The sequence below is a fragment of the Lissotriton vulgaris genome, chromosome 10 (assembly GCF_964263255.1).
Source record: "Lissotriton vulgaris chromosome 10, aLisVul1.2, whole genome shotgun sequence".
Classification (NCBI taxonomy): domain Eukaryota; kingdom Metazoa; phylum Chordata; class Amphibia; order Caudata; family Salamandridae; genus Lissotriton; species Lissotriton vulgaris.
In genome coordinates, this window is record NC_141698.1 from 460,539,625 (window position 1) to 461,591,078 (window position 1,051,454).

At 44.7% G+C, this 1,051,454-nt stretch overlaps 1 protein-coding gene across 2 annotated transcripts; it reads right to left on the minus strand.

Annotated features, from left to right (window-relative positions):
- Positions 1–479,857: 479,857 nt before the first annotated feature.
- Positions 479,858–974,800, minus strand: SEPTIN12 (septin 12). 2 transcript variants are annotated; one of them, XM_086941325.1, is made up of 10 exons: positions 974,680–974,800; positions 879,437–879,637; positions 758,145–758,273; positions 740,836–740,917; positions 721,010–721,147; positions 673,970–674,087; positions 672,848–672,943; positions 665,654–665,750; positions 598,908–598,959; positions 479,858–480,547 (listed from the first exon to the last, which is right to left on the minus strand). In XM_086941325.1, the coding sequence occupies exons 1-10, from the start codon at positions 974,735–974,737 to the stop codon at positions 480,400–480,402; spliced, it is 1,119 nt and encodes a 372-aa protein (XP_086797451.1). In that variant the 5' UTR covers positions 974,738–974,800; the 3' UTR covers positions 479,858–480,399. The 2 variants fall into 2 exon arrangements, with proteins under 2 accessions (XP_086797451.1, XP_086797452.1); XM_086941326.1 differs by lacking the exon at positions 974,680–974,800 and adding an exon at positions 947,622–947,750.
- Between the last annotated feature and the right edge of the window lie 76,654 nt (positions 974,801–1,051,454).

The window sequence follows — 1,051,454 nt, forward strand, 5'->3', positions numbered from 1 at the left end:
GAAAGTCAAAGAGTGTTTAATTACTGATGTCTCATCCTTCAGTGTAATCGTCGTCATGTCAATTTGTCAAGTTATGCCCTAACATGATGAAGCTACAGGAGAATGTCATCTGACATGAGGGACAATCAATTACCTAGCAATCAATGAGTTATATTTATCATGGTATTGAAATGGGTAGCAGGGTAGACGCAATGCCCTGCTTAAGACGAAGATTCTGAGATGAATGAAACTAGGGCATTATTTTTAGGCTCCTACATTGTTTGATGGGGTGATCGATCATAATATTCTTGAGTTCTCTATAGGTTAGCTGATAGGCATGTGCTAAAATAAAGACGTTAGAATCTGTTATTAATAGTCTTGGTTATTCCCACTAACCGTAGTATAAACCTTCCTACCTCAATTTATCATATCACTTAATTGCTATTAATGTACCATATCCTGAACGATTTTCAGTGAGAAGGGTATGCTGTCACTCGGCTGGCCATGAGATCTTTTTATCTGTGTCCTAATATAGGTGCAAGAGCTGTCTCTAGAGTGGTAGAAAATAAAACAAAGGATTTAGAAAGTAAACTAGGTTGAAAATAACATTAAGATTCAAAGTTATTAATGAGCTGTGGATTTTCACAATATTACAGAATCCATAGTATTAAATAACCCTGTATAAAAAACATTTTTGTTGTTGTGTTGCATTACTTTGGAAATATTCAAGTTCTAAAAATGTACTAACAGTGGACTTTTCCATCTGCAGAATATATTGAATGACCACCAGAGGCAGTGTGCAGAAGGGAATTTCCCTGCGTTGCTGAGAACTCCCCCCAAGAAAGAACCTCGTTCATCAGCCTTTCATCTGCAGAATTTGAGTGACCAGCAGAGGCTGTGTGCTGAAAATAATTTACCTGCATTGCTGAGACCCCCCAAAAAAACCTTGTTTATCAGCCTTTCATCTGCAGAATGTATTGAAATATCTGCATGCAGTGTTGCAGAAGAGAATTTCCCTGCGTTGCTGAGATTTCCCCCCAAAAAAGAACCTCATTCATCAGCCTTTCATCTGCAGAATTTGAGTGACCAGCAGAGGCTGTGTGCTGAAAAGAATTTACCTGTGTTGCTCAGACCAACAAAAAAAAAAACCTTGGTTATCAGCCTTTCATCTGCAGAATATATTGAATGACCTGCATGCAGTGTTGCAGAAGAGAATGTCTCTGCGCTCCTCAAACGGAAAAAAAAAAACTCCATCAACATTCTTCACTCCGTTATCAATTTATTTGGTAAGTCAAACTCTCATTTACTCAGTTTGCTTGTCATTCAAAGAAGTTCATAGCCTTTAATGGCTCTTAGTACCTTTTAGTTGGGACTTTTGCATAAATCGAATGTGTGCAAATGGTAGCAATGTGCTTGACGCTATGAGTGTCATGCTAGTTTATCAAACACTTTGAATGTCTACTAGGCTGACAAAACCTTCATTTGAGACGTTTTCTAGCAGTATTTCCTTACTGTAAATTATGGTCTTTAAGGCTGAAATTAGTTTTCTTAAGTTGGAGCGATAGACTTACTTTCACATGGAGGGAAGCTCATTTAACCTGGATCCCTGCACTTTGCATGTTACTCTTGTACTCAAGATTTATTTCTGTTTAGGATACTATGCGTTCTTGTAACTCCAGCCATCTTTCAAAAGGAGCCCAATGCTTTCAAAGGTGCAAAGTACTTTGCCATTACACCTCCTCCTTGCCATGAAGTTTTAATTTCAGAAAGTCAAAGAGTGTTTAATTACTGATGTCTCATCCTTCAGTGTAATCGTCCCCATGTCAATTTGTCAAGTTATGCCCTAACATGATGAAGCTACAGGAGAATGTCATCTGACATGAGGGACAATCAATTACCTAGCAATCAATGAGTTATATTTATCATGGTATTGAAATGGGTAGCAGGGTAGACGCAATGCCCTGCTTAAGACGAAGATTCTGAGATGAATGAAACTAGGGCATTATTTTTAGGCTCCTACATTGTTTGATGGGGTGATCGATCATAATATTCTTGAGTTCTCTATAGGTTAGCTGATAGGCATGTGCTAAAATAAAGACGTTAGAATCTGTTATTAATAGTCTTGGTTATTCCCACTAACCGTAGTATAAACCTTCCTACCTCAATTTATCATATCACTTAATTGCTATTAATGTACCATATCCTGAAAGATTTTCAGTGAGAAGGGTATGCTGTCACTCGGCTGGCCATGAGATCTTTTTATCTATGTCCTAATATAGGTGCAAGAGCTGTCTCTAGAGTGGTAGAAAATAAAACAAAGGATTTAGAAAGTAAACTAGGTTGAAAATAACATTAAGATTCAAAGTTATTAATGAGCTGTGGATTTTCACAATATTACAGAATCCATAGTATTAAATAACCCTGTATAAAAAACATTTTTGTTGTTGTGTTGCATTACTTTGGAAATATTCAAGTTCTAAAAATGTACTAACAGTGGACTTTTCCATCTGCAGAATATATTGAATGACCACCAGAGGCAGTGTGCAGAAGGGAATTTCCCTGCGTTGCTGAGAACTCCCCCCAAGAAAGAACCTCGTTCATCAGCCTTTCATCTGCAGAATTTGAGTGACCAGCAGAGGCTGTGTGCTGAAAATAATTTACCTGCATTGCTGAGACCCCCTAAAAAAACCTTGTTTATCAGCCTTTCATCTGCAGAATGTATTGAAATATCTGCATGCAGTGTTGCAGAAGAGAATTTCCCTGCGTTGCTGAGATTTCCCCCCAAAAAAGAACCTCATTCATCAGCCTTTCATCTGCAGAATTTGAGTGACCAGCAGAGGCTTTGTGCTGAAAAGAATTTACCTGTGTTGCTCAGACCAACAAAAAAAAAAACCTTGTTCATCAGCCTTTCATCTGCAGAATATATTGAATGACCTGCATGCAGTGTTGCAGAAGAGAATGTCTCTGCGCTCCTCAAACGAAAAAAAAACTCCATCAACATTCTTCACTCCGTTATCAATTTATATGGTAAGTCAAACTCTCATTTACTCAGTTTGCTTGTCATTCAAAGAAGTTCATAGCCTTTAATGGCTCTTAGTACCTTTTAGTTAGGACTTTTGCATAAATCGAATGTGTGCAAATGGTAGCAATGTGTTTGACGCTATGAGTGTCATGCTAGTTTATCAAACACTTTGAATGTCTACTAGGCTGACAAAACCTTCATTTGAGACGTTTTCTAGCAGTATTTCCTTACTGTAAATTATGGTCTTTAAGGCTGAAATTAGTTTTCTTAAGTTGGAGCGATAGACTTACTTTCACATGGAGGGAAGCTCATTTAACCTGGATCCCTGCACTTTGCATGTTACTCTTGTACTCAAGATTTATTTCTGTTTAGGATACTATGCGTTCTTGTAACTCCAGCCATCTTTCAAAAGGAGCCCAATGCTTTCAAAGGTGCAAAGTACTTTGCCATTACACCTCCTCCTTGCCATGAAGTTTTAATTTCAGAAAGTCAAAGAGTGTTTAATTACTGATGTCTCATCCTTCAGTGTAATCGTCCCCATGTCAATTTGTCAAGTTATGCCCTAACATGATGAAGCTACAGGAGAATGTAATCTGACATGAGGGACAATCAATTACCTAGCAATCAATGAGTTATATTTATCATGGTATTGAAATGGGTAGTAGGGTAGACGCAATGCCCTGCTTAAGACGAAGATTCTGAGATGAATGAAACTAGGGCATTATTTTTAGGCTCCTACATTGTTTGATGGGGTGATCGATCATAATATTCTTGAGTTCTCTATAGGTTAGCTGATAGGCATGTGCTAAAATAAAGACGTTAGAATCTGTTATTAATAGTCTTGGTTATTCCCACTAACCGTAGTATAAACCTTCCTACCTCAATTTATCATATCACTTAATTGCTATTAATGTACCATATCCTGAAAGATTTTCAGTGAGAAGGGTATGCTGTCACTCGGCTGGCCATGAGATCTTTTTATCTATGTCCTAATATAGGTGCAAGAGCTGTCTCTAGAGTGGTCAAAAATAAAACAAAGGATTCAGAAAGTAAACTAGGTTGAAAATAACATTAAGATTCAAAGTTATTAATGAGCTGTGGATTTTCACAATATTACAGAATCCATAGTATTAAATAACCCTGTATAAAAAACATTTTTGTTGTTGTGTTGCATTACTTTGGAAATATTCAAGTTCTAAAAATGTACTAACAGTGGACTTTTCCATCTGCAGAATATATTGAATGACCACCAGAGGCAGTGTGCAGAAGGGAATTTCCCTGCGTTGCTGAGAACTCCCCCCAAGAAAGAACCTCGTTCATCAGCCTTTCATCTGCAGAATTTGAGTGACCAGCAGAGGCTGTGTGCTGAAAATAATTTACCTGCATTGCTGAGACCCCCCAAAAAAACCTTGTTTATCAGCCTTTCATCTGCAGAATGTATTGAAATATCTGCATGCAGTGTTGCAGAAGAGAATTTCCCTGCGTTGCTGAGATTTCCCCCCAAAAAAGAACCTCATTCATCAGCCTTTCATCTGCAGAATTTGAGTGACCAGCAGAGGCTTTGTTGGAGAAGAGAATGTCTCTGCACTCCTCAAACGAAAAAAAAAAACTCCATCAACATTCTTCACTCCGTTATCAATTTATATGGTAAGTCAAACTCTCATTTACTCAGTTTGCTTGTCATTCAAAGAGGTTCATAGCCTTTAATGGCTCTTAGTACCTTTTAGTTGGGACTTTTGCATAAATCGAATGTGTGCAAATGGTAGCAATGTGTTTGACGCTATGAGTGTCATGCTAGTTTATCAAACACTTTGAATGTCTACTAGGCTGACAAAACCTTCATTTGAGACTTTTTCTAGCAGTATTTCCTTACTGTAAATTATGGTCTTTAAGGCTGAAATTAGTTTTCTTAAGTTGGAGCGATAGACTTACTTTCACATGGAGGGAAGCTCATTTAACCTGGATCCCTGCACTTTGCATGTTACTCTTGTACTCAAGATTTATTTCTGTTTAGGATACTATGCGTTCTTGTAACTCCAGCCATCTTTCAAAAGGAGCCCAATGCTTTCAAAGGTGCAAAGTACTTTGCCATTACACCTCCTCCTTGCCATGAAGTTTTAATTTCAGAAAGTCAAAGAGTGTTTAATTACTGATGTCTCATCCTTCAGTGTAATCGTCCCCATGTCAATTTGTCAAGTTATGCCCTAACATGATGAAGCTACAGGAGAATGTCATCTGACATGAGGGACAATCAATTACCTAGCAATCAATGAGTTATATTTATCATGGTATTGAAATGGGTAGCAGGGTAGACGCAATGCCCTGCTTAAGACGAAGATTCTGAGATGAATGAAACTAGGGCATTATTTTTAGGCTCCTACATTGTTTGATGGGGTGATCGATCATAATATTCTTGAGTTCTCTATAGGTTAGCTGATAGGCATGTGCTAAAATAAAGACGTTAGAATCTGTTATTAATAGTCTTGGTTATTCCCACTAACCGTAGTATAAACCTTCCTACCTCAATTTATCATATCACTTAATTGCTATTAATGTACCATATCCTGAAAGATTTTCAGTGAGAAGGGTATGCTGTCACTCGGCTGGCCATGAGATCTTTTTATCTATGTCCTAATATAGGTGCAAGAGCTGTCTCTAGAGTGGTCGAAAATAAAACAAAGGATTCAGAAAGTAAACTAGGTTGAAAATAACATTAAGATTCAAAGTTATTAATGAGCTGTGGATTTTCACAATATTACAGAATCCATAGTATTAAATAACCCTGTATAAAAAACATTTTTGTTGTTGTGTTGCATTACTTTGGAAATATTCAAGTTCTAAAAATGTACTAACAGTGGACTTTTCCATCTGCAGAATATATTGAATGACCACCAGAGGCAGTGTGCAGAAGGGAATTTCCCTGCGTTGCTGAGAACTCCCCCCAAGAAAGAACCTCGTTCATCAGCCTTTCATCTGCAGAATTTGAGTGACCAGCAGAGGCTGTGTGCTGAAAATAATTTACCTGCATTGCTGAGACCCCCCAAAAAAACCTTGTTTATCAGCCTTTCATCTGCAGAATGTATTGAAATATCTGCATGCAGTGTTGCAGAAGAGAATTTCCCTGCGTTGCTGAGATTTCCCCCCAAAAAAGAACCTCATTCATCAGCCTTTCATCTGCAGAATTTGAGTGACCAGCAGAGGCTTTGTTGGAGAAGAGAATGTCTCTGCACTCCTCAAACGAAAAAAAAAAACTCCATCAACATTCTTCACTCCGTTATCAATTTATATGGTAAGTCAAACTCTCATTTACTCAGTTTGCTTGTCATTCAAAGAGGTTCATAGCCTTTAATGGCTCTTAGTACCTTTTAGTTGGGACTTTTGCATAAATCGAATGTGTGCAAATGGTAGCAATGTGTTTGACGCTATGAGTGTCATGCTAGTTTATCAAACACTTTGAATGTCTACTAGGCTGACAAAACCTTCATTTGAGACTTTTTCTAGCAGTATTTCCTTACTGTAAATTATGGTCTTTAAGGCTGAAATTAGTTTTCTTAAGTTGGAGCGATAGACTTACTTTCACATGGAGGGAAGCTCATTTAACCTGGATCCCTGCACTTTGCATGTTACTCTTGTACTCAAGATTTATTTCTGTTTAGGATACTATGCGTTCTTGTAACTCCAGCCATCTTTCAAAAGGAGCCCAATGCTTTCAAAGGTGCAAAGTACTTTGCCATTACACCTCCTCCTTGCCATGAAGTTTTAATTTCAGAAAGTCAAAGAGTGTTTAATTACTGATGTCTCATCCTTCAGTGTAATCGTCCCCATGTCAATTTGTCAAGTTATGCCCTAACATGATGAAGCTACAGGAGAATGTCATCTGACATGAGGGACAATCAATTACCTAGCAATCAATGAGTTATATTTATCATGGTATTGAAATGGGTAGCAGGGTAGACGCAATGCCCTGCTTAAGACGAAGATTCTGAGATGAATGAAACTAGGGCATTATTTTTAGGCTCCTACATTGTTTGATGGGGTGATCGATCATAATATTCTTGAGTTCTCTATAGGTTAGCTGATAGGCATGTGCTAAAATAAAGACGTTAGAATCTGTTATTAATAGTCTTGGTTATTCCCACTAACCGTAGTATAAACCTTCCTACCTCAATTTATCATATCACTTAATTGCTATTAATGTACCATATCCTGAAAGATTTTCAGTGAGAAGGGTATGCTGTCACTCGGCTGGCCATGAGATCTTTTTATCTATGTCCTAATATAGGTGCAAGAGCTGTCTCTAGAGTGGTCGAAAATAAAACAAAGGATTCAGAAAGTAAACTAGGTTGAAAATAACATTAAGATTCAAAGTTATTAATGAGCTGTGGATTTTCACAATATTACAGAATCCATAGTATTAAATAACCCTGTATAAAAAACATTTTTGTTGTTGTGTTGCATTACTTTGGAAATATTCAAGTTCTAAAAATGTACTAACAGTGGACTTTTCCATCTGCAGAATATATTGAATGACCACCAGAGGCAGTGTGCAGAAGGGAATTTCCCTGCGTTGCTGAGAACTCCCCCCAAGAAAGAACCTCGTTCATCAGCCTTTCATCTGCAGAATTTGAGTGACCAGCAGAGGCTGTGTGCTGAAAATAATTTACCTGCATTGCTGAGACCCCCTAAAAAAACCTTGTTTATCAGCCTTTCATCTGCAGAATGTATTGAAATATCTGCATGCAGTGTTGCAGAAGAGAATTTCCCTGCGTTGCTGAGATTTCCCCCCAAAAAAGAACCTCATTCATCAGCCTTTCATCTGCAGAATTTGAGTGACCAGCAGAGGCTTTGTGCTTAAAAGAATTTACCTGTGTTGCTCAGACCAACAAAAAAAAATACCTTGTTCATCAGCCTTTCATCTGCAGAATATATTGAATGACCTGCATGCAGTGTTGCAGAAGAGAATGTCTCTGCGCTCCTCAAACGAAAAAAAAACTCCATCAACATTCTTCACTCCGTTATCAATTTATATGGTAAGTCAAACTCTCATTTACTCAGTTTGCTTGTCATTCAAAGAAGTTCATAGCCTTTAATGGCTCTTAGTACCTTTTAGTTGGGACTTTTGCATAAATCGAATGTGTGCAAATGGTAGCAATGTGCTTGACGCTATGAGTGTCATGCTAGTTTATCAAACACTTTGAATGTCTACTAGGCTGACAAAACCTTCATTTGAGACGTTTTCTAGCAGTATTTCCTTACTGTAAATTATGGTCTTTAAGGCTGAAATTAGTTTTCTTAAGTTGGAGCGATAGACTTACTTTCACATGGAGGGAAGCTCATTTAACCTGGATCCCTGCACTTTGCATGTTACTCTTGTACTCAAGATTTATTTCTGTTTAGGATACTATGCGTTCTTGTAACTCCAGCCATCTTTCAAAAGGAGCCCAATGCTTTCAAAGGTGCAAAGTACTTTGCCATTACACCTCCTCCTTGCCATGAAGTTTTAATTTCAGAAAGTCAAAGAGTGTTTAATTACTGATGTCTCATCCTTCAGTGTAATCGTCCCCATGTCAATTTGTCAAGTTATGCCCTAACATGATGAAGCTACAGGAGAATGTCATCTGACATGAGGGACAATCAATTACCTAGCAATCAATGAGTTATATTTATCATGGTATTGAAATGGGTAGCAGGGTAGACGCAATGCCCTGCTTAAGACGAAGATTCTGAGATGAATGAAACTAGGGCATTATTTTTAGGCTCCTACATTGTTTGATGGGGTGATCGATCATAATATTCTTGAGTTCTCTATAGGTTAGCTGATAGGCATGTGCTAAAATAAAGACGTTAGAATCTGTTATTAATAGTCTTGGTTATTCCCACTAACCGTAGTATAAACCTTCCTACCTCAATTTATCATATCACTTAATTGCTATTAATGTACCATATCCTGAAAGATTTTCAGTGAGAAGGGTATGCTGTCACTCGGCTGGCCATGAGATCTTTTTATCTATGTCCTAATATAGGTGCAAGAGCTGTCTCTAGAGTGGTAGAAAATAAAACAAAGGATTTAGAAAGTAAACTAGGTTGAAAATAACATTAAGATTCAAAGTTATTAATGAGCTGTGGATTTTCACAATATTACAGAATCCATAGTATTAAATAACCCTGTATAAAAAACATTTTTGTTGTTGTGTTGCATTACTTTGGAAATATTCAAGTTCTAAAAATGTACTAACAGTGGACTTTTCCATCTGCAGAATATATTGAATGACCACCAGAGGCAGTGTGCAGAAGGGAATTTCCCTGCGTTGCTGAGAACTCCCCCCAAGAAAGAACCTCGTTCATCAGCCTTTCATCTGCAGAATTTGAGTGACCAGCAGAGGCTGTGTGCTGAAAATAATTTACCTGCATTGCTGAGACCCCCTAAAAAAACCTTGTTTATCAGCCTTTCATCTGCAGAATGTATTGAAATATCTGCATGCAGGGTTGCAGAAGAGAATTTCCCTGCGTTGCTGAGATTTCCCCCCAAAAAAGAACCTCATTCATCAGCCTTTCATCTGCAGAATTTGAGTGACCAGCAGAGGCTTTGTGCTGAAAAGAATTTACCTGTGTTGCTCAGACCAACAAAAAAAAAAACCTTGTTCATCAGCCTTTCATCTGCAGAATATATTGAATGACCTGCATGCAGTGTTGCAGAAGAGAATGTCTCTGCGCTCCTCAAACGAAAAAAAAACTCCATCAACATTCTTCACTCCGTTATCAATTTATATGGTAAGTCAAACTCTCATTTACTCAGTTTGCTTGTCATTCAAAGAAGTTCATAGCCTTTAATGGCTCTTAGTACCTTTTAGTTGGGACTTTTGCATAAATCGAATGTGTGCAAATGGTAGCAATGTGTTTGACGCTATGAGTGTCATGCTAGTTTATCAAACACTTTGAATGTCTACTAGGCTGACAAAACCTTCATTTGAGACGTTTTCTAGCAGTATTTCCTTACAGTAAATTATGGTCTTTAAGGCTGAAATTAGTTTTCTTAAGTTGGAGCGATAGACTTACTTTCACATGGAGGGAAGCTCATTTAACCTGGATCCCTGCACTTTGCATGTTACTCTTGTACTCAAGATTTATTTCTGTTTAGGATACTATGCGTTCTTGTAACTCCAGCCATCTTTCAAAAGGAGCCCAATGCTTTCAAAGGTGCAAAGTACTTTGCCATTACACCTCCTCCTTGCCATGAAGTTTTAATTTCAGAAAGTCAAAGAGTGTTTAATTACTGATGTCTCATCCTTCAGTGTAATCGTCCCCATGTCAATTTGTCAAGTTATGCCCTAACATGATGAAGCTACAGGAGAATGTCATCTGACATGAGGGACAATCAATTATCTAGCAATCAATGAGTTATATTTATCATGGTATTGAAATGGGTAGCAGGGTAGACGCAATGCCCTGCTTAAGACGAAGATTCTGAGATGAATGAAACTAGGGCATTATTTTTAGGCTCCTACATTGTTTGATGGGGTGATCGATCATAATATTCTTGAGTTCTCTATAGGTTAGCTGATAGGCATGTGCTAAAATAAAGACGTTAGAATCTGTTATTAATAGTCTTGGTTATTCCCACTAACCGTAGTATAAACCTTCCTACCTCAATTTATCATATCACTTAATTGCTATTAATGTACCATATCCTGAAAGATTTTCAGTGAGAAGGGTATGCTGTCACTCGGCTGGCCATGAGATCTTTTTATCTATGTCCTAATATAGGTGCAAGAGCTGTCTCTAGAGTGGTCGAAAATAAAACAAAGGATTCAGAAAGTAAACTAGGTTGAAAATAACATTAAGATTCAAAGTTATTAATGAGCTGTGGATTTTCACAATATTACAGAATCCATAGTATTAAATAACCCTGTATAAAAAACATTTTTGTTGTTGTGTTGCATTACTTTGGAAATATTCAAGTTCTAAAAATGTACTAACAGTGGACTTTTCCATCTGCAGAATATATTGAATGACCACCAGAGGCAGTGTGCAGAAGGGAATTTCCCTGCGTTGCTGAGAACTCCCCCCAAGAAAGAACCTCGTTCATCAGCCTTTCATCTGCAGAATTTGAGTGACCAGCAGAGGCTGTGTGCTGAAAATAATTTACCTGCATTGCTGAGACCCCCTAAAAAAACCTTGTTTATCAGCCTTTCATCTGCAGAATGTATTGAAATATCTGCATGCAGTGTTGCAGAAGAGAATTTCCCTGCGTTGCTGAGATTTCCCCCCAAAAAAGAACCTCATTCATCAGCCTTTCATCTGCAGAATTTGAGTGACCAGCAGAGGCTTTGTGCTTAAAAGAATTTACCTGTGTTGCTCAGACCAACAAAAAAAAATACCTTGTTCATCAGCCTTTCATCTGCAGAATATATTGAATGACCTGCATGCAGTGTTGCAGAAGAGAATGTCTCTGCGCTCCTCAAACGAAAAAAAAAACTCCATCAACATTCTTCACTCCGTTATCAATTTATATGGTAAGTCAAACTCTCATTTACTCAGTTTGCTTGTCATTCAAAGAAGTTCATAGCCTTTAATGGCTCTTAGTACCTTTTAGTTGGGACTTTTGCATAAATTGAATGTGTGCAAATGGTAGCAATGTGTTTGACGCTATGAGTGTCATGCTAGTTTATCAAACACTTTGAATGTCTACTAGGCTGACAAAACCTTCATTTGAGACTTTTTCTAGCAGTATTTCCTTACTGTAAATTATGGTCTTTAAGGCTGAAATTAGTTTTCTTAAGTTGGAGCGATAGACTTACTTTCACATGGAGGGAAGCTCATTTAACCTGGATCCCTGCACTTTGCATGTTACTCTTGTACTCAAGATTTATTTCTGTTTAGGATACTATGCGTTCTTGTAACTCCAGCCATCTTTCAAAAGGAGCCCAATGCTTTCAAAGGTGCAAAGTACTTTGCCATTACACCTCCTCCTTGCCATGAAGTTTTAATTTCAGAAAGTCAAAGAGTGTTTAATTACTGATGTCTCATCCTTCAGTGTAATCGTCCCCATGTCAATTTGTCAAGTTATGCCCTAACATGATGAAGCTACAGGAGAATGTCATCTGACATGAGGGACAATCAATTACCTAGCAATCAATGAGTTATATTTATCATGGTATTGAAATGGGTAGCAGGGTAGACGCAATGCCCTGCTTAAGACGAAGATTCTGAGATGAATGAAACTAGGGCATTATTTTTAGGCTCCTACATTGTTTGATGGGGTGATCGATCATAATATTCTTGAGTTCTCTATAGGTTAGCTGATAGGCATGTGCTAAAATAAAGACGTTAGAATCTGTTATTAATAGTCTTGGTTATTCCCACTAACCGTAGTATAAACCTTCCTACCTCAATTTATCATATCACTTAATTGCTATTAATGTACCATATCCTGAAAGATTTTCAGTGAGAAGGGTATGCTGTCACTCGGCTGGCCATGAGATCTTTTTATCTATGTCCTAATATAGGTGCAAGAGCTGTCTCTAGAGTGGTCGAAAATAAAACAAAGGATTCAGAAAGTAAACTAGGTTGAAAATAACATTAAGATTCAAAGTTATTAATGAGCTGTGGATTTTCACAATATTACAGAATCCATAGTATTAAATAACCCTGTATAAAAAACATTTTTGTTGTTGTGTTGCATTACTTTGGAAATATTCAAGTTCTAAAAATGTACTAACAGTGGACTTTTCCATCTGCAGAATATATTGAATGACCACCAGAGGCCGTGTGCAGAAGGGAATTTCCCTGCGTTGCTGAGAACTCCCCCAAGAAAGAACCTCGTTCATCAGCCTTTCATCTGCAGAATTTGAGTGACCAGCAGAGGCTGTGTGCTGAAAATAATTTACCTGCATTGCTGAGACCCCCAAAAAAAACCTTGTTTATCAGCCTTTCATCTGCAGAATGTATTGAAATATCTGCATGCAGTGTTGCAGAAGAGAATTTCCCTGCGTTGCTGAGATTTCCCCCCAAAAAAGAACCTCATTCATCAGCCTTTCATCTGCAGAATTTGAGTGACCAGCAGAGGCTTTGTTGCAGAAGAGAATGTCTCTGCACTCCTCAAACGAAAAAAAAAAACTCCATCAACATTCTTCACTCCGTTATCAATTTATATGGTAAGTCAAACTCTCATTTACTCAGTTTGCTTGTCATTCAAAGAGGTTCATAGCCTTTAATGGCTCTTAGTACCTTTTAGTTGGGACTTTTGCATAAATCGAATGTGTGCAAATGGTAGCAATGTGTTTGACGCTATGAGTGTCATGCTAGTTTATCAAACACTTTGAATGTCTACTAGGCTGACAAAACCTTAATTTGAGACTTTTTCTAGCAGTATTTCCTTTCTGTAAATTATGGTCTTTAAGGCTGAAATTAGTTTTCTTAAGTTGGAGCGATAGACTTACTTTCACATGGAGGGAAGCTCATTTAACCTGGATCCCTGCACTTTGCATGTTACTCTTGTACTCAAGATTTATTTCAGTTTAGGATACTATGCGTTCTTGTAACTCCAGCCATCTTTCAAAAGGAGCCCAATGCTTTCAAAGGTGCAAAGTACTTTGCCATTACACCTCCTCCTTGCCATGAAGTTTTAATTTCAGAAAGTCAAAGAGTGTTTAATTACTGATGTCTCATCCTTCAGTGTAATCGTCCCCATGTCAATTTGTCAAGTTATGCCCTAACATGATGAAGCTACAGGAGAATGTCATCTGACATGAGGGACAATCAATTACCTAGCAATCAATGAGTTATATTTATCATGGTATTGAAATGGGTAGCAGGGTAGACGCAATGCCCTGCTTAAGACGAAGATTCTGAGATGAATGAAACTAGGGCATTATTTTTAGGCTCCTACATTGTTTGATGGGGTGATCGATCATAATATTCTTGAGTTCTCTATAGGTTAGCTGATAGGCATGTGCTAAAATAAAGACGTTAGAATCTGTTATTAATAGTCTTGGTTATTCCCACTAACCGTAGTATAAACCTTCCTACCTCAATTTATCATATCACTTAATTGCTATTAATGTACCATATCCTGAACGATTTTCAGTGAGAAGGGTATGCTGTCACTCGGCTGGCCATGAGATCTTTTTATCTGTGTCCTAATATAGGTGCAAGAGCTGTCTCTAGAGTGGTAGAAAATAAAACAAAGGATTTAGAAAGTAAACTAGGTTGAAAATAACATTAAGATTCAAAGTTATTAATGAGCTGTGGATTTTCACAATATTACAGAATCCATAGTATTAAATAACCCTGTATAAAAAACATTTTTGTTGTTGTGTTGCATTACTTTGGAAATATTCAAGTTCTAAAAATGTACTAACAGTGGACTTTTCCATCTGCAGAATATATTGAATGACCACCAGAGGCAGTGTGCAGAAGGGAATTTCCCTGCGTTGCTGAGAACTCCCCCCAAGAAAGAACCTCGTTCATCAGCCTTTCATCTGCAGAATTTGAGTGACCAGCAGAGGCTGTGTGCTGAAAATAATTTACCTGCATTGCTGAGACCCCCTAAAAAAACCTTGTTTATCAGCCTTTCATCTGCAGAATGTATTGAAATATCTGCATGCAGTGTTGCAGAAGAGAATTTCCCTGCGTTGCTGAGATTTCCCCCCAAAAAAGAACCTCATTCATCAGCCTTTCATCTGCAGAATTTGAGTGACCAGCAGAGGCTTTGTGCTTAAAAGAATTTACCTGTGTTGCTCAGACCAACAAAAAAAAATACCTTGTTCATCAGCCTTTCATCTGCAGAATATATTGAATGACCTGCATGCAGTGTTGCAGAAAAGAATGTCTCTGCGCTCCTCAAACGAAAAAAAAACTCCATCAACATTCTTCACTCCGTTATCAATTTATATGGTAAGTCAAACTCTCATTTACTCAGTTTGCTTGTCATTCAAAGAAGTTCATAGCCTTTAATGGCTCTTAGTACCTTTTAGTTGGGACTTTTGCATAAATCGAATGTGTGCAAATGGTAGCAATGTGTTTGACGCTATGAGTGTCATGCTAGTTTATCAAACACTTTGAATGTCTACTAGGCTGACAAAACCTTCATTTGAGACTTTTTCTAGCAGTATTTCCTTACTGTAAATTATGGTCTTTAAGGCTGAAATTAGTTTTCTTAAGTTGGAGCGATAGACTTACTTTCACATGGAGGGAAGCTCATTTAACCTGGATCCCTGCACTTTGCATGTTACTCTTGTACTCAAGATTTATTTCTGTTTAGGATACTATGCGTTCTTGTAACTCCAGCCATCTTTCAAAAGGAGCCCAATGCTTTCAAAGGTGCAAAGTACTTTGCCATTACACCTCCTCCTTGCCATGAAGTTTTAATTTCAGAAAGTCAAAGAGTGTTTAATTACTGATGTCTCATCCTTCAGTGTAATCGTCCCCATGTCAATTTGTCAAGTTATGCCCTAACATGATGAAGCTACAGGAGAATGTCATCTGACATGAGGGACAATCAATTACCTAGCAATCAATGAGTTATATTTATCATGGTATTGAAATGGGTAGCAGGGTAGACGCAATGCCCTGCTTAAGACGAAGATTCTGAGATGAATGAAACTAGGGCATTATTTTTAGGCTCCTACATTGTTTGATGGGGTGATCGATCATAATATTCTTGAGTTCTCTATAGGTTAGCTGATAGGCATGTGCTAAAATAAAGACGTTAGAATCTGTTATTAATAGTCTTGGTTATTCCCACTAACCGTAGTATAAACCTTCCTACCTCAATTTATCATATCACTTAATTGCTATTAATGTACCATATCCTGAAAGATTTTCAGTGAGAAGGGTATGCTGTCACTCGGCTGGCCATGAGATCTTTTTATCTATGTCCTAATATAGGTGCAAGAGCTGTCTCTAGAGTGGTCGAAAATAAAACAAAGGATTCAGAAAGTAAACTAGGTTGAAAATAACATTAAGATTCAAAGTTATTAATGAGCTGTGGATTTTCACAATATTACAGAATCCATAGTATTAAATAACCCTGTATAAAAAACATTTTTGTTGTTGTGTTGCATTACTTTGGAAATATTCAAGTTCTAAAAATGTACTAACAGTGGACTTTTCCATCTGCAGAATATATTGAATGACCACCAGAGGCAGTGTGCAGAAGGGAATTTCCCTGCGTTGCTGAGAACTCCCCCCAAGAAAGAACCTCGTTCATCAGCCTTTCATCTGCAGAATTTGAGTGACCAGCAGAGGCTGTGTGCTGAAAATAATTTACCTGCATTGCTGAGACCCCCCAAAAAAACCTTGTTTATCAGCCTTTCATCTGCAGAATGTATTGAAATATCTGCATGCAGTGTTGCAGAAGAGAATTTCCCTGCGTTGCTGAGATTTCCCCCCAAAAAAGAACCTCATTCATCAGCCTTTCATCTGCAGAATTTGAGTGACCAGCAGAGGCTGTGTGCTGAAAAGAATTTACCTGTGTTGCTCAGACCAACAAAAAAAAAAACCTTGGTTATCAGCCTTTCATCTGCAGAATATATTGAATGACCTGCATGCAGTGTTGCAGAAGAGAATGTCTCTGCGCTCCTCAAACGAAAAAAAAAAAACTCCATCAACATTCTTCACTCCGTTATCAATTTATTTGGTAAGTCAAACTCTCATTTACTCAGTTTGCTTGTCATTCAAAGAAGTTCATAGCCTTTAATGGCTCTTAGTACCTTTTAGTTGGGACTTTTGCATAAATCGAATGTGTGCAAATGGTAGCAATGTGCTTGACGCTATGAGTGTCATGCTAGTTTATCAAACACTTTGAATGTCTACTAGGCTGACAAAACCTTCATTTGAGACGTTTTCTAGCAGTATTTCCTTACTGTAAATTATGGTCTTTAAGGCTGAAATTAGTTTTCTTAAGTTGGAGCGATAGACTTACTTTCACATGGAGGGAAGCTCATTTAACCTGGATCCCTGCACTTTGCATGTTACTCTTGTACTCAAGATTTATTTCTGTTTAGGATACTATGCGTTCTTGTAACTCCAGCCATCTTTCAAAAGGAGCCCAATGCTTTCAAAGGTGCAAAGTACTTTGCCATTACACCTCCTCCTTGCCATGAAGTTTTAATTTCAGAAAGTCAAAGAGTGTTTAATTACTGATGTCTCATCCTTCAGTGTAATTGTCCCCATGTCAATTTGTCAAGTTATGCCCTAACATGATGAAGCTACAGGAGATTGTCATCTGACATGAGGGACAATCAATTACCTAGCAATCAATGAGTTATATTTATCATGGTATTGAAATGGGTAGCAGGGTAGACGCAATGCCCTGCTTAAGACGAAGATTCTGAGATGAATGAAACTAGGGCATTATTTTTAGGCTCCTACATTGTTTGATGGGGTGATCAATCATAATATTCTTGAGTTCTCTATAGGTTAGCTGATAGGCATGTGCTAAAATAAAGACGTTAGAATCTGTTATTAATAGTCTTGGTTATTCCCACTAACCGTAGTATAAACCTTCCTACCTCAATTTATCATATCACTTAATTGCTATTAATGTACCATATCCTGAAAGATTTTCAGTGAGAAGGGTATGCTGTCACTCGGCTGGCCATGAGATCTTTTTATCTATGTCCTAATATAGGTGCAAGAGCTGTCTCTAGAGTGGTAGAAAATAAAACAAAGGATTTAGAAAGTAAACTAGGTTGAAAATAACATTAAGATTCAAAGTTATTAATGAGCTGTGGATTTTCACAATATTACAGAATCCATAGTATTAAATAACCCTGTATAAAAAACATTTTTGTTGTTGTGTTGCATTACTTTGGAAATATTCAAGTTCTAAAAATGTACTAACAGTGGACTTTTCCATCTGCAGAATATATTGAATGACCACCAGAGGCAGTGTGCAGAAGGGAATTTCCCTGCGTTGCTGAGAACTCCCCCCAAGAAAGAACCTCGTTCATCAGCCTTTCATCTGCAGAATTTGAGTGACCAGCAGAGGCTGTGTGCTGAAAATAATTTACCTGCATTGCTGAGACCCCCTAAAAAAACCTTGTTTATCAGCCTTTCATCTGCAGAATGTATTGAAATATCTGCATGCAGTGTTGCAGAAGAGAATTTCCCTGCGTTGCTGAGATTTCCCCCCAAAAAAGAACCTCATTCATCAGCCTTTCATCTGCAGAATTTGAGTGACCAGCAGAGGCTTTGTGCTGAAAAGAATTTACCTGTGTTGCTCAGACCAACAAAAAAAAATACCTTGTTCATCAGCCTTTCATCTGCAGAATATATTGAATGACCTGCATGCAGTGTTGCAGAAGAGAATGTCTCTGCGCTCCTCAAACGAAAAAAAAACTCCATCAACATTCTTCACTCCGTTATCAATTTATATGGTAAGTCAAACTCTCATTTACTCAGTTTGCTTGTCATTCAAAGAAGTTCATAGCCTTTAATGGCTCTTAGTACCTTTTAGTTGGGACTTTTGCATAAATCGAATGTGTGCAAATGGTAGCAATGTGTTTGACGCTATGAGTGTCATGCTAGTTTATCAAACACTTTGAATGTCTACTAGGCTACAAAAAACCTTCATTTGAGACGTTTTCTAGCAGTATTTCCTTACTGTAAATTATGGTCTTTAAGGCTGAAATTAGTTTTCTTAAGTTGGAGCGATAGACTTACTTTCACATGGAGGGAAGCTCATTTAACCTGGATCCCTGCACTTTGCATGTTACTCTTGTACTCAAGATTTATTTCTGTTTAGGATACTATGCGTTCTTGTAACTCCAGCCATCTTTCAAAAGGAGCCCAATGCTTTCAAAGGTGCAAAGTACTTTGCCATTACACCTCCTCCTTGCCATGAAGTTTTAATTTCAGAAAGTCAAAGAGTGTTTAATTACTGATGTCTCATCCTTCAGTGTAATCGTCCCCATGTCAATTTGTCAAGTTATGCCCTAACATGATGAAGCTACAGGAGAATGTCATCTGACATGAGGGACAATCAATTACCTAGCAATCAATGAGTTATATTTATCATGGTATTGAAATGGGTAGCAGGGTAGACGCAATGCCCTGCTTAAGACGAAGATTCTGAGATGAATGAAACTAGGGCATTATTTTTAGGCTCCTACATTGTTTGATGGGGTGATCGATCATAATATTCTTGAGTTCTCTATAGGTTAGCTGATAGGCATGTGCTAAAATAAAGACGTTAGAATCTGTTATTAATAGTCTTGGTTATTCCCACTAACCGTAGTATAAACCTTCCTACCTCAATTTATCATATCACTTAATTGCTATTAATGTACCATATCCTGAAAGATTTTCAGTGAGAAGGGTATGCTGTCACTCGGCTGGCCATGAGATCTTTTTATCTATGTCCTAATATAGGTGCAAGAGCTGTCTCTAGAGTGGTCGAAAATAAAACAAAGGATTCAGAAAGTAAACTAGGTTGAAAATAACATTAAGATTCAAAGTTATTAATGAGCTGTGGATTTTCACAATATTACAGAATCCATAGTATTAAATAACCCTGTATAAAAAACATTTTTGTTGTTGTGTTGCATTACTTTGGAAATATTCAAGTTCTAAAAATGTACTAACAGTGGACTTTTCCATCTGCAGAATATATTGAATGACCACCAGAGGCAGTGTGCAGAAGGGAATTTCCCTGCGTTGCTGAGAACTCCCCCCAAGAAAGAACCTCGTTCATCAGCCTTTCATCTGCAGAATTTGAGTGACCAGCAGAGGCTGTGTGCTGAAAATAATTTACCTGCATTGCTGAGACCCCCTAAAAAAACCTTGTTTATCAGCCTTTCATCTGCAGAATGTATTGAAATATCTGCATGCAGTGTTGCAGAAGAGAATTTCCCTGCGTTGCTGAGATTTCCCCCCAAAAAAGAACCTCATTCATCAGCCTTTCATCTGCAGAATTTGAGTGACCAGCAGAGGCTTTGTGCTTAAAAGAATTTACCTGTGTTGCTCAGACCAACAAAAAAAAATACCTTGTTCATCAGCCTTTCATCTGCAGAATATATTGAATGACCTGCATGCAGTGTTGCAGAAGAGAATGTCTCTGCGCTCCTCAAACGAAAAAAAAAACTCCATCAACATTCTTCACTCCGTTATCAATTTATATGGTAAGTCAAACTCTCATTTACTCAGTTTGCTTGTCATTCAAAGAAGTTCATAGCCTTTAATGGCTCTTAGTACCTTTTAGTTGGGACTTTTGCATAAATTGAATGTGTGCAAATGGTAGCAATGTGTTTGACGCTATGAGTGTCATGCTAGTTTATCAAACACTTTGAATGTCTACTAGGCTGACAAAACCTTCATTTGAGACTTTTTCTAGCAGTATTTCCTTACTGTAAATTATGGTCTTTAAGGCTGAAATTAGTTTTCTTAAGTTGGAGCGATAGACTTACTTTCACATGGAGGGAAGCTCATTTAACCTGGATCCCTGCACTTTGCATGTTACTCTTGTACTCAAGATTTATTTCTGTTTAGGATACTATGCGTTCTTGTAACTCCAGCCATCTTTCAAAAGGAGCCCAATGCTTTCAAAGGTGCAAAGTACTTTGCCATTACACCTCCTCCTTGCCATGAAGTTTTAATTTCAGAAAGTCAAAGAGTGTTTAATTACTGATGTCTCATCCTTCAGTGTAATCGTCCCCATGTCAATTTGTCAAGTTATGCCCTAACATGATGAAGCTACAGGAGAATGTCATCTGACATGAGGGACAATCAATTACCTAGCAATCAATGAGTTATATTTATCATGGTATTGAAATGGGTAGCAGGGTAGACGCAATGCCCTGCTTAAGACGAAGATTCTGAGATGAATGAAACTAGGGCATTATTTTTAGGCTCCTACATTGTTTGATGGGGTGATCGATCATAATATTCTTGAGTTCTCTATAGGTTAGCTGATAGGCATGTGCTAAAATAAAGACGTTAGAATCTGTTATTAATAGTCTTGGTTATTCCCACTAACCGTAGTATAAACCTTCCTACCTCAATTTATCATATCACTTAATTGCTATTAATGTACCATATCCTGAAAGATTTTCAGTGAGAAGGGTATGCTGTCACTCGGCTGGCCATGAGATCTTTTTATCTATGTCCTAATATAGGTGCAAGAGCTGTCTCTAGAGTGGTCGAAAATAAAACAAAGGATTCAGAAAGTAAACTAGGTTGAAAATAACATTAAGATTCAAAGTTATTAATGAGCTGTGGATTTTCACAATATTACAGAATCCATAGTATTAAATAACCCTGTATAAAAAACATTTTTGTTGTTGTGTTGCATTACTTTGGAAATATTCAAGTTCTAAAAATGTACTAACAGTGGACTTTTCCATCTGCAGAATATATTGAATGACCACCAGAGGCAGTGTGCAGAAGGGAATTTCCCTGCGTTGCTGAGAACTCCCCCCAAGAAAGAACCTCGTTCATCAGCCTTTCATCTGCAGAATTTGAGTGACCAGCAGAGGCTGTGTGCTGAAAATAATTTACCTGCATTGCTGAGACCCCCTAAAAAAACCTTGTTTATCAGCCTTTCATCTGCAGAATGTATTGAAATATCTGCATGCAGTGTTGCAGAAGAGAATTTCCCTGCGTTGCTGAGATTTCCCCCCAAAAAAGAACCTCATTCATCAGCCTTTCATCTGCAGAATTTGAGTGACCAGCAGAGGCTTTGTGCTTAAAAGAATTTACCTGTGTTGCTCAGACCAACAAAAAAAAATACCTTGTTCATCAGCCTTTCATCTGCAGAATATATTGAATGACCTGCATGCAGTGTTGCAGAAGAGAATGTCTCTGCGCTCCTCAAACGAAAAAAAAAACTCCATCAACATTCTTCACTCCGTTATCAATTTATATGGTAAGTCAAACTCTCATTTACTCAGTTTGCTTGTCATTCAAAGAAGTTCATAGCCTTTAATGGCTCTTAGTACCTTTTAGTTGGGACTTTTGCATAAATTGAATGTGTGCAAATGGTAGCAATGTGTTTGACGCTATGAGTGTCATGCTAGTTTATCAAACACTTTGAATGTCTACTAGGCTGACAAAACCTTCATTTGAGACTTTTTCTAGCAGTATTTCCTTACTGTAAATTATGGTCTTTAAGGCTGAAATTAGTTTTCTTAAGTTGGAGCGATAGACTTACTTTCACATGGAGGGAAGCTCATTTAACCTGGATCCCTGCACTTTGCATGTTACTCTTGTACTCAAGATTTATTTCTGTTTAGGATACTATGCGTTCTTGTAACTCCAGCCATCTTTCAAAAGGAGCCCAATGCTTTCAAAGGTGCAAAGTACTTTGCCATTACACCTCCTCCTTGCCATGAAGTTTTAATTTCAGAAAGTCAAAGAGTGTTTAATTACTGATGTCTCATCCTTCAGTGTAATCGTCCCCATGTCAATTTGTCAAGTTATGCCCTAACATGATGAAGCTACAGGAGAATGTCATCTGACATGAGGGACAATCAATTACCTAGCAATCAATGAGTTATATTTATCATGGTATTGAAATGGGTAGCAGGGTAGACGCAATGCCCTGCTTAAGACGAAGATTCTGAGATGAATGAAACTAGGGCATTATTTTTAGGCTCCTACATTGTTTGATGGGGTGATCGATCATAATATTCTTGAGTTCTCTATAGGTTAGCTGATAGGCATGTGCTAAAATAAAGACGTTAGAATCTGTTATTAATAGTCTTGGTTATTCCCACTAACCGTAGTATAAACCTTCCTACCTCAATTTATCATATCACTTAATTGCTATTAATGTACCATATCCTGAAAGATTTTCAGTGAGAAGGGTATGCTGTCACTCGGCTGGCCATGAGATCTTTTTATCTATGTCCTAATATAGGTGCAAGAGCTGTCTCTAGAGTGGTCGAAAATAAAACAAAGGATTCAGAAAGTAAACTAGGTTGAAAATAACATTAAGATTCAAAGTTATTAATGAGCTGTGGATTTTCACAATATTACAGAATCCATAGTATTAAATAACCCTGTATAAAAAACATTTTTGTTGTTGTGTTGCATTACTTTGGAAATATTCAAGTTCTAAAAATGTACTAACAGTGGACTTTTCCATCTGCAGAATATATTGAATGACCACCAGAGGCAGTGTGCAGAAGGGAATTTCCCTGCGTTGCTGAGAACTCCCCCCAAGAAAGAACCTCGTTCATCAGCCTTTCATCTGCAGAATTTGAGTGACCAGCAGAGGCTGTGTGCTGAAAATAATTTACCTGCATTGCTGAGACCCCCCAAAAAAACCTTGTTTATCAGCCTTTCATCTGCAGAATGTATTGAAATATCTGCATGCAGTGTTGCAGAAGAGAATTTCCCTGCGTTGCTGAGATTTCCCCCCAAAAAAGAACCTCATTCATCAGCCTTTCATCTGCAGAATTTGAGTGACCAGCAGAGGCTTTGTTGGAGAAGAGAATGTCTCTGCACTCCTCAAACGAAAAAAAAAAACTCCATCAACATTCTTCACTCCGTTATCAATTTATATGGTAAGTCAAACTCTCATTTACTCAGTTTGCTTGTCATTCAAAGAGGTTCATAGCCTTTAATGGCTCTTAGTACCTTTTAGTTGGGACTTTTGCATAAATCGAATGTGTGCAAATGGTAGCAATGTGTTTGACGCTATGAGTGTCATGCTAGTTTATCAAACACTTTGAATGTCTACTAGGCTGACAAAACCTTCATTTGAGACTTTTTCTAGCAGTATTTCCTTACTGTAAATTATGGTCTTTAAGGCTGAAATTAGTTTTCTTAAGTTGGAGCGATAGACTTACTTTCACATGGAGGGAAGCTCATTTAACCTGGATCCCTGCACTTTGCATGTTACTCTTGTACTCAAGATTTATTTCTGTTTAGGATACTATGCGTTCTTGTAACTCCAGCCATCTTTCAAAAGGAGCCCAATGCTTTCAAAGGTGCAAAGTACTTTGCCATTACACCTCCTCCTTGCCATGAAGTTTTAATTTCAGAAAGTCAAAGAGTGTTTAATTACTGATGTCTCATCCTTCAGTGTAATCGTCCCCATGTCAATTTGTCAAGTTATGCCCTAACATGATGAAGCTACAGGAGAATGTCATCTGACATGAGGGACAATCAATTACCTAGCAATCAATGAGTTATATTTATCATGGTATTGAAATGGGTAGCAGGGTAGACGCAATGCCCTGCTTAAGACGAAGATTCTGAGATGAATGAAACTAGGGCATTATTTTTAGGCTCCTACATTGTTTGATGGGGTGATCGATCATAATATTCTTGAGTTCTCTATAGGTTAGCTGATAGGCATGTGCTAAAATAAAGACGTTAGAATCTGTTATTAATAGTCTTGGTTATTCCCACTAACCGTAGTATAAACCTTCCTACCTCAATTTATCATATCACTTAATTGCTATTAATGTACCATATCCTGAAAGATTTTCAGTGAGAAGGGTATGCTGTCACTCGGCTGGCCATGAGATCTTTTTATCTATGTCCTAATATAGGTGCAAGAGCTGTCTCTAGAGTGGTCGAAAATAAAACAAAGGATTCAGAAAGTAAACTAGGTTGAAAATAACATTAAGATTCAAAGTTATTAATGAGCTGTGGATTTTCACAATATTACAGAATCCATAGTATTAAATAACCCTGTATAAAAAACATTTTTGTTGTTGTGTTGCATTACTTTGGAAATATTCAAGTTCTAAAAATGTACTAACAGTGGACTTTTCCATCTGCAGAATATATTGAATGACCACCAGAGGCAGTGTGCAGAAGGGAATTTCCCTGCGTTGCTGAGAACTCCCCCCAAGAAAGAACCTCGTTCATCAGCCTTTCATCTGCAGAATTTGAGTGACCAGCAGAGGCTGTGTGCTGAAAATAATTTACCTGCATTGCTGAGACCCCCTAAAAAAACCTTGTTTATCAGCCTTTCATCTGCAGAATGTATTGAAATATCTGCATGCAGTGTTGCAGAAGAGAATTTCCCTGCGTTGCTGAGATTTCCCCCCAAAAAAGAACCTCATTCATCAGCCTTTCATCTGCAGAATTTGAGTGACCAGCAGAGGCTTTGTGCTTAAAAGAATTTACCTGTGTTGCTCAGACCAACAAAAAAAAATACCTTGTTCATCAGCCTTTCATCTGCAGAATATATTGAATGACCTGCATGCAGTGTTGCAGAAGAGAATGTCTCTGCGCTCCTCAAACGAAAAAAAAACTCCATCAACATTCTTCACTCCGTTATCAATTTATATGGTAAGTCAAACTCTCATTTACTCAGTTTGCTTGTCATTCAAAGAAGTTCATAGCCTTTAATGGCTCTTAGTACCTTTTAGTTGGGACTTTTGCATAAATCGAATGTGTGCAAATGGTAGCAATGTGCTTGACGCTATGAGTGTCATGCTAGTTTATCAAACACTTTGAATGTCTACTAGGCTGACAAAACCTTCATTTGAGACGTTTTCTAGCAGTATTTCCTTACTGTAAATTATGGTCTTTAAGGCTGAAATTAGTTTTCTTAAGTTGGAGCGATAGACTTACTTTCACATGGAGGGAAGCTCATTTAACCTGGATCCCTGCACTTTGCATGTTACTCTTGTACTCAAGATTTATTTCTGTTTAGGATACTATGCGTTCTTGTAACTCCAGCCATCTTTCAAAAGGAGCCCAATGCTTTCAAAGGTGCAAAGTACTTTGCCATTACACCTCCTCCTTGCCATGAAGTTTTAATTTCAGAAAGTCAAAGAGTGTTTAATTACTGATGTCTCATCCTTCAGTGTAATCGTCCCCATGTCAATTTGTCAAGTTATGCCCTAACATGATGAAGCTACAGGAGAATGTCATCTGACATGAGGGACAATCAATTACCTAGCAATCAATGAGTTATATTTATCATGGTATTGAAATGGGTAGCAGGGTAGACGCAATGCCCTGCTTAAGACGAAGATTCTGAGATGAATGAAACTAGGGCATTATTTTTAGGCTCCTACATTGTTTGATGGGGTGATCGATCATAATATTCTTGAGTTCTCTATAGGTTAGCTGATAGGCATGTGCTAAAATAAAGACGTTAGAATCTGTTATTAATAGTCTTGGTTATTCCCACTAACCGTAGTATAAACCTTCCTACCTCAATTTATCATATCACTTAATTGCTATTAATGTACCATATCCTGAAAGATTTTCAGTGAGAAGGGTATGCTGTCACTCGGCTGGCCATGAGATCTTTTTATCTATGTCCTAATATAGGTGCAAGAGCTGTCTCTAGAGTGGTAGAAAATAAAACAAAGGATTTAGAAAGTAAACTAGGTTGAAAATAACATTAAGATTCAAAGTTATTAATGAGCTGTGGATTTTCACAATATTACAGAATCCATAGTATTAAATAACCCTGTATAAAAAACATTTTTGTTGTTGTGTTGCATTACTTTGGAAATATTCAAGTTCTAAAAATGTACTAACAGTGGACTTTTCCATCTGCAGAATATATTGAATGACCACCAGAGGCAGTGTGCAGAAGGGAATTTCCCTGCGTTGCTGAGAACTCCCCCCAAGAAAGAACCTCGTTCATCAGCCTTTCATCTGCAGAATTTGAGTGACCAGCAGAGGCTGTGTGCTGAAAATAATTTACCTGCATTGCTGAGACCCCCTAAAAAAACCTTGTTTATCAGCCTTTCATCTGCAGAATGTATTGAAATATCTGCATGCAGGGTTGCAGAAGAGAATTTCCCTGCGTTGCTGAGATTTCCCCCCAAAAAAGAACCTCATTCATCAGCCTTTCATCTGCAGAATTTGAGTGACCAGCAGAGGCTTTGTGCTGAAAAGAATTTACCTGTGTTGCTCAGACCAACAAAAAAAAAAACCTTGTTCATCAGCCTTTCATCTGCAGAATATATTGAATGACCTGCATGCAGTGTTGCAGAAGAGAATGTCTCTGCGCTCCTCAAACGAAAAAAAAACTCCATCAACATTCTTCACTCCGTTATCAATTTATATGGTAAGTCAAACTCTCATTTACTCAGTTTGCTTGTCATTCAAAGAAGTTCATAGCCTTTAATGGCTCTTAGTACCTTTTAGTTGGGACTTTTGCATAAATCGAATGTGTGCAAATGGTAGCAATGTGTTTGACGCTATGAGTGTCATGCTAGTTTATCAAACACTTTGAATGTCTACTAGGCTGACAAAACCTTCATTTGAGACGTTTTCTAGCAGTATTTCCTTACAGTAAATTATGGTCTTTAAGGCTGAAATTAGTTTTCTTAAGTTGGAGCGATAGACTTACTTTCACATGGAGGGAAGCTCATTTAACCTGGATCCCTGCACTTTGCATGTTACTCTTGTACTCAAGATTTATTTCTGTTTAGGATACTATGCGTTCTTGTAACTCCAGCCATCTTTCAAAAGGAGCCCAATGCTTTCAAAGGTGCAAAGTACTTTGCCATTACACCTCCTCCTTGCCATGAAGTTTTAATTTCAGAAAGTCAAAGAGTGTTTAATTACTGATGTCTCATCCTTCAGTGTAATCGTCCCCATGTCAATTTGTCAAGTTATGCCCTAACATGATGAAGCTACAGGAGAATGTCATCTGACATGAGGGACAATCAATTATCTAGCAATCAATGAGTTATATTTATCATGGTATTGAAATGGGTAGCAGGGTAGACGCAATGCCCTGCTTAAGACGAAGATTCTGAGATGAATGAAACTAGGGCATTATTTTTAGGCTCCTACATTGTTTGATGGGGTGATCGATCATAATATTCTTGAGTTCTCTATAGGTTAGCTGATAGGCATGTGCTAAAATAAAGACGTTAGAATCTGTTATTAATAGTCTTGGTTATTCCCACTAACCGTAGTATAAACCTTCCTACCTCAATTTATCATATCACTTAATTGCTATTAATGTACCATATCCTGAAAGATTTTCAGTGAGAAGGGTATGCTGTCACTCGGCTGGCCATGAGATCTTTTTATCTATGTCCTAATATAGGTGCAAGAGCTGTCTCTAGAGTGGTCGAAAATAAAACAAAGGATTCAGAAAGTAAACTAGGTTGAAAATAACATTAAGATTCAAAGTTATTAATGAGCTGTGGATTTTCACAATATTACAGAATCCATAGTATTAAATAACCCTGTATAAAAAACATTTTTGTTGTTGTGTTGCATTACTTTGGAAATATTCAAGTTCTAAAAATGTACTAACAGTGGACTTTTCCATCTGCAGAATATATTGAATGACCACCAGAGGCAGTGTGCAGAAGGGAATTTCCCTGCGTTGCTGAGAACTCCCCCCAAGAAAGAACCTCGTTCATCAGCCTTTCATCTGCAGAATTTGAGTGACCAGCAGAGGCTGTGTGCTGAAAATAATTTACCTGCATTGCTGAGACCCCCTAAAAAAACCTTGTTTATCAGCCTTTCATCTGCAGAATGTATTGAAATATCTGCATGCAGTGTTGCAGAAGAGAATTTCCCTGCGTTGCTGAGATTTCCCCCCAAAAAAGAACCTCATTCATCAGCCTTTCATCTGCAGAATTTGAGTGACCAGCAGAGGCTTTGTGCTTAAAAGAATTTACCTGTGTTGCTCAGACCAACAAAAAAAAATACCTTGTTCATCAGCCTTTCATCTGCAGAATATATTGAATGACCTGCATGCAGTGTTGCAGAAGAGAATGTCTCTGCGCTCCTCAAACGAAAAAAAAAACTCCATCAACATTCTTCACTCCGTTATCAATTTATATGGTAAGTCAAACTCTCATTTACTCAGTTTGCTTGTCATTCAAAGAAGTTCATAGCCTTTAATGGCTCTTAGTACCTTTTAGTTGGGACTTTTGCATAAATTGAATGTGTGCAAATGGTAGCAATGTGTTTGACGCTATGAGTGTCATGCTAGTTTATCAAACACTTTGAATGTCTACTAGGCTGACAAAACCTTCATTTGAGACTTTTTCTAGCAGTATTTCCTTACTGTAAATTATGGTCTTTAAGGCTGAAATTAGTTTTCTTAAGTTGGAGCGATAGACTTACTTTCACATGGAGGGAAGCTCATTTAACCTGGATCCCTGCACTTTGCATGTTACTCTTGTACTCAAGATTTATTTCTGTTTAGGATACTATGCGTTCTTGTAACTCCAGCCATCTTTCAAAAGGAGCCCAATGCTTTCAAAGGTGCAAAGTACTTTGCCATTACACCTCCTCCTTGCCATGAAGTTTTAATTTCAGAAAGTCAAAGAGTGTTTAATTACTGATGTCTCATCCTTCAGTGTAATCGTCCCCATGTCAATTTGTCAAGTTATGCCCTAACATGATGAAGCTACAGGAGAATGTCATCTGACATGAGGGACAATCAATTACCTAGCAATCAATGAGTTATATTTATCATGGTATTGAAATGGGTAGCAGGGTAGACGCAATGCCCTGCTTAAGACGAAGATTCTGAGATGAATGAAACTAGGGCATTATTTTTAGGCTCCTACATTGTTTGATGGGGTGATCGATCATAATATTCTTGAGTTCTCTATAGGTTAGCTGATAGGCATGTGCTAAAATAAAGACGTTAGAATCTGTTATTAATAGTCTTGGTTATTCCCACTAACCGTAGTATAAACCTTCCTACCTCAATTTATCATATCACTTAATTGCTATTAATGTACCATATCCTGAAAGATTTTCAGTGAGAAGGGTATGCTGTCACTCGGCTGGCCATGAGATCTTTTTATCTATGTCCTAATATAGGTGCAAGAGCTGTCTCTAGAGTGGTCGAAAATAAAACAAAGGATTCAGAAAGTAAACTAGGTTGAAAATAACATTAAGATTCAAAGTTATTAATGAGCTGTGGATTTTCACAATATTACAGAATCCATAGTATTAAATAACCCTGTATAAAAAACATTTTTGTTGTTGTGTTGCATTACTTTGGAAATATTCAAGTTCTAAAAATGTACTAACAGTGGACTTTTCCATCTGCAGAATATATTGAATGACCACCAGAGGCCGTGTGCAGAAGGGAATTTCCCTGCGTTGCTGAGAACTCCCCCAAGAAAGAACCTCGTTCATCAGCCTTTCATCTGCAGAATTTGAGTGACCAGCAGAGGCTGTGTGCTGAAAATAATTTACCTGCATTGCTGAGACCCCCCAAAAAAACCTTGTTTATCAGCCTTTCATCTGCAGAATGTATTGAAATATCTGCATGCAGTGTTGCAGAAGAGAATTTCCCTGCGTTGCTGAGATTTCCCCCCAAAAAAGAACCTCATTCATCAGCCTTTCATCTGCAGAATTTGAGTGACCAGCAGAGGCTTTGTTGCAGAAGAGAATGTCTCTGCACTCCTCAAACGAAAAAAAAAAACTCCATCAACATTCTTCACTCCGTTATCAATTTATATGGTAAGTCAAACTCTCATTTACTCAGTTTGCTTGTCATTCAAAGAGGTTCATAGCCTTTAATGGCTCTTAGTACCTTTTAGTTGGGACTTTTGCATAAATCGAATGTGTGCAAATGGTAGCAATGTGTTTGACGCTATGAGTGTCATGCTAGTTTATCAAACACTTTGAATGTCTACTAGGCTGACAAAACCTTAATTTGAGACTTTTTCTAGCAGTATTTCCTTACTGTAAATTATGGTCTTTAAGGCTGAAATTAGTTTTCTTAAGTTGGAGCGATAGACTTACTTTCACATGGAGGGAAGCTCATTTAACCTGGATCCCTGCACTTTGCATGTTACTCTTGTACTCAAGATTTATTTCAGTTTAGGATACTATGCGTTCTTGTAACTCCAGCCATCTTTCAAAAGGAGCCCAATGCTTTCAAAGGTGCAAAGTACTTTGCCATTACACCTCCTCCTTGCCATGAAGTTTTAATTTCAGAAAGTCAAAGAGTGTTTAATTACTGATGTCTCATCCTTCAGTGTAATCGTCCCCATGTCAATTTGTCAAGTTATGCCCTAACATGATGAAGCTACAGGAGAATGTCATCTGACATGAGGGACAATCAATTACCTAGCAATCAATGAGTTATATTTATCATGGTATTGAAATGGGTAGCAGGGTAGACGCAATGCCCTGCTTAAGACGAAGATTCTGAGATGAATGAAACTAGGGCATTATTTTTAGGCTCCTACATTGTTTGATGGGGTGATCGATCATAATATTCTTGAGTTCTCTATAGGTTAGCTGATAGGCATGTGCTAAAATAAAGACGTTAGAATCTGTTATTAATAGTCTTGGTTATTCCCACTAACCGTAGTATAAACCTTCCTACCTCAATTTATCATATCACTTAATTGCTATTAATGTACCATATCCTGAACGATTTTCAGTGAGAAGGGTATGCTGTCACTCGGCTGGCCATGAGATCTTTTTATCTGTGTCCTAATATAGGTGCAAGAGCTGTCTCTAGAGTGGTAGAAAATAAAACAAAGGATTTAGAAAGTAAACTAGGTTGAAAATAACATTAAGATTCAAAGTTATTAATGAGCTGTGGATTTTCACAATATTACAGAATCCATAGTATTAAATAACCCTGTATAAAAAACATTTTTGTTGTTGTGTTGCATTACTTTGGAAATATTCAAGTTCTAAAAATGTACTAACAGTGGACTTTTCCATCTGCAGAATATATTGAATGACCACCAGAGGCAGTGTGCAGAAGGGAATTTCCCTGCGTTGCTGAGAACTCCCCCCAAGAAAGAACCTCGTTCATCAGCCTTTCATCTGCAGAATTTGAGTGACCAGCAGAGGCTGTGTGCTGAAAATAATTTACCTGCATTGCTGAGACCCCCTAAAAAAACCTTGTTTATCAGCCTTTCATCTGCAGAATGTATTGAAATATCTGCATGCAGTGTTGCAGAAGAGAATTTCCCTGCGTTGCTGAGATTTCCCCCCAAAAAAGAACCTCATTCATCAGCCTTTCATCTGCAGAATTTGAGTGACCAGCAGAGGCTTTGTGCTTAAAAGAATTTACCTGTGTTGCTCAGACCAACAAAAAAAAATACCTTGTTCATCAGCCTTTCATCTGCAGAATATATTGAATGACCTGCATGCAGTGTTGCAGAAGAGAATGTCTCTGCGCTCCTCAAACGAAAAAAAAACTCCATCAACATTTTTCTCTCCGTTATCAATTTATATGGTAAGTCAAACTCTCATTTACTCAGTTTGCTTGTCATTCAAAGAAGTTCATAGCCTTTAATGGCTCTTAGTACCTTTTAGTTGGGACTTTTGCATAAATCGAATGTGTGCAAATGGTAGCAATGTGTTTGACGCTATGAGTGTCATGCTAGTTTATCAAACACTTTGAATGTCTACTAGGCTGACAAAACCTTCATTTGAGACGTTTTCTAGCAGTATTTCCTTACTGTAAATTATGGTCTTTAAGGCTGAAATTAGTTTTCTTAAGTTGGAGCGATAGACTTACTTTCACATGGAGGGAAGCTCATTTAACCTGGATCCCTGCACTTTGCATGTTACTCTTGTACTCAAGATTTATTTCTGTTTAGGATACTATGCGTTCTTGTAACTCCAGCCATCTTTCAAAAGGAGCCCAATGCTTTCAAAGGTGCAAAGTACTTTGCCATTACACCTCCTCCTTGCCATGAAGTTTTAATTTCAGAAAGTCAAAGAGTGTTTAATTACTGATGTCTCATCCTTCAGTGTAATCGTCGTCATGTCAATTTGTCAAGTTATGCCCTAACATGATGAAGCTACAGGAGAATGTCATCTGACATGAGGGACAATCAATTACCTAGCAATCAATGAGTTATATTTATCATGGTATTGAAATGGGTAGCAGGGTAGACGCAATGCCCTGCTTAAGACGAAGATTCTGAGATGAATGAAACTAGGGCATTATTTTTAGGCTCCTACATTGTTTGATGGGGTGATCGATCATAATATTCTTGAGTTCTCTATAGGTTAGCTGATAGGCATGTGCTAAAATAAAGACGTTAGAATCTGTTATTAATAGTCTTGGTTATTCCCACTAACCGTAGTATAAACCTTCCTACCTCAATTTATCATATCACTTAATTGCTATTAATGTACCATATCCTGAAAGATTTTCAGTGAGAAGGGTATGCTGTCACTCGGCTGGCCATGAGATCTTTTTATCTATGTCCTAATATAGGTGCAAGAGCTGTCTCTAGAGTGGTCGAAAATAAAACAAAGGATTCAGAAAGTAAACTAGGTTGAAAATAACATTAAGATTCAAAGTTATTAATGAGCTGTGGATTTTCACAATATTACAGAATCCATAGTATTAAATAACCCTGTATAAAAAACATTTTTGTTGTTGTGTTGCATTACTTTGGAAATATTCAAGTTCTAAAAATGTACTAACAGTGGACTTTTCCATCTGCAGAATATATTGAATGACCACCAGAGGCAGTGTGCAGAAGGGAATTTCCCTGCGTTGCTGAGAACTCCCCCCAAGAAAGAACCTCGTTCATCAGCCTTTCATCTGCAGAATTTGAGTGACCAGCAGAGGCTGTGTGCTGAAAATAATTTACCTGCATTGCTGAGACCCCCCAAAAAAACCTTGTTTATCAGCCTTTCATCTGCAGAATGTATTGAAATATCTGCATGCAGTGTTGCAGAAGAGAATTTCCCTGCGTTGCTGAGATTTCCCCCCAAAAAAGAACCTCATTCATCAGCCTTTCATCTGCAGAATTTGAGTGACCAGCAGAGGCTGTGTGCTGAAAAGAATTTACCTGTGTTGCTCAGACCAACAAAAAAAAAAACCTTGGTTATCAGCCTTTCATCTGCAGAATATATTGAATGACCTGCATGCAGTGTTGCAGAAGAGAATGTCTCTGCGCTCCTCAAACGAAAAAAAAAAAACTCCATCAACATTCTTCACTCCGTTATCAATTTATTTGGTAAGTCAAACTCTCATTTACTCAGTTTGCTTGTCATTCAAAGAAGTTCATAGCCTTTAATGGCTCTTAGTACCTTTTAGTTGGGACTTTTGCATAAATCGAATGTGTGCAAATGGTAGCAATGTGCTTGACGCTATGAGTGTCATGCTAGTTTATCAAACACTTTGAATGTCTACTAGGCTGACAAAACCTTCATTTGAGACGTTTTCTAGCAGTATTTCCTTACTGTAAATTATGGTCTTTAAGGCTGAAATTAGTTTTCTTAAGTTGGAGCGATAGACTTACTTTCACATGGAGGGAAGCTCATTTAACCTGGATCCCTGCACTTTGCATGTTACTCTTGTACTCAAGATTTATTTCTGTTTAGGATACTATGCGTTCTTGTAACTCCAGCCATCTTTCAAAAGGAGCCCAATGCTTTCAAAGGTGCAAAGTACTTTGCCATTACACCTCCTCCTTGCCATGAAGTTTTAATTTCAGAAAGTCAAAGAGTGTTTAATTACTGATGTCTCATCCTTCAGTGTAATTGTCCCCATGTCAATTTGTCAAGTTATGCCCTAACATGATGAAGCTACAGGAGATTGTCATCTGACATGAGGGACAATCAATTACCTAGCAATCAATGAGTTATATTTATCATGGTATTGAAATGGGTAGCAGGGTAGACGCAATGCCCTGCTTAAGACGAAGATTCTGAGATGAATGAAACTAGGGCATTATTTTTAGGCTCCTACATTGTTTGATGGGGTGATCAATCATAATATTCTTGAGTTCTCTATAGGTTAGCTGATAGGCATGTGCTAAAATAAAGACGTTAGAATCTGTTATTAATAGTCTTGGTTATTCCCACTAACCGTAGTATAAACCTTCCTACCTCAATTTATCATATCACTTAATTGCTATTAATGTACCATATCCTGAAAGATTTTCAGTGAGAAGGGTATGCTGTCACTCGGCTGGCCATGAGATCTTTTTATCTATGTCCTAATATAGGTGCAAGAGCTGTCTCTAGAGTGGTAGAAAATAAAACAAAGGATTTAGAAAGTAAACTAGGTTGAAAATAACATTAAGATTCAAAGTTATTAATGAGCTGTGGATTTTCACAATATTACAGAATCCATAGTATTAAATAACCCTGTATAAAAAACATTTTTGTTGTTGTGTTGCATTACTTTGGAAATATTCAAGTTCTAAAAATGTACTAACAGTGGACTTTTCCATCTGCAGAATATATTGAATGACCACCAGAGGCAGTGTGCAGAAGGGAATTTCCCTGCGTTGCTGAGAACTCCCCCCAAGAAAGAACCTCGTTCATCAGCCTTTCATCTGCAGAATTTGAGTGACCAGCAGAGGCTGTGTGCTGAAAATAATTTACCTGCATTGCTGAGACCCCCTAAAAAAACCTTGTTTATCAGCCTTTCATCTGCAGAATGTATTGAAATATCTGCATGCAGTGTTGCAGAAGAGAATTTCCCTGCGTTGCTGAGATTTCCCCCCAAAAAAGAACCTCATTCATCAGCCTTTCATCTGCAGAATTTGAGTGACCAGCAGAGGCTTTGTGCTGAAAAGAATTTACCTGTGTTGCTCAGACCAACAAAAAAAAATACCTTGTTCATCAGCCTTTCATCTGCAGAATATATTGAATGACCTGCATGCAGTGTTGCAGAAGAGAATGTCTCTGCGCTCCTCAAACGAAAAAAAAACTCCATCAACATTCTTCACTCCGTTATCAATTTATATGGTAAGTCAAACTCTCATTTACTCAGTTTGCTTGTCATTCAAAGAAGTTCATAGCCTTTAATGGCTCTTAGTACCTTTTAGTTGGGACTTTTGCATAAATTGAATGTGTGCAAATGGTAGCAATGTGTTTGACGCTATGAGTGTCATGCTAGTTTATCAAACACTTTGAATGTCTACTAGGCTACAAAAAACCTTCATTTGAGACGTTTTCTAGCAGTATTTCCTTACTGTAAATTATGGTCTTTAAGGCTGAAATTAGTTTTCTTAAGTTGGAGCGATAGACTTACTTTCACATGGAGGGAAGCTCATTTAACCTGGATCCCTGCACTTTGCATGTTACTCTTGTACTCAAGATTTATTTCTGTTTAGGATACTATGCGTTCTTGTAACTCCAGCCATCTTTCAAAAGGAGCCCAATGCTTTCAAAGGTGCAAAGTACTTTGCCATTACACCTCCTCCTTGCCATGAAGTTTTAATTTCAGAAAGTCAAAGAGTGTTTAATTACTGATGTCTCATCCTTCAGTGTAATCGTCCCCATGTCAATTTGTCAAGTTATGCCCTAACATGATGAAGCTACAGGAGAATGTCATCTGACATGAGGGACAATCAATTACCTAGCAATCAATGAGTTATATTTATCATGGTATTGAAATGGGTAGCAGGGTAGACGCAATGCCCTGCTTAAGACGAAGATTCTGAGATGAATGAAACTAGGGCATTATTTTTAGGCTCCTACATTGTTTGATGGGGTGATCGATCATAATATTCTTGAGTTCTCTATAGGTTAGCTGATAGGCATGTGCTAAAATAAAGACGTTAGAATCTGTTATTAATAGTCTTGGTTATTCCCACTAACCGTAGTATAAACCTTCCTACCTCAATTTATCATATCACTTAATTGCTATTAATGTACCATATCCTGAAAGATTTTCAGTGAGAAGGGTATGCTGTCACTCGGCTGGCCATGAGATCTTTTTATCTATGTCCTAATATAGGTGCAAGAGCTGTCTCTAGAGTGGTCGAAAATAAAACAAAGGATTCAGAAAGTAAACTAGGTTGAAAATAACATTAAGATTCAAAGTTATTAATGAGCTGTGGATTTTCACAATATTACAGAATCCATAGTATTAAATAACCCTGTATAAAAAACATTTTTGTTGTTGTGTTGCATTACTTTGGAAATATTCAAGTTCTAAAAATGTACTAACAGTGGACTTTTCCATCTGCAGAATATATTGAATGACCACCAGAGGCCGTGTGCAGAAGGGAATTTCCCTGCGTTGCTGAGAACTCCCCCAAGAAAGAACCTCGTTCATCAGCCTTTCATCTGCAGAATTTGAGTGACCAGCAGAGGCTGTGTGCTGAAAATAATTTACCTGCATTGCTGAGACCCCCCAAAAAAACCTTGTTTATCAGCCTTTCATCTGCAGAATGTATTGAAATATCTGCATGCAGTGTTGCAGAAGAGAATTTCCCTGCGTTGCTGAGATTTCCCCCCAAAAAAGAACCTCATTCATCAGCCTTTCATCTGCAGAATTTGAGTGACCAGCAGAGGCTTTGTTGCAGAAGAGAATGTCTCTGCACTCCTCAAACGAAAAAAAAAAACTCCATCAACATTCTTCACTCCGTTATCAATTTATATGGTAAGTCAAACTCTCATTTACTCAGTTTGCTTGTCATTCAAAGAGGTTCATAGCCTTTAATGGCTCTTAGTACCTTTTAGTTGGGACTTTTGCATAAATCGAATGTGTGCAAATGGTAGCAATGTGTTTGACGCTATGAGTGTCATGCTAGTTTATCAAACACTTTGAATGTCTACTAGGCTGACAAAACCTTAATTTGAGACTTTTTCTAGCAGTATTTCCTTACTGTAAATTATGGTCTTTAAGGCTGAAATTAGTTTTCTTAAGTTGGAGCGATAGACTTACTTTCACATGGAGGGAAGCTCATTTAACCTGGATCCCTGCACTTTGCATGTTACTCTTGTACTCAAGATTTATTTCAGTTTAGGATACTATGCGTTCTTGTAACTCCAGCCATCTTTCAAAAGGAGCCCAATGCTTTCAAAGGTGCAAAGTACTTTGCCATTACACCTCCTCCTTGCCATGAAGTTTTAATTTCAGAAAGTCAAAGAGTGTTTAATTACTGATGTCTCATCCTTCAGTGTAATCGTCCCCATGTCAATTTGTCAAGTTATGCCCTAACATGATGAAGCTACAGGAGAATGTCATCTGACATGAGGGACAATCAATTACCTAGCAATCAATGAGTTATATTTATCATGGTATTGAAATGGGTAGCAGGGTAGACGCAATGCCCTGCTTAAGACGAAGATTCTGAGATGAATGAAACTAGGGCATTATTTTTAGGCTCCTACATTGTTTGATGGGGTGATCGATCATAATATTCTTGAGTTCTCTATAGGTTAGCTGATAGGCATGTGCTAAAATAAAGACGTTAGAATCTGTTATTAATAGTCTTGGTTATTCCCACTAACCGTAGTATAAACCTTCCTACCTCAATTTATCATATCACTTAATTGCTATTAATGTACCATATCCTGAACGATTTTCAGTGAGAAGGGTATGCTGTCACTCGGCTGGCCATGAGATCTTTTTATCTGTGTCCTAATATAGGTGCAAGAGCTGTCTCTAGAGTGGTAGAAAATAAAACAAAGGATTTAGAAAGTAAACTAGGTTGAAAATAACATTAAGATTCAAAGTTATTAATGAGCTGTGGATTTTCACAATATTACAGAATCCATAGTATTAAATAACCCTGTATAAAAAACATTTTTGTTGTTGTGTTGCATTACTTTGGAAATATTCAAGTTCTAAAAATGTACTAACAGTGGACTTTTCCATCTGCAGAATATATTGAATGACCACCAGAGGCAGTGTGCAGAAGGGAATTTCCCTGCGTTGCTGAGAACTCCCCCCAAGAAAGAACCTCGTTCATCAGCCTTTCATCTGCAGAATTTGAGTGACCAGCAGAGGCTGTGTGCTGAAAATAATTTACCTGCATTGCTGAGACCCCCTAAAAAAACCTTGTTTATCAGCCTTTCATCTGCAGAATGTATTGAAATATCTGCATGCAGTGTTGCAGAAGAGAATTTCCCTGCGTTGCTGAGATTTCCCCCCAAAAAAGAACCTCATTCATCAGCCTTTCATCTGCAGAATTTGAGTGACCAGCAGAGGCTTTGTGCTTAAAAGAATTTACCTGTGTTGCTCAGACCAACAAAAAAAAATACCTTGTTCATCAGCCTTTCATCTGCAGAATATATTGAATGACCTGCATGCAGTGTTGCAGAAGAGAATGTCTCTGCGCTCCTCAAACGAAAAAAAAACTCCATCAACATTTTTCTCTCCGTTATCAATTTATATGGTAAGTCAAACTCTCATTTACTCAGTTTGCTTGTCATTCAAAGAAGTTCATAGCCTTTAATGGCTCTTAGTACCTTTTAGTTGGGACTTTTGCATAAATCGAATGTGTGCAAATGGTAGCAATGTGTTTGACGCTATGAGTGTCATGCTAGTTTATCAAACACTTTGAATGTCTACTAGGCTGACAAAACCTTCATTTGAGACGTTTTCTAGCAGTATTTCCTTACTGTAAATTATGGTCTTTAAGGCTGAAATTAGTTTTCTTAAGTTGGAGCGATAGACTTACTTTCACATGGAGGGAAGCTCATTTAACCTGGATCCCTGCACTTTGCATGTTACTCTTGTACTCAAGATTTATTTCTGTTTAGGATACTATGCGTTCTTGTAACTCCAGCCATCTTTCAAAAGGAGCCCAATGCTTTCAAAGGTGCAAAGTACTTTGCCATTACACCTCCTCCTTGCCATGAAGTTTTAATTTCAGAAAGTCAAAGAGTGTTTAATTACTGATGTCTCATCCTTCAGTGTAATCGTCGTCATGTCAATTTGTCAAGTTATGCCCTAACATGATGAAGCTACAGGAGAATGTCATCTGACATGAGGGACAATCAATTACCTAGCAATCAATGAGTTATATTTATCATGGTATTGAAATGGGTAGCAGGGTAGACGCAATGCCCTGCTTAAGACGAAGATTCTGAGATGAATGAAACTAGGGCATTATTTTTAGGCTCCTACATTGTTTGATGGGGTGATCGATCATAATATTCTTGAGTTCTCTATAGGTTAGCTGATAGGCATGTGCTAAAATAAAGACGTTAGAATCTGTTATTAATAGTCTTGGTTATTCCCACTAACCGTAGTATAAACCTTCCTACCTCAATTTATCATATCACTTAATTGCTATTAATGTACCATATCCTGAAAGATTTTCAGTGAGAAGGGTATGCTGTCACTCGGCTGGCCATGAGATCTTTTTATCTATGTCCTAATATAGGTGCAAGAGCTGTCTCTAGAGTGGTCGAAAATAAAACAAAGGATTCAGAAAGTAAACTAGGTTGAAAATAACATTAAGATTCAAAGTTATTAATGAGCTGTGGATTTTCACAATATTACAGAATCCATAGTATTAAATAACCCTGTATAAAAAACATTTTTGTTGTTGTGTTGCATTACTTTGGAAATATTCAAGTTCTAAAAATGTACTAACAGTGGACTTTTCCATCTGCAGAATATATTGAATGACCACCAGAGGCAGTGTGCAGAAGGGAATTTCCCTGCGTTGCTGAGAACTCCCCCCAAGAAAGAACCTCGTTCATCAGCCTTTCATCTGCAGAATTTGAGTGACCAGCAGAGGCTGTGTGCTGAAAATAATTTACCTGCATTGCTGAGACCCCCCAAAAAAACCTTGTTTATCAGCCTTTCATCTGCAGAATGTATTGAAATATCTGCATGCAGTGTTGCAGAAGAGAATTTCCCTGCGTTGCTGAGATTTCCCCCCAAAAAAGAACCTCATTCATCAGCCTTTCATCTGCAGAATTTGAGTGACCAGCAGAGGCTGTGTGCTGAAAAGAATTTACCTGTGTTGCTCAGACCAACAAAAAAAAAAACCTTGGTTATCAGCCTTTCATCTGCAGAATATATTGAATGACCTGCATGCAGTGTTGCAGAAGAGAATGTCTCTGCGCTCCTCAAACGAAAAAAAAAAAACTCCATCAACATTCTTCACTCCGTTATCAATTTATTTGGTAAGTCAAACTCTCATTTACTCAGTTTGCTTGTCATTCAAAGAAGTTCATAGCCTTTAATGGCTCTTAGTACCTTTTAGTTGGGACTTTTGCATAAATCGAATGTGTGCAAATGGTAGCAATGTGCTTGACGCTATGAGTGTCATGCTAGTTTATCAAACACTTTGAATGTCTACTAGGCTGACAAAACCTTCATTTGAGACGTTTTCTAGCAGTATTTCCTTACTGTAAATTATGGTCTTTAAGGCTGAAATTAGTTTTCTTAAGTTGGAGCGATAGACTTACTTTCACATGGAGGGAAGCTCATTTAACCTGGATCCCTGCACTTTGCATGTTACTCTTGTACTCAAGATTTATTTCTGTTTAGGATACTATGCGTTCTTGTAACTCCAGCCATCTTTCAAAAGGAGCCCAATGCTTTCAAAGGTGCAAAGTACTTTGCCATTACACCTCCTCCTTGCCATGAAGTTTTAATTTCAGAAAGTCAAAGAGTGTTTAATTACTGATGTCTCATCCTTCAGTGTAATTGTCCCCATGTCAATTTGTCAAGTTATGCCCTAACATGATGAAGCTACAGGAGATTGTCATCTGACATGAGGGACAATCAATTACCTAGCAATCAATGAGTTATATTTATCATGGTATTGAAATGGGTAGCAGGGTAGACGCAATGCCCTGCTTAAGACGAAGATTCTGAGATGAATGAAACTAGGGCATTATTTTTAGGCTCCTACATTGTTTGATGGGGTGATCAATCATAATATTCTTGAGTTCTCTATAGGTTAGCTGATAGGCATGTGCTAAAATAAAGACGTTAGAATCTGTTATTAATAGTCTTGGTTATTCCCACTAACCGTAGTATAAACCTTCCTACCTCAATTTATCATATCACTTAATTGCTATTAATGTACCATATCCTGAAAGATTTTCAGTGAGAAGGGTATGCTGTCACTCGGCTGGCCATGAGATCTTTTTATCTATGTCCTAATATAGGTGCAAGAGCTGTCTCTAGAGTGGTAGAAAATAAAACAAAGGATTTAGAAAGTAAACTAGGTTGAAAATAACATTAAGATTCAAAGTTATTAATGAGCTGTGGATTTTCACAATATTACAGAATCCATAGTATTAAATAACCCTGTATAAAAAACATTTTTGTTGTTGTGTTGCATTACTTTGGAAATATTCAAGTTCTAAAAATGTACTAACAGTGGACTTTTCCATCTGCAGAATATATTGAATGACCACCAGAGGCAGTGTGCAGAAGGGAATTTCCCTGCGTTGCTGAGAACTCCCCCCAAGAAAGAACCTCGTTCATCAGCCTTTCATCTGCAGAATTTGAGTGACCAGCAGAGGCTGTGTGCTGAAAATAATTTACCTGCATTGCTGAGACCCCCTAAAAAAACCTTGTTTATCAGCCTTTCATCTGCAGAATGTATTGAAATATCTGCATGCAGTGTTGCAGAAGAGAATTTCCCTGCGTTGCTGAGATTTCCCCCCAAAAAAGAACCTCATTCATCAGCCTTTCATCTGCAGAATTTGAGTGACCAGCAGAGGCTTTGTGCTGAAAAGAATTTACCTGTGTTGCTCAGACCAACAAAAAAAAATACCTTGTTCATCAGCCTTTCATCTGCAGAATATATTGAATGACCTGCATGCAGTGTTGCAGAAGAGAATGTCTCTGCGCTCCTCAAACGAAAAAAAAACTCCATCAACATTCTTCACTCCGTTATCAATTTATATGGTAAGTCAAACTCTCATTTACTCAGTTTGCTTGTCATTCAAAGAAGTTCATAGCCTTTAATGGCTCTTAGTACCTTTTAGTTGGGACTTTTGCATAAATCGAATGTGTGCAAATGGTAGCAATGTGTTTGACGCTATGAGTGTCATGCTAGTTTATCAAACACTTTGAATGTCTACTAGGCTACAAAAAACCTTCATTTGAGACGTTTTCTAGCAGTATTTCCTTACTGTAAATTATGGTCTTTAAGGCTGAAATTAGTTTTCTTAAGTTGGAGCGATAGACTTACTTTCACATGGAGGGAAGCTCATTTAACCTGGATCCCTGCACTTTGCATGTTACTCTTGTACTCAAGATTTATTTCTGTTTAGGATACTATGCGTTCTTGTAACTCCAGCCATCTTTCAAAAGGAGCCCAATGCTTTCAAAGGTGCAAAGTACTTTGCCATTACACCTCCTCCTTGCCATGAAGTTTTAATTTCAGAAAGTCAAAGAGTGTTTAATTACTGATGTCTCATCCTTCAGTGTAATCGTCCCCATGTCAATTTGTCAAGTTATGCCCTAACATGATGAAGCTACAGGAGAATGTCATCTGACATGAGGGACAATCAATTACCTAGCAATCAATGAGTTATATTTATCATGGTATTGAAATGGGTAGCAGGGTAGACGCAATGCCCTGCTTAAGACGAAGATTCTGAGATGAATGAAACTAGGGCATTATTTTTAGGCTCCTACATTGTTTGATGGGGTGATCGATCATAATATTCTTGAGTTCTCTATAGGTTAGCTGATAGGCATGTGCTAAAATAAAGACGTTAGAATCTGTTATTAATAGTCTTGGTTATTCCCACTAACCGTAGTATAAACCTTCCTACCTCAATTTATCATATCACTTAATTGCTATTAATGTACCATATCCTGAAAGATTTTCAGTGAGAAGGGTATGCTGTCACTCGGCTGGCCATGAGATCTTTTTATCTATGTCCTAATATAGGTGCAAGAGCTGTCTCTAGAGTGGTCGAAAATAAAACAAAGGATTCAGAAAGTAAACTAGGTTGAAAATAACATTAAGATTCAAAGTTATTAATGAGCTGTGGATTTTCACAATATTACAGAATCCATAGTATTAAATAACCCTGTATAAAAAACATTTTTGTTGTTGTGTTGCATTACTTTGGAAATATTCAAGTTCTAAAAATGTACTAACAGTGGACTTTTCCATCTGCAGAATATATTGAATGACCACCAGAGGCAGTGTGCAGAAGGGAATTTCCCTGCGTTGCTGAGAACTCCCCCCAAGAAAGAACCTCGTTCATCAGCCTTTCATCTGCAGAATTTGAGTGACCAGCAGAGGCTGTGTGCTGAAAATAATTTACCTGCATTGCTGAGACCCCCTAAAAAAACCTTGTTTATCAGCCTTTCATCTGCAGAATGTATTGAAATATCTGCATGCAGTGTTGCAGAAGAGAATTTCCCTGCGTTGCTGAGATTTCCCCCCAAAAAAGAACCTCATTCATCAGCCTTTCATCTGCAGAATTTGAGTGACCAGCAGAGGCTTTGTGCTTAAAAGAATTTACCTGTGTTGCTCAGACCAACAAAAAAAAATACCTTGTTCATCAGCCTTTCATCTGCAGAATATATTGAATGACCTGCATGCAGTGTTGCAGAAGAGAATGTCTCTGCGCTCCTCAAACGAAAAAAAAAACTCCATCAACATTCTTCACTCCGTTATCAATTTATATGGTAAGTCAAACTCTCATTTACTCAGTTTGCTTGTCATTCAAAGAAGTTCATAGCCTTTAATGGCTCTTAGTACCTTTTAGTTGGGACTTTTGCATAAATTGAATGTGTGCAAATGGTAGCAATGTGTTTGACGCTATGAGTGTCATGCTAGTTTATCAAACACTTTGAATGTCTACTAGGCTGACAAAACCTTCATTTGAGACTTTTTCTAGCAGTATTTCCTTACTGTAAATTATGGTCTTTAAGGCTGAAATTAGTTTTCTTAAGTTGGAGCGATAGACTTACTTTCACATGGAGGGAAGCTCATTTAACCTGGATCCCTGCACTTTGCATGTTACTCTTGTACTCAAGATTTATTTCTGTTTAGGATACTATGCGTTCTTGTAACTCCAGCCATCTTTCAAAAGGAGCCCAATGCTTTCAAAGGTGCAAAGTACTTTGCCATTACACCTCCTCCTTGCCATGAAGTTTTAATTTCAGAAAGTCAAAGAGTGTTTAATTACTGATGTCTCATCCTTCAGTGTAATCGTCCCCATGTCAATTTGTCAAGTTATGCCCTAACATGATGAAGCTACAGGAGAATGTCATCTGACATGAGGGACAATCAATTACCTAGCAATCAATGAGTTATATTTATCATGGTATTGAAATGGGTAGCAGGGTAGACGCAATGCCCTGCTTAAGACGAAGATTCTGAGATGAATGAAACTAGGGCATTATTTTTAGGCTCCTACATTGTTTGATGGGGTGATCGATCATAATATTCTTGAGTTCTCTATAGGTTAGCTGATAGGCATGTGCTAAAATAAAGACGTTAGAATCTGTTATTAATAGTCTTGGTTATTCCCACTAACCGTAGTATAAACCTTCCTACCTCAATTTATCATATCACTTAATTGCTATTAATGTACCATATCCTGAAAGATTTTCAGTGAGAAGGGTATGCTGTCACTCGGCTGGCCATGAGATCTTTTTATCTATGTCCTAATATAGGTGCAAGAGCTGTCTCTAGAGTGGTCGAAAATAAAACAAAGGATTCAGAAAGTAAACTAGGTTGAAAATAACATTAAGATTCAAAGTTATTAATGAGCTGTGGATTTTCACAATATTACAGAATCCATAGTATTAAATAACCCTGTATAAAAAACATTTTTGTTGTTGTGTTGCATTACTTTGGAAATATTCAAGTTCTAAAAATGTACTAACAGTGGACTTTTCCATCTGCAGAATATATTGAATGACCACCAGAGGCAGTGTGCAGAAGGGAATTTCCCTGCGTTGCTGAGAACTCCCCCCAAGAAAGAACCTCGTTCATCAGCCTTTCATCTGCAGAATTTGAGTGACCAGCAGAGGCTGTGTGCTGAAAATAATTTACCTGCATTGCTGAGACCCCCTAAAAAAACCTTGTTTATCAGCCTTTCATCTGCAGAATGTATTGAAATATCTGCATGCAGTGTTGCAGAAGAGAATTTCCCTGCGTTGCTGAGATTTCCCCCCAAAAAAGAACCTCATTCATCAGCCTTTCATCTGCAGAATTTGAGTGACCAGCAGAGGCTTTGTGCTTAAAAGAATTTACCTGTGTTGCTCAGACCAACAAAAAAAAATACCTTGTTCATCAGCCTTTCATCTGCAGAATATATTGAATGACCTGCATGCAGTGTTGCAGAAGAGAATGTCTCTGCGCTCCTCAAACGAAAAAAAAAACTCCATCAACATTCTTCACTCCGTTATCAATTTATATGGTAAGTCAAACTCTCATTTACTCAGTTTGCTTGTCATTCAAAGAAGTTCATAGCCTTTAATGGCTCTTAGTACCTTTTAGTTGGGACTTTTGCATAAATTGAATGTGTGCAAATGGTAGCAATGTGTTTGACGCTATGAGTGTCATGCTAGTTTATCAAACACTTTGAATGTCTACTAGGCTGACAAAACCTTCATTTGAGACTTTTTCTAGCAGTATTTCCTTACTGTAAATTATGGTCTTTAAGGCTGAAATTAGTTTTCTTAAGTTGGAGCGATAGACTTACTTTCACATGGAGGGAAGCTCATTTAACCTGGATCCCTGCACTTTGCATGTTACTCTTGTACTCAAGATTTATTTCTGTTTAGGATACTATGCGTTCTTGTAACTCCAGCCATCTTTCAAAAGGAGCCCAATGCTTTCAAAGGTGCAAAGTACTTTGCCATTACACCTCCTCCTTGCCATGAAGTTTTAATTTCAGAAAGTCAAAGAGTGTTTAATTACTGATGTCTCATCCTTCAGTGTAATCGTCCCCATGTCAATTTGTCAAGTTATGCCCTAACATGATGAAGCTACAGGAGAATGTCATCTGACATGAGGGACAATCAATTACCTAGCAATCAATGAGTTATATTTATCATGGTATTGAAATGGGTAGCAGGGTAGACGCAATGCCCTGCTTAAGACGAAGATTCTGAGATGAATGAAACTAGGGCATTATTTTTAGGCTCCTACATTGTTTGATGGGGTGATCGATCATAATATTCTTGAGTTCTCTATAGGTTAGCTGATAGGCATGTGCTAAAATAAAGACGTTAGAATCTGTTATTAATAGTCTTGGTTATTCCCACTAACCGTAGTATAAACCTTCCTACCTCAATTTATCATATCACTTAATTGCTATTAATGTACCATATCCTGAAAGATTTTCAGTGAGAAGGGTATGCTGTCACTCGGCTGGCCATGAGATCTTTTTATCTATGTCCTAATATAGGTGCAAGAGCTGTCTCTAGAGTGGTCGAAAATAAAACAAAGGATTCAGAAAGTAAACTAGGTTGAAAATAACATTAAGATTCAAAGTTATTAATGAGCTGTGGATTTTCACAATATTACAGAATCCATAGTATTAAATAACCCTGTATAAAAAACATTTTTGTTGTTGTGTTGCATTACTTTGGAAATATTCAAGTTCTAAAAATGTACTAACAGTGGACTTTTCCATCTGCAGAATATATTGAATGACCACCAGAGGCCGTGTGCAGAAGGGAATTTCCCTGCGTTGCTGAGAACTCCCCCAAGAAAGAACCTCGTTCATCAGCCTTTCATCTGCAGAATTTGAGTGACCAGCAGAGGCTGTGTGCTGAAAATAATTTACCTGCATTGCTAAGACCCCCAAAAAAAACCTTGTTTATCAGCCTTTCATCTGCAGAATGTATTGAAATATCTGCATGCAGTGTTGCAGAAGAGAATTTCCCTGCGTTGCTGAGATTTCCCCCCAAAAAAGAACCTCATTCATCAGCCTTTCATCTGCAGAATTTGAGTGACCAGCAGAGGCTTTGTTGCAGAAGAGAATGTCTCTGCACTCCTCAAACGAAAAAAAAAAACTCCATCAACATTCTTCACTCCGTTATCAATTTATATGGTAAGTCAAACTCTCATTTACTCAGTTTGCTTGTCATTCAAAGAAGTTCATAGCCTTTAATGGCTCTTAGTACCTTTTAGTTGGGACTTTTGCATAAATCGAATGTGTGCAAATGGTAGCAATGTGTTTGACGCTATGAGTGTCATGCTAGTTTATCAAACACTTTGAATGTCTACTAGGCTGACAAAACCTTCATTTGAGACTTTTTCTAGCAGTATTTCCTTACTGTAAATTATGGTCTTTAAGGCTGAAATTAGTTTTCTTAAGTTGGAGCGATAGACTTACTTTCACATGGAGGGAAGCTCATTTAACCTGGATCCCTGCACTTTGCATGTTACTCTTGTACTCAAGATTTATTTCTGTTTAGGATACTATGCGTTCTTGTAACTCCAGCCATCTTTCAAAAGGAGCCCAATGCTTTCAAAGGTGCAAAGTACTTTGCCATTACACCTCCTCCTTGCCATGAAGTTTTAATTTCAGAAAGTCAAAGAGTGTTTAATTACTGATGTCTCATCCTTCAGTGTAATCGTCCCCATGTCAATTTGTCAAGTTATGCCCTAACATGATGAAGCTACAGGAGAATGTCATCTGACATGAGGGACAATCAATTACCTAGCAATCAATGAGTTATATTTATCATGGTATTGAAATGGGTAGCAGGGTAGACGCAATGCCCTGCTTAAGACGAAGATTCTGAGATGAATGAAACTAGGGCATTATTTTTAGGCTCCTACATTGTTTGATGGGGTGATCGATCATAATATTCTTGAGTTCTCTATAGGTTAGCTGATAGGCATGTGCTAAAATAAAGACGTTAGAATCTGTTATTAATAGTCTTGGTTATTCCCACTAACCGTAGTATAAACCTTCCTACCTCAATTTATCATATCACTTAATTGCTATTAATGTACCATATCCTGAAAGATTTTCAGTGAGAAGGGTATGCTGTCACTCGGCTGGCCATGAGATCTTTTTATCTATGTCCTAATATAGGTGCAAGAGCTGTCTCTAGAGTGGTCGAAAATAAAACAAAGGATTCAGAAAGTAAACTAGGTTGAAAATAACATTAAGATTCAAAGTTATTAATGAGCTGTGGATTTTCACAATATTACAGAATCCATAGTATTAAATAACCCTGTATAAAAAACATTTTTGTTGTTGTGTTGCATTACTTTGGAAATATTCAAGTTCTAAAAATGTACTAACAGTGGACTTTTCCATCTGCAGAATATATTGAATGACCACCAGAGGCAGTGTGCAGAAGGGAATTTCCCTGCGTTGCTGAGAACTCCCCCCAAGAAAGAACCTCGTTCATCAGCCTTTCATCTGCAGAATTTGAGTGACCAGCAGAGGCTGTGTGCTGAAAATAATTTACCTGCATTGCTGAGACCCCCTAAAAAAACCTTGTTTATCAGCCTTTCATCTGCAGAATGTATTGAAATATCTGCATGCAGTGTTGCAGAAGAGAATTTCCCTGCGTTGCTGAGATTTCCCCCCAAAAAAGAACCTCATTCATCAGCCTTTCATCTGCAGAATTTGAGTGACCAGCAGAGGCTTTGTGCTGAAAAGAATTTACCTGTGTTGCTCAGACCAACAAAAAAAAAAACCTTGTTCATCAGCCTTTCATCTGCAGAATATATTGAATGACCTGCATGCAGTGTTGCAGAAGAGAATGTCTCTGCGCTCCTCAAACGAAAAAAAAACTCCATCAACATTCTTCACTCCGTTATCAATTTATATGGTAAGTCAAACTCTCATTTACTCAGTTTGCTTGTCATTCAAAGAAGTTCATAGCCTTTAATGGCTCTTAGTACCTTTTAGTTGGGACTTTTGCATAAATCGAATGTGTGCAAATGGTAGCAATGTGTTTGACGCTATGAGTGTCATGCTAGTTTATCAAACACTTTGAATGTCTACTAGGCTGACAAAACCTTCATTTGAGACGTTTTCTAGCAGTATTTCCTTACTGTAAATTATGGTCTTTAAGGCTGAAATTAGTTTTCTTAAGTTGGAGCGATAGACTTACTTTCACATGGAGGGAAGCTCATTTAACCTGGATCCCTGCACTTTGCATGTTACTCTTGTACTCAAGATTTATTTCTGTTTAGGATACTATGCGTTCTTGTAACTCCAGCCATCTTTCAAAAGGAGCCCAATGCTTTCAAAGGTGCAAAGTACTTTGCCATTACACCTCCTCCTTGCCATGAAGTTTTAATTTCAGAAAGTCAAAGAGTGTTTAATTACTGATGTCTCATCCTTCAGTGTAATCGTCCCCATGTCAATTTGTCAAGTTATGCCCTAACATGATGAAGCTACAGGAGAATGTCATCTGACATGAGGGACAATCAATTACCTAGCAATCAATGAGTTATATTTATCATGGTATTGAAATGGGTAGCAGGGTAGACGCAATGCCCTGCTTAAGACGAAGATTCTGAGATGAATGAAACTAGGGCATTATTTTTAGGCTCCTACATTGTTTGATGGGGTGATCGATCATAATATTCTTGAGTTCTCTATAGGTTAGCTGATAGGCATGTGCTAAAATAAAGACGTTAGAATCTGTTATTAATAGTCTTGGTTATTCCCACTAACCGTAGTATAAACCTTCCTACCTCAATTTATCATATCACTTAATTGCTATTAATGTACCATATCCTGAAAGATTTTCAGTGAGAAGGGTATGCTGTCACTCGGCTGGCCATGAGATCTTTTTATCTATGTCCTAATATAGGTGCAAGAGCTGTCTCTAGAGTGGTCGAAAATAAAACAAAGGATTCAGAAAGTAAACTAGGTTGAAAATAACATTAAGATTCAAAGTTATTAATGAGCTGTGGATTTTCACAATATTACAGAATCCATAGTATTAAATAACCCTGTATAAAAAACATTTTTGTTGTTGTGTTGCATTACTTTGGAAATATTCAAGTTCTAAAAATGTACTAACAGTGGACTTTTCCATCTGCAGAATATATTGAATGACCACCAGAGGCAGTGTGCAGAAGGGAATTTCCCTGCGTTGCTGAGAACTCCCCCCAAGAAAGAACCTCGTTCATCAGCCTTTCATCTGCAGAATTTGAGTGACCAGCAGAGGCTGTGTGCTGAAAATAATTTACCTGCATTGCTGAGACCCCCTAAAAAAACCTTGTTTATCAGCCTTTCATCTGCAGAATGTATTGAAATATCTGCATGCAGTGTTGCAGAAGAGAATTTCCCTGCGTTGCTGAGATTTCCCCCCAAAAAAGAACCTCATTCATCAGCCTTTCATCTGCAGAATGTGAGTGACCAGCAGAGGCTTTGTGCTGAAAAGAATTTACCTGTGTTGCTCAGACCAACAAAAAAAAAAACCTTGTTCATCAGCCTTTCATCTGCAGAATATATTGAATGACCTGCATGCAGTGTTGCAGAAGAGAATGTCTCTGCGCTCCTCAAACGAAAAAAAAACTCCATCAACATTCTTCACTCCGTTATCAATTTATATGGTAAGTCAAACTCTCATTTACTCAGTTTGCTTGTCATTCAAAGAAGTTCATAGCCTTTAATGGCTCTTAGTACCTTTTAGTTGGGACTTTTGCATAAATCGAATGTGTGCAAATGGTAGCAATGTGTTTGACGCTATGAGTGTCATGCTAGTTTATCAAACACTTTGAATGTCTACTAGGCTGACAAAACCTTCATTTGAGACGTTTTCTAGCAGTATTTCCTTACTGTAAATTATGGTCTTTAAGGCTGAAATTAGTTTTCTTAAGTTGGAGCGATAGACTTACTTTCACATGGAGGGAAGCTCATTTAACCTGGATCCCTGCACTTTGCATGTTACTCTTGTACTCAAGATTTATTTCTGTTTAGGATACTATGCGTTCTTGTAACTCCAGCCATCTTTCAAAAGGAGCCCAATGCTTTCAAAGGTGCAAAGTACTTTGCCATTACACCTCCTCCTTGCCATGAAGTTTTAATTTCAGAAAGTCAAAGAGTGTTTAATTACTGATGTCTCATCCTTCAGTGTAATCGTCCCCATGTCAATTTGTCAAGTTATGCCCTAACATGATGAAGCTACAGGAGAATGTCATCTGACATGAGGGACAATCAATTACCTAGCAATCAATGAGTTATATTTATCATGGTATTGAAATGGGTAGCAGGGTAGACGCAATGCCCTGCTTAAGACGAAGATTCTGAGATGAATGAAACTAGGGCATTATTTTTAGGCTCCTACATTGTTTGATGGGGTGATCGATCATAATATTCTTGAGTTCTCTATAGGTTAGCTGATAGGCATGTGCTAAAATAAAGACGTTAGAATCTGTTATTAATAGTCTTGGTTATTCCCACTAACCGTAGTATAAACCTTCCTACCTCAATTTATCATATCACTTAATTGCTATTAATGTACCATATCCTGAAAGATTTTCAGTGAGAAGGGTATGCTGTCACTCGGCTGGCCATGAGATCTTTTTATCTATGTCCTAATATAGGTGCAAGAGCTGTCTCTAGAGTGGTAGAAAATAAAACAAAGGATTTAGAAAGTAAACTAGGTTGAAAATAACATTAAGATTCAAAGTTATTAATGAGCTGTGGATTTTCACAATATTACAGAATCCATAGTATTAAATAACCCTGTATAAAAAACATTTTTGTTGTTGTGTTGCATTACTTTGGAAATATTCAAGTTCTAAAAATGTACTAACAGTGGACTTTTCCATCTGCAGAATATATTGAATGACCACCAGAGGCAGTGTGCAGAAGGGAATTTCCCTGCGTTGCTGAGAACTCCCCCCAAGAAAGAACCTCGTTCATCAGCCTTTCTTCTGCAGAATTTGAGTGACCAGCAGAGGCTGTGTGCTGAAAATAATTTACCTGCATTGCTGAGACCCCAAAAAAAACCTTGTTTATCAGCCTTTCATCTGCAGAATGTATTGAAATATCTGCATGCAGTGTTGCAGAAGAGAATTTCCCTGCGTTGCTGAGATTTCCCCCCAAAAAAGAACCTCATTCATCAGCCTTTCATCTGCAGAATTTGAGTGACCAGCAGAGGCTTTGTGCTGAAAAGAATTTACCTGTGTTGCTCAGACCAACAAAAAAAAAAACCTTGTTCATCAGCCTTTCATCTGCAGAATATATTGAATGACCTGCATGCAGTGTTGCAGAAGAGAATGTCTCTGCGCTCCTCAAACGAAAAAAAAACTCCATCAACATTCTTCACTCCGTTATCAATTTATATGGTAAGTCAAACTCTCATTTACTCAGTTTGCTTGTCATTCAAAGAAGTTCATAGCCTTTAATGGCTCTTAGTACCTTTTAGTTGGGACTTTTGCATAAATCGAATGTGTGCAAATGGTAGCAATGTGTTTGACGCTATGAGTGTCATGCTAGTTTATCAAACACTTTGAATGTCTACTAGGCTGACAAAACCTTCATTTGAGACGTTTTCTAGCAGTATTTCCTTACTGTAAATTATGGTCTTTAAGGCTGAAATTAGTTTTCTTAAGTTGGAGCGATAGACTTACTTTCACATGGAGGGAAGCTCATTTAACCTGGATCCCTGCACTTTGCATGTTACTCTTGTACTCAAGATTTATTTCTGTTTAGGATACTATGCGTTCTTGTAACTCCAGCCATCTTTCAAAAGGAGCCCAATGCTTTCAAAGGTGCAAAGTACTTTGCCATTACACCTCCTCCTTGCCATGAAGTTTTAATTTCAGAAAGTCAAAGAGTGTTTAATTACTGATGTCTCATCCTTCAGTGTAATCGTCCCCATGTCAATTTGTCAAGTTATGCCCTAACATGATGAAGCTACAGGAGAATGTCATCTGACATGAGGGACAATCAATTACCTAGCAATCAATGAGTTATATTTATCATGGTATTGAAATGGGTAGCAGGGTAGACGCAATGCCCTGCTTAAGACGAAGATTCTGAGATGAATGAAACTAGGGCATTATTTTTAGGCTCCTACATTGTTTGATGGGGTGATCGATCATAATATTCTTGAGTTCTCTATAGGTTAGCTGATAGGCATGTGCTAAAATAAAGACGTTAGAATCTGTTATTAATAGTCTTGGTTATTCCCACTAACCGTAGTATAAACCTTCCTACCTCAATTTATCATATCACTTAATTGCTATTAATGTACCATATCCTGAAAGATTTTCAGTGAGAAGGGTATGCTGTCACTCGGCTGGCCATGAGATCTTTTTATCTATGTCCTAATATAGGTGCAAGAGCTGTCTCTAGAGTGGTCGAAAATAAAACAAAGGATTCAGAAAGTAAACTAGGTTGAAAATAACATTAAGATTCAAAGTTATTAATGAGCTGTGGATTTTCACAATATTACAGAATCCATAGTATTAAATAACCCTGTATAAAAAACATTTTTGTTGTTGTGTTGCATTACTTTGGAAATATTCAAGTTCTAAAAATGTACTAACAGTGGACTTTTCCATCTGCAGAATATATTGAATGACCACCAGAGGCAGTGTGCAGAAGGGAATTTCCCTGCGTTGCTGAGAACTCCCCCCAAGAAAGAACCTCGTTCATCAGCCTTTCATCTGCAGAATTTGAGTGACCAGCAGAGGCTGTGTGCTGAAAATAATTTACCTGCATTGCTGAGACCCCCTAAAAAAACCTTGTTTATCAGCCTTTCATCTGCAGAATGTATTGAAATATCTGCATGCAGTGTTGCAGAAGAGAATTTCCCTGCGTTGCTGAGATTTCCCCCCAAAAAAGAACCTCATTCATCAGCCTTTCATCTGCAGAATTTGAGTGACCAGCAGAGGCTTTGTGCTTAAAAGAATTTACCTGTGTTGCTCAGACCAACAAAAAAAAATACCTTGTTCATCAGCCTTTCATCTGCAGAATATATTGAATGACCTGCATGCAGTGTTGCAGAAGAGAATGTCTCTGCGCTCCTCAAACGAAAAAAAAAACTCCATCAACATTCTTCACTCCGTTATCAATTTATATGGTAAGTCAAACTCTCATTTACTCAGTTTGCTTGTCATTCAAAGAAGTTCATAGCCTTTAATGGCTCTTAGTACCTTTTAGTTGGGACTTTTGCATAAATTGAATGTGTGCAAATGGTAGCAATGTGTTTGACGCTATGAGTGTCATGCAAGTTTATCAAACACTTTGAATGTCTACTAGGCTGACAAAACCTTCATTTGAGACTTTTTCTAGCAGTATTTCCTTACTGTAAATTATGGTCTTTAAGGCTGAAATTAGTTTTCTTAAGTTGGAGCGATAGACTTACTTTCACATGGAGGGAAGCTCATTTAACCTGGATCCCTGTACTTTGCATGTTACTCTTGTACTCAAGATTTATTTCTGTTTAGGATACTATGCGTTCTTGTAACTCCAGCCATCTTTCAAAAGGAGCCCAATGCTTTCAAAGGTGCAAAGTACTTTGCCATTACACCTCCTCCTTGCCATGAAGTTTTAATTTCAGAAAGTCAAAGAGTGTTTAATTACTGATGTCTCATCCTTCAGTGTAATCGTCCCCATGTCAATTTGTCAAGTTATGCCCTAACATGATGAAGCTACAGGAGAATGTCATCTGACATGAGGGACAATCAATTACCTAGCAATCAATGAGTTATATTTATCATGGTATTGAAATGGGTAGCAGGGTAGACGCAATGCCCTGCTTAAGACGAAGATTCTGAGATGAATGAAACTAGGGCATTATTTTTAGGCTCCTACATTGTTTGATGGGGTGATCGATCATAATATTCTTGAGTTCTCTATAGGTTAGCTGATAGGCATGTGCTAAAATAAAGACGTTAGAATCTGTTATTAATAGTCTTGGTTATTCCCACTAACCGTAGTATAAACCTTCCTACCTCAATTTATCATATCACTTAATTGCTATTAATGTACCATATCCTGAAAGATTTTCAGTGAGAAGGGTATGCTGTCACTCGGCTGGCCATGAGATCTTTTTATCTATGTCCTAATATAGGTGCAAGAGCTGTCTCTAGAGTGGTAGAAAATAAAACAAAGGATTTAGAAAGTAAACTAGGTTGAAAATAACATTAAGATTCAAAGTTATTAATGAGCTGTGGATTTTCACAATATTACAGAATCCATAGTATTAAATAACCCTGTATAAAAAACATTTTTGTTGTTGTGTTGCATTACTTTGGAAATATTCAAGTTCTAAAAATGTACTAACAGTGGACTTTTCCATCTGCAGAATATATTGAATGACCACCAGAGGCCGTGTGCAGAAGGGAATTTCCCTGCGTTGCTGAGAACTCCCCCAAGAAAGAACCTCGTTCATCAGCCTTTCATCTGCAGAATTTGAGTGACCAGCAGAGGCTGTGTGCTGAAAATAATTTACCTGCATTGCTGAGACCCCCAAAAAAAACCTTGTTTATCAGCCTTTCATCTGCAGAATGTATTGAAATATCTGCATGCAGTGTTGCAGAAGAGAATTTCCCTGCGTTGCTGAGATTTCCCCCCAAAAAAGAACCTCATTCATCAGCCTTTCATCTGCAGAATTTGAGTGACCAGCAGAGGCTTTGTTGCAGAAGAGAATGTCTCTGCACTCCTCAAACGAAAAAAAAAAACTCCATCAACATTCTTCACTCCGTTATCAATTTATATGGTAAGTCAAACTCTCATTTACTCAGTTTGCTTGTCATTCAAAGAGGTTCATAGCCTTTAATGGCTCTTAGTACCTTTTAGTTGGGACTTTTGCATAAATCGAATGTGTGCAAATGGTAGCAATGTGTTTGACGCTATGAGTGTCATGCTAGTTTATCAAACACTTTGAATGTCTACTAGGCTGACAAAACCTTAATTTGAGACTTTTTCTAGCAGTATTTCCTTACTGTAAATTATGGTCTTTAAGGCTGAAATTAGTTTTCTTAAGTTGGAGCGATAGACTTACTTTCACATGGAGGGAAGCTCATTTAACCTGGATCCCTGCACTTTGCATGTTACTCTTGTACTCAAGATTTATTTCAGTTTAGGATACTATGCGTTCTTGTAACTCCAGCCATCTTTCAAAAGGAGCCCAATGCTTTCAAAGGTGCAAAGTACTTTGCCATTACACCTCCTCCTTGCCATGAAGTTTTAATTTCAGAAAGTCAAAGAGTGTTTAATTACTGATGTCTCATCCTTCAGTGTAATCGTCCCCATGTCAATTTGTCAAGTTATGCCCTAACATGATGAAGCTACAGGAGAATGTCATCTGACATGAGGGACAATCAATTACCTAGCAATCAATGAGTTATATTTATCATGGTATTGAAATGGGTAGCAGGGTAGACGCAATGCCCTGCTTAAGACGAAGATTCTGAGATGAATGAAACTAGGGCATTATTTTTAGGCTCCTACATTGTTTGATGGGGTGATCGATCATAATATTCTTGAGTTCTCTATAGGTTAGCTGATAGGCATGTGCTAAAATAAAGACGTTAGAATCTGTTATTAATAGTCTTGGTTATTCCCACTAACCGTAGTATAAACCTTCCTACCTCAATTTATCATATCACTTAATTGCTATTAATGTACCATATCCTGAACGATTTTCAGTGAGAAGGGTATGCTGTCACTCGGCTGGCCATGAGATCTTTTTATCTGTGTCCTAATATAGGTGCAAGAGCTGTCTCTAGAGTGGTAGAAAATAAAACAAAGGATTTAGAAAGTAAACTAGGTTGAAAATAACATTAAGATTCAAAGTTATTAATGAGCTGTGGATTTTCACAATATTACAGAATCCATAGTATTAAATAACCCTGTATAAAAAACATTTTTGTTGTTGTGTTGCATTACTTTGGAAATATTCAAGTTCTAAAAATGTACTAACAGTGGACTTTTCCATCTGCAGAATATATTGAATGACCACCAGAGGCAGTGTGCAGAAGGGAATTTCCCTGCGTTGCTGAGAACTCCCCCCAAGAAAGAACCTCGTTCATCAGCCTTTCATCTGCAGAATTTGAGTGACCAGCAGAGGCTGTGTGCTGAAAATAATTTACCTGCATTGCTGAGACCCCCTAAAAAAACCTTGTTTATCAGCCTTTCATCTGCAGAATGTATTGAAATATCTGCATGCAGTGTTGCAGAAGAGAATTTCCCTGCGTTGCTGAGATTTCCCCCCAAAAAAGAACCTCATTCATCAGCCTTTCATCTGCAGAATTTGAGTGACCAGCAGAGGCTTTGTGCTTAAAAGAATTTACCTGTGTTGCTCAGACCAACAAAAAAAAATACCTTGTTCATCAGCCTTTCATCTGCAGAATATATTGAATGACCTGCATGCAGTGTTGCAGAAAAGAATGTCTCTGCGCTCCTCAAACGAAAAAAAAACTCCATCAACATTCTTCACTCCGTTATCAATTTATATGGTAAGTCAAACTCTCATTTACTCAGTTTGCTTGTCATTCAAAGAAGTTCATAGCCTTTAATGGCTCTTAGTACCTTTTAGTTGGGACTTTTGCATAAATCGAATGTGTGCAAATGGTAGCAATGTGTTTGACGCTATGAGTGTCATGCTAGTTTATCAAACACTTTGAATGTCTACTAGGCTGACAAAACCTTCATTTGAGACTTTTTCTAGCAGTATTTCCTTACTGTAAATTATGGTCTTTAAGGCTGAAATTAGTTTTCTTAAGTTGGAGCGATAGACTTACTTTCACATGGAGGGAAGCTCATTTAACCTGGATCCCTGCACTTTGCATGTTACTCTTGTACTCAAGATTTATTTCTGTTTAGGATACTATGCGTTCTTGTAACTCCAGCCATCTTTCAAAAGGAGCCCAATGCTTTCAAAGGTGCAAAGTACTTTGCCATTACACCTCCTCCTTGCCATGAAGTTTTAATTTCAGAAAGTCAAAGAGTGTTTAATTACTGATGTCTCATCCTTCAGTGTAATCGTCCCCATGTCAATTTGTCAAGTTATGCCCTAACATGATGAAGCTACAGGAGAATGTCATCTGACATGAGGGACAATCAATTACCTAGCAATCAATGAGTTATATTTATCATGGTATTGAAATGGGTAGCAGGGTAGACGCAATGCCCTGCTTAAGACGAAGATTCTGAGATGAATGAAACTAGGGCATTATTTTTAGGCTCCTACATTGTTTGATGGGGTGATCGATCATAATATTCTTGAGTTCTCTATAGGTTAGCTGATAGGCATGTGCTAAAATAAAGACGTTAGAATCTGTTATTAATAGTCTTGGTTATTCCCACTAACCGTAGTATAAACCTTCCTACCTCAATTTATCATATCACTTAATTGCTATTAATGTACCATATCCTGAAAGATTTTCAGTGAGAAGGGTATGCTGTCACTCGGCTGGCCATGAGATCTTTTTATCTATGTCCTAATATAGGTGCAAGAGCTGTCTCTAGAGTGGTCGAAAATAAAACAAAGGATTCAGAAAGTAAACTAGGTTGAAAATAACATTAAGATTCAAAGTTATTAATGAGCTGTGGATTTTCACAATATTACAGAATCCATAGTATTAAATAACCCTGTATAAAAAACATTTTTGTTGTTGTGTTGCATTACTTTGGAAATATTCAAGTTCTAAAAATGTACTAACAGTGGACTTTTCCATCTGCAGAATATATTGAATGACCACCAGAGGCAGTGTGCAGAAGGGAATTTCCCTGCGTTGCTGAGAACTCCCCCCAAGAAAGAACCTCGTTCATCAGCCTTTCATCTGCAGAATTTGAGTGACCAGCAGAGGCTGTGTGCTGAAAATAATTTACCTGCATTGCTGAGACCCCAAAAAAAAACCTTGTTTATCAGCCTTTCATCTGCAGAATGTATTGAAATATCTGCATGCAGTGTTGCAGAAGAGAATTTGCCTGCGTTGCTGAGATTTCCCCCCAAAAAAGAACCTCATTCATCAGCCTTTCATCTGCAGAATTTGAGTGACCAGCAGAGGCTTTGTGCTGAAAAGAATTTACCTGTGTTGCTCAGACCAAAAAAAAAAAAACCTTGTTCATCAGCCTTTCATCTGCAGAATATATTGAATGACCTGCATGCAGTGTTGCAGAAGAGAATGTCTCTGCGCTCCTCAAACGAAAAAAAAAAACTCCATCAACATTCTTCACTCCGTTATCAATTTATATGGTAAGTCAAACTCTCATTTACTCAGTTTGCTTGTCATTCAAAGAAGTTCATAGCCTTTAATGGCTCTTAGTACCTTTTAGTTGGGACTTTTGCATAAATCGAATGTGTGCAAATGGTAGCAATGTGCTTGACGCTATGAGTGTCATGCTAGTTTATCAAACACTTTGAATGTCTACTAGGCTGACAAAACCTTCATTTGAGACGTTTTCTAGCAGTATTTCCTTACTGTAAATTATGGTCTTTAAGGCTGAAATTAGTTTTCTTAAGTTGGAGCGATAGACTTACTTTCACATGGAGGGAAGCTCATTTAACCTGGATCCCTGCACTTTGCATGTTACTCTTGTACTCAAGATTTATTTCTGTTTAGGATACTATGCGTTCTTGTAACTCCAGCCATCTTTCAAAAGGAGCCCAATGCTTTCAAAGGTGCAAAGTACTTTGCCATTACACCTCCTCCTTGCCATGAAGTTTTAATTTCAGAAAGTCAAAGAGTGTTTAATTACTGATGTCTCATCCTTCAGTGTAATTGTCCCCATGTCAATTTGTCAAGTTATGCCCTAACATGATGAAGCTACAGGAGATTGTCATCTGACATGAGGGACAATCAATTACCTAGCAATCAATGAGTTATATTTATCATGGTATTGAAATGGGTAGCAGGGTAGACGCAATGCCCTGCTTAAGACGAAGATTCTGAGATGAATGAAACTAGGGCATTATTTTTAGGCTCCTACATTGTTTGATGGGGTGATCAATCATAATATTCTTGAGTTCTCTATAGGTTAGCTGATAGGCATGTGCTAAAATAAAGACGTTAGAATCTGTTATTAATAGTCTTGGTTATTCCCACTAACCGTAGTATAAACCTTCCTACCTCAATTTATCATATCACTTAATTGCTATTAATGTACCATATCCTGAAAGATTTTCAGTGAGAAGGGTATGCTGTCACTCGGCTGGCCATGAGATCTTTTTATCTATGTCCTAATATAGGTGCAAGAGCTGTCTCTAGAGTGGTAGAAAATAAAACAAAGGATTTAGAAAGTAAACTAGGTTGAAAATAACATTAAGATTCAAAGTTATTAATGAGCTGTGGATTTTCACAATATTACAGAATCCATAGTATTAAATAACCCTGTATAAAAAACATTTTTGTTGTTGTGTTGCATTACTTTGGAAATATTCAAGTTCTAAAAATGTACTAACAGTGGACTTTTCCATCTGCAGAATATATTGAATGACCACCAGAGGCAGTGTGCAGAAGGGAATTTCCCTGCGTTGCTGAGAACTCCCCCCAAGAAAGAACCTCGTTCATCAGCCTTTCATCTGCAGAATTTGAGTGACCAGCAGAGGCTGTGTGCTGAAAATAATTTACCTGCATTGCTGAGACCCCCTAAAAAAACCTTGTTTATCAGCCTTTCATCTGCAGAATGTATTGAAATATCTGCATGCAGTGTTGCAGAAGAGAATTTCCCTGCGTTGCTGAGATTTCCCCCCAAAAAAGAACCTCATTCATCAGCCTTTCATCTGCAGAATTTGAGTGACCAGCAGAGGCTTTGTGCTGAAAAGAATTTACCTGTGTTGCTCAGACCAACAAAAAAAAATACCTTGTTCATCAGCCTTTCATCTGCAGAATATATTGAATGACCTGCATGCAGTGTTGCAGAAGAGAATGTCTCTGCGCTCCTCAAACGAAAAAAAAACTCCATCAACATTCTTCACTCCGTTATCAATTTATATGGTAAGTCAAACTCTCATTTACTCAGTTTGCTTGTCATTCAAAGAAGTTCATAGCCTTTAATGGCTCTTAGTACCTTTTAGTTGGGACTTTTGCATAAATCGAATGTGTGCAAATGGTAGCAATGTGTTTGACGCTATGAGTGTCATGCTAGTTTATCAAACACTTTGAATGTCTACTAGGCTACAAAAAACCTTCATTTGAGACGTTTTCTAGCAGTATTTCCTTACTGTAAATTATGGTCTTTAAGGCTGAAATTAGTTTTCTTAAGTTGGAGCGATAGACTTACTTTCACATGGAGGGAAGCTCATTTAACCTGGATCCCTGCACTTTGCATGTTACTCTTGTACTCAAGATTTATTTCTGTTTAGGATACTATGCGTTCTTGTAACTCCAGCCATCTTTCAAAAGGAGCCCAATGCTTTCAAAGGTGCAAAGTACTTTGCCATTACACCTCCTCCTTGCCATGAAGTTTTAATTTCAGAAAGTCAAAGAGTGTTTAATTACTGATGTCTCATCCTTCAGTGTAATCGTCCCCATGTCAATTTGTCAAGTTATGCCCTAACATGATGAAGCTACAGGAGAATGTCATCTGACATGAGGGACAATCAATTACCTAGCAATCAATGAGTTATATTTATCATGGTATTGAAATGGGTAGCAGGGTAGACGCAATGCCCTGCTTAAGACGAAGATTCTGAGATGAATGAAACTAGGGCATTATTTTTAGGCTCCTACATTGTTTGATGGGGTGATCGATCATAATATTCTTGAGTTCTCTATAGGTTAGCTGATAGGCATGTGCTAAAATAAAGACGTTAGAATCTGTTATTAATAGTCTTGGTTATTCCCACTAACCGTAGTATAAACCTTCCTACCTCAATTTATCATATCACTTAATTGCTATTAATGTACCATATCCTGAAAGATTTTCAGTGAGAAGGGTATGCTGTCACTCGGCTGGCCATGAGATCTTTTTATCTATGTCCTAATATAGGTGCAAGAGCTGTCTCTAGAGTGGTCGAAAATAAAACAAAGGATTCAGAAAGTAAACTAGGTTGAAAATAACATTAAGATTCAAAGTTATTAATGAGCTGTGGATTTTCACAATATTACAGAATCCATAGTATTAAATAACCCTGTATAAAAAACATTTTTGTTGTTGTGTTGCATTACTTTGGAAATATTCAAGTTCTAAAAATGTACTAACAGTGGACTTTTCCATCTGCAGAATATATTGAATGACCACCAGAGGCAGTGTGCAGAAGGGAATTTCCCTGCGTTGCTGAGAACTCCCCCCAAGAAAGAACCTCGTTCATCAGCCTTTCATCTGCAGAATTTGAGTGACCAGCAGAGGCTGTGTGCTGAAAATAATTTACCTGCATTGCTGAGACCCCCTAAAAAAACCTTGTTTATCAGCCTTTCATCTGCAGAATGTATTGAAATATCTGCATGCAGTGTTGCAGAAGAGAATTTCCCTGCGTTGCTGAGATTTCCCCCCAAAAAAGAACCTCATTCATCAGCCTTTAATCTGCAGAATTTGAGTGACCAGCAGAGGCTTTGTGCTTAAAAGAATTTACCTGTGTTGCTCAGACCAACAAAAAAAAATACCTTGTTCATCAGCCTTTCATCTGCAGAATATATTGAATGACCTGCATGCAGTGTTGCAGAAGAGAATGTCTCTGCGCTCCTCAAACGAAAAAAAAAACTCCATCAACATTCTTCACTCCGTTATCAATTTATATGGTAAGTCAAACTCTCATTTACTCAGTTTGCTTGTCATTCAAAGAAGTTCATAGCCTTTAATGGCTCTTAGTACCTTTTAGTTGGGACTTTTGCATAAATTGAATGTGTGCAAATGGTAGCAATGTGTTTGACGCTATGAGTGTCATGCTAGTTTATCAAACACTTTGAATGTCTACTAGGCTGACAAAACCTTCATTTGAGACTTTTTCTAGCAGTATTTCCTTACTGTAAATTATGGTCTTTAAGGCTGAAATTAGTTTTCTTAAGTTGGAGCGATAGACTTACTTTCACATGGAGGGAAGCTCATTTAACCTGGATCCCTGCACTTTGCATGTTACTCTTGTACTCAAGATTTATTTCTGTTTAGGATACTATGCGTTCTTGTAACTCCAGCCATCTTTCAAAAGGAGCCCAATGCTTTCAAAGGTGCAAAGTACTTTGCCATTACACCTCCTCCTTGCCATGAAGTTTTAATTTCAGAAAGTCAAAGAGTGTTTAATTACTGATGTCTCATCCTTCAGTGTAATCGTCCCCATGTCAATTTGTCAAGTTATGCCCTAACATGATGAAGCTACAGGAGAATGTCATCTGACATGAGGGACAATCAATTACCTAGCAATCAATGAGTTATATTTATCATGGTATTGAAATGGGTAGCAGGGTAGACGCAATGCCCTGCTTAAGACGAAGATTCTGAGATGAATGAAACTAGGGCATTATTTTTAGGCTCCTACATTGTTTGATGGGGTGATCGATCATAATATTCTTGAGTTCTCTATAGGTTAGCTGATAGGCATGTGCTAAAATAAAGACGTTAGAATCTGTTATTAATAGTCTTGGTTATTCCCACTAACCGTAGTATAAACCTTCCTACCTCAATTTATCATATCACTTAATTGCTATTAATGTACCATATCCTGAAAGATTTTCAGTGAGAAGGGTATGCTGTCACTCGGCTGGCCATGAGATCTTTTTATCTATGTCCTAATATAGGTGCAAGAGCTGTCTCTAGAGTGGTCGAAAATAAAACAAAGGATTCAGAAAGTAAACTAGGTTGAAAATAACATTAAGATTCAAAGTTATTAATGAGCTGTGGATTTTCACAATATTACAGAATCCATAGTATTAAATAACCCTGTATAAAAAACATTTTTGTTGTTGTGTTGCATTACTTTGGAAATATTCAAGTTCTAAAAATGTACTAACAGTGGACTTTTCCATCTGCAGAATATATTGAATGACCACCAGAGGCAGTGTGCAGAAGGGAATTTCCCTGCGTTGCTGAGAACTCCCCCCAAGAAAGAACCTCGTTCATCAGCCTTTCATCTGCAGAATTTGAGTGACCAGCAGAGGCTGTGTGCTGAAAATAATTTACCTGCATTGCTGAGACCCCCTAAAAAAAACCTTGTTTATCAGCCTTTCATCTGCAGAATGTATTGAAATATCTGCATGCAGTGTTGCAGAAGAGAATTTCCCTGCGTTGCTGAGATTTCCCCCCAAAAAAGAACCTCATTCATCAGCCTTTCATCTGCAGAATTTGAGTGACCAGCAGAGGCTTTGTGCTTAAAAGAATTTACCTGTGTTGCTCAGACCAACAAAAAAAAATACCTTGTTCATCAGCCTTTCATCTGCAGAATATATTGAATGACCTGCATGCAGTGTTGCAGAAGAGAATGTCTCTGCGCTCCTCAAACGAAAAAAAAAACTCCATCAACATTCTTCACTCCGTTATCAATTTATATGGTAAGTCAAACTCTCATTTACTCAGTTTGCTTGTCATTCAAAGAAGTTCATAGCCTTTAATGGCTCTTAGTACCTTTTAGTTGGGACTTTTGCATAAATCGAATGTGTGCAAATGGTAGCAATGTGTTTGACGCTATGAGTGTCATGCTAGTTTATCAAACACTTTGAATGTCTACTAGGCTGACAAAACCTTCATTTGAGACGTTTTCTAGCAGTATTTCCTTACTGTAAATTATGGTCTTTAAGGCTGAAATTAGTTTTCTTAAGTTGGAGCGATAGACTTACTTTCACATGGAGGGAAGCTCATTTAACCTGGATCCCTGCACTTTGCATGTTACTCTTGTACTCAAGATTTATTTCTGTTTAGGATACTATGCGTTCTTGTAACTCCAGCCATCTTTCAAAAGGAGCCCAATGCTTTCAAAGGTGCAAAGTACTTTGCCATTACACCTCCTCCTTGCCATGAAGTTTTAATTTCAGAAAGTCAAAGAGTGTTTAATTACTGATGTCTCATCCTTCAGTGTAATCGTCCCCATGTCAATTTGTCAAGTTATGCCCTAACATGATGAAGCTACAGGAGAATGTCATCTGACATGAGGGACAATCAATTACCTAGCAATCAATGAGTTATATTTATCATGGTATTGAAATGGGTAGCAGGGTAGACGCAATGCCCTGCTTAAGACGAAGATTCTGAGATGAATGAAACTAGGGCATTATTTTTAGGCTCCTACATTGTTTGATGGGGTGATCGATCATAATATTCTTGAGTTCTCTATAGGTTAGCTGATAGGCATGTGCTAAAATAAAGACGTTAGAATCTGTTATTAATAGTCTTGGTTATTCCCACTAACCGTAGTATAAACCTTCCTACCTCAATTTATCATATCACTTAATTGCTATTAATGTACCATATCCTGAAAGATTTTCAGTGAGAAGGGTATGCTGTCACTCGGCTGGCCATGAGATCTTTTTATCTATGTCCTAATATAGGTGCAAGAGCTGTCTCTAGAGTGGTAGAAAATAAAACAAAGGATTTAGAAAGTAAACTAGGTTGAAAATAACATTAAGATTCAAAGTTATTAATGAGCTGTGGATTTTCACAATATTACAGAATCCATAGTATTAAATAACCCTGTATAAAAAACATTTTTGTTGTTGTGTTGCATTACTTTGGAAATATTCAAGTTCTAAAAATGTACTAACAGTGGACTTTTCCATCTGCAGAATATATTGAATGACCACCAGAGGCAGTGTGCAGAAGGGAATTTCCCTGCGTTGCTGAGAACTCCCCCCAAGAAAGAACCTCGTTCATCAGCCTTTCATCTGCAGAATTTGAGTGACCAGCAGAGGCTGTGTGCTGAAAATAATTTACCTGCATTGCTGAGACCCCCTAAAAAAACCTTGTTTATCAGCCTTTCATCTGCAGAATGTATTGAAATATCTGCATGCAGTGTTGCAGAAGAGAATTTCCCTGCGTTGCTGAGATTTCCCCCCAAAAAAGAACCTCATTCATCAGCCTTTCATCTGCAGAATTTGAGTGACCAGCAGAGGCTTTGTGCTGAAAAGAATTTACCTGTGTTGCTCAGACCAACAAAAAAAAAAACCTTGTTCATCAGCCTTTCATCTGCAGAATATATTGAATGACCTGCATGCAGTGTTGCAGAAGAGAATGTCTCTGCGCTCCTCAAACGAAAAAAAAACTCCATCAACATTCTTCACTCCGTTATCAATTTATATGGTAAGTCAAACTCTCATTTACTCAGTTTGCTTGTCATTCAAAGAAGTTCATAGCCTTTAATGGCTCTTAGTACCTTTTAGTTGGGACTTTTGCATAAATCGAATGTGTGCAAATGGTAGCAATGTGTTTGACGCTATGAGTGTCATGCTAGTTTATCAAACACTTTGAATGTCTACTAGGCTGACAAAACCTTCATTTGAGACGTTTTCTAGCAGTATTTCCTTACTGTAAATTATGGTCTTTAAGGCTGAAATTAGTTTTCTTAAGTTGGAGCGATAGACTTACTTTCACATGGAGGGAAGCTCATTTAACCTGGATCCCTGCACTTTGCATGTTACTCTTGTACTCAAGATTTATTTCTGTTTAGGATACTATGCGTTCTTGTAACTCCAGCCATCTTTCAAAAGGAGCCCAATGCTTTCAAAGGTGCAAAGTACTTTGCCATTACACCTCCTCCTTGCCATGAAGTTTTAATTTCAGAAAGTCAAAGAGTGTTTAATTACTGATGTCTCATCCTTCAGTGTAATCGTCCCCATGTCAATTTGTCAAGTTATGCCCTAACATGATGAAGCTACAGGAGAATGTCATCTGACATGAGGGACAATCAATTACCTAGCAATCAATGAGTTATATTTATCATGGTATTGAAATGGGTAGCAGGGTAGACGCAATGCCCTGCTTAAGACGAAGATTCTGAGATGAATGAAACTAGGGCATTATTTTTAGGCTCCTACATTGTTTGATGGGGTGATCGATCATAATATTCTTGAGTTCTCTATAGGTTAGCTGATAGGCATGTGCTAAAATAAAGACGTTAGAATCTGTTATTAATAGTCTTGGTTATTCCCACTAACCGTAGTATAAACCTTCCTACCTCAATTTATCATATCACTTAATTGCTATTAATGTACCATATCCTGAAAGATTTTCAGTGAGAAGGGTATGCTGTCACTCGGCTGGCCATGAGATCTTTTTATCTATGTCCTAATATAGGTGCAAGAGCTGTCTCTAGAGTGGTCGAAAATAAAACAAAGGATTCAGAAAGTAAACTAGGTTGAAAATAACATTAAGATTCAAAGTTATTAATGAGCTGTGGATTTTCACAATATTACAGAATCCATAGTATTAAATAACCCTGTATAAAAAACATTTTTGTTGTTGTGTTGCATTACTTTGGAAATATTCAAGTTCTAAAAATGTACTAACAGTGGACTTTTCCATCTGCAGAATATATTGAATGACCACCAGAGGCAGTGTGCAGAAGGGAATTTCCCTGCGTTGCTGAGAACTCCCCCCAAGAAAGAACCTCGTTCATCAGCCTTTCATCTGCAGAATTTGAGTGACCAGCAGAGGCTGTGTGCTGAAAATAATTTACCTGCATTGCTGAGACCCCCTAAAAAAACCTTGTTTATCAGCCTTTCATCTGCAGAATGTATTGAAATATCTGCATGCAGTGTTGCAGAAGAGAATTTCCCTGCGTTGCTGAGATTTCCCCCCAAAAAAGAACCTCATTCATCAGCCTTTCATCTGCAGAATGTGAGTGACCAGCAGAGGCTTTGTGCTGAAAAGAATTTACCTGTGTTGCTCAGACCAACAAAAAAAAAAACCTTGTTCATCAGCCTTTCATCTGCAGAATATATTGAATGACCTGCATGCAGTGTTGCAGAAGAGAATGTCTCTGCGCTCCTCAAACGAAAAAAAAACTCCATCAACATTCTTCACTCCGTTATCAATTTATATGGTAAGTCAAACTCTCATTTACTCAGTTTGCTTGTCATTCAAAGAAGTTCATAGCCTTTAATGGCTCTTAGTACCTTTTAGTTGGGACTTTTGCATAAATCGAATGTGTGCAAATGGTAGCAATGTGTTTGACGCTATGAGTGTCATGCTAGTTTATCAAACACTTTGAATGTCTACTAGGCTGACAAAACCTTCATTTGAGACGTTTTCTAGCAGTATTTCCTTACTGTAAATTATGGTCTTTAAGGCTGAAATTAGTTTTCTTAAGTTGGAGCGATAGACTTACTTTCACATGGAGGGAAGCTCATTTAACCTGGATCCCTGCACTTTGCATGTTACTCTTGTACTCAAGATTTATTTCTGTTTAGGATACTATGCGTTCTTGTAACTCCAGCCATCTTTCAAAAGGAGCCCAATGCTTTCAAAGGTGCAAAGTACTTTGCCATTACACCTCCTCCTTGCCATGAAGTTTTAATTTCAGAAAGTCAAAGAGTGTTTAATTACTGATGTCTCATCCTTCAGTGTAATCGTCCCCATGTCAATTTGTCAAGTTATGCCCTAACATGATGAAGCTACAGGAGAATGTCATCTGACATGAGGGACAATCAATTACCTAGCAATCAATGAGTTATCTTTATCATGGTATTGAAATGGGTAGCAGGGTAGACGCAATGCCCTGCTTAAGACGAAGATTCTGAGATGAATGAAACTAGGGCATTATTTTTAGGCTCCTACATTGTTTGATGGGGTGATCGATCATAATATTCTTGAGTTCTCTATAGGTTAGCTGATAGGCATGTGCTAAAATAAAGACGTTAGAATCTGTTATTAATAGTCTTGGTTATTCCCACTAACCGTAGTATAAACCTTCCTACCTCAATTTATCATATCACTTAATTGCTATTAATGTACCATATCCTGAAAGATTTTCAGTGAGAAGGGTATGCTGTCACTCGGCTGGCCATGAGATCTTTTTATCTATGTCCTAATATAGGTGCAAGAGCTGTCTCTAGAGTGGTAGAAAATAAAACAAAGGATTTAGAAAGTAAACTAGGTTGAAAATAACATTAAGATTCAAAGTTATTAATGAGCTGTGGATTTTCACAATATTACAGAATCCATAGTATTAAATAACCCTGTATAAAAAACATTTTTGTTGTTGTGTTGCATTACTTTGGAAATATTCAAGTTCTAAAAATGTACTAACAGTGGACTTTTCCATCTGCAGAATATATTGAATGACCACCAGAGGCAGTGTGCAGAAGGGAATTTCCCTGCGTTGCTGAGAACTCCCCCCAAGAAAGAACCTCGTTCATCAGCCTTTCATCTGCAGAATTTGAGTGACCAGCAGAGGCTGTGTGCTGAAAATAATTTACCTGCATTGCTGAGACCCCCTAAAAAAACCTTGTTTATCAGCCTTTCATCTGCAGAATGTATTGAAATATCTGCATGCAGTGTTGCAGAAGAGAATTTCCCTGCGTTGCTGAGATTTCCCCCCAAAAAAGAACCTCATTCATCAGCCTTTCATCTGCAGAATTTGAGTGACCAGCAGAGGCTTTGTGCTGAAAAGAATTTACCTGTGTTGCTCAGACCAACAAAAAAAAAAACCTTGTTCATCAGCCTTTCATCTGCAGAATATATTGAATGACCTGCATGCAGTGTTGCAGAAGAGAATGTCTCTGCGCTCCTCAAACGAAAAAAAAACTCCATCAACATTCTTCACTCCGTTATCAATTTATATGGTAAGTCAAACTCTCATTTACTCAGTTTGCTTGTCATTCAAAGAAGTTCATAGCCTTTAATGGCTCTTAGTACCTTTTAGTTGGGACTTTTGCATAAATCGAATGTGTGCAAATGGTAGCAATGTGTTTGACGCTATGAGTGTCATGCTAGTTTATCAAACACTTTGAATGTCTACTAGGCTGACAAAACCTTCATTTGAGACGTTTTCTAGCAGTATTTCCTTACTGTAAATTATGGTCTTTAAGGCTGAAATTAGTTTTCTTAAGTTGGAGCGATAGACTTACTTTCACATGGAGGGAAGCTCATTTAACCTGGATCCCTGCACTTTGCATGTTACTCTTGTACTCAAGATTTATTTCTGTTTAGGATACTATGCGTTCTTGTAACTCCAGCCATCTTTCAAAAGGAGCCCAATGCTTTCAAAGGTGCAAAGTACTTTGCCATTACACCTCCTCCTTGCCATGAAGTTTTAATTTCAGAAAGTCAAAGAGTGTTTAATTACTGATGTCTCATCCTTCAGTGTAATCGTCCCCATGTCAATTTGTCAAGTTATGCCCTAACATGATGAAGCTACAGGAGAATGTCATCTGACATGAGGGACAATCAATTACCTAGCAATCAATGAGTTATATTTATCATGGTATTGAAATGGGTAGCAGGGTAGACGCAATGCCCTGCTTAAGACGAAGATTCTGAGATGAATGAAACTAGGGCATTATTTTTAGGCTCCTACATTGTTTGATGGGGAGATCGATCATAATATTCTTGAGTTCTCTATAGGTTAGCTGATAGGCATGTGCTAAAATAAAGACGTTAGAATCTGTTATTAATAGTCTTGGTTATTCCCACTAACCGTAGTATAAACCTTCCTACCTCAATTTATCATATCACTTAATTGCTATTAATGTACCATATCCTGAAAGATTTTCAGTGAGAAGGGTATGCTGTCACTCGGCTGGCCATGAGATCTTTTTATCTATGTCCTAATATAGGTGCAAGAGCTGTCTCTAGAGTGGTCGAAAATAAAACAAAGGATTCAGAAAGTAAACTAGGTTGAAAATAACATTAAGATTCAAAGTTATTAATGAGCTGTGGATTTTCACAATATTACAGAATCCATAGTATTAAATAACCCTGTATAAAAAACATTTTTGTTGTTGTGTTGCATTACTTTGGAAATATTCAAGTTCTAAAAATGTACTAACAGTGGACTTTTCCATCTGCAGAATATATTGAATGACCACCAGAGGCAGTGTGCAGAAGGGAATTTCCCTGCGTTGCTGAGAACTCCCCCCAAGAAAGAACCTCGTTCATCAGCCTTTCATCTGCAGAATTTGAGTGACCAGCAGAGGCTGTGTGCTGAAAATAATTTACCTGCATTGCTGAGACCCCCTAAAAAAACCTTGTTTATCAGCCTTTCATCTGCAGAATGTATTGAAATATCTGCATGCAGTGTTGCAGAAGAGAATTTCCCTGCGTTGCTGAGATTTCCCCCCAAAAAAGAACCTCATTCATCAGCCTTTCATCTGCAGAATTTGAGTGACCAGCAGAGGCTTTGTGCTTAAAAGAATTTACCTGTGTTGCTCAGACCAACAAAAAAAAATACCTTGTTCATCAGCCTTTCATCTGCAGAATATATTGAATGACCTGCATGCAGTGTTGCAGAAGAGAATGTCTCTGCGCTCCTCAAACGAAAAAAAAAACTCCATCAACATTCTTCACTCCGTTATCAATTTATATGGTAAGTCAAACTCTCATTTACTCAGTTTGCTTGTCATTCAAAGAAGTTCATAGCCTTTAATGGCTCTTAGTACCTTTTAGTTGGGACTTTTGCATAAATTGAATGTGTGCAAATGGTAGCAATGTGTTTGACGCTATGAGTGTCATGCAAGTTTATCAAACACTTTGAATGTCTACTAGGCTGACAAAACCTTCATTTGAGACTTTTTCTAGCAGTATTTCCTTACTGTAAATTATGGTCTTTAAGGCTGAAATTAGTTTTCTTAAGTTGGAGCGATAGACTTACTTTCACATGGAGGGAAGCTCATTTAACCTGGATCCCTGTACTTTGCATGTTACTCTTGTACTCAAGATTTATTTCTGTTTAGGATACTATGCGTTCTTGTAACTCCAGCCATCTTTCAAAAGGAGCCCAATGCTTTCAAAGGTGCAAAGTACTTTGCCATTACACCTCCTCCTTGCCATGAAGTTTTAATTTCAGAAAGTCAAAGAGTGTTTAATTACTGATGTCTCATCCTTCAGTGTAATCGTCCCCATGTCAATTTGTCAAGTTATGCCCTAACATGATGAAGCTACAGGAGAATGTCATCTGACATGAGGGACAATCAATTACCTAGCAATCAATGAGTTATATTTATCATGGTATTGAAATGGGTAGCAGGGTAGACGCAATGCCCTGCTTAAGACGAAGATTCTGAGATGAATGAAACTAGGGCATTATTTTTAGGCTCCTACATTGTTTGATGGGGTGATCGATCATAATATTCTTGAGTTCTCTATAGGTTAGCTGATAGGCATGTGCTAAAATAAAGACGTTAGAATCTGTTATTAATAGTCTTGGTTATTCCCACTAACCGTAGTATAAACCTTCCTACCTCAATTTATCATATCACTTAATTGCTATTAATGTACCATATCCTGAAAGATTTTCAGTGAGAAGGGTATGCTGTCACTCGGCTGGCCATGAGATCTTTTTATCTATGTCCTAATATAGGTGCAAGAGCTGTCTCTAGAGTGGTAGAAAATAAAACAAAGGATTTAGAAAGTAAACTAGGTTGAAAATAACATTAAGATTCAAAGTTATTAATGAGCTGTGGATTTTCACAATATTACAGAATCCATAGTATTAAATAACCCTGTATAAAAAACATTTTTGTTGTTGTGTTGCATTACTTTGGAAATATTCAAGTTCTAAAAATGTACTAACAGTGGACTTTTCCATCTGCAGAATATATTGAATGACCACCAGAGGCAGTGTGCAGAAGGGAATTTCCCTGCGTTGCTGAGAACTCCCCCCAAGAAAGAACCTCGTTCATCAGCCTTTCATCTGCAGAATTTGAGTGACCAGCAGAGGCTGTGTGCTGAAAATAATTTACCTGCATTGCTGAGACCCCCTAAAAAAACCTTGTTTATCAGCCTTTCATCTGCAGAATGTATTGAAATATCTGCATGCAGTGTTGCAGAAGAGAATTTCCCTGCGTTGCTGAGATTTCCCCCCAAAAAAGAACCTCATTCATCAGCCTTTCATCTGCAGAATGTGAGTGACCAGCAGAGGCTTTGTGCTGAAAAGAATTTACCTGTGTTGCTCAGACCAACAAAAAAAAAAACCTTGTTCATCAGCCTTTCATCTGCAGAATATATTGAATGACCTGCATGCAGTGTTGCAGAAGAGAATGTCTCTGCGCTCCTCAAACGAAAAAAAAACTCCATCAACATTCTTCACTCCGTTATCAATTTATATGGTAAGTCAAACTCTCATTTACTCAGTTTGCTTGTCATTCAAAGAAGTTCATAGCCTTTAATGGCTCTTAGTACCTTTTAGTTGGGACTTTTGCATAAATCGAATGTGTGCAAATGGTAGCAATGTGTTTGACGCTATGAGTGTCATGCTAGTTTATCAAACACTTTGAATGTCTACTAGGCTGACAAAACCTTCATTTGAGACGTTTTCTAGCAGTATTTCCTTACTGTAAATTATGGTCTTTAAGGCTGAAATTAGTTTTCTTAAGTTGGAGCGATAGACTTACTTTCACATGGAGGGAAGCTCATTTAACCTGGATCCCTGCACTTTGCATGTTACTCTTGTACTCAAGATTTATTTCTGTTTAGGATACTATGCGTTCTTGTAACTCCAGCCATCTTTCAAAAGGAGCCCAATGCTTTCAAAGGTGCAAAGTACTTTGCCATTACACCTCCTCCTTGCCATGAAGTTTTAATTTCAGAAAGTCAAAGAGTGTTTAATTACTGATGTCTCATCCTTCAGTGTAATCGTCCCCATGTCAATTTGTCAAGTTATGCCCTAACATGATGAAGCTACAGGAGAATGTCATCTGACATGAGGGACAATCAATTACCTAGCAATCAATGAGTTATATTTATCATGGTATTGAAATGGGTAGCAGGGTAGACGCAATGCCCTGCTTAAGACGAAGATTCTGAGATGAATGAAACTAGGGCATTATTTTTAGGCTCCTACATTGTTTGATGGGGTGATCGATCATAATATTCTTGAGTTCTCTATAGGTTAGCTGATAGGCATGTGCTAAAATAAAGACGTTAGAATCTGTTATTAATAGTCTTGGTTATTCCCACTAACCGTAGTATAAACCTTCCTACCTCAATTTATCATATCACTTAATTGCTATTAATGTACCATATCCTGAAAGATTTTCAGTGAGAAGGGTATGCTGTCACTCGGCTGGCCATGAGATCTTTTTATCTATGTCCTAATATAGGTGCAAGAGCTGTCTCTAGAGTGGTCGAAAATAAAACAAAGGATTCAGAAAGTAAACTAGGTTGAAAATAACATTAAGATTCAAAGTTATTAATGAGCTGTGGATTTTCACAATATTACAGAATCCATAGTATTAAATAACCCTGTATAAAAAACATTTTTGTTGTTGTGTTGCATTACTTTGGAAATATTCAAGTTCTAAAAATGTACTAACAGTGGACTTTTCCATCTGCAGAATATATTGAATGACCACCAGAGGCAGTGTGCAGAAGGGAATTTCCCTGCGTTGCTGAGAACTCCCCCCAAGAAAGAACCTCGTTCATCAGCCTTTCATCTGCAGAATTTGAGTGACCAGCAGAGGCTGTGTGCTGAAAATAATTTACCTGCATTGCTGAGACCCCCTAAAAAAACCTTGTTTATCAGCCTTTCATCTGCAGAATGTATTGAAATATCTGCATGCAGTGTTGCAGAAGAGAATTTCCCTGCGTTGCTGAGATTTCCCCCCAAAAAAGAACCTCATTCATCAGCCTTTCATCTGCAGAATGTGAGTGACCAGCAGAGGCTTTGTGCTGAAAAGAATTTACCTGTGTTGCTCAGACCAACAAAAAAAAAAACCTTGTTCATCAGCCTTTCATCTGCAGAATATATTGAATGACCTGCATGCAGTGTTGCAGAAGAGAATGTCTCTGCGCTCCTCAAACGAAAAAAAAACTCCATCAACATTCTTCACTCCGTTATCAATTTATATGGTAAGTCAAACTCTCATTTACTCAGTTTGCTTGTCATTCAAAGAAGTTCATAGCCTTTAATGGCTCTTAGTACCTTTTAGTTGGGACTTTTGCATAAATCGAATGTGTGCAAATGGTAGCAATGTGTTTGACGCTATGAGTGTCATGCTAGTTTATCAAACACTTTGAATGTCTACTAGGCTGACAAAACCTTCATTTGAGACGTTTTCTAGCAGTATTTCCTTACTGTAAATTATGGTCTTTAAGGCTGAAATTAGTTTTCTTAAGTTGGAGCGATAGACTTACTTTCACATGGAGGGAAGCTCATTTAACCTGGATCCCTGCACTTTGCATGTTACTCTTGTACTCAAGATTTATTTCTGTTTAGGATACTATGCGTTCTTGTAACTCCAGCCATCTTTCAAAAGGAGCCCAATGCTTTCAAAGGTGCAAAGTACTTTGCCATTACACCTCCTCCTTGCCATGAAGTTTTAATTTCAGAAAGTCAAAGAGTGTTTAATTACTGATGTCTCATCCTTCAGTGTAATCGTCCCCATGTCAATTTGTCAAGTTATGCCCTAACATGATGAAGCTACAGGAGAATGTCATCTGACATGAGGGACAATCAATTACCTAGCAATCAATGAGTTATATTTATCATGGTATTGAAATGGGTAGCAGGGTAGACGCAATGCCCTGCTTAAGACGAAGATTCTGAGATGAATGAAACTAGGGCATTATTTTTAGGCTCCTACATTGTTTGATGGGGTGATCGATCATAATATTCTTGAGTTCTCTATAGGTTAGCTGATAGGCATGTGCTAAAATAAAGACGTTAGAATCTGTTATTAATAGTCTTGGTTATTCCCACTAACCGTAGTATAAACCTTCCTACCTCAATTTATCATATCACTTAATTGCTATTAATGTACCATATCCTGAAAGATTTTCAGTGAGAAGGGTATGCTGTCACTCGGCTGGCCATGAGATCTTTTTATCTATGTCCTAATATAGGTGCAAGAGCTGTCTCTAGAGTGGTCGAAAATAAAACAAAGGATTCAGAAAGTAAACTAGGTTGAAAATAACATTAAGATTCAAAGTTATTAATGAGCTGTGGATTTTCACAATATTACAGAATCCATAGTATTAAATAACCCTGATTAAAAAACATTTTTGTTGTTGTGTTGCATTACTTTGGAAATATTCAAGTTCTAAAAATGTACTAACAGTGGACTTTTCCATCTGCAGAATATATTGAATGACCACCAGAGGCAGTGTGCAGAAGGGAATTTCCCTGCGTTGCTGAGAACTCCCCCCAAGAAAGAACCTCGTTCATCAGCCTTTCATCTGCAGAATTTGAGTGACCAGCAGAGGCTGTGTGCTGAAAATAATTTACCTGCATTGCTGAGACCCCCTAAAAAAACCTTGTTTATCAGCCTTTCATCTGCAGAATGTATTGAAATATCTGCATGCAGTGTTGCAGAAGAGAATTTCCCTGCGTTGCTGAGATTTCCCCCCAAAAAAGAACCTCATTCATCAGCCTTTCATCTGCAGAATTTGAGTGACCAGCAGAGGCTTTGTGCTTAAAAGAATTTACCTGTGTTGCTCAGACCAACAAAAAAAAATACCTTGTTCATCAGCCTTTCATCTGCAGAATATATTGAATGACCTGCATGCAGTGTTGCAGAAGAGAATGTCTCTGCGCTCCTCAAACGAAAAAAAAACTCCATCAACATTCTTCACTCCGTTATCAATTTATATGGTAAGTCAAACTCTCATTTACTCAGTTTGCTTGTCATTCAAAGAAGTTCATAGCCTTTAATGGCTCTTAGTACCTTTTAGTTGGGACTTTTGCATAAATTGAATGTGTGCAAATGGTAGCAATGTGTTTGACGCTATGAGTGTCATGCTAGTTTATCAAACACTTTGAATGTGTACTAGGCTGACAAAACCTTCATTTGAGACTTTTTCTAGCAGTATTTCCTTACTGTAAATTATGGTCTTTAAGGCTGAAATTAGTTTTCTTAAGTTGGAGCGATAGACTTACTTTCACATGGAGGGAATCTCATTTAACCTGGATCCCTGCACTTTGCATGTTACTCTTGTACTCAAGATTTATTTCAGTTTAGGATACTATGCGTTCTTGTAACTCCAGCCATCTTTCAAAAGGAGCCCAATGCTTTCAAAGGTGCAAAGTACTTTGCCATTACACCTCCTCCTTGCCATGAAGTTTTAATTTCAGAAAGTCAAAGAGTGTTTAATTACTGATGTCTCATCCTTCAGTGTAATCGTCCCCATGTCAATTTGTCAAGTTATGCCCTAACATGATGAAGCTACAGGAGAATGTCATCTGACATGAGGGACAATCAATTACCTAGCAATCAATGAGTTATATTTATCATGGTATTGAAATGGGTAGCAGGGTAGACGCAATGCCCTGCTTAAGACGAAGATTCTGAGATGAATGAAACTAGGACATTATTTTTAGGCTCCTACATTGTTTGATGGGGTGATCGATCATAATATTCTTGAGTTCTCTATAGGTTAGCTGATAGGCATGTGCTAAAATAAAGACGTTAGAATCTGTTATTAATAGTCTTGGTTATTCCCACTAACCGTAGTATAAACCTTCCTACCTCAATTTATCATATCACTTAATTGCTATTAATGTACCATATCCTGAAAGATTTTCAGTGAGAAGGGTATGCTGTCACTCGGCTGGCCATGAGATCTTTTTATCTATGTCCTAATATAGGTGCAAGAGCTGTCTCTAGAGTGGTAGAAAATAAAACAAAGGATTTAGAAAGTAAACTAGGTTGAAAATAACATTAAGATTCAAAGTTATTAATGAGCTGTGGATTTTCACAATATTACAGAATCCATACTATTAAATAACCCTGTATAAAAAACATTTTTGTTGTTGTGTTGCATTACTTTGGAAATATTCAAGTTCTAAAAATGTACTAACAGTGGACTTTTCCATCTGCAGAATATATTGAATGACCACCAGAGGCAGTGTGCAGAAGGGAATTTCCCTGCGTTGCTGAGAACTCCCCCCAAGAAAGAACCTCGTTCATCAGCCTTGCATCTGCAGAATTTGAGTGACCAGCAGAGGCTGTGTGCTGAAAATAATTTACCTGCATTGCTGAGACCCCCAAAAAAAACCTTGTTTATCAGCCTTTCATCTGCAGAATGTATTGAAATATCTGCATGCAGTGTTGCAGAAGAGAATTTCCCTGCGTTGCTGAGATTTCCCCCCAAAAAAGAACCTCATTCATCAGCCTTTCATCTGCAGAATTTGAGTGACCAGCAGAGGCTTTGTTGCAGAAGAGAATGTCTCTGCACTCCTCAAACGAAAAAAAAAAACTCCATCAACATTCTTCACTCCGTTATCAATTTATATGGTAAGTCAAACTCTCATTTACTCAGTTTGCTTGTCATTCAAAGAGGTTCATAGCCTTTAATGGCTCTTAGTACCTTTTAGTTGGGACTTTTGCATAAATCGAATGTGTGCAAATGGTAGCAATGTGTTTGACGCTATGAGTGTCATGCTAGTTTATCAAACACTTTGAATGTCTACTAGGCTGACAAAACCTTCATTTGAGACTTTTTCTAGCAGTATTTCCTTACTGTAAATTATGGTCTTTAAGGCTGAAATTAGTTTTCTTAAGTTGGAGCGATAGACTTACTTTCACATGGAGGGAAGCTCATTTAACCTGGATCCCTGCACTTTGCATGTTACTCTTGTACTCAAGATTTATTTCAGTTTAGGATACTATGCGTTCTTGTAACTCCAGCCATCTTTCAAAAGGAGCCCAATGCTTTCAAAGGTGCAAAGTACTTTGCCATTACACCTCCTCCTTGCCATGAAGTTTTAATTTCAGAAAGTCAAAGAGTGTTTAATTACTGATGTCTCATCCTTCAGTGTAATCATCCCCATGTCAATTTGTCAAGTTATGCCCTAACATGATGAAGCTACAGGAGAATGTCATCTGACTTGAGGGACAATCAATTACCTAGCAATCAATGAGTTATATTTATCATGGTATTGAAATGGGTAGCAGGGTAGACGCAATGCCCTGCTTAAGACGAAGATTCTGAGATGAATGAAACTAGGGCATTATTTTTAGGCTCCTACATTGTTTGATGGGGTGATCGATCATAATATTCTTGAGTTCTCTATAGGTTAGCTGATAGGCATGTGCTAAAATAAAGACGTTAGAATCTGTTATTAATAGTCTTGGTTATTCCCACTAACCGTAGTATAAACCTTCCTACCTCAATTTATCATATCACTTAATTGCTATTAATGTACCATATCCTGAAAGATTTTCAGTGAGAAGGGTATGCTGTCACTCGGCTGGCCATGAGATCTTTTTATCTATGTCCTAATATAGGTGCAAGAGCTGTCTCTAGAGTGGTAGAAAATAAAACAAAGGATTTAGAAAGTAAACTAGGTTGAAAATAACATTAAGATTCAAAGTTATTAATGAGCTGTGGATTTTCACAATATTACAGAATCCATAGTATTAAATAACCCTGTATAAAAAACATTTTTGTTGTTGTGTTGCATTACTTTGGAAATATTCAAGTTCTAAAAATGTACTAACAGTGGACTTTTCCATCTGCAGAATATATTGAATGACCACCAGAGGCAGTGTGCAGAAGGGAATTTCCCTGCGTTGCTGAGAACTCCCCCCAAGAAAGAACCTCGTTCATCAGCCTTTCATCTGCAGAATTTGAGTGACCAGCAGAGGCTGTGTGCTGAAAATAGTTTACCTGCATTGCTGAGACCCCCCAAAAAAACCTTGTTTATTAGGCTTTCATCTGCAGAATGTATTGAAATATCTGCATGCAGTGTTGCAGAAGAGAATTTCCCTGCGTTGCTGAGATTTCCCCCCAAAAAAGAACCTCATTCATCAGCCTTTCATCTGCAGAATTTGAGTGACCAGCAGAGGCTTTGTGCTGAAAAGAATTTACCTGTGTTGCTCAGACCAAAAAAAAAAAACCTTGTTCATCAGCCTTTCATCTGCAGAATATATTGAATGACCTGCATGCAGTGTTGCAGAAGAGAATGTCTCTGCGCTCCTCAAACGAAAAAAAAAACTCCATCAACATTCTTCACTCCGTTATAAATTTATATGGTTAGTCAAACTCTCATTTACTCAGTTTGCTTGTCATTCAAAGAAGTTCATAGCCTTTAATGGCTCTTAGTACCTTTTAGTTGGGACTTTTGCATAAATCGAATGTGTGCAAATGGTAGCAATGTGTTTGACGCTATGAGTGTCATGCTAGTTTATCAAACACTTTGAATGTCTACTAGGCTGACAAAACCTTCATTTGAGACGTTTTCTAGCAGTATTTCCTTACTGTAAATTATGGTCTTTAAGGCTGAAATTAGTTTTCTTAAGTTGGAGCGATAGACTTACTTTCACATGGAGGGAAGCTCATTTAACCTGGATCCCTGCACTTTGCATGTTACTCTTGTACTCAAGATTTATTTCTGTTTAGGATACTATGCGTTCTTGTAACTCCAGCCATCTTTCAAAAGGAGCCCAATGCTTTCAAAGGTGCAAAGTACTTTGCCATTACACCTCCTCCTTGCCATGAAGTTTTAATTTCAGAAAGTCAAAGAGTGTTTAATTACTGATGTCTCATCCTTCAGTGTAATCGTCCCCATGTCAATTTGTCAAGTTATGCCCTAACATGATGAAGCTACAGGAGAATGTCATCTGACATGAGGGACAATCAATTACCTAGCAATCAATGAGTTATATTTATCATGGTATTGAAATGGGTAGCAGGGTAGACGCAATGCCCTGCTTAAGACGAAGATTCTGAGATGAATGAAACTAGGGCATTATTTTTAGGCTCCTACATTGTTTGATGGGGTGATCGATCATAATATTCTTGAGTTCTCTATAGGTTAGCTGATAGGCATGTGCTAAAATAAAGACGTTAGAATCTGTTATTAATAGTCTTGGTTATTCCCACTAACCGTAGTATAAACCTTCCTACCTCAATTTATCATATCACTTAATTGCTATTAATGTACCATATCCTGAAAGATTTTCAGTGAGAAGGGTATGCTGTCACTCGGCTGGCCATGAGATCTTTTTATCTATGTCCTAATATAGGTGCAAGAGCTGTCTCTAGAGTGGTCGAAAATAAAACAAAGGATTCAGAAAGTAAACTAGGTTGAAAATAACATTAAGATTCAAAGTTATTAATGAGCTGTGGATTTTCACAATATTACAGAATCCATAGTATTAAATAACCCTGTATAAAAAACATTTTTGTTGTTGTGTTGCATTACTTTGGAAATATTCAAGTTCTAAAAATGTACTAACAGTGGACTTTTCCATCTGCAGAATATATTGAATGACCACCAGAGGCAGTGTGCAGAAGGGAATTTCCCTGCGTTGCTGAGAACTCCCCCCAAGAAAGGACCTCGTTCATCAGCCTTTCATCTGCAGAATCTGAGTGACCAGCAGAGGCTGTGTGCTGAAAATAATTTACCTGCATTGCTGAGATCCCCCAAAAAAACCTTGTTTATCAGCCTTTCATCTGCAGAATGTATTGAAATATCTGCATGCAGTGTTGCAGAAGAGAATTTCCCTGCGTTGCTGAGATTTCCCCCCAAAAAAGAACCTCATTCATCAGCCTTTCATCTGCAGAATTTGAGTGACCAGCAGAGGCTTTGTGCTGAAAAGAATTTACCTGTGTTGCTCAGACCAACAAAAAAAAACCTTGTTCATCAGCCTTTCATCTGCAGAATATATTGAATGACCTGCATGCAGTTTTGCAGAAGAGAATGTCTCTGCGCTCCTCAAACGAAAAAAAAAACTCCATCAACATTCTTCACTCTGTTATCAATTTATATGGTAAGTCAAACTCTCATTTACTCAGTTTGCTTGTCATTCAAAGAAGTTCATAGCCTTTAATGGCTCTTAGTACCTTTTAGTTGGGACTTTTGCATAAATCGAATGTGTGCAAATGGTAGCAATGTGTTTGACGCTATGAGTGTCATGCTAGTTTATCAAACACTTTGAATGTCTACTAGGCTGACAAAACCTTCATTTGAGACGTTTTCTAGCAGTATTTCCTTACTGTAAATTATGGTCTTTAAGGCTGAAATTAGTTTTCTTAAGTTGGAGCGATAGACTTACTTTCACATGGAGGGAAGCTCATTTAACCTGGATCCCTGCACTTTGCATGTTACTCTTGTACTCAAGTTTTATTTCTGTTTAGGATACTATGCGTTCTTGTAACTCCAGCCATCTTTCAAAAGGAGCCCAATGCTTTCAAAGGTGCAAAGTACATTGCCATTACACCTCCTCCTTGCCATGAAGTTTTAATTTCAGAAAGTCAAAGAGTGTTTAATTACTGATGTCTCATCCTTCAGTGTAATCGTCCCCATGTCAATTTGTCAAGTTATGCCCTAACATGATGAAGCTACAGGAGAATGTCATCTGACATGAGGGACAATCAATTACCTAGCAATCAATGAGTTATATTTATCATGGTATTGAAATGGGTAGCAGGGTAGACGCAATGCCCTGCTTAAGACGAAGATTCTGAGATGAATGAAACTAGGGCATTATTTTTAGGCTCCTACATTGTTTGATGGGGTGATCGATCATAATATTCTTGAGTTCTCTATAGGTTAGCTGATAGGCATGTGCTAAAATAAAGACGTTAGAATCTGTTATTAATAGTCTTGGTTATTCCCACTAACCGTAGTATAAACCTTCCTACCTCAATTTATCATATCACTTAATTGCTATTAATGTACCATATCCTGAAAGATTTTCAGTGAGAAGGGTATGCTGTCACTCGGCTGGCCATGAGATCTTTTTATCTATGTCCTAATATAGGTGCAAGAGCTGTCTCTAGAGTGGTCGAAAATAAAACAAAGGATTCAGAAAGTAAACTAGGTTGAAAATAACATTAAGATTCAAAGTTATTAATGAGCTGTGGATTTTCACAATATTACAGAATCCATAGTATTAAATAACCCTGTATAAAAAACATTTTTGTTGTTGTGTTGCATTACTTTGGAAATATTCAAGTTCTAAAAATGTACTAACAGTGGACTTTTCCATCTGCAGAATATATTGAATGACCACCAGAGGCAGTGTGCAGAAGGGAATTTCCCTGCGTTGCTGAGAACTCCCCCCAAGAAAGAACCTCGTTCATCAGCCTTTCATCTGCAGAATTTGAGTGACCAGCAGAGGCTGTGTGCTGAAAATGATTTACCTGCATTGCTGAGACCCCCCAAAAAAACCTTGTTTATCAGCCTTTCATCTGCAGAATGTATTGAAATATCTGCATGCAGTGTTGCAAAAGAGAATTTCCCTGCGTTGCTGAGATTTCCCCCCAAAAAAGAACCTCATTCATCAGCCTTTCATCTGCAGAATTTGAGTGACCAGCAGAGGCTTTGTGCTTAAAAGAATTTACCTGTGTTGCTCAGACCAACAAAAAAAAATACCTTGTTCATCAGCCTTTCATCTGCAGAATATATTGAATGACCTGCATGCAGTGTTGCAGAAGAGAATGTCTCTGCGCTCCTCAAACGAAAAAAAAACTCCATCAACATTCTTCACTCCGTTATCAATTTATATGGTAAGTCAAACTCTCATTTACTCAGTTTGCTTGTCATTCAAAGAAGTTCATAGCCTTTAATGGCTCTTAGTACCTTTTAGTTGGGACTTTTGCATAAATCGAATGTGTGCAAATGGTAGCAATGTGTTTGACGCTATGAGTGTCATGCTAGTTTATCAAACACTTTGAATGTCTACTAGGCTGACAAAACCTTCATTTGAGACTTTTTCTAGCAGTATTTCCTTACTGTAAATTATGGTCTTTAAGGCTGAAATTAGTTTTCTTAAGTTGGAGCGATAGACTTACTTTCACATGGAGGGAAGCTCATTTAACCTGGATCCCTGCACTTTGCATGTTACTCTTGTACTCAAGATTTATTTCTGTTTAGGATACTATGCGTTCTTGTAACTCCAGCCATCTTTCAAAAGGAGCCCAATGCTTTCAAAGGTGCAAAGTACTTTGCCATTACACCTCCTCCTTGCCATGAAGTTTTAATTTCAGAAAGTCAAAGAGTGTTTAATTACTGATGTCTCATCCTTCAGTGTAATCGTCCCCATGTCAATTTGTCAAGTTATGCCCTAACATGATGAAGCTACAGGAGAATGTCATCTGACATGAGGGACAATCAATTACCTAGCAATCAATGAGTTATATTTATCATGGTATTGAAATGGGTAGCAGGGTAGACGCAATGCCCAGCTTAAGACGAAGATTCTGAGATGAATGAAACTAGGGCATTATTTTTAGGCTCCTACATTGTTTGATGGGGTGATCGATCATAATATTCTTGAGTTCTCTATAGGTTAGCTGATAGGCATGTGCTAAAATAAAGACGTTAGAATCTGTTATTAATAGTCTTGGTTATTCCCACTAACCGTAGTATAAACCTTCCTACCTCAATTTATCATATCACTTAATTGCTATTAATGTACCATATCCTGAAAGATTTTCAGTGAGAAGGGTATGCTGTCACTCGGCTGGCCATGAGATCTTTTTATCTATGTCCTAATATAGGTGCAAGAGCTGTCTCTAGAGTGGTCGAAAATAAAACAAAGGATTCAGAAAGTAAACTAGGTTGAAAATAACATTAAGATTCAAAGTTATTAATGAGCTGTGGATTTTCACAATATTACAGAATCCATAGTATTAAATAACCCTGTATAAAAAACATTTTTGTTGTTGTGTTGCATTACTTTGGAAATATTCAAGTTCTAAAAATGTACTAACAGTGGACTTTTCCATCTGCAGAATATATTGAATGACCACCAGAGGCAGTGTGCAGAAGGGAATTTCCCTGCGTTGCTGAGAACTCCCCCCAAGAAAGAACCTCGTTCATCAGCCTTTCATCTGCAGAATTTGAGTGACCAGCAGAGGCTGTGTGCTGAAAATAATTTACCTGCATTGCTGAGACCCCCCAAAAAAACCTTGTTTATCAGCCTTTCATCTGCAGAATGTATTGAAATATCTGCATGCAGTGTTGCAGAAGAGAATTTCCCTGCGTTGCTGAGATTTCCCCCCAAAAAAGAACCTCATTCATCAGCCTTTCATCTGCAGAATTTGAGTGACCAGCAGAGGCTGTGTGCTGAAAAGAATTTACCTGTGTTGCTCAGACCAACAAAAAAAAAAACCTTGGTTATCAGCCTTTCATCTGCAGAATATATTGAATGACCTGCATGCAGTGTTGCAGAAGAGAATGTCTCTGCGCTCCTCAAACGAAAAAAAAAAAACTCCATCAACATTCTTCACTCCGTTATCAATTTATTTGGTAAGTCAAACTCTCATTTACTCAGTTTGCTTGTCATTCAAAGAAGTTCATAGCCTTTAATGGCTCTTAGTACCTTTTAGTTGGGACTTTTGCATAAATCGAATGTGTGCAAATGGTAGCAATGTGCTTGACGCTATGAGTGTCATGCTAGTTTATCAAACACTTTGAATGTCTACTAGGCTGACAAAACCTTCATTTGAGACGTTTTCTAGCAGTATTTCCTTACTGTAAATTATGGTCTTTAAGGCTGAAATTAGTTTTCTTAAGTTGGAGCGATAGACTTACTTTCACATGGAGGGAAGCTCATTTAACCTGGATCCCTGCACTTTGCATGTTACTCTTGTACTCAAGATTTATTTCAGTTTAGGATACTATGCGTTCTTGTAACTCCAGCCATCTTTCAAAAGGAGCCCAATGCTTTCAAAGGTGCAAAGTACTTTGCCATTACACCTCCTCCTTGCCATGAAGTTTTAATTTCAGAAAGTCAAAGAGTGTTTAATTACTGATGTCTCATCCTTCAGTGTAATCGTCCCCATGTCAATTTGTCAAGTTATGCCCTAACATGATGAAGCTACAGGAGAATGTCATCTGACATGAGGGACAATCAATTACCTAGCAATCAATGAGTTATATTTATCATGGTATTGAAATGGGTAGCAGGGTAGACGCAATGCCCTGCTTAAGACGAAGATTCTGAGATGAATGAAACTAGGGCATTATTTTTAGGCTCCTACATTGTTTGATGGGGTGATCGATCATAATATTCTTGAGTTCTCTATAGGTTAGCTGATAGGCATGTGCTAAAATAAAGACGTTAGAATCTGTTATTAATAGTCTTGGTTATTCCCACTAACCATAGTATAAACCTTCCTACCTCAATTTATCATATCACTTAATTGCTATTAATGTACCATATCCTGAAAGATTTTCAGTGAGAAGGGTATGCTGTCACTCGGCTGGCCATGAGATCTTTTTATCTATGTCCTAATATAGGTGCAAGAGCTGTCTCTAGAGTGGTAGAAAATAAAACAAAGGATTTAGAAAGTAAACTAGGTTGAAAATAACATTAAGATTCAAAGTTATTAATGAGCTGTGGATTTTCACAATATTACAGAATCCATAGTATTAAATAACCCTGTATAAAAAACATTTTTGTTGTTGTGTTGCATTACTTTGGAAATATTCAAGTTCTAAAAATGTACTAACAGTGGACTTTTCCATCTGCAGAATATATTGAATGACCACCAGAGGCAGTGTGCAGAAGGGAATTTCCCTGCGTTGCTGAGAACTCCCCCCAAGAAAGAACCTCGTTCATCAGCCTTTCATCTGCAGAATTTGAGTGACCAGCAGAGGCTGTGTGCTGAAAATAATTTACCTGCATTGCTGAGACCCCCTAAAAAAACCTTGTTTATCAGCCTTTCATCTGCAGAATGTATTGAAATATCTGCATGCAGTGTTGCAGAAGAGAATTTCCCTGCGTTGCTGAGATTTCCCCCCAAAAAAGAACCTCATTCATCAGCCTTTCATCTGCAGAATTTGAGTGACCAGCAGAGGCTTTGTGCTGAAAAGAATTTACCTGTGTTGCTCAGACCAACAAAAAAAAAAACCTTGTTCATCAGCCTTTCATCTGCAGAATATATTGAATGACCTGCATGCAGTGTTGCAGAAGAGAATGTCTCTGCGCTCCTCAAACGAAAAAAAAACTCCATCAACATTCTTCACTCCGTTATCAATTTATATGGTAAGTCAAACTCTCATTTACTCAGTTTGCTTGTCATTCAAAGAAGTTCATAGCCTTTAATGGCTCTTAGTACCTTTTAGTTGGGACTTTTGCATAAATCGAATGTGTGCAAATGGTAGCAATGTGTTTGACGCTATGAGTGTCATGCTAGTTTATCAAACACTTTGAATGTCTACTAGGCTGACAAAACCTTCATTTGAGACGTTTTCTAGCAGTATTTCCTTACTGTAAATTATGGTCTTTAAGGCTGAAATTAGTTTTCTTAAGTTGGAGCGATAGACTTACTTTCACATGGAGGGAAGCTCATTTAACCTGGATCCCTGCACTTTGCATGTTACTCTTGTACTCAAGATTTATTTCTGTTTAGGATACTATGCGTTCTTGTAACTCCAGCCATCTTTCAAAAGGAGCCCAATGCTTTCAAAGGTGCAAAGTACTTTGCCATTACACCTCCTCCTTGCCATGAAGTTTTAATTTCAGAAAGTCAAAGAGTGTTTAATTACTGATGTCTCATCCTTCAGTGTAATCGTCCCCATGTCAATTTGTCAAGTTATGCCCTAACATGATGAAGCTACAGGAGAATGTCATCTGACATGAGGGACAATCAATTACCTAGCAATCAATGAGTTATATTTATCATGGTATTGAAATGGGTAGCAGGGTAGACGCAATGCCCTGCTTAAGACGAAGATTCTGAGATGAATGAAACTAGGGCATTATTTTTAGGCTCCTACATTGTTTGATGGGGTGATCGATCATAATATTCTTGAGTTCTCTATAGGTTAGCTGATAGGCATGTGCTAAAATAAAGACGTTAGAATCTGTTATTAATAGTCTTGGTTATTCCCACTAACCGTAGTATAAACCTTCCTACCTCAATTTATCATATCACTTAATTGCTATTAATGTACCATATCCTGAAAGATTTTCAGTGAGAAGGGTATGCTGTCACTCGGCTGGCCATGAGATCTTTTTATCTATGTCCTAATATAGGTGCAAGAGCTGTCTCTAGAGTGGTAGAAAATAAAACAAAGGATTTAGAAAGTAAACTAGGTTGAAAATAACATTAAGATTCAAAGTTATTAATGAGCTGTGGATTTTCACAATATTACAGAATCCATAGTATTAAATAACCCTGTATAAAAAACATTTTTGTTGTTGTGTTGCATTACTTTGGAAATATTCAAGTTCTAAAAATGTACTAACAGTGGACTTTTCCATCTGCAGAATATATTGAATGACCACCAGAGGCAGTGTGCAGAAGGGAATTTCCCTGCGTTGCTGAGAACTCCCCCCAAGAAAGAACCTCGTTCATCAGCCTTTCATCTGCAGAATTTGAGTGACCAGCAGAGGCTGTGTGCTGAAAATAATTTACCTGCATTGCTGAGACCCCCTAAAAAAACCTTGTTTATCAGCCTTTCATCTGCAGAATGTATTGAAATATCTGCATGCAGTGTTGCAGAAGAGAATTTCCCTGCGTTGCTGAGATTTCCCCCCAAAAAAGAACCTCATTCATCAGCCTTTCATCTGCAGAATTTGAGTGACCAGCAGAGGCTTTGTGCTGAAAAGAATTTACCTGTGTTGCTCAGACCAACAAAAAAAAATACCTTGTTCATCAGCCTTTCATCTGCAGAATATATTGAATGACCTGCATGCAGTGTTGCAGAAGAGAATGTCTCTGCGCTCCTCAAACGAAAAAAAAACTCCATCAACATTCTTCACTCCGTTATCAATTTATATGGTAAGTCAAACTCTCATTTACTCAGTTTGCTTGTCATTCAAAGAAGTTCATAGCCTTTAATGGCTCTTAGTACCTTTTAGTTGGGACTTTTGCATAAATCGAATGTGTGCAAATGGTAGCAATGTGTTTGACGCTATGAGTGTCATGCTAGTTTATCAAACACTTTGAATGTCTACTAGGCTGACAAAACCTTCATTTGAGACGTTTTCTAGCAGTATTTCCTTACTGTAAATTATGGTCTTTAAGGCTGAAATTAGTTTTCTTAAGTTGGAGCGATAGACTTACTTTCACATGGAGGGAAGCTCATTTAACCTGGATCCCTGCACTTTGCATGTTACTCTTGTACTCAAGATTTATTTCTGTTTAGGATACTATGCGTTCTTGTAACTCCAGCCATCTTTCAAAAGGAGCCCAATGCTTTCAAAGGTGCAAAGTACTTTGCCATTACACCTCCTCCTTGCCATGAAGTTTTAATTTCAGAAAGTCAAAGAGTGTTTAATTACTGATGTCTCATCCTTCAGTGTAATCGTCCCCATGTCAATTTGTCAAGTTATGCCCTAACATGATGAAGCTACAGGAGAATGTCATCTGACATGAGGGACAATCAATTACCTAGCAATCAATGAGTTATATTTATCATGGTATTGAAATGGGTAGCAGGGTAGACGCAATGCCCTGCTTAAGACGAAGATTCTGAGATGAATGAAACTAGGGCATTATTTTTAGGCTCCTACATTGTTTGATGGGGTGATCGATCATAATATTCTTGAGTTCTCTATAGGTTAGCTGATAGGCATGTGCTAAAATAAAGACGTTAGAATCTGTTATTAATAGTCTTGGTTATTCCCACTAACCGTAGTATAAACCTTCCTACCTCAATTTATCATATCACTTAATTGCTATTAATGTACCATATCCTGAAAGATTTTCAGTGAGAAGGGTATGCTGTCACTCGGCTGGCCATGAGATCTTTTTATCTATGTCCTAATATAGGTGCAAGAGCTGTCTCTAGAGTGGTCGAAAATAAAACAAAGGATTCAGAAAGTAAACTAGGTTGAAAATAACATTAAGATTCAAAGTTATTAATGAGCTGTGGATTTTCACAATATTACAGAATCCATAGTATTAAATAACCCTGTATAAAAAACATTTTTGTTGTTGTGTTGCATTACTTTGGAAATATTCAAGTTCTAAAAATGTACTAACAGTGGACTTTTCCATCTGCAGAATATATTGAATGACCACCAGAGGCCGTGTGCAGAAGGGAATTTCCCTGCGTTGCTGAGAACTCCCCCAAGAAAGAACCTCGTTCATCAGCCTTTCATCTGCAGAATTTGAGTGACCAGCAGAGGCTGTGTGCTGAAAATAATTTACCTGCATTGCTGAGACCCCCAAAAAAAACCTTGTTTATCAGCCTTTCATCTGCAGAATGTATTGAAATATCTGCATGCAGTGTTGCAGAAGAGAATTTCCCTGCGTTGCTGAGATTTCCCCCCAAAAAAGAACCTCATTCATCAGCCTTTCATCTGCAGAATTTGAGTGACCAGCAGAGGCTTTGTTGCAGAAGAGAATGTCTCTGCACTCCTCAAACGAAAAAAAAAAACTCCATCAACATTCTTCACTCCGTTATCAATTTATATGGTAAGTCAAACTCTCATTTACTCAGTTTGCTTGTCATTCAAAGAGGTTCATAGCCTTTAATGGCTCTTAGTACCTTTTAGTTGGGACTTTTGCATAAATCGAATGTGTGCAAATGGTAGCAATGTGTTTGACGCTATGAGTGTCATGCTAGTTTATCAAACACTTTGAATGTCTACTAGGCTGACAAAACCTTCATTTGAGACTTTTTCTAGCAGTATTTCCTTACTGTAAATTATGGTCTTTAAGGCTGAAATTAGTTTTCTTAAGTTGGAGCGATAGACTTACTTTCACATGGAGGGAAGCTCATTTAACCTGGATCCCTGCACTTTGCATGTTACTCTTGTACTCAAGATTTATTTCAGTTTAGGATACTATGCGTTCTTGTAACTCCAGCCATCTTTCAAAAGGAGCCCAATGCTTTCAAAGGTGCAAAGTACTTTGCCATTACACCTCCTCCTTGCCATGAAGTTTTAATTTCAGAAAGTCAAAGAGTGTTTAATTACTGATGTCTCATCCTTCAGTGTAATCATCCCCATGTCAATTTGTCAAGTTATGCCCTAACATGATGAAGCTACAGGAGAATGTCATCTGACTTGAGGGACAATCAATTACCTAGCAATCAATGAGTTATATTTATCATGGTATTGAAATGGGTAGCAGGGTAGACGCAATGCCCTGCTTAAGACGAAGATTCTGAGATGAATGAAACTAGGGCATTATTTTTAGGCTCCTACATTGTTTGATGGGGTGATCGATCATAATATTCTTGAGTTCTCTATAGGTTAGCTGATAGGCATGTGCTAAAATAAAGACGTTAGAATCTGTTATTAATAGTCTTGGTTATTCCCACTAACCGTAGTATAAACCTTCCTACCTCAATTTATCATATCACTTAATTGCTATTAATGTACCATATCCTGAAAGATTTTCAGTGAGAAGGGTATGCTGTCACTCGGCTGGCCATGAGATCTTTTTATCTATGTCCTAATATAGGTGCAAGAGCTGTCTCTAGAGTGGTAGAAAATAAAACAAAGGATTTAGAAAGTAAACTAGGTTGAAAATAACATTAAGATTCAAAGTTATTAATGAGCTGTGGATTTTCACAATATTACAGAATCCATAGTATTAAATAACCCTGTATAAAAAACATTTTTGTTGTTGTGTTGCATTACTTTGGAAATATTCAAGTTCTAAAAATGTACTAACAGTGGACTTTTCCATCTGCAGAATATATTGAATGACCACCAGAGGCAGTGTGCAGAAGGGAATTTCCCTGCGTTGCTGAGAACTCCCCCCAAGAAAGAACCTCGTTCATCAGCCTTTCATCTGCAGAATTTGAGTGACCAGCAGAGGCTGTGTGCTGAAAATAATTTACCTGCATTGCTGAGACCCCCTAAAAAAACCTTGTTTATCAGCCTTTCATCTGCAGAATGTATTGAAATATCTGCATGCAGTGTTGCAGAAGAGAATTTCCCTGCGTTGCTGAGATTTCCCCCCAAAAAAGAACCTCATTCATCAGCCTTTCATCTGCAGAATTTGAGTGACCAGCAGAGGCTTTGTTGCAGAAGAGAATGTCTCTGCACTCCTCAAACGAAAAAAAAAAACTCCATCAACATTCTTCACTCCGTTATCAATTTATATGGTAAGTCAAACTCTCATTTACTCAGTTTGCTTGTCATTCAAAGAGGTTCATAGCCTTTAATGGCTCTTAGTACCTTTTAGTTGGGACTTTTGCATAAATCGAATGTGTGCAAATGGTAGCAATGTGTTTGACGCTATGAGTGTCATGCTAGTTTATCAAACACTTTGAATGTCTACTAGGCTGACAAAACCTTCATTTGAGACTTTTTCTAGCAGTATTTCCTTACTGTAAATTATGGTCTTTAAGGCTGAAATTAGTTTTCTTAAGTTGGAGCGATAGACTTACTTTCACATGGAGGGAAGCTCATTTAACCTGGATCCCTGCACTTTGCATGTTACTCTTGTACTCAAGATTTATTTCAGTTTAGGATACTATGCGTTCTTGTAACTCCAGCCATCTTTCAAAAGGAGCCCAATGCTTTCAAAGGTGCAAAGTACTTTGCCATTACACCTCCTCCTTGCCATGAAGTTTTAATTTCAGAAAGTCAAAGAGTGTTTAATTACTGATGTCTCATCCTTCAGTGTAATCATCCCCATGTCAATTTGTCAAGTTATGCCCTAACATGATGAAGCTACAGGAGAATGTCATCTGACTTGAGGGACAATCAATTACCTAGCAATCAATGAGTTATATTTATCATGGTATTGAAATGGGTAGCAGGGTAGACGCAATGCCCTGCTTAAGACGAAGATTCTGAGATGAATGAAACTAGGGCATTATTTTTAGGCTCCTACATTGTTTGATGGGGTGATCGATCATAATATTCTTGAGTTCTCTATAGGTTAGCTGATAGGCATGTGCTAAAATAAAGACGTTAGAATCTGTTATTAATAGTCTTGGTTATTCCCACTAACCGTAGTATAAACCTTCCTACCTCAATTTATCATATCACTTAATTGCTATTAATGTACCATATCCTGAAAGATTTTCAGTGAGAAGGGTATGCTGTCACTCGGCTGGCCATGAGATCTTTTTATCTATGTCCTAATATAGGTGCAAGAGCTGTCTCTAGAGTGGTAGAAAATAAAACAAAGGATTTAGAAAGTAAACTAGGTTGAAAATAACATTAAGATTCAAAGTTATTAATGAGCTGTGGATTTTCACAATATTACAGAATCCATAGTATTAAATAACCCTGTATAAAAAACATTTTTGTTGTTGTGTTGCATTACTTTGGAAATATTCAAGTTCTAAAAATGTACTAACAGTGGACTTTTCCATCTGCAGAATATATTGAATGACCACCAGAGGCAGTGTGCAGAAGGGAATTTCCCTGCGTTGCTGAGAACTCCCCCCAAGAAAGAACCTCGTTCATCAGCCTTTCATCTGCAGAATTTGAGTGACCAGCAGAGGCTGTGTGCTGAAAATAATTTACCTGCATTGCTGAGACCCCCAAAAAAAACCTTGTTTATCAGCCTTTCATCTGCAGAATGTATTGAAATATCTGCATGCAGTGTTGCAGAAGAGAATTTCCCTGCGTTGCTGAGATTTCCCCCCAAAAAAGAACCTCATTCATCAGCCTTTCATCTGCAGAATTTGAGTGACCAGCAGAGGCTTTGTTGCAGAAGAGAATGTCTCTGCACTCCTCAAACGAAAAAAAAAAACTCCATCAACATTCTTCACTCCGTTATCAATTTATATGGTAAGTCAAACTCTCATTTACTCAGTTTGCTTGTCATTCAAAGAGGTTCATAGCCTTTAATGGCTCTTAGTACCTTTTAGTTGGGACTTTTGCATAAATCGAATGTGTGCAAATGGTAGCAATGTGTTTGACGCTATGAGTGTCATGCTAGTTTATCAAACACTTTGAATGTCTACTAGGCTGACAAAACCTTCATTTGAGACTTTTTCTAGCAGTATTTCCTTACTGTAAATTATGGTCTTTAAGGCTGAAATTAGTTTTCTTAAGTTGGAGCGATAGACTTACTTTCACATGGAGGGAAGCTCATTTAACCTGGATCCCTGCACTTTGCATGTTACTCTTGTACTCAAGATTTATTTCAGTTTAGGATACTATGCGTTCTTGTAACTCCAGCCATCTTTCAAAAGGAGCCCAATGCTTTCAAAGGTGCAAAGTACTTTGCCATTACACCTCCTCCTTGCCATGAAGTTTTAATTTCAGAAAGTCAAAGAGTGTTTAATTACTGATGTCTCATCCTTCAGTGTAATCATCCCCATGTCAATTTGTCAAGTTATGCCCTAACATGATGAAGCTACAGGAGAATGTCATCTGACTTGAGGGACAATCAATTACCTAGCAATCAATGAGTTATATTTATCATGGTATTGAAATGGGTAGCAGGGTAGACGCAATGCCCTGCTTAAGACGAAGATTCTGAGATGAATGAAACTAGGGCATTATTTTTAGGCTCCTACATTGTTTGATGGGGTGATCGATCATAATATTCTTGAGTTCTCTATAGGTTAGCTGATAGGCATGTGCTAAAATAAAGACGTTAGAATCTGTTATTAATAGTCTTGGTTATTCCCACTAACCGTAGTATAAACCTTCCTACCTCAATTTATCATATCACTTAATTGCTATTAATGTACCATATCCTGAAAGATTTTCAGTGAGAAGGGTATGCTGTCACTCGGCTGGCCATGAGATCTTTTTATCTATGTCCTAATATAGGTGCAAGAGCTGTCTCTAGAGTGGTAGAAAATAAAACAAAGGATTTAGAAAGTAAACTAGGTTGAAAATAACATTAAGATTCAAAGTTATTAATGAGCTGTGGATTTTCACAATATTACAGAATCCATAGTATTAAATAACCCTGTATAAAAAACATTTTTGTTGTTGTGTTGCATTACTTTGGAAATATTCAAGTTCTAAAGATGTACTAACAGTGGACTTTTCCATCTGCAGAATATATTGAATGACCACCAGAGGCAGTGTGCAGAAGGGAATTTCCCTGCGTTGCTGAGAACTCCCCCCAAGAAAGAACCTCGTTCATCAGCCTTTCATCTGCAGAATTTGAGTGACCAGCAGAGGCTGTGTGCTGAAAATAATTTACCTGCATTGCTGAGACCCCCCAAAAAAACCTTGTTTATCAGCCTTTCATCTGCAGAATGTATTGAAATATCTGCATGCAGTGTTGCAGAAGAGAATTTCCCTGCGTTGCTGAGATTTCCCCCCAAAAAAGAACCTCATTCATCAGCCTTTCATCTGCAGAATTTGAGTGACCAGCAGAGGCTTTGTGCTGAAAAGAATTTACCTGTGTTGCTCAGACCAACAAAAAAAAACCTTGTTCATCAGCCTTTCATCTGCAGAATATATTGAATGACCTGCATGCAGTGTTGCAGAAGAGAATGTCTCTGCGCTCCTCAAACGAAAAAAAAAAACTCCATCAACATTCTTCACTCTGTTATCAATTTATATGGTAAGTCAAACTCTCATTTACTCAGTTTGCTTGTCATTCAAAGAAGTTCATATCCTTTAATGGCTCTTAGTACCTTTTAGTTGGGACTTTTGCATAAATCGAATGTGTGCAAATGGTAGCAATGTGTTTGACGCTATGAGTGTCATGCTAGTTTATCAAACACTTTGAATGTCTACTAGGCTGACAAAACCTTCATTTGAGACGTTTTCTAGCAGTATTTCCTTACTGTAAATGATGGTCTTTAAGGCTGAAATTAGTTTTCTTAAGTTGGAGCGATAGACTTACTTTCACATGGAGGGAAGCTCATTTAACCTGGATCCCTGCACTTTGCATGTTACTCTTGTACTCAAGATTTATTTCTGTTTAGGATACTATGCGTTCTTGTAACTCCAGCCATCTTTCAAAAGGAGCCCAATGCTTTCAAAGGTGCAAAGTACTTTGCCATTACACCTCCTCCTTGCCATGAAGTTTTAATTTCAGAAAGTCAAAGAGTGTTTAATTACTGATGTCTCATCCTTCAGTGTAATCGTCCCCATGTCAATTTGTCAAGTTATGCCCTAACATGATGAAGCTACAGGAGAATGTCATCTGACATGAGGGACAATCAATTACCTAGCAATCAATGAGTTATATTTATCATGGTATTGAAATGGGTAGCAGGGTAGACGCAATGCCCTGCTTAAGACGAAGATTCTGAGATGAATGAAACTAGGGCATTATTTTTAGGCTCCTACATTGTTTGATGGGGCGATCGATCATAATATTCTTGAGTTCTCTATAGGTTAGCTGATAGGCATGTGCTAAAATAAAGACGTTAGAATCTGTTATTAATAGTCTTGGTTATTCCCACTAACCGTAGTATAAACCTTCCTACCTCAATTTATCATATCACTTAATTGCTATTAATGTACCATATCCTGAAAGATTTTCAGTGAGAAGGGTATGCTGTCACTCGGCTGGCCATGAGATCTTTTTATCTATGTCCTAATATAGGTGCAAGAGCTGTCTCTAGAGTGGTAGAAAATAAAACAAAGGATTTAGAAAGTAAACTAGGTTGAAAATAACATTAAGATTCAAAGTTATTAATGAGCTGTGGATTTTCACAATATTACAGAATCCATAGTATTAAATAACCCTGTATAAAAAACATTTTTGTTGTTGTGTTGCATTACTTTGGAAATATTCAAGTTCTAAAAATGTACTAACAGTGGACTTTTCCATCTGCAGAATATATTGAATGACCACCAGAGGCAGTGTGCAGAAGGGAATTTCCCTGCGTTGCTGAGAACTCCCCCCAAGAAAGAACCTCGTTCATCAGCCTTTCATCTGCAGAATTTGAGTGACCAGCAGAGGCTGTGTGCTGAAAATAATTTACCTGCATTGCTGAGACCCCCAAAAAAAACCTTGTTTATCAGCCTTTCATCTGCAGAATGTATTGAAATATCTGCATGCAGTGTTGCAGAAGAGAATTTCCCTGCGTTGCTGAGATTTCCCCCCAAAAAAGAACCTCATTCATCAGCCTTTCATCTGCAGAATTTGAGTGACCAGCAGAGGCTTTGTTGCAGAAGAGAATGTCTCTGCACTCCTCAAACGAAAAAAAAAAACTCCATCAACATTCTTCACTCCGTTATCAATTTATATGGTAAGTCAAACTCTCATTTACTCAGTTTGCTTGTCATTCAAAGAGGTTCATAGCCTTTAATGGCTCTTAGTACCTTTTAGTTGGGACTTTTGCATAAATCGAATGTGTGCAAATGGTAGCAATGTGTTTGACGCTATGAGTGTCATGCTAGTTTATCAAACACTTTGAATGTCTACTAGGCTGACAAAACCTTCATTTGAGACTTTTTCTAGCAGTATTTCCTTACTGTAAATTATGGTCTTTAAGGCTGAAATTAGTTTTCTTAAGTTGGAGCGATAGACTTACTTTCACATGGAGGGAAGCTCATTTAACCTGGATCCCTGCACTTTGCATGTTACTCTTGTACTCAAGATTTATTTCAGTTTAGGATACTATGCGTTCTTGTAACTCCAGCCATCTTTCAAAAGGAGCCCAATGCTTTCAAAGGTGCAAAGTACTTTGCCATTACACCTCCTCCTTGCCATGAAGTTTTAATTTCAGAAAGTCAAAGAGTGTTTAATTACTGATGTCTCATCCTTCAGTGTAATCATCCCCATGTCAATTTGTCAAGTTATGCCCTAACATGATGAAGCTACAGGAGAATGTCATCTGACTTGAGGGACAATCAATTACCTAGCAATCAATGAGTTATATTTATCATGGTATTGAAATGGGTAGCAGGGTAGACGCAATGCCCTGCTTAAGACGAAGATTCTGAGATGAATGAAACTAGGGCATTATTTTTAGGCTCCTACATTGTTTGATGGGGTGATCGATCATAATATTCTTGAGTTCTCTATAGGTTAGCTGATAGGCATGTGCTAAAATAAAGACGTTAGAATCTGTTATTAATAGTCTTGGTTATTCCCACTAACCGTAGTATAAACCTTCCTACCTCAATTTATCATATCACTTAATTGCTATTAATGTACCATATCCTGAAAGATTTTCAGTGAGAAGGGTATGCTGTCACTCGGCTGGCCATGAGATCTTTTTATCTATGTCCTAATATAGGTGCAAGAGCTGTCTCTAGAGTGGTAGAAAATAAAACAAAGGATTTAGAAAGTAAACTAGGTTGAAAATAACATTAAGATTCAAAGTTATTAATGAGCTGTGGATTTTCACAATATTACAGAATCCATAGTATTAAATAACCCTGTATAAAAAACATTTTTGTTGTTGTGTTGCATTACTTTGGAAATATTCAAGTTCTAAAGATGTACTAACAGTGGACTTTTCCATCTGCAGAATATATTGAATGACCACCAGAGGCAGTGTGCAGAAGGGAATTTCCCTGCGTTGCTGAGAACTCCCCCCAAGAAAGAACCTCGTTCATCAGCCTTTCATCTGCAGAATTTGAGTGACCAGCAGAGGCTGTGTGCTGAAAATAATTTACCTGCATTGCTGAGACCCCCCAAAAAAACCTTGTTTATCAGCCTTTCATCTGCAGAATGTATTGAAATATCTGCATGCAGTGTTGCAGAAGAGAATTTCCCTGCGTTGCTGAGATTTCCCCCCAAAAAAGAACCTCATTCATCAGCCTTTCATCTGCAGAATTTGAGTGACCAGCAGAGGCTTTGTGCTGAAAAGAATTTACCTGTGTTGCTCAGACCAACAAAAAAAAACCTTGTTCATCAGCCTTTCATCTGCAGAATATATTGAATGACCTGCATGCAGTGTTGCAGAAGAGAATGTCTCTGCGCTCCTCAAACGAAAAAAAAAAACTCCATCAACATTCTTCACTCTGTTATCAATTTATATGGTAAGTCAAACTCTCATTTACTCAGTTTGCTTGTCATTCAAAGAAGTTCATATCCTTTAATGGCTCTTAGTACCTTTTAGTTGGGACTTTTGCATAAATCGAATGTGTGCAAATGGTAGCAATGTGTTTGACGCTATGAGTGTCATGCTAGTTTATCAAACACTTTGAATGTCTACTAGGCTGACAAAACCTTCATTTGAGACGTTTTCTAGCAGTATTTCCTTACTGTAAATGATGGTCTTTAAGGCTGAAATTAGTTTTCTTAAGTTGGAGCGATAGACTTACTTTCACATGGAGGGAAGCTCATTTAACCTGGATCCCTGCACTTTGCATGTTACTCTTGTACTCAAGATTTATTTCTGTTTAGGATACTATGCGTTCTTGTAACTCCAGCCATCTTTCAAAAGGAGCCCAATGCTTTCAAAGGTGCAAAGTACTTTGCCATTACACCTCCTCCTTGCCATGAAGTTTTAATTTCAGAAAGTCAAAGAGTGTTTAATTACTGATGTCTCATCCTTCAGTGTAATCGTCCCCATGTCAATTTGTCAAGTTATGCCCTAACATGATGAAGCTACAGGAGAATGTCATCTGACATGAGGGACAATCAATTACCTAGCAATCAATGAGTTATATTTATCATGGTATTGAAATGGGTAGCAGGGTAGACGCAATGCCCTGCTTAAGACGAAGATTCTGAGATGAATGAAACTAGGGCATTATTTTTAGGCTCCTACATTGTTTGATGGGGCGATCGATCATAATATTCTTGAGTTCTCTATAGGTTAGCTGATAGGCATGTGCTAAAATAAAGACGTTAGAATCTGTTATTAATAGTCTTGGTTATTCCCACTAACCGTAGTATAAACCTTCCTACCTCAATTTATCATATCACTTAATTGCTATTAATGTACCATATCCTGAAAGATTTTCAGTGAGAAGGGTATGCTGTCACTCGGCTGGCCATGAGATCTTTTTATCTATGTCCTAATATAGGTGCAAGAGCTGTCTCTAGAGTGGTAGAAAATAAAACAAAGGATTTAGAAAGTAAACTAGGTTGAAAATAACATTAAGATTCAAAGTTATTAATGAGCTGTGGATTTTCACAATATTACAGAATCCATAGTATTAAATAACCCTGTATAAAAAACATTTTTGTTGTTGTGTTGCATTACTTTGGAAATATTCAAGTTCTAAAAATGTACTAACAGTGGACTTTTCCATCTGCAGAATATATTGAATGACCACCAGAGGCAGTGTGCAGAAGGGAATTTCCCTGCGTTGCTGAGAACTCCCCCCAAGAAAGAACCTCGTTCATCAGCCTTTCATCTGCAGAATTTGAGTGACCAGCAGAGGCTGTGTGCTGAAAATAATTTACCTGCATTGCTGAGACCCCCCAAAAAAACCTTGTTTATTAGCCTTTCATCTGCAGAATGTATTGAAATATCTGCATGCAGTGTTGCAGAAGAGAATTTCCCTGCGTTGCTGAGATTTCCCCCCAAAAAAGAACCTCATTCATCAGCCTTTCATCTGCAGAATTTGAGTGACCAGCAGAGGCTTTGTGCTGAAAAGAATTTACCTGTGTTGCTCAGACCAAAAAAAAAAAAACCTTGTTCATCAGCCTTTCATCTGCAGAATATATTGAATGACCTGCATGCAGTGTTGCAGAAGAGAATGTCTCTGCGCTCCTCAAACGAAAAAAAAAACTCCATCAACATTCTTCACTCCGTTATCAATTTATATGGTTAGTCAAACTCTCATTTACTCAGTTTGCTTGTCATTCAAAGAAGTTCATAGCCTTTAATGGCTCTTAGTACCTTTTAGTTGGGACTTTTGCATAAATCGAATGTGTGCAAATGGTAGCAATGTGTTTGACGCTATGAGTGTCATGCTAGTTTATCAAACACTTTGAATGTCTACTAGGCTGACAAAACCTTCATTTGAGACGTTTTCTAGCAGTATTTCCTTACTGTAAATTATGGTCTTTAAGGCTGAAATTAGTTTTCTTAAGTTGGAGCGATAGACTTACTTTCACATGGAGGGAAGCTCATTTAACCTGGATCCCTGCACTTTGCATGTTACTCTTGTACTCAAGTTTTATTTCTGTTTAGGATACTATGCGTTCTTGTAACTCCAGCCATCTTTCAAAAGGAGCCCAATGCTTTCAAAGGTGCAAAGTACTTTGCCATTACACCTCCTCCTTGCCATGAAGTTTTAATTTCAGAAAGTCAAAGAGTGTTTAATTACTGATGTCTCATCCTTCAGTGTAATCGTCCCCATGTCAATTTGTCAAGTTATGCCCTAACATGATGAAGCTACAGGAGAATGTCATCTGACATGAGGGACAATCAATTACCTAGCAATCAATGAGTTATATTTATCATGGTATTGAAATGGGTAGCAGGGTAGACGCAATGCCCTGCTTAAGACGAAGATTCTGAGATGAATGAAACTAGGGCATTATTTTTAGGCTCCTACATTGTTTGATGGGGTGATCGATCATAATATTCTTGAGTTCTCTATAGGTTAGCTGATAGGCATGTGCTAAAATAAAGACGTTAGAATCTGTTATTAATAGTCTTGGTTTTTCCCACTAACCGTAGTATAAACCTTCCTACCTCAATTTATCATATCACTTAATTGCTATTAATGTACCATATCCTGAAAGATTTTCAGTGAGAAGGGTATGCTGTCACTCGGCTGGCCATGAGATCTTTTTATCTATGTCCTAATATAGGTGCAAGAGCTGTCTCTAGAGTGGTAGAAAATAAAACAAAGGATTTAGAAAGTAAACTAGGTTGAAAATAACATTAAGATTCAAAGTTATTAATGAGCTGTGGATTTTCACAATATTACAGAATCCAAAGTATTAAATAACCCTGTATAAAAAACATTTTTGTTGTTGTGTTGCATTACTTTGGAAATATTCAAGTTCTAAAAATGTACTAACAGTGGACTTTTCCATCTGCAGAATATATTGAATGACCACCAGAGGCAGTGTGCAGAAGGGAATTTCCCTGCGTTGCTGAGAACTCCCCCCAAGAAAGGACCTCGTTCATCAGCCTTTCATCTGCAGAATCTGAGTGACCAGCAGAGGCTGTGTGCTGAAAATAATTTACCTGCATTGCTGAGATCCCCCAAAAAAACCTTGTTTATCAGCCTTTCATCTGCAGAATGTATTGAAATATCTGCATGCAGTGTTGCAGAAGAGAATTTCCCTGCGTTGCTGAGATTTCCCCCCAAAAAAGAACCTCATTCATCAGCCTTTCATCTGCAGAATTTGAGTGACCAGCAGAGGCTTTGTGCTGAAAAGAATTTACCTGTGTTGCTCAGACCAACAAAAAAAAAACCTTGTTCATCAGCCTTTCATCTGCAGAATATATTGAATGACCTGCATGCAGTTTTGCAGAAGAGAATGTCTCTGCGCTCCTCAAACGAAAAAAAAAACTCCATCAACATTCTTCACTCTGTTATCAATTTATATGGTAAGTCAAACTCTCATTTACTCAGTTTGCTTGTCATTCAAAGAAGTTCATAGCCTTTAATGGCTCTTAGTACCTTTTAGTTGGGACTTTTGCATAAATCGAATGTGTGCAAATGGTAGCAATGTGTTTGACGCTATGAGTGTCATGCTAGTTTATCAAACACTTTGAATGTCTACTAGGCTGACAAAACCTTCATTTGAGACGTTTTCTAGCAGTATTTCCTTACTGTAAATTATGGTCTTTAAGGCTGAAATTAGTTTTCTTAAGTTGGAGCGATAGACTTACTTTCACATGGAGGGAAGCTCATTTAACCTGGATCCCTGCACTTTGCATGTTACTCTTGTACTCAAGTTTTATTTCTGTTTAGGATACTATGCGTTCTTGTAACTCCAGCCATCTTTCAAAAGGAGCCCAATGCTTTCAAAGGTGCAAAGTACTTTGCCATTACACCTCCTCCTTGCCATGAAGTTTTAATTTCAGAAAGTCAAAGAGTGTTTAATTACTGATGTCTCATCCTTCAGTGTAATCGTCCCCATGTCAATTTGTCAAGTTATGCCCTAACATGATGAAGCTACAGGAGAATGTCATCTGACATGAGGGACAATCAATTACCTAGCAATCAATGAGTTATATTTATCATGGTATTGAAATGGGTAGCAGGGTAGACGCAATGCCCTGCTTAAGACGAAGATTCTGAGATGAATGAAACTAGGGCATTATTTTTAGGCTCCTACATTGTTCGATGGGGTGATCGATCATAATATTCTTGAGTTCTCTATAGGTTAGCTGATAGACATGTGCTAAAATAAAGACGTTAGAATCTGTTATTAATAGTCTTGGTTATTCCCACTAACCGTAGTATAAACCTTCCTACCTCAATTTATCATATCACTTAATTGCTATTAATGTACCATATCCTGAAAGATTTTCAGTGAGAAGGGTATGCTGTCACTCGGCTGGCCATGAGATCTTTTTATCTATGTCCTAATATAGGTGCAAGAGCTGTCTCTAGAGTGGTAGAAAATAAAACAAAGGATTTAGAAAGTAAACTAGGTTGAAAATAACATTAAGATTCAAAGTTATTAATGAGCTGTGGATTTTCACAATATTACAGAATCCATAGTATAAAATAACCCTGTATAAAAAACATTTTTGTTGTTGTGTTGCATTACTTTGGAAATGTTCAAGTTCTAAAGATGTACTAACAGTGGACTTTTCCATCTGCAGAATATATTGAATGACCACCAGAGGCAGTGTGCAGAAGGGAATTTCCCTGCGTTGCTGAGAACTCCCCCCAAGAAAGAACCTCGTTCATCAGCCTTTCATCTGCAGAATTTGAGTGACCAGCAGAGGCTGTGTGCTGAAAATAATTTACCTGCATTGCTGAGACCCCCCAAAAAAACCTTGTTTATCAGCCTTTCATCTGCAGAATGTATTGAAATATCTGCATGCAGTGTTGCAGAAGAGAATTTCCCTGCGTTGCTGAGATTTCCCCCCAAAAAAGAACCTCATTCATCAGCCTTTCATCTGCAGAATTTGAGTGACCAGCAGAGGCTTTGTGCTGAAAAGAATTTACCTGTGTTGCTCAGACCAACAAAAAAAAAACTTGTTCATCAGCCTTTCATCTGCAGAATATATTGAATGACCTGCATGCAGTGTTGCAGAAGAGAATGTCTCTGCGCTCCTCAAACGAAAAAAAAAAACTCCATCAACATTCTTCACTCTGTTATCAATTTATATGGTAAGTCAAACTCTCATTTACTCAGTTTGCTTGTCATTCAAAGAAGTTCATATCCTTTAATGGCTCTTAGTACCTTTTAGTTGGGACTTTTGCATAAATCGAATGTGTGCAAATGGTAGCAATGAGTTTGACGCTATGAGTGTCATGCTAGTTTATCAAACACTTTGAATGTCTACTAGGCTGACAAAACCTTCATTTGAGACGTTTTCTAGCAGTATTTCCTTACTGTAAATGATGGTCTTTAAGGCTGAAATTAGTTTTCTTAAGTTGGAGCGATAGACTTACTTTCACATGGAGGGAAGCTCATTTAACCTGGATCCCTGAACTTTGCATGTTACTCTTGTACTCAAGATTTATTTCTGTTTAGGATACTATGCGTTCTTGTAACTCCAGCCATCTTTCAAAAGGAGCCCAATGCTTTCAAAGGTGCAAAGTACTTTGCCATTACACCTCCTCCTTGCCATGAAGTTTTAATTTCAGAAAGTCAAAGAGTGTTTAATTACTGATGTCTCATCCTTCAGTGTAATCGTCCCCATGTCAATTTGTCAAGTTATGCCCTAACATGATGAAGCTACAGGAGAATGTCATCTGACATGAGGGACAATCAATTACCTAGCAATCAATGAGTTATATTTATCATGGTATTGAAATGGGTAGCAGGGTAGACGCAATGCCCTGCTTAAGACGAAGATTCTGAGATGAATGAAACTAGGGCATTATTTTTAGGCTCCTACATTGTTTGATGGGGTGATCGATCATAATATTCTTGAGTTCTCTATAGGTTAGCTGATAGGCATGTGCTAAAATAAAGACGTTAGAATCTGTTATTAATAGTCTTGGTTATTCCCACTAACCGTAGTATAAACCTTCCTACCTCAATTTATCATATCACTTAATTGCTATTAATGTACCATATCCTGAAAGATTTTCAGTGAGAAGGGTATGCAGTCACTCGGCTGGCCATGAGATCTTTTTATCTATGTCCTAATATAGGTGCAAGAGCTGTCTCTAGAGTGGTAGAAAATAAAACAAAGGATTTAGAAAGTAAACTAGGTTGAAAATAACATTAAGATTCAAAGTTATTAATGAGCTGTGGATTTTCACAATATTACAGAATCCATAGTATTAAATAACCCTGTATAAAAAACATTTTTGTTGTTGTGTTGCATTACTTTGGAAATATTCAAGTTCTAAAAATGTACTAACAGTGGACTTTTCCATCTGCAGAATATATTGAATGACCACCAGAGGCAGTGTGCAGAAGGGAATTTCCCTGCGTTGCTGAGAACTCCCCCCAAGAAAGAACCTCGTTCATCAGCCTTTCATCTGCAGAATTTGAGTGACCAGCAGAGGCTGTGTGCTGAAAATAATTTACCTGCATTGCTGAGACCCCCCAAAAAAACCTTGTTTATCAGCCTTTCATCTGCAGAATGTATTGAAATATCTGCATGCAGTGTTGCAGAAGAGAATTTCCCTGCGTTGCTGAGATTTCCCCCCAAAAAAGAACCTCATTCATCAGCCTTTCATCTGCAGAATTTGAGTGACCAGCAGAGGCTTTGTGCTGAAAAGAATTTACCTGTGTTGCTCAGACCAACAAAAAAAAAACCTTGTTCATCAGCCTTTCATCTGCAGAATATATTGAATGACCTGCATGCAGTTTTGCAGAAGAGAATGTCTCTGCACTCCTCAAACGAAAAAAAAAACTCCATCAACATTCTTCACTCTGTTATCAATTTATATGGTAAGTCAAACTCTCATTTACTCAGTTTGCTTGTCATTCAAAGAAGTTCATAGCCTTTAATGGCTCTTAGTACCTTTTAGTTGGGACTTTTGCATAAATCGAATGTGTGCAAATGGTAGCAATGTGTTTGACGCTATGAGTGTCATGCTAGTTTATCAAACACTTTGAATGTCTACTAGGCTGACAAAACCTTCATTTGAGACGTTTTCTAGCAGTATTTCCTTACTGTAAATTATGGTCTTTAAGGCTGAAATTAGTTTTCTTAAGTTGGAGCGATAGACTTACTTTCACATGGAGGGAAGCTCATTTAACCTGGATCCCTGCACTTTGCATGTTACTCTTGTACTCAAGTTTTATTTCTGTTTAGGATACTATGCGTTCTTGTAACTCCAGCCATCTTTCAAAAGGAGCCCAATGCTTTCAAAGGTGCAAAGTACTTTGCCATTACACCTCCTCCTTGCCATGAAGTTTTAATTTCAGAAAGTCAAAGAGTGTTTAATTACTGATGTCTCATCCTTCAGTGTAATCGTCCCCATGTCAATTTGTCAAGTTATGCCCTAACATGATGAAGCTACAGGAGAATGTCATCTGACATGAGGGACAATCAATTACCTAGCAATCAATGAGTTATATTTATCATGGTATTGAAATGGGTAGCAGGGTAGACGCAATGCCCTGCTTAAGACGAAGATTCTGAGATGAATGAAACTAGGGCATTATTTTTAGGCTCCTACATTGTTTGATGGGGTGATCGATCATAATATTCTTGAGTTCTCTATAGGTTAGCTGATAGGCATGTGCTAAATTAAAGACGTTAGAATCTGTTATTAATAGTCTTGGTTATTCCCACTAACCGTAGTATAAACCTTCCTATCTCAATTTATCATATCACTTAATTGCTATTAATGTACCATATCCTGAAAGATTTTCAGTGAGAAGGGTATGCTGTCACTCGGCTGGCCATGAGATCTTTTTATCTATGTCCTAATATAGGTGCAAGAGCTGTCTCTAGAGTGGTAGAAAATAAAACAAAGGATTTAGAAAGTAAACTAGGTTGAAAATAACATTAAGATTCAAAGTTATTAATGAGCTGTGGATTTTCACAATATTACAGAATCCATAGTATTAAATAACCCTGTATAAAAAACATTTTTGTTGTTGTGTTGCATTACTTTGGAAATATTCAAGTTCTAAAAATGTACTAACAGTGGACTTTTCCATCTGCAGAATATATTGAATGACCACCAGAGGCAGTGTGCAGAAGGGAATTTCCCTGCGTTGCTGAGAACTCCCCCCAAGAAAGAACCTCGTTCATCAGCCTTTCATCTGCAGAATTTGAGTGACCAGCAGAGGCTGTGTGCTGAAAATAATTTACCTGCATTGCTGAGACCCCCAAAAAAAACCTTGTTTATCAGCCTTTCATCTGCAGAATGTATTGAAATATCTGCATGCAGTGTTGCAGAAGAGAATTTCCCTGCGTTGCTGAGATTTCCCCCCAAAAAAGAACCTCATTCATCAGCCTTTCATCTGCAGAATTTGAGTGACCAGCAGAGGCTTTGTGCTGAAAAGAATTTACCTGTGTTGCTCAGACCAACAAAAAAAAAACCTTGTTCATCAGCCTTTCATCTGCAGAATATATTGAATGACCTGCATGCAGTTTTGCAGAAGAGAATGTCTCTGCACTCCTCAAACGAAAAAAAAAACTCCATCAACATTCTTCACTCTGTTATCAATTTATATGGTAAGTCAAACTCTCATTTACTCAGTTTGCTTGTCATTCAAAGAAGTTCATAGCCTTTAATGGCTCTTAGTACCTTTTAGTTGGGACTTTTGCATAAATCGAATGTGTGCAAATGGTAGCAATGTGTTTGACGCTATGAGTGTCATGCTAGTTTATCAAACACTTTGAATGTCTACTAGGCTGACAAAACCTTCATTTGAGACTTTTTCTAGCAGTATTTCCTTACTGTAAATTATGGTCTTTAAGGCTGAAATTAGTTTTCTTAAGTTGGAGCGATAGACTTACTTTCACATGGAGGGAAGCTCATTTAACCTGGATCCCTGCACTTTGCATGTTACTCTTGTACTCAAGATTTATTTCTGTTTAGGATACTATGCGTTCTTGTAACTCCAGCCATCTTTCAAAAGGAGCCCAATGCTTTCAAAGGTGCAAAGTACTTTGCCATTACACCTCCTCCTTGCCATGAAGTTTTAATTTCAGAAAGTCAAAGAGTGTTTAATTACTGATGTCTCATCCTTCAGTGTAATCATCCCCATGTCAATTTGTCAAGTTATGCCCTAACATGATGAAGCTACAGGAGAATGTCATCTGACATGAGGGACAATCAATTACCTAGCAATCAATGAGTTATATTTATCATGGTATTGAAATGGGTAGCAGGGTAGACGCAATGCCCTGCTTAAGACGAAGATTCTGAGATGAATGAAACTAGGGCATTATTTTTAGGCTCCTACATTGTTTGATGGGGTGATCGATCATAATATTCTTGAGTTCTCTATAGGTTAGCTGATAGGCATGTGCTAAAATAAAGACGTTAGAATCTGTTATTAATAGTCTTGGTTATTCCCACTAACTGTAGTATAAACCTTCCTACCTCAATTTATCATATCACTTAATTGCTATTAATGTACCATATCCTGAAAGATTTTCAGTGAGAAGGGTATGCTGTCACTCGGCTGGCCATGAGATCTTTTTATCTATGTCCTAATATAGGTGCAAGAGCTGTCTCTAGAGTGGTAGAAAATAAAACAAAGGATTTAGAAAGTAAACTAGGTTGAAAATAACATTGAGATTCAAAGTTATTAATGAGCTGTGGATTTTCACAATATTACAGAATCCATAGTATTAAATAACCCTGTATAAAAAACATTTTTGTTGTTGTGTTGCATTACTTTGGAAATATTCAAGTTCTAAAAATGTACTAACAGTGGACTTTTCCATCTGCAGAATATATTGAATGACCACCAGAGGCAGTGTGCAGAAGGGAATTTCCCTGCGTTGCTGAGAACTCCCCCCAAGAAAGAACCTCGTTCATCAGCCTTTCATTTGCAGAATTCGAGTGACCAGCAGAGGCTGTGTGCTGAAAATAATTTACCTGCATTGCTGAGACCCCCCAAAAAAACCTTGTTTATCAGCCTTTCATCTGCAGAATGTATTGAAATATCTGCATGCAGTGTTGCAGAAGAGAATTTCCCTGCGTTGCTGAGATTTCCCCCCAAAAAAGAACCTCATTCATCAGCCTTTCATCTGCAGAATTTGAGTGACCAGCAGAGGCTTTGTGCTGAAAAGAATTTACCTGTGTTGCTCAGACCAACAAAAAAAAAACCTTGTTCATCAGCCTTTCATCTGCAGAATATATTGAATGACCTGCATGCAGTGTTGCAGAAGAGAATGTCTCTGCGCTCCTCAAACGAAAACAAAAACTCCATCAACATTCTTCACTCTGTTATCAATTTATATGGTAAGTCAAACTCTCATTTACTCAGTTTGCTTGTCATTCAAAGAAGTTCATAGCCTTTAATGGCTCTTAGTACCTTTTAGTTGGGACTTTTGCATAAATCGAATGTGTGCAAATGGTAGCAATGTGTTTGACGCTATGAGTGTCATGCTAGTTTATCAAACACTTTGAATGTCTACTAGGCTGACAAAACCTTCATTTGAGACGTTTTCTAGCAGTATTTCCTTACTGTAAATTATGGTCTTTAAGGCTGAAATTAGTTTTCTTAAGTTGGAGCGATAGACTTACTTTCACATGGAGGGAAGCTCATTTAACCTGGATCCCTGCCCTTTGCATGTTACTCTTGTACTCAAGATTTATTTCTGTTTAGGATACTATGCGTTCTTGTAACTCCAGCCATCTTTCAAAAGGAGCCCAATGCTTTCAAAGGTGCAAAGTACTTTGCCATTACACCTCCTCCTTGCCATGAAGTTTTAATTTCAGAAAGTCAAAGAGTGTTTAATTACTGATGTCTCATCCTTCAGTGTAATCGTCCCCATGTCAATTTGTCAAGTTATGCCCTAACATGATGAAGCTACAGGAGAATGTCATCTGACATGAGGGACAATCAATTACCTAGCAATCAATGAGTTATATTTATCATGGTATTGAAATGGGTAGCAGGGTAGACGCAATGCCCTGCTTAAGACGAAGATTCTGAGATGAATGAAACTAGGGCATTATTTTTAGGCTCCTACATTGTTTGATGGGGTGATCGATCATAATATTCTTGAGTTCTCTATAGGTTAGCTGATAGGCATGTGCTAAAATAAAGACGTTAGAATCTGTTATTAATAGTCTTGGTTATTCCCACTAACCGTAGTATAAACCTTCCTACCTCAATTTATCATATCACTTAATTGCTATTAATGTACCATATCCTGAAAGATTTTCAGTGAGAAGGGTATGCTGTCACTCGGCTGGCCATGAGATCTTTTTATCTATGTCCTAATATAGGTGCAAGAGCTGTCTCTAGAGTGGTAGAAAATAAAACAAAGGATTTAGAAAGTAAACTAGGTTGAAAATAACATTAAGATTCAAAGTTATTAATGAGCTGTGGATTTTCACAATATTACAGAATCCATAGTATTAAATAACCCTGTATAAAAAACATTTTTGTTGTTGTGTTGCATTACTTTGGAAATATTCAAGTTCTAAAAATGTACTAACAGTGGACTTTTCCATCTGCAGAATATATTGAATGACCACCAGAGGCAGTGTGCAGAAGGGAATTTCCCTGCGTTGCTGAGAACTCCCCCCAAGAAAGATCCTCGTTCATCAGCCTTTCATCTGGAGAATTTGAGTGACCAGCAGAGGCTGTGTGCTGAAAATAATTTACCTGCATTGCTGAGACCCCCCAAAAAAACCTTGTTTATCAGCCTTTCATCTGCAGAATGTATTGAAATATCTGCATGCAGTGTTGCAGAAGAGAATTTCCCTGCGTTGCTGAGATTTCCCCCCAAAAAAGAACCTCATTCATCAGCCTTTCATCTGCAGAATTTGAGTCACCAGCAGAGGCTTTGTGCTGAAAAGAATTTACCTGTGTTGCTCAGACCAACAAAAAAAAATCCTTGTTCATCAGCCTTTCATCTGCAGAATATATTGAATGACCTGCATGCAGTGTTGCAGAAGAGAATGTCTCTGCGCTCCTCAAACGAAAACAAAAACTCCATCAACATTCTTCACTCTGTTATCAATTTATATGGTAAGTCAAACTCTCATTTACTCAGTTTGCTTGTCATTCAAAGAAGTTCATAGCCTTTAATGGCTCTTAGTACCTTTTAGTTGGGACTTTTGCATAAATAGAATGTGTGCAAATGGTAGCAATGTGTTTGACGCTATGAGTGTCATGCTAGTTTATCAAACACTTTGAATGTCTACTAGGCTGACAAAACCTTCATTTGAGACGTTTTCTAGCAGTATTTCCTTACTGTAAATTATGGTCTTTAAGGCTGAAATTAGTTTTCTTAAGTTGGAGCGATAGACTTACTTTCACATGGAGGGAAGCTCATTTAACCTGGATCCCTGCCCTTTGCATGTTACTCTTGTACTCAAGATTTATTTCTGTTTAGGATACTATGCGTTCTTGTAACTCCAGCCATCTTTCAAAAGGAGCCCAATGCTTTCAAAGGTGCAAAGTACTTTGCCATTACACCTCCTCCTTGCCATGAAGTTTTAATTTCAGAAAGTCAAAGAGTGTTTAATTACTGATGTCTCATCCTTCAGTGTAATCGTCCCCATGTCAATTTGTCAAGTTATGCCCTAACATGATGAAGCTACAGGAGAATGTCATCTGACATGAGGGACAATCAATTACCTAGCAATCAATGAGTTATATTTATCATGGTATTGAAATGGGTAGCAGGGTAGACGCAATGCCCTGCTTAAGACGAAGATTCTGAGATGAATGAAACTAGGGCATTATTTTTAGGCTCCTACATTGTTTGATGGGGTGATAGATCATAATATTCTTGAGTTCTCTATAGGTTAGCTGATAGGCATGTGCTAAAATAAAGACGTTAGAATCTGTTATTAATAGTCTTGGTTATTCCCACTAGCCGTAGTATAAACCTTCCTACCTCAATTTATCATATCACTTAATTGCTATTAATGTACCATATCCTGAAAGATTTTCAGTGAGAAGGGTATGCTGTCACTCGGCTGGCCATGAGATCTTTTTATCTATGTCCTAATATAGGTGCAAGAGCTGTCTCTAGAGTGGTAGAAAATAAAACAAAGGATTTAGAAAGTAAACTAGGTTGAAAATAACATTAAGATTCAAAGTTATTAATGAGCTGTGGATTTTCACAATATTACAGAATCCATAGTATTAAATAACCCTGTATAAAAAACATTTTTGTTGTTGTGTTGCATTACTTTGGAAATATTCAAGTTCTAAAACTGTACTAACAGTGGACTTTTCCATCTGCAGAATATATTGAATGACCACCAGAGGCAGTGTGCAGAAGGGAATTTCCCTGCGTTGCTGAGAACTCCCCCCAAGAAAGAACCTCGTTCATCAGCCTTTCATCTGCAGAATTTGAGTGACCAGCAGAGGCTGTGTGCTGAAAATAATTTACCTGCATTGCTGAGACCCCCTAAAAAAACCTTGTTTATCAGCCTTTCATCTGAAGAATGTATTGAAATATCTGCATGCAGTGTTGCAGAAGAGAATTTCCCTGCGTTGCTGAGATTTCCCCCCAAAAAAGAACCTCATTCATCAGCCTTTCATCTGCAGAATTTGAGTGACCAGCAGAGGCTTTGTTGCAGAAGAGAATGTCTCTGCACTCCTCAAACGAAAAAAAAAAACTCCATCAACATTCTTCACTCCGTTATCAATTTATATGGTAAGTCAAACTCTCATTTACTCAGTTTGCTTGTCATTCAAAGAGGTTCATAGCCTTTAATGGCTCTTAGTACCTTTTAGTTGGGACTTTTGCATAAATCGAATGTGTGCAAATGGTAGCAATGTGTTTGACGCTATGAGTGTCATGCTAGTTTATCAAACACTTTGAATGTCTACTAGGCTGACAAAACCTTCATTTGAGACTTTTTCTAGCAGTATTTCCTTACTGTAAATTATGGTCTTTAAGGCTGAAATTAGTTTTCTTAAGTTGGAGCGATAGACTTACTTTCACATGGAGGGAAGCTCATTTAACCTGGATCCCTGCACTTTGCATGTTACTCTTGTACTCAAGATTTATTTCAGTTTAGGATACTATGCGTTCTTGTAACTCCAGCCATCTTTCAAAAGGAGCCCAATGCTTTCAAAGGTGCAAAGTACTTTGCCATTACACCTCCTCCTTGCCATGAAGTTTTAATTTCAGAAAGTCAAAGAGTGTTTAATTACTGATGTCTCATCCTTCAGTGTAATCATCCCCATGTCAATTTGTCAAGTTATGCCCTAACATGATGAAGCTACAGGAGAATGTCATCTGACTTGAGGGACAATCAATTACCTAGCAATCAATGAGTTATATTTATCATGGTATTGAAATGGGTAGCAGGGTAGACGCAATGCCCTGCTTAAGACGAAGATTCTGAGATGAATGAAACTAGGGCATTATTTTTAGGCTCCTACATTGTTTGATGGGGTGATCGATCATAATATTCTTGAGTTCTCTATAGGTTAGCTGATAGGCATGTGCTAAAATAAAGACGTTAGAATCTGTTATTAATAGTCTTGGTTATTCCCACTAACCGTAGTATAAACCTTCCTACCTCAATTTATCATATCACTTAATTGCTATTAATGTACCATATCCTGAAAGATTTTCAGTGAGAAGGGTATGCTGTCACTCGGCTGGCCATGAGATCTTTTTATCTATGTCCTAATATAGGTGCAAGAGCTGTCTCTAGAGTGGTAGAAAATAAAACAAAGCATTTAGAAAGTAAACTAGGTTGAAAATAACATTAAGATTCAAAGTTATTAATGAGCTGTGGATTTTCACAATATTACAGAATCCATAGTATTAAATAACCCTGTATAAAAAACATTTTTGTTGTTGTGTTGCATTACTTTGGAAATATTCAAGTTCTAAAAATGTACTAACAGTGGACTTTTCCATCTGCAGAATATATTGAATGACCACCAGAGGCAGTGTGCAGAAGGGAATTTCCCTGCGTTGCTGAGAACTCCCCCCAAGAAAGAACCTCGTTCATCAGCCTTTCATCTGCAGAATTTGAGTGACCAGCAGAGGCTGTGTGCTGAAAATAATTTACCTGCATTGCTGAGACCCCCAAAAAAAACCTTGTTTATCAGCCTTTCATCTGCAGAATGTATTGAAATATCTGCATGCAGTGTTGCAGAAGAGAATTTCCCTGCGTTGCTGAGATTTCCCCCCAAAAAAGAACCTCATTCATCAGCCTTTCATCTGCAGAATTTGAGTGACCAGCAGAGGCTTTGTGCTGAAAAGAATTTACCTGTGTTGCTCAGACCAAAAAAAAAAAACCTTGTTCATCAGCCTTTCATCTGCAGAATATATTGAATGACCTGCATGCAGTGTTGCAGAAGAGAATGTCTCTGCGCTCCTCAAACGAAAAAAAAAACTCCATCAACATTCTTCACTCCGTTATCAATTTATATGGTAAGTCAAACTCTCATTTACTCAGTTTGCTTGTCATTGAAAGAAGTTCATAGCCTTTAATGGCTCTTAGTACCTTTTAGTTGGGACTTTTGCATAAATCGAATGTGTGCAAATGGTAGCAATGTGTTTGACGCTATGAGTGTCATGCTAGTTTATCAAACACTTTGAATGTGTACTAGGCTGACAAAACCTTCATTTGAGACTTTTTCTAGCAGTATTTCCTTACTGTAAATTATGGTCTTTAAGGCTGAAATTAGTTTTCTTAAGTTGGAGCGATAGACTTACTTTCACATGGAGGGAATCTCATTTAACCTGGATCCCTGCACTTTGCATGTTACTCTTGTACTCAAGATTTATTTCTGTTTAGGATACTATGCGTTCTTGTAACTCCAGCCATCTTTCAAAAGGAGCCCAATGCTTTCAAAGGTGCAAAGTACTTTGCCATTACACCTCCTCCTTGCCATGAAGTTTTAATTTCAGAAAGTCAAAGAGTGTTTAATTACTGATGTCTCATCCTTCAGTGTAATCATCCCCATGTCAATTTGTCAAGTTATGCCCTAACATGATGAAGCTACAGGAGAATGTCATCTGACATGAGGGACAATCAATTACCTAGCAATCAATGAGTTATATTTATCATGGTATTGAAATGGGTAGCAGGGTAGACGCAATGCCCTGCTTAAGACGAAGATTCTGAGATGAATGAAACTAGGGCATTATTTTTAGGCTCCTACATTGTTTGATGGGGTGATCGATCATAATATTCTTGAGTTCTCTATAGGTTAGCTGATAGGCATGTGCTAAAATAAAGACGTTAGAATCTGTTATTAATAGTCTTGGTTATTCCCACTAACCGTAGTATAAACCTTCCTACCTCAATTTATCATATCACTTAATTGCTATTAATGTACCATATCCTGAAAGATTTTCAGTGAGAAGGGTATGCTGTCACTCGGCTGGCCATGAGATCTTTTTATCTATGTCCTAATATAGGTGCAAGAGCTGTCTCTAGAGTGGTAGAAAATAAAACAAAGCATTTAGAAAGTAAACTAGGTTGAAAATAACATTAAGATTCAAAGTTATTAATGAGCTGTGGATTTTCACAATATTACAGAATCCATAGTATTAAATAACCCTGTATAAAAAACATTTTTGTTGTTGTGTTGCATTACTTTGGAAATATTCAAGTTCTAAAAATGTACTAACAGTGGACTTTTCCATCTGCAGAATATATTGAATGACCACCAGAGGCAGTGTGCAGAAGGGAATTTCCCTGCGTTGCTGAGAACTCCCCCCAAGAAAGAACCTCGTTCATCAGCCTTTCATCTGCAGAATTTGAGTGACCAGCAGAGGCTGTGTGCTGAAAATAATTTACCTGCATTGCTGAGACCCCCAAAAAAAACCTTGTTTATCAGCCTTTCATCTGCAGAATGTATTGAAATATCTGCATGCAGTGTTGCAGAAGAGAATTTCCCTGCGTTGCTGAGATTTCCCCCCAAAAAAGAACCTCATTCATCAGCCTTTCATCTGCAGAATTTGAGTGACCAGCAGAGGCTTTGTGCTGAAAAGAATTTACCTGTGTTGCTCAGACCAAAAAAAAAAAACCTTGTTCATCAGCCTTTCATCTGCAGAATATATTGAATGACCTGCATGCAGTGTTGCAGAAGAGAATGTCTCTGCGCTCCTCAAACGAAAAAAAAAACTCCATCAACATTCTTCACTCCGTTATCAATTTATATGGTAAGTCAAACTCTCATTTACTCAGTTTGCTTGTCATTGAAAGAAGTTCATAGCCTTTAATGGCTCTTAGTACCTTTTAGTTGGGACTTTTGCATAAATCGAATGTGTGCAAATGGTAGCAATGTGTTTGACGCTATGAGTGTCATGCTAGTTTATCAAACACTTTGAATGTGTACTAGGCTGACAAAACCTTCATTTGAGACTTTTTCTAGCAGTATTTCCTTACTGTAAATTATGGTCTTTAAGGCTGAAATTAGTTTTCTTAAGTTGGAGCGATAGACTTACTTTCACATGGAGGGAATCTCATTTAACCTGGATCCCTGCACTTTGCATGTTACTCTTGTACTCAAGATTTATTTCTGTTTAGGATACTATGCGTTCTTGTAACTCCAGCCATCTTTCAAAAGGAGCCCAATGCTTTCAAAGGTGCAAAGTACTTTGCCATTACACCTCCTCCTTGCCATGAAGTTTTAATTTCAGAAAGTCAAAGAGTGTTTAATTACTGATGTCTCATCCTTCAGTGTAATCGTCCCCATGTCAATTTGTCAAGTTATGCCCTAACATGATGAAGCTACAGGAGAATGTCATCTGACATGAGGGACAATCAATTACCTAGCAATCAATGAGTTATATTTATCATGGTATTGAAATGGGTAGCAGGGTAGACGCAATGCCCTGCTTAAGACGAAGATTCTGAGATGAATGAAACTAGGGCATTATTTTTAGGTTCCTACATTGTTTGATGGGGTGATCGATCATAATATTCTTGAGTTCTCTATAGGTTAGCTGATAGGCATGTGCTAAAATAAAGATGTTAGAATCTGTTATTAATAGTCTTGGTTATTCCCACTAACCGTAGTATAAACCTTCCTACCTCAATTTATCATATCACTTAATTGCTATTAATGTACCATATCCTGAAAGATTTTCAGTGAGAAGGGTATGCTGTCACTCGGCTGGCCATGAGATCTTTTTATCTATGTCCTAATATAGGTGCAAGAGCTGTCTCTAGAGTGGTAGAAAATAAAACAAAGGATTTAGAAAGTAAACTAGGTTGAAAATAACATTAAGATTCAAAGTTATTAATGAGCTGTGGATTTTCACAATATTACAGAATCCATAGTATTAAATAACCCTGTATAAAAAACATTTTTGTTGTTGTGTTGCATTACTTTGGAAATATTCAAGTTCTAAAGATGTACTAACAGTGGACTTTTCCATCTGCAGAATATATTGAATGACCACCAGAGGCAGTGTGCAGAAGGGAATTTCCCTGCGTTGCTGAGAACTCCCCCCAAGAAAGAACCTCGTTCATCAGCCTTTCATCTGCAGAATTTGAGTGACCAGCAGAGGCTGTGTGCTGAAAATAATTTACCTGCATTGCTGAGACCCCCTAAAAAAACCTTGTTTATCAGCCTTTCATCTGCAGAATGTATTGAAATATCTGCATGCAGTGTTGCAGAAGAGAATTTCCCTGCGTTGCTGAGATTTCCCCCCAAAAAAGAACCTCATTCATCAGCCTTTCATCTGCAGAATTTGAGTGACCAGCAGAGGCTTTGTTGCAGAAGAGAATGTCTCTGCACTCCTCAAACGAAAAAAAAAAACTCCATCAACATTCTTCACTCCGTTATCAATTTATATGGTAAGTCAAACTCTCATTTACTCAGTTTGCTTGTCATTCAAAGAGGTTCATAGCCTTTAATGGCTCTTAGTACCTTTTAGTTGGGACTTTTGCATAAATCGAATGTGTGCAAATGGTAGCAATGTGTTTGACGCTATGAGTGTCATGCTAGTTTATCAAACACTTTGAATGTCTACTAGGCTGACAAAACCTTCATTTGAGACTTTTTCTAGCAGTATTTCCTTACTGTAAATTATGGTCTTTAAGGCTGAAATTAGTTTTCTTAAGTTGGAGCGATAGACTTACTTTCACATGGAGGGAAGCTCATTTAACCTGGATCCCTGCACTTTGCATGTTACTCTTGTACTCAAGATTTATTTCAGTTTAGGATACTATGCGTTCTTGTAACTCCAGCCATCTTTCAAAAGGAGCCCAATGCTTTCAAAGGTGCAAAGTACTTTGCCATTACACCTCCTCCTTGCCATGAAGTTTTAATTTCAGAAAGTCAAAGAGTGTTTAATTACTGATGTCTCATCCTTCAGTGTAATCATCCCCATGTCAATTTGTCAAGTTATGCCCTAACATGATGAAGCTACAGGAGAATGTCATCTGACTTGAGGGACAATCAATTACCTAGCAATCAATGAGTTATATTTATCATGGTATTGAAATGGGTAGCAGGGTAGACGCAATGCCCTGCTTAAGACGAAGATTCTGAGATGAATGAAACTAGGGCATTATTTTTAGGCTCCTACATTGTTTGATGGGGTGATCGATCATAATATTCTTGAGTTCTCTATAGGTTAGCTGATAGGCATGTGCTAAAATAAAGACGTTAGAATCTGTTATTAATAGTCTTGGTTATTCCCACTAACCGTAGTATAAACCTTCCTACCTCAATTTATCATATCACTTAATTGCTATTAATGTACCATATCCTGAAAGATTTTCAGTGAGAAGGGTATGCTGTCACTCGGCTGGCCATGAGATCTTTTTATCTATGTCCTAATATAGGTGCAAGAGCTGTCTCTAGAGTGGTAGAAAATAAAACAAAGCATTTAGAAAGTAAACTAGGTTGAAAATAACATTAAGATTCAAAGTTATTAATGAGCTGTGGATTTTCACAATATTACAGAATCCATAGTATTAAATAACCCTGTATAAAAAACATTTTTGTTGTTGTGTTGCATTACTTTGGAAATATTCAAGTTCTAAAAATGTACTAACAGTGGACTTTTCCATCTGCAGAATATATTGAATGACCACCAGAGGCAGTGTGCAGAAGGGAATTTCCCTGCGTTGCTGAGAACTCCCCCCAAGAAAGAACCTCGTTCATCAGCCTTTCATCTGCAGAATTTGAGTGACCAGCAGAGGCTGTGTGCTGAAAATAATTTACCTGCATTGCTGAGACCCCCAAAAAAAACCTTGTTTATCAGCCTTTCATCTGCAGAATGTATTGAAATATCTGCATGCAGTGTTGCAGAAGAGAATTTCCCTGCGTTGCTGAGATTTCCCCCCAAAAAAGAACCTCATTCATCAGCCTTTCATCTGCAGAATTTGAGTGACCAGCAGAGGCTTTGTGCTGAAAAGAATTTACCTGTGTTGCTCAGACCAAAAAAAAAAAACCTTGTTCATCAGCCTTTCATCTGCAGAATATATTGAATGACCTGCATGCAGTGTTGCAGAAGAGAATGTCTCTGCGCTCCTCAAACGAAAAAAAAAACTCCATCAACATTCTTCACTCCGTTATCAATTTATATGGTAAGTCAAACTCTCATTTACTCAGTTTGCTTGTCATTGAAAGAAGTTCATAGCCTTTAATGGCTCTTAGTACCTTTTAGTTGGGACTTTTGCATAAATCGAATGTGTGCAAATGGTAGCAATGTGTTTGACGCTATGAGTGTCATGCTAGTTTATCAAACACTTTGAATGTGTACTAGGCTGACAAAACCTTCATTTGAGACTTTTTCTAGCAGTATTTCCTTACTGTAAATTATGGTCTTTAAGGCTGAAATTAGTTTTCTTAAGTTGGAGCGATAGACTTACTTTCACATGGAGGGAATCTCATTTAACCTGGATCCCTGCACTTTGCATGTTACTCTTGTACTCAAGATTTATTTCTGTTTAGGATACTATGCGTTCTTGTAACTCCAGCCATCTTTCAAAAGGAGCCCAATGCTTTCAAAGGTGCAAAGTACTTTGCCATTACACCTCCTCCTTGCCATGAAGTTTTAATTTCAGAAAGTCAAAGAGTGTTTAATTACTGATGTCTCATCCTTCAGTGTAATCGTCCCCATGTCAATTTGTCAAGTTATGCCCTAACATGATGAAGCTACAGGAGAATGTCATCTGACATGAGGGACAATCAATTACCTAGCAATCAATGAGTTATATTTATCATGGTATTGAAATGGGTAGCAGGGTAGACGCAATGCCCTGCTTAAGACGAAGATTCTGAGATGAATGAAACTAGGGCATTATTTTTAGGTTCCTACATTGTTTGATGGGGTGATCGATCATAATATTCTTGAGTTCTCTATAGGTTAGCTGATAGGCATGTGCTAAAATAAAGATGTTAGAATCTGTTATTAATAGTCTTGGTTATTCCCACTAACCGTAGTATAAACCTTCCTACCTCAATTTATCATATCACTTAATTGCTATTAATGTACCATATCCTGAAAGATTTTCAGTGAGAAGGGTATGCTGTCACTCGGCTGGCCATGAGATCTTTTTATCTATGTCCTAATATAGGTGCAAGAGCTGTCTCTAGAGTGGTAGAAAATAAAACAAAGGATTTAGAAAGTAAACTAGGTTGAAAATACCATTAAGATTCAAAGTTATTAATGAGCTGTGGATTTTCACAATATTACAGAATCCATAGTATTAAATAACCCTGTATAAAAAACATTTTTGTTGTTGTGTTGCATTACTTTGGAAATATTCAAGTTCTAAAAATGTACTAACAGTGGACTTTTCCATCTGCAGAATATATTGAATGACCACCAGAGGCAGTGTGCAGAAGGGAATTTCCCTGCGTTGCTGAGAACTCCCCCCAAGAAAGAACCTCGTTCATCAGCCTTTCATCTGCAGAATTTGAGTGACCAGCAGAGGCTGTGTGCTGAAAATAATTTACCTGCATTGCTGAGACCCCCAAAAAAAACCTTGTTTATCAGCCTTTCATCTGCAGAATGTATTGAAATATCTGCATGCAGTGTTGCAGAAGAGAATTTCCCTGCGTTGCTGAGATTTCCCCCCAAAAAAGAACCTCATTCATCAGCCTTTCATCTGCAGAATTTGAGTGACCAGCAGAGGCTTTGTGCTGAAAAGAATTTACCTGTGTTGCTCAGACCAAAAAAAAAAAACCTTGTTCATCAGCCTTTCATCTGCAGAATATATTGAATGACCTGCATGCAGTGTTGCAGAAGAGAATGTCTCTGCGCTCCTCAAACGAAAAAAAAAACTCCATCAACATTCTTCACTCCGTTATCAATTTATATGGTAAGTCAAACTCTCATTTACTCAGTTTGCTTGTCATTGAAAGAAGTTCATAGCCTTTAATGGCTCTTAGTACCTTTTAGTTGGGACTTTTGCATAAATCGAATGTGTGCAAATGGTAGCAATGTGTTTGACGCTATGAGTGTCATGCTAGTTTATCAAACACTTTGAATGTGTACTAGGCTGACAAAACCTTCATTTGAGACTTTTTCTAGCAGTATTTCCTTACTGTAAATTATGGTCTTTAAGGCTGAAATTAGTTTTCTTAAGTTGGAGCGATAGACTTACTTTCACATGGAGGGAATCTCATTTAACCTGGATCCCTGCACTTTGCATGTTACTCTTGTACTCAAGATTTATTTCTGTTTAGGATACTATGCGTTCTTGTAACTCCAGCCATCTTTCAAAAGGAGCCCAATGCTTTCAAAGGTGCAAAGTACTTTGCCATTACACCTCCTCCTTGCCATGAAGTTTTAATTTCAGAAAGTCAAAGAGTGTTTAATTACTGATGTCTCATCCTTCAGTGTAATCGTCCCCATGTCAATTTGTCAAGTTATGCCCTAACATGATGAAGCTACAGGAGAATGTCATCTGACATGAGGGACAATCAATTACCTAGCAATCAATGAGTTATATTTATCATGGTATTGAAATGGGTAGCAGGGTAGACGCAATGCCCTGCTTAAGACGAAGATTCTGAGATGAATGAAACTAGGGCATTATTTTTAGGTTCCTACATTGTTTGATGGGGTGATCGATCATAATATTCTTGAGTTCTCTATAGGTTAGCTGATAGGCATGTGCTAAAATAAAGATGTTAGAATCTGTTATTAATAGTCTTGGTTATTCCCACTAACCGTAGTATAAACCTTCCTACCTCAATTTATCATATCACTTAATTGCTATTAATGTACCATATCCTGAAAGATTTTCAGTGAGAAGGGTATGCTGTCACTCGGCTGGCCATGAGATCTTTTTATCTATGTCCTAATATAGGTGCAAGAGCTGTCTCTAGAGTGGTAGAAAATAAAACAAAGGATTTAGAAAGTAAACTAGGTTGAAAATACCATTAAGATTCAAAGTTATTAATGAGCTGTGGATTTTCACAATATTACAGAATCCATAGTATTAAATAACCCTGTATAAAAAACATTTTTGTTGTTGTGTTGCATTACTTTGGAAATATTCAAGTTCTAAAAATGTACTAACAGTGGACTTTTCCATCTGCAGAATATATTGAATGACCACCAGAGGCAGTGTGCAGAAGGGAATTTCCCTGCGTTGCTGAGAACTCCCCCCAAGAAAGAACCTCGTTCATCAGCCTTTCATCTGCAGAATTTGAGTGACCAGCAGAGGCTGTGTGCTGAAAATAATTTACCTGCATTGCTGAGACCCCCAAAAAAAACCTTGTTTATCAGCCTTTCATCTGCAGAATGTATTGAAATATCTGCATGCAGTGTTGCAGAAGAGAATTTCCCTGCGTTGCTGAGATTTCCCCCCAAAAAAGAACCTCATTCATCAGCCTTTCATCTGCAGAATTTGAGTGACCAGCAGAGGCTTTGTGCTGAAAAGAATTTACCTGTGTTGCTCAGACCAAAAAAAAAAAAACCTTGTTCATCAGCCTTTCATCTGCAGAATATATTGAATGACCTGCATGCAGTGTTGCAGAAGAGAATGTCTCTGCGCTCCTCAAACGAAAAAAAAAACTCCATCAACATTCTTCACTCCGTTATCAATTTATATGGTAAGTCAAACTCTCATTTACTCAGTTTGCTTGTCATTCAAAGAAGTTCATAGCCTTTAATGGCTCTTAGTACCTTTTAGTTGGGACTTTTGCATAAATCGAATGTGTGCAAATGGTAGCAATGTGTTTGACGCTATGAGTGTCATGCTAGTTTATCAAACACTTTGAATGTGTACTAGGCTGACAAAACCTTCATTTGAGACTTTTTCTAGCAGTATTTCCTTACTGTAAATTATGGTCTTTAAGGCTGAAATTAGTTTTCTTAAGTTGGAGCGATAGACTTACTTTCACATGGAGGGAATCTCATTTAACCTGGATCCCTGCACTTTGCATGTTACTCTTGTAGTCAAGATTTATTTCTGTTTAGGATACTATGCGTTCTTGTAACTCCAGCCATCTTTCAAAAGGAGCTCAATGCTTTCAAAGGTGCAAAGTACTTTGCCATTACACCTCCTCCTTGCCATGAAGTTTTAATTTCAGAAAGTCAAAGAGTGTTTAATTACTGATGTCTCATCCTTCAGTGTAATCGTCCCCATGTCAATTTGTCAAGTTATGCCCTAACATGATGAAGCTACAGGAGAATGTCATCTGACATGAGGGACAATCAATTACCTAGCAATCAATGAGTTATATTTATCATGGTATTGAAATGGGTAGCAGGGTAGACGCAATGCCCTGCTTAAGACGAAGATTCGGAGATGAATGAAACTAGGGCATTATTTTTAGGCTCCTACATTGTTTGATGGGGTGATCGATCATAATATTCTTGAGTTCTCTATAGGTTAGCTGATAGGCATGTGCTAAAATAAAGACGTTAGAATCTGTTATTAATAGTCTTGGTTATTCCCACTAACCGTAGTATAAACCTTCCTACCTCAATTTATCATATCACTTAATTGCTATTAATGTACCATATCCTGAAAGATTTTCAGTGAGAAGGGTATGCTGTCACTCGGCTGGCCATGAGATCTTTTTATCTATGTCCTAATATAGGTGCAAGAGCTGTCTCTAGAGTGGTAGAAAATAAAACAAAGGATTTAGAAAGTAAACTAGGTTGAAAATAACATTAAGATTCAAAGTTATTAATGAGCTGTGGATTTTCACAATATTACAGAATCCATAGTATTAAATAACCCTGTATAAAAAACATTTTTGTTGTTGTGTTGCATTACTTTGGAAATATTCAAGTTCTAAAAATGTACTAACAGTGGACTTTTCCATCTGCAGAATATATTGAATGACCACCAGAGGCAGTGTGCAGAAGGGAATTTCCCTGCGTTGCTGAGAACTCCCCCCAAGAAAGAACCTCGTTCATCAGCCTTTCATCTGCAGAATTTGAGTGACCAGCAGAGGCTGTGTGCTGAAAATAATTTACCTGCATTGCTGAGACCCCCAAAAAAAACCTTGTTTATCAGCCTTTCATCTGCAGAATGTATTGAAATATCTGCATGCAGTGTTGCAGAAGAGAATTTCCCTGCGTTGCTGAGATTTCCCCCCAAAAAAGAACCTCATTCATCAGCCTTTCATCTGCAGAATTTGAGTGACCAGCAGAGGCTTTGTGCTGAAAAGAATTTACCTGTGTTGCTCAGACCAAAAAAAAAAAACCTTGTTCATCAGCCTTTCATCTGCAGAATATATTGAATGACCTGCATGCAGTGTTGCAGAAGAGAATGTCTCTGCGCTCCTCAAACGAAAAAAAAACTCCATCAACATTCTTCACTCCGTTATCAATTTATATGGTAAGTCAAACTCTCATTTACTCAGTTTGCTTGTCATTGAAAGAAGTTCATAGCCTTTAATGGCTCTTAGTACCTTTTAGTTGGGACTTTTGCATAAATCGAATGTGTGCAAATGGTAGCAATGTGTTTGACGCTATGAGTGTCATGCTAGTTTATCAAACACTTTGAATGTGTACTAGGCTGACAAAACCTTCATTTGAGACTTTTTCTAGCAGTATTTCCTTACTGTAAATTATGGTCTTTAAGGCTGAAATTAGTTTTCTTAAGTTGGAGCGATAGACTTACTTTCACATGGAGGGAATCTCATTTAACCTGGATCCCTGCACTTTGCATGTTACTCTTGTACTCAAGATTTATTTCTGTTTAGGATACTATGCGTTCTTGTAACTCCAGCCATCTTTCAAAAGGAGCCCAATGCTTTCAAAGGTGCAAAGTACTTTGCCATTACACCTCCTCCTTGCCATGAAGTTTTAATTTCAGAAAGTCAAAGAGTGTTTAATTACTGATGTCTCATCCTTCAGTGTAATCGTCCCCATGTCAATTTGTCAAGTTATGCCCTAACATGATGAAGCTACAGGAGAATGTCATCTGACATGAGGGACAATCAATTACCTAGCAATCAATGAGTTATATTTATCATGGTATTGAAATGGGTAGCAGGGTAGACGCAATGCCCTGCTTAAGACGAAGATTCTGAGATGAATGAAACTAGGGCATTATTTTTAGGTTCCTACATTGTTTGATGGGGTGATCGATCATAATATTCTTGAGTTCTCTATAGGTTAGCTGATAGGCATGTGCTAAAATAAAGATGTTAGAATCTGTTATTAATAGTCTTGGTTATTCCCACTAACCGTAGTATAAACCTTCCTACCTCAATTTATCATATCACTTAATTGCTATTAATGTACCATATCCTGAAAGATTTTCAGTGAGAAGGGTATGCTGTCACTCGGCTGGCCATGAGATCTTTTTATCTATGTCCTAATATAGGTGCAAGAGCTGTCTCTAGAGTGGTAGAAAATAAAACAAAGGATTTAGAAAGTAAACTAGGTTGAAAATAACATTAAGATTCAAAGTTATTAATGAGCTGTGGATTTTCACAATATTACAGAATCCATAGTATTAAATAACCCTGTATAAAAAACATTTTTGTTGTTGTGTTGCATTACTTTGGAAATATTCAAGTTCTAAAAATGTACTAACAGTGGACTTTTCCATCTGCAGAATATATTGAATGACCACCAGAGGCAGTGTGCAGAAGGGAATTTCCCTGCGTTGCTGAGAACTCCCCCCAAGAAAGAACCTCGTTCATCAGCCTTTCATCTGCAGAATTTGAGTGACCAGCAGAGGCTGTGTGCTGAAAATAATTTACCTGCATTGCTGAGACCCCCAAAAAAAACCTTGTTTATCAGCCTTTCATCTGCAGAATGTATTGAAATATCTGCATGCAGTGTTGCAGAAGAGAATTTCCCTGCGTTGCTGAGATTTCCCCCCAAAAAAGAACCTCATTCATCAGCCTTTCATCTGCAGAATTTGAGTGACCAGCAGAGGCTTTGTGCTGAAAAGAATTTACCTGTGTTGCTCAGACCAAAAAAAAAAAAACCTTGTTCATCAGCCTTTCATCTGCAGAATATATTGAATGACCTGCATGCAGTGTTGCAGAAGAGAATGTCTCTGCGCTCCTCAAACGAAAAAAAAAACTCCATCAACATTCTTCACTCCGTTATCAATTTATATGGTAAGTCAAACTCTCATTTACTCAGTTTGCTTGTCATTCAAAGAAGTTCATAGCCTTTAATGGCTCTTAGTACCTTTTAGTTGGGACTTTTGCATAAATCGAATGTGTGCAAATGGTAGCAATGTGTTTGACGCTATGAGTGTCATGCTAGTTTATCAAACACTTTGAATGTGTACTAGGCTGACAAAACCTTCATTTGAGACTTTTTCTAGCAGTATTTCCTTACTGTAAATTATGGTCTTTAAGGCTGAAATTAGTTTTCTTAAGTTGGAGCGATAGACTTACTTTCACATGGAGGGAATCTCATTTAACCTGGATCCCTGCACTTTGCATGTTACTCTTGTAGTCAAGATTTATTTCTGTTTAGGATACTATGCGTTCTTGTAACTCCAGCCATCTTTCAAAAGGAGCTCAATGCTTTCAAAGGTGCAAAGTACTTTGCCATTACACCTCCTCCTTGCCATGAAGTTTTAATTTCAGAAAGTCAAAGAGTGTTTAATTACTGATGTCTCATCCTTCAGTGTAATCGTCCCCATGTCAATTTGTCAAGTTATGCCCTAACATGATGAAGCTACAGGAGAATGTCATCTGACATGAGGGACAATCAATTACCTAGCAATCAATGAGTTATATTTATCATGGTATTGAAATGGGTAGCAGGGTAGACGCAATGCCCTGCTTAAGACGAAGATTCTGAGATGAATGAAACTAGGGCATTAGTTTTTAGGCTCCTACATTGTTTGATGGGGTGATCGATCATAATATTCTTGAGTTCTCTATAGGTTAGCTGATAGGCATGTGCTAAAATAAAGACGTTAGAATCTGTTATTAATAGTCTTGGTTATTCCCACTAACCGTAGTATAAACCTTCCTACCTCAATTTATCATATCACTTAATTGCTATTAATGTACCATATCCTGAAAGATTTTCAGTGAGAAGGGTATGCTGTCACTCGGCTGGCCATGAGATCTTTTTATCTATGTCCTAATATAGGTGCAAGAGCTGTCTCTAGAGTGGTAGAAAATAAAACAAAGGATTTAGAAAGTAAACTAGGTTGAAAATAACATTAAGATTCAAAGTTATTAATGAGCTGTGGATTTTCACAATATTACAGAATCCATAGTATTAAATAACCCTGTATAAAAAACATTTTTGTTGTTGTGTTGCATTACTTTGGAAATATTCAAGTTCTAAAAATGTACTAACAGTGGACTTTTCCATCTGCAGAATATATTGAATGACCACCAGAGGCAGTGTGCAGAAGGGAATTTCCCTGCGTTGCTGAGAACTCCCCCCAAGAAAGAACCTCGTTCATCAGCCTTTCATCTGCAGAATTTGAGTGACCAGCAGAGGCTGTGTGCTGAAAATAATTTACCTGCATTGCTGAGACCCCCAAAAAAAACCTTGTTTATCAGCCTTTCATCTGCAGAATGTATTGAAATATCTGCATGCAGTGTTGCAGAAGAGAATTTCCCTGCGTTGCTGAGATTTCCCCCCAAAAAAGAACCTCATTCATCAGCCTTTCATCTGCAGAATTTGAGTGACCAGCAGAGGCTTTGTGCTGAAAAGAATTTACCTGTGTTGCTCAGACCAAAAAAAAAAAACCTTGTTCATCAGCCTTTCATCTGCAGAATATATTGAATGACCTGCATGCAGTGTTGCAGAAGAGAATGTCTCTGCGCTCCTCAAACGAAAAAAAAAACTCCATCAACATTCTTCACTCCGTTATCAATTTATATGGTAAGTCAAACTCTCATTTACTCAGTTTGCTTGTCATTCAAAGAAGTTCATAGCCTTTAATGGCTCTTAGTACCTTTTAGTTGGGACTTTTGCATAAATCGAATGTGTGCAAATGGTAGCAATGTGTTTGACGCTATGAGTGTCATGCTAGTTTATCAAACACTTTGAATGTGTACTAGGCTGACAAAACCTTCATTTGAGACTTTTTCTAGCAGTATTTCCTTACTGTAAATTATGGTCTTTAAGGCTGAAATTAGTTTTCTTAAGTTGGAGCGATAGACTTACTTTCACATGGAGGGAATCTCATTTAACCTGGATCCCTGCACTTTGCATGTTACTCTTGTAGTCAAGATTTATTTCTGTTTAGGACACTATGCGTTCTTGTAACTCCAGCCATCTTTCAAAAGGAGCCCAATGCTTTCAAAGGTGCAAAGTACTTTGCCATTACACCTCCTCCTTGCCATGAAGTTTTAATTTCAGAAAGTCAAAGAGTGTTTAATTACTGATGTCTCATCCTTCAGTGTAATCGTCCCCATGTCAATTTGTCAAGTTATGCCCTAACATGATGAAGCTACAGGAGAATGTCATCTGACATGAGGGACAATCAATTACCTAGCAATCAATGAGTTATATTTATCATGGTATTGAAATGGGTAGCAGGGTAGACGCAATGCCCTGCTTAAGACGAAGATTCTGAGATGAATGAAACTAGGGCATTATTTTTAGGTTCCTACATTGTTTGATGGGGTGATCGATCATAATATTCTTGAGTTCTCTATAGGTTAGCTGATAGGCATGTGCTAAAATAAAGATGTTAGAATCTGTTATTAATAGTCTTGGTTATTCCCACTAACCGTAGTATAAACCTTCCTACCTCAATTTATCATATCACTTAATTGCTATTAATGTACCATATCCTGAAAGATTTTCAGTGAGAAGGGTATGCTGTCACTCGGCTGGCCATGAGATCTTTTTATCTATGTCCTAATATAGGTGCAAGAGCTGTCTCTAGAGTGGTAGAAAATAAAACAAAGGATTTAGAAAGTAAACTAGGTTGAAAATAACATTAAGATTCAAAGTTATTAATGAGCTGTGGATTTTCACAATATTACAGAATCCATAGTATTAAATAACCCTGTATAAAAAACATTTTTGTTGTTGTGTTGCATTACTTTGGAAATATTCAAGTTCTAAAAATGTACTAACAGTGGACTTTTCCATCTGCAGAATATATTGAATGACCACCAGAGGCAGTGTGCAGAAGGGAATTTCCCTGCGTTGCTGAGAACTCCCCCCAAGAAAGAACCTCGTTCATCAGCCTTTCATCTGCAGAATTTGAGTGACCAGCAGAGGCTGTGTGCTGAAAATAATTTACCTGCATTGCTGAGACCCCCAAAAAAAACCTTGTTTATCAGCCTTTCATCTGCAGAATGTATTGAAATATCTGCATGCAGTGTTGCAGAAGAGAATTTCCCTGCGTTGCTGAGATTTCCCCCCAAAAAAGAACCTCATTCATCAGCCTTTCATCTGCAGAATTTGAGTGACCAGCAGAGGCTTTGTGCTGAAAAGAATTTACCTGTGTTGCTCAGACCAAAAAAAAAAAACCTTGTTCATCAGCCTTTCATCTGCAGAATATATTGAATGACCTGCATGCAGTGTTGCAGAAGAGAATGTCTCTGCGCTCCTCAAACGAAAAAAAAAACTCCATCAACATTCTTCACTCCGTTATCAATTTATATGGTAAGTCAAACTCTCATTTACTCAGTTTGCTTGTCATTCAAAGAAGTTCATAGCCTTTAATGGCTCTTAGTACCTTTTAGTTGGGACTTTTGCATAAATCGAATGTGTGCAAATGGTAGCAATGTGTTTGACGCTATGAGTGTCATGCTAGTTTATCAAACACTTTGAATGTGTACTAGGCTGACAAAACCTTCATTTGAGACTTTTTCTAGCAGTATTTCCTTACTGTAAATTATGGTCTTTAAGGCTGAAATTAGTTTTCTTAAGTTGGAGCGATAGACTTACTTTCACATGGAGGGAATCTCATTTAACCTGGATCCCTGCACTTTGCATGTTACTCTTGTAGTCAAGATTTATTTCTGTTTAGGATACTATGCGTTCTTGTAACTCCAGCCATCTTTCAAAAGGAGCTCAATGCTTTCAAAGGTGCAAAGTACTTTGCCATTACACCTCCTCCTTGCCATGAAGTTTTAATTTCAGAAAGTCAAAGAGTGTTTAATTACTGATGTCTCATCCTTCAGTGTAATCGTCCCCATGTCAATTTGTCAAGTTATGCCCTAACATGATGAAGCTACAGGAGAATGTCATCTGACATGAGGGACAATCAATTACCTAGCAATCAATGAGTTATATTTATCATGGTATTGAAATGGGTAGCAGGGTAGACGCAATGCCCTGCTTAAGACGAAGATTCTGAGATGAATGAAACTAGGGCATTATTTTTAGGCTCCTACATTGTTTGATGGGGTGATCGATCATAATATTCTTGAGTTCTCTATAGGTTAGCTGATAGGCATGTGCTAAAATAAAGACGTTAGAATCTGTTATTAATAGTCTTGGTTATTCCCACTAACCGTAGTATAAACCTTCCTACCTCAATTTATCATATCACTTAATTGCTATTAATGTACCATATCCTGAAAGATTTTCAGTGAGAAGGGTATGCTGTCACTCGGCTGGCCATGAGATCTTTTTATCTATGTCCTAATATAGGTGCAAGAGCTGTCTCTAGAGTGGTAGAAAATAAAACAAAGGATTTAGAAAGTAAACTAGGTTGAAAATAACATTAAGATTCAAAGTTATTAATGAGCTGTGGATTTTCACAATATTACAGAATCCATAGTATTAAATAACCCTGTATAAAAAACATTTTTGTTGTTGTGTTGCATTACTTTGGAAATATTCAAGTTCTAAAAATGTACTAACAGTGGACTTTTCCATCTGCAGAATATATTGAATGACCACCAGAGGCAGTGTGCAGAAGGGAATTTCCCTGCGTTGCTGAGAACTCCCCCCAAGAAAGAACCTCGTTCATCAGCCTTTCATCTGCAGAATTTGAGTGACCAGCAGAGGCTGTGTGCTGAAAATAATTTACCTGCATTGCTGAGACCCCCAAAAAAAACCTTGTTTATCAGCCTTTCATCTGCAGAATGTATTGAAATATCTGCATGCAGTGTTGCAGAAGAGAATTTCCCTGCGTTGCTGAGATTTCCCCCCAAAAAAGAACCTCATTCATCAGCCTTTCATCTGCAGAATTTGAGTGACCAGCAGAGGCTTTGTGCTGAAAAGAATTTACCTGTGTTGCTCAGACCAAAAAAAAAAAACCTTGTTCATCAGCCTTTCATCTGCAGAATATATTGAATGACCTGCATGCAGTGTTGCAGAAGAGAATGTCTCTGCGCTCCTCAAACGAAAAAAAAAACTCCATCAACATTCTTCACTCCGTTATCAATTTATATGGTAAGTCAAACTCTCATTTACTCAGTTTGCTTGTCATTCAAAGAAGTTCATAGCCTTTAATGGCTCTTAGTACCTTTTAGTTGGGACTTTTGCATAAATCGAATGTGTGCAAATGGTAGCAATGTGTTTGACGCTATGAGTGTCATGCTAGTTTATCAAACACTTTGAATGTGTACTAGGCTGACAAAACCTTCATTTGAGACTTTTTCTAGCAGTATTTCCTTACTGTAAATTATGGTCTTTAAGGCTGAAATTAGTTTTCTTAAGTTGGAGCGATAGACTTACTTTCACATGGAGGGAATCTCATTTAACCTGGATCCCTGCACTTTGCATGTTACTCTTGTAGTCAAGATTTATTTCTGTTTAGGACACTATGCGTTCTTGTAACTCCAGCCATCTTTCAAAAGGAGCTCAATGCTTTCAAAGGTGCAAAGTACTTTGCCATTACACCTCCTCCTTGCCATGAAGTTTTAATTTCAGAAAGTCAAAGAGTGTTTAATTACTGATGTCTCATCCTTCAGTGTAATCGTCCCCATGTCAATTTGTCAAGTTATGCCCTAACATGATGAAGCTACAGGAGAATGTCATCTGACATGAGGGACAATCAATTACCTAGCAATCAATGAGTTATATTTATCATGGTATTGAAATGGGTAGCAGGGTAGACGCAATGCCCTGCTTAAGACGAAGATTCTGAGATGAATGAAACTAGGGCATTATTTTTAGGCTCCTACATTGTTTGATGGGGTGATCGATCATAATATTCTTGAGTTCTCTATAGGTTAGCTGATAGGCATGTGCTAAAATAAAGACGTTAGAATCTGTTATTAATAGTCTTGGTTATTCCCACTAACCGTAGTATAAACCTTCCTACCTCAATTTATCATATCACTTAATTGCTATTAATGTACCATATCCTGAAAGATTTTCAGTGAGAAGGGTATGCTGTCACTCGGCTGGCCATGAGATCTTTTTATCTATGTCCTAATATAGGTGCAAGAGCTGTCTCTAGAGTGGTAGAAAATAAAACAAAGGATTTAGAAAGTAAACTAGGTTGAAAATAACATTAAGATTCAAAGTTATTAATGAGCTGTGGATTTTCACAATATTACAGAATCCATAGTATTAAATAACCCTGTATAAAAAACATTTTTGTTGTTGTGTTGCATTACTTTGGAAATATTCAAGTTCTAAAAATGTACTAACAGTGGACTTTTCCATCTGCAGAATATATTGAATGACCACCAGAGGCAGTGTGCAGAAGGGAATTTCCCTGCGTTGCTGAGAACTCCCCCCAAGAAAGAACCTCGTTCATCAGCCTTTCATCTGCAGAATTTGAGTGACCAGCAGAGGCTGTGTGCTGAAAATAATTTACCTGCATTGCTGAGACCCCCTAAAAAAACCTTGTTTATCAGCCTTTCATCTGCAGAATGTATTGAAATATCTGCATGCAGTGTTGCAGAAGAGAATTTCCCTGCGTTGCTGAGATTTCCCCCCAAAAAAGAACCTCATTCATCAGCCTTTCATCTGCAGAATTTGAGTGACCAGCAGAGGCTTTGTGCTGAAAAGAATTTACCTGTGTTGCTCAGACCAAAAAAAAAAAACCTTGTTCATCAGCCTTTCATCTGCAGAATATATTGAATGACCTGCATGCAGTGTTGCAGAAGAGAATGTCTCTGCGCTCCTCAAACGAAAAAAAAAACTCCATCAACATTCTTCACTCCGTTATCAATTTATATGGTAAGTCAAACTCTCATTTACTCAGTTTGCTTGTCATTCAAAGAAGTTCATAGCCTTTAATGGCTCTTAGTACCTTTTAGTTGGGACTTTTGCATAAATCGAATGTGTGCAAATGGTAGCAATGTGTTTGACGCTATGAGTGTCATGCTAGTTTATCAAACACTTTGAATGTGTACTAGGCTGACAAAACCTTCATTTGAGACTTTTTCTAGCAGTATTTCCTTACTGTAAATTATGGTCTTTAAGGCTGAAATTAGTTTTCTTAAGTTGGAGCGATAGACTTACTTTCACATGGAGGGAATCTCATTTAACCTGGATCCCTGCACTTTGCATGTTACTCTTGTAGTCAAGATTTATTTCTGTTTAGGATACTATGCGTTCTTGTAACTCCAGCCATCTTTCAAAAGGAGCTCAATGCTTTCAAAGGTGCAAAGTACTTTGCCATTACACCTCCTCCTTGCCATGAAGTTTTAATTTCAGAAAGTCAAAGAGTGTTTAATTACTGATGTCTCATCCTTCAGTGTAATCGTCCCCATGTCAATTTGTCAAGTTATGCCCTAACATGATGAAGCTACAGGAGAATGTCATCTGACATGAGGGACAATCAATTACCTAGCAATCAATGAGTTATATTTATCATGGTATTGAAATGGGTAGCAGGGTAGACGCAATGCCCTGCTTAAGACGAAGATTCTGAGATGAATGAAACTAGGGCATTATTTTTAGGCTCCTACATTGTTTGATGGGGTGATCGATCATAATATTCTTGAGTTCTCTATAGGTTAGCTGATAGGCATGTGCTAAAATAAAGACGTTAGAATCTGTTATTAATAGTCTTGGTTATTCCCACTAACCGTAGTATAAACCTTCCTACCTCAATTTATCATATCACTTAATTGCTATTAATGTACCATATCCTGAAAGATTTTCAGTGAGAAGGGTATGCTGTCACTCGGCTGGCCATGAGATCTTTTTATCTATGTCCTAATATAGGTGCAAGAGCTGTCTCTAGAGTGGTAGAAAATAAAACAAAGGATTTAGAAAGTAAACTAGGTTGAAAATAACATTAAGATTCAAAGTTATTAATGAGCTGTGGATTTTCACAATATTACAGAATCCATAGTATTAAATAACCCTGTATAAAAAACATTTTTGTTGTTGTGTTGCATTACTTTGGAAATATTCAAGTTCTAAAAATGTACTAACAGTGGACTTTTCCATCTGCAGAATATATTGAATGACCACCAGAGGCAGTGTGCAGAAGGGAATTTCCCTGCGTTGCTGAGAACTCCCCCCAAGAAAGAACCTCGTTCATCAGCCTTTCATCTGCAGAATTTGAGTGACCAGCAGAGGCTGTGTGCTGAAAATAATTTACCTGCATTGCTGAGACCCCCAAAAAAAACCTTGTTTATCAGCCTTTCATCTGCAGAATGTATTGAAATATCTGCATGCAGTGTTGCAGAAGAGAATTTCCCTGCGTTGCTGAGATTTCCCCCCAAAAAAGAACCTCATTCATCAGCCTTTCATCTGCAGAATTTGAGTGACCAGCAGAGGCTTTGTGCTGAAAAGAATTTACCTGTGTTGCTCAGACCAAAAAAAAAAAACCTTGTTCATCAGCCTTTCATCTGCAGAATATATTGAATGACCTGCATGCAGTGTTGCAGAAGAGAATGTCTCTGCGCTCCTCAAACGAAAAAAAAAACTCCATCAACATTCTTCACTCCGTTATCAATTTATATGGTAAGTCAAACTCTCATTTACTCAGTTTGCTTGTCATTCAAAGAAGTTCATAGCCTTTAATGGCTCTTAGTACCTTTTAGTTGGGACTTTTGCATAAATCGAATGTGTGCAAATGGTAGCAATGTGTTTGACGCTATGAGTGTCATGCTAGTTTATCAAACACTTTGAATGTGTACTAGGCTGACAAAACCTTCATTTGAGACTTTTTCTAGCAGTATTTCCTTACTGTAAATTATGGTCTTTAAGGCTGAAATTAGTTTTCTTAAGTTGGAGCGATAGACTTACTTTCACATGGAGGGAATCTCATTTAACCTGGATCCCTGCACTTTGCATGTTACTCTTGTAGTCAAGATTTATTTCTGTTTAGGACACTATGCGTTCTTGTAACTCCAGCCATCTTTCAAAAGGAGCTCAATGCTTTCAAAGGTGCAAAGTACTTTGCCATTACACCTCCTCCTTGCCATGAAGTTTTAATTTCAGAAAGTCAAAGAGTGTTTAATTACTGATGTCTCATCCTTCAGTGTAATCGTCCCCATGTCAATTTGTCAAGTTATGCCCTAACATGATGAAGCTACAGGAGAATGTCATCTGACATGAGGGACAATCAATTACCTAGCAATCAATGAGTTATATTTATCATGGTATTGAAATGGGTAGCAGGGTAGACGCAATGCCCTGCTTAAGACGAAGATTCTGAGATGAATGAAACTAGGGCATTATTTTTAGGCTCCTACATTGTTTGATGGGGTGATCGATCATAATATTCTTGAGTTCTCTATAGGTTAGCTGATAGGCATGTGCTAAAATAAAGACGTTAGAATCTGTTATTAATAGTCTTGGTTATTCCCACTAACCGTAGTATAAACCTTCCTACCTCAATTTATCATATCACTTAATTGCTATTAATGTACCATATCCTGAAAGATTTTCAGTGAGAAGGGTATGCTGTCACTCGGCTGGCCATGAGATCTTTTTATCTATGTCCTAATATAGGTGCAAGAGCTGTCTCTAGAGTGGTAGAAAATAAAACAAAGGATTTAGAAAGTAAACTAGGTTGAAAATAACATTAAGATTCAAAGTTATTAATGAGCTGTGGATTTTCACAATATTACAGAATCCATAGTATTAAATAACCCTGTATAAAAAACATTTTTGTTGTTGTGTTGCATTACTTTGGAAATATTCAAGTTCTAAAAATGTACTAACAGTGGACTTTTCCATCTGCAGAATATATTGAATGACCACCAGAGGCAGTGTGCAGAAGGGAATTTCCCTGCGTTGCTGAGAACTCCCCCCAAGAAAGAACCTCGTTCATCAGCCTTTCATCTGCAGAATTTGAGTGACCAGCAGAGGCTGTGTGCTGAAAATAATTTACCTGCATTGCTGAGACCCCAAAAAAAAACCTTGTTTATCAGCCTTTCATCTGCAGAATGTATTGAAATATCTGCATGCAGTGTTGCAGAAGAGAATTTGCCTGCGTTGCTGAGATTTCCCCCCAAAAAAGAACCTCATTCATCAGCCTTTCATCTGCAGAATTTGAGTGACCAGCAGAGGCTTTGTGCTGAAAAGAATTTACCTGTGTTGCTCAGACCAAAAAAAAAAAAACCTTGTTCATCAGCCTTTCATCTGCAGAATATATTGAATGACCTGCATGCAGTGTTGCAGAAGAGAATGTCTCTGCGCTCCTCAAACGAAAAAAAAAAACTCCATCAACATTCTTCACTCCGTTATCAATTTATATGGTAAGTCAAACTCTCATTTACTCAGTTTGCTTGTCATTCAAAGAAGTTCATAGCCTTTAATGGCTCTTAGTACCTTTTAGTTGGGACTTTTGCATAAATCGAATGTGTGCAAATGGTAGCAATGTGTTTGACGCTATGAGTGTCATGCTAGTTTATCAAACACTTTGAATGTGTACTAGGCTGACAAAACCTTCATTTGAGACTTTTTCTAGCAGTATTTCTTTACTGTAAATTATGGTCTTTAAGGCTGAAATTAGTTTTCTTGAGTTGGAGCGATAGACTTACTTTCACATGGAGGGAATCTCATTTAACCTGGATCCCTGCACTTTGCATGTTACTCTTGTACTCAAGATTTATTTCTGTTTAGGATACTATGCGTTCTTGTAACTCCAGCCATCTTTCAAAAGGAGCCCAATGCTTTCAAAGGTGCAAAGTACTTTGCCATTACACCTCCTCCTTGCCATGAAGTTTTAATTTCAGAAAGTCAAAGAGTGTTTAATTACTGATGTCTCATCCTTCAGTGTAATCGTCCCCATGTCAATTTATCAAGTTATGCCCTAACATGATGAAGCTACAGGAGAATGTCATCTGACATGAGGGACAATCAATTACCTAGCAATCAATGAGTTATATTTATCATGGTATTGAAATGGGTAGCAGGGTAGACGCAATGCCCTGCTTAAGACGAAGATTCTGAGATGAATGAAACTAGGGCATTATTTTTAGGCTCCTACATTGTTTGATGGGGTGATCGATCATAATATTCTTGAGTTCTCTATAGGTTAGCTGATAGGCATGTGCTAAAATAAAGACGTTAGAATCTGTTATTAATAGTCTTGGTTATTCCCACTAACCGTAGTATAAACCTTCCTACCTCAATTTATCATATCACTTAATTGCTATTAATGTACCATATCCTGAAAGATTTTCAGTGAGAAGGGTATGCTGTCACTCGGCTGGCCATGAGATCTTTTTATCTATGTCCTAATATAGGTGCAAGAGCTGTCTCTAGAGTGGTAGAAAATAAAACAAAGGATTTAGAAAGTAAACTAGGTTGAAAATAACATTAAGATTCAAAGTTATTAATGAGCTGTGGATTTTCACAATATTACAGAATCCATAGTATTAAATAACCCTGTATAAAAAACATTTTTGTTGTTGTGTTGCATTACTTTGGAAATATTCAAGTTCTAAAAATGTACTAACAATGGACTTTTCCATCTGCAGAATATATTGAATGACCACCAGAGGCAGTGTGCAGAAGGGAATTTCCCTGCGTTGCTGAGAACTCCCCCCAAGAAAGAACCTCGTTCATCAGCCTTTCATCTGCAGAATTTGAGTGACCAGCAGAGGCTGTGTGCTGAAAATAATTTACCTGCATTGCTGAGACCCCAAAAAAAAACCTTGTTTATCAGCCTTTCATCTGCAGAATGTATTGAAATATCTGCATGCAGTGTTGCAGAAGAGAATTTCCCTGCGTTGCTGAGATTTCCCCCCAAAAAAGAACCTCATTCATCAGCCTTTCATCTGCAGAATTTGAGTGACCAGCAGAGGCTTTGTGCTGAAAAGAATTTACCTGTGTTGCTCAGACCAAAAAAAAAAAAACCTTGTTCATCAGCCTTTCATCTGCAGAATATATTGAATGACCTGCATGCAGTGTTGCAGAAGAGAATGTCTCTGCGCTCCTCAAACGAAAAAAAAAACTCCATCAACATTCTTCACTCCGTTATCAATTTATATGGTAAGTCAAACTCTCATTTACTCAGTTTGCTTGTCATTCAAAGAAGTTCATAGCCTTTAATGGCTCCTAGTACCTTTTAGTTGGGACTTTTGCATAAATCGAATGTGTGCAAATGGTAGCAATGTGTTTGACGCTATGAGTGTCATGCTAGTTTATCAAACACTTTGAATGTGTACTAGGCTGACAAAACCTTCATTTGAGACTTTTTCTAGCAGTATTTCCTTACTGTAAATTATGGTCTTTAAGGCTGAAATTAGTTTTCTTAAGTTGGAGCGATAGACTTACTTTCACATGGAGGGAATCTCATTTAACCTGGATCCCTGCACTTTGCATGTTACTCTTGTACTCAAGATTTATTTCTGTTTAGGATACTATGCGTTCTTGTAACTCCAGCCATCTTTCAAAAGGAGCCCAATGCTTTCAAAGGTGCAAAGTACTTTGCCATTACACCTCCTCCTTGCCATGAAGTTTTAATTTCAGAAAGTCAAAGAGTGTTTAATTACTGATGTCTCATCCTTCAGTGTAATCGTCCCCATGTCAATTTGTCAAGTTATGCCCTAACATGATGAAGCTACAGGAGAATGTCATCTGACATGAGGGACAATCAATTACCTAGCAATCAATGAGTTATATTTATCATGGTATTGAAATGGGTAGCAGGGTAGACGCAATGCCCTGCTTAAGACGAAGATTCTGAGATGAATGAAACTAGGGCATTATTTTTAGGCTCCTACATTGTTTGATGGGGTGATCGATCATAATATTCTTGAGTTCTCTATAGGTTAGCTGATAGGCATGTGCTAAAATAAAGACGTTAGAATCTGTTATTAATAGTCTTGGTTATTCCCACTAACCGTAGTATAAACCTTCCTACCTCAATTTATCATATCACTTAATTGCTATTAATGTACCATATCCTGAAAGATTTTCAGTGAGAAGGGTATGCTGTCACTCGGCTGGCCATGAGATCTTTTTATCTATGTCCTAATATAGGTGCAAGAGCTGTCTCTAGAGTGGTAGAAAATAAAACAAAGGATTTAGAAAGTAAACTAGGTTGAAAATAACATTAAGATTCAAAGTTATTAATGAGCTGTGGATTTTCACAATATTACAGAATCCATAGTATTAAATAACCCTGTATAAAAAACATTTTTGTTGTTGTGTTGCATTACTTTGGAAATATTCAAGTTCTAAAAATGTACTAACAGTGGACTTTTCCATCTGCAGAATATATTGAATGACCACCAGAGGCAGTGTGCAGAAGGGAATTTCCCTGCGTTGCTGAGAACTCCCCCCAAGAAAGAACCTCGTTCATCAGCCTTTCATCTGCAGAATTTGAGTGACAAGCAGAGGCTGTGTGCTGAAAATAATTTACCTGCATTGCTGAGACCCCCCAAAAAAACCTTGTTTATCAGCCTTTCATCTGCAGAATGTATTGAAATATCTGCATGCAGTGTTGCAGAAGAGAATTTCCCTGCGTTGCTGAGATTTCCCCCCAAAAAAGAACCTCATTCATCAGCCTTTCATCTGCAGAATTTGAGTGACCAGCAGAGGCTTTGTGCTGAAAAGAATTTACCTGTGTTGCTCAGACCAAAAAAAAAAAACCTTGTTCATCAGCCTTTCATCTGCAGAATATATTGAATGACCTGCATGCAGTGTTGCAGAAGAGAATGTCTCTGCGCTCCTCAAACGAAAAAAAAAACTCCATCAACATTCTTCACTCCGTTATCAATTTATATGGTAAGTCAAACTCTCATTTACTCAGTTTGCTTGTCATTCAAAGAAGTTCATAGCCTTTAATGGCTCCTAGTACCTTTTAGTTGGGACTTTTGCATAAATCGAATGTGTGCAAATGGTAGCAATGTGTTTGACGCTATGAGTGTCATGCTAGTTTATCAAACACTTTGAATGTGTACTAGGCTGACAAAACCTTCATTTGAGACTTTTTCTAGCAGTATTTCCTTACTGTAAATTATGGTCTTTAAGGCTGAAATTAGTTTTCTTAAGTTGGAGCGATAGACTTACTTTCACATGGAGGGAATCTCATTTAACCTGGATCCCTGCACTTTGCATGTTACTCTTGTACTCAAGATTTATTTCTGTTTAGGATACTATGCGTTCTTGTAACTCCAGCCATCTTTCAAAAGGAGCCCAATGCTTTCAAAGGTGCAAAGTACTTTGCCATTACACCTCCTCCTTGCCATGAAGTTTTAATTTCAGAAAGTCAAAGAGTGTTTAATTACTGATGTCTCATCCTTCAGTGTAATCGTCCCCATGTCAATTTGTCAAGTTATGCCCTAACATGATGAAGCTACAGGAGAATGTCATCTGACATGAGGGACAATCAATTACCTAGCAATCAATGAGTTATATTTATCATGGTATTGAAATGGGTAGCAGGGTAGACGCAATGCCCTGCTTAAGACGAAGATTCTGAGATGAATGAAACTAGGGCATTATTTTTAGGCTCCTACATTGTTTGATGGGGTGATCGATCATAATATTCTTGAGTTCTCTATAGGTTAGCTGATAGGCATGTGCTAAAATAAAGACGTTAGAATCTGTTATTAATAGTCTTGGTTATTCCCACTAACCGTAGTATAAACCTTCCTACCTCAATTTATCATATCACTTAATTGCTATTAATGTACCATATCCTGAAAGATTTTCAGTGAGAAGGGTATGCTGTCACTCGGCTGGCCATGAGATCTTTTTATCTATGTCCTAATATAGGTGCAAGAGCTGTCTCTAGAGTGGTAGAAAATAAAACAAAGGATTTAGAAAGTAAACTAGGTTGAAAATAACATTAAGATTCAAAGTTATTAATGAGCTGTGGATTTTCACAATATTACAGAATCCATAGTATTAAATAACCCTGTATAAAAAACATTTTTGTTGTTGTGTTGCATTACTTTGGAAATATTCAAGTTCTAAAAATGTACTAACAGTGGACTTTTCCATCTGCAGAATATATTGAATGACCACCAGAGGCAGTGTGCAGAAGGGAATTTCCCTGCGTTGCTGAGAACTCCCCCCAAGAAAGAACCTCGTTCATCAGCCTTTCATCTGCAGATTTTGAGTGACCAGCAGAGGCTGTGTGCTGAATATAATTTACCTGCATTGCTGAGACCCCCAAAAAAAACCTTGTTTATCAGCCTTTCATCTGCAGAATGTATTGAAATATCTGCATGCAGTGTTGCAGAAGAGAATTTCCCTGCGTTGCTGAGATTTCCCCCCAAAAAAGAACCTCATTCATCAGCCTTTCATCTGCAGAATTTGAGTGACCAGCAGAGGCTTTGTGCTGAAAAGAATTTACCTGTGTTGCTCAGACCAAAAAAAAAAAAACCTTGTTCATCAGCCTTTCATCTGCAGAATATATTGAATGACCTGCATGCAGTGTTGCAGAAGAGAATGTCTCTGCGCTCCTCAAACGAAAAAAAAAACTCCATCAACATTCTTCACTCCGTTATCAATTTATATGGTAAGTCAAACTCTCATTTACTCAGTTTGCTTGTCATTCAAAGAAGTTCATAGCCTTTAATGGCTCCTAGTACCTTTTAGTTGGGACTTTTGCATAAATCGAATGTGTGCAAATGGTAGCAATGTGTTTGACGCTATGAGTGTCATGCTAGTTTATCAAACACTTTGAATGTGTACTAGGCTGACAAAACCTTCATTTGAGACTTTTTCTAGCAGTATTTCCTTACTGTAAATTATGGTCTTTAAGGCTGAAATTAGTTTTCTTAAGTTGGAGCGATAGACTTACTTTCACATGGAGGGAATCTCATTTAACCTGGATCCCTGCACTTTGCATGTTACTCTTGTACTCAAGATTTATTTCTGTTTAGGATACTATGCGTTCTTGTAACTCCAGCCATCTTTCAAAAGGAGCCCAATGCTTTCAAAGGTGCAAAGTACTTTGCCATTACACCTCCTCCTTGCCATGAAGTTTTAATTTCAGAAAGTCAAAGAGTGTTTAATTACTGATGTCTCATCCTTCAGTGTAATCGTCCCCATGTCAATTTGTCAAGTTATGCCCTAACATGATGAAGCTACAGGAGAATGTCATCTGACATGAGGGACAATCAATTACCTAGCAATCAATGAGTTATATTTATCATGGTATTGAAATGGGTAGCAGGGTAGACGCAATGCCCTGCTTAAGACGAAGATTCTGAGATGAATGAAACTAGGGCATTATTTTTAGGCTCCTACATTGTTTGATGGGGTGATCGATCATAATATTCTTGAGTTCTCTATAGGTTAGCTGATAGGCATGTGCTAAAATAAAGACGTTAGAATCTGTTATTAATAGTCTTGGTTATTCCCACTAACCGTAGTATAAACCTTCCTACCTCAATTTATCATATCACTTAATTGCTATTAATGTACCATATCCTGAAAGATTTTCAGTGAGAAGGGTATGCTGTCACTCGGCTGGCCATGAGATCTTTTTATCTATGTCCTAATATAGGTGCAAGAGCTGTCTCTAGAGTGGTAGAAAATAAAACAAAGGATTTAGAAAGTAAACTAGGTTGAAAATAACATTAAGATTCAAAGTTATTAATGAGCTGTGGATTTTCACAATATTACAGAATCCATAGTATTAAATAACCCTGTATAAAAAACATTTTTGTTGTTGTGTTGCATTACTTTGGAAATATTCAAGTTCTAAAAATGTACTAACAGTGGACTTTTCCATCTGCAGAATATATTGAATGACCACCAGAGGCAGTGTGCAGAAGGGAATTTCCCTGCGTTGCTGAGAACTCCCCCCAAGAAAGAACCTCGTTCATCAGCCTTTCATCTGCAGATTTTGAGTGACCAGCAGAGGCTGTGTGCTGAATATAATTTACCTGCATTGCTGAGACCCCCAAAAAAAACCTTGTTTATCAGCCTTTCATCTGCAGAATGTATTGAAATATCTGCATGCAGTGTTGCAGAAGAGAATTTCCCTGCGTTGCTGAGATTTCCCCCCAAAAAAGAACCTCATTCATCAGCCTTTCATCTGCAGAATTTGAGTGACCAGCAGAGGCTTTGTGCTGAAAAGAATTTACCTGTGTTGCTCAGACCAAAAAAAAAAAAACCTTGTTCATCAGCCTTTCATCTGCAGAATATATTGAATGACCTGCATGCAGTGTTGCAGAAGAGAATGTCTCTGCGCTCCTCAAACGAAAAAAAAAACTCCATCAACATTCTTCACTCCGTTATCAATTTATATGGTAAGTCAAACTCTCATTTACTCAGTTTGCTTGTCATTCAAAGAAGTTCATAGCCTTTAATGGCTCTTAGTACCTTTTAGTTGGGACTTTTGCATAAATCGAATGTGTGCAAATGGTAGCAATGTGTTTGACGCTATGAGTGTCATGCTAGTTTATCAAACACTTTGAATGTGTACTAGGCTGACAAAACCTTCATTTGAGACTTTTTCTAGCAGTATTTCCTTACTGTAAATTATGGTCTTTAAGGCTGAAATTAGTTTTCTTAAGTTGGAGCGATAGACTTACTTTCACATGGAGGGAATCTCATTTAACCTGGATCCCTGCACTTTGCATGTTACTCTTGTAGTCAAGATTTATTTCTGTTTAGGACACTATGCGTTCTTGTAACTCCAGCCATCTTTCAAAAGGAGCTCAATGCTTTCAAAGGTGCAAAGTACTTTGCCATTACACCTCCTCCTTGCCATGAAGTTTTAATTTCAGAAAGTCAAAGAGTGTTTAATTACTGATGTCTCATCCTTCAGTGTAATCGTCCCCATGTCAATTTGTCAAGTTATGCCCTAACATGATGAAGCTACAGGAGAATGTCATCTGACATGAGGGACAATCAATTACCTAGCAATCAATGAGTTATATTTATCATGGTATTGAAATGGGTAGCAGGGTAGACGCAATGCCCTGCTTAAGACGAAGATTCTGAGATGAATGAAACTAGGGCATTATTTTTAGGCTCCTACATTGTTTGATGGGGTGATCGATCATAATATTCTTGAGTTCTCTATAGGTTAGCTGATAGGCATGTGCTAAAATAAAGACGTTAGAATCTGTTATTAATAGTCTTGGTTATTCCCACTAACCGTAGTATAAACCTTCCTACCTCAATTTATCATATCACTTAATTGCTATTAATGTACCATATCCTGAAAGATTTTCAGTGAGAAGGGTATGCTGTCACTCGGCTGGCCATGAGATCTTTTTATCTATGTCCTAATATAGGTGCAAGAGCTGTCTCTAGAGTGGTAGAAAATAAAACAAAGGATTTAGAAAGTAAACTAGGTTGAAAATAACATTAAGATTCAAAGTTATTAATGAGCTGTGGATTTTCACAATATTACAGAATCCATAGTATTAAATAACCCTGTATAAAAAACATTTTTGTTGTTGTGTTGCATTACTTTGGAAATATTCAAGTTCTAAAAATGTACTAACAGTGGACTTTTCCATCTGCAGAATATATTGAATGACCACCAGAGGCAGTGTGCAGAAGGGAATTTCCCTGCGTTGCTGAGAACTCCCCCCAAGAAAGAACCTCGTTCATCAGCCTTTCATCTGCAGAATTTGAGTGACCAGCAGAGGCTGTGTGCTGAAAATAATTTACCTGCATTGCTGAGACCCCAAAAAAAAACCTTGTTTATCAGCCTTTCATCTGCAGAATGTATTGAAATATCTGCATGCAGTGTTGCAGAAGAGAATTTGCCTGCGTTGCTGAGATTTCCCCCCAAAAAAGAACCTCATTCATCAGCCTTTCATCTGCAGAATTTGAGTGACCAGCAGAGGCTTTGTGCTGAAAAGAATTTACCTGTGTTGCTCAGACCAAAAAAAAAAAAACCTTGTTCATCAGCCTTTCATCTGCAGAATATATTGAATGACCTGCATGCAGTGTTGCAGAAGAGAATGTCTCTGCGCTCCTCAAACGAAAAAAAAAAACTCCATCAACATTCTTCACTCCGTTATCAATTTATATGGTAAGTCAAACTCTCATTTACTCAGTTTGCTTGTCATTCAAAGAAGTTCATAGCCTTTAATGGCTCTTAGTACCTTTTAGTTGGGACTTTTGCATAAATCGAATGTGTGCAAATGGTAGCAATGTGTTTGACGCTATGAGTGTCATGCTAGTTTATCAAACACTTTGAATGTGTACTAGGCTGACAAAACCTTCATTTGAGACTTTTTCTAGCAGTATTTCTTTACTGTAAATTATGGTCTTTAAGGCTGAAATTAGTTTTCTTGAGTTGGAGCGATAGACTTACTTTCACATGGAGGGAATCTCATTTAACCTGGATCCCTGCACTTTGCATGTTACTCTTGTACTCAAGATTTATTTCTGTTTAGGATACTATGCGTTCTTGTAACTCCAGCCATCTTTCAAAAGGAGCCCAATGCTTTCAAAGGTGCAAAGTACTTTGCCATTACACCTCCTCCTTGCCATGAAGTTTTAATTTCAGAAAGTCAAAGAGTGTTTAATTACTGATGTCTCATCCTTCAGTGTAATCGTCCCCATGTCAATTTATCAAGTTATGCCCTAACATGATGAAGCTACAGGAGAATGTCATCTGACATGAGGGACAATCAATTACCTAGCAATCAATGAGTTATATTTATCATGGTATTGAAATGGGTAGCAGGGTAGACGCAATGCCCTGCTTAAGACGAAGATTCTGAGATGAATGAAACTAGGGCATTATTTTTAGGCTCCTACATTGTTTGATGGGGTGATCGATCATAATATTCTTGAGTTCTCTATAGGTTAGCTGATAGGCATGTGCTAAAATAAAGACGTTAGAATCTGTTATTAATAGTCTTGGTTATTCCCACTAACCGTAGTATAAACCTTCCTACCTCAATTTATCATATCACTTAATTGCTATTAATGTACCATATCCTGAAAGATTTTCAGTGAGAAGGGTATGCTGTCACTCGGCTGGCCATGAGATCTTTTTATCTATGTCCTAATATAGGTGCAAGAGCTGTCTCTAGAGTGGTAGAAAATAAAACAAAGGATTTAGAAAGTAAACTAGGTTGAAAATAACATTAAGATTCAAAGTTATTAATGAGCTGTGGATTTTCACAATATTACAGAATCCATAGTATTAAATAACCCTGTATAAAAAACATTTTTGTTGTTGTGTTGCATTACTTTGGAAATATTCAAGTTCTAAAAATGTACTAACAATGGACTTTTCCATCTGCAGAATATATTGAATGACCACCAGAGGCAGTGTGCAGAAGGGAATTTCCCTGCGTTGCTGAGAACTCCCCCCAAGAAAGAACCTCGTTCATCAGCCTTTCATCTGCAGAATTTGAGTGACCAGCAGAGGCTGTGTGCTGAAAATAATTTACCTGCATTGCTGAGACCCCAAAAAAAAACCTTGTTTATCAGCCTTTCATCTGCAGAATGTATTGAAATATCTGCATGCAGTGTTGCAGAAGAGAATTTCCCTGCGTTGCTGAGATTTCCCCCCAAAAAAGAACCTCATTCATCAGCCTTTCATCTGCAGAATTTGAGTGACCAGCAGAGGCTTTGTGCTGAAAAGAATTTACCTGTGTTGCTCAGACCAAAAAAAAAAAAACCTTGTTCATCAGCCTTTCATCTGCAGAATATATTGAATGACCTGCATGCAGTGTTGCAGAAGAGAATGTCTCTGCGCTCCTCAAACGAAAAAAAAAACTCCATCAACATTCTTCACTCCGTTATCAATTTATATGGTAAGTCAAACTCTCATTTACTCAGTTTGCTTGTCATTCAAAGAAGTTCATAGCCTTTAATGGCTCCTAGTACCTTTTAGTTGGGACTTTTGCATAAATCGAATGTGTGCAAATGGTAGCAATGTGTTTGACGCTATGAGTGTCATGCTAGTTTATCAAACACTTTGAATGTGTACTAGGCTGACAAAACCTTCATTTGAGACTTTTTCTAGCAGTATTTCCTTACTGTAAATTATGGTCTTTAAGGCTGAAATTAGTTTTCTTAAGTTGGAGCGATAGACTTACTTTCACATGGAGGGAATCTCATTTAACCTGGATCCCTGCACTTTGCATGTTACTCTTGTACTCAAGATTTATTTCTGTTTAGGATACTATGCGTTCTTGTAACTCCAGCCATCTTTCAAAAGGAGCCCAATGCTTTCAAAGGTGCAAAGTACTTTGCCATTACACCTCCTCCTTGCCATGAAGTTTTAATTTCAGAAAGTCAAAGAGTGTTTAATTACTGATGTCTCATCCTTCAGTGTAATCGTCCCCATGTCAATTTGTCAAGTTATGCCCTAACATGATGAAGCTACAGGAGAATGTCATCTGACATGAGGGACAATCAATTACCTAGCAATCAATGAGTTATATTTATCATGGTATTGAAATGGGTAGCAGGGTAGACGCAATGCCCTGCTTAAGACGAAGATTCTGAGATGAATGAAACTAGGGCATTATTTTTAGGCTCCTACATTGTTTGATGGGGTGATCGATCATAATATTCTTGAGTTCTCTATAGGTTAGCTGATAGGCATGTGCTAAAATAAAGACGTTAGAATCTGTTATTAATAGTCTTGGTTATTCCCACTAACCGTAGTATAAACCTTCCTACCTCAATTTATCATATCACTTAATTGCTATTAATGTACCATATCCTGAAAGATTTTCAGTGAGAAGGGTATGCTGTCACTCGGCTGGCCATGAGATCTTTTTATCTATGTCCTAATATAGGTGCAAGAGCTGTCTCTAGAGTGGTAGAAAATAAAACAAAGGATTTAGAAAGTAAACTAGGTTGAAAATAACATTAAGATTCAAAGTTATTAATGAGCTGTGGATTTTCACAATATTACAGAATCCATAGTATTAAATAACCCTGTATAAAAAACATTTTTGTTGTTGTGTTGCATTACTTTGGAAATATTCAAGTTCTAAAAATGTACTAACAGTGGACTTTTCCATCTGCAGAATATATTGAATGACCACCAGAGGCAGTGTGCAGAAGGGAATTTCCCTGCGTTGCTGAGAACTCCCCCCAAGAAAGAACCTCGTTCATCAGCCTTTCATCTGCAGAATTTGAGTGACAAGCAGAGGCTGTGTGCTGAAAATAATTTACCTGCATTGCTGAGACCCCCCAAAAAAACCTTGTTTATCAGCCTTTCATCTGCAGAATGTATTGAAATATCTGCATGCAGTGTTGCAGAAGAGAATTTCCCTGCGTTGCTGAGATTTCCCCCCAAAAAAGAACCTCATTCATCAGCCTTTCATCTGCAGAATTTGAGTGACCAGCAGAGGCTTTGTGCTGAAAAGAATTTACCTGTGTTGCTCAGACCAAAAAAAAAAAACCTTGTTCATCAGCCTTTCATCTGCAGAATATATTGAATGACCTGCATGCAGTGTTGCAGAAGAGAATGTCTCTGCGCTCCTCAAACGAAAAAAAAAACTCCATCAACATTCTTCACTCCGTTATCAATTTATATGGTAAGTCAAACTCTCATTTACTCAGTTTGCTTGTCATTCAAAGAAGTTCATAGCCTTTAATGGCTCCTAGTACCTTTTAGTTGGGACTTTTGCATAAATCGAATGTGTGCAAATGGTAGCAATGTGTTTGACGCTATGAGTGTCATGCTAGTTTATCAAACACTTTGAATGTGTACTAGGCTGACAAAACCTTCATTTGAGACTTTTTCTAGCAGTATTTCCTTACTGTAAATTATGGTCTTTAAGGCTGAAATTAGTTTTCTTAAGTTGGAGCGATAGACTTACTTTCACATGGAGGGAATCTCATTTAACCTGGATCCCTGCACTTTGCATGTTACTCTTGTACTCAAGATTTATTTCTGTTTAGGATACTATGCGTTCTTGTAACTCCAGCCATCTTTCAAAAGGAGCCCAATGCTTTCAAAGGTGCAAAGTACTTTGCCATTACACCTCCTCCTTGCCATGAAGTTTTAATTTCAGAAAGTCAAAGAGTGTTTAATTACTGATGTCTCATCCTTCAGTGTAATCGTCCCCATGTCAATTTGTCAAGTTATGCCCTAACATGATGAAGCTACAGGAGAATGTCATCTGACATGAGGGACAATCAATTACCTAGCAATCAATGAGTTATATTTATCATGGTATTGAAATGGGTAGCAGGGTAGACGCAATGCCCTGCTTAAGACGAAGATTCTGAGATGAATGAAACTAGGGCATTATTTTTAGGCTCCTACATTGTTTGATGGGGTGATCGATCATAATATTCTTGAGTTCTCTATAGGTTAGCTGATAGGCATGTGCTAAAATAAAGACGTTAGAATCTGTTATTAATAGTCTTGGTTATTCCCACTAACCGTAGTATAAACCTTCCTACCTCAATTTATCATATCACTTAATTGCTATTAATGTACCATATCCTGAAAGATTTTCAGTGAGAAGGGTATGCTGTCACTCGGCTGGCCATGAGATCTTTTTATCTATGTCCTAATATAGGTGCAAGAGCTGTCTCTAGAGTGGTAGAAAATAAAACAAAGGATTTAGAAAGTAAACTAGGTTGAAAATAACATTAAGATTCAAAGTTATTAATGAGCTGTGGATTTTCACAATATTACAGAATCCATAGTATTAAATAACCCTGTATAAAAAACATTTTTGTTGTTGTGTTGCATTACTTTGGAAATATTCAAGTTCTAAAAATGTACTAACAGTGGACTTTTCCATCTGCAGAATATATTGAATGACCACCAGAGGCAGTGTGCAGAAGGGAATTTCCCTGCGTTGCTGAGAACTCCCCCCAAGAAAGAACCTCGTTCATCAGCCTTTCATCTGCAGATTTTGAGTGACCAGCAGAGGCTGTGTGCTGAATATAATTTACCTGCATTGCTGAGACCCCCAAAAAAAACCTTGTTTATCAGCCTTTCATCTGCAGAATGTATTGAAATATCTGCATGCAGTGTTGCAGAAGAGAATTTCCCTGCGTTGCTGAGATTTCCCCCCAAAAAAGAACCTCATTCATCAGCCTTTCATCTGCAGAATTTGAGTGACCAGCAGAGGCTTTGTGCTGAAAAGAATTTACCTGTGTTGCTCAGACCAAAAAAAAAAAAACCTTGTTCATCAGCCTTTCATCTGCAGAATATATTGAATGACCTGCATGCAGTGTTGCAGAAGAGAATGTCTCTGCGCTCCTCAAACGAAAAAAAAAACTCCATCAACATTCTTCACTCCGTTATCAATTTATATGGTAAGTCAAACTCTCATTTACTCAGTTTGCTTGTCATTCAAAGAAGTTCATAGCCTTTAATGGCTCCTAGTACCTTTTAGTTGGGACTTTTGCATAAATCGAATGTGTGCAAATGGTAGCAATGTGTTTGACGCTATGAGTGTCATGCTAGTTTATCAAACACTTTGAATGTGTACTAGGCTGACAAAACCTTCATTTGAGACTTTTTCTAGCAGTATTTCCTTACTGTAAATTATGGTCTTTAAGGCTGAAATTAGTTTTCTTAAGTTGGAGCGATAGACTTACTTTCACATGGAGGGAATCTCATTTAACCTGGATCCCTGCACTTTGCATGTTACTCTTGTACTCAAGATTTATTTCTGTTTAGGATACTATGCGTTCTTGTAACTCCAGCCATCTTTCAAAAGGAGCCCAATGCTTTCAAAGGTGCAAAGTACTTTGCCATTACACCTCCTCCTTGCCATGAAGTTTTAATTTCAGAAAGTCAAAGAGTGTTTAATTACTGATGTCTCATCCTTCAGTGTAATCGTCCCCATGTCAATTTGTCAAGTTATGCCCTAACATGATGAAGCTACAGGAGAATGTCATCTGACATGAGGGACAATCAATTACCTAGCAATCAATGAGTTATATTTATCATGGTATTGAAATGGGTAGCAGGGTAGACGCAATGCCCTGCTTAAGACGAAGATTCTGAGATGAATGAAACTAGGGCATTATTTTTAGGCTCCTACATTGTTTGATGGGGTGATCGATCATAATATTCTTGAGTTCTCTATAGGTTAGCTGATAGGCATGTGCTAAAATAAAGACGTTAGAATCTGTTATTAATAGTCTTGGTTATTCCCACTAACCGTAGTATAAACCTTCCTACCTCAATTTATCATATCACTTAATTGCTATTAATGTACCATATCCTGAAAGATTTTCAGTGAGAAGGGTATGCTGTCACTCGGCTGGCCATGAGATCTTTTTATCTATGTCCTAATATAGGTGCAAGAGCTGTCTCTAGAGTGGTAGAAAATAAAACAAAGGATTTAGAAAGTAAACTAGGTTGAAAATAACATTAAGATTCAAAGTTATTAATGAGCTGTGGATTTTCACAATATTACAGAATCCATAGTATTAAATAACCCTGTATAAAAAACATTTTTGTTGTTGTGTTGCATTACTTTGGAAATATTCAAGTTCTAAAAATGTACTAACAGTGGACTTTTCCATCTGCAGAATATATTGAATGACCACCAGAGGCAGTGTGCAGAAGGGAATTTCCCTGCGTTGCTGAGAACTCCCCCCAAGAAAGAACCTCGTTCATCAGCCTTTCATCTGCAGAATTTGAGTGACCAGCAGAGGCTGTGTGCTGAAAATAATTTACCTGCATTGCTGAGACCCCCCAAAAAAACCTTGTTTATCAGCCTTTCATCTGCAGAATGTATTGAAATATCTGCATGCAGTGTTGCAGAAGAGAATTTCCCTGCGTTGCTGAGATTTCCCCCCAAAAAAGAACCTCATTCATCAGCCTTTCATCTGCAGAATTTGAGTGACCAGCAGAGGCTTTGTGCTGAAAAGAATTTACCTGTGTTGCTCAGACCAACAAAAAAAAAACCTTGTTCATCAGCCTTTCATCTGCAGAATATATTGAATGACCTGCATGCAGTGTTGCAGAAGAGAATGTCTCTGCGCTCCTCAAACGAAAAAAAAAACTCCATCAACATTCTTCACTCCGTTATCAATTTATATGGTAAGTCAAACTCTCATTTACTCAGTTTGCTTGTCATTCAAAGAAGTTCATAGCCTTTAATGGCTCTTAGTACCTTTTAGTTGGGACTTTTGCATAAATCGAATGTGTGCAAATGGTAGCAATGTGTTTGACGCTATGAGTGTCATGCTAGTTTATCAAACACTTTGAATGTGTACTAGGCTGACAAAACCTTCATTTGAGACTTTTTCTAGCAGTATTTCCTTACTGTAAATTATGGTCTTTAAGGCTGAAATTAGTTTTCTTAAGTTGGAGCGATAGACTTACTTTCACATGGAGGGAATCTCATTTAACCTGGATCCCTGCACTTTGCATGTTACTCTTGTACTCAAGATTTATTTCTGTTTAGGATACTATGCGTTATTGTAACTCCAGCCATCTTTCAAAAGGAGCCCAATGCTTTCAAAGGTGCAAAGTACTTTGCCATTACACCTCCTCCTTGCCATGAAGTTTTAATTTCAGAAAGTCAAAGAGTGTTTAATTACTGATGTCTCATCCTTCAGTGTAATCGTCCCCATGTCAATTTGTCAAGTTATGCCCTAACATGATGAAGCTACAGGAGAATGTCATCTGACATGAGGGACAATCAATTACCTAGCAATCAATGAGTTATATTTATCATGGTATTGAAATGGGTAGCAGGGTAGACGCAATGCCCTGCTTAAGACGAAGATTCTGAGATGAATGAAACTAGGGCATTATTTTTAGGCTCCTACATTGTTTGATGGGGTGATCGATCATAATATTCTTGAGTTCTCTATAGGTTAGCTGATAGGCATGTGCTAAAATAAAGACGTTAGAATCTGTTATTAATAGTCTTGGTTATTCCCACTAACCGTAGTATAAACCTTCCTACCTCAATTTATCATATCACTTAATTGCTATTAATGTACCATATCCTGAAAGATTTTCAGTGAGAAGGGTATGCTGTCACTCGGCTGGCCATGAGATCTTTTTATCTATGTCCTAATATAGGTGCAAGAGCTGTCTCTAGAGTGGTAGAAAATAAAACAAAGGATTTAGAAAGTAAACTAGGTTGAAAATAACATTAAGATTCAAAGTTATTAATGAGCTGTGGATTTTCACAATATTACAGAATCCATAGTATTAAATAACCCTGTATAAAAAACATTTTTGTTGTTGTGTTGCATTACTTTGGAAATATTCAAGTTCTAAAAATGTACTAACAGTGGACTTTTCCATCTGCAGAATATATTGAATGACCACCAGAGGCAGTGTGCAGAAGGGAATTTCCCTGCGTTGCTGAGAACTCCCCCCAAGAAAGAACCTCGTTCATCAGCCTTTCATCTGCAGAATTTGAGTGACCAGCAGAGGCTGTGTGCTGAAAATAATTTACCTGCATTGCTGAGACCCCCCAAAAAAACCTTGTTTATCAGCCTTTCATCTGCAGAATGTATTGAAATATCTGCAGGCAGTGTTGCAGAAGAGAATTTCCCTGCGTTGCTGAGATTTCCCCCCAAAAAAGAACCTCATTCATCAGCCTTTCATCTGCAGAATTTGAGTGACCAGCAGAGGCTTTGTGCTGAAAAGAATTTACCTGTGTTGCTCAGACCAACAAAAAAAAAAATACCTTGTTCATCAGCCTTTCATCTGCAGAATATATTGAATGACCTGCATGCAGTGTTGCAGAAGAGAATGTCTCTGCGCTCCTCAAACGAAAAAAAAAACTCCATCAACATTCTTCACTCCGTTATCAATTTATATGGTAAGTCAAACTCTCATTTACTCAGTTTGCTTGTCATTCAAAGAAGTTCATAGCCTTTAATAGCTCTTAGTACCTTTTAGTTGGGACTTTTGCATAAATCGAATGTGTGCAAATGGTAGCAATGTGTTTGACGCTATGAGTGTCATGCTAGTTTATCAAACACTTTGAATGTCTACTAGGCTGACAAAACCTTCATTTGAGACTTTTTCTAGCAGTATTTCCTTACTGTAAATTATGGTCTTTAAGGCTGAAATTAGTTTTCTTAAGTTGGAGCGATAGACTTACTTTCACATGGAGGGAAGCTCATTTAACCTGGATCCCTGCACTTTGCATGTTACTCTTGTACTCAAGATTTATTTCTGTTTAGGATACTATGCGTTCTTGTAACTCCAGCCATCTTTCAAAAGGAGCCCAATGCTTTCAAAGGTGCAAAGTACTTTGCCATTACACCTCCTCCTTGCCATGAAGTTTTAATTTCAGAAAGTCAAAGAGTGTTTAATTACTGATGTCTCATCCTTCAGTGTAATCATCCCCATGTCAATTTGTCAAGTTATGCCCTAACATGATGAAGCTACAGGAGAATGTCATCTGACATGAGGGACAATCAATTACCTAGCAATCAATGAGTTATATTTATCATGGTATTGAAATGGGTAGCAGGGTAGACGCGATGCCCTGCTTAAGACGAAGATTCTGAGATGAATGAAACTAGGGCATTATTTTTAGGCTCCTACATTGTTTGATGGGGTGATCGATCATAATGTTCTTGAGTTCTCTATAGGTTAGCTGATAGGCATGTGCTAAAATAAAGACGTTAGAATCTGTTATTAATAGTCTTGGTTATTCCCACTAACCGTAGTATAAACCTTCCTACCTCAATTTATCATATCACTTAATTGCTATTAATGTACCATATCCTGAACGATTTTCAGTGAGAAGGGTATGCTGTCACTCGGCTGGCCATGAGATCTTTTTATCTATGTCCTAATATAGGTGCAAGAGCTGTCTCTAGAGTGGTAGAAAATAAAACAAAGGATTTAGAAAGTAAACTAGGTTGAAAATAACATTAAGATTCAAAGTTATTAATGAGCTGTGGATTTTCACAATATTACAGAATCCATAGTATTAAATAACCCTGTATAAAAAACATTTTTGTTGTTGTGTTGCATTACTTTGGAAATATTCAAGTTCTAAAAATGTACTAACAGTGGACTTTTCCATCTGCAGAATATATTGAATGACCACCAGAGGCAGTGTGCAGAAGGGAATTTCCCTGCGTTGCTGAGAACTCCCCCCAAGAAAGAACCTCGTTCATCAGCCTTTCATCTGCAGAATTTGAGTGACCAGCAGAGGCTGTGTGCTGAAAATAATTTACCTGCATTGCTGAGACCCCCCAAAAAAAACCTTGTTTATCAGCCTTTTATCTGCAGAATGTATTGAAATATCTGCATGCAGTGTTGCAGAAGAGAATTTCCCTGCGTTGCTGAGATTTCCCCCCAAAAAAGAACCTCATTCATCAGCCTTTCATCTGCAGAATTTGAGTGACCAGCAGAGGCTTTGTGCTGAAAAGAATTTACCTGTGTTGCTCAGACCAACAAAAAAAAAACCTTGTTCATCAGCCTTTCATCTGCAGAATATATTGAATGACCTGCATGCAGTGTTGCAGAAGAGAATGTCTCTGCGCTCCTCAAACGAAAAAAAAAACTCCATCAACATTCTTCACTCTGTTATCAATTTATATGGTAAGTCAAACTCTCATTTACTCAGTTTGCTTGTCATTCAAAGACGTTCATAGCCTTTAATGGCTCTTACTACCTTTTAGTTGGGACTTTTGCATAAATCGAATGTGTGCAAATGGTAGCAATGTGTTTGACGCTATGAGTGTCATGCTAGTTTATCAAACACTTTGAATGTCTACTAGGCTGACAAAACCTTCATTTGAGACTTTTTCTAGCAGTATTTCCTTACTGTAAATTATGGTCTTTAAGGCTGAAATTAGTTTTCTTAAGTTGGAGCGATAGACTTACTTTCACATGGAGGGAAGCTCATTTAACCTGGATCCCTGCACTTTGCATGTTACTCTTGTACTCAAGATTTATTTCTGTTTAGGATACTATGCGTTCTTGTAACTCCAGCCATCTTTCAAAAGGAGCCCAATGCTTTCAAAGGTGCAAAGTACTTTGCCATTACACCTCCTCCTTGCCATGAAGTTTTAATTTCAGAAAGTCAAAGAGTGTTTAATTACTGATGTCTCATCCTTCAGTGTAATCATCCCCATGTCAATTTGTCAAGTTATGCCCTAACATGATGACGCTACAGGAGAATGTCATCTGACATGAGGGACAATCAATTACCTAGCAATCAATGAGTTATATTTATCATGGTATTGAAATGGGTAGCAGGGTAGACGCAATGCCCTGCTTAAGACGAAGATTCTGAGATGAATGAAACTAGGGCATTATTTTTAGGCTCCTACATTGTTTGATGGGGTGATCGATCATAATATTCTTGAGTTCTCTATAGGTTAGCTGATAGGCATGTGCTAAAATAAAGACGTTAGAATCTGTTATTAATAGTCTTGGTTATTCCCACTAACCATAGTATAAACCTTCCTACCTCAATTTATCATATCACTTAATTGCTATTAATGTACCATATCCTGAACGATTTTCAGTGAGAAGGGTATGCTGTCACTCGGCTGGCCATGAGATCTTTTTATCTATGTCCTAATATAGGTGCAAGAGCTGTCTCTAGAGTGGTAGAAAATAAAACAAAGGATTTAGAAAGTAAACTAGGTTGAAAATAACATTAAGATTCAAAGTTATTAATGAGCTGTGGATTTTCACAATATTACAGAATCCATAGTATTAAATAACCCTGTATAAAAAACATTTTTGTTGTTGTGTTGCATTACTTTGGAAATATTCAAGTTCTAAAAATGTACTAACAGTGGACTTTTCCATCTGCAGAATATATTGAATGACCACCAGAGGCAGTGTGCAGAAGGGAATTTCCCTGCGTTGCTGAGAACTCCCCCCAAGAAAGAACCTCGTTCATCAGCCTTTCATCTGCAGAATTTGAGTGACCAGCAGAGGCTGTGTGCTGAAAATAATTTACCTGCATTGCTGAGACCCCCCAAAAAAACCTTGTTTATCAGCCTTTCATCTGCAGAATGTATTGAAATATCTGCATGCAGTGTTGCAGAAGAGAATTTCCCTGCGTTGCTGAGATTTCCCCCCAAAAAAGAACCTCATTCATCAGCCTTTCATCTGCAGAATTTGAGTGACCAGCAGAGGCTTTGTGCTGAAAAGAATTTACCTGTGTTGCTCAGACCAACAAAAAAAAACCTTGTTCATCAGCCTTTCATCTGCAGAATATATTGAATGACCTGCATGCAGTGTTGCAGAAGAGAATGTCTCTGCGCTCCTCAAACGAAAAAAAAAACTCCATCAACATTCTTCACTCTGTTATCAATTTATATGGTAAGTCAAACTCTCATTTACTCAGTTTGCTTGTCATTCAAAGACGTTCATAGCCTTTAATGGCTCTTACTACCTTTTAGTTGGGACTTTTGCATAAATCGAATGTGTGCAAATGGTAGCAATGTGTTTGACGCTATGAGTGTCATGCTAGTTTATCAAACACTTTGAATGTCTACTAGGCTGACAAAACCTTCATTTGAGACTTTTTCTAGCAGTATTTCCTTACTGTAAATTATGGTCTTTAAGGCTGAAATTAGTTTTCTTAAGTTGGAGCGATAGACTTACTTTCACATGGAGGGAAGCTCATTTAACCTGGATCCCTGCACTTTGCATGTTACTCTTGTACTCAAGATTTATTTCTGTTTAGGATACTATGCGTTCTTGTAACTCCAGCCATCTTTCAAAAGGAGCCCAATGCTTTCAAAGGTGCAAAGTACTTTGCCATTACACCTCCTCCTTGCCATGAAGTTTTAATTTCAGAAAGTCAAAGAGTGTTTAATTACTGATGTCTCATCCTTCAGTGTAATCATCCCCATGTCAATTTGTCAAGTTATGCCCTAACATGATGAAGCTACAGGAGAATGTCATCTGACATGAGGGACAATCAATTACCTAGCAATCAATGAGTTATATTTATCATGGTATTGAAATGGGTAGCAGGGTAGACGCAATGCCCTGCTTAAGACGAAGATTCTGAGATGAATGAAACTAGGGCATTATTTTTAGGCTCCTACATTGTTTGATGGGGTGATCGATCATAATATTCTTGAGTTCTCTATAGGTTAGCTGATAGGCATGTGCTAAAATAAAGACGTTAGAATCTGTTATTAATAGTCTTGGTTATTCCCACTAACCGTAGTATAAACCTTCCTACCTCAATTTATCATATCACTTAATTGCTATTAATGTACCATATCCTGAACGATTTTCAGTGAGAAGGGTATGCTGTCACTCGGCTGGCCATGAGATCTTTTTATCTATGTCCTAATATAGGTGCAAGAGCTGTCTCTAGAGTGGTAGAAAATAAAACAAAGGATTTAGAAAGTAAACTAGGTTGAAAATAACATTAAGATTCAAAGTTATTAATGAGCTGTGGATTTTCACAATATTACAGAATCCATAGTATTAAATAACCCTGTATAAAAAACATTTTTGTTGTTGTGTTGCATTACTTTGGAAATATTCAAGTTCTAAAAATGTACTAACAGTGGACTTTTCCATCTGCAGAATATATTGAATGACCACCAGAGGCAGTGTGCAGAAGGGAATTTCCCTGCGTTGCTGAGAACTCCCCCCAAGAAAGAACCTCGTTCATCAGCCTTTCATCTGCAGAATTTGAGTGACCAGCAGAGGCTGTGTGCTGAAAATAATTTACCTGCATTGCTGAGACCCCCCAAAAAAACCTTGTTTATCAGCCTTTCATCTGCAGAATGTATTGAAATATCTGCATGCAGTGTTGCAGAAGAGAATTTCCCTGCGTTGCTGAGATTTCCCCCCAAAAAAGAACCTCATTCATCAGCCTTTCATCTGCAGAATTTGAGTGACCAGCAGAGGCTTTGTGCTGAAAAGAATTTACCTGTGTTGCTCAGACCAACAAAAAAAAACCTTGTTCATCAGCCTTTCATCTGCAGAATATATTGAATGACCTGCATGCAGTGTTGCAGAAGAGAATGTCTCTGCGCTCCTCAAACGAAAAAAAAAACTCCATCAACATTCTTCACTCTGTTATCAATTTATATGGTAAGTCAAACTCTCATTTACTCAGTTTGCTTGTCATTCAAAGACGTTCATAGCCTTTAATGGCTCTTACTACCTTTTAGTTGGGACTTTTGCATAAATCGAATGTGTGCAAATGGTAGCAATGTGTTTGGCGCTATGAGTGTCATGCTAGTTTATCAAACACTTTGAATGTCTACTAGGCTGACAAAACCTTCATTTGAGACTTTTTCTAGCAGTATTTCCTTACTGTAAATTATGGTCTTTAAGGCTGAAATTAGTTTTCTTAAGTTGGAGCGATAGACTTACTTTCACATGGAGGGAAGCTCATTTAACCTGGATCCCTGCACTTTGCATGTTACTCTTGTACTCAAGATTTATTTCTGTTTAGGATACTATGCGTTCTTGTAACTCCAGCCATCTTTCAAAAGGAGCCCAATGCTTTCAAAGGTGCAAAGTACTTTGCCATTACACCTCCTCCTTGCCATGAAGTTTTAATTTCAGAAAGTCAAAGAGTGTTTAATTACTGATGTCTCATCCTTCAGTGTAATCATCCCCATGTCAATTTGTCAAGTTATGCCCTAACATGATGAAGCTACAGGAGAATGTCATCTGACATGAGGGACAATCAATTACCTAGCAATCAATGAGTTATATTTATCATGGTATTGAAATGGGTAGCAGGGTAGACGCAATGCCCTGCTTAAGACGAAGATTCTGAGATGAATGAAACTAGGGCATTATTTTTAGGCTCCTACATTGTTTGATGGGGTGATCGATCATAATATTCTTGAGTTCTCTATAGGTTAGCTGATAGGCATGTGCTAAAATAAAGACGTTAGAATCTGTTATTAATAGTCTTGGCTATTCCCACTAACCGTAGTATAAACCTTCCTACCTCAATTTATCATATCACTTAATTGCTATTAATGTACCATATCCTGAACGATTTTCAGTGAGAAGGGTATGCTGTCACTCGGCTGGCCATGAGATCTTTTTATCTATGTCCTAATATAGGTGCAAGAGCTGTCTCTAGAGTGGTAGAAAATAAAACAAAGGATTTAGAAAGTAAACTAGGTTGAAAATAACATTAAGATTCAAAGTTATTAATGAGCTGTGGATTTTCACAATATTACAGAATCCATAGTATTAAATAACCCTGTATAAAAAACATTTTTGTTGTTGTGTTGCATTACTTTGGAAATATTCAAGTTCTAAAAATGTACTAACAGTGGACTTTTCCATCTGCAGAATATATTGAATGACCACCAGAGGCAGTGTGCAGAAGGGAATTTCCCTGCGTTGCTGAGAACTCCCCCCAAGAAAGAACCTCGTTCATCAGCCTTTCATCTGCAGAATTTGAGTGACCAGCAGAGGCTGTGTGCTGAAAATAATTTACCTGCATTGCTGAGACCCCCAAAAAAAACCTTGTTTATCAGCCTTTCATCTGCAGAATGTATTGAAATATCTGCAGGCAGTGTTGCAGAAGAGAATTTCCCTGCGTTGCTGAGATTTCCCCCCAAAAAAGAACCTCATTCATCAGCCTTTCATCTGCAGAATTTGAGTGACCAGCAGAGGCTTTGTGCTGAAAAGAATTTACCTGTGTTGCTCAGACCAACAAAAAAAAAAATACCTTGTTCATCAGCCTTTCATCTGCAGAATATATTGAATGACCTGCATGCAGTGTTGCAGAAGAGAATGTCTCTGCGCTCCTCAAACGAAAAAAAAAACTCCATCAACATTCTTCACTCCGTTATCAATTTATATGGTAAGTCAAACTCTCATTTACTCAGTTTGCTTGTCATTCAAAGAAGTTCATAGCCTTTAATGGCTCTTAGTACCTTTTAGTTGGGACTTTTGCATAAATCGAATGTGTGCAAATGGTAGCAATGTGTTTGACGCTATGAGTGTCATGCTAGTTTATCAAACACTTTGAATGTCTACTAGGCTGACAAAACCTTCATTTGAGACTTTTTCTAGCAGTATTTCCTTACTGTAAATTATGGTCTTTAAGGCTGAAATTAGTTTTCTTAAGTTGGAGCGATAGACTTACTTTCACATGGAGGGAAGCTCATTTAACCTGGATCCCTGCACTTTGCATGTTACTCTTGTACTCAAGATTTATTTCTGTTTAGGATACTATGCGTTCTTGTAACTCCAGCCATCTTTCAAAAGGAGCCCAATGCTTTCAAAGGTGCAAAGTACTTTGCCATTACACCTCCTCCTTGCCATGAAGTTTTAATTTCAGAAAGTCAAAGAGTGTTTAATTACTGATGTCTCATCCTTCAGTGTAATCATCCCCATGTCAATTTGTCAAGTTATGCCCTAACATGATGAAGCTACAGGAGAATGTCATCTGACATGAGGGACAATCAATTACCTAGCAATCAATGAGTTATATTTATCATGGTATTGAAATGGGTAGCAGGGTAGACGCAATGCCCTGCTTAAGACGAAGATTCTGAGATGAATGAAACTAGGGCATTATTTTTAGGCTCCTACATTGTTTGATGGGGTGATCGATCATAATGTTCTTGAGTTCTCTATAGGTTAGCTGATAGGCATGTGCTAAAATAAAGACGTTAGAATCTGTTATTAATAGTCTTGGTTATTCCCACTAACCGTAGTATAAACCTTCCTACCTCAATTTATCATATCACTTAATTGCTATTAATGTACCATATCCTGAACGATTTTCAGTGAGAAGGGTATGCTGTCACTCGGCTGGCCATGAGATCTTTTTATCTATGTCCTAATATAGGTGCAAGAGCTGTCTCTAGAGTGGTAGAAAATAAAACAAAGGATTTAGAAAGTAAACTAGGTTGAAAATAACATTAAGATTCAAAGTTATTAATGAGCTGTGGATTTTCACAATATTACAGAATCCATAGTATTAAATAACCCTGTATAAAAAACATTTTTGTTGTTGTGTTGCATTACTTTGGAAATATTCAAGTTCTAAAAATGTACTAACAGTGGACTTTTCCATCTGCAGAATATATTGAATGACCACCAGAGGCAGTGTGCAGAAGGGAATTTCCCTGCGTTGCTGAGAACTCCCCCCAAGAAAGAACCTCGTTCATCAGCCTTTCATCTGGAGAATTTGAGTGACCAGCAGAGGCTGTGTGCTGAAAATAATTTACCTGCATTGCTGAGACCCCCCAAAAAAACCTTGTTTATCAGCCTTTCATCTGCAGAATGTATTGAAATATCTGCATGCAGTGTTGCAGAAGAGAATTTCCCTGCGTTGCTGAGATTTCCCCCCAAAAAAGAACCTCATTCATCAGCCTTTCATCTGCAGAATTTGAGTCACCAGCAGAGGCTTTGTGCTGAAAAGAATTTACCTGTGTTGCTCAGACCAACAAAAAAAAATCCTTGTTCATCAGCCTTTCATCTGCAGAATATATTGAATGACCTGCATGCAGTGTTGCAGAAGAGAATGACTCTGCGCTCCTCAAACGAAAAAAAAAACTCCATCAACATTCTTCACTCGGTTATCAATTTATATGGTAAGTCAAACTCTCATTTACTCAGTTTGCTTGTCATTCAAAGAAGTTCATAGCCTTTAATGGCTCTTAGTACCTTTTAGTTGGGACTTTTGCATAAATCGAATGTGTGCAAATGGTAGCAATGTGTTTGACGCTATGAGTGTCATGCTAGTTTATCAAACACTTTGAATGTCTACTAGGCTGACAAAACCTTCATTTGAGACTTTTTCTAGCAGTATTTCCTTACTGTAAATTATGGTCTTTAAGGCTGAAATTAGTTTTCTTAAGTTGGAGCGATAGACTTACTTTCACATGGAGGGAAGCTCATTTAACCTGGATCCCTGCACTTTGCATGTTACTCTTGTACTCAAGATTTATTTCTGTTTAGGATACTATGCGTTCTTGTAACTCCAGCCATCTTTCAAAAGGAGCCCAATGCTTTCAAAGGTGCAAAGTACTTTGCCATTACACCTCCTCCTTGCCATGAAGTTTTAATTTCAGAAAGTCAAAGAGTGTTTAATTACTGATGTCTCATCCTTCAGTGTAATCATCCCCATGTCAATTTGTCAAGTTATGCCCTAACATGATGAAGCTACAGGAGAATGTCATCTGACATGAGGGACAATCAATTACCTAGCAATCAATGAGTTATATTTATCATGGTATTGAAATGGGTAGCAGGGTAGACGCAATGCCCTGCTTAAGACGAAGATTCTGAGATGAATGAAACTAGGGCATTATTTTTAGGCTCCTACATTGTTTGATGGGGTGATCGATCATAATATTCTTGAGTTCTCTATAGGTTAGCTGATAGGCATGTGCTAAAATAAAGACGTTAGAATCTGTTATTAATAGTCTTGGTTATTCCCACTAACCGTAGTATAAACCTTCCTACCTCAATTTATCATATCACTTAATTGCTATTCATGTACCATATCCTGAACGATTTTCAGTGAGAAGGGTATGCTGTCACTCGGCTGGCCATGAGATCTTTTTATCTATGTCCTAATATAGGTGCAAGAGCTGTCTCTAGAGTGGTAGAAAATAAAACAAAGGATTTAGAAAGTAAACTAGGTTGAAAATAACATTAAGATTCAAAGTTATTAATGAGCTGTGGATTTTCACAATATTACAGAATCCATAGTATTAAATAACCCTGTATAAAAAACATTTTTGTTGTTGTGTTGCATTACTTTGGAAATATTCAAGTTCTAAAAATGTACTAACAGTGGACTTTTCCATCTGCAGAATATATTGAATGACCACCAGAGGCAGTGTGCAGAAGGGAATTTCCCTGCGTTGCTGAGAACTCCCCCCAAGAAAGAACCTCGTTCATCAGCCTTTCATCTGCAGAATTTGAGTGACCAGCAGAGGCTGTGTGCTGAAAATAATTTACCTGCATTGCTGAGACCCCCCAAAAAAACCTTGTTTATCAGCCTTTCATCTGCAGAATGTATTGAAATATCTGCAGGCAGTGTTGCAGAAGAGAATTTCCCTGCGTTGCTGAGATTTCCCCCCAAAAAAGAACCTCATTCATCAGCCTTTCATCTGCAGAATTTGAGTGACCAGCAGAGGCTTTGTGCTGAAAAGAATTTACCTGTGTTGCTCAGACCAACAAAAAAAAAAATACCTTGTTCATCAGCCTTTCATCTGCAGAATATATTGAATGACCTGCATGCAGTGTTGCAGAAGAGAATGTCTCTGCGCTCCTCAAACGAAAAAAAAAACTCCATCAACATTCTTCACTCCGTTATCAATTTATATGGTAAGTCAAACTCTCATTTACTCAGTTTGCTTGTCATTCAAAGAAGTTCATAGCCTTTAATGGCTCTTAGTACCTTTTAGTTGGGACTTTTGCATAAATCGAATGTGTGCAAATGGTAGCAATGTGTTTGACGCTATGAGTGTCATGCTAGTTTATCAAACACTTTGAATGTCTACTAGGCTGACAAAACCTTCATTTGAGACTTTTTCTAGCAGTATTTCCTTACTGTAAATTATGGTCTTTAAGGCTGAAATTAGTTTTCTTAAGTTGGAGCGATAGACTTACTTTCACATGGAGGGAAGCTCATTTAACCTGGATCCCTGCACTTTGCATGTTACTCTTGTACTCAAGATTTATTTCTGTTTAGGATACTATGCGTTCTTGTAACTCCAGCCATCTTTCAAAAGGAGCCCAATGCTTTCAAAGGTGCAAAGTACTTTGCCATTACACCTCCTCCTTGCCATGAAGTTTTAATTTCAGAAAGTCAAAGAGTGTTTAATTACTGATGTCTCATCCTTCAGTGTAATCATCCCCATGTCAATTTGTCAAGTTATGCCCTAACATGATGAAGCTACAGGAGAATGTCATCTGACATGAGGGACAATCAATTACCTAGCAATCAATGAGTTATATTTATCATGGTATTGAAATGGGTAGCAGGGTAGACACAATGCCCTGCTTAAGACGAAGATTCTGAGATGAATGAAACTAGGGCATTATTTTTAGGCTCCTACATTGTTTGATGGGGTGATCGATCATAATGTTCTTGAGTTCTCTATAGGTTAGCTGATAGGCATGTGCTAAAATAAAGACGTTAGAATCTGTTATTAATAGTCTTGGTTATTCCCACTAACCGTAGTATAAACCTTCCTACCTCAATTTATCATATCACTTAATTGCTATTAATGTACCATATCCTGAACGATTTTCAGTGAGAAGGGTATGCTGTCACTCGGCTGGCCATGAGATCTTTTTATCTATGTCCTAATATAGGTGCAAGAGCTGTCTCTAGAGTGGTAGAAAATAAAACAAAGGATTTAGAAAGTAAACTAGGTTGAAAATAACATTAAGATTCAAAGTTATTAATGAGCTGTGGATTTTCACAATATTACAGAATCCATAGTATTAAATAACCCTGTATAAAAAACATTTTTGTTGTTGTGTTGCATTACTTTGGAAATATTCAAGTTCTAAAAATGTACTAACAGTGGACTTTTCCATCTGCAGAATATATTGAATGACCACCAGAGGCAGTGTGCAGAAGGGAATTTCCCTGCGTTGCTGAGAACTCCCCCCAAGAAAGAACCTCGTTCATCAGCCTTTCATCTGCAGAATTTGAGTGACCAGCAGAGGCTGTGTGCTGAAAATAATTTACCTGCATTGCTGAGACCCCCCAAAAAAACCTTGTTTATCAGCCTTTCATCTGCAGAATGTATTGAAATATCTGCAGGCAGTGTTGCAGAAGAGAATTTCCCTGCGTTGCTGAGATTTCCCCCCAAAAAAGAACCTCATTCATCAGCCTTTCATCTGCAGAATTTGAGTGACCAGCAGAGGCTTTGTGCTGAAAAGAATTTACCTGTGTTGCTCAGACCAACAAAAAAAAAAATACCTTGTTCATCAGCCTTTCATCTGCAGAATATATTGAATGACCTGCATGCAGTGTTGCAGAAGAGAATGTCTCTGCGCTCCTCAAACGAAAAAAAAAACTCCATCAACATTCTTCACTCCGTTATCAATTTATATGGTAAGTCAAACTCTCATTTACTCAGTTTGCTTGTCATTCAAAGAAGTTCATAGCCTTTAATGGCTCTTAGTACCTTTTAGTTGGGACTTTTGCATAAATCGAATGTGTGCAAATGGTAGCAATGTGTTTGACGCTATGAGTGTCATGCTAGTTTATCAAACACTTTGAATGTCTACTAGGCTGACAAAACCTTCATTTGAGACTTTTTCTAGCAGTATTTCCTTACTGTAAATTATGGTCTTTAAGGCTGAAATTAGTTTTCTTAAGTTGGAGCGATAGACTTACTTTCACATGGAGGGAAGCTCATTTAACCTGGATCCCTGCACTTTGCATGTTACTCTTGTACTCAAGATTTATTTCTGTTTAGGATACTATGCGTTCTTGTAACTCCAGCCATCTTTCAAAAGGAGCCCAATGCTTTCAAAGGTGCAAAGTACTTTGCCATTACACCTCCTCCTTGCCATGAAGTTTTAATTTCAGAAAGTCAAAGAGTGTTTAATTACTGATGTCTCATCCTTCAGTGTAATCATCCCCATGTCAATTTGTCAAGTTATGCCCTAACATGATGAAGCTACAGGAGAATGTCATCTGACATGAGGGACAATCAATTACCTAGCAATCAATGAGTTATATTTATCATGGTATTGAAATGGGTAGCAGGGTAGACGCAATGCCCTGTTTAAGACGAAGATTCTGAGATGAATGAAACTAGGGCATTATTTTTAGGCTCCTACATTGTTTGATGGGGTGATCGATCATAATGTTCTTGAGTTCTCTATAGGTTAGCTGATAGGCATGTGCTAAAATAAAGACGTTAGAATCTGTTATTAATAGTCTTGGTTATTCCCACTAACCGTAGTATAAACCTTCCTACCTCAATTTATCATATCACTTAATTGCTATTAATGTACCATATCCTGAACGATTTTCAGTGAGAAGGGTATGCTGTCACTCGGCTGGCCATGAGATCTTTTTATCTATGTCCTAATATAGGTGCAAGAGCTGTCTCTAGAGTGGTAGAAAATAAAACAAAGGATTTAGAAAGTAAACTAGGTTGAAAATAACATTAAGATTCAAAGTTATTAATGAGCTGTGGATTTTCACAATATTACAGAATCCATAGTATTAAATAACCCTGTATAAAAAACATTTTTGTTGTTGTGTTGCATTACTTTGGAAATATTCAAGTTCTAAAAATGTACTAACAGTGGACTTTTCCATCTGCAGAATATATTGAATGACCACCAGAGGCAGTGTGCAGAAGGGAATTTCCCTGCGTTGCTGAGAACTCCCCCCAAGAAAGAACCTCGTTCATCAGCCTTTCATCTGCAGAATTTGAGTGACCAGCAGAGGCTGTGTGCTGAAAATAATTTACCTGCATTGCTGAGACCCCCCAAAAAAACCTTGTTTATCAGCCTTTCATCTGCAGAATGTATTGAAATATCTGCAGGCAGTGTTGCAGAAGAGAATTTCCCTGCGTTGCTGAGATTTCCCCCCAAAAAAGAACCTCATTCATCAGCCTTTCATCTGCAGAATTTGAGTGACCAGCAGAGGCTTTGTGCTGAAAAGAATTTACCTGTGTTGCTCAGACCAACAAAAAAAAAAATACCTTGTTCATCAGCCTTTCATCTGCAGAATATATTGAATGACCTGCATGCAGTGTTGCAGAAGAGAATGTCTCTGCGCTCCTCAAACGAAAAAAAAAACTCCATCAACATTCTTCACTCCGTTATCAATTTATATGGTAAGTCAAACTCTCATTTACTCAGTTTGCTTGTCATTCAAAGAAGTTCATAGCCTTTAATGGCTCTTAGTACCTTTTAGTTGGGACTTTTGCATAAATCGAATGTGTGCAAATGGTAGCAATGTGTTTGACGCTATGAGTGTCATGCTAGTTTATCAAACACTTTGAATGTCTACTAGGCTGACAAAACCTTCATTTGAGACTTTTTCTAGCAGTATTTCCTTACTGTAAATTATGGTCTTTAAGGCTGAAATTAGTTTTCTTAAGTTGGAGCGATAGACTTACTTTCACATGGAGGGAAGCTCATTTAACCTGGATCCCTGCACTTTGCATGTTACTCTTGTACTCAAGATTTATTTCTGTTTAGGATACTATGCGTTCTTGTAACTCCAGCCATCTTTCAAAAGGAGCCCAATGCTTTCAAAGGTGCAAAGTACTTTGCCATTACACCTCCTCCTTGCCATGAAGTTTTAATTTCAGAAAGTCAAAGAGTGTTTAATTACTGATGTCTCATCCTTCAGTGTAATCATCCCCATGTCAATTTGTCAAGTTATGCCCTAACATGATGAAGCTACAGGAGAATGTCATCTGACATGAGGGACAATCAATTACCTAGCAATCAATGAGTTATATTTATCATGGTATTGAAATGGGTAGCAGGGTAGACGCAATGCCCTGCTTAAGACGAAGATTCTGAGATGAATGAAACTAGGGCATTATTTTTAGGCTCCTACATTGTTTGATGGGGTGATCGATCATAATGTTCTTGAGTTCTCTATAGGTTAGCTGATAGGCATGTGCTAAAATAAAGACGTTAGAATCTGTTATTAATAGTCTTGGTTATTCCCACTAACCGTAGTATAAACCTTCCTACCTCAATTTATCATATCACTTAATTGCTATTAATGTACCATATCCTGAACGATTTTCAGTGAGAAGGGTATGCTGTCACTCGGCTGGCCATGAGATCTTTTTATCTATGTCCTAATATAGGTGCAAGAGCTGTCTCTAGAGTGGTAGAAAATAAAACAAAGGATTTAGAAAGTAAACTAGGTTGAAAATAACATTAAGATTCAAAGTTATTAATGAGCTGTGGATTTTCACAATATTACAGAATCCATAGTATTAAATAACCCTGTATAAAAAACATTTTTGTTGTTGTGTTGCATTACTTTGGAAATATTCAAGTTCTAAAAATGTACTAACAGTGGACTTTTCCATCTGCAGAATATATTGAATGACCACCAGAGGCAGTGTGCAGAAGGGAATTTCCCTGCGTTGCTGAGAACTCCCCCCAAGAAAGAACCTCGTTCATCAGCCTTTCATCTGCAGAATTTGAGTGACCAGCAGAGGCTGTGTGCTGAAAATAATTTACCTGCATTGCTGAGACCCCCCAAAAAAACCTTGTTTATCAGCCTTTCATCTGCAGAATGTATTGAAATATCTGCAGGCAGTGTTGCAGAAGAGAATTTCCCTGCGTTGCTGAGATTTCCCCCCAAAAAAGAACCTCATTCATCAGCCTTTCATCTGCAGAATTTGAGTGACCAGCAGAGGCTTTGTGCTGAAAAGAATTTACCTGTGTTGCTCAGACCAACAAAAAAAAAAATACCTTGTTCATCAGCCTTTCATCTGCAGAATATATTGAATGACCTGCATGCAGTGTTGCAGAAGAGAATGTCTCTGCGCTCCTCAAACGAAAAAAAAAACTCCATCAACATTCTTCACTCCGTTATCAATTTATATGGTAAGTCAAACTCTCATTTACTCAGTTTGCTTGTCATTCAAAGAAGTTCATAGCCTTTAATGGCTCTTAGTACCTTTTAGTTGGGACTTTTGCATAAATCGAATGTGTGCAAATGGTAGCAATGTGTTTGACGCTATGAGTGTCATGCTAGTTTATCAAACACTTTGAATGTCTACTAGGCTGACAAAACCTTCATTTGAGACTTTTTCTAGCAGTATTTCCTTACTGTAAATTATGGTCTTTAAGGCTGAAATTAGTTTTCTTAAGTTGGAGCGATAGACTTACTTTCACATGGAGGGAAGCTCATTTAACCTGGATCCCTGCACTTTGCATGTTACTCTTGTACTCAAGATTTATTTCTGTTTAGGATACTATGCGTTCTTGTAACTCCAGCCATCTTTCAAAAGGAGCCCAATGCTTTCAAAGGTGCAAAGTACTTTGCCATTACACCTCCTCCTTGCCATGAAGTTTTAATTTCAGAAAGTCAAAGAGTGTTTAATTACTGATGTCTCATCCTTCAGTGTAATCATCCCCATGTCAATTTGTCAAGTTATGCCCTAACATGATGAAGCTACAGGAGAATGTCATCTGACATGAGGGACAATCAATTACCTAGCAATCAATGAGTTATATTTATCATGGTATTGAAATGGGTAGCAGGGTAGACGCAATGCCCTGCTTAAGACGAAGATTCTGAGATGAATGAAACTAGGGCATTATTTTTAGGCTCCTACATTGTTTGATGGGGTGATCGATCATAATATTCTTGAGTTCTCTATAGGTTAGCTGATAGGCATGTGCTAAAATAAAGACGTTAGAATCTGTTATTAATAGTCTTGGTTATTCCCACTAACCGTAGTATAAACCTTCCTACCTCAATTTATCATATCACTTAATTGCTATTAATGTACCATATCCTGAACGATTTTCAGTGAGAAGGGTATGCTGTCACTCGGCTGGCCATGAGATCTTTTTATCTATGTCCTAATATAGGTGCAAGAGCTGTCTCTAGAGTGGTAGAAAATAAAACAAAGGATTTAGAAAGTAAACTAGGTTGAAAATAACATTAAGATTCAAAGTTATTAATGAGCTGTGGATTTTCACAATATTACAGAATCCATAGTATTAAATAACCCTGTATAAAAAACATTTTTGTTGTTGTGTTGCATTACTTTGGAAATATTCAAGTTCTAAAAATGTACTAACAGTGGACTTTTCCATCTGCAGAATATATTGAATGACCACCAGAGGCAGTGTGCAGAAGGGAATTTCCCTGCGTTGCTGAGAACTCCCCCCAAGAAAGAACCTCGTTCATCAGCCTTTCATCTGCAGAATTTGAGTGACCAGCAGAGGCTGTGTGCTGAAAATAATTTACCTGCATTGCTGAGACCCCCCAAAAAAACCTTGTTTATCAGCCTTTCATCTGCAGAATGTATTGAAATATCTGCAGGCAGTGTTGCAGAAGAGAATTTCCCTGCGTTGCTGAGATTTCCCCCCAAAAAAGAACCTCATTCATCAGCCTTTCATCTGCAGAATTTGAGTGACCAGCAGAGGCTTTGTGCTGAAAAGAATTTACCTGTGTTGCTCAGACCAACAAAAAAAAAAATACCTTGTTCATCAGCCTTTCATCTGCAGAATATATTGAATGACCTGCATGCAGTGTTGCAGAAGAGAATGTCTCTGCGCTCCTCAAACGAAAAAAAAAACTCCATCAACATTCTTCACTCCGTTATCAATTTATATGGTAAGTCAAACTCTCATTTACTCAGTTTGCTTGTCATTCAAAGAAGTTCATAGCCTTTAATGGCTCTTAGTACCTTTTAGTTGGGACTTTTGCATAAATCGAATGTGTGCAAATGGTAGCAATGTGTTTGACGCTATGAGTGTCATGCTAGTTTATCAAACACTTTGAATGTCTACTAGGCTGACAAAACCTTCATTTGAGACTTTTTCTAGCAGTATTTCCTTACTGTAAATTATGGTCTTTAAGGCTGAAATTAGTTTTCTTAAGTTGGAGCGATAGACTTACTTTCACATGGAGGGAAGCTCATTTAACCTGGATCCCTGCACTTTGCATGTTACTCTTGTACTCAAGATTTATTTCTGTTTAGGATACTATGCGTTCTTGTAACTCCAGCCATCTTTCAAAAGGAGCCCAATGCTTTCAAAGGTGCAAAGTACTTTGCCATTACACCTCCTCCTTGCCATGAAGTTTTAATTTCAGAAAGTCAAAGAGTGTTTAATTACTGATGTCTCATCCTTCAGTGTAATCATCCCCATGTCAATTTGTCAAGTTATGCCCTAACATGATGAAGCTACAGGAGAATGTCATCTGACATGAGGGACAATCAATTACCTAGCAATCAATGAGTTATATTTATCATGGTATTGAAATGGGTAGCAGGGTAGACGCAATGCCCTGCTTAAGACGAAGATTCTGAGATGAATGAAACTAGGGCATTATTTTTAGGCTCCTACATTGTTTGATGGGGTGATCGATCATAATGTTCTTGAGTTCTCTATAGGTTAGCTGATAGGCATGTGCTAAAATAAAGACGTTAGAATCTGTTATTAATAGTCTTGGTTATTCCCACTAACCGTAGTATAAACCTTCCTACCTCAATTTATCATATCACTTAATTGCTATTAATGTACCATATCCTGAACGATTTTCAGTGAGAAGGGTATGCTGTCACTCGGCTGGCCATGAGATCTTTTTATCTATGTCCTAATATAGGTGCAAGAGCTGTCTCTAGAGTGGTAGAAAATAAAACAAAGGATTTAGAAAGTAAACTAGGTTGAAAATAACATTAAGATTCAAAGTTATTAATGAGCTGTGGATTTTCACAATATTACAGAATCCATAGTATTAAATAACCCTGTATAAAAAACATTTTTGTTGTTGTGTTGCATTACTTTGGAAATATTCAAGTTCTAAAAATGTACTAACAGTGGACTTTTCCATCTGCAGAATATATTGAATGACCACCAGAGGCAGTGTGCAGAAGGGAATTTCCCTGCGTTGCTGAGAACTCCCCCCAAGAAAGAACCTCGTTCATCAGCCTTTCATCTGGAGAATTTGAGTGACCAGCAGAGGCTGTGTGCTGAAAATAATTTACCTGCATTGCTGAGACCCCCCAAAAAAACCTTGTTTATCAGCCTTTCATCTGCAGAATGTATTGAAATATCTGCATGCAGTGTTGCAGAAGAGAATTTCCCTGCGTTGCTGAGATTTCCCCCCAAAAAAGAACCTCATTCATCAGCCTTTCATCTGCAGAATTTGAGTCACCAGCAGAGGCTTTGTGCTGAAAAGAATTTACCTGTGTTGCTCAGACCAACAAAAAAAAATCCTTGTTCATCAGCCTTTCATCTGCAGAATATATTGAATGACCTGCATGCAGTGTTGCAGAAGAGAATGTCTCTGCGCTCCTCAAACGAAAAAAAAAACTCCATCAACATTCTTCACTCGGTTATCAATTTATATGGTAAGTCAAACTCTCATTTACTCAGTTTGCTTGTCATTCAAAGAAGTTCATAGCCTTTAATGGCTCTTAGTACCTTTTAGTTGGGACTTTTGCATAAATCGAATGTGTGCAAATGGTAGCAATGTGTTTGACGCTATGAGTGTCATGCTAGTTTATCAAACACTTTGAATGTCTACTAGGCTGACAAAACCTTCATTTGAGACTTTTTCTAGCAGTATTTCCTTACTGTAAATTATGGTTTTTAAGGCTGAAATTAGTTTTCTTAAGTTGGAGCGATAGACTTACTTTCACATGGAGGGAAGCTCATTTAACCTGGATCCCTGCACTTTGCATGTTACTCTTGTACTCAAGATTTATTTCTGTTTAGGATACTATGCGTTCTTGTAACTCCAGCCATCTTTCAAAAGGAGCCCAATGCTTTCAAAGGTGCAAAGTACTTTGCCATTACACCTCCTCCTTGCCATGAAGTTTTAATTTCAGAAAGTCAAAGAGTGTTTAATTACTGATGTCTCATCCTTCAGTGTAATCATCCCCATGTCAATTTGTCAAGTTATGCCCTAACATGATGAAGCTACAGGAGAATGTCATCTGACATGAGGGACAATCAATTACCTAGCAATCAATGAGTTATATTTATCATGGTATTGAAATGGGTAGCAGGGTAGACGCAATGCCCTGCTTAAGACGAAGATTCTGAGATGAATGAAACTAGGGCATTATTTTTAGGCTCCTACATTGTTTGATGGGGTGATCGATCATAATATTCTTGAGTTCTCTATAGGTTAGCTGATAGGCATGTGCTAAAATAAAGACGTTAGAATCTGTTATTAATAGTCTTGGTTATTCCCACTAACCGTAGTATAAACCTTCCTACCTCAATTTATCATATCACTTAATTGCTATTAATGTACCATATCCTGAACGATTTTCAGTGAGAAGGGTATGCTGTCACTCGGCTGGCCATGAGATCTTTTTATCTATGTCCTAATATAGGTGCAAGAGCTGTCTCTAGAGTGGTAGAAAATAAAACAAAGGATTTAGAAAGTAAACTAGGTTGAAAATAACATTAAGATTCAAAGTTATTAATGAGCTGTGGATTTTCACAATATTACAGAATCCATAGTATTAAATAACCCTGTATAAAAAACATTTTTGTTGTTGTGTTGCATTACTTTGGAAATATTCAAGTTCTAAAAATGTACTAACAGTGGACTTTTCCATCTGCAGAATATATTGAATGACCACCAGAGGCAGTGTGCAGAAGGGAATTTCCCTGCGTTGCTGAGAACTCCCCCCAAGAAAGAACCTCGTTCATCAGCCTTTCATCTGGAGAATTTGAGTGACCAGCAGAGGCTGTGTGCTGAAAATAATTTACCTGCATTGCTGAGACCCCCCAAAAAAACCTTGTTTATCAGCCTTTCATCTGCAGAATGTATTGAAATATCTGCATGCAGTGTTGCAGAAGAGAATTTCCCTGCGTTGCTGAGATTTCCCCCCAAAAAAGAACCTCATTCATCAGCCTTTCATCTGCAGAATTTGAGTCACCAGCAGAGGCTTTGTGCTGAAAAGAATTTACCTGTGTTGCTCAGACCAACAAAAAAAAATCCTTGTTCATCAGCCTTTCATCTGCAGAATATATTGAATGACCTGCATGCAGTGTTGCAGAAGAGAATGTCTCTGCGCTCCTCAAACGAAAAAAAAAACTCCATCAACATTCTTCACTCTGTTATCAATTTATATGGTAAGTCAAACTCTCATTTACTCAGTTTGCTTGTCATTCAAAGAAGTTCATAGCCTTTAATGGCTCTTAGTACCTTTTAGTTGGGACTTTTGCATAAATCGAATGTGTGCAAATGGTAGCAATGTGTTTGACGCTATGAGTGTCATGCTAGTTTATCAAACACTTTGAATGTCTACTAGGCTGACAAAACCTTCATTTGAGACTTTTTCTAGCAGTATTTCCTTACTGTAAATTATGGTCTTTAAGGCTGAAATTAGTTTTCTTAAGTTGGAGCGATAGACTTACTTTCACATGGAGGGAAGCTCATTTAACCTGGATCCCTGCACTTTGCATGTTACTCTTGTACTCAAGATTTATTTCTGTTTAGGATACTATGCGTTCTTGTAACTCCAGCCATCTTTCAAAAGGAGCCCAATGCTTTCAAAGGTGCAAAGTACTTTGCCATTACACCTCCTCCTTGCCATGAAGTTTTAATTTCAGAAAGTCAAAGAGTGTTTAATTACTGATGTCTCATCCTTCAGTGTAATCGTCCCCATGTCAATTTGTCAAGTTATGCCCTAACATGATGAAGCTACAGGAGAATGTCATCTGACATGAGGGACAATCAATTACCTAGCAATCAATGAGTTATATTTATCATGGTATTGAAATGGGTAGCAGGGTAGACGCAATGCCCTGCTTAAGACGAAGATTCTGAGATGAATGAAACTAGGGCATTATTTTTAGGCTCCTACATTGTTTGATGGGGTGATCGATCATAATATTCTTGAGTTCTCTATAGGTTAGCTGATAGGCATGTGCTAAAATAAAGACGTTAGAATCTGTTATTAATAGTCTTGGTTATTCCCACTAACCGTAGTATAAACCTTCCTACCTCAATTTATCATATCACTTAATTGCTATTAATGTACCATATCCTGAAAGATTTTCAGTGAGAAGGGTATGCTGTCACTCGGCTGGCCATGAGATCTTTTTATCTATGTCCTAATATAGGTGCAAGAGCTGTCTCTAGAGTGGTAGAAAATAAAACAAAGGATTTAGAAAGTAAACTAGGTTGAAAATAACATTAAGATTCAAAGTTATTAATGAGCTGTGGATTTTCACAATATTACAGAATCCATAGTATTAAATAACCCTGTATAAAAAACATTTTTGTTGTTGTGTTGCATTACTTTGGAAATATTAAAGTTCTAAAAATGTACTAACAGTGGACTTTTCCATCTGCAGAATATATTGAATGACCACCAGAGGCGGTGTGCAGAAGGGAATTTCCCTGCGTTGCTGAGAACTCCCCCCAAGAAAGAACCTCGTTCATCAGCCTTTCATCTGCAGAATTTGAGTGACCAGCAGAGGCTGTGTGCTGAAAATAATTTACCTGCATTGCTGAGACCCCCCAAAAAAACCTTGTTTATCAGCCTTTCATCTGCAGAATGTATTGAAATATCTGCATGCAGTGTTGCAGAAGAGAATTTCCCTGCATTTCTGAGATTTCCCCCCAAAAAAGATCCTCATTCATCAGCCTTTCATCTGCAGAATTTGAGTGACCAGCAGAGGCTTTGTGCTGAAAAGAATTTACCTGTGTTGCTCAGACCAACAAAAAAAAATCCTTGTTCATCAGCCTTTCATCTGCAGAATATATTGAATGACCTGAATGCAGTGTTGCAGAAGATAATGTCTCTGCGCTCCTCAAACAAAAAAAAAAAACTCCATCAACATTCTTCACTCCGTTATCAATTTATATGGTAAGTCAAACTCTCATTTACTCAGTTTGCTTGTCATTCAAAGAAGTTCATAGCCTTTAATGGCTCTTAGTACCTTTTAGTTGGGACTTTTGCATAAATCGAATGTGTGCAAATGGTAGCAATGTGTTTGACGCTATGAGTGTCATGCTAGTTTATCAAACACTTTGAATGTCTACTAGGCTGACAAAACCTTCATTTGAGACGTTTTCTAGCAGTATTTCCTTACTGTAAATTATGGTCTTTAAGGCTGAAATTAGTTTTCTTAAGTTGGAGCGATAGACTTACTTTCACATGGAGGGAAGCTCATTTAACCTGGATCCCTGCACTTTGCATGTTACTCTTGTACTCAAGATTTATTTCTGTTTAGGATACTATGCGTTCTTGTAACTCCAGCCATCTTTCAAAAGGAGCCCAATGCTTTCAAAGGTGCAAAGTACTTTGCCATTACACCTCCTCCTTGCCATGAAGTTTTAATTTCAGAAAGTCAAAGAGTGTTTAATTACTGATGTCTCATCCTTCAGTGTAATCATCCCCATGTCAATTTGTCAAGTTATGCCCTAACATGATGAAGCTACAGGAGAATGTCATCTGACATGAGGGACAATCAATTACCTAGCAATCAATGAGTTATATTTATCATGGTATTGAAATGGGTAGCAGGGTAGACGCAATGCCCTGCTTAAGACGAAGATTCTGAGATGAATGAAACTAGGGCATTATTTTTAGGCTCCTACATTGTTTGATGGGGTGATCGATCATAATATTCTTGAGTTCTCTATAGGTTAGCTGATAGGCATGTGCTAAAATAAAGACGTTAGAATCTGTTATTAATAGTCTTGGTTATTCCCACTAACCGTAGTATAAACCTTCCTACCTCAATTTATCATATCACTTAATTGCTATTAATGTACCATATCCTGAACGATTTTCAGTGAGAAGGGTATGCTGTCACTCGGCTGGCCATGAGATCTTTTTATCTATGTCCTAATATAGGTGCAAGAGCTGTCTCTAGAGTGGTAGAAAATAAAACAAAGGATTTAGAAAGTAAACTAGGTTGAAAATAACATTAAGATTCAAAGTTATTAATGAGCTGTGGATTTTCACAATATTACAGAATCCATAGTATTAAATAACCCTGTATAAAAAACATTTTTGTTGTTGTGTTGCATTACTTTGGAAATATTCAAGTTCTAAAAATGTACTAACAGTGGACTTTTCCATCTGCAGAATATATTGAATGACCACCAGAGGCAGTGTGCAGAAGGGAATTTCCCTGCGTTGCTGAGAACTCCCCCCAAGAAAGAACCTCGTTCATCAGCCTTTCATCTGCAGAATTTGAGTGACCAGCAGAGGCTGTGTGCTGAAAATAATTTACCTGCATTGCTGAGACCCCCCAAAAAAACCTTGTTTATCAGCCTTTCATCTGCAGAATGTATTGAAATATCTGCATGCAGTGTTGCAGAAGAGAATTTCCCTGCGTTGCTGAGATTTCCCCCCAAAAAAGAACCTCATTCATCAGCCTTTCATCTGCAGAATTTGAGTGACCAGCAGAGGCTTTGTGCTGAAAAGAATTTACCTGTGTTGCTCAGACCAAAAAAAAAACCTTGTTCATCAGCCTTTCATCTGCAGAATATATTGAATGACCTGCATGCAGTGTTGCAGAAGAGAATGTCTCTGCGCTCCTCAAACGAAAAAAAAACTCCATCAACATTCTTCACTCCGTTATCAATTTATATGGTAAGTCAAACTCTCATTTACTCAGTTTGCTTGTCATTCAAAGAAGTTCATAGCCTTTAATGGCTCTTAGTACCTTTTAGTTGGGACTTTTGCATAAATCGAATGTGTGCAAATGGTAGCAATGTGTTTGACGCTATGAGTGTCATGCTAGTTTATCAAACACTTTGAATGTCTACTAGGCTGACAAAACCTTCATTTGAGACTTTTTCTAGCAGTATTTCCTTACTGTAAATTATGGTCTTTAAGGCTGAAATTAGTTTTCTTAAGTTGGAGCGATAGACTTACTTTCACATGGAGGGAAGCTCATTTAACCTGGATCCCTGCACTTTGCATGTTACTCTTGTACTCAAGATTTATTTCAGTTTAGGATACTATGCGTTCTTGTAACTCCAGCCATCTTTCAAAAGGAGCCCAATGCTTTCAAAGGTGCAAAGTACTTTGCCATTACACCTCCTCCTTGCCATGAAGTTTTAATTTCAGAAAGTCAAAGAGTGTTTAATTACTGATGTCTCATCCTTCAGTGTAATCGTCCCCATGTCAATTTGTCAAGTTATGCCCTAACATGATGAAGCTACAGGAGAATGTCATCTGACATGAGGGACAATCAATTACCTAGCAATCAATGAGTTATATTTATCATGGTATTGAAATGGGTAGCAGGGTAGACGCAATGCCCTGCTTAAGACGAAGATTCTGAGATGAATGAAACTAGGGCATTATTTTTAGGCTCCTACATTGTTTGATGGGGTGATCGATCATAATATTCTTGAGTTCTCTATAGGTTAGCTGATAGGCATGTGCTAAAATAAAGACGTTAGAATCTGTTATTAATAGTCTTGGTTATTCCCACTAACCGTAGTATAAACCTTCCTACCTCAATTTATCATATCACTTAATTGCTATTAATGTACCATATCCTGAAAGATTTTCAGTGAGAAGGGTATGCTGTCACTCGGCTGGCCATGAGATCTTTTTATCTATGTCCTAATATAGGTGCAAGAGCTGTCTCTAGAGTGGTAGAAAATAAAACAAAGGATTTAGAAAGTAAACTAGGTTGAAAATAACATTAAGATTCAAAGTTATTAATGAGCTGTGGATTTTCACAATATTACAGAATCCATAGTATTAAATAACCCTGTATAAAAAACATTTTTGTTGTTGTGTTGCATTACTTTGGAAATATTAAAGTTCTAAAAATGTACTAACAGTGGACTTTTCCATCTGCAGAATATATTGAATGACCACCAGAGGCGGTGTGCAGAAGGGAATTTCCCTGCGTTGCTGAGAACTCCCCCCAAGAAAGAACCTCGTTCATCAGCCTTTCATCTGCAGAATTTGAGTGACCAGCAGAGGCTGTGTGCTGAAAATAATTTACCTGCATTGCTGAGACCCCCCAAAAAAACCTTGTTTATCAGCCTTTCATCTGCAGAATGTATTGAAATATCTGCATGCAGTGTTGCAGAAGAGAATTTCCCTGCATTTCTGAGATTTCCCCCCAAAAAAGATCCTCATTCATCAGCCTTTCATCTGCAGAATTTGAGTGACCAGCAGAGGCTTTGTGCTGAAAAGAATTTACCTGTGTTGCTCAGACCAACAAAAAAAAAATACCTTGTTCATCAGCCTTTCATCTGCAGAATATATTGAATGACCTGAATGCAGTGTTGCAGAAGATAATGTCTCTGCGCTCCTCAAACAAAAAAAAAAAACTCCATCAACATTCTTCACTCCGTTATCAATTTATATGGTAAGTCAAACTCTCATTTACTCAGTTTGCTTGTCATTCAAAGAAGTTCATAGCCTTTAATGGCTCTTAGTACCTTTTAGTTGGGACTTTTGCATAAATCGAATGTGTGCAAATGGTAGCAAAGTGTTTGACGCTATGAGTGTCATGCTAGTTTATCAAACACTTTGAATGTCTACTAGGCTGACAAAACCTTCATTTGAGACTTTTTCTAGCAGTATTTCCTTACTGTAAATTATAGTCTTTAAGGCTGAAATTAGTTTTCTTAAGTTGGAGCGATAGACTTACTTTCACATGGAGGGAAGCTCATTTAACCTGGATCCCTGCACTTTGCATGTTACTCTTGTACTCAAGATTTATTTCTGTTTAGGATACTATGCGTTCTTGTAACTCCAGCCATCTTTCAAAAGGAGCCCAATGCTTTCAAAGGTGCAAAGTACTTTGCCATTACACCTCCTCCTTGCCATGAAGTTTTAATTTCAGAAAGTCAAAGAGTGTTTAATTACTGATGTCTCATCCTTCAGTGTAATCGTCCCCATGTCAATTTGTCAAGTTATGCCCTAACATGATGAAGCTACAGGAGAATGTCATCTGACATGAGGGACAATCAATTACCTAGCAATCAATGAGTTATATTTATCATGGTATTGAAATGGGTAGCAGGGTAGACGCAATGCCCTGCTTAAGACGAAGATTCTGAGATGAATGAAACTAGGGCATTATTTTTAGGCTCCTACATTGTTTGATGGGGTGATCGATCATAATATTCTTGAGTTCTCTATAGGTTAGCTGATAGGCATGTGCTAAAATAAAGACGTTAGAATCTGTTATTAATAGTCTTGGTTATTCCCACTAACCGTAGTATAAACCTTCCTACCTCAATTTATCATATCACTTAATTGCTATTAATGTACCATATCCTGAAAGATTTTCAGTGAGAAGGGTATGCTGTCACTCGGCTGGCCATGAGATCTTTTTATCTATGTCCTAATATAGGTGCAAGAGCTGTCTCTAGAGTGGTAGAAAATAAAACAAAGGATTTAGAAAGTAAACTAGGTTGAAAATAACATTAAGATTCAAAGTTATTAATGAGCTGTGGATTTTCACAATATTACAGAATCCATAGTATTAAATAACCCTGTATAAAAAACATTTTTGTTGTTGTGTTGCATTACTTTGGAAATATTCAAGTTCTAAAAATGTACTAACAGTGGACTTTTCCATCTGCAGAATATATTGAATGACCACCAGAGGCAGTGTGCAGAAGGGAATTTCCCTGCGTTGCTGAGAACTCCCCCCAAGAAAGAACCTCGTTCATCAGCCTTTCATCTGCAGAATTTGAGTGACCAGCAGAGGCTGTGTGCTGAAAATAATTTACCTGCATTGCTGAGACCCCCAAAAAAAACCTTGTTTATCAGCCTTTCATCTGCAGAATGTATTGAAATATCTGCATGCAGTGTTGCAGAAGAGAATTTCCCTGCGTTGCTGAGATTTCCCCCCAAAAAAAGAACCTCATTCATCAGCCTTTCATCTGCAGAATTTGAGTGACCAGCAGAGGCTTTGTGCTGAAAAGAATTTACCTGTGTTGCTCAGACCAAAAAAAAAAAACCTTGTTCATCAGCCTTTCATCTGCAGAATATATTGAATGACCTGCATGCAGTGTTGCAGAAGAGAATGTCTCTGCGCTCCTCAAACGAAAAAAAAAACTCCATCAACATTCTTCACTCCGTTATCAATTTATATGGTAAGTCAAACTCTCATTTACTCAGTTTGCTTGTCATTCAAAGAAGTTCATAGCCTTTAATGGCTCTTAGTACCTTTTAGTTGGGACTTTTGCATAAATCGAATGTGTGCAAATGGTAGCAATGTGTTTGACGCTATGAGTGTCATGCTAGTTTATCAAACACTTTGAATGTCTACTAGGCTGACAAAACCTTCATTTGAGACTTTTTCTAGCAGTATTTCCTTACTGTAAATTATGGTCTTTAAGGCTGAAATTAGTTTTCTTAAGTTGGAGCGATAGACTTACTTTCACATGGAGGGAATCTCATTTAACCCGGATCCCTGCACTTTGCATGTTACTCTTGTACTCAAGATTTATTTCTGTTTAGGATACTATGCGTTCTTGTAACTCCAGCCATCTTTCAAAAGGAGCCCAATGCTTTCAAAGGTGCAAAGTACTTTGCCATTACACCTCCTCCTTGCCATGAAGTTTTAATTTCAGAAAGTCAAAGAGTGTTTAATTACTGATGTCTCATCCTTCAGTGTAATCGTCCCCATGTCAATTTGTCAAGTTATGCCCTAACATGATGAAGCTACAGGAGAATGTCATCTGACATGAGGGACAATCAATTACCTAGCAATCAATGAGTTATATTTATCATGGTATTGAAATGGGTAGCAGGGTAGACGCAATGCCCTGCTTAAGACGAAGATTCTGAGATGAATGAAACTAGGGCATTATTTTTAGGCTCCTACATTGTTTGATGGGGTGATCGATCATAATATTCTTGAGTTCTCTATAGGTTAGCTGATAGGCATGTGCTAAAATAAAGACGTTAGAATCTGTTATTAATAGTCTTGGTTATTACCACTAACCGTAGTATAAACCTTCCTACCTCAATTTATCATATCACTTAATTGCTATTAATGTACCATATCCTGAAAGATTTTCAGTGAGAAGGGTATGCTGTCACTCGGCTGGCCATGAGATCTTTTTATCTATGTCCTAATATAGGTGCAAGAGCTGTCTCTAGAGTGGTAGAAAATAAAACAAAGGATTTAGAAAGTAAACTAGGTTGAAAATAACATTAAGATTCAAAGTTATTAATGAGCTGTGGATTTTCACAATATTACAGAATCCATAGTATTAAATAACCCTGTATAAAAAACATTTTTGTTGTTGTGTTGCATTACTTTGGAAATATTCAAGTTCTAAAAATGTACGAACAGTGGACTTTTCCATCTGCAGAATATATTGAATGACCACCAGAGGCAGTGTGCAGAAGGGAATTTCCCTGCGTTGCTGAGAACTCCCCCCAAGAAAGAACCTCGTTCATCAGCCTTTCATCTGCAGAATTTGAGTGACTAGCAGAGGCTGTGTGCTGAAAATAATTTACCTGCATTGCTGAGACCCCCCAAAAAAACCTTGTTTATCAGCCTTTCATCTGCAGAATGTATTGAAATATCTGCATGCAGTGTTGCAGAAGAGAATTTCCCTGCGTTGCTGAGATTTCCCCCCAAAAAAGAACCTCATTCATCAGCCTTTCATCTGCAGAATTTGAGTGACCAGCAGAGGCTTTGTGCTGAAAAGAATTTACCTGTGTTGCTCAGACCAAAAAAAAAAAACCTTGTTCATCAGCCTTTCATCTACAGAATATATTGAATGACCTGCATGCAGTGTTGCAGAAGAGAATGTCTCTGCGCTCCTCAAACGAAAAAAAAAACTCCATCAACATTCTTCACTCTGTTATCAATTTATATGGTAAGTCAAACTCTCATTTACTCAGTTTGCTTGTCATTCAAAGAAGTTCATAGCCTTTAATGGCTCTTAGTACCTTTTAGTTGGGACTTTTGCATAAATCGAATGTGTGCAAATGGTAGCAATGTGTTTGACGCTATGAGTGTCATGCTAGTTTATCAAACACTTTGAATGTCTACTAGGCTGACAAAACCTTCATTTGAGACTTTTTCTAGCAGTATTTCCTTACTGTAAATTATGGTCTTTAAGGCTGAAATTAGTTTTCTTAAGTTGGAGCGATAGACTTACTTTCACATGGAGGGAAGCTCATTTAACCTGGATCCCTGCACTTTGCATGTTACTCTTGTACTCAATATTTATTTCTGTTTAGGATACTATGTGTTCTTGTAACTCCAGCCATCTTTCAAAAGGAGCCCAATGCTTTCAAAGGTGCAAAGTACTTTGCCATTACACCTCCTCCTTGCCATGAAGTTTTAATTTCAGAAAGTCAAAGAGTGTTTAATTGCTGATGTCTCATCCTTCAGTGTAATCGTCCCCATGTCAATTTGTCAAGTTATGCCCTAACATGATGAAGCTACAGGAGAATGTCATCTGACATGAGGGACAATCAATTACCTAGCAATCAATGAGTTATATTTATCATGGTATTGAAATGGGTAGCAGGGTAGACGCAATGCCCTGCTTAAGACGAAGATTCTGAGATGAATGAAACTAGGGCATTATTTTTAGGCTCCTACATTGTTTGATGGGGTGATCGATGATAATATTCTTGAGTTCTCTATAGGTTAGCTGATAGGCATGTGCTAAAATAAAGACGTTAGAATCTGTTATTAATAGTCTTGGTTATTCCCACTAACCGTAGTATAAACCTTCCTACCTCAATTTATCATATCACTTAATTGCTATTAATGTACCATATCCTAAAAGATTTTCAGTGAGAAGGGTTTGCTGTCACTCGGCTGGCCATGAGATCTTTTTATCTATGTCCTAATATAGGTGCAAGAGCTGTCTCTAGAGTGGTAGAAAATAAAACAAAGGATTTAGAAAGTAAAATAGGTTGAAAATAACAGTAAGATTCAAAGTTATTAATGAGCTGTGGATTTTCACAATATTACATAATCCATAGTATTAAATAACCCTGTATAAAAAACATTTTTTTTGTTGTGTTGCATTACTTTGGAAATATTCAAGTTCTAAAAATTTACTAACAGTGGACTTTTCCATCTGCAGAATATATTGAATGACCACCAGAGGCAGTGTGCAGAAGAGAATTTCCCTGCGTTGCTGAGAACTCCCCCAAAAAAAGAACCTCGTTCATCAGCCTTTCATCTGCAGAATTTGAGTGACCAGCAAAGGCTGTGCGCTGAATATAATTTACCTGCATTGCTGAGACCCAAAAAAAAACCTTGTTTATCAGCCTTTCATCTGCAGAATGTATTGAAATATCTGCATGCAGTGTTGCAGAAGAGAATTTCCCTGCGTTGCTGAGATTTCCCCCCAAAAAAGAACCTCATTCATCAGCCTTTCATCTGCAGAATTTGAGTGACCAGCAGAGGCTGTGTGCTGAAAAGAATTTACCTGTGTTGCTCAGACCAACAAAAAAAAAAACCTTGTTCATCAGCCTTTCATCTGCAGAATATATTGAATGACCTGCATGCAGTGTTGCAGAAGAGAATGTCTCTGCGCTCCTCAAACGAAAAAAAAAAACTCCATCAACATTCTTCACTCCGTTATCAATTTATATGGTAAGTCAAACTCTCATTTACTCAGTTTGCTTGTCATTCAAAGAAGTTCATAGCCTTTAATTGCTCTTAGTACCTTTTAGTTGGGACTTTTGCATAAATCGAATGTGTGCAAATGGTAGCAATGTGTTTGACGCTATGAGTGTCATGCTAGTTTATCAAACACTTTGAATGTCTACTAGGCTGACAAAACCTTCATTTGAGACTTTTTCTAGCAGTATTTCCTTACTGTAAATTATGGTCTTTAAGGCTGAAATTAGTTTTCTTAAGTTGGAGCGATAGACTTACTTTCACATGGAGGGAAGCTCATTTAACCTGGATCCCTGCACTTTGCATGTTACTCTTGTACTCAAGATTTATTTCTGTTTAGGATACTATGTGTTCTTGTAACTCCAGCCATCTTTCAAAAGGAGCCCAATGCTTTCAAAGGTGCAAAGTACTTTGCCACTACACCTCCTCCTTGCCATGAAGTTTTAATTTCAGAAAGTCAAAGAGTGTTTAATTACTGATGTCTCATCCTTCAGTGTAATCGTCCCCATGTCAATTTGTCAAGTTATGCCCTAACATGATGAAGCTACAGGAGAATGTCATCTGACATGAGGGACAATCAATTACCTAGCAATCAATGAGTTATATTTATCATGGTATTGAAATGGGTAGCAGGGTAGACGCAATGCCATGCTTAAGACGAAGATTCTGAGATGAATGAAACTAGGGCATTATTTTTAGGCTCCTTTATTGTTTGATGGGGTGATCGATCATAATATTCTTGAGTTCTCTATAGGTTAGCTGATAGGCATGTGCTAAAATAAAGACGTTAGAATCTGTTATTAATAGTCTTGGTTATTCCCACTAACCGTAGTATAAACCTTCCTACCTCAATTTATCATATCACTTAATTGCTATTAATGTACCATATCCTAAAAGATTTTCAGTGAGAAGGGTATGCTGTCACTCGGCTGGCCATGAGATCTTTTTATCTATGTCCTAATATAGGTGCAAGAGCTGTCTCTAGAGTGGTAGAAAATAAAACAAAGGATTTAGAAAGTAAACTAGGTTGAAAATAACAGTAAGATTCAAAGTTATTAATGAGCTGTGGATTTTCACAATATTACAGAATCCATAGCATTAAATAACCCTGTATAAAAAACATTTTTTTGTTGTGTTGCATTACTTTGGAAATATTCAAGTTCTAAAAATGTACTAACAGTGGACTTTTCCATCTGCAGAATATATTGAATGACCACCAGAGGCAGTGTGCAGAAGAGAATTTCCCTGCGTTGCTGAGAACTCCCCCAAAAAAAGAACCTCGTTCATCAGCCTTTCATGTGCAGAATTTGAGTGACCAGCAGAGGCTGTGTGCTGAATATAATTTACCTGCATTGCTGAGACCCAAAAAAAAACCTTGTTTATCAGCCTTTCATCTGCAGAATGTATTGAAATATCTGCATGCAGTGTTGCAGAAGAGAATTTCCCTGCGTTGCTGAGATTTCCCCCCAAAAAAGAACCTCATTCATCAGCCTTTCATCTGCAGAATTTGAGTGACCAGCAGAGGCTGTGTGCTGAAAAGAATTTACCTGTGTTGCTCAGACCAACAAAAAAAAAACCTTGTTCATCAGCCTTTCATCTGCAGAATATATTGAATGACCTGCATGCAGTGTTGCAGAAGAGAATGTCTCTGCGCTCCTCAAACAAAAAACAAAAAACTCCATTAACATTCTTCACTCCGTTATCAATTTATATGGTAAGTCAAACTCTCATTTACTCAGTTTGCTTGTCATTCAAAGAAGTTCATAGCCTTTAATGGCTCTTAGTACCTTTTAGTTGGGACTTTTGCATAAATCGAATGTGTGCAAATGGTAGCAATGTGTTTGACGCTATGAGTGTCATGCTATTTTATCAAACACTTTGAATGTCTACTAGGCTGACAAAACCTTCATTTGAGACTTTTTCTAGCAGTATTTCCTTACTGTAAATTATGGTCTTTAAGGCTGAAATTAGTTTTCTTAAGTTGGAGCGATAGACTTACTTTCACATGGAGGGAAGCTCATTTAACCTGGATCCCTGCACTTTGCATGTTACTCTTGTACTCAAGATTTATTTCTGTTTAGGATACTATGTGTTCTTGTAACTCTAGCCATCTTTCAAAAGGAGCCCAATGCTTTCAAAGGTGCAAAGTACTTTGCCATTACACCTCCTCCTTGCCATGAAGTTTTAATTTCAGAAAGTCAAAGAGTGTTTAATTACTGATGTCTCATCCTTCAGTGTAATCGTCCCCATGTCAATTTGTCAAGTTATGCCCTAACATGATGAAGCTACAGGAGAATGTCATCTGACATGAGGGACAATCAATTACCTAGCAACCAATGAGTTATATTTATCATGGTATTGAAATGGGTAGCAGGGTAGACGCAATGCCCTGCTTAAGACGAAGATTCTGAGATGAATGAAACTAGGGCATTATTTTTAGGCTCCTACATTGTTTGATGGGGTGATCGATCATAATATTCTTGAGTTCTCTATAGGTTAGCTGATAGGCATGTGCTAAAATAAAGACGTTAGAATCTGTTATTAATAGTCTTGGTTATTCCCACTAACCGTAGTATAAACCTTCCTACCTCAATTTATCATATCACTTAATTGCTATTAATGTACCATATCCTAAAAGATTTTCAGTGAGAAGGGTATGCTGTCACTCGGCTGGCCATGAGATCTTTTTATCTATGTCCTAATATAGGTGCAAGAGCTGTCTCTAGAGTGGTAGAAAATAAAACAAAGGATTTAGAAAGTAAACTAGGTTGAAAATAACAGTAAGATTCAAAGTTATTAATGAGCTGTGGATTTTCACAATATTACAGAATCCATAGTATTAAATAACCCTGTATAAAAAACATTTTTTTGTTGTGTTGCATTACTTTGGAAATATTCAAGTTCTAAAAATGTACTAACAGTGGACGTTTCCATCTGCAGAATATATTGAATGACCACCAGAGGCAGTGTGCAGAAGAGAATTTCCCTGCGTTGCTGAGATTTCCCCCCAAAAAAGAACCTCATTCATCAGCCTTTCATCTGCAGAATTTGAGTGACCAGCAGAGGCTGTGTGCTGAAAAGAATTTACCTGTGTTGCTCAGACCAACAAAAAAAAAACCTTGTTCATCAGCCTTTCATCTGCAGAATGTATTAAAATATCTGCATGCAGTGTTGCAGAAGAGAATTTCCCTGCGTTGCTGAGATTTCCCCCCAAAAAAGAACCTCATTCATCAGCCTTTCATCTGCAGAATTTGAGTGACCAGCAGAGGCTGTGTGCTGAAAAGAATTTACCTGTGTTGCTCAGACCAACAAAAAAAAAACCTTGTTCATCAGCCTTTCATCTGCAGAACATATTGAATGACCTGCATGCAGTGTTGCAGAAGAGAATGTCTCTGCGCTCCTCAAACGAAAAAAAAAAACTCCATCAACATTCTTCACTCCGTTATCAATTTATATGGTAAGTCAAACTCTCATTTACTCAGTTTGCTTGTCATTCAAAGAAGTTCATAGCCTTTAATTGCTCTTAGTACCTTTTAGTTGGGACTTTTGCATAAATCGAATGTGTGCAAATGGTAGCAATGTGTTTGACGCTATGAGTGTCATGCTAGTTTATCAAACACTTTGAATGTCTACTAGGCTGACAAAACCTTCATTTGAGACTTTTTCTAGCAGTATTTCCTTACTGTAAATTATGGTCTTTAAGGCTGAAATTAGTTTTCTTAAGTTGGAGCGATAGACTTACTTTCACATGGAGGGAAGCTCATTTAACCTGGATCCCTGCACTTTGCATGTTACTCTTGTACTCAAGATTTATTTCTGTTTAGGATACTATGTGTTCTTGTAACTCCAGCCATCTTTCAAAAGGAGCCCAATGCTTTCAAAGGTGCAAAGTACTTTGCCACTACACCTCCTCCTTGCCATGAAGTTTTAATTTCAGAAAGTCAAAGAGTGTTTAATTACTGATGTCTCATCCTTCAGTGTAATCGTCCCCATGTCAATTTGTCAAGTTATGCCCTAACATGATGAAGCTACAGGAGAATGTCATCTGACATGAGGGACAATCAATTACCTAGCAACCAATGAGTTATATTTATCATGGTATTGAAATGGGTAGCAGGGTAGACGCAATGCCCTGCTTAAGACGAAGATTCTGAGATGAATGAAACTAGGGCATTATTTTTAGGCTCCTACATTGTTTGATGGGGTGATCGATCATAATATTCTTGAGTTCTCTATAGGTTAGCTGATAGGCATGTGCTAAAATAAAGACGTTAGAATCTGTTATTAATAGTCTTGGTTATTCCCACTAACCGTAGTATAAACCTTCCTACCTCAATTTATCATATCACTTAATTGCTATTAATGTACCATATCCTAAAAGATTTTCAGTGAGAAGGGTATGCTGTCACTCGGCTGGCCATGAGATCTTTTTATCTATGTCCTAATATAGGTGCAAGAGCTGTCTCTAGAGTGGTAGAAAATAAAACAAAGGATTTAGAAAGTAAACTAGGTTGAAAATAACAGTAAGATTCAAAGTTATTAATGAGCTGTGGATTTTCACAATATTACAGAATCCATAGTATTAAATAACCCTGTATAAAAAACATTTTTTTGTTGTGTTGCATTACTTTGGAAATATTCAAGTTCTAAAAAATTACTAACAGTGGACTTTTCCATCTGCAGAATATATTGAATGACCACCAGAGGCAGTGTGCAGAAGAGAATTTCCCTGCGTTGCTGAGAACTCCCCCAAAAAAAGAACCTCGTTCATCAGCCTTTCATCTGCAGAATTTGAGTGACCAGCAGAGGCTGTGCGCTGAATATAATTTACCTGCATTGCTGAGACCCAAAAAAAAACCTTGTTTATCAGCCTTTCATCTGCAGAATGTATTGAAATATCTGCATGCAGTGTTGCAGAAGAGAATTTCCCTGCGTTGCTGAGATTTCCCCCCAAAAAAGAACCTCATTCATCAGCCTTTCATCTGCAGAATTTGAGTGACCAGCAGAGGCTGTGTGCTGAAAAGAATTTACCTGTGTTGCTCAGACCAACAAAAAAAAAAACCTTGTTCATCAGCCTTTCATCTGCAGAACATATTGAATGACCTGCATGCAGTGTTGCAGAAGAGAATGTCTCTGCGCTCCTCAAACGAAAAAAAAAAACTCCATCAACATTCTTCACTCCGTTATCAATTTATATGGTAAGTCAAACTCTCATTTACTCAGTTTGCTTGTCATTCAAAGAAGTTCATAGCCTTTAATTGCTCTTAGTACCTTTTAGTTGGGACTTTTGCATAAATCGAATGTGTGCAAATGGTAGCAATGTGTTTGACGCTATGAGTGTCATGCTAGTTTATCAAACACTTTGAATGTCTACTAGGCTGACAAAACCTTCATTTGAGACTTTTTCTAGCAGTATTTCCTTACTGTAAATTATGGTCTTTAAGGCTGAAATTAGTTTTCTTAAGTTGGAGCGATAGACTTACTTTCACATGGAGGGAAGCTCATTTAACCTGGATCCCTGCACTTTGCATGTTACTCTTGTACTCAAGATTTATTTCTGTTTAGGATACTATGTGTTCTTGTAACTCCAGCCATCTTTCAAAAGGAGCCCAATGCTTTCAAAGGTGCAAAGTACTTTGCCACTACACCTCCTCCTTGCCATGAAGTTTTAATTTCAGAAAGTCAAAGAGTGTTTAATTACTGATGTCTCATCCTTCAGTGTAATCGTCCCCATGTCAATTTGTCAAGTTATGCCCTAACATGATGAAGCTACAGGAGAATGTCATCTGACATGAGGGACAATCAATTACCTAGCAACCAATGAGTTATATTTATCATGGTATTGAAATGGGTAGCAGGGTAGACGCAATGCCCTGCTTAAGACGAAGATTCTGAGATGAATGAAACTAGGGCATTATTTTTAGGCTCCTACATTGTTTGATGGGGTGATCGATCATAATATTCTTGAGTTCTCTATAGGTTAGCTGATAGGCATGTGCTAAAATAAAGACGTTAGAATCTGTTATTAATAGTCTTGGGTATTCCCACTAACCGTAGTATAAACCTTCCTACCTCAATTTATCATATCACTTAATTGCTATTAATGTACCATATCCTAAAAGATTTTCAGTGAGAAGGGTATGCTGTCACTCGGCTGGCCATGAGATCTTTTTATCTATGTCCTAATATAGGTGCAAGAGCTGTCTCTAGAGTGGTAGAAAATAAAACAAAGGATTTAGAAAGTAAACTAGGTTGAAAATAACAGTAAGATTCAAAGTTATTAATGAGCTGTGGATTTTCACAATATTACAGAATCCATAGTATTAAATAACCCTGTATAAAAAACATTTTTTTGTTGTGTTGCATTACTTTGGAAATATTCAAGTTCTAAAAATGTACTAACAGTGGACGTTTCCATCTGCAGAATATATTGAATGACCACCAGAGGCAGTGTGCAGAAGAGAATTTCCCTGCGTTGCTGAGATTTCCCCCCAAAAAAGAACCTCATTCATCAGCCTTTCATCTGCAGAATTTGAGTGACCAGCAGAGGCTGTGTGCTGAAAAGAATTTACCTGTGTTGCTCAGACCAACAAAAAAAAAACCTTGTTCATCAGCCTTTCATCTGCAGAATGTATTGAAATATCTGCATGCAGTGTTGCAGAAGAGAATTTCCCTGCGTTGCTGAGATTTCCCCCCAAAAAAGAACCTCATTCATCAGCCTTTCATCTGCAGAATTTGAGTGACCAGCAGAGGCTGTGTGCTGAAAAGAATTTGCCTGTGTTGCTCAGACCAACAAAAAAAAAAACCTTGTTCATCAGCCTTTCATCTGCAGAATATATTGAATGACCTGCATGCAGTGTTGCAGAAGAGAATGTCTCTGCGCTCCTCAAATGAAAAAAAAAAACTCCATCAACATTCTTCACTCCGTTATCAATTTATATGGTAAGTCAAACTCTCATTTACTCAGTTTGCTTGTCATTCAAAGAAGTTCATAGCCTTTAATGGCTCTTAGTACCTTTTAGTTGGGACTTTTGCATAAATCGAATGTGTGCAAATGGTAGCAATGTGTCTGACGCTATGAGTGTCATGCTAGTTATCAAACACTTTGAATGTCTACTAGGCTGACAAAACCTTTATTTGAGATTTTTTCTAGCAGTATTTCCTTACTGTAAATTATGGTCTTTAAGGCTGAAATTAGTTTTCTTAAGTTGGAGCGATAGACTTACTTTCACATGGAGGGAAGCTCATTTAACCTGGATCCCTGCACTTTGCATGTTACTCTTGTACTCAATATTTATTTCTGTTTAGGATACTATGTGTTCTTGTAACTCCAGCCATCTTTCAAAAGGAGCCCAATGCTTTCAAAGGTGCAAAGTACTTTGCCATTACACCTCCTCCTTGCCATGAAGTTTTAATTTCAGAAAGTCAAAGAGTGTTTAATTGCTGATGTCTCATCCTTCAGTGTAATCGTCCCCATGTCAATTTGTCAAGTTATGCCCTAACATGATGAAGCTACAGGAGAATGTCATCTGACATGAGGGACAATCAATTACCTAGCAATCAATGAGTTATATTTTTCATGGTATTGAAATGGGTAGCAGGGTAGACGCAATGCCCTGCTTAAGACGAAGATTCTGAGATGAATGAAACTAGGGCATTATTTTTAGGCTCCTACATTGTTTGATGGGGTGATCGATGATAATATTCTTGAGTTCTCTATAGGTTAGCTGATAGGCATGTGCTAAAATAAAGACGTTAGAATCTGTTATTAATAGTCTTGGTTATTCCCACTAACCGTAGTATAAACCTTCCTACCTCAATTTATCATATCACTTAATTGCTATTAATGTACCATATCCTAAAAGATTTTCAGTGAGAAGGGTTTGCTGTCACTCGGCTGGCCATGAGATCTTTTTATCTATGTCCTAATATAGGTGCAAGAGCTGTCTCTAGAGTGGTAGAAAATAAAACAAAGGATTTAGAAAGTAAAATAGGTTGAAAATAACAGTAAGATTCAAAGTTATTAATGAGCTGTGGATTTTCACAATATTACAGAATCCATAGTATTAAATAACCCTGTATAAAAAACATTTTTTTGTTGTGTTGCATTACTTTGGAAATATTCAAGTTCTAAAAAATTACTAACAGTGGACTTTTCCATCTGCAGAATATATTGAATGACCACCAGAGGCAGTGTGCAGAAGAGAATTTCCCTGCGTTGCTGAGAACTCCCCCAAAAAAAGAACCTCGTTCATCAGCCTTTCATCTGCAGAATTTGAGTGACCAGCAGAGGCTGTGCGCTGAATATAATTTACCTGCATTGCTGAGACCCAAAAAAAAACCTTGTTTATCAGCCTTTCATCTGCAGAATGTATTGAAATATCTGCATGCAGTGTTGCAGAAGAGAATTTCCCTGCGTTGCTGAGATTTCCCCCCAAAAAAGAACCTCATTCATCAGCCTTTCATCTGCAGAATTTGAGTGACCAGCAGAGGCTGTGTGCTGAAAAGAATTTACCTGTGTTGCTCAGACCAACAAAAAAAAAAACCTTGTTCATCAGCCTTTCATCTGCAGAACATATTGAATGACCTGCATGCAGTGTTGCAGAAGAGAATGTCTCTGCGCTCCTCAAACGAAAAAAAAAAACTCCATCAACATTCTTCACTCCGTTATCAATTTATATGGTAAGTCAAACTCTCATTTACTCAGTTTGCTTGTCATTCAAAGAAGTTCATAGCCTTTAATTGCTCTTAGTACCTTTTAGTTGGGACTTTTGCATAAATCGAATGTGTGCAAATGGTAGCAATGTGTTTGACGCTATGAGTGTCATGCTAGTTTATCAAACACTTTGAATGTCTACTAGGCTGACAAAACCTTCATTTGAGACTTTTTCTAGCAGTATTTCCTTACTGTAAATTATGGTCTTTAAGGCTGAAATTAGTTTTCTTAAGTTGGAGCGATAGACTTACTTTCACATGGAGGGAAGCTCATTTAACCTGGATCCCTGCACTTTGCATGTTACTCTTGTACTCAAGATTTATTTCTGTTTAGGATACTATGTGTTCTTGTAACTCCAGCCATCTTTCAAAAGGAGCCCAATGCTTTCAAAGGTGCAAAGTACTTTGCCACTACACCTCCTCCTTGCCATGAAGTTTTAATTTCAGAAAGTCAAAGAGTGTTTAATTACTGATGTCTCATCCTTCAGTGTAATCGTCCCCATGTCAATTTGTCAAGTTATGCCCTAACATGATGAAGCTACAGGAGAATGTCATCTGACATGAGGGACAATCAATTACCTAGCAACCAATGAGTTATATTTATCATGGTATTGAAATGGGTAGCAGGGTAGACGCAATGCCCTGCTTAAGACGAAGATTCTGAGATGAATGAAACTAGGGCATTATTTTTAGGCTCCTACATTGTTTGATGGGGTGATCGATCATAATATTCTTGAGTTCTCTATAGGTTAGCTGATAGGCATGTGCTAAAATAAAGACGTTAGAATCTGTTATTAATAGTCTTGGTTATTCCCACTAACCGTAGTATAAACCTTCCTACCTCAATTTATCATATCACTTAATTGCTATTAATGTACCATATCCTAAAAGATTTTCAGTGAGAAGGGTATGCTGTCACTCGGCTGGCCATGAGATCTTTTTATCTATGTCCTAATATAGGTGCAAGAGCTGTCTCTAGAGTGGTAGAAAATAAAACAAAGGATTTAGAAAGTAAACTAGGTTGAAAATAACAGTAAGATTCAAAGTTATTAATGAGCTGTGGATTTTCACAATATTACAGAATCCATAGTATTAAATAACCCTGTATAAAAAACATTTTTTTGTTGTGTTGCATTACTTTGGAAATATTCAAGTTCTAAAAATGTACTAACAGTGGACGTTTCCATCTGCAGAATATATTGAATGACCACCAGAGGCAGTGTGCAGAAGAGAATTTCCCTGCGTTGCTGAGAACTCCCCCAAAAAAAGAACCTCGTTCATCAGCCTTTCATCTGCAGAATTTGAGTGACCAGCAGAGGCTGTGTGCTGAATATAATTTACCTGCATTGCTGAGACCCAAAAAAAAACCTTGTTTATCAGCCTTTCATCTGCAGAATGTATTGAAATATCTGCATGCAGTGTTGCAGAAGAGAATTTCCCTGCGTTGCTGAGATTTCCCCCCAAAAAAGAACCTCATTCATCAGCCTTTCATCTGCAGAATTTGAGTGACCAGCAGAGGCTGTGTGCTGAAAAGAATTTGCCTGTGTTGCTCAGACCAACAAAAAAAAAAACCTTGTTCATCAGCCTTTCATCTGCAGAATATATTGAATGACCTGCATGCAGTGTTGCAGAAGAGAATGTCTCTGCGCTCCTCAAATGAAAAAAAAAAACTCCATCAACATTCTTCACTCCGTTATCAATTTATATGGTAAGTCAAACTCTCATTTACTCAGTTTGCTTGTCATTCAAAGAAGTTCATAGCCTTTAATGGCTCTTAGTACCTTTTAGTTGGGACTTTTGCATAAATCGAATGTGTGCAAATGGTAGCAATGTGTTTGACGCTATGAGTGTCATGCTAGTTAATCAAACACTTTGAATGTCTACTAGGCTGACAAAACGTTCATTTGAGACTTTTTCTAGCAGTATTTCCTTACTGTAAATTATGGTCTTTAAGGCTGAAATTAGTTTTCTTAAGTTGGAGCGATAGACTTACTTTCACATGGAGGGAAGCTCATTTAACCTGGATCCCTGCACTTTGCATGTTACTCTTGTACTCAATATTTATTTCTGTTTAGGATACTATGTGTTCTTGTAACTCCAGCCATCTTTCAAAAGGAGCCCAATGCTTTCAAAGGTGCAAAGTACTTTGCCACTACACCTCCTCCTTGCCATGAAGTTTTAATTTCAGAAAGTCAAAGAGTGTTTAATTACTGATATCTCATCCTTCAGTGTAATCGTCCCCATGTCAATTTGTCAAATTATGCCCTAACATGATGAAGCTACAGGAGAATGTCATCTGACATGAGGGACAATCAATTACCTAGCAATCAATGAGTTATATTTATCATGGTATTGAAATGGGTAGCAGGGTAGACGCAATGCCATGCTTAAGACGAAGATTCTGAGATGAATGAAACTAGGGCATTATTTTTAGGCTCCTTTATTGTTTGATGGGGTGATCGATCATAATATTCTTGAGTTCTCTATAGGTTTGCTGATAGGCATGTGCTAAAATAAAGACGTTAGAATCTGTTATTAATAGTCTTGGTTATTCCCACTAACCGTAGTATAAACCTTCCTACCTCAATTTATCATATCACTTAATTGCTATTAATGTACCATATCCTAAAAGATTTTCAGTGAGAAGGGTATGCTGTCACTCGGCTGGCCATGAGATCTTTTTATCTATGTCCTAATATAGGTGCAAGAGCTGTCTCTAGAGTGGTAGAAAATAAAACAAAGGATTTAGAAAGTAAACTAGGATGAAAATAACAGTAAGATTCAAAGTTATTAATGACCTGTGGATTTTCACAATATTACAGAATCCATAGCATTAAATAACCCTGTATAAAAAACATTTTTTTGTTGTGTTGCATTACTTTGGAAATATTCAAGTTCTAAAAATGTACTAACAGTGGACTTTTCCATCTGCAGAATATATTGAATGACCACCAGAGGCAGTGTGCAGAAGAGAATTTCCCTGCATTGCTGAGAACTCCCCCAAAAAAAAACCTCGTTCATCAGCCTTTCATCTGCAGAATTTGAGTGACCAGCAGAGGCTGTGTGCTGAATATAATTTACCTGCATTGCTGAGACCCAAAAAAAAACCTTGTTTATCAGCCTTTCATCTGCAGAATGTATTGAAATATCTGCATGCAGTGTTGCAGAAGAGAATTTCCCTGCGTTGCTGAGATTTCCCCCCAAAAAAGAACCTAATTCATCAGCCTTTCATCTGCAGAATTTGAGTGACCAGCAGAGGCTGTGTGCTGAAAAGAATTTACCTGTGTTGCTCAGACCAACAAAAAAAAAACCTTGTTCATCAGCCTTTCATCTGCAGAATATATTGAATGACCTGCATGCAGTGTTGCAGAAGAGAATGTCTCTGCGCTCCTCAAACAAAAAACAAAAAACTCCATCAACATTCTTCACTCCGTTATCAATTTATATGGTAAGTCAAACTCTCATTTACTCAGTTTGCTTGTCATTCAAAGAAGTTCATAGCCTTTAATGGCTCTTAGTACCTTTTAGTTGGGACTTTTGCATAAATCGAATGTGTGCAAATGGTAGCAATGTGTTTGACGCTATGAGTGTCATGCTATTTTATCAAACACTTTGAATGTCTACTAGGCTGACAAAACCTTCATTTGAGACTTTTTCTAGCAGTATTTCCTTACTGTAAATTATGGTCTTTAAGGCTGAAATTAGTTTTCTTAAGTTGGAGCGATAGACTTACTTTCACATGGAGGGAAGCTCATTTAACCTGGATCCCTGCACTTTGCATGTTACTCTTGTACTCAAGATTTATTTCTGTTTAGGATACTATGTGTTCTTGTAACTCTAGCCATCTTTCAAAAGGAGCCCAATGCTTTCAAAGGTGCAAAGTACTTTGCCATTACACCTCCTCCTTGCCATGAAGTTTTAATTTCAGAAAGTCAAAGAGTGTTTAATTACTGATGTCTCATCCTTCAGTGTAATCGTCCCCATGTCAATTTGTCAAGTTATGCCCTAACATGATGAAGCTACAGGAGAATGTCATCTGACATGAGGGACAATCAATTACCTAGCAACCAATGAGTTATATTTATCATGGTATTGAAATGGGTAGCAGGGTAGACGCAATGCCCTGCTTAAGACGAAGATTCTGAGATGAATGAAACTAGGGCATTATTTTTAGGCTCCTACATTGTTTGATGGGGTGATCGATCATAATATTCTTGAGTTCTCTATAGGTTAGCTGATAGGCATGTGCTAAAATAAAGACGTTAGAATCTGTTATTAATAGTCTTGGTTATTCCCACTAACCGTAGTATAAACCTTCCTACCTCAATTTATCATATCACTTAATTGCTATTAATGTACCATATCCTAAAAGATTTTCAGTGAGAAGGGTATGCTGTCACTCGGCTGGCCATGAGATCTTTTTATCTATGTCCTAATATAGGTGCAAGAGCTGTCTCTAGAGTGGTAGAAAATAAAACAAAGGATTTAGAAAGTAAACTAGGTTGAAAATAACAGTAAGATTCAAAGTTATTAATGAGCTGTGGATTTTCACAATATTACAGAATCCATAGTATTAAATAACCCTGTATAAAAAACATTTTTTTGTTGTGTTGCATTACTTTGGAAATATTCAAGTTCTAAAAATGTACTAACAGTGGACGTTTCCATCTGCAGAATATATTGAATGACCACCAGAGGCAGTGTGCAGAAGAGAATTTCCCTGCGTTGCTGAGATTTCCCCCCAAAAAAGAACCTCATTCATCAGCCTTTCATCTGCAGAATTTGAGTGACCAGCAGAGGCTGTGTGCTGAAAAGAATTTACCTGTGTTGCTCAGACCAACAAAAAAAAAACCTTGTTCATCAGCCTTTCATCTGCAGAATATATTGAATGACCTGCATGCAGTGTTGCAGAAGAGAATTTCCCTGCGTTGCTGAGAACTCCCCCCAAATAAGAATCTCATTCATCAGCCTTTCATCTGCATAATTTGAGTGACCAGCAGAGGCTGTGTGCTGAAAAGAATTTACCTGTGTTGCTCCGACCAACAAAAGGAAAAACCTTGTTCATCAGCCTTTCATCTGCAGAATATATTGAATGACCTGCATGCAGTGTTGCAGAAGAGAATGTCTCTGCGCTCCTCAAACAAAATAAAAAAACTCCATCAACCTTCTTCACTCCGTTATCAATTTATATGGTAAGTCAAACTCTCATTTACTCAGTTTGCTTGTCATTCAAAGAAGTTCCTTCGCTTTAATGGCTCTTAGTACTTTTGAGTTGGGACTTTTGCATAAATCGAATGTGTGCAGACGGTAGCAATGTGTTTGACGCTATGAGTGTCATGCTATTTTCTCAAACACTTTGAATGTCTACTAGGCTGACAAAACCTTCATTTGAGACTTTTTCTAGCAGTATTTCCTTACTGTAAATTATGGTCTTTAAGGCTGAAGTTAGTTTTCTTAAGTTGGAGCGATAGACTTACTTTCACATGGAGGGATGCTCATTTAACCTGGATCCCTGCACTTTGCATGTTACTCTTGTACTCAATATTTATTTCTGTTTAGGATACTATGTGTTCTTGTAACTCTAGCCATCTTTCAAAAGGAGCCCAATGCTTTCAAAGGTGCAAAGTACTTTGCCATTACACCTCCTCCTTGCCATGAAGTTTTAATTTTAGAAAGTCAAAGAGTGTTTAATTACTGATGTCTCATCCTTCTGTGTAATCGTCCCCATGTCAATTTGTCAAGTTATGCCCTAACATGATGAAGCTACAGGAGAATGTCATCTGACATGAGGGACAATCAATTACCTAGCAATCAATGAGTTATATTTATCATGGTATTGAAATGGGTAGCAGGGTAGACGCAATGCCCTGCTTAAGACGAAGATTCTGAGATGAATGAAACTAGGGCATTATTTTTAGGCTCCTACATTGTTTGATGGGGTGATCGATCATAATATTCTTGAGTTCTCTATAGGTTAGCTGATAGGCATGTGCTAAAATAAAGACGTTAGAATCTGTTATTAATAGTCTTGGTTATTCCCACTAACTGTAGTATAAACCTTCCTACCTCAATTTATCATATCACTTAATTGCTATTAATGTACCATATCCTAAAAGATTTTCAGTGAGAAGGGTATGCTGTCACTCGGCTGGCCATGAGATCTTTTTATCTATGTCCTAATATAGGTGCAAGAGCTGTCTCTAGAGTGGTAGAAAATAAAACAAAGGATTTAGAAAGTAAACTAGGTTGAAAATAACAGTAAGATTCAAAGTTATTAATGAGCTGTGGATTTTCACAATATTACAGAATCCATAGTATTAAATAACCCTGTATAAAAAACATTTTTTTGTTGTGTTGCATTACTTTGGAAATATTCAAGTTCTAAAAATTTACTAACAGTGGACTTTTCCATCTGCAGAATATATTGAATGACCACCAGAGGCAGTGTGCAGAAGAGAATTTCCCTGCGTTGCTGAGAACTCCCCCAAAAAAAGAACCTCGTTCATCAGCCTTTCATCTGCAGAATGTATTGAAATATCTGCATGCAGTGTTGCAGAAGAGAATTTCCCTGCGTTGCTGAGATTTCCCCCCAAAAAAGAACCTCATTCATCAGCCTTTCATTTGCAGAATTTGAGTGACCAGCAGAGGCTGTGTGCTGAAAAGAATTTACCTGTGTTGCTCAGACCAGCAAAAAAAAAAACCTTGTTCATCAGCCTTTCATCTGCAGAATATATTGAATGACCTGCATGCAGTGTTGCAGAAGAGAATGTCTCTGCGCTCCTCAAACGAAAAAAAAAAACTCCATCAACATTCTTCACTCCGTTATCAATTTATATGGTAAGTCAAACTCTCATTTACTCAGTTTGCTTGTCATTCAAAGAAGTTCATAGCCTTTAATGGCTCTTAGTATCTTTTAGTTTGGACTTTTGCATAAATCGAATGTGTGCAAATGGTAGCAATGTGTTTGACGCTATGAGTGTCATGCTAGTTTATCAAACACTTTGAATGTCTACTAGGCTGACAAAACCTTCATTTGAGACTTTTTCTAGCAGTATTTCCTTATTGTAAATTATGGTCTTAAAGGCTGAAATTAGTTTTCTTAAGTTGGAGCGATAGACTTACTTTCACATGGAGGGAAGCTCATTTAACCTGGATCCCTGCACTTTGCATATTACTCTTGTGCTCAAGATTTATTTCTGTTTAGGATACTTTGTGTTCTTGTAACTCCAGTCATCTTGTAAAAGGAGCCCAATGCTTTCAAAGGTGCAAAGTGGGGGGCCGTGGCCAAGATGGCGGGGTAGAAGGACGTGTCTGCTAGAGCTCCCGACCCCATCGGAGGCCCCGAGCCCTGATTTCAGCTGAATTTTCCCCCCGGAGCCCCGCTGACTGGCTCCACTGATCGGGGAACAAGTGACAGCCTGATCGCCGCTTCCAGCGCACAACGGAGTGCTGAACTCACCTTGTTCCCGGTGCCGCGCTCGGAGCCAGCGCAAGCCGAGGCTGAAGCAGTGCCCCGACCCGGACAGGATAGCTTGGCGCCGGACGGCTGAGAGGCGAGGGGTGGACGCGCCGCTGTGAGTGGGGCTCTCTGGCTCCGGCGGGTGGCACAGCTGAGCGTCACGGAGTGGAGCGGTGAGGTGTCCGGGACGAGTCCGCGGCCCTCCGATGCTCTAAGATGGCGGCGAGCCGAGATGAGGGATCCCCGCCCGAACCCGCTGGAGGTCCACGGACTGCACAGTAAGTGCGCTACCCGGGGCATACTACCCCCGCTGCCCAGCAGACACTTCCGTCGGCGCGGTAGGCAGAGCGCCTGGAACCGACACTGCACCAGCCGAGGCCTAGAGATCTCCTCACCCCGAGGTGCTGCCCGGACCGGGGGAGGAGCTACGCAAACGCCCGGCTTGGAGGCCTAGCCGGGCGGCGACGGAGACTGAACGCAGCGCCTAGCGCAATTGCTCCCTTGCGGAAGCGGTCTGCAGCCGACAGGACATAGGCACCCCCCAGGCGAGTGGCACCCCAGAATCGCCGACAACACTTTTCATGCACAACGGAGCACCCACAAGGCCCAAGGTGCTCGGACTGCACACCCTGATGCACGCTGTTTGCGGTGGGACGGCCCTGGGGGGGCCGTAGACCGCGTGGAGCGCCTGGAGCGGTCGCCTCGCCGGCTGGGTCCTGGGGGTCGCCGCATACCGAGGTACTGGCCGGACCGAGGGGGGAGCTACGCAAGCGCCCGGCTTGGAGGCCTAGCCGGGCCGCGGGAGGGACCGAACGCAGCGCCCAGCAGAGTGGTTCCCTTGCAGAGGCGGTCTACTGCCGACAGGACACGGACATCCCCCAGGCGAGTAGCACCCCCGATTCCCCGGCACCACATTGAACGCACGACGGAGCATCCACAAGGCCCAAGGTGCTCGGGCTACATACCCTGGGGCACGCTATCTGCAGTGGGACACCCCCAGGGGAGCCATAGGCCGCGTGGGCGCCCAGAACTGCCAGAGGGAGAACTCAATGGGGATCTGGTAGACGGCCCCTGTTGATGGACACCACGACTAGCCCCTGACCCAGACAAATACACAGGGGTGCCCGGGATACATTAAAGGAGGGGACCTCGGACCACTGCATGACGCCAGGACTGTGGCGAGCGACCGGGAGCCCACTACATCGGCTGGACGTCACGACTAAGGCGAGGGGCGCCCACACCTGTGCCAGAGAAGCAGCTACAGGATCTCCGTGGGGACAACTACGGAAGCCCCCCCTCTCACACCTGAGGTGGGGCTATTGACCTAGGCCGGTGGTGGTCTTCTGAGCGGACGCGAGCCAACATCCGCCCCGAGCTGGGAGCAGGCTCCTTGAGGCCTGGATTCTACGTGCAGAAAGGAGTAGACTGCTGGGGAAGCCTGAATCATGGCGGGTCAAAGAGGGGGAAAACGCAACGATCGTACCGACCGCACGCTCCCGGAGATGCTCAACAGACAGCAGACCAAAGGGGACAGAGCCTCTTCTTCGCCTGGAGCAGCTGGGGGCTCGCAGTCAAGCGCAGCAGCGGAGCCCCCGGCAACCAGATCCTTTTTGGAGTCTCTCTTTGGCACGCTGAGGGAAGACTTCCAAGCCCTAAAACAAGAAGTAGCGGGGGAGGTGCGTGAGGTCCGTAGACAAGTGGAGGGCCTAGGGGAGAGAGTGGACACGGTGGAGACCTCCGCACACAGACAAGCTGAAGAGATCACTCTTCTCAAGCAGGAAGTACTGACCCTTCGAGAACAACACCTGGACCTACAATTGCACAACGAAGATTTAGAGAACAGGTCACAAAGGAATAACATTAGGGTCCGGGGTGTGCCATCCTCAGAGGAGAACCCAGACATTGTTCAATACCTGCAAGAACTCTTCCGCATGGTCCTGGGAGAAGGGGATGACTTCCCCATTAGAATCGACAGAGCGCATAGGGTGGGTCCCACCAGAAGATCTAATGGCCCCCCTCCAGACATCCTGGCGTTTCTCCCAGACTTCCCACTGAAAGAAAAGATCATGGCGGAGGCCCGAAAGGTGCGCTCTCTCACTTTCCGGGATCACCCAGTGGCTCTATACCAAGACCTGTCCGCGATCACGCTTCAGAAGCGCAAGTCGTTCAAGATTGTGACGGACTTTCTCCATCAGCATGAAACACCCTATTCATGGGGACACCCCTTTCGTATTATCTTTAAATGGCAGGGTGAGACGCACCATATACGAAACCTCCAAGACGCCTGTGAAATCTTGAGCATCACCACAGAGGAGGAGGACTCCCACACGCCTAGACGGCGGCGCACAACTGACGACGGATGGCATCGAGCTACAAGAAGGAGAAGAGGGACAACGGAAGTGGCACGGAGACCGGGGTCTCCGACGATCAGAGCGGAACAAGAGGCCGCTGTCCGGACTACGTCCACGGTGCTTGAAGGTCCAGAGGCGGTGGCACTGACCGCTTAACTACGCTCCGGGGGGAATTCATAGTAGCAATATTTCCATGGCGGGCTTGGAAAGTCGATGGGGGGGAGCGAAGGTTTGACTACGTGTGGCTGGACGTCCACTAAGGTAACATTCCACGGACTGGTCCATTTGGGCTTGTCCGGGACTATTTCAGGAAGTTTTGGGTGCACTGGTGAGGGGGGGAAGCATGACCCGAGGGTCGATGCTGAGGGCAGTGAGGGGGGAGTTGGGGACGTTATGGTGTGTGTTGAGAGACATGGGAGGGAAGGTTTGTTTGGAGTTGGGGAGGGGGGACGTTGGGGGGGAGAGTTGGAAGTTACCTTGTCCAGTGCTTCTACAGTATCAGTGAATGCTAGTGTAGACAATCGAATTTGCTTGGCAGTCATCCTGTTCTCACGCACTCTGGTTCGCACACACAGACAGAGTAATCCGAACCGTCCATGGCAGAATTGAAAGTAGTGACCCTGAATGTTAAGGGGTTGAACAATCCCACGAAGAGAAGGGCTATCCTATCCTTATTAGAAAACTCTCGGGCAGACATCTGTCTGCTCCAGGAGACCCATTTGTTAGCTAGTGATTGTCACAGAATGAGGTCCCACCATTTCCCTACACAGTTCTTTTCCTCCAATACGACTAAAACAGCGGGGGTGGCTATTCTTCTGTCCAAATCGTTTAAGGGTGAGGTGTTGCACAAATTTGTAGAACAAAAAGGTAGACTTCTTGCCTACAGACTTAAAGTGGGAGTCCTAACGTTTACTGTAGGCACAGTTTACGCCCCGAACGAACAGCAAGATAGATTTCTACGCGGGGCTCTGGAGGATGTCACGGCTTCACCGGACACACACATAATACTAGGGGGGACATTAATTTGGTCTTTGACTCCTCAAAAGATAGATCGGCGCAGCGATATCCACAGACTGGGGAACTCTCGCAGGCAGTTAGGACGCAGTTAGTTGAATCCGACCTGCATGATCTCTGGCGCGAACTCCACACGACTGACACAGACTTCTCCTACTACTCGCATGCACAGAAAAACTTATGCCAGACTTGATTATCTACTGGTCTCCGGACCTGTTCGTGGCCTTGCCACGGCCTCGGAGATGGGTGTTGTTTCTCTATCGGACCATGCACCGGTCTCGGGGACCTTCCATCTCCAGCCGAGCTCTGCCCGGGGGGGGTCTGGAGACTTCGAGACACCCTCCTACATAGGAAAGACGTGGTGCAAAGCATTACTGATTCGATCAAGGACTTTCAGCTGCACAACTCAAACGCTGATACTTCCCTGTCGACTCAGTGGAGGGCCCTCAAGGCAGTACTACGGGGAGAATTTATTGCGGTCTCAGCTGCGGATAACCGAGATAGGAAACGTACACGGGACGAACTCACCCAGTAAGTCAGGGAATTGGAGAATGTACACCGTCGCACTGGGGCTCCAAGAGTTTGGAAACAGTTGAAGGCAACTAGGAAACTCTTGTCCTCTCTGGACCTTGATAGGGCGGAATATGCGGCATTGCGCCTCAAACACGCATATTACACTGGGGGGGATCGATGTGGCCGCCTGCTGGCAGCCAAACTGAGAGTGGCCCATCAGAGTCGCCAGGTGAAGGAACTGACAGGAAGTGCAGGACAAGGGATCACTGGTGACGCCGAAATTGCGGAGACCTTTCGTCGCTTCTATGCTGATCTATATAGAGCGGAAGCCGCCAACATGGAGGACGCGGAGGGTTACCTGGATTCGGTAACCCTGCCGTCCCTGACTCAAGAGCAGGCAGATTACCTAGAGAGAGAGATTAAGATTGAGGAGGTGATTGCAGCGATTTCTAGGCTCAAACTAGGAAAAGCCCCTGGCCCAGACGGCTACACAGCCCTCTTCTATAGAACGTTCTGCGGGACGCTAGCCCCTATCTTGACCAAACTGTTTAATTCTTTCTCTGATCCTGGAACTATCTCTCCGGACCTGCTACAAGCGACAGTGTCAGTTATCCCCAAACCAGGGAAAGATAGGAAGCAGTGCGGCTCGTACAGACCAATCTCCTTACTAAATTTAGACCTGAAACTCTACACGGGGATTCTTGCGGCGAGATTGGTGCAGTACCTCCCTGGCCTAATTGAACCGGATCAAGCCAGTTTTGTGCCTGGACGGCAGACGGTGGACAACACTAAGCGAATAGTTCACGTCTTGGAAAAAGCCTCACGTATTCCAGGGGAACGTATGCTGCTCTCGGTCGATGCAGAGAAGGCGTTCGACCGGGTGCACTGGCCCTACCTCGAACGAGTTATGGCGAAGCTGGGAATGGGGGAAAAGTTCCGAACCATGGTCTTTAATTGCTATAAATCCCCCTCGGCCGCAGTACGAGTGAATGGCTGTGGCTCTCGACGGTTTGATATCGAACGCGGAACGAGACAGGGATGTCCCCTCTCCCCCCTCCTCTTCGCGCTCTACATGGAGCCCTTTGCCCAACGAGTGCGGCAGAACATGGCCGTAACCGGAGTACGAATGGGGGGCTTCACCCATGTAATAAGCCTTTACGCAGACAACGTTATTTTCGCGCTGGATAACCCGAGGCAGGCCCTACCAGCATGTATGGCGGAACTCAAAGCTTTTGAGAGTGTGGCCGGCTTTCGGATGAATGTGGAGAAATCCACGGCTTTGGACCTCTCCCTGACCTTAACAACTAGGACCGACCTACAAAGGCTTTTTCCCTTACGGTGGTCGAAAGATCAAGTGCAATATCTAGGGATCACGTTAGCTCCGATGTTGCAGGCCATGGTTTCCATTAACTATGAGGCAGTGGGCAAAAAGGTGAGGGACGAACTCGGGAGATGGAACTGGATCCCACAAATGCAAACTGACGTGTCCCGATTTGTGTGGCAGGGCCGCAAACCCCGAATGCGCCGCACTCTCACGACACTGACACCAGAATCAGGAGGGCTGGGAGTTCCCGACCTTCGCAAATATTTCCAGGCAGCCCAATTGAGATATCTGGTGGAATGGAGCAGGTGGGAGTCCGATAAACACTGGCTCTTCCAGGATCAAGCGGTAGCCGGACGCCCTTTACAAGAAGTACCCTTTCTTCGCCGCCCACACTGTCCCCCGAATCTCTATGCTTCTTACATAACGCGGGTTCCGCTGAAAGTATGGGATGCCACAAATCACACATTTGACCTCACCACGTTTCCCTCGCCTTTCACACCGATTGTAGACAATCCCGACTTCACACCGGGGATGGAGCAAGGGGCCTTCTCTCATTGGAGGGACATGGGCTGTAGGGCACTCTTCCATATGTACGCGACGGACGGAGTTATCCCCTTCCACAGCTTTAAAGATATTTACCAGTTGACCGAATCTGACCGCATGAGATACTGGCAGGTACGACACTGGGCCTTACAGCCGAGTGTGAGAGAATCTGCGGACAGGAAGCTCCTACCGTATGAACGATGGCTGATCACCCGCGCTTCAGACTCCAAACTTATTACTGACCTATACAAAATGCTCCAGCTCCCGTCTTCCTACTTCTACATTCCCGGTAGGGAGCGCTGGAGTAGAGAACTGGGGAGAACGCTTAGCCTTAAGGAATGGGACCGTATCTCATACAGAGCACGACACTCGGCCTATCACGTGGGCCTCACAGAAACCTTCACTAAAATCTCCACCTACTGGTATCACACCCCAGAAAGACTACACAAAATGAACAGGCTCCTTAGCGGCAGATGCTGGAGAGAGTGCGGGCAGATTGGTACACTAACACACATCCTTTGGGACTGCCCAGTACTACAAGCCTACTGGTCGACAGTGATAGATGAGATTGATAAATGCTTTGGGATTGAACTGCCTCGATTTCCAGCGTATACCCTGCTGGGTCTCCCAAATGATTTAATGTATCCTCTAAAATCTAGGAGGGGGAGGCAGATTGCCATTATGCTGGGCTCTGCAGTACAAAACATACTGATACACTGGCGCACAACTACCACTCCCTCACGCACTGGCTGGCTGCACAGGTTATGGCATGTTCTGGGGATGGAAAAATTGTCTCTCACGTTAGCAGGAGATGTGACTGGTTTTGAGGAACTGTGGCAACCCTTTCACTCACTGCTGGCTTCAGAATTTACGGAAATCACATGCCCGAGGTACCTTAGGCTTCTAAGGCTTACGCCCCCTACGTGAGGCATTGTTTCATTCAGGAGGGGATAACCATGGACTCACGGGCAGGTACAGAGTCAGAAGGGAGAAGGATGACTGATTGCTTTCATGTTGCACCGCACTGGACAGGGAGGTTGGGGAGGGGGAAGGTTGTTGGGGAATGTTGGTTTACTTAAATAGAGGTACAAGCCCATAGGGCACTGTTTTCTTTGTTCTCTTTTTTCTTTCCTTGTGTATGCCTCAGTGCGAAGGGCAGGACAGTGGAGCGGCCCTACGGCTTGTTCATTAGCATTTCTGATCCTGAGTTGCCTCTCGCAATACCCACTGCATGTTTGTAAATTGCTTTCCGTATGCAGCTGTACCTTTCTAATAAAATACTTTAAACAAAGGTGCAAAGTACTTTGCCATTACACCTCCTCCTTGCCATGAAGTTTTAATTTCAGAAAGTCAAAGAGTGTTTAATTACTGATGTCTCATCCTTCAGTGTAATCGTCCCCATGTCAATTTGTCAAGTTATGCCCTAACATGATGAAGCTACAGGAGAATGTCATCTGACATGAGGGACAATCAATTACCTAGCAATCAATGAGTTATATTTATCATGGTATTGAAATGGGTAGCAGGGTAGACGCAATGCCCTGCTTAAGACGAAGATTCTGAGATGAATGAAACTAGGGCATTATTTTTAGGCTCCTACATTGTTTGATGGGGTGATCGATCATAATATTCTTGAGTTCTCTATAGGTTAGCTGATAGGCATGTGCGAAAATAAAGACGTTAGAATCTGTTATTAATAGTCTTGGTTATTCCCACTAACGGTAGTATAAACCTTCCTACCTCAATTCATTATATCACTTAATTGCTATTAATGTACCATATCCTGAAAGATTTTCAGTGAGACGAGTATGCTGTCACTCGCCTGGTCATGAGATCTTTTTATCTACGTCCTAATATAGGTGCAAGAGCTGTCTCTAGAGTGGCAGAAAATAAAACAAAGGATTTAGAAAGTAAACTAGGTTAAAAATAACATTAAGATTCAAAGTTTTTAATGAGCTGTGGATTTTCACAATATTACAGAATCCATAGTATTAAATATTAACCCTGTATAAAAAACATTTTTTTGTTGTGTTGCATTACTTTGGAAATATTCAAGTTCTAAAAATGTACTAACAGTGGAATTTTCCATCTGCAGAATATATTGAATGACCACCAGAGGCAGTGTGCAGAAGAGAATTTCCCTGCGTTGCTGAGATCTTCCCCCCAAAAAAGAACCTCGTTCATCAGCCTTTCATCTGCAGAATTTGAGTGACCAGCAGAGGCTGTGTGCTGAAAATAATTTACCTGCATTGCTGAGACCCAAAATAAAACCTTGTTCATCAGCCTTTCATCTGCAGAATGTATTGAAATATCTGCATGCAGTGTTGCAGAAGAGAATTTCCCTGCGTTGCTGAGAACTCCCCCCAAATAAGAATCTCATTCATCAGCCTTTCATCTGCATAATTTGAGTGACCAGCAGAGGCTGTGTGCTGAAAAGAATTTACCTGTGTTGCTCCGACCAACAAAAGGAAAAACCTTGTTCATCAGCCTTTCATCTGCAGAATATATTGAATGACCTGCATGCAGTGTTGCAGAAGAGAATGTCTCTGCGCTCCTCAAACAAAATAAAAAAACTCCATCAACCTTCTTCACTCCGTTATCAATTTATATGGTAAGTCAAACTCTCATTTACTCAGTTTGCTTGTCATTCAAAGAAGTTCCTTCGCTTTAATGGCTCTTAGTACTTTTGAGTTGGGACTTTTGCATAAATCGAATGTGTGCAGACGGTAGCAATGTGTTTGACGCTATGAGTGTCATGCTATTTTCTCAAACACTTTGAATGTCTACTAGGCTGACAAAACCTTCATTTGAGACTTTTTCTAGCAGTATTTCCTTACTGTAAATTACGGTCTTTAAGGCTGGAATGAGTTTTCTTAAGTTGGAGCGATAGACTTACTTTCACATGGAGGGAATCTCATTTAACCTGGTTCCCTGCACTTTGCATGTTACTCTTGTACTCAAGATGTATTTCTGTTTAGGATACTATGTGTTCTTGTAACTCCAGCCATCTTTCAAAAGGAGCCCAATGCTTTCAATGGTGCAAGGTACTTTGCCATTACACCTCCTCCTTGCCATCAAGTTTTAATTTCAGAAAGTCATATAGCGCATAATTACTGATGTCTCATCCTTCTGTGTAATCATCCCATTGTCAATTTGTCAAGTTATGCCCGAACATGATGAAGCTACAGGAGAATGTCATCTGACATGAGGGACTATCAATTACCTAGTAATCAATGAGTTATATGTATCATGGTATTGAAATGGGTAGCAGGGTAGACGCAATGCCCTGCTTAAGACTAGGATTCTGAGATGAATGAAACTAGGGCATTTTTTTTAGGCTCCAACATTGTTTGACGGTGTGATTGATCATAATATTCTTGAGTTCTCTCTAGGTTATCTGATAGGCATGTGCTAAAATAAAGACGTTGGAATCTGTTATTCATAGTCTTGGTTATTCCCACTAACCGTAGTATAAACCTTCCTATCTCAATTTATCATATCACTTAATTGCTAATAATTTACCATATGATGAAAGATTTTCAGTGAGACGAGTATGCTGTCACTCGCCTGGTCATGAGATCTTTTTATCTACGTCCTAATATAGGTGCAAGAGCTGTCTCTAGAGTGGTAGAAAATAAAACAAAGGATTTAGAAAGTAAACTAGGTTGAAAATAACATTAAGATTCAAAGTTTTTAATGAGCTGTGGATTTTCACAATATTACAGAACCCATAGTATTAACCCCTTCGAGGCTGATGACGAGCTGGGCTCGTCATGGTGTAGCCTCCTCAAACACTGATGACGAGCCCAGCTCGTCATGAACAATGGGAAAAGGAAAAGGACAGCACAGGAGGAAAATAACCCTAGCATCGATGGTGTTAAATATTAACCCTGTATAAAAAACATTTTTTTGTTGTGTTGCATTACTTTGGAAATATTCAAGTTCTAAAAATGTACTAACAGTGGAATTTTCCATCTGCAGAATATATTGAATGACCACCAGAGGCAGTGTGCAGAAGAGAATTTCCCTGCGTTGCTGAGATCTTCCCCCCAAAAAAGAACCTCGTTCATCAGCCTTTCATCTGCAGAATTTGAGTGACCAGCAGAGGCTGTGTGCTGAAAAGAATTTACCTGCATTGCTGAGACCCAAAAAAAAAACCTTGTTCATCAGCCTTTCATCTGCAGAATGTATTAAAATATCTGCATGCAGTGTTGCAGAATAGAATTTCCCTGCGTTGCTGAGAACCCCCCCAAAAAAGAACCTCATTCATCAGCCTTTCATCTGCATAATTTGAGTGACCAGCAGAGGCTGTGTGCTGAAAAGAATTTACCTGTGTTGCTCTGACCAACAAAAGGAAAAACCTTGTTCATCAGCCTTTCATCTGCAGAATATATTGAATGACCTGCATGCAGTGTTGCAGAAGAGAATTTCTCTGCGCTCCTCAAACAAAATAAAAAAACTCCATCAACCTTCTTCACTCCGTTATCAATTTATATGGTAATTCAAACTCTCATTTACTCAGTTTGCTTGTCATTCAAAGAAGTTCATTCGCTTTAATGGCTCTTAGTACTTTTGAGTTGGGACTTTTGCATAAATCGAATGTGTGCAGACGGTAGCAATGTGTTTGACGCTATGAGTATCATGCTAGTTTATCAAACACTTTGAATGTCTACTAGGCTGACAAAACCTTCATTTGAGACTTTTTCTAGCAGTATTTCCTTACTGTAAATTACGGTCTTTAAGGCTGGAATGAGTTTTCTTAAGTTGGAGCGATAGACTTACTTTCACATGGAGGGAAGCTCATTTAACCTGGTTCCCTGCACTTTGCATGTTACTCTTGTACTCAAGATGTATTTCTGTTTAGGATATTATGTGTTCTTGTAACTCCAGCCATCTTTCAAAAGGAGCCCAATGCTTTCAATGGTGCAAAGTACTTTGCCATTACACCTCCTCCTTGCCATGAAGTTTTAATTTCAGAAAGTCATATAGCACATAATTACTGATGTCTCATCCTTCTGTGTAATCGTCCCATTATCAATTTGTCAAGTTATGCCCGAACATGATGAAGCACCAGGAGAATGTCATCTGACATGAGGGACAATCGATTACCTAGTAATCAATGAGTTATATGTATCATGGTATTGAAATGGGTAGCAGGGTAGACGCAATGCCCTGCTTAAGACTAAGATTCTGAGCTGAATGAAACTAGGGCATTATTTTTAGGCTCCTACATTGTTTGACAGTGTGATTGATCATAATATTCTTGAGTTCTCTATAGGTTAGCTGATAGGCATGTGCTAAAATAAAGACGTTAGAATCTGTTATTCATGGTCTTGGTTATTCCCACTAACCGTAGTATAAACCTTCCTATCTCAATTTATTATATCACTTAATTGCTAATAATGTACCATATCCTGAAAGATTTTCAGTGAGACGAGTATGCTGTCACTCGCCTGGTCATGAGATCTTTTTATCTACGTCCTAATATAGGTGCAAGAGCTGTCTCTAGAGTGGTAGAAAATAAAACAAAGGATTTAGAAAGTAAACTAGGTTGAAAAAACATTAAGATTCAAAGTTTTTAATGAGCTGTGGATTTTCACAATATTACAGAATCCATAGTATTAAATATTAACCCTGTATAAAAAACATTTTTTGTTGTGTTGCATTACTTTGGAAATATTCAAGTTCTAAAAATGTACTAACAGTGGACTTTTCCATCTGCAGAATATATTGAATGACCACCAGAGGCAGTGTGCAGAAGAGAATTTCCCTGCGTTGCTGAGATCTCCCCCCAAAAAAGAACCTCGTTCATCAGCCTTTTATCTGCAGAATTTGAGTGACCAGCAGAGGCTGTGTGCTGAAAAGAATTTACCTGCATTGCTGAGACCCAAAAAAAAACCTTGTTCATCAGCCTTTCATCTGCAGAATGTATTAAAATATCTGCATGCAGTGTTGCAGAATAGAATTTCCCTGCGTTGCTGAGAACCCCCCCAAAAAAGAACCTCATTCATCAGCCTTTCATCTGCATAATTTGAGTGACCAGCAGAGGCTGTGTGCTGAAAAGAATTTACCTGTGTTGCTCCGACCAACAAAAGGAAAAACCTTGTTCATCAGCCTTTCATCTGCAGAATATATTGAATGACCTGCATGCAGTGTTGCAGAAGAGAATGTCGCTGCGCTCCTCAAACAAAATAAAAAAACTCCATCAACCTTCTTCACTCCGTTATCAATTTATATGGTAAGTCAAACTGTCATTTACTCAGTTTGCTTGTCATTCAAAGAAGTTCATTCGCTTTAATGGCTCTTAGTACTTTTGAGTTGGGACTTTTGCATAAATCGAATGTGTGCAGACGGTAGCAATGTGTTTGACGCTATGAGTGTCATGTTAGTTTATCAAACACTTTGAATGTCTACTAGGCTGACAAAACCTTCATTTCAGACTTTTTCTAGCAGTATTTCCTTACTGTAAATTACGGTCTTTAAGGCTGGAATGAGTTTTCTTAAGTTGGAGCGATAGACTTACTTTCACATGGAGGGAAGCTCATTTAACCTGGTTCCCTGCACTTTGCATGTTACTCTTGTACTCAAGATGTATTTCTGTTTAGGATACTATGTGTTCTTGTAACTCCAGCCATCTTTCAAAAGGAGCCCAATGCTTTCAATGGTGCAAAGTACTTTGCCATTACACCTCCTCCTTGCCATGAAGTTTTAATTTAAGAAAGTCATATAGCGCATAATTACTGATGTCTCATCCTTCTGTGTAATCGTCCCATTATCAATATGGCTGAGATACCCGCCACCCCCTCTCCACAATCCCCAAGGATGGGAAGACGGAAACGGTTCTGAACTTTTGGAAGGCGGGAGGGAGTTACCCTCCCGGCCGTATTTATTAAAATATGAAACAAAATTAAAACATTAAATTAACAGTTTCATATCATGTACAATTTCATTTACACATTACGATGTTCTTGGCTGACCTTAACACATCTCTAATACAAAGGTTCTCCTAGCCGATACTAAACATCCTGCAAATGCATTTCTCAAAATTGAAATTGTACATCCTAACATTACGGGCCAACGGGAAGGTCGTAACCGGCGTCAGATCCCCCATACCAGAACTCCCCCCTCACTTGTGAGGGGCGGTCGCACAGAGGGCTGTACCTCTGTGCCTGCTTCCAATTTCCCTTGTCTTAGCGGGGGCCCTCTGTTAACTCGACGCCATCTTAGTGGTCGTCCGAGGACTCGTGTGAGGTGTCTAGAAGGTAGCGTAGACCCCCCTCCCACCCCACACAACTTACCACATCTGCCGTCGCAGATGTCCTGGCCCCGGGAAATTCCCAGGAGGGGCCCGTAGCCCCTCCTCCCCAGGGAAGGGCCCATGGCCGCCTTCCCTTTCGGCGTCCCCATCCTTAGAGGGGACCGCCTCCCCGTTTGAGGGGCCAATGGCCGCCTCCCCCCGGGCGCTCCCATCCGTAATGGGTGACGCCCCCACCTCTAGGGATCTTCCAAGTACTGCTCACCGATCATGACCTTACCGCCCGACCAAAATAAATACGACAATCTAAGCTAAAGAGGAGAAAAGACAATTATACTCATGCAAATCGAAATATAATCTCTACTGCTTAATAACACATGCTGAAACAGAAAATTATCAACTTTATTGCATACCCAATTACCAACTTTTATTCAGACAACCTGTAAGAGAAACAATATCACGTCACTCGACTTTATTCAAACAATTCGCTGTCATCAGGGGCTGGTGGGCGGGTCAAAATTGGCTCTTCGTTCCGTCTCGAGCTCACGTGCAACGGGGAGGTGCAGCTTCAGAGCACAGGAACAAGAGGATGCTTCTTTGGCTTGTCGCTCCTTTTATCCTTCTTCGGGCGGCGTGGACCCACCTCCAATCCGCCTCCGGGGCGTGGCTAGCGTTGTCGGTGTCTAGGACAACCCTCTCTTGGGCGGGAAAAGGCTCGCCCCAGCTACGCCGCTTCGGGCATACCAGCCGGGACTCGCCTCCCGCCCAAAATGGCTTCCCGGGGGGATCGGGGTTCTCCACCATACGTTCGGGGGGACCGAGTGGTCACCCCTTTCCATATGGCTGAGATACCCGCCACCCCCTCTCAACACAATCCCCAAGGATGGGAAGACGGAAACGGTTCTGAACTTTTGGAAGGCGGGAGGGAGTTACCCTCCCGGCCGTATTTATTAAAATATGAAACAAAATTAAAACATTAAATTAACAGTTTCATATCATGTACAATTTCATTTACACATTACGATGTTCTTGGCTGACCTTAACACATCTCTAATACAAAGGTTCTCCTAGCCGATACTAAACATCCTGCAAATGCATTTCTCAAAATTGAAATTGTACATCCTAACATTACGGGCCAACGGCAAGGTCGTAACCGGTGTCAGATCCCCCATACCAGAACTCCCCCCTCACTTGTGAGGGGCGGTCGCACAGAGGGCTGTACCTCTGTGCCTGCTTCCAATTTCCCTTGTCTTAGCGGGGGCCCTCTGTTAACTCGACGCCATCTTAGTGGTCGTCCGAAGACTCGTGTGAGGTGTCTAGAAGGTAGCGTAGACCCCCCTCCCACCCCACACAACTTACCACATCTGCCGTCGCAGATGTCCTGGCCCCGGGAAATTCCCAGGAGGGGCCCGTAGCCCCTCCTCCCCAGGGAGGGGCCCATGGCCGCCTTCCCTTTCGGCATCCCCATCCTTAGAGGGGACCGCCTCCCCATTTGAGGGGCCAATGGCCGCCTCCCCCCGGGCGCTCCCATCCGTAATGGGTGACGCCCCCACCTCTAGGGATCTTCCAATTACTGCTCACCGATCATGACCTTACCGCCACAGGCCGGATAGTTGACCGGCTATCCGGACCCCCCACAAAACTCCTACTTAAAGGTCATGGCTGCACAAACTCTTTAACCAAGCTACGAAGTCTCCTATGAGTAAAACTTTCCCCTCCCGGGACAAGTGGACCCCATCTTCCAGATACATATGGTCCCCCTGATACATCCATGAGGAATAGAATGCAATGTACCTGTACGGAACAACCTACCAAGTTTGTTATTCACTTTCTTCACCGAATGATTTATAGCAGACACTGAATTAGCCCCCCGCCACACCTTCCGTGGAATCATATGTGACCATGCAATCGTGCACCCCGGAACCCTTCTCGCCAACCAACTTACTGTGGATAGTATCAACTCGAGAAGTACTCGTCGACCAACGGTCACCAAATCATTGCCCCCAAGATGCACTATTATTACAGATGGCGGTGACCTTGTCCGCCCTAACAAACCCTCCATAAATGTTTTAAACTGGTCAATACAGAGCCCGCCCCTTCCGTAGAAGGTCACCCTGTACCCGTATTCCCCAGCCATGTGAATCATATCACCTGCTTTGAATACGTCTGTGGCACGCCTCACGTATGAGTGGCCCACGACCCACACCACTCTTTCCTCAGCCGGTGATCTGTGACCGCTGGTTCCCAGGTGTCGAGTCGACTGCACATTCCGCCCCGCCTCGTAAGGTCGCGAAACTGTAAACCAAACAAAAAACGAGAAGCGTGAGTGCATGACATTAGCTTCACAACATGTGCAACCGCACATACCTTTTATAACAATTCGAGGACCAACGCCCCAAAAGTTTCACTTTTTCAACACTCAGACCCCTGGCTGTAGCCTCTGTAGCAGCCCCTATCCGGAAGGAATGGGTCCCAAAATCGCTCGGGTTCAAGCCCGCCGCTGCGATTGCCATTGTTAGCACCTGCCGGAACTGAAACCTCGTCAGTGGGGTGGCGTTGGCGTGCCTCAGCAGGCTTCCCCCCCATGATGCCGCCCTCTGCGCCAAACACTCCTCAACGCATGCTACCGGGCACATGGGAGATCCCGGAATCCGCTGGACTACTACGCTGTCCCCGATCGCTCTCTGATCAGTCTTGGACCTGGCAAATGAGACTACCATTGTCTCCCCCTTAATTTGAACGTGCTCTCGGCACAGACCTCCCCCCGTATCCTGCTTGTTCCTTGCTACCAGTTCGCTTACCCGCATAGCCCCATGGAATGCTAATGCAAAAGCGGCCCGGAATAGCACAGTCTCTGATTGAGATGAACATGTCGCAGGGAGTACGGACAGTAAGCGGGTTAATATTTCCAGACTTATCGGGTGCCTCTCATCAACTCTGCTACCCTCAAGGCGTTGCCACCCACGCAGCGCCTTCTGTACCAGAAAAGACGCAGTGGGGTCCTGGATGCCATGAGCCCGTGCCATGAAAGAAATGGCGGCCCGGTGTCTATTGGCCGTAGCCACTGATTTGCCTGCTTGATGTAATGATAACAAAAATTTCAGGACATACTCTTCTTGGCCCCAAAGCTCCCCCCTAGCTGAACCCAAAAAGGACCAATAGGAACGGAACGCCCCTTCATATGCCTTCCTTGTCCTGGGTGCTAGACTCTCTCCCACGAGGTCTTGTAGTCCGGGGCACCGAGAGACCAGAGAGCTTCGGGAAATGGTGCCGCCACCGGGTCCGCTGAGGGCAGAAAGCCCCAGAAGGCCTGCATACGGGAACGAGAAAGCGCATCAGCTGCCTGGTTTAACACCCCTGGCACATGTCTTGCCCTAAAGTGGACGTTCAGTCTCATACACAGCAGGACAATTTCTTTCAGCAATCTCAAGATCCATTTGCAGCGGGCTGCCTGACTATTGATACACTCAACTACGGTCATATTATCAGACCAGAACACCACAGAGCGATCACGAAATCCCTCAGGCCATGCTTTTAAGGCCACCAGAATAGGGAACAGTTCGAGAAACCCAATGTTACCTGTGAGTCCACTCTCGTGCCACCATGCCGGCCAGGATCGTGCTGACCAATGATTACCAAAGATGGCGCCAAAACCCACACTCCCTGCCGAGTCAGTCCACAACCCCAGCTCCTCGGAAGAAACCGCTGGTTTGTTCCACACGACCCGAACATTGAAATCCGCCAGGAATGCCAACCATATGCGCATGTCCTGGCGAACCTCTGCCGAGAGCCTTGTGCGGTGGTGCCCTTCCTTAAGGCCGACCATGGCTTGAGCAATAGAGCGGGAAAAGGGGCGAGCCATCGGTATTACTCTAAGGGCAAAATTCAGCTGACCCACAGCCTGCTGCAACTGATGCAGATTTACCTTCACCTCGCTAATACATGTTTCAAGCGATGCCTTAAATTTCGTTGCCTTTTCCTTAGGCAAACGGAAGCACCCCTCTTCGGAATCGAGCTCTATTCCAAGAAACTCGAGCGAAGTAGCCGGGCCCACTGTTTTTTCTGGTGCCAATGGCACGCCAAAACGATTCATGAGATCACAAAATTCATTCAAAGCCTGTGCACATTCTATGTCTCCGGCTGCCCCCAGGAATAGAAAATCGTCAAGATAATGCATCACATGTGTAAATCCCGTTGTTCTTGTGAACGCCCATTGCAAAAAACTACTAAATTTCTCAAAATACGCACAAGAGATGGAGCAACCCATTGGCATACATTTATCCATGTAATAGCGTCCCTGAAACATGAAACCAAGGAGACGCTGATCATCTGGGTGTACCGGGAGCAACCGGAACGCCGATTCAATGTCTGATTTGGCCATCAGCGCTCCGGGCCCCAGGCGATTCAACATGACGACGGCCTCGTCAAAAGATGAGTACCGCACCGAACAAACTTCCGGGTCTATCGCATCATTCACCGAAAGACCCCTTGAAGCTGACAAATTATGAATCAACCTGAATTCCCCTGGGTCCTTTTTGGGGACCACTCCCAGAGGCGAACAAACAAAATTAGCAACCGGTGGCATGTCATATGGTCCGGCAACCCGACCTCGGGTCACCTCCTTCCCAATCTTTGCTTGTACCACCGCCGTATTCTGCAGAACCGACAGTTGGTTCCTACATTGTGCTTTACCCTGAAAACCCCCCGCCGGGATGCGGAAACCATACGAAAAACCATCTCGCAACACCCCAGCGGAGATATGATCCGGATATTCGTTGAGCCAAGGAATCATTGCCATGTCGACCGGGGTAGGGAGAGGCGCCCCTCGGACTATTTCAGACCTGTTTGGCGCCCCCTTCTGTTTCCCGTATCACCAGTCTTGGCTCTGCACATGGTCTCGGGGTGTGAGGACTGCCTGCACCCTGCACATTCATGCCTAAACCTGCAAGACCCTTGCGGCCTAGTACATTTGCCTCTGTTAAAGCTCCAGCATGCCCCTTTTTTACCTGAGTTGCCATTATTCCTTGTGTGCTGATCATTGCTTGATCCTGCCCAAAAGGGCGCTCCGGACGAATGGCGGGAAAACTCAACCACGTTTCCCCCCAAAGATGGCGACTTCGCCGTGCCTGACTTCTCTATTTTCTGCCAGGAAATGGAGTCGAAACAATCCCACGTCAGGGATGTGTCGTACTCCTTGGACTTACGAAATATGTTATCGTAACAAAACCATTGATTACCACCATATGTCTCATAAAATTCCATGATACGTGTCTGATACACGGCTAATTCCACCAATAATTCGGGCCTCCGTTCCCCCATAATTGCAGTGAACATTCCAAACGCTCTGCCCCAATTGCCTATTGTTTCATCAACTCTGAAACCGGCCATCTTGGCGCGCCATACACTAGGATGCAGAAACTCTTTTTGGTTCTTTACATGCTCAATCTCATAGTGATCGGTCAGCAAGGAAAACATGTTCACATATTTATCAGCCCATATCCTTTCTTTTACCTCAATTGGGATATGCTGAACAACTTTCTCCCTCCTTGAAGGTACCGATCCCTCCCCTGCCATCGGTAATGGCTGCTTACCTGAACCGGTAACTGTGACCGTAGTCCCTGCCGAACCAACGCCTGATACTGGTTGTTCCACGGGAGCCTGCGGGGAAACAACAGGACACGGTGCCTTCGCAGCATCTTTCGATTGCCGCAACTGCTTCATTATCGCTCTGGCTTCATCAGCCGTGGCCCCCTCGTTCTCTTTGCCCAACCATGCCGCCAACTGGGCAGCCAGCTCAGGAGGCATAACCTCCCCGTTCACAGGAGTGATTACCACAGGGATTGGTTGCCCCGCGTTCGGGACAGGAGTCGGGGCCTCGATTGGGGTGACCGGGTGCGCTGGGGGCGCTTCGGGAACCGGGGCCTTCCCCCCGACGCTCCCCTCTTGGCCCGTCTACCTTTCCCGTTAGGGACTACTCCCGGCAATGCTGGTCCGATGACTCTCTTAGGTCCCCCCGCACCATTCATTGCCGCCATTTGCTTCTTCATATCCGCCATGTCCTTCATCAGCATACGAAGCATCTGATCGGTCCCGACCCTCTTTCCGACCTTCTTGCTAGGCATCGTCAACGTATGCTCCACGAGGTCCTAGGCCAGGAAACTCCGGACTCACTGAAAGAGTAAACACAAAATTAACTTCTCAAAATTGGCTCTTCGTTCCGTCTCGAGCTCACGTGCAACGGGGAGGTGCAGCTTCAGAGCACAGGAACAAGAGGATGCTTCTTTGGCTTGTCGCTCCTTTTATCCTTCTTCGGGCGGGCGTGGACCCACCTCCAATCCGCCTCCGGGGCGTGGCTAGCCTTGTCGGTGTCTAGAACAACCCTCTCTTGGGCGGGAAAAGGCTCGCCCCAGCTACGCCGCTTCGGGCATACCAGCCGGGACTCGCCTCCCGCCCAAAATGGCTTCCCGGGGGGATCGGGGTACTCCACCATACGTTCGGGGGGACCGAGTGGTCGCCCCTTTCCATTTGTCAAGTTATGCCCGAACATGATGAAGCTACAGGAGAATGTCATCTGACATGAGGGACAATCAATTACCTAGTAATCAATGAGTTATATGTATCATGGTATTGAAATGGGTAGCAGGGTAGACGCAATGCCCTGCTTAAGACTAAGATTCTGAGGTGAATGAAACTAGGGCATTATTTTTAGGCTCCTACATTGTTTGACGGTGTGATTGATCATAATATTCTTGAGTTCTCTATAGGTTAGCTGATAGGCATGTGCTAAAATAAAGACGTTGGAATCTGTTATTCATAGTCTTGGTTATTCCCACTAACCGTAGTATAAACCTTCCTATCTCAATTTATCATATCACTTAATTGCTAATAATTTACCATATCCTGAAAGATTTTCAGTGAGACGAGTATGCTGTCACTCGCCTGGTCATGAGATCTTTTTATCTACGTCCTAATATAGGTGCAAGAGCTGTCTCTAGAGTGGTAGAAAATAAAACAAAGGATTTAGAAAGTAAACTAGGTTGAAAATAACATTAAGATTCAAAGTTTTTAATGAGCTGTGGATTTTCACAATATTACAGAATCCATAGTATTAAATATTAACCCTGTATAAAAAACATTTTTTTGTTGTGTTGCATTACTTTGGAAATATTCAAGTTCTAAAAATGTACTAACAGTGGACTTTTCCATCTGCAGAATATATTGAATGACCACCAGAGGCAGTGTGCATAAGAGAATTTCCCTGTGTTGCTGAGGTCTCCCCCCAAAAAAGAACCTCGTTCATCAGCCTTTCATCTGCAGAATTTGAGTGACCAGCAGAGGCTGTGTGCTGAAAAGAATTTACCTGTATTGCTGAGACCCAAAAAAAAAACCTTGTTCATCAGCCTTTCATCTGCAGAATTTGAGTGACCAGCAGAGGCTGTGTGCTGAAAATAATTTACCTGCATTGCTGAGACCCAAAAAAAAAACCTTGTTCATCAGCCTTTCATCTGCAGAATGTATTGAAATATCTGCATGCAGTGTTGCAGAAGAGAATTTCCCTGCGTTGCTGAGAACTCCCCTCAAAAAAGAACCTCATTCATCAGCCTTTCATCTGCATAATTTGAGTGACCAGCAGAGGCTGTGTGCTGAAAAGAATTTACCTGTGTTGCTCCGACCAACAAAAGGAAAAACCTTGTTCATCAGCCTTTCATCTGCAGAATATATTGAATGACCTGCATGCAGTGTTGCAGAAGAGAATGTCTCTGCGCTCCTCAAACAAAATAAAAAAACTCCATCAACCTTCTTCACTCCGTTATCAATTTATATGGTAAGTCAAACTCTCATTTACTCAGTTTGCTTGTCATTCAAAGAAGTTCATTCGCTTTAATGGCTCTTAGTACTTTTGAGTTGGGACTTTTGCATAAATCGAATGTGTGCAGACGGTAGCAATGTGTTTGACGCTATGAGTGTCATGCTAGTTTATCAAACACTTTGAATGTCTACTAGGCTGACAAAACCTTCATTTGAGACTTTTTCTAGCAGTATTTCCTTACTGTAAATTACGGTCTTTAAGGCTGGAATGAGTTTTCTTAAGTTGGAGCGATAGACTTACTTTCACATGGAGGGAAGCTCATTTAACCTGGTTCCCTGCACTTTGCATGTTACTCTTGTACTCAAGATGTATTTCTGTTTAGGATACTATGTGTTCTTGTAACTCCAGCCATCTTTCAAAAGGAGCCCAATGCTTTCAATGGTGCAAAGTACTTTGCCATTACACCTCCTCCTTGCCATGAAGTTTTAATTTCAGAAAGTCATATAGCGCATAATTACTGATGTCTCATCCTTCTGTGTAATTGTCCCATTGTCAATTTGTCAAGTTATGCCCGAACATGATGAAGCTACAGGAGAATGTAATCTGACATGAGGGACAATCAATTACCTAGCAATCAATGAGTTATATGTATCATGATATTGAAATGGGTAGCAGGGTAGACGCAATGCCCTGCTTAAGACTAGGATTCTGAGATGAATGAAACTAGGGCATTTTTTTAAGGCTCCTACATTGTTTGACGGTGTGATTGATCATAATGTTCTTGAGTTCTCTATAGGTTAGCTGATAGGCATGTGCTAAAATAAAGACGTTATAATCTGTTATTCATGGTCTTGGTTATTCCCACTAACCGTAGTATAAACCTTCCTATCTCAATTTATCATATCACTTAATTGCTAATAATGTACCATATCCTGAAAGATTTTCAGTGAGACGAGTATGCTGTCACTCGCCTGGTCATGAGATCTTTTTATCTACGTCCTAATATAGGTGCAAGAGCTGTCTCTAGAGTGGTAGAAAATAAAACAAAGGATTTAGAAAGTAAACTAGGTTGAAAATAACATTAAGATTCAAAGATTTTAATGAGCTGTGGATTTTCACAATATTACAGAATCCATAGTATTAAATATTAACACTGTATAAAAAACATTTTTTGTTGTGTTGCATTACTTTGGAAATATTCAAGTTCTAAAAATGTACTAACAGTGGACTTTTTCATCTGCAGAATATATTGAATGACCACCAGAGGCACTGTGCAGAAGAGAATTTCCCTGCGTTGCTGAGATCTCCCCCAAAAAAGAACCTCGTTCATCAGCCTTTCATCTGCAGAATTTGAGTGACCAGCAGAGGCTGTGTGCTGAAAATAATTTACCTGCATTGCTGAGACCCCAAAAAAAAACCTTGTTTATCAGCCTTTCATCTGCAGAATGTATTGAAATATCTGAATGCAGTGTTGCACAAGAGAATTTCCCTGCGTTGCTGAGAACTCCCCCCAAAAAAGAAACTCATTCATCAGCCTTTCATCTGCATAATTTGAGTGACCAGCAGAGGCTGTGTGCTGAAAAGAATTTACCTGTGTTGCTCCGACCAACAAAAGGAAAAACCTTGTTCATCAGCCTTTCATCTGCAGAATATATCGAATGACCTGCATGCAGTGTTGCAGAAGAGAATGTCTCTGCGCTCCTCAAACAAAATAAAAAATCCATCAACCTTCTTCACTCCTTCATCAATTTATATGGTAAGTCAAACTCTCATTTACTCAGTTTGCTTGTCATTCAAAGAAGTTCATAGCCTTTAATGGCTCTTAGTACTTTTGAGTTGGGACTTTTGCATAAATCGAATGTGTGCAGACGGTAGCAATGTGTTTGACGCTATGAGTGTCATGCTAGTTTATCAAACACTTTGAATGTCTACTAGGCTGACAAAACCTTCATTTGAGACTTTTTCTAGCAGTATTTCCTTACTGTAAATTATGGTCTTTAAGGCTGGAATGAGTTTTCTTAAGTTGGAGCGATAGACTTACTTTCACATGGAGGGAAGCTCATTTAACCTGGTTCCCTGCACTTTGCATGTTACTCTTGTACTCAAGATGTATTTCTGTTTAGGATACTATGTGTTCTTGTAACTCCAGCCATCTTTCAAAAGGAGCCCAATGCTTTCAATGGTGCAAAGTACTTTTCCATTACACCTCCTCCTTGCCATGAAGTTTTAATTTCAGAAAGTCATATAGCGCATAATTACTGATGTCTCATCCTTCTGTGTAATCGTCCCATTATCAATTTGTCAAGTTATGCCCGAACATGATGAAGCTACAGGAGAATGTCATCTGACATGAGGGACAATCAATTACCTAGTAATCAATGAGTTATATGTATCATGGTATTGAAATGGGTAGCAGGGTAGACGCAATGCCCTGCTTAAGACTAAGATTCTGAGATGAATGAAACTAGGGCATTATTTTTAGGCTCCTACATTGTTTGACGGTGTGATTGATCATAATATTCTTGAGTTCTCTATAGGTTAGCTGATAGGCATGTGCTAAAATAAAGACGTTGGAATCTGTTATTCATAGTCTTGGTTATTCCCACTAACCGTAGTATAAACCTTCCTATCTCAATTTATCATATCACTTAATTGCTAATAATTTACCATATCCTGAAAGATTTTCAGTGAGACGAGTATGCTGTCACTCGCCTGGTCATGAGATCTTTTTATCTACGTCCTAATATAGGTGCAAGAGCTGTCTCTAGAGTGGTAGAAAATAAAACAAAGGATTTAGAAAGTAAACTAGGTTGAAAATAACATTAAGATTCAAAGTTTTTAATGAGCTGTGGATTTTCACAATATTACAGAATCCATAGTATTAAATATTAACCCTGTATAAAAAACATTTTTTTGTTGTGTTGCATTACTTTGGAAATATTCAAGTTCTAAAAATGTACTAACAGTGGACTTTTCCATCTGCAGAATATATTGAATGACCACCAGAGGCAGTGTGCAGAAGGGAATTTCCCTGCGTTGCTGAGAACTCCCCCCAAGAAAGAACCTCGTTCATCAGCCTTTCATCTGCAGAATTTGAGTGACCAGCAGAGGCTGTGTGCTGAAAATAATTTACCTGCATTGCTGAGACCCAAAAAAAAAAACCTTGTTCATCAGCCTTTCATCTGCAGAATTTGAGTGACCAGCAGAGGCTGTGTGCTGAAAATAATTTACCTGCATTGCTGAGACCCAAAAAAAAAACCTTGTTCATCAGCCTTTCATCTGCAGAATGTATTGAAATATCTGCATGCAGTGTTGCAGAAGAGAATTTCCCTGCGTTGCTGAGAACTCCCCTCAAAAAAGAACCTCATTCATCAGCCTTTCATCTGCATAATTTGAGTGACCAGCAGAGGCTGTGTGCTGAAAAGAATTTACCTGTGTTGCTCCGACCAACAAAAGGAAAAACCTTGTTCATCAGCCTTTCATCTGCAGAATATATTGAATGACCTGCATGCAGTGTAACAGAAGAGAATGTCTCTGCGCTCCTCAAACAAAATAAAAAAACTCCATCAACCTTCTTCACTCCGTTATCAATTTATATGGTAAGTCAAACTCTCATTTACTCAGTTTGCTTGTCATTCAAAGAAGTTCATTCGCTTTAATGGCTCTTAGTACTTTTGAGTTGGGACTTTTGCATAAATCGAATGTGTGCAGACGGTAGCAATGTGTTTGACGCTATGAGTGTCATGCTATTTATTTATTTTATTTATTTATTTATTTCGATTTGTATCGCGCGTTATAACCCAGGGGTCTCTAAGCGCTTGTCCGATAAGCACCGCAGGCAACCTGAAAAAGACACTTCCCAGAAATTTATAGCCCACCCCAGGCCTTCTGGAAGAGAACAGTCTTCAACCTCTTGCGAAAGGACAGCAAATTAGTTTGCTAGTTTATCAAACACTTTGAATGTCTACTAGGCTGACAAAACCTTCATTTGAGACTTTTTCTAGCAGTATTTCCTTACTGTAAATTACGGTCTTTAAGGCTGGAATGAGTTTTCTTAAGTTGGAGCGATAGACTTACTTTCACATGGAGGGAAGCTCATTTAACCTGGTTCCCTGCACTTTGCATGTTACTCTTGTACTCAAGATGTATTTCTGTTTAGGATACTATGTGTTCTTGTAACTCCAGCCATCTTTCAAAAGGAGCCCAATGCTTTCAATGGTGCAAAGTACTTTGCCATTACACCTCCTCCTTGCCATGAAGTTTTAATTTCAGAAAGTCATATAGCGCATAATTACTGATGTCTCATCCTTCTTTGTAATCATCCCATTGTCAATTTGTCAAGTTATGCCCGAACATGATGAAGCTACAGGAGAATGTCATCTGACATGAGGGACAATCAATTACCTAGCAATCAATGAGTTATATGTATCATGGTATTGAAATGGGTAGCAGGGTAGACGCAATGCCCTGGTTAAGACTAGGATTCTGAGATGAATGAAACTAGGGCATTTTTTTTAGGCTCCTACATTGTTTGACGGTGTGATTGATCATAATATTCTTGAGTTCTCTCTAGGTTATCTGATAGGCATGTGCTAAAATAAAGACGTTGGAATCTGTTATTCATAGTCTTGGTTATTCCCACTAACCGTAGTATAAACCTTCCTATCTCAATTTATCATATCACTTAATTGCTAATAATTTACCATATCCTGAAAGATTTTCAGTGAGACGAGTATACTGTCACTCGCCTGGTCATGAGATCTTTTTATCTACGTCCTAATATAGGTGCAAGAGCTGTCTCTAGAGTGGTAGAAAAAAAAAAACGATTTAGAAAGTAAACTAGGTTGAAAATAACATTAAGATTCAAAGTTTTTAATGAGCTGTGGATTTTCACAATATTACAGAATCCATAGTATTAAATATTAACCCTGTATAAAAAAACATTTTTTTGTTGTGTTGCATTACTTTGGAAATATTCAAGTTCTAAAAATGTACTAACAGTGGACTTTTCCATCTGCAGAATATATTGAATGACCACCAGAGGCACTGTGCAGAAGAGAATTTCCCTGTGTTGCTGAGATCTCCCCCCAAAAAAGAACCTCGTTCATCAGCCTTTCATCTGCAGAATTTGAGTGACCAGCAGAGGTTGTGTGCTGAAAATAATTTACCTGCATTGCTGAGACCCAAAAAAAAACCTTGTTCATCAGCCTTTCATCTGCAGAATGTATTGAAATATCTGCATGCAGTGTTGCAGAAGAGAATTTCCCTGCGTTGCTGACAACTCCCCCCAAAAAAGAACCTCATTTATCAGCCTTTCATCTGCATAATTTGAGTGACCAGCAGAGGCTGTGACCTGAAAAGAATTTACCTGTGTTGCTCCGACCAACAAAAGGAAAAACCTTGTTCATCAGCCTTTCATCTGCAGAATATATTGAATGACCTGCATGCAGTGTTGCAGAAGAGAATGTCTCTGCTCTCCTCAAACAAAATAAAAAAACTCCATCAACCTTCTTCACTCCGTTATCAATTTATATGGTAAGTTAAACTCTCATTTACTCAGTTTGCTTGTCATTCAAAGAAGTTCATTCGCTTTAATGGCTCTTAGTACTTTTGAGTTGGGACTTTTGCATAAATCGAATGTGTGCAGACGGTAGCAATGTGTTTGACGCTATGAGTGTCATGCTAGTTTATCAAACACTTTGAATGTCTACTAGGCTGACAAAACCTTCATTTGAGACTTTTTCTAGCAGTAGTTCCTTACTGTGAATTACGGTCTTTAAGGCTGGAATGAGTTTTCTTAAGTTGGAGCGATAGACTTACTTGTCTCATGGAGGGAAGCTCATTTAACCTGGTTCCCTGCACTTTGCATGTTACTCTTGTACTCAAGATGTATTTCTGTTTAGGATACTATGTGTTCTTGTAACTCCAGCCATCTTTCAAAAGGAGCCCAATGCTTTCAATGTTGCAAAGTACTTTGCCATTACACTTCCTCCTTGCCATGAAGTTTTAATTTCAAAAAGTCATATAGCGCGTGATTACTGATGTCTCATCCTTCTGTGTAATCGTCCCATTGTCAATTTATCAAGTTATGCCCTAACATGATGAAGCTACAGGAGAATGTCATCTGACATGAGGGACAATCAATTACCTAGCAATCAATGAGTTATATGTATCATGGTATTGAAATGGGTAGCAGGGTAGACGCAATGCCCTGCTTAAGACTAAGATTCTGAGATGAATGAAACTAGGGCATTATTTTTAGGCTCATACATTGTTTGACGGTGTGATTGATCATAATATTCTTGAGTTCTCTATAGGTTAGCTGATAGGCATGTGCTAAAATAAAGACGTTAGAATCTGTTATTCATGGTCTTGGTTATTCCCACTAACCATATGATAAATTGAGATAGGAAGGTTTATACTATCACTTAATTGCTAATAATTTACCATATCCTGAAAGATTTTCAGTGAGACGAGTATACTGTCACTCGCCTGGTCATGAGATCTTTTTATCTACGTCCTAATATAGGTGCAAGAGCTGTCTCTAGAGTGGTAGAAAAAAAAAAACGATTTAGAAAGTAAACTAGGTTGAAAATAACATTAAGATTCAAAGTTTTTAATGAGCTGTGGATTTTCACAATATTACAGAATCCATAGTATTAAATATTAACCCTGTATAAAAAAACATTTTTTTGTTGTGTTGCATTACTTTGGAAATATTCAAGTTCTAAAAATGTACTAACAGTGGACTTTTCCATCTGCAGAATATATTGAATGACCACCAGAGGCACTGTGCAGAAGAGAATTTCCCTGTGTTGCTGAGATCTCCCCCCAAAAAAGAACCTCGTTCATCAGCCTTTCATCTGCAGAATTTGAGTGACCAGCAGAGGCTGTGTGCTGAAAATAATTTACCTGCATTGCTGAGACCCAAAAAAAAACCTTGTTCATCAGCCTTTCATCTGCAGAATGTATTGAAATATCTGCATGCAGTGTTGCAGAAGAGAATTTCCCTGCGTTGCTGACAACTCCCCCCAAAAAAGAACCTCATTCATCAGCCTTTCATCTGCATAATTTGAGTGACCAGCAGAGGCTGTGTGCTGAAAAGAATTTACCTGTGTTGCTCCGACCAACAAAAGGAAAAACCTTGTTCATCAGCCTTTCATCTGCAGAATATATTGAATGACCTGCATGCAGTGTTGCAGAAGAGAATGTCTCTGCGCTCCTCAAACAAAATAAAAAAACTCCATCAACCTTCTTCACTCCGTTATCAATTTATATGGTAAGTCAAACTCTCATTTACTCAGTTTGCTTGTCATTCAAAGAAGTTCATTCGCTTTAATGGCTCTTAGTACTTTTGAGTTGGGACTTTTGCATAAATCGAATGTGTGCAGACGGTAGCAATGTGTTTGACGCTATGAGTGTCATGCTATTTATTTATTTTATTTATTTATTTATTTCGATTTGTATCGCGCGTTATAACCCAGGGGTTTCTAAGCGCTTGTCCGATAAGCACCGCAGGCAACCTGAAAAAGACACTTCCCAGAAATTTATAGCCCACCCCAGGCCTTCTGGAAGAGAACAGTCTTCAACCTCTTGCGAAAGGACAGCAAATTAGTTTGCTAGTTTATCAAACACTTTGAATGTCTACTAGGCTGACAAAACCTTCATTTGAGACTTTTTCTAGCAGTATTTCCTTACTGTAAATTACGGTCTTTAAGGCTGGAATGAGTTTTCTTAAGTTGGAGCGATAGACTTACTTTCACATGGAGGGAAGCTCATTTAACCTGGTTCCCTGCACTTTGCATGTTACTCTTGTACTCAAGATGTATTTCGGTTTAGGATACTATGTGTTCTTGTAACTCCAGCCATCTTTCAAAAGGAGCCCAATGCTTTCAATGGTGCAAAGTACTTTGCCATTACACCTCCTCCTTGCCATGAAGTTTTAATTTCAGAAAGTCATATAGCGCATAATTACTGATGTCTCATCCTTCTTTGTAATCATCCCATTGTCAATTTGTCAAGTTATGCCCGAACATGATGAAGCTACAGGAGAATGTAATCTGACATGAGGGACAATCAATTACCTAGCAATCAATGAGTTATATGTATCATGGTATTGAAATGGGTAGCAGGGTAGACGCAATGCCCTGCTTAAGACTAGGATTCTGAGATGAATGAAACTAGGGCATTTTTTTAAGGCTCCTACATTGTTTGACGGTGTGATTGATCATAATGTTCTTGAGTTCTCTATAGGTTAGCTGATAGGCATGTGCTAAAATAAAGACGTTAGAATCTGTTATTCATGGTCTTGGTTATTCCCACTAACCGTAGTATAAACCTTCCTTTCTCAATTTATCATATCACTTAATTGCTAATAATGTACCATATCCTGAAAGTTTTCAGTGAGACGAATATGCTGTCACTCGCCTGGTCATGAGATCTTTTTATCTACGTCCTAATATAGGTGCAAGAGCTGTCTCTAGAGTGGTAGAAAATAAAACAAAGGATTTAGAAAGTAAACTAGGTTGAAAATAACATTAAGATTCAAAGTTTTTAATGAGCTGTGGATTTTCACAATATTACAGAATCCATAGTATTAAATATTAACCCTGTATAAAAAAAAAATTTTTGTTGTGTTGCATTACTTTGGAAATATTCAAGTTCTAAAAATGTACTAACAGTGGACTTTTCCATCTGCAGAATATATTGAATGACCACCAGAGGCACTGTGCAGAAGAGAATTTCCCTGTGTTGCTGAGATCCTCCCCCCAAAAAAGAACCTCGTTTATCAGCCTTTCATCTGCATAATTTGAGTGACCAGCAGAGGCTGTGTGCTGAAAATAATTTACCTGCATTGCTGAGACCCAAAAAAAAAACCGTGTTCATCAGCCTTTCATCTGCAGAATGTATTGAAATATCTGCATGCAGTGTTGCAGAAGAGAATTTCCCTGCGTTGCTGAGAACTCCCCCCAAAAAAGAACCTCATTCATCAGCCTTTCATCTGCATAATTTGAGTGACCAGCAGAGGCTGTGTGCTGAAAAGAATTTACCTGTGTTGCTCGGACCAACAAAAGGAAAAACCTTGTTCATCAGCCTTTCATCTGCAGAATATATTGAATGACCTGCATGCAGTGTTGCAGAAGAGAATGTCTCTGCTCTCCTCAAACAAAATAAAAAAACTCCATCAACCTTCTTCACTCCGTTATCAATTTATATGGTAAGTTAAACTCTCATTTACTCAGTTTGCTTGTCATTCAAAGAAGTTCATTCGCTTTAATGGCTCTTAGTACTTTTGAGTTGGGACTTTTGCATAAATCGAATGTGTGCAGACGGTAGCAATGTGTTTGACGCTATGAGTGTCATGCTAGTTTATCAAACACTTTGAATGTCTACTAGGCTGACAAAACCTTCATTTGAGACTTTTTCTAGCAGTAGTTCCTTACTGTGAATTACGGTCTTTAAGGCTGGAATGAGTTTTCTTAAGTTGGAGCGATAGACTTACTTGTCTCATGGAGGGAAGCTCATTTAACCTGGTTCCCTGCACTTTGCATGTTACTCTTGTACTCAAGATGTATTTCTGTTTAGGATACTATGTGTTCTTGTAACTCCAGCCATCTTTCAAAAGGAGCCCAATGCTTTCAATGTTGCAAAGTACTTTGCCATTACACTTCCTCCTTGCCATGAAGTTTTAATTTCAAAAAGTCATATAGCGCGTGATTACTGATGTCTCATCCTTCTGTGTAATCGTCCCATTGTCAATTTATCAAGTTATGCCCTAACATGATGAAGCTACAGGAGAATGTCATCTGACATGAGGGACAATCAATTACCTAGCAATCAATGAGTTATATGTATCATGGTATTGAAATGGGTAGCAGGGTAGACGCAATGCCCTGCTTAAGACTAAGATTCTGAGATGAATGAAACTAGGGCATTATTTTTAGGCTCATACATTGTTTGACGGTGTGATTGATCATAATATTCTTGAGTTCTCTATAGGTTAGCTGATAGGCATGTGCTAAAATAAAGACGTTAGAATCTGTTATTCATGGTCTTGGTTATTCCCACTAACCATAGTATAAACCTTCCTATCTCAATTTATCATATCACTTAATTGCTAATAATTTACCATATCCTGAAAGATTTTCAGTGAGACGAGTATACTGTCACTCGCCTGGTCATGAGATCTTTTTATCTACGTCCTAATATAGGTGCAAGAGCTGTCTCTAGAGTGGTAGAAAAAAAAAAACGATTTAGAAAGTAAACTAGGTTGAAAATAACATTAAGATTCAAAGTTTTTAATGAGCTGTGGATTTTCACAATATTACAGAATCCATAGTATTAAATATTAACCCTGTATAAAAAAACATTTTTTTGTTGTGTTGCATTACTTTGGAAATATTCAAGTTCTAAAAATGTACTAACAGTGGACTTTTCCATCTGCAGAATATATTGAATGACCACCAGAGGCACTGTGCAGAAGAGAATTTCCCTGTGTTGCTGAGATCTCCCCCCAAAAAAGAACCTCGTTCATCAGCCTTTCATCTGCAGAATTTGAGTGACCAGCAGAGGCTGTGTGCTGAAAATAATTTACCTGCATTGCTGAGACCCAAAAAAAAACCTTGTTCATCAGCCTTTCATCTGCAGAATGTATTGAAATATCTGCATGCAGTGTTGCAGAAGAGAATTTCCCTGCGTTGCTGACAACTCCCCCCAAAAAAGAACCTCATTCATCAGCCTTTCATCTGCATAATTTGAGTGACCAGCAGAGGCTGTGTGCTGAAAAGAATTTACCTGTGTTGCTCCGACCAACAAAAGGAAAAACCTTGTTCATCAGCCTTTCATCTGCAGAATATATTGAATGACCTGCATGCAGTGTTGCAGAAGAGAATGTCTCTGCGCTCCTCAAACAAAATAAAAAAACTCCATCAACCTTCTTCACTCCGTTATCAATTTATATGGTAAGTCAAACTCTCATTTACTCAGTTTGCTTGTCATTCAAAGAAGTTCATTCGCTTTAATGGCTCTTAGTACTTTTGAGTTGGGACTTTTGCATAAATCGAATGTGTGCAGACGGTAGCAATGTGTTTGACGCTATGAGTGTCATGCTATTTATTTATTTTATTTATTTATTTATTTCGATTTGTATCGCGCGTTATAACCCAGGGGTTTCTAAGCGCTTGTCCGATAAGCACCGCAGGCAACCTGAAAAAGACACTTCCCAGAAATTTATAGCCCACCCCAGGCCTTCTGGAAGAGAACAGTCTTCAACCTCTTGCGAAAGGACAGCAAATTAGTTTGCTAGTTTATCAAACACTTTGAATGTCTACTAGGCTGACAAAACCTTCATTTGAGACTTTTTCTAGCAGTATTTCCTTACTGTAAATTACGGTCTTTAAGGCTGGAATGAGTTTTCTTAAGTTGGAGCGATAGACTTACTTTCACATGGAGGGAAGCTCATTTAACCTGGTTCCCTGCACTTTGCATGTTACTCTTGTACTCAAGATGTATTTCTGTTTAGGATACTATGTGTTCTTGTAACTCCAGCCATCTTTCAAAAGGAGCCCAATGCTTTCAATGGTGCAAAGTACTTTGCCATTACACCTCCTCCTTGCCATGAAGTTTTAATTTCAGAAAGTCATATAGCGCATAATTACTGATGTCTCATCCTTCTTTGTAATCATCCCATTGTCAATTTGTCAAGTTATGCCCGAACATGATGAAGCTACAGGAGAATGTAATCTGACATGAGGGACAATCAATTACCTAGCAATCAATGAGTTATATGTATCATGGTATTGAAATGGGTAGCAGGGTAGACGCAATGCCCTGCTTAAGACTAGGATTCTGAGATGAATGAAACTAGGGCATTTTTTTAAGGCTCCTACATTGTTTGACGGTGTGATTGATCATAATGTTCTTGAGTTCTCTATAGGTTAGCTGATAGGCATGTGCTAAAATAAAGACGTTAGAATCTGTTATTCATGGTCTTGGTTATTCCCACTAACCGTAGTATAAACCTTCCTTTCTCAATTTATCATATCACTTAATTGCTGCTAATGTACCATATCCTGAAAGTTTTCAGTGAGACGAATATGCTGTCACTCGCCTGGTCATGAGATCTTTTTATCTACGTCCTAATATAGGTGCAAGAGCTGTCTCTAGAGTGGTAGAAAATAAAACAAAGGATTTAGAAAGTAAACTAGGTTGAAAATAACATTAAGATTCAAAGTTTTTAATGAGCTGTGGATTTTCACAATATTACAGAATCCATAGTATTAAATATTAACCCTGTATAAAAAAAATTTTTTTGTTGTGTTGCATTACTTTGGAAATATTCAAGTTCTAAAAATGTACTAACAGTGGACTTTTCCATCTGCAGAATATATTGAATGACCACCAGAGGCACTGTGCAGAAGAGAATTTCCCTGTGTTGCTGAGATCCTCCCCCCAAAAAAGAACCTCGTTTATCAGCCTTTCATCTGCATAATTTGAGTGACCAGCAGAGGCTGTGTGCTGAAAATAATTTACCTGCATTGCTGAGACCCAAAAAAAAAACCGTGTTCATCAGCCTTTCATCTGCAGAATGTATTGAAATATCTGCATGCAGTGTTGCAGAAGAGAATTTCCCTGCGTTGCTGAGAACTCCCCCCAAAAAAGAACCTCATTCATCAGCCTTTCATCTGCATAATTTGAGTGACCAGCAGAGGCTGTGTGCTGAAAAGAATTTACCTGTGTTGCTCGGACCAACAAAAGGAAAAACCTTGTTCATCAGCCTTTCATCTGCAGAATATATTGAATGACCTGCATGCAGTGTTGCAGAAGAGAATGTCTCTGCGCTCCTCAAACAAAATAAAAAACTCCATCAACCTTCTTCACTCCGTTATCAATTTATATGGTAAGTAAACTCTCATTTACTCAGTTTGCTTGTCATTCAAAGATGTTCATAGCCTTTAATGGCTCTTAGTACCTTTTAGTTGGGACTTTTGCATAAATCTAATGTGTGCAGACGGTAGCAATGTGTTTGACGCTATGAGTGTCATGCTAGTTTATCAAACACTTTGAATGTCTACTAGGCTGACAAAACCTTCATTTGAGACTTTTTCTAGCAGTAGTTCCTTACTGTGAATTACGGTCTTTAAGGCTGGAATGAGTTTTCTTAAGTTGGAGCGATAGACTTACTTTCACATGGAGGGAAGCTCATTTAACCTGGTTCCCTGCACTTTGCATGTTACTCTTGTACTCAAGATGTATTTCTGTTTAGGATACTATGTGTTCTTGTAACTCCAGCCATCTTTCAAAAGGAGCCCAATGCTTTCAATGTTGCAAAGTACTTTGCCATTACACTTCCTCCTTGCCATGAAGTTTTAATTTCAAAAAGTCATATAGCGCGTGATTACTGATGTCTCATCCTTCTGTGTAATCGTCCCATTGTCAATTTGTCAAGTTATGCCCGAACATGATGAAGCTACAGGAGATTGTAATCTGACATGAGGGACAATCAATTACCTAGCAATCAATGAGTTATATGTATCATGGTATTGAAATGGGTAGCAGGGTAGACGCAATGCCCTGCTTAAGACTAGGATTCTGAGATGAATGAAACTAGGGCATTTTTTTAAGGCTCCTACATTGTTTGACGGTGTGATTGATCATAATGTTCTTGAGTTCTCTATAGGTTAGCTGATAGGCATGTGCTAAAATAAAGACGTTAGAATCTGTTATTCATGGTCTTGGTTATTCCCACTAACCGTAGTATAAACCTTCCTATCTCAATTTATCATATCACTTAATTGCTAATAATGTACCATATCCTGAAAGTTTTCAGTGAGACGAGTATGCTGTCACTCGCCTGGTCATGAGATCTTTTTATCTACGTCCTAATATAGGTGCAAGAGCTGTCTCTAGAGTGGTAGAAAATAAAACAAAGGATTTAAAAAGTAAACTAGGTTGAAAATAACATTAAGATTCAAAGTTTTTAATGAGCTGTGGATTTTCACAATATTACAGAATCCATAGTATTAAATATTAACCCTGTATAAAAAACATTTTTTTGTTGTGTTGCATTACTTTGGAAATAATCAAGTTCTAAAAATGTACTAACAGTGGACTTTTCCATCTGCAGAATATATTGAATGACCACCAGAGGCACTGTGCAGAAGAGAATTTCCCTGTGTTGCTGAGATCTCCCCCCAAAAAAGAACCTCGTTCATCAGCCTTTCATCTGCAGAATTTGAGTGACCAGCAGAGGCTGTGTGCTGAAAATAATTTACCTGCATTGCTGAGACCCAAAAAAAACCTTGTTCATCAGCCTTTCATCTGCAGAATGTATTGAAATATCTGCATGCAGTGTTGCAGAAGAGAATTTCCCTGCGTTGCTGACAACTCCCCCCAAAAAAGAACCTCATTCATCAGCCTTTCATCTGCATAATTTGAGTGACCAGCAGAGGCTGTGTGCTGAAAAGAATTTACCTGTGTTGCTCCGACCAACAAATGGAAAAACCTTGTTCATCAGCCTTTCATCTACAGAATATATTGAATAACCTGCATGCAGTGTTGCAGAAGAGAATGTCTCTGCGCTCCTCAAACAAAATAAAAAAACTCCATCAACCTTCTTCACTCCGTTATCAATTTATATGGTAAGTCAAACTCTCATTTACTCAGTTTGCTTGTCATTCAAAGAAGTTCATTCGCTTTAATGGCTCTTAGTACTTTTGAGTTGGGACTTTTGCATAAATCGAATGTGTGCAGACGGTAGCAATGTGTTTGACGCTATGAGTGTCATGCTATTTATTTATTTTATTTATTTATTTATTTCGATTTGTATCGCGCGTTATAACCCAGGGGTCTCTAAGCGCTTGTCCGATAAGCACCGCAGGCAACCTGAAAAAGACACTTCCCAGAAATTTATAGCCCACCCCAGGCCTTCTGGAAGAGAACAGTCTTCAACCTCTTGCGAAAGGACAGCAAATTAGTTTGCTAGTTTATCAAACACTTTGAATGTCTACTAGGCTGACAAAACCTTCATTTGAGACTTTTTCTAGCAGTATTTCCTTACTGTAAATTACGGTCTTTAAGGCTGGAATGAGTTTTCTTAAGTTGGAGCGATAGACTTACTTTCACATGGAGGGAAGCTCATTTAACCTGGTTCCCTGCACTTTGCATGTTACTCTTGTACTCAAGATGTATTTCTGTTTAGGATACTATGTGTTCTTGTAACTCCAGCCATCTTTCAAAAGGAGCCCAATGCTTTCAATGGTGCAAAGTACTTTGCCATTACACCTCCTCCTTGCCATGAAGTTTTAATTTCAGAAAGTCATATAGCGCATAATTACTGATGTCTCATCCTTCTTTGTAATCATCCCATTGTCAATTTGTCAAGTTATGCCCGAACATGATGAAGCTACAGGAGAATGTCATCTGACATGAGGGACAATCAATTACCTAGCAATCAATGAGTTATATGTATCATGGTATTGAAATGGGTAGCAGGGTAGACGCAATGCCCTGGTTAAGACTAGGATTCTGAGATGAATGAAACTAGGGCATTTTTTTTAGGCTCCTACATTGTTTGACGGTGTGATTGATCATAATATTCTTGAGTTCTCTCTAGGTTATCTGATAGGCATGTGCTAAAATAAAGACGTTGGAATCTGTTATTCATAGTCTTGGTTATTCCCACTAACCGTAGTATAAACCTTCCTATCTCAATTTATCATATCACTTAATTGCTAATAATTTACCATATCCTGAAAGATTTTCAGTGAGACGAGTATACTGTCACTCGCCTGGTCATGAGATCTTTTTATCTACGTCCTAATATAGGTGCAAGAGCTGTCTCTAGAGTGGTAGAAAAAAAAAAACGATTTAGAAAGTAAATTAGGTTGAAAATAACATTAAGATTCAAAGTTTTTAATGAGCTGTGGATTTTCACAATATTACAGAATCCATAGTATTAAATATTAACCCTGTATAAAAAAACATTTTTTTGTTGTGTTGCATTACTTTGGAAATATTCAAGTTCTAAAAATGTACTAACAGTGGACTTTTCCATCTGCAGAATATATTGAATGACCACCAGAGGCACTGTGCAGAAGAGAATTTCCCTGTGTTGCTGAGATCTCCCCCCAAAAAAGAACCTCGTTCATCAGCCTTTCATCTGCAGAATTTGAGTGACCAGCAGAGGTTGTGTGCTGAAAATAATTTACCTGCATTGCTGAGACCCAAAAAAAAACCTTGTTCATCAGCCTTTCATCTGCAGAATGTATTGAAATATCTGCATGCAGTGTTGCAGAAGAGAATTTCCCTGCGTTGCTGACAACTCCCCCCAAAAAAGAACCTCATTTATCAGCCTTTCATCTGCATAATTTGAGTGACCAGCAGAGGCTGTGACCTGAAAAGAATTTACCTGTGTTGCTCCGACCAACAAAAGGAAAAACCTTGTTCATCAGCCTTTCATCTGCAGAATATATTGAATGACCTGCATGCAGTGTTGCAGAAGAGAATGTCTCTGCTCTCCTCAAACAAAATAAAAAAACTCCATCAACCTTCTTCACTCCGTTATCAATTTATATGGTAAGTTAAACTCTCATTTACTCAGTTTGCTTGTCATTCAAAGAAGTTCATTCGCTTTAATGGCTCTTAGTACTTTTGAGTTGGGACTTTTGCATAAATCGAATGTGTGCAGACGGTAGCAATGTGTTTGACGCTATGAGTGTCATGCTAGTTTATCAAACACTTTGAATGTCTACTAGGCTGACAAAACCTTCATTTGAGACTTTTTCTAGCAGTAGTTCCTTACTGTGAATTACGGTCTTTAAGGCTGGAATGAGTTTTCTTAAGTTGGAGCGATAGACTTACTTGTCTCATGGAGGGAAGCTCATTTAACCTGGTTCCCTGCACTTTGCATGTTACTCTTGTACTCAAGATGTATTTCTGTTTAGGATACTATGTGTTCTTGTAACTCCAGCCATCTTTCAAAAGGAGCCCAATGCTTTCAATGTTGCAAAGTACTTTGCCATTACACTTCCTCCTTGCCATGAAGTTTTAATTTCAAAAAGTCATATAGCGCGTGATTACTGATGTCTCATCCTTCTGTGTAATCGTCCCATTGTCAATTTATCAAGTTATGCCCTAACATGATGAAGCTACAGGAGAATGTCATCTGACATGAGGGACAATCAATTACCTAGCAATCAATGAGTTATATGTATCATGGTATTGAAATGGGTAGCAGGGTAGACGCAATGCCCTGCTTAAGACTAAGATTCTGAGATGAATGAAACTAGGGCATTATTTTTAGGCTCATACATTGTTTGACGGTGTGATTGATCATAATATTCTTGAGTTCTCTATAGGTTAGCTGATAGGCATGTGCTAAAATAAAGACGTTAGAATCTGTTATTCATGGTCTTGGTTATTCCCACTAACCATAGTATAAACCTTCCTATCTCAATTTATCATATCACTTAATTGCTAATAATTTACCATATCCTGAAAGATTTTCAGTGAGACGAGTATACTGTCACTCGCCTGGTCATGAGATCTTTTTATCTACGTCCTAATATAGGTGCAAGAGCTGTCTCTAGAGTGGTAGAAAAAAAAAAACGATTTAGAAAGTAAACTAGGTTGAAAATAACATTAAGATTCAAAGTTTTTAATGAGCTGTGGATTTTCACAATATTACAGAATCCATAGTATTAAATATTAACCCTGTATAAAAAAACATTTTTTTGTTGTGTTGCATTACTTTGGAAATATTCAAGTTCTAAAAATGTACTAACAGTGGACTTTTCCATCTGCAGAATATATTGAATGACCACCAGAGGCACTGTGCAGAAGAGAATTTCCCTGTGTTGCTGAGATCTCCCCCCAAAAAAGAACCTCGTTCATCAGCCTTTCATCTGCAGAATTTGAGTGACCAGCAGAGGCTGTGTGCTGAAAATAATTTACCTGCATTGCTGAGACCCAAAAAAAAACCTTGTTCATCAGCCTTTCATCTGCAGAATGTATTGAAATATCTGCATGCAGTGTTGCAGAAGAGAATTTCCCTGCGTTGCTGACAACTCCCCCCAAAAAAGAACCTCATTCATCAGCCTTTCATCTGCATAATTTGAGTGACCAGCAGAGGCTGTGTGCTGAAAAGAATTTACCTGTGTTGCTCCGACCAACAAAAGGAAAAACCTTGTTCATCAGCCTTTCATCTGCAGAATATATTGAATGACCTGCATGCAGTGTTGCAGAAGAGAATGTCTCTGCGCTCCTCAAACAAAATAAAAAAACTCCATCAACCTTCTTCACTCCGTTATCAATTTATATGGTAAGTCAAACTCTCATTTACTCAGTTTGCTTGTCATTCAAAGAAGTTCATTCGCTTTAATGGCTCTTAGTACTTTTGAGTTGGGACTTTTGCATAAATCGAATGTGTGCAGACGGTAGCAATGTGTTTGACGCTATGAGTGTCATGCTATTTATTTATTTTATTTATTTATTTATTTCGATTTGTATCGCGCGTTATAACCCAGGGGTCTCTAAGCGCTTGTCCGATAAGCACCGCAGGCAACCTGAAAAAGACACTTCCCAGAAATTTATAGCCCACCCCAGGCCTTCTGGAAGAGAACAGTCTTCAACCTCTTGCGAAAGGACAGCAAATTAGTTTGCTAGTTTATCAAACACTTTGAATGTCTACTAGGCTGACAAAACCTTCATTTGAGACTTTTTCTAGCAGTATTTCCTTACTGTAAATTACGGTCTTTAAGGCTGGAATGAGTTTTCTTAAGTTGGAGCGATAGACTTACTTTCACATGGAGGGAAGCTCATTTAACCTGGTTCCCTGCACTTTGCATGTTACTCTTGTACTCAAGATGTATTTCTGTTTAGGATACTATGTGTTCTTGTAACTCCAGCCATCTTTCAAAAGGAGCCCAATGCTTTCAATGGTGCAAAGTACTTTGCCATTACACCTCCTCCTTGCCATGAAGTTTTAATTTCAGAAAGTCATATAGCGCATAATTACTGATGTCTCATCCTTCTTTGTAATCATCCCATTGTCAATTTGTCAAGTTATGCCCGAACATGATGAAGCTACAGGAGAATGTAATCTGACATGAGGGACAATCAATTACCTAGCAATCAATGAGTTATATGTATCATGGTATTGAAATGGGTAGCAGGGTAGACGCAATGCCCTGCTTAAGACTAGGATTCTGAGATGAATGAAACTAGGGCATTTTTTTAAGGCTCCTACATTGTTTGACGGTGTGATTGATCATAATGTTCTTGAGTTCTCTATAGGTTAGCTGATAGGCATGTGCTAAAATAAAGACGTTAGAATCTGTTATTCATGGTCTTGGTTATTCCCACTAACCGTAGTATAAACCTTCCTTTCTCAATTTATCATATCACTTAATTGCTAATAATGTACCATATCCTGAAAGTTTTCAGTGAGACGAATATGCTGTCACTCGCCTGGTCATGAGATCTTTTTATCTACGTCCTAATATAGGTGCAAGAGCTGTCTCTAGAGTGGTAGAAAATAAAACAAAGGATTTAGAAAGTAAACTAGGTTGAAAATAACATTAAGATTCAAAGTTTTTAATGAGCTGTGGATTTTCACAATATTACAGAATCCATAGTATTAAATATTAACCCTGTATAAAAAAAAAAATTTTGTTGTGTTGCATTACTTTGGAAATATTCAAGTTCTAAAAATGTACTAACAGTGGACTTTTCCATCTGCAGAATATATTGAATGACCACCAGAGGCACTGTGCAGAAGAGAATTTCCCTGTGTTGCTGAGATCCTCCCCCCAAAAAAGAACCTCGTTTATCAGCCTTTCATCTGCAGAATTTGAGTGACCAGCAGAGGCTGTGTGCTGAAAATAATTTACCTGCATTGCTGAGACCCCAAAAAAAAACCTTGTTCATCAGCCTTTCATCTGCAGAATGTATTGAAATATCTGCATGCAGTGTTGCAGAAGAGAATTTCCCTGCGTTGCTGAGAACTCCCCCCAAAAAAGAACCTCATTCATCAGCCTTTCATCTGCATAATTTGAGTGACCAGCAGAGGCTGTGTGCTGAAAATAATTTACCTGCATTGCTGAGACCCAAAAAAAAAACCGTGTTCATCAGCCTTTCATCTGCAGAATGTATTGAAATATCTGCATGCAGTGTTGCAGAAGAGAATTTCCCTGCGTTGCTGAGAACTCCCCCCAAAAAAGAACCTCATTCATCAGCCTTTCATCTGCATAATTTGAGTGACCAGCAGAGGCTGTGTGCTGAAAAGAATTTACCTGTGTTGCTCGGACCAACAAAAGGAAAAACCTTGTTCATCAGCCTTTCATCTGCAGAATATATTGAATGACCTGCATGCAGTGTTGCAGAAGAGAATGTCTCTGCGCTCCTCAAACAAAATAAAAAACTCCATCAACCTTCTTCACTCCGTTATCAATTTATATGGTAAGTAAACTCTCATTTACTCAGTTTGCTTGTCATTCAAAGATGTTCATAGCCTTTAATGGCTCTTAGTACCTTTTAGTTGGGACTTTTGCATAAATCTAATGTGTGCAGACGGTAGCAATGTGTTTGACGCTATGAGTGTCATGCTAGTTTATCAAACACTTTGAATGTCTACTAGGCTGACAAAACCTTCATTTGAGACTTTTTCTAGCAGTAGTTCCTTACTGTGAATTACGGTCTTTAAGGCTGGAATGAGTTTTCTTAAGTTGGAGCGATAGACTTACTTTCACATGGAGGGAAGCTCATTTAACCTGGTTCCCTGCACTTTGCATGTTACTCTTGTACTCAAGATGTATTTCTGTTTAGGATACTATGTGTTCTTGTAACTCCAGCCATCTTTCAAAAGGAGCCCAATGCTTTCAATGTTGCAAAGTACTTTGCCATTACACTTCCTCCTTGCCATGAAGTTTTAATTTCAAAAAGTCATATAGCGCGTGATTACTGATGTCTCATCCTTCTGTGTAATCGTCCCATTGTCCATTTATCAAGTTATGCCCTAACATGATGAAGCTACAGGAGAATGTCATCTGACATGAGGGACAATCAATTACCTAGCAATCAATGAGTTATATGTATCATGGTATTGAAATGGGTAGCAGGGTAGACGCAATGCCCTGCTTAAGACTAAGATTCTGAGATGAATGAAACTAGGGCATTATTTTTAGGCTCATACATTGTTTGACGGTGTGATTGATCATAATATTCTTGAGTTCTCTGTAGGTTAGCTGATAGGCATGTGCTAAAATAAAGACGTTAGAATCTGTTATTCATGGTCTTGGTTATTCCCACTAACCGTAGTATAAACCTTTTTATCTCAATTTATCATATCACTTAATTGCTAATAATGTACCATATCCTGAAAGATTTTCAGTGAGACGAGTATGCTGACGCTCGCCTGGTCATGAGATCTTTTTATCTACGTCCTAATATAGGTGCAAGAGCTGTCTCTAGAGTGGTAGAAAATAAAACAAAGGATTTAGAAAGTAAACTAGGTTGAAAATAACATTAAGATTCAAAGTTTTTAATGAGCTGTGGATTTTCACAATATTACAGAATCCATAGTATTAAATATTAACCCTGTATAAAAAACATTTTTTTGTTGTGTTGCATTACTTTGGAAATATTCAAGTACTAAAAATGTACTAACAGTGGACTTTTCCATCTGCAGAATATATTGAATGACCACCAGAGGCAGTGTGCAGAAGAGAATTTCCCTGCGTTGCTGAGAACTCCCCCCAAAAAAGAACCTCGTTCATCAGCCTTTCATCTGCAGAATTTGAGTGACCAGCAGAGGCTGTGTGCTGAAAATAATTTACCTGCATTGCTGAGACCCCAAAAAAAAACCTTGTTCATCAGCCTTTCATCTGCAGAATGTATTGAAATATCTGCATGCAGTGTTGCAGAAGAGAATTTCCCTGCGTTGCTGAGAACTCCCCCCAAAAAAGAACCTCATTCATCAGCCTTTCATCTGCATAATTTGAGTGACCAGCAGAGGCTGTGTGCTGAAAAGAATTTACCTGTGTTGCTCCGACCAACAAAAGGAAAAACCTTGTTCATCAGCCTTTCATCTGCAGAATATATTGAATGACCTGCATGCAGTGTTGCAGAAGAGAATGTCTCTGCGCTCCTCAAACAAAATAAAAAAAACTCCATCAACCTTCTTCACTCCGTTATCAATTTATATGGTAAGTAAACTCTCATTTTCTCAGTTTGCTTGTCATTCAAAGATGTTCATAGCCTTTAATGGCTCTTAGTACCTTTTAGTTGGGACTTTTGCATAAATCTAATGTGTGAAGACGGTAGCACTGTGTTTGACGCTATGAGTGTCATGCTAGTTTATCAAACACTTTGAATGTCTACTAGGCTGACAAAACCTTCATTTGAGACTTTTTCTAGCAGTATTTCCTTACTGTAAATTATGGTCTTTAAGGCTGAAATTAGTTTTCTTAAGTTGGAGCGATAGACTTACTTTCACATGGAGGGAAGCTCATTTAACCTGGTTCCCTGCACTTTGCATGTTACTCTTGTACTCAAGATGTATTTCTGTTTAGGATACTATGTGTTCTTGTAACTCCAGCCATCTTTCAAAAGGAGCCCAATGCTTTCAATGTTGCAAAGTACTTTGCCATTACACTTCCTCCTTGCCATGAAGTTTTAATTTCAAAAAGTCATATAGCGCGTGATTACTGATGTCTCATCCTTCTGTGTAATCGTCCCATTGTCAATTTATCAAGTTATGCCCTAACATGATGAAGCTACAGGAGAATGTCATCTGACATGAGGGACAATCAATTACCTAGCAATCAATGAGTTATATGTATCATGGTATTGAAATGGGTAGCAGGGTAGACGCAATGCCCTGCTTAAGACTAAGATTCTGAGATGAATGAAACTAGGGCATTATTTTTAGGCTCCTACATTGTTTGACGGTGTGATTGATCATAATATTCTTGAGTTCTCTATAGGTTAGCTGATAGGCATGTGCTAAAATAAAGACGTTAGAATCTGTTATTCATAGTCTTGGTTATTCCCACTAACCGTAGTATAAACCTTCCTACCTCAATTTATCATATCACTTAATTGCTAATAATGTACCATATCCTGAAAGATTTTCAGTGAGACGGGTATGCTGTCACTCGGCTGGTCATAAGATCTTTTTATCTACGTCCTAATATAGATGCAAGAGCTGTCTCTAGAGTGGTAGAAAATAAAACAAAGGATTTAGAAAGTAAACTAGGTTGAAAATAACATTAAGATTCAAAGTTTTTTAATGAGCTGTGGATTTTCGCAATATTACAGAATCCATAGTATTAAATATTAACCCTGTATAAAAAACATGTTTTTGTTGTGTTGCATTACTTTGGAAATATTCAAGTACTAAAAATGTACTAACAGTGGACTTTTCCATCTGCAGAATATATTGAATGACCACCAGAGGCAGTGTGCAGAAGAGAATTTCCCTGCGTTGCTGAGAACTCCCCCCAAAAAAGAACCTCGTTCATCAGCCTTTCATCTGCAGAATTTGAGTGACCAGCAGAGGCTGTGTGCTGAAAATAATTTACCTGCATTGCTTAGACCCAAACAAAAAAACCTCGTTCATCAGCCTCTCATCTGCAGAATGCATTGAAATATCTGCATGCAGTGTTGCAGAAGAGAATGTCTCTGCGCTCCTCAAACAAAATAAAAAAACTCCAACATTCTTCACTCCGTTATCAATTTATATGGTAAGTAAACTCTCATTTACTCAGTTTGCTTATCATTCAAAGAAGTTCATAGCCTTTAATGGCTCTTAGTACCTTTTAGTTGGAACTTTTGCATAAATCGAATGTGTGCAGACGGTAGCAATGTGTTTGACGCTATGAGTGTCATGCTAGTTTAGCAAACACTTTGAATGTCTAATAGGCTGACAAAACCTTCATTTGAGACTTTTTCTAGCAGTAGTTCCTTACTGTGAATTACGGTCTTTAAGGCTGGAATGAGTTTTCTTAAGTTGGAGCGATAGACTTACTTTCACATGGAGGGAAGCTCATTTAACCTGGTTCCCTGCACTTTGCATGTTACTCTTGTACTCAAGATGTATTTCTGTTTAGGATACTATGTGTTCTTGTAACTCCAGCCATCTTTCAAAAGGAGCCCATTGCTTTCAATGGTGCAAAGTACTTTGCCATTACACCTCCTCCTTGCCATGAAGTTTTAATTTCAAAAAGTCATATAGCGCGTGATTACTGATGTCTCATCCTTCTGTGTAACTGCCCATTGTCAATTTGTCAAGTTATGCCCTAACATGATGAAGCTACAGGAGAATGTCATCTGACATGAGGGACAATCAATTGCCTAGCAATCAATGAGTTATATGTATCATGGTATTGAAATGGGTAGCAGGGTAGACGCAATGCCCTGCTTAAGACTAAGATTCTGAGATGAATAAAACTAGGGCATTATTTTTAGGCTCCTACATTGTTTGAAGGTGTGATTGATCATAATATTCTTGAGTTCTCTATAGATTAGCTGATAGGCATGTGCTAAAATAAAGACGTTAGAATCTGGTATTAATAATCTTGGTTATTCCCACTAACCGTAGTATAAACCTTCCTACCTCAATTTATCATATCACTTAATTGCTATTAATGTACCATATCCTGAAAGATTTTCAGTGAGAAGGGTATGCTGTCACTCGGCTGGCCATGAGATCTTTTTATCTATGTCCTAATATAGGTGCAAGAGCTGTCTCTAGAGTGGTAGAAAATAAAACAAAGGATTTAGAAAGTAAACTAGGTTGAAAATAACATTAAGATTCAAAGTTTTTTAATGAGCTGTGGATTTTCACAATATTACAGAATCCATAGTATTAAATATTAACCCTGTATAAAAAACATGTTTTTGTTGTGTTGCATTACTTTGGAAATATTCAAGTACTAAAAATGTACTAACAGTGGACTTTTCCATCTGCAGAATATATTGAATGACCACCAGAGGCAGTGTGCAGAAGAGAATTTCCCTGCGTTGCTGAGAACTCCCCCCAAAAAAGAACCTCGTTCGTCAGCCTTTCATCTGCAGAATTTGAGTGACCAGCAGAGGCTGTGTGCTGAAAATAATTTACCTGCATTGCTTAAACCCAAACAAAAAAAACCTTGTTCATCAGCCTCTCATCTGCAGAATGCATTGAAATATCTGCATGCAGTGTTGCAGAAGAGAATTTCCCTGCGTTGCTGAGAACGCCCCCCAAAAAAGAACCTCATTCTTCAGCCTTTCATCTGCAGAATTTGAGTGACCAGCAGAGGCTGTGTGCTGAAAAGAATTTACCTCTGTTGCTCAGACCAACAAAAAAAAAAAACCTTGTTCATCAGCCTTTCATCTGCAGAATACATTGAATGACCTGCATGCAGTGTTGCAGAAGAGAATGTCTCTGCGCTCCTCAAACAAAATAAAAAAACTCCAACATTCTTCACTCCGTTATCAATTTATATGGTAAGTAAACTCTCATTTACTCAGTTTGCTTGTCATTCAAAGAAGTTCATAGCCTTTAATGGCTCTTAGTACCTTTTAGTTGGAACTTTTGCATAAATCGAATGTGTGCAGACGGTAGCAATGTGTTTGACGCTATGAGTGTCATGCTAGTTTAGCAAACACTTTGAATGTCTACTAGGCTGACAAAACCTTCATTTGAGACTTTTTCTAGCAGTAGTTCCTTACTGTGAATTACGGTCTTTAAGGCTGGAATGAGTTTTCTTAACTTGGAGCGATAGACTTACTTTCACATGGAGGGAAGCTCATTTAACCTGGTTCCCTGCACTTTGCATGTTACTCTTGTACTCAAGATGTATTTCTGTTTAGGATGCTATGTGTTCTTGTAACTCCAGCCATCTTGTAAAAGGAACCCAATGCTTTCAAAGGTGCAAAGTACTTTGCCATTACACCTCCTCCTTACCATGAAGTTTTAATTTCAGAAAGTCAAGGAGTGTTTAATTACTGATGTCTCATCCTTCTGTGTAATCGTCCCATTGTCAATTTATCAAGTTATGCCCTAACATGATGAAGCTACAGGAGAATGTCATCTGACATGAGGGACAATCAATTACCTAGCAATCAATGAGTTATATGTATCATGGTATTGAAATGGGTAGCAGGGTAGACGCAATGCCCTGCTTAAGACTAAGATTCTGAGATGAATGAAACTAGGGCATTATTTTTAGGCTCCTACATTGTTTGACGGTGTGATTGATCATAATATTCTTGAGTTCTCTATAGGTTAGCTGATAGGCATGTGCTAAAATAAAGACGTTAGAATCTGTTATTCATAGTCTTGGTTATTCCCACTAACCGTAGTATAAACCTTCCTACCTCAATTTATCATATCACTTAATTGCTAATAATGTACCATATCCTGAAAGATTTTCAGTGAGACGGGTATGCTGTCACTCGGCTGGTCATAAGATCTTTTTATCTACGTCCTAATATAGATGCAAGAGCTGTCTCTAGAGTGGTAGAAAATAAAACAAAGGATTTAGAAAGTAAACTAGGTTGAAAATAACATTAAGATTCAAAGTTTTTTAATGAGCTGTGGATTTTCGCAATATTACAGAATCCATAGTATTAAATATTAACCCTGTATAAAAAACATGTTTTTGTTGTGTTGCATTACTTTGGAAATATTCAAGTACTAAAAATGTACTAACAGTGGACTTTTCCATCTGCAGAATATATTGAATGACCACCAGAGGCAGTGTGCAGAAGAGAATTTCCCTGCGTTGCTGAGAACTCCCCCCAAAAAAGAACCTCGTTCATCAGCCTTTCATCTGCAGAATTTGAGTGACCAGCAGAGGCTGTGTGCTGAAAATAATTTACCTGCATTGCTTAGACCCAAACAAAAAAACCTCGTTCATCAGCCTCTCATCTGCAGAATGCATTGAAATATCTGCATGCAGTGTTGCAGAAGAGAATGTCTCTGCGCTCCTCAAACAAAATAAAAAAACTCCAACATTCTTCACTCCGTTATCAATTTATATGGTAAGTAAACTCTCATTTACTCAGTTTGCTTATCATTCAAAGAAGTTCATAGCCTTTAATGGCTCTTAGTACCTTTTAGTTGGAACTTTTGCATAAATCGAATGTGTGCAGACGGTAGCAATGTGTTTGACGCTATGAGTGTCATGCTAGTTTAGCAAACACTTTGAATGTCTAATAGGCTGACAAAACCTTCATTTGAGACTTTTTCTAGCAGTAGTTCCTTACTGTGAATTACGGTCTTTAAGGCTGGAATGAGTTTTCTTAAGTTGGAGCGATAGACTTACTTTCACATGGAGGGAAGCTCATTTAACCTGGTTCCCTGCACTTTGCATGTTACTCTTGTACTCAAGATGTATTTCTGTTTAGGATACTATGTGTTCTTGTAACTCCAGCCATCTTTCAAAAGGAGCCCATTGCTTTCAATGGTGCAAAGTACTTTGCCATTACACCTCCTCCTTGCCATGAAGTTTTAATTTCAAAAAGTCATATAGCGCGTGATTACTGATGTCTCATCCTTCTGTGTAACTGCCCATTGTCAATTTGTCAAGTTATGCCCTAACATGATGAAGCTACAGGAGAATGTCATCTGACATGAGGGACAATCAATTGCCTAGCAATCAATGAGTTATATGTATCATGGTATTGAAATGGGTAGCAGGGTAGACGCAATGCCCTGCTTAAGACTAAGATTCTGAGATGAATAAAACTAGGGCATTATTTTTAGGCTCCTACATTGTTTGAAGGTGTGATTGATCATAATATTCTTGAGTTCTCTATAGATTAGCTGATAGGCATGTGCTAAAATAAAGACGTTAGAATCTGGTATTAATAGTCTTGGTTATTCCCACTAACCGTAGTATAAACCTTCCTACCTCAATTTATCATATCACTTAATTGCTATTAATGTACCATATCCTGAAAGATTTTCAGTGAGAAGGGTATGCTGTCACTCGGCTGGCCATGAGATCTTTTTATCTATGTCCTAATATAGGTGCAAGAGCTGTCTCTAGAGTGGTAGAAAATAAAACAAAGGATTTAGAAAGTAAACTAGGTTGAAAATAACATTAAGATTCAAAGTTTTTTAATGAGCTGTGGATTTTCACAATATTACAGAATCCATAGTATTAAATATTAACCCTGTATAAAAAACATGTTTTTGTTGTGTTGCATTACTTTGGAAATATTCAAGTACTAAAAATGTACTAACAGTGGACTTTTCCATCTGCAGAATATATTGAATGACCACCAGAGGCAGTGTGCAGAAGAGAATTTCCCTGCGTTGCTGAGAACTCCCCCCAAAAAAGAACCTCGTTCGTCAGCCTTTCATCTGCAGAATTTGAGTGACCAGCAGAGGCTGTGTGCTGAAAATAATTTACCTGCATTGCTTAAACCCAAACAAAAAAAACCTTGTTCATCAGCCTCTCATCTGCAGAATGCATTGAAATATCTGCATGCAGTGTTGCAGAAGAGAATTTCCCTGCGTTGCTGAGAACGCCCCCCAAAAAAGAACCTCATTCTTCAGCCTTTCATCTGCAGAATTTGAGTGACCAGCAGAGGCTGTGTGCTGAAAAGAATTTACCTCTGTTGCTCAGACCAACAAAAAAAAAAACCTTGTTCATCAGCCTTTCATCTGCAGAATACATTGAATGACCTGCATGCAGTGTTGCAGAAGAGAATGTCTCTGCGCTCCTCAAACAAAATAAAAAAGCTCCAACATTCTTCACTCCGTTATCAATTTATATGGTAAGTAAACTCTCATTTACTCAGTTTGCTTGTCATTCAAAGAAGTTCATAGCCTTTAATGGCTCTTAGTACCTTTTAGTTGGAACTTTTGCATAAATCGAATGTGTGCAGACGGTAGCAATGTGTTTGACGCTATGAGTGTCATGCTAGTTTAGCAAACACTTTGAATGTCTACTAGGCTGACAAAACCTTCATTTGAGACTTTTTCTAGCAGTAGTTCCTTACTGTGAATTACGGTCTTTAAGGCTGGAATGAGTTTTCTTAACTTGGAGCGATAGACTTACTTTCACATGGAGGGAAGCTCATTTAACCTGGTTCCCTGCACTTTGCATGTTACTCTTGTACTCAAGATGTATTTCTGTTTAGGATGCTATGTGTTCTTGTAACTCCAGCCATCTTGTAAAAGGAACCCAATGCTTTCAAAGGTGCAAAGTACTTTGCCATTACACCTCCTCCTTACCATGAAGTTTTAATTTCAGAAAGTCAAGGAGTGTTTAATTACTGATGTCTCATCCTTCTGTGTAATCGTCCCCAAGTCAATTTGTCAAGTTATGCCCTAACATGATGAAGCTACAGGAGAATGTCATCTGACATGAGGGACAATCAATTACCTAGCAATCAATGAGTTATATGTATCATGGTATTGAAATGGGTAGCAGGGTAGACGCAATGCCCTGCTTAAGACTAAGATTCTGAGATGAATGAAACTATGGCATTATTTTTAGGCTCCTACATTGTTTGATGGGGTGATCGATCATAATATTCTTGAGTTCTCTATAGGTTAGCTGATAGGCATGTGCTAAAATAAAGACGTTAGAATCTGTTATTCATAGTCTTGGTTATTCCCACTAACCGTAGTATAAACCTTCCTACCTCAATTTATCATATCACTTAATTGCTAATAATGTACCATATCCTGAAAGATTTTCAGTGAGACGGGTATGCTGTCACTCGGCTGGTCATAAGATCTTTTTATCTACGTCCTAATATAGATGCAAGAGCTGTCTCTACAGTGGTAGAAAATAAAACAAAGGATTTAGAAAGTAAACTAGGTTGAAAATAACATTAAGATTCAAAGTTTTTTAATGAGCTGTGGATTTTCACAATATTACAGAATCCATAGTATTAAATATTAACCCTGTATAAAAAACATGTTTTTGTTGTGTTGCATTACTTTGGAAATATTCAAGTTCTAAAAATGTACTAACAGTGGACTTTTCCATCTGCAGCATATATTGAATGACCAGCAGAGGCAGTGTGCAGAAGAGAATTTCACTGCGTTGCTGAGAACTCCCCCCCCCAAAAAAAGAAGCTCATTCATCAGCCTTTAATCTGCAGAATTTATTGAGTGACCAGCAGAGCCTGTGTGCCAAAGAGAATTTCCCTGCGTTGCGGGGAGAACCAAAAAAAAAATAACCTCGTTCATCAGCCTTTCATCTGCAGAATTTATTGAGTGAGCAGCAGAGGCTGTGTGCCGAAAAGAATATACCTGCTTTGCTGAGACACAAAAAAAAACCTTGTTCATCATCCTTTCATCTGCATAATAAATTGAAATACCTGCATGCAGTGTTGCAGAAGAGAATTTCCCTGCGTTGCTGAGAACCCAAAAAAAAAGAACCTCGTTCATCAGCCTTTCATCTGCAGAATATATTGAGTGACCAGCAGAGGCTGTGTGCCGAAAAGAATTTACCTGCTTTGCTGAGACCAAAAAGAAAAAGACCTTGTTCCTAAGCCTTTCATCTGCAGAATATATTGAATGACCTGCTTGCAGTGTTACAGAAGAGATTGTCTCTACGTTCCTAAAACAAAATAAAAAAAGCTCCATCAACATTCTTCACTCCATTATAAATTTATATGGTAAGTCAAACTCTCCTTTACTCAGTTTGCTTTTCATTAAAAGAAGTTCATAGCCTTTGAAGGCTCTTAGTACCTTTTAGTAGGGACTTTTGCATAAATCGAATTTCTGCCGACGGTAGCAATGTGTGAGATGCTATGAGTGTCATGATAGTTTATCAAACACTTTGAATGTCTACTAGGCTGACAAAACTTTAATTTGAGACTTTTGCTAGCAGTATTTCCTCAGGTTAAATTACTGTCTTTGAGGCTGGAATCAGTTTTCTTAAGTTGGAGCGATTTGAATTACTTTCACATGGAGGGAAGCTCATTTAAACGGGTTCCCTGCTCTTTGCATGTTACTCTTGTACTCAAGATGTATTTCTGTTTAGGATACTATGTGTTCTTGTAACTCCAGCCAAAAACAGAAGAGAGTTTTCCCTAGTAGACCCAGAAAGGACTGGGAAGAGATATAACAAAAAAAGGGGGGGTTCCTTTCTGTGGTTTTTAGATATAGTTGTTTTATAAATCAAACTAGTAAAGCAAGACACCTGTATTAAAGAACTTAAATCTCCTCAGTAACACATATACCAACAGACCATAGATTGTATCAAAATATCACATTTATTAAAAAAGAAGAAAAAGATTTTTATATCAAGTGATTCAAATAATTCCACATAAACATTTTCTTGTCATAGGATTACATACATATTCTCTTTCTTCCAAACATTACAGTATAAAAACATATGAAGACAATTAAAAAAGCCAGTGTTGTCGACGCGTTTCGGTGCTTAGATGGGTAGAACACCTTCCTCAGGACTATGGTTAAAAACTTCGTAAATCTAAAAAAGTATATGTGACATAACATTAGTAAATAGTACATGAGGATTTTTTAGAAAAATATCTTTATCTAAAGTCATACAGGGTCATAGCTACTAGTGGTCATATTATCTTACTATTAAAGCATTTTCAATTTGCCGTGCCAGTCTTGATCCTGGAGTAGAATAATCCTTATCGTGTTATTCACCTCAGCTCGACCATCTAGAGGATCTTAAATATAGAGATAACAGTAATATTCAGTTTCACAGGTGGCTCTCTTTGTGATACATGCATTCTTTCTTGTAAAGACTAAATGCTTACTTGATGGTAGTATGCAGATTATATGCAGTATTTGGTGGAGACTTTTCCAAGCGCCTGGTGCATATCAAGGTCGCCTTTATATATTCATATTCATTCTTCCAAGTTTTTTAGAGCTACTTCCAAATTAATCGCTTCTTTGGTAAGGTTTAAGGCGAGCTTCTCACCTGTATTGGTAATTAAAAGGGAAGTTCGATTTATATGCCCAAATTATAATCAGTTTAAGAGCATAAAAAGAGTTCTTTACGTAGCATACTAGAAAAATCGAGAAATGGTTTAGCGACCAATTACTTATTGGAATAATCCAATGTTGAGCTTTACTTAATATCACAGGTATATGTGCTTGCCTCTTCACGGTTAAAATCCCAAGCGTTGAAAGATTTACAGGCAAATGTTATATAGAATGCCCTAGTTGGTCTGTCACAGGTAATTTGTACTAAAATCACGAAAAAACCTCAGCGAGCTGTGCTTGTAGCTTAAAGTTTTAGCGCACAAATGTAACTAGACCAGTAGGCACGTATTAACTAAAGTATCGTAGTTATTCTATCTTTTTCATGTAAACGGCGCATTTAAACGTGGGCAGTGGTTTGTACTAAAAAACAGGAAAAGAAGCCTCCACATGCTGGAATTGTAGTTTTAAAGTTTTAAAGCGGAAGTATCAGTTAAGTGTGCGTTCTTGTAACTCCAGCCATCTTTCAAAAGGAGCTCAATGCTTTCAATGGTGCAAAGCACTTTGCCATTACACCTCCTCCTTGCCATGAAGTTTTAATTTCAGCTAGTCATATAGCGCATAATTACTGATGTCTCATCCTTCTGTGTAATCGTCCCCAGGTCAATTTGTCAAGTTATGCCCTAACATGATAAAGCTACAGGAGAATGTCATCTGACATGAGAGACAATCAATTACCTAGCAATCAATGGTATATATTTATCATGGTATTGAAATGGGTAGCTTGGTAGACAGGATGCCCAGCTGAAGACTAAGATTCTGAGATGAATGAACTAGGGCATTATTTTTAGGCTCCTACATTGTTTGAAGGTGTTATCGATCATATTATTCTTGAGTTTTCTAAGGTTAGCTATAATGATTCAGAAAAGGGGGTGGTGATGAACAGAGTGTTTGAATTAAGCAGACCACTCTTACCCAGTCCAAAGATCAGGGCTTGATCCATCACCGTTTTTTAGCTCACTGCACCATCCCAGCTCAGAACTTGGCTATATGCAAATTAGTCCGACCCTGGCCCAGTGCATCATGGGAACAGGGCAGACCAAACTACCAAGCCAATCCTTATACTGGGAAGGAAACAAGCTCCCGGGGACCGGTTTCTGGCATTTCAGCCGTCTTCGGCCCGGCTTACTTGAATCCTGATGGTGCAATGAGCTAGGGACTCACATCTGAGTATACCCTTCCACCCTTATGGTGGACAAAAATGATTCAGAAAAGGGGGTGGTGATGAACAGAGTCTTTGAGTTAAGCAGACCACTCTTATACAGTCCAAAGATCAGGGCTTGATCCATCACCGTTTTTTAGCTCACTGCACCATCCCAGCTCAGAACTTGGCTGTATGCAAATTAGTCTGACCCTGGCCCAGTGCATCATGGGAACAGGGCAGACCAAACTACCAAGCCAATTCTTATACTGGGAAGGAAACAAGCTACCGGGGACCGTTTTTTGGCATTTCAGCCGTCTTCGGCCCGGCTTACTTGAATCCTGATGGTGCAATGAGCTAGGGACTCACATCTGAGTATACCCTTCCACGCTTATGGTGGACAAAAATGATTCAGAAAAGGGGGTGGTGATGAACAGAGTGTTTGAATTAAGCAGACCACTCTTACCCAGTCCAAAGATCAGGGCTTGATCCATCACCGTTTTTTAGCTCACTGCACCATCCCAGCTCAGAACTTGGCTATATGCAAATTAGTCTGACCCTGGCCCACTGCATCATGGGAACAGGGCAGACCAAACTACCAAGCCAATTCTTATACTGGGAAGGAAACAAGCTACCGGGGACCGGTTCCTGGCATTTCAGCCGTCTTCGGCCCGGCTTACTTGAATCCTGATGGTGCAATGAGCTAGGGACTCACATCTGAGTATACCCTTCCACGCTTATGGTGGACAAAAATGATTCAGAAAAGGGGTTAAGGTTAGCTATAAGCATGTACTAAAATGAAGACGTTAGAATCTGTTATCCCTAGTTGTTGTTATTCCCACTAACCGTAGCCAGTCAGTCAGAAGTACTTTATTCGGTTCATAACAAAAACCAGAAAAGTATATAAACATCGCGAGTCAAGGCCAAAATACAGTACGATATTAAAAACTAGCAATTCATACAATACATTATCAAATTTAAAAACATCCACTAACTGTCATTTTTATACAATAAGACACAAATTAAAAGGATGAAAACAGGACATTCCGATACAAACCCTAAAATCCACTATTTACAATTAGTCCACTTGATTTTTTTTCCTAGTCTCCTGGCTATTGTCAAAAAGTTTGCTACGTTAAAATTTTCCCAAATGTTGGACAGCAGCTGAAGGTACATGAGGGTCGGTTTGGCTTGTCTAAACCCTTTGTCTTTAATTAGGGGTAGAATGGACTTTTTTCGTATTAAGGTAAAATGTTTACAGAAAAACAAAGTGCATAGTGTCCATGATGGAGAATCCGTCACAAGGACAGATCTCCAGATTTATCACCTTGGTCCACCCTGGTACCTCCCTTTCTTCATGGGTTTCCCCCTCCTGTGGTCTAGTATGTGGGGCGATCTCGCCACCTGCCGGATCTCTTCGCCCTCCTGCCAGTCAGACGCTCATGCGCTTTACCCACACTGCTCTATAGTTGGCAACCTTTCTGGAGTTGTTTCTATTTACCTGCGCTGCTCCTTATTCGCGCTTCACCTTGCTGCCATTTTACTCCCTTGCTCTATGTATGCGCAGTGCTCATCTGTGCTGTCTGCTGTCCACGCCACAAGGTGCTGCACCCTGCCCCGCCCCCTTATGGCTGACATCGTTTGCTGGACTTGGAATGTCCGCGGCCTGAATGATTACAGCAAGGCCCATCTGATACGTTCACACCTACAGCACCACAAGGTGGATATATGCCTTATACAGGAGACGCACCTGATGCCTGGTTCTGTCTCCAGACTCCAATCTCGCTACTGGGGGGAATCCCACTCTTCAACATACTCGTTGTATGCCATGGGCGTCTCGATCTTGCTGCACCAAGGCCTTCCTTGGCAGACCTCCCAGTCAATCCTCGATCCGGAGGGTAGGTATGCAATCCTTCATGGTTTACTACTGGCCCAGCCTATCACGATTGCCGCGGTTTACGGCCCCAACTCTGATGGCCCGGAATTTTTCAATCATGTTTGGCACCCCATCAAATCCTGCGGTTCTGCGGCAGTAGTTTGGGGTGTAGATTTTATTGTTACTCTCTTGCGACCCTGGATAGATCTGGCTCTTACAATCCCATCCACTCGCAGCTGCAGCTCTCATGTCTATTTTGACTGACAATGCACTCTGTGATGCCTGGCGTCACCTCCGGCCCGATGCCCGGGAAGGTACCTGCGTGACTGGCCCGGGGCTGTTGGTCGCGAATTGATCTCTGGCTGACCTCGCCAGATATTTTGTCCTGGCTCGCTGATGCAGAGAATATGGCTCACACGTTCTCCGATCACACACCGGTTCAGATTCGTCTCAGGCCTCCTCATTCCCAGTGACGTGCCTTTACTTAGCGTCTGTCTCCCAACTCTGTGCGGAAATCCATACTGCAATCACTAATTATTTCGATCTAAACGCAGGTTCCGTCGACTCTGCCTCCACCCTATGGGAGGGTTTCAAGGTTGTCATTCGGGGCGAATGTATTTCCAAACAGGCAAGCGTCCTCCGCTCTATTTGCTCCACCTTGGCTAAGCTAGAGGGGGAAATTAAGGATTTTGATGCCGCCCAGGCAGCGTGCCTCAGCCCTGAGACGCTGGCGCTGCCACACCAAAATCATACCGAATTCTCGCATGAAGCCGGCCATGAACTGTCCTTCCTTCGCAGAAAGGGTGGGTGCGCCGCTTTGGGGAGGGGGACCGCCCGGGGCATACCCTTGCAAACCTCCTGCGCCCAACGCCTGCAGCCTCATATATAACGGCTCTCAGTGATGGAGGCCTGGATAGTACCACCTCCCCGGAAGATATAAAATCCTGTTTTCTCGATTTTTATTCTCAACTCTATCCTGCCAGCACTCCTTTGCCATATATTTTGGATATTTTGACTCAATTGCCCTTGTCTGGTTTGAAGACTACAATCTAAAATTTCTTGATGAGCCATTTTCCAGGATGGCCTGCCTGCCTCGTTCTGCAAATCGTTCTCTGACATCCTGGAACCGCATCTGGCAGCCATGTATAACGAGTCTTTTGACACCTGTCTATTCCCGCCATGCCTGCATGAGGCTTTGATAACCCTGCTTCTTAAACCTGGCAAGCCTTTCGACCGTCGCGACTCCTACCACCCTCTTTCCCTTATAAACATAGATAACAAAATCTTTGCCAAATTGATCGCCTCCCGTCTTCTTCTATTAATGCCTACCATCGCCCTCCCTGACCAATCTGGCTTCATACCTAGTAGGGCAACCTCACATAATCTTCGTACCATTTTCTCTGTCTTACATCAAATGAATCCTAACTTGCCGGCCGTGGCCGCCCTACTCGACGCCACTAAGGCGTTCGATACGTTGGAGTGGCATTTCCTATTTTACATCTTACTGCGTATGGGATTCAGCCTTCACTTTCTGTGCAATGTTAAACTCCTTTATACCAGTCCTACTGCACGTCTCAGCATTAATGGTCAGATTTCCGACCCCATCACCATTGCCCGTGGCACTCGCCAAGGGTGTCCGTTATCGCCCATGCTTTTTGCCATCGCGATGGAGCCCCTGGCCGCCAGGCTACGGCAGCACCATACTCACAGGGGCATTGGTTTCTTGTCCCGCTCACTCCTTGTCTCAATGTATGCAGACGATGTTACCCTATATGTCCACCATCCCCAGGAAAACCTCAGCCCCCTGGTCCGGGAGGTTATACATTTTGGCGGGCTTTCAGGCATCCAGGTGAATTGGAGTAAGTCTCTTCTGTTCCCCTTGACTGATGCCACTGTCCCCTTCGTGCCTGACTTCCCGTTCATTTGGGCATCTGGTTGAGTAGGGATTTGGATGAATTGTGGAGGTCGAACTTCGGGCGGGCAGTGGATTGGCTTGAATCTAGGATCCCTTCTTGGAGCCAACTGCCGTTATCTTTGGCTGGCCGAATCGCCATTGCCAAAATGGTAGTCCTTCCTAAATTCCTTTATCTCTTCTTGAACATACCTATCCCCCTCACTTCTCATTTCTTTCGCAAACTGCGCTCTCTTGTCATCTCACTTGTTTGGGCGAGTAAACAACCCAGTCAGGCTGGACTGTTCCCATGAGGCACAGGGTCAAGGCTGATTTGCATATGGCCATGTCTGAACTGGGGTGGTGTGGAGTGCAAAAAAACGATGGATATAGGCCCAGATCTCTGTACTGAGGTGAATGTAAGACATTGTTCTGCATTCTGTCCATCAACTGTTGTTTTTGAAAACGACCCAGGGTGGCCTATGATATCCTCACTCTCCCTATGTCTGCCAGTGGGATGGGTGCGCCTGATTTTCGGCTCTACACCTTATGTGCCCAGGCCAGCTTCCTGCATTTTTGGATTCAACCCACCCCCTACCAGCCCCACGTCGTGGATGAGACGGATGTGGCTTCCCCCTGGCCCCTGTCCACTGCTCTGTTCTCATCCACGGTGCGCCCCCGGGCGGAGGTTAATACGGTAGAGAAGCTGCGCTGGGCATGGCCTTGCCTGCGCCGGCTCTCCGGTCTCTCTCTTCTCTCTGCCAATGCCATGCCAATTGTAAACCATCCAGATTTCCCCTCACTTCAGTCTTCCAGCATGTCCTGACATGCGGCGCAATTGGGTCTGAGGACGGTGTCGGATCTTTACCCAGAGAACTCCTTTTACTCTCTTTCAGATTCCCCGGGGTTGCAGGACACGCTGTTATTCTATCAGTTGCGCACCACTTGCCGGAAACTGCACCCCACATTCCCTCAACCCCCGACCCCCTTTCCGGCTCTGGATTTCATATACACTTCCTCATTGTTGCACAAGTTAGTCACCAAACTGTACGCTATTTACTTGGTGTCTGCCCCCATTTCCTTGGATCAGGCGCGGGAGGCGTGGAGCACGGACCTTGGAATTGCCATTTCGGAGGCCGACTGGCTTTATTGCTGTGATCAAACCAAAAAGCTGTCACCGAATTACTGGCTCCGCCTGATCCACTTCAAGTATTTCCACAGGTTGTACCGCACCCCAGTGCAGCTCCATTGGCTCAGGCTTACCCCTGGGGATACTTGTGTGCGTTGCGCTGCTTCCGCCGCTGACTTTGCCCATTTGGCGTGGCTCTGCCCTAAGTTCCCCGAGTAATGGCAGGTGGTTTCTGACATCACCAGTGCTGCTGTGCGCCCAGACCCTCCCCTGTGCCGTCTTGGCTTTGTTAAGTTTTGCCCTGATGCTTCTCGCCACCTGATCTCGATGCTACTGGTCCTCACCAGACATAGGGTGCCATGTGTTTGGGTCAGCGGCCTGCTCCTAAGGTCGAGAGATAATTGGAGGATGCCTCTCATGCCAGACTCTCCTATCGGAGTTCTGGGATTTAATGCCTGCCAGATCCCATCCTGTCGACATGTGGGCCCCCGTGGTCGCCTCTCTCATCTCCCGCTCCCACCCCAGCGGCGCTACCTCTCCCATGCTCCCCACTGGCCCTGGGTCCACGGCGGCCGCCGGCGTTGGTCAGTGACTGCCCCCCCCCCCCATTTTCCGTCAGCGCCCCTGCTGCTTTAGAATCCTCACTGATATTGCTTGTTTATGTATGCTCCCCATTAGGGGGGATGTGTCCCTGGGATTGAGGAGCTGTGACTTTAATATTCTTGGTTTACTAAGTTGCTGTAAATGTAACCTAACTGCAACTCAATGATTGACTTGTAATGTATCTTGCTACTGTGTGTGGTCGTTCTGCACGGTGTATTGTGTCTGTCATGTTTCTATCCCTCAATAAAGGTTTTTGAATAATTAAAAAAATAAAAATTTAAAAATGATTAAATAGATTTATAGATAAAAAAATACCTTTATACGATTTTAGCGTAAAAATCATAAAAGCACATCAATTTGCAATAGGTTTAAAAAGAAAAAAAAGATGCTCTCGTCAAGTCCTCAGAATAAGATTTTTCTGTGGGACACAAAGGGCATGACACATGTTTCTTGATCACAGTTCACATTACCATCTCCCAATGACTGTTCATTTTGGTGTACATCCAAGGGCCATATGATGACTTTCATTAACATCCATGCATATATTAGTATTTAGTAAAGTGTCTAGTTCTGATACCATTGGCACGTCTGCAATACAGTTCTACTAAGATGGCAATAAATACAATAAGATCAACAATGTAAGCCTGTCACCATACTAGGTAAACAAATATTCATCATGTTTGAAAATTTGATGCTGCCATTTAACACCTTAGCAGCTATGGAACGTCCAGCTCCAGTGCTGGACGTTCCATTGCGCAGGGGCAGTTGGAACGTCCAACGGCCGACGGCAGCACTCCAGAGGTAGTGGTGCCGTCGGCCGTTGGATGGGCGCAGCACTTAAGGTGTTAAACCCTCTAAGAGGTCAAATTCTACCAGCGCATTGGGCGGCATTTACAGTGGGAGAGAACCACTTTGTGGCAAATGTATATTGCCTACACTTGTGTGCTTAGCATGTTATGTTAACTTAATGTCACCATCATTATATACCAAAACTTCCCATTAACTATAATCTCATGGAGGATGCGTATCCTTAGAGCTTAAATCACTTTCCCTGCATTGTGTACGCTTGACAAACATGATTTTTAAGGATCATTTGATGTTCAATGTTTTCAATGTTCTGCTCCTTGGTGTCCATGCAATCATCATATATCTAGCCAAACCAAAGACTAGATATTCTGTGCTATCACTTTTTAGAATTCTTATAATCTCCGTTAAACGGTTAGCTGCCAGAATCCGGCAGATTGAAATTAGCCAGGTTCTTCTAGTCTGTTTGTAACTAGAAAAGAAAAATAGGAAGTTTGCTTCTGTTTCTAGTGCAACCTCAAATGCCGGACAACTGGACAAGATATGAACACCATTCCAGTTACTGCAAAAGCTATTGATTGGAGAAAAAAAAAAACTAAATTGTAGGTATTTTTTATTTTTTTTGCAAATGGTGGTTCTATTCTACACAGGAAATATTCATGCCTCGTTTTATCTTTAATGCTAAGGAACCTGCATGTCAGTTCCCCTGCCCTTCTCCTATTTAGCCAACTATCCTCTAAATAGCTTCAATATCTCTTTTTGAGGAGGTTTAGAGACCTTTCTTGGATATTGCCGGGGTTTAACCATAGATCACTCATACCCAGTTTAACCAACCATACCTTTATATGATCAAACCACTGAACATACCCTCTGGTGTCTGATGATAATACATAATAATACATGTCGGAGTGGTTCTTTGAAGGGCAATGGTGAGTCAATGTGCATCCAAAAAGTTAAGGGAAATCACATGGGAGACGCTCTTCATACCCAGACATAAGCATTTTCTTTTTTTTCGATGGGGGCTACATTGGCATGTCCCCATAACTGCACAACATAAAGTGCGCCTCCTGTGCGTCACTGGGGTCAACGAACTATAAGTTGACTTTCTTAGCTATTTAACTAAAGAAGTCCCCACATGTTATAGTGAGAGTTGCCTTTTTAGTATTTGGGATGACCATGATTGTGTGTTAGTACTCCTCACCCCTAGATAATCGAATTGGCTCACCTCCCCTAATATTGTTGAACCCAACTTCATACTAAGCTTATGGTTACTGTCATGTCTCTCTATTACCCACATGTCAACTAGGCTTGATCATAGTTGTACATAGATTCTGGTTTTGCAATTCACCCTCTTACATGTGTGGTTTAATCTGTGGTCAGAGATTAAGCGACCGTTTATAGCCTTCAACTTATGTTTATAGGTGAGGTAAGCAACTTGGAGTGCTGCATTCATGTTCTTAGCTGGTTTCCAATACTCCGGGGTGGAATGCCTAGTTTGGCATCCTCTTAATCAGTTAAAGTTTTGGTTACTTCAAGGGGCTCAAAAGCTATGTTGAGGTTCCCCTGATGACTATGTAGTGGGATGCTCGTTCATTTTAAAGACTTTATCTTGGTATATGATTGTTAGAGAGCCATGGTGTTGGGAGGAGAACCTATTATATATGTTCACTAATATAAATGACCTGTTATTGATGATATCTTTAATAATCAGGGCCTGTAAATTCGAGCCATCTAAATTGAGATTTTTTTATCGAAATCCCCAAATTGATTTTGATCCAGATTGTTAATCCACCTGCCGGGTGGCCCTTATTTGACTGTATGGCTTCTATGCTTTAATAAGTGAATCCAACTCTGTGTATTCTATCAATGGCCCATGTCTCCTGGAAGAGACAAATATAACTATCCATCAACTTCCCCCAGTCTTTCCAGGTGATCTTGGACCTAAAACCTGCAAGATTGCAAGACAACAGTCTGTTTCTTAATATGCTTGTTATTTGATTGATTGTTCCCTCACCTCACTGGAGATAATGTGAACGGGTGAGTCAAATTGTGTAATCATTTGGATTAGGGACTGTCCCTCCAAAACACTGGTCGTAGTGACCCCAGATGACTCTTTTGGTGTGGGATTAAAATGACCTTCCTGTGTTATGGTTGATGTAATACTGTGAGGAAGCAATCCCTGTACTTGTCAAATATGCCTATTCACAGAAACTGCATGGGTCTTGGCCTGCTCATTAATGTTAGTATTATTATGTGGCGATCCCTCGTGTTTTTGATCAATATGCGGGGCTTTACTTTGGGGTGGGAGCTTAAACTAAATCAATGATCTATTGGGGGCAGTGTACGCTGGTCCAGGTTGATTAAACCCTTTAAAAAGTCCCTCTCAACCAGGTCCAATATAATGTGATCTGATTCTTTGCTTGTAGAACTACGCTTAGCATTTAATACGTAGATCTTAAAATTGAGCTGCATTGCCTCACCTGCCTTAACCAGTGGGTTACTTTATTTATCAGGGCACCCCTCTATTCTGGGGGGGTCTAGTCTCCTGGTGGTTTTGGCTACTTAAATTATGAGAGTGCACTTCGCATGTGGCTGTGCCCTTAGTAGTTGGTTCACTGAGTGAGACTTATTTCTAGGTTTGCTTTGTAAAAAGAAAAACCAGCAACTTTACAACTCGCTTGAGATTGCTTGTTCTGACCACTTAACATCCTCTCTATGTCTTCATTTAAAATATCAGTGTCATCCACCACACAATTTGCTGCAGCACTCGCTGTTGGCCTTTTTGGTTGCTTAGGGGCTCCATTTGGGCTTCAATTTGCCTACTGTTTGCCCATCTTGTTACAATCCTCAACTGCTAGCTGATCCTGTAACTAGGTAATTATGTGCTCTGTAGATTTAGTACTAACGAATACAACAAAATGAAGGTATCTGAAGGATGCGAAGTGCACGGTTCCATCGCTCCGTCTTAAAATCCAAAACAAAGAGAGATGGCTCAGCCCAGCCTCCTCCTGGCGTGGATGGGCACACTCTTGGCTCTGGCTTCGCCTGGGCACTTCCCCACACACATAGCACCTATTAGAGAGTTATCGGCCCGCCACACGTGATGTGGAGTCGCAGGAGCTGGCATGAGTGAGTCCCCGGCAGCTACAGCAAACAGTACGTTGGCGTCCTCAACGCTGCAGGCTGACAACGCGCTATTATGCTGGCAGTGATGAGAGACCCCAACAGGCACAACAAGCAGAATGTTGGTGTTTTTAAAATGATTAATCAAAAAATCACCTTTACTGATCATTTGGAGAACATTCCTCAGGTCTGGGGTCATCATTTTTCATCACAAAATGGATTTTTTGGACTGTACGAAAAATGATACAAAAATGTCAATTGTATTTCACCTCATGTTCAATAATCAGTTTATAAGGCTTAACAGTAATCAAAATTGCCATTTTTATAGACTTTTCCTCCTGCTCAGAAACTAGTATTTTGCCCGATCTTGAGCATGGAAATGACTCAAAACACACCTATTTTAGTGTCAAAAGTGGTTCTTCACATTCAACAGTTAGTTACGGGGGAGCCCGAACTATATACTAAGAAAATGGTGTAACAATCACGGCTTGACTAGACACAGTGCCTAGAGCATGTAGAATTGCTAGGACCCCAAGGAATTACCCAGTGGAGTGACACAGGGAGCCCACGGAGGATGGGTGCAGTGAGGAAACACGACTGTGTGCTCCGTACAACTCTATTGGAAAGTCACGGTTGCAAAGTTATAGTTAAAGGACACTTCTACAATGACTTTGAGCAAACCCTTTGGCACATAGGAGGTTCTAAGTCCAACCCACCAGTGAGTACCGAGGTACCCGTGTTACCTATCCCAGAGGAGCCGGGTGCATAGGGGTCAAGTGGTGTCGGAAACCTACGTCATTTTCAATGGAGAGTTGCAAAGAAGCCCTGCTGACAGGAAGGCGAAGAGTGTACTATGGAATCAAAACCTGGATTCTAGATGAGAAGAACCTGAAAGCAGTGGGAGCAGAGTCTGGGTCACTTCAGATGACCAGAGGCTCGGTAGTCGAATGGCCACTGATGTCGGATGCTTCAGGTGCGAAGAAGGGTTGCTTGATTCTGCCGCCATGGGGACCAGGAGATGTGGATGACCAGGACCTGGAGGTGACATGTCCCACGAAGGATGTCAAGTGCTGAGGGGTCAATGTCCAGATATAGTACCAACAAGCCTTGGCAAATTCAACCTATGCAGTCAGAGTAAATGGGCTACGGTGTAGACCAACAAGGTCCAGGGGTCTCCCCAAGCAATGGAGAGTCAGGGCACATCTGAAGCAGCCAGGTAAGCCCAAGAACAAACAAGGTGACCCTTGCCAGGTCCCACAGGCCAACGGACCAGGAATCGCAAGGAGCCCTCATGCTAGTTTGCAAAGTACCTGCCCACAGGACACTCGGTGAGTGGAGGCCGGATATCGTCAGAGAAATTACTGCTCGGGTTCAGGACTACATAGAGTCCAATGCACAAGCTCGGGAATTGTCAACAAGCATACGCAATTGCAAATGTACGCTGTTTATAGGGGTTCTGGTTGCACAGCCCCCACGAGGGAAACTGGCCTCAGAATCACCAAGAGGTCTGATCTATCTCACGGACCTTCGGGAACCCACCTCCTGTGTTGCTGAAATCTTCAGAGTCCTCAGGAGCTTGTGAGAAGCAAACAGGTCAGATGCATTTAAGTGCCTGCTTCTGCAGGGGAGTAACTACTTTACTCCAAGGGAGATTCTTAAGTCGTCCAGAATCATGCACGCAGTTGAAGTACTTGGTTTCTTCTTAGCAGAATCTTGTCCAGGTAAAATTTGAAGTGCTGTAGCCAGGTAACCCACTTTATACCCATTGGAAGGGGTTGGAAAGATTCTGAGGACCCTCCTAGGGGATGGGGAGGTTAGAGGGGTGGCTCCACCCATGTCCTTTGTCCAGTTTCATACCAGAGCAGGAGCCAATGGCTCCCAGAACTTGTTTGAGCTGGACTATGCACAGGGACACCAAATGTTCCCCCAGTGCACTTTCTGGCACATTCCGGGTACACCCACCCAGCCCCAATACACTAAACTCTGTCTGGCAGGTGGTCACAACTTCCCTGTGACAGGATGCCTATTCTCATGCCTTCCTCTGCTCGAGATTGGCTCAGAAGCAGTAGAGCAGAATCGTGTCTGTGGCTGGCAGTGTCCCTTTTGTGCTGCCCGGGTCGAGAAAGCTGGTACCGGGTAGACCGGTGACCCAAATATGTCCCTTTGCAAGGGTGGAATCATACCTCGCACACCAGTTACTGGTGTGGAGTTATGATTCCAAGGTGTTTGACACCAAACAGGACATGTTTATAAGCAGCCGTTTTAAAGTTAGCATTTACAGCAAGGTTATAATGCACTTAAACATATATGTCTGGCTGCATCAATGGTCTCCAAAGGCTGCAGAGGGGCTCTGCTCATGCAGGGGCACCCTCTCATGTAAATCCCAGCACACTACCTTCAGGATTTTTAAGGCTTGCCATAGGGGTGACCGATAGGTTTTTAAGTGCAGTGATTTAGAAAGATATAGTGAACCTATATCTTAGTAAGTGGTGCGAGCACCATATTACACAGTCTGCAGTAGCAGGCCTGTTGTGTCATTTTGAATGGCCTCTCAGGGGTGGCATAATACATGCTTCAGCCCACGGAAGGCCTTTGGGGTACCTATGCCCTGGGTACATGGTGTACCATATACTAGGGACTGATAAGGGTGCCCCAGTATCCAATCTGGAGTGTACATAAAGTAAATACATAGCAATTTAAGGGAGAAAGCAGATAGACTGGGGTCCTGGATAGTCAAACAAGTCCAAAAACAGTGTGACATCAGCAAAAAGTGGGGGTCACCATAAGAAGCAGATACTACTTTCCTACAGGAGCCAGTAGACCAATCGAAGGGTTCGGGGTCTACAGATGAATCTGCTGAGGCATGTCTGTGCCCTCTGGAGGCTAGTCCCCATGCTGGGGAGAGAGCTGAAGCAACTCTGGAAAAAATAATTCTGAATCTAAGATATCAATGTTTTTATACGCCAGCCCTCCCATCTATTGAGGGGCGTGCAAAAGGGGCTTTGTTGACGTGTATATCCAATACTATTTTGTTCAAAGTGGTATGCTTTAATAACAAATCCCTGTCTTTCAATATCATTTTGTTAGACAGTAACTACAGCTTAACTTGTATGATGGTACATTTTACAATAACAACTTTGCAACCGTATGAGAGTAAATTTTTACAATAACAACTTTGCAACCCCGTATGAGGTTCTAAATGATCTCGAGGATTCACTAGAGGACATAATATTCTCCCAAGCTAAACCAGTTTATTTTATATGGGCAGGTGATTTTAATATATCGAAGTGTAGGAAGGAATATTATAGATTATGCCAGCAAAAGATAAAACACAAGGAGTTAAAAGATCACTTTGTGCATACCACTTACGGTAATGCCGTAAATAACCTACTAATGGTTTGGCAGCTGGAAATAAGGTCACAGAGGGCCAATATTAATGGTTGAACACTCCCGAATTTTTATAGAGGGGAGTTTACCTCAGTGATAGATCATATAGTAACATCCAGTAGCCAAGAGAATACCTCAGTGGAAATAAAAACATCAGGATGACAGAGCTCAGTGAACCTGCTAATATCTCCAGGAAGCTACCATGGAAAGATCACTTTTTTAAATAAAAAGAGTATTATAACTCAGAAACCCACCTTAGCTATACGAAGTTCCTACACATTGAAGTGGTGTAAAATTTATGAAAACCTCCTTTGCACTCGAGTAATTCGGGAGAATTTAATGAGATCCTGTCCTGTCTAAATCTTTTAATGAATAAACCTCAAGCAGTCAAAGCATTTACAGTAATCTTAGAGGGCATTAAGATACAACTAACTCGATTGAGTAGTAAAGTGAGCCAGCAACGCAATCGATGGTTTGATAAAAACTGCTGAAAAGCCTCTGTAAATCTTCGTAGTGCACTAAAATCAAGACCAAGGAATAAACTACAAATAAAAAATCTATTTATAAAAGATCCATAGCAGAACAAAAGAAAAGAATTAAGATCCAAAGCTTGGGAGAAACTAAGGATAGCGACTAGCGATAATGACTCCAAAGCATTCTGGGAAGTCGTCAACCTTCCATTCTTACAAGAATAAGGTAGCCCTTCCACAGATATGTTTATAAATGAAAACACTTGGATTAACCATTTCCCATAAATCTTCCAAAGGCATAATAAAAACAGTAGTGACGGACTAGAGGTCACCCAATGAGTCACCTCGTCTTTAGACTTTACTATAGGCGAGATAGAACTTGCATTGGCACAAGCATTATCGCTAAAGGCACCAGGCCCAGATGGAGTCCCTGTCGCCATATTTTTAAATAAGTGACTTCTAGGTCCCCCTACTCACAGTAGTGTTTAATGCTACTGGCATCATGGGCCCTCCTTTATCCTGGAAACAGTCAATAATTATTCTGATTTATAAAAAGAAGATGGCGCTGACCCTGCCAATTATCGCCCAATAGCACTAATTGATCATACGACCAAGATAATGGGTTGTCTACTACTAAATAGACTGGAAGATTGGGTAGCTGAGAATGGGATCCTTGTGGATGTACAATATGGGTTCAGGAAAGGCAGAGGGAAGGTGAACCAATGTCTGAACTTGGCCCTTTTAACAGCAAAGTATACACCGGCCAAGCAAGAGAATCTTTATGTGGCATTTATGGATCTCTCATCTGCTTATGATTGTGTCAACTGTAGCAAGTTGTGACACATTATAGAGCAAATAGGAAGGATGCACCACTAATCTGTTTGTTTCAACAGTTATATGCAGGTGCTACTGCAAAGGTCCCCCATGGTAGGCATGGCGAATGGTTTAGACCTTTAAACATCACAAATGGTGTAAGACAGGGCTGTGTGCTAGCACCCTTCCTGTTTACACTGCATACCAATAAATTAAATGACCACCTGGTAGATAAGGTAATTGACACTCCGAAAGTTAGTGCTACCCCATTACCCATTTTGCTCTAAGTAGATGATGCGGTCGGCAATAATACCTCTAGCCCTACAAAACCGTATCACTAATTGTGTGTCTCTTATGGAAAATCTTGATCTACATGTCAACAGAACTAAGTCCTTTTTAATGTGTGTTGTGAAAAGTAGAATGAAAGGTACTTATGCCATTGAAGATAGAAAAGTTGACATTGTAGGCAATTTTTCAGATTTGGGTATTGTCTTTGACTCAAGCTTAAATTGGAATATGATGGTGAACTCAAGGGCTACTCAGAAGAACAAAAGTATAGCTGCAATTGTTAGGTTTGGGACAAATCTGGGTAAGATACCAAAACCGTCTCAATGGGGAGGCAGAGATTGCCTGGCCTAAAGATGGCAGCTACCTGATCGAGCCCTGCTAGCCATGGCCCTAACCGGCATAATTTGCTGCTTCAAACACTTTGGTTTTAAGACATAGATACTGGGCGGATGAAGCCCTCTATTTGCGGATTTCTCCGATGTGCCGGCAGGACGATTTGCTCCGATACACCCGGAGATCCGGCCCGCTACACCGGCACAAGGCCTTAGAGCATGGCTGAAGTATGTGGCAGCACCTGCGGCGTTGACTCATCACGGCTGGTGTGTGCGGCCTGGGAGTGCGGTGCCAGTTATCGGCGGGACTCTTGGCGTGAGGCCCAAGGTGCTGTGGATTGCTGTGAGGGATGCACTGGAGACTGGATTACGCAAGGTGAGCCCCCAACCAGCTGGATCACATGACGCCGGCCGGCATTTCGGCGAGTGCGCAAGAGGTCAGATTGTGCTGCTCTACATTGGCCTTGTATTGTTGACCTGACAACCCCGGATTTGCAGGACTGGTCTAGCAGTGCTGCCTGGGTGCGGTGCCCTTGCCTTGGCCCGCTTCGTAATGTAAGTAACAAGGACCCCCAGTTAGGAAAATCAATTTGTGGTACAGGGAAATAAACAGTGTAAACAATATAGCATAATATTAACACATGTCAAGGGAGAAATTGTAAGAACGACACATAACTAGGTAATTAAAAAACTAGATTTCATTTAATATTTTTATACTTTTGACGTTAAAAACAATTAATAAAAACACATAATATAAATCAATTATACAAACAACCAAATTACTAAATCATAATATACTATATAAAATGACTTTTACTAGTGGCAAACAATATTATTCTATTCGACGCGCGTTTCGGCGTTGTTGGGAACGCCTTCTTCAGGAACCACAGTAATATCAAAATCTTAAAACGATGAATGTGGAAGAATAGACTTGTCTTCCTTTCTAAGTAAATGTCCGTGGTTTGTAATCAAGATAAATCATACTGGTTATTCATATTAGAAGGACACCTTTGAATGCAGACATGGTAGTGTCTTTCTATCCGACCGGCTGGTCTTCAGGTATGTACAGCAAGGAAATCCGGCAACGGAAGATGCCTAGTGTAGGTAGTTTAGTCTGCCCTGTTCCCATGATGCACTGGGCCAGGGACAGACTGATTTGCATATAGCCAGGTTCTGAGCTGGGATGGGGCAGTGAGATAAATAACGGTGATGGACCAAGCCCTGATCTTTGGACTGGGTAAGAGTGGTCTGTTTAACTCAGACACTCTGTTCATCACCACCCCCTTTTCAAAATCGTTTTTGGCCACTATAGGTGTGGCAGGGTATACTCAGACATGAGTCCCTTTCTCACTGCTCCATCAGGATTTAAGCAAGCCGGGCCGAAGAAGGCTGAAATGCCAGAAACCGGTCCCCGGTAGCTTGTCTCCTTTCTGGTGAAGAATTGGCTTGGTAGTTTAGTCTGCCCTGTTCCCATGATGCACTGGGCCAGGGACAGACTGATTTGCATATAGCCAGGTTCTGAGCTGGGATGGGGCAGTGAGATAAATAACGGTGATGGATCAAGCCCTGATCTTTGGACTGGGTAAGAGTGGTCTGTTTAACTCAGACACTCTGTTCATCACCACCCCCTTTTCAAAATCGTTTTTGGCCACTATAGGTGTGGCAGGGTATACTCAGACATGAGTCCCTTTCTCACTGCTCCATCAGGATTCAAGCAAGCCGGGCCGAAGAAGGCTGAAATGCCAGAAACCGGTCCCCGGTAGCTTGTCTCCTTTCTGGTGAAGAATTGGCTTGGTAGTTTAGTCTGCCCTGTTCCCATGATGCACTGGGCCAGGGACAGACTGATTTGCATATAGCCAGGTTCTGAGCTGGGATGGGGCAGTGAGATAAATAACGGTGATGGATCAAGCCCTGATCTTTGGACTAGGTAAGAGTGGTCTGTTTAACTCAGACACTCTGTTCATCACCACCCCCTTTTCAAAATCGTTTTTGGCCACTATAGGTGTGGCAGGGTATACTCAGACATGAGTCCCTTTCTCACTGCTCCATCAGGATTCAAGCAAGCCGGGCCGAAGAAGGCTGAAATGCCAGAAACCGGTCCCCGGTAGCTTGTCTCCTTTCTGGTGAAGAATTGGCTTGGTAGTTTAGTCTGCCCTGTTCCCATGATGCACTGGGCCAGGGACAGACTGATTTGCATATAGCCAGGTTCTGAGCTGGGATGGGGCAGTGAGATAAATAACGGTGATGGATCAAGCCCTGATCTTTGAGTTAAACAGACCACTCTTACCCAGTCCAGACACTCTGTTCATCACCACCCCCTTTTCAAAATCAGTGTTCTAGCAGCAGCAGAGAAGGACGGGGATATCGGCCAGTCTTATATTTGTCCACTTTCAAACAATGGTAAAAGGATATCTCTTGCAATACGAGAAAGTAGGATGCGTATTGGTGCCGTTTGTACGTGGATAAATGGGACAAAACGGCTCGTGCTAACTGCCGTCGTGAGTGGTGTGCTCTCTTCATGATAAACATAGGAGAAAAATATCAGCGCTCATTAGCATCGTGAGCAGTTTCTCAACCAAGTTCTCCATATTGCCCGTCGCAGTGGATTCAGCCAGGCCCGTAATGTGGAGATTACTATGCCGCGATCTTGCTTCCAAGTCATCAGCCCTGTCCTGCAAGCCCACCAGGGCCTTCTCCACTCGGTTCTGGGCAATACGCATCCTACTTTCTCGTATTGCAAGAGATATCCTTTTACCATCGTTTGACACTACCATGTCTGCATTCAAAGGGGTCCTTCTAATATGAATAACCAGTGATGATTTATCTTGATTACAAACCACGGACATTTACTTAGAAAGGAAGACAAGTCTATTCTTCCACATTCATCGTTTTAAGATTTTGATATTACTGTGGTTCCTGAAGAAGGCGTTCCTAACAACGCCGAAACGCGCGTCGAATAGAATAATATTGTTTGCCACTAGTAAAAGTCATTTTATATAGTATATTATGATTTAGTAATTTGGTTGTTTGTATAATTGATTTATATTATGTGTTTTTATTAATTGTTTTTAACATCAAAATTATAAAAATATTAAATGAAATCTAGTTTTTTAATTACCTAGTTATGTGTCGTTCTTACAATTTCTCCCCTGACATGTTAATATTATGCTATATTGTTTACACTGCTTGGCCCGCTTCATGGCACCCGATTGGCTTGGCGGCACCTCATACTACAGTGGTGAGATGCGGGGGCATTGCTGGACACACAGAGGGGCTCGTGGGCAGCCTCATATTTCAACAAGCCACTGCTGCTGTCACTTGTCCTGGCATGCCGCGGCCTTGGCCTGGCATAACTGGTGGACTCCGGCCATGACACTAGGCCTGAAACTTCCCGTTTTTGGAGGTTGGTGCACGCGTGCCTAGGGAGCCTGCGTGCTTGCGGCGCTGAGATGGGCAAATCAGACAAGACGCAGCCGGAAATCAATTTTGAAAAAATACAAGGGTGGCTGTGCCCAATGGGAAGGAGGGTAGGCAGGGCCACAATATTGTAAGAAAGATTTGTTGCCTATGCCTCCAGTTTTGAATTAAACACTAAATGGTTGAGGATAAACAAAACTTTATTAGTTTACCCTGACGTCGAATTACGTCTTTTAATTGTAACTCAGTTATCAAAAAATTGTTTTCTTTTTACATAAACAGACCAAAGATCGCTTTCAACCTCATATCTGGCCACATACAGTTTGAAAAACAATTTGTGCGTATATACAGTGCAAAAAAAATATCAACAGTAAACATGTGAGAAAAGACTTTTTAACCATAGATGCATGGTCGTGACATGGACACATTAGTCATAAACATTGTGAACAAAATAAGTAATGCACGGTAAAAGGATCACAATCCACGGTATCCAAATTGGGAGAAAGAAATGAAATGTTTCAAAATCTACTCCCAAAACCTGACATGCATTAAATCATTATTGTTCAGGAAAATTGCCCATTTTTTGGCATCAGTAACGTTAGCATAAATGTCTAAAAAAAATGCCCATTTATGCTAACGTTACTGATGCCAAAAAATGGGCAATTTTCCTGAACAATAATGATTTAATGCATGTCAGGTTTTGGGAGTAGATTTTGAAACATTTCCTTTCTTTCTCCCAATTTGGATACTGTGGATTGTGATCCTTTTACCGTGCATTACTTATTTTGTTCACAATGTTTGACTAATGTGTCCATGTCACGACCATGCATCTATGGTTAAAAAGTCTTTTCTCACATGTTTACTGTTGATATTTTTTTTTGCACTGTATATACTCACAAATTGTTTTTCAAACTGTATGTGGCCAGATAGGAAATCAATTTTGAGCTGCGCAAATCTCGGCGATGTGAGGATGCAGCGGAATCTGCGATGTCTGAGCCTGATAACACAGCAGAGGATCCTATTGGCAATATCAAACAGATTAAAGCATCCATTCAGCAAGGCCTGTCCGCTATTGATGCTAAAATTTATACTTTGGCCTATAGAATGGACAGAATATCGGAGAGGGTTGACAAGCATTCTGAATGTTTAGACATGGCGGAGCATAGCATCACAGAAACCAAGAAGGCCCAGTCTGACTCCAATACAGCCCAGAACCGAGTGGAGAAGGCCCTGGTGGGCTTGCAGGACAGGGCTGATGACTTGGAAGCAAGATCGCGGCATAGTAATCTCCACATTACGGGCCTGGCTGAATCCACTGCGACGGGCAATATGGAGAACTTGGTTGAGAAACTGCTCACGATGCTAATGAGCGCTGATATTTTTCTCCTATGTTTATCATGAAGAGAGCACACCACTCGGGCCCCAGGCCCCAACCTGGTGCCCCTCTGCAGGCCATCAATGTCAAGCTTTTGAAATACCGTGACAGGGATGCTGTGCTGCGAAGGCAAAAGAACTAGGCAGCTTTCAGTATGAAGAGTCTTCTTTCTCCTTATTCCCTGACTTTACTCTTAAAGTTCAGGAGGCTAGGAGGCAATTCACTACCCTGAAACGTAATCTGCGTGATCAGAAAATTGAGTATTCTATCCTGTACACTGCAAGACTCAAGGTGGTGTTTGATGGGAGAGCCAAGATATTCTCAGGACCACAGTCCCTTCAGAAAGCTCTTAAAGAGTGGGACAAGGCTGGCAAGAGTGGGATGGGACAGAGTGGCAGTCCCAGCACTGATGGTGCGAATGGCAGCCTTGATGACAATAAATGATAGGCAGGTGTTGGAGCTGGGGACTATCAAGTTTATCCTAGTTCTCACTTATGGGAGTTGTTGTTTGGGGACTCATCCATTTTGTTGTTACTTGAGGCTATTCGGGACTGCATAATGAGCGTACTCTTGCTTGCAGTGCTTTGATTGGGGTTGGAGTGTTTTAGCTACGGGAGGTTGCGATGCTCAGGGCGAACCTGATTGGTGATTTGATACTGGTGGGATAGCCAAGATTTTATGTTTCAGACCCCCAATCCCTTGCAGATGACTTTTAGGGAGGGGAACAGAGCTGGACATTGTGAGAAGGGTCAGGCTGAAATTTTTCAAGATGAGGTCCTTAATGGTAGCCTGGATAATAATGTCTGAACAGCAGACGGGAGGCCGGACGCATCCAGGTCTCCCCTAGTTCTCTCTTTTAACTGCCATTGTTCTCAAAACTTAGATAGTTGTCTCAGAGAATTGCTGTCATCCAGGGCTGCCTAATAAGTGTATTTCATCCTCCAGTTATTTGCTTGGGAATATTTGTCATTGCTGTTGTTGGGGTTACTAGGAGTAGGGCATCCCGACCGGCGCTCTGGCAATGGAAGGCTAAGCAGTTTGGGTCCTATAGGTATCTCCTAATTGTCACTGTTTGTTATGACTGAAGCTTAATGATTGATGTTTGGTGGTGAGGAGGGGGGTGGACTAGTGTGCCATTTCTGGGTAATATCGCCCCAATGCGTTACATGTTGTTTTTCTCTGCATTTATAGGGGTTTATTGTTGTATCTATGTGATATCTTTGCAATTTTTGAATGTTTCTTTTGAGGCAGGGAGGGCAGACACTCGCCTTTGCTTAGTTGGGGAATGTAAGGCGTGGGTGTGGGGTAGGACAGGGGTTTCTTTTGTCTTTCCTTTTTGTTTTGCAGATTACATGTTTTAATTTGGCTATGATGAGCAGGGTAGTCTACAAGGTATTATAGGTTAGCAACAATGATTGCAAGTACTCACTACATGACAGCCCAACATTCCAAACATGGACATATTAAGCGCCTGAGCCTCACGGCATGGAATGTCAGTGGCCTAAATGATTACAGAAAGGTGTCTACTTGCGTATTTAAAACGGAAGGAGGTCGACATCGCTCTACTTCAGTAGATTCACCTTCACCCTGGTTGTGCGTTACTTACAGGCAGCAGATTAACATGTCCCTTTCATGCTGCGTGTTTCACTTCCCACTCCAGAGGTGTTTTGACATGGGTTAATTTTAAATCGGAGCTCTAATTAGAACACTGTAAAACCTACTTGGCTGGCAGGTATATCGTATCTAGATGGTATGGCAAAGGGCAGAATTATTTTTGTTAACAACTATGGCACGAACTATGACGACCCCTATTTTTACCAGTCCATCATTACACTCCTCAAGGTCCGTTACTCCTTACCGCTGTTTTGGGGTGCTGATTTTAATTGTGTATTAGATCCAGCGATTGACCGATCGAGGGGCCCACCCCGACCTCTGTCTGCTTCGGCTAAGGCCATTGCTGGGATAGCTTTACAGTTGAGCCTGGTGGATGCCTGGAGAGCTAGGTACAGCAAAAGGGGTGGCTTCACTCACTATTCAGTGTACCATGATATTGACACACGCATAGACTACTGGCTCATTTCGCAAACACTGCTGCCCAAGGTCCAGAACTGCTCTGTACTGGCTCGCTCATTTTCGGACCACTCGCCCATTTTGCTGGCCATTTCTGTTCCTTCACGTGGTCCTCCTCCTTTCTCGTGGAGAGTTCCTCCATATTCTCTACTGGACACAGTTTTTAAATCAGAGCTACAAGATGCGAGTGCTGAGTTTTTCGCCATTAATGTTGGCTCCGTAGACTTCTTTGCCTCGGTGTGGGAGTCGTTTAAGGTTTATATACGTGGTGTCACCCTTAGTAAGCATGCAGGGGTTCTCCGCTCTATTAGGAACAGGCTAGCTCTCTTGGAGACCCGTATGGCCGCACTTGAGACTGAGTTGGATGCCAGGAATGATCCTGAGGTGTGGGAGCAATTAAAGGCACGATTGAAGACTACCATAATTAGGCAAATAGCGAGGTTAAACATATGGGCCAATATGCAACGGCTAGATTCTATGGAGAGGCCGATAGACCAGGTTCGATGCTTGCGGCACTGGCCCATCGTAGATTGGAGCCTGGAAGCTTTAATGAGCTGGTCGATGAGGAAGATTCTATTCTAACAGAGCAGCGGATGTTAACGGCCAGTTTTGCAGATACTAGCAAGAGCTATATAGCTCTATGGTCTCCCCTAGTGACGCTGACATATTGCAGTATCTTGAATATATTGAGCTCCCTTGACTGCAAAACTGGCACAGTGAATTCTTACTGCATCCTATTGAAGTTGCGGAGATACGACTGGATTTGAACTCTATGCGGGAGGGTAGCACCTCAGGGCAGGATGGACTAACGGTATCTTTTTACAAAGGCTTTAGCGACCTTTTGATTCTGCATCGGACTACCCTGTTTCAAGAGATGGGAGCGACTCGGATAATGCCTCCTTATAATCCAGGCCTCACTCATAGAATATTGTTGAAACCTGATAAAGACCCTTGTCAATATTCCTCTTATCATCCACTCTCTTTACTTAATTTTTGACACAAAAATATTCCCTAAAATACAGGCTAACTGCCTGTCTCTGTTGTTGCCTCAACTGGTTGGCCCTGAGCAGGCCGGATTTATTCCGGGCTGCACGCGGTTGTACAATCTCCAAACTGTGTTTGGTGTCCTTTAGCATGTCCGACAAGAGGTGAAGGCAGCGGCAGTCTTCATAGGCGTGGAGAAGGCCTTCAATTCAATTGAATGGTCATTTATGCTTGTTGTACTGCATAGCATGGGAGTTGGTGAGGATTTCGGACAATTAGTATTGGTGCTATACAACTCGACTGTGGCTCAAGTGCGCACCGGAGACACGGTTTCCACCCCACTTCAAATATCGCGGGGAACTCACCAGGGGTGTCCCCTTTCTTCACTATTGTATGCGGTGGGTGCTGAGCCCCTGCTGAGGGTGCTACGGGAGTATCACGGACACAGGGCACTACGCTTCCCCAAATACAACTTAATTGTTTCCGCCTATGCTAATGACATGCTCTTGTATATTCGGGTCCCACAGGTTCATCTGGGCCCTGTGATTCACGAAGTGTTGCGCTTTGGTGGTCTTTCGGGCCTAAGGATTAATTGGGATAAGTCCCTAATTTTTCCGTTGACTCCAGCTACGGTGCCGGCTCCTCTGGACTTACCGCTCCAATGGATGTCTGATCCAGTTCTCTATCTGGGTATCCAAGTTAATTCCGATGCTGACCAAGTGAATAAGGCTAATTACGGCAAGGCTATCGACAGGCTGGGGATGACATATACCGATGGGTTCAGCTTCCGCTTTCACTGGTGGGGAGGGTCTCCTTAGAGAAAACAAGGGAGCACCACCATTTTAATTTTTTTCTTCGTTAATATTCGCATAGTGGTACCCCAACATATGTTTAGGGAGCTGCGCTCTCTGATGAATAAGCTGGCATGGGCGGGCAAGACTCCGCTCGTTGCACTACACACTCTCATGTTGCCATATACGGGCGGGTGGCCTGGGCGCACCAGATTTAGAGCTTTATTACAGAATAGCGCAGGCCTCACACGCCCATAGCTGGGTTCATGGCCCGCATGGCCTACCTCACCTCCAGATTGAAAACGTTGCTGCTGCACCCAACCCTCTAGCGCTTTAGTCAAGGGTGTGTGTGGGGTTTTAGATTCGGTGAACTCCACAGCCCATGCCTGGCATGTACTCCTTAAAATGTTTTCTGCTGCACAATTATATTCACCCCGTTTGCGGGTGGAGTGGTGTCCGTGGTTTGCTCTCAGCCCTGAGCGAGGGATTTTTTGCTCGTTGAACAGCTTGAACATACATGAGATGGGTGGTCTATTTAAAAATGGGCAGTTGGGAACGTCGGAGGAGGTGACCGCTGGCATGGCAAGCCAACAGCGCTAACACAATTTCATTTTTTTAGGACCCGACCCGATACGCTATGCGCACTATGTTGGGAGATGAGCTCCTAGAGCCAATGGGGATTCCTCCTCTGTCCATACTACTATGCTCGCAGTCGCCTGTTAAGCTAGTTTCACATCTGTATGCTTCGGCAGTACTCGCTAAGACAACACCTTTCAGGAAAGCGCGGATGTCTTGGCAGGCTGATGTTGGGGTTCCACTCACGGATGATATTTGGTTTTACTGCTGTGAAGTTACACGTAAGGTTTCCCTCAATGGCCGCCATAGGTTAGCCCACTTTAAATTCTCAAACAGGGTTCATTACACTCCACAGCGCCTCCATAGGTATGGGCTTCGTGACACAGCTGTGAAAGATGTGACACACCAGGGGCCTGTTTTTTCCACTCAGCTTGGCAAGGCCACCCCAGTGGAAGATTTCTGGAGGAATATTTTTAGGATGATAAACGACATTGTGGGCCTTTCTCTTAATCCGGACCCCCTATTAGCATTGCTAGGGTATACGAAACCCCTTCGAAAGAACGTTCGCAAACTGATTGCTATAGGTCTTCTCCTGGCAAAGCGTAGACTCTCTAAGCGATGGATGAGGGGGTCCTGTACCTACGGTTGCAGAGTGGGAACAAGATATGAAGTATTCTAATACCGACTCAGATGTTTATAGCGAACTGCTTCCCCCCTCAAACCGGCCAAAAGGCTTCTGGGATCTATTTACACAATATCAACTGTCACAACAACACACCAATGAGGAGCAAGACTAAGGCTGCCTGTGCTGCAATTGTGGTTCACTGAGTATACCTAGATGATGTTCTGTAGATATGCTGGTCGTGCCTTTCGTTTGTAGAAGATGTGCCTGTCTGTATATTTATCCATCACTGCTTGGAAGATGTAGAATTGCTGCATATTGTGCCAATTCTCTGTGTCGTATGCGATTGTGACTTTATGAACATTTCAATAATGATGAATCTGGTTTATGTGATTTGTTTTATTTTGTTTCACTGTAATTGCTTTTGTTTCAAAAATCAAAAACATTTTAAAACAATCTCAATAGCAACGGATGGGGCGGCAATATGGGGTATAGTTAATGTTGATAACCTCCAAAAAATAGAGGATGGGTTTGCGAAGAGGTTATTGTCCGTACCAAAGGCCTGTACAAATGCGATTACTCATAAAGAACTAGGCCTACCCAACATTACGGATACAATCAGACTGGCCCCTTTGTTGCTCTGGTTGTCAATATAGAAACAGAAGGTGGTACAGATAAATCAATGTATCCTAAATGACATTATGAAATTGGATTATGAATCTAAAGTTTCTTGGCTACACTACATAAAGAGCACTCTTGAATCATTGGGGCTAGGGGTCTTGTATGCTGAACCTGTACAATGTGAAACCTTCTCGAAGGCGAAGGTAACAAAATAAATTCTAGAAAAAGGAGCACATGAAAGATGGCTTAACAATAAAGATAAACCCACAGTAATTGCATACAATAATCGATCGTCATTGTGGCATGGCCCATCATCATATCGTTCCTTTGTGGGTAATAACCGCCATCGCTATACTCTAACAAGATTCCGTTTAGGTTATATAACACTTATGTAGGGCTATCCTGCAAATGTGTTCTCTTTGACTCAATTGGTACGTTGCCCGTATGATCTTTGTTCAAAACAATCAATTGTACATATATTCTTTTTCTGTCGTTTTATGAAAAGGAGAGAAAAAGATTTATTATTCCATTCTTGCAGAAATTTTGCTTGCGTAAGTACACTCTCATTGACTGTTATGTTAGAACTGGAAACACCATATGTATGTTTTGCGATGGCCCCATTTTTATGTTCAGCTTTAAAAACCCGCACTTTAGCTAATATATGTTTACATTTTAAACTACGTGTAACATATTCAGGGAAATAAGTTCGCCTGGTGATATAACGTAAATGAATTATTTAAATGAACCATGCTGCTAACAGGTTTTTATGGGAATTTTTTAAGAATGTATGTCTTTGATGTTAAGTTATTGAAGTGTTTGCTGTTTTGGGTGGGTACTTTTTGTTTTTGATTTTAAATAAAGTGTTGATTGATCTGGTGCTTCGTTGTTCTTGGAGAACTAAAATATGGCTATATGGGCCCTCGTCTATCTCCTGGTCAGATTAGATTTAAGATTGCATCTCTCTAATCTGTAAGTTTGGATTTGAATCTATATGTATGTATGGAACGCAGTGATATATATCTAAACATAACTATTAGTCGCACGAGAGAGCAGCAGTGAAGCGGTGAGCAAGGAGCAGTGTGTCAGCCGCGAGTCAGCTGCGTGGCCAGTAGCGGAGCCAGTGAAGCCAGCAACGGCAACGGTGCGGAGCCGTCAACAAGCGGAGAGGACCCATAGAGCCACAGCGGCGTGGTGCGGTGTGGTGAGAGAGCCGCAGCAAGACCCGCAAAGACCCGCAGAGAAACCAGCGAGAAGCCGCAGCCATAGCCGCCTTGAGCCGGACAAAGAAGAGCTCCAGAGGAGCCATAGCGGACGGCAGCTGGCGTGTGCCGGACAAGCTTGTTATCAACAGTGAAGCCCCCGGGGAGCCACAGAGAGCCGTTGAGCATCGCGGAGCGCCGCTGAGAGGCACCAGGTAAGAGGTGAGCTGCAGAGAAGCGGGGGAGAGCCTGTGCCCGAGCTAGGGGGAGTGGGAGTGTAACAGCGGTAGTGATCTCCCCAGGCTCCCCCTCCTGCTCCGGCTCCCGGATCCGGGACACAGAGTGGTGGCAATCACCAACAGTCACTGCAGGCGGCGGAGGAGCGGTAAGGCGTGGCACGATACAGTGAGCAGCAGCGAGGGGGTAATGGCGGAGTGAGTTTACACTGCCCGCCTTGCCCGCCGGCCTGCCAGCCAAATACATCCCGCCCATCGCCTTATAGGCACCCCACCTCGGCAGACAGCCCCAGCACACTCCATACCAGTCGGTCGCCGGTTAGTTCGTCGGCAGGCTAAGACCAGGTCCTAGGAGTTTGCAAGACACGTGAGTGCACTAAAAAAAAGTTAAAAACGGGAAAGAACCCTCGAAAAACTACCTAAAACCCGAGAGTGTGCAGGGGTGAGGGGTCAGGACTGAGGACAAGAAAGGGCCCGGATACTTGGTCCTTTATCTACCATCCACCGCCCCCCTGAACAGTTAAACGGAGGTGAAGCACACTAGTTGCTGTATACATTGCACTGAGCAGGAAGCACAAAGTGCCCGCGTGCCAATGTACTCCACCCAAGTCGGAGCTAACCTGGAGCTCGAGTCGAGGCTTGAGGCTTGAGGACTGAATTTGAGTACAGGCCGGGGGTAAGCAGAGTGGTGCGTGGCAAACAGCCAGCAGAGGGCGGAATTGAGCATCGCAAGCATTACAGGAAACACACAGGCAATACCAGATCTTACGAAGAAGCAGGGAAGGAGGAGTGGCCGCAGCTCCCTCCTTCCAGTAACACCTGGCACCACTAAAGATAGTGTGAATTAAAAGTTGCCGCACACAGGATCAAGCGGACAGGTACCAAAGGACGATAAGAGGTCTTGACATTAGGCCAGTGTAAGCGATGCGGTCTGGGAGAACTCGAAAAAATCTCCCCAAATCACAAAAAAAAAATCCAAGACCAAAATCCCCACCCACTCCGAGGACAGTACAGCTAATCCTCCAACGACCACCCTAATAACTCCGATGTACTCTATCTTTGGCTCAATGAACCCTACCAGCAAATTTTCCTTTTTAAAAGACCCTGTATCTGTAATTTATACAATGCCAGTAACACCAAATGGTCTTCAAAAACCTATGTCTCCGAGTAAAGTATGTACACAGTCAACACTCACACAGGCCCCCCCCCGCCCAGCTTTAACATCAACTTAGGAAAGAGCACCGAGACAAAAGAAACAAGCAAGTGCATGCAATCAATTCACTGGAATAATAAATGTAAGATACAAACGCAAGCTCAAGTACATACGGAAACTGGAAGTCATGTCTCAGTGCAAGAACAAGTAAAATCATCAACATCGTCCGGTGACACTAACAGAATTACGGGGAGGCCTAGGGAAGAATCATTACAAAAAAGTACATCATACAAAATTCCCCAAAAAATCTCAAAGACATCTATATCGTCAGTTTCATCACTAAGCAATATTAATTTAGATCACTCAATGGCTGGAAGCCCACAGGTCACAGGCAACAATGATGGACGACACAACATCAGCAGTCAAGACGCACCTTACAAGGATCATCCAAACAGCCATTCAACCCCAAGGCTGGAGTCCCGTTTAAATCAAGTAGCAACAAAAACCAATAAAAAGAGCAACGTGTGTAGTTACTGGTTGGCGCCTCAAACCTTACAAGATAACAAAGGAATCGTAACAACACATAGACATGTAATGCTGTCTAGGTACTCTTTAAGTGACTCCAAGCAAATAAAACCATACAACAATGCATCAACCACTACAACCGAAGTACCACAAATAACACAAAACGGACGGCCCCCAAACGACTTATCAATCCTGGAGCTATTAAATAAAAACCCAATTGAAATATCAAGTGGGTTGAATCAGGATGCAGAAGTCGATGCGCACACTGATCCATTCAATGGTCTGGATGTTGATTGCCGTAAAGCTCCATCAGTTATAAAAATCTCAAGTGCATCGGCCATGTTGAGTTCAGCAATCGGAAAAAGTCCCGTAAACTCAAATAAGAAAAGTGTGGACCAGCGAACAGCCATGACACCCAAAGAACACCCATACTGGAAATTAACCGCAAACAATAGCCAATCAAACCAGTGCCAGCAAGCAGGAAAGCAAGTTCTCAACGAAAACCTGGAATCTATAATCACTCTACATAGTGCGCTGGGCAATATACTTGAAACTTCAATAAAAACTCTGAATGTCAAGTTTATCAGACTGCATGTTTAAATACACCTCATGAGTACAATAGCCGAACATATATCCAGTATACACAATAAATTGGATTCAATGGTCAGCACATTTGACATTTTTCAGGACCTGATTCTCTAGGATACCGCCCCTGACACGCAGCTGTAGCCCCATAGTGGAAAAACTGAAGGAATTTCCATTAATACTCAAGGACATCCTGCAGGAATGCAAATATGCCAATCAGGGCACCAGCAGTATACTTAATGGAAGTGACCTCATTTCCTTGGCGCAGTGCAAAAAAATAAAAAAAATTAAAGAATCCGCTAAACGCGAAAAGATTAAGGAAGAGCACGCTGCAGTAGCAGAACAACAATCAATGGATCAAAAAACAAAGCAAAACATACTAACAAATATAAGACCTGATGTTATTAATTGAAGAACTGAACTTAATTGAGGTCAAATCCCCTGTTAGGCGTAACAACAAGCATGAATCATCAGGAAATGAACAACCTAAACTGGACGGGAAAAAAAATCCAAGCAGCCAGCAAGGTTTAACCAAACGGCAGAAAAAACTTGCGAGAAAAAACAGAAATCAAATGTCAAACTGCTTACCAGTAAATAAGCAGGCTCTGACCAATTTCCCAATTTTTAACTATTCAAAAAATCAACCAAAATCCAAAACTGATACCAAAGAGGGGCCACACTACCCACCCACAATGACAAAGCACCAAAGCATAATACAGAAGCCCAGCTACCTAGATGAAGGGCAAAAGCTCACTGCCACAAAACCAAGCGACCTAGCTCACATGTTAAGTTCAAAACCAGCTACAGTAACAGAGGGGATTGTCCACTCGACTAATTCAGAAATCGAGGACTCAACAAATGCAGAACACACCACTCAATCTACTATCTCAAGCAATGCAGACTGGAGTCTGGAAATATTGGATGGTGACTTCGCACAACTAAACAAACTCAGGGAATCCAAAGTGCGAACCACAAACCACGGGGAGCAAGCCTCAACAAAGTACGTACTCCCCACCAAATCATTAAACATGGTACCAATGAGCAGGAACACAGAAAGCATGAGGCAAAAAAGCAGGGATGCACATGGGAGGTGGCCAAAGGTGCAGACCACAAACATAAAATACCCTTTATCCCGCACCCAATCCCAAGCGCGAAATTCACATCTGAGAAAAGGGACAAAAAAATTGCCAGACAAGTAGTAGCAAAAGTTGACATGAGCACCTACGACCATTTACAAGTAAAGATAGTCACAGTCCAGAATGCTCAGCAACAAACCGCAGGACCTGCATTTACAACAAGGATAGGACCTCATGGTGCGATCGTCACAAGTGAACATGCGCACAACACGGGATTGTATGGTCAACAAGGAGCATGTCTGGAAGCTAAGGCCAAAGTAAGCAGACCAATTGAACAACTACAGAAGGATGCCCATAGCCAAATAACAAAATATTCACGTGACGACGAAAAAGATCCTGAAAGCCTCCAACTGAGGAGAATTTGGACAAATGACCACACACAGCTAACCTGTGAGTGACCGTACGATACGAAAACAACAACAGTGGGAAGACTACTCTTCATCCCTAATTTTAAAACAAAAGGCACACAAGACTATTTAAACCGAGGAAACATCCTCCACCTGACCTCTGCAATACCAAGCCTCAACCACATAACATTCGCGAGAGTAATAAATTCTATTGTTAGTAGGTCGGTTGATAACACAGCTAAGGAAGGCACCCTTGCAACTTGGAGGAATGCTGGTGTCATCAAGAATATCCTTACTGAAACGGCCAAATTCGAAGAGTGTGCAATCACTCTCAGAAGAGGTAAAGACAGGTTATCAGTCTCCCCTACTAAGAAAATGTGCCAAAAAAGAAGACTGCATGCGAGCGAGTCGACCCATATATTCGGTATTGCAAGGTGCCAGGGGTGCAGAATCTGTTAACCATGAACACCAGAGAAGGCAACATCTGAATACAAACGAAGTCTGAACCTACAGCCAGATGGCAAAAACCGAGCGAAAATCAATAAAACTGCTTTATTGGAACGTCGCCGGTGCAAGAGAAATCCGAAACGACAACAGAAAAACTGATACTTGGGCCACCTATGACATCATAGTCCTGCAGGAAACGTGGTTAATGGAGCCAATTGACATACCAGGCAGATTGTCCTTTCATGTCAGTGCAACCCGCTTTCAGCGATATGGGCGAGCTAAGGGTGGACTGTTGGTCTACATAACCACTGCATTAAACATCAAAGCCACCCATTTGGCAGCACCCAGGCTGATATGCAAATCATCAAACTTGAAAAGATTCCACAAGCTAAAACTGGAACCGTTATCTTAATCAACATATACGCTCACCCAAAACATACAGTTAAAAAACACCTCTTTGCATGCCTTATCAACGTTTTATCTGCCTTCCGTCTCGAACAACCAGCATGGGAGATAATCCTAACAGGCGATTTTAACGCTAATTTGCTTCACCGCCCGGAAGAAGAGGATAACATTATCACTGCTAATGAATTCTGGGGCGTTGACATACAGGAGATTCCACCAGCAAAGAAGACAGACAAAGTTGGTAGGCAGTTGATGTGGGACCTTGAGCGCCTGGGGCTGCGGGTGTTAAATGGAAGAATAGACCAGGATAAACCGTCTTCTACGACCTATATTGGCCACAGCACAAGTATACCATAGTCTTGCTATCTCTATTAAGACTAATTAAAAACTTCAAAATAATATGCACCTTAGATAACGACCATTCAATGCAGCACATTGAAATAAAATTGGCTTTGTTGGAACATTCGCAGGCACCGACGATAGCGGGTGAAAATTCAACAATTAACCTGAAGCGGTTAAGGTGAACGAGTAATTTATTACCACAAATAGCGCTGGCCGCTAAGAAGCTACTCCTAACACTGACTCAAGAAAAGATCTCTGTGCTGAAACATGGTCTGCCTTTTTAAATAATCTGCTGAATACCAGTTTGTGAAATTGGTGTTATTCGTTGGAATGGCATTCTTTTTATGACTCAAAGTCCACACTTTCCTTGAGAAGAAACTTGCGGAAGTTCACAAGGCAAGCACAAGGACACAATCCAAATTCAAACGTCTGGCAATTAGTCCGATCAACAAGGAAACAATATAAGAAACTAATCTGGACTGAAAAAAAAAATCGAGTCACCGACTTTTGGACCAAAATACTATACAACATAAAAAAATCTGATTCAAGAGCTTTCTGGTGGCAAGTCAAATCATAAAAAAGACCAGCACAAACAATAAGTATGACATGCATCAATGAAAATGGATGGGTCCAGCACCTAGTTGACACCTTCTCAATGAAATCAACAATGCCTCTGACAGCAGCTACAGTATATAAATCACCAAACATAGCGGCCCGAAGAGCACTGCCTGCGCTCAGTCTAACAGCCCGGGTAACCAACAGGAAGGCCCAGATCAAAGAACACGGACAGATGACGAAACTCAACTACTGCAAATAATTAAAAGAAGTAGGCAAGACAGTGCCCCAGGACCAAATGGTGTCCCCCAGGCAATTTACAAGGAAGACCCCGACTATTGGGCCAGCAACTTCAACCTCTTGTTCCGGTCAATTAATACAAAAAGTCGGCTCCCAGAAAGCTGGAGAGGGTCTATCATTAATCTCATCTACAAAGGCGGAGATCGCAAAAACCCAGCTAACTACCGCCTGATAGCACTCATCGACGCCGAAGCTAAATATTATGCTTCCTTGGTGTTAGCCGACCTTGCCCAATGGTCCGAAGTCAATAACAAGATCCCGATAAACCAGACAGGGTTCCGCCGCGGCACGGGTACCATGGCAAATGCTATGGTGATAAGTTTAATAGCTGAAAAAAGTCTACAAAGTCACCAAGCCCTGTAGGCCTGTTTTATCAACTTTAAGGCGGATTTCGACCGTGTCAGCAGGCAACTACTCTGGTCTAAATTGAAGTGGGAGGGCCTGCCGGACTCCATTTTAAATCCAATAATGACCTGTACACCAACACCTGGATGCAGGTAAAGATCGATAATGGTCAAGGCTCACTCGGAAGATCAGCACCTTTGATGGCCTAAAACAAGGCTGCGTTTTGGCCCCCCATCTATTCAACTTGTTCATGGCCGACCTGACACCAAGGCTAGATAGGATCAATGCTCATCCACCGTGGCTAGGAAACCTTCGTTTAACACATCTTTCCTATGCCGACGACGTGATCCTCCTCAGCCAAACAAAAATAGGCCTGCAGAGTCACTTGCAAGAACTGGCCGGATACACAAAACAGAACCTTCTAGAAATAAACAGCAAGAAATCTAAAATTATGATAACTCGACGCCGTAATGTATCACCAACCTTTACAATAGATGACAACAAACTGGAAGTAGTAGAAAATTATAAATATCAGGGGATACAACTGGACAAGCGCCTTAATTTTTCCTCGCACTTCAATACCATTGAAAGGAAGGGAACAGCTTTCTTACATGCATTTATCAGCCTATCAAACCAACTTAAAGGCCCTTTGTACAACCCCCTCCTAACTGTCATGAAAGCTAAGCTACTCCCAACAATAGCTTACGGCAGTGTGTTACATCATGGAAGGAGCGCTGAACTTATAGACAAGATTCAAACGAGAGTCTACAAGCGTGTATTTGGCTTACCACCTAACGCATCACCAGCGCAGGTGCGACTCGAGTTCGGCCTGCAGTCCCAAGTACTACTAAAAAAATACGAGACAGTTAAGTTCTGGTACGGCGTCAGCACGGTTGACCTCAGTTTCCTGACTCATCCTATGTGGGAAACAATGCTCAACAGTCCGAACTCCCAGTATGCCAAATACTTGCAACTCTCACTTGAAACCACTGAACTAGTAGCACTGTGGGAAACTAAGCTACCAGTTCCAACGTTTAAACAGGCTGTAAAGAAGGCGGCCAATATGCACTCATTGATTATTGACAAGAAAGCACTGAGCCATCGCTCACATGCCTGGATGACAATAAAATCATACAAAAAGTCAGTGCAGGCTGCCGACTTAGAACTTGCATTCTCATCACATAGCAAACTTAGATACCTGGGCCTACGGATGGGTAACCTGCCAACAAACGCTGATCAACCTAAATGGAGGCCTCAAGACTCCAAGGAGTCTGACTTATGTGGTGCGGGGAAACAAGACTTCATTCATCTGATTTGCATCTGTCCCGCACTGGCCCGGAAACGCCAGAACAGGTTAAAAGCGAAGTTCAAGGAATATGGAATTCGCACTTATCGTTCCGCGATCATCCAAGTCCTGTGCTCGGCCGACCCCCAACTTATATGTAGGGCAGTTGTATTCATCACTAATTTCGAGAAAAAAAAAGAACTATTGAAAAAAATGACAAACACAAAATCTTCTTATTTTGTGTGACTATTCCGACTGTATTTGTCCAAGCCTTTTTAAGCTCTAAGGACATTTCTACCCTAGGTTTTTTTTTGATGTACATAATCCTTGACCAGATTTTTAAATATCATTGTATTTTAACTTTTTGTAATGGTTTTTATTACCTATACAATAAAATAATGTATTATTATTATTATTATTATTATTATTATTATTATTATTAGTCTCTCATAGAAACTGAACAATTATCCTCCATTTCAACAGGCACTATACATTATGTGAACCTTTGGATGGTCATTTTGGCTAAAATATGTATGTGATGGAGACATCTAACCGCAAATTCCTTACCTTACAACTTCCAGGCGTCAGGCTGGATTCACAATATTTTTGATAGCAGTACCCCTGGGTGCCAATATGTGGCATCTGTCGACTCCATGTGACATCGTAGGCATCAGGTTAATCGTTGTGACGTCTGCGTCATCAATATAAGTGCCTTTGGGGCACGCTGATGTCAGTTAATTTCTTTCTGCTCCAGCCAGCACAGGTTCATCAAAGAGATATATCCCCTGTCTCTTTTTGACAGACTTTTTTACTTTTTTACTTTTCGCTTGATATGTTCTACACACCAAAAACGTAAACAAAAAGGCGCTGCACGGTTTGAACCCAGGGGACTGTCACCACGCCATGTCAGTTTTAGACCCCTATCTATGTCTTTGGTGCCTGTAGCGCTTCCACGACCCAAAGTTATGCCCTAACTGTTGGGCCATTGTCCCAAAAGCTTTGAGGGAGCCGTCCCTAAAGATGCTTGAGGCCCAGCATCTGTTGCCTTGGCAATTTCCCCAAAAATCTTGTTCCTGCTCCCTGTCTGTCGAGAGGAAGGTCCTAGCACTGCTCAGGGGGATCCGAGTCTTTCTTCTCTCATTTGAAGTCATTGAGGTCAGGTAAGAAGCACCACAAAAAACATAAGTCGTCAAAGCATGCTTTGACTTTGTCCCATCCATCACCTGACGATTCGGAGAAGTCTCGGCATCCAAGGCCCCGCTCTGTGGAAAGGGTGCCTGGGTTGGGTGCACGTTTCCTTCCCTTTCTGCAGCTGGGAGAGACCCCGCTCAGTTGAAAATCTTTTATAATGCCATGTGTGCCATATTTGGATAGTCTGACACTCCTAGCACTTCTTCGGGCCTCACAGGCTCATTGGAAGGAGATCTCCCTGGGTTCCGTGATGCCTTCTCTGGCCCCGGCGCACAGGATTTCTCTTCGATCCGGATCCAGGAACAGATCCGTTGTTCCACCTCAAACTTTTATGACGCTGTGTCCATCTCTGAGACACTCAACCTCGCCGGTGCACACCAGCAATTCTTCCCCTATTCGTATTCCAGGCAACACGGAGCTGGCTGAGCATCCACTGATGCTGAGACAAGCGAGGATGGAGCCATTGGGTTCCATGCCATATCCTGTGCCTTATTCTGAAGGGCTAGGACTGGATGAGGATTGGGAGGGGAAGCAGGATCCCATAGAAAGACCACTTTTCAACAAAGATATGGACTAGTACGAAGACCTGGGTCATGCCAGTGGCTTGGACACCCTCCAGAGCTTGGCATGCTGTCTCGTCCTCACCTGGCTATGAAGAAAGGGGGCTTCATTCACCGTGGTAGTGCGTAGGGCTGTGGAGGTCTTGAGCACCACCGTAGGAAGCTGTAGGTCCAAAACCAATGTCTTGATGGAGATCCTGCATCTTGATGTTTACACCTCTGAACCCTTACTGCCATTTAATGAGGCCTTGACAAATGGGCTTGGACCAGATGCCCAGTAGAACAACACTGGAGCTCCTGTGAACAGAACTATAACCCACCACCATTGCCCTGCACCGGGTGACCCAGCTTTCCTCTCTAACTACTCAACCCAGAGAGCTTGGTAGTCGAAGCCTCTACTTCCTGTGGTCCTTTCCCTTCCATACCCCAAGATAGGGAATCTCAATGAAAGAGAAAATCTTCTCCGCAATGCGAGGCTGGTGGTGGGACAGCTTTGGTTTCAGTAACCAATGCATGCCTCTAGGGTTGTTCCTCCCATTCATTATGGGAGACGGTTGCACAAGAGCTACCAAAAATCCCAGAGGCGGCCTGTGCTGCCAAAAATCCCAGAGGAGGCCAGTGCAGTCGTCTCCCAAGCTGTTACAGACAGGAGAGATGCATCAAGGTTTGCCATACACTGTAGACTAGACACAGCAGACTTGCTGCGCCCAGCAATTTCCTCAACGGTGGTCGTTAGGCACCACGCCTTACTGAGAACATCTGAAAGAGACACGTTAGTGATAGATTCCTTACCTTAGAATATCCCCAGGCGTCAGACTGGATCCGTAAAGTTTTCATCCGGAGTATCCCTGAGCATTGGTAGGCATTGTTGTACGGCTTCGCGTACATCGTTGGCGTCGTAGTCGCTGAGATGACGTCGCTGGAGCTACTTAGACACGCCCACGCACGCTGACGTCAGTTATTTCTTTTTCCGTGCCAGCAAACGCAGATCCAGAGAGAGCGGTACCCCCAGTCACTTTTTTACTGATTTTTTGCAGGACTTTTATCTGTTTTGTGAGTTTTTGAAACCAGGCATCACTAGGCACCTGGAGTATAAGTCTTACACAGCCTGTCCCCGCACAATGTCAGTGATGGACCCGCACCACGAGTGTCTCTAATATCTGGGGCATGACCACAACTCCGAGTCGTGCCCCCAGTGCCGGGCCATGGCTCCAAAAACTTTGTGGGAGCAGTCCCAAAAGTAGCTAGAGGCCCGGGAGTCGGCTCCGTGCCGATCCAGGTACGGGTCCGGTGGGAGGTCGAGAGACTGGCGACAGAGCCATCACCACCATTTGAAGTCTTTGCACTTGGAGTCAGGTAAGGTGAAGCACAAAATGTTGTAGAAGCGTCATCGCTCTTCGCCTTCCGCTAGCTGGTCACTCGACGCGGCTGAGGGTGCAGGCAGCGCTGCCGCCCTTGTGGCTCCGGTGGAGCCTCTGCAGTTGCTGATGGCCTACCTGCCCTTTCCGGGTCCATCGGGGACTCCAGCCATGCTGCAGGAGTTCCTGTAAGCCATGGCACGTGTCTTTGGACCGTCCGGCCCAGCCGGTGCCGGAAGGATGTCAACCGATGCCGATTCCGATGACGTTTGGGAATTTCTTTCCCTTTATCCACCCACCTCCATATGTTCCACCTGTTCGGCAGGCTATGGAGGATGGGGAGGACTGGGAAGGACTGGGATGGGTCTGAGCACTCTCTCATAGCTCAATGCGAGCTAGTCCTGGACTGGGTTGAGGATCTGGGGGATGCAGGTGACCAGGATTATGCTCCGGAACCTGGTGCACTGTCTTCTCCTACTGTGGCTACAGAGGAGGGTGGTACATAGTCTATGGTGTTGCATAGGGCAGCCGAGGCTCTCCACCTCGAGCTCCCTTCTGTGGCCATCAGGAATAACTTTCTGACAGAGGTGCTTCGGACAACGTCGTCTTCTATGGATCCGCTGCTGCCCTTTTCATGATGCACTCAGACGTTCTTTTGGGCACCTGGTTCAGGCCTAACGCAGGGGGTCCTGTGGACAAGAACGTGGTCCGTGCCATCGCCCAACCCCGGGCGACCCCATTTTCGTCTCTCAACACCATACCACAGCGAGCTTGATTGTCCAACCCTCTGCGTCTCCGAGCGCTTTCCCTTCCAGTGCCTCAGAACAGGGAATCCAAGAAACTGGAGCAGTTTGTGAAGAAGATTTTTTCTTCCGTCAGTTCAGAACTGCGGTCTGTGAACACTGCATGTCTCTTGGGCCATTATTCCCATTCTGTGTGGGATACGGTTGCGCAAGTGCTGCCTCAGTGTCCGGTGGAGGCTCGGACCATACTCTCACAAGCTATTGCTGAAGGTAGAGACGCAGCCAAGTTCACCATCCGTTGTGGTCTAGAAACTGTCATGGAAATTGCCCTGCCCAGCGTGTCAGCAGTGGCGTTACATCACCACGCCTGGCTGTGGACCACTGTCTTTTCTGGGGATGTCCAGAAAACATTGATGGACATGCCCTTTGTCTTATCGCTGAATAGACGAATGCTGTCAGATTGCCTGTTGAAACGTTTTAAGGACTCCTGGGCTACGGCCAAGTCCTTAGGCCTTTCAGCCACACGCACTCCTTATCCTTTTTGCTCCTTTCATGGCCAAGGAAGGGGAACCCAAGCACATTTGTTGCTGCGCAGACTTGTGGCTTTGAAACAGTCTCAGCACAGCCACAGAAGTGGGACCCGCAGAGGCGGGTCAAGGGGCCAGCGTGCAGGTCAGTCTTCCACCCCCCTGCTTCCACTGCCTACAAACCTTACTTTCAAACTTAAGTGCGAACTCTCTGAGTTCTGTAGAACCCTAAAACTGAAATCATATTTCATGGGCACAGAATACCAGAATGAGGGAGACACATCCTTAAGGAACAAATCCAAATTCAATCCACCTAATAGTGCAATACCTGTAGAAATACAGACCTTTGAACAAGCGTTGCTAAAAGGCATAGACGACCTTGACAAAAACAAAAAACACACCTTTCAAAACTTGTCTAAGAAAGAACGTCTAGCCTTAGCAGAACTGCAACAGAATACAGAAATTATCTTGAAACCTGCAGATAAAGGGGGAGGAATCGTTATCCTAAGCAAACAAGGATATGACGAACAATGTCTAAACCTCTTGGCAGATACAAAATTCTACCAACGTATACTATCGGACCCTACCCCAAGACTCCAGAATACAATTTCAATAATGGTCTATGAGGCTGAAATCAACTCTTGGATATCCAAAAAAGAAGCAGAATACTTGATAACCAAAGAACCAAAAATACCGTTCTTCTACTCCCTTCCCAAGACTCATAAAAACAGAGTCCCTCCTCCAGGACGCCCCATAGTTTCGGGGATTGGTTCTCTACTAGAACCGCTATCTAAATTCGCTGATGAGTACTTAAAACCCATGGTACAAAAGACACCCACCTACCTTAAAGACACCCGGGACTTGCTCATCCAATTATCCAACAAAACTTTTGACCCAGACACTATGGTACTGGTAGGACTGGATGTGGAACAACTATACACCAGCCTCCCACAGAAGGAAACCCTCCAAATGTTAGAAGACCAACTATATATGGAGGAGTGGACCCACAAGACACCCAGACACTTTGTCTTGGAGTGCTGTCGTTTAGCACTGACGGAATTTTTTTTTGAATATAACGGTGACTTATACCTCCAATCCCATGGAACTTCTATGGGCAGTTCCTTTGCCCCCTCGGTGGCGGGTCTTTACGTGAGCCAGTTTGAGAACAACTTTGTCCTCAATGAGACTAACCCATACGTTTCCAGTATTTTATACTGGAAACGTTATATAGATGACATTCTATTAATCTGGCACACCAACCAAGACCTAAAACTCTTTATGAATTGGCTTAACGAGAAGGATAAATGGTTGAACTTCACCTACACCGTGAGCAAAACCCATTTGGATTTCCTAGATCTCACGATCTTTGTAGAAAACGGAAAGTTGGAAACAAAAACATACACGAAACCCACAGCAAAAAACAGCCTCTTATCCTACAAAAGCTATCACCCAAAAGCCCTCAGGGACAATCTACCTTACAGCCAATTTTTGAGACTCAAAAGAAATTGTAGCAAAAAAACGGATTACGAAACACAATCAAAGGAGCTGTGCAGAAAACTACAATCAAGAGATTATACCCCAGCAACCATCACAAAGTGCTGCAAAAGAGCTAAAAACCAGCCAAGGGACTGCCTCCTTCAAATCAACAACAAAGAACCCAACCAAAATCTATTAACATGTGTGACAACTTTCTGTCCTGCGACATATGATGTGCAAAAACTCATCAATAAAAACTGGTCTATTCTGTGTACGGGAAAACAAACTTGGCCAAAGCCCCGCTTTGCAAACAAACGGACAAAGAATTTAAAAGACCTACTTGTCCACACCCGCCCAATCGCACCCAAAACCAAACCCACCGATCTAAGAAGTCTAGAAATGTCACCAGTCACAGGACACTATCCTTGCGGCTCCTGTCAAGTGTGCAAATTAACAACCATCACACAATCACTACAACTTACCGATTCCATCACCTGGACACAAAAACAACATACAAATTGTAACTCGACCCATGTGGTCTATATGATCCAGTGCCCATGTGCAAAGAAATATATCGGTATGACTTGTAGAAAAGTCAAGACCCGCATAGGGGAACACAAAAGTAATATCCGATTAAAAAAGAACAACACGAAACTGTGTTCCCACTTCGTTGACCAAAACCATGATTGCGAAGAAATGAGGTGGACAGTCCTTGAGAAGTTAACAGATAAACCGTGGAATGCCACACGGATCCTATTCGAAAAAGAGCAACGATGGGTAGATCGATTGAAAACCCACCTCTTTGGGCTCAATGATAATATTCCCTGGTGCCAGTTCTCGTAAAATAACCTAGAACATCCATACTTGATGAATCATTAATTTGTGATGTTGTCATAACCTCCCCCCAAAAAATCAGATAAGCCGCTCTTTCCTTGATCTTTTCCTTGCTTTTGGCAATAAACATCAATAATTACAAATTTACATTGTAAACTGCGGTATGTTCATTTATTTACGAATATTGCCTTCCAACATTAAGATTTGTATTATTCGATGGGGGTTCTCTAATTTGAACTTGCCGATTGCTCTAACATATGGGTAGTCTGTCCTCTTGCTCTATTACATCCCCAAACTACAAATTGGAACAGGAAACCGGCATCTAACATCCGGGGGCAGAGACAGCACAAGCGCCGGGAACTCCCCACACGCTGGTAAGAATGGCGGCCGCTTCCAGGCAAACTTGTAATGACCGTGAGGTAAGAACTCCACCTGAAGGCCCCTTCTACCTTTACGTTTCAGTCTGGGACCAGAGAGTCCCGTTGCCACCTGACTGGAGCTTTATTCAGCAAACACATTAGGTAAGACCGCTGCGTTTTCTAATATGCGCACGCCATGTTTTGTAAAACCCACACCTTCCGTGTGATACTTTTAAAATTGAACGCTGCACCTATTTCATCATCCTTGAGTGTGTAAAACTGAGCTAACCACATTGCCAGCTCTTTGCAAACATACGAGGCACCATGCAGCGATTAACTATAGATTCTCCTAAAAAGCCAAAAACACCACGTTCTGCCTCCAAGCACTATACCAGTTCACCCCTTTCCTTCTTTCTTTAAAAATGTGGCTTTCAGTTTAATTCAAGCCATTTTTTCACAAATTGGTGAGAGATTTGTTTGTATGCAATAGATGCACCCATGAGAATTAATTTCTAAATGCAGAATTATTTCTTTTTCCATAGAAATCCCTGAAAAAGCGAGAATTCGATATATAACGTTACTACACAAATAGTGCAAGTAAACCCTCTTTTAATTGTTGTTTGTACTGTGTACTTGTCCTGACGAATGCTCCGTAGACCCGGCTGGGCGATATGGAGCAGAAACATGTTGACGCTATCAAAAAGGTATAAAGAGATCCAATAACTCGGTCTCCCATTATACCGCAATCTATTTTTATTAGCAATACTTCACCTCCCTTTTTTAATAAAACTTTCACCGGTGTAGTATTAGTTTCTTAACTTCCTTCATTTTTTTGGGTGCCCTACCTCCCTTATCTCTGGACACTGCCACTAATGCCAGAGGTTGCCTCGGGTTGAGGCTAGGCATACAGCACGTTATTGGTGCACTCGATGATAAATGCCATAACGCGTGTGAGGGGCGGAAGAAAAACATACACCGCATGAATAACTCCGCGTTTATGAGAGTGTCCAATTTTAACCAATGGTTAAAGTGGTAACAAGTGTCCATTCTTCTTTTTGATTACCTAATAACTGTTACCGGGGTGATGAATGGACCATTTACCCTACTCCCCAACTTTTGATTAATTACCTCTGAAGCAGCGCACAGCTGCGGGAGTCGTTGATTAACAGTGTGACACTCAGCATAGTGTAACTTCACTGCTGTAGAACTGGTATATCAAAAAAACGAAATGGAGGATAACGTGGGATTGAGCTTTACTGGAGAAGACATCAACGAAATACTGGCAGGCCAATCCTTACTGCAAAACACAGACCTAACGCAAGCCTTGGCCCAAACAGACGACTGGGAAAGCCTGAGTGAAAAGAAGAGAGAACAGATTCGCACTGCCATTCATGGCATAATTATGACAGAGTATCTGAGGTCCAAATCAGCCCCAAGAGGACTATGGGTTAATAATGCCCCGAGAATTTTCCTGCACGACTTAGCATTTCGTCGTGATTGGTCATCAATTTCTTGGAAATGTACTTTAGATTACCTGGTTTTAATAGTAAAAACGGCAAAGAGACTGTCGGATGCTCTATTGATTCAGATACAAGCATGCGAGGATGAACTGAAAAAAGCAATCAACCCAGCGATATACCAAAAGAGGTTGGAGGAGATAACGAAAGAAATGAATGACACCCACGAATACCTCATGCAAAATAAACTTCAAAAACTCGCTAAAGATCTTAAAAAGTTCAGCCAAGAACGCATGCATCCATACACAAAAGAGGAATACACAGGCCCTAATACAGGATCAGATAACGAATCTTCAGATAGAAATACCTCAGAAGGTTCAGAATCAGGATCCGAAGATTCCATACCCAGAAGAGGGCGTTACAATTACCGGAATCAGAGACCCAGGAGAAGCAATAGATGGCAGAGACCTTACTATCAGGGGAACCAAATGCCATACTTTCAACCGTTCATCCCCCCATATGGAGGCTGGATGAACCCCTATAATCACAGCATGCAACCATTGCCTCAACAAATGGGAAATCAACATCCTGCCGGAAATGAAAACCCTCATCCTCAACAGCCTTTTTTAGGGAGAGGCCAGAATCAATCCCGCGGAAGAAAAAAGAACATAAACTGGCAAGACCAGCAACGCAACATACAAACGAGGAGCATGGCAACGGCCAAACCGAGTACGAGCAAGAACAACTGATCGTCAACTTGACCAATGTAGTCTTAACAGATGACCAAACCAGAGTCTTGAACAAAGGCCTTGGATTTGTCCCTACCCCCCCATTAGACACTTTCAAACTTAAGTGCGAACTCTCTGAGTTCTGTAGAACCCTAAAACTGAAATCATATTTCATGGGCACAGAATACCAGAATGAGGGAGACACATCCTTAAGGAACAAATCCAAATTCAATCCACCTAATAGTGCAATACCTGTAGAAATACAGACCTTTGAACAAGCGTTGCTAAAAGGCATAGACGACCTTGACAAAAACAAAAAACACACCTTTCAAAACTTGTCTAAGAAAGAACGTCTAGCCTTAGCAGAACTGCAACAGAATACAGAAATTATCTTGAAACCTGCAGATAAAGGGGGAGGAATCGTTATCCTAAGCAAACAAGGATATGACGAACAATGTCTAAACCTCTTGGCAGATACAAAATTCTACCAACGTATACTATCGGACCCTACCCCAAGACTCCAGAATACAATTTCAATAATGGTCTATGAGGCTGAAATCAACTCTTGGATATCCAAAAAAGAAGCAGAATACTTGATAACCAAAGAACCAAAAATACCGTTCTTCTACTCCCTTCCCAAGACTCATAAAAACAGAGTCCCTCCTCCAGGACGCCCCATAGTTTCGGGGATTGGTTCTCTACTAGAACCGCTATCTAAATTCGCTGATGAGTACTTAAAACCCATGGTACAAAAGACACCCACCTACCTTAAAGACACCCGGGACTTGCTCATCCAATTATCCAACAAAACTTTTGACCCAGACACTATGGTACTGGTAGGACTGGATGTGGAACAACTATACACCAGCCTCCCACAGAAGGAAACCCTCCAAATGTTAGAAGACCAACTATATATGGAGGAGTGGACCCACAAGACACCCAGACACTTTGTCTTGGAGTGCTGTCGTTTAGCACTGACGGAATTTTTTTTTGAATATAACGGTGACTTATACCTCCAATCCCATGGAACTTCTATGGGCAGTTCCTTTGCCCCCTCGGTGGCGGGTCTTTACGTGAGCCAGTTTGAGAACAACTTTGTCCTCAATGAGACTAACCCATACGTTTCCAGTATTTTATACTGGAAACGTTATATAGATGACATTCTATTAATCTGGCACACCAACCAAGACCTAAAACTCTTTATGAATTGGCTTAACGAGAAGGATAAATGGTTGAACTTCACCTACACCGTGAGCAAAACCCATTTGGATTTCCTAGATCTCACGATCTTTGTAGAAAACGGAAAGTTGGAAACAAAAACATACACGAAACCCACAGCAAAAAACAGCCTCTTATCCTACAAAAGCTATCACCCAAAAGCCCTCAGGGACAATCTACCTTACAGCCAATTTTTGAGACTCAAAAGAAATTGTAGCAAAAAAACGGATTACGAAACACAATCAAAGGAGCTGTGCAGAAAACTACAATCAAGAGATTATACCCCAGCAACCATCACAAAGTGCTGCAAAAGAGCTAAAAACCAGCCAAGGGACTGCCTCCTTCAAATCAACAACAAAGAACCCAACCAAAATCTATTAACATGTGTGACAACTTTCTGTCCTGCGACATATGATGTGCAAAAACTCATCAATAAAAACTGGTCTATTCTGTGTACGGGAAAACAAACTTGGCCAAAGCCCCGCTTTGCAAACAAACGGACAAAGAATTTAAAAGACCTACTTGTCCACACCCGCCCAATCGCACCCAAAACCAAACCCACCGATCTAAGAAGTCTAGAAATGTCACCAGTCACAGGACACTATCCTTGCGGCTCCTGTCAAGTGTGCAAATTAACAACCATCACACAATCACTACAACTTACCTATTCCATCACCTGGACACAAAAACAACATACAAATTGTAACTCGACCCATGTGGTCTATATGATCCAGTGCCCATGTGCAAAGAAATATATCGGTATGACTTGTAGAAAAGTCAAGACCCGCATAGGGGAACACAAAAGTAATATCCGATTAAAAAAGAACAACACGAAACTGTGTTCCCACTTCGTTGACCAAAACCATGATTGCGAAGAAATGAGGTGGACAGTCCTTGAGAAGTTAACAGATAAACCGTGGAATGCCACACGGATCCTATTCGAAAAAGAGCAACGATGGGTAGATCGATTGAAAACCCACCTCTTTGGGCTCAATGATAATATTCCCTGGTGCCAGTTCTCGTAAAATAACCTAGAACATCCATACTTGATGAATCATTAATTTGTGATGTTGTCATAACCTCCCCCCAAAAAATCAGATAAGCCGCTCTTTCCTTGATCTTTTCCTTGCTTTTGGCAATAAACATCAATAATTACAAATTTACATTGTAAACTGCGGTATGTTCATTTATTTACGAATATTGCCTTCCAACATTAAGATTTGTATTATTCGATGGGGGTTCTCTAATTTGAACTTGCCGATTGCTCTAACATATGGGTAGTCTGTCCTCTTGCTCTATTACATCCCCAAACTACAAATTGGAACAGGAAACCGGCATCTAACATCCGGGGGCAGAGACAGCACAAGCGCCGGGAACTCCCCACACGCTGGTAAGAATGGCGGCCGCTTCCAGGCAAACTTGTAATGACCGTGAGGTAAGAACTCCACCTGAAGGCCCCTTCTACCTTTACGTTTCAGTCTGGGACCAGAGAGTCCCGTTGCCACCTGACTGGAGCTTTATTCAGCAAACACATTAGGTAAGACCGCTGCGTTTTCTAATATGCGCACGCCATGTTTTGTAAAACCCACACCTTCCGTGTGATACTTTTAAAATTGAACGCTGCACCTATTTCATCATCCTTGAGTGTGTAAAACTGAGCTAACCACATTGCCAGCTCTTTGCAAACATACGAGGCACCATGCAGCGATTAACTATAGATTCTCCTAAAAAGCCAAAAACACCACGTTCTGCCTCCAAGCACTATACCAGTTCACCCCTTTCCTTCTTTCTTTAAAAATGTGGCTTTCAGTTTAATTCAAGCCATTTTTTCACAAATTGGTGAGAGATTTGTTTGTATGCAATAGATGCACCCATGAGAATTAATTTCTAAATGCAGAATTATTTCTTTTTCCATAGAAATCCCTGAAAAAGCGAGAATTCGATATATAACGTTACTACACAAATAGTGCAAGTAAACCCTCTTTTAATTGTTGTTTGTACTGTGTACTTGTCCTGACGAATGCTCCGTAGACCCGGCTGGGCGATATGGAGCAGAAACATGTTGACGCTATCAAAAAGGTATAAAGAGATCCAATAACTCGGTCTCCCATTATACCGCAATCTATTTTTATTAGCAATACTTCACCTCCCTTTTTTAATAAAACTTTCACCGGTGTAGTATTAGTTTCTTAACTTCCTTCATTTTTTTGGGTGCCCTACCTCCCTTATCTCTGGACACTGCCACTAATGCCAGAGGTTGCCTCGGGTTGAGGCTAGGCATACAGCACGTTATTGGTGCACTCGATGATAAATGCCATAACGCGTGTGAGGGGCGGAAGAAAAACATACACCGCATGAATAACTCCGCGTTTATGAGAGTGTCCAATTTTAACCAATGGTTAAAGTGGTAACAAGTGTCCATTCTTCTTTTTGATTACCTACAAACCTTACTAGTCCGGTCTTTCAGGCCCACCAGATCCCTTTGGGTGGCAAGATTTGCCATCACCTCCAACACTGGTGCACCATCACATCGGACAGGTTAGTTCTGCAGATTGTCTGAAGCAGCTACTCCCTCCCCTTCGAGACTACACCACCAGCCATGCCACCTCTATATTACTGCATGTTGGGGGATTACTTGGCACTTGTCCAGCAGGAAGTTGCAGCCCTCTTGGCCAAGGGGGCCATCAAGCGCGTTCCGACTCCGGAAGAAGGCCGTGGTTGCTACTCCCACTACTTCTTGGTTCCAAAGAATGACAAAGGCCTGCGCCCTATCTTATACCTTCGGATTGTCAATCGCTTCCTCCGGAAGGAGAAGTTCATGATTCTCAAGCTTGCTCAGGTCTTGTCTGCCCTCGACCCGCAAGACTTGATGGTAGCGTTGGATCTGCAGGGCGCCTATTTTCATATCCCTGTCCTGCCGGTCCACCGGCTTTACCTGCGATTCATGGTAGAAAAGGAGCATTTTCAGTTCACTGTGCTCCCCTTTGGCCTTACCAGCGCCCCTCGGGTGTTCATGAAAGTGATGGCGGTGGTCGCAGCTCATTTGTGTAGATCAGGAGTTTTAGTCTTCCCCCATCTCGATGACTGAGGTGAACCCACCTTCAACAACCAAACTGTTGTCTCCCACATCAAGAATATGGCCGACCTCCTGCATTTGCTGGGGTTCTCCATCCACGTGCCAAAGTCGCACCTGATACCCTCTCAGAAGCTCTTCTTCATTGGGGCGGTTCTGGACACGGCGCAGTTTCGGGTTTATCCTCCAAAACAGCAAGTCTGGGACATTTGGGCTAGGATTCTGATCTTTCAGCCCTTGTCCTGGGTTTCGGTCAGGACAACCTTGAGGCTGCTGGGCCTCATGGCCTCCTGAATACTGTTCACCAACCATGCCAGATGGTGTATGCAGGCTCTGCAGTGGGACCTGAAGTTCCAGTGGCACAGCATCAGGGGAACCTGCCTGACTACGTCCAGATCTTGGAGGGCACTGCACAACAATTGCAGTGGTGGCTCACGAATCAGCATTGGGTCAGCAGCAGATCCCTTTCCCTTCCCCAATCAGAGCACACAGTGGTGACAGATGCGTTCCTCCTGGGATGGGGCGGGCACATGGGAGAGGCGGAGATCAGAGGCCTCTGGTCTCAGGCGGAGTCCTGGCTCCATATCAACCTTCTGAAGCTTTGGGCGATCCTTCTTGCAGTGAAGGCATTTCTTCCCTCTGTCAAGGGGAAGGTGGTGCAGGTGTTCAGACAACACCACTGCCATGTGGTATTGCAACAAACAAGGTGGGGTCGTGGAACCTATGTCAGGAGGTGGCGCAAGGTTTCTTTTGACAGTGGAGAGAGCCTAGGTTAGATCTATTCGCCACTGAAGAGAACACGCAATGTCAGCTGTTCTGCACGTTGGAATTTCTAAGGCGGCACTCGCTCGCCGTCGCGAGTAGAGCTGCGTTCTATTGTATGCCTTTCTGCCTATACCACTTCTACCCAGAGTGCTGAAGAAGATCAGGCTCCACTGGGCACAAGTCATGAGCATGGATCCCCGATCCGACTGCCTGTTATGGAAGAATCTTCTGTCACAGCAGCAGGGGACGGTCCTCCACCCAAACCTGTCCAGTCTCCACCTACATGCGTGGAGATTGAGCGGCAACAGTTTATTCCATTTGACTTGCCTCCTGAAGTCTGTGATGTCATTCTGGCAGCCAGGCGTCCCTCCACTAAATCGGTATATGCCTGCAGGTGGAACAAATTTGTGGCATGGTGCACAGCAAAGGCTGTGGATCCCCTTTCTCTCCCTCTTTCGGAGGTCCTTTTGTTCTTTCTTTCTCTGGCCCGGCAGGGCTCTGTTCTGGGCACTATTAAAAGTTGCCTTTCTGCAATCTTGGCCTTTCTCAGGCTCCCTGATCAGCCCTGTTTTTAACAGATTTCTCAAAGGCATTACTCACCTTTTTCCTCCTACTCCGTTTGAGATGGCGCAGTGGGACTTAAATCAGGTTCTTACTTTTCTGATGTGCGCTCTTTTTGAGCTGCATCACAACTGTCCTCTTCATTTATTGACATTGAAAACTGCTTTCCTGGTTGCCATCACCACCGCTAGGCGTGTGAGTGAGGTCCAGGCTCTTTCCTGTAAGCCTCCTTTTCTGTCGGTTCATCCGGACAAGGTTGTACTTCACACTCGTCCTTCCTTCTTGCCAAACGTTGTCACTGCCTTCCACATTGAGCAAACTATCACCTTGCCCACTTTCTTTCCGCCTCCGCACCCTTCCAGAGAGGAAGAGATGCTCCACTGTCTGGACACAAAACGTGCGCTTTCATTCTATTTGAATCGCACACTAGTTCCGGGTGGATGACCAGCTCTTTGTTGGCTATGTGGGCACCAAGAAAGGCTGGGCTGTACACAAGAGTACTATCTCCCGCTGGGTCATCTTGAGTATCAAAGCCTGTTATTCTCTGGCTAAAAAGGAACCTCTGGTGCGGTTGCGCGCCCATTCTACCAGGGCGACAGCAGCTCTACTGCATTGGGATGTGGTGCCCCCCTGCAAGACATCTGTCAGGCAGCCACATGGGCCTCGCTGCACACTTTTACTAAGCATTATTGCCTTGACAGTCAAGTCTGGAGAGATGGCTTCTTTGGCTGTTCTGTTCTCTGTCACTTTCTGGTGTGATCTTTGTTTGCAGACCCACCACCGGGGTTTGTATTGCTGGGGTATCGATTCTAAGGTAAGGAATCTATCACTAACGTGTCTCTTTCAGATGCACAAGTTACTTACTTGTGTAACAATATATTTGTAAAAGACATTAGTTTGTGATAGATTCCTTACCGCATCCCCCATCCTCCCCATTCTGCGAACTGATTTCTAGGGTTAAGGTCATCCCTTTCAGGGCCCTAGTTTCAATGCACCAGTGGTCAGTATCTTGCATGGCTCTGCGTTCCTGGCGCAGAAAGTCATGTACAGAACTGATGTCAGCATCCGAGGGCTCGTCTAAGTAGCTCCAGCGAGATCATCTCGGCGACTATAATGCCAACAACGTACGCGGAGCCGTACGACGACACGCAAAGGTGACGAAAACTTTCCTGATCCAGTCAGATTCCTTACCTTAGAATATCCCCAGGCATCAGACTGGATCAGGAAAGTTTTCGTCACCTTTGCGTGTCGTCGTACGGCTCCGCGTACGTTGTTGGCATTATAGTCGCCGAGATGATCTCGCTGGAGCTACTTAGACGAGCCCTCGGATGCTGACATCAGTTCTGTACATGACTTTCTGCGCCAGGAACGCAGAGCCATGCAAGATACTGACCACTGGTGCATTGAAACTAGGGCCCTGAAAGGGATGACCTTAACCCTAGAAATCAGTTCGCAGAATGGGGAGGATGGGGGATGCGGTAAGGAATCTATCACAAACTAATGTCTTTTACAAATATATTGTTACACAAGTAAGTAACTTGTGCATCTGAAAGAGACACGTTAGTGATAGATTCCTTACCTTAGAATATCCCCAGGCATCAATCACTAACTATGGTCTCTTACTTACTTGTGTAACAATATATCTGTAACTTGTGCGTCTTGCTCTCTTCTCTTTGGTGCGGCGTCCGTACTGTCCCCAGAGTGCTTTAAGGAGTCGTTGGCTGTGGCCAGTTCTTGGGCCTCTCAGGGTCATCCCACCCTGCTTCTGCCTTTCGCTACTGTCATGGCTCAGAAGGGGCTTCCAACAAAGGGAGTTCCAACCACGCCAGCCCTACCCCAGCCACAGGACCATGCAAGTTTTACTAACTCTACATGGCCATGGGCACAGTACACACCAACCAAGCCGGTCAGGAGGCCAGAAGTCAAGTCAGGCCACAAACCCCTCCTCCTCCGCCTCTAATTCTTCCTAGTCCAATCCTCCCAATTCATGGGTGTCCAATTGGTGTCAGGATACGCCTCCACCACTGGCGGGATATCACCTTGGACAGATGAGTTTTGCATATAGTCTGAATGGGGATACTCCCTCTCCTTCAAAACTACCCCTCCGTCCATGCCTCCAAATTATGATTAGCTGAGAGAGGATCACCTTGCCTTACTTCGCGAGGAAGTCAAAATTCTCTTGGCCAAGGAAGCTAAAGAGAGTGTTCCCAGGCCAGAAATAGGCTGTGGTTGCTATTCCCACCATTTTCTGGTTCCAAAGAAAGGACAGAGGCCTTTGTCTTATTTTTGACCTCAGAGCACTCCACAACTGCCTCAGAAAAGAACAGTTCAAGATACTCACTCTTGCTCAATCTCGGTGTGCAGTCTGTAATGCAACTGGTGTAATAAGTGATTTGCACGGAATCACAGGATGTTGCGCCTCCCACCGAGACTCAAACCCAGTTATCCCCACTCTTGCCATTAAGCCATATCCTCTCTTATACTCTTCATTACCCTGTTCTGTGCATTCCCTCCTCCTCTACACTAATCCCACAATGTTGAGCCTCCTGCCGAGACTAAAATCTTGTTCCCCGGCTTCAGTGTCCTCCGCATCGCCATTATTTTTAAATATTCCTGCTTGCTGCTGTTCTTTAAAACCCACCTCCTCCCACTCTCCATTTGTTTTTTAAAACACACTCCCACCTTCTGTTATTTTAATACACCACCCGTTCTCCAGAGTTCTTTTGGATTCTATTCCCTGACGCTTTTGTTTCCCACCCTCCTACCTCTTGTTGCTCTTTGCGCTATATAAACCGTAGTGGAAGACACATCCCAAAGGTAATCTGAAACCTTCACATGTGCTACAGTTATATTACACAAGAACATCCTTATTTCGTTTTTGGGGGCATTAAGAGATTTGTGAGAATCACTGGATGCTGAGCCAACACCAGTTTCACAAGAAAGCAAAAGACACACAATTGATGGATGGAATGCAGAACAAATCAAAACATTCACCCCCAGTCAAGAGATCTGGGTTAAATGCATCATTATTTTGCTCACCATGCCACCCCAGTTTAGACCTGGCCCTATTCAAATCAGTCTTGACCCTGTGCCTCATGGGAACAGTCCAGCCCGAACTGCCCTTTGGTATCGCTTTGTTTGCCCTAAGTTGGCAGGGTATGCCCAGACGAGGGTCTCTTGCTCACTTTGCCACTGGATTCAATATGGCCTGGTTGATGAAGGTTATGAATCCGAAACAGGTCCCAGGATGCTTGTTTCCGGTCTACCGAAGACATGGCTTGGCAGTTCGGGCTGGACTGTTCCCATGAGGCACAGGGTCAGACTGATTTGCATATGGCCATGTCGGAACTGGGGTGGTGGAGTGAGCTAAGGAATGATGATGGATTAAACCCAGATCAGTTGACTGGGGGTGAGTGTTTGATTTGCTCAAACGCTCCGTCCATCATCCCCTTTGGTATTGCCCAGTTTCACAGGCAGCAGTTTGCCAATGCTTGTGTTGGCGTGCTCTGAGTGTAATGGCAGTTTGTACTCTCAGCTGTAGATAGCTGTGTCTATGTATGCAATAGTTTCCTCCCCTATTGGATTAGATTTTGCTGGCAAAATCTCTCTTTTTTTTTTACTGCTATCAACATTTTGGTGCCCAATGGGAAATTTTCGAGGTTACTAATGTAACATCTACAGATTGTGACACTTTTTGTCTTCACTGTTTATGCTGAGCTTAATTATTTTGTTAAGATTCTTGCATAAACATTCATCTTTCCTAGGCCACTCAGTCATTGAAGGCTGCATTGCGCCTTCCACTCATGATGATGCCCTGCAATAAGTGCATACCATACTGTTAGTTTAATTTAAGGCTAATTGAATCTAAATGTTTTGCAACCCAAGTGCTTAAGTATATTTTAGCTATAATGGTTCTGTGTTTGTCATTTTTATTTAAGAAGAACAAAGTATAATGCACCGGTGTAGAATGGTTAAGTCTTATGCGGTGATGCAGGTGATGCAGGTGAGGCTTCACTATGCAATACTCTCACAGACCCCAAAGATGGTCCTTGGATTCACAATAATAAACCCTTTGCTCTTTATCACACTAGCAGGACTGAGCTGTTAGGCTATATTTGATTCACAGTTAACTGCCACAGTTAGCTGATGTGTTAAACCGAGCACCCGGGATGGAGGTGTGCGGTTGGAAGCCGGTTCAATTACGGCAGTGTTGATTGGGCATCAGGGTGGCGGCGATCTGGAATGATGTGAAAAACCAGCAATTATGCGGAGGTTAAGGGGTTTGCTCCAGGTGGGAGCACGGTGCCGTTGGTGTAGCGACGCGGGTCTTCAAGGGACCAGGGAATGCGACCGCTTCCGGTTTGAAGCGCGTTCGCGATCTCACTATGTGAGATACGGGACCGGTGGGGGCTCCAAAGTTGCGCTGGATGTAGCAACCAATGGGGGCATCTGTCAGGATGGCTGTGGTTGTGGTTCCTTCGTTCACAATGGAATGACGGAAGACGTCCCGGTGCACGATCGCGCTACATCCAGCGCAACTTTGGAGCCCCCACCGGTCCCGTGTCTCACATAGTGAGATCGCGAACGCGCGTCAAACCGGAAGCGGTCGCATTCCCTGGTCCCTTGAAGACCCGCGTCGCTACACCAACGGCACCGTGCTCCCACCTGGAGCAAACCCCTTAACCTCCGCATAATCGCTGGTTTTTCACATCGTTCCATATCGCCGCCACCCTGATGCCCAATCAACACTGCTGTAATTGAACCGGCTTCCAACCGCACACCTCCATCCCGGGTGCACGGTTTAACACATCAGCTAACTGTGGCAGTTAACTGTGAATCAGCCCTCCCAGTCCACCCGGATACAGCGCAGCAGACCTACCGTTCTCGCGCTGATGCTTTATTTCAGGCAGACAATGGTTGTCCTGATGATGATCCACTATCTCTGACTGGATCGAAACGCCGTCGACATGATATGTGGGCTTAACACTAGTTCACTATTATGTGCCTCATTTTGTTTTGTTCCCCACATATGTGAAGCAAGTGCATTGTTGAGTTTCTCCTTCTTGCTCCACTTTTTACGTGCCTGAAACACCCTATATGTTTGTATTGTCTTAATGTACGTATAGCATTGTGGATACAGGACTGTGTCCCACTGTTGGATTGTTTCCTTTTAAATTAATATACTTAACTATTGAATAAATTACAAGTCCGGCTGGACTTCTCTTTGGACATTATAGTGCACAGTGTTGACACAAAAATTGACAGTTACAATATTTATAGGCAAGGACCATTGTTTTTCTTGCAATTGATACCCCAGGTCCTTGCCTACCTAGCGGGTTCCCTTGTTCTTTATAGTAGGACATATTACATCTTGCACAACTCAACCAGTGTGTCTTTAATCTCAGGCATCAGGTGGGCCATATACTGGACCCGATCTGTACCAAATTACCCATTGTTTTATGGGACCCTTGCCCTGTGTCCTGGTCGGACCACTTCAGATACATACCAGAAAAAGTATGATATAATGTTGAGACAGTGGTGCATTCTTTTCGGAAGTCAGCTCTTGGGAAAATCGATCCTCAGGATTTCAGTCAGGCCTTGGACTTGTCCAGGCCCAATCTGTCTGGGGATCTTGTGGAGTGTCTATCGGGGTTTACTGGCTGGATGTCTCGCTCAGCTGATTTCGTGGCCTCCTCTCGGCCCACCAGGCCGGCTAGAGAATCACCTTCCAAACCCTGGTTTAACTCAGCCCTTAAAATTGTAAAGCATGATTCTAAGGTTCTTGAGCGGGCCTGGCGTAGGTGAGGCTACTGCCCTATAGCTAAGCAAAGGCTTAGAGCCATGCAAAAAAGATATTATGAAGCCATTGCACTGGCCAAGGGGCAATTCTTTGCAGCTCGCATTGACTCTGCAAGTAACAAACCTAAAGAGATTTTCTCCATAGTGCAGAGCTTCACGTCTCCGCGTGCCCAAATGAGTGACTCCTTCCTCACCTGCCTGGTGTAACACGCTAGCCTGCTCCTTTAGGGATAAGATCTTGGCTATCCAGGTGGCTTCTCCTTCTGGAGTGGACAGCAGGATGGGTTCCACGGCAGGGCAACCGGTTGCTTCTGCCTGCTCCCTGTCAGTCTTTAGACCTGTTGACCACTCGGCATCTCTCAAAATCCTTATGTGGCTTAAGTCTGGCTCGCCGTCGGTTCCATGCTCGGCCAGGCTTCTGCCAGCTGTGGCAGCGAGCGTGAATGCAGAAGTGAACCTTATTATTAAGATGTCCCTTCAGACAGCTGCTGTTGCCCTGGCTTGGAATCAGGTGAAGATCCTGCCTCTCCTCAAAAAATCTTCCTTGGATCATTTTAGGACGGTAATTCCCTGGATTATCTGTCCTATCTCCCTCCTAACGGCCATTGCCAAGGTATGTGAGAAGGCGGTTAATAAACAACTCACAGAGTATGTGGAGAGAGAGGCACTCCTGCATCCAGCTCAATCAGGGTTCCGAGCCTCTCATAGCACGGAGAATGTTCTAGTAGAGGTGATGGAGGCTATTCGGGAGTGTCTTGACACAGGCGGGAGAGCAACATTAATTTTGCTGGATCTCTCCGCTGCATTCAACATGGTCCCACGCGATCTTCTGCTGGCTCATCTAGTGGGGATCGGTGTGTCAGGTGCTGTCTGGGACTGGGTTAGGTCTTTTTTGGAGTACCGTGCTGAGCAGATCTGGCTCCCCCCCTTGCTCCACCTCCTCTCAGTTGGTCACTACTGGTGTCCCACAGGGCTCTGCCCTTAGCCCGCTCCTCTTCATTATCTATGTCACTCCATTGATATATTTGGCAGAGGAGCTTGAGGCTAAGGTGATGGCCTATGCGGACAACACCCAATTGCTCTTCACTTGGGATAAAGCAACTGGCTCTGTCCTGAAGACTCATTTGTTCGCCTAAACATTTCTTCTCTTTGCCTCCGTGGCATCGCGCTGGGACACTCATATTATGAGTAGCTGTTCGCGTTACAAGTGGACGTAACATAACATGGGAGCAAGAATCCAATGGGCTGCTAGTCCCTGCAGCTGGTCTGCCCCTGAGGTGACCACATCCGGGGGTGTAGGTCACCTTTTCGACCCAGAACCCACCATTTCTACCACTTTAAAAAAATGGCAGACTTCTTCCTTAGCTGTTCAGACCAGGCAGCACCCACCCAAGGTGTGGCATGCTTGAGGTGTACACCCACAAAAAGCTAATTAATTTCCTGCCTGTTCAGCAGCAAATGTGCCTAAGGCAGGGTTGGGCTATTTCCTCCCTTGGGAGGCAACTCTGATGCATATCAGAGGCAGTGTAGCCTTTGAAACTCACCACCGTGATGTGCCACTTCACTAGCCATCCTGAGAGGGAGTAGGTGTGACCTCCTTCCCGATCAGGCCTTTGTTCCTGACTCCTGGGAGTGTTCACAGTGCCTGGCAGGATGTCAGAATCCTGTCTTGGTAGCAGCAAGCACTGGCTGCCAGCCAGAGCACAAAGAAGCTGAAGCAACCAGGTGGGCAACCTCTAAGGTAGCAATCTGGTTGCATGCCACACCGCCCTCAACATGAGATTCATGTAAGGGATGACAAGGCACATTGTTTGAAACCAAACATGACCTATTTAGAGGGCAGAGCTCATGGAGTTGCACTACATGGAATTCTGCAGTTACAAAAAAACTCCATGGAATTCTGCGGAGTTCCGCTTCGCCCATGCCCCTACTTGGTGCCCCTGCACTGAGGAGGCTTGTACAGTGCAAGGCACCTTCACACTGAGGTCTGCTGCCTGGCAGAGAGCCATTACAACTCACTAGAGTGGCGGCTTAGTAAGTACAACTAGCCTGCAAGTCAGCTTGTCAGATGCCGGGCACATGGGCAAAGTCTGTGAGTGCTAGAAGCCTCACACTGCTCTCCCTCCTATCTAGACACTAACCCCTCCTGTTACCATCAGCTAAGCACACAAAGCGCTGCCCACAAGCCCACCAATCGTCCTGGTCGTACTACCACTCCCTTTCCTGAATCCTCTGATGTCCTTGCAGTCTTCATTCACGGCCAGCCTGACAAGTACACTCCATGCTGTGAGTGGCACAGGTCTGTAGAGCATTCCAAATGGTGCCGCTGCCAGCCCTCAGCACTCGAGCTACCCTTGAAAAGTGAAACCCGGCATGGATAACTACAGCCTAGGGGGCTGCCCGGCTGTACCGAGTGGGCGGGCATGAGGGCTGACAAGCCAGAGTGTTTGAAATCCTGGGAGGGCCCCCACCCAGCCCTGCTACGACCCTTCTCAATGGTATGCCCGGACTTCAGAGGGTGACGGTTTCAGGGGCTCTAGGGCATTTGGCGACATTTGGTTTCGGCTCAGAGTCTCCTTCCTCCCCTGTCTGTTGATACATTTGGTCCAGTCGGAGGCAGCAGTGGTGAGGGCATGGCATGAGATGGTGATTGAGGGAGGTACATAACATTGCAAAAATAAATATGCAGGGCAGGATTTATTTTGGCACGATGCTGGTGTCACAAAATGTAAACCTCATCAGGAATCCCGAACAGAATTAAAGAAAGCAGGTGCATGTGAGCAGCCCCTTGTCTCAGTGAATGCTGTTTAAATCTGAGCAAGTCTGTCAATATGATCCCCTGCTATATTTACCATCACAAGAGCTGCTGTGTGCAAACAGCGTTATTCACATATTTTGGTGACATTTCATGCAGCAATATTTAAATTTCGGGTGCTGGCCTTGCAAACTTCACTACGCAATTCAACAGGCAGATAGTTTACCAAACTCTGTGTTCCAAACCGAGCGTGGAGCAGGAGAAACTGGACAAAAGGAAAGAATGTATCCTTTTGTTAAAAACCCCTCACTCACCAACCTAGTGGTGACATGCTTCATCATCGGGGTCCACCCTAGTGGCCTAACGTCACTAGGGTGTGCTACGACACCTTGGTTACAGTGGAGCAGGTTGTGAATGAAAGTGCAGAAAAAATGTTAAAAATTGTCCTGGTTTATCTTAAAACAGATTTTATTAACAAGAAACTGGACAATGTTAAAAAGGGTGAGGCGAGATACTATGTGGGTATATTAAGAACCAGAGTATCTCTTATATGTGTGATGGTCTACATGTTTCAACCGTGATTGGGATGTACCAGGTTTTCATCAGGACTGTGTAATCAGGGAACTGGTAGGTATGTACCCCCTACAGTGTCGTGTCATTCAACTCTTCAGGCTTGCTACCACTCTTATTAAATCCACAAGATTCCTTCTACTAAGTGAGAATGCCACCTGCTGACAATATCCAATGCGGGATATTTGTCTGGATGATGCACGCAAACATATCAAGAGGTGCGTGCACAACAGCAGCGTGATTGTTGCCGATTTTTTATTTTCATCCAGGCATACGTCCTGATTATCTAGGTGATGTGATATCACTATCACGCCATTCATTAATGGTGATCGCGAATAAGGAGTTATAAGTGCTTAAGTTATCTGTGACATTTCAATCGACACACTCGGGCTTGCTTGACATACAACAACCATGTGTCTGTATTTGTCTTAGTAGTAAGCCAAGCACTTAAAACAGTTTTGGAGTCCTATCTCATCAGAGGGCGGGAGGGGGTATCCCCACTACTTTAACGAATCCGCCCATGTTGTTACAGAAATCGGTTGACAGCAAATATATGTTATCAAAAGACCATTGAGTCACACCGTAAAGGCTAAAGGGTCGTTTTCAGCATTAGTTCCTGTTGGGGGAAGAGATTTTACTTACAGTTACTTCATGGTGAAAATGCCGGTTACCTATGCTTGTCCTCCGCTGCCCTGCTACGAAGCCAAACTGTCTTGTGTGTGCTTAAGTAAAAGTTGGGCTTCCGGGTTGGGCGGGGACTGCCTTAGGTTCACGTGATCGTTGCTGTCGCAACGCGTGAGCGTCTCCATTCTACGGAGGCCGTGGGTTTTCAAAAGAAGCGGTTGTTTTCGGGTCGTCAGCCAGTTTCTCAGGTCTTCATTTCAGGACTGTAGCCCAAGGAACATTGTCATTTAAACCTGACTTATTTGTAGAAAGTCTATAAATCCATCTTTGCTCTTTTTCGAAAAGACGGTTTTGCAAATTTGGACAAGGTTGTACCTGCTCAATGACTGTCCACCTCATGTCATTTGGAGTATGATTTGCTGTCAGGAAGTGTTCTGTGAGTTTGGTGATATTCTTTTTGCAGCGTATTGTGCTCCTATGCTCACTTATTCTTTGCTTCGCTTTTCGTGTCGTCATACCTATGTAGGGTTTTCCACATACGCATTTGATCAAATATACCACATTGGCACTGTTGCAATTGGTGTGAGCTCTTTGTTCCCAGATTTTTCCAGGCTCAAGGTTCAAGGTCTTGGTGTTCTCTGTGAGGTGGCAAACACTGCAATCCCCACATTTTGAGTGTCCTGTCACCGGAGGAAGCCCCCATAATTGTGTTATGGAGGGATTTATATTGATGTTTGTGGTTTTTGGTCTAGTGTTAACCAGGCTGTCTTTTAAGCTCTGTCCTTTTTTATATGAGAGTAGAGGTTTGTCCCATTTGAAGTTGCCTGTGTTAAGTATTGACCAGTTTTTAGTGATGCTTTTGCTCACTTGATTGGATAGAGCGTTGTAAGTTGTAACACAGGTTAGTGGTATTTCTCCAGGCTCACTTAATTTGTCTTCCAATAGGGCGTCTCTGGGTTGATTTCTCGCTCTTTTTTGACATTTATTTACAATTTTCGCAGGATAGCCTCGCTGCTTCAGTTTCTTTGTGAGGTCCTCTGCTTGGTTCTTGTAGTCTACGAGTTCACTGCAGTTTCTCCGTAAGCGGAGATATTGTCCGTATGGGAGGTTTTCCCCTGAGTGGACGCGGATAGAAGCTCTCATATCTCAAGAGGTTATTTTTTGCTGTGGGCTTGAAGTGAGTTTTGGTATTCAGGTGCTCTTCTTCCCTACTGATTTCAATGTCCAAAAAGACAATTGTATCTTTGTTGTGGCAATGTGTAAACCGTAGGTGTGGATCACAGGTGTTAATCCAAATAATGAACTCAGTAAGTATCTCCGTTGGTCCTTCCCAGATTGCTAGGACATCGTCAATATATCTGCGCCAAAACTTGATGTGATTGGCGTAAGGATTGTTGGGTGATAGAATATGTTTTTTCTCAAAATCATAAACGTACAATCCCGCTACACTGGGGGCAAACACACTAAAGTTGAAGTGCCCCCTATTTGTAGGAATAGTGACCCCTCGTACTCAAAAAAGTTTCTTTTCAACGCTAGTGTGGCACATTCCAGTATAAATTTCTTGGGTGTTTTGTGGTCCCACTCGGCTTCCTCCAATGTTGTTTTTAGTACTGCGATGGTAGCATCTTGAGGAATGCTCGTATAGAGGCTCTCTATATATATAAGGTTAACAGGATGGTGTTTGTCTTTACCTTGATTTCTTTCAAGAGAACAAGGAGGCTTTTTGTATCCTTCAGGTATGTTGTGGTGTTTTGTACTATTGTTTTTAAGAAAAAATCACAAAACCTGGATAGTGGTTCGAGTAGTGAGCCAATCTCTGAGACAATCGGTCTTCCCGGGGGTGGATTTTTGCCTTTGTGCATCTTGGGCAAGATGTAGAAATACGGGATCTTGCCTTCCGTTTTGCTTAGGTAATCAGCTTCCTGTTTTTTTGTTAAAGATATTTTTATTGAGAAGACAGGAAGACAGAATAACAGAAGAGAGAAGGGATGGAATCACATGAAATGCAAACAAGTGCCCTCGCAGGGGCCAATTCAATATGGCCAAGCAGCAGTAATAGTGATGAAGGGTTATACAGCGTGATCGCTCAAGGCAAGATAAGGCTCAAAAATCCGCCCGGAACAGCATCGAACCCCCTGAGAAGTCCCGGAGGGGCAAAAGCCCTCACTGGCACCGGGCAAGGCTGTCCAAGTCAGAGGCTTATTCGACCAAGTCCATTTGCGCCTCCTAGTGTCTTGGCCATGAGGAAGACATTGCGGCGAGGCCGAACATGAAAAAAAAAAAAACATCCCCCTCCAGAAAAGAAAAACTAACCAAATCCCCCCCTAGAGGCTCCAACCTTCCAGCTACCTCCCTCCCCCCAGTGGTGGCAGCCCAGCAGCAGGCGTTCGCTCAAGCAGACTTCACACCTGAAACAGATGTAAGGCGTGTATGGTGGGCGGGCAGACCGCCAACGGCAACCCTCGAGAGAGGTAGCGGACCAACGGGCCCCACCTGAAAGTAAAGTTCTTAAAGTCATTTCTGAAAATGTCCGCCATACGCTCCACACTCAGCAACTTCCACAACCTAGCGAACCAAAGGGAAAGAGCAGGGGCCTCCTTCTTCTTCCATGCTGCAAGGGTCCCCCAACTCAGAAGCAAAGGTCTGATAGAAGGAAGCCGTGAAGCCGTCCGGGCCCGGTGCCTTCTGCAGTTTAAGGGACCGAATGGCGGACAACACCTCCTCCCTAGTGAAGGGGGCCTCCAAAAGTTCGTTCCATTCCTTAGAAGCTTTGTCGCTTCCACAGGTCTCCAAGTATTCCAGCTGAGCGGCCGGCGGCAGGTGGTCTGCCGAGTAAAGGGCGGCATAAAAGTCGCCGAAAAGCTCGGCTTTAACTGCATCCCTATGTTCAACGACGCCGGAAGGCGTCCGAATGCCACCCACATATTCCCTCTCACGTTTATCACGGAGCTGCCGTGCCAGATGTTTCCCCACTTTGTTGCCTTGAGCATAAGAAAGGCGCCGTAAGCGCAAGAGGGTATATTCAGCCCGATTATTATAGTGCACCCTGAGCTTCCCCCGCACCACAGCAGGAGGGCGAAGGGTCTTTCGAGAAGGATTCTGTTTATGCGCAGTTTCCAGTGTCGCCAGTTCCGCCTCCAGCGCCTCCCTCTCCTGGCGCCTAAGCTTGTTCAGGGCGGAGTTCAGCACAATGCACGTGCCCCATGTCGTCGCTTTGAAGGCGTCCCATTGGGTGAAGACCGAGGTGTCTCCAGCCTTGTTAAGCTCAAAAAACTCACCAATGGCTACCCTAAGTTTTTTGCAGGATTCCTCATCCCGGGTAAGGGAGGCAGGGAAGTACCATTTGCGGTGAGGGGACGACTCTGGGGCCCAGATCAAGCATGTCGCCAAAAGGCTATGATCGGACACCGCGTGTGGAAATATTTTGCTGTCCCGCAAGTTGCCCTGCAAAGATTGATGCAGAAAAATATGATCAAGGCGGGAATAAGTGTGGTGGACATGGGAGTAGAACGTATAGTCCCTAGTGCGGGGGTGGAGGGAACGCCAGCTATCAATAAGGCCCAGACTGAGCAAAGTATCACGCAATTCGGGGGAGAAGAGACCCGCCTCCGTCCTCTGCTGATGTGAACAATCAAGACATTTGTCCCAAACCAAATTAAAATCCCCCATCACTATCAACGCTCCCTCCCCAAAGTCCCCCACACCCCTCAGAAAGGCCTCAAGGAACCCATTTTGGCCCGCATTCGGCGCATAGACAACCACCCACGTGCAAAGCTTACCCATGAGCATCCCCTTCACCATCAGCCACCGCCCCTCCTTGTCACCCCGCACCCCCACAGGCTGAAATTGAAGTGTAGAGCGGAACAAAAGCGCCACTCCCCGGTGCTTAGTTGCGGCAGAGGATTTGTAAATCAGGGGATATTGCCTGTGCTTGAGTCTAGATTCATCTTTACGGGCCAAATGAGTCTCCTGCAGGCCCACCACATCTAACTGATGATTAAGAATATACTTCCACACTTTCTGACGCTTTTGAGGAGAATTAAGGCCTTTAACATTCCAGGAGCCTATCGTAACAGGTGACATTTCGACAAGCACCTCTCCCCACTGCTTCAATCCGTGCACCCCATAGCGCCAGAACCAAACCAAACATACTACAGTCATACCAAATCCCTAGCCACCACCACTGGGTCCCTTCCCAAACAACCCTCCCACAATCAAAAGGAGCCTCAAAAACAAAATACAAAAGAGAAAGAGTCGGATCTAGAAAGAGAACAATGAAAGTCGGACATGACCTTAAGGGTCGGGGGTAGAAGACCCTGGTAATGCCCCCCTCGAGCTCAGGGTCGGGGTAACCCTCCAGTGGAGTACTGTCCCACAGAGTACCTGAAATGGAAGAGCCCCCCCGGCCCCCACGGGCCGCCGTCGAGGGAGCCTAGGCCGCTGAGGAGCTGTCCACTCGGCTCGACTCAGTCACCAGGGCTAGCGAGGCCAAAACTTCTCCCCTTTCACTCTGGCTCGCCGACGGAGTCGGGCCCTCTGCTACACCGTGTCGACCCACTCTCTGCCATGCCGGGGAGCGGGAACGGCGACGTCTTCTTGGGGAGGCGCTGGCGCCCGCCGACGCGGCTGCTTCCATCATGCCCAGGAGTTCCCTGGTGGCTGCTAGGGATCTCACTTGCACCAGTCTGTTTTGCCACCTGAAAATGCACACCCCGTGCTCCCTCAGAAAGGCCGTGATCGGGCGGAAGTCCCGTCGTTTTTGCAAGGTGGAAGCCGCCAGGTCTTGAAAAAGCTGAGGGTTGTGCCCACGAAAAAGCAAGTTGTTGGTGTCCCTCGCCTTCCGCAGGATTGTCTCCTTCAGTTGAAAATCGTGGACACAAACCAGAATGTCGGGAGGCGGCGAGCGCGCGCCACGTGGCAGGCCCACCCGATGTACTCTGTCCATCCGGACCTCCGTGCGATCGTCCTCTGCCAGAATTTGCAGAAACAGAGCCTCCACGTACTCCCGCAGGTTCCCACCTTCTCCGTCCCAGGGCACCGCTCGGATCCGAATGTTATTACGGCTAGTCCGGTTTTCCAAATCCTCGCAATGGGCCTGAAGATCCAAATTTTGCTCGCGTAGCTGGAGCAAGTCCTGCTGTAGCTGATGGACATCACCACTGAGGCCCAAATCGTGGTCGCCACCCGTTCGCCGATGCCGTCCACGTCTCGGCGGACCTCACGGAGATCGGAAGCCAATTGCGATTTCAGTTCCGTGATATCGTCTTTGAGCTTTTTTCATCTATCAATCAGGAAGGCCTTCGTGACCGGGCCCTCAGTATCGTCCTTGGCCGGCGACTTGCTAGGGCCGGGGGGCGATCCGGACGACCCTTTACCAGGACCATCCTTCCCCGGCTTATTCAAGCGATTCCTAGTCGACATGGTGTGACGCCACAGCTTAGGTCCAGGCTCCTCGCGACCTCCCAGAGCGGCTCGGGTAGCAAGCTACGCTTCTCCGCACCTTCAGCTATCTCCGCTCCGTAGACACCGGGGGACCAATGCGATCAAAAGGCAGCACTCGCCGTGTCGCTCAACGTCCGTTGGGTCGCCCCCAGGGCATAGAGGGTCAGAGGCAAGATGGCACCACCTCTCCTCTCCTTCCTTCAGCTTTCTGCGCTGTCCAGCAGCCGCCAGACAAGTCGGCGCCTCTTCGTCACCTCCCCTCCGGTGTCAATAACCAGATGGATCGCCGGGATCTCAGGCAGGCTCGCTACAATCCCAGTGGGGGGGACCTGCAGAGCAAGCGCTTCACTAGTCAACTTGCCGGAGTTCAGGGTCCCCTTGTGCAAAGAGCCGATGCAGCCCAGGCGAAGCTCCGTAGGCCGCTCCGGTATTCGTGCGTCACCACTCCTAGGACGGCGGACTTAGCCGAGGTGTTGGTCGTAGCTCGTCAGGACACCTTAGCCACCCCAGGAGAGTCAAAGCCGGGGTTGAAATTGTTTAGCCGCACTTGTGCAAAGCTATGAAAGGCTCGGAGTACAGGAGGAGCTCGCAGGCAAGTCTTACTCCGTCGCCATCTTGGCCACGCCCCCCAGCTTCCTGTTTTGATATCTTGCCAGCTGCCTCAGCTGTTTCCACTAGTTGTAAGATTTCTGTTTTCAGGTCTTCAGTGGGGTCAGATAGGAGAGGTTGGTATTTCTTAATATCTCCTAGTAATCTTCTGCATTCTGTGTCGTAGTTGACCTTCTCCATTATTACAAGGCCCCCACCTTTGTCCGCAGGTTTTATTATCACGCTGCTATCTGCTTTGAGGTCTTTATTAGCTTTGTTTTCCGCTCTGCTATTGTTGTGGTACTGTTTGGTCACTGTCCGTATTCAACGAGATTGAATCAATGCTTGCTGGAAGGTGTTGATATCGACAGGGATAGTATGGGGTGGAGGCACGAAGGTGGACTTAACTCTGAGTCCAGTTTCATTGGTTATTTCGTCAGATTGATCAGTGCCGTGTTTCTCAAAAAAGGCCTTTAATTTGAGTTTCCTGAAGAAGGAGGCCAGTTCACAGTGTAATTTGAATTTATCCAAATTAGCTGTGGGCACGAAGCCTAGTCCTTTATTGAGAACCTTGGTTTCTGTCTCAGTGAGGGTTCTGGGTGATAGATTGGTTATTTGTTCTTCGCATTGCTCGGACCCGCTTTTTTCTGTCCGGCTTTGCTCCTGGTATAGCTCCCTATTGGTTCTTCCTCTTCCCATTGGACATTGTTCCCTTGTTTTTTTCGTCCTCTCCCGTGCCTGCCTCTGTTCGGAAAAGGAGGGCGGAATTGGTTCTGTGGGAAAGGGTATTGCTGGAATGGGGGTTGCCATCCATACATAGGGAATTGTTGAGGGGGTTGGAACGGGTGTTGGAAAGCAGCTTGGTTGTATTGTGGCCATTGGTAGTGTCCTCTGTATCCTCCTCTTTGTCTCTGCCTAGGGGTACCGTTTCCCGAACCCCCACTGCTGTTGGAGGTGTTGGAAGTATTGCTTGAGGCGTCTGAATCAGGATCAGAGACTGTGGACGTTTTGTAATCTGGGTCTGAGTAAGGGTACGCTTTTACAAAGGAGAATCTCTTTAGATCCTTTTGGAATTTGGTAACTTTTTGTTGTTAGATTATCCCTGTACTCATTGATCTCTTTATTGAGATCGTCCAGTTTCTTTTTGTATCCCGATATTGTAGCCTTGATTTGTGACTCGGTTACCTGTATTTCTATCTGGATTTTCTCCGATAGGCGCAAAGCTGTTTTAAGGACCAGCATGATCCAGTCGTGTGTACAGTGCCATGCTATGAGTGCCCAGTCTTTTCTGAACTCAGGGTCATCCAGAAAGATGCGGGGAGCGTTGGTAACTAATAAACCCTTCGGTGCCATGTAATTTGTTACATATTCTTTTAGTATTGTCCCATGTAGTATAGTTCGTATGCGGTTGTGTTTCATCTCAGTTTATCCCAATCTGAGGTTTGGGAGATGGTATTGCTGATATTTGCATCCGCGAATGCTGTTAGATTGCTCATGATGGAATCAATCTCGTCCGTAGAATAAGATAGACCTTAATCGAACCCCCTTTCCAGCAATACCCTTTCCCACAGAACCAATTCCGCCCTCCTTTTCCGAACAGAGGCAGGCGCGGGAGAGGACAGAAAAAAGCAAGGGAACAATGTCCAATGGGAAGAGGAAGAACCAATGGGGAGCTATACCAGGAGCAAAGCCGGACAGAACAAAGCGGGTCCGAGCAATGCGAAGAACTAATAACCAATCTATCATCCAGAACCCTCACTGAGACAGAAACCAAGGTTCTCAATAAAGGACTAGGCTTCGGCCCACAGCTAATTTGGATAAATTCAAATTACACTGCGAACTGGCCTCCTTCTTCAGGAAACTCGAATTAAAGGCCTTTTTTGAGAAACACGGCACTGATCAATCTGACGAAATAACTCTGGGTCCAGTTTCATTGGTTAAGTCCACCTTCGTGCCTCCACCCATACTATCCCTGTCGAGATCAACACCTTTGAGCAAGCTGTATTCAACGAGATTGAATCAATGACAGTGACCAAACAGTACCACAACAATAGCAGAGCGGAAAACAAAGCTATTAAAGACCTCAAAGCAGATAGCAGCGTGATAATAAAACCTGAGGACAAAGGTGGGGGCCTTGTAATAATGGATAAGGTCAACTACGACACAGAATGCAGAAGATTGCTAGGAGATATTAAGAACTACCAACCTCTCCTATCTGACCCCACTGAAGACCTGACAACAGAAATCCTACAACTAGTGGAAACAGCTGAGGCAGCTGGCAAGATATCAAAACAGGAAGCTGATTACCTAAGTAAAACGGAAGGCAAGATCCCGTATTTCTACATCTTGCTCAAGATGCACAAAGGCAAAAATCCCCCCCCAGGAAGACCGATTGTCTCAGGGATTGGCTCACTACTCGAACCACTATCCAGGTTTTGTGATTTTTTCTTTAAAACAATAGTACAAAACACCACGACATACCTGAAGGATACAAAAAGCCTATCACATCAAGTTTTGGCGCAGATATATTGACGATGTCCTAGCAATCTGGGAAGGACCAACGGAGATACTTACTGAGTTCATTATTTGGATTAACACCTGTGATCCACACCTACGGTTTACACATTGCCACAACAAAGATACGATTGTCTTTTTGGACATTGAAATCAGTAGGGAAGAAGAGCACCTGAATACCATAACTCACTTCAAGCCCACAGCAAAAAATAACCTCTTGAGATATGAGAGCTTCCATCCGCGTCCACTCAGGGAAAACCTCCCATACGGACAATATCTCCGCTTACGGAGAAACTGCAGTGAGCTCGCAGACTACAAGAACCAAGCAGCGAGGCTATCCTGCGAAAATTGTAAATAAATGTCAAAAAAGAGCGAGAAATCAACCCAGAACCGCCCTATTGGAAGACAAAATAGGTGAGCTTGGAGAAACACCACTAACCTGTGTTACAACTTACAACGCTCTATCCAATCAAGAGAGCAAAAGCATCACTAAAAACTGGTCAATACTTAACACAGGCAACTTCAAATGGGACAAACCTCTACACTCATATAAAAAAGGACAGAGCTTAAAAGACAGCCTGGTTAACACTAGACCAAAAACCACAAACATCAATATAAATCCCTCCATAACACAATTATGGGGGCTTCCTCCGGTGACAGGACACTCAAAATGTGGGGATTGCAGTGTTTGCCACCTCACAGAGAACACCAAGACCTTGAACCTTGAGCCTGGAAAAATCTGGGAACAAAGAGCTCACACCAATTGCAACAGTGCCAATGTGGTATATTTGATCAAATGCGTATGTGGAAAACCCTACATAGGTATGACGACACGAAAAGTGAAGCAAAGAATAAGTGAGCATAGGAGCACAATACGCTGCAAAAAGAATATCACCAAACTCACAGAACACTTCCTGACAGCAAATCATACTCCAAATAACATGAGGTGGACAGTCATTGAGCAGGTACAACCTGGTCCAAATTTGCAAATCCGTCTTTTCGAAAAAGAGCAAAGATGGATTTATAGACTTTCTACAAATAAGTCAGGTTTAAATGACAATGTTCCTTGGGCTACAGTCCTGAAATGAAGACCTGAGAAACTGGCTGACGACCCGAAAACAACGCCTTTATTTGAAAACCCACGGCCTCCGTAGAATGGAGATGCTCACGCGTTGCGACAGCAACAATCACGTGAACCTAAGGCAGTCCCCGCCCAACCCGGAAGCCCAACTGTTACTTAAGCACACACAAGACCGTTCGGCTTCGTAGCAGGGCAGCGGAGGACAAGCATAGGTAACCGGCATTTCCACCATGAAGTAACTGTAAGTAAAATCTCTTCCCCCAACAGGAACTAATGCTGAAAACGACCCTTTCGCCTTCACGGTGTGACTCAATGGTCTTTTGATAACATATATTTGCTGTCTAACGAATCCGCCCATGTTGTTACAGAAATCGGTTAAGTAGTGGGGATACCCCCTCCCGCCCTCCGATGAGATAGGACTCCAAAACAGTAGTAAGCTAAGCACTTATAAAACAAAGACAAATACAGACACATGGTTGTTGTGTCAAGCAAGCCTTATCTGTGACATTTCAATCGACACACTAACTTAAGCACTTATAACTCCTTATTCGCGATCACCATTAATGAATGGCGTGATAGTGATATCACATCACCTAGATAATCCGGACGTATGCCTGGATAAAAATAAAATATCGGCAACAATCACGCTGCTGTTGATGCACGCAAACATATCAAGAGGTGCGTGCACATCCAGACAAATATCCCGCATTGGATATTGTCAGCAGGTGACATTCTCACTTATTAAATCCACAAGATTCCTTCTACTAAGAGTGATAGCAAGCCTGAAGAGTTGAATGACACGACACTGCACTACGTAACAGGCATGTAACACTGTTCACGTTTGACTGATGTCTGTTTCTTTATTCTTCTTTCCCACAGGTCTTTTTCCATTGTTTTAGACTCCCCCAGTGTGGTCAGAGTCTTTTATACCTGATAGCAGATTTTTGCTATTTTGGGTCACAGATAACTAGGAAAGGGTGTGCCTTTTAGGGGGTACATACCTACCAGTTCCCTGATTACACGGTCCTGATGAAAACCTGGTACATCCCAATCACGGTTGAAACCTGTAGACCATCAGACATACAAGAGATACTCTGGTTCTTAATATACCCACATAGTATCTCGCCTCACCCTTTTTAACATTGTCCAGTTTCTTGTTAATAAAATCTGTTTTAAGATAAACCAGGACAATTTTTAAAAATTTTTCTGCACTTTCATTCACAACCTGCTCCATTGTAACCCAGGTGTCGTAGCACACCCTAGTGACGTTAGGCCACTAGGGTGGACCTCGACTAGGTTGGTGAGTGAGGGGTTTTTAACAAAAGGATAAATTCTTTCCTTTTGTCATCCTACCACCACATTAGGAATCTCAATCTGACTTTCCCATGATGGTACTCCTCTCTTTGTTTTTTAGTTCTTCCACAGGGGAACAGGAGTACACTCTGTTCACCTTCAGTGAACACAATTCCTTGCTCTCTCCCTTCTTAGCATAGAAACTTCACAAGCTCCACCAGCGTAGCGGAGTTCGCTCCTCACACTTAATATTTGGGCGGCACTGGAGTAAAAAGTGTGGGGGGGTTGACCATACAAAAAGGGTACTTTCCTACAACCAACAAATAATGTGGTGTTCGTTGTCAAGATAATATTTAATCATAAATGGAAACAAACCGCTGAAACAGTGCTGAACATGCATTAATTAAACCATTGTGCATGATTTGTATGTATTTGCATACACACATACCAATCGTTCAATATGTGTTGTACTCAGTAGATTTGTAGTCACAGATGAGTTAAGCCTCATGTCACATGACACAACTGTGTGGCAGAAGACTGCGAAACTTCACACAGATGTTACCGTGAGATGAAGAAAGTGGGGTGGTACGAATCACAGTCAATTTTAGTGGCTAGCGTTTAACTCACGTTGTCTAATTGCTGGCAAAAGCCATTGATTTTTTCAAGCTAGGTTTCTTAAAAAGAGGAATGCATAAAGCACAGTATAGCTAGCTTGACTGAGAAACCCAAATCAGAGACGTTTTAATGCATGGGTCAAGTGGGTTCCGGCCCATGGCCCCAGCATTTCAGAGGGCCACCTTGTAGAGCCACCCCTGTTCTGCAGAGAGTTTTGCCCCGAGGACCGTTAATAATTCTTAAACAGATTGCTTTAAAAATAGATTAAAGGAAAACGGTATCTAATGTGGGTTGTGTGTGGGAGTCTGTTATAGACATTTTGCAGAGGAATTTTGTGTTTGATGTCCGGGTATGATCTAAAACAAACCTTTTTTTTATGGATGTTGCATGAAACAAATATATTACTGCTATTTGACACCCTCCCATTTCATATAAGTGCGCTACTGCTAATGATCTGTTTTAAAATATTCGGGGATAATGATGTATATTTTCAATATTAGCTTTCAGAATTTGGATGAGTGCGCCTGTGCACTGTCAGTGACCTGACCAAAGACAGCATGAAATTGCGGAGACTGAATCATAAATTCAAAGCTGTTCCGAACAGGGGCTCCTAAAATAAGTTTGGGTTAGGGACATCTTCAGGACTTTCGGGGCCCTGTGCCAAATACAATATTATAAACCACATGCACATAAAGCATTTTCCAAACTGTTCTCGTGAGGATTGCAGGGCAATTCTGATGTATTGCCTCCTGAGACAATATTGCTTTATTTTGCCATGTAAACAGCAGTAAAAGTGAGCAAAAGTGAGCAGTTCTGCCAGTCCCTCCACACTGAGGGCGATGACCTTCTTTTATTTTTTATTTTTAGTTGGTACATGAACGCCTTTACAAGCTTTGTGTCTGTTTATAACATGCGAGAACATAGTCTACTCGAATTCATCCAGCTTTAATCGGTGGGAGGTGGCATTTTTATTTTTGTAGCAGTTTGTATTTACTTGAGGCATTGGCGGGCCCCGGGGGGGAAGCGAAGTCGCATACTGATCTTCCCTGGGGTCTTTCACGCAGGAAGAACCAGGCTAGAGTTAAGGGGTGGGGTTTAGGGAGGGGTATAAGAAAGCAGAGGAGGAGGGCAACTTCCTCTTCCTGCATTCCGGCTCCATTGGGAGGGTTAGAATTTAGATGACAGGCCACCCGCTCACCATTCAGTTAGGCAGACCCTCCAGGATATCGCGATTTCGCGGTTTGCCGCAAAATCGGCACTTTTGTAAAAATCGCAACATTTTTATAAAAGCTAATGCATACCGCTATATCCTGGGGGGTCTGTGTTGACATGTTCCTGCCGGTGGTTGAAAAGACAACCATGCCTGAGGTCACGCTCGCCCCTGCACCTGATTGGATGCTTCGTGAGTTGGGGCTCGTCAGCAAGATACGTCAACTTTCCAAGGTGTGCTTTTCAAACCAGCATGGCATGCTCAAACCTTCGCCTGTCCCTCTGGGCCCAAATAAGTTCGCAGAAGCTCTTGCTCAACAAGAAACGTGCCAAGGGGGCCTATTCATAGCGCCCACGGCCTCTGAGACCGCAGTGCACACCAAGACCGTTTTCCAGTGCTCGCCCATTCACACTCGAGCATTACACTCTCACTGTGATCGCTTGCCTCAGGAAAAACAGAAACGGTCGGTGTGCTTTGAACTCAGGGGTCCGGGATCTTTTCAGCAACACCATGGCTGCAAAACAAACACAAATATTCTTATTTTGGGTTGTATTTTGTGTAGCACTGATAACTTCAATTAATTACAATTTACAAATTGGGAATAGTGTAGATGAAGTGTCTATTGTAATATTACCTGTTCAGCCGCTTTCTGATATTTTGTGAGCGCGCAGGTGTTTTTTATTTTTGTTTTTTTGGTCAACTTCAATACCTATGTATTGCCTGCTTGTGAGAAATTGTTTTTGAATGTATACCCTAGAGCACGCCCACTTTTTAATGGTTGTGAATCTCCATTGCAGGAGGCATTTAAAAAACCTTTGTGCAGCCAGAGTGAGCACTACTTTCTATTACGTGACTACCTTCGGCTGTAATGTTCATCTGTGTTCATTTTCTGGGGGACTCAGCAGCAGAGATGTTTTAACGCACGGCCATATTGGGCACTTGCCCAGGCCCTCACCTTCCAAGGGTCCCCCTGGCAGGGTTGGATTGGGATCAAAAGTCGTCCCAGGCACACACACAAAAAACTGGCTCACATTTGCGTATTGCCTTTCCGCAAAACACTGATAACATATGGAAGCCGGGATCAAAGTGTTTGATCCTGAGCACACAACTGTATCTCCTTATGTCTCATTTCCCTTAACTGACAGCACATGAAGCACTTGGGAGCAATTTAAGCCCTAGAGATGAATAAAAGCTGCAAATTACATGTCAGCTTTGTTTCTTAAAGCCGGAAGGACCGGAAGTAGTGAGCTCACTGATATGTATGCCACTGTTCTGTCTGAATTGAGTTATGTTGCAGACTACAAGGCTTTCTCCATGACCATGTTAGGGCTCCTACTATCAGATGCCCTCATTCCCACATCTGGGATGCCACGCATCATGGTGCAGCTACCACTGGTGAAGCAGGTGCTCTGCCAGCAGTGCCCAGGGATCTGAGGGGGACCTGCACCCCAATTACAGCTGTTTTTACTACCCAGCATGTGCAAACGGAAGAGCACGTGCACCGTCGCTGGTCTTGAGGAGGAGCTGAGGGCGCAAATGATTGTTGAGTGATGAACCTCCAAACTCCAGCAGCTCCCCCTGAAGAAACTCCATGCCATTCTATCGGTAGGCAAACCTTCCAACGTCATAAGCCGGACCAGTTTCTGCCGTCCTCCCGTGAATGATGCCGGTAGCTCCTGGTGGGACGACGGTCCTAGCCCCCTGCCCCATGCAATGCTTGACGCCTGTAACGCTGTGTTGCTGCCCTGGGCTGCTGACGGGCAGTCTTTTGCTTTTCAAGGGAAACAAAGTGTCTACATTGTAAATAAACCAAATATACATAGCTTCATGTTGTTAAAGAACTGAAAAAACTAAGATATCTGTGTTTGTTGTAGGAAAAATGGCCAAATAAAATGCAGCAAAATTGCAGCTAAATTTCCATATTTGTGCCGCTAAATTTCCATTTTTGTGCCGCTAAATTTGCTAATCTATGCCGCTATATCCTGGGCGGTCTGGTTAGGACATGTTGCAGGTGTTTGGTTGTACTTTAAGGGGTGGGGGAGTCACTGATGGGTGCACCCATCCCTCGGGGGGTGTATGATGGGGGGCCGGAGGCATGAGTGTAATGCCAGGTGATACAGGGGGGCCGGAGGCATGAGTGTAATGCCAGGTGATACAAGGGAGGATGCTGGAAGAGAAGTGAAGAAGTGCATGAAGAACTGAACGGGTCATGGAGTGGAATGAGAGGGGAGTTGGGGGTTGTGTGAAGGGATGGATGAAAAGATTGATGTTGGGGGATTTGTTATTGGTTATTTGATGTTTATTGGTTATGTAATCTGTTGTGCAGCCTGGTCCTAATAAATGGGCTTTTACACTTAACATCGCGGTGGAGTGATTATTGCGCGATGTTAAGTGTATTACATGTGTACCAGTTACATTTCACAAGGTCAGATTTATTTTTTAGACAGTGGAAGGCTAAATGATTTGCCAAGAATCACAGGATGTTTACGCATGCCAGAACTTGCACCTCGTTTTCCCAGTACAAATATCGGCAGCTCTCACTGATAGGACTGTGGATATTTTACAATTTATATCATTTTACCAGAGGATTAGGGATTGAGCAGAAACTGCGGGCCGGCATTTATCATTTAAAAAAAAGCCAGTATCCTCTTACTGCCTATAACATTATTTACATAACCCGAAGATTTTGTGTCACTTTGAATATGATTTTGAGAGATGTCTAATTTTGTTGACAAAGATTTTTATTAATGACCCATTTCACCTATACATTTTTTGCCTTTGAGATGTGATTGCTTTACACACCGTGGCATGGAGGTGTTTTACTATTTGCTTTCTTCCCCTTGAACTGCACTCAACAAATGACAGAACCTATTGGCTTTGATAATGTTTATTAGCTTTTTCAATTTTTTTTGTACGTTGTACACGCACACGCTGGCTTAAAGTAAAAAGAAAAAAAATGCTATGACGTGGTCAATGCAGCATTGCGCTGCTGTGTAACATTAAAATAAAATTGCCTTTGCCAATGCCTGTTACTGTTGATTTCTGCAGGTAATGCTTGCAATAATATCAGGAAAAACACAAATGCATGCATTCTTCCATACTTTGAGCTTGTAAAGACACCATGGTATTTTGCAAAGGTGGTCTGATTTGAAAATCTGAGACACTTTTTTTGCTATATTGTTCGCTAACAGGGGCAGCTTTTATTTCAGAGCCCAGGCCAATTTTTTTTTGTCCCAGTCTGACCCAGAGACTGAAGTACTATAAATACAAGTGGGAAATGAAGAGCAGGTGACAATACTGCGTCACATCTTGTTGGTCAAGGCAAGATAAAAAGATTGGTTTAGTCAAATGGTAGTAAAATCTAGGCAAATCTTTAAATAGGATAACACTGTACATCAACTACCCACCACAACTCTCACACAACTCTTGTGCATGTTGAGGTCTAAATATTTCGTCCAATGACTTGAAGATACAGCACTCCTTACACACACTTGTAAAGTGTGGAGATACTGTAGTTCCGTAGTTCGAGGGTCTGTGGTTCGGTGGTTCCAAACCCATTCAATAAAGGTCGTCGGAAATAGACGATTTTGGTGTCAGCGGACCGCAAATCACGAGTGCGGTGTGTACGAGAGTGTTCTCATTGATCGATTAATACGAAAACAATGTATTCAGGGATTTCGTTTGAACCCTCGGGTTCCATTTGTGTACGGCAGCCATTTTGTGTGGTTGCCCTCACATAGGCCGATGACTGCGGCCGAGCGAGTCCTTGGGACACGTACACCTTAGCTGACTTCTGAATGACCTGGCCGAACTGACTCCCTTGCCCGAGGCTGACCTCGCTGAGCCAGTTCCTTGTTAAACAGCTGGTCAGATAAAGATCAAAAAGCAGGACATTGCCGAATTTACAGTACACTGCACCCACCTTCCTATCTTGCTTCTAATCTGTTTCTGCTCCTTCCTTTACGACATAATCACTGATTTGGGTTGAGGTTTTATGATGGGTTTGTCCGGCCTGATCCAACAGGATATTGGAATGTGCTTGGTAATTTCTGGTGGGCTGGACAACGGAAAATGGGATTGTCGTCATGCGCTACTTTTGAATTGTCACACTGTCATTGGTTAGTTTGTATGTAATCAATGCTACTTTGGAATGTGATTTCTGGCATAAAAGACCATGCTTCGCTCATTGAAATTGTGCAGTCTCTAGCGAACCACCTGTGTTGTGCTTCGTAGACCTATGTTCCTGGTTGCAGCCAATAAACTTTGGTCTTTGACGTCATCGAGAAGTGTCCCGTGTCTCTGTTTGCGGAGGCAGGGGAATCGGAAGACTTCGAGCGTTTTCCCTGGCACTGCTGGGTTCTAAAACCCGGTTCTTCAATACCACCAAAGTAACTTCCATCTTCTTCTTCAAATTCTAATAATGGTATTCTTTCAACGTGGGGAGGGGGGCATCTCCCAAAGTTCAATATACTCAATATTCACATGAACATCATGTCACATCATGTCATAGACTGTAAATATGTTTTCCACAGCCTTAGTGATACCAGCCTCCTCCTTTTACCTTCAATTTCTTGTATCACCCCTTAATATTAGCCAGAAGTATACTACCTCCAAAGCCCTCATTGTTTAATTCCTCAATCATTTGGTGCTTAATTGCAACTGCGTCTGGAATCCATGAGAAGGGGTGGTAGGTGGGCAAATTCTATATTTAAAAAAGCACAACTTATACATAAAACAAAAATAAACTTACTGTACAGGAACACGAAGTCCTCCAGTCTGGACCTCTTGTTTGGAAGTGGAACCGGAAGCAGCAACTCCCTTGGCCAATCCTAGGGCTGTTTTCATCAGCATGAGAAAAGCCCTAGGAATGGTGGGAGTGGCCTGACTCGGAGCTCCTCAGTGCTCTGGAGGCTTTAGCTTGGTCTAACCCAGCTGTCCTAAGACAAATTAAGAAACACATTCATTTATTGGAATGTAAAACATGGCAAGATCTCCACAAACCACCCGTACAGCGTACCTATTGAAAACTCTCAAACAACTATCATCCATTAATTTCTTCACTCTGATAGCTCTTTATTTGAGTGTATGAGTACTGCTGACAAATGCTAGGAAGGTGTATACTGGGAGACTCTTGTAATCACCCACATAAAAACTTACATAGAAAGGCTTAACCCCCAATTTGATTTTCATGTAATAATTCACCATTGTGAAGGCTTACTACAGCAGTCGCACTACCAGATGGAGGGAGTAGAAATACAAATATCATGTACAAACACTAGCAATTCTAAAATGGCTTCTATGCTAAGCCTGGCATTTGTCCCGGAGTCAAAATCCATGAAATAGTGCTTGAGATGGCATGTACACGGGCCATGTGGCAGTTTGGCAGACCTCGAATAAAAAAAATCAAAGAACTAAAAAGCACCTTAAACTAATCACTTCACCACACTTTTTCAACTCAGGAGAAGCTGTTTTAGATGTGTTATAATGACCACTGGCCATCTCATGGACAAAATAGTGCTACATATCAGCTTATTTATAATATTAGTAACTAAGGCAACTGGAGCTGACCCATTTTGACTCTGTCTATTTAATGAAGTGCAACACATAGATTTCGTAGAGGTTTCGTTTTTCAAAATAGGGCATTCTTCCTCATTGGATGTGAGACCTGTGGAGTACAAAATAGGGAACTATTGTTGTCAAACAATAAAAATGCCAAAAAGGTCCACCATGCAAAACAATACTGACCTAAAGCACAAGTTACTACTTGTGTAACGATATATCTGTAAGAGACATTAGTTAGTGATGGATTCCTTACCTTAGAATATCCCCAGGCGTCAGACTGGATCCAGAAATGTTTGCGTAGCAATACCCCTGCGCATCGGTAGGCATCGTCTGCTGCTCCGCATCCGTCGTCGGCGTCGTTAGCGCCGGAATGACGTCGTCGGAGTACTTAGAACGGACGACAGCGCGCATGGGCGCGCATGGGGAGCGTCTGATTCACAGCTTTTCCGCGCCAGATACGCAGAGCCATGATAGAACCAACACTGGTGCGATGAAACTAGGGCCCTGAAAGGGGATGACCTTAACCCTAGATATCGGTTCGCAGAACGGGGAGGATGGGTGGGTCGGTAAGGAATCTATCACTAACTAATGTCTCTTACAGATATATTGTTACACAAGTAGTAACTTGTGCATCTGAAAGAGACACGTTAGTGATAGATTCCTTACCTTAGAATAGATACCCCAGTAATACAAACCCCGGTGGTGGGGCTGCGAACCAATAATCACACCAGAAAGTCCTGGAGGACGGAACGGCCAAAGAAGCCATCCCTCTGGACTTGACTTTCCAGGCAGTAGTGTTTTGCGAACGTGTGCAGCGAGGCCCACGTAGCTGCCTGGCAAATGTCCTGTAAGGGGACTCCTCGGCCCAAGGCTGTTGTTGTTGTTGAGGTGGCTCGAGTGGAATGAGCCCGCAATTCCAGCAGGGGGCTCCTTTTTGGCCATGGAGTAGCATGCCTGAATACACAAGATGATCCACCGCGAAATGGTCCTCTTGTGTACCGCCTTTCCCTTCTTTGCGCCCACGTAACCAACAAAGAGTTGGTCATTCACCCGGAACTGGCGTGTGCGATCTAGGTAATAAGAGCGCACACGTTTTGGGTCCAGACGGTGGAGCCTCTCTTCCTCTTTCGAGGGATGCGGAGGCGGAAAGAAGGTGGTCAAGGTAATGGACTGCCGGATGTGGAAGGCCGTGACAAATTTGGGCAGAAAGGAAAGTTGTGTACGCAACACCACCTTGTCCGGATGAACAGAGAGGAAAGGTGGAGTAGAAGAAAGAGCCTGGAGCTCACTCACTCTCCTGGCAGAGGTGATGGCAACCAGGAAAGCAGTCTTCAGGGTAAGAAGATGGAGAGGACAGTTATGGAGCGGCTCAAAGGGAGCACACATCAGATAAGTGAGTACAAGATTCAAGTGCCACTGGGGCATCACAAAGGGAACAGGAGGGAACATGTGTGTGATGCCCTTCAGAAATCTATTTACAATGGGGGACTTGAATAAGGAAGGCTGATCAGGTAGCCGTAAGAAGGCGGAAAGAGCAGAAAGGTACCCCTTAAGAGTGCCCAGAGCAGAGCCCTGCTGGGCAAGGGAAAGAAGGAAGAGTAGAACTTCAGAAAGGGGTGCAGAGAGTGGGTCCACAGCCTTTGCTGTGCACCATGCCACAAATCTGTTCCACCTGCAGGCATATACCGACTTTGTGGAGGGACGCCTGGCTGCCAGAATGATATCACAGACTTTGGGAGGCAAGTCAAATGGCCTCAACTGCCGCCGCTCAATCTCCAAGCTTGTAGGTGGAGACTGGACAGGTTCGGGTGCAGGACCGACCCCTGATGCTGCGACAGAAGGTCCTCCGAAGAGGCAGACGAATCGGGGGATCGACTGACATGCTGAGTAGCTCTGGATACCAGTCTCTTCATGCCCAGTCGGGAGCCACAAGGATAACCTGGGCCCGGTCGCGCCTGATCTTCTTCAGCACTCTGGGCAGAAGTGGTATAGGAGGAAAGGCGTACAATAGACCGCAACTCCACTCGCGACAAAAAGCGTCTTCGAGCGAGTGCCGCCTTGGAAATTCCAACGTGCAGAACTGATGACATTGCGCGTTCTCTTCTGTGGCGAATAGATCTAACCAAGGCTCTCCCCATTGCTGAAAGAGGCCTTGCGCCACATCCGAGTTCAGACGCCATTCGTGATCCATCCATGCACCGACAGCTGAGTTCGTCCGCCCTGGCATTCAGAGAGCCTGCCAGGTGTTGAACCACCAGGGTCACGCCCTGGTGTTCCAGCCACTGCCAGAGGTGCAGAGCCTCCTGGCAAAGGGTCCATGACCCCATCCCGCCTTGTTTGTTGCAGTACCACATAGCGGTGGTGTTGTCCGTGAACACCTGCACTACACTCCCCCGGACAGAGGGGAGGAATGCTTTCAGTGCTAGACGAATTGCCCGCAGCTCCAAAAGGTTGATATGGAGCCGGGACTCCGCCGGAGACCAGAGGCCTCTGATCTCTGCCTCTCCCATGTGGCCTCCCCAGCCCTGGAGGGACGCGTCTGTCACAACCACGTGCTCCGGGTGGGGTAGCGAGAGGGATCTGCCACTGGCCCAGTCGCGGTCCGTGTGCCACCACTGCAGTTGTCTCGCAGTGCCCTCCGAGATCAAGACATGATCGGACAGGTTGCCCTGATGCTGGGCCCACTGAAACTTCAGGTCCCACTGCAGAGCCCGCATCCGCCACCTGGCGTGATGCACCAGAAGGATGCAGGAGGACATCAGCCCCAGAAGCCGCAGCGTCAACCTGACCGAGACTCGGGATAACGGCTGAAAGATGGGAGTCGGAGCCTGTATATCCCAAACCCGCTGTTCGGGAGGGTAAACCCGAAACTGCGCCGAGTCGAGAACCGCTCCGATGAAGAGGAGCTTCTGAGAGTGACACAGGTGCGACTTCGGCACATTGATGGAGAACCCCAGCAAATGCAGGAGGTCGGCCGTAGCCTGGAGGTGGCTGATGACTGGTTGTTGAAGGCGGGCTCGCCCCAGACAGTCTTCGAGGTAGGGGAAGACTGACACCCCTAACCTGCGCAGATGAGCTGCAACCACCGCCATCACCTTTGTGAACACCCGTGGGGCGCTGGTAAGGCCGAAGGGGAGCCCGGTAAACTGAAAGTGCTCATGGCCTACCGTGAACCGCAGGTAACGCCGGTGGGCCGACAGGACGGGGATGTGGAAATAAGCGTCCTGCAAGTCCAACGCTACCAGCCAATCTTCCGGGTCCAGGGCAGCTAGGACCTGAGCCAAAGTCAGCATCTTGAACTTCTCCTTCCGGAGGAAGCCGTTGACGTTCCGCAGGTCCAAGATAGGGCGTAGGCCCCCTTTGCCCTTCTTGGGTACAAGAAAGTAGTGGGAGTAACATCCACACCCTACTTCTGGCCCAGGAACGCGCCCGATGGCCCCCTTGGCCACGAGGTGGCACTGCAGTGGCATGGATGGAGGGGTCGCCTCGAAGGGGAGGGAGTAGCCCCTTCGGACGATCTGCAGCACCCACCTGTCCGATGTGATAGTGCGCCAGTGGGAGAGGTGATGGCGAACCCTGCCTCCCACAGGCGTCACATGGGCCTGAAAACTGGGATTAGGAAGGTTTTGAGGTGGGTGCTGTGGAGGGAGGTGTGGACTGGCCTCGCCATTGTCCCTGACCGCCGCCACTGCGGTTTCCACGGCTGCCACAGCGCTGTTGAACATTTTGCGGCGCGTGGCGCGCAGCACGTGTGGGGGCGCCCCTTCCTGTGGCCACGAAAGGAGCGAAAGGCACCAGTTTGCTGGCATGGGGCCGAGTGGCCCAAGGACTTGGCCGTAGCCCTGGAGTCCTGAAAACGTTCCAGCGCATGGTCTGCCTTGTCGCGGAAGAGGCGACGGCCATCGAACGGCATGTCCAGAAATGTGGCCTGGACATCGGCCGAGAAGTTGGCGGACCTCAACCAGGCGTGGCGTCGAACCGCCACCGTCATTGCCATTGCCCTGTCCAGTGAGTCCGTTGTATCCAGCCCACACCGGATGGAATAACACGGGGCATCTCAGCCCTCGGCAAGGGTTTGGGCGAGTTTAGCCCGGACCTCCTCCGGGCATTGTGGCAGCACCTCCGCAACCGTGTCCCACAGAGTGTGGGTGTAGCGGCCCATGAGACAGGCGGTATTTACACAGACGTCATCTGTAGGCTTAGGGCTGGGAACACCTTCTTCCCGAACTGTTCGTAACTCTTGGATTCCTGGTCGGGCGGGGCCGACGGGAATGCGGTCAGGGAATTGGAGGCCTGGATGACCAGGCTCTCGGGGTGGGATGGGTGGACAGAAAGCATGGGTCGCCCGGGGCCGGGCGGTAGCGTCGGTCCAAGCCCGCCACAGGCCCGCCTGTGGATAGGAACGTGGCCAAAGTGCCCACAAGAACGTCATATAAGGCCTCATTGAATGGCAGCAGAGGCTCGCTGGAGCTTGACTGTGGTTTGAGGACCTCAGTGAGGAGGTTAGTCCTCACGGCCGCGACGGGGAGCTCAAGATGTAAGGCTTTGGCTGCCTTCGTCAACACTACACTATATGTAACCACCTCCTCCGAAGCCACAGTTGGAGGGGAGGCAAATCCAGTGTCTGGCGATGTGTCAAGTCCACTGGCCTCCCCAAGCTCATATGTCCAGTCCTGTTGAGACTGGCACTCCAGTGCCAGAGTGTCCTCAGAACCCTCCCAATCCTCCTCTTCACCCGTTACCTGTAAAACAGGATTAGAAGACGGGGCCTCCTCGTGGAAATAAAAATCTCCAAAGGCCGTCGGAAGCGGCGCCCAGTGGCGCCGTTCTGGTGCCAGTCGGACCGTAGGGAACATTGGGGACGGCGTCCACAGCGGGTGCCGGGGGCGACACCAGTGGGGCCGGCGCCGGTGAGGTCGACCGACGACGACCCGGATCCGGAAGCGGAGAGGTCCTGCGGCGCCAAGACCGAAGTCGTCGGCGGCGCTGGGGCCGAAGCACCCGGCGGCGTCGGGGCCGAAGCACCCAACCCGCTAGGGCCTCCAGTCGGGACCGTTGGGCCCGGAGGCACCACGGAACCCGACTGAGGAGGGAGGGACCTCATGGCCATGAGGTACCGCTCGATCTCCTCCGGCGTCGCGCCTTGCCCAGGTACCCGAAGGTGTGGGGCAGGTGGCGACGCTTGCGACTCCCGCACTTCAAGCACCGGCGATGGGGGTCCGTGACCGACATCAGTCGGTCGCACTTCGAGCAGGGATTGAACCTGGGCATCCTTACCGGCACTGATAGAGTTGATCAAAAGTTTAGTCAAAAAATGACTAGGGGTAGAGCTTCTCCGGATCTGCGCTAGCTGGCGCGGAAAAAAGAAAAACTGACGTCAGCGCGCATAGGCGGCGTCTAAGTACTCCGACGTCATTCTGGCGCTAACGACGCCGACGACGGACGCGGAGCCACAGACAACGCCTACCGACGCGCAGGGGTATTGCTACGCAAAAATGTCCAGATCCAGTCTGACGCCTGGGGATATTCTAAGGTAAGGAATCTATCACTTACTATCTGAAGGAGACACGTTAGTTTTGAAAGCAATGTAGAAATATTAACAGGAGGAGCATAAAATCCATCACCCATGAGGCAGCTATAAAAAAAAATAGATTAATCAGTTCAGTTCAGTTCAAAAAGCTTTATTCGAAGTGCAAAAACAATTCATAAAAGCATATACAACAATCACAATCATTTATAATTGTATTCATGATGAATTTTAATTAAAAACAGAAGACCGGTAATAAAATCCATACTAACTGGTATCTTAAAAATTAGCAAAGTTTTCAGTAGAGGCATGTTAATTAAAAATAATGATTCAAAGGTTAATTCATCAGGAGAGCAGCAGTTATTCGAATATGATGGTCCGTCTCAGTCTCATTATTGCTCTTAGATACATATTTACAGTGTTAATAGTGTAGTAATCTTCCAAAGTCCTTAATTTGTTGTATGCCTCTCGTGACTTTCTTATTCCCCACGATAGCAAAAGAGGTCTTAATATTTGTCGCCTTGGATATGAGTATAAAGTGCAATAAAGAGTACAATGGATGTTAGATTGGGTTGACGTCTCATCACAGGGACAGATAATTTTATCTTTGGACCAATCGTTACACCTTGGGAGCGTTATTAATCTAAAAAATGTTTCAAATCGAAAACATGTTAGTAACCTACGGAAGAAAAAGGGTTGGTCTACAACAAGATACAGCTGGATGTTTCTGTGCAATGTAACATCGTCATGAATAATAACTGATATCTTGGACCTCTCTTTGATGGAACACCTTGAAATGAATAGATGGAACAAAGTTTTTTTTAGACTGGATCGGGAAACAAAATCCATTGTAGTTGGATTTGAGAAATATTCCGGGTGACCACTTTCAGATACAGTCTTCTTTATATAGGTGAACCATGTAATGTTTTTTACCCCTTCACACAACAAACAATCCTCTATTACAGTTCTGTTTAGTGTTGTGGCAGGGTTGGTCCAGATGTTATGCCAGAGTAGAATTGGTGCCACCTTTATGATATCTGAAATATGTTGTATAGCAAGCTCAGCATGGAGCACGTATGTAGATGTGCTGTTAGGCATTGCCAGCAGATATCGTAGGAATTTGTTCAATTCAATTCAATTCAAATGATCTTTATTCGGATTTTAGTACATCCATAAAAGTACATACAGAATGAAAATGCATTTAAAAACAGATTAAAAACATGTATAAACGATTAAAAACAAATTATCCAATTGGGTTTAAGCAGCATATATGACGTAAAGTGCGATGTACATAATATAAAGTGCAAAATACATAGTACAGGAAAAAGCATTAATCCATTAGTGTACTTAATCACAGAATTCAATTTATATTGTCCCGCAGGGATTATTTAAATTACAGATTTAATTGTATATGTGCTTTAATCAGTTTGTAATGGAGTGATAAAGTGCACAAGATACATAAGATGGCATAATACTATCATCCATTAGCCATATTCCATACTTGCCCTCGATCTCACGCAAACTTTTATGAAGCAACTTACAGTATATATAACATCATCTATGTGCAACATTTGCAAAAATTTTAGTGCATGAATGGAGTCTCTAAGATTATATTTACGAAGAATCGGCCTTAAATATTGACAGGTGTACAGTTTGTATTGGCTACAGAAGAAGAGATAGTGCAATAAACTTTGTTTTCTGCCTTGAGAACAAGGACAGTCCAAGTCTTCTAATTTTTTGTTGTAGCCGAGGGGGAAGCTAAGCAAATTAACTATGCTTCCATCCCGAAACCTGAATAAAAGGCTCCGATTCCATCTTCCCATAGGGATTGACAAATATCTTAAAGGATTGTTCAAATTATCAATACCTGGGTCAATAATGCACAAATATCTAGTAACAACTGATTTAATGGATTCTGATCTCATCCGATCATCATTATATAAGTCCAGCAATGCCCGTTTAATACTTTTCTTATGGGCGGGTACAATAGAATTAGGGGAGCTAAATAAAGATCCTTGACCCACGCTCTGCAGACTATTCTTGACTGCATTTAACCAGGGTATATGATTGGATCTATCACTTAACAGACAGTCAGATATTATACTGTGCGTTAAGGATGCTGCTGGATTTAACCATATTTTAATCCAGAAAAGCGCAGGCCTTGACTTAATGAAATCGACAATATATGGCAGCCTTAGTTCATTGTGACAAATAAATGTAGAGGCACAAGGAACTCCCCCCAGCACCCTCCTGCAGAATCTATTTTCCTCCAACTGGAGGGCCATGCTGTTACAATAACCCCACACTTCAGCTCCATATGTCCCAGTTGGCTGGCATTGGGTGCGATAGATGTTAAGGAGGGGGTAACAACATCAGCCAGTTTTGGTTGACGGAGAGATAAAATTGAGTTAATTGACTTACCAATTTTATTTCTCGCATGGGCAGCGTGTGGCTGCCATGAGCCTGAGTTAGAAAATAGCAACCCTAAGTAGGGGAAAGTGCTGGTGCATTTTAAAATGTTGTTACCACATTTAATTGATGTAATATTATACTTTTTTGGTCCGCAATTCATGATAAAAGATTTTTTTAAATTGGTATTTAGACCAAGATCGGACATAAAAGCAACAAACCCAGAGATTAAAAGGCGTAAAGCATTCGGTGTACGCCCCATTAATACTGCGTCATCCGCATAAAATAGGGTAGTAATGGGGGAACCATTTATAATTGGAACGTCCTTAGCAATCTTACTCAGAGTGCTACTTAACCCATTGATATATAAGATAAAAAGCAGTGGGGCGAGTACGCAGCCCTGTCTGACTCCTCTGCTAATAGGGACGTCATTAGATAAAAGCGAGAGTACGAATTAATAATGATGGTGTTTTAAGTCCCTATGTAAATAAGAAAGAAAATACACCAGTGAGTCATCCAAACCATAATCAAGCAAAAGTGACCACAACCTAGAACGATTAACAAAATCAAACGCAGAACTCAGATCCATAAAACCTAAATAAAGAGGGGATTTTTTAACAATGATATATTTAGCCATGATCAAATTTAAATTTAAACATTGTTCAATAGTGCCTACTTGGCTTCTGAAGCCCAGTTGACTACAATGAAGAACATTGTTGTCCTCAGCCCAATTCCTTATCCGTTTAAAAATTACCCTTCCCAGGACTTTTAACGTATTATCGATCAGTGAGATCGGACGGTAACAGGCGGGGTCCGACCTGTCACCTTTTTTAAATATTGGTACGATGACACTGTTCGACCAGGATTCGGGAATTGATCTATCACTCAGGTTGTTAAATAAGTTGCATAATAGAGGGGCCCAAAAATTAATTTCTGATTTAATCTGGTCAATTGAAAGGCCATCCGGGCCGGGGGCTTTATTGCTAGCGCTATCGATAATAGCATCCTCGACCTCCAATAATGAAAAGGTCAGAGGTTCAGTGCTATTAGATAGAGAGACAGTATCTAGGGGAGTGACGGATGTGGCATAAATTTGGGAGAAGTGCTCTACCCACGCCTCACCCGTTATATTACAGTTAATTGGATTGATGTTAGAACCAAAAGATCTTAAGGACTTAACTTCTCTCCAGAAACCTGTTGTGTCCTTTAATGTGGCAGTACACGTGAGAGATTCCCAGTGATTAATCACTAAAGCCTCAGATCTAGTTCGTAAGGCAATTTTATATTTTGATCTTAATTCTCTCACGAGTAGAGCATCCCTTGGGTTGGTGTTTAAGGCCGCCCTCAAGTCCCTGTTGGATTTAGAGCAAGAGGAATCAAACCAGCGGGGACCATGAGATAGAATCTTCCAAACCAGCTAGGCAGAATATGTTTTAATTGCCCCACATAAATTGCCAAAGGCGCCAACCACATCATTACCAGGACTTGTGTATGACAGGCAAATATCTACTGTCTCAGGATGTTTTTTAATTACTCTGGCTAGAATCTCTTTATTGTCCACTCCTTTCCATACTAGTCTTAATCTATCTGTTGATAAAGCCAGATTTTGGGGCCCAGCCACTAACTTAGCTGCAACCTTTAAGGTCTGTGGATTGTGTAAATATATTCTAAGCGGGTAGTGGTCGCTATAAGCGGAACAGATGACTTCTGCTTTTAAAATTATGTCGCTTAATGTTGGGCATGTAAATATGTAATCTATCGTAGAGGCACAGCCCTGACCTATAAAAGTGGGGGTTGTTATATTATTTATATTAGTACCTGCAGTTTCCATTACATTTACTAGGTCACGGGAGGCTAGGTGGTTTTTCAGCTCCTCACCGTTTTTACATAGTGGGCTGTGGCGATACATATGGGCGTTAAAGTCCCCTCCAATGCAGATGCCATCAAAGGGCCCATACTTTTGCCCTCCCATAATTTCATCAATAAAATTAAACAATAACATAAAATTACCATTAGGACGGGTAACAAAGTCGTTGTTATAAAAATTAATAATGCATAATTTTATTCTGTTAATGTATTTCATAGCCATAAAACAATTACCCGGTGTAGGGATCAATTTAATTTGCACCCCGGATTTTATTTTGGACCAGATAGATAGGCCCCCACTGGGCCGTCCCATATGAGAAGAGGAAGCATTTAGATTATAACAACAGAAACCCTCCTTTGCTAGTGACGTTGTACTCCAAGTTTCTTGTAGCATCAATATATCGCAGTTATTATCAACCCAATTAAGCCATTCTTTCATTTTCAATTTGGATTTTAGACCTGCTATATTCCAGCTAACAAGAGAGAATTCTGAATCCAAAGGCAGTTGGTTATGAGTCGGGGTATTTGACTCAGAGCAGTCCGAGGCAAAGATTGTGAAACAATCTGGGATTCGGATATTGGTATCAAAGATGATTCGACAGAGGTAGTCAAAGATGGTCAGTCTTGCATATCCAGATCCGAAAGAGGTGCAAATCTATTGTACATCTGAAATGGAAATGGGGGGGGTTGGAATTGCATAGGCGTTGGCCGGAAATGCATAGGTGGTGGTTGGAAATGCATTAATGACGGTTGGAATTGCATAAAAGGAGGACAAGGTTGTATTGCCATTTGTCTATAGAAATAACTCAAAGGTAACATAGTTGCAACAGTAGAAATGGTAGAATAGTTGCTATTTCTGTTAAGGAGGTTTCTTACAGTCCCTGGGTTTTTAAAATTAAGAACTATACAGTCACCTTCCTTGTCTTTGAGTAAAGGCCCGACCCACGATACTCTTCGGGCCGATATAATCTCTCTTGAAATATCAAATCCAACGCCTTTGTGCTTAGTCAGCCAGTCTATGCACTTATTCCGCAGTTGCACCCATGATTCCCCCTGGTCCTCCCTCAACGGCGGTACTCCTGCTAGGACCAGAACAAAAGGACAAGCATCCGGTGGCAAATTTAATGCTGGCCCTTGATGTTTAAAAGGTTTACTTGTCCCTTGTAGGCCAGTACCCTCATTGTTATTAGCAGCAGTTGGTCTTAATGCTGTTGTGGATTTGGTTGGACCATTATTACGGTTAGGAACAGGAATGTTGGAAGTAGGAGGAGTGATAGTTTTTCTAGGGGCAGGTGTGGGAGTCGGTTTCATGGGTAAATTGGATTTTGTTGAGTTTGACCCTCTGTTAATGGATCGGGGTTGAATTGTAGGTGGTGCAATAGGCGGAGGTAATATTCCAGGATTGCTCAAAACCCCACCCAAAGAGGTGGTAGTATCCTGTTTCTTTGATGACAATGTTTTGTTTGCAGTTTCCAATTCTTTTAAGAGGCGGTCAGCTCTGATTTGGTCCAGGATGACAGACCCCTTCCTTTTTGTTTCTCCATTCTTAACCAGGTTATCTAATCTGTCCAGTCTTTTAAAAACATTATTAAACTGATTGATCATTTGCTTTTCTAGTCGGTTAAAAATGGTATCCACTATGGTTTCTATGAGGTTTCCATTCTGCCTTGAGAGATTATAATTATCTCCCATTAATGCTGTTTGGGTCCATATAGTATTAGAGTTCCCACTAGAGTGAGTAATAGTTGCAGCAGAAATACTGTCCATGTCTGCTAAGTCTTTGTCTTCCGTAAGGACAATTTGTGCCCCTGAAGATTTATTTTTGTTCCACAGACTTTGAGGTGTGGGCTGATTCTTGTGGATTAAAGGTTGTTTCCTTTTATTAGCACTTTGCTTAGTTATGCCTCTTTTACGTTTTTCCCCTCCTGGTTTATTGCTACTAGAATCAATACTATCCAGGGTAATGACTTCGTCCTGGGAAGCTGTTGTAATAGTAGAAACACTTTCTGTCAGCATGGATACTGGGGATGTTGATATCAGTACCGGCTTAGAGGTGGCAACCGCTGGTATTGAAGAGGCGGGGTCAGGTGCTATATAAGTGACGGTATTTTCATCATCCAAAATAGTGGGCACATCACCAGAAGGATGTGACGGTTTTACCACAATTACTTCAGGGGTTATGTGTGTATTTCCGATTGTATAGCTTGTACTACTTGCTATACTTGATTTGTTATTAATAGTGAGGGAACCCATTGAGAACCTCCTCTCAGTCTCCACAATTTCATTAAAAGCAGTTTCTATCAGTGTCTCAAAGGATGTGATGAGGGAGACAGCAGTATCAACACCCTGGGTTAATACGTCGATATTATTACTGGTAAACGAACTATCACCCATTTTACAATCCTAGTTAGGTGCTCACCTTTGAAAAGAATGTTAGAGGGGTGGCCCGCCCGGCCACTGCTGTCCACTGACGGCCACAGACGGCCCGCCCTTTGCCCGGGCTTAGCCCGGGCGCTCCCGCGCGCGACTCGCGGGGCGAGAGGCACTGCACTCTTTTTACGCGCCTCCGGGCGCTCTGTTGGCGTCACGGCCGCCGGGGCACCTGGGAATTGTAGTTCCCTGCCCTCTCGGCAGCGGCGTTGCAAGTGCGGCTGTCCGTCGAGCCGTTCCCCTCACGGCGGAGTTAAGGCAGAGTTATGGCAGCCCCAAGGTGAGGTGATTCTGGTAAGCCGTTCCCCTCACGGCACTGCTGTCTCGGTCACAAACGCTCCCAATGAGCGCTCGGCGCTGCACTCTTTTTACGCGCATCCGGGCGCTCTGCTGGCGTCACGGCCGCCGGGGCACCTGGGAATTGCAACGCCGCCGCCGAGAGGGCAGGGAACTACAAGTGCGGCTGTTCGTCGAGCCGTTCCCCTCACGGCGGAGTTAAGGCAGAGTTATGGCAGCCCCAAGGTGAGGTGATTCTGGTAAGCCGTTCCCCTCACGGCACTGCTGTCTCGGTCACAAACGCTAGGAATTTGTTCTCTATTCGTTGGATTGTTTCCACAGGATGTAACCCCCATAAGCCTGCTCCGTAGGTTCCTATGGAGACGCATTTTGATTTATAAATTTGGAGGAGCTCCCTAGGTGGCCTTGATCCTATCTTTTTTGCAAAATTTAACAGTGCTCCTGTTGCTTTAGTGCATGCTAGGGCTCTCGCTTAGACGAGGCACCTGGAAACCCGCAGTCAGTCAAAATGTACACCTAGACAACAAAAAGTATCCGCTAGGTCAACGCGTCTGTTTTCTAAGATTATGTTACAAGGTGCTCTAACTTTCCTTGGGCCACAAGACATAGTAAAGGTCTTGGAGACGTTTATATGAAGCCCCCTTTTACTCATGTAGTGTGAGAATGTATCTACAGCATTTTGTAATCCCCTCTTAGTCTGCAAGAAAATTGCCGCATCATCGGCGTAGAGGAGTATGGGTATGGGTTTTCCCTTGATTACTGGGTAATCATTATAGTGTTGTACTAGGAAAGAGCGCACATCGTTTATATATAAAATAAAAAGCAGGGGTACAAGAATGCACCCCTCTCTTACTCCTCTATGAATGGGGAAAAAATCTGAACATTCTCCTGTTTTTGCCGTATCTCACGCGGGCCCCTGCCCCAAAATAAAGTTCTTTAATAAAATTAAGGATCCTGTTGCCTAGCCCAATATCCCCTAAGGTTTGCCACAAAGTATCAAGCCTTACGCAATCAAACGCAGAGCTCAGGTCTACTTAGGTTACATATAGGTTGTTTTTTTTAGCATGTATATATTTTGAGGTAATAAGGGCAAGATTTAGGCTTTGTTCTATCGTTCCCTTCCCTCGCCTAAATCCATATTGTAATGGGGATAGAATGTTATTTTCGTCGAGCCATTCCTGTATTCGAGTAAGAATGATCCTGTCTGCCGTTTTCATTAAGCCATCTAAAAGCGAGATAGAAATGACCCTGTCTGCTACCGGCCTATCGCCTTTTTTGTATATGGGAACCAAGACTGCCTCTTGCCAGGTCTTGATAAAACCAATTTGATTGAAGGAATTAAGTACATTTGTAAGTATTGGGGCCCAGAGATCAGGAAAATGTTTAAAAACATCAATTGGCACACTATCTGGCCCAGGAGCGTTAGCCGCTGAACTTTCCTTTAAGGCTTTTTGAACCTCTTCAAAAGACATCCATTTTGAATTAGGATAGGTGCTTCCCGAGTTTTCAATTGTAGGTCTTAAATGAATGGAATCTTCTAGGGAAGCGGAGATACTATAAAGGGCCTAAAAGTGTTGCACCCATTCCTGTGCTGAAATTGCATTGTCTATGCAGGGGCCCAAACGCTCTTGATAGAATGGTGCGTTTACGGCCTTCCAAAAGGCAACGTTGTCCTTTTTTTCGCACGCCGCGTGCAAAGTGGCCCAGGCTTTAATTTTAAGATATTTTTTTCTGGAAGTTAAAGCAGAGCGATAACTCCGTCTAGCAGATCTAATCTGTGTTCTACTGGACGAACTGGCGTGCAGGATGTTTTTGAGTGCAGTAAGTGCCCTTGAACAATTTCCGTCAAACCAGCCCGGGGAACCCATAGTGGTATTACGAGGGGTTCTTGTCAGGAGCTTTTTAATACGAGAGCAGATGTTACCAAAGGATCTAAGAACAGAGGTTGGATCTTCTACCCTTAACGATATTAATGTTTGCCTGTCCTTAGAAGAAGTCACCAGACTTTTTGTAAAGTTTTCTGGGATTAATTTCTCCCATTTAATTGTAAACCCATTTTTTTGCACAAGGGTCGGATTAGGGTCGTAGTGAGTGTAAGGAGATTGAGGTTGATTATTGAGGTCAAAGTTGTAAGTGACCGAAATAGGGTAATGGTCACTCATAGCTGTATTAAGGGTCACCCAATTAGTTACCTGGGCAGCATACCGGGTTGAAAATAGAGCAAAGTCTATAAATGATTTTGCTCCTCTGCCATTAAAGGTTGGGGTAAATGTTTTAGGCGGATTACAGAGCTCATTAAGGAAAGCCAGGGAGTAATCTCCCATTATATTATTCATTAAGTCACCAATATTTGTGTGGCAGAAGTGATGGTGTGTCGCCCCATGGTCTTCTCCCTCTAAGCCACACACCCCCTTTGAGCTTATAGGGCATATGGAGCAGTTGAAATCACCTACCCAAATAATTGTCATATCCCCAGTTAGGGATTCTTCGATGGTAATTAAAAAACTTTCAAGTACTCTTAATTCCTTTTCTACTTCTGGTGGTGGGATGTTGTTCTAAAAGTTTATTATGATTAAATTATTTTGGAGACCCCAAGTGGGAATTAGAATTTGGTAGTAGTTATTATCCAGGTAGCTTTTTATGACGGTTGGACCAGTAGTGATTGATATGTACAGGGAATCAAAAAGAGGGATGTCGAAGTTTGCATTTGTACATTTGTATAAAGAAATTTTAATAAGACCCCCACGGAGTAATTTTAATCTTCTTGTGGGAATAGGTCCATCACCAACAGGCAAGGGAGTTTGAAATATTTCAGGAAGTCCTTAAGATGAAATAAATACAATAGAGAAGCATTACATGATGGCATAGGAATTAGATTGAAGTGTAGAATATGTAGATACTTATTTGACCAGGCATAGAATATATTGAACACAAATATTGAACCTCATTCACAAACTTCCTTTTGGAATATGTAAAGTAATACACCAGTAGGGCGCTAGGTGGCTCACAACCAAAATGGCCGCACTGCAGTGAGGCTCTTGCTGCTTAGCAGCATAATCCGGCCATTTATCCTGCCCACAGATGACAAAACAATTTGTTCCTGTTTTTTAAGCATTCTGAGAAAGTGCCCTCTTTCTGCATGGTTGCCCCCACTTTTTGCTGAATTGCTGATGTCCTTTAGCAGGTACCCAGGACCTATGTTCTTTCCCTAAAACTGCATTGAAGTCTAAACCCAATTGGCATCTCTGGCCACAGGCCAGCCCCTGGTAAATGGTACCACAGGTAACCAGGGCACTCTGACCAGAGAAGGCCTCTAAGTGCTGCAGCACTTACTGTGCCATCCTTGGTGCAGTACCCTGACACTCACGCACTTCACTAAGACACACAGCCTGAAAAGGCAGAGTCGACATGGCACACATCCCTGTGTGCCATGCCTACAAACCAGCAACTGGTCCCCACCGGTTCTGACACCCACCTTGGGTGGGAGAACCCAGCGGGAACAACAAGTGAGGAAGAGAGGTGTGCCCACCTCTGCCAATTCCACCCCTCAGGTGGGGTGGGGGCGAGGTGAAGCACAACTCCCAGTCCACACAATCTTGAAGATGGGGGGGACTCGGCTAACCAGGAACAGGCACATTCCCCCCTCCCACTGGAGGGTGGCATAAATGGGGTATACCCACCCCAGGGAAGGGACCCATTGGTCCCTGCCTTTTACCTACCTGTACCACCCCTAAATCTAGTATTTAGGGGCACCCCTGAATCTTGCTTCCTCAGATCCAAACAAGAAGAAAAGTTAGCTGCTGCACGGCTGTTCAGTCCAAGAGGAAGACGCCCACTGACTTGGCCCCAGCCCCACCGGCCTGTCTCTCCCTCGAACCGGCTCCTTCAAAATCCCAGTGTCTCCTGCAGCCAGCGACCTCAAAAACCCCGGAGGACCTGCCTGCCTTCACTTGTAAAGACTGCTTCTCCCCTGAACACCGGATTTGTTCAACTGCAACCTCTGGCAGCAGCCGGAAACCGCAAATCTGCCCCACTCTGCCCACTTGAGCTCGGGTCATGGATGGCAGGTGCAAACACCAAGAGGATGTCACCCCGGTGATCCTTAACTGAGATCCAGCGACCCCTGACCGACCTCCAGCCTACTCATCGAGCCTATATCCAGAAGGCCCCCTAACCGCGATCAGGAGATGGTAAGAAGATCTCATACCAAAAGGCACCCCTGCATCCGATGCTCCACGGCCTTGTGTGCCCAAACCAACGGTGCCTAACCAACCCCTAATTTCCCAACTTACCTCTCGAACTGGTGGTCGCACCATGAAAGTCCTTCATCTCCCAGCCTGCAGTGCTTTTGCAAACCAGAGGTTCTCCATTGGAAACAACAGGGCATCTGACATCAAAACAGCACCCTGCACCCGGCTGCCCTAGTGCCGCTGAGGGTGCACCTTTAGTGCTAATTTGTTTTCCCATTTGCCCTGAGCTAAAGCCCAGATGCTTTGCTCCCACAACCCAATGGCCTGCTTGCCAGCAGCCACCAATCGGAGGCACCCTATCCCCTATTGGATAACATTGGGCCTCAACACTCTGCACCCGGCCGCACTAGTGCCGCTGAGGATGTAACAAGAGTGCATCACTGACCCTGGGGGACCCCTGAGTCTACCCCCAGAACCTCAACTCCCACTACCAAACTGATAACCACATTTTCCTCCATAGAAACTTTTTCAGGAAAAAATTTCAATGTTATTCTAAGTGTGGAGTTTTGAAACCTAAAGAAATTCTTTAAAATGGTACGATTTCCTATAAACAGGCGAGTAAAAGCGTTTTTGTTAAATGTTCCAGTGCTGCATCCAGGCATACAGCACTGAGTAAGAAAAGTAATCCAAAAGTAACATACCTGCTATATTACTGAAAATGCCATTCAAGTCTATGTAGTGTATTACAAGTGATTGCATTTTCCAGAAACAAACCTGTAAGTCAAACCATAATACATTTACAATTACAGTAATAAATGCTGATTGTAAAGCAGTTCAATTGCAAAGTATTGATTGCTTACCTGTGCCAGGCTTGCTTGGTTCTAGAAATAAAATAACTAAAAGAATATTGTTATACAAAAACAATTAGTCGGCAAATGAATTCACACACTCAAAGACTGAACTTCAGACCGAGTGTGTACAACAAATGCTTAACACTGTCCTCTGATACTGGCTTATTGCTCAACCACACTACCACAAATAGAGTAAGGTTCTATCTAACTTTGACCTCTGCCTGCCTTTGGGGTTCCACTGGACTCTGTGTATATACTATACCAAAGTAAGGTTTAGTGTGCACAGAGCCAGATTCTTACAATTGCCCACTAATCTCTCAGCACTTTATCTATCTAGCCAAAAAGGGAATCGATAGACACCAAATACACAAATTTTGCTTCAGGAAACACATTTTGATCCACTGTACATTCCCAAGTTCACCAGTAAATGGGCTGCATATAGAGTTTTTTCCTCTTACTCTACGTACTCTAGAGGTACAGTGATCCTTATGAAGAAGAATACTCCATTTCCTCCAAAGGGGATGAGTCACAACTCCAAAGGGAGGTACTGCATGATGTGTGGCAGGTTTGATCACAGTCGGTTACACTGGTATGCTGTTATGGGCCAAATATAAACAACCCAGACTTCTACACCACTCTGGGGGGACAAATCCTAGAATTAGGCTCCACATGTATAATTTGGGGAGGGGATTTTAACACCACTTATAATCCAAACAATGACAGGTCCAAAGCTCTTCCACATCCCTATACCGAAACACACAGCATACTGTTAGACATGTTCTCTGATAATGGTCTTTTAGATGCTTGGCGACACCTTCATCTTGGGAATAGAGAAGGCACACATTATACAGCGATGTATTCAACATGGGCCAGGCTGGATGTTTGGGGCGTGACCCGAGGAGTGGGCCCATGGATAGTTAATGTAGTGTATCTAGCCAAGACCTATTCTGATCGTGCCCTGGTACGACTGATGATATCCCGTCCAGCTCTGACCATTATTTCTAGGAATTGGAAGCTTGTACCAGAAGCATTATTGGACACCGCTTTCCAGTCAGAACTGGGACAAAAAATCACAGATTTCTTCCAGAGAAAAATATTCTCAGTCACACATGTGGGTACAGTTTGGGAGGCCTTTAAGGTCACAATATGTGGTTCATGCATTGCCAAGAGCTTTGGGGTATTGCGGGACAACAGGTGCAATTTGCGACAGTTAGAGGGAGTGCTAAAGAAGTTACAGCGTGAGATGGGACAGGACACAAATGGTATACTTCAGGTGGCGTTCAGGGATAAACTCTCGGAATACAAAAATACTGCCAAAAGGGAAATACGTTTCAGAGGGAAATATTTTGTGGTGCACAGATACAGGCAGGGTGAAGGACTAGGTAGGGCCTTGGCAGAGGAAGTTCGTTAACCTCGCTTCTCGAATCACGTGATAGAGATCCTAAATGATGGTGGGACACGGTACAGAGACCGCCAAGACATCCTTAATATCTGTGAGTGCTATATAAGTTGGTATAGAATGCGGAGAAGACAGCAGCCACCTGATCTTTCTAATTATTTGAGGGACATAGCCCTTGGCTGGCTGGGGGATGCACAGAGGGAGTTCCTCGCTGCTCCTCTTGAGAGAGAGATGAGATACGTGCTGCTATCATGCAGATGAAGTCAGGAAAATCCCCAGGGTCAGCTGGTCTTCCGATAGTTGAACGATGTAAGATTTGTAAAAGTCTGATTTCCTATATTGAAAGAGGTCTATGAAGAAGCCCAAGAAACAGAGCCTTCCTCATAGTGCCCTGAAGAAAGCCTGAGTATGTCGCTCCTAAAGCCTGGTAAACCTGCGGACACATGCAACTCCTATTGACCGTTATCTTTAATCAATAATGACGCAAATATTCTCGGAATAATATTGGCTAATAGATTGAGCCTGTTGATGGAGAAGTTAGTGCTGCCTGTCCAGGCCGGATTCATTTCGGGGAGAGCGACATGTCACAATCTTTGTACATTATTCTCTATATTACTTGATGTAGACCCTCAATTGGCTCTTGTGGCGGTCTTCTGAAGCGCAATGAAGGCCTTTGATTCGGTTGAATGGGATTATTTATTTACCACACTGCAATGCATGGGGATACCTATAGGGTTCCTGACATGGATACACCTCACTGGTAGCCAGGGTTCTAATCAATGGTCAGACCTCCCTGCCCTTTTCTGTTATACGGGGCACCCGTCAGGGGTGTCGCTTCCCCACTACTTTTATGCTTACGATTGAGCCTGTCGCGGCCAAAATAAGACAACATCACCAAGATCAGGCCCTTCATGGCCAACTGCGCCCTATACTCATCTCACTATACGCAGATGATATTACACTTAATCTTCGGAATCCCCAACAGAACCTCAGCCCTATATTGAGAGAATTCATCCAGATTGGAGAACTCTCTGGAATGCAGATAAATTGGATGAAATCTCAGATCTTACCACTCACAACATCTGTGATGCCAATTATTCCTGACTTCCCAATAGGCCTGGATTCGGATCAGCGCCGGTTGACGTTGTTACACCTCCACTGGTGCCGCTTCTGACGGCATCACTACTGCGTTCGACGCCGGTCGGCCCTCCGGCCGAAGTCGACCCCGGCCTCCATCTCGACATGGACACGCAGCCGGACTGGACCCAGCGGCAAGTGGGGTTTTTGTCCCCCTGTTCACCCCTGGAGCCTCTTTTTACCCCGAGTGGCATCCAGACGACGAGGATGAGGATGGGAGGGGTCAGGTGACCCTTTAACTGACCAGCTAGGTTCTGACTAAGACTGGAGAGAGGAAATGGGGGAAGCCAGTGGTCTCAACACTTTCCCTGGCCTTGGCATGTTGTCTCCTCCTACCGTGGCTGTGGAGGAGGGAGCGTCGTTCACAGTGGTGTTGCGTAGGGGGGCCGAGGCTCTCAATCTCGAGCTTTCTACGGTGGCGGTCAGGACTAACCTCCTGATCGAAGAGCTCACAGCGGGTTGAAGCACCTCTGAGCCCCTGCTGCCGTTCATTGAGGCCTGCACCAATATCCTTTTGGGCACGTGGGCCAGGCCCAACACGGGGGCTCCCATGGACGGGATGATTGCCCGACGCCACCGCCGAGCCCCGGCCAATCCCACTTTCTTCTCCCAGCAACCCACCCCGGAAAGCTTGGTAGTCCAAGCCTCCACTTCCAAAAGTGCGTTCCCTACCTCTACACCAGAAAGGGAATTCAAGAGGCTGGACCACCTTCATAAGAAAATGTTCTCTTCCGCGAACTTAGGACTGTGGTCTGTAAACACCGCATGTCTCTTGGGACGTTATTCCCACTCGTTGTAGGATACGGTGGCACAGGTGCTGCCTCAATGTCTGGAAGAGGCCTGGGCAGTGCTCTCCCAGGCTGTTGCTGCCTGGAAGGATGCAGCAAAGTTTATTATACGTTGTGGGCTGGACACCACCGACTTTCTGGGCAGAACTATTTCCACATCCGTAGTGCTTCATCGCTATGCCTGGATGAGGTCCACTGGTTTTTCAGGGAACGTCCAGAACACCTTGATGGACATGCCCTTTGCTTTGTCACCAAAAAGGTGACACCCATCAGACAGCGCTCTAGAGCACTTCAAAAACTCACAGGCTATGGCCAAGTCCTTGAACCGTTCCACCCGCCCTGCGCAGTCTGCTTTTTGCCCCTTTCGTGGCTACGGAAGGGGTGCCCCGATACGTCCCACCCAGAGCCACAGACCGCAGCAAGTTACCCAACCTTCGTGTGGCCGGGGACACGGAAACAACTGGTGTGGTTCCGGGGCCAGCGGGGAACCAGTCCACCAACCCCCCCCTTCTGCAGCAGCATCCAAACCCTCTTAGTCCAACCTTTCAGGCCCATCAAATGCCAGTGGGCAGCAGGATCCGCCATCATCTCCCCCACTGGCGGACCATCACGTCGGACAGGTGGGTTTTGCAAATAGTCCGAAGGGGCTACTCCCTCCCCTTCGAGACTACTCCTCCAGCCATGCCACTGGGATACCACTGCATGTCGGAGGATCCTCTGGCCCTTCTCCAGCAGGAAGTTACGGCTCCTTTGGCCAAGGTAACCATCAAGTGTGTTCCTGTCCCAGAAGAAGTTTGTGGTGGTTTCTCCCACTACTTTCTGATTCCCAAAAAGGACAAGAGCCTGCGTCCTAACTTGGACCTCAGGGACATTAATTTCTCCTTCTGGAGGAAGCGATTGAAGATGTTGATGCTTGCTCTGGTCTTGTCTGCCCTCAACCCTCAACCTGGAAGATTGGATGGTAGCGTTAGACTTGCAGGATGCTTATTTTCACATCCCTGTCCTGCCAGCCCACAGGCGGTACCTACGGTTCAAGGTAGGCCACGAGCATTTTAAGTTTGCTGCGCTCCCCTTCGACCTTACGTGAACACCCAAGGGGCACTGGTAAGCGATGGCTGTGGTCATAGCTCATCTGAGCAGAGATGGGGTTTCACTCTTCCCTATCTCGACGACTGGCTGTTGAAGATGGGTTCTCCCCAGGCAGTCGTCACCAAACTCCAGACTATGGCTGACCTCCTGCATTTTCTGGGGTTCTCCATCAATGTGCCAAAGTCGCACCTGATTCCCTCTCAGAAGCTCCTCTTCATCTGAGCGGTTCTGGGCATGACACGATTTGGGTCTATCCTCCCGAACAGCGAGTCTAGGATATTCGGGCTATGATTCCGATCTTTCAGCCTCTATCCCGGGTTTTGGTCAGAAGGACTCTGAGGCTGCTGGGTCTCATGGCCTCCTGCATCCTGCTGATCGATCATGCCAGGTGGTATATGCAGGCTCTGCAGTGGGACCTGAGGTTCCAGTGGGTACAGCATCAGGGGAATCTGTCCGATTGTGTCCGGATCTCAGAGGGCATTGCACAACAACTGCGGTGGTGGCTCATATATCAGGATTGGGTCAATGGAAGATCCCTCTCCCTTCCCCAACCAGACAACACTGTGGTGATGGATGCATCCCTTCTGGGATGGAGGGGCCACATGAGAGAGGTGGAGATCAGAGGCCTCTGGTCTCCGGCGAAGTCCGGGCTTCTTATCAAGCTTCTGGAGCTCCGGGCGATTCGTCTTGCACTGAAAGCATTCCTTCCCTCTGTCCGGGGAAGAATAGTGCTGGTGTTCACGGACAAGACCACTGCCATGTGGTACTGCAACAAACAAGGTGGGGTGGGGTGGGGTCGTGGACCCTCTAAAGGAGGCCCTTCGCCTCTGGATATGGCTGGAACATCAGTGCATTTCCCTGATGGTTCAACACCTGGCAGGTTCACTGATCGTCAGGGTGGATGAACTCAGCCGCAGGTGCATGATGGATCGCAAATGGCGTCTTCACACGGAGGAGGTGCAAGGTCTCTTTCAGCAATGGGGAGAGCCTTGGTTATATCAATTTGCCACCGAAGAGAACGCGCAATGTCAGCAATTCTGCGAGTTGGAATTTCCAAGGCGGCACTCGCTCGGTGACACTTTTGGTCGCGAATGGAGTTGTGGTATAGGTGGTAAGGCGTACAACAGACCGCTTCTGCCCAGAGTGCTGGAGAACATCAGGCGTGACCGGCCCGAGTCATTCTTTTGGCTCTGGATTGGGCACGAAGAGTCTGGTATCCCGACCTGCTCAACATGGCCATTGATCCTCAGAAGATACTCCCAAAGAGGCAGTCTGTTCGGTCACAGCAGCAGGGAAAGGTCCACCACCCAAACCTGTCCAGTCTCCACCTCCTTGCGTGGAGATTGAGCAGCGGCAGTTGACGTCTTTTGACCTGCCTCCCGAAGTCTGTGACATAATCTTTGCAGCCAGGGATTCCTCCACTAAGGCGGTATACGCCTGCCGGTGGAACAAGTTTGTGGCATGGTGCACAGCAAAGGCTGTGGTTCCCCTTTCTGCCCCTCTTTCTGAAGTTCTTTTGTTACTTCTTTCTTTAGCCCAGCAGAGCTCAGCCCTTGATGGTGCCCAGAGCAATCTTTCAGCCATCTCTGCCTTCCTTCGGCTCCCAGATCAACCTTCTCTTTTAAAGTCCCCGGTAGTTAACCGTTTCTTAAAAGGCTTAACTCATCACTTTCCTCCAATCCCCTTTGTTATGCCACAGTGGGACTTGAATCTTGTTCTTACCTATTAAATGTGTGCTCCCTTTGAACCGCTTCATTACTGTCCTTTAAGACTCTTGACTCTTAAGACTGCTTTCCTGGTACCCTTCAAGCAGAAGTGATGGCTGAGTGAGCTCCAGGCCCTTTCTTTCAAACCTCCTTTCCTGTCTGTCCATCCGGACAAGGTGGTTCTTAGGACCCGTCTGTCCTTCCTTCCTAAGGTGGTCACTGCCTTCCACATCAGGCAGACCATTACTTTGCACACCTTCTTTCCGCCTCGGCATCTTCCGGAGGAAGAAGAGAGGCTCCACCGTCTAAACCCAAAACATACGCTCTCTTTCTATCTGGATCACACAAAACAATTCCGGGTAGATGAGCAACTCTGTGTATGGCCTGACCTTTCTTGGTGCCCACGTAGCCAACAAAAATGCACCATTTCTCGATGGGTCATTTTGTGTATTAAGGCATGCTATTCTCTGGCTAAAAAGGAGCCTCCGGTCGGATTACGTGCCCATTCCACCAGTGCGCCAGCAGCCACTACTGCCTTGGGAAGAGGAGTTCCTCTAAATGACATCTGTCAGGCAGCCATGTTGTGGAAAAAGGTAGGGCTGATGGCCTTTTTCAAAGTTGCCCGGCGCTACCCGCCTCTATACCATTCTAGTTATCAAACAAAGAGGCAGGCGCTGGAGACTGGAAGGCAGGAAACAGAAGTTTTATTCCGGCGGAGCAGAACATATCAGATCAGACAACAAGGTATCGTTTCGAGGTGCTCTAACAGCCTCTCTGAGGCCTGGCCTTTTCTGCAATAAAGAATGCTCACATGTCATAAACCAGGGTATAAAAGATTCTTTGAAGTATGAGAAGACATCCCCGGAATCCCCGTTTCAGTCCCACCCCCCACATGTATCCACAATAGAGGTCCTCACCCCACATACAATAGGAGGGGGCTATCGCGCAGCTGAGTGTTCCGCCGATTCTTAGGATGTGTGCGCCTGATCGTATCCCAGGGGGTGGGGAGGCCATGATCAATAGTAGCTCCTTTGTAGAGGAGCGACTCCATACAATAGGGGGGCAATAAACTGTATCCCCCGGCTAGGTGGTGGCCTGGGACCCGTGCGGACAATCGGACTCAGAGGAAGGGGTCATCAAAGGAGAGGTATTCATGAAAGGAATGGTCTGCACGGACAATCGAGCGTAGAGGAAGAGTTTATCAAAAGAGGGGTATTCATGAAAGGAAAGGAAGTGTTGGTCAGGCGCGGTGCAACTCACAAGGACAGAGTCATGCGGAAGGAGAGGGTTTATGACTTGTGCATGTGAGAGCGGGGGCAGCCAGGGTGTGCAGGGGATGCTCGCAGGGTCGGGGGAGTACGCTGGCGATCGATCGTGAACAGGGAGACCATGGTACCTAAAATAGCTGCCGTGCATATTGTACATGGATGACAAGATGGCGCAGATGATGTTCAGTTCGCAAACTAAAATTCCACAATGTGAGCATAGCTGCACACGTTTACAAAACAAAACTGCCTGGACAGCCAAGTCCGTAGAGACGGCTTCTTTGGCCATTCTGTTCTCCAGGACTTTCTTGTGTGATCTAGGTTTGCAGACCCACCACCATGGTTGGTATTGCTGGCGTATCTGTTCTAAGGTAAGGAATCTATAACTAATGTGCTTCTTTCAGATGAAAAAGTTACTTACCTTCGGTAACAATATATCTGTATGAAACATTAATTATTTATAGATTCCTTACCGCCCCACCCATCTTTCCCGTTCTGCAAACTGATTTCTATGGTTAGGGTTATTGTTGTGTATCGATTTAGATTCTGTATGAATTTCCCGATTTGTGCCCTTATATAGGTACATTTGACATTGTCTAAATAAAAGCTGGATTTCTATGCCTATATAAAAGCATAGTCCGTGCTACCCAAACACAGGCATGGCTACTTCCATCCGTTTATCTACGTCACAACATGTTCTTGGAAAACCAGACTCTTAAGTCGTTGGGGACTTCCCCTTGCTTGGATAATGATTTTTCCAAGAACTCATTTCTTATGCATGAACATGTATTCCTTAGGGGTTCATTTATGACGTTCACATGCCCAACTTTTACGTCAATACTGGCATTCCTAAACACCTTCAAGGTATAAATATACCTTCACTTGCTATGGAAAAGCACGGTGTGGTTCGGTGCAGTTCGACTACCTACTTGCATGACGCTGCTCGCTACAGCAAGTGCCGAAGGAAGCCAACTCTCCAGCTGACACACTGACTAGAAGCTGTCATCCTCCTGCCGAGAAACCAGCTCCAGTGTTTCTGACTCCCCTTGCGGGGTGTTGGGAAATCGAGTCCCAAGAAAGATATACCAACCTCTCTCATTCTAACATATGGAGCTGATTAGAACCTAGAGAAACCTTTGGCAATTCCTGGAAAAACTAAACCTTATGCTAAGGCAGCACCTACTTCTTCCCTGGTACTAGACCAAGGTTAGGGACACTGGGGCAGGCGTATTTTAGAAGCACCAGTTGAGTATTTTAGCCTGTGTTATTTATGTATGTATTTTGATATATGTCATAGCAACAGACAATGCTATTACAGTATTTTTTTATATTACTGTTCACGCTGTACGCATTATACTTCGCATTCTGTCTAGCGATTGTAGCAGTTAACCTCTCTTGCATGAGAAAGAAGACTGTTCAATAAACCCTTTTATTGAAACGCCCGTCTCTATTTCTATGCAACTCTGTAGAAACGAAGCATGCATGATTGAAATAGTTATCTGAAGATATTGTTCTGACTCTAAGGGAAACAAAGTTGTCGGTTAATAGACAGTGGACTTTTCCATTTGCAGAATATATTGAATGACCAGCAGAGGCAGTGTTGCAGAAGAAAATTTCTCGGAGTTGCTGAGAACAAAAAGAAATAAAAATAAAAGTTCAGCAGCCTTTGGCGTGATTGACCAATTTCCATGGTGAGTCAAACTCTCAATTTATCATTTTGCTTGTCCTTAAGAGAAGTTCATAGCATCTGGCGGCTCTCAGCTCCTTTTAGTGGGGTCTTCCGCATGAGTATTATTTGTCAAGACTAAAAAGCTATCATGATGCCCATAGTGCCATCCACATCGCTTCAAAGACGCTGTCTACAAGGCTGACAATCCTACTTTAAATACTTGTGCTAGCAATATGTCATCAGAGAAAATTAGTGTCTTTGAGGCTGAAATTAGGTGTCTTATATTAGAGCAATTGACTTACTCTCACATGGAGGAAAGCTAATTTAACCTTCCTCCCTTCACTCTGAATGTGGGACTCTTATACTCAAGAAGGAGTGCTCTTTAGGATAATCTGTGTTTTTGTACCTCCAGTCCCCTTTCATAAGGGGTGCCCAATGTTTTCAATGTTGAAGAGTCCTTTCACATTGCAAGCCAAGTAGGATATGTAGTCATAATTACAGATCGTTACCTGGTGTGGAATTGCTAATGCCTCCTTGTCCTGTGTAATTGTCACCCATGGCGATTGGTCAAGTGGTGCCCTGACATCCTGCTGTAGCTTTATGATGTCTTCTGACATGAGGGCGAGCAATAGGATACATTCATCATGGTGTTGAAATGGGTAGCAGGATAGACAGGACTCCCAGCTGAAGGCAAAGATGGTGAGATGAAAGAAACAAGGGTATTATTTGAGACTTATTTCTTTGAAGGTGTTGGTAATCATAATATTTTCAGGTACTCTATAGGTTAACTGATAGGGGTGTGCAAGAATGAAGATGTCAGAATTTGTTGTTCATAGTTTTTCTCATTCCCACTAACTGTAGCATAAGAGATACCTCAGGGGCACAAAGGCCCTTTGACTTAGTCTCCTGCAACATGAGACTTTCTGCCTTCGCACTCTTCGCGTGGTGGAGTATGACCCCCGCTTGATCTTATGTAGGGCCTGCATACATTCCAGCTTAGAATACGGAGGCTGCCCTGTGTCCCCTGATGTCCATTGGGTACTCTCGCCATGGGGGGTGCATCCTCTTTCAAAGCTAATGGTGAGCCATGGCGATGCGTGTGAAACCTGTAGCGGACCTGTAGTGGAAGTGTGACCTGTGAACGTAAACAACCCCCTCCTAACAAATGCCCCACCCCATACCTCAAGAACACTGAAGTATCTGTCGCGGCAGGGCTAGTCCCCAATCCCAACGGGGGATGGGCACAGCCCCGACCAATGGATCCCAACTGACAGCCCATGTCCTCCTGGCAGGGCTCCGGCCAGCTCAATCCCGACGGTGAGACAAGCCCAAATCAGGACGTCCTGGGAAACATTAAATGAATGTGGTTCCACATCACCTCCCTGGTATCCTCTGTTAGGGTTCCTTAGGGCCAGTCCACCCCCCCCCCCCCGGGAGGAGGCGCTGCAGTACTGGAAGCGCCGCTGTGACCGTGGCCGTCTGTTGCTCCTCTGCTGTTGACCACAGGAGCCCCCCAGAGCCACACCACTCGAGGAGGAGTCTGACTCTCTTCCAGGTGGCGTGTGTGGCCTCACCCGAACAGTTTCATCCGTCCACCTGAACACCACCTCCAGGGTGTCAAAGAAATGGGTACAGGAACGAAATACCACTCGAAGGCGGGCTGGAAACAACTAGGCATATGAAAGCTTAAGTTCTCTCAGACGAGCCTTGGCTGCAATGAATGATTCACGCTGCTGCTGGACTTGCATTGTGTGGTCTGGAAATATAAGAATACGAAAATTGTTGAAAATCAAGGGTTCTTGGGCTCGGGCCTGCTTCAAAATAGGGTCCCTATCCAGATAGTTCAATAATTTGGCTATAAATGGTCGTGGGCTTCTGCATAAGCGCCCTGTGGGCCCGCTCCACTACGAAGCATCTGGACATAGCCTCGGGGAGGAGCCAGCCCTCCAGCCAGGTCGTGAGGAAGTGTTCCATCTTACTCTCTTTGCAGCCCTCCGGAACCCCAACAAATCAGAGATTGTTGCGTCGGGCCCGTCCTTCCACATCTTCCACTCTGAGCGTGAGGCCCTTCTGGATGGTCTCCATCGCCGCCACCTTCTGCTTCAACACTGTGACATCATCTTCCACTCCTGATATGAACTGGGAAATACGGTGTCCCGTATCACTGAGACTGAGACCCGCATGCCGCAGCAGCATAATGTCCGATCCAACTGCTCCTATTTTTGCATCTAACATGTCCCTGGATTGGGTGATAGCGGCCATGAGGGCCGCGTTACCCGGCACGTCTCCCGGTTGGCCCCCGGAGGCTCCAGCCGCTGCCCCCAGGCCCTAAACTTGTCTATAGGCCCCAGCTTGGCCAAACCGCTGCCTCCTTTATCTCTTGTCATGGCTGCTTCTTGTTCTTCCTAGGCGGGTTCAGATCAGACCGTGTGGGGCACAAACACAGAAATTGTCAGCTCCCGGGGCCCGACCCAACTGCCGAAAGGGCACTAGCCAGCAAAGGGCCCAACACCCAGGCCCTCTGGGTGACCCAGGGACCCTGTACCACGTGGGGTGCGCTGACATGTGGATGCTGTTCGACCGGCCGCATGAGCGATGATGACGAGCAGTAGAAGCCCACTCACCTACCCTGTTGAGCAGCCCAGCCGCAGGCCGCAGCAAGTGCCCTCAGCGGCCTATCCCACACCCATGCGGTCCGATCCGTCGACCACCGATTAAAGGAACCGCCCAGTGTTACTCCAGGAGGGGGTGGCAAGTTGCAGGTGGAAGACATGATCTTAAGGCAAACCTCGCGGCCTGACTATGCCGCCCCTGTCCGCGCCGAAATGTGAGGTGACACTGTGGGGAATAGGGCCCTCTCCCGGCCGCTTCACGGAAGCCTCAGTGGGCCCGAGATGTCTCTATGGGGGTTAGGGCAGCTGATTGGTCTCCCGGCAGCCCCCCATGCGGCCCGACAGCGCCGCCGATCCCCCACTGTAATGTCAAATAAGGGGGGGAGGAAGTCACCACAGTGGCAGCGCTGGAGCCCCAGAGGGCTCGAAGGGTCCCTATAAGGGGGGCAGGGCAGCCAATTGGTCTCCAGTCAGCCTCCCACGTGGCCCATGTGCCGCCGATCCCCACTGTGACACCGAGGGGGGGCATCGCTGCTGCAGTGCTGAATCCCCAGAGGGCTCGAGGCTTTGTTATGAGGGGGTGAGGCAGCCTACCGGCCTCCCGGCAGCCTCCTGGCAGCCCCGCGTGCGGCCCAACAGTGCCGCCGGTCCCTACTGTGAGGCCAAAGAGTGGAGGCACCAAAAGGATAAGGCCGGCTGCCTCTGTCACAGTCCGCCTCTTCCCTCGGGCACCTCCAGCTCCGGACCTCTGCCCCTGCCTGCAAGCGCTCTGCCTCACCTTCGCGGCCCAGTCAGCGGATCTCTACTGTTGAACAGGAACTCTTCCAGCTGCCGTTTGCTCCCCTGGGACGGGCGGAGCTCAGCACCGGACCCTCGATCACCGTCAGTGGTTCTGTGCGAGACTCCCTGGGTTTACCTCACTGAGCTAGGCCTCTCCCACGTATCAGCAGGATCTCGCTGCCACAGCGGGCCCCCAGCTCCCAAACCGCACCGGGCGATTGTGTAGCCAGTAAGCATGGGCGGAAAATCTGTTACGCTCGCGGATTTTGCGGATTTTCGGTAAATTCGCAATCCGCGAGATCCGCGAATTTCCCTCACAATCTGCAAATTCGCACGCAGCGGATTTTTTTTCTTGGTGATACAATTTTGCTGCGTGCGGTTTAAGTTCGCAATTGCGAACTGGTACAAAACCCTCGCGAACTGGCAGAAATCCTTGCGAACTGGCAGAAATGCTTGCGAACACAAAAAAAGCATTCAGCAGGTTCAAAAGTTCAAACTCATCATTAGTAACCATTCCCTGTAGTGCTTCCTGACAAGGGCCCCTCCAGAGTTCAGTTGCTAGTTGCAACAATTATATGACCCTGCTCTGACCCTCACAGCAGGCTCATAGAATAGCTACAAGTAGGCCACAAAGGTCCTGGAGAAAAAAAATTGCACGCAACAGAAAGCAAATTACAGATAAGGAAGCAGGTGCCAGACTGGAATTTTAAAACAGTGACACATGAATTAATTTGGGGTTGATTTATTAATGTCAGTTGAAGCAGGCAGGTGTGCTTGATTTTCCCCCAATAATCTACAGTGATGATGAACCAGAGGGTGGCATTGATGCACCAGAGGATGGCATGGGTAAAACAGAGGGTGGCAGGGGTGAAACAGAGGGTTCTGGGAACCTGTGATAATGAACCACCGTAGTCTCCCTTGCGACTGGTGTATTACTGGTAATTCAGAGTGTATCCCGGTGCAGCACCTCTATTTCCTGTGTTCCTCCTATTTGAGTCCCCCCTGTCTCATGTGCTCTCAGCTACGGTACTGTATTCACACTGCTTTTGTTTTTCTTGCCTCTGGCGTACCACTGTAATGGCCGTATGTGACTGTCTGTTTTGTATGTACAATTCCCTTGAACCTGATTGTCTCCAAATAAAGGTTTAAAAAAAAAAAAAAAAAAAAAAAAAAACCTGTGATAATGAACCAGACGTAGAAACAACATAATCGTGACCGTTGCGAGCCGACATGTAAGTTCGCAATTGCGAACTGGTACAAAACCCTCGCGAACTGGCAGAAATCCTTGCGAACTGGCAGAAATCCTTGCGAACTGGCAGAAATCCTTGCGAATACAAAAAAAAATCCGCAAATTCGCGAGAATTCGCGGATTTTGCGGATTGCGAGTTCGCTAATTTGCAAAATTCACGAACGCCAGATTCGCAAAATTCGCCCATGCTTAGTAGCCAGTACAGTGCTGCAGAAACATCCAGTTGTGCAATTTTCGATCTGGGATCGCAGGATATACGTAGGATATTTGGCAGGCTGGACGGAGCTGGCTCAGCACATGTCCGCCAAGTTGGCTTGCCAAGCCATGCCCCCAGTCAGCCATTTTGATACATATACATCTTGTAATGACTGATGTTCACTCTAACTATATAGTGGCTGCACCAAACCCGGTCATGTTTGGTATCAAACATGTTGTAATCATACCCCCAACACTGATTCCAGTGTTGGAAGTATGATTCCATGTCATGGGGCTCCCTTGGGGTACCTCCCCTGTAATCCCTGGAACAGCCTTCCAGGGTCTAACAGCAAAGCTAATGAAGGTTGCTGACCACAGACATGATTATGCCCTCCTGATGGTGAGTCAATCTCGAGCAGAGGATGGGAGAAAAATAGGTTTCCTGTCACAGGGAGATGTGGCCACCTACCAGACAGGACTTAGTGTTTTGGGCTTGGGTAGGGGTGCTTGCCAGTGCCACCAGACTGCTTTGAAGGGCACATTCGGTGCCATCCGTGCATACTCCAGTTAGATTGTGAGACAAGGGCTCCCTGAACTGACTCAGGCAGGAAACTGGACAAAGGATATGGGTGTTCAGTCCCTCCTCTGGTAGGTGGTTATTCCAACTCTTCCCTTAGGGTTCTTAAGGACTTAACTATGGGTGGATGCTCAGATTCGTCATGGGACAAGACTCAAGAATGAAACCTTGTCACTCTTCGACCGTCTAGACACTTGCACTTCGTTGGACTTAACACAAAGGAAGATTCCTGCTGCTCCTGGTCTCACTGTTCTGCAAGTCTTGGTTCCAGGCAGTCTTCTTCGTTTCTTCCTGTTTCTTAGACAGATCTGAGGCATCAAGGACTCCCGAAGTAATCTCCCTTGGATTGAAGGAGTCACTCCCCTACATCTGCCGGCTCTGCAACAAAGCTGACCGGGCTACTGCTCCTGTTGTACTTCCCAAGGCTCAGTAACACAGGGGGTGGTTCTGAAACTCTCTTGAGGCCTGACCTGTCCTCTCTACAATTATGAAGCCAGTTTTTCTCGTTAGTGCACAGGGGCTTCGGACCCAGTAGTTCCGTGTTGATTTGCCTTTGCCAAGGCTTGTTGGCTCTGCACTCAAGAAATCTTCTCAGGAAAAGATGCTGGAGCTTCTTGTAGCTTGAGGTACAGCATCCTCACCACATCCTCTGCACCATGGGCCTTCTTTCTAGGTGAGCTACTCGAGGTTCTCCTGTGGCTCCTGTGCCTTTGGCCTATGGGTCTCCTGAGGGTATTAAACTGCTTCAGTGGGCTCCCCAGCTTGCTTGGGGCCTGCTCTGGCTCTTCTGTTGCTGGTGAGTCCCTTGGACTTTGCTGGTCCCAGTGTTGCTCCTTCTTCGTTCTCCACGCCAGTTGCAGCTACCAAAGCTTGTTGGTGCTCTCTCCAGACACGCACCACCTAGTCTTCCTCAGCATCGCCTGGTCCACACAGTTGCAGCGACATGGTCACTTTGTACTCTCCTGAACCTCCCGACATCAATGAGCATTGTGTCTTTATGCCACTCAGAGTCCGTGCCTCCTCGTCATGTCCGTCTACTCTGCTTGTAAGTTCTTCACTTCGATAATCCACCCTAGGAAGAAAATGCCTCTGGAGAAGTTCAGGAAGAAGTCCTATTGAATCCAAGTCTTCCATTGTCATCTATGGAGGTTACTGACATCTCTTCACCCCTGGCTTCCCTGGAGCAGGTAACCTGGTTACTGGGGCATCCACGGGCGACTTAGCCGCATGACCAGTGGAAGTCAATGGAGGTGTTCTCACTCTGCACATAGCCTCTGTGGGCTTCCTGGGTGCTTACCTTGGGTGGTTCTTTGTTGGACTTGGCCCTTTTTGCAGGGTAATCCCTGAACTTGTTGCCTTCCTCCTAGCCTCTGTGGGCTTCCTGGGTGCTTACCTTGGGTGGTTCTTTGTTGGACTTGGCCCTTTTTGCAGGGTAATCCCTGAACTTGTTGCCTTCCTCCTAGCCTTTTTTTAAGTCGAGCCTAGCGCAACGTGCATGCGCTGCTCTAGGGAAACAACCTCTTGGAATCGCTCTGGACTTCCGGCCTATGGCTTGCGGTTACTGTAGTGTAGTTCCTATATTCCCAATAGGCTCTGCGCATTGGAATAATATATCATATAGATTTGACGTAGGACTAATGCCAACTAGGTCTCTATCGAATATACTAAACTTAATAGTGAGTGCCAGCTAGCTCAGAGGTCACTAGAAACTTTCTCGAATACACAAGAAGGGATAATTTTCTGACAACCGCATAAACATGACAATTTTGTTTCCCAAGATTAAGAATATATCTAGATAACTATCCGACTTCACGCTGACCACCTGATTGTGGGGAAGCTGGGGTAGGGTACTGCTACTTATGAAAAATCGGCGAATTTTCTTAAAACTTAAACATTTGTTTTATCTTTTATTTTGTGGTATTCTGAATTGTTATAAAAGCCCACTTACCTGCACATAAAAAACCTTCAATTCATCCGCTTTTTAGTGGAACTCTAGCCCCCTCGAGGCTCCCGATCTGTAATCAGCGCCATCTGGGTGTGGGGGCCAGAGGTCAGCTGTCCCCTAATGAGCGCCATTTCCGATCGCGATTCAGTGGCTGACTGGCTGACTGCATTTGCCCACCTATTGACGGGCAATGCAAGCGCGCAGCGTGTGTGCGCAGCGGGCGCACCGGTGGCGCGCCAGGCAAGCCAGTCTGCGCCCGTCCGCACCTCGGACGCGCTCAGCGCCAGCCACGCTGCATGTTTCAATAGAGAACAAGGTCGGACAACATATACAAGGGAACAGTTGCGCAAAATAGGCCTGAGGGAAGGTAGGGGACACTATCACCGTCCAACTGCAGCGGGCCGTGATAAAAAGCTCTTGAACTGTGGCATGGTTAATAGCAGATCCTTAGTAAAACATAATTTGGAGGTATTTTGCATGATAGAAGATATGGATCTGGATGTCCTATTCTTAACTGAGACTTGGACTAGTCCCGCCTCCTCTGTACCCCTCAGGGCAGGCAAATCCCATTTCTACAAAGTCTTTAATAAACCATGGCCTGCGGGGAGGGGAAGAGGGGCTGGGTTGATCTTTAAGGAGAAATGGAACTTTGCTCCGCTAGAGATAGATGATGTAAAAGGAATTGAAATTCTGGGTTTTTCATTGCAGGAGGCCAAAGGTAGGCTACTTACGGGAATTATCTGTTATAGACCCCCAGGGAAAGATACCCACTTTTGAGTACTTTCGGACATTATTACAAATCTGACCCAAACCCATTCTAGAATGGTTATAATGGGAGATTTTAATTTATAGGATAACGGAAGTTTGGGCAGCCATCTGAGAGATTGGAGGAATACTTGCTCGAACCTTAATCTACACCAATTGGTTCAGCAACCCACTTATCAAGGAGAGCACATCCTAGATCTATTGTTTGCCACACAGACTGAGACAGAGGTGATAGATATATTGCCACAAAGTTGGACTGATCACCATCTAGTCCACTTTAACATCAAGGTTCTCAGTTTGGTGGATAATGATGACCGTCCTGTGACATACAGAAGGGGAAGAGAGTGGGCCAAAGTAGGAAAAAATAACACTTGCAGATCTTCACGAATTTAAACCTTTTTTCTCACGTTATTTTTGTAGAGGAGAATAATCAAATATTCTGTAATCATATAGCCAGCACTCTGGACCCGATCATCCCAGTAAAAAGCCTTAAAAATACGAAGAAAGCCTCAGCCCCCTGGTACAATGGGGAACTGAAATTACTGTGCTTGTCATGCAAGAAAGCCGAGAGAAAATGGAGGAAATATTCAGACCCAGATAAGAAAGAACTGAAACTAGTTCAGGCTAAATATAAGGAGGCTATTGCTAAGTCCAAATATGACGTTTATGCCAACTCTATCCTAAAAGCTCCTAACAGCACCAAAGCTCTTTTTAAAATCTTCAAGGACCTCTCCAGTCCAACTTGTATGAGCAATAAGGTAGCTGCTTCGCAAGACCTTTGCGAGGAGATTGCTGCTCACTTTGAAGATAAAATTGCCAAAATTGTTGGAGATCTTCATCCTAGTGACCAGGACAATTTTTTCCAGAGGTCGGATGAAGCGGCACGGGTGAGCACCTTCCTGGACAACTTTCTGGTCCTCACGGATGACTCCTTTAAGAATCTGGCAAACAGTGTGTCCTCTGGCTCCCCACTTGACCCTCTTCCACACAAAATTTGGAAAACCATTGGCCAAGAAACCTTTCCTTGGCTGCGACAGATCTGCAGCCAATCCCTGGAAGTAGGAATAGTCCCAGAGGCATGGAAGCAGGCAGTAGTGACACCTCTGTTAAAAAAACCTCGCTAGACCCTAAGACACCAGCAAACTTTAGACCCATCTCCCTTTTGCCATATCCAATTAAAATCTCGGAAAAAGCAGTCAGCAAAAGTCTCTCATGCTATTTGGAAGATAACCATCTGTTGGATAGGGACCAATTTGGGTTTCGTCGAGGTCACAGTACCGAGACCATTTTGGCCACCGTATTAGACAACCTACAAATATGTGCTGACAATGGGAATAATACCATCCTAGTATTACTAGATATGTCAGCCGCATTTGATACGGTGAGCCATGCAGTACTGGTGGAAAGACTGGAGAGAATAGGGGTGTCAGGACGGGCCTTACAATGACTACAGTCCTACCTATCAGGAAGACAACAGATGGTGACTATGACACCTTTTACCTCCAGTAAATCCCAAGTACATCATGGGGTACCCCAGGGCTCTGCAATCAGTCCCATCCTTTTTAATATCTACTTACAGCCCCTGTTCCCCATTATTAAATCTTTTGGCATTGACCTGGTCAACTATGCTGACGACACTCAACTGGTGTTTTTCATGGAGGGGAAGCAAGCAGTATCCATGAATACATTCCAGGAGTCCATGTGTCAGACTGCTGGATGGCTTAGGAGAAACTCTTTACAATTCAACTGGGGGAAAATGGAGGTGGTATACTGCCCCACGGCCAGAATGTCCCAACATCTACCTCTGGAGTTCAGGCTCACTCTTGATCAGGAGCCTCTGGTTCCGGTCAAAATGGTGCGCAATCTAGGAGTTTTGGTGGACGGTAACCTCCAAGTGGAGTCACAGGCCAACAAAACTGTTAGCGTGTGCCTTTCTCTAATGCGCATGCTACGACAGATCCTTCCGCTACTCCCTAAAGACTCTCGCTCCTTTGTAGTGAGGAACATAGTGCTGAGTAGGCTGGACTTCTGCAACTCCCTATATTTGGGAGCACCGCAATACATCTTTCAGGGGATGCAGAGAGTCTAGTCTATGGCGGCAAAAATGGTGTTAAATAGGCAACGCGGGTCCTCCACAATGCTGGCCTTGAGAGACCTTCACTGGTTGCCTATTAGGAAAGGGTGCATTTTAAATCACTCTGTAGTGCCTACAGAGCAGTACACGACTTGGGTCCTGTCCCACTGCAAGAGAAGTTCACCTGGTACAATCCCAAGAGGCAGCTCCACTCCTCCAGCGCAAATTAGCTGATGACCATCAGATTTAGGCGCTCCAGGATGGGGGAGGGCTTTCAGTGTGGCAGCCGCTCACTTATGGAATGAGCTGCCCCAGAATATCAGACAAGCCAATTCTTTGGCTGAGTTCACAAAGAGCCTGAAAACTTGGCTCTTTCCTAGAACCGATCCCTAGCCCTGTCCCGCTGTCTTTCCGGTCTATGTTTAGGTTGGTTTATTTAAGTCTGAGCGCCAGGATACTCGTAGGGTAGCAGTTGCGCTATATAAGAACTTAATTCAATTCAATCTCTAGAGTCGCAGAAACAATAGATAAGTGTTTCACTCATTTCCACAGAGTTGCAGAGAAATAGAGAGATGGGTGTTTGTTCAATAAACCTTTTTATTGAAGTCTTCTTTCTTATGCAAGAGAAGGGAACTGCTACAATAGTATAATGCGTACATAGTAAACAGTAATATGAAATAGAAACCATACAATGCTCTTACAGTATTAAGTCATATAAAAATACATACATAAATACACAGGTTAGGCACATTGGGGTAGGCGTATTTTAGAAGCACCAGTTGAGTATTTTAGCCTAAGTCTAGTACGTTGGAAGAAGTAAGTATTGTGTAGCATTGGTAGATTTTTGGCAAAGAACACTAGAACCTAGAGAAACCTTAGGTTTTAATCAGCTCCATATCTTGGTTAGAATGAAGGAGGTCTGGTATCTTTGTCTCGGGACTTGATTTCCCAACACCCCGCAAGGGGAGCCGGAAACACTGGAGCTGGATTCTTGTCAGGAGAAGGGCAGCTTCCCGATCAGTGCGTCAGCTGGAGAGTCGGCTTCCTTCGGCACTTGCTGTAGCGAGCTGCGTCGGGCAAGTAGATAGGCGAACTTCTCCGAACCACCATAGTTTGTCATAGCAAGTGAAGGTATATTTATACCTTGAAGGTGCTTAGGAATGCCATAGTTTGATGTAAAGTCGGGTATATAAACGTCATAATGAATCCCTGTGGAATAGTTATTCATTGTAAAGTAACTGAGTTCTTAGAGAACTTCCCCATGCTTTAACATTGATTTCTCCAACTGCTTAAACCGGTTTTCCAAGAAATCGTTGTGACGTTTGGTACGGGTGGAAGTAGCCATGCCTGTATTTGGGTAGCATGGGCTCTGCCTAACTAAGGGTTTGATTTCTATGCCTATATAAGGGCAATGTGAATTGTACCTATATAAGGGCATGCATCGGGAAAATTCACTCGGAGCCTAAAACGCCACACAACACCCACTCCACTTTCTTATGTATGACATTACTAAGTTCTAAACACATAAAACATATCTAAACATGATGTGTTAAAAAACCCACCCAAAATACATAAAAATGCATTGGAATTGGTTGTACATGAAAAGAGCAATTGTGCTGTACGCATTTAAACCAATTTATCATTCAAAGCATATAGTTTAACATTTGAAATGCTATCCAAATGAATCACAAAAATACATTTACGAAATGATCCCTAAATACAGAAGAAAAGGACGAGACCATTTCATGGCAGATTATATTAATTGGTTGAATGAGGACAAGGTCAAATATTGTCTCATGGAAGTTTTTTTCAAAGAATTCTAGTTCTCAATGAAAAGTTCTACTTTAAACAGATTACTTTGTGCCAAAAAATGGAAAAAAAATACAAATTTGGAAAACAAAAATTAATCCAAAGTTAGAAACTTTGTTTTGAAAAATGAAGGTCGAATTCAGAGTCTCAGAACACTGCGTGCCAAATCAAAAGTCAGTGTTATTGTTTGGGAAAAACATTAAGTCTTCTAATTCTGTAAAGAATTTGTCAACCATTGTAGGTGAAAGTTGGATTACCTCGTTAAGAAGATCAATTGCACATAGATGTGAAGCATCACCGTCAGCGTTGGTCGCATTAGCAATGTTCGAAGTGGAAGGAACCTGTGTGCCGCTGTCCTCTCGTACCTCAGCAGTAGCATGTTGCGTCTGTGAGATCTCAATGAATGCCATCATCAGGATTGTTAGCCGTTGTGGACAACACAATTTATGAGCCGTTACTGGTCCAAGCAAAGTATCAACATCCGTTGACAGGACTGATAGTAGTGTAAGACAGATGTCACACATTCTTCTCCGCCTAGCAGGCATCGTAGAACAGGTGAGATGCAATCTTGCCATATTGGTCTAAATGACAAACCATGTGGTATTCAACTCTCTTAAACGAGTTCATCTCAAAATTTGGACTATGCGCTCACGACACTTCATCGCCAGTAGAGTGTTCTCCACGGTGAACTGGGTATCGTTGGTGATTTGGCTTGCCATATCGGAGCAGTAGGAGCAAAAATAGTATCCCTGCTGCGAGTCCCAAAACGCGAGGCAGTCCGCCAAACACAGAGTGCACAAAGTTTGGAAATATGCCTAAGACTTCTTGAAAAGGTGCTAACAGTCTCGAAAAAACTGTCTGATACGAGCGGTATTGTACATGTATTTAAGACATGTTTAAGATACGACTTAACATTTCTGAGAAATGTATAGGGCAATTTGTTGTTAAAAGGGCAGAAGTCGTTGCAACTTTCAGATCACACGGCTCTTTGGCCGATGTCAATGGCACAGTTTTTTGCAAAAGAATGGCCTTCATTCTGCTTAAAGTATCAATTCTTATAGAAGAGATGTTCAGTGAAGGCCAAAGTGGTGACTCCGGGTCTGTCTTGGTTTTTGGAAACAATACTTGCATACAGCAGGTGACCCTGGCTGACACAGTTACGAGATAGGGTAAACCTGGCAACATGCCACAGCAGCTGTGATCATTCAACATGAGGTAACTTCCATTAGAAAGTTGTCCAAAAATTGGATCAATTACTGCAGCTGGTGAACCTTGCAGGTGGCAGGATAAGTTGTTCGAGGAACCATCACAGTTGAGTTTATACCCTGACAAAGGAGAGAACCGCTTGGAGCGTTTTCAGAATTTTTACCACTAAGAAACACTTGTTTCCCCCCACTCCAACATCTATGTGTGTATGGTAATTCCCAGGATGTCTTGATGTATTTTTTACCCAACCTTTCATATATGCCTGCTGGTATTCGTTTTAAGCATACTGAAAATGGAAAATTGTAACAGGCAGAGTGATTGTACCATGTATAATCCATTCTGTGGCTGGTCTTTCAGCGACAGTTAATGGCAATCTTTACAGTTTTTCAATGCTCAGCACCGTATAGTCTGCTCCCCTCAGTGTCAGTGTGATCAATACTACGTCACTGTTTTCAGAATTTAATCTCACTGATAAACAGATCAAACGCCAAGGCACATAGCTTGAACGAAGGTTTTGCAACGTCCAGCCCAAACGCAATATATATTGGAACAGGACTTGGTCATTCTGCAACATGGTCAGTCGCAATTACGTTCTGTCTACGGCAGAGGATACTATGCTGTCCAAAGAATATATCCTGAAAGACAGAGTTGTTAACCCACTGTCAACTACAGAGAGAGATTTCTCTAAATGAATACGATAAATTTCCCGTATTCTTTTTTCAGTCTCTGCTTGCGTAATTTTCCATGATTCATTATACATGGCATAGATACCGGCGTCTATAAAACGTTTATGATGCGATTTAGTAGGTCCTTGTAAGAAGTCCCTTAGATCAGCGCCATCTTTAAGTAAAGATAAGCATTGTTTTACTTCCTTTAGTGTAGATTTGTGTAGCCACTCAAGGCACAGTTTCCCTACACTGTATGATGTTACTATTCCTGGATGCTGTCTCTGAACATATCTTGGATCTGGCCTGCTGAATGTGAACCCTTGTGTCTTTTTCAGGAATCTATCTTGACAGTTATTTGTGTCTGTGGGCCAGATTAACAATTTTTTCCAATCTGGATCTGTTCTGTTGTGATGCACGATAGTATGTACGTCGACCCCCCCACTGTAGTATTTTTACTATCAGGTGTAAGTGTAGGTAAGGACGGTTTGTTTAACTCTTTGATCTTGGCTAACCCAAGACAAGAAGTCTGTTTGAAAGTGTCATTCAAAAAGATAATTTGTTCTGGGATGATGCACGCTCTAAACAAAGCTTCTATCCCCTGCACTTGCCAATCTTTAGTGCCCCAGACAGTTTTTGTCTCAATGTTGTCTTTCCAAAAGTCAAAACCTAATGTAGACAGCGGAGCATAAAAGGCTGCAGAATACATTTGCTTGGTATTGGTCAACATAATTTTCATTCCTGTCCTATTAAAATTTTTAAAGTAAAATGATTCTGGATTTCTAACATTAAAACCTGAAAAGTACGGAAATTTGTCATAAAATGTTTTCGAGCTACCCTTTTATGGCGTAGGACAATGTTCCCATTGGGTATATGTTAATACATTTCTAGGATTTGCAGATTTATGCAAGAAATGATAACCATAGTGATTATAACGACACATTCGTTCATAATCTGATGAACCTTCTAAGTATTCATGATTTGTAAATTTTGCAGACATTTCTAAGTCTGACATCATATTATTAACAGTCTCGAAGTCCCAATCATCAGAAAAGGTACTAGATGAAAGAAAGTTACTCAAGGAAATCTTGAACTTGTGTGGAATCTTCAACAGCTCCGACAGGCCAAAAATGTCATAATCAGTTCTGTCCCAAGCTATAACCCCTGGTATAGGAACGACTGCGATGTTTACTGATGACAAGCCTCTTTGTTCACGATGAGATGATTTGTGTGGCTTGAGTAGTAAGTTGATGTTCTTGCTTGCTGTGTCCTTTATAATATATTTTCCATTTATCAGCATTCCCAAAGTTATCACCAGAGTCAACCAAAGTAGAAGAAAAAGTACACCCAACACAATTCAAAGTTCAATCCATGGTGAAACTAGATAATTCGTTTCCAGATGTTGAAAAAGGTCTGTAGCTTGTTCTTTAAAAGTTATTTTTGCTGGCGTCATTTCAGGTTCGCTGGGATCCTCGGAAAACGTATCAAAGTTAATTAAATATCCAGAGGCAGTTCTGTCAATTGTAGGGATTGCATCAGGATTTGTTGAAATCGCTGGAACCACTTGATCACTTGTTACATTTGTATAGTCAGATGCTATTTCATTGTACACAGGCGTTTCTAGACAAACTGTTATTTGGGTTTCAAGAGGTACAAGTTCCATGGCTTTGTTGCATATTCTTTCATTTCGAACTGCAGATTCTTCAAAGGTGATGAGTCTCTCAGTTTGAACCTCTTGGATAGTAGCCAGAATAGGGTGTCTGCAACATCGGCGGAGTCCACTTGGCCTCCTGCTTATGATCGGCCACATGATGTGGTTTTACCAGGTCGATGGACACAAACCTATTCTCCTTTTTACCAGCAATGGGCGGCAGTAATACTGTTCTTGATCTGTGGATGGCTAGGACAGGTACTGGTTGTCTGTAAGAAGGCCCAAATTCCTTCTTGTCCGCGATCTTTTCTCTGACTAGATCCCCAATCTTTGGAATCCAGACAGGTTTTGGTGGGACGGTCGGTTTCTCTTCAGTGGTTGTTGGCTTCAGGAGTATGTTACTTTGTCTTGATCTTATTTCATTTAAGTCCTGCAAAACAGCCAAATGATCTCTATTATCAAAGGTTTTTGTTCCACCACTGAAGTGTGACAATCGAGGTCCGATATAATCATTCTAGTTCCAAAAAGGATTTCATATGAAGTTATACCCCCTAGAGAACTTCTTGGCAGATTGTTAAGACCACGTTGGACACTTATTAGATGTTTGACCCAACTGTCACCCGAGCCTAATACCCTAGTTGTTATAGATTGCTTTATGTCCCGGTTTTTTCTCTCCACTACGGAATTTCCCTCAGGATGGAATGGACTAGAGTACCGCAATGCAACACCCAGATTGGCCATGGCCTCCTTGTAAGCTTTGGAGCTAAACGCAGGACCCTGGTCAGAATGTAGCCTGCCGACTCTGTATGTGCTGATAAAGATTCGCAAATCTTTTATAACAGTTTGAGCATCAGCCGAGCGCTGAGGCCACATTCAAATGAATCTTGCCTTAATATTTGTGGCATTGCTTTTGTTCATTGGGACGTCTGCGTGTAGATAGTCTGATGCTGTCTAACAATGGTGTCTGTACTGGGCTGGCTGTGCTATAGTCCGGTATCTGGCGACATTCTGTGCTGCGATCTCTATTGCAGACGATACACTTTATCACAAACATGTGAATATGGGCATTCATTCCAGGCCTTTTATCGAGTGTGGCTTAAACAAACCACAAAGAATGCGCTCCTTTTGATTGAAACTACTACGTTTCCCATCTAGTTCATTTGTATCCATCAACAATGTTTATACCAATCCTTTAAATGACCAAATTACGACAGTTATTTCAATTCCATCGTAGTATTTAATTGTTCATTTTTGACATTTTACTATTCGTGAAGGAAAATTCATTGTATTCATGAATATTCAAATTTTTGCAGTTTTATATTACGCCCAATGCATTTCGGGTTGGAGAAAAATAAGCCTTCATCAGGGGCCTGTTAAAGAAAATGATAAGAAATCCTTCAGGACCTTAACATTCAGTAATAACGTGAAAATACTCAAATATAACAAATGAATTCAATAAGAGACTATCGTTCGTAAATTACATTTTAAACTTCCGCGTTCCGTGGGAACCAAACACGTACTGATTCGTTCGTATCATCAGCAAGGGTTCTAACCTATCATTGTACCATTGAGAAGAATGTCGTGATATAACAATGTAAACCAGATGATAGACCATTTTAAGGAGCAAAAGTTATAAAATAGTAATAATGAAGATCTGATAGAAAACAAATGTAAGTTGCACCTTCGCGTCTTCAATCTCAGTGTTCACATCCGTGTTCCGGGTCACGTGAATTTAGTGTGAACCAGTAATGAGGGTTTTAATAGAATGGTATAAGTCACGTGTTAAGTGTGTCACGTGATATCTGTAGTGGATGAATCGACCTAATTCTAACTTGCCCGGAAACTTTTCTATCGTCATATTAAAGGTGCAAGTGGAAAGTGGAAAATGTAAAGGCAAAAATCAATCGAAAAAATAATGTAATGTGGCGAACGGCAGAGGCCTTAACTTTGTTCGTTCCCTGTTATGATTGGACAGGAGTCTGATCACATGATAATAATGTCTCAGTAACTAGTATTGTGGTTGGGTAAAATTCTATTGTGTAAGTCAAAAGTGAAGGGAAACTATTGACAATAATGTGTTGAAAATGATGAACTAAGGGATGACGTGTGTGAATTCAAATAATGTATGATCATAATTGGAACATTTCCTTAGAAATCATCATCAAATCTAATAAACATGGAAATTCACTAAATAACAATTATCTTAAAACAAAATCAATGGTTCATGGATTACATTGGTATCATTTGCAAGTTCGATTGAGAGAATAAGTGGCATTTACATTATTTGTTTATGTCAGGGGGAGAAAAGGATTCCCAGTCTCTATGCTAAGTCTAAAAAGTCTGTTTATAGAAAGCACGTCATTTCTGTCCTGTCATTTATTCCTATTGGCTGCATTGACTGGAGTTTTTTAATCCAAAAGAATTCGGCCTGTAAGCGTTGTTTAACAGGATCCATGTCACAGCATTGTGGGAGTATCTCAAGTATTGTAAATCTTAATTGAGAGATTTGATGATGTGCTTCTAGCCAGTGTGTGGCTATGGTAGATTTACTATTCATGTTGCGTATATTGCTCTTATGTTCTGTCATTCTTATTTTGACTTTCCTTTCAGTTTGGCCTACATATGTTTTTCCACATGGGCATTTGATTGCGTATATTAAATTTTTTGAATCGCATGTCCCTGTGTATTTTAGATTGATCTTATAACCTTTAGTTGGATGAAGAAAAATATTGCCTGTTATCACGTTATAGCAGTGTATGCAATTAAAGCATTTCGCCATGCCTTTGTATTCTGGTTCTGTGGTGTTCCTAACCGTGAGAATTTCTTTAATATTTTTTGATCTTCTGAAGGCAAAGGTTACATGTTCACTGTATAGATCCTGTAAATCAGGTTCAGTCTTAATCAGGGACCAATGTCGGTTGATTATCTTTTTGATCTTTTGTGCTTCTGTCGAGAATTTTAATACACACACTGTTTTTTGCTCTGTTTCTGGTTGGGCTGGTTTCAATAATGTTTCTCTTGATAACTTGGTGACTTTTTTCAGAGATTCATCAAGGATTTCTTGAGGATATCCTCTAGCTAGATATTGTGCCTTTTGTTCTAGGAGAGATGTTTCCAAAATGTTTTCATTAGATGTGATTCTTTTCAAACGGATGAATTGTGAGGTAGGTAGATGTTTTTTAAGAGTTTCTGGATGGAAGCTTTGAAACAGTAAACTGGAGTTACGATCCTATTTTTTCTTGTAGACTCTTGTTTCTATTGATTGATTTGTCATCGTTATGTGTACATCCAAGAATGAGATAGTTTCCTCGTGAATACTGTGGGTGAATTGATTTCGAGGATTGACTTGATTCAACATCACTAAATTGCTGATGAGTGGTTCTCTTTTGCCTCTCCAAATTTGAAATATACAGTCTATAAATCTTTTGAAGACAACAAGATTTGAGGTCCAGTTTGTGTTGTTGAGGATATGATCATTCTCGAATTTAGACATAAATAGATTGGCGTACGAGGGGCCCCCCGAAGCCCATGGAAGTTCCGTTACACTGGTTGTAAAAATTACCTTTCCATAGAAAATAGCTATGGAACAATGAAAAGTGCATGAGTTCAATTAAGAATATTTTGTTCGCTTCACAATCCTGATCATTAAGCAAATTCCATTCCAGTACTTCAAGACCTTCGTTGTGAGGGATTGATGTATAGAGTGAAACTACATCCACTGTGCATAACCAATATTCTGTGTTGTCTTGTAGTTGAATAGATCTGAGTATATTGAGAAATGCTGTGGTGTCTTTGATGTAAGTAGCACTGTTTTGGACGATAGGCTGTAGATAGCAGTCAACATATTTACCGATACTCTCTGATATTGAACCACATGCTGATACTATGGGTCTGAAGGATGGTTTAAGCAAGTCTTTATGTACCTTGGGTAACGTATACAGTTTTGGTCGCCGTGGATGTTTTGTCTCCAGAAATTTGTAAGTTTTGTTATTTATCCATTTCATAGTTAGAGCATGATCTAGAATGGATGTAAGAATTTTTTGATATTCTTCAGTAGGATCTGCCTCCAATGGTATATAGATATTTTGATCTTTTACATGCTCGTCCACACTGCTTTCATAGAATATGGTGTCCATTATTATCAAAGCTCCTCCTTTATCCGCTCTTTGGAAAGTTAAATCTTGGTCATTGGCTAGACTTTTCAGAATACTCCATTCTTTTTTGGTTAAATTGGATCTGTTGCTTTTACTGAAAGTGATCTTTTGTATGTCCATCATCACTGATCTTTCAAATGCCTCGATAGTTTTGTGGGAGTATGGTGCACAAAATGTACTTTTAGGTATGAATGACACGATGGTTGATGGCAAAGTGGTAGTGGTGTCTTTGAAAAAATATTTGAGTTTGATAACTCGGGAAAAATGTGAACAAAGCTATTTCTGTCTCGGCCAAATTTGAGTGGTAAGTTGGGACGAAAGTAATTCCTTTATTGAGTACTTCTCTTTGTGCTTTTGTTATGTTTTTAGATGAGATGTTAATTACTATTTCGTTTTCGTTGTCTTTTGACTTCTGGTTCTTCTCGCTATTTCTTCGTCCGTTTCTTCTACCCCTCTTGTGGTTGCGGGTGGTGGTGCATTGGCGGCCGGGCTTACATCTAAAAAAGCCTGTTTTCTAGATGTGCTTGGTTGCTGTTGATTAACTATGGGTTGTCTGGATTGTGAAATGTCTGTTTCGGATACCACACTTTCTTGTGTTGAAGTTGCAGATGATTTAGATTTGGGTTGTGGTTGTTGCCATTTCTTTTTTTTTTGTTATAGATTTCAGCCCAAGTATATACCTCGTCATACTTGTAATCTATTGTGTCTCTTTTATACTTTTTCACTTTACGGTCATTAACTTCTTTAGCATATTTATCCAATTTAGCGTTTACATCTTGTAGAGTTGTTTGTAAATCAGGAAGTTTATCCAGTTCTTTTTTCATACCTTCTAAATCTGCTTCAATTTCTTTCAGGACTTTGGATAATCCTTGTATGATCAGTGAAATTAAATCGAGGGAGCATTTGTTGAGGATTTGATACCATTTTTCTATGAAGGATTTGTTGTTCTTACATAGCATAGGTCTTAGGGCGATTCTCAAACCCCTGGGAATTCTTTTGTTTTTATGATAATGGATAAGTGTTGTGGCGTATAGCCTTTGGTTGATTTCTTTTCTGCTTAAGAGCTCAAATTATTTTATTAGTTGTGCTGTTGTGGACACATTCGGACTGAATGCTCTGGTCTCCTGAATGAGATCAGCATTTCCTCCAGAGGCAGCACAAGAAATGTATAAGAGTTCAGCTTGTTTGGTAGTTATTTGCGCGATATCTTCAAATTGTGCATTCATGTTTGCCGGGTGCATCAGAAGATGGGGTAGACTGGAGTACTATGAATCGCACAATGTTATCTTTGTGCACACCTTTATTGACAGTGACCGTTTCTACAATGTTCGAAAGTATTTATTTGATAGTGTCTTATTGAATTCATTTGTTATATTTGAGTATTTTCACGTTATTACTGAATGTTACGGTCCTGAATGATTTCTTATCATTTTCTTTAACAGGCCCCTGACGAAGGGTTCTTTTTCTCCAACCCGAAATGTATAGGGTGTAATATAAAACTGCAAAAATTTGAATATTCATGAATACAATACATTTTTCTTCACGAATTGTAAAATGTCAAAAATGAACAATTAAATACTATGATGGAATTGAAATAACAGTCGTAATTTGGTCATTTAAAGGATTGGTATAAACATTGTGATAGATACAAATGAACTAGAGGAGAAACCTAGTAGTTTCAATCAAAAGGAGCTCATTCTTCGTGGTTTGTTTAAGCCACACTCGATAAAAGTAATTTTAAGGCACTGCGGACTCAGTGCGACAAGGATAGCGCCAAAACGAACATTGTAGAAACGGTCACTGTCAATAAAGGTGTGCACGAAGACAACATTGTTTGATTCATACTACTCCAGTCTACCCCATCTTCTGGTGCACCCGGCAAACATGAATGCACAATTTGAAGATATCGCGCAAATAACTACCAAACAAGCTGATCTCTTAGCATTTTCTACAGAGGCAGCACAAGAAATTTATGATCTCATTCAGGAGGCCAGAGCATTCAGTCCAAATGTTTACACAACTGCACAACTAATAAAACAATTTGGTTGATTTCTTTTCTGCTTAAGAACTCAAAGGCTACACGCCACGAAACTTATCCATTATCATAAAAACAAAAGAATTCCCAGGGGTTTGAGAATCGCCCTAAGACCTATGCTATGTAAGAACAAGAAATCCTTCGTAGAAAAATGGTATCAAATCCTCAACAAATGCTCCCTCGATTTAATTCTACTGATCATACAAGAATTATCCAAAGTCCTGAAAGAAATTGAAGCAGATTTAGAAGGTATGAAAAAAGAACTGGATAAACTTCCTGATTTACAAACAACTCTACAAGATGTAAACGCTAAAGTGGATAAATATGCTAAAGAAGTTAATGACCGTAAAGTGAAAAAGTATAAAAGAGACACAATAGATTACAAGTATGACAAAGTATATGCTTGGGCTGAAATCTATAACCAAAAGAAATGGCAACAACCACAACCCAAATCTAAATCATCTGCAACTTCATCACAAGAAAGTGTGGTATCCGAAACAGACATTTCACAATCCAGACACCCATAGTTAATCAACAGCAACCAAGCACATCGAGAAAACAGGCTTTTTTAGATGTAAGCCCGGCCGCCAATGCACCACCACCCGCAACCACAGGAGGGGTAGAAGAAACGGACGAAGAAATAGCGAGAAGAACCAGAAGTCAAAAGACAACGAAAACGAAATAGTAATTAACATCTCATCTAAAAACATAACAAAAGCACAAAGAGAAGTACTCAATAAAGGAATTACTTTCGTCCCAACTTACCACTCAAATTTGGCCGAGACAGAAATAGCTTTGTTCAAAGTTTTTCCGAGTTATCAAACTCAAATATTTTTTCAAAGACACCACTACCACTTTGCCATCAACCATCGGGTCATTCAAACCTAAAAGTACATTTTGTGCATCATACTCCCACAAAACTATCGAGGCATTTGAAATATCAGTGATGACGGACATACAAAAGATCACTTTCAGAAAAAGCAACAGAACCAATTTAACCAAAAAAGAATGGAGTATTCTGAAAAGTCTAGCCAATGACCAAGATTTAACTTTCCAAAGAGCGGATAAAGGAGGAGCTTTGCTAATAATGGACACCATATTCTATGAAAGCAGTGTGGACGAGCATGTAAAAGATCAAAATATCTTTATACCATTGGAGGCAGATCCTACTGAAGAATATCAAAAAATTCTTACATCCATTCTAGATCACGCTCGAACTATGAAATTGTAAGTTTTGTCATTTATCCAATTTCTGGAGACAAAACATCCACGGCGACCAAAACTGTATATGTTACCCAAGGTACATAAAGACTTGCTTAAACTACCCTTCAGACCCATAGTATCAGCATGTGGGTCAATATCCGGTAAATATGATGACTGCTATCTACAGCCTATCGTCCAAAGCAGTGCTACTTGCATCAAAGACACCACAGCATTTCTCAATATACTCAGATCTATTCAACTACAAGACAACACAGAATATTGGTTATGCACAGTGGATGTAGTTTCACTCTATACATCAATCCCTCACAACGAAGGTCTTGAAGCACTAGAATGGAATTTGCTTAATGATCAGGATTGTGAAGCGAACTAAATATTCTTAATTGAACTCATGCACTTTTCATTGTTCCATAGCTATTTTCTATGGAAAGGTAGGTTTTACAACCAGTGTAACGGAACTTTCATGGGCTTCGGGAGGGGGGCCTCGTACGCCAATCTATTCATGTCTAAATTCGAGAATGATCATATCCTCAACAACACAAACTGGACCTCAAATCTTGTTGTCTTCAAAAGATTTATAGACAATATATTTCTAATTTGGAGAGGCAAAAGAGAACAACTCATCAGCAATTTAGTGATGTTGAATCAAGTCAATCCTCAAAATCAATTCACCCACAGTATTCACGAGGAAACTATCTCATTCTTGGATGTACACATAACGATGACAAATCAATCAATAGAAACAAGAGTCTACAAGAAAAAATAGGATCGTAACTCCAGTTTACTGTTTCAAAGCTTCCATCCAGAAACTCTTAAAAAACATCTACCTACCTCACAATTCATCCGTTTGAAAAGAATCACATCTAATGAAAACATTTTGGAAACATTTCTCCTAGAACAAAAGGCACAATATCTAGCTAGAGGATATCCTCAAGAAATCCTTGATGAATCTCTGAAAAAAGTCACCAAGTTATCAAGAGAAACTTTATTGAAACCAGGCCAACCAGAAACAGAGCAAAAAACAGTGTGTGTGTGCGACTTGGCCCTTTCCCCAGAAATTTTTCGCTTTTTATCCCCTGTTAATTTAGAATGCCCCCATTGAAACAACAGTGTGTAGGTCTTGTGTAGTGGAGAAGGGCCTGTGTAGTGTAAAACTAGTGTTAAAGTACAGGTACTTCCTACCCCTAACATGGCCGCCACAGACCTCTGCTGCAGCAGCGTGGTTTAGAGGGCGCATTCTAGTAGCCAGGGGCTGGCTGGAACCCTCAGGCAATGTATCCATCTTAGCCTGCCAGCCTGTCCACAGGTAGAATGGTGGAACCTCCTGGAAGCCTCTGGAACCTTCTGGGAGAGGTGAGGTGACACCAACTGCCACCACCAACTGTCAACTGGCACTATAAAAGGAAAGGGAGGGAACTTTCCTGAGGAGAGAAGCTGAGAGGAAGACCTGGGGAAGTACCTACGCAGGAGGATAGGCAGTGGGGGTCAGGGCAGGGTCTTATGATGCTGGAATGACACTAGGGTGTGCTGCTTTACAAGTGTTGAGGTATCCTGTTCCCCCCCCACTGACCTAGCCCCGCGGCAGGGAACCCCCAGGGACCACTTGAGGGGATTGGCTGAGGAGATCTAACACCAGCCACCAACTTAACCCCCTTCAAGGAACAAGAAACCAAGCAACTAAACCAAGGGCGCAAAAAACAGCTGCGCCAAGAAGAAATCAAGGAACCAGTAACCAAGAAACTTACAAAGGCGCAAGGAACATAAAGTGCCAAGGAGAGACTGAATCACCACAGGACATTTGAAGAACCACCCAGGTATTGGCGCTGTGTTGCTCCCTGTGCCCCTGACGCCACCTGGGGTCCCTGCGCAAATCTACTGCTGCTGTGTCCTGTGGGAGCGCTGTGAATTGCCTGCAGGGCTGTGGAAGTTGCCCCCCCTGTAAAGCGCTGTGAAGTGCCCCAAGTGCTGGACTGCCCTATGTGGTTGCCCTAGGCGAAGCGCTGTCTTGTGAAGCGCTAGAATCCTGAAGCGCTATATTTGCCTGGACTGCAGCCCCCTGCTGTCTGAAAAGCGCTTAAGCTTAGGACGTCTGCCTGTGGGGAGCGTCGTGAAGTAACTGATGAAGCGCTATCCTAGAACTGCTTAAGCGCTACATTGCCCTTCCAAGCGCTTGACTGGTGAAGAATTGCTGTGTCCCATGGGAAGCGCTTGCCGGCTGTAATTGACTTTATAAAGCGCTGTGAGGAGGAATGCGCTGTACCACCCCTGCTGGGCCTCCAACTGAGCGCTACGAAGTAATTGAGGAGCGCTGTGGTAATTGCCTGCTGTGGCCCAACGGAGCGCTGTGGAGTGCCTGTAAAGCGCTGTGAAGCAATCTGCCCAAGCGTTGTTGATCGCTGATTTGATGACCCCTGCTGAAGCGCTGGAGGAGTGCTGCAACCTGCCCCCTCAGAGCGCTGTAAAGTGCCTGTAAAGCGCTGCCCTTAAAGCGCTACGAAGTCCCCTCCAAGCGCCTACCTGTAGCCCCTGCTGAGGCGCTGACTGGGCATTCACCGCCGCGGGCCCGGTTCGACTGGAGGGCCTTCCTGCTGTTAACTGCCTCGTTGCGGCAGCCCCCGATGTGAGGAGAGGGCCGCCGGAGACCGTGAGGGCCGCGTTAGGCCCTGAGGCCGAGGAGATCCCGTGTCACGTGACGGGGGAACGCCGCCGTGTCACCGGCCACGCCCCCGTCATTGCAGCCTGAGACTGTGGGAGACTGCAGCGCCAGAGCTCGTAAAGAGCAAGAGCCCCCTCCGAAATGTTGGGTCTCCCCCGAGGTTGTCCCTGAATGAACCCCGGGCCCCCGGAGGCAGAGCGAGGGCCGGGAACAAGCGGAGCTACGACCGGAGGGCTCCAGTGTGGGGTAGGAGCCCTCCCCGTTTGCCTGTGATCAACGCAAGGGCCCGGGAAGGGCCGAAGAAGGCAGGTAAACCCCCGGGGAGGAGGGCGGAAGGTCGCATGAGACCCGAGTTCGCCCCTCCCTGGGGAAAATTGGTAACTGGGCCCCTGAAGGCCATCGAGGGACCCCTGCTAAGGAAACGTTTTGCTCCTGCAGTGAAATAATTATCTAAATGTGCTGCATTGATGATAAATGTTTTTCATTTGCCCTCATGAGATTTTCCTGATTCATAGGAGTGATACACTGCTCATTCATGCATTAGGAGATGTGTAGTTGCCCAATGAATGGTTGTACTCCGACTAAATGAGATGTTTACTCACTGGCAAGGGAATGTTCCACCTTTGCTTGACGCTTTGTCAATTAGAGCCTTATGGCATGTTGAGTATTGAGTAATGACCTGTTTATAATTACCTAATAAGAGGTTGCCTGATTTTCCCTAAAGTGGTTTACTCCTGCATAGGAAGGTGTTAGATGTTCCTGCCTAGTGCAGAGTTCCCGAGGTACTTTCAGCTACTACAGGGGAGGTTTAATGCGGAGTAATGGAATGTTTCACTTCTGCTAACTGAAGGTTTTAGCCTTAATGAAATATATAGACTCCCACTTAGTGCTGAGGAATGAAAAGGGGAATTTGCTGGTCAAACCTGCTTTAGGCAGGTCCTAAAAGAGTACTGTTGCTGGGCTAAAGCGTTCTATGCCCAGGAAAAGGATATTCTACACAAATGAAATGTTCTACCATTGAGGAAATATTTTACTCTTATTTAAGGCACCATTTATTCCTCCAGCTAGGAAATGTTATTTCTTTCCAGACAGGAGTATTGAAAGGTTCTGATGGAAAGCTTTGAAGGAGATATTTATGCCCTTGTGGCCAAACTTATCCTGAATGGGATGCAATGTTATCTGAATGTCGTTTAATGTTTCTGATGCAGGTGCTGACCAGGAGCAAGGCATAGGTCAGGCCTGAGTTTTACTAAATATGGATTTATCCAATATTTAATATTTATGGAATACCTAATATTTATGCAACTGAAGTTTAATGCCAAGTGTTGACACACAGGTGTCTGGAAAGAGAGCTATGAAGCTAATTTTATGATGAAATGGGTAATCTGGAATAAATGAAATGTTTTCTTCCACGTAGTGCTAAATTTACTAGAAAGCCTACTGTTATTTATTTACATGCTTCCTGTTATAATTCCTTAATGTACTACTTTCAGGTGCTGGCCCAGAACAAGGCTGAGGTCAGGCCTGCGTTCTTCAAATATTTAATAATCTAATATTTTAATATTTATGGCATATTTAATATTTATGCACCCAGTATTTAATGTGAGGTTTGAAACATATGCATTTGGAAAGTAGGCTGTTAAGCTAACTACTCTAACGAATTCCTAATACCCTGATCCTGCTCTATCTTAATAAAGTTAACTTGAGTTTTTACATAAGCTCACTGGAGTGGTGTCACTAATTGCGTGCCCAGGTTTCTGACTCAGTGGTTGCGTGTGCTGCATGGTTGCTTAACACATAAGCTTTCTGATGCCTACCCGCTCGTGCCATGCTACCCTAGGGGACTGGTGACCCCAGTTCCAACAGTGTGTATTAAAATTCTCGACAGAAGCACAAAAGATCAAAAAGATAATCAACCGACATTGGCCCCTGATTAAGACTGAACCTGATTTACAGTATCTATACAGTGAACATGTAACCTTTGCCTTCAGAAGATCAAAAAATATGAAAGAAATTCTCACGGTTAGAAACACTACAGAACCAGAATACAAAGGCATGGCGAAATGCTTTAATTGCATACACTGCAATAACGTGATAACAGGCAATATTTTTCTTCATCCAACTAAAGGTTATAAGAGCAATCTAAAATACACAGGGACATGCGATTCGAAAAATGTAATATACGCAATCAAATGCCCATGTGGAAAAACATATGTAGGCCAAACTGAAAGGAAAGTCAAAATAAGGATGACAGAACATAAGAGCAATATACGCAACTTGAATAGTAAATCTACCATAGCCACACACTGGCTAGAAGCACATCATCAAATCTCTCAATTAAGATTTACGATACTTGAGATACTCCCACAACGCTGTGACATGGATCCTGTTAAACAACGCTTACAGGCCGAATTCTTTTGGATTAAAAAACTCCAGTCATTGCAGCCAATAGGAATGAATGACAGGACAGAAATGACGTGCTTTCTATAAACAGACTTTTTAGACATGGCATAGAGACTGGGAATCCTTTTCTCCCCCTGAAATAAACAAATAATGTAAATGCCACTTATTCTCTCAATCGAACTTGCAAATGATACCAATGTAATCCATGAACCATTGATTTTGTTTTAAGATAATTGTTATTTAGTGAATTTCCATGTTTATTAGATTTGATGATGATTTCTAAGGAAATGTTCGATTTATGATCATACATTATTTGAATTCACACACGTCATCCCTTAGTTAATCATTTTCAACACATTATTGTCAATAGTTTCCCTACACTTTTGACTTACACGATAGAATTTTACCCAACCACAATACAAGTTACTGAGACATTATTATCACATGATCGGACTCCTGTCCAATCATAACACGGAACGAACAAATTTAAGGCCTCTGCCGTTCGCCACATTACATTATTTTTTCGATTGACTTTTACCTTTATATTTTCCACTTTCCACTTGCACCTTTAATATGACGATAGAACTAGTTTCCGGCAATTTAGAATTAGGTCGATTCATCCACTACAGATATCACGTGACACACTTAACACGTGACTTATACAATTCTATTAAAACCCTCATTACTGGTTCACACTAAACTCACGTGACCCGGAACACGGATGTGAACACTGAGCTAGAAAACTAATGTAAGTTGCACATTCGCGTCTTCAATCAGAACTTCATTATTACTTTTTTTATAACTTTTGCTCGTTAAAATGGTCTATCATCTGGTTTACATTGTTCTATCATTGTACCATTGAGAAGAATGTCGTGATATGTTAGAACCCTTGCTGATGATACGAACGAATCAGTACGTGTTTGGTTCCCACGGAACACGGAAGTTTAAAATGTAATTTACGAACGATAGTCTCTTATTGAATTCATTTGTTATATTTGAGTATTTTCACGTTATTACAGAATGTTAAGGTCCTGAAGGAGTTCTTATCATTTTCTTTAACAGGCCCCTGACGAAGGGTTATTTTTCTCCAACCCGAAATGCATTGGGCGTAATATAAAACTGCAAAAATTTGAATATTCATGAATACAATGAATTTTTCTTCACAAATTGTAAAATGTCAAAAATTAACGATTAAATACTACGATGGAATCGAAATAACAGTCGTAATTTGGTCATTTAAAGGATTGGTATAAACAACGTTGATAGATACAAATGAACTAGAGGAGAAACCTAGTAGTTTCAATCAAAAGGAGCGCATTCTTCATGGTTTGTTTAAGCCACACTCGATAAAAGTAATTTTAAGGCACTGCGGACTCAGTGCGACAAGGATAGCGCCAAAACGAACATTGTAGAAACGGTCACTGTAAATAAAGGTGTGCACGAAGATAACATTGTTCCATTCATTCCAGGCCACCAGTACTTCTCCTTAACAGTTAATATTGTTTTTGAGATCCCTTGATGTATCAGACCCTCTCCCAAATGAGCTTCCTATATCAAAGCTACTTTACGTTTCCTGTTTGGAATCACTCTACCCCCCACTCCAGGAATTCGAGCAAAAGGAACGGAGTTTGCAGCAATTATGTATGAATATTCAATTGGAAACTTATTAGGTAACGCTTCACCGCTGCCTTTGTACGAAGCATTGACAGCTAGCATTATTTTGCCGTTTATTTTCGTTTTTGAACAAGTGATGGCAGCTATGGAAGCCGTTTGCACAGCTGCCTGCACGGCTTCATCAGCCAATAAATTCCCTGCAACGTGAACGCCATCACGTTGATGACTCAGTGTATGTATCACGTAAGCCTTTTGTAGTTCTTGTCACTGAAGTACTTGTTCTTAAAGCAACTTATGCTTGATTGTGCCACCTTTTGCATCTTTGTAACCGTTTTGAATCCAGTTCTGCAAGTATTCATTGTAAAATTGAACACAATAATACGAATCGCACACTCTGAGTTTCGGGAATTCGCGATCAGTATTTTCAAGCGCCATCTTAAATGCTTGTAGTTCAGCTCGCTGAGCTGTACAATCTCCTAAAGATTGCGTTTTAGTGACCATTGGTCAGAATTTGCCATCTCGCCAGCGACCTTTACCCTGTGTGAGGGCTCTCTCTTTTGCTACTGTAGTTTGAGCCACTGTCAGAATTTTTTCTGTAGAAGTGAATTTCATTTCTGCTTGTGAGTACAAGTGTGATTTGTAAGCTATTGGTACTTTTTCTCCTTCAATAAAGGTCAAGTACATGAATCCGAATCAACCTGCAATGATTGGGATCATTAAGTCGCGTACGTTTACGCGAGTTTGCAAATATTTTGTTGCTAACATGTCTGTTTGCAATCAACGCAAAATTTCTGTATGTTTTTGTGTCCAATTAATTGTTTTGAAATCAGGTTTGATTAATTCGTAGAGAGGCTTAACCCTTTCTGCGTAATTTAGAATGTATGTTCTTCCAAAATTCAGGAAACCTAGAATTGACTACGTTTTTCAGCATTTTTGAAGGTTGGAGCAGCGCACATTTTGCTAAAAAGTTAGCTGCCTGGCTTTTGCCTTAACTTGATATTTCTGATAGTAGAAAAAGGACGTTGAGGTGGGCAATTCTCGATTTCTTAAAATTGAATTTATACCCTTCAGAGGCGAAGCCAAGTACAATGGTGTTCACTCTGTTCAAGTGCCTGTCCAAGTCATCGTCTGTTAGATAGATGTCATCTACATATGACAAAGCTTCATCATCATATGTTTGTAGTAACTCTTTTCCTCTGGCTGAAAATAACCCAGGACTAATCTTGAATCCCTGAGGGAGACAACAGAATTGACGCTATGTCCCCATGATTGAGAAAGCAGTCAAATACCTACTTTCATATGCAATGTTTTGCATTTTGTGCTGCAAAAGGTTTGCAGCAAGAGTTTAAATGTCTGTAATCCAAAACTAGACGATATGTATTGTCTGGTTTGGAGACAGGAAACAAATGATTGTTCCTGGACGAGGTGCATGTTTCAATCACCCCTTGGTAATCAAGTTGATCTAATATCTCTCTGACCTGATTTTTACCTTCTTGCCTAACTGGATACTACCTTTGTGCAGTTGGTTGAGTTTTCAATTGGATTTTATGGCGAGGAGAATCCTCATCCCATCCTACATGATTTTTGTATAATGCAGTAGCCTGGTCTATTGCCCATTTCCTGGCATAGGTATATTTTAAATGAATTGGAATATGATTGGAGAAGGCTGGCATAATGATGTCTTTGACACCAAGTGTTATCCCGGTGCACTCCGAATTCGAACTATGTTTTGTGTTGAGTATACGAATTTTGAGAGCTGCGCTCTGGTTGTCGCACGTAGTCAGGACGTGCCTTTCAATCTGACAACAAATGTTGAGGGATAAATCATCTATCCTCCGGGCTGAGCGCAAAATCAACTATGAAACACCAGGTTTCTTATCCAAGTTCATGAGTTTTATTTTCTTCTTTAGAATGTTTCAAATGTTGAATTTAACACGACATTGTGCAAAGGATTTTTCTTGCATACATAATTGCATTCTTATGTAGCGGAGTTGTTGATGATAATGTCAATTTCATTTCACCCAATGCATTTCGGGTCATATAAATTTGACCCTTCGTCAGGGGTCTGAAACAAGGGACAGACAGGACCGGATTAGTCACTCCATTTATATATATGAGTGATAACAAGAAACATGGTAAACGTGCTGAAGCATGCGATCTAAAAGTACCGAGTGATTACCAGAGTCAAACGGAAGTGTAGCGAGGAAAGTAGAATGATAAAAGAAAAACGTGCTAAGAAACATAAGATGTTACACGCCACCAAGTAATTGAAACCAATCGGTGCACGATTCTTAAACCGGACAACATCCAAGTGAACGAAATAATCCACTTAAGCCATACCAGTGTCAAGATAACTGCAAAATAAACATAAAATGAATTAAAAGAGCAAATCATGTCACGCAAACTTACGAGCAGACGGTCGCCGCCGCGTCTCGGAAAGTTCAATCAGATCACCACAGTGCTACAACAATGCCTATCATAGGCAGATCTAACATCATGTGATCGCGACCGTGACCAATCACGACGTGGAACTACAGAATAGCCCCCACCATGTGACGAGAATACTCGAGCATCAACATAAGGAAGTGCGAAATATAGGTAGATTGTAAACAGTGGTGTACTGCGAACACAAGTCATCACATATCGCGCGGCCCCATGATACCGCAATGTTCACATTTCCCATTGTGCTCATCTCCCCGTTATTCATACAATTCACATTGTATCATTCATGTAATCTATTTGTATACACATTGTTTTCCTTTTTCTTATGTTGTATTGTTTAATGGACGTTTCATTATATATATTGCTGCGCGCTATCTGATGACTTGTGTTCGCAGTACACCACTGTTTACAATCTACCTATATTTCGCACTTCCTTGTGTTGATGCTCGAGTACTCTCGTCACATGGTGGGGGCTATTCTGTAGTTCCACGTCGTGATTGGTCACGGTCGCGATCACATGATGTTAGATCTGCCTATGATAGGCATTGTTGTAGCACTGTGGTGATCTGATTGAACTTTCCGAGACGCGGCGGCGTCCGTCTGCTCGTAAGTTTGCGTGACATGATTTGCTCTTTTAATTCATTTTATGTTTATTTTGCAGTTATCTTGACACTGGTATGGTTTAAGTGTATTCTTTCGTTCACTTGGATGTTGTCCAGTTTAAGAATTGTGCACCGATTGGTTTCAATTACTTGGTGGCGTGTAACATCTTATGTTTCTTAGCACGTTTTTCTTTTATCATTCTACTTTCCTCGCTACACTTCCGTTTGACTCTGGTAATCACTCGGTACTTTTAGATCGCATGCTTCAGCACGTTTACCATGTTTATTGTTATCACTCATATATATAAATGGAGTAACTAATCCGGTCCTGTCTGTCCCTTGTTTCAGACCCCTGACGAAGGGTCAAATTTATATGACCCGAAATGCATTGGGTGAAATGAAATTGACATTATCATCAACAACTCCGCTACATAAGAATGCAATTATGTATGCAAGAAAAATCCTTTGCACAATGTCGTGTTAAATTCAACATTTGAAACATTCTAAAGAAGAAAATAAAACTCATGAACTTGGATAAGAAACCTGGTGTTTCATAGTTGATTTTGCGCTCAGCCCGGAGGATAGATAATTCTACCCTCAACATTTGTTGTCATAATGATGTCTTTGCCATATGGGCATTCCCTGACAAATTCAGGTGGCCAGTCTTGTTCAGCTAGAAGAATTTCATAACCCTGAGAGAGCTTCTTCCAAAAGAGTGCTCTTATTTTTCTTATATGAAGTAACACTCCAGATGGAGGGAAACATAACTTGTGTGAGACACTACATCCAAGTTGAAACTGCAGATACCAGGGTTACTCATTCAAGTCCACTGTCTCCAGATGATCCTTCAAGTTCTTGCGAACTATGGTGACTTCTGCTGCGCTGTCCAACATCGTTTGAGCCCATTCCTTGTTCTTGAGTTGTGTCCTCAAGATCCTCGCCATGTCTGATCTTTAGACCTGCTCCCTTCTTTTTGGTGAATTGAGTTTTCTTATTTTTCTGAACGTGTTGATCGTCTTTGGACTTCACGCGCTCTTCCTTATGTTCTGACCGTCCTCTTCTTTCGGATTTCTGTGACGTGGTCTGAAAGGTACGAGAGGAATGTGTATCAGTATCTCGATATCTATCAGTTTTTCTCAAATTATCCCTATTCCTAAGGTTATACCTCTTTTCAGAGGTCTCCTTTTGAGGAGACCTACCTCTTGATTGAGAACGCTTCTCTTTAGAAGTTTGTTTAGTGTTCTCCCACTTCTTTTTAGGAAGAGTAGGAGTGTTTTTAATAAAGACCTTTTCAGGACTTTCAGTCAGTTGGGGCTTTACTGGTTTACCACCCAAACTGTCTCTTCCTAGTTCTTCATAGGATTTTTCAATTATTCTGGCCAGTTCTTGTGGTTGCTCAGTTACATCAAATTCCCTTAACTTTTGGCGGATTGCCACGGATGCTGCTTCACCTTTAATATTAAAACACACGAGATGATGGGCGGAATGTTGCACAATGGCAAAACATTCACCCCAGTCACAGATCTGGGTTTAATCCATCGTTATATTGCTCCCCAAGCCACCCCAGTTCAGACATGGCCATATGCAAATCAGTCTTGACCCTGTGCCTCATGGGAACAGTCCAGCCCGAACTGCCAAGCCAGGTCCTCCCTGGACCGGAATCAAGCATCCTAGCACCGGTTTCTGGCTATCAGCCGTATGCAGCCAGGATAGCTTGACTCCAGTGGCGTAGTGGGCATACCCTTCCCACATAAGGTGAACAGCAAAACACACAAGATGATGGACTGAATGTTGCACAATGGCAATGGCATACCTGTTGGTATCGCTCACCTTTAATATTAGCTAATATTATTGTTGAGACCTGTTTGAAATCTTTTATTAGTTTCATACCTAGATTTAAAGCAATTCTGCGCCGTATTCATTTTGAATCTGTTTCAGGACGTCTGGTATAACCGCCATAGATGGAACACCATGTGTTTTAGTGTAAATTGCAGCAAAGACTGTACCCCAAGTGTCGCAGTCCTCCAGGTGTGGTATGATCCCCATTGGTAAACAGATTGTTAGAATTCTGTGTTTCTCATGGAGGGTAGTATCAGGAAATACTGCCTCGATTTGAGTAATTTTTTGAGCTATCCAGAATGGAATTTATTCCCGTTTTGCAGGTAATTTACCAACGACTGAATGTAGAGCCTGTGGTGTAATTTTATTTGTGTTCCTGTGATAGGGGACATGTGGAATCCTAATTGCCGGTTGGACTGTAAGAGTCTGCATGACATATTGGACCAATTGTCTGTAGATTTTGATTAGCTCCTTTAGTTGGGCTAATAATTCCTCATCTGTCATTTCTTCAATGGCAGGATGTGATGTTTAGCTGGCTAATATGGGCCTTGTTGCTCCTGGTCTACCTAATGGACCGAGCCTGGTAACCTGGTTTAAAGGCACCCTAAATCATATAAATCATAACGCATGCTCTTGGTATGTTAATGGAACTTCAATGTCCTCAAAAGGAATGTATTCCGTTGGAGGTTCATCTTCTTTGTAGAAGTGAAACACTTTTGTTACTGGATTTGCTTCAAGGTAGATTATCCTTGAATAGAATACCTCTGTCTGGTGATATTCATGTGCCTCTATCACAAAAACTACCCTACCACCTCTTGCTGATAGGCCATTTCTTATAGGTTTTATAGTGATGGCTTTCCTTACATTTTCTGGATTTCTTATTGCAGCTCTTGACATAACAGGTTTACAAAAAACCGACGATGATGCTATGAGTTGATCGACTGCAGTTCCATTGGCCCCGGGATTGTTCTAGTCGGCCATTTTGTTTACTGAAAGTTTGCAGAGCAAGTTTCAAGGAAACAAAGATAAGGTGCACAATATTTTGGAACACTGTATCCTTCAACGTTGAACAAACCAAAAACTAATACATATGATTTTTCCGTCCTACTCAGCTATGGCGGATATCATCCTTTTACCCACTCCAGAAGTCTATTGGAGTATTTTACGGGAAAAAGGGGTCTCTGAGAAAAGCACTTTAGTATCTAGTGTTAACTTAGTGCCTTACCAAACGTTGGGCGCCATGTAGTGTAGTTCCTATATTCCCAATAGGCTCTGCGCATTGGAATAATATATCCTATAGATTTGACGTATGACTTATGTCAACTAGGTCTCTATCAAATATACTAAACTTAATAGTGAGTGTCCGTTAGCTCAGAGGCCACTAGAAATTTTCTCGAATTCGCAAGAAGGGATTAGTTTCTGACAACCGCATAAACATGACAACTTTGTTTACCAAGAATAAGAATATATCTCTCTGAGTCGCGGAAACAATAGATAAGTATTTCACTCAGTCAATCGTGCATGCTTCATTTCTACAGAGTTGCAGAGAAATAGAGAGACAGGCGTTTTCAATAAAAAGGTTTATTGAAAAGTCTTCTTTCTTATGCAAGAGAAGTGAACTGCTACAATAGTATAATGCGTACATAGTAAACAGTAATATGAAATAATACTGTAAGAGCATTGTATGGGTTCTAAGCCAAATACAAATACATACATAAATACACAGGCTAAAATACTCAACTGGTGCTTCTAAAATACGCCTATCCCAATGTACCTAACCTAAGTCTAGTACGTGGGAAGAAGTAAGTATTGTGTAGCATAGGTTTTAGTTTTCTTTGCCAAGAATCTACCAAAGGTTTCTCTAGGTGTTAATCAGCTCCATACCTTGGTTAGAATGAAGGGGGTCTGGTATCTCTCTCTTTTGGGACTCGATTGCCAAACACCCAGCAAGGGGAGCCGGAAACACTGGAGCTGGATTCTTGGCAGGAGAAGGGCAGCTTCCTGATCAGTGTGTCAGCTGGAGAGTCGGGTTCCTTCGACACTTACTGTAGCGAGCTGCGTCGGGCAAGTAGATAGGCGAACTGCTCAGAACCACTATAGTTTGCCATAGCAAGTGAAGGTATATTAATACCTTGAAGTAGTTCAGGAATGCCATAGTTTGACGTAAAGTCGGGCATATGAACTTCATAATGAATCCCTGTGGAATAGTTATTCATTGTAAAGTAATTGAGTTCTTGGAGAAATCAATATTTAAGCAATGGGAAGTTCCCTAACTGCTAAAGCAGGTTTTCCAAGAAATCGTTGTGACGTTTGGTACGGGTGGAAGTAGCCATGCCTGTATTTGCGTAGCATGGGCTATGCCTAAATAAGGGTTTGATTTCTATGCCTACATAAGGGCAATGTGAATTGTACCTATATAAGGACATTAATCTGGAAAATTCACTCGGAGCCTAAAACGCCACACAACATTACGAGCAGCGCTGCTCGCTCCTGAGCTTCCTAGGACTGCACTCCCCAGGCCATGCCATGTCACATGACACTTCTGTCGTTCTCCACTTCCTCAGCCCCAGCACCTTGCGGTTACGAGCAGCGCTGCTTGCTCCCGAGCTCCCTAGGACTGTACTCCTCCCCTCACACTCCATCAGGCCATCCCGTGTCACATGACACTTCTGCCGTTCTCCACTTCCTCAGCACCAGCACCGTCGTGTAGCGTGGCTCTGCCTGTCCTATGCTGAAGATGTCTGTCCTGTCAGTAAGCATGTGCCTCCTCGCCTTATGGCCTCTCTTGCTAGCGGAACCCCTGAAATTTCATGCCTGTGGTAAGTTGTTTCTGAGTTTCTCTTGCCTGTCCCCGCCTCCCGCCTGTGTATGTACTCTGTCCGGCGCAGTTCTTGTTCATGGGGCCCACCTGCCCTCCCCTTAAGTGCTTGTGTACCGCAAGCTCCCTGTGTACAGCCCTGAGTTGCTCCAGAGTGCTGCTGCTGCCCTGCAGTGAGCCTTATATTTTTTATTTGTTCCCGTTTGCACCTTTTATAAATGAATGCTTCTTTTGATCAGTATGTCCACCACCTCCTGCTAGTCAACTTCGGTTAATCTGCCGGAAAAAACATAATTTAATGTGACCATGTTCAGCTTCGGCACCTGGCTATGCCGGCACTACCCATCAATGCTTGTAAGGAGGTTGTTCTGTGTTAAAAATTTAATTAAAAGGCGCAGTGCTTCACCCGCTTCAGCATACATCAAGCTAACACCCTGAAAGTGGTAGAAGCTGTGTGTGAATAGCACTTAATAATTTTTGTGCCCATGCTAATGGATGCTTCAAAAGATGCAAGCCTTGTCAGAGTAATTAGCAAGCTCATTCAGTTGCCAGTGCAACCTGAAGCCTAGTTGTTCACCGCCATCCAGTGTTTGGAGTGTTTAGATTTGCATGAAGCAATCGTACCGCGCCAGGCTATCGGTGGCCGTGGAGAAAGCACCTGGAGAGAAAATCACATGAAGCACAGACACTACAGCATCCATGTGACCACACATATGACCACTCTCAGGATGCTGGAAGCACATGGCATGCAAAATCCATGATTGGGACACACAGAAATATATATGTCCCATTGTAAAGCAGAAATTGAATTTTCGAAATGCGGGACTTGGACTTTACTCTTACTTTTCTCATTTATTGTGCATACTAAGGTGCCAGTGGCAAGAACAAAATATGATCAAAATATTTCTTGAGTGCCTGTTACAGTTGAAATCCACTTAGCCAGTCCATGTTTTTTGAGGTACCGGAACTTACTTGTTCTTGGTGCCATTGACTTACCACAAACGTTGATGTCTTTATCCATTCAGCAAATTATTGAATATATTACATTGGCTATTAAACACTTACATAAGGTCCCAAAGGCGAGACCTATTGGCTATGCCAATGCTTGTTCTGACATGGTGTTGGTGGTTTTAGGACTCTACCACATTTATCACAGAGAGCATACACACTCTGGGTACTTTAGCACTGCTGTCCAGTGTAAGGATTGGTCTGCACCTGTTGGCATATTTAATTTACCTGTCAGTCCCTTGTAAAATGGTATCTCATATACCTGGGCCTGGTAAATTAAATGCTACTGATGGGCTTGCAGCGCTGATTGTGCCACCCACCAAAGTAGCCTTTCAATCCTATCCTAGGCCTCTGCTATTGCAGGGACGGTACACGCAGTGTTACTGCCGCTGTGGCATGGCACCTAAAGTGAGTGCCATGTCTGTGACCCATCTTTTACTACATGCCAGTCACCCCTAAGGTAGGCCCTAGCTAGCCCTATGGGCAGGGTGTATTGTAGGTAAAAGGTAGGACATGCGTGTGATGTCCTGACAGTGACAAACCTCCATTGTGGTTTCTCACTGCTGTGAGGCTTCCCTCTCATATGAATGCATTGGGGGTTCCCTGATAAGTTTTTCAGTGGTAATTCCTGATATGAGAGGAGGAACGTGGTCAAGTCTGGTATGGTTGGAATAGTAATAGTGATGAATGCTGAGCAATGGTGTGCGCAGATTTATTATTATTTTAGAAATGCCACTTCTAGAAGTTGGCATTTCTGTGTGCTATGTGTCCGCCTGCCTGATGTGGACTGCATGTCTGGCTTTAGAGTGACAGGGGCTAGTGAGGTGAATGTGGCTCCAGGGAGGGCAGGGTGAGTTAGCGCTAGGCTGAATAGGGGATCTGCATTTGGAGTAGTGGGAGGAGTAGTCCCCTGACCCTGAATAGGACTGTCCCTGCCTGGGTGAATGCTGGCTCTGCCCGCTTGTGGTGTGTCTGATGACGAGTCCCCACCTGACTCCTAGGGAATAGGAGCTCTGGAAATAGTGATCCAAAAAAAAACAGTACCAGCCAAGGTTGGTTACCCCAAGCCCTGTGGCAAGGGCGGGCAAAGTAAAAGGGTGTATAAATATTGGGGGTGTGGCCCCATGAAAATGTGCTTTTGTGCTTCCTGGTGACTTGCTGTTGCTGGACCCCAGGAAGAACCACCACGAGGGACTGCCTCCCTGCAGGTGGGCCCCATGAGCTGGGCTGCCTGGGCCAGCCTTTGCCCTGAATCTGTGGGCTTAGCGCCTCATGAGTGCTGAATTTCTGCCCCTGGAGGAGCGCTGGGGCCTCGCAGCGCGGAGCTGTGATCGGTTTAGAGGAAATCCCAACATGGGGATTCCCCCGCATTGCTGGCCGGGAGGCGGGAGCCCACCCCACATTTTGGTGCGCTTTTGCGGGAGCCCACTGTGAGAAGTTATCCTGGTATATAATGTCCACTATTCTAGTGGGCACCTTGCACCAGTTTAAATGACCCTTATGATGGTGGTTGTAGAGTCAACGTTATAGATCAGCTATCCTAGTGGTAGCATGGACCAGCAGTCTTAGCTTGCTTCACATGCTCTCTGAAGTTTTAACCTGTTTTTACCAATTATAATCCCTTGAATACCAAATGAAAGGACACCACACAAGGTATATATAAAATATATATGTATTTATTACTAACACAACCCCTCTAAACTCTTTATGAGGTCAGTGATCGAGATACATTACAAGTTACTCAATAAGCATACTTTAAGTTGCACTAATACAATTCTGCCCTAGGGGCCTCACGAACCATATACTAAGTAAGTGGTATAAGAACCACTTTAGGAATGATGAATAGGCCTAGAGCCTAGGGAATCGCTGGGGCTACACTGGACAACCAAGGGATTGGAAGTAGGAGGCCCACGAGAGACGTGTGCAGTGTCTAAACACAGTCGCGGATTACCATAGAGTTATAATGGGAACCTAAAAGTTACAAAGTAGTAGATTAAGGACACTTTCGGATGGACTATGGTAAAACTCTTTTAAACTAGGACACTTCGGAAGTCAACACCCACGGGAGCACCAGAGTACTTGAGTTACCTCACCCAGGGAAGCTGGGTGCATGGTGTTCTTTCGTGTCGGGTTTCGTCGCTGTTTCCTATGGAGAGCTGCAAAGAAGTGCTGCAGGCGACCAGGAGAAAAGTGTCCGGGTGGATCCAAAGGTGGATAGAAGATGTGAAACCTGAAAGCAGAGGGTACTGTGTCTGGGTCACTAGCCAGTGACCAGGAAGGAACCAGGTGATGTCGAGATGCAATCAGGTGAAGAGGTAAAGCTTGTCTCTGCAGCCACGAGGACAAGGAGGTGGCGACGATGACCAGAAGCTGGATTTGAGCTGTCCCATAAAGGATCTTGTTGGCTGCGGTGTCGGTACCCGGATGGACCCAATAAGCCTTGACAAACGTAACCCACGCAGGATGGGAAGATAGGCTTCAGGTCAGACCAGCAAGGTCTGGGGAGCTTCTCCATCACAGTGAAGCTGGAACAAGCCCGGAGCAACCAGGCAAGTGGTGTGTTTTCAAAAGGAAGTCTTTGTAGGGCATACTAGCCAACGGGCTAGCAACTGGAAAGACGCATTGAGCTCAAATGCAGGCGCAGGCCCCACGGGGCACATGTGGAGTGTGGAGGGCTGAGCTTAGGTGCAAATGATGCTCGGGTCTGAGGCTTCTCAAACCCCAATGCACAACTTCGAGGGTACCTCAGAAGCTGCAAAGTTAGCAAAGAGCAATTAGTCCATGGTGTCCGGTCTCACGTCTCTTGTGTCTGCCACGGGTCTCAGCTTTGCTGTGGATGTGGATCGCCACGGGTCTCAGCTTTGCTGTGGATGTGGATCGGAGTCTGAGAAGTCTGGAAGTCCAGTTCCTGAGTCGCTGAGTCTTCGGGTTCCGGCGGGAGCGTCGACAAAGCAAACCGGCAAGTTACTGGTGGTGCCTATTTGCACAGGGTGGTCACTCCTTGACCACAAGGGAGATGTCTTCAGTCTCCTAGTCAGAATAGAATGTCAAAGGTCCGTGAGTTTCATTTCAGACTTTCAGTCCAGGATAATCTAATGTCTCTAAACACAGCTCCTATCTTTATACTGAACTAAGGGGCTGGATTACCAGCTAGGTTCCTCCTATAGGTGGAACCTGAGAATGGGGTGGTTACACCCCTTTCTCTTTGTCCAGTTTCACGCCAGAGTTGGGTCTGGAGTGGCCCAGCAACTGGTTTAAACCCGGCTATGCATGGAGCACCATGTGTGCCCCAGGCAGTGTCTGGAAAAGCATCTTTCCATTGAACCCACCCTGTCCCAATAAACTACAGGCTGTCTCAATAGGAAACCTATTGTACAGCCCTCCCTTGCTGGAGTTTCGTCCAGCTGCAGGAGGTCAGACTTGTTTCTGTGGCAGCAGCATCCACTTTGTGATGCTGAGGCTCTATTTACCTTTAACCGGGTAAAGCAGTAATTACATGTCTTCTCCCTCTAGAAGGGTGGAATGCTACCCCTGCCACCAGAACTGGTGGGGGGGGTGTAGTATTCCAAAGTGTTTAACAGCTTACACGACTGGTTTGGCTTTTTCAAAACATAGGTTAGCATTAACCGCGAGGATTATAATGCACTTAGGAGTATATGGTATGGCTATATCATTGAACAGCTATAAGGACATGGTTCCGAAAGCTGCAGAAGGGCTCAGCTCATGCTAGAGCACCCTCTCACATAAAACCAAGCACTCTGCCTCCAGGACTGTTAAGGCCTGCCATAGGAGTGATTTATAGGTATATATGTGTCTATATATAAGGGTAGATAAGGGTATACTATATCTAAGCAAGGGGTGATTACACCACCTTGCCTAAGCTGAGTGATCAGCCTGTGGTGTCAATTTGGATGCCAGCCAGGGGTGGCATAATACATGCTGCAGCCCCTGGTAGGCCTTAGATGCACCTATGCCCTGGGTACCTATGGTAAACTATACAGGGGCTCACAAAGGTGACCCAATTCCCAATTAGGTATATACCTAAAGTACATAGTATCAATTTAGAGAGAGAACAGCTGGGCTGTGGGTCTGATTAGCAGGACCACAGCCACACTAAAGTCGAAAAACCAGAGAATCACAGCAAAAAGTGGGGGTGACCATAGGAAGCAGACCCTACTCTCCTACACCCACCCAACATTGATGCCTATTTAAATAGCGGGAATCCACCCTGAGTTTGTGCTCATTTGCCAGGAGCCTTACCCGCATTTGGTTCTATTTGCAGGCGGGAGCTCACCCCGCACTTGTAAGGAGAAAGGAGACGCCGCTGCTGAGGGCCCGACCCACCCGGAAGCCAGGCGGCTATGCCTGGTTGGGGGCGGTGCCGCACCAACACTGGAAGTCAAGCGGGGCTCCCGTGTGGAAGAGAGAGCTCCATGTGTAGTTCCAGGAGGAGGCTTGCTCCGTGTTGTTCAAGAAAGAGGGCTTCCACTGTGCCTATGCGAGCAGGTGGCAGACGCTTTATGCCACCTTGTTCCAAGAGCTGAACCTGCCAGCAAAACCGGAAGTCAATCAAAAGCTCGCCTGGTTGTGGGCAGGGGCCTGCGGAGGGCTCTGAGACCCAAGGAATGGAGCAGGAGAGCCCAGAGATGGTCACCCGCATCTACACGGTCCCTCACGAGAAGAGCAGAATCCCTGCTGGAATGAGACCAGACGTGCCGGCGCAAGAACCCCTGGGTCCGGCATCCGTGCAGGTCGGTGAGTGAGGTCTGCAAGTATCCTGTTGGCACCTGATGTGTCCCAGCTGCACCGCTGGATTGAGGACAGCTGCATAGTCAAAGATACCACTTTAGCCACATAAAGCTGCTGCCCAAGTTGTAGTGGGCAGTTACCCTTGCAGGAATCACTTATAGTGTGTGCTCTAAGTTTGGGGGCAATAATGGTTGTAGAGTCCCAGTGAGGGCTCACGAGGCATGGTTAGTGCCAAGGCAATTTTCTACAGCTGCACCACAAGAGCACGGACAGCTGCAACAGGGACATTTTTCTTTGCTTGGGAAGAGAAAGGGGTGAGGTGTACCCCCCACCCCTAGTGCCTTGCACACCTTGCTTTTGCTGCAGTGGCAGCCAAAGGGGCCAGTGGAAGGCCCCAGTTACAAAGCCCTGACTCTCGGGACAGAGGAAATTTAAGCCCCAGCGAAAGGCCATTTGGCCTGGGGTCAGTTGGGTGATATTGGTAGAGCGCTAGGCCCTACAAATATTGCAGACGGTGTTTAGGCATAAATCATCAGCATAAACACATTAGGCATAAATCATCAGCATAAACACCCTAGGCATGAATCATCAGCACAATGTGTTTATGCTGATGATTCATGCATAATGTGGTCTATGCCTAATTCTGATGTGATATAATGCTGAGTACAGCAGTCTGCCAGTAGTTACTGGTTGTTTTACATTTTCTACTTGTGCTTTGTGATGGTTCTGATAGTGGCCCAATTGGCCCTGTCCTGTATATAATCCCCTGTGAATATTGCCCAGTCCCAGTTGGCACAGTGTATATTGTGTGATTATAATTCTCATGTGTTTTGGATAATACAAAAGCTATGTTTTATATAACCTTGTGTGGAGTTTCTTTTGTAGTCTGCCTAGTGTGTTACTGATGTTGCGCAAACGCTTTACACATTGCCTCTGGGATAAGCCTGACTGCTCATGCCAAGCTACCAAGTGGGTGAGCAGGGGTTATCTTCAGCATGTAACTCCCTTGCCCTGACTAGAGTGATGGTTTCTGCCTGGCTTAGGCGCAAGCCCTAGGAACCAGAAATCCCATTTCCAAAATTCTGTGTGTCCCCAGCTCCTCTGGTTCAAGTCCTGTCTTCCTTTGCATTTTGCAGAAGCACACAGTGTTTAAAAAAAAAAATACTTATTTTTCATTTAACCTAAACTCTATTTATTACACAACACTCACTAAGATTAAACAGGTTAAACAAGATGCTCAATAACACTCACTAAGATTTTTTATTTTTTTTTGGCATTCAAAACTGCTTTATTGCATAGGGAAGACAGTTCACAGCTTCTTGCGCCTACAACCCTGAGGCCGGCAGCGTGGTAACCAGTTATAACACAGCCTTGTGACCGGCATCTCGGAGGCCCGGCAGCGTATCACAGGATCGGGCGACAGTAGTAACGCATCCAGCGTTGAAGAGCACCGAGGATGTACTGCAGTAGAACAGTGTTTTCAGTTTTTTTGTTCAAAAACTTCCCAACAATAAACAAACCATGAGGCTTTATAAACACACTTGGAAGTGAGGGTCCGAGCCGACAAAGTAATGTAGATAGTCAAGATCTTACTCATAAAAATAGTCGTACAACAGAAGTCCTGGCAGCATATAATAAACGCTAAGGTAGGCATCATGCATGGTGTCACGGAGTGTCATGGAGTGTGAGGGAGGCGGGTACATGTCATGGGTGGCATGGAAGGGCCCTGGAACGAGCGTGGGGGCAGGAGTCGCTGTGAGAGAGGTCAATGGTTATGAGCGACATGTGGGGTGCGCTGGGCAGGGCAGTGTCCCTCGGCGCGGGAACCGGGATACAACCCTTGTCATAAAGGAGGTGAAATATATATATGCTGTCGGGGATTGTGGCCCCACTCTTAGTCCCAGCAGTGTCGCTAATCACTAGTATGGTTCCCCTCAGGTGACCCGTCATCATCCGTCTGTGCAAGTAAATAGCTCACTAGCGGACCCCAAATATCTTTAGGTCGACTCATGATCTGCAACAATTCAGCGAAGGTAGTGTGTTGTTCCTGACAGTAGATCAAGTCTGCCATCCAATCCTTAAATTTAGGCGCTCTGCCTCGGCCCCAACGACACGCCACCTGCCTCTTAGCCAAGAGCAATGCAGTATCAACAAATTTCCGACACGATTTAGGGATATGCGGAGTATGCCCGAGAAGCGCCAACAACGGGTCCATAGGCACGGTGCCCTGCGTCATTACCATGAGGGCGTCAGTCACCTGTTGCCAGTAATGCTGTACTAGAGGGCATACCCATGCCAAATGCAGGAAGTCTGCATGTTCGGCATGGCAGCGCTCGCACCGGTCATGATCCGCCAGGCCGAACCTACGTTTCCTCACCGGTGTATAATATATCCGTTGAAGGAATTTGTAATGTATGATCTTTAGTCTACTGCTAGCGGATATACGAGACGTAAGGGCGCAGCAGTATTGGCATTGCTCATCGGTGAGATCAGCAGTCAGCTCAGCATTCCAATGTATCCGGGCACCCGCCTCAGGCATTGGAGCCGCAGCCCTGAGGTGACGGTAAAGGCCAGAGACCAGATGTGCCCCGTCCTGTGAGCATAGTAAGAAATGAAGTGGAAGTAGGATCTCAGGTTCAGCGGCGAAATGAGGCAGGATGTCCTTCATCCCCGCACGCAGGCGTATGTAATAGAAGACTTCAAGCGGGGTGCGGCTATGAGATGCAAACAACAGTTCTGCAGACTTGAACTGACCGTTCGAGAACAGGTCGCCCCAACATGCAACCCGCACCTTTGCACACAGGGTGCGAAAGCCCTGTTCCTGCAGCAGGGCGAGATCAGGATGAAATGTCAGCGGTAGCTTGGGTGAATACGGCAAGCGGCAGGGCGTGCTCTTGGCAATACGGCACCATGCGTCCAGTGTACATGATACAGAGGTGTTCGATGTAGGTATGGATGATTCCGGGCAGTGGAGCAGTCCATTGTGCGGAATAGGATGTACAATCCAATCTTCCACCGCAATGTGAGGCATGAAGGGGGTGGGAGCCAGCCAGTGGTAGGCATACTGCGCTTGTGCGCATTGATAATACGCTTCAAAGTCAGGGATATCAAAGCCTCCCTTGTCATATGGAAGGGTAAGCGTGGACCATTTTAACCTTGGGTTCTTACCCCCCCAGAATAACCAACGTACTTCCGACTTCAGGGTTCTGAAGAAAAAAGCGCCAGGAAAATAGGGAATATTAAGGAAAAGATATAGGAAGCAGGGAAGAACTACCATTTTGATAAGGGATGCCCTGCCGGCCATGGAGAGCGGCAAGGTTATCCAACGATCCAGTGTGGCAGCAAGTTTCGTTATTGCTACTCCGTAATTGGACCGTAGTGTTTTGCTTCTATCCCGGGAAATTTGTATGCCCAGGTACCGAAGATCGGTCCGACACCACTCCAGCATGTAATCAAGGGGAAAGTCGGCAACCGCTTCCGTTAGAGGGAAAAATTGCGACTTGGACCAATTAATGTGTACACCCGACATCCTGCCGAACACAACAAATTCTCGGAGTAGTGGGTTGAGGTGCAAATCAGGATGTTTGACATAAAGCGTGATGTCAGCGTAGAGAGACACATCAATTTGACGCTGCAAGCATTGTACCGCCCCTTCCCGATGCAGTTGACGGAGGCGACAGGCAATAGGTTCAACAGCTATAGCAAACAAGAGGGGAGATAGGGGGCATCCCTGATGCGTGCCTCTAGTAATGTCGATAGGGTGCGAAAGGCGACCATTTACAAGTACTTTCGCCGTGGGTCGAGTATAGAGCAGGCGGACCGAGGATATGAAGAGTTTCGGGAACCCCATGCTAGCTAAGACAGAAAATAAGTAAGGCCATTCGACCAAGTCGAATGCCTTGGAGTCATCAAGGAAGACGGCTGCGACTGGCATGTCGGGGTGTACTGTGCGGAGTAAAGAGAATAAAGTGCGGAGGTTATGTGAGGTAGAGCGGCCAGCTACAAACCCAGATTGATCGGGCAGTACGATCCTGGACATGAGTAGGGATAGGCGAGTAGCCAGGACCTTAACAAGTATCTTGACATCGCAATTTAGGAGGGAAAGTGGGCGGTAAGAATTGCAGGAGCTAGGATCCTTGTCTGGCTTCAAGAGGGAAGTAATAACCACCTCCCGCATGGAGCCAGGGAGGACGCGTCGCCCAGCGACTCCTCGTAAACCTCTTGGAGGACAGGGGCCATAATATCTATGTATGCCTTATAGAATTCAGCAGGGATGCCATCGAGGCCGGGAGCTTTGCCGTTCTTGAGGGACATAATGGCCTCGTGAATTTCATCCAGTTCAAAGGGGGCCGCCAGAAACGCCCTGTCTCCGTCGCTGAGCCAGCAGAGCACCACATCTCCAAGATAGGCAGCATAAGATGTATTGGCCACAGTGTCAGAGGTATAAAGTGTGTGATAGTGAGATGTAAAAATATTGAGCAGTCCGTCCGAGTCCCTGACTGTGGTCCCATGAGCGTCAGTAATTTCAAGTATGGTGTTGCGTTCCCGAGGGGCCCGCGTAAGTGTTGCAAGTGCCCTCCCTGGCCTATCTCCCTCACAGTATTTTCTGGCCTGCCAGTGCTTTCCCCGGAATTAGCCTCCCTGGAAGCCTCCTCCTCATACTTTGACAATGTGTCCCTAAAAGCAGCATGTGTATCAGGGCTACCGTCTGCCACCATGCGAAGTTCCAATGCCCGCAGCTCCCTTTCTAGTGTGTGAATAGTGTTTTGAATATCCCGCAGGACCCCAAAGCTTTTGGAAATGCAGTATCCTCTAACGGTCACCTTAAAGGCCTCCCAGATGTGTTCGACCGAGTCCACTGATCCCCTATTTCTGGGAAAAAAAGGCAGCTATCTCTTCACCCAGCTCGACTCGGAACAGATTATCCAACAAGGTCTCAGGCTGTAGTCTCCAGTGTGGTCTGGGGCTATCCCACCCAGGTATGCGGAGGTGTAGCAGCACGGGACTATGGTCAGAGTATGTCCTTGGCAAGTGTGTCACCCTTAACACCTCTGTAGTTATCCCTCTGGTAAGGAGAAAATAGTCCAGCCGCGCCCATGTGACCGTGTGCGAGGTAAAGTGTGTGCCTTCCCTCCCAAGGGGGTGCAAGTGCCGCCATATGTCCACCAGTTCACCCTCTGTGATAACGCCCTCCAGCGCCTCCCGAGCCCTAGGCTTGTAGTGGCTCACTCCATCCGCCCTATCTAGATGTGGTATCAATGCCAAATTAAAGTCACCACCCCAGACAACGTGGCGAGATCCAACGTCAATAATTTTGTCCCAAAGTGTGGTAAAGAAAGCGGGTGCATCTACGTTAGGAGCATAGCTGGCAACAAATGTGTATGTGTCACGACCCAGTCTGCCCCATAGAAGAGCATAACGCCCCTCATTATCCACCAAGTCTCCGCATTTATGAAATGGTACAGTACGAGCAATAAAAATGGTGACTCCTCTCGCGTAAGTGGAATAAGAGGAGAAAGTGCGGACTCCGGCCCATTTGCTCGCAAAGGTGGTCCGCCCCTGCGGTGACAAGTGGGTTTCCTGCAACATGGCTACCTGGACATGGTGTCTATTGAGATAAGCGATGACATTCCGACATTTTTTAGCATCATTAAGCCCTCTAACATTCCATGACATGCAGGTCAATTGTGCATTAGCATTCAAGGCAGCCATAGACAGGCTAAGATTGGTTGAATTGTTATTCTTCTGTGTGATGAGAGTAAGCCCTCTCTAAGTAGCCGACATAGGTAATCATGACAGTGTAGAACTCGAACAAGCATTCCAAGCAAGAAAAGCCTCCTCCCGAACCAACCCAACCCACCTCCCACCCCAGCATCCCAATCATGCCAGTAGCCACCATTCCCCACCCATTGTCCCTTCCCCCTCCCCCACCCCCCCTTCAACTGCAACATCTGAACACTACACATGGGGAGCACCCGTGAGGGAAACAACAGCAAGGGCGCACAACCACTTCTCCCGCCAATGGCCTCCCCTACTATACGACCCTCGGTGGAGTACATTACCACTGGAGAGGTCAGCAAATCCCAGTCTGTAGTCGAAAATCCATGCCCTCAGTACACCCCGAGCGGGGGCCGATAGAGGCCGTGGAAGATGGCAGTAAGTCCAGACCAGGTGAAGCCATAGGATCAGTGTTCATTCGTTTCTAAGGGCGGGTCGTTTTCCTCCGGGTCCGCCTCAGCATCTCGACCGCCCCTCCGGGCCCTTCGAATTTTTTTTAGAAAGTCTTCAGCTTTCTGTGGGTTGGTGAAAAAACGATTCTTCCCCTGGTGCGTGACACGTAGCTTCGCCGGGTAGAGCAAGGCATACTCCACCTGGGCCTCTCATAGTTTCTTCTTCACGGGTATGATTTTGCGGCTCTCCTCCTGCACCAACGGGGTAAAGTCAGGATATATGGAGAAAGTGAGTCCATTGTATTGCAGGGTTTGTTGGTCCGGGCAGCCCTTAGTGCTAGATCTCGGTCGCGATAATTGAGCAATTTGGCAATGATCGGCCTGGGCGGCAGTCTGGGCTTGGGCATAGGAGCCAAGGACCTGTGCGCTCGTTCGACAATGAATTGGGGAGAAAACGCGTCCTCCCCTACCGACCCCTTGAGGAGCTTCTCGATATAAAGTTCCATTCTGCCCGTGTCCGTGGATTCCGGAATGCCTGTAACGCGTATGTGTTGCGTCGGCTACGGGCTTCCAAGTCCTCATTCTTGGCTGCTATGAGGCGTAGCAAGTTGTCCATGCGGGCCAATTGCGTGGTATGGGAGGAGGTGATGAGAGGATTGCCTCCACTGAGCAACGCATCTCGGACAATGATGACTTCGTGCTGATCCACCTTATGCCCCTTGGGCATCTAGCCGAGAAGTCATCCCATCAACTTTTTCCACGACCGTGGCAAACCCCTGTCTCATCTCCTGAAAGAGGCGGTGCAGGTCAAGGTCCTTGGCAGGGGAAGCGATGGCAGACGAGTTCGCATCGCTGGGTCCTGGGTCGTTAGGCACCGATTTGGCACCCTTCCTCGCGCCATCAAAGCTTATTTTAGTCTGGCGGTTCTTGGGCGCACCATTACGCCCACCGGTCACCCTCCGCCCGGCAGTCCACTCTCTGCTCCCGCAGCTCCGCAAGACGCTAGTTGTGAGGAGGAATAGCGCCGACAGCAACGGCCACTCACCATGGTCAGCGCCTCTCCAACCCACACAGTAGCCTTGATGCTGAGGATAAGCAAAGCGGCGATAGGCACAAGGAGCTCCACAGTGACCACAGATCAGGGAAATGCCCTGTGGGGTACACTCTGAACGTTGGAGCTCCGCACCGCCGCCCAGTCCGGAAGCCATTGGTGGGGGGGCAAGCAGCGTGGATCTCAGGAAGAATCAGGCCAGCAGCAAACACTGCAATTGCAAAAGTACGGGGCAGAGCGGTCAGTTGAACCCCCGACAGTTGGCCACGTTTGTCGCACAGGTCGTCACAACAGTGAGTTTGGTCCGGGTGCGAGATAGGAAAAAAAAGCTGTCAAGCGCCTCTAAGAAGAGCGAGCCCCGCAGGCACGGCAAAGGGCTCCCGCAGGACGGGAGTGCATACCTCTACTCACCGTCGCTGCACCTCTCTATGCGAGGCAGCAGGACCCCGGGCAACCTCCAACGCCGTAGATGTCTGGACCGCACCGAGTTGGAAGGTGCAGGTCCCCAGAGGCGGATCCGTCAGCGGCAGGACAGATATGTTGGGGGCGGGCACTCCCGGGTGATGGCCCGCCCCTGCATTCCACAGCAGTCCGCACCGGCAGCAGGGAGTACAGGACCGGGACTGTCCCAGGCACCAAAACAGCGGGCGTGAGTGGGGCCTGTAGCCTCGTGGCGAGCAGCGGCCTCGCGTAGCTCTCGCTGGCCGGCCTCCGTGCTCGGCAGTCTCCAAGGGTCGCTGCGGCAGATTTTTGGATGGCGATTGCTCCGCTCCAGTAGGAGCTGGAGGTCCAGACTTCTGGTCGAGTGTAGGGGGTCACTCGCTGCAGCAGATGGCAAGCAGCAGCGTAAATTTATTCCCCAGTGGCAAAGGATATATGCAGGATAGTGTTCCAAGGAACGGGAGCTACGCAGCTAGGCCCCCATTCCGTGTGTGCGCCCTCTAGTGCCCCCAACACTCACTAAGATTAAACTGGTTAAACAAGATGCTCAACAGTCCAAGATAAGCCTGAAGGTTGCGCTCCACACCTACCACTTTGATAACCATAGAATGTTCTCAGGGTCTGTGGGAGCCAATTAAATACTAGATTGAGGGGTGCTACAGGAGAGTAGCAGGTAGAGACCAATGGGTCTCTCACCTGGGGTGTCTATAACCACTATTATGCTACCCTCCTGTGGGAGGGAGTGCATAGTCATAGCCCTGATTGAGTAGGTCCTACCATATTCAAGATGGAGGCAAAGAGAAGCACATTTTTCAGTGCCCACCAACACCTGAGGGATAAAGTTGGTAAAGGGGGGCACACCACCTATTCTATCTTGGACTTCCAACTCGTTCTCCCACCAAAAGTGGGGGTTTAAACCGGGGATGCCATCTGCTGCTAGCAGCAGAGGTTGGGGTCTCATTACAAAGGTAGCAAGGCCTTTGAAACTCCCCTCTCGAGCACTATGCCCATCCTGGGGGATGAGGCTTGACACCTTCACACAGGATGTGCTTTGTTTCTGGCCTCAGAGAGCAGGGGCTCTCGACCCAGGGGTCCAGAAGCATGTCTGGAGGTGGCAGGCTGCCTGGAGCCAGTCAGAGAACACACCAGGGTTGGAAAGTTTACAGGGGGCACCTCTGGGTTGCCCTCTGTGTACATGTTTCAATGAATCCTATATTGACAGAGGTGTGTGTTTATTGAGAGTTGTTGTGGTACCAAACACTCCTGTGTTCAGTGAAGTTATAATGGTGCCTCGGAACCAAAGTGTGTTTCCAGCTCATGTACTCTCAATGGCTTCACTGACACAATATTTAAGACAAGACTTAGGGTGCACTATATCTCGGCTATTGTAGGGGCATATCTGCTCATGTAGATATGACCACACCTGTCTTACCCCTCTAGCAGGCCTTACAAGTTGTGAGTTACTGCCTGGGTGACTTACTGCCTGTGTACCATGCCCAGCAGTGCTGCCCAAGGTGTAGGTGTTGTTTTTGTCTGTACCAAGGCATGCATGTGGCAGTGGCAGTGGCAGTTTACATGACCTAGGTGAGGGGTATGTAGGGGACCTTTTCATTCCAAATGCCCTAGGTGCCAGTTTACCATTTCCTAGGGACTTACAGGGGTTCTGACGTGCCAATGGTGGAACGGTTTTAGGAAAGGAGCACTGGCATAGGGGACCTTGTTGGTAGACCCCCAGTGCACTTACAATCAAAACTACATAATTTTCCAGACAAAAAGGGGGAGCTAACAGTGTCAGGAAGTGCCTCTTTTGACATGGTCACAGCCCTTGGAACCATTTCCTCTGAACGAGCCTCGTTTCAACTCCCTGCTACCCCTTGGGTGATAAAACCCTGTCTTCCCATCCACAGCAACTGGGTTGTCTGGGAAGGTGACTTTGGAGCCAAAAGGATCCCCCTACTCGAAGGAAGCTGAAAGGCATCCACCGCCTTGCAAGCTTCTATGCCCTTCTGATCAGACCGCAGGTTCATACCATGCTTGAGAAGATCAACATGTTCACAGTTGAAAGGCATGTTGACTGGCTTTGAGCCAGAGGTGCAACAGAACGTAGACACATGGAGCAAAGAAAAGTATTGATGGTTGACTGAGGTGTTGCCCCATTTGCTTCTGTATCCGCTCCGTCCAGTACACACCTGATGGTTTCATTGGAACCTTGCCTTTGCCAAATAGTTCTTCCCCTCGCTTGCGATACTAATCAGCAAGATGTGGAAGGAGCCCCTCCATCTCCTTCCAAAAGGTATTGGCGCCAAAGGCGCTTTCAGCCTCTAGATGAAGCTGGGTGCGAGGGTTCAGCCAGACGTGTCCTTGGGCTCAAGGCTCTTTGAAGTATAAGATATTGGAGCCAAAATAGTGCCTTCTGCGTCGACTTGCGCAGATGAGCAGTGGCACACCAGGATGATGGCATCCTGGGCATAGTGTACTAATGTAGCGTGAAAGGAGGCCTACGGTGTTGGTGATGCACTGATGTTTGGCCACACCCACTGCTACTCTTTTCCACGCAGCACTGATCCATTTGCTCTCCTTGCCAGGAGGTGGAGTATCCCCACTGGCCTGGGCTGCTGCTCTCTTTCTAGCAGAAGTAACAACTAAGGAGTCGGATGGTATATGACCACAGATATAAACTGGCGCCTTCACCACGCACCAAAAAGAAATAGAGAGTGGGTCTATCACCACACAAGCTTTCACTGGCTCCTTTCAGGGGTGGATTTAAACATTCCCTTGAGCATGGGGCAATACTGGACATCTCTACCTTATGGTAGGGATCTACGCAAGTTCCTGATGCTGCGGTGTCATCTGGTGGGGAGGTCCTGACTTTGCCCCAGTCTACATAGGTACCTCAGGGGATCCTTAGGAGGATTACAATATAGACGCTCAAAGTCCTCAGTCGAGTAATAAGGGCTAAGTAAGACTGCCAGTATTGGAGTATGAGTTTGGGGACCCCTGTGGCTGCATAGGGGATGAGGAAGATGGAGGTGGTGGTAGAGTAGATGGAGCAGGTGAAGTAGGAGGATTGGATGCTTTATGTTGGGTCTCTTGGCAGGCACAAGGGGCACAGGTGTTTCCAATGGCATGGCCTTCTCAAAGGCAAGCATGCATTCTTTGGCAGGATCTTTTCTAAGGCAGGGATCTTGCCTGTGCAAAGGAGGAGGATTATCCTCCTCTGCCTTTCATTCAGCTCTTACTCAAGCCTCCCGAGAATCAGGTGTTTCTCAACCTTGAGAGTGAATCCCGAATCCGAAGTTGGTGTTGGCACCGATGGTGCTTTCAGCCTCAAGATGAAGCTAGATTCGAAGGGTCAGCACAGTCAGCTCGAGGTTTTTGGAAGAGTCTTTTCTTGGTTCCAAGGCCTTGCTTCCGTTTTGACCAGTGCTGAAGGGGTGGTGGGGCACTAGAAGATGACAGCGGCTTCGGCATGAGGCTCGAAGCCCTTTCCCCTGAGATTCGGTGCTTGGCTATGATGTGTGGCTATTGTGTGAGTACAGGTGATATGCTCAAAACTCACACAGGCAAGGTCTTGAGGCGTGTATCTGAGTCAAAAGAGTGGATGGAGTATCTTCGGTAGCCTCCTCTTCATCATTTCCTTCCTCCATGAGTTCCGCTTCAACCGACTATATGATGTTGAACCGAGGACTTGGTTGATGTGCTGGTAGATGAGGTGATTTGCTCAATGTTTCTTCCTCTTCCTAGGTTCTGAGGGGAATGGCCTCACTGAAGATATATGGCGTCTTAGCAGAAGATTTGCTGTGGGACCGCCATCGGTCTTGGCGCTGGCACATCTCCTTGTGGCAAAACGCTGATTAACAGTGAAAGTAGCTCTCGATGAACTCAAGTGAGAGGCAAATATTGCAGACGGCGTAGAAGTTACCCCAGTAGTATTTAGAGTGGCATTGCAGGCATCTCTTGCAGGACATCCGTTCCCTTACCTTGGGTATTCATTCTGTGAAATATAGCCCAGAGCACACAATAGATGAGCAATGTCAAGGCAGTAGAATGAATATGTAGATGAAGTATTTTTTGGTGATTGGTCAGCAGTGGATCGAATATTGGGCATTGGCAGGCACCTTCCTTTTTCTGTGGGTTGAAGATGCTGAAAGATCAGGTGAGATGCGAGTTATAAGCTAGACTATGGGGATGGAAGAGAGTTGCTCCTTATGTTCCCGGCCAGAAGAGGATGTAACATTTGCTTAGCTATTGAAGTTCCAGTTTACATGAGATAGCAGATGATAGTGAGACCTATTGAGCGAAATGATGATGGTAAGAGTCCTACAGAACCTCGCAGCCAAGCTACTGTCCAACGGATTACTAGAGGTTTTGTGGAACTGATCACTAGAAGTGGAAGTGGAGACTTGTGGCTAAGAATCCCTCCCCCACTAATATCTAGATCCTATAGCAAGGGTCAAAACGCCCATTAAAATAGAAAAACACCAAATCATTTAACTCATTTTATATGCAACCATTTCTATTCTATTTACATCATTAGATTAACTTAAACATGTAAACATTGAGAAAAAATAATAAAATAACGTAGACAACAAATAGATGAAGTTATGATACTCATGTTGTGTACTGTGCAGTTGAGAGTAAAAGGTTGGAGTAAAAAGGATTACATTACGTACCCTGTAAGCATCTGATCTTGGCATGTAGTGCTGTAGATTCATATGCTTTGCATACATCCGTCATCTAGTGTTGGGCTGGAATTATTACAAGTTATTTTTGTTCTGAGTAGTTTTCTTCGAGTCACAAGACTGTGTGACTCCTCCTCTTGACCATGGGCAGTATTGCCATCGACACTATCTTCAGATTGTAAACCAAAGCACTCAAACATAGTATTGTTATAAAAATAAAAATGCACTGTGCAACCAATAAGGACTAGTAAGGAGCACTGATGAAGCGGGACAGCTATAGATGAGTCCAAGAAGATACTTACATCATCTTTTCGCTGTTCTCCTTTTTTCACTGAAATTGGTCAATATTATCTTATGTTGTTGTTGTTTGTTTGAAATATCTTGCTACCTTGAAAAAGTCACGAAGTGAAGAATCATGTGTTGGCTGTTCATCCACAAAGATACAAAGTTGTATGATCCAACAGATATTCGTCTCAATCAGATGCTATACGTCATAATACACAGCAACAGTGCTATTTACGAGTCCTTATAGTATTGTTAGAAAAATGCACTGTCCCAGCAATCTTACAGTGCTTTGTTTTACAAATATTGTATTATTTCACCAAACCATTATTGCACCACCGAACTAGTCTGACACCTTACTACCAATGGGGTCTAATGCCAAACTGGAAAGATCCAATACCCTGCATTTCAAATTACTTACCCACTACACATTTATCAGATGATTTGCAATATTTGAAACCACTACTACCCATTACTATTTTGCTTTGCCATCTTCAGATTGTTTTGCCGTGGGTAGGTGAGAATGTAAAAATGTTGTATATGTAAGCAACGAGATATCCATGCATTAAGAAATAAAGTGATCAACTACAACCTACACAATATTTATTGGGGAGGAGGGTTGGCAAGTAGTGCTCTAGTTTCACACGCGCCAAGAACAGATGCTTACAGGGTAAGTAACTTAATCTGTTCGAGGCACGTTTATGTAAAGCGTGCGAGTCTACAGCAGACTGTAAAGCAGTCCCTCTCCCTAGGTAGTGGTTATCTTGTTGGGGATACAGTTGTTTGCATAACAAGCCAAAGTTGGTTGAGCAGTACTTGCGGCTCTTTTTGAAGTAGATCCACACAATGTTTTGTGAAGGTGTGTGGAGTAGACCAGACCATATTGCTGCTTTATTTATTTATATATTTATATAGCGCACTACTACCCGAGGGCATCTAGGCGTTTGCAGCTCAACACACAGAGCAACCGAGAGATGTTACTTCTCAATTGTTTGAAGAAAGTTTGTATATAACCAGGTTTTAAGTCCTTTCCTAAAGGAGAGTTGATCGGGGGAGTTTTTTTTTTAGCTTTATTGTTATCTTATTCCACCATCTGGTTGTGATACTTGTGAAACTTTTTCCACCCCATCTATGAAGACGGAACTTCGGTCAGCCTCCATGAAGTTTGTGAAAGAACCTAATTGTACATGCTGGAATATGCCATTGGAAGCGATCTGTTAGGTAGACGGGACCAAGGTTATGCAATGCCTTAAAGGCGATGCAATGTGCCTTAAACTTGATTTGCTTCTCTACAGGCAGCCAATGCAGGGTGTTCAGGGCATGTCTGTCCGATCAATGTTTGGTTGAGCCGAAGAGCAGCCGAGCTGCAGAGTTTTGGAGTACCTGCAGTTTTGCCACTACTGATTTGTTTACTCCAACCAAAAGCCCATTACAGTAATCATGTTTAGATAGAACTAAAGCTGCCACTACTGTTTTCTGTAATTCTATTGGGATAAATGGAAGAATTTTCCTCAGAATTTTCAAAGTAAAGGAGATTGATGAGGTGAGCATCTTTACATGAAGTGAGCAGGATAGTGTAGTGTCAATAATGACTCCTAGATTTTTAGCCTTGGTGACTGGGGTGGGAGAGATCCCCAGCTCCGCTGGCCACCATTCTGAGGACCAGAACAATGCGTCTCTGCTGAAGAGTAGAACTTTTGTTTTATTTGAGTTCAGTTTGAGGCAATTCTCTGCCATCCAATCACTTACAGCCCCCAACTTCAAGGAGTGTATGAGATGTGTGTCGTGAATTTTGCGCCAGATGAATAAAATAATCTGAGTATCATCTGCATATGATACTAAATTGAAGCCATGGGCTTTGATCAAGTGGGCCAGGAGTGTGACATAGATATTAAACAGGGTGCGGCTCAGAGATGAGCCCTGTGGCACCCCACATGGAGCCTAAAACACTGACTTAAAGCCTTCTACTTCGACACATTGTTCCCGGTTTGACAAAAAAGGATCTGTGGAGTGCAAGGGCTGGGCCTACTATCCCTGCCTCTTGAATTATTAGGAAGCTGTGACTATATTGAAGACAGCTGATAAGTCTAGTAATATCAGAGCTGCCGAGCCTCCATTGCCAATCGCATGTCTTATTTCCTCTGTTGAAGTAATTAAAGCCAGTTCAGTATTGTGCTTGATTCTGAAACCATATTGGGTGGAGTCCAAAACATGGTTGTTCTCAATAAAGAAGGCTCATTCTTTGTTCACATTTCTCCAAGATTTGTGCTGGCAGAGGTAGACAAGAGATAGGGCGGTTGTTCCCTGGGTCTGTTTTATCTAAAGTAGGCTTTTTTAACAGAGGTAGAATAGATGTGTTTTTTCCACATTTTGGAAAACAGCCCTAATTCGATGGTAGTTGCTCGCCCACTCTTGGAGGTACTTAATACTGTCTCTGCTATCATATGGATTACTTTGGGAGGGCAAGGATCCAATTGGAACCGGATTTAGTGGCTAAGAGAAGTTTTAAGATTTGTTCATAGGAAATAAATGTGAAGTTAGCAAATTGGCTTGGATCAGGTTCTGGGTGTAGGTTGAGCACTGGTGAAGATGAGTTTACAGCATCTGACAGTGGCTGTGAGCTCTGATTGTTAGCAGAGCTTAAGTCAAAGGTATTGTAAATAGTGGACACTTTATTGCAGAATGAAGACACTAGGCTATTACAAAAAAGCTTGGTCTATGGTATTTTGTTTAGTCTCCTGCAGATGGCTTAGTTTCAGCACCGTTGTAAATAGCTCTTTGGAGGTATTCTTTGCTCCTTCTATTTTTCCCGAAAAGTAGCTGATTTTAGTTTTTTGAATCAGTTATTTGTGCTGTACCAATTTTGTCTTGTATCGTTCTTTCTCCCTAGGATCATAATGTTGTCGCCAGCACCTTATTTGTCTGCGGCAGAGCCTTCCTGATAACCTGAGTTCCTCTGAGAACCAAGGTTCTATTGGTGCTGTCCTACTAATTTTCCCTACTCTCCGGGGAATAGTAGCTTGTACAGCTGCAGTGATCCAGTTATGATATTCTGATGCAGCTGCCTCTGAGTCTTGGGAGAGACTGACTTTATCTCTCATTTGAGTCAGAAAAAAACCCTGTTTTATCTATACGCTGCCACTGATATCTTTTTAGACTTCTAGCTAGGCATTGCCTAGGGCTTCTTGAGGGAGGCAAGGTGAGAATTAAGATCACTGATGAGTGGTCGGACCAGTTGAGTTGTAGATTATTCTTATGTTTAAAAAAAGGACAGTCTGTAAAGACAGCTTCCAAGAGGTGTCCAGCTCTATGAGTGGGCCTTCCACAATCTGCGCTAGACCTACACTTGACTGCCTGGCCCTTATGGACCTGGTGACATTATCAGAACGGTCGTCTAGGTGACAATTGAAATCACCTAGAATAGTGTGATCTTGTGTATTCACCTTATGTTCAAGGAGCTGGCCCATAGTTTGCATAAAATTAGTCCTGGGTCCTGGTGGGCGGTACACTAATAAACCGTTGAAGGAGTACACATGATTAACTGTTATCTTGAACTAAAGCACCTCTGCTTCTATGTCCGTGGAAATGTTTTTAAATGATGCTATTAAGTGATCTCTGTAAATTATTGCCATACAATACAAATATCGGCAATAGGAATGTCCATAAGAAAGCCATGAAAGCTCCAATTTTTCAAGTTAAATGCATATAAAAATTCTATGCAAAAGCGAAATAACTATCTATCTTGAAAGGCCCGATTTTGAAATTGTTGCCTTTGCACCTACACGTATCGGAGAGTCAAATAATTGATTTGTTTTTCAAAATGATTTAGTCCTGTCATTGTAATGCATTAGTACCTTTTTCACATCTAGAGTGTGTAATGCCCTTTCTGCAACTGTCATGTTGCGGAGAAAAAACAGGTAAGTCAATGGATTGATATGAAAATTGGAAACCACTGTTGGTAGGAATTTTGGGTTAGTTCCAAGTACTACTCTGTCCTGGTGTAGTTGAAAGAAAGCCTCTTAGAAGAGTCAGTGAAATTCAGACTTCAACTCTTGGAGAGCAGTAACCGAGATTAGAAAAGCCAGTTTCCATGAAAGGTACTGCAATTGATAAGAGTATAAAGGTTCAAAAGGAGGACCCATTAATCTTTTAGAATTCCACCTGCCCCAGCATGAAACTTAAAAATTCCAGTTAGCAAAGCCTTTATGGAGAGACTAAAAAGCATACTTTCTCTTAGGACACTGTTTAACACAGAAATGTGTTGTATATATCTTGCAACTGTTGTGGCTGTGGACTTGGCCCTTTTTGGCAGGTTCACCCCTAGACTTGTTGCCTTAAGTTCTGACATGGTGTTGGTGGTTTTTGGCCTCTACACTGGACTACAGTGCTGAAGTGCCCAAAGTGTGTGCACTCTCTGTGCACATTTGGTGAAGTTGGCCTGCCCTCCCATAGGAATGTATTGGGGATAAGTGTGTCCATGGTAATTCCCGGTATGAGAGGAGCAGCCGGGTCGAGTTTAGTATGTATGAATTTGTGAGAATAAATTCTGTGCAATGGTGTTCACAGACTTATGATGACAGCACACAGAAATGCCAACTTCCAATAGTGGCATTTCTCCACCAATGTGTCTGCCTGCCTGCCTGCCTGACATGAATTGTATGTCTGTCTTGTGAGTGACAGGGGCTGGGAGGTGTGTGTGGCTCCAGGAGGAGCAGGGTGAGTCAGCGCTGGGCTGAGTAGGACATCTGGGCTGGGAGGGGTAATCCCCTGACTCTGAATAGGATGGTGCCTGCCCTGTACAATGCTGGCTCTGCCCCCTGTGGTGTATCTGATCACCTAGCCCCCTCCCGACAAAGGGGAAGAGGAGCTTGCAAAACAAAGTGCTCCAATTCCCCCCTGAACCAGTTGCATCTGGTTCCCCCATGCCCTGCACTTTAGACAAAGGAAATGTTAAAATAAATATAGGGGCTGTGACCCCATGATGTTCAGTTCTGTACCTGTTCCAAAACCTGTCGGGGCACGCTGCTGCTGGGCCTCAGGAGGACCTGCCAGGAGGACTTCCTCCCTGGGCCCAGCATTGCCACCTTGATTCCTAAGGACCTCCAGGTCTTCGCTGCATCTAGCGCCTCGTGAGCGCTACGCTTTATTTTAATTTTCCCCCAGAGAAGGAGCACGAGGGCTCTGCAGCGCTGAGCTGCCTGGGGAGGAAGGAATCCCCTGCATAGTGATTACCCCACAGTATTGTCCCGGAGAGTGGGAGCCTACCCTGCTTTATGGATATCTTATACGCAGGTACCCACCCCGCATTTCTGCTGGTTCTGGCGGGTGCCCACCCCGCCAGCATCTTTGATCCCAGCGGGAGCCCATCCCACGTTTCACTGCCGTGTCCCGATCGGCCAAATAGGAAGTCAGGCAGCGGGAGGCCTGGCGTGGGGCGGGACTTCCGCCTCACCAAAGGAAGTCCCGCCAGCTGGAGACACGAGAGAAAGAGTGTGCCGGCTGGAGCCTCGCAGGCTCCACAGTGAAGTCCTGGGTCCCAGGAGGGGGCCCGGCTGAAGAGAGGAGAGGCGGACGGTCCCATAGAGAAGGGGAGAGCTAAGTCCCCACAGGAGCCGGTGAGTGAGGGCTCCAGGAGGGTTGCGGCCACCGAGGCACCGTATCGGTTTCACTTTCCTGAGCGGCCCCCCCTGATAGGGGGACGCTCCAACATTGTGCCTGTTTGTTTTAAGAGCCCGTGTGTTCCAACGAGGGGGGCACATAGTTGGCGAGGGCCCAGAGGGGCCTGTGTCCCCCCAGCATAGCAAGGCGCATTTTTGCTGCCTGAGTGGGCCTGCAAGAGAGCGGACCACTCCAACAAGGGGGCATCTTTGCCCTCAGGACCCCCAAGGGCTCTAAAAACAAAGAGGTGCCGGGCTCCCTTCATGAGTGATGTCACAGCTGCGCCGCCATAGAGGGCAGTTGCCACGTGGGCGCATTTGTTTGTAGGGCCCAGGTAAGGGTCCTGGGGGGCCCATGCCCATTTGGCCACATTTTTGCGACAGAGTCCTTGAGGGGGACAGAAGAGGCACAGTGGTGCCAGGCCTACAATTCTTCACAGCTGCGCAGCACTTAGTGTCAGCTGCTACGTTCAGACCACAGTTCTTTGGGGGCAGGCTTGAGAGATAGGAGTGAGATGCACTCCTTTGCCCTAGCGCGATGGCACACTTTGGATTCTGCTGCATTGGCAGCACACCCTGACACTTTGGACATAGGGCATCTGAGCCCTAGAGAAGGCAAGTTGGCCAGGGGGGTCAGTGATACATGTGATGTTAGAGGCATGAATCACAGTAGAGATCTCTTTTCCTAAATGCATTTGGGGATGAGATTATGTGCGTAATGTGATTATGCTTGTGAGATTATCTCCTACAGTGAGTTTTACCCCTAATGTGAGTTATGCTTAGGAGGTTTAGTTAGTTAGTTTGTGACATTTATTAAGCGCGTATATCACCGAGCGGTCTCATAGCGCTGCAACAGCAGTTACCATAGGTCACAGGGAGGAGGAGCTGAGGGACAGGTGATTAGAATAAGAAGGTTTTAAGGGACCTGGGGAATTTCTTGTGGTCGCCTTCTGTCTAAGAGATAAGAGCAATGTGTTCCAGATAGTAGAGGCAATCTTGGAGAATGACCGGCCGCCATGTTTGAAGGTGCGCGTCTTAGGTATGGTTAGGAGATGAGCGGAGGGTTCTTGGGGGATGATATGCTATTAGTTTCTGCGCTAGGTAGCGGGGTCCCTTACTGTTTAAGGTGTTGTGAACGAGGCAGCATATTTTGAAAGTGATCCGTTTTTTAATGGGAAGCCAGTGTAGGGCCATTAGGTTGGGGTTAGGGTCTAATGCATTTAGACTTATGAGATGATTGCATAATGTGTTTATGCTGGAGAGGTTGGCGCAGAATGTAATTCACGCCTATGTGTGATACTGTGCATAATATGGTTTATGTTACAGGATGATACTGATTACAGTGTTTGCCAGTGATTACTGGCTGTGTTCTACATTTATATGTCCTACATTTACTAAGTTCACTTTGGGATGGTTCTGACAGTGGTCCAGTTGGCCCTGTCAGGTGTACATAATCCCTTGTAGATATTACCTAGTGCCAGGTGGCACAATGTATATTATGTGATTGTATTCTCATAACACATTAGAATAGTAAAGGCTATTTTTGATATAACCTTGTGTTGAGTTCCTTTTGTGGTGTGCCTGGGATGTTGTTGCTGTGTGCGTGTCAAACGCTTTACACATGGCCTCCGGGATAAGCCTGACTGCTCATGCCAAGCTACCAAGGGGGTGAGCAGGAGTTATCTTTGGCGTTTAACTCCCTTGCCCTGACTAGAGTGGTGGTCTCTGCCTGGCTTTGGCGCAAGTCTTAGAAATGGGATCTCTGGTTGGCTAACAGTGGCATATCTGCAAAATAATCGTATAGAAGTATATGGTAACCCTGCAGTTTGTAAATGCAACTGGTATACAGCAAAATGGAAGAATATTTTATGTTCTGCCACAATCAAGAAGTCAACCCTCTTCAGGCGAAGGTCCAGACAATTATTTTATAACATTGAATATTCTTAAAGAGGCTCGTAAATCAACTAAATGGCATACATTCTTGAGGTAAATTTCAGTATCCGAAATCTAAGACTTCAGGAACAAAATTGCAAGATGAATTTCTTTGGGATAGGAATGTCTTAGTGTTCTGTGTGAGTAGTTCCACACGAGAAGCTTTACCTCAACCTGGACCTTAAGAAAGTTCTAGTAGTGTTGAAAATGTATAGGGGTATGTTCACAAGAACGTGTGATAACTACTGCAAGAGTAGCGTAACGCAACTTTCAACATCGCAGCCTATCGCGAGAAAATAACCCTGTCGTAACATGAAATTCACAATGCGGCAGTAGCATGCGATAGTCTGCCAAAACGCGAACAATGTCCGCAATACAACCACCTCGATGGAGTCCAAAACACAAACCACAACACCAAAAAGTCTGCAATGGGGCAAAACCCGATGAGGAAATCAGGGATAAGCAGCGCCAGGCCTGCAACACACACCTGCCAGGTAGTAAAAATCAGTATAAAAGTAGAAAAAACACACAAACACACACTAACCAACACCCAAACACCATAGAGGCAGCCATAGCAGGCGCAGAGGATGAGCGCAAACCCACAAGCACCCCAGATGACCAGCCTGGGAGCTCAGGGAAGGGCAAGGACAAGTACAAGAGGAAGACGAAGTTCAGTCCGCAGGTGAACAGGATCACGTTCACGGAGGTGATGGACCACCATCAACAACTGTTTGTCACCTCCAACGTGTCATTGGGCACCAAAAATGGAATATGGTGGGACATCGTGGACAATGTGAATTCCACCAGGGAGCACAAGAGGACAATGGACGAGGTCAAGAGGGGATGGAATGACATCAAGCGGAGGACCAAGGCGAAACTCTCCGCCAACCAGAAGGCAGCAATGCAGACTGGAGGTGGGGGCCCTGCGCCACAATTCGAGCTGGATGACATGGAGGAGCTGGTGCCGATAGTCATCAGTGTGGAGACAGTGGCCGGAGTCGGGGGATCGGACACTGCTCACCAGGACACAACACAACCGCAACACGGTGAGTGACCACCAGATACTGGGGGGACTGGTGGAGATGGCCACAATGGCCCACATGCACAATCAAGCACAGCACAGTGCACACCCACAATGACCCTGGGTCATGGCCCTGATCTACACACTGTCACATCGTGGGGTAAGTTTATCACGACTTTGGCTGTGATGAAGTGCCGTTAATTGGGCGATAGCTCCTTGTGAATATGCCCCATAGTTTCTTACATGTTGGTGTAGTTTTGCAGCTTGAAGAATTTTCTGGATTCACATACTGTGCATTTTTCCGCCATGTAGTGGTTGGGTACGGAATTGTTGTATTTGTCCTTTTTTTTGTGGAAGTGAATATACCACTGTAGCGTAGTTCCTATTTTCCCAATAGGCCCTGCGCATTGGAATAACATAAACAGTAGTATCGACATAGAAGTGCGGATCTTCCAGGCCTCCACTGACTATGCTAAACTTAATTGGGTTTGTTACCAACTAGCTCAGAGGTCACTGGAAACTTTCTTGACTGAAATAGGAAGTGATCAGCTTCCCTGGCACAGCCAAGAAGGGATTCAGTTTTCCAACAACCGTGCAACATGACAACTTTGACTCTTGATCTGAGGAGCAATCTCTAGGGTCGTGTGAAACAATAGACAGTTATTTTACTCAGTCAGGTTGGTGCAGTTTACTTTCACAATATGTAGAGAATAGAGAGACGGGCGTTTGTTCAATACATGTTAACCCTTTATTGACAGTCTTTCTTCTCGTACAAGAGAAATGAATTGCCACAATTGCAAGACTTGTTATTATAAAAAGTACGTACAGTAAGATGAGTATTGCGACATAATACTGTAAAAGCATTGATATGGTTTCTTAGCCATACAATGGTTTAAAAGGAATAAAACATATATACATTCATATATACATTAGGCTAAAATACTCAACTGGTGCTTCTAACTACGCCTACCCCAGTGTACCTGACCTAAGCCTAATACTTGGGAGGGGAGTAAGTAAGTAGCTTTAAGTTAAGTTGGTTTTGCCAAGGTTTGCTTCAAGAATTCTCTCTCAAGGGTTTAGTCAACACCATACCTCTGGAATAGAATGATGGAGGTCTGGTATCTCCCTCAGGACTCGATATCCCAGTCACCCGCAAGGGTAGACTAGAAACACCGGAGCTGGATTTCTCTGCAGGAGAAAGGCCTCCTCCTCGACGCGCTGAAGACGAGACGCTGAGGGGCAGCGTCCGCGGGCAGCTTGCATCTGCTGGGCTCTTTGCAGGGGACGGCTGTTCAGCTCCTAAGTTCACCACACCATCGTTCGCTAGTTAGCAGCGATAGCAGTAGCGATAGCAGCTATGGTATCATCAGCATGACAGCTTCTTCAGCAGCAGCGAAGATAGCAGTGATGGCATTGAGGCAGCTAGCAGCTTCAGCGAAACAGCAACATCAGCGAACAGCAGACAGCGTTTGCTTAAGGCAACGTTGGTAATATTTATACCTGAAAGATGACTTGTTTGACGTAAGTTTTTGGACATAAGACGTCAATAAAGATGTCACTAGGAAGTGATCGTCTATCAGTGCTCATTAGAGTTCTATTACTAATCAAAACACAGCAAGCGGGGATTTCCAGGTTTGCTGAGTTTTTATCTTGTTGAAGAACTCAGAGTTTTAATCTAGGAATCTCAGATAGTAACTTCTGCTCTGTCATTGCACTAATTGGTTGCAAAGGAAGTGGCAGAGAAAGCTATTCTGGAATGTGGCTCTGTTCGTGTGAGGCCAGAGATGAGTTTCTGAATATTGCACTTGAACGGTTATGCCAATATAGGGAATAAATGGATTTATAGCCGAATAGGGGCATAAGGTCACAGTATCGATCAGGATCCTAGATTAGAACAACATCACAAGAGGACACCAAATGGTGGTGTGGCGAAGTGCTTCCTCCAGAAGCTCTCACCTCTGATCGCCATCTTCGGATTTCTTTTTTCTTGTCTCATCCTTCCTAGTGGAGGTGGGTGGGTTCGCTTGTGAATCCAGAATATTCTTCAAGCTGCAAAACTACACCAACAGGTTAAAAAACCTATGCGTTTGCAACGTGAATCTTTTCTGGATTCACATGCTGTGCATAGACTTTGTAGCAGTTTGCTAGTCTTGTGGTGGCTTGGTGGAAGATGATTGCTGGTTTGTGAATAGATGTGAATAGATGTTGTAAGACCTTTTGTCCTACCTGTGCTTCTTTATTGTGTAGACATTCAGACCAATAATGCTTTGTGAACATGTGCACTGAAGATCATGTTGCTGCTAGGCAAATGTCTTCAATTGGGTATTGGCCAGAAAAGCGACTGTTTCTCCTTTCCTCCTTGATGAGGGAGCCTAGGGGCTTCTTGTAATGTCTGTACAGCTTGACTGTGGCATAACTGTATGGCATGTGCAATCCATCTCGCAATTGATCTTTTGTTATCTGGGAGGACCAGTAAACAAAAACACAAAGAATATAGAAAATAAAAACAATTCTTTGTATGAACAGTTTTTCTATGTAATACATGGCTGCTCCTCTATTGTCAAGTGTGCAACACTCTCTCTGCTTGTGTCTTTTGTTTTTGAAGAAACTTGGTATTTGTATAGTTTGGTGTATGTGGAATTTCGATACCACTTTGGCATGAAATGTGGATCTGTTCTCATGACAATCCTGTCATTATGTATATGTAAGTAGTGTTCCTGTAGTGTTAGTGCTTGCAATTAACTAACTCTGTGTAGTGATCGAATGGTGCTTTCATCAGCTGAGCGAGTACTATATTTAGGTTCCATGTGGGCGCAGGCAACGTTTTTGGTGGTGCGATTCTTTTTGCTTAATCACCACTGAACAAGCATAGAAGTGAAAACCACACTGCCTGAATCAGAGCTGAAGGGACATCTCACACACAATGCAGCACACACACCTAGGAAGCAGAGCACCCCAAAGCTGAGGTGACATGGTAACGTCCGCTGAAGACAGCAAACTGTGATGTTGCAGGACCCATGCCCATCATGCTGACACAATGACAACACGGACACACTTGCTCAGACGGTGTGAACGTGCGCACAGCCACATTTATTAGCAGGCACACATACCGAGTGACACCTGTGTTGAATGTGGGTACGGTGTGAGCACACCAGCCGGCAAGTGCTGCGTGGTGCAGTCAGATATCGACAACAGTATACATCATAAAGGGAACAACCATTTAACCATAAAGGACCCCATGACTTGTGAATCTGGGGCCACTAATTCTGTGCAGCACATCATCCTGCATGGGCCTACCGCTACGGGCCACTGGGGCAGGGTCACAAGTGCAGAGCTGGTTTCCGTAGATGACAAAGGGGCTTTTCGCAGAGTGTCTCGTGGACAGTGGAAGGTGTACCCCCTGGACATGATGCAGAGGGCAGGACCACGTTAAAACAGTCACTATGGTGGACATGAATGGAACAGACACATGTTGGACACCAAGACCAGTCCAGCCAGATGAAGATGCAGAAAACCACTAGGTCATGGACTCAGACACCACCAAGGTCTGTTGGGGGATACCGCCTGTGATGAGGTGCGTCCAATGGTTTGGACTCCTCCACATCTTACCCAAGGCACAGTTTCACATGTGTGACCTACTAGACCGCAGTGTAGGCCTGAGGCCGCGGTCAGCACGGGCCATTCACTGAGCGTCTCCTGCTTAGGTTGGATGGCCCCACCGGCCTGCGTAGTTCAGGTTCAGTGGCATCATGGGACGCAGACTTGCGGTTAACAGGGTTGGTGGCACCAGGTCAGTTGTTGATAGTGTTCGATCACCTCCGTGATTATGATCCGGCTTTCGTCCGGACTGAGCCGCATCTTCCTTTTACTCCTCTCCGTGCGTTCACTGGTGTCGACTCAGTCGAGAATCATGAATGGCAGAGTGCTAGATGTGGTCCGCAGGGTAGGCCTGAGCCCTCATCCATGTGTTGCCGGCTTGCATTGAACAGGGTTAGTGGCACCACGTGTCGCAGGCCTACGATATGGAATTATGCCTTACTGATCGAAGGGAGTCTGGTGCTGTGGCCGCTGCCACAGACTTGGTGTCACTGCCATTCAGAACGCAGGACACATTCCACATGTGGGACTTAATGGGCCAAAGAGGACGCCAGTGGGGTATGCCAATGAGAAAGGAGTAATGTGGGCCAGTGTCTGGGGGCCAGCAATGGTCTGCAGAGGATAAAGAGGTTGCGGGACTGGTGCATGGAGCTTGCACCAGCACGTGGTGGGCCCTCTTTGACACACGCAGGTGTAGGCAGGTGAGTGGAGCCTCATTGATGCACTGGAGCAGGCATGACAAGTATGGGGACCAGCGGCCCGGGGTGCAGCAGGCGCACAGGGAAGCAGGCCCTGCTGCGCTCGATGCAGGACTCGTGGCGGGCTGAGAGGCGCCACCCTGGCTGACGCGTTGTCCATTCCGAATGAGAACCACGACCAGTGCGACAGGCTTTTTTTGTTTACACGCCTATGCAGGCCTGGCGAAGCAGGTCGAACCCATTATGCAAACGTGCATGCAGGGGGGGACGTATCGTGCGACATTTCCGCATTCTGCCCCACAGCCTGTGGGGACATGGTAGCATCCACTGGCCACTACACTCCATGCACCAGCATTTGATCTCCACATGGGCATTTCTGTGGTTTGCACTCTAAGGAATGTGACCCTACCCAATGCGTGGAGGTGCCGGACAGACAACAGTCACTTGCAGCTCTCACACATGCTTGCTCCATGCCTCTTCTCACATTCTGCTTTTGTGGGTCTGTGGTGCCATGCCGTGGCTGGGTTGTGGGCATGGCAAGGTCGGATTCCAAATGGATTTGTGTTGTCGTGTCTGGTCGGTTAGCATATTGTGTGTCATGTTGAATGTAGTTGTGCTGCGTGCCCATTGGCAATGTCGTGAGTTGCATGACTGTGGGCTGGAGGTGTGTGGTGTGTTTATTTTGGACTTACCAACAGGCACTACATTTCCATGTGTGCCATCCTGGGAGCGCTGGGTGATAATGAACTGTCGGGAGATGTGAGTATCATGCACTCTGCCTGGGGAGTTGGCCACAACATTGTTGAGAAGTTCCGGATAGTCCACTATTGCCTGCACAATCATGGTATGGGTGTGCTTTCTGCATTAAGGTGGAGATAAATCGGAGACAAATCCTTGTGAATATCCCCCATAGTCTTTAGCACTTTCGACTCTGTTTTACATAAACAAGCAAGGAGGAACACAGTGTTAATACAAACATACAACACAACCACCATGTCTTTTAGTAGAGCTGTTTCTGAAAGGCCTTCGAGTTAAAAACAGTGTTCCTAGCCTTTAAGATATTGATTTGCTTTACAGCATCCTGCTGTGACCACAGTCCCCTTACTTTGAGGTTGTTCATGTGCGCTTCCCATCCTATGTGGGAAGCATCTGTCGTTATGGTCACTGTTGGAGTTGGTTGTGTGAAAGTCAGCATGTTGGAACAAGATAAACATAGTTCATCAGGACATTACCTAGTGCTGTCTGCGTGAAGTCTGGATCTTCCGAACTCCCTGTTGCTTGAGACCATTGCGCTTGAAGCCATTCCTGGAATGGTCTCATGTGCAAGCGAATGTTGGTTTTGTGCATTCATTTGATTCCCATCATTCCTAGCAGCTTCCCTACTGTCCTCACTGTCGCGTCGAAACCAGAGGGGCCAAGCTCTGTCTCCTTTAGCAGGGCTAATATTCTCTTCTTGTTTGGGAACACCTTCTCTGATACTGTATTTAATTCTGCTCCAAATAAGGGCGGCCCTGTTCAAAATGATGTCTCTCCCCCGCTTCTTATATGCCATTCAAAATACACTTGATTTGGTACCTGCTAGCTACTTTCGAGAGATCGAGGGCTTGCAGAGGTGGTTGGTTTGAGGTGGGCGACCACGTATTACACTGGCAAAATTGACTTTGCCCTGGTACGATGGAGGTATCGCACTGGCCGACATCAAGCGCTACTACTGGGCCTCCCAGTTGAGTGCTGTGAATCACGCCATGTATGGCCCCGTCCCTAATCCCGCTTTTGAGATGGACAGATGGCAACTCCCTGGGGGAGATTACAATCGGGCCTTCTATTCCAGAGCCGACCGCAAGCATCTCACGGGCCCTACGGCAGTGGCTGTACGAGTTTGGGGAAGCGCGACCGCTGCCACGGGCTGGACGGATAAGTTGACGAAGTCTACCCCATTGTATGCCTCGGAAGCGCTAGGTAGTCTGTGGAAATCAAAGGGTTTCACCAGCTGGGACCTTATTGGTATCAGCAAGGTGGGTGACCTCTGGGCCAAGGGTGCAGTCAAGACCTTCGAGGCACTACAGCGAGAATATAAACTGAGCGATAGAGAGTATTTCCGGTCCCTCCAGGTCCGCCATGCGATTCAATCGGTTTTTCCGGCTGATGCTTCTATTCCGGAGGCCTCCCCTCTTGAGGATAGGGTGCTTTATGGATATGTCCCCGATAGCACTATATCCCTCATTTACAAGAAACTTATTAATGACCGCTCGGATCTACTTTTGCAGTTGCAGACTATCTGGACCGGAGACGGATTAGAACTGGATGATGAGGATTGGCAGGCGGCGATCTCTTCTCCTAAGGAGGTTGCGATCCCGGCACGTCTCAGACTGGTGCAACTTAAATTATTGCATCGGGTGTATGTCACGGGCCCTCGACTGATGCATATGGGTTTCTCTGTGGACGGGTTGTGTAGGCGCGGATGTGGTATGCTAGCCACTTTTCTGCATATCCTCTGGGAATGCCCGGAGGTGGCGGCATTTTGGCGCCGAGTGCATGTGGTTATGGGTGAAGTGACGGGTGTAGTGTTGTTGCCTGAAGCCAGGCGCTGTCTGTTGAATGTTTGGGAACCAAATGATTGCACTGTTGCTCAAACTCAATGGGTCACACTGGGTAATATGGTTGCTAAACGTGACATAGCCCAGTTATGGGGTTCCCCAAGGCCACCGACGCTCCTGTGCTGGAAGGAGAATATGGACTGGTCCATGTTCAGAGAGAAAGTTGTATATGTTTCCCGCGGCAGACCCAAGAAATGGGGTAGGATATGGGGACAATGGAATGCATATCGTGGTGAGATTTGTACCCCCCCCCATTCACCGACCGATCCGGGTCCGCTCCTTCTTCCTTGATCGAGCGTTCCTTGTACTCAGCTCTTGTTGATTGCATTGTATTGGTTGCTACCAGGTTTCCCCCCCCTGCCCTCCCCGATATTTTTCCTCATTCTCATTGGCATATATGTTTCCCCCGTCCCCCCGGCCATAGGGAACTACCAGTTTATACATAGCCATGCCTCGTATTTCTTTTTTGTGTTTTTGTTAGTGGTTTTATTTAAATAAAATACAAAATGTGGAACCTTTGACGAATCCTAGCATACCACAGGCTTGTATGTAATCGTGAAGTATCGCTGCCGTACCCCCGGGTTGTCGGCTGATGAGCTGTGTAACTTGATGTTGATGTTATTATGCTCGACTGACCAGCCTCCGTGGTTGTGGGTCTGTAACTGTCATTTCTTTACATAATAAAGGTTTTAAAAAAAAAATTATTCTGCTCCAAAGAACACTTTTTCTTGTTCAGGCTCTGGGGAAGACATGTCCCAGTGTATGGAAAAACGGAGTTGAACTAGTGTCTGTATCACTGCTGTATATGTTATGTGCAGAGACTGTACGAGCTTGCTCTTACTAACCAGTTGCCTAGATACGGGTATACATGGATTCCTTGCCTTCTTAGAAGTGTGGCTACAGCAGCTAGGCACTTTGCTTGCATTCAGACTAAAATCAGCACCAAGTGTTCACACTTTGAATTGGTAGTGTGTTTTGTTGACCACAAATCTTGAAATATGCCTACTTGAATATTCCCATGAACAAAAGACACAAAGAACTATTAAGTGACTACATTGCAACCATAGACTTTTTTTCAACTGAGGGATCATCTCTTGCAGAGTTGTCATTTTGAACCTTTAAGATTTCTCAACAAATTCATAAGAACTCAGACAGGTCCAATATTGGACACAGTGTTGCATTATTGGAATTAGGAAGTACGTGGAGTAAATGCCGTTGTTCCTTTACTTGATTGGTACCTGTTTTATTGCATCTTTGGCTTGTAGTTCTTGTACCTCTTGTAACTGAGATAATTCTCTCTTTGTATGTATCTTCTTGTTTGGCCGTTTATTTGGAGGTTGTTTGCTTAGCTCTATGCAGTAACCACAAGGTAATATGTTTAAGATCCATTTGTCTGAAGTGATCCCTCTCCACTTGTAGAGGAAGTACTTTAATCAGTTCCTACAGCATACTACACCAGTTAGAATGCAGTGTGTGCTCCCAACAAGCCAAACTGCCTCCAAGGTGTGTCAACACTCCAAGAACATCACAATTATTAGAAAAACAACATCCACTTTGTTGTAGTTGAAGCTCCCCCTCTTTGCGGAAGGCCTCTTCCCCACGGGCGTCCTCGAAAGGATTGTCTTCCTGGCTGGTATTGACCATTTTGTTGCTGCCCTTGTTGTCCCTGGCTCAATCCTTGGTAAGTTTGTTGATATGTTTGATGCAAGGTTGTAGATTGATGGTAACCTCTTCCCACTGGTCTCCTTGAGGGTGTGCCTCTACAACAGCAAGATCCATTGGTGCCCTACAATTCATTGTCCTTTTTTCAATTGGTTCAGCTTGTCGTTCTATGTCGCTTCCAAACAATTGTTCTCCATTGAACGGTGAGTTCAGTATATTGTTCTGCACTTCTGGTTTGAAACCTGAGATTCGTTGCCATGCGTGCCTTTTTTCGGTGATGCCGATCATCATTTGTCTGCTCAATGTTAATGCAGCATCTAGGGATGATTTTAAGCATGTGTTAGCTATATTTTTTCATTCTTCTAGTATGTGGCTTGGTCTTTTTTGGAATCGGGAGGAGGTGGGAGAGCTACTAAAGCACCTACCAGAACAATGTTGGTATGCATGCCTGTTGAGTAATCGTTCAAATTTGCTATGAGCCATTGATTTGCCGCACTTCTCTCGACCTTTCTCCCCATAAGGTCCATCCTCTTGCTTTCTTTGTCTAGTGGTGGACCCATGGTGGTTGGAACATTAGCCCTTTTCCTAGCAGTGGATGTTATAATGGAGTCCGCTGCCACTGACCCCTTGATGTAAATCGGGTCTCTTGCGAAATGTTTGTATTTTTTATCTCCTCTTGGAGTGACTGTTTTACATGTGGCAGGCTCTTTAAATGCTTTTTTCCCTTGATCTAATACACTTGGCCGAATAGGGAGGAATTGGCTCCTTGATTGAGTACGCATCAAATGCTCTAGTAGGAAATATGGAGTACCACTGGAGAAAAAAAAACCCAATCTTAAGTATCTACTGCCTTTTTGATGACCTGTTTATATATACAAATATCCTTCGAGTCCATCACCACCAGATGACAAGATGCCAACTCCCCAGAAGAGGCAATGGATACGAGATCTTGCCATTGTAGGTCTTGAACCTCCGAGGTTGCCAAACCCATATAAGTTTGTTCCTCGCCTTCTTCTTCGAAGAACTCTTCTTCTTCTTGCTCGTCGAGCGGTTCAAGTGTAGTTGGAGGCTGTAACTCCTCGACTGTCTTTTCCACTTCTGTGGAAGTTTTCGGCAGTATCTCGAACTGTTCAAGCTTTTGTTGAACTCTTTTTCCGTTGCAAAATGTTTGCCATTTCTGCCTCTAGCCTCTTTTTCTTCTTCTCTATCTCGGAAACGTGAGTTTTGGCGTCGAGACCTTTAGCCTTCCTTTTCATGCTTGATGACGAGGACACGGCAGTCGAAGGCTGTTTTGACTCATTTACTTCAACACGAAGCGTCTTTTTCTTGAGCGTATTTCGACGTTGTTGGTTTTTTGAGGTCCTTCGACGGATCCTTAGACAAGGACTCCAGAACAGTGGAACGTCTGTCTTTGGACGCAACTGCAGACGTCAAGTGCTTCGACGCAGAGGTCCTTGAGTCTGTTTTTTGTGACTCGTCTAACTTTTTCGAGGTCGACGGTTCTCTTCCCTACTTCGAAGTCTTCTTTTCGACAACTACGACTGGGACGTCTCTGTCGCTGAAGGGCCAGAAGTTGACGTGGACATTGTCTGCTTCTTCGCTGGAGAGGCCCAGGTCTCGTAGCGATGGTGGTGGACCTTGCCCCTGCATGTTATATTTGGCTCTTCTCTGTCTCTCTCGTATCCTCAAAGTCTTTGCAACACATGCTCTGCTTGCCACTGGATCACCAAAGTGACGATTGGGATGAAAGCAAAGGTTGCAGACTGGATGCTGGTCCTTTTGTGCGTACTTGTGATGACAATTCTTACAGAACTTGTAGAATACGCATACAGGGGGCTCCCTGTACAAGGTAATGGACACCATTCATTTGTCGTCGAAGGCTATTGTTTTCACTTTTCAGCGCACTCCTGTCCTTCAATTCCAAGTCTGGTATGTCAAATCCTTGTATCATTGTCTTTTAGAAGTTTTTCCTTCCTTTTTATCAATTCTTTTCTCCAAACATCAGGAGCTCCTTCCGTATCAATCCAGACCCAATGGCGGAAAAAAAGAATCTGAAGATGGTGACCAAAGGTGGGAGCTTCCATAGGAAGCCCATCGATGTCACAAGAGGACACCAAATGGTGGTATGTCAACACCCACCAAAAGAAAATGAAAGAGGACAAATACAACTATTCAGGACCGAACCACTACATGGTGGAATAATGCACAGCATGTGAATCCAGAAAAGATTCACGCTGCAAAACCATGGTTGTCAAGCTCATGTTGAAGCTATTAAACATCTCTTGCCATTATACTGTTTGAGTTTCCTGACAATTAACAGAAGTAGTGGAAGTGGTGGAAAAGCAAATGTAAATATCCTTGACCAGTTCATCAATAAAGCATTGCCTTTGCAACAAAAGAAAATGCAAAACCCCACACCTGTTTGAATTGCAAGCAAGTATCCACACCATCAATTTCTGGAAACCCCCACTTGTGAAAGTATGTGTGATGAAGACTGGGGTGAATCTCCCATTCATGGACTTGTCCTTAGTTATTGCATTCTGGTTAGAAAGTATTAACTGTGTTGAAGGTGAGGTAGGAAGGCTTTGATTGCTAGATGAACAACTTGCAGCTCTAGGTTACTGATATGTAGACTTTTGTGTTTTCTTGTGTTTAGAATCCCATATTCCCTGAATAGAGAGGTTGTGGAGATGCTTGACGAACAGGTTAAGGAGCACATCTGTTGTTAGAATTATGTGGGAATTGGGATCTGAAAAGGCACCCATAGCAATGGTGGGAGCCACAATATCTCGTTTTGGTAGACAACCGCACACATCACACTTTGGATAGATTCTAAGTTGTCCCAATGATTGAAACTACTGAATTAAATTCCTGCCAAAATATTATCACATAGTCCCACATGCCAGACTAAATATGAGACATTTACAACAATGTCTCTCTCAACAATGGACTCTGAATACAGGATGCAATTATGCCCTGAAGTCTAACAGGAAGTCAATGTTACTATATTGTCCATTCTGTCAGTGTTAGTCATACCTAGGGGCTATGCTCAATACAAACTTTGTGTTTGGGTCTGCTGAGTAACGGCTGGTAGTAGATAAGACTTTTGTAGGTTGATGGTACACCCTAGTTGATGTAGCAACGTTATGGTTTGTTAAGTTCGAACCAAAACAATTGTTTGCTTTGATTAGCTAGTTGTCTGGACATGGGAAGACATGAATATTTTGAATAGCAGGTGTGCTGATACCACTACTACAAATTCTGAGAATGCTATTGGTGCAGTGGTAATACCAAAGGGAAGAGCATTGAATTGATAATGCTTCCCTTGAAAGAAAAATCTGAGGTATTTTGGTTTGCAGGATGAATTGGCATATGGAAATAGACGTCCTTTAGATCTAAAGCCGCCATGAAGTACCCTTTTTGTAATAATGGAATGATCGCTTGGAGAGTGACCATATGGAAGTGTTCTGATATGATATAATGATACAATGGTCTGAGATCGAGAATGGGCCAGACAAATTCATCTTTTTGGGGGATAAGGAACTATAGTGACTATACTCCTGCTCCCTGAAATTGCTGTGAGACTGGTTCTATCAATCCTTTTTGTAATAGAGTTGTTCAAATATCCCACCTCACAAACACAAATCCTTCTGCAAAAAAAGATGATGTTGTTTAGATAATTTGAGGAGTCGTTATGAGCTCCAGACAATAACCTTGTTGGATAATGTCCAAGACCCATTGGTCTGTTGTGATTGATTTTCAATTGTTGAGAAATTGTTGCAGATTACCCCCCGACAATTGTTATGGGGGAATGGTAAGGAAGTCCTTGCTTGTTTTTGGCATTTGAGAAACGGTTATTGTTTCCTCTGCTTTTAAAATTGCTTCCTCTATAAGAACCTCTGGGTCACAATACAAAACTCTGTAGAATGTTCTTGGTGTACAGGTTCATCCCAGATTGATCCGTGGTAGCTGTTTTGACACCTTGTTTATAACTTGGTCTATGGAAAGAGCCACTATAGGTGTTAATTTGTAAAGCTCCCATTGATTTTGCTACCTGTGTCCTTTTTCATTTTCTCAAGGGCTATATCCATTTGTGGTCCAAAAATATATTCTTTATTGAACTGGAGATTTAGTATCTCCTGCTGTACTTCAGGCTTAAAACCTGATACGCAGGCACGCATGGTTAAGGGTATTGGTAATAACAGCAGTATCCAAACAATTCTACTAATAAATGAACACTAGATGCAGCCAACACCGTGGATAGGGGTATTAAGTTTACCTTAATTTATTTCTTGACCCCTTTTTCTATGATCCTCTGGGAGGTGTTTGTGGATCCCACCCCCATTTCTGCCCAGTGGGCACTGTTGTACATTGCTAACAAAGCTTGGCTATTGGCTATACGTCAATGATTGGCTGCTTGTGCCACAACTCTTTTACCAGAGGCATCTATGAGCTTGAACTCTTTTTCTGGAAGTAGTGCATCTCCAGTTGATTTGGTAGTTAGCTATTTTCCTGGCACGTGATACCACTATAGAGCCCAGGGTTACAAGACGTTTTATAAAAATAAAAAAAGGGGTCCGATAGTGTTGGCTTGTACTTTTTGTCAATGCACGTAGTAGTTATCCTCGCTTTGATTGGTTCTTTAATAATGTCGTCAGAATGACGTGACACGCCTTTGTCTAATGCACAGAGAGGGGAACAATACTTGCCATTGCTCAAAGTCTCCCCAGAGTATGACTTTCTGTTTGAGTCCTAATAGCACGTATACCCACATTCCATCTAGTACTTCTATATGAGGTCATCAGGTGGTGATGGACGTGTGGGAAATAAATCCGGGTCAGTGTCTGCTTGGGGCTCAATATCCTAATCATCCCAAGGATCCCCTGGTTGTGTATCATGTGGGATATCCTGATCTTCCTCTACCTCAATTGTCTAAGGCAGGTAACAAGTCGCCTTTATCTATAGTAGAGTAGGTGGTGGAGTAGGTGTTTGTGGTATTGGTGAAGTGGGCAGAGGAATGTGCAATGGCCTAGTTGCAGCATCCTTTCTCCTTACAGGTTGAGTTTTGAAGAGGCATTGAAAAATTCCTGTTCAACTGCTTTTTAGAAGTCTTTTTTGGTGGTTGTATTATTATTTTCTTTCCAGGCTGAATGTGCAGTCTTTTTTGTTTCAAGTTGAGCTTTTGATGAAATTGAAAACTCCTCCAGAGCCAATTCTCGAGCAAACCGCAAAAATTAAAAATATTGGTGGTGGAAGCTCTGTTTTCGATGAAGGAATATTTGGTTCCGAAATATGGAGTCTTGATCTTTGGTCTCGGCACAGATACAAAGGTGTGTTCTCGGATGGAAATGAGGTGGAGGCCCCTGCTGTAGGCCGAACTTTCGGAGCCAAGCCTGATGGTCTGGCTTCCAAGTTTTTTTGTTGGTGCGCGCAATGGCTTGTCTGCAGTGGCGGCCCGTGAGCAGGTTTTTGGGTGGAAACCAATGGCTTTGGCTTAGGGTCGGGGTAGAAGTACTCACTGTTGCTTCTGCGCTGGCTGAAGAATGGTAGACAGAGTCCAAGTCTCAATCCGAGGATGATTTGATCATGGATGGAAAGTGATTCCTCCTGCGCAGCTGAAGCTTCTTATTCCTCTTCTTGTCAACTGAAGAAGTACCGGATATAGTCTGCTTGTTTGCGCTGCATTTTCTGTCATCTCAACGTGGGTCCCTAAGAGTCTTTTTGGACCGAAAGTATTTGCAGGCCTTATAGGTATCTTTTCGATGTTCGGGTGAGAGGCATAAGTTACAAATGGGGTGTTCGACGATGTGAGGGAATATGGAGCGACACTTGGAACACACTCCATTCCGTTTCTGTCCGATTAGCGTGTCAGTTTCAGAGAACATTGGAAATGGAGAAGTTTTGCCCATCCGGGCAAGGTTTGTGCGCCAAGGAAGCGAACCGAAGATCTGCTACAGAAAGGGTGTATGGGAAACAAAAGTATACCGACCGAAACAATACCATTGGAAGATATAAAGGGACCTAAGGGAGCCCGAAGGAGTCTCGAACTGGAGTGTGAGATACTACATCTGAACACCTCCTCAGAAAAAAACAATCTGGAGATGGCGTTGATGACCATGCGCAGTATTACCAATGGGAGGAGTCGGACAGCCTTGTGACTCGAAGAAAAACAACTTGCAATCATCAGAGCCCAACACTAGATGGCAGACTGAAGCATGTGTGCTGTAGATACACATGCTTGCATAAACATTTGAGGATCCCTAGTGTCATTATGGCAGGTTTGCTAATCCAGGAAGAAACATTGTATGTCAAAATATGACCACCCCACTAACCCATACACAACCCTACCCCAGAATTCCCTGTGTCTATACTGGAAATAATAATATCTATCCATCACCCTTGTTCTTGCACCAGCTATGAGGAAAACAGCAACATTTTTGGGATAGTTGCATTTGTTTTCCCTCCAGGTTTCCTCTGGAGAGCAGCAGACGGTCTGGAGTTTGAAACAAAGTATTGTGCTATTCATTGTCACATCCCTGCCAGTCAAACCTCATAGGAGCTCTTTCTGTAGTAATCTGACAACCAAAGCATCCGCAGGTGGAAGGGACTGTCACTACCCCCATTACCTAAAATATCTCTCCTCCTCCTATTAGAAGGAGAGTGATACTTAGGCAGTCCTCTACAATCTTCCCTCTATTAGACTTTGGAAGTGGCTATTTAGTATTTCAGCAAGAGCTCTCGCTGTCCTAAAACGGAGTGTGCATTCTTTATTCTCTATGGTTCTGAGCTTCTTTAATACCACAGTCCAACACTGGTGGGGGTTTTTAAGAGTCTTTCTTGCCCCACTGCTCACTAGTAACCATGCTGGCAGAGTTGTCGTTATTCCTCCCCAACCCAAAGATCCATGTAGCTAATGATTGTCCACTGTGGCATGTCTTTGTTTTAGCCTTTTGAAGGCCACCGCTATTTCAGTGAGAAGCTGCCTCCAGACCCTCTTGGGGTAACTTTTTTGCAGCATGGATCTGTTAGGAGATTAATGTGTTTTGCATCTTGATGGTTGGATTCAGAAAAGTGGTAACCTGTTTTGGAGTACACACCCTGAGTGTCAGAAGGTAGAGATTGAGGGCTTCCTAGCAATGATATTCACTTCTGGTTATAAACAGTTCCTTCGCTACCTTCAGATTATTTTGCTTAGCATCAAGCTGGTCTTGAGTTTCCTTGTATCCATGTCAATAAGTAGGCACTAATGGCAAATTCACAATCCATATACATTATTTTAATAACATATGCACTTTCATTGGCTCTTTAGGGTGCTTTTATGAAATTCACACTAGCATCTAGGCTGAGAGGAAAGGTTTGGTGAATGCTCCAAACATGGATACTTCCCATGTTATGACAATATTAGGTGTCCTATTCTGCTTCAAACCTTTTTGCCTTCCTACATATTAAAGCCTGAAGGTGAATAGATTCTAAAGTCAAACATAAGTGCATGAGTAAATTTGTCATTTAAAGATTTTGGTACTGCCATCATGGTAATGTTGGACTCAAAACCTATGTAAACTCAAACTCAGTTTCTAAAGTGCCAAATAGAGGGCAAGATAGCTGGTAAAGGTGTATATGGAAGTAAATGTATAGTCAATACCTCTACACTTGCAGCACAACATGACAGGCATTGTGTCCCATCTATCTGAGTGAACAGAATTTATCAAGGAAAAAGAAATAAAGGAAAGCAAAAGCTATTAATCAAGTAAGACAGGATCCAACCAAAGTATTAGCTGCCTAGTGATCTGTCTCTCAGGAGACACCAAGACTCTGCCACAGAGGTTAGTTCCAACCACCGTTCTTCACTACAAGTACCAGACCTAAGCATGAGATACAGGATCTGCAGACAGTAAACATTTGCCAAGGAAGTGGATGTACCAGAAAAAAACAACAGAAAACCAAGACACATATAGCAAATACAGTTATGGCATTCACAAGCATTATTTCTACGGGCATTTCCTATTGCATCGCTTTCTGCACACACGATGGCAACAGCAATCCTCAGAGACATTTTAGTCAGAGCCTCAATATTGCTCATGCCTTGTTTTTAACTGTGCTTTTTTCCACCCAGTAAAAGTGGGACATCACAGATTTGTAAGGGAATAATTGCATCTAGGAACTAACTGTCAAAAAAGAACTGTGCCTCCATACTGGAGTACTATGATCTACGATTCATTTTTTAATTCAAAGCAATGCAACATCTTGAATGCTAGAGTAGTCAACAAATTGGGGGTGGAGGGTTATCATACACTGAATATAGTTCTCCCAAATGTCATTCCAACTTGGCTGTAAATGTAATGAAAGTAAAATTATTTTTTTCCAGAAAATCACATTAATTGTGTCCATTTTAGACATTAAAAAATGCATTTTTGTCATAAAGTAGATCAGTTACTCCAATATTGCTTCACGATCATTGTAAGGAAAAAAGTGCAAAGCAAGGATGGGAGTGATATTCATAGTATCTAGTCTAGTGACATCATCAAAAAGACTCTGGAGATAAGTCCTTGTGAATATGCCCCCAATTTATCTCCACCTCAATGCATCAAAAGTGGAGATGGAGATAGATTCAACACCCCATTCACAAGCTGGTGCAAACTGCAGACATCGCCAGTATTCCCGCGATAACTGCCCCAAAATGTATCTCCATGGTGGACACCACCAACTTACCCTAGGAGTTCCCATGCAAAAACACACCAAAAAACCACAACATCACTTTCACAACGAACAGCCAGCTCTGCGATGCGAACCAGAAACAGGCGATAATTCCCTGATGCTACCGCAGCTTAATACCTGCCTTTTGCTGGTGTTGAGCAGGACGACTACCTGCAGCATGACAGGGATCCCAGCCAAGAGCCACACCTCCAGCCCACAGTCATGCAACTCACAACACTGCCAATGGGCACGCAGCACAACTACATTCAACATGACACACAACATGTCAACCGACCAGACACGACAACACGTCTCCATGGGAATCCAGCCTTGCCATGCCCACAACCTAACAGCGGCATGGCACCACAGACACACAATAACAGGATACGAGGACAGGCATGGAGCAGGCATGTTCGAGAGTGGCAAGTGACTGTGGTCTGTCTGGCCCCTCCACGCCACACCTGGCATTGGGTAGGGTCACATTCCTTAGAGTGTAGACCATGAAATTGCCATGTGGAGATCAACTGCTGATGCATGGGATGTAGTGGCCAGTGGATGCTACCATGTCCACACAGGCTTGTGGGGCAGAACGTGGAAATGTTGCACGTTACGTCCTACCCTGCATGTGCGTGCTTAGTAGGTTTGGCCTGCATAAGCCAGGCCTGCGTAGGGGTATGAACAAAAAGCTTGTCACACTGGTTGTGGTTCTAATTCGGAATGGACAACACGTCTGCCAGGGCGCTGCCTCTCATCCCGCCACGAGTCCTAAGCCAAGCGCGGCCAGGCCTGTGTGCCTACTGCACCTTGGGCCACTGGTCCCCAGACCCATCATACCTGCCCCAGCGCACCAACGAGGCTATGCTCACCTGCTTACACCGGCGTGTGTCAAACAGGGCCCACCATGTGCCGGTGCAAGCTCCAAGCACCAGTCTTGCGACCTCTGCAGCCTCCGAAGACCATCGTCCCCCCCCCTTGCTGGCCCACATTACTCATTTCTCATTTAAATATTCCATGGTATGCTCTCCGTCCCACATGTGGAACTGTGTCCTGAATGGCAGTGACCCCAAGTCCGTGGCAGCGGCCACAGCACCAGACTCCCTTCGATCAGTGAGGCATAATTCTATATCATAGGCCTGCGACACGTGGTGCCACTAACCCTGTTCAATGCAGGCCTGCGACACATGGTGCCACTAACCCTGTTCAACACAAGTCAACATCCCGTGGTGCCACTGAACTGACGTAAATAATTAATTTACTCTCTTAATTTCTATGCAGGTAAGTACTTAATCAATAATAACTCAATCGGAAAGAAAGAAACAGAGTCCGTGGTGTTAGAGTTCTTAGGGGTTTTATTCCTCAAAAAGGAATGGTCTAGACCAGGATATCATGTTCTGACCACCACAGGGGTGTCAGAAGGGATAGAGCGCTACATTTTATTACATTACATAGCTTATATACTTAATTCATGTCATAGGAAACAGTTATAATGGGCGTAACAGCTGAGAGAAGACAAGATAACAGTATACACGTGTTACAAGTACGTAATCAGAAGGCGTGAACTAGAGGTGTGTGCTAGAAACGTCACAGGTAGGTGTCACAAAGGGGTGGCACTAACAGAAATGTTGCAATGTCAGCAGAAATCGGAAACTTGAATGCGCGCGCAGCTGCATGACGTGTGATTGACGTGAAGCTGGAGGGTGCAGGGGACTTGACATTTACACTGACGGAAAGAGACAGAAGTCTGGCATGTCAGATCAACTTGTGCTTCTATCATATCTGATATCTGGTGTTTAGGAACTAAGCTATCTGGGCGGAAAGGTCTCTAGGGCAGAAGCTATTCTATACTTGCTGTGAGTGCGTGTATAAGAGCCTGAGTGTCTGTATGAGAAGAATGGGGGCATGGGCCTTCCATGGGAGCATGGCAACAGGGCTATGAATTACTTGAATTATTTGCACAGAGACAGGCCGGCCCTTTGGCTCTGCAGCTGAGGAAGATGTTTACTGAAGCTAACAGGCAGGAATGTATTTTCGGGGAGCGGAACAGATAACTCGAAGGTTATAGTCAATCTTGGCAGGCAGCAGGCTGAGCTGAGCGCGAGGGGCCGCGCTGAAAGTAAGTCAGAGGTCACGGGTACAGAGGCAGCCTGGGCAGAGGCCCTTGGAATCAGAAGCCAGAAAAGAGGCTCGGTGGCAGAAATTCAGGGCCTACTCAGCTAGAGCTGAAAAACGTAGAAGTACACTACAAAAAGACGTTGGCATAGCATACTTAGGAACGGGCTATCCAACCCATTCAGGGTGGGTCTGAAAGAGGACATGTTGACGTTGGACGCAAATGTATTTGCGTCTTCATAGCTGGTACAGGAGGGAAGTTACATGCACTTTAACTCGTACATGGAGACGGTGGGGTACGCGCTAGGGAACACAATTTGACCATAAAATTTACATTTCCTCATTCCCTCCTTGTTCCCTACGGACCCTTCATGATATCTCGATCCTCATGAATTGATCAGTTTGTTCTTGCAGCATCATTTGCTCATCTTTCTTTCTTTGACGGTTTGAGAGGAAACTGGAATGTTCAATGCACGATGTGGCACACAGTCCACATATCGCCGGCCCACACTGTAGGCACAGGCAGCAGCTGAATACTATGACAAGGCCAAAACCTAGGAAGGATAGGATCTTCCATCCCCAAGCAGTTAACATTGTCCAGAACCAACCGGACCAAGTCCAGGTGCCTGGATTCTGATGTATCTGATTTGCAATTTTATGCAGACGGGTAATAGCTTGATAGACAGATGGCGCGTTTTGTGGGATGAAAACGCAGCAACTTGACCCGATGACCTTACAGGCTCCACCTCTATCTGCCAAGATGACGTCAATAACAAGACGATTTTGAAGGACAACAACCCGCATAGCAGATTGCTCCTCTGTTAAATTACCTAAGGCGGAGGCAGTTTCATGTACTACAGCTTCAAGTGTTCTAGTTAATCTACGTATTAATTTACTGTTTTGGACGGGGCCTAAAAAGAAAAAGAATCCCTTATTAAAATCGGTGTACTGTTCCCATGCCGTTTCTGTGTAGTCGACAAGTGGGATATCTCTTCTGGGTCTATTCTTTACTAGATTTGTATTTCTATGGTAATCAGGGGGAGCTAGAAAAACAGGTGGTAGAAGGAATGCAATATAACAGGTACCATCCCAATCTGGAGGCAGACGTATGTATGCGGTATGACCACAAACAAAATAGGAGTGACTGATAGCTTTGAAGGACGATTTACCATGATCACTGAATTCGACCACAGTAGTGCATTTACTATGACCTAAGTGTACTGAACCTTTCTTTCGGATACATAATTCACCAGTGACTGGTAATACTAGCATATGGGGCAGGACTGGTGCAGCCTCGGATTCAACAGTAAGGATCATAAGGTTAATTGTGTAGTTACCTAATCCATATACTTCATTTTCTAGATCAGTTCCTATTCGAGTGGGAAGTCCCTCCTTATCAGGGTAACAGACGTCGAGCAGGACTAAGTTCAAGTTTCCCCAAACCCAGCCCCCATCGAAAACAGCAATATCAGGATCTAAGGAATTGATTATTTTAAACCATGCACCACAGGAGCCATTGTGAGTGAACGGGTACGGAAAAAGGGGCAGAGCTCCCTTGTAATTCTGGTAGGGAGGGAGTCGGCCACATATCCAACAGTCTGTAGCATTGTTAGTCTGATGGGAATGGTGTAACATACTAATGAATGTATTGTTGCGCAGCGCAAGTCTGTAAGAGAGTTCGTGTGCAGGTAACTCACTAAAAGTGTGTTCAGCAGAGACATTGTAAACAGATTGTTCACGCTTGAAAATAGGCCAGTAGATAGGTAGCAGAATGCTAGCAACAATAACTAAAATACTCAGAATAAACATGATTAATAGTGTCACTATACCGTGACTACGAAGTGATTTGCAATATGCACTTTTCTTAACTTGTCTCTCTCTCTCTCTATCTCGATCTAGGGGATACATGTCAGAAACTATTTAACCGATTCACCTAGGGGAGGACTTAAACAATTAAACTGTCTGACTTGCTAGATCGGAGTTTCGATCTGTACTCCTCTTGGGGAGTTTTTTCTCGTTCGGATACTGTAAAGTCTTTTGGCTCAACACAGTCTTTGGTGGGGGTGGACGAGTCTCGATCAGGTTTCAGTTCACAAAATTTTTTCACATGACTCGTGTGGACCCACCCCCTTCTCCCTTCGATCTTTACGGCGGTCCTTGTGGTGAGAAGGACGGTCTTCGGGGATTTCCAGCGGGGCTCCAGCGGACTCTTCCTGTCGAAATTTCGCACCAATACCAGGTCCCCAGGACGGACCTCGTGCGGCTTTACATCAGTGTTGTCAGGGAAGGCTGCGGCAACCTGTGAACGACATGATTGGAGTGCAGACATCAAGGAGGCAAGGTAATCTGTCAACATGTTACAATCAACATCAGTGATCTTTTTCGGAATGGGCGTCCCCCACATATTCGGTGGTCTGCCAAAAACCACTTCGTACGGGGATAGCCCTGATCTCGAGTGGGCGACCATCCTCATGAAGAATAGTGCCACTGGCAGGGCGACTATCCAGTCGACCCCTTTCTCCTGACATATTTTTGCAAGGCGTATCTTTAATGTCTGGTTATGCCTTTCTACAAGGCCTGCGGCTTCAGGATGTCGGACACAATGAAACTTCCACTGATATCCTAGCAGTAAAGAAACTTGTTTCATTAGCTCGGACGAGAAGGGTTGTCCGTTATCTGAGTACACGACACGGGGCAAACCATATCGTGGGAAGAATTCACGAACCAGCTGCTTGGCAGTGGTCGGAGCAGTATAGTCTGAGACTGGGTATGCTTCGGTCCAGCGGGACAGAGCACAAACAACTACAAGGACATACTTGAATCCTCGACAACGGTTCATCTGGATATAATCCATTTGGAGGACTTCAAAAGGGTGATCGGGAGGATGAAATCCACCTTGCTCTACAGGGACGCTTTTACCTGGGTTGAACTGACAACAGATCATGCAAGTACGCACTTTCTGTTTTGCGGCCGCTCGTAAGTGTTTATTGCTCCAGAGATTTTGTAAACTGTCTAACATCGCTTTCTCTCCTAGATGTGCTGGGCTATGTGCTGTATTGATCATGACTTGAACCATAGAGTCAGGGAGAAACCATGTAGATTTTCCCTTCGTCATCCAACCTTGATCTGTCTGGATCCCTCCTAGTTCAATCCATCTCTTTATTTCTTCTGGGGTAGCATGTGCCTGAATATCAATTACATCTAGAGCGGGATCCTTGACTGCCATACACTTTGTCGGTACTATTGTCTTTGTCACATCAGTTGTCTGGGTGTGAGTCAGTGCTGTATGTTTTGCTGTCTGGTCTGCCAGGTCGTTACCCTGGGAAACAGAATCTGTGACCTTAGTATGTGCTTTACACTTCATGACTGATATGCCCGAGGGCAAATGTATTGCTTCTAACAGTGCTTGAATGAGAGGACCGTGTTGTATCTTGGCACCGTGGGAGGTCAAAAAACCTCTTTCTTGCCATAACATGCCGAAGTCGTGTACGACTCCGAACGCATAACGGGAATCAGTGTATATGTTGACATTTCTGTTCTTGGCTAGTATACAAGCTCGGGTCAGAGCGATGAGCTCTGCTGCTTGAGCGGACAATGTGTCAATACGATATGTTTCTTTAACTTCAGTTTCAGTGGTCACTGCATATGCGGCCACTAATTCTCCTGTACTTGTTCTCATGCATGAACCGTCCACATAAAGTGTCAGGTCTGGGTTTGTCAGTGGAACATCTGTTAAATCTCGTCTAGGCTTTGTTACTGCATTAATGATCTCTATGCAATCATGCGGGCTGGATCTGTCATAATTGTAGGTAACAGTGTTGCGGGGTTCAGAATACTGCAGCGCCTGATTTCTATGTGTGGCTGGAATAACGTTAATTCATAACCTGTCAGTCGTGCTATAGTCAAGTGCTGAGTCTGGGTTCTGTTTAACAGAACCTCTACAGAGTGTGGAACTTGTACTGTTAATTGATGGCCTAAAACAATTGAATCGCTTGTCTTATTGCTAACGCTGTTGCTGCTACTGACTTTAAGCACGCAGGGAGTGCCTGGGCTACTGAATCCAATGTACTTGAGAAATAAGCGCACGGCTTATATGAACCTGCTTGATCTTGAGTGAGGACAGACAATGCTGTACCATCACGTTCTGTAACAAAAAGTGTAAACGGTTTGCTGTAACATGGTGTCGCTAAAACTGGTGCTTGGCATAAGGCTTTCTTCAATTCTTCAAAAGCTTGTGTGTGTTCCTGAGTCCAAGGGAGGGCAGTCGAAGTCGCTGCCTCCTGTGTCGTTAACTGGATGAGTGGTTTAGCTAGAAATGCATATTGAGGAATCCACTGTCTGCAGTATGAGGTGAGGCCTATGAAGGCCCGCACTTCCTTTTGTGTCTGGGGTTGTGGCATATTTACAATTAACTGAATGCGATCGGGAGTGAGCTGTCTCCCCACTTTGGACAGCAAGTGACCCAAGTACACAACTTGCTGAACACAGAATTGTAGCTTCGAAGGAGACACCTTGTGTCCCTTGTCGGCCAGAAAATGTAAAACTGTCAGTGATGCTTGTTCACATTCGGGCTCACTTCGTGCGGTGATCAGTAGATCATCGACGTATTGCAGTAAAGCGGTGTTAACTGGCATTTGAATACAATCTAGTTGTCTTTTCAGTGCTTGACTGTAGATGCTGGGGCTTTCCGTGAATCCTTGAGGTGCGCGTGAAAATTTGAAGCTGCGTCCATTTAAACTGAATCCGAAGAGATATTGGCTCTCTGGATCAATAGGCACGCTGAAGAAGGCGTTCTTGAGGTCAATTACAGTAAAGAACGTCGCTTCTGAATCAATAGCAGTCAATAGGGATGAGATGTCGGGAACCACAGGGTACTGTGGAATAATGCATTTATTCAGTTCTCTTAGATCAATCACCAGCCGATATACTGGCGGTGCATTGGGATCAGTACGTTTAAGAATCGGAATAATGGGTGAATTACAGACATTGGAGTCGGTCTCTACGACCACTCCTTGGGCAATGAGCTCTTCAATGATTTTCAGTAAAGCCACTACAGCATCGGGTGGTAACTTGTATTGTCTGATTCTTGGTAAAACAACACCTGCCTTGAGTGTAACGCGGTATGGAGTGATATGCATGCAACCTACATCAGTTGGGCCTTTTGCCCACAAGTAATCTGGCACATTTTTCAATCTGACATCGAATTCTCGTAAAACATAATGACCCTTGAAATCCCGTAGAAAGAGTCTAACTCCCTCCGGGGAACAGCACATTATAGCTCCTAGCGCCTTCAATGTTTTAATTCCTAACAGATTTTCTGGACATGATTTTGTAAGTAACAAGTCTGTAACACGTGATAATGGACCCACAGCCAGGGGGACGGGTTCTGATACCTCATTTACAATAGGCTGTCCTGAAAAACCAAGGGAAACATTCTGTGAGCCTGAGAGGGGTGCCCCTGGGACTTCATCATGGCTGACCGTAGTGCGACTTGCCCCTGTGTCAATTAAAAACTTTCTGTCTTTTCCTAATACGCGACTATGTACATAAGGACCTTCTTGATCTACAGGAATTTCAATAAGAGGCAAGCCACCTTCCCTCTCTAGGCTGTTTCATGTATATCGGGGGTAATCTGGATAAGCGGACTGGGCATACTGGTACATCTGTTGCGAAACTTGCTGAGACGCGGCAATGGGCTGTGGCTGTGGTACCGCTACTGTCTGTGCTGGAGGTGAAGAAGCATGCATAGGCTGTGTATTCTGGGTATTCTGTGAAGACTGATGCTGGTTATGGTCTTGTCTAGGCGGATGCGGTCTTTCTTTAGTTTTACCTGTTGCTATATTATGTTTCAGGACTGGGCATTCATGTACGTAATGACCTGGCTGCTTACAGTAATTGCATGTCCCTTTAACGGGAGCTGTAGTGTGACTTGTCTGGGTCCCACCCTTTCTCTGACCATCGGCTGGGACCGTCTGAGCTACTAACATTTTCATCTTCGTGTCTTTCATGCGTCTTTGTTCCTGATCTTGTTCTTCTCTAATTCTGTTCTGATGATATTTTAGCATTTGTAACATCTGGGATGGCGTATTTGCCTGCCAAGTACTTTCAACTTTGTACACTCGGTTTTTAACTAATGGTAGGGAATTCTCGACTAGTTTTGATACAAAAAGGTGTGGATATGACTCGCTACTTGGTTTGAGGCCACTATTGATAATGAAACATTTCTCGAATCTTGAATAGAAGTCACTAGTATCTTCATCATGTTTCTGTTCACAGGACGAGATGGCGTCCCAATCTTCCTTTCTAGTTGTCAATAATCTTGGCAGGACCTGTACTATCAAACCGGGTAATGCTTTAGTCTTATCCCCAAGGCCTACCCCTGGGACACGTTTATTTTCTTCGTCTTCTATCTCTGCCCATGCAATCTTTGTGTCTCCCACCTCCCATTCCTTTTCCTTTAGTTTCTCGTAGATGCCCGTGGGCAACAGTACTTTTAACATTTTCATGATATCATCATATGTGTAATCCCCCATCAGTAACATGTCTTTAAGCTCTCTGTGAAAACCTGCGGGATCTTTATCATGACACGGTACTAGTTTCTTCATTTCTAACAGTTCTAACTTGGTCAGAGGCGTGTGTACATATACACGTTTCAAGAGGTGATCCGTACCCATAACAGGGTGGACTTCCCGTAAGGGGTTCTGACTTTCAATGCCACCCCCGCATTGCATGTGGTACATTTTCCTTTCTGGAGGCGGGGCGGGAACATATTCGGAGCTTACAAAAGTGTTATATTTGTGTCGTTGTTCTAGAATTATTTGAATTAATTTGGTACTTAAGCCTCTCCATCTATCCATGAGTAGTGCTTCTAGTGTTTAGTGTAAGGGACCTGGATCAGAATGATGGTTTCTGTATTTGATGAGAAGGTGCTGAATCATGTATACACCTGCTAATTTCTGCTCGTCTGGGGAAAGGTTCAGAAATGTCTGCGTTACTGTGTCATCATTATATATGTCTGGATTTTCGGCCCATGATACGGCGGATCGGGCTAGTTCTTGTTCATCCATAGAATTGAGCACGTGGTACCCTACTCGATCTCGAAGCCTTTTATCAGTTTCCTGGAACTGATGCTCAGCAGAATTCGGGTTTGTCAAGGCAGAGAAAAAAACTCTCTTGCTTTCTGGACGGATGCCTTTCCTAAGGTAATTTCCCTTACCTACATATGCTATAGTATCTGCAGCTCTTTCTGGTTCTTCAAGTTCTTCTTCCTCCTCGGAGGAAGCTTTTTCTTTCTCTTTTTGGTGTACTGCTAGCACTGCTTTCCTAATTTTCCTGTACATAGTGGCTATGCAAGTCCCCTTATCATGTTTTCCTTCAGCTATATTTTGACGCCACTTGTTCAATGCATCTAGTTCACTCTGATCTGTTCCAGGCCTATCTCGTTCTCTTATTAGACAGTTTATGAAAAATCGTAGTATCTGTGCTTGAATGTCAACTTTCTGTTTCTCCATGGCCTCCTTAATACTGTCAGGGTCTTTCCCTGTCTGAACAAACTCATATATTCTATCCAGACGATCCTTCATTCCTACATAGCATAGCAAGATATCAGTAGCAGATCTTAACCGTAGTGATGCCAATATCATTAGATCGTCTTTTCCGGGTACTGGATCATATCTGCAAACTGAAAGGTTTTCTTTAAATGCGTCAAAGCGGGGTGACCTGAACGTGAGTGGACTCTGTATATCCCTGAGATTTAATCTGTGTGTCAATGGCGGGGTCCGAGGACCCGCGGTTGCACCTCCTGAAGCGGAGGCTTGTGCATTATCTCCCTGTGGAGTCGGTATCTGAACTTGAATTTGTCGTTTATTTAGATCAGGTAAACGTTGTTTCGGTAGATCAATTTTGGGTGCGGGAAGTGGCGGGGCTGGCGGAACGGGGGAGGTCTGTCGCGGTACTGGTGGAACATGATCTGGGGGCGGGGTGCCCCCGTCCCCGTCAGTAGGCAAGGTGCGAACAGGCAGATTGGTGTAAGCCGGTGCTACATCCTCTAGATAAGAATTTAGGAATATATCTTTAGTAGTCTTATGCATTACTTTAGTTGGGATCAATGGTGGCGGTAAGTTTTTCGGTATGTCTGATAGGGCCTCAGGTGTACCCTCGGCCACAAGATACATACCGTTTACAAGATTATGTCGTGCGCGGTCTATCTGTTCAGTTTTTACTCGGATCCCCTCAGTAACTAGTTCGTTTTCTTGGGCTTTCTCTGATTCTTTAAGTCTGTCTTCTCTACGGAGTGCTCTTTCAGCACGTTTATGTGATTCCTTACGCCAAAATTCTATGGCGTCTTTCTGAGATTGTCTGGCTTTCTTTTTCCATAGTGCTTCCTCTACCTTCATGATGCACTCGGCATCCCATGTTCCGTTAACGGGCCATCTGTGTCTTTCGTCTAGGTGTTTAGTATAGTCGGTCCATAAATCTAGATACAATATGGCATCTATGCCATGTTTATGGTACATAAAGTTACCAGGAGTGTCCCTAGGGGGGATAGGAATTTCTTCCTCTAGTATCCCTTTCCTAGTTCCTATCTGCTTTAACTTGTTGAAAAACGGCATTTTGCTTACTTAGTACTGAATGCTCAATCCTTAGTTTACTTAATACTGGGTACAGCTAATTGTACAAGAAACACAATAATTCACATTAAAAACGGTCACATTCACATTCATACCACGACATTAATCACATAAAAAGACATTTGAGACATAGATGACTACCCCCTATACTGGATGTACTGCTAAACAGTACAGATACACTGATGTAACAGTGCAGAAATTCAGAAATTCAGAATACTAGATATACTGCTAAACAGTATAGATACACTGCCTAAAAACAGTGCAGACCGGACTTGTGTACCCAAACCCGTCTAGATACGTCCCAGCAATGGTACTCACCGGGAAGCACGGAAACAGAAGGCCTCGGAAAACTCGACTGGACTCGATTCGACACTTCGGAAAACTTCGGAAAACTTCGGAATATTTCGGAAACCTGGTGGGCCTCTTGACACCTCGGACCTTGCTTCTTTCGGCTAGGCTCTGGTCGGGATCCTCCGCACTCCTCACCGCCTCGTCTGGGTACTGATCGCAGTCTTCGTCACCTCCGTGGGTCAGAGGGAGATGCAGGAAATCCTGCCGGTACGCGTAGTTTCCATCTAACTGATGGCAGGGGACACAGCTTGCAATGCACCAACCGGCGCGTGAGGTGGGGGAGGGGTCCCTGTTCGGGCGCCAAAATGACGTAAATAATTAATTTACTCTCTTAATTTCTATGCAGGTAAGTACTTAATCAATAATAACTCAATCGGAAAGAAAGAAACAGAGTCCGTGGTGTTAGAGTTCTTAGGGGTTTTATTCCTCAAAAAGGAATGGTCTAGACCAGGATATCATGTTCTGACCACCACAGGGGTGTCAGAAGGGATAGAGCGCTACATTTTATTACATTACATAGCTTATATACTTAATTCATGTCATAGGAAACAGTTATAATGGGCGTAACAGCTGAGAGAAGACAAGATAACAGTATACACGTGTTACAAGTACGTAATCAGAAGGCGTGAACTAGAGGTGTGTGCTAGAAACGTCACAGGTAGGTGTCACAAAGGGGTGGCACTAACAGAAATGTTGCAATGTCAGCAGAAATCGGAAACTTGAATGCGCGCGCAGCTGCATGACGTGTGATTGACGTGAAGCTGGAGGGTGCAGGGGACTTGACATTTACACTGACGGAAAGAGACAGAAGTCTGGCATGTCAGATCAACTTGTGCTTCTATCATATCTGATATCTGGTGTTTAGGAACTAAGCTATCTGGGCGGAAAGGTCTCTAGGGCAGAAGCTATTCTATACTTGCTGTGAGTGCGTGTATAAGAGCCTGAGTGTCTGTATGAGAAGAATGGGGGCATGGGCCTTCCATGGGAGCATGGCAACAGGGCTATGAATTACTTGAATTATTTGCACAGAGACAGGCCGGCCCTTTGGCTCTGCAGCTGAGGAAGATGTTTACTGAAGCTAACAGGCAGGAATGTATTTTCGGGGAGCGGAACAGATAACTCGAAGGTTATAGTCAATCTTGGCAGGCAGCAGGCTGAGCTGAGCGCGAGGGGCCGCGCTGAAAGTAAGTCAGAGGTCACGGGTACAGAGGCAGCCTGGGCAGAGGCCCTTGGAATCAGAAGCCAGAAAAGAGGCTCGGTGGCAGAAATTCAGGGCCTACTCAGCTAGAGCTGAAAAACGTAGAAGTACACTACAAAAAGACGTTGGCATAGCATACTTAGGAACGGGCTATCCAACCCATTCAGGGTGGGTCTGAAAGAGGACATGTTGACGTTGGACGCAAATGTATTTGCGTCTTCATAGCTGGTACAGGAGGGAAGTTACATGCACTTTAACTCGTACATGGAGACAGTGGGGTACGCGCTAGGGAACACAATTTGACCATAAAATTTACATTTCCTCAGAACCACGCAGGTCGGTGGGGCCATCCAACCTAAGCCGGCGACACTCTGTGAATGGCCCTTGATGACCGCTGCCTCAGGCCTACACTGCGGTCAAGTAGGTCACACATGTGGAACAGTGTCTTGAGTAAGATGTGGAGGAGTCCACACCAGTGGACACGCCTCATCGCAGGCGGCATCCCCTAACAGCACTGGTGCCACTAACTCAGTGCTCATGACTCATTGTGCACAATCTGGTTGGACCTTGGTGGCACAATCTGGTTGGACCTTGGTGGCATCTGAGTCCATGGCCTGGTGGTTTTCTGCATCTTCATCTGGCTGGACCGGTCTTGGTGTCCAACATGTGTCTGTTCCATTCATCTCCACCATAGTGACTGTCAGCGTAGTCCTGCCCTCTGCATCATGCCCTGGTGGTACACCTTCCACTGTCCACTGAGACACTCTGCGAAAATCCCCTTTGTCATCTACGGAAACCTGCTCTGCACTCGTGACCCTGCCCCCAGTGGCCCGTAAGTCAGCGACCCATAGCGGTAGGCCCGTACAAGACGCTGTGCATCCGGGGCCACTAACTCTGTGCAGTACTAGTCATGGGGCCTTTATGGTTGAATGGTTGTGCCCTTTATGATGTACACTGTTGTCGATTTCTGACTGCACCAGGCAGCCCTTGCCGGCTGGTGTGCACACACCCCACACGCATCCAACACAGGTGCCATTTGTTATGTGTGCCTGCTAATAAATGTGGCCATGAGCACATGTCCGTAGCCATTCACACCATCTGATCAAGTGTGTTTGTGTGGTCATTGTGATGTTGCAGGGCCCTTGCCCATCATGATGACACATGGTAATATCCGCTGAAGACAGCAGCGTTCCTATATGTGTGTTGCTGCATTGTGTGAGACGTCCCTTCAGCTCTGATTCAGGCAGTGCAGTTTTCACTTCTGTGTTTGTTCAACCAAGAGCACAAGTCATACAACCTGGCAACATCACACCACTGGTGTTGTTACTCTTGGGCATGGTTTGTTTGCAGTTGTGCTGTGCTTAATTGTGCATGTGTGCCATTGTTCCCATCTCCCCCAGTCCCTGCTGGTTCCTCTCCCTGTTGCTTTTGTGTCTGTGGTTTTGGGCAGTTTCCGGTCCCCGAGTCCTGCCACCATCTCCAGACTGATGTGGTGGGCACCATTTCCTCCATGTCATCCAGCTCCTGGTGTGGTGCTAGGCTCCCGCCTCCGGTGTGCATTGCTGCCTTCATGTTATTGGCGTGTTTCTGCTTGTTTGTGCGTTTTGCATCATTCCGGATGTTCTGGTTTTCTTCCATTATCCTCCTCCGCTCTCAGGCTGCGTTCCCCTTGTCGAAGATGGCCTGCCATGTACAATGTTTTGTTGCCAATGGGGCTTGTGGGGTTGTATACTGGCTTGGGTTGCCTCCATTTTGCTTGGCTGTTGTTTTCTGTTTGGTTGATCTTTCTTTTTCAGGCTTTTGTTGTGGTTATTCCTGCCTGCCGTGTGTCTTGCGGACCTGGCGGTGCTTATCCCGCTTTCCTCATCGCAAATGGGGTCATCACACTTTTTTTGTGTTGTGGTTTGTGTTTTCATCTCCATCGAGGTGGTTGTATCGCGGACATTGGCAGCGGTTTCGGCAGACTATCACATGGTACCGCCTTGTTGTGAATCCCACGTTGACACTGGGATATTTTTCCGCTAGAAGCTGTGATGTGTAAAGTTGCATTAGCATTTTTGGGTGATGTTTAGCACATGTTCTTGTGAATATACCCCTCAGTGTGAAAGGATATTTGTGAATTGGGCTTGCAGCTCACGCTTTCCCAGAGACAAGGTGGTGCAACAACTGCATGCAGTCTTGTCTAAGGTAAGACCAGTCAATTTCAACATCAGCCAATGTTTATCCATGTATCATTTGTCCACTTTGATTTACCTGTTGAGTGCCCTATACGTATTGGAGCAATAGGAGCCTTAACCTGCTATGTTGCTATATTAAGTTTGCTAGGGGTACGAGACAGTTGGCTGTTCCCATATTACCTTCTAACCACAATGACAGCTTTGTAGTCCAAGTATATATAAAAAACAAGTATATCAGATTTCAGTACAATTTTTAGGTCGAGCCTGGGCAGGGCATGCACGGATCTGTGAGTCATGCTATATTGGAGTATATACTTGAAGCCTGGTATACTCTCCGCCAATATTTGTCATTGGCTTGTGTCATTGTCCTTCGTAAATGCTGGGTTCTGATTCGTTATTAGGCATGTTAGTCCCTCCTTAGTACCGCCTTGTCTTAATTTGTAATCTCCCATGATCCTGGCCCTTGTACCATGTAACAACTGAAGTAAGAAACTATTAGTTACAGACTAAGGAAGACATACCTTTCTGTATAGTTTTGCAGCTTGAAAAATGTTCTGTACTCACATTCTGTGCATTATTCAGCCATCTACTGGTTGGGTCCGGAATTGTAGTATTTCTTCAGTTTTTTTGTTTTGGTTTTTTTTGTTGGTGGGTATCGACATACCACCATTTGGTGTCCTTTTGTGACGTCGACGTGCTTCCTCCAAAAACTCCCACCTTTGGTGGCCATCTTCGGAATCATTTTTTTTCTTGTTCCTTCCTTTTCATAGATTTCCACTTATCTCATCTTTCTGGCGGAGGAGACTGGGTTCACTAGTGAATCCACAAAATTCTTCAAAACTATGCAAAAAGAATAGTTTCTTATCTGTCTGTAGTGTGAATCTTTTCTGGATTCATATGCTGGGCATGGATTTTGTAGCGGTTTGCTAGTCCAGTGGTGGCTGGGTGGAAGATGATCGTTGGTTTGTGAATAGATGATGTAAGACCTTTTGTCCCACTTGTGCTTCCTTATTCCTGTGTGGACATTCAAATGAATGCTTTGTAAGTGTGTGTGTGTGGAAGACCAGGCTGCTGCCATGCAAATGTCCTGAATTGGAGTATTTGTCAGAAATGCGATTGTAGCTGCTTCTTTCTTTTTTTGAGTGGGCTCTTGGCGCTGCTTGTAATGCTTGACCTGCTTGTTTGTGACATAACTGAATTGCTTGTGCAATCCAACTGGCGATGGTATTTTTGGTTACTGGTCTTCCTAAAAAACTTTGAGCAAAGGAGACAAAGAATTATTTTGTCTTTTTGTACTCTTTGCTTCTTTCAATGTAGTACATGAAAGCAGAAAGAACTTCGCATACACTGGACACTAGAGCAGCAGCCGTCTTTGGCTTTTGAAAGAAACTATGAATTTGTATAGTTTGGTGATGAGAACAGATCCACATTTTATACCAAAAGTGGTATCACAATTCCACATAAATCAGTATGCATTTGGAAGTAGCTTTCGGTCACTGCAACTAAGAGCCTGTAGTTCTCTAACTCAGGGTTACTGCAATGTTAATCACATCTCTATGCAGTCTTTAAAGTGAGCACTTGTGGAGTTGCTTTATGTAGCAGTTCAAATGGTGCTTCCATTAATTGTGTTAAAACTATGGTTAGATTCCTTGTGGGGGCTGGCACCATTTTTGGGGGTGCTATTCTTTTTGCTCCATCTAAGAATCTTTTGACCACATAGTAGTGAAGAAACTGCTCCCATTTTCTCCTCTTGTGTATGCTACAATTGGCACTACTTGTACCTTTATGGAAGTGTGCTTCACAATAACCTAAGCTAAATGAGTCAAGTACATTAGAACTGATCTTTCTTTAGTAATTTTGTTTGTGAGCTGTTTCTTAAGGCACCACTGCGTATATCTTTTCCATTTTGCTGTATAACATTTTCTTGTTGTTGGTTTTCTAGCTTTCCTGAGAACAGCCATTGTACTCTTGGGTAGTTTGAGGTGCGCAAAGTCTAAGCCCTCAGGAGCCATGCTGCTAAGCTTAAGCTTTCCGGTTCTGGGTGTAGTACCCTTCCGTTTTGCAATGTTAGTTGGTTTCACCTTCATGGAAATATCTCCGGGAACAATGCACAAACTACCATTATCTCTGAGAACCAAGTTTACCTGGCCCACTGTGGTGCAATGAGGATCATTTGTCATGTGAATGATGTTGCATTTGAGGATTACTTTGTGGAGTAGTGGGATCAGGCAAAAAGCGTAAGCAAATATCCCTGACCAGTCCATCCATAGGACACTCCCCAGGGACTGATTGCATGGTTGCCTGGATGCGAAGTTAGACTTATTTGCAACACTTCGCAATGCAAAATGGCCAAATTGTGAAGTCCCCCATTTTTGATAACATCATCCCACGAGTGGGAAAGGAATCAGTTTATCGGAACTCAAAAAGATTGCCTGCTCAGTCTGTCCGCTTCGATATAGTAGCGATACACTTATCAGGGAAGGACAATGTCTACGTTCTTTTGGATTGCCCATTTACAAATTTCTTGGGCTTGAGACCGAGTTCCCCCCTGTTTGTTTATATAAAACATGGTTGTTGTATAGTCCTTTTGGACTCTGAAAAACAAATCAATACTTTCTTGTTGTAAACGCTTTCAAGGCTAATAACACTGTTTTCAACACCAAAAAGTTGATATGCTTCACTACATTCCTAGTGCGTCCACAATCCTCGCACCTTGAAATTGTTCATGTGTGATCCCCACCCTTTTTTGGAAGCATCCATTCTTATGTTTGTCTTGTTCTACCATGCCAACAGTGACATATCATGGCCACAAGTTTCACACAACCAACCCCGTCTCCTGATGAATTCTTTGTGTAACAACCACTAGATCCTCCCAACTCCTTGTTGACTGTGACCATTGTTGTTGGAGCCATTCTTGAAAAGGTCTTGTGCGTAGAAGGATGTTGGCATCATGCATTCATTTAATTATATTCCTTGTATCCTTCCCACTGTCATCTCTAACAGAAGGGGCATCATCTGACAGTGAGGAGTCTCCTTCAGCAAGGCTAAAGTTCTTTTGCTGCTTGGGAATGCCTTCCTTAATACTGTGTTTGAGTTTGCATCCAGGAACACCTTTACTTGTTCTGGCAACGATTTTTTCAAATGAATAAAAAACCCCAGCTGAACTGGTTAGTAAGAGCAAACTCATCCTGTCTCAGCATATACCACAGGTGATACCGTTTGCAAACACTAGTTGTCTCGATATGGATAGACATGAATTCCCCGTCTTTTTAGGTATGCGGCTACTGTTGATATGCATTTTATGAACACTCTTGGTGCTGATTTGAGTCTGAATGCTAGCACCTTGCACTGGTAGTGTGTTTTGTTGACTACTAACCTTAATAGTTGTTTGTGTTTATTGTTCATGGGGATGTGCAAATAGGCGTCCTTTAAGTCTATGTTTGCCATGTAATCTCCTTGCTGCAATTGGGGAATCACCTCCTGCAGTGTTGTCATCGTGAACCTTTGTGTCTTTATGTACTTGTTTAGGAACTGTAAGTCTAATATTGGGCGTAGTGTCCCATCTACCTTTGGAATTAGGAAGTACGTTGAGTAAAATGCCTTTGTTCCTTGCCTTGTGAGGCACCTGTTCTATTGCCTGTTTTGTTTGAAGTTCTTACATTCACAAAGGGAATTATCTCAACTACAGGAAGAAGTGCATCTTTTATTTTGGTCTTTTGTTGGGTGGTTATTTGGTTAGCTCTGTGCAGTAACCGTATTGTATTATGTTTAAAACCCATTTGTCTGTTGTTATTTTCTACCATTCTGGGAGGAAAATTTTAGTCTGCCTCCCACTGGTGGTTTGTGTTGAGTGAACTGTTCGCATGCCGGCTGTTGAGCTTGTGCTGGTTGTAATGCTGCGGGTACACTTTGTGATGTTTTTTTCTAAGTGTGCCCATTTTGGAGTGCAGTCACTTGGTGGTAGTTTGTGGATCACCTCACTCCTTTCGTGGGTGCCCACAGGGAAGGGGCCAACAACAGCAAAGTCTTCCCTGTTGGTATTGCCAGTTTTGTAGTTGTTGAGTTTGCCCTGTTCCTTGGTATGTTTGCTGGTATGCTTGGTGTGAGGTAGTTGGTTGGTGGCCACCTCTACATGTTGATCTCCTGGATGGGATGCCCCTACACATGCCTCTGGAAAAAAACAACGACACAGCAAGGTCGATGGGTGCTTTACAATTCAACTGTTTTAGCTTGTCGTCCACAACGCTACCCAATAATTGATCTCCAGTGAATGGTGAATTTATTATGTTGCTTTGGTTTTATGCTTGGCTGATAATCTCAGTTTCAAGCCTGGTCTTCTCTCTGTGATGCTGATCATCATTTGTCTACTGGATGTTTCTGTAGCATCCAGAGCTGATATTAAGCATGTATTTGCAATATTGTTTCCCCTTTCCGTTCCTAAACTTTATTTCGATTTGTAAAAAAAATCACAAAAGTTAGGACAACTTGAAGGCCAAACAGAACAATACATGTCTCTAAAATAAGAAACTTGTTAATTAGCTTAGTTAAAAACTGACACCCTGAAGTTTCTTCATAAAACAATAAATAAGTTAAAAGAGACTCTAAGACACACCAGTGGTAGGTGGCCTACATAAAGAATCTGCGTTCGGTTTTACATTTTTAGAGCAGCATCATAGCAGTATAATAAAGTGCAAAGTGCTGTTTTGAGAAAACAGAGGTATAGGACAAAACATAGACAGTTACCTATGCCTCCTTTCGATCGATCGGATCACCAAACCGAGTCCAGGAACTTTGCTGTAGCAATCACAGTAGGACCTTCCACTGTTGTTTTGAGGATTCTGAAAGCCTCACTACTGGACCTAGTACCCAGGCTAGAACATATGGGTTTCAACCAACTACGTCTGGGTTTACTGTAAGCTGGACATAGAAAGGGCAATTACTAGTGTTTCTGTCTGGACAGGAATGAAACTCTGGGCCATATCTTTTTTGTATTTGTGTTACTCCATTTAGAGGTGAAAGCATTTATAGGTAATGTTCCCACTCTAAACTGATGGAATAATTTCCTGTCTCGAGATGATGTACCCAAATATGAGGGGTATTGGTATTTAATTACATGCTTAATGTCATGAAAGACTAATATGAAACGCCTTGTAGTTTCTTCTAGCCATACTCTGTCTACTCATGTTCCAATAGGCTGCCTTTAGCTCAGTTTTACTTGGGAATATACTTCCGGATGGGGAGGTCCACAAACAACCTATCCCCAACTCACAGAGTATATTTTTGACCCAGCTGACCCACACAATTTTCCTTTTTACATCTAAATCCCTGACTTCTAAGAGAGCCAGGGCGTCGTGTGCGAGCTCAGGAGTCACCCAAAGTCTCCTCTAATATGCTACTAGCCTATAGTTTGCCACATCCCTAATTCAATGACATCCCAAATCCAATAAAAGAGGTGCTAGAGGGATGGATTGGGGAAGGCCAATTAAGGACCTTAAAAATGTGTTCTGGCCCACCACTAAGGAGTCTAAATTGGCATATCCCCACAACTCTGCCCCGTGCAGGATTGAGGCGACAATTTTGGTATTATAAATCTGTAGCACCGGAGCTATGGGTTTGGTGAATGAACGTCTATGCTCCTTGAGCAAGACGCCTGAAAGTTGAGCATGAGCCCTGCCTTTGGGGACCAGGAGAAGGGCATTTTCCACTTCTTTCTTAGTTATGTATAGGGCTGGGATAGAAGACTGCATTACAAAAGAATCATGGACGTCTGGGTCACATGAGAACCGGCCTTTGTAATGTCGGACCCACTGTTCAGGCTCCACATAATTCATGGGAACTTTTCTTGGGTCCCCGCTCCCCCACTTCACCAGGTGCCAAAAAGCTGTCATATCTCTCCCAGAACATGCATTGAGTAGATCGGACCAGTAATCTTCGTCTCAATCCCTTTTGGCCTGGGATTGCACTGACTTGTATGCCACCCTTTTCTCTCTTATAGTGTCCGCATCTTTTTTTTTTTAACACTTTATTAAAGCAACTGAGGCAATCCACATTTGTAAGAACCAATCACATATCAAGTATAAAATGACATCAGTGTTTTCCTTGCAATATTCTGTATGGTACATGGTGTACTCAGTAGGATTGCGTATTTGACCATAGATAATGATACAAGGCGTGTATTTTCTAATAAGGCAACAGAAATTTACCAAGGACATAATGGATATCGCAACAAAGGAAAGCAAGATAAAAGAAACAAAAATCATATCTACAAGATTGCAAGACCAATATAGCAAGTCAGCTCGCGATGCGTCAACCACCACATCAAACAGCATCCCCAGCCCAGACACAGCAGCCCACATCCAATACCACTCAATCCGGCCCCAGGCTGCACAGTGCAGCCCATACATCTGGGGGGTAACAATTAGGGCCGGAGGACCGAACCAGCACAATACAGTCTCCATGAATATCAGGCATGACAACCTAGGGACCACGAAGGGCAACATGTCACCAGACGACCAGAACTTAACCTCGTGCATCGGAGGGCACATGGGAGATCGCATTGGCGTCTATACTTGTCCAGGGTACAGCGAAGGATCCCCCAGTGCACTAGCCCACCCCTGTTGGCGTGTTAGGATGAAGTGACTGAGATGGTGTTTCCTGGTCATTCTCGCAATGTAGTCACTGTATGGACCCCAGATGTCCCTTGGGCGGGAAGAGGTTGGGAGTTGTTCCGAATATTCCACACAATTCACATTGCAGTATGCCACACTCCGAAGCCAAGAGGTGATCGTCGGGCGCGTCGTGACCACCAGAGCAGAGCAACCTCCCTCTTGGCCAGTAGGAAGCAAATGGACGCCAATTTACGAAGTTTGCGGGGGAAATTTGTCACATAGCCTAGGAGTGCGATCCAATAGTGTCCGCATCTTTAGTCCTGATTGCTGCCGCTAAAATTCTATAGGCAGTGCGGCAGGAAGAATTGTACCAGACAGCAGCCTTATGACATGGGGGTTTAACCAATTTTTTATTTTTAGTGATTAAAAAACTTTTAAGTTCAGGTACACAAGCATCTTTTTACTGAACAGCTCTGTGGACATACTCTCCAGGCTGATACTGCGCATGAAGTAGAACTATGGCGTTAGCTACCAGTATACTCATTTGATTCACGTGCTCTACTTTGTTGGCCACATTAGCCCATTTAAGGCGTCGTGTGTCGTTTGTCAAATGTGCTTCTACGAAGTCCATTCGTGATATCGACCCTTCTCCATAGTTTAAATGCAGATGCCGCAAAGAGAGTAACAAAAGGTTATGGTCGCTTTCTGGTCGATCACAGACCATCATGTCTATCAAGTTGGGCCAAAACTCCTTATTCATGATAAAATAGTCTATACGACTAGTGCGTTGCCCACTGATGTATGTTGGCATCCCAATTTTGTCTGATCTTGTTCGCCCCGTTGGCAGCTCTCATCCCATGTTCCAGACAAAATACTTTTAATTGGAGTGCTGCGCTAGACCACCTTTTTATTGGTGGACGATTCAAAGAGGGGATCAATCACTGTTCGTCCTCCTCTACACTAAAATTCGAGTCCTGAAAATCCAGGGTTTCGAAAGTACAATTAAAATCACCGGCTATTAATGTATTGTTCTGACCTCTTTTCTTGACGCTTTTTTAATAAATCAGAGCTACAGTGTTTGAGGCCTTCCCACCTTGCAAGCCTCTAGAGTAAACATTAATAAGTAAGAGATCTGGAGAATTTGCCTGGTATATCCTAATGAGAATATCCCTAGAATCAATATATATCTCCTCTAACTTATATTGAAGACGTTGCCTAACCCAAATTGTCAAGCCCCCTTTGCTCTACCCCGCTCACCCTGCTCAGCAGTTTTGGAAAAATGTATGTAGCCTGGGTGGAATACCTGATCCTCAGCCCATGTCTCTTTGAAAAATAGAATGTCCTGCACCTCAAAAAATGAAGATCATTCAAATCAAATCAAATCAAAGATAGCTTTATTCGATTGTAGTATAAAACCATAAAAGCAACACATAAAAGGTACATACATCCAATAAAAGAAACTCACTTTGTACTTTATAAGATACATTCATGTATAATTATTTCATACCGGGATTTCCTCTAGGGGCGTTATTTTAAAAACATCATTTCTATACAACGGTTAACATGATTTATATACAATATTATGAGATAAAGAGTTCATTAACGTTCAAGTCCTGGTTGCAGTTAGGCCATGGTAGATCTGCATCTGATTACAAATTTCAAATACTTGGATACGGCAGTAATGTTCATTTCATCAGGTAATGTAAGTAATTTAAATAAAGCGATTCTGCACTGTCTCAATTTCCAGGTCTTTAAAAGTGGTAATAAAAATGTCTTCCGCCCCCATGAATAATATTTACAAAACAAAACACAGTGAATTGTAGATTGTGTGGAGGAGTCATCACACAGGCATTTGATTAAGTTATTCGACCAATCGTTTGGGTTAGGGAAAGTTACCATCCTGAAAAAGCTACCAGTTCTCAAGCGAGCTAAGAGTATTCTGTTATAACTTGTCTGGTCGGGGGATAAATAAAGCTGCAAACCAGGACCCTGCAGCAAAAATTGATGTTGGATGACGGAAGATCAATGTTGGTGTGTTGAGGGGATGAAGGCTTCTAAGAAGGCAAGGCAGGATTCCTTTAAGGCTTTTTTTGAAATTGAGGACAGTAATGAAGGTTTGTTATAAAAATCTGGGCAGCCTATGTTTATAAAGAAATTCTATACATAGGAGAGCCACTGGATCTGTTTGGGCCCCTCGAGTTTTATGCAATCCGCAATAATCGCCCTATTAAGAGCGGTTTTGGGTGAGGTCCATATCTTGTGCCATAACAGCACTGGGCTTATCCTAATTAAGTCTGAGATATAGACTAAAGCCAGCTCCTTGTGACAGACCTAGTTGGAGGTAGATTTGGGGACAGGTAGCAGATACCGAAGGAAAGCGTTTTCCTTTACTTGAATTTCACGACAATCTGCGAGCCCCCAAATACCAGCTCCATATGTAGCAGTGGATACGCATTTGGCCTTATATATATCGAGCAAAATGCATACAGGTCTGCCCCCTAGTTTATTGGCGAACTGTCTAAGTGCGCCAATGGTGCGCGAGAAAGCTAACGTCCTGGTTGTAATAGCTGTAGTCCAAGTTCCCCTTTTGTTAAAAACGATCCCTAGATATGAAAAAGTGTTAGTTAAACCTATCTTTGACTTTTCTAAAAAGGTATGGCAAGTGATCTTAACCTGTGATGAGCAACACATAGTAAAGGTTTTCCCAATATTGATCTTGAGGCCCCTGTCTCCCATATATACTGAAAAACAAGTTAACGCCTTCTGTAGGCCTACTTGGGTTCTAGCTTCATCGCAATACAGCAAGATAGGCACTGCTTCTCCATCAATTTGGGGGTAATCCACCTCTAATTTAAGTAAATAGTCTGCCACACTATTAATATACAAATTGAAGAGGAATGGGTGCCAGGATGCAGCCCTGGCGAACACCTTTCATAATTGGGAATTTAGACGTACATTCACCTTTCTTGCCATAACGGACCTTTGCCCTTGTACCTCTGTGACCAGAGGGTGGAGGGGGTTCCCCCTTCTCCAACACCCCCTCGATGTCTGTTCCCCTCTCTCTCTTCCCTACAGCAGCCTGAGGTCTGGAACGGGGCGTCTCCTTGGGAGTCATCCAGCACACGCGACGAGGAAGGGCGCTGTTTCTTTAACTGGACGGCGTTCGATCCCGACCACGCCCCCTGGTCAGCTGAGACGCCGGAACAAAAAGCTGAGTCTTCCACGCGGGAGTTGTGTTCATCACCCGGAGGAGTCGGAGAGTCGGTGAGCGGAGACGGAGACAGTCCTAGCAGAGAAGGCGACGGAAGGGAGCTGGAAAAAGGAGCGACGGAGGAGGCGAGGCCGGTGACTGCAGAGCCAGGAGGCCAACGACAAGGCGCTTCGCCCAGCCGCACTTCAAGGGAAGTGTGGCTCAGCCAGGTACGAGACCGTATCGTGGGCTGGGAGGGTAGAAGAGGTTTTAAGCCTCCGTAGAGCACTCGTCAATGTTTTTCCTTGCACTGTTCCCCTTCCCCACCATTCACGACCGACACGACGTAGAACCTCTGTGCACGTGTGCAACTCCTCACTCCCCTACCCTAAGACGCTCAGTGAATCAGAGCACTTTACTGAGCTCGTTTATCTCTTTTGTTTCATGTGACCTGAGCCCGGCACTCAAGACGGACGCGACTACATCCCCCAGAAGTCCACGCGAGGGAGGGAAACCAGGCGGGGACCAGAGAAAGGAGAGGAGTTCCCCAGCTCGACGAGACACCGAACCTCCACTGCCATATTATAGAAACGTAACGCGGCGAAGACGTTTGTTAAAATCAATAAAGCCAGCCTTACCAAAACCCAAGGCGTTCGTGTTTTCCTCGATCCCGCCACAAGTGGTGGAGAATGCAGGCACCACAGTAGCCATCTGTCAACCCAAGATGGAGGAACTGCTTCAGACACTCGTGAAAGGACAAGAACAACTAGGATGGGCAGTGGAGGAACAACTGACTGCGGCTCAAGCTGACAGAGAGACATTCAGAAATACTGTAGCCACGCAGATTGAGGGACTGCAAAAGATAATAGGGGAGACCAGCAACCCTGCATATCGAGTAACCACGAGCCACACATCCAACCCCTTCCGGGATTTCTCTCCAGAAATACGTCCCCGGAGATGATCCAGATGCGTTCTTAACCAATTTTGAGAGAGTGGCTTTGGCATGCGGGTGGCCGGTTGAGAAATGGCCTTTCTTCCTTGCACCCCTGTTGACTCACGAAGCCCAGGCGGCTTATCAGGTGGCCAACACCTCCGGCCAAACTCCGTACGGCCAGATTAAAACCATTATCCTCGATCACCTGGGAATGGATAGCAAAGCCTATAGAGTGCGCTTCAGGAAGGAATGGGGGACACCGGGAGACAATCCTAAAACACTTTTTTCAGACTAAAAATGGCCGCCGACAAGTGGCTAACACCTCTAACCAGTACCAAAGAAGAAATCATGGACAAAATATATCTTGAGCAAGAGGCTCTCCCCTATGCGACACAGAAATGGTTGAGGCAACATTCAAATCTGACAACGCTACAGGCTATGGAAATGGCAACCACTTTTTCTAGAGCCCAACCCAAATCACATCAATTCGAGCCAGAAAAACCGGTCAGGCCAACATCCCGATTTGAAAAGAAAACCCGACCCACACCGGATGTCCATCCACCCAGACCCATCAGGCCGGATGTTCCAATTTTCAAAGGGGGTTTGCAAAAACAACAGGTAATGGACCGAATGAGGATCAATGTCACACATTCAACCCAGTCAAAAGATCTGGGTCCTAATCCATCGTTTTTTTGCACTCCACACCACCCTGGGTTAGACAATGGCGATATGCAAATCAGCTCTGACCCTGTGCCCCATGGGAACAGTCCAGTCCGAACTACAAAAGCCATGTCCTTCCCAGAACGGAATCAAGCATCCGAGGACCGGACCGGTTTCGAGGTAACACCTCTCATCAGCCCGGCTAGCTTGACTCCAGTGGTGTGGAGTGCCGAATGACACCTGCCTGACTGTGGGATACTGTGTGAGAAGAAGGTTGCGGCATTTCTCCTGAATTGAGGACAACCTCTCCCGTGAAGGACACACGCTTGCTTCTGCGGTATCCAGTAAGGCACCCAGATAGTGGATCTTCTGAGACGGGTTGAAGATTGATTTCTTGTACTTTGCAGTTGCTAAACAGGTTGGGCCTTCATGTAGACAGTACGAGAGATGACTGAAGCAGAACAGGTGACAAGCTCTTCAGAAGCCAGTCATCTAGATAGGGGTATATGAATATGCTTGGCTTGCGAAGAAAAGCTGCCACCACTGCCATACACTTGGATAACATTTGGGGGCTGATTTTAGGCGTAGATTCCGTCCCTTAGGCAACAGCTTTCAGAGTGTCCAAGTCGTTCTTCACCTTGGATCACAAACCTCCCATTCAATGGATCCGCTCTGTTCGGTGCACATGGGGACGACAAAATGTCCTTCTTTGTGCATCAGGTTTTAGCCGAGTAAGCCGAAGCCATGCCGATCTCATTAAACAGATGCCATGTGAGTATCCATGGACCGCCAAGTCAGATGCATCTGCGGCTGCACTTATTACAAGGCGGACTGGTAGCTAATCAGGTTATATTTCTTGGAAGTCCTATTGATCTTTCTTCAGGAGTTTGTTTGCGAATCTCGCCAAGGAATCCCAGAGAGACCTATCGTACCGACCCGGCAGGACGGAAGCACTAGCCACCTTCATAATCGAAGCCAAAGTATTGCACATTCGTTTGCCCAGAGAATCCATATTCTTGCTGTCCTTCTCTGGTGGGGCAGTAGAAGATGTAGCCTAATGTGTCTTCCTGGCTGCAGCCACTATCACTGAGTCTGGAGATGGGACTGCACGAAGAAAAAACTGGTCCTGCTCTGGGACCTTATATTTCTTGGAAATCCTGGTGGGAACTGAACCTGCTGAGTCCGGGGACAGGAAGGTCTGCTTCCTTTGGATCCAGGTCTGCTAGAACCTGCAATGCAGACGCTTTGCAGAAGACTTGTGATGTAAAGTTTCAAAGATCACTGATATTGAGCTTGTTGGCACCCCTACAGTTTCCATATCACTATGTATACTCAATCTTGGAACTTTCAATGAAGTCCTTTGGTGGTCTACTACAACCCATGTAGGGTGTCGCCGATAGACGGAGTAGGAGAATAATCGCTAATAGAAGTTCTTGGTAACGTTGTTGTTGGAGATCTACGTCTTCTCTTAGGAGTAGGAGAGCGGCAAGATCAAGATCAAGAGGGCGTTCAAGAACACCTTCTCACAGGTGATCGAGACCGGCTTGGGGACCTGCGTGAAAGGGATCCCCCGGAGCCTCTGGGTGGTGATAGAGATTGGAAAATGCCACCTAGAGTTCCAGGAGTGGAATTCGCCAAGTGTCGAATACTCTGCAGCCATCGTGGCGAGAAGTTAGTAGGAGACTTTCTTTTAGAAAATTGTTGACTGCCATCCTCACACAATCCACAAATGTATTACTACAAACACACAATACACACAGAGTGAGGGTCGGATATTGCCATCTTCTTCCCACAGGAAGGAAATTTGTTAAACAAAGCTGGCATTTCTGACATAAAAAGATAGTAAAAATGTCAGAAAGTAGTTAGAAGATAATACCAGCAAAGAAGAACGTTGAATGAAGTAGTAGAAAATCAATTTCTGACTGAAGAAAGTCAAAAGAAGACCTAGCTCAAGCTCCTGGATCCTTACAGAAGGAGCCCGAAAAAAGAACTGACCTAACTGTCACCTGTGGTGCATGATGGGAGCAGGGGGCTCCTGGTCACCCTACACGCCGCACGCCTTCCCCTGTGCGTCCGTGACTCCCTCCTGCTGCCTGCCGCTGGTGTGCCCCTGGGACTGGTATTGTTGTAATTGTTGTGGCATTAGTTTTGTTTGGTTGTATTTTGTCTGGTTCATCGTGCTGATCACTGTTGCTCTCCCCCTGATTCCCTTGGCTTCCACTTGCACCCCTTGACCCCCCGCCCCATGCTTTCTGCTGCTGCTCCCCTGAGGCCCAGCCTGCTTTTGCCTTCTGTAACCCTTCCCTTGCCCATTGGCTGCCCTGCTCCCGCCTCCCAGCTGCTCCTCCCTCCCACAGCCTCTTATGGAGGAAGCCGCACGGAAGCGCAGCGGACGCGCACAGCGGGAGTGCCTTTGGCGCGCCAAAGGCAAGCCCGGCTGCGCCCGTCCGCGCCTGGACCGCGCCCAGCACCAGAATCCCTGGCCCTCACCGCACCCAATGCACCCGACTGAGATACGACTCCGCCGCCCTCAACGCACTCAACACCGGACGAACAACTGCATGCTACCAAGCCATCCCGAAGCGAACCCATGGACCCTTCACCTGTCAAACCTGCAAATACACATGTCTCCGAACCTGCAGACCATCCACCGGACCTCGCAACAACAAAAACCACCTCAAGTGCATCCTCCTCAACACACGCTCCGTCCACAAGCACGCCGTCGAATTGTGGGACTTCCTGGACACAACAGCACCAGACGTCGCCTTCCTCACAGAAACCTGGATGAACGCTTCCTCGGCCCCAGACATCGCCATAGCCATCCCGGACGGCTACAAGATCACTCGGAAAGACCGCATCAACCAAACCGGAGGAGAAATAGCCATCGTCTACAAGGACACCATCAATGTCACGACCATCACCGAAGACAGACTCTCCGCCGCCGAACATCTACACTTCCAGATTCACACCGACCCCAAGACCACCCTTAGAGGAACACTCATCTACAGACCCCCGGGCCCACGCACCCAATTCAGCGAAACAATTGCCGACGTCATCAGCCCGCACGTCCTAGCCTCACCAAAATACATCCTCCTCCGGAACCCGAACTTCCACATGGAGAAAAACAGCGACAACACCACCACCCTGCTCGACAACCTCGGACTCAAGCAACTGGTGAGCACCCCCACCCACATCGCTGGCCACACACTCGACCCCATCTTCTCCGCCAGCAATCACGTCTCCTTCAGCCACTCCTACGGACTACACTGGACCGACCACAGATGCATCCACTTCACCTTCATAAAGAATACTTCCCACCATCGCACGCAACAAATCCCCCGCAGATGCTGGAGCAAAATCACCACAGACCAGCTCCTCTCATAGCTGAGCCAGAACCCACCAGCCAACACCGCTGACACCAACAACGCAGCCCACAACCTCACACAGTGGATCACCAAATGTGCCGACAACCTCGCACCACTAAAGAACCCCCCAGGCGTGACCAGCAACAGGAAAACTTCATGGTTCACAGACACCCTCAAAGAAGCAAAGAAATCCTGCCAAACCCTCGAAAAAACCTGGCGCCACGAACGAACTGTAGAAAACATGAGCCCTCAAGATCGCCACCCGTGAACACCATCAGCTGATCCGCTCCACCAAAAGAACATCATTCAAAGAGCGACTAGACAACAACACTCACAACAGAAAGGAACTCTTCAACATCGTAAAAGAGCTCTCCAACCCCAGCAACAACGACATCACACTGTCACAAGAACTCTGCAACTCCCTCGCCACGTTCTTCCACCGATAAATCGCAGATATACACGACAGCTTCGGACCCCAGACCCCGCCTCCAGTCACCGAGCCAGCGACCCCCACCACCACCCTTAGCGCCTGGACCCCCATCAGCTCTGAAGACACCAACATCATGAACTCCATCCACTCTGGCTCCCCATCGGACCCATGCCCCTATCACATCTTCAACAAAGCGGACACCATCATCGCACCACATCTCCGGAACATCATAAACAGCTCGTTCGCATCAGCCACCTTCCTCGAGAGCTGGAAGCACGCAGAAATCAACGCCCTTCTAAAGAAACCCACAGTGGACCCCAATGACCTGAAGAACTTCCTCCCCATCTCTCTTCTTCCCTTCCCGGCCAAAGTCATCGAGAAAACAGTCAATAAACAACTGACTGCTTTCCTCGCGTTAACACAACTCGCTCGACCCATCCCAGTCCAGATTTTGAGCCAACCACAGCACCGAAACCGCCTTCATCGCAGTCACCGACGACATCAGGACCCTGATGGACAACGGAGAAACAACCGCCCTCATCCTCCTGGACCTCTTGGCAGCCTTCGATACCGTATGCAATCGCACCCTAATAACCCGCCTCTTCACCACTGGGATCCAAGGAAAAGCCCTGGACTGGATCACCTCGTTCCTCTCCGACAGAACCCAGAGAGTTCGCTTCCCTCCCTTCCGCTTAGCAGCCACCGAGATCATCTGCGGCGTACCCCAAGGATCCTCGCTCAGCCCAACCCTCTTCAATATCTACATGAACCCCCTCGCCGCCATCGCACGCAAACACAACATCAACATCATCTCCTACGCCGACGACACCCAGCTGATACTCTCCCTCACCAAAGACCCAGCCAACGCCAAAACCATCCTACAGGAAGGAATGAAAGACATTGCAGAATGGATGAAGCTCAGCCGCCTCAAACTGAACTCAGACAAGACGGAGGTCCTCATCCTCGGACAATCCCCTTCCGCCTGGGACGACTCCTCGCGGCCCACGGCGCCGGGCACCGCAACGACACCCTTGGATCACGCACGCAACCTGGGATTCATCCTGGACCCCTCCCTCACGATGACCAAGCAAGTCAACGCTGTCTCGTCATCGTGCTTCAACACCCTACGCATGCTCCGAAAGATCTTCCGGTGGATCCCCACCGAAACCAGAAAGACCGTCACCCAGGCCCTCGTCACAAGCGGACTGAACTACGGAAACACTCTATACGCAGGAACCACTGCCAAACTTCAGAAATGACTGCAACGCATACAGAACGCCTCCGCACGACTCATCCTCGACATCCCTCACCACAGCCACATATCCGCCCACCTGAGAAACCTGCACTGGCTCCCGTCAACAAGAGGATCACATTCAGGCTCCTCGCCCATGCACACAAAGCACTCCACGACATGGGCCCCGAATACCTCAACAGCCGCCTCTCGTTCTACACGGCCACCCGCCAGCTCCGCTCTGCCAGCCTCGCCCTCGCCACCGTCCCACGGATTCGCAGAACCACCACCGGAGGAAGATCGTTCTGCTACCTGGCGGCCAAATCATGGAACTCCCTCCCCGCACACCTACGAACGACCCAGGACCATCTCTCCTTCAGGAAACACCTCAAGACCTGGCTTTTCGAGCAGTAGTACCCTCCCCCCACCCTTTCAGCACCTTGAGACCCTCACAGGTGAGTAGCGCGCTCTATAACTGGTTTGATTGATTGATAAGGCTTCAGAGAACCTGGACACCTGCCTTTAAGGCAAGGTGCCAGTTTTTTTGCTATACAGTGATGATTATTCATCTATGCAGCCTAAGAACAGATTGCCTGTTTTTCTTTATGAAAATAAAGGGTTGTTGTTGAACACTACTGCAGTATATGTTCTATGTTACATGGATTTCTACTGTAAGAAAATAATAAAACATGTAAATAATATAAATATGCAGCCTTTAATATATCCAATGGACTGAAAAGCCAAAATTACATGTGTATACATGTATATATGTATTTTTTTGGAAGTACTATGTACTTGTGGTTCTAAACATACACATATATATGTATTTTTCTATATGCTCCGGGGTCCCGCACATGGGCTGGGATTATTCAGTGCTTATAACTATTGATGAATATCCCCTGGAAGAGAACCACAGACTGTAACACATGAAACATATTGACACAATGTACAATGCCATGCTGTCTGAATGTCAACGTGTCCACATGTATGTAGCCGCAGCATCTCCCTTTCACATTGCTGTGCAGGAGGTGTTGACTGTGCCTCTGCAGTCCCAGCCACTCTTCACTGATGACGAGGACAACCTCAGCACCGACTCCCAAGTCCTCCAACACATCATCGGCAACTCACCTCCAGGATCAGGTCAGCCCAGCTGCATTGTGGAGATCCCACCCACTATCCAAACCACCCAGCAGGAGGCACCCACAGCGCCGGCAGTCTCCCAAGACCCCCCAGGAACAAACCATGGCCTTTCAAAGCTGTGCGAGGGAGGGCCAGAGGAAGACGATTGAGCAGGTGCGGGTGGGGTTCAGCCTCATAGCTACCAAACTGGACGCCATCCATGGGTGTGTAGGTCCCATGAGCGACCAGCTCCAGTCCCTAACGGACAGCCACTCCATGGTCTTCAACGAGCCCTGACTGACATCGCTTCTCTCTGCATCATGACTGGCTCCAGCGATTCCAGCCTTGAGCTGGCACACATGCGGAGGCTCATGGAGGACATGATGTGCAGCGGTGGCTGCCATTCTTTCCGCCTTCATCTGCACCATCGAGATTTAGCTGTGATCTACCATGCTCTGCAGATCTTCATCATGGCCTTGCTGCCACAAGGTCTGGCGTTGATGAATGCTGCTGCCCCCACACCGTCCACATCTCCGCCCCCTGATGTGTCACTGCCACACAGTGCGGCCGACAATCCTCCTCCGGCCCCTGATGTGTCAGTGACACACAGTACCGCAGCCGGTACTGCAACACCCACAGGTGGGCCAGAGCACACATCCGAGGATGTGGCTGGGATTGTTGTCAGAAGGAGGAACTAGCATTCATTCCCGCCACCTGGCCTGTTTCTGCTTGGTGCCAAACATGGCCCATGACCTTCCACTGGCTCCCGATACACTCTGCTGCACTCACCAGTTTTGGTTGTTTAGTATATTGGACTCACCTTGGACCACGACATGGACTGCCATACCCTGTTTGATGAACAATGACACAGTGACCAGACTGCGAATTGTACCCTTCCCCTTCTGCAATGCTTGGCATCCCCAGATGGACTCTGGCTGGCCCTCCACGGGCCCATATTCTGTAGTGTGCTTGGCATGGCCCTGCACCACTCCAGCTGCAAAACTCCACTTGATGTGCAATGAACATCCAGTAACGCACTGCTATGGCATGTCTTTCATCATCCATGTATGTAAGTGGGGATGAATGTAGGGTGTCAGGTTTAGTGTCTCTTCAACAGCAAGGGAGCAGAATGTCGCAAGTTACCAATGCCCCAACCAGATTCCCTTAGCAGCGCGCATCAAATAGTGTGCATGCCAATGAAACCCTGCGGGGGAAAGGGGATGGGACAGAGAAGAGACTGCCACACTATGTCTGGTTCCTTCGCTCTGCTTTAGACGTCTCAGCTTGCTTCTTCTTTCTGACTTGACAGTCGCTGTTAAGCTGTTATGGAAAATTCACTATTATATATGTATATAGATACACCAGTAAAACTTCCCATCAGCCTCTCACCCTGCTCAGCTACCCTAGTTTAGTGTGACCTTTGCTTCTCTTCTTTTTAGGTGGTGCTTGTGCCTTTTTTCTTCTAGCTGTAACAATAAATAAACAATGTTATTTATATGTTCCTCAGACCTTTCCTGTCTAACTCTCTCTCACATATTTATTTTTTCAGATTCCTCACCTAGATGTTGCACAGCTGAAGTATTAACTGGATTCTCTTGGTAAGTAATGCTCTTATAAAGTTAAGACAATAAGGTGAAGCAACTAATTTACATGTACACAGCTGAAATAACCTCAAGTTTCTTCTGCTTATTAGTTCCTTATTAAAAGAAGTTAATTCACTTCCTATAATATATCGGGACCTTCCTAAGCTCCCCCTAAAAGCTATATCCTGAAAATGCCTTTAACTGAAAATAGTAATCAAAATTCTTTGTCGTTGTAAAAGCAGGCTTGTGCTGACTCTGAAAACCTTGTGGTGCAGAAGCCCTGCTTCCGTAGCTACTTCCTCACAATCCTTTAGGAGATTCTCATTGCGCATGCCAATTAAAGCAACGCTTTCCTCTAGCGCATGCTCAAAATGAAAATATACAGTGGAACAGTCTTACTTAATTCAAGTTGTACTCCCGCTTCACTCGGGAAAATATTTTAGCGCAACAAAGTCTTTTTTATCCTGACTAACTTCTCAACGCCTCAAGGTCCGTGAGGTCCTACTCTGCTGCGTTCTTCGGTGAAGTACGCCACAGAGCGGGCACCTCACCTGGATCCTGCTGATTGTTACCATTCTCTAGTGCGCTAACCTGCAGCTTGACATGTGGACTTCTGACATCCATCTTGGGAACAGTAATTTTGCTTGGGAAATCTTTTTCTATTAAAACTGACTGACTGACAATACTGCTCGCACTAACCCTTTTGTTATTATATGGCCTGATAATCCTGAAATAGGAACAGTGATTCTCCTTACGTCAATGATGCCCATCTAGTGGGAGCCAGTCACAGTGGGCTACATTGTAACAGGGGCACACACATGAAATAGGCAGTGTCCACGGCACAAGTCACTTCCAGGTCCGGACATCCACTGAACCACCCGCAGATCCCCCGAGACATAGTTGCAAGCCCTGAGCTGGTACGGCATATGCCAGGCCAGACCACTCTGCTTACGCTCTGAGGGAGGCCCACATAGCTACCTGTCGCCGGCGTTCACACTGGTGTTATGCTGACAACTAAACCAGTGACCTGCAGGTCAAGGCCACTCCCTGAGGGCAGGTTTGCACACACACCAAACCCATCCGTCACAGGCCATGTGACCCCGCACATATAAGGGGCCGACGACATCACATTCCCCTCTGCTGGTAATCATTGAGCACTGTGGAGCGTCCGTCATCTAGTCACAAACGGCCCATGAGATGTTGCGCACAGGGTTATTGGCACCAGAGGCCCTGCAGCCGTCACGGGCCTACCACCACATGGCGCTGACTTGGGTTGCACAGGGTTAGTGGCACCGGACTGGCTGAGCGGGTGTGCAGCAGGCGATGATGATGTGTGCACTGATGTGGTCACTGCCACTGATGACTCAGGACTCCACGTTATGTGTGGGACCTGCTAGGCCGCGGAGTGTGCCCGTATGATGTGGACTATGCCATGGTGGCCGGACCTGGGCCTGTTGTGCCTACTGGTGGACACACCGGCGGAAGCAGGTGAGCAGTGGGGCCTGTGTGCTCAGGGGCGACGGTGGCTCTCTCGCTCCCTTCCTTCCCTCTCTCTATCCCTTCTTTCCTTTCCCTCGCTTTCTCTCTGTGGCTCACTTTCCTTTTCTGTGTCTCGCTCCTTTGATGTGCGCATGACACACTTCCTGATTTTGTGCTTTGTTTTCCAAGTTGTGACTTCGAGGTTGTCCCTGATGGACCCGACAGGAGTGTTACGCATTGTTGTTTTGTGTTGTGTTTCAATAACGTTTTTGGTTGTTACTTCAGTGCTGTGTGACTGTTTCTCGTTCTTCTGGCCACACATTGTATTTAATTTGGCAATGTGTGTTGTCATGCGATTTTTTGGGCTCTTGTGTCATGCACGGTATGTGTATTTCTGGGGTGGCTGGGGGAGGTTGAGGCCCTCATGGGTATCAGTGCTGCATGGTCGTTGTCTCCATAGCATCTGGGGGTCTTCAGGGTGTTGCTCTTGGCTGGTCTCCCTTTCATGCTGTGGGTAGTCGTCCTGCTTAACACCAGCAAAAGGCAGGTGCTAATTCCCTGCTGCTACCACGGCTTATCGCCTGTTTTTGGTTCGCATCTCAGATCTGGCATTTCGTTGTGAAAGTGGTGTTGTGATTTTTTCGTGTGTTTTTGCACGGGAACGCCTACTCTGCATTTCATTAGGTTTAGTTGGTGGTGTCCACCGTGGAGGAAAATTTTGGGGCAGTTGTCGCGGGAATACTGGCGATGTCTGCAGTTTGCACCAGCTTGTGAATGGGGTGTTCGATTTATCCCCCCTTTACCTCATCAAAAGCGGAGATAGATTTGAGTTACGTCCTTGTAAATGTCCCCCAAAGGCTCTGTCTGTGCGCTAAGAAGCAATCCATTTGAAAGCATTTTCACTGATTCCGATGTGTTTCGAGGAGTAAATATTGCAAAGTGTAGTCTACCTACTTCCATTCATAACACTGTGGTGTTCCTCAGGGGTCCATCAAAAACCCTCTATTATTCAACTTCTACCTAACACCTTACTAAATCTGATTTAGTCGTACAACCTCACCTGCTACAACTATGTAGATAACACCCAAATCATTTTTAAAATGGATACCTCCGAAGAAGTCTACAGTTCAAAACTAGATGACTGCTTTCATGTCCTTAACACATTAATCATGAATAACCATCTAAAGCTCATGTATCACAAAGACAGACCATATGGTAGTAGGCTGGAGGTTTTCCCATTGTTTCATCTCTAAGGAACTTCAAGCCCCTCTGACGACATCAAGACAAGTTTGAAACCTAGGAGTAACCATGAATTTCAGACCTATCCTTGATACCTCATACTAACAATGTCACGACGAGTGGCTTCTAAACAATGAAAATGCTATGTCGCATCCTCCCATACCTTGCATACCAAAGTAAACGTCAAGCCATGCTCACACTCATAATCTCCACACTGGACTTTGCGGGTGTGCCAAGGTGTAGGTTTTTGGCAAAGATCATACGCAAAATACAACTTATCCAAGGTGCTGCTGCAAGGTTGCTTCTCTGCCTTCACTCAGGAGAGTGCATGACTTCCATCCTGCAATCGCTACATTGGCTACCTATAGCTGGAAGGGCAAGGTTCAAGGCACTCTGCACTGTTTACAAAGCCTCCCGAAGCAAAAGACAGCCACACCTACAAGTTAAATTAAAGCAATATAAACCAAACAGAACAATGCACTCCATGCTTGCATCACTTTCTTTTCATCATACCACCTTATCTCAAGAAATCCGTAGGAGGCACCGATTTTCCAGTACAAGCTGGCAAGGTCTGGAAGTTACTACCAGCAAGCATTAGCAGCATCCAAAAGCATATGCACCTCTGAAGACAGTTGCATCCTCAAGTGTGCTTCTCAGCTTACAACCCACAAACTGGAAACGTTGCCTGTGCTTTATTGCCAGGATGCAGGCAGTGCTGTTATCTAGGAAACAGCAAAGGTTTCAACTAACTCTACCAGCAAACTGCCTTTATTATGCAGGTAAGCAAAAAAGGGCTGATCTACGGTTTGTCTTGGCATTATATAGTTACGTAATTCCTCATATAATAGTCATGGCCCACAATAATACTAAAACCATAATATGCAGCAGTCAGCACCAAGTTGTAACATAGGCATGATACATGAGGATTGTCTATTACATTTACATATCACCATCACTGTACAGCCAAAAATAAAAACCTCACCAAATGAACAGGCATGAGTAACTGAAGACATCAGCACAGAAGGGGTTAATGTGCAACTGATGACGAGCCTAGGCTCGTCATGCAGCACGGTGCTCGTGTGCTGGTGACGAGCCTAGGCTCGTCATGAGCCATGGAATGCTCACACGCGGGGCTAATTTCCCCGCTGTGCTGAGCGTTCCATTGCGCGGGCGTGGTCATGACGATCCCAGGCTCGTCACCAGCACACGAGCACCGTGCTGCATGACGAGCCTGGGCTCGTCATGAGCACAGCGGCGCCGTGCGTGGCCCCCCTCCCCCGCGCTGTGGGGAAATTAGCCCCGCAGCGAAGGGGTTAATGAACAATTTAGTGGGACTTTAATACAGACCATTTATTGCAGGTCCCGAATATCTATCCAAACTCCCTTCTGTGCATCTCACATATACACTCAGCTATTGGATGGTAATAAAAATGCCCCTCCCAATAGATCTCTCCTTCTGAGCTGCTCTGGTTGGAAGGAGAGAGCTGGTTACTGCACTGGGTTTTCCAATCTGAGAATTTGTGTATTGTTGTCCACTTCTAAGCAGACTATATTATAATGTAAAATATCATGAAGACCCATCAGAGCTGTTCAAAGCTACCAGAATACTGAAAATAATAAAAATGTGCTGTCTGTTACACTTCATCATCCAACACACTGCTAGGTGCTGCTTTCCTTAACACAATCAGCGTACAGAGGAGGTGATCATGCACCACATGGAAACACTTCCCATATAGGATCATAACAAAAACAACATTCTTCCAACCACAAACCCTATGTGGTGTAGCATGCTACTCAGGCAGACCAGCACATTAGTGCCCCACATAGGGGTAGTAAGCACTATATAAATGATGCAATACAGTACAGCACAGTAAACTGCAGCACCATAAGTGAGAAACGCTGCCAAGGATTGGGAGAATACGTTGTGATGACCAGGCAAGGGATGCATGACTATTTGACAGCATTCTTTATCTGGCCTTCATAATACCCACCTTGTCTTTAAAGGCTTCAGCAACCCCAGCTCCTGATTGCCCCTTTTCTACATTTAAGTGCAAGTCCAAACCTTCTTAACACTAGTTCTGGCAATGCCCAATCCTTCCCTTAGACTGGATGTTCAAGGCCCTGGCTCGTGCTTCAGTTACTCATTTGCATTAACCCTTTGGTGTTTGATTATTTTCTATGTTTCTATGAATAAGAGGCTGGATAGAGCAGTCAACAAGCAGAACCTTATGAAAGTAGAATATAGGATTTATTTATTCAATAGTGGGTGCGGCTCCTATATACCTTAAGGAACAAAGTCCCTTCTAAAGTCAGGTAAGTTTAACATGTTCAGACTGAAATTCCAGACAGTATTGTTGTTGGACATGGATGGCAAATTGGCTAGGCAACAGATGTGAAACCCCACAACCATGGCATGCGTCTTCCAGCAACACAGATACAAGACATCAGGAATAATTCCAGCTCAGCAATTGAGGCAAGAGACGACAGGGATGCATCCAGCCATGGTGTGTTCCAGAAAGTCCTGGATGAAGCCTTCCTTCAAATAACGCCCTAAGCCTTATATTAATGCTGTATGCCACATCATCATTATGGGGTGAGCGAGAGCAAGAAAGGAAGCAAGATGTCAAATTGGTCTCAAGAGAGATCTGGCCTGGCCCAGCCTCCATTTCATTAAGGCAAAAAAGTGAGAAAAAAGTATTTTTTGAAGTGGATGGTGGATGGGTGTCCACTTTGGGAACTAGGTTGAGGGGCAAGTCAAAGGTCATTAGCTCTCAGAAGTTGCTCTCCTTTGCAACTGGGGGTAAGTGGGCAACAGAACCCGGACTCCTAGGCTGCACATCGCGCTCCATGAGTCGTTGGATTCGGAAACTCTCGTAGTGGATGTTATGAGTAATGTCCTTCAAGTCTTGCAAATTAGATCTGTGTGAGGAAACACAAGCAGAAAAGAGGCATGAGTAAGGAATGAAGGAGTAGAATTGGTAATATGAGAGAGCCAAAGCAGATAACAGTGAGAGTGGAACAATACGAAGAGCAAAAAAACAGAAGGTAGATGAACAATTCATTTTTAGTAAAAAGGTGTACTGCCATTCTTGCTCAACAGCCCATATGTTTGCAAAAGACTACTTTCACATGGAAGCATTATCACCAAATCACAAGTAATCAGGTACTGAGAAGAGTTATTAGAAGGGCTTCATGGGAGTGGAGATACAAAGGATCTTGTCAGGTGAAGAATGCAACAACAGCAAATGTAAAGTGGGGTTCAGTACTTGCTGAACCTTCCCACCACTGCCCATCTCAAGCTTCCCATGGGCAGAATCTCAGCAGTACCCTATAGGCCGACTATGTGAAGCGTACAGGGTGGGGCTGAAGACTGGTAAGTGATAGCACAAGGCATCCCATTTGATGCACAAAATGTTGTGTATTTAAGAGTCATGGGGGACTCTTCCTACTAAGGAATGCCTTCTTTCTTTGGCAGGGGTCTCAATACCTACAGGAGAGTAAAGACCCATCTGCCACTGAGAAAACATTTCAGTAGGAAGAGCTCCATGGGGGTTAATGCCTACAGGAAAGCAGAGAACAAGGAGCTCTTCCCTCAAGAATGTCCTCTCTCTGTGCCAGATGGCCTTTCCCCTCCTGGGGTATTAACATCTACAGAGCTCTTCCTACCGGAATGTCCTCTCAGTACCCAGAGGAGAGTAGAGACTCCAAACCCAGACTGTCCTCTCTGTGTGGCTTAAACATCTATGGAGTTCTTCCTATCAAAGGAGGACAGATACCAACACACAGAGAGTGAAGAAATTCCAGTAGGAAGAACTCCATAGGGGTAAATACTCTCTCTATGGGTGGCAGGGGTTTCTGCCCTCCTGTGGGTATTTGCATTCCAGTATGAAGAGCTCCATGGATGTTCTCACCCACAGGAGAGCAGAAACCCCAGCCACCCATAGAGAGAGTGAGTGCCTTCCAGTATGAAGAGCTCCATGGATGTTAATACCCACAGGAGGGGAAAGGCCAACTGTACAGAGTAGAGACTTTAAACCACACAAACACTTCTGGACCTTTTCATTCTGGAATGCCCTTGCTCGCTGTGTGGGTGGCAGAAACCCACTTCCCTACAACTTCTGTTTAAGTACCCTCCCCCTCCCACTTTTTGCCTGACTGATGGATCTTTGACTGAATGTGCATTGTATTCCTGATAACCAGTTTCTCAGTGCCTGTGTTCTTTTCCAAACCTGTACCTTTATTTCCACAATTGGCATACCTCTGGCACACATATACGTCCCTTGTAAAAGGTACCAGTAGTACCAAGGGCATTGTGACCAGAGATGGTCTCTTCAGTTGGGTCTCTAAGGGATGCAGCATGTACTATACCCTCACCAAACGCAGGCCACAGTGGCAATTTGCATGTGTGTTTTGGTGCAGTGAGGAGTCAGCCTGGCACATATCCCTGTGTGTCAGGCCTACCAGCACTGCATGATCCTGTGGGTCAGTAACCCTTACAGCTGGTTGCACTATACCTTTTGTGAGGGCATAACTGCATGAGAAGATATTCCCCTAGAGTGTCTAAGTACCTTCTTAGACATTGTAAGGGAACCGTGAAACCATAATGAGCATATGGAGAAGAGGATAATGAACCTGTGCCTGTGGAAGGGGTTGCGGAGAAGAAATGCGTTACTTACCTGTAACTGCAGTTATCCAGTATTGGTATCTTTCATAGATTCACATGCCTGAATCATTCCTCATCGTCGGGATGGGAGTCCCCGGTACATAAATAAAGTAATGTCCCATTAAACATACAGAGTAATAGGCCAAAGGCCTCACATTAGTTACATATCCAGGTCCTTTTGTAATAAGGACCAAACTCTAGAGGGCAACCAATTGGCTGCCACCACCCTCTGGAACCTTCCTGGAAGGAGCTCTAGTCCCGAAGTTGTTCCTCTATATAGCACTGTGCTTACTAACATCTGAGGGACTAGAGCTCCTTCCATGAAGGTTCACATGCCTGAATCAGAGAAGTAAGCAATGATAAGCACATTTCCTTTTGCATAAAGAACATGAAGCCTTAGTTAAAAAAAAAAAATATATATATATATATTTCAAATGCTCATCCTGTCGGGCTTGTAAATTTGGCATAACCACCAAAAAATACACCACACCCTTTAGCCAGAGGGAATTAAAAATTCAGGGATGCTATGATTGCAAAACTGAATATGCAGTTTACATTCTGACGTGTACTTGTGGGTTCCGATATGTGGGCAGTACCAAGCAGCAAGTACACGTCAGAATTCTGCAACATCTGCGTGCTATCGTAAATAACAATAGCACGTATCCTGTCGCAAGACACTTTAAGGCAGTCCACCAAAACAACCTAGCGGACCTAAAATATTTTGTCATCGGAGCAGTGAATGACAATCCGCGTGGTGGGAATAGAGAAAAGCGCCTTAGACAGCTAGAATCGAAATTCATTATTGAATTAGATAGCAGACAGCCCAACGGTCTTAACAATACGGAGGACCTTCAAGTAAATGAGTTCTTTAAAGGAAATGGTGGTTAGGATGTCCCCGATAAGGTACCTTCAAACTTTTGTTTCCTATTTTTGAAGTCCAATAATCATACTGTGGCCCCAGTGTCTTTTCCATTTATCTCAATTTTGGTTTTAGTCTTTCACATTATAAGCATAAATTATTTTTATCTTATAATTTTAAAAAAAAATACAAAACTTGATTAACATGAAGTTTCTTTCCTTAAAAAAGAGAGCACCAATATTATGGTATGGGGAAAATATCACTGTAAACCTTAAGCACTTTATTTGAAGACATACTCTCATGCTGCTACAAATACATTGTTTGCATTCAATTTGTATTTTTGCACATAGCTCTATTTTGCACTACTCTATCTTGATCAGTTCAAGATCAATGAGCTCAGGTCCTTATAAAATCTTGGAATTCATTCCGATAGATGTGTATAGCGATTTGTGAAGTACCAATATTTTTATAGCATATTTCTATTTTTATATTGTATATAACATGCATATTTATTTATATATATATATTTTTATAAAGGAGAGATATATATATTTTTGTATGTTATGGGTACATTCATGAAAATCGATGAAAGCATATATAAAAGTGACCAAAGTTGTAAGGTATGTTAATGTGTCAGCACAGAGCATATCATATTTGTGCATTGTGTTGTATTTTTTCATCAATGAATCAGCATTCATGCAGTTATATTGTCTTGATTTTAAACACGCTATGTAATTGATTTGGTAACTTTGGGTGTTGAAACTACAAAACCCAGCATGCACATGTACATAGTATTTCTTCTATTTTTTTGCACTGAGATGAGGTGAAAGCATCACGCCAAAAAATGTATAAAAACAAAAAGCGGACCATCTGTTTGTCAATTGAGAAAGAATACGGAGGTATTCGAAACGCGTCTGACAACATTTGAATAAAGACCTGCTAATCCACGAAAATTGGAGTCTGTATTTCGTTCCTTTGGCTGTGTTCCGGCTGGGCACTGCAGAGGGGATTCGGAGATATTCTCATATAGATATAGATATATATATATATATATATATATATATATATATATATATATATATATATATATATATAACCTACTGGCGGTCGCCAGTAGGTATATATAGTTAGAAGTTTCAAAAGTTCCATAGAGAAAAAATCCTATGTCTAATAACTTTGGCGTTTGTGGACGGAATCGGCTGATATTTTCAGGAAAATGGCACATTTTGTTTCTGAGCAGCCCCTGAAAATTTGGGGGGGTTTCGTCAAGGGGGGGGGGCCGAGAAAAAAGGGGGGTCCCAAAACGCATATTTTAACATTGAGTTTTCCATAGGGCGTTTGGCCTCACTTTTAGCTCGAACGGCTGAATGGATTTGCACGAAACTTGGCAAAATTGTAGGGACTGTTAGCCCGATGTGCCTTTGCTGGGTCTCAAAATCCACTGGAGCACATATATCTGTTTTTTTAAACGTTAATTTCTCAATATATCTGTGACAGCGTACCGGATAGTGCACCAGTTCGCGTACTTTTCGCGTAACGGAACTTTGCGAAGCGAAGCTGATTGGCTCTCCGGTGTCTGTCAACATTCTAAACAGTCCGGAGCGGCCGCCATCTTGTCTCTCGGTAGGATCGAGAGACAAGAGGAGGAGAAAAACGAAGGAGGAATTTAATGAAAGGGGGCAAGGTAGACCCTTCTTGACCCCCTAGGAATGATGTTGGGGTTATTAAAGGGTCCCGTGGGGCAAATAAAAAAATATTGATTTTTTGCGGTAGAAGCGCTTTCCGGTTCGCGAACCGGGTAGCGAATTGGGACGCGAAATGGGAATTCGCCATTTTGTGTTTCGATTTAATTAAATTACAAGATGGAGGAAAAACAATGTGAGAAATGGGTATAAGGGGGTACGGGAGACGTATCCTGACCCCCTATGTTTTCTGAGGGTGGCTGAGGAGGCTCATATATGTTGATACTTGTCTTCCAGCGGCTGCGCGTGAGCGTTTATTTTTTTTTTTTGCTGCGTGACGTCTGTTAACGTTCGATTCGAAGGAAATCAGGAAGTGTTGACCGCCATTTTGACACTGCGAGTAAATATATTGTTAAAAATAATTGTTATAAATTAATCCGTATTGATAAACATTGTCTGCGTCATCTTGCTTTTTTTCCAATGCCACACTTTTGTCGTGCACGGCAGCCATTTTAGATGTCTTGACCAGACCCACTCTCTGCACGCCGCCGATCGTGACGTCTGTTATTGTTCGATTCGAAGGAAATCAGGAAGTGTTGACCGCCATTTTGACACTGCGAGTAAATATATTGTTATAAATTAATCCGTATTAATAAACATTGTCTGCGCCATCTTGCTTTTTTTCCAATGGCACACTTTTGTCGTGCATGGCAGCCATTTTAGATGCCTTGACCAGACCCACTCGCACACGCCGCCGATCGTGACATCTGTTAACGTTCGATTCGAAGGAAACCAGGAAGTGTTGACCGCCATTTTGACACTGCGAGTAAATATATTGTTAAAAATAATTGTTATAAATTAATCCGTATTGACAAACATTGTCTGCGCCATCTTGCTTTTTTTCCAATGCCACACTTTTGTCGTGCACGGCGGCCATTTTAGATGCCTTGACCAGACCCACTCTCTGCACGCCGCCGATCTTCAGCATGGCTCCCCACCCTCACAAGCATCTCCCCCACGCACTGGTCACCCCCGCTCTCTGTCTTATGCATGGGCCATAAACCTCCCCCCATCTGCGCTGCTCTTCCCTGAGAATCAAACCCTGTGCCCGCCCGACACCACCCATTCACCCTATTCACTACTGCACCCTCTGACATTCCTCTTCCTTTGTGTCTGATTGTCCAGGCCGGTCCCAGGCTATCACCTAGCCCTGCGGATGTAGTTTATGGCCTCAACTGTAAAGAATCACCCCTCTTCAAAGGAGTTACAGTAGATCAAGGCCCCCACTCGATGAGATCCGTCACACCACACGCGTTCCTACTATCTGATAACCATCCTGTATTGTGATTGGGGAGGGGATTCTCACTGTGAGGGTGTGTGGGACCGAGCCTGAAGCGGAAGATTCCAGGGATGCCTTTTTGTACATCAAAGTCTTCACAATTATGTGTCTGTCGTGGAGTGAGTGTAGCGGGCCGGAAAAGCAGGTGAGGAGGCCGTATGTAGTGGGCAATATTTGGTCTTTATTCTGGATATACAGTATAGATAGTCCCAACAGGTCGAGGGTGTGGCACCAGGCGATGAACACAGAGGCGTCGCTTCTTCCTCTTCGTGATGTCCGCAGATGGTCCGGGTAGATTTCGATGACGGGGAGACTCCCAGGAGGACCGGAAGAGAGGAAAGAAACAAAGGACCGTTAGTCTGATCGAGTCGACGGAGAGACTCAACTGTACACCTTCACCCAGGTAGTGCAAGAACGGGGTCAGAAACGGACAGTGGGGAAAGGAAGGTACCGGGAATAAGGAACACAGGTTTGGGTAACAGAGAGGGTGCAGGGGTGGGATGTGCGAGTAACGGAAGGGCTTTATACAGTGAGGTGCTATATACTTATAATACAGTGCAAGGGTAGTGAGACTATGCAGAGAGGGTTTATATACAGGGACTTTAACACGAACTCCTAGTGAGTAGGGATAAAGGAGGCAAAAGGCACTCACGCGGTCCGCCGTAACTCTCCAGTGAGTTACGGCCGCTCTCCAGCCACCTCCAAGGGACTCCACCACTCCTCTGTCCACACTTCTTCCTCGCACGTCTGGTCACCTTCTCCGTCTCCAGCCAGAGGGTCCTGCCACGAAACTCCGACAGCTTGTTGTGCTGAATCCGGGCTTTTATCCTGTGCTGACTCTGCCAGGGGGGCGGGACTTCCGGGGTCAGCTGGATATGGTTCCTCCCTTCCTGTTGCTCGGGTTGGCTCCTGTGGGAGAGAGAAGGGCGGGGTTTCGTTGGTGATGGAGGTTGCTCGGCGTCCTGTCTCGGTGCTGGCGTTTCGGTGAGGTAAACTCAGTCCCGGGGGTGTCGGACAAGGCATGATAGGGGGGATTGGGTCCTCAGATAGGGTTTTACGGGCCGTTCCATCACATCCCCTTCCCCTAGCTGTCCTTCTTGTAATGGGAGGAGAATGTGGATACCGGGACAGAAAATCCGCATTACCTTGATCGGAACCCTTTCTATGTTTGGTTTGAAAATGGAAGGGTTGGAGAGACAAAAACCACCGCAGGACCCGGTCATTCTGCCCTTTGTTTCTAGCCATCCACTCCAAAGGGGCGTGATCTGTATAAAGTATGAAGTCTCTACCCTCAAGGTAATACCGAAGGCTTTCCACCGCCCACTTGATGGCTAAAGCTTCTTTTTCCACCACCGCATATTGTTTTTCCCGGGGGAAGAGTTTGCGGCTCACAAACAGAATGGGTCGTTCGTTTCCCAGGGCATCCTTCTGGGACAATACGGCTCCTAAGCCGTAGTCCGATGCATCTGTCTGTAGGATGAAAGGGACTGAGTAATTGGGGGGAACCAACACAGGACCCGAGGTCAAGGCTTCTTTGAGGTCTGTAAAGGCATGCCAGGCTTCCGAGGAGGGATTCCTGAGTTGTTCATCTGAGCGGTTTGTTTTTTTCAACAGGTCCGTGAGGGCTGCCGCTCTTTGAGAAAAGTTGGGCACAAAGCGCCGATAATACCCCAGGAGTCCTAGGAAGGCTCGGAGGTCTTTCTTTGTATGTGGAAACGGGAGGGATCGGATGGCTGCCGTTTTGCTCTCTTGGGGTCTGATCAGGCCGTCCCCCAGAAGAAACCCCAAGTATTTCACTGTTTTCGCGGCCAACGTGGTTTTGGCCGGGTTGATGGCAAATCCGTATGAGCCTAAGGAGCTGATAACACTGGAAAGGTGCTGCAGATGTTGGGGCCAGCTGTCGCTAAAGATGACGATGTCATCCAGATACGCGCCTGCGTAAGCTGTATGGGGTCTCAGGACTTGGTTCATGGCCCTTTGAAAGGTGGCGGGGGCGCCATGAAGTCCAAAGGGCATGACCAGGAATTGATATAACCCATCCGGGGTGGAAAAGGCAGTCTTTCTTCTATCTTGTTCCCGGAGGGGTATCTGCCAGTACCCCTTGCAGAGATCGAGTGTGGAAATGAATTTTGCTTGCCCTATTCTTTCGATCATTTCGTCCACCCTGGGTAAGGGGTAGGTGTCGAACTTGGAGACCTTGTTGACCTCCCGGAAGTCGATGCAGAAACGGACCGAGCCGTCAGGTTTCGGTACTAATACGATAGGGGAGTTCCACTCGCTGACTGAGGGTTCAATTATTCCCATTTGTTGCATGACTTCCACTTCCTGACGGATGACATCTCTACGGGCCTCTGGCACTCGATACGGCCTCAGGCGGACCACTTTCCCTGGTTCGGTTTCAATCCTATGTTCGGTGACCGTGGTTCGACCAGGGGAAGTCGAGAAGACGCTTTTCAGGGGTTCCAAGGTGTGGCGAAGTTCCTGAATTTGTACTGGGTTAAGGTCGGAATCGAGACAAGGGTCGAAAGGGAGGATGAGGTTCTTCTTGGTTCCCGACAGCACCGGACGGGGTCCTTCCCACTTTTTTAGCAGGTTAACATGAAAGATTTGAGTGGTGCCTCGGGTAGGGTCCAGTTCTATCTCGTACGTGACGGGTGTTACCTGCCGAAGGATGGGGTAGGGTCCTTGCCATTGTCCCAATAATTTTTGGTCGGACGAGGGCATCATAAGGAGCACTAGGTCGTTGACAGCAAAGACCCGACTGCGAGTGCCCTTGTCATATTGTCTCTTTTGGTTGTCCTGAGCGGTCACCAAGTTTTGTCTGACAATATCGCGAATCATAGACAGATGTGTCTTGAGGTTTTGCATATATTCTGGGAGTGGACGAGTCCGGTCCGGTTCAGCTTCCCAGGCTTCCTGGGCCATATCTAGGAGGGTACGGGGGGCTCGTCCGTACAGCAATTCATATGGGGAGTACCCCGTGCTGCTCTGAGGTTTACAACGGATCGCAAACAAGGCCAACGGAAGCATGTCTTCCCATCTCTTTGCTTCGAGGCCCAAGAGTTTTTTTAATGTTTGTTTCAACGTGGCGTTGTATCGTTCTACGAGCCCGTCTGTTTGCGGGTGATACGCAGAGGTCCGGATTTGCTTGATTCCTAACTCCGCACATACCCGTTTCATAAGGGCTGAAACGAATGGGGTGCCCTGGTCGGTGAGGATTTCCCGCGGGAAGCCAACCCGCGAAAACAAGGAGATCAGGGCTTTCGCTATTGCCTGTGTGGTAGGTTGGCGGAGGGGTATGGCCTCCGGGAAGCGGGTGGCGTAGTCTACTATGACCAAGGCATAGCGACACCCGCTACGGGAGGGCAAGAGGGGACCGATTATGTCCATCCCAATGCGACTGAAGGGAACATCTATGACAGGGAGGGGTTGTAACGGGACACGGGGTGGTCTGTGTCGACTGTTCTTTTGGCATATGATGCATTCGCGGCAGTAAGTCTTGATCCTTTGATACACCCCCGGCCAATAGAACTTCTCCAAGATGGCTTGGCTGGTTTTCTCGTCCCCGAAATGACCCCCCAAAAGGTGACTATGTGCCAGAAAAAGGACTTTGTCTTGAAAGGGGCCGGGAACAAGCAACTGAGCATTCTGTTGGGGCCCCCCTTTTCGATATAACAACCCGTTTTTCTTAATGAAGTAAGGACCTACTTGTAAGGGGTCCTCGTGATCAAGTGCTTTTCCCCACGCCTCCTGTAGCAGAGGATCTTCTCGTTGGGCGGCCCTGAACTCTTGGTCGGTCTGCCAGGGGTGTTCGTCAATAATGGCAGGATAAGCGCTGAGGTGTTCTTTCTTTTCTCTTCTCTTTTTACTCCTCGGTTTGTGGGGTTTGGGTTCGGGTACTTGATCGGGACACTCGGGATAGGGTGCCTCTTTCCACCACTGAGTTAGGGCGTCAGAAGTCTTTTGTAAGAGCATTGGAAGTCCCGGATAATCACTCCCTAAAATAGCTTGTTCCGGTAATGCGGGCACAAGGCCCACGGTGAGAGAGGTCCCGGGATCTTGGGAATGTTGGACTCGTACCCGAGTGGTGGGATATTGTTTAGTGTCTCCATGCACACATTGTATGGCTACCACCCCAGTAGGTTTGCTTAGAGGCTGGACAAGGTCTTGGGGTCGTAGAACACTCTGTCGACATCCAGTATCGGCGAGAGCTCTCAGTGGCTGACCATTTATGGACACTGGACAATAGAACGGCGGTGGCGTGTAACCGGGAGGGTTGCACAGGTAGTTCCTGACGAAACCGACCTCCATCGGTTCCTCCTTCTGGGGACACATCCGTGCAATGTGTCCGAACCCACCACAGGAATAACACTGGGGTCCGGGAGTCGGGGTTCGGAACACTACGGGGGAGGGAAACAGCGGTGGTGGTTCAGGTCGACGGCCTTGGGGAGGCCGGGTTGGGCGAGTGGACGTAGCAGGCAGGGGCCTGTGGGGGTGGTCGTCTTTGCCCCGCTGAAGTTCTTGTGCCCTGCTATATGCAGACGCTATCTCTATAGCGGTCTCAAGGGTGAGTCGGGAGTGCTGCCTCACCCAGCGTTGGGTAGCCGGGTGCAAGGAATTAAGGAACTGTTCCAGATAGATCTTCTCCAGAATATTCTCCTTGGTAGAGGTTTCGGGTCTCAACCATCGGTTGGCGAGATCGCGGATCCGAAAGGAGAGTGCTCTCGGATTCTCTTGGGGCTTTTCCCTGGCCTGACGAAGTTTCACCCTGTAAGTATCATCATCAATGCCCAGGCGTTCTAGGATGCACCTTTTAATGTCAGCATAGGGAGTGTTGCCCTGGATGTTGGCCTGTTGGTAGGCCGCTTGGAGGTCACCGGTGAGGAGTGGACCCAAATACTGTCCCCACCGATCAGCAGGCCAGTTGGCGGCTTGAGCTATCCTCTCAAAGTTTGTGAAAAAATAGTCCGGATCTTCTCCAGGGACATATTTCTGAAGAACGACAGAGGGAAGAGAGGTCATCGGTCTTTGTTGGCCCAGGGCGTCTGCTAGCTTTGTCATGGTATCTTCATGGGTCGCCCCCTGGCCTTTCAGAACATCGTGGAGCTGACCTCTGTCGTCTTCGGCAGTCTTCATGAACTGCTCCATAAGTTTCCCGAATTGTTCTTGGGACTCTGCCATCTTCTTTATTACGGCCTCCATACCTCCAGCAGATCCCACTTCTGACACCAAATGACGTGGAGTGAGTGTAGCGGGCCGGAAAAGCAGGTGAGGAGTCCGTATGTAGTGGGCAATATTTGGTCTTTATTCTGGATATACAGTATAGATAGTCCCAACAGGTCGAGGGTTTTGGCACCAGGCGATGATGAACACAGAGGCGTCGCTTCTTCCTCTTCGTGATGTCCGCAGATGGTCCGGGTAGATTTCGATGACGGGGAGACTCCCAGGAGGACCGGAAGAGAGGAAAGAAACAAAGGACCGTTAGTCTGATCGAGTCGACGGAGAGACTCAACTGTACACCTTCACCCAGGTAGTGCAAGAACGGGGTCAGAAACGGACAGTGGGGAAAGGAAGGTACCGGGAATAAGGAACACAGGTTTGGGTAACAGAGAGGGTGCAGGGGTGGGATGTGCGAGTAACGGAAGGGCTTTATACAGTGAGGTGCTATATACTTATAATACAGTGCAAGGGTAGTGAGACTATGCAGAGAGGGTTTATATACAGGGACTTTAACACGAACTCCTAGTGAGTAGGGATAAAGGAGGCAAAAGGCACTCACGCGGTCCGCCGTAACTCTCCAGTGAGTTACGGCCGCTCTCCAGCCACCTCCAAGGGACTCCACCACTCCTCTGTCCACACTTCTTCCTCGCACGTCTGGTCACCTTCTCCGTCTCCAGCCAGAGGGTCCTGCCACGAAACTCCGACAGCTTGTTGTGCTGAATCCGGGCTTTTATCCTGTGCTGACTCTGCCAGGGGGGCGGGACTTCCGGGGTCAGCTGGATATGGTTCCTCCCTTCCTGTTGCTCGGGTTGGCTCCTGTGGGAGAGAGAAGGGCGGGGTTTCGTTGGTGATGGAGGTTGCTCGGCGTCCTGTCTCGGTGCTGGCGTTTCGGTGAGGTAAACTCAGTCCCGGGGGTGTCGGACAAGGCATGATAGGGGGGATTGGGTCCTCAGATAGGGTTTTACGGGCCGTTCCATCACAGTGTCACATTAAAAATATATAGCACTCCAACAAAGTAGTAGGATTATAACACTTTAATAACTTATAAATATATACAACACAACAAAAACAGTAAACACGTAAAATTTTTTTTTTTTAAACAGAACTATTCGTACAACAGACCGCTACTGACCATTGTTGCTTCTAAGGCAGCACAACGTGCTGAGTTCTGGACGGCACCCAGCTGATGTCACCTGGGTGCCGCACTGGTTTTGGTATCCTGGTTTTGGTATCCTACAATGCTGCTCCGAAAAACGTCGTGGGGCGCCCCGGGGGGGGGGGGGGGGGGTGTGAACAGGTGGAGGCTCGTCTTCTGTAGTGGGGCACCCCTTTAGCGTTTCACTTGCCATTCAGCGGTTTTCCGCCCGCTTTTGCAGCACTGTGCCTCGTCAGTAGCGGTCTGTTGTGCGAATAGTCCCAGGGCAGCAGAACGCGCTGAGATCTGGACGGCACCCAGGTGATGTCCAGTAAGTTGCCGCACTGGTTTTGGCATCCTACAATGCTGCTCCGAAAAACGGCGTGGGGCGCCCGGGGGGGGGGGGGGGGGGGGGGGAGGCTCGTCTGCTGTAGTGGGGCGCCCCTTTACCATTTCAGTTGCCATTCCGCACGCTTTTGCTACACTGTGCGTCATCCGCCATTCAGCTGTTTACCGCCCGCTCTTGCGGCTACAGCGTCTCACTCACCATGTAGTTGAGTTGCGCCCACTCCTGCGGTGCAGCGATAGGCGGCTGCCACAGGACTCTTAAAATGGCGGCCGGCTCTTCGGATTTGGGCCTGGTCCACTAAAATGGCCCTGGGACACCTTGGAACTCTGACGCTTGTCTGCTAGGGCTTGGGCCCCATTCTCTAAAGCATCCCCTCAGCCTTGAAGATTCTACAAAAGTCTTGGGGGCCCCCGACTCCCGCAGGCTTCCGGTGGGGAGCGGCTGCCATGATTGCTTGCGGAATGGATACAACGGAGCTACGAGATGGTGGTCCTCTCATGCTGACGCCAGCTTCAGTCTGAAACATCCAGAAACACTGTAGACTATCAATCCGATGAGTTCTGGTGGAGCCCCAACGAGACCCGGTAGTAAAGAACTTGCCCTCCCCTCTTTTGACTGATGGTTCTTGTTGCCTGTCCCCTCTGTTATCTAACGGAACCTTTTTGGATTGCCAAGTGAGAAAAAAAAAGGTGAGGCTTTCATCATTTGGGAAAAAAAAATGTTTCAATCCAATGAAAAGTGTTCTTTTTAGGTCATATGATCAAGCCTTCCATCATTAGGAAACCAAAAGTAAAATGAAACAATGAAAAGTTTTATAAACAAGTCACATGACCTGTTATGCGGCTTTGGGTTATAAAAAGCATACAAAACCCGTTGGCCCATGAGGCGGCGTCATTAGCGGACCGATGTGCGAATAGGCCGAAGGCAGCACAATGCGCCGAGATCCGGATGGCACCGAGGTGGTGTCCAGCAAGTTGCACTGGTGTGGCCATCCTACAATGCTGCGCCGAAAGACGGCGTGGGGTGCCCGGGGGGAGGCGGCGCGAACGGCCTTCTTCCGCCTCCCCAGGTGGAGGCACCTCATGTGCAGTGCGGCGCCCCTTAGCGTTTCACTCGCCTTCCAGCCGAGTTGCGCCCGCACTTGCTGCTACAGTAGGCCGAAGGCAGCATAACGCGCCGAGATCCGGATGGCACCGAGGTGGTGTCCAGCAAGTTGCCGCACTGGTATGGCCATCCTACAATGCTACGCCGAAAGACGGCGTGTTCAGCTGAGTTGCGGTCACTCTTGCTGCTACAGTACGGCGAAGGCAGCACAACGCGCCGAGATCCGTGTAATAAAAGATGATCCGATGGCAAGCGCTGTAGATTGAAGATTTCTTTATTGTAGATAAAGCAACCCCCACAGGTATGTGCTGCCGCTCGACTCCAGGACTCCGAGGAGAAAAGACATATACTACAATCCGGATGGCACCGAGGTGGTGTTCAGCAAGTTGCCGCACTGGTGGCAGCGCAAACGGGCCTCTCCCTCTTCCCCAGGTGGGGGCACCTCATCTGCAGTGGGGCGCCCCTTAGCGTTTCACTCGCCTTCCAGATGCATTGCGCCCGCTCTTGCGGCACAGTGCCTCACCCCCCATCCAGCTGAGTTGCGCCCGCTCTTGCGGCTACAACGTCTCGCCCACCATCCAGCTGAATTGCGCTTACTCTTGCGGTGCAGCGAAAGGCGGCTGCAACAAGACTTTCAAAATGGCGGCCGGCTCTTTGGATTTGGGCCTGATCCACTAAAATGGCCCTGGGACACCTTGGAACTCGGACGCTTGCCTGCTAGGGCATGGGCCCCATTCACGAAAGCGTCCCCTCTTTTGACTGATTGTTCTTGTTGCCTATTTCTTCTGTTGTCATTTAACGGAACATTTTTGGACTGCCGAAAATGGTTCTGGTCCGATCGCTGGTTGGTGGAGACATTTTGACTATATCCTGGACCTGCCCGGCCGCGCCCAAAATGGCGCCGGTATAAATGGGACTCGTAACTCCTTGTTGTGTACTGGTTGCCCAACCTTGATATCACGAGATACGTATGCAGTTTTGAAGCACATGGCGAGCAGGGACGAGAATTGATTTAACATTTTGACATCCCTATTGATATTAAGTTCTGATGTGTTATTGATTACTGTACTATTGAAAGTTCGAATTAACGTCACCCATGGTACTTGCCCGCAAATGTATATCTAGATAATTTTATTGTAACTGGCCCTGTCGTACTTTAATTATAAAATGTACGTCCACCGATTCCGTAAATGGTAGACACCTTAGTTCTTACAATCTAATGGGTCGCCCGTTACGTTCTTCTACAGTGTAAATGTGCCCTCATCATATACGATTCCAGTTAGCTCCGTGGCCGGCCCACGTGGTTATAGGCCCGTATTTGTATACTGACATTTTCACAATTTTTTTTAAAAATGATAGTAGTACCTACATTGGTAAAGTTTTGAATAATAGCCACTGTTTTCGAATCAGTAAAAGGCAAGTGAAATAAAGCAGTCCAATTACATGACTGTTAAAAAGTATAATACGCAGGAACGCAGTAAAGAAAAATGGTCAAGGGCTGTTGTGTTTTCTACTCCTGCAACATAAAGTGATCGATAAGAATCTGATATTCATGCTTATCAGCGACTAAGACAGCAGGCCGAGCCTCTTTTGCTCAACGGCTCCCTCATGGGACGAAGAAACGCCCTTTTTCTCGAAAAAGGAATATTTTACTTGCAGGACAGTTGTAAATTTCCCAGGAAAATACATTAGCCTGGAACATTGTTAGTAATAAACTGTAAATGCATCTGGGTCCTTTGCTTTACAAGTCAGAGTGAGAAAAAAAAGGTGGGGCTTTCATCATTTGGGGAAAAAAAAATGTTCGAAAGCAATGAAAAGCGTTATTTTTAGGTCATATAACCAAGCCTTTCATCATTAGAATAACAAAAGTAAAATGAACCAATGAAAAGTTTTATTAACAAGTCACATGACCTGTTATGCTTACGTTACGCGCTGCGCGCCGCGCTCTGGATCGTTTCCGGGAAGCTGCGCCTTGCGCACCGGAGCACTTCCGGGTGCGCTAACGCGGCGCGTCATATGACGCATTACGCGACAACGCAGGTCCAGAATATAGTCAAAATGTCTCCACCAACCAGCGGTCGGAATACAACCCCTTTCAGCAGTCCAAAAAGTTCTGTTAAATGACAAGAGAAGGGACAGGCAACAAGAACAATGAGTCAAAGAGGGGAGGGCAAGTTCTTCTCTACCGGGTCACGTTGGGGCTCCACCGGAACTGATTGAATTGGTAGTCTACAGTGTTTCTGGATGTTTCAGATTGAAGCGTGAGTCAGCATGAGAGCACCCAATTCTAAAACAGTAAATGCTTGGATAACAATCAATCAAATGTAGAGGGAAGCAGGCACGACGGGTTACAACGGGGGAAAACGCTTACGTTACCTACCCTTCACTATCTGCAAAAAGAGAATACTCCTAAAAGAAAAGAGGGGGGGGCAGCGTTCAAAGCACATCAGCGTGCATAAATACGAAAATGTTTTTACCTACCACGTACTTGACATTTTACAGCTTTTGATATTTGCTATTAAAAAACCACTGAAATTCACTGAAAAAAACATAGGTTATAGACCATATATAGTTAGGGATTCGCATTTACAAAACCTTAATTTACTCGCACAGAACCATAGAAATTCGCATATATAGTTAGTTGCAATAACTATATATCGCGCACCCGCAATCCACTGCTGATGATGTCACATATTACATCATTCATGACATGGTCAGTGACATCACTGATGACATCACTGATGACATCACTGATGACATCTCATTTGACATTACTGATCACATCATTGATAATATCATTCATGTGATAATACGATGAACCTCTTCAGACCCTAATATAACCTTAGATACAATCAGTGTAAACAGACACTCACAGACTGTCACTCATCCATGGAGTTACTCACACATCTAGTCAGTCATGAAAAGAATCAATCACTCCTCCATTTCCTCAACTATACAGTTATACACACCTTACTAATTCAAACATATTCTAACACATATTTACTCTCTTATACAATCCCTGATACAAGTTCACAATGATTCATACAGCCACTCTCACATTCACTGGCTCTTATGCTCAGTTATTTATATATGTCAACTCTCACATGTACTGTGTTCAACATATGTACTTACTTTGACATGTAGCACTGAGATATCCATTCACTCACCAATACAGTCATGCACACAGTCAACTGCCCATACAGCTGTTTCCACATGCACGTTTGAACCCATACATCTAGTGAATCAACTGCTCACACATCTATGCACAGAGTCATACACCTCCCAGCCACCCACGCACATACTCAGTCTCCCATACAAATACTTGGGCAACCAATCAATAACCCATATAGTTACTCATATAGCTACTGATCAACACATGCAGCAGTTTACAGAACAACAGACATAATGATGCACAAATTAAGACAGTTTAGTCACTAACCCATGCACTCAGTGAGACACATTTAATCACTCTCTCATACAGTCAGTCATGCACCTACTAAATCCTTCATCCAGACACTTATACATCCACTCATTCTTCAATATGTAAGACATATTTTAACTTTACAGAAACATACAAACACTGGATGATGTCATCAGTGATGTCATCAGTGATGTCACTGACCATGTCATGAATGATGTAATATGTGACATCATCAGCAGTGGATTGAGAGTGCGCAATATATAGTTATTGCAACTAACTATATATGCGAATTTCTATGGTTTTGTGCGAGTAAATTAAGGTTTTGTAAATGCGAATCCCTAACTATATATGGTCTATAACCTATGGTTTTTTCAGTGAATATATATATATTTAACACAATGGCGGTTCAGGCTGGAGCGCTCTACAGCGGGTGCGTGCGTGGGACCAACCACAGGTCCAAAAATCTTTTTTCAGCAAAACAAAACGCCGCACTCAGGAATTGTAATTAAGCTGGCTTTATTCAGCAAACTCCACCATCATCAGTCTGTCACACCGACGCGTTTTGGGCATCTAATTACCGCTCCGGTGCTTCAATCCACCCCAAGGACAAAAACACGGACTCCAGAATAACTTCCTCACTGCTTGCTGCAGTGACTTTTATTTAACCAGGTGAGAGATGTTGTCAGACAGGATGACGCGTTTCGGATAACGTGTAGCCTTGCTCAAATATATTAATATATATATATATATATATATATATATCACAACATTAAAATGCAAAGCAAAGAACAGCGCATTCCCCTGTGATCCCTGCTGGGGGAATCTGAGCGCGGAGACTGGGCATTTTGTGTTTGCCGCGTCTGTGAACAGATCTATGTCCGGCACTCCCCATTGCCGAAAGACCTCCTGAGCGACGTCATTGTTGAGTACCCAGTCATGCGCCTCTACGAAGTCTCTTCTGAGACCGTCTGCCTGCACGTTTAGGGTTCCTGGAAGATGGACTGCGACGATTGAGAGTTTCCTCGCCAGTAGCCACTGCCTTATGGATTGGGTTTCCAGAGATAGGACTCTTGATCTGGTGCCTCCTTGCTTGTTCAGATAGAACATTGCTGTTGTGTTGTCCGTCTGAATCTGAATGTGGCTGGATTGCAGAGACGGATATTGGGACTTGAGCGCCAGATGGACCGCCCATAGCTCCAAGAAGTTGATGTGATAACTTATTTCTGTCTCGGACCAGAAACCTTGTACCTGAAGCTGGCCCTTATGAGCTCCCCAGCCTTGCATGGAGGCATCTGTGACCACTGTCTGTGTTGGAGGCGTCTGATGAAAAGGAACCTCTTGTAACAGGTGAGAACGTTTCATCCACCATCTGATGGAGACCCTGGCAGATTGATGGAGAGAGACACGATCTTCCCAGCGACCCAACCTCTGAGACCATTGATCTTCTAGGGACTGTTGTAGAGGCCGCATGTGAAGGCGAGCATTGGGTACAATGTAGATGCACAAGGCCATCGATCTCAGCAGTGAAGACACTTGCCTGGCTGTGGGACGTGCAGTGTCGTGAAGAGTGTGGCACTTGAGAAGTATTGATGACAACCTCTCCTCCGAAGGACACACGCTTGCGTTTGCGGAGTCCAGGGAGGCGCCCAGATAGTGTATCTGTTGCGTGGGGTTGAGGAACGACTTCTTTTAGTTTTTTCAACCCCAAGGAATGCGGCAGGTTGCGGCAGTACGAGAGATGGCTCTTGAGTAGTGCAGGTGTGGAACTTTTCAGGAGCCAGTCATCTAGGTATGGATAGACGAAGATCTTCCGCTTGCAGAGGAAGTCAGCCACCACCGCCATGCACTTGGAGAATGTCTGCAGGGTGGATGAGTCCGAATGGAAGCACTCAATACTGTTAGTGGTGGGGAGAGACCTGAAACCTGAGAAATTTGCGCTGTTTCACTGAGACAGGAATGTGAAAATAGGCATTCTGTAGGTCGATGGCACACATTCAGTCTCCCTGGTGAAGGTGCAGAAAGATTTGATGCAGGGCTAACATTCGGAATTTCTCCTCTCTTATAAACCTGTGTAGCTTGTGCAGGTCGAGAATAGGTCTGTACTCTTTGGCTACTCCTTGCTTTTGTACTAGGAAGTACCGAGAGTATACCCCCCGGTTCCTTTGGAGAGGTGGGACCTCCTCTACGGCTCTCTTGGAGAGGAGGCTAGATACTTCGTCCTGTAACAGCCGACTTTGAGGCTGAGGAAGGCGCTTCAATTGCGAGGGGCACTTGCGGAGCCAGGCTGAGCGCCGCAAACAAGTAACCATCCGCAGCGAGATCTGAAGTGTCTGCTTCTGCACTTATAACTTGATTGGCTACTAGACCGCCTTCTAGCAAAATTTCGCTGAATTCTTACCGATATTCTTTGGGGTTCGGAAAAAGTTCGGGGTGGTTCCTAATATATTAAATTTATATCAAAGATTCACCAAAGAAAGATTTTTGGATTAATCAATTAAACGTATTTAATTACAAAATATAAAGAAATGTTACACAATGCTCTTGCAATTCAGAGCATACATATTGGTCCATATTTCACCTTCTTTGAAAAATACTTTTATACAAAACAGAACAAAACGATCAATATTTTTCTTATTCAAAGCATTAAATCCGATCTATGCAGCTACTTTTGATATATTTTCAATATTTACAGTGCTCTCAGTGGAAAGAAAAAGGAAGGTATTTGGGGGAAGGGGAGTGATTGGGTATGTGGGGGACTGGGTAAAGGTGATGTGACATAAACACAGTCTCAAGATATATAGAATTGAACCTTTACAGCCTAATTTCGGCCACAAAGTTCCCTACTGCCATAACACATAGGTCATGATCAATCAATTTCCTCTGTTCCCATCTGTTAGGGCGTAAGTGGTAGTCTACGTTTCGACCCCGAGAAATGAAGGGTTATTGATTCCTCATAGTGGGGTCTTCATCAGGACAAGTGTTGGTGTGGAGCACCTACTAGATAAAATGAATTATGTTCAGTGTATGCGATAACGTGGTGAATCAAGGAGTAGGTATCACATAAATGTACCTACTTGAAAGGGCGGCTGTGGATGGCCGTTCCAGGTGGGCAACAAAGATGCTCCTCCAGTTTCTGCAATACATTGCAATCTAATGTTATATGACGGGACAATTGCTGTCCTGTATGAATAATCTTAATGTAGTGGGGGACTTACTCGGACGTGCAACATTGGTTCTGAATATTCACTTTTCAATATGTCAGGGTATCCTCTGTCTCAATGATATAGTTGCTGAACGGTGTCAATAGATCTCCCGTCATGGGTTGCTGATTAGTCAACACTGAACCAAACAAAGTGCAGAAAGTGGTGAGAAACGTGTCCTCCACTACTTCTAGGGTGAACACTTAGCATCCATATGGTATATATTATTGTCGACTCCTTGTTGCTGTATGCAGGAGCGGGAACGAACTATTCGTCCCGTTGTGGCGCAGTATATTGGTAAACCGTGAAAAAACTGGCCTCAACATGTAACAAGCATTTACAATGCAACGGTTTCGCCTTTGGAAAAGTTAGAGCTATTGGCATTGTAAATGAAAAAATTTGTATTTATGTGTTGGTTTTGAAAACGGATAAATAAATGGCATTGTCATTTACATTGCCAATAGCTTAATCTCTTGCAAATGTGAGACCTATTGAACCCTACGGACGAGCTCAGCTGACAGCAATTACTACCACACACACACACCCAGAGCCAGCCACACACACCCAGAGCCAGCCACACACACCCAGAGCCAGCCACACACACCCAGAGCCACACACACACACACATCCAGAGCCACACACACACACACATCCAGAACCACACACACACCCAGAGCCACACACACAGACACCCAGAGCCACACACACACACACACACACACCCAGAGCCACACACACACACCCACTCTCCCCGCGCCTAACAAAACAAGCCCCCACCGCTTCGTGGCAGTGAGAACAGTATTTACAGTATGGAAGGGCGCACACCAGGCGCCCCCAACTAAAGGTGTGCTGTGGCGCAGACTAGGGCAGTGAACCCTATTAATAATAAGCGCCATTAAAAGCGACACCCCAACGCTACAGTCTGGAAGAATTACCATGTAATCGTCTATAACATCATGAGCCAGCATCTTTGCCATCAGGCCCTTCTACATGTATGTTAATTACGCCATGGAAGAAACTAGACTTGAAAATACTGCAGGCATAATTATCTCCTACCTAACAGAGCCCTTCAAAGTCTGTATAGCAATTTTGCCTATGACAGACAAAGGCCTTTGACGCAATGGCTCAAACTAACACAAAACGCAATCTACATCATCTCTAGAAAAATAGAATGGTTAAATCAAGACAAAAGTAAATAAAAGGGAAACTGGACCCTTTGAAAGAAGCCATACCGTCAAAATGAAATTTTTTGGCTCCAAAGACAATAGAGAAAAATCAGAACTTTCATCAAAGAAGCAAAGAGATACCATTCCTCCCATTGCGTTTCAGAGGTCTCATGGCTAAGCAAATAACTTTCTCTTGTCACTAAATTCCGTAAATCAGCATGCATCTCATCAGTGGTGTGACACACCCAGGAACTCTGCAAAGCCCTAGCAGACCACTTCAAAAAAGCTGCAGCCTCAAAGCACATTTCCTCCAAAAAACGGGCAGTAAAAGTTCCCAGCATCAGATGCCTACTAAGCAGGTTACATCCAAATAACAACCTACATTCTGTCTTTCAACTGGCGATCAATAAAAGAAGCCAATGATCTAATTAAAGCTATAAACCTATCAAGATCTTCTGCAAACCCTTGTCCTCAAAAATATATAAAACCTTTCTTCAACAAATCATTACTGTCATCCCGATTCGAGTATTCATTAACATATCCCTAAGTAACTGGAGTGTTTCAGAGCAACTTGAAAACATCCTACAATAAACGCTTTTTATAGAAGCATGAACTTGAATACTCTCACCCTGCAAATTACAGACCAATAGAAAGTGGTCTGTCCCTGTGCCAACTCATGTAGAAGCATTGTTCTAACATACCAACCTTCACTGAACAAAACTCCTCTCTGACAAAGGGACAAGATTACGAACGGTGGAAGCATAGCATCAGTGCTGATCTCCATCTGTAACGACCTCAAGAACGCCACAGTCCAAAGTATGGGCAAGGGGCGTGTGGTCCTGGTTTGTAGTTAGGCAATCATTCCCACTATTTTATGTCCAGTGAATAGCGAGGAATACAAAAACAGGTATCGAGCTTAACTTACTTATAGTCATGCCGGATTTTTAGCCATATGCGTGTCTCAAACAAAGTTTATGTGGGTAAAAAGGCAAAGGGTAATAAAAAGCATACTCTAGCTTCAACTCGCACTTTCTTGTCGTGGACTAGACTGTCTCATCAAAACAGAGTTCTCGAAGGTGGCAGGCCTTGGGTGTAAAGCAATTACATTTTAGCTGGAAGCGTACAATTAAAAAGTTCAATTGGGTGATGTGATTAGGCTAGAAATACGTAACATGGCAGCCAGGCAAGGGGCGAACATCGAGAAGTGTGTGGCAGACACACCCGTCAAACTACAATGACCTGCCAGCTGTGACATGCAGAGTAGGAGGCTAACGCCTTAAAAGTCCAACAACATTTAAAGAAACAATATGGGAGCTCCGAGTTAGATAGAGGACTGGGTCGTTCCTTGGGAGGTTACAAGAATATATGCACCAACCGAAATTGTAAACAATCGGACTCGAAAAAGGAAAGTAACTTATATTTCGAGCAGGAAGCATATGACTTGACTACATAAACTGTCAGCAATAGCGGACGAGACACATGGTACATGCTCACCTCGAAGCTGTGTTTCACGAATGACTTTGAGTAAAAGAAGCGGTGAAACTCATGGAAACTCTTTTGATAGTATGAGCTGTTGACGTTTAAAAAAAAATATATATGTTTGTTCTCAGTGGCGTAGATTCATGGGGGTGTTAGAGGTGTTACGCCGCCCTAATAAATGTATTTTCAGGTAAATTATTGGGTACAGGTGCTTTCGGTAGGGGTATGGGGAGGTATCTGTCGGACTTCACAAGAAAGTCTTCAAAAATTAGATTAGTGTACAAAATATTATGATTTTCCTCACTTAATACCCCAACCAAATGTGCATTCCTCTCCCTTTCCACTGCCCTTTAAAGCCCCTGTCATGGCCCTGCTTGTCGTCTATGTTAACATTATATGCCAGCGTACCTGTTGGAAAGCTCGCACCTCCCCGCCGAATCTTACTGCCACGCCCGCCCCGTTTGTTCTCCAAAACAAACACACTCTAATCCTAAAGATGCTAAAAGGCAGGCTCGAGCCTAGGGTTGCCACCTCACACCAAGTTCCCAGTCCCGTGGATTAAATGTAACAATCTGATGCATCGTGGGAGTTGTCCTCCTGGCTTGTTTGCACTGAATCAATAGGATTAACACACCTGACACCACTTGCAAAGGGAAAGCCTTGGGCTGGAAATAGGTGTCCTGCAGACATGTCGCAGGCTGGGCTCACGGGTACACTTGCATGTCTTGTTAGGGGCTGCGTCTTGTTTTGCGCTTCCATATTTCATACACGACTTGCATATCAAACAGCTGTGGGGCTACCCCCGTGGTCCAGCTTTCAAGAAGTACTGCAGTTCTGTGGACTGTCGTGCCAGAAAGGCTGGGGCTCCTGGGGGATAGCCCTCTCTTATCAGCAGGGAAGCAGGCAGCTCAGCCAAGCACTGTAAGACGCAGCTACACTGCAGAGCGGCGCGCGAGGCAGGGGGTGCCCCAGAGGGGGCTGCAGCCGAGGAGGCTTGATGGAAATGCAACATTTAGCAGGCTCTCCGGCTGAGAGCCGGTCCCTGCCGCCGCCTGCTCCTGCCCCCTCTTCCTTAAAGTTCACCACCACGCTGGATTCGTGAAGTGATTGGCACGCTGGCACTGCCCGCTTAGACATTGGTTTCCTGGGGCAGCTTCTGTGCTGGTGGATAAGCTGACCTCGCGCAGACAGCTCGGAGGGGGTGAGGGGTGCTCTCCAGCCCCGAGACCTCTCTGGAGGAAGGAGGAGGAGGAGGGGATGGGAATCCTGCAGAAGGCGCCTCGAGCTTTGGGGGCCAGCAGCCTGCAGTGTCGAGGAGCCCCCTCGGATACGAGCGCCCTGGCCCCGGGAAGGAAGTTTGCGGCGGTGCGCTCCAGTGTGATACCCAGGATGTCTCCGGAGGTGGAAACCCAGGCAGCCGCCGAGACCTCTGCAGACAGCCCAGATGGGGAGGCGAGCGCCTCGGCAGACGCGAGGGAAGAGGTGAGCGGCGAGCGCCGAAGGGCACGCGCTGCCCGCACCGGTGCGTGTGGTGGCTGGAGGCACAGAACATTTACATCTCTGAGGCTTTGCCTGTGAGGAAACTGTCCGGGCGTGCTGCAAATGTTGTGTCTGCATTGCCAGTGAGATCATGCAGTAATCTGTGTCTGCAGGCGTCTGTGTGCGCCGGGAAAGGGAGCCGCAAACACAAGGAGCTATAGACATAAACAACAAGTCAGGTCCCGGGCCGGCCAGCCAATCACAGCGCGGCCCGGGGAATGACGTCACGGGGGTGTCCCGGGCCGGCAGCCAATCACAGCGCGGCCTGGGACAAAGGGGCGGGGCTTAAAAAAAGCCAGAGAAACGCCCCCGAATCGCGTTTTGACTCGGAAAGACTGATTGACAATCCTGTCTTCCAATGGCTAGCCTCCATTTATGGAGCTAGCCAATGGAAGAAGGGGCAGATTCAAGTCCCCCATATAGTAAACAATAGCTTAAAAATTTTCAAAAATTGCTTCGCAGTGCCCCCCCCCAAGGTCGAAACCTAAAAAGGGAAGCTAACATGACTTTCGTGTATATTAAATTCGCGACATCAAGTGGTGCCCAGATCGAAAGCTTACTGTAAAATATCTCTTCGTGGGAAGTGATAAACAGCAATCAGCGTTCCTCTCATGAACAATGCTAATCGGCAACCAGTGTTAATCGCTTTTAAGAGCAAAGGACGTTAGAAGAGGGCGTCTAGTATCAAAGTTAAAGGGAGAAAGCGCCCTTACCTCCTACTCCGCTGTCAGTCGAATGGCAAGCCGCTCGTTACGGCGGAACTACTTTAAGTAGAGGAGCATCCCGGTCGCATCACGCAGTGCTGCCGCTGGATATTGCCTGGAGGCTCACCCGTCACACAGCCAAGGGCGGCCTACTGCGCGTCATCAGGAAGAGAGGCTTCCAACCGTGACGCGTGTACATGATCCGTCAACTGATAAAACTTTATTGAAAGAACAAAAAAGTTATAATGGAGGTGATGAGTCAAAGGGCAGTGTCACGCGGGATGATGTGCCTCATAATGTAGAATAGTGTGCGTAATCACAAATTCAACCCGTGTTCGGGCTGTGGGCAGTATTTGTGCCTCATAATGTCAAATAGTGTGCGTAATCACAGATTGGACCCGTGTTCAATGAAAGCTAATGGTTATGCTTAGTTTTGTTTTGGAAGTATTTCCAAGACATAATTGACTGTTTGTACATTACTGCATATGGACTGTGATACATGAAGTCCTAGTATACATTGCGTAGCAATATCTCCAGGCCTAATTCTTGTACATTAAAACCAAGCATCGCTTCTGCTACATTTGGAGGGTGATCGATGGAGTCATAGTATACAATGCATAGTAGTTTCTATTAGCATAATCAAAGTTTGGCACCATTGTGCATTGCTTCTGTATGATCGATGGTATTTATAATGCATGGCTATATCTGTACCTTGATACTAAGGCCCTGGACATATATGTATCTACCTTGTTATCCTTTACCCAATCGATCGATCCTTCCACTGTATTAATCCTGGGTGGAGATTTTAACTGCCATTTTGAGCCACTCATGGATTCGAATTTCAGTAATTCAGATGAGGTTGACTTGCTGTGGGCTGTTCCTGATCCATTGATTACTAGGGTGAAAGCATGGACCCCTTTGGTTTTACAGTTGCAGTCATTCTCGTTAGCGACTTCATTGCGAGCCTGTAATGGGAGGGTGGAGCCTGATAGACCAGGGAAAAAACGTTTAATCGATTAAAAACTAGTACTTCAATAATCGATTATATTTTCATCGAAGCCAGGCACTGGGACAGGCTACACGAGTTTAGGGTTGTTGAAAGGTCAGACAGTGATCATAACGCATTGGTCCTGTCACTTAAACCGGGGAGCTTTGGGCTGAAATGTCAAACCTCGGCTGAAGACTCCACCACCGTGCCTTTAATAATAACAAATTGCAGGCGCAGGGTTAAATGGCCAGATTTTCAGATGTCCACTAGCAAACTTGCCGAACTATATGAGTCTCTTATTCCATTCATTGAAGACATGGGGAAGTTCGGGCATTTAGGCAGGGCATCTGAAATACACACTCAACTGGTAGCCGCACTCAAAGATATTCTGTATCCGGGGAGAAAACCAAAACACCCTCGAACATTAATATCTAGAGGGTATAACGCCTCCTGTAGGAAAGCCAAAAAGGCCCTTCTTAGAGCAATAAAAACTAATAATAGGGAAGAAATTAGAGCCCATCGCATCGTGTACTAAAGGACACTTTGCGATACCAAGAAGGAATGGGAGGCCTCCATGTGGGATGAATTGGGATCCGCCCTCAATATTAATGATTTTAAATCATTTTGGTCCAAAGTCGCAACAAGACTTAGTGGGCATACCCTGCACTTGCCCAGAATATTGCTCCTGCAATTTGGGAAAGCTATTTCTGCGATCTTTATGGCATACCTGAGCCCGATGAAAAGCTTGTTACTATCCTGGAATCCCAGCAGCCTGCAAGTACTAGCGGGATCGAGCGGGGACGGTCAATCACAGCTTCTTTATGCCCCACCCCAGTTGAATTTTTCACCCTGGCTGAGGTAGAGATGGATGCCAAGGGTCTAGAGAAAATTGTCAGCTCACTCAGTAAGTAGTGTGCAAGTATTAGTACATAAATGTAAATACATATGTGTGTGTGTTATAAGAAGAGAGACATATAGATATATAAACCCATCAGCCCATCCATTGGCGGAAACTCGTCATCTGGGTTGTTTTGTACAGATTGGTACCATCCACACTTAGCCCACTTTGTAATTGTGGGATGGTGATGTGAATTTAACCAGAGCGAGAGAAAGATGTCTTGGCTGAAGGGTCAAAAGTTGCAGTGCATAAGAAAGGTGTGAATACAAAGAATAGTAAAGGTGATTAAAATTGCCTATTTTGATGCCAAAGAAAGAATTTTAATAGGAAGGTCATCATAATGGCAAGGTTAAAAACAGCAAGTGGAGATAGTATGGCAACAAATATTACTATCAATAGTGTCTCCGTGGTCAACATGTTTCAGCCTTGGAGGCTTTCGTCAGGACCTAAAAGTATATACCACTACTGTAACAGTGAAAAAATAATATTATTAGTGATATAGAATGATTTCACTTCACACATGACATAACCTACCCCAAGCGGTCAACTGCTCGTAGGTATAGAGTCACTGTGGTGAGAACTCTCTCTCCTATAACACAAAGAAAAATTATACATATTGGTTCCTAACAAAGCTCCGGGCTTAGACAAATTGCCAGGGGATTTGTTTAGGACGCAACCGAAAATCTGGGCCCCTTATCTGGTTGTTTTGTTTAATGGTATCCTACAGGGAGAGGACCCCCCACCTACATGGTTAGGGGCTGAAATCGTGCCAATCTTAAAAAAGGGCTGTCCCTTAGCCCCTTCTAATTATAGGCCGATCAGCCTAATCGATACATCTCAAAAGCTGATGGGGAGGGTTATCCTTGACAGGATTCTAGGTTGGATTGAGGATGAAAGGGTACTGTCCATACTCCAGGCAGGCTTTAGGTCTGGTACCTCCACTCTAGATCAAATATTTCGCCTGCAGGTCCTATATTGGAAGACTGCCAAGGTGGAGGGTCGATTTACAAAAGGGGGTGGTGATGAACAGAGTGTCTGAATTGAGCAGACCACTCTTACCCAGTCCAAAGATCAGGGCTTGATCCATCACCGTTATTTATCTCACTGCCCCATCCCAGCTCAGAACCTGGCTATATGCAAATCAGTCTGTCCCTGGCCCAGTGCATCATGGGAACAGGGCAGACTAAACTACCAAGCCAATTCTTTACCAGAAAGGAGACAAGCTACCGGGGACCGGTTTCTGGCATTTCAGCCGTCTTCGGCCCGGCTTGCTTGAATCCTGATGGAGCAGTGAGAAAGGGACTCATGTCTGAGTATACCCTGCCACACCTATAGTGGCCAAAATCGATTTACACAAGGGGTGGTGATGAACAGAGTGTCTGAATTGAGCAGACCACTCTTACCCAGTCCAAAGATCAGGGCTTGATCCATCACCGTTATTTATCTCACTGCCCCATCCCAGCTCAGAACCTGGCTATATGCAAATCAGTCTGTCCCTGGCCCAGTGCATCATGGGAACAGGGCAGACTAAACTACCAAGCCAATTCTTTACCAGAAAGGAGACAAGCTACCGGGGACCGGTTTCTGGCATTTCAGCCGTCTTCGGCCCGGCTTGCTTGAATCCTGATGGAGCAGTGAGAAAGGGACTCATGTCTGAGTATACCCTGCCACACCTATAGTGGCCAAAATCGATTTACAAAAGGGGGTGGTGATGAACAGAGTGTCTGAATTGAGCAGACCACTCTTACCCAGTCCAAAGATCAGGGCTTGATCCATCACCGTTATTTATCTCACTGCCCCATCCCAGCTCAGAACCTGGCTATATGCAAATCAGTCTGTCCCTGGCCCAGTGCATCATGGGAACAGAGCAGACTAAACTACCAAGCCAATTCTTTACCAGAAAGGAGACAAGCTACCGGGGACCGGTTTCTGGCATTTCAGCCGTCTTCGGCCCGGCTTGCTTGAATCCTGATGGAGCAGTGAGAAAGGGACTCATGTCTGAGTATACCCTGCCACACCTATAGTGGCCAAAATCGATTTACAAAAGGGGGTGGTGATGAACAGAGTGTCTGAATTGAGCAGACCACTCTTACCCAGTCCAAAGATCAGGGCTTGATCCATCACCGTTATTTATCTCACTGCCCCATCCCAGCTCAGAACCTGGCTATATGCAAATCAGTCTGTCCCTGGCCCAGTGCATCATGGGAACAGGGCAGACTAAACTACCAAGCCAATTCTTTACCAGAAAGGAGACAAGCTACCGGGGACCGGTTTCTGGCATTTCAGCCGTCTTCGGCCCGGCTTGCTTGAATCCTGATGGAGCAGTGAGAAAGGGACTCATGTCTGAGTATACCCTGCCACACCTATAGTGGCCAAAATCGATTTACAAAAGGGGGTGGTGATGAAGGTGGAGGGTGGCAGCCTCTACCTTGTGTTTGTTGACCTGCGGGCAGCATTTGATCTAGTTTCACGGGAAAAACTTTGGAGAGTACTAGCCGACTTGGGCCTCCCGCCCTACTTGTTAGCCATCTTTTCTAACCTCCATGATAAAAATTTCGCCCAGGTGAGGTTTGGCATACATGGCGAACTCACAGAGCAACTGTCCAAAAAGGAGTTCGCCAAGGGTGCATACTGGCGCCAACGCTATTTAGCCTTTACATAAATGGCCTTGTTGAACACCTGAATGATGTAGAAAACAATGATGCCCCTAAACTAGCCACAGGTAGAGTGCCCGCTCTGATGTTCGCAGACGACACCCTCTTGTTGTCTAGAACATCATCGGGCATTCAAAGAATACTTGATGGGTTTGTGGAATTTTGCGACCTTCGGAGGCTGGAAATCACCTTAAGTAAAACCAAATTTATGATTTTTAACCCGCCGAAGCGTGTATGCCCAAATCCTGTTTTACACGGCACTCCCCTTGAAAGGGTTAAAACATTTGTTTATTTGGGTGTCACGTTAACTGAGAAGAAAACAAGTTACTTACCTGTAACTTTGGTTCCCCAGTATTGGTAACTTTCATAGATTCCCATGCTTTGTATCATTCCCCGTCGTCGGACTGGGAGTCTCGGTAATAAAAAATATCATAGTAGTAGGTACAAAAGAGAAAGGAAAGGCTTAGGCCTCATTCCCTTTTGTAACATATCAGCCTCTTTTTGTAAAAGAGACCAAACTCTAGGCGTCAGCCAATCAGAAGAGCCTCACCCTTAGAACCTTCCTGAAGGAACCTCAGAGCCTCAGATTTTCGTAGCCGTAGAGTGCTAGACACCATACTTGCTGAAGGCTGAGCTTTCCCCGGGGAGGTGGGTGGGCGCATGGGAATCTATGAAAGTTACCAATACTGGGGAACCAAAGTTACAGGTAAGTAACTTGTTTTCTTGCCCCAGTATTGGAACTTTCATAGATTCCCATGCTTTGTATCAGAATAGCAAGCAGTAAAACATCATAAACACATTTTGTAAAGCAGTACATTATCACATTAGCAAGAAATTACAAAATGTGTCACCCCTGGAAGGTGGGATAGAAAGGAAAGCTCACCCATCACTTGAAGAGGTTTCTCAGGACAGCTTGGCCCACAGCCGCATCATCCTGCTGCAAGGATTCTAAGCAATAATGCTTAGTGAACGTGTGTACGCTGCTCCAGGTAGCAGCCCTGCAGATGTCTTTGACATGGACCCCCGCAAAGAGGGCCGAAGAAGAAGCCACCGACCTTGTCGAGTGAGCGCGGATCCTGCCCACCAGAGGTTTTCCTGCTAACTGGTGGCAATGCAGAATGGCACTTGAAATCCATCTCGAGATCCCCTGCTTGGACAGAGGGAGACCCTTGTTTGGACCGCCGAAGGCAATGAATAATTGCGAAGATTTCCTAAAGTCCTTGGTGCGGTCTATGTAGAACTTCAGACATCGTTGCAAATCGAGAGTGTGCAATGTCTTTTCTGCTGGAGTGACTGGGTTCGGAAATAATGTTTTAAGTATGACTGGTTCATTTAGATGAAAGTCAGTGGGGACTTTTGGAATGAATTTTGGGTTCGTCCTTAAGATGGTAGTGTTCTTTTTGAATTGCAAAAATGGTTCTTGGATAGTCAGGGCCTGTATTTCCCCCACTCGCCTCGCTGACGTGAGGGCCAAGAGTAGAGCTAACTTCCACGATAAGAACTTTAGGTCTGAGCGGTGAATTGGTTCAAAAGGTCTTTTCATTAGCTGAGCTAGGACTAAGTTCAGATGCCACGTTGGAGGAGGAGATCGCACTGGTGGATAAACCCTGAACAGACCTTTGAGGAATTGCTTGACAATTCTCGCAGACCACAAAGAAGGACCCGAGTCCGCCCTTCTGAATCTCGAAATCGCCGCTAAATGAACCTTGATGGTAGAATGGGACAGATTAGACTTAGCCAGCGAGAGCAGGTAAGGCAGGAGTTGATGAGGTCGTGACATGAAAGGATCAATCTTTTCTTTATTGCACCAAATACAAAATCTCTTCCACTTTAATCTGTATGTTTTGTTCGTGGACGGAGCCCTCGCCTGAGAGAGGATGTCTTTGACCTCAGTGGAAAGTGGGACATTCATGTATTCTCGCTGGTCAGGAGCCATGCGGTCAGGTGCAACGACCTTGGGTCTGGATGCCAAACCTGCCCTCCGGACATTGCCAAGAGATCCGGAACGTCCTCTAGCATTATCGGAGGTACCAGCGATAGCAGATGTAGTTCGGTGTACCAGAATTGTCTTGGCCATGCCGGGGCTATTAGGATGAGTTTGCATGGTTCCGTTTTCATCTTCCTGATGAGTCGAGGAAGCAGGGGGATCGGTGGAAATGCATAGAGGAACCTCCCCGTCCAGGCTATTGACAGGGCATTGCCCAACGAGCCTTGGTGATGGAACCTGCTGGCGTAGGCTGGACACTTTCTGTTGGTTGGAGTCGCAAAAAGGTCCACCTCTGGTGTGCCCCATTGTTGAAAGAGTAGATCCAGAACCTGTTGCTTCAGCTCCCACTCGTGAGTGACTGAGGTGAGTCTGCTCAGCCTGTCTGCGCCTTCGTTGAGCACTCCTGGTAAGTGCTCCGCCCTCAGAGAAATTCCGTGAAGAATCGTCCATTCTAGAATCTGTTGAGCCTCTCGTGACAAGGGAAGTGATCTGGTCCCTCCCTCCTTGTTCACATAATGCATAGCCGTGGTGTTGTCTGTCCTGACTAGCACCTGTGAACCCCGGAGACGCGGAAGAAAGGCTTGAAGGGCCAGCCTTATTGCTCTCAGCTCCAACAGGTTGATGTGTAACTTTTGGTCGCTTGGGGACCAATGGCCGCTGACCTGCAGGTCCTGCATCACGGCTCCCCATCCCTCCAGTGACGCATCCGTCGTCAGTACGTGAGGCGATGGAACGCTTGCGAAGGATAGACCTCGGCATAAGTTCTGTTGATTTGACCACCAACGCACTGCATCTTGCATGTCTCGAGTGACCAGCACTTTGTCGTCGAACGATCCGTGCACTTGTTGCCACTGAAGGTCCAGTTGCTCCTGTAGGGGGCGCATCCGGAGCCTGCAGTGCGGGATCAGGGGGATACAGGATGACATTACCCCCAGCAGCGACTTGTAGCTGCGTACAGAAAGACACTTTTTTCTTTGAAGGTTTCCTGCTAGTGTCTGCAGTTTCTGAATCCTCTCTTGAGTCGGATAGGCTTTGGAAAGCTGCGAATCCAGCATTGCTCCGAGGAACCGAGCCCTCTGAGACGGCAGCAGCGTGGACTTGTCTCTGTTCAAGGTGAGACCCAGATTGTGAAACAGAGTGGTGCAAGCCTGCACCGCGTCCTGCGCTAATGTCTTGGTTGGGGCCTTCAGTAACCAATCGTCCAGGTAGGGGAAGACCTGGAAGTGGTGTTTTCGCAGGAATGCTGCGACAGGTGCCAGCACCTTCGTAAAAATCCTTGGAGCAGAGCGAAGGCCGAATGGCAAGACTCTGAACTGAAAATGGCTCTTGGCTACTGTGAAGCGTAGGAACCTTCTGTGCGCTGGGTGAATTGGGACATGGAAGTAAGCGTCCTCCAGGTCGAGTGTGGCCATATAATCCCCCGGGTTGATCATCTTCAAAACCTCCTGCAGGGATACCATCCTGAAGGATAGGGAGATGAGATAGGCATTTAGCTCCCTGAGGTCGAGGATGGGACGCCATTTGTCTCGCGTTTTCCTCACCAGGAAGAACCTGGAGTAGAAGCCCTGGCCCCGTTGACTCGAGGGGACCGGTTCTACCGCTCCCTTGCGGAGCATCTGTTGAACCTCTAGCCGTAGGAGATGAAGATGACGCGATGGTATGGCTGATGGGGGTCTGGGTGGAGGGACTTCCGTAAACTCTAAAGTATGTCCTCGCTTGATTATGTTGAGCACCCAACGGTCCGATGTAATTTGGGACCAATTCAGAAGGAATTTTGACACCCTGCCTCCAACTGATGATCTCTTGGAGGAGGGAACAGTAGGCAGAGCCAGGAGGCCGCTATTGGCGTTTAGATGAGTCCCGTCCACGGGCAGCCTGCTTGCCCTTATTGTATGGCCGTGTATAACCAGAGGACTGGCCCTGTCTTTGCTGGTAGGATTGGCGATTTGGTTGGTATCCAGAGCTGGTCGAAGAGTAGCGCTGTTGTTGATATGCGCCCCTGTAAGTGCCACCTCTGCCTTTCGTGCCCCTAAAAGGAGTTTTGCGGTACTGGAGCGTTCCCAACGATCTAGCCGTCTCTGTGTCCTTTTTTATCTCCTGAAGGGTGTCGTCGATTAGTTTGCCGAAGAGTGCCTCGCCATCAAAAGGAAGATCCAGGACCTTATTTTGGATCTCTGGTCTAAACCACGTCGCTTTTAGCCACCCCTGGCGCCTTAACACTGCCGCTCCTGCCAAAGCTCTGAAGGACGTAGTGGCAATGTCCATGGCACAATCTATGATCTCCATGGAGACCGCTTCACCTTCTTGCAAGGTTTTCTTGGCTTCCAGTCCCGATTCTGGAGGAAGTTGATCCAAATAAGGAGCTATATCGCACCACAACTGGCGATCATATCGTCCCAGTATTGCCAAAGCATTGGCTGCGCGAACCAGAAGGCTAGCGATGGATGAAAATCTCTTGCCTGTGCTGTCCAACCGACGTCCATCCTTATCAGGAGGAGCCGTTAAGGGTGCCGAAGGGTTCCGTGACTTCCTTTGCGCCGCCTGTGAGATTACAGAGTCCGGCCTAGGATGACCTGTCAGGGCAGCCGGTCCATCCTCCGGCGCTTTATACTTCTTGTCAAGGCGCGGTAGCACAGGGATTACCGTGGCTGGGTTTTTCATGGTCTTTAACCCCTCCTCCCATATATGGTCCACAATCGGAATGGACCTCGTAGACTTACGGTGAGTGTCTTTAAAGTCATACAAGAAACAATCCGTTGTTTGCGCAGGCAAGACCAACTTAAATCGGCCGGCTGCCCGTTCCATCAGTTGGTGAAAACTACCGATGTCAGCAGGAGGAGAATCGCCTAGGTCCTGGTGTGGCGATGCTTGATCCGGGTGGACGTAATCATGGTATTCATCTCCATCCTGATCTGAGTCCGGACGATTATCGGAAGACACATCTGTGTCATTATCCTGATCCCTATCCGGATCATCTGCTGGATCAGGAGGAGTCTGGGGCAGTGGCCGCTGTGGTTGAGGAGGAGACTGCACCGGGTGCATAGGTGGGACAATTGAAGAGTGGCCCCGAACCGGAGTTGATGGAATAGATCTTCTCGGAGCTGGGCGCTCAGCCTTGGATTTATAGTCATGCAACATCTTATGCAGGTCATGTAGGAAGGATGTCGGGACTGAAACCATGCCCTGTGATTCATATTCCCTTGGCTCATCAGTTTGTGGGTAGTAACCGCCCCCCTGTTCATATGCTTCCTCCGAGTCAGTTTCTTGACTTTTAATGAGTAGTTGCGAAGGGCTATTCGCATAATCAAAGCCATCCTGACCGTCTCCCTCAGAGTCCTCCTGATCTAGCAACAGTGTGGGAGGTAATGATGGCACTCTCCTTGGGGACGTCATTTCAGGCGTGATCCTTGTAAGAGAAATCGTCACCCTCCTCTCTGCAGCCAATATTGTAGGCTGCTCCGTCGATGCCGGTGAAATCCTCGTCGACGAGATAGGAATGGAGGAAGTCGTCGTCGACGCCACCGTCGACGAGCTCGCCGTCGATGTTGAAATCGTTGTCGTCGAAGCACTCGTCGACGACATGACCGTCGTCGACACCATCGTCGACGGCGTCGTCGTCGATGAGTCCGTCGTCGACGACGTCGTCGTCGGTATCGCCGTCGTCGCCACCACCGTCGACGGCTTCTTCGTCGACGACGTCTTCACCTTCGTCGACGATGTCGTCGGCATACTGTCCGTCGACGCTGCAGTCGTCGAGGTCTTCTTCGACGACGACGGCGCCTTAGCCGTCGACGCTCCCGTCGACGAGCCCGTCGAGGGAACCAATTGGATCTTGGGCTTCATTTTCGTCGTCGACGGAGCCACCGTCGACGATGTCTTCGTCGTAGAGGACTTGGAACTCCTCTCAGAAGAATGTGAAGAGGGTTTCTTGAAGGCTGGGTCTGTCTTCTCACCCTTAGGAGGCGTAACCAATTCAGTCTTGCCCGACCCACTGCGGTGGGGGGAACCTCCTGAACCCCGGCCATCAGACTCACTGGGGGTCTTCCTTGAAGCCTTAGAGGGGCGCCCAGTAGAGGAAGAGGGGGAACCTCTACCCCTTTTCACTGACCTCTTAGAAGAAGCGCAGGACACTGATTCCTCCTCATCACTGGAAACTCCATGTTTCCTCTCCTTCTGCCTCTGCAACCATGTCAGAAGCCTTTCAGCACGATCTCTCAAGGTCTTGGTGGAGAGAGTGCGGCAAATTCGACAGTCCTCTGCCTTGTGATCAGGATACAGGCAGTAAATGCAATCCTTGTGTTTGTCTTCCACAAACAGCCTCTTCTTACCACAGGTGGAACAGGGTTTAAAAAGGGCTTTTTTCTTCTCAACTTCAGCCATTTTGATGAAGAAAGGTGTTTCCTGAAGAATCTGAAGAAAAATCTGAAGAAATATCTAAATAAATGAGTTCAAAAGAGTAGAAATAGAGCAGAGCTCAATGGAGACTCCCTAGCACAACGTGCGGTAGAAAATCTGAGGCTCTGAGGTTCCTTCAGGAAGGTTCTAAGGGTGAGGCTCTTCTGATTGGCTGACGCCTAGAGTTTGGTCTCTTTTACAAAAAGAGGCTGATATGTTACAAAAGGGAATGAGGCCTAAGCCTTTCCTTTCTCTTTTGTACCTACTACTATGATATTTTTTATTACCGAGACTCCCAGTCCGACGACGGGGAATGATACAAAGCATGGGAATCTATGAAAGTTCCAATACTGGGGCAACTTTGGTTGGAATATGCAGATCGCTAAATCCACACTTAAGTTATCCCAATTAGCATGGGCATAGGTAAAGTTTCCAGGGTATCTACTTTCAGGCCGGCATCTCCAGCCCTTGAGATATACTGCCGGCAGGCTAGACAGGCAGCGACCTATGGGGCTGAACTTTGGGGGCACAAGCAGATTATGAGTCTCAAAAGGGTGGAGCACTCTTTTGTTAGAAACTTAGTTGGGTTACCACCTAGCACGCCTTTGATCCCTCTCAGATTTGACCTTGGCATGTTGCCAATAGAGGAGGTCACTACTGCTAGACCTATAATGTACTGGAAGAGGTTATGGTCAGTCCCTGAATTGGATGCGTATAGAATGGAACTTTCTGAGGTTTTGCCTCTTCTAAAGAACAAAAAGATCCCCTGGCTCCAGCATATTCATGCTGTTAGTGCCCGTTTAGGTTTTCCTGAACTGTGGGAAACTCCTGAGATCTTTTGCCCGGGGATATCCAAGAAAGAACTCCTCTCTCAGATACATACGTTAAATTATCAATTATTAATGAGCTCTGCCTCATTGGGTAAGCTGACATCTGAATTCCTCCTAGTCAAATCAGAATCTAAACTAGAGGAATTTATGGACTTAATCGAACCCCCAGCTGCCCGAAAGCTTTATTTACAGTTAAGACATGGCACCCTTCCAGTTAGGTCCTTTACATCCAAATGGTTAAACTCTAATAGTGAAGCTTGCCCAGCTTGCAGCCACAAAACCGAGAACGTAATCCACGTACTGTTTTTTTGCTCGCTTATTCCGCAATCAGAAAACGTTGGCTAATACCCATTTGTAAGAACTTGGGTCTTTTGCACGTTACACAGGCATGTAGGATAATGATATATGATACACATCCACCCATTGTGTTCGCAGTCTCCCGTTATTTGTTTAATATGTGGCGTAGGAGATATACCTTTCTTACTTGATTGTTGTATATACAATTCTGCCCAAATGCTTTGTCTTATGAGAACTTCTAGTTTAATTCTCTTTTTAAGATTTTATGAATATTTATTGTTTTATCGTTTGTTCTGATGTATTATTATTTGCACTTTTTATGGTCTTTTGATCGAAATAAAAGTTATCAAGCAATTCAAGCAAGGATTGATTATGCGAAATAGAAACTACTATGCGTTGTATACTATGACTCCATCGATCACCCTCCAAATGTAGCAGAAGCGATGTGTGGTTTTAATGCACAAGAATTATCCCGGGAGATATTGCTACGCAATGTATACTAGGACTTCATGTATCACAGTCCATATGCAGTAATGTACAAACAGTCAATTATGTCTTGGTTATGCTTAGTTTTGCTTTGGAAGTATTTCCATTGGCCTTCATCGAACATGGGTCCAATCTGTGATTACACACACTATTTGACATTATGAGGTACAAATAATGCCCACAGCCCGAACACAGGTTGAATTTGTGATTATGCACACTATTCAACAATATGAGGCACATCGTCCCGCGTGACACTGCCCTTTGAGTCAGCACCTCCATTATAACTTTCGTGTTCTTTCAATAAAGTTTTATCAGTTGACGGATCATGTACACACGTCACGGTTGGAAGCCTCTCTTCCTGATGATGCGTGGTAGGCCCCCATTGGCTGTGTGACGGGCGAGCCTCCAGGCAGCATCCAGAGGCAGCATAGCTTGATGCAGCCGGGATGCTCCTCTACTTAAACTAGTTCCGCCGTAACGAGCGGCTTGCCATTCGACTGACAGTGGAGTAGGAGGTAAGGGAGCTTTTTCCCTTTAACTTTGATACTAGACGCGCCCTTCTAACGTCCTTTGCTCTTAAAAGCGCTTAACGCCGGTGGCCGATTAGCATTGTTCATGAGAGGAATGCTGATTGCTGTTTAGCACTTCCCACGAAGAGGCATTTTACAGTAAGCTGTTCAATCTGGGTACCACTTGATGTCGCAAACTTAATATACGCGAAAGTCACGTTAGCTTCCCTTTTTACATGTTGAGGCCAGTTTTTTCGCGGTTTACCAATATACTGCGCCACAACGGGACGAACAGTTCCTTCACGCTCCTGCATACAGGAACAAGGAGTCAACAATAATATATTCCATATGGATGCTAAGTGTTCACCCTAGAAGTAGTGGAGGACACGTTTCTCACCACTTTCTTCACTTTTGTTTGGTTCAGGTTGACTAATCAGCAACCCATGACGGGAGATCTATTGACACCGTTCAGCAACTATATCATTGAGACAGAGGATACCCTGACATATTGAAAAGTTAATATTCAGAACCAACGTTGCATGTCCGAGTAAGTCCCCCCACTACATTAAGATTATTCATACAGGACAGCAATTGTCCCGTCATATAACATTAGATTTCAATGTATTGCAGAAACTGGAGGAGCATCTTCGTTGCCCACCTGGAACGGCCATCCACAGCCACCCTTTCAAGTAGGTACATTTATGTGATACCTACTCCTTGATTCACCACGTTATCGCATACACTGAACACAATTCATTTTATCTCGTAGGTGCTCCACACTAACACTTGTCCTGATGAAGACCCCACTATGAGGAATCAATAACCCTTCATTTCTCGGGGTCGAAACGTAGACTACCACTTACGCCCTAACACATGGGAACAGAGGAAATTAATTGATCATGACCTATGTGTTATGATAATAGGGAACTTTGTGACTGAAATTAGGCTGTAAAGGTTCAATTCTATATATCATGAGACTGTGTTTATGTCACATCACCTTTACCCAGTTCCCCACATACCCAATCACTCCCATTCCCCCAAATACCTTCCTTTTTCTTTCCACTGAGAGCACTGTAAATATTGAAAATATCTCAAAAGTAGCTGCCTAGATCGGATTTAATGCTTTGAATAACAAAAATATTGATCGTTTTGTTTCGTTTTGTATAAAAGTATTTTTGAAAGAAGGTGAAATATGGACCAATATGTATGCTCTGAATTGCAAGAGCATTGTGTAACATTTCTTTATATTTTGTATTTAAATACGTTTAATTGATTAATTCAAAAATCTTTCTTTGCTGAATCTTTGATGTAAATTTAATATATTAGGAACACCCCGACCTTTTTTCCGAACGTACAGATATTGTTACCCAGGTCTGGGTAGTAGTTTTTCTGGGCTCACCCCGTTAAAACTTAACACGATCTTCTTTGGGAGCTTTTTGGTAAACCTTGCTAGAGAGTCCCAAAGAGACCTGTCGTAACGCCCGAGAAGGGCTGAGGCACTCGCAATCTTCATGGATGAAGCAAAAGTATTGCACATTTTTCTGCCATAGGAGTCCATCTGCTTACTGTCCTTCTCCGGGGGGGGCAGAGGATGACGCAGACGCTGAATGAGACCTCATGGCTGCTGCCACAATGACAGAGCTGATCCCCCAGCAGACTCTGAGAAATAAGGGATCCTCGGCTGGTGCCTTATACTTTTTCGCAATCCTGGATGGGACAGAACCCACCGTAGCAGGGGTGAGAAATGTAGCCATAGCTGGTTCCAAGAATCCTGGCACCAAAAGAAGCAGCGGTCTAGGTGCTGTACTATGGTGTAAGGTGTCAAAGATGATGAACGTTGGAACCACAGGGGTACGCAAAGTGGTGTTCAATTTCTTTGCACCCCAACTCAGCAAATCTGTGAACGTCGCAATGTTATCGATGGGAGACACCCGCGATTGAGGAGTTGAGGAGAAGGTCGGAGAATAGTCCCGAACCGAGGACTTCGTGGAGGAAGACCATGTAGGGGATCTTGTGCGTCTCCTCTTATGGGGACGGTCGTGATGGGAGCTGTGGCGACCCCTGGACCGAGACCGGTGCACGGAAGGTGATCTTGGTCTGGAAGATGATCTTGGTTTTCTGGGGGGAGACTCGGAGGGTCTAGCAGGAACGCTTCTCTGAGGAGAGGTCCTGGAAGGCGAGAACGTACGAGAGTAGTCCGAGCCCGGACTCATGCGGTCAACTGTCCCGACACCTTGCAGCCAGCGAGGTGACAGACCATAGGCCCTCTGCTCTCCAGCTCTGGGAGATTTCTCCGGTGAAATCTGCACAATATGCAGTCCTGGGGATGATGACTGGGTCCCCGATGACGATCTGGACCTGGATAAACTGTGTTTAAGAAATGCGTTGGTTGTTTCCTCGAAATGGATACTGGATATGAAATAAACTAATTGGAGAAGATTACACTCTGTGAGTGCAGTTTCTTTAATCTGGAGAGATTAATTTGGAGATATATATATATATTTTTTTTCTATGTGCTTCAGGATCCCGCACATGAGCGGGGCTTATTCATAGATTATAACTATTGATGAGCATCCCCTGGATGAGAACTTGACATTCCAGAAGAAGAGGAAGTGACAGGAAATGTTGAGGAAGAGTGGAATGACCTCAACACAGAAAGCTCTGAAGAAGAGGTCTGTAGCTATGCCACCTGGCGACATAACCTTCTACAGCAGCCTCATCAAGCGAGCAGCTGATTCCTTTGGAGTCCCCTGGGAGGAGGAGAAAGGAGACACTATTTCCTCCTAGAAACATTACCACATTTCACGAAAGGTGCGCAATACAATTCAATGCAGCAAAGCATTTTGGACCAGGGCAAGGAGGCTTTCAAGAAGCCTATCTCAGCAAAGGGAGTAACTCTAAGGATGGAGAAAAAATACGAACCCTCCACAAGGGACCCTAAATACATCCAAGGGAACATGGTCGCTGACTCCATCACGGTTATCACAGCAAGGAGGAGGTGCAACGTTGATTCCTCCAGTGACCCACCTCCTGAGAGGGAAAGTAAGAGAATGGACATGGTGGGGAGACAGATGGCAAAGGAGGCAGAAACGCAAAGGCGCATTGCGAACTCTAATGCACTCCTCAATAGGTATGTCCACCAACAATGGGACGACATTGAAGAACTAATGAATACGCTCCCAGAAGAAGATAAAAAGAGAGCACAATCCATCATACAGGAGGTAAAAATATAGCTAAAGCATGTTTGAAATCGGCTCTAGATACAGCCGATACAGCCAGCAGACAAATGTGCGCAGGCAAACTTCAATAATCAATAAACCCTTCACAGGAGATGCCCTGTTTGGAAGTGAGGTAGATGAATCCCTACAACAATTTAAAAAAAGGACACTAAGACGGCCAGGGCTATGGGGGCCCTGCAACAGAGGGGGGACCTTCAAAAGAGGAGGATTTACCTCAGAAGACCCACAGGAAGGTCTTCTCAACAGGACAACATTAACAACAAGCAAACTGACTGCTTGGTTGCTGTGCCAGGATTGGTATCCAGACTGCTGTCCTTTCATGGCAGAAGGAGAGCCAGGGGACAACCCTCAAGAGGGGAGGAGAAAACTCCAAGTGACTTGCCCACAAAGGACAACATCAGTGGGAAGCAGAATAGTGTATACCCACTAAAATGGGAAAACATTACAACAGACAATTGGATTTTAAATATGGTACACCACGGCTACTGTATAGAACTAACAAAGAAACCTCCACCAAAAAAGAGTTCTGTTCTTTGGAACCTTTACTAACAGTAAAGGAACTCCTAGAAAAACAAGTACCAACAAGGGAACACAACAAGGGAAACTACTCACGATAAGACCGATCTAGGATCTCAGATGCATAAACAAATTCATTTGCATGGAGCATTTCAAGATGGCAACACTACAAGAAATAATCCCACAACTACAACAAGCATTTGCAATGCAATAGGTCTCGCATTAGGAAAGTTTGAGCTATTGGTATTGTAAATGACACATTCTTTATGTATGTGACACCTATAGCATTTGTAATGCAATATGTGTTGTATTTATGTGACTTAGATTTATTGATATTACAAATAACAATGGCTTTTATTTTTTTAAAGAACAAGTTACTTACCTTCGGTAACAATATATCTGTAAGAAACAGTAGTTAGTATTAGATTCCTTACCTTAGAATATCCCCAGGCGTCAGTCTGGATCCGGAAACTTTTGCGTAGCAGTACCCCTGCGCGTCGGTAGGCGTCGTCTGCAGGCGTCCCCTGCGGCTCCGCGTCCGTCGTTGGCGTCGTGCGCAGTGATGACGTCGCTGGAGTATATAGACGCCGCCTCCGCGCGCTGATGTCAGTTCTTTGTACACAGCTTTTCCGCGCCAGAACACGCAGAGCCATCTGAGAACCAACACTGGTGCCATTTGAAACTAGGGCCCTGAAAGGGATGTCCTTAACCCTAGGTATCAGTTGCAGCACGGGGAGGATGGGTGGGGCGGTAAGGAATCTAATACTAACTACTGTTACTTACCTTCGGTAACGATATATCTGTAAGAAACTTGTTCATCTGAAAGAAACAGGTTAGTATTAGATTCCTTACCTTAGAATAGATACCCCAGCAATACCAACCCCGGTGGTGGGTCTGCGAACCAATACAATCCTACACCAGAAAGTCCTGGAGGACCGAACGGCCAAAGAAGCCATCCCTCCGGACTTGACTGTCCAGGCAGTAGTGCCTCGCAAAAGTGTGCAGCGAGGCCCACGTAGCCGCCTGGCAAATGTCCTGCAAAGGGACTCCCCGGCCCAGGGTAGTAGTAGCCGCCGTGGCCCGAGTGGAATGGGCCCTCAGCCCAACAGGAGGCTCCTTCCGAGCCAAAGAGTAGCACGCTTTGATGCACAGAACGACTCACCGAGAGATGGTCCGTTTTTGTACCGCCCGTCCCTCCTTCGCACCCACGTAGCCAACAAACAGTTGGTCATCCACCCGGAACTGGCGTGTGCGATCCATATAAAATGAAAGCGCACGTTTTGGGTCCAGACGATGGAGCCGCTCTTCATCCTTTGAAGGATGCGGAGGCGGGAAGAAGGAGGGGAGGGTGATGGACTGCCCGATGTGAAAAGCAGAGGCAACTTTGGGCAGGAAAGAAGGTCTAGTTCTCAAAACCACCTTGTCAGGATGAATGGACAGGAAAGGAGGTTTGACAGAAAGAGCCTGGAGCTCACTCACTCTCCTGGCAGAGGTGATGGCAACCAGGAAGGCCGTCTTCAAAGTCAGGAGATGGAGAGGACAGGAATGAGGTGGCTCAAAGGGAGCACACATCAAGAAGGTTAGAACCAGGTTCAAGTCCCACTGAGGCATCACAAACGGAACAGGAGAATACATGTGTGTGATGCCCTTCAAGAACCTTGTTACAATAGGGGACTTGAACAAAGAAGGTTGATCAGGCAGCCTTAGAAAGGCCGAAAGGGCAGAAAGGTAGCCTTTGATAGTGCCCAGAGCAGAGCCCTGCTGGGCAAGAGAGAGAAGAAAGAGGAGAACCTCGGAAAGAGGGGCAGAAAGAGGGTCCACAGCCTTTGCTGTGCACCATGCCACAAATCTGTTCCACCGGCAGGCGTATACCGACTTTGTGGAGGGACGCCTGGCTGCCTGAATCACATCACAGACTTCAGGAGGCAAGTCAAATGGCCTCAACTGTCGCCGCTCAATCTCCACGCATGGAGGTGGAGGCTGGACAGGTTCGGGTGAAGGACCGTCCCCTGCTGCTGCGACAGAAGGTCCTCCTGAAGGGGCAGGCGGATCGGGGGACCGACTGACATGCTGAGTAGCTCGGGATACCAGTACCTTCGAGCCCAGTCCGGAGCCACAAGGATGACTTGGGCCCGGTCGCGCCTGATCTTCTTCAGCACTCTGGGCAGAAGTGGTATAGGCGGAAAGGCGTATAACAGACCGCAACTCACTCGCGCCGAAAGGCGTCGCCGTGCGAGTGCCGTCTTGGAAACTCCAACGCGCAGAACTGATGACATTGCGCGTTCTCTTCTGTGGCGAATAGATCTAACCAAGGCCCTCCCCATCGCAGAAAGAGGCCTTGCGCCACGTCCGAGTTCAGACGCCATTCGTGATCCATCGAGCACCGACGGCTGAGTTCGTCCGCCCTGGCGTTCAGAGAACCTGCCAGGTGTTGAACCGTCAGAGTCGCGCCCTGACGTTCCAGCCATTGCCAGAGGCGCAGAGCCTCCTGGCAAAGGGTCCGTTGATCAGTGTAAAACAAAAGAGTTTATTTGTTGTGAAAACATATTATAAATACAATTACTGTTGAAATTCAATAAGCGTTGTAGTATTCATAAATGAGTAGCGGTTTTCCGCAAGTAGTAACAGTGCGCAGAGGTTAAGTGCTGTATACACTTAAGATAAGATTTCTATATTCAGGCATGGAACAGGACAGACGTGCTTCCTCAGCTGTACGCTTGGTTTAAATTTGAATAGACTGAAAAAAAGTGAGATTACCAGAGTTTAAAAGCAGAGTGCTCTTCTAACCCCAATTCATTTTGAGATTCTGTCTACACGGAGTGAGCACCTAAACATGGCATACGAGCAAATTTCAAGCATGACAGATAATACAGCCAAAACTCTAGCATATACGAGTGAACAAGCAGACAGCATTTCTGCATTGATACAGGATGTCAAATCTTCAAATGTGCAAGGCAACACCATCATTCAGCAATTAAAGCAACTCGAATATTTAGCAAAACGTGAAGTGAATCAGAAGCTGCATGCATCAACCCTAGTGCAGTATCACAGGGTGAAGAGGATTCCACGCGGTCTAAGGATGTCAATTAAACCGATGCTGCATAGATTTCACCTAAACAAGGAGTTTATGGAGAGATGGTTTTCTATTCTTAACAAATGTTCCTTGGACTTGATCCTTCTACTGATTGAGGAATTGGCTAAAGTTATCCATGAACTTTCGAATGAGATAGACGAGATCAAACACAACCTGGAGTCTCAAATGGATAAAACAGACTGGGACAAATCATTGGAGGATTTAAACTCGAAACTTGAGAGATATTCTAAGGAGTTACAAGAAGGAAAGTTGAGAAAATTCAAACGAGATACGTTGGATTATAAATTAAATGAAGTTTATACTTGGGCTGAAGTTTATGCTCAACGTAGAACCTTTCCTAAGAAAAAAGCAGCCACAACATCTGAAGAGAGTTTAGTCTCTGATAGTGAATTAAACACCAATAGACCTGCAGCTCAGACCCAAATAGCTGAAACTACTGCAAGTCAAACTCCAACTGATTCATCAAAAACACCTGGCACCAGCCAGTCTTTTTTAGCCCAGGGAGGGGATGCGAGTCAACCACCAGGGAAACAACAGAAAAAGCCAGCAAGACAAGGAGAGGAGGTAGAAGGGGTTCGAACAAGAAGCACAAAATAAATTTGGTATTGAATATATCCAAAACTCGAATGACTAAAGACGAACTAAGAATTCTAAACAAAGGCTTAGGGTTTGTCCCTTCGTATGATACCAACAAACTTGAGAGCGAGGTAGCTTTTTACAAGTTCATGCGTGTTTTGAAACTCAGACATTTCTTTACCAACGTAGCACCGCCACAAACGGAAAAAGAAGAACCAGAATTTTGGGAATTTAAACCAAAATCTAAATTTCAAGCTCCGGTATCTCATAAAATCTTGGATGCGTTTGAAAATTCTGTCATTAATGATTTGGACAGTCTAAATTTGAGGAAATCGAAAAGAAAGAATCTATCAGTTTACGACAGGACAATCATCAAAGGACTTCAAGAAAACCAGAATATCCTCACACAAAAAGCTGACAAGGGAGGTGCCATAATAGTGATTGACAGGACAATGTACAACTCGAAAGTGAACGAACACGTATCAGATACCACAACTTATTTTGAACTGGAAAGAGATCCAACAGTTGAACTACAAGCTACCCTCAATGAAATTTTGACCAAAGCATTGGAATTAGGACACATATCGACTACAACCAAACTATTTCTCACAGTTCAAAACCCGAGAAGACCGTCACTCTACATGCTCCCGAAGGTGCATAAAAACCTTTTAGACCCAACTATGCGCCCCATTGTGACCGGATGTGGTACTATTTTTGAACCACTCGGTCAGTATATTGACAAATTTTTGCAGCCATTTGTTCAGAAATGGCCATCGTACATAAAGGACACCAATGATTTTCTTTTGACATTAAAAAGCATCAACATCACCAGTTCAACAATAATGTGTACAATTGACGTCAAGTCATTGTACACTTCTATTCCTCACCAAGCTGGATTGGAAGCCGTGGAGTGGGCCTTGCTACAACAAACATCGGTGAAAGCAGAGAAGGTATTCATTCTGTAACTTTTACATTTTTGTTTGTATCATAGTTATTTTCAATGGTCATCAAAGTTTTTTCTTCAACAGAATGGAACATCGATGGGATTTGCCGGGGCCCCGGCATACGCCAATACTTTTATGGCTAAATTTGAGGCTGATCACATTTATACCGACAAGTTCTGGAATGATCACGCAACCCTATATAGGAGGTTCATTGACAACATCTTTGTACTGTGGTCAGGAACTAAGCAAAGTCTGGAATCTGAAATTGAAAGACTAAACCAGTGTTCAGAGCACATTGAATTCACACATGTAATCAGTGAAAAGGAACTACCATTCTTAGATGTTTTGATCAACATTCAAGATTCTCAAATAAGAACCACAGTACACAGAAAAGGCACTGATGTAAACAATTCGCTATTCTATCAAAGCTTTCATCCACAAAACCTTAAAAATAACTTACCAGTTTCCCAATACATGCGAATTAAAAGAATATGTTCACATGATGATGAATTGGAAAAGAATCTCAATCTACAAGAACGATGATACAAAGATAGGGGATACCCAGATGGTGTTTTGAAGAAAGCAAGAGACAGGATAGAAGTTTACAGTAGGGACAACCTTCTGATGCAAAAACCGAAGAAATCGCAGGACAGACATGTGTTTGTATCTAAATTCTCTACTGCATCACAGAAACTAAAAACCATCATACATAAACATTGGGACCTTCTGAAGAATGAAGTTGACTTTAATAGGATTTTCACAAACAAACCGATTTTTGCCTACACGAGATCAAAAAATCTAAAAGAACTGCTGATGACCCCCATAAGAGACACAGAAGTAACTCACAGACGCATGAAGAAATGTCAAAACTGGGTTCATTGTTCAAATGTGATTGAAGGGAAAGTGCTACATCATCCTCAAACGGGTAAAGAACTGACTTTACAATACAACGGGGATTGTAATTCCAAGAATTTAATCTATTACATAAAGTGTCCCTGCGGGAAAATTTACAGAGGAAAAACAGAAAGAAAACTCAAAACAAGGATTTCTGAACATAAGAGTACAATTAGAAACAAAAATGTCAAGAGTAATTTGGCCAAACACTGGAATGAAAATAACCATAGCATTGCCCAGATCAGGTTTTCGATTCTAGAGGTAGTAAGAACATACGAGGGGGTTGATCTATCCAGATCCCTCCTCCAAAGAGAAATTCACTGGATAAGATATCTTGTCACACAAGAACCCAAAGGTCTTAATGAGAAAATCGATTTATCATGTTTTCTATGATTCCTCCTTCGCCTTAATGCTGTACGAGATTGATGTCTGCATCTAACTGTATTTATCTGCATAGTGTTGTTTCATTATTCGACCATATGGTAACATTTTTCTGTTCACTTTATTATTATTATTTTTCTTATTTTATTTTAAAACACGTGTATAGCCATTATCTTTGTGATTTTGGTTTTACTAGGGTCATTTTGCTTTTTAAATATGGTGCTTGTGGTTTAGTTGGTAGGTGTTCGTTTTCTAGTCCGTTTTCAATGTTGAACATTAGTTACCACTTTAAAGAACAGGGTGTGGTTGATCCATGCTATCAGCGGTTCCCATAGCGAGAGCGTTTGAACGAGAGAGGGAAACGGTTTGCACACTCAGGAGTTACTAGCGAGGTGAGCTTTGGAACATTGGTGGTTGAGCTGATAAGTGTCTCAGGGTTATGGATCCCGGAGTAGAGCTTATGTTTATTATGAATTTACAGGAGAAGAGGGACGACTGGGTGTGTTGGAGATTTTGGTTTGAGCACAGTGCTTTGAGTGTTCAAGGTAAGAGATTGTGTTAGCGTCTTTGTGTTTTTTTTGTCGGGAAGTTGACTTTACAATGGAAGAAAAGATGGAGGTTGTTTTAGTGTTTTTACTTTCTTTTAGGAGAGGAGATTTCTGGTTTATTGCGACTTCAGTGAGTTTGTCTTTTTGATTTTTTTCACACACACTGTGGTGTTGGTGAAGGGTATTTTAGAAGTGAATGTTACCATACATTTTTTGCTTTGTAACACCTTTAAGATTTGTGATGTCATGTTGAGTTGAATGAACTTACTAACTGAAAATCATATTCAGTTTCACAGGCCCCCGACGAAGAGCTCCATTGAGCTCGAAATGCATTGGGCATAACAAAGAAAAAGTCACCAGAAATGATAGATTCAACATCTACTTATGTTTATATTGTATATATTGTGAGTTGAAATGTAATAACATACTTTGTGTTGATCAGTGTAAAACAAAAGTTTATTTGTTGTGAAAACATGTTATAAATACAATTACTGTTGAAATTCAATAAGCGTTGTAGTATTCATAAATGAGTAGCGGTTTTCCGCAAGTAGTAACAGTGCGCAGAGGTTAAGTGCTGTATACACTTAAGATAAGATTTCTATATTCAGGCATGGAACAGGACAGACGTGCTACCTCAGCTGCACGCTTGGTTTAAATTTGAATAGACTGAAAAAAAGTGAGATTACCAGAGTTTAAAACCAGAGTGCTCCTCTAACTCCAATTCATTCAAAGGGTCCACGACCCCACCCCGCTTGTTGCAGTACCACATGGCGGCGGTGTTGTTCGTGACACCTGCACCACACTCCCGCTGACAAAGGGGAGGAATGCCTTCAGTGCCAGACGAATCGCCCGGAGCTCCAACAGGTTTATATGGAGACGGGACTCCGCCGGAGACCAGATGCCTCTGATCTCTGCCTCTCCCAAGTGGCCTCCCCAGCCCTGGAGGGACGCGTCCGTCACAACAACGTGCTCCGGTTGGGGAAGGGAGAGGGATCTGCCTCTGACCCAATCGCGGTCCATAAGCCACCCCTGCAGTTGTCTCACAGTGCCCTCCGAGATCAAGACATGGTCGGACAAGTTGCCCTGATGCTGGGCCCACTGAAACTTCAGGTCCCACTGCAGAGCCCGCATCCGCCACCGGGCGTGATGCACCAGAAGGATGCAGGAAGCCATCAGCCCCAGTTGCCGCAGCGTCAACCTGACTGATTCCCATCTTTCAGCCGTTATCCCGGGTTTCGAAGCCTGTATATCCTGGACTCGCCGTTCCGGAGGATAGACCCGAAACTGCGCCGAGTCGAGAACCGCTCCGATGAAAAGGAGCTTTTGAGAGGGACACAGGTGTGATTTCGGCACATTGATGGAGAACCCCAGCTCGTGCAGGAGGTCTGCCGTCATCTGAAGGTGGTGGACGACTGTCTGGGGCGAGACCGCCTTCAACAACCAGTCGTCCAGATAGGGAAAGACTGAAACCCCTAATCTGCGCAGATGGGCTGCGACCACCGCCATCACCTTTGTGAACACCCGTGGGGCGCTGGTAAGGCCGAAGGGGAGCACGATAAACTGAAAGTGCTCTTGGCCCACCGTGAACCGCAGGTAACGCCGGTGGGCCGGCAGGACGGGGATGTGAAAATATGCATCCTGCAAGTCCAACGCTACCATCCAGTCTTGCGGGTCTAGAGCAGCCAAGACCTGAGCTAATGTCAACATCTTGAACTTCTCCTTCCGGAGGAAGCCGTTGACCTTCCTTAGGTCCAAGATAGGACGTAGGCCCCCTTAGTCCTTCTTGGGTACCAGAAAGTAGTGGGAATAGCAACCACGTCCTACTTCTGGCCCAGGAACGCGCTCGATGGCCCCCTTGGCCAAGAGGGCCGTAACTTCCTCCCTCAGAAGTGCCAAGTGGTCCCCCGACACACGGTGGTTCTGCGGTGGCATGGCTGGAGGAGTGGTCTCGAAGGGGAGGGAGTAGCCCCTTCGGACGAGCTGCAGCACCCACCTGTCCGATGTTATTGTGCGCCAGTGGGAGAGGTGATGGCGAACCCTGCCACCCACCGGCGTCACATGGGCCTGAAAGCACGGACTAGGAGGATTTAGTGGCGGATGCTGCGGGGGGAGTTGTGGTCTGACCTCGCTGCTGTCCCCGACCGCCACCACGGCGGTTTCCACGGCCGCCATCGCATTGATAAGTCTGTTGCGGCACGTGGCTGGCAGCACGTGTGGGACCGCCCCTTCCTTGGCCACGAAAGGAGCGAAACAAACCTGTTTGCTGGCGCTGGGTCGAGAGACCCAAGGACTTGGCCGTGACCCTGGAGTCCTTGAAGCGCTCCAGCGCGTGGTCCGCTTTGTCGCCAAACAGGCGACTGCCATCAAACGGCATGTCCATCAATGCATTCTGGACATCTGCCGAGAAGTTGGCAGATCTCAGCCAGGCGTGGCGACGAATCGCCACCGTCGTGGACATCGCTCTGCCCAGTGAGTCGGTCGTATCAAGACCACACCTGATGGAGTATCTTGCTGCGTCTCGGCCTTCAATCATAGCCTTGCCGAGCTTAGCCCGTACCTCTGGCGGGCATTCAGGCAGCAGGTCCGCGACCGTATCCCACAGAGAGTGGGTGTAGCGGCCCAAGAGGCATGCGGTGTTGCAAGACCGCAGTCCCAGACTCAGGGACGAGAAGACCTTCTTACCATACTGGTCGTACCTCTTAGATTCCCGGTCGGGCGGGGCAGACGGGAATGCGGTCTGGGAAGTCGAGGCCTGGATCACCAGGCTCTCAGGGGTGGGATGGATGGACAAGAACTTGTCCGTACACGGACGGTGGCGTCTGGCCACGTTCCGATCAACAGGCGAACCTGAAGCAGGCCTGGACCACGTGCCCAAAAGAACGTCAGTTAAGGCCTCGTTGAACAGCAGCAGTGGCTCCTGTGGGCATGACTGCGGTTTGAGGACCTCAGTGAGGATGTTAAACCTTGAGCTCCCCGTCGCGGCCGTGAGGACTAAGGCCTTGGCAGCCCTCATCAACACCACTGACTAAGCTGCCCCCTCCTCCGGAGCCACGGTAGGAGGCGAGACAAAGCCAGGGTTGGGGGAGTCATCCAGACCACTGGCGTCACCCAAGTCACATGTCCAGTCCACATTGTACTGACACTCGCGGGTCAGAGGGTCCTCAGACCCCTCCCACTCCTCTCCGTAATCTACATCCTCACCATATTCGGAATCAACAATGTAGACCGGCTCCCCGGGGTCCACAGGCCCCATCGGCGTTGGACTCTGTGTCGGGCGACGCCGGTTCGACTCCGCGTCCGGAGTCGGAGAGGGAATGGGGGCGGGGCCGCCCGGCGCCGCGCGGGGGCAGCGCCAGGGGCGGCGCCAGAGAGGCCGGTTGACCAGCCGGCGTCGACCCTGAAGGCCCCTGCGGCGCCGGGGCCGGAGCCGTCGGCGGCGCCGGAGCACCCGACTGCGTCTAGGCAGCAGCACCCGAACCGCTAGGGCCCTCGGACGGGACCACAGGGCCCGAAGGCGCCGTAGGCCCCGTCGGAGGAGACAGTGCCCTCATGGCCATGAGGAACGCCTCTATCTCCTCGGGCAACGCGCCTTACCTAGGGACCGCAGGGTATGGAGCAGGCCGCGTCGGCGACTCACGCGGAGCAGCGGGGTGGGGCCACCCGAACACCCGGCCGCATCGCGCGAGCGTCGGGTGGAGTCGGGGGTACGATGATGAAGCCCCGACTTCTTGTGCTTCCTACCTGAGGAACCAGAGGAATGGTGACGACTCCCGGAGCGCTCATGTCGGCTCCACGACCGCTCCCTCGATCGCTCCCTTGACCTCCGGCCGGACCGGGACCGCTCTCGACGCGGGGCCGACACCCGGAGCTCGAGCAGCTTGCGGGACCTCTCCCGCCTAGCTTTATTCGTCAAGGCCCGGCAATCGACGCAGGCGTCCACGTCGTGGTCGGGGCACAGGCACCGGAGGTGATGGTCCGTGACCGACATCGTGCGGTCACAGTCGTCACAGTTCTTAAAACCAGGCATCCTACCGACACCGTAAGAAGATATCAAAAAGATTCAAAAACTTGGTCAAAGACCGGAGGACTGCTCTTCGGATCTGCGCTAACTGGCGTGGAAAAAAAAAAAGAACTGACGTCAGCGCGCGGAGGCGGGATCTATATACTCCAGCGACGTCATCACGGCGCACGACGCCAACGACGGACGCGGAGCCGCAGGGGACGCCTGCAGACGACGCCTACCGACGCGCAGGGGTACTGCTACGCAAACGTTTCCGGATCCAGACTGACGCCTGAGGATATTCTAAGGTAAGGAATCTAATACTAACCTGTTTCTTTCAGATTAATTAATACTTAAATAAAAGCTATTGTAATTTATAATGGCAATAGCTTAAACTTTTGTAAATAACTTTTGTGAAGACTATGTTCAGTGTATTTTATTGTGAGGAAAATAAAGAAAGTGAAATAATAAAAAATTTTTGTGACATTTGTAATAAAGCTTGAAACATTGAGAGAACATATTTGAACCAGATGTTGTTGAATGGTTGCACAGATTGATGTTGTGGTGCCCCTGAGTGATGTTGTGGTGGCGACGAGTGATGCTGTGGCGTTTAGTGATGCTGTGGTAGGGCATAGTGATGTTGTGGTGCCCCTGAGTGATGCTGTGGTGGTGCTGAGTGATGCTGTGGTGATGCAATAGATAGAGAGAGGGCGATAGATAGATAGAGGGAGGGCAATAGATTGATAGAGGGAGGGCGACAGATAGGTAGAGGGAGGGCAATATATAGATAGACAGATAAATAGAATGATGGCGATAGAGTGAGTGCGATAGATATGTACAAAAAAAATTCAGAATCACATCAGTGTAATTACCCATTTTCTTTACCATTAACTGTTTTCTGCTGGGCTTTCATAGCACTTGTACGACATACTTGCATCCACAAAACGGCATATTACTGTAGAGGCCCTACCCTTACTTTTCTTACTGATATCGCCGGATATTAAATGCATAGCCACTTGTATCTGCAAAAAGAAGATTGACATTTAGAAGTGTATTATTAGAGATATGTATGTTAGGGACTGGCAAAATTAAGGTCAGATTACTGCAGAGCACTGGCCCAGAAATTTTCTCTGTACAAAGTCAAAGGCCCAGATGTCAACAATGCTCCTGTAAGAGTGTTAGTGTGTCACAGAAACTCAAGCACTAGTCTATATAGAAAGGCAATACGATAGTAGGCGATGCACGCAAGCATACAAACCGAGACTAACGAGGGAGTGGGGGGTCAGTTCCCGGGATCGGGTGCGACTCTCACCTGGCCCTCCTCAGTCACGTCGATAAAAGCTGGGACACTTATGGCGCTGCCACTTCAGGGGCTGCTTAGAAGTACGCCACATCCTAGGTGTAGAGAGGAAGTCGAGCAGACCCCTTGCCACGCATGCCAAAATGCCACGCACTTCAGCGTCACTTTAGCCATCAAAAGCCCAAAGCGTTAATCGCCTGCTCCCGAAAGGGCGGGGATCATGAGTCAGTAATGCGGGCAGGTGTTTGCAGCTCCAACTATCACTTTTGTCCTACCCACGCCGTGATCTGGGCAGCAGGCATGGGCAGGGAGTCAGCACGGTGCCCGTGAGAGGGGCTGGGAGGTAGGGGTTAGCTGAATATCCCTTCACGTCTGTTAGGATAATGTGGGGGCGGGGGAAAAAGCCAGCAGGGCGTGGGTGGCTGCAGCCTGTTTACAGTAATCTTTGAACCTGGTTATATGCTTCACCACAGTAAAAAACAATATAACAGGCGTTGTGGCCGTACTTCAGTTAATTCGGCATCGGGTGTGTACTTTTCTTTTTGGCCTTTGACTGCTTTGTGAACATAGTAGTATAACTAGGCTTTTCGGCACTGCACACGCCCTCCGTCAGTGTTTGCTCAGCTGTACATAAGAAGTTCAAGCCTGTGTCAATAAATAACAAGCCGCAGGCCCGATTTGGCGTGAATTCCGGAAGCGTTACGCCTATTGTGGGGCGGGACTTTCGGGGGAAGCCCGTGTCCACGGAGTGGCTGGCCGATTGGAAAGAGGTGACGCGGGGCTCCCGTGCCTGAGGGAGAGCCCCGCGGAGGCCGCAGAAAGTGGCAGCTGAGGGCGGACGTCAGTGCAAGTGCGGTGAGTGGGGCTTGGTTGTACCGTGGGGGCTGGTGCGTGAAGTACGAGTGCAGTGGCTGGGGGCAGCTGGGGCGTGTGTGCACGGCTGGGGCGTGTGTGCGCGCGTTCAGATTGCAAGCGCGTCTTACAAGCGCGGCACGTCCACAGACCACAATCTGCTCGTGCACAGGCCTGTACCACTTGGGAGGCAAGTCAATCACAATAGATCTCGCTGGCGACAGCGCTTTCACGCTTCAACGCCAGGCAAGACCTAAAAAGGGGGCTTCATGGCAACAATATACCTAAAGGATTATCTGTACATCCCTATGAACCAAGCACACAAGAGATACCTCCAGTTTATCCACAAGGATACCCACTACCAATTCAAGGTCTTGCCCTTCAGAATAAAATCAGTACCAAGAGTTTTCACAACGTGTCTAGCAGCAGTAGCAACGTCCTTACGAAGGATAGGAATCCACATCTATCCCTATCTAGACGACTGGCTGGTGAAGACAAGTCCAAGGCAAAGATGTTACACACACGTCTGTCAGGTGATCACTGCTCAACAATGATTGGGATTTCCATAAACCACAAGAAATCCTCAACAAGACTGGAAGAAGAAAAAAACCTTCCTAGGAGCAATATTAAACTCCAAGATGTCACTGGCATACCCAACCCAAAGGTGGATACAAGCTATCAAACAGAGACTGTCCCTTCTCGTAGAGGCGAGTTTGCTGTTTGATAGCTTGTATTCACCTTTGCTTAATGATTTATGTGGCTTGTTTCACATGTGCGAGTGTGTCATTTTAAGTATGCATATGCACATGCTTTAATTTGTCATAATGCCCTGCATAGAATGAATAACTCGAGGATGCTGACATTGTTGCTATCGGTGAAGTATCAACATTAGTATCTATTCACTTGTTAAGTTGCAGCGCTAGTCTGCTTTCTATGATTATGCACGTAAATGTCACATGTTTGTTTAAAAACCTATCGTGATCACAACACTTTTACTCGTGAGCAAGGGAGGTGAGCTCCTGAAACGCGTAGAGTATTTTTGCTTGAAACCTGCAATAAAAGCGTTTCCTCAGCAAGAAGTTGTTCGTGTGTTTCTGACAGGAATGAGGAAGTCAGAAATCGATTTCATATATATATATATATATATATATATATATATATATATATATATATATATATATATATATATATATATATATATCCATGCTTGTTCCCTAGAGACAAGCACTACACACTCCAGAATCTTTAGAGGGCTTTATTTTCAATTTGCGCAGTGCTGGCAGTCCATAAAACAAAGGCATACGCGTTTCAGCGATGATCCGCCTTCCTCAGTGCCAGTTTCACAGGCTCCTTTGGGGTCAGCACAGGGAACAGCTGCGATGGAAACAATGCCTCCAATTCAGGTGCACTACATTCGCGCTGACACTCCCGCAGGCAAAGCATGCTGGTGCCTGTAGTCCGAAAGGGCGGCTGAATAGTTTCAGTGGCGCTCCAAATCACACAGTGGTGCTCCCAATCCTCTGAGCACGGGCTACACACCAGCTCGAGTGCCCGGGGCATGTCCAACAAAGTCTGCAGTGTTAGGAATCAAGCTACTCCTATCTTTGCGACCATGCCTTAAACTTCACATGACCATGAATAGGTAGATAAAAGCCAGTCCTACCTTTGGCTCATTGCTCGATATTGCCAGTGTTTGGATTCCCTTCCTGGTTGTTGGTTGTTGCAGAAAGCAGAGAGCTGAGCCTCCTCATCGACTTCCCTACTCCTTTGTTGCTGTCCAGTTCCTCTCTCGGGCTCGTGAGAGGGTTCGTGTGCCTTCCTGTTTCGTTTTTGGTCCCTTTCCCGTTTTACAATCCCCTTTAGTGTAGGTAGCGGTATCCAGGTATCCCTTCCCTTTCATTGTCCTCTCCCTCTGATTTGCCCCCTGTGTTTCCGTTTATTTTGGTTTTCGAGTGTTCGGGGGCTCCCGTTCACTCCAGCGTCATTTTCACTAAAACGCTGTGTTACCGAAGCTGGTTACGAGCGTCAGCGCTCCTTCGCTGGATTACGCTCCGCTTCGTTGTATGCGGAAGTGACGTTTTGGGTCACTCCGCGGCGGCTTTGCTTTCAATCGCGCTGTTTGTTTAGCGCTACGGAGGGTTCCCTGCTCCTTGCCCCTTCGCGTTTTTTCCTTTGGTTAATAACGGGGTTTTTTGGTATAGGTTGTAAGTTAAAGCCTACCTTTTCCCCACAATATTATTTTTTGGTACAAGGACAATTCAATACTTAGCTCCTTCCCTAAGTCTGCCACTGTCACTTGCGCAGATACCAGAGTACATAGTAATTTCCGGTGCAGTAATCCACGTCTTTACGAAGCAGAGCCTGCACAAGTCACAGGTGAGAAGGGTTGTATGGTTGTTAAGGCATGGTCATGGGAGGTTGGGTACATTAGGGTACAGGGTATATGAATGGTTTTGTTTTCCCCTATTGTACCACAGGTGCAGAAGCGTAAGGACAGAGGGAGCTGTGTCCTGTTACCTACAAGGGTGGAAGACTTGGTGTCTCCTCAACATTACCACCCTCTTTTCAGGTCCATAGGTGCACCCATAGAGTTCATCCTGTGGGTGTCCAGTGGGCAGGGAAAGGGGATTGGTGCATGCTACGTTCCCGCAGTGCTTGGGCCGGCCAGGGATCTAACACGCAGCAGATTCCTTCCTCAGGCACACCATGTTGCCTCTTCTCTCCCCATTGTCGCCCATACAACCATTGGCGATATACCTGCTGGGGGGGGGGGGGGGCGCCTTGTTTTTGCCACCAATGCAAGCTTCCACACTGCTGGTTCTTCCAAGGTGCTCCAGACCGAGAAGGTGTGCCGCAGGTCTGCAACCAGCTTGCTGACTAAACACCAAACCACGCTTGTTCCCTAGAGACAAGCACGACACACTCCGGAATCTTTAGAGGGCTTTATTTTTAATTTGCGTAGTGCTGGCAGTCCAGAAAAAAAATGCATACGCGTTTCAGCGATGATCCGCCTTCCTCAGTGCCAGTTTCACGGGCTCCTTCGGGGTCAGCACAGGGAACAGCTGCGATGGAAACCGTGCCTTGTTGAATGATGCTCTAGCCCCGCCTCCAATTCAGGTGCACTACATTCGCTCTGACACTCCCACATATATACACACAAACACACACACACAGGTGTCCACTGTGTAATAAAATGTGCCTAAGAAGGGTACGTATAAACGGCCACTCATTGATCATGGGCCGAAGATGCGACAATGGTGGGCTGGAAACCTGCCACATGGCCTGGTATAAAAGGGATGGAAGCCACAGCGTCCGACCCTTTCTTCACAGGACCAACGAGGTACTCGAAGTCCCGGGAGGCAGCCAGCACTAATTGAAGAACCCGCCCTCACTTGTGCCTGCGGGGGCCATATATCCACTTCGCCGCTCCTGCTCCACGGGAGCCGCAGCATCAGAGCATTTATTCATGGGACCAACGAGGGACTCGAAGTCCCTGGAGACAGCCAGCACTAATTGAAGAACCCGCCCTCACCTGTGCCTGCGGGGACCTGAGGAAATATACATTTTTGGTCGTTATGTTCCCTATCGTGTACCCCACCGTCTCCATGTACGAGTAAAAGTGCATGTAACTTCCCTCCTGTGCCAGCTATGAAGACGCAAATACATTTGCGTCCAACGTTAACATGTCCTCTTTCAGACCCACCCTGAATGGGGTGGATAGTCCGTTCCTAAGTATGCTATGCCAACGTCTTTTTGTAGTGTACTCTACATGTTTTTCAGCTCTGGCAAAGTAGGCCCAGAATTTTTGCCATTGAGCCTTTTTCTTCCTTCTGACTCTGAAAGCCTCAGCCCAGGCTGCCCAGGCTGCCCCCGTACCTGTGAACTCTGCCTTACTTCCAGCGCGGCCCACCACGCTTAGCTCAGCCTGCTGCCTGCCAAGACTGACTACAACCTTCGAGTTATCTGTTCCGCTCCTCGAAGATACATTCCTGCCTTCTAGTTTCAGTAAACATTCCCCAGCTGCAGAGCCGAAGGGCCGGCCTGTCTCCGTACAAGTAATTCATAGCCTCTGTTACCATGCTCCCATGGAAGGCCCATGCCCCCACGCTTCTCATGCAGACACTCAGGCGCTTATACACGCACTCACAGTCAGTATAGAATAGCTTCTGCCCCAGAGACCTTTCCGCCCCGATAGCTCAGTTCCTAAACATCAGATATCAGATATGATAGAAGCACAAGTTGATCTGACATGCCAGACTTCTGTCTCTTTCCGTCAGTGTAAATGTCAAGCCCCCTGCACCCTCCAGTTTCACGCCAATCACACGTCATGCAGCTGCGCGCGCATCCAAGCCTCTGATTTCTGCTGACATTGCAACATTTCTGTTTTAGTGCCACCCACATGTGACACCTACCTGTGACGTTTCTAGAACACACCTCCAGTTACGCCTAGTCCACGCCTTCTGATTACGTACTAGTAACGCGTGGATGCTGTTATCTTGTCTACTCTCAGCTGTTACGCCTACTATATTGCTTTCTATGATGTAAATTAAGTATATAAGCTATGTATTGTCAATAAAACATTGCTCTATCCCTTCCTGAACCCTGCGTGGTTGCAGGAACATGATATCCAATTCCGGAACGATTCCTTTTTAAGGAATAAAACCCCTAAGAACGCTAACACCACGGACTCTGTTTTCTTTCTTTCCGATTGAGTTATTACTGATTAAGTACTTACCTGCATAGAAATTAAGATGGTAAATTAAATATTTACGACATTTTGGCGCCCGAATAGGGACCCCTCCCCCACCTCACGCGCCGGTTGGTGCGTTGCAAGCTCTGTCCCCTGCCATCAGTTAGAAGGAAACTACGCGTACCGGCAGGATTTCCTGTATCTCCCTCTGGCCCACGGAGGTGAGGAAGATTGCGATCAGTACCCAGACGAGGCGGTGAGGAGTGCGGAGGATACCGACCAGAGCCTAGCCGAAAGAAGCAAGGTCCGAGGTGTCAAGAGGCCCACCAGTTGTTCCGAAGTATCCACGTGTCGAGTCGAGTCGAGTCCGGTCCAGTCCAGTCCAGTCGAGTTTTCCAAAGCCTTCTGTTTCCGTGCTTCCCGGTGAGTACCATTGCTGGGACGTATCTAGACGGGTTTGGGTACACAAGTCCGGTCTGCACTGTTTTAGGCAGTGTATCTGTACTGTTTAGCAGTACATCCGATGATTCAAGTTCTTGCACTGTTTTAGGCAGTGTATCTGTACTGTTTAGCAGTACATCCGATGATTCAAGTTCTTGCACTGTTCTCAGCAGTGTATCTGTGCTGTTTAGCAGTACATCCGATATAGGGGGTAGTCATATATGTCGCAAATGTCTTTTTATGTGATTAATGTCGTGGTATGAATGTGACTGTTTTAATGTGCATTATTGTGTTCTTGTATAACTAGCTGTATCTAGTATTAAGTAGCAAGGATTGAGCGTTCAGTACTGAGAAAACAAGATGCCGTTTTTCAACAAATTAAAGCAGATAGGAACTAGGAAAGGGATGCTAGAGGAAGAAATTCCTATCCCCCCTAGGGACACTCCTGGAAACTTCATGTACCACAAGCATGGCATAGATGCCATAGTGTATCTAGATTTATGGGCCGATTATACTAAGCATCTAGACGAGAGACACAGATGGCCAGTTACTGGAACATGGGATGCCGAGTGCATCATGAAGGTAGAAGAAACATTATGGAAAAAGAAAGCCAGACAATCTCAGAAAGACGCCATAGAGCTGTGGCGTAAGGAATCACATAAGCGTACTGAAAAGGAACTACGTAGGGAGGACAGACTTAAAGAATCAGAGAAAGCCCAAGAAAACGAATTAATTACTGAGGGGATCCGAGTAAAATCAGAGCAAACAGACCGTGCCCGAAATAACCTCGTAAACGGTATGTATCTCGCGGCCGAGGGTTCGCCTGAGGCCATGTCAGAAATACCGAAAAATCTGCTGTCACCATTGGTTCCAACTAAAGTAACTCACAGGACTACTAAAGACATATTCCTGAATTCCTATCTAGAGGATGTAGCACCCGCTTACACCAATCTGCCTGTCCGTGCCCTGCCCAACGACAGGGACGGGGGTGGTAACCCGCCCCAAGATCATATTCCGCCAGTACCACAACAGATCCCCCCTGTTCCACCCCCTCCACCACTTCCCATACCTAAAGTTAATCTACCGAAGCCACGTCTACCTGACCCTACTAAAGGACAAATTCAAGTACAGATACAGACTCCACAGAGAGATAATGTCCAAGCTTCCGCCTCAGGAGGTGCGATGGGGGGTCTCCAGACCCCGCCATTAACACGCAGGTTACAGCTCGGGGACTTGCAGAGTCCCTACACGTTCAAATCACCCCGTCTCGACATACTCAAGGGACAACTTACAGTTTGCAGATATGATCCAGTACCCAGCAAAGACGATAGAATGATAATGGCATCGCTACGGTTACGATCTGCTACTGATTTCCTGCTGATGTTTCCAGGAATGAAAGAGCACCTAGATAGAATATATCAGTTTATTCAGACTGGGAAGGACCCCGACAGTATTAAGGATGCCATGGAGCATCAGAAAGTTGACGTTCAAGGACAGTTACTACGTTTTTTCATAAATTGCCTAATAAGAGAACGAGACAGGCCCGAGACAAATCAGGGTGAATTAGATGCCCTCAGCAAGTGGGGTCAAAATATATCCGAAGGAAAACACGACAAGGGGACTTGTGTAGCCAGTATGTATAGGAAAATAAGAAAAGCAGTGATAGAGATACACAAAGAAGAGAAAGAAAAGGCTTCCTCCGAGGGGGAAGAAGAACCTGAAGAACCAGAAAAAACTACAGACACTATAGCGTATGTAGGTAAGGGAACTTACCTTAGGAAAGGCATCCGTCCAGAAAGCAAGAGAGTTCTTTTCTCTGCCTTAACAAACCCAAATTCTGCTGAACATCAGTTCCAGGAGACTGATAAAAGGCTTCGAGATCGAGTAGGGTACCATGTACTCAATTCTATGGATGAACAAGTACTAGCCCGGTCAGCCATATTATGGACTGACAATCCGGATATATACAATGATGACACCGTAGCACAGACATTCCTGAACCTTTCCCCCGACGAGCAGAAATTAGCAGGTGTATACATGGTTCAGCACCTCCTCACGAAATACAGAAATCAGCATTCTGATCCAGGTCCCTTACACGAAACATTAGAAGAACTACTCATGGACAGATGGAGAGGTTTAAGTACCAAATTAATTCAAATAATTCTAGAACAACGCCATAGATATGACACTTTTATAAGCTCCGAATATGTCCCCGCCCCGCCCCCAGAAAGGAAAATGTATCATATGGAACGTCGGCATGGCATTGAAAGTCAGAACCCCTTACGAGAAGTGCACCCAGTTATGGGTGACGATCATAACTTGAAACGAGTGTATGTACACACGCCTCTGACTAAGTTAGAACTGTTAGAAATGAAGAAACTAGTCCCGTGTCATGATAAAGACCCTGCAGGTTTTCATAGAGAGCTTAAAGACATGTTACTGATGGGGGATTATACGTACGAAGATATCACGAAAATGTTAAAGGTACTGCTGCCCACGGGCATCTACGAGAAACTAAAAGAAAAAGAATGGGAGGTGGGAGAGAAAAAGATTGTATGGGCAGAAATAGAAGACGAAGAGAACAAACGTGTCCCAGGGGTAGGCCTTGGGGAGAAAACTAAAGCATTACCAGGTCTGATAGTACAGGTTCTGCCAAGATTATTGACAACTAGAAAGGAAGACTGGGATGCAATATCAGCCTGTAAACAAAAACCCGACGAAGATACTAGTGACTTCTATTCAAGATTCGAGAAATGTTTCATTATTAATAGTGGTCTTAAACCAAGTAGCGAGTCGTACCCGCATCTTTTTGTATCAAAGTTAGTCGAGAATTCCCTGTTAGCAGTTAAAAACCGTGTATACAAGGTCGAGAGTACATGGCAAGCCAATACGCCATCACAGATGTTACAAATGTTACAATATCATCAGAACAGAATTAGAGAAGAGCAGGATTAGGAACAGAAACGTATGAAAGACACGAAAATGAAAATGCTAGTAGCCCAATCGGTCCCAACCGACGGCCACAGAAAGGGTACGACCCAGACAGGTCACACCGCAGCTCCCGTTAAAGGGACATGCAATTATTGCAAGCAGCCAGGTCATTACGTACATGAATGCCCAGTTCTGAAACATAACATAGCGACAGGTAAAACTAAAGAAAGACCGCATCCGCCTAGACAAGACCATAACCAGCATCAGTCTTCACAGAATATACAGCCCATGCAGAATGCACAGCCTACGCATGCGTCATCACATACAGCACAGACAGTAGCGGTATCACAGCCACAGCCCATTGCCGCAACTCAGCAGGTTTCACAACAGATGTATCAGTATGCCCAGTCCGCTTACCCCGACTATCCACGATATACATGAAACAGCCTAGAGAGGGAGGGTGGCTTGCCTCTTATTGAGATTCCTGTAGATCAAGAGGGTCCTTATGTACATAGTCAAGTATTGGGAAAAGACAGAAAGTTTTTAATTGACACAGGGGCAAGTCGCACCACGATTAGTCATGATGAAGTTCCAGGGGCACCCCTCTCAGGCTCACAGAATGTTTCCCTTGGTTTTTCAGGACAGCCCATTGTAAATGAGGTATCAGAACCAGTTCCCCTGGCTGTGGGTCCATTATCACGTGTTACTGACTTGTTACTTACGAAATCATGTCCAGAAAATCTGTTAGGAATTAAAACATTGAAGGCTCTAGGAGCCGTGATCTGCTGTTCCCCGGAGGGAGTCAGACTCTTTCTGCGGGATTTCAAGGGTCATTATATGTTACGTGAGTTTGATGTCAGATTGAAAAATGTACCAGACCACCTGTGGGCAAAAGGTCCAACTGATGTAGGTTGTATGCACATTACCCCATACCGTGTTACACTCAAACAAGGTGTAGTTTTACCGAGAATCAGACAATACAAGTTACCACCCGATGCTGTAGTGGCTTTACTGGAAATCATTGAAGAGCTCATTACCCAGGGAGTGGTCGTAGAGACTGACTCCAATATCTGTAATTCACCCATCATTCCGATTCTTAAACGTACTGATCCCAATGCACCGCCAGTATATCGGCTGGTGATTGATCTAAGAGAACTGAATAAATGCATTATTCCACAGTACCCTGTGGTTCCCGACATCTCATCCTTATTGACTGCTATTGATTCAGAAGCGACGTTCTTTACTGTAATTGACCTCAAGAACGCCTTCTTCAGTGTACCTATTGATCCAGAGAGCCAATATCTCTTCGGATTCAGTTTAAATGGACGAAGTTTCAAATTTTCACGCGCACCTCAAGGATTCACAGAAAGCCCCAGCATCTATGGTCAAGCACTGAAAAGACAACTTGATTGTATCACAATGCCAGTTAACACCGCTTTACTGCAATACGTCGATGATCTGCTGATCACCGCACGAAGTGAGCCCGAATGTGAACAAGCATCACTGACAGTTTTACATTTTCTGGCCGACAAGGGACACAAGGTGTCTCCTTCGAAGCTACAATTCTGTGTTCAGCAAGTTGTGTACTTGGGTCACTTGCTGTCCAAAGTGGGGAGACAGCTCACTCCTGATCGCATTCAGTTAATTGTAAATATGCCACAACCCCAGACACAAAAAGAAGTGCGGGCCTTCATAGGCCTCACCTCGTACTGCAGACAATGGATTCCTCAGTATGCATTTCTAGCCAAACCACTCATTCAGTTAACAACACAGGAGGCAGCGACTTTGACTGTCCTTCCCTGGACTCAGGAACATACACAAGCCTTTGAGGAATTAAAGAAAGCATTATGCCAAGCACCAGTTCTAGCGACACCATGTTACAGCAAACCTTTTACACTTTTTGTTACAGAACGTGAAGGTACAGCACTGTCTGTCCTCACTCAAGACCAAGCAGGTTCATATAAGCCTTGCGCTTATTTTTCAAGCACATTGGATTCAGTAACCCAGGCACTCCCTGCGTGCTTAAAGTCAGTAGCAGCAACAGCATTAGCAATCAGACAGAGTGATTCAATTGTTTTAGGACATCCATTAACAGTTCAAGTTCCACATTCTGTAGAGGTTCTTTTAAACAGAACCCAGACTCAACACTTGACTATAGCACGACTGACAGGTTATGAATTGACACTATTCCAGCCACACATAGAAATCAGACGCTGTAGCATTCTGAACCCCGCAACATTGTTACCTGCAATTATGACAGATCCAACACCGCATGATTGCATAGAGATCATTAATACAGTAACAAAACCTCGACGAGACCTAACAGATGTTCCACTGACAAATCCAGACCTGACACTTTATGTGGACGGTTCATGCATGAGAACAAGTACAGGAGAATTAGTGGCCGCGTATGCAGTGACCACTGAAACTGAAGTTAGAGAAACACACCGTATTGACACATTGTCTGCTCAAGCGGCGGAGCTCATCGCTCTGACCCGAGCTTGTATTCTAGCCAAGGACAGAAATGTTAACATATACACTGATTCCCGCTATGCGTTCGGAGTCGTACACGACTTCGGCATGTTATGGCAAGAAAGAGGTTTCTTGACCTCTCATGGTGCCAAGATACAACACGGTCCCCTCATTCAAGCATTATTAGAGGCAATACATTTGCCCTCGGGCATATCAGTCATGAAGTGTAAAGCACATACTAAGGTTACAGATTCTGTTTCCCAGGGTAACGACCTGGCAGATCAGACAGCAAAACTTACAGCATTGACTCATACCCAGACTACTGATGTGACAAAGACAATAGTACCAACTCAGTGTATGTCAGTCAGGGATCCCACCCTAGACGTAATCGATATTCAGACACATGCCACTTCAGATGAAATAAAGAAATGGACTGAACTAGGAGGGATCCAGACAGATCAAGGATGGGTCACAAAGGGAAAACCTACATGGTTCCTCCCCGACTCCATGGTTCAAATAATGATAAATACAGCACATAGTCCTGCACATCTAGGAGAAAAAGCTATGTTAGACAGTTTACAGAATCTCTGGTACAACAAACACTTGCGAGCGGCAGCAAAACAGAAAGTGCGTACTTGCATGATCTGTTGTCAGTTCAATCCAGGTAAAAGCGTCCCTGTAGAGCAAGGTGGATTTCATCCTCCCGATCACCCTTTTGAAGTCCTCCAGATGGATTATATCCAGATGGACCGTTGTCGAGGATTCAAATATGTCCTCGTAGTTGTTTGTGCACTTTCTCGTTGGACCGAAGCATACCCAGTCTCAGATTACACTGCCCCGACCACTGCCAAGCAGCTGGTTCGAGAATTCTTCCCACGATACGGCCTGCCTCGTGTTGTGTACTCAGATAACGGACAGCCGTTCTCATCCGAACTCATGAAGCATGTCTCCCTTTTGCTAGGATATCAGTGGAAATTCCACTGTGTCCGACATCCCGAAGCCGCAGGCCTTGTAGAGAGGCATAACCAGACACTTAAGATCCGCCTTGCCAAAATATGCCAGGAGAAAGGGGTCGACTGGATAGTCGCCCTGCCAGTTGCACATTTCTATATGAGAATGGTTGCACATTCGAGATCAGGACTATCCCCGTATGAAGTGGTCTTTGGCAGACCACCGAATATGTGGGGGACGCCCATTCCTAAGAAAATTACCGATGTTGATTGTAACATGTTGACAGATTACCTTGCCTCCTTGATGTCTGCACTCCAATCATGTCGTTCACAGGTTGCCGCAGCATTTCCTGACAACACTGATGTAAAGCCGCATGATGTCCGTCCTGGCGACATAGTCCTAGTGAGGAATTTTGACAGGAAAAGCCCGCTGGAGCCCCGCTGGAAAGCGCCGAAGACCGTCCTTCTTACTACGAGGACCGCAGTGAAGTTGGAGGGCAGAAAGGGGTGGGTCCACACGAGTCATATTAAACTATGCAATGAACTGAAACCAGACCTTGACTCGCCCACCCCCACCAAAGACTGTATTAAACCAAGTGACTTTAAAATAACTGAACGAGAGAAAACTCCCCAAGAGGAGTACCGACAAAAGCTTCGATCTAGCAAGTCAGACAGTTTAATTGTTTAAGTCCTCCCCTAGGTGAATCGGTTAAATAGTTTCTGACATGTATCCCCTAGATCGAGATAGAGAGAGAGAGAGAGAGAGACAATTCAAGAAACGTACATACTGCAAATCACTGCGTAGTCACTGTATAGTGACATTATTAATTATGTTTTTTCTAAGTATTCTGATTATTATTGCAAGTGTACTTCTTTCAATCTATTGCCCTATTTTCAAGCGTGAACAATCTGCTTACAATGTTTCTGCTGAACATTCTTTTAGTGAGATACCTCCACACGAACTTTCTTACAGACTTGCGCTCCGCAACAACACATTCATTAGTATGTTACATCATTCCCATCAGACTAATAACGCTACAAACTGCTGGATATGTGACCGACTCCCTCCCTACCAGAATTACAAGGGAGCTCTGCCCCTCTTCCCGTACCCGTTCACTCACAACGGCTCCTGTGGTGCATGGTTTAAAATAATTAATTCCTTAGATCCTGATATTGCTGTTCTCGACGGGAGCTGGGTTTGGGGAAACCTAAACTTAGTCCTGCTCGACGTCTGTTACCCTGATAAGGAGGGACTCCCCATTAGAATAGGAACTGATCTAGAAAATGAAGTATATGGATTAAGTAATTACACAATTAACCTTATGATTCTTACTGTTGAATCCGAAGCTGCACCAGTTCTGCCCGCTATGTCAGTATTACCAGTCACTGGTGAATTATGTGTCAGAAAGAAAGGTTCAGTACACTTAGGTCATAGTAAATGTACTACTGTGGTCGAATTCAGTGATCATGGTAAATCGTCCTTTAAAGCTACCCGTCATTCTTATTTTGTTTGTGGTCATACTGCATACATACGTCTGCCTCCAGATTGGGATGGTACCTATTATATTGCATTCCTTCTGCCACCTGTTTTCCTAGCCCCCCCTGATTATCACAGAAACACAAATCTAGTAAAGAATAGACTCCGAAGAGATCTCCCGCTTGTCGACTATACAGAAACGGCATGGGAACAATACACCGATTTTAATAAAGGATTCTTTTTCTTTTTAGGCCCCGTCCAAAACAGTAAATTAATACGTAGATTAACTAGAACCCTTGAAGCAGTAGTACATGAAACTGCTCCTCTGTTAGGTTACCTAAGGCGGAGGCAATCTGCCATGCGGGTTGTTGTCCTTCAGAATCGTCATCTTGGCAGATAGAGGTGGAGCTTGTAAGGTCATCGGGTCAAGTTGCTGTGTTTTCATTCCAGAAAACGCGCCATCTGTATACAAAGCTATTACACGTCTTCACAAAATTGCAAGTTTAATACATCAGAATCCAGGCACCTGGACTTGGTCCGGTTGGTTCTGGACAACGTTGTCCGCTTGGGGATGGAAGATCCTATCCTTCCTAGGCGTTGGCCTTGTCATAGTATTCAGTTGCTGCCTGTGCCTACAGTGTGGGCCGGCGATATGTGGACTGTGTGCCACATCGTGTATTGAACATTCCAGTTTTCTCTCAAACAGACAACGGAAGAGAGACGAGCACATTATGTTACAAGAACAAACTGATCAATTCATGATGATCGATATATCATGAAGGGTCCGTAGGGAACAAGGAGGGAATGAGGAAATATAAATTTTTGGTCAAGTTATGTTCCCTATCGTGTACCCCACCGTCTCCATGTACGAGTAAAAGTGCATGTAACTTCCCTCCTGTGCCAGCTATGAAGACGCAAATACATTTGTGTCCAACGTTAACATGTCCTCTTTCAGACCCACCCTGAATGGGGTGGATAGTCCGTTCCTAAGTATGCTATGCCAACGTCTTTTTGTAGTGTACTCTACATGTTTTTCAGCTCTGGCAAAGTAGGCCCAGAATTTTTGCCATCGAGCCTTTTTCTTCCTTCTGACTCTGAAAGCCTCAGCCCAGGCTGCCCAGGCTGCCCCCGTACCTGTGAACTCTGCCTTACTTCCAGCGCGGCCCACCACGCTTAGCTCAGCCTGCTGCCTGCCAAGACTGACTACAACCTTCGAGTTATCTGTTCCGCTCCTCGAAGATACATTCCTGCCTTCTAGTTTCAGTAAACATTCCCCAGCTGCAGAGCCGAAGGGCCGGCCTGTCTCCGTGCAAGTAATTCATAGCCTCTGTTACCATGCTCCCATGGAAGGCCCATGCCCCCATGCTTCTCATGCAGACACTCAGGCGCTTATATACGCACTCACAGTCAGTATAGAATAGCTTCTGCCCCAGAGACCTTTCCGCCCCGATAGCTCAGTTCCTAAACATCAGATATCAGATATGATAGAAGCACAAGTTGATCTGACATGCCAGACTTCTGTCTCTTTCCGTCAGTGTAAATGTCAAGCCCCCTGCACCCTCCAGTTTCACGCCAATCACACGTCATGCAGCTGCGCGCGCATCCAAGCCTCTGATTTCTGCTGACATTGCAACATTTCTGTTTTAGTGCCACCCACATGTGACACCTACCTGTGACGTTTCTAGAACACACCTCCAGTTACGCCTAGTCCACGCCTTCTGATTACGTACTAGTAACGCGTGGATGCTGTTATCTTGTCTACTCTCAGCTGTTACGCCTACTATATTGCTTTCTATGATGTAAATTAAGTATATAAGCTATGTATTGTCAATAAAACATTGCTCTATCCCTTCCTGAACCCTGCGTGGTTGCAGGAACATGATATCCAATTCCGGAACGATTCCTTTTTAAGGAATAAAACCCCTAAGAACTCTAACACCACGGACTCTGTTTTCTTTCTTTCCGATTGAGTTATTATTGATTAAGTACTTACCTGCATAGAAATTAAGATGGTAAATTAAATATTTACGACAGACCATAGATCCACCCCGCCGCTCCCGCTCCGCCGGACGAGTGTGGGCGCGCGCCGGGTGAAGCCCGGGCCAAGGGCGGGCCCATTTGAACCCAGTGGAGGCTGGGCTGGGCCCCCCACCCCTCTAACTCCTGCGAACCTAAGGCCAGTCATCTGTTATATATCTGTTATTATGAACTACTATTCCTCTTCTGACTCTAAATACAGAATCCAATCTGGTTGTAATGCCTGGCCGTGAGGGAAAGGGCAGGAAAGCTGCAATGGGCGGGAACGAAGCTGGGACTTTGGACCAGTTTATCACAAGGGCTACTTCGGTGCTGGCCCATGAAATTGCTTTAACCGACCGAGTGTCGCGTTTCCCAGGAACTTGAATTTTCTAAACGCTCATCTATGAGTGATTTGATCTTGGCACGAACCCCAGAGAGGGTTAACCGCAAGGCCACAGTTCCTGGAGCCTTACACCTAAGTGGTGATCCCTTGTTGCAGGAGGAGGCGCCGTTTTGACTGATGGGGAGTTTGATCAGATAAGCAGAACTGTATGTAATAACACGCAGGCTACTACTATCGATGAACAGGTAACCATCTGCGCACCAGTGGGGGCATCCCCGAAAGGTTTGCCCAACCAACCTGTGAAGATCATGTTCGGTGTATTTTATTGTGACGAAAATCCAAGAACAGAAGTGAAATATTAACATCTTTTTGTGACATTTGTAATAAAGCTTGAAACATTCAGAGAACATATTTGGACCAGTTGTTGTTGAATGGTTGCACAGAGTGATGTTGTGGTGCCCCTGCGTGATGCTGTGGTGGTGCTGAGTGATGCTGTGGTGATGCGATAGAGTAAGTGCGATAGATAGAGTGAGTGCGATAGATAGAGTGAGTGCAATAGAGAGGGAGGGAGGGCGATAGAGAGAGGAAGGGAGGGCGATAGATAGATGGAGGGCAATAGATAGATACAGATAGATAGAGGGAGGGCGATAGATACAGATAGAGTGGGGGCGACAGATAGAGTGAGGGCGAGATAGATAGAGTGAGGTGGTCTTGTGGTGGCCGTGGTGGTGGTCATGGTGGTGGACATGGTGGTATCAGCATTGGACACCCTTTTCCAGCCCCAAAATTTCTACAAAAACTTGTAAAGGAAACAAATCCAATTGGCCCAGAGTGCATTCATTGTATAAAGTAATGATCTGTTTTCATTTGGCACTAGGTTCACCACCTTTCGTAGGGGCGTTTTCAAAGTGACCAGAGGTGTACTTTACTTTGTGCTTCTTTGTTGCGTGTTTAAAACGTTAGGGGTTGAGAATGCTTTCCACTGGTGTGACTAAAATTCTTCCTCGGTAGGTTAAATTAGGACTTGGTTGGTAAAGCCAGGTGTGCCCCATAAACCCAGAGGCGGAAGCCTCCAGCCCCCCAGTAATCAATAAACTCTGAAAGAGTGTGTACTTTAATGAGGCTGACGAGAGCTAACCTTACAATCCACGCATTCCGCTCAGGTGGGGGTGTGTGAGACTGCACCTGTGCAGCGTGCAGCCCCCAAAGCGGGGGCACGTGACACCAACAGCACCAGCTGCCAGGGAGGGAAGACCAAGTTCGGAGAGAGGAGCGAGTCCCGAGGGAGGAGACGGTGTCTGAATGGAGGACCGCCCCAGAGGAGCCGGCACAGGGAGCATGCGGGCACAGAGGGATGAGAGCAGCCAGGGGCTCCTACTGCACGGGGAGCCCAAGGTAGTCCCCGCCATGGGAGGACAGGGTGCGCACTGCATGCCAGGGAGGGTGCATGGGAGAGTGGGTGAACTGTAGAGGCTTATTGAATGTCTGCGAAGGTGTTCTACAGACTAGTTTGATGGTGATTGCAAAGAACCAGAAAGAACCATTATTTAACTATGAATAAATATAAATAAAGGAATATAATTGTGTATAGAACTGCACAGGAGTTGCGGACAGGGGACACAAGTAAATCAAGGGACAGTGGAAAGGAAACAACTACATCAAGCGATAGTGACTATGGAGAAATTGTGATGACAGATCACGTGGGATACTGACGACGAAGAAAGAATAGACAGGACACGAAGAAATAATGTTGAAGTATAATGACTAATGAATGAAGGGATGGGTACCATGGAGGAGGAATGGCCACTATATGAAGGAATGGCGAACACAAGTACAGGATACCCACTGAATGAAGGGGCGGAGAAAATGAACTAGTGACTGCAACATAAAGGAATTGGTTAAATGAAGAAGGGATGCTCACAGAATAAGCAGATGGAGAACATGACGAAATAGTGGAAGCCTGATGAATACAAATGTGCAACTACTACAGGAAAATAACTAAAAAATAACAACAAAAAAGACAGGAGTCACCGCAGCGAACACGGAAGACAGCGAAACAGAAAGCAGCTCAGTAACCGGGCTGTGACTGAGAGGGCGGGGCTGCCCGCGCTATTTGTTATGAAGAGAGATCGCCAGCGCCAAAGCGAAGTGCAGCAGCTGAAGTCCCGGGTGCAAGGAGGGGGCCCTGGTGAAGACCAGCGGATAGCACTGTGGGGCTCCCCATGCCGAGACTGACCCGCTGGCTGCTGAGGGGGGATGCGGGGGGGGGGGGGAAGGGACACGCGGAACGAGCCCGGTGAGTGTCGGGGGTGATGTGTGTGTGCGTGTGTGCACGCGTGTGTCTGTGTGTGTGCGAGTGTGTCTGTGTGTGCGTGTGTCTGTCTGTGTGTGTGTGCGTATGCGTGTCTGTCTGTGTGTATGTGTTATCCACTTCCTGGCAATGTAGGACAGGAGATGTGCACGGAGTGTGGGTGAACGTGCGCTTTCACATGGGAGAATCGACTGCCCGTGCCCATCCCCTGTCTCACATTCCCAGGAAGTGAGTAACAAAAGATGCTTCGCTGGACGCAGTGCTTCACACTGCTTCCACCAGCTCGACCTAAAAATGAGCACCAGGCCTGAGCCAGTCCAACAGCAAACCTTCTAGCAACACAGCTCCATCTATGGTCGTGGAATTCTTGTAGTAGGGTCTATGTATTGTGAGTATCTCTCAGAGCTCCGTGTGGAAATATTTGGAGCTGATTCAGGGAACAAATAACCCACTTGAGTGACTAGAAAGAGCCCGTACACCAGGGTTGCACATACATCGATTATAAAGTTTCATCTCCCGCAGTTTGAACTTACGTCACAACACCTTGATTACATTGGCTAGGAGAAAAAAGGGTAAGTAGTGTCGGGTGGGCGGAATCGAGGAACTAGCATTGAATATTTAAAATGCCTGTGGCTTGGAGCCATCCTACCACACAAGCACAAAACCAGCACAGGCTATACCAAGAAGTGTAAAAGGAATGCCTAGGAGTGAAAATGTAGTGACTAAAGGACGTGGAGCCATATTCTAATGTAACCCTGCCACCAAAGGCAAATCCAGTTCAAGCCCTGGTATGTGTGACTGTTCATCACCACCCCCTTTTCTGAATGGAGTGTCTGAATTAAGCAGACCACTCTTACCCAGTCCAAAGATCAGGGCTTGATCCATCACCGTTATTTAGCTCACTGCACCATCCCAGCTCAGAACCTGGCTATATGCAAATCAGTCTGTCCCTGGCCCAGTGCATCATGGGAACAGGGCAGACAAAACTACCAAGCCAATTCTTCACCAGAAAGGAGACAAGCTTCCGGGGACCGGTTTCTGGCATTTCAGCCGTCGTCGGCCCGGCTTGCTTGAATCCTGATGATGCAGTGAGCAAGGGACTCATGTCTGAGTATACCCTGCCACACCTATAGTGGCCAAAAATGATTCAGAAAAGGGGGTGGTGATGAACAGAGTGTCTGAATTAAGCAGACCACTCTTACCCAGTCCAAAGATCAGGGCTTGATCTATCACCGTTATTTAGCTCACTGCACCATCCCAGCTCAGAACCTGGCTATATGCAAATCAGTCTGTCCCTGGCCCAGTGCATCATGGGAACAGGGCAGACTAAACTACCAAGCCAATTCTTCACCAGAAAGGAGACAAGCTTCCGGGGACCGGTTTCTGGCATTTCAGCCGTCGTCGGCCCGGCTTGCTTGAATCCTGATGATGAAGTGAGCAAGGGACTCATGTCTGAGTATACCCTGTCACACCTGTAGTGGCCAAAAAAAATTCAGAAAAAGGGGTGGTGATGAACAGAGTGTCTGAATTAAGCAGACCACTCTTACCCAGTCCAAAGATCACCAAAGATCACCAAAGGCAAATCCAGTTCAAGCGCCGGCATGCACCCATACTTCCTTGCGCCTCAGTCGTATGGGCAGTCATTACCTGGAATGAGGCCAATCAGCAGCTGTAGCCGATGGGCGGCCCATTTACAGGCGATGAAGTGGTCCTTTCCACTCATGGCTTTGCCGCTGCGCAGAGCAGGCCGTCAGCCCCGGGCATGCGCGCTGTTCAGAGGTGCGCGCGGCGCGGATTCCTGGGCATTACTCACCGGCCGCAGCGAGAGTACTCGGCGTTTACCTCAGCACTCAGCCCCACCCTCCGCCCGCTCCCATCCCCACCGGTCTCGAATTACAGGTGACTGAGTTTACGGAGCGGTGCTCTCATGGGGCACGCAACATCACACCACCCAGGCCCACTGACTTGTGGGCGAAGGCCCAGGACAACCGAAAAGAGCAAGACTAAGCCGTCATTTTTATAGCATTAACCGCTGATGAAGAACCACATTCTTCCACTTACTCCATCAAAATTTTCGACAACATTGGACACTGAGGTGCGTTTAGTTTAGTACGAGTGCAGCAAAAAACATGGCATGTTTCCAAGTTGTGTACCTGGCTGGGGGGAGGGGGGGGGGAATATGATGTGTCCTTGTGTGTGTGTGTGCGCATGTTTGTGCGTGTGTGTGTGTGCGAGTGTGTGTGTCTGTGTGTGAGTGTGTGTGTCTGTGTGTGTGCGAGTGTGTCTGTGTGTGTGTGCGAGTGTGTCTGTGTGTGCGAGCCAAGCGGAAGCAGGGGCTGTGTGTGCGCATCTGAGAAGCGTGTCCACAGACCCAAATCGGCGCGTGCACAGGTCTGTCTCCCTTGAGAGGCATCTCAACAACAATAGGTCTCGAGAGCGAGACCTAAAAAGGGGTCTAAATTGATCCTGTAAATTATAGGCCTATTAGCCTTATCGATGTGTCCCAAAAAAATTATGCTAGAGTGTTATTGGGCAGACTTCATGAATGGATGGAGGACCATGATATTCTAACTCCCCTCCAAGCTGGTTTCAGAAGTAAAACATTGACTATAGATCAGTTGTTCAGGATACAACTGATATACTGGAAGCACGTAGTCCTGGAGGGTGGAAGTCTGTACCTCACGTTCATGGATTTAAAATCTGCTTTTGATATGGCGGATTGTGATCAGTTGTGGGCCATCCTGTTAGATATGGGAGCCCCAAAGTATTTATGCCATCAGTTCAGGCGCCTCCATGAGGGAACTTTTGCAAGGGTGAGGTTTGGGAAGAATGGGAAACTGACATCTCCTTATCCCTTTGAAAAGGGGCTGAGACAGGGTTGTGTGCTTGCGCCAACTCTTTTCTCCCTCTTTCCCGACGGGTTAATTGAGGACCTTCTTGCTGTCAAAGATATCGACCTCCCAAAACTGACAAACAGCAAATTTCCTGCACTAATGTTTGCGGATGACACCCTGCTCCTCTCGAACTCACCAATGGGGATGGGACGCATCCGTCACAACTACATGCTCCGGTTGGGGTAGGGAGAGGGATCTGCCGTTGACCCAATCACGGTCTGTGAGCCACCACTGCAACTGTCTCACAGTGCCCTCCGAGATCAGGACTTGGTCGGACAGGTTGCCCTGATGCTGGGCCCACTGAAACTTCAGGTCCCACTGCAGAGCCTGCATCCGCCACTGGGCGTGATGCACCAGAAGGATGCAGGAGGCCATCAGCCCCAGAAGCTGCAGCGTCAACCTGACCGAGACTCGGGATAAAGGCTGAAAGATCGGAATCAGAACCAGAATATCCCGAACCCGCTGTTTGGGAGGATAAACCCAAAACTGCGCCGAATCCAGAACCGCTCCGATGAAGAGGAGCTTCTGAGAGGGACACAGGTGTGACTTCGGCACATTGATGAAGAACCCCAGCAGGTGCAGGAGGTCGGTCGTAGTCTGGAGGTGGCTGACATGACTGTCTGGGGTGAGCCAGCCTTCAACAACCAGTCGTCGAGATAGGGGAAGACTGACACCCCTAATCTGCGCAGATGAGCTGCGACCACCGCCATCACTTTTGTGAACACCCGAGGGGCACTGACTGGTAAGGCCGAAGGGGAGCACGGTAAACTGAAAGTGCTTGTGGCCTACAGTGAACCGCAGGTGACGCCGGTGGGCCGGCAGGACGGGGATATGAAAATATGCGTCCTGCAAGTCCAACACTACCATCCAGTCTCCAGGTTCTAGGGCAGCTAAGACCTGAGCCAAAGTCAGCATCTGGAACTTCTCCTTCCGGAGGAAGCCGTTGATGTTCCGCAGGTCCAAGATAGGGCGCAGGCCCCCTTTGCCCTTCTTGGGAACCAGAAAGTAGTGGGAGTGGCAACCACACCCTACTTCTGGCCCAGGAATGCGCTCAATGGCCCCCTTGGCCAAGAGGGCCGTAACTTCCTTTTGCAGGAGTTGCAAGTGATCCCCCGACACGCGGTGGTACTGCGGTGGCATGGCTGGAGGAGTCGCCTCGAAGGGGAGGGAGTAGCCCCTTCGGACAATTTACAGCACCCACCTGTCCGATGTGATGGTGCGCCAGAGGAGGTGGTGATGGCTAATTCTGCCCCCCACTGGCATTAATGGGCATGAAAGCTCGGACTAGGAAGGTTTGAGGCGGATGCTGCGGGGGTGGATGTGGACTGGCCTCGCTGCTGTCCCCTGGCACCGCTACGGCCGACGCCGCGCTGGATGTTAGTCTGCGGCCCGTGGACGCAGGAAGTGTGGGGGCGCCGCCTTCCTTGGCCACGAAAGGCAGAAGGTAGCTGGTGGTGGCCTGACAGGCCCAAGGACTTGGCAGTAGCCCTGGAATCCTTGAAACGCTCAAGCGCGCTGTCTGCCTTGTCACCAAAGAGGCGCCGGCCATCCAACGGCATGTCCATGAGGGACATCAGCCGAGAAGTTGGCGGACCTCAGCCAGGCGTGGCAGCAAACCGCCACCTTCGTCGAAATCGCCCTGCCTAACGAGTCTGTAGTATCCAGCCCACATCAAATAGAATACCGTGCTGCATCTCGTCCTTCTGCCAGGGCTTGGGCGAGTTTTACCCGCAAGTTGGCAACATGTCTGCGACTGTGTCCCACAGAGAGTGGGTGTAACGGCCCAAGAGGCAAGCGGTGTTGACCGACCGCAACCCCAAGCTAAGTGAGGAGACCAGCTTCTTACTGAACTGTTCATACCTCTTGGATTCCCGATCAGGAGGAGCGGTCAGGAATGCGGCCTGGGAGTTAGAGGCCTGGCTGACCAGACTCTCGGGGTGGGGTGGGTGGACAGGAAGCAAGGGTCGCACGTGGCCGGGCGGTGGCGTCTGGCCACGTTCCTATCTACAGGGGGTCCTGTAGCGGACTTGGACCAAGTGCCCAACAGAACACCAGTAAGGGCCTCATTAAACGTCAGGAGAGGTTCCGAAGAGCTTGCCTGCGGTTTGAGGAACTAAATATACATCACTATTAGAAATGTAATTTCCTATAAATATCTTAAAAGTATAATTTAACATCTAGATATTAAAACCAAATAAAACATTTGGTATAAAAATATAGCTAAAGCCCATCGCCAGCTAGCATATATCTAGTGTATTTCTTATCATTTGATCAACCAGTGCCTACACAAATGACCCTAAGTCTTGCATGGTCCTTGAACAAAGAAGGTCTGTAAGTGTAAGTGACAGATGTTATAAACTCACATAGCAATTGACAGCAAATGCCTATGCTTCGACCACATTTTGACAACTGATTTGAGAAGTTGGTTCTTTTAAAACAAAATATTAAGGCTACTTTGAGTCAGGACAACACGTTTGAAAAAAGAGATTGGTTGTTGAAGAGGGGTAAAATATACTCCCATGCCCTACTTACAAAGTCAGGAGGATTTTTCTATTGCCTTTGCAGACTAGGTCTTAATGTTGTTAGTAATGCCCACAAGGAGTTTCAAAGAAAAAGGAGAAAGGGCAGGAGCCTGTCTTGCCAGTGTACCGCGAGAACTAGCACAAGAAGTACCAACGCCTGAAGAGAGAAAGAAGAGACACCAACTAGGTCAATTCCAAGCAATACTCCCTAGGCCAAAAACTATGCCCCTTCCCATGTGTTTCCCAGGAAAGAAGGGCACAAGATTGAGTGTTTTTCCAGAGGGAGGTGGTGCACAGGGGTTCTTCTCGCTGACTACACCATCTACAGACTTGCACCGCTGCACCAAAGCACAGCATGTGGAACCCCCTATAAGGGGTACTACGGTGTCAGATACATAAGGAGGAATACCTGTAAGGCATACAGACAAAGTACCCTATAGGACAGGGGACAAGGCAACAATGCATTCACACAATACCATGAAACACCCCAATGAGAACTTTGGTCTGTACACCGGTGGCTGCTTGGAGTTCTCTTGCTTTCTACCAAACAGGGCCAGATAATAAGATGTGCCCCTAAACAACCTAGGACCACAACCTGTCTTTGACAGGGTAAGAATGCAAGAAAACAAAATACATGCTGGTGCACCCCGTTGTATGCCTCTTGGAGGTGACGTGTGAAAGAAAAAAGATAGTCTGGCTGGGGATGGTCGTCTTTATTTCTTTTCTGTGTGAGACGTTATAGGGCAGTGCCAGTTGAGTACAGGGGTGGGAGAGGATAATAAGAGGACGGTATAACAATCAGGGATTAAAGTTTTGCTCCACTCCGACTATCCCGAAAATGGCATAAAGGGGAGTCAGCTGGACAGCCAAACAGATATTGACCATCGGAAGGCATGTTCACCAAAACAGACTGAACAGCCTCAGAGAAACCAGAGGTGCGTAGCCAGGCACGCCTGCGAAGAGCTACCAAAAGGGCCATGGCTCATCCAACATAATCTATGGTATCCATGCCACAACGAATCAGCAATTTAACCACCTGACGGGCATCCTGAACCAGTTAAGTAAGAGTGTCCCGAGAGTCATCAGAGACAGAGGGGCGGAAGCGTGAGAACTAATCCTACAAAAAATAAGAAAAACGGCCCAAAACACAAGCTGTATTGAGGGAAAGAGGAGCTAGTGGTAGAAAAGAGATATTGACCAAGAGCATATAAACTTTTAGACTCCCTTTCTGGAGGGACATCTGGGATGGAGCTGATGTTAGGGGCAGGCTTTAGCAGCCTGAACCAAAATGCTGCGCAGAGTAGGCTAACTGAAAAGGCAGAGCGGGTCACCAAGGACGAACTGACCTGCTTGGGACCAACAAGCAAATGAGAGGGATGCTGAGAACCAAAAATGGCATGGAGGGAGAGATAGTATTCCTTCATCTAAGCCAGAGTGCATAGTGTGGATATCTCCTGCCAGGCGGGCAACTAGAGCCACTGTTGCTGTGAGACCCTCTGTTGCTATGTGATACGCCGCCCGCCCGAGACGCTACTCTGTGGAAGCCCTGCCCCCACGTACACACGTCACGCGCTAGAAAGCGTCGGCACTTGCCGAGCGCCGCGCCGCGCCGCACCGACACTAATGCGGACTTGAGAAGGAAAGCAGAAGGGGGAGACGGAAGAACGGCGAGCCCAGCCGGCTGGCAGCGGCTGAACAGCACCGAGGAGTCGAGGTGACAGCACAGCGCGATTGGAGAGCCAGGAGCCCGGGCGCGGATCCCTCGCGCACACAACAGAGGTAAGTGAGGAGGCGCAGTGAAAGCCTCTTTGTGTCCATTTTTTTTTTTGAGCCAGTACGTTTGGGAATACTAAGCAAACGGTGGCCGAACTCACTTAACCCCCACCCCCACAAAAATACAAGCCATCAAAGGGAACGGGAACCCTGGCACCCCCCGTCTGAACCTCAAGATTGGGGAATTCTGCATCTGGGAACGTTTTTCACCGGAATAAACAGTTGCAGATGGCTCCCTCCTTTAATAGGGTCAAAATATAACCCTGCACCTGAGGATCTTGAGGATCTTGTAATCCCTGAGGGAAATTCCAGAGATGGCCCCAAAGAAAGCTAATAACACTGCGGAACACAACCTGAGGCCAAGATTAAACCCAGCAAACCCAGGGAACTTGGAAGAAAGTAGAGGGAGCATAGAGCTGACACCAGTGAGAGCAAAGAAGAAAGGGGCAAAAAGAAATATAGCGGCGAGTAAAAACCCGGGTAGCTCTGCTTCAAAATCAATAGAGGAATTTGTGGGGAAACATTTTTAAAAATTCTTCACACCCATAAAAGAGCAAGACATTGTGACAATTGAGTCGGCATCGCAAAATGTGAGTCTCGAGAGGGGAGAGAACGGGTATATCTCCCTACCTTTGGAAGTACACACAACTGACTCCCTAAATATGGTTAATCAGTCTCTACAGCTACTACTGGACCATAGGGGCCTACGTCACCACAGCTGTCAGTCACCACAAGATCTCTTTTCCTATGATCTGGAAAGAGGTCCCCAGGACAGCCCGATTTCACAGGAAGTCACAGGGAAAGAAAAAGTAATAACCCTGAGTAATAAGTCGATCGAGAGAGGAAATGAAAATAAAAGCCCGCCTGGAATTCGAAATACCAGTACAGATCAATGTGCGGAATTAAACTTAACTCCTGAGACAAATCAAGACCTTTCGGCAGTGTCCGCATCCTCAATGTTGGATTTAATGTTACTACTACAAAAAACACTTCAAGGACTTCTAGAGGTGACTGTGTCAAATAATGTTATTTTAAAATCACAAAAAATGTATCTAGCTAAAATAGAGGGGGAGTTGCAGGGGATTAGATCTCATATGCCAGCTATGGTAAGACAAATCCCTGACCCCGACCCTCAGCCCCGGGCTGAGGCACAGGTGGAAACTGGCGAACCACCTAAAGAAAGTTATGAGGTGTATATCTCAAAGTGGCCAAAGAGGATAATAAGAAGAGGAGAGTTGACTAGACGTGGGCAAATAAATAGAGTGAGATGGGTAGGAAGGAAATCGCTAAGGAAAGGGAGTGAAGTTGTAGAGAAAGGGTCAAGGGTGGAGAAGGTGGTTGGTGAAAGGGGAAATGAAAAAAAGTTACCCAACCCCCATATGAGTACAATAAAAAAGAAAACCCCAAAAAAGCAGGAAAGAAACATGTTCCCTCATAATACTCCAGTAACTCAGAAGAAACCGGTAATCAATAAAGTCGCATTACAGCCCAAGGAGTCTGGGAGACAGTTAGGAGGAAGTTTGAAGTCATGGATCACCCAGGAGGTGAGAGACACTAGGCCAATCACTCAGATAAACAAGGCCTATAAGATAGAGCCCCCGAAATTAAACGGGGCAATGAAAGAGGGGAGTGAGAATATGATGCTATACCTTGAGCAAATCCATTAAAGGGCTCTGATATGGATTATTGTTATGAATATTGATGCACTTCTTAAATCAAACAGTTATATATAATTCTTCTCTGCACTAAATTTGCACAGCTTTCAGCACTTTAAAATGGGTTGCTGCTTTGCTTAATTTTGCACTTGTTTGATCATATAACACAACGTATATATAAGATATATTCATTATCTTTATATAAAACAATCAGGGATGCTCGGGGAAATATATACAAATGATTATATACAGATAAATATATATATGTTTATCTTTCTACTGAATTAGGTTCTGCTATACATATCTATACGGATATGTGAACTGAGAATCCTAACTAGGTTTGAAAATTGACATATTGCTGTAGCGTCCCTGAGCAATTTAGCTATATATTAATTGCATTTATGCAGGAAAATATACATTTGATTTATATGTCTGTTTAACAAGCGAGATGACAAAATATAGTATGTTGTCTTTTTTTATGATCATGTGATGTATGACGTCAATGGTGAGGGCGAGCACTTCTATGCATATAAAAAAAGCAACAAAACTTTAATGACTTGCAGTGGGAACAAGGGCTCGTGTAGCCTGAAACGCGTAGCTGCTTCTGCTTGTGCCTAATAAAACATTGTACCTGATCCTGTGGTCCGTCTCATTTCTCGCCGGCGTTGCAGGCTTGCTCGCTGGAGGTTTTGTGGATTACTTGTCGATATATATATCTATACTACTATTATAAAGAGAGAACAGAAACCTTTTGGCAAGGTAAACTCGGGAACCACAGCGCCAATCCACACACCCAATACATTGTTGTAATCCTCAGGGTGTGTAGATGGACATAGGCTGCATAAAATAAAATAAAAACGTAAATTAAAAAATTAAACTTTAAAAACAAAGTAGTCCCCTAAAAGTAGCGCCGGCCGCGACATAGCGCTGGCCGCGACCTAGCGATGTTCGCAACGTGCGTGATGACGACAGGCAGGGATGAGCGGTGACGAGCAGCGAGGAGTGGCGGTGAAGTCCGTAGAGCGGGGAAGAGCGGCGGCTCAGGTAAGGGGGAGGCGGTCTGGGCAATGTCGGGGCGGGCGGGGGCCAGGGCGGGAGTGCACCCAAGCATGAAATGTTGCCCCCAGCCCCCTTCTGCCCCGGGCAACGCTGCAGCATTCCGGAAATGCTGCCCCCAGCCACCTTCTGCCCCAGGCAACGCTGGGGCGGGCTGATAGTACATATATATATATATATATATATATATATATATATATATATACATATATATATATATATATTGTTTCTTCATGTTTGTGAAAATCTCCAGGCTCGCCGGCAGTCTGAGCAATCTGAAGCGGCTTATTGAGACATTGCGGGATGCACTGTCCTCCTGCCCATGTTAATTTGTCACTCGGACTATCGGTTGGTGAGGTACGGGGACCCGAGGCAGCACCACCAGTTTCTTTTGCGGGTTTCTACAACGCTTTGCAGAGCACCCAACCCCCGCTATTTTCTTGGACTTCACCAAGAACGTCCCTCAGCAACACTCACCTGGGAGCCACTGGTGCATCCTGGGAAACGGAGTCCGCAGACTTCCTCGGACCGGCTGGATTACTACCTGAGAAAATCATCGCTGAGGGGCGGAGCTGACATTATGCACCTATCAGAGTGCGGTTTGGTGCATTTGAACTGCAGAACGTCAGGACTTCCTTTTCACTCACCGCAGGCGCTGACGAAGGCCATACCGGCCGAAATGAATTCGCCACTCTACTGAAATAAACGGTGCTGCCTTTCAATCCCCACTGTGGCTTCTGCTTCTTTCTTTGAGAGGAGGTGTTAGTTATATATATATATATATATATATATATATATATATATATATATATATATATATATATATATATATATATATATATATATATATATATATTATATATATATCTCACAATACACAAAAAGTATCATTCTCCCCCTTAGGGAAAAGATCCACGGTCTCCCGCAGCAAGCGGGCATACTGGCCAGTATAGGAATGAGTAACACCTAGAGAATAAAGCTATCCATTGAAAAGATACATATAATTACACACATACATTGGCAACAGTGTAGGAAAGTGCACCTTTATTGCATAGCTACTCTCTAACATTTTGCTAGATACTGGATGCTACCTGAGTGTGTGCTGGTGCCCTGTTAACCAGACCTCAGCATCTGTGTTCTTTCCCAAAACTGTTTCCACAATTGGCACACCTCTTGGCCACATGTAATTCCCTTGTAAAAGGTACCCCTGGTACCAAGGGCCTTGTGACCAAAGAGGGCCTCTAAGGGTGGAATAATATTTGCTGCAGCCCTCAGAGACCCCTCACCTTAACACCCACACACTGCCATTGCAGGCTGCGTGTTTTGGTGGAGACCAAACTGAAGAGTTGATATGGCACACATCCCTCTGTGCCATGCCCACCAACACTGTCTAAGTAAGTCATTCCTCTAGCTGCCTAAGGCATCCCATAGGTGAGGGCATAGCTGTAGTAGCAATAGCAAGGGGAGAGGAGTTGGCCTAACGGCTAGGGCGCTCGACCTCGGAGCTGGGGATCTGGGTTCAAGTCTCGGTAACAACGCCAAACATCCTGTGATTCTGGGCAAATCACTTAATCTCCCCGTGCCTAACAAAAATTAATGTGTGTCCTCATGTAACGTAACTGGTGCTATGTAAAGCGCTCTGGTACCCAATTCGGTTCAAGTTCGCGCTATATAAAACTCTGCAACAAAAAAAAAAATATGCCCCTACGGTGTCTGTGCCATTCACAGACATTCTAAGTCCAGTGAAGCCATAATGAGTATATGGGCTGGGATTTTGTCATTACGAACTCCACAACTCCATGATGACTTTACCGAAAGCTAAGAAGTTTGGTACCAAACATCTCAGCATAATAAACCTATGCTAATGCCAGTGTTGGATTTATTATAAAATGCACTCTGATGGCATCTTAGAGATGCCCCCTGAAAAATGACTAACTTCTAGTGTATTGGCTGACTGGTCCCTGCCAGCCAGCCACTACCAGACAGGTTTCTGTCATCATGGGTCGAGTGCTTTGGGTGGTCAGAAACAAAGCCTGCTCTGGGTGGAGGGGCTTCACACCTCCCCCTGGCAGGAACAGGAAGACTTAGCTGTTGTATAAGCTTTATTCGAGATAGTTCTCATAAAAGCACATAAAAGTTAAAACAATTACAGAATAAAACATAACATTTACAGATATAAGTTCATTATACATTCTGTGCAGCTCATACAATATTAGCATAAGAAAAACCATTTGTGACAAATAGTTTTACATAAGTCGTGGTTAAAAGGAAAACCTGATTACCTAATTCCCCCCAAAGATCGTCGTCTAATTGCCCAAGCCCAGCCCAGGTATTTGGCTACCCCTATGACTATCGAATCCTGGGTTGTTGTACATAAGATTCTTAAAGCCACTGCGCTGTCGTGAGTCCCCAGGTTTTTGCATACAGGCGTAAGCCATTTTCTCCTCGGTAATGAATAAGCTTGACATACAAATAGGAAATGGCCTACACTCTCCACTGCATTATCACATGCTGGACATAAGTTATTGGTTGGTCTATGCCAACCAGCTGTCAGTTTCTTTAGGGGGATGGATCCGGATCTTAACTGAAAGACGAGCTTCCTATCCATTGGTACCGTAATGGTATCCCAATAGTTTTCTAGGATAGGAAAGATTTTTGTCTCCAGGTAGCGACCAGCCATAGAGTCGGCCCTAGCGCCTTTCAGCAGATTACCACCCACCCAATCCCAATACTGTGATTTGAGGGCTTCTTTGCTTGGGAAGATTTCTCCCACTGGGTTATTCCAGAGATTTGAAAACCCTAAGTTAGTCAACATGGCCTTCAGGTTTTTGAGCCATTTTATCTTGTGGAAGATGTCTTCCTTAATTATCCAAAGAAAACCCTCCGCGTATTGTCTGATTTCTGGAGTCGTCCAGAGACGTCTCCAATAGAGGACTGGGCGCAATCGAGCTCTGTCGGCAATAGGACGCCTACCCAGCTCCAGAAACAATGGGATTAAGGGGGTGCTCTGTGGAAGTCCTGTGATCCCTTGCAGGAACTTGTTCTCAGAAGTCTGTAAAGCCACATGATTGTCCCAAGCCCATAACTCCGCACCATATAATGTGGCACCCAAGACCTTCGCATCGTACACTATAAGTGCGGGTTTAATCGGTTTTGTCTTGGATTTGCGGTGTTCCCCCCTCAAAGCGCCTGAGAGCTGTTGGTGTTTTAAGACCACTTTATCCAAATGATGCGTCCAGCCAGCGCCCTCTGCAATCTGTACTCCCAAATACGTGAACTCGGTAACAGTATCTAACCTGCTGTTGTTTAAGGTTACCTTGGGGTATATTCTGCGACGTGGGGAGAAGGCCATCAATTTTGTTTTTCCCACATTCACTTCTAGCCCATGCTCTGTGCAAAAAACATCAAAAATGTTTAGTGCGCGTTGTAGCCCTGCAGGGGTCTTAGACAAGATAAGGGTGTCGTCAGCGAACATCAGGATTGGAACCCTGGTGTCCGCTAACGACGGAGCGTCCACGCTAGCCCCCAACATTCTCTCAACGATCCCGTTAATAAATAACGAGAAGAGTAAGGGAGCCATGGAACAGCCTTGTCGGACACCCCTTTCAACTGGGAAGTCCGAGGTTGTCTCCCCGTTTCCACCCCACTGTACTCTTGCAAAGTTGGATTCATGCAATCGCATGATTAGTGTGAGCAGATCGACAGGAATCCCCAGCCTTTGCAGAACCAACAATAGCTTAAACCGGGGGACTAGGTCGAATGCCGCCCGCAGGTCGACAAACGCGACATACAGACAGCCCCTTCCTAGTAAAACCGTCTTCCACCGCAGTATAGTGAAGCGGAAGACCTGGTCAATGGTACTGGTTGCTCGCCTAAATCCAGCTTGGTATGGAGAAAGGGCGTTGTTGTCATCAACCCAGTCCATGAGCTGGTTTGCTACCATTCTCCCCACTATTTTTTGCATGGTTGCTATTAGGCTTATAGGCCTATAGTTGGCAGGCAGTGAACGATCACCCTTCTTGTGAATGGGGATAATAATTGCGCCTTTCCAAAGATCGGGGACCACTTCCCCCTTCGCTAGGGCGTTTGCTACTAGAAAGGTATACCTCGCCCATCTAGACTTAGCGATGAGCCTCAAAGGCTCTTACCTTGTGCTGTGCTGAATTGGGCAGCTCCAACCAGTAGATATGTCCGCCCCTCTGTCCAAGCCCCACTTTTGGTGGCAGGACAGGCGTAAGAATTAGTAACAGAGTAGCAATGTCCACCTTAGCTCCTGGTGACCCTAAGGGTGTGCCAGGCTGAGGTGAACTGCTCTCTTACAAATTCTCTATCTTGGATAGGAGAATTAAGCCCAATAGGAACAGGGATGTGCCCCTCTACCAAGGACAGTAGCCATTGACTACTATCCCCGACCTCAGTAAGGCCCTTAAATGTATTATTTAAGGGCTCCCCTGAACCTTGTTCTTCAGATTTCACAGTCTACGAAGAAGAATGACCGAAGAGTTGTGCAGCAGTGGAGAAGACTATGACAACTAACTTGGCCCAAGCCCTACTGGCCTGTCTCCTCTTTCAGCAACCCTGCTCCAAGAAACCGGTGTGGCCCACAGCCAGCAACCTCCAAGAATCCCGGGGACCTGCTCGGTCTTCAACAAATACTCTTGTCTTCCGTGGACACCGGATTTTTCTACCAAAAATAAAACAAGGACTCTGGATCCAGGCGGATCCGTGACACATGCACCACTCAGCTCCTGATGCCCACGGCCTCTGACCCAGTGAAGTCTCCCCTGCAATCCTGACCTGGGATCAAACATTGGATGACCTCTCATGATCTTCCCTATGACGCATGCCTCGACTCGAAGGGTCCCCCCAACTGCAACCAGATCTGACGAAACCAGACACCCTTTCACCCGCTGCCGCAGGCCTTGGGGTGCCCAACCAATGGTGTCCTAGCATCCACCCACTACCCAATTTACCTCTCAATTTGTGGGCTTACTTCTGCCAGCCTTCTGAACCGAGCCTGCAGCTGTTTTCTCCAGCCGAGGATCTCCATTGGTTTCTACAGGGCACCCGATGCACCCGATGCCTCCTTTGAACTCCGAACCACCAGCTGCACAGGGGCGGCCGGGTGCAGTCTCAGTGCTATTTGGTGGCCCATCCAGTGCTGACCTCAACCCCCAGGGCCTGTGCCCCTCATCCACAGATACTTACATGCAACCAGTGCCTCTTCAAGGTGCCCCCAGCCTCCACTGGATAATACTGGGTCCCGTGACCTCTGCACCCAGCTGCCACAGTGCCGCTGGTGGTGCAGTACCTACCTTGGTCGGACCCTTGCCGAGTGTTGACCAAAACCCCTGGAGACTGAACCTCAAAACCGTGTACTTAATTGTAAGGGTTACACCTTTCTTTCCCCCCCAAAGGATTGCATTGGTCTCTCACTGTAGTTAGTCATTGAGTGCGTGTTCCTGCCCTGGATGAGTATGTACACCAAATACATACTCATTACCCTCTGATAAGCCTAACTGCTAAGCCCAGCTTTCACTAAATTAAGAGTAAGGTATTATTTACTTTTTCCTCTGCTGTACCTTTGGAGACTCACTGGACTATTCCTTTTTAAAAACACTCTGAAGACGGAAACACTATGCTCAGAGTGCATTGAAGGTGTAGACGTCTTGGGCGTAAAATTCTGTTCCCCCACGGATTGTGTGGTTTTTCTCTTAGTCTATCGTCCACCGAGCACAACAGTCAAGTTCATGGAACCGTTCCTGAAGGTGGTCCAGGACCTCCGTACTCGTTATGAAGGGCTGGTGGTGCTGGGCGACTTTAATTTCCACTGAGAAATTAACCTGAAAGACAGCCAGGTAAAACAACTTGATGAAGTTTTAACGTTTCTGGGACTTACACAGATGGTAGAGGAGTCAACACATCAGAAGGGCCATAACCTTGGATCTGATTTGGTCCTCTTGCCCACTTTTAGCACCCCCTGTGATTTCCCAATGTCCTTGGTCTGACCACTACCTGATTGAAGGCCATTTTCCACTCCTGTTGGGACAGCGGGAAGTTAAACCAGAGTGGAAACTACTGCGCAGTTGGAAGCAGGTTAAAGCTGATGATTTAATAACCGCTTTATCACAAGCCTCATATCCCTCGTCGTTGATGGATGATGTGGACATTGAAAGTGCTGCCTTGAAGTCTTTACTCAAGGAAGCCATTGAGGTAGTTGCCCCTGCTCACAAAATTAGATTGAGAGACAAGGGCAAAGCTGCAGGATGGTTTAAAAAAGATCTTAGGGAACTAAAACAAGTCCTTCGCCAACGCGAAAGAGCTTGGCGTAAGTCCCGTTCGCCCAGTGCACGGGAGGCTTACACTCTGCAGCTTGCGTCCTATAAAAAAGCTATTCGCTTGAGGAAGGCCGCATTCTACGAAACAGCCATCCAAATGGCAGCCAACCCCCAGAAAGAAGTCTTTAAGGTCCTAAATGACTTACGGACAGTCAAAGAGCCAACGCCCTCCTCAATTCAAAGGACTGCCAAGACTTTCAAGACTTCTTTATGAATAAAATTAAGAACTTGGTAACAGAAATCAGTCAGACCCCAAACCTTCCCTGTTTTATTGAACCCCCCCCAATCCCCGCCAGACCAACTATGAATAACCTATCGGTTTTACCAGCCCTCACCAAGGAATGTTTAGCAATTATACTGAACCGGGTGAAATCTGGCTCACCAGCAGACCCCTGTCCACCTCAGATTTTTAAGCTGGAATGGCCCGGGTTGGATGACAAAGTCCTTGCGCTGCTGAATCATTCCTTGGAGACGGGACAGGTGCCCTCCAATTTTAAAGAGGCAAGAGTGGTTCCTCTACTTAAGAAACCTGGTGCCGACCCAAAAAACGTGAAGAATTTTAGGCCAATTTCCCAGCTTCCTTTTATCGCAAAAATTCTAGAGCAACATGTGCTAAACTCTCTCACTCATTTCCTGGAAAGCAATCACCTCCTTGAGCCCAATCAGGCGAGTTTCAGAGCTCACCACAGCACGGAATTGGTAATGCTGTCCGTGCTGGATGACCTGAGACTCAAGGCCGATAAAAAAAAACCCTGTGCCCTGATCCTCCTGGACTTATCCGCGGCATTTGATACCGTTAATCATTGCCAACTTCTATCGCGGATAAAGGACCTGGGGATTCAGGGCACAGCCCTAGCCTGGTTGACGTCCTTCCTTGAAGATCGGTCGCAGCGAGTTCAACTTACAGACCTTGTGTCTAAACAAGCGAAGTTGACTTGTGGTGTGCCCCATGGCTCGGCCCTGTCACCCCTGCTTTTTAATATATATCTTCAGCCTCTGATCGCAGCACTGAACAGGATGGATTGTAGAGTTTATAACTATGCCGACGATACACAAATCCTGATCCAGATTGACGACACAGCCAAGGCTCACTTGAGAATGCAAAACATACTCAAGTTTACAATCAGCTGGATGACGCCAACCACCTCCGCTGCAACTCGAATAAAACCGTGATCTTGCCCATTGGAAAAAATGCATCTTTCTGCCCCGCCCTATGGTGCCCCGATAATTCTGCTGCTCCACCTCAGACAGTTACATCGGCCAGAAACCTCAGAGTTATTTTTGATTCTGACCTCTCTTTCGATATCCACGCCGCGACCGTAGCAGGTAAATGCTTCGGCATTATAAAGTCCTTGAGAAAGTTCTTCGACTTCCTCCCGCTCGACTCCAGAAAGACCATCGCGGTAGCCCTCATACTGTCGCGAGTGGACTACTGTAACGGCCTCCTGGCAGGGACCAAAAAGTCCACCCGCTTGAAACTCCAAAGTGTCCTGCACACTGCTGCGCGTCTTGTCCTTAAACTCCCACGCAAATCTTCAATCACCGCTGCTCTTAAATCCTTACATTGGCTCCCTTTGCACAAGAGAATACTCTTTAAAATTCTCACTGTAGCCTTCCGAGCCTTCAATAAATCCGGTCCATCCTACTTGTCGAGACGCTTCCCCCACTACACCCCGGGCCGCACTCTCAGATCCTCACAAGAAAACCTCATGACCCCCTCTAAATTCAACCTGAAGTCTAAAGGGGGAAAAACACTCAGTACCCTGGCTATCAGAGCCTGGAACAGCATGCCAAGGCATCTCAGACTTCAGACACTTGAGAAGCCGTTTAGGAAATACCTCAAAACGTGGATTTTTAATCTCTCTGATGATTGGACTAAAGCAGCTATTTAACCCCCCACTTCCTTCCCTGTGATCTGGTCCCAGGTTTCACAGCGCCAAGATGCTCCCTCCGGAGCGAACGTCTGCGCTCTAGAAATACCTATCCAAATATCCAAACTCTTTAAAAATAAATCCGGACAAAACTGAAGTCCTGGCAATTACGACAGCTGCCAATCCATGGAGTGATCAGTACTGGCCGGCCGAATTAGGGCCACTTCCAGAACCAGCACCGGCAGTAAAAAGCCTTGGCATCAAAATTGATGCCCTGCTATCCATGACACAGCAGGTATCATCAGTGGTGGGCACCTGTGTTGGCTTGATATGCCAGTTGCGGAAACTCTCCCCACTGTTGTCCTTTTCCACGCTTAGGCTGGCGGTCTCCGCTTTGATCCTGGCACGTCTAGACTATGGTAACTCCTTATACCATGGCCTTCCAAACAACCTCCTGGCCAGACTTCAGGTTGTAATGAACGATGCGGCCAGGCTTATTTTTTTTTTTCCCAAAACCTTTATTGCTCCTCGTTTTTACACAGCCATTGGCCTACAACGCAACGGGCCGGCCGCTATCTCAGTGCGAAAGTGAGCTATTATTGGAGAAGTCCGTACATTTGGTGCTGTATCCGTGGTTTGATTAATCCGCACTTCTGTAAAGGCGCATCTTACACCATCAATGTGTTAAATTAAGTAGGTTTGTTTTTTCAACAATAGACAACGTAAAAGATCAACAAAGAAATCACAGGTAGGTCATCACGTGCTGGAGTGAGTCCACATACATTATGCCTTTGTAAGTTTCCGACACATGTATCCGCATTTAAGTCTGTAGGGTCATACATATTGTTTAAAACTGATGTTAAGTATACATGGGAATTACAACTGTGTGGGTGCTCTGTTTGTTCCTCCATTTCCAACCCTCCCTTCCCCCATGGTCTCCCGTATCGCCCACCCCCACCTACACTCGCCCGGCCAGGCTTATTTTTAACAAACCTAGGCATACCCGAGCCACGCCTCTACTTTGCAGCCTACATTGGCTGCCAATTGCTCACAGAATAAAATTTAAAAGCCTCTGCATTGCACATAAGGCAATCTACGGCTCAGCCCCCAAATACATTAAGGAACGGCTTATCAGGTACATGCCAAGTAGGACCCTCCGGTCTGCTGAGGCATGTAACCTGATATGCCCTCGGTTTAATCTTGCATCCAAGGGCGGCAGAGCATTCTCTAGCACTGTCCCCTTGGCATGGAATCACCTCCCAGCAGAACTCAGGAATGAAACTAACCTGCTGGTGTTTAGGAAGAAGCTGAAGACTGTGCTTTTTGGGGAGGCGTGGGGGACCCTGTGATTTGGCAGTCTGTGCCTACTGATGTTGTGTGTCCGCTGATAGCGCTTACATACCTCTGGGTGATATAGCGCTTTACAAGCTTATAATAACATAACATAACATACTATACCAAAATAGGTATAGTGAGCACACACAGCCAGCTTCCTACAAACAGACCTTAGATGAGACAACAACAGAGTGCAAATTATAAATATTAAGATATTAGTACCAAGCTGGAAAACCAACAACATGGTACCATATAGCAAGAAAGAGGGAGCAGAAGGCACCACGCACCTCCGAAAATAATAATAATTGCTCATGAAACAACACTACTGACTAACTAGGCTACCACCAGGCGGCTGACAGGAAATCAAAAGAAAGGAGCAGGTGTGAAAACCCTGCTATGAACAAAATGAAGACCACCACCAGGATCCATAAAACTGTAAAGTTGAAATGAAGGCCAACATACGGAAGGCCTCGACAGATAACCAATTCAAATCCAATAGACAGAAACATCAGGCAGAGCAAGACCTGACTGAAGCATCTGATAAAAGATGAGGTACATAGTTGTGAAGGGACCAAGTCCCACAAAATGGAAAAGCCGAAAACAATGAATGTCAGTGTGTACAAGCACAACAAGGATTTAGGCCAGTAAAGAATTTCTCCAACGGAGAAAGGATCTATACATAGCAAAACCTTTAGTATAACACAACTTAAAAGGAGGAAAGACCCACATCTAAAGGAAGAGAGGGAGAGAAAGATAAAAAATATTTCACGCAGAAGGAATTCACAAAACGAAAGAGGAAATGGTAGAACAAGCCTTTAAGGGTCAGAATCTTTATCAAATCCTCTGTTTTCTGGAGGTTCTTCTTCCTCCTCAGAGACTAAGGGAGTCCAAAGCCCCCCTGGAAATTAATCCTCAGAGAGAAAGAACCATAATATCGAAGAGACACATGTTCAAGAAGGAAACCTAAAGATGTAAATTTGCCACAACACTGGAAAAAGGAGAGGAGCCAATAAAGTAAGTAAATGCCATGGCTGTGATCTGAATTGGCAAAAAATGCCTATGGGAACGAATGAACAAGGTAGTCCTAAAAGCAACAAGAAACAACATCCTCTCTAGGGATGAGGCAGAGAAAAGGCATCCAAGGTAGGTGCACAAGACCAAGGTAACCTTGCAGGAGTGGTGGGGTATGAACCATTGCATTAGAGGCGTCTCTGATACTAATGCATCAGCTATCTGCAGCCTAACAAGGAACCTGAAATATCAGCTGCAGGGAGCCTTCTTGCCAAAGCATAGCTAGAGCAGAACAATAATTAGTGCCAACACACTAATAACGGATCCAAGTGGAAACACTGTCTTAGGCCAGAGCAGAAAATATACCCAGGGCAAGAATTATGCCACTCTTTTCACTGCTTCCGCTATGGACAGAAGGACGCCAGTTAAAAGGAGGAAATGCCCATGGTGATGAGAGATGACCCCCCTATGATGGTTGAGAGTCTCGGGGGTTATATTGGGTGCCGGTGCACGGCAAAACGCACAAGCGCAATGTTTTCAAAGACAGATAAACTGAAATCCATATAACGGATACTAAGTGCCAGAAACAGATCCCAAAGTGCCTATGAGGCATACAGAAGATGATCCGTGTAGAACCGGGAACAAGGCTACAGTGCATCCACACAATGCAAGCAAAATACCCTCTATAAAGTAAGAACCTGAGTAGAACTACCTGCAGAAAGAAACCTGTAAGAACAGGCACAAATAGGGTCACAAAATAATATTCATCCTAGATAAAGGGAACTATAACTGGTTATCGACAGTAAAAGAAGAATAAAAGAACCAGCAGAAGGCAGGACCAGCCCACCAGGTGTCACTAGTAGATTGGGAAGGGGATTTGAAAAGAAAACCCAATGGGCTCCATCCTGGAATGGCTCGTATGTGAATCAAAAAGGGACTTCACACATACAAACCTAGTGCAGAAAAACTAGGGAGGCAGGTGACAAGTTGGAGCAGACTCTTAACTCTATCTTGAAATCACCATAAAGCAAAGTCAGCATGTGCACCGACTAGACGGGCACCGACCAAAAGGCTTATCTATCAAGGTGGCTTCAACAGCAAGAGAGTGGAGGGAGCATGTTGGGGCTAGGTAACACTACCGGCATTCTACCCAAAGGTAGGGAGGCGTGGGTTGGACTAGGGTATCGACTACTCAATCAAAGAGTGGGAGGAGGCTTGGAAGAGGAAACGTGGTCAAGTCGGGAGATGCCATGACTTTGACTCCCTGTATCTAGACTTATCTTAGGATGTTGATGGAGTGTGACGTCCATGAGAAGGGCTCCTAGAATGTGCCCCAAACGGAGAGGGGAGTGAAAAGGAGACTGAGGTTGATGTGAAGTCTTGAAAAGTTGTGACTGCTGTGTGTAGATAAGTTGCCCTTTGTGCATGGTTGACCCCCACTTTTTGCCAATGGTTGATGCACTTTGACTGAGTGTGCCCTGGGGTCCTGCCAACCAGGTACCCAGGGCCTTTGTTCTTTCCCTTAATGGCAATGTTGCAAAACCCAATTGGCAACTCTCTGGTTACATGTAAGCCCCTTGTAAAAGGTACCATGGATACCAAGGGCACTGGGACCAGGGAAAGCCTCTAAGGGCTGAAGCACTTGCCACCCTTCGAGGCCTTGTACCTTTACACAGACACATTGCCATTGCAGGCTGCTTGTTTTGGTACAGAAAAAAGTGAAGAGTCGACATGGGACACAGGGATGTGTAAACGAAGAGAAGATGGAGTGAAGTTGCACTCCACCGCCGGTTGCACAGCTTTTAACGTGATTATTATTCACTACACCAACAATTTCATCCACTTTTCAACGTTTTTATTTGCATGTAATGGATGTGAGCCATGCCTACAATCAACTGCCCTGGCGTAGGTAAGCCACCCCTCTAGCTGGGAGCACTATACCAGTGGCAAGGGTACAGGTGCATGAGCCCTGTACCCCTACAGTGTCTAAGTCAATTCTTAAACATTGTAAGTGCAGTAATGCCATAAAGAATGGGAGTTTGTCATTACGAACAGCACCATAATGGCCTTAATGAAAACTGGGAACTTTGGTATCAAGCTTCCCAGCAGATTAAACCCACATTGATGGCAGTGTGGGATTTAATGAAAAATGCACTCAGAGGGCATCTTAGGTCGTTTTTCAGGGAGGCATCTCTAACGCTAGTGTCCTGGCTGAGTGGCTGCTGGCCAGCGGCCACTGCTAGATATGTTTCTAAAACCCTGGGTCAAGAGCCTGCCACTCTCAGGTCCTGAAACAAAGCACATCCTGGGTCGAGGTGCCAAGCCTCCTCCCCCAGGATGGGCAGGGTCCATGAAGGGGAAGCTTGAAAGGCTTGCCACCTTTGTGAGCAACCCCACCATTTGCTGCTCCCAGCAACTGGCCCTTACCGGTTCTGACCCCCCATTTTGGGCAGGAGAATCGGCGTGAAAACCAAGTTAGGAGGAGAGGTGTGCCCATTTTGCCAACTCCACCTCTGGGGTGGGGGAGGCAGGGTGAAGCACAAGTCTCAGTCCCTGCTATCTTGAAGATGGGGAGACCCCGCTAACCAATCAATCAATCATTTCATTTATAAAGCGCACTACTCACCTGTGAGGGTCTCAAGGCGCTGGGGGAGGTGGGGTGGGTGGGGGGTGGGAATGCTGCTACTGCTCGAAGAGCCAGGTCTTGAGGAGTCTTCTGAAGGCCAGAAGGTCTTGGGTGTACCGTAGGTGGGTGAGAGGGTGTTCCAGGTCTTGGCGGCGAAGTGGGAGAGGACTTGCCACCGGAAGTCATTCTTTGGACGCGGGGGACTGCGGCACGGGCGAGGCTGGTGGAGCTGGCGGGTGGGGGTGTAGAAGCTGAGTCGTCTGTTGAGGTATGCAGGTCCTGTGTTGTGGAGTGCTGTGTGTGTGTGGATGAGGAGCTTGAAGGTTATCCTCTTGTTGACAGGGAGCCAGTGCAGGTCTCTCAGTTGGGGTGTGATGTGGCTGAGACAGGGGATATCGAGGATCAGGCGTGCAGAGGCGTTCTGGATGCGCTGAAGTCGTCTCAGGAGTTTGGCCGAAGTTCCTGCATAGAGGGCGTTTCCGTAGTCCAACCTGCTGGTGACAAGGGCCTGGGTGATCGTTCTTCTCGTTTCGGTGGGGTTTCCACTTGTAGATCCTGCGGAGCATGCAGAGGGTGTTGAAGCAGGAGGAGGAGACGGCGTTGAACTGATTAGTCATGGAGAGGATGGAATCGAGGATGACCACTAGGTTACGTGCATGGTCGGTGGGTGTCGGGGCTGTTCCCAGCGTAGTCGGCCACCAGGAGTCTTCCCATGCCAAAGGGGTGGATCTGAGGATGAGAACCTCCGTCTTCTCAGAGTTCAGCTTCAGTCGGCTGTTCCTCATCCATTCTGCGACGGCCTTCATTCCTTCTTGGAGGTTGGTCTTGGCGGTGTGAGGGTCTTTGGTGAGGGAGAGGATCAGTTGGGTGTCATCGGTGTAGGAGATGATGTTGAGGTCGTGCTGTCGGGCAACGTGGGCGAGGGGTGCCATGTAGCTGTTGAACAGCGTCGGGCTGAGGGATAAGCCCTGGGGTACGCCGCAGATGATCTCAGTGGCATTGGAGTGGGGGAAGTGGACGCTCTGTGTTCTGTCGGAGAGGAAGGATGCGGTCCAGTCCAGGGTCTTCTCTTGGATCCCGGCGTCGTGTAGGCGTGTTCGTAGTGTGCGGTGGCAGACCGTGTTGAAGGCGGCTGACAGGTCCAGGAGGATGAGGGCTGCTGTTTCTCCGTTGTCTAGCAGGGTCCTGATGTCATCGGTAGCGGCGATGAGGGCTGTTTCGGTGCTGTGGTTGCTGCGGAAGCCGGGTTGGGACGGGTCCAGGATGTGGTTCTCCTTGAGGTAGCAGGTCAGTTGTTTGTTGACAGTTTTCTCGATGACCTTCACCGGGAACGGGAGCAGGGCGATGGGCCGGAAGTTCTTGAGGTCCTTGGGCTTCTTGAGTAAGGCATTGATCTCAGCGTGCTTCCAGCTTTCCGGGAAGGTTGCGGTCTCGAAGAAGATGTGGATTACTTTCCGGAGATGGGGTGCAATGGCTGTGCTGGCTTTGTTGAAGATGAGGTGTGGGCATTGGTCTAACGGTGATCCGGAGTGGATGGTGTTCATGATCTCGCTGGTGTCCTCGTCGTTGATGCATTTCCAGGAGAGCAGGCGGGTGGTGGTCGTGGGGGCGGAGGCCTCAGTGGTTGTTGGGGTGGTCGTATCATTTAAGCTGTCTTGGATGTCGGCGATCTTGCGTTGGAAGAAGGTGGCCAGTGAGTCGCACAGGTCTTGTGAGGGTGGGATGTCGTTGGTGTTGGAGCTGGGGTTGGAGAGTTCCTTCACGATGTTGAAGAGCTCTTTGCTGTTGTGTGCGTTGTTGTCTAAGCGGTCTTTGAATGAGGCCTTCTTGGCAGACCTGATGAGGTGATGGTGTCCGCGGGTGGCGTTTTTGTGGGCTGCGTAGCTGACCGGTGTTCGTTCGCAGAGCCAGTTCTTCTCTAGTTTTCGGTATGTTCGTTTGGAGGCCAGGAGGTCTTCGGTGACCCAGGTGGCTCTCTTGCTGGTGTGGCTGTTGGAGGGTTTCTTGAGCAGGGCGAGGGTGTGTTGGCGCAGTCGTTGATCCACTGTCTGAGGTTGCGGGCGGCGGTGTCGGGGTCGATGGGGTCGGCGGGTGGGCTCTGGGCGAGGGTGGTGGTTAGCTAGTCTTCTGTGGGTGCGGTGGTGCGCTTCCTGAAGGTGAAGTGGATGCAGTGATGGTCGGTCCAGTGGGGTTCGGTGGTGTGGTTGAAGGAGACGTGGGGGCTTGAGGAGAAGATGGGGTCGAGCATGTAGCCGGCGAAGTGGGAGGGTGTTGTCACGAGGTGGAGGTTCAGGTCCCAGAGGAAGATGTAGTCCGTGGAGGTGAGGGTGTGTGTGCTGATGAAGTCGGCGATGGAGCCGCTGAACTGTGGTCGTGGTCCGGCGGGTCTGAAGATGAGGGTTCCTCTGAGGGTGGTGTTGGGGTCGGTGTGGATCTGGAAGTGCAGGTGTTGGCGGTGCTGAGGGTGTCATTGGTGTTGGTCGAGACTCTGAGGGTGTTTTTATGGACGATGATGATGGCGATTCCTCCTCCTACTCCGTTGGTGCGGTCCCTGCGGGTGATCTTGTAGTCTTCCGAAAAGGCTATGGTAATGTCGAGTGATGAGGCAGGGTTCAGCCAGGTCTCCGTCAGGAAGGCAACGTCAGGGGGAGGTAAGAGTCGAGGAGGTCCCAGAGTTTAACTGAGTGTTTGCGGGCGGAGCGGGTGTTGAGGAGGATGCATATGAGGTAGTTTGGTTCTTTTCCTGGGTGGTGGTATGGCGGGCGGATGCTGGTGAAGCTGCAGGACCGGCAGGTGATGGGTCCTTGGGTGCGCTTCGGGGTGGCCCGGAATTAGGTGTGTTCTCATCCAGGGTTGAGTGCGTGGAGGCTGCTGGCATCGCAGCGCAGCCGGGCGTCATGGCGTTCGCGGGTGCCAGACGGGCGCAGATGAGCTTGCCTTTTGCGGCCGCCATAAGAAGGGGAGGTGGGAGAAAGGAGCAGCTGGGAGGGGGGAAGGGCGAATGGGTGAGCAGGGTGGCGGGGACGCAGCGGCAGGAGCGAGGGACGGCATATGGGGACAGAAGACAAGGGCACAGGAAAACGAGGGAAGAAAAAAAAAGCTCACAGCACAATAAAACAGAATGCTAAATACAAAATGCTAAATACAATGGACAGACTAAAAAATACAGTGAACAAAATTACAGTGCAAACCTACGGCCTACAGGCAGGCCATGAACACAGACAGCAGCTGCAGCTGGGCTAAGGAGATGGGCACATTCAGGTGGAGCTGCGCAGCGTGGGGAGCGACCTGCCTGGAGACAGGGTCAAGAGTCGCAGTGAGGCTTATGCCCCCTTACCACTGGGGGTGACATAATAGGGAGTGCACCCACCCCAAGGGCAGGACCCATTGGTCCTGACGTGTACCTACCTGTAACCCCCCCCCCCGAAATCTAGTATTTAGGGGCAACCCTGAACCTTGCCTTCTCAGAATAGAGGAAACAAGAAGAACAGAAGAGCCGTGCTGAAAGAAGAAGAGGAGAACAACTGACTTGGCACCAGCCCTACCGGCCTGTCCCAACTTCGACCTGCTCCAGCAAAATCCCTGTGCGTCCTGCAGCCAGAAGAACCCCCCAGAACCCACCAACAGACTTTTGCTCCGCCCAAATCCGTGAGTCTGCTCCTGACGCACGCGGCCTAGGTTCGAGTGACCCAACACCACAAGCAAGTCTCCAGCTGACACCTACAGCCCCTTTCTGGAGGATCCCCCAGACCCGAGCCAACATGAAGAATCTGACGCCAAAAGACACCCCTGCACCAGACGGTTGGGTCCCGGAATCCCACAACATCCCAACTTACCTCTCCAACCGGTGGTTTCCTCCAGAAGATCTTCGTCCCTGAGACTAAAGTGTTTGTTGCAACGGGAGAATCCCCATTGAAAACAACAGAGGACCCAATGCCAAAACAGCACTCTGCAGCCGGCCACCACTGTGGGTTCACCTTGCGTGCTAAATCAGATCCCCTTTTGCCCTGGGCTTAAGTCCAGGAGCTTTGCTCCCACAACCTTGTGGCCTGCTCATGAGCAGTCACCAATCGGAGGCTCCTTATCCCAAATTGGAAAACATTGGACCTCAGCACTCTGCACCCTGCCACTCTAGTGCAGCTGAGGGTGCTTTGAGAGTGCATCCGTGACTCTGAAGGAACCCTTGTTCTAATCCCAGAAACCCAATGCCCAAAACCAAGTACTTACCTGTAAGCCGATAACTTCCTTTCCTCCCATAGGATTGGATTGACTGCTTTTCTCTGAAAAATGGTACAAGTGTGGAGTTGGGAAATTGTATGAAAACAAACTATATATTTACTAAAACTGATTTACTTACCTTTTCTCTAGGACATGTCCCAGTGTGATATCTAAGCGATACCAAAGGGGATGATGGATGGAGCGTTTGAACAAATCAAACACTCGCCCCCAGTCAACTGATCTGTGTTTAATCCATCATTCTTTAGCTCACTCCACCAGCCCAGTTCAGACATTGCCAATGCAATCAGTCTGACCCTGTGCCTCATGGGAACAGTCCAGCCCGAACTGCCAAGCCATGTCTTCCCTGGACCAGAAACAAGCATCCTGGGACAGGTTTCGGGTTCATAACCCTCATCAGCCAGGCTATCGGGAATCCAGTGGCAAAGTGAGCAAGGGACCCACGGCTGGGCATACATTGCCAACTTAGGGCGAACCAAGCGATACCAAAGGAGATGATATCTAGGCATATCACACGGAAAAGAAAAGTAACTTAAAAAGTAACTTTAAAGTAAATAAAAAGTAATTTCACAACAAACTAATATTTTTATACAAAACAAATTGGTCAGAGTTCAGTCTTTGAGTGTGTTAAATAATTTCTTGCCTGAGTGTGTACAATAAATGCTTAACACTACTCTCTGAAAAAGCCTTCCTGCTCGCCCACACTACCACAAATAGAGAGTAAGGTATTATCTATTTTTACCTCTGCCTACCTTTGGGGATCCACTGAACTCTGGCTCTGTATATACTATATTAAAGTAAGGAATAGTGTGCACAGCTTACTACACCATACCGCTAGGAGCGTCATACGGTATTCCCTCAGCGCCTTCAGTCAAAGTTGACGACAGGAGTCACACTCCACTGAGCCATGGTGCTCCCCTAGGCATCACATTCAAATAGAACAGTGGGCCTTCTACCTCTGTCTTTAAGTTTTAAACCTTCTGGGTCCTGTGGATGGCAAATGTCAGCCACAGACCCTCACTCTGTCAACGAAACGTCAAAGTAGGCAGGAAAATAGCCTCGGGAACCACTACCAGATCAGCGTTGAAAGTGCTAAAAAGATTAAACTGGCGTCAACATGTCAGGGGAGGGCGTATATGGACTCCATTGATGTCGCATCTGGTGGACGATGTCACTGCAAAGTCACTAAGCACACTCTACCAAGGTGTACACGTACTGCTGCAAAAATCCCTGATCCAGTATGGCGCCTGGGGAGAATTCTAAGATAAGGAATCTGTGGCTAGATGTCTCTATCAGATCTGTAAATACTGTCACCTGGCAAAGGGGAGCATATTGGCAGCATCAGCGGGACACAGCCAACCAAAAGACAGTTGGCAACAGTTGCCATGATTCCACAGTTTGTAGCAAGGGTCTCTCCTGGCAAATGTAGGTAGTGCAGGATCTCCACAGAGTGCAGGGATGCAGCCACCAAAGATGCACAGTAAAATATGGGAAAGGACAACATTCTCACTACAGTTCCACCAAGAAAATTGCCATTTCCGCTCCAATACATGATCACTAGAGTCAGGGATTTCTACTCTTGTACCTATAATCTCAAAGGTTACTACACCATATTATAGAACTAAGATAAAAATGAAAACAACATTTTGGCAATCCGGGACTAGCCTGTTTTCACCAGAAGAATCAGTAAAACTTACAATCATTATGGTAGCCAATTTGTAAGTGCTTTTGCTCTATATGACAGCAAACGTTCTCAATTATGCCTATAATGAGATTAGATACAGCTTGTGAAATGGCATTATACTTTATAGGGAATGGATGTGCCCTAAGCAGTAAAGGAAATATTTCTTCATAATAGGGAATGTGCAGCTTACGTTGTCCAGAAATGTGTGTATCCAAGGAACAATGTGATAAATACATAGTAGTGTGCAGAGACTTGCTGGCCAAACGTCTTGCATAGTTGACTCCTGTCAAAGTCATCTTTTAATAATTTTTATTAAAACTAAAATCAGAAACAATTTCGCAAGCTTATGTTTTATTTTGTTTAGTTTAGGCAACTGGATTTATTTATTCTACTTGCTCTGAACATCTTATTGTGTATCTCTTTGTAAACATCCAAAACAGATTCATGTTTATCATTTAAAAAAAATATATATTTTGTTCCACTCACAAGTCCTTAATGCCTGTCCAACCATCTGGTTCAACCAAGCTGTGACCTGTGGGAGAGCTCATCATGTAGCACTGCTCTAGGGTTTCTGGCAATAGATGTGGGAAACAGGCAACAACTATCCCATTTGGACAGTTTAGAAAATGATCTTTCGCGCACTTTGGCCAATGCCACCCCACAGACTTATCAATTCAGAGCACATCGAAGTCAGGTTAGTTGGTAAGATCGGTCAAAAAAGCCTCACTAAAGGGCTTTCTGAGTGAACAGTCCCTTGAAACCACTGATGTCACAGTGCCACAATACTACCATTCAAATGTCCAAGTACTTCCATTTAATACTTGACTCTCTGTATAGCAACATTATGTTACGTTAGACAGTCTTAAGTGCACGGTTACCCAACACCAGGCTTTTCTGCGCTGACAGAAAGAGTTAACTGAACACAAGGTTATCTGAAAGAATGTAATCTGAAAGTTATCTGAAAAGATGGGTGTTTAGCTGCTTCCAAAAACGGATTATTTGATCTGAGCTGAATAGGAAGAGTGTTCCATAGTTGGGTGGCGAGGTAGGCAAATGAAGAACCACCTCCTTTTGCTCTTCTGATTCTGGGAACCGAAAGGGAGAGTTTGTTTGATCTTAGATCTGAGTAGGGGGTAAAGAGATACTTCAGGGTATGTGTGGCTGGTGAATATTTCAACCTATGGGCAATGCATGGGGACTTCAATGGCTGCCGATTAAAAGACAAATAAATTTAAAGTTGTGAAAGACCCGGCGTGCTGAATTCATTTTAGGCAGACTTAGTAAGGCTTGTGTCTCTACATTTTGAGTGACTTACAGTTTTTTTTATGACATAGGCTGTTGTTCCCAAATACAAGACATTGCCATAATCCAGGTGTGAGAGAATGAGGCACTGGACCACTGTCTTCTGACACTCCATGGAAAGCCATCAGAGCGTTTTCCTCAGGAATCTTAGCAGCTCAAACAAGTGCCTGCCACCTTCTTTGCCTGGGACCCCATGGTCAATTCTTTATCCAGGATGACTCCAAGGCTCTTAACTTCAGGTTTAGGAATGGGGGACTCCACCAAAGTAGGAGGCCACAGGAGTTGGTCACAAAGCGAGGAGTTGTTTCTAGCCACCACCACCTCTGTTTTATCCCCAATCAGCTTGGTACGGCTTACCACCATCCCGCAGGCCACCTGTTCCATGCTTGCAATAAACTGCTCCTGATACCAATTCCACTTCTGAGAAGAGAGACAACAATCTTTCTCACGTCATTTGCTCCATGGCTTCACAATAGTATCCTACGAAGATGAAGCACAGAGGACAAACATATATATTGAAGAGCATATGGCTCAAAGAAGAACTGTACAGTACTCCACATTCCAACCTATGTGTTTCTGACCAGAAAGGTCCTTCGCTCACCTGAAACTTTTGTTGGCTAATTTACCATCCCTAATGTTAAAGGGGTAAAAGCATTGGGTGGGCTTGGGAGAGAGAACAAGTTTTTGGATTTAGTTTTGTGACAATGGGACAGAGGTGCCACACAAAACGTACAATTCTTGGAAGTATAGATCATGTCCCTGAAATAATGGTACAGCTTGGAATTTGTCTCAGAAACCCACCACTCAAACAAAGCAAGATCATGTGCTCAAAAATATTATTTGGTATAGGTTTCAGGTTCAGGACAGATTCCCTCAGCTAACTGAACCAGACATCATGTTTGGCATGAAGGTGTATTTGCCGCTTTGATTGTATTGTGCAGAACTCAGAAGGAAGAGGACATATGAGCAGTTTACATTGTATGGGATAGATCAGGCAAGGTGCAGGCTCACACAGGCTACTGAAGAGCAGTGACTTTGCAGTTCCATGAACCAGGTATTGCAGTTTCTTCCCTTGGTCATCTAGACTATGAGGATCTATTGGCACCTGGGTGACCTCAGTCCACTAATATGCCCCCTGTGCAGCTTTTTTTTTTTTAGTTATCTGGGTCTTGTGCAAGTCTTAGCAGATCATACCAGTGTAAGAGGCTTGGTTTCTGTTGCAGTAGCCCCCCCACTTTTAGCCAGACTACTGATGCACTTTGGCAGGGACCCAGGGCACATCAAGTCAATCTGATTCCCAGAGCCTGTGTTCTTTCCCAAAAACTGTACCTTGTAACCCCAACTGGTATCTCTCTGGTCACATGTCAGTCCATTGTAAAAGGTACCATGGGTACCAAGGACACTGTGGCCATGGAAAGCTTCTAAGGGCTGCAGAACTTATTGTGCCACCCTTAGAGGCCCTGTACCTTTACACACACACACTCTGCCTTTCCAGGCTGCGTGTTTTGGTGCAGAACAGAGTGAAGAATCGACATGGCACACTTCCCTGTGTGCCATGCCTACAACCCTCTGCCCTGGCATAGGTCAGCCACCCCTCTAGCTGGGTGCACTATAACAGTGGTGATGGTACAGATGCATGAGCCCTGTAACCCTACAGTGTCTAAGACAATTCTTAGACATTGTAAGTGCAGTACTGTCACTAAGAGTATATGGTACTGGAGGTTTGTCATTACAAACTCCACCGCACCATAATGGTTTTACTGAAAACATTAAAGCCAACCATTGCATCGGAGTGGGTTTAATGAAAAATGCACTCAGAGGGAATCCTAGAGATGCCCTCTGAAAATCGACCAGCCTCTGGTGGGTTCCCTTACTGGTACACACCAACCTGCCACCATGAGACTGTTTCTGGGCTCCCACCACAGGGGTCCAGAAACATAGATCTTCCTGGCCTGGTGGAGGTGTGATCACCTCCGTCCAGGAAAGGCTTATATGTGGCAGGGGAGCTTCAAAGGACTTGCAGCCTTTGTAATGCTCCCCCGAGCCTCTCCTGCTATCAGGAGCAGGTCCCCTTCCTGTCTCCCTTCCTTTTTGGAGGGAAGAAAGGGGGAAAAGGGTGGCATGCATTCCCCAATCCGGATTAGGGATTGTGCTCACTACCCCACGTGGGGTGAGCACACCATGGGTGTAGTCACCATTAGGTCAGTAACCCTCGGAAACCCTAAAACGCCCCCTAAATACAGTATTTAGGGGGCATCCCCTGAACCAAGTAGACAGTTCATGCAACCTATGAAGAAGGAAGAAAGAAGAAGCCCAGCAGAGGAGACTGCAGAGAACAACTGACTTGTACCCGGCCCATCTGCAGTATCCAGAGATCCTGCACCAAAATCTCCTTGTCCTGCAGCCAGCGACCTCCAGAACCCTGGGAGAACTGACTGCCTTCACAAAGACTGGATCTCCTGTGAACAGCAGCTCTGTTCAAATGAAACTCCAAAGACGGATTCTGGAGTTCGAGTGGAATCACCAGTCCCAGCTATGTTCATCAGCGCTTTAGAGTTCAAGTCCACCATGGGTTGACCCCTCTAGGACTCCCCAACGTCGCCTGCAGCCTCTGCACAGAGACCCCCAATTGCAAGTGGCCTGGTAAGGTGAAATCTGACCTAAAAAGAGACCCCTGCATCCAGCCGCCCTGGAGAAAAGAACCCGAGGTACACCTACATCCCTGAGCCCTCCAACTTACCTGCCCAGCTGTTGGTTCCTCCTGGAAGCCTGCAGCTAAAAACCAAAACCGAGATTCCCAATTAAAAAACACAGGTCACCCAGCCACCCCTGTGCTACTGTGGGTGCACCTTGTGTGCCAAACTGTAACCCCCCTTTGCCCTGAGCTAAACCGTAGGAGCTTTGCTCCCACAACCTTGTGGCCTGCTCGTGAGCAGCCACCAACCGGAGGGCCCCTACCCCCCATTGGATAACATTAGGCCTCAGCACTCTCGGCTGCACTAGGGTTTGCCAGATGCAGAATGTTTCAAGGGTGGATCCTTGACCCTGGGGGATCCTTTGTTCTTACCCCAGAAACTCAAACCCAAAGACCGAGTACTTACCTGGTAACAGCTAACTACATTTCTCTCAATAGGAACCAATTGACTGTTTTTCTCTGAAGAATGTTTTAAGTGTGGAGTTGGTTTGTATGGAATTTGTAAAAACAAATAGTTTCTTACCTGTCGGTGTAGTTTTGCAGCTTGAAGATCGTTCTGGATTCACTATGCTGTGCATTATTCCGCAGTCCAGTGGTTGGGTCCGGAATCGTAGTGTTTTCTCCTTTTTTTTTTCCGTAGCCCAGGTGGGCGTCGACGTCCCACCTTTTGGTGTCCTTCCTGTGACGTTGGCACGCTTCCTGCGGAAGCTCCCACCTTTGGGCGCCATCTTCAGATTCTTTTTTCTGCCATTGGGTCTGGATCGTCACCGAGAGGCGCCAGTAAAAAATCTACCGTAAAAGATTGGAGAAGATCTCGGGGAACAAGACCACTGAGCCGGGACGACGAAGAAGGAGGAGAAATTCGAAAACTTAAGTCCTGCGCATAAAGGGGGCCCCCTGAGCGCAGTAATGGACAAATCTCCTTTCAAATTCTGCCGCAATTGCCACCACAAATATGCGCAGAAGGACCAGCACCCGGTTTGCAACCTCTGCCTGCTGGTCGACCACGAGAGCAAGGATTGCAACGCCTGCTCCGTCTTTACCCGGAAGACTCTCAGGGTCAGAGAGAGGCATGGGAGAGCCAACTACAGCATGCAAGGCCAAGGTCAACCTCTGTGGCTTCGGGACTTGGGCCGCTCCAGTGAGGAAGAGGACAACATCGCTGAGGAAGCAGATGACTTCACGGTCTTAGAGACCGATAAAAAAAATCAAAAGAGGCAGGAGAGGCGTCGACCCCTAAAACCCTGACAGACTCTTGAAAGCCTAAGTCAGACTCTCTAAAAACAGAGTCTAAATCCACGAAAGGCGCACCGGCGCCTAAATTTTTGACAGCCGCAGCTGAATCCAGGGACAAACAGCCCAGCGAATCCTTCGAAAAGGACTCCCAGACGGCGAAAACACAAGAAAAGCATAGGTCGTCGAAACACGTCCACGAAAAGGCACTCTTGAAGACGAAAGAAAAGGTCTCGAAGTCTCCTTCGACGTCCACGTCGAAGAAATCGTCCGAAACACTCGACGCCGAACAGGTCGCCGAGATGGAGAGGAAAAAGAGAAGGCTCAAGGCCGAAATGGATAACATCCTGCAGAGGAAGAGAGAATTTGACGAGCAGATGAAAAGGTTCACCATCCCGTTGAAGACGACGCCGACGATCGTCGAAGTCGAGGACGAGGAGGAGTTTGATGCCGAAGAGCCGCCGAAAACATCTGAGCCCCAAGAACACCAAGAGGAAGAGGGCCTTTACTATGAGGAGGAAGGCGAGGAAAACCAGCCCACAAGTTTGGGCTCGGCATCCCCGGTGGGTCAGGACCTGGATTGGCAGGACTTCAACACCGAAAGCCCGGAAGAGGCCGTGGAGACGTATTCTTCGAGCCCTTCACCGACAGATGACATTGGTATCTACAACATGGTCATCAGGAATGCGGCAACAGCTTATGGAGTGAAATTGGAGGAAGAAAAACAAAAGCCTGCTTCCTCTTAGAAACCCTGCTACCCACTCAAACCAGGAGTCAATTCCTCCCTATGCTACCAAGTGTCCTGGACCAGGGGAGTCTGTCTGTCACACCTAGGACAGAGAAGAAATACAAACACTCCTCTAAGGACCCTCCCTACATCCAGGGATCCGTTACGGCTGACTCCATCATTGCAGCAACAGCCAGGAAAAGGGCCAACGTTCCCACAAACAGCTCAGGCCCACCACCAGACAAAGAAAGTAAGAGGATAGACCTCACTGGAAGGAAAATTGAGAGGAATGAAGCAGTACACTGGCGCATTGCCAACTCTAATGCCCTACTCAACAGACATACTTACGAGTATTGGGAGGAGGTCAGGCAACCTGCTCAAACACCTCCCGGAGCAGTGCCAACAGAGAGCAACACACCTGGTGGAGGAAGGCAAGAACATAGCTAACTCATGCCTGAAATCCGGCCTGGATGCGACACACACATCCAGCAGGCTCATAATGATCGGGGTCACAGAAAGAAGGCATGCCTGGCTGAGGATCTCAGGCTTCAAGCCAGAAGTACAGAATAACATTCTGAACACCCCCTTCAATGGAGAAACCCTGTTCGAAGCACCAGTGGATGAGAAACTGACCCAACTCATAAAAGAGAATGAGAAGGCAAGGTCCATGGAGTCCTTGCAATTCAGAGGAATGAAAAGGGGCACCCGACACGGAGGCCAAACGGAAGGGGGGAAACCAGCCGGGAACGTCACACCAGGCATTCCAGCAGACCTACCAGGGCGACAATCAGGCACAGCAGGGCCAGCAAAAACAAACCGGGCAATACCAGCCTCGGGGCCAGTCCTTCCGCGGGAGGGCGAATGGACGAGGGCAAACAAGAAGAGGGGGGGCAGCAACCCACCTCAAAGTGACTCCGTCCCGCCAAGCGTGCCCACCCACACAACCCCTCAAAGGGTGGGGCACAACAAGGTCAACAAAAGAAGGTTACACGGACCAAACATCAACGAACATGTAACACCAGTAGGAGGCAGGCTAAAACATTTCTTCCAGAAATGGAAGAAGATAACTACAGACAAAAGGATACTCACCATTATACAGTTTGGATACTGCATAGAACTGGAAAAGAAACCACCAAACAGAAAACCAAAGAGGAAGGCGCACTCAGCAAAAGAACTAGCGCTACTCCTCGAGGAAGCACATGAACTCCTCCAAAAGGAGGACATCAAACCAGTTCCATTCAAAGAAAGAAACAAGGGAGTGTACAACTATTTCCTAGTACCAAAAGTGGACGAAACGCTAAGACCCATCTTGGATCTAAGATTCCTAAACCAATACATAAAGACATAAAAATTCAAAATGACATCCCTACAAGATAAAGGACGGAGACTTCATGTCCACCATATACCCCAAAGATGCCTACCTACACATTCCCATGAACAGGCAGCACAAACATCTACTAAGATTTACCATCAACAAAGAACACAACCAGTTCACAGCCCTAGCCTTCGGATTAAAATCAGCACCAAGGGTCTTCACCAAATGTCTCGCTGCCGTGGCAGCGCACCTACGGAGGGAAGGGATTCATGTATACCCTTACCTCGACGACTGGCTAATAAAAGCAAGTTCCCACAGGACATGCAAGGAACACGCACAGCGGGTCACAGAAACGCTGACAGACCTGGGATTCTCCATACACTGGGGGAAATCCTCAATGGAATCAGAGCAAGTGAAGATCTTCCTGGGTGCACAGATCAACACCATACAGAGCAAGGTGTTCCCCAGCGACAAGAGAACACTTGCCTTGCTGAAGCAGACACTCCACTACCAGAAGGGGCGAGCTCTGACAGTGAGGACAGCGAGCAAGATCATGGGGATGATGGTGTCCTGCATACACCTGGTCCCCAATATACGGCTCCACGTGAGCCCATTCCAGGAATGGCTGCAACAACAATCGTCACAAACTACAGGGAGTTGGGAAGATCTAGTGGTTGTAATGCACGCAGTGCAAGAGGAGATAGCATGGTGGAACAAGGAGAACATAACAAAGGGGAAGCCTTTAACACCACGAAACCCAACAGTGACCATCACCACAGACACATCCCAGAAGGAATGGGGAGCACACATGAACCAGCTCAAGGTGTGGGGCCTGTGGACTCCAGCAGATGCAATCCAGCACATCAACTACCTGGAACTAAAAACCGTGTTCCTTGCCCTAAAAGCCTTCCAGGACCAACTGTACTGGCAAAGATTGTTGATACAAACCGACAACACCACAGCGATGTTCTACATCAACAAACAAGGAGGAACACAATCGGTCGCACTATCCAACCTAGCGCAGGACATATGGAGATGGGCCACTCCACTCAGAATAGACCTCCTAGCTATACATCTACCAGGAAAGGACAACGTGGAGGCGGACTGGCACAGCAGACAGACGTCAGTATCCCACGAGTGGGAACTCAATGCACAAGAAATGCAAAGGCTATTCAAGAGGTGGGGGACACCAACAATAGACCTATTTGCAACACACCAGAATGCAAAATGCCGATACTTCGCATCCAGGCAACCAGGGGAACAATCCCAGGGGAATACCCTATGGATAAGCTGTTCGAAAAAATGTGCCTACACTTTTCCCCCTGATACCACTGATGCACAGGGTACTCAGCAAATGCAGAACGAGCAACATGACACTGATCCTGGTGGCACCACAGTGGGCCAGGCAGTCATGGTTCTCACAAATAGTGGATATGGCTCAGGGACCACCTCACAAGTTCGGGAAAAGAAAGGACTTTCTCTCCATTCAAAACGGAGAGGTACTCCACCCAGAGCCAGAAAGCCTCTGCCTAGCTGCATGGCTCCTGAAGATATAGAGTTTGCACACCTGAAACTGCCAGAGAGCACACTGCGGGTGCTACGAGAGGCTTGGAGACCTACCACATGAAGGTGCTATGTGCCAAAATAGAAAAGATTCACACATTGGTGCATCAAGGAGAAGCTACACAAGAAGATGACAAAGGAAGCCACGGTGCTCAAATATTTAACACACCTGCTAAAAGCAAACCTAACCTCTACATCGCTGAGAGTACACCAAGCTGCGATAGTAGCGTACACAAGAGGAGAGACAGGAAAGAGCTTCTTTACATCACAAGTAGTAAAAAGATTCCTGGAAGGGGCTAAAAGGATAGCACCACCAAAAAGGATACCACCACCGGCATGGAACCTTAAGTTAGTCCTAACAGAGCTTATGAAAGCTCCTTTTGAACCCATTCATAAAGCCTCACTACAAATGTTCATGATGAAGACAGCCTTTCTAGTGGCAATCACCTCACTACGCAGGGTAAGCGAGCTGCAAGCACTGACGCTACAAGAACCCTACATTCAAATACACAATGACAGGGTGGTAATGAGAACAGACCCGCACTTTATGCCAAAGGTGGTGTCAAGGTTTCAAATGAACCAGACAATATAGATATCAAGCTTCTTTCAGAAACTATCCACAAGCGCAGAGAGGGCACTGCACACTCTGGACGCTAGAAGGGCAGTAATGCATTACAAGGAAAGAACTAAAGAACACAGGAAAACAAAGCAGTTCTTTGTGTCCTTCGCAAGCAGTTTCCTGGGTAGACCAGTAACGAAGGGCCCCATTGCACGATGGATCGCACAAACAATACAATTCTGAAAACAAACAGACAGGTCAAGAGCTAACAGAGGGGGCACAAGCCCACTCTACCAGGAAAAAGGGAGCAACAATAGCCTTCCTGGCTAACACACCGATTCAAGACATATGCTTGGCGGCAACATGGGCTTCAGTGCACAAGTTCACTAAGCACTATTGCGTGGAAATACAAATGAACAAGGAAGCACAAGTAGGACAAAAAGTGCTTCAACATATATTCAACAACCAACGCTCATCTTCCACCCAGCCGCCACAAACATAACAAACCACTACAAAGTCTATGCACAGCATAGTGAATCCAGAAAGATTCACGCTGCAAAACGAATAGTTTCTTACCTGTCGGTGTAGTTTTGCAGCTTGAAGATCTTTCTGGATTCACTAGCGAACCCACCCACCTCCGCCAGAAAGATGAGGCAAGAGGAGGAGAAAATACAAGGACAATATACAAACAGACACTTAAGAGAAAAAGTTAAAATGTATTTACTTCAAGGAAGAACTTGAAAACATTGCCAAAGGATTAACAAACATAACACAAAAACAAGAAAAAAAAAAGAATCCGAAGATGGCGCCCAAAGGGGGTAGCTTCCGCAGGAAGCGTGCCGACGTCACAGGAAGGACACCAAAAGGTGGGACGTCGACGCCCACCTGGGCTACGGAAAAAAAAAGGAGAAAAGACTACGATTCCGGACCCAACCACTGGACTGCGGAATAATGCACAGCATAGTGAATCCAGAACGATCTTCAAGCTGCAAAACTACACCGACAGGTAAGAAACTATTTGTTTTTACAAATTCCATACAAACCAACTCCACACTTAAAACATTCTTCAGAGAAAAACAGTCAATTGATTCCTTTTGAGAGAAATGTAGTTAGCTGTTACCAGGTAAGTACTCGGTCTTTGGGTTTGAGTTTCTGGGGTAAGAACAAAGGTTCCCCCAGGGTCAAGGATCCACCCTTGAAACATTCTGCATCTGGCAAACCCTAGTGCAGCTGAGAGTGCTGAGGCCTAATGTTATCCAATGGGGGGTAGGGGCCCTCCGGTTGGTGGCTGCTCACGAGCAGGCCACAAGGTTGTGGGAGCAAAGCTCCTACGGTTTAGCTCAGGGCAAAGGGGGGATACAGTTTGGCACACAGGGTGCACCCACAGTAGCACAGGGGTGGCTGGGTGACCTGTGTTTTTTAATTGGGAATCTCGGTTTTGGTTTTTAGCTGCAGGCTTCCAGGAGGAACCAACAGCTGGGCAGGTAAGTTGGAGGGCTCAGGGATGTAGGTGTACCTCGGGTTCTTTTCTCCAGGGCGCAGGGCGGCTGGATGCAGGGGTCTCTTTTTAGGTCAGATTTCACCTTACCAGGCCACTTGCAATTAGTGGTCTCTGTGCCGAGGCTGCAGGCGACGTTGGGGAGTCCTAGAGGGGTCAACCCATGGTGGACTTGAACTCTAAAGCGCTGATGAACATAGCTGGGACTGGTGGTTCCACTCGAACTCCAGAATCCGTCTTTGGAGTTTCATTTGAACAGAGCTGCTGTTCACAGGAGATCCAGTCTTTGTGAAGGCAGTCAGTTCTCCCAGGGTTCTGGAGGTCGCTGGCTGCAGGACAAGGAGATTTTGGTGCAGGATCTCTGGATACTGCAGATGGGCCGGGTACAAGTCAGTTGTTCTCTGCAGTCTCCTCTGCTGGGCTACTTCTTTCTCTGCGGCAATATGCAACCTTTTATATGCCGACGACCTGGCCCTGTTTAGCCTCACTAGAGTAGGGTTACAAAGGCTCCTTGTTGCACTATCGCAATATACGACTGGCAATCAATTAGAAATTAACATGGAGAAAACCCTGATAGTCCCTTTTGGTAAGAAACACTACAGCGGCGGTGGTTGGTCAATTAACAAAATAAATCTTGCGATTGGCCAATCATACAAATACTTAGGCGTCCATTTGGACGCAAGGGGCAGCTTTTCAAAGCAAGGTAGTGTGATCACAGCTAAAACAACGGCCCTAGTGGTATCTTTGGCCAAGCTATCAAAGAAACTCTCAGGTCTAACCCTTGCCCCTCTACTAGAAGTCCTTAGAGCAAAAATTGGGCCTACACTTTCTTATGGCATAGAGACCTTTAAAGGTAAAATGAATACTGCCCTAAACAAACACACAACCAAAATCTACAGAAAGGTACTTCATTTACCGAGCACTGCTTCCCCGGCCCAGATTAGATTAGAGCTGGGATTAACCAACTATGAAGCTTCTAATGTGGGTACTTACCTTAAGCTGTGTCATAAATTAAGACAGGCGGAAGCAGGTACACTAGAGTCCCTAATCTGGAAAGAAATCAACGAGACTAATCCAGGGGGAACATTTGGGCGCCTTCTGAATGATTACACCCATCAAATGTCAGTTGCTGATCTTTGGGCTCTTAACCCCACTCAGACTGTTTTTAAAAATATAATCAAAAAATGTGTAAGACTGAAATCTCTGGCGTTAGACAAAGCTCTTGTCACGAAACGTAGTCACTCCTGGGCGGTAGTTAATTCCTACAATCGATTGACCCCTGCAGCCTACCTCTCCTCGACATTTTCACTTTATCTAAAGCGCTGCTTGATAGCCCTAAGAATGGGAGATTGGCGCTTTCTCCAAAATTTACCCAACTGGCGCCGTAAGAAGGAAGACACAACATGCAGAGGATGCGGGTTAGCAACAGAAACAATCTTGCATGTGCTCTGCATCTGTTCCTCATTTAATTTCCAACGCAGGTGTCTGCTTAAGCCAGAATGGAACAGGCTCGGAATTCGGACCTGTAGGCATGCCATCATCGCTGCTCTGTCTCCAGATAATACGGTCTTAAACATAAACTTGTCCAAATTCATTCAGCACGCTTATCGCACCCTAGATAAAATGGACATTGCTGAGACTGTACTGCCGAGTGTCAAGATCGAACATGCTCTTTAACAGAACGTGCAATGCCCGGGTGGGCCAATCTATGAATTGAAATGTTTTAACTAGCATGCTTACGGTTACATTTTATTCTTTTATCATTTTTTATTTATAAAACTGTACATAATGTGATTTGTACAATCTTTTAAAGATATGTTTTTATATCTAAATAAAGAATTCCTTACTACTTACTACGTCAACGCCCACCTGGGCTACAAAAAAGAAAGAAAAAAAAGGAGAAAAGACTATGATTGCGGACTCAGCCACTAGACCGCGGAATAATGCACAGCATAGTCAATCCAGAAAGATTCACACGGCAAAACTGATATTACTTACCTTTTTGGCTTGGTTCTAGAAATAAAATAACTTCATATTTTATACAAACAAAATTGGCCTGCGTTCAGTCTTTGAGTGTGTGACATCATTTACAGATTGAGTGTGTACAACAAATGCTTAACACTACCCTCTGATACAGCCTTACTGCTCGCCCACACTATCACAAATAGAGAGGAAGGTGCTATCTACTTTTACCTTTGTCTACCTGTGGGGTTCCACTGGACTCGGTATATACTTTCACAAAATGAGGTATAGTGTGCACAGAGCCAGCTTCCTACAATCGGCTTCTCCTGGCATTTGCAGTGCAGCTTCTCATGCAGGCTAATAAGCTCTCCATCTCTCCTAGGGTCATGGCAACAAGGCTTCACCCAAATTGCTTTGGTAGGCCCAGTCCAGAGGAAGAGCAGTAACCAAGGTAGATCATCTCAGTGATAGGTCTGTCAAGTGCTGTTGTGCAGGGCATCCTTGATATCCAGAGTATTGACTTTTTACTGGGTTAATTGGGCCTCCTCTGGTGGCCAAGATGGAAACGCACATCCACTTGTAGGTCTGCCTCTTTTAAATGTTCTAACTAAAAGCTCCTGTTATTCTAATAAGGTATAACTTTCAAATATGCTCCAATTAATTAAATACCTTCTTTGTCAATAAAAGGAAATACTTGTGAACAGTTCTGTATTTGTAATCTATTCCCCTTCTGATGATCAAAATTAAGTTTAACAGAATGATTTTATACCTATGGAGATTTTGCAGCACTCAAACTAGTTTTTTTTAATACGTTTTTTTTATTATAGAGTTTTATATAGCGTGAACTAGACCCAAGAAATCGGGTATCAGTGAGCTTTACATAGCACAAGTTACGTTACAAGAGGACACATTCATTTTTGGTAGGCACAGGGAGATAAAGTGATTTGCCCAGAGTCACAGGATGTTGAGCGTCGTTGCCAAGACTCGAACCCAGTTCCCCAGGTTCCAATGCGACCAGTCTAGCCGTAAGGCTACATCCTCTCCCCTAGTTGGATATGGATCTCCTTTTGACCCATGCCCTTCAGAAGTAATGCACCCAGCTATTATGGAGCCTTTGCTCTTCATTTTAAATCATTCGATGGCTTTGAGGGAAGTAACAAAAAGCTTTCAAAAAGCTACTGTAATTCCATTACTGAAAAAAACGTGTTGATGACTCTTCGATACTTAACTACGGTCTGATTTCTTTACTGCGCCAAATTACTAGAAGTATATGTGGCAATTCAAACTATCTAGACCCTCTTCAGGCTGGAATTCGTCCATACCATAACATATAGAATGTAATAGTGTCTCTTATTGACGTTCTCAGAGCTGATATAGACAAAAGCCTAATCTTTGTTTTAGTATTGTTGGACCTACCTGCAGCTTTTGACAGGATAGATCATAACATCTTGTTACAACATGTCCACAATGTGGATGGAACAGGTATCCTGTATGTACCATTAGAAACATACCTAAAAGCTAGCTCTCAAGCAATCCAACTGGCCCATTATTGAGCAGGAGTGATTAATCTGAGTTGTGGTACAAAGCAGGATTCTTCACTGTACCAACTTGTATTCAATAACTACATGATACCTCTGATGAGTGAGCTGACCCCTTTATACTACTATGCAGATGATTCTCAGATACTGATGCACCTTGATGGTGGCAATGCTTCCCAACAAATTTGTCATGGCACAATGTTCCTCATCCAGCCACAGATGAAGTACAATCATCTAAAACTCAATGCAGACTAGACTGAAATAATAGTCCTAAATATAACCATGACCTTTGGACTCAACATTATTGGCCTATGGAAATGGGGCAACCACCTATTCCTATAATGTTTGCTAAATGTTTGGGCGTACTTAGGTTTCATTTGAGAGTTGCTGATCATCAACATACTTTCAGTGGCATCAAATTGTGTTGGTCTCCTAACTACCAGGAAATTGCTAATTTACCTGGGACTTACTAAATGCGATCTTGGGAGATTGCAGTCAGTACAGAATGGAGCGGCTGGACTGATTTTGAAAGTGGCCATAAGAATTCATACCACTGCTTTTTTTAAATAACTGTACTGGTTGACAATCAGGCTAAGAATACAATTTAAATCATGCTGCTTGATCTTTAAGGTCGTGTCCAGTATGGCCCACTAATTTGTAACAAAACACTTCCTAGCGACACACCTGTATAGGCTCTCCGATCCTTCACTGCAAATCTACTAATAGTTCACAAATATAGGATGCAGGTGTATGGAGGGAGGAGCTTTTTAGTATTCTCCCTGAAGGAGTGGAAGTCCCTACCAGGGCATCTTTGCTCTGAACTTGATCTTAATTTCTTTACGAGACCATTAAAAACAAGGGTATTGAGACAAACTTTCTCATTCTTATTATGCTTTGTTCTCTGGATTGTTTATGTGTTTTCTTGATGGCTACTCTTTTTCTGTTTGGATGTTCATTCCCTCAACACTTATTTACACTTGACTAGTGCCACAAAACCTTTGATATGCGTGCTCTCTTATACATAAATAAAACACAAGTCCTCAAACCAGAGGCATAGGTCAGATAGGTTTGGACTGGTCAAAGGAGTTTTGCACATTACAAGTCAGACAGAGCTGTTCATCTGTTCTTGTTGCCTCAAAGATGAGCAGCAGCACGGAAAGAGTGGCATGGGTGCATTTATTTTAAGAAAGGGGACAACTACTGTAATAGAGTGAATGTGCTGGAAGTCTTTTCCCACCCGCCAAGAACACCATGCTTTGGGAAGAGGATAAGAAGAAAGGGTTTGTGCAGGCTGGCATGTCCACCATTGTGAAAGAGCCAGCCCCAATTAATAAGAGCCTTCACGCACACACGCCCCACACATGATCAAGGAAGGCACTACAGTCATGAAGACTAGAAAACTCTTAACAGGGGATACCCAATAGGCATTTTTCCAAAAGGGGAAAAAGCAAACAATCTATATAAATAAAAATGTAAATGTTCGTTTATTCAAAATCGCAAATCTACGAAAGTTCTTCACGGTTTTTATTCAAAAGCCCGAACAGACCCTATTGATTTGGTTGCTGCGCAACAACTACAAGGGACGCATAGAGACAATAGTCTACATATATTAGGATGGACAGTTGGTGTCAGGATTGCAGACCGGTAAGTGGGTGGAGGGAGGGGGGAGGAGTTGGTTCACTTTGCAACATTAAGAAAGGTCGCATAGAGACAATAGTCTACATATATTAGGATGGACAGTTGGTGTCAGGATGGCAGACCAGGAAGTGGGTGGAGGGAGGGAGGGAGTTGGTTCACTTTGCAACATTAGCGCGTGTTTATATATACACAACGTTGGATTCGAATACGCGTGTGTACAATATGCGCGTGTTTTTAATCAAAAGGCCAAACAGACCCTATTGATTTGCTCGCTGCACAACAACTACAAGGGACGCATACAACAATAGTCACAAAAACAAATTGTACACCCACAAGCATTGTGAAATTAAACATATTAGAAACGTGTGCTTACTCTTTTCCTTCTCTTCCATTTAACAAGACTGAGCCAAGCAATTCGTGGCCAAGTACAGCTAGTAAAAAATAAAAAATAAATTGTGCCCTTAGACTATTAGTTCACTGTCACCACCATTGTAGCCTTGGTAGAGGAAGAAGTTGCCACCATCACTTAGGGGTTCACCAAAAGTATGCTAATTTTCTGTCATTAGAAGCTATCTCTGATAATGAATAGAAAAAGCAAAAGTATGAAGTCACTTCAGGGGGCACACCTATTTTGTTAGCTGTCCCTGTGTTTTTCTTCAGTGAACGTAACAAAGTAACAGCTTTTTTGAAACTGTGTAGGGGGCTTTGTTACCAACAATATGCGCTTAAATAACTTTTCAAACACTAACAGATAAACTTCATCTGAGAGACTTTTGCTGGAGGCAAAGCCCTCATATTAGTAGAGATAGGTGTTTGTACCCAAGCCTTTCAGATGGCCGCTTGTACGGTTTAAGCCAGATGGAAGGAGCACTTGCTTCTATCGATAAAAAAAAAAAAGTTATCCTACAAGGAAAGAGTAAGAGCTGCAGCTCCAGTATTTGGTGCCATCTAGTGGTATGGACTCGTTTAGCTGCCTCATTATTAATAAACAGGCAGGGTTTGCTTTAAAATATATAAATTAATTTTGCAGTAGGAGCAGAGGGCCCAGAAATAGCACATGCCTGGGGCATAATGCCCACGTAGCATTCCCCTCCTCCTCCAGCAATACCTTTCACCCCAGATGTTCTTGGAGTTGTACAAATAAGGACTAGACAATAAATAATATAACATTGTTTCAATCCAGACTAGCAGCAAAGATACTTGTTGGAGAGCACCTCCCACACCCGCAGCAGAGATTCATTTTAGGAAGGCTCACCCTTGACAGGAGAGCCAAGTGAATGATTGGCCTTCAGCAGTAGAAGAGATAGCCCTTAGAGGACCAGACACTCCAGTCACAAATATTAATGCTTTTGATTATTCATCATACCTGATGAGCAGATCTCTCAAGCTTGCAAATTCACAATGTTCCTCATTTTCAACTAGAAGAGAAGCAAAGACAATAATCATGTCAATTGCATAAGAGACAACGAGTAAATACATTTGACATTGAGGAGAATTTACAAGTAGTGCACTTGTGCATTTGCATGAACCATATGCATGTGTGAGAAAGTGTCTCTATATATATACTGGACCAGAATAAGGTACAGTGTGTATAGAGTCCACAAACCCCGGGGTATAACAGAGGTTAAAGCCAGGTGTGACCGTACTCTCTAAAGTGGTAGCTTGGTCGAGCAGTAAGGCAGTGCCAGAGGACAGTGTAAAGCATTTGTTGTACATACTCAGTCAGCAAAAGGTTTCACACACTCAAGGACTGAACTCTAGGCCAATTGTTTTTATATCAAAAGATATAGTTGTTTTATTTTTAGAACCACAATAAACAACAAGAGAGAGAGAGTTTTCTTGTAAGGAACACTCCTGGTCCCCCTAAATAATACAATCAAATCAACAAAAGAGTGTATCTCTCAATGAGAGGAGATCAGGACAGATGACAAAAGAATCAGATTAGATTCTTTTAGAAGGCCCTCACTCACCAACCTGGTTGGTGACATGCTTCATCATCAGGCCCCACCAGGAAGGTCTAAAACCAACCCGGTGTGCTTCGACGCCAGAATTACTGCGGAGCTGGTTAATATTACTGTGTATGGTGAGTGAAGTGAGTTAAAAGTGAGCAGGTTGTAACCTAAAAATCTTTTATTCACAGGCCAGCCTGGCACGGTTAAAAAAGTAAAACGGGCAGTAAAAAGCTGGATTGATATGTCAGCAATGCCCTGCTTGGGGAGGTCAACATGTTTCTGCCTATCAGATTGCTAGTCGCTAGGCATTCGTCAGGACCACTGTGTAGACCCCGGCGGTATGGGCGTGCTAAGGCTCAACCCTAACCTGGTGGTCATAATGTGAAAAATAAAACAACAGCAGGAAAAATATTGAAAACCTGGTTGAAGGTTAGGTACTCGTAAATTATCGGCACCAAGCAGTGATATGTAGTGCGAGCGTTGATCGCACCATGGGTCTCGGGAGGGAGAGGTGACTAGTAGGCACACCGCCAGCAAAGCCAGACCCCCATTCGGAAACCTGGAGCGACTTCAAATATCGGACCCAGTCTCATTGAGAGGTACACTCTTTCGTTGATTTGATGATATTATGTTTTAGAACCAACAGGTATAAAAATTTACTTTTCTCGATACGAGTACTCTCATATAATTACTTTGCAAAGAAGCAATAAACTTTGTAAACACAAAAGGTACAATGGGTGCAGTAGGCAACATAATTTTAAACACAATTTAACATTGAGCTCAATGGGTTTCCTACATAAATGCAGCTAGTTAATTTATTGATTACTTTTGTAGTCCCAGGACCGGATCCTAGTTTCAGTCTTGGGGTCTAAGCTGGAAACAGTTCAGCAAAAACGATTTGGCTATTGGTATGATTTTTAAGAAATATAAAGCTATTTCAAAAGTTCACATTTTGAAACTTTTCTATGAAAATCTGGAAATGTTATCCAATGGGAGGAAAATCGAGATGCAGTTACAGTACGTTCTCGTTACTTTTGTAATCCAGGACTGGGCTCCTACGGCCAGCACTGGGGTCTCTACTTAAAACAGGTAAGCAACTACGTTTAAGTAGTGGGTATGATTTTTAAGGAATATTTGTAATTTTCTATGGTTTCCTATGGCAGAAATTTAGATTACTAGTAACCACGGTTGTGATTGCTTTTGCGGTTCAGTACTGTGCGAAAAGATACAGCACTGGCTTCTCTCCTGATTACAGGTGAGTACTTCGGAATTCGGTATTCGGCCGATTTTAGATGAATACTTTAAAGTTTCAAAACTTCACACAGAAGATTTTTCGAGTCAAACCAGTCAATGTTATCCTATGGCAGGAAAGTGAGTCATCGGTTTTCAGGTGAGTACTCGACTGGTGTAGTTAAGGTTCTGGGCATAGACTCAGGGGTCCCCCAGGGTCAGGTAGGTACAGTTAGTACACCCTCAGCGGCACAGGGGCGGCAGGGTGCAGAGGTAGTTAGGCTAAATGTCGTCCAATGAAAGGCAGGGGGCCTGCGGTTGGTGGCTGCTGGCTAGCAGGCCATAAGGCTGTGGGAGATGGGCTCCTGGTCACTTGCTCAGGGCACATGGGGAAGTAGAATAGGGTTGCACTGCCAGGGGCACTCGGGCGGCTGGGTGCAGGTTGCTTTTGAGCCGTCGGGCGCTCAATGTTATTCAATGAGGATCTTGAAAAGGGAACAAAGGCTGCAGGCTCGGGACGGTGGATCTTCAGGAGCGACCAACACTTTGAGGGGTAAGCTGGGATCTTGGAGGATAGGTAGGCACCCATGAGTTGGGAACAGGGGGCCGTGGGACGCCGGGTGCAGGGGTGTCTTTTGAGGTCGGGAAATCTTACCCCCTGCTGGTCGCGGTCGAAGGGGTCCTTTGAGTCCTGAGGCTGTAGGCGTCATCTGGGTCGTCGAGGAGGGTCCTTGGGCACTGAATTCTGAGTCAGAATCGCCGGGGGGATGTCCTCAGGGTCTTGGTTCACTCCAGCACAGGCCAGGCTTGGTGGGTGCAGAGTGTGCAGAATTCGCGACTCCGGGCTGATGCCAGGGCTTGTAACTTGCATTGAGCACTACCACTGCTCGTGGGAGACCCAGGTGGTCAGAGTCACAAGGCAGTCAGGTCCTCCGGGGTTTTTGAGGTTGCGGACCACTGAAGACACCGGGGATTTGCAGGAGCAGGTTCGAGGGTCGACAGGCCGGTAGGGCTGGGGCCAAATCAGTTGGGGTCTTTCTCTTCTTAGCATCTGCACGGCAGGTCTTCTTGTTTCTTGTTCTTCTTTCTTGTTTCGGTATCTGGATCTAACGAAGGAAGGTTCAGGGAGCCCCTAAATACTGAATTTTGGGGAGTTACAGATAGAGCAAGGACAGGGACCAAAAGGTCCCTGTCCTGGGGTGGGAACACCCCCTAGCCTGCTCCTCTCCTGTGGGAGGGGGGTAGGAGCCTAGCTGTGATTGGGCAGGGCTCCCCATCTTCAAGATGGCCGGAACCCGGGTCGTGCTTCACCTAGTCTCCCCCACCTGAGGCACAGGCACAGTTTCTAATTGGAATCCCTTCCGCGGTAGGAAGGTTTCCTTTTATTTTGTGAATAGGCTGTGTTACGTTGTCCATACGACTGCTGTCTCTGTGAATGGTATAGTTGATTTCCCTGATACGATTGATAAGATTTATGTTGGCTGTAGCTTCCTCGATTGGAGAACTTTCCACGTCCTTTTGCTCCCTGAAAGGGCGGCTTACGAAATTGTAAAGTACCAAGAGATCTGGCCATCTCTGTGTTCTTCTTGGTGGTTTGTAGGGCTTCTTCTACGTGTTGGCCGAAAAATGACTCTTCATCAAACGGCATGTCAATTATCTTTGCCTGAACCTCCTGGCGTTAAGATGTAGCCTTCAACCAGCCTTGCCTACGCAGAACGGCAGCACCCGCTAGCTGTCTGAAACCTGTGGATGCGACATCCAAGACCGAATCTTTAATCTCCGCAGAGATACGTTCCCCTTCCTGTAAAATCTTTAGAGCTTAAGCTTTTGAAGGTTCTGGTAACATGTTGATATATGGTGAGATGTCCGACCACATTTGCCGGTCGTACCGACCCAAGATGGCCAGTGAATTAGCCGCCTAGACTGTTGTCGCTGCCATGGTGGAGACTCTTTTTCCAATTGAGTCTAACCGTCTGCCATCTCTGTCAGGTGGGGCTGTGATCAGAGAAGAAGGATTCCTAGCCCATCTTTGAGCAGATTGTGCAATTACGGAGTCAGCTTTTGGGTGAACTATGAGGCATGCCGGTGAATTGTCTGGCACTTTATACTTCTTGTCCAGCATGGGCAAAACTGAAGGGATAGACGCAAGAGTTGTCATTACCTTCAATCCCTCCTTCCAGATAAAATCTATAATGGGGATCGTCCATATATGCCTCCTTGGCCGATCCTTAAAATCGTAAAGGAAGCATTCATCTTTCTTTGTTTCCATGGGCAGAAGGAATCTTTGAGTTGCCTTTTCCATTAGGAGGGGTAAGCCTCTGATATCCGCCGGAGGAGAATCAGTGGGAACTGGAGTTGAAGGAGATGGAGTTTGGATTTGGTACTCGTCCCACTCTGACATAAGAGATGTTTCATCACTTCTCCTTCCTCCCTATCATCATCCGATGAATTTGCATCAGGAGAATGATGCGATGGTACTGACGAAGGCGGTCTAGGAGAAATGAAAGTTGAGGTGGAAGCTTGAGGAACAGGTGTCGGTGGAACGGACTCTGCCGATTCAGATGGAGGGAACCGGCAGTAATAGTCGTCTACCATACGTTGGAGATTGTTCAGTAAAGCTAGAGGCATCTGAGCTGAAGGTATGGTATCCAGAGACGGGGCCACAGGTTCAGGGGAAGGCTGTTCATCCTGATCATCCTCCTGATATTTGATGAACAATTCTGAGGGGCTTCTAGCTGTTTGAAACCTGTCATCCACTTCAGAGTCCTCCTCACTTTCCTCTAAATCCAGTAATTATTTGGAGAAATATGCAACTGAGACAAGGGCTCCAGCGTAGAACCACGCCTCTGCAACAAAGAAGGTGTTGTTGTAGATGGCGTAGATGTCATAGCCGTAGACGCTGACCAGACCTGCAGCTCCTTACATGAGGACAATTTCTGCGTCGACGCAAGCGCCGTCGTCAATGGAATTGCCACCACAGGTGAAACCGTCGACGAGGAAGTTTCCGTCGACGAAGTTGTCTTCGACGACGAGGTAGTCTATCGTCGACGACAATCTAGTTCTTGATGGTGAGCCCGCCGTCGACGAAGTACCCATCGACGAGGCAACCTTCGAGGATGAGGTGGTCGTTGACGAGGCAGTTGTCTACGAGATTCTTCTAGCCTTCTTAGTCGGCGGGACGCCAACGATAGGTACTGTCTCTCTCGTCGGAGAGATGGCTTTCACAGACACAGAGACCAGTGTCGACGGGGATGAAGCCGAAGACATATTCATTTGAGGCCTCGGTGACGAGAATGTCACTGTCCATGTAGACGTCACGTCAACGGTAATCTTCGTCGACGAAGGAGTCGTCGACAAGGGGGTCTTTTTCAAAGCGAAAACTTACTCAGAAGTCCGCTTTGAAGGTAGAGATTTCATGGACTTTCTCGGGGGCATGGAAGGCAGAGGCTTGCCTTTAGAAGGTGGAGTATCCTTTTTTGAGGAGGAAGGCACTTCAGAATCCTTAGAAGGTTGTTGTTTCCTCAACAACTTAGCCCCAGGAGAAGACAAAACCTCCTCAGCAGCCCTCTTCCTAGAGGACACAGATGACCCAGAGGCAATACTTCCCACCTCAAAAACTGGATTGTCCTGATCTTTAATCTTCTGTAGCCACAGAAGTAGACGCCCCTCTCTGTCTCTGAGGGAAGGTCCTGCATATCTTGCAGTCTCTCACCTGGTGATCCAGGTACAGGCAGTACATGCATTTCTTGTAGGGATCTTCAGAGAAAAGCCGGAGCTTACCACAAGACTCACAAGGTCTGAATAAAGATTTCTTTGAAGAAGACATCCTAAGTGCAGAAATTCCTGAAGAATTGAGAAATACTGAGCAGAGCTCAGGGAGACTCCCTTCACACGACGTGCGGTAGAAAATTTGAAAGCCTGAGCCTCTGGGGAGAACATTCTGGTGGGTGCTGTTGCCTGATTGTCTGCAGTTTGGGCTATGTATAATGACTATGATGGTCATAGATGTGGAACTTTTTTCCTTGTAGCTTTGGGCTACTTTACTTCCTCGTTTAGCTTACCAAGGCTATTTGGTAATTATGGGCATAATTATTGCTTTTTTATAACTGTGGGACTCCCACTCCGACGACAGGGAATAATTCAGGCATGTGAATACATGAAAAACACCCAAATACTGGAGAACATACAGAACGCCGCAGCCATAATCATCCTCAGTCTTCCTCAACGATCCCACCTCATGAAACACCACTGGCTCCTCGTACAGAAGAGATGCCAATTCAAGCTGCTGAAACACGCACACAAGACTCTACATAACCAAGGACCCGCCTTCTTTAACCACCGCCTGAACTTCCACCAACCATCGAGAAGACTACGCTCTGCCTCACTCTCATTTGCCTATACTCCCCGCATCGACCAAAGCAGAAGTGGAAAATGCTCCTTCTCCCACAGTGCAGCAAAGACCTGGAACAGCCTCCCCACACACCTCCAAACCTTTACCTCACTTCCGGTTTTCTGAATGGCCCTCAAGACATTGCTGTTCAAATAGGCCTCCAGGGCCTGCAAGCGCCTGGATACCCTATCGGGTGATTGGCTGCCCTTTATAAATCCTGAATGATTGCTTGATTCATAGACATATATGTATAATATTATAAAATACATACAAATGCACTATACACACTGTATGATAGAATACACCCAAGAAAGGTACACAGAAACTTGCACAACAGTCGGTATTGGCCGAGATGTGATAGCAGAGAGCTGGCACCAGCCATACGGTACCGCATACAAGAATAGAGGACATGGAAGCTATCACACGCCCCAGAAAAAGAAAATAAATCTAACATAAAGCACAAGTTACTTACCTTCGGTAACAATATATCTGTAAGAAACAGTAGTTAGTGTTGATTTCTTACCTTAGAATATCCCCAGGCGTCAGACTGGATCCGGAAGGTTTTGTGTAGCTTACCCCTGCACGTCGGTAGGCGTCGTCTGCGGCTCCGCGTCCGGCGTCGTGATCGCCGGGATGACGTTGTTGGAGTAATTAGACGCCGCCCTTGCGCGCTGACGTCAGTACTGTACACAGCTTTCCGTGCCAGGAACGCAGAGCCACGATAGAAACCGACACTGGTGCCATGTAACTAGGGCCCTCAAAGGGATGACCTTAACCCTAGATATCGGTTCGCAGAACGGGGAGGTTGGGTGGGGCGGTAAAGAATCTAACACTAACTACTGTTTCTTACAGATATATCGCTACCGAAGGTAAGTAACTTGTGCATCTGAAAGAAACAGGTTAGTGTTAGATTCCTTACCTTAGAATAGATACCCCAGCAATACCAACCCCGAAAGTGGGACTGCGAACCAAGATCACACCAGAAAGTCCTGGAGAACGGAAAGGCTGAAAAAGCAATCACTCCGGACTTGGCTGTCCAGGCAGTAGTGTCTAGCAAACGTGTGCAGCGAGGCACACGTAGCTGCCTGACAGATGTCCTGCAAGGGGAACTCCCCGACCCAGGGCAGTAGTAGCTGCCGTGGCCAGAGTGGAATGGGCTCTCTGACCAACAGGAGGCTCCTTTTTCACCAAGGAGTAACAGACCTTGATGCACAACACGGCCCACCGAGAGATGGTCCGCTTGTGCACCGCCCGTCCCTTCTTAGCGCCCACATAACCAACAAAGAGCTGGTCAGCCACCCAGGACTGGCGTGTGCGGTCTAGATAGAACGAGAGCGCATGTTTTGGGTCCAGTCGGTGGAGCCTCTCTTTTGAGGGATGCGGAGGCGGATAGGTGGGCAAGGTGATGGACTGCCCGATATGAAAGGCTGTAACCGCCTTGGGCAGGAAAAAAGGACGAGTTCTTAAGACAACTTTGTCCGGATGGACAGAGAGAAAAGGAGGCTTAGAAGATAGAGCCTGGCAGAGGTGATGGCAACCAGGAATGCAGTCTTAAGAGTCAGTAGACGAAGAGGGCAATTGTGAAGTGGATCGAAAGGAGCGCAGATCAAATAGGTTAGAACAAGGATCAAGTCCCACTGAGGCATCACGAAAGGAACAGGAGGAAACGTGTGTAATGCCTTTCAAGAATCTATTTACAACAGGGGACTTGAAAAGAGAAGGCTGATCAGGAAGCCTCAAGAAGGCTGAAATGGCAGAGAGGTAGCCTTTGATAGTGCCCAGAGCAGAGCCCTGCTGGGCAAGAGAAAGAAGAAAGAGGAGAACCTCTGAAAGGGGCGCAGAAAATGGATCCACAGCCTTTGCTATGCACATGCCACAAATTTGTTCCACCTGCAGGCGTATACCGATTTTGTGGAGGGACACCTGGCTGCCAGAATCACATCACAGACTTCAGGAGGCAAGTCAGATGGCCTCAACTGTCGCCGCTCAATCTCCACGCATGTAGGTGGAGACTGGACAGGTTCAGGTAGAGGACCGTCCCCTGCTGCTGCGACAGAAGGTCCTCCCGAAGAGGCAGACAAATCGGGTGATCGACTGACATGCTGAGTAGCTCGGAATAACAGTATCTTCGTGCCCAGTCCAGAGCCACAAGGATGACTTGGGCCCGGTCGCGCCGGATCTTCTTCAGCACTATGGGCAGAAGTGGTATAGGCAGAAAGGCGTACAACAGACCGCAGCACCACTCGCGTCGAAAAGCGTCTCCGAGCGAATGCCGCCTTGGAAATTCCAACGCGCAGAACTGATGACATTGGGCGTTCTCTTCGGTGGCGAGTAGATCTAACAAAGGCTCTCCCCACTGCTGAAAGAGGCCTTGAGCCACGTCCGAGTTCAGACACCATTCGTGATCCATCATGCACTGGCGGCTGAGTTCGTCCGCCCTGGCGTTCAAAGAACCCGCCAGGTGTTGAACCACCAGGGTGACACCCAGGTGTTCCAGCCATTGCCAAAGGCGCAGAGCCTCCTGACAAAGGGTCCACGACCCCACCTGCCCTATTTGTTGCAGTACCACATGGTGGAGGTGTTGTCTGTGAAGACCTGCACTACACTTCCCGGGACAGAGGGAAGGAATGCCTTCAGTGCAAGACGGATCGCCCGCAGCTTCAGAAGGTTGATATGAGCCGGGACTCTGCCGGAAACCAGAGGCCTCTGATCTCCACCTCTCCCATGTGGCCCCCCCAGCCCAGGAGGGACACATCTGTCATTACTACGTGCTCCGGTTGGGGTATGGAGAGGGATCTTCCGCTGACACAATCGCGGTCCGTGAGGCACCACTGCAACTGTCTCGCAGTGCCATCCTAGATCCGGACATGGTCGGACAGGTTGCCCTGATGCTGGGCCCACTGCATCCGCCACTGGGCGAGATGCACCAGAAGGATGCAGGACGCCATCAGCCCCAGAAGCCACAGTGTCAACCTGACCGAGACTAGGGATAAAGGCTAAAAGATCGGAATCAGAGCCTGAATATCCCGAACCCGCTGTTGGGGAGGATAAACCTGAAACTGCGCCGAGTCCAGAACCGCTCCGATGAAGAGGAGTTTCTGAGAGGGGCACAGGTGTGTCTTCAGCACGTTGATGGAGAACCCCAGCAGTTGCAGGAGGTCGGCCGTAGTCTGGAGGTGGCTGACAACAAGCCCGCCTTTAACAACCAGTCGTCGAGATAGGGGAATACTGAAACCCCTGATCTGCGCAGATGAGCTGCGACCACCGCCATCACTTTCGTGAACACCCAAGGGGCGCTGGTAAGGCCAAAGGGGAGCATGGTAAACTGAAAGTGCTCATGGCATACCTTCAACTGCAGGTAACGCCGGTGGGCCGGCAGGATAGGGATATGGAAATATGCGTCCTGCAAGTCCAATGCTACCATCCAGTCTCCAGGGTAGGTAAGACCTGAGCTAAAGTCAGCATCTTGAACTTCTCCTTCCGGAGGAAGCCGTTGACGCTCCGGAGGTCCAAGATAGAGCGTAGGTCTCCTTTGCCCTTCCTGGGTACCAGAAAGTAGTGTGAGTAGCAACCACGTCCTACTTCTGGCACAGGAACGCGCTCGATGGCCCCTTGGCGAAGAGGGCCATAACTTCCTCCTGTAGAAGTTGCAAGTGATTCCCGGACATACAGTGGCACTGCCGTGGCATGGCTGGAGGGGTCACCTCGAAGGGGAGGGAGTAGACCCTTCGGACAATTTGCAGCACCCACCTGTCCGACGTGATGGTACGCCAGTGGAGGAGGTGATGGCGGACCCTGCCCCCCACTGGCGTTGTATGGGCCTGAAAGCTCGGACAAGGAAGGCTTTGAGGCTGATGCTGTGGGTGTGGACTGACCTGGCCGTTGTCCCACGGCACCGCCACGGCGGTTACCACATCCGCGCTGAGGTTGGTTCTGTGGCCTGTGGCTGGTTGGGGGCGCCCCTCCCGTGGCCGCGAAAGGAGCGAAAAAGCAGAAGTTTGCTGGCGCTGGTCCGACAGGCCAAAGGACTTGGCCGTAGCCCTGGAGTCCTTAAAATTGCAAATGCTACTTACCAGTATGCATCTGTTCTTGGCATGTAGGGCTGCTGACATTCATATCTGTGCATAGATCGCCGCCTAGTGTTGGGTCCGGATGATTGCACATTGTTGTCCTGGAAGAGTCTTCGAAGTATCACGAGATAGGTGGCTCCTCCCCTGGACTACAGTGCGCATGGGCATCGCCTCCATCCCCAGATTGTTTTAGCCATTGGCAGAGATGGAGTGACATATGTGAGTGATGCCCTATGCTAAGAGTATGAAAATATGTGTAAAGAAAATACTGCAGCTGCTACAGGCGCCGGGGAGGAGGGCGGGCGATATGAATGTCAGCAGCCCTACATGCCAAGAACAGATGCATACTGGTAAGTAGCATTTGCAGTTCGAGGCATGTGGGCTGCTGAATTCATATCTGTGCATAGAATACATAGCAGTCCCTCCATTAGCGGCGGCCGCCCGTGCCAGCTACAGCCGTTTGAAAAAGCGTTTTGAGAACAGCCTGGCCAACAGCTGCCTGCTGTTTAGAGTGCACATCTACACAGTAATGCTTAGTGAAGGTATGTGTGGTAGACCATGTAGCTGCTCTACAAATATCTTCTAAGGGAATGTTACCTAGGAAAGCCATAGAGGCCCCCATCTTTCTGGTGGAGTGGGCTCTTGGTGGAATTGTGAGAGTGCGTTTAGCTTTAGCGTAACAGATCTGAATGCATTTCACTATCCACCTAGCGATCCCAGCTTTGGAGATAGCATTTCCCTTGTGGTGTGAGGTAAAAGCAACAAAGAGTTGCTTGGTCTTACGAAAAATCTTTAGTTCTGTCCACGTAGTACATCAAGGCTCTTTTAACATCAAGGGTGTGGAGCATCCGCTCCGCCAGTGACTCTGGGTTTTGAAAAAACACTGGCAACTCAATTATTTGGTTCATGTGGAATTGAGATACCACCTTGGGTAAGAATTTAGGGTTAGTGCGGAGCACCACCCTGTTAGCATGTACTTGGAAGAATGGTTCCTGGATGGTGAGCGCCTGCAACTCACTAACCCTCCGTAGCGATGTAATTGCTACTAAGAAAGCAACCTTCCAAGTCAGAAACTGAAGCTCACAAGAGTGCAATGGCTCAAAGGGAGGACCCATCAGCCTTGTAAGAACCACATTGAGGTTCCATTCTGGAGCTGGTGGTGTCCGCGGTGGAATGACCCTTTTGAGTCCTTCCAGAAAAGCCTTTATAGCAGGGACCTTAAAAAGGGATAGGTGTTGCCTATTCTGAAGGTATGCTGCCATCGCAGACAAATGAATGCGGATGGAAGAGTACGCCAAATTGCATTGGTACAGGTGGAACAGGTAGCAAATAATGTTCTGTATGGAAGAGTCCAGTGGGTCAATATTGTGGTTTACACAGTATATGACAAAACGCTTCCACTTGGCTGCGTAACAAGCTCGAGTAGTGGGCTTCCTTGCCTCCCGAATGATGTCCATACAATCGGGGGGAAGATTGAGGTAGCCAAACTCTAGGACTTCAGGAGCCAGATCGCCAGGTTGAGCTGTTGCGGGTCTGGGTGCTGAATGTCGCAATGGCTCTGCGTCAGAAGGCTGGGGGTGAGATGAAGCCTTTGATGCGGTACCACGGAGAGTTCCAGAAACGTGGTGTACCATGGTTGGCGAGCCCACGTTGGAGCAACCAGGATGAGAGTCATCGAGTGCTGCCTGAGTTTGCGTGCCACCAGCGGTATCAGAGGTGCTGGGGGAAAAGCGTACGCAAATCTGCCTGACCAGTTCATCCACATCGCATTGCCCTGTGATTGCGGGTGTGGGAACCTGGCGGCGAAGCTTTGGCATTTTGCGTTCTCCTTTGTGGCGAACAGGTCTATCTCTGGATGACCCCACCTTTGGAAATACGGTTGGAGTACTGATGGGTGTATCTCCCACTCGTGCATTTGGTGGCTGTGCGTGCTGAGCAGGTCCGCCATCTGGTTGTCTTTGCCCGGGAGATGCTCCGCCATGAGGAAGATGTTCCTCTGAATGGCCCACTTCCACATGCTCTGAGCCAGATGAGACAGCTGCGGAGAGTGTGTGCCTCCCTGCTTCTGGATGTAGTACATGGCCGTCATGTTGTCCGTCCGGATCAACACAACCTTGTTGGACAGATGTACTTTGAATGCCTTTAAAGCCATGAAGATTGCCATCAGTTCTAGAACGTTGATGTGCATCTTCCTCTGCTGTAGTGTCCATAGTCCCTGCACCGTGTAATGGAGTACATGCGCTCCCCATCCCTGGAGAGAAGCGTCCGTCGTCAGGATGATCTGTGGCACAGGCTCCTGGAACGGTCGGCCCTTGCAAAGGTTCAGTGGAATCCACCAATGCAGAGAGTTGTACGCCCGACCGCTCACCAACACTAGGTCTGTCAGTTGCCCATGAGCCTGAGTCCACTGACGTGCCAAGCACTCCTGAAGCGGACGCATATGTAGTCTCGCGTGCGGGACGATGGAGATGCAGGAGGCCATCGTGCCTATCAACTGCATGAACACCCTCGCTGGAAGCGAGTGCTGAGGTCTGAATCGTTGGATCAGAGTCTGGATGCTGGCGATTCTCACTGAATTTGGCTGCGCAGTGGCTGCCAGCGTGTCTATCGTCGCGCCCAGATACTGCCGTACATGGGCGGGCTGGAGATGAGATTTTGGATAGTTCAGCGAGAATCCCAGATCGTGCAGGAGATGAATAGTGCGGGACACGTTGTCTGCGCACTGCTGTTCTGTTCTTGCCTGAATGAGCCAGTCGTCCAGGTAAGGATAAACGTGGACGTTTTGGCGTCGCAGATGCGCCGCCACAGTCGCCAGGCACTTCGTAAAGACTCTTGGCGCTGTGGTGACCCCGAACGGCAGAACCCTGAACTGGTAATGCTGGTCTAGGATTGTGAATCTGAGATACCTCCTGTGTGAAGGATGCAGGGGAATATGAAAGTACGCATCCTTTAGGTCCAGTGTGGCCAGGAAGTCCCCCTGTTGAAGCAGAGGGAGAACCTGCTGCAACGTGAGCATATGGAAGTGCTCCGAGAGGATATACCAGTTGAGGGGCCTGAGGTCCAGGATGGGCCTGAGGGATCCGTCCTTTTTGGGGATCAAAAAGTACAGGGAGTAAACCCCTGTTCCCCTTTCTTGCAGTGGAACGAGCTCGATTGCCCCTTTTTGCAGCATGACTGCGACCTCCTGCTGCAACAAGTGCAAGTGCTCGCCGGACATAGGACGGCTCCTTGGAGGAATGTTTGGTGGAGTGAAAGTAAGTTCCAGACAGTAACCGTACTGGATAAGAGATCTCACCCACCTGTCCGTGGTGATGGATTTCCACGCGGGCAGGAACTGCTGGAGTCTCCCCCCGACCGGTGTTGAGTGGTCGGGGGGCAGTGACAAGACGTCACTGCTTGTTGGTGGTGGTGGACCTGGAGCTATTGTTTCCACGTCCCCTGCCCTTGACATTGTTGCCTCTGTAGCCACCTCTACCCTTGTTTGTGTATGAGGTCTGGGTATTGCCTTTATAATACTGGGTGGACTGCGATGCTTGACCCCTGGAGGTGCCTCTGGAATTGGAGCAGCGAAAGGAACCACCCCGAAACTGCTGAGACTGGAGGGCCCCCATAGATTTAGCAGTGTCTGTGTCTTTTTTCATCTTTTCCAGTGTCGCATCCACCTCGGGCCAAATAGGTGGTCAGGATTAACTGTTTGGTTGAGTATGGTGGTTTGGATATCTGGTTTAAAGCCTGATATGCGAAGCCATGCATGTCTTCTCAGCAACACACTAGTGTTGATTGCCCTGGAGGCAGTATCAGCCACATCTAGCGCACATTTAATGGAAGCGTTAGTGATTAGCTTGCCCTCCTGAATTAGCATCTCCCCAGCCTCCTTGTACTGGTCAGGCAAGTGCTGCAGGAGTGTCTCCAGGGTGTCATAGTGAGCCCTATCGTAGCGTGCAAGTAGGGCCTGCGTGTTAGAAATACGCCAGATGTTAGCTGCCTGTGCAGCAATCCTTTTCCCTGAGGCCTCGAATATTTTTGACTCTTTGTCCGGGGGAGGAGCGTCACCAGTTGTCTGTGAATTCGCCCTCTTCCGAGCGTTGGATACAACCAAAGAGTCCAGAGGCAGGTGTCCCTTGATATATGTTGGATCCGAGGGGGCTGCCTTATATTTTTTATCAATTCGAGGGTTAATTACACGCGCCCGGGTGGGCTCCTTGAAGACCTCCGGCGCGTGCTTTAGCACTCCCTTGAGCATTGGTAAAGTTTTGACCGACTTCTCAGCCACCGAGAAAGTGTCAAACAAAAAGTCCACATCCACAGGATCCGAGTGGAGCTCAACATCGTGGTTAGCTGCGGCCCTTTCAATCAAGGCGTTGAAGGCTGCAGAGTCCTCCGTTGGCGAGGTCTTTGCCGCAAAGAGCTGCGGTTCCTGACCCGATTGCGGGTCATCTGGGTCGGCTCCGGCCGACCAAGGTTCCTGTTCCTCCTCCGGATCCGAGTACGCCGGATAGTTGTACTCGACCTCCTCCTCATCGTCACCTTCCCCCGTGTTAGAACGCGTAGGAGAACGTTCCACTTGTTTGGGAGACGAAGTTCCCAAAGGGGCCGAAGCGCCCGCCGAGTCCTTCTTGTTTTTCAGAAGAATCCGAAAATGTTCCAGCACTGGTTCCGTGGTGATTTTTCGTTTGAGGAGGGACAATTTCCCCGTATTGGCGTCGATGAAAACCTCACGGCGCTCTTCCTCAGCGAGTGGCTGGAGCCGAGGCTTCGACCCCCCCAGCGACGCTTTGGGCGTCGACACCTCCTTCGAAGGCACATCCGTCCCCTGCTTCGGAGCGAAGGCTTTCGGCGCCGACTTTGGCGGCGGGGTGTAGCGGATAGGCGTTTGCGCCTTCGCCGGCTTCGATGCGGGCTTCGGCTTCACTCCCTCCTCAGCGTTTCGGATCCGTTGGAGGGATTCGACAACCTTCTTCGTATAGGCCGGAGAGGGCTTGACTGGTTCGAGCGATGTCCCTGAGTCGGGAGTCGAGTCTGCCGGGGGCAGCGTCTTCGGAGTCAACACCTTGCCCTCCTTGGCTCCCCCAGTAGGAGCCGGCACCGCCGGAGCCTTGGAGTCGCTTTGGTGCTTCTTCGGAGCCTTTTTCGGGTCGTCGACCTCGACCGTCTTCGGCGCCGACGTAGCCGCGTCGGCCACCTTCGTCTTCGGCGTCGACCCCGAGGCCTTGGGGTCGGCCATCTTGGCATGGCCTTTCAAGTCGGCCATTTTGACTGTTTTAGGTGTTGACGCCTCTAGAGCCTTCTGCCCCACCAGTGGAGCTTTCACTTTCGGTTTCGAAACCGATGGTGTAGATCCCGATGGCTTCACTTTCGTTTTCTTCAACGGGAGTGGCTCTCCAGAAATGTCCGCGGCCGGGCCGAGAGGCGGGGCAGTTGGACTATTAGGAAGGTCTTGGGTAAGGCCCGAAGGCGATCCCTCGACCTGGGCCGTATGTTGGGGATTGACCCCCGAATCAGTCTGGGGGTGCTCCTCCTCTGAGCTATCCCCCACGGTGGCAATGGCCCCATCGTCGTCCCCTACCTCGTCGCCGGCTTCATCAAACTGCTCATCTTCTGCGTCGTAGTCCTCTCCCTCCGACGCAGGGTTAGAGTCCGAAACCTGATAGACATTTTCGTCGTCTTCAAATCCTTCAAAGATGTTGTCCGGCAAGGGCGCAGGGGGTGCCGCCAACTGGGCCTGGAGCCGAGCGGCCCGACGATGCTTCAGGGTCTTCTTGCACCGGAACTTCGAGCAGGCCATACACCTGGTCTCGTCATGGTCCGGTGATAAACACTTGTTGCACACAGGGTGCACGTCGAGGTGTGAATACTTGGAGGTGCACACCGGGCACCTCTTGAATGGAGTCCGTTCCATGTTCAGGAACTTTTGAGCGTCGAGTAGGACCGTCCGCGCCGAGAGCACGCGGAGGGGCAGGAAGCGTTCGGAGCTGACAAGAAGATAACCCGAACGAAACAATACCGATGCCCAGCCTAAAGACCTTTTGGTCTCAAGTCAAATCGCAAAACTACTATCGGTTCCGACAGAGGGAACCGAAACACATCCGAACCCAATGGCGGAAAAAAACAATCTGGGGATGGAGGCGATGCCCATGAGCACTGTAGTCCAGGGGAGGAGCCACCTATCTCGTGATACTTCGAAGACTCTTCCAGGACAACAATGTGCAATCATCCGGACCCAACACTAGGCGGCGATCTATGCACAGATATGAATTCAGCAGCCCACATGCCTCGAACGCTCTAGCGCACTATCTGCTTTGCCGCCAAAAAGGCGGCGGCCATCAAAGGGCATGTCCATGAGCGTGGACTGGACATCCCCCGAAAAGTTGGCAGACTTTAGCCGGGCGTCGCGACGAATCGCCACTGTCGTGGAAATCACTCTGCCCAGCGAGTCCGTGGTATCAAGTCCACACCTGATCAAGTACCGTGCTGCATCCTGCCCCTCCGCCAGGGCTTGGGCGAGCCATGTCTTAGCCTCCTCCGGACACTGTGGCGGCACGTCCGCAACTGTATCCCACAGCGAGTGGGTGTAAAGGCCCAAAAGGCAAGCGGTGTTGACAGACCGCAGCCCCAAACTCAGAGAGGAGAACAGTTTCTTTCCACACTGATCATACCTTTTTGATTCCCGATCTGGTGGAGCGGCTGAGAATGCGGTCTGGGACGTTGAGGCCTGGATAACCAGAATCTCGGGGTGGGGTGGGTGGACAGAAAGCAGGGGTCACCCAGAGCCGAGTGGTGGCGTCGGGCCACGTTCCGTTCCACAGGAAGGCCTGCAGAGGGCTTCGACCAGGTGCCCAACAGAACGTCTGTGAGGGCTTTGTTAAACTGCAGTAGAGGCTCCGAAGAGCTTGCCTGTAGTTTGAGCACCTCAGTGAGGAGATTAGTCCTCACGGCCGCGACAGGGAGCTCAAGAGCCAAGGCCTTGGCTGCCCTGTTCAACACCACGCTGTAAGCAGCACCCTCCTCAGAAGCCATGGAGGGAGGAGAGATGAATCCAGTGTCAGGCGAAGTGTCTAGACCACTAGCCTCCCCCAGCTCATCTGCCCAGTCCTTACTTAACAGGCACTGCTGTGCCAGAGGGTCCTTAGACCCCTCCCAGTCCTCCCCTTCATCTGTGTCCTGATAATCAGGCAAAAATTACATAGCCGGGTCATAAGCCAAAGGGTCACCCATCGCCGTTGGAATGGGGCTGAAACCGGGGACGATGTCGTCTGAAGACTGCGCCGGGAGTGACACCATGGGGATCGGCGCCAGCGGAGGAGTCGTGAGGTTGACTGGCGACAGCCCAGGCCTGGATCCTGTGAGGCTTTGCGGCGTCGGGAATGGAGTCGACGGGACCAGGGCCGGAGCCGCCAGCCCGTTGGGGCCCCCAGTCGGGTCTGCGGGGCCCGAAGGCGCGCCGGCAGGCCTTAACAGAGGGAAGTGAGTCCTCATGGCAAAGAGGAAATCACGAATCTCCTCCGGCGTCGCTCGCAGGCCAGGGACCGGAAGGTATGGGCCTGGAGGTGGCGCCTGCGGCTCCGGCGGAGCTGGAGCCGCAGTCATAAAGAAAAAATAAAGAAAACATTCTGTTTGATTTGTTTTCATCGGCAGCTGAAATCTCTTTGCAGCTCTCTCCATTAAGTTGTGGAATCCGCCAATATCCACTGGTGGAGAACCCGTTGGTACTTGGGTGGGTGAGGGTGGAGAGGGAATTAGGTAGTCATCCCATTCTCTGTGGGGCTCTGTTAGCTCCCCTTCTTCCTGGTCCTCATCATCTGTGGTCACAGGATCCTGCTGCTGTTGGACCGGAGGTGTCTGCGGAACAGCGTCTAGTAGGCTTTCTCTACTGCGGACCAGAGTGGCTGGAATAGAGCAAGGACGTGATGGTGGAATGTCTTGAGGGACCATTGATGGAGGAAACCTCTTCGTATAATCCGCCAACATGAATTGCAAGTCCATCATCAATGAAGATGGCATTGCTACCATCTCTCCCTGAGGCTCTTGTTGGTAGTGATGGTGTGAGAGGCTTTGGTATTCTTCATACCCCTCTTCATCATCATCTTCTTGACATTTTACGTGGAGTACAGTCGGGCTCTGGCATACCCGAAGGGTCCATCCTCCTCCTCCTAATCTGAATTTTCCTGCTCCAAAAGGTGCGATGGGACCAGAAGAGTAAACTTGCTCGGGGAAGTCACTGCTGGCGTGATCTTCTTCTTCTGCTTTTCTGAAGTTTGCCTCGTCGACGAGCCCGTCGACGAGATCGTCGTTGACACTACTGTCGACGACAGTGTAGTAGAACCATTCTTCTCCAACTACATAGTGATCGTCGTTAACGTTCCTGTCGACGACCCCGTTGTAATCACAGTCGATGGCGATCCCGTCGTCGACATGGTCGTCGTTATCTTCACTGTCGTCGACGATGTTACCGGCGTCAATGTTACCGGCATCGAGGCTGCTGTCGTCGACGCTCCTGTCGACGCTCTCATCGATGTTCCCGTCGACGCTGACTCTGATACCATTAAAAGTAGCTTCTGTACCTCTGAGGTTATCGCCGTAGACGATGACTACTTCTTCGACGGCCTGGTCAACGATCCCGTCGACGATGCCGATTTTTTCACTTTCTCCTCAGGAATACTCGAGGATGGCTTCTTGAAAGATGCTGGAGCCAAAGGCGGTGTCTTTGAAGGTTCAGAAGAGGCTCTCTTTGATTCTTTTTCTCTCAAAGTGTGTCCTTTGCTCTCCTTTGGATTTTGCTGAGGAAATTTTGAAGGACTACGCCCTGAAGACCCTTGACTGGTCTATTTTAGGGCCTTCTCAGGACGGTCCCCTGAGGAATGAGCCTGAGGAGATCTAGATCTTTTTTGAGATCTCTTGGATGAAGAGGAGGATTCCTGGTCACTATCAGTAGAAACCACCTCCTTTCCGGCCTTGATCTTCTGAAGCCAAATTAAAAGGCGTCCCTCACGATCTCTAAGGGTCTTGCTAGAGAAAGTGCGACATACCTTGCACTCCTTTGCTTGGTGGTCTGGATAAAGACAGTAAATGCAGTCTTCATGTGGGTCATCAGTGTAGAGTCTCTTTTTAGAGCAGGTGGCAGAGGCTCTAAACAGACCTTTTTTCTCCTTCCCAGACATTCTCAAGGATGTAGATGAGAAATAGATTATTAAATCCTCAAATCCACAAAGAATAGAATGAAATTAAGCGTCTACAAGGTTGGAAATCCAGAGTTTGAGCAGAATGTGCCGGTAGAAAATCTGAGGGGCAGAAGGTTCTCTCAGGAGGGATCTAGAGGATGAGTAGCTCTGATTGGCTGAGAGAAAAGTTTTGTCCTTTTTTACATAACAAATGTTATGGGTTGCAAAAGGCCTAGGCCTTTTTCAGTTAGCTATACTGCTAACCATTGCTTTTTTATATACCGGAGACTCCCGTCTCGACGACGGGGAAATGATTCAGGTATGTGAATCTATGAAAGCTCCAATACTGGAGTAAACATTATTAGATACAAAATGTGCAATAACAGGAAGGAGGGTTAGAAGGGAAAGCTCACCGCTTACTGGAAGAGGTTCCTTAGGACTGCCTGTCCCACTGCCGCCTCACTCCGTGTGGAAGAGTCCAGGCAGTAGTGCTTCGGAAAGCATGGGCACTGCTCCATGTAGCTGCCCTAAAAATGTCCTCGAGAGGAACTCCAGCGAAAAGCAGCAGACAATGAAACTGATCTTGTGGGGTGCGCCCGGACATGTCCTTCTAGTGGCTTACCAGCCACTTGGTGACCATAGTGGATAGAGCTGGCAATCCAACGTGAAACCCCTTGCTTTGAAAGTGGAAACCCTTTGTGAGGTGCCCTAAAAGCGACAAAGAGTTGAGTCGATTTCCTGAAATCCTTGGTCCGCTGAAGATAGAATTTCAAACATCTCTGGACATCCAAGGAATGAAGAGACCTTTCCACTGGAGTCGTAGGCCGAGGGAAAAAAGATTTTAAAATGACCCGCTCATTCAAATAAAAATCCTGAGGTACCTTTGGAATGAATTTTGGATTTGTTCTCAGAATCTTCAACTGTAAAAACGGATCCTTAATAGTGAGAGCTTGAAGTTCTCCAACTCTCCTGGCTGACGTTAAAGTGAGGAGAGACACTTTCCATGACAGAAACTTAAGATCCGCTCTATGAATAGGCTCAGAAGGAGGTCTCATGAGTTGAGCAAGAACCAAATTGTGTTGCCACATGGGAGGGGGAGGTCTAAACGGAGGGAAAACCCTAAAGAGTCCTTTCAAAAATTGTTTGACAATTCTTGCTGACCAGAGGGAAGGGCTTGAGGCTGTCGGTCTGAATCTAGATATAGCAGCCAGGTGCACCTTGACAGAAGAATGGGCAAGACCTGACTTGGCCAGAGACAAAATGTAAGGCAAGATCTGATGGGGTTTTCTCGGTGGTACCACAAACAGAAACGTTTCCATTTTGAACGATCGGTTTCATTCGTACTTGGCGCACAAGCCTGCGCTAGCACCTCTTTACATTCCTGAGGGATATCTAAATTCTGAAACTCTCGGTGTTCAGGAGCCACACAGTCAACTGAAGTGAGCTCGGATCTGGATGTACCACTTGGCCCCGGGACATCGTCAACAGAGAAGGAATGGGCTGCAGATGAATCGGCTGATCTTGGGAGAGTAGGAGAAGCTCCGTGAACCAAAACTGGCGGTGCCACGCCGGTGTTATTAGAATCATTGTGCAGGGTTCCGTTTTGAGTTTCCTGAGTAGTCTTGGAATTAGGGGAATTGGAAGAAAGGCGTAAACAAATGTACCTGACCAGGCCATCGAAAGAGCATTCCCCACCTACACTTGATGGTGTTCCCTGCTTGCGCAAAAGCGGCATTTCCTGTTTTCTGGGGTGGCGAACAGGTCTATGGACGGAGTACCCCAACGATTCAAAATTCTCTTGAGAGTTCCCTGGTCCAATTCCCACTCGTGACAGACCGACTTCAGATGACTCAATGTATCTGCTAGCTTGTTGAGGGTACCCGGAAGATGTTCCGCCGAAAGAGTGATTTGGTGAAGAATCACCCACTCCCAAATCTCCTGGGCCTCCTTGGAAAGTAGTTGAGATCTTGTTCCACCTTATTTGTTCACATAGTGCATGGCCGTCGTGTTGTCTGTACGGACAAGGACGGTGGAATTCCGTATTCTTGGGAGGAAAGCCTGTAAAGCCAGACGAATTGCCTTGAGCTCCAGAAGATTGATGTGGAGAGTGCGTTGTTCGGGTTTCCAGTGGTCGCTTACTTGAAGGTCTTGCAAGACCACCCACCCAGCCTTCTAGAGAGGCATCCATAGTCAGTATCAAAGAAGCTGGAGTAACTGTGAAAGTGAGACCCTTTGAGATATTGTCTTTGATCATCCACCAGCAGACCACCTCTTTCATAAGAGGAGTAACGATTATCTTGTCGTCGAACGAGCCTTCCGCTTGGCGCCATTGCATGTCCAGTTGTTCCTGTAGTGGGAACAGCAATGCTCTCGCAACCACAATATGGTGTATAACATACAAAACAGTAATAGCAATGAGGTAGCAAACAACAGCAGATCTTTGTGTTCTTTTTCTTTTTCAAAGACGTTTTATTGGGTCCACATTCAGCCGGCACGTGTTTCGTCGTGTTCAAAAGTGGAGTCAACACGACTCTTCAGGGCTAGTTAGATAGACCCAGGCATCTAAGGCGTCGATGCGAAACGTGCGTGATGTTGTGGATGGATCCTGTGTATAAGTTGACGGGTATTCAATATCTTTTGTATCAAAAGAACCCTAGTTCCGTGTTTGGTGCGATAGGTGAGACTGCTCAGCTAACGGTTGATGCCCAATAAGGCTCGTCAATACCAAAATGAGACTAGACACGTGTGAGTGTCTGACTGTACCGGGAGGGGATCCACATTTAAGGTTAGAACTGACTTTTAGTTCGGTATCTCTGTAGGTGTAGCGAACTGTGGCTCTGTATCCCTCTTCTGTGTATTCCCGGTCGCCGTGTTCCAAGGACAGACCTGTAGTGGGCGCATACGAAACCTGCAATGCGGAATTAAGGGAATGCAAGATGAGATTGATCCTAGGTGAGATTTGTATAGGCGGACAGACAGAGACCGTCTTGTTTGTAATTGATGGGCGGAAGAAATCAGCCTTTTCTGTCTTTCCCCTGATGGAAAAGCTTTGCAACAAGTTGTATCCAGAATGGCCCCCAGAAACTTGGCCGACCTGGAAGGACGGAGAACTGACTTGTCTTTGTTGAGTTGAAGTCCCAGATGATTGAAAAGCTGAATGCAACTTTCAACTGCTCTTGTAGTTGCCTGAGAAGATGGTGCTTTTATCAACCAATCGTCTGGGTAAGGAAAAACCTGCTGTGACTGTTTGAGAAAGGCTGCAACTGGGGCCAATATTTTCGTGAATATCCGTGCCGCGGATCCGAGTCCGAAAGGTAGGACCTTGAATTGAAAGTGGCTCTTGGCTACTGTAAAGCGTAGAAATCTCCTGTGGGCTGGGTGGATAGGAACATGGAAGTATGCGTCCTCGAGATCCAGAGTTGCCATGTAATGGCCTGGATTTAGAAGACGCAAGATGTCCTGAAGGGATACCATCTGAAACAAGAGTTTTATGAGATAGGTGTTGAGTTCCCTCAAGTCTAAGATCAGGCGCCATTTTTCTACTGTCTTGCGGACCAGGAAAATTCGGGAATAGAACCCTTTGCCTCGTTGGGATAGAGGTACCGGTTCTATCGCTCCTTTGAGAAGCAGTTGATGAGCTTCAAGACATAGAAAGTGTAGATGTTTTGATTCGGTGGCGTGAGGGGCTCTGGAAGGTGTTGAAACTCTAGCATGTTGCCAAACCGGATCATATTGAGGACCCGCCGATCCGATGTTATGATCTCCCAGCTGTGGAGGCATTGTGATATCCTGCCCTCCACTGGTGTTACAGGGGGGGAAGGAACAGTAGACAGAGCTGGGAGGGCGCTATTGGTGTTTAGAGGAATCTCTCCCCCGACGCCCCTGTCATCCTCGTGAAGGCTGGTGAGAGAAAGACCCTGATTGGCCCTGGCGTTGAGAGTATTGGGGTCTGTACGCCTGTTATTGCTGCGAATAGGAGTAGTAGCGCTGCTGTTGGTATCCTCCTCTGTACGTAGAAAAATCTCTCCCTCTTGCTCCACGGAAGGGTACTTTGCGGTATTGCAAAGTCCGAAGGTACCTTGCAGTTCCGGTGTCCTTCTTAATATCCAGCAGCGCGTCGTCCACATGCTTTCCAAAAAGCATTTCCCCATCAAATGGCAGATCTAAGATTTTATTTTGAACTTCCGGGCAAAACCAGGTGGCCCTAAGCCAACCTTGTCGTCTAAGGACAGCAGCACCCGCCAAGGCGCGGAAAGCAGTGGTGGCAATGTCCATTGCGGAATCGATGATCTCTGAAGAAGACCGCTCTCCTTCCTCCAGGATCTTCTTTGCGTCAGCCTTGGAACCATCTGGCAGCTGGTCCATTTACGGAGATAAGTCGAACCACATTTGGCGATCATATTGTTGTCCCAAAATTGCTAATGCACTGGCAACCCTGACAAGGAGGCTGGACACATTATCTAGACGCCTGCCATCCTTATCCGGTGGTGTGGTAAGGGGCGCCAACTGATTTTTTGACTTCCTTTGGGCCGCCTGAGAGATTACAGAGTCCGGCTTCGGTTGACCAACCAGGCAAGTGGGCCCATCCTCTGGAGCCTTGTATTTCTTCTCCAGTCAGTCGCGGAAGGACAGGGATGAAGGTAGCTGCAGACTGAATTACCTTTATCCCCTCACTCCATACATGTTCCACAATGTGGATAGAACAGACTATTTTCTGTAAGGCTCCTTCAAATCATAAAGAAAACATTCCGATTGTACAGTTGGAATGGGAAGATCAAACCGTTTGGAAGCCCTTTCTATCAGATTATGGAAATCTCCGATGTCCGCTGGAGGAGAATCTATAGGCTCCGGTGATGGTGAAGCAGGATCCGGAATAACATAGTCGTCCCATTCCCTATCTGGATTTGGGACCTGGTCTATGCTCTGGTCATCATCTGATGAATCATCATGCACTGTGACAACATTCTGGTGACGTTCGGTTGGCTCCGCCTCCGGAGATTGAGGTAGTTGAGGAGCTACCGTGTCAGAAGAATAGGTTGGAGGTGGCGGAGGAGGCACCTGCATTGATTGTTGTTCAGAGGATTGTGATGGAATTCTCCTCTTATAATCCAACCACATGACCTGTAGATCACTAATAAGTGAAGACGGCATGGTCACCATACCCTTCTGCAACTGTTCTTGAGGTCTAGCTTGTGGCAGGTATTGCTGCTGGTCCATATAATAGTCTTCAGAGTTTGAGTCCTGGTATTTTACTTGTAGTTGGGATGGACTGTATACATCCCCATAAGGACCTTCATCCTCATCTGAAAATTCCACATCCAAAAGTAATGCCGGAGGAAATGTTGTCATTCGCTGAGGAGATGTAATTACTGGTGTAATTTGGCGTCCTTTTATTGAAATTTGCACTTTCTGTATCGTCGACGAGGTTGTCGTTGAAGGAATCGTCGATGAAGAGTGGATCGTTGACGACGATGGAATGCGCTCGTCGTCGCCACCACTATAGATGTGGACGTCGTCGAGGTAGTCATCATCGTCGACGACATTGTAACTGGTACCTGTAGCGTTGACAATGTCGTCGAAGTAGTCATCAGCTAAGCTCTCGTCGACGTGCCCGTCGACGAAGCTGGAATCGTCGTCAGGCGAATCTTAGATGCTGTCGTCAACGTACCTGATATTGTCGTCGACGGACGGATTTTCTTCTCAGATTTTCCATCATGAGGTACAAAAGCTGTTTTTTTACCAGCTTTGGCTTGTCAGATGAGTGAGGTGAAACAGAAGGTCCATTGCTCGCCTTCTGAGTAGAATGTACATCAGAAACTAGTCCCTCCCTCTCCTTTACACCTCAGTGAGGAGATGTTATGGGACTGGGCCTGTCAGACCTATCAGAGGTCTTTTGTAAGGGCTTAGCAGGGGGGTCAGCCGAAGTTGAAGGGGAAGACCTACCCCTCTTTCTAGACCTCCTTGAAGATGTTGCTGAGGAGGCATCATCACTGTCACTGGATATTTCTTCCTACCGTGACTTCAGCAACCAGGTCAGTTAACATCCCTCGCGGTCTAACAGGTTCTTGGAAGAGAAGGTCCGTCAGATCTTACAGTCAGTGGCCTTGTGGTCATGGTACAAGCAATAAATGCAGTCCTTATGCTTGTCCTCCACATAAAACCTCTTCTTAGAACTAGTGGCACAGGTTTAAATAAAGCTTTCTTCTCCTTGTTTGACATTTTGAAGAGAACTGTAGAGAAAAAGAGATGAAATCCAAAGTTGAAGAGAAATCTGAGCAGAGCTCAGTGGAGACTCCCTTAGCACAACGTGCGGTAGAAGATCTGAGGCTCTCTCAGGAAGGTTCTATGGGGTGAGGCTAATCTGATTGGTTGTTACACGATTTTGGTCTCTTTTGCAAAAAGAGGTGGATATGCTACAAAATGAGATGAGGCCAGGCCTTTCTTTCTCTTTTGTACCTACTGCTATGTTATTTTTTATTTACTGAGGCTCCCATTCCGACAACGGGGAATGATACAAGCTATAGGAATCTATGAAAGTTCCAATACTGGAGTAACCTTGCAACCTCCGCTCGTCCTCGCCTCCCTGCAACCAGAGTGCCAGAGCGCCGCTCAAACAGAAAGTTCCCCAATGCCTCAGCGCAGCTGCCGGCCACTGCTGCCCCAATTGAAAGACTGCAACCCCACAGACCGTCGACAGCAAACGGCCGCAGTCTCTGCGAGCAACCCCTCGGCGCAGCGGAGCGGGCAATTCTCAGCAGCGAGGCCCACAGCAGCGGCGGTGGGGCGATGGAGCGCGGAACGCAGCACAAAAGCACAACAACACAGCTCCTCCTCCTCAGCTCCGTACTCCGTTCAAACGCTCAGGAAGCCAAAACCCTTGCGGGAGGCAAGGCAGCGAGGCAGCGTCCTCCTCCTCCTCCTCCCCCACGGGCAGCCACGTAGGTCACTGCCATGGAGGTCGGCCACGGGGAACAGCAGGACAGCAAGGCGAGGCAGTGACGGCAGCGAAGCATCCTCATCCTCCTTCCCTCACTGGCAGCCACGGAGGTCGGCTTTGGGAGCCAGCAAGGTGCAGCTGGGATCACTGGATTCTCCGGCAAACTTGAAAAAAAGGAACAGGATCAATGGCAGGGCGAAGTAAACTCAACTGAACTCAATTAAAATGTTTTAGATGGTCATGACAGGAAAAGGGCATTTTTAAACAAGAATTTGTGCACCAAAGCCTACAAATAAGTAACACTGACCATGTGTCTCAAGCGCCTCGTTAGAGGTAGGAAGCACATTATGAAATATATTCAATGCAACGCAATATTGGCACATGCTACTCAGCACATGGAACAACCGCATTAAAGCCCAAGACAACAAGTGTGCGATATAGTCACCTTTACGGGATAGGGCACTATATTTTCAAACGTTTCACTCCAAAAGCGCAGACCCCACATCTGTGCATTAAGTTCGCTCATGCAGTACAGTACGCTATAACTGTCAGTTGATTTACTCTTAGTGCAGACAGCTAACCTTGTGCAAACGGGTCAGTTTTGTTTAGTACAGGAAGCTATATTTTCAGTCAGTTCACTTGCATGTCGTACACAGCTCTATATCCGTGCACCATAAAGCCCCTTCATTTAGTACAAGAATATGTATCTGCAGATGGATCACGGGACAGTCATGGAATTCACTGCGCTACATCCATGCAATCAGGGCGCTATACTTTTTAAATGAGACGACCGCTCGTATATGGCACTATAACTCAGCAATCTGGACACTATCTACAGGAAGGGCTCTTAGCAGATCAGCTGAAGGAATCAACGAGAAACGTAAGTACTGGCCAAGCCAAGTGTGATTCATATGAGGACGGGCGCACTGCTGGCTGGATCCGATGCAGAACATGGAGGCAGGGTGTTGCTGATCTCTGAAAAGTCCTCCTCAATGAGAGTTGGAAACTTTTCTGGAAGTCGAGCTGCTTTCAGCAGGGCAAACCAGCCAGTTGAATCTGACCAAAAATGCGACAACACTGGCTGTGGTTCAGTGGTGGGACCATAGTAGCCTCTAGTCCTTTTGTGAAAACTTTTCAAAGTATCCACTTTTGCAATCTTAAGGGGGGCAGAGTACACTCTAACACAAGCCAAGGGTCCACAGCCTTTTTGAGACCACTGAATTAATATTCAATACCCCATAAGCCACCGGCAAGATTGAGGGCAAATCTAATTGGAGCAGTTCTGTTAGACTCTCTTTTGTTGCAGGCTTCCTGCAGCTTTTGTTCTCCTGGAGCTTAACAGAAGACTAGCCAACTAACCTTGGAGCCTCTTTTTCTGCTCTGGATTCAAGTGGGAGCAAGTCCGATCTTTGGGGTTTCTCCCCAACAGGTAAAACAGTAGGATCAATCTGTCTTTCCAGTTGCAGTCCTTGGTTCACCAGGTGTAGGCATCCACCTGTTTTTACTGGTCCAGCTGTGTTTTGAGGAAGAGATCCAAGGGTGCCAATTTTAAGCCTGCCACTATCTTGTGGGTGGGGTGACACCCAAACCAATAAGGGAAAATACCCCAGGGGCAACCCTACCTACCCACTTTGACATAATTTCCCGGGGGACTGTAACTAAATCCTTAAAGCATGAGCGAGACTGGTCTGTGCTACATGTAACAGATAAGGAAGTATCTCCTCTGATGTAGGCACTAAGAGAAGTAATTTAGATTTTTGACACAATAAACAAAAATGCTTCCATCTGAAACCATCCTTCTATGAAGTTTCGGTTGTAATTACAAAATGTGGGACCTGAAGCATTAAAGTCAAGCCTGTTGATGGATTTGATTCTTGGATCCACCAAGAAATGCAACTCTCATCTTTTGAGTAATGTAAAGTATATAGTCAAAAGATTCTAAAGTTTGGATCCTTTCCCTGTCCAGTTCCACTTGAAATAGTCGTATTTGAAGGTGACACAATGGTACTAAAAGAATCATTCCTAATAGGGATTTCAATAGGTGAACTGAAAGACATTTTTCTGTGTAATATACATGCCAAACGTATTAACCTGACTAGCCTTTCACTAGTTGGGTATGCCTGGTATATTATCAAATCAAGGGTAGCACTCAGGAACATTATTTTTCTGGATGGCAGAAGGACTAATTTTGTGAATACAGATCAAGGGTAATTTGTTGAAAAGATTTAGACATACCTTGGTTGACTTCTTTGTAGCCTGGTAAGGAGGTGCTTTTACTAACGAATACTCTACGCATGGAAAGGCTTAGCGTCCTCTCTGTAATAGGATGCAGCTACTACTGAGGCATTTTGTGAAAATATGGGGAGCGGATTTTAATCTACAAAGAAGAACTCTGAAATGATAATGGCTGCTGTCTACTACTAACGTTAAGAATTTGTGATGGTTTGGGTGAATTGGAATATGAACGTAGGCATCCTGGCAATCTAACGTGGTCATATAGTTCCTGTGATTTAGAAGTTGAAGTATGTCTTTTTTTAATTTTTTTATTTATTTGGAAAACCTTATATGTATTGCTTCAGACAAATACAGGTATGGGCCTACAACCCCTAGGGCCGGCCGCTAGACAGAATCAAAACCTTACAAAGCAAAAATAACACAGCTCAGCATCTCTCGGTCCGGAGTCATAACAAATCGTAAAAGCAGGATTTATATTTAAGCGTGTCCACGAAATATCAGGATTTGAGAGGATTCCATTTTATAATATGGGAATAAGGATCCAATGACATACAATCTAGCAAAGTCTTACTCGGAGCAAGTCGTGCAACAGGATATTCGCCTTCAGTATAAGCATGATTAGGAAGTTGGCTTAAGAACGTAAAAATCAGAATATGCAAGCATACAATAACTATGCGCTAACTCGGTGTCCTACCCGTAGGATCAAGAAACATTGTGAGAAAACATAAGCGCACATTGCAAGATTCTTCCCCAAAAGAACAAGACTTGACCCCCCATCTGATCAAAGGTATATAAGAAATGAAGAAAGAGAGTACGAGCAAAAAGAGAGAAAAAAGGGCCATAGAAACAAAAGAAAAACGAAAACAAACCCCATCCCGACCCCCCACCCTGCATACCAGCAGAAGCCTACGGCCTACCCCCCTCCCCCCCTATAGGCATGCCTGTCGCCCCAACAACTAAAACCCCGAATACGAGAAAAAGGAGGAGGACCCTCGCACCGCCCCCGGCCACAAACCCCCCCCCCCCACCCCATCCCAGAAGAGTATGTGAGCTCCCCAAAAAGGAAGCGGCCATCTTCATATGTCCATCTCACCCCCCCAAAATTACAATAACGAGCCTCGTCCTGCATCACCACCAGAATCACCAATGCAGTAAAACAATCAGGCGATGCTCATCCTTGGCCAGTTCGAGCAGGAGTAAGCAAACTCCCCAACCCAACAGTTCCACAGGCAGACGAGCCTGGTGACCAAACCTGCTTATTAAGAGCCACCCAAGTGCTCAATGGAGGCAGCAGAACAGTGACGACACCGCTTCTCCAGTAGTCGCTTTCCAATATTGAGAGTACCCTGCGTTGTCGTTTGGTGGCTAGCACATTATTCGGGAGAACAAAAAGAACGTCAGTCGTGCAAATCCGGCCGGTGAGCTCACTGTCCTCAAAATCCAGCACTTTGCGCCCCAGAGAGTCCTCGGTGTCCAATGACTGAGCGTAGCCGGGTGCCTGACCTATCATACTCCCATCTGTGCCCCCAGGTCCCATTTCAGGAGCAATAGACGCCAGTGAGTCATGGAGGGCCAACAGTCTACGGCTCAGGGAGGAGTGAAAATCATTGATAGCCAGAAGGACATCTCCTAGTGTGTACTCCATTTCTCCGCTGTTGGCGGTTGCAATGCTCCTCGCCCCTGGGGACCCCCCGGACAGGATAGTACACATCGTATCAGGCATCCGGGGTCTTATTGTCTCCTAGTAGTATATGTTGGGTTTGGAGCGGAACACTTCAAAGCACTCAGTAGTACAGTACCACCAACATCTTACAAGCCATGCCTAGGAGAAAGATCCATATTCCGACACCGGCCACAGCCGGCGGACGGTCACACTGAGGGCCAGGTCACCCCGGGCAGGCCACCGAAGAAGTCCGATGCGGGCGGCAGAACTGTTGTCGGTTCCCGGGACGTCCACTGCAGGGAGAATCAGCCAAATGAGTGCTGTGAGGCTCGGGGAAGTTGCATCGTACTCCGCCTGCGTCCGCCAGTAAAATCGAGCGAACTGCGACTCCCGTCGGGGTCCACCGGTCTCCCTTGCCCGGCCGTGACCGCTGTTGTTCGACTCCTCTCCGGCCACGTCACAACTCAAGGTCCCGGATTACAACCGGCACAGGCCACAATCTTCGCGTCGATGTTTCTCGGTCATCAGAGGCGATCGCTAACTCGGAGTTACACGGTCGGGCACCGCGCCCCCTTAGCTGTGCGGGGGTATGGTTTAGATGCAGGATCAATGTCAGGTTGCTAGGGAGGGAGAGGGCGAGCGGCGGAGCCGGGCACCTAGGTGGCCATTTTGGACGCCGTCTTGGCTCCTCCTCCAGAAGTTGAAGTAGGTCTTGAATCATAACTATGCCAAATCTCGAGCGTTCTTGAATACATTCCAATGTATGACTGTGGGTAATCCGGTCTAAAACTCAACGATCTGTTGTTATTGTTCTCCATTCTGATAGGTAATGTGAGATACATCCCCCCGAGAAAAGACAGAGAAAACTGTTTTGTAACCAGCATCTTTACTCTGCCACTGCCTTCTTCCTGAGTCTTTACCCTCTGCGCCTTGATTTGTTTTCTGGGTTTGCCTTGTGTAAGTTGCTAGTGAAGGTTGTCTCTACCGGTATTGAGGCTGACCCTGTTGTTGAGTAGTTTGATATGTTGGAATCCTATATGACTAATAACCTTCCCTATGAGAGAATTGCCCTCATCCTCTTGCTCCACGAAAGGACAACCTTCTACCGAAAGATTTTTGAGGCGCTAGGGGGCGCACAGCGGAATGGCTGGGTGAGATCGCAGCTCCGCCGGACGGCTAACAACTTGCTGCCCTAAGGTCATCCCAATGCCCACAAAACTGCTATCTAATCTGTCCCTGATGTATGAGCATGCCGGGATCATGATGTTCTAAAAGTTGAAGACTGTGCTCCATCAACAGCCAGAGAAAACAACAAAAACAGCTCCGAGGTCTCGAGGCGTCCAAGATGGCGGCCACCGCGCTCCTCTTCACATATACGGAGCTACCAGCGGAGTGATACGCGCCACCTGCGTTGTTCTGACCAGCGCTGTGAGCACACCCAGTGGATCATAGGTACTTTCAAGACAACGTGTGAATTGGACTGATGCTTGTGCATTCTATGGAAGCTTTACCGCATGATTGCGTGATCGAAACTTGCGATGGATAACATGGAGACGCCCAACGCCCCGGCCGTTAACCGGGCTGACGCCGGCGTCTCGGGAAATATTCCCCGCCGCTACCACAACTCTCAGAGGCGCCTGACTCTCAGATGCTTGGCGTAGTGAAGCGACTTGCTGCCGCGAATGCACCGCTATGATACATGATATCGCGCCAATAACGAACATAACTGTGGGTATCATGTTGCCCCCAACAACGCTACAGAGCCGCAAACTTTACACCGCGTCCTCCTGAGTTAGATCACGCACGTATGCTACAGATGCCGTGAGTGGTTCTCTGCTGGAAACTACTCCAGGCGCACGTACTCCTGTGCTCTACACTGGTTGCCGCCGACATTCCAATGGAAGCGCACCCCTGGACGCGGAACGAACTCGGCCGCTTGCCGACATCCATCAGCACGCAGAAACTGTACCGGGCGACGGCCTCCATTCCCGGGCGCGCGCGCCACACAGGGCGCCAAAACGGCGGCGACCAACAGACGAACAAGGTCTACACCTCGGAACGAGGCGCTGTTTACCCCGCCATCCTCGACAATGGTAAGGCCTGAAAAGCAACAACAGAAGATATCCTTTGAAACTAAAAAGACGCCCAAGCCCACTGAAACAATGCCTGGCAGTGTGAGCGGATCGCCGGGGGAACCATCTCCCGGGAGTAATATGGAGAAGATATTACTAGCCATCCAGGCTAACTTGCAGGACATCAATGGTAAACTTGATAACCTAACATGCAGGACGGATGGCATGGCGGCCAAACTTGAAAAGCATGGAGAGAGGCTGGAGACGGCGGAGACACGACTCTCAGCAGTCGAGGACGAATCACATGCTACCACTACCAAATGTACGAACATGGAGCGGGTGTTGGAGGTGATAAAGGCAAAGGAGGAGGAATTGGAATCCCGCTCCAGGCGCAATATCATACGCATTACGGGCCTGCCGGAATCGACCAACACCGGGCGCATGGAACACTATGTCGAAAAATTGTGCAAGGACATATTTGGTGATGACGCGCTATCGCAAATTTTTGTAGTGGAAAGAGCACACAGATCACTAGTGCCCCGTGCCCCGTCCACCGCCAGGAGCGTCACCGCGCCCTATTGTGGCGAGGATCCTGAACTATCGCGACAGGGACACCATTTTGAGACTTGCACGCGAGAAGGGGCCTATAACCCACCAAGGCAACAAACTAGAATTTTTCCCGGACAACGGGGTTGCTGTGCAGCAAGCAAGAAGGGAATTCACGGCGGTGAAATCCAAACTCCGGGATCTACAAATTAAGTACTCAATGCTGTACCCGGCCAGGCTACGAGTGATGTGGGAGGGCAAGGCTGTGTTACTGGCGTCTCCTAAAGCTGCGCAGGAGTTTGTGAAAAAAGTGATTAAACAAAACAAGTCCAATGCACAAGAGGATCAGCACGTGGACTCGGATCGAACACGCTGGAGCGGTGCTTACACAAAACTGTCTGTGAGTATGATAAGCTGTATCGCCCTAAGGGCGCCTATCTGTACCCATGTGGATGAGACACTACCGGACATTGATGCTAGCTCCCACTGACCATTTTTTAGACTTAGCACCGGTGTGTGCCAGACTTGCTGTTGCTCTTTGCTTCCTAAGTTCATTTACATCCTGTTTATACATTGGTTCCTGAGCAGTGAGGTACATGGGCCAAATCGGAGCTACGCTGAAGGCACAACCGGGGCAGTGTTGTTGAACATAGTGCCAAGATGGCGGGGCTCGCGTGTGCGTTGCATCAGTGGATCAGTTGTGCTCTGCAACGCATCCATAAGAGTGGATGCACTGATATTTCATGGGGATTTAACGCTCATACCAGGATATGCATGCTGAACTAGTTGCACTGACTCATGGACGCAAATATTTTAGCTACAGAACTGCCTTACTGTGCTGCGGACCATATGCGATGAGTTCCCCATTATCTGTTCTTTTTCTCTTTTCAAGACCCATGGTGCTGCAGTAACCTGCACCAAGGTTGGTGCACTGATCCCTACATGTCCCCATTTGATAAACATGATGTGCTAATGTATGGACGGTTACAGGGCTACCGCGTGAGGATAAATGTTCGCCACCTAACGCACATGCACCTTTATGTCTTTGGTAGAACATTGTATTGCCAGTTATTTTGAAGGGCGAGCCACTATCTGCGTAGGTCGAAATGTGTATTATGACACTATGGCTTGCATTTGGCGTTACACGTATGACTTTATTTCGAGTCAACTGCGGCTGATAGGCTATGATACCCATGTTTGGGATTATACGCAGGTAACTACGTGACGTATTGATACGATCTGCCTCCTACGTGACGGCCAAGCTTAAGCAAAGTACAGGGTGGGGGAGGATCTGGGGTATGAACTTATGACATGCCTAATTTAACTAACGCTACTGATGCCGTCCACATCCATTTGGTTGGATGGAGTGTTGTGGTCCCGGCGGACCTCCACGAGGGTGTTCCCCAAACAAGTTTTATAGAGATGTTCTCGTTGTCAAGACCCGAACTGTTGTCGGGGTTATTCGGGGAGGGTAAATGGCTTCGGCAGGATTGGGTTGCTGGAGTGGGTGGGGGAGGGTGGGTAGGGGGTTATGTTAATGTTTTGAGACCGAATCGCTCAGAGAAAGTCAATCCGTTGCATGTAATGGAAGACATGATCACTTGGATACACACAGCTGACTATATGCACATACCGTTAGACCCCAGACATGATTACACAACGCAGCAACTGTGGACACCTCTGCCTCCCAGATGACCCAGAGGGAAGGTAACACACATAATACGCACATAAACCTCCTCACATGGAACATACGTGGACTGACACAACCTAAGAAAATTCGGAGTGTATTTGCATACCTGAACAGATGCCATATAGATATCGCGCTCTTGCAGGAGACACACATTGCACCAAACACACACCAGTCCATAGGTAAAAAATGGGCCGAATCTGTTCATTCCGCCACGTATTCCTCTTATTCCAGAGGGGTGATGACGTTAGTACTTAAAGGGTTGAATTTCAAGACTCAGCAGGTAATACAGGACCCGAATGGCAGATATGTTATTATATCAGGCACCCTGCGTGGTCACAGACTAACATTTCTTAATATGTATGGCCCGAATGTAGACGCCCCAGACCTCTTTCAGGAGCTGTGGGGGCACTTACAGCTGTTCACAGATACACAGATTGTGTGCGGGGGCGACTGGAATGTGACACTGGCGGATGACAAAGACCGCTCCGCGCATTCCTTTGAACCACACAAACACGCCAGAACCAAACTCCTACATATGCTGACGGACTTATCCCTAACGGACATATGGAGACACAAATACCCTACCATAACAGGTGCTACACATGTCTCCGCTTGTCATAACAGTTGGTCGCGTTTGGACTACTGGTTAGGCACCAATAATATCATACTCTGGACACAGGAAGTGCGCGTCCTCCCCAGGACACTGTCAGACCACAACCCGGTAATGCTCAAACTCACCATACCGAATTACGCTCCACCTCCCTTTCAATGGAGATTCAACTCACGTGCTCTTACAGATATACTTTACGCAGACACCATCCACACTGCGATCAAAGACTACTTCCAACTCAACGAACCCACGGTGGATCATCCATGTCTGTTGTGGGAAGCATTTAAGGCCACGATACGCGGGGTTTGCATGAGCACTACAGTAGGCATACTTCGCGACATACGCCAACAAATTAAACATTGCGAAACACGTATGAGGGACATGGAGAGGGCTTACGAGGTTAAACATGATATCACTATACTGGGTGAAGTACGCGAATTGCACACGGAACACCAAACTCTGGTTGATGATGAAATTAAATACCTGGAGAAAAAACACTCCGCTAGATCGTATGGGGAAAGTGGCAGACCGGGTGGAGTGCTAGCTGCCAAAATTTGAGAAGGTAGAAGCCACACAGCGATTCTAGGCATCAAATCCGGGGATGGCACAATGCAGACACAAGCTACGGACATACTACACAGCTTTGTAGACTCCTATAGTGCACTATACGAATCACAACTGATAGCGCCTACGGACGACATTAACAACTACTTCAGGGAGGTGACGATAGCATGGCTATCGGATAGTCAAAGAGAATATTTGGCAGCACCCATCACAGTTGAGGAAGTCACAAAAGTGAATAAATCACTTCCGAATGGCAAGGCGCCGGGCCCGGATGGGTACACAAACGAATTTTACAAACACTACGTAGATATACTGGCCCCTCATTTGGTAGGAATGTACGGAGCCACGTTTGACCAGGGTGAACTCCCCCCAACGCTCCGAGAAGCGGTGATAACAGCTCTCTTAAAGCCCTCGAAAGACCCCGCCCTCTGTGACTCCTGTAGACCACTCTCGCTGATCAATGTCGATTCTAAAATACTAGCGAAAATCATGGCTGTGAGACTGACACCATTGATGACCAACTTGGTGCTACCTGACCAAGCAGGATTTGTCCCAACACGTTCCACGTCCCACAATACCCGGACATTATTCGCCTTGTCCCACTATCTTCAACCCAACATGAAGGCTGTGGCGGTACTATTGGATGCCGCCAAGGCGTTTGATTCTATTGAGTGGAGCTACCTGATTGCAGTCCTGCACCGTATGGGCTTCCCCAGGAGATTTGTCCAATGGGTTACCTTAATCTACACAAAGCCATGTGCCAGGGTCCGAGTGAATGGGTACTTATCTGACAGCTTTGCAATAGAACGTGGTACCACACAAGGTTGCCCACTTTCCCCCCTCCTTTTCTCCCTAGCGTTAGAACCTCTGGCCTGCATAATCCGCCAGAACTACAGGTGATCTGCCCTACAGTTCCCCTCCAGACCATTACACATCTCACTATACGTGGATGATATGGTTCTCTACGTTCGTGACCCCGCCGTGCATTTAAATCAGCTACTGAGAGAATACATAAAATTTAGTGGTCACTCCGGGTTAACAATAAATTGGTCAAAGTCCTCCATTATACCCCTCACAGACACAACAACTCCTATAGACACAGAGTACCCATTGGAATGGCAGACAGACCCGATAAGATACTTGGGAGTATTATATCATAGGGATCCAGAAATAGTGATCCGCACAAATTATGGCTCCACGATTTCCAAACTGGAAGATAAGGTTAAACGTTGGATACAACTGCCGTTGTCATTGGCAGATCGCATCGCGGTTGTAAAGATGAACGTCCTGCCTAAACTTCTGTACCTCTTTAACAACATCCCAATCACCCCCCCTGGAGAAGTATTCCGTCGCCTTAAATCGTTAGTACTACAGCTCATATGGGCGGGCAAACAAGCGCACATTGACCTCCAAACGCTAACACTCCCATATGCCAGAGGAGGGTTCGGGGTGCCAGATTTTAAACTGTACTATCTGTGTGCTCAGGCTCAATACGCCGCCTATTGGTATCACCTAGTGCCATACCTCGCCCACACAGCGATTGAAGAAGGTGACGCGAAACCTGTCCCCCTCTCTGCCATCCTCTCATACAAACGACCGCCACTGCACGATCATGACATCAACACAATTGACACTACAATTAGGACATGGCGCGACCTTGGTCGACTGGCACATAAGACCCCTCTTTATGCACAGAATATGCCCCTACATGATCACTCTGCATTGTCAGACACGTGCGAGAAAGTAGGTATGTCATTATTACAACAGGCAGGCATTGAACAAATGGGGGATCTGTTTAAGGACGGCAGATTTGTAGACAACGCGTATCTCACATATATTCAGAACAAATCGCCGATGTTTTGTTTCATGCACTATAGGTTGAAGAGGGCCATGATGGAGCTGTACCCCACTTTCCCTAGTGAACCAGACAGCCTAGACACATTACAGCTCATCATTACTACCCAAGATCTATCACATTTGGTCTCACGATTGTACACCACAGCACAAGCCGAGATACCGCACTCTACAGAGAAATCCAAATCCAGATGGGACTCTGTCTTGGAGAACTCTTTGACAGAAAAGGAATGGCAACAGACATGCGCACTAACACAGATTCTTACCCCTAATGGTAATCTTAGAATCATACATTATAAATTTCTTCACCAGGCATACTACACTCCGGCACGCATGTGTAGGTACGACATGCAAGATGATAGTAGGTGTAGGAGATGCGGTACGGAGGGGGCAGACTTTGCGTATTTGTCCTGGCGATGCCCCAAGATCCACGAGTACGGGGTGGAAGTCACCACAAAAGTTTCAGCCATGATAGGGGTTACCATTGACTGCACGATCCGCATTTGCTTATTGGGCATTATACCACAACTTAAATCGACTAAACGTAAATTTTGTGCGGTTGCATTATTACTGGCCAAACGACAAATATCACAGTGCTGGCAAAGCACCCGGGTACCCACCACAACCAGATGGCTACAAGACATGTCCAGCTGCAGGGACAAACTCCTAACATATGAAGAGGATCTCCCGTTGCGCTCTAGGCCAAAGGACTTCTGGTTATACTTCACAACATATGTGAACACACTGGAGAGTGATACGGACTGAAGAGGTTGGTTTTTTTCTTTTTTTTTTTTTAACTCTGAGTGCCGAGGTTTACGACACTGTGGAAGGGTAACCAGTGATGTGTTCTGTAAAGTTATGGTAAGGTACTTGCTTTGAATTTCCTGGTATTGACTACTGAAATGTGAAGGTCTCATTGTTGGGGTTATGTATTATTCCTCTTTCTGTATGTTTTAATACACCAACAAAATATATAGAAAACTAGACCTAATTTATGTACAATACGCCGCCGGACAGTTTGTTGTCGGCCAAAGGCTGTGTAACATCACTTTTATAATATGCCTTCAAACTACCGCAGCCGGCCTCCGGGTTGTAGGCTTCTGGCCTTGTATCGATCTTTTGCTATGAATAAAGGTCTTAAAAAAATAATAAAAAAAAAAAGAGTACCGAAAGATTTTGCTGTTTCAGTTTTTGATTGTATTGCGTCATCAACATGCTTTCCGAAAAGAGCTTCACTGTCATATGGTAGATCAACAATCTTACTTTGTACCTCAGATCTGAAGGACGTAGCCTTCAGCCACCCTTGTCTTGTAGAACGGCTACTTCTGCGAACTGCCTGAAACCTTTGGATTCAGTGTCCATAGCACAAGCTTTTATTTCCGCCCATTCTCCTTCTTGAAGGATTTTCATTATCTCTGATCTAATCTTGTCTGGCAGATGGTCACTGTATGGTCCTTTATCTGACCACATCTGTTGGTCATAACAACCAAGTATTGCTAACGAATTAGCAGCACACACAGTGATCACTGACAGAGGAAAAACACTTTGCAATATTATCTAGGCACCTGCCCTCTCTATCAGGCGGCACAGAGAGAGATTGATGCTGATGTTTTTTCTTAGCGATGCTGAGTTGCCTCTGTCACCACTGAATTAGGCTTTTTTGTGTCCAATTAAGTAGACTGGCGAACCTCCGAAGCTTTATAATTTTTTTATAATTGTGACAGGACTGCTGTGATGGTTGCCAGATTCTTCTTCATTTTAATGCCTTTTTTCCCTATATAATCCACAATTGGAATTGTTGAACTAGTTACTTACCTTCGGTAACAATATATCTGTAAGAAACATTAGTAGGGATAGATTCCTTACCTTAGTCTTACCCCCCGGCGTCAGACTGGATCCTGAAAGTTTTCGTCAGCAGTACACCTACGCGTCGGTAGGTGGCGTTGTGCGGCTCCACATCCGCCATGGATGAAACTGACCACTTGTGCATTGAAACTAGGGCCCTGAAAGAGATGACCTTAACCCTAGAAATCAGTTCTCAGAACGGGGAGGATGGGTGGGGCGGTAAGGAATCTATCACTACTAATGTTTCTTACAGATATATTGTTACCAAAGGTAAGTAACTTGCTCATCTGAAAGAAACACATAGTGATAGATTCCTTACCTTAGAATAGATACCCCAGAAATACCAACCCAGGTGGTGGTTCTGCAAACCAATTTTACACATGAAAGTCCCGTAGAACAGAACTGCCAAAGAAGCCACCTCTCCGGACTTGGCTGTCCAGGCAGTAATGCTTAGTAAACCTGTGCAACGAGGCCCATGTGGCTGCCTGACAAATGTCTTGTAGGGGGACAACACGTCCCAATGCCGTAGTGGCTGCAGTTGCTCTATTGGAAGGAGCACCCAGCCCCAACGGAGGTTCTTTTTTAACCAAAGAGTAAAAGGCTTTGAAACATAAGACGACCCAGCGGGAAATAGTCCTCTTATGCACTGCCCGACCTTTCTTGGTGCCAGATAGTCAACAAAGAGTTGGTCATCCACCCGGAACTGCTGTGTGCGTTTGAGATAAAATGAAAGCGCAGGTTTCGGGTTCAGACGGTGGAGCCTCTCTTCCCCTCTGGAAGGATGCGGAGGCGAGGTAATAGTCTGCCCAATGTGAAAAGCTGTAACAACTTTTGGCAAAAAGGAAGGACAGGACACAAGAAAGGAGGCTTACAAAAAAGAGCCTGGAGCTCACTAACTCGCCTAGCGGAGTTAATAGCAACCAGGAAGGCTGTCTTCAAGCTCAAGAGACGAAGAGGTAGTTATGAAGGGGCTCAAAAGGAGCACACATGAGATAAGTAAGAATCAGATTCAAGTCCCACTGCGGCATCCCAAACGGAATAGGAGGGAAAAGGTGTGTAATGCCTTTGAGAAATCTATTTACAACAGGGGACTTGAAAAGAGAAGGCTGATCAGGGAGCCTGAGAAAGGCCAAAATGGCAGAAAGATAACCTTTAATAGTGTCCAGAGCAGAGCCCTGTCGGGCTAAAGAGAGAAGGAAGAAAAGGAATCCACAGCCTTTGCTGTGCACCATGACACAAATCTGTTCCACCTGCAGGCGTATACCACCTTAGTGGAGGGACGCCTGGCTGCCAGAATGACATCACAAACTTCAGGGGGCAAGTCGAAAGGAATCAACTGCTGCAGTTCAATCTCCATGCAAAGAGATGGAGGCTGGACAGATTCGGTGGAGGACCGTCCCCCTGCTGCTGCGACAGAAGATCCTCCCAAAGAGGCAGTCAAATCGGAGGGTTGATGCGAATACTGAGTAGCTCGGGATACCAAATTCTTCGAGCCCAGTCCGGGGCCACATGAATGACTTGGGCCCGGTCGCGCCTGATCTTCTTCAGCACTCTGGGTAGAAGTGGTATAGGCAGAAACGCATACAATAGACTGCAACTCCACTTGCGACGAAAAACGTCACAGAGCGAGTGCCGACTTGGAAATTCCAACGCACAGAACTGATGACATTGGACGTTCTCTTAGGTGGCGAATAGATCTAACCAAGGCTCTCCCCACTGTTGAAAGAGACCTTGTGCCACGTCCAAGTGAAGACTTCAATCGTGATCCATCATGCACCTGCGGCTAAGTTCGTCCGCCCTGGCATTCAAAGAACCTGCCAGGTGTTGAACCACCAGGAAAATGCCTTGATCTTCCAGCCATGCCCAGAGACGCATGGCCATAGAGTCCACAACCCCACCCCGCGCCTTGCTTGTTGAAGGACTTCATGGCGGTGGTGTTGTTGGTGAATACCTGCACTACTCTCCCCTTGACAGAAGGAAGGAATGTGTGAAAAGAGAGAGCTAGTCAAGGGAAATGGGGTTATTACAACCCAACATTTCAAAAGTTCCCTTGAGTCAAATAAAGAACAGGTTCACATAAACATACCTCAAAATGCAAACAGTACAATCATATATACCACCCAGAATATATCAGATTAAAAATCATTTATTATGAATACATTGTAAATAAAAACAATATAATTGGGCTAACTAATCTAATGCCCTAATCTATAATACATAAAACAAAACAAGACAATCAATTATGACCTGCACAATTGAAGCTAAGGACAGAAGGAGTAAAACATGAAAATTGTTAAATACAGGTTGTACATATGGACTCCGTTATATTTTCCATCGATATTTTGCTACTGCAGCATCTGTAGGTCAACATCGATGTCAGAGTCTTGAATTGTACCAGAAAAGGCGTCAACGCGTTTCGAAGGGTTCTAATGATAATAACCACCTTTATCAAGACTTGTTGTTTATCTGTCACCATACAGAGGTCAGTGAGATCTCCCCTTATTTCTAGGCAGCAAAGGTCCTAGAAATCACAGTCTGCATGTGTACTGATCCAGAAGTCTGGTCAAAATCGTAAATCTCTGAGCGGCTAGTTCTGCTTCCTGTATAAATCTGCAACCCAGTATTAATTGCACTCTTATAAGATAAAACCAGTATTCCTTCCAGTGGATATTTCAAAATGTGTCTATGAAAATTCAAAAACCAGATGACCTGTAGCGGTGTCTTGAAAAGATCAGCTTCTCCCATATATCAAATATAGTTGTGGGTTAATGCTGTCACACTCACTTGCTGTCAAGGTACTTGCATCTACCTCCTAGGTCTCTGGTAACACCGGCGTGTACTGGGGTTCCGTGTTGAACTTTTGCAATTAATACTGGGTTGCAGATTTATACAGGAAGCAGAACTAGCTTTTGTGCAGGTCATAATTGATTGTCTTGTTTTATTTAATGTATTTTAGATTAGGGCATTAGATTAGTTAGCCCAATTATATTGTTTTTATTTACAATGTATTCATAATAAATGATTTTTAATCTGATATATTCTTGGTGGTATATATGATTGTACTGTTTGCATTTTGAGGTATGTTTATGTGAACCTGTTCTTTATTTGACTCAAGGGAACTTTTGAAATTTCAGAAGTAAGGAATGCCTTCAGCACAAGTCGGATCGCCCGAAGCTCCAAAAGGTTGATATGGAGCTTGGACTCCGCCGGAGACCAGAGAACTCTGATCTTCGCCTCTCCCATGTGGCCCCCCATCCCAGGAGGGACGCATCCTTCACTACTGTGAACTTCGGTTGGGAGAGGGATCTGCCGTCGATCCAATGCTGGTCCGTGAGCCACCACTGCAACTGTTGTGCAGTGCCCTCCAAAATCTGGACGTGATCTGACAGGTTCGCATGATACTGCGCCCACTGGAACTTCAGGTCCCACTGCAGAGCCCGCATATGCCATCTAGCATGATTGATCAGCAGGATGCAGGGGGCCATGAGTCCCAACAGCCTCAGGGTTACTCTGACTGAAACCCGGGATAAGGGCTGAAAGATCAGAATCAGAGCCTGAATATCCCTGACTCGCTGTTCGGGAGGATAGACCCGAAACAGCTCCGATGAAGAGGAGCTTTTGAGAGGGTATCAGGGGCAACTTTTTTTTTTTTTTTTATTTGTTTATTGGCATTTCACAGAGAAAAACAAAATTACAGTCGGTCAACAAAGGCATAGCAATCAGCTTCAGCAGAGTAGCACTATTACATGTCAACATGTGTGCAATCAGTACCCCAACATCAATGTCTATGTTCCAGCAACCGCCAGCCCTTCCCACGCAACGCACCTATGCTACAATAACATCATCAGAACATGTAATCGGGAACCAGCATAGTGTGCCACCCATGTAGTATAAGTGATGGAGGGAATATCTAAGCGGGGCATGACCGTCATCTCCCTGAGAGTGATCTACGGTGCATGTGCCATCCCCATGTCCGACCCAGCGTCTCCAGTGTTTCTGTCGTCTGCCACAAATCTCCTCTCCATGTATAGTGACCAGTAATTCTTTGGTCTGTTACGGGGGGCCAAAAGCTCGCTGTACAGTCCCATCTGCGTACAGCAGTGCAACATATCTCGGGACCATTTAGACAGCGTCGGAGCTGGGCCTTTCATCCACGTGAGTGCGACGCAACGCTTGGCCACTAATAAAGCTATGTCCACCAATCTGCATTTATCAGGTGCAATATCTTTCGAGTACCCCAGCAACGCAATCAGTGGAGAAGGGGAGAGCGATAAATCAGTGACCCTGTTCACCTCAACAAACACCTCACGCCAGAAATACGCGATCCGAGGGCAAAGCCAGGCAAGGTGTAGAAAGTCCGCTATCGGCGCCGAACACCTTTCACAATGAGGAGACTCGCGTAAACCGTATCTGCACAGACGCTCAGGAGAATAGTATACCTGATTGAGGAATTTAAAATGTAAAAGTCGATGTCGGCCATTAAGGGATATCCTCTTGATGTTGGTGCAACAATATCTCCATGTGTCTTCGGGGAGATCGGTTTCTAAATCTGTCTGCCACACCAATCTGGGCTAGGGCTTGGCATAATGCGTTGTCTTTTCGGCCAAGGTGTCATGGTAGAGTCGCGATATTAGACGTGTCGAAGATTTAGCAGTAACTATATGTCCGCATACCGACACTGTAGGGGGTTCAGACATGTCCTCGCCCAGTAGATCTCTGAGAGCTAGTCTCACCCTGTGGAACTGAAAGCGAGCCGGGGGGGAGCACCTGGGCCGTCCCCTGTGTTAACCTCATCCCATTGGCGAGCCGTGCCATTGAGGAACAAATCCCCCATTGTACGTAAATCCAGTTTAGTAAGGGCCAGCAGAACCCCACGATCCCTGCACGGGCCCAGCCACGAACACCACTCCAACTTTGCCTCCGGGGCATATAACAGCGAGCAGGCCTGTGCATCCTTCAGATGGTGCCAGGCGTGTATAACAACATTCAGCGAATCCAATAGATCCGTTTGTCGGTGGGCCAGTAATGCTGGCAACGGCGTAGGGTCGGTCACTATCTGTACAATGCGTATGTGCGGAGCAGTGAACGTGCCGTGCATCCAGCCATAAGCATGAGCGCCCTGGGCGGCACGGTAATATAGCTCCAGATCAGGAGCCTGCAGGCCCCCGCTCTCGTAGGGACGGATGAGGATATCCCAAGCTACTGTAGGTTACTTACCAGCCCACACAAGCCGCAGTACTAAGGAATGTAGTTTTTAAAAAAAGGCGCTAGACAATACCATCGGAATGTTACTGAAAAGGAATTAAAACCGGGGAAGCACAACCATTTTCAGCAAAGATATGCGGCCCTTAAGGGAGAGAGGAAGGCCTATCCATTTTTCTATATCATCTTCCAGTTTGGAAACAGCCACCCCATAATTTTCCCGAAGAACTACTTCCGCATCCATATGAAGTCGAATACCTAGGTCACGAACGGAGTCTGTGGTCCATTGAATGGGGTAGTCAGAGTCAACCCTGGTCGTGGCCGGGGTGAGTGGGAACATCACTGTTTTTCCCCAGTTGACATGTATACCAGAGAGGGAGCTGAACAGGACCACTTCTCTCAGTACTCTCGAAAGATTAGCCTCTGGATCGCGCACGTAAAGCAAGGTGTCGTCCGCAAACGTACTCACTATCAAGTTATAACCGGGAAAACGGATACCACAATGCTCATGGTATTCCCTCAACGCGAAGGCAAGGGGCTCTGCGACTAGGGCATACAGCAGGGGAGAGAGGGAACAGCCTGTCTGGTGCCGCGTCCTATGGGAAAGGGATCAGTAGTCAATGCCCCTAGTCGAACTCTAGCTGTGGGAAAGGCATAAAGCGTATTTAGTAACTGAATGAAGAGTTCTCCAACTCCCATACGGCGCAAGACCGCACGGAGGAAAGGCCATTCGACTGAATCAAACGCTTTTTCCATATCCAGGAAGACCGACACCGCCGGAACTTCCTGTCTGGTGTGTTGAAAGGCGGCAAAAACTGTGCGTAGATTGTAGGTCAACGTGCGTTCAGGGACTGATACGATTGGTGATAATCTTTGCGAAGATCTTCGCATCAACGTTAAGTAACGACAGCGGGCGGTAAGGAGCACAGTCCTCGGGAGGTTTCCCTGGCTTCAATAAGGTCACAATAATAGCTTCCCGCAGCGTGGGAGGCATTTCTCCACTCTCCTCCATCTGCTCGACAAGCATCAATAACTTAGGGAGTAGTAACTCCGAAAACGCTTTATGAAAAGAGGCTGGAAACCCGTCACTGCCCGGGGCACTGCCCGCCTTCATGGAAGACAATGCCCAGACAATCTCCTCTCTTTCAAACGGTCTCACAAGGAACTCCCAGTGCGTGTTCGATAGCCAGGGAAGTTGAATGTAGCTAAGGTAATCCATAATACGTTCCACCGACACAGGCCCTCTAGAAGCATAGAGAGTGGCGTAATAGTCTCAAAAACGGTCCGCTACTTGATCGTCAGTTAACTCAACGCCCGTCAGTGGCGAGTGCATAGCGGGAATAGATGTGAATTGTCGGCGTTGCTTAGCCATTCTGGCCAACACCGAGCCTGGGCGCTCACCCTCCCCATAAGATTGAGCAATGGCGTACTTCCCGAGATGTTTAACCTCAGCGTCCGCTTCTTCGTGATATTCCCTGAGCGTCTGCGCCAATTCCTGCGTCAGATCCTCGCTCCGATTCCGTATGAGGCGCGCCTCGATACTTTTCAATCTATTCTCTAGGAGCTTCAAGCGATCACAAATAGATCTGAGGACTCCAGAATGCTTAGAAATAATAACCTCACGAATATACGCCTTAAAGGACTCCCATACCGTAAAGAAGGAGTCCACCGTGCCCTCATTCCTAATAAAAAAGTCTTCTATAGTAGTAGCTAGTTCTTCACGAAAAGCGTCATCCAGCAACGCGTAAGGGGGCAATCGCCAAGAAAAACGGGGGGGGTCGGCGCGTCAGTGCACGCAGAGTAACCAGTACCGGGGAATGGTCAGAGTAAGTGCGCGGAAGAGTCGCGCATACCCGCATATTGGAGAGGAGATGCATGGACAGGAGCCAATAGTCAATGTGAGTGTGTATGTCATATTGCTAGGAGTAGTGTGTATTACCCCCTTGACTTGGGTGAGAAGTTCTCCACGTCTAGAGCACGAGATGCCGCCGATGGGTACCTGCAAGGACCGTCTGAGCGATCTAATGATGGCTGTAAAGTCAGACTGAAGTAACCTCCCCACAGAACATGTACCGCCCCCAGATCCCTGATCTTATTAGCAAGTGTTATATAGAACGAGGGGCAGTCAAAGTTAGGGCCATATGCATTGAACACATGAAATGTCATCCCCTTCCCGGTGCACCTAGTAATAACATATCGTCCCTCCGTGTCAGTGTCAATCGGCGTGAATGTCAAAGTGGAGCGCGGATTCACCCATGTTAGCACACCTTTTGCGCTTAAGGTAAAGCCGGCGGCGTGTACACGACCGTGAAGACCTCTGTAACGTAGCGTCGGGCTGTCCGGCCGCAGGTGAGTTTCTTGCAATAGCGCTATGTCTACCGCATGGCGTAAGAGGTACTGGAGAATGCGTTCTAACCTTTCTATGGTCATTCAAACCCCTGACAGTCCAGGTCAGTAGTGTTATAGTGTCATCGTCTCGTGATTGTTGTGTCAGGGGAGAAGTAGAGTGTGTAGTGGAAGTGTCACCGCTTCGGGAATGTAGAGTCATTACAGAGGTACCGCATCACATCGCAAGCTAGAATATCCTTAGTTGACAATAAACAACGTGCAGAGCCGCCAAAACGTATGTCAACAGTAGTAACGAACTTAGCATTAGGTATTATGCATTCTGCATTTAATTAATTAATTTAGTTACCGTTCGCAGATTTGAACTCCCATAATTAATAATATATTAACGAGTGTTGCATGTTTTTGTATTAATTCAACCTAGAATAATGTGCACCTTCATGAACACGTGGGACTAATAATATGTGCTCTTGTCGCATTTGTCACTATGTTTAAATAATATATTAACTTTGTCTTTCTGTTTTGTCAACATTAATTTCGGCTGTTTTAAATAATAGCATGTGCATATTCTTAAATGTGCTCTTGTTTATGTTGTGTCTTTTATGTGACAGTGTTTTGTTCGTTTCTTGTGCTTAAAGCTAGGTAACATAGACTAATGGGTTAACATTAGTGAAGGGGGTGGGTAACAGAATAACTATCATTACTCGAATTAATTGAGGTCTTGTGTTTCCTTGCATTCCAGAGTCTCGGTAAAAGAGGCCTGTGGCCTATTTCTAAAATGGATGTCCGAAGTTCTGTCGAGATGGGCCATGCACAGCAAAGAATGAAAGAAAACGTTTTGTTCATAAATCTTTGAAAAACAAATACGTGGAAGCAGAGCTGTGCAGGATGATGAGATTGGCATTGTATAACTTTCATTGCCAAGGACAGGACATTGCGGCAGAAAAGCTTGAGCTGAGGAAGCAACGAACTGTTTCTTAAATGTTGCGAGCCTCCGAAGAGCTTGTGACACACACAGACAAAGGACAATGCCGCTTTTTAAGAATATGGTTTTTCAATGTGCAAGGCGATGACTTCATGGACTGACATTTGTATTCTTTTAGTTAGTCTTAGATAGGGAAAAGGTATAAAACTTGGTTACTTGGGAGGAGCTTTGTTGGCTCGTTCCTGTGCTCGTGAGATGCTGTCGGACTTTTGACCCACGTAAGACCATTTCGAACTTTACATTTTTCTCTTTAGGTTTCTTTAGTTAAGTCAGGGAAATAGGGTTTAGGGAATGAGACTTTTAATGATTAAGCATTTCTCGTGCTGATTTTGATTTTAAATTGACAGTCTAATGTGCCTTTCTAATAAAATGATGCTTATTAAAATGCAAATAAAAAAATTAAATTCTTGAAAAAGTTCTTTGCTCGATAATAAAGTGAATAAAATAGATTTTGAAATGACAAGCTGGACTTGATTATTTCGTAGTAAGTTACCATCAGTTAATCCATTGCCAAGATCTTGACTTAATTAAATGTATATTAAAGAGTTTTGATTAATTAGGTCATATGATTCAGTTGGTCAATTCATGTCTCAGTCATTTATGGGCCTAGTGTTAAATTTATGAATAATGGGGAGTACTGTGGTGTAGAGTTGTGCTATTGAGACTGAATTTCCTTTGGCCCGCGGGATCAATTCTCTGGTAGCAGAGTTCGGTTACTATGGTAACTGACATGTTACATGGTAATTACATAGGATACATGTTTAACATATGTTAAGTTTTGTCTAGTTGTTATATGTTGTCGAAAGGTTTTTTCCAGCAGTGAGAAAAAAATCCTGGTTATGTGCCGGCAGAGTAGTGTGACAGGTGAAGTTACACAGTTCATTTGTTCTGTTTTCAAGTTAGTGGTACTGAAACATCACTGAGTGTTGTGGACGTACAACAGAAGTTTAGGGATTTTTAGGTATGACAGGTTGTATGTATAGTGAGGTTTGTCTATGAAATTGTAGCTCTGAGTATAGGGACTAGGAGCCCGTTTTAAAACTCGTTGCGAAAAGAGTAGCAGGATTTTACTGAGCCTGCGTGAAGGGTAAGGTGGTGTCGTCTATTCTTACTGGCGATTGTGGTTTTCTATTGGTTGGTTAGAGTCCTGCCAAAGATTTCATGTATACATGAATAGGGTTTTCCGTATGAATGCGTAAAACTGATTTTGTGAAAGTAGCGTCGTCTATTTCACGAGAGTGAAATCTAGAATGTCTGGTAAAAACTATCACTTTGTTTAGCGAAACAGACAAATGGTTAGTTTTTCCGTAGTTATTAACTGAAATTCATTGAAAAGAATTCTTTTTAAAATGGCGCTGTGAAAATATTTTGTGAAGGAGGGGTGAGTTTGCGGAGTGGAGACAGTGAAGCTGCAGCGGCAGCATACGTCATAGGGTTCGCGCTGCGATTGGTTAACATACGTCACAGCAAACGCACTGGTTGGTTCACGTGACCAAATCGAGCTGTTACCTCCTTTCTGAAAACAGTATTCTCATTGGTTGAGCAAGGAAGTGACGTGGCTTAACCTGATTAGCTTGTAAGTGAGTTTCGCGCACGGATTGGCTAGAGTAGCGGAACAACAAGGAAATACTTACGATCTTTTCTTAATTAAACGGAATAGTTTTAAATCATGAGTTGTTGGTATAAGGAGGAAAGAAGCCTTCATGGTTTCAGAAATTTAAAAATGTATTCAATCCTGACAAGAAAATTGAAGCGCGTGGTGGAAAATTATTTCATAAATACAAAATACCCGCAGCATATATGGAAGGAGAATATGGTTATCATACGGTTCTCTGGTTTGAAAATTGGATGCAATATACCAAGAATGATGGTGTTTTAGCGTGGCCAGAAGATGGATCGTTTAATGCTAAGGTTTTAAGAAACTTAGAGATAAAATGATGGCTCTTTCGCCAAAGCCCAGACCCACACAATTTGAAGCTTTAGTTGAATGGGAAATTGAAATGATGGAGCTCGAACGAGAAAATTGGGGAACATCGAGAGGCCCAAAATTAGATATAAATAGGGAAACTCATCAGGAAAGAGTGCGTCGTTGGAGAAGAGCAGACATGCATGATTGTTTGTACCCAGTTAGAGAAATGGTTGTTGACACTTCAGGTCAAAAGAATTCCCGAAAAAAAAGGTCATCTTGATGAAGAATTAGATGATGCAGTTTTAGAAGAAATTCTTACTAATCCACCACCTTATCAGCCAAGCTGTTCACAGTCTACACCGAGAAGTTCTTTAGGAATTTCTCCTAGTGCACCACCTAGAGAGATTGATGAAAATTCACCCATATTTTTAAGATTACTTGAAAGGGCAAGGTCAAGATGTAAATCAAATACTCCAAAAGAAAGCAGAAATTATCCAGAGATTTCAGATTTGAGAAATAATTTCCCAAAAAATGATAAAAAAGCAGAGCTACCTGATAACATACCAAACATATCAGAATATTTAAAGGCGAAGGAAGAATTTATTCAGCAATTAACAAAAGGCATGGAAGCAGTAACAGTACCAGTTACAATTGGTCCTGTTGTACCAGTTTTTGAACAAGGTGAAAACAGACATTCAGTTTTGACAAATCCATTAAATGCGGAAATTCAGAAAGTGGCTGAACATTTTTATTCTGAATTAACAGAAATTCATCGAGATAAAACAAAGCCAAATTTAACTTTAAATCAAATTTTGTCAAATGGTGTCACACCATCAGCTGCAGATTCTGATTCTGGGTCTTCAGAAAAGACCACTAATAAAACAGATTTAACACATATTCCACTAATTCCACAAGTTCCCGAGTCTAAACAACTTGATGTTGCAAAATTAAAAACAGATTTAGAAGAATTAATTATTGGCACAATTGGTACTGACTGTTTGAAGCAATATCAGGATGATGAACTGTTATTTATTTGCAAAAGTATTCAATGGAAAACAAAAAATAAAAATGATCAATTTGAAGAAGTGGCTGCTGAATTAGAAATAGATTTAAGTCGACAGAAGCATTTGCAAAAACATTACAGAGAGAATCTGAATACTACAGGCAGGATAACCCATGTAAAAGAGTTAATTGTGTTTCTGAAAAGGTTAGGTGAATTAAGTAAATGGAGAGTTAAATGGACAAAGAAAAGAGAGAAAGAGGAGAGGTTTTTAATGAATTTCCTATGAGGGAAATAGCTGGTGGAGGTTATGTTCATGTTCCATGGACAAGACAGGACATTCTGCTTTTTACAAATGATTTCCCTCGGCTGAGAGAAAAACCAGTAGAATGGTATCGTCAGGTTGACAGATTTATAAAAGTTTCAAAAGTTCTGTGGATTGATCTTGATGGTTTCTTTGACATTGTTGTCCCATCAGATCTTTGGACAGAATGTAAAATTTCTGTTGGTTGGCCCAAAGAAGAACAACCTCGACATAGAATAACAGGTGTTCCTTCAGACGATGTAATGGATTTCTATGACAAAGTAATTGTCTGGCTGAAAAACAAGATTCCTGCAAAAGAATTAGATTGGGTTAAAATATACAGGACAAACCAAGAACCAAAAGAATCAGTTCATTCCTATTATGAAAGATTACTCCTGGTATTTAAACAATACAGTGGCTATGAAAAATTAAGTGAAAAGGACATGAGCCACTTCATTTATAGATTTGTTTATGGCCTGAAACCTGAAATTGGAGAAATGATTAGAAACGGAATTGTCGGCTGGCAATCACTTTCAGTTGATGATATCCTGAGAAAAGCAAAATACTGCAGTGATGAGATAGATGCAAAGTAAAATAAGCTTAAGGAAAAAGCAATGTGGGCACAAGTGAAGGTAGCTGAACAGCAGATAGCAACCTTAGAAAATAAAAATTTCCAGCAGAATCCAGGAAAGTTCAAGGGGAACTTTGTGAATAAGCCTAAATTTAATATAAATATTGAAGAGCTAAAACAAAAAGTCCCATGTTTTATTTGCGGTGAGATTGGACACTGGAAGTGTGAGTGTAAAAATCCGCCCAGAAATTTAAAAAATTCATCATTAAATCCACAGATGCAGAGTGAGATAAATCAGCAGCAACAGCTACAGCGACAGTTAAATGAAATAAGTCAGCAGCAACAGCTACAGCGACAGTTAGTGAATCAGCAGAGCCAATTGAATCAGCAGAGCCAATTGAATCAGCAGAGCCAAATTCCACAGCCACCTTTGCCAAATTGTATGAATGCACAGAGATACAGTTCTGAGACGGGTTTCTGCGGAGCCAAAAAGGTAAACAGATCACAAAAAGTGAATGTGTCAAATGTCTCTCAACAATTTTGGCTAAAAGAAAATGAGAGCAGTGATTCGGAAGATTACTCATGACGGTGCCTGAGAGAGGAAGAAGAGTGTGTACTTGGAGCCACTCTTGAGGTAGATCAGGCAGGTCCATTTGTAAATGGTAAAGTGAATGATAAAGATATCACTTTTCTTGTGGACACTGGTGCTACCCGTTCTACTGTTAGATCAGTGGAAATTGAAAATCTTCCTCTCTCGGGTGAGACTATCCAGGCGGTTGGCGTAGCTAATCAACAAATAAAGACAGATTTGACAAAACCAGTTGATGTAGAAATTGGAAATTACAAAGACAAACACAGATTTGTTGTCTGTAACAGCAGTCCTGTTAACCTATTAGGTTGTGATCTATTGTGCAAGATGAACTGTAAAATATATTGCTCACCAGATGGTATTGAGCTTCAGACTTTAGAAGAAGATGGTCTGTATAAATTAACAATGCTAATGGTTGATGAAGAAAATAAAATATCCCCTGCTTTTGATAAAAACAATTTACCTGAAGAATTAAAAGAGGCAGTTAATCTGAAGATTTGGGATTTAACCAGTGATGAAATGGGTTTAATGAAACATGTTGACCCAGTAAAAATTACTTAAGGCAAGGGATAGATTTTCCAAACATTCCCCAGTACAAAATGAAACCTGAAACTATTGAGGGTGTCATTCCTGTGATTGAAAAATTCATTAAGCAAGGTGTTTTGAGAGAGATTGAAAGCAGCCCATGTAATTCACCGATTATGGGAATCAAAAAGCAAAACGGAACTTACAGGATAGTTCAGGACATGAGAAAGGTTAATAAAATCGCTGTTCCTTGCTGTCCAGTTGTACCAAACCCAGCGGTAATTCTATAGCAGATTCCGCATGATGCAGAATGGTATACGATCATTGACCTATGTAATACCTTCTTTACAGTTCCACTGCATCCAGATAGCCAACACATTTTTGCGTTCAGGTTCCAGGATCGCATATTAGCATGGTGTCGTATTCCTCAAGGGTATACTGAGAGTCTATCTATCTTTAATCAGTTGTTAAAGAAATCCCTGGAAGATTTAAAATTGCCTGGAGAGTCAACATTGGTCCAGTACATAGATGACCTCTTTGTCGCAGGAAAAACAAGAGAAAATTGTGTAACAGACACCATTACACTTTTGAATCGATTAGCAGATGAGGGACATAAAGTGTCACCTGCGAAACTACCGTTTTGCAAACAAGAGGTTAAATACCTTGGTCACAGAATTGCAAAGGGAATCAGACAAGTGACAATTGAAAGAATAAAAATTATTTGAGCAATACAACCACCAATTACACAAAGACAGATCAGAATGTTTCTAGGAATGGTTGGTTATTGTCGCCAATGGATTTGTGGGTTTTCAGTAATTGCAAAACCACTGCAGAGGCTGAAAAAGGCAGACATAAAAGACCAGATTGTTTTGACAAAAACAGAATTAGAGGCTTTTGAAAAGCTGAAGAGAAGTTTGTGTGAAGCACCAGCATTGGGAATGCCAGATTAGGACAAGGAATTTGAGCTGTACTGCAGTGAAAGAGAAGGTTGTGCATTGTCAGTTCTAATTCAGAAACATGGAAAAATGAGAAAACCAATAGCATATTTCTCAGCTGTTCTTGATCCTGTTGCAAAAGCCTTGCCAGTTTGCTTAAAAGCAGTGGCTGCAACAAGTGTATGCCTTGAGCAAAGTGAAGGAATCATAATGGGGTTTTCAGTAAAAGTATATGTGCCTCATTCAGTTGAAACACTTCTTACCAGAAGTAAAACACAGCACCAGTCGAGTAACAGATTGACCAAATATGAAAAGGTTAATCTGGGATCAGATAATGTATCTATTGCGAGGTGTGTTAATCTCAATCCCTCTACACTTTTACCAGATAGTGTGGTTTCTGAAATTGACAATGAAGCTGATGATATTGATCATGAGTGTTTGGATGTTTTGGAATACTGTACTAAACCTAGAGAAGACATTAAAGATGTGCCTTTACCAGAGTCAGACATTGTTTACTTTGTTGACGGTTCCTGTCTAAGAACAGACGAAGGCATTCTGAGAGCAGCATATTCAGTTTGCACAGTTTCAGAAATAGTTGAAGGTTCAACTCTTGAAGGAATTCGTTCAGCACAAGTGGCAGAATTGGTTGGTTTAATTAGTGCATGCGAAAAAGCAAAAGGGAAAAAAGTTACCATAGTGACTGATAGTCAGTATGGATATGGCGTAGTCCATGACTATGGCCAGCTCTGGTCTCAAAGAGGTTATTTGACCTCTGCGGGAACTCCAATCAGAAATGCAAAATTGATCAAAGGATTGATCGAAGGCATTCAATTACCAGAAAAATAGCTGTTGTCAAATGTGGAGTGCACAAGAAGGGAGAGGACTATATAATCAAAGGAAATTCCTTTGCAGATGAAACTGCACGTTACTGTGCGAAAAACAATCTTTCACTTAATCGGGAAAAAGATAATGATCATGTCCTGAACTCTCTCATGCTAATATCTGTAGTAGAAACATGGCATGGAGTAAAAGACTTACAAGATGAGGCAAATGATGAGGAGAAAAACACATGGCTCAAAGAAGGTTGCAGACAGCGGGAGGAAGATGAAATTTGGGTTTACAAGGATGGCAGACCTGTTATGCCCAATTACATGATTGCTGACATGGCACAGATGTACCATGGTCCAGGTCATTTAGGAAGAGACTCAATGATTCGATTGTTCAGCGAAACTTGGTATAATCCAAAATTTAGGATTATTGCAGAATCACTTTGCCAGCGATGTTTGATCTGCCAACAAATCAATCCAAACAGAAAAACAGTTGTAAGCTTGGGAACCATAGGACGGGAGGGTGGTCATTTTACCAGATTGCAAATGGATTTTACTGACATGCCACCACATAACAAGTTGAGATATGTCCTTGTTATTGTCTGTCTGTTTTCAAGATGGGTGGAAGCATTCCCAACTAGTCACAATGACTCAGTTACTTTGGCAAAACTGCTTTTAAGAGAAATTATACCAAGGTACGGATTTCCAGTGACCATTGAAAGTGATCGTGGCACTCACTTTTAAAACAGATTGCTAACATTAATTTGTGAGTCCTTCAGCATAAAACAGAAATTGCACTGTGCATACAGACCGGAAGCATCAGGTGTTGTAGAGCAGATTATTGGCACAACAAAAAATAGAATTTCAAAGATGTGCCTAGCTACAGGAACAAAGTGGACAGATGCACTTCCACTTGTTTTGATGTCTTTGAGGAGCACACCAGATAAAAGAACAGGTCTTAGCCCTCATGATATTCTCATGGGAAGAGTAATGAGACAGGCTTTTATTCCAGTCGGAAAATTGTTAACAATAAATGAAAGTGCAATTATAGATTATTGTAAGCAGTTATCTGACGTGGTAACTTCTGTTTTCCATCAGGTGGGAACAGATGTGATTTCAAAAGAAAAGGAGCAGGCTCATGATCTATTGTCAGGAGACTGGGTCAGAACAAAGGTTCATCGGAGGAGAAACTTGTTTTTTGCCACCTGGGTACTAAACAGACAGGTGATACTAGCCACAACAAATGCTGTTAAATGTAAGGGTCTGAAGAGGTGGGTGCATGCAAGTCATACTATTCGTGTACCACCTCCTGATAACCCTGATGAGGATAGTGACGACACAACAACTGATTCAGACTCAGAAGAAGAACCTGAAGATCCAGATTCTGAAGATCGACAGGGAAGTCGACATCTGGAGACTTCTGATGCGGATCAAGCATCAAATGAAAAAGATCTAGAAATTGTCGTTGTCGATTCAGAAAATGATGAAGATGTTCTAGAAAAAAGAACTGAAAAAGAAATTGTGTCAGAAGGGATTCAAGATCAGGAGAGTATTGAAAAGCAGATTGGAAGCTCTGAAAGCAGGAACGGAAATTCTGAAACTGGGGAGTTAGAAGTAATTCCAGAAGAGGAGGAAGACGAATTACCAAGTACCAGCTACAGAGATGTTGTTCCTAACGGAGTGAGGCTGCCGAGTAAAGAAGTTCCTAGATACAGTATTGAAATCTCAGAAATTGACTCAGATGAGAGTGATAAAGAGTCTGAAATAAGAAAATTCAGGAAGAGGGCTTGGAAAGCTGAATGTAATGAAATTGAGCCTAAAAGAAACTCTTGAGAAAAGGTGATTTCTGGCCAAAAGAAGACTTAAAATTCAAGTTGGTAAACAAATCAATGGAGCAGATTAATGAGATATCGAGTCAGAAAAGTGAATCAGATAAAAAAGAACAAGCAGGAAAGAAAATTTAAGTAATTAGCAGAAAGGGCAAAAGACCATTGAGGCCAAATCAGAAGTACAAGTCTCCAGAGTGGGCCTACATTATAATCCCACCAGTAGTTGAGGTCAGTAGTAGTAGTCAGGAGGATCTGGGAGAAAATAGTGACAATGATTAGAAATAGTTTTCTTTGAGTTGAGGATTATGTTTGGCATAAGGCTGAAGAAATTGTGTTAGGTGACACAAGGTCGAAGAAATTGAGTTAGCTGGAAACACTTTTATGTAAGACGCAAGGTCGAAGAAAAGCTGTTACTTAAAACATTTTTTTAAAGGGGAGGTATTACTACTATTACTACTATTATTTTTAAATTTTTAAATTTTTGTTTTAAGTAAAAAAAAAGAAAAGAAAAGAAAAATGCCTAATATTGACAATTCAAGGTGTGCTATCCTCAGGAGATGTTGTAAAATGTCTTCCATTTGTGTGATTCTAATCATTTTAGTTTGGTTAATCTTAGCAGTCATTTTTCCTCTTGGCATAGACAAAGAGGATTATAAGGTGAATATGACGAGCAAAGCTGAACCAAAGCAAGCTGCTCATGATGTTGCAGGCAAAACTAACAGGATTATTGAGCACAAGCCAGAGATTCACCAGAACAGATCTGTTGGTGATTTTTCTACTAACTCTTTTTCAAGACTCTTGACAGAGTGTGTAAGAGTCATGGATGTTAAAGATTGTTATTTTTGCGTTAAGCTTCCTACTTCAGTTTCAGAAGGGGTCAAGTATAATATGCTTCGCCTTACTTATGGAATAACATGCAGTGTTATAGCTAGCTTGTTCTATCAGACAGGTCGCCTGGAGTACTATTACTCAGACTTTGATGAAATATTTGCTAACTTGAAGGTTGTACATAGTCTTAATAAAGTCAGACCTGCTAAACAGATGAGGGAATTCTTTCTGGTAACTAATGAACTCACCTACGAGTATGCTTACAAAAACAATTTAACCTGCAAAATGAGAGATGAAGAAAGATCTTTTCTCAAGTTGGTTGAGGAGAGGAGGGCGATTTACAAAAGGAATTAGATGCTGAAACAGACTAAATCCAAGTTTTGGCATCGAGGATGAGACGCTTAATGGTGAAAATAGATACAACAATTATTTTGTCGGTGCTAGCCAATGTGAGGACACTTATCGTATTGTAGGGGGTTGGGGATTTAAAGGTGGTAAGGACACAATTTTCCCTGGAATTTATTTTGTTTGTGGGAACAAAGCATATTTTTGTCTCCCGGACCATTGGTATGGTACATGTTACCTTGGTCTAGTCTTTCCTAAAATTTTCCATGTGGACAGAAATGGGGAAGGTTCATTTGAAATTGGCAAACACCTGAATAGGTACAAGAGAGAAAGCTTTTCTGAGATCATGGGAGATATATTTGGTGCAATAATTCCTATGGTGGGAATAACCCTGAATGCAATCAAAATCAGAAAGGTTTCTACAATTGTTGACAGACTGTCCACTGATACTGCAAGTGGTTTTCAATTAGTCAATACTGAGCTCATTGCCACCAGAAGCATGGTTATGCAGAACAGGCTTGCTTTAGACATTCTCCTAGCAAAAGAGGGAGGAGTCTGTGGGATTTTGCACGTTCAGCATTGCTGCACTTATATGTTATGTTATGTTATGTTATCGGATTCTTCTATAGCGCAACGGCTACTCCAGTAGGAGTGTCCCGGCGCTTTGGCGAAGAAGTCCTTTAGGGCGAGGAGACATAACTGCAGAACATAAAGGAGCAAAGAAGTTAACTGGAGGAAAGCCAGGTTTTCAAGGCCTTTCTAAAAGACATCAGATTAGGGGCCTGTCTGAGAGAAATGGGAAGCTCATTCCAAGCGAGCGGGGCCAGGTGATGAAAAGAGCGCCCCCCTTGTCTATTCCGCTTAATGGGCGGCACGACCATTTTGGATAAGGAGGCAGATCGCAAGGCTCTGTTCGGTTTGTACAGGACAAGACGTTTCCTAATGTACAAAGGGCCAGAGTCATGAAGGGCCTTGTAGGTCAGCGTCAGGCTTTTGAAGAGAACCCTCTTGGCTATGGAAAGCCAGTGCAGTTCTTTTAACAAGTCAGAAGCACTAGCTTGTCTAGGGAGTCCATAGATAGCCCTGGCAGCTGAATTTAGACTACTTGAAGTCTCCTCACAAGATATTTAGGGAGTCCTAGGTAGAGGGCATTAGCGTAGTCTAAACGCGACCCAACAAGTGCTTGGACAATGACCCTTCGATGATTAAACGAGATCAAGGGGAGAAATTTCCTAAGCATCCGGAGGATCCCGAAGCATTTCCCCGAAAGACAGGCTATTTGAGGCCCGAAGGTTAACTCATTGTCAACAATGATGCCTAGATTTTTAGCCTCGGTACTTGCGTTTACAGGTGGAAACAGGTCTTGTGGCCACCGACTTTTCCAGTTTGGCTCAGAGACACAGCCAAAAAAAAGCAACTCCGATTTATCGGAGTTGCATTTTAAGCCGTGTCGTTTGAACCAATCAAAGACTGCTTCAAGGCAGCCTCTGATGCGGATCCCATCGAACACCTCGTTCTTGTCATAAGTGAACAAGAGCTGGGTGTCATCAGCGTAAGACACGATCTGAGCGCCAAACGCCTCCGCAACCTCTGCAAGGGGGGCCAGGAAGATGTTAAAGAGCAGGGGGCTAAGAATAGACCCCTGAGGGACCCCCACTTCCAGAGGTGCCATAGCTGCGGAGTGAGGTGGCGCCCAGATAGTTTGTCGACGGCTGGCTAGAAATGATTTAAGCCAGTTCCACACCGTCCCCCGAAGACCACAATCCCAGAGTCGAATTAGGAGGGTATCATGGGGAACGGTGTCGAACGCCGCCGACAAGTCCAACATAACCAACATGGCCTTTCCTCCGATATCCAAGACCTCTCTGATGGCGGTGGTGACTTCAAGTAACGCGGTCTCTGTGCTGTAATTCGCACGAAACCCAGATTGAGTATTGTGCAACAGATTATTATTCTCGATGAAATCAGAGATTGACCTGTGCACATGACTTTCCGCCACCTTCACTAGAGCAGGGAGGAGAGAGATAGGCCTGTAGTTGGCATGTACGATGGGATCCAAAGCTGTTTTTTTTATGAGTGGAAGGATGAGAGCACTCTTCCAAGCCGGGGGGACTATGCCAGAAGACAGTGAGGAATTAAGAATGGAATTGATGGGTCCATTTAGCGCTGGGGCTATTTTGTTGAGACAAGAAACCGGGCAGGGATCTAGAGGAGAGCCCGACTTCAATCCTGTCAGATGGACTAATGAGGCAGCAAGGCTCATCTGAGGGAATTCCCAAAGGGTGGGTTGTGAAGAGGAAAGAACACCAGGAGAAGCAACCTGAGGCTGTTTAGAGTAGATAGCAAGGGAGGCTTGGATAGCTGTAATCTTATTTACAAAATACTGTGCCAGTTCAATCAGCCAGGGTTCGGAGTGGGACTGAGCCGGGATGCCTAAGGATGGAGAAGTAAAATCCTTAACAATTTTAAAGATTTCCTTACAGGAGTTTTCTGATTCGTCTATCCGACGTTCGAGATAGGATTTTTTTCCACTCCAAATCATCTTGTGGTAGGATCTAGTTAAGTTTTTAAATTTTTCTTTCTCAAGGGGATTGTAGTCTTTCCTCCAGGCTCTTTCTGCTCTCTTACAGTTTTGACGGGCTTCTCTAAGCTGAGAGGTGAACCAAGGGGCGGAGGGTCGTCTGTTTCCGGATTTAGCGGCTTTCTCGGGCACGAGATCCGACAGTCTAGTCGTGAGCCATTCAGTAAAATGAGCTAGATCAGTTTCCACATTACCTGACAGGGTGCAGGGTGAACTTGACATGGCCTGTAGTAACATCTCATTTGAGAGCAGATGAAAAGGCCTGAAGAATCGTTTAGCAGAGGTAGTGGGGTTTGATCTGGGGGGAGGGGTGCTTAATAGGAAGAAGGAGATTAAGTAATGATCCGACCATAAAACTGGTTGTGGAGCAAGAACATTAATAGAGATGGTAGAAAAAACTTGGTCCAGAATATGGCCCTTATTGTGCGTAGGCTCATGAATGAAAGGTGTAAGACCTAATGCTGTTGTGACATCCATGAGTTTCATAGTGTCCGGATTTGTGGCCTCATCCATGTGTATGTTTAGGTCACCTAAAAGTAAGACATGGGACGATTTAAGACATGGGACTGAGAGTGCTACCTGTAATTCATCCAGGAAAGAGCCTAAGGGACCGGGAGATCTATATACAAGAATGCCGGTACATGCCTGATGGGGAGACAAATGGAGTGTGAAGCCAAGGGCCTCGGAATCCGGAAGATTGTCTATCGGGAAGGTAGTGTAGTGCAGCTGGGTATTGACTATACTGGCGACACCACCCCCGCGCCCGGATGTTCTGTCCCTCCTAATGATGGAATAATTAGGTGGGATGGCGTTGACTAAGTCAGGGGCCGAGGTGTCACTAAGCCAAGTTTCTGTAAGAAAGAGGCTGGATATATTAGAGTTATCGAGCAAATTCCAAATATCCAGCGCATGACAGCCTAGGGAACGTGTGTTAAGAAGTAGACAAGTGGTAGTAGTAGGTTGGTGGATCAGTTTCGGCTTATTGAGTATAGGAAAACGCCATCCACATTCAGTGCACCCTTTTCTAAGGGCACGGCAACCAGGAAAGACATAGTGGCAACGACCTACCGGAGGGCGGAGATTTAAGAGGGTCTCAGACGTGTAAGAAAGAGACATGGCTAGAGCCGAGAGAAATAGGGCATCAGCCAAAGGAGGAAGCCAGCCGGCCGTCCTGCCCCGTCTGCTGCCGGAACGCTGACGGGCGCAGACGGGCAGGACTCTGGACTATATTCCAGACAAAAGCCAGAACATAGAGTTGCTAATAAAGAATATCACTGAATTTAACTCAGAAATACAACCCATGGAAAGTGACAATTTCTCAGAACGTTTGGCCAAAAGATTTGGGGCAATTAGAGAATGGTTTGCTGAAATTGGCAGTTCAATCATTGGCAAAGTACTTTATCCTGTAATAATCATTGTTATAATGACACTTTTGTTAAAAATCAGTTGCATGATTCACAAGAGAAAGAAGCATGTGAGGGAAAAGAAGAGAATTTATAAACTTATAAAGGCTCAGGAGAAGGAGATAGAAATGGAAGAATTTCGCAGGGCTCAATATGAGAGCGCCAGACAAACTGATGAAACAGGAGTTTAGATTTACTTAACACAGAGAGTGTTCATAATATGACATTTCTAAAAAGTAAAATTTTTGGTAACATTTTTGGGTTTTGTTTGGTGATTTAGAAATCACCAGATGAGGGAGTTGATGAAGCAAACTTTTAAAATTAATTTAGTTACCGTTCGCAGATTTGAACTCCCATAATTAATAATATATTAACAAGTGTTGCATGTTTTTGTATTAATTCAACCTAGAATAATGTGCACCTTCATGAACACGTTGGACTAATAATATGTGCTCTTGCCGCATTTGTCACTATGTTTAAATAATATATTAACTTTGTCTTTCTGTTTTGTAAACATTAATTGCGGCTGTTTTAAATAATAGCATGTGCATATTCTTAAATGTGCTCTTGTTTATGTTGTGTCTTTTATGTGACAGTGTTTGGTTTGTTTCTTGTGCTTAAAGCTAGGTAACATAGACTAATGGGTTAACATTAGTGAAGGGGGTGGGTAACAGAATAACTATCATTACTCGAATTAATTGAGGTCTTGTGTTTCCTTGCATTCCAGAGTCTCGGTAAAAGAGGCCTGTGGCCTATTTCTAAAATGGATGTCCGAAGTTCTGTCGAGATGGGCCATGCACAGCAAAGAATGAAAGAAAACGTTTTGTTCATAAATCTTTGAAAAACAAATACGTGGAAGCAGAGCTGTGCAGGATGATGAGATTGGCATTGTATAACTTTCATTGCCAAGGACAGGACATTGCGGCAGAAAAGCTTGAGCTGAGGAAGCAACGAACTGTTTCTTAAATGTTGCGAGCCTCGGAAGAGCTTGTGACACACGTTGACAAAGGACAATGCTGCTTTTTAAGAATATGGTTTTTCAATGTGCAAGGCGATGACTTCATGGACAGTCATTTGTCGACCAATCATACTCTGAGTTGGTCTGTTATTTGTATTCTTTTAGTTAGTCTTAGATAGGGAAAAGGTATAAAACTTGGTTCCTTGGGAGGAGCTTTGTTGGCTCGTTCCTGTGCTCGTGAGATGCTGTCGGACTTTTGACTCACGTAAGACCATTTCGAACTTTACATTTTTCTCTTTAGGTTTCTATAGTTAAGTTAGGGAAATAGGGTTTAGGGAATGAGACTTTTAATGATTAAGCATTTCTTGTGCTGATTTTGATTTTAAATTGACAGTCTAATGTGCCTTTCTAATAAAATGATGCTTATTAAATGCAAATAAAAGAATTAAATTCTTGAAAAAGTTCTTTGCTCGATAATAAAGTTAATAAAATAGATTTTGAAATGACAAGCTGGACTTGATTATTTCATATTAAGTTACCATCAGTTAATCCATTGCCAAGATCTTGACTTAATTAAATGCATATTAAAGAATTTTGATTAATTAGGTCAGATGATTCAGTTGGTCAATTCATGTCTCAGTCATTTATGGGCCTAGTGTTAAATTTATGAATAATGGTGAGTATCGTGGTGTAGAGTTGTGCTATTGAGACTGAATTTCCTTTGGCCTGCTGGATCACCGACTAACCTGAAAGGGCGGGTAGGCCGGCAGCGACTACACAGGCTCCACCGGAGCCGCGGGGAGGCACCACCCGCACCCTCAGCCGCGTCGCGCAACCAGCGAGGGGAAGTCGGAGAGCGATGTTGTTTCTTTGACTTCTTGTGCTTCGCCTTACCTGACCCCGGGTGTGAAATATTTGATCCCGAAGACCGATGGTGATGACTTCGCACACGGTCCCTCGACCTCCCACAGGACCGGGACCTAGAACGGCACGGAGCCAGCTGCCGGGCTTCCAGCAACTTTTGGGACCGGTCCTTACCGGTTGGGGCATTCACATCCAGATGGGCAAAAACGACGAAGGCTAACTGCCCTGCCTGTAATCACACCAGGGAAGACATTATACATATCCTCTTTTTTTGTCCAGCATACAGTGAAATTCGGAAGTGCTGGATTATCCCATTATGCAAAAACTTGGGTTTTAGACACTGTGTACATGCTTGTAGAGTCCTAACTTATGACACTACCCCTTTCATTGTTTTTGCCGTCTCCCGGTTTTTATTCGGCATGTGGCGGAGAAGAACTGTATTTATCCACAAGAAATAATGGACTACTGCTTTTATGCTTTATTATTCTTTTGATAACCAAAGTTTAATAACTTTTTAATTCTGAAGTATTTATGTTTTATCATTGTGCTTGTACATATTTTATTGCACTTTTATGGTCTTTGACCGAAATAAAGTTATCAAAGTGAAATATATATATATATATATATATATATATATATACACACACACACCACACACACACACACACACACACTTTCCCCCTTATGGACCACTAACACCTAAACGCAATGACCCTAAACATATACCCTTACCAGCAAATACCCTTACCCCTCACCATTCAATACCTTTACTCACCCCTAAACCCTAAAAACACCTTTGCCACCCAATACCCATACCCACCCCAAAAAACACCCTTACTACCCAAAACTCTAACCCACACCTAAACCTCAAAAACACCCTAAACCCTTTCCCACCCCTATAAACATTCTTACCATCCAATGCCCTTACCCACTCCTAAACCCCAGAAACACACTTACAATCCAATACCCTTACCCAACCCTAAACCCATCCTATACCCTTACCTACCCCATAACCCTTAATACCACATGTGTGTATATTATATATAAAAAGTGTTTTCCCTTACCTGATAGACTTATATTTTTGTTGTAAAGGCATGCTAAAGGCAATGCGTGGTAAAGGTATTGCCTGGTAAATGATGCGTTGTAAAGGCTGTTCCCCGAGCAGCCCTGCACTCGGCGATCTTCCATGCATGGCTTCACGCACCCTGCACCCCTTTAAAAGTTGCACCTCAGTCTACACTGTGCACAGCGTGTACCTGCTGTATTTATTTATTTACTTATATTCTTGTATGGCGCCTGAATCGATCCCCGAAGGGATATCTCCCTAGATAGTTAAACCTTAATTTTTAGTAAAAGAAAGGGCGTTTCATACCGTGACATTCCAAATATCTATTCAATCCAAAGTATTTCAGATGAAAGTTGAAGCTAGAAACAGTATTTCAAAGTCAGAGAGCCCTCATTGCTACTGTGACAGCTTGAGAGGTATGCGCTTAGTGCGGACAATGCGCCTCTTCACGGTGCTGCGGCTCTGGGCAGGCACGGGAGTGCATGTCTGAGGCTGAGCTGGGGGTGTTGTCTGACAGAAAGGAATGCCCGCGTGAGGAGAGCTGGAGAGGGCTCTACAGGTGTTTTCCCTCGAACTATCAGTTAGACAGAAGAAAGTGTGTGTGGGAGACAGCTGGAGAGTCAAGAGCTCTTTAATCCTCCAACAAATGGCTAACTTATCGTCATCACATCAGGAAAAACCCCAGGCCAGTGGAAGGCTTCGAAATACCCACTGCTGCCTCTCCATCCTACATACCAATCCTTCCCCGTCACAAACAGACATTTATTTTTTACCGTGCAGCAAACAATGAGCAGCATATCAGCTTATCCTTGTGCATGGGGCCAGGGGCGGATTGCCACAGCGGGCAGTCGGGCATTGGCCGAAGAGCCGGTGTCTCAGTGCCCTCTGTGGGCCGTTTTTTTTCCCTTTCTCATCCCACAGAGCCAGAGGGCACTGGACAGAGAGAGTAAAGGAGCCTCTCTGGGGGTCGTGTCATATGGCCCTTGGGCGAGGATCAGCGGTGGCCTCTCCTTGTCCCCTTGCCTTGCCAAGCAATCGCCCTGAAGGGGGGCTGGGGAGCGGGTGAATGTGCGTGAAAATCAGCCTCCCTGGGGGCCAGGTGTTGCTCACGCCATTTAGCCATTCTCACCTCGGCCCCCCTGTAGCCCACATAGCCCAGAAACAGTGTTCTGTTTGACACATTGGTGGCGCCTGGTACTACAATGTTTCTTTGCGCCCCCATGACCTCTTTTTGCACAGATTCTCACACTAATAGGCATTGATTGCTACGAGTGATTAGTGTGGAAAAACAATAGCACAGTGATTGGGGTTATATATGCTAATAAGAGTGTATCGATACCTAAAGAAACAGTTTTTAGCAACCTTAGAACGAGGAAAGATTGAGAAAGTGTGCATGCAGCTCTTTGATTCCGGTTCATAAGTCACTGTGTTATTGTCGAAGGATTGCAAGTTGTGAACTGCAAGTACCAAAAAACATCTATGTCAAAACCCACTGGCCTATCTACAAATAAATACAAATCTGCGACAGGCATGTTCCAAGTTGCGCTTTGCAGAAAGCACACTAAACCTCTATGTTACGATTAATGAAAAGTACATTAATCCTATCTTGCCATTATTAATATGCTCTGAAAACTGCTGGACGCACACATCTTTGCAGCATGTACCTTAACACTGCAAGATATCTTAAAATGCAGCATCTTTGGGACCCACTTAATTAAAGTCAGGAAATATATTGCATAAGAATGACGGGAAATGGGACTTATTTTTTTACATGAAAGAAGCTCCGGCTTAACAGCTGAAAAGGATCCAGACAAAATATACTTGCATCAAGGAATCTGTTTTATTTTTCCAACCAGCAACTGATTACTAGTTTCTGATTTATGTGATATTCAGAGTCAAGGACATAGCTGGTTGGGAAAGAGGACCTAACTACATTGTGCAGGGCGTTAAGACTGCAAGTAGGAATTCAGATTTCAGAACTGCAGTGTTCCTAGTATTTAACAATATTACTGTCTTTATAAGCATTAAAATACTTCATTTACCAAACATTTCTCTACAAATGAGAACTCTGAAAGTAACCAAATGGTGCTTCATGAAAGTGCACCCCCGCGAATGTGGGCCACTTTTTTTGGCAGTGCCCAGGCCAAATTGTGATCCCAATCCGACCCTGCATGGGGCACCCAAACAGAAAATCCCACCGGAGTGTGGTGCTCCGTGCAAGAGCCTCACCTTCAATAATGCCCCACTTTGTCTTCCGGCCCAGCACCATCTTCCCGTTCACCTGATGCTCCTGGTCTGTTCCCACCACAGCGAAGGGGATCTTTTCCTGCAAGAGAGCAGAGTGTGCACTTAAGTCAAAGGGTCTTATGTCTGCTGATAAACCATACACATGTCCTCCCTCCCTTCATAGACACACAGGAGTGCGCACCCTTCGTTGTTTTCTCCCCAGGGTGCTCGTTCCAATGCTGGGGTCGAGAGACTGCGGCGCCTCAGCAGAGTGCACAGGCCCACGCTCTCCTTCAAATGGCTCTGTGCACTGGCTGAGCTGGGTATTTATGCCTGGCTGCCAGACGTGAAAGTGTAAATAAGGCAGGATGCAGGCCTGTGTGTGCCTTGCCGAGGAAGAAGCCCGTTCTAATGGGTGTATGCAATCCATGGGGCCAATAGGGCAACAACATCCTACATATTGCAACTGAAGATAAGTGGTGATGGAGGGACTGATGTTCGAAATCACTTTTTTTGTACAGAAAAGGGCATTCTAATATGAAGTGTATGAACAATAGCTTCCAATGACCACCCTGCAAGTTGCATGCAACATCTCGGTCGAACAGGGCTAGCACATGTAGAACGGGGACGTTATTTATCTACAACTTAATTTACAAGTACATAACTAACTGCAAATTGTCATCTTGGTTAGGCAGAACTTTCAACAGAAGTGGGGTACTTAGAGCTGTGTGTTTGACTCTCTCACACAGGGACGCTTTACAATAGTGAGGATGACACCAACTTACACCCCTATTCTAGGATGAGTAGTCCTCGCAGCACCAAAGGCTGTGAATACTTACTGAGGGCCAGGGAGAACAATAATGATTGCTTGTGAATTTAAGAATCCAAAGAAAAACATTTCTAAATAAACCGTTCCAATTATTTGACATTGGGCCTGTTGTATATGGAGAATTCTATGCAACCTTTTTTTCCTCAATGGAGCAACAGTCTGAAGCCTAATGACAACTGCTGCAGACCTATTGCTGCTGCTAGAAGGTGCGACGGTCCAGTAGAAGTGATCACTCCATTAGTGACCCCACATCTCAGACTAGGGTACAATGAAAATAAAAAAAAGGGTTAAGCTAAGTACACCAGTGAACAGTTTATAGGAGCAAGTACTGCAGAACAGAGGTTTAGAAATGTAGCTCTGTCACTTGGAACATATGCTCTTTTCTCGACTAAGACAATATATAACTTTAAAGCTGGCAGGAGCTACAAGCTAGCCTAGAGAATAGCACACACCACAACATTATATTTTGTACGCCTAAGGGAGAGAGGGGTTGGCAGGGAACACAGGCATTTCCTAAGGAAGTGAAAATACTAAGCCCTGATTACGTTAAGGCTGCTAATCTCATTTTGGGCACCAACTTGCATTTACATCCCAGATGGAATCTGGCAACCTATTGTGAGTGTCAGCTACCACAAATTGCCTCACGTTTGTAGGAAGCTGCCTCTGTATATACTATACCAAAATGAGGTATAGTGTGCACAAAGTCGAGTGGAACCCCAAAGGTAGGCAGAGTAAAAGTAGATAGCACCTTACACTCTATTTGTGGTAGTGTGGGCGAGCAGTAAGGCTTTATCAGAGGGTAGTGTTAAGCATTTAATGAACACACCCAGGCAAGAAATGATTTCACACACTCAAAGACTGAACTCAGACCAATTCAATTTATATAAAAATATTATTTAGTTCTATTTATTTCCTAGAACCACGCAAGCCTGGCACAGGTAAGTGTATTTGATAATTTTCAAGACAGGTTCAACAATACAAGCAAGCTGAATGAAAATGACTTTGTTACAGGTTTCCAAATTCTTTCAATACAGTGAAAATTACTGTTGGATTACTTTTGGTTACTTTACAGATTATTTTCTAGATTACTTTTTCTACTCAGTGCAAAATACCTAGATATCACACTAGGACATTTCCAGGAGAAAAGGGGAGTACACATTTTTTAGTTCTTTTCAATTTTTTCAAAGTTCCAAACAAAACCAACTCCACACAAACATTTTTCAAGGAAAATAGTCAACGTATTCCTATGGCGAAAAACAAAGTTATCAGTTAACAGGCAAGTACTTTGCTGTGGGAGCTGGTATTCTGGGGTTAGAACCAGGGTTCCCCCAGGGTCAAGGATGAACTCTCAAAGCACCCTCAGTGGCACTAGGGCGGCTGGGTGCAGAGTGCTGAGGCCCAATGTTATCTAATGGGGGATAGGGGGCCTCCGGTAGGTGGCTGCTCAAAAGCAGGCCACACGGTTGTGGGAGCAAAGCTCCTGGTGTTAGGCTCAGGGCAAAGGAGGATCTGGTTTAGCACACAAAGTGCACCGCAGGGGCGGCTGACTGCAGGAATCAGGAAAACCCACATGGTACTCACCGTCCCCTGTGACAGACAGCTTTATGTTACTACACTCTGTACCAGTTCATTAGACAGTGTAGGTTGTTTCTCCCCACTCCCTCTCTATACCACATACCTACGGTAATAGAAGGCAGACATGAGGATTATTTGTTTTGTCATGACCATTAACTCTTTTCCTCATGGTATGGTATTTGAGATCTAACATGGAAGATTCCCCCACCTCTGAACATGCAGCTCCATTCGAAACTAGGGATATTAACTCCACTTAGTTATGGCAGCTTTACTTCGGAAACAATGGCTATTGCCTTACCCAGAACGCTAACTTGCGATAGGGGAGTCGGACAGTACCCGACCCGTTTTCTCAAACCACCCCCCCCCCCTTATTCGTACATGCAATCCCACCACTGGTGTGTTACGAACCGGGATGCTATTATTTACCACACCTTTTGACCAAACAACACCATTTGTCCCCTTTCAATGGCACGTTAACACATAAATATTGCAGGCACAAGGCATGTACATATCGCTATGCCCTAAACAATAATGGGCCTCTTTCATTAGGATATAGCCCTTGCAATCGAATATGGCCGACACCTTCGTGTCTCGATACTAGTTCTCAAGTATTCTTGGTGGAAACTCACTCCACTTAGTCATGGCCGCCACATTTGCACTGGTAGTCACATGACCTACCATCAACAGGCGTTTCCGGTTAATGAGCCCAGCGACGCCCCTTCCGCTATTTCTACACAGACGCCGCCTCGGTTCCTCACTATCAGGACCCGGCAGCGAGGGGTAGGCGTGTAAATACACTGACACAGGCAGTATGAATTAAGTGAAACGGAAAGGTAACTTGATTCTAAGACTGTCTCTCTCAACCACAGGGCGTACGGGTTTGTCTATCGGATCCTGATGCTTAATGTAGTGGGGGCTGGACACTAACTCTAAAGGACTTTATGGTCCGCTTAAGGCCACAGGCATACTCCCGGTGATCGATCGAGTTGGCACTACAGTTAGACAGACCTTTGGTTCTCTGTCTTCACCTCATAGCACTTATACAGCAATGGGCACCTAATCGACCTGTTTTTTCCAGTCCTATTCAGCTGGCTGGTCCTGCCGCTAGGTAGACTTTTAGTATTACTCTGAATTCACCTGACATTTTGTAGATAGCAACTGGCACAATGTCGATTCTGGTCCAATCTAATACAGACTCTGGATATTTCCATTAACCTTTACATCCTCTAGCTACATTACAGATAGTGGGAACTCGGTTGAGATGAGTCAGACTGTCACAAACATACACGGTGGTGACCAATTTAATCGTTCACTCCAGACTTGAGTACAATATAGGCTTTCCCATAGACCGTGCACATTGTCCCTATGACCGGCAGCCTATCTGGCCGCTCTGTTATTCACTAAGAATGCCATACATATATCTTAGCTTTTGGCGGAACCTTGAGGCTCTCTAATACCTATATACCTCTCCTCAGCCTTATTTACAATGGCTTCTCCCCTGATGTCAGACCTGCCGGGTACTGTTGACACCTATTAACTCTAACTACTAGGTGAGTAAATTGCTCCTACTCGTTTAGTTACCCTGCTAGGTATGAATGCTGCTGCTATCAATTGGTTTTATTGCTTTTAAGATATCCAACTTTGGATTTGCCACTTTGGTTTTTAGCCACATACTAGTCGCACCCTTCACTAGTATGTCACTATTTCACTATGTGCTCACGGTCACTACAGGGAATGCATTTGTCACTTACCTGTGGTAACGGTCTTTTTTGTCTCCCAATTTAGGCAAGAGCAGGTGTTAAACAGGTAGTACAACTTTGAGCTTTTTGTAAACTGACACTTTTGTAGGTCATATTTCTGTAGATATTACTTTTGATATATATTAGGTCCTGAAGAATCGCATGTCAATGAACCTTAAGCGAGAAACAGGTTGACCACACCTTTCACCCCTTAGTACTGTCCCGCTCTAAGTTCCAGCGAGTACAGACTAATCCTCATTTTAATTGCGGCAGAGGACCACCAGAATAAAATTGTTTTCCGGTACCTTGTGCCTCATTTTACTCTCACCCACACCGTCTACTCTGTTCTGGCCCCTCACCCACACTTCACCCATAGGCAGTTGGATAAAAGAACTCCGATAAAGAGCCCCTCTTTGAGGTGTGCCCATTGGGTATTGCACCGCCCACCCAACGAGGAGCATTGCCTATGATGAAGCATGACACTCGCAAGGGTGTGTGAGGCCATTATATCCAACACAATGGATACCCAGGGTTAGCTCTCAAACAAGCACAATCCCTTGCACCTTAGTGATCCCTTCCTCCTTTTAGGAAAGGCCCAGCCTCTTTTTTGTTGACCGCTATTCTCAGGGCTGCGACTGTGGCTGGACCTTGCACTCACCCTCCTCGAGTGGTAATCTCAGCCGTTTTGGATCATAACCGATCCTTTCTCTCCCCTCCTTTTGTTACACACGATCTGGTTTAGCACACAAAGTGCACCGCAGGGGCGGCTGACTGCAGGGTGCTGTTTAGGCGTGGTGTGCCCTGTTGTTTTCAATGGGGATTCATTGTTTTCGTTTTTAGGTGCAGGCTCGGTCCAGGAAGACTTCTGGGATGGACTAACAGCTGGTCAGGTAAGTGAGAGGGCTCAGGGACGTAGGTGCACCTAGGGTTCTTTTCCCCAGGGCGGCTGGATGCAGGGGTGTCTTTGAGATTGGATTTCACCTTGCCGGGCCACTCAGTGCAGAGACTGCAGGCCACATCAGGGAGTTCTGGAGTGGTCAACCCATTGTGGACTCGGACTCTGCAGGGCCTCGCTGGGACCAGTGGGCTACTCGAACTCCGGCTGTAGGTGACAGGTTCCAGGCGTCAGGTTTCATTGTCCTCAGCAGACTCAGAGTCTGTCTTTGGAGTTTCTTTTAAACGGAGCTGCTGTTCACAGGAGATCCAGCCTTTGTTGAAGGCAGCCAGTCCTCCCATGGGTTCTGGAGCTTGCTGGCTGCAGGACAAGGCAACTTTTGGCCCAGGATCTCTGGAAACTGCAGACGTGCCGGTAGGGCTGGGGCCAAGTCAGTTCTTCTCTGCAGTCTCCTCTGCTGGGTGTCTTTTTTCGTCCTTCTTCGTAGGTTGCAGGGCTGCCTTCTTAGTTCAGGGCTGCCCCCTAAATACTGTATTTAGGGGGTGTTTTAGGGGTCTCGAGGTTAGAAGCCAATGGTCTACTGAACTTAGGGTGACTAAATTCTTTGTGTGCTCACCCCACGTAAGGGAGTGGGCACAATCCCTAGTCCTGATTGTAGAGTGCCTGCCATCTACAAGAGAGCGAGCCCCGAAGAGTGGGCTTCGCCTCGCTTCCCCCACCTGAGGGGTGGGGTTGGCAGTGGTAGGCACACCTTCTGTACTGTGCTAATTTTTCCAGCCTGTCTTCCAGCCGAAAAAGAGGAGAGATAGGAGGGGGGGGGGGGGGGGGGGGGGGGGGCATGCTCCTGATAGCAGGAGAGGCTGGGGGTCGCATTTCGAAGGCGTTAAGGCCTGTGAAGCTCCTCTGCTACCAATGGCTCTTCCTGGCCTGGGGAAGTGTGACCACCTCCGCCCAAAAAAGCCTTTGTTTCTGGGCACAGGGAGCGAAAGCTCCCACCACTGGGGTCCACAAACATGTCAAGTAGTGGCAGGCTGGTGCGTACCAGTCAGGGAACCCACCAGAGGCTGGTCGTTTTTCAGGGGGCACCTATAAGATACCCTTTGAGTGCATTTTTCATTAAATCCCACAATGGCATCATTGTGGGTTTAATGTGCTGAGAAGTTTGTCATTACAAACTCCACAGCACCATAATGGCTTTACTGAAAACTGGGAAGTTTGGTATCAAACTTCCAGCACCATATTCTCTTAATGGCATTACGGCACTTACAGTGTCTACGAATTGGTCTATACAGTGTAGGGGTACAGGGCTCATGCACCTATACCCTCACCACTGGTATAGTGCACCCAGCTAGAGAAGTGGCTGACCTATGCCAGGGCAGTGGGTTTTAGGCATGGCACACAGGGATGTGTGCCATGTCGACTCTTTACTTTCTTTTGCAACAAAACACGCAGCCTGCAATGGCAGTGTGTGTGTGTGTGTGTAAAGGTATAGGGCCTCTAAGGGTGGCACAATAAGTGCTGCAACTCTTAGAAGCCTTACCTGGACACAGTGCCCTTGGTATCCATGGTACCTTTTACAAGGGTCTGACATGTGGCCAGAGACGTGCCAATTGGGGGTGCGAGTTAAAGTTTTGGGAAAGAGCACAGGCCCAGGGAATCTGATTGGCAGGGACCCAGGGCACATAGAGTCAAAGTGCACCAGTAGTCTAGCAAAAAGTGTGCGGGGGATACTGCAACAGAAACCCAGCTTCTTACAACAATGTTGTGTCAACACACTGTGCAAAATAACTGTGCACCCAGCAAATTATGCATGGCTCCCCATTCCTGGATGTACAAACTGTAAGTGCACATGAATGACTAATTTCCGTAAGCAATGATTTGCAAAAAATTGCAAATTTATTCCACACATTTTGCAGCACATTTTTGCAGCCCAATTGTGATTGACACTGCTTGACACCCTTTTCAAGAGATAGATAGTGAGGACCCAATCGATCAGGATTCTTATAAAGCGAAACTACTCACCTGTGACGGTCTCAAGGCACTGTTTAGCCTAGTCTTGGCCTGTCTAGCATATTTTGTCTATAGAGTATCACTCCAACATTATTTAATCAATGACCTCTCTTACTCCACCAGTCTCAAGACTTTAGGTTACTGCTCACCCGTATCTGGTCATTTAGCATGGTCTCCTCTGGGTCCTCATCCAGTTCTCGCTGAGGGTATGTACTGATCCCATGGGCATCCAGGTCTTGCCGGATCTGTGGTGCCAACATACAATGTCCGTTAGTCACTTGTTAAAGATAGCTGGCTAACAAGTCTACTTCGCTGCCTGAATATCATTTCTCTCTATAACTCCATCACTCTGCACCCCAAGCTTTTCTTCTTAAGCTTGAGCCTATAGTGCCCTCCAAGGACAGCTGTAGGCTGCTTCTCTCACATAAACACTACCAAGAGTCACTTGCTATTCTCTTCTGAACTATATGCCTGATGAGGGGTTAAACGACAAGATTTAACTCACATGGTCTATTGTTACTCCACCCGGTGAACATCGTAAACTCAAAAACTACTAATTATGATCAAATGAGACGTGGTCTGACCTTTCTAAAAGCTAATTTGTGCTGCAGCTCACCTTACCGCTCAGTCCCTCTTAACAAGTACAGCCTTGTCAATTCAGAACCAGGCTTTAATTATTGGCCCAACTCAATCTCAGGCTCACTCACAACTGTAGCTAGGAATCTGCCATCAACCTGCAATGCTGCATGTTTCTTCTGCTTTATAATGCTTTCCTTGATACCTATTCTCTCAGCTTCTCAGGGCAAACCATCCAGCATTCCTAAGAAGGGCATCGGCTTCCAATCCCATCTTTCGCTTACCCACCCTACACCCACAGCATCCTCATTTGCACCCTGATCTCAGCTCAAGACAAAACCTTCATGTCCATAACAGTTTTTCCTCAGCATGCTACATCGGTGTGCCTATGAATCAGGAACCTCGCACACACTAAGCTTCAGTTGGCATCAAATTTGTCCCTTGCTTCCTCCAGTTTGTGCAACCCTTAACATCTCGAGACTCCCCCTAGCATCCCCTACGGCCATAGGATTCTCCGGCACCTGGCACAACTACATCCAAATGCCTCCTTATGCCAAGAGCAGCCTTTCCTACATGTAGACATCCAGCTCAATTGTCCGTCAGTCTTTACCTCATGTTAAGAACAACTTCTCTGGCGTAAAGTAATACCCAACACAACTCACCCCAACTCTAAAACTCTACCTCGTTGGACTCACCCGCTCTTTGAAATCCTCCCGTTCATCCAGAGTCATTGTGTCCGCCTTGGCGATCACAGGCACCACGTTCACCACCTTACCCAGGCGCTTCATGAATTCCACATCAAGCGGACGCAACCTGCAGTGAGCAAGGGCAGAGTGTGAGACTGAGGATGGGTCCTGTTGGGCGCCCATTTTACAGTAACACTTTTTGGTTTCCAGGTCAAAGACACCAGTGTGTGCCTCATGCAACATCTATTTCCATTAGTCATAAGCGGCATTGCGTTTGTGAGCACATTAGTCTACTGAATAATTTGAACATGCGTACTGTGGCACATAGGTGCATCCTGGTGTTTTATGCAGTTAGTACCTGCTGAGTATGAGAAAGTGCAGCAGTAGGCCCAATGCACTGTCCTATATATATTTCCTTTAGTCCCCTCCTATTTACAGAATACACTCAATAGGGGAGCCTCAGTCAATAGGTCATGAAGATGTCAGTGCAATGTACCTGCATGTGCAAAGGACACTACCTATGATGCAGAGGGTGCAATAAGCATCAGGGACACAATTTCACAAATTACAGGAAGGGCTAGGGAAAGTCTTGGAATCTTTACTGGTACCGGAATTGCAGCAGTGCAGTTTGATAATGTAGAAATGCTCTGTATCACCACTTCAGTCACTAAACCTACAAGAGGTTGTGCGTATATGTAGGTACTCTGCATATCTAATGAGCTCTAAGCAGGAAACTTAATGCTAAACTCATCTGGCAAATACAGCCATCTGTCAACACATCTGACATCAGATGAGGATGGACTACCACCAAATGATTGACAACGCCTGAGGGGGGAGGAAAAAAACTTGAAACAAGGCAATTCTCAACTCAACCACTATAAGGTGGAATAATGCACAGCAAGAGAATCCAGGAAAGATTTAGGCTGCAAAACTATAGACAGTAGTAGTATTGGCTCGTGGTTCTAGCTGATGACAGCCAAGTTCTCGATTGCTTTCAAGTGTTGAAGTGTCTTCTGTCAGTGGCCATTGCATCTAAACCCTGCACATGGTTATGGATAACAATGTTTATCTAAGTTAACTAGATCTTAGTATAACTGAGATTCCTTTTTACAGAGTCCACAATGTGTACTGAACCACCTCTGAAAGTTGATTTTTCTATCAAATATGCTACTTACCAGTATGCATCTGTTCTTGGCATGTAGGGCTGCTGACATTCATATCTTGTGCATAGATCGCCGCCTAGTGTTGGGTCCGGATGATCGCACATTGTTGTCCTGGAAGAGTCTTCGAAGTATCACGAGATAGGTGGCTCCTCCCCTGGACTACAGTGCGCATGGGCATAGACTCAATCCTCAGATTGTTTTTAGCCATTGTGGCCAAGATGGAGTGAAACTAAGTGAATGATGACCATGCTAGAAGTATACGTGAATTCTGCAGCTGCTACAGGCGCCGGGGAGGAGGGCGGGCGATATGAATGTTAGCAGCCCTACATGCCAAGAACAGATGCATACTGGTAAGTAGCATATTCAGTTCGAGGCATGTGGGCTGCTGAATTCATATCTTGTGCATAGAATACATAGCAGTCCCTCCATTAACGGTGGCCACCTGTGCCAGCTGCAGCAGTATGGAAAAGTGTTTTTAGAACAGCCTGCCCTACAGCTGCCTGCTGTTTGGAGTGCACATCAATACAGTAATGTTTCATAAATGTGTGTGTGGTAGACCATGTGGCTGCTCTACATATGTCTTCCAAAGGAATATTTCCAAGGAAAGCCATGGAGGCCCCTAACTTTCGAGTGGAGTGGGCCCGTGGTGGAATAGTGAGAGTGCGCTTGGCTTTCAAATAGCAGATCTGAATACATTTAACTATCCAGCTGGCTATACCAGCTTTGGAAATGGGGTTACCTTTGTGTTGTGGCGCAAAGGCAACAAAGAGTTGTTTAGTTTTTCTAAAATCCTTGGTCCTATCAATGTAATACATCAGGGCCCTTTTGACGTCAAGGGTGTGGAGCATTCTCTCCGCCAATGACTCAGAATTTTGGAAGAACACAGGTAGTTCAATAGTCAGGTTAATATGGAATTGAGACTCTACCTTAGGAAGGAATTTAGGGTTAGTGCGAAGCACCACCCTGTTAGAATGAATCTGAATAAATGGCTCTCGGATAGTTAGTGCCTGGAGCGCACTAACTCGTCGCAGCAACGTAATCGCTATAAGGAAAGCCACTTTCCATGTCAAGAATTGAATCTCGCAGGAATGCAGTGGTTCAAAGGGGGGACCCATCAGCCGGGTGAGGACCACATTGAGGTTCCACTCAGGAGCTGGCGGAGTCCGCAGAGGAGTGACTCGTTTGAGTCCTTCCAGCAAGGCTTTAATGGCAGGCACCCTGAAGAGTGAGAGGTGCTGCCTGTTTTGGAGATAAGCAGCCATTGCGGATAAATGTATGCGAATGGAAGCATAGGCCAGATTACATTTGTACAGATGTAAAAGATAACAAATGATGTTCTGAATAGATGCATCTAGCGGGTTAATGTTGTGGTCTGCACAATAAATGGCAAACCGCTTCCATTTTCCCGCTTAGCATGCTCTTGTGGTGGGCTTCCTTGCCTCCCGGATGATGTCCATACAGTCAGGAGGTAAGTTGAGGTAGCCAAACTCTAAGACCTCAGAAGCCAGATCGCCAGGTTGAGCTGTTGCAGATCTGGATGCTGAATGTCGCCATGGCTCTGCGTCAGAAGGCTGGGTGTGAGGCGCAGCCTCTGATGCGGTACCACGGACAGTTCCAGAAACGTGGTGTACCATGGTTGGCGAGCCCACGTTGGAGCAACCAGGATGAGAGTCATCGAGTGCTGCTTGAGCTTGCATGCCACCAGCGGTATCAGAGGTGCTGGGGGAAAAGCGTACGCAAATTTGCCTGACCAGTTCATCCATATCGCATTGCCTTGAGAATGTGGGTGTGGAAACCTGGCGGCGAAGCTTTGGCATTTTGCGTTCTCCTTTGTGGCGAACCGGTCTATCTCTGGATGACCCCACCTTTGGAAGTACGGGTGGAGTACTGATGGATGTATCTCCCACTCATGCATTTGGTGGCTGTACCTGCTGAGCAGGTCCGCCATCTGATTGTCCTTGCCTGGGAGGTGTTCTGCCATGAGGAAGATATTTCTCTGAATGGCCCACTTCCACATGCTCTGAGCCAGATGAGACAGCTGTGGAGAGTGTGTTCCTCCCTGCTTCTGAATGTAGTACATGGCCGTCATGTTGTCCGTCCGGATCAACACGACCTTGTTGCACAGATGTACTTTGAAGGCCTTTAGTGCCATGAAGATTGCCATCAGTTCCAGAACGTTGATGTGCATCTTCCGTTGCTGTTGTGTCCATAGTCCCTGCACAGTGTAATGGAGTACATGAGCTCCCCATCCCTGGAGAGAAGCGTCCGTTGTCAGGAGGATCTGTGGCACAGGCTCTTGGAACGGTCGTCCCTTGCAAAGGTTTCGTGGATTCCACCAATGCAGAGAGTTGTATGCCCGACCGCTCACCAACACTAGGTCTTTCAACTGTCCGTGAGCCTGAGTCCACTGACGTGCTAAGCACTCCTGAAGCGGACGCATATGTAGTCTCGCATGCAGGACTATGGAGATGCAGGAGGCCATCATGCCTATCAACTGCAAGAACACTCTTGCTGGAAGCGAGTGTTGAGGTCTGAACTTCTATATCAGCGATTGAATGCTGTTGACCCTCACTGAATTTGGCTGTGCTGTGGCTGCCAGAGTGTTTTTCGTCGCACCCAGATACTGCCGTGTGTGGGCGGGTTGCAGGTGGGACTTTGGGCAATTCAGTGAGATTCCCAGATCGTGAAGGAGGTAAATGGTGTGGGACATGTGGGCGGCACACTGCTGGGCTGACTTTGCCTGAATGAGCCAGTCGTCCAGATACGGGTAGACGTGAATGTTTTGTCTCCTCAGGTGCGCTGCCACTGTCGCCAGGCACTTTGTAAACACTCTGGGTGCCGTGTTGACTCCGAAAGGCAAAACCTTGAACTGGTAATGTTGGTTTTGGATGGTGAACCGGAGGTATTTTCTGTGTGACGGGTGCAGCGGAATGTGAAAATACGCATCCTTTAGGTCCAAAGTTGCGAGGAAATCCCCTTGACTGAGCAACGGGAGTACTTGCTGCAGGGTCAACATATGAAAGTGCTCCGATAGAATGTACTGATTGAGGGGTCTGAGGTCCAGTATGGGTCTGAGGGACCCGTCCTTCTTTGGTATCAAGAAGTACAGTGAGTAAACTCCTGTGCCTCTTTCTTCCACAGGCACGAGCTCGATTGCCCCTTTTTGCAGCATGACGAGTACCTCCTGCTGCAATAAGTGCAAATGCTCGGCAGACATAGGACGGTGTCTTGGGGGTATGTTGGGTGGAGTGGATGTTAACTCCAGACAATAACCGTACTGGACAAGTTTTGTGACCCACCTGTCTGTTTTGATGGACTTCCAGACTGGCAGGAACCGCTGAAGTCCCCCCCCGACCGATGTTGCGTGATCGGGGGGCAGTGACAAGACGTCACTGTTTGTTGTTGTTGGCAGAGGATCTGGAGTTGGTGTTTCCTCTGCCCCTGCCCTTGGTGCTGTTCCCACGATATCCACCACGATTCTGTTTGGGGTAGGTGGATTGTGTGTTGCCCTTCTAATACTGCGTGGTTTGTGAGCTCTGGCCTCTGGAAACACCTCTATTGCTGGAGCGACGAAAATAACCACCCCTGAATTGCTGGGACTGCAAGGCCCCCATGGACTTAGCATTGTCAGTGTCCTTCTTAATCTTTTCTAAGGTGGTGTCCACCTCTGGGCCGAACAAACAATCAGGGTTAACTGTTTGATTAAGAATGGTGGTCTGTATCTCTGGCTTAAATCCCGAGATCCTAAGCCAGGCATGCCGTCTCAGCATGACGCTAGTGTTGACGGCCCTGGCCGCGGTGTCAGCCGCGTCCAGTGCACACTTAATGGAAGCATTAGATATTAGTTTCCTCTCTTGGATTGAGGTAATATAAATTTTTATAGTCAATTGTGTCCCCTAACGTGAACCCCACCGTCTCCATGTACGAGCTTAAAGTGCATGTAACTTCCCTCCTCGACCTGCTATGAAGACGCAAATACATTTGCGTCCAACGTTAACATGTCCTCTTTCAGATCCACCATGAATGGATCGATAATTCAGCTCCTAAGTATGCCTTGCCAACGTCTTTTCATGGTGCACTTCCACGTTTTTCCTAGTCCTGCAGAGCTAGGCCCTGATTTCTGCCATCAAGCCCTTTCTGTTCTCTGCCTCCTGAAAGCTGCAACGTGGGATGCATCCCTGACCTCTGTTCTACTCCCTGCGCGGCGAGCGGTGCCCGGCTCGGCCTGCTTGCCTGCCAAAGACAGTATTTTGCCTTCAAGTTATCAGTATAGCCGAGTTCAGCTCCTCGAAAACACATTCCAGTCTAGCAGAATAGATAAACATTTCCCCGGCTGCAGAGCAAAGGGCCCGGCCTCTCTGTCTCCATGCAAGTAATTCATTGCTCCTGTTACCATGGTAGGCCCATGGCCCCTCGCATTTCACGCAGACACGTAGTCACATATGCACGCATTAATAGTCAGTATAGAGTAGCCTCTGCCCGAGAGACCTTTTCCTTCTAGATAATATAGTTCCCCAAACACAAGATATTAGATATGATTTAGGAACGAGTCGATCTGACATGCCAGACTTCTGTCTCTTTCCTTTAGTGCTAAATGTCAAGTCCCCTGCACCCTCCAGCCTCACGTCAGTTACACGTCATGCTGCTGCGCGCGCATCCTTGCTACAGATTTCTGCTGACACTGCAAGATTCCACTATGTATCCACCCACTTGTGACACTTTCATGTGACGTTTCTAGCACACACCTCTGTGTACGCCCCAGTGCACGCCTTCTGATTACGTATTGCTACGCACATGTGTTCTTATCTCGTTCCTCTCAGCTGTTACGCCTTCTGTATTCATCACCATTCTATGCATTAACTATAAAAGATGTATTCTGTCAATAAAGTATGCTCTATTCCTTCCTGATCCTTTATGGTGAAAGGAACATGATACCCTGGTTCGAACCATTCCATTTTATGGAATAAAACCCTTATAACTCAGATGCCACGGACTTTGACTCTTATTTTCGATTGAGTTATTTTATTGAACTTTACTGCATAGAAATTCAGACGGTAAATATTTATTTACCACATTAATTTGGCGCCCGAATAGGGACCCCTCCCCCGCCCCACGCGCCGGTAGGTGCGTTGCAGGCTTTGCCCCCTGCCCCAGCCAAGACGGACAATTACGCGTACCCGCAGGATTTCCTGTATCTCCCTCAGGCCTACGGAGGTGACGGAGACTGCGATCAGCACCCAGACGAGGCGGTGAGGAGTGCGGAGGATCCCGACCAGAGCCCAGCCAAAGAGAACAAGGTCCGAGGTGTCTAGAGGCCCACCAGTTCCGAAGTATCTACGTCACGAGTCGAGTCGAGTCCAGTCCGGTCCAGTCCAGTCGAGTTTCCGAGGCCTTCCGTTCCGTGCTTCCCGGTGAGTACCGTTGCTGGGGACGCATCTAGACGGGTGCATTACTATGTATCCGGTAAAGACGGGTTTGGGTACACAGACCCGGTCTGCACTGTTCTAGCGGTGTATCTGTACTGTTTAGCAGTATATCAAGTAATCAAGTAATTAGTGTTTGCAACAGTTCGATTTTTGTTTTCGTTATAGAATTCAAGCTTAGTCAAAATGTGTTCAAAATGTTTCTATGTGATTAATGTCGTGGTATGAGTGACTGTTTGATATACATTACTGTGTTTCTGTGTCAAAAGTATGTTCAGGTTCAAGTAAGTATCAAGTACCGAATACCAAGATGCCATTATTCAGCAAATTAAAACAGATAGGAACTAGGAAAGGGATACTAGAGGAAGCAATTCCTGTCCCACCCAGGGACACTCCCGGAAATTTTATGTACCATAAGCATGGCTTCGAGGCCATACTGTACCTAGATTTATGGGCCGATTATACTAAGAACCTAGAAGAGAAATATAGATGGCCCGTTACAGGGACATGGGATGCAGATTGCATCATGAGAGTAGAAGAAGCACTATGGAAAAAGAAAGCCAGACAATCTCAGAAAGATGCCATAGAATTGTGGCGTAAAGAATCGCATAAACGAACAGAAAAGGAATTCAGAAAAGCAGAAAAACATAGGGAAGATTCAGAAAAAGCCAGAGAAAATGAATTAGTTGAGGAAGGTATACGAGTCAAAGCAGAACAAGTAGACCGACAGCGAAATACTCTTACGAATAGTATGTATCCTCTTTTGGCCGAGGGTTTACCTAAGGCCACCCCGGAAGTACCAAAAGATCTGCCCCCTCCATTAGTTCCGACTAAATTACGCCACAAGACCGCAAAGGACATATTCCTTTCTTCCTATTTAGACGACGTAGCTCCCGCATATACAAATGCACGTGTCCATGCACCACCTGCTGACGGCAACCCACCCCAAGATAATCTACCACTTCCGCAACAACAAACTCCACCTCCTCCCGTTCCACATCCTGCGCCTGTTCCCCCAGCACTTCCCGCACCTATTATCACTTCCCCTCTCGTTATTCCTGGCATTCATCCACTAAATCCTTTTGGACCTGGCACCACAGGAGGTGCGACAGGAGGTTTTCGAACACCGCCACCAACACACCGACTGACTTATAGGGATTTAGCAAAACAACGTACACCTCAAACAGCGAGTTACGACATACTTAAAGAGCCTCTCACAGACTGTAGATATGATCCAGTACCCGGTAAAGACGACAGAATGATGCTAGCATCAGTACGTCTACGACGAGTTGCAAACTATTTAATGTTACTACCAGGAATGATTGATCATCTAGACAGAATATATCATTTTGTCCAAACGGGGGAAGGTCCTGAAAGTATTGGCGAGGCCATGGCATACCAGAAAGTTGACACTCAAGGTATGATATTACGCTTCTTCATAAACTGCTTGATAAGAGATCAAGATAGGCCTGGTGTAGACAAGGAAGAGATGAATGCACTTAACAAATGGGGTCAGAATATAGCAGACGGAAAGCATGATAAACAGAGTTGTATAGAGAACATGTACAGAAGGATCCGAAAAACAGTAGTACAAATACATGAAAGAAGAAAGCCTGAAAGAGAAATAGATACAGACAAGAATGAATCCTCGGAGGAGGACGAACAACCAGAAACCACAGCAGAAACATAGCAATTACCAGCTAGAGAAATGATAGCATATGTAGGTAAGGGAAGACCCTTTAATAATACAGTACGTCCGATACGCCCAGAAAGCAAGAGACTTTTTCACGCTGCCATGTCAAACCCGAGGACTCCTGAACATATGTTTCAGGCTACCGATAAAATACTTCAAGATCGAATGGGGTACCATGTACTCAATTCCATGGATGAACAAGAACTAGCCCGGTCCGCCGTACAATGGGCTGACAATTCTAGTACGTATAATGATGATGCAGTAGCCCAGATGTTTTTGAACCTTTCCCCTGATGAACAAAAATTAGCTAGTGTATACATGATTCAGCATCTCATTACGTTGTTTAAAAGCCAACATTCTGATCCAGGTCCCTTACCGGATATATTAATAGAACTGCTCTCTAATAGATGGAGAGGCCTAGGTACCGATTTAATTAAAGAAATTCTAGAACTTAGACACAAGTATAGTACTTTTCTGAAACCACAGTTTATGTCAGCTCCACCACCCTCAGAAAGAAAAATGTTTTACTTTGATAGACAGAATCCCTTACGAGAAGTACATCCAGTAAGAAAAGACGATGACACATTAGAACGTGTATTTGTATATACACCCCTCACTAAAATAGAATTGCTAGAAATGAAGAAACTAGTACCCTGTCACGATAAAGACCCTGCAGGTTTTCACCGAGAAATTAAAGATATGCTACTCATGGGTGACTACACGTACTCAGATATTATGAAAATGTTAAAAGTACTGTTGCCTGCTGGCATTTACGAGAAACTCAAAGAGAAAGAATGGGAGGTGGGAGATAAAAAGATTAATTGGACCGAAATAGAAGACGAGGAAAATGGTCGTACTCCAGGGTTAGGCCTTGGGGAAAAAGCTAAAGCATTACCAGGATTAATTGTACAGGTTTTGCCAAGATTATTGACAACGAAAAAGGAAGACTGGGACGCAATCTCAGCCTGTAAACAGAAACACGATGAAGACACTAGTGATTTTTACTCTAGATTCGAGAAATGTTTTATTATTAATAGTGGCCTGAAACCAAGTAGCGAGTCATACCCGCACCTTTTTGTAACCAAATTAGTCGAGAATTCCCTGCCACAGGTTAAGAACCGTGTATACAAAGTCGAAAGCACATGGCAAGCAAATACGCCATCCCAAATGTTACAAATGTTACAGTACCACCAGAACAGAATTAGAGAAGAACAGGATCACGAACAAAGACGTATGAAAGATACGAAAATGAAAATGTTAGTCGCTCAGTCAGTCCCAGCTGACGGTCAGAAAAGGGGTATGACACAGTCTAATAATTCGGCAGCTCCCGTTAGAGGGACATGCAACTACTGTAAACAGCCAGGTCACTATGTAAATGAATGTACAGTCCTGAAACACAACATAGCCACAGGTAAAACTAAAGAGAGACCCCGTCAGCCTAGACAGGACCAGGTCCAACACCAAGTTCAGCAGACACAGAACGTTCAGCCAATGCCTGCTCCACAACAGACAGGACAGACAGTAGCGGTACCACGTCCACAGCCCATTGCCGCGACACAGCAGGTTTCACAACAGATGTACCAGTATGCACAATCTGATTATCCCGATTATCAGCGATACACATGAAACAGCCTAGAGAGGGAGGTTGGCTTGCCTCTTATTGAAATCCCTGTAGATCAAGAGGGTCCTTATGTACATAGTCAAGTATTAGGAAAGGATAGAAAGTTTCTGATTGACACAGGGGCAAGTCGAACAACAATAAGTCACGATGAGGTTCCAGGGGCACCCCTCTCAGGCTCACAGAATGTTTCCCTTGGTTTTTCAGGACAGCCTATTGTTAATGAAGTATCGAAACCTGTTCCCCTAGCAGTTGGTCCATTGTCACGCACTACAGACTTACTACTCACGAAGTCATGTCCAGAAAACTTGTTAGGTATCAAGACACTGAAAGCTCTAGGAGCTGTAATATGTTGTTCTCCGGAAGGAGTTAGACTGTTTTTACGTGACTTCAAGGGTCACTATGTGTTACGAGATTTTGATGACAGATTGAAAAACTGTACCAGAACATTTGTGGGCGAAAGGCCCAACTGATGTAGGTTGTATGCACATTACACCATACCGTGTTACACTCAAGCCAGGAGTTGTACTGCCCCGAATCCGACAATACAAGTTACCACCCGATGCTGTAGTGGCTTTACTGGAAATCATTGAAGAGCTCACTGCACAGGGAGTGGTTGTAGAAACCGACTCCAATCTATGTAATTCCCCTATCATTCCGATTCTTAAACGTACTGACCCAAATGCACCACCTGTTTATCGGTTGGTGATTGATCTGCGAGAATTAAATAAATGCATTGTGCCACAGTACCCTGTGGTCCCCGACATCTCATCCTTATTGACTGCTATTGATTCAGAGGCGACGTTCTTTACTGTAATTGACCTCAAGAACGCCTTCTTCAGTGTCCCCATTGATCCGGAAAGCCAATACCTTTTCGGATTCTGTTTAAATGGCCGAAGCTTCAAATTTGCACGCGCACCTCAAGGATTCACAGAAAGCCCCAGCATCTACAGCCAAGCATTGAAAAGACAACTTGACAGTATTCAAATGCCAGTTGACACTGCCCTGCTGCAGTACGTCGATGATCTGTTGATCACTGCTCGTAGCGAACCTGAATGTGAACATGCATCACTGACGGTTTTGCATTTCTTAGCTGACAAGGGACACAAGGTGTCCCCTTCAAAGTTACAATTCTGTGTTCAGCAAGTGGTGTACCTTGGGCACTTGCTGTCCAAGAGGGGGAGACAGCTAACACCTGACCGCATCGAGTTAATTGCACACTTACCGCAACCTACGACACAAAAGGAAGTGCGGGCCTTCATTGGCCTCACCTCTTACTGCAGGCAATGGATTCCCCAGTACGCATTTCTAGCCAAGCCACTTATACAGTTGACAACACAGGAGGCAGCGACTTCGACTGTCCTCCCTTGGACTCAGGAACACACACAGGCTTTTGATGAATTAAAGAAAGCATTATGTCAAGCACCAGTTTTAGCAACACCATGTTACAGCAAACCTTTTACACTCTTTGTTACAGAACGTGATGGCACAGCATTATCTGTCCTCACACAAGACCAAGCAGGTTCACATAAGCCGTGTGCTTATTTTTCGAGTACATTAGACCCAGTAGCCCAGGCTCTGCCTGCGTGCTTAAAATCAGTTGCAGCAACAGCCTTAGCAATTCGACAAAGTGATTCCATAGTGTTAGGACATCCCCTGACAGTACAAGTTCCACACTCTGTGGAAGTTCTTTTAAATAGAACACAGACTCAACACTTGACTATAGCACGACTGACAGGTTATGAATTGACATTGTTCCAGCCACACATAGAAATCAGACGCTGTAATATACTCAATCCTGCCACATTGTTACCCTCGAACATTACAGATCCAGCTCCACATGACTGTATAGAGATCATTAATGCAGTAACAAAGCCCCGACGAGACTTGACAGATGTTGCACTGACTAACCCGGACCTGACACTTTACGTGGATGGTTCATGTATGAGAACAAGCACAGGCGAATTAGTGGCTGCATATGCAGTGACCACTGAAACTGAAGTCAAAGAAACACATCGTAATGATACACTGTCTGCTCAAGCTGCAGAGCTTATTGCTCTGACCCGAGCCTGTATAATAGCCAAAAACAGGAATGTTAACATATACACAGATTCACGTTATGCATTTGGAGTCGTACACGACTTCGGTGTACTCTGGCAGGAAAGAGGTTTCTTGACCTCTCACGGAGCCAAAATCCAACATGGTCCCCTCCTTCAGAAATTATTGGAAGCAATACATTTGCCATCAGCCATAGCTATCATGAAGTGCAAGGCACATACTAAAGTTACAGATACCATTTCCCAGGGTAACGATCTGGCAGATCGAACAGCAAAACACACAGCTCTGACTCATACACATGCAGCTGATATGACAAAGACAATAGTTCAGACACCGACACATTGCATGACAGTTAAGGATCCTGCACTAGATGTAATTGACATACAGACACATGCTACTCCAGACGAAATAAAGAAATGGACTGAACTAGGAGGGATCCAGACAGATCAGGGATGGATGACGAAGGGAAAAGCCACATGGTTTCTCCCCGACTCTATGGTTCAAGTTATGATCAACACTGCACACAGTCCAGCACATCTGGGAGAAAAAGCCATGTTAGACAGTTTACAGAATCTCTGGTACAACAAACATTTACGAGCAGCAGCAAAACAGAAAGTGCGTACTTGCATGATCTGTTGTCAGTTCAATCCAGGTAAAAGCATTCCCGTAGAGCAAGGTGGATTCAATCCTCCCGATTACCCTTTTGAAGTCCTCCAGATGGATTATATGCAGATGGAACGATGTCGAGGATTCAAATATGTCCTCGTAGTTGTTTGTGCACTTTCCCGTTGGACAGAAGCATATCCAGTCCCAGATTACACTGCTCCGACCACTGCCAAACAGTTGGTTCGTGAATTCTTCCCACGGTAAGGTTTGCCTCGTGTCGTGTACTCAGATAACGGCCAACCATTCTCGTCCGAATTAATGAAGCAGGTTTCACTCCTGCTAGGATATCAGTGGAAGTTCCACTGCGTCCGACATCCCGAGGCAGCAGGTCTCGTGGAACGCCACAATCAGACACTGAAAACACGCCTTGCCAAGATCTGTGCAGAGAAAGGGGTAGACTGGATAGTCGCCTTGCCAGTTGCATTGTTTTACATGAGAATGGTTGCACACTCTAGAACAGGGCTAGCCCCGTACGAGGTGGTCTTTGGTAGGCCACCGAATATGTGGGGGACGCCTCTGCCTCGTAAAATTACTGATGTTGATAGTAACATGTTGACAGATTACCTTGCCTCCTTGATGTCTGCACTACAATCTTGTCGTTCACAGGTAGCTGCAGCCTTTCCCGACAATACCGAGGTGAAGCCGCACGAGATTACACCGGGGGACCTCGTTTTTGTACGAAATTTCGACAGGAGAAGTCCGCTGGAGCCCCGCTGGCAGGAGCCGAAGCTCGTCTTATTGACCACGAGGACGGCAGTGAAGTTGGAGGGCCGCAAGGGATGGGTCCACATGAGTCATGTTAAAAAACTTTACGGATCGCCGCCAGAGACTGACTCTTCCCCCCCCTCTAAGGACTGCCCAGATTCCAGTGACTCTAAACTCCCCCTGGTAGAGAAAACTCCTCAACAGGAGTATAAATTAAAGCTGAGGTCTAGCAAGTCAGACAGTTTAATTGTTTAAGTCCTCCCCTAGGTGAATCGGTTAGACAGTTTCTGACATGTACCCGTTAGACCCCAAAAGAGAGAGAGATAGACAGAAACAGCTCAAGAAACGAGAATATTGTAAATCTCTTCATAGTCATTGTATTGTGACATTATTGATTATGTTTTTTCTGAGTCTTACGATTATTGCTGCAAGTTTTCTGCTACACATGTATTTCCCTATTTCCATACATGCACATTTCTTTCCAAATAGCACTGTCGAGCATACCTTCAGCGAACTACCCCCGCATGAGTTAGCTTACCGGCTTGCGCTGCGCAACAATACTTTTATCAGTATGTTACATCATTCTCATCAGACCAGCAATGCTACAAATTGTTGGATATGTGGCCGACTTCCTCCCTATCAGAAATACAAGGGAGTCTTGCCCCTCTTCCCGTATCCGTTCACACATAATGGCTCCTGTGGTGCCTGGTTTAGTTTAATAAATTCTTTAGACTCTGCGTCCATAGTCTACAAAGGCAGTTGGATATGGGGAAATCTGAACACAGTTCTGCATAAAGCATGTTACCCTAACAAGGAGGGTCTTCCACAAAGGACAGGGACCGATCTAGAAAATGAAGTATATGGATTAGGTAATTATACACTTAACCTCATGATTCTGAATGTTCAGTCTGATACAGGACCAGACTTACCCTCTATGTCAGTATTACCCATCAAAGGCGAATTATGTGTCAGAAAGAATGGTTCAGTACCTCTGGGTCATAGTAAATGTACTACTGTGATCGAATTCAGTGATAAAGGCAAGTCTACATTCAAAGCTACCCGACATTCCTATTTCATTTGTGGTCATACAGCCTATATACGTTTGCCACTAGATTGGGATGGGAGATGTTACATTGCATTCCTTCTGCCACCTGTTTTTCTAGCTCCTCCTGATTATCATAGAAACTACCATCTAGTTCATAGACCCAAGAGAGATCTCCCGCTTGTCGACTATACTGAAACGGCATGGGAACGATACACAGATTTCAATAAAGGTTTCTTTCCCTATTTAGGTGCTGTCTTTAATAGTAAATCTATACGTCACTTAACCAGAACCCTCGAAGCAGTAGTGAATGAAACTACTTCCGCCCTAGGTAACTTGACCGAGGAACAGTCTGCGATGAGACTTGTCGTTCTTCAAAATCGTCTCGTCCTTGACGTCATCCTGGCCGATAGGGGCGGGGCCTGTAAAGTCCTCGGATCGAGCTGCTGTGTTTTCATTCCAAATAATGCACCGTCAGTATATAAAGCCATAACACGTCTCCATAAGATTGCAAGTCAGATACATCAGAATCCAGGTACCTGGACCTGGTCCGGTTGGTTCTGGAGCGTGTTGTCAGCCTGGGGTTGGAAAGTCCTATCCTTCCTCGGAATAGCCCTTCTCATAGTATTCAGTTGTTGCCTATGTATACAATGTGGGCCGGCGATTTGCGGCTTGTGCGCCACATCATGTTTTCCTCATCCAAGTCCACGTTCTAAATCCCGCCTGAAAAAGGAAGAGCAAATGATGTTATTTGAACAAATAGATGGACTAATGAGGATTGATGTATCATGAAGGGTCCGTAGGGGACAAGGAGGGAATGAGGTAATATAAATTTTTATAGTCAATTGTGTCCCCTAACGTGAACCCCACCGTCTCCATGTACGAGCTTAAAGTGCATGTAACTTCCCTCCTCGACCTGCTATGAAGACGCAAATACATTTGCGTCCAACGTTAACATGTCCTCTTTCAGATCCACCATGAATGGATCGATAATTCAGCTCCTAAGTATGCCTTGCCAACGTCTTTTCATGGTGCACTTCCACGTTTTTCCTAGTCCTGCAGAGCTAGGCCCTGATTTCTGCCATTAAGCCCTTTCTGTTCTCTGCCTCCTGAAAGCTGCAACGTGGGATGCATCCCTGACCTCTGTTCTACTCCCTGCGCGGCGAGCGGTGCCCGGCGCCTGCCAAAGACAGTATTTTGCCTTCAAGTTATCAGTATAGCCGAGTTCAGCTCCTCGAAAACACATTCCAGTCTAGCAGAATAGATAAACATTTCCCCGGCTGCAGAGCAAAGGACCCGGCCTCTCTGTCTCCATGCAAGTAATTCATTGCTCCTGTTACCATGGTAGGCTCATGGCCCCTCGCATTTCACGCAGACACGTAGTCACATATGCACGCATTAATAGTCAGTATAGAGTAGCCTCTGCCCGAGAGACCTTTTCCTTCTAGATAATAGAGTTCCCCAAACACAAGATATTAGATATGATTTAGGAACGAGTCGATCTGACATGCCAGACTTCTGTCTCTTTCCTCTAGTGCTAAATGTCAAGTCCCCTGCACCCTCCAGCCTCACGTCAGTTACACGTCATGCTGCTGCGCGCGCATCCTTGCTACAGATTTCTGCTGACACTGCAAGATTCCACTATGTATCCACCCACTTGTGACACTTTCATGTGACGTTTCTAGCACACACCTCTGTGTACGCCCCAGTGCACGCCTTCTGATTACGTATTGCTACGCACATGTGTTCTTATCTCGTTCCTCTCAGCTGTTACGCCTTCTGTATTCATCACCATTCTATGCATTAACTATAAAAGATGTATTCTGTCAATAAAGTATGCTCTATCCCTTCCTGATCCTTTATGGTGAAAGGAACATGATACCCTGGTTCGAACCATTCCATTTTATGGAATAAAACCCTTATAACTCAGATGCCACGGACTTTGACTCTTATTTTCGATTGAGTTATTTTATTGAACTTTACTGCATAGAAATTCAGACGGTAAATATTTATTTACCACAGGATGAGCATCTCAGCCGCCTCCTTGTATTCGCCAGGCAGGTGCTGCAACAGGGTTTCCAGTGTGTCATAGTTTGCCCTGTCATACCTAGCTAGAAGTGCTTGTGTATTCGAAATGTGCCAGATATTGGCAGCTTGAGCCGCTACCCTTTTCCCTGATGCCTCAAACACCTTTGATTCTTTATCTGGGGGAGGAGCATCACCCGTTGTTTGAGAATTAGCCCTCTTCCGGGCATTTGAAACAACAAGAGAGTCTAGAGGGAGCTGTCCCTTGATGTAAGTAGGGTCAGTAGGTGCTGGCTTATACTTCTTCTCTATCCTAGGGTTTATCACCCTGGCTCTGGTAGGCTCCTTAAAAATGTCCCCAGCATGCTTTAAGACACCCTTCAACATAGGGAGAGTTTTTACAGTCCTCTCCGAGACGGAAAAGGTGTCAAAGAGAAAGTCCTCCTAAATGGGGTCAGCATGGAGCTGGACGTCATGAATCTTAGCCGCCCGTTCAATGAGGGCATGAAAAGCCGCAGAATCCTCAGTGGGTGACGTTTTCACCGCATAGAGTTGAGTGTCCGGGGCAGAGTGAGGGTCACCTGGGTCAGCCCCAGCTGCCCAGGGCTCATTGACATCATCAGGGTCTGTGTAGACAGGATAGCTGTACTCATCTTAATCATCACCCTCACCAGCTTCCACGTCAGAGTAAGTGGGCGAGGCATTATGGGCATGTCGAGAGAGTGGTTCAACAAGAACAAGAGTTGAAGTGGAATCCTTTTTTTTCTCCAAAGGAATCTTGTAGGACTCCATAGGCCTTTCCGGGGCAATTTTCCGTTTATGTAGGGAAAGCCTGCCCGTTTCGGCATCAATAAAGTGTTCACGTTGTTCCTCCAACGAAGATTGTCGATGCTTTTGAGTTGGAACCCCCGTGGTCGACTTCGGCACCGAGGGCACCGTCTTGGGCACACCCTTTCCCAATTTCGGGGCGAAAGCATTCAGCGCCACCTTCGGCGGCAACGTGAAATGAATGGGCGTCGACCCCTGTTGAGAGGCTTTGAGGGTGGAGCATCTTTAGGGCTGTCGAGGCCTTCTCCTTGATGCGCTGCAGGGAGTCGGTCACCTTCTTGGTGAAAGCGGCGGACGGCTGCACCGAGTCGCCGGGATCCTTTGAGGCACCACTAGACGTAGACTTGTGGGTTGAATCGCTCTTGGCCTTATGTTGCTGGCGCGGAGTCTCGTGAGCCTTCGGATCACCGAGCCCTTTATTGGCGTCGACCTTCCTCGGCGCCGATGTACTAGACTCGACCACCTTGACATTTGTCTTCGGCGTGGCAGACTTAGTCTCGACGCCCTTGATTTGTGTCTTCGGCTCGACCACAGCCTTGTGCTTCGTCGGCGCCGACGGCTCCGAGTGCTTGGATCCGACCAAGGTAACTTGCACTTTCGGTTTCGTGGAGGGTACCGGTGCTTTCGCCTGCGTCAAAACCGCTGGTTTTTGTTTTCGGTTTCAATTTCTCTGGGCGCGGCTCAATAATAATGTCCGTAGCCGAGCCAATACCGACGAATAAGACTAAAGACCTTTTGGCCTTAAGACAGTTTTTTATCGATTCCGACAGAGAACCAATATACATCCGAACCCAATGGCGGAAAAAAACAATCTGAGGATGGAGTCGATGCCCATGCGCACTGTAGTCCAGGGGAGGAGCCACCTATCTCGTGATACTTCGAAGACTCTTCCAGGACAACAATGTGCGATCATCCGGACCCAACACTAGGCGGCGATCTATGCACAAGATATGAATTCAGCAGCCCACATGCCTCGAACATAATGATTTTGCATTTTATCGACATTAACAAATAAACATGCGAATGCTATCAAATAAATAGGATCCACGTTTAGATTGACCATAACTAATGTAGGCCTGCATATGGAATGGCTAATACTTGGGATCTATCTTGTGTCTCGACACGTGTGCATTACGTTTCTAGGAGAATCTAAGTACAAATTAACAAAAGCTAGGTGTCTCTGCTTTTTTCCCCATGTGAAATGTTTTCTTTTACATGGTAACTGTTAAATATCCTAATTGAGTCGGGGGTGGGGGTTGATGATGTTGGATAAGGTGCCATTCCCAAATGCTTTTAGGTTGAAATGTGATAAATGAGACTCTAATGTTTATTGTACCTTATGTTATCATGTGCCTGTGGAATGTTGGATTCCTGCTGTATAACATGCCAAATCTTCCAATAAAAAGTTATATATATAAAAAAAGAATATCCTAACTGATTGCAACAGAGCACCTGCAGAACACAGGCCGGTCCAATGTATCGTGTTTTGCGGCAGATAATTGTACGTTTGAAGGACGCTCAGCAAAGCTGTATTTTTGGAGGATTGGGAGAAACTATGGAGCTCAAGATTGCATCTTTTTACTTTACCTGATTGGATCGTTTTTGGGAACCCGGTGTAGAAATGTTCAAACTGTGATTTAAGTTAGTGCAGAGTAGGTTTTCACAGTTCTGAACGCTGACAGAACTTTTTCCAGACAGCTTTGAGCAGAGTAGGGTACTCTCTTTATTGAGAAGGAATGGTTTCTTACCTGTAATTCTAGTTCCATTTCAAGAGACTCTCCATGAAATCATAAGCAGATGCTGCATGAGGTACACATGTGGGCGCAACTATTCAGTGTTTATGATTATCAGCGGAGATCCCACGAAAGAGAACCAATTTTACTTAACTGTTTCTTTGAGGCGACATTAAAATACTTTGTCCTCTTGCTAATCTGGCTTTGATTTGAACTCTATATTAACAAATGCATTCATATTTTCATTATTGAGTGATGAAAATGTGATTATTGTGTCTTTTGACACGCACTAACATTTAATAAACTTTTATAGTTCGAAAACGGAACCACTCTCTGTCTTCCTTGAGAAGCATAATGTGCTTCATGTTATTTAAATGTTCACATTTTTTGACAAGACTCAGTAACAAATTACGATTCATCAGATAGAGCGTTATGGGCCTCAAATTTGCGCAAAGAAAATCGCTAACACCTACTTATAGTATGAATTCAGTTCCATCCAAAAGAAGGTAAACCCCACCACGAAAGGAGCAAGGGGAAAATATAATTAGTATCTGATCATCATTTGTTGTGCAGCGCACTTATCAAGATATTATTACTCACACCACAAAGTTTCCACATGAGCTAAGACAGAGTGGTGCAATTTACTTGTATTCCTCCTAAACTAATGGAAGCGTCATTAAACACAACAAAAAATAGACCCATCACTGCATGGACGAAACGATATGAAATCAAGACATTGCGACCTTGGTTAGCGACAAAGGCCTTAATGAAAGTAAATGAACCTTCCCACTACTGAGAGAGCTACAAAGCCATACAAGTAGAAGCAGTGAGATAAACAAAGGCTGATAAGTTAACATAAGGTAACATTCCTTAATCTCTCAATGTAGAGCGTCTAAGAGTGCCACATCTTCATTACTATAGTGGTTGAATTAGAAAAGTTGGCTGCTGCCCAGAAATGCAGGGAAGAGGGTAATGCCAAGGAAAATCGCTTTATTGTGATACAAGTGTGAACAACATTACAAAACATCAAATATGTCAGGCAAAACAAGACTTTGGAAAGTTTTCCTAGCAGTGGCAAAGGACATATACACATGGGTTTTGACCAGACAATATCTCCCCTACCACATAGGAATAAACCACGACTGAAACAGCACAGGGAGGCTATGTACACAGTGTATGCTAGGCTGAACAAAAACACTGTAACATAACATAAGCCTAGCTATGGGATACAACTCTCACTCATTGTGAGTTCCATGTGCCAGAGTATGGATGCAGGTAAATCAGTAAACCATTGTGAATGTTCTTCCTTCGCCAATGTAACGAAGAACAGCCCAGCATGTTCATGGAAGTATAGGTTTCTCTGTGAAAAAAATCAAAAAATGCCTGTGTGTGGCTACAAAGTATATCTCAGAAATCTGTGTACATTTGTCGATGCCCACATATCAAGTATCTCTAAGCATGTTAAAGACACTCTTCATATAATTTCACTCACTAACAATCTCTTTCAGGGAGCTCCATTTTATATCTACATCACATTAATTTCCGTCTGCGACAACGATGTACCTCTTAGTTGACAGCTCCACTTCTGGTGCCTTGTTTTTTCGACACAATTCACCCAGCAGTCATGACAACTCATCACACACCGGTGGGATGTTAGCCTCACGATACCATGATTTTTGGAAATTGTAGCACCTCACATCAGATTATAAATACTATGAATACATGTATTACTGTTCCTTGTTTTTGGTTCCAGCCTTGAGAAAGCTCTTGTGGCCCAGCTCAGCTTACAAAGAGTGAAAAAACATATTTGCCGTTTATGATCAAATATCCATTACAGAATATTATTTAAATATGCTTTGATACTTCTGTAAAATATACGAACAAGTAAACCGGAACAGTATGTGTGCCATCCTTGTAGTTATTTGGACCCTAAAAACTGCGAGATGCAGCAAAACAAATCATATGCAGCATAAGGGAAATAGGTCAAGAAACCTAGACGCCTGGTGCCTTATTCTTGCAAAACCATGTTCACATACCTGGGTATAAGGAAAATGTTACTTACCCAGTAAGCATCTGTTTGTGGCATGTAGTGCCTTAGAATAACATGCCTAACTTAGCATACATCCGCCATCTAGTGTTGGGCTCGGCAGCTTACAAGTTGTTTTTCTTTGAAGAAGTCTCGAGTCACAAGGTATAGTGCCCCCTCCTATGTGCATGGTCTTTGATTTGATTGGCAAACCAATGAGGCAGGAAAGGCTGGACAGCATAACAGCAGAGGATAGCCCAGGCTTTCCTCTGCTGTTACGCTTTCCAGCGCCCCCGTTGACCTAAACTATCGCATTGCGGCTTCTGTTTTCCTGCCTCATTGGTTTGCCATTCAAGAGTTGTTTGGCGATTGGACGTTCCCCATGCCTTGCAGTCTTTTAGGTCTAGCTGTGTGATTCTTATTGCACAAGCCTATCCCTTATCAAGTGGTATCATCAGTTTTATTTCTAGACCGTCGCGTTATAAACTGAAGATACATTTCTACAGGATTTATTTTGAACTCCATCGTAACAGTCTGGCCGTGTTGGAATTCACCATTGTGGGATGTGCTCAGTGGTCAATATTTGGTCGTGGCCTTTATATAGACGGCACCAAATTCTTGATATAATGACTTACTGGACAGGAAACAGCTCACTAGCAGAGATGGATTAGTTACTTACCTGTAATCCTAGTTCTCTTCCAGGGGTATCCTCATCAAAGTCATAAGCATTAGAATATTCCCGCCCATGCGCGGGACCCCGGAAACAATATATTATATGTGCCCCACATATACATATACATATATATATAAATATATATATATAAAAATAAGCAATTGCAGCCAAATAAAACAGTAGAGCTGGAATATGCTGTGAAGAATTTCCACCATACATGTGTATTAGCATTAGAAACATGATAAACAACACAAATGCTTGTTTAGAAACTGTTTTAATGCTTAGAAAACAGCAGAAATTCTTATAAGACACTGTAAGCATATACAGCTCCCAGGCTGCATTGCAAATACCCAGTCTAAAAAGACTGAAAAGCTAACCCTGTGGCTGCATGTACCAAAACTGACGCTGTGCCTTTAAGGCACCTCTGCCCCTAGCTTCCCATCATGCCTCAGGGGTTACAGTTAGGTCAGTTGTTCTTTTCGGAGACTGAAAACAAAACCATGGTAATAACAGGTTAAAACATCTCCTACTTCATAAACAAAGTCCTTTGCCCGGGGAGGCGGGAGGGTTGCTTATGACTTTGATGAGGATACCCCTGGAAGAGAACTAGGATTACAGGTAAGTAACTAATCCTTCTCTTCCAGGGGATCCTCATCAATAGTCATAAGCATTAGAATAGAGTAGCGAGCCTCACCTCATCCCTGCGGGCAAAGGAAACAACAGGTAACATTCACATTCGTAGGCCCAAACAGTAGGCCTTATACTACCCAAATAGGTTTCTCAAGGAGGCTTGCCCTACTTGAGAATCCGCTCTGGAATCAGACTCTAGGCAATAATGCCTTGTAAAGGTATGGACTGATTTCCATGTCGCAGCCTTGCAAATTTCTGACATGGGAATGTCATGTAAAAATGCTGTTGTGGCTGCCTTCCCTCTAGTGGAATGAGCTTTGGGTGATTGTAACAAAGGTTTGCCAGCCAGCTGGTATGCTAGTTTGATACATGAGACAATCCATCTGGAGATGGACCTCTTGGCTGCCGCAAACCCGGTCCTCATTGACCCATAATTGACAAAGAGTTGGTCTGTCTTTCTGGTGCCCTTTGTTCTTTCTAGGTAAAACTTTAGCACCCGTTTAAGATCTAACGAGTGCAACGACCTCTCAGCTGGGGTCGATGGGTTAGGAAAGAACGAAGGAAGGGTAATCGTTTGGTTTATATGAAAATCCGATACCACTTTTGGAAGGAAAGAGGGGTGAGCTCTCATTACCACTCTGTTGTGGTGAAACACCGTGTAGGGTTCCTTGGTGCAGAGTGCTTGAATCTCGCTAACCCTGCGAGCAGAGGTTATTGCCACCAAGAAGGCCGCCTTCCACGTGAGATGCTGCAAGGAGGCCTTGTGTATAGGTTCAAACGGTGCAGACATCAGCCTGGAGAGAACCAGGTTCAACTCCCAGGGAGGAGAAGGATTTCTCACAGGGGGATAGACCTTCTTCAATCCCTGAAGGAAATCCTTAACCACTGGGACCTGAAAAAACGACGTTTGTGTCGGTGATTTTCTGTACGCTACTATGGCAGATAGGTGAACCCTGATAGAAGCGTATTTCAACCCTGATGTCGCTAGGTAAAGGAGGTAAGGGAGGACTACCTCTTCTTGTCCTGTGGTGGGATCAAAGTCATGGTCCCTACACCAAATGAAAAATCTCTTCCACTTGAATGCATAAGATGCCCTAGTGGAAGGCCTCTTTGCCTCTTTTAAAATATTCATACATTCTGGAGGCAGATTTAAGTGTCCGTATTGCAAGACCTCAGGAGCCATGCAGTCAGGTTCAGTGACGGGAGGTTGGGATGCAGGATCCTCCCGTTCATTTTGCTCAACAGGTCTGATCTGCATGGCAGACGTCTGTGTGGACACAGCGACAGATGTAATAGGTCTGGATACCACCATTGTCGCGGCCAATCCGGAGCAACTAGGATCATGTCCATGCTCGATCTGATGAGCTTGGCCACCACCTTCGGAATCAGAGCCAGAGGAGGAAACGCATAGGCGAACATTCCTGTCCACTCCAGCAGGAGAGCGTTCCCTTGTGTCCCTGGTCGGTGGAACCTGGACGCGAAGGCGTGGCATTTGGCGTTTTCGTCGTCCGCGAATAAATCTATGTCTGGATGGCCCCAGCAACGGAAGAGTTCTTCGACTACTTCGTCGTTTAGCACCCAGTCTGGCTGATCTTCGAAGTGCCTGCTGAGTGCGTCCGCCTTTGTGTTTAGCTCGCCTGGAAGGTGTACTGCCACCACCGACAGTCCCCGAGCCAGAAGCCAGTGCCATATGGCTTGGGCCTCCTGAGACAGAGGGCGAGACCGTGTTCCTCCCTGCTTGTTCAGATAGAACATTGTTGTAGTGTTGTCCGTCTGAACCAAGATCTTGTCCGTTGTGATTGCTGGAAGGAACGCTTTGAGCGCCAGATGTACTGCTCGAAGTTCCAGCATGTTGATATGGTAAGTTTGAAGGTTGGTCGACCAGCGACCCTGAATCTGAAGACGACCCATGTGAGCACCCCAACCTTCCAGAGATGCGTCCGTTATCACAGACATCGAAGGAAGAGGCTGCTGAAAAGGGACTCCCTGCAAGACATTCCGAGGGCGAGTCCACCACTGTATTGAGGATAGTGCTGCTTGAGATAGGATGATTCGATCCTCCCAATCTCCAGTCGCTTGGTCCCACTGGTCTTCCACAGACTCTTGAAGAGGACGCATCCTCAACCTGGCGTTTGGAATTAGGAAGATGCAGGACGCCATGGAGCCCAGTAGAGACGATACTTCTCGCACCTTTGGACGAGGAGACTGAAGTAACTTTCTGCATTTCTGCCCCATGGAAGATAGTCTCTCCTGCGAAGGAAACGCTCTTCCTAAATTTGTGTCTAGGACCGCTCCCAGATAGTGGATGGTTTGCGTGGGATGCAGGACTGACTTTTCTGTGTTCACGTGGAGCCCAAGCCTGTGCAGTTGTTGAAGACACAGACGACAGTCTTTGGTGGCTTGATGAGGGGACTGGCTCTTCAGGAGCCAGTCGTCCAGATATGGGTACACAAACAGACCTTTTTTGTGTAGACATGCCGCTACCACTGCCATGCACTTGGTGAACACCCTTGGTGCGGATTTCAGACCGAACGGAAGTACTTTGTACTGGTAATGCTTGTTCCCTACCAGAAACCTCAAGTACTTCCGATGACCTGGTGTGATAGGAATGTGGAAGTACGCGTCCTGTAAATCCACCGAACACATCCAATCTCCACTTTGTAGATGAGGACATATCTGATGAAGTGCCAGCATGCGAAACTTCTCTTTGACCACCACTTTGTTGAGGGACCGAAGATCTAGAATCGGTCTGAACTTGTCCTCTTGGTCTCTTTTGGGGACTAGAAAATACCTTGAGTACACTCCTCTCCCCCTTTGGGATGGGGGTACCTCTTCGATTGCGTTTTTCTGCAAGAGGACGCTCACCTCCCTTTTGAGGAGGTTTAGATGGTACGAGCGAGTCTTTTTTGGAGGAATCGGTTGTGGTCTCTTCCGGAAACGTAGCGCATATCCATTGCGCAGTATATTCAGCACCCACTGATCTTTTGTGATGCTGACCCACTCTTCCAGGTGTTGCGAAGCACTTCCTCCCACTGGAGTGGGTAACGGCGCCAGAGGAAGCCACTGCTCAGGCCTTGCCTCCTCTGGGCGTGGCAGAGGACTGATGATGTCCGCCTCTGCCTCTGCCTGATTTTCCTCCCCTGTATTGTGTCTTCCCTTGTGGCTTGTTCTGAGACCATTGAGGGGTTTGAACCCTCTGTTGGCCTCCCCGGTTCTTGTTGGTCTTGAAGCGTCGCTTGAACGGCTCTTTCTTCTTTTCCAGACCAACCGCCTTCACCGTGTCCAATTCTGTTTTCATGCGGGTCATTTCCTGATCGGCATGCTCCCCAAAGAGTGAAGATCCTGAGAAGGGCAGATTGAGGATGCGTTGCTGGGCATCTGGTTTGAGACCCGTCAACCGCAACCAAGAAGATCTTCTTGCGCAAACCCCATGCGAGTAGGCATGTCCTGCTAGGAGTGCGTTATCTGCGGACGAACTGATCATTTGGTTTGCCACCAAACAGCCCTCCGTCACTGTTTCCTCAAAGTCCTTCTGGTCCTCCTTGGGCAATTTTTCTTTGAATCGTTCCATGGAGTCCCACAGTGCTCTATCATATCTGCCGAGAAGTGCTGAGGCACTAGAGACTTTCAATGATGAAGCTGCTGTGCTGCACACTCTGCGTCCCCAAGAATCTTGGGTCTTGCTGTCCTTGTCAGGAGGAACTGAAGAAGAGGGTGCGACTGCGTGGTTCTTTCTAGCTGAGGCTACGATAACAGAGTCCGCCGCAGGCTCCCCTTTAACAAAGATTGGGTCCGAGTCGGCCGGCCTATACTTTTTCTGGATACGTGCCGGAACCGCTCTGATTGCCGCTGGCGTGAGGAAGACCTCCTTGATTGGGTCCATTAACCCTGGAACCAATGGGAGCAAAGGCCGTGAATATGATTTGTGCCGAAGGGTCTCAAAAATTACAGTAGTGGACACTTCTGGAACAGCCATTTCTATTTGAAGTTTTTGAGCGCCCCTTTGAAGAACGTCTAGGTATGTGTTGACGTCGTCAAGCGGGGAAGCTCTGGAGTGAGGGCTGTCTGCCAGCGTTGGGGAGTAATCCCTTTTAGAAGATCTTGAAGAGGATGAGGAGGAGGTTGATGGTGTTCTCCTTCTCCTGTGGTGAGATTTTACCTTCCTCACTGGCGATCTTCTCGGTCGGTCTTCCCTTCGAGGAGAACGTGATTCTCTCCGACGCTCCCTTCGTGGAGATCTCGACCTCTCAGTTCGTTTCTCCCTTCTCGGCGTTTGAGATCTGGGATGCTCTCTCCGCGGTGATCGGGAGACCCTGGGGGTATGCGACCTTTCCGCTCTCCTCTCCCGAGAGCGTGATTGGTGTCTGATAGGACTCTGTCTGTCTGCCTCTTCTACCAGTCTCTGAAGAGGTGACCTGTGGAGTGGGCTTACATATCTGTGCAGCCTCTCCGTCGCTCCAGAATCCTTCCACGTGTGCAAAGGAGCATACCATCTAGGCGAGAGTGTTATCTTTCGCTGGGGCAACGGACTTCTACTCCTGGAACTGGACCTCGATGAGCTAGAGGCCCTTGAGGAGGAATGGTGAGAAGCCGATTGGGTCACCAAAATAGTCGAAGGCACTGAAGGGGATTTTCGTCTCACCGGTGTTGGCGGACGTCTTAGAAGTCTTTCCCTTGACGTTGGACGCCTCTGCGGCGTCGACGGAGTGATAATCTTCGACGTCGAACGCCTCGATGACGACCCGTGTTCTCTCGACGTCGACCTGTGATGTCGAGCCGCTGACGGTGTCTTCTCCCTCGACGTCGAACAGCGTCGTCCCGCCTTCGACGGAGGTCTCGACGTCGAACGGCGTTGCCCTGCCGTCGACGGAGGTCTCGACGTCGAGCGGCGTTGCCCTGCCGTCGACGGAGGTCTCGACGTCGAACGGCGTTGCCCTGCCGTCGACGGAGGTCTCGACGTCGGCCGACGTTGGTCTGTCGGCGACGGAGATGGCCTTCGACGTCCTGTCGTCGACGAAGCCCTTGATGTCGACCTGGCATGTGGCGACGGCGGAGGATCGGACATCCTCGACGTCGAGCGCCGACACGTCTTCGACGATGATCCCTTCCTCGACGACGATCGTCCGAGGGGGCTCTTGCTCCTCGACGCCGAGCGCCTCCGTGGAGACTTCGGCGGAGGTGTCACACTCTTCGAAGCCTGTCGACGTTGGGACGACGGCGAGTGTATTCTGTCTCTCGACGCCGACCGTCGCCTGGTTGACGGCGGCGGAGTTGACTTACGTCTTGACGTCGATCTTCTCGTCGACGGAGATCTCGTGGCTTCTCTCGACGCCGATCGTCGCCTAGTTGACGACGGCGGAGCTTTCTTCGTCGTCGGTGATTTTCTTTTCGACGACGATTTCCTCGTCGACGCCGGTCCCGACGTCGACGGAGCTTTATCTTTCGATTTTTCCATCAGATGTTGTTTTTTCAGCGCCGAGCCCGGCGCTGAGGTCGATGGACGCTCTGACTTGCCTTTGGAGGGAGTTCTGGGTCTCTTTGAACTCTTCCTCTCTGTAGATCTTCCCCTCATGGATCTTTGGGCCAAACCATAGAGCCTGTTCCTCTCCCTGTCTTTTAAAGTTCTGTCAGACAGGTTTTGACAATGAGAACAGTCCTTTGGATCATGATCTTCTGGCAAGCATAAAATACAGACCTCATGAGAGTCCGTTTTTGCCTTCTTGTGGCCACAAGAAGGGCAATCATCGAATAATGAAGGCATCCTGACAGGAAAAACCTCACAAAAATTCGACTGCTAAGCAGTTATTTACTTGACCCTGATGTAAAAAGTCAAAGTAAATCAAAAAAATGTTCTTTAGAAGCTTTTCTGACTGAAAAAGGCAGAAAAAACTGTGGAGCTGTGTATCCAGGGTCCTTCCTGAAGGAGCCGGAAAGAACAACTGACCTAACTGTAACCCCTGAGGCATGATGGGAAGCTAGGGGCAGAGGTGCCTTAAAGGCACAGCGTCAGTTTTGGTACATGCAGCCACAGGGTTAGCTTTTCAGTCTTTTTAGACTGGGTATTTGCAATGCAGCCTGGGAGCTGTATATGCTTACAGTGTCTTATAAGAATTTCTGCTGTTTTCTAAGCATTAAAACAGTTTCTAAACAAGCATTTGTGTTGTTTATCATGTTTCTAATGCTAATACACATGTATGGTGGAAATTCTTCACAGCATATTCCAGCTCTACTGTTTTATTTGGCTGCAATTGCTTATTTTTATATATATATATTTATATATATATGTATATGTATATGTGGGGCACATATAATATATTGTTTCCGGGGTCCCGCGCATGGGCGGGAATATTCTAATGCTTATGACTATTGATGAGGATCCCCTGGAAGAGAATCCTATGACCTCAGTTCATCGAAGTATTTGACTCCACCATCATCTAGTGCCCTGAAGAAGTCCTGCACTAGGACGAAATGCGTCGGCTGTACTGTGTGTTGAGTCATTAGAACTGGACGTTTTTTATCTACGTGAAATGAAACTGAAATAAAAAGAAAAAACTGAAGAACTTTTTTCTCTGGATATGAACTTCATAACTGTCCTTATTGATCACATTCCGTTGTGTGGTGCACCTGTGCTGTTGTTCTAAATTGTTAGGTTCCTGAGGGAACAAGCACTGTGACGGTGGGTGTTATTCAGTGTGCACACAGACCCCTGTAAGTATAGAAGGGACAATACTTTTAGAGTGACATTAGGTTAGGTGTGGGCAGTTAGAAGGTCCCACTGTTAGGTCTATTTGTTTATAAATGTTTGTAGAACCGTTTGGCACACATTGGCTTGTTAATGGGCTATTACATTTACACAGTAATGTTTTGTAAATCTGTGTAGTAGTATTCCATGTAGCTGCCATACATATGCCAGCCATGGGTATATTGCCTAAAAAGGCCTTGGAGGCTCCCTTCTTTATGAGTAGAGTGAGCTTTTGGAGGGATATGTAGAGGTCGTTTAGCATTGGCATAACATGCTTAGATGCATTTTACAATCCAAAGTGAAATGCTTACTGTAAATATGGCCCTTCCTTTATCTGGTTTTGTAAATGCATGAAAAGAGTTGTTGTGTCTTCCTGAATGCTTGAGTTCTGTCAATATAATACATGAGAGTTCTTTTTACACCCAGTTTTGGTACAACTCTTTCTGCTAAGGAATCAGGGGTTGGAAAGAATACTGCAACTCAATAGGTTGATTTAAGTGAAAATGTGAGACCACTTTTGGCTAAAATGTAGGGTTGGTACTCCGTACCACTTTAGCTCTAGAAGAACCATTCTTTCAACTTCATAGAGACAATGTCTGAAGCTCATTAACAAGTTTGAGTGAAGTGATTGCAATGAGAAAAGTAACTTTCCTGGATAGGAACAGTAAAGGACATGAGGGTATAGGTTAAAATGGGGACCCATCAACCTTGGTAACACAACATTATATTCCCACATTGGTGTTGGATGAACTTTAGGCAGGATAACACTTTTGAGACCCTCTAGAAAAGCTTTAATGACAGGAATCCTGAATGTAGTAGTTTGTTCTCTGTTTCTTAGATATGCAACGACTGCCGCTAGGTGTAGTCCTGTGGTGGTGAAGGCCAACCCTTAGGTCTGTAAATGTAGAAGACAACATACAATGCCTTGAAGCTCAGCTGTTAAAGGGTTAACATCTTTTGAATGGCAATAATGAACAAATTGTTCCTACTTTGCCGCATAGCATGCTCAATAAGTGGGTCTTCTTGCCTTTTTAAGAATGTCCATACACAGTTGAAGGAGATTCAAGTATCTGAATTCTAAGACCTGTGGAGCCAGATTGAGAGATCTGGGGTTTAGATATTTTACTGCTCCCTGGTTTTGAGTTACTAGGTCCTGCCAGTTGGGAAGTACCTGGAGGGGAACTACTAAGAGTTTCAGTAGATGGTGAACCATGGTTGTTTGGCCCATGTGGAAGCCACTAGGATGAGGGGCAGAGATGTCTGTCGCAGTTTATGAATCACAAACTGAAGCAGTGGCAGTGATGAAAAGGCTTAAGCAAATATCCCTGACCAATTCATCCACAGTGCATTGGCTTTGGACTGTGGGTGTTGGAACTTGGAGGTGAGGTTTGGGCATTTGGTGCTTTCTGCCATGGCAAATAGATCTGTGTTTCGGTTACCCAATTTCTGGTAGAATGGATGAAAGACTTGGGGGTTGAGCTCCTACTTGTGAACTTGTTGTCGTTTCCTGCTTAGGAGGTCCGCAAAGTCGTTGTCTACTCCTGGTATGTACTCTGGTAATAGGTGAATGTTGTGTCGGACAGCATACCTACAGATGGTCTGTGGTAAGCGAGATAGCTGAGGTGACCTGGTGCCCTAGTTTCTGCAGATAATACATGGTAGTCATGTCAGTTTTGATGAGAATTACTTTGTCCGTGAAGTGTGGAAGGAATGCTTTTAGTGCTAGATGAAGAGTTAGCAGCTCTAGGTGACTGATATGGAGATGAGTCTGCCTGAGTGTCCAGTGGACCTAACAGTCAACTCCTTTGAGTGATGCATCCTTTGTTATGGTCCTCTGTGGAACTGGGCTTAGGAAAGGCCATCCTTTTAGAAAGTGGGTGGAATTCCACCACTGCATAAAGTGGCAAACTTGACTGCTCATCAACACTAGATCTTGCATCTGACCATTTGCCTGAGACCACTGATGCGCTAAACATTCTTGCAATGGGCGCATATTGAGTCTGGCACATAATAATATATATGATGCCACAGTGCCTAAGAGGCGCATTACTGTTTGAATCTCATCAACAGATACCAGTTAAAACTGTGGGTTAAGTGTTTGAAAGGATTGAATCCTTGCAATATTTGGTTAAGCTATCCCTGTTTGAGAACTGAGGTTGGCTCAGAGGTAAGACTGTATTTGAAGAGGTTGCAGGTGTGACATGATTGCATTGACTGTCAAACCCAGAAGATGGGGTAGGTTTCTAGTGGTTTGAGGGTGATGAAAACAGCTCTGATATGTTGAATTTTTGATGAGCTAGTCGTACAGATCGAGGAAAACGTGTATTTTTTGACTGTGTAGATGAACAGAGTCGATGAGCTGTTACTACTGCTAGACATCTGCTGAACACATTGGAGGCTGTAGTGACCCCAAATGGAAGCACTTTGAATTGAAAGTGTTTTACTTTTAATGCAAATCAGTGCTACTGTTGATGTGCTGGGTACATTTGAATGTGAAAGTATGAGTCCTTTGGATCCAATGCAGACATGAAGTCGCCTTGTAGCACTGGAATGAAATATTGTAGTGTGTCCATATGGAAATGAGAGTATGTACCTGTTTAGAGGTCTGAGGGCTAGGATTGGTGAGAGGGACCGTCTTTTTTGGGAATGAGAAAATAAACTGAGTGCACGCTTGTGGCCTGTTGGTTCTATTGCTCCTTTTTGAAGAAGAGCTTTTACTTTCTTTGAGAATCTGTTGACAGTCTGTGTGTGTGGGTGAATGTTTAGAGGTGTTAAAGTGAGCTCTAAGCAATACCCATGTTGGATAATATCCAAAACCAACTGGCTGGAGGTGATAGTTCGCCATGTGGGAAATAACTGTTGGCGACTTCCACCCGACATGTGTAATACGAATGGGGGAATGGCAGGTAATTTTATAAACAAAAGGAATCCACTAGTGGGTGTGGATGGTCCCTACAATGGTGGGGAACACGTAGTGTTCTTTAAATACCCCTCACACCCCAAAAGGACCCTTGGTGTCATGCTTTATCATTGGGGTCTTCGCACCCCTCTATGGGATGCGGCGTGCTGCTACCTACGACAATGCAGGAGCACCTTTTGCAATGACTATGTGAGGTGTGTGTGAGGTATTTTGTAAAAGTGAGTGAGTGGTGGGGTTTGAAGTGACTATAGTGATGGTTTAAACAGTACCTGGCTCATGGGGTGGATTCATAAAATTTAATGGGCCCCCAAGCTGGCACTGTTAAAAGATTGTGTTCAGAGGTTCTTATGTAGTGCAATGTACATCACCTCTTGTGTGCGTCAACATGTTTCGGAGTGGGAACTCCTTCTTCAGGACGGGGTGCACAAATCCCCACCTTACTCACGTTTTTCTACACAAAGTCTGTTCGTTACAGAAAAGTGTCCATTAAATAATGGCTAATGTGTACCTAAACATTTGTCAATAAGGAATCTGCCATTGGCGAACCTAGAAGAAAAGGTAAAAGAAAAGTAACAGTAAGGTAAGGCAAAAGGACAACTCAGAATGCTTACTTACAGAGTTGCGGTATCTGCCTCTTGTCACCCGGTACAGTACTCACGATTGCGAGGGAAAAGTCTCCGCCTTGCTGCCTCAACGCGGCTCCAATGTGAATGAGGGCTTCGTTGGGATTCGCGCCTTTTATGTCCTAGTGGCTGGCCAATTACGCACTAATTGTTCTAATTACCGGATGGGAAAATGTGACCATATATGGTAAATCCGGCAAAAGCTTTTGTGAAAGTTGCCGATCCCGGCTCACCAGGTAGTGTATGAGCAGCGCGATCATTTCGCGTCTGCGCAGAGCCCTGTAGGTAGCGTCCGTGCTAACGCGCATGCCCCGAACCGAGGACAAATGTCTCTCACTCCGCGCATGCACGTCCCATGGACCGCCGTTCTGCTGCGTTTTTATACATTCGCTCCTGTATTTCAGTACTGAGTATTTGATGGCACCAGTTGAGGAATAGAAAGGCAGTTATTGGCATAAGTTGACGAGATATGAAGGAACGGCTGATATTTCCTTTCACTAATTCCGTGTAAGCAACTATGGTTGCCAGTGTGTGCCGCCATTTATTTTTTCAGGCTAAATTAATTTGGTAAGTTTGATGATTTGCCTAAAGGTGCCCTACCGGTCTTTATGAAAACTGGTTGTTGGTGGCACTACCCCCGTAGTTCTAGTTGTGGCGCCATAGTGGTATAGGATAGCCCCATGGGTTCTGGTAGTGCTGCTCTGCACCTCGGGAGTCCTAAAGTCTCTCTTGTATCCGGGATCTTAAAACATGTCAAAGAAAGGAGTTCATTGTTAGGGAGGACCCAAAGCATCTCTTGTGATAAGAGAGGGTTGTCAATGTAGTTGTCCCATGGGATATCGTCATTGAGACCGATGATATGGGTACCCAGACGTAACATAATACACTATACTTTGGGTAGGGTCAAAGGCCTAAATTTAAAGGCTCAACGGGATATTCAGCCCCAATATAAACGTTAAACACAGCATATATCCCAGGGTCTAAAAGTAAAGAACACAAATACTATGACTATCCAAGACTCATTCTGAAGCTAAATCTTATGGAATATACAAAAATGGTATGGATTCCCATCACTCACCATTCCAGGTGACATGCTTCATCATCTGGGTCTTTAAATAGGGCTTCAACTCCACCCTATTGATGGAGGAGCCCAAGGATGTTATAAGTGTTAATACAGATGTGAGCAAGTGTTATTATAAAGTGTATGGGAATAGTGCAGTGCAGTTGAAAATGTGAAGTTTAAAATTGAAGCGTGTACAGACCACAATTTATTCTTGTCCGACACGATCAATGGTTAAAAACAGAGCATAAGAACAGTTTCAACAGATAGCTGTCCGTAAATAGTCAATCGGTCAACATGTTTCTGCACCTAGAGGCAAATGTACACCCAGTGCTTTTATCAGGACCTATTAAGTATTGATGCTACTGCAATTGTGAAAAGTAAATAAAACATAAACGTGAAAAATACCATAAAAGATTTACTGTGGAACAATAGAACCTTCCAGCTTGGTTCTCACAGTTCACAATCCTCGTATCTCTTGAAAGACCTCAAAAGTATGGAGGCTTGGATGACCGTCAGAGGTACCGACGGCCAGAGAGGTGCCTCCTTTATACTGAGCTGTTGCCAGGTGGGATGAGGTAATTCCTCCATTCTTTTGAGATGTTTCAAGAGATACGAGGATTGTGACCTGTGAGAACCAAGCTGGAAAGTTGAAGCCCTATTTAAAGGAGACCCAGATGATGAAGCATGTCACCTGGAATGGTGAGTGATGGGAATCCATACAATTTTTGTATATTCCATAGGATTTAGCTTCAGAATGAGTCTTGGATAGTCATAGTATTTGTGTTCTTTACTTTTAGACCCCGGAATATATGCTGTGTTTACCCAGACGGAACACCCAGCGCTGTTCCTTTTCAAACAGACCGATCTCAGACTGTAGTTGTTCTATTACTGTCCATATCAGATCATTTACACAGTGTTGTTCATTCAGGAAATGAGTGGCCATTTTGGTAGTACTTTTCTTGCATCGCACATTACTCTTGTGTTCATTGATCCTGATCTTGACTGCTATAGTTGTCATCCCGACGTATTCGAGGCCGCAAGGGCAGGTGATCAGGTAAACCACGAATTTGCTGTTGCAATTTGCAAATTTTCTTTGGTCCCATTTGGTCCTATTTCTAAAAGTCAGCTGTTTACTTTTCTTGGTCAGATGGCAGTTGCTGCAATTCCCGCAAGGGTGGTGCCCTTGTATGCCATGTAGTGTTGGTTGTTCTGGTTGTTTGCTTTGCGGACGGGTATGGACTAAAATGTCCTTCAAGTTCTTGCCTCGCCTGTGTGCGAAGAGAGGTTTTTCAAACTCTAGTTCACCACAGACCAATGTGTGACAGTGCTTATTGATGATTTTGGAGACTTCGTTAGAGTGAGTACTGTATGTTGTCACACAGATTGGTCTCTTTTGGTTAGTTTCCCTGTTAACATTGTCTTCTAGAAGGGCCTCTCTGTTATTGTTCCGGGCTCGCTTCATTACTGTGTTGATCCCTCGGTCCGGGTATTGTCTCTGTTGTAGTTTGATTTTTAGATCTGATGCCTGGGACTTGTACTTGTCTATATCTGTGTTAACAGGGAAACTAACCAGAAGATACCAATCTGTGTGACGACATACAGTACTCAATCTAACGAAGTCTCCAAAATCCTCAATAAGCACTGGCTCACATTGGTCTGTGTTGAACTAGAGTTTTAAAAACCTCTCTTCGCACACAGGCGAGGCAAGAACTTGAATGACATTTTAGTCCATACCCGCCCGCAAAGCAAACAGCCAGAACAACCAACACTTCATGGCATACAAGGGCACCACCCTTGCGGGAATTGCAGCAGCTGCCATCTGACCAAGACAAGTAAACAGCGGACTTTTAGAAATGGGACCAAATGGGACCAAAGAAAATGTACAAATTGCAACAGCAAATACGTGGTTTACCTGATCACCTGCCCTTGCGGCCTCGAGTACCTCGGGATGACCACAAGAGCAGTCAAGATCAGGATCAATGAACACAAGAGTAATGTGCGATGCAAGAAAAGTACTACCAAAATGGCCACTCATTTCCTGAATGAACAACACTGTGTAAATGATCTGACATGGACAGTAATAGAACAACTACAGTCTGAGATCAGTCTGTTTGGAAAGGAACAGTGCTGGGTGTTCCGTCTGGGTACCCATATCATTGGTCTCAATGATGATATCCCATGGAGGCAACTACATTGACAACCCTCTCTTAGCACAGGAGATGCTTTGGGGCCTGCCTAACAATGAACTCCTTTCATTGACATTTTTTAAGTCCCCGGGTACAAGAGAGACTTTGGGACTCCCGAGGTGCAGAGGAGCACTACCAGAACCCAGGGAGCTATCCTATACCACTATGGCGCCACAACTAGAACTACGGGGGTAGTGCCACCAAAAACCGGTTTGCATAAAGACCGGTAGGTCACCTTTAGGCAAATCATCAAACTTACTAAATTAATTTAGCCTGAAAAAATAAATAGCGGCACACACTGGCAACCATAGTTGCTTACACGGAATTAGTGAAAGGAAATACCAGCCGTTCCTTCTTATGACAATAACTGCCTTTCTATTCCTCAACTGGTGCCAGCTAATACTCAGTACTGAAATACAGGAGCGAATGTATAAAAACGCAGCAGAACGGCGTTCCGTGGGACGCGCATGCGCGGAGTGAGAGACATGTGTCATCGCTTCGGCGCATGCGCGTTAGCACGGACGCTACCTACAGGGCTCTGCGCAGACACAAAATGATCGAGCTGCATATACACTACCTGGCGAGCCGGGATCGGCAACTTTCACAAAGGCTGTTACCGGATTTACCATATATGGTCACCTTTTCCCGTCTGGTAATTAGAACAATTAGCATCGACCTCTCCCTCGACGCTGCACGTCGCCCGGTTGACGGCAGCGGAGTTACCTTGACTCTCGACGCTGAAGTCTTCACCATCGAGGGGAGTTGACGCGTCGTCGTCGTCGGTGGAACCTTCGATGCCAATGGAGATCAAACCAGGACATCTCTCTACATCGGCCGCGCCCTCCACTTTTTCTGTCTCTTTGGAGACCTTTCTCTTCCAGAAAGCCCATAAATCCTGATTTTTTTCTCTGTCCTTGAGAGTTCTACTTGACAAGGACTTGCAGTGATCACAGCTTTCTGGAGAATGAGAGTCAGGTAGACAGAGGATGCACACAGGATGTGTATCAGTCTTAGCTTTCTTCTTCCCACAGGAAGAGCAGGGATCAAAAAGCGAAGGCATTTTTGACAAGAAATTTACCTTTTTTGAGCTCAAAAAAGGCAGCACTAGCTCTCTAAGGCTAAAAGCCGTCGAGTGAAGACAAAAATTGAAGGAAGACACCAAGTATTTTTGACAGAAAGTCAAAAAAAGGTGGGAGCTGTTTAACCAGGGTCCTGACTGAAAGAGCCGGAAAGAACAACTGACCTAACTGTCACCCCTGAGGCATGATGGGAAGCCTGGGGTCATGGCTGCCTTAAAGGCACGGTGCCAGTTTTTAACTGAAAATGCTTTCAGTTTCTGTGTTATTCACTTTTCAATGCAGCTTATGGCTGACAATGTCTTTTATGAGCAATTTACAGAATTTATGGGTGTTTTTACTCATTAAAACACAAAGTTCAAGGACTGTTTGACCTAATGTGTTTTTGTTTCCTTTCTAATTGCTGTACATATACAAGTGTTTACATTGTCTAGCCTTGGTTTTGGAGCTGCATTGGTGTGAGAAAAATGATATATGTATTTACATATATTTGGAAAGAGATATGTGTTTTTTACATATATATTTTTATATTGTTTTCCGGGTCCCGCATATGGGCGGGAATATTCAGTGCTTATGACTATTGATGAGGATCCCCTGGAAGAGAATTGGCCTGCCACTAGGAAATAAAAGGCGCGAATCGCAACAAAGCCCTCATTCACATCGGAGTCGCGTTGGGGCAGCAAGGCGGAGACTTTTCCCTCGCAATCGTGAGTACTGTCCCGGGTAACAAGAGGCAGAATTCGCAACTCTGTAAGTAAGCATGCGGAGTTGTCCTTTTGCCTTACAGATTGACATCATTATTCCCCAACGTTTTAAGGCTCACCGTACTGTGTCAGCAAGTAGGCATTTAAAACCAACTTTACCGCCCTCCTTACAGTACCTTACAGTACCAGGTCACCTGAACCACATAGGTTAAAGCAAATAGAGTGTGTGTTTTATGTTTTGTATGTCTTGTCTATGTCCCTTTTCTTACAGGGCGCACCTTCACTATTAGGATGACAATATAGTCTAGTCAAGTCAAGTCAGATAATTTATATAGCGCGCTACATACCCAGAGGGTCTCAAGGCGCTTGGAGAAGGGTGGGGAATTACTGGTCGAATATCCAAGTTTTAAGTTGCTTTCTGAATGCTAGGTGGTTCTGAGTGAGGCGAAGGTGAGTGGGAAGTGAGTTCCAGGTTTTAGCTGCCAGGTAGGAGAAGGATCTTCCTCCCATGGTGGTTTTGTTGATGCGAGGTAAAGCAGCAAGGGCTTGGTTGGAGGAGCGTAGCTGGCGGGAGGGGATGTAGAAGGAAAGTTGTGTGTTGAGGCATTCGGGTCCAAGTTCGTAGAGTGCTTTGTGAGCGTGGGTTAGGAGGCGGAATGTTATCCTCTTATTAACGGGGAGCCAGTGGAGGTTTTTCAGGTGACTAGAAATGTGGTCTTTACGCGGGATGTCTAGTATGAGTCTGGCTGATGCGTTCTGGATGCATTGGAGTTTTTTCTGAAGTTTTGCGGTGGTACCGGCGTAAAGGGTGTTTCCGTAGTCCAGGCGGCTCGTGACCAGTGCGTGGGTGACCGTTTTTCTAGTTTCGGTGGGAATCCAGCGAAATGTTTTTTTGAGCATGCGAAGAATGTTGAAGCAAGATGATGAGACGGTGTTGACTTGTCTGTTCATCGAGAGTGAGGAGTCCAGGATGACGCCCAGGTTCCTTGCGTGGTCCGTCGGGATGGGTGCTTTTCCAAGGGCCTCTGGCCACCAAGAGTCATCCCAGGCGGAGGGGGAGGTACCTAAGATAAGGACTTCTGTTTTGTCTGAGTTCAGTTTCAGGCGGCTGTGCTTCATCCACTCGGCTACTTCTTTCATTCCTTCATGTAGGTTGGTTTTGGCGGTGTTCGGGTCTTTGGTGAGTGAGAGGATCAGTTGAGTATCATCAGCGTAGGAGATGATGTTGAGGTTGTGTTGGCGTGCGATGGTCGCGAGGGGGCTCATGTATACGTTGAAGAGGGTGGGGCTGAGTGAAGATCCTTGTGGCACGCAGCAAATGACTTCTGTGGCCTCTGATTTGAATGGTGGAAGGCGGACTTTCTGAGTTCTTCCGGTAAGGAACGAGGTGATCCATTCCAATGCTTTTCCTTGGATTCCGATGTTTCTGAGGCGTTGTAGCAGGGTGCTATGGCAGACTGTGTCGAAGGCGGCGGAGAGGTCAAGAAGGATGAGGGCGACTGTGTCTTCATTGTCCAGTAGGGTTCGAATGTCGTCTGTAGCTGCGATGAGTGCGGTCTCAGTGCTGTGTTTTGCTCTGAATCTGGACTGTGAGGAATCGAGGGATTTGTTGGTTTCGAGAAAGGCGGCGAGCTGGTTGTTGACAGCTTTCTCGATGACTTTGGCCGGGAAAGGAAGGAGCGAGATGGGGCGGTAGTTTTTGAGTTCGGTGGGGTCAGCTGTGGGTTTTTTCAGAAGGGCATTGAGTTCGGCGTGTTTCCAGCTTTCCGGGAAGGTGGCGGAGTTGTGGGAGCAGTTGATGACGTCTCGGAGGTGTGGTGCAATAATGGAGTCTGCTTTGTTGAAGATGTGGTGAGGGCATGGGTCTGTGGGGGATCCTGAGTGGATGGAGTTCATCAGGCGGATGGTGTCCTCAGTGGAGATTGGGTTCCAGTCATAAAGGGTGTTCAAGGGGGGTGAAGGTATGGCAGAAGGTTGGGTGGGTTGGTCTCCGGGTTGGTTGTTGAAGCTGTTGTGGATGTCTGCGATTTTGTTGTGGAAGAACGAAGCTAGGGAGTCGCAAAGGGTTTGGGAGGGAGTGATGTCGTTGGAGTTGGCTGAGGGGTTGGTAAATTCTTTGACGATGTTGAATAGTTCCTTGCTGTTGTGGGCGTTGTTGTCTAGTCGGTCTTTGAATGCGGCTTTCTTGGCAGTCCGAATCAGTTGGTGGTGTATACGGGTGGCGTTTTTGAAGGCGTCCCTGGTGCTGGTGTTTGGGTCTTTTTTCCAGGCCTTCTCAAGGGAGCGACAGAGTTTCTTGGATTTCTTAGGATCATCGTTGAACCAGGGAGCGTTTTTGCTGCCTAGTTTGATTTGACGTTTTTTCAAAGGTGCTAGGTTGTCGGCGCTGTTGGTTAGCCATTGAGTGAGGTTAATGGCTGCTTGGTTGGGGTTCGAAGAGTGGGCAGGGGGGTTTTGAAGAAGCGATGAGGAGATCTGGTCAATGGTGATTTCGTTCCAGTTTCTTCGCAGAGTAGGTTGAGGATGGTTGTGGGTTGTGGTCTTTTTGTAGGAAAAGTGAACGCAGCTGTGGTCCGTCCAATGGAGAACTGTGGTGTGACTGAAGGAGATATGTTTGCTGGAGGTGAAGATGGGGTCGAGTGTGTGGCCTGCGTAGTGAGTGGGGGTATTAACAAGTTGTTTGAGTCCGAGGTTGGCGAGATTGTCCAGAAGGGTGGTGGCGTTGCTGTCGTTGCTCTTTTCCAGGTGAAAGTTGAGGTCTCCCAATAGAATGTAGTCCTCGGAGGGGAGGGCGTGTGGGGTGATAAAGTCAGTGATGTCTTCACTGAATTGTGCACGGGGTCCTGGAGGCCTGTAGAGGAGGGTGCCTCTGAGTGTGGTCTTGGGGTAGGTGTGGATCTGGAAGTGAATGTGTTCGGCGCTAGCGAGGTTGACGTCTGAGCTGGTTGAGATGCGGATGGAATTCTTGTGGACGACAGCGATGCCTCCTCCTGTTTGTTTGGTGCGGTCCTTACGGATGATCTTGTAGCCGTCCGGGATGGCAATGGTGATGTCTGGGGCTGATGAGGCGTTCATCCATGTTTCTGTTAGGAAGGTGACGTCCGGAGAGATGGTGTCTAGTAGATTCCAAAGGTCGATGGCGTGTCTGTGGACCGAGCGGGTGTTGAGCAGGATGCATTTAAGGTGGTTAGTGTCGGAGCTCTGTTTGGTGTTCGTGGATGAGGAGTTGGTCTTGGTGCCGTCATACTTGCAGGAGTTGCAAGTGAAGGGTCCATGGGTGTGTCCAGGAGCGGCTTGGGCGCAGTTGGGGAGTCGGCCGGGGTTTAGGGCTAAGAGGGTGGAGGCGTCGTATGTAGTGCGGGTGGGGTGGGTGGTACGGGGGCCAGGGGGTCTGGCGCTGGGTGCGGTCCAGGCGCGGACGGGCGTAGACGGGCTTACCTTTGGCGCACCTTCGGCGCGGCCGCAGCGCGTGGACGCTGCGCGTTGATTCATCTGTCCTAAGTGGTGAGTGGAGGGGGGTGGAGCGTGGGAGGGGTAGCTGGGAGGCGGGGAGGAGCCACGGGCCACGAGCACAACAAATGGAGGTAGGGAAACTGAAACTGGGCACGAACACACTCAAGAGGGGCAAATAAACTTAAATAAATGCAGCGCAAATGCCATACACCATTAAATTCAATGCAGCACAATTTACATAAAGTGACAAAATCGGCTTAACGATACCAGGCGCTCTCACAGGACAGGCAATGTGAGCCAAGACAGCGTCGAGGCGCTGGAACTGCAGGCGATGTCTGGTGCAGCGTGAAGAAGCACTTTCTGAAATCAGCAGGAGGGGTGAGCAGGAGGGGTGCTGGCAGGTAGGGAAGTGAGGCAGGGAGCGACCGTCGAGGAGCGAGTCCAGCTGGTCACAGAGAGCCAGGGGAGGAGTGCTCTAACTCGGCTAGTGGGTGGGAGGGGTAGCTGGGAGGCGGGGAGGAGCCACGGGCCACGAGCACAACAAATGGAGGTAGGGAAACTGAAACTGGGCACGAACACACTCAAGGGGGGCAAATAAACTTAAATAAATGCAGCGCAAATGCCATACACCATTAAATTCAATGCAGCGCAATTTACATAAAGTGACAAAATCGGCTTAACGATACCAGGCGCTCTCACAGGACAGGCAATGTGCGCCAAGACAGCGTCGAGGCGCTGGAACTGCAGGCGATGTCTGGTGCAGCGTGAAGAAGCACTTTCTGAAATCAGCAGGAGGGGTGAGCAGGAGGGGTGCTGGCAGGTAGGGAAGTGAGGCAGGGAGCGACCGTCAAGGAGCGGGTCCAGCTGCGGCCCCCACACTTTTTTCTAGGTCACTGAGCCTGGAGTAATACAAATAGCAAATGGCTATTTGAAGGATATATTACTGTTACTTTTCTTTTGCCTTTTCTTCTAGGTTCGCCAATGGCAGATACCTTATTGACAAATGTTTAGGTACACATTAGCCTTTATTTAATGGACACTTTTCTGTAACGAACATACTTTTTGTAGAAAAACGTGAGTAAGGTGGGGATTTGTGCATCCCGTCCTGAAGAAGGAGATCCCACTCCGAAACATGTTGACGCACACAAGAGGTGATGTACATTGCACTACATAAGAACCTCTGAACACAATCTTTTAACAGTGCCAGCTCGGGGGCCCATTACATTTTTTGAGTTCACCCCACGAGCCAGGTACTTTTTAAACCATCACTATAGTCACTTCAAACCACACCACTCACTCACTTTTCCAAAATACCTCACACACACCTCACATGGTCATTGCAAAAAGTGCTCCCGCGTAGTCGTAGGTAGCAGCACGCCGCATCCCGTCGAGGGGTGCGAAGACCCCAATGATGAAGCATGACACCAAGGGTCCTTTTGGTGTGTGAGGGGTATTTAAAGAACACTACGTGCTCCCCACCATTGTAGGGACCACCCACTGCCACTAGTGAATTCCTTTTGTTTATAAAATTCTGGCTAGGGAGAACAAATACACCCCGTCTCTCTCTCTTTATGTTATTTTCGGAATGGCAGGTAAGTCAAGGCTTTGTGGCGGTAGCTGATGGTTGACTGAAATTACCTCTACCTCTGCCTCCGTAATAATTTCCTCTGTAGAACCATTTATAATATCCTCTGGGGGATGTATGTTGTGACTTGAGACGCTGATATGTAAAGGAAGCATCTGCAGGTGTACCTTTTGCTGCTCCACAACAGGGGGAGCGATAAAAATTCCCTCTTTAGATATATGTTTATAACACCCTCATGTCTTTGGCAGTTTCATTGTCTTTATTAATTTTCTCAAATAAGGTGTCTACTTGAGGCCCAAAGAGATTTTCTCCATCAAAGGGAAGTGCTAGAATATTTTGTTGCACTTCTGGCTTGACCCCTGAAACCTTGAGCCAGGCATGTCCTGTCATGAGAACACTGATGTTAATGCCTATAGGAGATGTATCAGTGCATCTAGTACACAGCAGATGGAGGTGCTGGCTATTTGTTTACCCTTTGAAGCTATTTCAAGTGCCCTTTTTTGTATTGTACCAGGAGATGTCAGAGGAGCTTCTCCATTTCATCCCAGTGTGCCCTGTCATAGCGGGAAAGTAGACCAAAGGAGTTGGCTATCCACCAATGGTTGGCCGATTGTGTTGCCACTCTCTTCCCTGCAGCATCTATATTCCTCGCCTCTTTGTCTGGTGGGGGTGCCTTGTCAGACGTTTGTGAGTTAACTCTCTTTCTTGCTGTGGCAACCACTAGAGAGTCTGGTGTTAGCTGACCTCTTATATATGTTGGACCTGTATGAGACGGCTTATATTTTTTATCCACTCATGGGGCAATTACCCTTGCTTTTACTAGGTCTTGTAAAATATCTGTGCTATGTCTACCATACCTTTAAGCATGAGCAGATACTCTGCCAAACGTTGAGTGTATAAAAGTATTTCAAATCGAAAATCAACTTCCAATGGTTCTGTGTGGAGCTGAACCTTATGATAACTAGCTGTTCTACCTTTGATGTCATGGTATGTAATAGTATCAGCTGGAGGGGGAGGCTTAGCCAGATACAAATCCAGGTCCATGTCTACAGGTGGGTCTGCATCATATATATCCCACAGATAGTCTTGAGGGGAAATACAGTATTGATCCCCACATACCAATGTCCCTGAAAGGAATGACTAGAACCCTTTGTGTGAATCTGCAGGAGGTGAAGGTGCTGGAGAGTGTGCCCATGGTGGTGGTGGGCTATTGGGTAGTGGACTGGTGGCCTTGTCCACACTTTTCTATGCTTTGGTGGGCAGGGGCTCTCCAATGCTTCTTCAAAAGTCAATTTTCTCTTTGCTGTCTGTTCCTTAATTTGTGGCGGCTCAGCCATGATTCTATCGGTGTCTGGGTGAATCAACAGTTGTTTTTGCATTGCATCGAGGTGTTCTTGTAACCATTCATGTACCGGTTTCAGTTTTGGAGCCGATCTTCTGTTTGGCCAAAGTTATACCGGTTTCACAGTTTTAGAGCCGATCTTCTGTTTGGCCGAAGTATGTGACTTTGGTTCCAAAGCAGTTTTCGATGCAGATGGTTTTGGTGCTGAGGTTTTTGTGCCAGGGATTTTGAGTCTCGACTCGAGGTCGATGACGGATAAGCATGAAATGAAATTAAATTGAGATCTGAAATGAAACTGAGATTTGTACAGAGCACTACTACCCGAGGGTGGCTAGGCGCTAAAGATTCAGGGAGGAGAGAGAAAAAATGCCTAAGACAGTTTATACGTGCTGAATAATTATTAGACTCTATTTGTTAAACAGCAGGTCTTTAGCACCTTCCAGAAAGCTAGCAGATCGTTTTTTTCTTCATCTCTAATGGCAGGTTGTTCCAGAGTCTTGCAGTAGTGACAATGAAGCTCCTGGCCCTTCAAGTGACTCTTCTCACTTTAGGGACAACAAGGTTAGCTAAGGAAGTAGATCGTTAAGATCTTTTTGGGGTGTACCATTTGAAGTACTGCTTCAGGGAATCCGGGCTGTCACTGTGCAATGCATAGTTTCTTTACCGGAAGATAGTGAAGTGTAAGAAGGACATGGGAAACGGATTGATATTTAGGGATTCCCATAAGAAGCCGAGCTTCCACATTTTGAATAATCTGTAGTTTGAGTAGGGATTTTTTCCAGAGGCACAGAAATAGTGCAATGCATCTAACTTGGAAAAGATGAGAGCCCAATGACTGATTTCCGCAAATCTAAGCGGATGAATAAAATAATGTTCCTGAGCGTTGGGAACAAAAAAAAACAGGAATAGATGGAGTTCACCTGTCAATCGAAAGACAGTTTGTTGTCAAAGTATATTCCTAGATATTTTACTTTCTCAGCCCGTGTGGGCAGCCTCCTTAGTTCCTGAGGCCACCACTTAGGGGACCAAAAATAAATGCTGTTCCCGAATAACAAAGCCTCAGTTTTGTCTGAGTTTAGTTTCAGACAGTTCCTAGCCATCCATTTACCGACTTCCCGCATATAGTCATGAAAACGGGAGGCCACACTGACTGGGTTACCTGTGATCAACACCATAATCTGTGTGTCATCTGCGTATGACACTACTGAAAATCCAAATAATTTAATCAGTTTGGCAAGAGGAGTGACATACAGGTTAAAGAGGGTAGGGCTCAGGGCTGTGGTTCACTGTGTCAAACGCTGCGGAGAGGTCTAACAAGATTAGTGCAGCGTTTCCTCCAGCATCCAGGGTATGTCTAATCTCTTCTGAGGCTACCAACGCCAGGTCTGTGCTATGATGGCTCCCAGAGCCAAACTGGGTGGCAACCAAGAGCGTGTTTTTTGAATAAAGTGAGTCAGCCCGGTGGTAATGGCTTTCTCCAGCATCTTTACAGGGAAAGGCACCGGCCTTATGCTGTTGTTTCTGCGCCGGGCCGGGGCTAGGCATTTCGAGTACAGCTGTTTGATGCCGACCATGGCCCGAAGGCAGTGGCGGCCCAAGTGAGAGCTTTGGTCGGTCTAAACCAGACCGCAGACCCATTGGAATGTGCTATTGAGACTGTGATTGGGATGGATGGGGCCCAGTACTCATGGTTTAGCCCAGTGGAATGATCTTGATTTCAAGTTCGGACCCCAAACTGTTGACATGTGAGAAGGGGCCCTCATCCACTGCCGAGGCATGAGCGTGTGCCTCGTGGAGGTATTATTCAGATCCCAAAATGTCTGGAGTGTTGTCAACTGTATGTCTGGAAAGTTCAAGCTGTATGTCTGGAAATTTCAAGGTGTCTTGCATGTCGATCACGCAGTGTCTTTTTTTAATTGAAGCACTTACACGCCTCACAGATGGATTGCTGATAATCTAGAGACAGGCACATGTTACACACCGAATGTTGGTAAGTGTATGGAAATTTGGCATGGTATTATGGGCAAAAACAAAAAGGTGTCCCTTCCATCACCAGATGGTAATTAGGTGGGTGGAACTTGGAAAAGAAGGATCTGCCCCGAAGGGCAAAGGTCCACAGGGCCTTGATCGGCTGGAATATGTTGACGGGTGACCAATGTAAACTATAATTAACCGCGATCTAAAACAATACTGATGTTACAGGCCTAAATGCACGTTTTTTGACAATATCGAGACGGAGCAGAGGAGTCCACAACAGAACCATATGACTGACAAAACAATCTGACAATGGAGTCGAGGACTATGCGCATTGCAAACAAGAGGAGGAGGCACTACACCTCGTGACCTGAAAGACTTCTTCAAAGAAAACAAAAAGTGCACACTTCTGAGCCTAACACTAGACGGCGGACTTATGATAAGCATGTGCATCTACAGCCACACATGACATCAAACAAACCATTGCACGAAGAGGCTACTGAATGACACCATTGATTCAACTGAACAAATCACACTCAAAGATATTATCAGCCATGGAATAGTTTCCCTCAAAGGAACTTCCTATACATTACTGGCATACTGTTTCAGTGTGGCTCTTCCCCCCCCATCCGCAAAGGGGCATGGAGGTGGGCTGAAGCCTAAATACGGGTGGCTGTAGTCCCTGTTTGCAACAGTTCTAAACAGGGTCCATATGCTCCCTCACAATCCACAGCAGGGTATGCTATTGGAATTCGAGACTGCACCGCCCTGACCACTCAGCATGGAACTTTGCAAGGGCCCATCTCCCACTCGCCGGATTGAACCAATTAAGGAAGTGGAGCAGGTGAGTGGGACCCTTGAGAGTACTTGCTAAAGGTATGATGGGAAGGTATTGGAGGGGTGTTCCAAACTATATTCCAAAGTTTAGTGACTCATGGAGTAGTAAAGGTTGGCTCTGTGTAGATTCTTTAATTATAAATATTTGAGGACAACTGGTTAATCCATCACTGTACATCACCTATGCCTTTTTTTAGTTCTCAAATTCACCAGTACTGTTCATGCTCCCCTGACCGCATCAATGCCTCTGCTTATTCTCACCAGTGTCCTGTTGGTGGCACAAAGTAGATGCAGCAGTGGATCCTTGAATCAGGAATTCGACGTTTGCGATTGATGACTATCTCCTCACGCAGGTACTTTTCATACTGCTCCTGGATGTACTCCATAATAGGCTCCCAGCTGCGAGAAAGGTCAAACCGGTGAAAAGAGGAGCAGGAGAAAAACAGCAGATAGAGGATAGAGAGAGATGTACATAGAGGAGAAAGAAAGACAATGGGTGTTATGGAAATAGTAACAAAAGGGAAATAGTAAGAAGTGAGGCAGAAAAGGACTAACACAAATGAGTGTCAGACAGTGAAGAAACAAGGGAGATAAGTGACACAAGAAAGTGGGGGCGAACAAACACAGACAAGTACCCAAGGTGGAAAAACAGTGGTGGAAATGAGAGACAAGTCACCTGTGAAGAGAGGCGGAAAGAGAAGTGGCAAAAAGGTGGCAGAGAAGCAAGGCGGTGGGAGGAAGGAAGAAGCACATGTGACACAAAATGGGTAAAACATAATGAAAGAAGAGAAGAGACAGGGGGAACACAAATACTGAAAGATGAAATAATCATTAAAAACCCTGCATTAAAGAGGGTTGAGACTCAGTGGAAGCAGTGCATTATAAGGAAGCCATATGAGCGCATATCGCTTTCAAACAATTTCAGGGTTGTTAACTGAAGTGGGCCTCTCTACTGACACTTCCCTATCGTGTTATGGTATACTTAAACAGAAAAGTTAGTCACCTATAGTAACTACGTTACATGCAATCTACTGAATGTGTTAATTATATCTCAAAGGAACTGTGCGCCATAGTAGTCAAATACTGTTAAAATCCAGAGAACCACAGTGCAGCTCTTCTTCAGATCTAAATAGGATAGGCCAATCTCTCTGACCACTATGAAAACTAGGGACGTTGAGTGTGAGTTCGAAATAGAAATTATTGCACCATGTGGTTTTCATAATAAATGGCTGTTTGTTCTGTGTAATCTTGGTATTTTGAAAGAGAAAGTCACTTGGGCAGTCAGGTGTCAACATAGGGACCCTATATGTCTACTCTTCCTTCTGAGATGAGAGAAACCACATACAAACATTAAGTGGATACTATGGGCTTCTCTCTGTTTTTCTGGCTAAACTTGATGGATTTTGAGCGGCAGAGCCAAGCCGCGAGAGAAGCCCACCACGTGAAGGTGGGTCTGGGATGGCGACAAGCGGTGTCATGCAAAGATGGCAGTATCCACGAAGTGCATTGTTAAAGTGGAACAGGCATGGAGCAAAGACATTGAGCCTCTGCCCACTGTGGTTTTATTTTCTTGAATTTTGCAACTATAAAAAACGGACTCACATGAGAGTAACTACATGGAGTGGAAAGCTGCAGCAAGCATTCTATCTGGTATTCGTGTTTAACCAGTGATTGCGTATTGAGCAGAATGCATAGAAGCGGCTGATCATACGTCGCTCCCAGAGTACAGTTTGGGTTGTTAAGACTGTCAGTTAGGTTGTCCGTACCTCTAGTAGGGATCACCAAGACTACCGTCTCACCCTCCACTGCTCCCGCCACTGTCTTAACAGCCTCAGCAGGAGAACTATTTTTAGGTCTGCAGGGTGTTGTTGGGTCTGTTGAGGGTACAGAAGAGGATCAAGGTGTGCGGTGGAGAAAGGCACTGTTGAGATGTTAGGTAATGGGGGATTATGAGAGGTGTAAGAAAACTGGTGAGGCATGTGGTATATAGTAGGGAAGGAATCAGAATTACATTACTGTTTAATCTAATCAAGCAATTTACCTGGGACATACAAAAGCTGAACTTTTGAGCAGTGTCCTCTGGGTTACTTGAAATGGATACCACTATTTGGGTATCTTCGGCGTAAGAAACCACTGAGAATCCAAAAGATTTTATTAGTCTTGCCAGTGGGGTAACATACAGATTAAAAAGAGTAGGACTCAATGCGGAGCCCTCGGTACCCCACATGGTAGATAAAACTGTTCAGAGATGAAATAGTCCTTAGCAACATATCTGTAGGAGAGGAGGGTCTGCTTCCTATGGTCACCCCCACTTTTTGCTGTAATTTTCTGGTTTTTCGACTTTAGACTGGCTGTGGCCCTGCTAATCAGGACCACAGCCTAGCTGTTCTCTCTCTAAATTGATACCATGTACTTTAGGTACATGCCAGATTGGTTGCTGGGTCACCCTTGTAATGTAATGTAATGTAATGTATACTTGTAAAGCGCACTGTTGCCGAGCGGCGTCCTGGTGCTGTATACCGCTGTGGAACCCGTCCTGTCTTTCCCTGTGGGATGGTCCCTCCTGGGTATCCCCAAGGTGGAGCCAGGCATCCCCGGCGTGGATGGGGCCGTTGTGGAGATTAGGCAAGCTAATGCCCAGAGTTGCCGAGTGGGACCCCTGGTTAGAGTAGGCACCGAGGCGAGAATTATCGAGTCCGCTGACACTGGTCCACGTCCCTGCCGCGTCGGGAATTGAACCCTGGTCCCGGGCCGATCTCTGCTTCCGGGTCTGCCGCCTCTAACCAGTGAGCCACACTACTCCACATGTGAGTCCCTATATAGTGTACCATAGGTACCCAGGGCACAGGTGCACCCAAGGCCTACCAGGGGCTGCAGCATGTATTATGCCACCCCTGGTTGGGCCTCCAAACTGACACCACAGGTCTCTTCACACAGCCTGGGTAAGGTGGTGTAATCACCCCTTACTGGGATATAGTATACCTATACCCACCTTTATATATAGACACATAGTAACCTGTAAGTCACTCCTATGGCAGGCCTTATCAATCCTGGAGGCAGAGTGCTTGGTTTTATGTGAGAGGATGCCCTAGCATGAGCTGAGCCCCTCTGCAGGTTTCGGAACCACCTCCTTGTAGCTGTTCTATGATATGGCCATACCATATACTCTTAAGTGCATTATAATCCTCGCGGTTAATGCTAACTTTGGTTTGGCTTTATCAAAACATGTCGTGTAAGGTGTCAAACACTTTGGAATACTGCCCCCCTCCCCCCCACCAGTTCTGGTGGCGGGGGTAGGATTCCACCCTTCTAGAGGGAGAAGACATGTAAGTGCTGTACCACCCAGTTAAAGTTAAACAGAGCCTCATTATCACAAAATGTATGCTGCTGCCACAGACACGAGTCTGACCTCCTGCTGCTGGACGAAACTCCGGCAGGGGAGGCCTGGAAATAGGTTTTCTGTCAGGGGAGGTGCCAGCATCAACCCAGACAGGTTTTAGTGTATTGGGGCTGGGAGGGCTGCATTCAGAATGCATTTTCCAGACACTGCCTGGGGCGCACTAGGTGCTCCATGCATAGCCCGGTTCAAACCAGTTGCTGGGGCACTCCAGCCCCGCTCTGGCGCGAAACTGGACAAAGGGAAAGGGGTGTAACCACCCCCTTCTCAGGTCCACCCATAGGAGGGACCTATCAGGTAATCCCCCCCCCCCCCCCCTTAACTTGGTATAAGTATAGGAGCTGGGTCCCCAGGACTTTAGATTACCCTGGACGAAACTTTGCAGCAGAATCCTGGACCTTCGACGTTCCATTTCGACTGGAAGACGGAAGACATCTCCCTTGTGGTCAAGGAGTGACCACCCTGTTCAAACAGGCACCACCAGTAACTTGCCGGTCTGCATTGTCGAGTCTCCCGCCGGAACCCGAAGACTCTGCGACACAGGGCACGGATTTCCAGACATCTCTGACTCTGCTGTACGACTCCAGCAAAGCTGAGGCCAGGGGCGGACACGAGAGACGAGGGACTGGAACTCCTGGACATCCTGCCTTTTGCTAACTGCTCGACTTCTGAGGTACCCTCGCAGTTGTGCATTGGGGTACGAGAAGCCCCAGACCCGAGCACTATTTGCACCGAAGCTCAGCCCTCCACACTCCACGAGTGCCGTGTGGGGCCTGCTCTTGCATTTCAGCTTGACGCGTCTTTCCGGTTCCTAGTCCGTTGGCTAGTGAGCCCCCTGAAGATTTTCTTGTGAACTCAAACTGCTTTCCTGGTTGCTCCAGGCTTGCTCCAGCTTCCCTGCAAAGGAAAGGTGCCCCAGACCTTGCTGGTCTGCACCGAAGCCAATCTACATCTCCTGCATGGATTGCGTTTGCCAAGGCTTGTTGGGTCCAATCCGGATACCGACACCGCAGTCAACTAGATCCTTCGTGGGACAGTTCGAATTCAGCTCCTGGTCATCGTCGATGCCTCCTGGTCCTCGTGGCTGCAGAGACAAGCTTTACTTCTTCACCTGGAATCACCTGGAATCACCCAACATCGCCTGGTTCCTTCCTGGTCACTGGCTAGTGACCCAGACTCTGTCCCCTCTGCTTTCAGGTTCTTCAGATCTTCGATCCACCCTTGGATCCACCAGACATTTTTCCTCTGGTCGCCTGCAGCACTTCTTTGCAGATCTCCATTGAAAACGACGACGAAACCAGACACCAAAAGGCACCTATGCGCCTGGCTTTTCTGGGTGAGGTAGCACGAGTACTCCGGTGCTCCCGTGGGTCTTGCCTCTCGAAGTGTCCTAGACTAAAGGGGTTTCATCGTAGTCCATCCGGAAGTGTCCTTAAACTGTAAGTTTGCAACTTCTACGTTTCCCATAGAAAGTCAATGGTAACCCGCGGCTGTGTTTAGACACTGCACGCGTCTCCCGTGGGCCTCCTTCCTAACCCTTGGTTGTTTAGAGTAGCCCCAGCGATTCCCTAGGCCCACTTTCTATTTCTGTCGTGGTGTTTATACCACTATTTTAGTATATGGTTTTAGACGCTCCTAGAGTTAAACTGTATTTGTGCAACTTATCGTATGCTAATTAAGTAACTTGCAATGTACATTTGCCTCTGACCTCATAAAGAGTCCAGAGGGGTTGTGTTTAGAATAAATACATATATATTTGATATATACCTTGTGTGGTGTCCTTTCATTTGGTATTCAAGGGGTTACCTATGGTAAAACAATCAGCTTAATATGCTCTCTGAAGTCTTAGCCTAAGACTGCTGGTCCATGCTACCACTAAGATAGCTTGTCTATAAGGTTGACTTTATAACCACCATCAATAAGGGTCGATTTCGACTGGTGCAAGGTGCCCACTAGAACTAGTGGACATCATATGCCAGGCTAACTTCTCACACTATCCGTTAAAAAATATATGTTATTAACTTGAGCGCAAGGACGCTTATTCCTTGGTCAGCTAGTTGGTCAAACTTGAATGAGCCTCAGTTCCTCTGAAGCGGCTATCAGCGCTGTCTCAGAACTGTGTTTTTCTAAAACCATATTGTGTGACATCCAGAAAGCTGTCATTGTCAATAAATGACATAAGCTCAATGTTCAAAGCCTTCTCTAATAGTTTAGGTAGAAAAGGCAGGCTAGAGATAGGCCTGTAGCTACTAGGCTCTTGAGAATCCAAATAATTTTCTTCAGCAAAGGTAGAACAAAGGCTTTCTTCCACTCAAAAGGAAAATATACAGTTCCAATATTTTTATAAAAATCATAGTTAATTAAGTGCTAAAAAAAAGTCAGCAGCAAGAAATATATTATATACAAGAGATTCTTAAAAGTTTTATAGGATAGGTGAGAGTCTTAAGTAGGTGGCTGGGGTGAAGGTGTGTATGGAAGTGTGGGCTTTGAAGTGACTGAGTGTAGAAGGGAACTGGGTAGGTGTATAGGTTGAAAGAGGAGGTTGGTGAGTTAAGTGGAAAATCATATTGGTGAGTTCGGCAGAAATTATTTAAGAAGTGTGCTCGGGGTGGAGATGAGCCGCAGAAAGATGTCTTACATAAAGCATTAAAATAGTCAAAGAATTCTCCAACCCGACTGCCACAGAGAACACCATTCACCCCTCCCAGAAACTTTGCAACACCCTCTTGGACAACTTCCATAACATGATCGCCACCATTTACAACAACCTCAATCCCCAACCCACCACTCTCAGCCTGGACAACTTCAGCCAATCAGCAAACACTAGCCAAACAATATCCACCTGGTCCCTTTTCACCACCCAGACCACCACAGCCATCATGTGGTCCATCCACTCTGGTGCACCCACCGACCATTGCACACCACCTCTCCAACATCAGAACCAACCCTATCAGCACAGAGCTTAGCCCATTCTCAACAGCGCCATTACCACAGCAAACATCCAAACAAATGGAAGCAAGCAGAGGTTAAACCCCTCCTAAAAAAAACCTTAGCCGACCCCAGAGACCTAAAAAATTCCTGATCAATCTCCCTTCTCCCCTACCCAGCCAAAGTACTAGAGAAAGGCTTCAGCCAACAACTCACCAAATACCTAGAAGAAAAACATCTACTCGATGCCTCACAATCAGGATTCCAGGCAAATCACAGCACAGAGACAGCTCTGATCACTGCCACAGACATCAGAACCCTCCACGACCACAGAGAAACCATGCCCTTGATCCTCCTCCACCTCTCTGCTGCATTTAAACACTGTCTACCACCACACCTTCATCAACAGACTCTCCAACATCAGCATACAGCAAAAAGCCCTTGTGGATCACCTCTTTCCTGACCAGTCGCACACAGAGCACCCAACTGCCTCCTTACACCTCTGTGCCCAAATATATCATCTGCGGCGTACCCCAAGGATGATCCCCCAGCCCCACCTAGTTCAACAATTGCATGACAACTGCCCCAACCGCAGGCGTTGTCAGATCCCATGGACTCAACCTAATTTCCTAAGCTGACAAAACATAACTCTTTCATTCGCTTACAGTGGGCCACGCCAATGCCAAAACCAACTTTTGCAAAGCCATAACTGTCGTGGCTGTGGAATCAATTTCCTCTGCTTGTCCTTTTCTGTGTTTGACTGTCTGGCGTAGAACAGCCCCATATGCCAGACATAACATTTACAACCAAACACTGATGGAAGGTACACACACACACACCTGCCAATAGGTGCACAGGACAAATAGAGCAACAATGTAATACCGATGCTCAATTATGTGTGTAGCACTATGGTCGGGACTATACTCTGCACTGTGCACGACATATTAATATGAATAGAGAGCCCAGGGAAGGGTGGGGCATCTTCATTTGGGCGGTTGTAGACTTTCATGGCCCTGGGCATGTTGCACTAAAGATAACCCCATGCATGGACATGAACCCAACATTAAGGGTAAAAGAATGACTGAATATGACCCCAGGACTTGGCACTCACCTAGGGACAAGAGGGCAGAGGACTTGGGGGCAGCAAGTCTAAGAGCGCTGCACACCATGGGGATGGTGAACACCTGAGGAGACTCTTAAGTTCAAACGTGTACTGGGGAGAACCTCTATGCACAGTGCACAATACCTCAATCACACACAGGGAAGGAAGAAGAAGGAACAGACATGGAGGAAAGAAGATAGGAAGTGTAGGAGGAATCATTATCAGAGGGGGGGGGATGTGGAATCCATTTTCTCTGATTGTCCTTTTCTTCGTTTGAGCATCATATAATATTCAGTGCTGATGAGGTCTGTAGAACATGCAAAGCAGAATGCTTGACCCTTGGTAAACTAACATACTGTGTTGAATTTAATACGTTGTAACACAATGCAAGGCTCACTCAAAGACATCACCCGTGACTTGCAACTGCATGCTAGCCCAGCAACCAGGAACTGTTACCATACCATATATGGAAGAGACAAAGTGTTTACCTATGCTTAGTTACTGCATTGCTTAGGTTTGGAAAAACCCAAGTGTCCCAATTTGGACACATGGGGATGACGAGCACCTCCACACTGCATCATACAGGTGGCACACATTATTAGCTTCTTCTGATTGGCTCTGCATCTATTAATTGTGTAACCTGGACTGCCTGCAGATGGACATAGGATGTACTGGACCATAGTTGCAAGAAATACTCTTGTACATGTGATTTTATTGGACATGTCCCAAAATGCCTTTTTGTGGTTTGCATGACTAAAAAACTGCAATTAACGTCTGCAATTTGGACACTTGGTCACCAAGCTAGCTGTCCCTGTGTACATGCATAAAGCTGCCTTTGAAATTCACCAGTGTCTGTGACTATTTTATTTAGCTCCAACATAGCCAAATGAATGAGACAACTGCCTCAAACTCAACTCCGACAAAACAGAAGTTCCGATCTTTGGGAAGGACAACTCCACATAGGATCACAGCTAGTGGCCAGCTGAACTAAGACCAACACCCACTCCAACAGACCATGCACACTTCCTGGCAATCATGCTCGACAGCCAACTGTCCATGAAATGACAAATCAACACTGTTTCGGGCTCCTTCTTTCGCATGCTTCACAGGCTCTTCAGATGTCTCCCAATCACCACCAGGAAGACCGTCACACAGGCCCCAATTACCAACCGCCTTGACTACAGAAACACCATCTACGCTGTGATCTTCTCCCAGCTCCAGAGAAGACTTTAGACCAGACAGAACACCACAGCCAGACTCATCATAGACCTCCCCAAACGATCCCACATCACCCCCCACCTTTGGAACCTCGACTGGCTACCCATCGAGAAGATGAGGTTCCGTGACAATTGTAAGTGATGCTTCTGACTCGTACGAATATGGTCGAGTCTGGTATCTATGAACCGCAAATGACGAGTTTAGTAAGTTTGCGCAGTTTCGCTGTGCTAGCTTAAACCGTTCGTTTGTTATGTGGGTTTTTCATCTGTACCCACGGGTTCCATCTTAGATATGGCATCCATTTTGTCTCTTGCCCTCAAGTAGCCAGCGAACGGACGTTGCCCGCTTCGCGACCCTGGGACTCCCAAGATATTTGCGGAAGACACATGTTCTTTGTAAGTGTCTTTATGACGAGGGGGATGCTACTGTAAGGCAGATGGCGCCGCTTGAGGCTCATCCTGCCACACGGGCTTATTGTCTCAGCCGTGCATCTCATTAGGCACGTCCCTTTGATGCCTGCAGCTCGTGTTTCCCGTTACCACCCCTTTTACACCCTTTCCGATCTCCCCACTGTCTCCGTCTTCCTCTACACCTGTCCTTGTTCCTATTCTCGATCTGTTTTTACTGCTGATTGGAATTTGCTAATGGTGGGAAGATGGGTTTTTACAGTTGGGAACCACCAAATGTTTCCGCACTTATGTTCCGGACCTCATGTGTTTCAAAATGACCAAAGCGACCCCTCTGAGGGATAATTGTGGGAACCGGGTTGTAAACTTTTGTGTTCAATATTCTCCTATGGGTAAAAACTGTATAAAAGGAGCGATCTACAGAACCAATTTGAAGCAGTCTCCCCAAGTTGCACGTTGTGTACTTGTCGTGATCTCTGTGTTCCCTGCAGCAAATAAACCTTGAATCTTTGACGCCGAAGGAAGTGTCCCGTGTCTCTGTGACTTGTACGCCGGAGCAGGTTACCCACGAAGGTTTCAGGTGTTGTGCCCTGGCACCGCTGGGTCTTACAAAACCTAGTCCTTCAGTTGGCGCCCAACGTGGGGCTGCATCAGTGGTACCGGTCCAAGCCCGACGATCGTGAGGAACTTCGTGTGAAATCTCCGAGGGAAGGTGCACTCCGCTTCATCGATCCAGTTGTCGAAATAAGTGGCCCGAAGACTTTTCCCGCGAAGATTCCCGCCTCCGGACGGCTGCGACGGACTGCTGCCCTGACTGTAGACCTGTTTTGGCGCCTGGCGTAGACCTTGGTATAGCGAGACGATTGACGGGCCTTCCTGGTGACGCCATCGATTTTTGAGTTAAGTATTTGTGGGTCGCTCCCATAGCTCTTGGTTGTTGACACTTTAGCGAGTGTTTTTTGTACACGCTGTGTGAGTGTTTTTGTCGGTGACACTTTTTCCTAGCGTACTTTGTTGTGTTGTTTGACGACTGCAGCCGCCAAAGACCGAGGGTTTTGTTCTTTGCTGGGACTTGGTAAATCCCGTAACCCTTGAAGTTTGTGAAACTCGGCTAGTGTGCAAGATGCCTGGTCGCAGTACTCTGTTTAGTTGTTTCAGACCCTGTGGTGCGGATTCCCGACTGGAGGACTCGTGTCCGATACCTCCGGTTGGAACTCCTACTTATGATCTATATAGCAAACATGGGCTAGGCCCGATTACCTTTAACGATTATTGGATTAAATATACAAAGAAGGACGGTGACCTTCGTTGGCCACCTCACGGTAGCTTCGAGGCGTCAATCTTAGATAATCTAGAAATGAAATTGTTCGAAAGAAAATCAAGGCCGGCCATGTTTGATGCCTTTCGGTTGTGGCGCAAAGAAGCCCGACAGAAAGAAATCAGACAGAATAAACGTAATCAGCGAGATAATGTTGCTACCATAGTGAAGAAAGCTGAGCAGTTCCAGCGTGATAAGGAGGATAAGGATAAGGAAGTGTTTGAGAGACTACAGCGTATGACCATAGATAAATGTTATCCTGCCTTGCCTACGGAGTCGGATAAGAAGGAAGAGGCAGTTGAGGATCCTTTAATGTCCTATCTTATGAAGTCGCCACCACCGTACGTACAGGGTACCGCAGCTCCTGTGGCCCCTGCCGTACCTGTTCTCCCACCTATTCCTCCTCCACCTGTTCCTCAACCTGCACCCGTTCTTCCGACTGTTCCTGCTCCTTTGTCTGCTTCTATCCCTACTGCTCCTCCGCTTCCTCATACTCCTGCTCCCGCTGCTGCTCCTGTTTTGTTAACCCCTGCTGTCGCTACTGTTTCTACTCCTTCTCTTGTTAGCCCTGTGTCTTATTCTTCTCCCTCTACCCGTAGCCGCAATTCTCCTCTTGCGGCTAGCTTCTTTCATTCGCTCGGACCTGTTCATGGGTCCGCTGGTTCCGATGGTCCCCAGAGACGAAGTCAGCTTCCTGGAAACAGAGAACGCGTTGCGCTATATAATATGGCAATGGGTTGGATGGTAAATCCGCAGAGAAATCCGCCACGTGTTGTCCTCGAAACGTTTTGTCAATTCAATATACCAACCCAGAGATACGTGTTTGATGAAATGTGTAAGTTCCTTCATGATCAGATAGCGGCCGATGCGCCTGACGAGGTGCTGACCGCCCTGTCTGAGCTTCAGCTCCAGTTTTCACATGGACTGATAGTAGATACTAATGTTCGACGTGCTGTTGAGCGGTTGTTATCTCTTCGCCCCGCTCCGATACCTCATGCATTGTTTGTTGAGGATCTTGAACCACAACCAGACGAATCTGGTCAATATCCTATGCGCGAAGTTCCGCCGGTTTGGATACCAGCTGATGCTAATGCTAATCCTCCGGTAGTGGCGCATTTCCAGAAAGTGTGGATACATCTCCCATGGAAACGTTCGGAAGTGCTACAGGTGAAGCAATCTTTGCCTGATCCACGCAAAAATCCTACTGGGTATTACAAGGAATTATCGCAGCTTGTAGATGCTACAGTAATGAATCTTGCTGATATTGACATGTTGTTCGGCAATGTCGTACCACAACCGGTATGGGCTAAGATTCGTCAACAAGATCACGCAAATGAATTAGGTGGTGATTGGGCTGCCATTTTAGCGGCAGATGCTGGACAAGTGGCTGCTACTAAACCCGACCAGTTGATTGCTGCTCTTCCTCAGCGAATTATTACGTTAATGAAAACTCTTATGCCAGCTATGAAGGTAAACTGGGACAAATTATCAGCTTGTAAACAAAAGAAAGATGAGAGTGTTTCCGACTTCTTTACGAGGTTTGAGGAAGCATTCATTGACCATAGTGGACAGGATATGGGTACTGAGGGTGGACAGAGGTTGTTTGTGGATAAATTTGTGTCGAACTTATTGCCCGACTTGAGCAATAAATTGAAGAATTCGGAAAGTGCATGGGCCGTTTCCACCTCAGCTCAGATATTGGCTACGGCACAATATTATGAAAATAGAGAAAAAGAAGAGAATGACCGTGCTGACAAAAAGACGAAAGAGCTGAAAACTAAAGTGTTGTTGCAACAAGCGTATCCTCCGCGGCCAAATCAGAACAATTCACAACAGAATCGATCGCAGTCGCAATCGAATCGGTTGCAGCCGCGTAATGATTCCTCCTCCCAAAGATCATCGTTAGGGTACAATCAATGTGCTTATTGTAGACAGGAGGGACACATTAAATTTAACTGCCCTGTTTTAAACGAACGTAATAGTGGTAATTCGTCTAAAGGAGGTCGTGGTGGTTCGCAACAGGCGTCACGTGGTAGAGGTCGTGGTGCTCAGAACGATCGCTCAGACAACTCATCCAATTCTAATAATTGTTTCGATCAACGTGGATCATCGCAAGGACGATCTGCGCAGTACAATGTAGACGATTATTATGTCGATCAGGGAACTGACGACAGTAATTACTAGGACAGCCAAAGGCAAGGAGAGGGAGTGGTATCAGTTCCGGTTGATCAGAGAGGGCCTTACGTCGCAGTTGCTACATCGGGCGTCGTTGAGCCTTTTCTGTTGGACACTGGTGCAGCGAAAAGTTCTATCATGCGTTCGAAACTCCCTGGCGCACCTTTGTCCGGCTTAACAAATGTTTCCGTTGGATTCTCTGGCGCCCCCGTTAGCAATCCAGTTTCACGCCCTTTGCCCCTTCAAATTGGGCCACGTGAGCTAGAAGCTCCGTTGATTTTAACCACGGGTTGTGGCGAGAATCTCTTGGGCCTGGATTTACTTAAACGTTTGTACGCAACTTTGTATTGTTCTCCTGCGGGTGTAAAGCTTACGTTAGGAGAGAGGGTTGTCTCTCCTATGTACTTGTCTCTTGATGAGCTTCCACCGGAATTGAGTTCTCTTCCTGCGTCTTTGTGGGCGACGGGTCCAAATGACGTGGGCCTACTTGATATCTCCCCTTATGTTGTTCAGTTGAAAGCTAATGTGCGATTGCCACGTATTCCCCAGTATCGTATCTCCCTTGATGGTGAACGAGCACTGTTGGCGATCATCTATGATTTGATCGAGAAAGATGTTATTGAAGAGACTCGGGGAAACGTGTGCAACAGTCCTGTACTGCCTATTCTTAAACGCACAGATCCTACAAAACCGCCTGTTTATCGTTTTGTTATCGATTTACGGGAGGTGAATAAAATTGTGGTTCCTCAATTTCCTGTTGTGCCTGACATCACGGCGCTCCTGACTCTGATTCCAGCCACTGCATCATGGTTTTCGGTGATTGATTTGAAAAATGCGTTTTTCAGCATCCCGATTGCCGAAGAGAGCAGGGACCTTTTCGGTTTCTCTCTCGGTGGACGAAGCTTCCGGTTCAAACGCGCTCCTCAGGGCTACTGTGAAAGCCCATCGATTTACAGTCAAGCCTTGAAGGGTCAACTGGATGCGTTTCGGTTGCCGGTTGGTGCGGCCTTGATCCAATACGTCGATGACCTATTGGTGGCTGCCGATACTCAGGACATTTGTAAAATAGCTACGGTATCATTGCTGCAACATCTCTGTGAGCTAAATCATAAGGTGTCCCCTTCTAAACTCCAATATTGTTGTCAAGAAGTAACCTACCTAGGTCACTTATTGTCAAAGGAGGGAAGGAGGTTGACCCCAGAAAGAATTGCAGCGATTGCGCGAATGGCTGTGCCAAAAACCCAAAGAGACGTGCGTGCCTTTCTAGGTATCACGTCGTACTGCAGGCAATGGATTCCTAATTTTTCATTGCTAGCGAAACCATTGGTGGCTCTTACGTGCAAGGATGTTCCAACTCCTTTACCATGGACGGAAGAATGTCAGAAAAGTTTTTCTGAACTACGTGATTCATTGTGTTCGGCTCCTGTGTTAGGTACTCCTGACTATAGCAAGCCGTTTACGCTATATGTTCACGAGAAGGAAGGTTGTGCTTTGAGTGTCTTAACGCAGCCTTTTGGTGGTAAGCAGCGTCCATGTGCATATTTTTCCTCGACCTTGGACCCAGTAGCTAGAGCATTGCCGAGTTGTTTACGAGCAACAGCGGCAGCTGCGGTCTCCATCCGACAATCAGCAGGATTGGTCATGGATAATATGCTTACGGTAATGGTTCCGCATGCAGTCGATACTCTTTTAAATCGTACGAAAACTCAGCACTTGACGAGTGCGAGGTTGTCTGGGTACGAGTTGACGTTATTGGCAAGCCATATTCAGATAAAACGTTGTAATGTTTTAAATCCGGCAACTTTGTTACCAATTAGTGCAGAGTCAGATGAAGTAGCAGAACACGACTGCTACTTGAGGACTGAAGAGGAAACAAAAGGTCGAGTGGACCTTAAAAACACCCCATTGGAAGATCCGGATGGCACTCTGTATGTGGATGGGTCATGTTTTAAGTTGCCGAATGGTGATGTGACTACGGCTTACGCAGTTGTAACATTGAATACTGTTGTTGAGACTGCAAGATTGAATCAGAATTCTGCCCAAGCTGCGGAGCTGATTGCTCTTACTAGAGCATGCGTGTTAGCAAAAGGTAAACGTGTGAATGTGTACACCGACAGCCAATACGCTTTTGGTGTAGCGCATAGTTTTGGACGATTGTGGCGAGAGAGAGGTTTCTTGACGTCGCACGGTACGAAGATTCAGCATGGCCAGCTTGTGAATGATCTTTTGGATGCATTGACTTTGCCTACGCAAGTTGCGATTGTTAAATGTAGTGCGCATCGTAAAGTGACGGATGATGTTGGTCGTGGTAACGCGTTTGCAGACGAGATTGCTAAGGAGACTGCCCGGAACCTTAGCACTCGAATGTATGTGACGAGTTCGGTTAGGTGGCCCACGGAATCGAGTATGTGTGAAGACACCATCGAAAGTGTGAAAGAAATTCAGAATGAGGCCACCGAGACTGAAAAGGCGAGGTGGAAAGAAAGTACGGGAAAGTTGGATGCGAGTGGTTGTTGGATTGATTTGTCGGACCAGAAAAGATGGTTGTTGCCTGATGCGTATGTGCTGGCCGTTGTGACAATGGCACATGGGTTAGCGCATATTAGCGTGAAAGGCATTTGTAAATTATTGTCGCCTGTGTGGAAGAATGATGGAATTACGAAATGTGCTGAACGATTGGTGAAGAATTGTATGGTGTGTATGATGTACAATCCTGGCAAAGGAACCCCAACTCCTCCTGGCAGTTTTGCTCCCCCTTCGTATCCCTTTGAGGTGATTCAATTGGACTTCATCCATATGGAGCGATGCAATAATCTGAAATACGTTTTGGTTGTGGTTTGCGCATTCTCCCGATGGATCGAGGCCTATCCTCTCAAAGACAATACTGCTTTGTCTACTGCGAAAATCTTACTGAAGGAATATTTTCCTCGGTATGGAATGCCTAGAGTCGTGTGGTCAGATAACGGAAGTGAGTTTGTTGGAAGTGTGATGAAGAGTGTGTGTAAGGGCCTTGGAATAAATCAAAAATTCCACAGCGCCAATCATCCCCAGTCAGCTGGATTGGTTGAAGGGTACAACGGCACCCTTAAACTAAAGCTGGCGAAGATTCAGGCTACGACTGGTCTTTCGTGGCCTGACGCTTTGCCCTTAGCATTACTGTCAACTAGGGCGACTGTACACTCCCGAGTAGGGCTTAGTCCCTACGAAATAGTGTTCGGCCGTCCTGCGAATGTGTGGGGGGTTCCTAGGCCAGGAATGTTTTCTGATCTTGAGTATCCGATGTTGATTGACTATTTACATGACTTGACTGCTAAACTGAGGTTAATTCACCAACAGGTTTACGACGCATTGCCAACGCAGACGGAGGGTCCAGGCCACCAGCTTCAGCCCGGAGACTGGGTGGTAACACGCAACTTTTCACGCAAGAATAATCTGGACCCGAGGTTTACTGGACCCTACCAGGTGCTCCTGGCCACGAGGACTGCCGTTCGTCTTGAGGGGCGTAAAAATTGGGTGCATGCCACCCATACGAAGCGAGTCCCTATCCCTTTGCCGGCAGACCCGTGGGTAAGGAAAGGCATTGCGTCAACAGAAACTGAAATATTGCCGGCGTTTGTGCCTTTTAGCGACGCACAGCCTGTTGGAGAATCCTCAGCGCAGCAGAAAGACACTGTTGAACAATTGTCAGCAAAAGACTCGAGACCAGAACAATCAACTGATCAGCAGGACGCTGTCTCTTCAACGGATCCTTTGTTCGACGAGCAGACACGTCCCGGGAGACATCGATATTCTTTGGGATCTCGCACTAAGGACAAATAAAATATCTTGCTTTGATAAGTTTGATAACTGCATTATCCCCGTTTCCCGTGATCAGTTTTGAGCATTCGTATTATTGAAATTTTTGTATATATTGAGCTTCTTCCTTGTATCTTTTTATTTCCACAGCCAAGAGACTTTGTGCTTGTATATACATATTGTGTATTGAAGGCCGTAGGGCCGCGCGCGTACTTCCTTCTGGATAGTAGGTCTTGACGTTAGGTTAAAGGCCGTCGGTTCCTGGGAACTCCTGGGGATTGACTATTGCTACACAGAACGAAGTGCGTCAAGAAACGTTGCGGACGGTCGTAGGGAATGGCATTCTCGAAGCTGAATGATTTGGAGGAAGCTAAGGCGCACAGGTTTAAGCTGCAGCAACTCAGTCGTACCAAATGTTTTATATTCCAATTGTTTGTGTTATTTTTGACTGCTTCTGCATTATTGGCGGGTGGGGTGTACTATACGATGTCTTACTTCTTACCTGCTACACCTATCCCTACTCCTTACCCTAATCTTATCTCTACTGCTTCTCCCCATTCCTTTCATATGTTACCGGAGCACGAGCAGGCTAGACGTGTAGAATTCCGCAACAATTCCTTTATTCAGCTCCTCCATCAACATCAGTTAGTGGTTAACACTACTAATTGTTGGGTGTGTGGGTTGATGCCACATACTACGGATAAGGGAATTCCATATCTGGTGTTACCGTATAGTTCCCAAGGGTCAGCTCGAGCATTCCAAACAATGTTTCGAAGCGCACTGGGTTTCCACCCCATTCGAGAACCACGTTCCCCCTACTCTGGTCCTACCTCGTATCAGAAGCCTTTGTCGATAGCCATAGAGGATTTAGATAGCGATATCTATGATCCCTCGCTTATCCCTGAAGAAGAAGTACAAGCCTATAGGGTCCTAAGTAGAGGTGAATATAGTGTGTTCACTAGCGAAAAGCAGCTTAAAAGCTCGCCTCCAATATGGGTCGTTCCCCACACTGGTAATTTCTGTCTTATGGGTCGTGGCCGAAGATCGCAAGCCCGACTTGGAGCAAGTGCTTGCACTGAAAATTACATTCTGCCGATGTCCTCGTCCCCTGTGTTTCTGGCTGCCAAGGGTACATACTTTATCTGCTATGATCGTGCATATGCATGGTTGCCCGCTGACTTCATGGGCTCATGCTTCATTGCAAATCTGTTGCCTCCGACGTTCACTGTAGATGCCGATTATCACAAGACTAGAGTTGTGAGAGGCGTAATTAGCGAAGAGGATACTGCCGGTCAAGAGGCAGGAGACTTTTTCAAGGGTTTCCTCCCGTTTTGGGGACCTATGGTTAACAGTAGGAACCTGAGACAGTTGACTCGAGTGGTAGAATCAACAGCTAATATTACTGCCAGTGCCCTTGGTAATATCACCACTGAACTTCAGGCGGAGAGACTTATGACGTTGCAAAACCGTATGGTTTTAGATGTCATCTTAGCAGATCGAGGTGGGGTATGTAAGGTGATCCATTCGAGCTGCTGCGTTTTCATTCCAGATAATGCTCCAACTGTCTATCAAGCCATCTCGAGGTTGCATAAGATCTCCGAATCCATACACGTGGATGTAGGGGATTGGACGCTGCTAGGATGGTTTTGGGGCCTGATGTCGACTTGGGGTTGGAAGATTCTGATGATCATCGGAGTTGTGGTAGTGTTCCTGTTCACGTGTTGCCTTTGTGTGCAGTGTGGTCCTGCCTTATGTGGCCTCTGTGCTACAACGTGTATGAGACAACCATCTGTTACCAAGGGAACTCAGTTGGACAGAGTTATGCTACAGCAACATCTCGATGGTCTGATGAATATCGAGTATGATTCCGACTAGTGCTTGCCTACATGAGGGCAAAAGGAGCGTCTGAGGTTCCGTGACAATTGTAAGTGATGCTTCTGACTCGTACGAATATGGTTGAGTCTGGTATCTATGAACCGCAAATGACGAGTTTAGTAAGTTTGCGCAGTTTCGCTGTGCTAGCTTAAACCGTTCGTTTGTTATGTGGGTTTTTCATCTGTACCCACGGGTTCCATCTTAGATATGGCATCCATTTTGTCTCTTGCCCTCAAGTAGCCAGCGAACGGACGTTGCCCGCTTCGCGACCCTGGGACTCCCAAGATATTTGCGGAAGACACATGTTCTTTGTAAGTGTCTTTATGACGAGGGGGATGCTACTGTAAGGCAGATGGCGCCGCTTGAGGCTCATCCTGCCACACGGGCTTATTGTCTCAGCCGTGCATCTCATTAGGCACGTCCCTTTGATGCCTGCAGCTCGTGTTTCCCGTTACCACCCCTTTTACACCCTTTCCGATCTCCCCACTGTCTCCGTCTTCCTCTACACCTGTCCTTGTTCCTATTCTCGATCTGTTTTTACTGCTGATTGGAATTTGCTAATGGTGGGAAGATGGGTTTTTACAGTTGGGAACCACCAAATGTTTCCGCACTTATGTTCCGGACCTCATGTGTTTCAAAATGACCAAAGCGACCCCTCTGAGGGATAATTGTGGGAACCGGGTTGTAAACTTTTGTGTTCAATATTATCCTATGGGTAAAAACTGTATAAAAGGAGCGATCTACAGAACCAATTTGAAGCAGTCTCCCCAAGTTGCACGTTGTGTACTTGTCGTGATCTCTGTGTTCCCTGCAGCAAATAAACCTTGAATCTTTGACGCCGAAGGAAGTGTCCCGTGTCTCTGTGACTTGTACGCCGGAGCAGGTTACCCACGAAGGTTTCAGGTGTTGTGCCCTGGCACCGCTGGGTCTTACAGAACCTAGTCCTTCAAAGAGATGCCAGTTCAAGACACTCACCCATGGATACAACGCCTTATATGACCAAGGACCGTCCTACATCAAGCAGCTTTCCATTAGCTTGCAAGACACCTGCACTCCGTCTCTCTTGCGCTCGTCCCCCGCATCTGTCAGAGCCCAAGCAGGGGACGCTCCTTCTGCTACACTGCCACCAAGACCTGGAACGACTTGCCCCTCAGAACAGCACCATCCATGACGAACTTAGAAATAAATTCAAGACCTGACTCTTCAAGAGAAACTCAAGGCCTGGCTCTTCCACAACAGAGACACAGCAACCTCAGCGCTCAGATACCCATAGGGGTGACAGAGCTGCACTATACAAGTACTGATTGATTAAATGGGAAGGTGACTGGGATTGAAGACAGCAATGGAAACGTGGATTTGTTGAAGACAGTAGTGATGTGTGTGGGGTGGAGGAGATAGTGGGTAGAGGGTAATAGTGAGGTATATGGTGTGGGTGAGACAATACATAGTGGGTGTGCATTTGTGTACGTGAACCTTCATTGATTCCATTCCTTGCCAAATATATCTCGCAGGTGGGTAAAGTGGTTGGCATAAGTATCAGTGACATCAATAAAGTAGTTGATGGGCTCAAGTGTGTAGGGCTACAGGAGGAGGATCTATGAATTGTGTGGGTGGAGGGGGAATTGATGTAGAGTAGAGGATCAGAGAGAGGATTGGTGTGATATGTGGGACAGAGGAGGGGATCAGTGTTCGGTGGTGAAGGGGATCACTGAGGGTTAAGCAAGGCATAAGGAAAAATCGTTGTAGTAGGGGGGGTCAATGATTGTGCGAGGTACATGGTGTGAAGTGCATGTTTGGATGAAGAGTGTTAGGGTGGAAAAGGGAATAAGTGCAGTGAGTGGGGCAGAGACTGGAGTTGAACATTAAAGTTACCAGTTTTGGTTGTTGATCTGATCCCCAAAACCTGGTGTGTCAATTACAGTCAGCTTCATCTTCAAGCCCTTCTCCTCAATCACTGTGAAAGAAATACAGGACGATGGTTACGGAGAAGGAGTAAAAGATAACAGGAAGCAATGCATACAGTTTCATGCAGCAAGGAAATTAGATGTTATATTACCTATAATATAAATTTTAAATCTTGGTACTTACATGTAATACAAGCTGTGCAATTTTGTACAGAATCTTAATGGTGCATATTCTTTCATTCTTCTGTCCTCTGGTGTTTAAAAATGGAATAGGTGTGAAACCTTTTAAAACACAACTTGTGGATGTCAGCCAAAGGAGCATGTATAACCAAAGATATTATGACTTTGTTCAGAAATCTAGAATCCTTATGGTTTGTTCCCGCCCTCTTTCCTTAACTGAACATTTGGACGACAGTCACCTGCATAGCTTGGTAGCAGTATGCTATCCTGCCATGTAATATTTGTTTGGGCCTGCCCCGTGTTTTTCCACAAGTGAACTTGACAATTAAGTCCACTGGAGGAACTAAAAATGTTTGTGTTAGATTGGCTTAGAGCTGTGCCAAAGTTAACACCCTTTCTGGGAAGGTATTTACTGCTCCCTCCACTCAGGCTTTGTGGAGGCTGGAGTTGTTGGCAGTGATCTAATAGTAGCTGTAAGATACAATATGAAGTACAAAAATATTGTACATTTATCATAGACAAATTATCGCCAACAAAATATCATATTTTAATTCTATGCCATGCATTTTACCATACAACATTTACACTTATATATCAACATGTCATTTTGGTGTATACATAGTGTAGACAATACAATGGTAAAACACAATGAAGTTGCTAAAATGTAACTGCACACCTAATCCCTACTTCACCTACCCCAGCCCTGCATCTAACCCAAGCCCTGAATCGAACACTGGAATTAAATCAAATCATAACATTGAACCTTAGCCATAAATTAATCAGAGTTCTGAACTCAACTCTAACACTAACCTGACCCAAAACTTACATTTAATACCTACCTGATGATATTATTGCAGACTATATTATGAATCCAGATGTCTTTATCCTGGCACTATTATTCCCAGGATATGTTTGGACAACAACATCAAAAACTAGATAATTTGGTGGCACAAGTTTGACAGTCGAGGAGCACAAGTCTTTTTACCTGTCTGTTGGCTCTCCCTGGTTAAATATCAATCTGGCTCCATAACTGGGCACCTATGCCTTCATCATGTGTCGAACATATGCAAAGAATATCGGTGCGCTTGAGGTTTGTGAATAAAGAACAAGTTACTTACCTTCGGTAACGCTTTTTCTGGTAGATACTATATCTGCCTGTGGATTCCTCACCTTGTGAATATCCCCCTTGCGTCAGCAACGTTGGGAAATTTTCTTCGTAGCACGCCGTCGTGGGCGACGTCACAGGAGCGCGACTCCGTCTGACGTCACCGACCCCATATCAGGCCCACGCCGGCGTGATGACGTCAGTTACGCCCTTTTTTCCGTGCCTTCGAGGCACACGGACGGACCAACGATAGCAAATATGCAAATATACAATGTACACAGTACAAATAGAACCAAATCAAAACAACAGCAGTATAATCATATATACAGAAAGACCAGGTATAGCAGAGTAGACAACGGGGAGGCGGGTGGGTCAGTGAGGAATCCACAGGCAGATATAGTATCTACCAGAAAAAGCGTTACCGAAGGTAAGTAACTTGTTCTTCTGATAGATACATCTGCCGTGTGGATTCCTCACCTTGTGAATAGATTCCCACAGCAGTCCCCACTCCCGGAGGAGGGTGTCCACTCTGCTACACCAGGAAGTCTTGGAGGACAGAGCGCGCGAAGTGGCCGTCCCTCCTCACCTCGGTATCCAAGCCGTAGTGCTTTGCGAAAGTGTGGAGGGAGGCCCAAGTCGCGGCCCTGCAAATATCCTCAACAGGTACACCCCTAGACAAAGCAGATGTTGCAGACTTTGCTCTAGTTGAATGAGCTCTAATGCCCTCAGGAGGGTCCTTACCCGCAAGGGAGTAGCAGATCTTGATGCACAGGATTATCCACCTGGAAAGAGTGCGCTTGTGCACCGCTCTGCCCTTCTTGCAGCCAGCAAAGCCAACAAACAGCTGGTCGTCCATCCGGAAGTCCTTAGTTCTGTCCAGATAGAAGGACACCGCCCTCTTAGGGTCCAGGCGATGCAGTCTCTCTTCCTCCTTAGACGGGTGAGGGGGAGGATAGAAGGTAGGAAGGGTAATGGACTGCCCAAGATGGAAAGAGTCACCACCTTAGGCAGAAAAGCAGCCCTGGTCCTAAGAACCATCCTTTCAGCATGAATGGTCAGGAATGGGGGTTTGGAACTTAGAGCTTGAAGCTCACTTACCCTCCTTGCCGAGGTGATTGCAACGAGGAAGATGGTTTTAAAAGAGAGAAGCCTCAATGGACACTTGTGCAAGGGTTCGAAGGGAGAACCCATTAAAAAGGTCAGCACAAGATTCAAATCCCATTGAGGAACCACAAAAGGGGTAGGAGGAAACATATTCACAAGACCTCTCAAAAATCTCACAACCACCGGAGACTTAAAGAGAGAAGGCTGATCCGGCAAACATAGAAACGCCGATAAGGCCGAAAGATAACCCTTGACCGTGGACACAGCCAAACCTTGCTGTGCCAGATAAAGGGCAAACTGTAAAATATTAGACAAATGAGCCTTCAAAGGGTCAATATCCCTCTCCCTGCACCAAGAAACACATTTTGTCCACCTATAGGAATAAATGGACTTAGTGGTGTCACGCCTGGCAGAGAGAATGACATCCACCACCTCGTGAGGGAGAGAAAAAGAACTCAAGTTGCCCCGTTCAATCTCCAGGCATGAAGGTGTAATGTCTGGAGGTGGGGGTGTAGAACCTGCCCCTCCAACTGAGAGAGGAGGTCTGCCCTGTGAGGGAGATGGAGCGGCGGGTGAGAGGATAGGTGGAGTAGGTCCGAATACCACACCCTTCTCGGCCAATCCGGGGCGACCAATATGACTTGGGCCCGGTCTTGACGAATCTTCCTCAGAACCCGAGGAATCAAAGGTATGGGGGGAAACGCGTAAAGGAGTCGATCTCCCCAACTCAACTGAAACGCGTCCCCCAATGCTCCTTGCATCGGATACTGGAGACTGCAGAATGAAGGGCAGTGAGCATTCTCGCGAGTGGCAAATAGATCCACCCGAGGCGTCCCCCACATCCGAAAGATGTCGTGAACAACCTCCGGGTGAAGCCTCCACTCGTGGTCGGCGGAAAACTGCCGACTGAGACTGTCTGCACGTACGTTCAGAACCCCGGCCAGATGATTTGCCACCAGACAAATCTGATGGTCCTGAACCCAGGACCAGAGACGCAGAGCCTCTCTGCAAAGACACTGCGACCCTACTCCTCCCTGCTTGTTGATGTACCACATCGCAGTCGTGTTGTCCGTTAGGACCTGGACCGAACGACCGCGAAGGGAAGGGAGGAAGGCCTTGAGCGCCAAGCGTATCGCCCTAAATTCCAGAAGGTTGATGTGAAACAACCTTTCTTCCGGAGACCAAAGACCCTTGACCTCCAGGTCTCCCAGATGAGCACCCCACCCGAGAGTGGATGCATCCGATATCACTGTGGCCACTGATGGAGGTAGCTGAAAAGGCTTTCCCTGTGACAGATTGCCTTCCACGCCCCACCAGGACAGATCCGCTGCAGTTTCTCTGGAGATCCTCACAGACTCCCTGAGATCTCCGTTGTGCTGATACCACTGCCTGCGGAGGCACCACTGGAGCGCCCTCATGTGCCAGCGTGCATGACTGACCAACAGAATGCAAGAAGCCATCAGACCGAGCAGGCGAAGGACCTTCAGGACTGGAACAACCGCTCCATTGAAGAATAAAGGAATCATTTCCTGAATGTCGCGAATCCTTTGAGGTGGAGGGAATGCACGACATACAGAAGTGTCCAGTACCGCACCTATGAACAGGTTGCGCTGGGAGGGCACCAGGTGAGATTTGGGTACGTTTATCGAAAAACCCAACCTGTGCAACAACTGAGTTGTCTCCTGCAGATGATGGAGCACCATCTCCGGCGACTCTGCTTTGATCAGCCAGTCGTCTAGATAAGGGAATACAGGAACCCCTGACCTTCTGAGATGCGCCGCCAACACCGCCATCACCTTGGTGAAAACTCGAGGCGCAGTAGTAAGTCCAAACGGGAGGACCGCAAACTGATAGTGCTGCGATCCCACCGTAAAACGGAGATACTTCCTGTGCGACTTCAGGATTGGGATGTGAAAATACGCATCCTGCAAGTCGATCAACACCATCCAGTCTTCTTCCATCAGCGCCAGAAGAACCTGAGCAAGGGTGAGCATTTTGAACTTCTCCTGTTTGAGATAGAGGTTCAAAATCCTGAGATCCAGGATAGGCCGAAGTCTGCCATCCTTCTTGGGAATCAAGAAATACCGGGAGTAGCACCCTTGACCCCTCTCCTGCTCTGGAACCACCTCTATCGCTCCCTTTCGAAACAGAGCCAGGACTTCCTCCTGCAGGAGAAGCAGGTGGTCCTCCGAGCAATAACCTTGGCAAGGAGGGTAATTGGGAGGGAACTCCTGAAAAGGAAGTGCATACCCATTCTCTACGAGATTGAGAACCCAAAGATCTGATGTAACCGATTCCCAATCTCGTAGAAAGTGAGTAAGCCGACCCCCTACTGGCCCTACATGATCCAGAATGGTGGATCTAGGGCTGCTTTGCTGATGCGGGTGGGGGTTGGGCATTATTGGAGGAAGTGGAGGAAGAGGAGACTTGACGTCCACGTCCACGACCCCTCTGTCTACCTCTATAGGACTTATATAGAGGGTTCTGCTGCTGCTGCTGTTGTTGGCCCTGCTTGAAGGGACGAAAAGAAGATTTACCAAATCCCTTGAATTTTCTAGCTGCAGACCCTCTCATCTGCAGACCCAACGACCTCGCAGTGGCACGGCTGTCTTTAAACCTTTCCAAGGCCACATCAGCCTTCTTACCAAAAAGGCCAGATCCTTCAAAGGGTAAGTCCAGCAAGGTAGATTGTACATCCGCTGAGAAATCAGATGACTTTAACCATGCGGCTCTCCTAGTTGCAATGGATGAGCCCATAATTCTGGCAACTGAATCCACAGTGTCCATGCCGCTTTGGATGACCATGCGGGCCGCAGCCTGAGTGTCAGAGATGACTTCATTAAAGTTTTTCCTATCCTCCTCAGGAAGTTTTGGTGACAATTGCTTCACTGAGTCCATCAGCGCGTGCACGTATCTACCTAAAAGGCAAGTAGCATTAGACGACTTTAGAGCCATGCTTCCAGAAGAGAAAGTCTTCTTCGCAGCCTGATCCAATTTCTTAGACTCTTTGTCAGCAGGCACTTGAGGGAAGGAGCCTGCCGCCCTATTAGAGCAAGCCGCCTGAACCACAAGACTTTCCGGAGACGGATGCGTAGAAAGAAATGCAGGGTCATCAGGAGCCACCCTATAGCGCCTTGCAATAACCCTTGAAACTGCAGGAGCAGACAACGGCCTCTTCCAAATTTCCTTAATCGGATCTGACAAGGCATCAGTAAACGGCAAAGTTGGCTCCACAATTGAAGATGGAGAATGCAGGACTTCTGTGAGAATGTTGGGCTTGTACTCCACTGTGGGCAGCTTTAAGTTAAGAAGGTCAGCAGCCTTCCTAATAACCACGTGATAAGGAGCCACGTCCCTTGATGGTGCATCAGAAGCCGAAGGCAGACCCCACTCGGGAGAGAGTTCCAGACCACTAGCATCCCGAAGCTCATCGAAGTCATCACCATGATCAGGAAGCTCGCCTTCTTCCACATCTGAACTCTCATCATCCTTTTGCTCGAGAAGACGCTGAGCTCTTCGCCTCGACCACTCCATTCGAATCGAAGTCGACGGATCCGGTAACGACTCCGACGGAGCCGGTTCCGACGTCGCTCGAGGAACCGAAGCAGGAGGACGAGAGTCATGAACAGGCGTGGCACCTCGATCTCGACTGCGAGGTCGATCCGGAGTCGGCGAAGCCGCATGCGGAGTCGAGGACCTCGGTGGAGCCGTACCGAGCCAAGGTGAAAGAGGCGCCGGCATAAAAGGCATAAATGGAGCAGGGGCATACGACTGAGGAATACCCAGGTTGTACGATAACGGACCCATGGGGCCACCAGGCGCTCCAGCGGGGTACATTGCCCTAGAATAAACTCCAAACATCGCATTGAGAAAATGCGAGGGATCCTGCCCAGGACCAGGAAAGGAAGGGTACGGACCTACCGGATGTTGCAATGGAGGCCGACCCGACACATCCTCACCCTGACCTTCTGGATTCACAGGAGTCTCCGCCGAAGCCGGTTCTTGAGTCACCTCCTCTTCTTCATGCTCCGAGGAAACCGGCTCCGGGTCCGGCTCCGGCTCCGGCGCCGGAGAACCCACTCTTGACAAAGCAGGTGAAGGAGAGACAAAGTCCTTACGGTGTTTGTGAGACCTTCTCTTCGAGTCAGAGGAATCCTTCCCCGAATGATGTCTCGAACTGTGCTTCCTCCTCTTATGCTTTCTCCTCGAAGAGCTCGAAGCATGCCCGGAAGCCGACTTAGATCTAGACCTAGACCTTTCCCTGGACTTCGACTTCGCCTTGGACCTCGAGTCGTCTCCAGACCTCGAACCCGCTCTGGACCTCGACGCCGATCTCGACCTCGACCAAGACCTTGGCTTCGACTTCGATCTCCGTGACGTAGATCTCGAAAGCCGCCCAGAGTCTTTTTTCACCTTTGCCAAAAGCAACTTTGCTTCACGCTCCCGAAGCGCCTTCGGATTCATCTTAAAACAGGACTCGCAGTTCTTGACGTCGTGGCCCGATCCAAGACACCACAAACAATCCTTATGTGGGTCAGTGATAGACATCATGCGGGCACAAGACCTACATGGCTTAAAGCCTGTTTTCCTCGACGACATCTCCGGAGAAGAACAAAGTCGTAAGAGAGAAACAGTGACAAATATTAGTCAGAAAGATACTAGGTATCGCTGAAGATCCCGAAAACCGTTAGCGTCGGAGACGCGGAAAAAAGGGAACTGACGTCATCACGCCGGCGTGGGCCTGATATGGGGTCGGTGACGTCAGACGGAGTCGCGCGCGATGCCGTGCTCCTGTGACGTCGCCCACGACGGCGTGCTACGAAGAAAATTTCCGAACGTTGCTTATGCAAGGGGGATATTCACAAGGTGAGGAATCCACACGGCAGATGTATCTATCAGAATTGGTGTATGGTGTGGTCATTTTGGACTGCTTGTACATGGTGCACAACATGATGTTTTTTCCTTTCAGGGGGCTTGCTATGTATATGACTGGCTAAAAGTACTCAATTGAAACCTACTGTACCTGGTGAGTGGGGACAGGATGTTAGCACAGCTCTTTGTCAAGAGTAAGGTTCTTCTGTCTAGGGTAAAACCTACCCATCTCATTGACTCTTCCACAAAACCTGGAAAGATGCACCTCTTCCAGAGGTGACTGAGCTTTGAACCAAGCATTCCGACTTGTGGGCTCTGTCTTTCTGAGCTGTTATTTGACAGGCATAAGTGCTGGAACCTTCACTGAGCACTAGGTTGGTGAGGATTAGCTGGACACCCAGAGACCTGCACAACACCGCCGAAGATATTGTTAGAGCAGTGGGTGAACCTCTGCTGGGTTAAAACTCTCCCCTAAGAATTAACCCATACTTAAGAAGCTTGTGATAGTAATTTTGTTGCTTGACGATGTTGCAGGTTCCCATTCCTGATATAAGTATGTGATTTGGTTCTTGTCTCAAAAAGTGTTTTCCTTGTGGAAGTCCATTGGGGTCTGCAATGACACACCAGTATGACATGGACCAATGCCAAATAACCCAAATACCTCGGTCATCTTCAGATCATGCTTTTATGCCACTATACAGTAGTGATAGGGCGAAAAAAGTGTATTGGGAAAAGGCGTGGTCATGTTATTTTAAGGGATATTCAAACTGCAAGACTTTCGTTTTACATCTAAAATCATTATAGATTCAGATTATTTGCATAGAGTAGGAAGCAATGTCTGTTAGATGACAGGTTTAGGTAGAATTAGTGCCCTGTAGGCTTCTTCTTAATTTGTACATTCCTTAGGTTTTATTTTCCTTTGCTCCGCCTTATTTCTTAGGGTGGCGGGAGGGTCGCATGTGAATTCAGAAAATCAAAATCAAAAAAATCAAGCAGCAAAACAACAACTAAGCAGCAAGTAACCATTTCATTTTGTAGCATGAATCTTTTCTAGATTCACATGCTGTGCATTTATTTTGTAGCAGTTTCCACACTGTGGCGGTTGGGGTAGAGATGAGTTTGAGCTAGTACATAAATACCTCAGTAACCTCTCTCCCACTTGTGATACGTTATTCACTTGGATGTCGATGCAGTAATGTTTTCTGAATGTGTGGACTGGCGACCATGTGGCTGCCTGTCATATGTCCCTAATTGGGATGTTTGCAGGAAAGCTAAAGTAGATCCTTTCTTTATTGTTGAGTGTGCTCTTGGTTACTAGTTGTATGCCAGCCGTTTTGTGGCACATTTGGATTGTCTGAGCGATCCACCTTCCGATAGTGTTCTTAGTACCTGGCATTTGTTCTCTCTAGATAAAACATTATTGCCCTGCACTAATCTATTGTATCGAGGGCTCTTTCGGACTGAGTCTTTGGTTTCTGTAAATAAAACTAGTTATCTGGATTGTTCGATTTAAGGAAAACTGTGATATGACATTTGGTAAGAAGCGTCAGTTGTTTTTCATGACAGTACTGTCCATCTGTATTTGTAGGTATGATTCTGCACAATAAGTGCCTAAGTCTGGCTTACTCAGCAGACCAATGCCACTGCAATTAGAAATGCGGTCTTGATTGTGAAAAGTGTTAGCGCTGTACTGTGGAGTTGTTTAAAAGGGACTTTTGCGTACGCACCATGTTTGGGTTCCACATGGAAGTTGTTGCGCATATTGGTGGGGCTATTCTGTTGGCCCCTTCTAGGAACTATTTGACCACTAGTGTGGTGAAGAATCTTCTTACTTTGTGTTGCTTTATATAGGTCACTATTACAGCCAAGTGTACTTTCAGTGACACATATGTTAATTTGTTGTCTCGCTGGTGTGTGAGCTATCTGATGACTGTTGTCTCTTGTGTCTGTTTTGGAAGGAACCGCTTTCTGGCACCAACTTGCGCATCTCACCCATTTGGCTGTGCAACTCTTCCTTGTAGACGCCTTGCATCCCCGAGGACTGCCACAGCTCTCTCCCAGGTAGTCCCAAGTGTCTGGAATCTATGCTCTCAGGAGACATGCTGCTAGACTCAGGGTGTGTAATTATGGAAGGAGAACTCTCCTCCATGGCAAAGACAGCAGGTCTTGCGATGCTGGCAGGCTCTGTATTTTGTGGTGTGTCATCTCTGAGTTTTGAGAACTAGGTTTGTCTTGCCCTATGGGGGGCACTGAGTATCAGTGTCATCTACGATTGTTTGCACTTGTTGATCACTAATAGGAAAATTAGGATCAGAGGAAAAGTGTTTGCAAATTTCCCTGACCAGTCGTTCAACAGTGCATTCCCCAGGGAGCAGTGATGGGGGTGTCTGGATGTGAATGACTGACATTTTGCCTCTCTGTTCTATTCCTAGTTGATTCCGTTTCCACTCGTGTAAGGAGGATGCTTTTCTGCCAAGACTCTCTGCCTCCACTTTATCTACCTCTGGCAGATGAACTGTTGTTAAGGTTATCTGCCTCAGGGTGGCCCACCCCTATGTCGTTTTCTGCTAATATCAATAGGGGGAAATACTTTGTAACCCTTGCTTGTTGAGGTAGAACACGGTTGTTGTGTTGTCTGAACTTGTAGGGATTTTACCCACAATTGTTTCTGAAAAGTTTTTAAGGCTAGGAACATTATTTTTAGCTTCAGTACAGTTATGCCTTTCCTCCTGCACTTTCTGCATGACATCCACTTTATCCTCCAAATCCCTGTCCAACAAGTTACTCACCATCGGTAATGATGTATCTGCAAGAGACATATATTAGTTATAGATACTTTACCTTAGAATTACCCCAGGCATCTGACTGGATCAAGAGAAATTTTTTCTTAGCAGTAGCCCGTTCATCGGTATGTGGCATCGGATGATTCCGCGTCCATCGTCTGCATCGTGGTTGCTGGGATGACATCACAGTGTCTACTTAAGATGCCGGCCCTGCGCGCGGACGTCAGTTCTGACACAAATCTCCACACTAGAAGCAAAGAGCCATGCAAGACACTGACCACTGGTGCACAAAACTAGGGCCCTGCAAGGGAATCCCGATCCCTTTAGGTCAGTTTGCAGAACGGGGAGGATGGGTGGGGCGGTAAGGGATCTATAACTAATATATGATTCTTACAGATTCACCCCTTCTGTAACGATGTAACTTGTTATGTAACTTGTTCATCTGAAAGAGACTATTAGGTATAGATTCCTTATCTTAGAATAGATATCCCAGCAATACCAATCCCGGAGGTGGGTCTGTAGACTAAGTTCCAGCCAGGAAGTCCTGGAGAACAGAATGGCAGAAAAAGCAGTCTTTCTGGACTTAGCTGTCCAGGCAGAAATACTTAGTAAACGTGTGCAGCTATGCCCACGTGGGTGTCTGGCAGATGTTAACCAGCGGAACTCCACATCCCAAAGCAGTAGTAGCTGCCATCGCCCTGGTAGAGTGGGCGCACAGTCCTACTAGAGGTTCCTTTTTAGCCAAAGATTAACAGATCTTAATGCATGAGATGACCCATCGAGAGATGGTACCTTTGTGCACTGCCAGAACTTTCTTGGTGCCCACATAACTCACGAAGAGTTGATCGTCCACCTGGAAGTCATTAGTGCGTCAAGGTAGAAAGACAGCGCACGTTTTGGGGCCAGACGGTGGAGTCTCACCTCCTTTTTGGAAGGGGGCAGACGTGGGAAGAAGGAGGACAATGTGATGGTCTGACCTATAATACACACATTGGGCAGAAAAGAGGGCCTATTACATAGGACTATTTTGTACGGATGGACAACAAGAAAGGGTGGTCTGGAAGATCAGGCTCGAAGCTCGCTCACCCTGGGAGCAGAGATGATGGCAAGCAAGAAAGCAGTCTTCAAAGTAAGGAGGCAGAGAGGATAATTATGTAGTGGTTCAAAGGGAGCACACATAAGATATGTGAGGACAAGACCTTCAGAAATCTGTTAACAATAGGCGACTTGAAGAGAGAAGGCTGATCAGGAAGGCGAAAAAAGGCCAAAATGGCAGAAAAATAGCCTTTGAGAGTGCCCAGAGCCCTGCTGGGCCAAATAAAGAATAAAGAGGAGAACCTCTGAAAGAGGGGCGGAAATCTGTTCAATCTACAGGCTAATATACCGTTTGAGTCGAGGTACGCCTGGCTGCCAAGATGACATTTCAGATTTCGGGAGGAAGGTCGAAAGCTGTAACTGTCGCCGCTCAATCTCCACACAAGGAGGGGGAGACTAGACAGGTTTGGGTGGAGGACCATCCCCTGCTGCTGCGACAGAAGATCCTCCCGAAGAGTCAGTCTGATCGGAGGATCGATGGCCATGCTCAAGAGCTCGGGGTACCAGACTCTTTGTGCCCAGTCCGGAGCCACAAGAATGACTTATGCACGGTATGGCTTGATTTTCTTCAGCCTTCTGGGCAGAAGTGGCACAGGCAGACAGGCGTACAGGAGGCCGCAACTCCACTTGTGTTTAAAAGCGTCGCCGAACGAGAGCTGCCTTGGAAATTCCAACACGCAGAACTGCTGACATTGCCCATTCTCTTCGGTGGAGAATAGATGCAACCAAGGTTCTCCCCACTGCTGATAGAAACCTTGCACCACTTTCGAGTGAAGACGCTATTCGTGATCCATCATGCACAGGCGGCTGAGTTTATCCACCCTGGCATTCAGGGAACCTACCAGATGGTGAACCACCAGACATATGCCCTGAGGTTCCAGCCACGTCTAAAGGCAAAGAGCCTCTTGACATGGGGTCCACGAACCCACCCCACCCTGTTTGTTGCAGCACAACATCAGAAAGATTCCCCTGGTACTGCGCCCACTGGAACTTCAGGTCTCACTGCAGAGCCCGCATGTGCCATCTGGCATGATCCACCAGCAGGATGCAACAGGCCATGTAGCCCAGCAGCCTCAGGGTCATTCTCACCGAAATCCGGGGAAATGGGATAAAACATCGGTATCATAGCCCGAATATACCCGAAACAGCACTGTGTCCAAAACCGCTCCGATGTAAAGAAGCTTCTGGGAGGGAATCAGGTGCGACTTCGGCAAGTTGACTGTGATACCCCAGCGAATGCAGGAGGTCCGCCGTAGTCTGGAGGTGGGAGACGACAGCCTGGGGCGAGCCCGCCTTCAACAGCCAGCTTTGAGATAGGGGAAGCCTGGAACCCCAAATCTGCAAGGATGAGCTGCGACCACTGCCATCACTTTCGTGAACAGCCGAGGGGCGCTGTTAAGGCCAAATGGGATCAAGGTAAACTGAAAATGCTCGTGGCCTACCGTGAACCATAGGTAACGCCGGTGGACAGGCAAGACGGGGATGTGAAAGTACGCATCCTGCAAGTCCAACGCTACCATCAAGTCTCCAGGGTGGAGGGCAGACAAGACCTGAGGCACAAGTTACTTCCCTTCGGTAACAAAATATCTGTAAGAAACATTAGTTAGTTAGATTCCTTACTTTTGAATATCCGCAGGCATCAGACTGGATCAGGAAAGTTTTCGTCAGCAGTACCCCTGCGCGTCGCTAGGCGTCGTCTGCGGCTCCGCGTCCGTCGTCGGATCGCAGAAATGACGTCGCCGGAGTACTTAGACGCCGCCCTCGTGCGCGGACGTCAGTTCTGTACATAGCTTTCTGCGCCAGAAACGCAGAGCCATGTAACAAACCGACACTGGTGCCATGAAACTAGGGCCCTCAAAGGGAGATACCTTTACCCTAGATATCGGATCGCAGTACGAGAAGGATGGGTGGGGCGGTAACGAATCTAACTAACTAATGTTTCTTACAGATATATCGTTACCAAAGGTAAGTAACTTGTGCATCTGAAAGAAACACGTTAGTTAGATTCCTTACCTTAGAATATATACCCCAGCAATACCAACCTCGGTGGAGGGTCTGCGAACCAAGATCACACCGGAAAGCCCTGGAGAACAGAACAACCAAAGAAGCCCTCTCTCCAGACTTGGCTGTCCAGGTAGTAGTGCTTAGCGAACGTGTGCAGCGAGGCCCACGTAGCTGCCTGACAAATGTCCTGGAAAGGGACTCCCCGTCCCAAGGAAGTAGTAGCTGCCGTGGCCCGTGTGGAATGGGCGCGCAGCCCCACAGGAGGTTCCTTTTTAGCCAAGGAATAACAGACCTTGATGCACAACACAACCCACCGAGAGATGGTCCACTTGTGCACCGCCCGCCCCTTCTTAGTGCCCACGTAACCAACAAAGAGATGGTCATCCACCCAGAACTGTTGTGTGCGGTCTAGGTAAAACGAGAGCGCACGTTTTGGGTCCAGACGGTGTAGCCTCTCTTCCTCTTTCGAGGGATACGGAGGCAGAAAGAAGGTGGGCAAGGTGATGGACTGCCCAATGTGAAAGGTGGCCACCTTGGGCAGGAAAGAAGGACGAGTCCTCAGGACAACTTTGTCTGGATGGACAGAAAGGAAAGGAGCTTTAGAGGAAGGAACCTGGAGCTCACCCACTTGTCAGGCAGAGGTGATGGCAACCAGGAAACCAGTTTTGAGCGTCAGAAGACGAAGAGGACAATTATAAAGTGGCTCAAAGGGAGCACACATCAAGTAAGTGAGAACCAAGTTTAAGTCCCACTGAGGCATCACGAAAGGAACAGGAGGTACCATATGTGTGATGCCTTTCAAGAACCTATTTACAACAGTGCCCAGAGCAGAGCCCTGCTGGGCCAGAGAAACAAGAAAGAGGAGAACCTCTAAAAGAGGGGCAGAGCGTGAATCCACAGCCTTTGCTGTGCACCATGCCATAAATTTGTTCCACCTGCAGGGTTATACCGTTTTTGTGGAGGGACGCCTGGCTGCCAGAATGACATCACAGACTTCAGGAGGCAAGTCAAATGGCCTCAACTGTCGCCGCTCAATCTCCACGCATGGAGGTGGAGGCTGGACAGGTTCGGGTGGAGAACCGTTTTCTGCTGCTGCGACAGAAAGTCCTCCTGAAGAGGCAGACAAATCTGGGGATCGACTGACATACTGACTAGCTTGGGATACCAGTACCTTAGTGCCCAGTCCGGAGCCACAATGGATGACTTGGGCCCGGTCGCACCTGATCTTCTTCAGCACTCTGAGCAGAAGTGGTATAGGAGGAAAGGCATACAACAGACCGCAGCTCCACTCGCGACGAAAAGCGTCGCCGAGTGAGTGTCGCCTTGGAAATTCCAATGCGCAGGACTGAGGACATTGCGCGTTCCCTTCAGTGGCGAATAGATCTAACCAAGGCTCTCCCCACTGCAGAAAGAGACCTTGCGCCATGCCCGAGTTTAGACGCAATTCGGGATCCATCATGCACCGACGGCTGAGTTTTCCGCTCTAGCATTCAGTGAACCTGCCAGGTGTTGAACCACCAGGGTAATGCCCTGGTGTTCCAGCCAAGTCCAGAGGCGCAGAGACTCCTGACAAAGGGTCCACGACTCCACCCCGCCCTGTTTGTTGCAGTACCACATGGCGGTGGTGTTGTCTGTGAACACCTGCACTACACTTCCCCGGACAGAGGGAAGGAATGCCTTCAGTGCAAGACGGATCGCCCGCAGCTCCAGAAGGTTGATATGGAGCCGGGACTCCGCCTGAGACCAGAGGCGTCTGATCTCCGCCTCTCCCATGTGGCCCTCATATCCCAGGAGGGACGCATCCATCACCACTGTGAGCTCCGGTTGGGGAAGGGAGAGGGATCTCCCTCTGAGATCAGGACGTGGTCAGACAGGTTGCCCTGATGCTGTGCCCACTGAAACTTCAGGTCCCACTACAGAGCCCGCATCTGCCAATGGGAGTGATGTACCAGCAGGATGCAGGAGGCCATCAGCCCCAGGAGCCGCAGCGTCAGCCTGACTGAAACTCGGGATAAAGGCCGAAGGATATGAATCAGAGCCTGAATATCCCGAACGTGCTGCTTGGGAGGATAAACCCGAAACTGCGTCGAGTCCAGAACTGCTCCGCTTAAGAGGAGCTTCTGAGAGGGACTCAAGTGTGACTTCGGCACGTTGGTGGAGAACCCCAGTGAGTGCAGGAGATCGGCCGTAGTCTGGAGGTGGGAGACGACAGCCTGGGGCGAGCCCGCCTTCAACAGCCAGTTGTCAAGATAGGGGAAGCCTGGAATCCCTGATCTGCAAGGATGAGCTGCGACCACTGCCATCACTTTCATGAACAGCCACGGGGCGCTGTTAAGGACAAAGGGGATCAAGGTAAACTAAAAATGCTTGTGGGCTACCGTGAACCATAGGTAACACTGGTGGGCAGGCAAGACGGGGATGTGAAAGTATGCATCATGCAAGTTCAATGCTACCATCAAGTCTCCAGGGTAGAGGGCAGACAAGACCTGAGGCACAAGTTACTTACCTTCGGTAACGATATATCTGTAAGAAACATAACCTCACCTTAGAATATCCCCAGGTGTCAGACTGGATCAGCAAAGTTTTCATCAGCAGTACCCCTGCGCGTCGCTAGGCGTCGTCTGCGGCTCCCCGTCCGTCGTCGGCGTCGTGATCGCCGGGATGACGTCGTCGGAATACTTAGACGCCGCCCTCACGCGCTGACGTCAGTTCTGTACATAGCTTTCTGCGCCAGAAACCCAGAGTGCTGATTTGGTGCTGATTTGTTCCAGTGCCGAAATCTCAGACAACACTATCGAGCTGGAAGGAGTTTTTCCTTCTGCTTGCATCTTTTCAGCTCAAAGGGTTCTTGTAACCTGCCCGCTGTGATCTGAATGAGATGTTTCTTGGGTGCTGAATACATCTTTACTTTTAAGGTTTAAGTATTTTCTATTAATTTAGAGGACAATTGCTTCTGGTCCTTTGTTTGGCCGCTTCTCTGTCAAAGACACTTTTGGTAAGATTTAGAGGAGTCCTCTGGTCTGAGGATTGCCAGGGCCTAGGCACACTAGAAGCTGATTTCGGTGTAGCTAATCAAAGGACATTAACCCTTTAGGCGCTATTTGTGGCTCAGCTCAAACAGTGTAACTTCATTAAACTACTACTATGCCATTTCAGCGTACAGCCTTTGTGGCTCCTGGCACCTACTCTACAGCACTTAACTATGAATATCTGCTCAAGTGTCTAAGGCTAGGAATTTCAGTAGTGGGGCACCTGTTCCCCGTGATGATTGGTTGCAGGCCTTGGTTTCATACTCAGTGCCCACCTATCCTTGAGAACTGCTCATGGTACACTGTGCAAAGCTTGAAACAGAAAACCTTCCATTACCCAAGGATAAATTGACTATTGCAATTAACACATTATCAGAAACAAAAAACATTCTTATATATCCTTGTTTATTGTTGATTACCGCCAAAACACTCTTGAACTATGACAATCTTGAACTCTGATATTAAGGTTCAGTCCCCGGCTACTGTCCGCACCGAAGACACTCCCATTCTTAAAACCACCGTATAAAACAATCTAAAGAGAGCACTGATGTGCGTCATTTTGTCCAGCACCAATCAATGTCATAATGTGGTCTTATGATACACATGTCCGTTGTTGACATTCACAGTAACTCTTTTACACACAGACAATGAACTTTACCAATGACAACTAATGGGGAATTGCATTCAACAAATGCGGGGCCAAAATTTTGACCTCAGTGGAAATAACAATGGTGGGTCCCGAAGACCTTTGATATCTATTACTCAGACGGAAAGGTCTCGCCCCTGCCTAAAGCCCTAGAAAGGAGAGATGATAAAAGCTGGGCTTTGAAGTCCACTGTATATTCCCAGGATTCAGAAAGGGGCTGTAGTTTCTGGGAATAACGCCAATTATATAACAAGGGGAGAGACCAAGAATGCCGGGGGCTGAAGAAACTCTGTATAACTCCAGGATTCAGACATGACCTGACAGTTAGGGGTACTGAAGCTCCCTCCATATCCCTGAGCGACTGAACAAAGAACGCTTGACAGAATGAGGTAGATCTTTGTACAGGCGGAGTCTATTGGCAACATTGATATCTGCGTGGACAGGCAGGAGCGCACTCACCATGGCTTATGGATTTAAGCTCAACTGTCTTCGGAATCTTCTCCTCAGGTTCTTCAGCTGCACACTTCCAGCTAATTTTGGATTTGAAGAGTGTGTTTACCAGGGTGGACTTTCCTAGACCACTCTGACCTGCCATGGAGAGAAAAGGAGATCTGGTGAGTGCAGCAAGAAGGGGGACCCTGCTAAGAAGCACTGAGCAATGTTCTGCAGCAGACACCATGCACAGGGTGGGGGATACTGCCAGTGTGGAAAGGGACGCTACATTTTCTCCAGTTTTTTTCTGGAGGAAGTACTACATGTTTTATAGAAGTGATTGGATCCCTCCCTTTGCATGCCAGGCCATAATATTCCCTTTGAGGGGAATGGGGCGACTATCACAGAGAAGGAAAACTGGTTTGTTACTGAGTGGCAAGGTTTAGCTGCTAACATGGTACAACTTGGAGGCAGTTTTACTACCTTCTAGGATGTACCCATGTCCTTCTAAACATTATAATGTACAGCTTAGAGAGAGTTTTTCTACCCTTTAATATTTGAAGAGGCACGATTATCATATAGACTCTAGGGCGTTGAAGAGACAATAGCATATGTTGGACAAAGATAGCATAAATGTCAACTAACCTCATGTAATAATAAAAGCAGGGGCTTAGTAACACGAAATAGCCAAACAATTAAAAACCCTACGTTGCCACTTTGAGCAATACCTATAATAGCGCTGCAGCAGCTAAGTCCGATTCCCCTAGAACAAGAACTTTCTCTCTTGATGCCAACCACCCAGCTACTCACATTTCCTTTCCATCATTCCTTCCTTTCTCCCTTACATCCATTCTTTTACCCATCCATCCTTGCATAGTCCATATTTTCACCCACTTTTCTCCAATCCGCAATTTCAACCCTCCATCTATCATTTCATCTATCCGTTCAGGCATCCATCAGTTTACCCAACCTTTTTATCCATCCTTTCATCGCCCACTCGTTTATCTGACTTTTCACCCTTCTGCCCACCCAGTCAACCTTCAACATTCCATCCACCCTTTCAACAATCTGTCCACGCTTCCATCCATCCACATTTCCACCCATTCAGACTTCCATCCATCCTTCGGCTGATCCATTCTTTAACACGTACTTCCAAGAATCATTTCAGTCATGCAGTTATCCATCCTTCCTTTCACACACTCTCAATTTTCCAACCATTCAATAATCCTTTTACTCATTCCTCATTTCATTCATCTATCCTTTCCCACATTTATCTATACATCCCTCACCTGTCAATTATTTCACCCACCTCTTTATGTTTTCCTTTAACCTTGCTTCATTTAACAATTGGACTTGCTTACCATCCCCCTTCATTTCTTCCTTCTTCACCCATCTGACTATTTTTCTTCCCATATTACTTTTTCATTCTTACTGTTGTCTTCAACCTCCACTACTGAAATTTGTATCCAACCACCCTAACTCACCCCTTTAAGGTTTTGCCATATAGGGTTATTTATGAGCGTTGTTTTGCAGAAACTGTCAACACTTTATTGTGATCCAGCTTTGCAATCCAGTGGCAAGAACCACCTTTGTACCAGAGTGAGGAATTCACAAAACCAGTGGTAGGCAAAATTGCCGCCTACAAGTGGTCATCAGGAAAGGAGACAAGAAACACTCATTGTAACAAGAGAGGTAAAAGAACTGCAAAAGGTAGACAGAAGATGGTCGCAGGAGGAGGGACAAGTTAGTGGTGGTGAAAAGGGACCGTGCAGCCTTGGTTAGAGGGGTGTGGTGGGTGCATTAGGAGAGGTAGAAAGCAAGTGAACAAGGAAAAGGTGATTATTTTAACTAAGAAAAGGAAATTGGTAGTAGTGTCACACTAGGGATTCCCAAGCTTGAGCTCATAATTAAGGATTCCCTATGCCCATGGTGGGATTTACACAAGCCTTCATCTTTCTGAAGCCCAAAAATGTTTATAAATCTAGCACTATAGAACAATAAAACCAATTAGTGATGCAGTATATACATATATGTCAAGTAAAACAAATAACTACTTAGCTGTAATACTAGTTATCTCCTTAACTGAATATCTAAACAGTAGCATTTGGCAAGGTATTTCCTGAAGACAATGTAGCTACTCTTCAGATACTCGAGAGATGTTTCCTACAAATGCTCAGGTTGCACCCTTTCTCCTAGCTGAGTGTAACCTTAACAGGAATTCTAGTGTTTTCTCCACTATTGTAAAACACATTAGGATTATTCGTACAGTCCATCTTGCTTTAGAGGCCTTTGATAATGATTGGTCATTTGATTGTAACACATGAGCCACAAGGAACATTTGATTCTGTCTGCGGTCCTTAGTCGTTTGTAAAGGGTGAATAATCGTCTATCTGACATCTAAGGTATGTAGTGTTGTTTCCACAGGTGGCTTTGTTTTTGTTTTTTAAAGGCAGGCAGTTGAATGGTACGATTCACATTAAAATTGGGCACTAATTTATGTAGGAATTTTGGGTTTGTTTTCATTAGTACTGTCTACTGATATATATTTGAAAGTATAGTTCTTAGACAGTAAGTGCTTGCAGTTCACTTACTCATCTAGCTAGAGCGGTGATTCCTAATACAAAGACCTCCGGCCCCCTGGTTTAATGACAATCTAAAAAGCCTGAAACTAGATTGTAAACAGGCTGAGAGGAGGTGGAGACGAGGCTATAAGGACAAGGAAAAGCATGTGTGGAAATCTAAAATTGTGGTCTACAAGAAGGAGATTAATAGGGCTAAAGCGGGGTATTTCTCAACTATGGTTCTTAAGGCCTCTAATATCTCCAGAAGTATCTTTAACATCTTGAATAGCCTCACCAGCCCAGAATGTTCCAAGAATGTGATTCCCCCCTCCCAAGAACTCTGTGAGAACCTGGCTAGGTTCTTTCAGGATAAAATCAAAATTATTATTGATGAGTTGGGGGAAGATCATCAGCAACATGTGTCGGTAGTTGTAGAGACTACAGATACTGACGCTATGGTGGAGAGTAGCCTGGAGGCCTCCTGTGCCACTTCTGAGCGTGTGCCTGCCAACCACCTATTTGAGTTCATGCCTTTGGCAGTGGATGACTTTGGCAGGATGGCACATAGTATTCCTTTTGGCTCCGCTCTTGATCCTTTGCCTCATAAAATCTGGAAAGAGTTCGAGGTAGAGCGGTTTCCAACACTCCGTTTGGTCTGTAATCAGTCTCTTACTAGCGGAGTGGTTCCGTCCCAATGGAAACAAGCGTTGGTGACACCTCTGCTAAAGAAGCCCTCTCTCGATCCAGAGTGCCCTAAGAATTATAGGCCTATCTCTCTGTTGCCTTTTCCGGCAAAGATTGTGGAACGTGTGGTTGGGAGCACTCTTTCCAAGCATTTGGAACAGTATAATTTGCTGGAGGAGGCTCAGTTTGGCTTTCGGCCGTCCCATGGTACCGAGACGGCCTTGGTGACCATTATGGATGAACTTCGGATGCGGGCAGACAGGGGTCAGGCAGCTGTGCTATTCTGCTTGACCTGTCTGCCACCTTCGATACGGTTAACCATGGGATTCTGTTAAGAAGACTGAGAGAAGTGGGGGTGACGGGTTGTGCTCTTCGATGGTTCCAGTCTTTTTTACGGGGTAGACAGCATGCAGTGTCCCTTTCTCCTTTTCAGTCTGCCTTCGCCGATGTTTCGCATGGCATGCCACAGGGCTCGGTAATCAGCCCTATTTTATTTAATATCTATATGAAACCCTTGATTGCGGTCATCAAAGAGCACAATATTAATATTGTAAACTATGCTGATGACAAGCAGCTGATTCTCTCCCTGGAGGGAGATCAGTTGACTTCATTGGAAGGGTTTCATAGCTGCCTGCGTGACACAGCGTGTTGGCTGAAAGAAAACTTGCTGCAATTTAATGCAGGCAAGGCTAAGATCATTTACTGTTCAGCGGCCATGGTTCCTCCTGCCTTGCCCAGTAACTTCTGGCCTATTGATACTTCAACCGCTGTTCGGCCAGTTAAAACGGTCCGTAACCTGGGCGTAATATTTGATAACAAACTCACTATGGAGGCTCAGGTTACGAAAACAGTGGCCTGCTGCTTCGCTATTATTAGATCTTTGCGGAAAATCTTTCCACTGCTTCCCCCTCAGGCGCGGGCATTAGTGGCACGCAGCACTATTCTCAGCAGGCTCGATTATTGTAACGCTCTTCTGCTTGACTCTCCTACATTTCTTTTGGATAGACTACAGAGGATCCAGTCAGCGGCTGCCAAGCTAGCCTTGGGGTGGCCCAGAAGGTCTTCTTCCTCTTCGGCCTTGGCAGAGTTGCACTGGCTTACGCTGAAACAGAGATTTCAGTTTAAGTCCCTTTGTTTAATGTTTAAAGCCCTTCATGGGCTGGGACCTGCTAATTTGCAGAGAAAGTTTGAGTGGTATGTGCCTGCGAGACGTTTCTGGTCATCATCAGTGAACTTGGTCGTGATACCGAGGTTCAGGAGAGTTAGGTCTGGTGCTAGATCCTTCGGGGTGGCAACTGCCAAACTTTGGAACAGCCTCCCGTCGGAGCTCAGACTTATCACTGATCTCCTTCCCTTTAGACGGAGATTAAAAACTTGGCTGTTCCCCGAATCTTAGCTGTTTCCGTTATTGAAACTTTTTCTGTTGCACTCTGAGTTTGCTAAGCGCCAGGATGCCTGTTAGGTTAGAGTGCGCTCTAGAAACTGAATAAATAAATAAATAAAATAAGACTCGCTTTGGTCTTAAATGCTTTAACATGAACTTGGTTGAATGTGGTTTTAGTAACTGTTTTAAAGCTGTATCGGAGTTGCACAAGTGGTGGTATCGCTCTTGAACGGTATTTTTTTTGGCCCTTCTAGGGATCTTTTAGTGGCCGGCTAGCCTTAAACGTGATCAGTCAACCTGATTTTTGGAGTATACCAAAGCAGCCAAAAGATGTAATCTTAGTGATATGTATGATCATTTGCATTCTAGCATGTGTATTATATATTGGAAAATATTGACCTACTCTGTTATGTTACCCATTTTTTCACACTGATTTCAGCTGCAAAACAGTAAATATTGAAGAGCAAAATATTTGTGTGTGAACACCTTTCTAGAATCTTTCATTACTGGTAAGCAATTTTTGGATATTTTGAGGTGTGCAAATTCTATGTCTACCGGAATAATACTGCTATGGAGCGCTAACTTCGTTCTCTGTGGTATGTTTTCCCCCTTTGCATTAAGCGCATGTTAGTGAGGTTTGGTAATCTTTTCACTAATCTCTTGGACAGTCACTAGGTGTGAATATCACAGCTGTCTTCCCACACTGGACCTATTGGAATCATTTGCATCTATATAGTTGTGCCTTTGTTGATTGCTGCTGGCAGCACTGGCTTTGGGTAAAAGCACAGGCACCTGTACTGACACATGCCTGAATCATTCCCCGTCGTCGGAGTGGGAGCCCACGGTACATAAAAAAGTAGTAAAATATACCCTTAGTACATAATAAATAACCATATACCCAACCAGGAAGTAAAGTAGCCCCAGCTACAGTAAATAAAACTTCCACATTAGAACCTATCCAGGTCATTATGTATGGACCAAACTGCAGCCAATCAGGCCACAGCTCCCACCAGAATGCTCTCCCCAGAGACCCAGGCTCTCAGATTTTGTAGCACCGGAGTGTACCGGAGTAAAGTATAGATCAAACAGCCTGAGTGAGCCTCTGAGGGGAGGTGGGTGGGTGCATGTGAATCTATGAAAGACACCAATACTGGAGAACCACAGATTACAGGTAAGTAACTATTGTTCTTCTCCAGTATTAGGGGTGTCTTTCATAGATTCACATGCCTGAATCAGAGTAGTGAGCAGTAATAGCAATAACATATACATAGCTCTTGGACGCCAAGGCACATAGCAGTAATGCAAGAACACAATGCAAAGCAATAACACAATAGGCGTCAAAAGAGCAAGAGGAGGTGGGAGAGAAATAGCAGAGGCTCACCTTATTGGAAAAGATTACGCAGGACTGCTCTTCCCACCGAGGCATCGGTATCGCTCGAAGAATCCAGACAGTAATGCCTCGTGAATGTGTGCCTGCTGGACCAAGTTGCAGCTCTGCAGATATGCAGGAGAGGCACACCAGCAAACAAAGCAGTCGAAGAAGCGACTGCTCTCGTAGAATGTGCTCTGGGCAAGGTCTGTAAGGGTTTACCTGCCTGTTGATGGCAGAGCCCTATCGCTGAAGAGACCCATCTAGCGATAGTCTGTTTTGTCACTGCACTGCCTTGTCTTGGTTTGCCATGTGCAACAAATAGCTGATCAGTCTTTCTGATGGCAGCCGTCCTGGAAAGGTAGAATTTAAGACACCGTTTGATATCCAGCGAGTGTAGAGTTCGTTCCGCTGGTGTCTGCGGATTTGGAAAAAACGTTTTAAGTATGACTGGCTCATTGAGGTGGAAGTCCGATGGTACTTTGGGCATGTACTTCGGGTTGGTGCGCAGTATCACCCAATCATTTGTGAATTGCAAGAAAGGTGGTTTAGATGTAAACGCCTGTATGTCACTGACCCTTCTGGCAGATGTCAATGCCAGTAGTAGAGCAACTTTCCAGGTGATGAATTTTAGATCAACTTTATGAATTGGCTCAAAAGGATGGCGCATGAGTTGAGCTAATACAATATTCAAGTGCCAGGATGGAGGTGGCCTACGTACTGGTGGAAACATGCGGAATAAACCTTTAAAGAATTGCTGGATAATTCTTGAGGAATATAGTGAATTCTTACCGTCCTGTCGGTATCTGGATATGGCCGCTAAAAACACTTTAAGTGTAGAGTGTGCCAAGCCCGATTTAGCCAGATGTAAAAAGAAGGGCAACATTTTGTCTGGTTCAGCATGTATAGGATGTAAACCCATAGTTTTGCACCAAGCACAAAAACGCTTCCATTTAGGCCTGTAAGTTCTGTTCGTAGAAGGTGCCCTAGCATTGTTCAGGACTTCTTGACAGTCCTGTGGAATGTTCAAATGTGCGAACTCATGGTGTTGAGGAGCCAAGCTGATAATTTTAGAGAATGAGGGTCCGGATGATATATTTTGCCGTCCTGAATTGTCAGAAGATCCGGAATTTGAGGCAGCTGAACTGATTCGCACTCTGAGAGGAGAAGAAGCTGTGTGAACCAGTATTGTGTGGGCCACCGTGGAGCAATTAGAATTATACGACACGGTTGTCTCCTCATTTTCTTGATGACCTTGGGAACTAGAGGAATCGGAGGGAAGGCGTAGGCAAAGATTTGTTCCCAGTTCATTGAGAGAGCGTCCCCGCAAGATTCCTTGTGGGGAATCCAGCTCGCGAAGTGGATGCATTTCTTGTTGTGGTAGGTCGCGAATAGATCTAGATCGGGGCGACCCCATCTCTGGAAAATTTGATCCAGTGCCGGCTGATGCAGCTCCCACTCGTGAGTGCTGCATTTGGATCTGCTTAGGGAATCTGCTAGTACATTGGCTACTCCCGGGACATGTACTGCTGCCAAGTTGATGTTGTGTGCCAGGGCCCAATTCCAGATTTCCTGAGCTTGCTGAGACAAACGGGCTGATCTTGTGCCCCCCTGTTTGTTCAGGTAATGCATGCTCGTCGTGTTGTCTGTTCGGATCAACACGGACGAGTTTGACAGAGTCGCTTGAAATGATTTGAGTGCGAGGAAAATGGCCCTCAACTCCAATAAATTGATGTGCCATGTCTTTTGCTGTGTGTTCCATTTGCCACTGATTGTCATCCCTTGAAGGTGAGCGCCCCAACCTTCCAGCGAGGCATCCGTGGTTACGATGAAACTGGGGACTTCTGCTAGAAAGGCGCAGCCTACTTGCAAGTTGCGTTCTTGAGTCCACCACAGAATTGCTTGTTTCATCGGAGGCGTTAAGACAATGACATCTTCGAAGGAACCGGATATTTGCACCCATTGGTGGCTGAGTTCTTCTTGTAGTGGTCTCATCCTCAGACGACAGTTCGGGGATAGGAGGATGCACGATGACAACATCCCTAGGAAAGACTTGAATCTTCGAACTGAAACACACTTTTTTCTGAGGAGTGCCCTCGCCAGTTCCTGGATCTTTGCTTGTCTTTCGTTTGAAATGAAGACTTGAGCTTTTTTGGAATCCAGAGTCGCTCCCAGGAAAGACGTCCTCTGAGACGATGTTAGGTCCGATTTTTTGAAGTTTATTGATAAACCTAAGTTTTGAAACAGGCAAATGCATGTCTGGATATGACTGCTTGCGGTGGCATAGGAATTGGCCTTGATAAGGCAGTCGTCTAGATATGGGTAAATCTGGACACCCTGCAACCGTAAGTGGGCCGCCACCGGTGCCAACACCTTTGTGAATACTCTCGGGGCTGAACGTAGCCCGAAGGGAAGGACCTTGAACTGAAAGTCCCTGCCAGCCACTCTGAATCTTAGGAACTTCCTGTGCCTGGGAAAGATGGGTACGTGGAAGTAAGCATCCTGAAGGTCCAGGGTTGCCATGTGGTCGCCTTCCGTCAGAAACTGGAGGATCTCTTGTAGTGACAACATTCTGAAAGTCAACTTCTTGATAAATTTGTTGAGGGCACGCAAATCGAGGATGGGGCGCCATTCCCCCGATTTCTTGCGTATCAAGAAAAAACGAGAGTAAAATCCTTTTCCTCTCTGATGCTGTGGTACTTTCTCGATCGCCCCTTTCCGAATCATTGCATTGATTTGGACGAACAGCTCCCTGAGATGTGCTGGGGGTGGTCCTCTTGGGGGTGAATTTGGAGGGTTCTTGACAAATTCCAATATGTGACCTTTTGAGATTACATCCAAGACCCATCTGTCTGTTGTAATATTGGACCATTGAGAGTAATGCAGGGATATTCTTCCTCCAATTTGTGGCTGGTGTAGGCAAAGTGGCGGCAGGACGCTCTTCTCACTTTTTGTTGGCGTTGTCTCTACCCCGATAGGTAGTTTTACCTCGGGACTGTGTGAAATTACTCCGTCTTTGGCCATAAGGTTGTTGTTTGTAAGGCTGGTACCTTTGGTTGCTTTGGTTGTTCGAATATGTGCGTTGCTGGTAATATCCTCCTCTGCTGGAGAAGTTACCCCTTCCTTTTGCACCACGAAAGGAAGATTTACGGTACTGCAGAGTACCTAATGAACGTGCGGTTACCGTATCCTTTTTAATGGATTGTAAGGCTTCGTCCACATGTGCGCCAAAAAGGAACTCGCCGTCATAAGCCATATTTAAAACCTTGGCTTGTACTTCTTGTCTAAAGGACGTAGATTTTAACCACCCCTCTCTTCTGAGCACTGCAGCTCCTGCCAATTGTCTAAATCCTGTGGCAGCCACGTCCACTGCTGCGTCGATAATTTCAGATGAAGCACATTCGCCTTCTTGTAAAATCTTGGTGGCCTCAGAGCGGTCTGGCTCAGGCAGTTTCTGGATGTATGGCGATATGTCAGACCACATTTGTCTGTCATATCTACCGAGAATTGCTAACGAATTAGCAGCTCTAACAGTGGTGGCCGCAATAGCAGATACCTTTTTACCAATGGTATCGAGGCGTCTTCCGTCCTTGTCCGTAGGAATGGAGATCTGAGTTGAGGGGTTCCTAGCCCTCTTTTGAGCAGCCTGCGCGATGACTGAGTCAGTTTTTGCCTGGCCGATGAGACAAGCAGGTGAAGAGGCGGGCGCCCTATATTTTTTGTCTACTCGCGGCAAGCCCGCAGGAGAAGAGTTTGGCGTGGCCATGATCTTAAGCCCCTCCTTCCAGATAAAGTCTATAATGGGAATAGACCAACTTTGCTTCTGAGATAAAGTCTTAAAATCGTATAGAAAGCATTCATCTTGCTTTGCTTCCATTGAAATTAGAAATCTTTTAGTAGCCTTGTCCATAATTCTATGGAAGTTCGCTATATCCACCGGTGGTGACTCAGCCTTTGGTTGTTCATCTGGGGATGGCGTATCTGCCTGGTAATCTTCATACTCCGACGAGTCCGATTTATTCAATTCCCCTTCCTCATGGGTGTCCTCATCAGAATTGTCATCCTCCTGTTGGTGGTGGGATAATGGTGTGGTAGGCCGGGTATCCTGTGTCTCTTCTGACCTACCAGCCCTTGCACCTTGACTCACTTGAGGCTGTGGGGAGGTAATATGAGATTCGCCCGACTCCGAAGGTGGGAAGCGGCGATAATAATCGCTCAGCATATATTGCAGATTCTCAAAAAGTTCCATTGGCATCTGCATCCCTGGCGCTGGTGTGTTCACCAATGTAGGTGCCTGAATTTGCTGTTCCTCTTCCTCTTGATCTTTAACCTGTATCAGTAAGTCAGAAGGACTCTCAGCCGCTTGGAACATGTCATCACCAGATTCTTCCTCAGAATCTAATAGCCTGTCTGGCATTTGGAGTGGTGACAATGGCGTGGATTGAGATGACCTTTTTTGCAATAAAGCTGCAGTTGTGGCTGGAGATGGAAGAGGTATGGCAGTGCTTCTTGCCGACCATACTTGCAGGTCTGTACAAGACGACAATTTTGGTGTGGGTGGATTGTCTTGTAATTGTGGCAAATCCGAGCCTTGTGTCGTCGCCTTGGACGTTGAAGACAATGGCTCTTTCGATTTCAGAGGCGGTGTTATTTTTGTCGACGTGGTGGATTTCGTCGTCGACGAGGGAACCGTCGACGGAGCAGTCTTCATCGTCGACGGGGAGACAATCTTCACCTTCGTCGACGACGCTCTCGTCGACGCGTCCGTCGACGGGGTCTTTTTCGTCGTCGATGGGTCCGTCGACGGTATCTTCGTCGACGATGGCGTCGACGACGGCAAGGTCTTCTTCGTCGACGGAACAGCCGTCGACGACGACGAGGGTTTCTTCATCGACTGTTTCAGTTTCGTCGATGTCTGATCGTCGACGAGAGGTGTGACAATCTTCGTCGACGAGATGGGACGAATCTGAACATGAACAAAAGTTGGTGAGGAGGCTGAGGACATCACCATAGTCGATTTTGGTGAGGAGAAAGTCAAAGTAGAAGTCATGGCAGAGGCAGCCTGACTGGAAATCGGCAGCGTTGTTGGTGCCTTAGTCACAGGTCTCACAGGAGATACCAAAGACTCTGTTCTTTTTAAACCTGGAAGCTTCACAGACTTCTCTGAGGATTTTTGGCCTTTAGAAGTAGAAGGCTCCCCAGCCTCTGAGGCGATCTGGTGTTTCGCCAGCTTAGCTTTAGGAGTAGGCACAGCACTCTCAGCCCTCCTTTTCTTTGAACCCTTAGTAGACTTTGAGGCGAAACTTCCTACCTCAGAAAGTGGCTCATTCTTGTCCTTTATCCGCTGAAGCCACAGCAGCAGGCGACCCTCTCTGTCCCTGAGGGTTTTAGGAGGAAATTTGCGACAAATTTTACACTCCTTAGCCTGATGGTCAGGTACAAACAGTAGATGCAGCGAGTGTGTGGATCTTCTTTAAACAGTCTCGCTTTTCCACACGAGTCACAGGCCCTGAACAGGGACTTAGAAGTAGACATTGTAGAAGAAAGAAACTTGACCAAAGAGAAGAAATGAGCAGAGCTCAGAGGGACTCCCTATCACACGACGTGCGGTAAAAAATCTGAGAGCCTGGGCCTAACTCCTTAAGCTTCAGAGTGGGTCTCTGGGGAGAGCATTCTGGTGGGAGCTGTGGCCTGATTGGCTGCAGTTTGGTCCATACATAATGACCTGGATAGGTTCTAATGTGGAAGTTTTATTTACTGTAGCTGGGGCTACTTTACTTCCTGGTTGGGTATATGGTTATTTATTATGTACTAAGGGTATATTTTACTACTTTTTTATGTACCGTGGGCTCCCACTCCGACGACGGGGAATGATTCAGGCATGTGAATCTATGAAAGACACCCCTAATACTGGAGAATTATCAAACTACTTTTGAGACAGTGCTTTGCTATGGAAGAATGTGTGATGAAACCTGGATGCAAAATCTTGGCATTTTGTATTTTTTGCTGTTGCAAACGGGTTTATTGATGGTGATCCTTAATCTGCAAAGTCAGGTGATATACTTTGTGTTTATTTAATACGTTTTGTAAAAGAAGAAAAAGAAATACATCAGAAGAACAGTAAAAATATGAGCAGATTTTGGATAAATATATGAATAATACTGTAAGAATTAATAACCAATACATATATGACATTTGGTAATAAAGAAATACAAACAAAAAGAGAAATACACACATTATCATATGTTAAATATAGGTAAAATTGCATAATTGACTAACATTTTTAAATATTGAGATAATTGAAAGGTAGAAGAAAAGGAGAATAACGTAAAACATAATAGGATGATGTGAAAGTGTGAAAGATGAGGAAGATGTGAAGAATAGAGCCAGGATACTTAGAGACAAGGAAAGATAAAAGAGGAGAGAAAAAGTTATTGAGATACAGTGTTGTTTCCCCTAATTTGTTGTATTGGTAGCAGTAGAAATAGTGTTAATATCATCATTGTTCGATTTAAGGAAGGGTGACCAAGTCTGAAGAAATATGTCAGTATGACCAAGTAGATTATAGATCACTCATTCATGTGATGCTGTTTGTCTCATAGCTACTAACCATTCTTCCTGTGTAGGTGGGGATGATGATTTCCAATGGCTAGAATATGAATATTTTAGCTGTAGCCAATGCAGTATGAAAAAGGCGATGAGGTTTTGACAGTTTTGGGGAGTTTCGCAGATCATGTAGGAGGATGCTGGCAGGTGTAAGTGGAAGAGATAAAGGCATAGCGGAGTGCAAAACCTTGCCTACATAATTCCAGAAAGATTGTATGTTTGGGCATTCGAATATACCATGAGTTGTATCACAGCCAGGATTGGAGCATCTCCAATAATTAGTATGTGAAAGGAGACCAACTTTGTGCAATTTGCAGGTGACCAATGCCAATCATGACAATTTTTTAATAAACAGAATCAAAGCCTTGCTTCGCGGGTTCCTTTGTGTAGATTTTCCAATATCTGCTCCCATTCATCATCTGAGTATGAAGTTAATAAGCGGTTCTGCCATTTAAAGTGAAGGTTTTGAGAAAGGGGTTGCGAAAAGAGATGTAGTGTAAGAGTTTTGTACAGACCAGATGTCACTCCTTTATGTATCCCCATGTGTTTAGATATAATAATATTGGTGAGTGTTGTAATATCCAGGGTGGTGATCCTAATTGTTTTTTCAAACACTGTTGAAGTTGAAGATATTTTGAAGACTGCTGTGTGGGTATGTTAAATTCCTCTTTTAATTGTGTAAATTATTTAAAGTAGCAATTGTGAAGAAGTTGATCTAGAGAGTGAATACCTGCTTTTTCCCACAAAGGCCAGGATAAGGTACGGCCATTAATGCGTGTACCTGTATTTTTCCATTAGGGTGCCTTGTTATGGATTCGAGGATTTAAACCAAGTAAACAATGCGCTCCTTGCCAAGATTTATGCATAGCAGATAAAATCAGATTTCTGGGATCAAGACGACTAGTCCCACTCTCATATAGAAGCGAAAGGCCTGAATCCATGGATAAAAGGTGTCTTTCTATTTGAACCCATTGTGGTACATCAGTGATCCCTGATACAAAATAAGATACTTGTGACAAATGCAACTCAAGGGCATAATGTTTGATCGACGGGAGACTAATGAACAAGTTACTTACCTTCGGTAACGCTTTTTCTGGTAGATACTATATCTGCCTGTGGATTCCTCACCTTGTGAATATCCCCCTTGCGTCAGCAACGTTCGGAAATTTTCTTCGTAGCACGCCGACGTGGGCGACGTCACAGGAGCACGGCATCGCGTGCGACTCCTTCTGACGTCACCGACCCCATATCAGGCCCACGCCGGCGTGATGACGTCAGTTCCGCCCTTTTTTCCGTGCCTTCGAGGCACACGGACGGACCAACGATAGCAAACATGCAAATATACAATGTACACAGTACATATAGAACTAAATCAATACAATAGTATAAACCATATAAACAGAAAGACCAGGTATAGCAGAGTGGACAACGGGGAGGCGGGTGGGTCAGTGAGGAATCCACAGGCAGATATAGTATCTACCAGAAAAAGCGTTACCGAAGGTAAGTAACTTGTTCTTCTGATAGATACATCTGCCGTGTGGATTCCTCACCTTGTGAATAGATTCCCACAGCAGTCCCCACTCCCGGAGGAGGGTGCCCACTCTGCTACACCAGGAAGTCTTGGAGGACAGAGCTCGCGAAGTGGCCATCCCTCCTCACCTCGGTATCCAAGCAGTAATGCTTCGCGAAAGTGTGGAGGAAGGCCCAAGTCGCGGCCCTGCAAATATCCTCAACAGGTACACCCCTAGACAAAGCAGATGTTGCAGACTTTGCTCTGGTTGAATGAGCTCTAATACCCTCAGGAGGGTCCTTACCCGCAAGAGAGTAGCAGATCTTGATGCACAGGATTATCCACCTGGAAAGAGTGCGCTTGTGCACCGCTCTGCCCTTCTTGCAGCCAGCAAAGCCAACAAACAGCTGGTCGTCCATCCGGAAGTCCTTAGTCCTGTCCAGATAGAAAGACACCGCCCTCTTAGGGTCCAGGCGATGCAGCCACTCTTCCTCCTTAGACGGGTGAGGGGGAGGATAGAAGGTAGGAAGGGTAATGGACTGCCCAAGATGGAAAGGAGTCACCACCTTAGGCAGAAAAGCAGCCCTGGTCCTAAGAACCATCCTTTCAGCATGAATGGTCAGGAATGGGGGTTTGGAACTTAGAGCTTGAAGCTCACTTACCCTCCTTGCCGAGGTGATTGCAACGAGGAAGACAGTTTTAAAAGAGAGAAGCCTCAATGGACACTTGTGCAAGGGTTCGAAGGGAGAACCCATTAAAAAGGTCAGCACAAGATTCAAATCCCAATGAGGAACAATAAAAGGAGTAGGAGGAAACATATTCATGAGACCCCTCAAGAATCTCAAAACCACCGGAGATTTAAAGAGAGAAGGCTGATCCGGCAAACAAAGAAACGCCGATAAGGCCGAAAGATAACCCTTGACCGTGGCCACAGCCAAACCTTGCTGTGCCAGATAAAGGGCAAATTGTAAAATATTAGACAAATGAGCCTTCAAAGGGTCAATATCCCTCTCCCTGCACCAAGAAACAAATTTTGACCACCTATAGGAGTAAATGGACTTAGTGGTGTCACGCCTGGCAGAGAGAATGACATCCACCACCTCGTGAGGGAGAGAAAAAGAACTCAAGTTGCCCCGTTCAATCTCCAGGCATGAAGGTGTAATGTCTGGAGGTGGGGGTGTAGAACCTGCCCCTCCATCTGAGAGAGGAGGTCTGCCCTGTGAGGGAGACGGAGCGGCGGGTGAGAGGAGAGGTGGAGTAGGTCCGAATACCACACCCTTCTTGGCCAATCCGGAGCAACCAATATGACTTGGGCCCGGTCTTGACGAATCTTCCTCAGAACCCGAGGAATCAAAGGTATGGGAGGAAACGCGTAAAGGAGTTGATCTCCCCAACCCAACTGAAACGCGTCCCCCAATGCTCCTTGCATCGGATACTGGAGACTGCAGAATGAAAGGCAGTGAGCATTCTCGCGAGTGGCAAATAGATCCACCCGAGGAGTCCCCCACATCTGAAAGATGTCGTGAACAACCTCCGGGTGAAGCACCCACTCGTGGTCGGCAGAGAACTGCCGACAGACTGTCTGCACGCATGTTCAGAACTCCGGCCAGATGATTTGCCACCAGACAAATCTGATGGTCCTGAACCCAGGACCAGAGACGCAGAGCCTCTCTGCAGAGACACTGCGACCCTACTCCTCCCTGCTTGTTGATGTACCACATCGCAGTCGTGTTGTCCGTTAGGACCGGAACCGAACGACCGCGAAGGGAAGGGAGGAAGGCCTTGAGCGCCAAACGTATCGCCCTCAATTCCAGAAGGTTGATGTGAAACAACCTTTCTTCCGGAGACCAAAGACCTTTGACCTCCAGGTCTCCCAGATGAGCACCCCACCCGAGAGTGGATGCATCCGTTATCACTGTGGCCACTGATGGAGGCAGTTGAAAAGGCTTTCCTTGCGACAGATTGCCTTCCACGCCCCACCAAGACAGATCCGCTGCAGCTTCCCTGGAGATCTTCACTGACTCCCTGAGATCTCCGTTGTGCTGATACCACTGCCTGCGGAGGCACCACTGGAGCGCCCTCATGTGCCAGCGTGCATGACTGACCAACAGAATGCAAGAAGCCATCAGACCGAGCAGGCGAAGGACCTTCAGGACTGGAACAACCGCTCCATTGTAGAATAAAGGAATCATTTCCTGAATGTCGTGAATCCTTTGAGGTGGAGGGAATGCACGACATACAGAAGTTTCCAGTACCGCACCTATGAACAGGTTGCGCTGGGAGGGCACCAGGTGAGATTTGGGTACGTTTATCGAAAAACCCAACCTGTGTAACAACTGAGTTGTCTCCTGCAGATGATGGAGCACCATCTCCGGCGACTCTGCTTTGATCAGCCAGTCGTCTAGATAAGGGAATACAGGAATCCCTGACCTTCTGAGATGCGCAGCCACCACTGCCATCACCTTGGTGAAAACTCGAGGCGCAGTAGTAAGTCCAAACGGGAGGACCGCAAACTGGTAGTGCTGCGATCCCACCGTAAAACGGAGATACTTCCTGTGCGACTTCAGGATTGGGATCTGAAAATACGCATCCTGCAAGTCGATCAACACCATCCAGTCTTCTTCCATCAGCGCCAGAAGAACCTGAGCAAGGGTGAGCATTTTGAACTTCTCCTGTTTGAGATAGAGGTTCAAAATCCTGAGATCCAGGATCGGCCGAAGCCTGCCATCCTTCTTGGGAATCAAGAAATACCGGGAGTAGCACCCTTGACCCCTCTCCTGCTCCGGAACCACCTCTATTGCACCCTTTCGAAACAGTGCCAGGACTTCCTCCTGCAGGAGAAGCAGGTGGTCCTCCGAACAATAACCTTGGCAAGGAGGGTAATTGGGAGGGAACTCCTGAAAAGGAAGTGCATACCCATTCTCTACGAGATTGAGAACCCAAAGATCTGATGTAACCGATTCCCAATCTCGTAGAAAGTGAGTAAGCCGACCCCCTACTGGCCCTACATGATCCAGAATGGAGGATCTAGGGCTGCTTTGCTGATGCGGGTGGGGGTTGGGCATTATTGGAGGAAGTGGAGGAAGAGGAGACTTGACGTCCACGTCCACGACCCCTCTGTCTACCTCTATAGGACCTATATAGAGGGTTCTGCTGCTGCTGTTGTTGGCCCTGCCTGAAGGGACGAAAAGAAGATTTACCAAATCCCTTGAATTTTCTAGTCGTCGACCCTCTCATCTGCAGACCCAAAGATCTTGCAGTGGCACGGCTGTCCTTAAACCTCTCCAAGGCCACATCAGCCTTCTTACCAAAAAGGCCAGTTCCTTCAAAGGGTAAGTCCAGCAATGTAGACTGCACATCCGCTGAGAAATCAGAAGACTTTAACCATGCGGCTCTCCTGGTCGCAATGGATGAGCCCATAATTCTAGCAACAGAATCCACAGTGTCCATGCCGCTTTGAATGACCATGCGGGCCGCAGCCTGAGTGTCAGAGACCACTTCATTAAAGTTCTTCTTATCCTCCTCAGGAAGTTTTGATGACAATTGCTTCACTGAGTCCATTAGCGCATGCACATATCTACCTAAAAGGCAAGTAGCATTTGATGACTTAAGAGCCATGCTCCCAGAAGAGAAAGTCTTCTTCGCAGACTGATCTAATTTCTTAGACTCTTTGTCAGCTGGCACTTGAGGGAAAGAGCCTGCAGCCCTATTAGAGCAAGCCGCCTGAACCACAAGACTTTCCGGAGATGGATGCGAAGAAAGAAATGCAGGGTCATCAGGAGCCACCCTATAGCGCCTTGCAATAACCCTTGAAACTGCAGGAGCAGACAACGGCCTCTTCCAAATCTCCTTAATTGGATCCGTCAAGGCATCAGTAAATGGCAGTGTAGGCTCAACAATTGAAGAAGGAGAATGCAAGACTTCAGTGAGGATGTTGGGCTTGTACTCCACTGTGAGCAGCTTTAAGCCAAGAAGGTCAGCAGCCTTCCTAATAACCACGTGATAGGGTGCCACGTCCCTTGATGGAGCATCAGAAGTCGAAGGCAGACCCCACTCGGGAGAGAGTTCCAGACCACTAGCATCCCGAAGCTCATCGAAATCATCATCATGATCAGGAAGCTCGCCTTCTTCCACATCAGAACTTTCATCATCTTTTTGTTCGAGAAGACGCTGAGCTCTTCGCCTCGACCACTCCAAACGAATCGAAGTCGACGGATCCGGTAACGACTCCGACGGAGCCGGTTCCGCCGTCGATCGAGGAGCCGGAGCAGCAGGACGAGAGTCATGAACAGGTGTGGTACCTCGATCTCGACTGCGAGGTCGATCCGGAGTCGGCGAAGCCGCATGCGGAGTCGAAGACCTCGGTGGAGCCGTACCGAGCCATGGTGAAAGAGGCGCCGGCATGAAAGGCATAAATGGAGCTGGGGCGTACGACTGAGGAATACCCAGATTGTACGATAATGGACCCATGGGACCAACAGGCGCTCCAGTGGGGTACATTGCCCTAGAATATACTCCAAACATCGCATTGAGAAAATGCGAGGGATCCTGTCCAGGACCAGGAAAGGAAGGGTACGGACCTACCGGATGTTCCAATGGAGGCCGCCCCGACACATCCTCACCCTGACCTTCTGGGTTCACAGGAGTCTCCGATGAAGCCGGATCTTGAGGAGTCACCTCTTCTTCCTCTTCATGCTCCGAGGATACCGGCTCCGGGTCCGGCTCCGGAGCCGGAGAACCTTCTTTTGATAAAGCAGGCGAAGGAGAGACAAAGTCTTTACGATGTTTGTGAGACCTTCTCTTCGAGTCAGAGGATTCCTTCTCCGAATGATGTTTCGAACTGTGCTTCCTCCTCTTATGCTTTCTCCTCGAGGAGCTCGAAGCGTGACCGGAAGCCGACTTAGATCTAGACCTAGATCTTTCTCTGGATTTTGACTTCGCTTTAGATCTCGACTCCTCTCCAGACCTCGAACCCGCTCTGGATCTCAACGCCGATCCCGACTTCGACCGAGACCTTTGCTTCGACTTCGATCTTCGTGACGTCGATCTCGAATATCGTCCAGAATCCTGTTTCACTTTCGCCAAAAGTAATTTAGCTTCACGCTCTCGAAGCGCCTTTGGATTCATTTTAAAACAGGAATCGCAGTTCTTGACGTCGTGACTCGAACCAAGACACCACAAACAATCCTTATGTGAGTCAGTGATGGACATCATGCGGGCACAAGACCTACATGGCTTAAAGCCTGTTTTCCTCGACGACATCTCCGGAGAAGAACCAAGTCGTAAGAGAGAAACAGTGACAATTAGTTAACAGAAAGATACTAGGTATCGCAGAAGATCCCGAAAACCGTTAGCGTCGGAGACGCGGAAAAAAGGGAACGGACGTCATCACGCCGGCGTGGGCCTGATATGGGGTCGGTGACGTCAGAAGGAGACGCGCGCGATGCCGTGCTCCTGTGACGTCGCCCACGTCGGCGTGCTACGAAGAAAATTTCCGAACGTTGCTGACGCAAGGGGGATATTCACAAGGTGCGGAATCCACACGGCAGATGTATCTATCAGAATCCTCAATACAATTGATAAGCTTTTAGTTTTGCCACAGCAAGGCGAGGTTTAGCTGAGCCCCATATGAAAGTTTTAATCTTAGAGTCTATTAGCCTAAGCGTGGATAAAGGGATCTGAAGAGGGAGGATACCCAGAATATACATGAAACGTGGAAAAGTAACCATTTTAACAGCCTGGACCCTACCCCCAAAGAGAAAGCCCCAGTGTTTTCCATTTTTCAAAATCACGCTGCATTTGGGAGATCAAAGGGTTTAGGTTATCTATAACCATACCTTCCAAACCTTTGCTCTCTAATACTCCTAAATATTTAAGGCGTGAAGATTGCCAATTGAAAGGAAATCCATGTATAAGCTGCCTTTGTCGTTCCATCTGAAAAGGGAATGCCTTACTCTTATCCCAGTTGATTTTATAACATGAAAAGGAGGAAAAATCATTTATAATTTGGAGAAGGGACGGTATGGATACAGATCAAGTTTAGAATTTCCTATTGGGAGTTGTATACCTGTAACATCATCTGGTTGACGAATTGTGGCCGCTAAGGGTTCTATGGCTAAGAGAACAAGCATTTGCAATGTAATAGGTTTCGCATTTACGCAAGTTTGAGCTATTGGCATTGTAAATGACAATGCCTTTTATTTATGTTTTAAAAACCAAAACTTAAATAAAAAGCATTGTCATTTACAATGCCAATAGCTCAAACTTGCGTAATGACACTGCAATGAGAACTGTAAACAATCAAGAGATAGACTACTGAGAAAAGAACCTATACACTGAGCAAAATGTGTAACCCTCCCAGTATAAAATAGTCACAGGTGTGAATAGTGAAAACTTACACAATATGCAGAAGTGCGCATCTGATAATATTAAGACTGCTGTTTAATGTTAACATCAAACATATTAGTGACGGAGAGAGGATGAAAGAGAACGCAATTTTAGGATAGCAATGCTCGCTGCCAAGAAACATGCGCCAAATCTCTGAGAGAAGGCCCAGAGGGAAACGAGCACTAGAGAGATTAGAGAGGCAAAAGCCGTATTCGGTCGCCTGGTGGGGCTCAAGCGACCACATGTAATGAAATCCTAGTACCAGCATCAAGAGGCCAGACAATCCAAGCAAGGAAGAGGCGGCAGCAATGGCACTCGACAAGCGATTACCAAATAACTTCAAACACAGAACCCGGCGCTTCGCTCACCTCCCCTTCTGCACTGATACCATGCTGCACAGACACAGCTTTTCTCCCGCACTGCAGTGCCAGGGAGATGGTGGCGTCAGACTTCCGCCCAACCTCTGAGGTCCAGCGCAGAACCAGCCGACCGACGGTTCTCGAGTGATAAGATCAGGTCAGCTTGCAGCGCTCTCTCCGTCATGTACATAGTTGGTAGATTGGAAACCAACTCTAGGTAGCGCCATTGCTCACCCCTACCTGATCTCATAATGGAGTCAGGAGCGGCCATGCTGGATCGGGTAAGCAGTAAACTTCAAGTTTACAAACTTAGCACTACTTCCTCTACCTATATAATGTAGAAAAGGGAAGTACGTTATTCACACGTCTAAAACAGTGGCAAGGTGAAAAACTTAGAAGAGACAGACAAAACATTGCCCGGTGACGATCTGACAATAAATTAGCACTTTTACTGCTATTCATTTTAACAGATGTACCTTTTCAAAAAATACTCAAACCTACCTCACATTTTTACACGGACCATTCAGAGCTATTAATGCACCAATGTTAGAACGAGTGGCCGCCATTGTCCCGGCTGCGCGCGTCGTCCTGGCTGCTGTAGTAATAATAACATTTAAATAAACGACATCCTGCCTGCTGTAGTAATAATAAAAAAAGTTCTTACCTACTGAGGACATACCGAGCCGAGCATGCGTTAGCATTAAGAAAGAGAAACTGCTTAAGACTTGTGACGTCGTGAGTTGCCTGGGACATGGGCGGGGCATGGAGCGCGCGGCCGGAAGTGTCAGGGGCTCCCGTGAGCTGAGGGAGCCCCGGACTGATGGCACTGCATCGCTAGGCGAAACCTAAAAAGGAGTGGGGAAAAAGGGCAACCTTGACATGTTCCTCTGCGAACCGGGAATGATTCACACAGAAAACCACCAAAATTTACTTGAGCGGATGCGTTGTCATATAATAAACGCACTTTATGAATAAATTGATCTCCTAATCCAAAACGGTCCATCACGTTAAAAAAGTATTCCCATTCAATGTGATCAAACGCTTTTTCTGCGTCTATTGAAAGTGCCAGTGCATTGCATGGGAGAGACTTAGCAGACCACAAAAAGTATGGGCTAGTGTATGAAGATGGTTCTGAGAAGATCCCCCTGGCACAAATCCCACTTGGGTTTAATGTATCAAAGAGGGTAGGAGTTTAGGAAGACGGGACTCTAGAATACTGGCCAATAGTTTGAGGTCACAATATAATAACGAAATGGGGCGATAACTACTACATAACAAGGGATTTTTACCAGGTTTAGGCAGTACAGCAATAAGTGCTTTGTTAGAAAGAGGTCCTAATGAGAATACTCTATCCGCTTCTTGGAATGTGGCATGCAAAGTGTCAATAACATTATGCCCTGTCCAGCCATCAAATTCAGCTGGAAATCCATCTTCCTCAGGAACCTTGTGGTAAGGTAAATTAGCTATTGCACGGGCTATTTCTTCTTTACTGATTTCACCTTCAAGGAGAGCCCTACCATCATCAGAAAGACGGGGAAGTTCCACTCTTGCAAGAAAGTGGACATCTTATTCAAATCTACTTGGGCACCTGGAGTGTAAAGAGATTGGTAAAAGAAGGCAAATTCATCCACTACGTCTTGGGGCCATGTGAGGATATTACCCTGTGTTGTTTCTATGGCAGGGAATGGCCATAGCAGCTTCTCTTTGAAGCAATTGTGCAACTAGCAGTCTCCCTGCCTTTTCCCCTTGTTCATAATGCCTTCCTTTCATTTTCTGCAGAGCATATTCTGCTTTAGATGTGAAAAGGCTATTTAATAACATGCGGGATTGTTCAAGTAACTTGCAATTCTGCAAAGTTGGGTTTGTTTTGTATAGACAAGTATATGTTTGAACATCATGTTCTAGTTCTTTTTGTCGTGCAGCATTTTGTTTATTAGAAAGTGCTGCATCCCTCATTAACCAGCCCCTGATAGTGGGTTTAGCTGCAACCAAATAGTCCTGCTGGAAGTCACAGATCCCTGATTAGAGGAAAGGTAGTCTTGAAGGTGTGATTGTAACTGAAATTTACCCTTAGGAGTCCTATGTCTTTGAATGCTCATGCGCCAGGGTATGCGTCCTTGGTTAGAGAGTCCCTGGTCTAGGGATAAAAGGACCGGAGAGTGATCGGATAGTGCAGTTTCCAAAATGCGAGATTCTGTAACGAATTGGACCACTCTCTGTGATGTTAAAAAATAATCCAAGCGAGAAAGGTGCCATAAGTGGGGAAACAAATGTGTATTCTGCTCCTGCTGGATGGCCAGTGATCAACTAGCCCATTATCCATTATGATGTCACCCATTAGAGCTCTATCTGCAGCATTTCCCTTGTCTAACGTGCCAGTTTTATCCAGAATCGGATCTCTTGTTAAATTCCAATTACCTCCAATGACGTACAGTGAGGCATCTATTTCCGCTAGTAGACAATTAAGTTGAAGAAGAAATAATTTTTTTGATCCTGTCGGATATAAACTGACCCTACACAAATGTGAGCAACTCCTATGTGTAACTTAGCAAACACATAGCGTCCAATCTGGATCTGTCCAGGTTTTGGACAATGTGACTGGAAGGGATCTGTGGATGAGAATTGCCATTCCACATTTGCGAATAGGGCCTGTATCTGCGGAATCACCCTTATGAATACTGCTATGGATCATCTTTCCTACCCATTCTCTAAATAGTTTATCAGATTCTAGTGTCTCTAAATGAGCTTCCTGAAGTTTTGATTGAAGGTAGGAAAGTACTTTCTTCCTTTTAATGTAATGTGTGAGACCCTGGACAATCCATTTGATTGCACATAAAAGATGGGTGTTCACCATGTCGGAAAAATATCAGAGAGTAAAATAAAACAATAACCAATGACTCATTCAAGTTTAAGAGGACAGAAAAAAGTGTGGGGCGTGGGGGGGGAATCTAGGCTCCCTACAAAAACATTAAAGTCCGGTTAAGTAACTGCTGACAAAATGATCTGAATTGAAAGCGGTTTAGTTTATAAGATGAGAAATATGAAAGATAAGGATGTATGACGTTACAACGCATGCTTTTACCACGCATGCCTTTACAACGCGGTTTTTACAATGCATGCCTTTACAACGCATAGTGTTTTGGGGCGCTGGATAGTAAATAGTTTAATTTACTATTCCAACTCCAGTCCCCGTGGATAGTAGGGAAGGTGTTGGATAGAACATTAAACCTATTCCCTATCCTAGAGCGCCCCCCAGCGCAATGCGTTGTAATGGTTTGCGTTGTAAAAGTTGCGTCGTAATGGTAGTGCGTTGTAAAAGTTTTGTTGTAAAGGTTGTTTACCGAAAGATAAAGGGAGAGAAAAGGGAGGGAGAGAGGGCGGTGTAAAAGGTAATTTAAATGAAAAGTGTAAATTGTTAGTGTAAAAATATTAGAAATCCTAAACTGCTGACCGCGGGTCTGGGCTCACAAGAGTACCACCGCGAGGAAGGACCCCATTAGGAAAAATGAGATAATAAGTGGGGTGAACATAGGAATAAAGTTAAATAGATGTCTCCCAGAAAGTAGGATTAAATGTGTATGCTGATGATTAAATAAAACATAGCATGGTATGGTACGAATTAAGATGATATCCTATGATAACACATTAACATGTTTAGAAGTAGCAAATAATGCATCACATATATTATAAGTTATAAAGGGTAAGAAGGCTATGATAAAATACTAAGTGCATTAGATATATTAGAGCACTGGAAAGAAACTAATAGTTTTATGAACTAAGCTTAAGCAATATGTATTATATGTATAAATAGATGTATATAAGTTAAGGGATTTAATCAAAAGAGGTAAATAGGAATCATGAAATATCAAAAATTATTAATATTAAATAGAATAAAATAGTATGCTAAAATATGCTGTAACCTAGAATAATATGATATAGTGTAATCTAGATAAGATGATATTCAACTGAACAGAATTTGAGCATAATTTCTTGTGATATTATGCAATTAGTTCTTAATGCTTATTCTAATAATAATAATGGACTAGAAAAATATTTTAGGCATACTTCTAACAATAATAGTTAAATGACTGTACTAATTAGCAGTTAATTTAGGTAACGTCAAATTCAGTCAGTGTTTGAGGTGGATTTAAGAGGTGATCGACCTAACCTAAATCTGAGATACTATAATATAGTAGAACACAAAGAGAATGATACTCAGTTGGGTAAAATTTGAGCAACATTTCTTGTAAATTTGGTAGGCTGTTGAAAGTACTTATAGTAATGATGATAGAACACAAACTTATTTTAGGCCTTCTTTAACAATAACAGTAACAATAACTAAAATAATCAACAGAAGATTTAGTTAATAACATTTTCAATCCGCTTCTGAGGAGAGCTTAAGAGGAGATCTGGACTTGTCTCTGTGTGGTTCCTGTGAAGAGGTAGAAGGAGTTTGTAGAGTGGAATTTTTGGCATCTTGGGAACGATTTGGTCGTTCTAGGTCTCTGCTGCGGTGTCGTGAGTTGCTAGGATTCTGACTTCTGTTGAGCGCAACTGTTGAGAGAGGTTATGAGTTGGCTGAATTAAATCCTTTTGCGCATATTGTACCTCCTTATCTTGCGGTTTTATAGATTCTAGGAATTTCTCAAAGTCTTCTGGGTCATAAAAATCCTTTGATTACAAATTCTTTGTGATGCGAAAACGTGCAGGTTCAAATAATCCATATTTGATATCAAGCTGTCGAAGTTGAGGTCTCATGGAAAGAAATGCTTTTCGCCTTTCGTTTGTTTCCTTGGAGAAATCAGCTGCCATGTGAATCAGGTGTCCCTCATAAAAATAGCCTTTTAACGAGCTGCAGTCAATAATTGTCTTGCCTGTTCATGTCTGAGGAAGCAGGCGATAAGTGGCCTTGGGCGTGCTGAAGGTTCTTTTCGTGGAGGACCAATTCGATGAGCTCATTGGATTTCTAGAGTCGATTGAAAGAGGAACCAATCGATTTTGGGAGAATGTCACAAAGGAAAGCTCTAGTTTTTTGGCCTTCAATGTTCTTCGACACCCCACATATGACTCGGCGTACTCTCTTGATAGATACCAAACTGACTGCTCTGGGTATCTGGGTGCCTTGTACGCCACAGGCCGGAAGTATAGGGGGAAGTTCTTTGGACCGACCAAACACACATTAGAAATCTGGCAAAGTTACCTCTCGGTTGGGTTGGACATGCACTCTCTCACTAGCCACACCACTGTGGTTTACTCCAAAACTGGTAATGCTGGGCTACCAGCCCAGATTTGATAAATGGGATCTGATCGGGGTGTCTACAGTGAGGGATTTGGTTAAAAAGGGGGCAATACTGACCTTTAAGGAGCCCCAGAACCAGCATCAGCTGACACAGGAGGAATTGTACAGATACATGCAAATTAGACATGCGCTGCAGACAGTGTTCCCATCTCCAAATGACATACCGGAGTCGTCACCCCTAGAGGACCGCTTGCTTCATAGGCCGCTCGACTCAAAGGCTATATCTTTGACATACAAGAAGCAGATTAATAACCTGCCAGACGATTTCCCGAAGCTTAGGGAGAGGTGGCAAAGAGACATAGGACCCATAGAGGACGAAGACTGGCAGGCGGCGCTAATGTCCCCACGCACAGCGGCAATTACTCAGAGATTTAAATTGATTCAGCTTCGAATACTCCACCAATCATACATGGCAGGGACGGTTCTGGCTAGGATAGGGTCTAGGCCCGATGATCGCTGTCTCAGAGGTTGTGACCAAAAAGCCACATTCTATCACACACTGTGGTCCTGCCCCATGGTACGTCCCGTGTGGGAAGGAATCACGACTCGTATGTGCACAGCCCTGGGGAAAGCTATTGTACTGACCCCAAAGTTGGGAATCTTAGATATCTAGGAGGCCTCGGACCTGACTGAAGTCGAGCAACAATTCACTACGTTGGGATATACCATAGCAAAGAGTGAATTGGCCAAGGGATGGGGGAGTGTAATCCCACCTCGTACCACCCTGTGGGTTACAGAAATGGACAGATGTATGCTGGCGGAGACAGAGGTATACAAGGCTCGGGGATGCCCCAAGAAATGGGACATGAAGTGGTCGAAGTGGAATAAATACAGGGGAGATCTTTGTGTGTCGCCTACTGTTGAAATGGAGATGCGTAGACAGGAGAGACTGATGGAAGATGTGTAAGGTGCACTCGTGATTAATGTTTTTGTAGGATCTTATGACTAAGAAAATGTACAATGTCGTCCAATCATGTACTGTATGACTATGATTTAACTCAATAAACAAAGTTTTAAATAAATAAATAAATAAATAAATGTTCTTCGGAAAACCAAAGAAGCTGATGTTATTTCTTCTACTTCCGTCTTCTAAGTCAACTACCTTGCTACGAAGAAACAGAAGGTCTTGGTCTCTACCTTGGAATGATTCAAGACCACTTTCCATCACTGTTATTCGCGAGTCTAGTCCTTCACCTCTGGTGTGAAAGCCTGCAATATCAGCCCTATTGATTTGGTTTCTGTAGCCAGAGATGGTATGGTGACGTTCATACCTTCTAATCGAAGGCTAACGCTTGAAATGTCATGCAATATGTGATCCATAGTGTCTGTTGGTATAGAGTCAGTAGCAGTAGGTAAGACCTGGGGCAAGCTAAGTGCAGGGAGAGTACTCCCTTCACAGGCATATTGCTTGTTTAAGAACTTCAGTAAAGAGAAGTTGTTTAGGGGGCTTTCTTCCATGTTTATTATTAGATATTCGCCCTGTATTCTTGGCCAATGCGCTGAGGTAACACAAAAGGTAATCTTCCCCATCTTAAACTGGCAACAAACAGAAAATGTAGGAACCTTAGCAGATTTGGTAGACTTGATCAAATATTTAACGTGGCGATGCAGATGTACAAAGTGAAAGAAATCTCTGTTGTAGACATTGTTTGTTGGTTGCTTAGGTCGCGAAATGTAAAATTTTGTTAATGCTTATATTAAATGCTGGCACACATCTCTGCAGATATTGCTGTTAGTTGGTTAGTCAAAGGACTATGATATGGTCAGTGAATAACTGTGCAACGGGTAAATGCAAGGGTTATTTCCAAAAGCCTGTTAGTAAAATCTTAATTTCAGTTCATCCAGGCATTCAAGCACTTATATGAAGAGAAAGTCTCATGGAAAAGACCATTAGGTTTAAACTTTTACCTCATAAATAATTTTTAGGAAAGCTGCAAACATATTAAACAATGTTTAAACAGTCAATTAAGTCGTTGCATACCTCCTCATTGAGCCCCAGGAGTTATACTGAGCCATATGTGCCATTTTTGTAAAGAAAACACAGGACTTTGCAAAGCATGTGAAGTAAATTAAAAATGGAGCTTAGCAACAGGTCGAGGGAATTCCTGTCACTTTATCATGTACTTGCCGCTGTGAAGATGTTGTTATGGAGTTACGCGGTATTGCAGTTAAATGAATAAAACTGAAATTCCCATGCGAGGCGTTGTTGCGTGCCGGCAGACGTAAGAGGTGCGACCTTGACAGGAGCAAGAGGCGCGGCCACAGCAGACATCGAGGATCACGAGGCGAGCTGAGGCCCAAAGGGGCTGCACTCCGTTGCCGATTTGAGGTGAGGGCAGCGGTCATTTTCCGTCAGAAGGAAGACCAAACTGGTCTACATACCCTTAGGGTGAATAAAATGAAATTAATTGGACCCTTTACTCATTGGTGAGAGCACTGCTTCCTTCAGCGGTCCGTCCCTCGGTGAAGCTCACATTTGGCGGTCATCTTTCTTCGTGGCCAGACCACGCCCCCCTATGATATACTTTGGAGATAGGTTTACTCTAGAACACATCACTCCCTACATTCTTTATGATGCCATTGTTTTATGTTTCAGCCCTGATGAAGTCTAGTTATATTTAAAGGACGAACCACGTGTTGGCAAGGAGCTGTAGTGATATCAAGGACTGACATGTATGGCGAACTGTAATTCCAAAGAAAGCCTGGATATCTGAATAAAAGACATTGGATACTTCTACATACAATCATACTCGTTTTCTTGACTTTAAGGTTACTTTGAACATGGCCACAAAAAGGAAGTTATGTTCTGAATGGTTTGCCCTACATAAGGTTCTCTTTCACCAATATTTCAGCTGTTTTTTGAATGGCTCTTTTAACAGTCACTGTATTGTCCTACTTGCCATTGTTCGGTAACCACTGCCTCATGATTCACTTCTGTAGAGGTCTTGTGCGTAGTCTGGAATGTGGTATGATTGAGTAAGATTAATAAGCATGATACCATTTTAGTCTCCAACCTGATCACTATTCTGTGAAAAATTTAGACATCTGATTTAATCAAATGTGTTCTTGCACTGAAATAAATGTTTTCTATGTAGCTACTTCTATCATGCTTTTTTTGAAGTTCTAGACTGCCCCTTGTAAAAACATTCTTGGAATAGTACTGAGGATGATTTCTCCATATGTTTGGAGAAACAGGGTTGTGTAATAGCTGCATCACCGAACTGATCTCTTGCAGTGGTCTTTTGGCATTGATGGAATGATTGACCCCTTTATCAGCCAGTCATCACAATGTGTATACATAAACTGACTGCCTCCTGAAATAAAGTGCTACCTCCACAAGACATTTTGTGAACAAGTTTGGGTCTGACTTTAACCCAAATGGTAATACTTGAAATGATACTAAAATCCACCATTATGAATCGTAAGTACTTCAGATGCTCTTGATGATAAGTTATGAAAGTTCACAACTTTTAAGCTGAGTGTTGCAACGTAATTCCTTTCTCCCAGTTGAAGAATGACTTCCTGCAGATTCCAACTTGAATTTTTGTCAGTAGAGTTCCTTGTGCAGAAGGAAGATCTAGGAAGACTAGTTCTGGACCTCGGTTTCTTTAACACATTGTACTGAGTGTAGTTGTATGTTTCAGTAATGTGAGGCGAAATAAGATTATATACTCAGATTGCAGCAAAAACTCAAAACATCCAGAACAATATCCGGGGCAGTAGGACAAGATACTGCTCCCGTGCAATTAATGGACTCACGGCTGAACCATCACAGTCTGCTTCAGGTTATACTGAAACAGATAGTGAGGGTTCACCTCTCCGCACTCGTCCTCGCCAGTCTCCGATTTGTATAGACGCGTCATTAACAGGAGATACCCCTCTGCCCCTTCATATCAGGAACTACACAATAAGTAACCAGAATTACCATCATCACGAACTTGAATTTGAGACCGTTAATGGCACGGGAGCAATTTCTTGCCCTACATCCGGCATATTGGCTCAGCATTACCAAATAACCCCTTAAGGCCTGAGTATTGATGACCTGGATATCGCAGGCTGCATGCCTTTTTCACATATTTGAAAGGGCGTTTACCCTTCTCTTGAAAGGAGAAAAGCACTTACACTGTCATAGCCACATTATGATGAAGATAGGCTACTTATTGAACAGAACCTCATTTTACACTGCACAAGATTACGGACTGAACCTTAAGGCATCCTCAAACATGCAAAGTAAATACTGATTGAGACATAAAGGAGGAGAAGAGAGAAACACAAGCACTGCCCATTCATTATACGTTTATAAAAAGCAGTCAAACATCCAAATTACCAAAGATATTGTAGAAGCTGATAACATTTTAACAAAGATGCAAAAACTAGTCAAGAACGCATATTAAATACTTGTGCCATTTGTGCAGCTTTGATAAAATTGTTGTTTAGTGCTGTGCATCTTAGAAGCTATACAATGTGTCTTCAAAAGGTGTTTTATTACCAAGTCATCAAGTTCTCAAAAGAGGCCAGTTGGTAGACCTAGGAATGTGCTGAAAATAAGAAAATGTGGAATAACTCCTCATCCAATTGCAGAGCCCCTTCTCCTTATCCTAAAGAAAACTGAGGATTGCAGTATAATAGGAAATAACACCCAGGTTGCTGCACATGCTCTATGTCTGTTTAGGCATAGCAATTAACAGTGAAGATTTCAAACAGACATATTGTCTACACTATACAAAGAGTGAGATTAGGTCTGCTCCTTTAAACAACTGGCTTCCTTCAACTAGACTCTTTCAGTCATTGGATTGAGAATTTGTCAATCTTGACTTAGCACAGTGGAGTAGTAATCTCTCACCTAAACCTGATGACTGTTTGAGTGTATCATCCTTCCATCTCCACTTGAGTGCTTGTATTGAACTACTCTACAACTACTGCCCTATCTGTCCACTTCTGTTGACTCCCTCCTGTGTGTAATACTCTAATGTACTAAAGTTGCATGTATTCCCATATCTATTCAAAACCCTTGAAAAAATTTACTGATATCCACATTGATATGGATCAACTTTGTCACAAGATTACGTGATGTGTGCAGGGTAGTGCCCAGCTCACCACTGTCATCAATGACCCTTTGTTGTCAGCAGCATAGAAATATTTTGGACAATTGAATAAATCCACTGGGAACCCACATCCAGAGTAGACGGCCCCTACTGCCCCTTTACTGTAGGGTGACTGACAGTTGGCAGATGTTAATTGCCTTTCCCTCTTCAGTCTCCCCATCCCCCCTAAACTGGGCTTTTTCACTTTATCCTGCTTGTATGTGGAGGGTAGTGTGATATCACGCGTGTGTGTAGAGTGAGTGTGGTTGTATGTTACATGCCTGTGTTCATGTTAGAGGACTGCATGAAAACAGCACTTGATGGAGGGTCTCATCTATGATACCTTTGGTAGACTGAACTTTTCATGGACTTTTCCCCTGCAAAACCCTACTACCCAGATTCCTGAAAAATTCCAAAAGGATTGCACCCCCAAGGAAGGCTTCAGTCCTGATGTGGAGCTTAAACACAAATCTAACACAGCTAGTGACTGAGCCGTTCAAACCCATGCCCAAAGCAGAACTACGAAACATCATGATAAAGACTGCCTTCTTAATAGCTATATGATACAAACAAGGGGGTCCCAATGGGAAACATCAAAAATACACAATAAAATGATGCTCTTAATAGCTATAACATCCCTACAGAAAGTATGTGAACTACAGGCATTAACTATTAAGGAACCATACATACAAATCCACAATGACAAGGTTATCCTAAGGACCAACCCTAAATTCCTACCTAATGTAGTGTGGAAGGGGTACGACACATACCTCAACGGAGAGACCCTCGAGCGAGGGTTCCTCGGGTTCTAATCCTCCTGCGTCTCTGACAACCAGGAGTCCTTCTTCTTTGTTTCCCCTGCAGGCACGCAACCAGCGGATCCAACTCAGGCTCGTCCCGGAAACAGAACCTCCCGAGCGCCTTGACCCCGGAAGTCCCGAACCGGAAGCAGCCTACCGGGAAACCGGAAGTCCCACCTCCATCCCAGGGCCCGGAACTATAAAGGACGCCGAAGAAGAGAGGAGAGCGTTCCCAATAGCCGACTCGTGGCAGGAGACAGCGCGCAGAGAACCATCGAGAGAGAGAGAGAGGAGTGCGAGGATCGAAGGCGGAGAGTTGGAGGACGTCTGGACCGAGGAGTGGTGGAGTCCTCAGGAGGTGGCTGGAGAGCGGCCGTAACTCGCGGGAGAGTTACGGCGGGGCACGTGAGTACCGTGTTACCGTCTCCGTGTTTCCCCCCTTTTGTAGAAACCTGTAGATATTTGTATAGAGCTAGATCTCACTGTTAGAGCACCTCTGCACTGTATATAAACTAAATTAAAGACACTTCACTAGTAAATCTTGTATAATATTCCCTACACCCCCCCCCTCACCAGCGCACCTCCCTTCTACCCTCTCCCTCCTCTTTTCCCCCCCCTCTGCATCCCTATCCGCTCCCTTCCTCACGGTTCTCTCTTTTCCCCGCACGCCCCGGTGTTGGTAACGGTACCAGAGAAGTCTTTACCAAAGGACTAACCCCTGCTTCTCTATTTCCCTCCGAGGTCATCCCAACGCCCGGAAGACGTGAAGACCTCTGGAAGATCCTCTGGACCACGTACCGCTGGGAGCCGACCAAAGCTACACCCCGGAACTCTTTATGTATATGCCCACGTACTTTTGTCAAAGAGAACAATAAAAGAGCTACCATAGCCCACTATATACGGCCTCCACGCCTGTTATTCCGGCCCGCAGCAACCCGCAGTCCACATGTAGTAAGCAAAATCCACATGAATCACAGCATTCAGCGATCAGTTTTCTTCAAAAACCCACAAACACGACCAGAAAAAAGCCTTCATACCCTAGATGTGAGAAGTACTTTACTATACTATCTACAGGAGACAAGACCCTTCCGTAAGGGGAATCAGTTGTTAGTCTCTCACTCCAAGTCCAACAAGGGAACACCTGTGACAAAGGGGACAGTTGCACGTTGGATTGTAGAAGCAATTCAAGTATGCTAGTCCTCAGCAGGAGAAACTATAAACGCCCAGCCCAAAGCCCACTCAACAAGGAAAAATGGGGCAACCCTAGCCTCCAGGGGCGGCCTTAGGCATGTGCAAGCTGTGCACCTGCACAGGGCCACCAAACCCCAGGGGCCACCACGCCAATATATATCCTTAATATAATAATCCTCTGAGGATGGATACATATTTGCGTAGCGGCCCCTGGCAGGGATTTGGCAGCCTCCGGCTCTGTTCCACTTCCAAACACCCTGACCCCTCCTCTTTACTGGCCTCCGCGCTCTACCCCGCCCGGTCCCCCTTTTCCGGGGCCCCCTACCTACGCTCCCTGCCCAGGGCCACAATGAACCTAGAGCCGCCCCTGTGCCAATAGACACTATATATGCAGCGGCGACATGGGCATCGCCACACACTTTGGTCAAACATTACTCCATGGATATGCAAATGACAAAGAAAGCTCAGGTGGAACAAAAGGTACTTCAAAATCTGTTCACAAGGTATTCCTCACCTTACCACAGAGGGGAAAACTGCTAAATAATCTAATGCACAGTATGCGAATCCAGAAAAAGATTGATGCTGCAAAACAAAATGGTTACTTACCAGTAAGTGTAGTTTTGCTGCTTGAAGAGTTTTCTGGATTCACAAATGTGACCCGCCCACCTACCCTCAGAGGAGGAATGCAAACAGGTGGGAGGAAAGATCATGTAAAAAAGAAAAACAACCAAAGACACAAACATTTAAGACATACCCTATTTTACCAAGGAAGGAAAAGGGGAAAAAAAGAAACAGAAGATGGTTACAATTCACAGGAACTTCTGGGGCGCCGTCTGACATCACACAAGGGATGGACCTAGCACCAAATGGTGGTTGACGACGTTCCACAGAAAAGAAAAAAAAAAGAAACAGACAATTCTGAATCCAAACACTAGATGGTGAAATCATGCACAGCATATTAATTCAGATATGGATTCATGCTGCAAAATCTTTAATTATGTATGCCGATGATTTAATCCTGAAGTGCCTCACCCCAATTTGTCCTCCAAACACAACTTAAGGCCTTAGCAGTTTACTCGGTAACCCGTGATCTAAGGATGAACAAAGGAAAGACGTTCATTATTGTCATGGGGGCTTCTGGTTTGAAATCTTGAAATCCGAGGTTTTACCTAGAGTCTAAATTAGAAATTGTAAAGTCATAAAACTACATAAAGATAAATAATCTTCAACAATTTATCATGGTCAAATCATGCTAAGAGGCAAATCTCCAAAGTAACTACAATAGTGCTCGACCCTAAGAAATGTTTCAGCTGTGTGGGGGGCACATCTCAGAACTTCCATCAGTGGCACACTATACTGTGGAAACCAATTCACCTCCCCGGTTTGTGAGGAATCCACAGGCAGATACTGTATCCACCAGAAAAAGCGTTACCGAAGGTAAATAACTTGTTCTTATGATGAATACATCTGCCTGTAATTCCACCAACTGCAGTGGTGGCTGAGATCTGAACCTAGTCGGAAAGATTGCCTTGATGCAGCACCCACTGGAATTTCAGGTCATACTGCAGAACCCGCATATGCCACCTGGCATGATCCACCAGCAGGATACAGGAGGCCATGAGGTCCAGCAGCCTCAGAGTAATTCTCACCAAAATCCAAGATAGAGGTTGAAGCATCGGTATCATAGTCCGAATATCCCAGACTCACAGTTCGGGAGGACAGGCCAGAAACTGCACTGTGTCTAGAACAGCTATGATGAAAGGGAGTGTCCGAAAGGGAGTCATGTGTGACTTCAGCACCTTTATAGTGAGCCCCAGAGAATGTAGTAGGTCCGCCGTAGTCTGGAAGTGGGAGATGACAGCCTGGGGTGAGCCTGCCTTCAACAGCTAGTCGTCAAGATGGGGGAAGACTGGAACCCTTGATCTGTGCAGGTGAGGTGCAACCCCCACCATCACCTTTGTTAACAGCCAAGGGGCACTGGTAAGGTCAAAGGGGAGCACGGTGAACTGAAAGTGCTTATGGCCCACCATGAACCGTAGGTAGTGTCTGTGGGCTGGCAGGACGAGAATATAGAAATAGGTGTCTTGCAAGTCCAACGCCACCATCCAGCCTCCGAAGTCGAGGGCATACAGGACCTGAGCCAACCTGAGCATCTTGAACTTCTCCTTCCGGAGGAAGCAGTTGAGGGCCCGGAGGTCTTGAATAGGATATAGGCCTTTGTCCTTCTTGGGCACCAGAAAGTAGCGGGAATAGCAACCACAAACTACTTCTGGCGCAGGGACCCTCTCTATAGTTCCCTTGGCCAAGAGAGCTGAAAATTCCAGACGGAGAAGTGCATATTAGAGGATCATTTAGCAATCGTAAGACCATGACATGGAGGGAGGAATAGTCCTGAAGGGGATGGAGTAACCCCTTCGGACGATTTGCAAAACCCACCTGTCCGACGTGATGGATTGCAGTGGTGGAGGTGAGGGCGAATCCTGCCTCCAACTAGCCGTTGATGGGCTGAAACATTGGGCTAGGAAGGTTTGGAGGCTGCGGCTGGCCCACCAGCTGGCTCCCAGACCCGAGAAGACGCTGGGTCGCACGGCCGCGGTTACGTAGAGGCTGGGCAGCCTGCATGAACCAGTGGCTAGGCTGGGCCGGACATGGTCCGTAGCCACAAAAGGGACGAAAAGCAGCCTGGAGTGGGCAAGAAAGCACAGAGAGGCCCAAAGGTCTGGCCGTAGCTCTAGATTCTTTAAAGCACTCCAATGCTCAGTTTGCTTTGTCACCAAAAAGACGATGGCCATCAAAGTGCATGTCCATTAAGGTTAACTGGACTTCCCCAGAAAACCCATATATCCTCAACTAGGCGTAGGGCCTAAAGGCTACTGACAAGGCAATCATTCTGCCTAGTGAGTCGATGGTATCCAATCCACATCTAATAGCAAATTTTGTCTCTCCGATCCACCACTGCCTGGAAGAGAACAGCACTGAGGCAGCACCTGCGCGATCGTATCCCAGATGGTATGGGAATGGCTGGCCAAGAGGCATGCTGTATTCACCGACCGCAGTGCCAAGCTGGAGTAAGAGAACATACGCTTCTCAAGATGGTCCTGCTTCTGGGATTCCCTATCTGGAGGAGCAGACGGGAATGCACCTTTAGAAGAAGAGGCTTGGACCACCAAGCTCTCAGAAGAAGGGTGTTAAGTCAAGAACACTGGGTTGCCCGGGGTAGTGAGGTTGTGGAGGGCAATTATCCTCTCCATAGGAGCCCATGTGCTGGGCTTGGACCAGGTGCCCAGGAGGACATCAGTGAGGGCCTCATTGAATGGCAATAGGAGTTCAGAAGAGGGAGCCGCAGGATGAAGCACCTGTGTCAGGAGGTTAGTCCAACGAAGGGAGTTCAAGACCCAAGACCTTGGCCGCCCTTCTCACCACCACAGCATAGGAGGCTCCCTCCTCCATGGCCACGGTAGGGGGAGAAAGCAAACCAGTGTCTGGAGAAGTGTCCAGACCACTGTCATCACCCAAAGTCCACTAGCCAGTCCGGTTCTTCGAGCTGGTCAGATGAGGATGGGGAAAGCATCAGCAGGGGGCACGGCCGGCACGTCGTCGTCTGGATCGGCGTTGGGGAAGGTCGAGCTAAATCGACCAGCGTCGATCCGGATCCAGGCCTGAATCTGCGGGGGCCCTCTGGTACCCGGACCGGAGCTGCAGGCATCGAAGGCCCAGGACCCCCAACCCGCTCTGAGGCGACCGAAGGTGCGCAGGCGAAGTTGGGCTGCCCAAAGACTAGGTGTAAGGCCTCGTACAATTGCCTAAGTTGGGCAGGGGACGCTCCGGCTCCTGGAAATGGTGGGAGGCGCAGAGTCATCCCTGAAGCAGGCCCGGAAATGGAGCCTTTGAGTTACGACTCTCTTATATCTGCATCATGTCAGCCGACCAACGGGGAGAAGACGAAGAGCGCTTGTTCTTCTGTGCTTTCTTCTTGTGTTTCGACCTACCCGAAGATCTCGATGACGTAGAGTGCGACGAGGAGTGGAGGCTCCACAAACGGTCTTGAGAGACCTTCCTCTCTAACAAGACCAGGAACGACACTGAGCTGACCGCCGGGCCTCCAGAAACTTTCAGGACCGCTACTGCAGAGTCTTCGGGCGCATCGACCGGCAGTCGGAGCACGACTTCGGGTCGTGCTCCAGACACCACAGGGACTTGAGATGCGGGTCCGTCACAGACATCATTTTGTGACAGGACCCGCAGGGCTTCAATCAATCAATCAATCAATGTACTTGTAAAGCGCGCTACTTACCCGTGAGGGTCCCAAGGCGCTGAGGGGAGGGGTGGTGCTGCTGAAGGTGAGTAGGTCTTGGGTCTGCCGTATGTGGGTAGGGAGGGTGTTTCAGGTCTTGGCGGCGAGGTAGGAGAAGGATCTGCCGCCGGAGGTTGTTCGTTGGATGTGGAGGACAGCGGAGAGGATGGGGGAGCGGAGCTGGAGGGTGGGGGTGTGGAAGCTGAGTCTGCTGTTCAGGTAGGCAGGTCCGGTGTTGTGGAGTGCTTTGTGTGCGTGGGTGAGGAGCTTGAAGGTCATCCTCTTATCAATGGAGAGCCAGTGTAGGTCTCTCAGGTGGGGGGGGATGTGGCTACGGCGGGGGACATTGACTATCAGTCGGGCGGAGGCGTTTTGGATGCGTTGTAGTCGTCGTAGGTGTTTGGCTGGGATTCCTGCTTAGAGTGCGTTGCCGTAGTCCAGTCTGCTGCTGACGAGGGCCTGTGTCACCGTTCTTCTTGTTTCGGTCGGGATCTACTTGTAGATCCTGCGGGCATGCAGAGGGTGTTGTAGCAGGAGGAGGAAACGGCGTCAACCTGCTTAGACATGGAGAGGGAGGAGTTGAGGATGAATCCTAGATTGCGTGCATGGTCAGTGGGAGTTTGTGCTGTTCCCAGTGTGGTCGGCCACCAGGGGTCGTCCCAGGCTGAAGGGGTGGATCCGTGGATGAGGACCTCCGTCTTGTCCGAGTTCAGCTTCAGATGGCTGCGCCTGATCCAATCGGCGACGGCCTTCATTCCCTCGTGGAGGTTGGTTTTGGCGGTGTGTGGGTACTTGGTGAGGGAGAGGATGAGCTGGGTGTTGTCGGCGTAGGAGATGATGTGATGGCGGGCCACTAGTGCGAGTGTGGCCATGTAGACGTTGAACAGCGTCGGGCTGAGGGAAAAGCCCTGGGGGACGCCGCAGATGATGTTGGTGGCTTCGGATCGGAAGGGTGGGAGGCGGACGCTCTGGGTTCTGCCGGTGAGGAAGGACGTGGTCCAGTCAAGGGCCTTCTCTTGGATTCCGGCTTCTAGGAGGCGTGTCTTTGGAGTGCGATGGCAGACCGTGTCTAAGGCGGCTGACAGGTCCAGGAGGATGAGGGCTGTTGTTTCGCCGTTGTCTAGTTCACGCCTGCTGTCGTCTGTGGCGGCGATGAAGGCTGTCTCGGTGCTGTGGTTTCGTCTGAATCCGAACTGGGACGGGTCCAAGATGTTGTTGTCTTCCAGGTAGCGGGCCAGTTGCATGTTGACGATTTTCTCGATGACCTTTGCCGGGAATGGGAGGAGGAAGATGGGCCGGAAAGTCTTGAGTTCCTTGGGGTCTGCTTTGGGCTTCTTGAGGAGGGCGTTGATTTTGGCGTGCTTCCAGCTTTCCGGGAATGTCGCTGTTTCAAAGCAGATGTTGATGACCTTCCATTGTTGGGGTGCGATGGCTGCGTCTGCTTTGTTGAATACGTGGTGTGGACACGGGTCAGACGGAGATCCCGAGTGGATGGAGTTCATGACCTTGCGTGTCTTTTCGTCGTTGACGTTGGACCAGGAGGTCAGGCGGTTAGCGCTAGTGGTGTTCACAGGGGAGGTGGAGTCTAGCGTAGTTGGGGCGGTCGTGGTGTTGAAGCGGTCGTGGATGTCAGCGATCATGCGGTGGAAGAAGATGACTAGTGAGTCGCACAGTTCTTCTGAGGATGGGATGTCGTTGGCGCTGGGTTTGGAGAGCTCCTTTACGATGCTGAAGAGCTCTTTGCTGTTGTGCGCGTTGTTGTCCAAGCGGTCTTTGAAGGTGGATCTCTTGGCTAGTCTGATGAGGTGGTGGTGTCTGCGGGTGGCGTCCTTGTGAGCTGCGTGGTTGTCCGGTGTGCGTTCGTGTAGCCATGTCTTCTCCAGTTTTCGGCATGCGCGTTTGGAGGCCTGGAGCTCGTTGGTGAACCATGTGGCTCTCTTGTTAGTGTGGTTGTTGGAAGGTTTCTTGAGCGGGGGGAGGGTGTTGGCGCAGTCTTCGATCCACTGTCTGAGGTTGCGGGCTGCGGTGTCAGAGTTGATGGGGTTGGTAGGTGGGTTCTTGGCGAGGGAGGTGAGCAGCTGGTCTTCGGTGACTTTGCTCCAGCTCCAGGGTGCTATGGTGAGTGGTTGGTTTCTTGAAGGTGAAGTGGATGCAGCGGTGGTCGGTCCAGTGGAGTTCGGTGGTGTGATCGAAGGTGATGTGGGAGCATGTGGAGCAGATGGGGAAAGCGTGTGGCCGGCGGCGTGGGTGGGTGTGGTGACAAATTGTCTGAAGCCGAGGTTGGTGAGGTTGTTGATCAGGGTGGCGGGGTTGGCATCGTTGTTGTTCTCGAGGTGGAAGTTCAGGTCCCCGAGGAGGATGTAGTCCATGGAGGCGAGTGCATGGGTGCTGGCGAGGTTAGCGATGGGGTCGCTGAACTGAGTCCTGGGTCCGGGTGTTTTGTAGAGGAGTGTTCATCTGACGGTGTGTATCCGGAAGTGCAGGTGTTCGGCGGTGTTGAGGGTGTTGTCTGCATGGGTGGTGACTTTGACGGTTGACTTGTGGATTATGGCTATTCCTCCTACGATTCCGTTGGTGCGATCCCTGAGGGTGATCTTGCAGCCGTCCGGGATGGCTAAGGCGATGTCGGGTGCCGAGGCATCCTTCCACCAGGTCTCGGTCAGGAAGGCCACGTCTGGGGCGGAGGTGTAGAGCAGATCCCATAGTTCGACAACGTGTTTGCGTGCGGAGCGGGTGTTGAGGAGTATGCAGTGGAGGTGGTTGGGTCCAGTCCTTGGAGGTTTGGTGGTTCAGCTGCAGGTGCAGCAGGAGAAGGCTCCGTGGGTCCGTTTTGGGGTGGCCTGGAAGCAGGTGTGGTTTCGGGCGGCATTGAGTGCCTGGATGGTGCTGGCGTTGTTGTAGATTCTGGTGTTGTGGCGTTCGCGGGGTCCAGGGGTTCTGGCGCTGGCCAAGGTCCATGCGTCGACGGGCGCAGACGGGCTTGCCTGCGTGGCTGCTTCTAAGCCTGCATATGATGAGGCCTGGGAGGGAGGAGCAGCTGGGAGGCGGGGGTGGGGAGGCCAATGAGTGTGCTGGGGGCGTGGCCGCAGGGAGGCAGAGGCGGGAAGTCTGGGTCAGGAGCGGTGGGGAGGTGTGGGGGTGGGGGGGGGGGGGTGGGGGGGAACTGGCGCATAGGGCGAGGGAAAGCCCAGAAACCAGGAGGCAGGAGGCAGGAGGCAGGCAGCAAGGGGCACAGGAATCAGGAAATACAGCTGCCAGGTGACAAGTGGCGGTGTGGGGATGACCTGCCTGCAAGCTTGAAACCAGTGCTACGCTGGACAATTCCTCACGCACCAAGACTCAATGTCGACAAAAGTCGCAAAAAAGCTAGCAAAAAAACGGCTATGTGGTAGCTCTCTCCGGATCTGTGCTAGGTTGGCGGGAAAAAGAAAGAACTGATGTCAGGCACAGGGGCAGCATCTTTGTAAGCACCACAATGTCATCCCGGTGACCACGATGCCAACGACGGATGTGGACTAGACCAATACAACCTAACAACGCACAGTGGTACAGCTAAAGAAAAATCTCCGGATCCAGACTAATGCCTGGGGAAATTCCAAGGTAAGGAATCTACAACTAACACTCTCTTTCAGATTAGACAGATTTAGTGGAGTGCCTCCTGGCCAATAAAATAATATCCACCACATCGGGTGGGAGAGAGAAAGAGCTCAGGTTTCCCACTTTGATCTCAAGGCATGAAGGTGCAGGCTCTGGAGGTGGCGGTGTAGAACCTACCCCTGCGACCGCAAGCGGAGGTCGGCCCTGAGAGGGAGACGGAGCAGAGGGTGCGAGGAGGTCTGTGTACCACACCCTTCGCAGCCAAACTGGGGCAATCAATATGACTTGGGCCCGGTGTTGGCGAAACTTCCTCAGAACTCGATGAATCAACGGTATGGGAGGAAACACACGTAAAGAAGCTGAGAGCACCAATTTAACTGAAATGCATCCACCAATGCTCTCCGCACCGGATCCTGGAGACTGTAGAATGGTGGGCAGTGCACGTTCTTGTGTGTGGCAAACAGGTCCAACCGAGGAAACCCAGACATCCTGAAAATGTGATGGACCACCTCTGGATGGCGGCGCCGCTCGTGATCGAGTACTGCCAAATAAGGCTGTCTGCATGCACATTCACTTCTCAAGCCAGATGATTCCCTATCATGCAAATATGATGGTTCTGAGCCGAGGACCAGAGTCGCAGAGCCTCTCTGCACAGAAGATATGACCATACTCATCCCTGTTTATTGATGTACCACACTGCGGTAGTGCTGTCTGTCAGTATCTGAACCGACTGACCGTGAAGGGAGGGAAGAAAGGCCTTGAGAGCCAAACGTAACACCCGCAATTCAAGAAGATTGATGTGACACAATCTTTCCTCTGGAGACCAAAGACCTTTGGCCTCCAGATACCCCAGATGAGTTTGCCACCCTAGAGTGGAGGCATCTGTTATCACTGTGGCCACCGGAGAAGGAGGTTGAAACGACTTTCCTTGAGACAGGTTGCCCGAAACACTCCACCATAACAGATCCGCGGCAGTGTCTCTGGAGAGCCTGACCACCTCTTTGAGATCTCTGTTATGTTAAAACCACTGCCTGCGGATGCACTACTGGAGGGCCTTCATATGCCAGCATGCATGGTTGTCCAACAGTATGCAGGAAGCGAACAGACAGAGCAGGCGCAAGACCTTTAGCTGGTACATCCGCTTCATTCTGAAACGTAGAATCATAGCCTGGATTGCTTGAATCCTCAGCAGAGGCAGGATGGCATGACTCACAGTAGTCCCTATGAACAGGTTGCGCTGAGAGGGCACCAGGTCAGATTTGGGTACATTTATCGAAAACCACAAGTCAAACAACAGCTGTGTTGTTACTTGCAAATAATGCAGCACCATCTCTGGACAATTGGCTGCTCAAAGCAAAGTCGTCTGTTAGGGGAAAACGGGAATACCCCACCTTCTGAGATGTGCTGCTACCATTGCCATCATCTTTGTGAAGACCCGAGATGCGGAAGTAAGACCGAATGGAAGGAACGCTAACTGGTAATGTTGAGACCCCACGGTAAAACTGAGAAACTTCAAATGCAACTTCAGGATGGGACTAGAGCGCCAGAAGAACATGAGCCAGGGTCAACATCTTGAATTTCTCCTGCTTGAGGTAAAAAATCAAGACCCTGAGGTCTAGGATCAGCCGCAAGCGAGCGTCATTTTTGGGAATCAGGAAGTACTGGGAGTAGCATATCTGACCCCTTTCCTGCTTCAGCACTATCTTAATCACACTTTTTTGTAGTAAAAATATAACTTCCTGCTGGAGAAGCTCTTATGAGCACCAACCCTGATTGGGGGAGGGGGGATATAGGAGGGAGGAACTCCTGGAAGGGTAGGGTATGCCTATTCTCTACAAGGTTCAACACCCAGAGGTCAGAAGTAACAGGCCTCCAATTCTGTAGAAAATGGGACACCCATCCTCCTACAGAACAAACATGCTCTAGGATGGAGAAGCTAGAGCCACTTCCCTGCTATACCAGTTGGAGGGGCAGAAAAGGAGGAGGAGACTTGCTACAGAGCCAAACCTCGCAGATGGCCTCAGCCCTTTCCCCTGTATGACCTGTCAGGGGGTTCACCTACTGCTGCTGTTGGGGCTGCTGCTTGGCACAAAACGATAAAGTCCTGCACAAACCATGACACTTGCGCTATCCAAAGCCCCTAGATTGAGACAGGAGACCAAGGATCTTGTTGTGGTGCTGCTGTCTAAAGTGGTGTAGCGCCCAATCTACTTTGGCTCCAAATAGATGAGAACCGTCGAAAGGCGGGTCTAACAGCGTAGCTTGGACATCTGGTGTGAACCCAACCTTGCCTCCTGGTCGCAACAGAGGAGTCCATTGCCATGGCAACAGAGTCAGCAGTGTCTAAACCCGATTGCATGACCTGGCGGGCCACTGCTAGAGTGTCAGAAAGCACCTCCGAAAAATGGCCCTGAAAGTCCGCCAGAAGTTTCGGAGCACTTCCTTTGCAAAGTCCATCAGAGCATGGATATAGTGACACAATAGGCAAGTAGCATTAGTCGACTTGAGAGCCATACTACCTGAAGAGAACACCTTTTTTGCGGATTGCTCCATACGTTTGGATTCCTTTTATGCAGGTGTAGATGGGAATTATCCCTGTAGACTGCTTAGAGGAGCATGACGCTTGGACCACTAGACTATCTGGTAATGGATGGGTGGAAAGGAAGGCAGGATCCCCCAGAGCCACCTTATACCTTCTCGCCACAGACCTAGACCCCGTAGGACCAGTCATCGGTTTCTGCCACACCTCCAGGATGATAAACTCCTTATAGGGTGACCCAGTATCCCTCAGAACCTGGGCAATACAATGTTTATATCAACAATGGTTCTGTCGGGTTTGAACCTGATTTCTTCAGAGTATGTACACATCTTTCAACCTGTATTCAGACATAATTATATTACTTCTTATGACTGTTAAACCAATTCATAAAGTGCAAATCCAAACAGAAAGAGGGTCAAGTGAACGTTTTAATCATTGAGTTGTTTTTCATTCAGTACTTGATTTTCACTGAGTTTTCATTTAGACCCTTCAGTTATGCATAAGAATTAATCACATACTACGGCGCATTCAATTAGGTGAAAAAGTGACACATCGGGAAGACATTGTGACTAAGTGACATAGTGATACGTGAATTATGTACACATAAGTGAAGGATATGGGAGAGGAAGGAATTCTTTGGAAATCACGGGGGCCAGTCTATAACTTAGTGGTTATTGACTCCAGCGTGCCATATTAATTGGCTGTAGTGTTGGATTCTGTTGGCTGGTCCTCAAATGTTTTTTGTCGACGTTTCGACCCTGTTGACGCCTTAATTGTGGGTCTCTGGCGGGTCTTCTTCAGGACGGGGGAGGGTGGTGATGTTGCGTCTCTGTTCCCTTAGTTATTTGGACACCACGGAACTACGTTGGTCTCATTCTCGGACGACGAATCACCGTAGCATTCAAGATTGAGCCTCCGGTGGTTAGTTTGAATAGACGTTTCTTAATCCAGTGCGTTTAGGTAGTGGTACCTGGACCATCTATCAATTTCTAGTCGGTGATCAAAAAGAAAGAGTATTTCTTAATACATGTATCCCTCTGTTGTGTGCAATCATCCTTCAATTAATTATGGCGATCCGTGGTCAGCGGTCTTGCTTTCCATACCGGGATTCCGTTTTGGTAATCGTCTGTGACTGTTCAGCTTACGGACGCGGAACCGCCGAGGTGGCTTGGATAATCGAGGGAGTAATATAATTATGTCTGAATACAGGTTGAAAGATGTGTACATACTCTGAAGCAATCAGGTTCAAACCCGACAGAACCATTGTTGATATTAACACACCTCCAGGATGGGCTTAGTCATAGCCTCACTGGAAGGAAACAAAGGCTCAGAGACAGAAGAAGGGGAATGGAGCATTTACATCAAAATGTTAGCCTTCAGTTCTGCTCTGGGCAATGGTAAATCCAGCAGATGTGCTGCCTTCCTAATCACAGAGTGATACAAAGACACCTCTTGCGTTGGAAGACCTTTTAGAGAGGAGAGTTCCCATCCAGGAGGTGTTTCTAGGCCATTGCTCCTGCAGGCCCTCGACTTCCTGTTCAGGATTAACAATCTAACCTTCCTCAGCCTCTTCATGTTGATCTTGATACTCCTCCTCTTCCACCAACCTGTGTGCTTCCCTTCTAGATCTCATCTTCGGGACTGGCGTCGGCGACTTCAGGATCGGTGTTGAAGGGAGGCCCACCGCGATAGTGGACTGCGCCAGTCGTGGTCAAACAGCACCAGACCGGAGCCAAGCGGCGTTGTTGACGATCCGTCTAGTGGTACTTGTCCCTCCTGAGATTGCACCGGTGTTGAGAACCTCAGTGTCAGGATAGACCAACTCCCCGGAGACATTGGCATAAAAGGCACGAGAAGTGCCTGAGGGAAGTGAGGTGGCAAGTCTCCCAGGGAGTACGCCAGGGGACCCATGGGCAAACCGGCGCACCAGGAGGGTTAGCCGCTCTGAAAAACAAGCTGAACATTGCATTAAGGAAATGCGACAGATCCATACCCGGAGTCGGGAGAGCAGGATACCCTGGATTCGGTACTATGGGCACTGAGACTGCTCGAGGAGACATCACAATCGACTACGGATGCGGTACCGGCGGAGACCCTGGAGCCAGAGGTGGAGTGGCCGGCAGCAGACTCGTCGCTTCTCTCGGCGCCGATGAAGACACCACTCTCAGAACCGGAGATGGGACTGGAGTCAACTCAGGAGAAGGAGAGACTTCGTCCTTGCAATGACGCCGGGGAGCCAGAGACCCTGACTTTGGTGTCTCATCCTTTGATGATAGATGTTGAGATTCATGGTGCAGCTTCTTTTTATGTTTTCTCAATGACTTCGAGGTGTGCAGAGAAGCCAACATGGACCGGGACCTCTTTTCTGTTATTTTAGCCTTCACCATAAACAACTTGGATTTCCTCTCCTTCAATGCCAAAGCACGTAACTCCGCAAACACCACCACTATCGGTGTCACAGACTCGCATGGGAAATGCTTCCTCAAATGCGTATGGCACAATCCGGCATACGGACTCTGTAATTGCAGGAACTACCATGTTTGGCTTCAACAGCATGCCAATAAAGAACTTGTTTAGCACGAAACGTGAGGCTTTCCAATTTTTGGGTGTTCGCATTTGGAATATATAGTGACCTGACATGGTCACGGAGAGCCCCATCGCGACCCATGCGAGTACGTGACACCCATAAAAGTTAGTGGTGTTTACGGAGTTACGTGCTTGTTGCCATCTTTACAGAAGGCTGAATACTCACATTGGGAGTGCCTGTGAACCTACCTGAGGTTAATTTCAATCGAGGAACATGGCGAGAGGCCCCCACGAAGGGTACAACTGATAGACTGCAACTACCAAGATGCATGCGAACCACGCCCACTGTGGCAAGATTTCAATCACGCTGCAAGAGCAACGTCACTTCTGCCTGCTCAGTTCCATACATGCCTAGCCAGTGATAAAGGGAAATACTTCCTGAAACGCATATGGCACAATCCGGCATACGGACTCTGTAATTGCAGGGACTACCATATTTGGCTTCAGCAGCATGCCAATAAAGAACTTGTACAGCACGAAACGTGAGACTTTCCAATTTTTTGGTGTTCGCATTTGGAATATATATATATATATATATATATAAATAAACAAGGCAAGGGAACCAATTGAAATTTGATAGCATGCTATCAAATGAAATAAAAGGGCCTTTCAATATCATGAGCTGACCCGCCTATGATTAAGGGGCAGCAGGCCCTGAAACGTGTCAGGCACCACATTTTACCTGGGTGATGTCGGCGAAAAGTATCAAGAAAAGTCCATTACCCCCGCTTTCAAAGGAAGTCCATGACCACATGGAGAGACACTGCTACTTGAGTGATGTCCCGGACTGTGTTCTACGGCGGTGTAAAAGGTGGAAAGTACGGATCAAAACTGGTTGCATGCCCAGAATAAACACTGTGACCCCTCACCTGAATTCGTTGTCGACCAGCCTCAATTGTGGGGTTCGAAAAAATCTGGTAAACAGGAACGCCGCTTGCAGCACATTGAGGACTACTACTGCACTCTGGGAGTTGCAGTTTCACGTGCTGGACTATGAAAGCGACTCCTCCCCCAACGAAATACAGGTGTGCACTTTTCTACTTCAGAGAGCCAAATCACCTTTGAAAATGAGACCGCAGTGGCAGTGGCACTTGGCAGGGGAGTGCATCTGATGAAGGCAAAATGCTGAAACGCGTCATTCTGTTCCCCCACAAATAAAGATGTTTGGTTTTGTATCCGGAGTGCGCCCTAGTTTTACTTTCTTTGAGAGGGAAACTGGCTGTGGCAATATATATATATATATATATATATATATATATATATATATATATATATATATATATATATATATATATATAGAGAGAGAGAGAGAGAGAGAGAGAGAGAGAGAGAGAGAGAGAGAGAGAGAGAGATATATATATATATATTCACAGAAAAAACCATAGGTTATAGACCATATATAGTTAGGAATTCGCATTTACAAAACCTTATTTTACTCACACAAAACCATTGAAATTCCATATATAGTTAGTTGCACTAACTATATATCGCGCACCCGCAATCCACTGCTGATGATGTCACATATTACATCATTCATGACATGGTCAGTGACATCACTGATGACATCACTGATGACATCTCAAATGACATCACTGATGACATCACTGATGACATCACTGATGACATCTCATTTGACATTACTGATCACATCACTGATGATATCATTCATGTGATAATACGATGAACCTCTTCAGACTCTAATATAACCTTAGATACAATCAGTGTAAACAGACACTCACAGACTGTCACTCATCCATGGAGTTACTCACACAATTAGTCAGTCATGCAAAGAATCAATCACACCTCCATTTCCTCAACTGTACAGTTATACAAACTTTACTTATTCAAACATATACTAACACATATTTACTCTCTTATACAATCCCTGATACAAGTTCACAATGATCCATACAGCCACTCACACATTCACTGGCTCTTATGCACAGTTATTTATATATGTCAACTCTCACATGTACTGTGTTTTACAAATGTACTTACTTTGACATGTAGCACTGAGATATCCATTCACTCACCAATACACTCATGCACACAGTCAACCACCCATACAGCTGTTTCCACATGCACTTTTGAAACCATACATCTAGTGAATCAACTGCTCACACATCTATGCACAGAGTAGAGTCATACACCTCCCAGCCACCCACACACACACTCAGTCTCCCATACAAATTCTTGGGCGACCAATCAATAACCCATATAGTTACTCATATAGCTACTTATCAACACATGCAACAGTTTACAGAACAACAGACATAATGATGCACAAATTAAGACAGTTTAGTCACTAACCCATGCACTCAGTGAGACACATTTAATCACTCACTCATACAGTCAGTCATGCACCTACTAAATCCTTCATCCAGACACTTATACATCCACTCATTCTTCAATATGTAAGACATATTTTAACTTTACAGAAACATACAGTCACTGGATGTTGTCATCAGTGATGTCATCAGTGATGTCATTTGAGATGTCATCAGTGATGTCATCAGTGATGTCATTGACCATGTCATGAATGATGTAATATGTGACATCATCAGCAGTGGATTGCGGGTGCGCGATATATAGTTAGTGCAACTAACTATATATGGAATTTCAATGGTTTTGTGTGAGTAAAATAAGGTTTTGTAAATGCGAATTCCTAACTATATATGGTCTATAACCTATGGTTTTTTCTGTGAATTTTCAAGGTTTTGTAAATGCTAATTCCTAACTATATATGGTCTATAACCTATGGTTTTTTCAGTGAATTTTCAAGGTTTTGTAAATGCTAATTCCTAACTATATATGGTCTATAGCCTATGTTTTTTTCAGTGAATATATATATATACATACATATATAAACATATATCATCTGTATATCCATATAAATACAAACATAAATGCATGCATGCATATACTTATATGCATACAGATGCATGTTATTTACATGAAAGTTGAAAAAACACTAATAAAAGCAAAGCTAAAAAGCCACCTCATTACAAACAGAATGGCTTTAACTTAAACGAGGGCGAGATCTATTGCATTTTCAATGCTTGTTTACTTTGGTTCCATCAAGAAGGCATTCAGATGTGTCACACATTTGCCATAAATTCTGAATGTTAGCACTCTAGTTGCACATTAGATCACTGTAGTAAAGCTACTGCTCACCAGGGACGTCTGCTGCTGGTATTCAAAGTGCATGTTTCAGTCTGCATGTCAGAATTTTTTTAATGAAATAGAAGAGGATTTGAGAAGTCACTCAAAATGATCCCTAATTTTTCTTTCTGAAGCACTAATCATACTTTCTATGGCAAAATTAACCCCCTCATGTTGTTCCTTTTTAAATTGAGTGTTTTCAGACTTACCACTTCATTCTAATCAAGATGGCTTCTGGTGTGCCATACTTTTGTCATAAGTAAGACTGTTAGCGCTCTAGTTGTTCTTTAGAACACTCTGGGACATTCTGTCATTGGGCTATACTTGGGGTACATCTGGGTGATATTTGGGCTACATTTAGGCTCTTTTGTCTCTGGTGGCCATCTTGGGAGACTGTATGTCAGAATTTTTTAATGAAATTGAAGAGGGTTTGAGAAGTCACTCAAAATGTGCCCTAATTTTTCTTTCTGCAGCACTAATCATAATTCATATGGCAAAATATACCCCCTCATTTTGTTCCTTTTTAAATTAAATTTTTTAAGAGTTACCACTTTATTCCAATCAAGATGGCTTCAGGTGTGCCATACCTTTGTAATAAGTAGGACTGTTAGCGCTCTAGTTGTTCTTTAGAACACTCTGGGACATTCTGTCATTGGGCTATACTTGGGCTACATCTGGGTGATATTTGGGCTACATTTGGGCTCTTTTTCTCTGGTGGCCATTTTTGGAGACTGCATGTCAGAATTTTTTAATGAAATAGAAGAGGATTTGAAAAGTCACTCAAAATGTGCCCTAATTTTTCTTTCTGCAGCACTAATAATACCTTCTATTGCATAATATACCCCCTCATTTTGTTCCTTTTTAAATTAAATGTTTTAAGAGTTACCACTTTATTCCCATCACGATGGCTCCAGGTGTGCTATACCTTTGTAATAAGTAGGACTGTTAGCGCTCTAGTTGTTCTTTAGAACACTCTGGGACATTCTGTCATTGGGCTATACTTGGGCTACATCTGGGTGATATTTGGGCTACATTTGGGCTCTTTTGTCTCTGGTGGCCATTTTGGGAGACTGCATGTCAGAATGTTTTAATGAAATAGAAAAGGATTTGAGAAGTCACTCAAAATGTGCCCTAATTTTTCATTCTGCAGCACTAATCATACTTTCTATGGCAAAATATACCCCCTCGTGTTGTTTCTTTTTAAATTAAATGTTTTAAGAGTTACCACTTTATTCCAATCAAGATGGCTTCAGGTGTGCCATACCTTTGTAATAAGTAGGACTGTTAGCGCTCTAGTTGTTCTTTAGAACACTCTGGGACATTCTGTCATTGGGCTATACTTGGGCTACATCTGGGTGATATTTGGGCTACATTTGGGCTCTTTTGTCTCTGGTGGCCATTTTGGGAGACTGCATGTCAGAATGTTTTAATGAAATAGAAAAGGATTTGAGAAGTCACTCAAAATGTGCCCTCATTTTTCATTCTGCAGCACTAATCATACTTTCTATGGCAAAATATACCCCCTCATGTTGTTTCTTTTTAAATTAAATGTTTTAAGAGTTACCACTTTATTCCAATCAAGATGGCTTCAGGTGTGTCATACCTTTGTAATAAGTAGGACTGTTAGCGCTCCAGTTGTTCTTTAGAACACTCTAGGAGGCTGCAGTAGAACACAAAGGAATCAACTGACAGTCTCTGTCCTTGTTGGATGTACATGTTTTACTGAGAATGTCAGACTTCATTTTCACATGACTGAGAAAGATAATGTGAATTTACAGAAAATATGCTTTCAGTTTAGCTTATAGATCCCCTTCCAAACCACTGTGGGAAAATCATGAGATATTAGTTTTCTTTCAAACAATATTCATGATATCACAGCAGAAGGTTTTTTCACATGGTAAAATCACCTTAGAACCCACCACAATTCCTAAAACGAGTATGGTACCATCAACAAATGATTTATAATGTAACTAAAGTCCTAAAACCCTCTATTAACTACAATGCTTTTTAATGAGGTGCTATCATGAATATTGGTCCCAAGATGGCTGCCAACACTTCTTGGATGAAGTGCTGACAGCCAATCAGATCAGATGCGTGGTTAGGCTCCGCCCAGATATATATCTTTTTTTTAACCTAAATTACTCAAAATCCACTGGAGCACATATATTGAGACCTAGCAAAGGCACATCGGGCTAACAGTCCCTACAATTTTGCCAAGTTTCGTGCAAATCCATTCAGCAGTTCGAGCTAAAAGTGAGGCCAACCGCCCTATGGAAATTTACATGGGAAAAACGTGTTTTGGGACCCCCCTTTTTTCTCGGCCCCCCCTTGATGAAATCCCCCCAAATTGTCAGGGGCTGCTCAGAAACAGAATGTTCCATTTTCCTGAAAATTTCAGCCAATTCCGTGCACAAACGCCAAAGTTATTAGACATAGAATTTTCAAAAATCCCATAGAGAAAAAATCCTAACTATATATACCTACTGGCGACCGCCAGTAGGTAATATATATATATATATATATATATATATATATCCCCAAAGGATCTGGAAGGAGGGCAGGACCTTTCAGGGGCCAGAGTCTATGGCAGTACGTGACTGATCTCAAGTCTCCCTTCTCTCTCCTGAACCTCAGTCACAAGGACAGGAAGTAGGAGCTCTTAACTTCCTCAAAGTCATTGGTCAGCAGAAAAGGAAATAGGGCTGCGAGAGGGAGCTCTGATCTTCTGAGTCAACAGAGCAGGAAGCGGGAGCTTCGAGTTCCTGTTCTTTCGGTCTCATTGGGTCAGGAGCGGAAAGTAGCAACTCTCAAGCTCAACATTCTTTGATGCCTTCCAAATCCCAAATCCCAAAGCAAAACAGACCGTGGAAGCTCTCTCCAGTAATCCCACTAGCCAGTGTTAAAGGGAATTGGGGTTTCCAACTATTAGCCAGTCGAGGTTGAAAGCGAATATCCTCGTTCCTTGTCCCCTTTCACGTTTTGTAAATACTCACTGTTTGGGTCAGAAGCACCACAATGACCAGAATGCCTTGCCTGGAGGGAAGGGGGAGGGCATTATGACAAACATATGTTTTATAACCTATTGAGTGTGTGAAGGTCGACACAGTGAACAAGATCTCAGTGGGAGATCGAAACGCGTTGGTGTTTGTAGCGTTTGGGAGCTTAATCTGGAATAAACGCTAATATTGCAACACAAGAAGGTTTTGTTGTGCGATCCAATTCCTTTCCAAGTGAGAAGAGTTTGACATATGTACGGCGGTCTGCTCGACCGCGGGATACCGCACGGCTGACAAGCAGCGCCTGGACCGTGAACTGAGCAAACAAAGGATTCCTTAAACAAAGCGGACTGTGGCGATCACCGACGAGATCAACAGCAAAGTTTATGAGTAATCAGCCCTGAACCGCGAGGGAGCAAGGGACACGCCGATCCGAATCTTAGCTGAGGACGCACCCGACTGCCGGAAGGGAGGAGGGAGTGAAACTCGGCGAAGACGAGGTAAGCGGGTAACTCTTGTCTTCACGAACGGGAGGGAAGATAAAAATAACTAAGCGAGAGGCAAATGCCGATGTCGGTCAGCCCGTGATAAATCACTCGCACACAGGCGTGCAGGCTAAATAAACCACTGTTTAAAGATTTCACTGCAAATCTGGTTTGAACTATTACACAGCCTACCGAGTGAATCACGAACATAACCATAGGTGCAATACAGTTTTTCAAAACAGTAATATAATCCCAAACCAAACTAACAATATGGAATCACGAGATGCAAGGAGACAGACTCTGTTGGATAAACCAGAATTCTTTGAAACAGGAGGCACACAAGGAACAGATCAAAAAGCTAATAAAAAGACTGATGCAAAAACGAAACTGAGAAATTGGGAGAAAGCCTCCAAAAAAGAGATTAATAAATGGTGGGAGATGACCACACTAAAAAAATACATAGAAGTGCAAAGAGTGCCAAGGGGTCTGAGACTTCATTTGATGCCAAGTCACCTAGATTCAAGCAATGATTTATTACAAGAATGGGGCGAATACTTATTGTGTTCATCACTGGGATTAATGGATATATTAGTCAAACATATTGAAATTTCATTGCTAAAAATAAAAGGTCAAGTTCAAGAAATGGAAAAAGAAATTGCTACCCTGGATTTAACACCGGATTTAAAAAAATTCAAAACAGACTTAGAAAAACAGATTGAGGCACATGAGGACTCAGTACAAAACCGCAAATGTCAAAAATTCTTAAGAGACAAAAAAGATTACAGTGAAGGGCGAATTTTCACATATGCGAGAAAATATGATCACTTGCAACAACAAAACTATGACCCAAGCAATACAAGCTCTTCAGAAAACTTATCATCTAATGTATCGGTGGAACTCAGTGATGAGGAAATACTATCAGCAAGAAAACAGTCTTTTTTAGTGGACATGCGGCTGGTCCTACAACAACGACAATGGGAACAAGCAAGAGGATTTCAGCCGCAAAACAGAGGACGTGGCCGTGGAAAACCACGAAGCAACAAGCAAGGAGAGGAAGAAGGGGCAACCGGCGGGGAAAGAGTGGGAACCGTAACACGCAGTATGAGACTGAAAAAAACATTCTAAAGGATGAACAAGAATTAACGGTTATCAATCTATCAAGCCGTCAACTAACAGAATCAGAAAATACACTGCTTAAGAAAGGTTTGAACTTTTGCCCAAAGGTACATCTGGATGTGGCACAAACAAGGATAGATCTATATAAATATGTGCGAAAAATTAAGTTGGCCAAACTATACAAAGAAAAAGAAATGTACATTAAGAAAAATGCGCCACCAACCACAGATTCAAATAGCAGTACGTTACTGGCTCAAGATGCTGAAAGTTATGTGACATTGATGAACTTAGACACAGTCAGTGAATCACAAGATGTGACCTTATCACAAATTTGTACACAATCTGGAGCTGGGCTATCCAAAAAAAAGCGGAAATCACGTTTTTACCCGCAATTCCCACCAGGCAACAAGGTGGATGTTTTCCATGAAGCAGTGATCCAAGATATTTACAAATTAAAGAAACAAAGATACATGGACAATCTAAAAAGTGAAGAACGGAAAGCATTAACAACTTTGAGTCAAGATAAAACGATTGAAATAAAGATGGCTGATAAAGGCGCAAATGTCATCATATGGGACAAATTAGAATACATGAAAGTAGCCCATGAACAACTAGAGGACAAATTGTATTATGAGAAACTGACAATTGATCCCACAAAACAAATGAAGGAAAGATTAGATGTAAAATTAAAAGAATGGCTGAACTTAAACCTGATTGATTCTGATGAACACAAATATCTCACCGTAGATGATCCAGTCACTGCAACAATGTACTTTTTGCCAAAAGTACAAAAGAATCGGACTAGACCACCAGGGAGACCAATAGTCTCCGCCAAGGGTTCCCTTTTTGAACCGATAGCAAATTATTTGGATTTTTTCCTACTGCCCTATGTTTCGAAGTTGAGCTCATTCATAAAGGACACAACGGACATGTTAAGACAAGTGAATGGTATCCCCTGGAAATCTACGTATAAATTATTATCAATGGATGTCGTATCCTTATATACGAACATAGAACATGAAGCGGGTATCGCAGCTTGCACATTTTTCCTCAAGGATAGAAATATCCAGTACTCTAAACACAATACCATGCTGGAAGAAATGATGAGACTGTGCCTAAACCAAAACATCTTTTATTTTGGAGAAGAAATCTATGCCCAAACAAAAGGCACGGCTATGGGTTTTTCTTTCAGCCCAAGCTTTGCGTGTCTCACCATGGGATGGTGGGAACAGAAATGGGCATGGCAACCTGAGAATGACATCATGCTAAATAATGTGATACTATGGGTACGCTTTATAGATGATCTCCTAATCATCTGGGATGGCTCAGAGAATGATTTCAAAGACTATTTCCAAGTCCTAAACTCATCACCTGCCAATTTCAAATTTACTTACGAACTGAGTGACAACAGAATAACTTTCCTGAATACGGAAATTTACATAAAAGACAATGAGGTGCATACAACCTTGCATAGAAAAAAAAACGCAACCAACGCGACATTGCATGCCAGCAGCTTTCACCAGCAATGTCTATTTGAGAATATTCCTTACGGAGAATTTCTGAGATTAAGGAGGATATGCTCGGAAGAAGGAGAATGGGAGAAACAAAGCACATCAATGAGCCATAGATTTGAAAAAAGAGGTTATTCAAGAAATCACATAAAGAAAGGTTGGGAAAGAGCAAGTGAAAAGGACAGAAACAGTTTGTTACAACCGATCCAAAAAGAAGAAAGTGATAAAGATGTGATAAGATTCATAACAACCTTTTCTAATGAGTCCAAACAAATCAGAAATATTCTCAAAAAGAACTGGAAAATTCTAAAAATGGACACCACTATTGGCTCTATCATAGGGGATGCACCACAATTGACATTTCGTAGAGCACCTAATCTCAAAGACCGTTTGACAAAGAGTCACTTCTTTAAAGAAGAGAAAAAAGTTTGGTTGAAAGGAAAAGGTTTCAAAAAATGTTTCAACTGTAAGATTTGTCAGATATGCAAACCAACCCAGGAAATTTTGTTGGATAGTGGAACAATTTGGAAAATTGAGGAACTGATTACTTGCACAACACCATATGTTGTCTATGTAATTGAATGCCCATGCGAGTTGAAATACGTGGGCAGCACAAAAAATGAATTAAAAAAGAGGATTTTGGAACATATAAGGGCAACCATACACAAGGACAGAAGCAATGCAGTTGCCAAACACATGGAGTCCCATCACAACAGTGAGTGGAAACACCTGAAGGTTTATGGGATTGAGACAGTCAAGAAACCAGCGAGAGGAGGAAATCGAGAACTGATGTTGAGGAAAAAAGAATCGAGATACATCCTCAAATTACGAACTATGAGTCCGTTTGGTCTGAACCAGAGTGAGGAGATGTACATACATCTGGATTGAACTCACAATAACCTGGAAGATTAATATCTATCAGGTCTAGATCTCTGCATCTTCGTAAACAGTTTTTACAATTTTCAGTTTTAATTTTTCAGTTGGGGTGCACTATCAGTTTATGCATGGACACAAATAGAAGAGAGATAATACAAAGCATTTTACATGTGTAATTCATCAAAGCAAGTTGGTGACAAATAGGCCAAAGTAATGTTTCCAATTAATAACTAAAGTGTTTGGAGTTCAATTAGATAATAAGAAACATGGCTATAAGCACATAAGAAAACTATATTTTGATTAAGAGCTGAATACGTTCTTTTGCCACTGGAGGCATTAATGTAATGAAACTTGCTAATTATTTTTGAGCTAAATCAGCTAAACCTTGTTTAAATTAATTTGAAATCAACATTAGAGCACAAACTGGTATTTTCACAATTAATGTTTCACAACAGTATATAATTTTGGTTTTTAAAAGCAAACCAAGTTGAACAATTCACGTTTTGTAAATACTCACTGTTTGGGTCAGAAGCACCACAATGACCAGAATGCCTTGCCTGGAGGAAAGGGGGAGGGCATTATGACAAACATATGTTTTATAACCTATTGAGTGTGTGAAGGTCGACACCGTGAACAAGATCTCAGTGGGAGCTCGAAACGCGTTGGTGTTTGTAGCGTTTGGGAGCTTAATCTGGAATAAACGCTAATATTGCAACACAAGAAGGTTTTGTTGTGCGATCCAATTCCTTTCCAAGTGAGAAGAGTTTGACTATATATATATATATATATATATATATATATATATATACATATATATATATATATATATATATATATATATAGAGAGAGAGAGAGAGAGAGAGAGAGAGAGAGAGAGAGAGAGAGAGAGAGAGATCCCCAAAGGATCTGGAAGGAGGGCAGGACCTTTCAGGGGCCAGAGTCTGTAGCGTTCTAGTGGTCCGAGGGTCTCGGCTGAGCCCCGGAACCACTTGCACACATTGTTGCACCTTCAGGCCAGGCGTGGCCTGAAGGCTATAAATAAATGGTTGGAGGTCGCTCGTGACTTCCTGTCCAACTAGAGCTTCCCTGTGTCTGTGTCACGTCATTATTCCACCAAGGTATAGGCCTACGCACGTGGTTAGCCCCATGCCCTTATTCACAACGGCACATCAGCAGTAACAAACCTACACTGGCGACGAGGGTGGGATAGCCCTGTCCCTACCTGAAGTGTCTGCTGCAGAATCGAGAGCGGAGCGGCGAGCCGAGCGCGGCTCCTCCCCCAGGACAACGACGACGACGAACTTGTCCCCGTCCAGAGCCAAAGGCGACCAAGCGCTCCAAACCCGGTAAGCGGCGAGGGGCCAGAGCTGCATCAGGCACCGGGAGGAAAGAGCAAGCAAGCGCGAGGCCTAGGAGCGCTGCGGAGGCCGCCGCAGAGCCCCGCGCATGCGCACACGCGAGCCGGCACCGCGAAGAGCCGGGAGCACGCAGAGACCGCGTGTGAAGTCCCGCGCAGGCCCAGCAGACAGTGGAAACATCGGCAGAGCCGCCGATAAGCGAGAGAAGGTCGCGCACACCCGACAGGCCAAAGCAGCAGACAAAGGAAACTAGGGGGAAAAAACAAGCATTGGCAAAACCAAGCGCCGTCACGCAAGGAAGAAAAAAAAACACAAGCAAGCAAACAAGCATTGGCGAAACTCAAAAACGAACCAAACAAAGGATACCCCAACACAGCGTGCAGCACCATACGCCGCCAAACAAATGTCCAACGTACCAGACAACAATGCAGCGCCGCAGCAGGCCGCAGCACCAGGCAACAATGCTGTGCAACCACAGAACAACACAGCACAGCCTCCACCCCTGCAACATGCGCAACACGCTCAGGTACAAGCGCTGCCACCTTTCAGTGGACTAGCGGACCCCTCAACTGCCGCACCCAGGTGGGCTACATGGCTGGGGAGATTAAACAACTACTTCATAGCCACAAGGGAGAAGGACAACGAAGTGAAACGCTCCCTGCTAATTCACTTTGGGGGCGAGGAGATATACAAGGTGTTCAAGCACCTCCCGGACACAGGGGAATCAGATGACTACGACGCAGCAGTCCAAGCTCTGAACGCGCATTTCGATCCTCAACTAAACCCACATTATGAAAGGTTCAAGTTTCGACAGTCTCGACAACGAGAAGGCGAGACCATGGATGCATTCCACGCTCGCCTGCGGGAGCTCGTCAGCACGTGCACCGAGGACGATCAGAACAAGGAAGTCACCGCCCAACTGATTCAAGGATGCCGAAACAAGCCACTGTGGCTGGCTGTCCTGGCTTCGGCGTCCTCGTGGGAGGGGTAGGTGCCTAGATGCCTGCCATCAGCGACCTTTGAGGATTTCCTCACTCGCTGCTGGCCCCACCTGGACAGCTCGTGAGACCTTCAGGAGGAACTAAACGGTTCCCAGGAGGTCCTTCGCAAGGAACCATTTTCTGTGCGACACTGTGCAGGTCGTATACCGGAGTCCTCTTACTTGAGAGGATCCCAGCAATCATATGAGCACTAAGGTCCTGACGAATTGCCCTTATGGCAAGAAACATGTCGACCGCATTCACATTAAGGGTTGAATAAGGATTGGTCCCATTGTACATCACTCCTTAATACCCCTTTACTTTTAGTAAAGCAGTGAGCCTGACCATTAAAATAATCTCCAATGGACTCTACTGACTTTTTTTAATACACACACATTCACGCTCACTATTGCACTTTTTTAGGCCCCTCACACGCATACACCCGTTGGCTCGGAATAAAAGATCTCCGCCAAAGTGCAGCTCCTCATGCTGCCCGACGGGCATTGCACCGCCAGCCTGCCGTAGGAGCAAGATACCAATGATGACGCTGGACGGCCATCGGTTGGGATGACAGTTGTCGTCCTGCCGGTAACCTGTGTGAGGTATCCTTATATTCTGAAAAGGGTCTACACTATGCACTCACCTGTTCATAATCAGTGAGAGAAAAGTCAACCTGAGCTAAACTACTGGCTCCCACCGGGGAACTCTGTACAATTTCTTTGTTTACTGCATTCCACGCTCGCCTGCGGGAGCTCGTCAGCACGTGCACCGAGGACGATCAGAACAAGGAAGTCACCGCCCAACTGATTCAAGGATGCCGAAACAAGCCACTGAGGACGCTGATCCTCCGACAACCCAAAATCACGCTAGAAGAAATCCTACTACTGGCAAGATCTCACGAACTGTCCGATGTACGATCATCGGCAATGGAGGCAGCACTCAACACCAGCACAAACCCTGGAGTGACAATCAAGACAGAAAGAGTCGACGCGATCAGAACGTCCTCGAAGGGCGGAAGAGGCCGATGGCCAGCCCGAACGCCGAGAAAAACAACGTGTGGATACTGTGGACGAGAAGCACATGACGCAGAAAGCTGTCCAGCACGTGGGAAGACCTGCTCAAACTGCGGGATCCCGAATCACTTCTCTAGCGTGTGCCGAGGAAGAGCCAGAGGACGAGGGCCGTCCAGCAAGAAGTCGCTGGCTGGGGCAGTCAGACAACTAGAAATAGAAGAGAGACAATCGCCGCGAGACATGAGGCCACAATACCGACGGTACGACAGACTTGATGACTCATCCGAAGATGAAGATGACGAATGCTACTTCGTCTCATTCACGAGCGACCTAAAGAGGCGGCGAAGACCACAGCCCAAGTGCAACATCCTCATAGACGGCTCCCCAGCTGTTGGAGTAATTGACACTGGCGCAACAGTTAATGTCATGGGGATCCAGCATTACAAGAATCTACACCCAAAGCCCAGACTGACTCCATCGAAAGTCCGCATATTCACATATGGCGGGAAAGAGCCGCTTCCGCTGCGAGGCAAAATGGTGGTCCAAGTGAAGGCGGAAGAACACGAAGTCACCACGACATTCCATGTGGTGGACAGAGAAGCAGACCTCCTCGTCGGCAGCCACACGGCAGAAGACCTCCAGCTCATCGCGTTCGCCAACGCTGTGAAGAGCACTCAAGTTGACGAGTTACTACTGCAGTTCCCAAACCTATTCCAAGGCTTAGGCATGATCAAGAGGCCGCCAATAAAACTACACATCGATAAGACAGTACAACCCATCGCTCTCCGGCACAGGAGAATACCATTCCACCTCAGAGCAGCAGTAGAGGACGAGCTAGAAAAGCTGGAACAACAAGATGTGATTGAGAAAGTCACTGGCCCCACCCCGTGGGTCTCACCGATGGTGATTGCTGAAAAGCCCCGCCAACCGGAAAAAATACGCATCTGCATAGACATGCGCATGCCCAATAAAGCCATCAAGCGTGAACGGCACCTCACACCGACAGTAGATGACATTTTAGCAGACCTCAACGGAGCCCAGTGGTTCTCTAAGCTCGACCTTAACGCCGGATATCACCAACTCCGGTTGGCGGAAGAGAGCAGATACATAACGACATTCTCCACGCACCTTGGGCTGCGAAGGTATAAACGTTTGAATTTTGGCATCTCGTCAGCTGCCGAAATCTTTCAAAACACGATCAAGGAGGTGCTATCCGGATTACAAGCCGTACTAAATGTCAGCGATGACATCCTCATCCACTCAAAAACCAGTGAGGAACACCACCAGAGGCTACGTGCAACACTGAAACGGCTTTCAGAACACGGCGTCACACTGCACCGGGAGAAATGCAAATTCTTCCAAAAGACTGTAGAATTCTTTGGGTACATCTTTGACAACCAAGGAGTGAAAGTAGATCCACGCAAGTCACACGCCATCAAACACGCACCAGCCCCATTGACAGCGTCAGAGGTGAGGAGCTTCCTCGGGATGGCGCAATACTGTGCACGGTTCATTCCCGGTCTCGCAACGATCGCTGAGCCACTCCGTGCCTTAACCAAGAAAGATGCACTGTGGAAATGGGGCTCCGAAGAGGAGCAAGCGTTTGCAAAAATCAAGACAGCACTGTTGGATACAACGACTCTTGCGTACTTTGATACAGCCAGAAAAACCGAGATCCTAGTCGATGCCAGCCCAGTAGGGCTTGGGGCCTTACTCACTCAAGAAGCAGAGCCAGGGGTATGGACACCATTAGCATTTGCCAGCAAGGCACTAACGGCCACCGAAACTCGCTATTCACAAATCGAGAGGGAGGCGCTGGCAGTAAAGTGGGCCTGCAACCACTTCCATCTATATGTGGCCGGATGCCCTTTCAGACTGGTCACCGATCATCAGCCGCTGATACCTCTTTTCAGAGGAACCGCACCGCATCCACCTCCCAGAATCGAAAGGTGGGCAATTCAGGTACAACAGTACCACATGGACCTTGTCTACCGACCAGGAGAAAAAAACCCAGCAGATTTCCTATCCCGTCATCCAGCAGCAGAAACCATGGAATCAAGAGAAGAAGAGACGCTGTTTGAAGAGGAAATCAACCTCTTAGCACAAGGTGCGTGCCCCCAAGCCATGTCAATCCCCTCGATACTGGAACACTACCGCCAAGACAAAGTGCTACAGAAGGTGATAGATACCATCCAGTCTGGGACGTGGCAAGGATTTTTGAGAGACAACCATGACTGGCCAGAAATCGATCGCACTAGATTGGGACACATCTGGAAAATCCACAACGAGCTCAGCATGGCGGAAAATGGACTAGTCCTCAGAGGACGCCGCATACTAATACCCCAGGGGTGGGGAATTCATATCTCCCGACGCCCGAGACATCTAGATTTTCTACAAGGGCAAGAGGTTTTAATTTCTGTTTTGTCCGAAGGACAAGTAGAAAGTCCTAAAGTAATTTGATACACAGCTGTTGAACTCTGTTGTTCACATCCAGTTAATAAGTCGCTCAGAGCAGTTTATTAGCACTGAAAGGACAAATGCAAAAGCTGGGGGTTGCACTTTCACTTTCCCCTGAGCAGAAGAACATGATGGAGCGAAGGTCAAAGTTGCAGCTACCTCCGAGATCAGCATGTACATCCACAGCAGTATCAGGCTCATGTGTGGCTTGTGGGCCCCCTCCTGGTCCTTTCATTTACTTTGTGCCTGAGACAAACATCGAGCTTCTGCAGCTCCAGAACACCCGCAGCACTGGCATGTAAGAGACTGCCTTTTCTGCCTCTTGGCCCCCGCTCTGACTTGAACTTGTGATCCCTGCCTTTCATTCTGTGCTTCACCCTTGGGCCTCTTACGGCCCCAAGATTCCTCCACATCCTCCCCTCCAGGAACTACTGTAAAGCACCTTGTTTTCCCTTCTCATGAAGCTCGTGCCCCCCCCTCCCCTTTGTATTTCCTATACACTTTATTTTTTACCTGGTGCCTATACCTGCTAACCCCCCTCCGCCGCCATCTCTGACAGCCCTGACCCCCTTCTCTTGGCCTCTCATATCTTACGCGTACATTACATCTCCTTACTTTCCCCATGGGGCTTTCATGCTCCTCAGGCCCGCACCTATTTCTGTACGTGCACTTCGTCTCACTTTTTGCCTTCTCCAGGGTGCACCGTAAACACACAGTTGTAGCAGCTACTGCAGCTGTGAGGTTCTTGATAGGCGTCTTTCATCTGCAGGATCACAGACAAAGGCTAATTAATGTGAAAGGGTGGGTGAGTGGGTTAAAGGGTGGATGGATTGATGCAAGGATTGATGTAAGAATGGCTGAGTGAAAGGATAGAAGTATTAACGCAAGGGTAAATGAATGGATGGGGTGAACGAGGATGGATGAGTGAAAGGATGGATGGCTGAATTAAATGGTGGATTGACAGCTGAAAGAAAGAAGATAGATGGGTGGGTGGATGGATGATAGGTGGATAGGTGGGTGGATGGATGGAGGATAGGTGGATAGGTGTGTGGATAGATGGATAAGTGGGTGGATGGAGGATAAGTGGATAGGTGGACGGGTGGAGGGGGAAACATCATTTACCACGAAGGCATTACCACTACTCACGTTTACCACGTGACACTTACCACGCAGGGTGCCTTCCACGCAGGGTTCCTTCCACGACGTCTTTACCACGGGCTAGGGGGGAGACGTGGTATTCCTTGAAGTCGATCAGCGTGGGCATGAGGGGGCAGAGGGAGGGGGGAGGCTCGGAGGGGAGCTTGGGGGGGCTGGGGGGGGTCTCCCCCCCCAAAAAAAACAAGCAGATTAGTTTAACAAAAAAAAACGGGAAAAAATTAAAAGAAAGAGGAAAGAGCCTCCCCCAAAGACGTGCCGTGTACGTCAAAAAAACAGTCCTTTTTTTATTTCGGTGTACGTGTTTTGACGTTTGTTTCAAAGGAGGATGGAAGTAAGGGCTCGAGGAGAAAGACGTGCAGGTAAGACGTTTCTACTCGTAGACAAATGCAACGTTGTAAATACCAGCGTGGTAAAGCCACTTGCGAGGTAAAATTCGCGTGGTAAAGCCATGCGTGGTAACTGAAGTCGTGGTATAATCATATAACCGGGTGGAGGATAGGTGAGTGGATGGATGGATAAGTGGGTGGCTCGGTGGAAAGGTTGCTGGATGGATAAGTGGATGGATGGATGGATAGATTGATGGGTGGATAGTGGAGTGAAAAGGCTGATGAGTGAAAGGGTAGATGGAGGAGGGGGTTGAAAGGGTGGATGGATGAGCAAAAGGACAGATTGATGGTGGGATGGCTGAAAGGGAGGCTGGATATATGAGTTGAAAGGAGGATAGATGGGGTGAAAGGATGGATGGATGAGTGAAAGAATGGATGGAAGATGAGTGCAACTGTGGATGGATATCGGAGTTAAAAAGAGGATGATGGGGTTAAAGTGTGGATGTATGAGTGAAAGGATGGAGGGAGGGATGAATGAATGGAAGGAGGAATGGATGAGTTTGATGGATAGATTTGGAGATGGAAGGATAGGGTTGGAGAAGGGTGTCACGAACCCCCCCATTGTAGCAGCTACAGTGGGGGTGCAGCCCTTAATGTGCCTCTTCGGTCTACAACTCAGCAGACAAAGGCTGATAAGTAATGTGAAAGAGCAGGTGATTGAGTGAAAGGATGGATGTGTGGGTGAAAGGGTGGTTGGATGAGTGAGTGAAAGTGTGTCTGGCTAGATGGATGGATGAATGAATGAATGAGTGAAAGGATAGGTTCAAGGATGGATGAGTGACAGGTATGGTGGCTGGACGACTTATGTGATGAAGGAAAGAGTGGATGCATGGGTTATAGGGTGGATGGATTAGTGAGAGAAAAGATGGATGAGTGGAAGGATGGATTGATGGGTGGGTGGAAGGATGGATAAATGGATGGATGAATAAAAAGGAGGGTGGATGGAAGGAGTGAAAGGGTGGTGGATGGGTGAGAAAAAGGATGGGTGGGTGGCTGCAATGGATGGATGTATAGGTTTGGAGATGGTTGGGTAGGTTTAGAAATGGGTGGGCGGATGGTTGGATGGAATAACAATGGTGAAAGGCTATTGGATGAAAGAATGAATGAATGGATGACAATGTAAAGGTAAAATGGTAGATATCAGTGGGCGAATGAAAAGATGAATGGGTAGATGCTTGGATGGGAAAGACGAGAGCTTTTCTAGAGAGGGTTGTAATGGCTTTCTTCACTTGCTTGGTAGCATAAGAACTTTGGTTCAAAGTGGGATGTATTTTAATTTTCTGCTCACGCACTTGGCCTGCACTATGCTCCTTACTCTATCTCGGATTATCAGGTGAGCGTGGTGCTGTTTGCCAGCACATTCTTCCTAGACAGCCAACTGTTTTTGATCTCAAAAAGCCCACATTGCCACAGTAGTTCCTGGAACTGAACAAAACTACTTTTTGTGCAGATATGCTTCTTGTAAAAGAGCAGAATGCTGTTACACACAGTGAAGTCAGCCGATAGATAGAAATAGCATTTTCATTAAAACAAAAGTTCTTGGTTAAAGCTCAATTGTTAAAGCCACAAAAGTGCACAATGATGGATGTACTTGCATTAATGCAGATTTACATCTTTCATGAATTCACATGAATTTCCTTAAGTAGGCCAGGAAATCATACTCTAGGAAATATTTGTGAATTGCACTTTCACATGAGCTATGAATGTGTAGTTTTGCCACTGCGAAAATGTGAATGTTTACAAGTTCACTTTTCTTCGAACCACATTTTTCCCAGCCCTCAAAGAAACGTTACTACTGTCAGGAGTACATTTCCAACTCTTCTCAGTATTGGAAAGGATTAAAGAGAGCTGATGAAAGCCCTCAAAATATGCGCCTTATTAGGTTTGCATAGACTCGAAAGAGCATTCTAACCCTGTAAATATTGCTTACTGCTACCTTCAAACCCAGCATGTAGACTTGCAGAAAGGATGCAAAATAAGGGATTTGCTAGTATTCAAATTCGTCTATACTATGAGCCTGACATAACCAGAGTGGCAATTGCCAAAGCTCTTTTATAACGAGACTGCTGCCATTATTTGACGGTGCACTATATGGCACTAAAGGGACAAGTGGGTTTTGTTAAATGACAAGCAGATTTATGAAGCTACTTGTCCCATGGACAACTAGATATTTTATTAAATTCCACACCCCTGTACCCCTAAGTCTGCAAGAACACGCCACCACGCTGGCACACGCGGGACACCAAGGTATACGACGGATGAAGGGTCGAATGAGGGAAAAAGTGTGGTTCCCAGAAATGGACGCCAGCATTGACAATTTAGTAAAGAACTGCCGAGCATGCCAACTCACCAGCAACCATGAAACTCCTGCACCCATCATCACTGAGGAACATGCCCCAGCACCCTGGTCATGGGTCAGCATGGACTTTGGGAGTTTCCCCGATGGGCGTACAACAGTCGTGCTCATTGACTCTTTTTCCAAGTATCCGATTGTGGAGTTAGCAGACTCCACCAGCTTCAAGAACGTCCAGCCCATATTAGACAAAGTATTTGCCATGTTTGGACGCCCCCAGATACTCAAAACGGACAATGGGCCCCCGTTTCAGGGAAGCGAGTTCCATGAATTCTTGAAGAACCTAGGAATCCAACATCATCGCATAACGCCGCAGTGGCCCCAAGCGAATGGTGAGGCCGAGAGATTTATGCGGACAATTAACAAGGTGCTGAGAATAGCCGGAATAGAGGAGAGTGACCCAGAAAAGGCGCTGCAACATTTCCTCGGCGAATACAGAAGCACACCACACAGCACAACACAAAGGACACCGTGGTCATTGATGTTTGCAGGAAACCGCCGAGACAGCCTCCCGATGGCTGAAGGATGGACAACAGAGCAATACAAACCTGAAGAAACCCAAAGGAGGAGGAGAGTGAACAATGACAGAGCAAACAAAAAGAGGAGAACGCATAGTCGGACACTAGCACCGGGTGACACAGTGTTGTTAAGAACCTGATGGCCGGGAGGCAAGTTCAGAACACCATATGAACCTGACCCTTGGGTCGCCAAAACCACAAAAGGAACTGCAATCACCGTCCAGAGAAATGGAGAGGAAGTAACCCGCAACATATCCTGGTTCAAGCGGATCCCTGCAAAATCAACAGCAGATGAAGGAAGCCTCGAAAATTACATGGACATCATGCCCACTGACCAAAGTGAAGTTCATGAGCAAGCAACACAACATGAAAGAGAGAAGACCCCAGTAGTTGCTACACCACCAGCGCAATCCCCACCGCCGACAATAGTCCCAGCGAGAGGAAGGAACATGTACCATCTGAGGCCAAACCCCCGGCCCAGCCAGAAGCTGGCAGACTTTGAGTATGACTCATGAGCAACATTTGAACTCGAAGAAACAAGAACTAATTTGGGAAGGGATGTAGCGTTCTAGTGGTCCGAGGGTCTCGGCTGAGCCCCGGAACCACTTGCACACATTGTTGCACCTTCAGGCCAGGCGTGGCCTGAAGGCTATAAATAAATGGTTGGAGGTCGCTCGTGACTTCCTGTCCAACTAGAGCTTCCCTGTGTCTGTGTCACGTCATTATTCCACCAAGGTATAGGCCTATGCACGTGGTTAGCCCCATGCCCTTATTCACAACGGCACATCAGCAGTAACAAACCTACAGAGTCTATGGCAGTACGTGACTGATCTCAAGTCTCCCTTCTCTCTCCTGAACCTCAGTCACAAGGACAGGAAGTAGGAGCTCTTAACTTCCTCAAAGTCATTGGTCAGCAGAAAAGGAAATAGGGCTGCGAGAGGGAGCTCTGATCTTCTGAGTCAACAGAGCAGGAAGCGGGAGCTTCGAGTTCCTGTTCTTTCGGTCTCATTGGGTCAGGAGCGGAAAGTAGCAACTCTCAAGCTCAACATTCTTTGATGCCTTCCAAATCCCAAAGCAAAACAGACCGTGGAAGCTCTCTCCAGTAATCCCACTAGCCAGTGTTAAAGGGAATTGGGGTTTCCAACTATTAGCCAGTCGAGGTTGAAAGCGAATATCCTCGTTCCTTGTCCCCTCGCTCTGAGTTCACAGGTCCCTTAGGGGAAGCTTCCACTCATCAAAGCAGCCCCCCCCCCCCCTCATCACCTTCCCGGGCCCAGTCAGATGTACAGAAGTGCGAACACAATATCACTCATAACCTTCGCCACATGTAAGGAAAGGCGGTTCACTCTGTGGAAGAGGAATAGGTAGAACCTACAGCTGCATCGAACAGCGACCTCTTCTGTCGAGTCAGAGAACTGAATCTCTGTCCCATCACTGTAGTGTAAAAGAACAGAGCTGTCAGTCAGTGCACCGGAGCTTGGCCAGAAGCACCACCTGCCATCATAGCACTGGGACACCAACACTTCCCCTTCTGTCAACGCTTCCGAAGAATGCCCCGCAGCACTGTTCCAGTACCAGGGCTCAGACATCTCTGTCGAGGTTTCGCATTCCTCTCAGTGCCCTCAATGTGCCTCTTTCTCGTTGCTGTGATTTTAGCCTAATCCCGCACCGAGGTGGCCTGTAACACCCCGGCCATACTCGGCGTTCTTTTTTTTCTTTAGGCAGGTGACTTCCAGCCCTCAGCTGTCCCCAGTGGCGTTCCGCGCTCGCCTTCCCTGCCGACGGCGATCCGCCTTCCTCGCCTGTCCTGTGTGAACACGAAGAGGCTTCTAATCTCGCCGCACAATTAGTCTTGCCGCCATGGCCTCCGTGGCTGCCTCTGATGCGACCGGCTCGGGGGTGACTGACAGGCTTCTCTGCCCGGATCACTGGGACTGCTGCATGCAAATCCCCGGCATTACTGCCAGCCACATTCCTGCCCTGGGGCGAGAAGGGAGCTCGGGCTGGGATGAGCTGTCAGAGGCGGGACAGGCCTGGACGAGCGAGTCCACGGAAGTCCTGGCCGACGGGCCTAACAGGGCCATAGAGGGCACGCTGGGCTCGAAGTACCCAGGCCATGGCATGTCCCTGTCAACGTAAGGTGAGTCAGTGCATGCATGCCACTGGGGAGGCGTCCCATGTGTCTGCATCAGGGCTGTCTGGCTTTAAGTGGAGAATTGAGACGTCCTTTTGCCTGAGGGGCGATCACAGGCACAAGGGGTACAGTGAGAACGGGGACATCCATCTTTCACTCCGACCTTCCATGCTGCCTGGGTACACATAGAGTACCTCGCCAGCCTTCACCGCCACCAGCGCTACAAAGAGAGGTGGGGGTATTCTGCACCTTCCACTGTGGAGTCTCTGTCCAGCCGTCACAGCAGACATTGGCACACACACACAAAGACGCTCAGCAGAAGGCCAGTGTCACTCGTGAGGTGGGTGGGACAGCCGTCTCCCTCTTTCGCAGCGCCCGTTCTTCTATCACCAATTCTCTGCTTCTTTCTGGCCCCTCCCGTCTCCAGTAAGTCTATTTCAGCACTGCCACTGTTCTGCTGCCCCTGCCCACCTTCATCTAATTTCTGTTCCCTCTTTGGTACTCCTGGCCTCCGTTCCTGTTTCCTTTGCCTCTCTAATGTTCTATTTACCCTCTGCTAATCTCACTACCCACTGCTGTCTTTCCTCTCCCACCTGTCTCCCTTCGTCGTGGTATTGGCTTCTCTTTTTCTACCGCTCTCCATCACACTGCTCCTGCTCAATACTATTATCTCATGGGCTTTAAGTGGGCCGGGTCCTGTCCAGTTCTAAAAAGCAGCTGCTGGGACTGGTCCCTATAGGGCTCGACATTGCACCCCCCCCCCCCTTCAGGGTGAAAAAAAAGTCTGAACTATGCAGTAGTGCCACCTTTCACTGCCTTAGAGGTAACTTCAGAGACTCCTTAAAGTTATTGCGGTCTCATCATCTCAGCCCTGAAGCGTTTTCAATATTGTATACAACGAAGCCATAGTTGTTGCTTATTTATCTTACGCAACTAACACCCATTGGCAGAGCCAATAGTGCTGGCTTGTTGTAGGTGGAATGTTACTTGTTGTAATATATATCTGGATGCAATGACAGAAGCAGCAAAATACCAGTCGGCCGCTCACTATGCGAAGCACAGATTTTTCGCTTAGGTGTTTTTAAGCACGACCTTAATTACATCAGCCACGCCCCTTTGAGAGACTCCCCCCCCCCACCCCCACCCCAGTTATCTCATCCCACTTAAAGCCCCGTTACCTCTTTCTGCCACCCTCTGAGCCTTTAATTTTTTCTGCCACCACTTGCTGTCTGCTCACTCTGCCCCCCATTCTCTGCCCCAGCTTTTGGTCCCCTTTTCTCATCGGCCCTCATCTCTATCCCCCACCCACCGCCTCTCCATGGTCTTCTCCGGGTCAAGCGCAGCTCTCTCTTTGAAGTTATCCTGTGCAGTGAATGCTCCCATTCAGCACAAGAGACCACAGCTGCATGATGGGAGCCAGATGTGTGTCCGGAGGACCCAGCCCAAAAGCTGGAGAAGCTCATGTTCCCCTGGTCTGTTTATCAACGCATCTTTTGGCAGGGACACATTTTATCCATGTTCCCATATACCCACCTCCCTGACGCCTCCCACCTCCCTCCACCCCTGAGAGCTTTCCAATAAACCGTGCCTCGCCATGTGCTAACTAGGGCATAATCAAAGGAGACTTCTTCCATTCTGCTTTGGAGGAAGTGATAATGCCTTCCTGACACTGCTCTAAAGTAAGGAATGGACGGCTTTTGTATATTAGAGAGTAAGAGACGAGGTCATGTGGACACAATACAGACGTTGCTGAAAAGATGGGCAAGCATGGCCCAGTTTGGATACAGCAGGGTCTGGGTGGTGAAGACAAAAGGATAATTTTCTCTTTCATGATAGATCAATCCCCGAAGGCAGTGTGGGACAGGCCTATAGGGCAATCACGCAGGGCCCAATGGGCTGGTCTGCCACATCAGTGGGTGGGCTGGTTTTATTTCCAGTTGGGACTGTTTTTATTACAATTGATATCCCTGATATTACCACTTTTTTTTAACCCTTCTGCTTCGCTAATGGGGGTCGCTTTTATTTTGGTGTCCAGGCCTATTTTCTTCTCCCAGTCCGACCCTGCCCAAAGGGCGCTGAGCAGCTCTCTCAACTATCCCATGTTTATCTGTTTTGCCATAGAAAGTGGGTGGTAGAAGAAAGGGTGGCCTACTTCTTATGTAAGAGTTATATGCCAAGGAGCACATTGTGCATGAGGTGAGCCGGGTTTCATTTGTGATTTTTCACTTTATTAATAGTGTTTCAGAAAGGCAGAGTAGCAGAATGAGAAAGGGTGACGTTAATTGCCGCAGTAAAGTCAGTGCTTCTGTTCTCTGGAATGCCCAAATGTTCGTATTTTGTTTAGGAGAGTCCAGGGCCAAGAGACCATTTTTAAGTCTTGCCTAAGCTGTTGTGAAACATTTTGATTAGCTTACAATAGGCTTAGAGACGGCTTAATATTGACTGGCTTTATTGTCCCGCTCATTTGCTTGCTTCTTATTTATTAGCATATGTGGGCTTTCATTCCTCTTCCTGTGTTTGTCCCTCCCCTGAAGCGAGGAAGAATTACTGTATTCTTCCATTGCTCACTTTTTCAGGCACTACGTTTTAAGTTTAAGCACTGTACAAAAGTGCATGTGTTTTCCAACTGTGTTCCTTGTGTGCGTCTTTCCCCCCTCTGCCACGCTCAGTGTTCTTTTCTCTCGTCCATGTGCTTCTCATCTCCTCCCTTTTCCTCTTGTGTTGCCTTCATGCTTTCTCCCTGTCAGTCCCACATTGCTATTGTTTGTGTAATCCCCCAACCCGTGGATACAGATTCCAGGAAGAGACAAGGGACACTGTCTTAAAATTTTATTCAGAAAAGGGCATATTGGGGCTATCTAACAATAAGGTCCGGGTCCTGACGAGATTCCTCCCAACCTTTACATACAGGATGTGGAGGTTTGGATCCCCATTCAGTCCTCGCTTATTAAGACTGCTGTGAAGGCAGGCCACCCAGTGTCATAAGCAAACTCAATTATTGTACCGGTTTTTTATATAGGGTGACTGGGATAGCACCTATTGCTATAGGCCCATTTCACTGCTTGACTCAGTGGTTAAGGTGGTGGGCGTACTCTCTTGAACACGCTCTCTAAATAGGTAGAGGCTAATAACATTCTGTCAGACGCAAAGTATGGCTTTCGTTCGGAGAGGTCAACTGTGGATCAATGCTTGAACTTGTATTTAGTGTTAAGTACATATATTGTTGCACGGTCCGGCTCCATACATCTGGCATTTATGGACCTTTCATCCGCATTTGACCGAGTAAATAGATCCAAACTCTGGCAGATTATGTCATCCATGGGGGTAGATCAGGACATGATTTTGTTTTTGAGGGACCTCCACATGGACACTGTGGCAGCAATACGCTTTTCAAAAGATTTAAAGGTCACCCGCCATTTTAAAATTAAAAGAGGAGTGAAGTAGGGATCTATCCTGGCCCACCAGTGGGGCCCCGGCGTCAGACGGTTTTTATTAGACGCAGACGATGTGGTCCTTATGGCTAGAGCGCCAGGGGCCTGCTAACCTTACTGAATTTGTTTGTTTATTTTATAGAGGAGTTAGATTTATCGGTGAATGATAACAAATCTTTTGTGATGGTCGTAGGCCCATGACCCACCAAAGTGATTACTTTCAAAGTTGGGTCTTCCCCTGTGCCAAAGCCCAGGGAGTTTTCTTATCTGGGTCTGTTGTTCAACTCTTCCCTGAGTTCGCGTCCCCTGGTTAACAGGAAAAAATAGGACCTTGTCAGGGAGAACGCTGCCGTATTTAATTTTGCTACACGGTTGGGCAGTAGACCCACTGGTGCTCTCTTACAGATTTACAGGGTTAAGTGCACCTCTAAAGCAGTTTATGGGAGTGAAATCTGGGGCTATACCACTCAAAAGGAGTTGCAAACTGTCGAAAAGCTAATCTCTTCGTTCAGTTGGATCCCAGGCCTGGTTCAGATATGTATCTAAAGGGAGAGTGGGTGAAAGGCAGTAATATCAGTTACATAAGCCACTCCCAATTCCTACAAAGTACCCCAACTTTCTCAGTGCAAGAAGAATTGGGAATGGCTTATCTAACTGATATTATTGTTTTTCGCCCTCTCTCCTTTTTTATAAATATCTGGACCAGGCCTGGGATCCAATTGAGCAAAGAGATTATTAAGGATTGCCTGGCCTTGGATCATTTACTTTATGTTCCCTGGTTTAAATGTATCAGGGATTGTTTTTTTAAATTATGTAGGAGAGACTTATTTAGGAATCCAGATAGTATCTGTAAGCAGGTCTATAAATGAGTGAAAGAACACTTTTTTAGAAAGAGACTGTTGGATAGGGAGGGGGCGCTTTAATGAAATCTAGTGTTTGCCGATATGTTCTTTTGAATACTGTGACCTCCACTGAGCCTTAACTTTTGTGTGTTAAAAATAGGTATGACCGCTTTTTACTAACTAGGTTCATGTTGGACCTATTGCCCTTTGTGGTAGCCTATCCTCGTGGGGGGTATAGGGGTGTTAACCTCGCATCCTGCAGTTGCAAAAGTATGTCTCCACAGGACACACAACTTTTTTTTATGTTTTGTAGCTTTTACAAAGTACCTAGGAAATATTATATTCTCCCCCCCTACTGAAAAGTGACGATTTTATCCCAGTTTGACCGCATTCATACCTGCAAATGCTCTTGGGAGACATTCTTATTGCTGTTCGTTTTTTAAAAGCTATTGTTAGGCTGAGAAACAACTGTGACTAAAACTCCTTGGTGAGCAGGATTGTCACCATCTCCTAGATTTTTGTAGGACTTTTAATTGTGCATATATTTTTTATGCATTTTTAAATTGACTATATTGAGGATGATTTATACATGAAGCGTATGTTACGGCATGTTTACTTTTATGGTTTTAATCTTAAAGACTGAATAAAATGATGCATTTATTGATTGATTGACAGGGGCACAATAAGGGACTTGTACCCAGGATAAAGAAACCCTCGCTCACCACAAGAGTGGACCAGCTTCCAAGCTGGCATATCCTGGACAATCAGCACTTACTGCAGGGCAGCAACTTCTTGTTCTGCTCGCTCCATCTTCAAGGAAACAAGTTAATAAATTGTCTTGTCTTGTTAGTGGGATTGGTCTGACTGCAATATAGATTGTTTGTGCGTTACATCTACGTGTTATACATGCATTGCCACACGAAGAACGGATTTCCTCTCGTTGTTTTATTTCTGAATCGAATGAAATGTTTGTTACTGTATATATAATATTATGGTGGTTCAAATTGGCCGAAATTAAGTTTTATTGGTTGATGATAAATTGTCTTAAGGCCCCTTTATAGCATGCTTCGGCATAACTGAATTCTAGGCGTTGTATGGCTTCCTCCTCCTGGAGATCATATTTTATTGTCATTCTTTCCCCTGTGCCATTCATCGCAGCAGGGGGCCTTACGAGTATTTTAGCATTGGCACCCTATTGCTAATGGCACTCGTGTGATTCCCTCCTTAAAATCATTTTGTGGCCATTCTTCGGTGGTTGGAAGTGCTTTACAAAACCCCACATAAAATAATAATAAATAAAATAAAACAAAAACATGTTAATTGGGCTACAGAGCACTAGGGCTAGACTGAGTCTCTTACTTTCAGATCATTTGAAAAAGAACAGAAGGACATTCAAGGAGATTATCCCCATCACTAAGCAATCCCAAAGATCTTGCCCCATTGACACCAAGCACTGCCGCAAGGCATTTCTACAACTCACAAGGGAAACATGTAGGTTGCAAAGCACATTCACCAGGGGCCGCGTTACGTAGGTCCCACGGGGGCAAGGCGGAATTCGAGTTTGCACTGTTTTTGTGTTGCAGGCACTTTCGTAGTACAGAGGTGACCACAGACCCTTTCACAGCATCTTCTGTAAAACAGAACATATGGTGGCACCAGGTCTACTTTGACCCATGCAAATCGGGGAACGCCTAGGAACCTGTGCCCACCCCACGAACCATCCACTGACGCTGGGGCTTACTAACTGGGTGCTTTATAGGAAGTGGCACACAACATTTAGTGCGTCTCTCAAAGGAATGGAGGTCCTAAGTAACTCCAGCAAGCAAGTGTCCTTACACCCACCGTACCCACGTGTGGGAGGAAGTTCTTTCCGCTTTTTGAAAAACATTTTGAGTCCAAAATGGTAGTTTAGGCGAGACTCGCAATGGCTGTACTTTCGCTATTACAGGTGTGAATGCAGCAGAATGTCGCTGTGCTTAGGAGAGGGCACCTTTCCTGTAATATGGCGTTTAGACCCAGACTGCACCAGTTGTACTTGGCACAGACCAGAACCATGTGCAGGAGTCCTGTAATCCAACGCATAGTCTGTTTTTCACGATATAATCGTTACACATTTCTACGAATTACTGTGTTAGTATTAACTTTGGATGTCTTTGAGATACATAAAACAAAGTTGATGTTTTTTATATAGAAACCAGGTTCATAAATAAATGTTCCGTTGTGACGTACAGCAATGGCTCTGATGCGTCACAGAAAATAATCTAAATACACGAAGTTCGAATTACACAGGAGCAAATTACATGGCTGAGCTACTAACTAACTTCAGGAAAGTCTGCCACCTCTTAATTTGGGAATCTTAGCCAGAATATTGGTGGTAGAAAGGATAGTTATTTCAGTCAGTACAGAAGCAGTGGGTGCGGTGCGGTGTACAGGGGATTCAAGGAGGTGGGGAGGTCCATGGACCACGAGATTCGACATGTAAGTTTGTCTAGAAGGTTGACTTTTTAGCAAACGGTCCAAGGGATAGGAAGCCAGGGAGTAGTGCAAGCTACCCCTTGGGAAATACTAATGTACCTTAATGTGTAAATTTGTGTTTTAGAGGAAATTGTGATAGCTTGTTGAAATCCAGTTGAAGTTTAAAGGTTCCAAGCTGTGTTTTTACTGTTGTTTTTATGTCGATGCTTTTAAGATATGTTTTATATCGAAATAAAGCCTTACTTACTACTTACTAGTGCAAGGGGTTGCAGACTGAGGGCAATTAAAAAGAAAGGAGTGAAGGTGGCAGAGCACTCGAAGCAGAATACAAACAATGAGGTGAGACGTATGGAGGTGGGGGGGGGGGGGGGCTCAAGTTGGTAAAGTACTCAATGTTTATAATGTTTGAGCAAGAAGGCGCTTCAGTGAGATTGGAAGCTGGGAGAGGATGCACAGAGGCGTGGCCACCAACTGCATTACTCCTGAAACCTTTCTGGTTTTGTGTTCCATTTATCATCAGCCCGGAAGTCATGTTTCTTTAGGATGTAAGAACTTGCACCTGAGTGGTGATCGTAAAGGAACCAAGACAGGTGTCCTTTTTTCGGTCAGAAAGTTAGATTGCTTTCGCAAAGTATAATTCTGCCTCCTTACTCCGGTTTGGGTTTGGCTGTCAACCTGGCAAGAAAAGTCTCCAAGCTCAAGCCAGAAATGCTCGTCTGTTTCTGCTTTTCTTGAGCTGCATGCATTTAAAATAAAGGTTCTCCCAAAAGATTCACTGCAATGGAAGGCTTTTGTTTCGGGCACGGGGCACTGTTGTGAAAGGTTGCCTGGGCTAGGCGATTTCAGCACAGTATCCACTTACAAACTCACATCGAAGGGAAAGGCGACAGCGCTATGGTATGGACTCCCATCCCACATTTGACAGTCACCATATGACTGGCAGTAAAAGCCCCCTCCAGGGGCATATTTTTCCCCAAGTTCAGATACCGGTCATCAGCACACTGAAGCTGATGATATGTAGGCGCCAAATGGGCAAACCGAGAGTGAAAGCCTGAAGCTTAGAGACACTCATAAACAAGCATTTGCAAAGCAAAAGGTCTCGCATTTGTGAGAGTTAGAGCTGTTGGTGTTGTGAATGACAATGTCTTTTACCTATGTGTTTTGGTTTGGAGTGTAGTGGATGTATGAACAAAGACGCAGCTGTAGCACTGTCTAGAGGACTGAGGATGGGGAATTACCACTGGGAATAGACACACAGTTACACCACTGCCTACAAGACTTAGAATGGGGAGTTACTGACGGGACCAGCGAAGCAGCTGCAGCACTCTCCAGAGGACTTAGAATGAAGAATCACCACTGTGACCAGAGACACAGCTGCAAGCACTGCCTAGAGGACTTAGAATGGGGGGAAGTTACTGACGGGACCAGAGAAGCAGTTAGCAGCACTGCCTAGAGGACAAAGAATGAGGAATTATCATTGTGACCAGAGACAGCTGCAGCGCTGCCTAGAGGACTACGAATTGGGGAGTTATTAATGGGTCCAGAGAAGTAGCTAGCAGCACTGTCTAGAGGACTAAGAATGAGGAATTACCACTGGGAGCAGAGACGCAGCTGCAGCACTGTCTGAAGGACTTAGAATGAGGAATTACCACTGGGACCAGAGAAGCAGCTAGTAGAACTCTCTAGAGGACTCAGAATGGGGGAATTACTAACGAGACCAGAGAAGCAGCAAGCAGCAGTGTCTGGAGGACTTAGAATGAGGAATTACCACTGGGAACAGAAACACAGCTGCAGCATTGCCTAAAGGACTTAGAATGGGGGTTATTTTTTTTTTTATTGGGCAAGATAAAGAGTTCGGTCTTACAAGAAACATAAATACAGTAATGTGCAAACCGCAAGTATAAATCAGATAAGCATAAGCCTTTAGTTTATTTAGCACCACATACCGGAAATACATATTCCAATTAATAACAGCGCCTTAAAACTGTTGATCAAATCCCGTAGTGCAACGAATACCTCGAAAAAAACAGTAACAATATTTTTGCAATACTGTTATTTATAAAACACCTTTGGCCTATTTCATCAGTAGCAGTGAATTGCCAGACTCATATTGAGGAAGATACAGGAAGTATCCTGCCCACGTAGCCTAAATCTACGGAGTGCCCCTACTCTCTTTGCATATGCCTCCTCAAACAGATAAGTCCGATCCAGCTTGGCAAGTCACTGCTCCATTGTTGGTACCTTGGATGATCTCAAATTCTGCAGTCAAAAGGACCTAGCTACTGCTACTGCAGAGGAGATAAATATTGTTGGTATTTTGATAGCTGTAGTCCTGCCTGGTAAAAGCCAAATAGGACCTCCCACGTTGATGGAAGAATAGGCCTAGCCATGCAATCACTAATACATTTGAAAACCTCCACCCAAAAGTGCTGTAAAGTAGGGCATGTAAAAGATATATGGACTAAGCCACCCGCCCCCTCCATTTTATATCTACAATATTGAATTGGAGAGGCTGGGAACATTTTATGCAGTCTCTGAGGCGTATAATATGACAACCATCTAGATAAAAAAGGAATCCCCTTAAAATTAGCCGCTCTCATGGATCTGTGACCGATTCCACACAATAGTTGCCATTGTTTAATGCTAAAGCTACAGCCTGCCTCCTGCGCACTTTTTGGGAGCATATTCTCAATAAGCTTGTTATTTGCACTTTGACGTAGCAGCCGATACCAGTTTCCTTTACCACATACTTTCATGTCATCAGTCCCTCTTGCTGAACAAGTTACTTACCTTCGGTAACGATGTATCTGGTAGAGACATAGTCTAGCCGCAGATTCCTTAACTTAGAATATCTCTAGGCGTCAGACTGGATCCGGAAAACGTTCCGCAGCAGCACCTCTGCATGACGGGGGCGACGCCCTATGGCTCCGCCCTATGGCTCCGCCCTGACGGCGTCCACGGACGTAGCATGAGCGGAGCCAAATATGCCCCTCTCGGCGTGCTCAGATCAGTTTTCGTCAGAGAATCTGTTCCGCGCCACAACGCAGAGCCACCACCAAAAAACTGTTAGAATATGGGAACAGTGTGCGAAAATGATGAAAGGACATGGAATGGTGGAAAACAGCACCATAAAGGAAAGTGCCAGGCACTGTATATTTCAAACTAGTAAAGGAAAAAAGCAGAGCACCACTCTAGGAAGCAACCCTGAAAAAATGAATGCCAACCACCCTTGATGGTAAAGAAGATGTAAACAACATCATTGCAGACAACAGAAAGTCTGCAACCTTAATGTATAACTTTAAAGTACAACAAGTCCGGAACACAGGAGCCAGGACAATTGACCAGAAGACGTCACCAAGAAAGAGACGTTGTATCCCCAAGAACAGATCTATAAATTGTGGCAGAGCCAATAGACTTCAAACCAATAGAGCACAGGGGTGGTAAGAGACCACAAGGCGATAGAAAAGGGAAGAGCGGGGGTGGGAAAAAATACGAATAGAACCCACACTGTACAACCCAGAGCGTAGGGTTGGAAAGGATACATGACACATGAGCATGCCACCCAATTATGAGCCTGGGCGGAGTAGAGCTATGAAAACAGAATGAAGTATCAGCATCCTGTGTTGGAGTGAAGTGAAAGCATCACCTGCAGAAGGATGAAGCCACCCGGATGGAGGCGAGCGTAGAAAGCCCAACCTGAGAAGGTCCTCGCAGAACGGGGAGGACGGGCGGGCGTTAAGGAATCTGCAGCTAGACTAAGTCTCTACCAACTACATTGTTACCAAAGGTAAGTAACTTGTTTATCTGATAGAGACGTCTAGCCACAGATTCCTTAACTTAGAATAGATACCAAAGTCATACCGATAGAGGAGGCGGTCTGCGACTGAACCCCAATAAGTTGCAGAGGCAACATAGTCGTCAATAAGGTGACGACCCACAGTGGGGATCGCAACCAGCGCAGCCACACCAGGCCATAAAGCTCAGAAAGAGCCAAAAACATTAGGAGGCAAAGGTACTACAAACCGTCAAAGAACAGAATAAAAAACCCTGTGTGCATACAGAGTGAGAGAAAGAAAACATACGCTAGCTATGTCTGTGTGAAAGGGAATGTTCATGACTTCGCAAGAAGTGGAACTGAACCCAGTGACTGATGGACCTGCAGCATCTGACGTGCTGACCGTAAATAAAACCCAGAGGGAAGACAACTGGTATGACAGAGTCAACACATACCGGTTCAGTATGCACAACAGTGGAAGAAACACTGTTGAATCCTGTACCAGCCAAATACATAAGACAGTATTGGTAAGATGCCGACCCATGAACATAAAGTGCCAGTAGTAGTAGAAACAGAAGACACCCCATTGGAGAGTCACTATGTTATGAGGCATGTGAAGGGACTGACGGCACCCATCAGAAGCACCCAAAACAGGACTACAGTAAGAACGATATTCAAGTGGAAGACTGGACGAAACAGAAGCACACCGTGCGGACGGTAGAACCACATGAAGTAGAACAAGAATCCTCCTATAGGGTTGCGTGAGTAGCCCAGATGCAAGAGACGCAATCGCAAGAAGGCAACCGGCAAAAAGATGCACCAAGCAAGCTGGACATCCATATAAGAGCACTTAGGCGTGCAGACTGGGTCAATGACCACGGACACCGAAAGAAGGAACGTTGACAGCACAATTTTGCTATTTAACAGCACAGCAGATATAGAGGAAAAGAAACATGCCTAAAAATGAAGCGTAACACAGAGGACGCGAAAAGTACCAACAGCTATGATGAAGTAGAAGTGGACAGAACAATGTCCAGACACGTAAGCCACATCAGCCCTTCGCCCGGGAGGACCAACGGTCCCCAACAAGATAGAGGAGGAGACGGAGCTAGACAAGACAGTTGGAAACAGTCAGGACCAATCGAATGGTTCAAGGACTGAAGAAGCGATTATCCTAAAGAGAACTCTCCCCTTGAGAGTGGTACAGCAGGAATCCAAGCAGAAGTCTGTAAAACACTTGTGCGAAGGCAGCAAGGAAATGTGTAAAAATTCCTGTTGGAAAAGTGCGCCGAAAACAAGGGCACAAGAAAAGGTACAGTAGAAAGGGACAGGGCGAAACTGCCACCTGGAAAGACAAGTCCAGTAAGGGCTGAAGTACAAAAATGGTGTTTACCCCAGACCTTAAAGGGGAGGGGAGAACCAGCACCACAGAAGTGGAAGAATCAACGCAAACACCCTATGCTAGTAATCATACCAGGGTGCATTCCTAGGTTGCATCAACACTAAGAGGCGTACCACATAATGGTTGTATCTTGGAGCAAAAAGAGGATAGTGCGTCAGTGGTGAGAACTGCGCCTAAACTGAACAGAACAAGGCCCTACGATAGTGACTGGCAAAAGAAGAGCAGGAATCAAGGGCAAGAGGATCACAGTGACGCTGAAAAACGACCCATGAATACATGCGAGGCAGAAGCTATACGGTAAGGAACCCATACCGGGGCAGTGACGGATTACCAGAGCCAACTGCACCGATAGTGCAATGGAGCGATGCTAACGTCGGGATGGCAGAACGGTATAAAAAAGAAGCCCACAGCAACACTGTGGCGAAAAACTCCACAGGAGCGTACCAAGGCTAATGCAGTCACCGAATAGCCTATAAATAGCCCACATAGGGTAAGTGTCAACCCCTGCGACGGGGAGTCCTCTTGGGCAAAGCACACATTCAGAGGACAGAAAGGAAAGACAGAAGCAGCCGTCCAGCTGCACGTAAAGAATACTGAGATAGCGGAACCACCGCCTACACTTATCCGGGTGCTACGCAGAGGACCGGGACATGTACAAAACCAGACTAACAGGGCAACATCATCTACGCAGAATAAAAGAATACTGATGAGGCAAAAAGGGTGTGCCGCAAGAGTCACGGTAGCCCTGACATGAAGCGGGAGACCGCTGTATCTGCGTGGCTATCAAAAAGGTCCACACCATTGAAAGGCAGATCCCTAAGAGCATCCCGCACACTGTCCGGAAAACGACTGTCGCGCAGCAAAGCATGGCGGCTCAAAGCCACCGACCTAGCAAGAGCTCGTCCCACTGAGTCAGTAGCGTCAAGAGACGAGCGGAGGGAGAATTGCGACATACCCCTGCCATCATGCAGAAGGCGGATTAATTCAACCCGCGGGCCTTCTGGAATCGAAGGTAGAAGAGCCTCGACCTAGTCCCAAAGGGAAGAGGATGCGCGTGCGAAGACGCAAGCTGTATTCAAGGCGTGGATGTCAGCACTTTAAGAGGCGAAAAGCTGGCGACCACATGTGTCTAACCACCTAGACTCACTGGTGGGAGGCAACAGAGACAGGGCAGAAGAAGACTGTAAGTCGAAGGCTGCCTGAACACCTAGGCCCTGAGCCCTAGGATGAAGGGACAGACAAAGTGGATCATTAGGGGCAGGACGATGTCGTCGATCTATGGCCAGATCAACAGGGTCACCTGAGGAAGGCCTTGCCCATGTGCCCAGCATGATGTCAAACAAGGATGCCCCAAGGGGCAGCAAAGGCTCCACTTCAACTGGTTCCATATGGAGAAGATCCAACAAACGATCAGAAGGCAGTGGAACCACAGGGGGCTGAAACAAAGAATAGCGTCCGCCCTGTGAATAGCCTGTGCGTAGGCAGTACTAGCTTCAGTTGCCATCCGGGGAGGTGACAATAATCCACCTGTAGGGGAAGGCTGGAGACTAACCCACTCACTAGACAGGAACAGTGGAGGAGCCGGAGGCTGATCCAGAGTCCACGCCACACAAGGTACATGCACCATGGGGCGAAACGGCCGCAGATCAGGGGAGTCCAGAAGAGCATCAGCGTGTGGCATAAGAGGAGGCGTAGGCGCCCGCACCGGCGTTGACCGACCCAGTGTGGGAGTCGCATGGACGTCCAAGGAGTCGGAAATATCAACCTTCTAAAATAGAGGAGACGTGGGCGCCGGCACCGGCGTCGACGGCGTCGATATGGGTGTCGACTGACGTCGAGCCGGAGTCGTCTGGACGTCGACGACCTCCAAGGGGGACTCCGGCTGGGCGCCGTCCAATGCCGACCCCCTGCAACATGTAGGGAACAGGACGTCGACGCAGGAGCCGCTCAGGGCTATGCGGAGACTTACGGGGTGGGCTAGACGGACGACTGGGAGGACCCACAGGGATGTGTCCCGTCGGCGTCGAATCAGCTCCGGAATCGGAGTTGATGCACACAGCTGGAGCCGAGGACGAATCCGCCGGTGAAGACCCGACATGAGGGCCTTCCACTTCTATGGGACCCAAAGACGCACCAGGGAAAGGGGGTGACCCAAAATAAGAGCGGAGTGCTTCAGAATAAGCCTCTATTTGGGCTTGTGTCGCTCCAGCATCCGGAAAGGGGGGGTACAGAGGAGACAACCGCCAGACACCCGTCCCTGGCAGGGAGAGAGAAGGCCAGGCACCAGCATCACAGGTAGGGGAGGAAGATCTCCTGGACTTACGTTTGTGTTTACCCTCCGAACGACGTCTGCAGGAACGACCTGGGGAGTGGGCTCGGTCCCGAGAGAGAGAGCGGCGACGCAAAGAAGTAGGACCGGACAGCAGTGCGGCCAACAGTTTTATCTGACGCTCCTGTAAGGGCTTTGGTTTCATCCGCTGACAATCGTCGCATCCTTTGGAGTCATGGTGCACCCTGAGGCACCACATACAGATGGCGTGCGTTTCCGTCACGGACATCTGAAGTGCATAAGTCTCACATGCCTTAAAGCCCGAAGGCATTGCACACTGTTCCGGGACGCCGAAGGCGTCGAAAAGACCCGAAAAACAGGTCAAGGAACAGCTGGTTTTCCAGGATCCGCGTTGGGAAGTGAAAAAGAAGAAAAACTGACGTCAGCGCGCCGGGAGGGGCATATATGGCTCCGCTGACGTCAGGTCCATGGACGACGTCATGTCGGAGCCGTATGGCTCCGCCCCCGGTGCGCAGAGGTGCTGCTGCGAAGGTTTTCCGGATCCAGTCCGACTCCTGGGGATATTCTAAGTTAAGGAATCTGCCGCTAGACGTCTCTATCAGATATTATTTTTTCTACATCATTAATCTTTATATAATAATTTTTAAGAATACTCATTATTTGAATAAAACTTAACCGCAGAAATTTATTTTTGCTACCAAATCGCTATAAAAATGCTTCCCAAGTCATCGGGTTAGTAGCATTATAAAAATCACCTAGGTTCATAAAGCCTAGTTCTCTCCAGGACTGCAGCACTCTATGTGGAATCTGTAATCCCCACAACCCACCGTCTTGGAGAGGGGTAAATGCATGGCATGCCAGAACATTATATGCCCTATAGAGTCGTTGAGTGCGTCTTGCTATAGTCATTATAACCTTATATCTTGTATTCGTAGGTAGTTTCTTTGACAGAAGGAAAGCTGGTAAATTAATCACACTCTCTTTTAACATATGATTTAAGATAAAATTATTATATATTGATGAAGGAGCTGCTAACTGTATTATCTGGCTAACCTAAGAGGCCTGATAATATGTGGGAAAGTGGGGTAGCGCTAACCCCCCCCATGCTCAGTGTCTAATTGAAGAATAGATAGTTTTATCCGAGCTTGCTTCTTTGCCCATACAAATTCCTGGATAGCTTTATCCAGTTCCTCAAAATAGGAAATTGTCACTTTCAGAGGAAGGTTCAGAAACAGGAATAGAAACAAGGGGAGTATTGACATTTTAACTAAATAAATTCGATCCACTAATGTCAGAGGTAGTAACGGCCACCTCTCTAAAAGCCTTTTTTTTTAACTTTATAAGAGTGTTTTCATAATTTAAAGGAAACAATTGGGGAGTTATTGGCGGGACCAGAGAAGCAGCTAGCAGCACTATCCAGAGGAGTTAGAGCACTCGTGTAAGTACCTAGAACAGCCTTAAACCAGCTATCTATTAGCCAGAGGAGATAACTTTCAAATGTCCCTTCGGAGGAGAGCTGTAAGGCACAAACTTTGACTTCTGTGACATGTCTGGAACTGGAGTGCCAAAAGTGCTATTGCTGAAGGTAGCACTGATGGAAGTTATAGTTATTATGAGGCACTAAGAAAGCAACTAGAGCTTCAGAAAATGAGTTAAGAAGAGTGTATAATTTCCACGACAGTCTAGACTCTCCAAGTCATAACGTTCGCAAACACAAATGAAACAATTTGCTTTTCTATATCTCTTCTTCGCTTGCTGCAGTATGTGCAATAAACTGCTAAATTTATCTTACTAGCACTGGAATAGAACCTCTGATCTGTGGTGTACTTGCAGATTGCTGCAGCAGACACTTTAACTGAGCTAGCTTACTGGGTTTCAACATGTATTCAGCTTTGGTAGTAACTTATTATCCATTTGAGGTAGAAACTTTTTTGGGGGTTAAAATCTGCAAATTATGCATCGGAAGCTGGATTAAGTGGTAACTAAAATAGATCCATAATTATGTGAAAAGAGTGGTAGCCTTAAAATCCCATAATTTTGTGGTCCTGCCTAAAGTTAAGGGTTGCATATACTGCTCGGCTGCTTGATGATTCCAAGCCACCCTTTATTTTCACACAGCTTCCAGGAATATCAGAGAGCATCCCAACACAAACTTATTGAAAGACAAAAGTCCAGCAACCGGGACAGTTAACCACCCAGCTAACCCTGAAACGTCTTTGAACAAAGTGGCAGATTTAGACAGTGGCTGTACATCTGGAAGTGCATAGGACTAGATTTACCGACGTTAGACAACCACACTTCCATACAAAATCTTTGATTTCTGATTTCTACTCTATTCCTGAAGCACGTGTGAAGGAAGGGTGGACTCCCTACCCTTATGGTGGTTATTGCTCCGCGTGCCTTAGCACTGCATGGTAAAACATTTTCATTGCACAAAAAAATAAAAGACAGTCTTCGGTAATTATTGTTTGCATTAATAGATTCATAGACGAAAGCCAAATATGAGGATAAGCGCGACTTTGACGGAGGTCATGTTCATAGCCCAACCACAACGAGCCTATGTCTGCGCAGAGCGCATGCACCACACATTTTTACGACACAGGAATACTGCAACGGAAGGGCGCATGTACAACATCAGATGCACTCTCCATTCCGGTTAAAACAGCCTTCAATACCCAAGGGGCACATTTGCAACTTTGCAAACGGCGCAACAGTGAATTCTTCACTTAGTGAGGTGTAATTGTATGTTCAAGCATAGAGGTCCAAGGTTTCCTAAAAAAACAAGACTAAGTGCTAAATAAATCAAAATGATTCTCAATCAAAATGCGGTCAGTCAAACTAAAGCTGGTAACAACATGGACGAGTTGGAGCGGCAGGCAGTGCACTGCGCAAAGTCGTCTCTGTTGTTCTGCAGTCTGAGGCAGGGGAGGGGAGCACGTAATTTCTAACCTGAACTGTATGAAGAGGGAGGAGGGACTAAAGTCTACACGGACATCAGTTGAATAACAATGAGAAAGGAAAGGCAGCCATCAGCTGAGCGTAGGAGATGCTCGACTTGACAACAACGCCCACAACAGCAAGGAACTTTTCAACATCGTCAAGGAATTTTCCAATCCCTCGGCCAACTCCAAAGACATCACCCCCTCTCAAGCCCTCTGCGACTCCCTAGCCTCATTCTTCCACAACAAAATTGCAGACATCCACAACAGCTTCGACAACCAACCCGGAGACCAACCCACCCAACCATTGGCTGAACAGTCTCCCCTCATGAACACCCTCAACGACTGGAACCCAATCTCCACTGAAGACACCATTCGCCTGATGAATTCCATCCACTCAGGATCCCCCTCAGACCCATGTCCTCACCACATCTTCAACAAAGCAGACTCCGTCATAGCACCGCACCTTCGAGACGTCATCAACTGCTCCTTCAATTCCGCCACCTTCCCGGAAGACTGGAAACACGCTGAACTCACGGCCCTTCTGAAAAAACCCACAGCGGACCCCACCGAGCTCAAAAATTACCGCCCCATCTCGCTTCTTCCATTCCCGGCCAAAGTCATTGAGAAAGCTGTCAACAACCAGCTCGCCGCCTTCCTCGAAGCCAACAAATCCCTCGACCCCTCACAATCTGGCTTCCGAGCAAAACACAGCACTGAGACCGCCCTCATCGCAGCAACAGACGACATTCGAACTTTACTGGACAACGGAGACACAGTCGCCCTCATCCTCCTCGACCTCTCTGCAGCATTCGACACAGTTTGCCACAACACCCTTTTACAGCGCCTCAATAACATCGGAATCCAAGGAAAAGCACTTGAATGGATCACCTCGTTCCTCACCGGAAGAACCCAGAGAGTCCGCCTTCCACCTTTCAAGTCCGAAGCCTCTGAAGTCATCTGCGGCGTACCACAAGGATCCTCACTCAGCCCCACCCTCTTCAACGTATACATGAGCCCCCTCGCGGCCATCGCACGCCAACACAACCTCAACATCATCTCATACGCGGATGACACTCAACTGATCCTTTCCCTCACCAATGACCCCAGCACCGCCAAAACCAACCTACACGAAGGAATGAAAGAAGTTGCTGAATGGATGAAACAAAGCAGTCTGAAACTGAACTCAGACAAAACAGAAGTCCTCATCTTAGGTACTTCCCCCTCCGCATGGGACGACTCGTGGTGGCCGGAAGCCCTCGGAAAAGCACCCATCCCGACAGACCACGCACGGAACCTAGGCATCATCCTGGATTCTTCACTCTCAATGAACAGACAAGTCAGCGCCGTATCCTCTTCCTGCTTCAACATCCTTCGCATGCTCAGAAAAACATTTCGCTGGATCCCCTCCGAAACAAGGAAAACAGTCACCCACGCGCTGGTCACGAGCCGACTGGACTACGGAAACACCCTCTACGCAGGTACTACCGCAAAACTCCAGAAGAAACTCCAACGAATCCAAAACGCCTCAGCCAGACTCATATTAGACATCCCACGCAACGATCACATCTCTGGTCACCTTAAAGACCTCCACTGGCTACCCGTCAATAAGAGGATCACCTTCCGACTGCTTACCCATGCACACAAATCACTTTACGACATCGGTCCAGAATGCCTCAACTCACGACTGTCCTTCTACACCCCCTCCCGCCAACTACGTTCTTCCAGCCAAGCCCTCGCCACTGTACCTCGCATCAACAAGACCACCATGGGAGGCAGATCCTTTTCATACCTGGCTGCTAAAACATGGAACTCACTCCCCGCCCACCTTCGCCTTACCCAGAACCACCGAGCATTCAGAAAGCAACTTAAAACGTGGATATTTGACAAGTAATCCTCCTCCTCCTTCCCAAGCGCCTTGAAACCCTCCGGGTATGTAGTGCGCTATACAAATTGCTTGACTTGACTTGACTTGAGGACAGCTAAAAAAATTGTCCTTACAAGTGTTAAAATTACATGCAGCATAAGAGCCCATGTAAAAGGGGCAGTCCGTATGGAAGGTTACAAAATTTGAAAAGGAGGGACTAGTATGCTATTTCACCAATGAAAAGCCCAAAGACATTAAGAGGAGCCAATAGAAAAAATGGGAGGGGCTTAGAAGAGATGGGAGAGGCTTCAAGTCCATTTCCTGAGCAAAGCATGTCTCGAAGAGACAGCGCAAAAAGCTGCCTAGGCGACACCTAAAAACAGACCAGAGGCACAAAAGGCAAAATGTGTAGTCACCAGCGGCAATGCAAAGAAATCTCTTTCTACCCGTATGGCAGGCAGTGATCATGAATATACACCTTGTCTCTGATTCTACGCCCTAATATTCACCATACAGGCATTTCACTTCACAAGGGGGCTGTATGAAAAATGTTGTTACAGTGTGTCACGTGGCAGCACAATGCTGGTAGGCAACTCTGCTCTTTATGTACAGGGTTCCAGCCATACAACCTCCAAATTATATATAATATGTATTTTGGGGCAGCAAGAGAAATGCCCAGCGACAGTGGGAAGCACACGCCCAAATAACTGAACTCCAGAGCAGTGGGTAAGATTCTGAAGTGAGCTGGTTGGAGTCAACAGACATGGAAGTTGAGGTCAGAATCCATGACAGGGAAGCAGGAGGCAATAGAGAGGTCTGAGGTCGTGGTGAGGTAGGTAAGAAAACGTAATAAAAAGGATGAGAAAAGGAATGAAAGTGGAAAACAAGCAGTGGGGAGGATGGGGTGGGAGTAAGAGGTAGTAGGAAGGTGCCAGTGGTAAGTGTGTTGGGTTTTAGGCAGCAGTGCCAGAGAATCAAGAGGCAACAAGTATTGGCAATGCCAATAGGTCTCACATCTTTGAGAGTTAGAGTTATTGGCGTTGTAAATGACAATGTCTTTTACCCATGTGTTTTGGTTTGTGGTGGAGTGGTTGTATGTGGTGTGGAGTGGGATTGTGTTTGTTGGTTTGGAATTGTTAGTTTTAGAATTGTGTGGTGTGAAACTAAGTGGTGTGGATTGGCTTTGTGGAGTGGAATCATGTGCCATGGTGGATAGATAGGGGTAAGAGTTGCACAGAATAGACAGACAGGAAGACAGAGAGGGATAGGTAGTTTGTGCATGAAGTGGTGAATGACGGGGAGAGCAGGTGACAGATGCATAAAGAGGGAGCACCTGTGTACACAGAACACACCCAAAGAAGAGGAGGAGAGCATGGGATTGATCTACGGAAACCTTGAAAAGGCATGGGAGAGAAACTGTGCTTGAAGACCTGAAGTCAACCGTATGAGAGGCAGGAAGAGTGCGTGAGGCAGTGGTGAGAGAGAGAAACAGAGTGGTGAGAGGGGAGAGAGAGAGAGAGAGAGAGAGAGAAAGAGAGAAAGAGAGAGACGGACACTGGTTGATCTTCCCAAAGAAACCTTATTAACTTCAAACTAAGGCAGGTGTTCAGAGAGTTAATGACCACCCACCAGCTGACAGCGGGGCACCGAGGATGGGCACTGGACCGAGAGAGATAAGACAGACTGGAGAAAGAATATGCAAAGGGGAAGAAAAATAAGATTAGAAAAGTATCGGATAAAGAAAGGCTCATTGGAGAAAAAGGTGGCACGAGGGGGAAAAAAGTAATGAGGCATCACACGCAAAGGCTTGTGAAGCATGCCATGAGTTTTTGATGACAGATGTTACTCATTGTTATATTCTAGTGTGACCAATGCTGTTATAGTAAGAGCTGTAATACAGCATCTAAAACAAGCTTTAGCGCTCCTGAATGCACTACAGGCGTCAGCTGCTGCTGAGCACAAATTGGAGGAGCTCAGCATGCTGGTCTCTCCCAGGCATCAAGAGAAAGGAGCATTTTGAGGGGGCTGGGTTGGGTTTCATCAGTGAAGAGAAGTAAGACCTACAAGAAGTAGTGGACAAGAAACTGATGCGACACATAGCAAACAGAGCATGTGCACAAACCGGTGACTATTAAAAAATATAAAAAATTACCACTTTGAACAAGAAGGAGCTCTAAAACGCCCTTGAAACTGGTGCAAACTACTACCCGATAAGGAATGTAAATGGACGCTAAAGTACTTGAAGGTCAATACACTTGCTAAAGAAATCTCTGTGCAGTCTAGTCACAAGTTTGATTCATCATATAATATGAAGAGTTAATATGACTGCTGCAAACCACAACATGTAGAATGCAGGGCACATATTTGTATTTCATGTAGACAGCTCAGTATGCTTGAGAGATCACTTAATTACCCACAGGTCACAAGCTACACTTCTAGAAGTGAGATATGAACTGGCATCAAGGCGCTGCATGCTAAAAGCCTGATTTTCTGTGAAAGCACTGGCATCAGTGTGTTAAGTTCAGCTACCCCCAGCCAGGATGACACTCGAACAAAAGCACTGTGAATGGCCTGATACACTGATACACCTACTAAATGCACACACACACACGTCAGTTGTGGGGTCAATGCTCACAGTATTAAAAAAACAAGGCTTTTTAACGCAAAGATAGAAAGACAAGTGCCTCTATGCAAGTCAACAGCACTATAACATTCTGTGTGTAATTGCATCACTAGAGTATTGAGCAGAGGGTGATTGGAACCTCTAAACTATAGAAAGCATGTACAATTTATTGATTACTCATGTATTCCCTTAATAGATTAAGCAAGGCTTATTGAACATCTGAGGTTGCATTTCAAACAAGCCCCAAGCTTTAAAGGACAACCTAAAGTACACTGGTAAATGTAGTGTGTTTCCTTCCATTTAGAGAGCAGCAAGACTCATGCTGGTGTTTATTTTGCATTTTGAAAGGTTTTCCTTAAGGAAACACAGTGTGCAGCATGTGTATGGAAGGAAGCTGCAAGCTACAACTAGAAAATTAGGGTGTGCACTCCCCGTCCCACCACAGTGGACCATGAGAACTGGAGTACCATAAAATAAAAGGATAGATAGATAGATAGATAGATCGATCGATCGATCGATCGATAGATAGATAGATAGATAGATAGATAGATAGATAGATAGATAGATAGATAGATAGATAGATAGATAGATAGGACAAGAGATAGAGCTCACAATCCAAGGGAATCCAGTTCTCATGAGCGTATATCATCTGTACACAGGATTCATACTGGAGCACAATATGCGTGATACAGTTTGCAGCTGCAGTCTTAGCCTTCTGTACAGCCTGGAGAATTAGAGAGCATGGCACAGATAGGAAGGAGCGACCAACATAACATGCTTGACTGCTCATTAGAAACAAATGTCAGGGGATGGGCAGTAGTCTATTGGTACAGGAGTAAAAAGTGGCTCACACAGATGGAACAGGTGTCAGAGAGGGCGGGCAGTGAACAGCTAGCACACTGGGACCAGAGTTCATGAGATATACAGGAGCACAGTGGCACAGAACAGGTGGCAGAGAATACAAACGGTGATAAAGAGGCAGGCTGGTGCATGAGACACCAAGTATAGTATTCTGCATGGTTAGCCCCACTTTTTGCCTGATATCTGGTGCACTTTGACTGAGTGTGCACTGGCTCCCTGCCAATCAGGTTCCCAGGGCCTGTTCTTTCCCAAAACGTTATCTTTGTTTCCACAATTGGCACACCTCTGGCCCACATGTAAGTCCCTTGTAAAAATGTACCGGTGGTACAAAGGGCCTTGTGACCAGAGAGGGTCTCTGAGGGTAGGATAATACATGATGCAGCCCTTAGAGACCCCTCACCAAACACATACATACTGCTTTGCAGACTGTGTGTTTTGGTGCAGACAAAACCTAAAAGTCGACATTGCACACATCCCTGTGTGCCATGCCCACAACCACTGCCTTTGGCATAGGTAAGTCACCCCTCTAGCAGGCACAGCCCTAAGGCGTGGTGTACTGTACCACAGGTGAGGACTTAGCTGCATGAGCAATATGCCCCTACAGTGTCTACGTCCGTCTCTTCCAGGGGATACTCATCAAAGTCATAAGCAGGGAATTATTCCCGCCCATGTGCGGGACCCCGGAGACAGACAGACAGATAGATAGATAGATAGATAGATAGATAGATAGATAGATAGATAGATAGATAGATAGATAGATAGATAGATAGATAGATAGATAGATAGATAGATAGATAGATAGATAGATAGATAGATAGATAACCCTATAAAATCATAAACTAAAAAAGGGACAAACAGCCAGAAAACAACTCAGCCATACTTGCATAGTAATTAATTACTAAAGAAAACTTGTAATAGAGACCATACACCCAAATAGCTTCATACAAGAATTTCTTTATTTTTCAGAACAAGGAAAAAAACACAAGTATTTGAAGGCAGTTTGGCCCATAGGCTGCAAAGGAATTCCTGTCCTGAGACAGAAAAGAAAACTGGCACCTCGCCTTTAAGACTTCCAAGAATCTAGGTACTTTGCCTTTAAGAGCCCCAGAGAGACCAATGCTCCCAGTATGCACCACAGGTGACAGTTAGGTCAGTTCTTTTTTCCGGCTCCTTCTGTGAGCTTGAGCTCGACAGTTTTCTGACTTTTTAGTCAGAAATTGTTATTTTTCTTGCTGTTTAGCATTTCTCCTGTGCTGGAAGAAGTTTTACCTTCTTTTCTGACAGAAACTTGTCATCTTTTTCTGTCAAAATGCCAGCTCTCTTCAGAAATTGTCCATCTTGTGGAAAAAAGATGGCTAGGTCAGATCCACACTCCATGTGTATCACCTGTCTTCCTTCTTCTGATAAGGTAGACGCCTGTTATCACTGCCAAAGGTTTTCCTCAAGAACACTCCTTGATAGAGAGAGGATTCGGCTTCAGGCGATGATGGAGAGTGGAAAAACACATCCAGAAAGTGGCCTTGGGGATCAAGAGCCCTCCTCGCATCAGAAGCATCGACACCTTCTACAGTCTGCCTCTACAACGTCGAGAAAAAGAAAGATTCCAGGTTGTTCACCGTCGGTGTCGCAGCCACTGTCGAAGAAAAGGCCTGAACAGTCTCCGACGTCGAGACGGCGTAAGTCTCCGTCGCCGAGAAACACCTCGACGTCGAAGCGTCCTGTTTCTGATCCGAGGTATGGCCAAGATGCGGGTCTATCGACGTCAAAGCATGTATCGTCTTCTAGACCCCCATCGACGTCAAGACGCTCTCCGTCACCTCACCGTAGGTCGACATCGAGAAGCTTGCTGACGTTGAAGAGACCTGAAGACCAGTCGACGTCGAGAGAAAGGTACCATTCGACGTGGAGATCACCAAGTCGCCTCGACGGCGACATCATTCGAAGTCAAGATCGCCACAACGTCATGCCAGGTCGACGTCGAGGTCTCCTTTGCAGATGTCGAAATCTGCACAGCCCTTGACTCCTACAGGGCATCACCAGGGTTTGACGTCGAGGGAGGGTCATTTGTCGACGTTGAGGGACAAGGAACATGCTGGGGCCTCGGAGGAGGTTGCCGGTGCATCTCATTCTCCCTCAAGAGCTTCATCACCTGAACTTAATATTGTACAGGTTTCACCGGAGGGCTCTCCAGAAGTTGGTGAAGAACCTAGGCGGAAGAAAGCTAGGTCTATCAGCAGTCCTGGTTAGGACTATTCTCATACCTACTCCCCTTCCAGCCTGTCAAGATCTCCAATTCAAGCACCTCAGAGATCTCCAGGAAGATCAAGGAGACCCACTGTGGTATCTTCAAGATGAAGGTCTCTGACTAGATCACGCTCTCCGCGATCCAGTCACAGACATTCAAGGGACAGGTCTAGGTCTTTTCATTCTTCATCAAGGAGAAGTCCTCGAAGACCTCGCACTTGGTCTACCTCGTCTATCAGGTCCTCTAGGAGAGATTACTCTCCTACTTGTACTTCTACACCTCCATCACGAGTTTCACCTGTGGATGACATTACTCCTTTCAATGAGGTGTTATGTCGAGGAGCGAGCAAATTGAATATTACGATGTCGGTTCCTACTGTGTCCACCACAGTAATCTTTGAAACCATACATTATCGTTCCTCGGCCAGACCATTGCTTCCACTTGTTCCTGGCATTATTGACCTTGCCACTCCGACCTTTCTAACTCCTGCAACAGTGGGGTCTGTGCCTTCACGAATAGCTAAGAAATATAAGGCCCCTGATCAGGATCCATTATTTCTTCGCTCAGATCCGCCTCCAGATTCTATCATTGTGGCAGAGGCTAGGAAACCACAGACATCGATGTCTTCATCCTCCGCTCCTCCAGATAGACACAGCAAAGTGATGGATTCCATGGGCAGAAAAATGTGCAACACATCGGCCTCTTTCATGAAGGTTTCCAGTGCCTCTGCTCTATTTTGAAGATACAACAGGTCCTTATGGGATTCCCTGGTTTGTTTTGTTGACAAGCTTCCTAAAGAAGATCAGCAAGATTTTTGAGAAATCTTACAGGAAGGAGGTCTTGTCGCTAGCCAAGTTATTAGCGCCTCAGCGGACGGGGCTGATTTAGCTGCTCACGGATACGCTCATGGGATCTGTTCAAGGTGTGCTGCATAGCTGCGATTAACAGGCCTTAAACCGGAAGTACAGCGAAAGATCACTAACTTACCGTTTAATGGATCTTCTCTCTTCGGTCCTCATGCAGACGTGGAGATGACAAAAATGAAGGTGGAACTGGACACAGTTAAGGCGGTAGGTCTGCAGAAGAAGAAAGACTTTCGTAAGCGTTTTCGTTCCAATGATAAACGCCAGTTCCAACAAAAAGGTCAATAGAACCAGTGGTCGTCGCAAGGTCAACAGCAGCAGCAAAGGTCTCATTTCCAACAAAGTCGTCCAGGGAGGGGAATAGGCAACAATAGACAACAAGCCTCTACCTCAAAACAGCCAGCGAAACAATGAGCATTTACTTCCTCTAAATGTGTTGTCCACTCCGGTAGGAGGAAGTATCGTTGGTTTTCTGGAGGAGTGGCGCAATATAACAAGCGACAAATGGATGCTGAATATTGTCGAAAATGGATATCTACTACGTTTCAAGACTCCACCTCCTTCCATTCCTCTGAGGAAACTCGGTTCGTGTCATCCCATCCTTCAAAAGGAGGTACGCAGTCTTTTGGTAAAAGAAGCCATAGAACGTGTCCCAATTCATCAGAGGCGCCAGGGGATATACTCTTGTTATTTCCTGGTCGAGAATGAGGGTCCTTCTGTGGAGTACAGGAATATTCTGGTTCTTCGTATCTTAAACAGATACATACGAAAAGAAAAGTTCTGGATGCTGGCTCTACACCATATCTTCCCCCATTTACATCAAGGAGACTGCATGTGCTCCAGAGATTTGCAGGACGCTTATTTCCACATTCCAGTGTCCAGGAAGCATCGAAGTTTCTCCGTTTTCAAGTGGCTTGGCATCATTACCAGTTTCGAGTTCTGCCATTTGGACTCAAGTCAGCACCAAGAACGTTTTCAAAATGCATGGCAGTGGTGGCGGCTTTTCTGAGCAAACGAGGAATTTTCATTTACCCATACCTCGACGACTGGCTTCTGAAGAGTTCCACTTCATCTCTGCTACAGTTGCATCTGTCTTACAGTCTTCACATTCTGGACAGCCTCGGTCTACGAGTCAATTTCAAGAAATCGATTCTCAACCCCACTCAGAGCCTTAACTATCTGGGATCGTCGCTGGACACCGTGGAAGGAAGCGTGTGTCCTTCGGAGGAGAGGTTCATATCTATCAAGAAGAAGTCTCAGGAGCTTCTTCAGACTCTCCTCCCTACGGTCAGACAAGTGTCTTCTCTCCTGGGGTCCTCAATGCTCGATTGCACATGCGTCCTCTTCAGCAGGCTCTGGAGGACCAGTGGGCACAGTCTTCAGGGAAGTGGGAGGATCGGATTGCATTTCCCCAGTCTTCCAAGGACTCCATCAGGTGGTGGACAAAGATCGAATTTACTGCAAGGGGTTCCCTTTCACCAAGAGACTCCAACACAAACTATCGTGACAGACGCCTCACTGCAGGGCTGGGGTGCTCATATGGATCACCTTCAAGTGCAAGGTCGGTGGTCGGACACAGAGAAGGGTTACCATATCAACTTCCTGGAACTGAGAGTGGTCCATCTAGCTCTCAAATCCTTCTTCCCGTCTCTGAGATCCAACTTCCTCTTAGTTCAGACAGACAACACCCCAACAATGTTTTACCTGAACAAGCAGGGAGGCACCAGGTCCAGAATTCTGTCCCAGGAGGTGCAAGCAATTTGGAAGTGGTTACTGGCAAGACGTCTGACCATCAAGGCAGTCCACGTCCCGGGTGTCCTAAATGTTCAGGCGGACTTCCTCAGCAGAGAGTTTGTAGAGGCGTCCGATTGGGTGCTCAACAACGACGTAGCTCAGGGCATTTTTCAACGCTGGGGTTTTCCAGACATAGACTTGTTTGCAGACGCAACAAACGCCAAATGCCCAGTCTACGCATTCAGGTTTCCCCAACCAGGTTCAAGCAGGAATGTGCTGCTGATAAGCTGGTCCCAGAACTTGCTCTATGCCTTTCCCCCACTGCCTCTCATTCCAGTGGTGATCACCAAATTTTACAAGACCAACTCCAGGATGATACTGATAGCTCCGGAGTTGCCACGCCAGTGGTGGTACCCGGACCTTCTACAGCTCTCCGAAGGTCCACCCCAGAGGTTGCCTTGCCGTCCAGACCTGCTGTCCAAGAGCCAAGGGAGAGTATTCCATCCCATCCTTCCTTCACTACGGCTGACAGCATGGCTCCTGAGGTCTTGCAATATGGGCACTTAAGACTTGCCAGATGACTGTATGAACATCCTCAAGGAAGCTAAAAGACCTTCCACTAGAGCTTCCTACGCTTTAAAATGGAAGCGTTTCTACATCTGGTGTTTGAATAACGGACATGACCCAGTCTCAGGACAGGAACAGGTCATACTGCCATATTTGTTATATCTGGCTAAGTAGGAGCTGCAATTTTCCTCCATCAAGGTACACTTAGCAGCCATCACAGCGTACAGAAAATCTCCTACACAGGGTTCTTTCTTTAAGATGCCAGTGGTGAAGGAGTTTTTAGAAGGATTAAAAAAGGTGTATCCACCAGTTCGAGCGCCTTCTCCTCCATGGGAGCTCAATGTGGTCTTGACCAAGCTGATGGGAACACCTTTTGAACCAATACACAAGTCGTCTTTGCAGCACTTATCTTGGAAAGTGGCAATCTTGGTCGCAATTACCTCTGCTCGTAGAGTAAGCGAATTGCAAGCTCTGTGCTGTAAGGAACCCTACACATTCTTTCATGCAAATAGGGTGGTTATTAGAACTCATCCTAGTTTTCTGCCAAAGGTGGTTTTAGAGTTCCACATCAATCAGGGACTCATGTTACCCACTTTCTTTCCCAATCCCTCTACTCCCCCTGAAACGGCCTTACATTCTTTAGACCTTAAGAGGGTGTCGAAGTTTTATTTAGATAAGACTAAAGGTATTAGAAAGAGTTGCCGATTATTTGTCAATTATGGTCCCGGCAATTCTGGTTTAGCAGCCTCTAAGCGGTCCATCTCAAGATGGATAGTTTCCTGTATTTCCTTGGCCTATCAGTTAGCTAATTAAGTTCTTCAAGGAAGGCCTAAAGCGCATTCAACCAGAGGAAAAGCCTCAACTACGGCTCTCTTCAGAAACATTCCGTAGCAGAAATTTGCATAGCAGCTACATGGCGTTCTGTTCATACCTTTTCTCGCCATTACTGCTTAGATTCAGATACTCAGGCAGATGCTCAAGTAGGTCAGGAATCTGTTTGGTTGATTATTGGTACCTATTACTTTAAGATTGGTTTTATTACTATTGCTACATTGCTAGTCAGCGAAGTGTGGGGTATGGGCTTGCTATTCTATTCACTGTTTATGACTATTGATGAGTATCCCCTGGAAGAGAAGGATAAGTTACTTACCTGTAATCCTAGTTCTCTTCCAGGGGTATACTCATACATTGGATTTATTGTAAAATGCACTCAGAAGAAAACGATCAACTCCCTCATGTCCAGCTTACTGGTCTGCACCAGCCTCCACACACAGACATGTTTCTGACCCCCTGTGGTGTGAGCCCTTGAGCACTTGTGGGTTAGGGCCAAAGGCTGCTTGGGGTGGACGTGCTTCACACTTAACCCCAAGCAGGAACAGCATTCAGGGCGGTGAGCTTCAAAGGCTTCCTGCCCTTTTATACGCTAGCCAGGGACTCTCCAACTAGTGCAGATGCCCACCTTCCTAACCAAGCCCCACGTTTGGCAGTATTTTGACACCAAAGGGCACCCCTACATCCGCAGCCCGATTACTTCGGGGAGCCCAGTCGACGGTGCCCAGCGCTCCTTCGACATCTCAGCTTACCTGCCCTGCAGGTGGTCCCCTTCATCCAGCCTCCAGGTCCGAGCGTGCAACCTCTTTGTGCGACTGAGACTCCCCATTGAAAAGGATTGGCCGCCGACACTGATTTGCACCCTGCACCTGGCGACAACTGGTGGAGTAAGTTTGGTGCTGCCTGGTGGCCCCCCCACCCTGTGCTTGCTTTAAGCCTGGGGTCTGTGCCCTGAAACGGCAGGTACCTACCTGCTAATCGCACCTCTTGTTGGTGCCCCCAGTCTCCCTTGACTAACATTGGGCCCAGTGACCTCTGCACCCAGCCGTCCCAGTGCCACTTGAGGTGTAGCACCTAACTTGATCTGACCCTTGCCCAGTGTTAGTCCATACCCCCCGAAGACTGGATGAGTAAGAGTTGAGTACTTACCTGTAACCGCTTATAACTGTTTTCCTTCCAAAGGATTGCATTGCATCTTTTCCCTGTCACACTAAATGTCTATCTTTTACATTTGCTAAGTTTGCTACTGTTTGATTGACATTACCAAAGTATGTTGATGCTGCTGTGAAGTATTTGATGGTCTTTACAAAACAATACCTACTGCATTTGAAAAGTATTGCACTTCTTAAAACTGTTACTTAATTGCTCTTGGTTCTAAAAATAAAATAAAGTAATAACTTTTTATACAAAACAATTGGTCTTGTATTCAGTCTTTGAGTGTGTGTGTGTAATCATTTCTTGCCTGTGTGTGTACACAAAAGCTTAACGCAGCCCTCTGATAAGCCTAACTGCACTACCACAAATAGAGCTTTTAGTATTATCTACTTAAGCCTCTGTAAGCCTCTGGGGATTCACTGGACTATGTGCACACTATAACTTACTTTGGTATAGTATATACAGAGCCAGCTTCCTGCAGCATCTTCTTGGTTGCGAGTCAAGCAAAGGAATGCCCTGACTTAGGTATGGGTTGTTGTAGCTTTCCAGTCCAGAATTGTCTGGATCTTGGGTTTAAGGGTCTACACCTACAAGGTGGCCCAAGTATACAATAGTAACCTACCGTAACTGGCACTTGGATGCCTTGATAGTTAGGCCTGCAGATTGCAGGGCCTGTAAAACCTTCCCCAGATGGACCAGGTGACCCTGCCAGGAGGAGCTAGAGTTAGCAATATCGTCAAGATATGCCGCACTAAAGGTCTCCAACCCAGCAAGGACTTTTTCACCAACCTTTGTAAGGTGGCAGGGGTATTCTTTAAGCCAAAAGACATAACAGTAAACTGATAATACCCATCTGGAGTGGAGAATGCTGTTTTTTCTTTGGCTCATGGGCCCATGCCAATCTGCCAGTAACCTGCAGTTAAATCAAAGGTACTGAGAAATTTGGCTGCACCCAATTTGTCTATCATCTCATTAGGCCCTGGGAATAGGGTGAGCATCTATCTTAGTGATAGCATTGAGACCTCTGTAGTCCACACACATCCTCATTCCTCTCTTTCCACCTTGGAGGTGAGGCTTAGGGACTGAGACCACTCGGCGGCCCAAGGGCACTCAGAGGGTTCAATAACCCCTAACTCCAGCATCATGCTTACTTCAGCTTTGATGCTCTCCTTAACTTGGTCAGATGGCCGATAGATCTTGGTTTTGACAGGCAAGCTATCCCCAGTGTCCACATCATGGGTACGCCAGTGTGTCTGTCCAGGGGTAAGGAGAAGAGCTCAGCATAATGTAGTAGGACGTGCCTGCAATCAGCCTGCTGTTGGGCAGACAGGGTGCCCGAGTAGACAACTCCATCAACTGATCCATCTTTTTGACTGCAAGAGACTGCAAGAGACTAGGTCACGGAGCGGTTCACTCTCTATCTTCTGATCCTCATCAGTAACCATCAGCATGGTTGCATTAGCCTGGTTACAGAAACGCTTGAGGTGGTGGACATGGATCACCCTCTTAGGGTCATGCTAGTGCCCAGGTCTACCATGTAGGGGACCTCACTTTTCTTTTCTAGGATACAGTAAGGACCAATTCATTTGTCTTGAAGAGCCCTTGGCGCCACAGGGTCCACAACCCACACCTCCTGCCCTGGTTGGTGCAGTCTTTTGATCGTACCTCAGCTTCTGGAGCTCTTGGCTGTCCTCAAGATTTGGGATGCTTTCTCCATGTACTCTGTCATTCTGCAACATAGGCCTAGTACAAAGTTCACAGTATCTTTTGTAGGTTCTTGGAGAGGTTTCTCCCAACCTTCCTTCACAATACAAAGGGAGTCCCCTAACAGGATGGCCAAATAGAAGTTCAAAGGGGGAAAACCCTACTCCCTTCTGAGGCAGCTCTCTGTAGGTGAAAAGCAGGCAAGGCAAAATGACATTCCATCTCCTTTTGAGTTTTTCCAGAAATTCCATGCCTTTCAATTTCTTGTTGAATCTTTCAACAATGCAATTGGTTTGTGAGTGGCAAGGTGCAGTGAACTTATAGTTCACTCTACACTCATTCCACATGTGTCTCCGGTATGCAGACATGAAGCTGAAACCACTGTCTGAAAACACCCCCATAGGAAACCATACCCTGGTAAAGATACAGATTAGGGCCCTGGCTACTGCAGGGGCTGTAGCCCTTAGGGCAATTGCCTTAGAATACCTGGTAGCATGATCCACTACTACCAGTATGAATTGGATTCCTGATGCTGTAGGAGGCCCCAGTGGACTCATCATGTCCAAATGTATCCTTTCAAATGTAAATTCAACCAATGGCAGTAGTAGAATTAAAAGGGCCTTTGGGTGTCCACCTGTCTTGCCACTGGCTTGACAGGTGACACAGGAGCTGATTAAATCCTTTACTCTCTGGGATAGGTTTGGACAGTATAAATGACTGACAAGCATATTCCATGTCTTTGTCTGGCCAAGATACCCAGCTATGGCCTCAGTGTAAAGGAGTCCCTCCTCTCTATAGGTCCTGTGGAAGCCACTGACATCTCCCTTTTCCTGTGCAGCAGCTTGCTGTTGCAGGTTCAGGAGGTGGGTAGGAGCTCAACCTGATAAGGTTCAAGTTCCATAGTTTAGGTTCCCTCTGAGGTTGACAAGTCCTCTCCTTGAGGAGAAGGTGCCTGAGCTTTTTGCTGCACAGAAGCTAACACCTTTCCTTTTGGAAGGTTGAACCATTATTCCAGACTCCGGCACTTTTTTTCACCCTGTGCTCTGCTCTGTGCCATTGTTTTTAGACACACCAACTCAGGGATTCCCAGCATGAGTTTTCAGTTCTACCTCAGTCCATGCTGAGGTCTCCATATCATTCCCCAGCAGACATTCAACTGCGATCTTGCAAGAGACCATTACATCATTCAGGCCAGTATAGCCATGGGGTGGACTGTAGTGACATTATCAGCATTGGTGACTGGATAGGTTTTTCCAGTCAAATATTGTCCTGAGGAAAACAGTGTTTCTTTCACCATGGTGACACTAGCACCTGCATCCCCCAGGGGTATATTTGTTTCATTTTCATATTAAGGGGTCAAGCAGCAAGAGTGGCTATATCTACCCCACACACAGAGACTAAAATAGCTTCAGTGTGAACCCGGATTTGTTCTGGGCACACTATTGATTCCACCTTGAGAGTTGCCACACCAGTGCCAACTGGAGGAGTACTAGGGGCATTCTTTTTGGGACAGGCACATTCTCCAGTTTTCTCTCACAACTTCTTACAGTTGTAACACTAGGTCTCTAGGATATCAAGATGTTTGCCTTTGTAACCACTGCTGTGCTGTAAAGAGTTATGGGCCCACCTTCCTGTGCAGGTGTTTTGGGGGCTTTAGAAGACTCTTGATTTTTATGTTTAGAGTGACGAACCACTTTCCCCATGAGAGGTTTTGTAACCCCTTTCTTTTGGTCACCCTCAGTGTTAGTCTAGGTCACCCTATTCTTGACCAAGTGGTCTGCCTTCTTTCCCAATTCTTGGGGAGAAATTGGACCTAGGTTGACCAGATTCTGATTCAACTTTTTATAAATGCAATTACTTAAAATGTGTTATTTCATAAACAGAGTATAAAGCCCAGCATAGTCATGCACTTCACTTCCAGTTAACCAACTATCTAGTGTTTTCACTGCGTAGCACTGCGTAGTTTATGAAGTCAACCTAGGACTACTCAGGGTTTTGTGAGCTTTCCAGAATCTAATTCTTATATTCCTCAGTGGTGAGTCCAAAGCCCTCAATCAGGGTAACCTTCATGAGGTCATAGGACTCAGCATCTACCCCAGTAAGGGTCAGGAGTCTGTCCCTTCAGTTACCAGTGAACAGTTCCCAACGCAATGCTCCCCTGTGTGACATCTTCACTTTTCCCATTCCATCGGCCCTCTCCAAGGCTGTGAACCATTTTGTGATATCATCACCTTTCTCATATTTGGGAACAATCCATTTCGGGATTTTACGGTCATAAGAATTTTTTCTGTCCCTAGGTATTCTATTGCTGCCACCATTTATGGGGGCTAGACCCATCTCTGCTCTTTCCTTTTCTGTAGCCTGAGTGTATCCTCCAGGGCTAGTTTTTTAGTCAACTTTACTAAAAGGATATCTCCTTCATCTTGGCTGTCATCAGTGTCACTTGGGGTGCCTCTCCCAGCTGTGTGGGATCTAGGTACCCTAATCGCTACTTTTGGGAGGATGGGTGCAGGGGACACAACCTCTCTAATTAGGTGAGGAGGATGGGAATTGTTCTCCTCGTCACTACTTTCTCCTTCTGCAGGAAGGCAATCATCTTCAAAAGGGTGTTCCTTGGCATATTCTGCCAGGAGCTCATGGAGCTTAACCTTATAGGATTGAAACCAGTTTTGATTTTTTTTTTAAAGTTTGCAAAGGGTCCTTAGCTCCTTCTAGCCAAGATGGAGGTAAGGGGTCGGGTTCAGTTCCACAACCACATTCTCTACATCTTCCATCATTTTACTAATAGTTGGGGCCTTTTTACAAGGACTAAAAAAAAACTTCTACGCAATTTTACCTCTAATTAAAGTAAACTTTTAAAATACTAAAGGGACTTACCAAGGCCCTACCAAGACTTAATTTTTTTATTGTCAATTTAGAAATACAGTGAATCTAAAGGCAGTTTTTGATTATAGTCCTGTGGTCACTTTTTGTCAAAGTAGTCCAACACATGCAAAGTCGTAGACCACACCACTGATCCACCAATGTAGGAAGCTGGCGCTGTATATACTATACCAAAGTAAGGTATAGTGTCCACAAAGTCCAGTGGATCCCCAGGGGCTTTACAGAGGCTAAAGTAGATAACACCTTACTCTCTTTTGTAGTAGTGTGGTTGAGAAGTTAGGCTCATCAGAGGGCTACGTTGAGCATTTGTTGTACACACTCAGACAAGAAATGGTTACACACACTCAAAGACTGAATCCAAGTGCAACTGTTTTGTATAAAACATATTGCTTTGTTACTTTTATTTTAGAGGCAAGAGAAACTCAGTTGCAGGTAAGTACCAGTTTAAAATAGCAATACTTTTTAGGTACAGTGGAAATGGGTATGCAACAGCAGTAAAATACTTTACAGTGATACTGAAAATACTTTGTGGTGTCCAACAACAGTAGCAGTAGCTTTGCAAGGTAAGAAATAGACAAGTAGTGCAAATATCAAGAAATGCAATGCAATCCTATGTGAGGAAAAAAAAGTATGCACATTTACAAGTAAGTACTCTACTTACACATTCAGTCTTCAGGGTATTAGACCAACACTGGTCAAGGGTCATATGAAGGTAGGTACTGCATCACCAGCGGCACTGGGGCGACTAAGTGAAGAGGTCAATGACTCCAATGTTAGTCATTGGAGACTGGGTGCACCCCAACAAGCATGGTGGGGGCTATAGGGCAGCACTGAGCATACAACTAAATATAGAGGGAGATACCCTTTCACTTAGAAAAGGAATGGGTAACAAGCATTCAAAATTCATTTTATTACACTTAAAACATAAAATGTATTAACAAACATGTTTGTTAATAAATTTTATGTTTTAAGTGTAATAATTTCTGCATATAAGTTTTGTGACTTCTGAACTTTTAGTAAATATATTTTTATAAACAATGTGACCGTGTGTTTTTAACCGCATTATTTGATTCTAGAAATGTACTGGTAATTCAACAATCGACAACAACAATAAAAAAACATATATAGAATCTTGATATTGGGTTATGTGTGACTTAGCCTTTATATAAATTGGACCTTACATAAGAAGTTTGGTTAAATTTGGTAACCTGTAATCATTTTACAATAGTCCGCCTGTTTTTATGCAATTTAGTGATTCCTAAGGATTTCCTGTTGAAAATTTGGAAAAGGAAATTTGTATATTTTTTGAGCACTGAACATACACCACCAGCTTCACAAGGGCATCCGGGTGCAGGGTACAAATCAGCGTTGAGTGCCCAATGAAAGTGAATGAGGAATCTCGGTCGCACAAAGAGGCTGCAGGCTTGTAACAAGAGGCTGGACAAAGGTGACCAACAGCTGGGCAGGTAAGTAGAGGTGTCGGTAGACGTCTGGGCACTGTCAGCTGTGCCCCCCCAAAGTTGGGGGCAGAGGATGCAGGGGTGCCTTTAGATGTTGGAACTTCTCTACTGGAGCTGGTCGCGGTTAGGGGGACCCTTCGAGATGAGGCTGCAGGCGTCTTCGTGAAATCCAAGAGAGGTCAGCCACCAATGGTTTCAAGGTCAGGATCGCTGGGGAGACTTCACTGGACAGGTGAGCCACTCAGACTCAAGCGTGGGGCGTCCGGTGCAGAGTGGGAATGAATCCCAGTTCTAGCTGGAGAACTTGGAGTTGGTTTCTTGTTGACAGAGCTACTGTTCTCTGGATATCTGGTCTTTGCTGAAGTTCAGAAAGTCTTCCTTGGGTTTCTGGAAGTCACAGGCTGCAGGACAAGAGTGGTCTTATTTGCAGAGTCTTTAAGCAGGAGACAAGCCGGTAGGGCTGGAGCCAAATCTGTATTCGTCTACCAGCTTAGCTGCACGGCGTCTTCTTTGTCCTTCTTAGGTCGCAGGAATCTGAGGATCAAGGTTGCCCCTAAATACTGAATTTAGGGGCGTTACAGGTACTGGCAGATAGTAGCCTATGGGATGCTTACTTTTAGGTTGAATACCCCCTTTGTCTCTCCCCTACCTTTGGAGAGGGGGCAACCCGTAACTTGAGCGGCTAAACTCCTTCCATCCAACATGGAGGATTTTCTAAGGAGGGGGTCACTTCGGCTCGGGACATCTTATGGGTGGTCCTGGCTGAGAGGGGACACATCTCTCCTGCTTACTGATTGTCTGGCAGACCTTGCTGCCAAAAGTGGGGCTTGGTCGGGGGCGGGGCATCTCGTCTAGCCGGAGAGGCCCTGGCTAGCATAACAAAGGGCAGGAAGCCTTTGAGACTCACTGCCCTGAATGCTGTTCCTGCTTGGGGGTAGGTGAGAAGCACTTCTACCTCAAGCAGGTTTTGTCCTGACCTACAAGTGTACAAGGGCTCGCACCTCAGGGGGTCAGAAACATGTCTGAGTGTGGCAAGCTGATACAGACCAGTCAGCTGTACACTAGGGAGTTGGTCATTTTCAGGGAGCATCTTTAAGATGCCCTGTGAGTGCGTGGTACAATAAATCCAACACTGGCATCAGTGTTGGTTTATTGTGCTGAGAGGTCTGATACTAAACTTCTTAGCATTCAGTAAAGCCATCATGGAGCTGTGGAGTTAGTAATGACAAACTCCCAGTCCATGCACTCAATATGGCATCACTGCACTTAGGTCTAAGAATGGACTTAGACACTGTAGGGGCACATTGCTCATGAAGCTATGCGCTCACCTGCAGTACAGTGCACCCTACCTTAGGGCTGCGAGGCCTGCTGGAGGGACGACTTACCTATGCCACAGGCAGTGTTTGGGGGCATGGCACAGGGGGATGTGTGCCATGTTGACTCTTAAGTTTTATCTGCACAAAAACACACAGTCTGCAATGACAGTGTATATGTGTTAGGTCTCTGAGGATGGCACAATACATGCTGCAGCCCTTAGAGACCCTCGCTGGTCACAAGGCCATTGGTACCATTAGTACCTTTTACACAGGACTTGTATGCGGGCCAGAGGTGTGAAAATTGTGGAAACAAATGTGCAGTTTTGGGAAAGAACACAGGCACTGGGAACCTGATTAGCAGGGACCCCATGCACATTCAGTCAAAGTGCATCACAAATCAGGCAAAAAGTGGATGGTAACCATGCAAAAAGGGCACTTTCCTATAAATTCTGATACCCAGCACACTGGGAACATGGAGTTGGGTAGTGTTGCGAAAGCACAGATGGAACAGTAGGCAGAGAGAAAAGGCAGTCCCAGGGTGGCATAGAGGAAACATTGATTAAATAAGGTTTAGTGGACAATGAAGGTACTTGAAGAAGCAAGAGGGTGGAGGGCTATGCTGGCAAAGAGTGCATACAAGGGATAGAAGATGGGCAGTGCCTTAGTGGCACAGGTAAATGGGGACCAAAGTGGGTGTACAGGAGCATGTGGAAGAGGCATGAGGGAGAAGCATGTTGCACAGGGTACACAAGTCAGGGGCAGACATTTGCAAAGGCCACAGATTAGAATAGACTAGCAGGTGTATGGCTTCACTAGTGGAATTAGGCCTGGGCAGGAAGAAGTACGGAGGCGAGAAGGAAGAAAGGACACAGAGTAATGATCGGAATAGGGAAATTATGACAATGACAGAGGACATAGTCACTTTTCCGCTTTCTTCCCCCATAAAATGGCCGTAAATACCAAGGTGTCATTGTCAAAGAAAAATGGCAAAGACTTGATATGTGCTTACAGCCAGTTGGCGCCGCATGAAGACAACAGCCCACTTTCATCCTACCCAGCATGCAAAGCAGAGCATAAATCCATGTCGTGCCAATGGATATTCATACTCCCCCTGCCCCCCAACACACATGTTGAATGAAAAGCAACAATTATTTGGAATTCACTTACATTCAGAGCTAACAATGGATAGGCTGGAATATGGTACCAGAGTACAGAGAGGGTGGACAGGTTCAAACGGACATGGGTACAAGGGGTGTAGAGATGGCAGACACAATCGTGATGACTGTGAAATCGAGGCCAGACAGCAGCAAAGGGGCAAAAGTAGAAGGGGCAGAGACGGTGGGCAGTATCATCTTAACATGGCAAATGGTGGGACACGGCCAAAGGTGCAGGGAGACTTTGATACCAGAGATAGAAGACAAGTGCATTGGAAAATGGCGCTGGGACAGAGGGAGTGCAGGGCATGGGAATGGGGGGTAGAGATGGTGGACAGCTTCATATTAACACAGTTATTGGTGGCAGGGGACAAACAGGTGTACGGAGACACTGGTACCTGAGATGTAGAGAGGGCAGAAAGGGGATAGGGGACAGGTGCATCATCAGGACGGGCAGACATGAGCTTATTGTGTTTGGCACTGGTGGGACACAGTGGACAGAAACATGGAGACATTGGTACTAGAGGAGCAGAGGTAGCATGCAACACTGGTTCCAAGAGCAGTGTACGGGAACAGCAGGAAGAGAGAATGGACAGCAGCATGTTGGCAAGAAAGATGCAAATGGGAAAGAGGATTGAAGAGGAGAGGAGATTGTTGGCACAGAGAAAGTGTACAAAGGGCAAACAGAAATATGGTAATGCTGAGGTAACGGGGTCAGACAAGGAGTCTGGCGGAGGGACCATGGGTGTGGGGGGGTCGAAGGGAACACCATGGCAGAGAATTAAAAGATAGGGAGCACGGGGGACTGCGGGAGAGAGGAAGACTACCCACTGTGATAAGCAGGTGAGGGTGGCGCATGGTAGCAGATAGGAGGTTGGAGGCAATGGCTGAAAGACAGGGGAGATGGGGAGACTTCATCACAATGGAGCGGAGCATTGAATAACCACCTCTAAACATCGGGGGCAGGGAGAGTCTATAAGGCCACTAACTTGGGGGAACATTGGACGTAGTCTTTCACTTGGCTAAGCTTCTCAGTGTCATGTTGTGTGACGGCTACCAGTGGAGAGGGCCATGACCTATGCTTCCAGCCCAAAAGGACAGTGAACCCACATGATGGTGTACTGCTAAGAGGGCACTGAAGCAACCAACGTCAAGGCTGGTATTGGTTCTGGCATCGCTTATGGACTCTGTGCCAGGTCGCGAATTAACAGCTCCCAGAAATGGTAGGCAGAGAATTCCATTGTGCATAAAAAGCACATTTGGCAGCAAAATGCTACAGGTGGTAGCTGTAAGATAGTGGAACGGGTTTCCTGAAATCAGGAGGCAGTGGGAGAAAGTGTTAAATTTAGAAAGAAATTGAAGACGTGGCTGATCAATTAGCCATTGGATGATATGTAAAAACACTACTTATATCAGTTTACTGTGCATTATACATTAATGCGCTTGGCACACAACGAAACAGAGGTGAGACAAGGGTGCGTTGGCATGGAGGGAACAAGAAGTACAGAAGGTGCACAATATTATTGGGAACAAGGGGCAGAGACGATCGACAGGTACACCCTGACAATGAAAAGAAGGGAAGTAGGAGAAACGAGTATGGCTATGCAGATAAAGAGGAGATGGCAAGGCAGAAATGGTCATAGAGGCACAGAGTAAGAGAAAACTAAGGGCTGCAGGAACGAGACTGAGCGACTGCAGCACAATGGACAAACCTGTGTCAGAGAGTAGAGAAGGGAGGCACCATCGAAATGCATTGGGCGATAAAGATCAACTATTGTGGAAAATTCATATACAATTCGTGCTTCAGAATAAGGCCTGGATTGGCATTTCTGCTGCACTTAGAATACAGTGAACATGTAAATGTCTCTCATGTGACAAGATAAAAAGAAATGAATAATCTGAAGGAATGGGAAACATGGAATAAAGAATAAAAAAAAATTTGAAATGTTGATAAATTTGGCATCTTTGTTATGCACTTGGAATAAGCTGTGCGTCCGGATTTGGGGTGTTCTTCGCTACAGGCTTGAAATGTTGTACACAAGCGTGGCTCATGGCAGACCACGCTTCCGGGCTTGCACGCGAACTATTTAAATGATGAACAATTTTCATGAAGAAAAGTTGGAATACATCGGTGTGCACTTTGTCACCCCCCTTTCTTGAAAGAATGTGTGTACATGCAACTGCAAGTGGGGCCAATGTACTAGGAATCGAGAAAAACACTGCATTGAATGACTAAGAAAAATCAAACATGAGTCGGCGAATTTGGTGACAGGAAGGGGCACTTAGACTGTCTACCGGCCACTGAACACAAAATGCCTGCTATTTTGTAAATGCAATTCTTTTAAATGAGAGAAAATGAAATCATTAAGTTAATCCTTCATTTGAATTTTCTCCCATTTAAAGCAATAAGAAACATTATGTTGCTCTCAGCTCCAATATGGAGTTGACAAGGACTTTTATATAAGAGTAAAATACCTCAGTGCTTTGGTTCTTAATGTGTGTGCTCCACATTAGGCCATAAAGCTGGAGTTTGCTCATTATCAGACCCGGCTATATGCAGCCTGATGATAATAAAGTAAAATAAACATAGGCTTCCCTTAACTTTAAAAGGAAAGCCAACACTTATTTATTATTATGATTATGATTCTGTGATTATGTATGAGCAACTGGTGGCTCCAGATCAAGCGGTTGGAGACACCTGCATTATGGTGTAAGGTTGCAAGACCTGCGCCCTATTTGGAATGCACTGAATGCACGTAGAAAAACCTGGACTGGGCGAGCTACTCGCTCTTAGACCTGGGAAACTCGAGAGATCTCTCTGCCACCTGCCAACAGCTTTACAGTTTCATAGGTTTGTACCACTGATGACCATGCAGTACCTGGTGTGTACGCCTATGAGATTTGTTGAGTACCTACCTTTTGGCTATTAAAAAAACAAAAGTATCAATACTATTTGGTGGGGCAGGCAAAGTGAGGGATTTTGGAGAAAGGCCACAAGATGTTCCAGGTCAGAAGTTGGGATAGGAAGAGTAGATGAGGAAGAATGCTAGCTGCCACCAACAGGCGACAAGCCCATTCCGACCACACCCCCTCCACAAAATGAAATCACTGAACTATATTAGACAAATATAACTCTGAAACTCAGCACTGACTTAGTAAAACGCACAGGTGGGGTAGTAGGAGCAACTATCCAGTCCTTATTGCCACCTGAGATAAGAAAAACAAAAAATGTGTTTGTATCCTTCATTATTTCCTCTCCTTTAAAGGAAAATGCTACTTACCCAGTATGCATCTGTTCTTGGCATGTAGAGCTGTAGATTCACATGCAGTGCATAGCCTGCCATCTAGTGTTGGGTCCAGATGTTTGCACTTTGTTTTTCCTTAGAAAAAGTATTTTCCAGTCACGAGGTAGGTGACACCTCCTTTCGATGATAATGCGCATAGGCATCGACTCCCTTGTTAGATTGTTTTCCCACAGAGGGTGATGATGGAGTTAGTGAGAGTAGTAGAAAGAGATGTCCACGTATACATGTATCTAAGTAAGATATCACTGCAACAGGTATAGGTACCGGGGTGGTGGGTGGGCGCATGTGAATCTACAGCTGTACATGCCAAGAACAGATGCATACTGGGTTAGTAGCATTTTCCGTTCAAGGCATGTGAGCTGTAGATCACATGCTGTGCATAGACTATATAGCAGTTATCTCCCAAAGCGGTGGCTAAACTGCAGCTGTTGAAGTCATTTGAAATAGTGTACGTAAAACTGCTTGGCCCACACTAGCTTGCTGTCTTGCTAACATATCTACACAATCGTCTTTTGTGAATGTGTGAGGTATAAACCATGTTGTAGCTTTGCAGATGTCATCCATGGGTATATTTCCTAAGGATGTAATAGAAGCCCCCAGTTTGCATGTGGAGTGCACTCTAGGGGGAATTGGCAATGTTTGTTTTGCTTTTTCATAACATGTTTGACTGCACTTGACTATCCACCGTGCAATACCTGCATTTGCTATGGGATTGCCTTTATGTGGTGGAGCAAAAGCCACAAATAGTTGCTTTGTCTTACGGAAAGGTTTTGTTCTTTCTATGTAGTACAGTAATGCTGTTTTCACATCTAAAGGTGTGTAAAGCACATTCTGCCACAGAATCTGGTTGAGGAAAGAACATGGGCAACTCAACAGATTGGTTGATATGAAAGGCAGAAATGACCTTTGGTAGAAATTTAGGGTTGGTCCTAAGAACCACTTTGTTTTGGTGCACTAAATGATTCTTCTATGGTTAGTATCTGAAGCTTACCTACTCTACTCAGTGATGTGATAGCTATGAGGAAAGCTACCTTCCAAGTGAGAAAGTGCAGTTCACATCTGTGCAATGGCTCCAAGGTTGGACCCATCAGTCCGGTAAGAACATGTTGAGATTCCACACTGGAGCAGGTGGAAGTCTTGATTCTTTTAAGTCCCTTCATACATGCTTTAATGACAGGCACTCTAAAGAGAGACGATGGTGTCTGTACTGTAGGTATGCAACTATTGCAGGAAGATGTAAGCGTATGGAAGAGTACGCTACATTGGAACACTGCAGATGTAATAAATAGCAAATAATGTTTTGAACTGAAGCATCCAGTGGATCGATTTGAATGTTATTGCAGCATATTACAAATCTTTTCTACTTTGCTACATAGCATGCTCTTGTGGTAGGACGTCTAGCCTCTTTGATGATGTTCATGCAATCTGGAGGGAGATTAAGGTAGCCAAACTCTAAGATTTCAGGTGCCAGATCGCAAGATTGAGATGACTGGGATCTGGATGTCTTATTTCTCCATGGTTCTGAGTGAGAATATTGGAAGTGAGATGTAGTTTTTGGTGAGGAACTACTGAGAGCTCCAACAGTGTTCTGAAAAAAATTTGCCAGGCCCATGTGGGAGCAACTAGGATTAGTGTCTGAGCTTCCGAACCACTAATGGAATGAGTGGGAGAGGTGGAAAGGCGTAGGCAAATATCCCTGGCCAATTCATCCATAGTGCATTGCCTTTGGACAGTGGGTGTGGATGCCTGGATGCGAAGCTAGGGCATTTTGCATGTAGGTTTGTGTCAAACAGATCTAAGTCCGGAAAGCCCCACATTTGGAAGAATGGGAGGAGAACCTGAGGGTGGAGTTCCCATTCGTGAATCAGTTGTCTTTGACGACTCAGCAGATCTGTAATCTGATTGTTTACTCCTGGAAGGTGTTCTGGAAGGAGATACATTTTTGTGATGTAAAGCCCATTTCCAGATGGTCTGTGCTAGTTGTGACAGCTGGAGAGAGTATGTCCCCCCCCCTGTTTTTTATGTAGTACATTGCTGTCATGTTGTCTGTACGGATCAGGACTGCTTTGCCTACTAGATGTACTTAAAACGCTTTGAGTCTGCTGTTAGCACTATCTGTGGAACCGGGTCAATGAAGGTCCACCCTTTTGAAAGCTTTTGTGTATTCCACCACTGCAGAAAGTGATTGATGTGGCCGTCCACCAACACTAGATCTGATAAGGGACCCTGAGCCTGGTTCCACTGACGTGCTAAGCACTCCTGAAGGGGACACATCTGGAGTCTTGCGTAAGGGACTATTAGAATGCAAGACGCAATCGTCCCTAATAACTCCATGAACACTTGTGCTGGTAATGAGTGTTGAGGCTGAAAGTGACAGAGCAAAGTTTGCATGTTGTGGATTCTGGCCGGATTGGGGTAGGCCAAAGCCTTTTGTGTATCTATTGTGGCTCCCAGATACGCTTGTGTGTTGGATGGTTGTAGATGGGATTTGGACAGATTTACTGTAAATCCAAGATCGTGGAGCAACTGCATTGTTTTGTAAGTGTGACGTAGACAGCTCCATTTGCGATTTGGCATGAGCCATTCGTCCAAATATGGGAAGACGTGAATATGCTGTCTTCGTAGATGAGCTGCGACTACTGCCAGGCACTTGGTGAAAACCCTGGGTGTGGAAGTTACTCTGAATGGGAGCACTTTTAACTGATAGTGCTGGCCTGCTACTATGAACCTGAGGTACTTGTGGTGAGCAGGGTGTATTGGGATATGGAAATGCACGTCCTTTAAGTCCAGATTGGGCAGAAAATCGCCATGTTGAAGGAGCAGGAGCACTTGATGGAGTGTGAGCATGTGAAAATGGTCCAACTGAATGTATAGATTTAGTTCTCTGAGGTCTAGTATAGGCCTGAGAGAGCAGTCCTCCTTGGGAATTAAGTAGTACAGGGAGAATACCCCGACCCCTTGATATTTTAATGGGACTGGTTCTATAGCTCCTTCCTTTAACAGAGAGAGAACTTCTTTCTTTAGAAGGGTAAGATGTTCTTGTGACATTATATGTGATCATGGGAGAATGTTTGGGGGAGTGTCTGTAAGTTCCAGGCAGTAACTGAGGGCCAGATGTAGGAAACCAAATAGCGACTGCAAATACCGAAATTCCCCGAATTTCAGCTTTTGCAATCGCAATTTGGCTTTGAGCAATGTAGGTAAGATTAAACTTACTCGCAAAATAAGGGATCGCCAAAATTGCGATTCCCTAATTTGCGATTGCATTTAACGAATCGCTAATTGCGATTCCTTAAATGCAATGTAAGTAGCACAAAAGAAAGGGCACTTTAGCCTTAAGGAATCGCTAATTACCACCAACTTCAAGTTGGTGGTACATAGCGATTTCCTTTAAAAAAACACTTTTTTGCTTTTTTAAAAGTGCCATGTGGCACACATTCACATTTCAGGGGTGCAACAGGGTGTCCTTTTGGAACCCTTGCACCCTTGAAATTGCGCCCGCAATTTGCGAGTGCCTCTTGGTTACTCGCAAATTGCAGGCGCAAATCCTATTCATTCCTATTGGCCTCTTGGCCCATAGGAATGAATGGGCTGGTATTCCTTGATTGCAAATCTCAATTTGCGATTCACAATCAAGGAATATTAAGGAATCGCAAATATTTTTGCAATTCCTACCTACATTCAATTTTGCGAGTCCTTAATAGCGATTCAGTAAAAATCTCTATTAAGGACTTGCAAAATTGAATTTACCTACATCTGGCCCTATATTGGATAATTTGTAGAACCCATTTGTCTGAGGTAATTGTGTTCCAGACAGGGAAAAATTGGGAGAGACGTCCCCCAACAGGAGTGGAATGATTGGGGATAGTGGAAGGAAGTCACTGTTTGTTATTTGCGGGGGAAGAGCGTGTGGAGTTGCCTCTGCCTTTTCCCTTACAAATGTTTCCTCTAAAACCTCCTCTGAAATAGCCTTTTGATGCGGACGATTGGTTGGTGCCCTTGTAAGAGGAGGAGGGATTTTCTGTGGAAATATTCTTGGAGCCACCCCTGTAAAGGAGCGACGAAAGGAATTCGTACTCGGAGGAAACTGCAAGGCACCCATGGGCTTTGTGACTTCGGTATCTTTTTTCATTTTTTCCAGCGAGGTGTCAACTGCTGGACCAAAGGGGTGTTCTTTGTCAAATGGCTGGTTGAGAATAGAGGCTTGCACCTCAGGTTTGAAACCTGAAATCCTCAACCAAGCATGCCTCCGTAGCAGTACGCTGGTGTTTACTGCGCGCGCTGCTGTATCTGCTGCGTCTAGGGCACACCTGATGGAGGTATTGGTGATTAGTTTGCCCTCCTGAATAAGATCGTTAGCCTTAGATTTATGTTCATCAGACAGAAATTGCATGAGCTTTTCTAACTCATCATAATGAGCCCTATCATATCTGGCTAACAAAACCTGAGCATTAGTGATGCGCCAATGATCAGCCGCTTGTGACGCTACCCTTTTGCCAGAGGCATCAATTAATTTTGACTCCTTATCAGCAGGAGGGGCCTCACGTGTGGTCTGTGAGTTAGCTCTCTTGCGAGCATTGGAAACCGCAAGCGAGCCTAAGGGCAGCTGACCTTTGATGTAGGCAGGGTCAGTTGGTGCGGGTTTACATATTTATTTCAACCCTAGGCGTGATGATTCTTGCCCTTACAGAGTGTTTAAAAACCTCATCTGCGTGTTTAAGTATCCCCTTAATCATTGGCAGTGTATGGGTAGTTCTGTGAGAGGAACTTAGGGTCTCAAATAAGAAATCTTCCTCTAAAGCCTCTATGTTGTTCCACCCCATGGTAATAAGCAGCCCTGTTAAGTAGATCAATGTAACCTATATTGTCGTCGGGTGATGAGGGTCTGGACGGATACAAGTCAGGGTCAATATCCGTGTTTGGGTCAGTGTCATAGTCCTCCCATGGATCAGTATGGCCTATCCTGATCCACATCCCCTTCATCCTGTGGGTCAGGAGATAGTGGTGGTGGTCAATTTGTGGGTGTGATGAGTAAGTTAGGATCAGTGGGTGAAAGAGGTGGAATATAAGGTGGTGAAGGGTTAGTACACACATTTTTTCTCTTCAAAGGAATGTGTTACTCTTTTTGTTGGCCCATCTGCCTTTTTTAGGCAATTTGGAATGGATATGTCCAGTGTCTGGGTTTATGACAGGCTCTTTCTGTTTCGGATCCGAAGGTGGAACGTCAGACCAAGGCTCCGTTGGTGGAGTCTTTTTGTCTTTGCTTATCGTTTTTGTTGTCGAAAGTTTTGGCTCAGAACCTTTCAGTTCCGAAGATTTAGTCTTAGATAAAGGTGGGATATGGACCACAACATGGTTTGACTTCTACACTGAGAATTTCCGTTCGGCGCCGGCATGGGGCCAACTCGAGTCCGAGCCAGAAGGCTTATCTTTGTGTTTCGGCGCCTGGCCCAGGGCGGGGCGCTCAAAACTTCTTCTCGGTGCCGACCTTGGGCCGCAGGCAGAGGAACGACCGGAGCCTTTTTGGCCTTGTGTTGTTGGGGCAAGGGGGCTTCTGTACTCACGGTACGCGGTACGCTGACCCGGTGTAATTTGCTCCCCTTCTTCCTTGTCAGAGTTAGCCTCAGATACGGAGACGTGTTCTGCTTCCTCTGCTCCTTGAGCTTGTTGTTCTTCTTGATCGGAATCTTCGCCGAAGATGTCCGGTACCGAGCTGCCTTGATGTAGCACCTCGTGACTCGAGCCTGACGGTCACCAAGTGTCTTCTTAGATCGAAATGATTGGTACGCATTGCAGTATTTCTCGTCATGTCCGGAGATAGACAAAGGTTGCACACTTCGCGCAGGTCGGTGCGCACAAACTTGGTGCGACACCCAGGACAGAGTTTGAATGGAGTCCATTCCATCGACTACTAGTGACCCCGACGGGGGTAGGCCCAACGGCCCTCCATGAGTTTTCCGATCAAAGGTCTTTGAGTCGAAATGATACGCAGAGAATGGGAAACGTAAACGAGAAACAATACCGTTGAGGGTAGTGGATTGCGCGACGAAGGGAACCCGAGAAACAGAGCTGAACCGGAGCACAGCAATTACAATCCGAATCCGATGGCAGGAAAAAAACAATCCAACAATGAAGTCGATGCCCATGCGTACTGTCACCGAAAGGAGGAGTCACCTACCTTGTGACTGGAAAAGACTTCTTCGAAGAAAAACAAAGTGCAAACATCTGGACCCAACACTACATGGCAGGCTATGCACAGCATGTGATCTACAACTCACATGCGTTGAACATATAGAATTTTGTATTGTATCTTGCATCTTCTAACCGGCTGATCACAAAATAACTAAACATTCGCCATTCGATGCAAAGACGAAGGGAACAATATTAAGATCTCAGACATTTCTCTGAATTCTTATTTATTATATGGCACTGGTCTAGCGCACAATCAGTGACTCGTATGGCATTGGAGCGCTTTTGGTAAGTTTGTGCTATGACTTTTCTAGTGATTCTGTGGCTGCCTGAGCAATCAGCGAATAAACAGTCTTGTCACCTCTGCTGCTCACGGTTGCTGGCCCAGGTGACCCCATTGGGAGGTAAACAGCTCGCCCACTCTGTGACCTATTCACTAGTGCCGGAAGGTGACAAGTTAACACTGCCCTGGAAAATCCCTGTATTCTTATCTTCCATCTTCCCTAACAGCCCTTAAGAGCAGGGAACAAAAATACAGGCAGGAAGCAATCTTCTTGCAGTAATAGTGGAAGTTAAAATAATGTATGCTCGCCATGCTTCTAGGGGTTTCATTGGTAGGACTTAGAGGAACCACTCGTAGGATTCTGCCCCTGCATAAGAGGAACCATAGACTACAACTCCCAGAGTGCAGGCAGTGCGCGCTGCAGTTCATCAAAGTTCTAATAGGATCATAGTGTTGGTTCTCCTCAGTTCTGAGGTACAGCACTTTCTATTCCAGACTTTAGCTGTAAAAAGCTGCAACAGCATCAGCCGCCACCCCTGGCTTTTACACATGACATCGTGCTGCATTTTTTTGTGCTGCAGTTTTATGTAGCGCAAACTCAACCAGAAGGCATTGGAGCACTTTACATGAGAACCAGTTCCATTACAAAAGAACTCATTTATTTATTATTAGCCACGGGAGGTGAAATGATTTGCACAGAATTACAAGATATTGAGCATACGTCAACACATGAACCTGGTTGCTGTAATTACATAGAGTTGACTTTCTATAACAAGTTTATTGCTCGTCAAAACACAGCGCTGCAAGAGCATACATCAATCCCCCATTACATGTGGCAACTGTCAGATTCCAGCGCAAACATTTAGTTATGCCATATATTTCAGCCAGCGTGTTATGAAAGTCTCTTGTGTATGAAACGGGCTCTGTATATACTGTACAAAAAAGAGATATAGTGTGCACAGAGTTCAGTAAATCCCCAAAGGTATGGCAGGGGTTAAAGTAGATAATACCTTACTCTCAATTTAATGGTAGCAGGGCTGGACAGTTAGGCTTATCAGAAGGTAGTGTGAATGCATTTAGTCTACATACTCATCCAAGGCAGAAAAACACACTCAATGACTGCCTCCAGGCCAATGTTTGTAGAAAAATATCACTTTGTTACTTTTATTTTTAGGAACCAAGTTGAACTCAGTTACAGGCAGGTAGACTTTTAGGCAATACTTTCCATTATTGGCAATAGGTTTTTTATGGTACCAAATAATACTTTACATGAAATGCTTTTCAATACAGAGATACTTTGTATTCAGGATCACACTTAGTACAATACAGTGAGAGACCAATGCAATCATATGGGAGAAAAATAGGTGAGTAACGTACAGGTAAGTAAGCGGTTCTCAATTTCAGTCTCCGGGGTTTGGGTCAACACCGGGCCAGGGTCTGACCAATGTAGGTACTGCACCAACAGCTGCACTGGGGCAGCTGGGTGCAGCGGACACTGGGCCCAATGTTATCCTATGGAGGCTGGGAGCACCTCAAAGAGGCACTGGTAATAGGGAATTACCTGCGGTGCTGGGGCACAGGTCTTGGGGATTAAGATCAGCACTGGAGAGGCCACCAAAGAGCACAGAGACTGCTCCACCAGCAGCACAGGAGTGGCAGAGTGCAAAGAAGGCATTGGGCCCCGTTGAAATCAAGGGAATGCCTAGGTTGTGGAAAAAGGCTGCAGGCTCGGTTCTGGAGGTTGGCTGAAGGACTCCCACGACTGGAGAGGTAAGTTGGATAGTGGGGGGATGCTGGGACACTGCTGGTTGAACACACCAAGGCCGTTGGGCTGTGGGTGCAGGGGTGTCTTTTGGCATCTGGTTTCCGCACCAGATCCGGTCTCGGTTGGGGGGACCACTCAGGTTGAGGCTGTAGGCATCGAGGGGGGAGGTCAGGAGAGGTTGTCTAAAGCTGGATCCCAAGTCAGGATCGCCAGTGAGACTTCACTGGTTTGATGGGCCACCTAGATCTGGGCAGTGGGTGTCGGGTGCCAAGTGCAGCGAATCCCGAGTCCTTGTGTTGGTTTCATGCTGGACAAATCTGGTGTCCCGGGGAGACAGGAGTCTTTGTTGAAGACAGCACAGGTACGCCAAGGTCCTTGAGATTGCTGGCTGGGGGCCTCGTTGGTTGCTTGGAGCAGGGTCACTGGAGGGAGAGAGGGCCGGTAGGGCTGGGGCCAAGTCAGTCGTATTCTTCTGTTCCACTACTGCACGATTCTTCAGTCCTTCTCAAACATGGGTCATTGAATCTGAGGAACAAGGTTCAGGGGATCCCTTAAATACTAAATGTAAGGGGGTTACTGAACTCAGTTTAAGGGTGTTAAGGAGGCTGGGGCAGTAGCCAATGGCACTGCCCCCCAAGATGACTACACCCTTTGGGTGCCCCTTACCTTTAGGGAAAGGGGAGCATTCCTGTTCCTATTGGGCCCAATTCTTTAATTCAAGATGGAGAATTTCTAAGAGAGAGGGGTTCCCCTCAGCTCCTGAAAACCCCAGGGTTGTGCCAGGCTTAGGTGGACACTCCAAAACTGCTTACTAATTTTCCTGCCTGTCCTGCCGTCAAAAGCAAGGCCTGGACATGGTGGTGGGCATCTCCACTAGTTGGAGCTTCCCAAATCAGCAAATCACAAGGTGAGCACCTTTGAGGCTGTGTTGCTGTTCCTGCCAGGGAGAGGTGTGACTTGCCTCGGCCTAGAGCAGGCTTTGTTCCTGACCTCCGAGAGCACAAAGGCTTTCACGTCATGAGGTCAGAAACCTCTCTCATGGTGGCTGGCTGGCAGGGACCGGTCAGTCAATAAATACACTAGGAGTTGGTCGTTTTTCAGATGGCATCTTAGAGATGCCCTCTAAGTGCATTTTATAATAAATCCAACACTGGTATCAGTGAGGGTTTATTATGCTGAGAAGTTTAATACCAAACTCCTAAGAATTCAGTAACGACATCATGGAGCTGTGGAGTTTGTAATGACAACTCACAACCCATGCACTCATTATAGCTTCCCTGCACTTACAATGTCTGTGAATGGGCACAGACACTGTAGGAGCATATTGCTCATGCAGCTATGTCCTCACCTGTGGTACAGTGCACCCTGCCTTAGGGCTAAGAGGCCTGCTAGAGGGGTGACTGATCTATGCCTCAGGTAGTGGTATGAAGGCATGCTGCAGCCCTCAGAGGCCTTCTCTGGTCACAAGGCCCTTGGTACCAGTGGTACCTTTTGCAAGGGACTTATATGTGGGCCAGATGTGTACCAATTGTGAAAACAAAGGTACTGTTTTGAGAAAGAACACAGGCCTTGGGTACCTGATTGACAGGGACCCAGGGCACACTCAGTCAAAGTACATCATAAATATTGCAAAAAGTGTGTGTGTGTGTGTGGGGGGGTGTATTGTAAAAGAAACCCACATTCCTACACTCTGTATAGCATCAGAGTGAACAAGGGGTAGTCTGCGGCGGCACATGGTGGGGAGCAGCAGTGCTTCAGAGCAACAGGAGAGAGGGACTGAGTGACAGACCGCAGGCAGTGACATGGGGACGAGCAAAACCGGTGATAAAGTGCTAAAATGAAGAGGTGCTCTTTGCACAAAGGGAAAAGCAAGATGCAATAAAATAGGGACAGAAGCTGAACACACATCCACAGTATAACACGAGCATGGAAGAAATAGAAAAAAGTCCCTAAAACAACAGATTAGCAACCCAGGAGTAAACACACAATACTTTTGCCCTATTCCAGTGGGAGTAAACAAAGACAAAAAGGAGGGACAAATAGGCAGGACTGGCCCCTAGCAAGCACAAACAAACAAATTAAAAGCAGGGGGGCTGCTTTAAGCCCACAAGAGAAGCATACTAAAGTTTACAAGAGGTCAAGAAAGCTAGACCTAAAAAGTCAGCAGTGAGGCAGTAGGAAAGGAGCCAGCATTAGAGAGAAGGTAGTGGGTGGGACAGCCGTAGACAGTGCAAGTTAAATTAGAAGGCAGTAGAAACTGTCAGGATGTCTAGGATGTAGATTTATGCAGCATTGGAAGAGGAAGCAGGAAGTCGTGAAACGGGAATCCGAAAACACTGGGGAAGGGAAACAAGACTCCAAGATTATGAAGGTGGGTGAAGAAGCTGTGGGAGGGTAAATCATGAGTCAGTGCGAGTGTAAGCAGGAGGTGGTGGAAGGGAGACAAACTCATTGGAAAGAAGGTACGATGCAGCTTTAAGGATGTAAAAAAAAGTAAGAAACACAACGAGATGGAGGCTATTATAAAGTTAAAGCTTAAACATATCTGTCAGTGTCTTCAGAGAGATGTGCTCAGAGTATGGCTTGGGTGAGCCTTCTGGTACTCACCGACCACCATTATGTTAAATTCAAAGCCTGTTTTCATGGCCTTGCGCCTCATCTGGTCCAACACTGCCTCAATGCCCACATAACCGAAGGGTTCACGTCCCATCCCGCATGGGTGGCAATTATCACCCGTTGGATCATCTTCCACTGCTGCCTGCAGCCCTCGGTCCTCCATGCCAGTCCACGCCGACTCCAAGCAACTCTCTGTGACAGAAAAGAGGAAGACAGAATGCGGCAGTGAGACACTCATCACACAACACGTACTCTGCATGTGTTCGTTAGCAGGCAGAGAGGGAACTGAAAACAGTAAATCTTATTACACAGCACAAAGAATTCTAAGGTCTTTGCTAGGAAAAGGAGAGCTTAGAACAGTGAAACTATTTACACATCATATGTAGACTGTGAAAGCAGGCCGGGAGAGGTGAGCTGAGAAAAGAAACAATTGCTTCACATGAAGTCAGCCATCTGTTAAGGGCAGTGAGTGGCACGGAAAACGAAAGTGAATGTAGGATGGACATGAAATTGGGGGTACCTATCTGGGGCCCATGGTTAAGATACTATGGATTGGAGCCAATGAAACTCAAGTACCGATTATGCAACAGGGACAAAAGAGATGGGGAGATCCTACACTCATGCTGAGGCTATGCATATGACTGGGACTTTACAAGCGACCCATGAGTGGTGGATAATCTCAACAGTAATCTATGAGTGTACCATGTATGATTTGTCTATGTGTATTGACTGCAGAATAATGCCTATGGTTCACTATGCCAAAATATGTACTGTTAAAAAAATATATATATATTTTTTTAAACAAATTGGTGGTACCTGCCCAAAAAAGCCAATTTCACCCGGGAGGTACTACTTACAGGCAAGTGTGAGATCTAAAGAATATCAGGGCCATGAAGTACAAGGATACAGTGGATTGTAGCTGGACTCCCATAGTTAGACAGTAGAGTTACATTAAACGTGCAGACACAAATCACTTCGGTGCTGACAGCAGTGGAAAGAACAGCATTGTAACAGTGGGAAATGTTATGGGCTTTAAATTGGTGGAGGCAGTGGGTGCACAACCTTGTAGGCAATGCACAACATATACGTGTTACCCATCAAAGCCCACTGATTTAAAAATCACTTGGATTACAAATTCACTTCACTGAAAGCAACCTTATCGCATAAGAAATAAGTTACTAGGCTCCAAAGATTGCTTTGCAGCTGGAAGGTCTTCTAGATTCAGATCTCCAACCTCAGGAACCAAAGGATAGCCAGATACTCACCACCCTGCTCAACACCTTTTTCACCACTTCAACATTTCCCAATGTCTGAAAACACGCCGAAGTCAGACCACTACTCAAAAACCTCTCAGGCGACCCTAGTGAACTCCAAAACTACTGGCCAATCTCCCTGCTCCCACTCCCAGCGACGGTACTGGAAAAGATCATCAACAAGCAACTCCTGGAGCAGAACCAGCTACTCGACGCCTCCCAATCCGGCTTCCACAGCAATCACAGCACAGCAAACTGCCCTGTCACAGCTGCCAACAACATCCGAACCCTCCTCGACCAAGGAGAAACAGCAGCCAGACTCATACTGAACATCCCCCGTCAAGCTCACATTTCCAGTCACCTGAAAGATCTCCACTGGCTCCCCGTCAACAAGAGAATAACGTTCCGTCTCCTCACCCACGCACACAAGGCCCTCTACGACCTAGGACCCGAATGCCTCAACAAACGACTGTCCTTCTACACACCCACCCGCCAACTACGTTCATCCAATCAAGCCCTCGCCGCAATCCCGCGCATCAATAGAGTCACCATGGGAGGAAGATCCTTCTCCTTCTTAGCGGCCAAAACCTGGAACTCTCTCCCCACTCTCCTCCGCCTTACACAGAACCACCTCTCCTTCAGAAAGCAGCTTAAAACCTGGTTATTTGATAAATAATGCACCCTCCCTCCCCCAAGCGCCTTGAGACCCTCTGGGTGAGTAGTGCGCTATACAAATTACTGAACTTGAACTTGAACTTTCCTCCTCGTCCTCTCAGCGGCCTTGAACAACATATCTCACCAAACGCTGATCGAAATACTCCACCACATCAGCATCCAAGTGGAAAAGCTCAGATGGATCACCTCCTTCCTCACCGGAAGAACCCAGAGGATCCGTCTCCAACTTAAACCTCGAAACACAAGGAGATCACCTGCTGCGGTAGGAGTTTCACGCATACTGGCCATATTACGGGCTATCCCTTATACAAATGGAAAGGACACGCTTGAACATTACATTATATATTTGGAGGAGTTGGATTTGCATTACAGAACATATTGGTGTGATTGCATTTAGCCGGGAACATTGCATCCCGATTTGAAGTTTGATAAAAATAAAACAGTCCTGAGGAAGTCAAGGGGTGGCTTACCCATTGATGAAACACGTGTTGGATGGCAGAGAATTTGAATCAATAAAAGAAAAGAACTGGAGAATATACGGATGTCTGGATGACTAATATTATTATTATTGTACATTATTGCGTGTGCTTAGAGGCTTGTGTCAATTCCACAGATGTATCACAAGCGTCACTGAATGGATGAAGATGAACTGCCTGAAGCTGAACACAGATATGATGCAAGTACTAATCTTCGGTTACACATGGAACGACTCCTGGTGGCCATCAGACCTAGGACCTGCACTCACTCCCTCTGACCCCGCCAGGAACCTCGGAATCATAACTGACAACAAGCTCACCATGAAATCACAGATCAACACCACCTCCTCTGCCTGCTTCCTCACTCTGCACTACGTAAGATCTACAAGTGTCAACCCCCACACACGAAGCACACTGTGACACAAGCCTTCATAAACAGCCCATTAGACTATTGCAATGCATTCTACATAGGGATCGGCACACACCTCCCACAGAGACTTCAGACCATACAGAACACCACAGCAAAACTCATCCTCTGCCGTCCCTGACGAAACTACCTCAGGCAACTTCACTGGTTCCCTATATACAGAGATGCCAATCCAAGCTGCTGACACACACACAAGGTTCTACACAATCAAGGACCCGCATACATTAACCACCATCTGAACTTCCACCTACATTTGAGAAGACTATGGTCCGCTTCCCTTCAACTTGCCCATACTCTTAGCGTCTACCGAAGCAAAATTAGAGGACACTCCTTCTCCCACATCACAGTAAAGGCCTGGAACAGCTTCCCGCAACTCCAGGCCATCGCCTCACTTCTGGAATTCTAAATGGCCCTTAAGATCTGGCTGTTCAAATAAGCCTCAGGAACATGTAAGATTGATATGCAATATTTTGCAGTCTATTGGTTGAGTCAGAAACTTCTCAATTTCTCTTTTTTTCCTTTTCAGGGCATAGAAGTCATGAGGAATCCTGTGATGGTAAAAGTCAACAGACTGCCCCAATACGTGGTCAACACCTTATGATTTTTTCCATCTGTTGCATTTGTTACTGTTTTGCTGTCTATCCCGCCTTTTATTATTTACCTTTCCTTCCTGAGTCACCACCTCTTTCATTCAGTCCTTCATCAGAGACGCAGGTGGGTTGCATGTAAAGTCTAGAAGAGCTTCAAGCTGCATAGCTTTGCTATAGGCAAGTGACTTATTTCTTTTGCAGCATGGATCTCTTCTATACACACATCATGTGAATCAGTTATGTAGTGGTTTCAATTAATGGAATCTGAGGAATATGGGAGTAAAGTGTGCATAAAATGTTTCAGAACTTTCGTCCCATCTTGTCCCTCATTTCGAGTCTGAAGAACAAGTTACTTACCTTCGGTAACACTTTTTCTGGTGAATACAGTATCTGCCTGTGAATTCCTCACCTTGTGAATATCCCCTGCACCAGCAGCATTCGGAAATTTTTTATAGCTCTCCACGCCGACGAGGACGACTTCACAGAAGCCTGGCTTCCCTCGCGACTCCGCTGACGTCACTGCAGCCATAAGAGAGCCTCGTCGGCGTGATGACGTCAGTTCCGCCCTTTTTTCCGTGCCTTCGAGGCACACGGACGGACTGACACAAATATTTACAGTATACATAGTACACAGTATTCAAACCAACACACAGTGTGAAAACAATTCAGTAAAACACTTCCATTGAAAGCCAAAGTAGACAATATCAACAATGTAGGTATAAAAGGGTGGACAATGGGGAGGCGGGTGGGCCAGTGAGGAATCCACAGGCAGATACTGTATCCACCAGAAAAAGCATTACCCAAGGTAAGTAACTTGTTCTTCTGATGGATATATCTGCCAGTGGATTCCTCACCTTGTGAATAGAGTCCCACAGCAGTCCCCACTCCCGGAGGAGGGTGTCCACCCTTCTATACCAGAAAATCTTGGAGGACAGAACGTGCAAAGTGTCCGTCCCTCCTCACTTCGGAATCTAAGCAGTAATGCTTCGCGAAAGTGTGGAGGGAGGCCCAAGTTGCCGCTCTACAAATGTCCTCTACAGGAAAACCCCTAGATAAGGCAGATGTAGAAGATTTTGCTCTAGTAGAATAAGCTCTTATATCTACTGGAGGTTCCTTACCGGCCAAAGAGTAACCGGACCCATCTGGAAAGGGTGCGCGTGTGCACCGCTCTGCCTTTCCTGCAGCCAGCAAAGCCCACGGAGAGCTGGTCATCCACACGATAGTCTTTAGTCCTATTGAGGTAAAAACTCACTGCCCTCTTAGGGCCCAAGTGGAGAAGCCACTCCTCATCCTTGGAAGGGTAAGGGGGAGGATAGAAGGTAGGAAGGGTAATGGACTGCCCCAGATGGAAGGGAGTTACCACCTTAGGCAAAAAAGCAGCCCTGGCCCGGAGTACCATTCTATCAGCATGAATGGTCAAGAACCGGGGTTTCGAACTCAGAGCTTGAAGCTCACTTAACCTCCTTGCCGAGGTAATGGCAACAAGAAAAACTGTTTTAAAGGACAGCAGTTTCAAGGGACACTTGTGCAAGTGCTCAAAAGGAGAACCCATCAAGTAGGTTAAGACAAGATTTAAGTCCCATTGAGGCACAATAAATGGAGTTTGTGGAAATTTGTTGGTAAGGCCCTTAATGAACCTTAACACAATAGGTGATTTAAACAAAGGTCGGTTGATGCGGCAAACAAAGGAACGCCGACAAAGCCGATAAATAGCCCTTCACAGTAAGCCACAGCAAAACTTGGGTGGGCTAAAGAAAGAGCAAACTTAAGGATGTTGGATTAACGAGCCCTCAAAGGGTCAATAGACTTCCCTCCACACCATGAAACAAATTTGGACCACCTATAAGAATAAATAGACTTGGTGGAGTGTCGCCTGGCCGAAAGAATAACATCCACCATGTCAGGCGGGAGAGATAAAGAATTCAGATTGCCCCGTTCAATCTCCAGGCATGAAGGTATAAGTTCTGGAGGTGGGGGTATAGAACCTGCCCCTGCAACTACGAGAGGCGGTCTGCCCTGAGAGGGAGACGGAGCGGAGGGCACAAGGAGAGGTGGAGAAGATCTGTGTACCACACCCTTCTTGGCCAATCCTGGGCGATCGATATGACTTGGGCCCGGTCTTGGCGAATCTTCCTCAGAACCCGAGGAATCAAGGGTATGGGAGGAAATGCGTAAAGGAGTTGTGAGTCCCAAATCAACTGAAACGAGTCCCCCAAAGCTTCCCGCATCGGATACTGGCGACTACAGAATGACGGGCAGTGAGCATTCTCGTGAGTCGCAAACAGGTCCACCTGAGGGATTCCCCACATTAGAAAGACGTGACAAACCACCTTCGGATGAAGCCTCCACTCGTGGTAAGCAGAGAACTGCCGACAGACTGTCTGCACGCAAGTTCAGAACTCCGGCCAGATGATTTGCCTTCAGACAAATCTGATGGTCAGAACCCAGGACCAGACGCAGAGCCTCTCTGCAGGGACAATGCGACCCCACTCCTCCCTGCTTGTTGACATACCACATCGTTGTAGTGTTGTCCGTCAGGACTTGCACCGACTGACCGTGAAGGGAAGGGAGGAAAGTCTTGAGCGCCAAACTAATCGCTCGCAACTGCAGAAGGTTGATGTGAAGCAACCTTTCCTCTGGAGACCAAAGTCCCTCGATCTCCAGATCCCCCAGATGAGTACCCCACCCTAGGGTAGAGGCATCCGTTATCACTGCAGCAACAGATTGAGGAAGATGGAAGGGCTTTCCTTGAGAAAGATTGCCCTCCACGCTCTACCAAGACAGATCTGCTACAGCTTCTCTGGAGATCCTCACAGACTCCCTGAGATCTTTATTGTGCTGATACTACTGTCTGCGGAGGCACCACTGGAGCGCCCTCATGTGCCAGCGTGCATGGTTGACTAACAGAATGCAGGAAGCAAACAGACCGAGCAGGCGAAGGATCTTCAGGACTGGAACGACCGCTCCATTGTAAAACAAGGGAATCATTTCCTGAATGTCGAGAATTTTTTATGGAGGTGGGAAAGCTCGACACACAGTAGTGTCCAATACTGCCCCTATGAACAGGTTGCGCTGAGAGGGCACCAGGTGAGACTTGGGCACATTTATCGAAAAACCTAATTTGTACAACAGCTGGGTTGTCAATTGCAGATGATGAAGCACCTTCTCTGGCGACTCTGCTTTGATCAGCCAGTCGTCCAGATAGGGAAAAACTGGAATCCCCGATCTCCTGAGATGGGCTGCCACCACTGCCATGACCTTGGTGAAGGCTCGAGGTGCAGTAGTAAGTCCAAACGGGAGAACCGCAAACTGATAATGTTGCGACCCTACTTTAAAACAGAGATACTTCCTGTGCGACTTCAGGATCGGGATATGAAAATACGTGTCCTGCAAGTCGCTTAACACCATCCAGTCCTCCTTTTGCAGCGCTGGAAAAACCTGCGCAAGGGTGAGCATCTTGAACTTTTCTTGCTTCAGAAAAAGGTTCAAGATCCTGAGATCCAGGATTGGACGTAGCCTGCCATCCTTCTTGGGTATCAGGAAATACAGGGAGTAGCATCCCTGACCCCTTTCCCGCTCTGGCACCACCTCTATCGCACCTTTTTTCGGTAAAGTTAGGACTTCCTCCTGTAGGAGAAGAAGGTGGTCCTCCGAGCAAGCCCCTTGGCAAGGAGGGTAATTTGGAGGGAATTCCCAAAAGGGAATAGCATAACCATTCTCCACATGATTGAGAACCCAAAGGTTTGTAGTGACCGATTCCCAATCTTGCAGACAATGAGTAAGCCGACCCCCCACAGGACCAACATGATCCAGAACGGTGGATCTAGGGCTGCTTTGCTGTGGTAAGGGGGGGGGAGGTGGAGGAGGGCTGACGACTTCAGGGACGAACTCTGTTTTTGCCGCTGTAGGTCTTATACAAGGTGTTTTGCTGCTGCTGTTGCTGCTGCTGAGGCTCTCTGTAGGTCTGAAAGGACAACCTCCCAAAACTTCTGTACTTCCTGAACGAGGAACCTCTAGGATGAGCCTGAAGACCCAGAGACTTGGCTGTTGCTTTACTGTCTTTAAAACTTTCCAAGGCTGCATCCGCTTTTTTACCAAAAAGACCAGAACCATCAAAAGGGAAGTTCAAAAGCGTTGCCTGTACATTTGGGGAGAACTCTGATGATTTAAGCCAGGCACTTCTTGTAGCCACAGAAGATCCCATGGTTCTGGCGACAGAGTCAGCAGTGTCTAAACCACTTTGAATCACCTGACGAGCAGGCGCTTGAGTGTCTTGTAAAACCACAATAAAATGTTGTCTGTCTTCCTCGGACAATTTAGGGGCAAGTTGTTTCGCCGAGTCCATTAGGGCATGGATATAGCGACCCAAAAGACAGGTGGCATTAGCGGACTTTAGGGCCATGCTTGCAGAGGAAAACACTTTTTTTGCAGACTGGTCAGGTTTCTTCGACTCCCTATCACCTGGAACTTGTGGAAAGGCCCCAGAAGATCTTTTGGAACAGGCAGCTTGGACCACTAGGCTCTCAGGAAAATGATGGGATGTTAAAAAGTCAGGATCCCCTGGAGCCGCCCTGTATCTCCTGGCAACAGATTTAGAAACAGCCGGAGCCGAAAAGGGTTTATGCCAAACCTCCATTACAGGCTCAGTGATTGCCTCATTGAATGGCAGTAGAGGCTCTATTACAGAAGAAGGCAAATTAAGTACTTCTGTCAAGATGTTTGATTTAAATTCAGAGGTGGGGAGCTGAAGATCTAAAAGTTCTGCTGCCTTCTTTATTACTGTGTGGTAGGGAATCACATCCTTTGAAGGAGTATCAGATGTAGGCAAAAGTTCCCACTCTGGAGACACATCAAGGCCGCTTGCCTCCCTCAATTCTCCAAAACAGTCATCTGATTCTTGAATCTGACCTTCTTCCATTTCTTCCAAATGAAACCTCTGCTCCTCTAGAACCCTCTGAGCTTCTCTCCTAGATCTCATTCTGGGTACCGGCGTCGGTGGAGCCAGGCACGACTCCGATGGAGCCGGAGACCGGCGTCGTACACGGATCCGGAGGCACAGCCTGCGCCGACCGAGGTCAAGCTGACGGCGGCGGAGATGAGGGAAACGGCGTTCACGTCCTCGGCGCCGGGAAATGCCAAGACGGCGCCGCTGCAAGAAATGGCATGAAGGGGCCCTGAGCATAGGCCTGAGGAACTCCCAGATTAAACGCCAATGGACCCATGGGACCCGAAGGTGCTCCAGAGGGGTACATAGCCCTTTGGAAGAATCCATACATAGCATTAAGATAATGTGAAGGATCTTGACCCGGGCCAGGGAAAGGTGGGTAGACCCCCGGGATAGACTCCGGTGTAGGCATTACCGGGTTCGGGCCAGTCGGCGCCGACGGCGGGGCCAATGGAATCGACTGCTCATCCGGCACAGGAACTTCTTCCACTGGAGCCGGAGAATGTTCCGAAGTCGGTGAGTGATCGGGCGTCAGAGATCGAGCTGGATAAGTCGCAGGCGAAGCCGATTTCACAGGAGATGTCCGATTCGAAGTCTTTATGGCGTCGACGAGCTGGAGAGTTTGACTTCGGCGCCGCATCTCTATCTGAATGGCGTTTTGAAGAATGCCTCTTCTTCTTCTTATGCTTCTTTGCTCTTGAAGCATGTCCCGACGTCGACTTCGAGCCCAACCTCGACCTGGAGCGTGACCTCGACCTTCTTCTGCCTCTCTTCTCCTTCCTCATCTTGGCCATGAAAAGTTTAGCTTCTCTTTCTTTTAACGCCTTCGGGTTCATTTTTCTACAGAAGGCACATCCCTCGACGTCAAGATCCGATGACAGGCACAAGACACAATCTTCATGGGGATCTGTAATGGACAGGTGTCCTTCGCACTCCCTGCAGGGCATAAATCCCGACTTCCTTGACGACATCCTTGAAAGGAACAAGAAGAAGACCAGAAATACAAGCAGAAACACAAAGTATCAAGTAAAAACATGGAGAGCCTAAGAAAACCATTAGCGTCGATGGCGCGGAAAAAAGGGAACTTACGTCATCACGCCGACGAGGCTCTCTTATGGCTCCAGTAACGTCAGCGGAGTCGCGAGCGGAGCCAGGCTTCCGTGACGTCGTCCTCGTCGGCGTGGAGAGCTACAAAAAAATTCTGAATGCTGCTGGCGCAAGGGATATTCACAAGGTGAGGAATCCACTGGCAGATGTATCCATCAGAACATCCACACAGTGATGTTTTGTGAATGTGTAAATTGATGATCAAGATGCTGCTTTACAGAGAATATTGATTAAGGCATTTAACAGAAAAGCCAAGTTTTCACCTCTTTTTTTCCCGTATAACTTGCCTCCGGTCTTACCAGTGCAGTGTAGTATGTTAGGATGATTTGTACTAACCACCTTGCTTTTGTAACTTTTATAGAGGCATGCCTTATTTTGAGTCATATACCCTACGAACAATGGCTTTTCTCAATGATTGAGTTTCTTGTATGTAACACATAATGGCCTTCCTTACATCAAGTGTGTATGGGGCTAGCCTGCTCAGACGTAGGAATACTCGAAGTGGGCGACTGCTACTAGCAGGGAACTTTAATTCCAATGGAGGACTTAATGGACTCCTATCAGCTACCGCCTGGTCAGTTTCTTAGTTATGAAGGTTGACATGAGCATTCCAAGACCTATAAGGCAGGGAGGGGATGGAATCCGCGACGCATAGTACACTACAACTGGTGGTGTCAATGGGGGCCACTGAACACTTAGTGACCTGGTTTTACAGATCCCTTGCAGGCATGACCAGATGCCCACTAACTGTATTGAGGAACAGTTGGGGAAAAAGCTCTAAAATAGGAGCTATCAGATTCGGAAAGGCGAAGAATACTAGCCTCACCTAAGAAGATATCTAGAAACACCAGAGTCAAGTACATTCAATACAATTATGTACATATGAGCTATATCACACCATATAGGTTTCAGGTTACATAGAGCGACGATCCCCAACTCTGCCCTAGGTGTGCTCACATAGACGAGGGGTTTGTACACATGATACAGGACTTCCCGCAATTGCATCATACTGGTCGGAAATCCTGGAAGCTCTAGACCTCACACTGGGACGAACCCCCCCTTCCCTCGTACACTAGAGAAAAGTATTTTAGGGTTATACCGAGAACAAACTCCAAGAAAGTCGAGCTAGATTCCTAGACTTAGCGTTAGGATTGGCCAAGAGAAGAATAGCCATAGACTGGAAATCAACGATAGGGCCACTTGCTAAAACATGGAAAACAGATGTGACGCAGTGGGCTAGAGCTGAGGAACGTGCGCTGATTAGAGAGGAAGCTAGGGGGATATGGCTCCATCCAATAGCAGACCTACGGACAGAAATACTAACAATGTGGGAACACCCAGAACAGAATAGCAGTAATGAACCACAAACAAACGCTGACATAACAGACGAAAATGATAATGGGCCAACCCTCACCACTACAGGAGAAATGTGAAACACCTGAAACACTGAGCAGCCACTAAGACGCCCGGAGGCACAACAAAGGGACACACCCAGACAAACCGCGCATACCTCCACCAAACACACCACCTCGGACATAAGCTGCACAGCCGGCCAAACACAGGGAAACACTAGATACCCAAGATGGCCTCCACACCCCAACTCAGAGACTATAGCAATAAACTGAAGCTCTTCCTCTTTTCCCACACCTTTCTATTGTTATGTAGAATTGGATACACAGTGTATGTGGATTGACGAACTGAGACTAAATGCAAATACTTAACATTACTGTCCCCCTGTGCACGTAGAATGTACTCCCAGAGCCTCTAAGAAAAAATATGATGTATTCTCAAATGCTGCGATATAGCATCCACTGCATGTAACATAAAAAAGGCAAAAGAAGAGAATATAGACGTAAATGATGCACACAGCAGCAGAGAGATAACCAAATGTATCAGAATTTATGTTGCAATATTGACCAATAAAAAGATAGTTTCTGCCTGTGTATTAGGTTATTGAAAAAATAAGGTAGGAGTATGGATGAATTTGCCTGAAAATGGGACACCACATTTGGGATGAATTGTTAGTTTGTCTTCATATCAACCCTGTGTAGCTGCAGATAAAACTCTGGGAATGTTAAAAGCAGTTCACTAACTCTCTGTAAGGTAACTCTGATTAGAAGTCACCTCAAGTGTGCGGTATTTCAGTTTTTGTTTGTGCATTAGTTCAAATTGTTGTTTGATGAGTTGTGCTAGAATTAGATTAAGGCTTCACAAGGATGCGGAGTGAACCTTTTTAGGTTAATATTTTTTGTCCTCACATGGAATCTTTCTATTGCTGGGTTACTAAATACATTTCTTTGCAAAATTGCTCTCGTGTATGCAACTATGGCTTACATATGTACACATATAGATGTGTATGTGGGTTTTGAATCCAACAATGCATTACGTACCTGATAAATGTGTCTGCAGTTGGGTAATCAATTAGATTCTCCTTTGTTTAAATGTGGGCAAATCTTGTGAATTGTGCAGCATCACACTTGTGTGGTAAGCCTCCGTGCATTCATGATCATCTCTGATCGACTCAGGTGGCAGCATTTTAACTTTAAAGGAGTGAGGCTCCTAGGTTGAGACGGGCTAATTCTAAGGTACATATCCTTCACCCTTGCATTTTTAGGAGGTTTGGGAATACCAGTATCTTTATTACCCTATTGTCTGCCATCACCAAAGATGTGAGTGCCATATCTGTGGGGCTATTAATGCAAATGCCATATTTATTGTCTGCATTTGTTGGCCGATAACAATGGGATGAATGAAATAGGAGGCAACCGTGTTCCTGACCAATTCATCAACAGTGTTTTCGTTTGTGAAAGGCAGTGTTGGAATCTGAATGAGAAGCTTAGGCATTCGGCATTTGCACAGGATGCAAAACGGTCTATTTATGATATGAATGAATGAATGAATACGCTTTTATGGAGCGCATGGCTACCCCGAGGCATCCCAGCGCTAAGACCAGCGGGCTGACCATGGACACTCAATGGAATAGAAGTGTCTTCAGTTGCTTTCTGAAGGCAAGGTGGTTGCTCTCCAGCCTGATGTTGTCTGGTAAGTTGTTCCAGCACTTGGCTGCTAGGAAGGAAAGCTGGCGACCGCCCATTCGGGCTCGCTTCACCCTAGGAACTGCAAGCAGATTACGCTGATTGGACCTTAAAAATCTGCAGGATTGATGACGGCGAAACAAGGGCTGAAGGATGGTGGGACCGCCATTCCAGATGGACTTGTGCGCCATGCACATGATTTTGAATGTCATTCTTTCCTGAATCAGTAGCCAGTGAAGGAGCCGCAGAGCGGCCTTAACAGAGCTGTGTCAGGGTACATTCATAAGCAGACGAGCTGCACAATTCTGTACTGATTGCAGGGTTTGAATGGAGCCTGCTGAGGCCCCAAAGTAGACCGCATTTGCATAGTCCAGCCATGACAAAATTAACGACTGGACTAGCATGCGTCTAGCCTCAAAAGGAATGAGGATCAAAACCTTCCTGAGGACCCTGATCAATCCATAACAGGTCGTTGCCACCTTCTTTACCTGGACTTGAAATCCCAGGGATGAGTCGAGCCATACCCCTAGGCTCTTTATTTGGGTCTTCGGAGGGGGGGGGGGGGGGGGGGTGAAGGACCAAGACAGTTTGGCCACCAGAGGTCAAGGTTGAGGGGGGCTTTATAGCCCAGCAGCATAATATCAGTCTTTGACCCATTGAGTTTTAAAAAAGAGGAGGTCATCCACTCCATCACTTTGGTGAGGCAAGGGGTCAAATTACTGGTCCCTTGGTCTGTGGCCTCATCCCTTGCCAGGGAGACGACCAACTGTGCATCATCGGCGTAGGTGATAAGCTGGATACCCCAGGGAAGTACCACTTCAGCCAATGGTCTCATGTAGATGTTAAACATGGTGGGGCTAAGTGAGGATCCCTGGGGAACGCCGTGATACAGTTGGAGTTGTTCTGACGAAACCTCCTCTACGAAGACGGAGAAAGATCTCTCCGAAAGGAAGGAGTGGAACCATTTAAGGGCCATTCCAGAGACCCCGGCGAGGTGGAGCTGGTAAAGCAGGAGGAGGTGATTGACCGTGTCGAAGGCTGCGCTGAGGTCCAACAGGACCACCGCAGCGCAGCCTCCCGCATCCACAATCCTCCTGGTCCCTCCACCACTGCCACTAGCGTGGTCTCAGTCCCCTGCTTGGCTCTAAATCCCGTCTGGGAGGGATGGACGGCTCCTGTGGTCTCTATGATTGAGGAGAGAACATGGTTAACATGTTTTTCCACTATCTTACTGAGTCCAGGTAGTAAGGAAATGGGTCTATAGTTGGCAAGATCTTCAGGGTCGAGGTTAGGTTTTATTAGAAGGGCCTTGACTTTCGCCTGTTTCCAAGTAGGGGGCACTACTCCAGTCTCCAAGGAGGTATTGATGACATGCATTATGGCCAGACAAACTGTTCCGGATACCTGTTTAAGAGCCAATGGTGGTGCGACATCTAGAGAAGATCCTAACTTGACTTGACTTGATCTTGATCCTGACTTTATGATATTCCCCCAAATCTGAAAAATTGCCCTATGACCCATGTTCTAGGTGCCATTTGTGTGATGTTCCTGTTTGCTTACGGAGCACGTCCACTTTGACATTTTATTCACCAGACAATGCCCCAATACGTGGTCAACACCTTTTGACTTTTTCCATCTGTTGCATTTGTTACTGTTTTGCTGTGTATCCCGCCTTTTATTATTTACCTTTCCTTCCTGAGTCAACTCCTCTTTCATTACTACTACCACTAGTGTGGTGTTCTGAATCTACCACTTACAGAAGTCTTATTCTTGCCTTAATAAAGGCAGATGATTTTGATCCCTCTTGTTTGTTAAGTTATAATTTGCCGACTACTTCCGTATGGAATGCTTTAAGAACTAGGAACACAGTTTCTACACATCCATAGGTTTGATGGCCTACTTCTGTGTACACGGTCCACTGATCCTTACATTTCCCAGGTGTGCACCCCACTCTCAGTGTGATGCTCCTATTGTGATGGCCACTGTTGAGAGTGGGTGTTTGAAGTCCTTGCCTTTTGCCATGTTTTCTACTTGTAACAACTCCAAGTCTTATTTTTCTGAGCCAGTCACTAGAACCTCACAAATCCTTGACACGTGTGACCATTGGTGAATGAGCCATTCCTGCATGCGTCTTACGTATAACCTAGTAAATGATATTCCAAGACAGTGTTATGCCATAATTTCTAACATCTTCATTATCGCCCTCACTATCAGAGGTTGTGATGACTGGCAATAGCAAACTTGTCTTCTTAGTGCCAGCTATCTCTTTTGTAAGGGAAAAACTTCAGCTTTCACACATTCCGATTCAACCTCCCCAAAAATATTTTATTGACCAGTGTCGATTGATAATTTTTCACAGATGGCGGAGAACCCCAATTAGAACTATTTCCTCACTCCGTGGGTTATGCCACTCTGGCACGGTGAGATCATGTTCAGTCAGAAGGGTATATGAGTATGCTGTACTGCCAAAAGTGTGTTGGTACCACCACAGCGCGACATTTTGTAAACACACTTTGTGCAAACTTTATTCTAAATAGTAATAATTTAAACTGGAAGTGAACCGTCCCAACACACACCTGAGGTATTTAATGTGGCTTCTTTTGAATGAAGCAAGCATCCTTTGGTAAAAGTAAAATAAGTAAATTCTTTGTCTGTACTCTTCTTTAAGAACGTCCTGGATTGCTTCCATCTTGATGTGATCTTTGACTCTTTGCTGTAGATGTTTGAAGTTTTCTCTTTTGCACGTCTATGGTTTTTTGGGGGAAATTTGGTTGTTGTTTCCTCCAACTCTATTCAGCATCCGTCCTGTTGGACATTTAGTATCCACTTGTCAAAGGTTATCCTTTCTTATTCATATAGGCAATATATGCCCTCCTGGTGTTTGTGTAAAGAGGGCACATTTTATTTGTTTGGCCACAGACTCTTTAGCTATGGTCTTTTTCTCTAGCTCTGGTTGAAAATGACAGTCTTGCCTGTACTGGTTGTTGCCATTGTGATGGTGTGGCTTCTGAACCCGAGACCTCACTGCTTAGAAATTGTTCCTGGAAGGGTGGACATCCTTTACCTTTTCTGTTTCATGCTCCACCTATGTTTGACCCTCTAGCTTATTAGGCCTCCATGGCCTTGCCTTTTGTCAGCTTTAGCAGGAACACACATTAATGAGTCGCATAGTACTCTTGTTCAGATTATAACTGTAATCCTTTTATTGTCCCAAATAACAAAGTGAATACATAGTCAATCTTCTTCTTCTGGAATCTTCCTTGGTCAGCCACGACAGGAGAGCCAAGCACCAGTGCTCCTCGGGGAAGAGAAAAGAGAAAACCAATGGTAACTGCCCGATAATGTCCCATAGGGCTTTTAAGGGAAGTGGACAAAGTGAGGGAGTTTCACCAAAATAAAAGAAACGTATCTCTTTGGCATGTGCACAAGAATAACTAATAAACGGCTTCTAGCAGCCTCTCTGCCCGGTAAGTCACTGGATTCTTACATGCCGGTAGGCTCAAGAGATTATGGAACGTACAACACAAAAAAGATACTTAGAAGAGAGAGCATTCCTTAGCTCGTCTCTCTCTGACCGACAAGTATGTTACTCTTCCACGTCCTCCATGCGCCTCTCTCCCCACCTACCTCTCAGGTCCTGGACCCGTACACATATCGGTCGCCCACGCTCCTCCAGGAGCGGGGGATTCTTGGGGACGCTGGCCTCCTGGCGTTTCTCAGACGTCGGGAACAGGCTGGCGGTCTTCCCTTCTGCTGACAACTCTGCTCAGCTCCGTCTCCGGTCTTTGATCCCACAACGTCCTCTCCAACTTCGGCGTTTCATCTCCAAAAATCCTGCCTTCCACGATCCCTTCCGGGGTCTTCACGGCCGGAAACAACAGGGATTTGTTGGAAGAACCCGGGTTGTTCTCCTCCTCCTCTGGATGTTCCAGCCAAGCCTCATAGGGGCAGGAAGTCCAGGGCATCTGTATCGAGAGTAAGAATGCTGAATATGATGGGTAAGCGGAGGGCCACAGAGTAACATCAATAGCGCCCTTCTCCCCCTCACACCTTATAATTGCCATCTGCTCTGGTGAGTAGTGCACTGCAGACACAAATACATTTTCCCCTGTAAAGGTCGTGTTTATGACTAATTCACCTCAAGTTTTTAACCTGAGATTCTGAGCCAATCCTTTCTTATTATTATTGTCTGTGTACAACTTCCTGCACCTCCAGCATCTAAAGATGATACGAGGTATCTGTTCAAAATGGATCTTCCCTTATTGAATGACTGACTTTGCCGTCTTTCTAAAATCTTCTATAACTTCTAAAAGCTGCATGAGTTGTTCAGTTTCATCTCACGGCCATACCTGCGGAGCAGAAAATTGGAATCTGCTATCCTCCACCCGGTTGCCACTGTCCCCTCAATCTTCCTCCACACTGCCTTAGGATTCTTGCTTCTCCTTGACTGGTGGAGGTCCAGATGAAGGTGGAGCATTTTGTTCTCTTACAGGCGGTGGGGACTATCAGTGAGCACACAGGCACATTTGTTCTAACATGCGTCATTCTTCGAGGTGATGCCTTTTGCTTCTTACCAACTGAAAGTGTCACTGCCTTTGAGGAGGCTTGCTTAATGGAAGGTTCTTTGCCCTGGTGGTTGATACTTGGTAACAGAGGCGGGAACTAATTCCTTTTCTGAGTTGGCAGAAGTGTCTCCCGGAAAGCAACATTCTGCTTCCTCCTTCGTCAAGTGTACCCCACAGGTATTCCTTATATTTTTCATCAACGCTACCATTTTGTCTTTGAGGCATCGTCTTTACTTTTCATTGTTGTGTAATGGCTGGCTGGTCTTTTTGGAAGGATGTCGTATCTTTTGTCTGTCCAGATTCTCTTAATTATTCTTTCCTCTGACTGCAATAATTTTAAGAGTTGAGTGAGATGGTCTGTCTACAATGGTACCTTTGATCACCAATTTGACTGCCGAATGTTTTGAAATCGACGCCTCTATCCCGTCTTCAAGTCTAATTGCTTTGGATGGGGTGTGCTCTGCATCAATGCAATGTGGTCATATGCTTTTTCAGAAGCAACAACAATTTGTCTGGATTTTGTTCTGATAGTTTCTTCTATATCTAGACATTGAGTCCATGACATTGAAACCTTACTGCTTCCTTTGGGTCCCGTCAGTCTCTTCGATTAATCCCTTCTCATGTGAAAGTCCCTATCTTTCAGGACAGCTGTTTTGCTTGTGCCATGACACAAATCACCCAACCTTGCTTGTTCCTCACTGTTAAAAGTTCTCATCAAGAAAACTTTGCAGACTTCTTAGTCTTCTGGTCTTCAGGAAGGCATCATATTTGCACGTCTTTCTGTGCCAGTTTACGGTTACACTTGGGTTAAAATCTACAGGTAATATTTTCCATCCCGCCCGATTCTGAAACACTGAACAGACACTGGGATTACTGCTGACTCCTGGCTAAGCATTCTACGACCCCATCCCACTCTCCTGTGGTCAAAGCCCAGTTAGAAAGAAAACTGTCCAGTTTGTTCTTTGAAGCTGGTCTTTCAACATATCGGTGCTTCTGAGTGTGTCCTTGTCCAGTGGTGGAGTTATGGTTCAAGTTTGCTCACTGACATCCGTTGCTGTTCTTCCACACTGCTTTTTAGGTCGAGACCTGCGTAGACTGCGTTTGCGCAGTGGCAGGGAGAGATCTTATGTCTCCTAGAGTGGGGGCTTGAACCCGCCCCTCTTCTCCATTGGCTGGCTTCCTAAACGGAGGCCAGCCATTGGAGGAGAGGGGCGTCACTCTGTTCAAGCCCCGTCTTTTTGGGATTCGGGGTGTGTTTTTAACTTTCTTACTCTTTTCTTTCTCTCTTCTTCCCATTGGCTGGGATTTTACCTTCCAGCCAATGGGAAGAGGAGAGAAAAAAAAACACGCCCCCGAATCCCAAAATGACCATGCATTTCTCTGAGGCATTTCTGCCTCCCCTCGGAGAAACGTGGTTGTGGGGAGCGCTCCTCTCTCGAAGTAATTTCTGCCCTCTGTTCACTCGTTTTTCTTGCCCTCTGCTCTCTCATTTTTTTTGCCCTCTGTTCACTCGTGTTTCTTGCCCTCTGTTCTCTCGTTTTTCATGCCCTCTTTTATCTCGTTTTTCTTGCCCTATGTTCACTCGTTTTTCTTGCCCTCTGCTCACTCGTTTTTCTTGCCCTCTGCTCACTCGTTTTTCTTGCCCTCTGTTCACTCGTTTTTCTTGCCTTCTGTTCACTCATTTTTCCTGCCCTCTGCTCACTCGTTTTTCTTGCCCTCTGCTCACTCGTTTTTCTTGCCCTCTGCTCACTCGTTTTTCTTGCCCTCTGCGTTTTTCTTGACCTCTGTTCTCTCGTTTTTCTTGCCCTCTGTTCTCTCATTTTCATGCCCTCTGTTAACTCATTTTTCCTGCCCTCTCTTCTCTCATTTTTCTTGCCCTCTGTTCACTCGTTTTCCCTGCCCTCTGTTCACTCGTTTTTCCTGCCCTCTGCTCACTCGTTTTTCTTGCTCTCTGTTCAGTCTTTTTTTGCCCTCTGTTCAGTCGTTTTTTTTGCCCTCTGCTCTCTCGTTTTTATGCCCTCTGTTCCCTCGTTTTTATGCCCTCTGTTCTCTCATTTTTCTTGCCCTCTGCTCACTTGTTTTTCTTGCCCTCTGCGTTTTTCTTGCCCTCTGTTCTCTTGTTTTTCTTGCCCTCTGTTCTCTCATTTTCTTGCCCTCTGTTCACTTGTTCTTTCCTGCCCTCTGTTCACTCGTTTTTCTTGCCCTCTGCTCTCTGGTTTTTCCTGCCCTCTGTTCACTCGTTTTTCCTGCCCTCTGTTCACTCGTTTTTCCTGCCCTCTGTTCCCTTGTTTTTTTTGCGCTCTGTTCCCTTGTTTTTTGCCCTCTGTTCAGTCGTTTTCCTCTGCTCTCTCGTTTTTATGCCCTCTGTTCCCTCATTTTTATGCCCTCTGTTCTCTCGTTTTTCTTGCCCTCTGTTCTCTCGTTTTTCTTGCCCTCTGTTATCTCGGTTTTCTGTCATCTGTTATCTCGTTTTTATGCCCTCTGTTCCCTCGTTTTTATGCCCTCTGTTCCCTCGTTATTATGCCCTCTGTTCCCTGTGTGGGGGGCTCTGTGTGTGCGGGGGGCTCTGTGTGTGGGGGGTGCTCTGTGTGGGTGGGGGGAGCTCTGTGTGTTATGTGGGGCTCTGTGTGTGTTGGGGGGTGCTCTGTGTGTGGGGGGGCTCTGTGTGGGTGGGGGGGAGCTCTCTGTGTTATGTGGGGCTCTGTGTGTGTTGGAGGAGCTCTGTGTGTGGTGTGGGGCTCTGTGTGTGTGGGGCTCTGTGTGTGTGTTGGGCTTGGTTTGTGTGGCTGTGTGTGTGGGGGGGACTGTGTGTGTGTGGGGGGCTCCGTGTGTGTGAGGGGGCTCTGTGTGTGTGGGGGGGCTGTGTGTGTGGGGGGGCTGTGTGTGTGTGGGGGGGCTGTGTGTGTGGGGGGGCTGTGTGTGTGGGGGGCTGTGTGTGGGGGGCTCTATGTGTGTGTGTGTGTTGGGCTCTGTGTGTGTGTGTGTGTGTTGGGCTCTGTGTGTGTGGCTGTGTGTGTGGGGCTCTGTGTGTGTGGGGGGCTCTGTGTGTGGGGGGGCTCTGTGTGTGTGAGGGGCTCTGTGTGTGGGGGGCTCTGTGTGTGTGGGGGGCTCTGTGTGGGGGGGCTCTGTGTGTGGGGGGCTCTGTGTGTGTGGGGGGGGGCTCTGTGTGTGGGGGGGCTCTGTGTGTGTGGGGGGCTCTGTGTGTGTGTGTGGGGCTCTATGTGTGTGTGGGGCTCTATGTGTGTGTCAGGGGCTCTATGTGTGTGTGTGTGGGGCTCTATGTGTGTGTGTGGGGGGGGCTCTGTGTGTGTGGGGGGGCTCTGTGAGTGTGGGGGGTCTGTGTGTGTGGGGGGCTCTGTGTGTGTGGGGGGCTGTGTGTGTGTGGGGCTCTGTTTGTGTGGGGCTCTGTGTGTGTGTGGCTCTGTGTGTGTGGGGGGCCTCTGTGGGTGTGGGGGGGGGGCTCTGTGTGTGTGTGGAGGGGGCTGTGTGTGTGTGGGGGGCTCTGTGCGTGGGGGGGCTCTATGTGTGTTGGGCTCTGTGTGTGTGTGTTGGGCTCTGTGTGTGTGGCTGTGTGTGTGTGTGGGGGGCTATGTGTGTGTGTGGGGCTCTGTGTGTGTGGGGGGCTCTGTGTGTGGGGGGTGCTCTGTGTGTGGGGGGGCTCTGTGTGTGTGTGGGGGGGCTCTATGTGTGTGTGTGGGGCTCTATGTGTGTGTGGGGCTCTATGTGTGTGTGGGGCTCTATGTGTGTGTGTGGGGGGCTCTCTGTGTGTGGGGGGCTCTGTGTGTGTGGGGGGGCTGTGTGTGTGGGGGGGGCTCTGTGTGTGTGTGGCTCTGTGTGTGTGGGGGGGGCTCTCTGTGTGTGGGGGGGCTCTGTGTGGGGGGGCTCTTTGTGTGGGGGGGCTCTTTGTGTGTGGGGGGCTCTGTGTGTGGGGGGGCTCTGTGTGTGTGGGGTGGCTCTCTGTGTGTGTGGGGGAGGCTCTCTGTATGTGTGTGGCTCTCTGTGTGTGGGGGGCTCTGTGTGTGTGTGGGGGGCACTGTATGTGTGCGTGTGTGTGTGGAGCTCTGTGTGTGTGGGGGGCTCTGTGTGTTGGGGGCTCTGTGTGTGTGGGGGGGCTCTGTGTGTGTCTGGGGGGCTCTGTGTGTGTGGGGGGGCTCTGTGTGTGTGGGGGGCTGTGTGTGTGTGGGGGGGCTCTGTGTGTGTCTGGGGGGGCTCTGTGTGTGTCTGGGGGTTCTCTGTGTGTGGGGGGCTCTGTGTGTGTGTGGGGGGATCTGTGTGTGGGGGGGCTCTGTGTGTGGGTTGGCTGTGTGGAGGTAGGGAGTTGTGTGTGTGGGGGGCTGTGTGTGTGGGGGGCTCTGTGTGTGTGTGGCTCTGTGTGTGTGTGTGGCTGTGTGTGTGTGTGGCTCTGTGTGTGTGTGTGTGTGTGGCTCTGTGTGTGTGTGTGACTCCGTGTGTGTGTGTGGCTCTGTGTGTGTGGCTCAGTGTGTGTGGCTCTGTGTGTGTGTGTGGCTCTCTGTGTGTGTGCAAATGCAATAGGTCTCGCATTTGCGAGAGATTAAGCTACTGACATCATAAATGACAATGCCTTTATTTATCGGTTTTCAAAACCAACACATAAATAAAAATTTACAATGCCAATAGCTCTAATTTTGGCAAAGGTAAGACCGTTGCTTTGTAAATGCTTGTTAGGTTTGTTGACGTGGAGCTTTCAAAATGGCAGCCGAACTAAACTGAAGAGAAAAAAAATTATCTAAAGATGTCAACCATGTACTGGGACATTGTGAGCTTACATTCCTTGTCATAGGGAGTCAACACCAACAAAAGAGAAGAAATTAAAATAGGGGGTTTTCTGGATGCAACCACTAGGTGGTGGAATAATATACAGCACATGAAACTAGAAGATATCCACACTTCAAAATCACACTTGTCAGAAACGGTTACCCATCTTTGGTCTCACTTTCAGGGACACATTTCATGAAATATACCCCTTAACCTCTAAGTAGAGTATCAACCAAAGACAACTGTGTACACCTAATTTTACCTTGAAGAAGACATCATGCACCCTTGAAGACACATCCTCTGATGTGTTTGTATGAAGTAAGATCCTGCACACACCACATTTCTGGCTTTGGTATGTTAAAGGATTCAAAACAAGCACTGCCCGCATTCCTCTATAGTGCCTGCCAGTGAGGAGAGCCGCCAGTGTAGATTTTATTTTGCTTTGTGTTCGCAGTCTAAGAGAAAAGAACTTGATGTTAGCTAAGACAGGCTGTTGAAAGCACACCACCACTGCAGGGGATGCATTCTGAAGCTCAATGAGATGAAAGTCAGTTGCTGGTGCACTCGTGACTGATGTAGGCGAGCCCAGATCAACTTCTCTACAGCGAAAGCCAGCTAAAGGTCTTGCCTGCAGCTCCCCATTAAGAGCAGTATCACTCAGAAGCAGAAAGGACAGGTCATGACAAATGCTTGGGTGCCTCCTATTGGGCAAAGACTTTTTGTCCCAAGGAGTACTTGAGTAGAGTCCTGCCTGTGCCTGCCTATCTCAGCAGAAAGGACAGGTCATGACAAATGCTTGGGTGCCTCCTATTGGGCAAAGACTTTTTGTCCCAGCCTGTGCCTGCCTATCTCACTCTCTCTCACTCTCACCCCCTCCCAACCCCATAGGCAGGGTCATTTAAGAATAAAGACTGGGGAGGAGCCAAGATGGCGGCGGAGACAGACGTGTAGTCGCCCGGCTCCCCGAGCCTTTGTTACCTGCAGCACTATCCTGCTCTCTATCCTGGTACAGTGTCGTCGCGGAAGGAAGCAGACGTCGCGCTGGTACCGGGGGTGCTCCTCCGGTGTCTCTACCCGCCTGCAATCCGACGATAGGGCATGCTGATCTGCTGACCGTAATCGTGCCCTGGAACCGAGACCCCGTGTCCCTGCGCACCGCCGGAGAAGGCTGTGACTCTGAGGGCTGCTGGAGCAGTGAAGTAGCAGACGCTCCCAGGCGGACTGTATGCTGTGAGGGCGCCTATATCTGCCCTCGCTGGAAAGTGCACATCGACCGACTGAGGGTCCATTCTGCTTCTCAGTTCCCGTGTGACGCAGAGGTGAGCCGCGCTGCCCCTTTCTTTCCGTGTGTGGGACCGGCTGCCATGATTAGCCGTTTCACTAGTTCCTGCCAGCAACTACGCGAGGGGGATTTTTGCTAATTGTTGCCCACTGGAGACGGACCCAGCTATCCGGTGATTACACCCCGTCTGTCCATTGTTAGCTTTGCCTCCGCTATCGGCGAAACCCCTAGCTGTGCAAACATGGCGGCCGTCCCCTCTGTGTTCGTTATGGGCTCTACCTCGGCTCCTGAAGATGCTACACTGAGTGCACTCGGGCGGCGTGGGGGACGCGGTGCTACACTCCGGACTGCGGACACGGCGGCTTACCTGCCTGAATATACCTGCGCCTCTATTATGAGCGCGATCACCGAATTGAAGGCGGATTGGTATGAGTGCTTCCGAGCGCTGGGAAAGAAACTGGACGAAGCCGCGCTTGGGCTTAGGGATGTATCGCCTGGCTGCTCTCACCTTCCCGCCGATCGGCCCCCTCACGGCAAAGTGCGGGCTACATTGTTGCAGCGCGCCTGTGAACGGGGACACACTTCTGACTTTGATACTTCAGATGCACTGCTGTCTGCCGATCCTGGCATTGGTACAATGTTTCCTATCCTGCCTAAGATTTCCATTCCGGCTACGGCATCGCTATCCTTCCACGTGGAACAGCAGGCACTGCTTCTGTCTTTATTGAATGTCTACACCCTGCACGCTGCTACTCCATATCCCTGTGAACTACAACTTCAGATGGACTTTGGAATGTTGCCCTTCTGGTCTGCCAAAACTGTGTGTGCCTGGAAGTGGCCATTTTGTCCTGGAGGATCATCTCTTTGCCGAGTGCGGCCATCTTGTCCCTTTGTTCCACCTGAGGCGGGGCTTTCACCGGAGCTATGTTTGGGAATACGTTTGCGGTCTGGCCAGGGCTAGAAGTGCCCTTACTCATACGAACTGTGCGTGATGGACGGTTGAGACTCGGAATGGGACGCCACCTCAACGCGTGATGTTGTGTCATACGATGTCCTTCCCTATTCATTTTGTGCTTGATGATCCTTGCTTTGTTTATGATGTTTAGGGGGAAGTGAAGGCTATGGTCGGGGAAGTCCGGGAGACTTAGGATTTGGCCCTCCTCGTATAATAAAAAATGTTTTCCTTTTTCTTTTCCTCCTTTCTTTTTCTATATTTCGGGTTCTTTAGTGGGCGACAGGCACAATGCTGGGGGGGGGGTAGGCCGTAGCCTCTGCATGAGTGTAGGGTGGGGGGTGCAACTTAGTTTAATTTCTTTCGTTTCTATGGGCCTTCATTTTTTCTCCTTATCTGCGCTTTTCTTACCCTGTTTCAGTTCTGGGTCCGTGGGAGGAGTTAGTGGGGAGTGGGTGGCGATGTTCATGATGCGTACGTGCTTGCAGACAATCCTGTTGTTTCTACCTGAACCGTCATGCGATTTGAAGGGTGTTAGCTCCCATTGTTGCTTTACGTACTGATGTTGCCTACTCATGTTGCTTAGTTATAGTACGGACTCAGTTCTCCTTGTACGCTATTCTTCATTATTTGTATTTAGATTGGAAAAAACTTTTTTAAAATTAACCTTCAATGATCCTTTTCTCGGTGGTATGACTCTACTCAGGGGAACGTCAATTGATTGTCTAAGCTTATTCTGGTGCCACTGAGAACCTGTATTGATCGCACTTGTGCTTTAAAAGTATTGTGGCCGGCCTGATGGTTGTAGGCCCGTATTTGTCCTCCTGCTAATGCACAATAAAGGTTTACAAAAAATTAAAAAAAAAAAAAAAAAATAAAGACTAAGACTTTTTATCAAGAGCAGCCATACTCAACAATAAGTGGGACTTGTGAAGAAGCCTGTATACACCACCTCATCAAGTCGGTTCCACAAAGTTGAGTTATGCCTGCCAATACTCTTTATTTCTGAACCCACTTTGCCACATGTGAGAACCTTCAAGAGTCCTACTTTTTTGACTTCATCATGTTCATCTTTGCCCCTTCACACGTACGATTGGTGAGTAATTCTTCATTTGATTTGACAGCTGCCCACTCAATATTAGGCCTTGTTGTGGGATTTATGAAGAGAGCTGCCTGTAGACACCCATTAATACTAGCCCTGTACCAGAAAACCTCTCACTGTTATATCCGACTCTGCTCAAAGTCATGATTGGAGAAGCGACCTGCTGGTGGCCATCAATCAGATCAGGCCCGAGTGCAAATCCCTCCTCTACTACCACTTGCAGAATAGGAAACCTCCACCACAGTGGAGTCCAGTGATGGACTACATTCTGCTAACCACTGTCTGCTTGGGGGAGCTACTGAAAAGAATGGGTGTGTGGTTAATCCCCTGAAACAAAGAGCCATGTAGTCCATGCCCCCACAACTTCACTTTTCCATTTTTTACAAAACAAGATACATTTTACAGAAATTAGTTTTAAATCATGTGAGCTTTAAAATGTTTCAAATTTTTTAAAAACAAACTAACCAGAAATGCCTCGAAATATACTATTTAGTTCTATTGTGAAAATGTTTTGAGGAATGTACCCAAAACTCCCTTTGCAATTAACGAGAAATGTGTGATTTGGATCATTTATAATCTTAACAGAGTAATGCTTTAGCGTCTCATAAGGCAAGCATTGGTATTATAAGGTGGGAAGGGGGACAGGGTACAGCAGGAAAAGAATTGCACTCCAAGGTTTTTGCCTCTCCAAAATATTACTCCTTTTTTCAGAGATTATAGATGTGATCGTGAAGAGAGCTGATCCAAGGACTGAGTGACAATAGCTTCTCTGAATATCAGAATTGAAGAGACCATTTTGGTACTGGGTTGTTTTTAGTCGTATTTGATCTAAATGATGTGTCCCTAAAGGTACAGCACTGAGCAGTAATGCATTTCGCAAGTATATCCTTCTGGACCACTATTATACATAACTTGAAATGGCAGTAATTTATCTTATGCTTTATCTGGGAATTCTCACAGAGCTCAACATGATAGGCCCATCCAGCATCGGGAGATGGCAAAGCAGTCAGAATGACAGTGAAGTTGATATAAAGGCAGTCCTTTGGTGCACACTTGCATACACTGAAATGGGAAGGCAGGGCAAGAGGGAGATACTACAGCATGCCAGCACTACATTGACACATTATTAGTGTAAATTAAGTCTTGCCCCTAATGTTTTCAAACCCCATGCAGCTCACATTTTACAAAATCCACTGCACTCAGCTCCACAAGGGTATAAACAAAAATATAACAAGCTTTAGCAAAAACCAATAGGCTTCACTTATGAGAGACCTGTTGGCGTGGTCAATGTTTTTTTAAAGATCTTGCACAGCAGCGCACACTATTATGCAACCTGGCTCAAAGTAAAGTGTAAGGTACGGTCAACATTGACTACATCATGGAGCGTGTTTTGTTTACTTTAAGCAATGTTGCACAGCAGCCTGCACTGCTATGCAACATCTTTAAAAAATAAGACCAAATAGCTCTGAGCAAGCTATTTGGCTTTTTAATGTTTGTTAAAGATGTACAGCAGTCTGCGCTGCTGTACAACATGGCGTAAAGGAAATATAAACAAAGTGATGTGGCATGGCGTGTTGACTGCGCCATAGCGCTTTGCTTATATTTACTTTAAGCCAGGTTGCAAAGCAGCCCACTGTGTAACGTCTGAAAACAGCATGGGGTATGGGTGGTAAACTATAAGAGGGAGAATAGTGGCCAACAAAGAATGTGTAGCAGCAGGTGGGCTGAAGTTGATTATAAAGTGAGCAACGGGGTATTTCAATAAGACTGAATGGAGGAAAGAGGGCAGATTAAAAAGATCGGACGCAGGCGGAGACCGTGGGGGAGGGTGGCGTCACGGAGCGTGGGGGTAAATGATAGGTAATGGAGAAGCATTCACATTCTAACAGTGCATGCCAAAAAGTAAAAAACAAAACTGCAGTGAGTGGAAGAATACTGGCCACAGGAAGCTGTACTTGGCCCATGCTACATGGGAGGGACGACGACTAAGCCCAGAAGACAGTTGAGGCGAAGAAAAGGTGCGGACCAATAGGAAAAAAAGAAACAAGAGAGACATGGGAGCCAACCAATGGCAAGTAAAGTAAGTAATGGGCAGGCTTTAAGCACCTCTTAAGATTTAAATTTCTTAATGAGAAATTTTGCAGACGAAACCTAAAAAAAGACTGGTGCGTATGCTGAATCAGGCAGATACCTGCTCTGTGGTGTTCAAATCCCTAAGCCTGCCTGGACTCCGGAGTCTGTCTGAATCTATGACCAGGACAATTGATCGACACAAAAAGGGGTGATTTATTTAGCCTGATAAAGTTAAACAATGCGTATTCAGTATAAAGAGTGATTCTGGTCCATGAAGGATTCCTATATCTGAATGGCATTTGCTACCGCTTACATTCCTGAAAAATACAATGTGTGGCACAATGACTTAAGTGTGTGGGTTTATGCAACCTGCAATTTAAAAGAAGCATTGGCAAAGCAAAAATGTCTTGCTTCGACAAGCAAGTCCTGTCACAATGTTTTTTTGTTTTTTCAAGCATATGGCACAAAATAAAAAAGCATGATGTCAAAACCGCCCTTTCCTGGCTCTCCTCATTCCTCCAAGACAGGACGCAGGCCGTCCGTCTTTCTGGTTTCTCTGCCCCTCCCCGTGTGGTACCCTGCGGGGTCCCCCAAGGTTCCTCCCTTTCCCCTCTTCTCTTTAATCTTTACATCTATCCCCTCATTATTGCTCTGCTTAGCATGAAGGTCTCAGTGTACAATTACGCACTGGCAGCAAGCATATTACAGCGCTGGCTGGGCCAAATCTATGCATTAAAAAACAGTTATCTTACCGCATTAAGCAGGGCGCTTACGTACTGGCAGCAAGCATATTACAGCGCTGGCTGGGCCAAATCTATGCATTACAAAACAGTAATAACAGTAACCTACCTCTACCACTGAAAAAACATCCCCAGTGATAGAAGGCTAGTGTTTTCATATCGAGTTCCAGCAAACTCTTCCTCTTTCTCTTTCATCTCGTTTTTCTCTGTTCACATCTAATAGAGCGGTGCTCCATTTGTACCTGAGCTGTTGCCGGGTGAGGTGGAGAGAGCATTCCCCAGAATATGGGTGAGTGAAAACAAGTTTGGTGAACCCCAGGATACACGTACCTGGCTTTTTTATTTGATCAATGTTACAAACATGGACCATAATTTGTGTGGCACATATGTACTGCACGAGCTTATCTCTGTGCTTTGCAGCTTTCGTTATTAACTGTGTGTTTTTTGTCTCTTTTTGTGTGTTTGTCCTTTGCTCATTGACTTGGATCATATCCACCGGTGCTTGCAGGTGATATGATTTTCTAATTACACACTACACACTTTATACTCAGCAGTTGCACTTTAATTATAAGAAGGTCCTGATGAAGCAGACTGGTATCTTTTGAACCCTTGTATACTGCAGAAACATGTCGACCAAGATTAAATCGAAGTAGTTATTTGTTACCACTACTTGCACTGTTTTTTAACCTTGGGTGTGGGTAGGACCCTAATAAACTTTTTTCCATTCCCACAACCCAATATTAACTCTTTCACTTTCACATGCTACAATGAGCACTTTTTGCACTGCTTTTTGTTAATTTCTTTGTGCCCCCTGATACCACTCTAAGCTTTAGACCCACACACTTTACATTCCCTCACACTTTGATTAGGCCACAATCTACCTAATCCTAAGTGGTTCTTTCCACTTCCTTCGGGTGAAGGATCCCAAGTGATGTAGGGCGGTACAGGACGGGTATCTGATGGGAACATATTTTCAAAACCAAGAATACTTTGGATTCAGGTATTGTGTTCCTTTATCACGCACACAGTCATTTAGATAGCTGCATCATTTTCTTTTGACCCATTGTTACACTTTGTTTGGTATTCAATTACGCCGATGACCTTCAGCTTGTTTTTGATCTTTCCCCCGCTCCTGATTCTCTTATTAAATTTCAATCCACACTTATTTTTATTTCTGAATGGATGAACGAAAACCACCTTAAGCTCAATCCGGACAAAACGGAGTTAGTCCTGACTGGCGGGGCCAATAGTCCTTGGACCTCTGCCTTTTGGCCTTCCACCTTCGCCCCCCCACTCCCCGGTTCCCTCCGCATAAGCTAAAACCCTGGGCATCAAAATCAGCCAGGACCTCTCCATGCGTCCCCAGGTTAACTCTGTTGTATCATCCTGCTTTCTGTCCCTTAGGATTATCCGTAAGATTTCTCGTTTCTTCTCCTCTGATGCCCTCAAAATTATTGTTTTGGCTATGATTCTCTCACGGCTGGACTATGGGAATTGCTTGTACGTGGGCATCCCTGCCTAGAGCTGCGGCGCCTTCAGACTATCCAGAACCAGGCTGCCCGCCTTATCCATCGGCTTCCTAAGTCCCACCATATCACCCCCTTCTCAAGTCCCTTCACTGGCTTCCCATTCTCCAGCGCACTCTCTTCAAGATGGGATGTTTAGTTTTTATGGCCCGTGCCCGTACCGCCCCTATCTTCATTAATTCTATGATTACCCACTACCTCCCCCGTCGCAATCTCCGCTCCTCCAGCCAGGCACTTCTCAATGTCCCTGGCTTCCGCAAGTCCAGAGTTGGTGGCACTAGGTTCTCCACTCTCGCCCCCCGCTTCTGGAAGAGTCTCCCACCTACCATCAGGTCCATCACCGTTTATCTGCATTTCCGTAAGGCACTTAAAACCCACCTGTTTGCCCAAGCCTTCTCAACCCAGTAATTCAATGGCGCCCCCTTCCATCTGTCACTGTCAATCTTCTAGCGCCAGGAAGCCGTTTGGCCACAGTGCCCTTTACAAATAATTTCAACTTCAACTTCAAAACATGAAAAAAACATGCTGTCACCAAAGGCTGTCTGCTATATGCTTGCAGTAATAATTTACATTTTTGTAAAAAATATTCACTGATATGGCTGTTTTACTAATTTTGTTTTTTTAAATAACTAGCCTTTCAGTTTTTCTGAATCATCATCATCTATCTGAGCAACTGAGTGGCAGACAAACTAAATAGCAGTTAGTTAAAGATAAAAACTAAATTAACAAACATTTGCAATGCAATAGGTCTCGCATTAGGAACGTTTGAGCTATTGGTATTTTAAATGACAAATTTTTTTATGAGTTGGTTTTGAAAATAGCGAAAGTAATAGCTTTGTCATTTACAATGCCAATAGTTATAACTTTCACAAATATGACACCTATAGCATTTGTAATGCAATATGTGTTGTATTTACGTGACTTACATGTATTGCTATTACAAATAACAATGGCTTTTATTTTTTTAAATAATTAATACTTAAATAAAAGTTATTGTAATTCATAATGGCAATAGCTTAAACTTTTGTAAATAACGTTTGTGAAGGTTATGTTCAGTATATGCTATTGTGTCGAAAATCCAAGAACAGAAGTGAAATATTAACATCTTTTTCTGACATTTGTAATAAAGTTTGAAACATTGAGAGAAAATATTTGAACTAGTGATGCTGTGGTGGTACCGAGTGATGCTGTGGTGGTGCTGAGTGATGCTGTGGTTGCGCTGAGTGATGCTGTGGTTGCGCTGAGTGATGCTGTGGTTGCGCTGAGTGATGCTGTGGTTGCGCTGAGTGATGCTGTGGTTCCGCTGAGTGATGCTGTGGTTCCGCTGAGTGATGCTGTGGTTGCGCTGAGTGATGCTGTGGTTGCGCTGAGTGATGCTGTGGTTGCGCTGAGTGATGCTGTGGTTGCGCTGAGTGATGCTGTGGTTGGGCTGAGTGATCCTGTGGTTGCGCTGGGAGACACTGTGGTGGCGCTGAATGACGCTGTGGTGGTGCTGAGGGATGCATCCTTGGCCCTGAGTGATACTGTGGTGCTGCTTAGGGATGCTGTGGTGTTGCTGAGTGTTGCTGTGGTGCTGCTGAGTGATGCTGTGGTGGTGCTGAGTGATGCATTCTTGGCCCTTAGTGATGATGTGGTGGTGCCAAGTGATACTGTGGTGGCGCTGAGTGATGCTGTGATAGCGCGGAGTGATGCTGTGGTGGTGCTGAGTGATGCTGTGGTGGTGCTGAGTGATGCTGTGGTGGCGCTGAGTGATGCTGTGGTGGTGCTGAGTGACGCTGTGGTGGCGCTGAGTGACGCTGTGGTGGCGCTGAGTGACGCTGTGGTGGCGCTGAGTGACGCTGTGGTGGCGCTGAGTGATGCTGTGGTGGCGCTGAGTGATGCTGTGGTGGAGCTGTGGTGGAGCAGTGGTGGTGCTGAGTGATGCTGTGGTGGTGCTGAGTGATGCTGTGGTGGTGCTGAGTGATGCTGTGGTGGTGCTGTGTGATGGTGTGGTGGTGCTGAGTGATGCTGTGGTGGATCTGTGTGATGCTGTGGTGGTGCAGAGTGATGCTGTGGTGGTGCTGCGTGATGCTGTGGTGGTGCAGAGTGATGCTGTCGTGGTGCAGAGTGATGCTTTGGTGGTGCAGAGTGATGCTGTGGTGGTGCAGAGTGATGCTGTGGTGGTGCAGAGTGATGCTGTGGTGGTGCCGAGTGATGCATTCTTGGCCCTGAGTGAAAATGTGGTGTTGCTGAGTGATGCTGTGATGTTTCTGAGTGATGCTGTGGTGTTGCTGAGTGATTCTGTGGTGGTGCAGAGTGATGCTGTGGTGATGCTGAGTGATGCAGTGGTGGTGCTGAGTGATGCATTCTTGGCCCTGAGTGATGATGTGGTGTTGCTGAGTGATGCTGTGGTGTTGCTGAGTGATGCTGTGGTGTTGCAGAGTGATGCTGTGGTGGTGCAGAGTGATGCTGTGATGGTGCAGTGATGCTGCAAAGTAATGCTGTGGTGGTGCAGAGTGATGAGGTGGTGGTGCTGATTGATGCTGTGGTGGTGCTGAGTGTTGCTGTGGTTGTGTAGAGCGATGCTATGGTGGCACTGAGTGATGCTTTTGTGGCCTGAGCGATATTGTGGTGTGCTTGAGTGACGCTGGGGTCGTGCTGAGTGTTGCTGTAGTTGCGCTGAGTGATGTTGTGGTGGCGCTGAGTGATGTTGTGGTGGCGCTGAGTGATGCTGTGGTGTGCTGAGTGATGCTGAGGTGGCGCTGAGTGATGCTGAGGTGGCGCTGAGTGATGCTGTGGTGGCGCTGAGTGATGCTGTGGTGGTGCAGAGTGATGCAGTGGTAGTGCAGAGTGATGCTGTGGTGGTGCAGAGTGATGCTGTGGTGGTGCAGAGTGATGCTGTGGTGGTGCAGAGTGATGCTGTGGTGGTGCAGAGTGATGCTGTGGTGATGCTGAGTGATGCTGTGGTGGTGCTGAGTGATGCATTCTTGGCCCTGAGTGATGATGTGGTGTTGCTGAGTGATGCTGTGGTGTTGCTGAGTGATGCTGTGGTGTTGCTGAGTGATTCTGTGATGGTGCAGAGTGATGCTGTGGTGGTGCAGAGTGATGCTGTATTGGTGCAGATGATGCTGTGGTGGTACTGAGTGATGCTATGGTACTACTAAGTGATGATGTGGTGGTGCTGATTGATGCTGTGGTGGTGCTGAGTGTTGCTGTGGTTGCGTAGAGCGATGCTATGGTGGCACTGAGTGATGCTTTTGTGGCCTGAGCGATATTGTTGTGTGCTTGAGTGACGCTGTGGTGGTGCTGAGTGTTGCTGTAGTTGCGCTGAGTGATGTTGTGGTGGCGCCGAGTGATGTGGTGGCGCGAAGTGATGCTGTGGTGACGCTGAGTGATGCTGTGGTGACGCTGAGTGATGCTGTGGCGGCGCTGAGTGATGCTGTGGTGGCGCTGAGTGATGCTGTGGTGACGCTGAGTGATGCTGTGGTGGCGCTGAGTGATGTTGACATGGGCCTCGCAGGCAGCCATTTTGTGGGGCATTGCCAAGGAGTGGCAGCAGAAGCCACGACAGCAGTAAAACTTCAAACAAATTGTGCCTTTGAAGACTTTGATGCTGTCACGATGGCGCATAAAATGTACCAGCAGTCATCAGGAAGTAATGATCGTAATGTTTTACAAACCATTTTTTTCACTCAGCAGGAAGAGTGTCCTAGAACTGCCTGTATAATCTGCAAGTGCTGCGAAGACGTAATGATGACTGAGAGTGTGAACGCGCTCTCTTATTATGCCCGCTATGACATTAATATATGAGGCTCCAATCTTCCGAGTACAATTACAGTGGGAAGGAGACAGGAATTTAAGAAGGAAGTCGGACTTTGAAAAAGCAAGGAAGAAAGGAAGACGGAAAGAAAGAGTTAGGACAGCGGTAGAGACAAAGAAACGTGATGGATAGAGAAAGTGAGTGTTGTAGAACGGGAATAAAGGAAAGGGGGATATGGAGGCGGAAATAACAACGATGATGAAAAAAGGAAGAGAAATAGGAGGCAGAGACGAAGAGAACGAAAGGGAGAAAGACGCAAGCCAGTAAGACAAATTGGGAGAGTAAACATGCGATGCGTGCTCTGTGCTGAGGGAGGGGGAAGTCCATTAGCCTGTGAAACTCGCGCCGGCAGGGAAGAAAAAACTAGAGAGAAGGAGGGGGGTGATAAGCGTGAGGCGAGAGACGGCCTGGCGGCCGTCAAAGTGAAAGCTGTGGGCAGTGAATAAATTAGGGGAGGAGAAATGCCTGAGGAGGAGAAGCCACGACAGCAGTAAAACTTCAAACAAATTGTGCCTTCGAAGACTTTGATGCTGTCAAGATGGCGCATAAAATGTACCAGCAGTCATCAGGAAGTAATGATTGTAATGTTTTACAAACCATTTTTTTCACTCAGCAGGAAGAGTGTCCTAGAACTGCCTGTATAATCTGCAAGTGCTGCGAAGACGTAATGATGACTGAGAGTGTGAACGCGCTCTCTTATTATGCCCGCTATGACATTAATATATGAGGCTCCAATCTCCCGAGTACATTTACAGTGGGAAGGAGACAGGAATTTAAGAAGGAAGTCGGACTTTGAAAAAGCAAGGAAGAAAGGAAGACGGAAAGAAAGAGTTAGGACAGCGGTAGAGACAAAGAAACGTGATGGAGAGAGAAAGTGAGTGTTGTAGAACGGGAATAAATGAAAGGGGGATATGGAGGCGGAAATAACAACGATGATGAAAAAAGGAAGTGAAATAGGAGGCAGAGACGAAGAGAACGAAAGGGAGAAAGAACGCAAGCCAGTAAGACAAATTGGGAGAGTAAACATGCGATGCGTGCTCTGTGCTGGGGGAGGGGGAAGTCCATTAGCCTGTGAAACTCGCGCCGGCAGGGAAGAAAAAACTAGAGAGAAGGAGGGGGGTGATAAGCGTGAGGCGAGAGACGGCCTGGCGGCCGTCAAAGTGAAAGCTGTGGGCAGTGAATAAATTAGGGGAGGAGAAATGCCTGAGGAGGAGAAGCCACGACAGCAGTAAAACTTCAAACAAATTGTGCCTTCGAAGACTTTGATGCTGTCAAGATGGCGCATAAAATGTACCAGCAGTCATCAGGAAGTAATGATTGTAATGTTTTACAAACCATTTTTTTCACTCAGCAGGAAGAGTGTCCTAGAACTGCCTGTATAATCTGCAAGTGCTGCGAAGACGTAATGATGACTGAGAGTGTGAACGCGCTCTCTTATTATGCCCGCTATGACATTAATATATGAGGCTCCAATCTCCCGAGTACATTTACAGTGGGAAGGAGACAGGAATTTAAGAAGGAAGTCGGACTTTGAAAAAGCAAGGAAGAAAGGAAGACGGAAAGAAAGAGTTAGGACAGCGGTAGAGACAAAGAAACGTGATGGAGAGAGAAAGTGAGTGTTGTAGAACGGGAATAAATGAAAGGGGGATATGGAGGCGGAAATAACAACGATGATGAAAAAAGGAAGTGAAATAGGAGGCAGAGACGAAGAGAACGAAAGGGAGAAAGAACGCAAGCCAGTAAGACAAATTGGGAGAGTAAACATGCGATGCGTGCTCTGTGCTGGGGGAGGGGGAAGTCCATTAGCCTGTGAAACTCGCGCCGGCAGGGAAGAAAAAACTAGAGAGAAGGAGGGGGGTGATAAGCGTGAGGCGAGAGACGGCCTGGCGGCCGTCAAAGTGAAAGCTGTGGGCAGTGAATAAATTAGGGGAGGAGAAATGCCTGAGGAGGAGAAGCCACGACAGCAGTAAAACTTCAAACAAATTGTGCCTTCGAAGACTTTGATGCTGTCAAGATGGCGCATAGAATGTACCAGCAGTCATCAGGAAGTAATGATCGTAATGTTTTACAAACCATTTTTTTCACTCAGCAGGAAGAGCATCCTAGAACTGCCTGTATAATCTGCAAGTGCTGCGAAGATGTAATGATGACTGAGAGTGTGAACGCGCTCTCTTATTATGCCCGCTATGACATGAATATATGAGGCTCCAATCTCCCGGGGACAATTTTAGTGGGAAGGAGACAGGAATTTAAGAAGGAAGTCAGACTTTGAAAAAGCAAGGAAGACGGAAACCAAGAGTTAGGACAGCGGTAGAGACAAAGAAACATGATGGAGAGAGAAAGTGAGTGTTGTACAACAGGAATAAAGGAAAGGGGGATATGGAGGCGGAAATAACGACGATGATGAAAAAAAGAGGAGAAATTGGAGGCAAAGACGAAGAGAGCGAAAGGGAGAAAGAACGCAAGCCAGTAAGACAAATTGGGAGAGTAAACATGCGATGCGTGCTCTGTGCTGGGGGAGGTCCATTAGCCTGTGAAACTCGCGCCGGCAGGGAAGAAAAATCTAGAGAGAAGGGGGGGGGGGGGGTGATAAGCGTGAGGCGAGAGCCGGCAGGGAAGAAAAATCTAGAGAGAAGGGGGGGTGGGGGGGGGGGTGTGATAAGCGTGAGGCGAGAGACGGCCTGGCGGCCGTCAAAGTAAAAGCCATGGGCAGTGAATGAAGGCAGTGAATAAATTAGGGGAGGAAAAATGCCTGAGGTACAGCGCACGCTGGGGGATGCCTGTGGGAGGGAGGCTGGTGGCTTTGATGTGCACGCGCTTTTTAGGTCAATGCGCTTGCGCATTGAGCTTGCTTTTCACGGGCACAGCATCAAATTGCCCGATGGTTAAGCTCTGTTTAAGCCCCAATATCTCTCGCAAGCTCAATGCGCAAGCGCATTGGCAGGCTCGACCTAAAAAGCACACTTTGAACCAGCTTTGCCACTGAAGAGATAGAAACTATTATTATAGTTGGGTGAATAACATCCACAGGCTTAGATCACTCACTCAAAATTAGTGGATAAAGTGTTACGGCCCTCTGCGACAAGATATGATGGGTGGAATCAAACTGTAAATGCCAATGTAAAAGACCAATAGATGGCTAGTAATCCTCTAAATATATTCTGTATGTTATTTTTTAGACAATAGTCGGGCAAGACACCTAAAGATGCCTCAAAGTCCAGTCCTAAAACATGAAAAGAAGTGTTCAAAAAGGCACTTACATCAGTTTTTCAATTTCTTCAACAACCACTTTTCGGTGACTTTACTTAGAAAAACATTGCAATAGTGGGGTTTGGAAGCATTGGTACAACAGACGGACAAACAAATGGAACTGTACATTCAATCCAATGTTATTACTTTATTTGAATAAATATTGTATATATAAAAGTACAAATACAATTCAAACGATATATTACATTTAAAAAAAATCATAAAGACATACATAAATATAATATACAATAACTAAAATACCCCGCTTCAACCCCCCCCATCAAAAGTGCATAATCGTAAATCAGATCTATACAGTGGTCATGAAGCGACGTGCTCTTACAACTGTTTTCTGTATATTCATTTGGTCATTTTTGAGCTGTATCTTTGTTCTTTATGATACGAAACGTGTACTAGATTGCTCATCATGATGTAAAATATTTATGGTGAAAACATTGTAGGTATTGTAAATACAAAACCCTAGTTCGCAATTAACATAAGATATGCAAATATTTTATTTGAATTAAGGCAATGATTGATGCACCTGTGGCTTGTGAGTGGTTGTCTGGTTCTTTATTTGACATCACTGACTAAGCAGAAAGAAAAAAAAACATGTATTAAGAGACTGATTATAGTACTTGAGGTTGTGAGTATTGATACCTCACAGCTGGACCAACTTGAGTACTATGTTATGTGATTTTTTTTTCAAAGTAATATTGCCTATAATGGGGTTAAATCCCTAAAAGGATGGTTTTTGGTTTGGTTTCCCCTTCCGAAGTTATTATTCAACACGATCCATTGCCTGAACATTTTTCATTTCTTTCCCAAACTTGCCCTGGGTCTGGAGGGATGAAAGGTTGCCCATGTTATGTAAGCATACATTACTTGGCTCGCATCAGGCGGACCCCTGAAGCTCTGTCTGAGGTTATCTGGCTAGATAATGTCTGCACTAGGTCTTCAAGACCAGTGGGCCCTGCAGGATCCACCAAAGAAAGACAGGCTCAAGCGACTTTATTGGGAATTGGTGGACCACCAAGAATCCAGTAAACCCAACCTGGGAAGATTAACTGCAAAATTCCATCTCCAAAAACAGAAAAGACACCTGGAATCCTACCTAGGTGTAATTCAGGTTCCACAGGACGGGATGTTGTACATCCATTTTTGGTTTGAAACACTTCCTTTCTGCGAGGTAACAGCTAATTGGCACTCGCACAACTCAACATGTAAGGATTGCCCATGCTGCAAGAAACCGGTGGAAAGTGTTGCCCATGTTATGATTGTTTGTCCGGCATGCGCCAAACCGAGGCTAAAATGGCTAACACGGATTTGCCGGTAACTGGGCACATGGAACCATCGGGTTGCCTTGCGCATTTTAAGATCGGACCCTAGACCACTTTTTCCTTGCAGAGTGGCCATGTTTTAAGCCATGGCTTATAAAATGGAAGGCGCAAGTAGGAATGGCACAGTATTCCTCAGGATTAGGACTACACATAGCCTCATAAGGGCTCGCTGGGTGGCAATTCACATTCTTAGCTACACATTATGCACAAGCACTTTAGAGTTTATAGCCTCTTTGCAATGTTGCCCCGAGGAGGGTTGGAGCAATCAATAATAAGACCCCTAGGGTATTGGGAACTGGGTCCACCTGTATAGGCCCCAAACGTGAAAACATTGTGATGTCTCCTCTTCTCATTTATATTGTTTTAATGTATGTTTTATCATTTTATCGTTGTTTTAATACTGCTTTTTATCAGTGACTTGTCGAATTTCACATTGCCCCTCATTGCAGTCGCGCACAGGTCAAATTGCTCATACATATTTAACTGTAACAAGTTGTTGCATGAGCAGTTTACTTTTTATATTCCCTTTTTATTCTAACTGGTGTTTATATAGCTTTTATGACATGAGTTGTCTAAATAAAGCCTATACAATTCAAGCATACCTTACTTAGCATATATTTTGTGGTCCTTGTTTGTGTTTAAATATGTTATCCTCAATTTTCACAGTAATGGCACTTATGTCTTGAATTTGTTAAATCAAATATTTATAATTCATGAATTAACTAATTTCTACTGTAGTAAATTTGAAATGCTAAATTCCCTTTTTAATGACCACGACTGCTGTGAGACTGAAAAAAGAGAACGCTTTGTTGTTCAATACCGTGTACTATTACAACAAGAGCGGTGTTTTACACATTCTCGTTTGACGGCCATTCATCACTGTACCCCAACGCCACAACAGTACTACAACGTGTCTAAAACTAAGCATTACATATTTACAAATCTTGAGCACCACAAACATACACTACAGCTCTACTACACCACAACACCACCACAACGCAATGCAACCACATTTTAGCTGCAATAAAATAACAGTACTGCAATGTTGGTACTGCGAACCTACAACATAACAATACAGCAGTATATCTACAACAACAGTAACACTTAACATTATACAACTGCAGTACAAGCACTACAGCAAAAAGAAATTCATCAGTGACAGAAAAACCTGTTCACAGGTTTAAAGCTTTCCACATCACCCGGAGATGGCATTAAGGGAGGGGGCAATTCAAGAGCACACAAATGTATAGTGCTATCTCACACCAATGTGCACTTTTTCAGTTTTTACTAGCAATCCATGACAAAGCTGGATTAAAACAAGTGTTTTTTAGGTTTCATGCTCTGTAGCATGGAGTGACTAGATCAGGTCAATTGAAACTGTACTGTTAAAAGTGGCACAGACTGTAATAATGATTGTCTGCCTGTGGCATAACGAGCTTCAGGTATCCACTGCGGACATGTCCCTTGTGACTGAGGGAAGGCAGAAAACATGGATCACTTCCGACAACCAGATGAGAGTATGGGTTGCAAACTTTTCTTTTACCAAATCCTAAACTTCACCACCACCACCAGGGCCCCCTCGTGCAATGCCACAACACTAGAACAGGGCCTACCTTTTTTCAGACTTGGCAAATACATTTGTTTTGCTTCATAAAATTCAACCATAGCATAGAGCGTTGCAAGCGACTCGCCAACCTGGATTACACGAAGCAGAGAAAAGGTCTAAAGGGATAAACCCACTCGATGAGAAAAGAGGGCACCATCGCTTTCTGAACAAACGAAAACAGCAAGAGACAACCCTCCACGACCACCTCCTCTTGGGAAGCAAATAGAGGCGGGCATTGCTGACTTCCACACGTGACTAGAATTGCAATAGCCCGCTAGATTGCTCCTTCTGGACTCTTTCCCTAGCTTTCAGTAAATATGCTTTCCAACTTCTGCAAAGTTGCCTAGAAGGCACATAAGACGTCACACAGTGCAACAGATGGACAGGGTTTTCAGCCAATGGAAACAACAATATCCCCTCCCACCACAACCAATGCAGTCTTCTACTAACAGACTTGGCTTCCTCACTGTAGAAACCTGAGGAGGGGGAACCTAAAACACAGACATAGGGTTCGAGTATACGGAATTTAGGATAATTCCCAACTGGACAGTGTGGAAGGCTGGTTGTGTAAAGGGCAGAATTATTCAAGGACAGTCTATACTTTGGACCTGGTGACACACTGGACTAATGAGAGCATTCCAGGATTCTGTAGTAGACTACATGTTCAGATTCCAGTGAATACAGTCAGTCGTTCATCCTTCTGAGGTCAATAACATTGATTATCAAGTTAGGTAAAATAAAAATCTATTATTCTCCTCCAAGATGCTCTAAGGGGTGAATACGTGCTTTTAAATGACACATATTAAGTTATATTACTTCGGGAAGTCCTGCACGGCTGTGTGAAGTTGCAAAAATGTTGTTTTCCGGCTTTTGTGAAGGTTTCAAAACTTGGAGAGGACACGCATGCACCTCCTTTAAGAAACCCTCCTGCCATAATCATCATTAGTGATACATTTAATTGAGCTTTCCTTCTTGTGAGTTTCAGATCCGGTTATCAAATGATTAAAAAGCTCTTCATCGGTTTCTAGAACAAGCATAAATTCAACATAATCACTCCGTTTGGCACATCTCAGTGTTAGACCATAATTCAAATCAATGAAGGTGCCACGATTATTCTTACTCATCTCACCACAAAAAAATCAATCCTTAGTCAAAGAATGGTCCAAAAGGATTACAGCATTAAATTGCATCCCAACTTTAGTTGACTCGGCGAAATCCCTCAGAATCACACTGGACGAGAACCTGGATATGAAAACCCACATTAACTCTATGGCAAAAAATGCCCAATTCCATTTGAACTATTTGAGAAAGATGAAATCTTTTTTAACGGAGACAGACCTGAAACTGGCGGTGCAATCGCTGGTTATATCTAGGATCGAATATGGCTGTACTACCCTTGCTGGCCTACCAAAAATCTCAACTGCACCCTTAAAAGCCTGCCTCAATGCTGCGGCAAGACTTATTACAGGATCGAGGAAATTTGACCACATCAAACCTCACTTGAAGGCCTTAAACTGGTTACCATACAAGGCCAGAGTACAGATGAAAATGGCATGTATCACCCATAAAGCGATTCATCACAACACACCTAAATATCTCGCCGCCAAAATAGAAATCACAGGAAGAAACAGACTTGTCAGGAGTGCCAATTATCTGCTCCTGAAACCACCTATCTTTAAGAAGAAAAAAACATATGAAAGGACATTCTCAGGCGTAGCTCCCATGATCTGGAACTCCCTTCCTGCAAACATTAGAAAAGTTAGAAACACAACAACTTTCAAGAAAGAAATTAAGAACTTTTTTATGTGCAAGTTCCGCCCTTAATCAAGTTAAACGCAACCGAAGACTTGTCATGGACTTTATGACCATATACCCAAAATAGGAATTGAGTGAACCGCAATGAATACTACCTCAGAACTTTGTTAACTCAGGTCTTAATCAATTCCGACACATTGCTGCTATCCCCCATATTAGCCTTTAGTTACTAGGTCTAAAACAACACTATTTAATGTGCATGTCTCAATGCTATATGTACACTGTATCTGTAACATATAGCACATGATGTTAAGCGCTCTGATACCCATGGGTCATGTCCGCGCTATAGAAAACTGTTAATAAACAAATAAATAAATAAATAAATAAGTCACCTCTTGGACCACATTGAGATAATCACGGGCTTGGCTGGTGACATGGAGGCATAAATTGCAAAAAATTATTTCATGAGGTGAACATACTTGGGATGATACTTCGATTACCCCATTGAGATCCTCAGACTGTAATGTGGAAGCCTGGATTGTAGATGCTTCTCTCACAAGGAAAACATAGGTGGTGTAAATTTAGGATGGTGAATTCTCCATTCTTTTTCCATATCTACCATTGCTCATCACGTAGGACAATGTCATCAATGTGGCAATGGATTTCCTAGTGAGGAAAATCTTGGACTGGTCATATGAATTGGTAATGGAGGTTGCACATTTCAGTGTATCTAAAAAAGCCTTCATTATACAAAGTGAGCAGATGACCGATATTAATCACTACTAGGCCTACAACTTCCTGGGACTACTGTACACTCAGCGGAGTCAATGTCACACAGTTATCTAGTGACTTCTCTAACAGCAAAATCAATCAGAAATGTTCTAGGACAGCATAATGTTAAAGTGAATGAAGGTAGGAAATAGCTCCACCTGAGCAATGACACAGAGTATCTATAAGCCATGACAAGTACACACTCATCTCTGCTTCCGAGAATGCTCGAAAGCGCATTTCATCCTCGTAAGAGAAGCGCATTTCATCCTCGTAAGAGTGCCTATCAATGTATCCCCTCTTCCAATAATATTCAACGTCACTTGTTAGCACATTCTTTAATTAAAATCAGTATCAACTGAACATTAACTAATTGGATGGTGGGGGCAGGCCTTTTAGACAGCACTCCTATACCTGCTCTTTAGGAGAGTATAATTAAAACCCCCTGCTCTAAGTGCCTTTTTAATTTTAAATGCGGTCTTTGAGAGCAACAGATCATATCCCCTCCAACAAATATTGCCAATATATTTTAACATGGCGTGTGGTACTCCTGTAAAGCTGTAAATCATTTTTGTGGATTTACCTATTTTTCTACAAGGCATATAAGGAATGGTCGCCAACTCAAGCCCAAGGAACCAATACCCCGAAGTTTCAGAACAGGACTTAATAATGCTGTTGTGTAAATATCATTATCATGGGAATATCATGACTCCCAGTAGATTGACAAGAATAGGCCTGTTACTGAGTTGCTTCTACTCTTATCATTTAAATTCAGACAACCAGTTTCCATGCTCGATCTGCCCCTTATCTTGTCTGCCCAATGAAAGAGTGTCAAGGGTCTTATTTTTCTTGCTCCAGACTTCACTAGGTATTTGAGAATTAGTGAGTGTTTTAAAGTATACATTCTGCTATGAGACAAATTATTAAGATAATTTACTCACTTTTCAACTTTCTTACACCCATTGCCCTTTACAGTTTACAGCAAAGCACTACCACATTTTGGTATGCACCTTGTTTGTGCTAAAATAAAATTGTAAATATGCAATTTTTACAGATTTGTTTTCCATCTTCTGTACAAACCACTAATAGATTCTACGATTCACCAATCTATCACACTGCAAATAGTTGATGCAAAAATAAGTACTGAAGAACACCTGGAACTTCAGACATGGGCTCTAAACTGGGAGCATGGGAGCTGCTTCGTCTAAAGATGAAGAATGTGCACTGTAGGACTTCCAAGCTTACGGATCCACCCAGGATATTGAAGCTACACACCTTTCTAGTAATTCAATCTTCAATTCCTTCTGGACATTGCTCATCAGGTCCCGGTTGTAAGAGAAAGGGCTTAGGTGCTTGGCTGATCAGTGAATGGTTATATGTGATTGACAGTTACTGGGCCATTATGGCACAAGGGCGACCGTCTGCATCCTTAGCAATATTCACCTTTGTGAAATTGAGCACTTGAAGCAGGCCTATTTAGGAACAGGACAACTTTAATATTCTATCTCTACAGTTTTCTCAGTATGTATGTTGTTTAATAGTGTTTGTCCGGTTTGTTTTTTACCTTCGTTTATAAGCTTTTTCCAGATCTTTACATTTGTTTTCCAATATGCATGGCCTAGTTTCCTTCCCAGGTCACTCTTTTTAGATGGGATTCCTTGTCTGCACAGGATGAGATCCTACATTGAAGCTCGATGTTGAACCGGAGGTGTGTTTACATTTCGCCTGCAAAGTTTTGCACGATTTTGAATCTTCGCCAATCATGAAGTTGCTGATTTACTTCACCTGAGCAAAATGTATTTCATTTTAGTAAGATCATTTTCATTGTATTGCGAGTTCAATTTAACTATAATTACACCAGGCTGGAAAGTGTAAGCAGAGTTTTTCTATGCGAGTTTCTTTTGCAAACTTTTCTGTGGACATAGGCAAATGTTTGCAGAATTGCTCTCTGCAAGTTGATGTTTTGCAGAGTGTTTCTATGCTTCATGGCTTTGTGCAGGAAAAGCCCACTAACTGTTTCCTGCTAAGTACATCCTATGCAAAACCGGTTTATTAATTTTAAAACGGGATTTCTTCAATATCAATTGTTGCATAAAACATAACTGTTCATTGCTTTCATAATTACTGTGAAATATTCACAGCAATCATGAACCAAAGTAGACTTGGCATCCTTGGCGGGGTTTCCCCTGACTTTTGGCCTTCTGACTTCCTGTTATGCTGGCTTTAGGACTCTGAGCACTTCACCACTATTGACCCATGCTAAAGTGCATGTACTCTTTCCTTAAAACATGGCAACATTGGCTTATCCACAATTGGCATATTTAATTTACTTATAAGCCCCTAGTAATGTGCAATATATGTGCCCAGTGCCTATAAACGAAATACTACTAGTGGGCCTGTAGCACTGATTCGGTCACCCACTTCAGTAGCCCTTCAAACATGCTTTAGGCCAGAAACTGCAGAGCCTGTGTGTGCAGATTTGAACTGCAATGTCGACCTGGCAAGTTAACCCTCCTGCCAGGACCAAACCCTTCCCTTTTAAAACGTATAAGCCACCCCCCTATGATAGGCCCTGGACAGCCTCAAGGGTAGGGTGCAGTGTATTCAAAAAGTTGGACATGTACTTTTGAGTTTTACATTTCCAGGTAGTGAAAAACTCATACATTCGTGTTTTACTACTGCAGGGCCTATCTCTTCCATAGGTTAACGTTGGGATTACCTTATTACACTTTATAAGTGTCATTTCCAATTGGGAAAAGATAGACTTTGAGTTTGGTGTCTCTGGTCTCACAATTTAAAATCACAACTTAAGGTAACATTGGATATTAAATTACTAGTCTGAAAATGGCACTTTTAGAAAGTTGGCATTTTCTTACTTTAACCATTCTGTGCCTTCTGCCCGACTCTGAATACACGTCTAGGGTGGGTGACAGCTGGGCTTTGTGACAGCCACACAAGGAGGAACTTAGGTTTGACTGATGGGTCAATCTGTGCAGGATGGGAGGGAGGAGCTGACATTTAAACCTGAAGAACAAGTTACTTACCTTCGGTAACGCTTTTTCTGGTAGATACTATATCTGCCTGTGGATTCCTCACCTTGTGAATATCCCCCTTGCGTCAGCAACATTCGGAAATTCTTTTTTCGTAGCCTCGCGCCGACGTGGATAGGACGTCACAGAGACACGGCTCCGCTCGCGACTCCGCTGACGTCACCGACGCCTATAACAGGCCCACGCCGGCGTGATGACATCAGTTCCGCCTTTTTTCCGTGCCATCGAGGCACACGGACGGACCAATGACAGTAGATATATACAAAGCATACACAGTATACAATAGTCAAGGCAAAACACACAGTGTAAAGCAAATGCAGGAAGCAAATGAAACATTTCCTTGACATCAAAACAAATATACATCACAGTACAATAACTCTGGCATAGAAGAGTGGACAACGGGGAGGCGGGTGGGTCAGTGAGGAATCCACAGGCAGATTTAGTATCTACCAGAAAAAGCGTTACCGAAGGTAAGTAACTTGTTCTTCTGATAGATACATCTGCCGTGTGGATTCCTCACCTTGTGAATAGAGTCCCACAGCAGTCCCCACTCCCGGAGGAGGGTGTCCACTCTTCTAAACCAGGAAATCCTGAAGGACAGAGCGCGCAAAGTGGCCGTCCCTCCTGACTTCCGTATCTAAGCAGTAATGCTTCGCGAAAGTATGGAGGGAAGACCAGGTTGCCGCCCTACAAATGTCCTCCACAGGAACACCTCTAGCCAAAGCAGAGGTAGATGACTTAGCTCTAGTGGAATGAGCTCTAATACCCTCCGGAGGCTCCTTACCGGCCAAAGAGTAGCAGATCTTTATGCACAGAACGATCCATCTTGATAAAGTCCTTTTATGGACCGCTCTTCCCTTCTTGCAGCCAGCAAAGCCAATGAAGAGTTGATCGTCCAAGCGACAGTCTCTAGTTCTGTCCAAATAAAAAGACACCGCCCTCTTAGAGTCCAGACGGTGCAACCTCTCCTCCTCCTTGGAAGGGTGTGGGGGAGGATAAAAGGTAGGGAGGGTAATGGATTGACCAAGGTGGAAAGGAGACACCACCTTAGGAAGAAAAGCAGCCCTGGTCCTTAGAACCATCCGATCAGCATGTATGGTCAGGAACGGGGGCTTGGAACTAAGAGCTTGAAGCTCACTCACCCTCCTTGCCGAGGTAATCGCAACTAGGAAAACTGCCTTAAAGGTTAAAAGCCTCATAGGACATTTATGAAGAGGCTCAAAAGGAGAGCCCATCAGAAAAGTCAAGACAAGATTCAAGTCCCACTGAGGTACAATAAAAGGGGTAGGAGGAAACTTATTTACAAGACCCTTCAAAAATCTCAAGACAACAGGTGACTTAAAAAGAGAGGGCTGATCAGGCAAACATATAAAAGCTGACAGTGCCGAAAGATAGCCCTTAACAGTGGCAACTGACAGCCCCTGTTGAGCCAAAGAGAGAGCAAACCGGAGCACATCTGATAAATGGGCTCTCAACGGGTCAATATCATTCTCACCACACCAAACAACAAACCTAGACCATCTATAAGAATAGACAGACTTAGTGGAGTCACGTCTAGCAGACAAAATGACATCCACTACATCAGGTGTGAGAGAATAGGAAATCAGGTTGCCCCGTTCAATCTCCAGGCATGAAGGTGCAATGTCTGGAGGTGGGGGTGTAGAACCTGCCCCTCCATCTGAGAGAGGAGGTCTGCCCTGAGAGGGAGACGGAGCGGCGGGTGAGAGGAGAGGTGGAGTAGATCTGTATACCACACCCTTCTTGGCCAATCCGGGGCGACCAATATAACTTGGGCCCGGTCTTGGCGAATTTTCCTCAGAACCCGAGGAATCAAGGGTATGGGAGGAAACGCGTAAAGGAGTTGACTTCCCCAACTCAACTGAAACGCATCCCCCAAGGCTCCTTGCATCGGATACTGGAGACTGCAGAAAGACGGGCAGTGAGCATTCTCGCGAGTGGCAAACAGGTCCACCCGAGGGGTCCCCCACGTCCGAAAGACGTGACGAACCACCTCTGGATGAAGCCTCCACTCGTGGTCGGCAGAGAACTGCCGGCTGAGACTGTCCGCACGTACGTTCAGAACTCCGGCCAGATGATTTGCCATCAGGCAAATCTGGTGGTCCTGAACCCAGGACCAGAGACGCAGAGCCTCTCTGCAGAGACACTGCGACCCCACTCCTCCCTGCTTGTTGATGTACCACATCGCGGTCGTGTTGTCCGTCAGGACTTGGATCGACCGACCGCGAAGGGAAGGGAGGAAGGCCTTGAGCGCCAAACGTATCGCCCGCAACTCTAAAAGGTTGATGTGAAGCAACCTTTCCTCTGGAGACCAAAGACCCTTGACCTCCAGATCCCCCAGATGAGCACCCCACCCTAGAGTGGATGCATCCGAAATCACCGTGGCCACCGATGGAGGTAGATGGAAAGGCTTCCCCTGCGACAGGTTGCCTTCCACGCTCCACCAAGACAGATCCGCTACAGTTTCTCTGGAGATCTTCACCGACTCCCCGAGATCTCCGTTGTGCTGATACCACTGCCTGCGGAGACACCACTGGAGTGCCCTCATGTGCCAGCGTGCATGGTTGACCAGGAGAATGCAAGAAGCCATCAGACCGAGCAGGCGAAGGACCTTCAGGACTGGAACGACCGCTCCAGGGTAAAACAAAGGAACCATTTCCTGTATGTCGCGAATCCTTTGAGGAGGAGGGAATGCGCGACAAACAGTAGTGTCCAGTACGGCACCTATGAACAGGTTGCGCTGTGAGGGCACCAGGTGAGACTTGGGTACATTTATCGAAAAACCCAACCTGAAAAACAACTGAGTTGTCTCCTGCAGATGATGGAGCACCTTCACCGACGACTCCGCTTTGATCAGCCAGTCGTCTAGATACGGAAACACAGGTACCCCCGATCTCCTGAGATGTGCTGCCACCACCGCCATCACCTTGGTGAAGACTCGAGGCGCAGTAGTAAGACCAAACGGAAGGACCGCAAACTGGTAGTGCTGCGACCCAACCGTGAAACGGAGATACTTCCTGTGCGACTTCAGGATTGGGATGTGGAAATAGGCATCCTGCAAGTCGAGCGACACCATCCAGTCTCCTTCCATCAACGCTTGAAGAACCTGAACAAGGGTGAGCATCTTGAATTTCTCCTGCTTCAGATAGAGATTCAAGATCCTGAGGTCCAGGATTGGACGAAGCCTGCCATCCTTCTTGGGGATCAGGAAAAACCGGGAGTAGCATCCCTGACCCCTTTCCTGCTCTGGGACCACCTCTATCGCACCCTTTCGTAACAGAGTTAGAACTTCCTCCTGCAGAAGAGACAGATGTTCCTGGGTGCAAAAACCTTGACAAGGAGGGTAAACAGGGGGGAATTCCCGAAAGGGAAGGGCATACCCATTTTCTACAAGATTGAGAACCCAAAGATCTGACGTAACCGATTCCCAATCCTGTAGAAAATGGGTAAGCCGACCCCCAACCGGACCCACATGATCCTGAATAGCGGATCTAGGGCTGCTTTTCTGCGGCAGGGGGGTTGGAAGAGGTGGAGGAAGAGGAGGGCTGACGTCCACGAGGACGCGCTCTTTGCTTTCCCCTGTACGATCTGTACATAGAATTTTGCTGCTGCTGCTGCTGCTGCTGCTGCTGTTGGCCTTGCCGGAAATTCCGAAAGGAGCGACCAAAGCCCCTGAACCTTCTGCCGGAAGAAGCGCCCCTGATCTGGAGGCCCAAGGACTTCGCTGTTGCCCTGCAATCCTTGAACCGCTCAAGAGCAGCATCCGCCTTTTTCCCAAAGAGACCTGAGCCATCAAAAGGGAGATCAAGCAGAGTCGCCTGAACATCAGCCGAAAAGTCCGATGACTTCAACCAGGCAGATCTCCTTGTCGCAACAGCAGTGCCCATAATTCGAGCCACAGAGTCAGCAGTGTCCAGACCACTTTGAATTACCTGGCGGGCAGCCGCCTGAGTGTCATTAATCACCTCCTCAAAATCCTTTCGGTCTGCGTCAGGAATTTTAGGGGCCAGGATACGTAAGGAGTCCATCAGAGCATGAACATACCTCCCCATTAGGCATGTGGCATTAGTTGACTTTAAGGCCATACTGGCCGATGAAAAGGTCTTTTTTGCCACCTGGTCCTGTTTCTTTGCCTCCTTCTCACAAGGAACCTGCGGAAAGGCACTAAGACTCTTCTTTGAACAGGCAGCCTGAATGACCAGGCTCTCCGGCGAAGGATGTGAAGAGAGAAAAGCCGGGTCCTCAGGGGCAGCCCTGTACCTCCTTGCAATACTCTTTGATACCGCAGGAGCAGACAAAGGTTTCTTCCAAACTTCCATAATAGGATCAGTCAAGGCATCATTGAATGGAAGTAAAGGCTCAACCACCGAATTTGGAGAATGCAAGACTTCTGTGAGGAGGTTAGACTTGAACTCCACTGTAGGCAGAGTCAATTGAAGGAGCTCAGCAGCTTTTCTCATAACCAGATGATAAGGCTGGATATCCTTAGATGGAGCACCTGAGCCTGAGGGCAACTCCCACTCTGGAGAGAAATCAAGGGTCCCAGAATCCGCCAATTCCTCAAAACAGCTCTCCTCTAGCTCACCTTCTTCAACGTCAGACTGAGAGCCCATATAACTCTGCTCCTCCAGAAGACGTTGTGCTTCTCTTCTGGATCTCTCCTTAACACGCCTCGCAACCGGATCCACCAGCGGCTTCGACGAATTCGGGGCCGGCGCCGGTACTGAAATCGACGGCACAGAAGAATGCCCTCGAGGATGATCAGGAGCAGGCGACGCCGGAATCGGCGTCGACGACTTCGGCGGAGCCGGGAAATGCCAATGCGGCGTCGGAGCCGGCATGTAGGGCATAAACGGAGCCGGAGGATAGGAGTGAGGAACTCCCAGGCTGAAAGCCAATGGACCCGTGGGACCCGAAGGCGCACCAGAGGGGTACCATGCCCTTGAGAAGACACCATACATTGCGTTAAGAAACGCAGAAGGGTCCTGGCCTGGAGCAGGAAAGGGCGGCTGAAAACCATCAGGCCGGTCCTGAAGAGGGATCGGATTCGGCTCTTCGACAGGAGCGGAATCCACATCGTCCCGGGCCTCTTCCTCTTCACGGGCCGGGGACGGCGCCGGAGACGGATTCGGAGCCGGAGAGGGTACCGGAGCCGGAGACGGAGATCGCCCACGCGACTCAGAAGGCGAGGCCTCACCTTCATGCTCGGAGACTTCGAGGGTAACCACCTTCGAACGTACCTTCTTCGGTGACCTCGACCTCGACCTCGACCTCGACCTCGAGCCCGACTCCTTACCAGACCGACGCCGGGACTCGTGTCTCCTCTTCTTGTGTCTTTTCTTCGACTTCGAAACATGATCCGCCGACTTCGAAGATGACCTCTCTCGAGAAGCAGATCTCGACCTCGCCCTGGACTTCGACCTCGCCCTTCGAGAACGAGACCTCGACGACTTCTCCTTTCCAGCTGTCACCTTCGCAACCAGAAGTTTGGCTTCTCTCTCCCTCAGGGCCTTCGGATTCATCTTCCGACATGAAGAACAATCCTCCACATCATGGTCGGAACTTAAGCACCAGATGCAGTCTTCATGGGGGTCGGTAATGGACATCATTTTACCGCACTCCCTGCAGGGCTTGAAGCCGGTCTTCTTAGATGACATTATCGAAGAAACAGGATACAGAGAAGCAGAAATAACCACCAAAATGGCAACAATGTACCAGTAGGCTACAGAGATTCCCGAAAACCGTTAGCGTCGACGACGCGGAAAAAAGGGAACTGATGTCATCACGCCGGCGTGGGCCTGTTATAGGCGTCGGTGACGTCAGCGGAGTCGCGAGCGGAGCCGTGTCTCTGTGACGTCCTATCCACGTCGGCGCGAGGCTACGAAAAAAGAATTTCCGAATGTTGCTGACGCAAGGGGGATATTCACAAGGATAGGTTGTGCCTGTCCCCACACAAACAGCTTCAGACCCACCTGTAGTGAGTCTGGAGCCAGGGCAGGAAGGGCAGGGACTTTCTACTCTTCAAAAGGTTCTCTTTGAAGTCTGCCCTACTTCAAAGGCCAACTGGGTATAAGTGCTGGACCCACGACACCACTGACTCAATACACTTCTGGGGACCTGAGGACATTCTACCAGGGAGGAAGACTGCTGTGCTTCTTAAAACACTGTCACTTTGACGGACTGTGATGGACTCTTGTTTTGCTGTGCCTACTGCCCTCCGTGCCTGGGAGTGAGAAAGACTGGACTTGCATCTCTAACTACCCAGAACCAAGGTGACTCCAAGGGCTTGCTGGCTTGCCTCCTGTTCTGAAGTCTCAGAGACATCAAAGACTTCTAACAACCCTTCTACAGCATTTGAACTCTGCCAACTGTGAGTCCTGCCCTGCCAAGCAGTAACAAGCCATTCCTGAGCCCTTGGAAGTGCGTTTTCCTGTGATGTACTTGCAAAATCCACGCATAGCTGTCGCTGTGCCGGTCTGAACCAACGCATCTCCCCATGACGCATCTCCGCTGCCAAGGAAGACACTCGCATTGCCGGCTACAGAGCTCGGCGCCGATGCATCTCCTTCATTGTAAAGGGTTCGCAGGTGATTCCGACTGCGGGGATCGTAATCGATGTATTGCCTGCATCTGAAGGGATTAACGTTGACGCATTGCCTCCTCTACTCCCCGCATTGGGTCTCCGCCGTTGCCGCACACTTCATCCAAGGTACTTTTCGGCGGGACAAGATTGGTCCCTGCATCTGACACGCTCCATCGCGATCAGCCTGAACTTTTGGATTTACCCCAGTCAAGCACGAACAGATAGCCCCAGTTGTCGCTTCATGCTTTAAGCACTATATTTGTCTTTAAAAACTCATACCTTTGATTCTACTTATTGGATTTTTGTCGTTTTGGTCTTGTTCAGTTCAATAAATTCAGTTCTATTTGGCTAACCAGGTTTGGATTCTTTTTGTGTGGTGTTTTTACTGTTGAACTGTTGTACGTTTTGCACAAATACTTTACACATTGCCTCCTACGTTAAGCCTGCCTGCTTTACAGTGTGTATCGAACTTGCCAACTAGAGACCCAATTTCTAACATGGGCTCACCAGGCACCAATAACCGTGGTCAAGTTAAAAGTAAAAATTATAATTTCCAAAACATACATGAGCATAGGTGCTTAGCGCAGGTATAAACACAACTCCAGAAAACTGTGACAACTGATCAAGGTGGGAATTTCTAGTGCACAACTATGAAATAATCATAAAGTAGTTGCTCTGACTGTCTGGGAGAGTCAAATCTAATTGTACAGAAACTAATAGCTACGCTCCAGATAAAGTGCAATAATAATAAATCTATTTTGTTCCAGAAAAGTGGGCCAGGAATGCACTTTAAGGTTTGATGAGTGCTGGGCACAGATACTCTCCAAAGTGCACTATACTGTGTAGTGACTTAATATCTCTTCAAAAGAGTGGAATGAGGTGACTATGATGCCGATTTTCAAAAGTGGAGAAAGTGCTTCCCCTTCAAATGAATAACTATTCTTTGCTTTACCAATGTTTAGGTCAAGCCGGACAGAAACTGCAAGCTGCCTGATTTCCAAGTCCTATTGGGGGCATACCAAGAACTTACAGCAGCTTACATCACCCCCATTGCTTGCTATTGGTTAACTTTATTGTCATTCTCATTAGATTGTTTCTCATTCAATTACTTTACTTGTCTATCTTGTCTTTGTCCATCCCCTAGAGCATAGCCTCTATACCATTATTTTGATTGTCTGACTTGTGTCCCTCCACTACTCACTTTAAGTGAAGTTTTTTTCTTTCTGTTTAAGCACTCCATCAGAGTGCATGCATTTTCCAACTCTCTTACTTCCCCCCTAAAATATGTTTCCCAGTTCTATATTGCCATTTTCCTCAAATTCTTCTCCCCCTGTCCCTGTATTTTTTTTCCTCATATGCTTCTTCTCCTGCCCTGCATGTTGTTCTCTCCCTCGTGCCTCCTCTGCTAATATTTGTTTTAATATACATATTTTTGGAAGGGCCAGGCAGCAAGTTGCTGCTTTCCCTAAACAAACGTGTCTTCGCGCACTTACAAGTATTGACCAATCTAAGTGTCATCCACCCTCTGAGATCAGTCATTAAAAGATACAAGGAAACGAGGTCACCTCCAACAGCGAGTGCTTCAATGCGCCTTTTTGTTTTGCAAATACTTAATGAGGTTAGCAAAAGGAATTGTTTTTTTCCCAATGTTCTTGAAAATCGCAATAAGCATTAGAAAAGTCATTAGGTCTCAAAGGTAAGTGCTACTGACGTTGCCAATACATGTTACTATAGCACTGCTCTATCAATCGTCAAAAATGGGTGGAGAGTAATTGTACATTGCTCCTTACAGACAGAATGCCAATGTGGTAATGAGGAGTATCCAAAAAAAAGCATTTGGACATATAAGGTGCCAAAAAATGGAGCCTTTTGGCACCGCCTCTGAATTTATTTCTGACCTTCATAATGTTTTATAGAAGTGAATGGAGTATACTGCTCAAACTGAAGCAATTACATCCACAGGCTCTTCATAGCGGGCAAAATACTTTTGCCCAGACTTGCCCCATGGGACTACGATGACTACTGAACCACCTAAAATGGTAATGTAGCAGGGGTAATCTTACAGTGCACCACCATAAAAGTAAAATCATGTATTTCTGCCGATGCAACAAAAAATGTAATTAGATGTTTAAGGGCATAAGTATTATAATAGTAAGATAGTAAGTAAGTACAATTACTAGTGTTTTACAATCAAAAAGACAGATTGACGTGAGAACATTGCCAACAGCTACAACGATCATGACAAACCAAAATCTGGGTTAGTTCAAATGTAGTCATCTTCTGGGGCACCACTCACCGGAGCCCAGTTTACAGGTGGCAGACGAGACAAAAGTTCCGTCCATTCTATTGCAAGAGGATGCTGAGCGGGCTGACAACTAGAATGCATCGGAATGCACGGTAGAAGGATTGCTATTATCAGGGGGTAGCTTTTAGGTGGAGTTGGGGAGTTCCACCCCCCCCCCCCCCCCCCCCCCCAGAGATGTATTCAGTAGTAGATAGTTGGGTACAGGTGTTTTCAGTAGGGTATGGTGGGATGTCTGTTGGATTTCACCCTTGATTTTTACATGTGCACACAGACAACATACACACTCTCTCCCTCTCGCCTCTGCCCTAAAACTTGGTATGTTTGAAAACTATTTTGTTTTAAGTACCCCTGACAATCAACACTCCTCCCTCTTTCCCCAGCCTCTTAAGCCCCCCTCGTGTCCTACTTCCCAAAATGGATTTTAACAAGATATGCCAGCATGATTGTTGGGGAAATCTGAAGCTTACACCCCATCAAGCCCCCCCCCACCCATCTTACTGACCAAGCTACGACCCTGCTAATGTGCAAGGCAACGACTTGCGTAGATCCACTTTCTGGACAGTATATAGAGAGCCACATAGGCTGTTCTCACTTGCCACAAAAGATCTGGAAAACATTCCTGGAGGTCACTCTTACTGTGGCAATTGTTGCCTACTTTCCATTTTCAAAGCTGGCTTCAAAATGAATTTCAAAAATTGTCCTTCACAAATCATAAAAATTTGGCCCATTTGCATGATGCAACTCTTACTCTAAAACAAACAACTTAGCTTACTTCACGTGAAACATTAAATGTTAAAAGGAAAGCAGTTGGCAATTATTATACTAGTTACATTACAGGATTATAAGCAACAGAGCACCTTGAAGTCATGAGAGCTCAGGCAAGATGTTTGCAATCTTTCCAAATTTTTACTTTATTGCAGTTACTAAAATGTAGCTCACTTTTGTCTACATCACACTTATTAATTGTATCTGTTTTAAGATATTGTTTAGGTGTCTATATATTATTGTGTTTAATGACTTACACAAAAACAAAGGAACCATTAATTAAATCATTGAAAACAGTTTCAGTGCCATGATAAATTAAGAAAAATAAGACGAAACTAAGCACTGTAAAGTGTTACAAAATTGGGTACTGCCTCCTTCTCTGCCAGTTTCCCCTGCCTAAAGGTGAATGGTGCCCTCTGACTCAGAACTACATCAGGCAAATTGGCCAAAAGCACTCTAGCACAGCAAATGTTATACCCTCCAACACAACTTTGATCCTTAAAACCAAATGCTAATCATGTAGAGTCTGATCTTCAATGCACCTCTACGAAAAGAAGTGACACTACTGCTAGACCGGAAAATCATACAGCCCCCATAAGGGTCTTAGACCATCAAGTCGGAGTAGGGTTTTGTGGTTGTACTTTGTGCATTACTCACTACATTTGAGGACAGATTACGGCAGACTAGGATTAGGCAACCCCTAAAATCAACATAACATTGATCACTTAACATCAGTTGTCCCGATACCTAAAGATTCGGCGGTCGACCTAGAAGCCAGGGAATGGGGTTCGAAAGGTGGATTGGGATCACAAATCAGCCCGGGCACACCCCAAAAAAAGTGGCCCATATATGCATATTGCCTTTCCACAAAACACTGCTTCAGCGAAGTTGTATGAAAAGAAACGGGGTGGGGGCGTGTTTTACTAACTTCACATCGATAAAAAAAAAATGCAAAGATTAATTCACACTGCTGAGCTGCACATGAATGCAAGTGAGACCACTTTTGCTCAGGCTCCCTGCCCCCGCTCTATCAGCACACATTAATGGGCGGGCACAGTGACAGAAAGGGATTGTAAACTCCGCCCATTTCTAGAAAGGCTACTCCGGTACCCATGGGTCGCTGGTGGCATACTAACAGCACAGACAGCCCCCAGGCTGCCCAAAAACGCAGCCCACATCTAGAACTCAGATACCAGCCATCTTGCCATTTCCCGAGTGCCCGCTTTACCAATTCGACCCAGGGGTTCAAGTCCCTTCAGGGACACTCAAGATCCTGTGATTCTGGGCAAATCACTAAATCTCCCCGTGCCTAACAAAATGAATGTGTCCGTCCGTAACACAACTGGTGCTCATATAAACCGCTCTGATACCTTTGGGTCGAGTTTATACTACATAAAACTCCCAAAAAAATGAAAAATTGATCGCAATAATTCCGGACGAGTTACAACTTGGGCAACAGTTCATATTCAGCCATGCGTGTTTGCAACCAACAGTTCCTCTAGCTCAGGGATGAATGAGCACTGAGTGGCACACTCTGGAATCCAATGGGCTTCTTCTAGTAGGCTCAAACCATGTGATGAAAACTCGCCAGCTCCACTAACATGTGACTACGCAGCCGGCCTTCTTCAAAGCAAAATGGCTTTCCGAGAGTCAACGAGATATTACAGTGAATGAAATTACACATAGATCCAATGTGCCGCTGCCAGTTGCTCCCACTACTCAACAGATATAAAAATCTCAGTCCTACATAAAAGACAGTGAGAGAGCAAAAATAACCCAAGCTATATCAGGAACAGACGAAGCTAATAATTTATATTTGGAGCTACTGCAATCGTCTATTTAAAGTCTTTGATTCAAAGACCACAGCTAAAGCTCTCCATCAAATGCCCTAGAATGTTCATGATACAGCCTCTCCTGGCATGCAGTAACACCAAATACACATCTGAACAAAAATATGCCCCTGTGCTCAGCTGCTACAAAGCACATTGGTCAGCTACAAAAAAAGCTTCCGATCAAGGCATCTCTCAGCCCCATATTAAAACATATAGAACTTAACTACGGAAACTAAAGGAAAAAATAACGGCTGCTCATATTTCAGAAAGGTCTTAAAATTGAACTGTTGGACGCAGTAAGGATTTGATACCAATTTCCCATTTCAGAAGGCTTGCATAACTTGCATAACCACGTTTAAGTGGAATATGAACGTCAAAACCTATCTCGAGTTGGAGCAAGACAGCTTTGAGCAGAAAACTGAAAAATGAAGATTTTATTTTGTAATAATTAACTTGGGTCATTAGAATGTGCCAGAATGGTGTGAACAGTGCGGCAAACTCAGCTGAGACAGAACGCAGTTTCAGTTCATCTAAATTTATTAACTCTTGAAGACGTGGCTAAAGACAGCACCAAAATATTGGTTTCACTTTTCTCTACACAAAACACAAAGGTTTCCTCTTTTCTGTTGAATGCAAAAATTTTAAAACTCTTCTTTGCAAAGTGTGCTTTGCTGTTTTAAATAAAAGCTTGGCCGAGTTACCGAACCCTGCGGTGTTCCATTCAAGAGTTGTTTCATTGAAATCTAAAAGCCAAATGTTCACCATTAACTTCTGCACAACACCAATGACATCAATAGTGAATTATTGTGGCTCTTACCTCACAAATTGGGTTAAGGGTGACCACAAAATTCCAGAGGCTGGATTAGGGATGCCACAATAATGTATAGCGATCTATATTTGTAGAAAATGCTCAGACTTAAATCTAGTAGTAGAAAAAATGTCTGCAGCAGAACAGTTGGAGCTGTCAGTATACCTCTGCTGCAGGGCATGCTTCTGTCTCGGCCACAGCTGTCCTCCATCTCCATTGCCTGCATGGGAACATAAGTCATTCTCTGGACTCCCTAGCACTCATCAGCCGGGCAGGATGGGCGCTTCCTAGAGCAGATTTCAGGGTAGTGTCCTCTAGCTGGCAGTGCAGGTGAAGGCCACACCATAGTTGATCTTTCAACCTCCATCTCCTTCCTAGGCCAATGGCTGAAGGCCTCAGAAACCCTCATCACTGCCAGAGATGGTGCTCAAATACAAGTCTTCCACTCAAGCTTCAGAAGCAATCACGGAGAGTTCACTACTTGAAGCTAGGACACTGTGTGCTGGCTAGGAGGCACAAACCAGCAAGGGCACACAAGCAGGGGCTACCAAGCAAAGGACCTGCATCCACCGTCCTGAAGAACCTAAAATGGAAATATGACGCAACATGTGCATTGTGATAACATACAAAATTCAGCTTTTTCATTTGTTATGTGACACATGCAGGTTTTGGCACAGAGTATCAGAGATAGAAGAGGAGTTGGCCTCACGGTAAAGGCGGTCGACCTCGAATCTGGGGAACTGGGTTCGAGTCTCTGCAATGACGCTGAACATCCTGTGAGTCTGGGCAAATCCTTTAATAATCTCCCCGTGCTAACAAAAATGAATGTGTCCTCATGTAAAGCAACTGGTGCTATGTAAAGTGCTCTGATACCCGATTCAGGTCAAGTTCGCGCTATATAAAACTGCAAAAAAAAAGAGATCTGTAGAATACACTCTGCCACAACGCGTGTGCCTGTAGTTTCTCCAAACCAGTCCCAAGCTCCACTAAACACAGCACTACCATCTTCACAGTGACACACATATTTATCAACCAAATCCTCACCCATCTCCAAAATGGCCCTTCACTAACAAAACACATCCAAAACAAACCTTTCAATTCTGCAGGCCCTATTACAATTCAAGAAAAAAAGTACAGTGGCACTATCATGAATCTGCTTGACACCCATCCTATATTTCAATGACTCTCAAGAAAAAAAATACATCTGAAACTATCTGTTCTAGCAGTTAGAGAACAGCCATCTGAAAGTTTGATTCAGTCCAAACGAGGCCAACCAATGGCAGGAACACAAAGAAGCACAATTACAAGTCTGGGGTGTCCACCAGCGCTCTCCAGTTAAGGGTAATCTCAGAATTGGGATCATACTTTTGGACTTCCAACTGCCTCCAATTGGTGATTTACCAAATGGATTGACCTGGATAGAAAGAACATGTTCTTCCCCATCCTATCATTCCACTTATGAAGATCAAAGTAGACAAGCACATGCCTGTCTAAGCTAAGCTACATCTATCCATCAAGTGCCACACCCTCTGTTGTATGCCAAGCTTGTTAGATGTTCACATCATGTGCAAGAGAACTCAGCTGGCACTACTAAAAGAATATTGTGCCTCGAACGCTCAAACAGTCCTTCAGCTTTCAAAAGACACACTCACCCTTATCAACAGTAACAGACGGTCATGTGCTGAAGATGGAGGTCGGACAATCAAACTGTGGCACAATAAATCACATCAAGAACTAAGTAACCCTAAACAAACACATTCTTCATTGCAAGTGCAAACATTCCACCTCCGGTTGGCTCCACAAATTCTCGCCTTACAAACACCTCTCATTAAACTCCATTTTCCATCAATTGTAAATTTCTAGGCACTTTTTTCAACCAGAAAATACACAACTCCCCCAATGACCACCATTTTACGACTTTTTATAAGAAAAGGTATCTCCCGCCAGATGTTTTAACTGAGCTAAAAGTGGTAAGCTACCAAGCTCCTGATGAAGCTGAAATTCCATGGACAATTTATAAAGTATGTTTCAGGAAGGAATGACTTTCCAGATGCAAACTTACTTTTTTTTTTAACTGCACAGGGATTCTAGGCCTCGGTTATAGTCACTTACTTTTATATGAATATGAAAGGTATAAGGGTTTCATTCTGTACCAGGCAGAATAAAATGGGGAGCAAGGAGCTAGCTTCCACTGGGTTCGTTTCTATGGGCTAGGTGTGGGTTTTCTCAAAAGCGTTTTAATGGGGGGGCGTGGCCAAGATGGCGACCTAGGAGGACGCTGGTTCCAGAGGCTACCCACTCCGAGCTCCCCTCTCCGGCCAAATCCCCCTTAAAGCTCCCCCTCAGAGCACGGGAGTTGGCGAGGAGAAGAGCACACGGCGGGCGCCTGACACTCTGGTGCTTTTTGAGTTCGAGTGAGGCGGACGCGGGCACCGTGGAATGGCGTCCTAACTGTGAGGACGCGTGAGCACACCACGGCGAGACCTGAGCAAGTGTCCCAGTACCAAGAGACCCGACGCGCCAACTGGAGGTGGGTCGCCACATTGGAGAGCCGACGGATCGCGGCTGCAGCGACCCTGAAGGTGCAGCTGGAGACTGACTGCGGCCCCCTGTGGAAGCGCGAAAATTGAGGCCGAGGCCCTGGGTCCTACATCAAAGACACGGCAATCCGGGCGCTGCCCCCGCGCGGCCTCCCGCCAGTATCCTGCGGCCTGAGGGAGCAGCGAGATATTAGAGAAGTGAGCGCACATCAGGCGCCGACGCCCCGGGTGATTTTGGGGCCTGGGAGAGGCAGTGGTGCCCCGCGAGAGCAGACCCGAACATCACAAAATGGCAGCGTAGTGGGCAGAGCGCCGGCGTTCTTGAACCAGCAGCCAGAACAGGAATCTCCGTGTCTACGAGACTTGAGCAAGCTGGTCGGGGTTGAACAGCCCGCATCGGAAGGCGGCTGGAGCATACCGGCAGGAACATTACAAACCTGCGAGCAGCGTGTTGCAGCCCCCTGCTGATCACTAGCGAGAGGAGGGTTGCGCCACACGTGGAGGCACGCACTGCGAGGCAGGGGCTTTAGGGCCTACACTAAAAGGCCGGCGGCCCGGGCGCTGACTCCCAGGATGCGGTCGCGAAGCTATGCCGCCTTGGGAGCGTGTGGGGGGAGGCGCCCGAGGCCCGCCTGGGCCTGGTGTACTGCGGGGCCATGGACAGGCCCTCTAGCACTGGGCCTACAGCGTGGAGGCAGAGCAGGCAGCGGGACCAGTCGGGCCACAACCAGGTGAGCGACGGCACAGAGCCGAAGGCGTGAGGGGCCCAGGGATACTGGGGATGGACGTTAGAGATCCCCGGAGGCACTGCCAACAGGTTGACAGCTGCAGGCCATAGCAGAATAACGGGGAGGCCAGGGTCTCTCGCAGGGACCCAGGAGTTGGTGGTGTTGCTTCGCCCTCCGACCCACATCAACACTCAATCCCCCAGGGGCGATGGGGTAGACCCACGCGAACCAAGCGAAGCGCCCTCCTCCTCCTGCTGCTTGATACGCCGTAACCTCAAGGGGGAGAGCAGCCCCATAGCACCCCACAGAATGAAGCGGACACAGTTCCATAGGTCTTCGGGCTGGCATGGCCAGCACCAGGAAAAAAGGGGAGCGCACGCTGACAGACATGCTCCTTAAGGGTTCACCTAAAGGGGACAGAGGGCCCTCCTCCCCGGCCACGTTGAAACACCAAACAGACTCAGGAGACGGGGAGGTTACCATCACGAAATCATTTCAAGAGAGCCTGTTCAACTCCTTGAGGGAAGATTTCCATACATTAAAGCAGGAAGTTGCCGGAGAAGTTCGGGAGATACGCAGGGATGTGGACAGTCTGGATGAGAGGGTAGCGGAAATCGAGGACTCGGATCAAACCAGAAGCGAGTAAATCGAACATATACAGCAAGAACTTCTCCACCTACGAGATCAACAGGTAAGACCTACAGGCGCACGCTGAGGATCTCGAAAACAGATCTAGGTGCAACAGCATACGGGTTTGGGGGGTTCCATCCAAAGCAGAAGGGGCGAACATCAATGAATACTTACAAGGCCTATTCCGAGAGATCTTGGGGGAGCCGGCGACCTTTGAAGTCTGCAATGACAGAGCACACAGGGTGGGGCTGGCGAGACGCGCACCTGCTCCGCCGCCGGACATCTTGGCCTTTTTACCGGACTTCCCCCTGAAAGAGAGGATCCTGCTTGCAGCCCGACAAAAACAACCTCTCCAATACCAGGGTCACCCGTTGGCCCTTTTCCAAGACCTATCAGCCATTACACTGCAAAAGAGAAAGGCGTTCAAGGTCGCCACAACGTTTTTTGCGAGACAAGGGGATTCCGCACTTTTGGGGACACCCCTTTCGACTGATCTTTAAATGGAATGGAACTCTCCAACAATTGCGATCCCTTCAAGACACTTGTGCCCTGCTAGGCATTGAACGCGATGAAAGTCGGCCATCACCAAGGCCATCCCAACAATCCTCGTGTGGAGGGTGGCAAAGAGTAGGTCGTAGAAGATCACCCGGTGCGGACCTGAAACCAGATACGGCCACCATGGCCCAAGAACATGCCATGGCCATCGAGGAGGTATCCAAGGACACATCACCAGCGGACTGAGCTGGCAGCGTGAGGGGGTTACACATGCAATGCATCAACGCTGATCCGGGGGGGCTGGGGTCCGAAGGGGTCCCCTTGGTTACACATTCTACAGTAACTTTTCACCACAGGCCTGTGATACAAGTTTCCTGGCCCGGGACTATGAGATGCTATGAGGGTTTGGGCGTTGGGGTTAGGATGGGGGGGGTGTCATTTCAAGTTGGTTTGTTGGGGAGGGGGGCAGGAGGAAGGCAGGCTGGGAGGGAGGGGTGGGCGTTGGTTGAGTTGCAGGGTTAGGGAGGGGGGAGGGAACCAGCCTGCCGACAGGGTCTGGGGCCCACACAAGAGGTGCAGCTCGAGCGGCTCTCGCCAGAATAGGCAGTTACTACACCTCTTCGGTGAGATGTCTGGGGCCACATTAAAGGTTCTTACTTTGAATGTGAAGGGGCTCAAGAACCCCATTAAGCGGAAGGCGGTCCTATCGTATTTAGAAAACTCGGTTGCCGCTATATGTTTACTTCAAGAAACCCATTTGCTCACCAAAGACTGGCATAAAATGAGGGAATCTAAACACTTTCATGGTCAAATTGGAGACAAGGTCGGGGAGATTAAAGGCAGGCTTCTTGCATATTGCATCAAGGTGGGTGGCATGACAGTGACAGTGGGATCCCCGTATGCCCCTAATACGAGTCAGGAGCCCTTTCTTAAAAACGCCCTGTCAGAGGCTTTACGCTCCCCAGACCTCTTCCTACTCATGGGAGGGGACCTCAACCTGGTTATGGATAGAGAGAGGGACAGATCTGGCCAGCACAACACAGGCGCAATTTCGGCGGACGGGAAAGGCTGGTTAGTACAGAGGGGGCTGGTGGACTTGTGGCGGGCTAAGCACCCTGAGACCTCGCACTACACATTCTATTCTCATGTGCACCACACGTATGCTAGACTGGACCACTTCATAGGCTCCTCTGAGCTGGGGACTCAGGTAGAGGACGTGGACATCGTCCCAGCTGCCATCTCGGATCATGACGACATTGAAATAACGCTTAGAGTCCCATGCATCAAGGCATCACCGGGCCGGTGGAGGTTGAGGAAAACCCTCCTGCAACTAAGGGAGGTAGCCCATCAGCTTCACAAGCGCATCACTGATTACACTGAGCTTAACGACCGGCCTGACACGCCTGTGGAGGCCGTGTGAGGGTCCCTAAAAGCGGTGGTGAGGGGGGAATTGATAGCCATCTCAGCGGCAGAAATCAAGGACCGCAAAAATAAATGGGAATCCCTAGCGGCTAAAGTGGTTGAATTGGAAAGGGTACACAGTCGCACGGGAGCTCCAAGAATCTAGAAACAGCTAAAAGTCGCCAGGGCTCAGCTGGCAGGTCTAGACACAGACAGGGCCGAATATGCTGCCCTCAGACTCCGGCATATATACTATGTGGGTGGAAACATAACGGGACGCCTCCTGGTAAGTACGCTTTGGGCCAAAACCCAGCGCTCTAAAATCTCTACCCTACAAGATGAGCACGGGGAGGAGATACATGACAAGGTACAAATCGCAGAGGCTTTCAGGGACTATTATGCATCTCTCTACAAGGCAGACTCCCCACCTGACGCGAGCGCAGAGGCCTATCTACACGGCGCAGCCACCACTGCGCTTAACATAGACGGTGCAACGTCACTGGACGCACCTATCAGAATTGAGGAGGTGGTTAGTGTAATCTCCCGTCTCAAATCCCTGAAATCGCCAGGCCCTGATGGCTTCTCCTCTGGTTTCTACAAAGTTTTCTGCCCGGTAGTCGCACCGATTCTTTCCAATCTTTTTAACTCGTTCCAAGGTCCCGGCTCCATCCCACCCGACATGTTGGAGGCCGACATCATAGTGTTGCCTAAGCCGGGCAAAGATACCACCCACTGCGCTGCCTACCGGACGATTTCCCTACTTAATCTGGACCTCAAACTTTTCACCAGGGTGCTCGCCTCAAGGCTGGAACCACGTCTCCCGGGGATTATAGACACAGATCAGTCGGGCTTCATCCCTGGTAGGCCGTGTAGCGACATTACCAAACGCATTCTCCACTTAAGTGATAAAACCCACTACCAACAGTCAGATTCAGTGCTCCTCTCCATAGACGCTGAGAAAGCGTTCGATAGAGTGGATTGGGGCTTTCTCGAGAGGGTCCTGGTGCACTTTGGTATTGGGGAACGCTTCAGAGCATAGATTTCAAACTGTTATCATCACCCACAGGATCGGATCCGCATTAACGGGTTGAGATCAAGTCCATTCGAAATCCAGCACGGCACTAGGCAAGGGTGTCCACTCTCGCCCCTCCTCTTTGCGCTCTACATTGAGCTGCTAGCACAAAGGGTGTGAGACAACCCAAATATTCATGGCACAACTTTCGGCGGAGAGTCACACTCAATTAGCCTATACGCTGACGATATCTTGGAGGCACTCGATGATCCCAGGCATTCATGCCGGCCTTTTTAGAAGAGGTGGAAACCTTCGGTAGGGTTTCGGGCCTCAAAATGAACAAAGGGAAGTCGCTGGTACTGCCACTCGGCAGCAATTCCCAAGCCGCACACAAAGGATCCCTATACGGAGGGGGACTATTAGTCCAAACGCAACTTCCTTACTTAGGAATCGTCCTTACGCCATCCACAGAACAAAAGGTTGCCCTAAAGTTACATCGCAGATCCAAGGAGATCTCAGAAAGTGGCAGAAACAACCACTATCCCGGGTGGGGGAGATCGCGGCAGTAAAAATGTCGACGCTCCCCAAGATACTATACATTTTCCAGACTATTCCAGTGCTAACCCCCACGGGGACCATTAGGACTCTGCAAGAGGCGATACAGCACTTTGTCTGGGCAGGGAAGAGAACGCGAATGCATAGAAATCTAGATTTTCGGGGGCCGGACGAGCGGGGCCTGAGGATTCCCAACCTGCAACAATATTTTCAGGAGGCGCAATTGAGATATCTGATGGAATGGTACAGGCCGGAGTCAGATAAGAGGTGGCTCTTCCAAGACAGGGCAATGGCCCAGACTTCACTATGGAAAATACCATTCTTCCGTCGCGCCCACAGGCCACAATATCTCCAAAAATCACCCATTACACGCACAGTGTTGGGAGTGTGGGACTCAGTGGCCATTAAAAGGGAGCTCACGACATTCCCACCGCCGCTAACTCCCTTACTAGACAATCCTGACTTCGCCACAGGAATGGACACTCATATGTTCCCAAAGGTTCCAGCTGCAGATCGGCGGGGCAACTATTCGACCTGGAGGGCTTTCTACCATTCTCTACACTGCCACAGCTCTACGACATTGTCTCGCCGCAGCGTTTTCAATATTTCCAATGCCGGCATTGGTTAACACACCCAGAGGTTAGTCCCTTAGTTGGTAGAAAATTGACAGGATTTAAAAAATGGTTAGTTACCAAAGAGTCAGACCGTAGCTTAATTACAGATCTCTATAAGATGCTTTCCCCACCCCCCCCCCCCCGAGGTGCACCGTTCGGCCGGCCAGCGGCGATGGGAAGAGGAGCTGGGAAGAACGCCTACGATCCGGGAATGGCAATCAATATATTATAGAGCCTACCACACGGCTAGGAACACAGCAGGCAGGGAGACAGCTGTGAAGTTCACAACATACTGGTACTTGACTCCAGTTAGATTACATAGGGGCAACCCTGGGTATGGAACGCATTCAAGCCACACTCACACAGTCCATGGCCTCCTTGTACACGGTATGGCAGCCACTGTTAACACTCTTATCAGGGGAATTCAACGAAATAACATGCCCCAGATACCTCCGCCTTCTACGTCTCACTGATGCAGACAACACTGATGCAGAATCCAGGCCAGGGGCACCGTGAGTCTACTACACACGAGCTTTGCCTAATTGCACATTTCGGCATACTGGTTGGGGTGGGGGGTGTTCTTGGGGGAAGGGGGGTTGTTTGCCTTGCGGATTTATGTTATTTAAATAGCATTTATATAGATAGCACTTACTACCCCTGCAGAGGCATTGAAGCACTTTAAGACGAGCAGCACACTACCAGGGAGCCCAAAATTAGTGGTCAGTCCATTCGCGATTGAGGTTAGTTTTGCATGTGCGTTCTATGCATTCACTCCACTTTCCTTGTGGTACATTATTGACATAGATGTGATCATTAGAGGCGGCTATTTGAGAAACAATTGCTTGCTGGAATAAATAGATAGGTATGGTTTCCATAAACAGCTTAAGATGGATAGGCATGAGATTTAACAGTAATTTATACGTATAAGAGGAAGGCAGAAGGTAGAAAAGTATATGGGATAGAAGTAAAAGTTTCAATGAAGGTCAATTTTTCATGAAGGATTTTAATGATTATAGCAGGTGGAGTCTTTTTGCACGCAAGTTGTGCATGTAAATCTGCTGAAAGAAACAGTTGTAAATTCTGCTCCTAAGGAATGTAGCTTAGACAATCTTTCTAGAGGCACTTAAGAGGGGACGCAGATACTTCCCACAGTGAAAAGAGAAGCCCAATGCTTGTTGACAGTCCTATACAGTCTTATACTGTCAAGCAATGCAACATATAAGCACATTCCTTAACCGTAATTATGATGAGAACACACCCCATTGATATCCCTTTTATATACCTACTACAGTAGTAAAGTCAATACAATTATTGTTACCGTTTATGCAAATCATATGCACCATACATAACCTACACATATAATATATAAAACTTATGTAAACAACCACCAACTTGAAAATATTGCATGTGCACGTTTATGACCCATTTAATACCTAGTTTAGAAGGTGCAGTTCCCTGCACCCACCTAAAGAGCACTCCCACAGAACATACACAATGCACAGGAGAATGTCAGTGGTCACCTTCACCTTCCAGCACCCATCTTACCTTTATGGGTAAGGATTATACTACAAAGTTGTAGGCAATAGCTATCCAACATTACACGTTAGTTGTTTTTCTCTACAAGTTCCCTGTGTTTGTCTTTTCTATATTGTACTCTGACCTCTAGTAAAATAGTGCAAATTTTAGTAGTTGCCAATTCAAACCTAAACATATGGCCTAGGTTCTAGCTGGTTGGGTGGGTCCTGATAGGGGGCACCCAGCTCCCTCCTCAAATGTGTAACCTAGCTCATCTGGCCAGGGGAGTGACTGCCTGGTTGAAGGCAGTCTATCAAATATGGAGATTGCAGGTTTTACTGACCTAGTACGGGATGTAACCTGCTGGGCCACACTCTTCAATGCTCTCTTCCAAGATAAGACTTATCTTTAAAGTTTGTGTAAGTATTGTTGCAAATAGGGACTGGAGCCTCTCCTTGGGAGACAGATACCGAGAGTCAAGCCTACAATACCCAAGGGCAGCCGTGGGGACTGAACCCTCTTCTCTCCCGAACAATGGCAAGTGCATCTATGGAATTACACGGTATTCTTCATACCAGAGCAGGCTGAAATACACCAATGTTCCTGCAAGGTAGCTCCTCTAAATGTGCCTGGGAAAGAACATTCTAATATGTTACCTTCATGACTGCCCAGAAGCCAACACAAACGCCTCGTGGAGGCGGCAAGCGAAGTGGCAGTGAAGAGAGTAGAGAAGGGGCTTACCACGGTGCGTTGAACTCCTTCTGCAATGGTCCATGCTAGAAAAAGTTAATACCTGGCAAAAGTGCAACAAACAAGCTACAAGATAAAAACGTCTCTACTGTGCCACTGACCGGACTCAGACTAAGTAATGCAGAAGAGTAGCAAATGCACACCCTCTTCCTACAAATAAATATTGTTCTTATTCGCAACAAGAAACAGAATATAGTTGTTTTATATTGCAATCGTGTACAGAGATAAGAATGTCAAATGGATGGAGAAAAAAAGCAGCATCACTATGCCAGCGCCATGATAGTAGGATGGCAGCAATGAAGAACGAACACGGTCAAAGTCCACATTCTTGTTCAAAGATGTTGTGTGTGTGTGTGTGGGGGTATCCTGTGCAGCCAGCTATCAATTACGCAACTCACAAGACAAAGGGGACATGTAGTAACAAGAGAAGAAAAGAGCACAGACAGCTGCAAACAACTCTCCCGAGCACGCACCCCTCCCCCAAAGGATGGAACAGCCCCGTCTCAAGAGATTAATATAACGGTGGGAGTGGGTTACCATCTCGTAGGTCGTCTGGTGCGTCAGGGGTTGGCGAGGATCCGGGCAGCATTCTGGTGGCATGGGGAAGCCTGCTGCTAATAATACGCAGGGGTTACACTTGTATTTGCTGCCAAGGGCGAGGGTAATTTAGAAACAAAAAGTGAACTTCCGCTGTTGCGGTTTACACTTCCTCTTAATCAGAGTCAGGTGGTAAAGTGGTGCACAACAGAGGAACTGGGAGGAAGGACGTCTACCACGTGGAAACCATAAGGTCTGTAATACAGAAACTAGAAATCCGGGACACAGGCCCCGACAGACTACTGCTTGGGGAATCTTACAATAAATAAGAACAGTAAAACACGCGCCACAGCGCGAGGAAAGTCACGACACTAGGGCCTTGCACACGCTCAGGTGACGCATGCACGTCCTTCAGCACGCGCAGCGCATGGAGGCATTTCTGGCAAGTGGCATACCTCACACTGGCATGGTGCTGCCGCACGAACATCTCTGCATGTACGAGAAAGCAATTTGGGCTCCAACCAAAATTGAGCAGCTGCCTTTGGAAACCCAAAAACCCTAACTAATCAATCCGCTTCATGAGTTTCTGCTCCGGTGCCACCGTGGGTTGGCAGTAAGATGAAGCCCCCTGTCCCTCGTTTGGCAGGTAATGTTTATTGCGCTACCAGACCCTGCAGCAGTGGTGTTTACAGTCAATACTCCGCGGTGCGTCACCGGGGCGGTCACTGTCAGGCTAAGACACACGTGTGCACTTTCAGGGCCACACCCACATGTCAGCAGCTTTCTCCCGTATGATTTGGGGCCTTGCTGGAGCCGAAGAGCAAAAGGTCAGTCTCTCTCTTAACCCTTGACCCCAATAGAAAAGCAAAGGTCTATGAGACTAAGGAAAGAACGTGCTGGTGGCGAGGAAGTCAGAGGGTGTAAGAGGTTGGAAGTGAAAGGCCCTTTGAAATCAGAGAATGACCTGCACAGGCCGGGATCGAAAGGGCTCTAGGTAACCGGAAACCTAAAACTTTAATACAACCCGAACCGCTGCCGCTTGAAGCTAGGATACAGGGCTACGGCTGGAGGTGGCCAGGTCAGGGGGGCTAACACGACTGCAGGGATCACACTGCCTTCTGCAGCAGACTACCATTAACCTTGCTGCTCATAGCCCTTTGACTATGCAATGACAAAGGCGATCTTAAAATACCATGCCTGTGACACACTAAAGTAAACCAACAACTCCTTTTCTTTATAAAATTGTTGCAGCAGGTTCACTGATTAGACAGGTTGGGATATCTACAGGCGATGCGATCCATGTGCAGATGTTGCAAATGGAGACTGCCCACCTGCCGCTTGCCAAAATAATGCGCTCAGCTCGGGTAATTCATGATTCTTTGCGCTTTTAACAATATCTGCTGCCTTGTACACTGCCAGTCACTCCCATCTGCTCAAAACCCTGAAAGAGCGACTAGGTATCAGTGAGATAGTGTTGATAGGTTTACCTCTACTTGTAGAACTGGTCACAATTTGTCAAAATCACAGACCCTCCATCTCGCAGTCTTAGCTCACCGCAAGGTGGTTCTCAAGGATCCATGCTATCTCTTACAACCATCAGTCTCTATCTGTAACCACTAGGAGTGAACCTGAGGACATCTAGGATCTTGGATCATCAATACACTATCCAATAAACCCTGAACACACCAACACACTCCCAATTATTGTTTCAAATGCATTTTCAAGCAGGCCTTATATTCCTCCTCTTCCAGCAAACAAGACAATTCCAAATTCCGTTCTGGACTTTTTGTATTATAATCCGCCACACAAATCTCTCGCCTTCCACACCTTTCTGTTTTTGTTCTCACTCTGCACTCTACTCTTCCGCCTTTTAATAAGGGATTCATTTTCTAACCTAACATCTGTCCTTTTTGGCCTATTCCCACATTTATACTCAGGATGTCCACTGTCTAATGGTCCAGGCATCAATTTGGGTTGATTCCCTTTCAAATGTAATGTTCTTGTTATAGTGCAGATACAGCTTCTGTGCACGTCAATGGTTCACACAGCAAGTAGAGATCATGCTGGTTCCAAGCATGAGTATTCAAAACATGGGCACAATTAAGTATGAAGACTCTACACATGCTTTTCATCAGCCATCTTAAAGTAGCAATCACAGGAAGACCAATTGGCACCTAGAAACGTCCTCAGTCTCAGTAACAGAAGCTGCTGGCTCACTCCAACTCCCCAAACAATCTACACCAACTGTTACTGTTCACAAATATCGAATTTCCAATGCCTTGCTAAAAGCACCTTCTTAAAGTTGTAAAGGTAGCCTGGTTTCCAACATGCCACATTTTGGCATCTGGGTCTCTATTATCCAGCCACAGGAATGCAGACAATCTACTTCCACTGTCAGGGGAAGTTGTATCTTCCTTGCATCTTGAACCAAAGGCAATCAAAAATGGATCCCGAAGTCCCAGTATTAATACTCACACCTCACACAGAATCTAGCTACCATGTGTATGCTACACAATCACCATATAATTGCAGCAAATGGTTTCAGTGTTGCATGAAAGCAGAACTTTACACAAGCGAAGCCAGTATGCCACAATCATCACAACACAAAAAAGGTCCGTTTGGGACTATTAATTTACAAAAAAATTGAAATGCTGCTATCACCGCTTAACAGCTTACTTCCAGGACTTGGACATTAGATTAGTCCCAAGTGGACAAAAGCGAGCATGCTTGGTGCACACCTCGAGGCCACAGAAAACATTCGGACCTTAGCATTATCATAGACAGGCCTAGCCCTCGGCATATGCACTAGGTTAACATGTTAGTCAGGCCAATAAAAAGTCAGGATCCCAGTTTAACATGCAGTTAAGGTCATCCAGGGCAGGGCTGTATGTCAGTTTACCATGCAGGGGACATCCACGTCCCAACACGTTCATGTATACTTTCAATGCTCTAATTATAAACGTACTATTCTGATGTATAAGCGTTGCAACATCCTTGGGCCATATTCAAGCTTTATAAAAGTATATAAATAAATCTTATTGTGAAATGTAATGCCTCCAGGCTCTCCCATTGTTGGCAGGCAAGGGGACTGTACACAAGGTTGTAACATAATTTCCCAGTACCACACACTTTGGTAAAGCTGGCAGGCCAGATTCAAGGACAAACACCCTGCATCCGAAGTCTGCAACCTACACATTAGACCACATCTCTGCATTCAACAAGGAGTTATATACAAGCTAAACTGGACGGCACTGAAAATAACCACGTTGAAACTTGTGAACATTAAGGCCATGTAGTCTGAGCCTCAGCTGAACCAAACAGACAAGTAACTAGACTTTGGTAATCTGTTAATGGATGGAATGTAAAAGCCGGCTACAAGAGCATGGCCAATTTGCTGCCTTTAAAAAGAGTCTGTGTAAAAGTCACCGTTCTCTTTCTGTTTGAGGGTAGTAATGTGCCATTAAAAGACCTTTACAGATTAAGACAAAATACTGTGGTTGCAATCCTAGTTGTATTTGTGTTCTGTATATATATCATTGGGACTTTGGTCTACCTTTCCCATCGTGATATAGTTTCTTTTTTACACCAATAAAATGGTGTCATTTGAATTTTGACCAGGAGGACGAGTGGGTTTTACAGGACTATACTATCAGGTGTGTTTCTGATCCTGTTCTATTAAAATCGTGTTTTTGCATTATGCGCTTAAGAGGTAAATAGGTTTGTTTTAAATGGGCCTTTATTGGTAACCTGTATGCATAGAGGAGAGTCCCAAATGTTTGCTTGCAATGGCCACCTCAGAGAAATACACACAACTTGCGCAGAGCCCCCTGCATGTTCACCCCTCCCTTGCACTGCAGACTGGGAGGCCTGTGCACCGGACGAATCTATGTACAGATTCCAGGGTTGGGTGCCCAGGCAGCAGAATGTTGGCCAGAGGAAGTGTTTGTTTTCCTCCTCCAGTCATCCGTTTGTCAGAGCAAACACCGCGGGCCCGATGCATTCACAACAAAGCCGTCTGTCTGCCTCTGATCAGCCTCAACTGTGCCCTGGTCTGTGCGCGACGCAGGCCCGTGAGCCTGAATCCACCTCCCTTCACCCAGACTTCTGTCAATTCACGTGGGAACGAGCGGGGGGGGGGGGGGGGGGGGGGGACACGACAAATTGCTTAGGACCCGAGTGTATTATGGAAAAGAAAGGCTGTGAACACCACTGGGTATTACTGCTTTAATAGTGGGCCTCACTGAGCCAAACCTGTGATTCACACTCACGGAAAACATCCTCGGGTATCACTGCCTCAGAAGTGATCAATGGAGAGAGACATCACCAGGTAATATCATTGGGTAATATCACATAGCAAACAATCACACACACACTATAAGCATAAGCGAGTAGCGCAGCTTTAGTAGAGATGGCACACACGTGGCTACCTCCAAGCATCACACTGTATAACCGAAGCATCACACACACTGAAAACATCCACAGGTATCACAGCCTCATAACAGGTCAATGGAGACATCACCGGGTAATATCACACCACAAGCAATCACATACTATAAGCATCAGCGGGTAGCGCAGCTCTAGAAGAGGTGGCACACACGTGGATACTTCCAAGCATCACACGGTATAACCGAAGCATCACACACACTAAAAACATCCCCAGGTATCACTGCCTCAGAACTGATCAATGGAGACATCACCGGGTAATCCTGCTTCAGTACTGAACGCACACACTGTGGACATCTTTAAGCATCAGTGTAACCTAAGAATCATACACCCTGATAACATCACCGGGTATCACTGCCTCAAAAGTGATCAATGGAGACATCACCGGGTATCAGTGCCTCAGAAGAGATCAATGGAGACATTACCGGATATCACTGTTTAAAAAGAGATCAATGGAGACATCACTGCTTCAAAAGAGATCAATGGAGACATCACTGGGTATCACTGCCTCAGAAGTAATCAATGGAAACATCACCGGGTATCACTGCTTCAAAAGAGATCAATGGAGACATCACAGAGTATCACTGCTTCCGAAGTAATCAATGGAGACATCACCGGGTATCAATGCCTCAGAAGTGATCAATGGAGACATCACCGAGTATCACTGCCTCAGAAGTGATCAATGGAGACATCACCGGGTATCACTGCCTCAGAAGTTATCAATGGAGACATCACCGAGTATTAATACCTCAGAAGTGATCAATGAATAAATCACCGGGTATCAGTGCCTCAGAAGTGATCAATGGAGACATCACCGGGTATCAGTGCCTCAGAAGTGATCAATGGAGACATCACCGGGTAATCCTGATTCAGTACTGAACGTACACACTGTGGACATCTTTAAGCTTCAATGTAACCTAAGAATCATACACCCTGATAACATCACCAGGTATCACTGCCTCAGAAGTGATCAATGGAGACATTACCAGGTATCACTGATTCAAAAGAGATCAATAGAGACATCACTGGGTATCACTGCCTCAGAAGTGATCAATGGAGACATCACTGGGTGTCACTGCCTCAACTGTGATCAATGGAGACATCACCGGGTATCACTGCTTCAAAAGAGATCAATGGAGACATCACTGTGTATCACTACCTCAGAAGAGATCAATGGAGACATCACTGAGTATCACTGCCTCAGAAGTGATCAATGGAGACATCACTGGGTGTCACTGCCTCAACTGTGATCAATGGAGACATCACCGGGTATCACTGCTTCAAAAGAGATCAATGGAGACATCACTGTGTATCACTACCTCAGAAGAGATCAATGGAGACATCACTGAGTATCACTGCCTCAGAAGTGATCAATGGAGACATCATCGGGTATCACTACCTCAGAAGAGATCAATGGAGACATCCCTGAGTATCCCTGCCTCAGAAGTGATCAATGGAGACATCACCGGGTATCACTGCCTCAGAAGTGATCAATGGAGACATCACCGGGTATCAGTGCCTCAGAAATTATCAATGGAGACATCACCGGGTATGACTGCCTCAGGAGTGATCAATGGAGACATCACCGGGTATGACTGCCTCAGAAGTGATCAATGGAGATATCACCGGGTATCAATGCCTCAGAAGTGATTAATGGAGACCTCACCGTGTATCACTGCCTCACAAGTGATCAATGGAGACATCACGGGGCATCATGCCTCACAAGTGATCAATGGAGACATCACCGGGTATCACTGCCGCAGAAGTGATCAAAGGAGATATCATCGGGTATCAATGACTCATAAGTGATCAATGGAGACATCACCGGGTATCAATGCCTCAGAAGTGATCAGTGGAGACATCACCAGGTATCACTGCTTCAAAAGAGATCAAGGAGACATCACCGGGTATCATCACTTGGTAGTATCACACAGCAAACAATCACACACACTATAGGCGTCACCAGGTAATAATGCTTCAAAAGTGATCACATACAGTTTGGACTTCACTGCATAACCTAAGAATTACAAACAGTAAAAACATTACCAGCGATCACTGTTTGCAATTATACTTTGTAAACATCACTGGCCCCAGATCTTTCTTCGTAGCAGGGTAAGAGAAGGTGTCTCAGAGTAACAATTAAATAAGCACTGGGGTGGTTGTCCTGATTCTAGACACGCCCGATAACTCTACAATCAATTTCCATATATGCCCATGAGGATCTCCAGTAGCTTTCATGGTAATAAGAGATAGGACTATATTTTTCAGAAGTGATAGGCACTTGGCACACCTAATGCTTAATGTTTGTTTTAATGGAATTTGAACTCTTTATTCCATCTATTGCGTGCTAGCAGGTGTCATGGGGCTGCCTGTCCCCTATGTCTAGAATACTTTGATCAAGCAGGTGGTAACCGACTGTTACTCCCTGACCTGCTGCACAGCTACTTTATTTAGACTGCTCTTCTGAATTAGTTTACACCTTTTACACAAATTTTTCAGTTATTTTAACTTGGTTTTATTCACCAATCTTTTCTTTTAATGAACATCAGATTAAGTTATTTTTCTTTACATCTAGTTCATATCATATCACATGTTATTCATTTCATGTACATTTTCTCTTTGGTGTGATGCTAGTCACACATTAACACATCCCATAATAATAGTTAACGCCGATGGTGGATTTATTGGCCCGATGTATTTCAGGACCCAGTCCCTTCTTCGGGGGCCTCCTTGTCCTTCGACGATGTATTTCTGAGCTGTGATCAAGTTTCCCGTTAATTCGTGTATTACATCCCGAATCACAGCTCAGAAATACATCGTCGAAGGACAAGGAGGCCCCCGAAGAAGGGACTGGGTCCTGAAATGCATCGGGCCAATAAATCCACCATCGGCGTTAACTATTATTATGGGATGTGTTAATGTGTGACTAGCATCACACCAAAGAGAAAATGTACATGAAATGAATAACATGTGATATGATATGAACTAGATGTAAAGAAAAATAACTTAATCTGATGTTCATTGAAAGAAAAGATTGGTGAATAAAACCAAGTTAAAATAACTGAAAAATGTGTGTAAAAGGTGTAAACTAATTCAGAAGAGCAGTCTAAATAAAGTAGCTGTGCAGCAGGTCAGGGAGTAACAGTTGGTTACCACCCGCTTGATGAAAGTATAATAAGAGATAGGACACCATGGCCAGTTCCCTCTGTAGGCATGTGACCACCTGCTTCTAATCCATTCCAGTCAGGAGGAGCACTCGGTGAAAATCTGCAGCAGAGGACAAGGCGGCCATGAGGGACCCAACAAATTCTATAATCTACTCGCATGCAAGGGTTTGTTACGTATCTTATCATTTCTTTAATACTTGTTAATACCAGGAACCTAACTAAATGACTGATATGGAGTGGATGTATCACGAATTGTAAGTTTCAACTGCCGCTCTATGTCGGTCTGTAGACTTTTTCTTCCACCTGACTATTCAAGACCCAAAAGTTATACAACTGCAGATCTTACAATGACCTTAAATCCTCCACGATATATATCAATGAGAGCTCCCTGAATCTATATATGGCCTACACAAACCGTCTGCATTAAACACAATCCCTGGCACCAACAGATGCAACAGTGTCACAGTTTCAAGGCATACAGTTGGCTCAGCTTTGGGCACCTCAGCAAAACAAACCTATATCAAGTTCAAGTCCTATCTCACCCTGCTTCAAACGTACACATTAGAATAAACTTCGAGCAAAAAGGGCTCCAAGACATGTAGTTGGGCAAGCATTGCATTGCAATCAGCACAACCATATCAAATTATCCTGCACTAAAACTACACTTTAAAGACAAACCCTGGCACCATCATTCACACAACATAACTCAAAGCCATATGAATGGCTACATGTCTGCCACCTCAACACCACATCCATATCCTCTCAGCAATATACATGCTAATCCTCTCAAAAAAAAGTTTACACTTACGACACCTCTAGTTCCCTATAGCCCTGCATCAAAGGCATGCAAAGGAAAAGATGCTTTAAAACAACACAATACTCACTTAGGGCCTAGCCACAGCCATCCAAAGATACCAGCATAACAAAACAACACTATCCTTCACACACACCCATCCAGGCACATAATGTTTCACACAGATCTGGTATACGATCTAGCTTGCCACTCTTCAATATATATAGCCCATCACTAAACAATCCCCTAGTTGATATAACCCCTCTTTGACCACAATTCAATATAACCCAACTCTTCCAATGCGAAAAACAAAGAAATACTTGGTCAATGGACCACATTCACTCATGCCAACCAGTACACCGGACCTGTAAAGGGCACCGAGATTCTGAAAGTGTTACCAACGAAACAACAGTAAAACACTATACAAATACACATAAATACAGACCAACACAATTAAGATACAATAAAATACAGACAATTATATTGAGAAACATAAGTGTAATGTAGCATAAAATCTAAAAAGCATTATTGAAATCAACAAGAGTATCTAAAATTCTCAAAAACATATGTTTAAAATATTGCCACCCTCAGACTGGCTTATTCCAAGATCCCACTTCCACACTATGCTCCTAGTATCTCTGGTACAGCTATGGAAAACACATGGACAGCAGTCCCACCCCTATGCCTTCTGCCACTACCATCACAAGTCCAGCTGCCCCTGCAGGCCCATGTTTTCAGAACCATCAGTGATGGGCGAGATTCCTTCTGATCAAACATCCGAGCTTCCTTGCCACATCAGTATATGCCTGAGGGATCAACAGATTTTGTAGGCTTAAAACATTAATGCTTAAGTTTGTATTCTAAAATGTGTTCTTGGTGGACAAGGCTCCCGAGTCCTATGAAAGGAAGATATAAGTCCTGGGTCTCTCACTCCAACAGACTAATCAGCAGGAGCGGCTGGCATGGATCGGGGTGGAGGGGCAGTGGGTGCAGGGTGGGGGGGAAGGGTATGTAAAAAAACGAAAAAAGTACCGCCTTGCTGCACCTTTCCTCCTTCGTCCTGCCGTCATCTCTCCCAGCCAGTGTTCCAGGAACAGGAAGCACCTAGGCTGAGGCTCCCCTGAGCCAATAACAAAGCTGCAATGAAGAATCATGATTGGTCCGAGGCTGTGGTTCAGCACTCAGCCAGGGAATAGGAGTCTGGGCATGTACTCCACCCAGGCTGTAATGCAACCTGAGTGGAGAACAATCAAAGTGTGCATGAATGTTTCGCTGGCCCGAGACGGCCAGCCAAACATTCATGCGCACTTAGGGAGAGAAAACCACACCTCTCCTGCTCTGTCAGCAGAGTAGCCCCGCCCCGCCCGCCAAGCTGCCACAGCAGGGAAAAAATAAAATGACAATAACCGAGTTATTTTATTTTTCCTTTATTTCACTGCTACAAAGCAGTGGGGCAACGGTCCTCCGCCTCAGCGGCGGAGCCACCACTGTATAGCAGCACCATTATGGAGAGTTGTGTGCAACGCTTGTGGCAGGAGTTTAATACTGCACATCATTTGTGTCCTAAAAATCAAGGGAGTTTAAGAAACAAGTTCCATGGAACACAGCCTGCTCTTAGGACTGCTAATGAGAAAGTGACGCTGAAAGGCCCAAGTCTACAAAAATGGGTTCAAGAGTATTTACCTACCACAACGTCTCTGGTGGGACACCAATATGGTAACAGACTATGGTGGCAGTATACGAGATATAAAATAGGATATACGGAACTCAAATGCCAAGTCAGTAGGCTACGACTTGTCAACTTACATTAATGCATAGTCATGAAATAGAGAATAGTCAAATGAACACAACAGAGCAATCAAATCACAACACCCCCAATATTCATTTGACGTTATTGTTGGTTCACAATGACGAGCTGTCCCCTGTCGCCTCACTACGAAACATGTCGTCAGGCTCTGTGTGGTATCCAAACTGTCAGCAGGTACACCATAAATGATGGGTAGTCTCCAGTCCTACAAATTGGTATCCCCAAGGTTAGCCTAGTCTATCCCCATGTAGACAGGCCAGGTGGGTCTGCATTGCGCCACTTTCTGACCATATCTCTTTTGGCAGATACAGATTTATAGGAGGTTGCCCTATTAATCCCACCTAAACCTGACAGGATGCAGTAATCTCTTTTGGCGACAGCGAGGCCTATATGCAGCAGGGCTAGCATATGTGCGTTGGTGAAGCAACTGCCACTACCGCTCACATGTTGCATATCCACTTTTATATTAGCACATTATGAACAGCAAAGAAAGACTTACATTTTTGTTCCAGAAAATAACCTGGCAGAGGATATTTGGCTGAAGTTTGTGCTGCTGATCATAGGTTATTTTTTTGTATTCGCATACAGCGAACTTGGTGTTATTTGTTTGTAGAGAGGGGTGAGTCAACAAATTAACAGGGAGTGCCGAGCCGAGCCATGAAAATGTTTGCTATGCAAAGCATATAAAAAACACCACGTAAAATATTATAAAGTCTTTTCAAATTCCCAAAAAGTGTTTTTCTTTCACATGTGGAAGCTTTGACATTAAAATGCTACAATATAGCACTGCACTGAGAAGTTCTTAATTAAAGCGACAGTTTTTGAAAATGATTGGTGAAACCAAGAAGTCAAGACAGCTGTCATGTAAACCCTGTGGCACAGATTAGTATAGAGCAACATTATAGTCTATTAAATAAAACATAATAGGTTTTTGTTGACTGGTATTCGAAGCTCACGTCTAAAAGGATATACGTGATAATGAAGAAATGAGTTTTGGTGAAATAAAATATCTGCTTAAGATCACACAATTTCGCTGCGAGGCCGCGATTTATCCATGTTTTCTGCTTTTATATTATATACAAATCAGCCAGTAAGTGCATATTTACTTTTCTTTCCTTATGTTATGGCTTTGTTTTTTTACCTCTTTGTGCATTTTTTTGCATTTTTTTAAATAGCATAGGTAAGCTAGACCTGGGCGGTATCAGAGGACTTTAAACTAGCACGGATTACATTTAACAAGGCACCAGCCATTCATTGTTCATAGGGATGGGGAGATTGAGAGATTTGCTCAGAATCATTGGATGTTGAGCCAAGACTCGAAGCTCCGAATTCAAAGTCGGCTGCTCAGGCCGTAACGCTACATTCAAGGTACATGGAGAGAGACAGGCAGAAGTCACATGAAAGCCCAACTCGTTGGAGGCTCGGGGTTCCAACTGGACCTCGAGGGCATAACCAGCCAGGCTTCAGACTCGAGCGTGGCACAAGCTTTCAGTGGCTCGCCCAACTCCATTTGTTTGAACCTATTGGACTGCAAGTCTCAGATCACATTCAGCAGAACTGTCTTTGGGGAGGGAGGCCTCAGTCTGCCATCCCACGGCATTACCCTTGATATGGAGAACTTATTTCCCATAACCCTAGGCACCCGGAAGGGCCGCAGTCCATGGCGCTCACCCGTTACCTTCAAACGAGGACTGGCTCCCAGATGTTGGCGCAGCAGACGCTCGAGCAGCTCGGTTTAAACGCTTTAAAAAGCTGACGACATATTCTCAAATGAAATCTGTACTGACCACAAGGTTTTTTGGTGTTACACTACGGTATGGTTTTGGTAACCTCATAATAAATACAATTAATTAGTTATCCACAACTTCCGGAGTGACATTTGTCTCGATCACCAAAGTGAAAGGAAATACATCCCTGTGAAATAAGAAGAAACAATCTATAGAAGGGCATGTGCGACTCGGATCAAAGAAACAGGCAAAACGCTCAAACTCCACCGGATGGGAACGATCGCCCAGCCACAGGCAAGATTAAGACACTGATTGCACGAGTGAAAGTGCCCAGAGATGTCTGCTAAACATCTGTCCTAGTAAATTGCAGGTAATTTGAGCGTCACCGGTTATCCTTGCAGTGACTGACCACAGGTGGCTAAATCTCCCGCCTTAGGAGACATGAAATACAACCTCTTGCACTGGGGAAGGGGCAGCTGCCTGGCCGCAGGCGAGCTGGAGACGCGGGTGGGTGACCCGCACCCGCAGACCAGGAGACCACAGGGAAGGCCCTTTACACCAAGTCAACCAAACTCAGTCACAGACTCCCAATATTCCCAACAGGAAGTAAGGGAGAAGGCACGTGATGGTAACGTCACCCCAGCTCCTTAAAGGGAAGAGAGAGGAGAAAAATGCTTCAAGGGGGGGGGGGGGGGGGGGGCGGAACGTGCTGGTGAAGTGAGTGTGTCCCAGTGTTCCGACCGTTTTGACAACATGAAAAATGGGTCACGGTTTTGGAGAGAACCCTACCTCTCGTTAGATCACACGTAGAGACGCTGCAGCGCTGCCTCTGTTTATTTACTCAACACAAAAGGTTTTTAGGCCTTAAACTGCGATGATCCCGTATCGGAGAAGAGACTTAGTTAAGGCTTAGGCTCATCTCCTGCCCAGGGCTCCATCACCATTACCTATCAATGGATTAACCCAACAAGAACCCGAAGGACCTGGGCAAAATATGATACGCAATAGTGATCCAGTCGGAGAGACCAATGGGAAAGACAAGACTAAAACTAATTAGCTTATCCAAATTTCATTTGTACAAACCAGGCTCCACCAACCTACTACTTCTATCAATACAGAAGAGAGTATACAGTAAGATCAATTATCACACACAAAAAAGTAAATGCGCGAGTATTTTATATATGCAACTTGACAATATAAATACATTATTTACATACAGTCGCTCCAGATAGAAAAATAAGAGAAAGAAGGTGCTCAAAAAGAGCGCTCATGTGTAAAATTTTGAATAGAGAACAAAAGGACGTACAATAAATGTAACGGACAGGCTTTCCTGTAATGACTATGTTATAAGAATGAGGTCTATTTCCTCCTTTCCTTCTCAATTCGAAATTTCATGCACAAGCACTCTTTGTGAGCACCTGCTTTCCCTTATTTTTCATTCTGGAGCGACCATATGTAAAGAATGTAATTATCCTGTAAAGTCACAAACATAAAAAACTCATGCTTTCACTTTTTTTGTGTGATAAGAATTGATCTTACTGGAAACTCTCTTCTGTATTGATAACAGTAATATCTTACCCCCTACCTCAATATTGAGGAGGCAGGTTTGGACAAATGAAATTAAGATAAGCTTTGTCTCGTCTTTCTTGTTGGTCTCTCCGACATATTTCCATCACAGCATAGGGGGAGGTTGAGGGACAATTTAATGATATATTTCCCAGTGTTAGATATAGCACATCCGAGGAAAGGCATTGAGTGCATGCAATCAGCTGTCCCACAGAAAAACACTGAAGATTAACTAGTCCTAGTTTTATCCATTGCTTTCGGTTGCATGCGGTTTTGTTTTCACAAATACAGGACTACAATTCCCAGAATTCAAAGAAAACTGGATTCAATTCCCATCCAGTGGCAGCGGGGCTCAGGAATTTGTGGGTCCCAACGAACTCAAAAATAGCTATTTTTATGATCACCAAACCAGGGGATGGGTGCCGGGAGGGTCATTTTCCTCGCTTGCATTAGGGCTCATGGCACCTTTGGTTCGCCACTGGAGACATTCTTTCTCCCTAGTGTGTTCTTAGATCGCCTAACTATAGATCTGTGATTGCTAGATCTCCTAATATAAAAGTAGAACTGGTTACCAATCTCTTTTGAGCAAGCTACAGGGTTTTGGCAAAGACGTTACAGAAATTCAAATTGATTAAAATCAACACTTTTGTCTTTTAGTCTGAATATTGAGAATTTAGTTTGGTTTGATACACCACCAAAATCTGCTCGGTAGACAAACAAAACGCATAAAACTACCTTTGCCCAGGCAGTTCATGCTTCTGTGACCCACACCCATCTTTAGTGAAAGAAGCCAATCAAAATGGTCCTAACACAGGAACCTATTCTAATTTGTTGAAAGGGTCGCCAATCAGCTGTGAAGGGTAGCCAATCATTTACAAGACATTCGTATTTTGCCTCCTAGGTCTGGCACTTTAGAATGACGAGCACTATAGATTCTTTGGTCATGTTTGCCATGCTTGGTTTCTTTCACCTATTTATACATACCAGTGTGTTAAAGAATGTCCGAAGAATCTGAAAATCTGGATCTCTGTAGATCCTCTGCTGCTGGATGGTTCACACACTTCTAGATCTGAATAACATAGTTATCAGGTACCAGGAGCAGATGGTCCTAGGACCTGGTGCTTTCATGTTTCTGAGGATTGGGCACATCACTTGCACGGTGAACATTATGTTGTCTTGGAGCAAGGGAGTTACTGATATTCTTCCTTTCAACCTCCATAACCAACTCATTACTCGACTCTAGATAGATGTATGCCAGTGCACTATTCTTAAGGGTCTGAAAGCAAGATCTGAATAGGTCTACAATGTTGGAGACTCTCTGATCTGTTGACTTGGGATAAACATGGTTTTGGGGGATGCACTGGATTACTGTGAAGAACCAAATTAAAATCTTTATTCATAACTACCAAATTTTGTGAAGCCACTAAAATACTATGTCTGAGACGCAAATTTCTGTGCAAGCAAATGTCTTTTTGACTCGCTACATTTAAAGGGTGGGGACCCGTGATTACACATGTAATTATGACATACGTTTCATGCAGAATGTGGACCTGAAACATATTTTAAACATTTAGAAGCAAAGTGAAAATTGACATAAGCGTTTTCTTCTTCTCAGGCAACAGTGCTGAAATACGGTTCTTAGTTATGTATTGTGCCACTTAAATTATCACATCATTCGTGCTTCTAAGCACCCCTTTGCTCAAGGTCCTTAGCTGGGGCTACTAGATAGTGGCTCTAGGTACTGGATTCTCATGGGTCAGGATCTGACAACAGGCCAGTCGAAGACTATTTTGGTGCCTTGTGGTCTTGAAATCCTGGTAATCTGGCTGGGGACAGTAAATCTGCCACTGAAACTTCAAACCCAATCCATGCATAACTGCCAGTGGCTGTTGAAAGGTGATTTAGCTGTTGGATCTCTATAGGATTGGACATTTTTTTGCTGTGATTTCCAAGGTTTCTTGTAGCAAAGGATCTTGAAGCTACAACAAATGAGCAAGGAGGTGTCAGCTCAGTGATTGCTGCTGTCACCAGGCAGAAGTATTGGGTGGCCTTAAATGACTTCTGGCAAACTCGCAGCACACCAGTTGAGAAGGGGAGGGAGATCAATGCCTGGTCACTATTTACCATGGCAGCAGCTGCACTATTGATCCTTGACCGGGGTTGTGAAAGAGGAAGCAGAGGTCCCATAGAGGGGAGATCAAGGTTCTGGCGTTGGTACAGGTTTGAGCAACTCCCCACACCAAGGTCACTGTTAAAGGACGGTCTCAAATAGACTTTTTCCTCAGTGTTGAGGTTCTCTACTTGACCACAGTTCCTCCACTATCACTTGTCCCTCGGCCAGGCAGTCTGTCTCTGGGCCAGAATGGGCATGGGTCCTATATTATTGGCTGGTCCGGATGGTAGGGTGTTTACTAGCTGCTCTTCACAAGGCGCACTGCTGTTCAGATGGAGAAAAATGGATTAAGTAGTTGACTGATGTTTAGAGGAGAACTAGCACATAAGAACCTAAAGGCATGTTGAGGTCAAAGGCCTGCTGATGTACTGGGCTATAGGGTCCAGAATGTATTCTGGTCGTGGGCCAAACTCAAATCTGTGTCTTTGATGGATAAGCACAAACTGGATTTTGTGGCCATGCTAGAATCCGAATAGGCGTGGTGACTCCAGCCACTGGGCAGGGAGTTACTAAAGAAGTGAGGCAAGAGTGCAGTACACAAACAACAAAGAGGTCCTTACTCATTTCCAGAGATGTGAAGAGAGATCACCCAACCTCCCGAGAGGCTGCAAAACAGACATCGTACAGATCACAGACACACAACCGTACCCAGAAAGTCACTGTCAAGTTGTTAAAAGGAGGAGCATTTGGAGAGCTGATCGATCAGGCAGGTCTGACACCTGAGTGACCTCACGTTGAGAGACCACCGAAGAGGAATGGAGGGGCGCATTACAAACAGAGGAACTTGAATGAAAGGTAAAATGTAACGTGATGCGACAGCTGCGACCTCAGCCGTGGTCTCGCACTCTTGCAGTACAGGAGATAGGCACTAGGGGCGCGCTTAAAACCAAGAGATGGTTGAAAAGATGAGTTCAGGAAAGAATTGAAAAGAGGAGACTAAATCGGGCAATTGAAGGATACAGGTGGTGCTGAAAAAACGAGAATGTTAAAAGGTGCGGCAATTTTTAAGATGAAACAGAAAAAGAGGCGACTGTAGAGACCAACTACAGAGGATAGCAGATGTCCTGACAATAAGATACTAAAAAGATAAGAGTGCAGGAATTGAGTGCTGAGACGGATGATATGCGAGGGCTGGAAATGAAGCCCGCACCCATGCATGATACAGAAGTGCTGAAAGGGATAGAAAATGCTTAAGAATGGACGCTGGGAGGTGCGAGAGATACGCCCAGAAAAGTGGAGGCAGCAGAGCAATTAGTGTTCAGGGAGAAGAAAGACGCATGTGATAAGTAACGAGGGATAGCGAAAAAAAATAGAAAAGGCGAGGCCCGTCCTGCTGAAGGGGGTTAGGGGCGTGGAGGCGGCTGATGCCTGAAAGCAGTACAGAGATAAAACTGTTGAAAGAAAAGTGGAGCACTGAGATAACGCTCAAAGACGAAGGGGGAGTTTGGGGGGACTTCATGACATCAGGAGTCGGGGTGGGGAGGGGCACGAGCGGTATTCAACCCCCAGGCACTGCTATCCCGGGACAAGATTTGAAACAGATGTTTTTTTCTTCAGTGCGAGTTGTCCTTGAAAGAGCATTGTTCAAGGAGGCATTCATCGCCAGAGATACAATCAGGCACGACAGGCCCTGGATGTGAGACAGGCCAGCCGTGCCCCTACTGCAAAAGAGCAAAAGGCAGGCCATCAATGCAAAGAGGGGCAGAGCATGGAAACAGGCCGAGCCAGGCAGGGCTTTAAGTGGGCCGGGTCTGGCTGGTGCTCAGCACCGGTAGGTCTTAAAGGCAGGCGCCGTGACGGGTCCTTATCGGGCTCTCCATTGTTACCCTCAGGGTGACAAAAAACGTAACTCTCTGCAGCCGTCACTACTTTTGATGCAACTCGTTTTTCAGTTTTATAAAGTGCACCCATGAGCTCCACCACACAAGGACATATTCATGTTTTGAATTACATGATGTTGAGACGACATGAGGCTCGACCCTGCTTTCTCAGCACGAACGTCGGCAGCTCTAACCTTATGCCACAACCTCCCCACAAAAGAACTGACACCTTTTTAAAATAATATACAACTGTTGCTTATTTATCTTATGCAATTTAGAACCATTGACAACACCAATAGTCCTTGCTTATAGTACGTGTAATGTTACTTGTGTTATATATCTGGATGAATAGACAGAAGCAGCAAAATACCAGTCGGCCGCTCACTATGATAAAGTGCAGATTTGTAGCTTAAGTGTTGTTTATGCCACGCCCTTAATTACATCGGCCACGCACCCATGAGACCCCCCCCCCCCCGCCCCCCCCCCCCGTTGTTTCAGCCAGGTAAATATAGGCCTGCTCCACAGCGGATGAGACAACGCAGAACACAGAACACTTCAGATACAGAGCAAGGGAGAGGCAGGCTCAGGCTCTCACCTACAGAGCACGGCAGGTGCCAGGGAAGCACAACCCGGAAACAGACAAACAAACATTACCAAAGGAAACAAGTCTGGCCACTTATTTTGCAAACGTATGCGATGCACAGTTAGTATGAAAGTAATAAAAAGTAAAAAAAAAAAAGATGTACATCTTTTGGGAAGGGGGGAGTTGCCCATTGCAAAAAGAAATAAAGGCATATTGAAATGGAACAAAAATAAAAACGGAGATTAGCCCACCAGCCCTAGCACTGAAGTAGACAAAGTTTTTGGCCGATATGAATATGTGCACATGCAAAATTCTGTCGCTCACACTGAAGACAGCCAATGGCTGAAACAGGCTGGTCCATTACACAGTGCTCTATGCTGTGGTAGGCAGGTGTTAAATGTAATTGACACTTGAACAGACCGACAGATAAAGAGGGCCGACTGAAACGGTACCTGGTTTGTATACATAAATGTACTTAGTTTTATTGTAAAAAAAAAATTAAACACGAGGATGGGGAAACAGCTAAAACTCTCTCTAGTCTAGGCCATCCATAGGAAGACATATGCCACTGCTAAAGAGGAGATTGGTGAAAGCCCTTAAGGGAGGCCCAGCCAGAAAGATAGAGTAAAGAATTACTTGGAAAGACACAGCTAGTTAGAGATAGGCTAGCATTTATCAAGGGCAGAGAGCTAGGAGCAGACAGAGCAGTAGCCCCTCAGCCAGACCAAGGAAGAGTAATGCTTGTACATGGTGTGGAGTAGACACCAAAACAGAAGAACAATCTAAAACTGATGCAAAGAAATAGGACAACAGCAGCTCTGTTGGCCACAGCAGGTTTAACCAAATAATGTGACCAAAATAGGGTAACACTGCCAGTCTGTGACTACTCGTGTGTGGCACTCTGACTGGACCAGCCCATCTCTAAGCGTAGATGCTGGTATGGTCATGGTATAACTAAGAGTGCAAAATCACCAGTACTAAATACACCAAGTGTAGAGTATGACACCAAAAAGAACTGGACCATGCATACAAAAACAGAATGACATTAATACTACCTGCGCCTGGTATATGGAAGCAATAAAAGAGCAGCATTGATAAGAGCACCAATGCAACAAAGTGTGAAAAAGAAAATAGTTATTGGCTTACATGTGAAAAAATAAGAAAACTTTAGGAAGCATACTACTTCAGATGCTGGTTCTGCTGCAAAACACTGAATAATGGGGGGCATCTTTGAATCAGAAGACACTCTGATGAACTACTTGCGCCATACGAGGTGCAGAAACGGGTGTATCCCAGTTATTCTTCACATTTGGGATGAGAGTGCTTGTCATTGCGTTCTAGCTGCAGCAATTTCTACGTAATCAATACATTATTTCTTCTAGTGTATTCAATGGGCTATTTCATATTCAAAGACCAGATCAGAAATTGGATCTGCCTGTTGAAACCTAAGATGAAGACGTGGGAACCGAGTGGCATTTGAGAGGTAGATTGAAAACTAAAACCGCCCCAGGAAAATGTTTCAATAAAAGTTCTAGATTGGACCAGATAAGAAAGCAACTATAGCACTCTCCAGGGCAATTTTAAGGGGATGCCCCAGACATACTCCGACCCTCAATGACCACACTAGGATCCTAGGCATCATTCTGGACAACAAGCTAACCATGATGACTTAGGTAAAGTCTGTCTCCTCCGCCGAATTTTCATCCTCCACATGCTTCGTAAGATATTCAAATGGCTACCCCAAAGCTCAAGATGTACCAACACCCAGGCCATCATCTCCAGCCGATTGAATTACGGCACCATCCTCTAGGCAGGGATCACAACTCACCTCTGACGACTACAGACCATACAGAATGCCAAAGCCAGAGTCATCTTGGGTCTCCATGGACAAACCCACATCACCCCATACCTCAGGGAATTCTTCTGTCTCCCCGTACAGAAAAGATGCCAGTTCAAGCTCCTGACCCATGCATAAGGCCCTACACAACTGCCGACCCACCAGGTCACCAGATAGCTGAGGTGACCTGGTGCCCCCCTGTTTTTGTAGATATGGTCATGTTGTCAGTTTTGATGAGAATCACTTTTCCTTTGAGGTGAGAAAAGAATGTTTTTAGTGCTAGACGAACAAGAAGCTGATTGAAATGGAGAGGAGTTTGGCTAGGTGTCCAGTGACCCCACAGTTAGCTTTTGTGAGTGCGCTCCCCAAACCGTAAGTAATGCGTCCATTGTTAAGGTTCTTTGTGGTACTAGGTCTAGAAAAGGCTGTCCCCTTAGAAGATTGTGGGGGTTCCACTACTGCAGAGAGTGGCAAGCTTGACTGCTGATCAACATTAGTCTGACATGAGGTACTATTGCTATGCATGATTCCATAGATCCAAAGAGACGCATTAACCTATCAGGAATTGCAGTCGATAGCGCCTACCTTACATTGGAACTACATGTCCCAGAAGGCCTGCGAAAGTAGAGGCAGAGCATGTGTCCATATTAGGATGCGCAGCACGTAGGAAAACGTGCGTAATTCTGATTGACTGTTTGGCTCTCGGCAAAGAGCGGATTTGGGCCCAAGGAGATCCGTGTTCAGCATTGGTGAGTTCGTTGCCAAAGAAATCACTGCTTTGTTGGTGCTCGGCTGAGCACACCCAGTACTCCGTTGTTCTCCGGATTCGGTCCTGGCAATCCGTGGAGAGAATTCAGTTTTTGCGGATTCCTACATCGTGAAAGGATTTCAGGTATTTCGAATCTACTCTTACGGGCGTTGCTAGCCCGAATCATCTAATTAATTGGAGCGGTGAGGAAACCTCTAATTGCATTCAGGGCGCTCTTACTCCTAGGTAGGAGTACAGTGTCCTTCCTTTTGCTTGTTTGTTGCAGGGAGTTTCCTTGGAAGGAATAACTCTTCCATGGGGATATTTTCTTCCTTGCTGGATTATCGTTTGGATTACTAGCTTCTACTATATTTTGATTTCAAAAGGATTTATTGGTAGTTTCAAAATAAACAAAGGGAAAAAAATGCCGGCCAATACATACATTGAATACATAGAAGCCATATGTAAACATTCGTGATACATGGTGATAAATTAGTGGCTATCATATTAGGCAATTGGATGGAAGATAAAAGCACAGAGAAACAATCAGGAGCAAAACATAAGTTAACATAACATAACATAATATAATAGATAAAATCACAACATTTGAAAAAACATTTTTGGATTTTCCTGACTATGAAAGTGCGGAATTTAAGCCTCATTTGTTTTTTCTTATTTTTCCCCCCGATCTTTGAATTAGAACTGGTATGTTTAGAGGGCTAATGAAGAGGTGAATGCGTTGGTTCAAGGTCTTTGTAGGATGGTAACCTGTTGTTTTATTTGTATTTTTAGACAGCTCTATATTTGACTGATCATTGGGGTGGTTCCTGAAGCAAGGGACTGTTATGGTAGACGTCAAAGTGGACAAAGTAGTTCATGACCTAGTGAGACCAATTGAGAGTAGTGTTGCATGGACTTGTATTCACCTCTGTGTTCTTTGGCTTTTAGGTTCTTCTCCCGTTGTCCCCATCCTACCCTTCCCTCATTTGATGGCCCTAATACTCTGTATTATTTAACAGGAGTTGGGGATGTCAAAAGGTGGACCCCTTATTGCATCATCCGGACCCTGAGGAGTAACATTCTGATATAACTGTCCTCACTGGTATACACTGGTGAGGTTGAAGTGGTGGAATTAGTATTTGGAAGAATTAAATCCTTGCTGTATTTTGGAAAGCTATCCCTCTGTGTGAGTTGAGGATGGCTCCAAGGTAAGGCTGTCTTTGAAGGGAATGCAGATAAGACTTAGATGCATTGATGATGAAACTTACATTTTGAAGTAGGTTTATTGTTGCCCGAGTGTGTTGAAAACAGCTCTGATAAGTCTGTGTTTTGATGAGCCAGTTGTCTAGATAGGGGAAAACATATGTTTTGCCTTTGAAAATGAGCTGTTACTATGGCTAGGCATTTGGTGAATATCCTTGTAGCTTGATGTCCCACAATGGAAGCACTATGAACTGAAAGTGTTGTCCTTGAAACGCAAACCTGAGGTATTTGCAATGTGCAGGGTTAAATGGTAGGCGTCCTTCAGGTCCAATGCTGCCATGAAGTTGCCTCGTTGAAGCAGAGGGATGACATCCTGCAGAGTGACCATGTGAAAATGCTCGGATAGGTTGCACCAGTTTAGGTGTCGTAGGTCTAGAATTGGCCTTAGAGACGTGTCCTTTTTGGGTATTAGGAAGTTAAGTGAACAGACCGCTGTGCCTTGTTGGTGTAATGGCAAAAGTTCTATTGCTCATTTTTGTAGAAGAGCTTGGATTTCCTGTGTTAGAAGCTGCTGTTGGTCTGTGGACAGTTTGTGTTTGCAAGGTGGAATGTTTGAAGGTGTGGATGTGAGCTCCAGCCAATAACCATGTTGGATAATATCCAACTCCCACTGGGAGGAGGTGATGGTCCGCTATGCGGTAACAAATTGTTGAAGTCATCCCCATACAGGTGTTGTGTGTTTGAGGAATGGCAGTGTTAAAAGCAATGCGACAATTATAAACATTACCTGCGCCATCTTGTCTGATGGTAGTTCCTACGTGTACATAAACTGAAGTCATTCTGACCAACCGCAGCCATTTTGTATTCCGATGGTCACCTTTTGTTTCACCCTGCCCTTACTAGCATCCCTCTGACCAACCCGATATGCGAGTTAATAGCTATAAACTATTGCCACGACAAACATCAACTTGCTGCCACAAACTCGTTTTTCCTCTCATCTCTGTTTACAGGCAAACCCATGGGCACCCTTACACAAACAGGTTCCAAATACCAAACAGACTCTTGCAAACATGGTTTATTGCACTGCACACAGCAAGACTTGTTTTTGCCAACAATGGGACCTGTTTTTATCAACAGAACGGACTCTTAGATCTGGCCAGTCTCACATGTTTTGGACCCTGATGCAAGGTCCAGCTGCAAGATTAGATTGTCTGTTTTGACCTGGGTGGGAGGAGAATTAATGTTGGGCTTGTGTAACCATGTTGAGGGAACAATGTTGGGCTTGTGTGTCAAACCTGCCCGGGGCGGAGACTCCAAGCTTGTAACCAGGATAAATAAAAATGCATTGTGTCAAACCTGTATAAAAGGAAGACCCAAAAGGAGTTGCCAGCAGAACACCTCCCTCAGACATCCCGGTGTCTGCAGTTGACGTGGTCTCCTCTTAAGAGTAATAAACCTTTTTCTTGTCTTCCAGTTTCCAGCGCTTGCCTCATTATTTTGGTAACAAACCCAAGGTGAATTAGAGGTGGGACCCTGCCACCGGGCAGCATTGGGGGTCTTAGAAGACTCGCTGCTTTTCACAAATTGGCGATCCAACGTTGGGGCCCATCAGCGACACGTGGGTCCGGTAGAGAGGTCCTAACGACGGAGTGAACGACTAAATGATTGGAGTGCACCTGCCTGAAAGAGACCCTCGTCTGGCTGCCAATCGACTGAACTTCACCGGTTCCGAACAGACCTCTCTCGAGTGACCTGCGGTCCTGACTGGGACATTACAGGAACGCCCATTGATTGTTGGAGTAAGAGGACAACCAGGCGCTGGAAGGGGAAGACGAAGAACTGTCCATACGGTCCGGGTAAGGTCGTGCAAAAAACAACTTAAATTGATTGATTGATAAAAATACTAGATAATTATAGATAAGGACTGATCCGTACTTTAAAATACGGATCAGTCCTTATCTAAGTTTCAATACAAAGAAGAAAAATGTATCTGTTGAAACTAATGTTTTGAGTTTGGGACTGTCACAATGTTACCTTTTTGTATATATTTACCAATTCACAAACTAAAGCACTTGTCACTTTTCACTTGAACACAAACCTGTCACGGATATATTTTTATGTCTATTATGTTTAGGACAGCCATTTTTAATGTGTATTTATGATATATTGATGTTAAAATTCCAAAAATAAGATAACATTTGATATAATCCTCTAAAAGAGGTGTGTGTGGTCCCTTCCTACAGGGTGTTCCCCTGTTCTAATGTGTTGTTATTATTAGATGAAATACCTTGTCTAATGATAGTGTAGAAAAAATTAAGAGATTCACCTACATATGAGGTTGATGAAAGAGATTGTTTTCCCAACAGAACCATTGTCTTTATATAAACTTGGAACCCAGGTTCTGAGGGTCACTGGGCCACCCCATTATATTTAATGGACAGAGCAGTTCTTAGCCATGTTATCCAATGGTAGGTGGCTAACATGGCTAAGAGCATTAGCTCAGTAAAGCATGAATATTGCGGACTTTTCGGCGATATTCATGCATTTCGGCCGATTTTTATCACTTAGGAGATAAACCTTGATAATAGCAAGGCTCCTAAGCGATAAAAATAGGCGATAAAAATATTGCCGCTAACCAAGCATAGCGATAATTATTGCTAATGCTTGGTAATATGCCCCCTTGTTTCTTAAATTATTTAAGCAAGGGGAACCCCCTTACTTCTGAATCTTGCACTTCCACGGATTCCCATTATCACAGGATTAATGTATATAGATTATTCACTGCAAAAACACAGGTTACAAAGACGTTTAAGCTAGGAAATAGAACTTTAAAAACCTTAGGAATTCACTAAAAAAACAAAGGTTACCAAGATGTTATAGCTAGGTTCAGATTTTACACACACAAAACCATAGAAACTCAGCAGTAGTTAGAGATATCTCAAGTGCCTATAACTCGTGCCCTGAGGTAACTATAGTTCGCATCCCTGCCATGCACAGCTTTCTCATCAATAATTTTACAGCAAATGTTGCAGAGATATTATCAATGATTTCATAGAAGATGTCATGAGTGATGTAACAAGCAGTGCATGGCAAGGGCACGAAGTCTAGTTACCTTAAGGCACAAGTTATAGTTACTTGAGATAACTAACTATAACTGCTGAATTTTTATGGTTTTGTGTGAGTAAAATCTGAACATAACTATAACATCCCTGTGGCCTTTTTTGTTTGAATTTTAAAGTTTTTTTTACATTTTAGCGCCAGAGACCCTATCTTCCGGGGCCCAACCAATAAAGGGTGGGTGCTCTGGTGTGGACTCAGGGCACCCACTATCTCCTTGTGGGGGGGGTGCAGGGGAGGGTGGCGTAGAGGGAGCCTCAAGGCCCCTGCAGCCCCAGACACATCCAGCAAGAGCGGGCATTGCTCCGGCGAGCAGGGAGCAGCTAAAAATGCTGCTTCATGTGGGTGGGACCAATATTCAGATCTGTTTCTCTGTCCTCATCACTGCAAGCTGGGATACAGATCTGAAGTCCACTACTAGCTGGCGGGAGCATTTTTGAAGGCCCTGGGGCATGTGATTCCCAGGGTCAAAATCGGCCTGTGAGGAGGGGCTGTGTACTCCCCTCCTACTTCATATTAAGGACGTGCCAAATGCTATGGGGTCCCCAGGGCCAAAATCAGCCCAGGATTGGGGGCACATGCCCAGTCTCCTAGTTAATTTGCAAAGCTGGGCCATGGAGTACCCAGGGCTGAAATTGGCATGGGGAGGGGGGGGCCATGCACACCCTCCCTCCCAGATTATATTTACAAATCCACCCTCCTACTGAGACATGGCCCACCCAGGGAGAAGAAAGAAAACTAGCGCAGGAGCTAGCCCTTTTTTTCCTTTATTTTGCAACAGATTCGTAGATCCTCTGCTAATCTGCAGTAGCATTTTTTTTAAATGGTTTTGGGGCCAGGTGGGATCCCTGGGGGACCCCATCCCCAGGCTTAGGGGGTCACGGTATTCCTACCCTGTCCCCTTCTATTTTTTCTGTGTCTTTTTTTGGGAGACTCAAGCGGAGTCTCGAGTCCAAAGATGGCTGCCACCACTTCCTGGTTGAAGTGGTGGCAGCCCATCAGATCTCAGATACATACATTTTTTTTCATAACTCAAAAACTACTGAACAGATGTATGCCAAATTACAAAAAGCACTCTTTCTGGACCAAGATCTAGCTTTCTGCCAAATTTGGTGTAATTCCATTTAAAGATTCAGGCTGTAGTCGAGATCAAAATCCCTATGGGAAATTGAATGGAGAAAGTGTGTTTTGGGACCCCCCCCAGCTTGACGAATCACCCTGAAACTTTCCAACCAGCAGTTGAAGTGAGTAGTAAACTAGGTTTTGAAAATTCGGGGAAGAATTGTCAAATGGCACCAAAGTGATTAGCAAAAAAAAAAAAAAACACCTTTCATAAGGAAACTAGGTTCTAACTAGAACAACCTCGCCAGTAGTTAATAATTAGCTTCCCTAACAAAGTACAAGTCATACGAGGTCAGTAAAAGATTCTCTAATACAGTTTGGGCATTTCAAGCTACCCTCACAAGCAGCATGGACAGTGAGAAATCTTCACAAATAAAAAAGTCAATAACGCTTACAATTCAAGCCACCATCACATGCAGTACCCTGTTCCCCATTTGTTGCAAATGTTTGTGGGTTAGGGTAATAATTCTCCCCAATAATGGTCCCAAATAATTATTGTCCCCAGTGACAACACTTCCCAATGAAGGCTGCTCACTAATGATTATCAGCCATAAATGATAACCCTATTGAGAATTCTACACAATAGTGCCTGCCCCCAAATGATAACGGTCTTCAGTTACATCCTTTGCAAGTTACTGCTATAATGAATGATGACTGCACATAAGACGACTGACATCAATGACTGAACCCAAGATAACTGCTCTAAATGATGACTATCACCAATGATAATAAAAAACAATCCAAATTTAGACTACTGCCAATGGCTGCCCCAATAATAGATGTCCTGTTAATAAATGTCCCAGTAAAGGAAATGTTCGAATTAATTGCTAAGAACAAACGCCTCAAATGACAGACTGCACACAAATGATTAAGATCTCCAACAACAAATCACACCTGCATTTAATGATGACCATCTTCAATGGAAACGGTTATCCAATGACTTTTTACTCACTTGTAGTGCTGGAAGAGGTCACCATTGATCTTGTACTCTGCTGTGGCATGGCCTCCATGCAGGATTGTGAATCCCACTCCTCATCCTGACGTTGAAGGTAACAGACGAGATGTGCCTCTGTGGAGAGAGAACCAAGCAAGATGAAACTGGATCACGGTGCAAGATCTTTAATATATTCACACTATAGTGCTCTAGGTCCCTTCCTAGCATGGCTGAAAGAAAGCAAGGGTCGTGAGGTTGCCTCTTATAGACAGTCCACACTACAATTGAAAACAAGGTCACAGTTTCTTAACTCAAGTAATTCCCTCAAAAACAGAGCCATCTAGCAAATAACTCTGATTAGGGTGTAGATGGAGCTACTGGCAGATTTATGACAGAAACTTTTTTCCAATAATAAATGCAGATGCAAACTGACATGTTAAGAATATTGTGCATCAAAGGGTCTGTAACTGACCTCTAACCACAGCACAAACAAACTGGGCAGTGTGAGAAGCGGTGCATTCCCTTTCCACAGCCAGTCCCTTCTGAGCTCTCCACCACTAGGGCTTAATTTAAGGTCTCGCCTACAAGACAATACAAGCTGTCTGTTTGTGAAAGACCTTTGATGCTCTAACTAAATACTTGCAGTGGACTTAGAGGCCATCCACTGCTTACGATTGGTCATCTTTATTGTCACTGGTTTGGTTGCTTCTTATTCAATGGCTTTCCTTCACCCTTCTCGTGTTTGTCCTTCCCTTTGTACATAGCCTTTCTACCATCATTTTGAATGGCAGTCTTTATACTTTTAGGTTTAAAGTATTTTATTGAAGGAGTACACAGATAGAAAAAACATTCAAGCAATGACATCCGTGCTGTAGACCCGGGAGCCCCTCTTAAAGTAGTGTCAGACACCCCGCTACTGCAGTAGAGGCTTTGTGAGCTCCGCACCCATGTGCATAACATTAAACAACTCCCTGAGCTAGAAAAAGGCTTTCTGTACACACCCCATTTTCTAGAAACTGTTCCCCCAACTCCCCCCACCCAGTCCCTCCCTCCCTCCCCTGCCCCCCCGTCCAGTGCCCTGCTCAGCTAAATGTACTTGAATCCGCCCCCGACCCTCCCCTCTCACTCCCCCAGGTTCAATGGCTGCTAAGCAGTGTAGTCGATCGGTGGTGTGAGTCTCAATAATCTCAAGTATCTCGGACAGGTTAATTCCTTGAACTCGGTGGCTAATAGTGCATGGAAGGGCTGCCATAGTTCTTCAAATTGTTCCACCTCCCCGGCCATCATAAGTGACAGTTTCTCCATGCCCAGGACATGCCACAACCCAGGACATGCCACAATCTGTGCAGCCAACCTGTAATGGACGGAACAGTGGTAGTGCGCCAGTGTATTAGGATGTTTTGAATCGCCGAGCCTAGTGCTATGGCAATTTGTCTGCCCCTACGTGATTTCAGTGGATGCATCAACCCATTAGGTAATCCCAAAAGGACATATGCTGGGAAGCGGGGCAACTCTATCTCAAAATGGGCATCGATCTCATCAAGCACCTCCTTCCAGTAAGGAAGCAATATCGGGCAGTCCCACAGAACGTGTGTCAGAGTGCCAAGTTGTCCACACTCCCGCCAACAGGTTTTATCAATATGCCTATTCATCTCGTGTAACCGTACCGGGGTATAGTACCAATATGTAGATACCTTGGTGAAAGTTTCAGTCAGTCCTACATGATAAGTATAATCTTATAAAGATCCGTAGTTAGTTTTGCATCCGAAGTGCGCGTCGCCAACCATTTCTCGTACGGCAGTAGCTTCCTGTCAGCCAAGTCTCGTGCCTGCGGCTGTAAAGCCCAGTGACGCAACTGCCAGTAGCGCATCCTGTCAGTCTCTAATAACCGATATTCCTCTTTGAGACCCTGAAAAGGGAGGACCCCTTCCGACCCGTACAGATGGAAAAGAGCCCTGCATCCGGCCGCCCGCCAGTGTGTAAAGGCACCTGGGGCAGTCCCCGGCTTGAAGTCAGGGTTGTCCGCAATAGGCGTAAACGGAGAGGGAAACGTGGTGAGCTCATGTATCTGATTGGTAACATCCCACACTCTCAGTGGGACCCGCGTAACAAAAGATGCATAGAGGTTCGGAGGGCGATGCGTTCTGCGCAGAAAGGGCACTTCCTGCAAGGGACGGCCCGCCACCGCCTGGTCCTGGAAGAGCCAGTGCTTGTCCGACTCCCACCAACTCCATTCCACCAGGTATCTCAGCTGCGCCGCCTGAAAGTATTTGCGCAAGTCTGGGACTCCCAGTCCCCCCGACTCCGGCGCCAACAAGGAGAGAGCCCTCTTCATCCGAGGTCTGCGGCCCTGCCAAACGAAGTGGGATAAGGCCGACTGCGTCTGCTGAATCCAGCCTTTAGGTGGTTGCAGCGGCAGCGCCCAGAACAGATATAAGATCTGGGGGAGGACCGTCATTTTAACCGCCGCCACTCTCCCAAGCCAGGATATCATGCCTTTACTCCATCTCCCCAGTTCCTCTTTAATCTTTCTACCCAGAGTTGCATAATTAGCTGTCACCGTTGCCTGCAGCGTGGGCGCAAGCAGAATACCCAAGTACTGGACCTGACTGGCCGACCACTGCATGGGGAAGAGGTCTTGTAATTCCTGTCGTGTTGCAGGCGTAAGAGAGAGATCCAGGGCCGCCGATTTCCCCATGTTCATCTTGAACCCCGCCACCCGGGAGAAGGCCTCTAGTTCGTCAACGCACGCAGGCAAAGCACGCCTCAGCTCCTCTAAGGTCAGTATCACATCATCGGCGTAGAGGCTGACCGTGTGTATATATCCTCCCATTTTCACGCCGATCGCGTCCGGGTTCTGCCGTATTCTCTGGGCAAAAGGCTCCATATACAGAGCGAAGAGGAGTGGGGACAACGGGCACCCCTGTCTGGTGCCTCGCTCAATATTAAACCTCTGAGAACTGCAGCCATTCACCCGCACCACCGCCGACGGGAACCGGTAGCAATTAAACACCCAAGAGCGAAATTTCCCGCCGATGCCCACCTTCTCCAGCACCCTCTCTAAATAAGGCCAGTGCACCCGGTCGAACGCTTTTTCAGCGTCAACCGACAATAGCATCCTTTCTCCGGGAACCCGTGACGCCTTTTCCAAGATATGTACCACTCTCTTGGTGTTATCCACCGTCTGCCTCCCGGGCACAAACCCGGCCTGATCCGATTCCACCAGACCCGGCAGATAGAGCGCCAAGCGTGCCGCCAAAATTCCTGTGTATAGTCTGAGGTCAACGTTTAAAAGGGAGATCGGATGGTACGAGCTGCACTGGGCCCTGTCCTTCCCGGGTTTGGGTATGACCGACACTGTGGCTTGTAAAAGATCTGGCGGGATCGCCCCCGGTTCAGAGAAGGAGTTAAATAGTTTCATCAGTATAGGCGCCAGCGTGGCACTAAACGTCCTGTAAAAGAGCGCCGTATAACCATCTGGGCCAGGGGCCTTACCGTGTTTAAGCTTAGAGATGGCGGTAATAACCTCCGCAGTCCGGATCTCTCTTTCCAGATATTCGTTTGGGACGGTGCTAGGGACGGGAGGGTGACAGAGTCTAGGTAGTCCTCCGTCTCCTGCACCATCAGGCCCTCCCCTGTATACAAGTCGGCATAAAAACGGCGGAAGGTTTCGGCTATCTGTGCGTCCTCTGAGACCATCCCGTCATTCCCCACCGCGATCTCCTTCACCCGGTGGCGTCCGTGGGTCACCCTGAGTTTGCTCGCCAGGAGGCGACCACACCTGTCCCCCCCTTATAATAAGCATGTTTCAGCCGCAGCGCCGCATATTCCGCCCTATCCATATCTAAAGAGGACAGGAGTTTCCTCGTTGCCTTCAGCTGCTTCCAGATCCTGGGGGCCCCTGTGCGACGATGCACCTCTTCAAGTTCCTTGACGTTTTGCGTGAGCTCGTCCCGTTTCTGCCTCCGATCCCTATTCTCTGCCGAGGAGATCGCAATGAATTCCCCTCTGACTACCGCCTTAAGTGCGGCCCACTGAGTTGCTACTGAAGTGTCTGTGTTGTCATTGTGTGTTTGGAAGTCCCTGATTGCCTCCGTAACGCACTGCACAACTGTTTTCCTATGTAGAAGAGCGTCTCTAAGGCGCCAGACCCCGCGAGGGGCCCGATCAGCTGGCAAAGAAGAAGACCCCGAGACCGGCGCATGATCCGATAAGGAAATGACCCCCATCTCCGATGTCGTGGCCAAAGCCAGTAACCAGTAGGTGGTCCAGCCTGGCGTACGTCTTATGCGCGTGAGAGTAGAAAGAGTAGCCCCGGTCTGCAGGGTGCAAGTAGCGCCAAAGGTCGTGAAAATCCAGGTCTACTAATTGGGACTTTGTCAGCTGTGATAGTTCCCCCCGACTGTGGGGACCGCTGGGCTGACCTGTCTGTAGCTGAGTCAAACACCATATTTAGGTCACCACCCAAAATAATGTGTCTGTCTGGAGATGCTGTTATGTCTACTAGTGCTGAGCGCATGAAGCTATCCTGTTCTTCATTCGGACAGTATATTGTCCCGATGGTAAATGTCAGGGTCCCTAGTTTAAACCTGTGCGCTAAGAGTCTCCCCTTCTGCTCTGCGAATTTGTGTAATACCTCCCCCCTAAACGAAGCAGACACTAAGATCGCTACCCCAGCTGTTTTGGTGGTCGATGAGAAAAACTGCGTGGGGAATTTGCGTGATCGTAATCTATGGCAATCCCGTGTGAGCAAGTGAGTCTCCTGGAGGAGACAAATGTCAGCCTGAGTGTTCTCTAGCAAGGACAGGACTGCCCTTCTCTTAACCGGGTTGTTAAGCCCTTTGACATTGAGGGTCACAACCTTAAGGGACCCCATGATAAGTCAGAACAAAGTGACATACGCAGCGAATCCACATTAGGGAGGGTCGGTGTGTGAGCCTACGCAGCGACATGACCCTCACCGGGTCCTCGCGCAAACAACAAGAGCACTGAACGGACTGTACCCACCCCACCCCTCACCCAACACCCAACACCCAACCCCCCTGTCCCCCAACTCCCCAACTCTCCCTCCTCCCGCACCCCTCCCGTTCCCCCAACTTCCCCCAACTCCCTCCCCTTCCAGGTCCCCCAACACCTTCTGAAGAATTGTCCCAGCCATGTCCCTTCGGACAAGTACGTGGTAAAGTATCTAAGTGGACGTCCAGCCACACCCTTCCACCCTCAGCTCCCTCCCCGCCCTACAGAATCCCAATCCTGCGATAACTGCAATGCTATGTCGTTCTCCCCCCGGAGAAATCTCACGCTGTCAGCGCGACACCATCACTCATCGTAGTGTCTCCCGCAGCTGCTTGGATGGCGCTCGCCATTTTGGCCCTGATGGTGGGCGAACTTGGACGTTGAGGCGCCGCCAATGTTCTACGTCTCAAGACCCTGCGCCATCCGTCTTCCGAGGTGCGTCTTCTGCGCGGCGTAGCGGAATCCTCCTCCTCCGCGGTGATCCCCAATACCTCACATGTGTCCTGCAGGGACCTCAGCTGATGTACCTCACCGTTCCACTTAAAAATAAGGCGGAAAGGATGACCCCATGAATAAGGCATTTCGTGTTGCTTTAGGAAGTCTGTCGCGATCTTAAACGCTTTACGTTTTTGTAGGGTGATCGCGGACAAGTCCTGGTACAAGGCCACCAGGTGCCCTCGGAAGGCCAGTGAGGGTGTTTTCCGGGCCTCCGCCATGATACGCTCTTTCAGTGGGAAATCAGGAAGAAAGGCCAAAATATCCGGGGGTGGGGCATTAGCACGTCTCCGGGGTCCCACTCTATGAGCCCTATCAATCCTTATTGGGAAATCCACCGCTTCGCCCAATATGTCTCTGAAGAGTTCCCGCAGGTATCCCGCCACATCCGACCCCTCTTCCACTGATGGAATTCTCCACACCCTTATGTTATTCCGCCAGGAGCGGTTTTCCAAATCCTCATTATGGGCCTGGAGGTCCATCTGTTGGTCCCTCAAGCGCAGCACTTCTTGCTGTAGCTGCATGATTTCCTCGTCCTGCCTTTGCGTAGAGCATTCTGTCGTGGCCACTCTCTCTCCTAGGCCATCCACCTCTCTCCGGATTTCACGGACTTCCCCGGCAACTTCCTGCTTTAGCGTTTGAAAGTCATCGTGCAACGTGCCGAAGAGCGACTCCAAGAAAGACCTGGTGACCGGCGGTTCACCGCCTCCTGCCGATTGTGAGCCACTCGCTGCGTTCGGTGATGGCTGATTTCTGTCCCCCCTGTTCTGGGACCTACCAAGCAGTTCCGGGAGCGTGCGCTCATTCTTCTTACCACCTTTCTGGTTCACCATTCCTTCTGCCGGGCAGCACCGCCGCCCACCGCCCCCGCCGTCAACCAGGCCTCCGATCTGTGACCACACGTGGCACTACTTGATGGGGTCGTAGGGATTCGCTCGCTCTCTGTCCGGGTGTGCCACCCTAGAAGGCCCACGCCAGCGTCCACTCTTTAGGTCGTCCCAGTGACCACCGCGCCGCGGTCTGTCCGCTCCCCCGAATCGCCCAAATCCACCGGCCACATGCCGTGGCCACGGGGGGGGGTGTGGAACAGTCCGGCGTCCCCCCGCCACCACTGGCTGGCCGCCCAGGGCCCCAGAGGCTACAGTCTCCAGAGGCACTCTCTATGCGGTAGCTGAGGAGCCAGGCGTCTGTGCAGTTCGTTCAGGCCCTCGTGCCCAATGGACTCGTGAGACCCCCTCACTCCCAGGCCAGACCCCTCGATAGCTGCGGGTCTGGTCTCCTCCAGCTGTTATCAGTAGCCAAACCCCATGTGTCTACAGGTGACGCCTCTCACCCCTCTCTCTTGGGGGAACCGTCTCAGTGGGCCCCCCGGTGATATCGCACCTCGTTGTCGGCCACGGAGGAGCACTGCGGCCGGGCAACCAAGGCTATGGGGGCGCCCTCCTTGGTCAATACACCACCTACAGTTCACGGGGGTGTAACGAGCAAGCGCCAGGCCCGGAGCCCGACCACCGGCCTCGTGGCGCAGGCCACACATTGCCAGGATCGCCTCCTCCCCCTGTCTCCTCACTTGTGGGTCTCCGCAGCGGTCCTCTGGCAGCCAGTCAGCTCCAGCGCTCCTTCCAAGGGCGCAATGTCCATCAGCAGTCCGCCGACCCCCTCCTCACTCTCCAGGGCGGCCCCGGCGGGTCTGCGCACCTCTACCAGCTGCGTCACTGCCCTCGGCGCCGGGGTAGTCACAGGCCTCCTCTCCGGCCAGCCTCGAGGCTCGTTGTGCGCCGCTCCGTGGAGACTCCTCCAGCGCTGCACTCCGGCTGGCGTTAGCCTCCGATCCCCTCTCCGAGGCCCCCTGTGCGGGCCAAGTCTACAGGAGCTCTGCCCCTCCGTCCCACAGGCCTCCGGAGATCCAGGCCGCAGCCGCGGCCCCGAGTTGCGGAAGGGCCGACCCCAAGGGGAGGGGCGTCCCGGCAGGCAGCCGCCGCCTTCTTGGGTCACATTGCACCGTCGCGGCACCCAGGTGCTCCACCGCTGTCCCTCACAGCGCTACAGCAGGCTTCTTCGGGCGTTGGGCAGAGACCCGCTCCCCGCTCCGATGCTGGCGCCGCCCTCCTCCACTCCGGCTCCGACGCCGTTCAGCGCCGATCTGCGCCGCGCTCCAGCCTTGCTTCCCGGGTCCCCGCAAGGCTGATCTCCGGTCTCAAAACTGCCTGGCTGGTCCACACGCCTTCCCCGTCCGGTATGGTGCCGGGGGGGGGGGGGGGGACAGGTGATTCCAAAGCCTCTAGGCTAGGGCTGGGTCGGGAGCTCCGGGAGAAAGCGACTCCTCACCCCGCCATCTTGGCCACGCCCCCCAGTCTTTATACTTTTAAGTAAAAAAAAGAACACCCTTTGGGTTTGTTTGTCAGATCACAGACACTTGTCACTCTTACCATAATTTCATTCCTCACTTTACTTATACCCCAGGTCACATTAAGGTTCAGACAGCACACCTGTGGATTATTAAAATAACTTTTCTCTTTAACACTTGATTTGCATACAAATCACTATATCTGATCCAAAAGACAATGATCAAATCTCATATAGTTATCAAAAAATATGGAACCATAATTCTTTAAAAATTACATAAAATGATTAAAAACACATTTATGTTCCCCCCCTCACATCAATAAAAGAATGTTTTTTCTTATTTACCCTATTTTACAAATCAGAAAGCTATTCATTACACAAAAACTGAAAGGGAGAGTAGAGCAGACAATCACATATGTCTTTACAACCACTAATCTGTTTAGATCATTGCTCATAGCACAGAATATCTTCAAATGGTTAATATCTACTGTGTCATTCAATGGCAGTCAGATTTAGTATCATATCTGCATCAACGCGTTTCGGTGGATACCCAATATTTACAGCCACCTCCTTCAGAATATTTCTCCTACAATTTCAATAAAAATTGTTTTGCTTGTGTTCAATATTGTTCTAACTAAGAGCTCTTTCTGAAAGGCATGTTAGGCTAGGAACACTGTATTTAGCTCCAAGATATTGATAAGCTGTAATGCATCTTGTTCCTTTTTTCAGATCACTCGGACTTTGAGCGAACCCATGTGAGCTCTCCAGCATGAGAGACATCTGTTGTAATGGTTACAGTTGGAGTTGGATGTGCAAATTTCCTTCCCTATGTTATGTGTGATCTGTTCCACCACGCGTTTCCTCATGTAGGTTCTGTGTGGCACCACTAGCTCATACCTACTCCATGTTGCTTGTGACCATTGGTTCTCTAGCCATTCCTGAATTGGTCTCATATGTAATCTCCCTGGTAATGAACTGATTCTTGCTCCTAGAAACAAGTTTTCTAGTTCTGAATTTGGAGGAAACTTTTCCAGGTTTATAGAGAACCCCAGTGTGAAAAGTGTCCTCATCACCTGTTGTATATGTTCCTTGCATTTGTTCTCAGAGTCTGTGCTTACTAACCAGTCATTCAAATAGGGATAAACAAGTATCTGTTGTCTTAAGTGTGCTGCCACTGCTGCAAGACACTTTGTCAATACTCTTGGTGATGATTTTATTCTGAAAGCTTGTACTCTGAACGAAGGTCTAGAATTGGGCAAAAAGATCTCTCTACCTTTGGGATCAGGAAATATGTTGATTGATTTCCTCTCTTGATCTCTTCTCTGGGTACCTACCTATTGTCTTTTTTCCAGTACTTCCTCTACCTCCTTGAGTAGATGTGATGTTTCTTCGCTGGATGGACCTTTTTCTTTGGTCCCCTTGCTGGTGGTATTTTGACATATTCTATGAAACTTCCAAACCTTACGACATTTAATATCCAGTAGTCTGATGTTATCTTCCTCCGCTTCTGAAGGAAGTTTCTTATTCAGCCTCCCACTGGTGTTGAGTGTGAGAGGCTGTTTGTGTAGGGCAAGTCAATTGTTTGATGGGGTTGTGCCTCCCCTGTGAAGCTGTCCCCTCCCACATAATATCCCTTGAAAGGATTGGTACCCTTGTTGCTGGTACTGGCCGTGCTACTGGGGTGCAGATGATTGGCTGTTACCTTGGAATCCCTGATGTGGTGAGCTTGATTAGAAACTGCCTCTTCCTGAGCGCTTGCTTGTTGTTGCGGCACCTCTTCTCATGGAACCCCTAAATTACAACGCTCCCATGGACTTTGCCGTCTCTGATGTCTTTTTAAGCTGGCGCAATTTCTTATCCACAATGCCCCTTAACAACTTTTCCTCATTGAAGGGTGTACTTAGGATATTAGCTAGTACCTCCGGATTAAATCACAAGGTTCGTAACCATACATAATGGTGGAAAGTTGTTCCTGCCATCATTTGGCGACTTGCTGTGTCAGCAGCATCTGATGCAGATTTCAGGCACGTATTTGCAATACTCTTGCCTTCCTCTGCTAAGCTTGCAGCTCTTTTCCTGTATTGCTCAGGCAGGTGTTAAATGAGCTCTACCATCTCCTCCCAATGCTGGCATGCATACCTGTTTAGGAGGGTGCTAGAGTTCGCTATACACCATTGATTGGATGTGCTCTTTTCAAATTTTCTTCCCACAAGTTCATTCTTTTTCAGGAGCTTGCCTAGATGTTGATGGGATATTAGCTCTTCCTCGCAATGGAAGTGATAATGGAGGCAGCAGGCACAGTACCCCTGTTTATATTTCTTGTCTAGCAAATGCAAACCAAAACTTCTCCAAAACACTACATATACCCTATACAATATGTCTATAATGTACAAGGAGCTATGAATCATACCAGTAGTTTTTGTAATTTATTTATCCAGAATACATAAATACATTAATAATTTATTTGTCCTAAGTGCAAAGAATATTTTTATATAAATCACTTTTTTTTAAAAGACGAGAGAAATAGTTCATACAATGATATAGTTATATGAATTCAATTCAAGAGCACCCACATGTATGAGCAATCAATACACATGTTAAATCTAGTACAGCGCAAGCACAAAAAACACAATAAATAATACAATAATAGCAAAAGCAACATTTATCAAAAGACTATACAAGACACGATACAAAACAGTAGACACATCGCAAACAAAAAGAAATCACAATGAATAAAAATTGTTGCTCATAATGCAAATATTTTTAGTGTAATGGGTACTGTGTCAAGTGGACAGAAATGCGCAGACGCATGTTTCAGATGTTAACAGTTGATAAGATCAACCTTCATCAGGGCGCTGTCTGTGCGATTAAATTCTGTGGCAGGGGTCAATCCATTCGAAGTATAATGAAACGGAGCAGTGCACAAGGCAGGGGGCTCACAACCACTGGTTATGAATGGAGGTTCCCAATGGGTATAAATGGAAACAACACTTCACCACAAACACATAAGTCATGTGGCACCCACTTCTTGTATCGGATTCGCAGGAGGAAGGAGATGAAGGTAAAGGAATTATATACCGGTCCTACCAGAGCTATGAGACTCCTACGCCCTCGACGGGGTGAAATGGAGCAACATGGCTCTGGAGGCCGGAGCGGGTGACCAGCCAAGAAAAAGCCCTAAAGATAGAGTCAGTGACTTAGGCTTTAACATTCGTGAGCGATAGAATCAAGATAGGAACACACCTCCTCCTGGCCTAACAGCGGCCCGTCTTTTCTGACCTTGGTGTCATTTCTATACATGTAGCGGACTCTTTTTAGTATGGAAACATGATTTAGTATTAAGGGATGTTGACGAAATTTTTTATGTTTTTATGATAATTGTTGTGATAAAAATCTGTCAAATATGAAAAGAGATTGAAATGATTCATTTTAATTATGTAAAGTGTGTTTAATGATTGTGAATGTTATCTATTGTTTTTTACAGGTATATGTGTGGCTCCTGAAGAAGGCGTTGTACACGCCGAAACCCGCGCCGAGATTGATTTTTTGCCACTGATTTTATAGATATAAATTCTGTAATTTGTTCTTGTGTCGAGAAAGAATTACATTTTTTATTGTTGTGTATGTGTGTATTATTACGTTATGTGGTGTACATAACAGAAAAATGTTTTATGATATTATTAAAATGAATTTTTTCGTCTTCTGATGTTTTTCCCCTTCTTTTACTTGTTTCCTAGGACGTTTTTTACTCAAAGCAGACTCTTTGAATGCCTCCCTTTCTTGGTCCAGTAAACTGGGCAACATTGGAAGCAACTGATTCCTTGTCTGCAATGGTATTAGGGTCTCTGGTAGAAACATGACTGAAACTTTTCCTCTTCTAGCTGTACTTCATATACTTTTCCGCAGCCTTCCTTATTACCTGGTTGTACATTGCAGTGTCATCCTGAGGCAAAGGTCTCAATGGATAACAATCTATCCTTTCCTCAGGGGAATCAATCTATGTTGCATGCCACTGACTTTCTGCATATTCAGAGTATTTTGACACCTGAAACATTCCCAGGCCTTCTTGTTCTTTTTTCCCCTTCATAAAAGGATTCCTCCTCCTCTTCCTGAGGCTCTGGTGTCACAGGAGGGTACATTTCCTTAATCTCCTTCTCCCCCTGGTCTTTCGGGTTCAAAGTTTTTTGACCAATTTAAAATTCGTTCAGATAGGCATCAAAATCCTTCTCCTTTAGGATCAATGCAGCCACTTCAGCCTCGAGGCACCACTTCTTTCTCTCGATCTTCGCCGAGCGTTCTTTGGGGTCAAGAGTTGAGTTGATTTTCGTTTCGACACTGATGAATCATTTATCAACATACTGGTCATCAAGCTTCTTATCTCCTCTTGAGATTTTTCCCTGTTTCGATGTTAAAACGTCTCGACTTTTAATGTCTTCCGATGATTGAGTCTTTTCGATGGACTTGTCTCCTGCCGTGTTCCTTTTCGCGGGATTTGAAGGGTTCCTTGTCTCTGGGCTTGCCTCAAATTGGAGACCTTTTCGACATTGAGGCCCCCATTAGTGCCTTAGTCTGTTTTTTGAAACTCTGACAAGGGCATTACCTGTGATCTTTTGTCTTTGAGCGGTCACCCCCCCTCACCCACCCTTACCCCCGCCACCTCGGACCTCGACGATTCTCATGTCGGCGTCCAAAGCTTCTCCCTCTGTACCTTCGGCGACTTTGTCGTTTTTGCTTGATAGACCCAGACATCTTAGGGATGGGGCAGGCTTCTGTCCCTGCATGGTGTGGGGCGCCTGTCTCGGCTTCTCTCTTACTCTCAGCATCTTTGACTTGAACCCAGCGCAGGCGTTGCAGTCGTCACTTCGATGATCGATCGGCAGACAGAGGTTGCAGACTTGTTGTTAGTCTTTCTGTGGGAATTTGTGGCTGCAATTTGGGCAGAACTGGAACAGAGTCTTCACCGTGCAAAACAGAGAGGCCCCTCTCCGGCCATTATTAAATCTTCGAAGAATCTTCTCCTTTATGCTAGGGAACTCCTCCGGTAACTCCTATTCGTTTATCTTTTTCCGAATTTCTTCAACAAGCTTCTTCCAAGCTTTTCATTTTTCACATGTTGGAAAGCCTTCAGCAAAGAATCTAAACCCAAAGGCAGTAAAAAAGAATCTGTAGATGGCGACCAAGTGGGCGTTTGACGTCACAGGAAGCACCAAATGGGGGATCCATCAATGCCCAAATAAATAGAAGGACTACCAAAAGTGGAGCATTCCGGATCAAACCACTAGATGGTGGAATAATGCACAGCATGTGAATCCAGAATCTGCACATTGCAAAAAGTGGTTTATTACTGGATTGTGGAGTTATAATCAGAGTTCTTGTCAGGGTGAACCGCTAAAGTTACTAAATACACATGAGGTCAACCATGTTATAGCTATGGTACAGAGCAGACTGGTTTAACTTGGAGGCAATGTGTAAATTATTTATGTAGTTCTAAATCAGTAATAAAGTCAACATGTAAAACCATACAAATCCCAAGAAGAATTCGAAAAATAAAGTCAAATGTACTAAACAAAAGGAAACCAAAATAAACATCCAATGAAGGGAACGTAATGGTTACTTATAAGTAGGCTTAGTTTGGCAGTTGATGACATTTCTGGATTCACATGCTGTGCAACATTCCACTTTCTAGTCATTGGGTCAGGAATCTTTTTTTAGCACTCTTTTTCTTTTGCTTTCAGGCATTGTCTGTAGCTATTTAGTGCTTTATCTATTCTCCTATGATGTCACGTGCGCGCCTTGTAAGCCTCTGCGCCTCTGCGTGTGGTCGCGATCTTAAGATTCCTTTTATTCCCCTCTGCAACTCCTATTATCCTAAAAGACTTCTGTTGGACTTGGCCTTTTTCCCCCAAATTCTTTCGCTTTTGACCCCCTTATCTGGATTGTCTCCCCCATGGGATTAAACCTGTATAGGCCATGAGTGGTGTGAGACCCCTTTTGAAAAATGTAATTACCTGACATAATGTGAGCACTTGTAAAAACCCCCATTTTAAAACTGCACCTGACTGAAATGTATTGCTTTTAAAATGGATGCCATGGCCATGGGTTTTGCCACTGGACTGACATAGGTCAGCGGTCTAGATAATAATACCCAGCAACCCCTAGCTTTTGGAGGGAAAGCCTGGCACCCAGGGTGCTCACCCCCTCCCCTAGAACCAGTTTAGGCTAGATGTGCCAACATTCTAGAAGGTCCTGGCACTGCCTGGGAGGAGGGTATAAATAGGGGGAAGTGTCACCAGAGGTTCAGTCAGCGCTGGGACAAGGAAGGGAGGGGGACCTGCTGTGAGGTGCTACCGCCACATGGGCCTGTGAGCTGGGCCCTGCACCCCTATAAACCCCCCCCCGCTGCTGTCCCCATGGGCCCCTGACAAGGGAGGACTCTTCATAGGTCCCTGACGCCGTGGGACCTTGAACTACGCCAGCGCTGAGGGAAAAAGGTGCCCAGAAGAGGAGGAATGCTGTGGGCTTGAACCCCCCCAGGAGGTGAGGAGTGTGCCCCTGGGGCTGGCTGTGGAGCTGTTCGCCCCCCCCTCCGTGAAGAGCCTACTTGGAAGCCCTGGTTTGCCTACCTGAGCGCTGTAAATTCCAAGACTGTTGCTGCCCTGACCTGAACTGTCCTGCCTGGGAAGCGCTATAAGTTGGAGGCGCTAGAGAAGGACTGGGAGGAGCTACGTGTCCCTAGAAGCCCTGAACTGCCTCTATTCTGTTGGGCTAAGAGGGAGGAGCAGTGCGCTGTAAATAGCGTCATCTGCTGAGGAGAATCGCGCTGTGGCCTGAGGGCACTGTGAGGAGGATCGAGTGTGAGGAGCCTACCCTCGTTTTGGCGCTGTCCGCCATTTAATTAATTAATTAAGAAGGGAGCCTACCCCTTATTGACGCCTCACGCCGGTTGGAACTGCCCGTGAAGTACATAATTAATTAAAAAGGGAGCCTACCCCTTGTGACACCAAAATCACCGCCGCAACCCGGCGCTGTGAGGAGACCTTCCCCGCTGGGCGGCGCATCGTTGCAGCGACCCCCGGTGTCAGGAGGGGGCCGCCGAGGTGGAAAGAGGGCCGCGCCAGGCCCTGAGGCCGCTGTGTTCCGCATCACGTGACGGGGGCCTGACCGCGTCATCGGCCCGCCACCGCCGCGAGCGGATTGGCCTGCGCGGCCGTGACCCCTGGAGGCCGCGCAGGGATTGGTTGCCGACCGGCAGCCCGAGAAGAGGAGCGTCCTGAAGCCCTGGGTCCCCGTGAGGAAAGAGGGGAACCCAGGTGAAGCCCCGGTTGTCGAGGGAGAGGAGGGGGCATCGAGGCACACGGTCGGTGCCTGCCCCACCCCCCCCCTCGCGGAAGAGAGCCTAGCGCCGTGCCGGACTGAGGAGACAGAAGGGAGGGGGCCGCGAGGCACACCGAAGGTGCCTGGCCCCTCCGCTGTGGAGATCCGCGTTGCCCGGGTGAAGAGCAGGGAGGCCCCGAGAAGAGCGCCAGAGCGGCGCAGGCCTCCCCTGACCGGCCCCCTCTCAGACGAGGGGCCGGCATTGAAGTAAAGAGCCCCCCGCCAAGGAGCACGAGACAGGGGGTGGTGTGGCAAAGCCCCGCAGGGAAGCCGAGAGAGAGAGTCCCACGACGCAAGTTCTGTGGAGCAAGGGCCTCGAGGCACATTGCCGGTGCCTGCCCTTACCTCCAAGGAGATCCAGAGGAGCCGGAGCCCCTTCACCCATCGCAGGTCTACCGGTGAGTGGGGACTCAGCCACATCGTGGGTTGGGGGTGTGTCGGGGCATATGGTCGGTGCCCGCCCCAAGAACCAGACTAACTTCCCAGGTGCCCCGTCTGGCAGTGGGCACCTGCAACGTTGGGTCCCAACAGACTGTGCCAGTTGTAGGGAGACCTAGGACCTATATCCAGCCCATAGGGTCACCCTAGGAGCTATGGAGGCTTAGAGGGCGACTTAACTGTTGTGCCTAGGGGATTAGTCAGGTGTGTTCTACCCCCTGATACCTGTGTAGGCCTGATGCTCCCCCTGCATGGGTACGCCCGAGGTTCATAGGCCTAGAGTCAGGTCCATGTTAGATGCATAAGTGCCCCCGGGTTCAATGTGATTCGGGCCTAGTGTTTATGTGACTGCTACCTGCCTGACCTCCCAAGTTAGGGCCAAGCCTTATGCTAAAGCAGGGTGCCGAGCGTACTGCGTCCCCTGCCCAGGATTGGGAATGTCTGGTGGCTAATGTGAATATGCTAATGTTATGCCTACACTAAAGTGATGCCCAGGTGCAGTGGGATTCAAGCCTGGTTTATATGTTGTTGATACCAATGCACTGCTTAATGTTTGTGTTGCAGGTTGCAGGGGGGCTGAGGATTCATGTTCCTGTCTGGTATTATATGATGTTTTTCCCTTACAGGGGTTGGGTTGGCGTTGCCACGCATGAGGTGTAGTTATGCTAATATGCAACTTACAATTTCAGCCAACCTCCCAAGGATGAAGGCCTGAGTAGGCCCTGCCTGATGTGTAGTTCCCTAGGTGGAGGGGGGAAGAAACCTAGTGTTTTATTACAGGTGTTCCTGCCTGATGTTAATGCCGGGTGATTCCTATTCTTTTTGCAGGAGTCGCCAATGCCAGCTATTTTGGGTTCTTACCCCTAATGTTTGATTGCATGTTTAATGGGCGAACACGCCAAATGAATTTGTCCCTTACATGGTCGTCATTGATGATATGTGCCAAGTGCTAACCTTTTTATATTTCAGCTAGACACTATGGACTATGGACTCAACCCTTTTTGTCCCATGTAAATAATCCCCCACTGAAATACTTGGCTTGGGTGCCAGTTGGCGCCATGTTATGATTACCTGTGTATTTTTCCTTTTTACCGTACAGGTTGGAGATATCACTAAACTACTTCTTTTCCAACCAAAGGTGGAGTTGCGTCTCTTTTGTAGTGTGCCTGGTGTGTCGTCTGTGGGTACTGCGTGAATGCTTCACATGTCCTCGAAGTTTGGCCTGCCCGCTTGATGCCATGCTACCCCCTTTGAGACTTGGGCAACCCCCATTTCCAACATTTGGTGGCAGAGCGGTGGGATAGGACTTGTGTTTGCGCAGTACCACAGCGGCCACGGGTTACACTGCAAATAGAGCTTTGGATGTAATCCGAGCCTTGTTGTGGGGATTATTGTGTTTTTTTGATTGCTTCCTCCTGAAGAGTGTTCTGAATTGTCCCCTTGTTCCACTGGGAGGGTGTGTCCCAGGTGTACCTCGCCACGATGGGGTTGATCTACCAGGAAGTGGAACTGATGGAGTACACCGAACAGGAGGTGATAGACTTCCTCCTGGAGAGAGGGATACCCCCAGTAGGGAACATTAGGAGGAATTTGTTTCTCTATGAGGCCCTCAAGAGGGGAGAGCCCTTAGAGATTGATGGGGACTTGTCTGACTACCCCCCCGAGGTTTTAAAGGGTCAGTGGGTTAGAGACCAGAGAGAGGGCTCCCCATCCAGAACCCTGGGAGGTAGTTATTCCGATGAGGAGGAAGAGCTTGAGAGGGCGGAGATGCCAGGAGCTGTTGAGGACACTGTAGATAGGGAGTCCAGCACTGGTTCCAGCCCCGGGGCCACTGCCCCATCCCTTTCCCTGTCCCCAGAAGAGTGGGTAGATAGGAGAGAAGAGAGGGAGTATCAGCTGGCGCTGGCAAAGCTCAGGCATGCCGAGGGCTTAGCGCAGCTGAGGGTAGAAGAGCAGCGACTAGAGACTGAAAAAGTCCTAGCGCTGGAGAGGATGGCGGAGGCGGAGAGGGCCTTCGCCAGGGAGAGATCAGCTCAGGTGGGTAGTTTGTCCCCTGAGAGTGGTTTTAGGAGTCTGGATTCACCGAGGTGGGTGGGATCCAGTGGTGGCAGCGAGTGTAGGTCCAGTGCAAGGTGTCCCACTCCCGAAGCCCAGGAGACTGTGCCTGATTCCCCGGAGGAGGAGGACGGGTTAGTGTTGAGGGGCAGGGGAAAGCTGTCCCATCAGTCCTGGGGAGAGTTTGAGGAGGAGTGTTGGACTGTACTGGAGGATTGGGTGGTGAGGAGAGCAGTGGAGGATTGGGAAGGGCTGTGCCATGCCGTTATCCGGGAGCACATGCTGAGGAGTTGTTTCCCAAGACTGCGTCACCATCTGTTGCAGTGCGGGTTCTCAGACCCCAGGGAACTTGCACGGGAGGCAGACCTCTGGGTAAGTGCCAGAGCGTCTGGGAAGGCTGAGGGGAGTGATCCTGAAGGGAGTGAGGCGGGGAGGTGTCCCAAGGTGCCCCAGCTGCGGCCACCAGGCCTGGAGTGTTCTTTAAGAGAACCCCAGCTTGGGAGGCTAGGCTGCCCCGATGTGTCATCCAGAAGGAGGGATCCCCTTATGTCAGGAGAACCCGGAGCATCATTAATCAGAGCTTCAGGGGTTAAGGGGTCTGACCAGTCACAGGGTCTAGATCCTGGACTGGGGTTCCAGGTTCAGGGGTTGCCTGACCTGGAGGGTGGGGTTCCTGTAAGGCAGGTCCCTACCAAATTGACTCCCAGGGGTACCACTTCCAGTGGGAGGGTGCGGAACTCTGGGAGGGGGTGCAGAGGGAGGAAGGTCTCTTCTCTGTCACCAGCTCAGCCACAGGGCGCAGATCCCGGGTTGGGTGGCCAGGGACAGGAGTTGCCTGCCCTGGTGGGAGGGACATCTGTAACCAGAGTCCCCCCAGAAGTGACTCCCAGGGGTACTTCTCCGGGTAGGAGGGTGCAGAATTCTGGGAGGGGGTGCAGGGAGAGGGAGGACTCGCCCCTGTCACCGGTTCAGCCTGTGAGTTTCGACTCCAGGTTGGGGAGAGAGTTGTGTGAGGGTGTCCCCAGGCGTAGGAGATGGAGGAACCCTAGGAGGAGAAGTAGGGGGAGGGGAGCCTCGCCCCTAAGGGCTGGTCATTCTGAGGGTGTAGACCCCAGGTGGGTGGACCAGTGGAAATTTGGAGAGAGGAGAGTGGTTCAAGAGAATTCCAAGCCTGAGGCTAGAGCCTCCCACTCTAGGAAGGAGAAACATCCCACTAGGGAACACCAGTGGGGTGGTTCTGTTGGTGAAGGGAGGGTTGCGAAGGAGAACCATTGGGTTCCAGAGTGGAGGAGAGACTGCAGGTGCTCCTGTAGTTGCAGGCCTGCGTCCACCTTTTTCCGCCCCAAGCAGGGAAGCCCATCAAGGCATTGATCGGTCTACCCTGGCTTTTGGCTGGGGGGGAGTCGTGTTGGACTTGGCCTTTTTCCCCCAAATTCTTTCGCTTTTGACCCCCTTATCTGGATTGTCTCCCCCATGGGATTAAACCTGTATAGGCCATGAGTGGTGTGAGACCCCTTTTGAAAAATGTAATTACCTGACATAATGTGAGCACTTGTAAAAACCCCCATTTTAAAACTGCACCTGACTGAAATGTATTGCTTTTAAAATGGATGCCATGGCCATGGGTTTTGCCACTGGACTGACATAGGTCAGCGGTCTAGATAATAATACCCAGCAACCCCTAGCTTTTGGAGGGAAAGCCTGGCACCCAGGGTGCTCACCCCCTCCCCTAGAACCAGTTTAGGCTAGATGTGCCAACATTCTAGAAGGTCCTGGCACTGCCTGGGAGGAGGGTATAAATAGGGGGAAGTGTCACCAGAGGTTCAGTCAGCGCTGGGACAAGGAAGGGAGGGGGACCTGCTGTGAGGTGCTACCGCCACATGGGCCTGTGAGCTGGGCCCTGCACCCCTATAAACCCCCCCCCCGCTGCTGTCCCCATGGGCCCCTGACAAGGGAGGACTCTTCATAGGTCCCTGACGCCGTGGGACCTTGAACTACGCCAGCGCTGAGGGAAAAAGGTGCCCAGAAGAGGAGGAATGCTGTGGGCTTGAACCCCCCCAGGAGGTGAGGAGTGTGCCCCTGGGGCTGGCTGTGGAGCTGTTCGCCCCCCCCTCCGTGAAGAGCCTACTTGGAAGCCCTGGTTTGCCTACCTGAGCGCTGTAAATTCCAAGACTGTTGCTGCCCTGACCTGAACTGTCCTGCCTGGGAAGCGCTATAAGTTGGAGGCGCTAGAGAAGGACTGGGAGGAGCTACGTGTCCCTAGAAGCCCTGAACTGCCTCTATTCTGTTGGGCTAAGAGGGAGGAGCAGTGCGCTGTAAATAGCGTCATCTGCTGAGGAGAATCGCGCTGTGGCCTGAGGGCACTGTGAGGAGGATCGAGTGTGAGGAGCCTACCCTCGTTTTGGCGCTGTCCGCCATTTAATTAATTAATTAAGAAGGGAGCCTACCCCTTATTGACGCCTCACGCCGGTTGGAACTGCCCGTGAAGTAAATAATTAATTAAAAAGGGAGCCTACCCCTTGTGACACCAAAATCACCGCCGCAACCCGGCGCTGTGAGGAGACCTTCCCCGCTGGGCGGCGCATCGTTGCAGCGACCCCCGGTGTCAGGAGGGGGCCGCCGAGGTGGAAAGAGGGCCGCGCCAGGCCCTGAGGCCGCTGTGTTCCGCATCACGTGACGGGGGCCTGACCGCGTCATCGGCCCGCCACCGCCGCGAGCGGATTGGCCTGCGCGGCCGTGACCCCTGGAGGCCGCGCAGGGATTGGTTGCCGACCGGCAGCCCGAGAAGAGGAGCGTCCTGAAGCCCTGGGTCCCCGTGAGGAAAGAGGGGAACCCAGGTGAAGCCCCGGTTGTCGAGGGAGAGGAGGGGGCATCGAGGCACACGGTCGGTGCCTGCCCCACCCCCCCTCGCGGAAGAGAGCCTAGCGCCGTGCCGGACTGAGGAGACAGAAGGGAGGGGGCCGCGAGGCACACCGAAGGTGCCTGGCCCCTCCGCTGTGGAGATCCGCGTTGCCCGGGTGAAGAGCAGGGAGGCCCCGAGAAGAGCGCCAGAGCGGCGCAGGCCTCCCCTGACCGGCCCCCTCTCAGACGAGGGGCCGGCATTGAAGTAAAGAGCCCCCCGCCAAGGAGCACGAGACAGGGGGTGGTGTGGCAAAGCCCCGCAGGGAAGCCGAGAGAGAGAGTCCCACGACGCAAGTTCTGTGGAGCAAGGGCCTCGAGGCACATTGCCGGTGCCTGCCCTTACCTCCAAGGAGATCCAGAGGAGCCGGAGCCCCTTCACCCATCGCAGGTCTACCGGTGAGTGGGGACTCAGCCACATCGTGGGTTGGGGGTGTGTCGGGGCATATGGTCGGTGCCCGCCCCAAGAACCAGACTAACTTCCCAGGTGCCCCGTCTGGCAGTGGGCACCTGCAACGTTGGGTCCCAACAGACTGTGCCAGTTGTAGGGAGACCTAGGACCTATATCCAGCCCATAGGGTCACCCTAGGAGCTATGGAGGCTTAGAGGGCGACTTAACTGTTGTGCCTAGGGGATTAGTCAGGTGTGTTCTACCCCCTGATACCTGTGTAGGCCTGATGCTCCCCCTGCATGGGTACGCCCGAGGTTCATAGGCCTAGAGTCAGGTCCATGTTAGATGCATAAGTGCCCCCGGGTTCAATGTGATTCGGGCCTAGTGTTTATGTGACTGCTACCTGCCTGACCTCCCAAGTTAGGGCCAAGCCTTATGCTAAAGCAGGGTGCCGAGCGTACTGCGTCCCCTGCCCAGGATTGGGAATGTCTGGTGGCTAATGTGAATATGCTAATGTTATGCCTACACTAAAGTGATGCCCAGGTGCAGTGGGATTCAAGCCTGGTTTATATGTTGTTGATACCAATGCACTGCTTAATGTTTGTGTTGCAGGTTGCAGGGGGGCTGAGGATTCATGTTCCTGTCTGGTATTATATGATGTTTTTCCCTTACAGGGGTTGGGTTGGCGTTGCCACGCATGAGGTGTAGTTATGCTAATATGCAACTTACAATTTCAGCCAACCTCCCAAGGATGAAGGCCTGAGTAGGCCCTGCCTGATGTGTAGTTCCCTAGGTGGAGGGGGGAAGAAACCTAGTGTTTTATTACAGGTGTTCCTGCCTGATGTTAATGCCGGGTGATTCCTATTCTTTTTGCAGGAGTCGCCAATGCCAGCTATTTTGGGTTCTTACCCCTAATGTTTGATTGCATGTTTAATGGGCGAACACGCCAAATGAATTTGGCCCTTACATGGTCGTCATTGATGATATGTGCCAAGTGCTAACCTTTTTATATTTCAGCTAGACACTATGGACTATGGACTCAACCCTTTTTGTCCCATGTAAATAATCCCCCACTGAAATACTTGGCTTGGGTGCCAGTTGGCGCCATGTTATGATTACCTGTGTATTTTTCCTTTTTACCGTACAGGTTGGAGATATCACTAAACTACTTCTTTTCCAACCAAAGGTGGAGTTGCGTCTCTTTTGTAGTGTGCCTGGTGTGTCGTCTGTGGGTACTGCGTGAATGCTTCACATGTCCTCGAAGTTTGGCCTGCCCGCTTGATGCCATGCTACCCCCTTTGAGACTTGGGCAACCCCCATTTCCAACAACTTCCTTTCTGTATTTTGGGTATTGCGGTATCTTTTCCTCACTTTCTGGGGAGGTGGAGGGTCGCATGTGAATTCAGAAAATTCTTGAAGCTGCACAACTACTCCTACTGGCAAGTAACTATTTTGTTTTGCAGCATGTACCCTTTTATGGATTCACATACTGTGCATTGATTTTGTAGCTGTACCTCAGATCACTCTTTGGGCAGTGCTAGAATGAGGTTGAGCTTGCAAACTGATGTTTCATTATTCTCTGCCCCACTTACGCCGCTTTGTTTATTTGGATATCCACGCAATAGTGTCTTGTGAGGGTGTGGATGGATGACCATGTAGCTGCCATAAATATGCTGCTTATGGGCACGTTTACTAGGAATGCCAGTGTGCCTCCTTTTATCCTTGTGGAATGTACTCTGGACCTTGTGTCCAAGCGCGGGCCTGCCATTTGGTAGCACAATTGGATTATTTGTATTATCCACCTTCTGAAGGTGCCCTTCGTCACAGGCCAGCCTTTGAATATGCAAATGATACGAAGAGCTGGCTTCCTTTTCTGACCTCATTTGTCCTTTCTAGGTAGTACATCATTAGTTGTGTTAGTACCAGACTGAGTTCCGCATTGGCGTCAGAACTGATCTGGGTGGAGCTATTCTTCTGGCAACCTTTTGTGTTGTGAAGAAGCTTCTACCTATGTGGCCTTGCGTATACGCTGCTTTTGCAAACCAATGTGCCTTTAACAAGGTGTACATCAGGCTGTTGTCTAGCAATCAATCAGTCAATCAATATGAGTTGTACAGTGCAGTTTATCACCCAACAGGGTAACCAGGCGCATGCAGGTCCAGGGGGCTCATTCAAACAGCCAAGTCTTGATAGGAAAGCAAGGTGAAAGCAGGGAAAAGGGAGGAAAAGGCACTCGAAAACAGGGGGAAAAGTAAGGAGATGGCAGTGAAAAAGAGGGAAAAGCAGGCAGAAGGCACTCAAAAAATGGGGGAAATAGCAAGGAGAATGCAGTGAAAAGAACAAGGAGAAGATAGGAGTAAGAGTGATGCAGCAGCAGGCACGGGACAGTTGGGCCCAGGGCACATAGATATGGTATCTGATCATAGTTGTATCTTCTGTTCAGCCGAGGAAAATACCAGTCTCTGCACCACAAGACAAACCTCTGTCATTTTGCCATGTAGTATTTCCCAATACTTGGTCTTCTTGCTTCCATCAGAACATCCATGGATCATTTTGGAATGTTCAAGTATCCAAACTATATGTCCTCAGCAGCCAGGCTGCTAGACTAAGGCTGCTTACTGCCAGGTGATGGACCTTGCCTCCCTGTAAGGAAAGAACATTGAGCTTTTCTGGTAGTCCCTTTACTTTTCCTTGTGCCATATCCACAATGTGCGAGAACCACATTGGTCCTTCCCATTGAGGAGCCATTAGGATCAGTGCCATCTGAGACTGTTTGCACTTGTTTATTAGTAAGGTATGAGGGGAATCAGTGGAAAAGCGTATGCAAATTTCCCTGATCAGTCTATCGACTGGCCATGTCCCTGGAAGTGGCACTGTAGGTGCCTGGATGCGAAGTCTTGTAAGAAGAGGGACTTTTTACAGCCCCTAAGCCAAATGCACAGCTCTGTGCCGCTATTTAGCGTGCACTTTATATTCACATTCCTTTATCAACTCTAAAGTTTGTAAGCCAGTTTAGTCCATATTTTAATTCCTTATTTTAACATTTAATTCATTGTTTTCTCTTCAGTCCACCAATCGGGTACAGGTGCCAATTTTCAAATTTCTAACATTCTGACTGTGCCAATCCAGGCTTCTTCGAAAGAATGCGACAGTTGCAAGAAGTCCTTCGCAAGTAGTCATTTATTATGCAGTTAAAAACCCAATGCATTTCGGGCCTCCATGTGCCCTTCTTCGGGGGTCACTACAAATTAATCACAATACAAACACATTATTTTACAATTAATATCTAAAAAACACCACATTACAACGTCATTACTTTTCTGGGCTTGACTAACCATAATCGTAACGTTACTCCCTGGTGCACTGTATTAATGTGACTGCCATACTTCTACATCAGTCATCATGCAACTTGTCCTCAGTATACAGGGTATGAATCTAAAATCTCGGCAACGACTGTGTCCTACAATTGCTCCTGATCATTTACCCTCCCACCAACGTAGGCGCGATGCGTTAAAGGGACGCATCGCGCCTACGTTGGTGGGAGGGTAAATGATCAGGAGCACATTAATACAGTGCACCAGGGAGTAACGTTACGATTATGGTTAGTCAAGCCCAGAAAAGTAATGACGTTGTAATGTGGTGTTTTTTAGATATTAATTGTAAAATAATGTGTTTGTATTGTGATTAATTTGTAGTGACCCCCGAAGAAGGGCACATGGAGGCCCGAAATGCATTGGGTTTTTAACTGCATAATAAATGACTACTTGCGAAGGACTTCTTGCAACTGTCGCATTCTTTCGAAGAAGCCTGGATTGGCACAGTCAGAATGTTAGAAATTTGAAAATTGGCACCTGTACCCGATTGGTGGACTGAAGAGAAAACAATGAATTAAATGTTAAAATAAGGAATTAAAATATGGACTAAACTGGCTTACAAACTTTAGAGTTGATAAAGGAATGTGAATATAAAGTGCACGCTAAATAGCGGCACAGAGCTGTGCATTTGGCTTAGGGGCTGTAAAAAGTCCCTCTTCTTACATGTTTTCTTAACGAGTGGCAGCAGGGCAGGCCTCAAAAAAACTGATTTGCACGCAATTCATGCTAAGGAGGATTAAAATTGAGGAATACAATATGTTTGATAAAACTGGTGTGCATCCCTCTACTTTCAAAGACTGGATGCGAAGTCTTGGCATTTTGCATTTATTTTCTGGGGATGTAAACAGATCACTCTCTGGGGTGCCCCGCTGGCAGAGAAACTCTTGGAGCACTAAATTGTTTAGTTCCCATTCGTGCAATATGGTGGTTGTTGTGTGCTTAGTCTGTCTGCTTCTCTGTTCTCTATGCCTGGTAGTTGTATTGTTATCAAGGTTACTCCTTTCTGGATGGCCCATCTCCAGATCTCTTGGGCTAGCTTTGACAGCATGTGCAACCTTGTCCCTCTTTGCGTGTTCAGATAGAACCTCGTGGATGTGTTGTCCATCTGGATTTACGTGGTCTTTCCCTTCCCCTGTGTTGAGAGGCCTTTAGGACCAGGCAGCCCGTTTTAGGTCCAGGGCATTCATCATCTAGAGTGCTTCTTCTGATATCCCTAGCTCTCTGATCTTTAGATTCCCCATGTGCGCTCCCCAGCCCGCATGGGACATGTCCACAGTGATGGTCACAGTCTGAGTTGGTTGCAATAAAGGCCTGCTTACTGTTATGTTTTCCACATTTCACAATGTCATCTATTCCTGTACTCTTTGTGATACAACTATAGTTCTTCCCAACTTCCCCTGTGCCCTGGGACTATTGGTTTTGGATCAACTCCTGTAGTGGTTTCAGGTGTAGCCTTGCATGTGGGATGCATAAGGCCTTCATGCCCATCCTCTTTCTGGCACTTCTCACTGTCAGAGACTGACAATTAGGTTAGCTGCAAGCCTGGTCTGCGATTGCCTGAATCCTCTCGAGGGTGGGAAAGACTCTTGCCACCACAGTGTTGATTCTCGCTCCCAGGAAACTCTTTTCTCTCTCTGCTTTTGTCAAAGACTTTTCTAGGTTGATTGTGGAACCTAGCCGTTACACATGTCCATGACTGTAGCGGCATCATTTTCTCTCTGCAAGAGCGTGCTTTGATTAGCCAGTCATCTGCATACGGGTAGACATGTATTGTCATCCGTCTTAAGTGTACCGCAAGGGCAAACGGCCTTTTGTGAATGAATACTCTCGTTGTTAAATTGATTCCAATGGTAGTGGCTCTTGTAGACTACGAACCTTTGATCGATTTTGTGTTTGCAGTTCATGGGAACGTGTAGTTAAGTGTCCTTTAGGTCTATTGTTGTCGTGTAGTCCCTTTCCCACAACCACAGGATGGCCTATTGCAAATATTTCACTTTTAATGTTTGCATCTTTTTGGACTTGTTTAAGAAGAGCAGGTCCAGTACTGGTCTTAAAGACTTGTCCGGTTTTGGAAGCATGACTGATTTCTGCTGTGAGCACTCACTCTATTGCCCTTTTTTGTAAAAGGTCCTGTGCTGTGTGTTGCAGGCAGCGCATTTCCTCCTCCTGATGTGTTTTTTTCTTTAGTTTGACCTCAAGTGGCACCTTTACAAGTTTTATGCAGTAACCATGTTGGATGATGTAGACGCTCTATATGTCTGAAGTGACCCTCCTCCCCTTCTGGAGGAAGACCTCTATCCTGCTCCCCTCTGCTGTAATGTGGTGGAGCAGTTGATAGGTGGAGTAGCTTGCTGGAGGAGCTGGCCACCTGGAAGGTTGTCCCCTTCCTCTGGCCCGAAAGGGCTCGGGCTGAACTGTTGTTAACTATCACTGTTGCTGCACTCCCTGATGTCAAGCAGTTGTTAGTAGGATGGCTGTGACATTGCGCTTTGAAAGCTTCCCAGGCCTGCGTATCTTCTCACCAGGGTTGTTCCCTTTCTTGGCTGACCCAGGAGCTGCAACATCCCCATAGCCCTTGCAATGTCATTGTCCTTTTTTTATCAATGGTGTGTTTATAATGTTTGCCTTAACCTCATTTAAAAGACTGGACACCCGTAGCCAGGCAGAGGACATTTCTTGTTCCTCTTGTGGTTAGGGGGTCACTGGTAAATCAAGCTCCCTGTGCTTTTCTTCCTTCCGGCTCTTCTCCCACAGAGGTTTTGAGGGGATTCTAAATTCTTTCATAGAAGACCCAAAATATTCATTTTTCTGTAGGATCGCCGTCATTTCAGCTTAGAGCGGTCTCTTCTTTCTCTCAATTTTGAACACCTGCTGTTCTGCCGATCTCCAACACCTCAGCATCGGAGCCTTCCACTCCAACCACTTCGGATTTCTTGACGTTGTCCTCCTCCTTGCTCGGCAGGTTGAAGTCGTTCAACAACAGGCTCCCTTTTCTCTGTGTTAGCATGTTTGCTTGTTGTTCTCGCCTCTGCCTCTCCCTTGCTCTCATGGTTTTCGGTCTGAACTTGGTTCAAGCTTTGCAGTTCTTCGTGCCATGGTCCCCTGGCAGGCAGAAGTTGCCGGCCTCAGGGCTGCCCTTGCTCAGACTACGTGGTCGACGATCCACTCCCTTCTGCGGTGATCTGTGGTCACCTTCTCTGTGATTTTCTGGGGCTTAAGGTTATTCACCTTTTGCTCTTTGTTTTTCTGTCCTTTCATCACAATCCGTTGCAATTCCTTCAGTGATTCTTTCAACATCCAGAGAGATTGGGGTTTCATTCCAGACCTCATGGCAGAAAACAAAATCTGAAAATGGCCCCCATGCAGGTCATAGGAGGATGGACATAATTCCTAGTGGCTACAGACAACGCCCAAAGGAGAGACAAAAAAGCATGTAAAAACACAAAAGCATTCATGCTGCAAAACAGCAGATATGATGCTGTACATTTTTAAGTGGAGATAGTGCCAAGAAGCACAAAGCGCCAATTTTAGTCAATGGTCGTGGTAAAACAAGGCCTAGGCGCATTTTGAAGTGGACTGTGGTGGAGCGTGGGTCGGATACACTAAGCAAGTCGACCTGGTTAAAAAATTCATCTTCTGAATTTAGTCCTTAAAGTCCTGATCCGTCACAGGAGAACACTTCTAAAAAAAAATAAAAAAAATAAAAACAGGACCGCAGGGAGGCACTTAGAGACTCAAAGGGTGGCAGGCAGAGTCCAGTTCAGGTCCAGTCACCACTGGTCAGCTGGGCAGCACAGAAAAATGCCTCTAATAGCATGTTATGTACCTGCAGCTTTAACAGGTCAGCCCTATGATTCTTGGAGTCCACTTCTTTTTTTCCTGGAGTTAGAGGGAGAGCAATTGCAGTCTTCAGAGCTCTTCTTGGGTCACAGACAGCATAAACAGTCCTCTTCTGTTCTTTCACATGACCAGAAAATTTCCTGAAGTAGGTGCCTCGAGATTTCATATTAAGGCATGGCATGAGCTGGTGGGTGGGAATGACCCTCGTCTCCCCTAACCAATGGGGTAAAGGTTCTTGCGGCTAACCATACCCCCTTATGGCATTTTCAAGATGGCGAGCGTCTTCAGCCAACTTAATACTGTGATGACAGCAAGAGACCCACTGTGATTGGGGCAGGTCTAGCTTGGGGGGTACAAAGGACGTGAGCTGACCTGGGTGTTTACTACATCTGCTTGGGACACAGTAGGTCTCTTTGAAGTTAATCAAGTTCCTGAGCTCAGCCCACAGGCCAGCCTGCCATGGGCATAACACTAGCTCCCCACTACCAAGGCATTTTGTCACTGTCCTGGGCGCATGTTTACACCACATTCTCACCTATTCAGAAGTGAATTACTGACTGGCAAAATTGGGAGAACAAAATACAGATTAGATTCCAGAGACTTCAAGCAGGGCAATGGTAACTTCCGAGAAGTACCTTTTCCTAGATGGTTATACAAAATGTGATGTTACCATTACAATGGATTTTGAATAACTATTAAAAAGAGTCCTTGAATTATTTTTCTAGCATCATTAGATGTAATAAATGTAAATGTAAATGTACATGTATTTATATAGCGCAAATCGCCCACATCGCAGGCATCTATGCGCTTGCTTAGGGAACCCGTCCTGGTATTCCCCTGTGAGATACCCCGGCAGGGAATCCACAAGGTGAAAGCCAGGCATCCCGCCGCGAGGGGCCGTTGTGGAGATTAAGCAAGCTATTGCCCAGAGTCGCAGAGTGTGAACACGTGAGTCAAGTAGGCACCGGAGCGAGAATTATCGAGTCCGTGGAATTATTGAGCCAAACCCCCGTCGTGTATCCTAATGTTTTCCTATGGAGCAGCCTAGTCATGCTATTGTGAAAATAGCTTTTGGGCCTATTCCACTGTAAGGCCACGTGGAATGGTAGATTTTTACATGCCCTACCTTTGAATACCACGCACCTGGCCTTAACAGTAATATGGCTTACTTCAGGTGACTTATTCATATTTTTAAAGAAAGGTCTTGACCTGTAAAAAAAAGGTTTTATTTTGACAGGTTTAATTACCAGTTTAAAACTGCACAACCAGGCTGCAATGGTAAGCCTGTAGATAGGTTTGCTAGGTCCCAACAGTGGGTGGCACAATGGGTGCTGCTACTCACTAGTGACATTTAACTTACAGGTCCTGGGTACACTCTACATTATTACTGTTTAGCAGGACTAAAGCGTGCAGAGTTCCATTGGCAACAAAAATGGGGTTCAGCAAAAGGGAAAAACAAAATTCAGGGTGAGTCTGCCAAAAGGGAAGTCTGCCCCATGAAAAGTTTTACCTGGCTAAATGAGAAACATTCCACCACTTCACTCTAATCAATAACAGAGAAGCTTGAACATGTATGCAGATTTCATGTATACGAGTTTACCTATTGTGAGCTTTTTTAGGTCGAGCCTGTAACAGCGCGCATGCACTGTTCTGGGGAAGACTTTATGTAAGGGCTTTTGAAATCTCACCACACGCTTGTGTGTGTGGTTTTGCTTTTGTTGCTGGCTATTGGGCTTTGCATGCGTCTTTCTAAGAAAGACAGCACACAATTGGGCAAAGGCGGGCGCATGTCCTGCCTTTTCTCCGCCCATAGCCTATTGGTTTCGGTTACCCGCACGGGTGCCATGTGTTTTGAATTATCGTGCACAGATGCGTGCGCGATAATTCAAAACACATGACTCGGTGTGGCGCGCGCGCGAGCACCACTCGTTCTATTCTACCTTCTTATCAGCCTGCACTGCGTTAAGCCTTCCTAAAATGGTGGCTTGGGATAGTCCCCGACGTCCTGAGAGCCCACAGTCCTTTCTCTATTTCCATGCCTGTGCTCCGTCCACCTGTGTTGGCTGCAAAGACACATACGGCTGCCGCAGGACGTTTCTTCTCCGTCGCCAGTGCCTTGCTGTGTCCCCGCCCGGCGGTGCTCTGAAGGCTGGGCTTCGGCTGCAGGCCATGCCGTGTCGGGGAAGGCAATGAGCCGCAGAGCCCCGGGATCTCGTTTCAGCAGCAGCGGCACCAGACCGTATCAGCGGAGCTGGAATGATTGGCCTCCCAGGTCAGTGGCGTCCTTCGCCTGTTGTGCGGGCCCATGGCTGGCTCTGCCGACCGAGTATGGGTGATGGAAATGTGTGCTTCCTGGACAAGTTGAGAACCGCACCTGCACTCCCACTCAGTTCTCGGTTAGGCTCGCTATGGCGAGGGCCCTTTCTCCAGTATCATGGTCTCCCCGGCTTCCTTATGAGGTGTATGTTGGGTGGGTGGGTGTCGTGGTTTGGCAGTCGCCAGTCACTAGTGGAACATGTATACAGCTTCCTGATTCGTGGCAACATACCATTTCAATTTTCCATTTTACCTGGTTCTGTGATGGATGGAGCAGGGTGGGTGTGAGACTACACGAGTGCGTGCCCCTAAGACGTTTATACTTTCGCTGCAGCCTCTCTGTTCGTGACCCGCGCAGAGCACCAGGCTTCGGTTTCCTAACGTCCACCTTCTGGCTTCTGTAATACTGTTCTTCCTCTGGGCCCTTGAAGGCAGTCTGACCTGGTACTCTGCACTGTAGCGTGATGTGAGGAGAGGAGGCTAGAGCCCACTTGCAGTCATCTGTCGGGCGTGTGATTCCCCTAGGTAGGGACAGGGCCACGCTGTGGCGTGTCACATACCTGCCTGCTCTGGAAACGTGTGCATCCTAACTCGGCTAACTGCACCAGCCATATATCCCCCACCACGTCCCCGCAGCACTCCAACCAGCGTATTGCCACTTTATGTATTTTCAGGAACTCCTCACACTCCCTCCTGGCATGTTATTTCCCACGCGGTTCATCAATAACAGTACTCTGGAAATGTTTTAACAGTACAGTAAACAGATCGGAACATCGAACGATTATACTCTCCTAAACGGGTTATGAGTAAAGCCGCTTTATTGTGTTTGCAAGCATGTTTTAACATCTTACCGAAGATGCCAATAGGTCTCGCCTTTGGGAACCTTATAAGTATTTAACTATGCAGCATAATATCCTTGGTGCAACATCAACTATTGCATGGCTAAACACTTATAATGTCCCAAAGGCGAGACCTATTGGCTATGCCAATGCTTGTTCTTAGTACTAGTTTTTATGTGGGGTGATTTGGGAGGGTAACCATGGGCAGATTTAAGGGGTGGTAGCAAATTTTTGGATTTTGTAGGAGTATTTTTGTGGTTGCCTAAGTCGATGTTTCTAATTTTTTCAACAGTAACCCCGGATGAAGAACCAGTCAGTTTGAAAAGCATTGGGTCACGTAAAGAGTCTTGTTATAAAAAACGGTTGAATGCACGTGCTTATGTAACAGCCTGGATTGGCTCCAGAAGGCATTTGAAAATGTATGAATAAAGTATTCTGTTCAATCGTGCTGTCTCCAGATTGATTCTACGAATATGGAAAGATACTATGAATACATGATTCGCATATTGATTGGCATACTAAGGATTAATTTGGTTGACATTGGAAGATTGAGTTCACTTTGGAGCATTTTCCGCATTACAGCAGTGCAGAAGCTGGGTACGCAAACTGCAGCATCCGAGGATTAGCTAATGCTTATTCTTTGGCATTATACAGAAAAGCAACTGTTTTCTGTAGCGCATATCTGATGTAGAATATTTTTGTTGGTGTTGTATAAAGATACAAGCAACATTAAATGTCATACAGGTCACGCGGCTGTAGCAAATCAAAACAATTGTGCAAAGTTTTTAAAGGCTACAAAAAAATTAATTACTTCACAACTTTGCACAATCCTCCCTAACACAAAACTGGGATATTATCAGGATATGGGTAGATCATTGTAAGGCACTGTATGGTGGCCATACTTGAGGGTGTAATTCTCTCTCTGGGTAAGGTCCTAAGGACACCCAAAGCAGTATGGGTAGATCATTGTAAGGCACTGTATGGTGGCCATACTTGAGGGTGAAATTCTCTCTCTGGGTAAGGTCCTAAGGACACCCAAAGCAGTGTCCAGGGCACTCTTTTCCCGAGTGCCTGACCTCCGAACTGCTATCGCAAACTACACAAACTCCTTACCAGGATACGGGTGGGAATATCCTATGTGCATTACTCCTTATGGACCAATTTGAAATGGAATGCATGTGGTGTTCGGTGTAGTCTTTAACCCCCCCCCCCCCCCCCCCCCCTTCACACAAGTTCACCTTCCACACAATGACATGCTGTACTGCTGCTTGTTAGGTTTGGCCTAGTCAGCTGTTTCATTAGCCGTAAGTTTTCCCAAACTTCGTAACACAAATACATACATTTAAACATATATACAAGGACTTTAGGGGAGGCCCTTTCATCCATTGTCCTAGTCATGGGTCATTCACATTTTGCTTCCACTCGCCAAAGCCTACAGCTTGGGGAGTAGTCAACCCGCTTCATCTAGTGGCTACTTTACACAGTGGGTGACAGCATTTTATTCCTCATCACGTGTGTACCGCTGCCATAAAAAGGAGTGCACTTTAGTACCAGAGCTGGGCCACTCCTTTTTAAAACAAAAAAATAAACGTTTACACAAGGTTGCCATTTTTTTGATATATTAACCAGACATATTAAAAAAACATAACTACTTGTCTAGGCCAGATCGTTTGTCTGGAACTAACTCACTGTTGAAAATAGAAACAAACCCCCCCTGTGGTCATTTCGCTGACTCCTAGTCTGTCTCTGGTGTAAAACAACTGCTTGGGCCTTGCCTCCCACTCTTGTTAAACTCTTTCTGACCCGTTTACCCTTGTACCATCCATCTACCCACATCTATGTCGCCTTTCCCCGCTTCCCCTCAGATCCCTTCCTTCCTGAACCCCGTTGTTACCTCTCGCCCTCCCCTGTCCGTTCTTCCTTGCATGTCTGCACTACTCGTTTAACCCCGCAACTAAGCCCCCCCTCAATTTGTATTTCTTATTATCTTTCATACCCTATGCTGGTTCAGAGATGAACTCTTCACACCCTATGTTGGCTCTTTTATTTAGTCCTTTTCATTTCGTTCCCTCTCTGCTAATCTTTTACCGTTCTTCACTATCATCACCCCCTCCCTCGTCTCTTGCCTCCGCCTTACTCGTACTTGCCTCCCTCCCACATACCTCTCAGTGCTCAGGCGCTAGATAAAACTATAAAATAAATACATTTGGGTTTGCCTATGGTTGTTTTGTTTCCTTGTGTAATTGTTCAAAGCACTTTGCATCGCAAGTCATTACGAGTATCCCACAAGATGTGTTTGATCTGTGACTCTCTCGACACTAACGTTTATTGATAATTCTGAGACCTTACTAAAATAGGACCTGCGGCATAGTCTTAGATGCCAAGATCCCGTCGTCTGAACGGCCATTGCTCTGTGACCCAGTCTTTTTTTGGGGGTAGGGGGTTCACTCTCAAGTCAATGAATATCTATGAGACATGGGAGTCACAGGGGGCCCTTACAGATTCTGCATGCCCCCCCCCCCCCCAGTCCCCCCCCCCGACCCCATAATTTTGCGTTACACCATTACCTACAAGAGTAAATTACCTATTTAAATGATAGGCATTCTGAATCGTTGGCTAATTCAATTCCATCATTGTTTAGCTCATCTGACATTTTTTCTGTTTATCAGTATTGTACTTGGAGTACAGTGCCTCCTGCCGTGCCTGCGGCTTTACTCATAACCCTGTCTTGGACTAGGCGACAGTGAGGGTTGCCATAGAGAGGCTACAGACTCAGGGCTCAGGTGTCATGTAAAATTTGTGATAGGACTCATAAATCCTCGTGTGCGCCTGCATGACTACTTCATCCGCATTCTTGTCAAGGGCTTCTTCAAGGCACTGTGCAGGTAACAGAAGGGACTGGGAGGACGGGTTCAATTCAATAATGGAGACGGTGCTCAATTTCAGCCGGTGGGGCTCACCGATGCTCATTTTGGGGACCAGCACTTACTTTTACCTCAACAGACTTTGAAACAGAGCAAGAGAAAGGAAAACATTACAAGGGGAAAGAAGAAGGTAGAGACAGAAAAAATGGTGGCAAAGGAAGAAAGTGATTAAAAAGAACCAGCAAGAGAGATAAGAGACAGAGGGTGTCTGGTGGTATATTAAAGAGTAATGAGATGGAATCAAGTCAAAGCAGCCTGGTATTGGCTGCTCCGACCTTCGATAGTGCCAACTGAGCAAACCGTTGGGCCTGGAATGTATTCTTTTCTGATTATACAGAACTCACCAATGCTTTTTGGCACTGGATTATCCACAATTAAGTGGACTGTGATAATTTCCTCTGACCCCCCTCTGTCCCAGAGTGGAGGGCTCTGCTCCATCCAAAAGAGCCCCCACTGACACACAGTGGGGGGGGGGGGGGGGGGGGGGGCTTACGCCAACGAACACCTTCTTTCCACACTATACACCGAGGTCTCTTCCCACCGCCCACCCTCTCTGCCCTCACCCTCGCACCTTGAACACTTCTCAGGTCCCTCCTCACTGTCGCCAGCATGATCTCCATGTCTCGTTTGGAGCGGCTCATGGTGGAGCCTGCTTGTTACACAAGCAGCGATGTTAAGTCCAGTAAAGCCCCTCATAACCGTGCCCATCTGTGGCATTCTAATCACCACGGCAACGGGGCTGCTACCGCGTGAGGTCACAGAGCCAGGCCACGTCACTGTCCTCAGGTATCTGAGGAAAAGGTAGACATCGCGATCACAGGTTCCGATGATGTCACGGCGAGGTGGCTTCTGGGAGACAGAATTCCAAAGTAGGCCAACTGTCAATAAGTGGCAGCCTCTCTTTAGTTCCACGCCGACATCTTTTCTGAAGTGATAGCAGTTAAGTCAGAATTGCGAAAAACGTTGGCAGATGCTCTTAAGTTCAGCAGAAGACTGCCATTTAGTAAGCAGGCGGACGAGGCAGGGAGTCTGGTAGATGAGAAAAATCAAAGACGTGTGTTACCTCTCAAAGGCGGGTTTATGAACTGTTCTCTGATAATCAGAGCCAGAGCCAGAGAAGATGGCGGCGGTGGCAGACTTCTCAATGTATCTAGGTTCGTTCGTGAGCATTCAAGTTTCAATTTGCATTCTGGGACTTGTAGTCCTGATTTTGTAATTCAGTAAACCAGACTACAAATCAAAGGATGCAATGGAAAACAAGCATTTGCAATGCAATAGGTCTCGCATTAGGAAAGTGTGAGCTATTGGTATTGTAAATGACGATTATTTTTTTAATATGTGTTGGCTTTGAAAATATATAAATTAATAGCATTGTTATTTACAAAGCCAATAGCTTACACTTTGCTAATGCGAGTCCTATTGGCTATGGCGATGCTTGTTGTTAGTAAGCAAGGACAGTGCTGTTGTGCTGAGTGATGATGTTGTTGGGCTGTGTGATGTGGTGGTGTATTAGAGGGATGTGGTGGAGTCCTAGAGTGGTGTGGTGGTGTCCCAGAGTGATGTGGTGGTGTCCCAGAGTGATGTGGTGGTGTCCTTGAGTGGTGTGGTGATGTCCCCGAGTGGTGTGGTGGTGTCCCTGAGTGGTGTGAGGGTGTCCCTGAGTGAAGTGGTGCTATCCCTTAATATTTAACACAGAAACTGTAGGAATGGCCCGGACTAGTGCTTTAAAGGCTAAAACATACCTATTTATTAGATTAATTATGATGTAATACTTGCTGTTTGACAGCTGAGTTTACTGGACCTAATATGTATTGTTAGTGTTGCTGGGGCTGTTATTAAATTGTTCCTTGTAATATTAGCAGAGATCCTATTAACAGCATGGGCATAGTTCACACTGACGATTTACATGTATGCATTAGTGGTGCAGCAGGCGCAGTGACACCAAGACGCATAGGGGCAAGGGGCCTGGCCAACAGTATTTTAAGTAAAGCTAATGTTTTAAAGTACATCTTTTTTTGGTGATGTATTTTACGGCTTTTGACAGAGTTTCCTGGGTCCGTTCTCTTTGTAAAATATAGGCAAACATGGCATTTTTATTTATCTTGACGACTACAAAGTAATAGCATTTTCCGTGCATTTAAACATATGCGAAGGGGGAGTTGTGTTTTTACTCCTTACTTCAGCAGTGACTTCCATTTTTTTTCCGGAGCTTAGCTTCCTGATGTTAGTTGATTTGCATCTCGCAGATGCTGCCAGGCAACAGATTACAATCTTTACGATGCAGCTTAAAGCATTAAAGTACCTTGTTCTTGTCGGGTCCAACTGGTGAAAACATGTGATGCTTCACACTCTTGCAGACTTTCGGTCTGTGTTTTTTGTCTGAACTAAATGGCAATGCATTACAGTAGCTTAACCCAGTTACAAAATGAACGTACGCAAATTTATTTATTTAAATTGTTTAAAGCTTATAGCGTAAAACATATTGTTTGTTCTGAACACAAAACTGCTTTTTTTCTTTCTTTACAAGTCTAAAAAAGTAGCTACAAATGTTTTTATTAGTATTGATTTGGTCAAGAGAAAAAAGTGCCTAGGTTCTAAATATTTTGCAGCTTAACGCAATGTTTTCAGCTTCATGGATTATAATCCTTTGGTTAGTTTATGTTATGGAGAGCATATAAAGTATACATAATGTGGTTGTAATAAAAATTAAAATGTTGTTACAATATTGGCTGAAACTACAACTAAATAATGGGTTTGTTCCATTTGTTTTTATAGTGCTTAATTTGTAGCTATAGTGGTGCAGGGGCTAATATAAAAAGCCAGTCTTTCACAGTGTATTTGCAATAGGTCTAGCATTAGGAAAGTTTGAGCTATTGGTATTGTAAATGACACATTTTTTATTTATGTGTTGGTTTTGAAAATAGCGAAATTAATAGCTTTTTCATTTACAATGCCAATAGTTTTAACTTTTACAAAAGTGACACCTATAGCATTTATAATGCAATATGTGTTGTATTTATGTGGCTTAGATGTATTGATATTACAGATAACAATGGCTTTTTTTTAAAATAATTAATACTTAAATAGAAGTTATTGCAATTTATGGCAATAGCGTAAACTTTTGTAAATAACTTTTCTGAAGATTATGTTTAGTGTATTTTATTGTGATGAAAATCCAAGAACAGAAGTGAAATATTAACATCTTTTTGTGACATTTGCAATAAAGCTTGAAACATTGAGAGAACATATTTGAACAAGTTGTTGTTGAATGGTTGCACAGAGTGATGCTGTGGCGTTCAGTGGTGCTGAATGACGCTGTCGAGTTCAGTGGTGCTGAGTAATGCAGTGGCGTTCAGTGGTGCTGTGGCAATGTAAAATGTAGCAAGGCGAGAGCTGGAGGGGCCTTGTGAGGAACCAGAAACATTTGAAGCTAACGAGGATGGCAGAGAGCTGATGAAAGGGACGCTTGTGGATGCCTGAAGCTTGTGGATGCCTGGCGCTTGTGGATGCCTGGCGCTTGTGGATGCCTGGCGCTTGTGGATGCCAGGCGCTTGTGGATGCCCGACGCCTGTGGATGTCTGATGCTTGTGGATGCCTGACGCTTGTGGATGTCTGATGCTTGTGGATGCCGGACGCTTGTGGATGTCTGATGTCTGTAGATGTCTGATGCTTGTGGGTGCCTGATGCTTGTGGATGCCTGACGCTTGTGGATGCCTGACGCTTGTGGATGCCTGACGCTTGTGGATGCCTGACGCTTGTGGATGCCTGACGCTTGTGCATGCCAGATCCTTTTTGGATGCCTGATGCTTGTGGATGTCTGATGGGTGATGCTTGTGGATGTCTGATGCCTGTGGATGCCTGATGCTTGTGAATGTCTGATGTTTATGGATGTCTGATGTTTGTGGGTGTCTGATGCTTGTGGATGCCTGACGCTTGTGTATGTCTGACACTTTTGGATTTTTGACGCTTGTGGATGCCTGACGCTAATGGTGTGTGTGTGTGTGTGTGCCTATAAAGCGTGCACTGACGGCTGTTTGTGTCTGCCTGGTGGAAGCGTGCACTGACGGCTAGTAATGTGTGTGCATGGTGGAAGCGTGCACTGATGGCAGGTGGTGTGTGTGCCTAGTGGAAGCGTGCACTGACAACTGGTGGAGTGTATGCCTGGTGAAAGCGTGCAGTGACGGATGGTGGTGTGTGCCTGGTGGAAGCGTGCACTGACAACTGGTGGTGTGTGTGCCTGGTGGAAGCGTGCAATTATGGCTGGTGGTGTGTTTGCCTAGTGAAAGCGTGCACTGATGGCTGGAGTGTGCCTGTTAAAACGGGCACTGATAGTTGGTGGTGTGTGTGTGCCTAGTGAAAGCATGCACTAACGGCTGGAGGTGTGTGCCTGGTGAAAGTGTGCACCGACGGCTGGTGGTGTGTATGCCTGGTGAAAGCGTGCACTGACGGCTGGTGGTGTGTGTGCTTGGTGGAAGCATGCAATTATAGCTGGTGGTGTGTATGTTTGGTGAATATGTACACTGATGGCTGGAGGAGTGTGCCTGTTAAAACGTGCAATGACAGTTGGCGTTGTGTGCCTGTCTGGTGAAAGCGTGCACTAACGGATGGTGATGTGTTCCTGATGGATGCGTGCACTAACGGCTAGTGGTGTGTGTGCATGATGGAAGTATGCACTGACTGGTGATGATAGCTGGTGGTGTGTGTGTCTACAGGAAGCGTGCACTAATGCCTAATGGTGTGTGTGCCTGGTGGAAGCATGCACTGATGGCTGGTGATGTGTGTGTGCCTGTTGGAATCGTGCACTGATGGCTGGTGGTTTGTATGATGGGGAACGTCGTTTACAACGCGGTGTTTACACCGCACGACCTTTTCCCCGCAGCTGTTACAATGCAAGTCGTTACTACGACTTGCGCTGGATGGCGCTGTGGGATAAGGAATGTTTTAATTTTATAGTCCAACACCTTCCCTACTGTTACGGGGACTGGTGTTGGAATATAAAATTAAAAAATTCCGAAATCCGCGCCCTCCAACGCAAGTCGTTGTAACGACTTGCGTTGTAAAACCAGCGATGTCAAGTACCGCGATCTAAAAGATCGCGTTGTACTGACATACATCCGTGTATGATTGGTGAAAGTGTACACTGACGGTTGGAGAAGTGTGTTGGTTAAAAGGTGCACCGACAGCTGCTGTTGTGTGTCTGCCTAGTGAAAGCGTGCACTGACGGCTGGTGGTGTGTGTGCCTGCTGAAAGTGTGCACTAACGGCTGGTGGTGTGTCTGCCTGGTGGAAGCGTGTACTGACAGCTGGTGGTGTATGCCTGGCGAAAGTGTGAACTGACGGCTGGTAATGTGTGTGCCAAAGAAAAATTGTGAAACAAAAATAATGAGTGTAAAATAAAAGTGTAGAGTGTGAGACAAAGAGACCAAAGATGTGAGAGCAATTTTAATCTCCATTCAAGATACATAATGGAAAGTTATATAACTTTTGCGCTAATGTGACAGAAAAAAAAGAGAGAAGTAAGAGAAACAATCATCTAGTGCAGTGGTTCCCAAACTTTGGACTCCTGAGGACCCCCATTGAGTCACCACTGGAAGCGGGGGACCCCCAAGCAATTTGTAGGATTTAAATTTCAAACATTAAAACAGTAATTCGGAAGAAATGAACACAAGTGTGCACAGGAAACAAATACTCGAATTACTAATGATTTAGGGGCATATTTACAAGCCCCTATCACCATGCGAACATCACCTTTTGATATGTTCCCGTGGAAATAGGGGCTTTGCCTTCTTTACAAGGCAACGTTAAGCCACTTAACGTGTCTTAACGGTGCCTTGTAAATAAGACCCCCTTTCATCCAATGCTTAGCGTGAAAGATGTGGGCAGTGGGTGTTGCCGTGGGCGTTTCCCCTGCAACACCCATTGATTTTGACGTTGTCCTCTATTTACAAGAGCAGCATAAATGGGAAGCAGCGCCAACATTAAGACCAGGGAAAACCTGGTCTGAACTTGGTGAAACAAGGAGAAATGCTTCATTTCTCTTAGTTTTTGCAAAACGCCTTAGATTGTTTATGTTCAGGAAGGTGACCCTTCCTGCACATCAACAACCTTTAAAAAAAATTACATTTTGTAACTTCCATGTGTGATGCATTAAGCAGCACACATAGGAGTGACAAAATTACATTTCAAGATTGTTTATATGCAGGAAGGGGGACCTTCCTGTACATAAACAATCTTCCCATGTTAAGTATAGCGCCAGCGCAGGGGAAACGCAGGGCTGCACCATATTCTAGTAAATATGGCGCAGCCCTGCGTTTCTGAAGTGGCGAAGTGTGCTGTTAAGCCAAGGAGGCTAGTGACACTCTCTGCCCCTACTGTTGTACTTTATATTGAAAGAATTTGCAAGAAAACGAAAAAAGTTAATGGGAAGGTTGGTGCTGCATCTCCGTGACTTTTCAATGGTTGGCTTTATTTCGCAGTACAAGGCTCCTGCCAAGGCCAGACTGGACACCCAAAGCAGCCCTGGCAAATGATTTCAGACCAGTGCCTATACGGTGCACACCAAGTGCAGTGATTGAGCCTGACGCCTACAAAGGGGGCTTTGGGAGGCTCTCCCCTTAAGTAATTTAGGAAACAATGGTGCATTCTACAACACTTTTATCATTATATATTGACTTGTATTAGCTTTTAAAGAATAGTAAATGAAGACCTGACTATGCACAAGAATACAACAATCTTTCTGGGGGTTCTTCAATGATTCCCCCACTTTCACCCTCCAACAGTGCTTCTCATCGCTCCATAGCCCCTCTGTCACATGTATTTCATTTCTTATAGCATCTCTCATACCATTGTAGGATGTCAGAGCACTTTACATCACACACATATAGAGACAGTGAGTCATATGTGTCAAACAGTGTATAGAAAATATTACATAAGGCAAAGTGGACTACAAGGTGTAGAATTCACATGTCATTCATACTAGTAGGCATTTTTAAAGAGTGCTGGTCTGGAGAAGCACAAACTCAGGATTCAGAACATAATACAGTGGTTAGCATTGGCTTTAACAATAAAAATGTTTTTCAACCCAAATAAACCTTTCTAGAAGCATCAGGATAATGAAAGACTGAGAAAAAACATAAATCACTAACTTGTACCTTGCAGTTTGCAAGCAGCTGTTTGATGACACTTTATTGGTCACTGTGCTAGATTACGATTGTCACTTATGAACTGCACTGTAATAAAAGAATCTCCCTGACAAAAGCAGTAACCCACTGACCTATGAATATAAAATACTACTTTTGAAAATGCATGGTACACGTTCTTTGCAGTAGGCATATTAACCCTCTGTGCTACATTTCTTCAGTCAAAGCTGCCACCAGACAAAACTCTCATGTCTCTCCAGCAGGGACATTAATCACTGTTGTTATCTTGACACTTTTATTGTTCTTTGAACACTGCTAATTAAACAAGATGCTTTGCAGTCCTTTTAAATCTGCTGCCTGCGGACCCCCTGGGAATGTGTCAGGGACCCCTGGGGGTCCGCGGACCACTGTTTGGGAAACACTGATCTAGTGTACTGGGTAAACTTACAATAAGGTACACAGGTCGTTAAAGCAAAATAATACAAAACCTCCTTGACGTTGTCTGTGACTGACAAATAAAGTTTTTTGGGAGAAAAACAAAAACTTACATTGGCTAAAAGCCCTAACATTTTGCTAACAGGGGGAAATACTTAAATGCGCCCATCATAGTGCCGTTCCAATTTTACCACAAACACATTACTGTTTAAGATATAATATATTTCTAAAAAAGAGAACCTTTTGTATGTTAGGAGTAACATGTAAAATAGCTCGGCTCCCAGAGGAAACAACACTTAAGGAGGACGTCTGGATGTCTCCGTGTGGCTTGAGCATTGCTGGCGCCTCGGGCATGTTTAATGTTTTCACGTGCAAATGCAAATCCATTAAATCAAGCAGGATTGCAGGATTCCGCATTCCAAATGAGCTCATATGTTTGCGCAGCACGAAAATACCCGTTAGTGCAGCTAAAATAAAGTGAATTTGCATGCCAACAACGCCGGATGCTGCGTTTAGAAAAGACATCTCTTGAGTCAGTGCGGTGTTTTAAGAAAATGACTCTCGAGTAATTGCTGCGTTAATAAAAAGATAAACATTTCTCGAAGTCCGGGCATTGTTAAAGATCATGTATCGAGTCAATTTAAACGCTGCGTTTAAAAAGAGATAACAATTTCTCGAGTCAATGCAGTATTAAAGGAAATAGCTGCGTGAATCCGTGATTAAGGAGATGCTGCATTAGTAACAAGCTCTTGGCATTGCTGTGGGGGGGGGGGGGCGGGAGCGCATTGCTTTGAAGTCTGATGCGGGGGCGGGGGAGCAGCTTGGGAGCGCTTTCTATTGAAGTCTGGTGCGAGGCTGATGGGTTGGACGTGCATGCGCACGTCTCACACGACTGCATCACTTGAACTGGACGTAATCCGCAGTTGGTAGAGATTTTGTTTTGCCTACTATATACTCGCCTATTTATCCCTGCGGGAAAGAAAAGGCGAGACCTAAAAATACAAAGGAGCTAAACAAAATGTTTTTTCAACAAAAACACACATTGAGCCACTAGTCACCGGCTCTGAAAGGGACTACATAACGGGACACTGCACATTGTGCAGGAGCAGAACACCGGGACTTATCGTGAGGTAAACCAATGGATAAGTGGCCTGAACCTGTGGCATAGGATGTATGTAGTGGTGAAGATAAGATAAATGAGAATGACACTGCAACAAACTAATGGATGAAGAGGCTGACTGAAAAACCGCTATAGGTATATATGTGACACTGTGGCAGTTTCCACTGCACAGTTGTGCTGCAATTACTTACCAGTAATAGCATAACTCTGAGCCCTTCTCTCACTGTGATGACTCACTCAATGAGGCCTCCTGTGCCTCCAATCACAACCTTTTCCCACAGATAAAAATGCCATCCCATACTTTCTGTTCCGTACCAAGCCCAAAACCCCACACAGTTGGACTGGCCGAAAAGGGCAGGAGGGAGGGCCTGAGTCATCAAGGCGAGAGACTGCTATTACCAGTAAGCAATCACAGCATTACCACTGTGTCCCTCTCGCTGTGATGACTCATTGAGATGTACCCAAGCCAAAAAGCGGCCAGGCAGGGGAACCGCAAAGAAAATGCAAACCCAAGTTCAAACCACAGGCAAAAACACTGTAAAATACAGAAGCCAGCACTGCGAAACCCCACAAATCCGGAACCGTCAGTCCATCGACCACCCAATAAGGAGACCCAAAGGGAGAAAGAACTGCCCAAAAGAGTCCGAGCAAGAAGTAACATAAACCCCAGCCATGGACGCCAACAAGCCACAAGGAGACATTCCCAGCAACCCCAGAAGAGAAGAAAGACCAAACTGCTCAATAACAAGCAGAAGCATGAACTGGCCCTCCAGCACAATGCCAAAATCGAAGGTAGATCTCAACCCCTATGAGTGGAACCAAGCGCACAAACATGCGGAGGAGACCCAGAACATCCATATATGGGCTAGGAAGAGCAGGACCGCAATCCTCACAGCAAGAAAGGGAAACGCCACCTGTTCAGGAGACAAAGAGCTAAAATTAAAAAACACCAGAAGAAACAACACCAGCAGGAAATGAAACAAGAGGTACCAGGAGCTCAATGCCAGGCCTAACCAAAGAATAATCCTGCCAACAAACACCTGAAGTAAAGACAACGATCGAAATACAACCAGCCGGCGAGCAGACTGTACCGCCACCAGAAACAGCACCAGCAAGGCCAAAAGACAGGACCCCCATAGAGGCCAAGTCCGCGAAACCAGATACAAATTGCAAAATGGGCACATCACCAGAAGGACAGATCTGAAAATCCCCAAAATCCCCAAAAACGACTACCAGATCCCCACAGGGGGACTGAAAGCCAGAAAAGCCCCACCAGGAGGAAACCAGCACCTGAGGCAGAGAAACAGAAAGCGGAACCCCGATGTGGCCAAGCCAGAAACAGCTCCCATGCGGAGCAGAAGAACAGGCAGCAACTTTCCGGAAGCCGGCACAGAAGGGGAAACCCAGGCAGAAAATCCAAAGGGGGGATATAACCAACGGAAACTGCCACACCAGACCTCTACCATCTCCTGCAATAAAAGAAACACACAGAACAAGGCTGTGCTGGAGCCACCAGAACAACTGGAGCCCCCACCCTCCGATGACAAAAAGGGAAAGCAAAGAGCAAGCCCACAGGCCAAAGATCAACCAGGCAACAGAGCACATAGAAACTGCCTCACAGCACCAAGACAAAATGACAGGATAGAAAATACAGCACTGTCAGCACATGTATCAGGGCAGGGGAAAAGAAGCCCCCATGGACCAACAACCGGCTAAAAAAGGGGAAGAAGGAAATCCCCCATAGACAAAGAGCAGCCAGCAGAGGAGCAAATACTCAGGCAACAGCCGGGGGACTGGTACACAGGCTGAACAGCAGGACCAGGAACTGGAAAAGCACAACTCCATAACAAACTACAGAACCGCAGAAGACATGGATAAACGTGCATGAGTAGAAAGGCAACCAGCGGAATGAATTTCGCCTGAAGACCCCAGGAGCTGCTGCAAGGATAAAAGCCAAATGGAAAGCAACCATGATGGAATAGATGCTGTGACTGACCACCCACAGGCCATGTTGTCACCTAACAGGCCAAGACAGGAGCGCAGCGCCTACAGGCACCCGCATCGTGGGAGATAACTGACCACATATCCCACATGACAGAGATAGAGCCCTATGGATAACAAGCATTAAAAATGCAATATGTCTCGCCTTTTATTAAGTTGAAGCCATTTGCTTTGCTATACAACATCATTAGCAAAGCAAATGGCTTTAACTTAATCAAAGGCGAGATTTATTGCATTTTCAATGCTTGTTTCCAGACTGCAGTGACAGCAGACACATTGATGCTGCGATATCGTGGGTGGAATAAGGGTAGAGCATTAAAGAAAATAGAGCTTACTGACTTACAAAGCAAACCATGCAACAACACCAGTAAAAGGTCCAGTCGTTATGGGAGGTAACAAATGCAGACAAGGCGGGACTAATAAACCTAATAACAACTCGGAAGCCAGGGTTTACAAAGAACAATACCAAAAGCCAATGAAAAATATGGGCGGAGAGTGGACGGGGCTTCAAAACCATATTCCACTACTGCAGGCCTCGCAGCAGAGCATGCGCTGCCCAGGCTCGACCTCAAAATGTTGCACCTTATGAAATGAAAGAAATGTATAGAATCCAGTTCATGCCAAGAAGCCTGCAAAAGAAGTTAAAAAGAAGGGGTTATAGTTATTTCGCAGTCTCATCATTTTGGAACTGAAGCAGTTTCAATATTATATACAAAAAGCCAGTTGCTGCTTTTTAATTTTATGCAAATAACAACCAACCATTGACAAAGCCAATAGTCCTTGCTTGTTTTAGGTGTGATGTGTTATATATCTGGATACATTAAAAGAAGTAGCAGAATACCAGTCGAGCAGCACATTATGTTAGCCCAGATTTTTGGCTACCTGTTTTAAGCCACACCCTTAATTACATCGGACATGTCCTTTGGAAAGACCCCTTGGTTTTTTCAACCCACTTAAAGCCCTGGAAACAGCACCATGTCAGAGTCACCTCAGGTCCCAGCACTGGGCATCATGAATGACTAAGGACTTCCAAGTTATCAGATTGCCTATGTGCAGGGGCATAGTGAACCCTCCCACGCCCCAACCTTGCTTTGAGAAGAATAGCAAGGATGAAGTTCTTGATGGGCCTCTTCTGTCTGCAACTATGCAGACAAAGGCTCAGCTCATAATTAATGTGAAACGGTGGGCGAGTAAGTGAAGGAAAGAGTAAATGGCTGGGTGGATTAGTGAAGGGATGAGTCAAAGGGTGAATAGATGGATAATGAGAATAAGGATTTGTGGAAAATTAATACAGCTTGGTGAACATTATCGGCGCCATCTTGCCCCTTCTCGAGCCCATTCGTGCGCGTAAGCGGCAGCCATGTTAAGCACCATGGCCTCCCTGCCCCTCGCTGATAGCCAGCGCGTCTCTCTCTCTCTCTTAACCTCGCAAGCATTCCCCCCGCACACTGACAACCCCCGCTCTCTCATGCCTTGGGTCATAAACCCCTCTTCAGCGCAGCTTCACCACAGAATCCCATCCTGTTCTCAGCACGACACCTTCCCTCATTCCTTTCATGGCCTCAGCTCCTTTTGATGCAAACCCCCTTTTCCTGTGTCCCCGTTTGTCTTCCTTGTTCTCAGGCCGCCACCTGGCCCTGCGGATACTGTTTATTACCCCGTACAGTAGGAAGCTTCCCCTCCCTATCAAAAGACCCTCGAACCGATCAAAGCCCCCACCCTATGAGATCCGATCGACCCCATGCATTCCGTGAATCGGCGGAATGCCCTGCTGTGCGACAACCATCACCTATTGTAACCGGGGTGGGGAATCCAACTGTAAATGTATGTGGGAACGGGTCTGAAGGGGAGATTCCGAGGATGTTCTTTCAAGTATCAAAGTGCTGCGAGAAATGTGTTATGTGCAATAAAGGTCATAAACTCTAGTATAAGAGGCCAGGCCTCAGAGATGTGGTTAGAGCACCTCGTGACGATACTTGCTGTCTGACTTGATGTGTTCTCCTCCGGAGAGAATAAAATCCTAGTTTCCTGCCTTCCAGTCTCCAGCGCCTGCTTCTTCATTGATTAACATTGGTGGGTTATAGAGGCGATACCGCCGGGCAACATAAAAGGGTCTTTGGTTACTGGTTGTCTTTGAAACCCTTTTTAACAATTGGCGTCCCAAACGTGGGGCCCATCAGCGACTCGTGGATCCAGTGGGAGAGGTCCTGACGACAGAGTGAACGACTGCAACGATCGGAAGGTACCCTGTCCGATAGACCCTCGTCTGACAGCCGATCATCCAAACTTCACTGGTTCCGAACAGACCTCTCTCGAGTGATCTGCGGTCCTGACTGGGAACCATCAGGAGTGCCACGAGAAGTACGAAGAGAAGAGGACGATCGGGCGCTGGATTCGGAAGACAAGAAACTGTCCATGCGGTCCGGGTAAGGTCGTGTAAACACGACGAATTGCGAAAGTGATTGATAATTGAAAGTGATTGATAATTGATGAGAAAATACTAGTATTACTTTTTGTTAATTTATTTGGAGATTCACTGTCTGCAAACGGAGAAACAACAGGCTCTCCCTTTATAAACAGCGAAGGATAGGTACGCACCCGTCGGACCTATCTTTCTCCCCCATTGAACAATTGCCCCCCCCCCCCCATTGATTAACTGTTATAGATTGTTTTCTGGAGATTCTCTGTCTGCAAACAGGGAAGAATAGGTCCCCTCTTTGCAGATAGTGAAAGGGTAGGTGACGCGAACCTTTGCGGGCCTGCTTATTCTCCCCATTGACCATATTGATTTTTTATTTTTGACCTAACATTGATTGCTCAAGATTGGTTCATGAGGTATTCACTACGTGCAAACAACGTAGAATAGAAATATTCTGTCTAGTCTTTGCACGCAGCGATAAGATAGGTAGTGCTGACTATTATCCCATTGTGATCCGTCATGCCTGTCTTCTCCCCACTGGTTAGTAGCCTGTTTAGCCCGGACCGCTTATTAGAGATGAACCATCCGGCTCCACTGGAAGGCACCCCTAATAAGGACATGTTCATGAAGCATGGATTGATCGCTATAGCCTATAGTGAGCTGTGGCATAAATATACGAAAAAGGATCGAGAAAATCAGTGGCCACTGAGAGGATCCTTCGATCTTGACAAAATAGAAACGGTAGAAATAGCCCTTCGTAGGAATGAAACAACACCTATTATGCTCGATAGTCTCGGCATGTGGCGCAAAGAAGCCACACGACGAAAGGAAAGAGACGAATTCGGAAAAGGTGAAGGGACACGACAGACAACCCTCCAAACGTCTAGTAGACAAAGGGAAGGGCCAGCGATGGCACAGTTCCGAGGAGTAGACATGAAAAGAGAACGGTGTAACGGGATGTGCCGACAAGTCAACCCCGGAACACAACAACCCGAAGGTAATCCCCCAACACTATGCACAGGACGAACAGATTTAAAACAAAATCAATGTGCTTTCTGTAAATGTCTCGGGCACTGGAAAGCCCAATGCCCGACTCTGCAGAGCATAGGTAAGAACGGAAGGTCGACAGAAAGAACAGGCCGACAGAAAGGGAAAAGACGCGAGATAAAGACCAATCAGACTAGTGTAGACAGGACAGACAGAACCACCCCGTTTGATTATGCTCGATGGCACAGATTTCGTCAGACCAATTTTAACAACATGTTAGAGTTCTGGGACTGATTGCTCTCTGTTGCTCCCCCACTCTGAAAAACAAACACAATTACAGGCCAGTGTAGACAACCCCCGTTAGAGAAAGGACTCAAGGAAGCCAAACGTCTATTATATAACTCAGGATTTAATTACGGTAAAGAAAACACACAACCAACGGTAAATGGAATAACTAGTAGAACACTCTCTAAAACAAACTGTACTAATAGGAGAAATATAAAACATATTATGCTCACTCCGGAAGTCCTCGAAATGTAACAGTTCGATGGTCCCGCCCATCCGAAACACATAGCACGTGTGGGGCGGGGCCTGCCAGTAGCCATGGACCAAAAGAGATCGCCGGCGAGAAGGTACCGGAGACTCCACAAAGCAGGCAATGAAATGGTCTTCCCATGCTACCCTTCCAGGGATGGCGTCCCCCGGGCCGCGAGTAGGGAGGGGGCGGATGAAAATTACCCCCTCCCTCGTATCTCCTGGTCCGGCCATCACGAACTCCTCCATCGAACGGATGCAGGGTGGGCAGGGAGGGAGAGGCGACCCGGATGAGCCTCTCCCGCCTCCGCAGGTAGGAGGCTTCCCTGCCCTGGTCCGGCGCCGATGTCCTCCAGCCGGGCGACGGCCTGGTATATTTCCGCAGCACAGGACAGGCAATGCCCGTCTGGTATATTTGCGCGGCACAGGACACACAATGCCCGATGGGTCTACCTGAATAACACCGGACGTGCGATGGTCCCCCAAGAGTCGGAATCAGGGGTGTAGGGTGGTCATCATGTGCACCCCTGATTCAAAGGGACGGCGTGGAATGCGCCGGGAGAGGGGGAGGGGGGAGGGCGGCACGGGCAAGCCTCCCTCACCTCCCCAGATGAAGGCTCCACTGCTGCACCCTGGCGCCCCGAACCAAAATGTCCTGCTCCAACGGCATGATGTTCTGTCTTTGTCGCCACAAGAAGTTTCTTCCACTCCTGAAAAGATACGACGGAGGGCGGCTGCCGCAGGCTCTCAAAATGGCGTCTGGGCCCTCGGAAGGCGGGTCTAGGCCGCTGGAGTAACTTTGTCCGAAATTGCAACTCGGGCACTTGCCCACCTGGGCGCAAGCCCCCACTACCGACAAACATCCCCTGGACTTTGAAGATTCTACCAAAGTCCCAAGAGCCCTCAGCCCCTTCAGACTTCCGGTGGGGAACAGCTGCATTGATCACTAATGAAATAACCATGGCACAGCAACAAGATGGCGGTGCTCTCGTGTCTGCATCAGCTTCCGTCTGAACCACCCAGGAACATTATGGGCTAACGAACTCGAGTAAGTTCCGGCTGAACATCAACATGACCCGGTAAGAAAGACTCTACTCCCTCCCTCTCTTGATTGACGGTCCACACCACCAGCCCCTCTGTCAGCACAGTTTTTTTGAACTGCCGAAAGGGACCCTGGTCCAACCGCCAATCGTCGGGGACATTTTTCCTTGATGCTACTTCCGGACTAAACCGGCCTCGCCCAAAATGGCGCCGGTACCAATAGGAACTAACGGATGCCTCGTGGTGTTCCTTAGCTAATGAAACTTGATGTACTAAGATGTATATACGGACCATTGCGCACTCGATGAGAAAGGGAGGAGGGTTCACTTGGCGAACATTTGAAAGGGGTTCCGTAAAAATGTTGATTTCAATGAACGATTTATTTTGATATTTATTGTAACTGGTACATAACGTCGCTTATGATGCATACCCACGGTATATATCTAGGAAATGTGATTACGATGAGCTTGACTGTGTTTCCATTTATGAACTGAAATGCCCCTGATTCCCCATCACGCAATGAAATGTTTTTAGTTACTTGCAAATAATTAATTAGGCCTTTTTTAACATGTTCTTGTGCTACAAAATAACCCCCTACTGTATGTGCTTCTATCGTTGCCATGTCCGGCCAAAATATGATTGCATTCTCACATTTTACGTACTGAACGATTATACAAATAAAGGTCTTCAAAACTACAAATAGGCATCACATACTTTTGTAAATGTGGGTATCGGTGGGAGGGTTTTTCTGTGTGCAACCGTTCTGCTCCTTTTTTTAGGTTATCTGAAGAAATGGTTGTTCGGCCCTGGATTAATGATCGAATCAAAGGTATGATACGTTGCCTCCAAAATATGCGACTAAGCTCAGGAACTAACGTATGAAGAAGGACCTCGACTTCTGAGAATGGGTAAAATAAAGCGGTGTGATTGACAAAATGTTATAAAGAGATGGTGGTTGAAGGTACTAAGGTACAGGATTGAACGAAAAACTGATATGCCTTAAGAACATCACAGCTTTGGGAATGATTTAAGGATCCCGATGGCCGGATACATCTATAAAACCGGGTACCTCACGCTAGGCACCTCTGACCCCCTTTTTAGCGTTTCCCTACACACGATCCTTAAAGCCATCCTCGAACCCCCCCCATGAACCACCTATCACATTGCCCGCCCCCCTTGACTTCGGAAACCAAGACCCTGGGGATTATATCCCGAAGAGATAAGTACGAGTATGCGGTAAGTAAAGGACTTTCGTGCCCGTACATTTGATGTGTTCGAATGTTGTTCCCCCACCTCCCCCTTTTTTCCTCCTTTTTCCCTCTGCAGATTACATTGGGGTCCTGATTAGGGTACCGTAAAGGATGTGGAGCCACGTCACGCCCGATGCATGAAAACGGATTAACGCTGCAAGACGACACAAAAGGACGCCCTACCCAATGCACGACCTTTCTGTACCTGACCTAACGCTCTTCCGTCCCAAAACTGCATGCTTTCTACATCCTAACACAGACCCGAAACGTCTAACGTTGGGTAACGCACCGAGTAGCCCAAACAATACACGGTCATTCTCCATGTTACACGTGTACTGTTTGGCCTATTGTCTCTCTCTCTCTCTCTCTCTCTCTCTCTCTCTCTCTCTCTCTCTCTCCCACCCCTCCACACTTTCCCTCTTCCCAGCGACTGGCACCTAATTGGCGAACCTGGTGCACCTCCTGATTGGCCCCAAATACCACAAGTATTTGCTCAAATTCGTCCTAAATAAAATTGTATCGGTACCACGTTACTACCTCTCCTTTTCTGCTAAATATGGATGAAATTTAAATTGACCAAAAGGAAAGGGACAGGTAAGACGACTAAGGTTCCCTAAATTTGACCCACAGCCAGGGAACTATTTGTCAGTGGCTTCTATGATAAAATATGTCTGTGGTAATGCGACCATCCCCATTCCAAATTGTCTCCATACCCCAAACAGTAAGAAATGATCGAGACACCCCCGTCTTCCCAAAATGCCCCCCAGTTTGGTATCAGCTGCCCTGAACGAGAACCTGAAAAACGCCCCTTGCTCCAATTCGCTGTGTTCCTAATTGTTTTCCATAAGATCCCACCCACCCCAAGGATAAGTTTAATAATTATCGCAAGCCCCCCCCCCCCCCCCCGAGTTTTTGTAGCAACCAGGTTGCGAGAATTTATATAGAAAGGTAGAAAGATGCGTGCATAGTTAAAACTAGATCGAAAATCGAAAGAACTTGTTGCAGTAAGCCCTGTTGAAAATAGGATGTTTTGATGTAATGAAGAGTTGTTTAGCCTATGTTCATCCCTTAGAAGGATGCCTATCAGACTATGGTGAATAGCACGTTGCACTTTTTCGTAGAATACAAAGCCCTGAAGACCAGCCTAGCCTTGCAAGACTCGTACTAGGGAAATGGGTCTCTACCAGAAGAACTGACATCTACTGTAATAGACGAATGCAATGAATGGGTACCAGACCTCGTACCACGACAAATGAATGTAATAACCAACAAAATGCCAAAGAATTAGCCGAAAGGGGAAGTTGTAGGAAATCCAGCAAACCCATCATCAATTGTTTATACGTTGACTGCAAATCTCAAATGTAGCGGGTGTTTACCCCCAGTTGCTTGGTGTTGGGAGAGAAATAGATTTATGTAATTACCTTCTTCTGGAAAATCTCTAAAGACTGTCTTTTCAAACTCACTTAAGGGTACCACTGTCGGAGGAGAAAGAGACCGGATGTGGGAGCATGCGGCCTGACTGCGGATCGTGAAACCTCAGCGACGGAGGCCAAGGCGAGACCACAGCAGTAAGGAGTCGCAGGATGAGGCACTGTTTCAGACAAGGCTAAGGAAAAGGCTGACCTGAAGCCCCTGCTCTATGATCGACATGTGCCAAAGGTCCCCGCTCTCTGAACCTGGTTATGGACCCGCCTGTCTCAAATTCTCCGTCCCCCTGATCTGTTCCCGACTTGGCCCTGCTCCATCCCCTCCTCCTCCGACCTACCATAAGGACTGCTCACACCCACACCTTTCCACCTGAACTTCCAAGTTCCTTCAAAATCCTACTGAGCTACCCAGAAAGGGGTATTCCCTGCGTCAAAAGGAAGGGAACTCCGACCGAGTAGACCACGAACTATGTTAATCTCAGAACGGTGACCTAGAACTCCACCAAGGGTCACCCCTAAAGAGAAGATGAACGAAGTATGTAGTTCTACCCGCTGCTGAACGCCTCGAAGATGATGGAAGCAACAGGAAATACCCACCACAGAGACTCAAGAAAACAAACAGATCTCACAACTCAGGGACAATTGCACTTTTCATCGCAATTCTATGCTCTGGGTTACGGAAGAAAATGCACCTGCTCCAAAACCGTAACGCATTTCTCCTATGAGGTCTGGCGAAACCAAACAAAATGTACCCCTGCCCGCAGACCTCCAACGACTCAATCCACATGAACATTCCTGTTGACAGAACGAATTGCAATCCAGGTGCTTAACAGTGCCAACAGAAGACGACAAAGACACCGAGAACTCTGATATTTTTATTTTTTCTATATCTCATTTCTCTCCCGATCACCATTGGACTGACTATGCTCCAGCCGAATACAAAAAAAAGGACTTACTTATATGATAACTTACCAGCTCCTATTCCGAATGACTATAAGTATCTATGATCTGTACCCAACGCCCTCGCTACGTAATTCTAGTCTGATATTGCATTACGATGACTTTTTTTTTTCTGCGACCAACTTAACGATGAACCCGCCTACTAGATGATGAGATTTTTTAATGTGATGTTTAGAATATGATGTACATGTACAGTTCCTTTGCCTAAGTCCCCTCTCCCTTACTTATGACCGCTGCAATAGGTATAGATAGGAAATAGGCCAGCAAGATGTCTTGGAAATGTTAAAGGGAGGACTGTGGAAAATTAATACAGCTTGGTGAACATTATCGGCGCCATCTTGCCCCTTCTCGAGCCCATTCGTGCGCGTAAGCGGCAGCCATTTTAAGCACCATGGCCTCCCTGCCCCTCGCTGATAGCCAGCGCGTCTCTCTCTCTCTCTTAACCTCGCAAGCATTCCCCCCGCACACTGACAACCCCCGCTCTCTCATGCCTTGGGTCATAAACCCCTCTTCAGCGCAGCTTCACCACAGAATCCCATCCTGTTCTCAGCACGACACCTTCCCTCATTCCTTTCATGGCCTCAGCTCCTTTTGATGCAAACCCCCTTTTCCTGTGTCCCCGTTTGTCTTCCTTGTTCTCAGGCCGCCACCTGGCCCTGCGGATACTGTTTATTACCCCGTACAGTAGGAAGCTTCCCCTCCCTATCAAAAGACCCTCGAACCGATCAAAGCCCCCACCCTATGAGATCCGATCGACCCCATGCATTCCGTGAATCGGCGGAATGCCCTGCTGTGCGACAACCATCACCTATTGTAACCGGGGTGGGGAATCCAACTGTAAATGTATGTGGGAACGGGTCTGAAGGGGAGATTCCGAGGATGTTCTTTCAAGTATCAAAGTGCTGCGAGAAATGTGTTATGTGCAATAAAGGTCATAAACTCTAGTATAAGAGGCCAGGCCTCAGAGATGTGGTTAGAGCACCTCGTGACGATACTTGCTGTCTGACTTGATGTGTTCTCCTCCGGAGAGAATAAAATCCTAGTTTCCTGCCTTCCAGTCTCCAGCGCCTGCTTCTTCATTGATTAACATTGGTGGGTTATAGAGGCGATACCGCCGGGCAACATAAAAGGGTCTTTGGTTACTGGTTGTCTTTGAAACCCTTTTTAACAGATTGATGGAAGAGTGAGTGGAAGGATGCATGAGAGAAAGGGTAAATAAACAGATGTATGGGTAGAATGTTGAATTTATGGGTAAAAGGGTGAGTGGATGAGTGAAAGGATGGATAGATGAGTGAAAGGGAGGACGATGGATGAGTGAGAGGGTGGATGTAAGGATGGATGAGTGAGTGAAAGAGGATAGATGAGTAAAAGGATGGATGAGTGAAAGGGTGGATGTATGAGAGAAAGGATGGATGTATGAGAGAAAGGATGGATGGATGAGAGTGATATGGTCAATAGATGAGTGGATGAGTGGATGGATTGTTGGGTGGATGTGCGAAAGGGGCTGGAGAGAGAAAGGGAAGATGGATGGATGAGTGAAAGTATGGATGGATGACTGACAGGATGGATGGGCGCATGGGTGTATGGATGAGTGAAAAGAAGGATGTAAGGATGGATGAGTGAAAGAATGCATAGATGGGTGAAACGGAGGGTGAAGAGCAGGAAGAAAAGATGGATGAGTGGAATGGTGAATGGATGGACGAATGGATATATGAGTTGTGAAAAGATGGCTGGATGGATGAGTGAATGGATGGATGGGTGAAATGATGGATGGATGAATGAGTGAAATGATGGATGGAGGGATGGATGAGTGAGTGAAATGATGGATGGAAGGATAGATGAATAGGTTTGGATCTGGATGGGCACACAGATAGAGGGACAGAATGAATGTCGAAAGATTAAATAATGGATGAAAGAATGGATGGATGCCACACCCCCCAGTGACTCAGCCCAACATCACAAGCCGGCACATGCAGGGAAGACAGCATAACCTGCACTTGCAAACAACAGCATCAACGGGACTAGTCCCTTCCACCACAAATGTTTTTTTTCTTTTTAAAATGTTGCACCCCTAAGAATATTGCGCCCGGGGCAACCACCCCTATGGTCCTGCCCACGCTGCTCCACTGCTTACCAGTATGGATGACATCTGACTCTTGGAACTTATAGCCCTCAATGTCTTGAATAACATTTCCTATACATCGACTTTCACATTTATGAGTCACTGTCTCTATATAACATGTGTGTGTAACGTAACACACTCCGACACCCTGCCATACGTACTTCGGATGAGTAGCTCTCATTGCGATTTAGATGCCACGCAAAGCCACCCTGCATGGCTTTGAGTGTCCTCATAAATCACGACTAAGGTGATGCAGCGCAAACCGTTGTGTAGCCTTACTCTGTGCCCCGGAGGCATTCTATAGGCGTTGCAGTGGGTTTTCTCATGCAACACCAGTGGAATTTGATGCTTCCCCAGATTTAAAGTCATGTAAACCTGGGGAAGCACCAAATCAGTACGCTTCATAAGATGACCCGTAACAAGGAGAAATATGTTGATTTCTCCTCAGTGTTTCCTCTTTCTGTGTGTGCTGCATTCAGGAAAACACATATTAGCATTGTTTTTGTGCAGGAAGGTCCCCCTTCCTGCACAAATACAATCCTGCATGCAACGGAGGCACACCTGCACCATGGTGCAAAGGGGCCTGCATTGGGGCTAGGCTGCAGAAACAGCACTAGCACACGGAGAAAGGACAGGAATGCACAATATTGCAAAAAGTATGTTGCATTCCTGCCCTTTCATTCTGGCATGTGGCAGCACAGAAAGATGTCTTGTTGCACTGCCCTAATCCAAAATCACATAAATAAGCCACTAAGAAGCTAGACAGTTGTCATGTGCACCCTAAATGAGGCCTAGATTCCTATTATACATGTAGAAGTATTATAGATTATTAAATCGAATGCAATACTTATTTCTTACAGAGCTCACATATTTCAAGGTGCTGCCATGTGCAATAATAAAAGGATGTATGGTGAAATTAAATATTGCCTAGGACCACACCATTTAGTCAAGCAAGGAAGCTGGGATTGAACTCAGTTTTTCTGGTTTCCATTGTGAATTTCGGACACTAGATGGCTATTACTTTCTCCTGTTTTACATCACAGATCAATGCTTTCTTTTTAATTCTTGCTGCATGAGGTTAGAGTGAGAGTGGCAGTCAAAAGCCTCGGGCAAACTTGGCTCTTTTTGGTCTTAAAGGCCTAAGAGGACCTCAAGGTGTGAAGGACTGACTGAAGGACTGGGTTCTTTTGGACCCAGCGGTGCCAGGGCACAACACCTGAAACCTTCGTGGGTAACCTGCTCCGGCGTACAAGTCACAGAGACACGGGACACTTCCTTCGGCGTCAAAGAGTCAAGGTTTATTTACTGCAGGGAACACAGAAGTCACAGGAAGTACATCGAGTGTAGTTCGGGGAGACTGCTTCAAATTGGTTTTGTGGATCGCTCCTTTTATACAGTTTTTACCCATCAGATAACATGAGACACAATAGTTTACAACCCGGTTCCCACATTTAGCTCTCAGAGGGGTCGCTTTGGTCACTTTGAAACACATAAGGTCCGGAACATAAGTGCGGAAACATTTGGCGGTTCCCAACTGTAAAAACCCATCTTCCCACCATTAGCAAATTCCAATCAGCAATAAAGTAGATTGAAACAGGAACGAAGACAGGTGCAGAGGAAGACGGAGACAGTGGGGAGATCGGAAAGGGTGTAAAAGGGGAGGTAACGAGAAGCACGAGATACAGGCATCAAAGGGACGTGCCTAATGAGATGCACGGCTGAGACAATAAGTCCGTGCGGCAAGATGAGCCTCGAGCGGCGCCATCTGCCTTACAGTAGCAACCCCCTCATCATAAAGACACTTTCAAAGGACATGTGTCTTCCGCAAATATCTTGGGAGTCCCAGGGTCGCGAAGCGGACAGCGTCCGTTCGCTGACTACTTGAGGGCAAGAGACAAAATGGATGCCGTATCTAAGATGGAACCCGTGGGTACAGATGAAAAGCCCACATAACAAACGAACGGTTTAAGTTAGCACAGCGAAACTGCGCACACTTACTAAACTCGTCATTTGCGGTTCATAGATACTAGACTCGACCATATTCGTACGAGTCGAAAACCCCACTTACAATCGTCACGGAACCTCAGACGCTCCTTTTGCCCTCATGTAGGCAAGCACTAGTCGGAATCATATTCGATATTCATCAGACCATCAAGATGTCGTTGTAGCATAGATCTGTCCAACCGAGTCCCCTTGGTAACAGGTGGTTGTCTCATACACGTTGTAGCACAGAGGCCACATAAGGCAGGACCACACTGCACACAAAGGCAACACGTGAACAGGAACACTACCACAACCCCGATGATCGTCAGAATCTTCCAACCCCAAGTCGACATCAGGCCCCAAAACCAACCGAGTAGCGTCCAATCCCCTACATCCACGTGTATGGATTCGGAGATCTTATGCAACTTCGAGATGGCTTGATAGACAGTAGGAGCATTATCAGGTATGAAAATGCAACAGCTTGAATGGATCACCTTACATACCCCACCGCGATCTGCCAAAACGACATCTAAAACCATACGGTTTTGTAATGTCATAAGTCTCTCCGCCTGAAGTTCTGTGGTGATATTACCAAGGGCGCTGGCAGTGACATTAGCTGTCGATTCCACCACTCGAGTCAAATGTCTCAGGTTCCTACTAGTAACCATAGGTCCCCAAAACGGGAGGAAACCCTTGAAAAAGTCTCCTGCCTCTTGACCGGCAGTATCCTCTTCGCTAATTACGCCTCGTACAACTCTAGTCTTATGGTAATCGGCATCTACAGTAAACGTCGGAGGCAACAGATTTGCAATGAAACACGAGCCCATGAAGTCTGAGGGCAACCATGTGTATGCACGATCATGACAGATGAAGTACGTACCCTTGGCAGCCAGAAGCACAGGGATCGGGGACATTGACAGAACGTAACTTTCAGTGCAAGCACTTACTCCAAGTGAGGCTTGCGAACCACGACCCACGATACAAAAGTTACCAGTGTGGGGTACGACCCAGATCGGAGGCGAGCTTTTAAGTTGCTTTTCATTAATGAACGCAGTATATTCCACTCTATCCGAGGCCCTATAGGCTTGTACCTCTGCCTTAGGGATGAGATAAGCATCATAGATCTCATCTTCCAAATCCTGTATTATCATCGATACCACCCACTGCCATGAGGTAGGACCCGGTTTGGGGGAACGTTCTAAAGAGGGGTGGAAACCTAGTGCGCTTCGAAGCATTGTTTGAAATGCTCGAGCTGACCCTTGGGAACTATACGGTAACACCAGATATGGAATTCCCTTACCCGTAGTATGTGGCATCAACCCACACACCCAACAATTAGTAGTGTTAACCACTAACTGATGCTGATGGAGGAGCTGGATAAAGGAATTGTTGCGGAATTCGACACGTCTAGCCTGTTCGTGTTCCGGTAAAATATGAAAGGAATGGGGAGAAGCAGTAGTAGCAGTAGAAGTAACGTTAGAGCAAGGAGTAGGAGTAGGGGTAGGGAGTAAGAAGTAAGACATAGCATAATACACCCCACCCACCAAGAATGCAGAAGCAGTTAAAAACAGTACAAACAACTGGAATACAAAACATTTAGTACGACTAAGTTTCTGCAGTTTGACTCGGTACGCCTGAGCTCCTTCCAAATTGTTCAGCTTTGAAAATGCCATTTCCCTACGACCGTCCGCAACGTTTCTTGACGCACTTCGTTCTGTGCAGCAATAGTCAATCCCCAGGAGTTCCTAGGAACCGACGGCCTTTAACCTAGCGTCAAGACCTACTGTCCAGAAGGAAGTACGCGCGCGGCCCTACGGCCCTCAATACACAATGTATTTTATTTAGCACAATATTTCAGCTGTGGAAGGAAAAAGATACAAGGAAAAATCTTAATATATGCACAAAACAATTTTCAATCATATGAAATGTTCAAAATTGATCAGGGGAAACGAGGATATTGCAGTTATCAATTTCAGCAAAGCAAGAAAACAATTTATTTGTCCTTAGTATGAGAACGCAAAGAATATCGATGTTTCCCGGGACGTGTCTGCTCGTCAAATAAAGGATCCGTTGAAGAGACAGCGTCCTGCTGATCAGTTTGTTGATTAGGTCTTGAGTCTTTTGCTGACAATGTTCCAACAATGGCTTTCTGCTGCACTGAGTGTTCACCAACTAGCTGTGCGTCGCTGAAAGGTACAAACGCCGGCAATGTCTCTGCTTCTGTTGACGCAATGCCTTTCCTCACCCACGGGTCTGCCGGCAAAGGAATAGGGACTCGCTTACAATGGGTAGCATGTACCCAGTTCTTCCGTCCCTCAAGACGAACGGCAGTCCTCGTGGCCAAAAGCACCTGGTGAGGTCCAACAAAGCGGGGGTCCAGATTCTTCTTGCGCGAAAAATTTCGGGTAACAACCCAATCACCAGGCTGGAGCTGGTGGCCTGGACCCTCCGTCTGCGTCGGCAAGGCGTCGTAAACCTGTTGATGAATTAACCTCAGTTTAGCAGTCAAGTCATGTAAGTAGTCAATCAACATCGGGTACTCAAGATCAACGAATATACCTGGCCTAGGAACCCCCCACACATTCGCAGGACGGCCGAACACTATTTCATAGGGACTAAGCCCTATTCGGGAGTGTACAGTCGCCCTAGTTGACAGTAATGCTAGAGGCAAAGCGTCAGGCCACGAAAGTCCAGTCGTAGCCTGGATCTTCGCTAATTTTAGCTTAAGGGTACCATTGTAACCTTCAACCAATCCAGCTGACTGGGGATGATTGGCGCTATGGAATTTTTGATTAATTCCAAGGCCCTTACACACACTCTTCATCACACTTCCAACAAACTCACTTCCGTTATCTGACCACACGACTCTAGGCATTCCGTACCGAGGAAAGTATTCCTTCAGTAGGATTTTCGCAGTAGACAAAGCAGTATTATCTTTGAGGGGATAGGCCTCGATCCATCGGGAGAATGCGCAAACCACAACTAAAACGTATTTCAGGTTATTGCATCGCTCCATATGGATGAAGTCCAATTGAATCACCTCAAAGGGATACGAAGGAGGAGCAAAACTGCCAGGGGGAGTTGGGGTTCCTTTGCCAGGATTGTACATTATACACACCATACAATTCTTCACCAAACGTTCAGCACACTTCGTAATACCATCATTCTTCCACACATCAGCCAACAACTTGCAAATACCTTTCGCGCTAATATGTGCTAACCCATGTGCCATTGTCACAACGGCTAGTACATACGCATCAGGCAACATCCATCTTTTCTGATCCGACAAATCAATCCAACAACCATTCGCATCCAACCTTCCCGTACTTTCTTTCCACTTCGTCTTTTCAGTGTCGGTGGCCTCATTCTGAATTGTTTTCACACTCTCTATAGTATTCTCACACATACTTGATTCTGTAGGCCACCTAACCGAACTCGTCACATACATTCGAGTGCTAAGGTTCCGGGCAGTCTCCTTAGCAATCTCATCTGCAAACGCATTACCACGACCAACATCATCCGTCACTTTACGATGCGCACTACACTTAACAATTGCAACTTGAGCAGGCAAAGTCAATGCATCCAAAAGATCGTTCACGAGCTGGCCATGCTGTATTTTCGTGCCATGCGACGTGAAGAAACCACGCTCTCGCCACAACCGTCCAAAGCTATGAGCTACACCGAAAGCATACTGACTATCGGTGTACACATTCACACATTTACCTTTTGCTAATACACATGCTCTAGTAAGGGCAATCAGCTCTGCAGCTTGGGCAGAATTCTGATTCAATCTCGCAGTCTCAACAACAGTATTCAACGTTACAACAGCATAAGCAATAGTCACATCACCATTCGGTAATTTAAAACATGACCCATCCACATACAAAGTGCCCTCCGGGTCTTCCAATGGGGTGTTTTTAAGGTCCACTCGACCTTTTGTTTCCTCCTCTGTACGCAAGTAACAGTCATGTTCTGTTACTTCATCTGACTCTGCACTAATTGGTAACAAAGTTGCCGGATTTAGGACATTACAACGTTTTATCTGAATATGGCTTGCCAAGAGCGTCAATTCGTACCCAGACAACCTTGCACTCGTCAAGTGCTGAGTTTTCGTACGATTCAAAAGAGTATCGACTGCATGCGGAACCATCACCGTAAGCATATTATCCATGACCAATCCTGCTGATTGTCGGATGGAGACCGCAGCTGCCGCGGTTGCTCTCAAGCAACTCGGCAATGCTCTAGCTACTGGGTCTAAGGTCGAGGAAAAATATGCACATGGACGTTGCTTACCACCAAAAGGTTGCGTTAAGACACTCAACGCACAACCTTCCCTCTCGTGAACATATAACGTGAACGGCTTGCTGTAGTCAGGGGTACCTAACACAGGAGCCGAACACAATGAATCACGTAATTCAGAAAAACTTTTCTGACATTCTTCCGTCCATGGTAAAGGAGTTGGAACATCCTTGCACGTAAGAGCCACCAATGGTTTCGCTAGCAATGAAAAATTTGGAATCCACTGCCTGCAGTACGACGTGATACCTAGAAAGGCACGCACATCTCTTTGGGTTTGTGGCACAGCCATTTGCGCAATCGCTGCAATTCTCTCTGGGGTCAATCTCCTTCCCTCCTTTGACAATAAGTGACCTAGATAGGTTACTTCTTGACAACAATATTGGAGTTTAGAAGGTGACACCTTGTGATTTAACTCACAGAGATGTTGCAGCAACGAAACCGTAGCAATTTTGCAAATGTCCTGAGTATCAGCAGCCACCAATAAGTCGTCGACATATTGAATTAAAGCCGCACCAACCGGCAACCTAAACGCATCCAGTTGACCCTTCAAAGCTTGACTGTAAATCGATGGACTTTCACAGTAGCCCTGAGGAGCGCGCTTGAACCGGAAGCTACGTCCTCCAAGAGAGAAACCGAAAAGGTCTCTGCTCTCTTCGGCAATCGGGATGCTGAAAAACGCATTTTTCAAATCAATCACCGAAAACCACGAAGCAGTAGCTGGAATCAGAGTCAGTAGCGCCGTGATGTCAGGCACAACAGGGAATTGAGGAACCACAATTTTATTTACCTCCCGTAAATCGATAACAAAACGATAAACAGGCGGTTTGGTAGGATCAGTACGTTTAAGAATGGGCAGAACAGGGCTATTGCACACGTTTCCCCGAGTCTCCTCAATAACATCTTTCTCGATCAAATCATAGATGATCGCTAACAAAACTCGTTCACCATCAAGGGAGATACGGTATTGGGGAATACGTGGCAATCGCACATTCAATTTCAACTGAACAACATAAGGGGAGATATCAAGCAGGCCCACATCGTTTGGACCCGTCGCCCACAAAGACGCAGGAAGAGAATCCAATTCCGGTGGAAGCTTATCGAGAGACAAATACATGGGAGAGACCACTTTCTCTCCGAACGTAAGCTTTACACCCGCAGGAGAACAATACAAAGTTGCATACAAACGTTTAAGCAAATCCAGACCCAAAAGATTTTCACCACAACCAGTGGTTAAAATCAACGGAGCTTCGAGCTCACGAGGCCCAATTTTAAGGGGCAAAGGGCGCGAAACTGGATTGCTAACGGGGGCGCCAGAGAATCCAACGGATACATTTGTTAAGCCAGACAAAGGTGCGCCAGGGAGTTTCGAATGCATGATAGAACTTTTCGCTGCACCAGTGTCCAACAGAAAAGGCTCAACGACGCCCGATGTAGCAACTGCGACGTAAGGCCCTCTCTGATCGACCGGAACTGATACCACTCCCTCTCCTTGTCTTTGGCTGTCCTAGTAATTACTATCGTCAGTTCCCTGATCGACGTAATAATCGTCTACATTGTACTGCGCAGATCGTCCTTGCGATGATCCACGTTGATCGAAACAATTATTAGAATTTGATGAGTTGTCAGAACGGTCGTTCTGAGCACCACGACCTCTACCACGTGATGCATTCCGTGAACCACCACGGCCTCCTCTTGACGAATTACCACTATTACGGTCATTTAAAGCAGGACAATCAAATTTAATGTGTCCCTCCTGTCTACAATAAGCACATTGATTGTACCCTAGGGAAGATCTTTGGAAAGAGGAATCGTTACGCGATTGCGACCGATTCGATTGTAATCTATTCTGTTGAGACGCATTCTGATTAGAACGCGGCGGATATGCTTGTTGCAACAACACTTTGGTTTTCAGCTCTTTTGTCTTTTTATCAGCGCGGTCATTTTCCTCTTTTTCTCTATTTTCGTAATAATGTGCCGTAGCCAGAATCTGAGCTGAGGTAGAAACGGCCCACGCACTTTCTGAATTCTTCAATTTATTGCACAAGTCGGGCAGTAAGTTCGATACAAATTTATCCACAAACAGCCTTTGTCCACCCTCAGTACCCATATCCTGTCCACTATGATCAACGAATGTTTCCTCAAACCTCGTAAAGAAGTCTGAAACACTCTCATCTTTCTTTTGCTTACAGGCTGACAACTTATCCCAATTTACCTTCATAGCTGGCATAAGCGTTTTCATTAATGCAATGATTCGCTGGGGGAGAAGTTCAATCAATTGATCGGGTTTAGTAGCAGCCGCTTGTCCAGCGTCTGCCGCTGTAATAGCATTCCAATCACCACCTAATTCATTTGCGTGATCTTGGTGACGAATCGTAGCCCATACCGGTTGCGGTACAACATTGCCAAACAACATGTCGATATCGGCAAGATTCATTATCGTGGCGTCTACGAGCTGCGATAATTCCTTATAATACCCAGCAGGATTTTTGCGAGGGTCGGGCAAAGTTTGTTTCACCTGAAGCACTTCCGATCGTTTCCAAGGGAGATGTATCCACACTCTCTGGAAATGCGCCGGAACTGGCTGGGCACCAGTATTATCAGCTGGTACCCAAACTGGCGGAACTTCACGCATAGGATATTGACCAGACTCAGCTTGTTGGCGTTCAAGATCCTCTACAAACAGTGCGTGAGGAATAGGAGCGAGGCGGAAAGACAGCAACTGCTCGATAGCACGTCGGACATTAGTATCTACTATCAGTCCAGTTGCGAACTGAAGCCGAAGATTAGACAGGGCGGTCAGCACCTCGTCAGGCGCAACTGCCGCTATCTGATCATGTAAAAGTTTACACATTTCGTCAAACACATACCTCTGAGTCGGGATGTTGAATTGACTAAATGTTTCAAGAACAACACGGGATGGATTTCTCTGCGGATTGTCTATCCAACTCATCGCCATATTGTATAGCGCAACACGTTCTCTATTACCAGGAAGCTGACTACGCCTCTGCGGTGGGCCAGCAGAACCAGCGGACCCAAAAACAGGTCCGAGCGAGTGAAAGAAGCTAGCCGCAATGGGAGAATTACGGTTACGAGTAGAGGGACAAGAGTAAGACACAGGACTAACAAGAGAAGGAGTAGAGACATTAGCAACAACAGGGGTTAACAACACAGGAGCAGTAGTGTGAGCAGGAGTATGTGGAAGCGGAGGAGCAGTAGGAATAGACACAGGCACAGGAGCGGGAACAGTCGGAAGAGCGGGAGCAGGTTGAGGAATAGGTGGAGGAATAACAAGTGGGGGAACAGGTACGGCAGGGACCACAGGAGCTGCGATACCCTGTACGTACGGAGGTGGCGACTTCATAAGATAAGACATTAAAGGATCCTCAACTGCCTCTTCCTTCTTATCCGACTCCGTAGGCAAAGCAGGATAGCATTTATCTATTGACATACGCTGTAGCCTCTCAAACACTTCCTTATCCTTATCTTCCTTATCACGCTGAAACTGCTCAGCTTTCTTTACAATGGTAGCAACATTATCTCGCTCACTACGTTTATTCTGTCTGATCTCTTTCTGTCGGGCTTCTTTGCGCCACAACCGAAAGGCATCAAACATGGCCGGCCTAGATTTTCGTTCAAACAACTTAATCTCCAAATTATCTAAGATCGACGCTTCGAAGCTACCGTGAGGTGGCCAACGAAGATCGCCGTCTTTCTTTGTATATTTTATCCAATAATCGTTAAAAGCAATCGGGCCTAGCCCATGTTTGCTATATAAGTCATAAGTAGGAGTTCCAACCGGAGGTATCGGACACGAGTCCTCCAGCAGGGAATCCGCACCACAAGATCTAAAGCAACTGAACAAAGTACTGCGACCAGGCATCTTGCACGCTAGCCGAGTTTCACAAACTTCAAGGGTTACGGGATTTACCAAGTCCCAGCAAGAACAAAACCCTCGGTCTTTGGCGGCTGCAGTCGTCAAACAAATACAACAACAAAGTTACGCTAGCAAAGTGTCACCGACAAAAACACTCACACAGCGTGTACAACAACAACAAACCACTAGTGTTTACAACAAAGACACTCGCTAAAGTGTCTACAACCAAGGATTCTGGGAGCGACCCACAAATACTTAACTCAAAGATCAATGGCGTCCTCAGGAAGGCCCGTCTATCGTCTCGCTATACCAAGGTCTACGCCAGGCGCCAAAACAGGTCTACAGTCAGGGCAGCAGTCCGTCGCAGCCGTTAGGAGGCGGGAATCTTCGCGGGAAAAGTCTTCGGGCCACTTATTTCGACAACAGGATCGATGAAGCGGGGTGCACCTTCCCTCGGAGATTTCACACGAAGTTCCTCACGATCGTCGGGCTTGGACCGGTACCACTGATGCAGCCCCACGTTGGGCGCCAACTGAAGGACTGGGTTCTTTTGGACCCAGCGGTGCCAGGGCACAACACCTGAAACCTTCGTGGGTAACCTGCTCCGGCGTACAAGTCACAGAGACACGGGACACTTCCTTCGGCGTCAAAGAGTCAAGGTTTATTTACTGCAGGGAACACAGAAGTCACAGGAAGTACATCGAGTGTAGTTCGGGGAGACTGCTTCAAATTGGTTTTGTGGATCGCTCCTTTTATACAGTTTTTACCCATCAGATAACATGAGACACAATAGTTTACAACCCGGTTCCCACATTTAGCTCTCAGAGGGGTCGCTTTGGTCACTTTGAAACACATAAGGTCCGGAACATAAGTGCGGAAACATTTGGCGGTTCCCAACTGTAAAAACCCATCTTCCCACCATTAGCAAATTCCAATCAGCAATAAAGTAGATTGAAACAGGAACGAAGACAGGTGCAGAGGAAGACGGAGACAGTGGGGAGATCGGAAAGGGTGTAAAAGGGGAGGTAACGAGAAGCACGAGATACAGGCATCAAAGGGACGTGCCTAATGAGATGCACGGCTGAGACAATAAGTCCGTGCGGCAAGATGAGCCTCGAGCGGCGCCATCTGCCTTACAGTAGCAACCCCCTCATCATAAAGACACTTTCAAAGGACATGTGTCTTCCGCAAATATCTTGGGAGTCCCAGGGTCGCGAAGCGGACAGCGTCCGTTCGCTGACTACTTGAGGGCAAGAGACAAAATGGATGCCGTATCTAAGATGGAACCCGTGGGTACAGATGAAAAGCCCACATAACAAACGAACGGTTTAAGTTAGCACAGCGAAACTGCGCACACTTACTAAACTCGTCATTTGCGGTTCATAGATACTAGACTCGACCATATTCGTACGAGTCGAAAACACCACTTACAATCGTCACGGAACCTCAGGTGAACCAGAGCAAAGCATCTGCCTTGAGCCTGGCTTGAACCTTCAGTCACTCAACCAACTCTAAAGCCTGCCGGACATGGATTTGAATTCCAGCAAAGGCATCTTACATTTTCATTCTGTGATCGATAAAATAGCTAACCCAATCATGCAAAATGATAAAATATCCTTTAGCCTGTGCAATGTACAAAACTAATGTATATATGTAACTTAAACAGTTTTCAAGCAATGCTACGTTTACAATATGTTGTATACTAGAACCCCTATAAATAAAAGTCTCAAAAGTACAAAAGGGCATCAGTTATGTTGCTTTTTTTGTTATCACAGCACTTGCAGATATCTTAATTATGTTGTGTGCCGTGGAGTAATGGTTAGTTATTCAGAATTAGGTACAGCTTTAAAAGCACCATCAATGATGCTTTTCAAAAACGATTGAGATATATTTTTTAAGTGTTGTAGTTTGTAGTGCCCACCTTTGTACAATGCTTAAAACTCTCCGTTATATGAACTTAAATGGGTTAAAGCCACCGGTTATGTTTGGCCTAGTTAATTTTGAAATATATGGTAGCTCCTAGCACAGCACATATCCACATCGCAAGCCCCATGACCACAACATTTTTCCCAGGTAATTTTTAACAGGTTTTCCTTGCCAAAATGTACCTGGCAAAAACGTTGCTGGGGGATAAGTGCGTTGTAAATAACAGAGCGTGCAGGTTTTGGTACAGAGAACACTATAACCTGTATCTTATGTCCCATTTTAAACAAAATACACAATTGATGCAATTTATCACACCAGATAAATTGAGACCCCTATTAGTATTTAACTTAACATGTGCAATAGATATCACACTCTCCTTCAAGGCATCTGTAATCGGGGCCCAAGTAGAATTGCATAGTTCACAGTACAAAATTGTGAACTCCTAATGAGCATAATTTTCAATGTGTTTTAGGGAAAAGATATATGCATGCAATATTGTTAGATACACTTAAGCTTGGGATGGAGCCAAGAGGAGTGAAAAATGCAAATACCTACTACCAGTACAAAGGTGACTGACTCAACAATGTGGGGTTGTTAGCATTTGGGACTGCTTTGCAGTAGGGTTGTCACCTTTTATGGAATAGCCAGGTCTTTACTGCATCCCTGAATCTGAGGTGGGTTATGAATGTTTCTTATCTTTGCAGGGAGTGAATTTTAAAATGTTGCTTTGCGGACAGAGAAGGATGTTCCATCAGTGTGTAGCTTCCTGAAGGAAATCAATGAGGGCTGGGATGCCAGTTTTGAGGCCAGAGTTCTAGTTTGTGTGTATCAGTGAAGCTTTGTTTAGATTCCCCGGTTGGTAAAGAAAAGTGATTTGAAAGAGGAACATCTGACCAAGTATTTTGAGAGCAGGAGATATTAGGGCAGGCCAAGAAGAGCCCCTTGGAGCAGGAGCTGCCCCACCTTCTACACAGGCCTCATGGCAGACCACTCATTCTCCTTGCTATAATAGTTACATTTAGCTGAGGAAACAGCAGGAGGGAATGTGGAAGGGGGAGATGACTTCTGAGGCCAGAGGCCAGCATGGTTGTCTGCAATAGTTTATAGGGTAAAAGGCTGGGTTAGCAGGAGGGGCAGTGCTTAAAATAGTTAATACTTTGTGAAGGTATTTTCTGTCTCTGCAGTAATTGCTTCCTGCTCAGATGAACCAAAATGTTAACTCAAACGAGGTTGGAATTAGGTTTGCAGGGCCTAGCGATTCCGCCTAATTTCCTTCCTGCCACAACAAAGCAGAGACTAGTTTGTCTGCAGTCCAGTCTTTTTCTCCCACTACGATTATTCCAAAATGTTATGCAATTGTTCTAATTTAGCCCCATCATTCTTTTTAAACGACAGACTCATGCATCCAAAGTTCTTTCTGGGATCACTTGGTCATACTGCTTCTAAGCTTCCAACCCAAGAAGTCTTATTTGATACGTCATTTGCTTCACACAAGAATTCAATAGAAATCGGCAAACATTATGTTATAAGTAAATACATTCTTATTCTTCGAGCACTGTTGCAAATTCTTTTCACTAATGTTATTGCTATTTAATAATCTGCTCCCATTTGATGTCAGGGTTAAGTTGCAGGTTTGAATGTCAGCCCTGAGCTGCCATGGCATGTATTCACTAAAATGGCAGCAATAGCTGAAGTGGCATCAGAGGTTGATCCCTTTACCCATACTTAGCTCCACGGCAGCTACTTTTTTGCTGCCCAGTGGCTAGGTAGAGGGACTGGAATGTAAAAAATACATAAGACTTTTAAAGCTCTGTTTAATTTATGATCCTTTTACTTAGACAAGGAGTACTGAGCGCAGTGCGCTTAGTGCCAAATGGAAAACTAGGTCAACATCTCTTACCCTTAGTAATCCCAGATTGACACCCATCTGTGATGTGGGGGTATCATTTCTAATTAAGTTTGTTTGCGTAGTTTCTATCCTTAATTTATGTTATTAGAGCAAATCTTATTGAACATGGGTTGTGTTTCTTGCTAAATGACTACCCAGGCATTTTCGAATTCAAAAATATTTGGTGGGAGTGGTTACAAAGTACCAAATATTATGTATTCAACATTCTTTGTGCTATAGAGCTAGGATAAGTGGCAGCTTCCACCAAACAGCTGTTTACTAAAGTAATATATTCAGAAAATAACATAAAAGTATTGTGTGCGGGTAAATGAAGCATGAACAGAGCAGTAACTAAATACATGTGATTAAACTGCATTATTTGCTTCAAATTTTCAAAACATTCCTTTGGAGGAAAGATGGTGAACTATCTTGTAAAATATTTTGTTAAGACTTGTTAGGTTGACACAACTGGTCCAGAATGTTTGGAGTGTACGGTTGTGATGTAAAACAGAATCTGGTGTTTCACATTGCATCAAGTTTACCGGCTTAATTTGTATTAAAATAGAACATTTGTCATGCAATGTGCTAATATTCCTTGAGTGCCCCAAAATTATGTTATGCTGAGAATGTTACTGACCGTGTTGAAAAGCGAAGAGAGACCCCCACAAGTTGTTTTGATTTGGTTCTTATGATGTCTCTGTCGCCACTAATCCATGTGTTAGCGTACCCCCCCCCCCTTCCTTGAAATTTGAGTTCAGTTGCACCCCTGGTGTGTATACACACATAGAAAAGCAGATACTGATGTCAAATAATGCATGACAGGATTCCGCAGTCAGCAGATGTTCCTGCTTGCTGCAACACACGAGTCTCAGGCTCTGTGTTTGCTCATATGCCATAACTTTGTAGACCATCTTTGGAAACAGTTCTTGGCACTTAGAACATTGCATGTGGGAGGCCCTAGACAAATACTTGGACACATATGACTGCCATAAACAATACCAACACAAAGCTACCAGCCTGAGTACAGCATATCCCCACTCTAGGGAGCCGTGCCAACTGCAAGAATAGCAAACTTCTTGTATTTTTCTTCTTCCTTTCTTTTTGCTCCCTTCTTTCCTTTTTCACACGTCCCCCTTACCACATAAGGGGACTATTGGATAGAGAGGTCAACCTAGCATGAAAAATCTGTAAAGTAGCGCCACACAATTCAGCGAGCCTTTAGGAATTCATGTGGGATGAGGGGGTCATTAGCGACAGAAGAGGAAATGCTTCTGGATGGTGTTGGCGGTCAGTGCTGCTCTAACTGATAGCTTGCCAACAGGGCCGGACTGACTACCAAGCGTTTTCTGCTGGGGTGGCAGGGTGGGGTCCAGGTTCACTGCGGAATGGCCAATATTGTTGCTGGGGATCTGCTGGCGCTTCTAAATGAACAATGCAAAACAAATAGCTTCAAAGCGTACTTTTTAAAATATTTGTTTTGCATTGTTTATTAAGAAAAGCCTGGAAGCCAGTCCGGCCCTTCTTGCCAAGCACCACACATTGGAAATGTTATTTAAACAGTTCTTTTGCAAAAGTCTATATTAGAGTATATGCATTGGATAGGCTCTCGAATATAGGTTCAGTAGGTCCTTGAGCTTTGGTCCATGACGTAAGAAACTTGAACACACGTCATCATGTAGGTTACCGTAGGGCTCTCTGTCATCGAGGACACTTTATCCCAGTCAGGCCTCATCTCACTCTTTCAACTTCACCCAGGAAGTTTTATTTGGGGTAAACCCCAACTACTTCTCCTAGGATGCAAAGCATCTCCAATGGAGGCCTAGGAGTGGAAGACGGTTGCCCGATCACACGGATTCATTCCCGATCACACAGATTCATTTTAAGTGTCCGTCTGAGTGCCCGCTGGCCGAAGGAAGATCCCTGACACATAGCAGGCTGGGAGGGCATAGCACAATATACACATCTGTACAGGTGTGTGAATGTTAATTCCAGACGCCACCGGAGCGAATGAGTGCTCTTGCTTACAACTCCAGCGCACAAAGGAAACACACAGCCGCAACACTGGCCACGCAGCGGCTGCCTGCATCTCTAGCAGGCACGCAACACCCATTGGGCTCAAAGGGCTTCAGCCACCCCCCCCCCCTTCTGTCGTGTGTCAGCCCGGGAAGAGACAGCTTCGCGGGCTGGCTAGAATCCAATTGCAGCCACACCAGAGTACTTAACAGGTCTTTAAAAGACCATTTACTTGTAAATGAGGCTTTTGTTGTGTGTTCACCCCTTCTTACAGTAGGTAGGGATAGACATGTTCAGGGTTGTATATACACCCCTTCTTACAGCCACTCTGTCTATGGTTGGAAGAATTAGCCCCCACCCCGAAATATTTTCAGCCCCCCCCCCGAAATTTGCCCTAGTTGCCCGCCTGCTGAGTCTCTAGTGGGACTGCTTGAAGACGGCGTGCAGTGGTTCTCGCAGAGGCTTGATGGTTGGAGCGGGGCAGGGCGGGGTTCCCGCAGCCCGCACAGGGCCAGGTATCAGAGGTCACATACATCCCCTTTCATCTGCCTGCACTTGCCGGGGCAGGAAGCACGCGGGTCGTGGCCAGAGGCAATGAATCCGTCCGTGACTTACACAGATGGACGTAAATCACTGACGTCCAGAGGAGGTCTGAAGCCAGCAGCTGCTCTCCGGGGTCAAGGCCAAGACTTTAAAAGGAGACAGGGAGTCGGAGGCTGATGCAGTTCCATGAAAGAGAAAACAGATAGAGGCAACCCCCGAGTAGTACAAAAGAATACAATAATTGCGGGGTAGGGGTGGGACACCTCAAAAAAACAAACACGTCCTTAACAGAATTCTGTACAATCGGCAACTCTGGGCATATTTAACAATTCAGGCTTCGCAGTTACCGCAGATTAAAGTGGTTCAATACCAACTGCTTTTTTCACTACAAGCAGCACTGGTTTTCCAGGCGCTCATCTTCGACAGAGTCTCTACCCCACCGGAAATCATCTTAGCCCCCCCCCCCCCCCCCCCCCCCCCAACCCACCCCATATCTCGGCTGGTCGCCCCACAGTTTGAAGACCTCTGCACTACAGTGACACTGAATTGCCTTCAAAGCGCAAAATCACTGTAGACAACACACAATATTCACATGTTTTATGTAACCCTTAATGTCGGAGCCCAGGACCTCGAAGAAAAACACCGAGCACCTTCACCGGACAGCCATGGCTGTTAAGTTCACTGGAAGACAAAGGCTAAGTGTTATGCATCCAACGGTCCGACCCCACGGGCTTGCAGCTTGCTGTGGTGCAGAATCACGTGCTGTGCGCTCTCCAGACAACTGGTGTTGGGATATTTCAACCTGTTTTACAAACCCTTGTTTTCAGCTTCAGGCACGACATGGGGCGAACCCGAAAAGCAGCACTATCGGAGAGGTGCGGTCTTCATTCCCAAGACATGTCTGCAGAGGACCCTCATCCCTATAGGCTGCCTGGTGTACGCAGGCGGGCAACTAGAGCCAAATTTCGGAGGGGGGGGGGGGGGGGGGGGTGAAAAAGATTTGAGGGGGTGGGGGGGACTAATTCTTCCAGCCGTAACCAGAGCGGCTGTAAAAAGGGATAAAAACACAACAAAAGCCTCATTTCAAGTACACGGTCTTTTAAAAACCTGTTAAGTACTCGGGTGCGGCTGCATTTAGACGTCACCAGCCCGCGAAACTGTCAGCTCCGGCTGACACAAACGAGGGGAGGGGGAGGGGGGGCTGAAGCCAGGTGAGCCCAATGGGTGTCGCGTGCCTGGGTGTACCCAGTGCTCTTTTAGATATAGGAAAACAAGGGCAACCACATACATCTAGAGAACCTGGGTTAGCAATAGGTTTACATGAACCAAGGTTCACAAAGAAATGCATCTCCTTTAGAGTTTCACCAAGCTGGGGGCTGCATACCAAGTTAGCATGGAGGAGTCTCGTTTTTTCTCGGAATTAACTCGACAAATCGCTCCATCAACTAAGAACAGCCATGCAACACTACGCACAGTATTGAGAAAGAGCTATCAGTCTGTCAATCCCTTCCGAGTCCAGGCCGGGTGAAGTTTTCTGTGTTGTGTGGCAATTCTTCGTTGGTGTAGCGTTTGTCTGGTTAATTGCGATATAAAAGGGAACCCTCCATGCTAACAAGTTACAGCACCACCAGCATGGCGCTTTTTTAAGGACCGCTAGTGACTAGTGGTGAAGGAATACTGTGTGACAGAGGGTGGTAGCTGCCGTTTGTCACAAGTTCAGTGACTTCAGGGACACTCAATGTGCAAGTCCTCGGAATTCAAGTACCATTTTGCTAAATGTGTCTGGCTAGGAGCATGCTCACTACTGACCAATGGAGTTTCTTAAATATAAACCTTAAGCTGTCTCGTTGCCACTATATGGAGCGATGGGCGAGTGTGTAAGGTAGTTATATCTCGTGTACAGCTGTGTTTTTAAATGTATATTTACATTTTGTCACAATCATTCATGCCAAAAAATGATGAGTAGGGTTCACACCATATTTCTTGTAATAAGACACATTAAAAGCATATAAGAAATTAGGTAAATCTTATTAACAGGGTATATGTCCACTGTACGGTCTTCGTTTAACTGAGGTGGACTTCAACACAAGTGATGGTTAAAACTGAAAAAGGCTAATATAGTTTTTAAAATTTTAAGTTTTTATACAGCAACATTTTAATCAATCTCTGAAATCCATATTAACATCTGCACTTTGGAAAACTGTTCCAAAGAATAAAAGTAATCTTGAACAGCAGTCAAAGGCTTCCAGCTTCTTTTGTGAACCCACTTACAATTGGCAGAGGATCTAGCCTTACAGCTAGAGCGGCCGACTTTGAAGCTGGGGAACCGGGTTCGAGTCTTGGCAACAACGCTCAACATCCGGTGATTCTGGGTAAATCACCTAATCTCCCCGTGCCTAACAAAAATGAATGTTTCCATCTGTAACAAAACTGGTGCTCATGTAAAGCACTCTGATTCCCGATTTCTTGGGTCTAGTTCGCGCTATATAAAACTCTAAAAAAAAATTTAAATTAGAGCACTATCTACTGGGCGAGGACTAACGCAGAATCACAGGTATAGTGTTTGGGTAGGGACATCTAACATATTCCAATTAGCCAGTACAAAATCATTTCCACAGCTTGAAACCGAGCAGGGAATGTCAGTTTGTTCTAAAGATGATTTTGGTATGTTCTTTACTGCCCTGAATAGTGCTCACTAAGGAAGTAACGGTTAGACAAGGCCTCCATACATACCTGGGGTGGCCACAGTCATGCAGTCAAACCCTAAAATCAATAGAAGCTGGTCAAAGATAGAGGAACAAGCATGGACGTCAAGCAGTGGTAGGCAAGGCTACCAGCTCTTGCATTATGATACCCTTTGCCACTGCACTTTTTTTTTTATGTTCAGGCCCATACAGGCCACATTTATTTATCTGTAACACAGCGTTAAGCCTACAACCTCTTGTAGAGGCCGGCCGCGTTTGCAATAGTTCCTATGCTTGCGTATCAACTGGAGCCGGCTCAGAGCCTTAACACAGCGCCATGCCCACAACTCTCTCAAGAGAGCCGGCCGCGAGGCTTATGGAGGAGTAAACAAAAGCTCATCAAACGCAGGCATACGCCCGCTATGCATGAGAGGTAGGTAGCAGGCAACTAGCCCAACTGTAGTAAACAGCCCAACAGGGCACAACCGTCTCAGAGCGAGACGAAGGCCAGAGTGGCAAGTAGGAAGAAAGAAAGCAGACGGAGCAAGAGAATCTGAGGTCAGGGAGTAGAGAGAGGGGAAGGGATAGTGGCTGTGGGTGGCGCGTCAGGGGGCAAAGTGGGGGGGCATGCGCTGCAGCGCGGGACACCGTAGTGTGCCTAACACTCAAGGACACAGCCTGGCAGGATCCGCAGGGACAATAGCGTCCTCAAAGAGGCGTAACGTGCGGAGCCTAGGGGGCATGTATCGTGCGTGTTGTACAGAACAAAGGTATCGCACTAGGGGTTTCCAAACGCCACTGCACTTTTTAATATTACAAAAAGGATAAGGGAGAAGTCCAGAAGAGATCCGCCTATCAGGTGGGAGGGGAGACGTGGTGGTGAGAGAAAGGTTCAAGGGACACACTGTCCCTGAATACATAATACAGAAACAGAGCATCTCTTGTCCTACAAGAGAAAGGTCCAATCCCACACGGGGAACCGGTTGGTGTTTAGTGAAGTAGGATATGCTACTTTAAGGCACTCAGAACTTAATCAACAAGAAAGTACAGTATGAAGTGAAACATAGCTAATGTCCTTTTTTGTAGATTCATTTTTTGGCCCATTGACCTCTTCTCTTGACCTTTTTTAAGCTCTATCCAACACATGTTTCATTGTCTTAAGGAGTGTCCCTACGACTTCATCAAGGCTGTTAAGCTCTGAAAGCCTTCATCGCTTTCCCTCCACTTCCGGTTATAATTCAGACACAGAAAAAACCTGTAACGTTAAGACAAATGCTACAGCAAACGGTCCGTTACGAATCTTTCACGGCCTCCAACAATCCATGTGAAAATGGGAGAGCCCTCCCAAGTAAGTATCTCAGCGTGTAAGCTCCAGCCTGGCCAGTCTGATTTTTACGGGGCCCTGAAAGATTCTTAACGGACCATTCACTGTAGCATTTATCTTTTGACACACACACGTTATTGATTGCAACAGTGGATCATGTTACATGTTTTTTCTGGGTCAGAATTTTAACCGGAAGTGGAGGGATGGCTTTGAAGGCTTTCTGAGCTTAAAAGCCTTTATGAAGTCATTGGGACACTCCCAAAAACGACAAAACACGTGTTGGCTAGAGCTTAAAGAAGGTCAAGAGAAGAGGCCAATAGGCCAAAAAATTAAAACAACAAAGAAAATACATTAACTGTGTTTCACTTCATACTGTACTTTTGTGTTGATTATGTTGTGTTTGCCTTAAAGTAGCATATCCTATTTTGCCAATCCTTGGATTGAGGGTAGGGAAGTTGGCTGTATTTTCCCTTTTTATGAGCCCTGTGGTTGAAAAAACAGATATTGGGATTGATGTGG

Bases quoted from the DNA above. Each gene is read 5' to 3' on its own strand.
- SEPTIN12 (XM_086941325.1), bottom strand. From the start codon at position 974,737: ATGGAGGCCATGCCACAGCAGAGTACAAGATCAATGGTGACCTCTTCC. The intron at 674,088-721,009 runs GTGAGAATAAGC...TGCTCACTGCAG, and splicing joins GTGCCACCAACAGGACACTG to GTTGCGTCCGCTTGATGTGG. The intron at 672,944-673,969 runs GTGAGTCCAACG...TTGGCACCACAG, and splicing joins GGGAGGATTTCAAAGAGCGG to ATCCGGCAAGACCTGGATGC.